Raw genomic sequence first — 984,405 nt, 5'->3', positions numbered from 1 at the left:
GGATCTTTGATTGTCCTTTAATGGATTCTATATGTCCCTCTGTAATATGGATATTAATGCTTATTGATCAGGCGGTTTTAATAAGCCAAACTTTATTTTTTCAGTGACCCAAGGTAGTGAGACTAAAAAGAAAGGATTCCACTTAACATTTAGTTATGAATTGTTCTTTCAGAAGGATTTTCATTTATCTGAAAATCTAAGCCTAATTGCCACCATTTTATCCATAAGAGCACTGAGGCATAAAGGAACAAATTTTAGATTTCATAGGAGTGTATCTTGACCCTTGCTACTCTTTAGAATTATCTGGGGGAACTTAACAAAAAAATGTTCTTCTTGGTTTCTACCCTAGGCCACTTCAATCAGAACCTGGGGTGAAACCCAGGCATCAGGTATTGGTATTTTTCACCCGTTCAGTCAGCTAAGCTCTTTTTTTTTTTAATGTTTATTTATTTGTGAGACAGAGGGAAACAGAGCGCGAGTTGGGGAGGGGCAGAGAGAGAGGGAGACACAGAATCTGAAACAGGCTCCAGGCTCTGAGCTGTCAGCACAGAGCCCAATGTGGGGCTTGAACCCATGAACCTTGAGATCATGACCTGAGCCGAAGTCGGATGCTTAACCGACTGAGCAACGCAGGCACTCCTCAGCTAAGCTCTAAATAAATAAATAAATAAATAAATAAATAAATAAATACTAATACTAATACTAATACTAATACTAATACTAATACTAATACTAAAAATAAATAAAAATCTCTCTAAATTTGATTGTCTTATATTCTCACCATGAACTGTCTCAAAAGTTCTTAACAGATCAGTTTTAGGGTTTAGAAACTCTGATTTCAGGTAAGTTAGGAAAAATTCTACTGGAAGGATTAACTTTCCAGCCATCTCTGTAAATTTTGATGAACTACTGGCAGTTGTGGAAAGTATAAATGGCTTCAAATGGAAGGCGGCATGACCCTGGACCTTCTCTCATTATACTTTACAGTAGTTCTTCAAAATAGGTAGAGTCATAGTAAGGTTTCCATTTTCCTGGACAACCTCTGTCATTTTCCTTAAGTGGACATGCTAAAAATAGGCCTAAGCTGCATTTGCAAACCTAAGTGCATTTTCCCTATGTGAGGAGCTAAGAAAATGTGCACAGTCTGGTCATTTGCTTGGCCAGTCAATATTTTATTGAGCGCCTACAGTGTACTATTGTCCTCGGGACCATGCTAGGCTCACGCTGCAAGGTAGGAGACATGGTTTTTAATCTGTGTGCCTCCATTCAGTGTGGGAGATGTGCACAGGTGATTAATACAGACGTAGAAAGGCCACGCATGGCTCAGGAGGGTCAGGGGAGGCCAATGGGGGCAGGGTTGCCTCCATTGCTGAACCTGAGGATTAGTAGAGTAGACTTTGCAGAGGGGATATGGCATGAGGGTTACATGGGGGGCGTCTGACACCTTGATGATGTGGGGGGTGGGGTGGAGTGTTCCACAGAGAGACCAGATGATAGGGGCCTTCTATGCCATTGAACTGGATCCTGGAAGCCAGTTTTGCCTTGGGCATATTCATATTTCCTGTGTGGTCTCTAGAGGCTACGTGGCAGTGAGCAAGCGAGCCTGGAGAAGGTTAGGAAGACTGCCCCAAATGGTCAGTCTAAAAGTAGTACAGTGTAAGACCAGGGAAGCACTTTCAAAGAAAAGGTGATTGAGAGCTAATTACCAAGTAAAGTTGGCCAGACTTAATAATTGTCTGAATGTAATAATAATCGTAAGAAAACTAGCGCACTTTCCTGAACGCTTGCTGTGTGTCTGGCCCTGTGCTTACGCATTTAACCTGTATTAACCTATATATTTCTCAAAATAACTCTGAAGTGTGTTGCCTCTAAGTCCCTGTTTACAGATGGGAAAATGAAAGCACAGGGAGTTGACATAACTTTGCTCCAAGTGACAGCCGGTTCAAGTCACAGAGCCAGGACATGAATCCAAGCAGACTGAATCTAGAGCCTGTGCATACCCCAACTGAACAGTTTTAAGAAGGTGTAACTTTTTTTTTTAAGTGTATTTATTTTGAGAGAGAGAGAGAGAGAGAGAGAGCGCGAGCATGTGCGCACATGAATGGGGGAGGAGCAGAGAGAAAGAATCCCAAATGTGGGGTTCAAACTCAAGAACTGTTGGCATCATGACGTGAGCAGAAATCAAGAGTTGGCCACTCAACTGACCGAGCCACCCAGGTACCCCAAGAAGGTGTAATTTACCTGCCATAGAATTCACCCATATATGTACACATCAAAGGGGTTTTTTTTAGTAAATTTACAGTTATATAACCACTGAAACAAACACAATTTTAGAACATTTCCATTACCTCAAAAAGATCTCTTGTACCCATTTGCAGTCAGTCTCCATTCCTGCCCCCCCCCCCGCCCCGCCTCAGGCAACCACTAACCCACTTTCTGGTTTGTCATATAAATGGGATCAGACAATATGTGGCTTTTTGCATAATGACGTGGAGTTTCACCCACATCATAGCATGTATTAGTGATTCCTTTTTATTGCTGAACAGTAGCCCATTGTGTGACTCTATCACATTTTGTTTACTCACCAGGTGTAGACGTTTGCATTGTTTTCATATGCTGCTATGAACATTTGTGTGCAAATCTTTGTGTGAATAAGTTTCCATTTCCCTTGGGAGTGCTATTGCTGACCTTTGTGGCAAATTTATGTTTAACTTTTTAAGAAAGTGCCAGACTCTTTTCCAAAGTGTTTACACCATTTTAGATTAGCATCAGCATTGTGTGAGGGTTCAAATTTCTCCACATCCTCACCAACACTTGTTGTTTTGTATTTTTTTTTTTTATTGTAGCCATTCTAGTGATATCTCATTGTGGCTTTGATTTGCATTTCTATAATAGCCAATGATGGTGAACACCTTTTCTTGTGCTTCTGGGCCATTCATAATATCTTCCTGGGTGGAATTGCTCACTTTTTGATTGGGTTATTTTCATATTATTGAATAGTAGGAATTCTTAATATATTCTGGATACAAGTCCTTTATAAGACATGATGTGCAGTATTTTTTCCCAGTCTGTCTTATGGTGTCTTTTGTGTTACAAATGCTTTTAATTTGAATGAAGTTCCATTTTTTTTGTTTTTTTTTCTTTATGAATCATGCTTTTAGAATTTTATCTGTCTGCCTAACCCAAGGTCACAAAGGATTTTCTCCTTTGTTTTATTCTAGAAGTTTTATAGTTTCAGCTTTTGCATATGAGTGTATGAGCCATTTTGAATTAAGTTTTGAGTATGGTGTGAGGTAAAGAGCTAAATTCACGTGGCTATCCAGTGGTCTTAGCACCACGTGTTAAAAAGACTGCTTTCTCCAGCTGAATTGGGGACCTTGGCACCTCTGTTAGAACTCAACTGACTATATATGTGTGTGTGTGTGTGTGTAAGTTTTGAAATCAGAAAGTGTATATCCTTCAACTTTGTTCTTTTTCAAATGGTTTTGGCTATCCTGGGTCCTTTGCATTTCTATATATATTTTAAGATCAGCTTGTCAGTGTCTGCAGAAGAAAAAAAAAAACAAGACCTAGGATTTTTGATAGGTGTTACTTTGAATCTACGGATCAGTTTGGGAAGAAATGCCCTCTTAACAATGTTGAGTCACCAGTCCATAAACCTAGATTGTCTCTACATTTATTTTGATCTTCTTTAATTTCTCTTTGGTGACATTTTGCACTATTTTTGTTAAAATTTTTCCTACATGTTTTATTTTTCTTGCCCTTGTGAATGGGTTTTCTTCAGACCCTGTGTGTTTTCACCTCATTCTGTACTGTTGAAGGGAGAGCAAGTGAGAAGGTTGATTCTGCAGTGCAGAAATGGGTGGTAGGGTGGCTAGTGGGGCCGCCATCTGATAGAATTCAGAAGCTGGAGCAGGCTTAGGCTGAGTGAGAAAATGACATGTTTTGACATGTAGAATTGGAGGAATAGGGGGTTGACAGATGGTGTTGTCTGACAGACAGCTGACCGTTCCAGAGAGACTTGGGGCTTGCTTGCCAGCACGTAGGAGGTAAAGCTGTGAGAGAGTACTTGTCTAGGGAGAAGATGAGCAAGCGAAGGATGGGGAGACCTGGGGGGTCGCTGACATTTAAGGGTTGCCAGCAAGACAGGAGTGCGCGAAGGACTCCGAGCAGCCGTGGTCTGGTTCTGCGGGAGCTGAATGCCCAGGGACTGGCTGTGGAGCTTTGGAGCCGGACTGGCTCGAGTTTGGACTTTGCATCAGAAATTCTGACGTAATGAAGCAACCAAGTCCTCGATGTCGTGGAGCCGCTGTTCCGATCCAGTCCCTCCTCTGTAAATGAAGACTGGTATTTATTTCATGGAGCTGTGAGTTGAATGGGTTGCTTTGTGTAAAGTGATCGATCAGCACGGCCTCGTCACACAGTGATAATTTCAAATGTCCCCTGGACTCACGTGCCACCACTGTGCAAGGTTTAGTGACAGGAGAGCGTGGGCTTTGAGGTCCCGGAGCTGAGAGTTCGGTGAGGAGCTCAGAGGTTACAGGTGACATAGAAGGGGGAACGCACAAAGGGAGGTGTGAGGAACGGCCACAGCTGGGAGCGGGGTTCCCAGAAGGAAACCATCTGCAGGACGGCCCCGTGATCAGGAATGAAGAGAACTTGGATCTGACACCGAGGAGTTCCTTGCTGTCCCCCTGCTGTCACTCCTGGAGCGGGAATGAGAGGCGATGCAGCTCTCGGCGGAGCTCACATAAGGGAAGGGTGGTTGCTGAATCGGAGCCAGAGGGACTGGTGGGAAAGGTAGGGGCTGGGGGGCGGGGAGGAAATGTCTTTACAGGGAAAAAATAAGCTAATTAGAAATCAGTTCTGACCATTCAGGCTCACTCCAGTACTTCTCCAAGGCGGCCCTTGGTTTTATTCCAGCTTGCTACGTAATGTGTTCATGCGTATTAAAATCCCAGCCCTTAAACTTCCTGTAACTCGGAGTTGTCACTTGAATTTGGAGGAAAATCAGCATACTCAATATGAGGCAGGCTGTATCGAGAAAGCTCGAGCACTGCCCATGAAGATCGGTGACTTGGTAGAGCTCATGTGTATGTTGCCCTGTGTCGTAATAGGAGACGTGATGCAGGGGGGGCGCCTGCCGAAGATGGAGAGGTTCGCCTCCTTGTAAGCTCAGTGTGAGTCAGCAGTGAACGTGGCTTCTTCAAAACCACGTCACTGTTGAACGGGCTCATAAGCTCTGCCGTAAATTCACGGTGTGGGAAATTTGGGAAGGTCATGTGTCCTCTCTGGGACTCGGTTTTCTGATCTGTAGACCCTGGAGGTAGGGAAGGGGAGTTTGAAAAAGGTCCTGCCCCGAACTCTAAGGGGAGAGTGCCCGACCCAAGGCCCACCTTCCTGCTTCATGCTGGGCACAGTGACAGTGATCAAGGCCCAGAGACCACTACTCACAGAGCCCATGGTCTTGGGGGGAAGACCCACGTTCCTTATGTGGTGACGACCCCCTGTGTGGCCACGACCAGGAAGGAGACCCCAGTGCACTGAGGGCCTGTGATCACGAAGGCATAAAGATGATGGCCACAAGGAACCGTGGCTTGAGTTGGACACGTGGAGGAACGCCGGCATACTGCCGTGGACCGTGCCCCTGTTCTCGCGGTGCAGCCTGGGAGTAGGGAAAGTGGAGCAGCAAATACTGAAACAGCCACTAACGTGAGGACAGTTTTATCAGCCATGTCTGCACCCATGAATAACACCCTCTGTGGAGTTACCTTTGAGAAGGAGGGGCGACGGGGACCCTATACATTCGCAGTGTGGCAGAAACGACCGGAGGCCACCAAGTCTGCACCGCAGTCTGAGCTTGCTGCTCATCAGCAGCATGATCTTAGGTGAGTCCTATTCCCTTTCTGGGCCTCGCTTCCCTCAGCTAGAAAATGGGGGCAGGAACGCTAGAAAGGTGAGTGGAGGTGGCCCGAGACGGTGGAGCCCAGCCATGGCCGCACGTAAGAATGACAGGGAAGCTGCAAGAAAATGATGCCCAGGCCCTCCGGCCCAGAGCCATTGCGTCCCAGCCCCAGAGCAGTTTCCGGGCGGGGCCCAGGGCTCAGGGTTGAACGCCTCCAGCTCCACAACACGACTGCCGAGGATGCACAACAAGACGTGTGAAGCTTGACCACAGAGAAAGGAGAGCCCACTGCGTCGCCCCGTGTTTCTTCATTCTTCTAGCTCGCATGTCATTCTGCTACTACTACCAGAAAACCCCCCTGAAAATTACATTGAGGCATTTTTATTTAGAGGCTTTGAATGGTGTGATGGTTCAACAACACACGTGGAGCCGTTTCAGTGTTTCCACCAGCCTTGCTGGACCCGTCTCATGAGCAAAATAGGAAAAATGAGGCGTTCCCTGCAAGGTTGTTCCGAGGAGTCATTCCGATAAGGCACACGTCACACTGCCTGGAACATAGATGCTTTATAACACTCTGTGATGACTGTAAGCGTTAGTATAGGGAAAGGGCTGATACTCTTATTTATAACGAGCTTTTCTTTCCTTTTAGACTTGTAAAGTAGCCCCAAATGGAATGTGGGCAAAGAGTATTAAAAGAACATGTACAGGTAAAGAAGTACAAAGCTTTTAAACATGTTCTGTATCCCCATTAATTAGGGAAATCGAACCTGAAAGAGTGATTGGCAAGGACAGCAGGAAGAATGCCTGTGCCCTGCTAGTGACAGGAAAATTGCAGCCCCCAAATAGGCCGCTTTCCAGTACCTGCATTTCTATGTTGTATTCTTTGGTCCAGCAATACTACTTCTATGAGCAGAAATACAAGTGGAAAACCTATATGTGAAAGGATTTCACAGTATTTGCAATAGAGAAAAATTGGAAATAACTTGAATGTCCATTAATAAGGGAGAGGTTAAATTGTGGTGTAACCATATGAAAGAATGTTGTTCACCCATCTGCGGACATAGACAGACATCTCTTCTGCAGCTTTACATGCACCGACATGGACATGTGTTTTTTGCTCATTGAAAAAAGCTACAGACAGTGTTCACGCACTCTGGTTGGCTTTCCAGCTTCTGGCTTCGCCTCAGATCAGCCTGGCAGTGTTGAAGGTCGTGGGTACGTTGTCAGTGGGGGCTGCTCCCTGTCAGTCTAGGACGGTGGGCTCTCTGGGAAGGCCACGAAGGTTTGGTTTGCATGAAGCCTTCGGGGACTTTTAGGACAAAGAGGGAAGAACTCAGATGTAAGAAATCAGCCACGTGGAAGCAAGACAGGGAGGTGAGGAGGGCAGACACCCCTGAGAAGGGGAGGGGTTCATCCCAGGTAGGTGGGAATAGGAGGTGGGAGCAAAGCAGAACATACACTCCCAGCTGGGGTCACCGTTTCGGCCTTTACCAAAAATGAACATGACAGGGCTTTGGGTGGAATATACTAATTGCCTGTCCTCAACAGAGAGAGAGGCTCTCAGACTGCCGATCCTTCCCTTTGAACACTGTTCGCTTCCGTACTGGTCTTTCACTGGGGGAGGGGTGAGGAAGGGGAGAAGGAGGGGGGCGAAAACAGGTCCCTGGGGGTAGCCCTGAAAGGCACAGGTGGTCCCAGGCCAGGAAGCCTGCAACCAGAACGCTAAGTAGAAGCCGCACCCTGACTGGCTGAGGCTGGTATGGCCTGGGGATGAAAGGGCGCCCTCTTGTTTCTACCTTCAAAGCTGAAGTGATGCCCAGTGAGCAAAAGGCAGAAATCTTAGAAGTAAGAAGACCTGGAAATAGGGAGAGAGTCAGATGTCTCCTCTCCTCTTCCTGCTGCATAAGCCAATGTTGGATTTAAAGGCTTCTATTTAAAAGCCCGTCTTTTCATCCCTGATGGAAACCATGGCAGGTGTCTCAGGAGGATGTGGAGAGGGTTTTCAGCCTGGATGTGTCCCATATTTTAAAATATCACTGGATGCTGCATTAGTCCAGGGTAGCCTATTCCTTTGGCTTCCAGGGGATCAGTAAAATCTTCCCCATGATTTGAGGCACTGCCTTAGAGTTGTCCATTGTATTTTTCAAATACGTTTATTAAAAACATGTTAATATTGTAACGCACATGATAAGAAAGTGTAAACTCAGAAAAAAACGACAGTTCTTCACGTTGAATATACTTACCCTTTTAATATATTGACTTTTTTTTTTTTTTAACACCTCATTGCAGGCGGGTGAAAACTCAGTGGCTCAGCTCTGGTGCACACATCAGCATTTAAAGGCCACTGAATTAGTGTTTGTTTCAGTCCCAGATGATATGATTAGATTGTGTGGTTGGTAGAAAATTAAATTCTTTAGCCAAACCAGATGCTAAGCTTCTGCCCAGAATCAATATGCTATTAGAAGTCCCGGAAACTAATAAACATACCATAACTATTAATTTATGGATAGGTTGTTGGCAAATAACCTCAGAGAAGGAATCCAGGCTTGAAACAGCTTTGGGAACACCAGATGGAGTATGCAAGTCTAATCAGAGTCCTGAAAAGGGGTCTGCGCAGTGTGTTTTAAAAATCCACTGTGATCTAGGAGTTAAGTCTGAGATATGCTGAGAGAAGCATAGAAAAGTAAAACCTAATTGAAGCTGATACCTGAAATTATAACTCATGCAAAGAAAAGCAGGTGTTCTTTTACAATGAAGTATGTTGGTGACAAGTGGGGACAAGGTACCTAGAATCTGGTCACCTGGCAGCTTCACCTGAGCACAAGAGGCCAACAGGAACCTGGCCTCAGCAAGCAGATGTCCCCCATTTTGAGTGACAAGGCTGAACCCCTGTGCCTGTCAGGGCACCTCTCAGGATGACAGGCCACCCCAGTGCCCAGGAGGCCTGTTTATCCCCAGCAGGCTCAAGCCAGGCAACCCCTAAAGCTCTTCCTATTTTGTGTTGGGCAGTTTACAGCTGAAGAAACGAGCCCAGAGTCGCCCAGTGGTTTGACCTTGGGCAAAAGACCGGAACTCGCCTTTCCCCACTCCAGCTCCATCCCACAGCAGAGGGAAGCCGGCACCACTCAAAGGTGGGCTGTGCGTGCCTTGCCTGCTGCCAGAGAGGCCTCAGGCCGACCACGAAGAGGAAGGAAACCCAGTCGTGTGTAAAACCAACCAACAAGTCCGGGCACAAATATTCAAGGGACGGTATTTTGGCCCATTGAATCTGGGTGAAAAGATCGTAACATTTAAAGCTTAACTGCATTACTATGTAGATTGGTCTGTGTAATCATGTCCTAAGTCACTCTACATTCATTCAATACAATGTTATTGGATGCTGCTGTGTGTCCCTTGGAATAAATGAGTGTCCATTAGAATAAAGTTACATTTTGTTTACTGCACTTCCAATTAAAAAAACAAAAACAGTAACACCCTATTTGAAGTCTTCGGTACATTTGACTGGATTATTCTAATAACTGTCTACTCAGCCGCACGATCTCAAATGGTATTTTTCAAGCCCACTTGGATTATGTCCTCCTGCTTTAAGAGGCTCCCCATGACCATCGCCCTGAATATGCATCCCTCAGCCTGGCCTTCACAGTGGTCCATGACGTGCTGTCAGCTTCCTTTCAGCAGGGTTTTCCTGTCTGTGCCTTCTGGAGCCCCCGACCTTCCTGGACAGGACTCACACAGTGGTGGGTTTGGGGAAAGCAAAGTTGGATGTTTGTGTGAGAAGAAGCAAGGGGCCTGGTTGGCATAAGATCAGCGAGGAGGTACGCAGCCGGGCTCTTAGCTTCGTGGATTGCTGGTTGGTCAATGCCCCAAACTCCACAGCACCCTGTAGTGGGAAGGCCACCTTCCACGGTGCCCATCACCCACCAGGCTATTGGCGAAATTACAAAGCATGGTCTGCCTTTCATGTCCTCCGCACACTTCCTGTCTATTTTCTAGTGCTTTGTACCCCCTTCCCACGTCAAAGACTCTCACCACCTGGTATCACTTCTCCTGCAAACTTTATCGTATTTATGTTCAAATAAGGGTGTCACATCTCTCAGTCATGGGTATCTATCTGGTGGCTTAGATTTTTCATAGACCTTGCTTTTCTTACAGTTTCAAGTTAGAAACTTTTTAGGAAAGAATTAGTTTTGACTGGAAGTTGGACCGCACCATCTATTGCCCAAGCCACTGCTTCTTAAATTTTTAATTTTCACGTGCGTAGAAATCACGTAGGAATCTTGCCAAATGCAGACTTGGTTCTACACTTCTGCAATTTGCTCCGAGGTTCTCTATCCCCAGTGAACTCCCAGATGTTGATGCAGCTAGACTGGGGACCACACTGTAAGGATCAAGGCTTGAAAAGCAGTCAGGAAGACGTTCAAGTTCCTGAGCCCCAACACACCCACCCTGGAGGGCCCAGCATTTTCCCGGGACCAGAGGCAGCTGGCCAGTGTGGCTCTTAAAGTACGTAGTCGTTTGCCTCTGAAGAGCTAATGGACGTAAACAAGATGACTTTATGTCTTCTCTGTGCACGTCTTTGCAAACTTCATTCATTTTACAGAGCAACCCCCTTGGAGGTTCTGGTCTGGCTGTTGGAGATGTTGCTTCTCATCAGTAGAAGGCAACTTGGCAAGTTCTTGAGGAGAAGGGGGAAACCGTTGCCTCTTGGGGTTTCCTGGAGGAGCTTCCAGCAAGTGGAGGAAGTGCCTGTTGACATTTCCTCCCTCCCACATACATTTTCTTCCTTTCATACATACAGATAGGCCAGACCATTTGAGCACAAGTTCTTGGGTATGTGGCAGCCACCCCTCACTTCTATACTTGTGTTTCTATGGAAAAGGAAGATGATAAAATTTAGCTAAACTGAGCTATGGTTGCAAGTTCTAACCTACCTAATTCCTTAATTAAGCTATCAATTAAATCTGTGTCTATGCCACCTGCTATGCCTGGGCCTCGTGCCATGTGGTGGATGCCAACTCCGACAGACCCATCCCTACAGAACCCAGAACTCCTGACATGTTCGTTCCCGGTAAATCTTTAGTCGTTGCTCTCCTGCCTTCCCCCATTGCTTTTTCCTGAAGTGGTTTTGGAAGCTCACCTTGAGGTAGGTTGCCCAACCCATTTGTCACGCATATGGGATTGCAGAATGTTGGACTTTGCCAGCAGGTTTCAGCTGGGCCTTTTGAAGGCTATAGCTTCTGCAACCTTTCTGTTGACCCCTTGGCAGGGAGCCAATCACCTTTCTCGCTGCTGTAGAGGCCCTGAACTTCACCCCAGGGAAAGGGATGGAGAATACAACTCAGGAGGAAAAAAAAGGAGTCAAAGACACAGAGAAAATGAGGGTCCTCTGAAGGTAAGATCCATTGCAAACTTCTGTTACCTTGATAGATGTTAAATAGGCATTTGCTGAGAGAATAAGCGGGTGAAAATAAAAGCAAGAATGAAAAGGCTGTTGTGCATGAAGCACAGTGGTTTTCCTGTTTTCCCACCAGTTACGTGTATGGCTCTTGTCCTAAACAGCAGGGGGCCTCTGAGACATGTGCGGATGTCTCCTCCTGAGAAGGGAACAATCATAGCTCGGTTCATGGGGTCTTGGCAGGTCCCTCAGCTGTAGGGTCTCCTTCAGGTCATAGAGCTTCTGGATCTGGTTCCTATCGGAGCCTGGACTAAAACCCATAAGCTGTGACCCCCAACTCAACAAGCTTTCTGATTTATCGGTCTGTTGACACACACAAGAAATGTTTACTCCACCGTGAGTAGTAGCAGTCCTTAACTCCGAGACCTTCCACTGATCTGCCAAAGGGCCTCCCTAAGCACTGGCATCCCAGTAGGAAGACCTGACCTCTACCTCTGTTCTTCACCTTGAGTGAACGTCTTTACCTAAAGAGGTTAACTCTGCCCCATATGCAAATGAGCATGATGCCTAAGACCAGCAGGAGTGGGAGCCACACACTAATGGTGACTCCACTGTACCTGCACCAAGTGAAAGATGAAGAGAAAGGTACCCAAGGGGCCACCAACTTTCCCTTCCCTTCTGAAGAATTACAAAAGGTCTTTCTATTTTAGTTTAGAAACCGCGCGAGGATCCACATGATCAGCTTGGATTTTTTTCTGGATCACTTGAGAAATGGTATGCTGTATTCCCTCCCCACACCTCCTCCATTGAACATTAATTGAGCATTTGCCATGTGTTAGGCAGTGTTTCTAGGTGCTGGGAACGCAGCAGTGTACCACAGACCACACACCCTCTGGGAGCTTACATTCCATCCCAGGAGGGAAACAAGGCAAAGTCAGTACATAGTATGGTGGAGAGTGAGGAAGGCTACGGTGAAAATGAAAGCATGGGGGAGGGATAGAGAGCGTTGGGAGGGGTTACAATAGTAATCAGGATGGTTGGCAAAGACCTCCGGGAGAAGTTGACTGAAAGAAGCTGAGGAAGCAAGCTATTGAGATATTCTTTAAGAGTCTCAGACAGAAGCAACAGTGAGTTTGTATGTTCTGAAGAAGGAGCGGGCACGACATGTTTGAGGAACCAAAGGAAGGCCAGTAAAGCTAAATCCAACAATGTTGGAGGGGGTGAGAGGTAGATGGGCTAGAGAAGTCCAGAACAGGGGCCAGATAATTAGATCCTGAGGTTGTTAGGACTTGGTTTTAATCTGAGAATGATCAGAAACCAGTGGATTTTGAGGGGAAAAAAAGTTGATGTGACTTCTGTTGAAACACACTTCTCCCTGCAGCTGGTCAAAAAGCCAGTCAGGCGGGTGCTGAGGGGGGTGAGGGGGTGGCAGCACATCTTGGCCATGAACTAAGGGGAGATGATGAGAGCTTGGATGAGGTAAGAGCATGCAGTGGTGAGAAGTGGTCAGTTGTGAATCTATTTTGGAGATAGAACCAAAATGCATTGCCATTTGGCTGCGTGTGGAATTTGAAAGAAGGAAAGGGGACAGGATGAAACCCGGTGTTTGGGGTTTTTTTGCCTAAGTTGAAGGACAGTGTGCCATTAAGCCGGATGGGGAAGATGTGGGAGGTGCTGAGGGAGTGTGAAGAGCTCAGTACTGGGCATGTTAAACTCGAGATAATATGTAATGAGAGTAAGAGAAGCCTACGTTTATTGAACTCTTCCTGTGTGTCAGGCACTGGGCGAAGCATCTCACACACATGGTCTGGTTTAATCCTTACGACAGCACTATTATCATCTCTATTTTAGAGAGAAGAAAATTGGTAACCGTGCCCATTCACAGCCTTACAAGACCTCGTGCAACCACCACAACAACAAAGTAGATCTTTTCTGTTTATATTTGCTGTCTCAACTGCACGACGTCCTGGTTGGTATCGGCTCATCACCCTGTTAATGAAGATAAGAGTTTTCTCTCCTTGCTTGTACTGAACAGTGAGAGATTATCAGCTTTGTTCTGCTCCTGGAGGCTCGTGGATGCTCCAGAAACACTGGAGTGAGTGAGCAAGGAAGCATGTGGACCCTGTAGGCACCAGCCAGCCACGCCCAGACCGCCCAGTGCTCCTCGCTTGTGCGGGATGGGGTACATCAGTCCAGCAGGTATATGGCAGGCGCATGAGAGAGCGAAGCTTGACGGGTCAGGGGAACATAGTGTTAAAGTTAGCAACCAAGTGACCATAATTACAGGTGTCTCAAGTAGAGAGGCTTCATAATTACAGGTGTCTCAAGTAGAAAATCGGAGTGAGCACTGAGGAGGGGAGCAGCATGAAGAGAGTGTGCGCAGTGGGGAGGAGCAGTTCAAGGCTAAGTCTGTGAGACCAGGTGTGCTCAGATGTTCCTTTGTCCCTGGGCTCCTCCATCTGGGGGAGTCTTCAACAGGCCAACAGTGTGTGGTGCGAAAAGAGAAGTAGAAAGGGCACCGGTTGTGCCCCAGTCGAGGAGTGTGTTAGTTATCTATGGCCGAGTAGCAAATCACCCCAAACTTCATGGCTTAAAACAACCATGAACGTGTATTATCTCACACAGTTTAGGAACCGCTGAGGGCATCTCAGAGGATTCTTCACTCCCACGTGTGGCACAGGGGAGCTCTGTCTCCTCAGGCATTTCTCTATGTGGTCTCCACTCACGGTCTGTCCAGCATGGTGTCTTCCAGTTAGTGGGACTGCCCATGTGGCAGCTCAGGTGTCCCCAGAGACAGGGACAGCCAGGAGGAAGCTGTACCCCTTTTCTGAGCTGTCTCTCCTGCTTCAGTCTGTCAGGAGCGAGTGCCCCCACCTGGCCCTCATTCACAGGGAGGGGAGTCGACATCCACCTTTTGCTGGGAGGCATAGCTAAGAATCTTCTAGCATGTTTCATAACCATGCAGGAGCCTGTGACATCGTCTGGGGCCTTCCCAATCACGCCAGCGTCATCGAGAAGTCTCTTGCTGTCTGCAGTGGCTGGCCGTTCATGTGTGGAGGGGTGATGTGACACGCGGACAGGTGGCTCAATGTTCTGAGACTAAATACTACGCCTGTGTGGTTACCAGGAAACCTCCCGTGCCTAGAAAGACTTTTCTGTGACTCGGGATGGCTTATCTGAGAGTAGATGGTAAAGTGGTGATGCCACAGGGGTACAAGACAGTGTTAGGGGAGCAGGAAACTGAAGAGATTGAGCAGGAGACCAAAAAGGGGCCTTGACTTTGGTGTGCCTTTGATTTGTAATGCCACAGCGGAGAAGTCCTGTCTTTGAAAGACGGCGGTCTGGGTACTAGAATGCTGGCCACCATTTGTCTCTGTGACTGCTAAAACCGATAGCAGTCGAGTCCCGGCACCACCAGACTCTCATGCTACCGACCCCGGTGTGAGTGGCACTTGGGGTTCCGTGTGCGGAAACTGGACTGTAGATAACTGATTTGTTAGAGGGGGGCTGGGAGGCTTAGCGCATTCCAGTGTGTTTCCAAGCGGTGTTCGAAAGCCTCCTGTAAGGACACTGATTGCACCATGCGATGTTTGCCTGTTGCCAGCTAATTAGGAAAACCCATCCTGGGCCTAGCTTGAGTGAGCCCAGGGAAGGATAAACAGTGTCGCTGTAGCTGGTGCGTTGCAGGTCCCCAGCGTAACTCGCAGTCCCTTTACACTTGATCGAGCTTATTCTGTGCACAGACTTTCGCTAAAGGCCGCCCCATCCCAATGTGTCAGGCAATTTCCAGAGTGCAGTAGCAGTAACAGCCAGGCTTCTTATCTGCCTCCGCTGAACAGTTAAGAGGAACCTGAGTTTCACCAAGAGCAATTCGTTGGACAGTTTGGCATCGTTTGCAAATGGGTCCAGACCTCACCCCTGTGGAGTCCCCTTGGGCTGAGATAAAGACTTGCTGACCCCTGGGATCTTCCACTTTGGAGTCCGGCATTCCTGACCCACTTGCCCGAGGCTGGGCCGTTGCTGAGGCCGGACCCCCAGGCAAGTATTTCTTAGCGTGTGATTGGTAGGATGTTGTTAGGCAAATATTGCGTGTGTTACGCAAAAATGAGTTAATCGGTAAACAAATAAAAGGAGCGAGAAAGAGAAAGTAAGCAAATAAACTTGGAAAACTGGGCTCAATGCAAGTAGTTTTTGCTTTTGAAACAGGATAGGGGCACCTGGGTGGCTCAGTCAGTTAAGCATCCGACTCTTGATTTCAGCTCAGGTCACGATCTCAGTTTGTAGGTTTGAGTCTCGCATTGGGCTGCACTGACAGTGACCAGGTGGGCCTCTCTCTCTGCCCCTCCCCCTCCCCCACTCAAAATATGTCAATACACATTAAAAAAGAAACAGGATTTCTCAGAAGCTTTAATATGCCCCCATGCATTGTGACTGTCCAAAAGGAGATGTAGTATTTTCCACACCTTATTTGACCAGGGGAACTGTCTCCCTGAGATCACCTTGGGTGACACAATATTCCAGCGATGACTTTCGGATATGCTGTCCTGGACCAGAGCTGATGAAAGGATGGGCCCGGACTGCAGTAGGGGAAGTACAGAAATTGAGAGCAAGCTTTTAGAAACTTTTATAGCAAGTGCAGTGAGTAATTTTTATTGTCTGTTGAGCCTAATAACAATGTTGTGGGGTTTACTTTTTGCATTTCTTTGTTTTATTAATTTTATGTTCCTACTAGTTCATTTTTAGGGTATTTTACAGAAGATATCAGTCCTTACCCTCATAATCTGAGGGCATCCCTACCAACATCTAGGTCTTTCTAGCATCAGGTCAAGAGCACAAAGGTTAGCCCAGATGGGCTCTGGACTGCCTTCTGGCACCCTCTGCCACTGCAGGGTGGCCGTCCCTGCCTGGTATCATTTCCTCACACCCCTGCAATTTTGGAGTCTCAAGCCCAGGTGCCCAGAGTGGTCCATCCACCCCTTGGCCCAGAACAAGGAACCACAGGTTGTGCCTTGTCTGAAGAGAAGTTGAGGGGACAGAAGGAGACAGCCGTCACCCTGCGTGACCTGCCACATGCAGCCCCGCTCACGTGTGTGTCACCCTCCCACCCCGGGAATACTGCTGACAGCTCTTTGAAAACTTAAGAAAGTATGACAGGCTTTCAGGAACAGTGACTTCCCACCATGGAACGGGAGGCATGGGAGGATTTAAGCAGCTGGCTTTAAACAATGTTTGGCTTTTGTTCTCCCTAATCGTGCTGGTCATGTGGGTTTTTTCCACAGCTTTCTGAAGTGTTCTCCGATAGAGGACTCCGGTCTTTTAAAAACAGTAATTTTGGTAACAATGGTAATTACTTTAATTGGAGTTCTTTAAAGGTAGATCCTTCTCGCCCACCTCGTCTTAAGACGTGAGGCACGCTGTCATCCATTGCGTCACTCCAAGTCAACGCGGTATTATTTCCTCTTTAGACCTATTAAAGGGCATGGTGTGTGTGTGGGGGGGGGAGTCAAAGAAACTTCCAAAACTTGCTATTTTTTAGTCTAGAATAATTACAAGTAATTTCTCCTTGTTTCCGGGTAATGGTAGATAATCAGCTTTATGTGTAGAAAAATACACACATTGCATATGGCTGGGCTCCCCTAGTTAGGCCTTTCACAGAAGATTAGAACTCTTAACGCCCCATGGGGCTCCATTTGGTCACAAAAGCCCTCTCCTGCCCACTGGCATAATCTACTTGGCTGACATGTTTCCGGAGGCCTTGTGTGGTTATGCAGTGACATTAGTTAGCCCTACACAGGGACTTTTATCCCCAAATAGCCACATTCTTTAGAATAGTTGCGTGGGCTGCTTGATATGCCCTCAGGAAGCAGGCCAAATATCATACCCTTCCCGTTCTATAGGAAGCGGGTGAAGGGCAGAGGCGTCGTCCTGAAGGAACCCTATGGCTATGGTGACACTAGCAATGTCCAGCTTCCCTCAGGCCTCTTCTGGATGACTTCCCCTGCGTAACGCCTTTCCTGTGACCTACCGGACAGGAATGGGCCGACCCTGTGGCTCTCAGACTTCTGGTTCATGTTGCATTGTGACCTCCTGGTTGGTGTTGGGTGCAACTGCTTTGAAATGTCTCCATCACACACACCTGGAGCAGAGGAAGCCCGGGAAGCTTTGAACTCTGCCTCTGCAACTCCTTCTGGATCGTGGGGAGCAAAGCAAGTGATTTGCCTTCTGTGGTTTTCATTTGTTTTCATGTCCTTACTTTGCCCCTTATCCATATTTTAGGCAGATAATAAATATAAATGTTTCCTCCATAATCTCCTTCCCTTTATCTCCCTTCCTTCCTTTTTTCTTTCTTCCTTCCTTCCTTTCTTTCTTTCTTTCTTTCTTCTTTCTTTCTTTCTCTTTTTCATTTTTTCATTCTTTCTTCCTTTCTTTTTTCCATCTTCTTTCTTTCTTTCTTTCTTTCTTTCTTTCTTTCTTTCTTTCTTTCTTTCTTTCTTTCTTTCCCTTCCTTCTTTCTATCATCTATCTATCTATCTATCTATCATCTTTCTATGCATCGTATACCTATATCAATACGTACCTATTATAGAGGAAGAAGGATTCTCCTCTACCCTCTTTGGGTCTACAGCTGGGTCTGAGATTTAATTTAAGCTTAATTAAATATTTGCATGTATGGGACACCTGGATGGCTTAGTTGGTTGAATGTCCAACTTTGGCTCAGGTCATGATCTTGCATTTCAGGAGTTTGAGCCCTGCATCAGGCTCTCTCTGTCAGAGCAAAGCCTACTTCAGATCCTCTGTCCCTGTCTCTCTCTGCCCCTCCCCTGCTCGTAAGCGTGCTCTCTCAAAAATAAACATTAAAAAATATATATTTGCATGTATGTGGGAACCTTCTCAAGGTAATGAAGACCTAAAGATGTGACCAGAACAGGAAGCGTTCATACCTTTTAGACCAAGAGACAATACATTTTTATTTATCGAAAAGACAAAGGGGTTTGGGCTAGGAGTGGTAAATTGTGAAGAAGTGTCTAGGAAGATACGGGTCTGTTTAACAATATTTGAGCGTATAGATCTCTCGGCACCCATTTCCCTGTCTCTGGTGATAAGAATGTTTCTTTCCTCTTGGAACCGGGAGGGCACTTTCATGTGGACGTTTATCTCTTGCTTTTGGGAAGAAAAAGGAGGGTGCAAGTGTCTTTCTTACACCTGCTGTTTCTTCAGTTCTTTTAACTCAAAATAATCAATGTGCCAAAGTGGCCTCCTTTGCAGTGATCACCTCTGAATTCCTTCACCATCAAGCCTCCACCTGTAGCTCTGTCTGCCTATATCCCCACCCATCCCCCATCCATCCCCCATCCATCCATCCATCCACCCACCTAGCCACCCATCTTCTCCACCTGTAGCTCTGTCTGCCTGCCTGTCTATCCATCCATCCATCCTCTCTACCTGTAGCACTGTTTACCTGTCTATCCATCATCTATCCTTTATCTCATTCATCATGTCTCACTCTCACAGCCTGTGACCACATTTCAACCACACTTCATCTTTCTATGAATTCCTCAGCTGCTTGTTAATCTTGTGAATTGTTAGCCTTGGGTCCCCTCCGTGCCCAGGGTCTCAGTCTCCTGAGATCTCTCAGAAGTCTGATTCAGCAGTTGTGGTATAGCATTCATGTTTGTCATTGGGCCAGGCCACGGTCTCTCTCCCTCAGGCTGCTGTCCTTACCAGCACACTAGGTTTGGCACTTGGCACTGAATTACAGGCACAGGACAGGCTTTTCCCTTAAATGCCTACCCATGACAGAAACCAGCCTGTGCTGATGAGCTAGAGAGAAAGAGGGGAAGGAGGTACAACATGGATAAGGGATAAGCCTCCTGGATGTGGCTACACATCCTCCTGGATGTCTCTAGGTGGGTCTGTCCTGGGGTCCTTTACAGGGCTCTCCTACATGACTTCCAAGTGGTCTTCATGGGGAGGAGGGACCACCTCCCTCCCCTAGGAAAGCTTTGGGCATATTTTTAATTCAAGGGCCAGCCCAGCTGCTCAGAGGCCCAGAAAGAATGGCCATCTCTCCCATCAGAGGCTGGCCTCCCTGATCCTTGTTTCCTGTCTCAGGACCAGACTTTTCCCAGGATGACTGACAACAGAAATGGTCCCTAAGTTTGAGGCATACCCCTTTGGCCTCAGGACTGTTCCCTTGCCTTCTGGTCATTGACAAAACTGGTCCATCCGAACATGCTTGTCCAACACGATCCCTCACTGGGCCTTAAAATGAAGCTTAGGGCCACAGCATCCCCAAAGGCTACAAGCCCCACCTAGGTTCCCTGCTCTGGACTTTCTTCCTTCCCTTGTGGGGGAATTCTCCAACTTTGTCTGGCCTTCTGCTGAAACATCACCCCATAGGCTGCAGGTACAGTCACTGCAACCCAATTTCTCAGCCCCTTACTGACCAATCAAATTTTTTTTTTCAGGTACAATTCTGATTGTGCCATTTACTCTACACAGAACGTGGAGCTTCTTCACCTCAACCATGCACATTGAGGACAACACACTCAACACGAAGCATGGTGAGTATTTGCTTTATATTTAGTCACCAAAGCTTCATGTTCTGGTTTTGTTGCGGGGTTGTAGAACTCAATGGTCAAGAAAGAATTTTTGAGACAGTGTTTGGTGCAACTTAGTAGGTTTATTTAAGTAGCACAGGGACGGGACCCATGGGCAGAAAGGGTGGTACTGCTGCTGTGTGAAGCTGGTGGTTATATGCTTAGTGTTTAAGTGAGTCGGTGGGATGGGGAGGCATATGATCATTAAATCATAAATATCTTCTTCAAGTTTCTATTCATAAAACTGATTTTGCAAGATTTCTCTGCTTATCATTCAGCTTGACATTAACTATTGGTGAGATTTACAGACAGTCATGAGACTCTTTAAGAAGGTAGCAAGCAGGGGCACCTGGGTGGCTCAGTTGGTTGGGCGTCCAACTTTGGCTCAGGTCATGATCTCACGGTTCATGAGTTCGAGCCCCACGTCGGGCTCTGTGCTGACAGCTCAGAACCTGAAGCCTGCTTTGGATTCTGTGTCTCCCTTTCTCTGTCTCTCCCCTGCTCACATTCTGCCTCTCTCTTTCAAAAATAAACAAAAAAAAAAAGAAGGTAGCAAGCAGTACATATTTGATCCTTATTGAAATTATGCAGGCTATAGGTCAGCCTTCTGGGCTAAAGGTGAACATTTCCCTGCTTCTATCCCCCATCAGTTTAAGGGGGAATTCATTTAAGGAATTCATTTAATGGTTCCTTTCAAAACAAGGAATCTCTCTGCCCCAATGGGGAATTCACATTTCTTCTTTTTATTGGGTAATTACTGCTTGCATGTTTAACATAATTTTCAAAAGTAACAAACAAAACCCAAAGAATCTCACTTAGGGTACTCTGTGGGCATCCTGCCTTTCCTTTCCTTTCTACCTGTTCTTCTGCCTGCCTTTGATCAGCTAACAAGTCATCTCCCCGCCAGAGCCGCTTGGAGACAAGCCTCTGTGTGTAGCACCATGTGGCTTACCCGCAGACGCCCTGACCCCATGCCCTTCTCCGACAGTGTGGGCCCTCTTTACCAGTTCATTCCTGCCCCCTTCCTCAGTTCCTGGCTCACAGATGCTTGTTAAGAAAAAGTATTGAAAACTCAGAAATGAGACCAAAAAGTGACATTTCAGTGTCCAAGTGAGCATCATTTGATAGGTCTGCCCAAGGATTATTTAATTATGTGAGGCAGTGGTTTCCCACCCTGGGTCCCCCAGGGGACATTGCGATGTCTACAGACATGTTGGATTGTTGTGACTGGCAGGGAGCATGGGGGTGTTACTGACAAGTAGCGGAGAGAGACCTGGATGCTGGTAACTGTCCCACCATGTCCAGTCCAGCCTCTCCCAACAAAGAACTACTCCGCTCCCTGTTTTCTGTTGATTAAAGGTCTCAGAAGTTCTATATGGACTTTAGATTTTTGACTGACACAAATGAAAATAATTTACTTGGTGGAAAAGATAACCCAGTTTCGTATTATTTTGTGTTTAAATTTTTTTTAATGTTTATTTATTTTTGACAGAGAGACAGAGCATGAGCGGGGGAGGGGCAGAGAGAGAGGGAGACAGAGAATCTGAAGCAGGCTCCAGCCCCCGAGCTGTCAGCACAGAGCCCAACATGGGGCTCGAACTCACAGACCTCAAGATAATGACCTGAGCCGAAGTGGGACGCTCAATCGACTGAGCCACCCAGGTGCCCCACTGTATTATTTTGTGTTAACCTAGCACTCAGATTCTAGAGGCTCTTCATTAAATTGCCCGTAAGTATCAAGTTCCTCAAATGCTCTTGGAACTATAGTACTGTCTTCATCATTAGTTAATGAATTGAATGAACTGTTTGATGTGTTTATTTCAATCCTGTAATAGTTGTCTGTTGCTGGGTAGCAAACTACCCACCTCAGCGGCTTAAACCAGTAATAAGCGTTTATTATTCTACATGGTGCCTGTGGGTCAGGGATTAAAGAGCATTTTAGAAGAATCCCGGGGCTTGGGTTCTCTCACAAGGTTGTATTTAAAAAGTCAGGCGGGCTGCGACCGTCTGAAGGAGGCCACAGGATCTGCTCCACGGGATGGCTCACGTGCAGGCGAGTCCGTGCTCACTGTCAGCACAGCCCTCGGTTCCTCACCAGTGGGGACTTTGCAGAGGCCTGCTCGAGTGTCCTCGTGGTGTGACCGCTGGCTTCCCCCAGAGAATAAGGGGAAAGCCACGAGGTCAGAGGTGCATTGGAAGTTGTGCACTTGAGTTCTGAGGTTTGCTGTTGGTTCCGCGGGTCACTCCGATTCCCTAAGGAAGGACAACACAAGCCTGAGAATGTCACAGGGTGGGATCATTAAGGGTCATCTTGGAGGCTGGGTGCCACAATCCCCCTCTGTGCCACAGCGATTCATGGCCTGTCCACGTTGCAAAATGCGCCCAGGCTCTCCCAAGGCCCCCGGAGGCTCATCCTGGTCGAGCATCAGTTTATCCAAACGAGGTCCACACTGATGAGCCTCCTTGAGCCCTCAAATCCAGGTCTTTTCGATCTGAAATTTGTGAACCAGAGACACAAGCTATCTGTCCCCTCCCACACTCAACAACAGACAATGACGGGACAAGCATAGGGTAATGCTGTGGCCCCTCCCGTTCAGCAGGGGTGGAAGGTGGGGATGTGCCGAAGTCACTGGTTCGGACGGAGCACTTCTGAAACAGGCGGTGCCGGTGGATGGTTCCTGCGGATAATCTTCCCCGGCTCTTGTGGCCTCTGTTTCTACCTCTGAGTCATCCTTCCTTGTCCTGGGGGCCTCCTTTTCTCGGCCCGCTTTCCACCTGTGCAAGGCTCAGGGTCCAAAGGCATCTTTTCAATGTGTGTTCTCTGTCCCTTTCAGCCCAAGCTGGCCATGTTTCTTCCACTGCACTTTTCTGTAAGACTTTGTGGGTATCCTGCAAATCTTTGTGGGGCTCATTCCATCAGAAAAAAAAAAAAAAGCAGCTCAACTGTAATATCAGCCCTGCAGAAGACAGAGTTGGCTAAGCCACCCTGTCTGTGGTATTTGCTATTTGTTACGGCTCAAACAGAGACCCAATCACACTCCTGGATTCATCTTTAGACCAGATTTTTCTGGCAGAGCCCTGCACTTGTCTTTGGCCTGGAAGAGCTCTTTCTTCATTTTTTAAAAAATGTTTATTTATTTTTGAGAGAGAGAGAGAGAACGTGAGCGTGGGAGGGGTAGAGAGAGAGGGAGACACAGAATCCGAAGCAGGCTCCGGGCTCTGAGCTGTCAGCACAGAGCCTGATGCGGGGCTCAAACTCACGGACTGTGAGATCATGACCTGAGCCAAAGTTGGACGCTCAACCGGCTGAGCCACCCAGGCGCCTCGCCCTTTCTTCATTTTAACACCATTTGGCATCCGGAGAGGTGGAGAATCTCCCAAACCAGGACACCTGGCTCCCTTTTGTTTAACAGCCCTCCCTTTAGCTCACTCCTCCCTCTCGCCTCTTCCCAGAGCAGCAAGAAGTCAGAGAGTTCAGACTGTCTCCTTGGCCAGATGACCCCTTGTGTGAGGTTCACTTTCTACTTTCCCCATTGCTTCAGGCAACAGTGCTGGTGGACTCCTGCCGTTACTGCATAGCTGTTTCCAATGCGGTTTTTCTCTCTCCCGTAAGCCCTTAGCCAAGACCCCTCAACGTCCTGTTCCACTATCAGGTTCCAAACCACAGCGAACTCTCCTCGAGTGTCCCCAAACCTCTCTGGAACTTCCACACCAAGGGATGAGGGGTCCTTCTTGGAAAACCTGCTCCTACTCTCTCCCTGAACATCCCCTCCCTTCCCTCCCAATACTCTTCTTTTCATTTTTCTCCTCTCTTCTCCTCCCTCCTTCCCTCTCTGTCTGTCTGTCTTTCTCCTTCCTTCATAGGGTGGGGGGTGTGATTCGCTTATCAGATACACATTAGCCTTCTTGTCTTACCCAGAGATGACAGCCCTGAAACTTTTGGCCGAACACTGAAGCCAAGGCAGGTCCGTGTGTAATGTTGGGGGGGGGGGTCCCTGACGAGGGGGGTGGAGGAGCATTCTCGCCTATGAATGCGTCGCACTGTCATTTAGAGCCCCATCATGCTGCGTACCATTCCAGGTGCAATTCCATTTCGTTGCTTTAGAGCCGCGTGGAGCAGGTTTGCTGATGAGAATACAGAAAGGTCATGTAATTATCTCAGGGTCACACAGCTTGTGGCAGAGCCAAGATTTGAAAACAAGTCTTTCGCAGAAGCCCGGGACGTTTCTAGCACATCAAGCAGCAGGCTGCCTAAGGGGCCTCTCAGTGTCTGACCAGGGGGTGAGTGGGTTTCTCTCAGCCGGCTCTGCCACATGCCCAGGCTTTGTGGTGGAAACCCCAGGGCGGCTTCAGTTAGACACCGGTAAATGAACACTGCGGTCCTCTGCAGGTGCTCACGATGGAGAAGGTCAGCTCAATGCTAGTGACTTATTAGACCCATCAGGTTGACCAGATGTACACTCGGGGCAGAGGCGGGGGCATACGGGGATCAATTCAGGTGTCCCTTCTGTGTTGCCATCAGAGTATCAGTCCAGGCATTTGCAAGCAACCTGTGACACCCAAAATACAGTGGCTGCTGCCGCCCCAGCCACCATCCCTCCAGTCTATGCTGTGGCCCCTGGGAGTCCCACTGAGGGATCCGGTGCCACCCCATCATGGCCCCTTGCTGGAAACAGCTTCTCCCCCTTCCTCCTCCCCCCCATTGGCAGGAGGGAGCAGCACCCACTGTCTGGCCCTGTCACTGACGGCAGCCCCGGCCTGAGAATTTTTTCATTGGCACCCTCTGCTCCTGCCACCATGGGTGGAGACGTGGCAGTCGATTATCTATCTAACATTTATCTATTACTGAGAGAGAGACAGAGTCTGAGCTGGGAAGGGGCACACATGGGCTTTGGAGTCGACTAGACCGTGGTTCGCTCTGTGACTTTGGGCAGGTGACTTAACCTCTCGGAGCCTCCACATCCTCATCCGCCAAATGGGACGCCAGCCTCTTGGGAGTATCGTGAGGGTTAAATATCAAAGCATGTGGTGTCGTGTTGGACAAACCGGAGGGGTTCAAAAATATGTTTCCTCACATAGGAATAAGGAGAGAGGTTTTTATTTGGGAAAAAGTGGGGTTTACGAGCGTGAAAAAAAAATTAGCTTGCCTCAGCGTAATGTAGAAAATGATACCGCAGGACCATGAACTTCCATGCCTTCCCCCTGAGGAACAGGAGAGTCCCTCCTGCCCAGCATCATGTGGTGCCCAGATCGTGTCGCTCGCTTGGTCCATGTGGCGGACAGAACGCTTGTGTCCTCCACCAAATTCCTGTCCGAGGTGATGGAAATAGAAGGTGGGGCCTTGAGAGGTGAGTGGTTCGTGAGCGGGGAGCCCTCAGGATGGGATGACTGCCCTCACAGAGACACTGGGGAGAGCCTCCCTCGCCCCTGTCGTGTGAGGCATGAAGGCAGCCGTCTGTGAACCAGGAAGCGGGCCCTGACCAGACAGAGAATCCGCCTGCGACTTGATCTTGGGCTTGGAGCCTGCAGAACCGTGAGGAGTGAAAGCTTGTTGTTTAAGCCCCCAGACTGTGGTATTCTGTTAGTGCAGCCCAAACGGACTAGACGGCCCTCGTGGACTCATTTTGAACTCAGGCAAAAATCAGAGATTTCCTAACTTGATATTCCCGTGATTCAGAAGCAGTCACAGCCTTTATGATTTTTGAGGAGGGGAGGACGGTTACATTTAACTCGTCGTCTCTGAGCCTCGGTTTCTTTACCCACAAGGCAGAGGATCAGACCTGTCTTCTGGCCTCTCTGAGGATGAGGGTCCATCACTTGTGGTATAGGCATGTGGTACACGCCCAGGGAAGCTACAGTGACTCTCATAGGTTTACTTATTTTAAAAAAAAATTTAATGTTTATCTATTACTGAGAGAGAGACAGAGTATGAGCAGGGGAGGGGCAGAAAGAGAGGCAGACACAGAGCCCAGAGTGGGGCTGGAACTCACGAACTGTGAGATGATGACCTGAGCCAAAGTTGGATGCTTCACCGACTGACCCACCCAGGAGCCTCTCATAGGTTCGTGTCTCCTTCTGCCTCATCTTTCTCATGTCCTTCCGCCACCCAGCGCTGCTGAAACTGAGGCAGAGACTCCTGCGTCCTAAACTCTGCCTCCTTCCAGCGGCTTTCATGGAACCTCTATCCGTCCGGCCACCCCGGGTCTTGTTTGCCTGTACTGTTTCAGTGCATAGGATAAATGTGTATTTGGGCACTTGATTGGAAAGGTGTGCTTGCGGGTGAAGATAAGGCCCCCTCCCCCACTGCCACCACAGACGCATGAGCACACACACACACACACACACACACACACACAGAAACCCCAAACTTCAACTCTAATTCTATCGCAAATCATCCCTGAAGCTTAACCAAGCTTGTAGCCTTGACATGCAGCCCTGGGAAAGCAGCTAAGTGTCTGTGGTCTGGGTTTCAAGTGTCCTGTCGAGATCCAGCAGGAGGAATGAGTCATGTTAATTCCGTCCGACTTCAAGGGCCTCGTTGCAATTCTTTACAGTCCCCCGCTCACAAGTCCTCAGGGAAAAGGTTTTTTTTTAAATTGAGGACAAAACCTCAGCGCAAGCAGGCTGCAGGGTCTTTGTAGCTGATTCTCAATAGAGAAATCCAGCATTCGATGTCAGACTTGCCCCATGGAGAGCACGCCACACGAACGCCACTGAGACCAGAGCCCAGACGAGTGGTTCTCTCTGCCTGAAGCACCTTGTCTGGTGGCTGAATGTGAACTGGCTAACTCAGGGCGTTGTGTGCCTCCATCCCCAGCCGCGGGTCCCTGTCTTCTCCCTCCTTGGAGGACAGCGTCTGGGGGCCCGTGAGTCGCTCAGTGAGGTCGCTATTTGGTGACCCACAGATGGCGTTGGTTTTATGCTGCATCCGATCTTCCATGCACAGCTGGATGGGAAGGGCAGACCAGAGGTTGCTCAGGGCTTGGGGGAGCCGGTGCTGGGTGGGTGGCTACCCCCCGGTTCAAGTGCATGCTGTCAGGTGGAGCGGTCCCTGTGTCTCTCCTCTCAGAGTCTGTCCATCTACATCCTTCCAGACTCGGCTGTGTCTCAACGGCAGCTTTGGGTTTTATTTATTCATGTCTGTGTTCTCACAGCCCTGTGCCATTGCCAAGGTCTTTATGGCCTCTTAAAGTTTCGGAGCCCCTGCTTTTATGGGCACTGTTTGTTGAAGAGAAGTGCCATTTGGGGAAATGACCAGTTTGCCTTCTGACTGGCTGATGGATGAAAGATTAGATTTTCCTCTTTTGTGTTCGGCTCTAACAACCTGGACATATGCTTTCCGTGCCACCAACTCTCCGAAATAGTCTTTACTTCGTGCATTTGTGCGCACTTTCCACGGGATCTACTCTGTGCCAAATTCATCGCTTAGGCATGTGCTATATCCATGCGATTTATCACGTTGGATCCTGTGGATCAGAATCCCGCAGAGAGGTTCGGAAGCACTGATGCAATTAGGATGCAAATATATACACTTTCCAAGTAGGACTCAAACCGTCTGTAGCCTGGCCTCCTCAAAGCACAGTTAGACTCAATACGGGGTCTGTTGTCTGTTCATGGCGGGTGTACTGGGATCGCCGTGGTGAGGAATCCGGGTGGCTGTCGCGAGCATTCTTAGCTCCAGGGAGCTCGGGAATGTGTGGCCCTGTCTTGGCCCCTTCCTGCCCGGCATGTTTCAAAGGACCTTGAGTCATAAGGAGCGGGAGCAAATTGGGAAGCAGGTACCACTTCTGTAGCAGCGGAGTAAGTATCGTCTCCCGGCGCAGCTCAGAGTCGCGAAGCTGGGCCGGATTCTGCAGGAGGCCACAGCCAAAATCTTGAGATGTAGAGTGTCGTCACCTTCTACCAAGGGCCTCAGGCAGGAGACCAAAGCAAAGCACACCCAGTACCCCATTACATCAGCAAGAGGGAGAAAAGGGCACGGTGGCTGGGCTGGGCCATCACCCTGTCCCGCCAGAGACTGAAAAGAAGGGCACCTGGGTCTGAATGAACAGTGACCTGCAGAGGCAGCCCAGCTCCGGGCGGGGGGGGTGGGGAGGGGCAAGAATGCATGTCCCTTCTCCCTGGGAGGGGATAGAGGGAGGCGACCCTGCCTCCTTCTTGTTACTCTGCATCCCCGAGTCCTTGCAGAATCAGTGAAGTGAGAAGGCCAGCTCTTGTCCCCGGAAAGAGATCAGAATGGACGTTAATTAAAGCCAAGAACACATACATTAGGCCTCTAACCCGCAGGCCCTGCTTGGTGTGTAACCGGCCTTTCCGGAGAGAGACACCAAGGCCACCAGAGACCTCGCCAGACGCCATGCTAGAGACAGCAGAAACCCCTCCCATTTGTGTTTCATCGGAGAAACTAAGACCCAACAAATGCAGTCTGCCTGTACCACGGGGGCTGGACCCTGTGAGCGTCTGTCCTTGGCCGGCTTCGGGAATGCTACCCTTCCAGCAAGTTCCTTCGGAGCCTCTGGCTGCTTTTCCCTCCAGCCTGGTGTCTCTGAAGGAGCCAGGATCCCACCCACGTTCCCTCGTGTCCCTTCTCCCACTGCCACGACTGGTCCCACCCTTGCTTCTGCCCCTTCCAGATCCCCTCGGGTCCTCATTCAGCCGTTCCATCTTTCTACCAGTATTTCTTTATATTAAATCTTCCCATTCAAATGACCAGGGTGGTCTGTTTCTTCTGCCTGGACCTTGACTGATACTTATCCCTTCCTTTCCTGCAGAAAAATGAAAGTCCAAAATAAACCCTCCTTTGTTCCTAATGCTTTAAAGAAATGGCATCCTCAAGGAGAGTGTGGCCCCCAAACTTCTCCTCTCTTGCTTATTGGGTGTGTTTGGAGTAAGCTGATTATTTACGCCATAGAGGGTGGGGTTTGTGGAGATGGAATTGGACTTGGTCTTCCTGCTGGGGTCCTGAGCTTGGAGCGCTCGTGGCTGGGAATGAAGCTAAGGCACAATGCAGCCATCACAGACGAGGTGGCACAGGAATGTTCTATTTCAGTCCATCATTCAGCTGAGCCCCCTTCTTCAACTTCACAGTTGGCTACACGAGCCAGTAAATTCCCCCCTCCCTCCCTGCCTCCCTGCCTCCTCTCTCCCTCTTCCCTCCCTGACTCCCTCCCTCCTCCCTCCCTCTTCCCTCCCTCCTCCCTCCCCCCTGCCTCCTCTCTCCCTCTTCCCTCCCTGACTCCCTCCCTCTTCCCTCCCTCTTCCCTCCCTCTTCCCTCCCTCCTCCCTCCCTCCTCTCTCCCTCTTCCCTTCCTCCTCCCTCCCTCCATTCTGCCTCCCTCCCTCCTCTCTCCATCCTCCTCTCCCTCCCTCCTTCCCTCCTCTTCCCTCTTGATTCCCTCCCTCCTCCCTCCTAACTCCCTCTCTCCCTTCTGCCTCCCTTCTTCCCCCTCTTCCTTCCTCTCTCCCACCTTCCCTCTCTCCCTCCTCTCTCTCCTCCCTCCCTCCTCTCTCTTCCCTTCTCTCCCTCCCTCCCTGCCTCCCTCCTCCTTCCCTCCCTCTCTCCTCCCTCCCTCCTTCTCTCCCTCATCCCTCCTTCCCTCCTGACTCCCTCCCTTCTTCCCTCCAGAGGTAATTAAGGTTAAATTCAGTTATTAGAGTGGGCCTTAATCCTATATGACTGGTGTCTTTCTCTGATGTCTACTGGGACCATGTGATACTGAGGATTTTGCCAGAATAATCCACTTGGCCTTATTCAACTGTGTTCTACTTACACAGTGTACTTCTGGCCTGTGACACTGCCCAGCCGATGACCAGGGCCCTCCCATCCCTGTGATGTGGATAACTGATGGATAACTGGTCGGGGCTGCATTCCTGGCCCCTGGGAAGATGGCCCCCACCCAGGATGCAGATGTCCCTGCTTGGAATGAGCTGGTCCTTTAACATCTTCTTTGACGGAAAGTCTAATGACTTTCTTTGGATGTTAGTTCCGTCACCCACTTAACCCATCAGTGATAAAAATCCCTGGATCAAACTGGAAGAGTTCACAGTCTCATCTTCCTGGCTTGAGTTTTTATGAGTTAGTGCTCCACAGGAGAGGTAGCAGAGAGTGGAGGAGGGCACAGACTGTCCTGGAGAGAGCAGACCAAGAGAAGTATGCCAAGTGTGGTGTGTCTTACCTAGAACAGGTGAAGCTGCAGGTAACACAACTTAAATGGCTCGAACACGTGCAGGCTTATTGTTCTCACATAAGCAGAGGTTCAGACATGGACACTGGCTGCCCGGTTCTGCTAATCTGTGATGCTTACCCAGCATCTCTCTTTGCCTCATGGCTACAAGATAGATGCTACAGCCCCGACATCATGTCTGTTCAGGGCGGAGAAAAGGGAGGGAAAATGTAGAACCAGCCATGTCTCTCCCTTTAACGGGAGAAGTAAAAGTTTTCCCAGAAATGTTCTCAATCTACTTGCATTAAGGTCTCGTTGGCCAGATGTGGGTCATAGAACCACCCCTAGTTGCAAGCAAAACTGGCAAATCAGGAAACAGGATTGTCATGATTTATTATCTGGTGTTGGGCATGTGGCCACCGTGGATGAAGGCAAAGAAAGAATAAATGTCATGTAGGCAACTAACAGGTGGCTTTGTCTCAGCTTATTTTTGAGAGTCACATCTCCACGCAGAGTCTTTTAGATTGAGATCAGTTTACGATACCACCTTCACACCAGCTGTCTTGTGTAGACAAAGTCGTTTCTACAAGTGACATTATTAACATCCCGGCTGAGCGCCCTGGGGTTTGACCTTCTCTTGCCGGTTTAGAGGAAACTGCTGAATCCTCTATATTTACCAGCTGTCCTGCTCAAAATATTTGAGTATCTAGAAAGGAAATAAAGCAGATGGGGCTGAGGCTTCAGGAGGAAGTTGAAGGTATAAAGGAGGGAAGTCCTTCATTAACAAAGAAAATCTTTTCAATCCCAGAGGCGTTTGTTTGAGAGCCCACGGATGAGTGGGGTTGCCCACGGTAACCGAGAGGATCTTTCTTCCCCACCGGGTGACGGGTCAAAAAGAAGGTATGGGCCACCATGCTTCTATGTTGATTTCTTGTTTAATTACACACTGGGGAGGAATCGAGGGTGGGGATAAGAGCCCATGGCCGAGAGGTTGTCGCAGAGACAGGCTGTACGGAAGTTCTGTTTATTACCACTCAGGGAGGCAACGGGAGGGAGGCTTCTTTCCCTGGAGGCCACCGGACAGAGATCTAGTACAGGCCACAGTTGCTGATATTTCTAATTCCAAAAAAAGTCAGGAAGATTTTTTTTTAACATTTTTAAAGTTTTTCTTAAACATTTTTGTAAGTTTATTTATTTTGAGAGAGAGAGAGAGAGAGAAAGAGAGACTCCCAAGCAGACTCTGCACTGTCAGGACAGAGCCCAACGTGGGGCTCGGTCCCATGAACTGCGAGATCATGACCTGAGCCCAAGTCGAATGTTCGAGCCACCCAGGCACCCCAAAAGATTTTTAAACCCAAGACAAAGTTAGGGGGTGGTTTAGGAGAAGTAGAGTTTTTAATGAGTGGACACCACGTTGTTCTTATATAAAACCTATGGTAAGTTTAAAATAATATATGTGTGTATTTATTTATATTGAAAAAAAAAGAACTTTTCACAGGGTCATAGGTTTTCCAATCTCTCTGCTTTTCTGGATGGAGAAATACTTTTCCTCAGACCCTACAGACGATTGAGCGGCCAGTATCCACTCTGCAGGGTCCCCCAGTAGCTACTTTGTCCCCTAGGGACAATGCCAAATGTACCTCTTTTGTAGTGTCCAGAAAAGACACAGAAGCTGATTTGTTCCTAGGATTCTGATTTTTGTTTTCCTGATTTCATCCTCCCGACCTGACTAGACACGGATTCGGATTCGCAGCCACGTGATCATTTACCGGGGAGGGGGCAAGCGTCTCTCCCCCGTCGCTGAGGGAATGGCGCTCCAGGAGAAGACGGCGACCTGTAGTTCTTACCTCTCACCGGAGCTCTGAAAGGAGCTGAGGAGGATAAAGCACATCCCAAAAGCCGGGCTTGGGGGACTGGATCAAAGGAAAAGTCCCGGAGCTGCAGAGGGCAGTTTGTGACACAGCCGTGGGGTGAAGGAGGCGGGTGTCCTCCCGTGGGGGCAGGAGAGGGCCTTCCTCCCTCCCTGCAAGGACCAGGGGCAAAGTCACAATTAGGCATTTGTGAAGGAAAGAGAAGCCGGTCATGCCAGCAATTCAGCTCAAGGTGGTGGTGCTGTTACTTTAGGAAGCTGACTGGGTCTTTTTCTCCTCTATCCACTTTGCCTTATTTTGGTAGACCAAGAAGGCGGTATTTTCCTCCTGGCCAGTGTGAATCAGGTCACATTTGCTTCTTTGGATGGAATCACCTCAAAGTGATCAGAAGCAGTTTCCCCGCGGTCCCCGGTGCTGGTGGGGCTCACGGTGGCTGCTGGCTCCGTGCAGGCTCAGCCGGAGGGAGGTGGTTGTGTGACAACAGGCTTCCTGTTCCCTGCCTCTCGCCCCAGCCACAGTGCAAAGTCTGCATGTGAACGTGTGTGGGTAAATATAGACAGAAGTGTGTTTGTGTAAAATTTGCTTGTATTTATAAAAAGTAATGGTAAACCAGAAACTGCAGAGGGGCTGGGGACAGGGAGAAGAGCTGGGTCTCCCTGTCGGGGCCACCGGCTCTGGCCTGCTTCCAGCAGCCTGCCCCACTCCGCAGGGCTGGGTGAGGAGGAACTGGAACCCTCCTTTATAGATCATGGCACTCGAATTCCCTGCCTCTGTGGCCCCAAGCCCACTTACAGAACCCTTCCCGCGTCCCCGCTCCTCTGGGCAAACAGCACCTCCGGGATGCACACCCACCACCTGAGGGCCGACCAGGGGCTGCCCCCCCACCCCGCCGGCACGTGTGGGTGCAAGGCTTCTGTGGGATGGGAGCGCCTGGGGCCTGGGAGCAGTGGGCGGAGGGATGGGGCAGGCTCTCCCTGGGCCATCCAGTTCCAGCCCGGAGCTCCTGAGAGCCAAGTGGGAAACTGGTCTCCATGTCCATGGGAAGAAGCACTTTCTAGGAGGAGAGGACATATTCTATTTAGGAATTTGGTGGCTCAGTCGGTTAAGTGTCCAACTTTGGCTTGGGTCATGATCTCACAGTTTATAGGTTCGAGCCCCACCTCGGTCTCTGTGCTGACAGCTGGGGGCCTGGAGCCTGCTCTGGATCCTGGGCCATCTCCCTCTCTCTCTCTGCCCCCCTCCTGCTCACGCTCAGTCTCTCTCTCTTGAAAACAAACATTAAAAAAAAAAAAAAGAATTTGGTGGCTTGATGTATAACCTGAAATTCTCATGGGATATGGACCCCTGTTACCTTTGTGCAAGGACCCACGGGTATTAAGGACACTTGACTAAATTCGCCTTGTTTTGTACATTTGACTTTGGAATCGTGTGGATAATTTACATAATTATGAATTGAAATGAAATTTTATTAATGAAATTAATTTTATTAAGGTGGGACTTATTAAGATGGGACTATTTGGTATGGAAGGAAGGATGTACAGATATGTACTTAATGAGTTAAATAAAAGAGGAAAAGGAAACCAGTGACCTGGACTGGGTATTGAACCGGTGGCATAAACATTCCGGTGACTGTGGAATGTGATCCTGGAACTCTGCCTCCCAAGCTGGGCTGTATTCTGAGAAGAAAAGGACCGTAAAACATTTTTTAAAACTATAGTCATCAGTTCTCTTGTTTGTGATAGTGTCAGGCATTTTTATTCTGAGCCTATTGTGTGTATACCGTGGAGTAGAGAACATGAGTTGTTTTGTTGGTGTCATTGAAGATGGGACTTTTTTTTTTTTAAAGGATTTTATTTATTTTTGAGAAAGAGAGTGCAAGCAGGGGAGAGGCAGTGAGAGGCAGGGAACAGAGGACCTAAAGCTGGCTCCGGTGCTGACAGCTGAGAGCCTGATGCGGGGCTCGAGTTTACAATGAGATCATGACCTGAGCCGAAGTCAGGTGCTTAACCGACTGAGCCACCCAGGCGCCCCGTGGATGGGACTATTTGGTATGGAAGGAAGGATGTACAGATATCCACCTAATGAGTTAAATAAAAACCCCATAGTCCTGAATCAGAGTTGGAAGTGTTAGTATGAACTCATGTATTTTATCTTTAAAAAGAGATGTATTTCCTGGTTTTGTCCAATAAAGAGGCTTGGAGACGATGAACGCCACTGGAACCCAAATGGAGTGTCTAAATATCTAAAACTAAATCCTGCCAGGAGGAACCAAGACTTCTAAGTTTGGGATGGGATATGTTCAAGGTCGGCTCAGATATCGTGTCATACCCACGAGCGAGGATGTTAGCAAAGATGGTGACACACATGCCCAATGATGGGGTTTGTGAGCAAACAGCTGAGAAAGAATTCTTGAGACGTCTTTGGTGCGAAAAGGTGATTTTATTAAAACCCAGGGACAGGTCCCATGGACACAAAGAGCTGCCCTGGGGCTGCAAGGAGTGGCTGATTATATACCCTTAAGTTGGGTGGGGGGAGGTTAGGGAGAGCGTAAGTCTCTGAGGAATTTGCAAGCAAAGCTTTCAGGACCTTGAGGGCCAGCTGCTGTTAGAATAAGGTTACTTTTAGTCTTTAGTGAAACAGGAAAAGTAAGGCAGCAAGGCAGCTGTGAGTTTCTCCAGGAAGCTCATGCTCTACGTGTTCCAGGTGTCTGTCAGTGGGTTACAAGCGGTAAGGAGATTTGGAGATGTAAGATTTCCCTTGTCTCTGTGTTCCTCATCACCCAAGACGCAGTCGTGAGCCAGACTGAGGAGTCTCCCACTGCCACTGCGGGTGGAGGATCTCAGGGCTTCTTTAGGGAACCAGTGATGACACTGTTGCCCCCCACCCCAAAGTTAGTGACCCCCGTATACTTTCAGTCTGTCTGCTTCCGGTTCATTCCACAGGCACACAGTCTGTTCAAAAGTCTCTCTTGGACACCACCCTTCAGCTCGCCCCTGGATCCTCTTTTATTGAACGATTTACACTGCCTCTCTCTCTCCTTTTAACATGGCTTTCTTTTCTTTTTTTTTAATTTTTTAAAATGTTTATTTATTTATTTTGAGACAGAGAGAGAGCACGCAGGAGGGACAGAGAGAGAGACACAGAGAGAGAGAGAGAAGATCTGAAGCAGGCTCCACGCTATCAGCATAGAGCCTGACACGGGGCTCGATCACAAACTGTGACATTGTGACCCGAGGTGAAGTTGGATGCTCAACCGACTGAGCCACCCGCGTGCCCCACACCCATTTTAAGAATTGGTTTTCCTAGAACTCCAGGCTGTCTAGGTGCCTGGTCCACTCTCCGAGTTATTGAAGGCAACTGATTTGCCAAGTATTCCGCCACATAAGTAATGCAGCTCCGTGGCTCTCCAGCCTCAACGTGGCTTTCTCCCCGCCTGCCACCCAAGTGCTAACACGGGGCCGCGTGATTGAGTTTTCACTATGACGGCACACGACTAGTTAGGACACGTGACAGATGCTGTAACACAAGAGCCTAGGCAGCAGGGGCTCAAGGAAGGTGAAATCGCAGCTCTCTCCCACACAGAAGCCAGACGGGACACAGGTACTCAGGGAGCTGTGCTCCACAAGGCCATCAGGGGCTCCAGGGCCTCATCCGCCATTGCTCAACCAGTCTCCGAGCTTGCTGTCTGTGACCAAGGGGTCGAATTTGACTCATTCCATGGCCTCTGCCTTCCAGTCCAGACTAAGCTAGAACAGGAGGAAATGGAGGGCAGAGAACTTCTTTATGACAATAACCTGTCACTTGAACAAATAACTTCTGCCCACAGTCTGTTGGCCAAAATTTAACCCTCCGGTCATAACCATGCGCACGAGAACCTAGGAAATGTAATTTCTAACTGGGATGCCATGTGCGCAGCCAAATTCAAGGGGTTCTGTTATTAGAAGGAAGAAGGGGAAAATGGATACTGGGGCAATTAACTTTTCTGCCCCACCTAGCCACCCCTTGGGGTAAGAGCTCACCGCAGGGTATTTTTCCTTAAATCTCTGCTGTCCAAGAAATAAGACATTTTCTGTGGCTCAAATCTTATTGTGTAGCTCATGGTTTAAGTCAGATCAGGGATAAGGGCATTAGCTGGAGTGATGTCCCTTCTTCTAGATGGCCATTCCAATCCAGATTCCCAATTGCCCTGTGGTTGGTAATGATAGCAATAATAATAGACAACCACCATTATTGAACAGCCATTTTACACTGGTTACTTTTTTAAGTGACTCGTGTGCATTTTCTCATTTAGTCTTTGCAAAGCCGACAAAGCAGGTGTTCAAATGGCCATGCTCTACACTAGGAAGCTGTGCCCAAGACTGTAATTGAGAGAGCCTTCTCACCAACCTTCTCGACCCTGGGTCCACATCGTAGGGGTCCAACACAGACTCCTGAAAGGAAATGAAAAGCTGGCCATGACATGACAAGAACAACCATGGATGGACCGAGTCTCGTGCAGGATCAGTATAGCTTGGAAACTAGTGATTTCCGAATTGGGACCCTTCATCTTGCGGTGGGGGTGGGGTCAGGATGGCCCATCGGAATGCAGGAAGACAGTGCCGGAATGTTCATCTGCATTTATTTTTACCTCATCCTGTAGGCATTTCTCTTGGGTGCGTGTTTGCTAACGTGGGCACCATCATCAGTGCAGTAGTGAATATATTTAATTTATAAGTAAATATACAATATGGAAGTGCTCACCAGGCATTTGCAAATGGCGGGGTGCTTGATCTACAAAGCTTGGAGACCACTTCTCTCCACTGCTGTCCCCCCAGGTCCCAGGTGTTCCCACAGAGGAGGAGTGGACAGTGGAGGGATGAGCGTTCTGGGGCAACAATGCTTTTATACGGGCCAGAGTGCGACTGACCAATTACAAACACACACAGAGCCCAGAGAAGGTGCAATCCACTCCTCAAAGCTCTCCTTGGCTTCTTTCCCCCGTGCACCATGTGCCTTCCTGGGGCTCCTTCTCACTCCTTCCGTCTGCCTCTCAGAAGTTTCCAGCCCCAACCTCACACCATCCTGTGTACACAACTGGGGAAGTCCCATTTCTGGACCCAGAATTTTCCAACGAGAGCACCAGCAAGGCCAGCACACCCCTTTCTTGCTAATATTGACCCCCCTCATAGCATAAGTCCTTGTGTTCTATGTAACAGTGGTGATGGGTCCATTGGTGCCCCTCGTGAGGGACTGAATTGTGCCCTAAGTCCTATGCCAAAGTCCTAACTCCCGGGGTACCTCAAAATGTGGCCTGATTTGGAGGTAAGATCTTTACAGAGGTCATCAAGTTAATGTGAGGTCATTGGAGTGAGCCCTAATTCTCTATGACTGATGTCCTTATAAGAATGGTAAAATTGGGAGACAGACACGCACTGGGAGAGAAGGCCATGTGACCATGCAGGTGGGGACCTGCAGGTCAAGGAACCCCGGGGGGTTGCCAGCACACCGCCAGAGACTCTTGGATGGGATTCCCTCCCTGCTCGCAGAGGGACCCAGCCCTGCCCACACCTTGATCTTGGCCTTAGGCTTCCAGAACTGTGAGACTGTAGGTTCTGTGATGAAGCTGGTGCTTTGTTATGGCAGCCTCAGCCGACAAATGTGCCCTGGTGCCTGAGGAACCCCTGCCTTGTTCAGCTCAGTCTCATCTTCAGTAGAAAGCGAGGGCTTCTCTCTCTCCATCTGAGGGTGTCCGGGTCTCCACCCGCTGCTCCGTGAGGGTGAAATGGCCCCGGGGGGTGGAGTCAGTGGAGGCAGCGGTGGCCTCCATTCTCTGATCTCGCCTTGGTTTCCCCTCTGTTACTGCTTAATTTCCACGAGAGTTTTCTCTCCCCTTCCTTCAGGCCCAGCCTTACCTTCTCCAAGCAGAAAAACTAGCCATAGCCAGGGTTTGTCTCTTTTCTGCTAGAAACTGGCTTAGTCACAGAAAAATCGAGTTGCCCCTGGGATACAGCAGGCCGTGTCCCCCAAGTCCAGAATGAGGACGTTATTGCTGAGGTGCGAAGGCGTTTACCTGAAGGGTCACGCAAAATCATAAAAGCTAACTTACATCAGGTCATTCACTTTACAGTATACATTGAAAACGGTAGAAAAATATAAAATCAAGACTTTTTTATTTTTTTTATTAAAATTTTTTAATGTTTATTTTTTGAGAGAGACAGAGAGAGTGTGAGTGGGGAAGGGGCAGAGAGAGAGGGGGAACATAGAATCCAAAACAGGCTCCAGGCTCCGAGCCGTCAGCACAGAGCCCAATGCGGGGCTTGAATCCACAAACTGTGAGATCATGACCTGAGCCGAAGTCAGACACTCAGCTGACTGAGCCACCCAGGTGCCCCTAAAATCAAGACTATCTTAATAATGAGGTTGCAGGGTCCCTGTCCTGCACAGAGTGGGCTGCCCCCCATCTCTCTCTCTATCTCTTCAGGGAGAACTGCCACTCCTTATCTGAGTAGAATCGACCAACATGGCCACAGAACTTTCCAGAATCACTATCTTCTCATTTTGCCTCATGGGATCTGTTTCTAAATTCTCTGAGTCTTTCATGTCCTCTGCCCCAAATTCTATTTTTTCTCTCTCTGTTCTGTCTAGAACTCCCGTACTCACAGACAAAGAAAGTCTGAACAATCACATTTGTCCCATCTTGGGCAGCAGGAGGAGTGGGCAGAGGCATATGGCCAGGCGTGAATTCCACACCAGCCGTGGGCCCTGGAGCAGTGACTTCACCCACGTGTGCCTCGTTCTCGCCTGTCACCCTGCCTGCCCCACCGGCTGTTGTGACAGTGAGTGAGTTCTCATAACCCAGGGTTGGTAAATGTTACTCTTCTCTAACCGCCCATGTCTGCGGCCCAGTTGCTCATAGTAGATATAGATCTGCTCAGTACACATTTGCTGTTTGAATAGACACGTCTCTCACACTATCCTTTCCTTGTGCCCAACTGCAAATTAAAATGCTTCAAAAATAGTGCTTAAAGCATGGTGCTTGCTGGGTTGTTTCAGTCTGGGTCCAATCAGGAGACAGAAACCGTACAATAATTTGAGCAAGGGAAGTTAGTGATAGAAGAGTAAAGATGGAATGAAGATGGAACAAGAACTCTTAAGGGTGTCCTAGGGTTGGGGGAGGCGCCCTAAGAAGGGCTTGGAAGGGGGTTCACCTTTCATTGAACAGGTGTGGTTGGGGATCACCGGATGGTATGGAAATCCACTGGTAGCTCCGGTCAGAGCTGGCCCATGTCCCCAGGTCATCCTCCAGGATGCAGGTGAGTGGGGACTTCTAGGTGGGTGCAGAGGGGCCACTGCTGCCCATGTGAGCCCTGGAGCACACTTCCGGGGGGCCTGTGCACCGGGCTGGAACCCGGCTTCACTGGCTGAACGAGGAAGGGAGGCTGACCTCCTTCTGCAGTGTCCCTCTCACGCCCTCTACTGGCAAAGCTTAACATTACCCTCACTACAAAGGGGAAATGCTGGGGTCTCGCCTGTGACCACAGAGCAGGTACTGCAGGGTGTACTGAAGTACTGACTGACAGGAAATCAGTAAGGGGCATACGGGGTAAAGATTGTGGTATTTACCCACAAGGTAAAATTATATGGAGTAATGTAACATTATGTGGTTTTTAATACTGTTTCTTTATTTTTGAGACTGAGAGAGACAGAGTGCGAGCAGGGGAGGGGCAGAGAGGGAGACACAGAATCCGAGGCAGGTTCCAGGCCCTGAGCCGTCAGCACAGAGCGCAATGCGGGGCTTGAACCCACGGACGGTGAGATCATGACCTGAGCCGAAGTCGGACGCTCAATCGACTGAGCCACCCGAGTGCCCCTAATATTATGTTTTAAAACACTGTGTTAATTCCTTTTTAAAAAAAGTTTTCACAATACCTTAAGTGAAAAAAACAAGTTACAAAAGCAAATGGTACCCTGTTTTCATTAAAACGGTACCCTGATTTTATTAAAAGAGAAAGAGAGAAAGAGCAAAGGTGTTCGTTTAACAGAAAAAGACTCCTGAACTTCTTCTCCTTCCTCCTCCTGCCTGTCAACCCCCCTCCTACCCTTTCCCATTGTTTGGTTAGAATAAGAGAGTGAGAAATCGGAGGGGCCGGGATAGTCACCTCACATACGAGAGAACCGAGGGCTTTAGCTCCTTCCCTGTCAGCCGCCTCATCCCTCACCCAGGAGGGGTTGGGAAGAAGGTGTAGCGAAGTTATTGCTGAGCTATGTCGGATCACAGCCGACAAATACTCGTCTGCCACTTTCCTCATCCTTTTTGCTCTCAGGATTCCCCCAGCGGTGCTGGACTGGCCTCCCCTCAGACCCAAAAGGATTAGAAAGGATTTGTACACTGGCTTCAGGAAGGGCGTGAGAAAATATGATTCTCCTTATTATGTAGATCAGCATGTATCGGTGTTCTTGAGAAAAAAAGTGGCCTGTGGTCGACAGTGCTGGTTAGACCATGTTTAGCAACCATGTTCCTGGTTCTGGGTTTTGGGTTTTTTTTTTTTTTTTTTTGCCTCCCTGCTTCTCCTGCTGCACTCTGTAGCACGTTCCAGCTTTTATTTTAAATTAAAAAAAATTTTTTTTTACATTTATTTATTTTTGACAGAGTACAAGTGGGGAGGAGCAGAGAGAGAATGAGACACAGAATCCGAAGCAGGCTCCGGGCTCCAAGCTGTGAGCACAGAGCCTGACGTGGGCTCGAACCCACAAACCATGAGATCATGACCTGAGCCAAAGTCAGACGCCCAAATGACTGAGCCACCCAGGCACCACCTCCCTAGCTTTTATTTTAATGCATGCATTTGTTTTGTGGAACACAATTTGGAAATGCTGCAGGTAGAAAAATATGAAAAATGTCTACAAACATTTTTGAAACTTTAGATATTAAAATGTATTTGGTCTCATAAGCCTCTTTTTTTATACTGGTGATTGACTTGTTACAAAGTGTTTGTTCATAAAAATACCACTGCATGCATATACATATACACACAGACACATCTGTACGCATATGCACAGATGGACACACATGCTTGTATACAGGCATGTGCACACATACATGTATACACATACGCACACATACAAACACGTACATATACGCATATATACGCAATACATCATACACACATACGTAGGCGTATGTATACACACGTGCGCACATGCATATACACCCATACGCGTGCTCAGACACATACACACATGTGCACACACTTACACAGGTGTATACCCACCCTACATACACATGCGTATATACGTATATAGGCATCAACAAATACTGGAGGACTCTGTGCTAAAGTGGGAGCAGCTCTCACCTTTTGGGGTGAAATCCCAGAGGACTGAATCCATCTGTGCGGTTTTCTCCACCATTTCTATGGTTATTTATTCCTTTTGTATTAAGGCAAAAATAACCGTGAGATGCCTTCTTTTGTTTTTTTACCGTGGCATTTAAGACCGTCTGCTGAGCGCCACTCTGAGGGACAGCTCGCACGTGCCCCCGTCAAGGTGACTGCACAGAGGGTGTCTCCCACGTCAGATTTCTGGATGAGGGAGCGTCAACGCAAATGTCAGCGGGGGAGCTCCTCTGACCCGCTAATGGGCTGTGTCCCGATTCGGCCTTCCTTTCGAGGGTCACTCTGGTGTTTTCTCAGCTGGTGAAGCCCTGACCCGCTCTGACAATTATTACTTCATGTCGAAAGGGCGCCGTGCTGAGCTGTCTAAATCTGACAGGAAAAGATAGAGCGGCCCCCATCAAACTCTGGGCCACGAAGCTCCAGCGGAGGGTTAAAGGTTCTGGAATGTTCTGTGGAAAGACATAACAGCCTTTCCTGCGCTGCCTCCTGCTAGCCTCCTAAATAAGATCTCACCAGCCCGCGGCCTCCCTCTGCGTTGGAGCTGATGCCCTCAGACGGTGGCACCATCTCGGGGCCTGGGTCTGTGCGCAGAAAACGGACCGAGAGACACAGCCCCAGGGGCTGCCAGCTGACCACCTTCAGGGAGAATAACCCGAATCTCCTGGAATTTGTTCCGAGGGGAAGTGGAGAGGGCGCTCTCTAGTATGATGAGAAATGACCTATTTAAAATGCCAGCTGGGCGCCTGGGTGGCTCAGTCGGTTAAGCCTGCCCCGCGTCGGGCTCTGTGCTGACAGCTTGGAGCCTGGAGCCTGTTTCAGATTCTGTGTCTCCCTCTCTCTCTCCTTCTCCCTTGCTTGTGCTCTCTCTGTCTCTCTCAAAAATGAATAAACATTTTTTTCATTTAAAAAAAATTTAAGTGGATTATTTCACTTAAACCATTCTTTCAACACTTATTTGCACATGCCCGAAATGCCAGCAAGGTTCTAGGTGCTGTGAGATGGCGGTGGACAAAAGAGACCAAGTCCCATGGAGAAACAAAGGGCGATTTATACACGCAGTGCAATATTATTCAGCCTTAAAGAAGAAGGAAACCCTGTCACGTGCCGCCACGTGGATGGATGCTGGGGACAGACGCTAAGTGAAATAATCCAGGCACAAACAGACGAACACTGTATGATTCCACTCACATGAGGTACTGATAGTACTCACGTTCACAGAGACAGTGGCTTCCAGGGGCTTGGGGATGGGAGAACACGGAGTTTGTGTTTAATGGGGGCAGAGTTTCAGTTTGGGAAGGTGAGAAACTTCTGGAGATAGATGGTGGTGATGGTGGCACAGCAATGGGAATGTAGTTAATGGTGCTGGACTTCAAAACGGTTAAAATAGTAAATTTTATGTTATGTGTATTTTAACACAATTTTTCTTTTTCTTTTTTTTTCTTTTCTTTTTTTTTTCCTCTTTTTAAAAAGAGAGACCAAGTGCCTGCTCTCGAGGGGTCCATGTTCTAGATGAGACATCTCTAGTCCAGCGGCTGCACCGGACTTGGGGTTCAGAGTGATGATCTCATGCTCTGTACAGCCCTCCTTGCTGAGGCTCCCGCACGGATGAGTGAAGTACGCGCCCATGTTCACCTTGGGCGCCGGCGGGGGGTACATGCTGACACCCTGAGGGGTCCTTGAACTATCACACAGGTGCGTTTCCCCCTTAGGCATCTCTCCTTGCCCCCCCTCCCCCGCCCCCGCCCTGCTGTCTCCGCATTCCAGCCTGCTCCTGGGAGTCTGAGTCCCACCCTGTCCTCAGGCTCCTCCTCAAGAAGCCCAAGACTAGTGCCTCGGAGGTGTCACCTGGGAGTGGGGCTCTTCGGAGGGGCAGTAGCACCTGGGGTCCTGGTGACACAAGAGCTCCAGCCCCCTGGTCACAGAGCAGCCCCTCTACCTCACCCCTTCCAGCCTCTCACCCTCTCTCTCTCTCTCACCTCCCCCCCCCCCCCCCACCTTGACCCTGCCTTCTTTAACCTTCTGTGTCCCAGCCCAGAGGCAGGTCTGGCAGAAACCACATGACAGAAGGCCGGGGACAGTGATCCCACAAGGGTGGACAGGACAGGCCGAGGTGGAGGCCCAGCAGACCCTGGACCCACCACTCTCAACCCATCGCCCTTAGGATCACCTGGGGCTTTAAAAACAGTGGTGCCCAGGACCTTCTTTCTGGGTTGTTTAAAAAAAAAAAAAAAAAAAGCTCCTCGGTAATTCTGTTGGGCAGGTAGGGCTGAGGACCGTTGATTTACATACAACCTTGACCTCACATTTTAATCACTTGGGGAGCCTTTAAAAAGTACAGCTGGTCTGGGTCCCATCCCGAGGTTTGAGTGCCCTTGGGCTGCGGGGTTTCTAATAGCTGCCCAGAACATTCCATGTGCTGCTTCCGCTGTAAACCAGACGTGGGGTCCCTGAAGCAGGTGCCACCGGTCTGCTGGGGCTGCAGGATCCGTCAGGCTCAGTGTCTGTGATCCAGGACACCTTCAGGGGCCCCCGGATAAGGTTTAATTTTCACTTCTTTTAAAATCGGAAGAAACAGATGAACTTTTAGGTTGAAGAAAATGCTGTCATATATGCTATTCATGTATTCATCTTTGTGCCAACAGAGTCATAAAATATACTTTTTAATATTAATTTAATATAAATTTTAATATTAATCTTTAATTTAATATTAATGACCACGAAGGTCATCGCGAGGCCCCGCCATCTGCTGTGCTCAATGCAGATCCTCGGGGCCCCCTGTCCGGGGCTTTGCACCCAATGGGCACTGAGTGAAAAGGAAAGGGATGTCTAGGAGGAAAATAAAATGCTAACGGGGGGGTTTCATGGAACTCATCCCTCTGACGGAGCCTGAAAAACGAGGGGAGATTAGGCTGAAAAAAATAAGAACCAGGAAGAAATAAGGTTGAAGAGAGCTGCCTAAGAATATAAAGGGCGCCTGGTTCTTTCTGGGGTTCTGTGCACCTGCCCCGGGGTGGGCGGCGGGGGGCAGGCAGTGAGCTCCGGAACTGTGAGCTCCATTCCCCTGGATAAGTGCAGAGAAGCAATGCGGGGGTGGGGGTGCGGGGAGCTTTGGCACATTTAAAGACGACTGAAATAAGAAAGCAAGCTGACAATAAAGAGTTTGCGGGCACCCCAGCAGGAGGGCCCTACGCTGCCGGTTCTGAGCTTGGATTTCCCAGGCTGACAGCAGGGAGGAGGGCTCTCTGAGTCCAGAGCCTCTGGGAGGCCTGGCCCAGGGGCGCCCCCGACTCTTCTCAGTGGCCCCCATCGAACAGCCTGTGTAGGGTGAGCCGTGGGGGGAGAGAGCCTGTGCACATGACCTGCTCCAGAAAGCTGCACCAAAAGCACGTTCTATTTATATGTTAGAAATAGCAGTCACGGGAGGTTCGAAAGGCGCATGCGCCAGCCGCGGCCTCAATCAGGCCGTCCCCAGGAGGGTGGGCGCGGGCAAACCTCCCTGCTCCGAGGGGCACACAGGGCTGGGTGCAGGGCCTCTCGGGGGGCGCTGGCAGCTGGGGCAGGGCCGCATCGTCACGCCCCCAGATGCTGCTGCTGTGGCGAGCCCGTGAAGGGAAGGGGGGCTGCATTTTCAAGCCGATGTTTGATGTTCAGATGCAACCTGGTGCTTTGTGCGCTGCTATTAAATGTGATTATGTGATGGCACGTGGTGATTAGCGGAGCCGTGTCCCTCGTTGGGAACCTCCTCCCCCTGCTCTCCACCCCCACAAAGCCCTGGAAGTGGGGTTGAGATCAGAGCGGGGGCGCACATCAGCCGGCTCCAAAGAGCCTTTACCCCCGCGTGGCTTCCGTTAATCAGTGAACACCTGCGAGCCAAACTCTGCTGCCCCCCCAGATGTCCTCACATGCTCCCCCAGAGTAGTGTCGGGAGGGTGACACCGTGCCTTTAACACCCCATAAAACAACCTGAGACCCCATTTACACTCAGTTGGTGGAAAGAGCACACCCCATCCACACTCATTCCAAAGGCCACTTTCTTCCAGAATAATTCGCGGTTGTCTCATTTCTGCTCCAGCCATGCTGCAGCCTGCTTCTCCGATGCCGCTGGGCACAGAGCTACCAGCCCCAGGGATTCTGCCCACTTCCTTCGTCCCCTGGGGGCACATCAGCCCAGGATGTCTTCCTGATGGCTCCTGGACCACAAGAGGTGGGTTCGGTTCAGAGCGGACAGGTGGCCACTTGAAATGTAGCCATTCCTGTGCTGACGGGCTCCTGCCATCCTTCCAGAAGCCGTCTTCCCGTTGGGATGCTGCCCAACCCCTCTTCGTAGTTGTCCCTCCTATCCCCCGGGGAAATTCCACTTTTATTGCTTGCAGGGCTCTTGATTTTTAAAGCTGAGCCTTGAACACTGCTTTGGCTAGATCTCTTTTAGCTGAGTGATGCCTTCTGAGGGAAGAAGCAGGAGTTTTAGACCCTAAAGACCCAAGAAAGCCCGGGTGGGGTTTTTCCACTTCCCTTGCAGCTCCGTTTTGTCTCCTGCCCCTACACAGCAGTGATCGCCATCTGCCTGTGGGCACCAGCCTGAGACAGACGCTAGGGTCCAGGGAGGGAGGTGGGCATCACATGTCATGTAGCCCCCTCCGATTTTGTGGCGCATTGGGGCAGTTGGGGTAATCCTGCCTGGGGAGCAGAGGCCATCTCGCCAAGTGTCCTGACTCATCACTGCTCCGTAGGATGGCTCTTTCATGGAAAAGTTCTGCACTGAGGTCATCTTTGGTTTGGGACCCGGCTGTCAGGTCTGGACAGGGCAACTTTCCCTAGTCATTTATGGCTCTCCTCCATGTTCCGGATGGGGGTCACATCTGGTTCAGAAAACCAAGTCCCCGGGGAGATCATCACTGGATCTCTGTAATCAGGGTCCAGTTGTCCTCCCACGTCCTGGCAGAAGTCTGAGGGTGGGGCAGAGCCTCCGGGACTCTGAGTGATCCTGAGTCAGAGAGGACAGGCCAGGACACTGGCTTCCTGAAGGGTGTTGGTCACATGTGCACACAGGCATGTGTGTGCACATACTCAGACACACATATATGCATGTGTACACGCAAACACGTGCGCACCCGTGTACGCATACGCAACCTAGCGTCTTTGCTATGGTCACAGTCACACACATAGATAATGTGCCCAGGGATCTGTGTGCAGACCAGTTTAGCTGCAGAAAGAACCGTTCTGGAAGTGTGTTCTGTCCAAGTCTGTAGGTGGTGGGTGAAAATGGCTATAATAGATGTAGCCCCCCAGGGAGACTTGTGTGGGCAGGCAGCCTTTCAAGGGTTGGCAAGAATGTGAGGCTTGGAGGGGTTGGGGAAGTACAGGGATCTGAGTTGGGTCTTCACAGACAGGTAGGATTTGAATAAATGAAAGGGCATAGGGGCATTTAAGATACAGGAGGCCGTGTAAATAAAGGTTGAGGGCATTAGTGGCTCTGGTGAGTGGTGACAGCAGGCTGGTGGGACCAGAATGGCAGGTAGTTCGGGAGAACAGTCGCAGCAACAAGGTCTGGCAGATAAGGCGGGTCAGACTGAAGGGGGCTTGAAAGTCTCCACAATGGGGTGGACATTAGAAGCCGTTGATGTTTCTTGAAAAGGACAAGAAGAAAAGGAACAGACGTTGACATGCTTTCTAGTCACCAGATTCTGTGCCAGGTACTTTACGTTTATTTACCCTTCACCAGAGTCCTGTAAGGCAAGAAAATATTATTCCTAGTTTTACCAATGAGGCAACCGAGGCTCAGCTAGATGGTATTACCAGCTCAGGGTGGTGCAGCCGGTAACTGACGTGGCCAGTTCCAAACTCACTTTCCCCCAGTTCCCAAAGCTCTTGTCTGTTCCCTGTAGCACATTGCCTCCCAAGAACAGCAGCAGAGCTAAAATTAATTTAAGGAAAGATTCATCTAGCTGCAGTGAAGACACAGACAGATTGGAGGCTGGGGTCAGGGGACCTTCTATTGAAATAAGCAGGAGTGAGATGAATGTACAAGATGAGCCTGGAACATGTCACATCAGAAAGCAAGGATACCATCAAAGTGGACACAGGAGCCAAAGTGGTTCCTACCGGCCGAAGACGAGACAATGCAAACATCAATTAGGGCAATAGCTGCAGGGGATTGATCGCAGTGGATTAAAATACATCAGATATGTTGAACTCCAGGCCTTTGTCACAATGCTAAAAGTAAGACACTCACTGGCCGCTTTTGGAGGAGTTCATTCTTTGGGAAACGTGTCTAAGAAAGGAAAATATCCAGCATTCTCAAGCATTCCTTCTGCTTTTCCCATATGAAGTTTCTCCTTTTAGAAGCCTTCTAGCTAATAACTGAAGAAGGAGCTGTAGAATTAGAACATCACCGTGTGCCAGCCTCTCACGGATGAATGGATCTGGCCCCAGTGCCTAATAATATCCCAAGAAGAGCTAACCAGGTAGATAACCATATACCTCCTCGTGGAAAGAACACCGCCACTTTTGGTGTTTCTGGCCAAAAACAATCATGCTTGAATTGGATTAAGCCTCTAGATCTAAATATGAACTCGCAGGAATTTCAAAGGACAGAGAAACATATTAAGGGACATCTTGGGGATGCGATCAACAAAATCCAGACTGCGGGATCGCTGACTGGATATCTGATATTCATCGGGAATTGATATCGTTTTTGAAAGGAATGGTTCTGGTTTTGTGGATTTGTGCTAAAAAAACAAACTCTGGTCTTACTGAGAAACCTTCTGGAGTATTTACGGATGAGATGATATGATGTCTGAGGGGGAGTTTGGAGGGTGGGCGTAGTTGTAGATACAACAAGGCTGGCTATGAGTTGAAAAGTGTTGAATTCAGGTGGTAGAAAGGCATCGTCTTCTCTACTTTGGCATCTATTGAAAATGTGCCTCGGATGGGATGCTGCTGTTGCTGCAGTGGCAAAGGGAGAGCAGTGTGTAGCGGGGAGGTTTAGACGGGACAGGAGAATGAACCAGAGCTGGATCCGGGGCACCGGGGGAGGCATGGATGCGTCTAAGCCCCTGACCCCCATCAGTGTGCTGGCAGCATATGGTCCAGCACCACCCAGCTCCTGACTGCAGACAAGCTCTTCTGCCTTGGAAGTGCTGAGAAGTGTTGCCCGCCCAACCCGGAGGACCGTCTGCCAATTGTTAATGATCTGCCAGAATCCCAGCTCCAAGGCCACCTCAGCTGTGCCGTCTTTTGGCGACAATCATGCCCCCTCCCGGGCTCCCCTGATCCTCATTCAGACTGGCCCGGATCACAGTCTCACCTGCATTTCGGTAGGTTGTGTTCAGTCCCTTGTCACCCCCGGTGCATGTCCCCCTGGGGCAGGCAGAACGCACCAGGGAATCCAGAGCGGCTCCACATGGGAGGCATGTAGGACCTGCCTATTGGTTGTGAGACGAACAGCCCCCTCGTTCCCCACTGGCAGGCGAGGATAGTTAAGCAGAGGGCGGAGGACTGGACAAGAAGAGACAGTCTTTTTTTTTGTTTTTTTAATTTTTTTTTAACGTTTATTTATTTTTGAGACAGAGAGAGACAGAGCATGAAGGGGGGAGGGGCAGAGAGAGAAGGAGACACAGAATCGGAAGCAGGCTCCAGGCTCTGAGCCATCAGCCCAGAGCCTGACGCGGGGCTCGAACTCACGGACCGCAAGATCGTGACCTGAGCTGAAGTTGGACGCTTAACCGACTGAGCCACCCAGGCGCCCCAAGAAGAGACAGTCTTTACATTGGCCAGGAGAGGCTCTGCCAGAATCTAGACCCTCAGCTGTTTCCATGGCCCCGTGGGCAGCTGCTTCTGAATCCCTTCCTCAAAGTCAAGCGCATTGAGGACCTAATGAGAATGATCCTGAAGGTGCTCCCCATCAGGTCATGCTCTGGGTCCAGGCACCTCATGTGCCCCACGCTCTGCTCTGGGAGTTCAGAAGGTGCCATTATAGGCAGCCTTGCCCTGGGAACCCGGGGAGAAGGTCCAGCGATAGAGCTGGAGGGGAGCATGAGGCAGAAGGCCTGGGTGCCATATCCCAGGCTCCGCAGAGATGTCTGGGATGGGCTGTTGGCGGTGCCCCCTTCTGCTAGTGCTGAGTCCCCGTAGCCTCTGTGGGAACGCCACGTCTTGGACCCGTTCCAGGCTCAGTAATTACATTCTGCCTGTTAAACTCCCTCTGCGGTCTCAATTGGATACTGTTGTCATTGAGTTTGCTTTCTCAAATCAGCTTTTCAGGGTGACGTCTGCAAGGCTGTGCCACTGGGAGCTGTCTCACAAGGTGGAGACGCTGAGCAGAACCCCGGGCCTTCCTTCAGGAACTCCGGTCCCTGTCCCTCCCTGCTGGGGGCTGGGACCCCTAGGGGACAGACGTTGGTGGACAGGGTGAGGAGGTGCTGGGTGCCTTCCTGTCCACTTGTCCTGTTTAGCTCACAAAGGGGCAGAGAAAGGGGGCTGCAGTTCTGAGCGACAGACGCACAGTTTGGGTCCCGCTGGGCAGCCCCCCACCCGGGTCCAGCCTGGCTCAGCCCAGCCCGGCCGTGTGATACGGGGCAGGGTGCGCTGTCCAAACAGGAGATACCTCTGTGATGTCTCCTGATTTCAACATGAGGCACTTGGGAGTCACAGAACTGTTTCAGTCGGTGAAATCGGGTCGCCTCCCTCCAGGCCAGCCATTTGCCCCCTCCCCCAGGCTCTTTTGGCTTTATGGCAGCTGAATGGGGGTAGAATGAACAGATCAGGGGCCTCCCGCAGGCACAGCACCCCCGACCCCTGGGTCAGAGGGACCTAGAGAATATCCAGCCCGATAAACGTCAGACATTGCAGAGCCACAGAACCTTCCTGAAACTCGTGTGTAGCAGAGAGCAAAGTGGGGCTGCTTGATTCCTTCCCCTCCCCCACGCTCTCCTTCCCCACCCTTCAGGGCACTGAGTGTCACGCCCGGTGCAGTTCATGCGGGGTCTCCCGGTCCGGGTAGCGGTGCAATGAGGCAGAATCCTGGGGCTCCTCAGAGCACAGCTTGAACCCACCGACCTGGTCCGACCTCCTCATTCTGCAAGTGGGAAACTGAGGCTTGAGGTCACACACTCTTGATGGGCAGAAGCTCTCCTTATGACCTGTCCAGACTTTTCCCACAGCACAAACAGACCCCCCTCTGTCTCCTCCAGCACCTCTGGATGTGTGAGCAGGGAGATAGGGTACCTATCACCTGCAGCATGGCCCCCTGTCTCAGGCTGGGCCACCCCTCGTGTGGCTGTGGGTCTGGAGACCAGGAGAGGTCAGTGCTCATGTCTGGCTACGTGATGGCACACCCAATCAAGGAAGACAGCATCCAAAGGCAGACACTCTAGTAAATAAACAGGAGGAACCCGGCTTGGCTGGAACAATTCTCCAGAATGTCTCTGGATCCCTGCAGAGTGGGTCAGCATCTGGAACCAGGGACAGCTGCTTCCTGCTGACCTAGCTAGGCATGTGGGTGGAGGCCTGGCCATTCATTCTCCTGGAAGGCTTCTTAACAGTCCTCCCCCTCAAATATCATGGTCTAAGAAAGAAGACGGTTTCAAAGAAGACGGGAAACCCACCCGCCAAAATGGTCATGGCAAGTACTTCAAAGCACCTGGGGCCCTGGGAAAGGAATCACAAGAAAGAATGAAGTGGGAGATTAGGAGGAGTCCCCTCACACCCCCACCCACCCCAGTGAGCGACAGGGGATGCCCGTGATAGCCTGGTGAGGGAGGGCGTGAGGGGGTCCACAGAGGTTCTCTTCCTATCTATCTAGGAGCCCTGTGCAGAATCATCAGTAATGGTTAAGACTTCCAGCTAAGCAGTGCCCTCCTCCTGAGTGTCTGATGTCAGCTCTCAAGTGCTCCTGCGAATTGAGATGAAAAAGGTAGGCGTGAAAGCTCAGAGGCCAGATGGCGGGGTTTAAACGTGCCAGCAGCGAGTTGGGACTGCTTGACTTCTCGGAACCTCAGTCTCGTCATCTGCAAGGTGACGGCAGTGCCTACGTCACTGGGCTTTCTTGGGCATAGAGTGAAGTCATCTGGGAAGGAAAGCAGTGCCCGACCCAAAAATGGTGCCCAGCAAATAGTAGCCTTTCCATATTGTCTTACAGATGATTTATCAATAGGTCACTTCCTCTAAGATGAGTGACGGGGCCCAGGGACTTGGGAGAAGAGGGAGTAGGAGGCCATGGGGACACGGAGAGTGTGAGTTGGGGGGCCAGGGTGCAGGAGTGGGAAATCTTTGCAGAGTTTCCTCTTGGTGACCCCCCTTTCCCTGCCTGGTGGGCTGTAGAGGGGTCTGCTGGGGTGTCTCAGTAGGAGAGCTCTCCGAGTCCCGGGGGCCTCCTGAGCCCTACTTGTGTTTCCTCTGGTTTCCGTGGTGATGCTCTGTGTCCCCCAGCGTGCGACAGAGCTGGCCAAGGCCATAGGCTGTGAAACTTCCGTGTCCCACTAGCAGCCCCCACACCCCACACATCCCCTTTCCTCCCTGTGCAGGTTTTGTGATGGATGGGACACTAGGAGGGAGGAGACTGAGCTGGGTCATTGCGTTGCTTGTGCCCCAGACAGGAGCCTGTACCTCAGACCCACAGACCTTCAGGGACTAAAGGGGAACTTGCTCTAGGGGGTCCCCATTCCCTTGCTGACATCACCACCTGCACGAAATGATTCCCAGCCTGGTGGGTCGGGAAGGCCCACAACCGTGGGTCTCTTTGTTTCCATTTGTTTTAGTGTGAGTGACTTTCGAGGGACCAGTTAGAGACGATCCGCTTTATGTGTGTAAGGCACTTGATAACACTTCTCGTTTGTGGTAAGAACCTCTCTGCTGCTGTCCTTTCAGGGAAATCTTGCCAGTTCGCATGCAGTTAGGGGCTGCTCATAGCTTTCTTGGGCCTGGAATTTAATTCCTTTGCTTTATCAGATAGCACTTTCTTAAAATCAACTGATTTCTAAGCCATGAAACATGATTGGAGGGGGCTGGGGCTCGGGGTCAGACTGGTGGACAATAGGGGGTGTTCCGTTTTCTCATGGCCCCTGGCAGAGGTCATGGTGGAGCCCTGGTTAGCGAGTACTCCAAACCCAGAACATTCACCACTTTCTAGCAGCTGCAGACGCATAGGAGTCTGTTTGGCACACATGGCCGAATGCTCACAGCATCTTGGTGAACGTCCATATCCCAGTTACACGGTCACTGTCAAATCCTTCCCCGTCCCTGTAGACGGAGTCCTTGCTCAGACCCTGTGGTTCACGTGGGACACATCAGCACAAACCAGGCTGTGGCGAGCAGTCTTCCCTTTTCCTGACAAGCAGCCCCCACAGCTTCTAAAAGCCTCTTCTGGCTCCATCGATCGCACGTGTCCCCTCCCTACCCATGAGATTAGCCATGGAACCTTCTGGAATGACAAATTCCAGAACTCTGGCTTAGTCACAAGGATGCACAAATGAATGTCTATTCTGTTTACAACCACCACGCCCTGGCAAATTCATTCTTCATGCTCCAGATCTCCCATGGTCAGGAGAAAGTTCTTCCAAAACACTAAAAACTTTGGGGCTATAGTCAGTGACCTTTTTCTCTCCCGTTTCTCTGTAGTGACATTGTAGAGGGGCTGGTTTCTCTCCTTCACTTCTCAAGGGCCATTAGTGGGAGGAGATGTTCCATTATCTGAGCTCTAATGAGCCCAGTAACTGGAGAAGGGCCTATGGGGGAGATTTAATTTGAAACTCAATGGTCTAGTTATTCTAGTGGGCTTTATTCTGGACCCCAGGGCCCACAGGGTAGGGGTGTCCCGTTGTAGTCAGATCCAGGACCTGCAAGTGGTGTTGAGGGCAGCCCGAGGCCGGGAGGGAAGGGAGGAGAGGGGAAGAGGGAGGAAAGCGGAGGGAGGGTGGAGGGAGGAGAGAAGACCCGCTCCAAGGAAGTCCTGCCTGTTGTTTTTGCTCATGATAGTGGCCTTTAACATTATCCAGGCCCAGGCGACAGTTCCTACATGCTCTGTGATTTTGCAGCTTTAGGGACCTAGTCAGCTTCCTCCAGCTTTTATAGTTAGTTCAAAATGTTCTGGAGAAAAAGTTTGGCTTGCTTGTGAGCAGCTCAATGGCCCACTTCTATAAGGGGATGGTTCCTGTCTGCTGGTCTAGAGACCACATGGCCGTGGATGTACATTCCATCAAGTACATCCCTCATGGATTCATCCATTCCACTTACATTCACGACCTGCATGAAATATCCCTCTACTGCATACACCACCTCGCTGGGGGTCTGTCGCTCTGATTAGAGCTTCCACTTGGTCCCCTTCCTCCTCCTCCTTTTGTGTTGAAACGGGGCAGTTGGATCTTCTCTTCCCCAAATTCAGTGTTCCCTCTGGCTTCCTTGGGGTCCAAAGTTCCTTCTCTACTGGCTCTTTGCCAACATCATTTAAGTGTGTTGAAAGCTTTTTCCACTCAAAGAATTCCGTTCTTTGAGTGAACGGAAATTCACTCAAATTTCCGTTTGGTGGGGGGGCTCCTGGGTGGCTCACTCATTTAAGCATCCGATTCCGGCTCAGGTCATGATCTCATGGTTCGTGGGTTCGAGTCCCGTGTCGGGCTCTGTGCTGACAGCTTGGAGCCCGGAGCCTGCTTCGGATTGTGTCTCCCTCTCTCTCTGCCTCTCCCCAGCTCGCACTCTCTCTTTCTCTCAAAAATAAATAAACATTTAAAAAAATTCCACTGGGCTCCCTAGCCTCCCATTTGTGACTCTGTCCTTCAGCCTGAACAAGCCAGGAGCATTAGAATAACAGAATAACTAATAATTAGAATAACAATAGGTAATCCTATTATTGTTGTAATGAAAGAGGCAGATAGATTTTCCTTCTTTTCTTTTCTCAAGGGTTGGTTTGTTTCGGTGCAACTGCTGACTTGGGTTCTGGATTTCATGGATATAAATTTTGCAAGATTTTTGGTTGAAATATGGTAAATAGCGTTAATGATTACTGATCAGAGTGATAAATCAAGTGGATGTATCTAGTGGTGGCATATCATTAAGGGGAGATTTAAACTTTCAATCTTTAACTTAAAAGGTTAATGCTTATATAGCCTCTTAATGACTTTATAGTAGAGATGGTGATCGTTTTTCGAAATATGTGAACGGAACCAGTTCCAGTACAATAGGTTTGAAGCTGCGATTAGAGTCTCAAATCTCTGAACATTGGCTGTAATATAGTCCAGGTCGTGTGCCCATTAGGGTTGTTTGATTAAGTCGGCCTGGAATGGCATCAGTTTTGAGGCCCAGGGATGGGACGGCTTATGAATGTAACACGTCTCCGATGAGATTAATATACGATATACGTCCTCTTCCTGTGGAATCATGCCTCCGGTCCTACCCTCCCTTGCAACTGCTCTGACCCAGGGCACCGTGGCCCCAAGACAGTTAATAATCCCCACAGCTGCCCTCTGCCCCTACCTGTTTGGCCATCCTCCCTTGCTGACCACCCACTCTGGTCCCCACCGTCCCCCACCCCCCCCAGATTGCTCTCGACTTCCTGGTTGGCCCTTGCTGACCTCTTTCTGCAGTCCTGCAAGATCAGTGCTTCCCGGGGCTCTGTTCTGCCTCTTCATCTGTATCTTGTCCTTTCAGCTGGCATTCACGTCCTCGCAGCGACCCAAACCTAGAGTCACCTCCATCTGCCGCCTGGACTGCCGGCAGCATCCACCCTTGTTCCTTTAATTCATTTTCCACCACAGACGGGAAGGATCTTTCTAGCACGCCGTTTGTCACGTCCTTCTGCCTGAAACTCTTCCGTGATCTCAGCTTTCCCTTTCAGGTAAGGTCTAAAGAAAACACTTAACCTGACATACTGGATCCTTCGTGATCACACTTGCTCTTCTCCAGCTGCGTTCTTTCTGGAACACTCTTTCCAGAATTGGGTACCTGGCCAGCAAGTAATAGGCTCTTAGGGGCTAAACCATGGGCCCTAACTTCCAGAATGTGACTGTATTTGGAGACAGGGCCTTTAAAGAGGTACTTAGGCTAAAATGAGGTCGTTGGGTGGGCCCTAACCCATTATGACTGGTGTCCTCATAAGAAGAGGCGATGAGGACACAGACACAGATGAGGGAAGACCGTGTGAGGACACGGGGAGAAGGCAGTAATCTACAAGCCAAGGGGAGAGGCCTTGGAAGAGAGCTGCCCTGCCAACTTCTGGTGTCCTTGCAAGTCCTCAGGGTTCTCTGACAGTAGAAACTTGTGTTTGTCCTGGGGCGCCTGGGGGGCTCAGTCAGTTGAGTGTATGACTTTGGCTCAGGTCATGATCTCGAAGCTCGTGGGCTGGAAGCCCCACATCATGTTCTCTGCTGTCAGCACAGAACCCGCTTCAGATCCTCTGTCTCCTCTCTCTCTCTCTCTCTCTCTCTGTCTCTGTCTCTCTCTCTCTCTCTCTCTCTCTGCCCCTCCCCCACTCATGCTCTTTCTCTCTCAAAAATAAATAAACATTAAAACTTTTTTTAAATTTTTTTGAAAGAAACTTGTGTTTGTCCTGCTCATGGCTGTATTCAGCGTCTAGCGCACCATCTGGTATCTAGAAGACGTACCAGTTAGTGTGGGTGAAATGACTGGCTGAATAAACAAGAGAACTGGTTTTAAAGTATTGAAGGGGGGCGCCTGGGTGGCGCAGTCGGTTAAGCGTCCAACTTCAGCCAGGTCACGATCTCGCGGTCCGTGAGTTCGAGCCCCGCGTCAGGCTCTGGGCTGATGGCTCAGAGGCTGGAGCCTGTTTCCAATTCTGTGCCTCCCTCTCTCTCTGCCCCTCCCCCGTTCATGCTCTGTCTCTCTCTGTCCCAAAAATAAATAAACGTTGAAAAAAAAATTAAAAAAAAAATAAATAAATAAAGTATTGAAGGGGTGATCCTCCGAGTGGAAAACCAGCTGCTTCATGCAAGCTGATGTGAGCAGGTGTGAGGACAGCAGCGCAGAGCCCTGATTCCTTGGTCTTCTATGTCCGTATCTTTTGCATGCTTTGTTTTGGAGTAAGCTAAATAAAAACAAAATTTTAAGATATTATAGGAGAGAATGGTGGTGTGGAGTTGATAATCAGATCCTACTCACCTCTTGGGTGAGGAACCTAGCTGGAAAAGAACAGTTAGGAGGAGGGTGTTGACAGAAGGGAGGTGGACTTCGGGAGAGCAGCCAGAGGGCCGCAGGGTGGGCTTGGGAGCCTGGGGTGGGTGTGGGGAGGAGACTGCACGAAAGGCAGGTTTTTGCCAGGAAAACACTTCACCGGTGACTCATTCTTCGTTAGGGTCTCCCTGGAACAAAGAGGGCGTCCAACAGGCTGTTCCTGTTCAGTAGCTATTGAGTGAGATAGATGAGGAGGGAGGGATTCCAGAAGGTTTCGTGGCACACACCTCAGCACACGTCTGTGTAGAACAAATTTCCCCTTGTGGTATTTTGTCCTTTCAAACTCGGGTTGGGAGAGGCACCAATCTCTGGTCTTCCTTTCTCATTTTCCACAGCACCCCCTCTCCTCACCTTTAGGGTGATCCCTCTAGCCCAGGAGCCCACCCCTCCCTGAAATCCCTCCCTTCTGGGCTTGGGCTCTGGCCCACATGTGCATCACATAACCCCTTTCTGCTGGCACTGGACTGAGATGGGCCCCAGGGGCCTGGCCAGATTCTCAGCCCCGGGATTCAGAGATGGCCAGCTGGCTTCTGCACACAGACATCCCTGGTGTGTGGGATATCTGCCTACCACAGGTCATGTCCAGCTGCGTGGGCTGAGAGGTGAGGGCACTGAGCTACAGAGAGAGGAAAAGAGCAGGAGAAGAGGGTGCAGGAGGAGGGGATGGGAGCAGGAAGAAACAGGGAGGCCTACGTTTCTGGAGATGTTTGAGGTCTTTGTTTCAGAACTTCCCTTAGGCCTGCCCAAGCACATTTATTTCCATGAATCTCACTCTGTCCCTATAGTCTGTCACTTTTTGTCTCTTAGGCTAGTGTTAACTGGTTTCTCTCCTTGTGACCAAAGGCACCTGCGACCTTTTGCTTTTCTTCCTGCTCTTTGCTTTTTTCTCTCTCCCCTGCTGGCCTCTCTCTTCCCTCCCCTTCCCCTTCCCCTTCCCCTTCCCCTTCCCCTTCCCCTTCCCCATCCCCATCCCCATCCCCATCCCCTTCCCCATTCCCTTCCCTTCCCTTTCCTTCCCTTCCCTTCCCTTCCCTTCCCCTTCCCCTTCCCCTTCCCTTCCCTTCCCTCCCTTTCTCTTCCCTGCCTCTTTGTTTTCCCTTCCCTCCCCTCCCCTCCCCTCCCCTCCCCTTCGCTTCTCTTCTCTTCCCTCCCCTTCTCTTCCCTACCTCTTTGTTTTCTCTTCCCCTTCCCCCTTCCCCCTCCTCTCCCCTTCCCTCTCCTCACTGAGCCTAAGAGAAGGGAAGTATTGGGGAGGAACTAAGGCACTGTGGTCAGTTCTTCTGGGCCTCAGCCGTTTGGAGGGGGCTTCCACACTCCTTTTGCTGGCCTCCCCTAACTCACATCCCCAAATCCAGATCTGCTTTCTTTGAGCTAATAAGTATATTTCTCTTGTGTTCCCAAGTTCAAAGCTGCTATCCTAGCAATGGAAATAAGCACTCATTTTTATATAGTTATAGCTGGGGCCATTTTCATTTATATTTTTATATGTGTTGCTTTTCCCCAGCAGATCCTAAAGAAGATATTAGTTCCCAGGGAGGGTCCTATTGTCCTCATCGGGTAGAAGCGACACAGCATGCATGTGTATATCTATGTTATATATAGAATAGAATCGCAGCGGTGCGATTTTAATGAAAGAGGGAGGAAATAAAACCCTTTAAAACACTTTGCTTGATCAAAATTTCTCAGCCCTCTATTTCATATTTGTTAATCTTTCTGGAAGAAAAGTACTACAGTAATGACTAAGGCATGCTGGGCTCGGCCTCTTTTATTGAAAATGTTGTGCTTTTTTAAGGAGTTTAATTTGAGCAGCAGTGTTGGTCAGGCTGGCTTTAATCACCGCCTTCCATCTGAGTGGCGAGCACACGGACCTCAGAGTCGCGGAATGGAGTGGTGGCTGGGTGCAAGCAGGGGAAGCCTTCTTCCCCTGGGGGGATCTCGATTCCCTTTATCTAGCTTAGTTTTTCTTTTTTAGTGAACGTACATTTAAAATACAGGGAGAAAATAAATAAAATAAAATAAAATAAAATAAAATAAAATAAAATAAAATAAATAAAATAAAATAAAATAAAATAAAATAAAATAAAATAAAATAAAATAAAATACAGGGCAAACAGGATTTCCAGAGCACTGAGTGGTGTGAAAGCCTACTATTATTTATTTTTCCACGACAAAACTTCCTTTTGAGTCGTTGTCCCATTGGTTTCCTGCCCTCCCGGTGTCCCTGCTGGCTTGTGGGAATCAAAGACCCCCCCCCCCCAGCATAGTGGCCCCTGGTGACTCAGTCGGTTAAGCGTCAGGCTCTTGGTTTTGGCTCAGGTCATGATCTCACTACTTCGTGAGTCTGAGCCCCGCATTGGCCTCTGTGCCATCAGCGCAGAGCCTGCTTGGGATTCTCTCTTTCTGCCCTTCTCTGCCCCTTCCCCACTTATGCTGTCTCTTTCTTTCTCAAAATAAATAAATAAACTTAAAGAAAATGAAACAAAAATAAAATTAAAACGTTAAGAAAAAGCAGACCCCCACATGGATAGAATGGGGATACAAGCAGGTGCTGACATTGGTGGTTTATGGGTCAGTATGCCTTTGGTTTGTGCCAGCCCTGCCGGAAGGATATCCGTGTCTGCCATCACCTCACATCCATCACCCTGTCTCCTCCCAAGGAATGTCTTCAGGGTCCCTTAGGCTACGTCTCGAATGGGTGACTCCATGGCCCACCTACTGGTGCTAGATATCAGCTGTCCCTTGTCCTCTGGCCCCAGCATTTGTGGGAACAGCCTCTATTTCTGTCTTGCACCAACTTGGGAGCAGAACTCAAAGTGTTTATTCATTCCTTCATATGACAGCAGTTGTTTCCATAGTAGGATTTGCAGGCACCCTCGTAGGGGAGATGGCGGTTTACATCACAGCACACTATCTAAAGACCTTTGAGATGTTTTGTGGCTCTAAACCTTTTCTCTGAGTGCTTTTTTATCTCCCTGTCCCCAGGAGGCACCTGACCTGGGTGGCTGCCAGCGCACAGTGGGTTTGCCCCAGCCTCTACTCCCGAACCTGCCCCAAAACCCTCGCTCCAGGTTTCCAAGGTTAACCAGACCCAATTTCTATAAAAGGGGGTTACATGATCGTCTCTGATGATTATGTCACTCTCCATAAGTAACTTCTCAAAACACTGGTTTCAAGGAGATTTCTCTGCCTGAGAGAAATAATTGAAAAAAATTTTTTCATCAATGACTTTTTATTTGGTGGTTGTAAATGCTGTGTCACATTTAACACTCATTAGACTCTACCCCTTTGGATTCCCATAAATATCATGCTGTCCGTTAATGCGTTCAGGAAATTCTTTTTTTTTTTTTTTTAATGTTTATTTTTGAGAGCGAGAGAGTGTGTGAGCAGGGGAGGGGCAGAGAGAGAGAGCGGTAGAGGATCCGAAGTGGGCTCTGAGCTGAGAGCAATGAGCCTGACATGGGGCTCGAACTCATGAACTGTGACATCATGACCTGAGCTGGAACCAGATTCTCAACTGACTGAGCCACCCACGTGCCCCAGAAAATTCTTTTTTAACACCCTCTCTTTGCCAAGCACTGGTCTGGAAAGCTGGCTGGGGACAACTTGGAAGAATGGAGGGGAGGCCATGTGGAGGAGTAGGGGTGGCTACCAGCACATGTTGGTTGTCTAACAAATCCACCAGCTCCTGCCTGGTTTTGAAGTCTTCCCATTGCTGATGAGGAAAAGCTCACACATCTTGACCTGGTGTGCGAGGCCCGTGGCAGTCCGGTACCTCCTACCACACTTCCGCACTTTAGCCAGACTGGTTATTCCCATACAATGCCATTAATTGGGTGTTCTTAATGTGGTTCCTAAAATTATCGGTCTCTTGAGTACTTTAGGATCCTTCAACGGTCCTCGACTAGGGCCTGTTCTCCAAGCCCACATTCCGTCCATGGAGGGCAAATCTTTGGGAGCGGCAGGAGTCTACACTGCCTGGCCCTGCTGCCTGAGGCCTTCCCCACTGGCTGGGTTGAGCTGGAAACTGTGGGCATGAATAGCCAAGGTCAGAAGCCACAGTGTCGCTGGATAGAGATGCAACTATGAGTAATGGCTAACACCTGGGAGGGATGAGCATTTGTCCTAATGACCTGGGCCACTTTGCCAGGCCGGGGTGCGGCACAACTTCTCTTACCCTTGTGCCACCTCTGGAATTCGTGGCTCAGCACAGTGTGCTTCGCCGGGCGTCTATCCTGAACCTGCATTAGGGGCCGGACTCTCTGGAGTCCCGCAGTGGACCCCAGGGCAAGACACTGCTTGGGGATGACCGGAGAGGGGTGTCAGCATGGGATCTGACATCTGGCATTGCGAGGCATGTCTCCCCCTCTCTGATTTGCACCTGTCTCCCCTCTGGTGCCACCAGCCGGGGAGCTGGGCACAGGAGCCATGGGGGAAGCACTGAGCATCACTGAGGCCTGGTCCAACCTGTCCAACCTGTGACCCTAAATTATCTTCTGACTGACTCACATCTTCCCCAACACCAAGCATATTTCTCAGGCTGTATGCACCCTGCATATACCCCCTTAATACCCTGCTATCCATATCGTAGGAAACCAGAATGGGAAGGTGGTGCCCTGAGTCGGGCCTGGCTCCCTGTCCTAAGAGTGGAGTTTGGAGCTCCCCCACCCCCGCTCTGTTTGGGGCAGCTACTGTCCTCTCTCTCTCTGTGCTATTTCTCTTTTAGTCTCTAAGACCTGAGCTTGTAGCATTTCTCTTTCTTTAAAATACCTGTGGCCTGCTCTCTCTCTCCTCCTCTGCCCAGAATGATCTTGAAGACTCTGGAGGACCCTCAGGCAGTTCATGAAGCCCGAGGCCTGTTGTTAACACTGTGACCATCTCCAGTGAACTCCTGGCTGGGCCCTGCTGACACTCTCTGCCTCCTTTTCACTGCCTTGTCCGGGAGCCTCTCCAGTCTCATCTCTGACTCTGGGCCCTTCACCCCCTTTCTGCCAGCAGGTAAGAAATTTAACTTGGCTTTTCCCAGGACTCTTTTCTCCGACAGACCTGCCTCCCCTTCTGGAAGATATCTTGGCTTGAAAATGTGGGGTCAGAAGAAGAGGCTCACACTCTAGCTCTGTGGGACCCTCAGCGTGATTCCAACACAGTGGGACCTTGAATCAAAGTTTGGAGAGCCAAGATGGAGGCCTCTCCCACACTTCTCATGGCACTGAAGCTCCTTAGCTCCCAGGATATGAAGCAAAGTGTGGCTAGGAGAGGACCCAAAGGACTTGTTATTTTTTTCAGCCATTAACAATGGCTCATGGCCCACGCTCAAGATGATTCTCTTACTTGGGTTGACTGGAGCTGGGACCTACTCCACACCCTCAGCTGTGACCAACTCGGCCACCATCCCTCTAAAGCAAACACACGTGAGCAGGGGGATACCAAGGATGTTCAGATAGATCTTAAGGTCTTTGGTGAGAGATCTAAACTTCAGAGGTGGGAATAGAGGAAAAATCAGGTGTTAGATACCCACCCTCACCCCGAATCCTCCACCCTGGTCTAGAATTCCTGTGCCTTATACCATCAAAGAATGTGGCCATCTTGGCCCAGACCTTTGGGATGACCCCTCATAGAGGTCCCCTGGGCCACCCTTTCTGCTTTACTGGCTACTTCTTTACTCTCCACAGTTTTTCTGCCCCTTTAACTCCTTCCTCTTTCTCCAAGACCCCTTATTCTCCTCCTCCCCCCCTCCCCCCCCCTCCCGCTCAGCCTCCATCAGAATTTGAGGAATTTCAAGTTTTTTCCACTGTCTTGTGAGCTTTCACTGACTTTGGATACAGCCATGAGCCACTTACAGCAACCATTCTACTCCTTGGTGGAATGAAAGGGGGTAGCGGTGGTGATCTTCTGCTCCCAGTGACAGCTGTCTTTTCCTTGTATTTACTTGAAGTTCCTAAAGCCAATCAGATTAATCTCAAATTGCAAGGGGTGATTTCTGCCCCAAGTCCTATCATTTTCACATTTGAGATTCAGAGCCACTCTGCTGGTGTAAATGAGCTTATTATGCTATAGAAAGTCTGCACAATGCACCCCCAGCTCTGCCCCCTGACTTTGGGTTACCTTTGTGAAACCTTCTTCCATTACTTTGGCACTTCTGAAGGGCCCAGGCCCAGCCCCTCTCTGGTCATAGGACAGGGTGAGGGTTGGGGTGGGGCACACTTAAAATTGGAAATTACTCAGAGCTGATCTTCTCTGAGACCTGCCATCTTGTAGACAAGAAGCCTGAGGTTCAGAGAAGTGACCTGACAAATCCCATTGTCAACAGACTGGTGGCAGAACTGGGAGTGGAAGCTGTCCCACTCCACTCTATAGCCAAGTGCTCTTTCTGTCCCCTCCACCTTGTGCACAGGCACAATTTCTGGGCTGGGTTAGCACCGATGACTTCTAATGAGGCAGAGCCCATCCTTCCAAAGCCCCCGGCATTGGTACCCAGCTTCTCCAGCACCCTCATTGGGGAAATGCCATCTCCTGAGGCAGCCCACACACCTTCGATGAAAATGTCTCTTCTTTACCGAACTGAAATTTGTCTTTTTGGTGCTTGCAGCTGGTTCTGCCTCGCAGGATTGTACAGAGTCACTCTGATCCCTCCTGCAGTGACCACACTTCTCATAGGAAGCCTGCAGTCTGTCCCTTTGTTTTCTCTTCTTCAGGTGAAACAACCCTGTTTCCTGTCTATGATGCTGAAACTAATGTTGATGTATGTGTGGTTCTCTCCCCACATCACCAGTTATCTCAGTTCTGACGTGGTCTGCTTGCAGAGAGAGCCTCAGGTCCCACAGGTTGAGGGCTGGCTCCTTCAAGACCGCCCCTCCCTCCATGCAAGTCCAGGTTGTTACTCAGCTTTTCTGACTGGCTATATAGGTCAGAGGTTCTAACAACCCCTGCTTTGGGTTCAATGAACTTGCTGGAGGGGCTCGCAGAACTCAGAGAAACATTCTACTGACCAGATTCCCGGTTTATGATGAAGGATATTAAGGGAACAGCCAGATGGGAGAGAGGCACAGGACAGAGAATGGAGAAAGGGCTCTGTGCTTCTTCTATGCGTTCACCAACCCAAAACTCCCCGAACATGTCCTTTTGCGTTTTTATGAAGGCTTCATTACATAGGCATGATTGATTAGGTCACTGGCCTTTGGCAACTGACTCAATCTCCAGCTCCTCTCCCTGACCCAGAGGTCAGTGGAGGGACTGAAAGTTCCAACCATCCAATCACACGGTTGGCTCCCTTGGTGACCAGCCTCCAACCTTAGGTGAACTTGGTGCTTTCCAAAAGTCGCCTCATTAACATGACGATGACACCTTTATTGCTTTCACCCCCTAGGAATTTCCAAGGGTTTTAGGAGCTCTGTGCCAGGAACAGGGACAAAGACCAAATTTATATTTATCAATAAATCAGGACATCACAGTCTTCCATTGTGGGAAACCTCATTCCTAGGGCTCCTCTTTCCTGTCCATGTGGGGCTGAGATCCAGATATTGTCTGGCAGGCCCAGAGTCCCGACAGTCACCTGCTACCCTGGGTGGACACACTGTCCTGCTCTCCTCTTTCAGACCACCCCAGGGCAGCTGAGCCAGAGAGGAGGCCACCATGTTCTTCTGTCGCCTGCCCCCGCGGCTTCCCAAGCTATCCCTCTGCTCTGCATGGCCAGGAGTGGAGACGGCCGAGGAGCAAGACACCAGATGCTGCTGCTAGGGCTTGGCATTAGGGAGGGTGGCTCACCTCGCCTGGCCCCCCCGGGGGGGGGGAGCGCCAGGGAGGGACCTGCTTCTGAAGAACACAGATAGAAAGGTCCAGCGAGGAACACTCTTCACGCAGCAATTAACAGGCCAGAGTGGCACCAAGTGGATATTGCAGTCTTGTGGCTGGGGCACGGTGCCATCAGGGCTTGGGCTCCAGAAGGGGCCAGCCACACGTTCCCACAAAAGGTTGAACAGCTGGCATTACTGGTGGAAAAGCCAGTTTTCGAAGGGTGATTTCTTGGCTCCTCTAATTAATGAGAAGCAGAGATTTCAGGATGGCAAATAGAACTCCCTCTGGCTGGATGCACAGATTTTTGCTCTTTTGCTTCCTTGCTTTTCATGCCTCCTAAGTCTTTGCAAAAGACTAAATAATAATCATAATAATCATAAGCCTTTGGGGAGGCTCCAGTTTTCAAATGGAATAGAAACACACAGGGCTGAACGGAGGGGCTCCAAGAGGCTCCCAGGCCCCACGCCTTGCCCTGGAAAGCACGGAGCCCAGACCCTTTCTCCCTTGGCCTCCCTGCTATAATCTTCCTTAAACACAGACTGGATCTTTTCAGTGCTCTCAGAAATTCCTGAAGAGTCTCCACTTCCCTGTAGAGTAGGATCCAAATGCCCCCCACCGGGATCCAAAAGTCCTCTGTGATTCCCCATTCTTCCAGGTCAAGCTAAGCCCCGTTTCTAAAAAAAAAAAAAAAAAATTTCCTAGGGGTACATGATGTTCTCATCTTCAAACCCTTTGTGGGCCGGGTGGGGACCCAGGGTGCCGTGTCCCTTCTTGTGCCAGAGTGGAGGGCTCAGCCCAGCCCAGCAGGCAGCCTTGATCTGGAGCCCCTGGCTTTCCTACCAGAGATCTCAGAGTCATAGAGTGTCAGAGCTTGGTCTAACCTGGCCACTTTATGAAGGAGATAGTGAGGTCCAGAGAGGGCCAGGGGCATACTCCACATCACCCAGCCAGCTACTGGCTGTGTCTCCTGCTGCCATGCTGGGAGCCTGGGGTTACTCTCCTAAGTTCTCCTTGGTTGATTATTCTCCCCTGGCCGATTATTCTCCACTGTCTCTGACGGTGGCTTGTAAGGGGAAGTGAATTCAGCGTGAACAGGTATTATTGGAAGAGAGACGCATGGAGAATGGGTGATGGGTTGTTGGTTTTTTGGGGTTGTTTTTGGTTGGGTTTTTTTTGTTATTTTTTTCCATTTCCTTGGTGACCTGTGCCCCATTCGTTCTCACTGTTTGCAGAGGTGGTCCCATCATCATCCCAAGGCCCGGCTGGGGCTGGATGGGCTGGCCTCCACGGTGGCCCAGACTCCTGCTCCTCGTGATCTCAGGTGATTGTCCTCCCATAAACGTGATGGATGGCCCCTTACCAGACTGTAAATCCCAAAGTAAGCAGTTTGAACTCACCTGCAAATCAGCTCTTCTCTGTCCTGCCCTCCTGACCCTGTGAACGTGTGATGCAGCCACCGTTCCCGGGATTCATGACTTTAATTACGTTTCTTCCAGGGGTCTGAGTTTATTGTGGAGGCTGCTGGGCTGGTGGATTCCTTCTTCCCTGTGCTCACCCCAGAGGAGTTGCCACAAAGTGCTGATCATCCAGTCTCATTGAAAGTAGCACATTCTCGTGAACAGGGCCCCGGGAGAGCATTTCCACGCCCAAGTCGCCGAAGCGTTTGCGGAAAGCTCCTGGCCAGGTGGGAGTATCTAGGACTGCGCTCTAGTCCCAGACCCGCCACCCGGCCTCCTGTGCCACCTGAGGCTGGTCCTGTGACTTCTGGTCTCAGCTTTCTCCTTCGTAAATGGTCTACGCCCCCACTCCTGGCTCTTCGGGAACTGACACAGTGATGGGGGAGCCCTCGGTCCAAACGGTGCAAATGCTTATTAAGCGAGTGCCCACGTGGGCCAGGCCGCTTCACGCTCACAGAACTCAGTATAACCTGCTTAACACAGGACAAATCCAAAGTTCAGAGGGGTTCAGTGATTTCCCCAAGATCACATAGCTGTGGAGTGCACAAGCAGCCTGGAAGCCAGGTCTGTCTGTGTCCACAACCAGCATTCTTATTAACCGTAGGACTGTGCTGCCTCTTAGAACTTAGAATTTCAGCTCCTCGGTCTCCCAGATCAGTAAAATGGGGCAATGATGTCGGTCTCTACCCTCCCTCACATGGATACTATGGGGCTAAGGGAACTTGAAGGCTCTTTGGAGGGAAATTCCAAATCTGCTCAATTTTACCAGCCCCCTACAACGACTATTCCTCCACTAGCAGATTGCCTGGCCTGGACAGAGTTTGGCACAGAGGTCACTGGCCTGGGAGGCCTGCCTGGGTCTCTCGGTCATCCCTGCATGCTCTGTGCTAATGGAGGAAAACCCTTAAAATCTCCAGCATCAGATCCTCATGTATGAAATCAGAAGCTTTTCGAATATTTCTATGCCCAGGCCCACCCCCAGACCGATCTGCCGGGCCCGTGAGTGAATCACACGTGCACATGGCTGAGAACCGCCAGCCCCATGGCCTCCAGGGTCCCTGCCAGCTCCAGATTGCTGTGTTTTTTATAATTTATTGAGTGTCTACTATAATTCCAGCGTCAAATTAATTTATGATCTACCCTTGAACTGAATTAAAACCAGCGCCTAGGGAAGTAGCCCGATTATGAGGGCAGGAGCTTGGAATCAGGTGTTCCCAGTTTTGAGCCTGGCCCCGTGCCAGCCCAGTTACTATGAAAATGGAGACACCACTTTCCTTTTTCCCTTCCCCACCCCACTTTCTCTTCTGGCAAATAAGGTGTTGCCTCCTCAGCAAAATTTTCGAGAATGTAAAACCCAGGTGGGATGTCTAGCCGGGCAACGAGGACTGATAGATTAAACCAGCTGTCTCTGCACAGACCAACTTCTTCTGTCCTCAGTTTTGTTAGCACCTTATGGTACGTTATTCCAGGCTGAAATGAACTTCGGTTCTGCAGCAGTTGTCGCTGTTAAAAATCATTTGTGACACCCCGTGAGGAAATTGAAGTCCCCCTGGAATGTCACTGAGTCTGTTCCTTTATTTTCAGCAAGAAGGCTGGGCCCTTGGTCACATACCCCCCATTGGAGGCAAACATTTCACAAGTGGGCAGAAGTGAGACAGTCTAGGGCTCTGGGGTCTAGTGGGCTGGGTCCCATTCCACTCTGCTACTCCTTAGCCATGTGACCTTGAGGCCGTTGCTTAAAGTTCTGGAGCCTCTGTTTTACTCTCTCTAAAATGGGAATTAAACAGTGGCACTTGCAAGGGTTCTGTGTGAAGATAAAATGACACAATTGCATAAAACGTACCCAGCCTTGACTGGCCAGAAGAGGCAGCATGGGCTCAGTGCCAGCCCTGGAGGAAAAGACAGCTCCAGCTGTGACCTGCAGGTATTTCCTCCTCTCTCTGGGGCATCCTTGGGAGGAAGACACAGCAGGTGTCCTGTCTCAGGCTCACCTTCCTCAAACACAAGGGGCAACATCTTGTTCTTTCAGTAGAATGGGAGGGACTACTGGACGAAGCAGGATTAGAACAAAAGTCTCCACGTTGTTTTTGGGGGGGAGGGGTGATTTTCATTCATGCATGCATTCAACAGATGTTTATTGAGAAACTACTTGGGTTTTTTGTTTTTTATTTTAATTCTTTTAAGTTTATTTATGTATTTTGAGAGAGAGAGGCAGGGCGGGGCAGAGAGAGAGAGAGAGAGAGAGAGAGAGAGAGAGAGAGAATCCCAAGCAGGCTCTGCACTGTCAGTACAGAGCCTGACATGGGGCTCAAACTCACGAACACCAAGACCATGACCTGAGCTGAAATCAAGAGTCAGCCACTTAACCGACTGAGCCACCCAGGTGTCCCTTGAGAACCCACTTTGTACCAGGCACTCCTCTATGTCCAGGGTTGGCAAACTTTCTCTGTAAGGGACCAGATAGTCTTTATGGATTGTGTCATGACTACTTTGCCATTTAATTTGAGAGCAGCCATAGATAATCCATGATCAAATGAGCACATTCAACAAAACAGGCTGCAGGCCAGATTTGACCCGGGCCATAGTTTGCTGGAAACTGGCCATGATGAGAGGCTTTACCCCATGGAAATGAGTGGTGGCTGGGAAACCAGTTGTTGGCCATTTGCCAGAGCACCACTGGTATAAGGAATGGAAAGTGCAGGGGTTCAGTGCCTAAAGGACTGGTTATGGGGGGCCCCAGTGACACTTGAGCCAACACTGGAAGGCTATCTGGGGAGAAAGATTTTCGACATTGAGGAAGCAGCTATGGCAGAACATGTGTGGCATGCTGGAGGACCAGCAAGGAGGTCAAGGTGGCTGCGGGGAGTCAGCAAGAGGGAAGATGGCAGGAGATCGGGTTTGAGATGGGTAGGCAGAGAGGAAGAGATATAGACTATGGGCAGCACAGTCAGGAGTGGAAGCTACCACAGAACTCCAGGCGGAAAATATGGCAGCTCTGTTCTCGGGTCACAGCGGACGCATGAGAAGAAGTGGTGCCACCACGATATGCTGACAAATCAGATGTTGAATCCAAGGCAAAGAGAGGCGGGAGCCACGTGCTCAGGCTTTTGGGCTGAGTAACTGCAGAGAGGGAGTTGTGATCAACTGAGGGAAGATCAGATAGAGTTTTGACAATAGTTTGAAAGGTCTATTTGAAGTCGTAAGAAAGATGTTGACGAGACAGTTGGATATTCAAGTTTGTAGTTCAGAAGAGAGATCCCGGCTCCAGAGTGAGAGTGAGAGTTGTCTCCCTCTTAAGAGTGAGAGTTGTCCACGTATGGCTGGTATTTAACTCGAGGCCAGCAAATGAGTGAGTATAGACGATCCCTAGGAGAGATTAAGTGATCACGTGTTGGGCACCCCAATGTTTGCAACTTGAGGTTGTGTGAAGAAGATGGAAAATGAGTGGCCACTGAAGCAGAAAGAAATTATTTTCTTTTCCAAATAAAAAACCCTGGAAATCATGATTCAAAGTCGGCTCAAATTCTCCCCACTCTGGGCATCTTGCAGAAAGAACCACTCCAGCTCAGCGGACTCTCTCCTCCCATGAGCACTGCCAGGAGCTCCTGTACAGGTCACCCATTTGACGCCTCTCCCATGCTGTCTTCGGTCCAGCTCGCTGTCCTAACAGGAGGTCTTGCCATCCACCTGGGGTCTAAACCCCTTGAGGGCAGTGACCATGCCCTGGCCTCTGTGTCCCCACATGGTCTGGTGAGCAACTCTGCACACAGATAAATGCACACTAAGTAATAAGCAGATGGGAGAGGTTAGAGATGGTGACAGGACTCAGACTTACTGAGCAATGTTTACTGGGCACCTAGGACATGCGGGCCAGAGGGCATGAGCTCCTAGGAGAACCAAATTGTTTTGAAAACATCTATCAGAGGGGCGCCTGGGTGGCTCAGTCGGTTGAGCATCTGACTTCAGCTGAGGTCACAATCTCACAGTCCGTGAGTTTGAGCCCCGCGTCGGGCTCTGGGCTGATGGCTCAGAGCCTGGAGCCTGCTTCCGATTCTGTGTCTCCCTCTCTCTCTGCCCCTCCCCCGTTCATGCTCTGTCTCTCTCTGTCCCAAAAATAAATAAACGTTAAAAAAAATCTATCAGAATGTCAGATCACAGAAGGGTTCTAGGAGAAAAAAGATTGAAAAAGAATGTCTTTGGCTTCTGGAGGGAAAACTGCAGGGAAGACCCGAGGGTTGGCTGACCCCAACGCCATGCAATCCCAGACTTCCAGACAAGATCCATGAGACTCTGCTGTTCACTTGCTGGGCAAACCTTGGCCTCCCTTTATTCCTCGGGAAATGCAGGAGGTGGTATCCGACTTTCCTGAGAGACTGTGGGGCACTTTAGCACCAGAACCCAAACAAAGGTGCCACCAAGCATGTGGCCCAGCCTGGTTTGCACTGGGGACCGCCTGCCTGCTGTCCATGGTGCTGCTCAGGCTACCCTTGCCCTCACCCTTCAGATATTCCCAGGCCCGTGGCCCTCATCGCTCACCCTCAAGATAAGCTGGTCACAGAGAAGCCTTCTCCAGGCTGCATCACTGTGAGACCCTCTTAATTCTTCCTTCTGGGAACATGAGATTCATCCTCAAAGTGAACCCTGGGGATACCGAGGAAGAGCCTAGTTAAGTGGCCTGACACCTACCACTTGATTTTTTTCTTAACCAGAGATGCTGTTCCCTTCTGTTCTTGAGTGGTCATTTTCATGGAGAGTTCTGGCCTAATTTCACTTTTCTTCTGCGTGATCACTGCAGCTGAGAGGCTCCCCCCAACCCCCAAAAAAATGGCCACCGTGTGGTGTTCTTGGTGCATTTTCCTGTCAGCATCTCTGCCTCTTTGCCTCAGATCTCTGCATCGGTTCTTAGAGGGTTGCTGTCTCCTATTTTTCTGCAAATCTGTGCTCTCTGCATGGGAACCAGGTGACTAACTCCTCTTCAAAGCTCCAAGGACCATGTGCTTAAAACTTGTCCTAGAAGCCAGGGCTTAAAACGGTGCTTGCATACAGCTGAACACAATCGCTATCTGAATGAAGGGATCCTTTGAACACGCCCTTTCGTCACCGCTAGCCTCGGCAGAGGAACAGACCTGGTTGACCACAGCCTTTCCTGTGGAAATGATCCTACCTAGCTCGCAGAGGAGGGCTGACTCTGGGGCTGGCTTCTCTGGTTTCTGCCTCTCTGTGGTCTGGGTTTATATAATACTCAGCAGTTTAGCCCCTCACCCAATATGGACCAAGGAAGGTCTGTAGTGGAGAGTGCTGGGCGGACCTGGCCATTTCCCTAGCTGTGGCCCCTGTCCTGGGAAGAACCACATTTTAGCCACAGCACAGCAGAGCAGGGTAAACAAGGACACTGGTGGCAGTTCCAGTGTGTGTGTGTGTGTGTGTGTGTGTGGCCTGGGGCAACCCCTCTCTTCCAGCCTCAGTTTCCTTATTGAAAGTGAGGATAAGAACCATGGCCCATGAAGTCGGTCAGGTAATGAGGTAAACACCTAGCATGAGGCCTGCACATGGTCGCCGTAGTGGGTCCAACCGTGGCACTCCCGAGTTCGTGTCCACCTGGAACCTCAGAATGTGACTTCACTTGGAAATAGGGTCTCTGCAGATGGAAGTAAGTTAAGAATTGAGATGAGATCCTTCTGGGTTAGGGTGCGTCCTAAGTCCAATGAGAGTGTCCTTACAAGGAGACGGAAAAGGACACACGGACACGGGAGAAGGCCGTGTGAAGACGGAGCCCCGGAACGCCAGGAGCCTCCAGATGCTGGAAGAGGCGGGAAAGGACTCTGTCCCAGAGCCTTCGGAAGGAGTGTGGCCCTGACGACTCCTTGACTTTTGGCTTCTGGCCTCCAGGACTGTGAGAGAGAAATTTCTGTTGTTTTAAGCCACTAAGTCTGTGGTGCTTTGTTATGGCTGCTCTAGGAAACGAGTCTGATGTGTTCTCCCTAAGGTGCAGCTAGCTGTTACCTTCTTCCTCTTACAGAAAAGACTGGACGTGTGGATGGGCTTCTCGGGGAGAGGAGCAGGGGCGTCCCTGGAGGGAGCCCCCAGAATGCTGGTGGGTGATTGGTGGAGGCTCCCTCGGGGTCCAGCAGGGCCTGGTTAGGGGTGGGACGGGTGGGGGGAGTTAATGCTGCAGAAAGGTCAACGTGTCCCCCTCTTCCTTCCTGCTCTCACCCAGGAAGAAGGTGACTCACTCTGGGCTGGGGGTGGGGCCAGGGGCTCCCGTAGACAGAGCCAACCATCTCTCAGAGAACCCGGGCCCTCCTGAGCCGGGACTGGAAGATCTTCACCAAGCCTGGACCCACAGTGTCCCCAGGAACGGGAGAAGTGCCCACAGAAGAGGAGGGGCGGGGCTGCCGAGGTCAAAACACACCCCCATGACCAGGGGTCCTTGTAGCCGAGCAGACCGCACTGGGACCTCTGTCAACTTGTGCTCTGTTGTACCTGAGCCCCAGGGCAGCCCCTCCAGACCCTGCTGCTCGGCCCTCATCTGTGACAGTCAGGCCGTCCTTGGCCCCGCTCAGCCATGTTTCCCGGGGCTACAGCTCCCCAGGAGGCCAACATTTTGTGCTGGGGGGGGGGAATGTGGGGGCAGTCCTTGCTCGCCCCTCTGATTGGACTCAGAAACCGCCTGGACCATGTAGCCCCCCTTCTTGCCCTGCTGTCCACCTGCAGGCGGAAACGCCAGGCACACCGTCTCCTGTCTGTCCGTCCTTTGTGCCCCCTCTTCCTGCCTTGTTGTCTGAAGAGCCGTGTCTCCACAAAACCACCCCCTAACCCAAGGGTCCAAGGAAGAGAGGCAGTGAGGGAGCCAGCCCCCGAGCCCCGTGTTGCCCTGACCGCAGGCACACTCCTGACAGGCCCTCCATAGAACCAGGACAGGGTTCTGTGAACCAGGACCTGTCGGTAGGTCACGCAGCACCTCTGTACTGTGAACCTATGACAAGATGTCCCAGAAAGAAAGCAGTGAAGAGTCCTCTGCTCGTGGAACTTTCATTCTGGTGTGGGGACATTGACAGAGGTCCTGGTGGGGAGGAGCTGGGAAAGCAAGGAACCCAGTACTGGGTCGGTTGGAGAGTCAGGAGCCCCTCCAGGTGAGGGGAGCAGAAGAAGGCTCTGAGGGGAGGAGACCGCTCAGGGGGAGACCAGGGAGGCGGGGACACAGGTGTCAGCCGTGCAGGGGTGACAGCTAGTCAGAAGCAGGTCCTTTTAGGGCGGCACTAGATTTCCTGATGGACGGCCTGCAGAGATGAGGGGAAGAGGGAGTGGCAGTGGATTTAGGGTCTGGGCCATCAGGAGAGGCAGGGTGAGGGGGTCACAGGCTGTGATGGTGGTGAAGTCGCCTGCTGTCTGGCCCTCTCTTGCCCGTTCTCACTGTGGCCACTGAGCTCTGGACTGGCCCTAAGCCGGGGTTCGTGAGACGGAACCCGATTATGGGCTCAGCCAAGCGCCTGGTCTACTTGGATAGGTGGGCACATCTCAGCTCCCACCAGGGAAGACAAGGAAGCCCCACCCCTCCTAGTCTGGGTGCCACAAGGGCATCCAGACCTTGGTGGGAGCGGGGGGCACGCCAGGGCCCTGCATTTTCTCCCGAAGCCAGTGCTAAGCCAGTGAATGCCAGGCAGGAAGTAATGGCACCAATGGCCTTAAAAAAATTTTTTTAAGGGGCTCCTGGGTGGCTCAGTTGGTTAAGCGTCTGACTTCGGTTTAGGTCATGATCTCCCAGTTCGTGAGTTCGAGGCCTGCGTCGGGCTCTGTGCTGACAGCTCGGAGCCTGGAGCCTACTTCGGATTCTCTCTCTCTCTCTCTCTCTCTCTCTGCCCCTCCCCTGCTCACACTCTGTCTCTCTCTCAGAAGTAAATAAACATTAAAAATAATTTAATTAAAAACGTTTTTAAATTAAAAAAACATTTTATGTAAGTTTATTTTGAGAGGGAGAGAGCACGAGTGGGGGAGGAGCAGAGAGAGAGGGAGAGAGAGAATCCCAGGTAGGCTCTGTGTGTCAGTGCAAAGCCCGACGCGGGGCTCCACGGTAGGATCATGACGCGAGCCGAAATCGAGAGTGAGGCACCTAACCGACTGAGCCAGCCAGGCGCCCCTGCCTTTCTAGAAGGCGGTCTAAAGGTTGTGTGGAGAATGGACGGGTGGAGGGCAGAGGCAGGAGGCTGGTGAGGACCGAGTGGGAAGTCCCCTCCCTGGAGGTGCAGAGAGGTGGGGGGCAGGTGAGAGCTGTCCTCAGAGGTGAACGGGGACCAGAGCCTGTGGGCACTAGGAGCTGCCAGGCACGAGGGTCACACACAGGCCTTGTTCGCTTCTAGATACCAGGGCCGCGTGCCCCCATGCCGTGGGCGCCCAGTAAATGCTCGCCCCAGTCCCTCCTGGCTCCCCCCAGCCTCACCTGTGCTCCGGCACTTCCTGCCTTCCCCCTCCCTCCCCCCAGCCTGGGTCTGGGGCCCTCCAGCCACCGGGCTCCCTGTCAAACTTTCTCTCCATCTGAAAACAGATGCCACGGACGGGCCACACAAGAGCCGCAACTGCCTAACTTCACCGAATGTGTAATTATAGCAACACAAGCATCAAATTACCAGGGACAAGTAGCTGCAAAGTAATTATATGATTCTTTGTTACTTGGAGGGTTGGGGTTTCCCCCACATTTAAAGCTGATTCCTTTAAAAGCTCCGGGTCAGTGGGCGGGTGGGGAAAGCAGGTGGCAGATGGGCGGGACCAGAGACCGCTAGGGGGTTCCGCATCCTCGGGGGTGCAGGTTGTGGCAGAGTGGCTGGGGTTGAGGTGAGGGAGAGCGGTGCCCTCTCTTTGTCCTCCAGGGCCCTGCTAAGTGGTATCCTTCCACCGTCCTGGAGAAGAAGAGAGCAGGGTGGGGGACGGCGCCTGGGGCGCAGAAGGGTCAGAGAGATGGGGGAGGAGTCGTGGGGGAGGAGGCAATGGGGGAGGTTGTTCCTGGGGTCTGTGGAACCACCGTGAAGTGGGGTGCAGTGCTATAGCACCCACAGTATCCTCAAGGCAAACCCCCGGCCCCTCAGTCTCCCCCTACCACATGCTTCCCACTGACCCTTCAGCCTCTGCAAAAGCCCCAGAGAAGGGGCTTCTTGGGCATGAGAAGGGGACCTTCCTTGGTCACCGAGCCCGGGGAACAGACAGAAGGATGCCCAGTCCGGGCTCTGACTGCCTCCCCCAGCGGACCCGAAGGTGGAGAGGCACGATTCCGCTGCAGCCTTCTGCACGGCCTTCGCGGCCCAGCTCTCCCCATCCGCAGGTGCCTGCTGCTGTTTGTGGCACTGTTGTCCCTGCCTAGCTCCCCGGCCGGCCGGGTGACAGCCCCCCTGTGGCCCCTGCTGGGCTCAGAGCCGCCCCTGCCCATACATGCACAGGCGCCAAGCTGCCCCCCTGCGTCTGCCAAGCTTTGAGTGGTGCACTCAGTAGGGGGCCCGTTAGTGTGCAGCGGCTGGAGTGTCGGACCGAAGGGTGACTTGGCCCTCAGCAGCAGGAAATCCAGTGCGAGAGGACCGCAGGGACCATGGCGGGAGATCTGGGTCTCTCCCAGACTCTCATGCCACCCTTGACGTGAAGATGTCTCCCACACACCTCTCATCCACTCATCTGTGCTGTTACTCATTTGCACTCACTTGACATAATGCCTCTGAAGGGTTCGGTCTGCTCCCTGCACCAGTGTGCGTGTGGACCCTTCCTCCTGGATCCTTCTCCCTGCCGTGCTCTCCCCTGGGACCACCCCCCAACCCCACCCCCGGTGCCCAGCCGGGGACCCGTTCACAGGGAACCGTGCCTGTGGACACCCTCAGGCATGCAGGGCAGCCACTGTCGAAGACTCTCCCGAGCTCACACCCATTATGGTTTAGATTACAGAGCAATTATCCTTCTGAGCGGCTGCGTAATTCACAGGTCACATCCATTCAGCTTGCTAAATGGTGTTCAGCAGACCCGCACTCGGGAGAGCCCAGGACGTCGGAAACTGGTGGATGCCTTAGCAGCAGGACGCTCGTTGGTGCTGTAGAGGAGTGCTGGGGATCCCTCCATCCAGATTCCTAGACCCGTGGGGAGGAGGTAGGGCTGGGGTCCAAGGGGGTTTCCCCCCAACCTCATGGGTAGCACCCTGCCTGAGCCAGACGTGCGGGGGCAAGGGCATTTTGGCTGGATTCAGGTGTTAGAAGCCCAGCTCTCCGACCCAATTGCTTCTTTGATTGGCTGTGCTAGAACTCCATGTCTAGGTCTCTAGGAGGCAGAAGCACAGAGGTCATGCCATCAACATGGCAGTCCCAGTGGGCTCCCTGACCATGAAGCCGGCTGTCTCTCTCTCTCTCTCTGATAGGGGGGTTGACTGGGGTATTTGGAATTCTAGAGTCATAGATATGTAGAGGATGGTCTCCCAAGGCATTTAACTCTGTTCAATTCAACAAGACTGGAACTTAATTACCCAAAGCGAAGGAAGCAAACCAACACCGTAGTTTTCAACTACTTTTCCCCAGAAGCATGGAGGGAAGAGCGAAAGCCCCTTTTCACCCACAACCCAACCCTACTCTCCCACAACCTCAGGAACAAGCATCGTTAACAGTCATTGTATATACTTCTTTTATCTATACACTCATAGGTAGGTAAGTAAATAGATATAAAAATCTATGCGCACATAAAATTTTAAAAATCGCGGGGCGCCTGGGTGGCGCAGTCGGTTAAGCGTCCGACTTCAGCCAGGTCACGATCTTGCGGTCTGTGAGTTCGAGCCCCGCGTCGGGCTCTGGGCTGATGGCTCAGAGCCTGGAGCCTGTTTCCGATTCTGTGTCTCCCTCTCTCTCTGCCCTTCCCCCGTTCATGCTCTGTCTCTCTCTGTCCCCAAAATAAATAAACGTTGAAAAAAAAAATTAAAAAAAAAATCGCATAAACGGATCAATAGTCCATATTGTTCTGTCGATTTGTTTTACCTCACAATATACTGTAAGATCTCTTCCTGTCTCTACGTGTGTGTTTACACAATTTTGTTAACCATGACATAATGTTCCATAGCATGGATGGCTCACAATTTATGTCACCACTTCCAGGTCAACTGTTCCCATTTTGTGATACTGCAAGTGACCCTTCGGTGTCTGGGAATGCATTTTTCTGTAAGTAATAGATTATAAATATCAATATAAATGCAAATATGTTTCTAATGGTTTAAATAAGAGGGGCACCTGGGTGGCTCAGTCAGTTGAGCGTCTGACTCTTGATTTGGGCTCTAGTCATGATCCCGGAGTCGTGGGACTGAGCCCCACATTGGGCTCTATGTTGAGTGTGGAGCCTGCTTGGGATTCTCTTTCTCTCTCTCTCTCTCCTTGCCCCTCTTCCCGGCTCACATACTCTCTCTCTCTCAAAAGAAAATCAATCTTAAAAAAACAACACGGGATTCTTGCCTCCATCCTTGTGTCTTCCTTCCCTCCTTCCCCCCTCTCTTCCTTCCTTTTCTTAAATGTAAGGAGAAGCCTGGAGGCAGGCAGTCCAGGACTGTCTTCCCGTGTGGCTTTGGTCCTCCTGGTGGAAAGAAGGCTGCAGCGCCCGGGTACGCGCCTGTGATTCAGCCAGGAAGGAAGAAAGTGAAGGTGATACCCAAAGCATTTCTGCTTTTGAGAAGTTGCCTTTCAGCGTGTCTGTGCTGGGGTGCGATAGGGTCACACGTCCGTGTAAACGGCCAGACACTGTCCCGTGGCCTCTTAACATTAAGAGGCTGGAAATGGGTGTGTTTTATCAGCTTGCTTGTAAAGGCAGGCAGGAGGGAGAAGGTGGTTGGGATGGCGTGTTAAGCCATCCTCACATTCACCTGCCGCAGGACATGTGAGTAGAGCTGTTGGAGAGACTCCCAGAACTGGATTCTTGTATGAGCTGTTTGTCGCCTTTTCTCCTACGTGTCCCCTCTGGCTGAGCACAACCAGTTTCCCAGCTTCTCAGCACCAGGCCACCATGTGCTCTATTACACCCCTGTCTTGGACCCCACTCTCCTGGAAGGCCCGTGCCACTTCTACCTGGACCCTGTCCTTCTCCGTGACTCAGTTACAGCTTACCTGTTCCCCAAAGTGGCCGTTGGCCAACTCAGCTGGCAAAAGTCTTCTCTTTCCCAAAAGGACAGTCTGTGTGTTTTTGCTGTCAAATCCCTTTCCTAGGATTATTCCCGAGGGTCTGCTGGCCGAGGAAATAAGGAGGAAAAAAGAATCATTGGGGAAGAGAAGGTCATGCCCCCAGGCTCAATGCTGAGTCAGGACCTGCCATTTGGAGATGGGTAGGAAGTATTTTCTTTCTTTCTTTTTTTAAAAAAAAATTTTTTTTTTAATGTTTATTTATTTTTGAGACAGAGAGAGACAGAGCATGAACAGGGGACGGTCAGAGAGAGAGGGAGACACAGAATCTGGAACAGGCTCCAGGCTCCGAGCTGTCAGCACAGAGCCCGATGCGGGGCTTGAACCCACAGACTGCGAGATCATGACTTGGGCCGAAGTCGGATGCTCAACCGACTGAGCCACCCAGGCGCCCCAGTATTTTCAAATAAGGATTTTCAAACTTGCACAGGTATTTATTGAGCACATAGTCATTGAGAGGGAAGGTGTCAGCCTGGAATCAGATCCTGGCTTCCCCACTTACTAGGTGGCAATGTTGCATGCACAACTTGCCCTCTGTGTCCCTAGGTTGTCTCATGAAATGGGGGATAACGGTGGGATGTTGGCAGGATTAAATGGCTTACTATATACAAAATGCTTGCATTAGTGACTGGCACATAGCAAGTGGTAAATAACAACATTAGCTATTATTATTTAGTGTGGCAGGTGTGGCCGTTGTGCTAAGCGGACATAATTGGCATGATCCCCACCATCATGGGGTCTATAGTTAGTGCTACGAGGTATTCCCTCCATTCATTAGCTCAGTGGATTGTGATGACAAAATATCCCTGCTGTAGTGGTGTGCCAAATGGCTGAATCCTAGGAAATGCAATTGTAAGTTGACCATCACTTAACACATTTCATGTGTGGCTGACAGACACATTACATTAAAATTTTTTTTTAATGTTTATTACTTTTCGAGAGACAAAGAGCTCAAGTGGGGGTGGGGCAGAGACAGGGAGACACAGAATCCAAAGCAGGCTCCAGGCTCTGAGCTTTCAGCACAGGGCCTGATGTGGGGCTCGAACCCATGAACTGTGAGATCACGACCTGAGCCAAAGTCGGATGCTATATGACTGAGCCACCCAGGTGCCCAACACGTTACAGTTTTAAATTTATTTTTAAATTTTATTTGAGAGAGAAAGAAAGAGTATGAGCAGGGGAGAGGGGGAGAGAGAAAGAGAGAGAGAGAGAGAGAGAGAGAGAGAGAGAGAATCTTAAGTAGGCTCCATGCCCAGTGTAGAGTTTGATGATGTGGGGATTGATCCCATGACCCTTGGGATCATGATCTGAGTCGAAATCAAGAGTCCGACACTCAACTAACTGAGCCACCCAGCCACCCCGAGATACATTACATTTTTTAAGTTTTTATTTTTGTGAGAGACAGATAGACAGATTTCAAGCGGTGGAGGAACAGAGAGAGAGAGAGGGAGACAGACAGACAGACAGAATCCAAAGCAGGCTCCAGGCTCTGAGCTGTCAGCACAGAGCCTGATGAGCATGAACCATGAGATCATAACCTGACCCGAAGTTGAACACCTAACCTACTGAGTCACCTAGGTGCCCCAACACATTACATGTTTTAGTCAATTTTTTATTTTATCAGAGTAAAGCATGCACATTATCAAACAAGTTAGATGATAACTAAAAATTTTAATCAGACAAGAGTCTTCTGGCTCCTATTTCCATCCTATTTTCTTCCTTAAAGAAAACTTATTTTTTATTTTTTTATGACTTATTTATTTTGAGAGAGACAGAGCACGAGTGGGGGAGGGGCGGCGAGAGAGAGGGAGAGAGAGAGAGAGAGAGAGAGAGAGAGAGAGAATCCCAAGCAGGCTTTACATTGTCAGTGCGCAGAGCCCGACGTGGGGCTTGAACTCAAGAAGCCTTGAGATTATGACCCGAGTTGAAGTTGGACGTTTAACCAACTGAGCCACCCAGGCTCCCCTAAATCACATCTTGTATTAGCTCTTTCTTCCATGTTTTCTTTTGTGGCTCTGTGAATATTGTTCATTGCTGAGTCAAATGATGTTCCATGACAGTATTTTATTTCTTGTTCAACTTTTATTTTTCTTGGAGTTAGTAACTGCATTAGTCTATTGTCTGTTTAGGTTTTTCCTTATCCAGCTGCAGATTTTATTTATAGGTAGGTTTTTTCCCCCAAGTTTTATTCTATTGCTTGAAATTTGTATTTTCCCCAAGTTCTGTCGCTGTTTGTTTTGGTATCTCTCGTTCACGATGAAGACATTCCTCCTATGCCTTGTGACCCTTGGCAGTCCATTCACGTTTAAGAGGGATGTAGAAGCAATTGATCGGAGCCCTGTGCACACTTATGGGGCTGCCTGCCTTGGGAGCTGTACTGGGGGTGGAATGGGTAGCCAGAAGGCTTTCTCCTTGGAGACCCCATGTGTTATTACCTGTGGGTCTGTCTTTTCTCAAGGGTGTATCAGTTCCTCTAGAGAAGGATCGTCTATCCATTGGCTTGGGATTTCCCTGTTTGTGGGCGTTCTGGAGCCAGGAAGGAGCAGAGGGCGAGCTGTCTCACCTGTCAGTGTGCAAGCCTTCATTCAATTCCCTTACATCCAGTCCTGGACCCTCCACCACCACCTCCTCAATACCTGCCAACTGTGAGTCCCCCTCTCTGGTTCAAGAATCCTGGCATTCCTGGGGGGCAGTGGGGCACATCGCTTGCCAGAATGGGTGGACTTTGGGCCTGGGAGTTTAAGTTCTCCTCCTACAGACTTTCCAACACACTTTCCGCTTTCATTTCCTCACATTTCCCTGCCTTTCACTGTGCCTGTGCCTCGGGTCCTGGGGGCTTTCTGAGCTTCACTGTAAATCTGCTTTCTTCTAAATCCGACACTTTACTATAGGCCCTTTAGGTATGACCTTCCTGCTCCCAGCTTGGTCATTTCCATCTGCTTTTTTTTTTTTTTCCCTTTACTTTGTGTCATTCTGGTTATAAAAATCCTTTCATCTCATTGAAGATGAAGTCCATATTTCTGGGTTTTTTTTCTTTACTATTTGGGATGAACGTGAGAAGAAAAGTTAACAGAAATGTCTTTATGTGATATCTGGAAGCTAGTTGGAAACAATTTGAATAAAGATCACTGAAAGATATGTGGTCCTCCCATACATCTCAATGATCTAAAAGAATTCTTTGAATTTAGCCAGAGCCTTTGAAAGCTACATACCTGAAGCCTAGCATGTTGTGTTCCCAAGTTTCCGAGTTTCATATTGGTATGAAGCCACAGCCTATAATAAGTCCCAAGGAACTCGTTATTGTGTGTCCCAGAAGGAAGCTTTTGAGGACATTGATCAGTGCATTAAATGTTCTTCTCTGCAAGGATCCTCAAGAGAATTTCTTTGTCTTATCCTTGAGTGGTATCTAATTCTTTTTTATTGAAAGGCTGGTTTGCTTTTATTTTTTGGTTCGGGTAAGCTTCTCTTTTCCCATTGGCTTCTCTATAGCTTAGAGCATGTAGAACTGAATTTTGTGTTCTCGTCTCATTTCTCTTGACATTTTATCTCTACTTGTTCGTCTTTGCCTTTGTTTCTTCTTTCTCATCCACTCTTGGTTCTTGTTCTCTTATCCGATCGTTTTAAATGTTTTCTTTGATCAAAGAGTTATTGAAATGAATAAGTCAAATGTTGGCAATAAGAATTGATAACTGCATACATATTCACAATTTATATTTTTGGTGTATGCCCACTTGACTCACCAGATTTGGTCATTTCTTACGATAGGTCTAATTTAGTCTTTGCCTTTTACAGGTGAGGAAAGTGAGGTCTGGATAAAGTAAGTGATTTATTCAACAGCTCTTCTGAGAAAATTAGTGGCAGAGCAAGGTCATGTGCCCACAACCGCTTTTATGATTCTACTTTACCACTTACTTGGATGTTTTGAGGAACAAAGATGTTTTGACCCACACCTGGAACCCTGATCTCTGATCTCCTACTTTTGGAATCAACCCACTTTGAGATGCAGAGCCCAGACTTTTTAAAGCTCTGTGGTCTATGGATTCACCATACTCTAAGTGTTGGTTTCCCACTTCTGTCCCTCCTCCCTGGATACTGACTGCCTCTAGATCCAACCTGGGTGTGTATATGGGATATATACCATGATGGATCCTGAAGAAATGTGAAGACATGGGAAGTTGGGATTGTCTCCCTATAAGACAAATGCTCTTGGATCGATCCAACCAGCAGGCATTCGCTGAAGGCTACCTGCGCACACAAAGCTAAAATAAAATACATGGTGATACCAAATGCTATTTTTGTTGTGAAAGAAATACCTTGGAATTCCATTTTCAGAGAATTCTTGGGGCGGTCAGGTCTCTTTTTCTCAAAGCAAGGCCCTTCTTAGGCAGCCCACAAAGAGGAAGGGCCTCAGGCCTCTCTGTCATGGGCTAAGGGTAACAGTTCATTCTATGAGGCCAGAGAAGACAGTACTTTGCCTGAGATTCCTTGTGTCTAGTTGCTGTTTTTCCCTTTAAGATATGCTTCTACTGTGTCCTGTCATCTGATGTTGATGGCCCGGTGGGGCATGGGCTTAGTCACCAGTTTGTCATTCCATTATCATTTTGAATTATATTTAATTTTTATCTCATCCATATGACCTTCCCTTCCTCACTGAAGGATTTGGGACTTGACAGGAATTTCACCCAGCAAATTCCCAAGCCAGGTGGTCCTATTACCCATTAATGATTGTATTAGTTTCCTTTTGCTGAGGTAATAAATTAACACACATTTAATGGCTTAAACAACACAAATTTATTATCATTAAGTTTTGAGGTAAAAAGCCCAAAATAGGGCTCACTGGGCTAAAATCAAGGTGTTGGCAGAGTTGTATTCCTTTGTGAAGGCTCTAGGGGAGAATCTTTCTCTTCCCTTTTCTAATTTCTAGAATCAGTGCATTCCCTGGCTTATGGCCTCCTTCTGTCCTCAGAACCAGCAATGACCGGCGAGTATTTCTAGCAATGTACTACTCTGAACACTGAGTGTTCTGCCTTCCACTTCCACATTTAAGGACCTTTGTAATTACATTGGGCCCACCCAGATGATCCATCGTAATCTCCCTACTTAAGATCAGTTGATAATCAACCTTAATTCCATCTGCAACTTTAATTCCCCTTTGCCGTGTGTAATGTAACATATTTGCAGGTTCCAGGAATTGGGACACCGACATCTTTAGGGAGCTATCACCACAAGGATCAAGTATTCAGTTAACACTAAGTGCCAGGCATTCAGCTGACAATGTATGACCTGGGAGACAGCTCAAAGTTCATTTGTCCCAACTGATCTACTCCCCCCACTCACTCCTATTCCCAAATTTATTCCTCTTCTTGGATAATTTTTCTACATTGTTGACATGACAGTCTACCCAGTTACCTAGGGAAGAAAATTTGGCATTATCTTCACCTCCCCTCGCTTTCCCTCATTATCTCACCCCGTCCAGCCTGTCTGCCCATTTCCCTAAGTGTATTTGTGCCCACCCTCTCCTCTGCCCCTCTCCTGCCTCAGTTCAGGTTCAAAGGGCTCAGCTGGGCAACTACAACAGCTTCCCAGCTGGATTTCCTGTCCACATACTGCTTCTTCCAAACTGTACCCCGCACAACATCTAGAGTTATCTTTTTTTAAAATAGAGTTTATATTATATTATATTTTATTTTATTTTATTTTATTTATTTTTAAAGTTTATTTATTTATTTTGAGAATGTGAGAGAGGGAGAGGGACAGAGGGAGAGAGAGAATCCCAAGTGGGTTCCATGCTCAGTGTGGAGCCCAGTGTAGGGCTCGATCCCATGATCTTGGGACCACGACCTGAGCAGAAATCAAGAGTTGGTTGTTCAACTGACTGAGCCATCCAGGTGCTCCTAGAGTTGTCTTTTTTTTTTTTTAATTATACTTTTCTTTGTTTTGAGATAATTACAGATTCATCTGCAGTTGTAAGTAATAATATAGAAAGATCTGTATCCCCTTTACCCAGTTCCTCCATTGATAATTTCTTTTTTTTTTAAATGTTTATTTATTTTTGAGGCAGAGAGAGACAGAGCATGAATGGGGGAGGGTCAGAGAGAGGGAGACACAGAATCCGAAGCAGGCTCCAGGCCCCAAGACGTCAGCGCAGAGCCCGATGTGGGGTTCGAACTCACGGACTGTGAGACCATGACCTGAGCCGAAGTCGGATGCTTACCTGACTGAGACACCCAGGCGCCCCGATACTTTCTTAGAAAATAATAATACAAGGTCACACCCAGAATACTGACACTGATAAAGTCCAAGATGTGGAACAGCTCCAATATCGCAAGGATCCCTGTGTTGCCTATTTAATTTATTTACTTTAAACATTGGAGCCTGGATGACTCAGTCGGTTAAGCATCCAACTTTGGCTCATGTCATGATCTCACAATTGGTGAGTTTGAGCCCCACACCAGGCTCTGTGCTGACAACTCACAGCCTGGAGCCTGCCTCGGATTCTGTGTCTCCCTCTCTCTCTGCCCCTCCCCTGCTCATGCTCTCTCTCCCAATCTCTCTCTCTCTCAATCTCTCTCAAAAATAAAATAAAACATAACATTAAAAAAATTGTGGTAAAATACACACAGCATAACATCTATACACTCATAACCCATCTTTTCTCTTGTTGATGGAAAATTAGATTGTTTCTAATTTTTTTCTGCTTTTAACAACATTGGAATGAATAGTCTCAGACGCGATTCCTTGGAGACATGAGCAAAAGTTCTCTACTCAAGAAGGGAATGCCTGGGCCGCAGATCAGGAGAATATTCAACCTTGCTGGATCTTGTCAAGTTTTTATCCAAGGAAGATTCTACCACTTTATTCTCCCCAGCAATTTGAAAGTTCCCTTTTCTCCACACAGAAGAATCAGTTTTTTGTCCTGCAAAGACTACTCTGGTTGTAAAGAGTGAGTTGGGTGGGGGTGCAACAGGGGCCCAGGCACATGGGAGTTAAGAGCCAGGTCAGCCGAGTTTCCTCAGCTCAAAACTTGTGGTCGAGAACTTTCTGCAAAGGGAGGCCATACTGTCTGTTCACATTCTCCCTGGTATCATGGGGCTAGCAAGAACGGAACGATGTGCTTCTCAAGTGTTATCCATCAGATGGCGAATTGTGTGGGCAACCAAACTTCTCTTCATTATAGAAAATTATTATTTATTTTTTTATTTAACAAAACTCAAGGCTGAGAGCGTGCTCCATTGTGCCCTTCTGTGTTTTACGTGTTTTCTCTGCTTTGGCTCAGCCCCGGCTGTTTGTTAATGCATGTGTTGTATTGCAAATGTGGAACAAATGAAGCTGAGATATCAAATTAATACTGTGATCTGTTTTTCTGTTTTGTTGCCATAACAATCTGTGGCTCTTGAAGCAAAGAGAAAATTAGAATTGTATTAAAGGTGTTTACACCATGTACACTCCATCCTGCATTATTATTTATTGCTATAATAAGTGTATTTAACATTTGCTTAAGGAGGGTTAACTGCTATTGGTTTTTGCTAATGGTTTTTCTGCTCACCTTTCCAACCTGGTTTTGCTTTTGACCTTGACTTGTCCTATAGTTCACAGCAGGAAGGAATAGGGAGTTTTGGTCAGATGCCTAATGACATCATGACCCTTATGCTTATTCCTCCCCTCTGTTCCCCAATCTTTTTTTTTTTTTTTAACTTTTTAAAAATGTTTTTATTTATTTTTGAGACAGAGAGAGACAGGGCATGAGCAGGGGAGGGGCAGAGAGAGGGGGAGACACAGAATCCAAAGTAGGCTCCAGGCTCTGAGCTGTCAGCACAGAGCCCGATGTGAGGCTCGAACTCACAGAGTGTGAGATCATGACCTGAGCTGAAGTCGGACGCTCAACCGACTGAGCCACCTGGGCGCCCTCCCCACCCCCAATCTTTAGAGCAATTTTAAGTCAGGAGTCTTGGTTAGAAACAAAGCAGGAGGGGCGCCTGGGTGGCGCAGTCGGTTAAGCGTCCGACTTCAGCCAGGTCACGATCTCGTGGTCCGTGAGTTCGAGCCCCGCGTCGGGCTCTGGGCTGATGGCTCAGAGACTGGAGCCTGTTTCCGATTCTGTGTCTCCCTCTCTCTCTGCCCCTCCCCCGTTCATGCTCTGTCTCTCTCTGTCCCAAAAATAAATAAAAACGTTGAAAAAAAAAATTAAAAAAAAAAAAAAAAGGAAACAAAGCAGGACCTGGAATAAATTTTCCTTCTTTTCTTTGCCCCAGTCCTGTCTTTTAAACCTGAATAAGAGGCCCAACATCCTTTGGGAGAGATGAAGAGAAACTGAGAAATTGGGGAAAAGAGAGGTGGAAGAATTTATGCCTTAGAAGCAGTTGTGTGGAAATCGATACGACAAATGGAGAATTGGGGTGACGGTCCCCCGAGGTAGTCCTCCATTTTACCAAATTCCCAAGGTTAGATACTCAGAGCCTTCTTTGACCGAAGTCCTTACTGCCCCAGCCATCGTAGGCCACAATCTGCTGAGTCACAAGGTGACTGAAATGGTGAGGCTGGTGTGGGGGAAACCTCTCTCTCCCACTAACTAAATAAACTTACCCACTTGGCTGCCCGTTGGGGCTGTCTGGTGTTGTAAGCTCTTTGAAGGCAGCTGCTGTTCCCGCTCCTTTTCTCAGCCCATAATCCCTAGAAAAATGTAGGGCAAACATGAGAAACTCCAGAACTTCAGTCGTTCATTGTCTGGGTCATTGTAACACATCTAAAGAACATCCTAGTACTGCGGGAAGATTGTTTAAAAATGTACAACTCTTGGTGGATTGCGCTCATGTTAGAGTGTCTGGGGTTCCAGAGATGATAGAAGGAAAAGAGATATTTCTGACCCTTCTCACAAGAGTCAGCGCTGCAGATGATCTTTGTCTATTTTCTTCTAGGTTGGGGTAGAACGTGTCGGGACCCTCCACCTAGCGACTGTGTAAGAAGATCAGTGCCGTAGAGGCCCTGGTTCATGACAGATTTAAAACCTGTCCTGTGGGCACCTGGGTGGCTCAGTCAGTTAAGCATCTGACCCCGGCTCAGGTCATCTCACCGTTTGTGAGTTCAGGCCCTGCATTGGGCTCACTGCTGTCAGTACAGAGCCCACTTTAGATCCTCTGTCCCTTCCCTCTCCGCCCCTCCCTCACTTCTCTCCTCTCTCAAAAATAAATAAACATTACAAAAGATGTCCTCCTGTTGTCCTTTACTGCCCAGGGGGTCTTGAGTCAAGCCTAAAGGTCAGGGCAGGATGAAGGCCCTTTCTTGGGCGAATCTCTTTTTGGGCACAATAGACACAGACCTAGAGTGAGCCTTGGTTATGTCAGCAATACAGGCCAAAAAAAGCCCATTAGTTCTAAGAAAACCAACCTCTCTCTCAAGGCTAAAGTTATCTTCTTTCTCAGATTCTTGTCCTTGGATGTGCACATGTGTGTGCCCACGCGCACGCGCACACACACACACACACACACACACACACTTAAAACGAAAGGATAAAGAGAAAGAAAATGGGTTTGGAGGTCCAGGTTAGCGCGTGAGCGGTCACAGTATTATCACGCAGGAGGCAGCTGCTTGTGACTATGGCAACTTCAATCCCGAGGGAGAAGTGTGAAATGGAAGGAATATTAATCAGGTCGGGGGAAGGAAGATGCATTCAGAAGGGATGGGAGTGGCAGAGGGGCCCAAGAGGGCTGGGTAGGGCCGGCTCTGGTGCATCTTCGGGAAAAGCCATCATGCACTGTTGGTCTCCCTTGTCTTGCCTCGGGCCCCACCTTTCCGCCTGGACGCCCCCATCCCGAGTCTAGGGCAGAGGCTGCCTCTGGAACTAGGTACTAAGAAGCATGAGGCAAGGTGCGGACATCCCCAAACACGGCCTTTTTACTTTTAGGAATAACTGGTTTGAAATGTTCCGTCTAGTCTCATTGTCGCTCACTCAGGCATCTCTGACAAGGGTGAGGAACCACAGTTAATTCCTTTGTCCTGGTGGATCTACTGTCTGTGCCGCCGGAGCGAGCACTGTCTCCGTGGATCTCAGTTGCTTAGAAAGTGTCACATCCACTGCTTGAATTCAGTCACCGATTCTGACTATCAGAGTTCATATCATGGTGTGTTTATTCTCGTGCTGGATCCTTCACCGAGGTGCAGACTTGTGAAGTAACTTGTCCAGGCTCACACAAAGAGTGAACACCGCACTTTAGAGCACTTTGTCATTCTGCTCGCTTAAACAAGCGCCAGCGTGTATGTGTGTGACGAGGGGCCACCGGAGCTCTGCTGAATGTTCTTTGGTTGAATTCCCGGGTGACTACATGGTCTGAATGTCAGCGACTAAAACACAGTTACAAGAGAGCAGCTCTCGGTAACCGTGCTTACGGAAACGTGTGCTTCCTACCTTGCATGATACATGACAGTTTCATTTGTTCTAAATAAATTCCTGACACTATCCAACGCCATGGAATCTGCTGATAAAATGCCCCTATTATGGTTCCTTTAAAAACATTTAGGAAACGTGTGCATTTTTATTTGTGTGGGTGGGTAATATTGTGAAATATTAACATAATCTCCACCTCTCAAGGACACACACATTTTGCTCCTCAGCGCTACCCTGATGGAGGGCGTCAGCAAACAGGCCTCCGTTTTCCCAGAGTAGGTTTGGCAGACTTAGCAAATACATATCTAGGATGCTCAGTTCACTCCGAATCAGAAAAATGACAAATAATTTTTAGCATAATTATATCCTATGCAATATTTGGGACGTATACTAACAATTTTTTGTCATTTACCTGAAATTCAAACGTAACTGGGTGACTCGTATTTTCTCTGACAACCCAACCCCAAAGGAGGGTGAAATCAAAGAAGAAAAGTAACAAAGCCTTGGCTTTTTTATTTTATTTTATTTTTTTACATTTACTTATTTTTGAGACAGAAACACAGACCGAGGGGCGGGGTAGGCAGAGAGACAGGGAGACACAGAATCTGAAGCAGGCTCCAGGCTCTCAGCTGTCAACACAGAGCCTGACGCAGGGCTCGAACTCAAGGCGCGAGAGATCATGACCTTGGCGGAAGTTCGACGCTCAACTGAGCCACCCAGGCACCCCACAAACGCTTGGCTTTTAAGTTTAAAAACTGTGATTTAGTGTAAAATAAAAACACTGGGAAGACTGCTTGCCGAGTGTTTTTATTTATCTGCATGGGAGAAAAGAACCGTGGCCTGGGTAAGGGGCAGGGGCTGGAGCCAGAAAAGGAAGAGACGGTGCTGACTGTAACGGTTCCCCTGCTTTCTCCTTGCTCCGCAAAGAACAATACTTTCCCCAACTACCCTGGAGGATCCTAGAGCAGCCGGCCTTGGGAACCGGGACGGAGGCGTGGCTCGCGGTAGCACCACCCACTCCCGCCCCCCAGTCCCAGAGTGCAGTGCGCAAGGAACGTCCCAGGGTTCCTCGCGGCGTCGCAGATCAGCCCCGCCTTTGGGAGGTCACCGCAGGGCGGGGGACCCACAGGGCTTCAGCCAAGGTCAAGAGCTGGGTCAGGGGCCGACTGCTGGGGAAGCCACCGCAGGACCCGAGGACGTAGGAAGCGCCTGCCGCGTGGAGCCTCACTATTGGCCTGCCAGCAGGTAGGCCGACCCCCGACGTGTAGAGCGCGACCTAGAAAACCTGAAACTGGGTTCCAGGTGAAAACCTGAGGCCGAGTGAGTTTGTGAGCAGCGGATAAACACTTAGGGTCCTTGCGCGCCTGAATTGTGGTGGGAGACGTTGGGGCCCGCCTCGTGGAGAGCTGCGGGAGCCCCGTTAGTGGCAGGAGGCCACAAGGACGTGGTCATACATGCCGCGAAGGGTTTCAGCCTCGCAGACGTGTTGAGGCTGGGGTCGGTGACCCTTAGCGCAGGGGTAGCAGGTGCGGGGCGCCGGCCAGCCCTTCCCCTGCGCCGGTGCGGGAGCTGCGGGAGCGTGCACTGTCGCTTTGCATTTGACAGCCGACCGTGCCCCGGAAGCCGCCTGGGCACAACCGGGGGGTGGTGGGAATGAACCACACTTGCTCTCCGGATCTAGGCTTTTTAGCACCCGTGCGCCCTGATGGTTACAGGGAAACCACGTAAGGAAACTTGCGGGGCCGTGTGGGCTCAGACTAACACCTGAAACTCAAGCTTGCTTACCTGTAATGTGCTAGGAGAACGTAGGAGTCCGGCAAAGAGGGAAGGATTAGGGCCTGAGGTTCCTGGGTGGGGGAAAAACACCTGTTTTGGAACGATGCTGGGAATGTCCGCGGCAAACCCCGCAGGCATAAGGTGCCTCTCAAGAATGTAACAGACCCCACCTACTCCCTCTCAGGTTTCCCCTCAGGAATTTGACCCAAGACCTAAGTATGGCCCTAGACCACCCCTTGTACAATGGACAGGAGCCAATCAGGAATGGACAACCCAGCACTTAGAGCTATCAAGCCAATAAGGGTAGAACCTGAGAAGGAACCAGGGGGAAGGGGATGAGGAGGGCCGAGCAGAACCTTATCAAACAAGGACCCCTGTCCTCAGGCAGTTCACTTTCCGATGTCCCCTCTCTGTAAAGGGAGGTTCCCACTGTTCTTCCTTTCTGGTCTTCGCCTGCTGCTCATTTTGTGTCCCCCTCTTCATCCTTCCAAGTGGTGAGGCAACGAACCCCGGGTATTGCGTTAAAAAACCCTGCAACAGTAATACGGAAACGGTGATGCCCCTTCGTTGGGTCACTCTGAGGACGCATTGAGACCATGGATATAGAGCCAGTCCATAGTGCAATGGCTGGCACATAGCCCAGGTGCCGAAGGTCCCTTGTCTTGGGTGGAAGCAGCTCCCTGACCACATCCTCTCTCCTTTCAGGCTTCTGGGAGAAACCGTTGTTCGACTTCTTCAGGAGCATGGCCTTTTATCTCGTTGTGGGGTGCGAGGCTTCGTTTTTTAAGTGGAGCTTGTCAGGAAGGAAGTTTTTAATTAAGAGCAGGGAGGCCTTCCCTGCTGCGGAAATCCTCGTAGATGGCAGGTGCGGCCCGCGAGGCGCCGGGTGGCACAGGGCTGGGCCCTGCCGCTGGCAGGTGGTGACGCTCCGGTGTGTCCAGCAGTGGGCCGGGAGATGCCTGGGTGCTAGGAGCTGGCGGGCAAAACTGCACCCCGTGACCCTGAAAGTCCACAGGGACTTTACGTTCAGGGTCACCCTGCAGCAGCTGTCTGTTCTTGGCTGGGGCGGTTAGCCTGACAGTGGAAAGTCAGCAGGAGGAGAACGGGGTGGGGGGGGGGCCTTCACGGAGGGAGGGACATGACCGACGTACATTCGGTTCAGTTTGGGCTGCAGGAGAGGAAGGCAGCTAATTAGACGAGGTGGTACCACCTGGGGATTTCAGCCGATCCAGGTGGGGGTAGAAAGAGTCAGAGCTCCACGCAGGAAATTTTGTTGTGGTGGTTTTGAGACAGTCACTTTGACACAGGCATGGCAACAGGGAAAAAAAGAAAGTGTTTTTTGTTACCGAGGAGGGTGCGTATTCAGACGCTGCTGACCCTTAACGCATCCTGAACCTCGTTCTTACTCCTGAGTGAAGTTCAGGGGTGCACGTAAGCCAAGAGAGGGGTGAGGATGTGAAGGGCGTCAGGGACAGGGTGCGGGTTTTTGAGCATAATAAAATAAATATTGAAAATGAAGGGGCGTCTGGGTGGCTCTGTTGGTTAAGCGTCCGACTTCTGCTCGGGTCACGATCTCAAGGTTCGTGAGTTCGAGCCCCACGTCGGGCTCTGTGCTGACAGAGCCTGGAGCCTGCTTCGGATTCTGTGTCTCCTCCTTTCTCTGACCCTCTCCCGCTCACGCTCTGTCTCTCTGTCAAAAATAAACATAATAAAAATTTCAGAAAATGAAAATGTATAGGCTTATAAATTTCGCTATGAAAGATTCCTGTGTCAAGTAACCATTTCAGACATAGTTTCACGGATGGTGAGTGTGCCGAGGGAGAAGGGACTAAAACGTTACCCACCTGATAGAAATTCCAGGCTTTTGCCATCAAGTGGGGAGGGGAGGAAGGCCCAGGGAGCAAAATGGGAGTTTGAATGGAATGTAGCTTGGAGATGTTACATCCCAGCTTTCCCAGAGTATCCACACTGGTCTCTTTTGGGGAAGGGGAGAGAGAAAGCCCCATCCTGCATCTTTTCCCTCCTGTTGACACTCTTGAAGGGTGAGCCCGACCATTCCTGTAACTCTAATGGCCACCCATTACTTCTGTCTCCCAGCGCTGTTCTGTGCCCCCTCCCCCTGAGATCAAGACCGGGAGACATTTGGCCCTGACGTGAACCCATTTAATTGCCCATCCCCCCTCTCAGAACATGCATCTGCTCATCTTGCATCCATCTCCAGGACATTTGCTACCACCTTGGACCTTCTCATCCCCCACACCTAGTGTCCTTTTTTGTCTTTTTGCCGTGTCTAAACTTTCTCTAAACGCCATACCTGATATTTTGCTACATTTGAAGTGCCTTTAAACCTGTTTTCCGTGGGGCGCCTGGGTGGCTCAGTCGGTTGGACCCCGACTTTGGCTCAGGTCATGATCTCGCGGTCCGTGAGTTCGAGCCCCGCGTCGGGCTCTGTGCTGACAGCTCGGAGCCTGGAGCCTGTTTCACATTCTGTGTCTCCCTCTCTCTGTGACCCTCCCCGTTCATGCTCTGTCTCTCTCTGTCTCAAAAATAAATAAACGTTAAACAAAAAAATTAAAAAAAAAATAAATAAACGTTAAAAAAAAAATTAAACCTGTTTTCCTTTTCTCTAGTGTGACTGCTCCTTCCTTCTCTGTTTCCCTGAAGTTTTATAATATCCTTGAGCCTCGTCTTGTCTTCTCACTTCCCACATTGATTCTCTGATCCTTCCCTGGTTGACTGGCTGTCTTTAACATGTGTGCTCCTTCATGCTTGTAGAAGAAATTCCAAGGTCCCCAGTATGGAATACAGGACCTTTAGCAGTCTAACATCAACCTCATTTTCAGGACATCCCCCATTTTGTAACTTCTGCACTCTAATCAAATCAGTCTCCTCATTGTTTTTCATCCAGACCAACTCTGGGCTCCTGTCGTTGTCTCCTTTTTTGCTTGGTGAAATCCTACCTCTCAGTTGGCTTCTTTCCTGAAACCTCCCTCACTCTTAGAAATATCCCTTCCCTTCTGTGGGCTCCAAAAGTCCTCACCCGCTCCTTGTTCAGCACTTACCATATTGTGTCATAATTACATACCCTCTCTCCAACTAGTCTGTAATCTTCTCTTAGACAGGAGCCCCAGAACACTAAAGGGTTAGTTTCTCTACCAGTGTTTGCCAAAGTGTCTTACAACAGTGGCTCTGCTGGATGTTCACATTTATAAAGTGCTCATGGTGTTATAAAAATACTGTTATGAATACTTTGCATGAAGGAGGGTATTGTTACCCTATCCATTTTCTAGATGAAGAAAATAATAGCTACTGAAGGGCAGAGCCATGCAGGGTTGAATAGAGGCAGTATTGTCTTCACCATCACACTACAGGTCTATTGCCCCTTGAGTTGATAGGAATTACGTGATACGAAGTTTGAAGTACAAATGCCCAATTTAATAAACACTGGATTAAGCCAAGTTACATGGGTGGATCTTTGCTGCAGGGTACAGAGAGAGGGTACGTTAAAAAAATTTTTTTTTAATGTTTATTTATTTTTGAGACAGAGACAGAGCGTGAACAGGGGAGGGACAGAGAGAGAGGGAGACACAGAATCTGAAACAGGCTCCAGGCTCCGAGCTGTCAGCACAGAGCCCGACGCGGGGCTCGAACCCACGTACTGTGAGATCATGACCTGAGCCGAAGTGGGATGCTTAACTGACTGAGCCACCCAGGCGCCCCTAGACTTCTCAGAGCTTTTTATGTGTTAATGCACATTGTGAATTTCCAAAGGGAGACTATAGTTAACAGCATTCCTTGTACTTTCTTGGCTACCAAACCTTATTTTTTTCCCATAGATTATCTTGCAGGTTAATGTTTGTGAAATATAATTTGGAAAACAATGCTTTAGATCACTGTTTCCAAATTCATACCACACTGTATTTAGTAAATTATCCAAATTTTAAACTGGACAGTCATGTGTGTGTATATTATATATTTATCACATTCAGTTTTATTGAGATATAATTGACATGTCACTTAAAAGTGTAAGGTGTACACAATGGAGTACTACATGGCAATGAGAAAGAACGAAGTATGGCCCTTTGTAGCAACGTGGATGGAACTGGAGAGTGTGATGCTAAGTGAAATGAGCCATACAGAGAAAGACAGATACCATATGGTTTCACTCTTATGTGGATCCTGAGAAACTTAACAGAAACCCGTGGAGGAGGGGAAGGAAAAAAAAAAAAGAGGTTAGAGTGGGAGAGAGCCAAAGCATAAGAGACTCTTAAAAACTGAGAACAAACTGAGGGTTGATGGGGGGTGGGAGGGAGGGGAGGGTGGGTGATGGGTATTGAGGAGGGCACCTTTTGGGGTGAGCACTGGGTGTTGTATGGAAACCAATTTGATAATAAATTTCATATATTGAAAAAAAAGTGTAAGGTGTACAGCTTAATGGTTTGACTTAAATCTATTGTGAAATGATGCTACAGTAAGTTTAGTTAGCATCCATCATCTCATTTAGATATAATAAAAAGAAAAATCTAAAAAAAAAGAAAGAAAAGAAAAAGCTGAAAAAAAAGATCTTTGTGAGGAGAATTCAGGATTTACTCTTTTAATAACTTCCTGTATATTATACAGCAGTGTTAGCTATGCTCAACACCTTACATCCTTAGTACTTATTTATCTTATAAATGGAAGTTTGTGACCACTTTCCTCCAATTACCCTAGTCCCCACCTCCAATCCTCCCGCCTCTGGTAACCACAAATCTAGTCTCTTTTCCATCACTTTGGTTTGTTTTGATTCTACATGTAAGCGAGATCATACAGTGTTTGTCTGATTTACTTGACTTAGCATAATGCCCTCAAGGTCCATCTGCGTTGTCACAAAAGGCAGGATTTCCTGTGTGTGTGTTTTTTTTTTTTAATGGCTGAGTAATATTCTGTATATATACACTACAACTTCATCCATTTATCCATTGTTGGATGCTTAGGTTATTTCTGTGTCTTGCCTCTTGTAAATAATGGTGCAGTGAACATAAGGATGCAGCTATCTTTTTGAGTCCGTGTTTTCCTTCCTTTGGATAGACACTTGACCCTTGAACAATGTAGGGGTTATGGACGCCGACTCCCTGCAGAGTAAAAAATCTGTGTAAGTTTTGATTCCCCCGGAACTTATTGCTGACCAGAAGCCTGACTAATAACATAAACAGTTGATTAACATATATTTTGCACGTTATGTGTATTATATACTGTATTTTTACAATAAAGTAAGCTAGAGAAAAGAAATGTTAAAAGTTATAAGGAAGAGTAAATCCATTTACAGTACTGTACACACATTTATTGAAACAAATCCACACATATGGGGACTCACACAGTTCACATCCATGTTGTTCAGGAGGCAGCTGTCTTCCTAGAGGTAGAACTGCTGGACCAAGAGTAGTCCAGTTTTTAAGTTTTTGAGGATTCTCCACACTGTTTTCCATAGTGACTGTACTAGTTTTCAGTCCCAGTGCAGCACACTGGGCTTCCCTTTTCTCCACATCCTCATTATCTATTGTCTTTTTGATGATGGACATCAAACAGCTGTGAGATGATATCTCATCATGGCCTGTTGGCCATTTATATCGACTTTGGAAAAATGTCTGTTCTGCCCACTTTTTTTTTAAATAAATGAAATATAGTTGACCTATAATACTAGTTTCAGGTGTACAACATAATGATTCAACAATTATAAACATTATGAAACTCTCATCACATTAAGTGTAGTTACCACCTGTCACCATACAGAGTTATTTCAGTATTATTGACTATATACCTTATGCTGTACTTTTAATCCTCATGATGTATTTATTTTATAACTGGAAGTTTGTACTTCTTAGTCCCTTTTACCTACCTCTGGCAACCACCAATTTATTCTCTATATTTTTGGCTCTGTTTCTGTATTTTTGTGGTTGGTTATTTGTTTTGTTTTTTAGATTCCACATAGAAGTGAACTCATGGTGTTTGTTTCTGACTTATTTCACTTAGCCTGATACCCTCTGATATCAGGTATCCTCTGATATCAGGATATAAGGTTTCACTTACCCTGATAAATGGCAAGATTTTGTTCTTTTTTTTATGGCTGGGTAATATTCCATCGTATATGTATATAGCACACCTTCTTTATCCATTCGTCTATTCTTGGACACTTGGGTTGCTTCCATATCTTGGCTATTGTAGGTAATGCTGCAATAAACATAGGAGTGCGTAGATCTTTTTGAATTAGTATTTACATTTTATTTGGGTAAATATGCAGAAGTGGAATTACTGGATCCTGTGATATTTCTATTTTTAATTTTTTGAGGAACTTCTGTTTTCCACAGTGGTCTCACCAGTTTGCATTCCCACCAACAGTGGGCAAGGTTTCCCTTTGCTCCACTTCCTCATCAACACTTCATTTTTTGTCGTTTTGGTACCACTTCTCGTTAACTGGTGTGAGGTGATATCTCATTGTGGTTTTAAAAATTAAAATTAAAAAATTAAAATATTAAATTAAATTTAATATTAAATTAAAAAATTAAAAAAATTAAAATATTTAATTTTATTTCTTTGATGATTAGTGATGTTGAGCATCTTTTTATGTGTTTGCTGGCCATCTGAATGTCTTCTTTGGAAAAATGTCTATTTGGGTCTTCTGCCCATTTTTCAGATTTTTTTCCTTTTGTGTTGGCATTAAGTTATATAAGGTCTTTGTATATTTTAGATTTTAATCCCTTACTGGATATATCATTCACAGATACTTTTTCCCATTCAGTAGGTTACCTTTCCATTTTGTTTATGGTTTCCTACACTGTGCAAAAGCTTTTTATTTTAGCATAGTCCCATTAGTTTATTTATTTATTTATTTATTAAAAAAATTTTTTTTTCAACGTTTTTATTTATTTTTGGGACAGAGAGAGACAGAGCATGGACGGGGGAGGGGCAGAGAGAGAGGGAGACACAGAATCGGAAACAGGCTCCAGGCTCCGAGCCATCAGCCCAGAGCCTGACGCGGGGCTCGAACTCACAGACCGCGAGATCGTGACCTGGCTGAAGTCGGACGCTTAACTGACTGCACCACCCAGGCGCCCCCCATTAGTTTATTTTTGCTTTTGTTTACCTTTAACTCAGGAGACCTATCCATAAATATGTTGCTAAGGCTGCTGTCCAAGTGATTACTGTTGATGTCGTCTTTTAGAAGTTTTATGGTTTGAGGTCTCGCGTTTAGGTCTTTATTTAATCAATTCGAGTTTATTTTCCTGTGTTTTCTTTTAGAAGTTTTATGGTTTGAGGTGTCACATCTATGTATTTATTTAATCCGTTTTGAGTTTATTTTTGTGTATGGTATAAGAAAGTGGTCTAGTTTCATTCTTTTATATGTAGTTATCCCATTTTCCTAACACTATTTATTACAAAGACTGTCTTTTTCCCATTGTGTATTCTTGCCTTTGTTGTAGATAAATTGACCATATAAGTGTGGGCTTATTTCTGGACTCTCTAATCCTGTTGCATTGGTATATGTACCTGTGTTTGTGCCGGTACATACTGTTTTGATTACTGCTGCTTTGTAGTATAACTTGAAATGTGGGACTGTGCTATCTCCAGTTTTGTTCTGCTTTCTCAAGATTGCTTTGGCTATTTAAGGTCTTTTGTGGTTCCAAACAAATTTTAGGATTATTTGTTCTAGTTCTGTGAAAAATGCTATTGTTATTTTGATAGGGATTGCATTGAATCTGTAGATTGCTTTGGGTGCTGTGGACATTTTAATGATAGTAATTTCTCTGAGCCACGAGCATTGTATGCCTTTCCATTTGTGTAGTCTTCAGTTTCTTTCATCAGTATCTTACAGTGTTCAGAGTACAGGTCTTTCACCTCCTTGGTTACATTTGTTCCTAGGTATTTTATTTTTTTGGTGCAATTGTGGATGGGATTGTTTTCTTAATTTCTCTTTCTGCTACTTCATTATTAGTGAATAGAAATGCAGCAGTTTCTGTATGTTGATTTTTTAACCTGCAAGTTTACTGAATTCATTTATTAGTTCTAATAGTTTTTTGGTGGAGTCTTTAGGGTTTTCTCTATATAGTATGTCATCTGCAAGTAGTGACAGTTTTACTTTTCCCTTACCAATTTGGCTACTTCTGAACCGGGTCTTGTGCTGAATGAGACTGTATGCTGGCTCTGTAAGAGAAGAGACTTGGTTTCCTATAGCCCTCCAGTTCTTCTGGAGGTAAGCCCTGTTGATTTTTAAACCTCTGGGAGTTAATACCTACTGATTTTCAAAGCCGTATGTCATGGGGACTCATCTTCTCAGTGCACCCCCCCAGGGCTGGAGGGGCCCATTGTGGAACTTGACCCCCTTGCTCCTCCATGCTTGTGATATCCCTTCCGCTTGTGGGTAGCTGCACTGGTGTTTTGGTTCCTTACCATGTTTCTACTTCTGTCCTTTTCAGTGTGCATTTCTCTTTATGACTTTAGCTGTCGAAGATCTATTCTGCCAGTCTTTGAGTTGTTTTCAAGGTGAGTTGTAATATATGTTGTTGCCTCTGTGTGTCTGGGAGGTGGTGAGCTCAGGATCCTCCTACTCTGCAATCTTTCCTCTTTCTTCCATTTTGCTATCTTTTAAATTGGATTATTATTATTTTGTTACTGAATTGTATGAATTTTTTATACATTTTGGATATTAGACCCTTATTATCTATATGCTTTGCAAATATTTTTTCTCATTCTGTAGATAGTCTTTTTACTTTGTTGATTGTTTTGCTGTGTGCTTTGATGTAGTGCCATTTGTTTATTTTTGATTTTATGGTTTGTGCTTTGGGTGTCATATCCACAACATTGCCAAGACCTATGTCAGGGAGCTTTTTTCCTATGTTTTCTTATAGGAATTTTATGCTTTCAGGTCTCACATTTAAGTCTCTAATCTGTTTTGAGTTAATTTTTTTGAGTGGTCTAGTTTCTTTTCCATGCAAATATCCAGTTTTCCCAGCACCATTTATTCTAGAGATCAACTTTTCTCCATTGAGTATTTGTGGCTCTCTTGTCAAATATTGACCATATATGCTTGGGTTTATTTCTGGACTCTTGATTCAGTTCCATTGTGTATTTTTATGACAGCGCATCATACTGTTTTGAGGCTGTGCTTGAAATCAGGAAGTGTGATGCCTTCTGTTGTGTTCTTTCTTAGGAAAGCTTTGGCTATTTAGGGTCTTTGGTAGTTCCATGTAAATTTTAGGACTGTTTTTTCATACTTCTCTAAAAAATGCTGTTGTCATCTTGATAGGAATTGCATTGAATCATTGGATAGTTTTGGTGGTATTGACAAGTTAACAATATTAATTCTTCCAAACCATGAACATGGGATACCTTATCATTTATTCATGTCTTCTGTGATTTCTATCAACCATTGTCTTGTAGTTTTTAAAGTAGGGATCTTTCATCTTCTAGGTTAGGGTAAGTTTATTACTGAGTATTTTGTTTTTGATGCTATTGTAAATGGGATTGTTTTATTTCCTTCAGATAATTTTTTTTTGTAAATATATAGAAATGCTGTTGATTTTTGTATTTTAATTTGGTATCCTTCAATTTTACTGAATTTGTTGATTAGTTATAATGGTTGTGCGTGTGTGTATGTGTGTGTATAGTCTTTAGGATTTTCTATATGTAAAATCATGTCATCTGCAAACAGAGGTAGTTTTACTTCTTCCTTTCCTTTGGTGCCTTTTATTTTTCTTGTTTGATTATTCTGGGGAGGACTTTTAGTACTATATTGAATAGGAGCAGTGAGAGTGGGCACCCTTCTGTTGTTCCTATCTTAGAGGAAGTGCTTTCGACCACTGAGTATGATGTTAGCTGTGGGCTTATCATATATGGCCTTTATAGTGTTGAGGTATGTTCCTTCTGTACCTAATTTGTTAACAGTTTTTATCATGAACAGATGCTGAATTTTGTCAGATGCCTTCTTCTGCATCTATTGAGATGATCATCTGATTTTTTTCTTTCATTCTATTAATGAGATGAACCACTTCACTTGATTTGCACATGCTGAATCATCCTTGCACATCTCAGGTGTAAATCCCACTTGATCATGGTGAATGTGAATCATCCTTTTAATGTGCTGCTGCATTCTGTTTGCTAGTATTTTATTGAGAATTATTGCCTCTATATTTATCGAGGATATTGGTTTGTAGCTTTCTTTTCCGGTAGCGTCCTTTTCTGGCTTTGGTAGTAGCGTAATGCTGGCCTTGTAACATGACTTTGGGAGTGTTCCCTCCTCTTTGATTTTTTTTCCCAAGAGTTTGATAAGGATTGACCCCACTTCTTTAAATGTGTGGTAAAATTCACCATCTGGTCCTGGGCTTTGTTTTTTTGTTTTTGTTTTTGTTTTGTTTTGAGGGGAGAGATTTTTGATTATTGGTACAGTCTGGTAGTACTTAACTCTGTTCAGGCTTTGTATTTCTTCCTGATTCAGTCTCAGTTGTTTGCCTTTTTCTAAGAATTTTTCACTTTCTTCTAGGTTGTCCAATTTGTTGGCATATAGTTGTTCATAGTAGCGTCTTATGGCTGTATTTCTCTGTTATCACTTGTAATGTCTCCTTTTTCACTTATATTTCTGTTAATTCGGGTCCTCTCTCTTTTTTTCTTGGTTAATCTAACTAAAGTTTTGTCAATTTTGTTCATCTTTTCAAAGAACCAACTTTTACTTTGGTTAATCTTTTCTGTTGTTTTCCTCTTCTCTGTTTTGTTTATGCTTTAATTTTTATTATTTTCTTCCTTTTGCTTATTTTGAGCTCAGTTTACTCTTCTTTCTCCACTTCTTTAAGGTGTAGAGTTAGGTTGTTTTTTGGAATATTTCTTGCTTCCTAATGTAGGTGTTTATAGGCATATCTTGGAGATACTACAGATTTGGTTCCAGGCCACCAAAAGAAAGTGAGTATCTCCATAAAGTGATTCAAATTCGTTTTTGCTTTCCCAGAACATATCAAAGCTTTGTTCACATGTACAGTACTGCAGTCTTTTAAGTATGCAGTAGCATTATATTTAAAAACGTAATGAAATTGTTATTTTATCATTATGATTTTTTTAATTAAAAAATACTTGATTGCTAACACTGCTAACCATCATCTCAGCTTTTAGGAAGTCATAATCTTTTTGCTGGTGGAGAGTCTTGCTTTGATGTTGATGGCTGCTGACTGATCAGGGTGGTGGTTGCTAATGGTTCGGTTGTCTGTGTCAATTTCTTATTTAATTAACTTAATTAAAAATTTAATTACACTGTAGTTAACATACAGTGTTATATTAGTTTTAGGTATACAATATAGTGATTCAACAATTCCATATACTACTCAGTACTCATCAAGATAAGTGTACTCTTTATTTACTTATTTATTTAAAAAAAATTTTTTTTAATTTATTTTTTGAGAGAGAGAGAGAATGAGCAGGGGAGAGGCAGAGAGAGAGGGAGAGAGAGAATCCCAAGCAGGCTCCACACTGTCAGCACGGAGCCCATGAGGGCTTGAACTCATGAACTGTGAGATCATGACCTGAGCCAAAACCAAGAGTCAGACACTTAACTGAGCCACCCAGGTGCCCCCAAGATAAGTATACTCTTAATCCTCTTCACCTATTTCACCCATCCCACCATACACCCCACCCCTGCTGGTAACTATCTGTTCTCTATAGTTAGGCAATTTCTTTCATTTTTTTTTTTTTAATGTTTATTTATTTTGAGAGAGAAAGAGCTCATCTGTGCAAGTGGGGGAGGGGCGGAGAGAGAGGGAGAGCTAAGAATCCCAAGCAGGCCCTACACTGTCAGCGCAGAACCCAAAGCAGGGCTTGAACCCATGGACTGTGAGATCATGACCTGAGCCGAAATCCAGAGTTGGATGCATAACCAACTGAGCCACCTAGGATCCTTGAGGCAGTTTCTTAAAATAAGACAACAGTGAAATTTGCTGCATTGATTGACCCTTCCTTTCATGAATGATTTCTCTGTAGCATGCCATATTGTTTGATAGCATTTTTCTCCAGTAGAATTTTTTTCACAATTGGAGTCAGTCCTCTCAAACCCTGCCACTGCTTTATCAACTAAATTTATGTTATAGTCTAAATCCTTTTTTGTATTTTCAACATTTTTCATAACATCTTCACCAGGAGTAGATTCCATCTCAAGAAACCACTTTCTTTGCTCATTCAAAGGAAGTTACTCCTCATCCGTTAAAATTTTTTATCATGAGATTGCAGCAGTTCAGTCACATCTTCAGGCTCCCCTTCTAGTTCTAGTTCTTCTGCTCTTTCTACCACACCTACAGTTTCTTGCTTCACTAGAGTCTTGATACCCTCAGAGTCATCCCTGTGGGTTGGAATCAACTTCTTCCAGCCTCCTGTGAATGTTGATATTTTGACCTCTTTCCATGAATCATGAATGTTCTTTATAGGATCTAGAATGGTGAATCCTTTCTAGAAGATTTTCAATTTACTTTGCCCAGATCCATCAGAGAAATCATTATCTATGGTAGATATGGGCATGTGAAATGTATTTCTTAAATAGTAAGACTTGAAAGGTGAAATGATTCCTTGAACCATGGGCTGCAGAGTGGATGTTGTGTCAGCAGGCATGAAAACACAACACTAATCTCCTCATACATCTCCATCAGCGCTCTTGGGTGATGAGGTGCATTGTCAATGAGCAGTCATATTTTGAAAAGAGTTTTTTTTTTTTTCTGAGAAGTAGGTCTCAACAATGGGCTTAAAATATTCAGTAAATCATGTTGTAAATATGTGCTGTCATCCAGGCTTTCTTGTTCCATTTATAGAACATAGGTAGAATAGATTTAGCATAATTCTTAAGGGCCCTAGGGCTTGTTGAATGGTCAATGACCATTGGCTTCAGCTTAAAGTCACCAGCTGCATTAGCCTTTAACAAAAGAGTCAACCTGTCCTTTGAAGCTTTGAAGCCAGGCACTGACTTCTCTTTAGATATGAAAGACGTAGATGCCATTTTCTTCCAATAGAAGGCTGTTTTATCTGCATTGAAAATCTGTTGTTTAGTGTGGCCACCTTCATTAATTATCTAGGTAGATCTTCTGGATAACTTGGTGCAGCTTCTACATCTGCACTTGCTACTTCACCTTGCACTTTTATGTTATGGAGATGGTGTCTTCCTTAAATCTCATGAACCAACCTCTGCTCGCTTCATACTTCTATAGCTTCCTCATCTCTCTCATCCTTCATAGAATTGATGAGAGCTCGGACCTTGCTCTGGATGAGGCTTTGGCTTAAGGGAATGTTGTGGCTGGTTTGATTTTCTGTCTAGACCACTAAAACTATATCATCAATAGGATGTTTTGCTTTCTTATCATTTGTGTGTTCACTGGAGTAGTACTTTTAATTTTCTTCAAGAACTTTTACTTTCCCATTCACAACTTGGTTAACTCTTCAGCACAAGAGACCTAGCTTTCAGTCTGTCTCTGCTTTTGACATGCCTTCCTCATCAAGTTTAATCGTTTCTAGCTTTTGATTTAAAGTGAGCAATGTGCAATTCTTCTTTTCACTTGAACACTTAGAGGCTATTGTAGGGTTATCAATTGACCTCATTTCAGTGTGGTTTTGTCTCAAAGTAGGGAGGCCTGAGGACAAGGAGAGAGATGGGGAACAGCTGGTTGTTGGAGCAGTCAGAATTCACATAACTTGTATCAGTTAAGTGTGTCATCTTATATGGGTGTGGTTTATGGTGCCCCAGAACAATTATAATAGTAGCATCAAAGATCACTGCAGAGCACAACAAATATAATAATGAAAAAGTTTGAGGCGTTGTGAGATTTACCAAAATGTGACACAGAGACATGAAGTGAATAAATGGTGTTGGAAAACTGGCACTGACAGACTTGCCTGATGCAGTGTTGCCACAGCCCTTCATTTTGTAGAATATCCAGTATCTGTGAAGCACAATAAAATGAAGTGCAATAAAATAAGATATGCCTGTATTGTTACGAAGTTCCTTCTGAGAACCTTTTTGCTTGTTCCATCCATTTAAGTTCTGGTATGCTTTGTTTTCATTTTTGTTTCTCAAAATACTTTTTAATTTTTCCCTAACTTCTTCTTTGATCCTTTGTTTAGGAGAGTGTGGCTTAATTTGTATGTATTTGTGAATTTTCCTGTTTTACTCTAGTTATTGAACTCTAGTTTTGTATCATTGTGGTCAGAGAAGTTGCTTCGTATTATTTCAATCTTCCTGAATTTGCTAAGACTTGTATTGTGGCTAACATGGACTATCCTAGAAATTGTTCCAAGTGCAGTTGAGAAGAATGTGGGTTCTACTGTTGTTGAATTGAATGTTCTCTTATGTCTGTAGGACCATTTGGTCTATATTGTTGTTTCGAATCCATGGTTCTTTATTCTCTTTATTTCTTTATTATCTGCCTAGATTATCAACCCATTGTTGAGAGGGGTATTCTCTTTATTGTCTTTATTCTTTGCCTAGATTATCAACCCATTGTTGAGAAGGGTATTAAAGTCCCCAACTATTATTGTACTCCTTGTTTATTTCTCCTTTAGCTCTACTAGTTTTTCTTTATGTATATAGGTCCTCTGATGTTGGGTGCACAAATATTTAAATTATTATGGTTTCTTGATGTAGTGATATTTTTTATGGTATAATGACTTTCTTTGTCTCTTTTAAAACCATTTTTAGTTTAAAGTCTATGTTGTCTGATATAAGGATAGCTACCCCAGTTTTTATTTTTGTTTCTGGTTACCATTTGCTTGAAATATTTTTTCCATCCCTTCACTCTCAGTCTGCATTTGTCTTTAAGACTAAAGTGAATCGTTTGTTGGATCTTGTCTTTTTATCCATTTAGTTATTCTTCATCTTTTGATTGGAGAATTTAACCCATTTATATATAAGTAGTTATTGATAAGTAAGGACTTACTATTGCTATTTTGTTAATTTTTTTCTGTAGCTCCATTGTTCCTTGTTTCTTATCGTGGTGCCTTTTTTTGGTGTGTTTTGATGTTTTCTAGTGTTATTGTGCTTTGACTTCTCTATCATTCCTTTTTGTGTAATTACTACAGGTTTTTCCCTTGCCACCATGAAGCTTACATAAAATATCTTAAAATTATGACACCCTGTTTTAAACTAACAACTTAACTTCCATATAATTTCTGTGCCTTACACCTTTATTTCTTCTCCCTTTGACATTTTAGGTTATTGGTGTCACACTTCTCATATTTTTTATATTGTGTAACTAATAATTATTGTGGTTATGGTTATTTTTACTACATTTTTACTTTTAAAGTAGAGTTGTAAGTGAATTACATACCACCATTACCATATTACAAAATCTGACTTTGAGTGTATACCTACCATTATGTTTTACACTAGCTTGTTATGTTTTTATAATGTTACATACCATCCTTTTGTTTCTGCTCAAACAACTCCCTTGAGCATTTCTTGTAAGGCAAGTCTAATGGTGATGAATTCCCTCAGCTTTTGTTTGTTTGGGAAAGGCTTTATCCCTCAATTTCTGAAGGACAGCTTCACTGACCATAGCATTCTTAGTTGACCTTTTTTTTTTTTCCTTTTAATATTTTGAAAATATATCATGTGACTAGTTTGGCCTGAGAAGTTTCTTTTTCTTTTTTTCAAGTTTATTTATTTATTTTGAGAGAGAGAGAGTGGGACATGCATGTGAGTGGGGGAGGAGCAGGGGGAGAGGGAGAGAGAGAATCCCAAGCAAGTTCTGCATTGTCAGTGCACAGCCTGATACAGGGCTCAATCTCACGAACTATGAGATCATGACCTGAGCCAAAATCAAGAGCTGGACACTTAACTGCCTGAGCCACCCAGGTGCCCTTGGCCTGAGAAGTTTTTATTGAGAAATCTGTGAATAGTTTTATGGGCATTCGCCTACATGTAACTCCTCTCTTTTGCTGTTTTAAAAATTCTTCCTTTCTCCTTTGACTTTTTTTTTAAATGTATGTTTTTTTATTTAAGGTTTTTTTTTCTTATTTTGGAGGGAGAGAGTGTGAGTGGGGGAGGGGCAGAGAGAGAGGTGGACAGAGGATCCAAAGTGGGCTCTCTGCTGAAAGCGGTGAACCTGATGTCGGGCTCGAACTCATGAACCACAAGATCATGCCCCGAGCTGAAGTCAGATGCTCAACCGGCTGAGCCACCCAGGTGCCCCAATGTTTATTTATTTCTGAGAGAGAGAGAGAGAGAGAGAGAGCGTGAGTGAGCAAGCAGGGGAGGGGCAGAGAGGAAGGGAGACACAGAATTTGAAGTAGGCTCCAGGCTCTGAGCTGTCAGCACAGAGCCTGATGCGGGGCTTGAACTCTAGAACCACAAGATCATAACCTGAACCGAAGTTGGATGCTTAACCGACTGAGCCACCCAGGTGTGCCCCTCTTCCTCCTTTGACTTTTGACAGTTTAATCATAATGTATTTCTCTGCAGCCCTAATGTGGTTTGTGATATTGTGGTTCACGCTTTTTGGGGTCCTTTGGGATCCTTGGATCTGGATGTCTTTTTTTTTCTGCCAGGTTTGGATTTGGAAGTTTTCAGTCATTGCTTTGAATGTACTTTCTGTTGCTTTCTCTTTTTCTTCTAGAATTCTCATCATGTGAATATTGTTTTCATTGTGTCTCATAAATCTGATAGGCTTTTATCACTCTTTTTCATTCTTTTTAAATTTCTGGTCCTATGACTGAATAATTTCAAATGTCGTATTTTTCAGGTCACTGATTGTTTCTTCTGTATGGTCGAATCTGCTTTTAAAGTTCTGTGTTGAATTCTTCAGTTATTGTATGTTTAGCTCTGGGTTTTTTTCTTGTATGGTTTCTGTTTTTTTGTGGAATGGTTTCTATGGTTTCTTTGTTTCTTTGTTCATGCATTGCTTTCCTAGTATTATTTACTTTTCTGTGTCTTTTTTTTTTTTTTTTTTTTGTAGTTCACTAACCTTCTTAAGGTAACTAGTCTGAATTTTTCACAATACCTAGATGTCCAGTTTTTTTAGGGTCAGTTATTAGAGCTTTACTAGTTTCTTTTGGTGGTGTCCTATTTACCTCCTTTTTTGTGATCCTTGATTCTTTACATTGGTTCTGTCCATCTGAGTAAGTGATCTCTAAGATTTTGCAAGTTTGCTTTGGCAGAGGCAGTCTTCACCCATCAGCTCAGTTTGGGTTTCTAGGTGTGTCTGCTGGTAATGTCCTTGGGCAGGTCGGGCCGGCTTTTATGGTCTATTTTTGGGGGTGGGAACCGTTTGGGTTCTGAGGTCAAAATGGAGGATGGGCCCCTTGCTGAGAATGGCTGGATAGGACTTCTGGCTTGGTTTCCTGCCAAAGTGAGGGTGCAGGATGGGTTCCTTGGTTGCCTGGATTCATTGGTCAGGCTTTACTAGAAGGTCTGGGCTGCGTACTGTACTCGGCAGTAGGTGGGACTGTGAATTAGCTCTCTGCTGTTTGGGGACCAGGAGTGTGCACTGAATATCCCGGTTAGGTGAGGCCACTGGTTTTGCTGAGCAGACGGGGAAAGCCATCTTCTGTACTCTCCGTCCCAATGCCACCGAAAGCAGGGCTTTCGGATGGGCTACTTGCTGGTGAGATTCTTTGTCAGGCGGACTGAAGGCTGTATTCAGCAGGAAGTGGAGTTATAAATTGGTTTTCCTGCTTAGGCACGGCGGGAGATGCAGCTCCCCGGCCACTGAGGCTTTTTGTGGTCTTGACTCAGGCTGACCTGTGCCCCAGGTTCCTTGGCCACATAAGACCACTGGCTTTGCTCCGGAGGTGATCAGCTCTGCTCACCTGCTTCCTGGCTCAAGCATTGCCGAGTTATGCAGCAGCTTCAAGGTATATGTGCCAGCCCTTTCTGTCAGATGGGACGGGGGTCCATACTCTGCAGGAGATGGGGCTGTGACTCAGTTCTCCTGCCTGGGTGAGACTGGGAGGGGAACTCCCCAATTTTCCCTCACAGGCTTTCTGGTTGGGAGCGTCTGGGAGCCATGTTTTCCAGCGGGTGAGGCTGACTCAGCTCCTCTGCCTGGGGATGGGTAGACCCGGCTCCAGGGCCAGCAGAACTCCTTACATGAGCACCTGAGTCAGGCTGACTGGGCTCCTCCTGAGTTCTCTGGTCAGACTGTGCCACCAATTTGGTTTTGCCCGTGAGCAAATCCGCTGGTTGGGCATACTGCTTGGGCTCTACAGGTAGGAACTTGGTCTCCCAAGATCTGAGTGCTGGTTGTTGCAGGACCCTCCCTGCTTCTCTATCACAATCAGATACCTTGTGATCGAGTCCCACAGAATCCCCTGTATGCCCTATGGGGCAAAACCAGAGTAGGGGCTCCCATGAAGTGACCCATAGTGTTGGGGGTGGGGCTGGATGTCATCCCTGGGCTCTCTTTTCCCACTGGAGGAACCCTATGCTCAGGATAGACTTGTCAGCATCGTGCCTGCTGGCCCGGGGGAGTGTGGTCAGTAGGTAGTGTTCCCCTCACCCTTGAGGTGCCGTCTGGCTTGGTCTCTGTGGTGCCGGTGGGTGCTTCAGCCTCACTCCTGTGTTCAGGGATTCTAGTGGTGTCTTGTCCGTGGATTCTAGTGGCGTCTTGTCCGTGGATTCTAGTGGCGTCTTGTCCGTGGATTCTAGTGGCGTCTTGTCCGTGGATTCTAGTGGCGTCTTGTCCGTGGATTCTAGTGGCGTCTTGTCCGTGGATTCTAGTGGCGTCTTGTCCGTGGATTCTAGTGGCGTCTTGTCCGTGAATAGTTGTTAGTGGTTCTTGTGAGGGGGAGTGAAGCCTCCAGCCTCTGCCTGTCTTGGTGATGTCACTCCTATCGCATTCTTTAATGATAGAGTCCTCTCCGTATTTCCTTCTTGGTTGTTCCAGCCAACTTGATGAAAGCCCTTCTCACCTTTCATCCCAGGAACAGGGAAGTCGAATTAGAACTTCTCTGAAGCCCGCCCTGCAGAGGGTGGGACACCAGGGAAAGCTGGCAGGTGTCACTAGCATTTTACTGCGTCTGGGCTGAAGCTGATACTAGGGTTGGGGTGGACCTACCTCCGTAGGAGAACTCGGTGAGGCTCTTGGATGGTGGAGCACACACTCACAGTGGGATGGGAAGGTGGGCAGAGTGGGTGGGCAGAACTGGGTGCAGAGCTAGCTTGTGGGGCCTGGGACTTCATACAGGTGGACGGTGACTCCATCATCAGCTCTGCAGGACATCTTGTCATGCCAAGGCTCTGTCTCCCCTCACCGGTCCCCTCCCATCTTCCTTGTACCCTATAATGGGAAGGTTCTCCTTTGTTTCAGATCATACTGTTTAAAGAGATGAACTTAGTGGATGAACACATTCCGTAGACCGCAAAGAATGTGCCACAGTTGGCCGGTTTGGAAACATGACTCTTGAACACATAGAGCCGCTTCGCTCAGCTCTGTCCTTTGTAGAGACTTTGGTGTATAGAAGACTTTAGAGCCAGCTCCTCTGCCCCCATCACCCATGTTATTTCATTCTGAGGACAGACCTTTTAGCTCTAGCCAGGGAGACGTTGTGCCTAGTGGTGCTGAGCCCCGCCAAGGACTAAAATATCTGAAAGAACTGTCATCTGGGTGGAGCTCCAGTACGAAGCTTCATGTGTGTGATAACACTGTCTGCGGTGCAGACACGATGTTTTGTTGGGACGGTCCACAGGCTCATTTGAAGGGTTTCTCCTTACCTGGCACATTTGCTAACGATGGCAATTTCCCGGAGGCAAGACCATCTATTGCTTGTCTTTGCAGTCCCAGCGCCTGCTAGAGGGCCTCGCATGTGGTAGCTGCTTAATACCTATCTTTGGAATAATGAACCATTAATTGATGATGCAATATTTCTGTGGTAGCTAACACATCACTGGATGCATTTCCTGGATGCCAGGAGCTAAATGGCATCCCGGTAGCAGCATCAACTTTTTGCCTTTTCGAGGCCGTTCTAATGACTGAGTGGTACCATACTGCCTGGGGCTGGTCTGGGCCCTATCCTGGCACATTGAACAGTAGCTGCAAATGGGAGACGAGGCAAATGGGAGTTGACTTGCTGCTCAGGAATGCCGAAGAATCATATGCCTTTACTCATAGTTTTTTTTTGGTATTGATGTGTTTTCCTTTCTGTAGCTTTTCTGGTCTCTTAGATGTTAAAAATCTTTCTAGGAATAGTCCTTACATGTAAAATATTTCTGAGAGGGTGCAAAATTTAGCCTGAAAGAGATGACAGCATACCGAAGGTGGCTTGACCTGATGGTAGGAATGTCCTTCCATTCAGGACTCAGTGGCTGATTGGCCCTGTGGCAGTAAGGAAAAACCTGCATATTTGGGATCCTCAAGCAGGGAGTATTCTTCTTTGTCCCCACCTATGTCCCAGGCCTCACATCGTGGCTCCTGAATTTTGCTGAGAGGTGTCCAGTTTCCACCATCGTCAACCATAATCCAGACCATAGCATAATCAGAACTCCCTCCACAGATATTTCTCGAGTTGTCCATTTAATATGGAACGCCCTTCTCTGGTCCCAGCAAGATCACCTGTTACATTGATACATCCATCTATCCCCCCATCTACTCTTCTACCCATCCACCCTTCTTCCTTCCTTCCTTCCTTCCATCCATCCATCCATCCATCCATCCACCAACCCATCCATCCACTCATCTCTCTCTGTTGCCATCCTTCCATCCACCCAACAGTTTTGAACACTGACTGTATGGCAGGTACTGTGTGAGGCACCAAATATACAGTGATGAAGGAGAGACAGGCACCTCCAGAGAGCTCATGTTCTAGCGTAAGGAGACAGACATAAGCAACGTGTAAACAGTGCACAGTAAATAGTGAATGTCGTGATGCATCGCAGACAAAGAACTATGAGAATATAGAAGGGTGGAGAGCCGAGAGAGGAAAGGAGAGAATGACTCCAAAGGCAATCAGTATTTGTCACAAGGCTTAGGTATTGATGAGCCTCTCTCTCAGTTATGCTCTTCTAAAACAGTGTTTTAAAAATCTTCATGCTTTTAGTAGGAAAATGGTTTTTCTAAATGAAATCCTACATGAGACAACCAGTAAATAAACAAAAGCAGAGTATCTTTGGTTAAATCGGGGATGGGGTGAAGATGGGGCTGGTGGTCTAGAAAGATCTCTGCTTGGCTACATTCAAGCTTCTGAGCCCTGACCTCTGTTCTTCCCAAGGTGGTCAAAGTTGTATTGATTCTGGTTGTTGCTGTGGACACAGCTTTGCCTTGGAAGGGCAGAGAACCTACAGGCTATTAACAGGCAAATCTCTAGGTGATTTTGACACCCACCTAGGACCCATACTGGATAGCTGGGGTTTTCTTTTGTGGAAGAGAGACCTAAATATAATACTTAGAGGTAGGAAGGGGTGGATTAGAGCGAGGAATCAGTTACCCCTTTTGGGATGGAGTTAGATCTTTGTCTCCCTGGCTCAGGGCAGGACTGTGTGGGTGTGCTAGCCTGTAACGTGTGGTGGGCATGCTTCTGGTTTATAGTTTCTCATGACGCGAGGAGCCTGTTCTGGGTCTTGTTAGTGCAGAGATCTGTACCTGAGGAGCTGTGGTATCTGGTCTCGCCTTGTCCATGTTTGTCTCAAGAACCCAGGGAGAGCTGTGGGGCTCTCTGGGGTTGGCTGAGAGTACACGTGGTGGGAGAGAGTAACAGACCAGGCCCGCGGAGGGGAGCTTGGCTGGCCGTGTCAGTAAATACTACCGCTGCTACATACTGGTTGACTTTACTGAGCGCTCCCAGTGTGGTTGACCCTGCTCTGAGTGTTTTCTGTGTGTTGGCTTAATTAATCCTCACAAGAAGCCCACGTGGAAGGTACTTTTTCATCCCTGCTTTGCTAATGAGGGTAAGGCACAGAGAGATTCCGTGGATAATTAGTGGTAGAGCTGGCATCCCAACTGAGGCAGCGTGGCTCACCAGAGAATGCTCCTTAGAGTGTTGCGTACCTTTAACGCCGGCTTCACGTAAGAAAGTTCATTCTGTCTCAGAATTGGGGACGCTCATTTGGGGCTTTAACTATAAGTGACCAGTCTCTTACATTTATATATTTCATATGTATAGATTTATGCATTCATTTTTCATTTTCAAAAACATCCCGCAGATGTAGGCAGGTGTAAGTTGATACCTGCTTTGCTGCCCCGTAGAGAAAGGTAAGAAGAAGTGTAGCTTTCCCCTGAAGCACCTCCCGCCTGACAGACCCGCGAGCCTCATTCTCAGCCAGGTCTCCCAGCACGTAGGCCCGGGGTGGCGAGTCAGTGGTGGGGGGACCACTGAACTGGGGCTGAGAGGGAGAGGGCACGCGCTGGTTTTCCTTCTTTCCTGACGGAGCCTCAGAGCTCTCCTACCCGTTATCGCCTTGGATAGGTTCTCTTTAAAAAAAAAAAAAAAAAAAAGATGCTTCCTAGATATGTGACTGATGCTCAGGGCAAGACTATGAAAAAAGTACTTCCTAGGGTACCTCCGTGTGTAAGCACCTGTTCAACACTTGAACCCAGGTCATTTAGAACTATGGTTCTCAAAATGTTAAAAAAATTTTTTTTTTTTTAAACAGAACTTCTTTCTCCTAACCCAAACTCCATGGCTCCAGCAAGCACAGTCTGTCTAGACCCTTTGATTTTACTACCCTTTGCGATTTCTCTGACCCTTCGCTTTCACTAGAAGTTTTTGTTTTTGTTTTTGTGACAAATTGATGAGTAGGATGTGGGAGGAGGCAGAGACTGGAAGAAGAATTTTGGATTGTCTGTGGATTTTCATTAGCCATGCTGTCTCTGTCCCTCATTATCAGGGATTACAAAGATTTGTTTTATAAGGGATTAGGATGCCTGTGCCATTTTTCAAGTAGAAGTTTAGGAGTTCTTCTTAGAATCAAACATTAATCAAGAAAAACAAATGTAACATAAAACCCCAAAGCAAAAAAATCCAAGAGAACGCTCCATTCTGTTCAGACTTGTGGCCTGTAGGAAAAATTTCAAAAGTATTTCTTCAAGGGGCCAAGCAGCAGGACTCCCATTTAAGCTTTGCAGCTGTTATAGGATGTCTCTCTCACATATCGCTTTGAAATGTTACCCTTCTCATCCTGAATGATCAAACGCCCTCTCTTGCTCGCTCTCCTTTTGCAGTCCTGAATAGAACTGCCATTGCTCTCCGGCAGGGTATAGTTTTTAGAGTCACAGCATTTTGGGAAAGCATTGACGCAAACCAGCATTATTCTCGGATCTTTCTTTTCTGTCCCCTTTCTTCTGGGCCTGGAGAGATCACGTTCAGAAAGGCACTTGGGTTTTCTAGTGTAGGGCCAGTTCTAGATGCTTTCCAGGGGTCTTTGGCGGTGAAGGGATTGCTCTCTTCTGCCACCCATCGTGCCCTGGGTAGAGATTTGCCACGGTCACCAGTAAGGGGATGGTTTTCCAGATAGACATCTGCTAAAATGTACTCGGAAGAACTTCCCCCCACTCCATTTTGTTTCCAAAGAAAATTTATTGAATAGTAAGTCATAAAGCCAGTGATATAATTTTAATGAAAAATATCCTGTATCACTCAAGACTTAAAAGAACAAAGATACCCCTTAGAAACACTGCCTTGAAAAATAATCACATTAACTTTACACACAACAGAGTCCTTTCTTAAGCTTTATTTAAGAAATCGAGTACTATATAGTTCAATATATATAAGACACATCCAGTATTGTGTTCCTGATAGCAAGTGCATAGATTTTGTTAAGATATCATTTCACTCGATATAAACGTTTTATGGTCACATGAAGATAGTATTCCCAGTGATTCTGCCCAAGCATGAGAGGAGAAAACAGAACACAGCAAAAATAGTGAGCTACAACAGAGATGAAAAACAAAACAGCGAATTAGCAGAACAGTCGATTCCTGATAAGTGAATAAGCTGATTGTTTGGTCACAATGTTTTATTCACTTATCAGGAACGATTCACAGTACATTTATGTTCACTGTGTTTCCTAGCCTGCCAGCTAAGAGTCCCAGCCCACGGACTGTTCTAAGTGCTGTGGGCCGGGCAGACGTGTGTGGCTGCCGTCAGCGTGGTAAATGTTGGCAGTTCTGTAGTTTGCCAAGGTGGCCGTGTGTGGCAAACAGATACACCTCGCTAACTGACACTGCAGTGGTGTTTTACAGAATCAAAATGAGAAGTATGAATTCAAGCAGGGACCAGCTGTACAATCATGAGCACTTCAGGGAACTAGCAGTTTTGTCCCCTTCTTTGGAGAATTCCTGTTTGTGTTGTTTTTCTAAAACAACAACAACAAAAGAAACTGGCTTTGTCTTCCCCTTTTACTTAGCATGAGTGTTTTGCCTTGTGCCAAATGGTGGATATATATATAGTTGTATTACTTACAGATTTTAAAAAGAAACACTTGCATCTCGGAAAGAATTAATCACCCTCCTTACCCCCTTCTCCCTCCCTCCCCCATCAACAAAAGAAAACAAAACACACCCTTAGCCTTCTTTCCCCACTGAGGTAAGCGGTGGGTTCTCAGGCAGTCTCATGAAGTGTGAGATTTAAAGCGGAAGTATTGGCTGGAAGTCAGCTCCTGTCCGTGCAGGTTTGGAGCTGGCAGAAGTCACTTCACCGAGGTGTTCGGCCTATGGGGGGAAAGAGCCTCCTTTCCTCCGCCTCACCGGGCCCCTCTGTCGTGGAGCCGACCAGAAAAGGCAACCTAGGGGGCAGAGGGGCCGCCGAAACCAGAGGGCGAAGGGCTTGAGCACCTGCAGGGAAAACCTCACTGGCAGCCAGAGGAACGCTGCCCGGTGCCGGGTGGCCTGAGTCAGACAGAGTTTGTGCGTCTGAAAGGTTGGAAGGAGAGCTAAGACAGAGGGAGCAAACATCAGTGGAATCTTTTAAGAGCACTTGGAGAGCGGTCAGATTCCTGAGCTTAAGAGATGGGCAGAAAAGGGAGAGGGGCTTGGAGCTTCAGTTTCAGAGGGCCTACGAGGAAGAGTTTTTTTTCTTTCGTTTTTTTGGTAACGGGTTGGGGTGATAGTGGGGGACAAGGTTTTAAAAAACAGATGTTCGTTCAGGAGGGAGTGTGTGGATGCATATGGCATTCCTGGCTTTCATTTGGAGATGGATGATAGATTATGAAGATGTGAGCATGAGAACCTTTACCTCCTTCCCCTCCCATCTCCGAGGAGAGCTTCTAGATTGAGCACTTGGAAGGATTTCCTTTGTTTTCTGTTATTTTTAATAATGAAAGCTGCCCCTGGATTCAGTTAGCTCTTAAAAATAAATTACCTTTCTATAAGTAGGTAGTGATTAATAGCAACGCATGAACTTAAGTTGAACCCTTTTCCCATCTTCTGTTCACCAGGTCGGTTGGTTGGTTCTTCCCTTAGAGCTCACCTCTTTAAAATACGTGATGAGTTTCTAAGCAGGTTTTGCACCCACGTGCCTTTAGCCTTGTGGGGAGGTGGGAGGAGCCCTGGCTCTGCTGCTGGGACGTTTCTTAAGGTGATGCAGCAGAGCGGTTGTGAGGGAGTGTTAGTTAGGAGCCGCGTACACGCACCCGCGAGGGGGACAGGGCGGGAGGACAGAGGGTGAAATGTAACACTGTGCTCACAAGACCGGAAAAGGTCTTGGCAAATCCGACACCGGAGGCAGTTATTTAGGTGAAAGATAGCAGTAAGTAGTGGCGGTCTTGGAAGCAGTGGTTAAAATGGGCTGTTTGTCGTACATAAATCGGAGGTGGCTGGTGTGTGGTTTTCTCTTTCCCCAAATCAGATATTCACTTAGGTGGAATCGACTGTATCTTTTTACACAACATAGAGAAAAAAAACAGATACGTGAAACAGTGAGGTGTGTAGATGCATCACCAACACAGAATGACTACCAACAATACAACACGCAGAGAGAGAAACAAGTATTAGGAAAATGGTTTAATATTGGAGACAGAAGCAAAAAACTGCATCACACAATAACATACGTTACAAAAATAAGTTTGACTGTTTCAACTACACGGTTATGTTCACAATGAGGACAGAAGAATCAGAAAAAACTTTGATCTAAACAGCAAAAAAGCAAACCCCTAAAGTTGTAACTAATACATTTATCCACTTAAAGTGACTGAGTACTTCTAAATCTAATTACCTTATTGTGTAACTGCACAATACAGAATAAAAAGTGAAACTTACCGCTGTATTTTAAGACAAAATTCTAATGCTAGATATAAGCAAAGGGAAAAAAGAAATCAAGCCAAAGTTTTTAATTCTCAAAAGAAAAGCAACTTTCTTTCTATCAACCAGAAATCAAACTTGAAATCAGTCATTGTCAGGGGGCCCACTAGAGTAAGCCACAAAAATTTCCATTTTTTTTTTAATCTCCAGTATAAAAAGTTCCACTGGTACAAAATGCGTAAGTACAATCAGTTGTAGAAATAGGAAAGCCTGCGTATTTTTTTTTTTTTTTTTTGGCTCAAATTCCATCAAACAACAAAATCCAAATGCATCAATAAAACAAACAATACTCAAATGGTCTTACAGTTTCCACTAGGTTGCATTAACTTTGGCTTTTCTCAGACAATATTTAAAAACTATTTTGTAATTCTAAACAAAATGATATTATTAATCTACAAACAACAATTCTCACAGCACAGAAAAACACAAATACATTTTTTGTATGACATTATTCAAAAAGGTAATGAAACTACAGGTTTTTTTAAAATTTTATTTCTTGTTAATTAGCACTTAAGATAATAAAAACAAACAGTAAAATGAGTCCAGAGTAGCACAAGCCAAAGAACTGTAACCCCTATGGTGAAAGAAAGATGAACTTGTTACGCCTTTGAGGACGGCCATTTTCTCACAATTCTCAGATTTAGTTTAAAAACGACTATTCTCTACACTTGATTTAAAAAAAACAAAACAAAACAGTTTCCTGTGTGTTTTTTCTTCTGGCACAGGCCCTTTGCACCCTTGCAGCTTTTTTCCTTTTTATATTAAAAGATAAAGTGAGTAAAAGGACAGTTTGTCTCTGAGGGTTAGCTTTAAGAACAATGCAAACATGCAAAAAAACCCCAAAAACAAAAAACCAAAACAAGAGAAACCCCCAAACTTTGCCCTTCAATGTTTGGCTGCCTGCAAAAGAAGAGACACCCAATGCGAAGTGCCCGTCTTGAGCCTGCGGTCACCGTCACCGGCACTCAGGCTCCTCTTGGGGAGATGCAGGCGGGTGAAAGGAGAGGACAGTCTGAAACTCAGATGGTGTTCTCTTGTGTTCTGTGCATCCACAAGCCACCCTGTGCTGTATGTGAGAGACACGTGCGGTAACTTCTGGTATTAAGCTGATTGCTGCAGGAAGTACAAAATAGCCCTCAAAGGATGGAGGAAGGCCCCAGCAGTAGTAAACACGTGTGAGGATAATACAGATCGTTTCGTTGTAAGTGCGTGTGCTGGAAGAAGGAAACTTGTTTTGAGTTTGTGGTTTTGTTTTTGTTTTTTGCATCATTAGAGGCTAGTCCTTTCCATCCCAGGGCTATCCCATCCACATGAAACCAAGCAGAGTGGGGAGTGGGAAAAAGGAGGAAGGAAAGGGAGCCAGCAGTTTCTGAACTCCTTTAGAGACTAGGAAGCTTCCAGGGCCTCTTTCAAGAAGGCGGGAGTTTGTGTTGGGGCTTGAGGGATGACCTAGGGGTTTGTCAAGACAGCCAGAGCTGTTCAACGTGAAGTCGAAGTCCAAGTACTATGGCACTTGACAAAGTGGCAGGAGGACCTGGTACTAGGTATTTGGTCAGTAACTGTGATAAAGAACAGAGTTTTACTTCCGTGGTCAGTCCCTTGTACATGATTTCAGTTAATAAAGTTAACCCAAAGGGAAAGGGCTATCAGCTTCTAACCCCAGACACCTTGCTTAATCAGAGGTATCTGCTGGGATCAGAGAATGCTCAGCACAACGGCTGATGAGAAACATCATTAACTTTTTAAGCATGTAAGACACAAAAATTCCTCAAAATACTACCTCAACACAAAGTCGCTTAATTGGAAGTAGAATGAAAATATTCTGCACTAGAACAGACCCCTGAACCTGATCTCAAAAGCATACATGAGTTAAGGTTAATGTAAGTGCTGAATCTGCCTACCATCCATCCCCCTTTAGAAGGTTTAGCCAATAAACTTTTTAATGAAAACCAGAGAAGGAATTTCAGGAGCATACGGATTTTTTTTTTAAATGATGAGAAATAATCAAAACGACAACAAAAAAATGGTGTAGGGTAAAAAAAAATCAGAGAGAGTTAAAGTATATTCTTTTTCCTTCAGATTTGCCTTGCAGAGTTTTCTTCTTTTGGGTCTCAACCAATGGATAAAAAAAGTAGGAAAGACAAAAACAAAAACAAAAAAAGATGTATGGGGGGGGGGGGATCCAAATTAGAAACACCCCGGAACAAAGAAAAATGATGACAGTATAAAAAGTTACCCACATTCCAGATAGCTCTGGGTAGAAAGGGTTAAAAGTTCAAAACTTTCTCACCTTAGAGGTTTCCATATATTATGAAGAAAATACATTGTGAGGTTGCCGTCACAGCATTGATGTGCAGAGCGGTTAAAAAAGTGAGACATGGGCACTTATACAATGTCTTACAAAAAACATCATAGAGAAATAACAAACAATAACAATTTCAGGCAACAAGACCACAGGATAGCAAGTTAACAAACTTTTTAACCTCTTTTTTTTTGTTTTTTGTTTTTTAAATATTAGGGATTTATACAAAACACATAATAAAATACCCATGTTATCAAATTACTTCTCACAAGAAACACACTGAAGCTCTAGGAAGGAAGTACCTTTGGAATTTGGCACTATATATTTTCACTTTTTTTCTTTAAAAGAAAAAAAAATCACATTTTGCTGAACACAAACACATCTAAATAGTCCACAATAAAAAAAAAAAATGACATCAATGCTTTACAAGCCAACACAAAACTTATTCTGGAATAGTTTTTTTTTTTTTTTTTCCCCTCACATGAAATTTTTTTTTAAGCAAACATTTTTTTTTGAAATTCTTTAAGTAAACCAATTCTAAACTTGTCTTATCAACAGAGAACATTAAGACCGTAAGACTCATGATGAAGCCACAACTTAATTCACAGAAGCACCAACGTAACACAGTTTACAGTAACCTTTCTCCTGTACATTGAAACAGTATAAAATATAGGTAATTTCATGTGCATTAAACCATGGATTGTCTAACTGTGAGTCAGTTCAGCAAAAGGTGACACAAATAGGTAGCATTTGCCCCAAAACAGGGTAAATATTTTTCTTATACTAATCTACAAAAAGTGGTTCTATATATATATCTTAATGAGAAAGTGAGCCACCTAAAATGGCCTTATCAAAAAACTTTACACTGCCTGAAAAATGTAAAAACTATTACAGACCTCTAGAGACTTAAAATCAGACAGTTTTTTTCTCAAACTGTTTTTGGAAGTAGTCTGTTAGAAACCAACATTCTGTGTCCCTGGACACATATTGCTATTGTTACCAGTGACCGGGAAGAATGCCAATCCCTGTATAATACTTTCAAGTCTGTTTTATGAAAAGAAAAAAAAATAAGAAAGAAACGTTTTTGCCACAGGTTTTTTCTATAATTAATTTGTCTAATAATAAATTTCAGTCTTGCATGAATGCAGCAATGTTTTTCACATTGACTTCCCAGAATTCAATAGCTAGATGAGGTCACATGCAAATTTCAAAGGTCAAACTAGATCAAAGGTCAGTAGGAGAACCAAATGTGATGTGAGGTCAGAAAGACATCAGAAACAATGACGGGACGATGAAACTTTTTTTTGAGACGCCACAGGGACATGCTAGGCAAACGGTGAACTAACGGGCATGAAGATGTCTAGGGAGAAAACAAGGGAGAGTAAAAAGTTACACAGAATCTACGCAGCAGCAACAAAATCACTCTTAAGGGTGCAGGAGAAAAACTAATGCAAATCTTAGGTCATTAGGGAGTCTACGAGCCATTCGCGTAATTTGCATTTCTTACAATCTTTATCCACAGCACAATGGAACCCCAAGAGAATCCATCCGGAGGAGGAGAGGGGATGGATTCTGGGTGTTTTGGGATGGGGGCTGGCAAGGGACAAGGGGAGAGGATCCAGTTTCAACGGATGTAACATATGGGGAGAGTCAGACGACTGAGCTGTAAACTAGATAATGGAAGTTACGAACAAAATAATCAGACAGATACGAACAACGAGAGGATAAAGCATGAACTGTAGGCCTAGGGTTCAACGGTGAAAAAAAGCCCATTCCTAGAACGATTCCTCTAGAGACTACTTCAAAAGGATCTAGCTAGCACAGAGAACTGCTCTTTAGGTACCCAATAAGTTAACAATAGGCAATAAATAACTTCCATTATTTCTGAGGCAGTAAAAATTTTGTACAAAAATAGAAATGCTTTTTTTACAAATAAAATTTACAGGCCTGTGGCTTTCTTTTTTATTTATGTATTTATGTATTATTTATTTATTATTAAATTTATCTTTCAAGAAACATCAAGTATTTTCACTCATTTTTATTTTATTTTTAAACCCTGTAGCTTTAAGAAACAGATCTCTAAATCTTTTTTTTTACATTAATCCTTTCTAAAAACTAAAAATAAAACAACGAAATAGACAACCAGTGTAATAATCTGACCAATAAATGTCATGTTTCTTTGAACCCTAAAATAAAATCCTACTTGTTAAAACAGAACCAAATGTAGTGGAAAGACGTTTGTGGTGTTTTAAGTGCTTCTCCTGGCTTCTCTCTTGCGCTACGCCACCACCTTAACCTCTAAACGGTCGGCGCCCTCCTCGAGGGTGGGCGCGGACAAGGAGGGGTGAATTCTCCAGGCAGTGCTCTGGGGCACCAGGGGTCTCAGAGTTAGAATTGCACATTAGCCTTTGTTTGCCTTTTAAATTCTCAAGATGTCATTTATTTATGTGTGTTTTTCTTAAAAAAAAAAAAAAAAAAAGCAAAACCGAAGAAACAAAAAAACGGAAACAAAACGAAGGTAAAAGGAGATTCAAATTGCAAAACAAAGGAGAATACAGTGGCACAACTGGAAGAGGAGTTTACTCAATAGAAACAAGGTAGCCCGAGTTTTAATTATGGCGAACGGGGACGGGGGAGCGGGAAGGGGACATGGAGGCCTTATTGTAAAAATAACCGTCTCTCTTGGTAAAAGTTGGCAATGTGGTCCTCCTCTGCCTTTCCTGTTGAGAACAGGCTGGCTTGTGGGACTTACCCTAAGAAAGCTAAAATAAGAGCAGGGAGCCTCTGGGGTTAGGATCAGTAAGGTTTGCTGTCGTTTTTGGAGCGCTTCAGCTGGACCTTCAAGCGTTTCATGCCAATCTGAAAGCCATTCATAGCCTGGATAGCAGCTTGTGCAGACACCGGATTGTCGTAGCTAACAAAACCTGGAAAACACAAGGGGAAGGAGGGTGGGAATCAACATGGAGAGGGAGCAGGGCGTCACGCGGTGGCTGGAGAGTTAGCGGAAAGTGGTAGGTGATGTGCACGTCCTGTGGGCTCCGTGCAGCGCCACTCAGCTCACTGCCTACCATGTATGGACACGCGGTGTTTACGGGCAGCACCGGAAATCTCCACTGAGAAGCAGGGAGAAAAGCTGATGCATCACGGCAACAAAACCCGTCTGTGAAAAGCTACATCTCCAACTCCCGGCCTCTTTTGTTTACGGAACCCTTTTGAGAGAGCCCCGGGTTCCCTGAAGTGGTGCTCATGGGAGCATAGGGATACATACTCCAGGGTTCAAAGGGCCCCCCAGAGGCTCACAGGTCCCAACCCAGTGAGGTTTAAAGGCAGGGCTGGTGACGGTGCCCTGCAAAGATCCTGACTTTCATTCCAATTCTCCATCTGTATCCACAGAGCCCATACCCGGTCCTCTGTCGGATGGGGTCAGTTAGTGAATTAACTCTGGAGTAATTTATACTTGGTTTCTAACATTGTGGAGTTATTTCTGGGAGGAACCTAGGGACCCAAGGGAAATGCTGGGCCTTTTTTCCATAGCTCAACTTCCATTTTCAAAGCTCCGCTGAATTCAACAGACTGGAAACCTCTGCCTTGCAACCTCTAAGAATATTAAGAGTGAACAGCTCAGGGCGTAAGAACCACCCTAACAGACTTCCTAGCATCTTTCTCTGTACCAACACTCACCACCAAAATGGCAGGGAGGGCAGGCTTCTGACAAAGAACCAGTGATGCTCTGCAAAGACCCAGAAACAATTCTGATCATATGGTTTGTTCAGACACTGGGGGTGGAGGTGGCAGGATACATGCAAAACTTTCTTTAGTTAATGCCGGTGTAAAGCTGTTGAGCTTGTACTGTCCCTACTTGGGGTTGAAAGGAAGCCTTTATACGGAGTGCATCTTCGCTCTGTAGGGAACGTTCTGTATTAGGCTTCTTCAACGATCTACTATTAAAAGTCTAAAGCTAAAGAGAACATTCCTTTACAAACTAGAGGAGGAAGACAAGGACATAAAATACACCTTCAGCAGAGTTCTCAGCTGATAAAAATGAGCATATGGTGTAAAGCTTTTCCTAGTCAGGCTGTATTGCAAAATGGGGGTATAGATTTTTGATTAAATCTAATTCCTGGTATGGGTGATCTTGAATCCAAGATTTTTGCTATGATTTTCTCCTTTCCTTCTAGGTCTTTATCCAGAAGCAGCAAGATAGTTAAAGAATGGAAATGGATCAAGGGTGAAATGGACAACGAAACCTGGCCACGAGGTTAGTCAGCATGGAAGAATGGGGTACCAGCTTATGACAACTCTGGCCTCCCCTCTCCCTGCCACCATTAGGCTGGCTCACTGAGAAACGCAGGTATGGGATGCTGTAGCTTGTGACAAAAATTGAAAACAGTGCGTAGCATTGCATGCAATTGTCTGCTGATATTCATAGGCGTAGGTTGATTACACACTGGTTGAATAGTTTGTGGGCTGATACAATCTCTTTTCAAGGCTGTACATATTTTCTTAAATTCGGACCCTGAAGCACAATCCCTTTCCAATCTCCAGATAAGCCCAGGACATTGTTTAGCAGTGAGGAGTATAAAAATCTGGTTCAAAACCTTGTGCAGGGAAGCTCCTAACGGTAAGCTACCCAAGTGCACACTCACCCCCTATGTAACCACTTACTTTCCACTTCACTCGCTCACGAACCATCACAAGGGGGTTTATGTAGCAGAAGCCATAGTGTATTGAGTTCAGGCTGACAGCCTTTCCAGTTGGGTAAAAACAGTGACTTTCAGTGGTTGCCATACTAATTCCCCTAAACACAGAGGCTTCAGACCTTGCTGGTTGATAGCACAGAAATTAGAAAGGTGTTATATGATAATGGGGTTTTAGAAGCCGAAACATTGTCTTTAGATGAGCTGCCCATTACCAGCGAGAAGGATCTTAAGTTTGAGTACCACCCCTCCCACCTCGCTGTTTTTGTTGATACCATTCACTTTCATTTGCGTTTCCACTGGTCTGTATCTATTTCGCTTTGTTTTGTACGGCTACTGCCTACTACCCACGTGAATTACTAAAGTGGAGGAATGATTCAGGCAAATGTTCTATTAAACTGGGCCACGACTTGTCAAGTGAATAATATATACTCTTAACATTCTGGCCTCTAAACCACTTTGGGGGCCCAGAAGGGTTCAAAAAGTAAAACACGAAATAGATTTAATGAATGCTGTGCTTTTGCTATAAAACATCAGAGCAAGTAGAGAGCGGGCCTTACTCTCTCAGGGAGGAAACACTGCCCCAGGAGGCAGGGTCTGGGCTCCTTGAGGAAGGAGGTCAAGCCACCGAGGACCTGAGTTTTCCAGCGTTCTCGGAATTCCTGTAACTCCTGTGCTCTGCCTCCACTCGTTCAGTCCCTGCAGATCCTGTCATTGAAAATTCTGGCTCCTGAATCTCAGCACAAGCAGCATTTCATGTGACTGTGAAATACCTCCACGGCCTGCCCCGGGGCTCAAGGAGCTGTGGTGGGCAGCGTAGCCCCAGGCCTGCTGTGACGGGATGTGCATTCTCGTGAGGGTTCATAGGAGTGTATGTGGTGCTGAACAGGAGCCTCCCAGTACGACATGCTACCCAAAGCCACAGTGTTTGAATCCTACCGGACCCAGAAGGGCCTGGAAACCATGGCAAAGGGTCTGTAGTGCCCTTCTGTATCAGGGTAGCCTAAACTACACTACAGTCTGTTAAGTGTATTTCCATCTGCTAAAGCTGGCTTCAGACCTTGGGGCTTAAAGAGATTGCTGCTGCTCTATAGTGAAAGATGATTAGATGTATGGAGCAAGACGCTCTAATAGCACAGGATACAGCAATACCTAATGTATAGGCGTTTAATTTCCCAGATCCTTTTTATATAGCCCCTACCTCTGCTTTTGATTACACGACTTTGCCCAATCTGCTTACATGGATCCAGGAAACCGGGAAACGGCACCACCCAGGGAAGGCCCTATCTGGACGTCTAAATGTTTGCCATTTACATTTTCCTTCCCATGACTCCTCACTTGGGAATGAACTGTGATATTCTGGCTTGGTTTCTTTTGCATACCAAAGCACTTGCTCAGATTGGTCTGTTTGTCAATGAAGACTTTAGCAGAGATAACATTTCCAAAAGGCATGAACATCTGCAGAATGTCCTGGTCTCCAAACTCCTGTGGAAGGTGGTAAATAAAGAGGTTTGCACCCTCTGGACCTAAAGAGGAAAAAGAAATCAGAGTAAGGTATTCTTCGCTTCTGAGTTCCCCAGGCCTCTTCTTAGGACTGCTTTAACAACAGGCTAAGCGTGTGCCTTCCTCTCACACTAAAGGGAACGAAACAGATGTATACATGTCAAGTGCTGGTATGTCTTTCAAGATGGGAATCACCTTTCAGATGTTCCAGTTTCCAGAGACACTGGTCTGTGGCTCGTATTTGCTTAGGGCACATAGTTTTAGTCTCCTCTTCTTGGGGATGAGGGCTGCTGCCGTAGGGTAGAGCTGGGGAGGAGAATGCAGGTGTGGGGTTTTCCCGGGTGGCTGTGTTTTTGTTGTATGTATATACTGTTTCTCGGGAGTTGAGAGTATCCTGTGTTTTCTAAGCAAATTGCAGCAATTTAGAGTAATGGATATAGCAGTAATGTTGCTTGGATTTCTCAATCATTTACCTAATTATCCATCCAGTTTTGATTTGCCAAATCTCTTAACACACAGTCTAATAATCATTTTTATTAGAAATGACTGGCAATGAGTCAAAGCAGGGAAAAATAGGTAGCTAGAGTTTCACTGGCGTGATAGGAATTATACCACTGGGGATTAGCCTTGGAAATGAACGCGCAAGGTGCCGACTCTAGTCAGAGACTGAACTCATCCAAGCTCCTCACGCTCCGCTGTCACTTTCCGGAGAAACAAGAAGCAAGGGCAGAGTAGGGAAGGTCTTCCTAGCTATGCTGGTTAGAAAGGTAGGCCCTCCTAAGTGTCTTCCCGTGCACTCTCCCCTCTCTCTATAGCCACCTGCACAAGAACCATCTGAAGGTTAAAAGGAGCAAAAAAGGAAAAGGAGGGAATCTGAATGACCTGGTGGGAGGTACCCATCTTCTAATATGTAACCGGCAAGAACACTTTCTAGGCTGAAGGCTGCCTGCGGTGGTTACAGATCTTCCCCCCTGCTGGTTCTCAGAGGCCCCGGGGCTAGATGCCTCTAGGATGTTCCAAGTTCTGGGCCTGGTGTCCCCTGGGGCGGGGACAATATGTAGGTCTATGAAAAGTAAAACTGGGGTAAAAGAACTTTGTGAAAATAAGAGAAACATCTTCATAAAGAGTCAAACCAAGTTTCTTCCCACAAAACAGGAGTGTTCTAATGCGTAGGACTTGTCACAAGGAAGTCGTCTTGAGGCAAATGTCTAAAGCCACACAGGTGAAGCCTTTCCTATTTAAGTGCCAACGTGACCACTTTAATTTTCGGTGTCACAGGTTGCACGGACAAAGCCATGTTCCAGTGCAAAGGAGGCAGTCTGTATTTAAAGGGACATGCTTGCAGGACTTAGGGCCCCACATGTTTCCTGGGTTAAAAGAATTCTTAAGCAATCCAAACTTAATATGGATACATGTAAAACCAAAACAGTAGAAATGGGTGCTCTGAGTGGTACTATGCCAGGCACATCTTTTGCAATACGTAGATTGGGCAAATCTGGTGCCATCCAGATTTCATATTCCTTCTAGATAAGAGATCCAAGTGTACAAATGAGGATTTAGGGGACCCACTTTGATCTGTGAAGTCATCTCAACTCCTGAAGCCTGGGGAGAAATGCAGTTTAATGTGCTCTGACAGATTTACTGGCCATGCCTGGATAATCCTGGCATTCTAGAACGCTAGACATTCTGATTGTATCTGAGCCAGAGATGGGGACCAAGAAAATACAAAATGGTACATCTAAGGAGGTTTTGTCTTCTTGTTCACTATTTTCTCAGGTAAAACTGCCACCAGCATCTCCTAGTGTATGACCCCCCTCCCTCCCTGTTTTTTCTTTACCCAGCAACAGTTTGATTTTGCAAACTGCCAAAATCGTGAACACTAAAACAATCTGAGGGTTCCCCCTATGTATCCACCTCTACGTTTAGTAAAAACCTGACAAATCACACATTCCTTGGAGTTTCCTAGTACACATTATTTTTTACTTCCTAGAGTTGCTTACATGGTTGGCCCCAGCTGGGTGGGTGCTCACATTTTGTATTTCTCATGGGGCACCTGGTCTAGCATGGAGTGCTGGGGTACCTGTGTCAGCCAGCCTACACCCGCCAGCTTCTGCTCAGGCCTCCAGAGGCTCTACCTCTGTGTGTGTGTGTGTATAAGCAAGAGACTTGCCTCCTGTAAATCAGGGAGGATGGGAAGGTATAAAGAAGGTCAGAGGGTATTTAGGAGGGACAGGAAAGGTGGTCGGTGTTCCTCATCAGCTTTCAGAAGATTTAGCTGGGCAAAATATCAAACCTACTTTAAAAAACAAAGCCAGCCTGGCTCATTTTCCTCTGGGAAAATATACACTAGGATACATGACTAAACACATCACTTGATTTTCAACTCTCTTGACTAAAGAACAAAACTATGGAGTAGAAAGGCTAAAAATCTATTCAGTAGTGGAATTCATCTTTTTTCTTCTTCTTCCCCTTTCTAGTATAATGTGCCTTGAAAACAACAATTTAGGTAAAACTAATATTAAGATGGTTTAAATTTCTTGAGCACACATCACTGGGTGAGAAGAAGGTGATCAGAGGAGAGGTAGGAGGAAGTGGGAAATGATTTAAAAACACTCAAGCCAAAAAACACCACCAACCACAAAAATCAAGCACTGAACCTTGCTACTGGTAGGCCCGATACCTAAATGTCAATAATCATTCAGTGGGTGGCCATTCTTCATGTTAATCCCCGAGAGTGAGCTACTACTGCACAGGCTATCCTGAAAACTCAAGGCATGGACACTGGGGGCAGTGGAGGAAGTGTTTGGGGCCTAGACTTCACCCTTCCACTGTTACATGCTGAGGCCACCGTGACTCAAGTTTTTCAGCGACAAGGGTTATGTGGCTTGCTGGAAGGCCCTGATAGGACAATGGAGAAGTGACCGACATTCTCTAAAAATCACGTAGGGACCTGGCTTTTATGTTCTTTTCTGAGAACAGTCTTATCTCATATGCGCCTCCTACCACCCTTATTTGTCACTATTTGGGTAGTTAGATCCTGGACCAAGGGACCTCAGTGCAGGCTTTTCTTGGGGAAACAAGGCATATATGACATGCAGTCTCCCCACACCTCGGGAGACACAGTGGACTGAACAGTTGTGCAGCTTTTTAAAAACCTACATTAACAGTTACAGCTGAGAGTAAAGAAACTTTCATCTATCTTTCACTTTTAACGATCTCTTAAGATTAGAAAAAAATCTTTTTTTACACATGAGTCTCTTTAAAGCCGCGTCCCTTTTAAGGTTCACTTTATAAAGTAAAACTATTCTATTTCTTGTAGAACACCAGATTTCAAGTCGAAGTTTGCACACAAGAATAGTTTGGAACTGTAGGGTGAGGATAAAGAAGGGGAAGAAATTAAAATGTCTTCAGTACTTCCCTACCGTAGCTTCTTCCCCCATACTGTAACAGGTCAGAAAGAGAATAAACATAATGTTGCAGATTTTGCTTTAAAGACACCAAAAGGAAAAAGGGAAAAAGACAAGCTGTCCCTCTCTGGACTGGCTCATGAACTATTTTACAATTAGCTTTAATTCATTCTTAGTATTAACTTCCTGATACTCAATTTGCCTTATTGGCAGAGGAGCAGGACAATCGGTCACTTAGTTACTTGCTCCGAGGACCCCCGATTAAACACGGACCCAGTCGATCCTAATGGTGGATCTGATCATCACCCTGGAAAGCCTCGCCTACCGAGAGGCAAGCTCCGTGGTCCCAGGGCTAGTGGACGCTGAGAAACCCGGGATGTGCCTGAGAGCGCTTTGCCCACAGGAGACTCTCCGTTCACCCCCTGCACTCATGCGGACTTGAGGTGTAAGGGGAGAAATCCTAGATGGTCCGCGCCGACTCGGGAAAGGGGGTTCCTGCGTTTTGAGGACAGCAATTCCTAAGTGATTGCGTGTAAGGGTGCAGTGGGGGAGAAATCCATATTGGGAGGTAAATTAAAAGAACGAAAAATTCAAAGATAAACGGACAAGGCTGAACAGGAGGGGAGAGAAGATTCAAACCAATGGTTTAGGCCTGTTAAGTTTCTTAAAAGGAAAAAAAAAAAAACCCAAAGACCCGAAAAAAAAGAAAACCACCACAAACCCCAGGAAGAACAGAAGTACGCTAACTGCCCTCTCGTGACGCCGGCCCCATCTAGCTTCTCCGAAGGCCGCCGCCACGGTGGGTGTTGCCCGCCGCGCCCGGGCCCGGGCCGGGCACCTACCTTCCTTCTGGCTGCCCGCGGCGCTCTGCTGCTGCAGCAGGCTCTGGCTGTACAGAGTGGGCAGCGCCGCGGCCGCGTACTGCTGGATCCCTGAGTAGGCCTGCGTGAGGGCGTCCATGGTGCCCGCCGTGCCATTCGTCAAGCCCGTGGCGCCAAGTCCTCCGTTCAGAGCCGCCATACCTGAGAGCATTTGAGCAACTTTACAAAAAACCCAACAATAGAGAAGAGAAACAGCACTTTTCATTAGTGCTTTCCAAAGGAAGTTAGAGAATCATTTGACACACGTACAACAGCAAGTGCATGCAGCCGGCACACCAGTGAAACCGACACGGAAGGAAAAACGCAACGATGCAGGAATACATCAACATGATGGTAAACAGACCACGCCCCCCCCCAAAGCCCCCCGAGCAATGACACCCTCACTCCCTAAGGCCAGCGATCGAAACTCACAGAGGCACTACCGACAGACAACACGTCTCCATTCCATGCGCTGTGCTACTGGCAAGTCCCGCTATCTTTTTGAAATGAAAGCCTTCTCCTTGGAGCTTAGAAGCTTGGCAAAAAACATTAGTGACAGAGGCTTGTAACATCTGTACACTTCAGTCCACCTCCTGGGCCCTCTGAAGGGCCAGGGGATGGCTCACGGGTTGGAGGAGAAAGGGGTAAAACTGGTGTCCCTAGGCCATCTGACGAGACGGTCCTGGAGGCCAGCTCTGTCCTCGGTGAGCCAGCGTGCGGGCAGTGCCCTTCCGGCTCTACGAAACAGCGGAGGGATGGTGTCAAGGAGGAGGACCTCAGGGAGAATACGCAAGCTGATCAAGAATTAAGGCGAGGAAAAAATGTGGACCCTTACTCTAATTGCAGAGAACCAAAGCTGCTTACGTAGTACCAGGGGCTCAAAAAAGAACGGGGCCATCTTTAGCAGCGAGTAGACGCGTGCACACGTGCAAGGATTTATCAGTGCCCCCGTAACCGGAGTTTCTACCCACGAAGGAGCTCCAGGTCATGTGTTTCAGTTAACTGAAGGGATACTCGTGTCTGTAAGCTGGATCTTGGCCAGTAACGGATGGGAACTGGATGCTGTCCAGCACCTTTTTCTTGGATCCTGGCTGCTCTTTTGCTGTTATGGTTGCTGACTGTGCCACATTTTCCCTGAATATGGAGTCAAAACAAGCAATACTTTTATAGAGTGTTAACTTTCATATGGACTCAGGAAATGGAAGAGGTGACATCATAATTGCTTTTAGTTCCCTTTGTGACTGAGACATTAAAAAAAAATAAGGTTTCTGGGAAGAAATTATTGAAAACATTAATGAAACACTTGAACGGATTAGGGCTATTGATTAGGGCTGTTAAAACACCTGAGATGACTAACTGAAAAAAAAGTGGTAAGGAGTCTAATGAGGATAGAGGACTAAAGATGCTTAGAAATTATACAGAGGAATCCAACACTAGATCATGTCACCATCCATCAGTGCTCCTGCCTGCCATCCACAGGAGACAGAGCAGGTGGGGAATGTTCTTACTCTCGACACGACTCTGTTATTCTGATAACTTCATCTCTTAGGTTAGGAGGAGTCAGACCGTGGCCTAACAGCAGAGGAAATGCGTAGCGCCTCGGGCCTGGTATTCTCTGGGGGGTGGGGGGCTTGAGGAGACACAGTGGGCCCTAAGAGAAATTACCAAGCACAGTGTCCTCGGTACAGACACGGCATTGGGCTGGGGTGCTGAGGAGAGTCTGAAGCACAGGAGAATGGAATAATAAGCCTGCAGAGAGGAAGTCCTCGCAGGCAGATCTAGCAAATTCAAATTAGGCAAAAAGGTGTTGGCCAGCAGAGGTCCTGAGGACTGTGCTTGAGGTTTCTTATTGTGAAGGAGTCTATTCTCTTAATTTTTTTCAGTCATGGAAATAAATACTGTTAAAGAGCTTAGAACTAGTGTGGCCTCCTAATTAATCCCCCAAGACACCAGCTAATCCCATTTACCTCACCCAGGCTTCTCTCTCCCACCCCTGCTATTCCTACGGCTGCCGAAGGGCTGGGGGGTGATTTCTCTTTTCTCCTCTGGTCTTATTTTATCCTCACCTCCCAACATTGGTGTGAATGCAAAGAAACATCGGTGTTTCTTTTCTAGAGAGGCGGGAGGGTGTAAAATAACTCCGGAAGAGCTGGGCACAGTTAAGTGCCCTGTGTTTCATTTCTGTCAGGCTGTTAACAGGTGCTAGGGATACAAGTGGTTGCGCCACGTGGCCCAGCCCTCCAGAAAGCCGGATTCCCGTGTAGGGGGAAATTCTAGTAAGAGTGAGTGGTGACCTTGCGCTCTACTTACACCCTGGGGCAAGGGTGCATCACAGCCCGCAGGGCCGCGCGGAGCACAGCCGAAGACCAGCTCGGCTGCCATCCACGTCTCCGAGTCCCCTTGCCGTCACTGGAACAGAGCGCCGCCACTTGCTGGTACCCGGTCAGCTAAGGGCCTTAAGAGTTTGCCGGCCCTGCCGCGTAAGAGCCTTCGGAGTGCCTTCCTTCGTAGTTTCCGAGGCCCAGCTTCTCCAAGAGGTGCTCCTTCGCTGCAGTGGTCTTTGGTGCCCCTGACTCCCTCCTTCTGTGGCACGGGATTTTTTTTTTTTCTTCTTTCTTTTTAGTCATCCAGGTTAGGAGAATTTTCTTCTCTTTCCCCCTTTTCGCCAATTGTTCCCCCCTCTTGAAACACAGAAGCAGAATGAACTTCAGTGCTCCTGAAAGACCGGATGGGTTTCAGGACCAGAATTGTTGTGAGGCTTCCGGCACATCGCCGCTGTTCTGCCTACACTTCACAGTGGTTGACTGTGTTTTTGGACTAGATCTCAGGGCAGATCTCCTTTCTGAAGGGTTGGCTTGCTTCAACTGATTCCATGCACGTGGGAGGTAGCCGTGGCCGGCCTGACCTGCCTGAGGTGGGGAGGGAAACGGTATCGGAGGCATCAAGCAAAGGGGGTGTGGATGTCAAAGAGGGGACTAGCAAGGGCTCTCCGGCTTGAGGCTTTCCTTCTTCATGGTATAACCACCCTTTTGAGCAAAAAATAAGTGTCAAAATTCTGACAAGTACAAGTGCAGTGAGAATATTTAAAACCAAAACTATCCTGGAGATTCTGGGGGTATGTGGTTGTCAAAGACAAGGTACAAGAAGTAATTGATTACCTTGGAGAATTTGAAAAAATCACCCAGGGAAGATTTATATTAAATAATTATTCTGTCAAAGATAACACCTGTCAATTCAGCTGCTGGTATCTGATTACATGTAAAAACTGTGGGCAGTAGAAAAAGAAGTTTGAAGAAAGTTAAATTGAATAAATGCTTCCCCTTAAAAGAGTAGGGATTTTCTTTCAAAAAGCCAAAAGGATCGGTCATTTCATCCCATGTAATCTAAATTCCCAATCATGCTGTTTGGATGAGGAACAAAATGACAGATGTGGCAACCTCAACAAGGGGAGGTCTCTGCGCATGGGCAACAAAGTCTGCATACCCTGCCTGTGAGACGCTTTAACTCTCCAAAGGTCCTCAACTGAGAGGGACCTGAGGAGCTGTGAGACGCCTGAGTAAATCTGCAAATGACACAGAAGGACCCACCAGTGTGAGCAGGAGCACTTTTGGTGGCCACTGTGAAGATGGTCCTGAAGGCAGAGGCGGAAGCAGCGTAAGTGCCCCCCCCCCCCCCCTGCAAAAGGGCAAAAGTGAGGAATGTATTATATTCCTGTAGGTTTATAGTCTATTTCCTGGGATGTTTTCCTTGCTGTAGACAAGATATACATCCTAAGCTGCAAGCTGATAAGAAGTGTAAAATGTCTAGAACCATGGTAGAGGAGTCTGAATATGCACTTAGCGGCATTTATATGTGTGTTTGTGTTATTATGGTCACAAGTGTGTGTGAGGTTGTATGTGCCTATATGTGTATCTACCTATGTACATTTCACATATTCCAAGAATACAGATTGAGAGTGATTTTATAATGCATACTTAAGAGTGACAAGCCAGAATAATATGCCCCAAACATCTTTTCTCTCCTTTACATAAAATACGGTTGACTCTTGAACAGGTGGGGGTTCAAATGAAAGTCTCTGTGTGTTAATTTTTCTCCCCCCAAACTTAACTACTGATAATCTACTGTTGACCAGAAGCTCTTAGCGCTAACATAAATAACACATATTTTGTACATTATATGTATTATACACCGTATTCTTAAAATTTAAGAAAATCATAAGGAAAATGACCACACATTTGTAGTATCCTACTTACAGTATTAATTGACAGAATTCTGCATATAAGTGGACTGCACATTTCAAACCTGTGTGTTCAAGGACCAAGTATTTCCACAAACACTATTCATCAGGTACTTGTGCCTGATTATATTCTGACAATCCTAATTTTAAGGGCTGTATGCTAAGCCATTTGGAAGAACGAGGTTGATTGGAACAAGGAAAAATAAGTGTGTCACCTGGCATACATTTAAATAGAGTCAGACACAGACTTTTGGGCAGTTGTGTCTACAAAAAATATCTTCTTCGTCTTAGCTTAGATCTTACTACACAAAACATGCCTGGAGAACCCTCAGATAATCCAGAAGTGAATCACCCACATTCCTTACTTATGATCTTGACAATTTCTGCTTTTAGCTTTAGGGTTCAACTGTACTTTTTTAGCCCCTCCATTCATGAATGTATGGAGCAAGGAAAGGGACATCAAACTTGAACACTTTAATTTAGCTTCTTTTCTTCGACCCCAAACTTTATTTTAGGAGGAGTGAAGTGAAGTGAAGTGAAAGGGGTAAAATTTATAGGAAGATGAGTTTGGGAATTAATTGGATTCCGTCTACCTACATTCTCCTGGCTCCCTGGTCCCTGGGAAAGAGGACTCTATTCAGACAGCCAGAGAATTCTTTCAGTACCAAGTAACTGTTCCTGGGATGGAGTAGGGTAGGAAACAGCAATGATAGGGAAACTGTGGCCAACTATTTCAGAAGCTGCCTCTATTCCGGTACCCATTTCTTGAGTACCTTCTCTGAGAATTTTCCAGTAGGACAGGTAGCATCATCATGTCTGTTTAGGCAGAATGGTCTGAAAGAGGACACTATATATTTTGGGTTTTCCTTGGTATTTGAAAGGAAACAAATATCTGCTCCAAGCCAACGTTGGGATTGTTAAATAGCTCTGTGCTAGTAACACTTACCGGATCAGAAGGAATGTGGTTTTGTTTGTTCATGGTTTTTGGTTTAATTAAACACTTTTCCTGGTTCACACTGGTTTGGTAGGGACTGTTCGAAATGAGACACATTTTTAACTCCCCATGAACTATACATACCTCTATTACTCCAATTGCAAACAATTTAAAAAACAAAACAATTTAATAAGGCTGTTGTCCTTGCCAGAAGCAACATCTGTATGACATAGACCCCACACAAGAACTAGTCATAGTCTTGGCCATTCAACACAGTCCCTCTATAGTCCCTCATGGTAACGATAGGAAAATACCAGCAAAGCACAACAGACGAGGATGGAGAGAGGTGGACACACGGACCCGAGACAACACACAGCAGTCATGAGCACGTGCTGAGGAGGACAGCCATTCCCACTGGCCTGTTACTTTGCAGACCAAGGACAGGACAGGCAGGCGATCAAATCAAAGTCCTTGTTTTAGGGGAACTAGGTCCTGGGGCAAGAGAAGCAGCATGAAGGGATGTGTGTAAACACCCATGTCTGCAACCAAGGGGGAGGAAGTGGGTTGGAGCGTCTGCAGAACAAGGTCAGAAACAGGAGTAAACGTGATGAGGGCTCCTGGGCTGCTGGAGGTGGGCAGCTGGAGGCCGTTTTACTGGAATAAGACATTCTGTTGTCACATGATTGCCACTTAATACGCTATTTGCTAATCAAGAGCTATCATATCTAGAAAGAACGATCCCCCCCACTTTTTTTTTTGGCCTATGGTCAGATGAAACTCAGTCCCAATTTTTGTTTGTTCTTCCCAGAGCATCTGAACAAAAGTGTTTATTAAAACTTGGAAATTTGATGAGGTCTAGATTTTTTGTTTTTGTTTTGCTGGAAAAAAATGGTAGTATCTGATCACCCCTTGAAAACTGTTCACTTGTTGAGTCATGGGGTAAACTAACTTGCCAGGGACCCTTTCTTAAAGCTTGAAGCAGGCAGGTGCTGTGTTGCCTGCACTGCATGGAAGATAACTGGGCCCCCAAATCAGAAATCAGATTTGCTCTGGGCTCTCCTGGGCTTGGCTACTCTTGACTCAGGACTGAACTGAGGGAAAGGCAAACGAGATGTCCCTTCTATGCGTGGAGGGTCAGTTCTCCCCAGTGTAGGAGCCAGTGCCGAGCACAAGCCTAAAACATGACTTTATCCCCCACAGCTCTAACGTGGCAGAAATGGGCAGGCTGTGTGGGACGGAACCTGGAGCTCTCCAGGGAGTCCCTAGGTTTTGGGCTGAAGTACTTCTGGAAGCGAGTTGCCTCACTCTGCCTCAACCTGCCATGGTGACATGAGCCTCTTCAGAGATGAACTGCTGTTGAGTGAGCCGTCTGTGAGCGCTTAAAGACTCCACACAGTACCACTGCCAGCCGGGGCCTTTTCCACTCAGCCTTATTTCCTCCTTTCCAAGGCCTCGTGCTTCTCTATATAGGTCATCAATCTTTAGAGCAAGAGGGTACCAATAAAATCGTCTAATCCAGAACTTCCAGTTTTCAAATGGGACTCTGAAGCCTGGGGTGGGTGGGCAGTGATTTGCTGAGGTTTCTGCAGGTGCCTGCCAGATTTGGAACTGGACCCACGTGTCCACTTTTCTATTAAAACACACTGCCTCTCAGAAGAAGAGAACCAAAGCATGCCCCTGTGAAAGCTGCAACTAGCTGTCAGCCACAGAAACCTATGAGTGAACGAACACACGTTCTGAGGATTAGAAAAAAGCCGGGGCGACGAGGGCTGGGTCCCTTTGAGGCAAAATGAATGTAGATGGCATGTGCCTAGCGGGGTATGTGCTCCTCCATCCCAAGCTTTAGTTCTCCCTGTTACGTATCCTTTGCAGTTCAGGGCTGGCTGACCATTTTCTGGGGCGAATTTGGGGGAAGGCTGTCCACCAGAGCAGCAAATACTCACTGTTTATGGTACCTGCTAGTGCATTAATATTATTCAGTCCGACAGTGGCTCCCGCCAGCCCTTGCAGAGTCCCAAGAGAGGTCAGAGAATTCATGGCCGCACCAGCACTGGAGTTGGGGGTTGAAGCAGCCACTGAAAACCAAAACAAGACAGGAAAACGGGGAGAGAAAACACAAGATGAGTGAAGGCCAAGTGGCCCGGACAGTAATCGTCCTCTCCACGGCAGCTGGAGCTGGGGGCTGAACTGCGAGCCACACTTAACGCTTCCCATCGGAGAGACACATGTGGGGCTGTGCTTGGGGGCAATTCTGGCGGTTAGGTTTGGTGATTCAAGTAAGCCATCACAGCTCTGTTCGGCCAGTCAGTGAATATGCTCACTGCTCGTTAGTGGGGGTGAATCGGCAAACAGGAGGCCGTCTTCTGGGTAGGCTGCCCCCCACACCCCCCCACCAGCCACAGGAGGGCAGCCTCAGTCCTGCAGGCTGAGGCCTTCTCCTATTCACCAGTGACTGGCACAGAAGTGGGTAGGGGGTGGGAGTGAATGGCAGTCCTTGGTTTTCTGTTTCTGCTTCAGACTCAGCATTTTCTTTTCTCACTGAAATTCTGGAAAAAAAAAAAAAAAATCCTACATCTTCCTGAATTTGACAGAAGACTTCAGGGCCCAGGCAGTGGTGGTAACAGGGTGAGGAGTGGTAGGAGACAAAACCATTTTGCTCCAAACTCTCTCTTACCCCCCAGCCTTTTAGGTAACAGCTTTACTGACAGATTACTCACATGCCATAAAATTTGGCCCTTGAAGCATGCAAGTCAGTGGTTTTTAGTATGTTCGCAGTTATCCAGCCGCACCACCATCTAACAGAATATTCTTACCCCGAAAAGAAAGCCATCCTTGTTAGCTATCATTCCCCGTTCCCCCCACCACTTCCTGTCTCTATGAATTTGCTTAGTCTGGATATTTCATGGAGGTGGAATCACATAATTTGTGATCTTTTGTGACTGCTTCCTTCACTTAGCAAGACGTTCTCAAGATCCCTCTGTGTAGGACGGGCCAGGATTTCATAGCAGAGTAATACTCTGCTGTATGAAAACACTACATTTTGTGTATCCATTAATCAGTTGTGGACATTTTGATTGTTTCAACTTTTGGGCTAGTATGAATAATGATGCTATGAACATCTACCACAGGCTTTTGCATAGCCATAAACTTTCATTTTCATTTGAGTACACACACACACACACCCCACACCACACCCAGGAGCAGGACAGCTGGGTAAGATGATAACTTCCTGCTTAACATTTGGAGGACCTGCTGGACTGTTCTCCAGAGCAGCTGCACTCTCTGTCCCTTTTACACCATTACATAATGGCGTCTGTAAGTAGTATGTCACGTGTCTTACATTTGTATACGCTTGTACAGCTTCACACTCCGCTGACTTTTTCCATGGACATCACTTCGCTTTATCCTGGTGATGGAGGTGAAAGCTGAACCGAACTCTGACCAGCGCTAAAAGCAGCACCTGGTCCTTTTCTAGCTGTGAGATCCAGGATGGCCAGGAACTTCATCCGATCTCCTGGAATGTTCCTGCTCAGCGGGAGCTCATCCTTCCTCTGCCTTCAGAAACCACAAACAGCACTGCTTGAAAAGCACCTTGCTTGGGATCCCTCTGGGATGAGGCCAGATCAAATGCCTAAAAAATGAATTCCTCACCTTGTCACATTTCAGTCCATGTAGGCCATTAGCTTCTCACACCTCATAATGCATATCTCTTTTTAAAAGAAAATGATATATAATCCAGTGTCTTTAGTCCTTTTGTATTATGAAACTTTTCAAATACACAAGAGAAAAACATGACAAACTCCCATAAACTCATAGCCACATTCTAGAATATTTGAGAAGCAATTTAATCTATTTTTTTTAATTTTTAAAAACATTTTATTTATTTTTGAGAGAGACAGAGTACAAGGGGGGGAGGGGCCGAGAGAGAGGGAGACATAGAATCTGAAGCAGGCTCCAGGCTCTGAGAGTCAGCACAGAGCCTGATGCGGGGCCTGAACTCGTGAACCGTGAGATCATGACCTGAGCCAAAGTCGGATGCTTAACTGACTGAGCCACCCAGGCGCCCCTTCTCAATCTCTATTTTAAAGCCAATTTCAGACCTTCTGTTGTCTCTCCCCTATATACTTCAGTCTGCAACTCTAAAAACTGTGGACATTTTTTTAAAAACTCAAAACCAGTATTACACCTCACAAAAATAACAGTAGTTCCTTGGCTTTATTATGTAATAATACCTTGTTTAGGATTTTTTCGTCTATGTACATGAGTATGATTGGCATTTGTTTTCCTTCCTGTGTGTCTTTAGTTTTGCTAATAAGCTTTCGCTAACCTCATCAAATGACTCAGGCAGTGTCTTTATTTTTGCATTTTCTGGGATAAACTGTAAAAGATGGCAATTATTTCTAACTTCAGTGTTTCATAGAACATGCCAGTAAAAATGATGTGGACTTGATATTTCTTCATGGGATGATTACATTTCCTTAACTAAGATTGTTCAACTTTTCTTGTTCTTCTCTAATCAGTTGTATTCAGTTATAGCTTTCTAGGAACTTATGTATTTAAGTTTTCAAGTTTATATTGGCAAAAATTATTCATAACATGCTCTTAATAAATGTTTAAAGTCAGGAACATTTACAATTAAATCCTATTTCTTTGTCTGCTTGTGCTGTCCGTTACTGAGAGAAGCATGTGAAAATCTCCCACTGTGGTAATGTCAATTTCTCCAGGTAAATATGGACATTTTTTGGAATACATCTCGAAGCTATGTTACTCCTTGTGTAGATGTTTGTAAGTTATTGTATCTTGTGGTGCAATCAACTTTTTGTGGCAGCTCTTATTTCTAGTTTCTTCTTGAAGTCTGTTTTGTATGATAAAAAATAAAAGCATCAGACTTTTTTGGTTATTTGCATGATGTATCTTTCACCGTCGTTTTGCTTTTTTGTCTACTTCTGCTCTATCTCTTATAATCAATATGTAAAGAGGTTTTAAAAACTACAGCCTAATAATCTAACAGTCTTGCAGTAGAAATGTTTAAATTTTGTGTTCTATGTCCTGCCTATATTTTTTCCTCTTCTTTTTTGCCTTCCTTCTTAGGACTATTATTTACTTTTTTTCCCCCATTCCATTTCCCCCTCTGCTACTTTGGAGGTAATGTATATTATTTCTCTTCTTTTATATATTACCATAACAATTTTAACAAACATAACTTATGAAAGTCAAAGGTAATCATTACCTTTATTTCTTGCCACAACATTTGCGAGAATGTTTCTCCATCTGTGGACTTTTAAGGACAATTTCTAGAGATTTTAAGTGGTTGACTTTTACAATTTTTACCAGTAATGGTGGTTTCACGGGGTAGAGGGTTCACAGGTATCCTCACATTACCATTCTAGAAGTATTCCCCTGGCGTCACCTAAAATTGTGTGAAAGTTCTTCAGGCTTTTATTACTGGCTTCGAATCAGAACACGCATGAGGGATAGTTTTTACCCCTCACTCCCTGGCACAACAGTGTGGGAAGGGCTATTACATGGAGACTGACACTAGATTTAAGTCTCTTTTTCCATGGGAAATAGCCCAGAAAGGAGGACTTCTGTTTCTGGCAGTTTATTGGTCTAGGTGACCAGAGAGACTGGGGGGGGGGGGGGGGGGGGGGGGGGGGGGGGGGGAGGGCAGTAAACACCAAAAGAGTAACAAGCACTATAAGATATCTTTTAAAATATTGCTAATCATATCAATAGTAATTTAAGACAGATTAGGACACGGTGCTGAGGTAAATTAACTGTCAACTTAGAACATCCAACAAAAATATATTTTGGAAACTAGGACAAAATAAATAATTGTCACATAAAAGCTAAGACTTTTTAACCAGTGGACCCTCACTAAATGTTCTGTTGGATAGGATTCAAACTAAAGGAGAAATGATCCCAGATGAAAGAAGGAATAATAAAGCAAAGGAAGTAGTAAATATGCAGGCAGATTTAAATAAATGCTATGTCTATAAAGTAACAGAGTACTGGGATGAAACACACTGGAGCTAGAACTGCAATACATGACAATGCGAATACACCACACATGGGTTGGGAGAGAGGCTCTTCTGAATTAAACTAGTTTCTTCTTCTTTACCCCTCCCTCCCTCCCTCCCTTCCTTCCTTTTTGAGAGTAAGTGGGGGAGGGTCAGAGAGAGAGAGAATCTCAAGCAGGCACCATGCTCAGTGCAGAGCCTGATTTGGGGGCTTGATCTCACGACTGTGAGATCATGACCTGAGCTGAAATCAAGAGTTGGCTGCTTAACGGACTGAGCTACCCAGGTGCCCTTCAGTTAAAGTATTGTAAGGTCCTTGAAAGAAGATATTCAGGTAAATTTGCAAAATCTCAGAATGAACAGCAAGAGTCTGTGGCATTTGAGCCACAACCTGCTCCCTCCCTTTCAGCTGCTCCTCTCCCACTTCCCCAAGGTCAGTGTATGTAATGGAAGCTCAACTCCAGGTGGTTGTGGCCAAGGAGCTAAGGGCTTCTTCTCCCCACAGGTCCAAACCTAGGGCTATGGTTTCTCCCAGGGAAGGGCAGGCCACTGGCATTTTTAACCACACCCCTGGCTCTGTCTTATGGAAGCTCTGTTCCGGGCCAGGAAGTGTGGGAGTCCTGTCCTCAAAGTAGCCTCTGCTCACTGAGCAGGCACCAGAAACTGTGTTTGAGAGGGTCCAGATACTGTACTTAGCAGACAAAGACATCAAAACAGGTCCTATAAATATGTTCAAAGAACTAAAGGAAAACATGCTTAACGAAAGGTATGATGACAAAGTTGCATCAAGCAAAGAATACCGATAAAAAGGGAGATATTATAAAAATGAACAAAATGGAATTCTAGACTTGAAACGTAAATTACAGAAATGAAAAATTCACTGTGGGGGCTCAACACTAGATTTGAAAAGGCAGAATAACAAATGAGTTTGGAGAATGATGTAGATCATGCAGTCTGAAAATCAGAGAAACCACAACGAATAAAAAGGAACAGAACGTCAGAGGTGTGGCATGCCATGAGATACAGGAGTGTACAGATCCTGGGGGTACCACGAGCAGAGAAAAGAATAGAAAAAATAACGACACAAGGACTGAAAAGTTCCTAAACGTGACCAAAAACATTCATCTATATATCCAAGAAAGTCAATAAACTGCAGGTAGGATAACAGAAGAAGATCCACACCCAGACATGTGATAGTAAAAATACTGAAAGCCCAAGATGAAGAAAAAAAAATCTTGCAAGGAGAGAGTGGACAACATGACTCATCGTGTATAAGGGGATCCCAAGAAGATTAACACCTGGCTTCTCAGCAGAAACAGTGGACCAGAAGGTGGCATGGCACACTGCAAATGCTGAAAGGAGTAAAACACTATGAAGTGAGAATTTTATATCCAGCCAAACTATCTTCGGTAAACAAGGGAAAAATAACATTTCTAGATGAACAAAAACAGAATGTGTTGCCAGCAGTCATTGTATTACAAGAAATACGAAAGCAAGTTCTACAGGCTGAAAGCAGATAACCCAAGACAATAATTCAAATCCCTACACACATACACATGCATAACACCAATAAAGGTAATTATGTGGATACTTATAAAAGACTGTATAGTTGCATTTTTCTTTTCTTCTCTTAATTGATTAAAAAATCAACTGCCTAAAGCAGTATGTATATTAATTGTATCATTGAGTCTCTAATATACAGAAATATATTTGACATTTTAAGCACAAAGGAAGTGGGTAGGGGGACAAAGTTGTATTGCAGTGAGGAAATTATACCAGACAGTAACCACAAGAAGAGATGAAGAGAACCGGAAATGATAAATAAGGAGGTTATAAACAAACTCTACAGATACATGTATCTGCTCTCCTTTTTCTTTCAGTTCATTTAAAATATATAAAGTAATAATTGTAACTATACGTTAAGTTTATAACATACAAAGACATAATATGTATATAAATAGTAGAGAAAAGGGGAGGAAAGGAGAGTTATGTATAGGAGGCATGTTTCTGCATCTCATTGGCATTAGGTTAGTACATATCTGAAGTAGGTTCTGATAAGACAGGATATATGTTGTAAACCCTAGAGCAACCACTAAGAAAAGAAAATTCAAAAATATGGATGAAAATCACTGAAGAAATTCAAACATTATACTAGAAAATATTCACTTAATGCAAAATAAAGCCACAAAGGAGAAACAAAAACAACTGAAATACACAGAAAGTGAAAAGTAAATTTATGTCACATATAAATGCAACCTGATAATATTAAATGTGAATGAAGTAAACAATCCAATCAAAAGGTAGAGATTGTTAGACTGGCTTAAAAAATTATAAAACAAAACCTAGCTGTCTGTGTTGCTTATAGGAGGCACACTTTAGATTCCAAGACACAAACAGGTTGAAAGTAAAAGGATGGAAAGATAAATACCATGCAAACAACAAACTATATGCTATAATGAGACAGAAGAGTTTTGCATCAGTTTCAGAGAGAAAAAGAAAAGTGGGTCAACTGCTTGCATTGCAAAGGACCTTGATACACTTCTGTGAACATCTGTGTCTTTGTCCGGATGAAATACAGCTCATAAGAGAACACTACTACCAGTGGGTACGTCAGAAAACCCTCATTTTATTCAGCACTCTTTTTCTTTATGCCCTCAGACTCTTGACTGAGATCTTTCAGAAGGGAAAGGGATAGAAAGGAATAGGATAAGGAGAGCAGATATTCCTCAGACAGCACAGGAAATGATGGAGATGTGGAAATGAAGCAAACTGGGATAAGGTGTGGAGGGAGTCAGCCGAGTAATGGATCAGAACAGTCTCTCATTCATCTGAGAAACACAAGCTACCGTTATCAGAAAGGCCTCCAACTCCACTGCTGCTCACATCACTGATGAAGCAGAGGTGCCAAAGCACTAAGGTCAATGACCTGGAGAAAGTGCCTATCAGTTAGGGACACCAGCACATTACTAGAAAGACTTATGACACCAGTCGTCATGCTGCTGTGGAGTATTCACTGTAAGTGCTGGAGAGGAAATATATGACCGGACCTTAATACCTCAGTGTCTGCAACTTACATTTTCCAGACCTTGTTTATAGCACAGACATCATTAGTCTCTAATTCTTTCTGCTGCTCCCTGGGTGGTCACCCTGCATCTCCTCTGGTGGCAGAAGAGGATCATGAAAGTTGAGGTTAGCATAGGCATCCTGGAGAAGGTCAGGGGAAAGCTTCCAACATGGCCTCACAGACACCACAAAGTGAGACTACTGCTCTAAGCAACAAACCATTACAATCTCATTACCCCCGTTTACAGACAGAAAACTGGAGTCACAATGGGGCTGTCGTTGAAGCTGAGTGCTCTGGACTCAACCTTTCCTCTTCTCCATAAGCTTCCATTTCAGCATTTTTAAATGGGAGAAAAAAGAACACCCAACTTAAAAGGTTGTGAAGATTGAGTAGGGTGATCTAGGTAATGAACCTGGCACAGTGGTACCATCTGGGGACTTTCAGATCATAGTCCATTACTGGGTACACACCGAACTGAGAGGACAAACCTACGTAGGACATGTCTTGTAAAACAAGGGAGGAGGTAAGCTTCTCTCCAATCTCTGCCTACACAGCTTCAGTTACTGATGACTGGATGGCCATTGGTTCTGTTTCTGCTGGCTGACCCTCCTCTTCCTCACCACCAGTCACAGAGAAAAGCCTGTGTGCAGGGCCCAGGCCCCTCTCCCTCTTCAGCAGCCATGTCAGGGACTATGGGCCGTAGATGCGGCCTGCTTTCACTCACCCAGGGAAACCCAGAACGGCCACGGGCAGACTTGTCTGTCACCTACTTCTAGCTGGAGCTTCACAGGGGGCAAGAGGGGGCAGGAGCTGGGCGACATCAGAACTGGCTGACCTCACACTGTGGGTGCTCTTTCACACCCTCCATGTCTGTAAGATGGGCTTGAGGAAGAGGCGGGTTTAAGCCATTCTCTGCTTTGTGTGGGTAATTCTCAATTACGGTGGTGAGCAGCAAGCTGGAGAGAGTGTACCGTAGATGCAGACAGACACAGACAGACAGACAGACAGACACACACACACACACACACACACACACGAGCCATGGACGCGTAAGGGACAGGAGTGAGGTGGGGAGCTGGGAAATTCAGCAGGCCCACTTGTCACTGATAATACAAACAGTATGCAAGTTAGAGGTCTCTTTAGGTCTTGGTTTGCTATTTATTTAAAACCGCAGGAAGACTGGATACAGTCAAGTGGGCCTCTTAGTATGTGGTTGAGGGCTAGACCCAGTAGAAGGGTGGGGAGTGGGTGAAGGACACGAAGGACAGGGATCAACTGTGACAGCAAGACGACTGGACCAATGGGGTGCCTGGGTGGTTCAGTCGGTTAAGCGTCCAACTCTTGATCTCAGCTTAGTTCATGATCCTAGGGTTGTGAGAAGAAGCCCCTTGTTGGTCTCTCTGCTGACTGTGGAGCCTGCTTAAGATTCCCTCTCTCCCCTCCTCTGCCCCTCTCCCCTGCTTGTGTGCTCTCAAAAAAAAAAAAAAATTACAGAAAAAACGCTGAGTGAACTACGTAACTGACGTTGAAACGAGAAGACCCTGTGTGCCCCACAGCTTCAGACAATACTCTGAAAATTCACCCCAACTGGAGTCTCATTTGGAAAAGATGGCTCAACTGCGATCTAGCCACCTTTAAGAATCTTCTGAATTCTAGCAAATAACCGCTTTAAAGCAAAAAGCCTCAAGTTTGTCACACAGCCAGTCTTAATCATGTGCTCCAAAACCAAATATTCAGCAGACACACAACAGAGAAAGAGACCCCAGACACGAAAGACAGAGACAAATTCAATGCCAACAACACACATATTTTCCTATTTCTGTGTTGGCCAACTGGCAAGAGGATTCTGCCCATCTGAAATTCCCTCTGGTCTCCACCAAGAACTGTATCCTTCACTTTCTCCATTAAACTGTTTATGACATGCCAAAGGCACATTTTGGGAGAAGGGTGGTAAATAAACCTGCACTCTCCATCGTCCATGGCACCTCTTTTAGTAGAAGGCTGCTCCATACACGACAAAGCCCAGAGGCACACAGGCCAGGGGAGCAAAGCTCGGCTGCCCTTGCTCACGCAGTGCAGACGTGTCTTGTCAGAGGTCACATCTTCAGCCTGTTTTACTACTGCTTAGAAACTACCGATGAACCCAAAGAGGTTGTGACTGGCCGGCTAACCAGGAACTAAAATGGCCATGCAATAAACACAAGTCCTGTTTTCATTACCTCATACAGCAGTACAGTTCTGTGCTTTCTTAGGAAAGAATGAGGGAAGGGAACAGCGTTAGAGACTGGGGGGTGGGGGAAAGGAAGACTGGTGGTGAGCATCACAGGATTTCTCTGCTCTTCTGAGGTTAATTCACTGCTGGGAAGACGCCAAGCTCAACAATTCCCATATGCCTCTCCCAATCTAAGTGAGAAGACGGGTTCTTTCTCCTTGAACTGCACTAGGTCTTGGATCAATAATACACTGAGTAGAGTTTCTTGGCCCAGGTCAAAGCTTCAGGTCATGGATGGCATGCCTAGATCACTAGGTTTCCTTGCTATGCCAAGGTGAAAGGAGGAGGGAGAGAAAAGAGTGCTAGACGAGCCGGAGGAATATCCAACGTCCAGCATCTCCAGGAGAGCCGAGCGCTGGCTCACCTACCCTGGCCAGTGATTTGTTTCTCTCCCTTAATCCCCATCGACAGGGACAGACAGCACTGCCTTGCACATATGTTCCTTCATTCCAACTTGGATCCTCTGAGGCAATGCATGAACTAGACTGAGAGTCTTCTCCACTTAGAAGATGGAAAGCAGAGGCTGAGCGGACCTGCCCGGGGCACACAGCGAGCAGTGGCACAGGACGGGGCCGGTGCTGTAGCTCTGTGGGTGAGTCCCCGGTGAGGAGGCCATCGGGATAGCTAACAGCTGTGGGAGAAGGGCTCTTTGGGAAACTTTCTCAAAGCAGCCCAAAAAAACAAGCAAGCTGAATCTTACCTAAATTAAAAAAAAATGCTTCATTTGTTTTATATTTATTTGTTCCAGAGATAAATGCTTATTCTTTCTGAGCTTTCCAGAGAGAAAAGGCCCTTGGCTTCATTTCTCAGGAAAAAGTCACCCTCTCTCTGCCGTGTGGGTAAGCCGGACTCCCTCCCTTCCAGCCCCCACCAGCCTTGATCTCCCTAACAATGAAGCAGGTGACGAATGTAGCTGGAGAGACTGGGAAGGATCTGTCATCCGTGGGGCCGCCAAATTAAAACACAGGACACCAGTGGGTGCTTGATGAAGGCCTTCCTGCTCTCCATTCTCTTTCTGTTCTAACTTCTGCATTACTGGAGAGGGCAGGTAAGTTCATTTGGGTCCCAGGACTACGTCTGCAGAGGGAGACAAAAATTACTACTACATGCTCTATGGCTCCCCCCAAAGATGCTTGTGTTCTGATTCCTGCAGCCTGTGACACAGAGCTTCCAGGGTTTATAAGCTGCTCTTCAGAGGACCTTGGGATGAGGAGACTGTCCAGGATTATCTGCCTGGGCCCAGTGTAATCTCAGGGGTCCTGTCAATGGCAGAGGGGCTCGCAAGAGCCAGGGAGATGGCAGCGCGACAAGGACTTGGAAGGAGGGGCTGTTTGTCGAGGAAGCCAGCAGCCTCCGGAAGCTGGAGGAGCAGGGAAGTGGCTTCCTCCCTAGGGCTTGCAGAAAGAACTGCACCCTGCTGATACCCCTGACTATGTGGGGTGTCAGCCCAGTGACTATGCTGGACTTCCGGCCTACAGAGTCAGAAGATAATACACGTGTGTTGTTTCAAGCTACTACGTGTGTGGTAATTTGTCACAGCAGCAATGGAAAACGAATACATTTTCCAGCTCAGCTTCACCAGGAATACAGCTTAATCATGGCAGTCGCTAGCATTTACCCGGGGGCCGGCCTTTGTTCTAAGTACTTTCTGTGCATCAGCTCTTTTGTTTACGGTTAGCCTATGCGGCTAAGTAACTGGTGGAAGGTCCCACACAGCTGTAGGTTGTAGAGCCAGGACTTCACCTAGCTCTGGCTCCAGAATGTTAACACTATGCGCGTATAAACTTAAATTCCTGTTTTGCATCTTGTGTCTATCTTGGCTGCTGTTGAGATCTACAGAAGCAATGAACTTGTGGTTATTCATATTCACCCTTAATTTTCAGGCCCTGTCCCTTCCACCTGTAAGACCTTGGGCAATCCCTCAATTTAGCTGAGGCTCCGAATGATTAAAATGGGAATAATGTGACCCACCCTGAGAACTGACATGATAATCAAACAAATGAGGTGGCAATGATGCCTGACACACAGTAGGTGACTGATAAACACTGCTGATGATGTCTATCCGAAGGATGAGAATCTGGTCATCCTGTCCTCAGATTCATGCAGATTCAGTATTTCCCGGTAGGAGAGATGGAAGGAAGTGCACAGATGACCGACAATCCCACGGCCTGTACCACTGGTCTTGCCGTCAGGAATCTCGGTCTATGTGTATCATTCTGAGAGCCAGGAAGAGGGTGACCAGGCCTGCCAGTCACGCTGGTGAGAGAAACCGTTGATGAAAAGGTCAAATTTAGCCCAGAGAGGAGACAACCAAGGGAAGGGCCAGGGTTAGGTGCTGTCGTCAGAAAGACACTCTGTAGCTCAGGAGACCAAAGTGATGTGTCAATGGGTCAAAGCCGTAAGGGGGCAGGCACAGCATGAAGGGCCGGTTGTGGACCGAAGTGGCCCCAGAAGCACGTCCTCCCTGTCCGTGGAACTATGAAAGCAAAGGCCGTCAGGTGGTCATGTTTCAGGGGGTTTCTGCAGACCCTGACATATGCCTGATGGCTTTGGAGGTCCAACACTCCAACTCTTCAAAAGTTCTGTTTCTACGAGTACCAAACGCAGGCTGGCCACCTCTCCTGGCAGGGAAAACCAGGACTCAGAGAAGGCAGAATTCTACTGGTTTAAAGGCAGCACTTTGTGAAGGTTCCAATTTTCACTGCTCATGGTGTAACTGAAGAATGTGAGAACCCAGGGTCTATTTAGAGACCGCAGGGATCTACACCGACAGGAGCCCAGCCAAGCTGCAGACACCAACAGCTTCTACCTTCTTTGCTGGAAGAGCCGCCCCACCCAGCACAGCCATCTTGAATCCTAAATGACCCAGTCACAGAGGAAAGGATGTCAGGAGAGACAGGCCAGACTTTGGGGGTGAAAACTCGCTGACCCGCTCTGTGGGCCATGTGGTGAGGCCTCTTCTGTCTGCTGGAGGCAGGGACCACATTACCCTGTGAGGGTGTGGTATCCATACACACATTAGATGGAGCAAAGTCACTTTTTAAAAATTAGAGTCTAGGCCCTCGGGCACCTCATTCGCCTGGAGGTTACCTCGGACCCTCTGAACCAACATCCGTGGCTGCAGGGCCCAGGACTTGCCCTCCTGGCGTGTCTCTCACTCAGTGAAGTGTGGGAACCACCGGGCTGAGAGGCCTCCAAGCACAGTGGCACCTCACCCTGTCCGGCTGTGTGTGGGGAGTCTGGGGCCTGAGAAGGTAAAGGTTATAGGGGAGGTGAGGTTTGGTTTGAGATAAAAAGGGGAACAGATGCCGGGGGGGCGGGGGGCAGGAAACCAGGAGTAAAATGTTTCCTGAGTTATGGTTCTATCTTCCCGAAGAAAAAAAAATCCCTCCAGCAGATAAGCTTATTAATGAGAAGTTCTGCCTCATTTCCTAGAACCTACAGGAGTAACTAAGACGTAACAGGCACCAAATATTTGCTGAGCGGATGAATAAATGAAAATAATACTGAAGGCTGAGGCAGGTACATTGAACACCGTATCTAGTTTCTCTTAGGATGAGGCCAATCGAAGGCCTTCATGAGCCGGGTCAAGGGGATCCCATTGCACCTTATGAGGGCCCCTGAGGACACAGCCGAGCTAAAAAAAAAAAAGACTCTCCTCAGACTGTCCCTTTCTGCTCACAGGCCACGAAGAGTGTGGTTATTTTAAAAAATAGAATGGACGGGGGCGCCTGGGTGGCTCAGTCCATTAGGTGTCTAACTTTGGCTCAGGTCATGATCTCACGGTTTGCAGGTTCAAGCCCCACTTTGGGCTCTGTGCTGACTTTTCAGAGCCTGGAGCCTGCTTCAGATTCTCTCTCTCTCTCTCTCTCTCTCTCTCTCTCTCTCTGTCTCTTCCCCCACTTGTGCTCTTTCTCAAAAATAAATAAAAGTTAAAAAAAAATAACAGAATGGACAAAGCCACTTGCTGCCTTGTCACCAAGAGACACCCTTTGGTCCTGGGACAGAACTCTTACACAGAGGGCAGCAGACGCCCACGCTCACTGTCCCAGCTGGCACTCCCGTGGGGAGTGGCACCTCTGTGGCAGGGGGCAGGCATGGCCCGGCTCCAAGACCGGCCTCGATACCCACCTTCGCCTGCCGCAGGATCAGAGACACACGGGTAAACGGCGGCTCCTTCCCCTTCCGCACGGAAGGCGGGACAAAGATCCAGAGGCGCGGTCTGGGTGAAGTGACTGCTCAGGGGGAACGCGGCCACCCCTCTGTCCTTCCACAGATTCCAGGCCCAGCAAGGGAAGCAGACAGACGGCCATCGGGGGGCCTAGGAGTCTCTCATGCGCCTCACTCCCCGCCGGCAACGTTCTCCCTCCCCAAAGGCTGCCCCGCCTCCTGGTCTTTGCACGGGCAGGAGGAACGACCCACCGTGCTCTCTAGGAACCAAAGGCACCCGCTTCCTCGCATTAAGCACCCCCTGCTCCCCTGGACAGCACGAGGTTTGTCCCCAAGCTACAACAAACCACCACCGAAGCTGGGGAGACTGCCTGCAGTGCGCTCACTGAACATCTGCTCGGAGCCATCGGGCAGTGAAAGCACAGTGGCTTTGCGGCTTAGGAAACAGCAAACCGTCTACACTGTGCGAACCTACTGAGGATGCCACCCTGCCTCAAAGGAGCTCGGACGCGGTCTCTGGCTGGCGCAGGGAAGACTGTGAGGAGGCAGAATTAGGCAATGACACAAGCAGTAGCCTTATTAGCTAATCACAACCCCAGGGCATTAGTGACACACGGAGTGACTCTTCTCCCAGGGGACCAATTATTCCATAGTTAAGTCTCCTCCCTTAACTTTCAAGATGTGGGGGCGGGGAGGAATGACAGGGTAGGGGGAGGCTGCTGCTATCAGAAAATGGTGTTAAAAGGGTCTGAGGTGGTCTGATGTCACTACCTGATGGTCTGTAATAGCCATATCCTCCGTCCCATTTTCTTCTCCCAGCACATCGCTTCACCTCAGAAGGACAGTTGACGATGCGGCTTCGGGCGACACTGGGCCAGACAGGCCACCCTGGTTCTTCTGGTTCTCCGGAAGATGCGCAGGAAGAACTCTCTCTCAGTCTAGAGGGCTGGGTGAAGCAAGCCCCTCGTCTGGACCCTGACTGGCTTTTGAGGCATTATTCTAGGAAAGTATACACTGGAAGGTGAGAAAGTGGTGCAGAAACGGAAGCAGAAATAGTTTCCTTCATTTTAATTCTTTTTTTGCAAATGCTTGTTGGGAGTCCTCACTAGTTGACATTTCTTCACTTTATTTGAGAGACACATGTAGAAAAAAAATGTGTGTGCCAGCATGGGGAGGGGCGGAAAGAGAGGGAGAGAGAGAATCTCAAGCAGACTCCACACTGTCCGTGCAGAGCCCGACGTGGGGCTCGATCCCACAAACCATGAGATCGTGACCTGAGCCAAAATCAAGAGCTGGATGCTTAACCGACTAAGCCACCCAGGTGCCCCTCACTAGTTGACATTTCTAAGGAAGAAACTGGCTTCATTAGTTGTCAGCAAACTTGCCTTGCTGACAAACCTCCTTGCCTTGCCTTGTTTGTAGTGTCCTCCCGGTCCCAAGAAGACAGACACTGAAGAATGAAGGTGTAATTTGGGGCTGCGAGTTTGAAAAAGTCTGTTCATGTAAACTCGGTAAATACGGATCTAATAAGAAGGGTGCAGAGAGAAAACAACCTGTCTTCCCTTCCGACGATATTCTGCTAACAATTTACGAAAATACAAGTACTTGGATGGCTCCAGATGTTTGTTTTTACAGATGGTCATCAACACAGATTGAAAAAAAACAAATGTGGATTTCCTCACAAGAGTGAGAACATGTAAGTGGAAAAATCCAGAAACACAATTCCAGTTCTCCCAGAGTTCCTGCTTTTGCATGTTTCGCGGTGTGGCAGGATTGTCGTCACATCTGCTGCTAATCGCCTGTGTTTCCTCAGCAAATCATTAACTAACCCTGCGGGCTTCCGTGTGGATCATGCGTGAGGCACCTGGACAGATTATCCTGAAGACTCCTTGTAACTGTAAAACTTGATCATCTGCCCAGGTTCTGCACCCTGGGGAGAGGTCACCTCTGTGGTAACCAGCTGTGTGTCATTGGCAGGTCGCCGAAAACCTGGCTGAGTCTGGTCTTAGGATCTCCTGGAAAGGGGGCAGTTTGCCCAGAGGGACCGAACGCTCATTTCTAGCGTTTTCCTTTGGATAAGATGGCACGGTTGCCGAGGGTCAAGTGCTCAGCCAGCAGGGTTCTAGACGAAGAGCTGTGGGCCGCAGGCACGGTCTGAGCGTGCGCTTTGGCACGGCGGCTGCCTCTGCACATGGCCCACCACGAGCACAGACTCAGTCATAATCCCCAGCTCTCCAAGGGCCTCAGTGCGTGACCCTCCATGGTGGCCGCTACCCAGAAGTCCTGCCCCATCACGGTTAGCTGGCACTCTTGAATCCAACAGTGCCACGCCGTCTTTGGTAAGAAGGGTGTGTTGGTTCCATAACCTGGAGTCACACTCGAAGTACGTGGGAAAGTCAATGACAATTTGTTCAGCTGAGCCCCAAAGCAGAAGGAAGGAAGGAGTGGGTCTACTTCTGCATTTATGTGCTGGTATTTCTTAGGAAGGGTGGGGGAGATACTCATTTCCAAAGGTAAAAGGTTCAGAGAAAAATATCACTGATCTTATTCTAGTTTTAACCTAGTTTCCTGTTGTCAACAGGGGAATTTAGTATCATTCCAAAATAATGAAATCATCTTTCTTGTAAGATAATTTAACGTTGTCTTCAAATAAAAGCAACAGCATGCTTTCTATGTATGTATTAACCTCAATATTTCAGTAAAGTGAACAACTCCATTTCCCAACTGAGAAAATTAGATAAAGATTAAATTAAATGACTTGCTCCAAATCAGTCTTCCAATTCTTGGTCAAGATGTCCACATATTCTAGAAAGGAAATGAAACTGTAACTCCTCTAGTACATTCTTCAGTGTACCTCCTTTTTAAACTTCTGCCCCGAGTATGAACTTTTCTGTTTGTAGCGCTAGATATTTAAATTCTTAGCCTACACATGATGTAAATACCTCTGTGTCTTAAATTCCTTGCGTCCTCCCCAATCTTGGCCTCTGTGTGCTCGCGTCTCAGAGGCGAAGAAGGCGTTCCCTCTTTCAAGACTATACAGCCCGTTACCAGCATTTATTATGGGTTTATGCCCTGTCAGGCACATGGTCACACACATACCATGCTGTGGGACAACAGGGCAGGGCGCGCCGTCCAGGAGCTCGGTGGCAGGGTCCCCCTCCCAGCTTGTCACAGACCCTCACGCGCTGCTCCAGTGCCACAGACAGGCATAAAGGAGGGTTTGGTTCCCCTCCTCTGACCACCTTCCCACTCAGTCCATCAGTCTCATCTCTCATTGGCCTCTTCCTGTTCTCTCTCCTTCTGGCTCCTTCTATTTAGCTTAGAAGTACTTTTAAGTTTCCCCATCTTCATCTCTCTCCTGACCTTGCTATTTTTGTAGACTTAAAAAAAACAAACACTAAATTTCATGAAAATGTCATTTGTAAAGATACAATTCTCGCCTCCAGTCCCACATTCCTCCTGTCTCATTGCCTCTACAACTGGGACATTTACTCCGCCACAGTGACCTGGCCATGCAGGGGGTGGGAGGTGGGGCTGCCTAATTGCTAAATTCAAATGCCCCTTCTCTGCTCTCCCTTGTCACCTTCCTGCATGGTTCCTGGGTACCACGCTACCACCACGTGGTTCCTCTTGTCTGCCCCACAAACACAGCCATCAGCCAGAGCATTGCGCCTGCTCTCCTTCTCTGCTCTGTTTGGTGATTCTAACTTAAAGGTATCACCCACCCCAAGCTGACATCAGTCCACCTCACTTCTGCCGCCAGTTTCCAACCCACTCTTCTAGTTCTGCGACAAACTCCACGGTCAGATGGCCAACCGTGTGCACGGTGGATATATGTACACAAAAGGCCTGTTCACGTGTGCAGCACAAAATCCAATCTTCGTCTACTACAAACTTTCCCTTCTCCTGCCTCCCGTCTACACCAACGAAAACACTGGGCCACCTGTCCCCCAGAGGAAATGTGATTCTGTCACCTTCAACTCCTTCCTTCTATCCTCACATCCATTCAGCGCTCAAGTCCCATGGTGGACTCTCTTGTTCTCAAAGTCCTCAGATGTTCTTCACTGCCTGCACGAGGAAGTTCTGGCTCCCTAACCACACCTTTCAGGACCCACTCTGGTCATTATTTTCCATACATCTCATGGCTATGAAAAGGAGACCAATTTCCATTTGCTCACCAAATCCTTTTTATTTTTTGCACATTTGACACATTTGTTAGATCTCCCATTCCATTTCTAAGTCTCAAAACCCTACCTAGTCTTAAAATTTGGGCTTAAATGTCAGCTGTTCTATTCAAAATTTCCCGTTTCCTCAAGACACAATCTCTCTGACTTTCCGCCCTTCAACTAGGTTGACCGGGTAGGTGCATTCTGCTTGTTTCTTGAATGTGGCCACTGCATCTGGTTTAAGCAGTTCGTGGGATTAAACCACACGTGAACTCAGTGGTCATACTTTGTGGCTTTCAGGTCTTAAAACACGGACCTTTGGTCATAAACCTCTGGGAAGCTGTGTCTAGCAACATTTGTTAGCAAAAGTTGGTTGCTTTTCCTCCTTAATATATCATTATGTGATTAATATGGGCTTTCCCCCAGTGCTAGCAGTGATAACATAGCTCTATCAGACAGCAACATCAATGATTCAGTGGGAACAGAAGTACACTGAGTGACCGTGTTGTACAGAAAACACACCTGTGAGCTCATACATGCTCACATGTATGATCCAACGGGATCCAATGTGGGTCTGACACAACGTAGACCGTATAGAGCACTATTTACAACGAATCACTAACGCTTGGCACAGCTCCAACTCCAGAGCCGCTAAAAGCAAACGTGCAAAGAATGACAGCCAGTATCTAAACGTATTAAAAAGCGTACCCAAAGCAAGGCAAGAACAAAGCACTGAGTGGTGAGTGACAGCCCCCAGGACAGGAGGACAAACCGTACTCCGGGCACAGGTAGAATCGGCCACATAGACCTGAGTGTGGGCTCCGAGGAGAAGAGAGGTGATCCAAAAATAGCTCTAGCCCCTCAGCCCAGCAGCTTTACGAAGCTTTAAATGAGCTCAGGACCGTTCAGAGACTGTGGCTCTGCTCCACATCAAGAGCACCTCATCTGCATGGGCTGCCCATATACTATGCAGAGTCGTTCTGATGCCAGGAGTGGAGAACCCTCTGACAGCTCAGGACACCGGGATGACTTAGGGAATGAGCCGCGGTTTGGACTATGTAGCCCAACAGACATCTATTTTCCTGATGCCAAGTAAAACTTAAGGTGAATTCTGCATCGAAACACCCAGCACGTGCAGGGGCCAGTGAGATTCCTCTGAGAGGTATTTGCATGTTTTTTGTTTGTAAACCCTATGAGTAGGATGATCAATGCCAAACAAATAAAGAACCACTTACCAAAAAGACCACAGCCAATTACCTCCCCCCCCCCCAACAAATATGTTCTGAATGCCTAAGAACTTTGGAAGTAATTTGGTTTTCATGAAATGGTTTTTTTTTTTTAATTTATTGAGAGAGCCCACGTGTGAGTGGGAGGCAGCGAGAGAGAGAGAGAGAGAGAGAGAGAGAGAGAATGAGAATGAATCTCAAGCAGGCTCCATGCTCAGAGAGGAGCCCAATGATCTCACGACCGTGAGATCATGACCTGAGCCAAAATCGAAAGTCAGACACTTAACTGACGGAGTCACCCAGGCGCCCCTTCACGAAATGCTTCTGTTGAGAAGCCACTCACAGAAGTGTGTGCATTCTTCTTGTTTTGACTTTCATCATTAGACTTTTATCATCAAATTTACTAACTAGTACATACTATTCTTAGTGTTTTGCTTCATTCAATGTGAAGAGAAACAGTAAGGCTTACAGAAAGGGAAGGAAGATTCCCCCCCCCCCCCCCTTTCCACTTTGGTCTTTCACAAAATTTTAACATAACATAAGCCAAAAAGTTGGTTATGAAATGGTTATTTTAAAGGGTGTAGAAGTTATAGCTTATATTTCAATGCTCACCAAGCCATTTGATGATAGCAGAAATTTGGTAAAATACGTTTTTTAAAGAGCTAATGCTAGAAATATCAACTACATGAGGGCACGGATTTTTCTCTACTTTGTCCACTGATGTGTTTCAAATGCCTAGAATAGTCCCAGGTACATGGAAGATGCTCAGGAAATATTTGTCAAATTAAAAAATATATCCAGAAATTACAGTCACTATGGTGATATTTTATTTACAGGGCTTTTACATCATGTTCAACTCCATTAACATCAATGAAAATAAAGTGAGCCCTGTAAGTCAGCAGCAAGTCAACACACGGAAACCTTCTAGAAAGATAAAATGTTGAAACTCGCAGGAAATGAGCAAAGAATCACATTATCTGTTCTCTTTCTGTAGCAATAGGGTGTAAACCTGTCTGATTCAACCCCACAAATAAACAGGTAATTTTAACAGCCTTCCCGATGAAAACACTTAAAAGTATAGCTAATGATGGGGAACACTGACGGCTTTGAGAACTTTCTTTGGTAATAAGCAGTGAAAAAAGATGAATGGAGGAAAACAGGAAGGTCAGAGACGCAGTCAAGGTTGAACAGAGTGGAAGTAAAAACACCCTCAACAGTTGGCTGGGTTCTTGCTGTATCTAACCAACGCCGGCGCACTGGGGGCACATGGCCTTGGTGAGGCACGCACGATGCACGGGAGTTTTCCGAGGATGATCTTTCAAAAGCCCACACTAGAGTAGATGGCGCTTCTGAAAAATGAATGCCCGTATTTGATAGGAGACTCTCACGTCTATATCGTGACAGGAGAACATTTTGAAAGCCAATCTTTGTAAGGACTGCGATAAAAACCACTTTATGTGATTCTGTACTAATATAATTAGTAGGATTCATTTTTCAGGAAGCTGTCAGACCTGCGTATTCACCTGTAGGGTGTGGCTATTCTGGGATTACTGAGGAACCGGATCATCGTCCGAGGTGGTGAGTGGACCCTGTCATATGTCAGCAGGGCAGAGCCAGGTTCCTTCTTAGGGATGTATGCACTGCACTGGGCTGAACAGATGGCTCTGAGACCCCGTCTTAGAGCACTTGGCTATTGGCTGCTTGGCTACTCCGCTGAACTGAAAACCATTTGAGGGCCTGTGATGTACTTTCCAAAAGCAAGGGGGATTATGGGTAAATAAACTTTTCCTACTCTGAAAGAACTTGCCCTCGAGACAGGGAGAAACAGGGCATGTGTCCAAACAACTATCCCGCAGAGAAAATAGGTGAAGCGTTCCAGGAAAAGGATGGAGAATATACTTGGGTAGCCCAGAAGGGTAGGCGGCATTTCTAGAAGCCTCTTCGCTGCTGCACTTTTCTCTCCGTCTCCACTGGCAAGGTGCATCTAAGGGAGCTCCTTATAAAGGAGTCTGCCTTTAACCCAGGTTTAGACCTAGTTAAGTATTTATGCTAGAAATGTAATGTGGAGGCTCTTAATTCTTTCTAGGGGGCTTTATGGTGGAGGGGGTATTTGCCCTGGTTCTTAGAAATACTAGAGAATTTAAAGCAATTTGCATCAATTATTATCAAATGTTTTTTTTTTTTTTACTGCAGTTTAACTTCTGTAGCATAAACTCTATTTTTTATGATGTGCATTACGAACACTGAATTTATACCTATACATTAATCTCCCTAAGCACCAACACTGCAATAAATTAGCGGCAGAAGATTTTCACAGGAGGAAACAGGAGAAGGCACTTCGGGCAGAGAAGCCAGCAGAAACAAAGGCCGACAGTGTCTGGGGAGGATGAAGACCTGCCTGATCCAGCTGCAGGGGGGCGGTTGGGGGGGGGGGTCGTGCTGGCAGGGAAGCGTGGAGGCAGACCAGGGAGCGCCTCGAATACCACGCTAATGCCTCCATCTGCCTTCCTCTCGACCGTGTGTGAACCACGCGGAAAGTGTCCGACAGAGCTGTTTTGTGTCCCCGACGGCGTGCAAAACGGACGGAGGGCGAGCGTGAAGCTGAAGGCCGTTCTGACGGCAGGAAGAGGGCAAAATCGCGGCTTCACCCGGGGCAGCGGGACCATACGATGCTCCCGAGAAGGCACCAGAATGGCCTGGATGCGCGGCTGATGAGACGCACAACGAACCCAGAGGCTGGTTCAAGGTGGCTGGCCGAGGAGAGGGGAGTGGGATGAGGGAGGGCAGGGGGAGGTCTGGACGCGTGGATGACATGGACGGGCTGACCCCCGGGGTCGTGGGGTCAGGGTGGCAGCCTCGGCAGATGGCCTTTCCTGGCCCCATCGCCTTAATTCCACCTGTGCTCCTGTCCCCTGTGCGTGACAGCTTGGCGGGCGGAGGGGTGGGGCCCAAACCACCAATGTGGGCTAAATCGGCCTGTGAATCGCACCTCCTCACCTGACACGGGTCCCCCAGGGACACGCGCAGGCACACACACGGGGGACAGACACCTCTCATCACCCCGAAAGCCTCTGGAGTGACCCCGAGGATAACTCCTCGTTTCCCACTCGGCTTTTCTCCACTGCTGCCCCGGCGACAGGGGTGTGTGACACTGAAGGTCACCACTCACGGGTCCTTCCCACGTGATGACCTCCGGAAGGGAGGCTCACACGGAAAGACTTCCAGGCTCCGTGAACCTCAAACAGTCCACAAGGAGGTGCCACTGTGTCCTGGGGACTTTGTGTCTGTCACAGCCTTCAAGGAGGCAGGTAACATCTGGAAGACGTGGGGGATAAAATATTGCTAGAATTTAAGGGGAAAACTATTTGAAAAGCCAACGGTGGAAACGGGGGGGAAAAATCCTCCTTAGCATTTTAAACTGCCTTATCCTATCAAGAGAAATTATCTATTATCCTGAAGTGTGCACCTGATTGAGTGCACTTACAGAAGCATTTGGAGAATGTGAAAACCTCTTAAAAAAAAAAGAAAACAGAAGAAGGTCAGAGGAATAATGTGGCACACCAGCGCAGTATTATGTTTTAGACAGAAAGTGCCAAAGACACGTGCCCGTGTGGTAATTATAATGCTCTCTCCCAAGTTCTCAGAATTGCCAGCCCAAACCAACAAATCCACGAGTTGGGGAGAAGTCAAATATTATCATCTCTCTTTAAGACCTTGCTGCACACCCTGGAGATAATGTCTTCTTTATACCAACACAGAGACACATTCCTCAAAAACAAGTTCAAAATTTGGAGAAGAAACGACCCAGGAATTAATTAATGAAAGAGGAGAATGAAGTAAACAAAGGAAAAATTATCATATCAAAATAAAAGACAAGAAACACGATTAAATTAGGCTTCAAAAGACCCCATGAGAAACCCATGAAAGGCATAATATGCATTTACCTGGTTTTTATTCTTTCATGATTTAATTTCTAATTTTATTCACTACCATCTGATAATTGCATGAAACACTTATTCTAACCATGGGCAATTTAAACTATTTTAATTTTTATTTCAAGGCCATGAGACAAAGGAACCTATTTATTGCCTAAGGGGATTTTTTTAACAAAAATTAAAGCTTAATCTTTCATGTTTTAAAGCACAGACTGTTTAAAATCATTTATAATAATGCTGTAGGGAGACCGTGCCTGGGTATGCAAAATTAAAATGATAAATTTACAATTATTAAAAAAATTAATAGTTTGGGGGATTGAATTGTCCCTTTCCCTTCGAGATGGATTGGTCGGAAGTGTAGGGGACATCTTTTAAAACAGGGTAAAACCAGGGTCTGTGTGGGAGCTGAGTGATGGGGCATCAGTGCGTTTCACAGTTGGACTGGTCTTGCTAGAGGTACAACGATGGTAAGTCCTATTTTTTATTATTTAAAAGATAAATAATGGCATCGGCCTTGGGAACTACCGTGTACCCCTTTTATTTCACAGGAAATTGCTTTGATGGAGTGGAGGGTCGTGAATTCTACCAACCACATTTTCTGTGACTTTGAAAAAGTCCCTGATGGAAATTAGACAAATAATTTACTTCCACTTAAATGTCAGATTTTTTTTTTAGTTACGCTTAAGAAAAATAATTGAAATGTAGATTTAAGTCATTTCGGCTGCTACACTTCAGGATTCTAATGAAATACTTTCAGCTATTATGCAAAGCATTGCTCAACAGAGAGGAGAAAAACCACGTTCGGTGGTCTGGCACCTCAGCAGAATTAATGGAAGGGCGGAATGTTTCTTTGAGAGCAAAGGTAAGGACACTCCGCTTTGGAGAGAAGAAGGAAAGCAGATCTCAGGACACAATTTCCCTTTCACTAAGAGCTCAGGAAAAACCTGAAAGTGGTCAAATATGTTTAAAATTTCTTAAGTATGTAGGCCATCTTCCTTGGCTGTCTGAGTAACCCCCCATTTGAAACAGGTTACATTATTTGAGCTTCCGACCCTACTGGCTGGACTGCATGTGGATCCGGGGACATGGCCATCCCCCACCCCTCCCCGCCCAGCAGGTGCCATCTCCCTCCTACCTTCACACTTGCTCCTGCCTCACCCGAATGCCCTTGCCCTGGATACCCCCATGGCCTCCCCCCAACACCCTTCACTCTCCACCGTACTCTGGTGTGTCCTTACAACACCGCCTGGCACCTAGGGGGCACGCGGACTCGCTCGCCATCAGATGCCCTGACCAAGTGGAGGACACGAGGGCAGGAGCAGGTCTGTGCCGTGCCCGGGGCCGGTGCCTGACACTGGACAGCCACTCGGACAGCTGTTAGGTATCAACTCCATTGTCTACACCGACCAACTTACATCCCACTTGCACTTGACTTCGTAAACTGACCAGTCTTCTTTTAAAGGACAACGAAATGTTCAAATATTAATTCTGATTCCCTGCAGCCAAGGCACATTCCAGCCCAAATATCACAACGGGAGAACACAGTTCAAAAAAGTCAAATGAACCTTCACAAGCAAATAATAGGCCACATACCCTTAACCAAAATGTCCACTTATGATAATGGTCTGTCCATCTCTGGAAAGGCAGGGCAATTTTAACATCATTACAATACTGAATATATCAAAGTTAAAGCCCTGAAAGGCTGGTGGTCCAAGCTGCGGGCTTTGTGGCTCCTTGCCATTTAAGGAAAAGTTTTCTTGTTTTTCCTCCAGTTTACTACCAGTGATTTGGTTAGTTTCTGCTGGTCACTCTTGATAAAAGGAAGACAAGATGAAGGCCAAGGTTGGGAAAACTATAATAATATACTTTTGCTAAATAAAGGTAAAGTGTGTTTTAAAAAACACAGCTATCTTTATTTTTATATAAGCAAATAAAGGAGCATACAGGTTGTAAATGACTTACGTTTTTTTCTCTCCAAATAAGTTATAGTTAAAAACACGAGCTTCTAACTAAAGACACAATAAAATGTGTGTATGACAGATACTTTGTGCTGTTTTAATGTAGTCATTTCATTGTCCTCGTGGACAGAAAAACATTCTTATTTACAAAAATACTTAAAAAAATTTTTTTAATATTTATTTTTGAGAGCGAGCGTGCGCACACGAGTCGGGGAGGGGCAGAGAGAGGGAAACACATAATCGAAGCAGGCTCCAGGCTCCGAGCTGTCAGCACAGAGCCCGACGCGGGGCTCGAACTCACGAACTGCAAGATCACGACCTGAGCCAAATTCGGACGCTCAACCGACTGAGCCACCCAGGCATCCCAAGAAATTACTTTTCAATCTGATTTATAAAACAGGTAAATTAGTGAGGTCAAATTTTTAATTTGCTCTTAGGAAAAATCACTATTATTTTTACAGGGGGAGTTTCTGTCAAAATGTCTATTGCTTAACAAGGGTCACTTAAGGATTTGTATAAATAACAGGTTTACGTATTGCATTAGATTTGTAACTTAGTTTGTTGGGGAAAAAAGGGCCTCAAGTTGATTTTTCGGAAATGCCATCTATTGCCCCAAATGAGGCAGGCCCCCATGGGGTAACGGACACGTTTGAAGGCATTCTAGAAAACGGAGTCCACGCACCCCTGTGCTGCTAGGAGAGCACCGCGCCTGAGGATGCCCTCCCCACCCCCAGCCCCCAGCCTCGCCTAAGTGCCTCTCAGGTTCCCTGCAGACGGTCCTCATGGGGAGACGGATTAGACACCCAGTGTTTCAGCAACGAACCACGGGCCGCGGCTTCTGGCTGTGGCGCGGGCTCACCGCTTCCTGCCACCAAAAGCCTTAAGAAAGTCGTGTTTTCATCTTGTGTTTTCCCGAAAGAGAGCCCCGCACGAGCACACGCAAGCTCGGTCACCAAGCAGCTCATCTTTGGGGCACAGGCGGCAGAGGGTATGGGATCTGCAGAGGCGGGGGTGGGGAAGGGAGCTCATCCAGCAAGGTCTCGAAAATTCAGAGGGGAAGAAAAGCCAGCAAAACATTTTTTTAAGACACAAATGCTGGTATCTAAGCAACCGCGTTATGTCTGGCTCGTATGAAAAGGAAAACGGCATCTGCTTTTGAATAAGGCGACAACATTTCCGAGCAGAAAGACTTGAAATTACAGAGCCCGGGACGCGACCGGGAGGCGATGGCAAGGACGGTCCCCTCCGGACCGTGGGTTTTGAGAGCCAGCGGGAAGGATGGAGCTGGTGTGAAACAGAACCCTGGAATCATTAGGGATTTTGAGATTCAACAGAGGACGCTCGAACCGCTAACAAGCAGAGCGAACACCAGGAAGCGAGGGAGGCTCCTCCCACACCCACACCAGGTGCCAGCTTGAGCAGCGTGACCGACAGCATGGCCACCAAGCACGGTGAAGGCCGGAGACCCACCGGCTCTGTTGGTTCCCTCTTGGAAAACCCTCCTCTTTGTCTTCGTGGGAAAATCAAACCCACGGGCGTTCGAACTTGGTGTCTTTAAGAAACTCTCCAGGGATCCGGCCCCACCACGGGTGCCATCCCCACCGCATCCCGGGAAGGAGAGCAGCCGCCTTACCCGGACTTGTGAGGGCTCCCAGGGCGCTGCTCGTGGTGGACAGAGGGTTTGCATTGGTGGTGGTGGCTGAGGTCTGGGCCGCGGCCGCGGCGGCTGCCAGCGTCGCCAGGTTCTGTAGCTGCAGAGCATTCATGCCTGTGGAGGGAGAGAAACGCCACTTTAGCAAGAGGCCCGCGCGGCCCGGCTCCAAGCGTGAGGGCGGGTGACAGGATCAGAGGCCCCGGGCAGTGGGCCCTGGGATGGCGCGCTCTGTGCCGCTGCCCCGGTGACCCGTGAGTCACCACACCTGCCAGTGGAGCCGCCCGCCGTGTGAGGCGCTGCCTGTCCTAACCCAGGACGTGTCCCAACCCAGGACATGTCCCAACCACCCTGTCCTGGAGCTTCAGAGAGCTCGAGGAAAGAGCAGGATGGTTTTGTGCAGACTGGCCACACCGGAGCCTTCTACCACGACAGGGCAGCAGTACAGAACTCGTGAGACTGGGGCCCCGTGGCTGGAGGAAGGGCTCCCGGGAAGCCCATCAGCTGCACCGAGAAGAAGGAATTCCAGAGGAAGCAGTACTTCACTCCTGCTCTGAACTTGAACTGTTATGATGGCTTCCTGGCTCTGCCACTGTACCAGCCCTGTGACCCTGGGCCAATGACTTAGCCTCTTTCTTGCTTGCTTAGTGAGCGGCACCACTAACTGCGCCTTGCCTCCAAGGGCAGTGTGCAGATTTAAAGAGATGATGGATGCAAACCACTCAGCACAGTGTAAACACCCGATAAGAGTTAGGGACCCTCATGGTGGTTATCGCCACTGACATCCTCTCTCCAGATTTATTTTAAATGTGAAGTCTAAATGGGACCCTAGTAGAGACTCAAATAACATCTCATGAATAAAAAGAAAATGGGTGAATAAAAATGGCATCGTGGTTATATTTTTATTTGTAATGTGCTTGTATTTGCATTTTAAAGGCATCCATTTTTAAAGAAGGATCATGTTTACCCAGGACAAATCTCTGGCTAGTGAAAATTAAGAAAAGAACAGCAGAGAGAAGTGAAACTTTACAAGAACGTGAGGGTGGGATCGGCTGAGGCCTCTTCCATTTTTATTTCTCAATCCAAGGGTCTCTGAGTCTTTCTCCACTTCACACTAATGTACCTTTAAGAAGCAGGACACAATGGTTCTCTCCCTGTACAGAGAAATTTTATACAGACAAACACTAGAGTTAAGTAATCAGCTTAATTTCACCTTCTTCTCATGTCTCAAATCCAGGTACTTAATAAATGCCTACCGAGCAATTTAATCTGCCTTAGAGAGACTGGCCAGATCACAGCGTCCTTATTCATTGGGGGTGGTGGTGGATGGAATGGTGAGAGAATGTTCTAGCAACATATCCGTGAAAGCTACCAGCCATGGGTGTGGAGCCCTCCGCCTAAGCACCGCTCACAGCACAGCAGCTAGGCTCACTTATCTGCTCCTCCGTCCTGGCTGCCTCCATCTTCTTTCTGCTCAGAGAAGAGTTCCTGATGCCTCTGCTGCAAGAGGGCTCCTTATTTTGCTGAGAACAATGCTCTGTCCTCTTCCAGAAGATGCCCAGCCTTCTTGGCTGAGGGTGAAAGCCAAACACCTGTTCTTCAAAATCCACTTAGGTCCTGAGGATGCTCTGAGGCAGGACACAAGTACTTGAGGGATCCTGTCAACTTCTGCAAGAAGAGTGTAGACTTTGCAACCTTGTTTTCTCCTGTCAGTGCAACTTGGAACAAGGCTCTCCCTCCTTCCCTCTGATCAAGGGTCAGACAGGGTCCTATCTATAAGAACGTGTGACTTGAGAAAGCACTGGTCTTATTCTTCTGGGGTGCTTGAGGCAAATGGGGGAAGCACAGGAGCTGCACAGCCTCAGTGCAGAGCCACCCGGACACAGCCAGGGGCTGAGCTCTGGACAGGGGCTCGAACGTGCTTCACACCTGAGCGACGCTGAGAGGACTGAGGTACATTTGTTCTGACCCATCTGTCATCTCTTGGCCCTCTTGTGACTGACGGTCCCTCTAAAGCTGTAATGATGTAAACCACGTGACCGACTGTGTCCCTGACCGAGAGCTGTGCTGACAAGGGGATGGTTTAGGACCGAAATGAAAATCTGCAGCACACGCCTGGCATCAGTTAATGGTGAGCAGAACCACTCTCCTGGTGAGGTCAGGGGGCCCTCCAAGACATCGCCCCTGACCCGCCCCAAGTGTGGGCCACAGCATCGGCACGGAGGGAATTCCAGAGCTGGAGGGAACTTATTAGCTCACTAATAAGTGGTCAGGGACTCAGGTCCTGGGCCGAGGCATCAGGGCAAATGGTGGTGGACTCCCCAAGTCTGGGGCATTGATCCTGCCACACCTCCCAGCCTCCCTCAGGAGAAGACTGAGAGTCTGCCTTCAACACACACCCCTTCTTTGTGTCAGCTGCAAACTCACTTGTCCTGGTGTTTATAACCCCGTGGCAGTCACCATATCTTACCTTGACCTTATGCATATGTATCTCTTACCTTCTGAACTAAATACTGAGCTCTTTGAGAATAGCCTGTCTGATATTCAAGTCCACCTAAACAGACAGACATACACACTCACAGCTGTACACATGGTGGGTGACGGGTGAATCTACACAGAATGAATGGACGGGGCATCGAACAGGATGAAATTTTCATTAACGCCAGGTAAGAGTACCATCCATAGACCCAACCAAGTGTTCATTTTCTCCACTGTTAGTCCTTCAGTATTTATAACAGCTTTATCTACTGTTTCCCTCAGTTGTTCATTAATCCATTTTACAAGTATTTATCAGAACTATGCGTGTTCCCAATCTCACCCACTGGCATTCTTTTTTTTTTTTTTTAAATTTTTTTTTCCAACGTTTATTTATTTTTGGGACAGAGAGAGACAGAGCATGAACGGGGGAGGGGCAGAGAGAGAGGGAGACACAGAATCAGAAACAGGCTCCAGGCTCTGAGCCATCAGCCCAGAGCCCGACGCGGGGCTCGAACTCCCGGACCGCGAGATCGTGACCTGGCTGAAGTCGGACGCTTAACCGACTGCGCCACCCAGGCGCCCCATCACCCACTGGCATTCTTGAGAGCCCAGCTGACAACACTGGGTTCTGTATTTCACTGTCCTCTTTGCTTGGAAACCCAGGGCTGAAGCCTGGTGTGTCCTCCACAGTGTCCCCTCTACCTTTGTTCCCACACATTGCCACCCGAGAGTGTCTGCAATCCTATCTGGCCTTTCCCTGCCTCCATCTGGCAAACTAGACAGGGGACTGCAGCTCTGGGGCGCCACAGTGTGTGTGGGGCCAACTGTGTTCAATGGTCACACTGCAAGGGAAAGGAAAATATGGGCCAAGGGCAGCAGAGACCAAGAGTGGAAAGGAGTGGTCATGGTGACAGGCAGCATCTGAGGGATTTGGGGAAAAAAGAAGATGAGAAGGATGAGATGGAGAGAGGCAGCAAGCAGGAGGACCTGTGTGTGTCTGCCAGCTCATCCATCTGTCTGTCCATTCGCCCACATTCTTGTCATCCATCCATCCATTTATCCATTCATTTGTCCATCCATCCATCATCTGTCCATCCGTCCACCCACCATCTGTCTATCCGTCCCTTTATCCATCCATCTGCCCATCTATCCACCCACCCACCCATCCAACCATCCACCCATCTGTCTGTCCGTCCATCCATCCATCCATCTGCGTGTCCATTCACCCACCTATCTATCCACCCACCCATCTATCCAACCATCCATCATCTATCCATCCAACCATCATCCGTCCATCCACTAGGCAGTTATGGAGAGGCCACCTTAGGCCAGACCATAGGCACAGTAGGAAGGATTAAGTGGAAAACCAGACAGCACCTGCCCTCAGAAAGGCTGCTCCGTATCAGAGCAAGAAGACAGGGACTGGAGGGTGATCTTACTTCATCTGTTTCTGGAAAGAGGCCCAGACTCAGAAGCTCATTCTCCGTAGTCTTTGATGGGGATGAGCACTGCACTGGGTAGCTGAAGGAGGCAGGGGCTTCCCAGTGGAGGACCGCGCCAATCCTTCCACTCTAGGCCTTTTGTGGTCCTGTGTGCTGACCCTGCAAAGCTCTCACGCCACCCCCGACCCCTGAGAAATAAGCGCTGAGCCTGTGAGCGGTGGCCAACAGGGCAGCTTCCTTGCCAACTTTGTGGAGTGAGGACCAGTTCCCAGCCCTGACCCCCATATTTCTGCTTCTCCTAATGCAGAGGCAGGCATCCCTTCCTTCACCCTGTCCTGTGCTGCTAAGGCTGGGATCACACAGCATCCTCTGCTGGTGACAGGAGCCACATTAGAGCCGGTGCAGGCTGGTCACCAAGAGTGCGGGCCCTGCTCTCAGACCCCTGGGTTTAAATCCTGGCTTCACCCCACCTCCCGACAGCCTCTGTCACCTTGAGCAAACTGGCCCAGCTGTGTGCTCCTCAGATTCTCTAGGCGTGTGGTGGGACCAAAACACGACAGCCCTCTGGAGGGTTGAGAGATTAAAGTCTTCGATATACGCAAAGCTCAGAGAACAATGCCAAGTGCAGAGGAAGCCAACAGCCCAGGCTCTTTTAGCCAGGTAAAAAAACGCAGCGACATCGCCTCAACCACGATGATGACGGCGCTAAGAACAAAGCATGTGCCAGGCATGTTCCTCACACTACACGTGCGCCCTTGCTCAGCACTGGTAACAAACCCACGTGACCAAGCCACTACCGACACTGTACACACTATGCAGAGAGAACACGGAGGGCCGGAGAGGAGAGGGGCGTCGTGCCTTCTCTCACGGCAAGCCTGGCCTCTGCCCGCCACCTGGCCTCCCCACGCATGCTCCTTGTTCTTCTGGTTCCACCTGGAGCTCTTCCCTCCTCCTCCTCCTGGTGCTCGGGCTCCGCTTCCCTCAACGTGGCACCCTTAGGTTTAGGGGGGTGGGCGAGGGGTGCTGGGCCTGGTGCTCCAGGCCCCTGGGGGGCAAGGCCCTGGGTGTGCCATCTCCATCGGGAGCTAAGAAGTTAACCGGGAACCACACCATAGCTGTGTCCTACGTCTTGTTCTCTAAACTACAGACTCAATCCTTTAACTGCTTAACATGGTTTCCTTTTCCAGCCATTACCAGAATCCCCGACACCACAGACCACTGGTTTCAATTTCCTCAGGGAACAGATGGGCCGTGACCTCCTTCAAAGCCCCAAGCGTGTCGCACGACTGTGTCCCTCCGGCATGTTCATCACCTTAACTCGGCGTTCCTACCCGCAGTCCACCGAGGGGACGCACGGGGGCTGCGAACTCCCCAAGATCACGTGTGAAGGTGTGTGTGGTCCGGCATGCGCCTGTTTCTGGCGACAGATCCTAGGGACCAAGAACTTCCCGCCTACCACGTGGCAGGTGAGAGGTGGGAGTCTCGGGGGGATAGCGGGGGGGGGGGGAGGCCCTGGCCCGAGGAGAGCAGTGGCTGTGATGGAGAATCGGAGGAAACCAAGGCATGGGACTGCCTGCTGGGGAGAGAAACTGAGGACAGAAACAGCTCTAGCTCAAGTGAAGGAAGCCAGACACTCTCCAAGAACTTCTGGGCTGAGGCAGCAGGACAGCACCCCCCCTCCCCCCCCCCCCCCCCCCCGCCGTGGGTCTCACTGGCCAGGCCGCGGGGCAGCGAGGCACCCGCTCCCCTCCCTGTGGCCTTCTGTCCGATGTGGCAGAGGGCCGAGGCTCATCCTCCTGTGCACCCCTCTGGGAAGATAAGCTCCCATGAGCGGCGAGGTCCTTCTTGGTGCTACTGTTGTGCCACCCTGGCCACAGGGCCCGTCCTGGGTGGGTGGAGAGCCCCAGACATTCCCCCAGGACACACGGATCTGGACCCTTCACTGCCCACTGCACACAAGCCTGGAAGTGGATGTATTGGCTCTTCTGGGCCCCGTGCTCCTGTGACCAGTGTGGACATCCCACGTGTGCTATGTCCTAATGAGGGTAGGGCACTGGGGGCCATGCTGTTCTGGAAAAGGCACCTGCCCCGTTTAGGGAAAGCAACCCAGAAGCTACGTGAGGCCAGCCTTCCTCTCCCTTGAAACCACATGGGACGGTCCACGGGCTCTCTGACCTCCAGACACTTGCACACTGGCCTGCTCGGGAGGCGCGGGCCCTCTCCTCCATAGACTTGCTCCCTCCCTGGGCCCAGTCAACACTGGCGGCCCCTGCCTGCCAGCCTTTTTTTGGGGCTCTCTGCGTTCCTGTTTGTCCTTTCCGGGTGCTTTCTTGTCTATTTGGGGTATGTGAGCCACCCTGTTCCTTCCTCTCTCCCCTGAGTCACGGACCCTCCTGGTTGTCTGCCTGCGGGTAGCTCTCTCGGTCACACCCACACAGCTATAGGAAGGGGCGACCAGTCGGGGCGGCCTCACCAAGAAGCGGGCTGGGGCCTGGCACGTGGTGATATCGCAACCATTTTTAACCTCACCTGGCACTCTGCTCAGAGGGGCACCCTGCAAACTAGGGGCAATATTCTGGGTGACTAGAAATAGAAAACGTTTAAATACATTTTATGAAATCCCACAGTGTGCCAGGATCAAGGTGGTAAAAAAAAAAAACAAAAAACTGGGGAAATACAGGCATCCAACTTTTCATTCATTACTTGGGAAAAGAAAACTCCTTCCCAAAACGAAGAAATGATGTACGAAACAGATGTGCAATATGCCTACTTGAAATTTAAGATTTAAAAAAATTATTTATAAGGAGAAGGGCATGAAAATTTAATTTAATGTTCACCTTAGGTAATTTTGTGTCTTATTGTTCGTAGCAATTACCATAAATCTGCATATCAATAAGCGAGAACAGATGTCAGTTGTTACAAGTGCTTGCCAATCAGGTCTGTTAAAAAGTGACAGATGGGTGGTTATGGAATGTTCTCATAAGGCCTATTAGCACATTCGCAGGAAGCGTCTGCGGTGAGAGGGTGGGAGGCTCCGCTCCAGGAAGGCCAGGCCATCTTCGCGGATCCAAAATGCGCACCCCACAACTCGGGGGGCCTCCAGCGCGAGCCCCTTGGCCCTCCCGTGTACAGGCCACTACAAAAGTCTCCCTTCTGCTCCCCTCGTCACGGACGGTCCGGGATGGTCTTCTCTGGAGAGAGGATGGCAAACTGATGAAAGGAGACCTGTTTTGTTGTTGGAAGCCAACATTTGCACCGTACAATTTCAGTGTTACTTTACTAAAAAAAATTTTGTTTTGAAGTTTACTTGAGAGAGAGCGCATGCGGATGACAACGGGAGGGGGCAGAGGAGGAGGGAGAGAGAGAGAGGGTCCCAAGCAGGCTCCACACTGCCAGTGCAGAGACCCACTTGAGCCTCGAACCCATGAACAGTGAGATCATGACCTGAGCCGACGTCAAGAGTCAGATGCTCAAGCTACTGAGCCGCCCAGCTGCCCCCTCATTGATACTTTTAAAACCGAGACCAGATATTCTGGGAAAGAATTATTGCCAGCTTCACTGAATATGGGAAATACAGCAGTCCTCTCTCGCGTATCAACAGATAAACTCTTCCTTGTAGCTCCGTAGTAAAGTCTCTAACTTCTCTGATAACACTTCCTCACGCTGGGAAAAGGAAACAACCGCCCTAACAAAAAACAGCCCAAGGCTCGTGAAATGCGTTCCAGAATGAAGCGAGGCACTCTTCCTGTTACTGTCTCTGAATCTCTTCCTTTCGCACAGTTCTGGACTGCTCTCTGCATCACTGATCCAGGGCTTGGATTTGTTACTTGGCCTGTTAAACCTTTTGCAGAGGAAAGTCGCCACAGCCCGCGCTGATGCGAATGTATCTGCATTTGCTGAGACACGGAGCGCCGTTTCAGGCTTCTGGGCAGTAGGGAGCTGAGGGTTTGGATGTATTTGCAATCCGGACCTGCCACTTACTGGCACAGTGACTCTGGGCAAGTTTGTTAATGACCCTCTCAGACTCGTGCTATCTGGGAACCCATACTATGCCCCTCACTGGACTTGTGGGCCCACGCAGTCATTTAACCTTTACATACTTCATTTTCCCAACTGCAACGTAGTAACAAAGTGCAGGTTTTGTGCTTGGCCCGCTGTGAGGATAAACTGCATGATTATTCCAAGGAGCTCTTTTCAAAAGAAAATCGTAAAATATTACCCTTGTTTATGTACCACGATGCTCTTTGGAGATGGTAGCTGTTATAAAGAAATTAATGACCGACAAGTCACTTTTCCCTTGTTCCTTTTTCTTCAGGGAAAAGAAAAAAAAAATTCAGACTCTTAGCTCAAGTTTCTGAGATTACAGAAATTCATGGGACAAAGATTACAGTTGAGGGAGGAATGGGCAAGTTTTTCTGAGAGGTTTTCTTAGAGGGAAAATAGTATCAATCAAGGATGCTTCCAAAGTGTAAGTGAATGCATTCAGCTTCTAAAGATTTGATCCTAATCTAGCTTCTGCTTTTATTTAAAAAATTTTTTAATGTTTATTTTTTGAGAGAGAGAGAGAGAGGGAGGGAGGGAGGGAGGGAGGGAATATGAACAGGCGAGGGGCAGAGAGAGGAGGAGACAGAATCCCAAACAGGCTCCAGGCGTCAGAGCTGTCAGCACAGAGTCCAACATGGGTCTCAAACTCACGAACTGTGAGATCATGACCTGGGCCTAACTGACTGAGCCACCCGGGCCGCCCCAGCTTCTGCTTTTCAATTCCATATTCACTAAAGGCCCCTTTCTATAAAATCATGAAACACATGTGAAGTTATTTTTAGCTTGAAAGGAAAATGGTAAATTATTTTGGGGAAAAAAGTATAGTTGATGTCTCATTCGATTCTCCTGACACAAATACTTAGTGACTTGTCATCTAAACTTTCTTTTTCTTTTCTTTTCTTTCTTTCTTCTTCTTTTTTTTGGCTTTATTTTCTCCTTGAGCAGAAAGTGTTTTACTCATTGAAATGAGACACTTTAGATTCTAGTGATAAACCTCAATCTCCTGAAGGATAGACCATTCTATTCTGAGAGTTGTTCACAAAAAAATATTATTGGTTTCTGAAATGACATTTCTTTCTCTTTGGGGACAGCATTCCAATCTGGACTGAGTTTTACAAGTGGGTTTATTACGTGGCTCCGTAAGACATAGAGACGGCATGTGAACTGTGGAGGTGCCCAGCTGAGCTGTGCCACATCCTCAGCCCTCCACGAGCATCTTAACCTAGGTGGGATTTGGGATAAATGGGCTCTTGGATTTCTTCATATCATTTCTACCGGATGTCACGTCCACGCACTTGGTAACATGTTTGATACTGCACCGACTACTGCCAAATCCTCGCCAGCTCACCCGTGAAGATACTGCCATTAGTTGATATAATGTTTTCTGGGCTTAGGTGTAAGGCTAAAGTCAAATTTCTTAAATTGAAAAAAACAGGGCATTTAAGTTAAGCTCCCCTGGGAATGTATCCAAAATACAAATCTGCGTTTGTCGATTTATAAATTTATTCACACATCCACTCAGAAATAGTCAGTAGCACGTCTCTACTAAGTTGGCTGAGTTCCTCAGCCCAGGCCATTCCATTCTTGGGGCCTGGTGACTTGGAGGTGGGGGAGGAAAGTGAGGAAGGAAGGGGCATTAGGGTGCCCCACCCGCCTGTGGGGAGTCAGGGAAGCCTCCTTCAGAGAGGTACTTCTAGTCCCAGCCCCCCAGCTCACTTTGGAATACTGGTCTGGGTCACTGGCAAACACAAAAGTTAAGTCCTACTTCAGGAGAAAACAAAAGAGCAGGAGGCCGTACAACTTGATTTTATATATATACAAAAAACCCTCCAACTACAGAGCTTCAACTACTCAGGAGGATAAGACCTGATTATCCCTATGAAGGAAGAAACCCCTTTCTGGAATTCACCAAGCAGATGGAGCCTTGACATTTACATCCTTGATACTCTAAACATTCAAGGTGATGTTAAGGCAGCTAATGGAGGGCTCAGCATTTGATTTCACAGCCTGTACGGACTTAGTGTGCTGAATTTTCTATGTGGAAGGTTCAAGAAGGTTCAAGAATGGGGTATTCTGGAAGGCCCAGAGCATTTACCGACTGCTTTAAATTAGCCATCTGCTCATGCGCCTTCTAAGGTCACTCCCAGATACCCTTAGTTTTTAAATGAGCACGCAGAGCATGTAAACGCTAACACCCTGACCTGCAGTGGTCAAGGCAGAGGAGCACAGAGTCTAATGACAAATGACAGGGTGCTGTGTCCACCCGGGAAGACGCGCTTGGTAGTAGCCTCAGGACCCAGTGACCTTCTCTGCATAATTCAAGTGCCGCAGTGGAAGAGCCGGAGGCTTCCTCGAAGGAAAGACCCTAATTTCGGATCTGGGTGGGTCCATACTATTAGGAGGAAGAATAAATGTTGCACTGGCTGAAAATATGACACATCTTCACATTTATTTTAGAGCTTGCAATCTGGAGGTTTTCTCTTTAAAACGCAGAAAACTCCCTGAATATTTTACTTATGACTCTCTGATTCCCTTCACAGAACTAAAAATTAACCCTTCAATGGGATTCCTCGCTCCAAAGCCAGCTTCCCAAACTGTGTTCATAAAGATACTGCTGAATGATTTAATTTACCATTTTAACATATATTTTTTCCTAATAAGTGAAAAGCAGTATTATACAAAACAAACCCCAAAAAAACAAAAAACAAAAAATAAGCTGGCAGTGCGAGAAGATTTAAAGCCCAATGAGTAACTCTGCAGTTTTGTTTTTTCCCCCTACAGGTCAATACATCCCATCAGACAACAGGTTCCCATGAGCCTGTGGGGCCGCAGGGGAAGGCTGGGCTGACGATCACAGAACCCACGTGAGGAGGAAGTCCTTCCAGATCCATTCAAAGTGAAACAAACAAACAAAACCAAGGATATTTATTTGGGGAGCAAAAAAAAAAAGGAAAAAAAATGAGAAAAAAGGAGTTTTCGTAGTGACAGCAAAAGAAATCTGGCTTTTATTCTGCACATTCAGGTTTCATTTCATGGACTCAGGGTGTCTGTCCTTCATTAAAAACAAATGGTGCTTGATTCTAATGTGCCAAAAATCTGTTCTTCCCCTTGCCCTCTCTCCCCCATCTTTCTGGAATCAAACAAGGGAAGAGCCTTCTCGCTGTTCCTCACGGCAGGTTAATGGCACCTGTGTTCTGATTTATTGCGTGGGCCGCCTTCCCTGGCCCCGTGTAAGTTAGGATATCAGCCTGGAAGGTGACACAGTAGGAGTGACCTTTCTTCACTAATCACTGCACCTCAGTTACTACTGACACAGCTCATTATAAAAAGAAATCCTTTACGAGCCAGCTTTCAAATCCAGCCCCACTTTGATTTTCTTAAGAACAAAGATTATACTTCCACATAAAAGCTTCTGATGCACAATTCTGTCAACCGGGGTACTGAAGTAAAAAAAAGGCACCCTGTTAATTGTCTGTGGTTATCAAGGGATGGCAAACTGTATCAAAGATAGGCCTGCGATCCTGGCTTTCATTATGGAGGTCAGAATATTTATTGACTGCTTCTTATTAAAATTTTAGAAGGACGTCAATCATGGTGGCTGCCCCCCGGATAGAGGAACCTTGTTGGAAATTCCCCCGCAATCAATCCCATTAAAAACCAAAACCAAAACCAAAACGCAACACTTGCGGATGCTACGCAGGGCTTCTCGGCCTCTCTGGCTCCCACCCACCGCCGGAGAAGCCCAAGGTGGGAGAGTGACTCCCGAGTGACTCCCCAGCAGCGGACTCTCAAGCGGACACCCAAGTCAGAAAGTGAACAGGGCTGCTAATCACCGTCTGTTCGTCTTCCCTGCTGGCGTTCTCTGCCTCTGAACCCACCCCGAACGGAGACAGCAGCACGCTCAACAGCAAAGGCACGTGTCAGGACTTACCAGCCATCTGCTGAATGCCACTGAACGCACCCAGGTTGCTGGAGGAGGTGGCCTGCTGCAGGAGCTGCAGAGAGAAAAGCGGACCGTCAGACCAAGGCAGGGACAGGACAGGGCCACGCCGAGCCACATGGGGGCCCGCCCGCTCTCCCTTGCGCGTACCCAGCCGCTTGCTGCGACTATTCACGGACAGAAGGCTCCCAGAGTCGGGGCTGTAAATCCATATTAATGTCTAATCTCTATTAAGAAACACAGACACGGGGGAAACTCAGTAACACTGCTGCCTTAAAACAATCAATTTAGTCTTTTTAACAACCAGGTGTTAAATCTATCGAAACCAACGCGGCGTGACTAATGCTCTCTCTGTAGCCTAGCGGTTACCACCACTCATCTCTGCCAATCAAAGCCCATCCCTCGCTCTCCCACTTTCCTTCCCCACTCGGTGTCCTTCATGAGAAGCACATGGAACTCAAAGACTCTTGGGCCAACAGAGACATCACCACGGTAACTACGGACATAAGCATAGGTAGGCACAGCTACGCCGGTGGTTGACCAAGACAACGGTCACAATTTTAAGGTGGTCTTCACCGTCAGAGAGGAACATACTACTTGTCAAAACTTACAAGTATCTGGTGTGATGTGCAATGACACTGGGCAGATGTGTCGTCATCTTTTAAAGCCCAAGTTAAAATCAGGATCTCTGAGCTTTTCCTTAGAGCTTTCAAAAACACCCCCCTCCCATCCCACCCTCAATCAGTGGGTATCACAAGGTAAAGGCAGGTGGCTGCTGTCCTCAAGGGCTCCTTTATCTGTCTGATTCAGCTGAATTATAGATTAACTTCCGCCCTATACCACTAACCTGGATTTACTGATACTCTTTTGGATAAGGTAGATCAACAAAGACATAGGAACAAGCACGGAGTTCTCTCCTATACGCAAATGTACGTGGATACCAAATTCATCAAATTTATTACTGAGGGATGTTATGATACTATATGCTCAGGAGGAACAGGACCAATTCATGACTTCAAAAACAGCTTTCAGAAGTTATTTGGAGTGCTGCAGAACCACACAGCACTGTCCTTGCTCTGGGTAAGGGTAGATTTTTTTTTTTTCAGTTCAGTGCAAAACCGGGCCTACAATAGGGTAGGATTCAAAACTGAGCATCTCTCCATGGACTTAAAATCACCAAGTGGAGTGGAGTATCAGTGGCTGATTCAACCCGAGTCTCAATTACAACGATATTACGGGGATTAACAGTGACAGGTAACAAAAAACGCCAGCGATGTTCACTCATCCCTCCTGACTTGTTGAGATAGACTGTCTAGGGATTACACACAGACCCAGAGACACACACGAGGAGGAAGAAGTTAGAGATGAACCGCTCTGATAGAAATCCTTTATTCTGGTCTGGTATCTTGGGTTTCCCATTCTCTTGCGGTTGTGAGCCCTTACTCCCTTTCCTATTAGGTATGCTTAAAAATTAAAGGGAAGTAAAATTAAATTAGCTTTGAGGCCATTTTGAGGAATTAATAATGCCAACTGAGGTGCGTGGAACTCGTGGGAAGTGTCCTTAAACGATTGCCAAGGGTTCCACCCACTGATAACCATCCTCGGGTGGGACAGAGTCAGAATCTACCCCTCGACACAGAAGGAGGGAAGGCCTGAGAAGCCAACGGCCCTTCCGAAGAAATGGGACTTCCAACTGAAAGGGGCAGAACCGATATGGCAGAGAAAGAATGGAAGCCCGTGGCAGAAGCAAACATAGTTAAGAGCATATGAAAGTATGTTTTTGCAAGCGAGGCTGAGATGAATTCTCTTTCAGGGTACAGAACTAATCTGCAGATGCAATCAAAGAAACGTGCCACAGATTTTTGTGAGCCGTGGGGCATGGGAGATGTGCCAGGAGACTGGGGACAGGCACAGGTGTCTTGGTTTTTAGAAATGACAGAGTAGGAAGCTGGTTTCTTAGAAATCACAAGAAGGTGAGCCTGACATCGATCTCTGATACCAATTCTGGTACATGCAGTTAAACAGGTGTCCCGTGAACGACCGAAAAGCACAAGTTCGGGAAAACCGAATCACTGTTAAGCTGGACTCATTTCTTGTTTTGTACGAGTTTCGGTGGCAAGACCAAGAAGACGATGCGTCACGGCATATACGGATCTCGGCAAGACATCTGAGGAGATCTCTCATGGTGCCTTTGTGGCTATGACAGAGAAATGGCTAGAAGGCGCCTAGTCAACTCAGGCCACACTTTTGTTAACGGCTCAGATGAAGACGGGAGGAGAGCGTGCCTCGTTCAGTGAGAAAACACGTATCGAGTAGCTATCACAGCCAGACCCCGCCGGGCAGCGGGCAGGGTGGGCCGGGAGAGCGCCAAGAGCCACAGCCACAGCCAGCTGCACAGAGAGCACACGGAGGGCTGAGGTGCCACTTGCCCGCCGGCAGCTCGTTCTTGGAAACGCTGCGGAGCCCCTCTGGGCCTCTCCATCTGCACCGGTACAGGCAGGCTCTTCCCTCCCAAGATCACAGGGAGGACTGCTGTACGGAAGTGCACGGGCTGTTACAAGGTGAGGCTAACGGATCACGCGATCCCGAGGGGGACAGTTACCGTGTCAAGTAACAGGATCGGGACAGAACACATGTGGACGCACGCACACACTCACACCCACACGTGCGTGCCGAGAGAGGCCAGCACACGCCACCCAGACTCAAGAGGGGAAGTTATATTAATCAAGGTGAAGTCCCGCGTTCAGGTGCCAAGGCGGAAAAAGGGGCCGGAGCACCATGGTTCGGCAGTAGTTCGAGTAAAAACCAATGAAAACCCAGACCAGCGTTAGCTGCCTTCTGCCTCACGTGCGACATGGTTAGTACAAGGGCCGCTGTAAGGCTGCATTAAGACAGTTTCTTTAGAGAACAGTGTGGAGGTTCCTCAAAAAATTAAAAATAGATCTACCCTATGACCTAGCAGTAGCACTGCTAGGAATTCACCCAAGGGATACAGGAGTGCTGATGCATAGGGGCACCTGTACCCCAATGTTTATAGCAGCACTCTCAACAATAGCCAAAATGTGGAAAAGGCCTAAATGTCCATCAACTGATGAATGGACAAAGAAACTGTGGTTTATATACACAATGGAGTACTACGTGGCAATGAGAAAGAATGAAATACGGCCCTTTGTAGCAACGTGGATGGAACTGGAGAGTGTGATGCTAAGTGAAATAAGTCCTACAGAGAAAGACAGATACCATATGTTTTCACTCTTATGTGGATCCTGAGAAACTTAATAGAAGTCCATGGGGGAGGGGAGGAAAAAAAAAAAGAGGTTAGAGTGGGAGAGAGCCAAAGCATAAGAGACTCTTAAAAACTGAGAACTGAGGGTGGATGGGGGGTGGGAGGGAGAGGAGGGTAGGTGATGGGCATTGAAGCGGGCATTTTTGGGATGAGCACTGGGTGTTGTATGGAAATTAATTTGACAATAAATTCCATATAATAATAATAATAGTAATAGTAATAATAATAATAATAATAATAATAATAATAAAAAGACAGTTTCAAGTCCACACTAGGGGCCACTGCTCTGTGCTGTTTAGATCTCACCGGGGGAATTGTCTTAGATACTGGTCCCTGTATTTTACTCCAGATATTGACAGAAACGGGGAGCACAAGGAATGACAGGAAAATGAAAGTTTAAACCGATGTAACCATGGTTGAGGGAACTGGGTTTATTCGTCCTGAAGGAGGATCTAATTTGGGGGTTTCAACTACAGGAAGAAACATCTGATCTTGTCAACACAGTTCCACAGGGAAGAGCCGAGACGGCCGATCAAAGCGGAACGGGATCCCGCCGGTCCCCACGTGGACCGCACGAACCTCTCTTCAGCGACACGCCCGCCTCAGTGTCGCCGGTGACCGGCAAGCGCGCCGCGCCCCCTTCTCAGGCCAGGCCGCGAGCGGTCTCTGCCACACCGGTCATAAATTTCGCCCCGTGGGACTCTGCGGCCTGGGCCAGGCCTGAGTTAAACGAGTCACATCCCGAAGCTAATCGATTTAACTTGGAAAAAGGAACGGGCGTCAACGCCGACTTCACTAACGTCCTGGGACTCGAAGAGCCCCCAAAGGAACTCTTTCTGAACTCAGGGGGGCGGGACGGCCCCCTCCTCGCGGCCCGGGCCCAGCACTTACCGCCAGGTACTGCGGGGTGAGTCCGCCCAGGCCTGTCAGGTTCCCCCAGGTGGCAGTGTTGAGCTGTTGCATCTGCTGCGCCAGCTGCTGCTGGAGGCGCCTTTGCTCTTTGTCCTTCTGAGTGTCCGCGAACTTGACTACGATGGGTGAGGAGCAGCCCTGTGGTCAGACACAGCGGAAAGTGAAGAGGGGGTTACCGCCTGGCGGAAGCCTCTCGTGACACTCAGCACCGGGTCTAGCTTTCTCCACTATCGTGGAGCACACGGAACGGTCTGGAATGGTTTTAAAACGGTTTGATATTCCTTCTTCTTCTCTGACCAGTACCATCAACAGAAAATTCCAGATACTGTCACTGGTTTCTCTGGGGATCTGGTGGTCGGTGCAGCCATTTGCTTTCTTGCTCTGATTATTAAACTGCCTCTCCTCCTCTCTTCGTGTGTCTTCCTCCAACCTTTCCGGGACCTCCTCAGAGACAAGACACCTTATCAACGTTCTTTAATTAAGCTTCGTGCTCCGCTCGTCTGACAGACAGAGTCGTCTGTGTGTCTGCCTGTTTCCACACGTGAGCAGGGGACAAAGAAGGAGAGATGCCATAATGGGGACGAAAACGTCCCTCGCTCATGTATCTTGTTCACTCTTTCCCATTTTCAGTGATGCATTTTTGAACTCAGGAGCGCGGGGATCTTCCCGACTGGGCACTATCGGTGGGGAGAAGTGGGTTGTTTTAGGAATGTGGATGAGGGAAGGAGAGAGAGAACGCAGGCCCCGACCAACCTAACTGTGGTGTTTGCAGACGGGCCTCCCTTCCTTCTCTAACGCATCTCCTCTCTCCACCCTGCCTGGGGCTACCACAAACCACCAGCCTCAGAAGCATATTCTAGCAAGAGGAGCTGGATCTGAAATGGCAGGAGGCGCCGACTTGGCTTTTTGTCTCACTGGACATCACCATTCTAGACGCTTTTCAGTTTTCATTGCCTTTAAAAGGCAAGGAGTAGGGGCATGCGTGAGGGAATGGCTCAGGGTTCTAGAATAGGATGAATTCATGTCATGTTTGAAGCGGATAAGATCATTTGGGAAAATAATGGCCTCCAGCATGAAGACTTCCTTCCCAGAACACCTCTGAGACGTTGGCCACCATTCTGCAGAGACACGAGCTCCTCCCTCCCTCCCTCCCTCTCCCTCTTACCATGGCTTGCCTACACGTCTCCTCACCATTAAAGTCCTTTACACTTTGCTGAGGTAAAAAGAAATAATTCTACCCAGCTGATTAAAAAAAATAAACAACTTTTGTTGAAACTCAGCATGATAACAGACTTCTTTCTCCCCTCTCAGAAATTCTATATTCCTATTTAAACGAGCTCTTTCCCTTTCCTTTGGGTCATTTTTCTCTCTCCTCGAAAACAAACCTGTGTGCCTTCCCTCCCCCCCCTTATCACCTTGGGTAGTTACTGGGGGTGTAGCTGTGAAGGTGGGAGGCTAGCGGGTCTGGTATTACCAAAACAATGTGAGAAAAATGAGGTGGCTGTTTCAGTGGTCAACCTCCAGCGAGCGTTATCAGTCTTCAGCTCTTGAGCCACGGTCACAGGACACAATGTTAAATGTCAACCACACAAAAATAATATTTCCACCTTTAAAAAAAATCTATACTTCATTTTTCTTCTTCTGCTCCATATTTCAGTACTTCCACTTTAAAGTGAGCAAAATACTCTGAAGATGGAGATTATACAGAGGGAGGGTTTTGTATGGAAAGGGTTGTTACTGCTGTATCAAATTTGTTCCATAACAAATGACAGCATCTCCTCCTAACAGTACATTTACTGTTGTGTTTTTCTTCCTTAAATACAAAAAAAAAAAATTATATAAAAGCAAAAAATTAGGCCCAAAAGAACTTGTTTAAGCCATAAAAAGGAAAAATGGGCTGGGCATAGATCGGAGGAAAGTGGAAAAATAGAAGGTACGATATAAAAATTAATTATTCTTAAGAACATGTTCGTTTAAACCTTAACGTTCAAATCATTTTGAATTCAAATTTCTTAGATCACACATCTTGGTTAAAGATGTGAGCCAGAGTCCTGAAAATAACAAAATTAGTTAAAAAAAAAACAAACAAAAAACCAAACCAAACAAAAAAAAAAACCCCTGATGAACTTCAGTTGGACAACTATAACGTGACTGCATAATATATAATCTTCTATTTCAGTATTTTTCAATTCAACAAGACATTTAAATGTCTGAGGCCCCTCTGTTTGAGCATGGGTGTTCAGAATGAAAAACAAATGTACCAAATTTGATTTTAAATTGTAACAGAGATGTTAATAACCAAAGGATCAAGGATTTCTTAGAAAGAATATGCCCCATTCTCCATAGCAGATTCTTTTCGTTCTGAGCCTATTCTTCCTTAGTTCGGGTTCATACCCAGGTCTGAGCTACGTTCCCGAACTTTCTCCCTGTAGGAACACAGGAGAACACAGACCAGCATCCTCTGTAGCTGTACTCAGGGGCCCAGATGAAGGCACTTGGGTTAGAGCTGAAAGAATGTAGGTTAAAAAATCATCTAAGGTACAAATCACTAAGTTACAGGAAATAAAATAATTATGAATGAAGCACATGTATGGAAGATAATAAATACAGGTGAAGACTTTTTTTCCCTAATGGTACTTTCATTTTTCTCTCCAAACTGAAATGTAGCTGGGATTCAGACTGATCCCCAATAATGGAACAGCCGAAGAGAAAGTGGGGGACAAATACAGCATCAACCTGTGACTGCGTGTCGTACAAGACTGCATCCCTAGGAATTTCAAAGTCCTGCTAATTATCTCCTATTGTGGCCGATTTTCACCTGAGCTTGCCTTCAGGTAGGGGGGTGTGAGTATCTTAAAAATGCATTGCACTGAAAGGAAAACACAGTGATTATATAAAATATGTTAGGAATATCAAAGTCAAAATGAAGCTCGAAAAAGACAATAGGCTTTGCAATGCTGATATCAAAACTCAGAAAAGTACAGTGAACACTTAATGACAAGGCCATGCACACTCTTGCCCCCCTTGTCCACCCACCTTTCGGCTCACCATAAAAAAAGTTGCCCACAAAACATGACGCAGAATGATCACTTAGCTCCCAGCATGCTTTGGGAGATGCAGCATTGCAAAAAACGAACAAAACAAACAAATAAAAAATAACCCCTCCCCCAAAAATGGAGGTAAAAAAGAAGCGCAAACAATCCATAAAGAAATTTTTGCACATTAAATCAAATCGAAAATATTCTGCTTTTCGGAAGATGAAAACGTAACTTCAGGTAACGCCACAGGGCCACCTCTGGAACAGATCACCCATACACAGAGGCACGGTATACAAGTACGGCAGAACATGCATTCCCAAATGGTTCTATCAGACAATACCGAGTAAGTAACAGCATATCACTCTTGGAATGCTTTTGTGCAAAGTTCTGAAAGGCCAGACTCAAATCACAGGCTAGACAGAGCCGTCTCTCTACGTTTGTGGGTGAACACCCGCATCAGCGTATTTATCTTCCCCCAAAGCCACTATCTCTCATTAGGAGACCAAATTTGAGCCTTTATGTTTCTTTTACTGCACATTTTTTAGTAAAAAGACAAATCTCGTTTTTCAAGGAATTCTCAAACGTTAATATTTTCACTGGTTAAACAATGTAGGAGAAGTATTAATTTTCTCCCAACATTCTTGATGCAAAAGCACAATTCTGTTGGACTGAAGAGAACTTGACCCCGTATTTAAAAAAAAGAAAAAAGAAAAAAAAGAGAGAGAGGAAAAAAAAAGAAAAAAAAAAGAACCCTGTGATGGACACAGGGCAGGCTGCAATTTGGAGTGAGGGCTGTTAAGGTTTACTCCATACCAACCCTGGACCAGGAACAGATTCGATCCTTTAGAGATCGAGAATGATTCTTGGTTTCAATTGCATCGTGACACTACGTTGCAGGGCCTGGGCCACTGCAATAAAAGGCTCAAAAAATAATGTACAGCAAGTGGAAGGTTTTACTAAATGCATTTCAAGTCATTAGGGGAAAAATTCAGAGAGAGAGAGAAGAGAGCGAAAGAGGATGAGAGAGAGCGAGAGCGAGAGCGAGAGAGAGAGAGAGAGGATGAATATGAATGAATGAAGAGATAGTGCAAGTGTCAATCCGTGATTGTCACGTGAACAATCCGCGCAGGAGAGAGCTGCTTTATCATTCCCCATCATTTGCACAAAGAAAACAAAGAAAGGGCAGATGATACAGTACCTCCATGGTCTGAGACTGATGCATGGCTTTGATTGCATTCTGTGCCATTGCCCTTGTAGAAAATGTGACAAACGCACAGCCTGTGGGGAACAAGGGGACAGGGAGCAGGAAAGACAAAAAACAACAAGACAAAAGGGTTGGACGCTTGTTAAACCAACACAGTCTACGAGAACTGCCACAGGACGACACTGTTCTCAGTAGTACATAAAAATCAACAACTTCTCTCTTGGCTTTATCTTAGTTGGCTTTTTACTCACAGTGCGGACTTGCTAATCTGACCGAAGCAGAAAGATTTATTTATTGACTAGTTTCTTTTTTAAAATGGAGATGAGGGGAAAGTAGTTAGGTACTTTTATTTTTCCTTTTTTTCTTTCTTTCTTTCTTTCTTTTTTAGCCACGGGGGGCGGGGGGGGGGGGTTGAAATTAGCAAGATCTAGTTTGCATTTTCTAAAATAAAAAGTTGCTATTTTACATTTTCTCCTTGGCTGATTATCTTTACTTAGGGCATCCACACGTTTGGGCTTTGGATTTCAAATTTTAGCGTTGATTTTTAAGCAGCAAATAATAAAATCCTCACACCAAGGGCAAATTAGCAAATAAATTCCAAGAGCTCGAAATGTGAGCAAATAAATAGATCTAATCTCTTCTGGGTTGTTAAAACATATATATGTATACATATACATTGATGCTATTTAAGTGCAAAGAAATACACCACATCCTGCACAAACTTGTAATTATTGATTACGAACAAAAACAAATGCTCTATTACTCTGAGTGTATTCAACAGTGCATATAAGGCAAACCTTTATCTGCATTGGGTTTCTGAGTTGTATAAAATCTTTATGACTTTTCCAAGTTGTGATTTCAGAGATGCATCAGAGATCTGGCCTAACGTCTCACGTACACAAGACAATGTACAGTTCTCTGAATGCTTCCCGGGAGACCCATTCAACTTTCCGTGGCTCTTTATTTCTCATGCTGGAAAATAACCAGAATCTATATTGCCTGCTCCTTGTACAAGTGCTGGCCACCATGCAGGTCACTGCTCCAACTACATGGCTCATTGCCCTTTTCACCAATAAAAACACGGCCTTCTGAAATTTACATTTTATTCATCATGCACCCTTGGGCTTCTTCGAGAAAAAGACTGTGAAATTAATGCAGATTCAGGCTGATTTTATAATAATAGCACAGCACACTAAAAGCTTAGCTAAAGCAGTGCAGACTTATTTCACTTATGATCTCTAATGACTTTAAAAGTGCATTGATTTTCAGCTTCTTTAGCTTTGCACAGTTTGAACTTAGGTATCAGAGAATAATTTAGTGTTCCACTCAATTTCTTCAAAACATTATTATTATTACTACTTAAAAGATTTCCAAATGAGGCAGATCTAAACACTGAGTGGCTGAAGCCTGTTGTCATTTCGGAGTGAATGCGCGGGAAGTGGGATTCTGGCTCTTGCCCTGTGGCCAGTAAGCCAAATAGGTTGTTCTGCATCCAAACAGCCAGCGGACTGTTTGGTTTATGTAAGTCAATTTCTGAGCCATCAAATAGATTTTCTTCGTTTGCTCTGCATGTGTACCTGGTGAGATTATCAAGTCAATACTGCATTAGCACCTTTTAATCAAACAGCAATAAGAGAAAGCAACACCTGTCCATTTTCCCCAAAGCACAAAAACATCCAGTCATGAAAATAAGTCAATGCATTTTTTTTTTTTGCATCATGCTGTAATTTTTAATACAACAAAACTCTTAGTACATGGGAGATTCATCTCTCATTCACCTCCCAGTCCAGCTGGCCTTATGAAGCCTGAAGTCTAGCTTGCTATGAATGCCGAGCTGTTTCATATACTTCTCTGACATTATAGCAGCTAGTGAAACTCACTCCTGAAGCACACTGTCTGCACCTCCACTGGCTGTAGCTTCTGTCATCAGTAAAGCTATCTGGAGCCTTCTCTAAGGCGTCTAGAAGATGTGGGTAAGAGTGTGGGACATAGGATACCACCTCTACTTGGCTTCTGTATTCCAACTCAGCTCTACAATTAGCCCCAAATTTACCATCCACCTCAAAGTAATACCCTTTTTCAAGAACATTGTGAATATCACCGACATCATTAACAGAAAGAAGTAACACTAAGAATTTTCTTTTTCCATTTCTTGAGACTACAATGGGGGCAAATGCAATTAATCTAATGGAGAGATCTTGGACATCGTGTGAAGCCTGGGCTAACTCTGCCTTTAACAGTCATGGAGATTGTGTCATTCACTTAGTTTGCTCTTATTATCCAGGAACATGTGCCAAACTGACAGTTTCCAAATGGAGGTTAAGAATGCATAAAAAAAAAAAAAACACATGTAAAATGTCAACAGAAATCAATAAGGCACAGTTGATGCATTTACCACAATTTCAGAACAAGTAGAACTTTTTAAAGTAACTTAGTGAGAAAGAAATAGCAATTAGCTGGTCTCAGAAGGATTAGCAATAGAACGATAAAATTCCATCTCTATAAACTCGAACCATTGCTCTTTCCTTTCTGAAACCTGCAATTAAAAGCTCGACTGATGCTTCTAATTATACAACCCTTACTGCATCCAGAAAAATGATCTGACAAATCTGATGACTTCTTTAACCTTTTTACTCTATTGGCAGTGGTGCAGTAAGAGAGAACCCATCTCCTCAGGGGCTCTGTCAACTTTGGTACCGTGTGCTGTGTTCAATTACTTAGGAGAGACAATTACTGTCGTTTATAAAGTGAGAGCACATGTCGAAAACTCCCCTCTCTATGCCATTCTGGATGAAGTTCCACAACTTCAGGACTAAATGTTTCATGGTTTGGTAGCTTGTGAACCTTTGTGGCTTCTGTTAAAACAGGAGGCTGTATTAGTCCTATGGCTGGATTTTAATTTTTCTTTTCTACATGGCTTTAGGATTAGGCCTCAGATCCGTGGCTTTTCAAGAATATAGGGTCATATAAGCTCCTTGCATCAAGACTGGTTGCTAGCTTCTTCTACAAGCCAAAGGACTGGCTTTCCACTGGACAAAAGTAACTTAGGTCAACTGGCCCCTTTTTATGAAAAACAAGATTTGGGGTACAATGGAGCCCAATGGGTCTTGACAGAATTAACTGCTCTGACCTTACAGGGCCAGCCCTCCTCTGTTCTTGATTACTGGATGTACTGTCTCAGTAGTAAGTTCTCTGGCTACTGACCAAAATGCAGGAAACACTACAACAGAGAAAAAGACACAGGTACCAAGGAAATGAAGGGTTTTTGTTGTTGTTAGGTAAGATAGCCTGTATATGATTGTCTTAAAGCCTCTCCAAAAACATAATAGCGGGGGGGGGGGGGGCGAGGAAAAGAAAAATTCCCTCCTTAAATGTGGCCAACCTGTAATTTACCTTACAATTATTTATGCTCTCCACTTTCAGAATGTCAGATTGCTAACAGAAATGAAAGGAGCTGAACTCCTCCCTGTTCGGTGAGGTTTTGCCTTCTTGCTGCTAAAACAGATAAATGATTGACTGGGGAAAGGTTTCTCCAAGTAATTTCCTCCTACAGACAGGATCTAAGGAAATCACGTGGCCCTGTCACAGAGAAGATTCTGGAACACATCTATTACACTTGTCATCTCAACTGAAAAGCTGTCTTCACTCAGGTGTTCTACCTTTTCTCTCAGCTGCAAGAGAGTTTTGAGAGAACTTGATGAATTCTTGGTCTGCAGAAAGAGAGAGAACGGGCACTTTTAAGGCACATACAATGCCAGGGCCTCCTGCTTTTCTGCTGCTTCTTTGCAAGAGAAGCAGCAGCCTGCTATGTTTCAACTGAGGGAAACATAATTTAAAATAACTTGTGCAGCATGAAGGAGCTTTCAGCCTATGGAAAACTTGTTTATAAATTCCCAAAGAAAGTTCTCAATGCAGCCAATTTTCCTTGCTGTATCTTTTTAGCAGTGGCACGATTTATTAAAACATACGCTACCAGTATAATAAGAGAGCATCAAAACTAACACTCCAATGCACTGTCCCTGATGTTGGGTTAGTTTATTTAAAATTGGCATGGAGAGATCACTCGTTTATGGCACCTGAGGCTGAGGGCAGAGTAGGACTTAAGAGTTTACAAAGTTTCACCCCTGAGATGAGATTTGAAGATTGTATTCAGAATAAGATGACAGAATGCAGTTAATAACCCAGGAGCATTTGATACGAGTTTCCACATATGTTTAGATACTACTTTGTGGGCGAGCCTACAACGTCGTGATCAAAACGGAGTCTGCTCTGTGTACATGTTTTTAAAGTCAAAAGCCCGATCCTAATATTCTGATCAGATATAACAGAAACAAATGAGAATTTAATGGCTACAACCAGTCTGTGCTCGCCAACATCCCCGAAAATATTGCCAATTCATTTGTCAAGGGTTTTGGCAGGAGAATGTTGGAACACCATAAACACAGCTGGAATATTCTTAAACAAGCAGAAAGTTACCTTAAATGGCAGTGAAGATTTGACTATACTTTATGGGAAAGAAAAATGAAATAAACTCTTTCATTGTCTCTGAGTTACAGATAATCGTTGCCATGGTGCAGAAAACCCTGTAGACTGTACCCAAATAGTCCATTCTGACTGTGGGATTATGGGTAAGTGAGAACATGTGTATTTTAGGAAATCAACATGCTAAGGGGACGCTGACAACTAACTGCACTGGCTTGGATGACGTGAGCTTTGCTTCTGAGAGCAAACATCCCATGTGACTTCCCACGCATGGACTCCGTGGCCTCCTGCTCGCTTTCTCAAACAAGGTTTATACGGCAAGCCTGGGGGTTGGCCTGCCACTGCAGAGGGATCAGAGTGTTGTGAAGGGGCCTGAACGCAGCCCAAACCAGGTTTTCCAAATTAGAAGAGATGGCAGAATGGGTCACTGCCCCCCAAAAGGGGAAAATGCGCACTTAGGTGCGGGCATACTGTGTCAAGAGAGTCAGACTCCTGACATCTGCTGAGTGCTGGTCTCAGTGTGCCTGGCAGATGATGGCTGCGGTCCGTGGACAGTCATGACAATTCCTGGGGGGGGGGGGGACATGGCACAAATCTGGACGCCGGGGAGTACTGATGGGACTCTGTAAATAGCCCTTCTTGCCAACATGGAGATGAGGAGTTTTGTTTTAAAGATGGTGATTCTAAGTATAGCAGAGCCGTGGGTCCTGGCAACCCGCTACTCCGAATCAGTGGGGCGGAGAAGCTTCTACTTCATAGCCTGCGGGGAGGGGCAGAAACTACTGAAGTAGCAGAGAAGAGATGACAGGAGACACCCGCAGGGGAGCTAGCGCCACTCACTAACTGCCTCTCTCGTCTGCGTTCCCGTAGCCGAACTGGGCAAGGGCAAAGGCAAAGCCAGAGAGGTGAACCACTTTTCTGTCCCTCTCCCTGATGCTCGGATGGTTTGATTTGAAAACTTTTTTACTGACTAGTTCAATACTCGGTTTAGTATTAGAAGGTGCTTTTCAGAGCAGCCAAGCTTTCCCTTTCACTTATTTATGTATTTATTTACATCTTCAATGGCTGAGCTGGCAACAGGCCTTGAGAACAGAAACGCTGAGCACCCTTTCTCCGCAGAGCCACTAACGGGAGACACTTATTAATATTTGATTGAAAACTGCAATTCTTTAATGAAAGCAAAATAGTAGCACGAAAGAGAATTGTTCTTTTAACAAATACACTGATTCAGGAGCAGTCCCCTGTACCCAGGAGTCCCTGGGTCTCGCTAATTGAAAAACCTACCACTGTCTGCCTTTGTATTTCAAAACAAACGGTTATAAATGAGTATTTTCCTTTTTGCCACAGGGAATCCTCATCAGTTCACCAGAAATTACTTTTCTGTTAAGAAGAAGAAGGAGAAGAAGAAGAAAAAGGGCAGGGAGGAGCATCTGACTCTTCACACCGGGCCGGCATCCGCATAAAATACGGATGAGGCTGCTCCCATAACTTGTCTTAGAAATCAGCTGCTCCGGGTTTCCAGTGCTGGCTCATCAACCACACGGCAGATCAAATGAGCCAAGTGCTCTTGTCGAGTACTGCGTCCTCCTCTTTCCTGCGAAAGCTGGGGCTGCTTTAAAATCTTATCTGCAGAAATCCCTCCCGGACGCTGAAGGAGCTCTACACACCGCAGGCACAGCGCTCTTCATTATGGTCTGCGCTGGCCGGACACAGAGTGTGTAGCGCGCCCCCTCCGGCAGAGGGAGAGCAGCGGTCACGGTGTCGCTAGGCCCTGGGGATCGTCCGCTTATACAGGACATCTGCCACACCGGGGAGCTAGCGACGCCCGAGGAGGTGAGCGGGGTGCGTGTTGTGACTGCTGCCATCTGCAAAGGGGGAGACTGAGGGGCGGAGACAGGGAAACGAACTGACTCTGGTTACAGTTCATGTCAGAAGTCCTGGGACTGGACGTCGGGGGTCACTGACCTCTAAGCCACTATAAATGTCACTAGGATTTCCTCAGGGGCCTGCCTTGCTGTTCCTTCCCCGCGCTGCATGCCTTGGTGCAGGAAAAGCTGCCAACATGGAAGTGTGACGGTGAATAAGAACAGGCGGGGACGGTGGCTCTGACTGCTACAAGGGCAGCGGGAAAGGACCACGAAAATGCGATCTCGCGTTGCCTCCCTGCTTTATTCTGTCTAGCCGCACCGCCGGTCCCCGGGGCCTCTCCCCCCGGCTGGCCCGCCTGAGTGGGCACGAATCTATCACGACTGCGGCACAATCAGATGATCCGACGTTACTGGAAGCTCTCACAGAGTCCACGTGCTGCCGTGGCACAGAGGGCCCCGGGACCGAGGTCCCCCCGCGTCCCCTTGCACCGGAGGTTGTGCGGTCGCCGGCATGGGGCGCGGCTGTGGGTGCCGCCGGCGACAGCGTGGGTGCTATGCTATGGCTCAGCCCCGGGCACCGCATCTGTGCGGGTCCTGTTCAGCTTTCAGAGCGGCACGCGTTTTCCGTGCGGCGAGTGACAACCTTCGGGGCGATCAGGGAACGCTCCGGCCGTCATTCCCAAGCCACCTTCGGAGGAAAGTACAGGGACCGCAGGCTCGTGGCTTCCTCCTCCTGTCCCCCTAGACTACCTCCCTGTGGGGCTCTGGAGGTGGACGTGGGCGGAAAACTCCGGTTCTCTGCGCCTGCGGTTCCCACAGCTGACACCGGGAAGTGTCACGTCTCTAAGTCAAAAGAACCAATGTTCTTCCTCACATGGTGCTGAATCTAGCCAAAATGAGGGAGATGGGTGGAAATTAGTGCTTTGGGACTCAAGGGCCAACCTTTGCTTTCGGCATGTGGCTCAGATGGCAGTGCTGTCCCAGAACCTGAGACCAGGAATGAAAAGAAGTTTCTAATTAGCCCCACGAAAACTGTATCGATAGATAAGCACATTAAGAGAATGAAATGCTCTTTGTACTGCAAACATACGGAGCTCTTAGAAGAACTGGAGGATATGTTTTACAGATACACTCTGACTCAGGCCTCCTGGGCTGTCTCGGGAAACACGGTCAGATGAGGGTGAATGCTGGAGCGCTTGCGAGCGGTGGAGGGAAGGGTCTGTGTGGCGCTGTCCAAGGGGAGGCAAACATGGAAAGAAAACAGTTAGCTCCAGCTGCCGTGGATGGCTGCTGGCAAAAATACTGGTTTTCATCAATGCTCGAAGCCACAGCGGCCGGTTCCGTCATGGTGACAAAGAGGAACCTGCCATCTCCGGGACCGCGTCATCTCTGCCACTTCATGGACTTCCTGCGCTCAGGCCTCCAGGAGTTCTGCTCTTTGAAATCAAAGCCTGAGACCCCAGGACAGGCCCAGTTATTTTGAGTCCCTACCTGCTCTGTGCTACGGGGGACCACTGATGTTTCTCCTCGGTTTCTATCGCCATCAAGCGGCCTGTCCCCTCCCCATTTCTCTCGGGCATGGGCAGAAAGCTGGAGACTCGGATGAAAACAACAAATATTCTCTCTCCTCCTCCCCATCTCTCCCTCACCCGCCAACATCTACTTCAGTGTGAGATGGAAAGCGATGTGAACGACAGGACAGCCTGTCGGCCTCCGGGCTGGCCGGGACAGCCTGAGCTAATAAGTTGGCATCGAGACCTTGTCGACCTGAGAAATACAAGGTGATCACTTCGACTACGGTGAAAAGTTCAGGTTGGACAACTTGATCACGCGGGACGCATTACAGGGTGACCTCTTGCTGTGTGCGGTGGCTACATCTACCTTGATGGTGACACAGAGTTCCAATTAGCACTTGAGAGAAGAGACTTTGCAGACAGCACACTCACCTCGACTCAGCCCGTCGGGTCCCCGGAGAATCCGGCATTCTTCTATCTGGCCAAATGGAGAAAACATCACCCTGATATCATTCTCATTACATTTCTTCGAAACCATTCCTATGAACAATTTTCGGTCTTCCACGGCTAGGAGATAAAAATAATGAATGAGCAAAGGCCATTTTATCCTGTTTCTTGTAATCACGGCTTCACTACCACACCAAACTGGGTCCCAGCCATGTGAGACCCAGCGTGGGCCGAAGGCCAGCTCTTTCGACTTCCAGGCTGCCTTCCTTCTCCACCCCACCCCGTCCTGCCTCTACTCTCCCTTCCTGAACACTGCCTCTTTCTGGCGCACATTCTTACCAACATGACATCTTCAGAGGACACGGAACACTACGAGGTCCTCTCTTCCCAACCCTGTTTGGAAACTCGGTTTTCCCTAATGTGTTCAAGCTCCGTGGAGTTGCTAAAATACTACCATTCCATAGAGATACTTTAGAATACAGGTTAAAAACATTTTTTTTTTTGGTAGATACTCTTTTAACTTGAAGAATGGCAGAGAAAGAAAAAGGTCAGGGAAAGAAAGGAACAGAGGGAGTGGGATAGGAAACAGAACTTTTAATAAAGCATTCAGTGGGGAAAACCTTCTCCCCCAACTTCAAATAGCTTTGGCTCCACGGATCCAGACAGTAAGAAGAGATAAGAGAGATGGTCATCTCTCTGGAGAGCCAGTAAAGACCTTCCATGGCTGTCTGTCTGTCCGTCTGTCCGTTGCACTGGCTGTGCAGCTCTAACCAGGACAACACAGGGTTTGCAAGCGAAGAGGCAATTCCAAGGAAAGAACGGGACTGGGGCTACCTGAGGATCGCACCAGGATGACCCCATCGGGAACCCGTAACAAAAAAGAACAAGGAGGGAATCATACTGTTCTACACACCCAGAGGCAGGACTCTTGATGAGCAAAAATACTTTGGGTATCATGACAACAAGAAACCAATTCCATCGTGGAACCTGCCAGGAGGTACAGACTAGGGAAGGTTTACCTCTGATGACCTGGGAGATTTTCCTCAAAATCTACAAGCTTGTGCTCAGGATAACTGGCCTACGTTTAGCCTCAAAGGCACAATTATAACTGATTTCAGGACAGTGTTTGCAGTCCTCTTTAGGAAAGAGAAAAGACAAAAAACAAAAAACAAAAAAACCAAACATTCCCCTGCCTCCATTTTACAATGAAAACAAAACAAAACAAAACAAACAACCCACCCTAGATGCCCATGGGGAGTTTTATTTCCCATGTTGCATTTTAACCCATTTCTTGAAATTTAAAGAAAGGACAACCAGCTGCACCAGCACCTGAGAGGCAGTCCTGGCTTCGGGAGGGGCCTTGCCCTCCATCCCTGTGTAGGAACCTTTGCTGTCGTAGCTGTACCATAACCTCATCACTGCCATCTAACTGGCTTTTATCTCTCGGTTATTCTTTCCCTGGAGACTCAGTGTCTCATTTCCACTTAACCGACAAGACTGTGTTATAGAATTTCCAGGGCCAGGTGCTTTTGGTGCCTGAGTCAAGCCGGCCCGGGGCGCCCGGGGAGCTGGGAGAGAGCCGCTGGTGATGCTGGGGCATCATGACACAGGGAGGTTTGCTCTGGAGCAGACAGCCTGGGAGGACCCGCCAGGAAGGGAACCGCTCCGTCTCGGATGTCCGCTGCAGTGGCTAAAGCCATGTGAGCACCTGGAACCTGGCTAGTGTGACTGAGGAACTGAACTGTTACTGTGACTTAATTTTAATCTAATTTTAAAAAGCCACATGTGGGGCGCCTGGGTGGCGCAGTCAGTTAAGCGTCCGACTTCAGCCAGGTCACGATCTCGCGGTCCGGGAGTTCGAGCCCCGCGTCGGGCTCTGGGCTGATGGCTTGGAGCCTGGAGCCTGTTTCCGATTCTGTGTCTGTCTCTCTCTCTGCCCCTCCCCCGTTCATGCTCTGTCTCTCTCTGTCCCAAAAATAAATAAACGTTGAAAAAAAAATTAAAAAAAAAAAAGCCACATGTGACACAATATTGGATGGAGCAGCTCCGAGGGGCCTCAGTGAGGCAGCTTAAATGCTCTCCCCACAGAGTCCAGACCGGAAGGAAGACACGAAAGACGTGGTTCTAGTTGGCTCTGAAGCGGGGCAGTGAAGGAACTTGCCCGGGGCTGCACCTGATGCCCTACTCCCAGCCCTTCCCTACGAGAGCAGAGGAGGGTGAGGTGGCCTCCAGAGGAGCGTGGGGCGGGGGCGGGAGACTTGCCTGGTCCCAGCGCTGCCGTCACGCCGATGCGTGACCTTGGGGAGTGAGCGAGCGGACTTCTGTGGACCTCAGTGTTGTCACCCACAGAATGAGGTTTAAAGCCTTCTCTTTCCTCGCTGTCTCTCCTCGGTAACAGAGAGAAGGCGGCCCAGCTGCATGTTTGGGGCAGGAGAACGCCAGAGCCCAGGATCCCACCTGCCAGCCACCCTCTGCACTTGGCAGCTCCTGAGACCCGGCAGGAAAACAAGGGCTCCGAGGCACGCCAGCGGAGACCACGATGCCACAGGACTGTGAGCTGCGGAGCGTGCGCCAAGCGCTCGAGAAAGGTTTGACGGGCGGAGAACGTGGCATTTAAGGTGGACTTTAAAAAGCTTGGGGAGAGCCTGGCGGAGGGATGGGGGCAGCAATTCTGGCGGCGTCTGCAGGGTGGCTCAAGGTATGAGGGAAGGAAAACTCAGTCCACGGCCGCTGCCTGCGTTGAGCCTCAGCAAGGTGGACGTGGGCAATGGCGTCACTGACTTCCCTCCTGCAGAGGAACGATTTCACGCCTCAGAAGCTCTTCTCTCTCCCGTCGGAGCAGGTGAGCCACCAGTGCGGTACTGGGAAGCGGTGCAAGTGAGTTAAGCATCCGTGCTCACCAACACCAGGGTGACCAGGAGTACCCGGTGGCCCCAAGGGAACGAGGCATCCCCGCGATGGGCAGGACCGGACTGAAGCCTGGCAGAGCAGGCAGTGGGAAACTCTTCCAGTCGCAGCCTTAACCTCCCCCCGCCCCCATCCCTGGGACTCCTACTTGAGGAAGCTATGGCAGATAGCTTCTTGAGAGTTAAAAAAAACAAACAAACACAAAAAACAAAACTCAAAAAACAAATCCTGTCGAATTTCTTCTTATCCTGAAGAATCCAGCTTTAGTTCTTTCCAACAAAAGCCAACGACAAATCCCCAGTGAGTCCCTGGTTTCACTGGTAAACCTATCACGGTGGTACGCAGCTGAAGCATGTTGCCGGTTTTGAGCTTCCGGGTGATGCCGGAGCAGACTAAATGGGCAACTCGTGACTAAGCTAAAAAATAATTTTTAACCCAAGACGAAGAGTACGAACTGCTGGAAATCACCAGTAAACAAGCCCCGGCTTCCCAGGCATCACGACGGGCCAAATCTGGGCAAGGTGAGGGAGGCGAACTCTTTCTCCAGTAACGAGCAGCCGCTGAGGAAATAAAGTAGAAACCTGCACGATCCACAGGCTTTCCAAAAAGCGGAGTTCCTCCTGCGCACGCGCCGCGTCAGAGAAGCCGGATGTTCACAGCCGTGTTAGCGGAAGTCCTCTGTGGTTTTTAGCAGAGGGCTCCCTGTGCTTTAGTGGCGAATGGGGATAACTACCCAGTGCCAGCTTTAACCTCCTTCAAGTTTTCCCAGAGGAAATTTATTTGTAAGACTCATTCTTGGGATTCCCACTCGGAGGACCCCTAAACAGCTCTGTCACCATTTTACATAAACATAATTATCTTGCCATTTCACTTAACTTTTTCATCAATTTCTGATGAATTTCTTGGTGGGGCTTTTCGTCAGTACTCCTAGGCAGTCAGTGTCTGTGTTCTATCCCCGGGAATGCAGATTGCTGAAATATACCTACTGTGTTTATAGCATTGTAAGTGCCTTACGGAAATTAAAAAAAAAAAAAAAAAAAAAAAAAAAGAATGAAAAGGAAAGGTCTCTGCCTTCCAGGAGGAAAGTCTACTTTCCTTCAGGATAACCCAATGAATGAGTAAAGGCAGATACTTTGTGTAGAGAACTCTGTGCAGGTGTGGGGTAAGTGCCATCACTAACAACCACAGAGCCGAAAAGGTGTTCCATACCGGCAACCGTTGCAAGTTCTCCTCCGGTGGTAGGAGAGAGGGTTAATATTTTAAGTTTTTAAGGGGGGATTTTTCAGTTTGGGGAATAGAAACTTTCATTTAAAAAAAAAAAAAATCCCTAATTGTAAGTCTGCGCTAACACCCCGGTGTATAATCTGTCAAAGTCACACCTGGATTCAGGGCGGCCTGAATTAATTAACAACTTTTCAATGTGTTAGTGCTAACATATGGCATTTAATTACTGCCTCCAAATCCGTGAGTCTCTCTGCTTTGAATTTCAAAATTATTTCTTCCTCTTCCAGTGAGTCAGAAAGTGACCGGATGGGAACACCCTGTGAATCCCATTTTCACTGGAGGCTTGCAGGCCTGCACCTCCCAGACAACATTTAGTTATCTTGACCCTGTGAGCTCTGAACTTGACACAGGGACACCAGGGGTTTTCGGAGGCCTTGAGAAAAGAGAAAGGGCTGACGTGGCATTTCTGGATGTGAGGTTTAAGGACCCCTGACAAGTTGGGAGGTTGGAGTTAAGGTTAAAGCAGAATAAATTTATGCTCTGTCCACAGAGTGAAAAAAGAAAGAAACAAAACAAAACAAACCCCTCTCAACCAGGAGCATGACAGAAGAGCGAACGCTGGTTGGTCGCTGAGACCCCCAGCACAGAACCAAAGCAACCTCTACGCTTTTCTTAGCACTTACTGCTAGACAAACTTCAGATCTCGCAACTGCACTTACTTTTGAATTGTGCGCAGCTGGTACCTTTTTCTGCATCGCAAAGAGAGCTGGAAAAGCAGCCCTCTCAAGGTAGGCAGAATGAAAGACTGTAAGTAACTGTGTTTGTGCCAGGGTAAGCTGTGACCTGGAATCCACACCTCCTCAAGCCTCTTCCCCTGCCATGACTCAACCGGATGCAATGGAAAAACAAGACAACTTGGATTCTGTGGAAATCTGGGTATTTATTCAATGCGTGTGTTCTTCTTAAAGGCCCCAATATTTTACTGCTGATCCGGAATGGATTTTTTTTTTTTTTTTTTTGACACGTGGCACAGTTAGAAACACCAGGGCAGAAGTATGATGCTGTGAGTTTGCAGAAATGTGCTAGAGGCTGCAGCTTAAATCAGAGCCAATTAAGAGGGCAGGCTATAGGAAGCCTGGAGATTTGGAAAGCCCGTTTGGTCGGCAAAATACCGAAGGGCAGGGCAGATCTATGAGCAGCCTAACGTTTCTGGGCTCACCATGGCAGTTCCCTTTGTCAGAATCTCTAGATGGACAAAGGCTTCAAAGAGTGATTGCTTTCTGGAATTCATTTGTCCATCACTAATTAATCTGTGATTAGCAGCCCTTTCTTGCTGAGCAAATACAAAGTTTCCGAAAGCCGAACATACTGATAATGAAGACGGTAACTGTCTAACTGTGATGAGTCCTTTGTGCAATCCATAAATGTCAGCAAACTCAATAAAGGTGCAATTAGACCTCGTTATTCTTCTTTCACAACTACTGAGAGCATCTGAGCCAAAGAAATCTTTGTGCTCTAGGAGCTTTGGAAACTATGCTTACCTGTCAAAACCGCCATGTGCAATCAGAAAGGGCTTGTGGCTTTTATCACTTGTTTTCGAAAATGATACATTTCTCCTGACTCCTCAATCAGGTCCAAGGAGAACCCTGAAGCCGGTTCAGTCTATGCAAGGTGAGGCACAGACTTTGCACCTCCATAAAGACACATGATTTAAAAGGAGCTGCTTCAGTCCACTTACATTTTTTGACTTTTTTTTTTTCCTGAGAGCTCAGAAAATGAAGGTCAATCTACAAAGCAAAGGAGGAGCTGGCCCAACGAGAAGGTATGTGGGAGTCAATTTTCCCTTGTGTATACAGATCTGTGCTTTGGTATGAAAACCCAAGGCTGGAAGTGCCGGCCTCGGCTGCTCAGAACGCACTAAACCGGCTGCCTCGGGAGGCCACAAGTGCGCCGACGACAGAGTGAATACCTTGGCAGGTATTATGCTAAGTTCTTTGTAGATGTTAACGTATGTACTCCTTGAACAACCCTGTAAGGGGGGCCACACAGGAAGTGTTCAGACTGCAGACCACGGTAGCCTCCTCTTACAGCTGGAGATATGGGGTCGACTGAGGTCACGGGACATGCCCACGGACACAGCTAATGTATGCAGGGTCAGGGGTCAAGTCTGGACTCCCCCAGAGAGCTTTTAACTGCCACCCTGAGTTGCTTCTTGGACAGTGGCATTTTTAGGGATGCTCTCATCTTAGTAAAACGGTGTCTAATCCTGCTTGGCACCTGAGATCGTGCCCTGCTGGGCTCGCCAATGGCACATCCACTCTGTTGCTGTGGTTCTAGACCCAGAGCAAAGATCACCCTCAGTGTCCGGAGCTGCCACTGGAAACAAGGGCGACCAACACTCTGGAGACCTCCAGGTGGCCAGCCTACGGGATGGATTCTCTAAGTCAGGTCTGTGCCCACACAGCAGCAAATGCTCAAGAAGAAACCTTTTCGTGGTCCCACTACTTGGGTATTTCAGGTCAAATATTTCCAGTTCAATTCTCCAATTCATCTTGTTTTAACAACCGCGACTTAAGGTTCAGAAATAAGACAAACGTTCCTCCGTGGCCCTTGTCCTGACACGGTTGAGGGAATTAGGAGTCCAAAGGAAAGAGAGCATCTCTAGGTGGCCAGAAGCTCCAAGATGACCTTCACGGGCAGCGTTCATCCCAAATACATGAGTCCTCTCTCCACGAGGAATAGAACAGACCAGACTGTAAGCGGGTACTTCTGGAGCAAAAAGGCTCAGGAACCGGCATGGGTACCTGGCCTTCTTCCTGTAGACACTCTCAGTGCAGAGCTCTCTGAGGCCGTGGAAAAATCTGGGTCATAACGATAATCTGCATTTTATAGAAGTGGTGCTCTATCCTTTGCAAAGCACTGTTGTGAAGATCCTATATGAATCTAGAAAAAAAAAAAAGCCAACCTACACGAGGCAGCTACATTTATTCCCATTTCATGAACGAGGAGATTAAAGTTGGGTCTTTAAGTGACCACCGGATCAGCAGACTGAAGGTCGGGAAGTTCCAAGGGTCAGGTCAGTGTCTCCGTAGCCGTCGTCTTCAGATTCACTGCAGCAGCCCCAGCCCCTGGCAACGCCCCTGGTGCACAGTGGTCACCAATGAGTAACTGCTGAATAAAGGACCCAAGAGACCTGCCTGAGGTCCCGGGGGACTTCAGACCCTCTGACGCTGGATGCCTTGTTCGTGGTTAAGGTAGTAGGGGTAGGGGATGGGAAGAGACCCTGGGGCAGGGGTGCGGCAGGTGAGAAGGCAGTGGGCAGGGCGCAGAAGCCTACTCCCTTACAGACAAACTGGGTGCTACTAACGCCACGCTCCCACCTGGCCTTTTCTTCAAAACTTCCTACCTCATCTGTGAAGAAGCCAGAAAATGGGATGCACTACAATCAGCCAAAAAAAAAAGCCAAAAAAAAAAAAAAATCAAAAAAAACCCCAAGTACCTGGAGGAGAGCCTTAGACCCCAATCATCATTTACATTTGCAGATATGCAGCTCTCCAAGCGCACGGCTTCTGCCCTGATTACTAATTAATGAGGTGCAGACCTGCTCCTGGAGGCAAACAGTGATGACTGTGTCAGTCTTGTGGGGCGGAGCCGCGCCCAGGTCTGAGAAGGTAGAGGGTTCCTTCAACATACACTTCAGGAAAGTCAAAGAACAAAACCGGGACAGAGGCGGGTGTAAACGGAAGCAGAAACTTTTGAGAGCGAAATGTGGCTATCAGCCCTCCCCTGTGTCGGAGAGCTAAATCTCAATTACTTCCCGGACCTCATCACATGCATATTTTAGTACCGAGCATCCGTTTATTTAATCAGCCCACTGAATTCTGAATGAATTCGGATGCAAATGCATCGGTACAACTGAGAGAAAAGAGTGCCATTGAGGAACACGCCAGAGGGAGAAAAGAGACAGCCGGCCGATCCTCAGCGGGGGAGCCCTTTCCAACTCATCTGCTCCACACACTGTGAGGTCCCTCCTCCCCATCGCGTGTCCTGGGTTGCTCTGTGCCAGGAGATCAACAAGATGCAAAGGCCACAGAGCCACCACACGAAGCAAGCCTCACACGGAGGGACCCCGAAAACCACTTCTTGTAACGTCTTCACAGATCTTGACACCAGAGGTGAACTGAGGCAGGGGAGCGGCTCCTGCGGTTCTCCAGCTAAGACACCCGCAGGGCAAGTTCCCTGCAGCAGCTCTCCCCTCCCCTCCCAGAGCCCAAGCAAGTGGGGCCGCCGCCTCCCTCCCCCACCTGACTTCTTAGTTGAAAGAAACAGACAGTATTAAAAGAGACAGTTGGTCACCACCTACCGTTTGACTTTTCACTATCGGCAGGTTTCATCTGAATGGGATGATGCATCTAAAAATACAAAAGTGAGAAAGTAAAGGCAGATTGAACAAGTGTATGAACGGCCTCAGAAATCCCACGCTGTTCAACTTGAGCACGGATACTGTCATGAGGACACAGAAACAAAAACAGGATCTCTCTCCATGAACAGCAGCGCCGTTAGGAGGCAACCCTGCAGTTACATTCAGGAACAGGATTCTTTGGAGTCACTGGGCATCACGGCACAGTATTTAAAAGGTTGGGCTTTGCAGTCAGACTGGAGTTTACACCTGGTTTGCCATTTGGTAAAGAGTTTCCGCCTGTATAAGATATAGGTAATTCTCGCTCTGCCAATCATCATCACCACTGATCTTGGGCAAGTGTCTCAACTTCTCTGAGCCCCAGTTTCCTTATCTGTGAACGCTGAGTATGAAATAAGGAAACGCACGTGAAGGGCTTAGTTAAGAGGGCACGGGACCTGCTGAGAAAAATGATCTATAGTTACTCTGTAACTCTTACAAATCTAAACACAAGACTGTCTTCGTTTTTCCTGGGGCCATTCTGATGGATTTTCCCTAGATCTCATTGTCATTTGAAGGCCTCTCATCTAGGTTGACTTAGGCACCATTATGTAATTTTTATTAAATACAGAGTATGAAATAGGAATGCGGACCCAGGAAAGGAAGGAAGAGAAGGGAACTGGGGAGGGAGGGCGGGAGGCACGGATCTCACGATCCTGTCCCCTCTGTAGGCGTGCAGGAGCGGAAGGAACCCGAGAGAGACATCGTGGGGCCAAGGTCCTGAGCTCCTCTGTGGCTCTTTACACGAAGCCCGTCTCACCCCCGTGCGCGGTCCGTAGAGTTCACTCCAAGCGCAAGAAAGAACGCTACCACCATTTCCAATTAAAATAAATTCCTCCAACCACTTTCAAAGGTCCTCTGGCTTCGTATTTCAGCATACCCCAAGGAACCTCGGAGCCACAGTGTCGATGGAATCACTGGCCGTGCAAATGCTCTCATTATAATGGGTCCCGTTCTCTCTGAACCTTTAACTCGCCCAGTGGACTTCCATCACTTGCAAGCCACAGCCCTGGGTTTTATCTAATTTAAAGGAGAGGGGAATGGTACTTGGCTCTGGCCCTTAAATGACGGGCAATTATCATCAGGCAGGCTGGCCCACGTGCAGCTGACGCCTGCCAGGGTCTTCACAAGAGGGATGAGGGACTGCTATCAGGGGACAAGAGGCTACATAATGCAGAGCTGCTCCGTTTATTCTAAAAGGCAAGGCGCTCTTACTCCCTGAACATAGACCCTGACGTGTGGGGTCTACTCGGGTCTCCACTCCATTAACATATTCAATTTGTGAAGGAGAGACCAGGAAGAGAGCGGGATGTTCGGGGGTCAGGAAGTAGACCAGTCTTTTTTGGAAAAGCCTGGAACACGTCCCTCAAAAAGCAGGCAGAAGTGAACGGTGCAAAGCCCCGGTCTGGGCTAGGAGTGTGGGCTCTCCCCTACAGGTGATGCCTGGGGAAGACGGGCCGAGTCCCTGAGCGGCATGTGAAGCTCGCAATGTGTGCCAGGCTCTGGGCGAAGAGCTGGGGAACAAGGCCAAGTGAAGAAGCTCTGACGCTTCGGGGGCTCACTGTGTATGGGGGGGGGGGGCTGACCTGTAAACAGCCCCTCGAGCACGTCAAGTGCCACGGCAGACACGAGGACAGGGTGCGGCAGGGCCCGGGCGGAGCAGGCACCTCCTTCTGCCCGGGCAGCAAGGCGAAGGCTTCTTAGCAAAGGGGGCAAGTGGTTCGAGTCCTAAAGGCCAAGCTGGACTTGCTGGCAGGACAGGGAGAAATGGTATCCGAACGACAGAGTGTCCTGGGCCAGGCCCAGTGGTGAGAAGGAACACAGCTGTCCCTGGCAAGAAGGCCAGCACACATCGGGGGAAGGACACCAGGGGAGCTGCGGACGCAGTGGGCGCCCGGGTCTCAGACGATCCTGCACGCTAAGGAACAGAAGTTGTGTCTAACAGTCAAGTCAGGCACAGAAGATTCGAGTAGCAAGGGCCACAAGGTCAAATCTGAATTCTAGAAAAGTCCTTTCTGGCTACAATGTGGTGGATGGATTATACAAGAGGGATATGGAGGGAGACAGCTAAGAGGCTACTGCAAGCGTCCGTGTGAAACTGCCGAAGGCCTAAACCTCAGAGGCAACTGGCTGCTTGTGGGGGTGAGGGGGAGAGACCACCACTGTGGGATCAGGGCCCCAGTAGAAGAAACACGAGAAAGCAATTTGGGGGGAGAATGATGAGCCCAGGTCTGGACACGCCCCACTCAACGTGACTGAGGCTGGAGAGCAGTTGCGGGAGTGGTTTTCAGGCTGCAGCGACAGCTCTGGGGGGCGCTCCCCGCAGCGGGAGCCACAGGCATGCATGGAACTGTCCAGGAGGGGATGTAAGAGGAAAGAGCCAAGAGCCCGGGAGAGCACCACAGAGAATAGCAAGAAAGAGGAATCTAAGAGGGACAGGGCAGAGGGCGGCCAGAGAGGCAGGGCCTCATGGGAGAGCTTGAAGAACAAGGCACTTCTAGCCGCGACGATGAAAACGCCCCAGGATCCTTCTGGATTCGACAGTAAGATATTCTGGAAACTTCTCCAAAGCCGTTTTTGTGGGGCGGTGGGGCCAGAATGCCACACTGTGGGTGGAGAGGGCGTGACAGGGGGGACAGCGGCAGGAGACAGGACAAATGTACGTGGCTTTCTCAAGATGAGCCGCCAGGGTGGGTGGGAATATAAAAAGCTCCGTGGAGTCAGGGCCAGAGGTGGGGAGGTGGAGTCCGTCTTCCCCAGACAGCAAAGACGTACAGGTGAAAGTGCAGAGAAGACTCAGAGGAGAGTCACAGGTCAAGGCAAGGAGAGGGGTATGTGTGCCGACACCACGTACGGACACAAACGCGAACGAATGGCCTTCTGCCCGCAGCAAGCTTACGATCCATCACGGTGTTTGGTACGGACACGTATGAAGAAGAATAAACGGTGGTCAACCTGAGAACAGGAGCCCAGGCGGAGCGCTGCAGGCGGTGAGACCGACCTCTGAAGTGCGGGAGTTCTGGAAGCTTTCATTCTGCAAGAAAGCCTTCTACTCTAAGGCGGTAAGAGGCCCAGGGAGCATTCAGTCCAATGCTCTCCATTTATCGGTCTGAAGGGAATAAGGACTTCACTAAGGACACCATTTTTGCGATCAAACAACCTAAGCTGTCTCTTCTTAATCCAGAGCCGATTCCCCCAGATCACACCGCTTCTCCACAAAATGCCCAACGTGGGGCCTGGACTTACGAGCCTACGATGAAGGACTACAGGCCCTGCCCACCGAAGCCGCTGTAATAACCTGTCAAGTCTGTGTGCAACCCCCCCCCCCCCCCCCCCGCCACCAGGCCACTTCATGTAGCTTTATGACAGGCATTACTCTAAGACTTGACTCTCGCTTTCCTGCCGCTGCTGAATTAGCTCCGTTTCTGACCTGACACTACCCAGAAGGTTCTGGAATGTAACAGTGGCGGTCAGAACACAGCTACTGCCACTGCAGACCTGAACTCGGTTCTGGTCTTTCCAGGGCCCAGAGAGGCAAAAAGTCAACTTCACGTAGTTGGATGGTCAGAGCACGGCAAATTCTGAACAGGTGGTCGCCCTCCTTCGTGTGTATTCCGGACTGCTCAGATCATGTGTGCAAAGCACTGTGACCTTCGGGGAGAGAGGTGTTCCATCAGTCCTGTGTTAAGAATGGCTCATCATCACGAACAGGTTCGTTTGAGTTACAAATTTCTGATCAGATATGGGACGTAAATGTCAAGGAAGACAAACAAAAAAAAAGGTTTGTAGGAGTTGTTCTCATAATGTTGTTTTACTGCCTCAAAATCTCATGATTCTTAAGAACTTGGGGAGGTTTGTTGAGTCGAACAGGGAAATTACTGGAAAGGAGAAGGCATTCCTGTGTCAAGTTCCGAGGTGTAATAAAGGGATTCCTTTCCTGTAATAGGAAATGCTTTCAAAGATTTGACCCGGTATGACCAGGACCATGCATTCATTCACCTATGCCTGCGTTTTCCAGATGCCCTATTAGTTACACGCTAGGAACACACAATGCAAGAGTCTGGTCCCAGTGGAGCTTGTAACAGGACGGTTGCGAGGGACACACCGGTGCCATGTGCCGTGCTGAGACACGCAGCGTGAGGACAGAGAGGTGGCCAGCACAGACGAAGGGAGGGCAAGCCGGAGAAGGCGTCTCAGCTGGAGCGGTGTTTGAATTCAATCCTGAAGGAATCCTAACGCTAACCAGGGCCTGAGGGAAGGACATTTCAGAGTGGAGGACACGTTCCAAGGCACAGAGTAAGGAAGAGGCCATGTGCTACTGAAGAATGATGTGACGACCTTCTCACCGACACAGGAAGCAAGAGAAGTCACTGACGATCATTCACCAAATACAGAATACCTAAAGCACAAGACTGATAGGGACGTGCTCATAGACTGGAGAATTTCAAGATGAAAACAACACAGATCTACTCAAGCTTGAGTTAAAACTGGGAGCCGGATGGGTGGCCAGCAACAACCACACCCTGACCGCCTCCACGAAAACTAGAGATGAACTCCAGGGTGTCCGAACTGCTGCTTTTAGCTCTAGACTCTGGGGAAGCTGGCTGGACCGCCCCCAGAGCTGGATGGGGCGGGGAGCCCGTGCTGTGTCTGTACCTGGAGGTCCCAGGTGACAGCAGCGGACCAGAGGAAGGGCCGGGGGACCTGGCAGTCCCTCTTCCAGTTTCCTAACACCTCACCTGTCGCAAGGCCATCTCAGAGTTAAGGCTGAGGCTAGTTCCCTAGGGGAGGGTGATCTTCAAGAATTTTTGCAAGGAGTCTCCTAAGAGACATGCACTAATGAAGTTGAATCCGCATCTCCCTAAGCATCCAGGGTCAGCTGTGTCTGAAAAAGTCTTGAGTGGTCTGTACTGTCATGATGTGTCTACACTGTTGGAGGAGTCCACGAATGTCATAAACACCAGCCTGTGACATCCACAGGGCGGTTTTCCCCAGGCAGGAGGGAAACAGGAGTAGTGAGTCTATTATTGGTGTTCAAGCCAGCTGTCCTTGGAGCAAACCTAACGACAGGGCTCCCTGTTGGCAGAGCGCTTGTCCCGGGGAAATGCCAAGATCAATCGTTTTGGAAATGGATCCTGTTCATGGCAGTGAATGTGACTTAACATATTTCATCAAGGTTGCATTTCTATGAAGAAAGACTTGCAAATCTATTTCCTTGAAGACTTCTTTGCACATGAATTTTTCATTTTCTTGCAGAACAACATCTGCCTCAAGTGACACATCAAGGTGCCGGTCAACTTCTCGGTCCCTATCTAGCCCTGTTTGTTTAAAAACAAATGAATTCCAACAAAAGGGGAAATTTTAAGAGCTCCTTCCCTCCTGGCAGGGGTGGGGGAGGGGATTGGTTAATTTCGGTTACATCTGCGGATTTGGCGTTCCATCCCACTTACGGAAGGTGGAGGGAGACTCCCAGAGAAGAAAACAGTTACTGCAGTTCAGGGGCATCCATTTCTTGGGGACTTGATCAAGCTTCCAGGGAGTTGGAGCCTCTTGAGGTTCAGGACTGAATCTCATGCCCGATCTGAGCAATGGTGTCAACAGCAACCCAGAGCCTGCTCCCCTCTGACTCAGGGACAGCTGCTATCCCACACCTCCAACTCTCCTGGGAAGCTGTGGGTCGGCATTGGGGCACGCCAGCCTTGCGATCTAAAGCCTCCCCCTTTATCCCACATCCTAACGAGGGAGCAGCACGTGGCCCTCCCTCCTCTCATCCCCCCACATACGCAAAGGGCCCCAGAACTGGGTTTCCCAACCCCCGGTCTTCGGAATTGCAGATCTCTTGATAGGGCCCGACGATCGTCACTCCTGAATGTGCTGACCTTCAAATCGTCACAGGAGTGCCCAGCTGTGGCTCATGAAAATGATAACGAGGACACAAGGTTGGAGCAAAGCCATTACGCCAAGTCCGAGGGCGGAGGGTGGAGGGCGGCGGGGGGGGGGGTCCCTGCACGTACAGGGTCCCGCCATGTCACAGTGGCAGAGATGGACTGGGCCAGAGCACACTAGCATTCGTGGGCCGCAATCTCTAGAGCTCCCATTATATCCGAAGCCTGGCGTGATTTCTCCAAACCTCTCTGCCCTGGTCCTGTGATGAGTCACAGGGAGCTTCTGAGTTGCAGCAGCCAATGTTTAACACAGGCCGAGTCTGGGAGCTGGAGGGCCTGGGGGAGAGAGACACTGGGTTCCCGCACAGAGTCAGAACTCGTGTAGAAACTTGTCTAACCCCAGCCATCACCGATTGATGAGTTAACCACCTTTAACACGAGATTCAATAAAACATGCCATTTTTAACCTGAAGTGGGCTTTACAGAGTCACTCTCCTGTATCTCATTATTAAGCCTGTCCTGACCCCTGAGGGAACAGCCGTGATAGTACATATTATAAGCTCACTGCCCATAAAATATTTAAAGGAAGAAAAGGGGAGGGGGGAGACGTGACTTCACACAAAAGCCACGCACCAAATGAGAAAACGACAGGATCCCGGCCCTTCAAGACAAAGCAGAGCTCTCGCGCTCTGTGGCAATGCCGATACAGCTCAAGTGCAGTACCTCCCCTCTCACTGTATAGGAGGCCGTGAAATACCTATAGCACCTGTACTTTCTGCATTTGTCTCGAAAAGCCTTTATAAACGGCAAAAATAAGTTTCAAAAGATCTGCCTCCTCTTGGAGGCATGCCGTGGCCCCAGATGTTAGACTGTGTGTATGGTTAAGGGTCTTCTGTGACAGTTAGGCGCCCCGAAGCCGTGAAGGCTGGCCCACCTCCCCAGGCAGCAGCTAACTGTGCCATTTCGGTCATGGTTCCGCTCGGGGTGAGGGGGGTGGGGAGAAACAAAGGTAGCTTTAGGAATGTGGACTTATCCCCACTGAGTAAGAACTTTAGTAACAGTATGACGGACACCTCTGCAAGAAATCGATGACACAAATCGTGTTGCATCAGCCACAACCAGCCCGTAGCAGCACCTGTTAAGTGGAGAATTCAGGCAATTTGGGGGAACTATTTTTGCGAGAAACAGAGGAAATCTTTTCTTCTCAATATTCCTGTGCCAAATGTTGTTGTATAGGCTCCATACATATCTCAACTGTGCCAGTAACCCTGAGACAGGTCCATACGGGGAGCCAGCGGGGAGAGGGGAGCGAGAGAGGCAGGCGTAAGTAACCTGGGCCAAGCCAGACAGCAAGTCAGTAGTGGAGGAGGGATTCAGACTCAGGACTGTCTCACGGGAGCCTAAGTCCCCGACTACTCCTCAATACTTCCCCTAGCATATAACCGGACACCTGTTCTGCAAGTGAATTTCGGGTTTCTAAGAACCAATAAAATCACCAGAATTTCCCTTGTCCTTACTAAACACAAAGGTTGTCTAAATTTCTTCCCACTTAGAATCGTGTGCGAATGTGTGCAGTGTGTGTGTGTGTGCGTGCGCACAGATGTCTGGGACTATGTCCATAAAAACATTTTAAGTGAGCTTCAGGACAACAATTACTGTCCGTGTTTTCACCATGAAAAAGGGCAGGAAAGACAACCCCAAAGGCTGTAATGGAGGGAAAAAAACTGTAGCCTTGTGGCCACGGCGGGGAAGTGCTACCATGGCCAATGTGCCATTTGACTGTGGAGGGGCTGTGCATCCTAATCCAGGGGTTCGGGGCTCATTCTTCCACGACCCCCTCATCAGCCCCTCCTCAACAAGATACACACGACAGAATCAGACTCAGAGGTGTGTTCCATGGGCCAAGCTATCTGAAACGTCCCCCACTTCCATCAATGATAAATGGACTGATGAGGAACAAGATTAGCTATCAGTTATCCTCAGGAAAATAATTTTGAATCCCTGACATTAATTGAGCCTACATTTTGCGTTTTCCTTCCAAACGGATGGGGCAAGAAAGTACACTAGAATCCATAAAATCAGTCTGTGTGGACCACTTGGTTTTTTGTTAAATGTTTGTTTATTTTTGAGGGAGAGAGCATGTGCGCAAATGGGGGAGGTGCAGAGAGGGGGGGTGGTGGACAGAATCTGAAGCAGGCTCTGAGCTGTCAGCAGGCCTCCTACCCACAAACCGGGAGATCATGGCCTGAGCTGAAGTCGGACCCTTAACCGACTGGGCCATCCAGGCGCCCTAGCAGTGTGGACCACTTATTGTTGGAAAAGCCATCATTCACACCAGAAGAGCCTGGCATTTGACTTTCTGTTAACTGACTGGATTGTACGATGCCTGTGCATTTGAATAAGCTTTGGAAATCCTGGAGAAAACAGAGTGCATAACTGCCCTCTGAAGATGGAACTTCTTGGTGGGAAGAGAGTGTGTAGGATTTGTCTACACTTGGGAGTCCCAGGGCTACTCCAAATTGCTGTTGTGCATTCCCATCAGCCAGGTTAACACAAGCAGGTGCGTAGAAAACTTTCGACCAATATTTGCTAACCACAGTTTTTATAAAAGTGATCTCAGCCAAGGAAAAAAGTGGTTTTGAACATGGTAACAGTAAGGAAACCGAAGTTACCTTTTCTCTTCCCATGGCAAATCACAACCAGGGGAGAAAATTCAGAGTGGAAACAACTATTTCTTCCTGACGGTCACTGACTGATACGCGTGAAATGCTTACAGCACTGAGTGCTTAGGCGCTGAAAGAAGTCATCACTACCATTACGATTTTACAAAGCGTAAGGGTTTCCCTGGAGGGGTGGAGGGGGGGGGGAAGGTCCCATTCAAAAGCCAAGGTAACATACTGGAAGGGAACAGCTTCTCTTGCTCACCTGGGAGGTATGCAGCTAGGTTCATTCAACTCTCAGCTTTTTTACAATCCAGTGTTGGAGAAAAACCTAGAGAACCCAAATTATAGATCTGCGTTTGGCCCGTTGAGTTGTAGGGAAGCTCGTTTAGCTACAATGGCTTACATTTCTCCTACAATCGTGTGCTATACCAGACGGGGAAAAACAAGCAATATAGCCATTTAGTCCTGGAAAAAAAAATTTTTTTTAAATAAAATCAATAAAACAAAATATGGCGGGAAAATTAGATTACCCTGGGTGGAATTCTAGGAGGGAATGTAGAGTCTGTTATGGTGATTAAGTCATCATTTCTGACAGATTACTCTAATTGGCTGTCAAGTAACATTCCGCAACCCCATCTGTAACTTGGCGTGCTAGTTACTCAGCCAGTGTTACCTTCTGGACATACATAACACATACAAACAAGAGGAGGTACAGCCCGGCACTTATTATACTCATTAGCTGTGATTAGGTTCTGTGTTTTCAGATTAAGTAATAACTCAAGCTTCCGTTGCGCTTTATTTATTCTTAAACTTACAAGGAAAATGCATGGGCTCAAAGTAGGAGGCAGGGCATGTGAATGAAAAAGAATTGTTACACCAACGCGGGAGTGTAACGCTCTCCGGAGCACGGCTATTCACGAAGAATGTTCACCTTTTCATAGTTTGATTTTTCTCGGAGCTCTTACACTACGTTACCTGGAGAGGTTAATCTAGGTCTCTTTGTAACCCCTCCAGTCCTTCAACTTTGGTACCTCATTAGCTGTTATTTCTGTACAAGGCACCGCTATTGTGTTTCGCAACATTCTCGTGAACAGAAAGCCCTTTCTTTGATAACATGTCAGTCCTCACGTCTCGGTCACTGCATCTTTGGAATATAATAAGCAATTCATCCGATCAGTTGAGCTCCCAAATAAATTTGGTGAAAAGTACAGCAAAATGAGTTACAACTGTAAGGCTGCAGGCACACCTTACTTTTGTCTCGATTCTTGAGATCCATATGCTTTAACGACGAGCAAACTGGAGGGCAAGAAAAGTTTCGGAAACAAAGGCAAACGGGAAGACTCGATGTGACAAAAGGCTTGTAGGATTACAGCGCCGTTGAGGCGATACTTGGGACAGCCCCGAGAACCGCAGAAGACCGCACGAGGACTTTGTGTGACAGCTGGGAGTACAATCACCGCTGATTAATGAGCCAAAATTAGCAGAAAGGTAATAATTTGCCCTTATTACTAAATGGGAAATGTACAGATATCCTTTCTAATCATGATTTCTTTTTGATTGTGGAATTGTCTTCCAAAACCAGTGATGGATGCTCCAAGAGTCATTCTTCCAGATGTTACCCAGATGCTAAATTAGACATGCTGCCTAACTGAGCCATGCAAAATACACACTGAAATAATAACGCCTGGCCAGGCCAACCATTAAGGGGTGGTTTAATGACCTGGGTAGTTCATTTATATTTCCAATACTATGACTCCACATGCCACAAACTCAGCATAATCTCATATTTTAAGACAAATGAGTCTGCTTTAAAAATAAATTGTCCTTTTGACATTAGCCTCTGCCTGTAATGGCCATCTTTGGGCTCGGCTCTGTCAAAGCCTTGGGATAAAGGAGAACCCAGCCTGCCAGGCTCATGGGGGCTCCGTCCCCAACACCAGCTGTTTTGAGGTCATTCGCCACTCCCCACGTGTCATCACCCCATGAACGGGGACGAGCTGGGCCCTGTGCACTGGGGAGTGGATCGCTGTGCCTCCCTTGTTCACCTTCACTCTGTGTGGGGATGCCTGCTGCTTGACCTGGTCCTTGTGCACCTGCTCACTCTGTGCAAACCCAGCCCCCAGTCCTGGCCAAGCCAGGAGCGCACCTGCCGCCCGGGGCTCGACCCAGTTACTGGCAATCCCTGGTACTGCTTCCCAGAACCCTCTCACTCAGCTGCTTTCAGCCACACCCCTGCCGCATCCCCGCCGGAAACACCCTTTGGACAGTGCAACCTGCCAGCCTGCACTTGAATTTCCAACCCCGGCTGGAAACCTGCACGGTGGAAGAGACAGCTGCCGGGTCTGTTTTCCCAGCCTCTCACCCGACTGACGCTCTGGCATGGCCCTAAATTTGCTGATTTTTCTTCCCCTTCAATTCCCAGTTTAGAATTTCTGCTCAATTTTTCTTGTCTACCCTACCCCTTGCTGTTTCCACTGGTGCTACCTTGTTAGCTCCTGATTCCTGGTCTCTCAGATTCCGGAAGTGGCCCCCTCTCTACTTCTGGTCCCTGCCTTCCAAGCATCTCATACACGGCTACCTTTTTAATCTGCCTAAAACTCTGCTCTAGTAATTTCTGTCCCTTGCCCCAAAACTTTCCATGATCTGCCAAATTAAATTCCAGCTCCTTGGCCTGCCTTTCACACAACTCCAAGCTTTGACCCCGAATTACCTTTCCAGGCTTCTTTCTCCTGATTGCTCAACACTTGTCTTCAACTCTAGTCAAACTGGACAACTCCCTCTTACTGGGACCTCATCCATATGCTTCTCCACAAAAAGGCATGACGACCTTTCTCACATATAAACACAATACTTCCTTCACTAATATAACCACTGTATATGTTACATAGGAACACCTATATGCTATTAGGCTGAATCATGTGAAATTCCCATTTTGTAGATTGTGAATAGCTGAAGGGTGAGGATTTCATAGGATACAACCTCGTACACTGCACAGCAACAGAACTGCATTATTTTCTTTTCGGGTGACTTGTGAAAAGCTCCCCGAGTTCAAGTCATGTAGGTTTTTCTCCTTTGTAAGGTTTGGAGAGCTTTCCAGCAATTCGTCTGCAATATTTATCAGGGTATGAGCTCAATTACACGTGAACTTGATGACACAAAGCAAAACCACCCCCTACACCAGGCGCAGAATCGATGGGTGTTCCATGTGCAGTGCTGGACTCCCTTCACCCACTCTCTGCGGCTTCAACGCTGCTGAGATTAGTGATGCTTTATCCAGTAATCTCGGGTTTCCTTTCAACTTCAAGGCAGACTAAAGCCCCCACAAGGATACCCCTCTATCAAGCAAATCTTTAAAACCTCTGGTTCAAAACTAACTTGGAAAACTTAAGCCAACCGTATCTTCCCTTGAACCTTCTGACAGGGTACCGACGTCTCATCAAATCCACGGAAAAGCCCCACTGAATTTCGTATTCTACTGATCCTTCCCTAGCTTAGCGTCAGAGTCCTGACTTGTTTGAGTTGCTTTGCCAGCCACGTTTATTAATTAGTGTCTAACATTTCCATCTCCGCAAGTTGCAACCTCTCATAAAAAATGCATGGTTTGATTGGCTTAGCAATGACAACTTCATTTACAACAGACAAATAAATACCATACCTCGCGCAGTGATCTTTCTCCATTTATTTACTTAGCTACCTCCATGGCCTTTGGGATTTATACTAAGCGAATGAGAGCAGATAACTAGTGTAATTTTCCTCTCTTAATCATATTTAGGCAAAAATGATTAAGTACCTTTTTTTTTTAAACAAATGAAGCTGGTTTCTAAAAAATTATTCCCTATACTAAAAATAGTCGGCAAGTTTGAAAAAAATATGCCTTAAGGGCTATTTCATATTAGCCATGTTTAAAATGCAAATCCATTAACCATCTGAGCAAGACATCTGATATTGTGTTGAGCAACTCTATTATTCATCTCCTTTTCCACAACAGCACTAAACTTTGGTTGATGTTTCGCCAAATGAAGAACTCCCCTCCAGTGCCGCTAATTCTTTATGAGTTCGAGTTTCATTTTACTGTCTCATTTTGATTTCTACCTTCTACTCTCATGTGTGAGATGGTTTACCAACTTTGGAAATCACTTGTTGGCAGAGCTCAGGGAAATTATGACGGTTCAATTGTTCTATAAATACCCTTGCCCTGAAGCTCAGTCTTCTAGAGATCGGATGCAGGTTTAGGCCTTCATATACACAGCACTGTTACCAAAATTCAAATGGCAGAGATAAACTCAGATAGGGGATACATTAAGAATACGGGAGATGTTTAGGGTGCCTGGGTGGCTCAGTCGGTTAAGCGTCCGACTCTTGATGTTGGCTCAAATCAGGATCTCACGGTTCGTGAGTTCGAGCCCCTTGGACTCTGTGCTGACAGTGTGGAGCCTGCCTGGGATTCATATTCTCTCTTTCTCTCTTTCTCTCTCTCTCTCTCTCTCTCTCTCTCCCCCCCCCCCCTCGCTCTTGCTGTCTCGCTCTCCCTCTCAAAAAAGAAATTAAAAAAATGAATATGGGAGACATCTTAAATTAAGGGAATAAGGTAACAACTCTTTATTGACAATGCTTGATCTGCAGTGGCTCATCTATTTTGATGGTTTCTTCTACGAAAGAGGTCTTGGAAAATTTGGCCGGCTTTATTTGTTCTGTAGTGGAAACAATATCACACTTACAATCACAAGGTCTGGGTTTGAGACTTGGCTTTGCCAACTCCCAGTACTTACGGTCAAGTCACTTGACCTCTTTAAGCCTTGGTAAGGTCTTAGTTTCTTAATTGACGCAGGTGTTACTAGAGTAGAAAAATGCTTTGTGATCGCCCATGCTTTGTCTCACCTTGTGCTTGTAGTTTGTGGAGTAGGGGTCTAACCTAACTAAAAGGACTGCAATGGAAAATCAAAGTACTGAGGACACTCTCCCATCTCCCTCTTGCACCCCCCGCCCTCGGTTTGTAAACAACTCTCGAGATATTTTATAGTCAGAGAGTGTCGATGAATAAAAGCTTTTCCTGAGAGCTCATTTATTCAACACACATTTGTTGGGCAGCATCTATGGTATGAGGCTGGGCTCTGAGAACCTTCTCTCTCTTTGAGGCATTTGGAGCTTAATCCAGGAGAGACTAAGAGGTAAATAACCAGGGGGAGTAAAATTCAGCATGACAGGATGCAATCACCACCCCACTACGGTGGATTCGCATGAAGGAATATTCGATTCTACCTCCACAGAAGTGAAACAGCACCTGTGTGTGATCCTATGGCTGGACTATAGTGTGTGAGCAAGAGTGTCATAGACGCTGGAGAGAAAGTCAGGGACACAGCGTGGAGGTCGAGTCTCACCCTTAGGACCCAGCAGGTGTCCATTCTTTTCTGCCACAAGACACAACACAACCATATTCACACACTCCCGCAGTGCGCTGGGCGTGATGTGCAATTCCAGGGTCCTAATTCCACTCCATCCTCTCCGACTCAAGGGAGCACCTGGGAGATGAGTGAGATGGCAGTTATGACCGGGATAACTTCAAAAATCTCCTGACCCCTTCCGTGCTTTTCCTAGCTGTGGGGACAACCATAGTCCCAAATGATAAAGAGGGCAGAATTCCAGAGATGCTAAGGGAGAACGCAGGATTTCCTCGCTGATCACAAATGGGGTACTGAGATGAGGCAGTAGGGGAGAAGGAAAGGTTGAGGATGACTCCTGGCTTTTGGTCTCGGGTGGTGCACCCGTCCACGTGGACAGGTAACCATACTTGAAGAGGGCCTGGGTGCTGGTCAGAAGAGGACTTTAGTATTGCAACTGCCTGGGGACCAACTGCATGCAACTTTGTAGGAACAGCTATCGGACATCTAGGTTTGGGGCCTGGCAGAGAAGTCTGACTTTCAAGATCAAGGTTTGGGAGGCGGCAGGTCCCAGGAGGCAGAGGAAGACAGGAGGATGATTGACAGAAATCGTGCAGTGAGAACGAAGGGGTAAAAACAGAACCCGGGGGTGGGGGGCACATCCGTGGTTAAGGCCTAGTTCTCTGCCCGCCATCCTCATGAGAAACAGCACATTCCTTTTTATTGGGAGAAAAGTCGACTGTCTGTCACTCTGCTGTGTAAGGAAGGCGCCTGGAAGGCTTATGGCCTGAGATGTCTTTAAAGGTTCTCTTTTGCACTTGGCTCTGCTTTAACCCAGTGTCTTCAGCATTTCAAGCTTTAGGCCAGACCCAACCTTCCCTTTCATAAATCAACACCATGCCTAGCCAGCTGGTGTATTTATTCTTTTTCATTACTTGGAATTTTGTTAAAGTCTAAGCTAAATTTTTGTTTTCCCATTAAGGTCTTTGAAAGTTACCGCGGGAAATATTTATTGTCCGGATTGCCATAAAACTGAAGGGCATATCATGTTTAGAGAAGAGAGTCAAGATAAAATGCCTACGAACACACCCAAAGAATCCCAACTACGACATCTGTCCAACCAAATGCTGTCAAAGAGACTGAAGGTCATGGTCCATACGAGGCTATTTTGGGAACCAGGCACTGTATACAGATGCCTTTGAGAGACCTGCCTCCCAAGAGGCCCCTGCCTTGCAAGTAAAGTGTTCTTCCATTTTCCTTTTCCCACCCACGAACCTGAGTGGCTACCTTCCGTGAGGTGAATTACATGGAAAAAGAACATGGGTGTGCCCTTAAAAACCAGCACAACACCCTTCTTCTTAGCCAACATCGCCAAAGCGCCTTCAGGAGCCAACATTACCAAAGATGACCACGCAGACCGAAACATCCTCGCCGTGGCTCACTCCCTCCTTTTCAAGCGGTAAGGAGATTTCATGGTTAGTCAACTGGGTTGAGAGCCTAGAGCTCATTTCCACTAACGAGCTGATGTGCTGACCACGGTCACGGCAGCCTGCAATCACTGACTCGTGATTCTTCCCAAGACCAAGGGTGAGGGGCTTGGCACATGTGACTCAGAGGCGCAGTGAGGGAAAAGCACCATTTGTGCATCTCCAAAAATGCATAATTAGCAAGGAGAAGCTCCTTTGCAGCCCCAATCTATTAATTCAGCTCTAATCAGTGAAATACAGAAGTGGGGAGGGCGACTTGAAGTCCAAGGACAGCACCTGACACACAGCCCTGCCCTCACGTGTATTTCAGGATCTCCCCCATCAAGAGGTGGAGGCTGGGCTGGGGATTATACTGTGAGCTGACAGAAGCCTGTGAGAGAGGTGTGGCCTGACTTTGAGGTGACGGCAGCGAAGAGCAAGGCTGAGGACTTTTAGTCCTGGGGGCCGCATGCACTCTGCCGCGGGCTCGTCCTCACGAGTCAGCCAGTCGGTTCTGCTGAGTGAAATAAACACGGGTGTCTGCTTGTAAGCTCCAGGGAAGGCCTGGTAATTTTACTCTTGCCTTCTATGTGCCTTTCCTGGTCCCCTATTCCACGCAGATCTAACCCACCATCAGCAGGTATTACACCCCGAATGTGTCCTCCTCCTGGGACGGGGCACTGATCTCTCATCCTGCCCCTTTGGCCTCCTTTCCCAGCTGGCTCCTCTGTTCACCTTCTGCTTCCTACTCAGTTAACCAGCCGCAGCTCACGCTTTGATGCTGGTCTGACAGACAATGGTGTGACTCAGGCAAACGGTGGCCATGTAGGTTTTAGTGTTTTCGTGGCAACAAATGACTCTGTGCTCAGAGACTGCTGCCTGGGGTGCCTGTTGTATTTCAAGTGATCGTGAACCACCCAACACGTGAAACACATCTCCCGATCCAAGAGAAGTAGGGATGGAATGCCAGAACCCACTCCAGAGGAATCTCACAACTATTTAGGACAGGTGACATTCTTCTTAGACCTCCCAAATTAACACATGTATTATATGTGTTTATAAAGTACCTCTTCTCAGGAGGCAGTGCATTCTCCCCTCGCATGCCTGTGGCAGTGAAATCTCTTTGTCAGCCAGAGTCTCTCAAGCGGTGGCTATGGAGAGGGACAGGATAAGAAGTGCTTTGCTTCCCCAGGAAGGAAGCGCAGGTCCATGGAGGATGAACCAGCAGGGACTCCGCACGCCCACCGTTTCTGCAAGGTGGGACCCGGCTGCCGAGTATTACAGATGAACTCTGTGTGGCAGAAAATTGCTCCTCTCTAGAATTAGCTTATTCTGGCCAGAAAAAAACTGTGCTAAAAATAGCACTAACTCCATTCATCCTCTTACAGCCCGGGACATATTAATTCTACGTAAGTCTCACTCATGTGAGATTTTCTGGCAGGTCTTTGAGAGCTGATGGGACAGAAAACACACAGTTGCCCACACAAAGATACTGGCGAACAAAAGACCTCCTCATATGCCGTTCGCAGCTTTACCTCCTTCCCGACCTGTCCCAGATGCTCAGGTCACCCAGATCCCTTTTAGAACGTCTGCAAGGAAATCTGGGAAGGTGGCAGCATCTGCAGTGACAAAGGAGCTCCGCCCTCTTGAGCACCGAGGAAACCTATCGATTCCGCTGCGGGAGGTAGGTGTGCACACACAGTCAGTGTGGTCTTTAAAGCGAACTGTGATCGATTCCCAGGATGGCGGTACTGGTGAGGACTGTTCCCGCCAGCACACAGGCCATCGCACTGTGCTGTGCACACACAGTCCCCGGGATCTGGTGCAAATCCAGGTACAGGGAGAGGCCCGAGAGTCAGCACAACGAACACAGTCCTGACGGTTCCGGGGCTGCTAGCCGCGGACCAGGCTCTGAACAGCAAGGCTACCTGTACTTGCGGGAGGGTCATCAGCAGGTGCGAGGGCTCCCGCACAGCCAGATGAGCAGGAGGAAACAGGTTAATCGCCACCACCTTACTCTTGGGGCTGATGGCGGTCACTCTCCAATAGTGGTTCTCGAACCTGAACACTGGGATCACCTGGAAAGCTTTAAAAATACTCTGAGAGGGGCGCCTGGGTGGCGCAGTCGGTTAAGCGTCCGACTTCAGCCAGGTCACGATCTCGCGGTCCGGGAGTTCGAGCCTCGCGTCAGGCTCTGGGCTGATGGCTCGGAGCCTGGAGCCTGTTTCCGATTCCGTGTCTCCCTCTCTCTCTGCCCCTCCCCCGTTCGTGCTCTGTCTCTCTCTGTCCCAAAAATAAATAAACGTTGAAAAAAAAAAATACTCTGAGAGATTCTTCTTTAATCTGCCTGAGGCATGGCCTGGGCATGTGTCATTTCAAAAGCTCCCCAGTCGGGGCTACTAATCACAGAACTAGCTCTAGATGCAAATGGACTCAAACTTAGGACCACTTTGGTTTTTTCCTCATCCCTTCTGTAAAAATTTGTCTAGTTCCTGTGTCATTTTAGGTAAATGGCCAGGAAGAATATTATGACTATCAGAGTCTTTTCTCAGAGGGTAGAAATGAGAAAAGGAATCACCACGCTCAGTGGCCTCACATCATACAGTGTAATGTCACCGACAGATGGGTCGTAGGGGCCCTGAACTGCTGCTTCTTTAAATGACGTGTTTGGCATAATCTCGTACAGAAATCGAGGGGGCCTGAGACGCTGACAAGACCAAGAGGCTGGGAGTCGGCAGATACACGTTGCTGTCCCATCCCGACCTCGCCACCGAACTGTTCTGGGCTTTTGCTTCCTCATCTGTCATCTGAAGGGCAGCAGTACTATCTCCAAAAAAAAACCTTTTAGCTTCCACAGTCCATGACCTCTGACGAAATAGGGTCTATTTTCCTCAGCATGCCCTCTCTTCCTCTGCTGACCCAGAGAACCGCATTCAACTAGACAGAAATCTACTGAGATTAGCCCCAGGATTTCCTAGGTCTGGGACTCTGATCTTCCTTACTGATGATATTTAGTTTTGGTTAATGACCTCCAGGGGTTTTACATTTGGGCAATGCTGAGTCAGGGACAGTTTGGGCAACACAGTGATTAGGATTCTCTAATAAATGCCTCAGAGGCACGTAATGACTTTTTGTAGGAGTTGTGATTATAGTTAACGCCTTCCATGAGCTGCCGAAGAAATGTTAAGATACAACTCATCCAAATCTAGGCTGAAGCGCCTCTTCCTATTTAAATGATGGCTTATAAATATTAGTAAAAACCATCAGACACTCATCATGGAGTAGGATTACAGGTGAAGTTAAGCTGAATCTGAGGGCAGTTGTCTTTCACATCTCCTTGTATCTGGATGGAAGAGGCCAATTATTAGACGTAAGCGACACTCAGTGATTTGTTAGAGAATTTTTCCTCTAATAGCGAAAAGTATGCCCTTAAATTAGGAATGACAGGCTTCTCACTGAAAAGGCAACCAGAGTGGGAAAACAAATTATGACTCTCTGTTTTATTATTTATCTAGCCTTTTATTATTTCCATGAGCTCAGGCGTATATAAAAACCCTTGGCATGGTGCCCAAGACGCAGTAAGTGCTCGGTACACGTTAACTATTACAATTAGTTTTATTAATCAAACATCTATTGCTATTCCGTTAAAGTTACCTCAATTCCAAAAGTCACTGAAAAATACCAGTCACGTGGAGAGAACATTTACAAAACCAAAACTTGCCAGAAAGATACTTCTGGAGTTCTAGAACTACTGTTCTGAATTTACACCCCCCTGCGGTAATATGGGCAATGGCAGCAATTAGCTTTCCATTTCCTGGTCTACATGACTTGCTGACAGCCGGTCTGCTTACACTGGACCTCACGTACCACTCAGCACAAAGCATCTGGCACAGTCGCCTGGTTTGCATTCAAATATATGCTTTTCTAGAGAAATTAAAAACCGTGTATGTGTGGGCAAGCGCACAAAGCGTGGAATTTGACAGACTGAAATACACCCTAGTGGCCTGCGGTCACCCAAGTTCAGTCTCCAGGGTGGAGGTGAGTTTCCAGGGAACCTGTTCTTCACTTTGACTTGGGCCTTCTGGCCCCTGAGGGAGGACTTGGTGGCCCAGAGATCACAGAACTCTCGGTCTAACCCCACGTGCTGTCACACGGCATCCTGGCTCTTGCTCCCAAGACCAGGCCAGTGGGGGATGGGGGGGGATGTACCACCAAGTCTCCACGACATGTCCACATACCTACATTCACGTCAACACAGCAATGACAGCACGACGACCGGACAGAATTAACCACATGGTTTACCCTAAATGTCTTAGTCAACACTAAGCCTTTGGTCCTAACTCACCTCCTGACCAAGGGAGAGGACAGAGCAGGTGGGTGGCTGGGGACGGAGAGAGAAGGGCACCCGGGCTCCCAGGACACGAGGAAAAGTGCTGCGCTGACCCAGTGTCCTTGCCGGACTTTGCCAAGGCAGAGAGCACGCGGCTGAGAGCGCGGCCGTGGGGCTGCTGAGGGGGCCGTGTAGACCCCATGTGCGGCGCTCACTGGTTTCCTGGTGCCCTCGTCTGTGGCGCGGGGTCTGGCCCCCCGTTTCCAGAAGCAGAGATAAGGGGGTAGGGCTCAGCTGTTCTTGAGAGGCGTCAGGGCTCCTGGGGCAGCAAGGCGCGATGATGGAGGGCGGAGAACTCCTATTTATCTCCCAGTCCTCGTGCTCGGCCACAGCCTGCTGGCTGTCCTGCCGCTTCCTGCTTGGTGTGCTGAGTAACAGGGTTCGTGCCTGATCTTCCAGGATGAGCCGGGCCCCGCTCTGCCCTTCCCCTACGGAAGGACACAGAGCCAAGAGATGGGGGGCGGGGAGGCCAGCTGGACAGAGCGGGGCATTAGGATGCAGATTGGGGACTGGGACCGAAAGCCTGGGGATGCAGATAAAGCAAGGCGCCCTAATAACATGAATGTTAATGAGATGGTGTTGGTAAAGCTGCACTCCTCTGAAGAAAGGTGTTGCATTTATAATCATTTTTGCAAAGCAGTTCCTCTTACAGGAGTGACCGCCTTTGATCTGTAGCTCCTTCCTGGAGAGGCTGGGACCAGGAGCCTCCAGCCCAAGACAGGAGCAAATGCCTGGCCACACCCGCCCAGCGATGTCAGTGGTCTCCGGCTGGGCAAGAGGGCAGGGCTTCGCATCTCTGGCAGAGCTGCACAGCACAGTGCCCGGGCCCCATGTGGCATCAGGACCGGCTCTGGGCGCCAGCTGCCTTCTGGGGAGGCCCGCTTAGCGAAGCACCAGGACCCGGGTGCCCTGCCTCTCGGGCGAGCGCATCGTGAGACGCCGCTAGTTGTAGGAGTAAAAGAGCTGAGGATTTAGATCGGTTTCAGGACAGCTCCAAAGGGAGCAAACGTGGGCATCCCGAGCTTATCCATGCGGCAGTGGGAGTGCCGAGAGAGAACACCTGCTCCTGGGGGTCTCCAACGGCGGGGCCCTTGGCGTCCGAGGTCAGACTCACAGTCACCAGCTGTCTGACCCCAGACAGGTCACTCTTGAGTTTTAGTTTCCTCACCAGCCAACAGGGCCATAGGACACAGACCTTGTGGGGGTGCTGTGACAGTGCAAAGAAATATAGTCACAGAGCCCTCACGTGGTGCCTGATACGTGGGCCATCAATAGACAGTCACTTTTGCAGTGGTTTGCATTGTAGTGCTGTGCTGGCGACCCAGGTCCCACTCCCTACCCCCTAAGACGTGGTGAACATCATGCCTGATCCAGGGGCAGGGCCAGGGGTAGGCGGCCGTGCTACTGGGGAGGTTTAGCAACGGTGGCTTCTAATTCTAGTGCCGTCACTGTTGGCTAGGGGAGGTCAGAGGAGTTAATTTAATCTCCCGGTGCCCCAGTGTCCTCCGTATAACAAGGTGAACACTGTCAATATAGCACCTGACATATTTCTAGAAGGGACGACAAAGAATACCATAAAGCCATCTACAAACACAGGCGATTCACTCATCCATGTGAACTGGGGACAGGAATCAAACAGATGCAAGAAATCCACCAAAAATCCCGAAACCTCATTAGGTTAAACACCCTTACTTACCAAACTAAGGCTGTAAGCAAGGAATTAGAGGGACTTGTTAAGCCTTCATCGCCTCTCCCTCCTTCTTTGTTCCTTGGGAAAAAAATTGCGAGTGCTCAGCTCCCTGTTGGTTCTCAGCCAGAGGGGAGTGGGAAGCAGATGTCCAGAGAACCTCAAAGTGGGAAGCCAAGCCCCGAACGGGCCAGATGAGTCTATGTAAGGTACAGATGGCTCTTGGACAATGCGAGCGTTGGTGCGCTAACCCCCTGTGTGGTCAAAAATCTGTATGGAACTTTGGACTCCCCCAAAACTTAACTACTAATAGCCTACTGTTGACCAGAAGCCTCACCCATAGCATCAACAGACAGTCCATTAACATATACTTTGTATGTTCTCTGCATTATATGTTATATTCTTACAATCCAGTAAGCTGGAGGGAAAAAAGGGCCATTGAGAAAATCGTAAGGAAGAGAAACTACATGTTACAGTTTTGCTTTTCTAAAAGATAAGTCCACCTGTAAGTGGACCCACACAGTTCAAATCTGTGTTGTTCAAGGGTCAAGTGTAACTCTAACACTACTAACAGATACCTGAAGCAAGTCAAGTCCTAGCTGTCTGCCTGGCTACCCACTTGGATAAACAGGCAGACAGAGAGAGAGACGTACAGAGAGATGTTTTTCCTTAAGCAGGACATTACCGTAGACAACGCACGGGAGGAAGACTGGTCCTACGAGACTGCAAAGGACTCTGAGAACCACTGAGTCCAACCATTTCGTTTTTGCAGATGAAGACAGGAAGGGCTTTCAAGAGTTCTTAATGACAGGCGGGGAAGGGGATGACAGGACAAATATGTGTTTTGACTACTGGTGGGAAGAAATGACAGTCAGGAACAATAAAAAACGTGAAAGAGAACATCTGTCGTGGTGTCCCTTTTCTGCAATCTCCCACAGGCACTGTTTATTGTTTACCTTTTCACCTTGGAGACTTTGGGTAGGGAGAGCCGTAACGATATGGTCCTGAGGTACTGCTTTATTACCAAAACAACTTTAATAGCTTATGTCACAATACTAAGGAGACTTCCTGAGCACCTGTGCACGGTCACAGTCTATGGCTCAAATGGGCGAAGGATACATGAAACTTCTTTCCCTCCTTGCCTCCCAGTGGCCGTGGCCAGCCTGCTTCCCTTGCGCTCACCAACCTAGATGTGGCCCAGGCGGGGTTTCCAAGACTCCCTCTGATCCTCATGTCCCTTCCCCCAGCTCAGCCGTTCTCCGTGTCTTGGTGGGTGGGTAAGGACCTTGGGGCTCCTGGGAGAACTCTCTCCATACGCACCCTCGTCACATACTTTTTCATGGCCTGGAGCCTGAGACTGAAGAACTGGACAGCCCACCTCTACTGGACACAGTCCTCTGAGCTGTGCCCACCCCACACGTGACGGATTCATGGTCTGTCCGGCACAACAGTACTATTTTCAGGTGATGAATTCTCATGGGGACTGCATACTCCCCGGGAAAAATCTGGACTACTTTCCAACTTTAAAAAAAAACAAAAACATGTCTCCTGGTGTTGTGAGCTCGAGCCCAATGCTGGGTGTAGAGATTACTTAAAAATAAAATCTTTGAAAAAAGTTTTCCCCTTTCATTTGATTGTCACAAGTCCTTTCCTATGCAATTCCATCCAGACCTTTAATCCAATTCATGGATTTTCCCTACAATCTTCTTTTGAAAGCTTATCAACCTCTAATAGAACTGAGATCTAATAAGTGAACTTAATATTCCCAATGTAGTCCTGGGACATCAGAGAGAAATGAGCACCTCTGAAATCCGACTCTTGTTTCTTTCTGCCACTGTGCTATCCTACTGTGGCCTCATACGTTACCAGTGAGACCACAGTGCTGCTCAATGACATGGGGCAATTGTGCACCCCTGGCTGGGCCCCTGGGCTACGTAGGTTGCACGTATGCTTTCCTAAGCCCTCACAACAGTCCTGGTAACGAGGGAATGCAGTTGAGCCCCTGCACGGCATTCCACGGAAACCTCATTATCAAAAAACTGGTGTAACTGCTCCCTGTTTTAACCCCATGCTACCTGGGCTGCTCAGCTCGGTCACTTTCAACATTTCACCACTGAGGACCCCTCATGAATTTTCTCCCACAGATTTCCTTGTATCGAGCGGGCCCTATTTTAAAAGTCACTGGTGTTTGGGGTGCCTGGGTGACTCAGTCAGTTGAGTATCTGACTCTCGATCTTGGCTCATGTCATGATCTCACGGTTTGTGGGTTCAAGCCCCACCTTGGGCTCCGTGCTGATGACGATGGCACACAGCCTGCTAGGGATTCTGTCTCTCCTTCTCTCTGCCCCTCCCCAACTTGCGCACGTGTTCTCTCTCTCTCTCTCTCTCTCTCAAAATAAATAAAAGTAACTAGCTTTTTATTACAGTTAAAATCAAAGCCATAGGTCAATAACTGCCAATCAAAGCTACTGACCTGACTGGCTGCCAGCCTAAAGCAAAAGAAGCCTTGGTGAGGTGGCATGTAAAATGTTACGGTGGGTGAAAGAGGTTACTTCCAGTGGCCTTTTGTGAAATATTAAAATATGCTTTCCCAGACCCCTTGCGATTGGCCTCCAGACTGGGAACCACTGGGCTTGGAGTTTCTTTCATCCTCTGGCTTGCTTTCTTTCTTTTTCATTTTGAGAGAGACAGACAGAGAGTGAGCAGGGGAGGAACAAAGAGAGGGAGACAGAATCCCACACAGGCTCCACACTGCCAGCACACAGCCCAACGTAGGGTTTGAACTCATGAACCATGAGATCATGACCGAAATTAAGAGTCGGATGCTTCACCGACTGAGCCAGCCAGGAGGCCCTCATCCTCCAACTTTCTGTCTCAGGCCCAAAGCAATGAGCAGCCCAGCACCCCTGCCATGCCTGCCTGAATCCCATGTGGGCCTGATTCTGCAGCTTGAGCGCTTCTCCTCCACACTGGCTTAGCTCCAGTTGGTGGCTACAGCCCTGGGGAGCTGCCCTCTAGGCACAACATGGCACTCTCCATCACAGTCCCTTACAAGGTCATCTTAAAAAAAAAGTTCTGGGGCATCTGGGTGACTCAGTCGGTTAAGCACCTGACTCTTGATCTCAGCTCAGGTCTTGATCTCAGGGTCGTGAGTTCAAGCTCCGTGTTGGGCTTTGCTCTGGGCATGAAGCCTACTTAAAAAAAAAAAAAAAAAAGTCCTCACTTTTTGTTTAGCTTTCATTTCGGCAGGACGAAGTGTTCTGCTAAGACAGCACCGACAGCAGGGGAATAGTTGCTTTGGGGAAGTCCTGGAAGGCCAAACATTTCAGCCCAGGCCCAGTCCCGCAAATGCAAATCTGAAGAATGCACACCAAATGTCCCGATTTACACACTCCACAGCACACACATTTTATATGTTGGGTTGCAACCCCAGAAGAGTTCACACCTACAGAATCTGTCAAGTAGAAACAATGTCTTCTAAGCACATTTCTTCAGGGGCTCAGAAAGCTTTACATACATTATCTCATTCGGCGCCTACTCTTCTGTTAAGAAGGTGGAAGGCAGGGATTATCACCATTAAATGGTGGTTCTCAAGTACCCTCGCACATGCACTATGAATTAGCCATGAATCCCGATTCAAAGCAAAAACCAATCAACAGACAAACAAACATGAGAATTACACAGTTCACGAAGCCTAATATAAGAAAGGTGACTGCAAAGTAGTTAAGAGTATGTTGGCAGGCCAAATAAAAGGGGGGGGGGCGGATTTTAAGCTATATCTTCCTGGTTTTATTTGGCTGAATTAATACTCACATATGGATGTGTGTGAATATATGCCCATCTTAAGTATATAGAGACATACATATGGGTCTGTGTAGAGGATACAAATTCTATCACACACACACACACACACACACACACACACACACACAGGAGTGCACAACACAGCAAATCTACATTCACCCTCTATTTTGGAGCACTTGGAAGACATGTGGGCAAAGGTGCCATTTTTGGGAACAAAGGTGGACTCCTTGGGAAACACTTTATGAAAGTAGCTCATGTGGGCATGAAATATCCAAGAGCTAGTTATTAAACCTTAACCAAGTACAGGCATGGTGGCTGGCTTTGTTTTTGGGTGATTCAGTTATAAACAGCACGGTTGCTACTGTATTCCCTGGTACCCAGAACGGTTCCTGGCAAACAATAAACATTCAGTAAATACTGGGGCACCTGGGTGGCTCAGTCGGTTAAGTGTCCGACTTCAGCTCAGGTCATGATCTTGCGGTTCATGAATCTGAGCCCCGCATCGGGCTCTGTGCCGACAGCTCGGAGCCTGGAGCCTGCTTTGGATTCTCTGTCTCCCTCTCTCTCTGCCCCTCCTCACTCATACTCTGACTCTCTCTCTCTCAAAAATAAATAAAAACATTTAAAATAAAAAAATTTCAGTAGATATTTGATGAACGAGTGTATGAATGCTCTGTTCTACATGATAACATGCTTTTGAAGACTTAACTCTGCTTATGTAGACATTTTGGCGGTGTCTTCCTGTTCTAAATAAATGGCATCTGAGACAAAACTTCATCTAGCCTGGTCTAGTTAGGCTTGGATTCAAATGAGATGGTTTGGTGGGGGGCACGATTTTCATGATATGATGAGATGGGGTTGGAGGGATTTTACGACAGAAATCATGACGATGATGGTAATGATAAAATAATCATCATGGCTCTGAGCACAAAGGCATTAAATACATATTAATAATTAGAAGAGGTGGTTCAAAGAAAATGAGTACCTCAAAAATGCATTACAATGGGCAAATTGAATTTGGTCCCAGTGAGAGCCAAGCTGTTCTGCTGGAAGAATATTAAACCCCAGCATTCTGCTCTTAAAGGACACAGGGGGACAATTCTATGGAGAATTGTGTGGAAGGCCGCCTGGCAGGAAGGAGAGTGCCTGCCCGCGTAGGTAAATGATCCCTTCCAGGGAAGCCAAGAAGGGGCTCATTCACTTCATGTGGGTGAACACACCCGTCCCAAGAGGCAGTTTTATTTACAGCTTCTTCCTACTGGATCAGCCTCATTTGTTTTTATATCTCCAATCTACGTGGAGCCCTCGCTCACACTCCAAGTGTTCTTATAAAACACCTTTCGGTAAGCCACCGCTGAAATGGAATGCTCTAAACAAATGTTCTCTTAGGGCAGTAACACCTTACTATAAACTGCATTTAATAAAACTGGTAGTGATTCTAAAAAGAAAGGAAGGAGGAAGGCATAGGCAGAGAAAATGTCTGGAAGACATTTGCAATTAATATTTTACAAGACATTTAGATTCTGATTCCTCCTTGCTGTTAAAATTTAAGAGCTTTTCCAAAACTGTATTCCTCTCTGTTATTACATCCTTAATTAAATTAATTTATACAGTGAATGCTCTAATGATACTGCTGTAGGTTTTCAATCAGAAAGCCTTACTGCGAGAGACAATATGTTTTAAGACCTTGAGAAAAGAATAACGTAAGGCCCAGTGCTGTCACTGGCATGGGGATATTTGGTCCTGGACACGTGATTATTGAAAAGATCGTGGTAGTTTTTCTGTGTTTCGATTAAGGTCTTCACTTTATTTTTTAATTAAGCTAAATTAGGTCAGTGAACACAAAATGAATCTCTCAAGTTGCCTCTACAAGGATTTTTCTCTCTGGGCAATACAATGGCAGACGATGACATTTCTATTGACTAATTCTCTCAGTTAGGTTGTGCCGTCCTAAACAAAAGAAGCTATGTGTTAGCCCGACGTGCCAAACTTGTCAAGGCAGAGGCAACCAAAATCTGTCCGGGAACACCAATGGCTCAGCTGTAGAAAAAGTCAGGCTAACAGTTCTGCAGGAAACACACAGGTTCCCCAAGAAGCTCTGCCTGTGCAGACACACGGAAGGTCTTCTCTTCAGGTGATGGAAGTCTTACTCACTAGGCATCTCAAGGGCTGGCAGACAGGCATGCAGGCATAAACTGCCACAGCTTAGTGCCTGCAGCTTACTGCATACAGTAGGCACTCAATAATTATTAGTGTTTTGTTAATCTAATGAGATGTCAGGAATAAATAAGGCAGCGTGCCTGAGATGTGATCTGTTGCCTAAGCGTCAAGCCTCCATTTCTAGAGGAGAGCTGGTCACGCCAGGGAAATGCCATCCAGAGGCTCAGTCTTTGCTTCTCCCCGTGCTGAGCTGTTGAATTTGCTCCCTATTCCCAATACTGTATTTCTAGGTTTATGACCAGCATTTCTTCCTTAGTCACATGGCGTGAAAAACGTGTCCTCAGTGACTCTGCACTGTTGAGTAAGACCCTGGTCCTTCACCTCATCATCTATGGAAAGGGTCTCTATGACCCGTACACGGCACGAAGGAAGGGTGCCTTCCAATAGAAATCTAAGAGCAAACACATTCAACTCAATAACAGACGGTCCCATCAGCACTTTGTCCTCTGCTATACTGAGTTCTTTGTTTCTCTCAAGACCCAAAGATGGTCCCTAAATACCAATCAAGTTTGGTTGCATGATAAAAGTTCCCTATGATACATAACGTCAACTGCAGAAGAAAATGAAACAGGGGGGTGGGGGGGTGGCGCGGAAACCTCAGCGCTATTTGATCTTGTTTTCAACTGAAAGTTTTGGATACTTTAGAAAAAAAAAAAAGGCATCAAGTGCCTTTTTAATGGACTTTATCCGCAGGAAAAATGATTACAACCAGAAAAGCTTTAAAGTGTCAGCTGGTGATGCATTTTTCTTTATCCCTTTTATTTTTATTCAGAAAGAAATTGAAGGCATATGGCAAAGTGCATCATTAATTTCTTATTAATTTCATAATATGAAGGCAACCAGTTAAAATAGTAGTGCTACAACTTTAAATTACCGAACTCACTTGGTATTTAATGAGAGATTTAGCACAGCAGGGTTTCTGTTAAATTAAGTTGTGCCTTCACATCACAGTGGGAAAACAGGTGTATATTGGTTTAGAATTATGGAAATGTTGACTAATTCCAAGGCTTGTAATCAAACAGCAAGGCACCCTGTAATATTTTTTCCCCTAAAATAAGCATTAATCTTTCATGTCTGGTCCCCCTGCCTCCTGTCCACCAAAAGCTCACAGCTGAAAGGAAACCACTTTCATGTTCTTCCTATAGCTGTTCAGGGTGATGTTTATCAGATAAAGATATACATAAATGCAAGATGTGAAACCCCGTTCCCAGTTACCTAATTTGAGGTGTCAAATGTAGCTACAGTGTGTGCACTGTGAAGGCTATCAGCCTACAAATCAGACCTGTCTTCTCAAAATTTCCATTTAACCCGCCCGAAGTCATTGGGCAAATGAAACTGAACTGGATGAAAGAAAACCAAAACAATCTCCAAACCATCTTTTCCAACTCCAGAGTTCTTGCCCTTAATAACATGTCTCCAACATCACCATTCCCGACTTTGCATGTAGAATTTTTAAGAAGAGAAAAAACAGATAGATGCACCAAAAAAAAATTTTTTTTAATACGGAAGATGCTACTTGTTTGCTAAGAAAGGGTCAGAATAAGATGTCCCCAACAGAGGCAGACTTAGTCCCTTGTATGTTTTTCAACATGGCTCACTCATCATATTGACTCTGGGTTTCTTCAGAGTGTCTTCACCTATAAGGATGGCATACAGGTAGCTGTACAAGTTTTAGTGGAGCAGATGAATTCAAATTACCCAAGCTTTGCATTAGTTTAAAATAGAATGCGATTTGGCATCAATATACCCTAAATGCTAAATAAATTCATCATCTCAAGTATTTTTTTTAAACATACCTAGAACGGGTTTTGTGTACGGATTACTATAAAGTATTTCTTTTCAAAAGCGGGAATACAAAGTAGCCTTTGGGTTTGATCAGGAGACTGAGAAATTTAAACAAGAATATCCTACAGTTGGCCGAACCAGTAAATATTTGCCTTGGTTGCTTCATTTGAAAATGTGACCAAACACTGTAACCTCCTAGAATTTCCATTGGAAAAAATATTTCCATTTATAAGCAAAATAAATACTTAAATAATAAAATTATTTCAAATAATACTTAGGGGTGCCTGGGTGGCTCAGTTGGTTGAGTGTCTGACTTCAAGCTCAGGTCATGATCTCGCCATTCACGGGCTTGACAGCTCAGAGCCTGGAGCCTGCTTTAGATTCTGTCTCCCTCATGCTATTTCCCTCTCTCTCAAAAATAAACATTTAAAAAGATTTTTTTTTTTTTAAATAATACTTAAAAGTCATGGAGCAAAGCACTGAGATGTACTAAAAGCTGCCTTACTAAATAAAACCACTTAAAGGGTTTGAGGAAGAAGTCGTGAAACGGGGACAGAGAATTCTGGTATCACATGCTTGCTTTTTTGAATCTTCCACTATTTGATTTGCTCTAAGGGAAAGGGAGAAGCCACAGTGGTGTGACTGAAGACCAGGGTTCATAATTTAGTACTTTCGGGTGACTAATGTTTTGAAAACTTTTTCTTGAGTATCTTGCCGTGACAAATCCCATGAAATTTTCAATGGATCTAAGGTAGCTAAGCAAATGTGTGTGTGTGAGCTTGTGTGTTCGTGTGTGTCTACAGAGACAACAAAACGACAGCTAGAATTATGCCCTGGAAACATCGGGGACACTGGGTTATCTTTCTTTTCTTTTGATCAAACCAGAGTTCAATAAAATCATTATTGTTCTGCTCACCACACCTTCTTCATTATAACCAACGCACATTGTCACGACATTGAATGAACTCATCACTGATATTTGGGTCAGTGGGGAAAACACCAAACAGCCCAGGAACTTTATACCAGCATGCAATCAATAACACTGCCATGAAACCCCAGAAATAATGTATTCTGATGAAGCAGCTATACACAACATCAGTTCGTTTCTTGTCAATTGTACTAATCGTCCAATATTACCAGGAAGGAAATGGCAAAAAATTGTTAAGCTTTGTATTTTCCGTTCTCTATCAACACGAAGTCACAAATTAGGCATTCAAACATTGACTTTGTTGTTAACCGCCACTGACTGTTGAGAAACCATGAGGAGGTTTAATATTATGGCCATACAGGGTACATTTTGCCCTTTCAAAGGAAAATCTAAGACTAAATTTCAAAAGGGGTTCCTGGTGAGTAAAAGCTTTTCCTTTTCCATCTGCTTCTGTCGTGTGTATCGGGGTTTTTTTTCCCCCCTTTTAAAATCTCAGCCCACCCAACACTCTTTGGCGGCCGCTGCTGCGCAGTGGGGTCACTCTGATTTTCTAACCAGGGGACATACTATTTGAGAACTCTTTCCATTAGCATTAATGCCAATGCTCCTTTATGGGTCGGCCAGCTGCTTTGGCTACTGCAGGGGAACAGAAGGGTTAGCACACACTCCTCAAAAGACCAAAGTCATTTTTGCCACTAGAACCTTCAGTTGAAAGGACCATTTTCAAGCAATAAAGTGATTTTGGTACAAAAGTAAACCGACTCACCCCAGGTAAAGTTTTAATATTGTGCAGTGCATTCTGGGCCTCAAGTGCAGCTTTTCTTGTATAAAATGTTACGAAACAACAACCTACAGAGAGAAATGAAAAGGTTTTAGAAATTTCTGTGAGTGCTTTGCTTAGATATAATGGAGACTACGGCGAACAAATAATCTACTTAAAAGGATGCACAATTTAAAAATAATCAAGTGCATGAGAACAGTAGTAACATCTAAAGCATTTACCAATGCCTTTCACCCAAACCACATTTATGAGCTTTACCCACGCTGGAGACCAATTCATAACTCTATGCACCAACTACCTGGAACACAGCTCTTCAGGAATGAGGGCAGAAGTGGTGGCTGACGTGTTAATGGGGCGTGTGTAGCGAGTACAGACGGAGAAGTGTTTAATCACAGTGACAAAGGCAGAAACTTACAGCAACTATAATTTCCTGAAGGGATATTCTAGAACGTCACACTTTTGAAACACTCTCTTAAACCCAATACTTTAGACCACTGGATTATAAGGTTCTTCAAAGCTGAAAGAGTGCTTTATTCCTTATCTACACCATGGTATCATAATGCAAAGGTCCATATGAGAGATACTTAGTTTTTGTCGGCCAAAATGAAAGACTATTTTAACCAGTTTGGAAATTTAGTTACAGGACGGGTGGTCACGTCTCCAAACACCTGTTTGGACACACTGTCCCGTGTATTATTAGATACGGCTATAGCACAGCAACGGGCAACCTTCTGATTCCTTATTTCCAAGAGCTGATGGGAGTCCAGGCTGAATGCCCCCCCCGCCCCCCACCCCGGAGAGGCCAGCAAAACCCCTCTTCCTAACCAACGTTCTCTACCAAAGAAAACGGTGTGGAAGCCTTAGACCATCACTTCTGTCCTCTGAAGGATGGCTGACCTCCAACCTGTAGCTAAAGATACTGGTTAAGGTAGCTCTTAAATCGGATAAAGAAACCAGTTAACGATCTGTTCATTAGCATACAGTTTCTTAGCACAATTAGGCTCAGGAAAAGGGAGTGGACAAAATCTTTAAAAAGATTTTGGATGGAACTGGAAGGTATTATGCTGAGTGAAATAAGTCAGAGAAAGACAGATACCATATGTTCTCACTCACAGGTGGAGGGGGGAGGGAAGAGGAAAAAAAAAGTTACAGAGAGGGAGGGAGGCAAACCGTAAGAGACTCTTGGATACGGAGAATGGACTGAGGGTGGATGGGGGGTGGGGGAGAGAGGAAAGTGGGTGATGCGCATCGAGGAAGGCACTCGTTGGGATGAGCACTGGGTGTTGTATGGAAACCAGTTTGTCAATAAATTATGTTAAAAAAATAAAAATAAAAATTGAAAGAAAAAAGATGCTGCCTCTGAGCGGTCTTTGTAAGCTGGACGGAGGAAAAAAAAAGTGGGGAGACGCACTCATGAAGACTGTAAATATTTCAGCCTGACTGCACTGAAGGGTCCTGAAGCATGGAGTCACAGAGCTGGGGCGGGCTTTGAGAGGTGCTCGTACACCAAGCAGAGCAAGGAGCATGAAAGAAATGCGTAACTGAGGCACCGAACCTCGGTTCTGTTTTGGGGACCGAGGGGGGTATGGCAAAGAGCTGGAAAACATGGCACAGCTGAGAGCAGGGGGTTGGCATCATAAGCCAGCAGAAGTTCAGAATCATAAATTGGCATTCTGGTTTTTCAAAATAAAGCCTCATTCAAAATGGACAGAAGACATGAATAGACATTTTCGAAAGAAGACATCCAGATGGCTCACAGACACAGGAAAAGATGCTGAACATCACTCCTCATCAGGGAAACACAAATCAAAACCACAATGAGATACCACCTCACACCTGTCAGAAGGGGTACAATTAACAACACAAGAAACAACAGGTGTCAGCAAGGATGCAGAGGAAGGGGCACTCTGTTGCACTGTTGGTGGAAATGCAGACTGGTGCAGCCCATCTGGAAAACAGTAAGGAGGTTCCTCAAAAAGTTAAAAACAGAACTACCCTATGATCTGGCAACTGCACGACTAGGTACTTACCCCAAAGATACAAAAATACAGCTTTGAAGGGGCACATGCACCCTGATGTTTACAACAGCATTGTCAACAATAGTCAAGCTATAGCAAGAGCCTAAATGGTAAATCGACTGATGAAGGGATGAAGAAGACGTGGCATACAACGGAAAATTACTCAGCCATCAAAAAGAACGAGATCTTGCCATTTGCAATGACGTGGACGGAGCTAGAGTGTATTAGGCTAAGCAAAATAAATCAGAGAAAGACAAACACCATATGATTTCACTCATGTGGAATTTAAGGAGCCAAACAGATGGATGTATGGGAGGGGGATAAAAGAGAGAGAGGAGGAAACAAACCATAAGAGACTCTTAACTACAGACTCTTTAAAAGAACAAACTGAGGGCTGATGGGGAGGCGGGGGGAGGTGGGTGGGGGATGGGCATTAAGGAGGGCACCTGTTGTGAGAGCACTGCATGTTGTATGTAAGGGATGAATCTCTGAATTCCACTCCTGAAACCAATATTGCACTGTATGTTAGCTAGAATTTAAATACAAATTTGAAAAGAAAACTCACTCAAAAACGTAGGGGAAAATAAAGTGCAGTTCCATTCCTTCAGCCTTCCTAAATACATCTACGATGCTTCCTCCTCGTTCGGAAAAGAAATTTGGAAACTTGTTGCAGATTTGATTTTGTTTCAGTCTACTGAGATTAAATATACAAAACCTCACCTTCTAGAGAAAGCAGAAAACAATCACAGCTTCCTGGCACTCAGACCACATGCATCCAAGGATTAGGAACTCCTAAAATGTAGGCATTCATTGGCACAATGGAAGAAAGTGAACATTATGCAGTTTCTTGAAAGAATCACAGACAGGGGCGCCTGGGTGGCTCAGTTGGTTAAGTGTCCGACTTCGGCTGAGGTCATGATCTCACAGCTTGTGAGTCCGAGCCCCGCGTCGGGCTCTGTGCGGACAGCTCAGAGCCTGGAGCCTCTTCAGATACTGTGTCTTTCTCTCTCTCTCTCTCTCTCTCTCTGCCCCTCCCCTGCTCACACTCTGTCTCTCAAAAATAAACATTAAAAAAATTAAAATCACAGATGGACAGACTGACCATTTTTATTTTTAGCGTGCTTTTCGCTTCAGCTATTCTGACTTCTTTGACCAGAGTTATGTGGCCTGATGGTAGATTTTTTGTTTTTTAACAAAACTTTTTCAAATTAATGAGTGGCTTTGGCTTCAGTGGCATAAAGTGAACCCAAGATGAGCTATAGGATGTGCTTAGGATCTAGGAGTAAACTTTTTTTTTGTAATTTTTTTTCAATGTTTATTTTTCAGGGCAGGGGGGAAGGGGCAGAGAGAGAGACACATAGAATCCGAAGCAGGCTCCAGGCTCTGAGCTGTCAGCACAGAGCCCGATGCGGGGTTCAAACTCATGAATGGTGAGACCGTGAACTGAGTCGAAGTCAGATGCTTAACCGACTGAGCCACCCAGGCGCCCTGGACCCAGGAGTAACTTTAAACAGGGAAGTCAAATCCCAGCTTCCAGCAACCCACTATAAACACCTAAGAAGAAAAAAAAAATACCAACTATGCTTCACTGGGCTTGCTAGAGTAAGAAAAGCGCAGAGAGACATAACCTCTGCTTTCTGAAAGCTCCTAAGAGAACCTCGGTAACGCCTCCCTCTCTCCCTCTCCCCATCTCACGGGCTTACAACGTTGGCTGCCGGAGAAGGGGCAATGGGGGAGGCCCCTGACTTCAGCCTTGGTCACCAGAGCTTCAAAACAGAGGCAGAGTCTGATGCTCTCAAGCAGACAGGTTTTGGGAGTGGGACACTTAGGAAAAAGCCTGAGGGGTGGAGTGGAAGGTGTGAGGCTGTAAGGCTCGCCAGGAAAGAAGGCAATTCAGAAGCCGAGGAACACAGGCCAGCGTGGCCAGGCTCAGAGCTGAGAACGGAGTTCATTCTGGCCCACGGGGACCGTGGAAGGGCAGGGGCCCCGAACACAGACAGCTGAAGACAGTAAGATGAAAGCAGTGAGAAGCACGATGATCCAAGTGAGTGAACCCCATGTGTGGGGCCAACGGGAAGAGCTCAGACCAATGCGCGACGGTCTTGGGAATAAAGAAAGCTCTCCTGCCTTTAACCCTGCAACAGAATCCCTACGCCTTCTCACTGCCTGCCATCCACCAGGAAGGTGCAGTTCATTTCCTACGTAAGTATTAAAATGCTGCCCTTGGGGATGGAAACATCTAATCGCTCCCAGCTATTTACATGTTAGTATGAATTTGGTTAAAGCGCTTTCCTTTTGAACGACATTCTTAGTGAGCACAAGGTGTGTGTGGGTGTGGGTGTCACTGTGTGTGTACAAGGGGCAAGTCTGAAGCTGATGTCACAGTGATGCGGCATCGGGAGGCAGAGGGGAAAGGAATGGGGAAAGGAGCCTCATGTCCAAAGGGGGAGATGGGAAGATACCCCAGGTCTCAAACACTTTCCAGTCTCACCCAGGGCCCACTCTGCCGGTACAACTGCTACGGTAAAACCAGGGTCACCTCAACAGACCCCCTTCAAATTGTGCATAGCTCTCGCCTCCCTGACTCTATATCCGTTTAGACAAGAGTTTTTAGAGATTACGCTAAGATAAGCTATGCTTCTCGTTGTAACGCACAGAAGAACATCCTGGCTAACGTGGTGATCTGCTTCCCGACCCCAACCCAACAGCGCAGGCCCCTCAGACTCCACTAACAGACTTGGCACCTTGGGAAAAGGTGTCCCATCTCCAGATGGGCACAGCCCCTTGCCATGGCCCAAGGCTTGGTGAGCGGGGTCCGGGCTGAATTTCTGCCTCTACCTGTGGTCTCAGCTGGGCACCCGCATGCAATGAACAATCTGCACAATCGTGGGGGTTCTGGGGGAAGACGTTAGGATTGGGAATATCACCCCAAGATTCTACTTTTGGTTTCACACATTTGGGTTCCTGAGTGACTTAGACAGAAACATCTTACTTCCTCTGTACCTTAGTTAGTTTCGTTACCTCTCAATCAGTGAATAAAAACCAGGTCTGCCTCAACTCCTTCTCAAAACAATGTGGCCATATAGCCGAAGTGTTCCATTCACAACACATTTTTTTTTAAAGTCAAAATTATTCTTTGCTTGCACTTCATTCAGCATGCATACTAATTCACTGAATAAAAACAGTGTTTGATTACAGTTATCTTAAAATTTACGGTATGTGGAACTACAAATTTAAGTAGCCCCCTTAGATACAGCAATGTGTGGTTATTCCCCTCAAGAGACACCAGTCTGTATTAATCCAGAGTAGAAACGTGCTTGAAAGACTCTCATTTCTGGGAGTACCCTCCTGGCTAACAACCATAGTCTTTTTTCCTCCATCCACCACTTGACATGCCCACTTGAAATCTCAGATGCATTGACCTGCACAGATTATTTCAACCAAGGAAGGGAGAGATATATTATTTGCCCTGATGTGGTCATTATCATGGCAAAAGGGCCGGGGGCTACTAAAGATCCCAGAAAATCCATGAAGGTTCAACAGAGTTGGAATTTTCTTTCTTGCCTACCCTAACTGGATGTACAGCTGTTAAGGGAACCACCTGTCTCTTAGATTTCCCCATGCCAGCTGTAACTCAGGTCTGAAATTTACTGGATTCATTTTCAGGTCAGCTGCAGCACCAGATGGCTTAGCAATCCGATTCGGGGGATGGACCTCCCCCCTTTAGCCCGTTTCTTTTTCAAACACCCTTGTAAGGTGGGCAGTTAAACACCGACAATGGCCACAGATGCCCTTCAATGGTCAGCGGCTGTGGCAGGCACCAGGGCAGATGACCCCTCAGGGGTCAGCATCACTCTGGAATGCCCCTCTCTCCCTGCCACCGGTGGCGGTACCAAAGACGGTTCTGTTCCATTTCAGAGATGGGAAGTGACCTGGCAGGTGCCTCTGGGGGATTAGCAGAGACTAGCGCAGTTTGATGAGCCAGGTGCTTTGGCCACGTCTCCGCCCTCCGGTTTCTACTCAATGCCGTTGAGTTGTGCTGTTTCTCACGTTTCTTCCTCGTCCATTTCACACAGTCTCACACGCACGTGGACTGTACAACTCTCGCCACCTTTATCCACCCATTCAGGGGTCTCTGCCCGTAGCAGAAATTTTGAAAAGATAAACATGATGTTCTGCCCACAGGTTAATTTATGGTTGTCCCATGTTAACAGGGTTTTTTTTTTTTTCTTTTTGACAATTCATTGTATCAGTTAAGAGCTCTGGATTTAAGAACCCCCGCCCCCCAAATAATAACCCACCTTCCATGGCTCTATTTATTAACACCTCCCCATTGCTCCTCACCAGGGCTTTTTAAATTCACGGCTGCAATAGGTTCGGTGGTAAAACTTGGGAAGAGGTTCCAGAGCCAAATACCAGCGTGTCAGGCTCACACAGAGCCTAACATGTCCACCAGTGAGGACTCCTCTACTGATCGTGAAGAGATGCTGAGGAGTCTGTGCACATCTTGGGGGAAGGGTAATGCAGTAAAGCTCACTCGTCACTCACATCTCCCGAGGAATTCACTCTGCTGCTTCACTTTGGAACATCCAGGAAAGCTGCCAGGAAGGCCACAGAAGATTAGCTTTGATGGGCGAGAAGGTCTAGAAAGATCTTGGGGTGCCGAGTGCCGTCTATGAAGGCTGACCCGCGCAAACCTCATGGTGAGCCTCTGTGGGTGGTCAGTGAGCCCCAAGTGGACACTGGGCCCCGAAGGAGTGAGTCAGGCGAACTAGGGGCCTTTGGCCGCCCCGATTCCCACAAGTTGACAAGGCTAGCAATCTGATGGCATGTGTTCGACGTGTGAAGCAATGTGCAATCAGCATTATAATTGTGCAATATGATTAGGCATCTTGTCTCGGAAGGTGCGGGAGGCAATTCCCACAGAGGCTAAGTGCATATACTCCAGACAGAGTAGTTGCTGTCTGACTATAACTCTTCACAAATAGTTTCTGCCGTCACCCAGAGATCCCTCAGGTACATTGCCAGCTTAATTGCAGAATAATTTGAGACACTGTGAGGAGGTTTTTGTTGTTTCCAAAGATAAAGCCCCAAGCAAGACAGGCCAATGGTATCTACACACACACACACACACACACACACACACACACACACACACACGTAGTGTATTTAAAATCATAAAGACACTCAACTCTACTGAAAGGCTTTAATTTTAAATGATCAAGTAGATTTATCCTCAAAGAAACCATCTGGATTATCACAAATCTTTTCAAACCACAGCTGTTTCTCTTGAAAATCTTTACTTGGAAACTCTTGGTAATAACACTCACAGGGAAAAAAAAAAATGCACTGCTTATGTAGACATAACCACTTTATATCATGGCTTGCCCTGAGTGAAACAGCACTGTATTTATATTCTTCAGTGTGGAGGGCAGTGTAGACACAGCCCTGGGGAATGATACCAAAAAACAGATTAAAAAAATTTTTTTAATTATTTACTTTTGAGAGAGAGAGAGAGAGAGAGGGAGGGAGGGAGGGAGGGAGGGAGAAAACGTGAGTGGGGGAGGGGGATACAGAATCCGAAGCAGGCTCCAGGCTCTGAGCTGTCAGACAGAGCCCAATGTGGGGCTCGAACTCACAAACTGTGAGATCATGACCTGAGCTAAAGTTGGATGCTTAACCAACTGAGCCACTCAGGTGCCCCCAAAACCAGATTTTAAAACCAGTTCTGCCCTTAGGAAAATCGACAACATACTCGCTAAAGAAATTTCCTCTGAGTTTTCTGAACCTTTCCACATGAGGGGGAATGACTAAGGGTTAATGCTGTAGAGATGCCATTTTAAAAAGGCAGCGTTGTCTTTTAGTCTAAAGTATGGATGATAAGGCAGTTTTTACTATAGAACCCAGCCTTAAAGATGGGAGGTCGGTGACTTGAATGGTCTTCAATTATTGAAATAGTCACTTGTCAACCCTAGGGTTGAAGTCTCAGACCCCAGGCCCACAATTTACACTCACCATGGCACAGGGAGCCAGCCCTCTGAGAAGCCCCTCATGACTCTCCTGGAGCCACCAATCTCCTGGACTGAGGAAAATGCTCCTTGAAAGGCACTCTCATAAATGGGAGAAAGGGCCTTTCTGGAATGTTCTAGTCCTAACTGTTGATTCTTTTTTTGATGCTATTCTTTAGTAACATCTTAATATGGAAAATTGTGGAACATTTTCTGAAATACATAACTCTTTCATATTAAGTTATTATTGCTGAAGAGTAGCATCATGATGGAAGAAAGAAGGTAAGGAAAAAAGTAATTTCCCACAACTCTGGCTAAGCTGATAAAATAAAAGTATTTCATGTGTGGAGCTTAAGGTGTTGTGCACTGAACAACTGTCTCCCCACGTGAACTCCATCCGTGGGGTAAAGAGCAGGGGTTGTCCACACCTCCTAGGCCATTCAACGTATCAAACTTACGAAATTTATCTTTCTAAATCTAAGCAAATAAACCCTTGAAGACAACTGGAGAATGATCACCTGATGACTGAACACTATACTTATTTCTTTTAAAAACAAAGTTAACAGTTCTGGCAGACAAATTTAGCTCAAGATATATTCGAATTCAGGACATCGACAAAGCCATCATGTTGTGAATTGAGAACTCTTTTAAAGGCTGCCTTTGAATTCTGAGGTGCCCACAGATCAAGGGACCGAAGGCCCTGAAAGGCTAAATTAGTGAACCCGCTATGTTTTTTTCCCCTTTCTGTGAATGAAGCTCTCTTTTGTACACACATTTGTAAGCAAAACAGGTGCCCGCTTTACACAAGTCCCCTCAATTGGGATCTTGGCTTCTGGTCAGGTCAGTAGCACACGGTCCAGTTTAAGTCAAAAGAGGACAGAGTCCCCATACTTGATTCCCCGGGTAATCTATTTTCTTCAATCAATTTTAGCTTCCATAGAGAGAATTTAATACTTTTTTTTCAGAGTCCAAAGGTTGTTGATCTAAGTGGTACATTTTGTGCTCAAGTAAGTGTTCCACATGCGGGAGGTTTAGATTCTCAATCACTGGCCTCACCTTTGCCAAGACCCCCGACTTTCAGTTTCTACAAAGCAGTTAAAGGTTCAAAAAGCCCCATCAAAAACCCCCTGAATTAAAATTTTTAAAACTTAGCAATGACCTTAAAGAAAAAAAAAGAGAGAGAGAAGTAATTTTCCTGTGGCTGGAAGGTTGACATTTTGCATCTTGAGGAAAAAGACAATGACAGAATGTCATTCTTCAAACGGAAGCAGACGCGAACCATTACCCTGGAGGCGAACCAGTACCCTGGAGAGGCAGGCATGTAGCCCTTTCCTCAGCCGGAAGCCCACCCACCAAGAAACAAGTCCCCAGTCAAATGCAACATTGTTAACTCATGGCCTCCAAGGCCTCCTAGCTGTTTGTTCCCTCTCAGACCTCAAAATCTGGCTTGCTTTAGGGGAGCTCAAGATAGGACCAAACCATTAATGCTCTAATTTCACCAGCTACCTTGAAAACCCAGCCCCCTCACTGAGCACGTTTACGTGCTCCTGTGTGCGAATTCCTTATGGCAGCTCTTCTGGACGTGGGTGTTGAACCAGGCTGGCTGCAAGGACAGAATGAGAGACATAAAGTAAAGGAATAAAAAAAGCAGCAATATGGGGCGCCGGGGTGGCTCTGTCAGTTAAGCGTCTGACTTCGGCTCAGGTCATGATCTCACGGTCCGTGAGTTCGAGCCCCGCGTCGGGCTCTGTGCTGACAGCTCGGAGCCTGGAGCCCGCTTCGGATTCTGTGTCTCCCTCTCTGCCCCTCCCCCGCTCATGCTCCATCTCTGTGTCTCAGCAATGAATAAACGTTAAAGAAAAAAATTAAAAAAAAAAAAAAAAGCAGCCATCAAAGCAAACATTAGGTAGCTATGGGAAAGACCTGCAAGAAAAGACACGAGTTTTGTTTTGCACTCCCCTCCTTTTCTGCTTTAAACTCAAAACTAAGGGGGAAAAAATCAGAGGACGTTAAGGGGGCACAGCTTTCTCTGGGCTTCGGTACCGTCTCCTCAGGGAATTTTACAACCAGTTAATGCTAGTAACTTGCCTCTCCGTCACCCCCAGAGGTAGTTAACAGACTACCCACAAGGGGCTAAGAGCAAAGGCATAACCATCTCAGTCACTGGGGACTGACCGCACTCTGCGGTGTCCACGCTGATCATCAGGGTGTGCCGTCAACCACCTGACGGGCTCTGCCTTCCTCTGAGACCCCCAGAACTGCCGCAGCCCGCTTTCACGGAGCCAGAAATACCTTTTTAGAACCTAAACCTTCTGTCTGAAACTTCAGCCAGCCTCCCGAGACCAACTTTTCGCCCCCGTCTATCTAAGAGCGGGACTTCCCTCGCTACCCAGCGCAAACGCCACATCCTGTAGCAATCAACTTTTAACGGAACCGTATCCAATCAGCTTCTCTTTGCGGAGTTTGAGCGAACTAGTGCCCTGATGTAAAAAAAAAAAAAAAAAAAAAAAAAAGGCTTACCACCTGGCCATTACCTAGGAAGCAGGGGGCCACCGCCGCCATTCTGCTCTCGGGGAGGGGGGGGACCCCACCGCTTGGATCGCCAGGTGCAATCCCGAGGGAATCCCCTGGGAACCTCAGGGACAAAACGGGGACAAAGCATGGCCGGGTGCCTTGGGCAGGGATTCTGCATTCCTCGGAGAAGTGAGAAGCGAGAAGCGTGACTCACGTCCCCAGCAGGGTTACTGCTCTACGACAAACTTGAGCCGGCCGTTCAACCCGAGGACAGAGAACGTATGTCACCCACTCCGCACAACCCCACTCCGCACAACCCTGCCCCGCTGCCCTCAGACCCTGCACCTGACCCGCCGTGACCACTTTCTGTTAATTGGCCACAAGATCTAGGCCACCCCCAGCCTCCTGCTGTCCTGGGGACCTCACCTGGAGGATCCGTCTCCTGGTACCCCTAGGAGTACTCTCTAAATCTTCTGCCAAGAAAATGGAGGGTTCTTTTTTTTTTTTTTTGACCTAGATTAAATCTACCGCATTTTTAAGCCTTTTGGGAAAACAACTGAGGAATGTGCACAGCTTTGTGTGCATTGCAACGCTTCCTCACCATTATTATGTAAATCCCAGCAAGAGCACTGCAGAGACAGAAAAGACATCAAGGGCAAAGTTTCTGGAATCGGCTCTCTCTCCCTGTCCCCGGGCCTCTGAAAAAAAAACCCACTTGTGTTAGACCACTTCAAATGTGTAACAGCTGCAAAGGTATCTGAAGAATTTTAATGTCACCTTTCCCCCAGATAGGCCCATCACCGCATTTAGCAGTTTCGCAACCGCTCCCACGCTAGGCAAGGGAAGGCCAGAGGCCTCGGCGCACGTGCTTGTCAACGAGCCATGGCGGACAGGGCGGAGCAAGCAAGGAGCCTCCTTTGTGGGAGAATGTCATTAGATCTTGGGGATGCAAGGTAAGAGGCAAACTGCACATTTGGTTACGTTTTCATTTTGAAAAGACAAATTCTGGACTTAGAAGGAGGACCGTAATTTTTCTCTAAAGGTAAGAAAAAAATAACTTTAGGTTGAGTCTGATAAGCCAACTGGAAGGCCACATGGGAGCAGTCTCCCTAAAACCGGTGTGACTGGCCGGGCAGGCCTCCTCAGAGTTTTGAGGCAGCGATGGGCCCCCGTGGGGACGGCAGGAACTGTTCCTTCTCCCGGGACCCAACGAACAGAGATAACTTCACACGAGGAAGGCATCCCGGGGTTAAATGTGGTAGAAGGTAGTTCTAGCTTGAATCCAATTAAAAAGGATTTAGGTTCTAAAGTACTGAGAGACCTCATTAAAAGGAAGTTTCTAATATAAGTTTATTTCGTAGTATGCATTCTCTGGAGGACAGGATGGCACTGTAATTAGGAGCCTAGTGGCAATGAGAGTAAGTTAAAATCATGTCTGTTTTCCTAGGATTCTTGACTCAGCACGCTGGGCTACACGATGCTTTGTGGCCAGACCAGCCTCCCAAGCGTCAGCTTCATGATCCTGCCTCAAGTGCGCTCACGGACACCTCGAGTACAGGCCCCTTGTCGTTAGCCTGAGTCAGATAAAGCGCGGCTCAGTTCAGCACTCATCTGCAGCATCGCCGTATTCTAACGTTTCACGGGCCTGTGCGAGGACCTGTCTCAATCTGAGGTAGAACCCAAGTGTTTTTTCTGGAATCGGAATGTGGAGAGTCGTATCTCCTGCCTTACTCTGGTCTTTATGGTCACACTGAAATGGAGAGGCATAAAAGTGCGTGCCGGCTAAAGTGAAGATTTGAACTGATTTTAGTGCTTTTCCTGTGGTACAGGACTCTGAAGAGCCGATATTTATGGCCATGATAACTGTCTCTCTCACTCCCATGACAACTGAGTCATCCTTCATGTGCATGGAGATCAGGGAGGGAGATATTTTTACAAATTGCCTCGAACAGCGAAACTCAGAGGAGAAACGCGCTTTTGTGGCCAAGTATAAATTGATGTTCCAGGGATAAAAAGGCAAGTATCCTTGGGCCCAGAGTTCTCACGGCAGAGAGAGACTATGTCAGTTTTCAAAGTGACACGGATATTTCTGTCCTTCATTCATAAAGCTTCCCAGGAAGGGACGCAGTCCCCCCTTAATAGATTTTTCAGACCGACTGGGTGTTTGACAAATGTCTCTAAACCTCTGCTTATTTATAAAATGGGATTAGTTAACAGCAGCTACACCACAGGGCTACTGTATTAAAAAGATAATTTATGAAAATGTGTAACACAGCTCTTGACATATACCTCAGAGTGCTTAGTAAGTGGTCGAGATTACGGTCCACCTTAAATTGGACATGTTCCTCCATAAAGCCCCAACCCCAGAGAGACAGGGGAGGGACGAGACGGCATCAGCCCAACATTACGCCAGAGGAAACCGAGGTACCGGAAGGCAGTATCGATACACGTGTCACAATCTCACGCTGCTCCCTGCGGTGTCTGGTAAAGGGGGACGAGCGGGCGTCTTCGGTAAGCGATGACCATTCACCCTTTAATAGGGTTTGGAATTGATTTTGTTGTCTTGCTTTCTGAAGTAATTACTTGGAACTAGCCAAGTTCACCCATTTGCATGGCCTTTGAGTCTTCTGAACACCCATTTCGGTGGCCTCTACAGTGCCAATCAATTTTAATGGAATCATTTTGATGACTTACCTATTCAGGGTACGATAATATTTCTGCAAGCTGAACACTTGATGGCACTTCCCCAGGAGGCAAAAATTCCCTAAAACAGTTTGTTATTTGAAATAAAACCTGTTGCATCTAATGGGCACACCCGGGTTTCACTGTTATCAAAGGAGTTTAACCACAGACTTATCACTTCCCTTTATCTCAGCAACAACAGAGGAGGGAAAACAACAGAGACACTAGGCTGCATACAAGGAGGGGGCACTCTAAACGCCCAGGATCAGGGGAAGAAAGGAAGGAAAATGTCAGGAAGAGAATAGGGTACATGTGTCCAGAGCGTGTTTAGGCACCTCCGGAAAAGGGGATCCCAGGGGCTGGACAGCATTTTGAGAGTTACCATTACAACGAAAAGACACGAGAAGAAGATCACTGACCACCTGATAAACTGTCTCTTGTCACAGTTCAGGTGTGGCTGCATTATCATGCCACCGGAGGTCCCTCAAAGCTCTAGGAGGGCAGGGGGGACATGTCGTGAATTTCCTTGGTCCCCTTCACAAGGCATAGCACAGTGTCAGGCATCAGGTACTTTTTTTTTTTTTAATTTTTTTTTTCCCAACGTTTATTTATTTTGGGGACAGAGAGAGACAGAGCATGAATGGGGGAGGGGCAGAGAGAGAGGGAGACACAGAATCGGAAACAGGCTCCAGGGTCCGAGCCATCAGCCCAGAGCCTGACGCGGGGCTCGAACTCACGGACCGCGAGATCGTGACCTGGCTGAAGTCGGACGCTTAACCGACTGCGCCACCCAGGCGCCCCAATCAGGTACTTTTTAAATACTTCTTGATTGATTGTCCTGGGGCCATCTTCCCATCTGCCTGCCCCACAGCAGCATGGCTTCCTTTTAGACTTTGTGTTACGAGCCTTTCCAATTGGGGCAACCTGAGATAAAAACTGTCCATGCAACACTCGGTTCGTTCTGGAGAAAGGACTCTGGTTTCATTGACCAATGTCTGAGCTGAGATAGGTGTGGTCTACTGGTTGGGTCAGACAGATTTTGTTCTATCCATTTAGCAAGATACTGTCTACAGAGCACATAGAGCTCATGGAAAAAATTAGCGGCTTTTCTACCTTCTACTGTAGGATGGCACTGTAGGGGTACCAGGAAGCTTCCTCTACATCTAGGGTGACTGGAAGATCTATCCCAGTGGGGACAGTTTGGAAAGTGGCAGGGGGTAGTTTAGGGGTTATCCTGCAATAGCAGAGAAGAACGGGGGCTACCGCAGACAAAACTCTCCCCGCCGGCCCTCACTTTCCATCCTGGGGCCTGAATCCAAGGACAGACCGATTTGTGTCCAAGACCACCGTGCTTCGTTGTTTTAAAATCTCAACCCATACATCTACTGGGCGCGGCCTTCCATTTTTCAGGAAACTAAGTAAGTATAACAGATTATGGATACAAGAAAAAATATAATACAGTCCGTGTACTTGATGTATTTAATATTTAGCTGTGAAGTTAACTGCTCATTCTTTAGCAGGTGGAAAGAAGATTCATCTTCTTTGCCTACAGAATCTCTCCCTAGAAAACCTGAGGGAAACGTGAAATATTTCCCTGGTTTCAAGATTATAGCAAACTGCATGCCACACACTGATCAGCAGCCTTTTGGTTTCACTCAAGAAGAACATGCCATCTATCAGCCTTCCCCACGCTGCACACACAGCGAAGTGGTGTTTGATCTAAAAACTTTCATTTCTCTCGATCACTGCCAATGACACTTACATTCCTCTGCGAAATCTTGAGAGGAAAGAGAAGAGGAATATCCAGCGGCCTCCCATTCCATCCTGAGATGACTGGATGGAAATGGATTTCCAAGCGTGTAGTTCTTTTGGACCTAAGGGCCCTGCTTGTTTGGATTTTGCACACACTATTATTAAGATGGGGATCGGAGGCAGGGTGTGTTATAAAAGCCCCTGCAGTGAGCTAAAAGGCTCTGGGCACCGTAGATGAGTTACACGGCCAAGCCTCTGCCTTACACTACTGCTTCCTAATTGTGCAGATAATAAATGATAATGATACTTCTTTGCAGTGAGATCTTCTCTTACCACGAAGGGTTGCACTGTTAGTTCTAAATGTGATTCAATCTCCAGGAGATGAAGCATTCAGGAACTCCCTGACAGTGGATATTACAGATATCCTTTGGTTTGTCCTCGAGCGCTTTTTAGGTTAGCCTCTCCAGAGGAAGGGTTACCTTCTTGCGTTTGACTGTCTTGGGCTAATATTAAAGTTGGTCTGAATTCTCTGAGCCCACTCCGATCTGTTGAGAGGCACATGGTCCACGCGACTGCTGGGTAGCACAGAGAAAGTGGTCCGGGATTCTGGTGTGCCATGAGGGGAACAAACAGAATTCCTCACGTCTCGTGTCATTCTCCTGGCATGTTCAGAAGGCTGGGTGGAGAGCTTTCTGTCCTTCGTGTTTGGACTGAGGTCCCTGATATATAATTCAACCACTCTTCGTCTAAGACAGTTATGCTTTTAATTCCTACGGTAGTAAGTTTCTAAAGGATTCAATGTTATGACAGGAGGGAAAGCGAACACCTAAGATTTTGTTTCTAGTCAATCTTATACACTGGCCTAAGTGTTAAGGGCTGTCGTAAGCAGGTATGTTCCAAGTATCTGACATAAACCATAAAATAACCGTATGTCAAGATGACTGCTAAACACGCTCAACTAAATGAAGCAATCAGCTAATTCAAAGAAAATTCGGGTTTGGACAGACGTAATGGTATTCCATGTTGGAGTCAGAGCATGACCTTGTCTACACAATGAGGCCTGGAGCCATACTCTGAGGCTAAAGATAGTTAAACAAGGGTGCCAGGGTTTAGACTTCGTTCATCTGGTCTACCACCATTCCTTATCACATAGGATTTCCAGCCCAAGACTGCGAAAATGCACAAAATACCTTTTTACAATCTAATTATATCCTATAACAGTGTTTGTCAAACTTTCCTGAAGAAGATCATCACCTGGAGTGTGAATATTAAGCCAGATTCCTGGAACCAACCCAGGGTCCTACCGGATACGGATGTCCAGGGAAAAGGCCTGGGAATCTGTATAACAGTGTTCCCAGTGATGCTTATCCTCTAAGAAGTCTGGGAAGCTCTGCAGGAAAACACACCAGCTGCCGCCCCAAGCCCACCTCCCCTCCCCTTCTCCTCTCCCCCCCCCAGAGCCGGGACTGTCCCAGAGCACATGGGCGGAAGCACATTTGCTAGCATCTTGCCATGTGACTCTATGCGGTCTAAGAGAATGTGAGTGGAAGTGATACTTGCTGCTTCAGGGCCAAAGCTTTTAATAGATCAGATAGAACTCTTCCGTATTTTCCTTCCTTTTCTTCTAGATGGATCAGATAGGGGAAAGAAAAGGCCCTGGGGGGAGGCGGGGGAGGCAGGTGGGGGGGGGGGGAGGCAGAGCGGGAAGAAGAGGGCTGGATCCCTACCCCTGCATGTGAGGAAAGGCGCATTACAACTACCAAGAATTCCCAGAGAGGATTACTGCCATGAGCAAGAAAGAGAAAGAGAAAGAGAAAAGAGAGAAAGAGCAAGAAAGAGACTCCTGCTGTGTCTGAAGCCCTCACACGTTTTTGTTTCTATCACAGGATCTTAGCGTACCCTGGTTAACTGCAACATATAGTAGTAAAAAAAAAAAAATATATATATATATATATATATATATATAGAGAGAGAGAGAGAGAGAGAGAGAGAGAGAGAGAGAGAGGGAGGGAGAGGGAGGGAGGGAGGGAGGGAGGGAGGGAGGGAGGGAGGGAGGGAGGAGAAACAATGACAAACATGTCAGGACACTCCACCCTCACCTTCAGCACATCTGGCAACGTGGCTATGATACAAACACACCAGAAGGTCGAAGTGAGTATGTTTCAGAAAATCAGGAGGTGGAGGATGACTCTAGAGAAATCAGGTAGATGAAGTGCGTTATGCATTGAAATCAGCTTCATGGTTTTTTTTTTTTTTTTTTTGAACAGACCACTTGGTAAAATTGGCTACACTGCGAGGAGGAATGTAATACTGCTATTACATGTCTATTACATGTCTACTATTTCAGTCCTCAGTGATGAGCGATTCTTAATTTCATTTGTTTAAACGGTGACATTTGATCCACAATGAGAAGTTCTTCTTTGTCTTCTCCAGTAGCACTTTTTCAAAGCGCAAACCCAGTAATTCAGGCTCACCTACGACTCCCTAACCCTAACCCTTTAACCGGTCAGCATTCTCAAGTGAGTGGGTGCCACGCCGGTGGGCGTGCCGTGACCTGGAGAGGTCTCAGGGGGTCTGGACCGGGCAAAGGAGAGGGGCATTATCCTGGGCCGTCTTCCTGGGGTGAGATATGAGCTAGCAAGTGGTGTCTTCCAGCCCCTTTAGTACCTAGCTAACGCTGTGGTTGTTTTAAATCCCTCTCAGGAATTCATGAAAAAATCAGCACGTGCCCAAACATAACAGATATACGAGATATCAAGGTGTATGCTATGAACATCTAGGTAACAGGCACGCCAAAAAATTTAATACATCCACCTCTTTTCTTTATCCTCCTTAGTTGGGATTTCATGTACACCTAAGCAACTGGGGACGCCTGGGTGGCTCAGTTGGTTAAGCGTCTGACTTCAGCTCAAGTCATGATGTCACAATTCCTGGGCTGGAGCCCTGCATCGGTGGGCTCTGGGCTGATGGCTTAGAGCCTGGAGCCTGCTTCAGATTCTGTGTCCCTCTCTCTCTGCCCCTCCCCTGCTTGCACTCAGTCTCTCACTCTCTCTCTCAAAAATAAACATTAAAAAAAAATTAAAAATAAAAAAACCCAATTGTACAGAAATACTAATAAGTCTTTGCTCTAAGAAGAGGCTTTGAGGCTTTTTGTGTTGTGATACAGGAACAAAGCAAAATGACTATTTTGAAAGGAGGTAAGGGTGAGGTTGAACATGAGACCGACAGCTATGTATAAATGTCACCCCTGAACAAGTTTATAGGCAGAATGGAAATCTAACAGGCTAACTGGTTCTTGCAAACTATCTATAAAGCTCCTTTAGGGGCCCGGGAGAGTAAATCTCCTCCCTCAAACCCCTCACAGGAGCATTTCCTTAATGCTGGAAAGTTTAGGTGAACTGGAACACCGTTCATTCTCTCCAAATGCAACGAGAAATCTGGAAGGCCTGTCAAAATCTGTCGCTGGAAAATCTGCCCTCAAATATATTCTCCAGAACGCACCGCACCTCCCATGACCCAGTTTCGTGACATCCACGCTGGGGCATCTCTGGGTGCTGGCTGCTCCGGAAAGCTCCCAGGTGGGAAATTCAGGCCACACAATCAGGACACATCTAGGTTACCTGACGCCTGAAGACTCTGATTGGTTTGATCTCATTAGTCTTCATTATGCCCCCTGTTCTATGGTAAGCCTTTCTCAGCACTGCTGTAGGGGTGTAATGAATAGATGTCGTAGGGAGTTAAAAAAAAAAAAAAAATCTAAGTTTCCAGGCATCAGGGCTAACTTCTTGCCTGTCAGCAGCTTTTAAAATATTGATGGCTTTTTCCTCATAACAGACAAGCTGAGTGGAGTCTGGAGGGCCTGCTCTAAACTGTGACTAGAAATCACATGTAATTGATGACTCCATGTAATTAAATATATATTTCAAGAGAAGGCATGCTCAGAAAGGGGAGTGGGGGGCAGCATCCATCAATCCCCCTTCCTAGGCCCGATGTCTCCCATCCAGACTCTAAACAGTGCAGTAATGTATGGGCCTGCTCTGCTCGCAAGGCCGACACCCTCTGATACTTCTGGTTACCAGTAACAGCAAGCAGGGCCAGTGTTCGAGTCATGACGGAGGCACCATTTGGCTGCAAGGGATGGAAGTCTGTTTGGAAGGAGCCGTATGTTCAAGAGGGACAGAAGAGGCAAAGAGACGGCCAGCAACCGCATCAGGGAGGGTAAAAACTTATCGCAGCAAACAGAAAGCCTCTCGTATGTCTTAACCAAAGGGCTTCTCACTTGCCTCCAAAGAAAGAGGTTGGTGCTACAGATCATATTCTTGGGTTCTCATAAGACTGTCATTTCTTCCCTGATAATCTCTCATCTGTACAAAGTAATCACACTATTGTACATCAGACTCCTCCGTGGAGGAGAAACCCTGGGCCATAAGGGAACCTCGGTTGCCCAACAGATAGGCGAGTCTTGGTCCACAAGATGGTTCTCATCTTGCCTCAGGATAGATTCCATTGTATTCTTCTCTCCTCTGAACAGAAAAACTTACATCCTACTTCCGATGCAAAGACAGGTCGTATAATCTAGTCAACAGACCTTTATACAGAAGATTTTACTCCAAGTCTTGGATCTTCCTTGAAACCTCAGTAAGTTGTCTGTGGACTACTCCTAACGTCTTGGTAAACAGAAATAAATATCCCTCGAGACTTCACAGTTTATGGGGAAAAAACCTCCAAAAAACCTACGGTGCTTTTCCTTCAGATGGGCTTTGTAGAAGAGGCGAGATCTGAAGCAGACCAAACAAATGACCTCTCTCTCAGGTCTTCAATAGCTGGCTATCAAAGTAGAATGTTAAAGGGTAGATACTGGCCTAGCATCTTTTTTTTTTCAGATTCCCATACCTTCAGGTATCTTTTGATTGCTTTCAGAACAAAAGAAACCTCTAAGCATTAGCATCCTTACTTCCAAGGGCCCTATCTAGGTCTAGAGGAGGGAATGAAAGTCTAGTCTAATCAAGTTTATCTAAAACAAAAGATCAAAGGTAGTAAAAGACACTGGCAACAGATTAAGTGTTCTGTCCGCCAGGCCTGGCCCTAAGCTTTCAGGCTCCTAGGAGGTCTGACCATCATAACCCACTTGTTCCCTCTAAGAAGATAACAAAACAGAATGACCCAATTCAGGAAAGGACTTGGTGGATGCATTCTTTTCTTTCTTTCTTTCTTTCTTTTTAATCAGCTCCCGAATTCGGCTCCCATGTTTTAACTACAGCAGAGTAATTATTTTTGAGATCGTGTGCTGCCATACGGACTAAGCTGTAACACAGAGAGATACCAGGCTGATTACACAGTCATCTTTTGCACATTTCATCAGTCTTAGAACAGCAGATAAACAACTATTTCATGGGTACCAGCAGGTTCCAGATTAACCCCGCAGAGTTAAAAACTGTGGAACCAAATATCAGCTGATTCCAATTTAAAGCAATAAATCACCGGCAATGTTGACATAGTCAGACGGCGTCTGCTTACCAGGTGACAGTTACTGTACGTTTGAACCCAACTTCTTGTATTAAAAAGGAGGACCCTGCAACCGCCTCCAGGCTGCCACAGCATATTTTTAAAAGGGTTCTTTTAAAAGTAAAAGAAATATCCCTAATGAAACTGTCAGCATCAAGAGAGATACAGAAGATCCCTCATAAACACGTGAATTAAAATCAGCAGTAAATACAGACCCGTATACGTGGCATGAAGGGACTGGAACGGATGTGGTCTACATGCACCTAAGTATCAGGACAGGATAGATTTCGGACGTGTTTCCCTCCTCCCCCGGCCACGGACTCTGCAGGTCAGACAGGAGGGAGAGTCTCCTCAGGGGACGGAGCCCGGCAGTCCGGAGGCCGGTCTGTGTCCCCGCCACCGGGCACCGTTTAACCGAAAGTGGCTCACGGAGAAATGGCCAGTAAATACCACTGCTGCGTTCCATGGAGGAACCCAGACACGGAACTGTATCCTGGAGAGCACGGAGGATGATTTCTGTCTTCTTTTTCCCCAGTTGCAGTTGATAAGGAAGCCTGTGCTCCCCTGGCACCTGCTGATTCTATGGGATGCGAAAGCAGAGATGCCAACGGCGGTGACTGAGGCCAGAGGGCCTTTTTAATATATGTGGACAGGTAGGCGAGGACAGGTGTCACTCCGCCATGCAAGGGACGACCCTGGGTTTTGTGGTGTCGCCTAGGATAACAGCTACAGTGCGGGCCCGAGTCCCACGTGGTGGTTTGAGCCCCAAAAGTCCTAACACAGCCAAGTCACCGTCCTCCCTCAACCACAGATCCCTGTTCTGGGTCAAGTGAAGATGTGAACCCCACCCTGTCTCTTCTCAGGGCCGCGATGTGGAAACGCCCTACGATCAGGAGTCTACACAGCTGGGGGTTATTACCAAACAGGCTACCAAAGCTCTCTCGTTTCAGAGCTGAGCAGCTCTGGGCCAAATTACTCTCCATTTCTCCTCTTCCTTTACAAAGAGGCCAGCCTCGCTCGTGTGCTGCACTGGGGGACCAGGAGTGACTGGTCTAAATGACTCTAAATTACATATTCACGGCGTTATATGATAATACGGCCGCGGACCAATAAAAATAGCCCAATTATGAATTCAAGCTACGTGAATGTGTGAAGAGGAAAGTCATTTTCAAGGGGCTCATTTTTTCTCACAAGGTGCGGGTGTGCCACAGACACGGACAAAAGAGGTTTAAACGAAGGTTCTGTTCTGCCATGTTTAAGGAAGAGCATTAATACCTTGTGTGACTGCATCTGTGAATGAAGACATTCAGAAAGCCATTATGTTTTCAACATAGGTTAATAATAAGGCTATTTTTTCCACCCACTCTTTGGCACAGCTGTAATGTACTTGGCCTCGAGTGGGAGGCAACGTTGAACAAGGAATCAGAAGACAAATGATACACAGCAGAGCAGGGCCAGTTCATATAAAATATTGCCAGGTTGGAAATGACTGTTTATTATCTTAGTAACTGTGGTTTCCCCCCCCCCCCCCCACCCTTTTTCTGGCAAGCACAGGGCTGTGGTGACGAGGTCTGCTGATAGAGGGTATAATGGTACGTTAATTTTTGTCCTCATTCCAGTCAGATGCCAGTCAACACTTTGAACACAACGCATCTTCCGTCTTTTCTTTGGTGATGCTGCTTTCTGTGGAAGCACAGAGGGTGGTCTGGGTGAACGCAGCGGGTGTACAACTGAGTGTGATCATCAGGGAAGAGTAAGAGATAAAAAGAAATGATTCTGGAGGCGCCGGGGGGCTCAGTCGGTGAAGTGTCCGACTTCGGCTCAGGGTCATGATCTCGCCGTTCTGGAGTTCAAGCCCTGCATCTGGCTCTGTGCTCACAGCTCGAAGGCTGGAGCCCGTTTCAGATTCTGCATCTCCCTCTCTCTCTGCCCCTCCCCTGATCACACTCGGTCGGTCTCTCTGTCTCTCTCTCTCAAAAATAAACATTAAGAAAAATTTTAAAAAGAAATGATTCTGAAGCGTGGCTCTCAGACCTGGTGACCCAGCACAGACCGCCTGAAGGGGCAGGGGCAGGGAACGCCCGATTTGACTCACTGCTTGGTTGCAACCGCCTACTTAACACACACTAAGTATCCTCTTGGTGTCTGGTGGGTTTCTGTTTTCTCCGTGGCAGAAAAACGAGCCAAACAGCAGTTAACACTCTCGGAAAGCGCTTTGGGGATATTCTAGGAAAAGGACAGTAAAAGTGCCAAGTGTGACTTTACTCTGTGGTAACAGAATGAGAAACAGTATCACACCTAGAGGTGTGATAGGAGGTGAGCTTAAGTTCAGAGTGGAACACTGACGATAAGTATCGTGTGTTTCTATAGCTTCCAAAAGGGCACTTCAAAAGCTCCTTCTCAACTATGGGAGGGAAGGACACTGTTGTCCCCCAACTACCCTAGGATGGGACTAGTGCCACAGCAGTCCACTGAAAATGGTAATTCAGACAGAGGCCACTGAGATCAAAGCTCACCTCCATTCCTTCCTGAGATTATGGCTTGTCCAGCATAGAGCCACGAGTATTTTTAAAACCAATGTGGCATTATAAAAAATGACAGCCTATTGTTTTCTGTAAAACAGACAGCAAATAAAAACGGAGTTGAACTCCTCCACGGCAAGTAACACCTAAGCTGTTTGGAACCATGTAAGTTTCTTCCAGATTCAGAAACTGACTCTGCGTCTACTGAAACTTAACCGTTGTCTTAGAGTTGACTTTACGGATTCAGGTGGCTTCTCTTAATCCAGCCTCTTGTGCTTTTTTTCCCCCTACCCTTCTGTGACCAGTCTTTGGACCTGGAATGTTTCAGGGTACGCTATGCAGAAAGCTTGATTCTAAAGGCCTGGAAGAATGAATGCCAAAGTGGACTTGAGTTACTAGGTAAACGCCAATTTTCCCACTTCAAAATTTGTGATTTTCTTTTTTTTTCATTTAGAAATGAAAACAATAGAACAATCTTTACTTTTTTTTTGAGAGAGAGCAAGAGAGCACAAGTGTGGGAGAGGGGCAGAGGGAGGGAGAAAAGAGAGAAAGAGAGAGAGAGAGAGAGAAAGAGAGAGAGAGAGAGAAAGAGAGAGAGAGAGAAAGAGAGAGAGAGAGAGAAAAAGAGAGAGAAAGAGAGAGAGAGAGAGAAAAAGAGAGAGAAAGAGAGAGAGAGAGAGAGAAAGAGAGAGAGAGAAAGAGAGAGAAAGAGAGAGAGAAAGAGAGAGAGAAAGAGAGAGAGAAAGAGAGAGAGAGAGAGAGAGAGAGAGAGAGAGAATGAATCTCAAGCAGGCTCCACAATCAGCACAGAGCCTGACACGAGGCTTGATCCCATGACCATGGGATCATGACCTCAGCAGAAATCAAGAGTTGGACGCTCAACTGACTGAGCCCCCCCAGGTGCCCTGAAAAATTTTTACTTTAAAGCTCAAAGTTTAAAAAAATGTGAAAAGTTAAAAAACAGGAAAAGCACCAAAACAAGAGCCCTAAGAGCATGAGTCTGGTCCCCAGGGTACCACATCCCTAGCTTTGTGACTGTTATTTAAACTGTAAATTGCCATCTGCTCATCCACAAAATGAGGATGACTCCACTCTCCAGCCTCCTTCCCAGGATTCCACGGAGAATTCATACCATATCAATCTGTGACATACAGCCCCATATAAGCACATGTGTTCCAGCTTTTCTTGGGAAAGCTATTCTATTAACGAAGTAATACAAACATGTGTCAAATGACACAGTGCCTTTAAAGATCAGACTTTAGGTTAAGCCGGCATTATTTTTTTTCTCGCAGCGAAAACTGTACTGGACCCTCAGAAGGTGTTCTCTCTTGTGCTAAAAATCCACTACTGGGAAGGTCTGATTCACCTTCTCGGTCCTTGCATGGTGCAAACACGAGGCTGTGCTGAGTGACAGCACCAGTGGGCAGGGCATTAGCAGGAGCAGGGATCTCAACATTAATTCAATTAGACTTCCTGGTAGAAAACTTTTCTTAGTTAATGCAGTCCCTGGTGAAATTTTCTTCTGTAGTCTTTGAAACATAATTGCTGCACTTATCTTGTCATGGTGAAACTTTTGAGTTGTTCTCTCCCTTCACGTAAACCTGTGATTGCTTGCAGACCCTTTAGTTGTAAGATCTGGACACCGAAACTAACTGCCTTATCCATCAGAACCATTTCCCTGCCCGAGTACCAGGCACCCTGTCCCCAAAGGAGCGCTACAGGACTCTGGTCAGGACACCATCACTGCTGCCTGGAGCGGCCAGTCTTGCTTCTGAGTCCGTGGTGGGGCCATGTCCCCCCAGGGAAAGGCTAGTAGGACACTCCAGGGAACGGTCCCTCATGCTTACTGAGAGGCTCATTTGTGCTCAGGGCGGTGAAGTACCATGCCTAATTCTCACCAAAAAAAGGCCTGGGGTGGGTGTTGGAAGCAACGTTAAGGAAACAGAACAGAACCAGGTCACAAGCACATTACCTTTACATCAGGTTGAAATCCTGGGGATCGCCAGAGTGAAACATGTGATGACTGGAACGCCCAACTGGATTCAGGCAGCGCCTTACCCTTCCTCAAACCATCCCCGCCTCATCTGTCCAGGTCCTTTTCAAGTCTGACTGCACATCTGAATCACCTGAATTTTTCTGGATGCTGCCTGGCCCCTTCTGCAGAGGAATTCAACCCCAACTCCTGAGGGGTAGGGTCCAGGCACTGGTATTTTTGTTGCTCACATTCTCTAGGTGATTCTAACATAGACAGACTCACATCTCATCTGAATCTCGCACCATCGTCGTGAAAAGCGCCCTGAGAATGTATACGACCTACTCCAGGCCACACACGAGTGTTCTAAGTCTGGATCAGAGCTCAAAGTCCCCGACTCCTCCCAAGTAACACACTCACTTCTGTTATAACAGACTATCACAGGGGTGGTTGTGATGGCAGGGGGGGTGGTGGTCGATGGAACACCAGCTCCTCCAAAATCTAGTCCGTGGGTATTAGCAGCTGACACAGCTTCCCTCTGCCGGTCAGTCACGCAGTGGCAGGGCCAGGCAGGGCTGTGGGGGCACATTCTGCCTCTGGGCTACAAGCATGTGAGAAACCGCGTGCCGGTGATCAAGACAGCAGATGCCCCCTAATGCTACCAGAAAAGGGGGCAGCGTGGTTGGCACTTCTAAGGACCTGCATCGTGTGCTCTTTCAATGTCACTGGGACAAAGCGGGGGTCCTCCCTCAGGGGGCAGGGGTGCAGTGGCCATGCGCTGGAGGAGCCCCATCCGAACCACGAAGCAGGCTCTCATATCCTGCTCAGTGCGAGTGGTTTTGACGAGATCATAGCCCAAGGGGCCACACAGCTGTGCTCGTGGGACAGCTGGCTCCTTAAAATTGACGGATGGGCTTCCACGGAGGCACGTGAGGCCAGAGAGATGAGCAGGTGACGATTCCTCTCTACTAACTGGCTCCTCTGGGCAAACAGCGGTAACTCATAAAACAGTGCTGCCTCTACACCTCCATGGGAAAATTCACTGGGCGGTCAAGTTTCTCAGTGAAAGCAAGAGAGACTGGGAATCTGCACGTGAGGGCAGGGGTGGGGGGGGGGAGGGCAGCAGGATAAACCAGAGAAATAGCATTTGCACACACACACATCCCCTCCCTCCCTATTCATTTCAGATGTCCCTACATTCAGACTGTGGATAATCACTTTGCTTGGGAATCTAAACACTAATGAAATAACCACTTACTATTTTTTATTTACAAAAGAAGCCTGGTGATTTGGAAAAGATCTAAGCTTTGAAAATGAGGATGCTTGAGGGTATATATTGCTGGGGAGTCCGCACTTAATGAGAAGCAAGGATAGGCAGAGGATGTTAGCTTAGAAGCTCTTATTTCTTCCAGCTGTTCAGTGGATGCAGATTTTGAGGTGGTGTCCCCATTTCGTGCCCCCACTCCCCCGAAGGGTCCTTTTCCTGAGACTACTATGTTGGGAGCTGGTCCCATGGCAAGTCCTGGTCCAGAGGGGATTCCCCTGCGATAGCATGAAAAACTGGCACACTTGTGAGAGTCTCCCTGTCTGGGGACATCCCCTGAGACTGCAGACCCAGGGTCTTGTGGTTCAGCCTCTTATCAACATGAAGACAGGCTGAGCTTAACTAAACCTTGCCCCTTCCCAAGCCACTGGTCTTGCCTCATTTCCTCTGCAAGTTAGAGGTACCTGGGCAGGATTTTTGAAGTAAGAAGACATTCACTCTAAAGCTGAACAGGGAGGAATACAATGAATGTTTGTGAGTGCCCACTATGTTACAGGCACCTCGAACTCAATACATCAGGCCCCACTTGTAGATGAGAACCCAGATTCAGAGCAGGTAAGCAGCTCGCCCAGTCCTCACACAGCCAGCAAGTACTGGAACTGGACTTTAAACTCAGATTTACCTACTATCTTTCCATAAACATGACCAGCACTTTGATGACGTGATTTTTTTTTTATCGTGGGAAAATATGTGTAACTTATACTTTACCACTGTAACCATTTTTCTAAGCGTATTTATTTATTTTGAGAGAGAGAGGATGGGAATGTGAGCGGGGGAGGGGCAGACAGAGGAAGAGAGAGAATCCCAAGCAGGCCACATGCTGTCAGCACAGAGCCCGACTCAGGGGCTCCCTATCATGAGCCGTGAGATCATGACCTGAGCCGAGACCAAGAGTCAGATGCTCAACCAACTGAGCCACCCAGCCACCCCTACCACTGTAACCATTTTTAAATGTACTGTTCAGTGGCATTCAGTACATTCACAGTGCTGTGCAACCACCCATCCCCAGAAGTTCTTCATCTTCCCTAACCGAAACTCTGCGCCCATTAAACAACGCTTCCTCCTTCCCTCTCCCAGTGCTTGGCGCCCGCCATTTTGCTCTCCCGTTCTCAAAATCTGACTACTCTAGGTACCTCAAAGAAGTGGAATCATTCCAATGGATTTTAAAAGAGAGGCAGAGGGGCGCCTGGGTGGCGCAGTCGGTTAAGCGTCCGACTTCAGCCAGGTCACGATCTCGCAGTCCGTGAGTTCGAGCCCTGCGTCGGGCTCTGGGCTGATGACTCAGAGCCTGGAGCCTGTTTCCGATTCTGTGTCTCCCTCTCTCTCTGCCCCTCTCCCGTTCATGCTCTGTCTCTCTCTGTCCCAAAAATAAATAAACGTTGAAAAAAAAATTTTTTTTTAAATAAAAAAAAAAAAAGAGAGGCAGAAAATCCACAGAGTCAGAATTCAGTTTTGTGCTTTCTCCTTTCCTGAATGCTCCCAGTATTTCAGACAGATTTTGGAAGACAAAAAAAGCTCTCCTTCCCACATCCGTGGACCAGTCCACCTTGTGGAATTTTTTTATTTTAAAGAACAATTCTATTGAGAGGACATCCCACTGAGAGTCACTGCTGTGATCAGAGGGCTATTTCCTGAACCAGGTACAGCACTGGGCTGAGGGAAGACAAAGAGAGCAACACAAAAATCCCCACCGTCAGAGACATTCTTTAAAGGGACAATGTCAATGCTCATCTTCAAACTGAGACCCAGGGAAGAAAGAGGAGCGACAGTAGCTCAGGGAGGAGTGGGACTGAAGCATCCGGTAGACAATCAAATCTCCCCGCTTACTTTTTAGCCTAGAATATTCTTTATCAATGGGCTAAAATCTCATCAATACCTTTTCAGGGTTGATTCCAAGTAAGTGTGTGTTGACTAGACATGAAAAGATCGCTTTACATTGGATACCTCATATATTTCTAAGAGCCTCCGAATGAGACATGAATCCCACCCTCAAACGATTTATAGATACCGAGAGGAGCTAAGAGCTGTGCATAAGTAAGTTAATACACAGTGGAAGGTGACAGTGAATGCAAGAGACACACGTAAGTCTTTAAAGGAGTAGGAGAAAGAGGTTATTTTGAACCCAGAGATTTTATACAACTTTGTTGGAAATGGTAGGTTCTGAAAAAAGGGTAGGCTACGAAGAGAAGGAGCCGGAGTCCAGGCATTCCGTCTTATAAAGAATTGATCTGGAGGAATGAAGATAATGAGGGCAATTAGGAAAAACAGTGGGGGCTAGATTAGGGAAGATCTGAAAAACAGGGCCAAGGACTCTGGGCTTTACTGACTACGTAACAGGGTGCCACCAAATGCTCATGTACTGTTACCCATATTGTGACTCCTCCGGATAAAAAGCACTGTGAGAAAAGAATCGGGATGAAGAAATCTAATCCCGAAGAACACACCTCTGCTTCTGGTCTAGACGGATAACCTTCCAGCCTGTTAACAGCTGACTGCTCTACAGAGTTTCCAGGCCACAGAGCAGGGAACAGAAAGCCAGGCAGAATCTGGGCAGACATCCTGAGTTGAGAATTTGGATTTGAGAGTCTGGGGAGGATAGACACAACTCACAGAAAGAATACTGGAGAGGACAATGTGACACAGACAGAACCCCAGGGATCTGCAGAGGGTCCCCCCCCCCCCAGAGGATTCAGGAGCATGCCGATCAGTGCACGTGTATCAAGAAACTACCAAAGATGGTGTGTGTGGGGGCACCCAAAAGGATTAAAAACCAAGAATAGTGCCGTTCCCACCAGCCAGGCTAGAAGAAACTACTTCAAGGCACACTGGGTAGAGAACTCAGAAAGGCCTGACCTCAGAAGTAGGAAATCAGGAGCCCTAGGCTGGGTAGATCTGCCTAATACATCCCAAAAGCAAGACTCAAAACAATCAAATTGCTTGTAAGTATCCCAACTGCACTGCAGAACAGAGCTCAACATTTTTTAGAGGAAAACAAAAATATCCAGAACGTAGTAAGGTGAAATTCGTGTCTGGTATCTTGGCAATCCAAGATTTCTAGGCATGCGAAGGAGGAGGAAGACATGGTCCATAGTGACAAAAAGCAACGAACTGAAACCATGCAGAAGTGCTACAGATGTTAGAATTAGCAGACAAGGACATTAAAATGACTTTTATATGCCTGGATTTGTAGATTTCAAAAGCTAAGTAGAAACTGGAAAATATCAAAAGGACCCAAAATGGACTTCTGGAGATTAAAAACTATAACGTCTGAGATAAATGAGACAGTGGATGGGATGAAAGGCTGATTAAACATTTAAGAAAAGATTAGCAAACTATGTTTCAAAATGAAATATAGAGAGAAGAATTAAGAAGAGGAAGAGGAGGATGAGCAGATTAGTGAGCCATAGGTGACTTCAAGTGGCCAAATATGTGAGTAACTGGAGTCCCTGAAAGAATGGAGAAAGGGGACAGGAAAAAAATGAACAAAGTAAGGACTGAAAAATTTCCAGTTACAGTGAATACTATAAGCTCCCAGATCCAGGAAGCTCACCAAAGCCCAAGAAATATGAAGAAAACTAAATCAAGACACTTTAGAGTGAAATTGCTTCAAAGCAGTAATAAAAAAAAGTCTCAAAAGCAAACTAAAGAAAAAAGAGTCATTAATGGAAAAACAAAGGTAAGGATGACCTCAAATTTCTTGGCAGGAACAATACAAGTGGGAAGACTGTGAATCTTTAGAAACTGAAAGACAAACTCACAGATACAGAGATCAGACTGTGGTTGCCAGAGTCAGAGGCTGGGGGATGGGGGAAATGGCTGAAGGTGGCCAAAGGTACAAACTGCCAGTGATAAGAGAAGTAAGATCTGGGTGCGTAACATACAGCACGGTGACTAAAGTTAACAATACTGTACTGCGTATTCAAAAGTTGTTAAGAAAGGAGACCTTAAAAGTTTTCCTCGCAAGAAAAAAAGTTTGTACCTATGTGAAGTGACGGAAGTTAACTAAAGTTTCTGTGGCGATCATTTTGCAATATAGACCTAAATCAAATCATCATGTTGTACACCTAAAACTAACAGCATGCTGTATGTCAATTAATTCTCAAAAGAACTGGAAAGAATAAAAAATAAAACACTGACGGTAAAATACCTGTCAACCTAGAATTCTATACTCAGTGAAAATATGTTTCAAAAAAGAAAAAAGGCAAAATAAATGTGTTTAGACATACAAAAGGTGAAAGAATTTACCAAGAGATGAACTATCCAATAATATGTGTTGACTAAAGTCCTTCATCAAAAGGAAAATGATACCAGAAGGAAATAGGGGTCCACACAAAGGAATGGAAAGAACTAGAAATAATAACAACATGGGTAAATATATAAGAAATTTTTCTTATTTAAGTCTCTTTAAAAGAAGACTGACTACCTAAATAAAAATAACTATGTACTGAGGGGTTTATAATGTATGTCAAAGTTACATGTACGATAATAATAGTATAAAGTCTGGGAGGTTAAAAAAAAAAAAAGGAAGAAGTATGCTACTCTAAGATTCTCAAATTATATGTGAAGCTGTATACTATCCTTTGAAGGTAAATTGCAATAATGTAAAGATATATATTATAAACCACAAGGTAACTCTTAAAATAACAAAGAGTTTTATAGCTCATAAAGAAGATAAAATAATCTTAAGAGGAGGCAGAAAAAGATGAAAGAATAAAGGAGAAATAAAAAGCAAACCATGAAATGGTAGAATGACACCCAATTTTATCAACAATCAAAATTAATGTTCATTAAACACTTTAATTAAAAGGTAGAACTTGTTACAGATATTAAAAAAAAAGTAATACCCAACTGTTGGCTATCCACAAGAAATTCACTTTGAATATAAAGATACAAATAGGTTAAAAGCAAAAGAATGAAAAAAGAAAAACCATTACGACATTCATTAAAAGTAAATGGCTATATTGATATCTATGTAAATTGATTTCAAAGCAAAGGAGAATACTAGAAATCAAGATTATTTCAAAATAATAAAGAGGTCAATTCATCAAGAAGACATAAAAATTCTAAACATCTATGCACTGAATAAGAGGACTTGCAAATACAGAAAGCAAAAAATGATAGGACTGAAAGGATAAACAAAATATCCACAATAATATTTGGAGATTTCAATAGATTTTTATTATTTATTATTATTTTTTAAGTGTTAATATTTACTTTTTGAGAGAGAGATACACACACACAGAGCGTGAGCAAGGAAAGGGCAGAGAAGGGAGACACAGAATCCAAAGCAGGCTCCAGGCTGTAAGCTGTCAGCCCAGAGCCCAACCAGGGCTCGAACCCACGAACTTCAAGATCATGACCTGAGCTCAAGCTGGACGCTCAACAGACTCAGTCAGCCAGCACCCCTCAAAAGCTTTTTAAATTAATTGATAGAATGAAGATACAGAAAGTAAGGATACAGAAGATTTGCACAACAGTATCAACCAAACTGACATTTGCTAGAACATTCAGTCCAATAACAGTATGATATATATTTTCAATCACACATGGAACACTTACCAAGACAGGCCATATTACGGGGCATCAAATAATTCTCAAGAAATTTCTAAGTCTTCAAGCCCTTCAAGGTACGTTAGGTTCTCTGACCACAATGAAGCAATTATAAATCAGTAATAGAATAATCTCTGAAAATTTTTCAAATGTTACCAATTAAATGACATGTTTTGAATAACCACAGGTCAAAGAAGAAATAAAACAGGAAACTAGACATTATTTAGAAGTGAATGAAAATGAAACCACAATGCATCAAAATTTGTGGGATGTAGGCAGAGCAGTTCTTAGGAGAGAAGTATTAAGTGTTCATTAGAATAGGAGAATGATTTCAAATTTATGACCTCAGCTTCCACCTTAAAAAAACCCCAGAAAAATTAGCAAATTAAACCCAAAGCAAACCAACAAAGAATAAAAATCTAAGTGGAAATCAATAAAATAGAGCAAACACAAAGAAAATCAAGAAAACCAAAGGCTAGTTCTTTGAACAGACAAAATTGAGACACATTTAGCCAGATGAAGCACAATATATCAATATCAGGAATGAGAGAGATGACATCACTATAGATTCTACAGATATTAAAGGGATAAAAGAACATTATATTCAGCTTTATGCCAATAAATTTGACTACTGTGATGAGACAGACATATTCACTGAAGGAGAGAAACTCAACAGGAAACAATCTGAAGAGACTTACAGGTACATACAGATACATATACATATACACACAATATATGTACATATACATATATGTGTACATATATATGTTTACGTATATGTATATATACACATTTAGTACATATAGATCTATATACACTAAAGAAATTAAATTTGTACTTAAAAACCTTTGCAAAAAGAAAACCTGAACCCCAGATGACTTTCGCATCAACTCTACCAAACATTTAAGAAGATAATGATACAACTCAACACAAACTTTTCCAGGAAAATGAAAAGGAGGGAATACTTCCCAACTCACTCACGAGACCAGGATTACATCAAACCAAAATCAGCCAAAGAAATTAGAAGGAAACTACTTAATGATATTCCTTCCTGAACACACATGCAAAAATTCTGAATAAAATTTGAATCTCATAAGGGCTGCACATCACGGTAAGGTGGGGTTTATCTCCCAGCCATGCAAGGTGACTTTAACATCAAAAATCCATCCGTGCGGTTCACCAAATGTATGAACTAAAAAAGAAAGCCACAGGATCAGTTCAACAGATGCAGAAGAAGCATTTGACAAAGCCCAATATCCATTCCTGATAATAGTTTTCAGTGAAATAGGAACAGAAGGGAAATGTCCTCAACCTGATAAAGGGCATCTATAAAAAACCTACAGCTCCTATCACCCTTAATGCTAAAAGACAGAATGATATTCTCCTAAGATCAAAAACACGATAATGACGTCCACTCTCACCACCTCTACTCATCTCTGTCCTGGAGATTTTAGCCAGGGCAAGCAGACAAGGAGGAAACAAACAAACAAACAAGACACCTATATTGGAAAAGAAGTACAACGGATTTTTTGCGTGCGCATGTAACCGTGAGCTAGATTTTCTTTGACACGAAAGCAAAAGCATAATCCGTAAAGGAACAAATTAATAAGACTTCATCAAAATGAAAAACTTCTGCTTTTAAAAAGAAGCCATTGAGAGACTGGAAAGACAAGTCAGACTGGCAGTACGTATTTGTAAAACCTGGATCTGGTGAAGGCCTTGGATGGAGAGTTGGTCGGTAATTCTCAAAATTCCACAGTAAGGAAACCCAGTTAAAAAGCTGGCAAAACATCTGAACAGACACTTCACCAAGAAGAAATACAAGTGTCCGATGAGCACATGAAGGGATGATTAGTGTCTTTAGCCCAATGGAAGCTACAACACAGTGACATACACCCAACACAATCTATTCAAATGTTCAAAGTTAGAAATACTGATTATACCAAGTGTTGGCAAGGATATGGAAGGGCTGGGACCCCTTTACTGCAGGTGAGAATGTAAAACGGTACAATAGCTTAAGAAAACAGTTTGCTAGTTTCTGGGAAAGTTAGATACACACCCACTATAGGGTTCAGCCCTTCTACTCCTACATGTTTAGCCAAGATACACAGGAGCATACAAACACTTGTACATAAGTGTTCGCAGCAGCCGTACTTGTTAATAGTAAAAACCTGGAAACCACCCAAACGCCCCTTCGCAGGAGAACTGACAAACGGTGGTTTGTCCATTCAACAAAATGCTACTCAGCACTTAGAAGAAATAAAGTACTGACAGACGGTGAACTATTGCTACCGAATCTTGAAATAATTACGCTGAGTGAAAGACATCAGGCCAGGAAAAGGCACATGCAGTAGGACTGTAGTTCCATGAAATTCCAGGAAAGAGAAACTTAACAAGCTACGGAAAGCATCACTGGCTGCCTGGGGCTGGGGGTGGGGGTAAGGAAGGGATTTCCACAGAAGAGGAAGTTGCTGGGGGCGGTGAACATGTTACTTTCCTTGTGGTGATGGCTTCAGAGGCCCACACACCTAAAAACTTAACCAAATCTTGCACTTGCAGTCGTCAATTTAGTGCCTGTTTATTACGCCTCCAGAAGGCTGCTGGCTGCACACAATACCCCAAGATGGCGGTACAGACGGCAGCGGGGGGAGGAATAGAACAAGCGGCTGGAAGAACACCACAGACTCAGGTTCCCGAGATACGGAGCCTGGCTGATAGGAAGGGAGGTGACACCATCAACAGCAACAGGGACAAACAGCAGAACAGCAGGCAGGTTCAAGCTGCAGGCACGGCGCCTGCCGGTGGGACATTGCATTCCAAAGGAAAGTTTAAAACCTCGGGCTAGAAATCAGAGGCAGGAGACAGCCTTGGGACGCTCCGTGTCCTTTTCTTCACTTCACACCCCTCCCTCATCCCTCCTGGGTGGATATATTTTCTGCTGTGTTATAATCCGAGTCCAGGAGGGAAGAAAACCTCACTTTGGAAGCGTTCCATTTACCTACGTGTGACCCTCAGGGAATTTCTCGGCTCGCAACCAGAGGTAAAACCCACCAGGTCTTCATCTCACAGAGTTCCAGAAACGCACTCAGCCAAGCAGAGCTTTTACGGCCTCCTAAAAGGGCTGGAGGCGTTGGCGAAATGTGAATCAAGTGACGTACGGAAAGGCAAAGGGAGCGGGCGATGTGCATCCCAGGACCTGAGAAACGAGCAACGGGTGAGACCTATGAAGTCATTGCTCTGTTTGCTGCCCCCCCCCCCCCCCCCCGTGACATCAGTCCCTGCCAGAAGGGAATTGCTCCCGAGGACTGCAATGTGGCGCTCCGTGCCGGAGCCAAAGGAAACATCTGTAAGTCTGGCGGGGTTTCAGGTGAGCGAGCCGCTCAGAGGGCTCCCAGCCTGTGCCGGCAGGAGACTCCGGCTCCAGAGTGAACTGCTTTTCTCCTTCCTGATTTTATTTTAAATGTCAAAACTTTTCACACTACGGTGACACCCTAAAATGATTCTCTTACTTCCGTTGCTTCAGTTGAAACAATATTTTTTTCATGCTCCATAGAGTGTCCGCCACGGATTCAAAACCAGGGATGCAACGGGGCACTCTATTCCAACGTGCCGTGAGAAAGAAAAAGGAGGGGAAAGAAAGCCAGGTGGAACAGCTGGGGAGAAAAAAGTATCCCTTTCTCTTGAACGTTCCACATTCACTCACTCAACTGATGTCTACGACAGGCATTTTTTTTTTTAATGTTTACTTTTGAGAGAGACAGAGAGAGAGAGAGAGTGCATGAGGGGGAAGGGCAGAGGGAGAAGGAGACACAGAAACCGAAGCAGGCTCCAAGCTCTGAGCTGTCAGCACAGAGCCCGACGCGGGGCTCGAACCCAGGAACTGTAAGATCATGACCCCAGTTGAAGTCGGGATGCTTAAGCGAGTGAGCCACCCAGGCGCCCCTGTCCAGGACAGGTATTAAAGTCCTGTGTGAAGTTCTGCGAGGTTCCATCAGATGCACCAATTGACTAAAGTAACCCCCAAATGCCGGAAGCTTCCAGTTCAAGTAGACCAGTGCATACCCAACTGGAGCATGACACAGAAAGCTATGTGCACGAAGGAGCTTTTATGGATGAAGTGGCACGTCACTAGAGAGGCCAGCATGTAAAGCATCAGAACTGGAAAGAAGAAAAAGAAGTAACACCTCTAGGTAGAGGCAATGGATGGGACTCAAGGCACGGAGGCCGACATCCAAGGAATGCTATTCGATACCGTTCAACAAACATTAGTAAGCACCTGTTGGTTGCCTGCTGCTGTGCCAAGCGGTAGGCATAGACAGGCGTCAGGGGCAACTCTACTCCAGAGAAGTATGCCTTTCGAAGTGAAATGGATCATTTCGGCACCATAACCAATACCAAGAATGGAGACACACACACCCGGGGGCTACGGGAACCCCTGAGGCACGGGGTTAGGAGCATGGATCCTCAGGATGAACCTCTTAGGTCTGAATTCCTCACCTGCCCCTTCATTAGACGCATTTGTTTTCCTCGTCTCCATTTTCTCAGCTGTAGCATGGGCTCAAGAGAGAGTATTTGCCTCAGGGGAATACTGTGAGGCTGCGCGCTACAGGAAGATACTGCGGTATTAAGCCCTTAGTACAGGACCTGGCACGCAGCATGTCCTCTGCAGAGTATCAGCTGTGACTGCTGACCCTACCGAGAACCGATCCTGCTTTTGCAGAAAGGCCGGCGTGTTCCGACTGCCCGCGGGCTGACGCGTCGCTGGCAGAAAAAGGCCGCTGGCTCACCTAACTTCTCTGAACTTGAGTCTTCTCACCTCGAGCCGACGGGGAATGGGAACGGCTCGCTACGCGCCCCCTGGCTCTGAGCGCGCTACACAGATGATCTCAGCGGAGCCGCATCGCAATCGTATCCGCTTTGCAGATGAAGAAACCGAGGCATGGAGCGGTCACGTCACTTGCTCTAGGTCACAAAGTGGACTGCAGGGGTGGGTCAGAAACTAGCACTTGACCACCAGGGCCCCGTTCTTCATTGTGGCGCCGTGCTGCCTTTCCGGCGGTACCCCTGTTCAGTTCCAGCAGGTGTTTGATGGGAAGCTGGCGTTTCATTTGGTGGGAAAAGAAAGGGGAAACAAAGCTAAACGTGGCATGGGCGTTAACCTGCGCCAGGGAAAGCACACACCTCAACATCACACCTCACGTTTGTACAGAGTTTTACAATTCATGCGACTCTTCCACTGGCTTTTTTTCCCTCCCTTGGGACACTACATTCCTGAGGGCCACCAGGAGCCTAACAAATACAGCCTCGGGTGAGGGACACCTCAGCCCTGTGGTTTTGGGGGTGCTGACAGAGGTGACTTGGGGGGACAGTCACCCCTGGGGCCATGGTGAATGATTTCTGTTTCAGGACGGCGCACCCCTGGGCACCCTGTGGACACGGGCCACACCTCCTGTCTCTGCATCCCCAGGACACTGCACACTGCCTGGTACACAAGGCTCTTAAGACACGTTCTGAGAAAGAATAAAGGCCTCTCTCCGCTTCCCAGGAGCACCTCTGTACAAATGGGTCAAGTTGGTATTGGACGGGACGGATGAAGAGTTCGCCTCAATCTGCAGCTAATTCTGAGTGACCATTTCATGCCAGGCGCTGAGCCAGGCACAGCGGCTCCAGGGATTAAAAAAAAAAGACACAGACTTCTCACAAGCAAATTTAAGCTAGTTGCATGAGAGATACTTATGAAAATAAGTACTGTGCATTCTCAAAGATTTTCAAAGTGTGCCTGGGGCTTTGATTTATACGAAGCAGTATTATGTGCCTATTTTTATTTGAATGAACGCCAGGAAAGTAAATGGGAGACTGAATTGTCTTTTGAACTCCACATACAATATTAAGGCTTAGATGTGAGGTCATATGGAACGCACATGGTCTAGGTAAGAGAAGTGGCAGCATTATAAAAATTACTCCGGAGGATGTGTTCGATTTTAAGACCAGATCAGCAATTTTCCCAGGCATTATCAGCCTTGCTCAAAATATCGCTTAATCTCCTGTCTCAGGTTCCTCTTTTACAAAATGGGGGTGGGTCTGCCTGGGGCAGCGGGAGAAGTGGCTGGAGGGCAAGAGAGGAGGCGATCGGGCTTAACGGTTTCCTCACTTTGAAGTGTTCTAAAAATAAAGCGGTTTTGTCGCGAACGCGGAATGGTATATGTGTCAACACGGCATCTCGTGTTGCTAGGGCAGGCCGACCAATGATTTCACAAATCCTTATAGCTCGGCAGCTCACGCAGGCGGCGAGCAAGCCACAGAGAGGCAGGCAGGCCTTTCTCTGATCTTCTGAGCACTGTGGGCCTGGCGTCCTGGAGAGAGGAGGCGGGCCTCCCGACCACGCATCGGTCCAGGTTCAACAAGCAGACTCTGCCATTTGACGCGGACTCTTCCTGTTGCCCCCGAAGCTGTCACAGTTGTATGTGCCTTGGGGTTTAATCTGTAGCGAAAAAGCCTGACATGTCCCACTTAAGAACTGTTCTCCTAAGTACAGATTAGTCAACAATGAGGTCGCGAGGAAAACCCCAAAGACCTGATTTTTTTTAAATGTGGCTTTAATTTATTCATTACCTTTTCGTAAGTCTTCCCTTCGGAGAGATTAGAGCCAAGCCCGGGCTCCTGGAGGCACTGCCTCGGTAGGGACGCGGGCTCGGTGGCCGGGCCCCCTCCGTTTCCTACCTCCAGGGTGGCGAACCACCCCTATTGGATTTGCAAAACAGCTAAGCCCCGCCACCATCTGGCAGCTGTACGGTGGCCTGTGTAAAATGAACTGGTGGTCACAATCCAGTTCCCATTAGACAGATGTCCACTTCACAAAGAGAGCACCACACTCAGCAGCGGGCTTGGCAGAGAGGAGAAAGGCCTGGGCATGGAAATGGCATTTCCTGGTTCCGCCGCACGGAAGCGAGCCAGGGGGATGATGGCAGGTAGGATATGGCGGGGGCTCTGGGAAGGCTGCTTCGTGCTCAGTGATCCATCTAACTCCTGAGAAAACACCTCAAAACACTTCTCACTCACCCTACTGAGAAGCGACCTTTTCCAAAACTAGGTTTGGCCTTATTGAGCCGCACAGTGGCTGCGGTCCCCGAGGACCATCACCAGGGTGTATGGACCTCACTCAGGGACTGATGGAGATCCCAACTGCTATGACACTCTGGCCAGCTTCCACCCCAGTCCTAGGGAGACCGTGCGGGGCAGGGCAGGCAGAGAAAGGGCTCTGGTCAACCTTTCCGGGGCTCATCATTAGCATTCTCGCCCCCCCAAACGAACAGGTTATTGTTGAACCCTAAAGAGAAAGGGCAAAAATAGTGGTCCTTCATCTCAAAAAGTCCCATCTGCCTGGACAGCTAAGACAGCTCATGAACATCTTCCAGAGGACTTAAGAAACTAAAGCTCCACTTGGCTGTTTTGCCGTGGACGTTAACGGTTTAATCTGAAGAGTGAAACTAAGCGGATCTGTTCTCCCTCCACCCCAACCAGCCGAACGGAAGTGGGAGGCGTGAAGGAGAGACAGGTCTCTAGCATGGCAGGAGCGTACAAATTGGGCAATGCTGTTCTCTGATTTTTCTTAACATATGCGAACAGTTTGGTTCACATCCTCTTTGAGCAGCCAAAAATTCTTTACAAGATATTCACACGAACGTAAACAAACAAAAACCACTCAGCTAAACAAACACCCAACTCACCTGACTTGAAGGAGAATCTTTTTATCTTTTTAATGTTTATTTTATTTTAGAGAGAGAGAGAGAGAGACAGTGGGAGTAGTGAAGGGGCAGAGAGACAGAGGGAGACACAGAATCCGAAACAGGCTCCAGGTTCTGAGCCGTCAGCAGAGTCCGATGTGGGGCTCAAACTCACGAACCGCGAGCTCATGACCTGAGCTGAAGTTGGATGCTTAACCAACTGAGCCACCCGGGAGCCCCAAAGGACAATCTTTAAGAAACAATCCAGGCAGTGAAAAATAAGAGCTTTACCACTCTACTGGGCTGCATTAACTCTGCACTAGGCTAGTGTCGATTACTACAATGTGTCTCAATATCAAACACAGTCCAATGTGCCGAGCAACGTGACGTAAGGCCTGCAGTCATTATCCAAAGTCCGTGGAAATTTGGGCCAAAGCAAGATAATCAGACACAATTGTTCTGAAAGCGCCTGTTGTCCTTGAGGCCAGGACATGAGGATCAAGAACTGGGAATAATTACTTAGGTTTGGAAATCTATAGGAGGCCCTCTACAGAGTTTCCAATATTTGTTTTGCCAACATTTATAATCTCTCCCCAGAGACCTCTGGTTTTTACTGAGGAGTCCATCCCCCCGCCCCCCCTTCTTCTACCATGTCCTTCTCCTTCCCCATAAAATGCCGATTTAAATCAGGCATAGTATGTTCTAGCAGACTAGTTGAGAAAGAAGCATTAGGTTTCTTTGCACAAAAAATTAAAAAAACAAAAACACGTGGCTTACAAAATCTAGACGCCGTGATTTTTTTTTTCCATCCCCGTCTTCTTCTACTCGACCTACCATACACTACTTACTATCTTTTATTCATATCCCGCCATATGTCAGGCACTGTATAAAGCCACTGACGTTCAATATTCTATGAATAATTTACTCCTCAGAGGTCTACTGTGTAGGCAATAACACACCCATTTGAAGAAATGGCGTTCAAAGAAATTGTCTTTGCATCACCACAAAGTTTAAAACAAACGTGTGTTGTATATGTGTGCAAACACAAGTTCACACACACGTCCTACGGAGGATAAGGCTGTTCATGTCTCTTCGGTATCACCTGGATGGTAGGGCCGTCAGGTAGGGCCAGGCATTGTTCTAAAGGGTGTTACACAGAAAGGGGGTACTGAGGGCCTGCCGACGCATCACACGTGTCTGCGTGATGCTGCGGGATGGCACCAAACCGCAAACCCTTGCATTTTACGGAGAACCCTCCGAAAGGTTCATTTAGTGAACGCTTTAGCCTCTTCTCGTCCTCAACTCCCTACAGGGAGGAGAAAGAAGGAAGGAAACCAAAGATGAAGACAAAGGGGAAAGAGGACATACAGGGTGTGTAGCTGGAAGCCAAAACTTCTGTCACGTGACCCTGGGTTCCGCTAACTCTCTCACTTCACCTTTACTATGTGAACAGCACAGGACCACACACGGGGCAACCTCAGGGTACTTTCCAAAAGAAACCATGCACCCATGCACACAATGGACACTGCTTAACCCCAAGCTGACTCTCCATTTCCAAAGAATGGATGGTCATCCTGTCTTTGACCTGTCCAATTCCTTCTCTCCTTTTGAGGCCAAGACCACGGTCCGTTCTTTGTATTTATACGTATATTCCTAGCACTAAGTATGATGCCTTGCACACAGTAGGCGCCAGTAAATGTTTATGGCCACACGGCGGTACTCAGGTAAACATCTCATTAGCTTTCTGGGCCACCTCTTTATCATTTTGGTTCTACGTGAAAAAGGACCCAGGGCTTTCAAGGCTCCAAATCCCTGCTACAAAAGAGCCAGGCACGAAGCCTCAGGAGAGCACCGGCCAGAGGTCCACTCCTGGGGGCTGTGAGTTAGCGGGCTCACCATGTCTGTAACTTTCATCATGTTCTAAGTTCATCACCTCTTCTGGGTCAAAGTTTGGCTCAAACTCTATACTTTGCTGCTGTGCCAACATTTTCAGTCTAAGCAGCGGAATCCAGGGGTTTAGCATTAATTGAAAGAGCTTATCTATATATAGCCTCACTCTGCACGTTAGCATCTTCAAAACTTCAATCATATTCTTTTTTTTTCTTCTCCATTTTTTTTTTTTTTTTTTTTTTAGAGCACAATCCCTCTTTTTATGTTTTGCTACAGGCTTCCTCCCTTTTCATTTTTGTGACTCAATGCTCTCAGGCCTTTTAAGTTAACCTCCTGGACCTTTCCATATGGGCTCACCTTTCCAGACCTCGGTGATTCATGCTGTTCTCCTTTGGAAGGCCTCCACCTCCTTGATGCATCTTCAATAACATTTCCTGATATCGGGCACAGTGGCCTATATAGGAGCGAAAAAGCTCTTTGTGCAAAGTGGTGGATTACCTGTTCCTTAACACTTGGTGTCTGCTCTGTTCATTTGTAACGTTTAGGTTTCGGGGGCCATTTTGACCATGAACTTGTCGAAGGCATGGTTTCTTGCACCCCTCACCCTCCCTATCGTGATGCCCCTCTACGTGTCTCTGATGCAGTTGCCATTAAACCAAAGGAATTTATAAAGCAATTTTTTTTTCCACCTAAAACTAAAAAGAAGTCAATAAGGGAACAACAATCGATGGGCCTAGCTGGCAAGAGACTCTGAACACTCCAGACGACACTAAAGGTTACTATGGAGAGGCAGGTCTTGAGCCAAATACGTATTCCGCTATGGGACTCGTCCTCCATAGACTTGAGGCCTTAACATACTCCAAAATATTTTATAATGATCAGAATCTGGGTCAATTAAAGAGTGCGATGAGTGGATACTCCCTTTCGATCCTTCAATTCATTTCTCTGATACCAATTCATGATCCTCCTAATGGAAGTAGAGAGATTACATTTCTTTGTTCTTCAAACTGATCACTGTCCAAAGTATACTTCTCCAACCAGGTTTCTCCAATCTGAATTAATGCCAGAACGTGGAAACTGGATTAGGGGCATCTTTCTCAGTAATTTACATAGAGAGTGAAAAAATATTGATCCTAATAGCTATTCCTGTGGCGTCTCAATTGCCATCCTCATTCTCCCAGACCCATTAGTTTTTACCATTATAACCTGGCCCTGTTCAGAGAACTAGCTCTTTTTTCCATCTATAGCAAAACCTGCTTCTGTGCTGCTACCTATGTGTCTGTCTACGTGACTCAGCGGAAAAGAGGCCTGGAGAAATCCACGTACCTCCCAATCCATCATGCCCCATATGCCTTTATCCTGTGCTCCCTTCCCCACCACACGTGTGCATCAAAGCAGACTGGAAAATAAACTCAAGACACTGGAAGGCCCTAATTCTTTAATACATATAATTGGTCTAGTTCACTGCAAATTCCTCTAGTGTGATACTTAATGTATCACTGAGGTACCTAATGTCTGATTTTCCACTGAATTTCACAGTAGGGGCCAGAACATTTCCAATTCTCTTGACCAGGTGTCCTGAAAGCCAGTGTACCATCATCTGTCATTTCTGTTACCAGAATATAAAAACCTGAATCAATCTGTTGCTAAATCATATTATTTTAGTCTAGCTTCTACTTTTTCCCATTTGGCCAATTCTCTTTTCATCCCTTTTTAGTTTCCAGTGGTTTTGAAGGTCATATGATTGTGTGCATTTATTCATAGTGGCACATTCTGGCACGCTTCTATCTGAAGGGTCTCGTAAGAGGTTTGGGCTAGCTAGCCAATATTAGAAAAGAAAGCATGTGAATAGATGATCTCAGGATCAGTGAAGTTTGGACAAGGAACAAAGAACCCGAGACCTCATGCCTAAATCTTGTTAGCATCTGGGGCCATATGTCCAAGAAGAAAATTCAGTCTTTTAAGAATCCATGAACACAAGGGGCGCCTGGGTGGCGCAGCCGGTTAAGCGTCCGACTTCAGCCAGGTCACGATCTCGCGGTCCGTGAGTTTGAGCCCCGCGTCAGGCTCTGGGCTGATGGCTCGGAGCCTGGAGCCTGTTTCCGATTCTGTGCCTCCCTCTCTCTCTGCCCCTCCCCTGTTCATGCTCTGTCTCTCTCTGTCCCAAAAATAAATAAACGTTGAAAAAAAAAAATTTAAAAAAAAAAAAAATAAAAAAAAAAATAAAAAAGAATCCATGAACACAAGAAAAAGGATAGTCATGGTGCTAAGACCATGGTTGGAATCATTAAAGACCAGAAACTTTCTCACAAGGTATGTAATGACTTTATTTGTATTTATAACACTAGCATTCTAAACACTTCTAAATCTAACTCAACTACAGTCAACGGTAAGTTTTCATTAGGAGCAAAGACTGAAGGAGGAAGAGAGAAAACCTTTCAACCTGATTGCCTGATCATGTGGGGTCTTTGGAGTGGAAGCAGTAAGGGAGGGCAGGTCGTGCTACGCCACGCCAATTCATAGGCCACGCACGTGTGTATCAGAGCAACGGGCAGCTCTACCCTACAGGAAGCACTCTCCTTCTGCTTGGGAAACTGGACTTCTCATTTCCAAAGACCGGTTTCATAATGACCCTCAGTATCGTAAACCAGGGTGGTTCACTTGTGTAACTGATGGGAGAGCATTTCTAACATGGACAAATCTCGTTGGGGGCAAATGAAAAGGCAAATAAGACCTCTGGGCAGGCAAACTGTAACTGTACTCAATGGGAAATGCAAATTGTGAGATCTAAATTTAGCTGTTTCAGTAAACCTGTAGACATGTGTGGGAGGGATCCCAACAGACCTAGGCCATGAGGCCCTGGGTTTACTTTTCATGTAAATTTCTACCAAAAAAAAAAAAAAATCCATTCTCCTTTCATCCATATCCTGTTTTCTTTATTCCTTTGCTACGTTAATTCCAGAAAGGCAAATCTACCAGGGACAAGACGGCTGGGGACCAGCTGATGTCCCAGACAGAGGAGGAGAAAACAAAATGGTCAGAAGCAGCCTTAAGTAATTTATTTTCTTCTTTGATATTGGCTCTGTGTGTCCTCTGTGTTTCCCTCCTTCCTTTTCTTCCTCTTTTTCTCTCCAGAGATATAAGGATCAAAATATGCCCAGGACAGATATTATCTGCCAGGGGAGAAGCTACCCTTTGATAAAAGCAACAGAAATTCAGGGCTGGGCTAGACAGGCACAATCCAGTCTCGGCTCCGGAGTAGGGGGCATTTAACAGGATTCCTTCTCGCTGTAACTTAACAGAGGCTAATTTAACAATTCTCTGATTTCATCTCAATCGGTGCTTGTGGATGCAGTCTGTATAAGTCAAAATAGTTTAAAACTCCACGAAAACCATGAATTGTTAAATCTTTAATATAGCCATATGATAAAACTACTGAACCCATCTCTCCCAGGGATGTGATAAGGATCCCCGCCTGCATGAATATAAAAATTCTGACTGCATTTTACATTTATCCTGCAGGACTCAGTCAGCCAAACAATGAAAAGATGTCACAGGAAGTTACACAGTGATTTCTGTTAACGTAAAATTAATTCAGGATGAGAGATCCTTCCTGTGGGCCACTGAGACAGCACTGTCAAAACTGGGGCTGTCCCAGAAAATCTAGGGCAGCAACCCTGGATTCCAAGAGATTGAGGGCAGAAATCCTATCCCTACTTGCGTGCGTTGAAATGTAAAATTGGTTCATCTTCCTGCATTTTGAATTCTTTCTCAAGTATGGATTTCAAGATGCCATCGCTTCAATAAACCGGTTCCACGCCCCTTTCTGTTACTTAAGGGAAGCTTCTGACAAGAGTCCTTTCAGGAAGAAAGGAAAGGCATGAAACATGGAAACGCTCCCACCCCAGTCCTCCATTGGGATTCCTTTAATAAAAAGGTCGAAGGTGTTCTCTGTGAACCTTTCACATTTTAAGGATTATGGGTCAATAAGACAGCACCTCTCTTCAGACTCTTCCAGCAGCATGTGACGCCGCTACACCAGGGCTGAAGCCACCGAGACGCACTCCCCGAACGAGCTGGTGATGATGAAATAGCACTAAGTCTCTTGTAAGCCTCGGGGCCTGCTCTCCTCCCACCCTACCACGGGAGAATGTTCTGGATGCAGGGCTTCCTCTCGTCAAAGTCTGAAATGAGGAACATTAGGTACTGGTGCCTTGCACCCTTCTCCTAGGGATTAGGACCAACTTAGAGTTTATTAATGAATTCCTGCAGACTGAAGTAGGGGCTTTCAGAAGGGAAGGAGCGACTCCGAGTCAAAGACCGAGCAGGAGGGGATGAGGGTCACATCAGCCATGGCGCGGGCCACCCCAACTGCGGCCGGACCATCAAGAAGATGAAAAGGCACCGGCACCACAGCGCTCCAAGAACTGCTCTTTTGAAACGTTAATAACTCTTCCCAGAGGAGCCTTGAATTTACTTTTTGTTCCACCCAGAATGTTCTGGGCTCTAGAACTGGAGGAGCTACAGCTGCAGAGAAGCTCTACCACGACCTGACCTCGGAGCACATTTCAAGAAAAAAGGAAGTTTTGTTCTTCAGGCCTGTGGCACACAGAGAGAGTCTACGCAAGCCACTTCCCGTTTCTAGCTCTCTTTTGGCTGAGAAATCGCAGGGGTGGGGTGGAGGGAGGGAGAGAGACAGGGAGGGAGAGGGAGAGAAATGTGATCACTGAGGCATTAGGTTCGGACCCAGGGCTTGGTCCGATCCTCTACTTTCAAACGTTCAATGATTTCTTTCTAGTTACTTAGCACAGACCCCTCAGTTTTCCTTCCTGTAAAATCAGAACAACAAGCATGTAACTTAACAAGATTAAATAGGAATATTTAACACCTGAGGTTAGAAAAATGTAACTCGCCTTCATTCTACAGTAGACTTTTTTAGGGTGCTATGGTCCTGGGTTATAATCTTGACAAGAACAGAAATATCAAGAGAGCAATGATCCAAGGAACCCAATTTACCAACATGGGGAGGCTCTGGGGGAGTCTGGGTTCCATGAACCCCACGCCCACACCTGCCACGTCCTCCACGTACGTCCTTTTCAACAACCAACCTGAGGCCAGAGGCCACCCCTCTGCCTTGCCCGGCTTCCCTATCTTAGGTCTCAGAGAACATTCTGAGACACACCCAACACCCTTCCTGACCCTCTCCAGAAACAGGTGATTCCACCTCCCTGCTCGCTCCCAGAAGCACAACCCTCAGCACCCTACTCTCAACAGCCGCACGATCCCAGTGCCAGGAGGAGCCGCCCTCTCTCCAGCGCTCCTGCCCTTCTTTCCCAGCAGCTCTTCCAAAGCAGTCGTTTTAGACCTTTTCCATTCTCCTTATGTCTTCTGCTCCGCCGGCCTCCTCAGGAACGGGCTGTCTCCAGAGAAGACGGAGGGCATCTGTGCTACTTCCCTCCATTAGAACTGAAATCTGATCTGCTGTCACTTCCTTCTAACTGCCCTGCTGTCTCAGATGAGGGCCCCTTGTTCCCTGTTTCATTGTTCTTTGGCCACTCTGTCTCCTCAGAGACCCCGATTCCTGTCTTCCTTATGCTTTCAGTATGTCCGTTGGCTTCAGCTCCTTATCGTTTGCTTAACACAAAAATGGCGAGACTCCTAGAAAGGGCGGGCTCACACGTAAATCTACACAGTCCGTGACTGCTACCTTTCTCAAATGCTGTCACGTCCTCCCCAACACCCGAGCCAGTGGCTTTCCTTGGCCCACACACATCCTTCTTGACTCTTCTGTGATACCTCAGACTCAACACACAGTCCAACCTGGACTCCATATTCCTCCCCTTCCCCTTCTCTTCACTGTCGACTGCTTTTCCACTCCTCCCAGTGAGGCCAAAGCCCTCCTGTTCATCCCTGCCTCGATTTAGTTATCAAGTCCCCTTCTTTCCAACACTCTCAGGTCTGTGTCACTCGGGACCCCCTTGCCCATGGCCAGGGCCAGCAGCGTCTCTGTTCAGGCCCCACGTGCTTCAGCCGACACACTGCACCAGCCTCCTGGTCTCTGTTCCCTGTGCTGACAAAGCCTTCACTGACCCTCAACTATCTAGGCAATAAAATTCTAAGAGTTAAGCCTGAGAATTAAGGCCTTCTAAGAACTGGCCCTAGCTTCTATTTCCAGATGTCGTGACCTCCCCCCCCTCCATTTCATTTCATGGACTTCACGTTTCTTTCCATCTCTGGCAGGATTCACAGTTCCCAGGACCTGCCCTGCATTTCTCACCCCACGCCTACGATCAGGCCAGTCCATCCACTTGCAATGTTCAACACTGTCTTTACTTATTGAAATCCAATTTTTCTTTTTCAGGATTTGGTGCAGTTGCCATGTCTCCCTATCTCCACAGCTGCCAACTATTCATCACCCGCCCCCCACCCCCAACACTGAACTTCCAGAGTTTAGATAGGCTCCTCCCCTTCCTGCCCTTATCCCACGGTCTTCAATAGTTCCGTTACCTGTGCACTGGCCTCACTGTCCCTATTAGATTTCAAGTTCTTGGGGACAGTGATGATAATAGCAATTATAACAGTAACCATCAGCACACAAGCTCCTACTATCTCCCAGCTCTGGGCAAACAAAGCATGTAACTTCATCTGGGTGACCCTACCGGACAGTCTCCACCCTCAGATGAGATTAAGAAACATGCACAAGGCCGACACCCAAGAAGTGGTGGAGCCAGAAATCGAATTTTGGCTTGTCTGACTTCAAAACCGATGCTCTTAACTACTGGGGGGTATTTCTCAGCACCCACAGACTTGACCGGTAACTACTGAATAAAACATCGTCTCCACGAGTCCTAGTAGGTAGGACAGCCAGCTTCCGCAGCTTGCGGACTTTGCCTAGTCAACACATATGCTAATAGGGAGAAGGCACGAACAGCTTAGGCTCTAATTTTTAAAGGGTGATTAAAACAAAACAAAACAAAACAAAACAAAACAAAAAACCCAAAAAACAAAAACAAAGTTTTTATGCCTTGAGACTTAAATAGAACATCAGGTGCAAAGCGAGAGAAAAACCTAATTCACCTGGATTACGGAATAACCGGATTTCGTCTCTGTCCTTGGAACTATCAATGTCATTGAGGCAATGAATCACGGCCACTCCACTCCAAAAGCCCTACTTAGACTATTTAGACTGTGTTCAGACAGAGCTCCAAAATTCTGATTTCTGAGGATGTGACATCAACCCGGGAACACACGACGACTATACTCTGCTGACAGGACCACTGTAAATGTGAGGTCCTACTGTACGTGTGCACAGAAAAATACCATAGCGCGCACACAGGCACCGGTGGAAAAGTGGTGGTGGTTGCTCTCTATATGGAAGCGGCTAAGGGCTGTAATCCTCGGAGGGGAAAGTCATTATACAGCTCAAATCCCATCACTACAAATACTGTTAAAACAGAGGTATCTCTGCAACAAAAATCCTTTCAAGCTTCGGGTGACAGTCCACATACTTCAAGCAATATTTGATGTGAGCCTTGGAGTTCACAGTAAAGGAAAATGACCTATATTTCCAAAGGTAAGATTTGAATGATTTCATCTGTAACTGTGAAAAAAAAAAAATTTTTTTTTTTTTTTTACATTTATTTAATTTTGAGAGACAGAGAGAGACAGAGCATGAGCAGGGGAGGGGCAGAGAGAGAGGGAGACACAGAGTCAGAAGCAGGCTCCAGGCTCCAAGCTGGCAGCACAGAGCCGGACACGGGACTCGAACCCACGAACCGTGAGATCATGACCTGAGCCGAAGTCGGACGCTTAACTGATGCGCCACCCAGGCGCCCCTTCATCTGTAACTTCTATCCCATGATAGAATGGGAATGATGTACAATCTAAACCCATGAGCATCGAAACTAAATAAACACAAAGGCAGGAACCAAATCAACCTTGCTCATAAAGGTCAGAATTCCCTCCTTTAATATGGGGAGCATTTAGGTAAAGGAGAAGGCCCCCCAGCCCACACCCTGAAATGGAGCAGAACAAGGTTGGTTTGAGGCCTCATCTGAATGAAGTGAACACATGGAGGTCAAGCACATGAAGACGGACTGTGCCCAAATTCCTACTCTGCTACTTACAAGCTGGGTCAAATGAGTTTTGCTTCTTAACTTTTTTTTTTTTTTTACAGAGCCTTGATGTTCTCATCTGTAAAACGTGACGAACAGCGCCTACTTTCAGGATTTTGGCAAGAAGGAAATGAAAGAACTCCTAAAACAGGGCCTGGTGCATCGCGTATGTGCTTAAAAAAGTTTGCTCCTTCATCGCGTCTCCTCCTCCCTCCAAGACTCTGGGCTTACGCAAACTATTTAAAGGAAGTTAGTTGCAAGACATAGTGAATGAAGTTAACAAAATGTGTAGTCTCAAATGTAGCCTCTTCAAGACAGTACTCAGAGGAACACTGAGGAAAAGAGAAAATGGTAGAAAAACTAGACCATGCACACTTTCTTGATGGAAAGAAGGTCTTTTTGGCTAAGGCAAGACATGTGTGAAAGCCAAAATGCAAGTAATCAGACAATAGTAAATGAGGTTTGATCACTATGTCAAAGGTCATTCTGAAAAATGCTGAGAAACTGAAATCTGGAAGCACATTTTCCTGGACAAGGATGAACTCATGGTTACTGTTCTAAAACACTAGTTTACTGCCCCGGCCTAGTTTTCTGCGGGTGCCGTTCTAGATGGTGGGATGGCCCTTCTGGTGACTCTCTGCTCCAGTCTGGTGCACTCAAGTTTCTTTCCTCAGTAGGATACTATAGAAATTAATTATGAAAACAAATTCTAGTCTTCTACATTTGGGACACATGTGGGTAAATAATTTGGAAATATGACCCACAAACATCTCAACATTGCCCGTCTGTGATGTCTTAACTCCTATCGAATTTCAGATATTTGATATTTTTTCTAATAATGGGACAACCAAATTTGTGGTGAGAAAACTCCCCCTAAGTTATTTTGAAAACACCCTTGGGGTTACATGGTTTGAGACAGAGAACAGGAGTCTTAGGAACTTAACCTGAAGGCACGTCTGCTCAGCTTTATCAAACGAGTATTGGCCTTAACATTCTTTCAAAGGTTTCTGAACGTGCTATCAGACCTCAGCAACTACAGAGGACAAGAGATGGCCCAGCATTTCTCAGAGTCACAGAGCATCAGTCTTAATGATTATTTAGTCCTGTCCCTTCACCTTCACAGTAAGAAAGAGGCTCAGAAAAGTGTGTGCTAACATTCACGGGTTCAACTAAAGTATACATACGAGCCACACAATGAGTTTGCAGGACCTCTCATGAGAGGCGACACAGAAACAAAATAATAGGGCAGACAGAAATTCCAAGGTGCAGAGAAAAAGAAAGAGCAAGATCTACTGAAAGACGAGGGGCCCTAGTTCGACAGCCCAAGAAATCAAGAACAGAGAAAGAACAAAAATACTAAAGCCAGGTTAAAACATCGACAAAGACCAAAAGGGAGCAGCAGAGAAGGTATTTTAAATTTAGTTTGCATGGAGCTTACAGGGGAGGACTCCAAAACACAGAAGCTTCAACCACCCGGGTTTCTCGTCTCTATTTTAGCAACCGACACCCCCCGCCCCCCATCACCTCGTCTTAAAATGGAGGCAGTAAAAAGCACCAGGTTGTACACTTGAATCCTACCACTGGTAAGGGCGTAAACCACAACCGTTTTTAAGGTGTGCTAACTATTTCAGGCCGCTAGGGTGCTTCTTCCCGCCCGAAAAGGCACATTTCTCTCAATGATCCCCGTTTAAACCCCAAGAATTGATGTCCCTCTTAAAAGTGTACCCTTTATTCCTGACCCCAGTGGTATTACAGCAACTGTTCCGAAGGCATTTCAGGGTCCCCACAGGCTACGGAAAAGTAAAATGCCATCGTAATTGCACGGGCAATAACGGGAAGGCAGGGGTAGAAAGAGTTCGCTTAGGAAACGCAAGGCTGAGAAACACGGTTCCTTAGAGAGGCAGCTACTCCACCCCAGAGGAGCCTGCGCTGCCTAGAAAGTGACCTCGGGAGAGCAATCACGCGCCTGCACAGAGGCGCGGCCGCGGGCTCCCGCCGCTCCTCCCTCCCGCCGCTCCTCCCTCCCGCGTCCCGGGCAGGCTCGGTCCACCTGTCCGGCGGGCGGGCGGGGAGGAGCCCGCCTGGCCGGAGCACCCGGGCGGCGGCGGCAGCGGCGGCGGCGGCTTGCTCCCCCTCGCGATCCTCCCCCTCCCGCGGGCGCAGGGCAGCCCCGCCGGCCCCGCGCCCCTGGTGCCCCTGACCGTGCACCCTGCCCCCTCCCCACCGCGTGCGTTCCCCACGGTCTGTACCTTTACTCTGGGGAGGGTTCTGACTCCGGTCCCGGAGGACGTTGATCTGGTAGACGGCTCCGTAAGGCTCAAAAAGTTCTTTCAGCTCCTTTTCCGACCAGGACCGGGGGATTTGTCCGACAAACATCTTAATGGCATCTGGGTCTGGTTGGTCTGAGTGATCCAAAGCGCCGTTCATCTTGTTGGCTGTGCCGTTACTGTCAAAAAGGGAACCGGGAGCCAGAGTTAGGGCTGCACGGTGAGGGACAGGAAGAAAAAAAATGGGGGTGGGGGTGGGGGCGGGGAGGCGGAAGGAGGAGGAAGAGGAGCACGGGGCAAAGTGCCTAATGAGTCGGAGAAATTTGATGAACTAAAACAAAGCACAGGCACCATTAGGTTGCTCCGCGGCGGCAGCGGCTGCGGGCTCTCACTGCAGGCTGCTGTTCAGCATCGCCGCCCGAGCACAGGGCAGCGCCCCGCCGGCTGTCACCCGGGGCGTGGACATCTTGAAGCCCGGCTCGGGAGGCAGCTGCAAGTTAAGTGCAGGTCTCGCTCTGCAAGGCTGCCACCAACGCATCCGCAGCGTTATCAGCCCCACATTGGCTCTCGTGTGCAAAGAAGGGGAGGGCTGGATTTCTGCTGGATTCTCCCCCTCCGTCCCCCCCCACCCCCCCGCCCTCCCTCCGGCCCCGCCTTTTGGAGGTTTTTGGAAGAGAGGAGAGAGGTGGTAATAATAAAGTCACATGAAAAGAAAATGAAACACTTGGCAGCCCATCAGATGACTAATGCAAGATGCTGGTGATGAATTTGCAGAGTGCGCGAGGCATCCATGTGTGCATCAAATTAGTACGTTGTTGCTGCTCAGAATGGAAAGTGCTCCAGCAATGCGGCTGGGCGCAGCTGATTGGCTGCCCACACTGGAGAAAAGGGCCGGGGCGGGAGGGGGCTCCCATTTAAAAAGCACATTGTTTATGGGATCCAGGCACAAAGGGTTTAATTCAGAGAGGCAAAGGCGATCTCAGAAATGCCTGCTTTGTGCTGGGGGGGGGGGGGGGGGGGGGAATGCAGCCCCAGAAAGTTGAGTTCCCACTAAAGGACACTGAATATTTCAAATCTTTCACACTCCATAAATTGCTCTCTGTATATCTGACTTCCAGATGTTGCACTTGAGTTCTAAACAATCACACGTTTGGGAGAGAAAAGAGGAAAGTCTGCCTTTTCTTCTCCTAGCTTCAGTAAATATTTGGGGCTGATACAAAGAGCAAGACCATAAGCTTTTACATATCAATCTTCTTTAATGCTGTTTTCCAAAACCCTCATTTGGAAGAAAGAATGCTTGTTTAGAATTCTGCAATTCTAGTCAACATCATGTAATACGATGATGAAGGCATTCATTTTGTATCTGGATCCCTATTTGAGCTGCAGTAAATAATAAAGCAAAATCCCCTACCTCCTTCATCTACCACGCTCCTCCTTGCAGGCTAAACCCACCTACTCTGCCAAGTGACAAGGCTGAATGCTCTAAGCAGCCTTCATTTGCAGTACTGTGGCCTCGGTTTAGCATCTCATCCTGTGAAAATAAAACGCGCCCAAACAAGTGCACAGCCGCCGGACGAAGTACCTGCAGAGCCATGTCCGTGAGGGTCCGCCAGCCCCCAGCCCAGGAGGCAGAAAGGTCAAACGGGGGCCACATGGGCGAAAACCTCAGTGCAAATGGCAGGTGTCATTTCAGGGTGGCTTGGGGGTAATAATTTAGAAGACAGTCGAGGATCTCAAGCAGGGTTTCTTATTAGGTTAAAGCAAACAATCCAAGACCACCAGTGTACCTTAAATCTGCTGTGGACCTAGGCTAGTCCGGAGCCCTGGATAAAAAAGACCCCCCCAGCCCTGATGGCTAAAAAACAAACAAAAAGGCTGTGGAAAGCGCGAATCCTGGATTTAATTTACTCCCGAGAGGAAAATGATGGCAAAGACTCTTCACTAGGGTCCTGGCTTCAATTTCTACTTCTTCTTATTCCCTCTATTTTACCACTTATTATTTTTTTTTAATCCTTGAGACAAACAATCAGACTAACTTGAAGCACTTTTCAGAGCTTTCTCTAATCAACCTTATTGTTACAAAAAAATGTTCTGCTGAATAAAATATTGAGCGCAAAATCTTTCAACAATTTAGGTGCAATGTAATGGTCGTTTATATTAGAGGTTGATGGTTTATCTTGTTCCTGGGCACCTGTACTTTACAAATCACCCTTTGAGAATTCAGTGGGCACCGTAACCCCAGGGGGAGGGAGGTGGGTTGGCTCACCGGAGGTGGCGAGGCCCCAGAATATGGTGCGGAACAGAATATGGTGCTCACAGCTCGTTGAGAGACGAGAGTGTGGTAAGATGTAGTGCTGGGACAGGAAGGGCTGTGGTTACCGCTGCTGACAATCAGCTAGGATGAAAAGAGGAAGGCATTGCCACAGGTCTCAGCTAACAGGGAACGGAAGTTCCCAAAATGGGGCTGTTGCATCCTGTCTGTAAAGGGCACGGTGAACACAATGGAGGAGTTCGGTGCCGGGATATTAGTCCTAATGTCTGGAGTTAGGCGAGAGCAAGCATTCCGTAAGTGCCCTCCCAATGAGGGGCCATTTTCATTTCCTCCAAAAATACTCACGGAGGCACACGAAGGGAGGGAAGCGGACAAGAGGGCCTGTACCTTACGCCTTTGCTCTTTATATCGGTAAGTGCGTATTTATAACCCCTCTCCTATCAGCCGTCCTGCAGGGATGCCTTCAGAGCTCTGATCGTCCTGAGGCGGCGGGCTGTCAGGGCTCAGGGCCCGGGCTCGGAATCCTCGCGCCAGTACTTCCTAACTGGGCCACTCTGGGCCTTCAACTCTTCATCTGTAAAATGGGAGCAACAGACGTCACCGCACAGAGTCAGGTGTTCATTACAGAACACGGTCCCCAGTAAAGTGTCTCCGAAGTGTTGGCTTCTGCTGCCTTTAAGTCTCTTCTTCTTTGCACTGGTGATACACTAGAGTGAGTGACCATTACAAGCCTTCTTTTCCATTCCACTTTTTTTTTAGCAGAGACTCAAACACAATTCCTACCCTAAATAATAATAACGTATCTTTTAGTGAGGATTTACATGCCAGGTGTGGTGTCAGGGTCTTTGCTTTCATTATTAGTGATCTCTATAACAATCCTATCAGAAAGTAGTATTTTCTAGATGCAAATATTGAAGAAGTTCCTTTCCTAAGATTACTGGCTTACATATTGTGAGAGGAGAATTCAAACCTAGGCCCAGGGGACTCCAAAGCACAAAATATTTCTAATCCATCATGTGGCCAAACACTGTGTCAGGTCTCCCGTGGGCTGAGAGTGAATGGCTCAGGGTAAATCTCAGAGAAGACAAGGCCAGGAGCAAATCCCATTAGGTCCCTGGAATCATACTGCCGAATAAAAGGCAACACACACACACACACACACACACACACACACACACACACACACACACCTTTCAACCATCTGTGAAAAGGAGGGGGCCAAGGGCAGAACTTGACAGTCCATTAAGACTATGTTAAAAGCCGCATTTTCTCAATAATAACTTAATGTCTCCATCTCCACACCCCCTTCCTCTCTATCACCACAGGGTCACTTCCACGAACGCCTCTCAGACACATCTACACATCATTTCTCAACTACTTGCCATTTTGCAAACAACTGTTCCAAAGATCACCATCAAATGCTAAGAGCATGAAAAGCATGGAAGTCAATCTAATAATGACTAGTTCTCCTACGAACCGCTGCAAGAACAGAGCTTCTCAATCAAAAGCTTGTGTGCAGGACAGGTGGTCCTAGCCCCACAGACCCCATGTTGCTGGATTCCACACCTGGATCCTAATGGCACTACCACAGACTGGTTAACTTGGCTCGAACGCACGCAAGCTCCTCCTCCTTTGTTTGTCTGGACTTTAAAAAAAATGTTTATTTATTTTGAGAGAGAGAGAGAGAGGGAGAGAGCATGAGCAGGAGAGGGACAGAGTGAGAGGAAGACACAGAATCCGAAGCAGGCTCCAGGCTCTGAGCTGTCAGCACAGAGCCTGATGTGGGGCTCGAACTCACAGATGGTGAGATCATGACCTGAGCTGAAGTCAGATGCTCAACCGACTGAGCCCTCCCAGGCCCCCCTTTAGCTCTTCCTCCTTTGGACTCCTAGCTTTCTTTTGGCTGATGCTCATTCTTAGAAGTCAGAGACTTACTGACTTCTTTTGTCCTCATGAGGCTGAACGTGTCGACACCTCTAAGGAAGCCAGAAATTATGTGTCCAACAGTTAAACCTTCGGGGGTACTTGCCAGAGGCCACGGAGAGCCTGGGCACTCTTCACGTAGGGGTAATTACGAGAGCAGACAACACAAACCTCAGGAAGATCTTCTATTTACTAGAATCTGACTTCGGGCTTAGGAAATCAGACTAGCTCACTTCTGTGTATTCCCTAGACATCCTCAGCACCCAGGACATTGCAGGAATTAACTGTAAATTCAAATGTTTATCGAGGGCTTACTCTCGGCCAGAAAACTTTGCCAGGTACGTGACATAAAATACCGCAACAGCCCCGCAAAGCTGACATTTTCATGCCCGTTTTGCAAATGATGCAACTACAAGTCATGAAGATAGAGTGGCTTTTCCGATGTCCCACCCCAGAGAAGAGGTCTGTGCAGAGCCTGGACACAGACGTAAAGACCACCTGTGGTTGCTTAGTATCCCATAAACAGGGCTGCTCTAGGGTGAGGCTTCCTGTAGACTCCGTGGCCACTTCCAGGCCCTCGACAGAACCACACGCATCTCTGTTGGCACCTCACCTACAAACGACAAGACGCTGAACGCCAATTCTGCTTTTGCTCTTGGCAAGGAGCCAAATGTAAGGCTCCTCTAGGACAGATGCCATATGGAATCGGACCACAAGTTAGAGAGCACCAAGCCAGCGGGCATTGGTGGTATCAGTCTCAGAGCCAAGATGAAAACATAATGATGTTTGGGGGGAAAAATGAGAGTACTTGCTTTTTGCTTTTAGCACAGGCACTGACCTACTTCCCTACTCTATTTTTGCGTAAAGAAAACTAGATCAACAGAGGATATGCAAAATCTTCTGAGGTTCCTCTAAGCAGTAAAATATTACAAAAATTATAATAATTCATTCGACATATTATTGTCATTAACTCCAAGACAATAAGCTTTTATATGGTCCAGTGAGTTGCAAGTTTCCTTTTAGAGAGTGGTAACAAAAGAATTGATAGACCTATTCTTTCATCTTGTTGCTTGGAAAGCAACTTTCTGCACTCTATCTCCTTTAATCTATAGGAAAGGAAGAATGACAAACTTACAAAATGGGTATAAGAAGCGATAAGGAGCTCTAAGCAATTGTATCAGTGCTGAAAAAAAGAGAAGACATAAAATGCCCCCTTCAGGATACAGATCAACCCCAAAACAACACAAAAGGGATGCCTTGTCTTGGACAAATTTTGTGTAAAGACAGCTAATTTCCCTGAGGGTTTATCAGCAATCTTACTATCCCTATCCTTTTTATCCATCTTATTTTGTTTTTTTTGGTCTTTTTTTTTTTTTTTGAATGTCTTGTGTCCACACTGCCCAACTCTGGACAGTGGTGGAAATGCTCTGTAACTACACAATCCAATATGGTAGCCAAGAGTTACAAGTGGCTACACCTGAAATTATCGCAGCTGACAAACAATTTTTAACTTTATCTGTAATTAAATACCTCTAACTGCAAATACACTTAAAATAAAACTAAGTAGAGTTGAGATTACTAAAATATTATCTCCTCAGGAGGTTTTGGGAAAACCAGAATAAGGGGCCAGGAAAATGACACCAATGCTGGGGGCACCTGATAGCAAGTCTGTGGGCTGGCAGGCCGGATGGTCCTGGGTTCTCGTCCTGGCTCAGCGTTAATGTAACTGTGGGATCCCAATAAACCATGTACCCAGCCTGTGCCTCAGTTTCCTCAGTTGAAAAACAAAGAGAAATAGTTCTCATCTGGCTCTTCATTTCTGTAAGTCTGCGACTGTGGGTTGGGCCCGGATGATGATGTATGGAGAAGATAATTTAGGTAATATGACCAGCTGCCTAAAGCCTGGGGGTGATTCCCCATCTGTGTCTGATGCAGTCCCCTGGGGCTCACAGGTGACTAAGGCACAGGCTGGGGAGCTGACAAGGTGTCACCGACACTGTGCACAGCAGCCTGCAGGCTCAGACGGGGCTGCTACCAGAGCATCATCTCTCTTAATTTGCTCCAATTTTTCCTAATATCCCAACTGTGGTCCCATCATTTCAGTCAGCTCACAGGCTGCTCTTTCAAAGGGCTCAGGAATCGTGGTGTGTGTGTGTGTGTGTGTGTGTGTGTGTGTGTGTGTGTTTATCACTTCTACTTAAGTAATAGCACATGAAGAATTTGGTGATCACAGGAAATTGTCCAAGACTGAGCTGCATAAGGCAAAGGCAGAAGGAAGCTGGCCACGAGCCTGGTGCCTTCCAGTGGGCATGGGCTACAGGATGGGCATGGAAGTCAGTACTACTAACGATCTTCTACATTGTCCATGCTGTTGTTGCTTAGTAATTTTCAAACGGAATTCTCTTCTCCATTGACTGGCAATGTGGCAGCCAGAGTCCAGCAGCAACAGTTTCCTACACTGCATTGTGTTCGACCCAGTGGAGATGTGGACACGGCCACGTTCATAAGGCACAATCCTCTATTCTAAACCTTCCCAGCCTCTCACTTTGGGGAAAGGAATCAGCTGTCCTACAACCTCAAGTTCTGGCAATTTCATGTCCTTCTGCAAATGCACCGTTTCAGGCTTACCATGAAGAAAACCTCCATCTTCTACGGTTGCCTTTCAAAGGAGCACCTTTGCCATTGGACTGACACAGCTACTTTTTTTTTTTTTAACGTTTATTTATATTTGAGAGACAGAGCACAAGAGAGGGAGGGAGGGGTAAAGAGAGAGAGGGAGACACAGAATCTGAAGCAGGCTCCAGGCTCTGAGCTGTCGGCACAGAGCCCAATGTGGGGTTCGAACCCATGAACCGTGAGATCACGACCCGAGCCGGAGTTGGATGCTTAACTGACTGAGCCACCCTGGCGCCCTGCAGCTATATCTTAATTGCATTGGGATTCTGAGTTGCTGAATGGTTTTGGTAAACTTCGCAAAACTCTGGGTATCTGTTGTCTCACTAATAGGATGAAACCAATGACATTCTTGTATTTACCTGGAAGGTACTGTTACCGTTTGCCACCAAAACTCTGTGTGCCCAGGCCACACCAAGTACAGGATGGGACCCCAAATCTCTGAAGTGAGACATCTGGAGGTTGGCTGGTGAACTCGCAGCATATTAACTGGAGCAAACAATACCCTAAGTGGCTGAAGAGGACAAAGCCTTTCTCTAAATGGTCCGATTGTGAAGTAAATTAGTTTGTGTTCCTCTAGAACAAAGTTCAAGTTCCCTGTGAGTACATATACATGTATTATGTTTATCCCTGTGCTTTGACAAGGTGAAAAAATACATACTTTATTAAGAACATGCAGCACATCAATTTCATTCACAGATGACCCCTGTGATAGGCATCCTCCCTCTGGATTGCTGGAATTAAGGCTGGATTATATTTGGACGGAGGTCTCAAAGTGATCCGTTTGTTTACCAGGGTGAAATGTAAGCCTGACTCGTAGGAAATGATTCCTGCAGGAAAGGCCACACGACACAGGCATCTGGACTCACTGAGTAAAAGGGAAACCTTATTATCTTCTCTCAACTTGACTGCTAGTAAAAAGCAGATAGCTGGAAAACCCCCACAAAGAAGTAAATTTGGAGGCATCCAGGGGGTACCTGGAGTCTGAACATACAATAACCCTTGCTGGGAAGGCAGTGAGGCATCGGCTCTGGATGGCCCCTGCCCAGGAACTCACTTCATTCAGTGATTTATCAGAAATAGTTCAGTGGACTTCAGACAGGAGCAGGAGGCATTTGCATAGGGAGAGGTTTTTTAGATGAACTTTTAGAAATGGCAACAGGGGAATAATAGTCACATATAAGATTTATATCGGGCTTCACATTTTCAAAGTCCTCCAGGAGTTCACATTAATTAATTGTCCCCCCCCCCAAGGCTGAGGTCAGGATTACTGCTCCCACTTTGTAGATGAGAAAACGGAGCGGGGGGGGGCACCCTGGCTCTGGTCGCACGCCCCCTCTAGGTGCCCTCCCGGTCCGATTCACCTGCCCCTGGCTCAGTGGTGCAGAATGCACCTGTCTGCTTCGGCAAGCAACTGTACGTGGTCCTTCTAGATGATGGGAAAACACTGGTTTGGTGCCATCGAGTAAATGAAATGGGAATCATCATGAAGTGAAGACCAATGTGGGGGAACCCCCCCACACTGAACGCTAATTTTCACCTATAGTGTCCCCCATATTCACCTGCTGGCAGCAAACGATGTAAATAAGGGGCACCCTGTCCCTCGGTCCTATCCCCCACGCCTCTTGAGACCAGGAACTCCTGCTTCCGCCACTGGTGACAACATTTTTCCTGGAGTTACCTGTGCAGCAAGAGGGAGCTACCAGGGCGGACTGACAACACTGGCCACTCGCTTGAAAACACACCAGTGGTGAAAGCGGACGGCTGTCCTTGGCAGGCTGACGTCAAACCCACCTCAAGTTTACTCTCCCACAAAAATCTGTTTCTCTCCTGCAAATTACACAGTTACAGAAGGCTTGCTTTATGTCAGGCACCGTGCTAGGTTTGAAGGAGAGAGTTGAAAAATAGGTCGCTTATGCCCCGGAGCCGCTCCGGGCCAATGAAAAGAGAGTGCACGACGTGAGATCAAAATACAGAGCGCCAATGCCCAGAAGAGAGCCGTCCGTACATGAGGGGCTGCGGTACGCCCGCAACAAGTGATTGATCTGGCCGTGGGGACCGCCACGCGGCATTCCAAATGGCGCTTCATCCCTGTGGTCAAAGCTTTAAAGGGAATATAAACAAAATCAGAGGGGAAGGAAGAGGAGGCGTGCGTACTGTTTCACGGAGTCGGCGATGAGATTCAAAGACAGAAGGCTAGAAAAGGAGACTAACACTTGGCAGAGCGCAGGCCCGGTGCCCCTGCCTCCCACTTGCATTTTGACACCGGGGACTGAGCCACGCCGAGGGACCCAAGGCTGGGACGGCCACCACTGCACCACGCCCTCAGGCTGGATGGCACAGCCCTGTCCACCACCTGCACTCGCGGGGTCGTGGGGTGGGGGGCCCTGCGCCTACTCCCTTTGCCAGCACTCTGCACTAAGTCCCGCGAGGCTCCCTGCCACTCCCAGCCACGTGTGGGGGGATCCCTTCCCTCCTGGGTCCACTCAACCCCCCAGTCCGCTCTCCCACGGCCACGGCCAACAGAAAGCTCTCGGCACCGCCTCGACCTCAGCACATCTAACAAGAATCCTTTCCTGTCGGCTTTGCTTCCAGTTTGGTTTCACGTTCGACTTCCCTGTTTTTCTCACCGGCTCCGATGGCCTCCCACCCCGCCCCAAATCTGGGATCAGGAAGAACGCCTTCCACAGACCAGCAGGCTGATCGCCTGCCGGCCCAGACCTTCCCCCCCTCTCTCACAGCTGAACTACAGAAACGATAATTAACTGAGCCCCCAGTGAGACTGTGGAGTCCTCGATGACAGCGATGTCTTGCTCCATCATTAATTCAATGGGTATTTATAAAGTGACCCCACGATCCAGGCACTATTCAAGGTGCTGGAGAGACAGCGGTGAATACAAGGAGGTAAAACTGCCTTTGATGGAGCTTATTTCTACAAGGGGGCATAAAATGGCAAAATAAGCAAGTCTTCCAAGAGATTAGAGATCATCTCAATGGAGAAAAATAAAGCAGAGGATGGAGATAGGGAGTGTGGGGGAAGGGGTACAATTCTGAATAAACATTCAGGGAGGGTTTCATTTGGAAGGTGAGTATGGTACCTACACAGTGCCCGTGTATCCTCAATTTAATACAGAAGAAGTCTTTAAAGTAGTAAAAGTGAAGTCACGTGCTATGCAAAGCGGAACCATGATTATAAAGAAGCAGGCAATTCCACCTGACAGTCCTCTATTGAATCTAAGGGTCGATACGCCATTTACCAATGAGTTAATGACTCATGCCTATTTTTCTCTAAATGCCCGCTGGGTCCACTTGCCCCGGCAAAGCCACTGTCCTGATTCTGGCTATTCTGGTGATAAAACCACTGCAAAATCCATTCAGGGGGGTCTCCTACTTTGGATGAAAGGACAAAGATGTCACTGACCTTTGTCCTTGGCCTTGTACTTAGAACTCTATCTACCCTTCCGTTAAATATTGATTATCTGTCCATCCATTATTCATTTTATCATTTATCAATGGCAAAATTGAATCTCAGGCTGGTCTCTCCTCAACCTGCATTTGGCCTACCTTCCTCGGTCATAAATGACGTGTAATCAAGACGTGCAAGTTAAAATGAATGCCAGCCTGAGGGGTGCAGCCAGCAGTGTGAGGCTTTATATAAATGCACCAGACATCAGCGATGCCACTGTTTCCTTCCACTGATCTGGAAAATCTAAAGCTGACAGCATATATAGGATCTAATTACGTCATATTAATGACAGTTGAGATCACCAAACAGCATCCATTTGTGAAGGAAGACATGTATTTCTGTAGAGTAACAGTTTATTTGATTCAGATGTATTTTTTTTAAATAATGCCTTCAAACTCCTACGTTCGTGCAATGCCAGCAAGAGAATCAAGACAGAAAGGACCTCAGGGCGGTCAAAATGTATATCACAAAGTTTCTGCCCTGATGTTTACGCCCTTTAAATCCTTTGGGGGAGCTTCTCAATCCATTCCTCAAAGATTTCTTATACTTTCTGTTGGTTTTTCACAGCCTTGAACATCTGCCTTTCAAACCCACAGGAGACTGAAGTAGCAAATGAGAGGGTTTGCAGTAGGTGGCCCGTGGGGTGACAGCCGACAGACAGGCGATTCTGATGGGGCATAGCGGTGGAAAGCCTGCTCTGAGCTGGGGCTGAATTCTATTCTCCAGGAGTTCCCAAGGACAGCAGCACAGCAGAATAATTAATTTGTATAATGGTGATCTTGTCTCGTCGAAAGGGTCAAAATTATGCTCAATAACTATGTTTAAGGAGGCAGGGAAATATGTAATTCACTCTTAAGAAGGATTCCTTCAAAATGAGACAATAAAGAGCCTGTGCCTTACGGGATACGCTTTCAACTCTCCTGCAAACTTGGCTAATAAGGCTGACTCATCCCCCAGGGGCTCCAGGTATCTGAGACATTACTCTCTCGTTCTAACACACCGTGAGCATCAACATTCAAGATTTGGGGACCGTCTAATTTGCTGTCATTGGAGGCAGCGACCAGTTCTGCCAAGACGGTTCGGCTTTTGGGGGTTAATTTTCCTCAGTCATCTGCTCTATTTTACCAGCTTGCTATTACGGTTCTTGTTGCGTTGGGGCTGGGACAAGTGAGGGAAGTGAGTGGGAGTCTGGGGGGAGAGAGGAATTGCTCCCTTTGGGGATTTTGTTTTTCTAAAGTAAATTATGTTTGTTCACTAAGAAGTAAACGTTAATTCTTTCTCTTTACGACATCACAAAAGACGAGGTTTGTGGTTTGAAATTTGGAAATAAAAGGCCCATAACAGGTGCCTATGATACCGTTCAAGGCACTAACCACGAATTTTCTAGAATCTTTCTGTCCCAGCAAAAAAAAGGCAACAAGAGGCCCTACGGAGATTGCATGGGATTCCTAGATAGCAATCCACAACGTTCGCCTCTCTGATGGTCTGCTTGAAGACACTGGTAACAGTAATGGAAAAACAGGGCCAAGTCTGTATCACTACTCAGTGAAGACTTCCGGAATTGTATGCATGGCAGCTCAACGGGTATGTTTCCCTATGAGACAAAATACCAGTGGTCATGCTACAAAACCATGTATCAAGGGGCAAAGTCCAAAGGCATGCCGCTTGGCTAGTTTTTGAATCCTGACATCACATCTGAAAAGATCAATACCAAATACCACACTTTGATTCAGAAATCTAGAACACCCCCTTCTCTCCCTCAGCATGTCATAAATTCCATTTAGCCTCTTCAATCACCAATTAAAATAGGTTTTGACATTTAATTTGCTTATTTCTTTAAAAACACACCATCAGATCTAACCCTCTAAACAAATAAGAATGAAAATAGGATTATGTGCTAAATTATAATAGCTGTTATTCTAAGAGGCTGAATATCATTATATCAAAATTCCCCATAGCTGATTTTTTTTAAAGCCATTTCTTCATTTTTTGACACTACATCTGGCACAATGAATACAGATGATCATTTGTTTATGTATCTGTCTAACTGCCTCTCCCAAACACAGCCAGATGGAGTCTTTCAGAATCAAATTAATTTCAGATTAATTCACTCTGGACTCACTCCAGTCTCATGACTCTTTGCTTTGAGGCATCAACCAAATTGATGTGAAGTCATGAACTTAAAAGAGCACAGGTTCCTTGAGATCAAGGGGGAGAAAGCAGTACAAGTCAGTGGTTGCCCCCATGCCTGGAAAGAAATCCACCCTAAGTCCTGACCAACATCTCGCTGGGTCAGAATCATCCAGGAAGAATTTCCTTTTGGATCCAAACAGGATTGTGGCTAATTTCACATCCAATATTCGCAATGCCTTGAGAGGATTCCAGTAGAAATGAGCGACCTAATTACTAACATCAGGACCCACGATGTTAGGGTAAACTTGCCATATAAGGGGAGTCAGGTAGGACACTCGTGAAGCCAGAGAGGTAATTCTAAACACCCAAAGTGCACATTCCCCCTCTCTAGCTGTAGCCACTGAAGCTACTATCAACAAATGTAACCAGGCTTTGCATGCTGTCAATCTCCGTGGATGCCTTTATTACTGTACTTGTTTCAATTGCAATTTGGGTTTCCATGGAGACCCAACAGTCAGCTCTAGAAAATTATAAGATAAATGTCAGGTGGCGATAACAGTGTTAATGAAGCTTCAGTGACAAGAAGCTCTGGGCTTCAAATAATAAGCTTATTTCCATTAGCATATGTATAACCTGTCAAAAAATCTGGAAGAGAGTATTAAAAATTAAATATCTACCTATGTATATTTAAGAGGAGAGGGGAGAGACCCCCCTGGAGTGGCTTAAATTTGGTGGGTCATTCTGAATGAGAGAAAAAAAAAAGTAATTGCTGGTTTCTTGGGAAAATTAGGTACCAGTCATGGGTCCCAAGGTGGCTTTAGCTGTCACGAAGAAATGCCTTACATCGCCCAGTAATGGATGGAACTTTTTTCTTCGAAGGTGGTGAATCTCTTTTGTTTCTGGAAGCTAAGAGCTCAGCTCGCTAAGTCTGACGACGGCAGATTGGGAGCTTCGGAGAAATAAATGCTACAAGCAGCCTCATGGTAGCAGGATTGAGCCTGCCGCCTCCCCCCCTCTCCAGGTTGTTGGATGACTATAATTAGATTGCTAGAATCCAGAATCCAAAACCACCCTTGAGTAGTCTACAGCCAAATACGGGCCACTGGAAATTCTCCCAGGAAGGCTCAGTCAGGTCAAAAAAAAAAATTGACAACTGCAGATTGAAGTAAGTTTGATGCATTTTGAACATACAGGTTCAGACTGTGCAAGTGTGAACGGCAGCTCCGTTCAAGGACACATTTTATAAAAAGGAACCGAAGGAAAAATAACTTTCCTTTTGTTTGGAAAAGATGCTTCAGACATGGAACACGTTTTTTTATATCCTCGTCAGGAACACCCTTCAAGACCCGGAAGTGTTAAAAGGGTGATCATCCTGCAAATCGGAGACAAAAAGACAACCTGTACGTGGTAACTGCTCACGATTCAGGACTCTCTGACCTTGCCACAGCATCCACTAGGACTTGTTTCATTGCACCACATGTTTTCCTTCATTTAGTTAACAACTGTGTATGGAGTGCCAGGCACCGCCGTATGTCACAACACAATGATGAGTAGGACACAGTCACTGCCCTTACGTTTCTCATGGTTTCAGGGCAACCGAACAGCCAAAGTTTTCAACAAAGTATTACAATACATAGATATCTATTCTGCCCTTGTTTGGTCCTTGTTGAAGTAACCCCGTGACTGGGGCAAAGCAACTCTATTTGCACTAGTCTACCTTGGGAACAGTTCAATCCCTCCTCTATCCACTGTATCTCTGTCTGGACTGCTCTAACAAAAATGCCATAAACTGGGTGGCTTATAGACAACAGGTATCTATTGTTCACAGTTCTGGAAGCTTTAAGTCTAGGATCCATGCACTGGCAGGTTAGGGGGCTGATGAGAGCCCACTTGCTGGTTCATAGATGGTTGTCTTTTTGCTGGGTTCTCATGTGGCGAAAGGGGTGAAGGCATTATCTTTTATAAGGGCACTAACCGCATTAGGAGGGTTCCACCCTCATGACCTAATCATCTCCCAAAGGCCCCCATATGTCTCTTGATACCATCACCCTGGGCATTAGGTCTCAACATTTGAATTTTGGGGAGACACAAGCATTCAGTCCAAAGGACACCATTACTACTCTGGACTCCCTTCCTTCCTTCCACTCCACTTTCCAGGAGGAAGATGAACGGGGTCAAACCCAAGGTTCAGGATGTGAACTGTAACCGGCTGTGGTGCTATGGCAGAAACTTGTGGTGCAGCTTTTGAAGAAGTTACAATTTACTGTTTCCCCATCAAGCATTTTCTTTTCCTCTTTAGAAGGCCCCCTGGTAACTCCATATGGCTGGTGTACCGTGTAGGAGGGCTGTCTCCAGGCTCCGAGAGGCGGGGACCTCTCCTAGCTTTGCAAGATCTAGCATGACAGAGTGAGGTCCAGGGGGAAGTGGGCAGAGAATGAATGGCTCAGGCTAGATGCTCTGGTTATGAGGAGAAAGCCCTTACTACTTTTCCTAACAGTCTGTCCCTACAATCTTTCCTCCCTGACCGAAACAGCCTTGGACTTCCTTTTCACGGAAGCCTTAGCTCACAAAACATATAGATCTTTTGGCTCTCTTGTGGCTAAGCTGGATCTCCAGACACAGGGGTCCCACGCCATGGCCTGTGGCCACACACAGTGTCCCCTGTGCATATATGATGGTACATGCGTAGGAGTAGTGAAGCTAATACAAGACTCCAGGGTTCAAAATCCTCTCCGTGTCCCTCAACCGTAAGGAATGATCTCCAAGCAAAACAAACCATATAAAAGAAACCAAAAACTATCAATAACAACAATAAAAGCCTATAGCATCAGCATATCACATGCTCTCATGCTCCCTCATTTCCCTTGCTGTTAACCCACCCACGGAAAAGGTATGAAAGGAAAAGTAACTCAAGAGCACATAAAACCCAAGATGCTAGCAAAAGGATTCTTTAATAGGGCCACTTCTGAATCTGGAGAATACAACGGGGAAGTCATAACGTTTAAATTTAATAACTCAACGTGAACTACGGGGCTTGAGACTGAAAACTTTTCAGTTGCGGATAAAGGAACATAATACGATGGTACTAAACACTGGATGAGGAAGCATCTGTGGTCATGGAAACAAAAAGACTGCCCACAGCATGCCTTTGACCAATCAGTTAAATATCCTCAACCGCTTAGAAGCTTACTTTGGACTAGCAGCCCTAATTTCCTTTTGTTCCTGTTAGAACCTTTCACAGGTTCCCATCAATCTTAAAAGGCTTTGGAGAGTCCAATCTTGAGACTAGGAAGTCACCTGCAATGATTATTGTTGGTATTTAAAAATCACTGAAATAATTACTGTTATCTTTAATAACAACACCACAAAGCATATTGCAATAGTTCTTCAATATTAAAATGATAGCTCTAAACTGGGGCAACCAAAATTACGATCATAATTTTCCGGAACTGACAAGATTTGCTAAATAGACTCCTTGAAGAGACGAAGGGTACACGCGTGGGAAATAAATAGGAGATTATAATTTAGCGGCAGAACTTTAACAGTGAGTTCAAAAGTGAAAGCAGGAAACAAATTGCTGCCTAGGTTTTTTTGTTTTGTTTTGTTTTCTTCTCATTGTTGCTTAACGTTGAGAGGCTTGACTACATTCAGGCGGCCCAGCTTAAAATGACATGCAGGCAGGGGACAGGTGCCCACCGTGACCAGCAGAGCCCCACCCTCTGCTTTGAAAGGTATCACAAACAGCTGCCTAATTTTGTGTGTTAGTTTTTATAGACAATGTGACAAGGACAATCAACTCAAAAAACTGAAGAAGTATCAAGCCATTAAAAACTACCATGAAAGAGGTCTTTCCAAGATGACGTGGAATAGATCGTAAATTGCTCCGGGACTTGGGGTGACAGGGTTCGTGCTTATACGAAAATGGGACACACTTATTACAGAAATAGTACTGCAGTCAGTAACTATGCCAAAAAAAAAAAAAAGCATGAGGATTTTGAGCCACGGAAAGCATGTGATACCTATGGTCTTGCCTTTGGCTCTGGACTTACTTTGAAAACCATGAGCTGTTTGCTTTCCTAGAAGACTGATGGAAGGAAAGCGAAACTACCTGGAGAGATTCGTGTCTTCTGTTACCGAAAACAACAAGCAAAGAGAAACATGATGGACTCTGAAAGCTGAAAACTCATCGGGGACAGGATGACACAGGAATTTTAAAAACCACCACACAAAACGCTATGAGAATGATTTCAATTCCCCTCCCAAGGTCATATGGCACCAATTCTGGAAACCACACTTCCCATGGGAAATAGAACTGTGTGAGGGCTCCTGTGTCCACAGGATCAGGAACACAGTTCACAGTGCCAAGTCGCTGGGATGACTCATGCTGGCAATGAGCTGACTCCACAGAGTGCACCTGAAGGCGTGAACACCTGAGGACAGAGCGCTTTCCTATCGGGGGAGAATCCAAGATGGTGAGGTCACTTCCTAATCACGTACCGATAACTACACATGTGCTTTGAGATCGGTTTGTTTTTGAGGCCCCCATGCAGAGGTGTCTCTAGAAACGTAAGACATCAGGATCTCCGCGGACAGCTTAGCAACCTTGCCCTCAGCACACAGGGACTGTGAGCGTAAAGCACAGGAAGATCTAGAAGGAACAGAACACTAGATGTGTCCTGAAGCTATGCTCACAAGAGCAAACCCTGCATGTTTACTGCAGACACTGCTTCTGGAAATCCCGCCCCCTTTGGCCACGAGGCTTACAGTCACATGTACAGCATTTACGACAAGGATGTGTTCTTTGGGAATTTTCATCTACAGGACATCGAACCTAAAGATCGGTGGCTTCAGCTGTGTGGAGAAAGTCAAAACACATCAGGTGACGAAGGCAGGGGATCTCCTCAATATGGACATTAATAACTTAGGTGTGCAAAGGAGGCGTTGGGCGTAAATCAGTCAAAGGTTCCCTGGTAAATGGGTTACTTGTGATAAATGGGTTCTAGCTAGGAGGCAGTTCACCTGTGAGCCTGGAATGCTATTTGCTCAGGCAATTTGTAATTCACTAACTGGACATCATTGACAGGCTCCAAGGGTAGTTTTTGGTTTGTTTTTGGTTTGTTTTTGGGACGACAATTGACAACGAGGGCAACTCACTTGGCCGACCGGAGGGAGATACTGTCCTTTTTTCTTTTTTTTCTCCTTAATTAACAACAACATTCAAGACCCTGACAGAGAATAATGGTGAAATAAATTATGGAACCACTTATGTATGAAACCATACATTATTAAAACTACTCTAAATGGGTCCTTAATCTAAATAAAGATGGTCATTTTAGGAAGCCAAGCATCTCAAGAATTAGAAAGGACACAATGTTATTCTGACCCAAAATATAAAAGGCGTGTCACTTTGCCAGTCGGCCAAAGTATCAACTGTCCTTGACTTTTATTATGATTCATGTATGTCTCTAGCACTCCATGAGTCTCAGCTTCATTTAGTCACAGCCCTGTATTTCTGTTGGCTAAAGACAGGAGAAAGAAGCAATCAGGCAAAATTTCACTTCCACTATTTACACTTTGTGTATCCCAACCAGTCAGCAAAATCAAGTCCATCCTTTCTATATGGTGCCAACGAGCCTGCAGACAACCTCTGGCAAAGCATCAGTGATGCACGATGATGCATCCCAGCATAGGATTCTCTTTGTTGCTAAAAATACCGACTTTAGGACGGTTAGAATACCTTTTGCTCCACTCTAGAACCCCTTTCGTGTAAATTTTATTTTAACCTAACATATGTATACTACCTCTGACACCATTAGGCCTATGGCCATTCTGATGTGTGGCTCTCCACGGGGGAGAACCTTCTTTGCGTGACCTCTGCCCCTGCTGAGAGGGAGGAAGTCTCACCACGTGGGGAGCCCAGGGAAAGACTCTGCTCGGCCACTTTACATACTTGTGGTCAGGTGTTTGTATAAACGAATTTTCAAGGGACACAGTAGCTTGTGAACTGCAGTCTACACCATGGAGATAGATATGATGAGAGCAGTTTCCTCTCAATAAAAGCAGTCAACGGTGATTATATACACTCCTGTAAATACAGTCCACATTCAACGCAAGAGAAATTCACTTGCCTCACATCTATTGCCACGTGATTATGAAACACTGAGCTCAATCGTTTTAACAGGCTTACCCTACTTAACAAAGACATCCTGGTTTGTATGCATGGGGGCCACGCTCAAAAAGGCTTATGGGGACAAGCTTTGCACAAGCATTTTATTTTTTAATGACTGTAGAAGCTCTTGGGGCTCATCATATTAAAAGAAACAAAAAGGGAGGGAAGTAGCATTGGTTTTTAATTACTTCTACCTCTGAAGCTAACATCTTAAAATAAGGATTCTTTAAACACTCAGAAACCAACCCAAGTGCAGACTTTTTGACTTGGCCGGCCGTCAGTGTTCTGCTCGTACCCACTGCTGCAGGCATGAGAAGATTTCTTGCTGACGGGACAAGGCAGAAACTAATAAAAAGTTGAAATTCCTCTCTCCAAGGAATCCTCCTTTGCAAAAAACAAAAACCTGAAAATCTCAAGAAGTGGTTTCTCTTCAACCCATTGCTTCCTGTTCATTTCTATGTCATCATCCCCTAAGCAGAGGGCCTGTTACATACAAGGCATGGATGGATGGATGGATGGATGGATGGATGGATGGATGGATGAGACAAACAGTCTGTCTCTTCAGGTCCTGATCTAAAATCCTAATGACTCCTTGTGACTTTCATTAAGGCACCATTTGATCTGAATCCAAATTTGTAAAACTCTATCTACCATTTTGGCTCTGTCCTTTTCTTTTCAATAAACATCCATTCTGATCCAGTTCTGTCTTCAATGTGCTATGGCTTTGGGCTGGCTGCTAAAGTGCCTTAGGTTTTTCACCTAAGATAGACGTTGGAGATCAGGCAAAGATAAAGCTACGTGGATAAGTACACCTAGGGACGTGGCTGTGGCTTGTAAATGGAAAAGGAGCTATTTAATGACATGGACAGTCAAAGGGCCTCTGGATTCAGAAGCAAAGAATCCGGAAAAGACCTCTCAGATTGTAGGAAAGATTCCATTTGTAGGAACGTGAATGGCACCAATTCACACATGGAGCACTTAGGCACGTGGTCCCCAGGGACTGATAGAATGTGGTTCGGTGACTCAACAATATACTTGTCCAATGTGTTTTGTGTGTAAGTTTCTTCAGCCAGCTAAGGAAAAAGAGCAGACACCAAGGCCACACAAGGGGCAGGAGGCACTAAGGCAAAGAGGGAAAACACAGTTTCTTATTTGCATTGTAAGAAAAACGTTTCCTCCCTTTATTATGAAAGTTTGACTGTCTACATTGTCACCTTGTACACCTTAAACTCACACAACGTTATGAGCCAAGGATATGTCAATAAAGCCAGAAGAAAAATCCAACAGAGTCTGATCATTCAGACCCGAAACGTAGCCGTGTTTATTATTTTATCCATTTAATTTGTTTTTTACAACATGTGCAGAGACCCAGACACGTTTGTCATGTTAAAGGAAGATCCCTTAGTGAAAAGCTTCATCAATTACACATGGAGCCCTTTTGGAAAAATTCATATGAATGCATGTAAAATACCAAGATGCCATTGGTTGAATCATTCATTCACTCATTCATTCGATATTTACTGAGTGTCTACGCAATACTACGGACTCTTTCTCGAGGTGTGATGAATGGGAAAGAGGGAGGGTGCTGATGCTAGCCAGGCCCCAGCTGACGTCCCAGCGGTGCAGCTACCCTGCTACCTAATCCTGGGGCAGTTACTCTGAGTCCCAACACCTTTAGCCAGAGAATGAGTATGAGGACACCTGTCTCTGTGCTGTGGTCAGGATTAAATGAGACACGGCACCTGGAAAGGGTACAGGTGCTCTCAGAACATTCTTTAATTTTTTTAGTGAAGTAGTAACTGGAAATCCAAACAAGTGCATACTTCAGCAAGGAGTAATCATTTGTCATGCAGGGTAAGCAGCAGTAGATACAAGCCACATTGCATTTTTAAAAAATTTTTTAAATTCAGTTTTGAGAGAGGGAATGAGCAAGGGGCAGAGAGAAGGAGAGAGAAGTGGGGCTCATGCTCACCAGATGTGGGGCTCGAACTCATGAACCGTGAGCTCATGACCTAAGCTGAAGTCAGATGCTTAACTGGCTGAGCCACCCAGGTGCCCCTAATAGCCATGTGAAAAAAAATTTTTTTGTTAATCTTTACTTACTTTTCAAAAAGAGAGAGAGAGACAGAGCGTGAGCAGGGGAGGGGTAGAGAGAGAGGGAGACACAGAATCCGAAGCGGGCTCCAGGCTCCGAGCTGTCAGCACAGAGCCCGACGCGGGGCTCGAACTCATGGACCGTGAGATCACGACCCGAGCCAAAGTTGGATGTTTCACTGACTGAGCCACCCAGGCACCCCTAAAAGCCACATTTTAAATGGAAGCCGCATCCTCAAACAGAATCCCAAGCATCCAAGATGCTCAATGAAACTTAGCTAGCATTGAAGATGATGCCAAAGGAGGAAGAAAAAAGCCCCTTCTTCTCTGCTAGAGAGGCCAGGCTGGATTGTTCGAACCCTGCTCGGTTGCAAGGCTGTGCCACACGAGGCTTGAAGGGAGTTCACGGCCATGCTCTCTCTGGGCAGTGCCCAGGCATCTCCCCGCAGCTCACTTCCTCTCTGTGCTTCCTGCCTCAGCATCACCACCTTTCCTCAGCAGCTGATGTGAGAATATAGATTTCCCAGAGCAATTCCACCCTTTAATATCTCCACCCACCAAACGGTTCTGGGCGAGCAACCTTACCTGATTCTCATATTAAATGTAATCACTCACCAGGCAATCAGGCTTTCGAACGTGGGAGCCCCACATACAACCTGCTATTATTTGCTTGGTCAGCACAAAACGCCATCTCAGAGCGGCTTAGGAATCCTGATGCCCCTGGAAACCCATCTGAAGCGCAGCCAGCTCTGACAGGGATACATAAAAGTATCTCTGCCACACAGATGCCTGAGACTCATTTGTAGACCAATTACGAGACTGGAGCGGCAGCACTGTTTTACATTTGTTCGGTTTTGTATTTTTAGCCCCGGCTTTTTCCTTTCGTGGATTATGGTAAATACAACATTTGCTTCCAGAATGTGGGACTTGCTAGGATCATAAAGGAAAGTGCCTAACAAGCAGATTACCTCTGGCTATTGCATTATAGGGATGCAGGCAGTTACACTAAGTGGCTTCCTTTAGCCATATTCCAATTCTGTTGAGCCGCCTTGCTTGGAAACACAGAGATAAACAAGGGAGCCTCAGTGCATCGTGCGTTCTCAACTCCTGCCCCCCGCCCCCCAGTTGGCACATCCCTGGGGGGGGGGGCTTCACTCTGGAGGAGGAGGGAGAAGGGTCTTTAAAACAAAAAAAGTCTAGTTTTCTGTAAATTTGTTCCTCAAGTTTCTTTCTTCCTTTACCACTGTGTAATCTGCTTTCTCAACATCAAGCTAACAAAGGAGTCTGGAGAACCAAGTGAGAGCAGCATTCTAATTCTCCTGGAAACTGCATACTTACCCACTTCATAGAGCCAAACATTAAACATTTCCTATGTTGGGCTGTGTTTTGTCCTGAGCGGATGACATTCCTTGGGGCTCCAACTCCCATGGCTACAGCTATTAATACCACATCAAACTACAATTTGTGGACTTTGCCTAATTGCCCAACTCCACAAATCACTGTGAGCAGAAGGGACACATTTTCTTCTTCTCCTCTTCCTCCCAAGCCTGCCGCTTCTCTGACCTTGCCATAAATTAGCGAGGTACTGAGTTGTAAATGCAGAGCCGCGGATGTCTTTCAGAGGCAATTACACTGAAACTTTGTTCCGACATTATGAAATGTGGCATTTTCACTAGATAATGTCCATATTAAATGCACCAACCAGAGGCCTAGAGAGCGAGCCTGAAAATGAAAAGGAGATGGGCCACGTGGCCGAGCATTAACTGTGGAAATGCAGCAAGGGGCTCTCGGGCCACATGGTGATGCCACTGAATCCACTGAATATATTCAAGAGTGGTCACCTGCAAGTCTGTGCATTTTATTGAACAGTTCCTCTCCTCTTTTCTGGTTTTTTTTTTTTTTTTGGAAGAATAAGATAAAGACATTTCACCACTCTGAAAGTTAAAAAAAAGTCAGGAGGTAGCCTTTGAAGAGAAATATATTTTAATAAAAGATGACAATAAAAGCAAAGAGGCTTCCTACTGTAAAGAGGGGCTCCAAAGAGCACTGCTGTGGTTGATGCAGGGTTCTGGCTAAGACTGCTGCCTTGGTAAGGAATTTGGAATGGGGAATAAACAGCATAACATATTGCGGGGCATATTAAACTGTGTGTGGGGCTAAGGTCACCGACAAGAGGCAGGCAAGAGATGGGGCCACGAGGGGGAAAACATGATACGCGCATTAGAAAACGTCCAACTAATTCACCTGGGGTGAAGACCGCTCCAGACACAGGTATTCTAAATGCTGACGAAGGTAGGTAGATAATAACAGCAAGAAATATCTGGTGTGAGGGTGCGTTAGCCGGGCCAAAGTGTGGCCTCAAGCAAATGGAAAACCAAGCACAGAAATCTTAAGCTGTGCTGGCAGAGTTCCCAGGACCTGGAAAAAGGTGCACTCCAGCATTTCAAGAGGTGGAAGATTTTCAAATATAGAGGAATCATGAGTTTTCCTCTTATGTGAGAGAGAGACAGAAAGGGGAGAAGAGTGTGGGGGGGGGAGGGACAGAGACAGAGATAGCGACGAGACACAGAGAGAATCCCAAGCAGGCTCCATGCTCAGCACGGAGCCCGACGTGGGGCTCGACCCCAGGACCCTGGGATCATGACCAGAGCCGAAATCAGAGTCGGAGGCTCAGCCAACGGAGCCACCCATGCGCGCGCCCTAGAATCATGATTATTAAACAAGAACAAAATACTTGATTGAACTGGGTGTCAGGATCAAGAGACAGAAACAGAAAGAAGATCCTCAGGAGTTGGTGGGCCAAGGACACCACTGGCATCTCAAATATCAAAGTGATGTGGAATCCAAGAGTGACAGCTGGAGCACTCCACAGAGAACAGGAAAAAGGGAAGGAAGGAGGAGCACAGAAGTTCTCATGGCAGAGGAGGGCACACCTTGGCTTTGTTGTAACTCCTTCCTAACCGACCTGACCTTAAATCTCTCTTGCCCGTTCATTCTATGCATGGTTGCCGAGTTCTTTTTGCTGAGCATGTATTTCTAAGTCTCTGTTACCACCTTCTCTTCAGGACGGCCGATATACCTTTAAAATTTTTTGTTAATGTTTATTTTTGAGAGAGAGAGAGAGAGAGAGAAAGAGAGAGAGAAAGAGAGAGAGAGAGAGAGAGAGAGAGAGAGAGAGAGAGAGAGACACACACAGAATCCAAAGCAGGCTCCAGGCTGTCAGCACAGAGCCCGACACGGGGCTCGAACCCACAAACCGCAAGATCATGACCCGAGCCGAAGTCGGACACTTAACAGACTGAGCCACCCAGGTGCCCCAGGACAGCCTATGTACTCTTAATCTTGACATTCAAATGACTCACCCTTGGATCCAAGTGGTAATACCAGTTCTTTCCCTATTTCCCCTCCAAGAACCCTCAGGCACAAGCTTTTATATCCTGTTGTCTGCCTTTGCACATTTCTTCATTTCTGTACTCTAGAATTAGCTTCCTACTCCATCAAGAAGCAAATTACCATTCAAGATATAGAGAGTGATTAATTCTTCTTCAAACTAACCATACAGTTCTTGTCTACATAAGCCATCTGATGGGTAATCACATTTTACGTAATCTCGTATATTTTCATCTTATAACCTAATCATAGTTACCTAATCATTGTATTATTTAACAAACGGGACCGTGTGGAATAGTGGCAAGATCCCATGCTACAACAAAGACCTTGGCTGGAGTTAAAACTCTGCTTATAAACAGGGCCATAGAGCACAGATAAATCTGGGGTACAGTGTTTCATTAATAAAATGTCGCTGTAAAACTGTGATACATCACTGTTGCTTTAAGGATCAAAGGAGATACTGTGCGTGAAAGAACTTTTCCAACTACGACAATATTATACAGCTGACCCCTGAACAACACAGCTTGGAACTAAACGGGTCCACTTATACACAGATTTTTCCCCCTATAAATACAATACAGCCCTGTCAATGCATTTTCTCTTCCTCATGATTTTTCCTAGTAACATTTTCTTTTCTCTAGCTTACTTTATTGCAATGATACAGAAAATAATACACAGAGCATACGAAGTATGTGTTAATTGACCGTGTTATTGGCCAGGCTTCCTGTCAACAGTAAGCTATTAGTAAAGTTTCTGGGGAAGTCAAAAGTTTATGTGCCTTTCTGACTGCATGGGGGCCGGTGCCGCAAACCCGCAGACTGTTCGAGGGCAAAACCCTGGGTTTTCACTTTTTCCCCATCTAGACTCTCAATGTCTTGAGGGCAGGAACCAGGTCTAACAGTCCTTGGGATTCTCGACTTCATCTATCAAGGCACATCAGGATCTAAATAAATGCATCAGGAATTGAATAAATATGCAACGATGCGCTATTTTGCACTACGAAGTCTACAGCAAAAGGCCCCAGGAACCAAGGCCTGTTGCTTTTGTATCCCCTACGCTCCAGGGTTGCTTGGTCTACACCACACTAACTCATCTTCCACTTGGCTCTCAGGGGGAATCTTTTGACAATGCAAACCTGCCTCTTGTTCCAGTTCCTTTTGATTATCTTCAAACTCTTCAGAATGATCAAAACCTTTTAGGATCTGGTTTGTGGCTAATTCCATAGTCTCTCCATTACCGCTTTGCACACCCCTCAAAGTATGCTCCAGATCAACTGGATGCGGTAGATGGAACTCCTCTTCCGCTGCCCTACAGTGTGAGGCTGCCTCAGCTCCATTCATCTGGTCAAATCCTATTTGACCCTGAAGCACTCTTCAGGGAACTCTTCTCTCTCACTCCAGTCCCGACTCCAGAAAAGGTTAGGGAGCTCTATTCTTAGTACCCCAGCACCGGATCTAGGACTTTGGCTTCCTGACAAACGGGGCATGCCTTCAGATATTCATCCCCAGAGCTCAGCACAAAGGGGAGTGCTTAAATTTATACTGAATAAATGACCCTATGGATGAATTTTTTTACATTAAGTTAACAACTCTATTTTTTTTAAAAAAATGTTTTTAACATTTATTTATTTTTGAGAGACAGAGCATGAGTGGGGGTGGGACAGAGAGAGAGGGAGACACAGGATCTGGAGCAGGCTCCAGGCTCCAAGCTGTCAGCACAAAGCCCGTTGCGGGGCTCGAACTCATGAACCGCAAGATCATGACCTGAGCCAAAGTCAGTCGCTTAACCGACTGAGCCACCCAGGTGCGCTGCTACTCTATTTTTAATGCAAATAAGTGATGGACATTATTTCAGAAAACTACAATTTAACAAATGTGAGGCTATTACATCTCAAAGCACTAAATTTATGTGATAAACAGAATTCAGTATTCTGTAATTTTTTCAACGTATCAAAACATTTTTTTTTTTTACGATCAAAAATATGTTCTTATAAAATGAAAGGAGCCTTGTCAAAGCACAGGCAAGCAACGAAGAGAGCTGCCTGAGGCTAAAAGGTAGACCAGGGAAGAATGGAAGATGATTCTGTGTCCACAGTATTTCACAGAAAAGCATGCTACATAGACGGAACAGGCCATTTAGACATCAAGGGATGAAGTCTGAAGTATAATTCCTGTTCTTTTGGGTACCTATGCACGGGGAAGCATAAAAACCTACCAACCAGATTTAAGGCAAGTTAAGTTACTGTTCAGTATTTCTGATTAGCTGATTTAGCAGTAAGGCTGTCGTCTGAGACAGAAGGTCGAGTTCACCACCCCCTAAAAACTGGAAGAGTCCATTTTTACCCCTACTTGAAGTGAAATCCCAAGAAACTGTCCCCGGCTTCAACTCCCAGGAAATAACGCAGATGGGAAAGTGAAGGTGGCTTAGTCTAGAGGTGTAACAGTGGTGACGGAGGGAGAGGATCAAGCAGGGAAGGCAGTAAGGAGGATTTATTGAGGCTGGTGTCTGTGCCTTGAGGGGAGTATTTGTTGATGAGACATAACTGAAGGATGAGGCCTAATTTAGGATACTGGGTATGGAAAGGGCCAGGCGTACAGAATAGGTATTTGTAGACCTAGGATTTATAGGATAAGGCAAGTGACTAGATGTGGGGGTGGGGGGGGGGGGGAGAGAAAAGGAAAGAGGTAAAGATTTGATAGGTTTTATCACCTAGAAGACTCCAGAGGATTCCTCTTAGCTTTCTGACAATCACGGTACCCCAAAGGAGGGACCAGAATAATAACAGAGAAACGTATGTATTAATCGCACTGAAATGGCACAAAAATTGTTGATAGTAACTTCTTCCCTGTAGGTTTCGCGTTTTCATAAAAATTACATAATCTGCGTGCAAGTTTCATCTCAAAAAGTAACTGAAATATTTATAAGGAAACAGTAATATGGCCCCTTTTAGCACATAATGCTATTAATATTCATGTTGGGTTTTTTAGTTATTTAAAAACATTCCTCAAAAAAGTAGATCAATGGTTCAAAAATCATCCTGAATTTAAACAGGATTTTTCTCGTTCTTTTAAAGCTGTTTTAAACTATATTTTTGCAAAGATAAGCCTTCCTCAAATGTAATTTTTATAATTTAAAAATTTACAGTTACAGCTAAAGTATGAAGATTCATAAAACATAATAAAAGGATTTACAGATACTGGCAAGCTACAAGATTCTAGTAATCTTTCTCCCCATTGTTTAAAATTGTACCGATTTCAACACAAACGCAGCGTTTGTTCATTCTGGTTTCTTTACAAGAAGTAGTCTCAGAAGCATTGCTGTTTCTGTGGATATTCTCTAGATGGGGTGGTTGCGAAATTCTCAACGTGATGATGGTAATTCATTTTCATGACTTAAGTAATTGAGCCTATCTTTAGAGTTATTAATTATAATTACATTATACTGTATTTCCAAAGGAAAATAGAATAAATAGAATATAATCACTCCAACCATACTGTAAAAAAACAGTAATTACATATTAACTCCCATCAGTTGCGTTACATACCACTGCACTTAATTCCTTCAATACGCTCAAGGCTCAAGTTAACATGATACGCATGGACTTTCCCTCTTTTCCAACCAAGGTCCCATCTTAAATCATACATTGTTTAGGAGGGAGAGAATGTGGCTCTGTTTAACACGCTCAAGAGATGGTTTCCTAATGAACACCTGCCATTCATTTTAGCATCCTAGCTTCCTAAAGGAGAATAAGGCTTGACATACATTCAACCAAAGCGGTTCATCATACCGGCCCAGATCTTTCTACCATAGAAATCCGGCAGCACATATTCAGGCTAATCTCTTCTGTTAGATTATAAATTCTTGGAGGGTTAGCTTCATTTTGGTAACCACCATGGCATTCTGTACCATCCTGCACATTCTATGCTCTTAGAACTTGTGTCTGTGGAGTGAATAAAGTTTCTAAAGGAAACGACGCAGGACACGCATGTAAGAGCTGTGTTACCTTGAAAAGCATGGGACACTCACGAGTTCCCTGTGAGTCAGCTGAAAGCTGGGCCTGGGTGGTCAAGAGCTGTTGAATGGAGCACCAAGTGTCATCCAGCATGGTCCAGTCCCCTCTGGGGCCTTAGGCTTTAGCCTCAGGGCAAAGGTAATTCTATTCCTCATCTCAGTTCTTTTTTTTTTTTTTTTTTTTAGAAACATTCTAATATTTAAAAGGTACACAGCTCCAAACAGCAACAGCTAGTGGGAAGTGAAAATCCCATGATTCCTACTGTCAATATTTCCATGCTTCTTTTATGGGAACTGCCACAGAATTTGCTTCAGTACAGCTTTGCAGTGAGCTAGCTTTGTTCAAATTATCGTTAGCAGCCAAAATGGAGCGTATGTACTGGTTGGTGGATCCACTAGTAAATAATGCATTTGTAAATTCCTATCATCTTTCGGGTATATATTACAATGAGACACATTTGAATTTTCCCAGATTACAAACACATTAAAGAAAATGGATAATTCTATTACAAAAAACTCACCTGCTCGTTGGAATACATGTAGAAATAGTTGTTGAAAAAGGTCGTTATTTTGTAGAACTTAATTTGCCTTACTTTTCTGGGGGAAAGGTGAATAAATAAATATATACTGGGTGCTTCTACCTAACAATAAATAGTGGCAAGGATAATCGGAGCTAATATTAACTGAGAGCTTATTTTATGCCAGGCCTTTGGGTAAGTGTTTAACATCTATTAACTTACTTAATGTATCCTACAGAGCTATTAGGCAGGTATTATTTTGAGGCCGTCTTATACTTGAGACATACGAACCTAAGAATGAAGTGTAACGGCCACAGAGGAAGTGAGAGAGCCACGATGTGAACACAGAACTGTCTGACCCTAAAAACAATGCACAGCATTGTACTTACGCACAGCTCTGTACTGATCTGATGTGGCCTCTACCCTTTGGGATTTATCAGCATCCAACTCCTGAAGAAGGCACCTTACGTTCAGAGTCCTTAAGTCACAGAAAGGCAATCCCCGGAGACCTACTGAGGCACATCACGTAGGACATTTCTAACTCACTCTAATCTACCGACTTCTTTAAAATTCCCAAGAGAGGATGTTCTGGTATCCTTGGCAGCACAAACCTGTAGCAATCCCTAATACCTCAAATGATGAAAAAAAAGCTCCTATATCATAACTTTTATTTGAATTGATGTATTCTGGAGTCACATATTTTCCAAACATGCCTTCGTTCTCCTTGGATTTTTCTTATGTCTGTATAATGTGTGTGTACATGTGCGTAACACACACACACACATTCATTCAAACTAGGGAGCATCTAGAGAACCAAAATGCTGATTTTATCTGAATATACCCTTACATAATTAGGTGACTGACCCTTACTTTACGGCTGGATAACACGAAGGCAGCGGAATGATATGCTGTCTGAAGCAGAGGTGGCCTCAGTTTCAAAAAATTCCAAATAACCTATAGTGTAATATGGAACATTTTAAATGCTACTTAATATTATCCACTAACTTTTATTAAAAAACTCATCCAGTAGGATGGACTCAGCACGGGGAAAAATCCAGATAAAAGGGAGAAGAGCTAACGTCCCAAATTGTGATGGTTACTTAAGTTAGTACCACTCACAATTAACCATGTACTTGACCGTGGTTTCTTTGTTACGGTATTTAACTATTTGACTACTATTAACTTTCATACACGCTGTTCTCCCAAGCAGACTGTAAAGTTCCTGGAGCCTAGGAACCATGTTATACTCTCTGTTAGCTCAAGTGCTTGGCACAGTGCCTTTCTCTGAGCAACAGAATAAACACTGGTTAACTGGCTGATTGGTTCGAAATGTCAGCTCCAGGTTTTCAGGCATCTCTCTGAGCCTTACCATCCAAAGCCGAGTCACATTTCTAAACAAGTGCAGAGCCACACATTCAGGCTCCACATCTGCTTCTGGGCATTTCTCTATTCCCAGCATCTAGCGAAGTGCCTGGTACACGCGAGACTGTAATAAATATTTACTCAACGGATGCAACTGTTCTCAAAGGGCCAAAAATCACCTGGAAGCTTAGAAGTCCAAGATCACAGGCCTCACCCCTGAGAGTCTGATTCTGGTGGTCTAGGGAGAGATCCTAGAATCTGCACCAATGTCCCCAGGGATGCTGATATTTACAGAACTCATACCAGTACCAACCTTATCCATCTGCTACCAGGATTCTGAGAAAGGCGTTTGGTCAGAGCAGCCTATGCTATGTGGTCAAGATGTGCGGGAGAAATGCTGGCCGATTTCATAAAGGGAAGACCAATGAGCAAGGTTGTAAGTGCAGAGCAGCTGAGAGGACCCCTGCTCTGTGATCCTATTTTGTTATCTCTTGAGAAAGAAGAAAAAAATGTGGACATTTAGAATATTTCTTAGAAAGGCAAGGGTCCTCTTTTAGCTTAAGTCACAGGCACTCACACAATCATTTTCCTTTTCAGAAAGTCTGCTCACTAAATAATGAACTATAGCAGGGACAAGTTGGAAGAAATGTGTCTTTCAAAGAGGCCAGGTTCAATTTTTTTTGACGAACCAAAAGAGACACAATGTACAAGCCGTGTACTTGGTCCCGGCTCCTGACCTCTGCAATTTCATGTCATGCACCAAAAATAAACAAAAAAAAACAAAGAAAAAAACCAAGTTGGGGAAGGGAGAAATTGCTAAAAAGCGGTGTGCAGGTTAATATATACATATTAACACATATGGATAAAATGCATATGAATGATTTTTAAACTGGCATGGAAATATGGATGGTGCCGGGGGCCGGGGGTGGGGGGTGGAACTAGGCAGTATTTTAAGCTAAGACGGCATAAAATGTCACAGTACATTGTAGCAGAACTGGGCGGTGCAGGTCATGTGACTTCTTGGGAGAAAATGTGCATCAGAACCCAGACCAGGGACCCTGTCTTAGTCTTGGGATCACTCAACTCAAAGCATCAGTCAGTACGGACGCTTGCTTTTTACGAACTCCGGAAAGCTGCAGAAATTGCATTTCAGGATCATATGAGAACCTCGTGTGATCCGGGTTTTAACCACTCAAGCCAGAGTGCATTCACATTCAGTTTTTTTAAAAGGAAAGGGTTTCAATTCCCATCTGTGGACACACGTCCCTTAGGTTTTCCAGTTCTGCCCATCTCCTCCAACCAGGAGGGGCTCTCTGCGCCCCTGGAAAGCTAGAGCCATTCAGTGTACCCCATTCAGATATGGGTCTCCTGATTCAAATACTCATTCTCCACCAATGAAATGCTGGCCCCTTTGTTCACATGTTGACCTTTATCTCCATCACAATACTGGTTCTTTGATCCAACAGCATCTGCTTTGGTACCCAGAACAGCAATAAAAGTACAAGGTTCTTCACGTTTTACAGTGTAGAGGCTTCTGCGATTATTATGCAATTTACGGTGGTCACAATAACGATGATTGTGAAGAAGTCTTGTACATGCATGTGAAGGCGCAGATTATGCTAACCTCTAGACATAAGAGCCAACCTCCTGTTTCTTCCTTCCTTGCCCAGGGTGTAGGCAAGGCAAGTTACCCAAGTATTCCCGATTCTCTCCTCTTGCCCTACTTTTCAGATCCCCCCACCAATGGAAGCTACAAGTATTACAAAAAGCTTTCGTTGCAAAGGTCTGTGATTCAGAAGGCACGCTCATCAAGGTGCCGGGATGGTGGTGAGGTGGAGACACACGGCCGCTGCCCTCACGGAACAAGCCTAGCGTGGAGGGCCGGCTCACCCATAGGTAAGTACGAGGAAGAGGAGTGCAGAAAGGAAAGGCCCATGATGCCTCGGGAGACCCTAACAAGGATGCCCAAACAAACCCAAGTCCCACGCCCTCGGTCGGGTTGAGAACTGGTTCTGAGGAAAGCCTTCCTATGGCTGTCTCAAATTCCCAAGAGGCACATCTTCTCAGGTGACACCTGACTACTGCCTCTGTCATCACTGGTGTTTTCGGAGCACCCGAGAGCAAGTCCGTCGTACCTTTTCACTATGAATAAGCAGAACCGTGGGGTCTAAACACCGCTCTTGGAACAGCAACGGGGAACAGCTCACGGGGAAGTGGGAGAGTGCAGTTCTCCTTGTAGTGGAATCCAATGTTTCCTGACGCTGAAATATTTGGCTCTATTGCAACATGTCCTTCATTCAGGCAGGAGACGGGGAGGAGAGTAGTATTCGCCTCTTTAAAGGAGTATAATGACATCCTTAGTAAGACACGTGCAAGTATCATTATGCCCATAACTCTACACCCTACAGAAAATAGCCAATGACATAAATATCTAACCAAAAAAACCAAAAAAACCCAAACCCCAAGAACGTACGTGTGTCAGAAAAGGCAACTGTGAAGCCATGACAAGCTTTGCTGCACAAGTGTTTCGTTCTTCAGTCTCTGCCTCGCACTTGCTAACCTGGGACTGGGGCATCTCTAAAGATTTCAAAATTCTTTGCAGGTTCAGTCCTGAGGAACGGCGACTTCTCTTCAGCGAGGCAGCTGTGTCTTTCCCAAGGAAGAGGCTGGGTCAGGGAAGGCTAGGAAGTCAGGCAAGAAGTACAGATGCTCCAGCATGGGCCCGGGGGTGCAGCACAGAGGCTACTCAGCCCTTTTCACGTTCGGATCTCCTCTACAAAGCAGAGACTGCTCCAAGGAGCATCCCAACCAATTTGGATACTTACTGGATCAAATACGGGGATACACATACGAGTGGGAGTGGCCTCATGGACATTATTCCCCTTTTGTTTTGAAGAAACAGGAGGTTGGCTCTTATGTCTAGAGGTTAGCATAATCTGCGCCTTCACATGCATGTACAAGACTTCTTCACAATCATCGTTATTGTGACCACCGTAAATTGCATAATAATCGCAGAAGCCTCTACACTGTAAAACGTGAAGAACCTTGTACTTTTATTGCTGTTCTGGGTACCAAAGCAGATGCTGTTGGATCAAAGAACCAGTATTGTGATGGAGATAAAGGTCAACATGTGAATAAAGGGGCCAGCATTTCATTGGTGGAGAATGAGTATTTGAATCAGGAGACCCATATCTGAATGGGGTACACTGAATGGCTCTAGCTTTCCAGATGCTACCTGTTTAAAGAATTCTGATGATCAAAGGTAAGAAATCCAGGTTCTTGACACCTGTCGACTCGGGGTTCCAAAACACTGCTATTTTTACTGGCTGCTCTTTTCCTTAATGGCTCCTTACGCACTCAAGGATCTCCTTAGAGAAATAAGATATAGCCATCTGCCTTCCTTCTTTGACTTTTGGGTCTCCTACCAAACGACAGAAAGCTCACAGGAATTCTAGGGTAGAGCGTACATGTAGCCTTGCTGTGTCCATCAAGCTACTTATAGTGTTCCACCCTCAAACGTAACAGCACTAATTAATGGCGTCTTCGACAGTCACATGTGGGCCAACATTTCTGCCCCCTTGTAATAACACTGTGGCTTATATAACCACCGGTACCAGAATCCTTAGGTTATTCAGGATCTTTATCTGGCCTGTTTTGAGGCTGAGAAACTTTAGCTGGTGCCTGAACAGGGCAAATTTCACTGTACAAATGACCAGTGTTTTGGATGCATGATTAACAGAGGCCCCCGGGTCCACTTGGTGGCCCTGTTCTTCTGTGTTCTAGGACACCCTTTGGACACGGGATTAGTTAACACTCTGTCCATTTTTCTCCTAGGCAGGCATTTAGCATTGCTTTTCATTTAAGTCTTTTGCCGCTGGAGTGATTTTGCTGCCGTCAGACTGTATTATGGATATTAGGTCTTGAATGAGCTGTAACTTTCTGCAATTGAAAATTTATAACACAAAGACAATTTCATTGGGCTCTGTCACTGTTTAACACACAGTCCCTTGAGTACTCAGGATCATGTGGGTTTCTACGACATTACCTCTACTGCCCATGTTTGCTGAATTACAAAGTTGGTTTATTTTCACTCCTTGGCTATGCTCTCGAGCCATTTTGGCTTCGCTGTGATAAGAGTATGTCTGTATTTCCCCCTCCCCTTGAAATTCTACCCTCATGTAAACCAGGCTTTTGCCCGTGTACAAGCATAACCTGCTTGTAAAAACTGGTGCGAATGGACAAGAAGGTAACAATAATTAAAACTGGCCTAGAAACTTATTTTAGATAAGAGATCTGTGGCCAAAAGCAAATCTTTTACAAGAACATGAATGATTTTTCTCTTCCTTGTAACAGACTACACGCTGGCAGACATGGGAATGGCAGTGAAATTGTTAAAAACAAAGCAGGAAGGACTGACCCGGGGGACGTGGATAAAGCAGGAAGATCTGAGGGTAACTCAACTGGGCCCACATTTACACACAGACATAAACTGTACGTTCTGTTAAAAGAAATGTATAGGGGCGCCTGGGTGGCGCAGGTTAAGCGTCCGACTTCAGCCAGGTCACGATCTCGCGGTCCGGGAGTTCGAGCCCCGCGTCGGGCTCTGGGCTGATGGCTCAGAGCCTGGAGCCTGTTTCTGATTCTGTGTCTCCCTCTCTCTCTGCCCCTCCCCCGTTCATGCTCTGTCTCTCTCTGTCCCAAAAATAAATAGTAAAAAAAAAAAAAAAAAAAAAAAGAAATGTATAATAATCACATCTTCCACTGTTTAAAAAAAAATTAGTTTTATCATTGTTGCAAGATTTAAAACTCAATAGCCATCCAAATTATTACTCAAAATCTGTTATGAATTCTTCTGTGAATTGGCGTTAGAAAACTGGTTGCTGGCTTTTATGTCAAACCAGCTGCGAAACCAAAATCCTGGGCAACCCTTCAAATGATCTCTCTCTTTTGCCATGCAATCCTTTCTTTCCCTGAAGAAATCACCAAGACCAACTTACTACTGAGCTACAACCAGTTACAAAGTATATCATGTGGGGAACATTTTGTTCCCATTCATTACAAGTCAGCAAGCATGACATAGCTGAGAATGGGTCATCCTGGTTGACGGATCCATATGAGCAAAGTACATAGACAATGCTGGGGAGGTAGCTGGAGTCTGAGGAACAGTGGCAGATTCCTTATCCACAAAAATCATGGTGGTTATTTTTTATCTTTGGATTTCACAAACAGTTACAAAGACTGGTATCTAAGTCAGCTTTCAGATAACTTACCAGCAGCTAACTGGAGCCTTTCTCAGCTAGGAGGATGCATCTCAGAGCTTAAAATTTAACAACCCAAGTCCTGCAAAGACAGCAGGGCATTTTTGCTAAGTGACCAAGCGTACGAGGCCCAAAATGAACCCCACAGGGGTTCTCATGCCTCTTGGTACGGTGTATCCCTCCACGAAACCGAACCTATGAGAACTGGCTTCCTTTAGGACATACTTAAAGGTACTGTGATCTTTGAAACTGTCTTCTTGTCCTTAGGCTTCTACACATTCACTGCAATCCCAGTCAAAATTGCACCGGCATTCTTCTCAAAGCTACAACAAACAATCCTAACATTTGTATGGAACCATGAAAGACCCAAGAAGCCAAAGTTATGTTGAAAAAGAAAACCAAAGCGGGAGGCATCACGATCCAGGACTTTAGCCTCTATTAAGGCATCATGACCCTAACTCACTTACTGTCCTGCCAAGTTTTTGAAAAAGTCACATAAGTCAAACTATCAAGCTGTTTTATTGTGAACTGTTGTCAGTGGAACTGAAATTTGATGCAAGTTACTTTGCTTTACAAAACTTTTTCATTAAAAACCGTAACTTAACACATAACAACAGCTGAGCCTGTCTTGGGACATTCAGTGAATATCTCTTTGTGAGTAAGTCAAAGCACTAAACCACAGTCTTAGGGGTTTCTCATATTTCTAATGTTGGATCCCCTTTCTCCATGTTTCAACATCTCGTTGTGACTAAACCAGTAGTGAAAAGGTAGAGCAGAAAAGAGAAAGGAACTGACATTTAGGACACTAATAACAGACTAGGTTTCATTAATACTTATTCACCCAACAATTACTTGTTTAGTATTTACGAATATAAATATATATGTACAAGCACACATAAAAGTACGCAGGCAGAAACAAATACACATATGCAAATGCACACATACAATGCATACACATACAGATAGAGGTTAAGAATAAGCTAGTGGCACTTTGAGGAATAAAAAAAACACGCTGTACTCCCCCCAAATAGTAATCTTGTTAGAAATATGAAAAAACATTCTTACTTCAGGACTCAGGGCCAGTAATACAAATATATTTTATATATATATATATATATATATATATATATATATATATATATAACATGACTGCAGAGCAAGAATGGTCCATAGGGTCTGTACTAAACCATAAAGTCAAACACTCAGATTACTACACGGCTGTAGGAAATACAAAATGTTAACCACTAACAACATGTACATCATAAAACTGGCCACAGATATGACTCTTTCTATTCTCTTACTGACACACTGCATTTCATGTCTCCACACTGACTGAGACACAACCCTGTGAGTGTAAATATTAGCTGCAACCAGAGCTAACCGGGGGAAAGGCAATTTTTTTATACACATCGTTCGTGTTTCGATGTGTTTTTTTTTTTTTTCTTCCAGAAAACAGTTGAAAAGCTGATACCTGTATTCTGGGATAAGTACAAAGACACACATGGGTATGTGTATCTACTTGTACGTATAATGCTATCTTGCAAATTTCTAGAGCTATGTCAGACTCCTCTCTTACTCCTACTTTGCTTACTACTCGAATCTAATCTGCAGGGGCTATATTGATATTCTCGTAAGTACACTAGTCCCTTGTTGGGATCTTGAAACCTATGAGCAGTCACACGTCGGCGAGCGCTTCACAGGTGCAGGGGATGATACGGGGTTCTGGAAGGGTTCAAGACTCCTCGGTTATTACAAAGGAATAATAACCATTAATAATAATATTAACATAATTATATATAATATATATTACATAGATACATATATTATATATATAATATTAATATGACTAATATAATAATAATATTATACATTATCGTACAGACTACAATAATAAAAAGGTGATAGAAATTAATACAGGACACAGAACTGGAAACTCAGGTACAGGTATTTCTCTCCTCTAAGACACTGGCCATCGTCAGTGAATTCTTGACACCTGGTTGTGGTTTTCAGGACAGCACATTCTAGTTACTCAAAGGAGGGGAAGACAGCTCTAGCTGCCAGCATCACATGAAAAACAGTTAACTGGTTTTTTTTTTTTTTTTTTTGGTCAAATGGAGAGAAAGATCTTATTCTGAGTGATGGCAAGAAGATTTGAGGAAATATACTGAAAATTATAAGCGGATGTTGACAGAAGAGTAAGACGGACAGTTTACGCGGGTAGAAGCCACACGAACCTAAAGGCTTCGAGTTTAAAAACAGGAAATTCGAGTGAGCACAGGGCATCACTCTGCTTGAAAAACAGCAGACGTATAAATTAAGTTGCCAAGGAAGACATCAAAAACAAACAGTATAAATGAGTTTTAGGAGACAAGTAGACACTTTAATGGGGGCAGCAGGGATTTAAGGCTATAGTGACAAAGGAAGGAGGTGGGACAGAGACACCGAGAGGTGACAGGCAGTGTGACAAAACGCCACCATCACTATTTTAATAGCATTGACTCTGGACCACTGTGCCATTTTAGAGTAACTGAAAATGAAGAAGCCAGGTTATTGGATAATAGATCATTGGTTTATTAAAAACAGGAGCAAAAGGAGGCACTCAATCCCTCACAGGAGGAGTATTTTCAAAATTTAGTCGAGAAGGGTGAGTTATTTTTTCTGAGTGATGCGGTTGCTTGTGTGAGACTCTCATTTTTTAGCGAATTACCCATCCTACACCTGTCTCTCCGCATCAGTGTATCATACCCGGAGGCCCTTTCCCTGTGGCCACATCACAAAGATCACAAGTCTGAATAATCCCAATTCCTGGCCCACACGAGTGCAGATGGATATCCAAGCAGGTTAATGGTACAGATGGCAAGAGAAAGGACTGTCCTTCCCGAGCCAAGGGTAGGATGCTCAGGAGCCCATCTGGGCAAGTTCCGGCCATTTCCACTGCTGATCAGGTCAGTTTGGGGAGAGAGAGAGCCTGTTGAACCTGAAACCATCATCCTTAACGGTCCATCTAAGTGGGTCCCATTAGAAAGCGAGTCACTTAGATGGAAGCTATTTGCCAAACAATGTTCTGCAGTCTGAGGGCAAATTCTGCCCTCAGCCTGTTTGTCATCTACTTGTCGGTCGGGGAGAGAATTTCAGTTAGCGGTTCCCTTCTCCCTCCTGGTCTACAAGAAACCACCTCATGCTTTTCTTTCAAATGAGCACAAGTGAATCAGAGGAAAGTGTTATGTTGTCCACAAGCTACAGAAAGTAATTATTAGAGGAATTTCAGAATATATACATTTTTGAAATACATATCAAAGGGCTTTTGAATCCATTGAGCATCTTTGGAAATTTCACATGTGATGAGAGACTGTAAGCTCCGTGAGAGGAACCAAAAAGACTGAACCAAAAAGAACCGCTACATACCCTGAACTTCTCGCACTGCTGGGCACAAAGCAGGCATCAACGAATAGGTGTTCGACAAATAAATGAATGAGTGACAACGCTTTACTAAGTGCTGCATCAGTTTCTGTTTTGGATACGGAGACACCAAGTGAATTACATGCATTATTTGTATTGCGATTTATTTTCAACTGAGCAACATTTATCCCAACCCATTTCCATCTTTATTAGGTATAAAGGAGCTAAGTGATATTATCCTTTCCTCGAACAGGAACAAAAACAGCTGGAGCCAATCTCATTTCACAGGGAAGTCACCGAGAAGAGAGTAATAACCACGGCCACGTTAGGTGTGTACAGGTACGTATAGAGATCTAAATCTCATCTTTCAGCATTGAGAGACAGAGACAAGGTGGGGGAGGGAGGGAGGGAGGGGAGGAAGGGGCAACCAAGAGAGAGCGAAGAGAGAGGACACGCAGCCTTATGTTCCTGCCTATATTAGTTCCCGCGTATATTAGCTTTACAATTGTTTCCGTTCTCACGGCTTTGTCAGAGGCTCTCCGCCAGAGGTTCAGATCTGGCAGAAGTACATCCAGACTGTGACCTGTCAGCATCCTCCTAACTGCAGAAGGCTGGCCACTGTCCTTCCTGCCACTCCTTCTCCAGGAAGACCAAGTTTTCTCAATATTGAGCAACTGCCCCAATTCTTTCCCCAGCAGCAGAAGCCTTGCTAACATTACAGAGTGCCATCACCAAACGCTGCTCGCTTCTCCCCGGGCCCCTCTGTCTCAGACACCCCCGGGCAGTTTCTAGAGTCATGGCTGAGTGTTCTCACACCCATGATTCTCGATTCCTTTTCAGATCTTTTGTTTTTATTTCGTTTAAGCGGAGTAGTGTCAGAAATGGTAACCACAAAGGGCTCATCAGAAAATGCCTGAAGCGGGGCACCTGGGTGGCTCAGTCGGCTAAGTGTCCAACTTCAGCTCAGGTCATGATCTCGTGGCTCGTGGGGTCAGGCTCTGTGCTGACAGTTTGGTGCCGGGAGCCTGCTTCAGGTTCTCTGTCTCCCTCCTTGCTCTCTCAAAAAATAAACAAACGGAAGGAAGGAAGGAAGGAAGGAAGGAAGGAAGGAAGGAAGGAAGGAAGGAAGGAAGGAAGGGAAGGAGGAAGGGAGAAAAAGAACATTCCTGCAGATAGAAAGCACGGCACACAAGCTTTGACAACGTGCACAATAGTGCGTGGCTTCAGAAACTGCCTTGTCACGTATCTGAGGGTGGCCTTTCAGAATGTCACAAAGACAAGAGTGCGTTGGAGACCACTGGTCTTCCTGGTTGTGGAAGACGCCTCCTCCCTTTACTTCTGTGGTTTTCATTCTACAAATTGGCAACTGAGCAGAGGGACCTGGAGAATGTGGGGAACTCCAAAGGCCAAGTTTATCTGCCCTTATTTTTCTTCTTTTACTTGGCCACTTGAGCAAGACTGACACTCAAAGTTGTACATTTTGGTGCCAGACGTTGCAACTGTAAGACAAATCCTTAGGACAGACAGATGCCTTCCCTCCTCCTCCGGGAAGCTTCCCTCTGTCTCACCCCCAGCCTACGCTGGGATCAGCTGCTCCCAGCAACCATACGCCAGCTATTTATTTCACGACAGCAATTTCAGGCTCTGCAACAGCTTCCTGTATTTGTGTCCAAGACTGTATGTTTCCGGAGGACAAAAATCCTGTTTTGTTAGGCACTGAGCTTGGCCACCATCAGTTCTTGACATGTGTCCATAAAGCTTGAATAGATCTGCAGGAGACCACTTTTTTTCACGACTTCTTGTTTTGAAGAGGCCCGTTCCTCCTGGTTTTAAATGAGCAAATGTAAGAGAAGGGAGAAAGGGGGCTCCACTCCTTCCAGGATCAAGTTAGGAAGGTTCTGGAATATTATCTATGAAGGGATTACCTTCGAAAGATGTTTCGAATGAGCAGAAATCGGTGACTTTCTGCAGTTACGGTTTGAAGGGTACAGCTGGTTGGAGACGGGCACAGAGAGTCAAATGATTGTATCATCGGGTTTTTTGACTTTGTCTAACAGGCAATTTCTGAATGCCATAAACGCCGTCTTAATTTGGCTCTGTATTGTGTAAAGCAGATGTCCTTGGTTACTAAACTGATCAGTAAGTGGTTTATATTATTCCAATGGTTACCATCACTAATGCAAAAAAAAAAAAATAGTTGAGTAAGGCTACACAGCAAGAATGTTCTGCACAGTATTGGGCTGTCAGGATGTCATATTCAGAAAGGATCCAGGTATAGAGCCCGGGTCTTGTTGCAGAGATCCATTTTCAAAAAAACACTGCTCTCAATGCTGAACAGTGTGATGATGCATTTTAAAAATCAATGTTCCATTCAGTGGCTGCTTAAAAAATACGAAGAGAGGCAGGATAGAAACCGAAGATAGTTCCCAGAGATGCCCAAACCACCGGGGGTATCCCAGCTGGATGTGAAGCCCACCAGGCCCTTTAACAGAGGATCACATACTGCCATCATTCTAGGCTATATGGTTACGCGGCAAATATAGATAAAATAATATCTGTATGACACAAACCTGTAAGAGCCCTTCCTTGAGGAACCAATTTCCTCTGTAAAAGCCCTAATGAGTTCCATGAAAGATGTAAAAGTCTCCACTCTCTCCTGTCTTCAGACCACTTGTCTCAGCCCACTAGGCTCTAGAACAGGACCGTGTGCCTAGAACAAGACCTCCCAAAAGACCGTCTGCAGAAAAGCCCCGGGTGGGGGTGCTCTGCATTCAGACGCAGACCAAGAGCCAAAACCATTGTCTTCTTCAGGTCCAAGGCAGCAAAGACTCTAGCCTTTCAGCAGCAGGCACGGTTTCTCCATTCCCCTAATCAGAGTTTGTAACGTGTGCCTAGTTTTGTGACTGTTGGGCTAACACCTGCCTCCTCGATGTGACCATAAGCTCCACGAGAGCACGACCTGGCTTTGTGTTTGTTGATTACTGTTTTGCCAGCATAACATGGAGTCTGGCACTTAGTAGGGTCTCAATATTTGTGAGGAGGAGGAGGAGAGGGAGGGAGAGTAGCAGAGAGGAAGGAGAGAAAGGGGTACTGCAAAAGAGAAAGTGCTGCTTCACGGTTTGGCGTGAGAGAAATTTGCCTACTTCATTCCATGCCACTAGTCCAGACCTACAAATACTCAGATGCCTTCCACGTGCTGTATATTCAAAGCCCGCAGAGGGCGGCTAGCCTCAGAAAACACGAAGATGGGTCTGAAAACTTTATACCAACCATGTAATTGGACCCATCAAGGGAGAAATTGGTTTGCTATGCCTGGAAATTGGTGGGAGTTTCATTATTTCTGAATTTGCAAAATAGCATTTGGTTGAAAGGTCCAATTGTGTAGACTTATCAACTTCCAGGGCCACATACGGTCGAAGTCGGTGACTCCTGTACCTGACAGGAACCCGCCCTGGGGTCTACGTCACGGAAACTGTCGACAGTGAGCTATTTACAGGCTGCACGTCTACCTGCAAGCCCCGGCGCCTCTACAAACGGACACGCTAAAAGCCGTTGACTTGAGAGGCACTGGCGGGCCAACCCACGCACTGTTTGATCCACACCTGCAGTCATTTTGCACTTCAAGGACGGCAGGCTTCAGACAGGAGCACCGGTGAAGTATCTGGAAGAGCCCGAGTGCTATCTCTAGTGCTACGGCAGCTCTTGCTATGGCCCTTTCCCAGGCAGTAATCTAGGAAATCAAGGGCCATACCACCAGAGCAGATGGAGGGGTCAGAAGGACTGGGTGGGGGCGGGGCGTGGGGGTGGAGGGTGAATCAAGAGGCCCCAGAGGCTGGAGGGGGGTAAGCACAGGCTCTTCCAGAGTCTCGCGGCCGAGTGGAGTGCTCCCATTTTCCTTCGCTTTTTAAAGAGCCAGAGTGCTCCCTGAGTGCAAGCTGGTGTTGGAGGTGGGTCTTTGGAGATGCTTCCTATTTACAGGAATTTCAGCTTCAAAGATGGTGGGGGTTAGTATGTCTTTAAATAATATCAAGTAAGCTTGAAGTTTGATTTTCTCTTGGCAAATTTCCTCTTTTTCAACGATGGAAATGAAATCCTGTTAACACATTAAGAACCTATGAATGAAGCCCAACAAAGTTTTTCCTTCTGCTTCTTGAAGGCAGGAGCGCAGGGAATGTGGACAGTTTTGCCATTTAGTAGACTAGTTATTCAAGACATCGTTCTCCCCAGTACTAGAAGCAGACATCCTGTTTTCCTTCAATGTGCAAACGAACAGCTAAATGTGTACTCTATCTGCAACTGCTTGTACTTCCTGGTACGCAAACTCACCGAAGTCAGTATTCCCTGCCCCCGGTGAACGTGCCGGTCACACGGCAGATGCTCCAAGAATGTTTGCTGACTTGGATGAACCTCTGCCTTCACCTGTACAATTAGCACTGTACCTGCCTCCATTCCAATTGTGTTAGGTCAGGAAAATTAAGTGTTGGGGAACCGAAGGATGAAGGAGGAACAAAATGGACTGTGGTAGTGTTACAGGACTATGTAGGATCACCAAAATGTATCAGCTGTACAATCAGAGTGAATTCTACTGTATGTAAAGGGCGGGGGGTGCGGTGGGGATCCAACAGCCAAGTACACAGTGCAGCCGGGATCTGGATGGAGATCTAGCCATCCTCTTGACCATGAAGTGTTCCAGTGCCTGTGATCGACTGCAGAGTGAGGCTGAAGGTATCTGCATGTGCCTGTTAGCAATCTGTGTTTCTTCTGTGAAAAGCCTATTTCCATCTCTTGCCCATTTCTTTATTGGGTTTTTGAAATATAAGATATAATTTATAAAAGATTTTTAAATATTAAAACATTAACTTTGTCAATGAAAAGAAACTGAAGATTTATAGCGCAAACATGACATTTCTGAAGAAGATATTTCTCCTAGAATTGATAGAATAATTAATAGACTATGTTAGAGGGAACCATAAATTTGATTCATGTTGCAATAGAATTTTTTTCTCTTAATTATTTTAAATGCTAGGGAAAGGTCCATGAGAGTGCTTGTCACATGCTGTCACGAAAAGTTATGTTTGCTGTCTTGAGTCACAGGAATTTTTCTAGATTTCTCTGGGGTAGCTGGATGACACTGATCGCTCAAGAAATATGGGGGATGGTAAAGGGAAATCTGAATTTTTAGGGAGCACATCTACTGAATTCCACCAACTCAATTTACTGCTCTGTTTTATCAAATCCTCTTAAATTGATCTGTTCCAGTTTACAGAAGAAATCTAAAGTTTCAGGGAAAAAATATATATCTGGACCATCATACCTTCATTGTTAATACAGGGAGGCAGCAGGTGTCAAGGTTACACTGCCTTTCTGGTGCATCTGCTTCTCGAAAGATGATTAGTCCCCATCTAGCTTCAGCTTTGTTTATGCATCTGGTCAAATGGCTGGTGGCTCAGCAAAGTGCCTTCAGCAGCCCCCTCTGCAGAGCGTCTCTGCTCACCTTTCCTTATGAAGTCACCCTCTCAGACAGGCAGGAGACCACAGCACCTCCATCCGCATTTTATAGAGAGTGACAGAGGAGTTAAGTGACTTGAGAAAGGTCAAACCAACAGTCACTGGTCAGGACCAAAATAGAATCGGGGTTTGCTGACCTCCTTGTCTCCTGTTCAAATGCTTCAAGGACAAGAAAAGTGACTCCTGAGCTGTAAAAACAAAACAAACCAAAAACCAAAAAAAAAACCAAAACAAAAAAAAAATGCTACAGGCTTTTGATTTTCTCATCCTTGAAGAAGATGAACTGGGGCACCTGTTTGGCTTAACGTTTTTCACGGACACCCAAATGTGAGGTGGTTGAAATTTGGGGAACACCAAAGGCCGAGAATCCAAAAATTAGTAACATCAGCTTCTCCACGGACTAGCTATAACCTTAGGCAAAAAAGTGAGGCCACTGTGCCTCGAGTTTTCCATGAAATGGGGATGTTCTGAACCACATACTGAATATACTAACCTTTTAACATAAGTAACGTATCTTTGAGTACCGGTATTCAAAGATGTGGGGAACACAAGGTTTCTGAGCATCCTCCTTATGACGAAAACCAGAATCAAGAGAAGGTGACATTCTGAAATCACTACTCTGCATGTTGACTTAGGATGACGGAGAACAGGGATGGGGAATAAACGCACACTTCACTGGGTGTTCCTTATCACGCAATTGGGCTAGGAGCCCTGAGTTCCGGCGCTCTTAAAAATAGATCACCTTTTTCTGTGCAAATCAGGCCTGACACAGGGCCTTATTTAATTCACACACATGCTTATACTTCTGCAAAACTGGAAAAAAAAAAGCTTTTAATTACTATTTGTGGAGCATCTAAGACAATTAAATGCTTCTGATTACCCTTTTGTTGTTTAAAAACATAGACGTAGAGAGTAAACATTTCTACACAGCCATTAGAGCAAAATGCCTTTTAAGGGAGAATGCTTTGAATACATTCTGCCTTATAAAAAAAGTGTATAAGAGGACAGCACAGAAAAGGGCTGTGAGGCGTGACATGGCCTATCATGTTGTGCATGCATGAGTTAGCTCTTACAAGATCAGAACGAGAAGTTAAGATGAATTCTATTCAACCTAAGCCTGATGCTTTGGAAGTTCAGTATCACATCATCTGGGGTCAGTGACAGGGCCACTCAAAGGTATCTTCTCTGGAGAGCCAGAGAATTTAAAAATATCTGGGCAAATGTACCATTTGTCACCTAAAGCGGAGACTCTGTTCTAGGAATCATGTTCATGTTCCGACTCCATCTTATCTGCAATCTTTGTTTCTATCATAAATACTAAACAGTCTAACAAAAACCCCCCAGAGGTTGTCCGGCATTGGCTTCAAGTTAGACCCAGGTCTAGAGGTGACCTCCAGAGCACAGAGTAACGGGTAAGCTGGAGCCACAGGAAGAAGGCGAGGCCCTTCAGGGACTTCTCAACGTCAGAAAATTTTTGAATGATGCCTCACCCATTTTTGAATGATGCCTCACCCATGTCTACAGTGCTTTACATTTTAAAGAACACTGACTTTTGTGATGGCCACAGGATTTATAGCATTCTACCTGTTTGGCCATGAAAGTGACTCAGAACGGCGACTCTTCCAAAGCCCCACAGGTAGTCAACGTCAGAATTCAAACAGGTCTTCGAAACTAGCACGCTTCCCACTTAACATCTCTTAATGGTCTTTCTAAAAGATACAAGTGGAAAGAGGATATCAAGGGATAAAATACATCAGGTGAGAGGAACTATCACTGGTTGTATGATTTACAAATCGTGGCTTGAATTAGTAGGAGGAAGCAGAACACAGAGGGTTGAGCATGGAGTCATGAGCCAGACATTCTGCCATTATTAGCTCTGTGATCCTGGACAAATTACTCAACTCTCTGTGGCTAAGTAGTTTTTGTTGTTGTTGTTGTTTCGTTTTGTTTTTTTTTGGCAAACCATAGTGATTTGACGATTCTACACATCACTCAATGCTCGCCACGGTAAGTGTAGCTACCATGTGTCCTCATACTTTATTATAATATTGTTGGCTATATTCTCCATGCTGTACCTTTCATCTCTGTGATTTATTCATTTTATAACTGGAAGTTTCTATCTCTGAATCTCCTTCACTTATTTTACCCATCCCCCTTCTGCAACCATGAGTTTTTTTCTCTGCATTTATGAGTTTATTATTTCGTTTTTTCTTTCTTCTTGATTCTACATCCCAATGAAATCATATGGTATTCGTCTTTGTCTGACCTACTTCACTTAATAGGATACCCTATAGGTCCATCCACATCGTCACAAATGGCAAAATATCTCATTCTTTTTTATGGCTGAGTAATGTTCCCTGATATATGTATGTGTCTATATACACATGCCAAATCTTTATCCATTCATTTAACAATGGACACATAGGTTGTTTCTGTAGCTTGGCTACTGGAGGTTTCCGTAGCTTGGAGGTTAATGCTGCAATAAACACAGGGGTGCATACGTACTTCTGATTTAGTTTTTTTTTTTCTTCTGACAAATACCGATCAGTGGAATTACAAGATCATATGGCATTTCTATTTTTAATTTTTTTGAGGAGCCTCCATACTGTTTTCCATAACAGTTGCACCAATTTACATTCTTAACAGTGTACGAGGGTTCCCTGTTCTCCACATCCTCAACACCTATTTCTTGTCTTTTTGATACTAGACGTTCTGACTGGTGGGAGGTAATATCTCAGTGGGGGTTAGTGATGTTAAGTGTCTTTTCATGTGTCTAATGGCCATCTGTATGTCTTTTTTGGAAAAAGGTCTATTCAGGTCTTCTATTTTTAATTGGATTATTTGGGGTTTTGGTGTTGAGCTGTATAAATTCTTTATATATTTTGGGTATTAACTCTCCTATCTGACATATCATTTGCCAGTATCTTCTCTCACTTGGTAGGCTGCTTTGGCATTTTGTTGATCATTTCCTTCACTGTGTATAAGCTTTTTATCTTTGTGTACTTCCAACAGTTTATTTTTGCTTTTGTTTTCCTTGCCTAAGGAGATACACCTAAGGCCGATGTCCAAGAGATTACTGCCTATGTTTTCTTTCAGGAATTTTATGGTTTCAGGTCTCACATTTAGGTCTTTAATCAATTTTGAATTATTTTTCCATATGGTATAAGAAAGTGGGTGTTTTCCTAGCATCATTTATTGAAAAGACGATCTTTTCCCAGTTGTATATTCTTGCCTCCTCTATCACAGATGAATTGACCATATAAGTGTGGGTTTATTTTTGGACTCTCTATTCTGTTCTACTGATCTACATGTCTAATTTTTGTGCCAATACCACGCTGGTTTGATTACTACAGCTTTGTACTATTTCTTGAAATCTGGGATTTGACACCTCCAGCTTTGTTCTTTCTCAAGATTGCTTTGGCTAGTTAGGGTCTTTGTGGTTCCATACAAATTTTAAGATTCGTTGCTCTAACTCGTTGAAAAATCCTATTGGTATTTTGATAGTGATTGCACTGAACGTGTAGATTGCTTTGGGTAGTACAGACATTTTAATAATATTAATTCTTCCAATCCATGAGCATGGTGTATCTTTCCATTTGTTTGTGTCGTCTTCAATCTCTTTCATCAGTGTCTCACAGTTTTCAGAATACACGTCTTTCCCCGCCTTGGTTAAATACATTCCTAGGTATCTACTTTTTATGGTGTAAATGGTGGTATTGTTTTCTTAATTTCTCTTCTACTTCATTTTTAGTGTACAGAAACACAATTTTGTAACCTGTAAGTTTACTGAATTCATGACTAGTTCTAATAGTTTTTGGTGGAATCTTTAGGGTTTTCCATTCACAGCATCATGTCATCCGTAAACAGTGACAATTTTACTTCTTCCTTACCACTTTGGATGCCTTTTATTTCTTTTCTTGTCTGATTGCTGCAGCTAGGACCTCCAATATTATGTTGAATAAAAGTGGTGAGTATCAACATCTTTGCCTTGTTCCTGATCTTACAGGAAATATTTCAGTTTTTCACCATGAAGTATGTGAATTTCCTTATATTTAAAATGAGAGCAATAACAGAATCTCCAGGAACAGAGGGACTCTTTCCTCATAGACTTTATTTAAAAAAGTTTTTTTATAGGTAGAACTCAATTTTTTAAGAACACTTTTTGTTTTGTTTTTTTTACAGTTTTTTTTTTAATTCCAGTTAATATCCAGTGTAATAGGGGTGCCTGGGTGCCTCACCTGGTTAAATGTCTGACTTTGGCTCAGGTCATGATCTCACGGTTTATGAGTTTCAGCCCTGTGTTGGGCTCTGTACTGACAGCTCAGAGCCTGGAGTCTGCTTCGGATCTGTGTCTCCCGCTCTGTTTGCCCCTTCCCCACTCATGCTCAGTTTCTCTCTCTCAAAAATAAACATTAAAAAATTTTTAAAAATACAGTTAGTTTCAGGTATACACTATAGTGATTCAACACTTCCAAATACCACCAGATGCTCATCACAAGTGCACTTTTTTTAAAAATAAAGTTTATTTACTTTTGAGAGAGAGAGAGAGGTGCACACACAAGTGGGGTAGGAACAGAGAGAGAGAGAGAGAGAGAGAGAGAGAGAGAGAGAGAGAGAGAGAGAGAATCCCAAGCAGGCTTTGCACTGTCAGTGCAAAGTCCAATGCGGGGCTCAAACTCACGAACCATGAGATCGTAACGTGAGCTGAAGTCAGATGCTTAACCTACTGAGCCACCCAGGCGCCCCACAACAAGCGCACTCCTTCATCTCCACCACTTATTAAAAAAAAGTTTTTTTTAACATTTATTCTTTATTGTGAGACAGAGAGGACACAAAGCATGAGCAGGGGAGGGGCAGAGTGAGGGGAAGACACAGAATGCGAAGCAGGCTCCAGTCTCTGAGCTGTCAGCACAGAGCCTGAAGAGGGGCTCAAAGTCACCAGACTTGAGATCATGACCTGAGCCAAAGTCGGACACTTAACCAACCGAGCCATCCAGGCGGCCCCCCGCCCCACCACCACTCATTTAACCCATCCCCCATCTCCCCTCTGGTAACCATCAGTTTGTTCTCACTACTTGACATCCAACCCATTTCCTTAGGCTCATGAGGATCACTCTTCTCTCAATAGCGTGGTAAACCAAGGACTAATTTTACCAAACAGTTACATAGGTTGATCCCAGAAAGAAGCCTGTTCAGTCCAAGTGGTTACCACGGCTCCCTGTAACACTAGTATCTCATGGCTTGAGGCATGCAGCCCTGCCAGTTTGGTTAAGCCCCTGAGACCTCACGTGTACAGCGTATCGGGGAATAGAAGACTTCACATGGAACAAGCCTATCATATTCATCAGAGAAATCTCTGCATCTTAAAAAATCAGTCTCAAAAACTATGTCAAAGATAGAGTGCTGAGAATGATCTATTTGGATGAGACCTGGCCATTTACTGCTAGTTAAAAGTGCATATGCCTTGGTCTTTTGATCTTCTGAAGGATTATCTGTAACTTTCTGTGGTTGAGAGTTCTCGCAGAGAAGAAATTCAAATGCATTAATTTATAGTATCGAAAGGATTTTACCTTAGAAATTACTAATACCAGCCCACAGGATTACGGCTATTTAAAAAATCATTCCCTATTTTCCTGCATTTATCATTCAAAAACCAGAATAACCTAGCACCATGCTGACTGCTACAGGGAGAGGGGTCCTTCATGCTTTGTCTTCACGTAACAGTTGTCAAAGCATAAATGTCAGACGGGTTTCAAAGGAGAGGGGTATACGATGTGAAAAATCAACCAATTTTTCACTCTACGATAGAATGAAGAGACATTCACAAAATCGATTCCTATGAAAATTCTATTTTTCATACCACTGACAACTAGCAGCACCAAACTGGATTAACAATGGTGATGAGTAACTGGAATCTACGTATATTTTCATCACCCATTTCAGTATTTTGTTTCTTAGGGCTATTGTTTTTCCTCTGCCGCTCAGTCAAGTGTCAGCTGTGACTTTTTGAGTAGCTTTGAGTAATGGGATCAGCTAATGTTCTGTACATGAAGAAATTCCGTATCATTTGCTTCTCTAAAAATACTGCTGCCTGCCACCGGAGCCAATCAACAGTGATAAATAGCCAAAGAGACAAGTAGGTCTCTAAATTTACTTCGTATCTGACAGCCCTTCAGCAGATAGGGATAATGGATCCCCATGACTCACGAATGCAACTCCCTCCTACTACAAGCAAGCCCTTTCTTTCCCAGAGGAGAAAGGGCAAGGATTCTTAATGACCCAATACGTTCTCCCCTTCCCCTTTGCAACAACCCAACAAAAATTTGTTAAACGCCCGCGTGTACTATCAGGTTCTATAAAGCTTCTGGGCTGGATCTAAGAAGCTGAAAAAGACACACATCCTTTTCACCATTAAAAGTCTGTTCTTATGTGGCTTAGGAGTCTATCTGACTTAATGTTACCAATCAAAATGAAGCTGACAGATCATGAATTCGTGTGTATACACATCTCAGTGCTCCACCTCAATGCCCTCCAGATACTCAAGTGGCTAATCTGCATATTGGACAATTTGGAATATGCAGATCTCCACACATTTATGTGGAATTACCTTTATTCTCTAGGTGTGCATTTTGGATTCACCCATTCAAAAACGTTTATTAAGCCCTCAATACGTGCCAGACACCCTACACTACATGCTGGGAACTCACTGGTGATACAAAATGGACAGAATTACATCAACTTATTTACCCACTGAACTGATGACCTTAAAAAAAAATGTAATTTTGATGTGTTGGTTGTATGTTTTGGCCGATCGGAGCTTATAAATACATGCTTCTAGGATTACTGCATTTTCTGCCGTGGGTGATTCGACAAGGAATCAGTCTTGCCAGAGTATAAACATTTTTGTGAGGTCCAAGATGATAGGAATACATTTAAGTTTCTCAGCTCAAAAGAATTAAAGGGCCTTTGCCAACCCATGACAACTAGACAATGGCTTAATAAACTTTTCCTCTCAAAACCCACCCCACCATCCACTTACTCAAGCTCACGCAAAGAGCAGTGTTCAACTGCACGGAAATCCCCCCCACGTGTCTTAACCTCACCTACTCCTCTGATTACGACAGAGAGTAGAGCTAAGTGGCCATGTTAGCTACTTTTAAATAGCTGCAAGTGACTTATGTCAAATCCAAATTTGGTGTTATCAAAAGATTTGATGTAACATCTGTTAATGGTCAAGTTCTCCTCAACATACTATATATTTACTGATACTGTCAGTTTTTTCTCACTAACATTCCTTCACATCCATTTTGTCCTGGTATTTTACATAAATATAATTGGTCTCTAATGCTATGGATATTAAGAAGTTATTATTTTTGCATTCAAAACCTTTTTAGAGGACTTTTTGATCATTATTCCCTCTCATATCTCATTTTTTACTCTCAGTATGTTCTGTGCACCAGGCCCTTTGCTAGGCACCAGGACTAGAAAGACAAATGAGACACGGAGCATCTTTAATTGAGCTATTCTATCACGTTAAAAAAAATTAAGCAGGAGAAATAGGGAGGAACATAATAATCAAAGCATAGAAGCATTTCCCAGAATTGGATTTGTTATGAGCTGTTTTTGCCCAATTACTACTTTAATTGAACCATCTATAATTCCTTCCACTTACATTTTTAGTCTAGAGGAAGCCAGACGTAAGATGTTACACATGAAACCAGAAGCCAGCACGTTTCTGACAGCAGGAACTCCCTCAAGTCTATTAAAATCACCAAAAGGAAGAGGAAATCAACATGTGATGGTTCTGAAAATGACATCTGACAAATCCAGAACCATGAGTTCGTTTGTGGTCCTGGGCTGGCTACAGGGAGGTGGGGGGACAAGACAGGACCCCAACTGGGACAATTCTGCACATGGGGACCTAGGTGAAGACAGCCTTCCATGTTTTGTAAGGATTCTCAAGATCCAGCCTTACCAGGACAGCAGAGGCCCTTCCCAAGTCTGATTAACACAACACTTGCTTCTGCTACAGGACATTTATGACATGTAAGCATGGTCTCCCTACTTTAGTATGCTGTGCGTGGGTACAGTTGCACATATGAAGACCCCCTCTCCTTCCATGGCTATCCCCACCACTCTGTCTTTAGCATAATTTTAATTAATGAGAAAAGTCCATCGAATGTTATCATCCCCTTCTTCCACCTTCGGATACATCTCTATATTCCCTTACCAGCCAATTAGTGATAGCATACAGGAGAGTGAATCCTCTAATATTCAGTGCCCCCCAATTCCCCACGCACCATCTAGTAGTGATGATAATTGTATTAACGGCAATGATGATGCTGATGATGGTATTCTCAATGAATTTTAAAAACACCTAAAAGGGCCATTTTAACAGTGAGTGGAAAATAATCTTGAATTTTCCTTTTGGAAACATTTCCCAAGAAACGAACTGCTCGTGTTACCTTGAGAAGAATCACCAAGGTCTCTAGGTTAGAATGCAAGGTAAAGCCATCTATATTTTAAAATAAGAAGATATTGATTCACTGAGCAATTGAAAATTGCATTTCCCTGTTCACTGGCTTTCCAAATACTAGTAGTAAGACAATAAGGTGTTTTTGAAGTCGGGGCACAGCCTTCAGCTATGGGCTCCATGTGTGAAAACGCAATGCTCTTACTTATTAAGTCTCAGTTTCAAAACTACCCTCCATCATCATTTCATTTCACTTGCCGTATCTTTGTCTGTAAGTCATTTTTGTTGACCGAACCTTTCTTGCCTTATAGATGCCTGTGTTAGAGCTGATTACTACTAGTGCTTTCCCCTGAGTAAGTCTTGTTGTCGACTTTATTGCCACTTGAATTCCTTCTCCTTAAATAAACATAAAGGCATTTCTCTGGCTATTCACCACATGTACTTCTTCCTTTGCTATTAAAAATATAGAAAGCAACAATAACAAAAAGCCATAAGTATAGTCCGTTTTGAATCTTACACTTTGATTACCAGTTGGAAAATTGAGGAACCAGTAGTACCTTAACCAACAGCTCTAGTTCCTCCAGGTAAATGTGTGTGTGTGTGTGTGTGTGTGTGTGTGTGTGTGTGTACACAAAATCAGAGTTAGAGATACACACACACTTCATTAGAAGTATCAATCTGGCCTCATCTTTCTTCAACTTCTATAGCTTCTTATTCTCTGAAACAGAATAATCCATAACCTCAAATTTTATTTGTATCCCTAGTTACTGATCTCTGGCAAATGCTTTTCATTTCCTGTGTGAGCCTGGGTGGCTCAGTTGGTTAAGCATCCGACTTTGGATCAAGTCATGCTCTTGTGGTTCGTGAGTTGGAGCCCCATGATGGGCTCTGTGCTGACAGCTCAGCCATGTTCTTTATCTCTCTCTCTCGCTCTCAAAAGTAAAAAAAACATTAAAAAAAAAAAGACAAGACATTAACGTCCAATAAAAATACAGTATGGAGCAGAGCATCAGCTTAGAACCTGTATTGACACAGGACATTTCCAAAATTCTGCTGTTGTATTCCACGTATATTTGAAGGTATAAATATGAAAAGTCCCCTTGAAAGCCAAAAATGCACATAAGAAATAAGTAGGTCTAAAGAAAAAAGCTACCCTGGGGTATCCCCTGAATACTTAGTGTGTTTGCTTTACAAAAACCAGGTCTATCACACAGGTTGCAAGAACTATTGTCAGAGAACTGGTCTCTCCTACCCAAAACATTTGATTATTATAAGTCAACCAAATTCATAAGATGCAGCTTCTGCTTTATATGAGAAGTCTTCTTCTAAAATGTATTACTGTTTGAATTATTGATTTGTTCTCAAATTGCTTGTGGAAACACACTGAGTTTCAACGTATCCACCACAAACTCAGGGCATTTTGCCTGTACTACAGACACAGCAGAGGAAGATTCATTTATATGATTTCAATCAGTTTTCATCTATAACCTCTATGACATAAGGGCAAGTTGCTTAGTGAAAGAGAGAATGCGTTCACATCCAACAGACAAGCACTTACGACGGTCTTCAATCCAGAAACCAAGAACAGTTTCCCATTTAAAGAAAAAGAAAAAGAAAAAGAAATCTTCTTTATAATTGAAAATAGCCTTCCTCTACAACTCTGTTAGGCTTTGCTGGGAAGAGAAACATTTCTTAGTTCATAAGGGAGATTGCACTGAATGTGGATCATAGAAAAACTAAGCTTATTCTTCTTATGAATCAGTCTTAAGTATGCTGACAAACGTTCATCATTTACAAAAGCATCAAGACACTGCATCTAATCTCTGTGGCTGTTTTCTTTCTAGAGATCACTAGAGGACCTACCCAGCAGATAGGTAAGTGGTTCAATAGTTTCTGCTTGGTTAACAGAGAAACTCAAGAGATAACACACCCAACGGCAAGATGAAGATTAACATTAGGAGCCCCAGAGTGGAAAAACGTCCACTAATGCTACATATTAGTATTTCACCAAAGGATTTCAAATCCCTTGCAGACGTCAGCTCCCACTGCAGGGCCAGACAAGAGAGTAGCAACTGAAGAGCCCGTCCTAAACACATGTTCCATAGCGTGGGTACCTTCTGATCTGCCAGCCCCGTCTCCCGACACGGCTCGCTACACATCCATGGAGCTGTGCAGTGTTGAACCCGTGGATGCGGTAAAACATGTGCTGTGGGGCCTTATGCCTTGTGCCTCCTTCGTCACGGCCACGGTGGCCAAACCCTTAGGCGTTACATGACGGAGTGCTTCAAGTCAGGCTTGCACGCTGGATGAGACTCTTCCTTTTGGCACGCTGTACTCCACTATTCTAGAAGAAGTGGCCCTTTGTTGCTGCGCTGATGAGGCAACCTCTTCAAGTTCACCCTGGCTGCTTTCCTGCCTTCCCGCTCAGCAAACCGCAGACAGAAGTGACCAGGCCGCCCGCCTTAGCTCTCGTCTCTGATGATGCAAGTTCTTCTGCTTCTACTTCTACTTCATGAATTAGCGTATTTACAAACCTCCCAGTGTCTAGACCGAGCAATGCAATGATGCAGGAGCCCAGCCTTGGGCAAAAGACGGGGCAAAATGCAAGAGGGAGAGTGGTTTAAAACATCATTCTGTTCCACAACATTTTTTCCTGTTCCACTCAGTGAGACAGAGACAGTCTCTTTCTCGCTCGCTCTCACATGGAGAAACAGATCTTTGCAATGTGTCCAAAGACAGTGCATCAGGGAAGGAATAACAGATTAATTTTTCTGAGCCATATATTAAAATACAAAGCATCCAGATGACAATCCTGTCATCTTTTCTTTCCAGCCTGTCTCGACTCCCATGTGCTTCCTCGACTTGTACCAATAACTCACCTTTGCTAGGAAGGGAGGGAGGGAGAAAAGAAGGACAGAGTAGAAAATTACAGCACATCGCCACCCAGTAGTTATGAAAAATAATAGGCATAAAGAGCAAAAAAAAAAAAAGCTGATCACTAAACAAAATCATTAGGAACTGATCAAAGTGACAGGATGAAGTAGAAATTGGGGCTGAAAACCAACCTTCTTTGGTCCCGAAGAGGGAGGCAGCCTGGGGTACTTCAGGGAACATGTGTTACTCTGAGGCATACCTGAGTCACAACCCTGCACCTGCCACATGCCTGCATGTGACTCTAAGTTTCAGACGCTTCATATAAAGACGACAGCATGAAGCAGCTTTAAAGGTGCCTTCACAGCTTTAATAACTCTGGATGGGAACTCCTCGAGTCCATGCATGGGGTTTGTGAGGGTCCAGGAGTTCCTGGACCCTCAGAGGCCCAAGTGTGTCTGCTGTTCTAGAAACAGAATCAGGGTCCTACCGGAGATTCATGTGTATGTGGCAACTTGTTTTATGACTGGGCAACAGGAATTAGTGGAAAATAGATGGGTTATTTAGGAGATGGTGTTGTAAAGACTAGCTTTCTACAGAGAGAAAATGTTGGATCGATACCTCACCACCATAAAAGCAAGTCCCCCCAAAGGCCCCCCCACCCTCCGCCCAACCCCCTCCAAATGCCATAAAGGTCTAGATGTGAAGCACAACCATGAACCCACCAGAAATAGCTACCGGAAAGTATTCTTGATAACTGGGGATGAAAAAGGATCTTAAGCATGACTTTTTTCTAAGTCACAAAGGAATATATCGATGCATCTGTCTTCAACAAAACATGCCAGCCAAAATCGACAGAAAATACGGGCCATCTCTAAAAACGGACAAAGGATTGATATCTAGACTATACAGGAGGTCCCCAAGGAAGAAAAAAACCAATGGAAAAATTTACATAAGATGTGGAACAGGCAGTTCAGAGAAGGAAAAGCCCAAATGGCAAAGAATCATATAAAGAGAAGTTTGAGCTCACTCATCATCAGAGAAATGCAAATTTAAATGACCAGGATGCAGCCAGCAGCAGATTTGAACTGGACAGAGAGAGCCACATGGCAGTGTGGGGAAGCAGCCAGGCTCCTTCACAGCTGTGGGAGGACGGGCTGGCTCTGCCATTCTGGAGAGCAGTCCTCTGCGCCTGGTGAGACCAAGTGTGCTTTTGCCCCACAATCCTGAGAGTGCAACCCACACAGGCTTTCCCACAAAACCAGAAGAAAACGTGGTCACGCATCCCGGTGCTGTCCCGGGAGACCCAGGAATTGGAGGCAGCCAAGAGGACACAACTACTGAAGCGAATGAAATGTGGAGGGTGTCTGCAACAGTGTGCCATGCAGTAGCCACCAGGAAGGAGTAAGAGGCACACCCAGCGACATAAGCAGGTCTAAGCTCTAAAAGCAGTGCTGACCAAAAAAAAAAAAAAGAACAAGAGTCTAGAATATCATTTATATAGACTCTAAAATTCATTCACACAAGGATGTATTTTCCAAGGACACATATGCACCTAACGCAACATTAACTATATGATAGCAGTGACCTCTGAAGTGCATGGGAATGGGGACGGGGGCTGAGGAGGGAGAGAAAGGCATGGCCTGATGAGGGTGATGTGCCGAGAATTCAGGACAATGACTCTATCAACAACCTCTGGACACCTGAACGGGGCGGGGGAAGGGGGGAAACTGGAGGGCGGCTTGCTTGCTTCTCTTGAAAACTGGAGTGTGGACAGAACCAAGGGGTTAAGATGCTAAAACGCTGGCCTGAAGAACTTGAAAAGAGGATTCATCAAAGAAGTGAGGTATCGTAACTTCCAGAAATACGCGTTTGGTCAAAACACAGCATGGCATTCGATGAGTAAGTATCAATCGATTTTTTTTTAAGTTTATTTATTTTTGAGAGAGAGAGAAGGGGAGGGGCAGAAAAGGAGAGAGAATCCCAAGCAGGCTCTGTGCTGTCAGCATAGAGCCCAAAGCAGGGCTTGAACTTGTGAACTGTGAGATCATGACCTGAGCCGAAGTCGGGCACTGAGCTGACCGAGCCCCAGTCAAATACTGATATGTATTTGCCAAGTACTCGTGACTGTGGTAGGTGTAGATTCAAACTAAGAGCAGGTGGGTTGGGATTCCCACAGTTCTCTGCAGCCTAGCTACCTAAGCTCCCAAATCCACAGGACTCACTGTGCGAATCGCATGACGACCTGGGATACTTGCAATCAGTGTGAAACCGGGGTGAAGGGAAAGGTCTGTTTCCAAGAATAAAGGTCACAGGCCGGTGGACCAGGGGTCACATCCAGCTTAGGTGACATCACTGAATTAGCTGCCAATACTGACATTTTGCGTGAAGAACAGTTTCCCGGTCCACGGAGCACTGGAGAAATCCAGGACAGTGGGCCGCACGCCTGCTAAAGCCACCTTCCTATGACAGGAGCGCACCCACCCAGAGGGCCTCGGCGGGCCCGCACTCCCCTGGGCCCCAAGATGTCTGGGCCAGTGATGCTGTGGCTCCCAGTTACTCACTGCCAGACGTGACAGGCGACTCTGCAGCCTGGAGCCACAGAGGAAGCTGGGCATTAGAGCGGAGTGGTCACTAATGGAAACGACAGAAGTCTTAGCTTCCAACAAGCATAAGCCCATTTCAAGTGGGACATCTGGAAGGGCTTTACTCCCTCTGGAATGCACCAGAAATAGTGGAGGAAATGGGGCAGGGAAAGCAAAGAGGTCTAGTTCTCCTGCGTTTAGAAGGTATTCGAGCAGATGGGGTTCCCTAATGACCTTTTGGAAGGGACACGAGAGCAAGTCTAGACGGAGAAGACACCTGCGATCTGGCTATTCCCATCCCCAAGGGGGCTGGCACCCCCTTTACAGTAAATTTAACTACAGATCCTGTTTCCTAGTCAGGTATTAGCTCCATGCATCAAGATGACAGAAACACCAACAATGACTGTTTTGCTCCACACACCAGTCACTGTTTAAATTGTTTTTATTTTCTCATTCTTGCTTAACACATTGCCTTCAAATGCCCTGAGGGTGCTGGAACCTTGCCCCTATTACGAAAGTTGCGTGGAAATGAAAGCATTGCTTGTGTTTTAAGATTAGTATCACACGTGTCAAGATGACCAAATTGAAACACCCTTTTTTTTGCTTTGGACTGTCTTTAAAGTGGCTAGTATCTTCTTAAAATGACCAGGCATATGTGATAAGGTGCACGTAAGGGATCGACAAGGACCTGGTGTCAATTCTTTGAAATAGAAAGCCCTGGTACCAGCAGCAATGCTCTATCAAAACAGTAGAGGCACGACTTACATATGCTTTGTTCTGATCTGTGTCCCATCAGAGACCATTTCTAAGTGCAAAACACGCTACAGTTAGGTAACCGTAAGGGCAATAAAGAAATCTCGACAAGTAGATGCTAGCGTGTCACTGGGGTGTAATATTGTAGTGAGTGGTCTGCAGTCAAGTGAGAGGGCCTCCAACCTGGGTGGCGATCTGGGGAACAGCAGACCCGAGGCTCCAGAGCGGAGGTGTGCGGGGAGGCAGTCGTGAGAAGCGGAATGAGTGGGAGACACGGGGAGCATGAGAAGAAGGGAAGGCTTCCTGTGAGCTGGGGCAAGGAGAGAACGTCACCAGAGAGGTGTCAAACAGCACCCCAAGAGGAAACTAAGACTTGACCTGTAGTGGGTAGATGAACAACACACTGGATGTCAAAACATGGCAGGGGCTGAAGACGCTCCAGTGTTTTGGAGATAAACGAAGTCATGGCTGACTCATCCTGACAGAGGCCAGCAGCAGCTCACTCCAGCCACCACCGCGTTTTACCAACACGGTCTCAACACCCCCTTGAAGGGCCTTCATCATTCCACTTCACGGATGAGGACACGCAACTTCAAGAAGCAAACCTACTGCTTCAAGGTCACAACTAGAAACCTGCAAAGCCAGATACAAACCCAGACAGTCCGGCTACGGGGCCCTGACCCTTCATCACTCACGTAGACTCTCGAAGGATGACTTTTATTTTTCACCCAGTGAAAATGTGGCAACGTCTTGATCAACCTGGGTTGTGGAGAGTTTTTCTTTCCCATCACATAACCCAACTGAGTGTGCGTTTGGATCACTGCTGCAATCCAGCCAATCACGCAATCATAGGATCGGAAAGAAAAGACGGTGTCGTAGTTGACCAGGGTTTTCATTCTCTGCCTGAGACCTTCAGAGAAGGTGACCATACACCTCAAAGATGCAGTGTGCTGCAGGGTCTCACATCCCACATTATTCACCAAGTCACCTATGCCTGCCATGTGCCACGAGCCAGCCACACACCAACTACACACATTGGAAACGTCCCACGGTTTCCCCTGAAGACTCCCACACCCACCAACTCCAAAGAGCATTATTAGAAAATGAACTATAACTTGTTTCTAATGATTTTTTTTTCTTAGTCCATGTAGAGGACTTTTTTTCTTAGTTCAAGGGTATTTTTCACTACTCCTGGGTAAATACGTTAAGTTCAAAAAGTAAGCCACATCAGAACATTTTATGTTTCCTAGAAGATGAAACCCAGGTTTTTTTTATATCAAGATTACAGAACTTGATCATCTGAAAGAAAGTTGTAATAGTTTATAGCACACGGCAAAATGCAAGCAAGTAAGTTAGAAACACTAGCATAGGACTCTAAGAATTCCTTTCCTCCAAATGCATCGAATTGTATACACTGATGTAACTTATGGTCTATTAATCGTGGCATGATATGAAGAGCAGTCCACACCAGTGACAGATCAGTGCTGGAGACGAAAGGCCAAGCGCGAAATTCAGGTGTGAGTCTGTGTATCTTTGCCCAAGTACTTCTTGTGCGTGGCTGAACGAAAACAGAAATTATTCAATTTTGCTCACCTAATTTAAGAATACCCAGTAATCTATCCTTCTGGTCCTAACAACACTATAACTTAGATCTCTGGGACCGCAAAACCACATGCACAGGTGAATTCGCCTACTGGTTACCTATTCATTGGGTATTTGTTGGACCAATGTTGGAACCTGCAACCTTGAAGAGAATGACCATACAAATAAATATGTAGCACGTACAGTGTTTAATGTGCCAAGTGCTGTGCCAAGTTTATAGAGGTAATGAGAATGACCCTGTACAAAAGGTATATGCTGTGACCCCCACTTTACAGATGAGAAGAATGAGGTTCAGAGAAGCCAAATAAATGGAGTGTTATAGTCCATGGTAAAATCGGGTTTCAAGTTCAGGTTTATGTGGTTAAAAAATTGTGTACCTTTAAAAAGGCACTAGGCTATATGGTCTCTTGTAAAATATTAAAATGTACCAAAAAAAATGTATTCAGCTATATACTTATCATGAAAACAGATAAAAGGGGAAAATCTAGCCCTGAATGTACAGGAAGTCATCAGGGCAACACTTCATCTGAGTTGAATCTTAAATGATGAATAGAAACTCAAAGATGAAAGCACGCTGTGGGGTTGCTGTGAGAAGGCAGACATTTTTTTCAAAAACCGATAAATAGTTTTGTGTAGCTGGGTCAAGAGTGTATACAAGTGGCTAACTAAAAAAGTTCAAAAAGAGCAAGTTAGAGCCACACTGTGAGGTGCCTCTGGAAATGCTAAGCAGTTGAAACTTCAGTCACTAGGCCTAGGGAGGTGCTGGAGAAATTCAGATAGGGGAGGACATGCTGGGACCTGGGTTCTAGAAAAATCTGTGACTTCAGTTTAGAGGCGGGGGGGGGGGGGGGGGTGGGCCGAAGAGAGTACTGCAGTTTTGCAAGGGAGTGAAGGTCTGTTCACGTGTGATGAGAAGGGGACTGAGATTTAAAATGCATTTATTAAGAAAACACAGGCCTGAGAGGTCGGTCAGCTGTGATCGAGGGAGGGAGAAGGTGTTCAGCAGGATTCTGATGCACTGTATGGGCGACTTTTTTAAGACTCTTGTGGTCAAATAAATTAGAGGGAGAGTTAGGAGTTCCATTTTACGTGGAAGGCTGCAGCCTATGGGACATATGAAGATTTCTAACAGAAAATTACTGGAATTCAAGAAAAAAAGTGGGGCTTGAGATACAGATTTGGAAGTCACCGTAGTATGGGTGCTGTCTAAAGCCACAGACATGGCTGAACTTGGCATCTGGGGGGACAGCTGGGCCCAGAGTTTCACGGACAAACAACGCAGCCCCACCAAAGTTACAGGCCACTGTCTGCTTCTTATGCCAGAACAGAAGCCCATGTATTTTAAACTCTGACACCTTTATAAAACAAGCCTCAGTAAGACAGAGTTTAATTTCCCAAAGAATCAACAGCACATACAACTGTTCCATATCCGGCCAGGGCAGAAACTGTTTACACAGGGAAAGCAGGCTTTGTGAACTGAGAATTGCTTAGATATTTTAATTTTTTTCTTACCTCATACCCCCCAAAATAATGTTAATGCCTTTTTCTCTCAATCGATGATTTTAAAACTGGCATGTTAGGGAAAGGAGTTGGCAACCCACTGAAAGTCTATTTTTATCACGGACTGAAAAGCTAAAGTAAACAACAATTGCTATTTTTGTGAATTTATTTCTGCTCATGCAATGGATTCCACTGGGTTATGGTCTAATGGTGAGTGTCAAACTTTGAAACTGTGGAACTTCTGCGTGGTGAACAGAAGGGACAGGAGAGGTTCTCTTCACCACAGTGACTCTACCAGGAGCTCCACTGTTATAATTAGTTCAATAAAGAGCCCCACTGCTTCCATATGGAAGAAAACATACTTTTAAAAATACATTTATTAAATCAGTACTATAACTTTATTATGGGAGTTTGAGGGGTTCTCCCAGGAAACAGCTTTATACCTGGATACGTCAGCTATGATGATATTTTCCCGTCATTATCCCAATTGTCAACAAAAGGGAAGATCATTATGACCCCATATAAGACAGAAAGAATGGAGCAATAAACTAGATATATTCCCCACAGGATGATGTTAAAGCAGAATTATTCCAGGCAAGGGAGAGACGATGCTGGGGAGGTAGAGGTTAGAAGTTCTTCTGTCGTGTCAGAGAGGTGAAAATATACCCATCAGCCAGTCAGAAGGGGCAATTCCTTGCTGCTTAGGAAGCACAGCAGATTTTCTACAAAGAAGTTCAGACTATGCCAGCATTAACAGAGAAAACCACATGTTTCACTGTCTAGGTTGTCAATTTCTCTGACCTTGCAATGCTCTCCTGCCTTACGTTCTAGGATATATTCTGTCCTGGGATTTCCCTTCTACAGGGGCTCCTTCTCTGTCTCCTATACAGACCCTTCTTCCTCTCACCAGTTGAGGAGTCGTTAAACACCCTCATTCGCACTCAGGACTGAAATCATGCCTGTATATACACCAGGCACAATCTGGAGCTCCACCCTGGCTCGTCCCATGCCTACAGGACACTGCCTACAGTGTCCTATTCCCTGTAGGACATCTTCACTTGGACGTCTCAGAGTAGCACAGCTTGCTCCACACAGGTAACACCTAGCACTCCTGATCATTTTCTTCCAACCTTGGCTCCCTCCCAGCAACCTGCCCTCCACTCCACTACCAAACTCACTCACCTAAGTCCTCAAAAAACCCTGAGCCACCACTTAGGCCTCTCTCCCAATCTCTCCCTCCTAATACGATCCATTACCACGTCCCATTGATTTTCCCCTCTCAGAATCTCTCTAGATTCAGAAACAAAGTACAGTAAAACCTTGGATTGCGAGTAACTTGTTCTGCGAGTATCCTGCAAGAAGAGTAAACATTTCTAGTAAGTTTTAACTTGCTAGACGAGTGGTATCAGTAGTAACGTGATGCTGAGCATCACATGATCACAGCCAAGCCAATGGTTCTTGAAATTCGCTTTGAAATACGAGTGCTTTGGATCACAAGCGTGTTTCTGGAACGAATTATGCTCGCAAACCAAGGTACTTACTGGAAGAAGTAACTTCTCGGCCTGCTGTTTTGACATTGTGTCACCTACATTTTCATGTAGATTTTGTGTCACTGAATTAAATTTTCCATTTCATAGGAGGAAAACAAGATGGCTGGTATCTGAAACCTCCCAGTATTTCAAACACAGAAGGAGAGGAGCTTTTCCTGTATCTCCTGAGCTATCTGTTCACTGGGTTGGAACATATGTGAATGCTAGCAACTTTTTCTCTACTTCTAACGCTTCTCAGAATATAAAATGCCACGGGCCTTCTTTCTGGACAGGAACATGTGTGTTGTTATATTCACGGACTTAGACTGAACATTCAGCTCATGGTTGGGGGGTGAAGAATGGAAGATGGGGGGTCATTTTTTCTTTCACGTACAAGAATGAATTTCATGAACTTCTAAAAGAGTTCCTTTTCCATTTCCTAGACAGTATAATCCGCCTACATTTACAGGAACTCCAACCTGGCCCTGCATGAAGGCAGCCCTGTGTCACTTGTGAAGAATGTGTTCACTTTCTAGGAGTGGAAAAGGGGAGAGAAGTGTTTCCACAATTAACGTCACCCTCAGCTGATATTCCACGGTACTACCTTGTTGGTCCTGGGCGATTACACGTTATAAATACAAATTGTGTTTTGAAAATTTAGAAACGGGGAGTATCTGATAACCAAGATTGTTAGGTAATACATACTAAATCCAGAATTCTATCATTAAAGACAGTAGCCATCTACCACTTCATAATGAAGACTGTAATTTACAAAGCAGTGAAGATACTCCATGAAGAAAAGTCAAATAAATAGGGGCAATAGCATAGGAATGTGTCATGCTGAGAAATCATCTAATTTGATCATGAGTCACAGGGACTATAAAATTTCAGTAACATCTAACTGATTACACTGGTGTTAATTCCATCACTACTAACCAAAAGCAGAAATAGAAGGAAACCTGGAACTTCACGTGCAGGCCCTAGTCATCTTTTTAATCCACCTCTGAAATGTGTTTGTCTTAGGCAGAAACCTAGTAAAACACCAACGGAGAGGGAAAAAAAAAATCGACCCCAAGATAATCTTAAATGAGAAATAAAATCTGGAAGGAAGCCATGCCAGAATTTATTGAAAAACAGATTTTTCTCCTTCAAAAATGTTATTAAAAAATACGAATGTTTTTGTGACTTATTGCCAAGTTTATTTTATAAGCTCTCTGCTACTCAGAGGTACCGTACTGTACGAGGTGATGGATGGGGGCCATTAATCATTTTTACTGAAGAGCAGAATAGCCCATGCTACATGCTACTATTAAAAAGGTGAGGGTATTCTGAGAGTACATTCATTTCCTCACAAAGTCACGTGTCACATATCCCCTGGATTTTCAAATAGGTCCTTCCTTGCATTATCTGCCATTCCTGAGTCAAGGGTTGGCTGGTAGGAAAGGGGTGTCAAGTTGCCCCAGGAGCACAGTCCTCATTCTCTGGCCAAATCTCCACATGAAGGCGTCCCTGCGCTTTGGACGGTACAACCCTATTTGTATTTCTGTTATCAGCATTTTAAACCAAACATAGTTTTTGCATATTCTCTTCCAGCACGGCACCCAAATTTTCGACACCCCACGCAAAACTGGGGGGATGTATGAAGCGTGAGTGGGGATCCCGGCCAGCTGCCCACGCGGTATTATCACCGGCAGGCAGAATCCGGCCTTGGTCCAACCAGCTTCCTGTCAGCCCCCAAACTAACCACACTGATGAAGGACTGGGAAGCCCATCTACAGAGACAAAGATCGGAGAGACTACTAGGTGGGGCCTTTACTACTGTTGCAGAGAAAAACGGTAACGTTCATTATACATGTTTGTATGTATCATGGACTCCTTGTCTTAAATTTTTTAAAACCGAGAGAGAGTCCATGATAACTGTCTTGTCTCTACCGGCACAGACTATGACTTCAGGAGCTACCATTTCTTTTTCCTCCTCCTGCTTACCTGTTTTGTTTTGTTTTCTTCTCCTCCCCCTATGTCCTCCTTCCTCTGAACTTCTCTTTTCCAAGGCGAGCATCTTCACCTCTCTCCAGCACACTCGGGTTTGAGCAGACATGAGGTTCTGCTCCCCCAGGGGCGAACAGTGCAGAGCAGAAGGGAGGATCAGATGTATCCCCCTCTATCTGCTAAAGGCTTGTGCACCTGCGTTTATGGCTCTTGGCTGAACCAGAGCCAAGGGCACACTGGATCCTGACCCTTCACAGAAAGAGAAGGCAATGGCTACTGATGGCCCGTCTCTGTCCACAGCAAAGAACCTTCTGTCACCACCTTCTTTATCCCAGTCCTGCTCGGTCTGCTCAATACAACACGTGGGTATAAGAAAAACAGCTCACTGTTCAAAAAGACAAAACTCTAAACCTTCACCAACTCTCTTTCTTTGAATAATAATTTTGAATTTGCTTTCCTGGTTAGTATCTGGGGACAACAGGTCATTTACTGGCAAGGCCTCATCATCTCTGATGAGTGTTCACCGCTTGTCAGACTTTAACAACTAAAGCACAACCACGGAAACGCAACGCCCAGCTTTATATGACTCGCCATGTTTGAATTTCATATGGTTGCTGGCAAGACGGGTCATACTCCAGAAGGCTAGAGCCTAGAGAAGGTCTCAAACTAGGGCCAGTCTGGGCAGGCCTTGATTGCAGGTGACTGTAATGGCAGAGTTTCTCTATGATGAGGGAGATTCCCCAGTTGGGGGTGTAACCCTAGCAGGTTAGCATAGTATTAGAATACCTCAGAGAAACTCAGGTACCCCGCAGGATCCTCAAAGCAGGAATGGAAGAACAGGTCACGCTCGGTACAGGAAGGCATTGGTCACAACTGAGGCTGAAGGTCCAAGATAATAGTAAAGGTGGCCTGAGACCTAACCACTGAATTGGAACACTGGACTCATTCCAATTTCCTGGTTCCTACCAGGAACCTTGCATTTTTAGGGTGGACTGGAACCCTATTATAGTGGGAGGCAAGTGTTTCTAGGTTGAGGAATAGAACCAGGCAGGTCATTTTATCGAGCATTTGAATTTTCCCAGGCCAGATTTCTATCTCCCATCCATCTCTTATCCTAAACTTCCCTATGTGTAAATTTACTCTAAAACCTTTTTGATCTTTCTTCACACGGATCAAGAGTAGGCACAGCACTCTGAAAAGCAAACGGAATGACGTGATGGGTATGTATGTAGCTATGAGCGTTTTTAAAGGTTAGTTTCTTATATGAACAGTTCAAGGAAATAAAAATCAAGAGAGCGAAGGCAGAATTATTACAATACCTACAGACCACAGAAATGAGAAGGTCAGCCCAACTTCTGCTGGGATACTAATGGGAAATGTTATAAATCACTAAATTGCATGGAGATAGAAAAATAGGGAAATTGTCAAGATAAAACATGGTCCGGAGAATTCTGTGAGGAACAACAGTATTCCTCAGACCACGTTTTTTGAACCAGTGATTAAAAACTTCATTTCGTTGTTGGCTTTAACATCTAGCAGATTGGCATGCATTTGAAAGCGTAAGGAACTAGTATAAAGAAATGCAAGGAGGAGAAGGAGGATTTGGTTAGTAATAAGCTTATTTCAGACCTCTTCAGATTAAGGTCAAGTATAAAATTCTCATTAGTTTCCAGTTTATTTAAATCAGGGCTGCTATGATTTGAAAGTCACCTCCATCATCCTGAGCTAAGAAGGAAAAGTGTAAGAGGTCCACAGAGCCCAACAGGAAGAGTTAACTGTGGTTTCCTCTTTTACAAAACAGAATTGCTGAGATCTAAGACTTTTTTCTTCTTTTAAATCATTTTGGTCATATTCTTTGAAAAGGGGTTCCATGGAGGAAAGCTTTGCCAAAGCCCCCGGCTGGCCAGCCCTCCAAACCTAGGCTGGCTTCAATCAGGGCGGGAAACAGACTGGAGAGAAGGTGCCATTTTCCCTCCTTGATTGTTCACTGCTTTCATTTTCCATTTTATTTAAGATACTTAATTTGTTTTTAGTGATTTACTCTTCTTTGTAATTAGATGGAGCGATTAGCAAGCATCTTTTCCTTGGCAAAGCAGTTCCCCTTAAACGGAAATGAGCTTAAGTCAACATTACAGTTACCACTCCTAAGTGTAAGGGTTTATAAAGGGGAAAACAACGAACTAGACTCCCTCTCTTAGGATAAAGTAATGCAAATGAGAGGTGAGACAAAGAAAGAAGTAATTAGTAGGAGGGAGGAACAAATGGAGATTTTTTAAACGCAGAATCCATTCATAACACAACACTTCTCAAGAGAGCTGTTCTAATAGGTTATCTTGCTGAAATGCATTATTTAAGTCTTAGTTGTTTGGCACGAGAGAGGTAAATTCATCTTCTCTGCACTGGGTGCATAATGCCTTTCGAGTAAATGCAGGTCAATGTGAGGCTACGTGTCTCTGCAGAATCAGTTCTGATGTCAGCACAAAGGCAGGAGGAGATAAAAGGGGTTATTAATACCCAAAAATTTGACACAGATGCCCAAGCATATTTCTGTGACGATATAGAATATGTAAGGCAAAATGCTGCATTATGAAGGCAGGGGCTTTTTCTATTTTTTTTTTTTTTTTAAATAGTCTTGCTCTAAAATCAGCTAAAATAAATAGATCCTCTTTCACAAAAGGAGTTTCACAAAGGGCTTCATCCCTTTCCTCCTAAGTGTTGGTCTCCTACTTTGTAAGAATTTCATCTCAAAGTCTCCTGTCATCATGATGAATGCGGGAGCCTGGCTTCTCCTACTGGGGAAGTATCACACGTCTGCCTCTGTCACTCTCGTTTTCTGGTCTCCAAACAAAAATTCCACCACCTCCTTTCTCAAGTTGAAAGGCAAGGAGGCCTTTTCCCAAGCTGAGAGGCTGTTTCCAAGTGACAACTCCTTGTCACAGTTAAAATGTGAGCACAAGACGTGGGGGTTTACAAGCCTCTGGTGAATCCCAGCTGCCCCGGCCCTCTGTGGGTCACGGACGAAAAGAGCCCTCAGCTGGCTCCCGGCTACAGGTAAACCATCGCCAGCGGATGGAGAAAGTAAGCCAATGCCAGAGAGCTGGCCACGCATGGCCACAGACAGCAACCCCGCGCCGGTGCTCGACATTTCAGTCCAAGTGACATCTTCTGGAATTAGGCAGCAGACAACCAGTTTGCTGCTACCAAAAAAGAAAAAAGAAAGAAAGAAAGAAAAAAAGCAAGGATTCTCATTTTAATTAAGTCACAAACTCTGGTGAATAAGCCGGCATGTGTGTGTGTGTGTGTGTGTGTGTGTGTGTGTACCTGTGTGTGCACACGTGTGCCTCTTTTACCGTGGAGAATCTCCAAGTATTTTGCTAACAAGCAGGAAGAAACTCTCCGTTTTGTAAATCCCCTGCACAAAGTATCACAGGGCAACATAGCAGGGCCAGTGCTGATGTCGGTGTGTAATTAAAAGTATCAACAGGAAATGAACATAAACACAATTAAAAAGGACGAATGACTGAGAGGAATAATAAATAACCTCCAAGATCAAAAGCAAATCGGATCCAGTTATTACTCTACCAAAAATATCAAAATGCAATTATACTGTTTTCACACATCATTATTTGCCATTTTGGGAAATTGGAACGGACACATTAATTAATGGCCAAAATGCTACTCAATTAAAACACGTTCAAGTCCATCCTTCAGGTTTTGCACTAGGATTCTTACCAACGTCACCCCCACCCCACCCCCTCTTCTAGGAGTTTCTACCAAGAAGTCTTACACATGTTTATTTGATGTTTAGGGTTCATCTGCCAGGGACATATTTTTCCTAGTGAAGGTTCAGAAACCAAATGACAGACACTCTGGCACGGACACATTGCAAGCAGCCCTTTCCCACAGTGCCTGAAACACTCTTTTACCTTCAAAAACAAATCAAATGTATTTAACATAGAGGCATGGCGCTGGCTTCCACTTGCTCTTTTCCCCTTCCAGAGAAAATGTTTTCAGGAAAAGGCTGGTTGCTATGGAAGCTTTATTGTCGCCCACTTGAGAAGTAGAAGGTTGGAAAACATTCAACCGTTTCAAGTCACCTGATCTACTAAACACTCCCAAGTTCATTATAATAAGAATGAGGAAGTGGCAGACAAGGTGATTTCAAAAAACAATGGCACTCTTTGCCCATAAATGGACTGCAAAACACAGTCCCTGGGATCTCCATAATCACGGCTGCTTCTGACACACTTTTCTTTCCAAAGCTACTCTCCTAAATGATGGCATTTTAGAAAAATAACACAGATTCTGAGATTTCTCAAACAGCACGCAGTTCCTGTCATTGTTATGTACTTAGTGTGAAGTTAATGCCCTGCAATTCAATTCAGTCAGGCAGCTAGGTCTCCAGCAAGTTAATTTGCCACAAAGACACGTTTTCATAAACATCAGTACAAATAGTACTGGAATCCACAAAAAGTAGTTTTCCAAACTGGCGTGAAAAATGGACTGGCTTCCAACCTACCATTTGGACACCCCGTCTCTGAGAACGCATGTGGGCTGTCACGTGGTCGATAGGATCTCATCCCAATACCATTAGCAGAAATGAACTGTAACCAATTGTAAGTGGCTCCTAATTGTCCATGACAATGATGGAAAATACTGCATCAACCTCAGAAGAGTTCATTTAGTCTGCGCGGTAGAGGTGCAGTCTGAAGCTATCATAATTATATCACAAGCTGACCTTATTAATTAGCCATTCTGGAATTCTAGCTGTAAAACAGAGATCAAGAAAGGAGTGGTAAGCTGGGATCACGTTGACAATTTGGGCCGAGTTAACGGAACTGCCTGGCTGACTCAGTTGGAAAAAAAAGGACTGGTTAAATACTAGTGAAAAAGAAGTTATTCCCCAGTGAATTCAAAATTGCTCAATCGTTCTGTGTATGCGGATTATAACAGGCATCAAGTTTGTTCCAAAGTTTGGATGACAGGGGCGCCTGGGTGGCTCAATGCGTTGGGCATCTGACTTTGGCTCAGGTCATGATCTCACGGTTCGTGAGTTCGAGCCCCGCGTCAGGCTCTGTGCTGACAGCTCGGGGACTGGAGCCTGCTTCGGATTCTGTGTCTCCCTCTCTCTGTTCTTCCCCTGCTTGCACTCTGCCTCTCTCTCTCTCTCTCTCAAAAATAAATAAAGATTAAAGAAAAATTTTTAAAGTTTGGATGACATACCAATGTCACGGTGATGTCCAGTCTGATGGCATCTCTCATACTCTTCTTCCTCTACCTTCTTAGTTTACATGGAGCGTATTGACTTTAAATACCAAAATAAATTAAAATGGACAACTAGCTGGGACTTCACAGTACCCTTCCAGAGGGCAGAGACACCCCGAGGTGACAACAATGTTGCCTGTTGGGACTTTTAAGGCTGAACTCCAATCCTGGGAACAGTCAGTTGGAATTTGCACATTAACTAATTCCCAAACACCCAACTGTTGCCATACGATAAGCACCCTCTAAAAGGGAAGAGGCCAAGTGTCCTGCATGATGATTGACAGCAGCATTAACCCCTTCTTCTGTCGAGAAAATGAACCGACTACAGAGGCAACAACCACAACAAAAAAAGCTGGAGGAGACCATTCTAAGTGACCACCTCATTTTGCGTCTCTTGGCATGTTAATTCCATGACAGAATAGGAAATTAAGACTGATGCCAATCTTGAGGCAAGGTCTCCTGTCACACACTGCAAGGGAGGGATGGCAACAGGCAGCATCCAAACGCCAGGAAGCACATCTCCCCTGTGACCGAGAAGCGCAAAGGAAAGTGAAGTCGCAAATTCAAACTTGGCTAAAAATAAGCTATCTGGGTCCCGCATGTGGACCGCTACTCACACAGCTGTGAGCTTGAGTGTTCATTTATCAGTCTGAGACGCCACGGCTTGAAATTAAGGAGCGAAGGAATGAACTGGTAGCCACAAGACCCTCCTGCAAGAGCTGGGCTCTGTTTTGGTCACCGTCACTGTTCTAATGAAGGGAGCCGGAGGTTGTGTTAAATGTCTTAAGACTTTTAGAGAAGTAGAGGGAAAAAATAAACCTTGAACGTTGTGTGGTGGTAAGAAAAATTACCTTAAACTTGCAAAAAAGACAGGTGGGGGTAGTATACCATGTCCTTAATCTTGTCATACATACCAGGGCAACATTTCATGGTTTGGTCCCAGGATTATTTAAATTCTCTAGAATGCACCTGTGTCGGATTTTGCTTTTTAGCCATTCATTAGATGGTACGGGTAAACTTTTAGATATACATTTGATTGAAAAGAGAACCCCAAAGGTGTGCTTCATTACCTTCTAGGACATTAATCAGTTTTCTATACAATCAAGAAATCGTAGGGACACCTGGGTGGTTCAGTAGGTTGAGCGTCTGACTTCGGCTCAGGTCATGATCTCATGGCTCATGAATTTGAACCCCACGTCGGGTTCTCTGCGGTCAGCACAGAGCCTGCTTCGGATCCTCTGTCCCCCACTCTCTGCCCCACCCCCCTCTTGCTTGCACTCTCTCAAAAATAAATGAAACATTAAAAAAATTTATTCTAATATTCTTTTCCAAATGCCTATAAATACCCAGTTCTTCAAATGCTCTGTAAACCTCAGTGACCACCTTACTGGTTTCCTCAATGAGTTAAATCTTTGACACTTGTTCATTCTCTACTTGACTGAGAGTTACATTTGACAATTTTTGAGACAATTCTGACAGGAAGGTCACTTTTAGTCACTGAAGAGAATTCTGATGCTTACCTGTCTCCATTTTCCTATGGGTTCAATTCTTCTACAGGTTAAATTTTACAAAATGAGTTCAGAAACTATTGGGCTGGTATAAAAAAATAAAAATAAATTAAAAAACCACTTTTTTCGTCCATCTTTGATTTGACTTTTCCTTGTATTACTCCCCTATCAGCAGAGAACATGCTCATTTGACTGCAGGAACCTACATTTTAATATTTCCTCACAAGTATAGTTTAGCTACTTAAAAAAGCCAGGAAAGGAATTAAAAGAAAAGTCAGAGCACATTAATTTTCTCTGAGGGGCTGTCTCACGTGTTCGTGGCCTCTTTTCTTGTAGGTCCTGGGCATGTGGGTCAGTATTCTCTCAAGGCCAAAAGAGGTTGATTCACTTCTACTAAAGGAGGCCATGTTTCTCACAAAAGTCTGTTCCTTGGCCGTGGAGTCCCCAGGGGCAACTGCCTTACTCCCACCTCCTGAGACACTAGCGATCTCATTTTATGCCCTCACGTGTGGGGACACCATAGCAGCTTGTTCAAATGACAGAACCCAGGGGCACCTGGGTGGCTCAGTTGGTTAAGTGTCTGACTTTAGCTTGGGTCACGATATTGCAGTTTGTGAGTTTGAGCCCTGTGTCAGGCTCTGCTAACAGCTCAGAGCCTGGAGCTTGCTCTGGATTCTTTGTCTTCCCCTCTCTCTGTCCCTCCCTGCTCGCTCACTCTCTCTCTCTCTCTCTCTCTCTCTCTCTCAAAAATAAACATTAAAAAAAATTTTTTTTTAATGATGTGATCTGCATGTGTGGGGTAGGAGAGGCCAGCTTTCCTGGAGCAGAAGCACATTACTTCAGGAATTAGCGGGACAAGAGTTGACTCACACATTTGTGCTGTGGGCTTACTGCTATATACCTTTTTCCTTGAAATCATCCTTTTCAGCAGGAATTTCAGAGAGTAAGGCAGATAACGGATACTTGAAAGTCTACACGTGACCTTACGTTAACTAAGGGTTACAAAAGAAAGATGATGAATATAACAATTCCATCTTTCTAAAAATAAAATATGACCACATACGGGGCGCCTAGGTGGCTCAGTCGGTTGAACATCCGACTCTTGATTTTGGCTCAGGTCATGATCCCAGGGTCATGGGATCTGGCTCCGCATTGGGCTCTGTGTTGAGCGTGGACTCTGCTGGAGATTCTCTCTCTGCCCTTCTCCCCCACTCACTCTCTCTCTTAAAAAGTAAAAAATAAAATTAAAAAAATATGACATTACAGAAAATTTAGGCAACAGAAGAAAACCCCATTACTGTTTTGATATATTTCCATCCTGTATTTTTAAAAGTTTTTATACACACACACACACACACACACACACACAAATTTTTCACTTAAATCTTGTCAATTTCATCTATAAATCAGTGCACGTATAAGCCTCACCCTGACTGAGCCATTTGTAAAACTTTACGAGGTCACTTATGTCTTTAGCCAAGTTTTGGCAAATAGAAAATAGTAAATAAAGATCAGCCATTTTTTTCTGATTATTAACCTTAGAATTGGCTTCAAAATATTCCATTAAGCTGGATATGTAGGTTGCTCCCAATTTTTCATAATCATAATGCTATAGCTTCATTACCTACATTTCCAAATCCCAAATCCATCTTTTGGTGTTCTCTCAGGTGAGTCCGTAGAAATGTGTGAACATGTAAACTACACGTTTCTTTTTTAATTATATTTAATAGAAGAAAAATGGAAATTCTTTTAAATTTTAATTGGGAGCGGGAAGAAAACTTTTTCTTATTTAGACGAGGAATATCCAGGATCAGACATGATTTACTGTGTATTCTCCAATTTAGCCTGGAGGGAAAATGCCATTTATATTCCTTTAAATATATACAAATACAGCAATCTTCTCTTCAACTTGCCAGGTCTCTAAACCACCTTTTTGCTCCTAACTCCCATCAGAGCTAAGATGTACCCAGGCCACTCCTGGTTCCTTCTTCCTTTTCACTAACAACTTATTCTGTCAAGCTTTTGCTGTCTGGCTTCTGCCTCCACCAGCCACTGAAAGGACTCTTCTCATGGTCACGTAGTACAAGTCCTTTCTAAAGCTCATCCTTCATTCAGCGTCCATGACCCTATTCTCCCGGTCTCCTGCCCCCTTCCTCAGGGGCCCCTCAGTCTGCCCTTCCCAATGCAGGGCCTGAAGTCGCTGACTGTCCTTGACCTTCTTCTGGCACATACTCTCTCCTCCTTGAAATGCTGCGCTATCTCTAGACTGGGATCTATTTCCGATATTTTCAGTTACGATACCCTTTTCACCTCCAAAGTCCCAGAGGCACTTCAAACTTCTTGGTTGCAAAACTGGACCAGTCACCTTTGCTGCTGTCAATGGCCGACCTCAGACTGTCTTCCGATAACCAACCCATCCCATCCCACCTGCTCTTCCTGCTGTGGGCCCTGCCTCCCCCACCCCCCCATTGAGAGCAGAAGTCCACTTCTCTCCCCTGGAGTCTGAAGGCCTCAAGGACTCTCCTGTGACCCACATTACATGGCAGAAGTGGTGCTGTTGGACTTGCGAGGCTAGGTCAGAGAAGGCCGTGTGGCTCTCGCCGGCTCTGGAACGTTCCCCTACAGAAGTGCTCTTGCTAATAACCCAGCAGTCCTGCTGCAAGAAAGACCAAAAAGCACGGAGACCGTGGGTGTGCTTCACCTCCAGCTCCAGCTGAGCCCGGCTTTTTAGTGAACTCATCCGAACACATCACGGGACAAAGGTTCTCTCCTCTGAGCCCTTTCTCTGCTAGGCCTTGTCCCCGCCAAGAAAGACTTCAACACAAAGAGTTTTTAACAGCTCCATCCCTAGATGACCCTAGCTCTCCCTTAGCGAATCTGCCTGGGAAAACTCAAAACTGCTGAAAGAAATTACCATTTCTTCCAACGCCTGAAGATAAGGGTTTCTGTCTCCCAGACTCTGGGGAGGGTAGGAGCCTAACTTCCAGAAGCACCAGCTAACAAACCCACAAGGGTGTCACATGAACCAATCCCTCCTCCTTCCAGCTTTTTGTAATTTTTTACTTCCCTGACTCTACTGAGGCCCACCCACCCCCTCCCTGTTCCCTTAACCTCCCTTTATTAAAAAAAAAAAAAAGTTAAATGTTTATCTACTTTTGAGAGAGACAGAGAGAAAGAAAGAGAGTGCACATGGGAAGAGAGATAGGGAAAGAGCGGGGCATGGAGGAGGGACAGAGAGAGAGAGGGAGAGAGAGGATCCCAAGCAGGCTCTGTGTTGTCAGCACAAAGCCAGATATGGGGCGGGAACTCACAAACTGGGAGATCATGACCTGAGTCAAAGTCAAACACTCAACTGACTGAGCCACCCAGGTGGACACCGCCCCCCTGACCTCAATCTCCCTTTTCAACTCCAGTCACCTCTGTACAAATCAAAGTTGAGTTCAGTCCATGCTAGACTCTCTTTTCTACTGTAACAGTATACTACCGATTAAAATCTGCCCTGGCCACTGTAACTGATGTGAGGCATTGTTTATCTTTGACACAAACACATGCAAGTGAAGAAGCTGCTGATTTCCGTCCTCAGCCCACCGAGACACTGGCAGTCATGTAAACCTTGCCAGCGGAGGTCCCTGCACTGTGGAACAGACACGGCCAGGATCACTTTACCCTGTCCATACTCCTGATCCACAGATTCCATAATGATGGGGTCATTGTTTTATGTCATAAAGTTTGGGATGGTTTGTTATGCAGCACTAGGTAACTGCTACACCCAATTGGCCCACCAACTCTGTCTGGCTCCCCCTGCTGCCTAAGGCATAGGTCTTGGCATATCCATTCCCCCAGCTAAGGCAGATGATCATTTTAAGGGTGCAGGTGAGCAGCGATATGCACATTGGCTCCACTCCTGTGCTCTCCCTCCTCTAATCCACTCTGCATATTGCTGAATTAATCTGTTTAAACCACAGGCCTAACCACGTCATTCCCGTGCTACAGAGCCGTTAATAGACCTCCGATGTCTACAGAGAAAAGTCCAAACTCCTTACCCCGGCATGCAAAGTCCTCTAAAATCTGGGCCAAATTCACACTCCCCGCCTCATCTCTCATTTTACACTGCCCAGTGCCACCCAACTGGATTAGTCACTCTTCTCCAGAGATGCCCCAAATTCTTCCATGGCTTTGCCTTGCTCTGCCTCAAATGTCTCTTCTCCTCACGGCCACGAGGACACGTGCATGCTTCCTTTCATGCACAGCTCTGCCTCACCGAACACCCTCGGCACCTCATCCTGCATCCTGGCGTGCCCACCTTTCATCTTGTACGGATATTTGGTTTTGCATCACTTCTCTTCTGCTGTACCACCAACTTCATTTACAGCGCAGATCCTCTCGTGGACACTTCCCTCTCCCCAGTGCCTAATACAGTGTATTGCACTTGGAGGGCATTTGGTATTTCTGGCATTGCTGAGAATAAATCAGAAATGTAGACTTCGTTGGTAGGAAAAAAAAAAATGTAGTCATCTGGTCTGGAAATTCTTTCACCTTACCGTTAATAAACACATATAAAGTTCAAGGCCATCAGAATGATGGCCTTCTGTCCTCCTTTGCAAGTTCTGGGAAGGCAGCACTGTCTCACTTTACATCAAGAGAGAAGTTTCGAGTAGTTTCAACTTTAGGTGCCTGGAGAAGAGGTCTGTAAAGGAACATACTTTTGCTAGTGCTGATAATATAGTTGGTTTAAAATGCGTGCATTATGCAGCACCTGGGTAGCTCAGTCAGTTGAGCACCTGACTTCGGTTCAGGTCATGACCTTGCATTCATGGGTTCGAGCCCAGCTTCAGGCTCTGTGCTGACAGCTCAGAGCCCGGAGCTTGCTTCAGATTCTGTGTCTCCCTCTCTCTCTCTGCCCCTCCCCTGCTTGTGCTCTGTCTCTGCCTCTCAAAAAGCGTTAAAAATTTTTTCTAAAAATAAAATACAATCCACGCGTCATGAGCCCCTGTTTCTGTGGGTATGTGTTGTTGTGATAGGCCAGTTATTCCTGATCCAATCATAAATGGGATGCATCTCATTCCGGGCCCCACTGGAATGAGCTGGCATTTGATAACGAAATGATGGACAGGTGCGGCCTGTTGGATAATAACAAGGCCATTTCCCACGCCAATCGCGATGCCTTCAGAAAGGCGTCATTTAGGAGCGGAAGCCAGCTGCTAATTTCTTTCACCTGGGAAACTCTGGCTGGCTCTTTCCGGCATTCCATGCCATTCATGTTTCTGCCCCTTGCAAAAGAGCTGGGAGTTTTCAGGTTTGAGATAAAGTGTTTTCTCAACGGGTGACACTACCTATGTTTCTACGTATGTAAGAAGCACACCTCTCATCACCCGTAAACCCTTTTCTTGTTGTTCATTCTCCCTCGTAGCTGTTATCTGAAGTGACCCACATACCCCATGAAGATAAATGATTTCACTAAACTCAGCAAAAATTTTGAAATCCAAACGATAACTTTCTAGATACAAGATAGCTTTGACATTCCTGTGCTTTCTATTTGTTCTTGGATATTCCGGTCCAATTCCTTTTAGGGACCGGAACTGTACAATTCTGTTGCCTCTTAGGGCCCAAAGTCTCTCAAAACCACTCATGGCAACACAGTGACACACAAGCCAGCCAACGTCTCTCAGAAAATCAGAAACCTAAATTCTTTTAAAAACCCAGTCCTCGAGGATCAATTTCTCTTTTGCTGGTTGCTCCTGCCCCTTTAAGAAGGCAGAAAACACCTTTCCCTGGAATTTGCAGAAATATATTTTTAAATGAAATTTTATTTTGGTCTTGCCATGCAGGAAGCTATTACCCGTCCGTTATCTTTATGTGCGTGATTAGGAATAATAGCTGATTTGTGAAGTTATCTATTACGGGAAATAATCAAGATTAATGAGCCCTGTGGCACTTGCTGAATGCCTCGGGAGATTTATTGCTCAGCCTGTGCATTTCTCTTGTTGTGTTGTTGGGCTGTCAGGAGGTTGGTTTTTTTTTTTTTTGTTTTTTTACAAATGCAAATGGAGACATGCATTAATTGTGGAGAGGAAAAGAGCTCTTTCAATGTTATCAAATACTGAGGACTGCTTAGTCCCCTCTCTCCCAATGACAGGGTTTTATTTTATACGATGATGTTGGAGTCCAGTCCCCATCTGGCTCTAGACCCAGGTAGGGAGTGTTTAGCTCACACCCGCCATGGCTCGTGGACTGTCCCTGTTAAGTCCTGTCTCCAAGTTAAGACTTACCCCAGCTGGAGAGAAAAATGTGGTTGACACCGCTGACTGGGCCAAAGCAGTTCCAATGGCTTGCTCACCCAGGGAGGTGCCATTTCCTCCTCTGCGGAACTGCCCTTCAGCTCTAGGGCTGCCGTAGATGGCAATGCCATGGCACAGATGTACCTTTGTTCTGAATGTCTGGATTCACTCAGGACAGTTCTGTGCCCGATGCACCTCTGGAGGTGCAAGAGTGAGCCTGGATTCAAACGAAACTTCGGCAGGATTGCCTCCGTACTGTACCAACCGTGTACTTAACCCAAAATTGCAAGGACTATTTCCTGACACGGGGCAGATGGGAGGGAGAAACAAACAGCTCCCAGGGAGCAGATCCCATTTGGGAGAAGCAGAAGAAGGTGCAGAGTAAGGGCAAAGGGGTCTTTGCCACCAGCGTTTGAACTGCCATATGTAAAGTCTTTGAACCTCAACGGCCTGTCTATCAACTGGGAAAAATAACAGTACCGGTATCCTAAGGTTGCTAGGATGGCTCAAATGAATTAACACATGTACTGGTACTCCAGAGAACTTCATAAATGTTGCCTGTTGTTTTTTGTTGTTGTTTTCAATGGGCAGAATGAGGGTCTTAAGGGATGCGCCCCAAGTAGGAGCTAAAAGGTCTAGACCCAGGTCAGTCCCTAACTGACATTATGATGTTGGTCAAGGCACTTCCTATCTTGAGGTCTAGTTTTTTAATCTATACCACACACAATTGGAAAACGATCTCAAATATCTTCAAATGGTGGTGAACATTTTAACACATAAACCTATAGGCTGTACTTGTTCTTTTATTTTTTTTAAGTTTATTTATTTATCTTTGAGGAAGACAGAGATAGCGTGAATGGAGGAAGGGCAGAGAGAAAGAGGGAGACAGAGAATCCCAAGGAGGTCAGCCTGATGCAGGGCTCGAACTCATGAAATTGTGAGATCATGACCTGAGTGGAAACCAAGAGTCAGCCGCTTAACCGACCGAGACACCCAGGCGCCCCCTACTCTTGAGGGGGAGAAACAGAACCAGGAGCGAAAGTAAATCCAATGCCACACACCTGCAATTTTATATGAATGGAAGAAAATCCTATCAAAGGTGTATTTGAATATTTAGGAGATCACTACCCCTACCAACTAATAAAGCCACAGGGTGTTTATTTGTATATGTTTTAGTAAACCAAAGCCTCTAAAAACTTACTTTGCAAAATACAGGAATAGCAAAGCCTCCCAATAGGGTACTTTTTAATGTGCTCAAGCTTGCATTTCCATAATGATATTAAAAGGGCCATTGGGTTTATTTAAAAGCACACATAGTGATGACCTTAGCAGTTAGACGATAATGGCCTTTTTGTTGAAGGGGTTTATAATCTAGGCCATAATTTTCACATTCTCTTGGCAGAACTTAGAATATTGGTCTTTTTTTTCTTTTTTCTTCTTCTCAAAGACTGGTTAATTACCAGGTAGAGGCTGCGATTTCAACACCAACAGAAAATTGGCTAGTTTTTTTCAGCAGTGTATTTATTTTCAACTTAAAAGCTGAACTCGCTGCTTGTGGATTATGCCAGTTACAAATTCAAGGGTATGATTTCTTCATTTCTGTCCCCCAACCCCACCTTTGATCTGCCTATTAACATACTACCATTCTTTGAGACCCTAATCTAAGACATCACTGACCACCTTTCCAGATGATACCCGCTACCCCTTCACAGAGCCCCCAAGCCTTCGCACCATGAGTGCAGCATTCTGCACGGCACACATAACTGTGTCTGCTGCGTTCTGTCCTTCGGCCCAGTGAGACTCGAAGCTTTGGGACCATTTCTGTCCTCAAAGATACAGTCCAAGCACTGGGTGTTGTATGGAAACCAATTTGACAATAAATTTCATATATTGAAAAAAAAAACACAAAAAAACCCCACAAAGATACAGTCCACCTTGTGTCTTTGTATTCCTCTCTCTGCCCAACTAGATAAAAAAATAATACAAGGACTAGGTCTGCATTCACGTTTGTTTCTACCACGGTTCCTGACGCATACCGTCCACAAGGCCTCGGCTCAACATGAGTGGTAGAATTCAATAAACTCACTTTTTGGGGTTATCTCCAACTAGAAAACAAGAGGGTGGATTCTTCCAGATTCTTCCCTCTCCTGGAGGGGAATGAATTATCCAAGTGGTAGTTTCTTCCCTTTGCCAGAAAGTTATTTGCTCAGACCACTGACAATCGGCATGGACTGGATCCTCACAGTGAGTTGGTAACTATTCTGAACCCCTTCATCATGGGGTTCGGCCCCCTTGAATGAAAGAATGCAAAATAAAGCCTAAAACAGCCCATATTTTGGTTGCTGTGATTGGCAACGGGAAGTATGAAGACATGGTGACTCGACAGGCTCTGTTTCGAAGGCCTCTCCGTCCCTTCTCTAATTTCCTCATCCCTACCACCAAATGGGAAAAGCATTATTTACCCCCTTTTAAAGACAAAGGAACTGAGCCAGGCACAGAGAAGCTAAATGGCTTGCCCAAATAAATGGTGGAACCAAGACTCCAATTCGAGCTGACTGCAGAGTCCTCGCGTTTAACCATTCAACGTTGCTGGAGGGGTCAGGTGACAGATGCATTTCTCACCCACTACAGGAAAAGAGGAATTGGAAATATGGAAAAGACCACAAAAAAAAAAAAAAAAGGCAGAGGGTTGAGCTGAGGTTTTAGAGAGAATGAATGACAGCACCTCAGTAAGACCCTTCATGTGCAAATCAAGTAATTTTCCAACGTTCACAGGCTGGTTATTGGGCACATCGGTGACAGAATCAAATACATAGCACAGTCCCCAAACTGCCCTGAGCACCAGTCTCCACTGGCTTCTCCACCTCTCTGTTATTTAAATTCAATTACATTTAAGTTCAAGAGCTCCTATAAGCCATTCGCAGAGCGAGCCAAGAAACTGAAGTACACATTTGCTTCCTATTATTAGGAATTTGCCAGTTGGCATGGCCCCCAATAATGGGCATCTGTCAAAATGATAACAGTGCTTTCACTAGCTCGTTTTTATTCTCCCAAGAGAGGTGTCAGCTGTCAACAGATTCTGGGGTATGAACAGAAGGGTCATTATGACCTCTGACCTCACTGCCAGTCAGGATAGAATAAAAAGCACAGCCCAAGGAAATGATGTATATTGGGACAGGACCTGGGGTGAGGATCCATTCTCACAGGTGACAGTTTCTGTGAAAGGAGAAAAGGAACATTTTTTTCCCCTTGGGATAAACGGAATTCTTTATCTGGCATCTATTTGGAGACATTAGTATAAAGTGAGCCTCATCCTGTTCTAAGTATGAAGACACTAGTGGGTTCCTAATAGCTAATTCTTACATGCTGTTCAACACATGCTATCTGAAGGCTATCTGGTGGATCTGCCCGGAGGTCTGGCTTCCTTCGTCAGCTGCAATACGCATCTTAGAGGCGGTGGGCACATTCTACCATGGATGACACAACCAAGTCATAAACCATAGGATTAACCCAGAGACCACTGCATGCTTCACACCAAGAACAGAAAGAATTTAGTTTTTGACTTATATTTGGAAATGTGAAATACTGGCTGTACAGATTTGGAATCAGGAAATCAGCACATTTGATTTGATTTTATTCTAATTTTTATTTTTTTTAAATGTTTATCCATTTTTGAGAGCGTGCACGAGCAGGTGGGTCAGAGAGAGATAAAGACACAGAATCCGAAGCAGGCTCCAGGCTCTGAGCCGTCAGCACCGAGCCCCGACACGGGGCTTGAACTCAAGAACTGTGAGATCATGACTTGAGCCAAAATCGGACGTTCAACTGACTGAGCCACCCAGGGGCCCCAGGCAATCACCACAGTTTAGCAGTGGAAGGGACCTCAGAGCTCATTTAAATAACCCCTTCCTTTTTACAGATGAGAGCATAGAAAGCCAGGCGGGCGAGTGAATTCACACACAGTTCTCAGCTGCTCACAACAAAGTGACCTCTGGAACCCAACTTCTATGATTCCTAGGCCACCATGTTTTCCACCCTGCAGGGAAACCGAGCATGCTGCCTTGTACCTATCAGCCACCAATACTCGGCTATTGAATAAACAGCTGGGTGATCTGGAAATCTAGAAAACCTGGAGGGGAGAGAGTTTTGAGAGAGGTATCACCATCTGGGAGGCCAGGTCATGTCTCTCATTATTTCAACGAAAGACGTGAGCTCACCCATTGGCTCCAAGTGGACAGATTGGCTTCAGGGTCCCCTGCTGGAAAGACCTACAGGCTGGATATCATCCTGGGGTGTGCTTTTTGGGGGAGTAGTTATAGTTTTGAACTCATAGACCACTTGGGGGTTAACAGCAGGGGTGGAAATGGGGAAGGGAGCAGACAGGGCTGAAGTCCAAAAATTGTTTTACTTTCTTACTCCTCTCCTCCAGGGAACCCTGGCTCCAACCGAAAGCAAGGAACCCAGCGCCCTATTCCCAGTCCACTGGAGTATTGACCGTTTTCTGACAAACTGGTCAAAGTTGCAGGAAAATTCAGAAGTTCTGGGAGAAAAAAGAAAAGCAGGCCTGGGTAGTGTGATATTGGCATCAGTTAAAAAAAAAAAAGAATTCTAAGTGTATGGAAGAAAGCACCAGTATAACGGTGTAATAGGAGTCCAGGGACAATGTATCCGTTAAAGGACCAATATACCCTGAAAGTCTTTCTTTCCTAAGAAAGACGATCAGGAATGCCCAGATAATAAGCACTAGAAACCCTTTAGCAATACGTATTTACCAGAGCGGGCAAGAGAACGTGTCAAGTACTTCAGAGAAAAACAAACCAATCAAAATAACCCTAGTCCCAACTGCCATCGATTTCTACATGGAGAACCTCATGAGAACCTTTACAAAGAAGCTCCAATGTGTCTGTCTGTTTAACGAATTCTTTTTCTTTTTTCCATCTCTACTCTTCCAGGTTCGGGCTGGAATCTGAACTCATGGTGGCAAAACAGTGAAGCAGGGTTCTGACGCAGGTTCCTTCCTGGGAAGAAATTCTATTCAGGAATGTCCATGCTCTTGCCCTAATATTTGTTAGCCAGTTTTGAAAACTCAGATCATCCTGGGTCTGACTTAGCTTGGTTTAAGTCCAGAGAACCTGGATGCTGATTACACTTGAATTTTCAAGTGGTACTCTTCCAATTTTGATATTGAGATTGCAACACCTACTCTCAAGATTTCTTCTCTCTTTCCCTGTCAGGTCTTTTTTTCAACCTAGTAAATAGGAAACCACTTGGTAAAAGCTAGTTTCTTCAAGTTACCTTACCTTCTAACTGATGCTCTTAATGTGAGACCAAACTCTGCTATCTGAAAAAACTTATGTGTAACAAGAAAAGGTAAATTGGTAATTCTTCACTTTACTATACACTTTATTTCAAGGTGGTGGCCCTCTCCTACAAAATAAGCACCTTTTAAAGAACAATTTTTGCATGTTTGATTTCTACGAACTAGATACTCAAGCAACATTTCAGAAATCCAACACCTTTTTTTTTTTTTTTCAAATCAACACCACAAACTCATCTAACAAAGCCAACTTAGGAACAGAAAATGGAAGCATGGTGCCTTTAACAACTGGCAGCTGGCTACACTTAATTCTAAGGACAACAGACATGGGTCAAATCACAGTTCATACAATTTCCTTTTCATTAAGTGATTATTAGCACTTTGATTCGAATTAAACACTGTCCCAGCAAAGTCTATCCACCACTGCCTACTACCCCCAGGACAGCACCTTCCTCTCCTTACCACCTAAGGTTATTTTGTTTTTGTTTTTGTAATGTTTATTTTTGAGAGAACAGGGAAGGGGCAGAGACAGAGGGGGATAGAGGATCCCAAGCGGGCTCTGCTCTGACAGCAGCCGGCCCGATGTGGGGCTCGAACTCACAGACTGTGAGATCATGACCTGAGCCCAAGTTGGACATTCAACCGACTGAGCCACCCAGGTGCCCTCTTTCCACCTAAGTTTTAAACTAAGCATTCAGTGAGGTTCTCTTGATAGTACAGTGAAAGGGCTACTCAATATCCGACTCAATGTCACGCACAGATTATATGCTCGCAAGACAAGTGTTTGAGAGGAAGGTAATGATTAACACATACTGAAACTTCCCAATACTGTTTTTGCCCGAACTTCACATGGTCATATACTTCTCTAGATGCCCATGGAGGCCAGGAATCCACCTTCTGGGTAATCTTGGGGAAGCTTCAAACTCTATGTTCCTTGTCTAGTGGAGGAAATAATACTCACATCCCAGTAAATATATGTCCTCATCTGTTCATTCAATCAATTACTAAGCAATCAGGATGGGCTAGGAACTGCATGCTTATCAAGAAATACAATTCATTAAAGATGGTAAAAGACTTATACACATTTAAACAAAGACAGAAAAAACAAGGGGCACATTAATGGGGTCTCTACTTGGACCTTTTTATATATTGTCCCATTTAATTCTATCCTAAAGTCTGTATTTTTTTTTTTCTGTTTTTTTAGGTGAAAAAATTGAAGTCTGTGAAAAGTTAACTGACTTGCTTAAGGTTTACAGTAGCACAGCCAGCATCTGAACTACTGCCTGCCCAGGGCAAACCCCTTTGCATTCTATGTTACTGGCTCTCATCCACATGAAGAAAACATTTACAAACCAGGGAGCAAATGACTGTGGCTTATAATCTTGATTATTGGCCAGATTCTTCTTCTTCTTCTTCCTTTTCTTTTTCTTTTAGTATTAGGAGTCATACAAATGGCTAGCAACTAACAGATCCCAAAGTAGTATTTTTATTACTAAACAGTATTACTGTTTGCACTGTACTGTGGTAATTCTGATCATACACAATGATACAGCCGGGTGATAGCAAAAGCCAACCCAGGAGATAAGGCTGAGTGACAGCATCTCTTTCTATTTTGAAAAGCTAAATTCCATTGATTTGCATTTTCTCCATACTTCCATTGATTTGCATTTTCTCCATACTTCTGTTGAGGTGATGGCTGTCCATCAGCCCAAAAGCTAGGTATGTGCTAAAACCAAGATCTAGTGATAAAACATGAAGAAATTATAGAGTAAGACATCCTTTAGGTGCTGGGGCTTTACTTCAAGTAGATCCTGAAAAAACTTAAGGACTTTACCTGTTTTTTGGATGTCCTCCCCTGCCCCCAGTCCCTCTGAACAAATAAAAGAATGTTTTCGTTTTTACTCCTAGGCCAATCAATCAGAGAAGATCCTTAAAATCACAGGGCAGGGAGGTAAAAACCAACCAACCAACCAACCAACCAACCAACCACCAGGAAGGGTAGTTTTTTAACCTTCAGGGCATGAAGGACACACAATCACAACTCAGCTGTGCTCACAGAATACAAATAACCGTTGAAAGCAGGAGACAATCTGCTCAAGTGAATTAATCCATTGTAAAACACATCTCTTTTGGTCCAGGAGAGTTTGCTTACTTAACTCTTTAATCATGTCGCATTTCTACTAAAGATGGAGTAGTAGGATTCCCCACAAGAAGGCAGTGGACACGGCAAGTGCACCATCACTCCCAGATCATGCCTACCGAGCTTCAGAATCTTCCAAAGCTTCCAGCTTCCAAAGCTTCTGAATCTTCCTCCCGTAGGTCAGGAACGTGGGATTTCTGCCTTGGATTATTTTTATAATTTCTGTAAGCAGGGCATGAAGAGACAGAGCCACCCACACTTTTGTGATCGTTCATCAAGCCTTTAATGGGTGTTACATTTCTACCTAGCCTTTCTGAGGATTAACTTTGCAGGGGGTATAGACAGATTACGGAAGATGGGGAGGATTTGAGATAAATACAAGTGGCAACTCTAGAACTGGGTCCAGCACTGAAGTGTGTGTGTGGGGGGGGGGGGTGTGAAAAACACATTTAGGGAATCTCTCTCTCTTCCAGGACTTGGGACCAGTTTATTCTCTATTTATCTGCACCTTTATTATGGGTGGAACCTGTTCAGCTGTGGAAAAGCAATGAATTCATTCCCACTGTGATCATTTTCTCCGAGCAAAGCATACATTTATGAAAGGTGAAATTTGTGGCACCCATGAGAGAAACGGCGCTGAACTGTTTCCCATTGCATACATTCCCCACAAAGTGCTTTTAGGATAAGACAAGAGAGAGCAGTTGCACAGCAACTGGAAGAGGAAATTAGAAGAAAATTTAGGCTGAACGTCTTCAGGAAACTCTCCATACCTCTATCAGACTCTGGACTGCCCTCTAAGGGAATGCACCCACAACTTACATGGATAAAGCAAAGCCTTGTCAACAATGACCTTGAACGAGTAGAAAATGGTCTGCTCTAGTCCGCCACTCAACACTCACATGTTGGTTTCACTCCCTGTGGGATGTTTAACTCAAGGGTCATTTTGGGCTTTGGTTGCAAAGCTCCTAACAGGTGTTCCTAAGCATTACTTATGTCTACATCCTGATGGAACAGTTTGAAAATCAGACTCCTACAAATGTGGTGTCTACTCACCCAACAGTTTCTAGAACCTCGGGACTGGAGCCCATATGAGTGAAATTAATGTTATGTTTCTGTGTACCGTATGGTTAAGATGATGGGTGAGCCATTCATCTGTCAAGAGGCTCACCCTGTACTTCACAGTCTATCTCAGAGGGCATCAGAATGTTTAACACACTCAGCACTAAAGAACTAACTTCGAAAATAAGGAGTCTCCAGTTTCAATGTTAAATTTTATCAACAGATCTAACGACACCTGTTTTTATATGGCTCAGAGAACTTGCATCATTTTCCAGGAGACTGGAGAATACATATTCAAGACTGCTTATTTGGAAGATAGACATTTCTAACGCCAGCAAGTTGACCTAATTACTTTTGAGATTTTGCTCACACTTATGGTGTTAAGTCTCTAGTTATAAAAGCGTTACAGGACACTTTAAAAACTGGACCAAGGAGGACTAATGACACTGGAAGCACGTAGGATTTTTTTCCAGTGTAGTGCTCCTTACTTCGTCTGAATGTGCCTTTAAGGAGAAAAAGAAAAAAAAAAATAGAGCCATTACAGTCATGATAAAAACGTTCGTCAGAATAAAACGCAAACGAGAAGCCTGCTCTGCTTGTCCTGGTGTTGGCACACTCCTCCCACACCTTTTCACACCCTGCTCCGCGGCCACTCCCTGCACTGAAAACCTGGCATTTGTAACGGTAACCCCAGGCGTGGTTACGGACCACCTTCCCCACAGACGCGTTCCCTTGGCTCAGAATTAAGGGTTTTCGAAACTGCCAAGAACTCAGGACATTATCACCTTACGGGAGAGGAAAGTGAGGCCCAGAAAAATAAAGTCGTTTGCCGAAGGTTACGGCGTGTTCAACGGCAGAGCCAGAACCCCAAGCCAGATCTTCAACACACGTCCGGCAGGGCTCGCGCAGCCTTCCTCCCTTCCTTCACCCCGCCTTCTGCAAAGCCTCTCGCTATCAATAACCAAGTTGCACTGGCAAGGCAGGCGCCCCACCACTCCCCCTCCTCCTTGTCCCCCCGTAAGCCTGAAATTCGGCTATTGGCTACCGATACCTCCATTTGTGGAGCTCAAACCGGCTCATTTACATTTTCCTCAGGCCTCCGAAGCTGAGAGCAGCTAATGCCCACAATCCAAGCAACGCCCGACGTCCCATCAAGTCTCACTTAATGAACGCGCATCATGTTAGCATACGCCGAGAGAGGCTCAGGGCACCCTTCTGGCTGGAGCTGGTGCTCTTTCAACCCCATGCCCGGTGCTCGTTACGTTGCCAACTCAAACTTCCCTTGTTATCAGTCACTACTTAACCGAATTCTGGGCTGCAGAACATCCTTATAAGGCTCACTTAAGAAACGGCCAAGCAGGGAAAAGCTGCCGCAGATCCAGATCCGTCCATGGGTATTAACACAAGCAGCGCACACTTAAGGCTCTCGGGCCACATTTACCCAACTCTGGCGGGAGAATGTGTCAAGCCCCGCTCCTTGCAAGGCAGACGCATCCTCAGAACTGTCTTTTCTTCACACTGTCTGCAGGACAGGTTCTGTCCCCTTGTGCCTGTTGCTAAATATGGAGTCTCGGACCATCACTTAGGATCTACCATAAGGGCCCCGTATTGCATTCTCTTTGTTTCTGGGGCCCTTCCTCCAGCAGCAGCCAACTTTGCTTCAGGGAAGTGGGGCATGTGTCCGCCTGGCAATATTGTTAACAAGTTCCCTCCATCGAGAACCATAAATATTCCATCCACTTTTTAAAAAACCTAAAAAACCCATACTTTATGCCTACTGAACTTTAAAAACAACAAATGAAAAAAAAGGTTAAAAAAAAGGTGGTGCCTGGGTGGCTCCGTTAAGTGTCCAACTTTGGCTCAGGCCGTGATCTCACCGTCTGTGAGTTCAAGCCCTGCATCAGGCTCTGTGCTGACAGCTCAGAGCCTGGAGCCTGCTTCGCATTCTGTGTCTCCCCCTCTCTCTGCCTCTTCCCCACTTGTGCTCTGTGTCTCTGTGTCTCTCAAAAATAAATAAATGTAAAAAAAAAATTTTTTTTAAACAACAAACCAAGAAATCATGACTTTTATTTCTGAATAACTCAAGATTAAAAAAAAAATTCTGAGACAATCAGTATTTTTTCACACTGAAAAAAAAAAATTGACTGGTACATCACTTTTAAGAACCTTTTGGCCGTAACAGGAGGAAAAGGAAAAGTTTTCTTGATTTGCTCATTCGAAGATTGTTAATGTTAGCGGTAAAATTTTCAGTTAATTGAGTTGCTGTTCTCATACTTGTCTTTTTTTCTTGCCTAAAAAGTTTCTAACCATTATTTCATAGTATCTGCCCACCTGGCTCCTTGATGATCACCACCCTGAGATCCTAAGAATGCTTACAGCTTCTCACTCCCCATTTTCTGCTTGCTGATGGATGCAAGGATACACATATTTTTTTTCCCCAAAGACGGGTCTCTAGTAAGTGCTAAACCAAACGGAAACAAAGGAGAGAGAACATACATTCGCTTTTTAGACCCTGAACACGTGAATTAATCTGCTTTATCCACACAGTAACTTTCCTTTGGGCTCCGTGCGGGTCTTTCTAGAGTAAAAGAGCTCCCACAAGCTGGTGCTGAGGCTCATGTGAGTCGCTCACAAACCTTCCTGAAGACATCTGTCAGGCATCCATATGCTGGGACTCCACGCTCTTACTGCCTCTTTACCCCTTCATGAAGTGTCGTGTCACAGATCACCCTCTTTTGACTGGGCAAGTCCCACACCTTCAATCACTCTTTTCTGTTTAAAATCTGTACGTGCACATGTGCGTGTGCGTGATGAATCAACGGGGTGCTGGAAGGTGGAGGCAGAGTGGGTGTTAGGCTTTCTTTCACTCTTTCATAAAATGCAAACACATCCTCCTCAGGTGACTTACAAATGTCCCTCCACACAGTGGGGCTCACCACGTCTCTGCCACACAGAAGAAGTGGCAGAGGAAGAAGCGGGCAATTCTGTGGAACTTGGCCAAGTGACTGATCATTCGCTGGCAGGGCCAAAATATTAGGACAGAAGAACATTCCCCCCCCCGCCCCCCGTTTTAACAGCGGCACAGTAGAAGAACATCATCGAAAACGTCTTTCGGTTTTCTTCGGAGTCAGGGAGGTTTTGGGGGGAAGCTACATACCAACTACTTTTATGAGAAAATAAATTCCAAGGTTCAAATACGTGACAAACTTTCGACTAATCCATTACGTAGTGGCCATCAAATTGCTTTGCTTTGGATACCCAAACCTAAGAATAAGCCACCCTACATCCCTACATCTGGGCAAGGTAACCGGTGAGTCTTTCCTAAAGAAGTGGGGGGTTCTGCCAGGCGGAGATTCCACTAGAACTTTGCCCATTTGATCATTCAGACTTGTAATGCATGATTTATACCTTTTGTGGCATTCGGAACTGCCACCGCTCTCTCAACTGCATCTGATATATTTTCGTACCCCTGCTTTTTATCTCTGCTTACACAAATGATGCCAATAACACTGGTTCACAGGGTGACCGCAGGGAATGGAAGGCATCTTTTAGTATGTTTCAAAGAATAGCGGGTGATTTATTTCACACTGAATATTAATTAGGGAAACCATGAACAGCTACCAGACATGGGCTAGAAATCTTTCTCCTTAATTCCACCTTGTTTCTAAAGCAGTGCCAAATAGTTTGAAAAACAAAAATTTCCATGATGAAATTTTACTTTAGAATAAGCGGACATACTTTCCAAGAATGGAGACCTAGGCTAAAAGCCAAAATCACTAAATAATTTCCAATCTTTTGGTTGTTGTATTGTTTTTGGTTTTAACTCCCTCGAGCTGTAATACCCACTCTTTTTGAGTCTATTTTGAAAAATTTTTAGACCCCTCAGGGGGTAAGAGTTGAACTTCCAGTATCTGATGACTGAGAATATACAAAAGGATACAAAGCCATGTTGAATTTAGTGATAACGTTAAAAGTTTGTGTTTTTGTTTTTACTGATCAAAGTAGTAACTAGATTGGACAAATGTTCTAACACAGATATACTCACATATTACACATACTTCATATGAGAGTTTATAACCAAGGCTTGATGTGTTCAAAGATTTTAGAACTTGTGGTATTAACTCTGCAGCCCCCTCAGGGACCTGGGGTAGAGATGCTGGAAATAATTTCTTTAAAAATATCTTTTAAATCCCAAGATTCCAAGTTCTAGGACTCTTAGGAAAATATTCCCACTTTACATTTGGTGATATTGTGAAAATGCTTTTTAAATTATTTTAAAGTTGCCAAAATAATGAATGTAAAGAAATTCTGAACTAAAGCTTAACTTTGCTTCAGAAAACTACGTAAAATACAAAAGCATGCTTGTGGGTACCCATGACACCACTCTGTGACCACCACCTCTTACCTGCACCCCGGAGAGACCCCCTCCTTTTCTGCAAGGTGGGTGTTAGTCAGATTAGCAAGCTGCAAGTCTCAAGGCCATTTTCATGCCATGCCAATCCCCAACCAGTGAACCACAGCTACTCAGATATAAAGGCCCCCCCACCTGAAAGCGCACATTCAGGGTAGCAAGTGTTTACGCACAGTGCCTGCCCTACAGAAAGTGGCAGCAAATTTGGTCAGTCCTGGAACCGTCTCAGGCTAGTAACTCATTAAATTTGGATTGTGTTAAAAATCAGACAAGTCCAAAATGGAGTTGCTTATGCTAAGCCCCGTATCACCAAACCCAGACTTAACTTAGTTTCAGCTCTCCCAGAAATGGAATCTTAGTCAATCAGGAATTGCCAGTTCAGCCCGTCTTAGGCCATTTGACTTATAGACCCCTGCCCTCCCCTAAGGAAAAGTGACCTTGCAATACCAACCTGCTCTTCTGCCTGGTGTAACTTCCTTGTTCCCATTCCCTCCTACCTAATAAGTCTTTCACATCGTACAGCTCCAGGGAGCCCCTTTCTACCTACTAGATGAGACGCTGACCAATTCATGAAGAGTTGGATAAAGCCATTAAGATCTTAAAATGCACTCAGTTGAATCTTGCTTTTATCAATATATAAAATGCTAGAAACTTTCTGTAGCTCTTGTATGTTGCAGAGATTCCTAAAAGTTCCTTGCTGCTGCTATCTTTCTATTTTTAAATAAATGGATCAATATCCCTGGAAACAGTTACTGGGAAGACAAAATCTTGAGTATGGGGGGAGGGGAAGATCTCCCCCCAAAAAGCCTTCCTAGAGGAAAATGCTACAATACTTTGAGAACAAGTGGTCAAAGCTTAAGGGATAGTTGCGTCCATAGAGCAATCTTGGAGGCAAATGAGGTCACACTGAGGGTGGGCATTATACTTCTGACTTTCGAGATGTCCCAATATTTATGATTAACGTATTGTGGCTACAATGTGGTGTATTTTAGTGTAAGTATGCTAATATTAATTATAAAATTAATTACATTATTACATATAACTATATATAATTTGGGTATAATTTATAATTTGTTATAATTTATATACTGTATACGTATACATTTTGTACAATACATAATTTATAACTTATGTTAGTATATATTTATATAATATATTCTCATAGGAGTATAATTTGTAAAATACATAATGCAACATAATCATGTTAATGTATGAATTATCATAGCATTTTAATATAGTTATTCAAAATATATTCTTTTCATAATTCCTCCATTTTAAAATGTATTTCAGGGGCGCCTGGGTGGCTCCGTCCGTTAAGCATCCGACTTTGGCTCAGGTCACGATCTCACGGTTTGTGGGTTCGAGCCCCACGTCGGGCTCTGTGCTGACAGCTCCGAGCCTGGAGCCTCCTTCAGATTCTATGTCTCCCTCTCTCTCTCTCTGCCCCTCCTCTGCTCATGCTTTGTCTCTCTCAAAAATAAACATTAAAATGCATTTTATATTTCAGGGACATTTGCTCCCACCGCCAGTTAATGCACCTCTGATTTATAATGAGAAAAAAGAACTCACCTAAAAGGACATCACCTAAATGGATCTTTCAAAATGACAGTAATACTTGTTCAGATGTGTCTCTCTTTTTTTTTTTTTTTTTTAGTATAGTCGACAATGTTACATTAGTCTCAGGGACACAACATCGTGGTTGTGGTTCCACAAGTTTACACACGGTGCTGTGTTCACTGCAAGTGCACTTCCCAATTGTCCTGACCCACAGCTACTGCAGTATCATTGACTGTGCTTCTTATGTGCTGTCTTTTAATTCCTGTGAATTACTCATTCCATAACTAGAAACCTTATCCCCCAAGTCCCCTTCACACGTTTTGCCTAAGTCCCCACATGCCTTCCCCTCTGGTAACCACCAATTTGTTCTCTGTATTTGTAAGTCTGATTCTGCCTTTTGGTTTTTCACTTGTTGCTGTTTTAGATTCTACTTATGAATGAAATTATACGGCATTGGTCTTTTTCAGCCTGACTTATTTCACTTAGCAGAATTCCCTCTAAGTGCATCCATGTTGTCTCAAGTTGCACAATCTCCTCCCTTTTTTTGGGTCCGTAACATTCCATTCTATACACCTACACCACACATCTTCCTTATCCATTCATCAAGTGACGAACACTTGGGTTGCTTCTATATCTTGGCTACTGTAAATAATGCTGCAAACATAGGGGTGCATGTACCTTTTCAAATTAGTGTTTTCCTCTTTCTTTGGGTAAATACTCAGTAGTGCAATTGCCGGATCATATGGTAGTTCTATTTTTAATTTTTTGAGAAGCCTCCATACCGTCTTCCACAGGGGCTGTGCCAATGTGCATTCCCACCAACAGCGCACCAAGGTTCCTTTTTCACACGTCCTCGCCAACGCTCATTATTTCCTGTCTTTTTTATTTTAGCCATTCTAACCCAAAAAGTCTTTCAAACTTAATGATTATAGTTTGCTAACTTTATCTGGGTAGAAAACTACTCTTGTGTATCTATCTGTGGCAAGGGCTGTTTGTTTTAAAATTCAGAGGGAGGAAAGATTAGGCTCAGGAAATAACATCGACATCATTTCCCCACCAGCCCCTAGTCTGAAATGCCACCCAGAGTTAGGATGGTCAGTTCTCAGACCCGTGTGTTCAGATGCGAGGCTGCTGTGGCTTTGCAGAGGCCAACGGTCATCCTCCAGCCTCACAGATGAGCACAGACATGAATTTACGTGCAGAAAATAAACACCTAACTCCTTAACACCATTTACTGTGGCTGTGACACCACAATCTCCCCCTCGAGGCAAAGCAACACCTTGTCACATGCACTTCAAAGAGACTCTCTAAGCTTCCCTTAGCTGCAGAAAAGGAACAAAACTCTAGGAAAGCAAAATGGGCACTTCTTTCAAATTAGCGCCTTCCACAGGTTGCTAGGGCATATGAAACCGGTATTTTGGTCCTGGGGAAAACCGGCCCACGAACAAATAAGCAATATTGTTCCACTTTGCTCTCACCAACTTTTTCCTCTTTTACTTAGAGGTGCCAAATCCAGCCATACATGCTCGGTCAGCTCGATCCTCTGCGAAAATGGAACCACACCGTGCGCAGGGCCACTGCTAAGCCACGGCGGTCATCAGAAACTCTTCTGTTCCAACGTGGCATCGACCCAGCAGAATGATGCCGGCTAGGACTCCTGTTCACTCCATGGTTGTCCATATATAGAGGTCAAAACAGTTTACTAACATGACCCCATGTACTCAGGGATTTCAGATCAGAGTTTTTCCTGCCCCGGGCTCCTGGACAGAGCGCGGAGATGACACAATCTAGGGCGTGAGGGAGTAGAAGCGAATCTTAAACCTTCCACGTTCCCAGAGCCTCTGGAAGCAAACTCACCTTACCACTGCCGTTCTTCAGAAGGACTGAGTCCAGTGTGGCTAAGAGAAATGTCCCATAACGGCAACAGCAGGAAGGAAAGAGATCTTCCTGGCCTTTGGCCGGTCCCATACTGACAGACCATATGATTATATTACAAAGAATAACAGTAAAAACAACCCCAGGAATCTGGGTTTTGATTTGAAAAATCTCTTGTGAGGGGCGCCTGGGGAGCTCAGTCGGTTGAGCATCCGACTTCGGCTCAGGTCATGATCTTGCAGTTTGTGGGTTCAAGCCCCACGTCGGACTCTGTGCTGACAGCTCAGAGCCTGGAGCCTGCTTTGGATTCTGTGTCTCCCTCTCTCTCTGCCCCTCCCCTGCTCACACTCTCTCTCTCAAAAATAAACAAACATTAAAAAAAAAAATCTTTTGTGAGAAGCAGCCTGTTATTGTAACTGAGATTTTTTTTAATTGTTTATCTTTTAGGGGAGAGAGGGAGAGAGGGAGAGAGAGAGAGAGAGAACGCAAGAGCTAGCTGAGCAAGCAGGGGAGGGGCAGAGACAGAGAGGGAGAGAGAGAAAATCCCAAGCAGGCTAGGCTCCATGCTGTCAGCACAGGGCCTGACATGGGCTTGATCTCACGATGGTGAGATCGTGACCTAAGCCTATATCAAGAGCCCAGTGCTTAACCAACTGAGCCACCCAGACGCCCCTGTTACTGTAACTCAGATGTTATCATGGGTAGGAGTCCCATCAGTGATCGGCTGGGCCACTCTCCTTCCTCCTAGATGTTGGACTGCACTGGGGCAACCACTGCTGAGCGTGGCTGTGGCATCTGTAAAATGCAGGTGATGAACCAACCTCACAGGGCCCTGCTGAGAAACAAAGCGCAGGGAACAGGCTGGGTGCTGGGTCCAACAGGCCTGTGCACCCTTCACAGCCTGATGACAGGAATCGGCACCTGTCCCAGCTGGGGGCTCGATCCCCAACAAAACCCCCCCCAAACCCAGATGGAATCTGAGAAAACTCCTGACAGCTTAAAAACATCATCAGCATTCAAGTCTCTGATAAAGGGAAAACATTTTGATGGAAATGAAAGCAGAATGAGCCTGGATAAATAAAAGGTAAATGAGATTCAGTTGGCTGGTGCACTGATCACATGGCCACGTGGTATTCCCGTATCTTCTCCCTATCCCCCTTCCAACGGCCACATTTCTCACAAGTTATCCACGCCCTCTCGTCTCACTTCCGGGTTCCACCACGAACCCACACCTAGCCTGTAACCTCATCGCTCTGCTGAAGCAGCACCCAATGAGTTTACCAACAATCTCCATGCTGCTCAGTTCAAAACTAGCTTTTTAAGCATTTTTTTAAACGTTTATTTTTGAGAGAGAGAGAGAGAGAGAGAGAGAGAAAGAGAGAGACAGAGGGAGGGGCAGAGAGAGAGGGAGACACAGAATCCGAAACAGGCTCCAGGCTCCGAGCTGCCAGCACAGAGCCTGATGCAGGGCTCGAACTCACAAACTTTGAGATCATAACCTGAGTCAAAGTCAGAGGCTTAAATCGAATGAGCCACCCAGGTGCCCCCAAAACAGTTTTTTAAAAATTCTCTTTTCTGCCCCCGACAGGCAACAATACTGTAGACACCTCACTCATGTGACATCTGTTCCCTCCATCTTCGTTCACACAACGGCCCCAGGTTTTCTTCAATGACCGGGGTCACCTTTCTCTTCCTCCTTTCCAAGCACCTCTTCCTCTTCAGGGCCAAAATCATTGGTCCTCCCAGGGGCCAAGTACGGATCCTCTCTCACTTTATACTCCCCCCTGGGCTGCTTGCATACTTGCACGAGATTTTAACAACTAAAGATCTTCCACCCAAGTAAATGTGAGTGAATCACACTGTTAAATTTCCAGCCCAGAAATCTCTTTGAGGTTCAGTCTCACACACCTGACTGCCTACTCGACACCTCGTCTTGGAGACTTCAAAAAATCACCTCAAATACAGCAATCTTCCTGTGAAATGTAAGTGTGATGAGGCTGGTCCCTGCTTAAAATGCCATGTTGGCTTCCCTTGCTCTGAGGATCAAGACAAAAATCGTCCACAGGCCTACCAAGCATGCATCAGGCGCCCCCGGCTCCAGTCTCCAGCCTCATTTCACAGCCTGCCCTCTGCACTGCGGCCCCACAAGCCTGAGTTAATTCCTGAACTAAAACCCTGCCCCCGACCTCAGGACTTTTGCACATGTGATTCGTCTTAATGCCTCCTCCCCTCACCTTTTGCTTCCTGAACCCCCCACATTCCAAGAAAGTGGTCAACACCATTTACCATCTGTATCCAACGAGCCCTTTAATTTTTTGTAAAGCTTTTTTGGAATGAATTTAATGAATAATTTACAAGAGAATAAAGGGAGAGTGGAAACAACTTTGTTAGAGATGTTAGAAAGGCTTTCAACAGCAAACCCAAATTTGTATCTCCTATTTTCCTGACCCTGAAGGTACAGACCCCCCAACTGGGTGGCATCCTTTGATTGCAACCAACTGCCCATCAATAGTCTTAAAGGAAGTGGACTGTACCCATCTTGCAAATGCCGATTCTACTGTTCAAATATGCATCTCTAGTGAGTTCTAACTTGTCATTACTTCTGCTGCTTCTGACAGTTGCTTCATCAAAACACAGTATCTTCGAACATTTTGACGGCTTATAATTTTGCGACGAGCACAATCATCTTCTTGGCTTAATTGCGCAACATCTTCCTTTTTAGATTTAGTCACACCGATTAGAATGACAATCTGATGATTATATTTTTCATTTCCACACCATCTATTTCTTCCAACTACCTTTGTGTGCACATCACAGTTGTTCACTCATGAAGCATATGAAGAAAATGTTTGGTACAGAAACATCCTCAAAGATGAGAGAATATTGTCACGCAACCTTTTTGCCAAATGGGACAGTCTAGGTTTTTGTTGCAAAACGCATGGCAAAGTACTTCTTGTTGGATGACTGACTGGATAAGAATACCTTATTTCTTTTGTCCTTTGAAATGTACTGTTGGTGGGGTGCCTGGGTGGCGCAGTCGGTTAAGCGTCCGACTTCAGCCAGGTCACGATCTCACGGTCCGTGAGTTCGAGCCCCGCGTCGGGCTCTGGGCTGACGGCTTGGAGCCTGGAGCCTGTTTCCGATTCTGTGTCTCCCTCTCTCTCTGCCCCTCCCCCGTTCATGCTCTGTCTCTCTCTGTCCCAAAAATAAATAAAAACGTTGAAAAAAAAAAAAAAAGAAATGTACTGTTGGCTCAGTGATTCCTGAGTTGGGGAAAATTCATGAAGACCATCTACATCTGGAAAATCGGTCTGAGATTTCACAATCAATTTGACTGTGATCACCACCAGAGTCTAGAGTGATTCTACAGAGCTTTTTGCACTTATCTTCCGATTCACCAAACAATCATGAGATGACTTCCTCTGTCAATTTTCTTTACTATCATTGGAGAAAAATGTAAAATTCTGAAAGCTCAGTTATATTCAACTGAAGATTTTTTTAGAAAATAGGTATGGGGTGCTTGGGTGGCTCAGTCGGGTAAGCGTCCGACTTCGGTTCAGGTCACTATCTCGCGGCCCATGAGTGACTTCAAGCCCCACATCAGGCTCTGTGCTGACGGCTCAGAGACTGGAGCCCGCTTCAGATTCTGTGTCTCCCTCTCCTTCTGCTCCTCCCCTGCTCACACTCTCTCTCTACCCCCCCACCGCCCCAAAATAAATAAACATTAAAAATTTTTTTTAAAAAGTAGGTACAAAGATGGTGTCTCCAGATTTCTTTTAGGTCTTCTTGAGAGATGATACAAAAGTGCAGGTAGACAACTCAAGGATAATATAATAATTAACATTTACTTCAGTATTGGATCACTTTATAGATTACTCCATTATTCTCTGTGTTTCTTACAATTTTAGTGTTTTGGTTTTATTCTTTTTTAGCATGGTTAGGAATAATTGATAAGTAGAGGTGAACTAATTCTCAGGTGATTAAACAGCAAAATATTTCAAGATATAGGAAAGCTAAGATCACTATGATCCTATAATGTATCTTATATTTATACAAGTCCAGTGGATCCATATGGTAACGGTAAGATAGAACCATTGTTTTCTGCTTTAGATGAAGTAAGTACGCTTTTCCCCTGTTCCTTGGCAGACCTCTAGGAGAGCTAAAACTCATGAAATGGAAATCTGTAAAAACAGTTAAGGCTGCTCAAAAAAGGAATCCCAGGGGCACCTGCGTGGCTCAGTTGGTTGAGCACCCAACTCTTGATTTCAGATCAGGTCATGATCCCCGGGTCATGGGATAGAGCCCCACACAGGGCTCCGCACTGAGTGTGGAGCCTGCAAGAGATTCTCTCTCTCCCTCTGCTCCTCCCTTTCCCTCTCAAAATTAAAATAAATGAAATTCCAAAACCCAAAATGGGACCCAACGGTCCCTGAGGGTACTATGAGGGTTAAGGGCACCGAGCTCCCATTTAAAGTCAGCACTGTTGCTATTCAGGGAAGGTTTTCTCCATCTTCCCGACTATGTCAAACTTCCGTGTTACGGTTTTTCCCTATCATTTTCAGAGCACTACACACAGCTCTGTTTTGACATTTATTGGTCAGATTAGAGTATTTACTCAGTGTCTGCTTTTTCACTAAATTGTCAAGATTGGGAAAGCAGAGAGTATTTGTGATCTTGATCTCTAGGGTAATCTCAGCACCTGGAGTCAGGCACGGCACATGGTAGGTTCTCAACAGGGATTTTAGGGAAAGGAGTTCAAACTCCGTTCTGTTTTTAGCTCCCCACTGTGTGAAATAACTGTAATTACCCATTACTGTTTCAGAGTTTCTCTTTTTATAAGATAATCTTTTTTCATTCACTACCCTGACCCCACCCCCAGCTACATGATCACTGACCACCGTGAAGGAAATACATGCTAAGTACCTACTGGGGTCAGGTGATTTACTGGTTTTTACCGTCTTGCAAAGTGTATATGACACTATTCTCATTTTATAGATGGGAAACCGGTATCCAGCGGTTAAATAACTTGCACAAGGTCACAGAATCAACAAACAGGAAAAGAGATTCAAATTCATGCCTGATCTGGCTCCAACCTGTATTCTCCCCATTCCATCCAATGACACATACAGCAGGGAAGCAAAGCTTATACTCTCCTTGCCTTTTGTGTGGCGTCTTATTTAAAAGTGGAGTATATGCCACACAAGCACTGAGTGGCATTCTTTTCCTTGGAAAACAGAACGTCAGCTCTGATATATTAGTGACAGCCATGTGCTACGTAGATGTTACATATCTGTGGAGGTTTTCCTCAGCAAAGTCAGAAGTTCCCCAATGAGGGATCTGCCTTTTTTACCAGCACCTCGAAAACCTATTTCCGCTGGCTATCGTCATGCTTGTTTCCATAAAACATAATAATTTAAAGCCCGGTGTTTTTAAATCCGTCAGACGTGCACATTTACGCACTCTCATAAGGTTGTAACGGCTCCCTCCTTAGAACCGACTTCGCCTCATCCATTTCTATTAGATGCTTCCATCCTTCCTTTCAAAATGAAAAGGCAAATTCATGAGACGACATCCTCACTAGCCATAAAAAGGTTAGAGTGACATTAAGTGACTAATGACTGGATGTAGGAGGGAACTGAGAGTGAAGTCAAGTTGCAAATTCTACTCCCTCGTTATGATGTCTACCTGTAGGCAAGAGTATCGATCACGTCGCACCATGGTTACTGCACACCCCAAGAAGCGTGTCCCCCCGACCGTGGTATTTACTACCCGGCAACATGCACAACAGTGGTTTCAAGGGGGGGGGGTTCTTGGAATCAGCCGGGGTTGTCTCCCCCCACCCCTACTCCCTCGTTATGATGTCTACCTGTAGGCAAGAGTATCGATCACGTCGCACCATGGTTACTGCACACCCCAAGAAGCGTGTCCCCCCGACCGTGGTATTTACTACCCGGCAACATGCACAACAGTGGTTTCAAGGGGGGGGGGGTGGTTCTTGGAATCAGCCGGGGTTCTTTGTCTCCCCCCACCCCTACTCTTGGGCACATAGGACACTATGTCCTAATTGGGGGATAATCTGACATGACCCCAGAGATGATTCTAACAAACGTGTCCCTCCTACCCTCTGGAAGACACACACAGATCCACAAGGTACAACCCATGTACTCCCTCTCCCCAGGCTGGCCTTAGATCTTCCTTTAGTCAACCAGGTCTGGGGACAGGAAGGACCAAGGGTCCCGAGGCTGATGAAAAAGTGGGTTGCTCAACAGGATGTCTGTGGATGATGCAGGGCAGGGAGGGCACGAGTGTTTCACCACTGGGGTCAAGTGCCAGGAGCCTAGAGATACACTGCCTGGGGACGAGTATGGACTCTGCCCCTTGTGCGGCCCAAGGTCCTTGGGGAAGTCCTTTATACCCTCTAGATCTGTTTCTTTACTGATAAAATGGAGATGGTCACATCTACTGCTTAGACCTGTTTAAGGGTCACAGGGCTTCACCCACGTACCGTGACCGGCAGCTTACCCAACAAAACAACTGTTAGCTATTGTTACACTTGTCATAGACATAAAAATAAAAATGAAGGGTGGAGCCTGTGTTTCCTGAAGAGAAATGAAATTCAAGGAAAGAAAAAGTTGTTCCCAGACATCTGATGAGTGCTGAGACAGTTAAGCGAAGCCAGATCATTGTTCAAAGGAGCTCCAAAGGCTTTTGTCACTGAGAGTAAAGCCAAAGTCCTTCCAAGGCCCTCCAGGCCCTATGTGGTCTCCACCTCCTTCACCTCGGTGACCTGATCTGCTTAATCTACTGCCCGCTCCCCGCCCCCCTGCCCCACCCACCTTACTCCCTCAGGCTCTCCCTCCAACCAGCCAAGCACACTCCTGACATTTCCATTCTACTGCCTGCCCTACATGAACCACCTGGCTAAACCCCTCATCTCCTTCCTGGTTTTGTCTCCACACCCTCCCCTTGATGCAGCTCACCCTGACATCTGTTTAAAATCGCAACCCTTCCTCCACCAGATCTGACACTCCCAATTTCCCTTCCTCTGCTTTATTTGTCCCCCATGGCACTTACCACTTTCTAATGTAAATTACTGGTTATATTTAGTGTCTATCTGCTATCTCCCCCACTGGATTGTAAGCTCCGGAAGGGTCAGGGGATTTGTCTGTTTTGTTCAGGGACGCTCCATCCATAAATATTTGCGGAACTTAATGTTTTAGATTGCCTTTAAGTTTTTCCTTACTGCTTTGAAGAAAAAAATCTCATCCTTGCCCTTTTCCCATCCAGCCACGTATCCATCAAAACCCCTTACTATTCAAATGATCCAGGAAATCTGTAACCATCCCAACAGATGGTTGCTGGGTAGGAAATGAACTTAGGGGTTAAATTTATTTTTATCCATCTCTTTCCAAAAGAAATGTGAGGTCATTTCAGCGGCAAGGGATCTCCCTTCAGCAGTATAGGAATTTACCGTCAGATCTACGGCAAGAAACCTGAAGAAACAAAATGATTTTTTTTTTTTTTTGGCAAAAGAAAGCACTGTGATTAAGAAATATACATTTGCAAATACAGCAGAGTACCCGTTTCTTAGACAGGTACAGATGCTGTTAATACAAATGGCTGTCAAGCCCACGGCTCCCCCAAATCCCAGCACATGCTGGCTGTCTCCAAAGAGAAAACCTTCTCGAACAGAAGGTGCAGTTCTCAAGTTCTAAATAGAAAACCAACCTGAAAATATATAAATTGTTAAACTGCTCCATTTTTTTTTTTTTTTTTTTTTTTTTTTTTTTTTACTACCAAAGCACTTCGTGCTAATAAAGATGAGCTTTAGAGGATTAACAGGGATAGGCCAGGTGACAAATTACACACACATCTCGAGGAAGAAATATTCCTGGAATATGCACCAGGCCTGCAAAGGTTTTGCAGTATTTTTCTGCCCGGTCTAAGTTTAGACGATCCTCTGACCACCGGGGAGCCTGCACGGTGCCAGGTTTACCCCAGCTCACGCGACAGATTTTCATCTCTGTGACTTCAGGTCACATTATCGCACGAGTGAACTGCTATTTAGGTCAGCTAAGAGTCTCTGCCTAATTGAATGTGCATTTTATCCTTGGTGTTCATGCTCTATATATCAGGATTTTAGACAGTTATTGGGGAATGGGGAAGACAGACAATATTGGTTTCAAGATGCAGAAGGACTGTGATAATTATACTCAGTTTGACACAGAACAACCCAAAACGTCTGAATAATTTAAAGTCTCTCATTCTTGAACGTTGGGTTTGCTTTTAAACTGAATCACTACCATTTAGGCTGATATCACTTGCTTATATACTACTTGCTCCACAGCGTTAAACTTTTTTTTTTTTTTTAACTGAGAAGTATTGCTTCATTTTAACTGTGAAGCTTAGGGTTCTGGAAAAAAGAAAGCAGTGCGTTATTTGTTTCTTTGTAACAGGCAAACAAAAATGACTCTTTGGCTAGATGACCACAGAGCGTGATGAGGGGTGAACACTAGAAATGCACCTGCTAAAATTAGTGAATTAATCCAAATCCTACATGTGGTTGAGGAGAAATGGAATCCCAGGGTCAGAAAAGACGTCAAGTACTCTGATTCTGACAGCCTCGCCCAGACCTGAGGATTAGGTTCAGTGTTATCAACGGAATGAGATGGTGCTGTTGGGGGTACGTTCAGACTTTGAGAAGGCTTGAAGGAGAATCTTTTACCAAAACCAAGAAATATAAACTCCAGGAGGCGGCCATCAAGACTCTCCCCAGCAGGTGCTAGAAGAATGCCTGATACACGGTGGACCCTTAAAATATTTGTGGAACAGACTCTGGGATGAAGTTTCCTGTGGTTCAGTTGAGTGAGGGCAACCTTACTGGATGAACACTTTTGTTTTTAATGTTTATTTATTTTGAGAGAGGGAGAGAGAGAAAGAGAGAGCGAGCGAGAGAGAGCACACGCAAGAGCAGGGGAGGGGCAGAGAGAGAATCCCAAGCAGGCTCCACACCGTCAGCATGGAGCCAGATGTGAGGCTTGAATTCACAAACAGTGAGATCATGACCTGAATCGAAATCAAGAGTCGGACACATAACTGATGGAGCCACCTGGGCACCCCCAAACACTGTTCTTTAGAAGCTACGTTAAAGGACCCGCAACGACAGTAAAAGGCACAAATTCCACCCTCCTCCCAAAAAATAAAGATGTTCAGGCTCTACCTTTCAGTAAGTCTGACTTAACGGGTTGGGGCAGGACCCAAGCATCAGTGTTTTTCCGGAATCACCCAGGTGATTCTAATGCATAGCGAAAAATAAAAACCACTGATCTATACACAACACTGAATTCTCAAACCTGAACATCTCGATATAATAACATTTTATCTACGCTGACAAGCAAGAAGCATATTCCAAGGACATTTCCCATCAAGTCAAGAAATAACCCTCATGTCTAGGATGCTTTAACTTCAAATGTGATTCCCAAATTACCCTGAAATAGAAATGCTCAGCACAGTGCCTCACACGCAGTGATGCTTTCAGAGAAAACTTGGGAGATAAAACCCTACAGTTTTCACTCCCGGCGTGTCCATGTTTCTGGGCCAACATTTTACAAATAAACCCCCAAGCGTTGTGGCAGCAGCCTGACCACCTCAAACCAGCGTTTCTTGTTTAACGATTTCAAATCACTTCACCGATCGATCTCCAGCAGGGAGCAGGCATGCACAAGGCAGCCCCTTCCTCCTACATGCAGTGTGTTCCTACACAGCAGTCGGTCTCAAACACATTAAACAAGGAGGGCGCTCGAACTCGGAGGGGCCGAGGAGAAAGTTAAAGGGGGCAGGTCTGAGGCTATGAAATGCTGAGAACGTTAGGACATCAAGAAACTCTACCATACAAAATACTTCAAGTTATACTTTTCCTGGGGGCTCCTGGGTGGCTCAGTCGGTTAAGCATCTGACTTGGGCTCAGGTCATGATCCCACGGGCTGTGGGTTCGAGCTGTGCGTTGGGCTCTGTGCTGACAGCTGGGAGCCTGGAGCCTGCTTCGGATTCTGTGTCTCCTCCCTCTATCCGCTCCTCCCCAGCTCATGCTGTCTCTCAAAAATAAACGGTAAAAAAAAAAAAAAATACACCTACAAAAATAAATAGATTAAACTTTTCCTGTACTTATTTTATTTGACTGCAATGACCAAATCTGGCATGGGGACAGGTCCCGCCTCAGGAGGTACGAACTGTGTGGGGGAAACCGTTCCAAGCCGGCTCTGTCCTGGCATAGCTGTGGTTCAGGGTCACTCACGCAGGATTTAGAAGCTGAATCCAATTACAAGGTGCATCGGCAGAAAGTACCACGCCCTCGGGCACCTCCGGGAGCACAGGGCTGTTCAGTGACTTGAGGAGACAAACTGCAATTTGACTCTTCAAACGCCCTGCTGGCTGGGCCCAGCGCGTCCCCAGCCCCCTCCCAGCCTGACTTCATCGCTCTGCGCTTCCTTGTCCATTTGGAGCACCAGCTTCTAACTCAGGGCAAAGATAAGTGTTTCCAATAAGCTCTGCAAGGAAGAGAACCCAGGACAGACAGCTATGGCCACGTCAGCTGTTTTCGCGTTTCTACTCTGCATCCAGCCCCCAGAGCCTGAAACTCTCAGTTCATCACATCAGGTCCAATCACTGAAAGGCAAGGGTTCTAGGCCCTCACGAAAACCATGCATACACTTGAGGGATTTCAGATATTCGACAAGATGGGTTTGGGAGGCCTGGAGTTTCCTCAGGTGGAAGAACCACTCTGATCTCTCCTAGCTTCCCTCCGGCTGAAGGAATTCTTCCGTGCTGTTCTCCAGCCTGACTGCTGCGATCCCGGAGCGAGGGGCTTTTGCTTTACTGCGACTGCACCCATCCTTCCTTCCTCCTTGCCTCTCTCCAAGGTCTCAAGCCTTTGGTGTGCAGAAAGGACAGTGGTGACACAGGTGAAATGGAAACAAGAGATCCCAAGTTGCCCTTCATAACCGGCTCAGCCTCGAGCAGCACTCCCTTCGTGGTGAGGCCAGGGCCCCCTTACCCGAGCACCTGCTGACGAAGGGCTCTTTAATTTGCTTTCCACCTCGTACCTCAATTCCCCCCACAAAGCCCAGGAGGCAGGCCAAATTTATTGAGCCCACCGTAAAGACAAACTGAAGCACAGCATCACCACACCCAAAGAGATATTAGATTCAAATCAAATTAAGAAGTCAGGGATCGAAGATCTCTGACCACAGATCATTTTGGTGGCTCCTTAAAACTGTATCATCAAGCGGTGAAGCCACAGGCTTCAGTAGAGGAAGATGGGGATCAGAACACCTGTATTCCAGGGGCTGTTCTGCTCACCTGTGTCCACATGTCCCCCAGCTTCGCTCTCACACCCCAAATACAGTAAGCAGGGCCTCACCCAACTGGCCCACAGGGGTGGCCGAAAAATCACGCTTTATACTTTAATGTAACGCGTTAGCTCGGGTCACGATCTCGTGGCTCACGTGTTCGAGCCCCTGTGCTGACAGCTCAGAGCTTGGAGCCTGCTTCGGATTCTGTGTCTCCTTCTCTCTCTGCCCCTCCCTCACTCGTACTCGGTCTCTCTCCCTCAAAAATAAACAAAACATTAAAAAAGAAATTAAAAAAACCCCCAAACTATTAAAGCCACTAGAAGCGAAGTAGAAAGGAAATATGATGTAACCCATTTCAAGGAGTCCTTTAAAATTGTTCATCAAAGAAACGTGGAGAGCCGTTGTAGCTGAATACATCCCACCTCCAGGAGGAGGTGCAGAGGGTGCTTACAAGGTCACTGAGTGCCTCAGCTCAGCCAATGGGGCCTGTTCTGTTTCTCCTCTTTGGCATGCACGGTATCGAAATACTCAAGTCAAACAGGGCGGGGGCAAACTGAATTCTCCCGGGGCTCCAGGGGAGGGCACTTGAACATTAGACTTAGGTGGGGTTTTCCCTTCAAATAATATATTCTCGTTTGGTTGGGAATGCAGTTTTTTTCATTTTGTGTTGACTCCTCTTTATTTCCAGGCATTCTGAGAGGTAGGAAGGAGAAGAAAGTTCCATTTAACACATGTCCTGCTAACAGTAAGAATTGGAATTGGTCTTGGGGTTTGGTTGCTTTTTTTTTTTTTTTTTTGGTCTTGCTTCTTATAATTCGATAACTGTTCTTTGTGATGGACTGCTGGCACGTGTCAGAATCTTGCTGGATGCGGTTTCTTCAAGTGCATCACTCTGACAAGATGGGGGAAAAGATTTGGAGAAGCAGGCTAAGAAATATTTCCTGGCTCTTGTATCCCCAAGTTAATACCCCAACAACCATCATCCCTCATGAGGTCCTCACACTTAAAAAGCCAGGTTCAAGGACTTCGGGAGGGGGGTGTAGGGAGGAATAATATTCAATGGCTTTGAGTGTATAATTAGTGTTTGTATCCATACAGGCCAGACATTGTTGGATGAACACTTATCCTAACGAAATCCTCCCCCACAAGACCCTGTCTGGGGCTTCTTTCTAAGAGCTCCATGGTAAGTAGGTGTTTATCATGCCTTGAACTTGTTTTTCCTTTTCCTCTTGTCTTCTCCGTAGATGAACATTTAGCAAAATGAAAATTTCCTCCAGGTAATTACCTGGCTGTATTTCAAGGCATTCATGAAAACTACTGCTCCCTCTGGTGAGGGATTCTGCTCACCGGGCACAAGAATTAGGGCAGTGGGTCTGGGAGCCCGCTCTGTGTCACCACCCTGGGCAGGCAGCCCCCTCCCACTCCCTCCTGGAGGTGGTGAGAGACGCTCTCAAAGTCCGGGGCTCATTAGCTCCGGTGCCATCTAGCTAAAAGTCGGGTCTGGGACCTCTTGTTCCTTCCGGGGCTGTATCTGCTGCCTCTTGAGATGGATTTCTCATCAGGGCAGATGGCTTCCCTATTAACCAGATGGTTCCAGAGTCTACTGGCACAGCTGCCTGATCTTCCTAGCACAGCCTCCCTTGGGCGAGCTGTTCTGGACTCAGTTGAGAGCAGGTGACTGGATACACTCACTCAGCTGGTCCTGATGCCCTCCTCCTCCTGGGGGTCCGGGGGAGGCCCCCTCCCCAGAGTGCCCTTAGGAGCCTGGCCTTGGCACTAGATTCTCCCCCCAGGACCCTCACCTTTCACTGTATATAAAATTCCCATAGTCCTAGGACATTTAGGTTTGGGCTTTGTTTTGGGGGGGGGCGTCTAAGGTTCCAGAGTCATTTCTAATGTCTATGCCCTTTCGGAAATCAAAAAATTTTTTTATTTTGAATTCCCTAATTGATCGCAATGATTCTCTTCGAGCCCTGGTTCCTTCCTAGCATCTTCTTCACCTCTGCTGAGAGTCGTGGTCCACTCTTTTAATGAAAAGAAATCCTCCAACTCTGATTCCTCTTACGTGTTCTCTGAGGCTTCTATCAAAAAAAACAAACCCACACTCTTGGCAAATACTCCATTCTTATTCGTAAAATGTATCACCTTGACTCCCTTCCTTTACAAGGCAGACACTCTCCCTTTCTGTGTAAGGGTTTCTCAGGGATCCAACTCCATCCCATCTCCCGCCCGCCCTCTCTTCCTCTCTCTCATTTTGCATCATGAGTGCATCTTCTTGAATTTATGCTTATAACTGCATTTTACACTTTTATCTTGTACAGAGATGGTCACAGTACTGAGAACCTCGGACAAGTTACTTGAGCGCAAACTACACAGCATGCTATTAGCCACGTATTCCCAGCTACGCATTTTACAAAAGGCAGAAGAGGATCTAACCATTCCTTCCAGCCATTCCTATCCACTAGGAACAACCAGGCCTCATTTATGGAATAACCCTAGAAATACCACCGAGTGTGAAAGGGTATATCCTATATGAAGAATGAATTGCCTGATTTCTGTATGATTATAAACTACATTTTAAATAGTTGTACAGGCTAATGGAACAGAATACACAATGATATGAGTACAGTTCTACCTGCAACAAAAAAATCTCCAGTTTCCTTCAGAGATTTTTATCTACATGGGAGCGCAGTATTCTCCATTTTCAATGGACAAACACACTGAAAGCGGTTCTGTTGAAAACAAACAAAAACTCTTTCTAAATGCATTTCTTGGATTTAGGCCATTGTCACAAAATCACTACTCTTCTGTGTGGCTCCCCTGGCTGCTTTTAAAGCTTTGTTTTCAAATACAAAAGCAGATTTGAGCATTGCTGGTAGTGAGTGCTGTCGATGGGATTTAAATAATACAGCAGTTGGGACTGAAAAGGAACCCTTAGAAATGGCTAGACAGGGGACAGACCAGATGGGGAGAGTGAAGGCTGAAGAGCCTCGCTCGCAAGATGGTGGCCAGCGTTGGCACTGGGTTTATGGGATAAGCCACGCTTTTCCATTGCTTTCAAGAGTTTGAGTGAGCAATTGGGTTTAAAATCAGGTCATGTTTACCAAAAGGATTGTGTTTTTCTCTTCAGAATCCATTCTACAGAACATGAGGGTTAGAGTAGGTCTTAAAAACCACTGAGGACCAGCACATCTATCCTACTCACCCACTCAGGAGCCTCTAAGGCATGAGGGCGCCCGGATAAGATCGAAATTTTTGAAAGGAGGAAATACACTTATGTGAACTTATATTATCCGTATCTCTGTTAAAACTATTCCTTAAAAAAAATTTTTTTTTTAATATTTATTTTTGAGAGAGAGGCAGAGGGCAAGATGGAGTCGGGGGCAGAAAGAGAGACACACACAGAAACTGAAGCAGGCTCCAGGTTCTGAGCTGTTGGCACAGAGCCTGATGTGGGGCTTGAACCCACAAACCGTGGGATCATGACCTGAGCCAAAGATGGATGTTTAATGGTCTGAGCCACCCAGGCACCTATTAAAACTATTCCATATGAAATGATTATATTCTGTCAGGCCAACAATTCCCTTTATCATTCTTTCAGTTATTCCAATTCAGAAATTTGGTAGAATCAGGAATTTACAGTATTTATAACCGGCTGTTATTATAAAACTGTACTACTTACTGTAAAATAAGAATGGCTATCAATTGGACTTTAAAGGCAGTCTACAAATGTGTATAGTCGACCCATTGTTTTGTGTGAATGTGAGTATATCCGTCACCTATATTCACCCTATGCTAGTAAAGGACACAGAGAGAAAAGACCAGTGAAGCATGAGTTAACACCTTTCCCGTCAACATTTTTTTCCCCAGTTTTTCAGACCAACTAGAAATTTGTATGAATGACACATTTGACACATGGAGTAAAGATTATGACCATTATGTTAATATCTACATTTCAATCAATTTTCACCATCTACTATGGCTAGCTCATGGATTTGTGTCTCACAGAATATTCTGGAAAAGGGAGTCTATGGTCTTCCATGACTAGTATCTTAACCCTCTTGCTCAGACCTTCATTTGACCTTCACATTTTACCGAAGCAGGGCCCAGCCACAGAGTCTCCTCTGGTCTGTTGTAAAATTAGATCAGGAAGGACAATGTAGTAGATTTTTCATAAAGCAAAATTATTTAAGTTAAAAGACAGTCCTATTAATAGTCACTGAGATGGTCTCCAAAAACTTAAAAATTATGATGAAAGCTGATGCCAGATTTTCTTCAACGTCCTGATTTTCTTAAATCCTGGTCAAAATAAAATCTTAGCACCTTATCTGATCCCTCCCTCCAGGTGTAAGAGCCACAGCCCTAAGTATCAACCACCTCTTCCTGATGACATGATGAAACAACCCAAAGGAAGATGGAAGATGAAATCACTGGTGCAGGAGATTAACGATGGAGTAAGAGGCGTGGCTGGATCCCATGACCACTGCTATATAAACATGCACCGGCTTCACGGGCATCATCAGGGCTCTGACTGCGCACAACCCGTGTGCAAGCTCTGTACTGAAGAACATGATGCCGCTACTCACAATCTGAGGATCTGAGCTCAAGAAGCTGCTGCTTTCTAAAGATGTCGGCCATTATACATCAAAATTAAATGTGGCTATGTTTGGACAGGACCAAAATGGAATATTGTTTTTCTGTATGTTCCAAACGATCCAAATGTAGTTCCATTATTTACAATAGTATCAGGAATAACTATAAACCAAACTGCCAAAAGTACATCAAGATGAGCTCATACGGAGAAGACCCGGCGTACGTCGATGAACGCTCAAGTAAATTGGGTCAGTCTCTTTGCAACGTGCTTCTTGGAAGAAGAATGACAGAAATTTGTTCACAAAAGTTAAAAAGTATCCTTTAACCTACAAATGGCAGGAAGAAAAAGATAACGCGCGAGGTCTCCTCCTGATCCGGCCACAGCACGCAGCTGAAACTGACGGGGAATGTGTCTGAATTGTTTTATCCCCTTGGGAGTCTCTCAGGGGGAAGCGCAGATCGGCGGCCATTTTCAGGGATGGATCGCGCCCTAGGAAGCCCTGAACCAGACCAGCACATGCATCTACTTAATTGAAGAGACTCTGTTGAGGAAACTAATCAACTGTTGATCCGAGGAACAAAAGAATAATCCTGTGTGACATTTTGCTGAGAAACTGGATGTAATAATAACGATAATAATAATAAGTGTCCAGAGAATGTCACATAATTATAGTGTTTATGGTTGATAATTTAAAGGCACAGATGAATTGGATTCGTTCTGAAGGACTCTTCCAACCTGTGAGAATTCAACTTCCTACGTTGTGACCTTGGTTTCAAAAATCTTTGAAATAATGAACCCTCTACTACAAAATTATATTGAAGAAGATTAAAAAAAAATAACTCAGGCTTCAGGCAGGAGGAAAGTTAAATAGAATAACATGGGATCTCACTCTAAGGACAGCAACGGGCTCTGAGGCATTAGTATGGAGCAGTGTGTTAGTGTGAGAAAAACACTAGATTCTGACATCAGAAGACCTCGGCTACCTGACTTGCAGGCTTCACCTTCCTGGGCTACCGTCTTCCTCTGAATCCCACCGGAGTAACAGGACCACCTAATTCACCAGCCTGTTGTTTAGATCAGACAAGACACAGGCTGTTTAAGAGCTTTCTTTTGCAAAGGACCCTGCCCTGTGTGAGAGACATTTATAAGGACCCAGAGAAGTGCCAATTAACGACAAGACCATGACATTATATAAAGAGAATTATGTTTTATCTCTCTCCAGTTTAGTTTTTCACTTTTAAACATGGCACTGCTTGGTTCCGAACAGGGCAAAAGTCCATTTGATGAAGCCACAGGACGGCACCCAAGGCCCCTGCAACAATGATCATCTCCAAAGCAAACACGTATCAGCACGTTCCAGTCTGGGGCTTTCTAAGGCCAAACAACATAGGTTGGTAACTGTATAAAGACACATCTATCTTTGTCTGGATCAAGCCAGGTCGGGTCACAGCAACTACAAACTAGACCATATGAACTAAATTCTGCCATGTCTTTGAACAAGGGTAATGGTCTCCATTGGCTAAAGTCTTCTCCGGGTTCCCCCGAATGGTCCCCAGACCCAATTTAACAAAGCCAAAAGTATGAACAACAACAAATAGCACACGTGAGAAATGAAATCTTGCAAGTCTAGGAAGCAGTTCGGGTCATTAAATTGCACAGCAATGCTATATAGTAAACAACAGGAAGATAAAAAAAAAAATTTTTTTTTTTTAAGTTTTTGGGGCACCTGGGTGGCTCAGTCGGTTAAGCGTCCGACTTTGGCTCAGGTCATGATCTCATGGTTTGAGAGTTCGAGCCCCGCTTGAGGCTCTGTGATGTCTCAGAGGCTAGAGTGTGCTTCAGATTCTGTGTCTCCCTCTCTCTCTCTCCAAAATAAGTAAACATAAAAAACTAAGAAAAAAAGTTCTTATTGATTTTGAGATAGGATAGATCAGGGGAGGTGCAGAGAAAGAGGGGGAGAAAGAATCCCAAGAAAGTTCTGCATTGTCAGTGCACAGCCCCGATACAGGGCTCGAACTCAAGAACTGTGAGATCATGACCCGAGCCGAAACCAAGAGTCAGACACTTAACCAGCTGAGCCCCCCAGGCACCCAAACAGGAAGATATTTTATATGAAGCTTCAGCATTTCATCCTCAGCACAGCTCCACCCAGAATTAAATCAAATCCCTTGCTTATACATCAGAAACTAGTTCATAATTATGGATTTGGGTCATTATCTGATGAGCATCCGTCTTCCTCTCCGATGTAAGCACCACGAAGGAGGTCACTTCTGTCCTGAAACCCTACCTAGCCCTCAGCTTGGTGCCTGTCCCCCAGCAGGCATTCCGTCTGCAATGAACCACGATATCAAACGCAGGATCTGACTGGGGGAGGCGCTGAGTTGAGTTTCATAAACAGGCACTGCTTAGCTAGGTTACCACGTTTTATGTCGGCCGGCTGAGCTGGAGAGGCAAGCCCACAGGAATACTGCCTGGGCCCCTGACCTGCTGGGCTTCAATATTCCCCATAAGTAAGAAATGGACAATCGTAAGAAAACCGTGTGCGTTTCCGTTGTTTTCAACGTCCAAAATGTAAGTTGGCATTCCACATGGCATGTGGCAGAAAGGATGCTTTCAAGATAGCATCCGCCCCATTGTACAGGCCCTATTCAACCCAATACAAGTTCTCTCTCAAGGAGGATCTAAAAGGCTAACCTTTTTCAAGCAGAGCTACCTTTCTAAGAAAAATTAGAAACAAAAGACAAGGGAGATGTAGCTTGGAGCCCTCTCCCAGACCCGAGCACCTTCCCCCTTTAAGAACATCCCCGTGCCTAAAGAAGACAATGCGGGGCCCCACGGTGGACCCACTAGGCTTCCAGGCTTCCACGTGCTGAAAACAGGCTCGGTCTTGGGAAGAAGCAGGTGGGTTCCGTCGGGGGTGGGTTCCTTGCACTCCCCGTACCTCACGAATGGGAGCTTCGTGCAGAGGGAGCCAGGACGCAGGCAAGGGGGTGGGCAAGCGAGAGACACGTCCACCAGGCTAGTGGGTGACGGGGAGCAACAAGCCGTAAGAGACACCCGACAGTCTGCAGAGCTCTGAGTGCCAGAGGGGGACGTGTGAGCATGGGTATCCAGAGAAGAAGCCTGCCACCCCCAACCCCAATGGCTTTAGCGCGACCGGTCTGGCCATGGGACCATGGAAGGGACTGGAGAGGGGACAGTCGGGGGACAGAGAGACCACGTGGAAGAGACCATGTGGGTCAGGGAGAAGGGTCCCATGGCAATGGACCTGGCCCAGCAGAACCAAGTCAGGCCCACATCCCGGCTCAAGAAAGGCTACATTCTGATAATACAAATACCCCCTACCTGCCTCAGTTTCCACCCCTTTGTAGTGTCCAAGCATCTCCTCCATGACCCAGAAGTCTGTGAAACCCAAATCCATCAAGATTCCCCAACACTGTGCTGTAATGATTTTTACATAGTGCATTTTCTTTTACTGTTCAAAAGGGATCAACACAGGCAGGATGTTTTCATGCCCCTTAAACTGGATTTCTCTCTGGGAACTGCAGGGACAGAGTCTGGGACACAGACAACGCTCTGTTCTCAAAGAGCCACATTTTCTGTGGTTCATTAACTCCTCCCAATGCCACTGGGTTCTCTGCCCTTAGCAGCTTGTCAGTAAATCCAGAGGGAACCGAGAACTACAGGAGTGCAGCTGGGCTGCAGACCCCAATGTAACCACCGAGGAACCACCCGTCCCTGCGGACCCCCAGCACCCAACCCACAGGTGACACGTGGGACCAGCAACGCCCATCACACCCATGAGGGGGCACGGGGACGGCGCAGACCCAGAGGACCTAACCAGTGCTCCATACTGTCCTCCTCCCACAAGATCTGTTCCAGATACTCTGTTCCCGCCCCCAGCTGTGACAAGACAGTCTGTGAAGGCTGTCCCACAGACCATCTCATCCCCCTCCCCCTAACACCAGGTATGCAAATACAACCTGTTCAAAGAGAAAAACCCAACCACCTGAAGGAGGCAGGCAAGACATTCCAATCAACTACTTCTCTGTGGACCTTTCCATCCTAAGTACACTCTGGGAGCTGCTACCTGGCAGGAGGGGTCACAAACAAAATGACAAAGTGAGCTTGTTTTGGACAGGAAAAAAAAGCAAGAGATTAGAACTCAAGCAAAGGACAGGAGAGACAAAAAAAAAAAATCATCAAGTTGGAAGAAAAAGGGAATGAAAGGCAGTTGTTGAGTGGCTCGGGCTAAGGTAAAATCAAGGTCCAGGCTTGCAGTTTTGCGGGGGGGGGGGGGGTTATTTTGGGGGTTTTCTGTTTGTTTTGGGGGTCGTCTGTTTGTTTTGGTGGTGGTGTTTTTCAGACTGTGTCCTTAACCCCTCCCCATCTATTTCTGCCTTGAAACGATGAGATACGAGCAGGGTACCCATGCTCATGCAATCCTGCTGACACCAGAAGGCAACAGAGGGGCCATGATGGGATCCAGCCCACTTGAACACACTGTTATCTTCCCTGTAATGAAAACACCGTTAAAAGTCAAGTTGCTGGGACTCTCAGTGCAGGCTCACATCTGCATCGGCAAACCAACACTCAGGAAATTGGGGGGTGGGGGGAACATACACAGAGATGTGCTTTCAAAAAAAAAAATTAAAAAGGCACACAAACCACGGTAGCTATCAAAAACAAGGGTGAAATTTGTTCCCCCCACCCCCAGCAAGAATAAAGGAAAGACAGAACAGTTTGTTCAAAGTTACATAAGAACATGCAGAAAACAAGAAATGATGTCCTTCTTGCCAATGTTTCAGGGTAATAGGTTACACCCCAGATCCCACTGAATTCTGTACACATTTTGCAGCTCCTCTAAGCTTCTGATACATAAAGGCAGCGTGCAGGGACAAAGAGAGGGCTGTAAAATCCCTAATTTTTGTTTTCACGACAGCTTCAACGATGTCGTGCTCTCTGTCATTCATTTCAATTAAATCTTCTGCGCTCAGAACATTCACATGCAACACATCCGCGTGTGTGCGTTTTGGAGTTTTTAACCAACTAATTCAGATACCTACACTGGTAATTAGAGTCATTGAATAAGAACCAGATTGGCTGAAACAAAAAATGACAGTGCTCTGTAATACATCACGTTAAAAAGTTTGGATTGCCCCCTCGAGAAGAGAGAAGAAGACCGTGTTCTTAAATTCTATCTTTCCATGTTTTATGGATGTGTTTTCACAGCTCAGTGGATCTTAACGAGCATACTGTTGCTGTCCAGTGGGGGTGACGTAACTCCTTCCAGATGCCAATATTCCTCACATTGGGGGTGGAGGTGGGGACAACAGAAAACCAGGGCTGGGGAGCACTGCAACATCCACCATCACAAATGAACACCTTGAAATGTAGTAAAGTTGCACAAGTAACTGATGATGCCCGGAGTACAGAAAGCCAACCATCTCTGTATAAAGGGCATGTGGTTTCATCTTCTGCCACGTTTATATACGTATACGAAACGGCTAAAAATGCATATGCTGCTCATTGCCAATTCTAAAAACGCAGCAATCGCCCCCATGCAAAGGAAAAAAAAAAGTCAACTTTGCTGTATTTGGTAGTGTTAATAACCTGCAGCTAGAAAACTCTACTGTTTCCTCTGACAGTGCCTCAGAGATTAATAGCCTCCCCAGTTCAAACTAGACTTCCCTGGCATTTTCTAGTGACTGAGAAAAGCAATATGACGGTGTTGCTAACTGGAATATGGCCTTTGCCGGGGCAGGGGGGTGGGGGTCACAGGAAAAACCATGAACTTGAAAGAGTACAAACCGGCAAGCAATAATTCTGACATTTGGGTATGTGGCTTCATGGGCTTGTTTAAATTATGAATGACTGACTTCAAATGAATACTAACTTGAGTTTTCCATAAATTTGGAAGTTGACATCCCAGAGGGGGGTAAAAAAAAACCCCAAAAAACCAGACTTGTGACCTTTCTGCAGTATTTCACCCTAGAAGTAATTTAGCCACAGAATGCCAAGTGAATTAGGCAGTGAAATTTTGTCTCAATATAAATAATACAGAATGAAATTTTCTATATTCCAGAAAAATTTCACCAGAAGCCAGCATTCAAGACCTTCGGGAGTGACAGAATTACTGACAGAGTAGTTTCTTCCGTATTGTAAATTTTCTAAAAAGCATTAAATGTTTGCCTGCTTTGGAAACGGAACTGAAATTGTGTCTACCACATCTGACTGCACAGAAAAGAGCAGCCGTCCATATCCTTGATCTCTGACGCTTCTTTAGGAGGCAGAGATGATGATACTACCAAGGGTTTTCACATTGTTTCCCAAGGTATGCTCTGCGGGGGTTCCAGAAGATGCTCCATCAAAAGTTTCCAGGAACACCAAAGAGTCTAGAAACACTCCTCTTTGATGTCCACATGCCTAAGAGCCATGTTAAACGTTCTGGCAGTCCTGAGTTAAAGTATTAGAGACACTTTAAGCCTGCATCTGCAAGCTTGCCTCATTCTTCCTCCAGAAGCCTTTTCATCCAGCCAATGCCTTCCTGGTGTTCCATGGAACCCACTTTGGGAAACGCTAATCTAAAAACCCCTCACGTGTCAGCTGAGAGAGCAAAGAGTGAAAGTCAAACTGAAAGACTCAGCAGAAAACATATTTAAAGGTCTTCAATATCTCTGCACAGAAGGCTTCCTTGCCAGTGGTCACGAGAAACTGAAACTCAGAGGGGTTCCCCCCCCCCCCCCCCCGTTTTCGTGAAGGAAAATATCACTTTCCTGCATAATCTGATGGTCAAATAGGAAGTTTAAAGGATGTGCAAAACAACCACCACCCCCAAAATTCTTTTCTGGTGAAGATACATCCAAGTGCTCACAGCTCAGAAAAACAGGAGGAAATAAACAATGAGCTTGGATATACGGTAATTCCAAACAATCCTTCCTCTGCAAATCTGATTTGTTTTTTATTGACTCTCTATAAATCTTTTTTCTTCTCCCCAGTGACTCAATCAAATGTTAGCTTGGTGGACGCGATTTCAACCAAATTTAAAATTTTAGAAAATGACGCAACAACAAGCTAAAAGCTTCAGCTTTATGCTAATGGGGAGGAGACACAGGGTGAAATGAGATCAATGACAAGGGACTTTAACAAAACTCTTTGGGAAGTAGGTATAAGGATTCTCATTCACGTATTAGTCCTGAGGGTTCTGTTGGCTATTATTAGTGTTCTCTGTAAAATGAGTCAAGAAAAGAAAGGGTAAATGAGGAGAACCTTGGAGAAAATGAAAATGATAGCACATCAGGGACATACAAGCCATGAAAATTAGCACTGAGCCCACATGCCCAGGACATAAAAGAAATCAGGACACTCTTAATGAGACTCAGGCAGGGCACTTAATGAGAACCTTAATATACTTTATCTTCCCTTTATATTTCATTTTGGTGTCATTAGACGCAGCGAACCAACAAGTATTTATTGAGTGCGTACCCGGTGCCCGACCCCGGGGCCCAGCGCTCTGGGGAGGTCTCCAAAGGTGAGCAGCAGTGGTTTGTGATGTCGGATTTCCTGATGGGCAGCAGCAGAACCACCCGGGAGCTCATCAGAAATGCAAATTCTCAGCCCCACTTGGGGCCCACTGAATCAGAAAGTCTGGGCACGGGCCCTGGCATTCAGAGCTTCCCACATATGGCCCGCAGCGGTTCAATGCTGGTGTGCAGTGGTGTTCGGGAACCACTGGCCTACAGTGCGGTTGGAAGACAGGAAAACCTCAGACGGTAGCGGGGGACAAAACGGAGCTGAAAAATCCAGACAGCTCAGTGTCATTGAAGGTACAGCTCCTCAGGAGCAAGCCGTTGCCTTTAAGGACAAACCCAGGGCGTCTGAAATTCTATTCTCTTTCTCTCCCCACCACCCCGAGAAGCTTAGGCAAAAAGAGAGAAGACCGTGGACTCTCATTACAACCAAATGAACACACAAGCTAATGGGTATTCCGAGCATCTCGGCCAGATGCGGCGCTACAGAAAGATCGATTTCTATTCTTTAAATAGGCTATAAACATATATGGTACCTTAAGGGGGTCTCTATCTGTGTTGTATTTGTTATTTGCAACGAGTCGAATGAGATACGGTTCTGCGTTCTAGGGGAATACATTTGCACTTTATGCCCTATTTAAAGTCCCTTCACTACTCTTTACCTGACAGCCATCGTAACATCCCTTTACTCAAGAACATTTCTTCAGACTGTGCAAATGTTGTCAGATAATAATAGTAATAACAAATGCAGTTAACATTTATCGAGCATTTTATTACGTGCTACGTACCTGATATAAATCACCTCCTAGGACTCGCCAACTCATGAGGTAGCTGTGATTCATCCCATTGTACGGGTGAGGAAATTGAAGCTGGCAGAGAGAAAATCTCAATGGTACGCAGCGCCCTCAAGAGTGAGGTTAAGGTTCAAACTCGGGTGAACCGGACTCTAGAGAGCAAGTCCTTAACCACTGCATCATATTCTCCTGAATTATTTAGTGTACTGGAAGGCACTGGGACATTAGCTTCACCAAAGTTAGTATCAGCCTCACTTATTTTTGGCAACTGCATGAAACGAAATAAACAGACAAGAGGAAGGCTGGAAGGTACCTGAACAATCTGGAATCTTAGGTAGTGATGCACAACACCACAAGCAGAATAAAACTAACGTACAAAAATACATGGACTTATTTTGTCAATATCCTTTTTGGTATTACGGTATCTCAAGACCACAATTGGGTAAGATTCCCAACAGCAGATTCTTATCCTTGGATATTTATTATAAAACTATTAGAGCTCTATGTGTATATAAGTGAGGTCCTTATTAGAACCACAGTAATAAGATATTAGTACATTATTATATCCTAGGGTATTATAATACAGGGCTATTATCACGTACTTGGCTAATAGGGTCCATACTGTTATAATGTATTAAAGCCAGATTGAGTCATAAAAATGACAATAATATAATCATCATCTTTGGTACTTGGGGGGGAAAACATTTTTCAGATGAGGCCTCCAAAGCACCTGCCTAGCATCAGTGCAAATGCATACGTGGAGAAACCGTGCTGTAGAAAAGGCTTAGACGAATTTAGGCGTAAATGCTTGGAAATCTTTTGCAAAATGTAGGAAAGATTAAAAGCCCACCCAATATAGGTTGACAGCAAAAAAGATCCTGAATGATGTCAGGAAGAATAAAATAACCTGCTCGCTGCACAGTCATCTATCGAACGCCCTGCATGTGCTGAGTACAACTCCAGGCAGGAGCACACGGTAGCGGCCCAAAGACAAGAAGCCTCTGCCGTGTGGGGGGCGGGGCGCACATCCCAGAAGACGAGGCGGAAAATGAACAAATAAGTAAACAGACAGACACTGTAGGTTCCAACAGTGAGAAACGGCATTCAGGGAGATGGAGGAGGGGAAGAGGATACAAGGAATGGGGAGGCTATTTTTGACAGTGGGGGTCAGGGACAGTCTTCCGATGAGGTGACAGTTCAGGCAGACACTTAAAGGAAGTGAGGGTGCAAGCCGGGGCAAAACGTCTGGGGGAAGGGGTGCAGGGCACCTGAGAGGGGGTGGAGAAGGCAGGACTGAGGCCTCGGGACAGTGTAAGGACAGCGGATTTCTGGGTCAGAGTGAAGGGGAGCTGCTGGGCAGGGGACTGGCGTGACTCACAGCCCCAGGGAAGACCAGGTCCTGGGGGGACGGCTGCGGCTGGCGTGCGGCAGAGAGAGCAGAGGGGCCTGAACGACAGCGTGATGGGCACGGAGCCCACGGGACGTGCCCATGAGCTGCATGTGGAGAATGCGAGAAACGGACGAGCTGAGGGCTCTGCCCTGGCTGGCTGGGCACCCGTATTAGGGAGACGGGGACAGGAGGCGGGAGGGGATCCAGAGTTTGCTTTGGGGCAAGTCTGAGATGCCGGAGACATACCCGAGCGGGGACAGTTGGCTACTGAAGCTGCGGCTGGGAGAGAGGGCCGAGTGAGAGACACGACAGAGGTCACCACGGAGAACGAGGGCACAAACCACCTATTCTTAGGATGGGCCAATAAAAACAGGTGATTCCACAACAATTATTCTGTCCTGTTTTTTCGCACACACTTTTCCCTGAGGCAGTGCGGCAGAGAGAATGGTGGGTACAACTGGAGACACGCATTCTATCCCTGGCTCTGTCCGGGACGCTGGGGTTTACCTTCCGTATCCTACCCTTCTCATCTGCAAAAACAAACACGAGGAAAGACACGGTGACAGACCGTGACCGGTGTTGGTGATGACGCGGAGAACCCGGAGCCTCATTCCATCCTGCTGGTGGAAAAGTCAGATGGTCCGCTCACCGTGGAGAAGAGTCCAGCAGCTCCCCCAAAAGTTAAACGCTGAATTACCGCGGGACTCATCAGTTGCCTTCCTAAGCATAAACCTTACTAGAAACACATCCGCACCAACCCTTGCGTGGGGATATTCGCAGCGGCGTTGGCCTTAACAGCCAAAACCACCTAAATGCCCATCCGCTGGTGGAGATCAGGTGGGGTCCACTCACAGTGGAGTAATACTCAGCCGTCAAGAGGAACACAGCACCGATCCACGCTGCAGTAGGCAGCGGTTGCCTAGGGGAATGGCAGGCGGGCTGGAGGGGGGCAACGAAGGGGGTGAGGAAAGTATTCTCAAAGTCCACTTTTGGGGTGATGATGGTTGCAGAGCTTTGTAAATATACTCAAACCCCTGCACACTTTAGAAGGGTGGCTCTTACGGTATGTGAATTATATCTCAAATTAAAAAAAAAAAAACCCAACATGCTAGAAAAATATGAGGGGGAAGAAAGATCCCCCCAGTTTCTCAGAGAAAAAGAAAAGCAGGCTGAAATGTGCTGTGGGAGAAACCTCAGCATGACTCTTTCAAGTCGAGAGGATGACAAAGTCACTTGTCAGCTGGTACGTCCATGACACCTGCCAACGCTGTGTTCAGGTCCCCCTCAACCACCACCCTGGCCTCCAAGCAACTTGAACCTTCGAGCACCTGGTGTAAAGTCGTGTGACTTAGAGCAAAGTTGTCAGGCTTTGAAAAGCTCTGAAGTAAATATAGGGTCTACTATGGAATGCTAACAAAAATGAACAGAAAGGGGATAAATATAAAATGTCCTTTCTTTCCCCCCCAAAACAGAAAACAAACCTCTTAGTAATTTCCTGATATATCAACCCAGTGCTAAGCCCCCAGCTTTCCTGTTCGTCCTATGAATAAATTCTAATCAGGCAAATACAATTCATCACAAACATTCCAGATTATCCTGATTCTAACCATTGCTAACCATGTACCCACAACTGTGTCCCAATGATTAGATCATAATGTAATTTTAGTAAAATCCAGATACAGGGTAATGAGACTAATCTCATGAAGCCAGTGCTAGGTATGATCCAAAGATATGAAAATCCAAATAATCCTAACAGAACTCTTTTTACACATACTAACAGGACTGTGAATGTCTAAACAGATCAGCTTACACACTTTAAAATCTCCAGGATCCATTCAACTCCAGAGGGATTACCGTTATGTCCTGATGGAAGGGTTACAAAGATCCTACTGGGTAAACATCGTGGAAAAGGGCCCAGGGAGATCTTTTTATACAAAGTAATCTTAAAAAAAAAACAAAAACAAAACAGTCTGGAAAACCCAGAAAGATAAGTTTGTGTAACTTAATTGAGCAGAAAAAACTGAACATGTGTTTAACTAAGAAATAGGAGATTTATTAATTATTATTTGAGAGAGCGAGCGTGCATGCACAAGCAGGGAAGAGGGGCAGAGGGTAAGAGACAGAGTGCCCACAGCAGTCTCCATGTTCACTGCAGAATCCCACACAGGGCTTGAACCCATGACCCTGGAATCATGACCTGAGCCCAAATCAAGAGACACTCAACAAACAGAGCCACCCAGGTGCTCTAGAGTTATATGTTTAATACGAAATCTGACACTCAATACCATCTACATCTGCAATTTTAATGCTATTTTCTCATGAAATGAGAAGGTTTGGGAACTTTCTCTGGCATGGTTAAGTACTCCTGCTCCAAGCTTTAAAGGGAAATCCCAAAGAATGTATGTTTATACTCATAGCACGTGGGTCTTAAAAATCACACTATTCACCTTCCCAGCTCTGTCCTACTTAGGAGGACAGACGACTGTGGTTCCTCTCTCTCTCTTTTGGGGTCTGTTGCTATGTCTTTATAATGTCACTACCTGTTATGGATGGAACATGTGTCTCCCCTCTCCAAATTCCTATGTTGAAGCCCCAGCAGGCAAAATGATGATAGTTGGAGGTAGGCTCTGGTGAGGTCATTAGGTTGAGATGAGGTCATGAGGGTGGGGCTCCTCTGATGGGATTAGTGCCCTTTTGAGAAGAGGAAGAGACCAGAGCCCTCACTCTTCTCTGTCCTGTGGAGACACACAGCAAGAAGGTGGCCATCTACAAATAAGAGGGGCTTTACCAGACACTAGATCTGCTGGTACCTTGATGTTGGACTTCCCAGTCTCTACAGCATGAGAAATAAATGTTGTGTAAGCTGCCCGGTCTGTGGGGAATTGTTACAACTCCCCCCGTCCCCAACTGAGTAAGACCCCGTTAGTGGCAGGAGCTCAGAAGACTAGCCATTAACACAGTCTATTACAGAGGTGGAGCTCAAGAGCAGGCATACTACAGCCGGATCACAGAAGGGCCCAAAAGGTAGAAGATAAATGGTTGGAAGAGAGATCACGAAAGAGGAGGCTAGTAAAACATGATCTTTTCTGTGAATGGGGATACAACTTTGAGGATGCAGGGTTCCCCCAGCACCTAAAATAGTCCCTGGCGGAGAAGTAAGCATTTAATAAATATTTGCTGAACCAAGAAAAACAATTAAGATCATTATACAGGGTAAAGGGAGAGACCAACCAGACCAGAATGACAAATAATGGAAACGAAATAAATTACTACATAGGAAATACAGCATAAAACAGAGTTTTCCTGGCAGCTCAGGGTTCTACCGCCCTGTGATTAAAATTCTGTCTAATTACACCTTTAAAGTTTCCATAAACCATTGTTCCTTGCGTTCTATGATGCAATTTATTATACATGAAAATGTTGTTATAGCAGATTAAGGTCTTATCAAGTACTACACAGAAGTCAGTGTGTTTATATAACAGACAGCCTATTTTAGATCGTCTCCAAAACAGCATCTCAGTCTCGTGAGTGCTTATTCTGTATTATCTCCATGTTGCTGGAGGCAAATCACACAGGCCACACCGTGAAAATGTGGCCAGATACACGAACACTGCCATTTCCTTCTGCCCTGCCCTGGCGTGGGCTTTCACTTCCTCTTGGGCCGGCTTTCTTTGGAATCTCATGGTCCCATCGTCAATGACATGAAAATTATAAAGTTTTTCTAAATCTGCCACTTTCCTAAGAGACCCTGAACTCTGAAGATGGGAAATCTTCAATTAAAACTGTGTAACAGCCCAAATACATGCCCCCAACACATTCTGTTCTCCATCCCTAGAATGGTTTTGAAATCCTTTCAGAAATGACACAGTAATGGTAGCATGATGGAAGCCTAACAGAGAAAATAATCCTTCTGTCCTCCCCGCCTCAGCCACTCGACATATACCACACGTCCCAAAGTCACCAGGAATTTAAAAAAATGTATCTGCATGGTTGAATTGCCTTGGGCCCAGGGTCTCCTTCAGGAGCACTGACATAAAAGTGTAAATTGAAACAGATATATAATTATTCCTCATTTTGTAATGAAACTAGCCTGCAAAACTGATATGTGCAAGTTCTCACTGCAATGATGAACATTATGAAGCACATTTAACATTTACCTTCCAATGAGTGGCTTTCAAGAAAGCTTCAAAAATAAACCTGGGATTCAAATTTCTTCTTCAATAATGTGCACTGAGGAGCTCACGAAGCTTCCGCGAGGAACAAAACGTGTATGTAGGCAAGCACGGAATACGCAAAGTCGTGTCTCTTGGGGTACATAATTAAGCCCACGGCCTAGGCCCTCAGGTGGTGTCCCGGGGCACCGTCAGCGCTCCCTGTGACCCCAGAGCTCCCTGTCCCCACAGCTGGAATGCAGAGATCTCAGGAAGTGCTGGTGTTTGGTCCGATGACACACTCTTTGTCTTTACGTCCCACATCCTGGCAGGTGGTAGGAGCTCCATGTGCTCAGGTCATTTCAATACTCAGCACTGGAATTCTCGACTTTTCCCCCGTTTTTTTTTTTTTTAATTTTTTTAATGTTTTATTTTTTTTTTCAATGTTTACTTATTTTTGGGACAGAGAGAGACAGAGCATGAACGGGGGAGGGGCAGAGAGAGAGGGAGACACAGAATCGGAAACAGGCTCCAGGCTCTGAGCCATCAGCCCAGAGCCCGACGCGGGGCTCGAACTCACGGACCGCGAGATCGTGACCTGGCTGAAGTCGGACGCTCAACCGACTGCGCCACCCAGGCGCCCCTTTAATGTTTTATTTTTAAGACAGAGAGAGACAGAGCATGAGTGGAGATGGGGCAGAGAGAGAGGGAGACACAGAATCTGAATCTGAAGCAGGCTCCAGGCTCTGAGCTGTCAGCACAGAGCCTGACGTGGGGCTTGAACTCACGAACTGTGAGATCATGACCTGGGCTGAAGTCGGACGCTCAACCGACTGAGCCCCCCACCCCCGGGCGCCCCTACCCCTTTTTCTTTTGATTTGACACAGTTGCACCTTCCCTGTGCCATATGGAGCATTAGGTGCTGTGGTCAGAGAGCTCTCACTTCATCTTGGTTTCTGTGCTCAGGGTCCTGCAGTCTAATGGGAGAGCGTGACCAGGACCCAAGATGCTGCATGACCACGGTACAGTACATGCCATGGGTGAGCACTGTGGTTTAGTGTCCCTGCACATGCGCAGGCACAGTGGTCACCTTGGGGTGGGGGTGGGGGATGTGGAATGAGGAGGCCATGCAGCTGGTTTCCTACTGAAGGGCCCACATACCCCTCCTCCAGTTCAAAGATTTTATAAAGGCTTCCATTTTTAATTCCAAAATCATGTTTAATAAGGAAGTTTCATTACTGCCAGAAATGTTTTAATAAAAGTGAACCCAACCAGTGTCATTTAAAATAATTATTGTGATTTCAAGCTCTTATACGGGGTTCCAAATATTAAAATGGTTTTATGTGGGATATTTATACAAAGGTTATAGCACATTTTAAAACCGTAGTCCTTTGGAAAGAGTGTTTCATCCTCCCTCCATTTGTAATTTATGTAGAATACATAAATTTTAGGTGTAATACGTACGAAATCAGTGCTACAATGGATATTGTAAGTTTCACTCCAGAATTCATTTTTCGAGCTGTGTAGTGCATAATATTAGATTGATTACAGAAATCCTGTCCGAATTCCCACTGTCCCTGCACCATAACTACTATTCTTTTGGTGCATTTTGGTCGAAGAGTGATTATTCTCTAATATGACTGTTCACACCTTGCCTAAGCAGACAACCATCCTGTATCAGTAAGTTAATAAGCACTACAGTTAGAAAGACTCTTCCATTTCACACACCACACACTCCACCTGCATGCCCTGGTGATGTAACACAGCGAAAACCACCTCTGATGCATTCTAAGAAGAGAGTCATTCTTCTCTTAAGAACGTAGGTCGGGGGGGCGGGGGGAGGTGCCTGGGTGGCTCAGTCAGTTGAGCGTCCGACTTCAGCTCAGGTCGTGATCTCTATGTTTGCGAGTTCGAGCCCCGCATCAGGCTCTATGCTGACAGCTCAGAGCCTGAAGCCTGCTTTGGATTCTGTCTCTCTCTCTCTCTCTCTCAAGGATAAATGAATAAAGTTAAAAAAATTAAAAAAAAAAAAAAGAATGTGGGTCAGAGGGCATATGCAAGAGGACTCAACTAGAAGCCCACACACAGGTGGGGAACAGAGACCTCATTTCTCAAATGAGGCTGATGTGTACCCTCGTGCTGGTGTGGCTTGGCCCTCTCATGGGGAGCCACCTCCAGGGACGGAGGGACACAGCATTGCCCACATATGCTGGGGCTCCCCTGCCCATTACTACTGTCAGAGGAGGCAGACTTATATATAATTCAGTGGCTACCTACCTGGAGGTGCCATGGGGCATTTTTACAACAGTAAAAATCACAAACTAAAATTACTTTGGTTTTGCCATAAGCCTAATAACGAGGGATCTAAGGTTTTATACTTATTCATCCCTCATTAACCCAACCTGTATCTTGATTTTTTTTTTTTTTTGCTCTCTACCTTTATGATTTTTTAAAAAATTAAAAGTTCTGGGGCGCCTGGGTGGCGCAGTCGGTTAAGCGTCCGACTTCAGCCAGGTCACGATCTCGCGGTCCGGGAGTTCGAGCCCCGCATCGGGCTCTGTGCTGACAGCTCAGAGCCTGGACCCTGTTTCCGATTCTGTGTCTCCCTCTCTCTTTGCCCCTCCCCCGTTCATGCTCTGTCTCTCTCTGTCCCAAAAATAAATAAACATTGAAAAAAAAATTAAAAAAAAAAAATTAAAAGTTCTAAGGCTATGGACCAGAAGCACATCATGACATGAAAGCCAAGTATCATGGCAAATCCATTCCAAAATGGAGACTGGAAATGTCAGTAAGAAACAGCCCAAGCTGGGATGGGAGGGAACTTTATCTTGTGAAGTACTGAGTGTAACAAACAGATGAAGAAACAACTCTTGCTATTCTTTTTTTTTTTTTTTTTTTTTTAAATTTTTTTTTTTTCAACGTTTATTTATTTTTGGGACAGAGAGAGACAGAGCATGAACGGGGGAGGGGCAGAGAGAGAGGGAGACACAGAATCGGAAACAGGCTCCAGGCTCTGAGCCGTCAGCCCAGAGCCCGACGCGGGGCTCGAACTCACGGACCGCGAGATCGTGACCTGGCTGAAGTCGGACGCTCAACCGACTGCGCCACCCAGGCGCCCCAACTCTTGCTATTCTTTCAGTAAATTACAAAACCCTTTGTGGGATTCATAATGCTCTTAATAAATTGTTGGAATGGGACCGTGGCCAACTTAAGAACACTCCGGAAGTAGCCACCGCTGAGCAGACAGGCTCCATCCACCACCTCCCGTGACTGACAGCAAGCCCAGGCTACTGAGGCAGAACACAGCTCACAAAAAGACACCCACATAAAATGGACAGATGAAACGGGGAGACCCAGCTTCCACTGACCCCCATCAGGCTAGGGAGGGTAGTTGAGGATATAAGCTTTCTAAGAAACAGAAGGTTGAGAATAACAAGCTGAAGCCAAAGAGTGAGTCATGCGAGATGCCCACAGTCAAGATGGCAAGAAGAATCGGGTGTGGGGAGTTTGGGGGTGAGAGGCCTGAAGAAGCATCAGGAAAGTAAAAAGAACCACATGCCACAGAGGTCAAGTGAGGAATACCAAGGAGACAGGCATTTTGCCAAATACCTAGAAGACATGCAGTGAATACGTAACGACATAAAAAACACCGAGCCATACTGACGCTTCCCTCAGCCACCAGTGAGGAATGAGGTTCATTTTAAATCCCCAGAGAGGACTTCAGGGTCAAACTAGCCAAGGAACAGACCCAAGGGTACCATGTTCCCATCAGGAATTGGTCTTAGGGGGCTAAAAGAGACCAAGACACCACGAGATGGCAGCACAGAGCCAAATACGATTCCCATTTATTCTTCCGGGATATAGGACAACACTGGATCACAGGAATGGCCAATGTATCACCAGAACGTCTACTTTTATGTTTAATAAAGGTAAGATTAGAGAAATAAAAATCGGTCCCCAAAGAAAGGTAAATATTGAGGCTGAAGAAGCCTCTTGTCATCGCACAGAACAGACCCTCAATTAGTAACTGTACCTTTGCTGTTGCAAATGACAGGGGAGAGTAATTAACAATTAATAGAAGCTGCCCTCAATTTAAAGCCTCGAAGGGAAGTAATTAAATTTAGTAGAAGCTGTAGCCTCTAAACAAAGATACATAACACAAATACAAAAGGAAACACAGATTTGAATAATAAATGCAAATTAGAAACAAGGTTTGACTACAGACTGAAGAGAAGTGATCCTAAAATTATTTTCCCTAAGAAACGCTCAGTTCAAGAGACTAGTCTATGAACCTATTTTAATCTAGGCCAAGGTTTGATGTGAATCCTGGCTGATGTTTCTTAAGTACAACCTTGCTTCCTGAGTGTTTATGCATGCAGATCAGACAGCTTCCCGCGGTTTGAATTAGCTGTACAAGTACCTTTCATATCAATGCAGATATACTTGATATATACAGTGTCAACACTACTACCAGGCATGGAGATCGCAAACAGTGCTCTGCTTGTTGGTCATGAAATAAAATTGCCAAGCAGAATTTGTGTAGCTACAGAGGGTAAATTAATGCAGGCAACACAGTTATCAGCAGTCTTTAGCCTGCCTCTCGAAGCTTCTAACAGAAACATATAGGGAACAGAAGCGTTACATCTGGCTACAGCTGCACATTACATGGTCCATTGAGACTCAGATGCTGATGGCTGAACTGAATAACAAACAGCTGGGTATAAATGTAAAAATCAGGAAATCGATTTTAAACACACCTACTTCACAAATCCTCTGAAATCCCAGCACTGAATGAGAAAGAGCAGTTAGTACTGAAGAATGCAAAAGCATCGCTGAGATTAGAACTCAAAAATATACCTGGGCTCCCCGGTGTCATCATACCTAGGCTGGGCTCTCCTGTTACTCTTTCACAAAGGGCAGTGTGGTCACACACAAAGGCAGGACCATCAGATCATTTTCTCGCTCGGGTCATGCTCCAGTTGAAAGTCAGCAGAAGAAACTGAGCTTCCTACTTGAGCTTTCAGAACGAGGTACTGTTGTTTCATGAGTGTAACTGAATTGAATGGAAAGGTTGCCCTGAAAAAGTGGGCCTCAGGGTCCTCCGATGCTGAAACCCTGGGCGGTGGGAAGGGTGTTCAGACAAGGCTGTAGCCAGGCAAGCTCGGTACCTGAGATTCAGGTCAGAAAGACACAGAAGTTACAGAGACAGCATGTCTCCAAGTGGCCGGCAGGGTGCACACACATGAAACGCAGAACAAGCTTTTGTTAAGTTTTGATACATTTGCTTTTGTGAAATTTCTTCAATTTTCTATCCAGGAGGATTTAAGTATGGGAATGGGTCAGAGAAAGAAAGGCTAGAAATTCCTTTTCCTGAACGCTTAAAAGCAGGAATAACCCTTTTTGTGGGAAGGTTTGGGTTAGTCCTATGTACAGACTTTTAAAAGCCGACGAATACGTTTGTACTATATTGAAGAAGGGCTAGTGACACAGGATCAGATGCGAGAAGACCACATATTTTATCATCCAAACTTGGGACACTTTTTAGGCTGAAAGAGGGACGATAATGATGATTGCATGACAACTGGTACGAACTGGGAGCATCCCAGCTAACCAGGACACCTACTCCCTGTAACTTGAGCACCAGGTGCATGGCAAGCAGCTTGAGGTCGGATATGGAATGCCAGTTAAGTGGCTATTATCCCATCGGCTTATTTTCATTCTCTGTGCCCACTTGTCCTCAAGATTCCAGATCTAGTGTAAATTAAAGAGCACGTCTAAAGGAAGCTCAGGGGGCAAAAGGGTAGAGTTATAGGTGAGATCTTGCACAATGCATTCTGTGGATCACACCAGATCCATTCTGACTTCATGGAATAGGGCACTGCTATGCTCTGGCAGCTGTTTTAGATGAGAAAGAACTACAAGAGCACAGGTTTTAATAATTAATGCTGATTTCCCCCCCATCTCTCACACTACCCGGATTCTACAATCCAAATGGCCAAGATCATGAAAGTGCTAATGTACATGAACACTTCCACCGAGAAACCATATTTTCTCTACGGGGTTCTTGGTAGTAAGGAACACGTGAAATATGATTGTTAAGAACTCTAGGAAGGATCCAGATAAAGCAAAAAAAAAAAAAAAAAACAAACAAACTGGTGAGCAAGTATTACATTACTGATCCAATGTGATCTGCAAGATGAAGAATGAAGGTCGTCAGAAAGAACAGTAACATTCTTATTTCCCAATAAGAAAATCCTTTATTTGCCCAAAACAACACAATTGTGCAGATCCCTCTTTCTTTAAACCAGTGTTTCCCCAAAGAAAGTCAACAGTGATGAATAAAGCTCAAGTAACCAAACGGAGGAATTACTGGCAACGCTTTATAAAATTCTGTTACACGCAGAACAGGCAGCAACCATCCAGTGCATTATGAGACTTTAAATATTTTTGTTGAGAATGATGATTAAGGCAGAACTCTTGTTCAAGGAGATGCAGTTTAGAGAAAAAACAAAAAAAACAAAAAAACAAAAAACCGAAACAGATTTCAGTTCAGAAAATGTTTAGGAGGTTTCCACATGACAAACAAACTGATCGATTCAGCCAAATAATAGGTCAGCTGTGACTCATAAATCCTAAACTCCTCAGCTGTCCAACTTAATTTTAACTATTCAATCTGTGGTTCAAACCAGAAAACTGCCGTGCTCTTTCTGACTTGCACTGAATTTACCGCACTGCCGTGGAATCAATTCACTATTGTAGGGGCCAACAAGAAACCTCGAGAATCAGATAACTTTAAGAGCTAATTTACTTTGGTTCTGGGCTAATTACATTTCCTAAAGTAAGTTTTGCTGATTGGTTAAGAACCCAAGCTATCAAAAGCCCAGGTATTTAGAGACATAAGCACATAACCTGTCAAAAAAGAGCCCTGAACATAAGAGAAGGTTATTTGTAACTCACAGAGGGAATTTATGAAATACACAAATTGAGTTGCCCTCATTTATACCTTGCAACTGGGCAATTATATTATGGAGACTGGCTACACCTCACAGAGGCCTTGCTTCAAAAGCTGCAACAATCCACTTAAAGATAAAATAAAAACCCACAACACTTGTGGATGTACTGTACTCCACAGAAGGCATTTTACTTGGAAACCAGAGTTGATTTCAACTCTATGAATGTTAAAAATACTGAACACAGTTAGTTACTTTCACGTGATATATAAGGTGGTCTATTCAAAACCCAACACACCTTAAGAGTTTATAATTTATGTTAGGAAGGAACATCCAATTCACCAAGTACACACTAGAGCTCAACAGATTTCAACTATTCACAATTTAATTAAGACCTGATAAATACTTCTTTGATGACATTTCTGTCCTGTCAGGGCGGGGCCTGATAGAACCAGGAACAGTCTGGGGCAGCTGGGTGGCTCAGTCGGTTGAGTGTCTGACTTTGGCTCAGGTCATGATCATAAGGGTGAGTTCGAGCCCCACGTCAGGCTCTCTGCTGTCAGCTCACAGCCTGCTTTAGATCCTCTGTCCCCTTCTCTCTGCCCCTCTCCCGCTTGTGCGCGCGCGCGCGCTCTCTCTCTCTCTCTCTCTCTCAAAAATAAACCAACATTAAAAAGAATCAGGAACAGTCTGTGGGTTTTCTGAGCAACTCCAGTCAAGTGTTGGTTCTGCTTCTACTGTGGATTAAAGCTTCACCATGACTTTTCTTCAGGTTCTTGTCGAATTTGAACTCTACTAGGGTCTGGAGAGGGAGTTGTGACATTCTGAACTATCACATAAATGACAAATGTAATACCTTCAAAACAGTAACGATAAACAGAGCAACGACGTCATCAGAAAACATAACGTGACAGCGATGGAATGGAACTGCTGCGGGAAGGCAACAGTGTCTGTATCTCAACCAACTCTCTCAAAGTGGCCCATTCAAGCGTGGATCGAAATCCACCTGTGGTTCCCCATTTTACCTCCTGGATACAGAGCGTTCGTGAGAGGAGGTGCCACTGTGACTTAGGTGACAATGGAGCGAACCAAGTGCTGAAAGAGTAGTAGCATTTTCTTCCAATTATGTGATCATCCTTGGGAACTTAGCATTTTGACAAAGTGTTCAAACATCGGAGAACGGAGCTGATATCGCGCAGTTGAGAGCCATGGTATTGGGCCTTATAGTCTGATTTCTGAAAGCCTTATAATGAGGGTGGAGTGGGTATACATTCCATTCTTTGGCTGTATTTTTGTTCAACAAAGCCTGCAATTTTCAGTCACTTGAAAATGTAATTATAGATAATGTTTGCATCAGTAGCAAGAATACAATAAGCACACGGGGCACGAAAACTCCACTCAAATCACATCCTCTTAGGTTACGACGCTTGTCTCCTGCCAAGAGTGAAGGCACGTCGACAAGCTCATACTCGATATGAAATGGTTTGAGGGTTAGACCAGCCCATGCACGAATTCTCCTCGAACCTGTCCGTATCCCTTCCTTTACATTGGGTATGTGGTCATAAAACAGCTATCTACCATTTGCTGAAAATCCAGAGTCCCCTCAAATGTTTAGACACTTGAGCAAAAAGCTACAAAGAGGGCCAAAGTTTACAGACACTTGAAATGGATGGGACACCGTGTTCAAGGTGGTCACAACTGTCAGTCCATTTGTTCAGGGACTCCCTTATGCTACTACCTACTTACTTGGCCCACTTATGGAGGGATAAACCTACATGTAGCATTGAAAGGATTCTGCAAAAAGTCACCAACTGAGGGGGACAGAGATTGAATACCACCCGAGAGCCTTTTTCTAATTCACAAGGCAGCCTGCTCTGGGCTCAAGGCGCCCCTGAGAAAGGCCAAGTGTTCATCTGAATTAGATGTAAAAATTAAGAAGTTGGAAGTACACAGGGGGAAGGCCAGGTGCCTAATGAAGTCCTCACGAGAAACCTCTTCATGAAATATCTGGCTATCTCGAATGAAGAACAAGGACCCGCCTTAACATTCAATGTTAACTGCTTCTTTATCTCTGCAGTAAGTGAGAATCTGAGGCATTAAGAGATCTTGACATTGCTATGGTGCCCCTTTCTACTGACATCGCTCACAACACACTTGCCTTCTAGACTCAGAAATCGGTCTCGCTATGAAATAAAATCAAGAACAAGCAATTTATGTGAAAAAGCACATAAAAAGCAGATTATTACTGGGTCACAGCGAAGAAATTGTACTTCATCCTCGGAACCCGCATCGTCAGCTGCCAAGTCACCAAAGTAACCAGAAATTCAGCGTACTTACGGTCCTAGAAGTGTCTAAGAATCCCTCAACAGGCAAAGACAGCCTCCTGTACCAAAATGCAAGGTGGCCTGAGAGAAAGACCTCAGGTTTTGTAAACAAGCACTTGGAAACAGAGGAATACCATCCCCCTTCCCCCAAACCTTTCTTGTTTGCAAAACAGGAACGATACAGCTTAATCTTGCAAAATTTTTCTGAAGATTATTGATATTTTATACAAATTCCTTAGCCTAATGGCTGGCCTCCAGGGTATCCTCGGCTACTATCATAAAAAATTTCACAAAGTACACTCAGGAAGGAAGGTAGCGTTCTTTAAAGCGTCTGTAATCAGGAGAAAAACATTTAAAAAGGAGTATTTATTTGTCCAAGAATTATAGCTTTGTTGACATGAGAGAACATTTTTTTGGCTTCTGGGCAGACATCATTATTTTATTGAACAGACAACTAGAAATCCCAAACTGAATCAAAAGTATCATGTTCTGAGTAGACCTGAAAAAAAAAAAAAAAAACACACAGGAGCAAGACAAAGGCCACCACGTGGCTTCTGTGGCTGACCATGGTCCAATCTTGGTCACTTTTTATAACTACTGGAACAAAATCTTGGCCCAGCTGAAAGGCTGCCTACAAGTTAATTGGACTTCTTTGATACTGTGATGATAAAATGAGCCGATTGCAAAGTACCGATCAATCTGTCCAGGAATGTTTGCAGTATGTGCATGGCTGGCCCCTTCTCCAAAGACTTTGCCAGCTTTGGGCCACAGGCCTAGTTTTCCCTTCCCAACAAGCTCAGGACCAGCAGTCATCTCTGATGGGAGTTCACCACCAACGTCTCTGACGACGTTCACCCTAATGCCAAGCGGTCTGTTCCGCAAGGAAGGGGACGCTTAGCTTTGGCGGTCATGCTAGTGACCTGGAGATCCGCAGTCAACATCATTCTCTCAGCCGGAGCGGGTGCCGAGTGTTCTCCTGGCCCATCACTGACAACACCCTTCAACCCACGCACGCGGGCAGGCTGTATAGGCTTCCCAAGCAATCGAGCGACGTACAACTTTAGGAGCAAATCTTCACCCTAGCTGAGGCAGCTCTAGTCTCTTAGGACGTCAAGGACTCAGTCAGCTATGTTGGGAGAAGTGCCTGTTTATCAACGCACAGACCAGAGTCACTGTGACGCCTCCTGCTGTTGGGCACCACCCGAATACACACCCTATACCCACTGTGCCACCTCATAAAAATCCCTGATTCCCTCTCCAAGTCTTTTCCTCCCTCAGTGACTCTCCTTCTGTGTTCTCTAGGCACTCTGTGGCCTGAACACCTAATTCGGCACCAGTGTCCACCATAGTCCCTCTCCATATTCACATCACCTAAATTGTTTTCCCAATGGCCGGGTTTCTGCTAGGGCTAGGAGTCCCATTATCGGGAACCAGCCTGCGTATTGTGTGGTTGATTCTCTCCCCATAAGAAAATCAAAATCTATTTCAGCTGGTGTAGAGATGGGCTTTTTTTTCCCCCAGAAAGCGCATAAGGGGATATTGGATGAAGATATTGCTTTTTGCTTCAACCCTATCCCAGAATGGAAGGTCGGACCACGAGTTCACAGTTGGAAGACGAACTGCATTTCATTTCTCAATCATCATGCAGAAAAGGGAGAGAAAAAAAAATCAGTCTTTATAATGTTGTCCTGGGGACTGAGCATTTTCTGGAAGTTTATATGGGAGCAATACTGCTTTATGGGTCTTTGGCTGAGACTTTAAAGCACGAATGTTCTGAGGGAGAAAACATTAACCGGTCAATTGTAATGAGGTTTCACTGTACTTGACTCTCCCAGGAAATGGAGGTGAACTTGTGGTCAGTTTTAAGTACCATGAAGCTAATAAAATATTTAGGTTGTCATTCCTTTCCCAACGTTAGCCTCACAGTAATTCTGTGGGACAGGTAAGGAGCATATCTTATTATCCTTATTTTCTAGATGAGGAATCTTGACAAGTCAGCCAAGACCTTAAGTGGGCATGGAACAAACCAGAAGACAAGCCAGGGGAAGGCTTCAGACTGCTGTTTAGTAAAGGGTCTTTAGTCTTGAAGAGCAACCTCCAACCCTGTAGCAACATCCCTAGTGATCCCGGCCTACTACGCCCATGTAGGACCCAATGCAGGACCCAAGGCAGGGCAAACGTCCCTGACGAGCAGAAACAATCTAACAGGAAGTTATTTCTAACAAACAATTTAAACCCACACGTGCCTCACGGCATTAACATGGTTTCTGTATGAAGAATAAGGTTTCCTGAATTCTTCTCTGGAGAAAAGTGAATTCTGTGGCCAGGGTCAATTCAGGAAAGAGACACAGAGTGCTTTGCTTGGTCTCCACTCCAACAGGGTGCTTCTTAAGGGGCCTCGCAGGACCAGAAGTGAAGGGGCACCTGTTCAGGACTGCCCTCGTGAATACAGGACAGGAAGAAAGAAAGTAGATATTGGAGGCGACCCTTTGACATCTAAGTGTAAGAAAAAAGGCAGTAAAAGGAGAGAGAGAGAGAAAGAGGGAAAAGGAGTCGGGAAAACGTGGCTTTTTGTGAAAAGAGAGAATCCTGACAGGTAGCGTCAGCATGTAAAACAGACGTGCCTGGCAGAGGCACCAGTGGTGGTAACCAGCACGCAGGCTTTCTAAGAACTGGCGTGTAGCCTTTAAATCCTGACACCCAAGAGAGATGGCTGCGTGGACAACGGGAGTCACGAGGAAAGAGGTCACCAGCATGGACGGAAGGGAGTAATTGCAGTTGGAAGCCTCCTGGTGATGATTCTGAGCAAGCAGACACAGCTGCCGAACATCCAAATATAGCCGCCGCCTGAGACAATGGCATCCGTAAAGTTAATCGTTCTGAAATACGCTCCCCTTCTGCTCGCCCAGAAAACTCAACGCCCCTTCTGTAACGTATGAAGACAAAATAAAGCTCCGTTTACAGAAACGCGCAGCTACTCTGGTTGTAGGAGTTGACTACAAGTGACGGCCGAGGGCTTTCCACGCTGCCCTCCCGTCAAGGCTCCCGTTGGGAGAGATGTGGTGTGGACACACGTGGCCCCTTCTCTTCACACGGAGGAGAACTCTTCGGGAAGGGCCTAATTAAATGGGCCTAGAGAAGATTCAAATACAAGAGCCAAGAAGATATCAATCGGGAAAGCCTAAGGAAGGCAGGAAGCAAACTCAGAAACAGCTATCCTGTTTAGGACCACAAGGAAATGAGCGGGTGCAAAGAATCAGGAGTGGAGAGCCAAACAAAGCAGCCTGACTACATGAATATACCTTAGTCTTCTCCCCAAGTCTTCCCTCCTCCTGCCTTTTCACCTTATCTTTGCCTTTATCACTCCCCTAAGGTTTTCAAGGAACAAAGGGGATGTCAGGTTTCCACATTACTTGCTCTACCTACTCGACCCAACGTCTTACTCAGGAGATGCAGAGAGAAACCAAGTGGATGCAGGAGCGCATGTGTGGGTTTCGGATGGTTTACGTCAGTTTACTCTCCCCCCTTGTAGGTCCCCACATCTGCTCTAAGGTTAACCTTCTGAAGATGTCCTGGTAAGGTGCTGAACTCCCTTTTAGGCACCATGGAAATTTCAAGGGCTCTGTACAAGGACAGCAAGGCATGGATAATGACGTGCATCAACGAAGAGCGGGGGCAGGGGCCAAAAGGCACAAGGTAAGGGACGTAATGTGGTCTGGCCAGTACCAGCTGGGACCACCCAAGAAAATACCACTTAGGGCCTACTGTCCAGATCGCTCTGCGAGGAGCCTTTCTTCCTACTTCAAACCTGGAAGATCCTGATGGGAGCGACATGTTGATCACAACGGAGCCACAGGAGGGCCCCCCCCCAGGTCCAGGGACTTTGCAGCAAGGACAGAAAGGACCACTCAACCCTCAGCTTTCTACTCAGTGAGCGGTGACAGCACCATCAGGAGGGGCTTTTTTCCCTTACCTTTAACAGAAACTTGGGGGTTCTGGGCCGAAGAGTCAGAACATCGTCTTGAGACCTGATTTGAATACGTCTTTGGTCAAGATGCTAAACTTTTCTAAATCTTACAGTTTTCAGTTATGAAGATAATAATCTGTAAACACAGGCTGTGTCATAACAATTTCAGAACTGTTACACCCAAAGACCACTAAGGGGCAGATATTTCAAGAAAGTAAAGACTTATGCCCAATGAGGTAGTTTGTCATGTGTATGTACTTTCACACACATACACACGTGCATATATGTACTCATGTGAACACACACATACACACACATTTTATGCCTACTGACCACAGCCAAGTGAAGAATGCTATTTTGCTCTCTTAAGTTATGAAAGGACCAGCTGATTTTATTTTTGGCAGATAAATGTGACACAACTTTCTAAGCTACGGGGGGAGATAGGAGAAACGGAGACACAATTCATGGAAAAGGATATAAAAATGCCACCTTAAAATTTAATGAGCTTGTTTGCCTGGGTGGCTCAGTCGGTTAAGCGTCCGACTTTGGCTCAGGTCATGATCTCGCGGTTTTGTGAGTTCGAGCCCCACGTCGGGCTCTGTGCTGACAGCTCGGAGCCCGGAGCCTGTTTCGGATTCTGTGTCTCCTTCTCTCTCTGCCCCTCCCCCACTTGTGCTCTGTCTCTATCAAAAATAAATAAAATGTAAAAAAATAAAAATAAAAATAAAAAAAACTTAACGAGCCTAGGTCAAACTACCAACTGTCTTTACAAAAAAGTATAAAAATTAAGAATTTCAGCACAAAATCATACAACTTCAGATCCTACTATGAGAGAACTCGTGACTCTCCCATGGTACCCCTCCCCCCAAAAAGCTTTTAAGCTGTCCAAAAGTTATGTCAAAACGTCAAATCAATCAGCTGAAATTAACTGCATTCCCTCTGAGGAGTCACCACCGTCATCTGTGAAAGTGGGCGATCTTGAGGCTACTGGAGCCTATAAATGTCAGACAAAGCAGCTAGTGGGTTGGGGGAACTTGATGTCCACAGTTCTAACAAAGGCGTGAGCAGAACCTCCTACCGAGGAGACAAACCTCTTTGACTTCTTCAGTTATTAAGACTTAAAATCAGGGGCGCCTGGGTGGCTCAGTTGGTTAAGCTTCTGACTTCGGCTGAGGTCATGATCTCATGGTTTGTGAATTCAAGCCCGCATGGGGGGCTCTGTGCTGACAGATCCTCTCTGCCCACCCCCCCATGTGTACTGTCTCTCTCTCAAAAATAAATGAACATTAACAACAACAACAAAAAAAGACAATATCGAAACATTCCCCATAACCCCATTTTAAGGCACTGTTACTATTAAAGGAATCCCATGATCTGGTCATCTGTCTGTAGGACTCCTGCCGTTCGGCTGACCAGAAGGGAGCACTGATCATTTAAACTGAGTCCTCCTCAGGATAGATTTATTTAAAACCTGACCTTAAGTAAAAGGCCATATGAGTCTGGTAGAAAATTTCGTAATAATAAACCCAAATGATATTTTAGTCTAAATACAGGCTAAACCTAATTTACATAAATCTTCAGGAAGAAAAAAAAATGGGTCTAATAATTTGCTGGCAAGTTGGCTCTGAGGCATTCATTCAAATGGAGTAATTAAAATTTAACCAAAAACGGAATTTGTACTCATCTGTCATTTTGAGAGCCGTAGGATTACATATTTATTAGCATTCCATTTTAAAGGATCAGCTGATTTTAAAGTATCACTCTCAGTATCTGAACATAATATACAATCTGCAGTTCATAAAACAGACCGTTCATAAAACTCCGGGTGTAGCTCTGTGAACGTGTAAATCTCAAATATGCTCACCAGGCATTTCGGCCATGTAACTGGAATTGTATTTCTATCAAACCAGTTGGAGTAATCATTTTCTGTCCCGATTCGGAACAAATGGCAAGGGTGAAGCGGTTCAAAATCTCCCTGTCACCCCCTTTCCTTTAAAAGTCCTTTCTAGAAGGAGACTAAAGCTCCCAGTAAATGAAAAAGAAATCCCCGGGAGGAGAGCAAGGTTTCCTTCCCTCCACATCTAGATTCAGAGCATGAGAATATTGGATGGCACAATTACACAGTGATGATGCTAAAGGGGGATAATTATTTTACAATTACCTGAGAGCATCACATTTACTGCGCTAATTAGTTTTTGTTTCCCACAAAGGTTTTTCCAGGAATGCGCAGCTCCATTTCTCTTCGCTTTAGCAAGAGCTTTCTCTTAAGGAAAAATAAAACTACGTTTTCTGCACTGCCACACAAGTGGCCAGTGACGCTGGCCCCATTATGTTACCGGTCCCTCCCTGACAGTGGAAACAGACACGGGGGCATGGGAACTTCTTGGTGTGAATGAACCGGAAACCGTTAGTGCTTTCCAGACCCTCCCTTCTGCAGTGCTTAGCACACCTATTCCACCAAACAAACAGCTGACTCCTCCTGGTGTCCTAATCTGCAAACAAAAAGCAAAAATGTGAGCCTCTGAAAAAAAACAAACCAAAAAAAAAACAAAAAACAAAAAACACGCAAAAAAAACCCCGAAAACAGAACCCCTCTGGTATTAATACTCTAAGTGGGAAATAAAGACTTTTGAAGTTTGGATGAAGTTCGGCCCAGGAAGTATGCCGCGTCAATGGCTTATTAATTTAGCTCCCCGTAACGTGTTGAAAATATCAGGTTTTCCAGTGGAATGCAAATCAGACAGAGGATGCTTACAGTATTGTTCAACAGTCGTGAGGATGACTGAGAATGTGCGACAGTGACGTTCAGGGCTGTGGACAAGTCTACATGTATCAGCCTCAACAAATGAGCACTACCCCGAATTTTGGCACAAGAGCTAGATCGTGCCCCGTGCTGGCTACAGAACACTCAAGTTCATCAGATGGTTCTGCGTGCCACAACAGTACCTGTCTTGAATGAGCATTTAGTTTAGAAGCAACAAAACCACAAAGGAGGGTGGTAAGGAGAAATGAAAAGTTCGCAAATTTATGTTAAAAAAAAAAAAGGAGGGAGATTGCAGTCTTTTATCAGAGGCCAAATATACTGTTGTTACAGCTGTTGGGGGAGGGGGGAGGGTGAGAACTGCTCTGAGGTGGAAAACATCCTAAATGATCCCATGAAATCTTAATTACTAGGTTCATATCAGAAAATCTTATCTCCTTTTTTATCTTGTCTCGCAAGGTTCTTGTTCCCCCCAGTTCACGGTGTCTCATCAACAGATTCCAGAGTAATCTCAATCCAGCAAATTACAATTAAACGGCAATACTTAACAATTAACATAATACCTCTAACCCAGATCAAAGATAACATTAGTGTTCCAAAATGCCAATATGGGAGGAGTTTTTGTTCTCAGGAAGCAGCTGATACTAAAATATGTATTGCTCACTGAAAAATCCCACTTGAAAGTAGACTTTAAAAATTTTCCTTAAAAATCCATATGCATAACCCTTTTTGCAGAATCTTCTCTAATTCCTTGCACGATCATCAAAGAATCAGGTGCTAAGTCCCAGTTATTGCTGTATTTTATTATTGGTAATGGCATTTTCTGAATATACTTCAAATCCCATCTTTATCTTACTGGTACCTTGTAAACCAGAAAATATTTTTAATTAAAATATATTCTCTTTAACGAACATATGGATAATAGTGTGAATCTGAATCAAATTAGAAAGTCAACTCTGAACGAGTCACACATGTTTCCTATAATGCTCATTCTCATGTGGCATAATTTTGGATTTCTGGTAAAAATCTACGTCGTATATTTAATCCACGGTTCTCTCTTCTCTCCCCATCAGCACGTGAACTTGCATTTATGTAACACACGCACAAGCCAACCCCAGCTTTGCTGTTCACTGCCTAGGAGGCATGGGCAGCATACAACACCTTTAAACATGACCTGTAAAATGGGTATAACCCGCCCACAGCAGATCTATTGCTAAGGTTAGAGACAGGTATATAAAGTGCCTTGGTACACAGTAGGTGTTCCATTAATGACTCACGTTTTCATCATTTGAGGGAAAGGGAGAAAACAGTAATTACGACGCCTTCCGGAAGTGGTCACGCTGCCCCCTACGATAGTTTCTTCATCTATAAAACGAGGTCTGTCCAGATGGTCTCTAAAGCCCCTTTCAACTTGAGCGGTGAAAGCCCCTAGACCCCTCTCCCCCCCTTTCAGCTTAACTGGACACTGACATTTTTCCAGCTATCTTAACTCGGGAGGACCTAATGAACAAAAATGGTGAATTCACCAAACTGATGAATTTACACTCCGGATAACTTTTCTCATTTCCAACAAGGTTACTTACTGAATGTGGGTGGGTGGGGGGAATAAGATTTCATTTTAATTTGTTTCTTGATGTCTTATTCTAACATCACAAATCGGAATAATTTTAAAGCTGCATTTATAGATTTTTTTCCACCTGCAATTTCTCATTTCTAAGACGTGATTTCTTAGATTCTTCTGTTTAAAAATTGAAAAGCACCTAAAACCCCTGAACGCATATGTGATCATTGAAAAGGTTAAACAAAGGAAAGCCCTCATCCCCACACCCATCCCAAACCCACTGCCCAAGCTTAAAATAGAATTTTGGAAATCAGTTCCTACTCTACCTTCATTATGCTTTGTTGCAATCGATATTCTACAGTAGCATAAAGACAACAAAACGTCAGTAGTTAAGATTATTTAAAAGGTCTATTTCCATTTACAGTTTCGATACTGAAGGCTTAAAAACGCCAAGACTTTGAAGCATATGTCCCAACAATTCAGAGCCACTGCAGAGCCTTAAATGATCTGGGCTCTTTAAACACTGGATGGCTCGTGGGGCCATCAAGCGTAATAATTCATCTCAAAAGCTATTTGTTCATCTGCCTTGAGGACTCAAACATATTACATCTTGCAAACTTATGTAATATATTCTTGTGGGAGAATGCCATTGAAAATATGTCCTACTGCTTTAGAAAATCAACACCAGAAAAGCCCCTATGCTTTATTTAGGTCCCTTTTAGGAATAGGCCAATATTCAGCCGCCTGCAATTTAGTCCAAATGGCAATATACCATATGTGACAACCAGTCCCGAAAACAATAAATCTGCACGGCTATCTTCTCAACCGCATGCATATGGCAATAAGACACAGTGCTAGGTGGGCTTCAAGCATTTTCAGCTTGTCACATGCCCTCCCACACACCTCTGTTCCCCAAAGATAGTCTCCAATGTGAGTTAATTACAAACTATTTTGGAAAGCATGCTACAGTACTCAGGGCTAAGAGGACATAATAGTTATCTTGGAAACAAATTATTTGCAAATCCTCTATTTTTATTTTTTTTAAAAAAGTTGAATTAAGCAAGAGTTGGCAAGCACTGAAAACAATGGGGGTCTGATTCCAAAGGATATCATTGGGAAATAACTAGCATCTGGAAGAGAAGTGGGGGTAGTAAGTTATACCAGGGTTTGCATAGGAGACTCCATGGCTGAGATACAAAGGCTCTATTCAGAGCAAACAGTTTGAAAAAGCCACATTCATCCACCAAATGAAAAAGACAAATTAAACTTTCATAATTCGTAATTTAACTGACAAGAGACAGCATCTTTCGGAGACCATCAACACATTAAATTCACAGAGCATTCATTAGATGGAGATCTTCTGGTCACCTAAGTAGCAGGTGACTGAAAACTCAATCATGATCAAGCCACTTCTTCCTCCCGACTCCTCCTCCTCCGGAGAGCAGAAACCACAAAACTTTCAATAGCAAATGCACAAACAAGTATTATATGTCCACACACACGTATATTTTAAGGGGGACAGGACAGAGATCTTGTAAAACAAGTATCACGGGAATGTTACTAATCAAGATTAATTTCCCAGAGAAAATTGCCAAAAGGAAATTCAATATTTTAATTTACGTTATCTGATTGTCTTAGTTGGGACAATGAACCTGATCGTGTGTACAAGCAAGTTAACATTCTTCATATCGACTGGAAGGACAATTCGCACTTAACAGATTCTATCAGCCGCCTTCCCCCACCCCCCCACACTTTTGTTTTTTTAATCCTAGGGGCTCAAATAATTGGCCACCGTGGAACTTCTCAAAAATCTCTTCACTCATAACATTTAACATGCTAGCAAATGAATCTAGCACCGTAGGGGAAAGCGAGCTGCCAGAGAAATGGATCAGAAAGCTGTGAATGGTCTAAAAACTGCAAAGGGTACATAAGGTGCCAGAAAGAATATGGATGTGAAGTCGTAGAGCGGGTAGAATAGGAAACATTTTATATGTACTCTTAGCAAGGATAACCGTCGTTTGTTCACTAGATTACTTGTAGCCTAGATTCACTGGCAGAATTCTTGCCGGATAAGAGACAATTTTGTACATTCCAAGTCCAAAATGGACACAGACCTTTCAGACCCGCTTCTGGCAATCCTTTTAGGTTTCTTTTTCGTAACACGCCTGAAATACAAGTGGATGCTATTGACTCGATAGCGCCCGAGCTGATAGAAGAAACTTTCCTATCGAGACTAACGAGCCAGAGAAAAATTAGATATACTTTCCTTTCCTCAGAAATCCCAGCTCCGTACTTCTCCCAATAAACTCTCCACCCTAGTTTGGCGACGTGTAAAACAACCAGAACCACATTAATTATTAAATTATAGACTGCACATCAGACGAACCACCATGATTACGTAAAAATTACCTCTAATTTCTGCAATAGAGTACACCGGGCTATTTTAACGCTTTATAATTACCCCCCCTCTCCCCCACCCCCCCGTTTTTTTGTTTTTTTTTTCCTCTTCTCTCCTCTCCTTCCACTTCTCCCACCGCCGGCGAAGAGTCTTTGCAAATGTAAGTCAGAGGAGCGGGTAATATGGTAAGAAGGGATCTTTAAATGGGCCACGAGAGCTCCACCAGACCCGCATTTCAAATGACACGAGCGTGCACGCGCGCACCCCGCCCCGGGACGCCGCGCCCCGCCGACCGGACCCCACGCCCGGACCCCGGGACTCCGCGTCGGGCTCGCCGGTCCCCACCTGGTCCCCCGCTCGCCGGCCGCCGCCTGAAGCCCACGCCCCGACCCCGGTCCGGGTCCCGGTGCCCGCCCCGACCCCGCTCCCCGCACCGCCCGGCGCGGCACGTCCGGACACTCGCCCCGCTCCCCGCGTCCAGCGCCGGCTCACAAACCCGGGGGAGGCGGCCGAGCCGCAGCCGCCGGCCGCCCTCGCCCTCCTCGGGGGCTCCGGGAGCGAGACCTGGCGGCAGCCGCCCGGCCGGGGGCGCGGGGAGAGCGGCCGCGCGTGCCCCCCGGGGCTGCACTCACATTCTGTCGGGAACTAGCAGGCGGCCCTCGACCATCATGTCCGGGAGGAAATCCAGCTTGAAGGCAGAAGTCATGTTCTCGGCGCGCGCTCTGCGCTCGGGCGGCGGGGGGCGGCTGTGCGCGCGTCCGAGCGGCCGCGGGCGGCGCGAGATGGGCAGGGACAGGTGCGCGCGGCCTCCCGGCGGCCGCCCGAGCCGGCACTTGTCACATTCTCTCCCCTCCCGCTCTCCGCCAATCCCCTCCGAAATCCAGCGCCCCGGCGACGGTCTGCGGAGCGCCAGGTGCGGCGAGCGGAGGCGGAGCTCCGCGCCCGCCGCGCCGCCGCTTAACCCCTGCGGGCCCGCCCGCCCGGCCCCCGGAGGGAGGGACCCGCCCGAGGCCCGCGGCTGGGGAAGCTGAGCTCACCAGCTTTTAAAAATAGCCAGACTTTCCTGGGGTCCCCAGCCTCCAGCAAGGCAAACTAGTTCACCACGCAGCCTCGGTCCAGTTCCGCTCAGTTCCCCCATTTGCACGGCGCCTGGCACGAGGCCCGAATAACCGCTGTGGTAGATCAGTGCCACTGTATTGCCAAAGCCTAGTTCCCATGACGGTCCAAACCCAAGTCCCCAGCAGAAGCCGGGAGAAAGGGCACCCTCACGAGTGCTTGCTGAAACGCACCTCGGTGCGATCTGCTAGCCAGCGTATGAACTCCCAACAATAACTGATCTAGCATTCGTGGGTTGGTCAAAGTAACTATCAGATAAACGGCCCAAGTGACATTTAGGGACTTATCTCAATGCTTTAAGGACAAAGAGGACTCAATCTGCACACAATTACATTTCCTTTGTATCATCTTGGAAAAACGCACAAGTTCAGATAAGGGACTGAAAAATGTGAATCACGGTAATCAGGTTTTCTTTTAAAAAAGGAAACAAATTTGTCCTTTTCTAGTATTTAAGGATGAAAAACCAACGGACTTTATTGAAAGACTGTGAGAGCTGTAACGTAACGGCCATGAGGCCTAAACATCCATTTAAGATGTGTGACTTGACTAATAGCAGTGGTGGAAAATGGCGAAAATCTCAAAGGAATAAAGCAGGGAGTTGAATTTTCCCAAGCGATTTGCAACAATTCTTGAAAGGTAAGTATACAGTGACGTTCTAATTCGCTGTTGTCATTGTTTTGTTTGGTTATTTAGATGAAAGCAAACTTTTCACAAGGTCACAGGATGCAAGGATGTAAAACTTCTCATATTTCATGTGCTAAAGCAACATCATAAACTGCATACCAGAATTACAGTTTGCCTCTTATGGTAATCGCTCTCATTTTGTAAGGACATAGCACACGCCTGGGGATACAGTCACGGTAGCCAGAGGGTTAAACAACTAAGTCACGTGTAGTTAAATACACCAGGTATAAGCCTGATGTATCAGGCACCATTATTCAGAGAAACGATCTTTTCTCACAACTTCTTGTGCGATCATGAGACCTGACCATCTTTTGAGATTATGAATGAAAACAAATATTTATACACCAATTTTAAATCCACCTATCAATTTTAAATCCAGGCTTGATGGATGGCTTGAGTAATATGAAGTAACAGGCCCGGAGTATTCAATTAAGTCCATACATACTTAATGGACTTGATTTCCTCCTTCAGCTGAACAGTATATCTGGCTTTGACCAAGGCACTTCTAATTCCAAGACAGATGCAGGGCTAGGACTAACCTTCATTTTAAAATATTGCCTTTCTGAGGAATGAGGTCTAAGTTCACAAGGAATTGAAAAACAGAAATTGAAAAACAGATGCAATGAAATGAGTTCTTAGACCCAAAATGCCCAAACTTTTCCTGATAGTATCGAGTTCAGCTTACTCCCTCTCCTCGCTACTATTGGCTGCCTTTGAAATGATAAGAATTTTGTTGGTCTTTCAATAACCTTAATAAAGTAATTAACTGGATAAATGAGACCAACCTGGTCAGTTCTTGGTTTTCGTACATTTATATAAATCCCAAATGTATATAATGAGCCAACTGTATAACAAACTCATTTTAAGAATGAGCATAGCCGGCCTCCAGAACAGAAGCAAAACACAGCCGCGTTCATCAAAAAGAAAAATATTTTCAAATCAGCTGTGGAATAAAGCTCCATACGTATCTCCATTCTATAAGGTATAAGATGCTTCATTAACATGTACACTTCTGAAATATTTATTTTCTCTTTAATTGCATGTGAATTAGTTGGGAGAAGCTGTAGGGAAGCCCTCTTACTGACTTAAGCCTTCTCAGCAGTTTGTTAAATTCTAGTCTCAAATCCCTTGAGGCAATAGTGGATTCAAAGCAGCTTTTAATCACACTATAAGGAGGGTGAAGTAGTATGTAAGTAGGTCATAGAGAAAGAATTACAAGTGCATAGGTTATTGCCTTATTTAACAACTACGGTGTATGTACCAGAGTTTTCAAAGCACATTTGCTTCTGCCATTTAAAGTTAGAAGCAAAACCAGGGTCAAGTATAAAAAGAAAACCCACTCTTACATGGGATACCGTGATGATGTGAACCAAGGAACGCTTATGGAGTGTAGCTGAGTTTAAATCGTTTGGCTGCCAAATACATAAATAATACAGTGATTGCACAGGCACTTGATGCAGGTGCCAAAGAGAAACAAAATACACACATACACACACCCTCCACAGGGTGTTGTTTCCATGATCATAGCACATACACAATAGTCCTTTTAAAAAATACAAATTTCAAAAGCTCTTGAGTCTAGAAACGAAAACAAAACAAAAACACCCAACCAAATACCACCTGATGAAAAGCGTAAATTTCCCGTTTCACTGCTTTGGCAGAACGAAAAAACAAAATCTAGAAACAACTCAATGGGGCCCCTTTTTTAATTTTCATGCAGTAATGAGCCATCAGGTATCATGTTTTGGCAGTTGGTGTTATTTGGCAGACAGCTCCGCTGGGCCGCTGTTCACTCGGGTTCAATGGAGCTATTTTATAGCCAAGGATCTTATCAACAGCAGTGAAAAGGGATGAGGCCATCAGTGGGCCCCTCTCGTGGACATGACCTGGTTGGTGACACCACTGTGTGCTGACATCACTGGGGACGGGTCTGTTGGGAACAATGAAGATTCCTCATAGTTTTAGCTTCATTGTAGAAAAACCTTAAGCTCTTTCCTAGGCCCATCCCCCTACCTTCTCTAATTGTCTATTTTTTTTTTTTTAATCAACTTGCTATTCATTTCCCAAACAAAAGGCAATTCAAGAATTGGAAGCACTTCAAGGGAAAGTTTCTGAATGACCTCATTTTATATGAGGCCTTCCAAGGCAATCGGGTGCTCTGTGCTGTTTCAGCAAGCTGCTTCCCCCCACCCCCATGCCTCATCTCAAACTGAGTTTTCTCCAATGGTCATTGTTTGCGCACTGAATTATCACTGGCATTAAAAAAAAAATCTCAATAGAAACAGCATGCTAATAAATGCATTTGTACATAGAGTACACACTGCAGGGAAAAATACTATCCCAGTCACCCCACTCAATCAACAAACCAGAATATAGTCCCTTGATCAAAAAGCTTTCAACATTTTTGCAGAAAGTTTATACCGTAAGTTAGAGACTGGTGCTTGCTATATGGTGATTAGCGTTTATAAGCAATTTTTCCCCCTACAGATAACCTTGTATATTTCATGATAAATTTCCATTTTTTAATTGTTCCTATACACAATGTCCTACATTGCAATCTCTTTAAAAGCAGAACACCATCAGCTATGTTATCATAGATATCATATCATCTTCACAAAAGCGTCTCCCCCTCCCCCCCACGTCTGGCTCATCATTACAAACTGGAATCCAAAACATCTTTGCCCTATCACATTTTCGAATTCAAATTTTATTAACATAGCTGTTTCGGTTAAAAAAAAAAAAAAGCCTAATGTGCTCAGGGCCATTTGGAGCAAGACATACAGGCCCTATAAGGGGATTTCCTATCGTTTCTAGCCAATAAATTTGAAATCCACATGAATGTTAACTACCTGAGAGAATATCTGACTTTGTGGCCATGTGTTTGTTCTTGGCTTTCTCCAGTTTCATTAGTAACTTGCAAAAATAAACAATGGTGTTTTTTTTATGTGCTTCAAAACACCCAAACAGATCCTTAAGCGATACATTGAAATACATCTTTTCTTCTTCCCATAAAGGCATCCCTTAAAAAGACTTTTATCGCCAATTACAAATTTAAAGTGATCATTTTATTATTCACACATGCCCCCCCTCCCATTTTCCATTGAAAGCTTCTGGAATGGTGACTTTGTCACATCCCTAAAATGACTTAAGTAAAATTAAATGCCAATAAAGATGAAGTAGTTATTAGAGTCTTATTTTACATTTTTACAGGAATTTTAAGTAGTCACTCTCCCTTGAGAACAGCTGCTACTGGCTTTTTGCAATCTTGTGTTTTTCTGAATCTGTTTTTAATAGAGCAAAAATACATAATGGTGAATTTATCTTCCTTCTGAAGAGGCCCTCAAAATGAAGACAGTTCTTTGTATACATACCTTCGTGCTCCGAAATGAGATGCCCCTCTAGAGTTTCCAGAAGCTTCCATTCCAAGGGGATGAAATGCTAACACTGTGGGTCTGTCAGACCCAGAGCCCAACCAGCTCATCACTTCTCTCTCTAACTTGCCTTTCCCCTTGCCTTTCTCCATGATACCGCTGCTGCCTTCTTTCTGTTCCCCCCTCTTAGCTTTCTCTCTCAGATGGAAGCTAAACAATGCCAGAAGCTTCCCTCTACAGCTGCGTGTCTGAGGAGGCAGGTGACTACCCAAGTAAAGAGAGTTGTGGTTGGTTGCTTATCTGCGAGAGAAATCAAGTTTGCCTTGCCCTGACCAAAGCTGGTTTCTGAACTAGGAACAGCTGTCTCTGGAGTGAGCCATGAGATTCCTTTCCAGACATTACCATTGGGTGGGAGGGGGAGGATGCAAGGCTGTGTCCCATGAAGTGAGTACACAGGAGATGAGCATGGGGAAGAACGGAGAAATCGGAGGCAGAGGAAAAAGGTCTAGCGTGGTGATTCGCACACGAAGGCACTCGGTTAAAACCTCTGAAGGAATGTTCCAGTGGCCTCTTGAAGATCCTGAGATGTGTCAGGCTACACGCGGTACCCTTATCTGGTGCCAGTCTGGCGGCAGGAACAAAATTTATACCTATCAGAATGAGGTGTTTAAATTCCCTGGCAATCTGCCCTCCGACACCCCCCCCCCAACCCCCACAAAAGGTCTTCCCCAATTGGCCACAAGTTCTCATCTTACTGTCACGTGTTGTTCAATTAAAAAAGAGAAACTTCTGCTTGACAAAACTCAACAGCTGAGTAGCAACAGCTGGGTGGGTCCAGGAGTGGGGCAGACGTGAGGTCCAGAGAGAGAGAAGCAACAGGTGGGGGTGAAGGAAAAGAAATGGGGGTTTCAAGCGTTGGGGTGGGGCTGTCTGAGACAGAACCTGGCAACCATCAAAACTTCAACTCAACTCAAGAGGCAATCTCAGAAGGCATGACAGCCCCATTTGCCCGAATGTTAACTCTTTCTCTCTCTTTTTTTTTCTGAACAAATACATCTTGAGGAAGAGTGAAGATTAAGAGCAAAAGCTTGGGTTTCTGTAAAACAAAACACATGAATCCACTTTACCCACAATGATGACGGATCGCCTTCAAAGAGCTTTGGTTACCAGGATCAGAAGCCACCTGATATGGGGTGTGCAGATCAGATTCTTGAAGGCAAATGCTACTTTCAAACTGAATGAAAAAGATTAGAAGATTTAAGAGCCCAACCTGTTTGATTGTGCATTTGATTCTGTCAATGACACCAGGGAACGCGTCATTTAATTTACTGATTCATCAGCTAGACCTTTGTCATATGCGTGGCCATCATTTCCTCATAGGGATGAAGGGCTGAAAACTCAAACTCTACCATGATCTTCCCATAAGAAGTGCAATGTGTTAACCTAATTGTTCCTACAGCAATTATATAACAAAGCTATTAAAATGACATGTAGGTTGAAAATACATTAAGGTTTTGAGTACAGGAAATTTATTTTTTCCCTATAATATGGTTCAAATCTCTAGCTATTTTTAGCTTATGATAGAGGGTTTTGAAAATCCCCAATGACTTTTTATTGAAATTTGCTTTTGATGCTAATTCCCCTGAAGTCCATTAAGGCCAAAAAAAAAAAAAAAAAGTTTTTCTTCCCCTTATAAGAACTACCCAAAATCTTCGAGGAAAAGTGGCATAGCTATCTACCCACACTAAGTGGCAAGTGTTCTATCTTATCTCCACTGCTGAATGTCAACTTTGACAGTACCCATAGCTCCGTCTCAATACTCTCTGGAGGCTACTAGCTATATTTGCCCTATTTCATAGGAATATGGCAAGGTTAGGGAGCAGGAGAGATGGGAAAGACATTGGGCCCGAGGAAGAAAGGAGAGGAAGCTTAGGATTTTGTTTTGCTTCGTTTTAATAACAAAGATAACTCCAGGGTGTTATCTCCAGGGTGTCTAAGGACACCTGCTCTCTCCTTCTCAGTCACCTGCCCTTCCAGCCAGTTGAACTACCCTTCCTCTGCATCACACCACTGGTTCCTTTCTACCTGCTGTTCTCTCTCCTTTCATGACCGTCTTGAGTTTCTAGAAGGCTGAGACTACGTCTCATGTCGAGCACAATATATATTTGTGCTGTGACCAGTTATGATTACAATAGGACATCTTTTGGCCCCTCTTGTAGATAAAAAGTTACATTTCAATTTCATAACGCTTTAAAATTCTCTTTTCCCTGCCAATGTCTATTCCCATTGTACATCTTAAAGCCTTAGAAAAGTGAGGCATAGGATGCTTTAGTTCAAAGACCTCATCAACTAAAAGGCAGATGAGTGACGATATGAGGGAAGTTGTTAGAAGTCAGAAGCAAACACCACTGAGATTTTTCCTTTCTTGTTCGTTATTTTTCTGTTGTTACTGTACAACTTCCTCAGTAGTGAAACTATGGAGCATGTACAAACCAAAGGCCATGGCAGAAACACAGCACCAGAGGAAGACATGACTTTAAAGTGTCAGACATTCAATAGTTATACTCTCCACTTGTCAGGGAAGGAGTCTGGTTGAGTCCTGAGTTTGAATCCCTCCCCTGTGAGCTGTGTGTCTGTAGGCCTATTCCTTTACCTCGGTCTGCCTCAGTTTTCCATCTTTAAAATGATAATAACACAACTACCACTAAATATCAGATGTCTGTGAGGATTAAATGATATAAAATAAAAGAAACCACCTAGTGTAGTCCCAGGTATGGGTGGCTAATAAATTTTGGCTTTATTCCTCACTTCCAGTCATAATCCGCCCACAATCTTTGTTTAAACCTGGAACTGACAGGTGGAAAAGGAAAAGAGAGAGCCGGTACTAATCCTATTGTTCTTGTAGCATCCAAGTGTCACAGACACTTCTAAGGCCAGCAGCCCAGGTCAGAGGCAAGGGGAAGCCTATAGCTCACGGAAAGCAGGCACTAGACATCCTGGGGCTTGGGGTAAGGTCTCCATCCCTTTTCTTCAGGTCAGTTTCCAAAGAGAAGGTCCAAATGAATCCTAATCACTACCGTCAGGAACTTAGGCCTCTTACCATCAACTCCGGGACGTTTCATGTTCAGAGCTGCTTCCTAAATCATCTCTGAATGAACAGATAAGCCATTTTACAGAGCCCAAGAGAGAGCTGGGGTCCCAGACCAAGACGTGCAAGAAGCAAGACATTTACAGACCAGGACCTCGCAGGGCCTGCAGCCCTGGTGTGGCCGGGACGGACCGCTTTCCAGGAAGGTGAGTGGCACCCGATCCGTCTCTACTGTTCCAGTTAGTTCGCACACGGGCCAGAGGCCAGCAGTACCATCCATAAGCTCAACACAGGCTTTGTACCCTTTTTAACCGCTTGCAGCTGCAACCTTTCTCAAGCCAGGGATGAACAAAGCCACGATGCTGTAGGTGTATCATTGTTATAACTTTAAACCTCAAGCTCTCCTTGACCAAGACAGCAAAGTTTGTTGAACTGAACGATTGTTCATTCAGAATTGAAAATTCAAGTTTTTATTTTTCTCTGAGGCATGCTGGCATGCTGGCAAGTTCTGCTTTCTAAACCCCAGTGATTCGTCACGATCCTAAGCAGCCAATCATGGGCGGGTCAACTTGGAATGGAACTGAAGGTGGTGGCTCGAGCTGCCCTGGTAATCGGTGTCACTCTGGGCTGGTGTCATCTTCTCCCCACAGACACCATTTCCCGTTAACCATGATGGGCTTGACATACAAGGAAATGTGCTGACATGAGTCACAGCCCGAAAGAAAAGCTGCAGAGACGATACCTGTGCACGATAATCCCTAACGACATTGCATGAAACATTCGGAGTATGGGGACAAAGGGTATCTCATCCCAAATCAAAGTTAAAGAGCATATTTCTGAGTGGAGTGGAGGTTCACACACACACACACACACACACACACACACACACACACACCCTTATGGATCTGTCTAGCTTCCACGTCATTCCCATCTCTGTAGATGGCTGCCATGTGACTGGAAAGGTGCTTCAGCTCCAGCTTCAGTTCTTAATGGGCAACAACATTAAAGCCTCACATATGCCTTCCTTCCTCTGACACCCTCTTCCCAATGTCAATTAACTAAAATGCCATGAATTTCAATCCTTTCCAAAACACTGCTTTGTCTTTCCTACAGAACAAGTCACTGTGAACCAAAAAAACAAAAAACAAAAAATGAAAAGCAAACAAACAAACACCTCCCAAAGCCCATAACCATTAGACGAAGCAATAGTTTTATGAAAGGGGAAGCCTGCCCCTCTCAACACCCATCTGCCAGGAATTACCAGTATGTAGAAATAAATCCAGTGAATGCTGATAAAGATGAACCAAGGCACTATTGCAACTGATTGGACTGTATTTGCTCCTGCTGGAAGAAGTGCAGATAAATGCAGTGGAGCTGGGTGGGGGTGGGGCGCGGGGGTGGCTCAGTGGGTTAAACATCCGACTCTTGGTTTCGGCTCAGGTCACGATCTCGAGGTTTGTGAGATCAAGCCCTGCATTGGGCTCTGTACGGACCCACCTTGGGATTCTCTCTCTCTGCCCCTCCCCTGCTCACGTGAGCCCTGTCTCTCTCTCAAAATAAATAATAATAAATAAACATTTTAAAAATGCAACAGAGCTGGGGAGATGCCATTGAGCAAACTACACTCTGTTCATGACTTCACAGACATCTCTACAAGAAATGAAGTTGGATATATCTCATTCCCCCACTACCTTCGTTCTACAAGTTCATGATATGGTTTTCACCTGTAAATTCTGACCCCTTACCTTCAGAGCCACCATTCCCACATAACCCTACTCCCTCTGCATTTTACCTGTTTTTCATCAACCTGGGTGTTTCCAGGGCTGTGCACAATGAACTTTCCATCAGCCACATTTTCACCTAATTAACCACCCTGATGACAATAATTAGTATTGAGTCGCTCTTGGAATGACTTCCTAGGTATTCAAACACAATCTGCACTTGCTATAAAGTTCTACATATAAATATTAATCAAATGCCCTCCTTTGTTTTTCAGCCCCAAAGGGATATTTTGCAATCATACACACTCCTATTTTTAAAAAGAAAAAAAAAACACAGTGAGGTGTCGTTTTAACAAATAAAAAAGAGAATTAATACATTGAGGTTACAGATCTCAGTCTGTGGTCTGCTGAACACATCCATGCGAGTATTCCCAGGGCTCATGTGTGAAGGGAGTCTGGGTAGAATCTATTGAAAGAAGCCATTTTCCCAGTTTGAGTCTTTTGCTCTTCCTTTTCCTGCAAGTCTCAGCTTAGAATTAAAATTTACTTTGACATGTGTTTAGGTCACTATGGAGGGGGCTCATCACACATGGAGGCTAATGGAAGGATACAGATTACATATCTTCTTACTGCTGTGGAATTAGATGCAGGCAAGTTTGTCAACTTCAGGCAACCTCACACCGTCCCCAGCAGGCTAAAGGAACAGACACCCATGTGCTGGATACTGGAATGAGGGTCTCTGAATTCTGAAAGCTGATGATGGGTCAAACCACAGGAGAAACAAAGTAAGAAAGGATTTCCCTTGTTCTTGTACCTAATTATGAACACCCAGGAATTAAAGTGAATGGATGACAGGTAAATAATTATAATATAGTCAAAAATTCAACATGGAGGTTTCCAAGTTATTTCTTTATTTCGGTGTGCCACTGACAAGCAGCTAGGGAGCACATAGGACTACTTTTCTCCCAAACCACAAAAAAATTGCTTTGCAGCCTTTGTTTGGAATAAAAATTTCCCATGAAAGCAGAATCTAGGTGTGATGGTAACAGTGGGCTTCAGATATAAAGCTTCGCCAATTACCTTTTATGAGCTCATCCTAAAAGCAATTATTGGCGTGCCCGATGGAATGAGCAGTTCAGATCCCATTGGAAGTAAGAGAACATAATAAGTATGCATTTAAAATCCACTCTATTCACAATGGATAACTTTCGAAATATTATTATACTATACAGACCCTTTTGGGGTCCACCCAGGCTCTAAATATACTGTCAACAGAAAATTTATACTTGAGAAGGCAATTTATTTAGCCTGAAACATTAATCTTACTAGTTTTGAAGTAGATATTTCATGACATTTCAACTTAAGTTAAAAAAAATTAAACTGCATGTCCAAACTCTAAAAAACAGTTACTGTTCCATACTGTGTTTTTCTAAGGAATGCATTTTCTTCCTTATTTACTGAGAGTGTCGTTAATTTGAACCACAATACAACCCAAAAGGAAAATTTGTAACTAAATATATTTTTTTTAATTTGCCCTTTAAAGTGATTTCCCTTCCTTCTGTGTTTAAAAATTAGGTCCTTGATCTTCCTTCATAAATTTACTAATATTTTTCAATGTATTGCTCTGGCATGAACAAGTAATTAAACAAAACACTAACGTATTAGATAAGATATATTCTACGTAGAAACCAACATTAGTATGATGATTTTCAATGTAAATCAATGGCCACTGAATATTCTAGGACCAGTTCTCTTACATTACGCGTGAGAATAAAAATGGTTTCAATATTTGAGAAGTTTGAAACAGATTTTCCCGTTTTCTCTTTTTGAACTCTGTTTTCACCTTAGAAACCAATGCTTCTGTTATAAAATGAAAGATTTTTGAAGACATGAGAAATGTTTGCCCTGCATAAAAATGCATCTTATGAGCACATAACCATATGTCAAAAATCAGTAGATTCCACAGAGACCTTTAACTTAACAACTTAAATAGGCTATGTAACAATAGTTTATAGGTTTGGTTAATGACCAAAATTCTAAGGGCAAAAGTTCTCACGTGTCCTTGAATTTCTAAACTCTTTATCTACCTGGATGTCAAAAGAGGATGTAGAAGCTAGAAATGATAATTTCCTTAAACATTAGAAATATTCCCCTTAACTTCTTTTCTATGCTATGATCCGTGAGTCCACCAAATAGACAAATTTAAAATCCCCCAGCACTAAACACTGTAGAGGCATGTCTGATAACAAGGTATTTGCCAGAATGATAATGGTATTACAAGCAGTCTCAATCAATACATTTCTTTCTGTAGTTAACAGAGAGGTAAGCAATAAATCTCTAACTTAATCCAACCAACATAGCTGCAAAATGCAAAAAGCTTTATGAATGGTAGATATTAATTTTTTTTAAAGCACAAAACCACAAACAAGCAGTTCTAAAAGCTCTTCATTCTGTAGAGTCTATACAAACAAGATTAAAGCAGATAAAAAGGGTGTTGAGAAAGAAAAAAAAAAAAAAAAAAAAGCCCCAGACATGCATTAAGCTAGTTTGACAGCTCCATTGTTCAACCGGTCCCATTGTCAGACCCAAAGATGTATTCAGTGCTACAATGTCTGCTAGCAAATAAACAAAAGACTACATTTTTCAAAGCAGGATGCCAATTCTATCATAATTCTTTCTCTGCTTCCCCAAAGGTCAGTGGTGGCTCCTCTCGGTATGTGATCGAACCCTAACACAGATGCAAGAAACAAATATCTGCTTTCAATACATAGGGACCCAGGACGCCATGCATGAACAGAGGTCTTTAAGCAGGTACACATTTTGGCAAACAGGATAAAGTGATCCAAACCTGGTAACACAGAAGGACTATTTAGGTAGGCTAAGTCCAGATTAGAGCGGTATTTGGAACGCAAGTCTAATATGGAGTCTCCTTAGCTCCTTTTTCGGTGATTATTCCATGCAGAGTGCATGATAATGAAAGAGGCTTAGACATTGCAAAGGAAAAGACAAACCAAGAGCCAGATTCAGAGCCTTTAAAATTATCCACTGGCCACTCACAAATAGCAGGGAACAAATACACGATACGCTTTCAAAAGGCAACGGGTGCAAATATAACTCGCACAGGGCAATCCTTTTCCTTTCTCTTGCTGGCTCCCTTTCTCCCAGTCCTTGGTCTCGATTTCGTTTCCCTCTCTCTCTCTCTCTCTCTCTCTCTCTCTCTCTCTCTCTCTCTCTCTCTCTCGATTCTTTTTTTCCCCCTCTAAGATAAGGAAGCTACTTGATGCCGAGCATGATTATTGTCTCAGCCAGCTCTAGAAACTAGAAAAGCACACATTAAAAACAAAGGACACAACAACATACCTTAAAAGCAGCTCTTCATTTCTCATAGTAACAGCGGATTTGGGACAGCGCATGCTTTCTACACTGATACACTGATAGTCTCAACAAAAGCCAGTTCAGAAGTGCGCTCAAACATCAATGCCACAGTAGCTGTTCACTAATGCGCTCCCTCTCTCTCTCCCCTCTCTCTCTCCCTCTCTCTTTCCCCACTCTCTTCTCTAGTCAAATTCTGAATGGTGGAGCAAAGGGGCTCCTGCAGATTCACTAAGTAGAAATAATCCTCTCTGACAAGTTATGTTGTCTAGGCATATTTTTACATTAATACACTGTGCTGCCTATAGGGGTCTTGCGTGCATTCACTCAAGCCTGCCTGGTGTTAATTCTCCTAATTACCATCTTAAAAAATTGGAAAGAAAAATAAGTGACTCGTTTACCTTTTTTTTATACATATAATAGCAAAGCCAGTGTCACATTTTCTTTTTGCTCTCCACTATCAGCACACATTGCAGACGACCACCAGAGGATTTGGATAGGTCAGTGTGTGCTAAAAAGGATTTTTTGCTTCTCTTTTCTGGGACACTGAACTCACAGTTGGATTCATCTATTCCTCGCCTCTTGTCCTCAGGAAGAGTGACAAGGTCAAGACCCTTAGCCCCACCCTGGGTCATGGATGCAGAAGACAGAGATTGGGGGACCTGGAGATATTTTAACTCTATGCACACCAGAGCTCTTGCAGACGACAGCATAATTCACCTGAAGCAGGGCATCTAAAGGAGGCAGGCAGTGCAAAGATTGTGTGGTCATGTTGAAGTCCTAGTTGATACTGGTGCATCATCCTCGAAAGACCAATTGGATGTTCTTTTCCAAAATAAGAAAAATCAGCTTCCCTACTTCATTATACTCAATGGACTCAGCATAGACAGTCAGCCGGGGAAATATGCATTATGCTTCTGTTTACTGGAATTAGAAGAATTCTGTGCAGATTAGCCAAGTAAAGCAGCAGGTGAATCGCATAGAGAGAAGACAAGATGCTATGGACAAAACAGTCAGTAGGCCAAAAGTGCAAACTAAGACATCGTTCCTGGGTGCTCACAGGAAGCCAAGAACGCTCTCTGCTTAGACGGTACAATACAGAACGCGGCCCGAAACAGAGCTGGATCACTCAATACTGAATTCCTCACCCCCAGGCTCAAAGTACGCCCCTGTCCTCCATTAACACGGCCAGGCACCTCAGGAAGAATCCGGAGTCACAACATCTATGGGAATAATAGTGAGGTGGGGAGACAATGGCGTGCTCCATTTCCCTCCCCTTTGAGGATCTGGAAAACCACCCAATATCTTGCTAGATCTCTGATCTCTTGGCCCACAGCCAGGGGAATGGAGATGTGCTGTTAAGAGTTCCTCCACCTACCGCAAAATAATCTCTCTCAGTTTATCAACTTTAGCACTGATGACAAGAAACAGCAGTGGCTGAAAGCAGTGACCCTTCCCATTTCTGAATGACAGTGAGACAACATGATGAATAACTCAGCAAAGATCAAACGATGAAATAATGCTTGTCCCTAAAATAATCACATTTTTACATTTCCTTCCTTCATTATAGCACATGGAAGTTATGGAATGAATATATAAAAATGAATTACTTTGCCAAAGAAAGCGATCACATAAAACCTATGATATTCTTTAGAAGCAAGATACACATCATATGAACGAGTGTGGAACCAGAGAGACCTTGGAGAGAGAGAGAGAGAGTTAGTCATTCCCTAGTGATTTGTGGAGGTAGAAGGCACTTAACTTCTCCATGGCTCCCTTTGACCCCTGTTCTTAAATGGGGGGCGGGCAACAAATGCTAATTTGTCTTAAAGCATCTGAAGATCCTATAATAAAACTGGGTGTGTTTTTTTGGTGACAAGATGAATAAAAAGTGGAATGAGTGGCTGGACACTGGTGAGACTTTTGTCTATTAGAAAAAGGTGGGGCACCTGGGTGGCTCGGTTGCTTAAGCACCCAACTCTTGATTGCAGCTCAGGTCATAACATCATGGTTCATGAGTTTGAGCCCCGCATCAGGCTCTGTGCTGAGGGCCTGGGGCCTGCTTGGGATTCTCTCTCTCTGCCCCTCCCTTGCTGCTCCCCTCTTTCTCAAAATAAATGAATAAAGTTAAGGAAAAAAAAGGTAAAATTATGCTGCTCAGACACAAAACTCCTTTCTTTTAAAAAACTAAAAAAAATTAATTGGAGCATAACTGACATATAATATTAGTTTCAAATATACAACATAATGATTTGATATTTGTATATACTGCCAAAGGATCATTACAGTGAGTCTAACACCCATCACCATACATAGTTACAAAATTTTGGTAATGAGAACTTTTGAGACTTATTCTCTTAGCAACCTACAAACATGCAATATAGTATTATTAACTACAGTGGATACATGCTATACATGAGATCCACATGATTTGATTTGGTAACTGCCAAGTTTGTACCTGTTGACTCCCTTTACCGATTTTGCCCGCCTTCTCCTCTGGTCTCTGTATTTATGAGTTCAGATTGTTTTGTTTTTGTTTTGTTTTTAGATGCCATATAGAAGTGAAATCATATGGTACTTGTGTTTTTTTCTGACTTAACTACATTTAGCATAATGTCTTTAAGGTCCAACCCGGTTGTTCCAAATGGCAAAATGTTATTCTTTTAAATGCCTCTGTGTGTGTGTGTGTGTGTGTGTGTGTGTGTGTTTTCTTTATCCATTCATCCATTGATGGACACTTAGGTTGTTTCCATATCTTGGATATTGTAAATAATGCTGCAATGAACATAGGGATTCATACCTGTTTTTGAGTTAGTGTTTTCATTTTCTTTGGATAAATACCCAGAAGTGGAATTGCTGAATCATATGGTAGCTGTCTTTTTAATTTTTTGAGGAACCTCCATAATTTTTTCCTCAGTGGCTGCACTAATTTACATTCCCACCAACAGTGCACAAGGGATCCCTTTTCTCCACATCCTCTCCAATACCTATTAATTATTATCTTCCTGATAATAGCCAATCTGACAGGTATGAAGTGATATTCGTTATGGTTTTGATTTGCATTTCTCTGGTGAACTGTAACGTTGAGCATCTTTTCATGTAGTACCTGCTGGCTTTCGGTACTTCTTCTTTGGAAAAATGTCTATTCAGATCCTTTACATTTTTTTGTTTCTTTTTAGAGAGAGAGAAAACATGAGCAGGAGAGAGGGTCAGAGGAAGGGAGAAAGAATTTTAAGCAGGTTCCACACTCAGCGTGGAGCCCGATGTGGGGTTCGATCCCATGACCAAGGGATCACGAACTGAGCCGAAATCAAGAGTTGGACGTTCAACTGACTGAGCCAACAAGGCATCCACCTTTACCCATTTTTTAATCAGATTGGGTTTTTATTTTGCTATTGAGTTGTATGAATTCTTTTTGTATTTTGAATATTTGACCCCTTATTCAGTGCTTTGCTTTTTCATTTTATTGATGGTTTCCTTTGCTGGACAGAAACTTTCTAGTTTGATGTAGTCCCACTTATTGACTTTTGCTTTTTTTCCCTTTGCTTTTGGTGTTAGATTAAAAAAAAAAAATCATCACCAAGACTGATGTCAAGGAACTTAACTGCCTATGTTTTCTTCTAGGAGTTTTATGGTTTCAGGTCTCACATTCACATCTTAATCCATTTTGAGTTAATTTGGGGGCACGGTATAAGATAGGGGTCCAAATTCATTCTTTCGCATGTGGCTGTACAGTTTTCCAGCACCATTTTTTGAAAAGACTGTCTTTCCTCCACTGTATATTCTTGGTTCTTTTGTCATCAATTAATTGACCATATATGTGTGGGTTTACTTCTGGGAACTCTATTCTGTTCCGTTGATCTATGTGTCTGTTTTTAGGATAACACCATATTGTTTTGATTACTATAGCTTTGTAATATAGTTTGAAATCAGGAAGTGTGATGCCTCCAACTTTGGTCTTCTTTTTCAAAATTGCTATGATTATTTGGTGTCTTCTGTGGTTCCATATAAAGTTTAGGACTGTTTGTTCTATTTCTGTGAAAAATTCCATTGAACTTTTGATAGGGATTTCAGTGAATCTGTAGATTGGGATAGTAAGGACATTTTTATAATACTAATTCTTTGAATCTATGAGCATGGTATATCTTTCTGTTAATTTGTGTCTCCTTCAATTTTTCTCATCATTGTCTTACAGCTTCCACAATATTCACCTCCTTCATTAAATTTATTCCTTGGTAATTTATTCTTTTTGATGCAATTGTAAATGAAATTGTTTTCTTCATTTCTCTGATAGTTCATTATTAGAGTATAAAAACACAACAGATTCCTGCATATTGGTTTTGTATCCCACAATTTTACTGATTTCATCCATTATGTAACAGAATTCTTTGCAGAGTCCCATGTTTTCTTTATATAATATCATGTCATCTGCAAATAGTGACAGTTTACTTCTTCCTTTCCAATTTGGATGCCTTTTATTTCTTTTTCTTGCCTAATTGCTCTAGCTAGGACTTCCCATACTATGTTGCTTGAAAGTGGGGAGAGTGGGCATCCTTGTCTTGTTCCTGATCTTACTGAAAAAGCTTTTAGCTTTTCACTGCTAAGTATGATGTTAGCTGTGGGCTTGTTATATGTGGTCTTTATCACGTTAAAGTTCATTCCTTCTATACCCACTTTGTTGAATACTTGTTCACAGTTCTAATGGGGGTTAAATTATGAGGCAAGTACTAATATATGACAAGAATGCATTTGCTTATCCATAAATAGATTCTTGGCATTAGAAGCCAGTGCTGCAGTACATGGAGATATTCCTATAGGGAAATGAATTATGGATCCACAGTAGTAAGGAACGGAAGTGAATCAAACCATTAAATATTTTCTCCACTTCCTTTTTAGTCTAGGGACCTAAATAATGAGAAAGCGATCGAGGTAAGACTTTAATATTCGTCCAAACTCCACTACGATAACAGACTGAGGGGCTTCCACCTGCTAGTTATATGTGCTGAAGTTGGGGGTATAAAGATGAGTGAATAGAAAGATGTGTTATTTCTAACATTTATATATTGTGCAGTAAGGCTTTGGCTCCAAGGCCATGGGGATTAATCTTTGTACTTCTTTTTTTTTTTTTTTTTTTTCAACATTTTTTATTTATTTTTGGGACAGAGAGAGACAGAGCATGAACAGGGGAGGGGCAGAGAGAGAGGGAGACACAGAATCTGAAACAGGCTCCAGGCTCTGAGCCATCAGCCCAGAGCCTGACGCGGGGCTCGAACTCACGGACCGCGAGATCGTGACCTGGCTGAAGTTGGACACTTAACCGACTGCGCCACCCAGGCGCCCCTAATCTTTGTACTTCTTAATCCACCCAATAGAATAACTTTCCCAAAGCTAGTACTTAATATGTATTTGTTAAATAAAGGAATAAATTTATTTTTAACTATTGGAACTTTGGGGAAAGGACCGTTTCATTTTCAAAATTCTTTATGTAGTTTCCTTAACAAATATGTGGCAGAAACAAACCCACCTCACTTTTTATTTTAACTCATGCATTCAGTTGGCATGGCCAACAACACTGAGAATTCCTTACATGTTGCTATGTTTTAAATTACAGGACTTTTTGGGGCACCTGGATGGCTCAGTCAGTTAAGCGTCCGACTTCAGCTCAGGTCATGATCTCGTGGTCCATGAGTTTGAGCCCTGCGTCAGGCTCTGTGCTGACAGCTTAGAGCCTGGAGCTTGCTTCGGATTCTGTATCTCCCTCTCTCTGCCCCTCCCCACTCCTCTCAAAAATAAATAAACGTTAAAAAAATTTAAATTACAGGACCTTTTCACATCTAGCAACTTATTCAATCCCCATAACAATACTGTGGGGCAGGTGGAAATGGTACCATTACCTTCTCAGCTAAAAAAGTTCACATGCAGAAAGACTGAGCAGCACGCCCAGAAGGTGCAGTGATAACTGAGTGTGGGAATCCAGTCTAAACCAAACCCTGGACCCATATTCTTTCCACTGCTCTACAGTGTGATCCAGTGCTTCTGCTCTGCCCAGGGGTTCACAGCACCCCCAAGCAAGGCATGGCTTTGAAGGAGTGTTGAGTGCAACGAATCTTATTACACTTTTCTAATGCAATAGTAATAAACGTAGAGGATAGTAAATTAAAGGAAAATTGATTAAAAGATTATGTTTTGGCTACTAGTATTTACTAATTCCCTTCAAAATTCTATTTCCAATGAAGATTGAGTTGCAACTAGACAAACTAAGCACTTTGGGGGATTTTTATTTTTTGAGGTCATCTACAACAAGAGTTGATTTTTAGCAACCCTGATTACTACATTTGGTGTGTAGGGAAATTTTTTTCAAAAAGATTATAGCAGTAATTGGCCAAGGACAGCAACAAAAACTTAGTTTATCTCAATGCCCTCTGTATTCCTCTGTTTTTAATTACATAAATTAAATTTTTAGCTAATAACGCAAACTTGCGGGGGCGGGGGGAGGGGAACGGAAAAATTCCTGCAATGTGGGAATACAGGAGGGAACTGAGAATCAGCCAGACTTCTTGACCTTTCTAGATTTGAGCTTCCTAAAAATGTTTTCAAAGGTAAATTCTATGTGCATTTATTTATGTTATAGGGAACTTCTAGAATTAAAAGCTGAATTTCTAAATGCAACATTAACAACTTGCAACTTCTTTCTTCTAAACCGTATCTTTGCACTTTGAAAGTTGCATGAAAATGTTAAGTAGAAAAGAGAGTTTCAATGGAAGTGTATAATATGAAGTTTGCTAGAGAGGAAGGGCCAGGCAGTACAGATTCTCTTTTTATTTTTTAATGGTTATTTGTTTATTTTGAGAAAGGGAGAATGAGAGAGAACGAATGGGAAAGGGGCAGACAGAGACGTCCAAGCCGGCTCCATGCTGTCATCGAGGAGCCTGATGTAGGACTTCATCCCATGAACCTCGAGATCATGACCTGAGCCCGAAATCAAGAGTCAGACACTGAACTGACTGAGCCACCCAGATGCCCCAAGATTCATTCTCTGATGAAGGATGAGACACTACCAAACTCTAATCTGCCTCTTAGATTCCCATCCAAAAAGAATAATCTTGGAATTTGCAGGAGCCAAGGACATTAAATCTCTTTAGCTATTAGTTTTAGATATTGTCTTAGTCCATTTGGGCTACTAAAACAAAAACATTACAGACTTAGGGATTTATAAATAACAGAATAAATAACAGAAATTTATTTCTCATAGTTCTGGAGGCTGGCAAGTCCAAGATCAAGGTGCCATCATGGTCACGTTCCAGTGAGGGCCCTCTTCAGGTTTCACAGCTGGCCCCTTCTTGCTGTGTCTTCACATGGTGAGAGGAGCAGAGGATCTCTGTGCGGTCTCTTTTATAAGAACCCTAAGCCCATGCCTGAAGGCTCTACCCTCATGACCTCATCACTTTCCAAACACCCCAGCCCCTAATACCAACACATTAGGCTTTAGGATTTCAATATATGAATGTGGGTGGGGGACATAAACATTCAAACCATAGCAGACATGAAGAATTTCCAGATTTAACCAAGAAAGTACATTGCTACGAAAGATGGAAAGATCACACAGAGAACGCATGAAGTAAATATGAAGCAATAACCGAGGTCTCCAAGAAATGGATTTCTAGCATACTCCGTGAATGGCACACAGTATGTGCTCGATAAAGTTGGTACATCTGTGTGTGAATGGATAACTGTCTATCCAGAGCTGGTACCAAGCAGAAGACACAGAGTTTCTCTGATCAGCTTCACCAGCTTCAGAGGAAGGGTCTCGGTGGGCAAAAGGGAAGCAAAATAGTCAAGTCTGCGCACAGGGGCGACTAGAGACAGGAGATGGAATGAATGCACTATGGAGGAATCCTGTCCCCTCGGGCTCCAGGGCTCTCTCTTGCTTGAGGCGAAAACCCTCCAAAGCCCAAAGGACATAGGTATCACAAATCACTACCTGAAACATAAAACTGACAGTTGGTTTAAAGTAAAGCCTGGCAGAGCTGGTAAATGAAGGGTTTGACGGTAATCCGAGGATCTATGTAACACGAGTTCCTGTCACTGGAGCACTCAAACGTTACCTCCAAGTCAGACTTTAGAAACAGGAGGCCACTATCCCAGTAACAAGCCCAAGGCCCCTAAGTTCTAAAGAGGCATTCCTTCTACAAGCCATGGGACTACTTACGCGTTTCAAGCATGGAGATGTTTACTAGGATGAGTGGGGCATGGGGTGAGTAATTAGCAAGAATAATCGTAAAGCCCCTTAAAATTATAAAGTGTGGTATTTATTAATAAGTAGATATAAATAATAAACTATAAATTACTTAGAGCTCCAAGAAGCCACTTGAAAATATGCACTAGGTAAGTTTAAGAGGTATTATAAAGAGTAATAATGACTTCTTATTATAAAGGAAAGGGGCTATGGAGACAGACACAGGAAAGTGGGTTTGGAGAACTAATTCTGTCTAGGTAGCAAAAGGTCCATGGAGGACAAGCTGAAGAAAGTAAAGGAATTCCCATGAAAAACACAGACTACCTACTTGATAAAATAACTAACTTTGGTTCATGAACCCTTATGACTTAGCAAACAACATGTTCACAATTGAGCAGTGATTTTTGACCTAATGTTTTGTCAAGGACCACTCTCGGGCAGATGGGAAATCTTGAGAAGGCCACAGGTGACTAGACATAAGTTAGCCATTAATATTTGCACGGAAAATGGGCGAAGTTTATCATGGCTGTTTTTAAGACAGACCCATGCACACACACCTGCCTTCCTGCCTGTGCAAACTGCCACGTCGGACAGGTTCTGTAACTTGACTCTTGTCCACGAGTCCTCAATGGACATGTAGAATTTGGTGCACTTGAGGATCCCTGTTGCTTAAGTGGTTTTGATCCTAGGGAACTGTAACAAGTTAACAGCACACGTAGAATAAAGGTTGTGGGTGAAGCTGATGAGTCCTCACAGGAAGGTGATTCACACGACCCTATGACAGAGATGGAAGAGAAACCCAGATGGTCTGGGAAAGTGGTTCTGAAAACCTCACAACACATTCACAGCTCTTACAGAATCTGCAGGTGCTTTAAATGTTACATTTCTTTATATATAACTCTGAGATTCAATCATCTGCTTGTTTACGTGTTTATTATCTTTAAATCATCTGAACCTAGGGTGCATGAAAGCAGGAACTTACTCCCTTTTATATCCACTTCAGAACAACGTGTGGCATATGGTAGACACTTAATAAACATTTGTTCAATGGCTGGATTTCTCTGTGAGGCACATTCTTCTTGTTAAGTGACCTAATCTCAGTGGCTTACAGCTATAGGACGCAATTTGTGAGATGCTTTCCAGGCTCAGCTGTGAGTACTCATTAGGTGAGAACCTCAGAGGGACACAAAGATTAGGAAGGTCTGTTCCTGACTTTAAGTACGTTATAGATTCACTGGGACGGGAAGATAAGCTTGCTGTTTTAAGACGTTTTTTTGAACTTTAAAGTACCATTTAGGGGCACCTGGGTGGCTCAGTAGGTTGAGCGTCCAACTCTTGATTTCCACTCAGGTCATGATTTCATGGTTCATGAGCTTGAGCCACACGTCAGGCTCTGCCCTGACAGTGTGGAGCCTGCTTGGCTTTCTCTCCCTCTCTCCCTGCCCCTCCTTTGATCATGCTCACTCTCTTTCTCAAAATAAATAAGCTTTTAATGTATGTGTGTGTGTATACATAAAATTACCATTTATATGGGTTCATAGAAAATAAAATGATGCCTCCTTATTTTCCATAATGCTGAAGTTGGGGAGTTAGTAAAGTCCAAGCAGGTAGGACTGGGCATTGAAGGTGAGATGCACAGACAAAATGTTCAGCATCGAGAGCAAAGCGAATTGCATTTTTTTTTTTTTGTGATGTCCTAGAAAAAGCAAGCGTCCTTATGGACGAGGAATAGGAATCAGAGGCCGGTATCATTTACATATCACTCAGTTTCAGGAGGAGATCTGTGCTGTGTATTTAACTCCGTAGTTAACTCTGCCACGGCTCCAGGAGCTGGCAAGTGAAGGCATCTGTGCCAGGGATGTCCTGCCTTACTTGCCTGTCACTCACTGGGGTCCCCGAGGTCTATAGCAACTTATCTTCTTATCACTTCCATCCTCTGTTTAGAAACAAAACAAAACACACATTTCCTTAAGTCAGTTCCTCAGGAGATGTGTCCTCACTTTTAAAAGTGCATTAATTTGATTTCGTTTGATGTGGTAGGGCTGGCTGTTAAACATTACTTTGACTTTCTATTCCTGATATAGATAGATGGATATAGATATATATATATATATATACACATATATGTGTATATCACATAGTATATATCATGTTACATATATTAATCATATTCATACTATATATAACATGTATATATATATTATGTACATTGATGTTATATACAACATGTATATATAATAGGTACATTAATGCCACATATATAACATGTATATATAATATGCACTATATATGTACATTTATATATGTTTATATATGTGTGTATATCATGTAGTATATATTGTTACATATATTAATGATATTGATATTATGTATAACATGTATATATAATAATGTGTACATTAATGCTGTTCATCAGGTATCAGGTATCAGGCTCCCAACCTGATGGAAGTCAGGCTTTTTCTCTTCTTTATCGCACACTGTCCAGGCAGTACCTATCTAGAAGACAGAAAGGGGGGTAAAAGATATTTTGGTGATGGAACCGTTACATGGACCACTGAATGGGTAGAAGAGAGAAAACACTAGAGTGGAAGATGATTCCGATGGCGCTAGCATGATGGTTTGGCAAATGATATGCTAACTGAGCTGGAGCTAAAAAGGCACAGTGGGGTACACAGGAAAGGTGAGGGGTCCACAGGGAACACGCTGAGCCCGAGAGCCTGGTGGCAGCCCTCCCACGTGGAGGAAACAGGCAGAACTACCTCCGGGCGTGGATGACATCAGCCAGAAGGAGCACTGTGGGCACAAAACGAGAAGTGAAGCGAGGCCAGAACCCCAGGACAAATCAGAAATGGAGGAGGCACAGAAAGATACCCAGAGAAAGAGAAGGGCAGATACATCACTAAGGGGCTTAGACTCCAGTGGAGAGAGAAAAAAATCTGCCCATGAAGTTTGCAGTGACTTTGTTGGCCAGGAGAGCATGAATTATTTGTTTGGATGCTAAATGGAAAAGCAGGGCAGTACAAATACGAGGCAGGAACGTTCTGAAAGTTCCAGGAACCAGTTTCGAACCATGGTGGTAACTCTAGAGGGCAGCCTAGTTTGACAAGGAAGCAGGCTACTCCCGCACCTGCACACGCTGAAAAGGGAGAGGGGGCTGGGCTGCCTGAGAGTCGCAGGTGAAATTGCTGCTTGCTCCAGGCAGGCTCCAGCTGAACCGTCAGATGCTTGCCCTGACTCCTGAGACAGATCGAAAGGTGCCCGGCCATTCTTCACCGCCTCCTTTAATGCAGAACTTTAAAAGCAAGGAGGCCAGGGGCCAGGGGGGGCTGCATCCAGCTCACAGAACAGGAGCCCCCGTGCGGAGCAAGTTCATACACTACCGATGGGCCAGCTGGACCCAGCAGTTCAAAAAGGCCCAGAGCAAAAGTCTTTTTGAAGGTGTTTATGAACTTTGCCAGATAAGGATTTCCAAAACTACAAGGAACTATAAAACTCTAGACGTGGATAACATTTCTGGGGCCAATTGCTTTAAACTTTCTAGCGAAAAATCATATACTTAGAAAAAAGTGCCCATAAGCGTTCAGCTCCCTGATATCCACAGAGTGAATCCAGCCATGCAATCAGCACCCAGGTCAATAAAACCTTTTTTTTTTTCTTAAACCAAAACTTGCTTTTAATTCCATAACCAAAAAAGAATTTGATGAATCTAAATATCTAGGAACTAGAATGCTTGTAAGTAAAAATTCCTGAGAGACAGCAAGAGTGCGTTGAAGACTTTCTCAACAGCTCACCTACTTTTCACCACCTGCACGAGCCGAATTCAGGCTACCACTGTTCCTAAGGAGCCTCTCTGCCTCCAGTCTCACTGGCTCTGAACCCTGCTATCCATTTCAGCAGTAAGGTCTCTGCTACTGAAAAATGGTCACAGTTACCACCTGCTCAGCACCCGCTGAGGGTTCCCCCTTCCATCTCCGCTCTGAAACTGAAGCCCAAGCCACATGACATGACTCACAGGACCCACCCACATCTCCAGCCTCATTTCACAGTCTTCTCGGCTGGTACCCTGGTGTCCTGTGCACCGGGAACATCTTTCAGGCCCTCACACACAGGGTCTCCCTCGCCTCTGCACTGGGGTTGGCTGTTTCCCACATGCACAAAACTCTCCAGTGATCCCACCCCCTCACCAGGTTTATTTCTGCGTATCCTTCAGGACTTGGCTTAAACATCAAGTGCTGAGCACAAAAATAGGCACTCAAAAATACTTGCTGGCTGGCTGGCTGGCTGGCTGAATACAGGAGTAAGTCAAGGACACCATCCCAGCAGCAAAAGAAACACAAAGATGTCATAATACGGTCCCAACTTAAAAAGGAAACAAAACTATGATGTAATAAACCAACTACGCTTTTTGTAGCTGAGGGACTACAATGTTATTTACCTACAATTGAATTCAATAGAGGTTCTAGAAATGCCTGGGCGGCTCAGTAGGTGAAGCCGCCGGCCGATTCTTGATCTCAGGGTCCTGAGTTCAAGCCCTGTGCTGGGCTCCACGCCCCAGCCTTTAAAAAAAAAAAAAAAAAGTTTTAGAAAGGCCCCTGCCCTCAGAGAGTGGATATTCCTGTTAGAAACACAGAACTTATCCAAAGGGACAAAGAACAAGAGTGTCTACTGCTGTGATGTTTTATGAGCCATAGGAGTTCCAAGGAAGGAGACACGGCAAGGCTTGGCGAGAGTAATGTGAGAGCCCTTCGTGGAGAATCTCAAAAGGTATGCCTGCTTTGGAGGAGGATGTGGAAGGAAAGTGTGAGGACACCCCCAGCAGGAGAGACCAGTCTGAGGACAGTTCACACGTGGGTGACAGTGAAAAGAAAGTCTGAGTAGAACAGCACAAGTATTGGAGAATGCGGGGGAAGAAGAGAAATGAGGAAGAGCAAGGCCAGGCGGCGAATCTGGTAAATCGAGCAGTGGCATCTGTAGTCAACAAAATAAGCATTGGAGACTCAGTGTAATTTCTGGATCAGTGAGTGAGACCGCTCTCCGCAGATGCCAACGAGAAGGCGAAAAACAGCTTCGGCAGCTGGTAGCTGACAGGTAGGCCATGATGTTCCCAACTAAACACAAACAACTCTCGCAGAATATAAAAATAACCAGACTTTGAGACCATGTGCAACAGGAGAGAGACAAAGGCACTGCAAACACAAAAATAATGACACATCCCCTTCTCCCAACTGCTTCATTGCCAGTGGTGACTCTAGCTCTGCTTTAGTTCTCCTGCTTTCTAGACAAAAGCTACCAGGATACCTGTATGAGTCTGCGGGAGCTGCTGTAACAAAAGAACACAGACTGGGCGGGGGCTTAAGCAACAGATCTGGAAGCTGGAAGTCCAAGATCAAGGTGTTGGAAGGTTTGGTTTCTCCAGACAACTCTCTCCTCAGCTTGTAGCTCTGTGTCCTCACATGGCCTCTCCTCTGTGCACATACATCCCTGGGGTCTCTTCCTCTCCTTAGAATGACACCAATTCTATTGGATCTGACCCTTAGTGTCTTGTTAACCTTCGTCACCTACTTAAAAGCCCTACCTTCAAATACAGGCACATTCTGACATTCTGGGGGTTAGGACTTCAGTATATGGATTTGGGGAGTGAAGAATGGCTCAGTCCATCACAATAGCCCAATACTTCTTAAAAACAGCTAATGGGAACTGACTCTCACATCTTTAAACTTCCTCAGCATGTGCACAAGCCCTGTTTTCTATAGTAAGCCTCTTCCAACTCTTTCCCTAAGATGCCCCGTCATACTCCTGGTGTGCATTCTCCTTTGCTGTAATAAGTTAAACCCAACTTTGACTATGATGTGTTCTTGGTGGCTTTGGCTATGCTGCTTCCCACACCAGGACTTCCATATTCTTGAGCCTACCTTTCTCATGCTTTGTACCTGCCTAAATGGACATTCCTCCTTCCTGGTTAACTCCCGCTCATCCTTAAAGATTTAGTTCAGATATCACCTTCACTGAAAGTACTTTCTAATTTACTCTTTCTGATAGTTGGATTAGGTTTCCCCTGTGGTGGCCCTGTCATGTGTCCACTGGGCTGTGCTGAACTACATTTCCCCAGTTTTCAATTTCCTTCCTCCTCCTCTTCCTTCTCCTCCTTTTCCTTCTCCTTCTCCTTCTTCTACTTTTAATGTTTCTGGTTAGGGTGAGCTACAGGAAGATTCTTGGGGGATGTGAAGGACAGAAGGGAATGAACAGTCATTCTGTAGCTTGCACACATTATTGCTGATGTACTGACTTGCCTCGTTGGTGTGAAGCAGCAGCCAAGCCCACTCTGCCTTCCCCAGATCCTCCCTGGGCTTCTCTGACTTCCGGGCCAGGTGCGTGTTTACCTCTATCATCCAGGTCCCCAAGGCAGAGGCAACGAGAACAGACGCATGTCTCAGTCCATCCTTGCATGCAAACATTCAGTGTTTGGGGGTTCCAGTCTGTCCTTGATCTCCCCTACTCTGCATCCATTTCCCCTTTTTGACTGTTTGGCTGTGAATGTCAAGTTCCATCATCAGATGCAGAAAAACCTTATAGATACTGCTTTCCCATGCTGTGGAGAGTTAAAGCCCTGTAACAACTATGTATGTATGTATGTATGTATGTATGTATCTCTCTCTCTCTGTATCTTCCATTCATCTATTCATCCATCTATACATCACCTATCTATCTATCCTACTGCCTTTGCTTTCCTGGTTCAACTGTGATTGACATGCCCCTCCTCTATGGTATTTCTCTGTACCTCCTCAAAACCTTGACTATACTTCTCTTGTACTGTGTATCATACCTGATTGTCATCATTTGTGTGGTAGATTCTTATTTGCCAATTATTCATGCCCTTCCTCTACCATGTTGCCTGTAATGCACTAGAGTGGGTGGAACAGATTTCCCTACTCCATTGACACTGGGCTTAACAATGTAACTTGCTTCAGCTGTTAAAATGTTAGCAGGCGTGCTCGCGTGGCTTAGTTTGGGTCTTTACTCTGTGACCTGCCTGAGAAAAGCACGCCCCAGAGAATCTACTGTCCCTTCCACCTGGGCCTCAGAATAAACACACATGAAGAAGATCTGAGCCCAACCCACAGTCTGGAGCCAAACACAGCTGACTTAAAGCTGAAAAGACAGCTCCCAACCTAGATCTGCCAAACTACAGTTGACCTGCAGATTCTTTAGTGTAAGAGTAAATGTGTATTGTTGCAATCCACTGTACTGTATAATCATTTATAGGCAGCTTTATTGCAGCAATTGCCTAGTGAATTAGTTTCCTTTCCTGTGCCCCAATTAGAGTGTTGGCTCCTTGAGATTAGGGACCATGATGATAATTTCCTGATCTCTGATGCTAAGATGCCTGATACATGGTTGGTGCTCAATAAATGCCTGTTGCAAACTCAGATAAATAAACAAATGACCAAATGATCAAAGGACCATAATGGAGAGAGGCACGGACAGGGGCGTTAGGAAGTAGAAACTAATAGAGGTGTGTAAAACGGAAATGAGGGAGCTGAGTCTAGAAGCCAATGTAAGCATAATATGGTCCATGCACAATTATGTGATCAAAAGTTATCTGCCTTTTATTTTGAGATGATCAAAGGTTCAAAAGGCCACAGAGGTTCCATGTGACTTGAGTCATCTTTGAAGAGCTTTTTTTTTTTCTGCTGTAAACTTTCATAAATCTTTGGGGTCAGCACTCAATCAAAGCTGCGGTGCCCGTCTATAGCCACTTACATACTATTAGGGAAGTTGACAAAAGAAACAAAAAACCTGAACCTTTTCCAAAAACATCAAGAAAACAAAATTACCAGAAGGTAAAGCTTTCCTACTCTTCCTTCAGGTAACCTCGTCTCTGTGTAATGATATAATCTGATGTGGGCAGTTTATGGCCACCTTGACCCACGGATCATTTTTGTCATTGTTGAAAGGCCTGTGTGATGCCATATCTGAGGCTCTCAGCCTGGTTACCAGAGGGCTACACATCCTGCTCTCCCCAGGAAAGAGTTTGGGAGCTGAAAGCAGGTCTCTGCAACAGCAGGCCTCCCAACTGGGACTGTTGTCACATTTCCTTAGAGCATGTGTCATGGGCCTGTCATTAGAGTTGCTCCTTATGAGACACATCTTGAACGATGCCAAATTCATTAGTGTCTACAGTTGAACTTTTCAAACCTTTTCCTTACATTAAACAACACACACACACACACACACACACACACAGAACAAAGAGAGTCTGCATTTTGCTTGATGTCAATCATAACTTGAGATTAAAGTTGCTGTTTTAAGCATTTGAAAGTTATACCCACCAAACTCATGCTTTCTCTGCCTAAGCTCTGAACTTCAAAAGGAATACTTCATTGGAAAACACACGCACACACACCACACCAAAACCACACGCACGCACACACACACACACGCACACACACACTTCAAAAAGATGCTATAAGTACCTGAATGCATTTTCTCCCATTTCTATAAATGTAGTCTTTTTGTTAGACTATCTGCGAAGCCGTTAAGATTTTACAAAGCTATGGGGAACACAAACTGCCCCCCATGATACCCAAACTGTGTTGACATACCTAGAAAATTGTGCCAGTTGATGTGATTATAAGCACTCTACTGAACCCTGCTGCCAGGTTGTTTTAGGCTGAAACACAACCTGTTTTGCAACAATTACTTATCCTGAAATCTCTGGAAAATAATTTCCTTTTTAAGCCTATATTTAGCATCTTGCTATAAATGAAACTTATCAATATAATATACTGAATTCCCACTGTGCATATAATACTATACTATTCAAGCTTTACTATTAAAATGTTCTTAATTTAGATGTCATTAACTCAGATTTAGTGATAATTTGGACATACAAGGTGATTCTTTCAAAGATAACATTTACTATTTTTAATGATTATAAAAGCAATTCACGTTCACAGTGTTGCTCAGAGATACATATAAGTATAAAGGATAAAAATTATCGTCACCTAAATCTGACTAGAAAAAATAATTTGTTTATCTTTTGGTATATTTCCTTTCAGTCATTTTCAATTTTAGTCTTTCCACCTAAAATTGGGGTTGTATTGATCATACTAATTTTATTCCTGTTGTTTTCACAATATGAACAAGTAATGATTTTTAAAAATGTGGCCCAAGGATGCACGCTATTTCATTTTACTGATGTCACATAATTCAACTACTTCCCTAAGGCTAGATATTTATGGCATTTCTCCATTTTTACTTTCATTTATAACACTGAAATGAGAACTTTTTTTTTTTTTTAATTTAGAGAGCGTACACGTGTGTGTGGGGGGGGGGCAGAGGAAGAGGGAAGAACAGAATCTGAAGCAGGCTCTGCGCTGTCCAGCGTGGAGCCCTACATGGAGCTGGATTCTACAACCCTGGGATCATGACCTGAGCCAAAATCAGAGTCGGACTCTCAATGGACTGACTCACCTATGCACCCCTGAAATGAGAATTCTTAAATGTGAATGTGAGCATTTCTGATTTTCTTCTGAGAGAAGACAACTGTGTTAAGTCTTCACATCTATCACCAAATTGCTCTGTGAATTTGCAACAGGACAAGGGCATTCGGACTCGGCATTCTCTCAAACACACTACTATTTAATCTTAGATTTGCAAACACGAAGAGGGAGATGCGTTATGTCACTGTTTTATTTAATATAAATATAAATATTTTATTTATTTGAAGATAAATATTTACCCTGATATTTATGGTCATTTGTCTTCTTTTATGATTGGTCAGTTCATGTGCCTTCGTCATAAACTGGTGATTTTTTTAATTAAGTTGCACCGGTTCTACAAAATTTCTCTATTTTAATTCTTTTTTTAAAAAGGATTGGGGTGCCTGGATAGCTAAGTTGGCTGAGTGTCTGACTCTTGATTTTGGCTCAGGGTCACGGTCCCAGGGTTGTGGGATCGAGCCCCACAGACGGCTTGGCAGACTGAGGGGGAGCCTGCTTAAGATTCTTTCCCTCTGCCCCTCTCCCCCGTTCGTGCATGCACTCTCTCTCTTTCAAATTAAAAAAAAAAAAAAGGATTTGCAAATTTATAAACTTTCCCCAGATCATTATTTTACTTAATTTTTTTTTCTGGTACCAAATTTTAGTATTTTAGACAGCTAAATATTCCATAACTTCCCTTAATTTTTTATAGCAAAGGTCTTGTTCATCCTAAAAGATTAATCTGTGACTTTGTGTTTTGTTGATTTTTATTCTTACTATCTGGTTCATCTAGAATTATTTTGGAAAGTAAGCTTCAACCTGAATTTTCTGTCTTTCACATACAGGTGGTTTTGCCGGTATCCCTGATCACGTGATCCATTCTTTTCCCAGCATTTTTAGGGTATGATGAGTATGTTGATGTATTAGAGTCAGTGCTACTGAATTTCTCTGTCATTTCTTTTGTTGGTACCTCATTGATTTAAGTAGTAAAACTTGGGAGCTGTGTTTTATATCATCTAGGATGGCAAGTACCCTAATTAGTACTCTTTCTGTACAAAGGGAACTTCAAGTTGAAGTTGAGAACATTGCCCATTCAAAAATTTTCTACTGAGATTTTGATTGGTATTCGAATAGAAAACTTAGATATATTTGGGGAAATTTAACATCTTTATAATACTTGCTCCTTCCACCTAGGAATATGGATGAACCCTAAATTTACTAAAATCTTCATTTATTTTCTCTCTCAGGGAGCACTTAATGTTTTCTTCAAGTAGTTAACCATTACTACTGACTTTTAGTACAGCTGTGGATTTAAAACATTTTTTATTATACTATCCTTAAACTATTAGAGGTTTTCATGTTTATATTCATGTCATGTGCAAATGATAAATTTTTCATCTTTGTTTCTAATTAGCATATTCGTATTTCAGTTCCGTGTGTTATTCTCTGACCAGGGCTTCTAGAACATCATTTAATGAATGAAGATAATTTGCAGTCTTGCTCATTTCTCATCCAATGATTGCTTTAAAACACCTATCTTTGGGGCGCCTGGGTGGCTCAGTCAGTTGAGCGTCCAACTTCGGCTCAGGTCATGATCTCACGGTCTGTGGGTTCGAGTCCCGCGTCAGGCTCCGTGCTGACAGCTCAGAGTGTGGAGTCTGCTTCTGATCCTGTGTCTTCCTCTCTCTCTGCCCCTCCCCCACTCTCACTTTGTCTCACTCTGTCTCTCAAAAATAAATAAATGTAAAAAAAAAAGTTTTTTTAAACACCTGTCTTTTATTAAGTTTTAAAAGTTTCTTTGCATTCCTGGTTTTCTAAGAGTTTTTTCCCGCTTAGGAATTAGGGTTTAATTTTATTGTGTGTCTTTCAAGATCATTTTTTTTCTCATTTATCTGCAAAGGTGATGTATTATATATTAACAGATTTTCTAAAATAAAAACATCTTTTTATTCTTGGCACAAACCATAATTGGTTGTGGAGGATTATTCTTTTAAAGTATTCTACCTTTGAATTATGTCAGGGGCCAGAAGTCAAAACACCATTCTAACCAGAGATCCCCCAAAATATGTAATTGATTTTGAGCAAAATTTTAAAAAGTAAATGATGCAACTTGCTGTTTTAAAGTTTAGAGAAAACATTGAATTTGCCCTGTTGTGATTATTATTTTTCATTTAACATACTTTATTCAACTAAGTAGTGTAAGTATGCCTTAGTTAATATTTACAAATATAGTTTACATTTGGGAAATTCTCCAATTTTCGGAAAGACTGTTTTGAATTAGCGAGGTTTTGGTGCATTACCAGGAATAAAAAAAAATCTTCAAAGGTGGGTTATCATTTTTCACTGCTGACTGACCAGATACGTTGAAGTTTCTAGCCACCTTGCTGCCTGGTTTTTGCAATCAAGTCTCGATAACCTTGCCAATCTTAATTTCTTTAGTTAACACCATGAAGCCTGTTTCAAGTCGTAGAATCAAATTGAGATGGTGGGATTAAAATATTAAAGATCATCATTGCCAAGAAGTCTGTCCATGGCTGACCTTCAGAAAATCAGCGACTTTTTGCTTCTTCCCATAAACACAATGTATACACTTCTACGGCATTCTCTTGTCATTTTCATCAGTTACCCCTCGGATTTGTGCCTTCCTACTGCTGCCGAAAGTCCTCAGGGCAGGGGACCTTCTGTGGGTGCAGTGCCCCTCTTTAATAAGCTCAGATGTACCCATTATATATAGCATTAGGGATGCATGAGACTGCGTTCTGACTGCTAACTCATCACACACGTTCCAGCCAGTCTGGCCACATTGCAGTGCGGTAGGCTTGGAGCCATCAGCTGAATCACCCATCACAACTGTGCCCTGGTCATGTTAAGTGTGGTGTAAACTCCTTGAATTCGTTCATTCAATTTAATTTTTAAAAAATCATGTGCACGGACCATACTACAGCATAAAGAAAACACAGTCTATTTATACAAGACCCCTTTCTCCTTCCTAGGTCAATTAAAAATTTAATTTCCACTAATCGGGTATCAATATCTAAGTAATCTCAATATTTTTATAACTACTTAAAAATTGCCCATCATGCTTTTTCTACTTAAAAAATTTTTTTTAATGTTTATTTATTTTTGATAGAGGGAGAGACAGAGCATGAGCGGGGGAGGGGCAGAGAGAGGGGGAGACACAGAATCTAAAGCAGGCTCCAGGTTCCGATTATAAAATCGGATGTTCAGATTATATGTTCAGATTATAAAATATCTTTGTAAGATTTTAGAGGGTAAAAATACTCTATTGATACTTTGACCTATCTCAGAGTCTAGCAAATTAGATGGAAATTAATCTTTTTAATTTTTTCATTTCCTTTTTCATAGTTTGAAATACAGCAAATATATTCTTCATTTTTTTTAAAGATTTACACTAAATAAATTCCTTTGTTATTACAGGTACAGGGAAATGAAGAAAAGTGGGGATTAATCAATGATCTTTGAAATTTTTAGAAGTTCCATCTGGGGCAAGAAAAAATATATGAATGACAAAAACCCCCTCTCCAATGCTGTTATGCTTCTATATTTTGACCTCAATGTAGAAACTATGTTAACCAGAATTTCTAGATGGTAAGTCCACACATTTCCTCTGGCCGGGGGTGGGGGAGGGTGTTGGGGGATTCCAGATTGCCCAAACAAACACAGCCTGCATGCTTCCTCTATGGTTTGAGCAGATCAGGTCAATGCCCGTTGGCTGCCCAGGTACAGGGGCTCGGATCACCGGTGTGCCATCGTTCAGGCAGCACGGAGACCCGGCCTCATGACTACACATTCATGTCTTTGGAGAGGTGAAGGAAAGGAGAGGGACCGAGAGAATGGTGACTCTGGGCTTTCAGACTGGAAAGAAAGCTCCAACTATTTTCTATATTGTGATAATAGCCAGGAGTAAGGGTTAAAGGTGGCTGCTAATTCCAACTTTCACCCAAAACACTGTTTCTAGCATGAACCAAACTCCCACACACTGCATCAAAATCCTCACAAAAGGAAACTTGTAAAAGATGATTACCAAGCACATACATGAAGACAATGTATTCTTTGTGATCAATTAAAGTACAAGAATAGTCTGTAGCGGGGTGTCTTACAAAGGCCCTTTCTTCTCAGTACTTTAGAAAAGGCAGATCTATCAAACTTAGGATAATGCATTGCCATGCTGATTTAATTGTCAATTACCTATTACTTAAGTGTACTTTAATGATCTATATAAAGCCTTATATATATACTTTTTACCGCTAATAGCTATTAATGGTTGTTACAGAAAATGAAACCACTTTACTGAAATGTAATGTGGGGGTCTATTAAGAATAAGTTTTCAAAATGATAAAACACTATCACAAGAGTGTGAACCCCTGTACATTTTAATATTCCTGAGGAGGTCAATCTTCACTCCGCTGGAAGAACATTTCCTTCAAATTGCACACAATTACAGTTTAAACAGCTTCATATGTATTATATAGAGAATAAATTTTACCTAATTCTCAGTCAAATCCTTCTTCAGAAGATGGGGAAGGAGTTGGGGCAACATATTATATTACATCTCTTTCCTAAATTTCCTGAGGTTTGTAGTGTCAGTCGTTAGAATAAACGGGTGAACACACTCACACACGTTTTCCTTCATCTCTGCGTTTGTTCCTGTTTGCTTCCAAAATCATCCCAAGAATGAATGAGATCACACGGGAGAAGTGTTCTGTGCTCCTCGTGAGGGCAAACACTTGATCAATTCTAGGTACAGATGAGCCCCACTTAACACAAAATTTAACAGAAATATTTCTTAAAAGGAGGGTCATTCACATTCACGTATTAAAATACTATTTTAAATATACTAGAGGGTCTTACTGATTAAGCCAACTTTGTGGTGAACCCCTTCAAGAGAGAAGAATTGTTTTGTAAGCGAATCACTCCCTAGTGTATCTGTAAGCCTGACTTGTCTGAACGAAGTGCCTTTAAAGGGGGACATGCTGTCCTGCTCTTAAGAACTACTGAACATACACTACTGAAAAACATGCTGAAAACGTACCTTTCCTTATCCTTCAGGACACCCACTAGACAAGGAGCTATTAGGAATATGAAATTAAATATAATTAGAGTCAGAATAAAACAGCATCAGGCTTATGTCCACACAACGTAAAGTAATTTAGAGACTTTACAATTATCCCTTTAACGTACAAGTGTGAGACAGTTAAATAAGCCATATTAGTCAAAGCGAAATACCTCTTTCAGATTCTTAGTTTATTTTATTTGGCCGCCTACATTGATCACATTAAGCAGCTATCAAAACTTTATTTCATTTTACATTTATGGCCAGATGTCAAGTGTGCTGGAAAGAAGATGGGTTTTAAAGTGAGACAGAACTTAGAATACAATTCTGACTCAATAACCTGTGGTTCCTTGAGCAAGCTTCTTATCTGAGCTGATTCTCCCATTGGTAAAGCAGGGATGATGCATACCTTCCCGCACTTTGCAAAGATAAAATAATTGAATAGGTGTCAAGGACCTGTCGGGTAATTGGCTCTTCAAAAGTGTTATTGTTCCTTATCGTGATCTTCCCAACTCTGAGGTCTTAAAGAAAATCAGCAAACTCACATAGATGAGGCCTCCAGACGGAGCACAGTAACTGAACTCAGAAGCTACATGCAAATTGACAGCCTGGTTTTGAAATCATTGAGGGCACGATGCAAACCCTGCATTCAAAAATATGGATCTTCAAGAGTACCTAGCAGGGCACTGGGTCTTTATAGACAATAAAAATTGCGGACTGAATTTCCTTGTGCGGTGGAAGGACCATGCTATATAGGCCAACCAAGTAAGCTGTTGGGTTAGGGAGGATGTGTCAACTCAGGTGCAGGCTACTCACGAAGACCATGCCCCAAACACCCTTAGTTAATTTCACCATGTGTATATAACGCTACGTGGGAAGGTGTGGTGGTATTTCAGTAAAAGTGTTAAAAGTACAACATTCAAATGGATCACTCATTTTATTTAATATTTTCATCATGTACAAGCCCGTGTGTCTGCATTTACCTTCTGAAAAGCTGGAGAAAATTAGTACCTCCATGAACCTGCTGGGCTAAGAAGCAGCCGTCAGGTCGGTGAAGGGTTAATAACCCCATTCATACAGCACAACTGCTGGGACCAGGGACACGTCTTCAGCATATAATCCTGACAAGGTACTTTTTGACAATTTAATTGCATCAATACAGAAGCAGCATATTCCCATAAAATTTTCAACAAGAAAAAAGTTAGCGAAAGCTCTAGGAAGCCCTAAGAAGTGAAAGTAACTTCAAAAACAAAATCATTTTAGAAATGGAAGATTTGGGGTAGTCATGAACAAGAATGGGAAAACTGGAAAGTGCTTGATACGTTAATTAGCTTGAAAATAGCTGCAGGGAAAATGTAATACCCCAGTTGCCTGAATGAATATGCCTCAGGTCATAAAATGAATCTAGTCTGCAGACGGAACCAACTTCTTTCCTTTAGATCAAAGCTGCGAGTACAAGGTAATAAGAAGGTGTTAGATATACTTTCTTAACATCCTCTGATGCAATGAGGCCCTCTTTGCTGGATCTCACTGCTACTTGCTCTGGCCGCCCCTCCTTTCTCTTAGGGTTCTGGCCTGGGGCGGGGGGCGTGGGTAGGCTCTATCCTGACATTTCTGCAAGCGACCCAGATGTTGCTAGATTAACCTCAAGTCTGCTCCCAGTAAAGCCAGGGTCCTAAATTTCTGTAGCACGTAATGATTCATTTTGCAAGTTAGTTTGGAAGCTGGTTTTCTTTTCTTTTTAAATGTTTATTTTATTTATTTTGAGAGAGACAGAGAGGGGAGAGAGAGAGAGAGTGCACAAGCAGGGGAGGGCAGAGAAAGAGAGGGAGAGGGAGAGGGAGAGAGGGGGAGAGGGAGAGAGAGAGAGAGAAAGAGAGAGAGAGAGAGAGAGAAAGAGAGAGAGAGAATCCAAAGCAAGCTCCGTGCTGTCAGTGCAGAGCCCAAGGTGGAGCTCGATCCCCCATGAACTGGGAGATCATGACCTGAGTCGAGATCAAGAGTTGGACGCTTAACGGACTGAGCCACCCAGGCGCCCCTGGGAAGTTGGTTTTCTTTAGTCACTTGAGAAACAGAACATTAGGGGCATGCATCTGGAGGGTTCTGGGCCATCCATAGACCTCCTACCCCTCCACCTATGATTTCTGTGTGATCCAGGTGCCCCCAAATTTGGAGGGGCAGGGTACCAGGAAGTAGAGGAGGTAGTCTATAAAGCAGTTAGGAGCAGAGGCTTAGAAACGTGACAGGCCAAGGTTTAAATCCTCGGTAACTGCATGGCTGCTCGTTAGTCTCAGCTCTCTTATTCCTAAAATGAGAATAAGATAATTTTACCTGCTTAATAGAGTAGAGAGGATTAAATGAGGAAATGCACGAAAAGGTCTTGGCACAATGCCTACCACGTAGAAAGTGCACAAAAACATTAGCTATTCATATTATATCTATAATATCCCGGCAGGAAAAGGTGAGGGCAAAACGTAATAAAATCAGTGAGGCCCTAGAAAGGGGACTAGCCATGACCAGCACTGTTCAAAATGCGCCCTTCTTCTAAGAGTCTCAGTGAAAATAATGCACTGTGGACAACAGACTACTATGTCTATATTTTTGTTAGTTAGAAAGCAGGTATAGAGACTCAGTCTTTTAAAAATATAGATGTCAACCTGTAAGGTATTTATTAACTTGTGCAAATTACTGTGGGTGCAGATTCTGTAACCCTAGATATATCAGGCTATATGCATCCTTTTTCCAGCTATTACTTTTTAGTGCTCTCAAAATGCAGGAATGGGGTATTGCTAAGTGAGTGGTAAAAAGCCAATAAATGCTTTGACAGTTTAGTGGGCTCATTTCCCACTCAGCCTTTTGACAAATCACATCGTTCTAACGTTTGCATGGACTAAAGAGAAAAAGATCTTTGATTACAGGTATTTTATAGAAGTCTATATAATAAAGTGGAATCCAAATGAGAAGAAAGGACTGAAATAAGTGGGAAACATTCATTCATTTAACAATGAATGCTCATTTATTGAGCAGCTAATATATACCAGCTCTGGGAATTCAGTTGACATGTCATGATGGCATGAGGCCCCCATGTGCCACGAACCCATAGCCCTCATGTGCTAGCAGTTCAGGATTTTGTGAAAATGTTTGTTATAAAAACCTATGTGTAGATATGCACAAATTAATATGTGATCCCAGGGCAGGTAGTGAATAGTGAAATTAAAGTGATTTAAAAAGTAAAGGAAGGGCACCTGGGAAGCTCAGTCGGTTAAGCGTTCTACTTTGGCTCAGGTTATAATCTCAAGGTTCGTGAGTTGGAGCCCTGCATTGGGCTCTCTGCCGTCAGTGTAAAGCCTGCTTTGGATCCTCTGTCTCCCTCTCTCTCTGCCCCTACCGTGCTTGTGCATTTTCTCTCTCTTTCAAAAATAATGAACAACAATTAAAAAAAAGTAAAGGAGGGCAAAGGTGATGAGAGGGGGTAGGGTGACTTAAGGGATATATTATAGATGCTGATAAAGACGGCCTTTCTGCTCTTTGCCACATCTATCGTGAGAGGGAAGACCATTCTCAGCAAACTGTCGACGTTCCAGAAAATGTCGATATCACTCTGAAGGGATGCACCGTTATTGCGAAGGGCCCCAGAGGAATCCTGTGGAGGTACTTCAATCACACGAATGGAGAATTCAGTCTCCTTGGAAAGAAGGGGCTCTGAGTTGACACGTAGTGAAGAAACAGAAGGAACCAGCTATTGTTTGTTTGTAGTCATATATAGAACATGGTCAAGGGCATCACACTGGGCTTCCACTACAAGATGAGGTCCATGTATGCTCACTTCCCCATCAACGTTGTTACTCAGGAAAATGGTTCTCTTGTTGAAATCTGAAATTTCTTGGGTGAAAAACACATCCATAAGGTTCAGATAAGGCCAGGTGTTGCTGTTTAAGCAAGCCCAGAAAGATGAATGAATTATTTTTTTTAATGTTTTTTATTTATTTTTGAGAGAGACAGAGCATGAGCAGGAGTGGGTGTTGCAGAGAGAATCCAAAGCAGGCTCCGGGCTCCAAGCTGTCAGCACAGAGCCTGATGTGGGGCTCGAACCCACGAACTGTGAGATCATGACCTGAGCTGAAGTCAGACACTTAACCCACTGAGCCACCCAGGCACCCCACAGATGAGTTAATTCTTAAAGAAAATGACATTGAACTTGTATCAAACTCAGCTGCTTGGATTCAACAAGCTACCAAGTTAACACCAAGGCTATCAAAAAATTTGGGGGTGGTGTCTAGGTTTCTGAAAAAGGAACAGTTCAGCAGGCTGATGAATAAGATCTACGTTGTCCAGCTAAGGAAACAGCAAGACGCCAGATGACTTTTCAGACTTATTTGTCATGTTTTAAAGATAAAGTAAAAGCTGTATTGATTTGGGGGAAGAAAAAAAAAAGGTCTTTCTGAGGGGGTGATATCAGACCAGACTTGAATAAGGTGTGTGTGTGTGTGTGTGTGTGTGAGAGAGAGAGAGAGAGAGAGAGAGAGAGAGAGAGAGAGAGAGAGAAGGAGAGCATATGAGCCATCAGGAAAGTATTCCAGTCAAGGAAAGAGCAAGTGCAGGCTCTGAGGCAGGACCCAGTGGTGTTTTTGAGGACCAACAAGGCGGCCCACACAGCTGAGCAGATTTTCTGAGTACAGTGTGGTAAATGAGAGGGCTAGGCTGCAGAGAATGTGGGCTTTAGGCTTTGTAGGACACGGCAAAAACAGAGATATACCAGAGCCTCAGATCCAACAAGGCCTTTGAAGATAATATTCTCTATAAAACAAGATGGATACCATCTTGGGAGGGAGGAGAGAAAAAGACACAGCTTCTTTTATTTTATTATTATTATTATTATTATTATTATTATTTTTAATGTTTTATTTTAGGTTTGAGACAGAGAGAGACAGAGCATGAGCGGGGGAGGGTTAGAGAGAGAGGGAGACACAGAATCCGAAGCAGGCTCCAGGCTCTGAGCTGTCAGCACAGAGCCCGACGCGGGGCTCGAACTCACAGACGGTGAGATCGTGACCTGAGCCAAAGTCGGAAGCTCAACCGACTGAGCCACCCAGGCGCCCCAACACAGCTTCTTTTAAATAAACAGGCCCATCTGTAAAGATAGAACTCTATGATTTGGGAAGACAAAGCCTAATGCTCAACAAAATAGAGCACCAGCACAGCCATTATAAAGGCTAGAAAATAAAACTGGACCAAGGCTTTTACATCATCCCATGTGTCTATTGTTGCCCGTGCGTTTGGTGTCATAGCCATGAAATCATAGCTAAGGCTGATGTCACAAAGTGTCCCCCACCCCATATTTTCTTCTAGAAGTTTTACCATTTAAGGTCCTACATTTATGTCTTTAATCCATTTTGAATTATTGACTTTTGTGTGTTGTGCAAGACATGGAAACCACAGAGTGAAAAAGCAACCTACGGAATGGGAGAAAATATTTGGAAACCATGTATCTGATAAAGAGCTAATTTCCAAAATACATTAACAACTCCTACAGCTCAACAGCAAAACAAGACAAAACAAACAAACCAAAACCAAACAAACCAAATAAAACCAAAACAACAACAACAACAACAACAACAAATCAACTAACAACTAGATTTAAAAATGGGCCAACAACGTGAACAGGCATTTCTCCAAAGATGACATACAGATGGCCAAGAGGTGCAGAAAAAGATGCTCAATGACACCAATCATCAGAGAGATGCAAATCAAAACCACAATGCGATATCACCTCACACTTTTTAAGGTGGCTATTATTAAAAAAAAAAAAAAGACAGGATGTAATGGTAAAGATGTGGAGAAACTGGAACCCTGTACACAATAGGCGAGAAGACAAAAAGGCACAGCTGCTATGGAAAATAGTAAGTGGTGTCCTCAAAAATGAAAAATAAAACTACCATAGGATACAGAAATCCCCCTTCTGTGTACATATTCCAAAAGAATTGAAATCAAGATGTTAAAAAGACATGTGCTCTCTCCTCACTTTCATAGCAGCAATATTCACAACAGCCAAGAAGTGGAAACAATGTAAGTGTCCACTGATAGATGAGGGAATAAAGAAAACGTGCGCACACACACATATGCATACACACACTCACGGTGGAATATTATTCACCCTTAAAGGAAGAATCCTTCAATATTCAGCAATATGGATGAACTTTGAGGAGATTATGCTAAGTGAAATAAGCCAGTCACAGGAGGACAAATACTGCTTACATGAGTCCCACTTACATGAGGTCTCTAAAACAGTCAAACACATAGAAGAATGGTATTTGCCAGGGACCTGGGGGTGGGGGGAGGAGGAAATGGCTAATTGCTAATTGAAGGGCATAAAGTTTAAGTTCTGCAAGATGAGTACTTCTAGAGCTCTGCTGTACTGTGCCTACAGTCCACAATACTGCATTGTACTCTTAAAAATCGGTCAAGTGTAATCTGTAATTGCTCCTCTGTTATTGTTCTCTGACATCTGAAGCTATTGCAATTTGTCTTTCTCTCTCTCCTTGCATTTTTCTCTTTTCTCTGTTTTTAGCAATTTATCACAGGAAAAAAAGTCAGATGTCTTTTAACTGAATTATGGGGCCTAGAGTCCTGGTTTGCCTAGTGTTACTTAACACTCACTACCTTCTTTATTATCTTGCACGTTGCCTCTACAAGCGCTATCAACATTCTCTCTAAAAACAATGCCCTTTAGCTTTCTTTTTTTCTTTTTTTCCCAATGTTTTATTTGTTTTTGAGACGGAGCATGTGAGTGGGGAAGGTGCAGGGCAGGGGTGTTGGGTGCGGAGCTAAGGCAGGCTCCATGCTGACAGCAAAGAGCCCGATGCGGAATTCAAACTCAGGAACCGCGAGATCACCACCTGAGCCAAAGTTGGACGTTCAACCAACTGAGACACCCAAGACCCTCTTTGGGTTTCTTAAAACCACCATGATAACCTATATATATATATATATATATATATATATATATATATATATATATATATACCTTTTATCAAAAAGGGACTGGAGACATAGTTAGTAAAACATTTTGCAATTATAGAATTTTCCTCCTTCAGTGTATTACTGTTAAAAGTTCATTTCCTCCCACCCCCATTTCACAAGTTTTGCCAAACATGGCCCCCCGCTCTTACAAGCATCATAAAGTTTGACTTCCTCTTTAGCAGAAGCACTCTGCAAATTGTAAAGTTATAATCCAATGGGATTTTTATTATAATTGTCACTATCATTACTGATTCTTTAAGCAATTCCCACAATGCTCTACCATTATGCCTTCTTGGATTTACAATTTGAAGTTTGCTGATTGGTGACTTTCTGGACCTCATCTTAATCTGGACAGTTGGAAGGCACGTACCTGGAGTCAAGAGCATAGAAATGATATCACTCACTGTCTGCAAAATGAGGGTGTGCTGGAGGGACCCCAAATACCCTCCATCTCAGTCTTTCTTCGCTCTCAAGCTTCCATGTTTCAATCACTTTTTCTCCCAGAAAATGCTGGCCAAACCTGGGGCCAGAGAGTGAACAGAAGAATCTCAAGAGAACTGACTGGACCTTGAAAGTTGGAATATAGTTTCCAGGGTTTTGGACTCAAGCAGCCTGGAATCTTAGAAATGGGCTAAGAGGTAGGCACCAGCTGATTCCTGTGAAGGACCCCAAACTGTCTGGTTACCGACTTCTCAAAAGGCATGAAATATGCTTATGTAAGATACTCCTTGCTCATGAATATTTTTGTTAATTTCCCTCATATACATCAGTAACACTGATATCGTTTGGACACTGGGATTTACAGCTGTCCCCTTCTGTTTTCGTAACTTGTTCTCCTTTTCCATATTCAGTTTCCAGGCTCAGGGTAATAGCCCACAACATAATCAGTAGCTGTTGAGTCTGGCCAATTTCTTCCTGCCCCCGGCTTCCTAGACAATTGGTAGATACGGTTCTGGTATCCCATTCATAAGCTATGATGATATTCCAAATTGTTTTTATTGCAATCTTGGCATGTATGGCACAATTTTGAGTTCTAATTTGGTCAATTACTCTGGACGCTGGTCAACCTGTAGTTGCCATTCCCCTATGCCTTTATGTCTTGCAAATACACAAACCACATCAGAGACCTATGTGCCAGAAGGAATGCTTCTGGTCTTGCCTTCTTAATTTGCAACCAATCAAGGTCATCAACGAAGACTGAAACCAAAAATCTTGAGCTTTTTAAAAAAAGAAGCAAATCATGTCTGATTGAAATTTAATTGTCCCCACCGTCCTCCCCCCAACCCCAGCCCTGACACTTAAATGATCAGAACTGCAAGAAGGCAGTGAAATGGTTAAGCTATCACAGAGATGGGTTTTGCCAAGCATTAGGCTAAAATTAGCCATTCAGTTTCTGAATAACTGAACAATGGTACAAAACCAGTGTCTTGGTAAGTCTGGCAATGTTTGGAGAGCAGTTGTTTTATTTTGATTTTTGAATCATGTAATTTCAACATGAGTCAAGCGTGAGGATTTCACAGAAACATTTTTGTAAATCTATGATCACCTTCAGAAAAGAATCACCTGATGTCCTACCTTTCTCTGAAAGAAAAAAAAAAACACCTTTTACTTTGCTTAGTACATTCACTTCCATGTAATAGCAAAATAGCTGCTAACATTTCTTGAGCATTCACTGCACCATGCACTGATTTTAACTCTCTGTAGGTAAGACATTTATTCCTCACAATAATCCTAGGAGATGGGGAGGACCGCTGACATTCCCATTTTAGGGAGGAAGAATCTGAGCCCTGACGAGTCAGACTTCGTGTTCACGGCCACACAGCTATGAGACGGTGGAGGCAGAATCTGAGCTGAATCCAATTCCAGGGCACACAGCAGTGAACTGCCAAGGAGACAATGATGAACTTGAATAAGCCCAGTGAAGACAATGTACAGAATTCTTCCATTTCCCTTTTAAAAACTTGCAAAGTTTCCCCTCCTAATTTTGGAAGGGGATGACATTCAGAAAAATGCTTTCTTTCCATTTCTGTGCTTCAGAGTATCTAAATCGACTGACTCCTAATCTTTAAAATTTTTACATTTCACACCAGGAAAGACAGAGAAGGGAACATTTTATTCCCAAGTGACATTCTGGGTTTAACTATCCTTTGCAACAGTTTTGTTTTGAAAGATCTCTGTGGCTGCATATGAACCAGCCAGATGTCAACGATGAGTCTACCATGTACAATATTCCCCAGAGACTAAAAATACTCCTTGCTGATATAGTATCTGGAAATACCACACAAACGCTTCGGACCTGATGCATCACTAAGTGTCTGTACAAACGCCTCTGAAACAACAGATGTTCTGGGCTCCTGCTGTTCCCTTAGAATAACAAAATGACTTGTGGGGGAGCTGAAGTTCCCCCTCACTTTTCCACAACAGTTTCAGGAAGAACCAATGAGTTTTCATCCTCATTTCAACTTCCGAGAGGAGCGTTAGACACTGTGCAGGTCCCGGGATCCACCTGTGGCTACCGGCAGGTTTCTGCAGGTGTTGGCCCGTGGGAAGCTGTCAAGAGTTGGTCCAAATCAGGGCAATGCTCCTGACAGAAGAAAATTAAGCAGCGGGAACTTTTTAGGTGCCAGAACGTCTTTCCGGGACACAGATATGTAGGTGGAATCTGCACTCGAAAATAACTCAGGGACAGGAACAGCAGAAAAGGCTATGGCTGAGCAGTGCAGGTGGGAGAAGAGTCACCTGGGAAATGTGCGGGGAATGACGAGGACTGACATACATGATGGGGCCCAGAGAGGGACCCAGGGTTGCAAATGAGCAGTATTTTGATTTCCCTCAAGGGAAGATAGGGGAAACTTCTAAAATTGAGACCTTAAAAGGCGAGGGGAAATGACATTCTGCATAAATAGACATGCAACTATGGTTTGCATTGCAAGGTTAGCCGTAATGCCAACGGTCATCAGGACCTTGTACCCACAAGTGTTCTGCAATCTCCAGAGCCCTGTGAGGTGCTTGTGTCATTTGACCAATTAGGAACCTGGGATGAGAAAGTGGAACCAGGTCCTGAACCCAGAAAAGGGAACAGAAATAAAAGGGAACAAAGACAAAGGTGATTTCAAGTTCTACTCCCTGAAACTGACGACATGAGGAAAGATCAGGAAAATAGCTGAAAGTAAGAAGAATCATCAGCCTGACTTGAGACAAGACACGTTCATTTCACAAAGATAAATGCAGCTACAAACTGCGTCTGAGGCACAGGCTTGTGACGCTCGGAAGAAGTGCTAGATCTCAGTCAGAAGACACACGTTCTAGACTTGGCTCAGTAAATTACCAACTGTGTCACCTTGGGCGTGTCATTTACCATACCCAGCCCACTCTTCTTCATCTGCAAAACGACAGTAGAAAGATCTGCCTTCCGTTGTCTATGCAAACGCATTTACGGTATTGCTTGCTATTTAGGAAGCATGCAAAAATGTCAGCTTAAAATGATAATCAGATTCCTCTCAGTCGATCACTTATAAATGTTTTTCAGGATGACAAATTCAAGTCTCAGAGCTCCATGAGTCCGATGTTGTTCCCATCCTACAAGTGAGGAAAACTGAACCTGGGTGGTCAGTTTGTGGACCTGGCATTAGAAATGAGGTCTTCCAATTTCTCATCCCTGCATCTTTTCACTGGGGGAAATACACCATTTAAATAACGTATCCCAAGTCACCCATGTAGAAAAGAGGACAGTCTCAGCCTTATGCTACATGTTTTACTAGCTGTGAACACTAAAAATGGCTGGCTTTCTTCTCCACCCTCTACCTACTGTTGATTACAAGTGACTGACACTCATTTTCCGGTAAATATCTGAATAGTGTTCTGACAATATGGGAAGATAGGTTTTTGAGAAGGAACACTGCAAAAATCACTACGTGCTTTCCTTTATGGTGAAAAAAAGAAGTTCAACTCTACACCATGAACTGAAAATTAATTTCAGTCTTGGTCCAGGAGAACCTGACGCAGAAGGACCCAATGTTTCTTTAAGATGGTCTATTCAATTTACTTACTGTAGTTGAGAGGTGGGACTAGGGAAAAGAGCAACACAGCAAGCATTTCTTCGCCTCTCACTCCTAGTAAATGGCTGCGTATAATCCCATAGCCAGAGGGCATAGCTTAATGCACTAAGCTTCAGGTTTGCGATGCCTCGGCTGCTTAAAACCCTAAGTTCAAATCCCAGAAGAGTCTGTATGGCTCCTTATCTCCTTGAGTTTGATCAATTACATTTCATAGATTTTTATTATGTGAGAGATTCAAATAAGGCTTTATAACTCAAATCCGGTTTATCTTATGGAGACTCTAAATACCTTGTACTTTTTATTTATCTAAATATTGAGTTTCAGGCTCACTGTCTCTTAACACCTTCCTAGCACTTAGAGAGGAAATTGTGTGAAACCTTTTAATTAGGATGAGACTATCTGGGTGGAATCATGAGCTATTTAATTTATATATGCAATCTTCCAGTATTGGTAAGGGAGTGGGTATAGGAGATCCAGCCCACGAAGCAGAGACAAATCCAACATAGCACATGACAGTAACTGCCATTGGCTGAATGGCTACCGTGTACTTGGCACATCATGTGAATTCTCTCATTCAATCCTCATGGCCCCCCTATAAGGTAGATATTTTAACACCCAGTTTACAGAGAACGCCACATGTTCTGTCCAAAACCATATGAGCCGAAATAGGAGAACGGGATTTAAACCCAGGTGTATCTGATCACACGTCCGTGATATTCCATGTACATACACCGCCCTACAATCACTGCACATCTACGTAGAAAATAACAACAAAGTATGTGGAAGGCACCAAAAATGGAGTTGTAAAGTGAAAGCCCAAACCAGGAAGGCAGCAGGACCCAGGGACTCAAAAAGGAAACCTGGGTCAAACTGTCATCGATTTATATCAAGACTGTCTTGAAGGAGCTGGTGACCGATCTTCCCACTCATGCCATGCCTCACCCACATGGTGAGTAGGCAGGCTTACGGGCATGGTCTCTAGAAGAGGCTGGCGTGGGTGGGTGCCAGGGCGTAATGCCCTTTAAAAATGTCACAGGCAAAGTTCTTATACTCTGTGGAATGCACACTCTGCCGACATGGCATGGTACAGAGAGCTGGGGCCCCAGAAGTCATACCCCATCTAGGACTATGTTCTGTTGTCTTCTGCTCTGTCTAGTCCTGTCCCTAGGTTTCTGTATTCTTTGCTATTAAAAAAATTCATCATCCTCCATTCATAGTCTCCCATCACATGACCATCCTGTTGTGACAACCTTACAGGGCTGACTGAATCAGGAGTGAAGCCACAGGCAAAATCGATCGTGCCCCATGTTTTCTGGTGAGAGTGATCCAATGGGTGCCACTAGTTTCCTACCAGACAGTCAAGAACAGGAACAGGTCAAAAATAAGGGGTGGGAGTGGCAATAATCCTATCAAGTTGCGATATGTTAGATCTGAATTGCCTGAGGATCATCCAGGGAGACGGAGGGGAGAAAATTGGATATATGAGTCTCAAGTACATGGGAAGCTCGAAAGTGGAGATCTAGACTGGAAATCATTGATACCCAGGAGATCCGTCAAACCACAGAGGATGAACTCACCCAAGGTGGGAATATATGAAAGGAAGAGTAATGGGTCAAAGCAGAACACTGGGAAATACAAAAGAGAGAGAGACAGAGAGACATGGGCAGAAAGAGAGGAACATTAGGAGGGCAGCCATAGAAATCAGAGAACCAGGAGAGAAGAGTGATGGGGAATCAGGTTTAAAGAGCAGCATTTCTCAAAGGGTATTCCTAGTTTTAGAGTAAGATAAGCTTTACAGATTAAAATAAAACTGCCTTGCTAATTTGTATTGTGAATCTCTAAAGAGGATTATATAGGGAGAGCTTTCTAAAAATATCTGACCACAGAACTCTTCATTTTTACATAAAACCTATTCACATCCCTCAAAACTAAGGCTCCCTAGAGCACACTTTGGGAAAACCAAGAGTGAGTTTCCCTAAACAACAAATTGTGACATCAGTGCACAGCAAGAGCCAACATATGAGTATTCGATAAGGGTTACATTTTGACAATTAGCAAGCCATTGATTACCTTTATCAGAGCAGCTTCAGTGGAGCAGTAAAGACAGAGGCAAGGCAGCAAAGGACTAATAAGTAAGAAGTGAGGATGTGCAAACAGTGCATGTTGATTACTCTTTCAAGAGACTTGGGTTTGAAAGGCAAGACACACAGGGACAGGAATTAGAGAACCTGTAGCTTCAACAAGACATTTCAGGCTGCAAGAGCTTTGTGCAAATTTATAGGCTGGAAGGAAAAACGAGGGATGGAGAAAAGCCAAGAATACATGGGGTGAGTCGAAAGGGTAGGTGTGGGGACAAGGCACCGAAGACGCACGGGGCGGGAACTGGATGGAGGAGGGAGGGAGGGGGTGCATACAAATAAAGTAGCCCATGATGAGAATACAGAGGAGGAGGAGCTCAGGACTGATGGAAAGGACTGGGCACGGCTCCTTGCAAGAGGCAGTCTTTGACCTGGGCTTGGAGGGATCAGGAGAGAAGCGGAGGAGAGAGGCATGCCGGAAATGCAAGCCATTCCACAGGGACAGGAGCCAGAAGAAGAGGTGTGGAGGTGCTAAAGGACAGAGTGTGCCTGGGGTGCCTGGCCGGCTCAGTTGGTTAAGCATCCGACTTTGGCTCAGGTCATGATCTCACGGCTCATGAGTTCAAGCCCCGGTGGGGCTCTGGGCTGACAGCTCAGAGCCTGGAGCCTGCCTTAGATTCTGTGTCTCCCTCTCTCTCTCTGCCCCTTCTTTGTCTGTGCTCTCTCTCTCTTTCTTTCTCTCATTCTCTCCAAAATAAATAAATAAACATTAAAAAAAAAAGTGTGCCCAAGAAAGGACATTCTGGGAATTTCAGGCCTCTTCATTCTTAGCTATTTCCCTTTTCATTTGATGTCACTGATTCTGTGGAAGAAGATGTCTAATTGACTACAGGATCCTTAATAATGATGTGCTCACCCATCTGTTGATTTGAAGTTTGGGGTCCTATTTTATTATTTGATACCTGATATCCAAAGTTACACAACCCAAAGTTTCTATTAAAAAGAAAAGGAGAATAAAGAAACACAGTGTAGGGTGCCCGGGTAGCTCAGTTGGTTAAGCGTCCGACTTTAGCTCAGGTCATCATCTCATGGTTCGTGAGTTCAGGCCCTGCATTGGCCTCTGTACTGACAGCTCAGAGCCTGGAGCCTGCTTCGGATTCTGTGTCTCCCTCTCTGTCTGCCCCTCCCCTGCTTGTGCTGTCTCTGTCTCTCAAAAAATGAATAAATGTTAAAAATTAAAAAAAAAAAAGAAACACACAGTTTACTTTTGGTGGGATTGAAGAGTGTAAATAGACAAACTAAGTCAAAACAAACCACAATCTTGTGAGTAAAAAAATTACATGTTCATTCTGCTAATCTGGAACTAAGAGTTCAGTCAAGCGATTTATGCAAGACCAGTATCTGGAAAGAGAAATGTGTAATAGATCTGAACAAGATTATATTTTCCACCTTGTTGGAACTACATCTTTTTCTAGACAAGAAAATGGGAGTTGTTCTTGGTGATTACTGTTTACCACTTACAGGCATGAAATAATCAGTATTTTTGGTAATCGTTTTAAAAACAATGATTTTAAAAGGTTTTCTTGCCTGTGCAATTCAAAGCAAGAACTCACTAAGTTATCTCTTGTTTTGGAAAAAGTGTGAATACCGGGGTTTGGACATATTCAGAAGACAATTCTGCAAAACCTTTTTGTTCTATGCAGCCTGCATGAACAGAAGCTTCTCAGCTGTTTTCTTCTGTAACATTTCAACTCTTCAGCTAAAGTCATGTTAAAAAACAATAACAGGAATGGAAATTATTCCATTCTAAACATGTAGTTTTTCAACGTTTATTTATTTTTGGGACAGAGAGAGACAGAGCATGAACGGGGGAGGAGCAGAGAGAGAGGGAGACACAGAATCGGAAACAGGCTCCAGGCTCCGAGCCATCAGCCCAGAGCCTGACGCGGGGCTCGAACTCACGGACCGCGAGATCGTGACCTGGCTGAAGTCGGACGCTTAACCAACTGCGCCACCCAGGCGCCCCCTAAACATGTAGTTTTAATCAGAAGCCGGTCCCGCTCAGTTGCTGGATAAAGTCTCATTGTTAGTCTATGTAGCAGCTGGGGGAAGCTGTCCCCCATCCCAAACAAGTATTTAAACAACAATTATTAAGTGGCAAATTGGTAACCTAAGACACCAGTACCACCAGCATCCTATTGAAAACAGGACCGTAAAATGTACATATCTTTAATTGCCACAGACAATTAAGCTTATCTGAGGATAAACATCTCCATTTCTGTGGGGAAGCTTATATAAATAGACCTCAAGTAACTGCACATTACCTCAGATGTATAACTAGGGAATGCATTTATATTTGATATGTATTCTGAGGCAAAGGACTATAGAGACTATTCTTTTTTGTACAGTGGGTTAGTGAATATATGACTGTGTGTGTGTGTGTGTGTGTGTGTGCGCGCGCACGCAGGAGACAGGCAGACACAAAGCCCATGCAATACTGTATGTGTTTTTGTATGTGTAGCAAAATACGAATGCTTGTAGTTTGCTCATTATTATGTAAACTAAGGGGACAGACTGGTTGGTCTACAAGCAATTAATTGCTCCACTTAATGGCTAAATCTCCATATCGCATAAGAAAATGCACCTTCTTCAAATCCTGGAAGCCCCTGTGAGTCACAGTTCTTAGAGCCACCTCACTGTTCCTGTTTCCCCCTAATGCCCACCCTAGCCTGCGACTTACTTAGAATTCAGCCCATGTCTTTTGGGGTTTGCCCAAGTCCCACATTTTGAAAAATTTTTATTTTTATTTTTATTTATTTTTGAAAGAGAGACAGAGCATGAGCAGGGGGCGGAGAGAGAGGGAGACAAAAAATCCGAAGCAGGCTCCAGGCTCTGAGCTGTCAGCAACACGGGACAATGCGGGACTTGAACCCGCAAACCTCAAGATCACGACCTGAGCCGAAGTCAGTTTCTTAACCCACTAAGCCATCCAGGCGCCCATAGTCCCACATTTTGAAACTGTCCCTGGATACTTTTGTCATGATCATACCCGCAACCTCAACTGTCTTGTCTCTCAGAAAAACCAAGGTCTTTGTTAAACCCTGTAGTATTTTCTGTAGTATTAGGGTTAAAGTATTTCCATTCCAAACAAGAAAAAAAAAAAAGTCTTTTAGACCTTACAGTCTTTACCACATTATTAATTTTAACTCTAATCATTAGAAGTGTATCTCTTTAAACATCACAAAGAGAAATTGTATCAGTAATTGTAATGGTTATCTGACTTTTAGATTGGATTCTTTACCAAGATATTATTGAACATTAAGCAAATGTCCCACTCTGATGACTGTCTTTTACCACTTTTTTTAAATTTTTTTTTTCATTTTAGAGAGATAGAAAGAGCACATGAATGGGGGAGAGGGACAGAGAGAGAGAGACAGAGACAGAGACAGAGACAGACAGAGAGAGACAGAAAGAGAATCCCAAGCAGATTCCACACTCATGTGGAGCCCAACACGGGGCTTGATTTCATGACCCTGGGATCATGACCTGAGCTGAAATCAAGAGTTGGACCCTCAACCAACTGAGCCAGCCACGCACCCTGTTGTACCACTTTTTAAGCAAAATCCATTCATATGGTGACATTTTTGTGACACGGTATTTTCAGCCTAAGAGAGTGGAGTGCGATACAATTAGAACATTCGCATGCGACAGCAAGGTATCTAAGACAATCCCGCTCCCTGGGCACCCCCACCTCTTACAAACAGCATGAAATATACAGTACTCATTGGGTTTTGGAAATCATAACTCCTCATTTCTCCATTTCAACATCAGAAGGGACACAAAGTAAATTATTTACACAGTTTAAAATACAGCATGATATATGTATATATGTATATTTAACTTTGGGAACATCGCTAGGTGGCAGCTGGTATTCCAAACATCATTATGCATTCTACCCCGTGCAATGGAATACAGATTATTTATAAAATGAAAAATTAGGTGCTCCACATTTAAAGGCCAAGATTTTTTTTCTAGGTCAAAGAATGAAAGTTTTAGCAATCTTTAAAAAAAAAAAAAAGATGTATTGCCAATTCTTGCTTATTCAGCAGCAATGATTAAGTTGGTGCTTTCCCCAGAACCTCCCATCCCTCCCCCCAGCCCCCGCCTCTGGCTGACACCACTACCGCATTTCGTTGCCCCTTCATTGAGCACCAGGAGAAAAGTGAGGCCAAGGCAGTTCATTTTTGCTCCTCTTAACAGCTCTTAACACCAGTCCGGAGGGACACAGAGGCTGGAACTGTAAGCTTAAAGTAGAATTTTCAGATCATGGTGGATTTTAATGACCTATGCTCTCTACTGTCTAAGTACTAAAGATAATGAAGCATTTTTCTCCTCTTGACTTTAATAACCAATATCAGACCAAAGTACAACTGTCACATTTACCCAAGACACATTGGCTATTGGTCTATGCGAACGACACCCACCTCCCGGAATACTCCAGCTACGGGAGGCATAATTGCCCAGGGGTCCCAGCTGCTGTGTTCTGAATCCATGAGCTCACTTGCTTCAGGTCACACTTGCCACGGGCTGCTCCCAGCCACAAGTGGGCACAGAAAGGGACACAGAAGGGGACAGCTCTCACTCACGGACTCTGCAAGGTCTGGTGGAATCTTAGGCTGCACTTGGGTTTGGGAGCTTCTATCCAGCCTTCCCCTCCCTCCAGGTCAGACGTGCACTGCAGTCTGGCCACTCTCCCAGCCTCTTCCAGGTCTTTCCCCGTCTTCTCTCACAGACATTTCCCCTAATAAAATCCTTGCACATTTATTCCCCTCTTGGTGCCTACTTCTCAAAGTACCCAAACTCGTACACACTATAATTCTCTGTGAAATCAGGTGTAGGAAAGAATGAATCAGTAATCAATGAAATTCATTCAGGCATTACACTGTGTGTGTGTGTGTGTGTGTGTGTGTGTGTGTGTGTGTGTGTATGTTTACTCAGGAATTCCACGGTTCACAAATGGCCAATGGCCAACTCAGAATAGCTGTCTGGCTCACCCCAAGCAATACCCATCAGGTGGCTAGAGGAATTCCTTTTTCTTTCGGATCTGCCAATGATTACTTCCCTCTTTCTATTCCTTCCTATTCCGTATCCTTCAATGATAGAAAACATGCTGTTACCTGGGATCCGGTGTGGGTTCTGAGGCAGTCCACACAGTGACACAGGGCTGATGCTAACTCCAAGCTGCATCGCAGCTATCCTGGTCCTGTCTCAGGTTACCTGGAGTTGTCTACCCGTTTCCTCAAGTCCCTGTTCCCAGACCCGCTTCCCTTTCTCGATGTAGAACACCTGCTCAGCTCCAGGTACTTTAGGATTTCCCCTAAAAAGCAGGTGAATGGCTGTCCCCCCAAAAATCTCCATCTGCTGTGAGTCCTTTGTAAACCTGAACAAGAAAAGGAAAGGGGAGGATTGGGGGTAGAGTAGGAAGCCTGCAGGAGAACGTGAGAGATGGAGCAGAGCAAAAGAGATTGTGGCCGAAATATCTAAATAGGCCTGTCCATTGCTGGACCTTCAGAAGAAAGACAGGAGTTATGAAAAAGAAGACCAGGGGCGCCTGGGTGGCGCAGTCGGTTAAGCGTCCGACTTCAGCCAGGTCACGATCTCGCAGTCCGTGAGTTCGAGCCCCGCGTCAGGCTCTGGGCTGATGGCTCAGAGCCTGGAGACTGTTTCTGATTCTGTGTCTCCCTCTCTCTCTGCCCCTCTCCTGTTCATGCTCTGTCTCTCTCTGTCCCAAAAATAAATAAACGTTGAAAAAAAAAATTAAAAAAAAAGAAAAAGAAGACCAGAAGTATCCTCAGTGGTTTATACCACGTGGCATGCAGGCAGCTCTCCCTGAACCCTTCAGCCTCACTGTGCTCTGCCGTGACCAGCCATGGGAGCAAGACACATCAGACTCATCCATCGCCGTCTGGCTGACAAAAAGGGAAGTGCAAATGGAATCTCAGTGAGCTGCAGCGGAGGTGGGGGTAGCCCCATAATACTGCACGGTGGACAGCATCCCAATGTGCCAACGAAAGCTCAGTATGTCCGAAACAGGACTTCCATCTCCTTCCTCCCCGGTCTTCTGTCCGGGGACCCTATTCAGTTGGTGGTGATTTGTATCCCTGTAAATCCCAAGGGTTTCCCCTTAGAAACCCAGTATTGGGCTATGGTACTATTACAACTAACTTCGGGTGAATCATGAGCGAGAGAGACATTTGCTACCATTGCTTATCACAATTCTTCTATGGCAAAACACATTTTGAGTTCCAAACAACAGATAATAAATACACCAGAATCTGATCCATTCATAAGTTGGGTAGTAGCTGTGCTAACGATGCGGGATACATCCTCACTTATAAAATTATTATCATTAATCAGAGCTATTCGTTCATGGCCTGTCTGATATATTTGGAGCTCAGCTTGATTTCTTTTAAGTCTTTTAACTTCTGCATTCAGCAGTTAGTTCCTTGACAACATTTGTTTCTACGAGTAATGTTGCTTTGTGCTTTTAAGCCCTAATTAAAAATTGGTAGAGATCTTAAATATCAGCAAATAAAATTTGAAAGAGACTTTAAACATTAATGGGATGCAAAGGTTCTCAGGGTGTGGACTCAGGACCAGTAACATCAGCAGAACCTGGAAATGATTAGAAATGCACATTATCAACCCTACTCCACACCTCCTGAATCAGAATCTCGGGGGGTGGGGGGCCCAGAGCTGTGTTTTAACAAGCTCTCCAGGTGATTCTGATCCATGTTCAAGTTTGGGAACCACCAGTGTCATATACTGGATGATCTCAATCATGGGTCACGTAAGCTGTTTTAAGTGTGCTGTACTTAATAATCCCTGTGGAGAGCACACAAATAGCTCCAAGGAGTCCTGTCTTTTCTTTTCTTTTTTTTTTTTTTTTTAATGTTTACTTATTTACTTTGAGACAGAGAGCACACATGAGCAGGAGAGGGGCAGAGAGAGAGGGAGAGAATCTCAAGCAGGCTCCACGCTGCCAGCACAGAGCCTGATGCAGGGCTTGAACTCATGAACCATGAGATCATAACCTGAGCCAAAATCAAGAGTAGGATGCTTATCCCACTGCGCCACTGAGGCGCCCTGAGTCTTGTCTTTTAAAAGAGTTTTCAATCAAGTTGGAGAAACTCACACACATGAGATTAACAGCTGATATGACAATAAATAATTAGATGTGTGAAAATCATACAGGATATTCAAGAGAGGGGACCATACTATTTGACTATATCTATTTGGATATGATTCAACATTTGCCTTACAAATATATAATTACTATTGATGGAAAGGCAAGATGTTCTCCTAGTAAATGAGAAAAAAGAGGCTACAACCTTTTCTCCTGGACCCAAAGAATTGGGCTAGGGTTAAAGTGAATCTTGTCTCTAAATGCGTTTTGTTTTCATCCTCAAAGACAGCGACTCTACAGCCTTCCCAGCAAATCATGGTGGTATTTTACCACTGTGAGAGCTAAGAGACATTTTCATGCCCAGCTGAAAGCTTTTCTTATTGACCAGAGTAAAAGCTCTTCATAGCTAATTCATAATTACCACTGTGACACAGTGGGATGTGAAAGCATCCTACAAACTTTAAAAAGTTATACAGAAGTCAGATATTCGCTATCATTATTATTACTACTGTTTGATTTAAACAGCTGCACTGTTTCTGCATGAGACAGCTCAATGATTTTGTTGATTCTAAAATGACAACACGTGAAGGGAAGGTTCACATTTAGTTTAAAATTAAAAAAAATCTATTTCCTTATTCTTTCTGTGGATGTGTCTGAAAATGTACAACAGACAAATCAAAAGCCCCAGGCTTTCTGCTGCTCTCAAGATATTTTTTTTAAGTTGCTGAAATGACATAAAATCAAATCCCTTTGAATGGTGGATGGCCTCACAACTAATTCTATAGATCTGATCCTAAAACTAAAAAAAAAAAAAAAAAAAAAAAAAAGGAATAATTTGCTCACTTTTGGTGGTCATTAATTCTTTTAAGTTACAAAAGTACCATTTAGTAAATTACCTTTTCCAAGGCACTAAAGGAAATCTTAAAGGTCTGAAAGTTTTGAATCACCTTCCAAAAGTGGTCAGTCTACCAATAACTTATAATCCCCAATAACATCCACCCAAATAGCTTCAATGTCTTTAGTGCTAGATTCTGATTTAAAAAAGTACTTTTATAGCCATTACAAAATTCATCCTTAACACCAAAGTTAGGTTGGGGAAGGGGAGCCCCCAAAAATGCTTTCAGAATTTCCCTGGTAAAGGAATACCATGGCCTTCAAAGATTTTAATCATAAATTTGTCCAATAGTTGCAAAATAATACCCAAATGTTATGCTTTCTTCTTTTATAGGTCATGCCTTATGCTTTATTTACACCAAGGAAGACATCTTGTCTAATATCTTCTTGATTCTCATTTATGCTTTCAGGCTGAATGGGAGCATAGGGAATTAGAATTTAGATTGTGGCCTAGGAGAAAATCTTCCTGAATTTTTTTGGACACTTGTGACTACGGTGGGAACTCGGCAGCCTTGTTCATGAGGCATCTCCAGGGGTAAGTAGGCATTTCCAGGCTGGTATGGGAATGGTTAAGGATTCCTTAGTGCACTTAGGTTGGGATCCACATGGTCAGGTGACAACTTCAGGAGGATGGGCCTGAAGATGGGCACTGAGGTGGGCACCTTTACCTATCCACGTGACTTTCACCTTGACCTCAGTTTGGCGCCCTTCCCCAGAAGTCACGAATTCAGTCTAGTTTATGAGCTACCTTATCATTTTCCAACAAACCAAATGACTAAAAGCTTCCTCTGAAGGAAATATTCGTCATTACAAATGCATGTGGGATACAGTGGACCTATGACTACATGTGAGTACATCTCCATCCAATGAAAGGTAGCCAGTGTGGGCGCCTGGGTGGCTCTGTTGGTTGAGCGTCTGGCTCTTGCTTTTGGCTCAGATCATGATCCCACAGGTTCGGGAGTTCGAGCCCCACATCGGGCTCGGCACTGGCAGTGCAGAGCCTGCTTGGGATTCTCTCTTCCTCTCTCTCAGCCTCTCCCCCACTGATACAACCTCTCTCAAAATAAGTAAATAAACTTAAAAAAAAGGTGTGCATTCTTGTCTCATTCTTCACCTAAGTCTCTCCAGGTTTTAGCTTCAAAGGTTACCTGTAGATGCACTTCTGACAAATTCCAAGGGAAAGCTCTAACCCTCGATGCTGAGGAATGTTAAAGAACCTATGAAGTGGCCAAGGTTAAAGATGACAACCTTAAGTATGGAAGAGAAGGGAAATACTTTTTCAGTGTTGACTAAAAGAGAATTTACTTAGAAGGTTACTCCATGTGACTTACCAAGATGGTATTTCACGTTCGATTCAAACACGATCCTTGTAACGCCGGGATCACAAAGTCATGCAGGAGAATGGAACCCACTTCAGCATTAGGCAAGGCTTTGGATGACCTTTGCAGGTCTCTGAAGAAATATTAAAATTTCCCCCTACTTTCCTCCTATCATCTCCCCTCCTCCATTTCCTCACTCCAGTTTTTGATAAGAGACTTCTTGTTAGACTATATTTTCTCTGTTACTTCAAGCACAGAACTCTCTTATGGCAGAATTACAGCCTTATCCTGGGACAAGTGGGCTCTTCAAAGTCTGTGTGTCGCTGTAGAAAAGCAAAAGGAGATGGGGTAGGGCTGCAGAACGGGTACCCACAGCCCCCACCTTCTGTTTCTTCTGAAGCCTCCACCACGTGTGCCCATGGGGCTTGTGGGTTAAAAGTGGGAGGGAAGAAACAGCCTTTCCCAACTTGTGATTTGATTTTCACTTTTCACTGTACTTGGATTGGGAAAAAAAAAAAAAAAAAACAGAGGAGGAAAAAAAAAAAAGAGGGAAAAGTATACCCAGGAAGACAGTGAAAGATTAACTTCAAAAGCCCAAATTAAATAATGTGGAAAAAATTTCCAACATTTTTTTTTTAATGAAATCTTCAGTGTCACTGGCACCACTCATGGTTTAGTTAGTCAAATGAAGAAATTTACCTACATGAAATTTACACTCCTTCTTTAACAAAGTAATATTTTGCCATATATTTTTGGTTTTCTTCTTCAGGAAGTGAATATCCCAAACTGTAAATACACAGTGTAATCTGCCAATAAATTGAGGTCAGCCTTCCTTTGGGTCTCTTTTAAAACTGGAGATCCCCTACTCCAAGTCCCCTCACCTACTTAAAGAACTTACCTCTTCTTCTTTTTTTTTTGGAAAAAGAACAGAAGCCTTTAATTCCAAATTAACTCTTTGGCCTTCCTCAGGCCTCAAAAAAAAAAAAAAAGGCTTATAAAAGGATTATATTGGAATTCAAAGTCCACTGAGCAGCTGGGGGCTACGCGGAAGACACAGGTAGAGATATCAGAGCAATGAAAGAGATTCCCATCCTTGTTATGTTCTCTTTAATCCCATTAGCCAAAGAGAATGCTGTACTTTAAGAAATTTAGGAGCGGTGAGTTGTCTGGCTGGGGGCACAACTAGTTACAATACCTCCCTCTAAAATGTGCCTAGCGTGTTTAAATCTATAAAGCTAATGCCCAATTAAGAAGAAAAAGGAGGCAGATTCTCATACCTATTAGGTTCGCTATAAAAAATAAGAATGACCTAACTCTGCCTTTAGCAGAACAACCAGCCATATATGCTACCCTGCTCTGTTAGGAAATGGGATGTTGTGTCCAATCAAACACTGTTTAATAGACTACTATCAAAAAATACCTGGTATGCATTACCAATTTGCAAGATATGGAATATAATAAATACTTAACACTAAAATACACAGAGCGTATTTTAGTCTTTCTCTGATGATTCAAGACATTTCAGAATATTTCACTGCCTCTAGGTCACCATTACCAACCTCAATTTTCACTATGCCCAGTGAAGCATGGTTATATCAATTAATAGAGGTTTCCGTTCGACAGAATGTTCTAACAACTAGCTTTAACCGTATATTGTTTCTACTGGGTGGGTACTAGACACAACATGAACACCAATCAGTTGGATTTTTTTGCATGGGAAGACAGTCCATTGGGTCGGGGCCTCAGACAGTACTCGCTTCATGTGGTCTGGATGGTAAAGATTTGGGGACCAGACTCCCCGCCGTGAGCAATGGGTAGGAACGAAGAGAGAAGTACAAGTTCCTTCGATTTCTCCACCATTTTTCTTGCTTGACTATGTGACAGAAAGCTTTCCAGTTGTGAAATCTCAGGCTTCTAGAGCTCTAGACTCCTCAAGGAGGAATATGCCACAGGCTGGAAAATGTTCTGGCAAGTTTACTATCTGGCTATATAATCCAAACTGCTGTTTAAAGCCTTCCTGAGTGGTTGGAGAGTTTTAGAGCCTGAAGCAGGGATCCTGACAGCTTCCTGTGTATGCTGATAACCACTGTGTTGGAATAAAAGTGTGTTGGTGCTAATCTTTTTTCAGTTTGGGTCACACAGGGTGACAGCTACTGGTGCTAATTGAAAAGGAAAACGATAATTCGATGCTATAACACTTTTCACCTACCTCATGCTTTTTCATCCAGAAGACTAAAAAATGTCTTTTTTACAAAGGAAAATAAGGTAGCTTCCCTGGGGTATGGGTCATTCTCTGTCTTTGAAAAGGCCAGGCAATACCTATGTGATGACAGCGCCTTCTGCAGATGGGCCAAAAAGACCCAAGGTGGAAAAATGTAATATTCAGTCTCAGAACTGCACTGAATAACCCAGGCCGGAAATTCAAGAACATTCTTGCAATCTCACCTCCGTCAAATCATCCAGTTAGAGCCTTATCCGTCTCCTTTGTAAAGTGTATGTAACCATTTTCCTTTTAAAAATTTGTTTGTTCTGAACAGAACTCAAAGTATCTTAAATGCTCAGCAAATATTTATGGATGATGATCACAGTCTCCCATCTCCCATTAGACGTAAAATGCCACATAGAAACTAGGAAGGACTATAATGAAAGTGTACCCACATTAATGACTGATATGCGGAAGATCATAGTTGTAAAGTGCAACAAAAGGTATCTGTCTTAGTCTGGGCTGCTATAACAAAACTATCACAGACTGGGTGGCTTAAATGACATTTATTTCTCAAGGTTCCAGAGGCTGAAAGTCTGAGATGAAGTTTCCAGGAGGTTTAGGTTCTTTGTGAGGGCCCTCTTCCTGGTTTGCAGATGGCCGCCGTCTCGCTCCATCCTTACATGGCTGAGAGAGATTAGCTCTCTCATATCTCTTTGTATAAGGACACAAATTCTATTCATGGGGGCTTTACTCTCATGACCTAATCATGTCTAAAAGGCCCCAACTCCTTTTTATATAAAAAAAAAATTTAAAGTTTATTCATTTTTTGAGAGAAAGACACAGAGCATGAGTGGGGGAGGGGCAGAGAGAGAGAGAGAGAGACGGAATCCAAAGCAGGCTCAGGCTCTGAGCTGTCAGCACAGAGCCCGACCAGGGCTCGAACTCATGAACCGTGAGATCATGACCTGAGCTGAAGTCGGACGCTTAACTAAGACACCCAGGTGCCCTAAAGGCTCCAACTCATAATACCATCACACTGGGGATGAGGCCTTCGACATATGAATTTGGGGAGACACATCCATGTAGTCCATGGCAGTATTACACTGGATCTGGAACTTCTTGGGACTCCAAAATGTGTTGGCCTAGTTTGTGACATGCCAACCAAGCGTGGTACATACATACACAGTGGCAATGATGTGGCCCTAGTCTTTGTGTGTTTTCTACCATATCTGAAAGGCAGAGCAATGAGAACCCACTTCAAAATGGAGGGGAGGACAGTCGGCTTTCCCAAGCAGAGGCCCTCAGTCACAGCTTTTCCAGGACATTCTGCGTTCCAGGCACATGCCCTGCAGAATCTCAGGCAGATGGCTGGGCTTCTCACTTGCATCTCCCTGGCTCCACAGTTTGTTCTATCTTTCCCTTTTAAAATGCGGTTCATTCTAGAAACAGATGAATTGGTACACATAGTACTTCTGAGGATAGATCCACGAGAAGTCAGCCGCAAAGCCCAGGAGAAGCGCAATCTCTGGGAAGAAGCCAAGCACAGATTTCAGTGGAACATCTCCCTCATGCTTGAACAAGTTTTTCTTTCTTGTTGAAACCTGTTCAATTCCCTCTATACACCCTACTCTCCAGACAGATGGACAGACAAGGAGACAGATACATGCTTATTTTGGTCTAAACACTTCTTTGCTGAAGTATAGCTTTCCGCCAGGCTCAGTTACGTGCTGCTAAGGAATCATTCACATTCAATCTGTCTACTTCACCCCAGCCTGTGGAACACTTCACACACATTCCCAAGTCCCAACACTCCTCAGAAACTGACAACGAAAACAGCAACACTAACAGGACTTCACAGAATGATTTTCCCCGAACAACTGGAAGCGGCTCTAACATTGTCTCGTAGAGCATCGTCGTGGCCTGGCGTGAAGATAGGGTCGGTGATACGATCCCAATTAGGAAGATGAGGACACTAAAGAAACCTTAGTCAGTTTGTGAGTAAAGCAGTGTGGTTCTGTTCTGGCCTCCAAACCAGTTCCTATCCACCAGCTACCAACTCTTTTGAAGAGTCAGAATGTTGAGACCAGTGAAAAGCTGAAGAGCTGTGTCAGTTATCAGCCACTTGCCTATGAGGCAGGGAGAGAGGAAGTTTTCATGTAACGTCTTCCCACTGACCTTAACCTGTCTGCTTCCTTTCTAAGAGAGAGAGAGAGAAAGAGAGAGAGAGAGAGACAGAAGAGAGAGAGAGAGAGAGAGACAGACAGAGACAGAGAGAGGGAGAGAGACAGAGAGAGGGAAGGAAGGAGGAGGGACTATTCAACAATCCATCAGGCAAATGCCTGTACAGTTGTTTAAAGTAGAACCTGGTTGATTCCAGTGGTTTCTTACAGCCTTAGCTCACATTGCCTCACAGGTGAATCAATTCATCCTTTTACATTCAAACAAAAGGCATTCTGGGATAATCTTTCAGAGACGGAATGACTCCCTTAGGATACATACACACAAGAAGAACGCTAATTCTATCACAGTGCTAATGTACCATTACTAGTAATACGCTTCCTCCAATAAATTAACCAGTACCTTAGGTCACAGCTAAATACATAAACCAGTTTGAGTGAATTAGTGGGAACACTGGTTAAATGATAAAGAGACTACGAATTATCACACGTGGAAAAGTCAAGAACTCCAGAGTGCCGAAGCAAAGAGAGGATTCATGAGAGAAGACGGCCGCTTTTACATAGTTTGAGGGTTGTCCTGTGGACGATTCTACATGTGCTCCTGAGTGCCCAGAAAACAGGCCTGGGATGGCCCACTGATGATACAGGGAGGCAGAGTCTGTTATATTATAAAAGGATCTAAGATTTAAGGGGCATCTATGATGCGTGAGCCACTCTGGAGGGTGCTTTTACAAATGATGGCTCAGTGAACCACCTGCCCCCACCCTGCACAGCAGCTATCAGTTAACATGGTGGTAGAGAAGTTAACAACGGAGGTTCAAAGGAACTGAGACACTTGCTCCAGGTCACAGTGCTTCCGAGAGGCAGAAAGAGGATTCGATCCAACTCCAGGCCACTCCCAAGGCTGTGCCCATTTGACAGCTGGCCCCTATGGGAAAAGAGCTGCTAAAAAGGGACAGGAATATACAAGTAAATACAGCACCTGGAATAGCTTCCATTCATGACGGAAAGCCGTTTGTCTAAAAAGAATCTTAAAACCCTAAAACGTTGATTATGGGCTTCTCTTGAAGAAACAGAGTGGAGAGACCGTAAGCTTTCATTTGTCTTTCCTTCACTTCTTATTAAGGGCAGTTTTGTGGCAGCGATAAAGTAAAATAACTCAGTATCGATGTTCGGTAAGCTCCCCATCAAACACAGAGGAAAAAGGGAAGAAGGATGTTGCTATAAAAATACCTGTAAACTGATCCATCCACATAAGACCACTTTAAAAGCCAGGGCAGATGGATTCTCGGTTGCCCTTTCTTTTCCCATTTCTGTCTAACAAGCGCAATCTTTCCTAACTTCCGTCTGAACAATTCCAAATGACGACTTGATTTGCAGTGATGGGCCTACCAGGAAGCCGGGAGCTCCGGTGAGCATTTAAAGTCTCGCCCTCCTCTGCCTCTCCGAGCTTCTGGTTCCTCCTGAGTAGCATGAGGGGACCCTGGTGGTCTCTTTCACCTCTGCCTCCATGAACGCCAGCACATCCCTACGACAACATCCCCACGTGTTGTCCTGTGACTGATATTACTGTGTATAAGCACAATACGTGGCTAAGAATATCGCATAATGGATGACAGCCCAGGACCAGACCACTCGGTCTTAAATCTCAGCCAGCACCCCAGGACCAGCTGTGAGACCTGGCGAAGCATTTAACCTCCCTCTGTCTCTGAGCCCGAGTTTCCGCATCCATGAATCGGGGCTATGGATGGTACCTGTGTCACGTGCTCGTCTCACCATTAAGTGAGGGAATGAGTGTGTGCCATCATTACTATTATGGGGTGACAGTGGTTCTCTGCGTATCAGGCTCATCCAGGGGGCTTTGAAACACCCATAGGTAAAGGCTCTATTCCAGAGGGGTCGGATCAGTAGATCTGGGAGGGGGCTTCGGAAGCTGCCAAGTCCGTGCAGGGGGGACCCTGATGCAAGGCTGGAGACAAAGACTACAGCAGGCCATCATCAGTTCATCATCAGTTCATACATCAGTTCACAGCAGGCCCCCAGAGACAGGTAAGGCAAACTTTGGGGGAATGAGAAGCACACACCTTAGACCCAGGCAGGCTTGGGTTCAAACACCAGTTTTGCAATTTCTCAGCCACGTGGCCTGGAGCTAATCACTTATCTCCTGGGAGTCTCTGTTTTCTCATCTGTAAATGGAGATAGCACCAACTTACTGAGTGTTGCCGTGAGGTTTAGAGAGATCTGTGAAGGCTCCAGCAGGCAATCGGCACAGGATGCTTTAAAAAATGTATACTTATCCTTACGTAGATTGCTCACAACAGAAGGAAAGGAAACAGAAGAGCTGGCTATCTGGGGCCTCTGGAACAGGCAGTTAATCTTCTAAGAACTATGAATTATAATTTGTCTTTTTTAGGTAACAAATACATCGGTATGTTACATGTCCTCCCTTTTGAACAAAACAAATTTATGTACTCTTTGCTACACAGTTGTTTTTTTTTTTTCTTTTCTTTTCTTTTTACTTAACAATATATCTTGGGGATTTTTTCCAAATCCGTACATACGGAAGATCCTCATTTTTATTCTACAGAAACATGGTATTCCGCTGAAATGATGTCTCATAATTTAACCAGTCGCCCCATCGAGGGGCATTTAGGGGGTTTTCTAGCATTTTCTCATACAAACAATGCACCAATGACTAACTTTTAAATAAGTCTTTTCACACAGATGTATCTGTAGGATAAATTCCTAGAAGTGAAATCGCTAGATCAGAAGGTTTGTACATTCGTTATTTTGTTAAAAAATCCCCCACCCACCCTCCGTAGATTTTGCACCAGTCTGTAACTCCCATCAGGAATGAGAGGGAGCCTGCTCCCCACACCCCCATGAACACACGCTCTTGTCAAGCTCTCTGGTCTCTGGCCACCCAATGGTCAGGAAGTGGTATCCCATGGTTTAATTTGCCCTCCAAGTACAATTGTGCCTATTTTCATGTTTTAGGACACTCTGAATACTCTTGCCTGGCCAATGATTCTTCCTATCCTTTGCCCGTTTCTCCATTGGTTTGTTGGACTATGTCATTTTGATTTATAGCAGCTCTTTACATATTTGACTTGGCAGGCCTTGGTCTGTGATATGAATTGCAAATATTTTTTTGCAGCTTGTCATTTGTTTTTTGACTTTGCTTATTGCTAATTCGTCCTCCTGTATTTGTTCGTTTGCCCACGTAGAAATTTTTTTTTTTAATTTTTTAACGTTTTATTTATTTTTGAGACAGAGAGAGACAGAGCATGAATGGGGGAGGGGCAGAGAGAGGGGGAGACACAGAATGGAAGCAGGCTCCAGGCTCTGAGCCATCAGCCCAGAGCCCGACGCGGGGCTCGAACTCACGGACCGTGAGAGCGTGACCTGAGCTGAAGTCGGACGCTCAACCGACTGAGCCACCCAGGCGCCCCAAACGTAGAAATTTTTTATGGAGTTAAATTTACCAACTATTTCTCTTATGGCTTTTGGGTTTTGTATCATGGTTTTAAAGAGGCTTCCCTGTGCTGATGTCACCAGAGAATTCTCTTCCGGTTTCCTCCGATAAATGTGTTGTTTGACATTCTGCATTGAAATCTTTGATCCATTTGAAATGTATGCTGGTGTAAGGTACGTATCTGTTGTTTACTTGACTGAATTCAAGTCATTTATATGGTTTTCATACTTCTAATATAAGTTCTAATATAGTTCTCATGTTTAGAGAAGAGCAATTTATAAGAAATTATCTGTACGGTAAGAAAACAAAAAACAAAAAAACAACCTTGAAAATTCCAAGCAAAGAGAAAATGAACAGTTATTCTTTCTTGTTAGAAAACTTCAACAGCTGACTTTCTTTCCATTTTCCTGGTGTGAAAACACATTTGATATTCTTCTCCTCCTTTTCAACAGTTGTCACTCATTTACTAAAAATATTAATCTTCACAGTGAATTGAATTAAAAATTACAGATGGGAACAGTAAGTGAAAATTTCTGAAGATGGCATTATTGTCCCCCTTTGAATGATTCTTTTTTGTGTGTGGGCAATCCTATCTCCTTTATCTGCAATGCTTTAAATGCCTCAGTGCAATAACAATATAATCATAAAAGCTAATTAGTAAAGATTTTGTGTCTTGTTAATGATGCACAATTGATTATGGCTTGAGGACAGAATGAGCCTAACCATTCAACCGTGAGGAGCATTGCATTTTATCTTCCTACAATATGTAGGTGATGGCATTTTTATTACTGTTTTTCTATTATGTAGACATCTGACCCAACTCGCCAGTCTGCTCTTCTGTGGTATCATCATTCACTACCACCCAACCTGAGCCCTTTAAAGATGTAGAGATCATTCTGGATGTCTGATTCCAGGAAGGATGAGGAGAATTAATGACACATGGACCAAACGGTGAACAGCAATCAGGGTGTTACCTCCCCATTCCATCTTTGCTTGATTTTTTTTAAACTATACTTCTTCCCATAAAGCCATAGGCCGTAATTATGTCGTACAAGCACCTGAATAAAAATCACTTTAAAGCAGCCACTTAAATAACTGTAATCTTTTTTTCTGGACCTTCTCACAGTCACTACTTCTTTATCAGCAAATAGACGTAGCTAGACACAGATATAGGTAAATGTAAGAATATTTATGTAGAGAAAGGAACATCACACAGAGACTCTGGAACACCCCAGCAAATGTCTCTTCCACTGGGCTTATGTCCTGCCAGATTCATCCCCCGAGTCTAATTTCTGTCTTCCTTCCTCTCTCACTGTCTTCCTTCTCTGTTAATGGTTTCCTTCTCCATCTCCAGAGTCTCCAACTCCAAAGCTGTGTGCATCTGTAGCTGCTTTCTTGGGGGTTTGGTCCAGTACCCAGTTTTTCAAGGAGATGGGAGTTTGGCTCTTTTCTAAGTTGGTGTGGATCGCACAGCCATGATGAGAAAAGTACATGATAGGTGCGAATTTCAACGTGTAAGGATTAAGAGTCTGTTATGACATGGATCTGCCTTCAGAACGTACAACTAAGACAGTAATTCTGGCATAGTTATTCCCTGTTGCAATTTCCCGACACTTGAAAATGTCCAAAGATATTCTCCTTGGAGGCCTGCACAGAAGCTCTGGGGCCTTCACTCCCATGACGCAGGGCAGCCCCACCCCCTCTTGACCCTGAGCATTGCCCTGGCTCGATGCCATCCTGTCCCTATTTGCCCCTCCACTCTCCTCCTCACCGTGGACAGTGGGGGGAGAGCTGCCCTGTGGCTGGTGGGGCAGCTCCAGAAGCTCACAGTGTGGAAGAATGAGAGGGAATCTGTCATCAGAAGGAGTGTTTGGCTATCTGGAGAGGGGACTTACACGTCTCTTCGCGTAGAGGGCCTTTCCTCTCTCGTGTCAGCCTGTTGCTGAGCCGTGACTTCATTATATCTGGGCTGCCGGGCCAAAAAGGCAAGACTCAGTGTCGCGTGTGGGACCAGAGTGTGATTTAAACGGAAAAGTGTGACCTGCCTTCTTTCCTCTTTGCCCAATGGTAAAGGGGCTGGCTTTAGGGGAGAGACACTGGTTGAACTGGAAAGCCTGAACAGAAGGCATGGAATTGAGGAATGCTCCAGTTCTCAGCTTCAAAAACCAGCGTCCTCGGAGGAGTTGAACATCATGGAGCCATGCCTACCCACCCAGTCACCCTTCTCCTGGCCGGTGCCTACTCACTGAACAGAAACTTACCAAAATTAGGGCTTCACTATTTGGAGGGTAAACAAGAAGGAGGTGCTGCAGACGAGTTCCTGGTAGGCTTGAAGAATGTGTCCTGATGGCTTTGGGAACTGGCTTTTATAGACACTCAAGGTCTAGCTAAATAGTAGGTCACAAAATAGAGACGGTCACCAATGGCACAAGAGCTATTTGCACAAGTTACCACAATGCTATCTCTAGAAAATTACTGTTGCCGTGTACCATACGACAAAGTTCAAGTCTGACCATCCTGAAACGTGACTTACGAGGTGTTTTTCATGGAAGTTCTACTTCCGTTTGGTGTAGGCTTTAGCTTGTCGGACGCCATGCGTGACCTACCTTCATAACAGGCCTTGAACAGGCGATCTCTTAACACGTGCTGATGGCTGAGGCCATTCTGTCTCAAGGACTTTAACTGAACTTGTATGTTTTATACTTGTGGCCCGAGGCAACTTAATCACAACAGTTGCAATTTTATATGCAAAAAACTGATAAATAAGTAAATGGTATTCAGTTTCCAAAAGAGGGTGGCAGCCGTGGGAAATCCTAGGAATAGTCACTGTTCCCAGGTCCCTGGTGAAATCCTGGCCATTCCTCCACACTTCCCTGTGAAGGGCGGTCCCCGGGTAGCATGCCGTGATTAAAGCATGCCCCGTACCCTACCCCCAGAATAAAATCAACAGAATACTAAGGACCATATCCATCTCCCCCTGTGGTTGCTACTATTTACAAGAACATCGAGCAGTTTTCCTTTGCCCTTTGTCTGGAGCCCGCCCCCCCCCCCCCCCCATCTGAGATCCTGAGTGCTTTAAGCCTCTGGCCCCACTGGCTCAGACCCAATGTTTGCGGCCGGGGGGTGGGGGGTGGGGGCGGCATGGACAGAAACGGACCATCTTAAAGGGCTGTGTGGGCCACGTGCTCTCAACTGCAACCACTTTCCTCCGTGTTCCCTCAGAGTGATTTTCTCTGGGGCTCCAGCAACCCAAAACTACAGAACGCTCTCAGAAATACCCTTCGGATCACGGTCTTTCCCCAGCTCAACCTTCCTGCTCCATTCAAAGGCACGCAGTAAAGATGGAGGCACAGGCCTACGGAAACTGCAAACCAATTAAGATATACCAGTGTGGCCAGATACCAGCCCTACCCCAGGGGATAAACTCTGAATGGAGGAGGGAGGCCTGGTGAGGGATGGTGGCTCCTCCTTTGTAATCAGAAAAGCCCCTCAAGCAACCCAGAATCAGAAAGGGGACAAATACTCTTTTAACATAAAAAAAAAAGTCAAAGTTCTGTCAACCTGAAGAATGTGAATCTCTTAGTAGACAAAGTAAGGGGTTTTAGCCAGAAACAGATCTTTACAGTGTGAGTCTGAATTTCCAGGTGGGATTGAGAAAACAACCGTCTGCAACCCTAAGCACCCCTCCTGCCACCCCCATCCATGCCACCCTGTCTCCCACTCTGCACTTAGCATCCCCTCTCTCTTGTCCGTGGCAGTGAAATCAGGCTTGGGAGAGACCTCTTGGAGACACAGCCCACTTGGGAAGCAGACACGAGGACACAGCAAGGTTTAGGGGCTGATAGGATATTCCAGAAAATGCAGGGGCTTTGGGAGTAGGACAGAGATGAATGGAGAGAGAAAGACTATGGGAAGGGAAGGAGTGGGAGGGGCTGGATGAGAGGAGGGAACATCCATATGGGGCATCCTCAAGTTCTGGGAGGGGAGACTTCACATGCTGTCTTAACTCTGTTCCAGGGGATATAACACAACATCACAGACTCGGTGGCACTTAAACAAAAGAAGTTTAGTTCTGGAGACTGGAAGTCCAAGATCAAGGCGCCCGCAAGGTCAGGTTCTCGTAAAGGCCTTCTTATTGGCTCAGGTACCTCATCACATGGTGGAAGAGGCTGGGAGTCTCTCTGGAGCCTCTTTTTTTTTTTTTTTTTTTTTTTTTAATGTTTATGTATTTTGAGAGAGAGGGAGAGAGTGAGAGAGAGGGAGAGACAGCATGAGCGAGCACGAGTGGAAGAGGGGCAGAAAGAGTGAAGGAGAGAGAGAATCCCAAGCAGGCTCCGCACTGCCAGCACAGAGCCCGACGCAGGGCTCCAACTCACGAGCTGTGAGATCATGACCTGAGTCGAATCCAGAGTCCATCGCTTAACGGACTGAGCCACCCAGGCGCCCCAATTGCTAACTTTTACAGAGAAGTTCTATTTGTCAGGCGGTGTTCTAAGCACTTTACATATGTGAGCCTACTCTGTTTTCACTACGACCTATCATTGTTGTATCTCCATTTTATGCATGAGAGAAGTGAGACCTCGAGAGGGTGACGTAACCACCCAACTTCCTGCAACTGGGAAACCAAATAGCCAAGAAACCTCTCACCCGGGGGAGGGGGGCAGTGTGGCCCCACAGTCCACACTCTCGGTCATCTCTATACTGCAAGGGGGAAGGGGGGACACAACGGAAGGGATGCTGGGGCAGGGTCAGGGTGAGAACAGTGATTTGAAATAGGGACATCATGGAAAGCCTCACGGGAAAGGTGATAACTGAGCAAAACCGTGCACAGAGGTGAGGAGGAGACAGGAGTCTATCCGAGGGAAGACCGTTCACTTGCAAAGCCAGAGGGAGACAGGCCTAGCCTGAGCAGTGTGACCAAGGCGGGGACCAGCAGCGACCAGGCTGAGCGTCCTGGCCAGGCTGCAGAGGGCGGCTCAGAAACGTAGACGAGGCCTGCGGCTTTCAGTCTGGAGAGTCTGAGGGGACACGTGGCACGGTCTGACGTTCACATTAAAGTTCTTGCTGCCGGGCTGGGAATACACTAAGGATTTCTGGGGTAGAAGCTGGGAAACCAGTCAGAGGCTTGTTGACCTCCAACAACACAACACTGCCGGGGCGGGGGGGGGGGGGGGCGGTGGTCAAGGGACAGAAGGGGTCAGCAGGCCTTGAGGGCCTCCCTAAGCTCACGGTGAAGCCCCATGTCCCCGGGCTGTGCAGGGCCAGTCGGCTGCACTGTTCACAAAGACCCGCCGACCTGCGGGCAAGGTTGGGAGATTCTGGACACCGGAGGAAACACGAGCTTCTGTTCTTGGCTGCCTTGTGCTCACCAGATATCACTGACTGACATTCTTATTGACTTGGGTACAAGCTGTTCTCGCTCACCTCATCTCACTTTCCCCTCAGGGCTCTGATTCCTTCTTTCTTCAACTGTTACTTCTGCGGAGGAGAGCCCTGAACTCCACACCCGGCCCACACACTTCTAACTTCCACCAGCACATCTACGATTCCCTATTTCCTACCCCACAGCCTCCGGATGCCCCTATTTCCTGACCACCAGACCAGGAGGCCAGATTTGTAGTTGGACCTCAATCCACCTTGGTTTTTGGCTCTCGTCCAAATGATGGTGATTCCTATAAATTATCCTCTGAGACTTCTTCTCTTTCCATTCCCACTGCCATGCCAACGTCCTTCCCTTGGATGACATTTCCCGCCCTCTGGGTGATTTCCAGAGCTGCCCAACTGGTTGCTCTTCTCCCAGACCCATCCCTCACTACAAACTCCTGTGAGCTCAACCTTGCCAAAGGCAAGCTGTGACCCTTGCTGCAAAATCCCCAGCTGTTCCTCACTTCCTGGTGCGGGTGTGCCCCAGTGTGGCAGTCCACAGTCCCCAGATACGTCCAAGTCTGTCTCCAGCTTCATTATTCCCTCGACGAAACTGACCCTGCACGGCACGTGACTTGTGAGTCTTCTGTCGTATCCTGCACATTCCTGCCTCATGTTCTTGGAGCCACACCTGCCTTCTTGCAGCTTTCCCTCATTCCCTCTTCATGAAGACCTTCTTATTCTCCCAAATTGGAAGCATTTTCTCCCTCTTCTAAAATGACATCGTTGTCTTATGCATTTGTGGTACAGATGAGGACTTTTGTCCTATTACACTCTTCATGACCTTGGAAGCAGAAAGTTGAAGGCATTATTGAATGTCTGCGAGTGTCTATCAGGGAGTACTCTAGATGCTAGATACCTAGGTGCTAGGTACCAGAGTATCGATCCCAGGCACCTAGGTGCTCACTTATTCATTAACTTCTTTACTCAACAAACATTGAAAGCCAGGCATTGAGGACACCAAGGTAATAAGATACCATTCCCCTCTTCAATATGCTCGTTAGGTATTTAACACAACATGAAATAATTTACACATTACGGGAGTGGTAATCCGACCATCCTCAGTTAACAATTATGTTTCACGCTCCCGTCTACTCCTGCCCTCATAAATCAAGGTAATTACTTGGCAATCTGGCTGGGCCTTGTAAGGCAAAAGAGCTGTTCATGTCTTGTGTCAAATGGTGAAGAGGGAGGAGAGGAAAAGGGTAAATTACCCTGTTTCCCATCTGTGCCCAATCAGCTCTAAATCTCCAGGAAAAATGTGCTCAGGACCTCCAAAGACAGATCCTTCCCACAGTGCATCCAAAAGTAGGGTTTTGTGCAGTAGGAAAGGGGCTGGCTATAGTAGGTGTGTAAGCATATCTGAAACTTTGTGCTGATCTTTTATGTTTGAGAGAGAGCGTGTGCACTTCTAATGGATTTAAAAGGTTACCTTACCTCCCCCGACTGTATACACAGCTAGCAGAACAGGGCTCTGAAGGTCTGACTGGGACATGTGCCGCACATTTTAAAGACGCCCCGTGAAATGGACAACACAACTGTCTGCTCAAGCTCAGGTATGATTCTGATAAGTTACTGATCTTTGATACAACGTCCAACAGGCTGAGATTTAGAAATGTGTTCTCGGGGAGCCTGGGTGGTCCAGGCGGTTGAGCGTCAGAATTCGGCTCAGGTCATGATCTCATGGTTTGTGAGTTCAAGGCCCTCATCACGCTCTGTGCTGACAGCTCAGAGCCTGGAGCCTGCTTCGGATTCTGTGTCTCCCTCTCTCTCTGCCCCTTCCTCTCTCTCTCTCTCTCTCTCTCTCTCTCAAAAATAATAAATATTAAAAAAAAAAAAAAGAAATGTGTTCTCATCATACAGGAGATGCCTAAGATGGGGCAAACAAGTAGTTTAAATGCCCCCTAAAAGTGAAAATAAGAACAGCATGTGAAGTGTAGTCAATATATCATAGTGGTTAGGAGCTTTCGGAGCTAGTCTGCTTGGGCCGGAACGCTAACTCCACAGCTTACAAGTTGTGTGACCTTACATGAGTCACTTAACCTCTATATGCTTCATCTCTAAATGGAGATAATATAACAATCCTCAGAAGTGTTGTTATGAGTATTAATGAATTAATATGTATAAGATGCTCCGAACGGCGCCTGGCAATCATTAGCACCATGTCAGTGTTTACTAAATACAGACAATGTTTTTTAGACTTTGTCTTTTTTTTTAACTTCATCTTTTATGTTTTTTGGTGGGGAGAGAGATAGAGAGCAAGCGGCAGAGGGGCAGAGAGAGAGGGAGGGACAGAATCCCAAGCAGGCTCCGCACTGTCAGCACAGAGCCCGATGTGGGGCTCGAACTCATGAACTGTGAGATCGTGACCTGAGCCGAAATCGAGTTGGATGCTTACCCGACTGAGCCACCCAGGTGCCCCTGAGACTTAATCTTTTTAAGAAAAGAAGCATAGGGCGCCTGTGCCCATCAGTCACCCCACACGGCATGGGAATGTCTTCATGACCTCATCATTATTTGTAGACAACTCTCCGTTCCCGATGGTCTACGGGGCAGCCAACGTTATTTGTAAGAAAAGGGAGAGGAGTAAGTTCTGCCACGCACAGTACATTTTTGTGTTTAATACTCTCTTAAACAGAAGAAAAACATCCAAAGAGGAAAAAATCTTCCCCAAATGATACCTGAATCAACCCGCATGAAAGATGAAAGTGGGGTAGGTAACATAACCCTCTCATAGGGGACGCATGCCACAGCATTACCGAGCACCGCGTGCGGTCCTGTGGGGAGAGAAGATCCCCCAGTTGGCCCTCTTTATGCCTTGTTTCCTCCTTGATGTGCAATTTCATCTTTCTGGGGTCTACATAAATCTCTCGCAGCCGGTATTATCTTCCCATCATGAGTGAGCGGCCATAACGACAGCCACCTGTTTTAGTGACTGAGCCAGGATGTCAACACTTGCAGCGGAGTGTTGTTAATCTAAGTAACCTTTCCCTTCAGGGACGCCACCCCCGCCCTCATGCAGTTACAAGCCATTTCCAGAGCACCTGTTCCCCCTCTCGTTCTAAAAGGTAAATTCCTCCCAGAGGGGGCCCCCTGCTCCTACCCCCACCCCCCGCCACGCCATTTGTATAAATCCTGCACTTTCGGTCGCTATGGTTTTCTCCATCGCACCAGCAGGGGGAAAGAGCGCAAGATGGAGACGTATTGTTTGAGCAAGCACGTTAACATGCTGAAACGGCCCCGTCAGAAATTTGTCAACATTGTTAAGGGCCACCTTCCCGGGCTTCCGGCCGAGAACAGCTGCCGATACCGGCCGCGGGCCCTTGCGCCACATCTTCCTGGACGTCAGGGGCAGAAATAGCCCCGGGGGGGGTTCGGTGCCAGGGGCTGCCATGCTCCCCACTTGCCACTCATCCGCACGGGGCGCCCCCCCCCCCCGGCTCTCAGCACCTCCCACGACGCCGAACGCCGTTCCCGGGCTCCCCGACCCCGTTTCGGCAGCTGGCGCAGAGACTGCCAACGTCAGAACCGTCCTGGCGAGCCCAGCTACTGCGAGCCCGTGTGGCAAGAGGCCGAGGTAAGACTGGGGAACACGTGCCAGGGTCTGGCAGGGAGCAGGTTCTGAGCGTCTGTGACCTGCTTTGCTCCCTCCCCTGAGTACCTAAGTCTTGACCATCCTTCCCAGGCCCGGGCTGCATCTCACCTCCTCCACGGAGCCCTCCCAGCCTCTCAGCTTGCACCGCTCCCTTCCTGGCCACGTTGGACACTCTTCTCCGTCCTCTTATCTGTACTGCTGCACACACCTCCTCGTCCCGCTGCCCAAGTGCAGGTGGCCAAGGCAGGAAGGAGGGGAAATGGAGTGAGTTGTCTCCACCCACTACCTCTAACCTTGTCCTTCCTGCCCTGTGTCCCTGTGTCATGCTCATCAACAGCATCCCCTGCTCCTGGGCCACTGGCTTAGTACTGTTCCAGTCTACTCTTGGATGGAATGTCTGGGGGACCCACTGATGCCACTAGTCCCACAGACTGATCTGAAGCCACAAGTACCTTTTCTTTCTTCCATCCTGTTTAGATTTTTTTTTTTTTTTTGAGAGGGAGGGAGAGAATGCGATCGGGGGAGGGGGAGAGAGAGAGGGGGACAGAGGATCTGAAGCAGGCTCCGCTGACAGCAGGGAGCCCATGTGGGGCTTGAACTCATGAACCATGAGATCATGACCTAGGCCAAAGTTGGACGCTCAACCAACTGGGCCATCCGGGTGCCCCCATCCTGTTTAAATGGAAGGGTTGGCTCTCTTCTCTTTGGCTAATCCTTGCCATACCCTCTTGCCATACAGTCTTCTCAAGGACTGCACCCCCTTCTCCCCATCCTCTCTTTTTCCTTCCATGCATTTAGACATGTGCACATCTCTCCTGTCTTTGAGAGACATCCTACCTCAAAGTCCATCATTTCCCACCAGCGACCACGGCGTCTCGCTTGTCCCCCTTGATGCTGAGCTTCTTAAATGAATTTTCCAGACTTGCTCATTTCCAACTCCCTTCTAAATCCACTCCAATATGCCTGCCTTCTTACCTCTTAAGTCAATACCTGTGCTAGATACCCCTATCCCCCTGTTCCTTAGTACATGTAATTACTGAGGTGCTAGTCTATGCTCTCTGCCCTTCATACGCAAGATACCTTCCCCAGGCCAAATACGCTCCCGAGATTCGAAGGTCATCTATTTGCTAATGACACCTGAAATTATATATACACCCACACTGAGGGAAGAAGTGTTTCAAGAAGAAGGAAATGGCCAATGGTATCAAATACTTCCAAGAAGCTAAACAACATGTGCACTGAAGTGTCTATACATGGGATTGGATTTAGCTGCACCTGAGACACTGGCAAACTCTGTAAGGTTCTGTTGGTGACAGTAGGGACAAAGCGCTCATTTTGCAGATCAACTACCTAAACCCAATGAGGCTAAGTGCACAAAGAGGCTCAAGGTCACACACCTAGGCAGATCCAGTACTTGAACAGGATTCCAGGGTGATATGTGCCCAAGACATACTGACTCCATCCCTGCATAGTACAGTCTGGACTTTCTCACTCTTGTGTCCACAGAGCACTCCCTTTTGGGCCATGGCTAGCCTGCCCCTAGCTGGTCAAGTTACAGAGTCAACCGGTTCAGGAGTCATCTGGGGTAAGTGACAGAACTAGATTTTTGAGAACAGTGTTTTGCCTAGGGCTCTAGCCAAGCATCCTGATCTTCCCAAATCCAGTCTTATAGCAGATACCCTGTTTTTCCCTATCAGAATCTGTTCTTTCTAGGAAGAGGTACACACTTAAGTTTCTGCTCCTGCCATCTATCTAGATCCCTGATCCTAGATCCTGCTCCTTTCAGGGCTCAACCAACTCTTTCTTCAGTGCCAGGTGGGGGTTCTGCCCCTCACAGGGGATCCCTTGACAGGGATACCTGTCTCATCAAACCCTAGAGCAGACATAGAGTCCCACTCTGAGTCTACTCTCAGCTTCAACTCTGGTTCCTTCTTAGCCATGGTGAGATGGTTTTCAATTACCAAAGAAATAATGATCACGTTTTTCTTGGCCCTATGATTTCTTTCTTCTTCACCATCAAGGTATTAATCCACATCACCACAAACAATTGAGTTGGTCTTAGAACACAACATTTCAACTCCAGCAAAAAATAACTCTCCATCAGATTGCAATTTGGAATCATATTTGTGTAAGCAACCTCTATAATGGCCCCCTGTGATCCTCACCATCTGGTATTTGTGCCCTTGGATAATCCCTCTTTTGAGTATGGGTTGGATCTTGTGACTCTTTTATAATGAAGGAAACACAGTAACAGTGATAGGATGTCTCTGATGAGATTAGGTTATAAAAAAGACTGTGACTTCCATCTCATTGGCCATACCTCATATCTCACTACCTTGGAAGCCACATTACCTATGGAGAGGCCCACATAGCAGGAAAGTGGGGGAGGTTCCAGTCAACAGAAAACCAGGAAGTGGAGCCTCATTCTAATAGCCTACAAGGAACTGGATCCTTCCAACAATCTTGTAAATGAGCTTAAAAGTGGGTCTTTCCCCAGCTGAGTTTTCCTATGAGATCATACCCCTGCCAAAAAAACTCTCACTTGCAGCTCTGTGAGAGATCTTGAAACACAAGCCCTCAGGTAAGCCATGCCCAGATTCCTGACCCGCAGAAACTGAGATACACATGTCTGTTGCTTAAAGCTGCTAAGCTTTGGGGGTAATTTGTTACACATAAACAGGATTCAGAGTAGGGAAGAAATACATCCAAGATTTTTTTTTTTTTCTGAACCCTAAGTCAAAAGGAAGATAGAGAAATACATTTGCTGAAATTCAAACAGGGTGACAAATGCGGTGCTAGTGAAGGTCATTTGACTTTTGATTTCCAAGGTTAACTATTAAGAAGAGTATAACATTGAATTCCCATCATCCCAACAGAATAAATGGAGGAGATAATTAGTTGTCACTTGCTTGGTGTCACTTGCTTGTTTTATGTAGCTGTTTGGGCGGATGGAAAGTGAGTCTAGCATCCACGTTCAGCGTTAGCATTAATGAATTCCCAAAATATTCTTTTTTTTTCTGGGGTAAATTTACTTTACAACTACCACCATTGCCAACCAAAAATTAAATCAATAAATCAGTGTAAGGAAATTGTCAGGAGCTAGGAGTCCTGGAGAAGAAAGCAAGTGTTTATGGGCTGAATTCCCACAGCACTCTGTAACTGGCTTGCCACCCAATTCCAGGGCCTTGGGAGGCCCAGAGAGAGAAAGAGAGAGAGTACAGCAGGCCTGGGGGCATGAAAGCCCTTCAGTACTCTGGGTCCATGGGGGCCCCAGTGTCTCCGTGGCACATTTCTCCACTACTCAGGAAAAAAAAAAAAAAAAAGAAGCAATCATTGCCCAACTCTTTTTGCTCGTGTTTCTGTTTCTGGCAAGGACTACATATTTCTAACTTATTAACCCTTTGCTAGTACTGTCAAAGTCTGCATGTTTGATGTTGCTTTCTCAACGTGTGCCTTTTTCCTCTGCTGTGATTTGTCTGCAACAACATCCCTCACCGCCCCAGAAAAAGGGACAAAAGAGCACATGTGGACTATAAGTTATGAAGTTAATTCAGCTGTCATAGTGACAGAAGGTTGTATGCTAGAGAAATGGCCCTCTGAATGTTTTCACACATCCACTGAATCAAGGTACAATCATGAGGGCTTCAAAAGCTACACATGATGGGGCGCCGGGGTGGCTCAGTCGGTTGAGCATCCGACTTCGGCTTAGGTCATGATCTCACAGTTTGTGGGTTCAAGCCCCAGGTCAGGCTCTGTCCTGACAGCTCAGAGCCTGGAGCCTGCTTCGGATTCTGTGTCTCCCTCTCTCTCTGCCCCTCCCTGACAGCTGTGTGTGTGTGTGTGTGTGTCTCAAAAATTAATAAGCATTGAAAAAAACCCCACACACTTATTTTTGGAAGGAGCCCCTCCTCAAATCTTCCTCCCAACGTCCCTGCACACCACACACACATATAAACACACTCATATTCATGTCTGGTTAAAGAGAAACACTCTCCGGTGGTAATTACCTACTCACATAATGAGAGCTCTTAGAATAAGAAATGCAAGCATTACATGCTGTTTCTAGATATTCTTACGCTTGGTGCCATGTATTTGAAACATCTGTGTGATTTACTGAGTGTTGGACTCTTCATTCAAAAATGTCAGTAGAATGTAAAGAAACCCACTTGTGTTGTACTGAACTTGCTCTCTGCAAACTTCCGGTAACCAAAGTGATTTTTTCATTTTTGTCTGGATGCTGGTCCCAACGCTTCTCCCTACAACCAAGAAGCTAGTCTTTTCCCTGTTTTCTGATCTGGGACTTAGCGCGGATAATCCACACAGCTAGCTCTTTGAAGATTCGCTAATAACTAGAAACTGAGTGGAATGTTGGAAATTCATATATACTAAATAATCCGAGGTGACCATCTCTTTAAAAATTAAGTGCATACAGGGTAACTGTGGATGTCCAAAGTGTAAGTCCCCTAGTGCGGGTCCCTTAGAGTTGAGGTGGTTGATACCCAGAGCTCTCTGCTCTCGTGCTTACCCTATCTTTCCTTTGCCCGTTTCCACATGCATAATAAATCGGACAGGCATAAAATTTAGATATTAGCTTGGGGACCTAAGTCAGAAGTAAAGTACCATTAAAAAAAGTGCTAAACTGAGGGTTGATGGGGGGTGGGAGGGAGGGGAAAGTGGGTGATGGGCATTGAGGAGGGCACCTGTTGGGATGAGCACTGGGTGTTGTATGGAAACCAATTTGACAATAAATTTCATATTAATAAATAAAAAAAAGGCGCTCTGTAGTCTTCCATGTATCCATATTGTTGGCTAACGTGTGGTCAATGCCAGTTTTTCCAATTCTACCTGTTATGCATTTTTTTCCCTCTCCTCCTCCCCTTCCTTATTTCCTTCACTCACTGAATAAATATTTACTAAGGACCTGCCAGGTCCCAGGCACTAGGACAAGTGCTGGGAACGTAATGGTGACACGCTGATGAGACAGGTACTGTCCAAACCTGCTTTAATGCTCCCCGTTTGCCCTGAGGGTGTCCTGCAGATCCTTCCCTAGAAGCCTGTGAATTCCTGCCTCTTTTGGTCTTTGAGGGAGTGAAAGAGCCTTTTTTCTGGCCTTTGGAGTGCTTGGCCTGAGCCTGGGGAAGGTGAAGTGCCCAAGAATGAATGCTCCCAGGGTGCCATCAACCACTGACGGACAAGCCATTGTGGAAAATACCCCATCTGGCTTACCCCTCAGTGGGACAGTGTCCCACAGGTGTCCCCTGTGCTTGGGGCCCTGTGGTCCAAGAAGTAACCCTCATGAGCATCTGTTCATGGGCTGTCCTCTCTTCCTCCATCACTTCCGCACTCCCTCATGTCCTTTGACTCCAGTCTTTGACTCAGGATTAGCTTTGGGGGAAACCCACTGAACTTACAAACTTACTGAGGAGACACAGAAAAGTAACTGATTTGTTGCAAAACTCCATTTTTTTTCCCAGTAGGAAAACAGCAGAATGCTAAAAAAAAAAAATTTCAAATTGAGAATCTTCTAAACCTAAGCTGCCTGGTATGTTTGCGATGGTATTTTTAACATATCCCGAAGTGTCAGGCAAACCCATAAAGTATTCATTCAAATGAAATTTGAAGGACATAGAAAACACAGGCATATTCTCTGAAAGAATTATCATGCGATGCCTTAAATAGAAGACACTTGCATTTTCCATTCTTCAAATTTAAAGATGATCCTTTGGCACTTGGGTCTTTGGACTGGCTGTACTGCTTAGCTTTTTGTTAAAGCTAAATAACACTTCCTATTCTGCAAAATAGTATAAGACCCTGAATCAAACCGATTCTTCTTGGTAAACTTTACTCGAATGCTGTTTTTCATCAACATCACATGCCTATTAGAAAATGAAAAACAGCTGGCTTTCCACTAACATGATTATTTTCCATTATTGAATTCTGAATATTCAGTGTTACCTGCCTCCCTCTCTATCCCTCTTGAGTCATTCCAAATGAGATTGCTATCCGAGACACCTCAGTTTACTTCAGTAACAGGGACAGGATGAATAGGAATAGAGGTAGAAAGAGAGAAGCAATACTGCTCCTATAATACTTTGCAGCTTCATATGGAATAAATAAAACAAAGACGATTTTAACATCTGCACAGTCAATAAATGTCAGTTTCCAGAAATCAGCTCCACAGCCCGTGAATTGACGACGGTATTGAAGCTGATTCCTGAATGTGAATATGAATATATCTATTCACACTGTCATACTACCTAGACTTATATGGTCTACAGTCACTGTACAGAATGAGAATAATATCTTGGGAACTCAATTACTTGACATAAATAAGACTTCGTATTTGCAAAATAAAAACTTTCTCATGGCCAAACTTCTGGTCTCTCCTGCAATGATAGCTACTTGTCATAAACTCAGAATTGAAAGTCAGATCTTGATTGATATTGTATCTTAAACTCATACGGGCTTGATAATAGAACACTGCCTTTATTTAGTTCTTTTCAATCCACAGGCTTCTACAGTGGTTTTATAGTTACTCGGAGTCTGGAAAGAAATTCCTCCCGCAGTGCTAGTTTCCGAAGTGCTTTGTACTATTTACCATGATATGGTACTTGTAGTACTGTTGTACTGTCTGCTTCTTAAAAAGTAAATAGTGACAAGCCAACCACAGATAAGGTAGAATAATATGAATAAGAGCATCAAGTCCTGAAGGCATGGATCAGAAGCTGGTAAGTGACCACTCACCAAGTGGTCCAAGGACTGGAATCCTTAGAGCTTTGGAAATGCAGAAGGTCACATCTCACTATGGACCAACTGCATCAGAATATGCATTTAAGCAAAACCCTCTGGTGATTTACAGGCACAGGACAATTGGAGAGGCACTGTTGTACAACATGATATAACATGGTATAAACAGATACTGAAAATGAAGCTTTTGTGCCCAGGGCCAGGGATCTGGAAGTTACCAGAGAAGTGTTGGGGGGTGGGGTGAGGTACAGACAGCCAGAAAGTAGTTGAAGGGGTTTCTAGGTCTGTGGCCCCCCAAACAAGCTTGAAATGATTGCTGGACTCCATCCATAGCAAGCAAGTACTGGCTTGTCCAGTGAGCCCAAATTGTGTTGTCATGAGGACGTCCTTTTGACTCTCTGACACTCAGTCTGGTCACTTGTAAAAACAAGGAGATGACACAAAATAAGCTCCATTTAGTTCTAAAGTTCTATCATTCAACATACAAAAAAGTAACAGGCTGGGGTGTATAGTGGGGGCAGAACACTCACATAACACAAGGATATTTTCACAATTCTTGTACAGATTACTTTGTGATTTCGGGCGATTTTTGTATTAGAATAGGACTATTGTTTCACAGAGAGTAACTTTTTAAGGGAAAACATTTATTTTTGGAGAATTTTTGTATTGAGTGAGAGTAACCATTTCCTTATCCTTGGTCCTTCTAAAGCTCTTTTTGCTTCCTTCTACTTTCTGAAAGTCAACTACACTACACACGTATATCAGAGAAGGGACAGAAGCCAGCCAGAGGCAGAGAGGAAGAGAGAACAGAGAAATATGTAAGGGCCCTTTGTAGTCACTGGGCTGAGAAATCATGGCGACCTCTCTGACTTCTTCTTGTGCTCCAGACCATGGTTCTTTGGTGCGGCCTCACTTCCCGATTCTAACATAATGCAGCTGTCTCCCCTTACCCACGGGAGACACATTACAAGACCCTCAGTGGATGCCTGAAGCCTTGAACCTTGAACAGTACTGAACCCTACAGATGCTGTGTTTTTTTCTACGATAAAGTTTAATTCATAAATCAGGCATCAGAGATGAACAACAATAGCTAACAATAAAATAGAACAATTATAACAAAATACCATAATGAAAGGAAAATGAATGACTTCTGCGCTGTACTCACCCTTACTTGTTTGTGATGATGCGAGATGATAAAATACCTAGATGATGAGATGAGGTGACGCGAATGATGTAGGCGTTGTGACAGCGTGGGGCTACTAGTGACCTTCTGACCGTATGTCAAAAGGAAGATCATCTGCTTCTGGATGTGACTGGCTGTGAGTACCTGAAACCATGGAAAGTGAAACCACGGATAAGGGGGGACCACCTCCTAGCTACAACAGGAGCACAGTGTTTTCACCTGCACAAGCATCCCTGTACAGTGTCTGAATGGACACGCATTGAATCTACAAGGTTCAACAACCACTGGGCTGTAAGCTACCAGGGGGCCTCTTTTGTGATCGATTTCCCTTAACTATATACCTAAAGTTCGCCCAAAGCATTCCCAAACTAATCTCTGCTCTTCTATAGGAAAGCTTAATTTATAATATTTAGGCAATACTATAGTTAGGTTACAAAAGAAACAGCTAAAATGTTACACTCCTTTTGGGTTTCAATTCACCGTGATATTAAGGAGAGAAACTCTTGCATCGTGAAAGTTGAACTTGGATCGAACTTTCTTAACTGAACGCTGTCAGCTGCCAGAGCTTCAGGCAAGAACCCAGAAAAGATAAAACTCCAGTCATGATGGAATTAGCCAAGCAGCACCAGGCCAAGGCCAAATGAGAGCAGGCTGCATACATGACTCTGTGGCCAACAGAACCCTCTGAACAGCGTTAAGCACCAAAGTTTCATAGTGAATGTTAGGAACAAGATGGCAATTGAGGTGGGTGTTTAAAAGGAAAGCACAGCCGAATGTGTAAGTCACCCCAGAGAATTCTTTGCTTTATTCCCCTGAGAAAATGCCAGAATGAATTAGAAACCAGTTATGTATTACACTTATCTCTGCTTCAACATTGTTTGTCCTTGAGGACTTCCTATCAAACTTGCATCTCACTAACTTGGCAAAGGATGCTACTATGCAGCCACAGAATCCGTGTGTGTGTTCGAAATGACTACAAGACTTCTGTGCAAAGAACTCTCAAGACCACAGGGAACGTTCATTCAGATTTCTGGCTTGATCCCAAAGTCAGTATCAAACAATCCTCTTTGTAGCACCACATTCTCCAGCAAACTCTTCCTCCAGACCTCCCTGGTTTTTGTGGGACAAAAACATTGTGGGACGTGACATTCCCAAACTGGAAACTTGACAGTCGTTTGCTCTCTCTCCTTTGTCGCTCAGGTCTAAGAAAGTACTATTGACTTGTTCTTCCCAGTATTTTCTGCAATCAACCACTGCTTTTTTCTTCCTACAGAGCCCAGTCTAGTTCATGCATTTATTATCCTCATGTGAGCTATTTAGAAAGTTCGTCTTCCATTTACTCATTAATTCCTTTGGTGCGTATTTCAGCACCTACTATGTGCTGTAGGCACTGTGCTAGGTGCTGGAGGATAAAAAGGGGAGCAAGCTAGTGCTCAGGTAGTTTGTGGGCTGGTGGAGCTCTTCCCATTGGGGTTCATTTTGCAGGACACATTCAGGTTACCTTCCTAACACACTCTCTGAATCATACATTCATCCTGCTCAAATGCCTCCAACAGCTTACTAAAAGCAAAGCAAACCAAAGGAAAACTCTTTCTACCATTTTAAAGGTTGCAGGCTAGCTTCTACCTACTTTTCTAATCCCCTATTTTACTATTTTCTCAACAAACCATCTGGTTGAAACCAGCTGGCTGAATCTCCATTTCAGAACATTCCCTATTTCTTGCTCTTTGCTTTGTGACTGCTGTTGCTTTTCCCAAAAGATCCACATCCTCCATCGTGATGCTTTTCTAATTGTCATATAAAATATGTTCTTTCTCTCTTCTGAACATATATATTTGGTCAATTTACATAATACTCAATGCATTCCATAAACATATTCCCAACTTCTCATGTGATAGACTCTGTGCGAGGCGCTGGGAACTAAGGAAGAGCATGCTTTCTCCTATTATAATTCTTGTTTTCACCTTTACAGTCTTTTGGTTCTCAAAGGCAGGGATCATGGTACCTTGTAACCTCTGTAGAGCTTTATATATTTACTTGCTCATATGGGTAGTCAATGACGCAGCTAGTCGTAATGATATTGTTAATACCAATGGAGTCATTTAAAAATTACACTATTTGTTATGTCAAAAATCGTCTTCCTTACTCGTCACATATTTTTTTAACTGTGAACTAACCACAGAAACCTGTTTCTCTGAAAGCTTCATTTGGGAATGATGTTACTTTAGAAGGGGAACTCAGTGACTATAATGAATTATGAACCACCAGACATCACTCTTGTAAATACTAGTTCCATTGGTCTGAATCTGGATGAAGAAGGGTCTCAAATATCATATTATAATGGTAGTTTCCACTTATTCACTGGATACTCATGGTCCCAATATAGATTTCTCTTTAGAATCTTTTATGTAGCTCAGCATGACTCCCTAAAGTTACATCCTCTCTCCCCCCAGAAAAGCATGACAAGCAGAGGTTTAAGGATGAATAGTCAGGCTAAAGGGCGAATTTATTTTCTCTGTTGGCTTGTGTCACTGCCTCAGTTTGGTTTTATATAGTGTTATGTGAGTTTAATATTGCTTATTTGAAAAATGAAAACAACATAGGATGCTTGAGTGGTTTGGGCCCAAAAGGAAATCTGTATTTTTGCCAGAAAGAAGGAAAAAGGGAAATACATAACAGAAACATTCAAAAACTGAATCTGAAAAGAAAGGTTTATGAGGTTTAAAACTATGTGTATGAATAAAAATGAATTTTATTGATTTATAGAATATCGGTAGCTTGAAAATTCCAAACATCAGTGGAGGTAAATGTTTGAGAAGGTATAAAAACCAAACCATCCCTGAACAGGGATAGAAATTCTCCCACCTGGTATTTTGTCAAAGCTCAGTGGACAGCAAAATCTGAAAGCCTTCAGGGAAGTGAGAGCAGCTTTTTCTCCCAATGCGTATGCTTTCTACAACAAAGTGGTTTTAAGTAAATACGAGAAAAATTGTATTTAACACATAATTTTATCTTGTCAGCTTCCCTATGAATACAAAAGAAAATGAACAGTGGAAGATTATGAAACAAAACTATTTACCCAAGAGGCCACAATGGCCCTTTGGATGCTGGAGCACTAGGTTTGCTCCCTGCAGGCTGTGCCTATGTGTGTGCGCGCCTGTGTGTATGTGCCTGTATGTGTGTGTGTGCGTGTGTGCGTGAGGGTGTGCATGTTCCCTTCAATCTTCCCAAGAAGAGCAACTCTGACATAGCAAATAAGGAATTCTAATTGCAAAATTATACCTTCAATGGAAACCATTTTCCTACCCTTTTGCTCTAGAAGCTCTGAAGGTATGAATGCTTCCACAAACAGAATGAATGAAGCCCCAATTCTCTATGGTGACAAATTCAGGAAATGGCAGGTTGTATCTTAAAAGAGTTCAACTACTACTCAGAAGCTCTCATGCGCAAATAATGGAATTCTCAAATTGGGATAAATGCGCTTTAAAGAATTTTTATTTTGATCATTTATTTCAGGGAACACATGGATAATATCACATAGCTTTGAATTACAGAGCAGATAAGGAAAATCTAAAAGGAAAAAAATTAGGGCAGGCCTTTATTAAATTTTAAAGTATGCCTCTGCTATACTCTTATAAAGAGCCAAATAGGGTATCAAAATCTCTGGAGATCACCAGTATAATTTCTTTATCATGTTCCATTTAAAATTTAATTACGCAGTCTACAACAAGAAGAATCTGAGCTGTTTAAATAGGTCATGCAGTGAGTAACTTAACAATATTCTAAAGTTTTCCTTGTAAAGATCGTTCCTTTGATAGTCTGTTACACATCAGAACACTATATTATAAAACAAGTGTAATTTAATTCAGTCACCACAGACCCTTATATACATCTATAAAGAATGAAATGTTTTGATTTAGGTAATTTAGAGAATTAATGAAAATCATGTTTCTGAGTGAGTTGCCCGTGTTAGATGGCCAGTATCTGCATACTGGCTTACTTTGGGTAATCACTATTTTCGTGCATGCTAGCAAGGTTAAGATGATTTTTTATTTACTGTTTGGGGTACTTTGCTGTAAATCAATAATCATTCATCACCAGGTAAAAAAAAAATCTTGCCACTGAATAATTAATGTTTGAATTAGAGGTCTGTATGGCCTCTGGCTTGCTACTCCTTCATTCCCTACCTCAAATTTCAACTAGCACGTAACTCGAATTTCTCTACAATACAATAATAAAGTAAATGCTGTGTTGAGCACTTTACACATATCACTTCATTTTATTCTCAGAACAATTGCTCCTATTAGTACCCCTATTTTACAGATAGAAAACATGAGGCACACAGAGGTGAAGACATTTATCTAAGGTCACAGAACTAGTAAGTGGCTGAACTGGGATTTGAACATATGCTGGAGTACATGTGCCGAACCATTTCACTAGGCTGCTTCTTAACAAAACTAAAGGTGCCTTGTCTCACAGACGGACAGTGTCCAAGTGTTGGTAAAAATAATTAGCACAAATCCATCTTTGAATGGACTGCTATAAGAGCTACCGTGTATTGATTATTCACTGTGTGCCAGAAACTGAGCCAAACACGTTATATGGTTTATCTTCTCCCACCAGCAATTTGCAACAGGTATCGTAATTTCCCCAAAATGACAAATGAAAACCTGAGACAGATATTAACTGACTTGCTCATGGTCACACAATTAAGAAACAGCAGATACAAGATTCAAGCATGTCTGAGCCCAAAGGCCAATCTCCTAACCTCTATGCTAACACATACTCAACAGCAGCGACTCCAGACAGCCTAGAAACAGTCAAATTTAGGTTAATAACTCGCCAGCCATTAAGATGAATGGTTCTCGGTGCCAAGTGTACAAAACAGTGAGCAGTGTGGGAAGTGAGAGGAGGCAGAAATCATAACATCTGGTCTACCGCTAGTTCTCCGGGAGTAGGCTTCAGCAGTGCTTCCTCCCTCCTTTCCTCCTAGGGACTGAAAATTTGTGCCCCCACATCCCCAAATCCATATACTGAAGCCCTGACCCCTAATGTGATGGAATTAGGAGGTGAGGCCTTTGGGAGGTAATTACATTTAGATGAGATCATGAGGGTGGGGTCTGCGTGATGGGATTATAGCCCTTAGAAGAGACACCAGAGAGCTTTCTACCTCCCCCAACTCCCAGCCATAAGAGGATATGGCAAAAAGGCAGGTGGCTGCCTACGAGGAATCAGGTCCTCACCCAGGCACTAAGTACTGGATCGGCCAGCACCTTGATCTTGGACCTCCCAGCTGCCAGAGCTTTGAAAAATAAATGTTGTTCGAGCCATGGTATGGAGTTCTGCTATAGCAGCCAGAGCTGACTAAAACACTTTCCAATTCAAAGTTTTATGCATTCATTCAAACATCTATTCACTCAGATGGTCAAAGAGTGATGTAAACATTTATTCTGGGCCTACCAAGTTGCAGGCACTGTTAGGCTTTGAAGATAAATGATGAATAATAATGGGATCTCAGTGTGTTTTCTACTTGGTGAGAAGGTGTAGAAGTCCTCCATTAAACTGCAGTATCAGGTAACACAAATGCTAGGATAAGACTTAGCACCCAGGGCGTTGGGAATTAACAGAAGGAGCAGAAAACCTTTCAGGGCAAAGAAGCTTTCATAGAAGAAATGGCATCTAAGATGTATGGCTTGTTATTTTTAAAAAAAATTTTTTACTGTTTATTTATTTATTTTTGTGAGAGAGAGAGCACAGCAGGGGAGGGACAGAGAGAGAGAGGGAGACACAGAACCCAAAGCAGGCTCCAGGCTCTCAGCTGTCAGCACAGAGCCTGATGCAGGGCTTGAATTCACGAACTGTGAGATCATGACCTGAGCCAAAGTTGGACACCCAACCAACTGAGCCACCCAGGTGTCCCAAAGATGTGTGGCTTGTTTTTTATTGTTAGCTAGGTAGTGAATCTGAAAGGGAGGGTTCTGGGGATTGTAAGGTCTAAGGGTATAATGGAGTTCTATGTAGAGAACTTTAACTCCTTTTCTTTCCCCAAATCCATTCTATTAATTTGCCCAGATGCTCTTTTTTTAAAAAAAAAATTCGTGTTCTGAGAGAGAGAGAGTGTGTGTGAGCAGGGGAGGGACAGAGGGAGAGGGAGATTCAGAATCCGAAGCAGGCTCCAGGCTCTGAGCTGTCAGCACAAAGCCTGATGCAGAGCTTGAACCCATGAACAGTGAGATCATGACTTGATCCAAAGTCAGACACTCAACTGACTGAGTCAGCCAGGCACCCCCAAGATTGCCCTAAAAACAGAATAGAACATTCTCTGGATGAACAGTATCAAAGAGAATAACAGCTCCTCAGACTGGTTTCTAAACCCTCCACATCAACCAGTCATCCCCAGAACTCCCTTTCCTACCTCTGTACAATATCTGACAAGATGGCACCACTTCCTGTTCCCTGCATACCATCCCTGGGCCTCCATGATGACTTTTCCTCTGTGTGGGGTGCACAGCCCTCTCCACTGACACATACTCCATCCCTAACCATCTTCTCAAGTCATGCTCAGACGCTGATTCATGATGCTGTCCTTGCTTCCTCTAATCAGCAGCGGCCCATCTTGTTGCTGAAATCCCTTAGTGCCTTTTGTTTGTTTAGATGTCTTTCTGGCTTATGGCATTAAACACTTTCCACCCAGCACTGGGATGATCTGTGCCTGCTAAACCAGACTAAGCTACTCAGGGAAAGAGAAAATGTTCTGCCTGTTTTCCATCACAGAGCCTACGACTTTCCTCGGTATATAGTACTTGGTATGTCTTTGTTGAATTCATAAACAGATGATAGCTTTATGTAAATATTGAACTGCACAAGACTTGGGTCCCAGGAAAGTTGGGAGGCAGGAAATGTTCACCGTTCTAGACTACTTAGTAAGAGTTTGGCCTGAAAATACCAACATTTTTTTTTTTCCTATTTCCCTTACTACCTAACCCCTGGAAAATAATTTTCTACTCTCTGTTTCTATGAATTTGACTTTTTTTTTTTTTTAGAGTCCACGTATCAGGGACTCTTTTTCTGTCTGGCTTATTTGTCTTTTTCTGTCTGGCCTATTTCATTTAACCTGATGCCCTCCATATCCATTCATGTTGTAGATGGCAAACTGCTTCTTTCTCATGACTGAATAATATTCTAGTGTGTGTGTGTGTGTGTGTGTGTGTGTGTGTGTACATACACATATTCTTTATCCATTCATCTATTGACATTTAGGTTGTTTCCATATCTTGCCTATTTTGAATAAAGCCACACTGAATATAGGGGTGCAGATATCTCTTTGAGATCCTTTCTTCATTTCCTTTAGATATATAACCAGAAATAAGATTGCTGAATCACATGGTAGTTCTATTTCTAATTTTCAGGGGAAACTCCATACCATTCTCCATAATGGCTACATCAATTTACATCCCTACCAGCAGTAGGGCTCTCTTTTCTCCACATGCTTACCAACATTTGTTATCCCTGGTCTTTATGATGATAGCCATTCAAACGGGTGTGAGATGATAGCTCACTGTGGGGTTTTTTTATGTTTATTTATTTATTTTGAGAGAGGGTGACAGAGAGAAAGCATGCATGAGTGGGGGAAGGGGAGACACACACAGAGAGAGAGAGAGAGAGAGAGAGAGAGAGAGAGAGAGAGCGCATCCCAAGCAGGCTCCATGCTGTCAGCGCAGAGCCCGACGTGAGGCTTGATCTCACAAACTGTGAGATCATGACCTGAGCCAAGATCAAGAGTCAGACGCTTAACTGACTGAGCCACCCAGATGCCCCTCACTGTGGTTTTGATTTGCATTTCTCTGATGATTAGTGATGTCGAGCACCTTTTCATGTACATGTTGGCCATCTGTACGTCTACTTTGGAAAAGTGCCTATTCGGGTCCTCCGCCCATATTTTAATTGGATTGTTTGTGTTTTTGCTATTGGTTTTTGTGAGTTCTTTATATATGTTAGATATTAAGCCCTTATTAGATATATGACTTGCAAATATTTGCTCTGTTCCATGAAAAGGCTGCCTTTTCATTTTGTTGATAGTTCCCTTTGCTGTGCAGAAGCTTCTGCATTTGATATATGATCCCACTTGCTAATTTTGCTTTTGTTGCCTTTGCTTTTGATGTCACCAACATTTTTACTTCCTAATTTCTAAAGGAGATAGCATTTCATAATGAAGACAAGAAGGAATATGAGATTCTTTTATGTACCAAAGCCCTCCACAATGCACCAGACATCTATCTCATTTAAAACCCAATGCCCATGACTGAGAAATATGGCCAATCAGAAAGTTTAGTCTTGCTCTTCCACCACATGGAATCCATTCAGTTCAAATTCCAAATAACAAACATCAATAACTGAAGACCAAAATTCCATCTGTGAAACTGCAGTATGATGACTTTTATCTCTGACAGTCACATAAACAAGCAGTTCTATCTTCCTGGTACAGGATCTCAAATAATAATCCTACAGGGTATGCTGGTGTTCTAGGAATCAGGGGCTCTGGTACAATATATTTAATACTTACGTTCCCTAATCCCTTCAAAGAAGGCATAGAAAAAAGAGCAAGTTGTTGGATTAAAAGACAAGAAAAAAGTCCAAGTTGTTCTTTCATTACATGAACCTTTGGCCCCTGTCTCCAATGGCTAAAATCTTGTAAAACACGGCATCTGAGCTATATGCTTAATTATCTTGAGCTTCATTTACCCATACTTCATGTTCCTCGAAGAGCATGCTGACCTCTGGGTGCTGTGCCGTAAGAACCAGCTGGTGAATCTCTACTGTGGCACTTCTGCTACTTCTACTAAGGTCTATTAAATCCCTTTATTTTCCATACTATTTAGTTTACATCAGGAAAGGGAACTCTGTTAGCAAAGAATGAAAATGCTCTCACTTATTCAAAAATAGGCACTAATAGTACATGATTATGCTGAAACCTCTGTTAATATAAACCTTGTTTATACCTTTACTCCGCTATACAAAATAAAGTGCTATCTCTGTATAAGCATCATTTAGATTAAAACCCCAGCTTACCGTAACTAATTGAGTGCCTCCTTTCCATCTGAAGAGTTGTGGTTTTACCACAATTTAATTAAACCACATCTACCTAAACTAAACACCCTTCACCATTAAAAATATATCTTGAAAGACGGGCTTGTAACGGAAAAAAAAGAACACCAATGGTTCAGATTGCTACGTCGTCCCTTGCTACCGCAAAATACAAGCAGGGAGTCACCTGTGATATTGAAAATGATCATTTTCACAGTTCAAGAGATAGAACCATACATTCCATTTCCAGGACACTTCAAGACAAAGAGGGCAACATAAGGAGTACGTGTAGCCAGTTTAAATATTTGTTTTAATCCCAACAAGATCATTGGTTTTAATATTTACAATATAATTACAATGCTTCGTGCATGTTGCTCATATAATCTAATTTCTTCTTGTGACAGATTATTACCAGGCTTTAATTTCAGCAATGGCAAGAATTCAAAAGCACATTTAGGTTATCATTAGTAACGAAAAACAAACCTGGTGTCTGCTCAATGGCCTTGTGCACGTATCTTATTTCAACTTCAAAGCATTTTTAACCTACCAAGACACAGACCACTGCTGCATGAGTTGCACGTTTTCACAGAATATTATCACCCAGTGGCTAGCCACTTTATTATTTTTTTTAAATTTTTTTTAACGTTTATTTATTTTTGAAACAGAGAGAGACACAGCATGAACGGGGGAGGGGCAGAGAGAGAGGGAAACAGGATCGGAAGCAGGATCCAGGCTCTGAGCCATCAGCACAGAGCCCGACTCGGGGCTCGAACTCGCAGACCGCGAGATCGTGACCTGAGCTGAAGTCGGACGCTTCACCAACTGAGCCACCCAGGCGCCCCGTAGCCACTTTAAATTAATGCGATGTAAGACAATTAAAGTTTAAATACTCCACCGCTGTGTAATATTTGTAAATGGCCTTTCAGAAAATTTCAAGACCGTCAAAAGCCAGTGAAAACCAAACCATAAAACTGCTTTCAAATGCCACTGTCTTCCTTCCCAGCCACATATCACTACTTAGCAGTTGCCTGAATTTTCCATTTTTCCTTGATGTCACAGTATAAGTATATTTTTACGACTAACCGGATTAAAAAAAAAACCCACAAAGTGTCATGTTCCACTAATCATCAGCCGACAAACAAACAAAATAACTACAGGTGCCTTGTTCTAAATAGCACCAAGGTTTTCCGGGGCTCATTTGCACTTTGCTGGTGACAGGCTGAAGAAATCCGTAAAAGGGCTGAACGCTGTTCAACTGATGGAATTCTACGAGACTGTACAAACAAACAAATGCTAGCAAAAGAAAGGGTCTGCCACCAAGAGAAGGATTCGTCACCAACATTATTAGCATTATTTCATAGTAATGTGAGGAAGAGAGATAATTGTCAGTGGATATGTCCCAAACCGCCCCGGAGAAAGTAAAAAAAATACCTGAGACTACATTAGAAGAAGCATAATTGAGAAAGGACTGATGTATTATTTCTCACGCCCTAATTGTCGTGCATTACAGTGGCTGTAAATTGCAGTCAGGATGAGATTGTTGTCATGTTTATTTTCAACAGGATGCGCCATTAGGATAGCAAACATTCATGAAAAAAAAAAAAATAAGTAGGCTCATTACCAAAATACTCCTACCAAACTCCAGAAAAGACCAGATTCTCCCTCGAGTAATAAACCAGCTACAACAGAACAAGAGAAGATCATTCGCAGGGAACACGGGCATTGCCTCTTAGTACTCACAACATAAGGCTACTGAACAGAATTCAAGGTGCGCACCACATCTCTCAGACATCGGAGTAATTTTTATCTGCGTGATTATAGCTCCGTGTGGGTTTCGTCTGACAATACGAGGGTGGTCTGCTCCTTAGCCGTTCTAGAAAAGTTTGGAAGTCATTCTGCATTCCATTATTTTGGGATTAACTTCCTCACCACAAACATGGGCAGATACACAACTCTCTCCCTCGCTCTCTGAAAATGACGAATGCTTAGGTCTTCATAGCAGACTTTCCCCAGAGCGAAAGCACAATGACAGACAAACTCAGTGGGGATACACACCAGCACACACGCCCGCGTTTAACCCGGTCAACCGGCACGGAGTCGAAAAGTTTCTTTGGGACGATATCCAAAGAATTAAGACATATAGTAATTTAAATATTTGGATCACAGTAAACAGTTTTTTTTTTTTTGGCAATATTAATCACGATCCCATAAGCAAAGATTTACTTTACATAAAAAAAGCAACCAAATGTGCTTATCTCCTGTGACAGATGGTGACGATATGTACTTTTTCCCTATTCCCTGGTGCTGTTCATTATCACATTCTGCTGGCTCTTCTCTTCCTTGTTCTTGAGATTCTCATGTTTGCATTTCCAATAGTTCCCAAGCAATACCCTATGCCCTATTCACTCATTCACAAGTGGTTTTTGAGCACCTTCAAAGACTAAGGCGAGATGCTAAGTGCTGCATATAATGCCCAGTAAAAGATCGCTTAAAATACTGTCACTCCTGTTTTGTTCTGCTAATAAATAGTGTTAATCATTTTTGATAGCTAGTTGTCTATAACATGCATCCTGTTAATCATATCTTATTTCGTATAGTAACATACGATATAAAAAAATATATAATACACATCAATCAACTTACATACCGATTTCTTTTCCTAGTGAGATAATATTACTAAGTACTTATTTCAATGACAATAAGAAATATAAAAGTATTTATATAATCATCAAAACTATGATGTAAGTTCTTGAATGGAGGCTCAGAATTCTTTTATAAATCTATAAATCCTTGAACGTAAGGATGATAGGAGGTATAGTGGAGAAAACCACAACTCATTGCACTAATGCCCACAAATATAATAAAAGAAACAACATGTTTATGATTTCTGCAGAGAATGTATCTCATAAATACATCTCCAAATGCATGATGTAACTTTAAAACAATGAGAATGATTTCTCTAAGTCATATATGGACATTTCTCTCATTACTTCTTGGTTACACCTCTTCTTTGTGACTCATACACAGTTTCTGGCATTTACATCGTGAAATATGAGGTCTTAAAATCTGCTGCAAGGAAGAGAAAATTACAAAGGCCTCTCCAAGAAGATCCAGCACTTCTTGTGAGGGGCATCAGAAATCATGCACAGAATAAGCAAAGCCAGCCTGCTCACCTTGGTAGATTTCCCGCTAACTCTGTGGTTGTCTCTCTGGAGGAGAAAAAGAAGATACGCATAATTAGCTTCTTTTGGTAAATCATAAAAAAATTTGTTTAATAAAACCACAACATAATGCACCAAGGCATTATAAGATCATACATGTGAAGAAGATACAGTATAGGCAGTATACAGTAGAAGCACTGACTAATGACATTTCTGATTCATTCCCATAAACATTTCAATGGTTACTTTCAAAGTGATTTTACACACATGCAAAAATATACCGCTACTTTCTGTTTAAAACATTACAATTTGAAAATATACAACATACAGAAAGAAAATGGGAAGGAAAAAAAAAATCCCAAACCACCTTTTAGATATTTTCCAGCTAAATCAAGCACTTGCATTCTTTTTCCAAGAATCATTTAGGAACAAATTCCTCTGAGAATGTGTCTTTGTGTTGATGATCTCTGTCACCTGAGGTTTATGAAAGAACACGTACAGCACAAAATCCAATTCTTTTAGTAGCAAATTGCCGTTTCTTATTTCTTCATTATACTGTCCTACCAGGTGGGATTTTTGAAGGCACATGCTATGATAATTCAAGGGGCACAAAAGACGAGTCACTAATTGAAGGCTTTATAGTACATTAATAAGACCAATGAGACACAAATTTCACAACTAACTTTTTCCGAGTCGCGATATCCTATCTTTCAATCTGAGATGTGTTCTTGGAAATTATGGGGGGCAAGGAGTAAGAGGTAGAAATGGAGGCTTAATGCTGAGGTATTTTAAAAGTGAAGGCAGGTTCCACTTTGTGTTGGGGGATTAAAGGTGTAATTCTTAGGAAGAGTGGTACATAATCTTCTTGAGGTCATATATTTCCTTTAGGAATCTCATCAAAGATACAAACACCTTACATGGGGGAAAATAACAATACACCCATACATATGTATGTAAAATACGGAGCACAATTATAGATGGTTCGTGGACCTCCTACAACTAATACATCAACTCTGAGTTAGGAATCTCAGGACTTCTTCCTCCAGGAATCTTCTCTGGCCCTCCCAGCCTCTAGAACTCTTTCCTACCGTCTGCGACAATACCCGGGCACCATAGGGACTCGCTGATTCCCTTAGAACCATACCACCTTAAATTAATGAATGATTTATAAATGAGTGATATAAGTTGAGCTCCCATAGAAATATTCTTTCCTAAATAACTAGATAATATTAAATCTCCAGCTCTTACTGCTTCAGAAACTAGTTTTTGAGAGAAAGCTTTCATCCCCTTAGCAAAAACCACAGTTGAAAGCTTGGTCCGTGACACCACCGAATGTTTTACATGAACTTGTCTCTTCCAAGAATTCCATGCCTGCATAAGAAATTTTTCTTCCCAGATAGAATCAGAGCTGTGGGTACCCCAGCCAAGAAGCACCCCTCCCTTTAGTTTTCCTTTATAACAATGATCATAACAGAAATATCTTTTACATTCTATTTTAGTATTTATTATTTTGTAACTTGAGGCCAACATATATGATTACTCAATAAGTATTTGTTAAATTTTCAAGGAAGGAATTAACGAATTTTTCTGATCTTCTTGTTGCCCCGCAGGGTTAGATCTATGTTTAGAGCTTGATCATAATAATAGCAGCATCCCAAGGTTAAGGTACATTACCTTCCCTTCTTTCTAATCTTTTAACTCTTTATATTTACTTTCCAGATTATATGTATTTTAATATTATGAGTCCCCCTGGTATCTTTCAAAACAACGTACAACAGGGGGCGCCTGGGTGGCTCAGTTGGTTAAATGCCTGACTTCAGCTCAGGTCACGATCTCACAGTCCGTGAGTTTGAGCCTCTTGTCGGGCTCTGTGCTGACAGCTCGGAGCCTGGAGCCTGCTTCGGATTCTGTGTGTGTCTCTCTCTCTAACTCTCTCTGCCCCTCACCCACTCATGCTCTGTCTCTCAAAAATGAATGAATGCTGAAAAAATTTAAAACAATGTTGAACATAAATGATAATAAATCCACTGAACTTGCAGTAGAGTAGCATTTCTCAGCCTCATACTATAATGACATTTGGGGCCAGATGTTCGTTTGTCATGAAGGCTGTTTGGTGTATTGTACATTATAAGATATTTAGCAGCAGGCTTGGCCTCTACCCACTGGATGCCAGTAGTATGCACTCCCCCCACTTTGTGACAATTCAAATGTCTCTAAACATTGCAAAACGTCCCCTGGGGCAAAACTTCCCTCGGTGGAGAACCTGTGCAAGAGAAAAATAGAATGGAAGCACCCATAACTAACTTCTCTGTCCAAACCTTAGTGGATTGAGCAACATTCTCCACTCCTAGGGAAAAACATGGTGACTCAACCCTGTCAAGAATGCCCATCTCGCTCTGGCTCCTGCCACCTACGTGTGTGTGCTTACTGAGAGTACGTTGTGTTTGTTCCCCAACCAATTTATGTTGGCGATACTCATTCTTATTTTCAAATTTAATTAAACAAGATATAAACCCAATGAAAAATGACTGTGGAGAAGTTCTGTTTTTTGAAAAATAAGTTGTATTCTTTGGAAGGAATAAAATGACAAGTAGCTTAAGAAAAGCTGATCTTGAATTAGATCTAGGGGCTTGGGGGAAGAAAGACATGATTTTCACAGGTGACTTTCAGTTCTTGTTCCTCTTAAAAAGTAAACTAGAAATAGGGGGTGAATTCTATGTGTGACATATGCATGAAAGACAATGCAGAACTCCACTCAGTGGATCCACACACTCAGAGTGTTAGCCTTACCTTCAGAGCAAAAAAATGCTGTGAAAGAAAGTTAGGCTCTCCACGTAGGAAGTACCAGCATGGGAAATTGATCTTTTTTTTTTTTTTACAGGTTTCTTTTTCTTTTTTTTTTTTTTTACAAAACTGCATACTCAAAAATTTACATTAGAATTATAGACTTTTCATAGGAAAAGGAATTTTTGGTGAACGTGCATGAATGGATGAACACAGCTTAAATTGTAAGATGTTACCTAAAAACCTGGTGATTCCATTGGAACATGTGGCTCCATGATTTAAAGAAAGAATACAAAGCAAGAAAGAGCCACCATACCTGACTGCAATAACACAGCTAAGACTCACCAATCAGTTGTCATTTTCAAGATCGGCAAAACATTATGGCTTTGAAAATGCTAACTTGCTCATTTTAACCCATTTACTATTGCTAATAAAAAATGTGAATTATTCGTGTTTTCATGAATGTATACCTTTTGTAAAGAAATCCTTGAAGAAAATAAATTCAGCACGATATGCTGTGCTTAATTTAGATAATGCTCCATCAAGACCCACTTGACAGAACTCCAAAAAGTATCACACAGAAAATTTTTAGGGCAGTGAAACTACTCTGTATGATACCATCAAAGGTGGATACATGTCGTCACCCATTTCTCCAAGTTCACAGAACAGACAACACCAAGAGTGAGCCCCAATGCAAACTGTGGACTCTGGGTGAGAATAACGTGTCAATGTAGGTTCATCGAGGATAACACATGTACCATCCTGGTGGAGGTGTTGATAATGGGAGAGGCTGTGCATGTGTGGGGGAGAGGGGAATGTGGGAAATCTCCGTACCTTCCTGTCAATTTTGCTGGGAATCCAGGACTGCTCTAAAAAATAAAGTCTATGTCTATAAAAAAGAAGGTACTATAAAGACAAGGCATTTTTCAGTGAACTTGTATGAGTTACGATGTCCACTATTAACATGACTTTCTAAGTATAATTCATCTTCATTACTATTATTTATTTATCCAACATATTCACTGAACACTTAGCATATGTTCAGCACACACCCATGCTGGGTGCTTTCAGGGGCACCAAGATGAATTAGATCCTGATCCTCCTTTCCAAGTGTTTATACTCCAATAAAGGATATTATATATAAGGTAGACAGTGGTGGAGACTTTTGAATTTTATACAACTGACAGCTCCCTGAAGTCAAAGATCATGACTTATTTATTTTGAATACTCAGCTCCTGGCACACGCCAAGCACTCAATAAATATGAGTGGAACAGACCGGGACACATTTTCTACCTGCAGGTAATTCCCGTCTCCTCAATTCGTTTCTTAAAATGCTTGTTGGAATAATATCAATGTTTGGGGTTGCATTTATTTCCTTTCTTTAGTTACCATTACTAAGATAATCTGACTTCACGGAGAGCAGGATGTTGAAAACTAAGTGAAACCACAATGAAAAAAACAACAAAGCAGAATTCCGTGTTCCAAGAAACAGAGCTGTCCTAGGGGTTCCGAAGTAGACCAATATGATGGAAGGCATGCGACAGGGTGCATATCCTTGGGCAATTTCTTCTGCCTGGTGGCTCTCTAAATCCCAGAACGTAATAACAATGCTGCCCTTTGATCTCGAGTTGTTGGATCAATCACCAATGTGAACAAACAAGAACGCTCTCTGCAAATCTGAAGTTGTGCTATAAATTCAATTTTATCAAAGAAAAAAACCAGAAGAGACAAGCATCTTTCAAAAGCAGATAAGTATCCCGTGGGTATTATACAGGTTTTTTTTTTTTTGTAGATTATTTAGCATCCCTTAAAAAAAAAACTTTAATTTTAAACGTGTGGAACATTTGCTGGAGCACAGAGTGATGCAAGCTTTTATCATCTGTCTGAAATAGCGTTCTTCCTCATCATGTCCTATCCCTTCCCATTCCTGAACGATGCAAACCGTTCTTTTTTTAGGAAGTGTTGAAGCAAGAGCATACCGTCTATTTCTGTGCAGCCTGCCAGTTTCCAAAATTAGCCGACAACTATAAAACAGAGGACATGAGCCCCCATGCTAATTGTGTGGCGGCATGATAAATATTTTTAAGACCTGGAAGGTTTCTCTCCAACGGTAGATACTTTTGATTCTTCCCAAAGTACAAAGACTTTTTAAAAACTTTAAAATATATTTTATTTTTCTTGCTTGTCTTGCAAATGATTTAATATTTCAGTCATAGAAGGGAAGTTTTCTTTAATTAAGAGTGAAAGTATTATAGTTAAGTAGATTTTTTCTTCCTTCCTTCCCTCCACTCTCCCTTCCTTCCTTCCTTCCTTCCTTCCTCCCTCCCTTCTTCTTCCTTCCTTCCTTCCTTCCTTCCTTCCTTCCTTCCTTCCTTCCTTCCTTCCTTCCTTTCTCACCTGGCTTGGGGCAAAGTGTGGGCCTTTCAAGTTGGATCTATTAGGGTGCCTGGGTGGCCCAGTCGGTTAAGTGTCTGACTTTGGTCCAGGTCATGATCTTGTAGTTTGTGAGTTCAAGCCCCACATCGGATTCTGTGCTGACAGCTCAGAGCCTGGAGCCTGCTTCAGCTTCTGTGTCTCCCCCGCTCTCTGCCTCTCCCCCAGTTCCACTCTCGTCTCTTTCTCTCTCTCTCAAAAATAAACATTAAAAAAAATTTAAAAAATAAAGTTGGATCTATTTCCAAATATTACACAGACAAGAAGATTGGCTTAAAAGGCATCATTACAAATGCATATATTAATTTAGGGCCGTTAACTTTTGTCTTACCTGGTGAGCCTTAGCTCCAGGAAATCTAAAACAGTGTAGAGATTAAAATTTCTCCTCTGATGAAGAAAGCCCAAAGATACTGCTCATTTCTCTTAACCCTTTATATTTTTGTTATTTTGTCCCTTCTATATCTTTTCCCTCCTGCTCTACCTACCTTCTTCAATTTCCACTCACATGAGTAAAATAGGAGTGTGTGTGTGGCCACGTACAAGTGCATGTCTGTATGTCGACACAAGCATTATTCCCACATGGTGAAAACTACACACACACACACAAGCTCACACTTATCAGACCCTCATTTAACACCAGCCATCGCTTTAGGCCACTGACATGAGTTTACTCACTTAACTCTTACTGAAGATGCATGCAGTCATTGCTATGATTAAAACACAATAGAGATGAGAAAAATGAGACACAAAAATGTAAGTAGCTTCTGAAGGCCACATGGCTGGTGACAGGGCCAGGATCTGAACCAAGGCATTCTGGCCTCAGAGCCCATTCTTCTGATTAGGAAGTCATATTGCTACTCAGTATGTACAAGCTACAAATTATATACACATATGTATACATCTATACGTACATGTGTATACTTTCTCACTCTCTTTTCTTAAAAAAATTTTTTTTTTTTTTTTATTTATTTTTGGGACAGAGAGAGACAGAGCATGAACAGGGGAGGGGCAGAGAGAGAGGGAGACACAGAATCGGAAACAGGCTCCAGGCTCCGAGCCATCAGCCCAGAGCCTGACGCGGGGCTCGAACTCACGGACCGTGAGATCGTGACCTGGCTGAAGTCGGACGCCTAACCGACTGCGCCACCCAGGTGCCCCTCTTAAAAAAATTTTTTAATGTTTATTTTAAACAGAGAGACAGCACACAAGCCAGGAAGGGGCAGAGTCTAGAGAGGGAGACAGAATCCGAAGCAGGCTCCAGGCTCTGAGCTGTCAGCACACAGCCTGATGCAGGGCTCAAACCCATGAACCGTGAGCTCACGACCTGAGCCGAAGTCGGATGTTTAACCAACTGAGCCACCCAGGCGCCTGCCTCTCTCTCTCTCTCTCTCTCTCTCTCTCTCTCTCTCTCTCTCTTTGCAGGACGGGACCTTAGTACATGGACTGGGGTGGAGGCAAATCTGCAGGATCCGTCCGAAGGGCGGTGGCAGGGTCCGAGGGGAGCGGGGTAGGAAAGGAAGCCACAGCCGAGGTGGCCCAGAGACAGAGGTCACATTGAACCCACCACGACAGCAGAATGAAGGGGAGGAGAGTGGGGTCTCAGTGGCTGAAAGGGGTCAGGTTCACAGCAGGGCGAGAGTGGGGTCCAGCCTCCTCTGAGACCTACAGGCTGCCCAGGCCTGTCCTGCAACACAACGCAGGCCGACGGCTCAAGCAGAGCCCCTCGTGGGCAGCGCAGGAGGGAGGGGCCCAGAAGCTCAGGCCGGTAAATGGGGTGGACCACGGGTAGTGTTCTCAGTGTTCTCTTGCTGCCTGGGAAGGTCACCAGGGGTAATAAAATGGGGGCACACAGACACGCACACACATATATATCGAATACATTTCTTTATTTGGTTTGGGTTGTGTGCTACAGCAGGCAACAACAAAAAAATGGCCCCACTACCAGGAAGGCAGCAGTGTAGAAGGGGGAGATGGACAAAAAACAAACGAGCGAATGGGTACTTACTACTGCCTCCCGCAGTATATGCGATGAAGAAGAAAGGAACAGGGTAGGCTCAGAGAGTGCAGGTGGGGCTGTTATTGTCTAGAGGGCCGTCAGGAAGGGCTCACCGGAAGGGCACTGAGCAAACGTGTCAATGCGTGAAACGCCACCACTCCCTCCGCCTTAACTTCTCTTAACTTCTCGGCCTGTTTCTTTCCTTGGTGCCACTGCATTTCACACTCCTTTTCAGCAAATACTCACCGAGGACCCACTGCCTGAAGCAGACAATTCTAGGTGTTGCTTTGTGTAAAAAAAACAAAAAACAAAAAACGATAGGCCGTCTGGATCCGTGCACTCAAAATGCTGGCAGCCCGAATGGGGGGACGGGCCCCCAGATACACTCACACACTTAGGAAACCGCAGATTCTGGGGAGAGAGACTTCACGTCGCTGCAGAGGCCGGCCTCCCGGACCCGCTCGGGCGTGGGAACGCCAGGGGGGTCAGCCGGCGACGCTCGCAGAAGCAGGCCGGCCTGCGGGGCCCCGTCCACAAGAGCCCCCCTCCAGGGTCTCCGCCTTGCCCGCGTCCGCGGAGAGGACCTCTTCTGCGCCCTTGGCACACAGAATTAAGTGGACGAGGTGGTGTTTCCCTTTAAATGACGTTTGGTGTTTGGCTCGGGCTGAGGGTTATCACCGTGGGGAGACGGGACGCCCGTCCACCGAGTCCCGCAGGAAAACACAGGGACCCGCTGGAGGGCTGTGTGGAAGGAGGGATTTGCGTCGGGCAGCAGGGCGCCGGCACAATGTGAGTGGTCAGCAGACTGGCTACGTTAAGATTAATTTAATCTCATCCCTGACCTATCCAGCCTCCTGAACAGGCAGGTCATATTTGGAGTCCTTGCTGGGAATTTTTTTTGGCTCAAAACGTCTTCAGACCATTTTAGCATTCCTCACGTAAAACAGCCACCACGGTGTGCCTTTGTGTGTGTTCTTGTGCTCCAGCGCTTCGAAAATAAAAGCCAAAAGCTTCTCCGGTTCAACTGTGCAACACAGCAGGCCAGGCCCTGACGGTCACCTGTGAGGGGCCTCGGTTCGAATGGCCCTGCTTGCCCCTCCGGTCATTTCCAGACGGTGTCGAGGGCTTTTGTTTTCTTTTCTTTCAAAAATGTCATCTTGACACTTAGCTCAGGAATGCACTTGAGATGGGGAAGCCTGTCCTCGAGACTGCTGGTAGCCGTGGGACTGAATGTCCACACGCACTTGGGTTCACCTGTTCATCATCATCCTCTATGCTGGTGACTCCACCACAGTTAAATAATATATCCAGGAAGAACCCGAATCTGCCATGAGTAACAATTCCTGCTCATTAAAACTCACTCATTTAGACTGTGGCAATGGCAAATATAACCAGTCCTGGAGGGCAGTCCCAGAGCCTAACGAAGGCACATTACTTTCTTTTTTTTTTTTTTTTTAACATTTTTATTTTATTTTTTGAGAGACAGACTGCGAGCAGGGGAGGGGCAGAGAGACAGAGGGAGACACAGAATCCGAAGCAGGCTCCAGGCTCTGAGTTGTCAGTACAGAGCCCGATGCGGGGCTGGAACCCAGGAACTAAGAGATCATGACCTGAGCCGAAGTCAGACGCTCAATCGACTGAGCCACCCAGGTGCCCCATGGAAGGCACATTACATTTCATTGGGCACCTTGTACTCTCAGAGCCAGAAAGCAAAACAAAAACAAAACCAAACAAGAAAAACAGAAAATGCACATGCAAAAGGCTGCAGGTATGTGTGCTTTTTAAAAGCTTCGTTAACAAAATGACATCTCTCCAAACAAACAAAAAAACAAACGAAAACAAGACAACAAACCAACAATAACAAAAAAGAAGAGGTGTATCCTCTTCAAATACTATGCTTTTGCCAGAGAGCAGGGGTATCAGATTACTAAAAGATCTCTGCACTTAATACTGCTGGATAATTGTGCTCCAAAATTTACTGCAATTCATAAATGGGCTTAAGGGAAAATATACCAAAAATTATTAATCAAAAATAATTTTTTTCTTTGATAAAGCAGTCTGAAAGGCAGCCCGTTTTGCAAGAATGCCTAATTTTTCTCTATTAGCTCCTAGGGATGTAATATCACCAATAAGTCCTCTTAATGAGAGAAAATCATCCCCACTCCTGATAATTTCTGGATCAAAGAGGGATTTGCAAAAAGCAGCCTGCATTGTAATGTTTGACTAATGGCCTAATCCATCAACCCGCAAGTATTGGTACTGAGTTCATTATCATTTAATATTAGCATGTATTTATTAATTTGTTCAACAAATGCTTTCTAAAGCTCCTACTATGTGCCAGTTTCCAGCTGCTAGGGATTGAGAAGGGAATAAATAAACATAGACCCTTCCCTCACAAGGTTGACCATGTAGTGTGGAAGCCATCACAGCAAACTTATAAAAAGGAACAGGCATTCCTAGGCTTTAAGTAGCAGGATGAGGTTTTATCTGCCCCCATCCCCCGAGAATCCCCTTCAAGGAGGTTTCTGGGAAAACAGATTCAGAGAGACTTCATCAGCATAACAATGTCAAAGTCTTGACTGATGAAACAGACTTTCAGGGAAAGGAAGGATAATTCTGTCTCACAGATGTTGCCCTTTCCAAGAACCTAAAATATAAAAACCACTGTCCAATCGAGATGGATGTGAGAACTTGCTGGACACTGTGCACCTTCCCAAGATGGGCTCTGGCCTGGGAAAAGGCGGCGGAGGGCCCAAGGCGATGGGAGATGTGGGGCAGGAGAGAGGAGAGAGAAGGTGGTGGCTTCTGACAGCCACAGTCAAACCCTATGTGGGATGAAAGTACAAAATGGAAAAATGGAGAGATGGTTATACCAGTTCCTGGACTCCTGGTCTGTTCAAGAGTCTGATCAATGACTTCCTGCCCCCTCACAGATGCAACCTTCAGGCCCTGCCAGGCACTGGGCACTGGAGGATTCTGAGGAGCACAAGCTGGAACTCTGGACTCACGGCCTTGTTGGCTTCTGCTCAATATCCCAAAGTAAGAGACAGATATGCTCCTATCTGGCGTGTGATGTAACCATGACCTCTGCCAAAAGAACAGCCCTTCCAAGAGCTTCCACCTCCGTGGACCTGGCCTCCACCTGCAGTCCGGAATGGGGCTCAGGCCAAGGTATTGAGCCCCACCCTCTTCCTTTTTTAGTTAAAAAACAAAACAAAAACAAACCATCAAAACCAGAAATGCTTTCAAAGCTGACTCTGGCTTTAGGGGTAAAAGCTTGAAATAGCCATCCATGAAAAATGAAAAGTAATAAATATTGTGCTGATGTGATCTGGGGAATCTTATTGTTTTTGTTTGTTTGAAGCTAAAGACCTTACTTCTCTCCAACAGTGTATTTATTTATTTATTTCTAATCAAACCATTTGTACGGCCCTCAGTGAAGAACAGGATGGCGTGGTTACCCCTCATTTCACAGATGAGTCAAGCGGGGATCCAAGAGAGTCCAGAGTTCGTGATCAAACGGCCCCCTCAGGGAGCCCAGCCTTTCTGCCTATAAAGGCTGGCACCGACCTCAGAGGTCTGGGCAGAAACACGGAATTCAATCTGAGTTCTGGGCACAGAGAGAGGGGCGAGACGAAATTTCTCCCATTCACGGGACCCTTTCGCCTTCTTTAATTTAGCCATTCAAAATAGCACAACTCTAGTGCTATCCACAGAGGAGTACTTAGTGCTTCCTATTTTCCTGGTCGCTTCTTAGACTCTGCTGGGCAAGTTAAATGGGGTATTCATCACTACCTCTGAAAATTCAAATCTGTGTATTCAACCACGATGGGTCATGGCCAAATCTCTCATTTAACAATCGCCAATGTGCCTTTTTTGTGTGCGTGGCAATAGCAGTTTTGAACGAGTCCCAGACGAAATCTCCAACCTTCAACACATTCACAGATGACAATTATGTCTCTACAATCACTAAAAAAAAAAATAAAATAAAACCAACAGAAATGGAATCAACAGTAAAAGAGCTAAATTATAGATAACAGAATATTCATAAAACTATACCTCATCTCATGAATGTGGGGGCACTGTCTGTATGCCAGGATTTCTTTAGCCATTGGTGATATTCAGCATATTGCAATTGAGTGCAATTACAGTTAGCTATAATTAAGAACAATTACAGCTTTTATTTCTACTTGTTCTTTAAAAGCACATTTGTAATAAAACTTTTTTTTTAAAAGGTGAAGAATATAATTATACATCCTTATAACGTCTCAAATAATTAGTTTGACTAAAGTTTCTTCTGGAACAATTTTCATTTTAACTGTCAGATCTGCCATTTATAGTCAATGGAACATACTTTTAAAAAAATTCCATCATTAACCTTTTTCACCCCATATAGCTGTATATGAATTATTGGTACAAATTGGAGGTTTCAGGACTTAAATCTCTAGGGCCTGCTGCAAGCCATGAAAGCATTTTCCTTTTAGTGGTCTATGTGCCTGGATGTTCAAGCACACACACAGGCATACACACATGTGTGTGTCCTTTAAGAAAACAAAAGACATGCTACATTTTTAGAGTACGCTTTCTTGCTCAAGATTTTCGGGGGAAAGAAAATTGCTTGTGGTAGAAAAAGGCGTTCTCTGGTTCTTCATTACAGAACACTGTCTCTTTGTTTATTGACTACATATTCATGCAGTACCCAAACCATACATGCCAAAATGAAGTCTCTGCATTGTGACAAATCTGTCCCTTGGTTTAGTTATTCATGGAGCACGTGGTGAGTATCAGCTGAATGGGATCAGGGCCTCATCAGGATCAGTGAAATGCTACCTCCTCATAAATAGAGACTCTGACTCAACACTGCCCGATCACTATCTCCCCTGCTGGACTGGAAGGTCTGTGAGGGCAGGGATGATCTCTTTTGTCCATCTCTGTCACCAGCACCCAGGTCAGAGAGTGGCCGTCAGAAAGTGCTAAGTTAAATATGCTGAATCAATGAAGTAGGCTTTTTTTCAGGTCTTTCCCATTTATGTTGGGAATAATTGAAAATTAATCACCCGAATGACTTGAAGATAGAAGAAAATTAGGTAATTCAACTCTGGAAATTAAGGATGTTTTCACCGCTTATCTGGTTGGATTAGCTGTCCTAGGAGAGACATTGTTAGACAAAGTCTGTGCACCTGAAAATGGGGAGTTGGACCAGATCATCCTTTCCACTGAATTATCTAATACCTAACACAGACCAAAGTGTAAAGGCCATTAACATAAGCCTAAAACAGGCATGTGTACTAGTGTGTGGAGCAAATACGTACAATCATATCCACAAGACAGACCACTAGTATCAAAGATGCTAAAACACTGAGAAATAGCTACTGTTAAAAATACTCTCGATATCCAAAATACTGAAATGGATCTGAATGTGATTTATAAAGTTTATCACTTATTTCATAACAGCCATCAATGACTACATACTTACTATGTTTCAATTGCTTTGCTTAGCATTTCACATAAACTCTCTCTCATTCTCCACAACTCCTTGTTATTATTATGCCCATTTTTCAGATAAGTAAATTGAGTCTCAGAGAAGTCAAGTCAGTTTGAACCCAGACCTGTCCAATTCTCAAATAAATAGCTAAAACAAGAAAACAAAACAACACATAGCTAATCCCGGTCAAAAGACATCAAAATTAGGATGATAACCTGGAGGGGACAGATCTCTCCATATAGCAATCCAATGGCACAAATGAGAGAAACAGGAATCTAAGAAAAAAGTTTCAATCTGAACTTTACTTATAGATCTATAAGCTTTTATCTTACTGGTTCTCAGACGTACTTTCTATGAGAAAGGTCCACATGTATTAGAGGTATGAGAGGGCTGTCAAATGGGTCAGCTCTAGGGTTAAAGGTTAGCTTAAACTACTCCTGGGTATCCGCCCTTGCCCAAATGCCCAAGAAGGCATCGCCATGGCCATTCGTCATAGCTCTGTCTGTAACTGAAACTAAATGCCCACAAGTAAGGTAATGGCTAAACTGTGTGATACCCACACTGCACAATACCTACGGAACAATCACAAAGAATGTTCTGAAACAGAATTCCAAGGCACGTTGAATTAGAGAAAGACTAAGTTTCAGAATAATAGGTTGGGTTTTATGTTGTTGATGTTAATAACAAACCCAGAACAAGAAGTTCCATGAGTACATTTGAGTATGGAAATACATAGAAACAGGCCTGGAGAAGATCAGCAGACTGATACGTGCTGGCTTCTGCAGAAAGGACAGCAGTGGGCATAGTTCAGTCTTACACACAAAACTTTTTTCTAAAGGACTGCCCAGACAACCTGAGGGCCCAGCGGGCAAGGTGTCATTTCCAGAGCAGCAGCATGGCTTCCAGCTCTCCGGGGGAGAAGGCGTCAGGGCCCTACAGGGCCCATAAGCTGACTTCAGCATCTGCTGAAAGGTGGCAGGAGCTGGGCACAGGCCCTCCGCCCCTGCCTCCTGGGGAAGGCCACAGGCTGGGGTCCGAGAGGGGACAAGTGGTGCACATCATTGTCTGTGCATGCCACCTGCCGGCTGGGCTGTGGAAGGGACACTTCTATTCCCACTGCTGGGCCAGGTGCAGCCGGCAGGTTGCTCATGGTGTCCAGATGGGCATGGGCCTGGGGATTAGCCTGCAGATCTATGCACCAGGCCTCCCATCCTCTAGGGGCACTAAAGATCCCTAGAGGCCCCTCTGCAAGAAGGCTCAGCAGCACATGTGACACAGTCCTGTGCCCACATTCCACCAGGGGCTGCCAGGAGTCGGTAGGGGGGGATACAGGGTGGATATTTATGTCCAGAAACGTCAACCCAAAGAAAGAGAAGCTTATTAAAAAGCTCATTCACTTGGTCAGCTTGGCTTAAGAGTATGTAAATAGATTCCTGAAATGTGTGCAAAAACCAATTTTTAATGTACTGAATGAATTTTTGATGCCCCCAAGAAACTCTGCTATTTCAAGGGGCCCTCGGGGGAACCTATTTTGGTAAGGAATGTGATCAATCTCTCACTTGTTTTAAAATTAGTATTTTCATAAATCAGTTTCGCTTATTGGAAAGTTTTGTAATTAACAGAATTCTCTGAAGTAAAGGTTAAGTAGAAAGTAAGGAGGTATTTATACTAATAAAAAAATAAGACTTAGATAACCACTATGCCTAGGTTCTATATGTAGTCATTCACTTTTTCATCTAACATCCTGGGAGTAGAAAGGTTGGATTTTTATGAGATGGTGGATGGGTAGGAACCCTGGCATTCTAAAAATATCACAGAGAAGCTGTAAAAAGTAAATGTGAATAGAACCACCTGAGCAAACATTCCAGTGGAAAATGTCACTTGGCTTACATGCATGGTCAGGGCCAGTCTCATTCAGATTAGGAAATGATACTGGGGAGCCTTCACCTTCCTTTCACTAACATAGCCTCCTACCACTTCTCTGAAAGTTGAAATTTCCTCCCTCCCTCCCTCCCTTCCTTCCTCCCTCCTTTCCTTCCAGAAGAGTTCCTCTTTGCTTTCCTAAGGTATAGTTGATATAACTGCATATACTTACAGTGTAGGGTTTGGTAAAATTCAACATACATACACACTCATGAAATTATTCCCACCTCAAGTTGGTGAACATATTCATCAACCCCAAGAGTTCCCTTCTGCCCCACTGTAACCCCTTCCTCCCATTCCCCATTCCCAAATCACCACTGATCTACTTTCTGTCACCCTACATAGAATTTTATATAAATAGAATCATACAGCAATCCTTTTTTTTTTGTCTGCTTTCTTTTATGCAGCATAATCCTTTTGAGATTCATACATGTTGTAGACTGTATCAATAGTAAGGTCTTTTGATTGCTAAGTACCATTCCATTGTATGATTATGCCATGGTTTGTTTATCCATTCTTGGTGGACATGTGCGTTGTTTCCATTTATGACTGTTACAAATAAAGCTGCTATAAACATTCATGTACACATCTTTGTATAGACATTCTATGATTGCCTTTTTCTTAGGTAAACATCTAGAAGTGGAATGGCTACATCATATGATAGGTATGTACTTAACTTTTAAGGAAACTGCCAAACGTCTTCTGAAGTGATTGGAGCATTTTACATTCCCACTTTTAGTGTGCAAGAGCATGTAACAGTCCCAGTATGTCTCCCCTCACCATGATTTGGTACAATCTTTTTAAATATACTTATTAGAATAGGTGTATAGTGGTAATTCATTGTAGATTTAATTTAGATTTCCATTATTAGGGAACTACTAATTAGGGAACAACTAATTATTAGGGAACTACTAATGATGTTGGCAATCTTTTCATATGCTTATTTGACATCTACATAACTTCTGTGGAGAAGTGCCTATTCAAATCATTTACCCAGTATTTAAAATATTGGGTTTTCCTCTTATTGTTGAATTTTCAGGTTCTTCATCGGACCTATAATTTACAAATTTTTCTCATCTGCAACTTGTCTTTTCATTCTCTTAAGGGTTACTCTCAGAAAGATTTTTTTTTAATGAAGTCCAATTTACCAACTTTTGGATTATTCCTTTTAGAGTTGTATCTAGGAATCTTTGCCTACTCAAAGTCACAAAGAGTTTCTCCAATGCTTCCTCCTAGAAGTTTTATAGTTTTAAGTTTTGTATTTAGTCCCGTGATATTTTGGGTTAATTCTTTTTATCTGGGACAAAGATCAAAGTTTGATTATTGCATGTGGATGTCTAGTTGGTACAGCACCATATGTTGAAAAATGTATCATTTCCCCATTGCATTCTTGTTATCAATCAGGTGTCCATACATGTGTAGGTCCCTTTCTGGGTTCTCTATTCTGTTCTCTTTATCTATTTGTCTAATTTTGTATCAATATCACAGTTGTCATTACTGCAGATTGATAGTAAGTCTTGGAATCTTGTAGGGTTAGCCTTCCATCTTTGTTCTTCCTTTTCAAAGTTATTTTGGTTACTTTAGGCCCTTTGCATTTCTCCATGAATTTCAGTCAATTTCTACAAGAAAAGTGTGCTGAGATATTGATTGATATTGCATTATATCTATAGATCCACTCAGAGAAAATTGACGTTTTAACAATATTGAAACTTCTGAACCATGAATCAGTGCATCTCTCTGTTTATTTAGGTCTGCTCTAATTTCCTGCAATGTTTTGTGGTTTTCAGCACATCTCTTTTGTTGGATTTATTCCCAAGCACTGAATATTTTCAATGGTGTCATAAAAGGTAGTAAACAGAAATACAATTTGCTATTATATATAGATCTTATATCCTGCTAACTTGCTAAGCTTGTTTATTAGTGCTAAAAAGCTTTTTTGTAAATTCTGTAGAATTTTCTAAAAAGGCAATCGTGTTGGTTTTGACTAGGCATTGCACTTCTTCTTCATCCACGTCTTTCACGTCGCACCTTTCTACCACAGTCTTGCTGATTATACTGGCGAGAATCCATATGATGTTGAATAAAAGTGGAAAGGCAGACATTGGCTTGTCCCTGATCTCAGATGCAAATCATTAAGTACTCTGCTATTAAGTATGACAATAGCAGTGAATTTTTCATATCAGATTGAGGAAGTTTCTGTCTGTTCCCAGTTTGCTGAGACTTTTTTTTCAGGAATAGATGTTGCATTCTGTCAAATCCTTTTCGGCATTTATTAGATGATCGTATAGCTATTCTCTTTCAGTTCGTTAATACAGTGAGCTACAGTAATTGATTTTTAAATGTTGCATGTCTGCCATAAAACGTATATGGCCATCATGAATTTTCCTTTTTTACATATTGTGGATTCAATGTGCTAAAATTTTGTTTAGAATTTTTGCATCTATGCTCACACGAATGTTGATCTGCAGTTTTCTTAGAGCATCTTTGTCTGGTTTTGGTAACAAGGTCACACTGGTCGCATAGATTGAATTGGAAGTATTCCCTCCTTTTTGATTTTCTGGAAGAGTTTGTGTAGAATTGTATTATTTCTTCCTGAAATGTTTGGTAGAATTTACAAACAAACCTCTCTGGGTCTGGAGTTCTCTTTGTGAGAAAGTATATAACTCCTAATTAAATTTCTTATTAGATATATGGCTATTCAGGTATTTTATTTATTCTTGAGTAATCTGGCTTTCAAGGAATGTATTCACTTTACCTAAGTCAGCAGTCAGTCCATAGCCTACAACCTAAGAATGTTTAAAAAAAATTTTTTTTAATTGAAAAAAAAGTATGTGACATAGACCATATGTGATCTTCAAAGCTTAAATTTTTTACTATCTGGCCCTTTACCAAAAAAAAGCCTGTTTTGACCTCTAATCTAAGTTTTTCATTTGCTGGCATAAAGTTGTTCATATTACCCCCTTATTATCCTCTAAAATAGCTATGGAATCTCTAGTGATGTCACATCATTTATTTTTTATATTAGGAAGTGAGGGTTTTTTTCCTCTCCCCAATCAGTCTAGTTCGAGGCTTAGCCATTCCTTTTATTAATCTCAGAGAACTGGCATTTGGTTTCATTCATTTTCTGTGTTGTTCTTCTGTCTTCTATTCCACTCTCAACTTTATTGTTTCCTTTCTTCTACATATTTCGTGCTTAAGTAGGTCTTCTTTTTGTAGTTTCTTAACGTGGAAATTGAAGTCACTGATTTGAGACTTATCTTTGTTTCTAATATAGGGGGTTAAAAGTCCCCATAAAACTGTTTAGTGACATTGCACAAATATCGATATGCTATGTTTTCGTGTTTATTCAGTTCAAAATATTTACTAATTTTCCACTTGATTTGACACATGGATTCTCCAGAAGTATGTTGTTTTAGCTGCAAATATTTACAGATTTTGTTATCGATTTCTAATTCAATTCTGTTTTGTCCAAGCGTGTGCTCTGTGTCATCTGAATACTCTTAAACTCATTGAGACTTGTTTTATGGGCCAGAATGTGGTCTATTTTGTTAAATGTTCCATATGTGCTTGAAAAGAATATGAATTCTGTTGCTGCATGTAATGTTCTAGAAATGTCGATTAGGTCAATTTAGTTCAAGTGTTGTTCAAATCTTTTATGTTCTTACTGATTGCTTGCCTACGTGTTCCATCAATGATTGAGAGAGGAGTGTTAAAGTCTCTCACCATGGTGGAATTGTCTATTCTTCTATCAGTTTGTGCTTCATGTATTTTGAATCTCCACTGTTAGATACACAAAAGTTTAGGACTCTCAGTACATTGATGAATTGACCCCTTTATCATTACCAGATGACCCTCTGTATCTCTAGTAACATTCTTTGCTCTGAAATGTACTCTGTCCCTATTAATAGAGTCATTCCAACTTCTGGAGGATAAATGTCCAAAGTCAAGGTATCAGCAGGGCCATGCTTCCTCTGAAAACTCCAGAAAAGAAACTTCTTTGCCTCTTCCAGCTTTTGTTACCTGCCAGCACCTCTGTCTCTACTGTCACATGTCCATCTTTCCCGTGTGTGTCTAAGTCTCTGCATCTCCTCTCTTCTTTTTATAGAACAACAGTCATATTGGATTTAGGGCTCAAACTAATCCAGAATGTCCTCCTCTTACCTAGTTACATCTGCAAAGACCCTATTTCTACAAAAGGTCACATTGTCAGACTCTGAGTAGACATGATTTTGGGGGGATACTATTGAATCCAGAAGAGTCTGCCTTCTGGACCCCCAAAATTCACATTCATACCATATGCAAAATACATCCCCCAAAGGTTTAACCCATTCCAGCATTAACTTTAAATTCAAAATCTCATCTAAGTATCATCACTTCAAAAAAGTTCCAGGATGCCTGGGTGGCTATCTGTTAAGCATCTCACATGTCTGACTCTTGATTTTGGCTCAGGTCATGACATCACGACCATGAGATCGAGCCCCACATTGGGCTCAGTGCTGGCATGGAGCCTGCTTAAGATTCTCTCCTTCCCCCCATCCTCTCTCTTTCTCTCTCTCAAAAAAAAGCTCCAAATATCATTATATAAAGTATCTAAATTAGGCATGGGTGAGATTGTGGGCACGATATATCCTGAGAGAATTCCTGTCCATGTGTGGACCTGTGTTACTCAAAAATAAGTTATCTGCTTCCAAAGTACAATTGTGGGCAGACATAAGATAGATACTCTCATTCTAGAGTAGAGGGAAGCAGGGAACAGGAGCAGAGGAGGAGGGGAGGAGGGAGAGAAGGGGGGAGAGAGAGAGAGAGAAAGAAAGAGAGAGAGAGAGAGGAGGAGAGGAGGCAGGGAGGCATGGGGAGGTGGAGAGATTGAGAGAGAGAGAGAGAGAGAGGGAGAGAGAGGGAGAGAGAGAGAGAGAAAAAAAAAACTGAATAAAGGAGCCATTGGTCTCAACAGATTTGCAACCCAGCAGAGAAAGTACCATTAGGCTTCAGAGCCTGAGAATAATTCTTGGATGCTTGGTCCATCTTGCGGGCCCACAAAAGCTGAGCCAGCTCTGGCCTCTGGGCTGGCAGAGTTCCCATCAACCCCTGCCTCGGAGCCCACAGGAGGCCCAAGAGCCCCTCCCCAGGGTCTGTCTCTCTGACCTCTCCATCTGTAGCTCCAGTCCTCAGAGCCATTCTTCCATTTTATTGAAAAGTGAAGCCTGTTTGTAGCTGAGTCGTTCCATCAGCCCCTTCCTGCTGGTAGAATCCCAGAAGTCAGACAGCCTCCTGCCATTTCACCCTGTCTCTGTCCCCTTCTGTTCAAACTGTAAGTGTTTTTGCTGATATGATGCTTTCCAAAATCTTGTCGGTCTTCCGTGTGTATCTTGGGGATCCACACCATTACACAGGGGGGTTCTCTACAGATTCTTCTTGGACAAGCCATCTCTATTCCCGGCTTCTGCTGGGATGACTGATTGGATCCGAGAGTCACACGCCTGATCTCTTCACCACAGGTCCCTGCTGCCACACCCTTGGCTTTGTTTCCAGGGCACCCTCTGGAGAGGCTGAGAATTTCCCCAGTCATCAAGTTCTGATTCTACTGCTTACCAGTTCCTTCCCCGATTTATTTTTTTCTCTTCTCTCATTTTACTATAAGCAACTGGGAGAAATCAAGCCACAGTTTCCACACTCCACTTGAAGTCTCCTCAGCTAAAGATCCAAGTTCGTGGCTTCTAAGCTCTACTTTCTCCCAATCACTGGAATGCAATTCAACCAAGTTTTCTGCCATTTCATGACAAGAACTGCTTTTCCTCTGGTGTCCAACCACACGTCTGTCCTGAGGCCTCTCACCAGAAACACCTGAAGGTTCACAAGTCTACCAACATTCTGTTCATGGTGGTACCAGTGTCCCCTATGTCAGGAGCTTTCTCTACCAAGACCTTCATTCACTTCCTTCTGAGTCTCCACCCGAATCACCTTTAATGTCTACATATCACCAACAATCTTTCCAAGGCAATCTAAACTTTTTTTTAGCAGGTACCCAAAATTCTTCCAGCTTCTACTCATTATATGATCCCAAAGCCACGTCCACATTATCGGTGACAGCGGTACTCCACTTCCAGTACCAAGATCTCCATTCATTTCTTAGGACTGCTCTACCTCATTGCCAGAAACTGGGTGGATTAAAACAATAGAAATGTATTTCCTCACAGTTCTGGAGGCAAGAAGTCTGAGTTCAAGGTGTTGGCAGGGTCATGCTCCCTCTGAAGTCTCTAGGGAAGAACCTCTTGCCTCTTCCTAGCTTCTGGTTGTTGTTGACAATCTTTAACATTCCTTGGCTTGTAGCAATATTATTCCTTTTTTTTTTTAAGTTTATTTATTTATTGTGAGGGGGAGGGGTTGGGGCAGAGAGAGAGAGAGAGAGAGAGAGAGAGAATCCCAAGCAGGCTCTGCACTATCAGCACAGAGCCCAACACAGGGCTTGAACCCACAAACCATGAGACCATGACCTGAGCCAAAACCAAGAGCTGGATGCTTACCCGACTTGAGCCACCCAAGTGCCCCATAGCAATATCATTCCAGTCTCTGTCTGCATTCACATGTCCTTCTTCCCCGTGGCTCTGTGTCTGTGTTTCCTCCCCTCTTCTTTTTTTAAATTTATTTTTTTAAGGGCTTATTTATTTCTGAGAGAGAGAGAATGCGAGCTGGGAGGGGCAGAGAGAGGGAGGGAGATACAGAATCTGAAGCAGGCCCCAGGCTCTGAGCTGTCAGCCCAGAGCCCGACGTGGGGCTCGAACCCACAAACCATGAGATCATGACCTGAGCCGAAGTCAGACACTTAACTGACTGAGCCTCCCATGCATGCCTCCTCCCCTCTTCTTATTAGGACACCAGTCATGTTGGATTTAAGAGCCACCCTCCCCCAGCATGCTCTTGTCTTCACCAATTACATTCTCAAAGACTCTATTTTCACATAAGATACATAAGATTCTAGGTGGATGTGAATTTGGGGGAGGCAGGCACTGTTCAACCCAGTATATAGGGTGTGCCTTTCTCATCCTTTTACTTTTAACCTATTTATATTTTTACATTGGCAGTGCCTTTCTTACAGGCAGCAGTTAGTCAGGGTCTTGCTTGATGTATAGCTTATTATTCCTTAAGACAAGACCCTTCCATGTACGGTACCCACTGCTCTGTGAATCCTGAGGTCGTCCTCTGTGGCTGATGGAAACAGGCAGTATTTGTAGCCCTGTGTGAGTGCCAGTCACTAATACTTCTAATCCTTTCTGATGGCTCTTCCCCTCCCCGCCCCCGCCTCTAGTAGTTTCTTAATATTGATAAGCTGACCAGTAGTCAGTCGAGTACTCCAGAGGAACCTTCCAGAGATGTCTGGGTTTTTCTCTTTGGGGCTCTCTGCTCTCCAGTACTCATGTGAATCCTAGCCATGTTGGTCTTCCAAGGCTCCCAGCTTTGTGTCCTCAACCCAGAGGGGTCCGCCCCACCTACCTGGCTCCTCCCACCCCATGCTCTGGCCTGGAAGTCCTCTCGACCCTGTGAGCTGGGGGCAACTCAGAGCTCACCTCACTTGTCTCTCATTTCTTAAGGATCACTATCCTTCATCATCTGGTGACCAGTGCCTTAAAAACTGTTGTGTTTTTCTTTAAAAATCTATTTAATGTTTTACTCTACTTGTACAGTATATCTTGTCCCTTTTTCTCACCGTTTCATCAGACAGGAAGGCAAATCTAGTGCCCATTACTCTACATCGGTCAGAGGAGAAATCCCCCAGCTGACTTGTCGTGAATTAGAAAATAAGCTTCCAATTTCGTTATTATAGTTAAGATTAAAATGTGCCAGGTGGGTAATACTGTCAAATTCACCTCAAGGTGACTGATATCTCTTTGCTAGAAAAAAACAGCTTTACGGGGGGACTTCACAAAGGACATTAGGAAGTGGCACAATAACGTGGGTCACAAGTCTGAACGCCTGGGTTCAAATCTCGGTTCTGTCCCCTGTTGCGCATGTGACCTTGAGCAAGTTTCCCACCCCTTGGCACCTCAGTGCCCTTGACTGTAAAATGTGGCTACATCTGGACTCCTGTGAGGATGTAAGGTCCTATCAGATACCCATACACTCAGCACAGTGCCAGGCATGTAGCAACTGGCATTCAATTCTCAATAAATGTTAGCGATCATTATTCCTTCTACTTCGCAATCCTGCCTAGAGACCACAGGTGTGAGCGAACGTAGGAGAAATTTTTTAAAAATAAAGCTTTAGGTTCCTCAACGAACAGACATTTTCCAGTTTATAGACAGAGTGTGAAATCACGTTAGATTTCCAGGGGATCCAACATCAGAGTGGATTCACCATAGGGTAGCAGGGAGAGTAAGTTTGGGAATTGACTTAGTGCCATTTAAAAACATTGTGCGTGACAGGCTGTCTGTTTTTAACATCAGTGTACTTTCAGGTGGCATATTGTACAGTTAATCGCGGTCAATTTCTCTTTCTAGTTAACCATCCTTTCCCTAAGTTCAGACAAGCTTTTATAACTAACTGCCTATAAACCAGACCTATTGGTAAGATTGATTGTCGATGATACAAACCAGTAGCTGTGAGGTCTCTATGCTAGAGGAATTTTCACATTATCTTTTAAACTGCCCCATGTAGCTGTGGCTTTGATAAAGAGGATCCGCTTTAGAACAATACCAGCAAAATCAAATTACGCTTAGAATCTCACTGTGTGGTCAGGCTACTTACAATATCAAAGCTTAGCAATTTTACACATTACATTAAAGCCATCATGTTGGTGCTACTGAACTGGTCAGATGATTCATCTCAGGAAATCCAGTAATATGTTACCAACTCTTATACTCAGACTCCAATTTTATTCTATTTGGCTCTTTATAATCGATTTTAAAACTCACATTATACCTCCTCTCTAAGCTGCAAATTTTGGCCTCGGGCCCAGAGAGGTAAACCTCTGAGATTATTTCCAATTCTTCTTGGGCCCCAAAGGAAAAATCTATCACTTGCACTCTCTTTGCCCTATGAGGATCAGGTCAAAAACATTTTTTGTTAAAATTATCTTTAAGGTTCGGACTCACATTTATTATTGCCACCATTATTAACACGGTCATTCCAGTCCAAGAACTTTGATTCTAGAACGCATAAAGACCATCCGTCCGTGGCTTACCTTCCGAGACTCAGTTTGCTCTGGGAACCCTGTGTGGGAGAGCCAGGCCACGGTTTAGGTCCTGCAGCCACGTACAAGAATGTTGTGGCAGCTTTCTACCCTTATAAATCTCGCGTTCCGCCCCTGCCTGACTCTGGGGTTTAAGCTGTTTGCTCCCGACCTCATGGCAGTTGATATGGCAACCATGTGGACTGCAGAGTAACTGCTGGATGCCTCAGATATCCTGACACTTCTATCATCTTAGGGCTCAAATAATTAAGATCTTTCTATATGTGTAATTGCTTCCGCGCCATTCAGTAACTTGCTGTGTGGCCTTGAGCGAGTAATTTACCCTCTCTTGTGTCTCTGTGTGAAATGCCCTGCATCTGTGAAAGACGAAGAATTTTCCTGACCTCTCTCATCGGGATTTGGGCTGGATTAATTTGTTGCTATATTTAAAGGGCAGTTAATTCTAATCCTTGCTTCAAAGCAAAATGTGAGAATGTTCTGATCTCATGCTATCCAGGATGCCCCCAAGGAGCCAGTGTTAGAAGCAAAACAATCAAGAGGAAATAATCATAAGAGAAGGAGGACCATAGAAGTAATTTCACATTTGGCTTTTTGGCCCTTCCTCTCTCCTTCTCTCAAGCACTATTATCTCCACCTGAATGTAAGTAATGACTAGACCTGGCCCTTGTTCACAAACACATCTTCCTGTGCTCGCTTTGGACAATAACAATCCAAATCATCTTCATGTGTTTTGTATCTTCTCCGGTGCTGCAGGATGCCCTCCCCTATGATGGAAAACAAAACTTGGGAGTGACACTGGCAGTTTTCCAGTGAACTGGGGCAACACGAAGAGGCTGACAGTGGGTCAGAGGAATGACTAGCTCAAGTTCCATATGTGCCCCAGATAGTTCAGGTCACCATGCAAACTGATTTTGCCATTACTGTATAAGGCAAATAACAATAAAAAAAAAAAACCCTATTAATGAGACCGTTCATGAGATGGATATGCTAATAACTTGCAAGTTCTACATCCAGCCTTTGTGGCTGAAAGTCTTTTTAAAAGGAATCATTTTAGGACGCTTGGGTGGCTCAGTCAGTGAAGCGTCCAACTCTCCATCTCGGCTCAGGTCACGATCTCACGGTTCATGGGTCTGAGCCCCACACTGGGCTCTGTGCTGACAGATCAGAGCCTGGAACCTGCTTCGGATTCTGTGTCTCCCTCTCTCTCTGCCCCTCCCCCGTTCTCTCTACTCCCCCCCCCCACCTCAAACAAACAAACAAACAAACAAAAATAAAACAAAAACAAAAACAACCAACTTTAAAAAGGAATCATTTCATTGAGAGTAAACACAGCTTACAAGAACAGATAGGTGTGCTATTCCATGTGAATGGAGAAGATCAGAAGAGCTCACACTCTGAAAGACAGTGTGCACAACATCAGGACAAGGAGTGATGAGGTACAGAGAGAAATAAGGGGGAGGTGAGACAGAAAGAGCACCAGGAACCTGGGCTGCAGAGGCTTCTGGTTGCAGAAGTGACTTTGGACAAGTGATGTGATGTCTGTGGTCCCTAGAGAAACTTTCTGCTCTAATAGTCTCTGATTGTGATCCTAGAAAAATCTTAGAAGTTGGGGCGCCTAGATGGCTCAGTTGGTTGAACATCCAACTCTTGATTTCAGCTCAGGTCACGATCCCAGGGTTGAGGGATTGAGCCCTGCGTCAGGCTCTGTGCCGAGTGTGTGGGGCCTGCTTGAGATTCTCTCTGTGTCTCTGCTCTTGCCCAGTGTGCTCTCTAAACAAGTAAATAAATAGAATTGGAATCTCAGTCTCTTAAAAAAAACACATAAGGGGGCGCCTGGGTGGCGCAGTCGGTTAAGCGTCCGACTTCAGCCAGGTCATGATTTCACGGTCCGGGAGTTCGAGCCCCGCGTCGGGCTCTGGGCTGATGGCTCGGAGCCTGGAGCCTGTTTCCGATTCTGTGTCTCCTCTCTCTCTGCCCCTCCCCTGTTCATGCTCTGTCTCTCTGTCCCAAAAATAAATAAACGTTGAAAAAAAAAACACATAAGCTCTCCAGATTTTTACCAAATCCATGCTTTTCACTTATTCTCTTATTGTTTCTTGCTCTCAAAAGCAGGGTTCAAGAAAACAACAAAAAACAATGTCGCTAATTAGGAGTCTCTGTTTGGGCTCTAACTAAAGATTTTATTGCATATCATTGCTTGTACTACTTGATAAATGTCTGTGTCTTTACGAAACCTTCAAGACAAATGTGTTTTTAAGAATAAGGCTTGCAAATAATACCAAGAAGGAAGGGTCATCAGGAGACCTTGCATCCGTCTAACACTCAGTATGCATCATGTCATTTGGTTCTCCCAGCGATCCTGTGAGGATTGAAGGCCCAATATTAACAACCCTTTACAGAGGAAACAACAGGCTTAGAGTGATTAACAGACTCTCCAAGACCACAGAGGTAATAAGTGACAGAACTGAGACGCGAAGACAGAGGTTATTTGACCTTAAGGCCTGGAGCCCTGTAAATCCATCCATCCGGCTCATCTAGCTAATAGACATCGAAGGAACAACGAAGAGGAGTGAAGTGAGGCCTGGAGCCGGAGATGTGTGCTGAAGTCCCCGCCCTGCCTCTTCAAAGCTGTCCAAGTTACGTCAAGGATCTGAGCTGCTGTTTGCTCATTTGAAAAATGGGAGGTATGATCCTTACCTCCCAGGGTTGTTATAAGAATGAAATTACATGCGCTGATGGATTTAAGTACCTGGTACTACATCTCGCACCTAGAAAGAATTCAGTAAAATCTGCCTATTATTATGATTACCATTATAGACGATGAACGGTAACACTTTTGGATTTTGTCATTTCCAGCTTTCAATTCCCGGCGCTAACAACTACCCTTTCAAACCTCTTTTAGAGGAAGGAATAGCAAATCTTTCACTGAGTTTGACTGCGAACGTTATTAGGGGAGTACTGCTTGCTTCCCACCCAAATGGCCTGCTTTGGCTAAAGATTTACATCAGAGAGGGTTGACAATACCCAGAAAGGGTGGTCAATTCCCAGTCGTTCACACTAACATATAGGAAAATCAGTATGCATGCTCCTGAACAGCCAATCCAAAAGTTATTTACATTTGATCTGACCTAAAGTATGTATGTCTAATCTTCCGGAAGTAATCTTAAACAAAAGAGAAAATCACTCTGAACACTGAGATGCCTCACTCTCTCTCTTCTTTAATCACTGTCCTCTCTCTTTTCTGCTGTGGAGAGCAACCAAAACCAGATTTTACCTCTCCCAGGAAACATCCTCCCTTCCAGGGCAGAAAGGAACATAATGTTCCAGAAGGCACTGTCTTATGACAAATGGACAAGCAGTAAATGACATTACATTCATCTTAATCAGACTGGATTGAAAAATTCAGTGAAACAATAAAGCAGCATTTGCAAGGATTTGTTGTAATACTGAACAACTGAATGCTGCATTATGCTTTTTAGTTTCCAAAGCAGTCTTTCCATGACAGCGTACAGAGCTCAGCCAGTCTGATAAGTTGGCCTCAGATAATGCAGCTGGTGAGGGGCAGACGGATGTGTGGTTCTGTGTCCTCCAAATCTGTGGTCCTTCCTCCATAGCTCACACTCCATGATAGGGACAATTCAGCCCAGAGCAGCCCCAATCTAAAGATCTATGGAAATACCACTAATTTCCAGAAGTCCGGACAATAATTGATGGGATGCTCTTCCATCTTGGGTATGTCATTATCTCATTCCCTTGGGCTATTAATTTTACTCTCATTCTGAAATGGGAGAGAAGACAGTCATGAGAATTAGCCACATCTGTAAGTCACTAAAATTCTCCTCGTTGGGATTTGGGAAAAAATAAACACTCCTCTTCATTACTTTGACCCCACACTTTACATCTCAGGAGTCTGCAAACTTTTGATTTTAGGCTAGAAGATGAAGTTCAAAGTTGATCGACAATTGTGTAGAACTCTCCTAGCCGTAACTTCTCCAAATTTCTCGTGCATAAGAAAGACTCTACACTCAACAAGGAATTACTGTGGAGTCTAGATGGGCTATTTACTTTTCTCCGAATCAGGCCCAGGGTTTGAATCGTACTACTCTGGGGGAGCTCTCTCCGTTATACTGTCCAGTTGCAAATCCCGGCGGGAGGGGTGTTCTGTGCTTTCTTGGCCAGCAGGTGTGTGGTTAGCGGTGACACAACCACATTCTTCCTATCAGTGCTCAAATGCAGGCTAGATTGGACATTGCCCATTACTTCTATGAGAAAGCAAAGCTCTGACTGACATGGGCCAGAGCCCACAGGAGGTCTTTTGAAATAAAACTTGTCAACCCCTAGATCTTGCATATCTCTGGTTCTCCAGTTCTGCTGACCTATATGCAAGAAAACCACTGATCTTAATGAAGAAACTACTCACAATAATACACCCTTGGCTTTGGGGATACAAAAAAAAGAAAAAAAAAGTACTGCCTACAGTGATAAACATCAGCGTATTTATCACCGTTTCGTACCATGCTGTCTGAAAAAGAAAAACCCCGGGCCCCTGTGAGTACAGTACAGTATATGATTTCTTTGAAACTTCATTACGTGTAGATTAACCCCTACAAAATGCCTCTATCACATGGAATTACTGGAAAGAGGTGAAAACAACAAGAAAGCAAATCCGTGGATTTCAGAGTGAAAATCCCCCAGGCTTACTTTCTTCTCTGTTGGATCTGCCCACATGAAGATTTTATATTAGAGGATTTTAAATTCTACAACCTTTTTCTGCTTTCTTCATCAGAGAATGTTTTACATTAAGAGTTTTACATTCTTGGGCCAGGTAAAAAATACAAAAGAGGGTGATGGGATGCCCCTTTGACTAGCTGGTATTTCTTCTCTCTGGGCACAGATTGATTCAATCATTGGATAGCACTCACTGAGAGTTCATGATTTTGCTTGAGCAGGGCAGGAATACTGGGGTGAGAGTCACCAGAGGCTCACGGCCCCAAGAAGCTCACAATCTATGGAGGAGGAAGAGGGACAGATCATGTGGTAGATAAGTGACAATGAATTGGTTATAAAAGAGTCAGTACTACATGTTAGTGGATTTCAGAAAAGAGATACTCATTAGCTTTGATGAGAGGTGGCATCTGGACCTCACAGAAGACGTGGAAGGTCACCAGAAGAAAAGCAGTATTTCAGGCACAGGAGAACAGCTCAAGCCAAGTCAGGGAGGCATGAAAAAGTTCAAGTTTGGGGAAGGCAGGCTTGTCAGTGTGGCTCGAGTCATATGTTCACGGGACCCACATGAGAGCTGCTGGACAAGGCTTTTAAAATAGAAGACCCCACTCTCCGTGTGTTACATGCATAAATACCATCGCATGCTGCTCTATAACCAAGTGGTAAGTTTCAGCTGTGCTTAAAAATTACGCTCTGACATGAAACTGCTCCCCCAACTTTTCTCCCAACAGACTTCAATTCACAGGAAAGCCTCCTCCATGCCCCTTAATACCCTGTGTGCACAATTAAATTTCCTTCGGAATGTTTCCAGTAAGCCAGTCATGCCTTGAAGGAATGTTCTTTATGTTCCCCTCAAACCCGAGGTGGTTTTTTTCCCCCACCATTTAAATCTCTTGTCATTTAGAAATGTAGTAACCCAAATAATGTGCCATTTCATCCATAAATCGTGGGCACATATACAAGTAGATGGGCTAAGCAGTCCCTGTACACCCAGCTAGAGCATCACAAGTACTTCCGACTTTGCTCCAAGGACTTGCCGAGACGATTTTTAATTTTTCAACTTCATGTTCTACCTGGAGCTATGATATATGAATTTCTAAGACAAAGAATAAAAGAACACCCATTTAAAAAAAAAAACTTTTCCAAGTGTACATGGTGCCCTGAAAGTGGTCCGAAAAAATGCACACAAGCAGCCACACAGTCTAATCTCTATTATGTGTACATGGGTTTCTGTACTTTAAGTACTTGTTATTCTCACTCTACAGAAGCCTAGAAAATCAATGGAACAAGAAGCCTCGTCGATTCCATTGAACTTTGCAAACTACCACACTGTCATAATAATATGTACCGAAATGCCTGCCCAGACTGCTTACATAACACGGCTCTTATCACATGAGATTTATCAGCAGCCACATTTTTCTTAGTAGGCTGGAGCCCAGTGAAGTCAATGGTGAGAGAGACCTATTAATCACAGTTGAACTTAGTGTGCTATCTGTGATACCTTGTAAAAAGGAGGGTGATAAAAAAGATGCATAGTGACACTCACTGTCAGAAATGCTTACGGGATGATGTGCTCATATCAGATGGCTTTGCAAGTTGGATTGGCATTAAATATTCCACAAGTGGAGTTTAGAAAAAAAACATAACAATGCTACAAATCTGGGAAGGACTAGCTCTAGGCTTCTGCCAGTCCCCAGTTATTTTAGACCTGGCGACAGGGAGTTTAGGGCTTACGAGAGGCTGCCGAGGCACCTGTTCTCAACTGCAAATTCAGGAAGTTGTGACACCCAGACAAAAATCTGTACCCCCCAACCCACCCCGAATCCCACCCTGTCTAGAAATGCAAATCCTGTGACAGCTCCTTGCTTGGCAGGCTGCAAACGGCTTATAAATAATGTCAACATGTTACTCATTTACTTTTTTACTGCACAGAAATGTTTGGAACTTGTTCCTTCCGTTGTCAGACTGTTCCTTGTGTATCCCTTTGCAATAGTCTCATCTGTCAAGAAGTGTAAGTATCAGGAGGGCAGGCCCTCTGATCCATCCAGCACTTGGCCAGCATTCTGGATTCTGAAACGTTCAATAAGTGTTCTAACATAATAATGCTCAAACTTGTGTATGGAAGGCTCATGGAAGAATACCAGGTTGAGGCAGCCGAATCCCAATAGCTTTGCCCTGAAGGAACAGTCAAAAAGGAGACAGATGGGGGCGCCTGGGTGGCTCAGTCGGTTGAGTGTCCGACTTCGGCTCAGGTCATGATCTCCCGGCTCGTGAGTTCGAGCCCCGCGTTGGGCTCTGTGCTGATGGCTCAGAGCCTGGAGCCTGCTTCGGATTCTGTGTCTCCCTCTCTCTGCCCCTCTCCTGCTTGCGCTCTGTCTCTCTCCAAAATAAATAAACATTGAAATATTTTTTTCAAAAAGGGAGATGGATGGTCAAGTGATTCCTCCTGGTACCGCTCAGCTGTGCTGAAGCCGGTGCCTGACACTCGGCAGGGACTCAGTAAATACCTACGGAAAGAGGGGAAGGAAGGAAAACAACCCTGGACAGAACACTGATGTAAAAATATAAAAGAGTCTCTGTCTGGACCACTGGAATATTTGAGAAGACAGCCCTTTCTGGTCCCAGGAGATAGGGTAGGCAGAACAATGATCCTCCAAAGATAACCATGTCCTGAGCTCTGGACCCTATGAATATGTTACCTCACACGGCAAAAGGGACTTTGCAGATGTGATTAAGTTAAGGGTTTTGAAGTGAGAGAATTCCCTGGATGATCTAGATGGGCCCAGTCTCATCACAACGGTCCTTATTAGGAACAGGGGGAGCAGGAGACTCGGAGGGAGAGAAGGAGAGGTGATCACAGAAGCAGAGGTCAGAGAGAAGGAGGCGGAAGCCCTTCTGGCTTTGAAGATGGAGGAGGGGCCACAAGCCAAAGGGTGAAGGTGGCCCCTGGACGCTGGGAAATGCAATGGGGGCAAATCTCCCCTAGAGCCTCCGGAAGATACTCTGACCCCACGAACTGTAAGGTAATGCATCCGTGTTACTTCTGCCACAAAGCTCATGATTATTTGTTACAGCAACAATAGAAATTAGATTTCTATCTTGCCTGCCAGGAGCCGATGGAGCCATTTTTGTGATTTTACAACATTGTTCTTTGACTTAGTTTTCTTCTATGTAATTATTTTTGTAAACTTCAGAAGGTTAGTTGAGGTTCATCATACAGCTCATCACAATAAAATTCCCATCTTCTGCTTGTTTCCTGCCCATCCAAAGCCTAGATTCTAGATTCAGACTGAAACTGTACTTTTGACATTTCTTATATAATAATAAATGACAGCTGCCTATCATGGACAGCTTTGTTTTGACTTCATTTTTTAGCACCCCTAGAAAGCATTTTTCCTTTTCTACCAGTGTGTGAGGAGATGCCTACATATCCTCTGTAAAGACCTATTATTTAATGTTAAAAATCACTCACTTAGCACTAACCATGTGCCAAACACGGTTTCACAGGCAGAAAATGCAGCAATTAATAAACTACAGATACGTGCATTTACACAGATAAGCACTGGACACAAAAAAGACCAAGGGGTCCAAAGAAATACACAGTGGTACCTGTAAAAGTGCAAAGACATTGGAAGGCTGGTCTTTACCGGGAAGGCTTTCACAAAGAAGATAAAACTTCATGCGGGCTCTCATTTATTCAGATTTTTCTCAAGTTCAGGAAAACATTATGAGTAAGGAATTGTGGTCATTTAGGTACAAGGCATATTTTAGAAATGACATGGGGTCATGAGATGGTTAAAACACCGTGTGTGTGTGTGTGTGTGTGTGTGTGTGTGTGTGTGTTGAGATCGGGGAGGGACCCAGCGCAAGAGCAGAACATATGAGATACATAAGAAAGGGTAGGATAAATTCTACTCTTAGTCTTAATTTCACAGTAAACAATGCAGACCTCACTTTGTACAGAATGAAATTAAACATTAGGGACCACTGATGGCACACTGTTCTTCAGATTTGTGTGAACTGAGAGCCTGACCTTGGATGTTTCAAAGTACAGCAGTGCTAGCAGGGGATGGCAGTTAAGTTCAGAATTGAGAGGAGAAACGTCGGTCATCTTCTGTATCGCCACAATCACTCCTGCCAGGGCCGGGCATGCACAGGTTCCAGCATTCCCAAAGCCAGCCGCTGGAAAAGACTTCTGCTCCCAGTGCAATCCCATTGAGTTCTGGTGATCCTTCCTGGAGTCACCGTGAGAGAGGTGTCAGACTGGAAGGGGATCCTTGAGATGACTGTTTACTCAGCCTGGGCTGTTTTTTCAAGGGATGCTTTGCTTTGTTTTCAAATAGAACGGAAAGAAAAAGGAGAAGTTCCTTGGGGTTCCTTGGGACTCCTTCCTAAATCCTATTCCTAAATTCCTGAATCCTATTCCCAAACAGCTTCTGATGAGGAACAGAGGAGGAAAAGAAAGAGAAGGGAATACACAGGGAGAGCATCTAACTTTTCACATCACCTCTTTAACACCAGCGGCAGGAGGGGGCTGTGTCAGGTTAACCACATGAAATAGTCATCTTTGTAAGTAAAAATGGTCAAATATCAGCAATTTAATGTGGTTAAACCTATCCTTCTCCTCTACTCTCCTGTTCCCCCTTAAGACGAGCTTCCCCTGGATGCCTCTGGCCCGACGTCATCTCAGGTGCAACACAGCCTCGAGGGACAGCACCTCAGTGGAGGCAGCATTAGGCGGTGTGGTCCCTGCACACACCCGCAAGGGGCCCTCGTGGCTGCAGCCTGAGGGGCACACAGTCTGTCAGTTGCGGCTGAAATGCTATTCCGGGCAGCAGCATCCACGAGGACTAGTGGCAGCATGTGGGGAAGTACAAAGACTGCCAGTTGCTCTACAGAACCTGTGTTTCAAGGAAGAACCCCCTCAGAGATGCTACGGAATCTCAGCACTGCCGTGTGAATAAAACATTCTTCTGTCCTTATGATGTGGGAAAGGAAATTTTGGAACATGAAAAATGCTGTACTTCTCAAATTTTATTTCTTTTATTTTAATGTTTATTTATATAGTTTTGAGACAGAGAGAGAGAGAGAGAGAGAGAGAGAGAGAGAAAGCAGGGGAGGGGGAGAGACAGAGGGAGACAGAGGATCTGAAGCAGGCTCTGAGCGGTCAACGCAGAGCCCAACGTGGGGCTCGAACCCATGAGCCATGAGATCCTGACCTGAGCTGAAGTCAGATGCTTAACCAACTGAGCCATCCAGGTGCCCCTCAAATTTTATTTCTTAAATGCCCAATTTGTACGGGGAATTTTAAAGCTAGGGACAAACATAGTAAAGCACAGTTAACATACAGTCTCATTTATTGTTCTGCAGTTTTGTTTACATACATGTGTCTCTGTGTGTATATATATACATATATACAACATACACATATATACATATATATATATATATATATATATGCTCCTCTAGTCAGTATTTACATTTGCAAAGCTTTCCAATGGCAATCCTCTTGAAAACTGGTATAGATGTGCATGCTATCCACAGAAGAGTCAACGTGCCTGTTACTAAGTTAGCAAACTGACAGAGTATTGGTGGGCATCTCATAATGGCCTGTTAAAATACAATAAAAATGAAAGTAAACTATTTTTTTTACTCCCAGTGCTAGCTTATCTTTTGTAAACAATTTTTTTAATGTTTATTTATTTTTGAGAGAGAGAGAGAGAACGCAAGTGAGGGAGGGGCAGAGAGAGAGAGGGAGACCCAGAATCCGAAGCAGGCTCCAGGCTCTGAGCTGTCAGCACAGAGCAGACGCGGGGCTCGAACTCACGAACCGTGAGATCACGACCTGAGCCCAAGTCGGACGCTGAACCGACTGAGCCACCCAGGCGCCCCTAAGTGCTATCTTATCTTAATTAAAAAGTTTGGAACTAACATTTCGAGAGACAGGCAGAATGACAATAAGCACTTCTGTCATCCTCCAAAGTGCAGAGCTTATAAACTAGGGGGAGGACAAATTCTGCTGTACAGTCATGACAAGATCACATATCAGAGCACACTTAGCCTGAGGTGGCCGCTGAGGGGACAGGCAAATGGTCCAACGCTTACTGTTGTACCCAGGCCACGATGGTTTGTACTTAATGGTTCAAGATCTGGAATAACAGAATCATAAAACGATAAGAGTAGAATAATGAAAGGCATTTTATTTATTTATCAAGGGCCCAAATCGCAAGAAAACCTTCGGGGAGGAAATTCACATGGGGCATATTGTTGTCATTAAGTATAATACTTTTCCTCCTTAGTATATTACAGAGTTGCTCTCATCGATGAAGGAATTGCTTTTTAGAGCAATAAAACCCAATGGAATAATTCAATTTGTTCACGTTAGCGGTGGGATTTTCCAATAATGAATTGCATTTCCTAAGGAAAAAAAGAGGGTCCATTTTCATAGCTGTGAATGGGGATTAAACCAATATAAACTTCCTTCCCTGTTCAGGCAAGTAATTTAGTGACAACAGAGCACTTTCCCTTTGTGGTCAAGTAATGAGAATGGAGAGGGATTTAAGAAACTCCGAGAGAAACCACATTTCAACTCTGCTCTCACAGGGTGGTTAGTATAAGCAGCACTGGGGCCATTCCAGGGAGTCTGGAGTCTGGAGTCTTTTTTTCTGCTTCTTTTCTCACTTGCCTTCCTCACTGAGTTTTTCAAATTCCCCTTTCTTGCTAATGGCTTTATTTAAAGAGACAACATTAAAAGTGAGTACTAAGATGCCAGCCAATAGCAGTCTAAAAGATGCTGGTGATCGCCTTGGAAGAAATGGGAAATGCAGCCAAATAAACGGAGACGGTAACGGTTGTGTTCTTCAGAATTACAATGGTGATCTGATAGCTGTTCCAGGGACACTTGCTATAGTTCTCGTCTGCAGTGTCCTTTAAAATACATTAAAAGATGCAAAAGTGCAGTAGCACTAGCGGAGAAAACTACCGACTGAAAACATCACTGGTCTTTGTCAGAAATTGCCCCACCTGCAAAACAGGGCAATTGAAGAAGGGGTAATTGAAGATGGGGTAATACCCAGCATGCCTAGGCTTCTGACGCTCAACACGGCAGAGGCATACTGGATACCGGACAGCTGGGCAGCAGAAATGCCCTCTGGCACACACCCAACAACTTGCTCTCAAGCTTCAGGTCTGAGCAAAAGGGGTTTTGAGGGCACCAGGTAGAATCTCAGAGGAGATGAATCTTCGACGGACAAACGTCGGGTATAGAAAAATCCTTCTTTGTTAAACAGTTAAAACAGTAACAACAGGGGTGTCTGGGTGGCTCAGTCGGCTAAGTGGCCAGTTGTTGGTTTCGGCTCAGGTCATGATCTCACAGTCTGTGAGTTCGAGCCCCATGCAGGACTCTATGCTGATAGCGTGGAGCCTGCTTGGGATTCTCCATCTCCTTCTCCCTCTGCCCCTCCCCCACTCTCGCTCTCCCTCTCTCCCTCAAAATAAATAAATAACCTTTCAAACAACAACAAATATGTAATGTGGGGGGTCTATGAGAAGAAGCGCTAGCATAAAAGCATCTGCTGTCCTGCAGATGCAACGGAAGTATGCCTTACAAAGGAGGACCCAGAGTACTACACCCCCTGGTGTAATTTCATCATTAAGGGGGGAGGGGGTTTGGAAGCCAAATTTCTGCCCTAAAATCCTAAGTTTTCCATCTACTGGTTATGGAGCCTATTGGGACTCTGATTCCTCATCCGTGAAATGAAGAGGGTAACGGCACCATGTGGTGCGAATATTAAATAAATTAAGACACATAATTTCCTTGACAAACTCAGGGTACACAGTTTGCTGTCACTGTCATCATCAGCAGCAGCAGCATCACCATGATCATCGCCACTACATGAAACTACAGACTACGGAACTCTGGGTTCTCTTAAAATGTCAAGAAAGGAAGCATGGATTTTTATAAAATAAGAGATTTAAAAAAATTACAGGGGAGGGGATCTGGCCAAGGTGTTGAAAGGCAACTGGCAGAGAAGCAATTCATGCAAGAAAATAAACACGATTGCCTGAGTAAATGAAAATGTGCATTTAAGGCAAGGAAAACACAGAATGGACAGTGTGTAGAGAGGTACCCTGATGCCGAGGAAAAGTTACAGATAATTAGTAGGAGAACAACTAAGTAACGAAGATCAAATTTAAAAACTGGCAATCTTATCTACGGCAAATCCACTAGTCCCAGGAAAGCAGACAGGAAAACAAAACAAAGCAGAACAGATCCGTAATACTATATCTCTATGATGCCAGAATGGTTTCCCCTCTCCTGTACAGACTTTTTAACAGTTGTGCAAGCAGGAGACTATCTTCTTGTTGATGTATGTATACACACACATATACACACACATACACACACATCCATGTACCATACGTATATACACCCAGAATTAAATCAATATTGTATTATAATTGTATATTATAATTGGTGGGATCTTAAAATAGAAAAAAGAAAAGTTCAGTAAACAGTTTCTTGAACTGAGGCACCTGGGTGGCTCAGCTGGTTAAGGACCCAACTTCGGCTCAGGTCATGATCTCGCAGTATGGGACTTTGAGCCCCACGTAGGACTCTGGGCTGACAGCTCAGAGCCTGAAGCCTGCTTCGGATTCTGTGTCTCCCTCTCTCTCTGCCCCTCCCCCATTCATGCTGTCTCCTTCTCTCTCTCTCAAAAATAAAATAAACTTCAAAAATATTTAAAAAAACAAACAAAAAACCCCACTTTCTTGAACTAAGAAAAATCAGTCAACAGGAAAAGATTCATCTGTGTTCCAGAAAACAATATTAAGTGTAAAGAGGCACATAACTATCTATGCACATACCAAGATTTTAAAATGTCAAGACTAAAGCAAAATATTCTCATCAAAAGTGAGACTGGGAATGTTGCTAACACTTTATGTCTGTAAAAAAGGAAAGTGATCTGAGGTACAGGTGAAAAAAAGCATTTCATTATGTTAAGTCTGGATGATGGGTCTCCCTTTGTCTAATTATACTAATCTTTGGACAGTGGCATCGATTTGAAATATCTTACAGTTAATAAAAGCAGACCTTTCTTGCTCAAACTCTTCTTTCTCAACTTGTAAACTCCAGAAAAAAATTTGGTCAAACTTGTTTCTGAAAGAAATAATGGTTGCTTTCTCATGAATTCTGTACACAGCCAGATGGCTTTCAGATTTAAGGCAACAGTAAGTCTTGCTTGGATATGCAAGGTCTCTGAAAATATATCACCCATGTACTAGTTCTAAAAATTTATGCAAATCTATTCCCAGTTCTAAGCTAGGGGAATCAGAGGCAAAACCTAAAGCATGGGAATGTCAAAGTGTAAATGGACCGGGGTAAGCAATTAAACAAGCTACACCCATAAAATTACATTCAAATCACAGCTGTAAATAAAGTTGCAAAGCCAAACGTGAATGTGAAAAATAATTTTTGAAAGAAAAATCTTTCCATAACAAGGAACAACTTCGTGATAAACATTATGAAGTAGTCATAACCAGGGTCTAAACTCTCTACCACACAAGGGTTAGCCAGGAGGTGGGTAGGGAGAAGTAAAAACATTCTAAATCTCTCATCATACAGTAAAGAGGAAAGAAAACCATGGTTCTTCAGTTGTGTCATTAGAGCGAATAAAGCTTTTCTACCTTCCAGAAATGTACCCTCCTCATCACTGGAAAGAATAAAAGCAAAAAAAAAAAAAAAAGATTAGGCAAACAGTAAGGCACATAAAACATGAAATGTATAAAATAATATGACAGAAGTCAGTCCAAACATTTTGGCTGAGACAGAAAATCGATGTGGGAACAAGGTTTAAAATCCCCTTTAAAAATGAAGACTTGAAGAATTTGTTTCAAAAGTCCAACTGTAAACTGTTTTAAAGGGAAACAAGAGGACAGACAAACAGAAAGAAGGAAAAAATATAAAAGCTAATATTTACCAGGCAACCACAGATAAAAAAGAAAACAGAGGTGGCAAAAATAACTGAAAGCAAATTTGAACTAAAGACAAAGGAGAAAGAGCATAATTTTCATTATTAAAAGTTAAAATCCTTAAATAAATTAATCAACACATAGGTGACAATTCTGGTAGTATTTCAATAAATCAAAAATTTAGAAATTAAAAAAATGGACAATATCAAAATTCTGTGAGAATTACATCTTGCTCAGTTTTTGACAGATGAAGAATTTTCAAAAAGCAAAGAGACAAAAGATTTGAATATTATAAATTGGATAGAATTGGATAAATACATATTTAACTTTGTATTGCACAAAACAGTCATCATAGAATTGTTATAAACCTTGATCCAATAATAAGCTATCAAAAGCATTTTTTTAATCCTTAAAAAAAGGAAGGAAATGTGAATGCCATCAATTCTGACCAACCATAATGCAATAAAACCAGAAATTAATAATGAAAATATAAGCAAACATACTCAGTCACTTGGAAATCTAAACAAAATAAACAAGGCAAAACAAAAAATAAATTTCTGCTAAAGAGCCCTCAGATAGAAAATTTTAAAATTTACACACTATTAGAAAAATTTTTAGAACCTTTTTCTCTTAAAGGAACAAAATATTAAAATACAACCTATAACAGTTTATAAATGGGTAGATTTATTAAGCAATGAATAAAAATGACAGTATTTATGACAGTAAATTTTTGACATATTTATGACAATAAAAACGACAAGAAAACAGGAAGATCTAAGAGATAATAGAAATTATAGAAAAAGGAAACAAAAATAAACTCAGAAATTATGTAATGAACAATTTGGGGGCTAGAAAACTAAATCAAATCAAGACAATGAAAACCACAAAGGCAACACAAGCAAAAACAAACAAGTGGGACGACATCAAACTTAAAAGTAAATTTGAACTAAATTTCTTTACACAGCAAAGAAAACCTTCAGCAAAATGAAAAGGCACCCTACCAAATGGGAGAAAATGTTTGCAAACCATATATCCACTAAGGGGTTCATATCTAAAATAGAGAAGGAACACATACAACTCAGCAGCAAAAAGACAATTAAAAATTGGACAAAGGACCTAAATAGACATTTTTCACACACACACACACACACACACACACACACACACACGGCCAACAGGTATATGCAAAGATGCTCAACATCATTAATTACGACGAGATGCAAACCGAAACCACAATGAGACATCATCATACACCTGTTAGAACGACTATTCTCCACAAGACCAGAAATAACAAGGATTGACAAGGTTGTGCAGAAAAGGAATCCTGGTGCGCTGCTGGTGGGAATGCAAACTGGCACAGCCACGATGGTAAACAGTATGGAGGTTCCTTAAGACATTTAAAATAGAACTACTAAAATAGAACTGGTAATCCCACTTCTGGGTATGTATTCAAAGAAAACAAAATCACTCTCTCAAGGAGATGTGTGCACTGCCATGTTCACTAATGATGCCTGCACTGCATTATTCACAACAGCCAAGGTGGACACAACCTAAGAGTTCATGGACGAATGAATGCATAAAGAAGATGTGCAATGAAAATACAATGGAATATTATTCAGCCTTTAAAAAGAAGGAAATCCTGTTGAGACAGCACTGATGAACCTGGGGGGTATTATGAAAATAATAAGTGAAATAAGCCAGAGAAATGCAGAAGTGGCTTCCAGGGGCTGGTGGGTAGGTGACACAGGGAGGTTGGTAAAAGGGTACAAGATTTCAGCTACAAGATGAATAAGGTCTGAGGGTCGAATGTATAACACGGTGACTGTTGCTGATAACACCATATTGTATAACTGACATTTGCTGAGAGTAGAATTGAAATGTTCTCACCAAAAAAAAAAAAAAAGGCAACTATGTGAGATGATTGGATAGGATAATTAACTAGATGGGGGATCCCTTCACAATGTACGTATATCAAATCATCACCTTGTGCGCTTTCCCTTACAATTCTTTCAATTATACCTCAGTAGGTCTGAAAACAGTGAAAACAAACTAAAAAGTAGTAGGAAAGATGACTTTCTTAATAGGCTTCTATATAAGTTGTACTGGTTTTTCTTTTTTCCTTATACCCTCCACACTTGAAAAAAAAACCAAAAAACGTATAGGTACTGATCAGTCCCTAGTATATAATTTGTTCCTGAGCACAGGAAAATGCAAAGCTAATCAGTATATTTGGTGAAAGGAACAAAACTCTAGTATCAAAATCTGAACGAGAAGGAAAAAAATCAAAGACAAGTTTCCTCACGGCAATCGATGTGAAAACGTTTTAAGCAAAATCTCAAGAAATTACATTTAACTTACATTAAAAGAATCACAAGTCAAGAATTCACAGGGTTTGCTACCAAGAAGTAAGGCTGTTTATATATTTGGTCATCTATGAATTAGTAGATTACTTAAATAGACGCAAAAAAAAAAAAAAAGAAACTTTAGGTGAAATGGCATTAATCTTCCTTAAACAGGATGAAAAACATCTCTCTATATACCTTAAGCCAACGATCATTGTTCAGTTTATGGAGTAACATCAGAAGCACTGCGATTAAAATCAGTATTGTGAAAGAATCCTTAGTCCTGTGCCTACACAGCTCTCTCAGGCTCCAAGAATCAGCTGCTCTGCCCACAGCCCTTCCCTGACACTCACCCTTGGGACAGTAGGTGTTGCTCAGATCTGTGTTTCGGGGGGTAGAGAGGGTTATTTCCTTGTCTTCCAAAGCAACTGTGTTCCCGTCCCTTTGTGGAACCCAGACACTTGTTCCACTTCCCATGGCTTTGGTCTTATTGTGCCTCCTCTGAAGAGTGGTCACGTCAGAGGACACGTAATATCATAGGCCCCTCTTCGTTTTTCCCCTAGCCTGCCCTCATGCTGCGGAGACGGGGCCTTCCTCTGCAATCCATATGTCCCGCATATTTCAGCAGCAGAGTGTGTATGGCCCATGTCTCTATAGCCCAAATCTCATTTGAAGAACCCTTCCGGTTACAGTCATAGTTTCCTAAAAAGGTTTGGGTAAAGGGATGTGCTTTTTCACATCCTTCTTTATCAGACAGTACTAAGAAATGAGGTCTAAGAAGTTCCAGAGTATGTTTATCATCCCTATGGTCTCTCTGCCCTGAATATTCAGGCCTAACATGTAAGTACACATATTTTCCCAACCACCTGTAAATTAAAATACGGCAGAAACTACAACATATGCCCACTAACAGTAGGTATGGAAGAATTCTTCCCAAACCCCAATCCCATGCGTATCCTCCCTGGTAAAGCTCGACCGCTTCCAGTCTCCACAGAATGTGTAGGAATTGATCCTTCCTCAGTGAACAAGGAACTGCTTTCCCCTGACTCACTACTATGTTCTTTTATGTAGCTATTCACAGACTTAAGATTTACAGCCCTTGAAGATAGGAACCTTATCTTACCCTTCCTGACTCCTGTTAGATTGAGCACATTTTCTTCTACTTAGCAGGCTGAATAAATATTTGCTAAATGGATTTAAAAATGAAAATTGAGCTGTGCGAGTTCACCCCATGTCAGATTTCTCAGGAGGTTAGATGTCAGGCTTTCTAATTAGGAAGATGGTCATCTCTGTGCTGTCGGACTAGACGAGAGAGTCCGCAAAATGTGTGTGTGGTGAGGCGGTGGGTGGGTGGGGGCAGCATGACCGTCTGAAAACACCGGGATTATTCAACTTGGTGAAGAGAAGGCTTAGGAACAGGATTTCAGCTTGTGAAGAAGAGATATAGAGAGACAGCATTTATTTCCATGTAGAAGGCCCAGTGGACATGAGCTAATGGGAGTACGTTCGACTGGGAAGGATCTAGATCAGGCAGAACAGAGTCCTCCACTCGGTGTCAAAGGATTTAGACAGCTGCCCTGTAGATTTTTCCTCGAAAGCTTTTTAAATAGAATTGCCATCTCTCCATTCAGAAGGGTTTCAGTGCAGGCCTTCCTGGGAGAGTACTGGTCAGTCAAGCACTACATTGTATTTACAGTTCTGAGAATCTAGGATATAGACGACGTCAAGGATGAGTTTTGCAACAACTTGGCTCTAGACAATCTAATTTTCTTTTTAAACGCAGAGCCAAAGTGAAGCTGTTAGTCAAGTTTCTAGTCTGGGTTTACCTATGTTGCATTTAAAAGTATTAGCCAGAGTGTGGCACTGCCTCTTCTACGCATCTGAGAAGTGTTGAGGGGTGGGTGACTGGAGAGAGACAGCAGCAGCCAGCATTGCTTTCCATCCTTGCGTGGAACTGGATTCTCCAAGCCTCTTCCTTAAATGTTCAGCCGTTTTAGAAGAGTGACAGTGTTTACTTTCCATTAGTAGGAAGTACAGGGCTATGCAGACTTGGAATTAACTGCTTTCCTTGGATTACCTACAGGATAATTACCCACAGGTACAATCAGCCCCGTTATTCCCCTGGACGTGAAGAGACAAGGACTTCATGGTCCCCTGTGCATCTTCACAAAGCCAAAAGGATCTGGAATAGCCCTGGGAGTTGGGAAAAGTACGCGATAAAATCTTCATTTGTTTCTTCAGACAATGCATTTGAGGGCAGTGGGAGGGACTCCACGGTAAACCAGTCAGAGTTCTTCATTTTCCCTGACCCTGACCTTCCCCCAGAGCACGACAGAGACAAGGTGGTGCTGGGACAAAGCCAGAATGTCAGGTACAGCTCTCTCATCGGTGCATTTGAGGGAAAGAAAGTCATGTGTTCTGTCATAAACAATGATGTGACCTCAGTTCTAATTAAAAACAAACACTCTCCTCCACAAGTAGATATGTACTGTTCTTCAGAAAACCTTCCACTCACCCAAGATGAGGAGAGTCTGGTCAGCACCCACCATACCTTGCGAGAGCTCTGGCCAAAGGGGACGTACTTCACAACTGTGGAAGGTGCTTACCAGGGCAGAGTCGCTGGTCTTGGCCTGCCCGTTTGGTCATTTGTATACAAGACCTTTATGTACCATCCTACCCACAGAGGAGACAGAAGCCCCAAACCGCAGGCTTGCCAAGGTGAACGGACAAGAAGAGCAGAAGGCAGCACAGAAGCGCAGGCTAGACTCGAGGTTTTGTTAAAGGGAACTGGTTCACACACATAGGAGGTATTTATTTGCTTGGTGTCTTCCTCTGCCTTCAGGAGAGTAACTCTTAGTCCTCAGAGACTCACAGAAAGGTCTGTGGTTTATATCCCAAACCCTCAACGTACCAGAGGACAAGGCAACTCTTGGGCGCATGGTGATTGACATTGACATTGCAATCAATATTCTTCCCTCTAATTTAGGGATAAAGGATCCCAATATAGTCACACTGTGTGAGTGTGGAGGGGGAGCTTCTGGGCTCCTTACACTGGACGGTGTAGGGGTGGTAATCATTCTGTGTACAGTTGGGAGCTCCCTTTTGGCATGCCACCAATCTCAATATTTTGGATTGCCTGAGCTTCTTGTGAAGGCAGGGAGGCCCAGTGACCCATTGTTGGTCTTTCCTCTATCAGACATTCCCCTTGGTCTGTGAATCTTCTACCTTGAAAAGGCACATCTTTTTTTTTTAAAGATTTTTTTTTTCAACGTTTATTTATTTTTGGGACAGAGAGAGACAGAGCATGAACGGGGAAGGGACAGAGAGAGAGGGAGACACAGAATCGGAAACAGGCTCCAGGCTCTGAGCCATCAGCCCAGAGCCTGACGTGAGGCTTGAACTCACGGACCGTGAGATCGTGACCTGGCTGAAGTCGGACGCTTAACCGACTGCGCCACCCAGGCGCCCCTAAAAAAGGCACATCTTTAGTGGCATACTCTGGTTCAGGCTGCTGACAACCAGGTCTTTCCTGGTTGAATGACTAAAAGAGACACATGCAATCAATTAAGGAAGCCAGGAGCTGGACCAGGCCTGTTGAATATAATAGGCATAAAGTAGAATTTGTGGGTGGATGGATGGGTGGAAGGATGAACAAGCAAATGTACGCAGGGCGTACCCAACTGGCCCTACGATGGGAGTGAACTGGCTCCCTCCAGATTCTTCCATCTATTCAAAACATTTTTAGTCACACTGCCTTGAAGGTTGGGAAGAAGAAAGGTTGAATTACTGCTTGCCTACATCACTGAAGTACCGCCATTTTGCCTATTCATGGTCTCTATCAGTTGCTCACCTACATGGAGCCGTACCTGGGAGTTTTTAGCCATACAGTGGATTAGGACTCTTCTGAAAGGGATGTGTAAAACTGCTCACAGAGAAGAGTGGCGTAAACAAACTTTCCAGATGCCATTCTGCTGAGCATGCAAATTTAGGACTGTCAAGGAAGGATCAATCTGCACACACACAAATGCACATACACACATAGACATATAAATGCTGACTGAACACAGCTACGCTTTAGGGAAAGCATCTCTTAATTTATACCTGAAATTTCACCTTCATATAAAGGAATGTATGATGATGATTCTCTCTTGGCAGCATTTTAGTAGGAGGGAGGAAGCAGAGGAAAACATGGGAGAATTAATCCTTTAAGTGGAGGTTCATTCCATGGAGCAGGAAACCTGGTATATGTAGGGAGGGCAGTGGTCAGTGAAGAGCCATTTCCATGTTTTATGAGTTTGTCTTGAAGCCATCAGAAAACCTAAGTGGTCAAACTGCATTAAAACTGATCGGCTTTATAAAATGCAGTACTTTTTTTACCACATCTCACTTGTGGTAGGATATGATCGTTCACGTGTGTGAATCTTCACCCCGTGAGAGGACAGTGAGAAAAGGCACCTATGGTGCAACTACTTTCTTGTCAGTGGCAGGCCTCTTTGGGCCAAGCTGGGGACTCTGGGTCTGAAATAGTAACTGTAGGGTTAAGTGAAATCTCACCAGACTGGCCCCACTGTGGGAGCTTCCCCCAAAGCATCACCCTGCTTCTCACCAGTTGGCATTTCCCCTGCCATATTATGGAAGAAGGCATCTCTCCTATTGGTATTCAAATGGAAACTGATGTTGGGTTCACTTCTAAGACACTGATGTAAGTGAGGCTTTTTTTTATATGGCCCTTTGCTCCAACCCAGAGATTAAAATGAGCCTCAACATAAACCATCAGGAAGAGGCATAAAAATGATTCTAAACCTCACCTATGCTCAGCTGACACCCGTAAAGCACAATTGTGTTTTAATGATAACACTTTGGAATGGCTCAGGTAAATATAGTGCCATATGCAAAGCTTTCAGATCCCCACAAATGCCACCAGTACTTATGATCCCTGTGGGTAGGTTTTCTCTCGCTGTGCTCAAGTCTGAATGGAATATAAATGCACCATTAAATCTGTCCTAGAAGTACAGAGAGCGGCCGTTGCATAGTTAAGTGAAAAAGGCAGCATTTTATGTCTGATAGAGCAGTCATCTTGTAAAGAACAAATTGGTAGAGAGAGACAGGGGAAAGCGATGTATGGAGAGTGGCCTCAACAGGATAGGCAGATGGAAGTCTAAATTCTTTTATAAATTCCTTTTAAATAACATATTTTATTGAGCTGTTAGAAGAAAAATGCAGATTCTTTCTGAAGCTTGGAAATAAGGTGCCTATCCCCAGTCTCCTACTCCTACACACACTCACATCAAAGCCACTATGATCACCACCACCATTGTTAGTAAGAGGGGGGAAAGAATAGAAACAAGAATAAAAGTCATCTTTCACTACGGCAAACAAAGCAAGTTTAGCTTGTCACAGTGAATGATGAATGGCTAGCGATCACTTTCCCAGAAAGAGAGAAACCAAAGATTGTGTATCAATTTTTATAATTTTAAAGCTGAAAGATGGTAACTCTGCAGAAATGGAGCAGACTATATAAAAATCCTCTCTGAAAATGTGATTACACATAAAAATCCATGAAAACGTACAAAGTGATAGATGAACCAAAACAAAACAAATGCGGTTTTTTATCCTTTTGGAACGGAGCAGAAATGGCACATGTAGAGAGAATGGCTTTATTTTGTGTTTTTAAAAGAAATATTTGGGGCTTAATTGAATTATACTTGTGGTGGGAATTGAAATATTCAGGCAGAATATTGGGTTTTATTTTAAACTGAATTCTATACTGAAGAGATGGAGAAAGAACCACTGTGAAATATTAGCAGTGAAGTTGACCCATTTCACTAAACTAAAAAAGCCACACGCATAAGAAGGAAGTACCCTTTCTTCCTGTGCTCTCCTAACCCCCAAAGGGTCTACAGTCAGTATTCTTGGTTAATTCTGACAAGGAAATCCTCTTGGGTCTTTTCTAATTTAATCCAGTTTACATCTGATATTTATTTCTTGAGATTAACCAAAATGAACGCTTTTTTGTGTGGCCACCCTGCTAAATCTGTGTTCTCCCCACACACACCTTCGATGCCACAACATCAATGAATCTGGAACATATTTCGGGATGTGTGTTTCATTTTGCTTATTCCTTAGAAGTTATCAAGTTAATACCAAAATTATATACACCACACCTTACCAATATATATATTTTATTCATTTTAAGTTATTTTGTTTGCACTGGGTCTTCAGGGATTTCATGATGTCCCCACAGGTAAGTTTAACCAATGGTACTTCATAATAAAATGTACTTAATCTTTTTACATTTAGAAATTATACCAATAATTTATATTTCTTTAATGATTATGGGTGATGGGAAAAAAATGCCTTTTTCTCTTGAAAACCTCAAAAAGCTTGTGCCAGAAGTCCTTAGAGGTCTGCTTATACTGTTCAGCCCAATAATATGGACACCGTTGTATAAAATAGTGAGGTGTTTACTTTATTCTGCAGTCTGGGTAAAGTAACCTGAAAGAGAGTGGTATGGCTTTTAATATACAATTTCAATGTATAATTTATATCAACTAGGTTTAGGGAATATACAAAGGCTAGGTTAACATCATGCCAATCAAACTCGTATTTTAAATGGCCATAAGGAAAAAGAAAACACCCCACAGGTCAACTTTGCTTCTAGCACACCATTTCCTCCACACCCTCAGAAAGGTGGCTGGACATGAGAGAGGTTCTGAAAATCAACCATCAGGACTCAGGGAAAAGAGAAGTGGACAGAGACTATGAGGGCGGGAAGATGAATTCCAGAGTGAGGTTGAGGTGGAGATTAACAAGCCTTTGGCTCACTGCTAACTTCTTTAATGTACGACAACTCTAAACCTTGCCGAAAACCCTACACATGCTGTATAAACTTACAGCCCTCAGCGGCCCCAAGTTGTATTAAAGAGACCTGGTGAGACCAACAATATGCTAGGAGCATGGGGGTACCTGTTATAAACAGTCTGAACTGCAATTCATCTTACTAAACACCTTGGACAACATCCAGCTCGAGAATCATAAAACACCTCGGAATACAAGATGCTGTCACTGAAGAAAGCCTGTTTGCTTATCAAAGAAAAGGCAACCAATTAATAGTTTTATTACTAATACCATTACCCCAAGGGCTAAAATTAGGTTTATTTATTTATTTTAAGTTCAGCCCACTAAATTCCGTGCTAACACACAACAAGGTACAGCTCGTATTACAAATGAATAACTTAATTAAAAAACATTGATTTTGCTCATTGACTGCTGCAAATTTTATTAAATATTAATGATAACATTTTGTATTTTTTATACTAGTCATGAAAGTTTTATGTGCTCTCTCCCCTACAGCAGCCTTAGATTTTATGACAAACTCTTAGGCAGCTCAAAGTACAAACATAAATATTGCATTGGCCAGCTTGGTACAATATATGTGTATACATAAGCCAATGAGTGGATGTGTGTGCATTTACCCAAATATGCACCGAGTTAGGAGCGCTGACTCGACGGAAGTGAGGGAGAAACTTGAACGGTTGAAGTTTGCGTTTTATTTTAATTGCCAAGATGGGTCACCCAGAAGCTACTGGAAGAAGCACCCTGTGAAGTGGGAACTCAGAACCCTAAAACCAAGTATGTTTTCTCCCCAGAGTCTATGTGTCACACAAAGCACATACATCACTCCGGAAACAACGTGATTTTACGTTACAAGAGGTTTCAACAAAAGGACAACATTCCACTCTTTCCTCACCCAAAGGGGCCCAAAAAACCCCAAAAGCTCACCAGCCTACAAGAGAGCCTTTACAATTTCAGTAGAATTTTGTGTTAATGTTTCCATCGATTTATTTCACATGTGTAGAGTTCGCAGAACTTTGGACTTTTATCGGTAGTCTAGACTGACCAGAAATAACCCTTATCTTGCTCCCCCAAGTTCTCAATGGAAACCGTAAATGTTTGGAGTCAGCTGACAGCTGTGTGAAGTGAATCAGATGACACGTTATTTGGGATGTGTTTTCCATTATTTGGAACTTTTTACTTACAATTTTGTGCAGTGTTAGCCAAACATCACTACTTGGAACTTCTGCAGTGCATTTCTTCCCTCTGTATCTATCTCAAAGTCATTTAAACAATCAGGAATGTAAGTCACTTCCTCAAAACACCTCAGAGGTCAGAGGGTCAGGTCAGGCCAGGCCTCGGAGTTATCCAAGTCTTTCCAAAACTTAACACACTTCCTTAGGAATACAATCATAGCAACCCAGACTTGAAAACAAAGTTTGAGTGTTATTAAGTACGTGTTAAAAAAAAAAAAAATCCAGCCATATTATATCTATGTAGTTTGCAAATGCCCTCCTAGAAAAAGGTGAGGGAGGGAGACAGGGTAGGAGGAACACTTCCCAAAGGGAAAGACCTCACATGAAAAACATTAAGCACTTTTTAAAAGCGAGGAATTAAAAGGCAGACCAGAAGATCTTTAAAACATATGCTTTTCTTGAAATGCAAAATATGTTTTTGTAAAACATCGATGGAAGGTAATATGTGGAAGGGAATTTATTCAGTTTTGTGGTTACTGGTGACCTAAATATGCTTGGGTGCTTCGGCGGTGGGTCCATTATTCACTGTGTAGCCCCTCTCTTCTGCGCCTCTTCTCCAGGCCCAACTGCCCCTCTGGGCTCTGGGAAGTTGAGCCCTAAGACTGCATTTCCCAGCCCTTGACAGCTGGCCCCTGTTGGGCTGGGCCGATGACAGCAGCTGGAGATAAAAAATAAGGGCAGAAAGAGAGAGAGATGGGACTATTTCTTCCCTGCTGCCCCTTACTTTGGGCTGAGTTATCGAGTTTCTGGCACGTTTGCCTCTTTGGGAGAAACCGTGCCCCGTGCTCACTCCTGGGGCCTCCTTCTGCCTGAGGTCTCTGGGCGCCTCCACAACCCCCCCGCGGGCCGCACACCCACAGCCCTTCATCAGAGCCTTGTAAATCTGAATTTCTTTCTTTCTTTCCTTTCCTTCTAGGACCTGCCTAACAAGACAGGAGTAGCTGTAGCTCCTACTAGGTGTCCCTTCCCGGGTGTGTGATGCAAAACAACAACTCCAGATATCAGGTCACAGGTGGGTTTTGAGAAAGGAGCCTTCTATAGAAAGTCAGGAGATGCAAAGAGGTGAAACAGTCACCCATCGACATTAGATCCGCTGCATACATTTTCCTGTGAATTTGGAGATACGCAAAATGCCACGCCGCTCCGTCAGGATTATTTCCCTTTCTGTTGTGGAGCAGTTTCCTTCCCTGGTGACGGTGACAAGGACTCAGGAAAAACAAAACAAAAACCCCCAACCATTCCTTGCAATGGCATTTGGTGCCAGGCCCCAGGGCATGTGCTGTGTTAAGTCTGACACATTTTGAAAGGAACTAGTGTCCCCAACTCAGCTTGACTGTGAACCGGGTCTATATAGCCACCTTTAGTCCTCCCAGGGAATAAATTAAATCTGCATCTTGACTGTGTTGCCTGGAAGAGATTTTTAAATTATTTATGGTGCAATAGCAGGGAGTTGCTCTTCTCTGCGAGCTGGGGGTGGGGTGGAGTGCATTCTGCCTCTTGTCTACTCCAGGCCACTGCGTTCCCGAGTCCAGCAATGTCTAGAGAAAAATAACAAGGCTGCAGGCAACCGAGATATATTAACACAAAAGAGGCAGTAAATCACTTTTCACTGTTTGGAGACAGCTCTTGGGCTGTCAGGGCTGCCTCTTTGCTCCGGTCTGCCTGGGATACTGTGGATGTTTGCTGATGCCCGGCTGGGGAGGGCTGTGCAGGGGACGGGCTACAAGGACCACATGGATTCAAGGGGGAAGTTTCAAAAATGGGAATAAGAAGCAACTCAAGCATTTGGAGAAGGGATTTTGCAAATTTGGAGACTCCTCCTTCCAAGTTTTGACCTTAGTTCGTATCATACGGAGTGTCAAAACAGCTTTACGTTGAGCATCAGAAGACCTGACTGTTTACACAGGGCTGGTTCAAGGGTGGATTTCTTTTTCTTTCCTTTTTTTTTTTTTTAATGTTTATTTATTTTTGACAGAGAGAGAGAGAGCGCAGGCGGGAGAGGGGCAGAGAGAGAGAGAGAGAGAGAGAGAGAGAGACACACAGAATCCGAAGCAGGCTCCAGGTTCTAAGCTGTCAGCACAGAGCCCGATGCGGGGCTTGAACCCACAAACTGTGAGATCATGACCAGAGCCGAAGTCGGATGCTCAGCTGACTGAGCCACCCAGGTGCCCCACAAGGATGGATTTCTTAAAGCTTTTCAGAGATTTGCTGGTATTTTGGAAATCCCTGAAGTAGAGAGTCACATGGAGAGCCTCAATGGTGCTTCCATTAGGGTGGACCTTTCCTGTGGACATTTATCCCTTGTGCCCTGATCCCCAAATGGCTTTCACATGAAAAGAAAGCCCAAACTGCTGTATAAATATAGAGAAGATTTAAATGCACATTCCCTGTGGTAACACATTTACACATCCGGGTAAAATTATCTCAGTGACTAATCGCTGATTTTTTTCAGAGATCCATTACCTCATGAGGCAGAATGAAAGCACACGATATGGAGGAGATGTGCAGAAAAAGTGGACACAGCACAGGAGGAGGGAAGATACCGAAGACTGGCTAGTTCATCTAGTTCATAAGTTTTCCCAACACCAGAGCTTAGGAAATGTTTTGTCCTACTTGCTTAGAGAGAAATTCTATCCTCAAATGTATACACAAGACCATCTTTATTTCAACTTGTAAGGGATATTGTTTTACCTAACTTAATAGAAATATAGTATACTAGAACCATAATAGAACTATAACAGAAATAAAATATGCTATATTGACATGAACTTACTCTCATCGTAGACCTCAAAACTTTTGTCACATCATATCAGATCCCTCCATATCCAAGTTAAGAGGTCAGTTTATTACCTCATTTTGCTAAGAAAGAAAATAAGGCATGGAAAAATCGACAATTTTTACTTTCTTAAATAAGTATAAAGATAGGTAGATGGATAGTTCAGTGACAGAGATATAGAAATAGAGGTCTATGTAGTAGTTTTATTTATCCTGACATTAGCATGTATTACTATAACATTCTGACTTTTACATGTGTGGTAAAAATTAATTAGTTCCCTAGTCTAGGAAGAAAGATGCTGAGTTTGGGGTAATATCTAGCATTGGAGTTAGTACCAAAAATGCTTATTATGAAGATCCACATGTTTGTTTAATTTCTCCCCTTTTCTACTATGTTCAAACTTTTTACTGAAGTATAATACACAGAGAAAAGCATACACAATGATGAATTCATTATCTCTATACATTTTTTTAACAACACAGAGATAAGAGCTTGCTTATAGGCTAAGGCAGGAGACGAGCCTATAGGAAGAAAGCAGATGGAAATAGAGTTTCAGTACTGTGGCAGATCGTACGTCCCAAAGGTGGCCATAATAATACCTCCCATCCCACATGTCTTACAGCCATGCTACCTAGCTAGTCCTTCATCAAGAGGTAGAGTTGATTTCTCCACTCGTACGTGGGTGGGCTCTGTGACCTCTCTGACTAACAGAATATAGTAGACAGGGCATTGTTGTTTCTGGGCACAACTTTTGACTGTTTTGGTAGCTTCAACTTCTGCCACTTGGAAAATCTACTCTTGGCATGCTCCCTCTCAGATCCCAGCATTGGGCTGTAAGTCGCCCAAACCACACGGAGGAGCCATGTATAGGTGCTTCCATCATACTCCAGCCGAACTCCCAGCCAACAGCCTGCATCAGATGCCAGCCACCTGAGCATGCCATCTAGGGTATCTTGCTCCGTCAAGACCTCAAATGACTGTGGCTCAAGCTAACATCTGACTTCGATAGCATGAGAGAGCCCAGAAAGCAATGCCCAGCTGAGCCAAATCAACCCCCAGACCCATGAGAGATAACAATAAATGGTTTTAAACCCACCAATTGTGGGGGTAGTATGCCAACAAGACACAGATAACTGGAAGAAGCACCAAAATACAGACACAGAAATTTGACTTTCACAGGATGGAAGAGAGACAAGAGCAGAGACAAGAACAAGCAAGATTATAGGTACACTCACAGATCGAATGCGTAAGAGATGAGGTGAGAATCTGGAAGGGACAGCATTTGGTAAGAAAGCAAAAGATGGGCTATCAGGCTTCAGAAAGAGGTAGAGACTTGGAATATCATATGCATGCAACCGGTGACATTCCAGCAAAAGTTACTGACACGTTTGAAGACCGTGCTGATGTTGTAAACTATCTATATGAAGAACAACATCTGTGTGGGGCTGGGATTTTCTCCATCTGTGTCTGGCTGTGCAGGTTAGAAGAGAAATCATATGACTGGATTGATCTCGGATTGCAGTTTTAAAGAGCAGGTGAGGAAGGAAGGGAGAACACCACAGCTGTGGGTTCTGGTACTTATTGGTTGAAGCGATGGATCATGGATTTTAACCTGTGTAGGGAAAGGAAATGAAATTGGGGGGATTATAGAAGTGAAAGAAAAGAAGATACAGAAAATGGAGGTATAAAGCATTAGCTATATGAGAGCAAGGAATGAGAAAGCTGGAGAGAGAAGTTTTGATCCAAAACTAGACCATTATTGAATTCTTTGATGTACTTGTAATTTTTATGACCTTGGTAATAATTAAGAGTTTTACTTATAAAATATTTAAAGATTAATAGACTAAAAACTCCAGAGGCACCTGGGTAAGCATCTCTTGGTTTCAGCTCAGGTCATGATCTCATGGGTTTTGTGAGATCAAGCCCCATGTTGGGCTTTGAGCTAATGGTGCAGAGTCTGCTTGGAATTCTCCGTCTTCCTCTCTCTCTCTCTGCTTCCCCCCCCCCCCCCCCGCCACACTTGTACTCTCTCTCCAAATAAATAAATACACTTTAAAAACTATAAACCAGTTAATATTTCCACCTGTCATTAATTTGTAAACATCCCCGGATGGGAAGATGATTCACAATGAAGGGTTAGACCGTGGCTTTATTTGCCAATATCCAGTGGTGTGCTGGAGCTGGCCCATACCCAACACTCTGCACACCTTCCTAGATTTGTGCTCAGTGACATCATGTTGTAGCTGGAAACTGACCGTGGCAGAATATTTACATTACAGAAATTTGCAGACACTACAGTTCGGGGCTTTTGTCTCCCAGAGAGCGGGCTGTTAAACATTTATCAGTACACCACTATTCATTCCCTCCATATACTCTATTTACCACAAGAAAGAGAGAATTTAATTTTGTACGTTTCTTACAAATGTGTATCTCCCAACCTATGCCTTATTCTTCAAAGGATGTGACGGGAACATTACTTCTCTGTATTTCATTAGCTGCATGAAGCACAAATGTTGAACTCAAGATATGTGATTTATTACACATGAAGACACACTTCCCCCTCTTTCCTATGCCAGAACATTCCAAGACGGAAGGAAAAAGTCAACAGAACAAGCTGAAGTAAGCAAAGTTCAGCCATGTGAAGCTGTAGGTCCTATAACAGCTATGGAATTGAAAAAAGGATTAACTCTAAAAAGATTATTTTAAGAGGGGGAAAACTAGTGCACTTCATTCTCTCTTCTTGGTGACCTTGTGGCAAAGAGCAAGGGAAGTCAGGAGAAGCGTTCTTCTGGATCTGTGCAAACATACCCACCCATGCTGCTTGAAAATCACGGGACCAGAAAGCCACCCCAAAATGTCTGTGTTCCCTCCACGTTTCGTCTGCAAACTCTATTAATACTGGCAATGAAAAGAATGGCAATCAACCAATCACTCAAACAAACGTTTAACCTCTCTAACTTGCCCCATAGTGTAGCTGGTGTATTACAAGCTATAGCAAAACAGACTCATTCTCTCGCTTCATCTTGGTTCAGTTTTTTTTTTTCCAGTTAAGTTTTCAAATACTGTCTGCACTTTCCTTTCCCCCTCATTTTGCTTTAGGATAGTAGCAAAAATTAATGAATTAGCACAATAGAAAGGAAAGGTGACTGAGAATATGAATGAAAGCATGATCCTCAGGGGATCTCAGCCTGATAAATGTGAAGGAAGACACAAAAATGTTATCTGCTAGGCAAAGCAAACCTGGGAATTTTGAGCTGTCCCTTAGTATACTAAACCATATTAATATCTTTTTTCATTCATGCAATAAAAACGTATTGAGAATGACTTAGATGTGATATAAGGGTAATAAAGCTCTTTGTGACTCACTCTCAGAGTTGCCATACAGACTTGAAATCTTCCATTAAAATTAGAAGCATTTTAGATTGTTCTGTTTCTATCAAATGGGAACACATTAATGTATTTCATTTGGGGGGGAGGATTAGAAGAGATGAATATGTAACAATGGGTGTTGAAATGCAAGGTGATGTTTTCGAGACAGAGGAAAAGCACTAACAAAACTTCCATACTTGAACTCTGTCTTGTGACATTCTCTATCCAGGTGGCTTCAACGATGATCCCATTAGCATCTGCAGGTGTTACGTTAGTCACTGGAAAGCTTCCTTCCATATTTTCCCTCGAATACACTAGGAAACAGACCATGTTTCCTACTGAGAACAGATGAAAAGTAAGGCACATGGTGAATTCTGTTTAATGGTTACTCTGTTTCATGAATGAAAATGATCTAACAGGGAAAAATAATTTTCCTCATTTTTCCTTCCAAGGGCACTTATTAAAATGGAGTTCTTAAATGAATATGCAATGATACAGCAAATTAAACTTGCTATATCAAAACAACAACACACTGTGAGATTTTGAAAATACCCAAGGTTCTTTTATTATATAAGGGGGAAACTACTATATCGTGGATATATATTTTTCATTACTGTACTTCAAGACGATAGAATATGCACAAAAGAAGGGCCTTTAACATTTCAACCGTCTTTTCCCGAGGGAAAAATGACACGTGAAGTTAGCGGACATGGAGAGTAAAGCTAGTCCGTGATGACCTGTGTGTTTGTTTCCTCCCCCAAATCCTTATGTTGACGTTCCAACCCCGACATGGTGGTATCTGGAGGTGAAGCCTTGGGAGGTGATCGGGGTTGGAAGAGGTCGCGAGGATGGGGTCCTCATGATGGGATTAGTGCCTTCATGAGAAGGAACAATGGAGAGCTTGCTCAGCTCCCCTCCTGTCCAGCACGTGAGATGCAGCGAGCAGAGGAGGCAGCCTGCAGGCCCGCAAGAGGGAAGAGAGCCCTCGCCAGGAACCGACACCTTGATCCAGGACCTCCCAGCCTCTAGGACAGTGAGAAAGTAAGTATGTCTAGTTTAAGCCATCCCGGTCTATAGTTCGTTTTGGCAGCCTGAGCTAATTCGTTCACAGTCTCCCTGCCTTCACACAGCTCAATCCAGAGGGGGAAGGTAGACACAGGAGTTCAGTAAGTGCCGTGGCAGTATCTCATGAGGTGCTAGTGCAAGGCACCCATACTTTACCCGCTTCTCTGAGATCTCATATGTGATGAGGTGAAGGAACCGTGCCTACATATGACAGTGATTTGCTCGGGTCAAAAATGGTTGGTGGCAGCGCCAGACTACTGTCCGAGGTATCCCGCGTGTGTGCTTATATAAATGTCTTTTTTCACTCATTCACTCCACTTTTACTAAGCCCTCACCCTGTGCTAACTATTATCATAAGCATTGATAGGAATATCTAATTATATCCTCACAACCACCTTGGCCTCATTTGACAGATGAGAAAAATGAGATTCACAGAGATTTACTAACCGGCCCCAAGTCACACAGCCTAGTACAATAGGAGCTGGGCTTTGAACCCAGATACTCGAGCATCAATGTTTTAGGACGGTAAGACATGCGAAATGACTTGAAGGAAATTAAATTGTAAACAAACGCTGATCAGTAGATCCCTAGCGTCTCTGCATACACGCTGTTCACACATATGAAAATACATCGACTGTATGATTTTCTCATCAGTAAAACTGGGGTAATGCCTCCCTCAGAGGGTTAACGTGAGGGTTAACGCCACGCTAGTGAGAACGTTTCTCTGTCTCAGCCCACATGACCCTAGCAGGGAGGAGGGATGAGGGTCCTCCCCCTCGATCCGTATTCTTTCTAGACCTTCGCAAAACTTCTGCTACTTGAGGCTCACAGCAACTGCCTGCACAAGCCTCTCACCACAACTGCTGCCAGCATCCCTAAGTACCCTTAATGCTGCCAACATTTTAAGGAACCCTAAAATCTATGCAGATGACACATGAGACAGTCTGGCTCTCAGGTCCTGTCTGATCACTTGCTTTGCTGCCCCGCCCCCAACCCAGCGGCAGGCCCTTGCCTTTGCCATCACATCTGCAACCACAAGTTCACGCGCCTCCCTATCACAGCCTCCTCTCCTTCCAGCTCGCTTGCTTCAACGGCCCCACTGAAACGGCCCTCCAAGTGGATGGAGAACTGCTTCCCAACATGAAGATGCGTTTGCTTGGAGCCTCTTACCATTACATCCTGGTTGACTCAGTTCAGATTCCGTGGTTCTCCATCCTCCCACCACACCAGCGTCATTCTGTCTTTCCCTCCTTCCCTCTCCTCCACATGGCATGAAGGGAACATTTCCTACTTACTAAAGCCCTTGACCAGGTATCAAAATGGAATATTGTGTTCTAGCACAACTGGTTCTAACAGTGGAAGCTGATAACAAACTCTGAGTGATCTAGGACACCAGACTTTACTGGACCTGCTAGAAATCTCTTTCCTGACTAATAAGCAATGAAATGTTTACAGATTAATCTTGTATATGGAAAACAATTTGACAACAAATTATATTTAAAAAAATTAACCTTGTACAGGGGCACCTGGGTGGCTCAGTTGGTTAAGCGTCCAACTCTTGATTTCAGCTCAGGTCATGATCTCACGGTTCTTGAGATGGAGCTCCGAGTCAGGCTCTGCACTGATAGCATGGAACCTGCTTGAGTTTCTCTCTCTCTTTCTCTCTCTCTTTGCCCACCCTCCCCCCCCCAAAAAAATAAATGAATAAAGATTTAAAAAATAATTAACCCTGTACAGACCTATGGACTCATTCTGTTCTATTTACAGTTCTAGGTTTTAATCCTTAATTAGCATGATCACCGTGGACCTCCCAATCCTTACGGATGTCTGACTTTTTCTTCATTGGCATAGGTTTTCTTGCCTGGAAGGTTAATAAAATTGGCTTTGTATTTTTTTTTAAGCCCTATTGTCATTTGTTTTGTTCTTTGACAATGTAAAATCCCAACTCTAGATCAGTCTCTCTCCTTAGTTGAGTCTTGATCTCAACAGTTGAAAACTGATGAGGAAAAATAACATGAACTCACTTATCGTTATCATTATAATATGTATACCACCACACCAACTGGGTGGTTTCAGCAGATGGCTCTACTGAAATTGTTGTCTCAAACTCCGTGGATATAACGTTCCAGTTGCTCAATTACCAAGTCAAATGAGTCTTTCCAAGTTAAGCACAGAAAAAGTAGTCATGGTTGCCAGTTATTACTACTTCAGAGAATTTTACATTTCTTTGGCTGCCATGTTTCTCTCTTCATTTCTTCTGAACTCTCCTTTTATTATTTATTTTTTTTCTATTTACCCCTCTAAACTAGAGCTCCTTTAAGTTTCATCCTTACATTTTCTTCTAACGATGCCCTCTCTCCACGGATCTCTACTTGCATGAAGGCAATTCTCACAACTTTTGACTCTAGATCTCCACACAGGAATGTTCCTTTGATTTCTAGACCTAACTTCTCATCTGTAGGTTAAACAAACCCACGGTGGCATTCTAGGAAAGAAGGGGAAAAAAAAAGAATGAGTTTGTGGCGGGAAGGGAGTGAGAAGGTGAGTAAATAGGTCAAGGAGGCAAGTGGTCGGAGTAGATCATATTGAATCTCAGATCATGGTAAGGCCTTTGCTTTTCACCTGGAAAATTCTGACACTGACATTAGGCATTGAAAAAATAATTTTGTCAAGGGAAAAAGCACGGAGTGTAGTTAGGAGGTAATAGCAATAATCCAGGCAAAAGGTAAAGGGGGATTTTTATCTAAAATTCATATGGGGTTTTGTTTTCAAGCTTTTTCTTATGACTTATCATAAAATTTCTGCATCTAAAATAAAAGTATCATTTGTCTCCATAAATTACTACAAATTTCAACTTAATTTAACTTTGTTCTCATTCTCGGTCCTAAATTAGAATGTTTCATTTTAATGTACCCTAAATTCTGCCTTGGTGGTTAATCTGTCCCGGATCTGATTCAGCTCTTAGACGTTAGGCAAACCCAGAGTCCAAAGCCCTTACAATTTCTTTCAGCTTATAGGTGGTAGATATTTTTAGCTTTGGGAGTCAGGCTTATAGCTTCCTTCACTTATTGCCCACCGATGAAGTGTTTATAATTCTGCAGAGGAATTTCTTTCTTTTTTTAAAAAGACGTATTTATTATTTATTTTTAAATAATCTCTACACCCAACATGGGGCTCGAACTAAGGACCCTGAGATCAAGAGTCACACACTCTTCTGGCTGAGCCATCTAGGCACCCCAACAGAGGGATTTCTTTTTAGTTTCTTCTCTGTCCATTTTTATTTCCATACAGAAAATGAGGTTCTATCAGTCAACACTTTGTTGAGAATATACAAAACTTCCCTTTATGTTCATGTTTTCACCAATCAGAAGAAAAATGAAACAATTCCTCTCTCAATAGTTCTCCCATCCAAGTACTAACCAGGCCCGACCCTGCTTAGCTTCCGAGATCAGACGAGATCGGGCGCGTTCAGGGTGGTTTGGCCGTAGACTCAATAGTTCTCTAAGTCAGAGTTTACCTGAACAATTTTTAACATGGTACTACTTACTTTAACAGCAACTCTACCAATGGCTTAGCAACCTGCAGCTTTTAACAAATTAACTTTAGAATAAAAGAATTCTTTAGAATTTGTTTTCTGAAAAAGGTTGCTCCCTTTACACAGACTACAACACTTTTGACAGAGTCAAAATGAGAATTCTGAACATAAACTGTTTCTATGTGATCATGAAGATTTTTAATTACAATGAAGAGACAAGGAATTTTACTGACATTACATTGTCCCCATGGCACATCTTTGAAAATATTAAAGCAGGCACTCTCAAACTTGCATGGCATGTCGATTTTAAAGCATGTCTGCAAACTACTGAACACTCCTCCCATTGAAAGGTAGGGTCCATGTGCCCTCTCTCTTGAATCTGGCCTGACCCTAATAACTTTCTTGTAACCAATAGAATAAAATGGAAATGATGCCAAGTGAGTTCTGAAGCTGGATCAGAAAAGGCTGAGGAGTTTCTGCCTAGTACTTGTAAGATGTTTGTTCTGAAGTAAAACAGCCCGGTGCTACATAAGAAGTTTGAAATTGTCACACTGGCAAGTCCACATACAGGCATTCTGATTGGCAGTCCAGCTGAATTCCAGTTAACCACCTGAATCAAACAGCCAGGCAGATGAGTGAGCCAAATTGGATGTACATGTCCCAGTTGAACCTTCAGATCATGTTGCAGCCTTGCCAACATGAGAGACCCTAGGGAAAAACTGCACAGTCACATCCTTCACGAATTCCTGACCTACAAAACTGAGCTAGGTACGTGGGTGGCTCAGGCAGATGAGCGTCCGATTCTTGATTTTGGCTCAGGTCATCATCTCGTGGTTTGTGGGATTGAGCCCTGCACTGGGTTCTGTGCTGGACATAAAACCTGCTTGGGATTCATTCTCTCCTCTCTCTCTGCTCCGCCCCCCATTCACATGCTCTCTTTCTCTCTCTCTCAAGATAAATAAACTTTTTTAAAAATTAAAAAAAAATAAAATGATTGTTTTAAGCTGCTAAACTCAGTGATAATTTATTCATAGCTAGTAACGAGAACACAAGGATAGTAGAACCATTATATGCTTAAATATCCTCTATTCGTTGCCATCTGGTCTAACTTACAGCCTTGCAAACTATACATTAATATTTCTAAAGAAGTATACCTCTACAGATAGAAGTTCTATGTTAATATGAAGAGCTAGCTTTATTTTCATTAAAATGTCCCAAGAACCTTGACTGTAAGCATTTTGGAGAGCTGGACACAATGAGAATTTTTAAAAACTGTCTCACTCTGCCAACTCTTTTTATTAGACCTGTTGTGCTTTAAAGATTATTTCTAATTACATAATTATTAGGTAGTCGAGGGCCTTTGTCTACCTTTGAGCATATTAATTATCTCATCTTAGCTTCACAAAGTCAAGTATATAATTTTTATCTGCCTTGATCATGTCTTCTAGGAAAATTAGAATTTTTAACAGACAAAATGTGACTATTTTTCACTTTAAAACAAAACATTTTTTTAATAATTGCTAAAGTAGAAATTTCCAATTCTTGCAAGATATTTGGGATTTATAGATAAGAAGGAAGATTGGGAAAGCACAGAGTTGCTGATTGGTTGATAACTGGCTGGAGGCTAATAATTTTGATCAACTTACCTACTGCACCCTTCAAAGCTGAGAAACATTCTAGGAATCATCAACTTTTACAAGACCATGCAAATGTATTTTTCTTTTATAAAAATGTACCAAAACGTATCAGCTGAATTAAAATGGAGTTTTGCATTGGAATCAAAAGGAATAAAATTTACTTTTTTCTCTTATATTTTTGATAACTTGTCATTCCTTTTTTATGAGTCATACAATTGCCATCAGGAGACTCTGGTCAGAGAGAGAAGTTCTTTGAACTGATTAGGACAGACATTCTCAAAGTGTGGCCTGGGGACACCTGTGGGTCCCAGAAACTATTTTGGGAGGTCTGTGAAGTCAAATTATTTTCCTAATAATGTTAAGACTATTTGCTGTTTTGATCTCATTCTTTCTAGTGCACTGTGGCATTTTCTAGAGACTGTGAGGTGTGATATTGAAACAGACTGAATGCAGAACTATACATGAGAATCCGATTGTCTTATTATGTAAGATACTAAAAAGATTTGCAAAAATGTAAAATAATACCACTTGTATCACCAATTAATTTTGGTAAAATATAACTATTTTAGATTATGAATACCTTTGCTTAAACAACTAGTAATAGGTAATGGATTTATTATTATATTAAATGAATTAATAAATACTTTAAAATTTTCCAGTTTTAATTTCTAAGGTTAAATATTGATAGATGTTTGAGACATTCTTTGAAAATCCTTAAAATTGTTCCAAAATGTAAAAAAGGACTGAGATCAAAACATCTGATAACTAGGAATTTAGGAATTTATCTGAAGAAATAAACATTATTTTACTGATAATAAATAATAACATCTATACTTCTGGGTAAATTAAAACTTCTAAATCTGTGTTATGCTGCAAATCTCAAAAATTCTAGTAAGAATGAGAAATATCATTGTATAATATATGGCCTAATTGATAGACCTAGGTTAGGCCAGACAGTTACTTGAAGCTCTCTGAACCAAAGATGCCAGCTAGTAAAAAATGTGTGTTTGTGTGTGTGTGTGTGATTATTTGATAAGATGGCAGAAAATAAAAAAAATCAAAAACACTAAAAACAAACAAACAAACAAACGAACATGTTCTGTGTGAAATACTATTGATTGAAGGATTAGGTTACCTTCTCTCTAAAACTCTCTCCTCTTCTCTTTTCAGACTAGATAAAAGTCATGCTATTGTGACTATTCATCATTTCCTTGTTTGCTTAGCAAAGTAGGTAATATGAAAAATATGTAAAATGGTCAGATAATCCTATTCCAAAGTGCTAATACTCACTCCATTTAGGCTTTTGCCTCTTAACCAGTAAAAAGAAAATACCGAATTGCTTTTGATTAAGAAATTATGAAATTATATTCTAATTAGGATAATAAAAATTAACCACCCTGATGACCTGAGCCTTCAACCAAGCCTTGATCTGATTATTAAGTTTTCAGGAAATGTGTGATTTGGTTTTTTGTTTTTATGTTTTTTTTTTTTGTTGTTGTTGTTTTTTTATTTTGATGACTTGCTTTCAGGTCTTTAAAACCACATTTTTATTTAAAATCAAGTGAAAAGTTACTAAGTGTGGCAAAAAAAAAAGGTGGAGGGAGAAAAAACTCACACAATTTCTGTAAGACTTCTTAAAAAGTCTAGTTCTTACAGGGCCTACTCATAATTTTGAATTTGTTCTCTGAAAGTCATTTCTTTGAAGAAATTAAATATTTACTTATTATCTGTTAGTTACTGAGTACCTTGTGGGAATATAACAATTGTACAAAAGGCAAAGAGACCACATTGTCCTAACTTAATATTAAAGTGTACATGTATGCATAGCGCTTTATCGAGAGTTATGAGACAAAACTACATTCTAGTTTATAAACTCTTTTAGCTTTCTGAATCTTTTGAGCTAAAGGGATAACATTATTTAATATCCTACTGAAAAGTTAAAACTATATATCGTATGTGCTTTTCAGAAAAGGTATCTACTTCTGCACTTTTCAAGTTCATTCAACTATTTATTGATCAACTACTACATGCCTTTGCTGGAAACAAGGCACTGGGAAAGAATGAACGTCATGGAGTTTATATTCTAATGGGGTAGATAAACTAATATTTAATATAATTTTGATTACTTACAGGCAGAGGAATAAAACAAGAATATAGAGTGTGATAGGATGTGGAAGGGAATATATTTAGATAGGATCCTCAGAAAGGCTTCTCTGATGGAGTGACTGAGTAGATTGCAAATGGCCACACATTCTATCTCAATGGCCTGTCTCTTTGAAATGTGACTTTGCTGTTTCTCTCATCAAAAGACAGTTTATTTCTCCAGCCTTTATCTCTAGTCCAGGTCACATGACTTGCTGTGCCAACTGGATGGAAGAAAATGGGACATAAGCAGAGTCTTGAAAAGTAGTTGCACGATGGGATTTTCCCTCTCTTGCTACTCCTTCTACTATATAAATAAGCCAGGGCTAGACTACTGAATGACAACATCCCTGCTTGGTATCCGTGAAATTCTCAAATTTGGGGGCTTGTAGTTTTCACCATGTTTTTTTAAACATTTCAGTCATTATTTCACCAATTATTCATTCTGCTCTCACTCCCTTCAGTGACTCCAAATTACATTTAAGGTCACTTAAAATTGGATCATGGCTCAATGAAGCGCTGTCCATTTTTTTCCAGCATTTATTCTGAGTTTTTTTCTTTTTTTTAACTTTGGATGATTTCTATTGCTATGTCCTTAAGTTCGATATTTTCTTCTACACTTTCTAATCTGTCATTAAGCCCACTTAATGACTTCTAAAATTTTTTAGGAACCGTATTTTCTAATTCTAGAAATTATCTTTGTTGTATTTTATATATTCAATGTATTGACTCATTACATTCATGTTTTCCTTTAAATCACTCAGCATATTTATAGCAGCTGTATTAAAGTTCTCTCCTGCTAATTTTATTATCACAGTCATTCCTGAGCCTTCTTCTATTAACTGATTTCTCTTTGGCTATGCATTACATTTTATTGCCTCTTTGTAATAATCTAATAATTTTTGATAGGATGTTGGACATTTTCATTATTACACTGTTGTCTTCCTTTAAAGTATGTTTTAGTAGGCAGTTAAGTTACTTATGGGGTAGCTGGATCCTTCTGAGATTTGTGTTTTAGCTTTATTAGGGTGAGTCTACAGTAGCCTTTACTCCAGAGCTTAGTTCTACTACTAAGAAGTAATACTGTTGGGGTCTTCTCTGAATGATTTGAGTGTTCAACAACATCTTCCCATGCTATCTCATTGGAATTCAAACATCTCCAGCTCTCTGTTAAGTTTGTAGTTTACAGGATCCTTGGTACTTCCTTACCCAACCTTGTGGAGATTCACTCAATGCATGAAGAGCTTAGAATTCAGCTGAAGACTTAAGGTGATTTTGTAGATTTTTAAACCATTTTCTCTGCAAAGCTTCTTTTCTGGTTCTCTTCCCTGAAAATTCCATCTGCCTAAGCCCCTCTGAACTCAAATCTTTGTGTCCTCAATTCATTGAGACTGCTGTTCCCTCCTTGGGTTCCCCCCTCCTGTGCTACAGTCCAGAAAGTGGCCTCAGGCAAAAATCTGGGGTGATCACGGGGTTTACCTCACTTCTCTAAAGGATTTTAGGTTTCACTTCTCTAAAGGATTAGAATCCTGTGGTGCCTGCTGTCCAATATCCAAACAAATTTGATTAATATATTTTAGTCAATTTTCTAATTGTTTATGATGAGAGGGCAAGTCCAATACTAATTTTCCCAACAAGTATGGAAGTGCAAGTTCAGAAGGCTATTATTTTTGTGAAGAGGGAAGATATAGCAATGTTACAGGCCAGTGGGAATGATCCAATTAAGAAGAGAAATCTGGTGATGTTTGAGAGAAGTATTTCAGAAGCAATTCCTTTAAGAAAGTGAGAATGGATATAAACCAGTGCATGAGTGGAAGGGTTGATTTTAATAAGGAAGTGGGAATTTTATTTATTAACTCAGAGTTAAAGTAAGATGCTAACAAAGTCAAAATAATAAAACTTTTGCAATAGAAATACTATATCCATTATGTATATTTTGATAAGATGATTTGAGTGAGCAGAACAGCAAATATAATAAAATATTTGCTCTTTATCTTTGGTCAAAATGGAGTTATTTTTTCCTTCCAAACTATAAACCTTTAAATATTTAGTCCCTCTGTTCCACTATACATCCACTGTCTTTTGAGGATCTCTATATCCTAAAGGATCAAATAAAAGATTTAACAAATTCTACACGTACATGAATTATTGTAGATAAATTCTGGGTTCTGGTGCTGGTCAATTAGTTTGTTTTAAAAAAACAACACTCTATTGTTTTCTAATTAGGAAAACGAATGTAATTTTGTGTTGGGATTACTAACCGCATAATAGGGTTACTGTTTGGATTAAAATAAAATATAATTAAAGTGCCAATCATAGTTGTCACTGAAATATCAATTTCCTTTTCTTCTCCATAGGTAGAGGAAATTCTGGCTCACATAGTTCTGTGTTCCATTTGGAAATGTTAAGTTCTCTGGAAAGATTAGCTAGGAAGACAATATTGGATACCATCCACCAAAGAAGTCTACTGAATTTAGTTCTTTTTCCTCCAAACACTCTTACTAGTATTATTCTTAGATCCAGTTTCTCCAGACTGTGATCCCCTTACTACCTGTCCTGATTTTTGTCTCTTTTGCTCACTGATGGATCTCTGGGTCCTAGAATCATGCCTAGCACACAGTAGGAAGTCAGTAAACATTAAGTTGGAATTAATGCTGAATATCAGTACCTGCTAATACCTCCAGGGACCTTAGTGTTCCATGGAACAAATTGGAAACTGCGGTCATGGAGAATAATTCAGTTAACCACCCTGCTTCTTTTCCTCTGTGTTGAGACCTTCTGTTGCACAATGAATGGGAAGCTTTCTTTCTTTGTGTATGTCAGTGAGAGGCTATATCCTAAGTCTGGTAGCTAAACCTTTTAAAGTCACAATCTGTGTAGGATTTATGTGCCAGGGATATTGAAAGGATTAAATCTTTCTATGCTCTGCTAGTCTTTGGTGACAGGGCACTATATTTCCTGTTATCGGAGCCCCTGTCCTTGGCTCTCACCCTGGTGCCAATGGAGTTAGATGAGCAGGCTGTGCATTGCTGTTGTGTGTACATGTGTCAGCTGCAGGAAGTCCATCCTAGGTGACAGCAGTGTCACTTTGGTATCACATCCTCTTTTACACCTGATCACACTTGCAGATGGGGATGCCAAAAGCACCCGAGTTACAAGGCTGGAGGAAGTGACTGGGAGAATAGATGCCAAATGGACATCTTGCCATGCAGAAGGGGTCTGAAGACCCTCGATGTGAGTGCTGTGGAAATACAGAAGGCTTGTGCATCACGCACAGATTCTCACTGTGCCTGGGATCCACTATTCCGGAACCTGAGAGAGGTAGGTAAACCTACATTTGTGATCCGAACATGAAGTTTCCTAGCAGGTAAAGACAGCTTTGATGGACTTCTCTCTGCTTGGCATAGTTATCTCTCTTCTCGTGGTGTTGGTGATGTGAACTTAATCATCGATGCTTGACAGGGGGACTCTGTCCTTAATTTTCCTCACCTGAAATCCATTTCTGCCCATTCACATATGACTGAATCCTTGTGTAACAGGATTCAACGTTATTATGAGTGAAAAGGGTCTTTATTCTTCTTGTCCCCCAAGTGCTCTATGTCCCTAAACAGATCAAGGCGATCAGCTAGGGGCTGGGGTGGAGAGAGGAGAACAGTGAGGATATGTGATTTGCATTCAGACGTTTTAATATTTATATACGAAAGGGGAAGTATCAGCTGACAGAAAGATGAGGGGTCAGGATGGGTTTGGATTGAGAGTTGAAGGTTAGGAGGGCACAGTCGTCCGGTTTGCTGTATAGTGAGGCAGAGAGTAGACAAATAAAGAAAGACCTTCTGTTGGGGAAACGGGGGATAGAAATTGGACACAATTCATTTAAACTTGTTGGGAGAAATGCAGATAAAAATGTGATCACTTTTGCAAGTAATTATTTTTGGTTCCTGGGCGGTGCTCCTTGGAATGAGTTACTGTGCCAGGAATAAGCCTCACAGATCCTGGGGTTTACTTGGGTTATGTCTGAATAGAATCAATTTCTTTCCTGTGGCCTTCTTGCTGACTGGTACCTGTGTTCTCATTTCTAGAGTAAATGGCCATTCGGAAAGGGCCATTTGCAGGTTTGGCACAACATCTTGTGGGCAGTCACAGCACATACATAACTTGACTCCTGGCTCTACCTTGCACTGCAGTTTTTCATAGCCTTGGACTGACAACATCTGAAATAGGTACACTGTCCCTAAATCATTCCTCAGGCTGGGCCAGCTCCAGACAAACTAGAGCAGGCACAGCCTCGTTCTTAACTTCCACAGTCCGGGTTCTGTTCCCATGTTGACACAGAGCCCTCCTAATGTCCCCTCCCCACCCCCATCTGATGTGAATATTTATGTATTCCTGACTTGGTAATTTGCTGGTATCTGGAGAATGCCTCTTTTAAACGAACTATCAAATGAGGGTTAATTCTTAACAGGAAAAAATTCCCCAAAGAGTGGAATTTTAGAAACTGTACAAAGAAGGAATTTGGGGGGTAGAAAAGCTGGCTTCTCAGTACTCTTTAAACATCACACTCCTTGACTTTGGTATATGTCTAAGTCTTTTTCTCCCTTTGACATCCTTGTTGAGGCAGACATTCAACATTCATTCCTCCTTTCCAATGGTTTCCCGATTTTCTCCAGGGGAACCACGACTTCTACATTGTGGAAAATGTAGTGCAATGTTAGATTCGGGTGTCTGGCCCTCACTGAGGAAACCAAGAAAGCCAGATCCTTGCTCTCATTGTCTCTACATGGGCAGGATGGGAGGCATATGATGTAATTCTTGCAATGGGAGGACTTTTTTTGCTAGACTTTGGACCATGAGCAAGTGATGTTATGACTGAAGAATGCTGGAACGCATTCTTCCCAGCCACCATGCCTACCCAGCCACCTGTCCCTACCACGAGGCCACTCTATTTATATGGTTCTGTTTCCTAGACGTTCAGAGCTGCTTCAGACTCTGTTCGTTTCAGAAACTGGTTCTGTAGCCTTCCAGTGGATTCTCTGAGCTCCCCAGATCCTTTTACTAAATATCTTTTTGTTTTTTGTTGTTCACAGCAGCCTGATAATTAAGCCTGTTCTTATCACTGCAGCCAAGAATCTAGGACTGATAAACTTGAAAAATACGAAGTTAAAAATAATGATTAATAGTTGTATCATAGATGCACAAACCATCCTGTGCCCAAGTAAAATTAAAATGTTAATTCTGTGTTCTAAAAAAGGATACACAAAAATAAATTATATGTTTCTTGTCCTGCCTCCAATGTCAGCTTTTAAAAATTAAAGACACAAATAAGGGTATTTCATCCTGTGCTACTGTTTTGATATGTATCCACATATATATACTTTTAAACTTTCCATTTTGAAATAACTGTAGATTCATATGCATTTATAAGAAGAAATACAGAAATACTTTACTGTTTAGCCACAATGTTAACATCTTGTAAAACTTGTAAGTATAATATCACAAGCAGGATATTGATATCCATACAATCCTTGGATCTTATTCGGATTTCCCCAGTGTTTTATGAAATCGTTTATGTGTGTATGTTTCCTTTCACGCAATTTTATCACATGTGTCGGACTACGTATCCATCACCACAGTCAAGATACAGAACAATTCATCACCGTGAAGATTCACCATGCTGTCCTTCTTTATAACCACGTGCCTCTCCTGGGCCCCCTTCCGCCTCTAACTCTGGCAACCACTAATCTGTTCTCCATTGCTATAATTCTGTCATCTCAAGAATTTTATATTAATGGAATCATACAAGCACGTAACCTTTTGGAATTCGTTTTTTCACTCAGCATAATTCTCATGGATCCATCCAATTTATGATGTAAATCAGTAGTTCGTTTCTTTTCGTTGCTAAGTAGTATTCCTGGCATGGATGTACCATAGTTAATTTAAACATTCACGTGTTGAAAGACATCCAGGTTGTTTCCTGTTTGGGCTATTACAGACACAGCCATACTGAGCGTTTGGGGTAGAATAGCTCCATCAGATGGTAGCTGTATATTTAACTTAAAAAAAAAAAAAACCTATCAAACGGTTTTCTTAAAAAAAATTTTTTAAGTGTTTATTCATTTATTTTGGGAAAGAGTGAGAGTGAGTGGGGGAGGGGCACAGAGAGACGGAGACAGAGAATCCCAAGCAGGCTTGGCACCATCAGTACAGAGTTCGACGTGGGGCTTGAACTCACAAACCATGAAATCATGACCTGAGCCGAAATTAAGAGTCAGATGCTTAACCAAATGAGTCACCCAGCGCCCCAAAACTACCAAACTGTTTTTCTAAAGTAACTGTGTCCTTTTGCATTCCTACCAGCCTGTATAAGAGCATTCCGGTTCCTTCCCATCCTAGCACTTGACAGAGTCACCTGTTTAATTGTAGCCATTCTAATGGATGTGCAGGGGTAGCTCATTACAGTTTTTTTTTAACTAATTTTTAAAATTTTGTTTTAGAGAGAGAGAGCGTGAGTGGGGGAGAGAAGCAGAGGGGAGAGAGAGAGAAAGAAGGAGTGGAAGGAGGAAGACAGAGAGAATCCCAAGCAGGCCCCATGCTCATCACAGAACCTAACATGGGGCTTGATCTTACGACCGTGAGGTCGTGACATGAGCCAAAATCAAGAGTTGGACACTTAACTGACTGAGCCACCCAGGTGCACTGCTCATTATAGTTTTAATTTGCGTTTCTTTAATGGCTAATGATGTTGGGAATCTTTTCTGTGCTCGTTGGTCATCAACATATCTTCCTGGGGGATGTGCCTGTTCAAAGCTGTTGTCTCTTTTAAAAATTGAGCTATTTGTTTCCTTATTGTTGAGTTTTGTGAGTCCTATATATATTCTGGATAGATTTCATTTATCAGAGATATGATTTGTAAATATTTTCTCCCAGTCTGTGGCTTGTCTTTTTATTCTCTTAAGGATATCTTTCAAAATGAAGGCTTTGTTCTGTTACGTCTTGTTTCAGCAAAGTCCCATTTGCCAACTGTTGCGTCACAGTGTTAGAGTCCCATCTAAGAAATTCTTGCCTACACGAAGCCACGGAGATTTTCTCCAGGGCCTTGTCTAGAAGTTTTACAGTTTTAAGCTTTACATTTAGGTCTGTGGTGATTTTGAGTTAATTTTTTTGAATGTGCTGTGAGGATCCAAATTTATTCTTTGCACATGGAGGTCTAATTGTCCCATCATCATCTGTCATTTGTGGTGGGAGGGTAGGTCTGGTACCAAAAAGCTGCCATAAACATTTGTTGTGTGAATTTAAATTTTTATTTCTCTGAAATAGATGCCCAAAAATGCAATTGCTGAATTTTATTAAGAGCAGCTGAATGATTTTTTTAGTATGTGTTTGGAAGAAGGAGACATAAGGGTTAAAAACTATGAATTTGGCTTTTGCTTCTTCCTTCTTAGGAATTTTGGGCCATTTATTAAATATCTTTGTGCCTTAGTTTCCTTATTTGTAAACAAGAGAATAATAATACCCACCTCACTGGGTTGCTTTGAGGACTTAATGCATTGAAAATAAAGGTATTTATTTATTTATTTTTATTATTTTTTTTAATATATGAAATTTATTGTCACATTGGTTTCCATACAACACCCAGTGCTCATCCCAACAGGTGCCCTCCTCAATGCCCATCACCCACTTTCCTCTCCCTCGCACCCCCCATCAGCCCTCAGTTTGTTCTCAGTTTTTAAGAGTCTCTTATGCTTTGGCTCTCTCCCACCCTAACCTCTCTCTTTTTTTTTTTCCTTCCCCTCCCCCATGGGTTCCTGTTAAGTTTCTCAGGATCCACATAAGAGTGAAAACATATGGTATGTGTCTTTCCCTGTATGGCTGAAAATAAAGGTATTTAAAAGAATGTGTGGTATGTAAGGCAAGGTCAGTAATGCTGGCTGGTATTATTTGCAATTGGTATTGCTGCCATTACCATCTTTTCTGGCTGTTCATCACCTTTGAACACCCTGTCTATATATTGAAAGTTTCCTGCATTATGAGATCCTAGGAAGAAACCAGAAAACTTGCATGTCCGTGTTTCCTAGCAGCTGGGGCAAAGGCATGCGACTTGGTTTTACCAATCAGGCATAGCCATAAAGAACTCGGATTCAGGAGTGGGCAATAAAAGCAGCCAGTCGTGTACAATGACATCGGTCCTGTTTTTTTTTAAGTTTATTTATTTATGTTGAGGGAAGGGGGGAAGAGAGAGGTGGAGAGAGCCAGGAAGCAGCAGAGAGAGGGGGAGAGAGAGACTCCCAAGCAGGCTCTGCACTGTCAACGTGTGGAGCCCAATGCGGGGCTTGAACCACGAGATCATGACCTGAGCCGAAACCAAGAGTTGGAAGCTCAACTGACTGAGCCACCCAGGCACCCCAGCAATTCACTCTTTCAAAGAACTTCTAGGGGCAGCCACAGCAGTGTTCTAGAATTCAGTCCCAAATGGCATGGGTGTGAGCAGAGAAGGACTGGTTTTTCTTCCTGGAGAGCCCAACCTTTTCTCTGGCCTTTGTCCCCTGGTTGTGTAGCTTCAGAGTGTGGTTGTATGGCCTTTTTGGAGATTATCAACCTACCTAATATTATTTAATAATTTCCCTGGCCATTTAAATTAGCCAATTTTAAAAGGTTGTATGTAGAGATGCCTGAGTGGTTCAGTCAGTTAAGCCTCCGACTTCGGCTCAGGTCATGATCTCATAGCTTGTGAGTTTGAGCCCCGTGTCAGGCTCTGTGCTGACAGCTCAGAGCCTGGAGCCTGCTTCAGATTTGGTCTCTGTCTTTCTCTGCCTGTGCCCCGCTCACACTCTGTTTCTCTCTCTTTCAAAAATAAATAAACATTTAAAAAAATTTTTTAAAAGGTTGCATGTATGGTTTAAATAAAATTTTTTTAGACACATACATATATACACAATACAGAAAATATTTTTACCCATATATAGATAAAATATATATATATTTACATAGATAAAATATATATATATAGATTATATATATTTATATATATATGACATTTTGGGGACAATTAAAGAACTTTGAATGAGGTGGATTGTATCACTACTATCTCACACTAATTTCCTGATTTTGATAATTTTACTATGATTATATAACAGAATTTTCTTGATTTTAGGAAATATACACTGAAGAACTTATAAGTAAAGGGCATCATCTGTAACTTATTCTCAAATGATTCAGATAAAAATATGTACGAAAGGATGCTCAAGCAAATGAGACAAAATGTTAAGATACAAAAAAATGTGGGAGGAGGGTATATGGTATCCTTTGTTCAATTCTTGCAATTTTTCTGCAAGTTTAAAGTTATTACAGAAATTAAACAAAATTAAATACAAACATTAAAGGGTAAAAAAAAATTAGTCAAAGTGGATTTTATTGTTTGTAATTAAGAACTCTATTAATACATGAGAGTAATGGGGAGTCAAGGATTGAGACTGTCTTTGTCAGCTCAGGCTGCAAAAACAGACTGGGTAGCTTATAAACAACAGACATTTACTCCTCACAGTTCTGGAGGCTGGGAGTTCAAGATCAAGGCCCTGGCAGTGTCCTGTCTGTGAAAACCACTTCTTCTCACAGCTCCCTTTTTGCTGTGTCCTCACATTGCAGGGAGAGAGAGACAGAGAGAGTGAGCAAACTCAGCCCTTTTCCTTTTCCTATAAAGACGCTAATCCCATCATGAGGGCTCCGCCATCGTGACCTCATTGAAACCTAGTCACATCCCAAAGGCACCTCCTCCAAGTACCATCACATTGGAGATTAGGGCTTCAACGTGAGAATTTGGTGGGGGCTTGGGGGAGGACACAAACATCCAGTTTACAGCAGACAGGGAGGCTGTCCTCATGATTTTCTCCCTTCACCCACCATAGCCGGGACAACCTCTCCTTGAGCCCATGTGAGGGCAGTCGACAGTCATGGACTGGAGAAGAGAGGGACTCCTTAAACAGATGTTGCCTAAAACATCATGGTGCCTCCTCCTATCAGACCCCCACCCCTTCCTTGTGGCCCTGTGCTATAATCTCCATTCTCTAGATGGTCAAAGAAACCCAGTAGAAACAAATGAAATGGCATTTACAACTTACATGGTTGACAGAGCTAGGAATAGAAACCTGCTTTCCTGGTGCCCCTTCTCTGTCTCCCCCACCGGCCTGGGAGGATGATGGAGGCCACAGGAAGGCCAACACAAACACTCCCCCTCCTACTCTAAAAGGAAGACACGAGAAATTCCTACACTACCATGGGAGCCTTCCAGAGAGGGAGACAAAATAGAACTCTTGCCTCAGGGAGCCTTCTGTTTTGTGTGGCTCTGAACTGCTTTAATTAAAGACTGCTGTCTTAATCCCATTCATAAACTTAAAGCAAACTTGAATTTCCCATGAAGCGTCTTCTGGTGAAAAGCAACATTCCTAATCTTCAGCAGTTTTTAAGGCTCACACGCCATGCTTCTAGAGTGCAGTACATAGAATGATCCCACCTTGATATTCAAGGTACCGCTGTTAATTTTAAAGCTTGCAGGGCACCAAGGGGAAGGTGTCGGCATGAACATGAGCTACACAAAGTAGTTTCACTCCCTAAGTCAAGACCATTCAAACTTATTCAGATCCATACTATTTCTATTGCAACAGAGAGGTACTGAACATATCAAATAGAAAAGCTTTTACCTAAAATGTGCGTGTTTAAAAGGGCAATTTCCTATAGGAATAGGAAATGAAATTTCATCTAAAGGATTTAATCTGAACTGATATGCACAATATAGCAGGAAATTGTAATCTCCAGTTATCTGATAGACTTGTATACCTGGAGGGTAAGAGAAAAGAGAGAGAGAAAGCAGGGGAGGGGGGAGGAGATCATTCTATACAGGTGCTGTGATGGTCTCCTGGTTCAACCTCAATGCTTACAATATTTACTTAAATGTAGTCATTGTACTACAGTCATTCTACCTCGATGTGTATGAAATACTGTATTTTCAATTTCAGAGAACGCTATAAAATCTGGCTGCCCATTACCACCCCGGAGGAACTTAAAACTTTCCCATGTCTGAGTCCCTCTGAGACCCTGTGAATGAGAATGTCTGGGGGTGGGGCCCAGGTGATTCTGCTGAACAATGAGGGCTGGGAACCACTGCTTTAAAATATGCATTCTGCTTCCTAAAATAAACATGCTCGCGCACATGGAAACCCTTTTACAATGCACCACAAGTTGATATTGAAAGTCCTTCTATAATGATGTTGTTTCAACAGGAAAGCCATCCTCCCTTTTAGAAATGTTGAATCTCATTTTTTTTTTTTTACATTGTATTTGCTGCAAATCCTGCGAGTGTTTACAGAGAGAGATGTCTGTAGCAGAATGAATGTGCATTTCTTTACACACGTGCATCCCGCGGAAACCACCTGGACTCCACATTAAATTTTTTCCCTAGAACATTTTCTCAGTTGAGCCTATATAACAAGTAGGGTCAAAGAGCAGCATTACGGTGTTACAGGTTAATGAGGAATCAGAAAGAAGTGAAATGACATTTTTGAATTATCTTTGTGACAGAACTAGCAACTTTTTTTATGCCTAATGCAGTGTTCCCCCCCATGTACATAAATTGTTATAGATGAGTTACTTTTATATAATATATACTTCTCCATAATAACATACCATCGTATTTATATATAACATTATTGCATAATACTATATCTTTCACTTTTGTTTATACATATATTTGTTTATATATCTAATATATACACATCTCCTATAAATAAAAATATTAAGGTACTGCTTAGTTTTTTTTAACTGCCTTCTTCAAAGTTAATAACACACTTGGCTCTCAAAATTGCACATCACATATATAAGTAATAAGAGAAATCACATCAGATCTATCTTTCTTAACCTTAGGCAAGCAGGTATGGGGAAATTGCAAGAGGGAATTACAAACAGAAAACCAAAGCCTGCAATCACTTGAAAGTGCTCAAATCTTATTTAAACAGCATGTACAAAATCTGATGCCTGAACTCAATTTTTATTTTAGGAAAACATAACTTTTCCTTGGATTGTTTTCAAACCTCAAAAGGGAGCTTTATCTCAAGATTCGCATGTACCTCACTCCGCTTACAGGCATACCTATAAGGGTGTCTTTCTGCTTTGTGTTAAATGCAAACTCAGGGTATAAAGCATCCTTTGCAGATCTGGACCAGTCAGGGATTCAGACCGGCTTTGCATGTTGCACTCCACTCAGAAGGCAATTACTAGTTTCTCCCACAATTTATGGATCCCTTCTAAATCTTTAGCCCCGGTGATAAAAACATCAAAATGAAGACAAGTTCCTGAAAAGAAAGTGACAGGGAAACTATCACATACATAGATTCTCCTGGGAGTTTGGGAAAGTTATTTGCTTCTCCGAACGATATTTGCCAAGATGAAGAGGCACCAGCAGATTCCGTTAAGACTCTCACTGACCAGGCAGCAGCTGCTGGGCTGTTGATATGGGGAACATCTGTGAGAGATTCTGGGCAGTGAGTGGAGAGATTTCATCGTCAGCAAAAAAGCTCTAGGAACCACCAGGTCCTGGAAAGCACAAAGACACTGGGAAACAGCACTGAAAGCTGGAGATACAAGAGAGCCGTAAAAGCAAGCATGGAAATGCTGGGTGTGAGCAGAAGAGGAGGGAACAGATTTGTTGCTGTAAATAGTCCCAAAGGCTGTAGAAGGAAATGTCTGCTCCTATTTGAACTCTGTGAGCATGGAAGGATCTGTTCAAATCACAAACTCCTAAAATAAAAGGGGCCTCACGGGTCAATGAACCATTTTACAGATGGAAAAACTGAGACATGTAGATACACTTACATGTTGACTTACCCTACTGAATTAAAGATCTCCTTGTCACTGAACCGAATGGTTACATAATATCCAGTTTCACCTTTTGCTTTTAGAATCAATCTTTGACACCTCTTCCTAAGGCACCGTCTCTTGGAAGAAATAGCTTAGAGGCAGATGGCAGGATTTACTTTAACTCTATGTGTGTGTGGTGGGGGCGGGGGGTGTTTTATTATTTTATTTTGTTTTAAAGTTTTAGGGAGTTTCCATAGATATCATCACAACACCAGAGGGCTATTTACAAAAACAACTCCCATTTTCTTTGGAGAAAAGGCTAATAATGGATAGAAAACTGGGACTATTCTCTTCTTTTTTTTTTCCCCCTTTAAGAAAGCTACTCTGCATTTGGAAACATGTTTAAAACAAATTTCTCATTGGAGGCCCTCGAAGAATAAGCCTACCCTCTCAGAGACTCCAGTTATTCACGCAAGAGAAGTCGCCAAACCTATGTCCCATCAGTGATGGCAAAAGCCACTCATCATTAAATAAAACATTTAAGCAGCCGGTTACCATAATACAGGCGACAAAACTGCTCAAACAGTGAACAGGGACCCAACTGAGAACATCAGTCCTGTCCTCGAGCAAATAATTAAAATCTCACTGCTTCTCGCCCTCGTCTATGGAAATGGAATGAAAATTCTGGTCACTCATCCATCTATCGTGAAGCTCTGAGAACTAATGCCCAGTTACAAGGCTCTTTCTCAAAAGAAAGTCCTTGTGGGAGAGGATAGCAATAAATGGCTGTACTTTCCCTAGTTTGGAAGACAAATTTGGTTGCAAATTTCCTCTCCCTTGGTCAGGTCATATGTCAGGCTCTGTGCCAGACTTTTCTCCTAACCTTAATCGAACTCCCCTTCCTCATGGACCTAAAACATAGCTACAATTTCCTGAAGGAAGAGATTCCCAAGAAAAGTCAACAAAGAGTACCTAGAGGAGAACGGCTCAGGAAGCCTCCTTAGGGTTGGGCATCAGACACACACTGATTTGCACGATGGGTTTACAGACATCATAAAAGAGCTGTTTGCCAGTGTTGCTGTAGGCTCCTTGTTTTTCTGGGGATAAAAGTACAGAGCAATGGAGCAAGTCCTGTGTGGACTGTTTCCACTTAGCAGAATCTCCTGTGCTATCCAAGTTCAGATGTCTTCCATGCAGAGTTCTTTCTCTTTCTCGGCCTCTCTCTTTACATCTGTCTCTGTCTCTCTCTCTCTCTTGTACAATTTTATTCTGGGGGAAGGCAGCAAGGGAACCACTGCTTTGACCAGAAGTATTGATAAAGACTCCTTATTTTCTCCGACCCTTTCAGACTCTCTCCTTTGGCTCACAGTGGGGTATGGATTGCTTTCCTCTGGGTTTGAATGTTTTAAGACCAGCACTTTATATTAGAGGATGATCTAAGGAAAAGCCTGGAAGATATCTGACCCCCTAGGTCTCCCAATAAGTATACTCCTGTATGTTGGTCAGAGGTCACAGATTAGGTTTCCCAACAGATAACCTCTATTGCTGAGGACAAAATTAGCAGGACTGTGAGGCAGAAAACAGTGGGAGCAAAGAGCGAGAAAAGTTGAGTAAAAAATATCACTGGGATGCGTGGGTGGCTCAGTCGGTTGAATGTCCGACTTCTGACTTCAGCTCAGGTCATGATCCCAGGGCCATGGGATCAAGTCCCACATTGGGCTCCACACTGAGCATGGAGACTGCTTGGGATTCTCTCTCTCTCTACCTCTGTCCCTCTCCCTGACTCATGCTTTCTCTCTTTCTCCCTCTCTCTAAAAAAAATAAAAATAAAAACAAAAATTAAAAATTAAAAAAAAGTATCATTAAGAGCACCCAAGACTCCAGAGTTGGAAGGCCCTTAGAAATCATCAAATTTAATTTTGTCCTGATTCATGATTCTTTCCCAAAATATCCTTCACATGTGATCGCTAAGCCTATTTTTTTCATCCCTTTAACACCAAGGAATTCACGATCATCGCTTTTCAAGGATACTCATTTTCGTTGTTCATGGAAAGACAGCTGGGTGGGCTGACTGAGAAGCAGATCGGCAGTGATAGAAGGTGATTCCGTCTCAAAGATCAAGATGTGGTCAATGCTTCACACTGTTTTTCAGTAATTGATAGATCAAGCAGGCAGAAAGTCAGTAAGGATATAGGTGATTTGAACAGCACTAGCAATTGATTTGATCTAACTGACATTTATAGAATACTTCATCCAGTGACAGCAGAATACATTTTCTTCTCAAGCTCTCATGGACATTCACCAAGATAGGACGCTTTCTGGGTCATAAAACATATCTTAACAAATTTAAATGAATAGAAGTCATGCAAAGTATGCTCTCAACCTACAATATAGAATTAAACTGAATCAATAACTGAAAGATGGCCATAAAAACCCCAACTATTTGAAAACTAAACAATTCCCTCTAAATAAGCCACGTGTTGAATAAGAGCTTCAAGAGTACTTTAATTTGACCTAAACAAAAATAAAAATACAACCTAAACAAATCTGTAGTACACAGCAAAAAAAGCAGTGCTTACATGGAGATTTATGGCATTAAATGCATATATTAGAAAAGAAGAATGATCTAAAATCAATAGCTGCTTTCTACTTCATTAAACTAATGAAGGAAGAGCAATTTAAGCTGAAAGCCAAGAGAAGAAAAGAAATAATTAAAAAAATTAGAAAAAATTGTTGAAAATAGGAAAACAAGAAAATCAATGAAACCAAAAGCTGTTTTTGTGATAAGATCAGTAAAATTAATTAACTTCTAGCCAAGTAAAAATAAAAGAGAGGACACAAATCACCAATATCAAAAACAAGATGGGTCATCATCGCTGATCCCATGGACATTAAAAGGATAATAAAGGAATATTACAAATAATTGTATGGCTACAAATCAGATTGCTTAGCTGAAATGGACCAATTCCCTGAAAGACACAAGCTTGTAAAGCTAATGTAAGAAACAGACAATCTAAAGAGCCCTGTATCTATTAAAGAAGTTTAATCAATAATTAATAATATTCAAAAGAATCAGGTCCAGGTGGCTCCACAGGTGAATTCTACCAAGCATTTTTGAAATAAATACCAATTCTCTACATTATCTTCTGGAAGCAGAGGGTGCATTTCCTAACTCATTCTAGGAGATCAGCATTATCCTAATGTCAAAGCCAGATACACACACATTGTAAGAAAGAAAACTGAAGATCAATATCTCTCATGAATATAAATACAAAAATTCTCAACAATATATTAGCAAATCACACATAACAATCTGTAAAAAAATCATACATCATGACCAAGTGGATTTATTCCAGGTATATAAGTCTAGTTCAACATTAAGCAGTCAATCAATGTATTCTGCCATATCAACAGGCTAATGCAGAAAACCCTTATGGTCATATCAATGCAGAAAAAACATTTTAAAATTATAACACCCATTCACGATTTTAAAAAAAACTAAAAATAAAGGAATGTAGAGAAACTTAATTTGATAAAGAAAATCCACACACCCACACAAAAAACAAACAACAACAACAACAACAACAAAAAAACCCTACAGTTAACATCATTCTTAATAGTGAAATCCTGGACATCCTTCCACTAAGATCAGGAACAAGGCATAGTTCCAATTCAACATCATACTAGAAGTCATAGCTAATGGAAAAAGGCAGTGAAAAGAAATGAAAAGGTATACAGATTGGGAAGGAAAAAATAAAACTGTATTTAATTTCATATGACATGACTGTCTATGTAGAAAATTATAAATCATCTACAAAAACCTCCTGGAACTATTTGAGAAGTAAAGCAAGATTGCAGGATACAATGTCAATATACAAAAGTCAATTTTTCCCATATACCAGCAATGAACAGTTGAAATTTAAAATAAAAAAAAAACACCATGTTTAACAGACCAAAGAAAAAGAAATACTAAGTATAAATCTGACAAAGCACATGCAGGACCTGTATACTGAAAACTACAAGAATGTTGATGAGAAAAATCAAAAGTTTAAGTAAACGTAGAAACAGTCTGTGTTTTGAAAATCTCAGTATTATTAACATGTGAAATGTTCTCAACCAGATCTATAGATTTAATGGGATCAGAATCTTAGCAAGTTATTTTGAGAACACTAACAAACTGATTCTAAAATTTATATGGAAAGGCAAAGGATCCAGAATACTCAAAACAATACTGAAGAAGAAAAACAAAACTCGAGGATTCACACTATCCAATTTTAAGACTTATAATTAAGCTACAGTAATCAAGACAGTATGGTATTGGGGAAAGAAGAGACATAAAGATCAAAGAAACAGAATAGAAAACCCAGACACAGATTCACACAAATATAGTCAACAGATTTTGTTTTTTAAAGTACAAGGTTCAATTAAGAATGGATAGTTTTCTCAACAAATGGTGCTGGAACATGATGTGGATATCTACATATACAAAAGTAAACCTAGACACAAATCTGTGCCTCCCACAAAAATTAACTAAAACATAAGACTATGAAACTCCTAGAAGAAAATATAGGAGAAAATCCATATGACTTTGGGTTTGGTGATGAGGATTTCATTTTTTTGACACTGCATGAAAATCACAATTTGTGAAAGAAACAAATGATAATTTGGACTTTGTCAGAATGAAATCCAGTTTGAGGAAGATACCGTGAAGAGAATGAAAAGACAAGTCACAGATTGGCAAAAATATTTGTAAAACATATCTGATAAAAGACTTAAATGTAAAATATACAAAGAACCCTGACAATAAAATAAGCAATCTGATTAAAAAACAGGCAAAAGTTATGAATAGATACCTCATCAAATAATATATACAAATAAGTACATAAGTATATGAAAAGATGCCCAGTATAATTTGTCATTTGGGAAATACCTATTAAAATAACATGAGATGTTACTACACATGTTTTAGAATGACCCAAATCCAAAGAACTGAAAATTCCAATTGCTGGGGAGGATGTGATGCAACAGAACTCTCGTTCATTGCTGGTGGGAATGCAAAATGGCATAGCCATGTTGGAAGACAGTTTGGCAGTTTCTTACAAAGCTACACACAATCTTAGCTTATAGTCCAGCAACCATGTTCCCAAGTATTTACTCAACTGATCCAAAAACTTATGCCCACACAAAATCAATGTACAGAAATCAGTTGCATTTTTATACACTAATAATGAAGCAACAGAAAAACAAAGAAACTGATCCCATTCACAATTGCACCAAGAATCATAAAATACCTAGGAATAAACCTAACCAAAGATACAAAAGATCTATGTGCTGAAAACTATAGAAAGCTTATGAAGGAAACTGAAGAAGACACAAAGAAATGGAAAAACATTTCATGCTCATGGATTGGAAGAATAAATATTGTTAAAATGTCAATACTACCCAAAGCAATCTACACTATTCAATGCATCCCCAATCAAAATTGCACCAGCATTCTTCTCAAAGCTAGAACAAACAATCCTAAAATTTGGATGGAACCACAAAAGACCCTGCCTGAATAGCCAAAGTAATATTGAAGAAGAAAACCAAAGTGGGAGGCATCACAATCCCAGACTTTAGCCTCTACTACAAAGCTGTAATCATCAAGAAAATATGGTACTGGAACAAAAACAGACACATAGACCAATGGAATAGAATAGAGAACCCAGAATTGGACCCACAAATGTATAGCCAACTGATCTTTGACTAAGCAGGAAAGAATATCTAATGGAAAAAAGACAGTCTCTTTAACAAATGGTGTTGGGAGAACTGGACAGCAACATACAGAAGAATGAAACTAGACCACTTTCTTATACCATACACAAAAATAAACTCAAAATGGATAAAGGACCTGAATGTGAGACAGGAAACCATCAAAACCCTAGAGGAGAAAGCAGGAAAAAAACCTCTTTGACCTCAGCCACAGTAATTACTTACTCGACACATCTCCAAAGGCAAGGGAATTAAAAGCAAAAATGAACTATTGGGACCTCATCAAAATAAAAAGCTTCTGCAATGCAAAGGTAACAATCAACCAAACTAAAAGGCAACTGATGGAATGGGAAAAGATATTTACAAATGACATATCAGATAAAGGGCTAATATCCAAAATCTATATATAGAGAACTCACCAAACTCCACACCCGAAAAACAAATAATCCAGTGAAGAAATGGGCAGAAGACATGAATAGACACTTTTCCAAAGAAGACATCCAAATGGCCAACAGACACATGAAAAGATGCTCAACGTCGCTCCTCATCAGGGAAATACAAATCAAAACCACACTAAGATACTACCTCACACAGGTCAGAGTGGATACAATGAACAAATCAGGAGTCTATAGATGCTGGTGAGGATGTGGAGAAACAGGAAACTTCTTGCACTGTTGGTAGGAATGCAAACTGGTGCAGTTGCTCTGGAAAATAGTGTGGAGGTTTCTCAAAAAATTAAAAACAGAACTACCCTATGACCCAGCAATAGCACTGCTAGGAATTTACCCAAGGGATACAGGAGTGCTGATGCATAGGGGCACATGTACCCCAATGTTTATAAAAGCACTTTCAACAATAGCCAAATTATGGAAAGAGCCTAAATGTCCATCAACTGACAAACGGATAAAGAAGATGTGGTTTATATATACAATGGAATGCTACCTGGCAATGAGAAAGAATGAAATCTGGCCATTTGCAGCAACGTGAATGGAACTGGAGGGTATTATGCTAAGTGAAGTAAGTCAGTCAGAGAAAGACAGATACCATATGTTTTCACTCATATGTGGATCTTGAGAAACTTTACAGAAGACTGTGGGGGAAGGGAAGGAGAAAAAAAGTTACAGAGAGGGAGGGAGGCAAACTGTAAGAGACACTTAAATACTGAGAACAAACTGAGGGTTTATGGGGGGTGGGGGGGAGGGGAACATGGGTGATGGGCATTGAGGAGGGCACTTGTTGGGATGAGCACTGGGTGTTGTATGGAAACCAATTTGACAATAAATTATATTAAAAAAAAACATGCCCACATATAAACATGCACATGAATTGCAAAAAAGGAAGCAACCAAGATGTCCTTTAATAGGTGAATGGATAAATAAACTGTGGTCCATCTGTATACTGGAATACTACTCAGTGAGAGAAAGAAATGAGCTACCAAGTCGCCATGCAAAAACGTGGACATATCTCAAATGCCTATTGGAAAGTTAAAGAAGCCAGGCTAAAAAGTCTACATACTGTATGAGTATATGTATATGAAATTCTGGAAAAGCCAAAACTAAAGCGATAATAAACATCTGGGTAGTTGTCCAGGGATTGGGGTGGGAGCTTGAATAGGTGTAGCACAGGGGAAAGTCTAGGGTGGCGAAATTATTCTCTTTGATAGTCTAATGGTGGATACATGACATTGTATTTGCTAAAACCTTTAGAACCTTATAGCATAAAGAGTGAACTTTAATTTCTATACATTTAAAAAAATCATTTAGGAGTTCAGGGGATCCCAGCATGCAATTCAGAATGGGACAAAAAGAATCTAACAGTATTCACACATATGAAACAACCTCACAAAAAGGAAAAAATTCTGACCTAAGTAACTTTGGAAATGAGTGGAATCTAAAGACAAAAGGAACTACACATGAGCACTGTACTCCAGCTGATACAGTTGTTTCCCAATGGAGTAGAAGCCTGGGTTAACATTCTGAAACCAGTACACAAGTGAAATTGAACACTTCAGTAAATGAATGACACAGTTGAGAACCAGGTGTCTCAGTGTGAGAGTGCATTTGGAAGATAAAAGGGGGGAAGGTACTGGATTAGAGGTGGAGACATTAGTATGAACTTATCTTTAGCTTAATATTGATATGGAATGTTATATGCACAAATATTTGGAGATATGTGTATATGTATGCAGTATTATACATGTCCGCATTTCATAGCCCTCTCAGGGGCAAGGCGCCACATGCAATGACAACCCAGTAGCAATGAGCATGCCTACTCTACCCCAATCTTGGTTCTAATACCATCCTCCAATAAATGGAACCAGGGCCCCTTAGAGAAATGGCTGATATTAAGACTAAGGTGGGAAAAATTCAAGACGCACATGCAGCATCTTGTCTTTGAGCAAAGAAGTACCCAAAATAAACAAAAATCCCACAAGGACAGGGTCATGTCAAAGCAACTAAAGAGAGAACTGAAAGAGCTCCCAATGGCCAAAGCTGGAATAATTTTGAGCAACAAAATGAATAAAGTAGTGTTGGATTATAACCCCAAATATATAATAAATATCCGCCCACTCATCCTGATATAAATAAATGGTTCAATAACTAATTAAATGGAGAGCAAGAGACAAATCTCCCATGCAGAAGAATTCCAAATAATTTTTGTAGATACTCCATCTTCAAGTAGGTAGAGCACAACTTCCTACTCCTTAGGCATGGGCTTCGCGTTATGACTTTCTCCCAAAGAGTACGGCATGGAAAGTAGGGGAAAAAGACCAACTTTATAATGGAGACATGTGACAGACCCCAGGTGATCAAATCAGCATCAACAGTGACTAGCCATGCTGACAGAACGTACCTTTATGAAGGGAACAATGGCACTTAGCTAACTCTGTGGCCTTCCTCTAAAAACCCATCACCCCATGTAATCATGAGACAAACATCAGACAGATCCAAAATTGAGAAACATTCTACAAAATACCTGGCCAGCACATCTCAAAACTGCCAAGGTCATCAAAAACAAGGAAATCTAAGAAACCTTCACAGTCAAGAGGAGACTAAGGACATATGATGACTGAATGTAATGTGATACCCCTATATGGGGTCTCGGAAGAGAAAAAGGACATTAAGGAAAAACTAAGGAATCTGAACAAAGTATGGACATCAAGTAATAATAATTATGTATCAATACTGGATAATTAATTATGACCTATGTGTCATACTACTATAAGATGTTAATAACCATGGGGATGCCTGGGTGGCTCCGTTGGTTAGGCATCCGACTCTTGGTTTCGGCTCAGGTCATGATCTCATCATTTGTGAGATTGAGCCCTGAGTTGGGGGCTCCATGCTGACAGCTCAGAGCCTGCTTGGGATTCTCTCTCTCCCCCTCTCTCTGCCCCTCCTTTGCTCTCTCTCTCAAAATAAATAAATAAACTTTAAAAAAAATTTAATGTTAATAATCTGTTAACATTATTAATTGTTAACATCTATTAATGTTAATAATTCTGTTAATCTAAAACTATTCATAATCTTTTTAAAAAGGTATTAAAAGCAAAATAAAATATGGTTAATGGATCAGGATCTTGTCATTCTGCTAGAATTTCTCCCTCAACCAGGGGGGTGTATGAGCAGGTCTGTTCTCCTTGACACTGACCCCAAAACTAGGAATAAATGAGTGGAGAATGTCACCACCAGTCAGGCAATTAATCCCATCCACTAATATGTGTAAGATTACATGCTGGGAAAATACTAAATGTAACACCCATCTCAGTCTCTAACCTTTGGTAAGATACAACATAAGAGATAATAATGTGAGGGGCACCTGGGTGGCTCAGTCTGTCAAGCATCCGACTCTTGATTTCAGCTCCGGTCATGATCTCACAGTTCCTGAGCTCAAGCCCCGCATCAGGCTCCATGCTGACAGTGTGGAGCCTGCTTGGGATTCTCTCTCTCTCTCTCTGCCCCTTCCATGCTTTCTCTCTCTCTCTGTCTCTGTCTCTCTCTCTCAAAATAAATAAATTAACTTAAAAAAGAGATAACATGAATAAAAACAATAGACAAATGCCACAACAGGGGATATCAGATAGAATGTGCTATAAAAATTCAAAGGATGTTACATTCAGGCTAATCATCTGGGAGCTGGACACAAAGAAGTAAACAAGGAATTGTAACATAATGGGAGCAGTGCAGTATGTAGGCAGCCATCTATAGTCTCCCACTAAAGAAGTAATGGAATCGGATAAGGACTTTAGCTACACGCATTGTCTCCCCTTCCTCCTCTCCCACTTCAGTCCACTCCAGATGGCTTCTTTCCACCCACTGCTCCACTGGTCATCATCCATCTCGGTGTTAGTGATTGCTCCCCCTTGAAAGGAGCTTCTACAACACCACCCCTTCTGATGGTCTCCTTATGTCCCTGGCTCCTGTTCTTTGCTGGTTTTTCTTTCTCTACCCAACCTCCAAGTGATGGTGTTCTTCCAGTCCACCTGCTCCCTCTTCTTCTTTCTCTATATTGTCTCCCTGATTGACTTCATTTCTGCTCATGGCTTGGTTCATTTCCATCTGTTTGATTTTCTAATCCACAGTTTGTAGCTCAGAATTCTTCTCTGAGCTCCACTCCTACAGACACAGCTGTCTGTGACACCTTTTATATCAGAGCTGTATCAGAGCTGGGTCAAATTTAACATATCCATAATTGTTCTCTTGATCGCCCCTTCCTCCTTCTTAAATTGTGTCCCAATATTTCACATTTCCTAAACAGTAGTACCCTCCTCCTAGTTCTACACAGAAACACGGGAGACGTTGATTCTGACCTTTGCTTCACTGCCCCCCACCCATCCAACCCATCAGCCAATCCTGTCAGTTTGGCACTTAAAAATTATGTGGTCTATACATGCAATGGACAATCATTCGGCCTTAAAAAAGAACACCGCCATTTGTGACACTGTGGATGGATCTAAATGGCATTATGCTAAATGAACTAAGCCAGTCACAGAAAGACACATACTGCATGATCCTCTTACAAGAGGAATCTAAAACAGTCAAACTCAGAATCAGAGAGGAGAATGGTGGTCAGCGGGGAGCTGCAGGTAGGGGAAGGGGGAGCTGACATTCAAAAGGCACAAAGATTCACTTACGCAAGATGAATCATTTTTGGATATCTCCTGTACAACACAGGACCTATACTTAAACTATACTGTGTTATATACTTAAAAATTTGCTAAGAGGGTAGATATTATCCTAAGTGTTATTACAAAGGTAAAAACATTAAAAACAAGTCAATCATAATTTCTAATTACCTTAAATGTGTCCATTTTTTCCATTCCTTAGTCCAACCCATTGTGTGGTCTTTTAAGTTTTTTATTTTTTTATTTTTTTGAGAGAGAGAGAGAGCGGGCAGAGAGAGAGAGAATTCCAAGCAGGCTCTGCACTGTCAGCGCAGAACACAATGTGGGGCTCGAACTCACAAACTATGAGATCATGATCTGAGCAGAAATCAAGAGTGGACGCTTAACCAACTGAGCCACCGGACACCCCTGCCCCCAAGCCATTGTTCTCTCTTGCAGGAGGCCCTGAAGCAGCCTCTTAACTGGTCTTCCTACTTCCTCTCTTGTTTACTTCAGTCCTTTATCTCTGCCATAACAAAGGCCATCCAGTCGCCCTCTATTTCAAATACTTCTGTGGCTTCCTGAGGCTCTTAGGATAAAAGTCAAAACATTTAACGCACCCTGCTTGGTCTGGTCCGTCTCCACCCCCGGCCTCGCCTTGCTCCACATTTCCCTTGCTCCACCACACCAGCTTTCTGTCAGAATGTAAATACACACCTCGTCACACAAAACCCTTACAGTCAATGAAGCCCCATCTCACGGGGAACAAAACACAAACTCTTTGACGTGAACCACAAGGCTCTGTGGGATCAGCTCGATTCTTCTCTCGCGTCAGGATACCCCTCTCCTCACCCGTCATTACCCAGCCAGACAAACTCACTTGTGCCCTGGTGCTTTGCACATGCAGTTGCCTGTTTGCCTGGCAATCTCACCCTTGACTATTCACAAAATGAGTTCCATATCAGCATAAATATCACCTCTTAAATAAGGAGGCCTTCCCTGGCCACCTTATTTAAGCAGGGTCCTCACCGTCCTATTTACACCCTTTAGAGCTCCGCGGTCTTATAATTTGCTCACGTCTTGGTCTATTTCCTCCACTAGATCGGAAGGTCCCAAAAGATAGGAAGACACCTGTTTTGCCTGCCATGTCATGCAAAGTTAGGGTCTGATGCACTGTAAGGATGCAAACATTTAAAAATTAATCTGATCACAAGGCATAGGTGGTTTCATGATTCAAAGCAAAGTCAAGAAGAAATGCAACAGTCCAGGCTTTGCATCCCTGAATGATACCCCAGCCTCCTCTGTAAGAGAAAACAGGTAGAAAGAAGAGGGAGGCACAAACGGGAGAGAGAGACATTAAGAACGTTAAGACGGTCAGCACGGTGTTACGTATTTGACAAGGCTGGAAAGGAGAGAAGAAAGGAACAGAGATGATCCTAAGACGTGGAGCCTGGGCAGATACACCGGCTAATCACAGACACACGTCCTCTGGAGAGGAAGTAGGATAAAAGCACCTTGAACTGCCTGCCTATTAGGACTCTGCACCTTAAATAAATCAGGTTTCCTTCTGTGCTGTTAATGAATTCTATAATTTTACTACATATCACATGAAACCAAATTTCCGTCTTAAGCATGATATTTAAGATACCTAGTGAGCTTTCCAGCTCTTCTGCAGAGACGAAAGGCTTGGAGATCAAGTAAAAAATTGAGTATTACTCCCAGTCTGCCACTCCCTGGTGTGTGTCCTTGGCATGTTAATTAACCTCTCCGATTCTTGGAATCTTCAGTACAATGAGAATCGCAACTTCCTGTTGTCCAGACAATTAATATTGGGTAACACCCATGGTCTGAAATGGGCACAGCACCTGCCAGGTGGCCTTGTATATCCCAACCCATCCTTCATCCGTCCTAATTTCCGTCCATTCCCATCTTCTTGATCTTCACAATGCAAAATCCCTGATTATATTCCTACCTAGTTTCCAGGGACAGTGTGAGAATAAATGAGTTAATACGGTTTGCTCCTCATTATCCACTTTGTAGCTTATTTACAGCAAGTTCTTACTCTTGGTTTAGCCTCATCCTTGCCTTAGGAGATATTCTGGCAGCTTCTTTATACCATCAGTTGCCGCATGCTATGGAAAAGGAGCTCAAATTGAATATCAGTCTAATAAACACAAATACCACGTACATTCCAAAATCAAGCATAAATGTCTTTTAAGATTATTTGTGGTTTTGAATTATGTCTGGAATTGCTTCATTTACATTAACCACGTTGATTAGAATGGGCTACATGCCATATTTCTGAAAAGACTTAATGCTTTTTGGAGAGAAGACAAACCATAAACATACAGCATTATCACAAAAGTTTTATGCATGAGAGACGATCCTCAAAAATACGAAGGGTAAAAAAAGTGGCTACGCTCTTTCTCTTTACTAAAATTTTTGCATCCCAGAACTCACATTTTAAAAATGCCCCTGACACCTTCTGTGTGTGTATTCGTCTCAGAAACCTCCCACATTGCCAGCTGATGCACCCAGCACCAGAACTCTGAAGTGGTGTCCTAGGGACATTCCTAGACGCTTGAGGAAGGTAGATTTCTAAGGGAGGCATCTCATTCATGACTGTTCTTAATAACTGGTTGAATTTGCATTTGATTTGTCTCTCCCCTCCAATTCTAGTGCAATGAATGCATGGTCCCAGAGGTTGGTTTCTGTTTGTTTTTTCCACTTTAAAAACAAGGCACTGGGGGTGGGGAAGGAAGTTTGAGACTATTCTCAAGGAACCTAGGGAGAAGATCTTGCAGTCAGGATGGGTCCTTCACTCTGAATCGTGGACTGTGTCGACAACGGATTCCTCATCTGTGTTTCTTGTAACTCATTCACCTGCACACTCACCACAGAGCATTAATTGCTCCTAGACAGGGATCCTCTTCCCTTCGTTTTAGTGTAAGAACGGCAGCTGTCAAGAAGTCGAGCTCCAAGGTGAAACTCCCAAAGAAGAACCTGCTTGTACCATGGGTGATTCCATTTATTCCCACATCTGGGGTCTTACAAGAGGCCTCAAGCACATTCGACTGTATCTGTGGCTCCAGAATTCCTGTGCCGAACCCATCTCACAAAGTTCTCTACAGCGTCGTTCACTCAGCGAATATTTATTAAATGCCTGCCACGCGCCGGGCACTGTACTGGCCTTTCCCTGAGGGGACGCCAACACGGCACAGGTTACCTAGGTGGAGGGCAGGCTTCAAGGACATCATCAGGGGTCCCAAAAGTGCCGTTGAGAGTCAGGGATCCCTCGTATATGGTGGAATAAAGAGTTGTCTTGGACCCCTCCCTACCTTGTGGACAGGGTAAGTCCAAGAAAACTGAGCTCGCTTCCACACTGTCACGCTTCCTTTAACACCTTCCTTTAGGACTTACTGAATCACCTCTTTGGGCTGAGGGCCTTGTAGGGAGGGGGCACAGACCAGCATGTGCCAACGGTGTGGCACAGAGGAGGCAAAAGTGCCTCAGTGAGCCCTGTTCCAGAAGAGCCTTTGTTACCCTTTGTATCAGCCATGACCCTCCGTCAACCCTGAGCAGGTAAACACCAGGGAATCTGGGATCCTATTCAAGTACCTCAGAATACGCATTACACCATAAGAAGTCAACACTGGAGCAACTTGTTCTAGAATAATGCTAACATACTTGAGATTCGCAATTAGGAATTTAATTCATCCCAGCATATAAGAACATTTCTTTCTTTGTTCTGCTGGCTTCAGAAAAAGAGAAAAAAAAAATTTCCAGGATACCACCACTACCCATTTCCAGCACTGTGGATTTATTTTAGGCAATTCTCTCTCATGCCGCCTCAGACAGCCCGATGCTTAAGCTAGATTAGGGATCGAACATAGAGTTAAGTGAGGTTGGAGTAATCAGACATTTGGAATTTGAGATGGTGACGTCTTTTGTTTTTCACACATTACAAAACAAGTTAGGAGAGCAGACTCATTGACAGATGTGTACAATTGTGATGAAAAAAATAGTTTTGCAATATATTTGTGTTTTGCAGCTAGGCAACGAAAAATGACTAACACACAGGAAGTATGTACTTGTGTACTTCTTCCAGCCAAATTATGGGAATTACAAATCTCTTGTGTTCCTTACGTGAATATTCTCTATGTAAAAATAAAGAAAGAAATCAATAAATGAAAGAAAGAAAGCCCCTTAGGGTTTAGAGGGCTTGTTTTGGACTGAATTCTCTCCCACAGTCCTTTTATTTTCTTTCCTTAGTGAGTCTTTCCCACAGGGTATCAGGGGTGGGGAGTTCTGTAAAAAGAAAAGAAGGTAGTGTATCATAAGCTATTAATTTCAGGGTATCAGGAGTGGGGAGTTCCGTAAAAAGAAAAGAAGGTAGTGTATCATAAGCTATTAATTTTTTAAAGAAAAATATCCTTTAAGGACCCAAGGAAGAATATCATCAAATGAGGAGTCAATCTTGGCTTCATTATGGAGTTACATATTATACGAACTACGTTATATTTTTTTAAGCTTTCAGGAAATAGATTGGTGTGGAAGTAAAAAGTATTGCTATAAAATAGCTCTGATTACATTGTAATTCAGACTCCAAGAATCTGCCATAAATACTGTTGGTATTATTACTGTAACTCTACAATATCTTCCTCCTCATCCTTTTTTTTTAATCCGTGGTATTTAATAGCCCACAATTTGTACTTCCATATGGAAATCTTTTCATAGCCTAGGCTACATAATTCCTTTTATGTATCAAAGTGAAGGGACTTCATTCTGGGATATCACCCATGCATTTTAAAGAAAGGAGTCTTATAAACCTCTTCAATGGAAATTGCTGTATCTTGACCCTCAACCGGCTGCTTCGTGCAATAGCCTCTCCATACTGGTTCCAGACAGGCAAAAAAGTAAATTCGATAGAATACCAAACAAATAGTGGTGAGAGAAACAAACAGAACCGACCAATGGGTCATAAGTTGGTTCTGTTGGATTCTAGAAAATGCAGCTGTACGATGAAAATATTACGTAAGTTCCAGAGATTAACTAGTGACCCGGAATGTTGAGGGACTCCATTAGAACATATGTCATGTTCACAGAACTGAGTCTCTGCAGGGTTGGCAGTCCACCATGTCACTTCCGGCAGGGTACCCCTGTGTCCCAAGCACCTCAGTCTCCCCGTTTGCTTTTTATCCCTCTGGAGGTTGGCTGTCCAAAGACCTCGAGGCAGGAGTATAGTTTAAAAGCTTTTAATAGAAAGGTAACTAGATATCCATACACCGTACATCCCAAAGCCTGCTGTACTACAAACCTAACAGAGCAATTCCCCTAGATTAACTGCCTGTGAGAAATGAAGATATTTAAATCCAAATTACATGAAATTATTAAAAATTAAAAAAAACTATATATTGTAGACAAATTGATCAGAATGAATCAAAATTTCAAATTCATAAATTCAAGGAAAGTCATCTCTTGGGGCGCCTGGGTGGCTCAGTCAGTTAAGCATCTGACTTCGGCTCAGGTCATGATCTCACGGTTCATGAGTTCGAGCCCTACATCGGGCTCTGTGCCGACAGCTGAGAGCCTGAAGCCTGCTTCAGGCTCTGGGTCTCCCTCTCTCTCTACCCCTTACCCACTCACACTCTGTTTCTCTATCAAAAATAAATAAACATTTAAAAAAAATTTTAAAGAAAGTTATCTCTGGAAAGAACCTTGTCCTGAAGTCTAGACATGTTACAGGTCTTACAGTGAGTCTCAAACAGAATGTGATCTATCCAATCAAGGTCTACAGTTTAATGATTAGATAGGGACAAGGATACAGGTTTCCTCACTCCTGGATTAGGGATTGATTCCCAATTAAAAATATTTTTAAACAATTCTGTGTTTAATAAGCAAGTAACTGTGATTATTGTTGTATAATGTATCATTCTTTGCTTGCTTACTTAGCTTTCATCAAAAAAATGAATCAAAAGTGGACAGCATGGGTAAGTTTGAAAGTCAATATTCAAGATAAATATTAGTCCATATTACACTGATAAAACAGCACATGTAGAAGATGAGACAGATTATAATTAACCATCCCTCAACACAGGAGATCATTTTTGTGGGCTTATTTTGTGTACTGTAACCTGTAATTTCACATTAGAATTTTTTTCTTTCCATGTTTACTCCCTTTCTAGACTCTGAGTTTCTTAAAGAGATATGGTGTCTCTCACTCTGTGACTCAGCGGATGGTGATGGAAGGGAGGTAAGTGGTAAGTGCCATTACTCTTCCACCTCCCCGCCTCCTCGCACCCACGATACATATGACTGAGCATTATTTCCAATGAGTCTAGTCTAAAGTACCTCAGAATATCAGTTTTAGCCCTGGATGTTCTTGGTCTAGCCTATTGTTTGGAATACAACAGACGTTCAATAAATATTGCTTTAATAAATGAGCAAATGGCCAAATTAGTTTTATGCATTTACTTACTTATTTTTAGTTATGGTAAAATATACATAACATAAAATTTACCATCCTAACCGCTTTTTAAATTTTTAAAAAAAATATTTGAGAGCGAGAGCGAGCACGAGCAGGGGAGGGACAGAGAGAAAGAGAGAGAAAACCGATCCCAAACAGGCTCCACACCATCAGCATGGAACCCGATGCAGGGCTCAAACCCGTGAACCATGAGATCATGACCTGAGCCAAAATCAAGAGTCGGGCACTTAACGGACTGAGCCACCCAGGTGCCCCCTATTTTAACCACTTTGAAGTGTACAGTTCAGCATCATTAAATGCACTCATACTGCTGTGCAACCAATCTCCAGAACTCTTCTAGGTTGCAAAACTGAAACTCTATGCCCATTAAACTACAACTCCCCATTCTCCTTTCCCAACAGCTCCTGGAAACCACCACTCTACCTTCTGTCTGCATGAATTTGACTACCATAAATCCTTCACATACGTGGAATCAAACTGTATTTGTCTTTTTGTGACTGGCTTACTTCACTTAGCCTAGCTCCTTCAATGTTCGTCCATGTGGTAGCCCGTGTCAGAATTTCCTTCCTTTTTAAGGCTGAGTAATATTCTGATGTGCAGAACTCCACAACACTGTATTTCGTTTATCCATTCAGCTGCCAGTGGACACTTGGGTTGCTTTCAACCCTTGGTTATTGTGAACAGTGCTGCTGTGAACATATATAGAAATACAGCTTTCTTACCCTGCTCTCCATTCTTTTAGTTATAGAACCAGAAGTGAAATTGCCGGATCATATGATGTGGTATTCTATTTTTAATTTCTTGCAGAACCACCATGCTGGTTTCCATAATGGCTGAACCTTTTCACAGCCCCACGAACAGTGCACCAGGTTCCAATTTGTCCGTGTCCTTGCCAACACTTGTTACGTACTTTCCTTTGATGGTGTCATCCTACGGAGGTGATGTGTTATCTTGTGATTTTGTGTTCCTAATCCAAATTCATTTCATATTTTTAAAGTGGGAAAAATGAGATCTGTAACACACACTTCTCTACTCGTGATCTGCACTGTTTTCATCTTTGTAATAAATACAAACACACGCCCTCACGCACACGTATGAGTGCATGCGCACACATATACCCTTTTGTGCATTTTCTGCATACAGGAATACAAAATCAATGCCAAATATGACACAAGTACTTTTCAGAAGTATTTTAAGGAGTAACTAGGATTCCCAAGCCCAATCCAGTTCCACTGTGAGAGTCAAGGGAACATGAATAATTTCTGTGTCTGGAGGAAGGGTAACTGCATCCATGGTCTACCCCCCTCACCCTTAGCAACCAGGGTCAAGGACATGATGAATCAGTAAAATCTATGGATGAACCCTATTTAGCTATTTCTTCAAATGTGTTTCTTCACTAAGGCTTTTCCAGAGTGGTTTCTTGCAAAGATAAATGATTTGTATTTTGTTATTCTTTTTCTGTTGTACATCTTCAGGAGACATTATTGAGAGAGTAGAGTGTTAATTACAAAATAATTCTTAGCCAGTTAGTAAAATGAAGGAAGGGGAAAAATCCTCATATAACCTATTGTTTACATATTTAGCTTTGAACACTTGTGAGTGAACAGTGGCATCTGTTCATGAGAACATAAAATATTTGTAAAATGGAGAACATGTCCCTTGGTGGCACCAGGGATATGGGTCAGGACAGAATTCCCTACGTAACTACCTACAAAAACAGTTTGATTACAATAAAATTTCCTGGAAGCCAGAGGATGATTTAGTCCTATCTGATTAGTGTGCTATACCACTTAGAACATCCTTCACCACCCACCCTCTTTCCCTGAAAGTTCCTTGAGAAAGGCAGTTAAGTCACTGTATTTTAGATCCAAGTAGCTTTGACTCTGCACATAGTTTGCATCCTTATCTATAAAACAAGGGATCTGAATCTATGGATTCTAAAGGTCATCTACTTCCCAACACTGAAATTCCATAATTCTACCTCTCTTGATTACCTTGCATAAACTATCAAGGTGCCCATAGCACCTACATATCCAGGTACAAATTCTGGGCCCCAAAGGCAAAAATCCAAATCAGGGCTCCTTAAGCAAAACAAGTGTTCCTGATTTTCTCAGGGTATTCAAGTGCTCTTGAGGATGCTTCCTTTTTCTATTTAGTGTTTCAGTTTCGTCCTCTGGATTTCAAAGTTCTCAGAGATAGGGCCTCCTGATTATCCTCAATATATCCACCAAAGCACAGAGATCCAGATTCTATCACAGAACGCTCTTGTGGATAGGGCTGCCTGATAAAAATACAAGATGCCCAGTTAAATCTGAACTTCAGATGAATGATACATTTTTTTTAGTATAAGTATGTCCAGCACAATGTTTGAGACACGCTTATACTAACAAAAGCTGTTGGTTGCTTGCCTGAAATTCAAATGTAATGGGAGAACCTCTATTTTTCTTTGCTGAAATCTTGCCACCTTCAGAGCGTGGGTCCCGCAGGGCGTGAAGCCCATTTTGGCCACATGTGGATGAATTAACTGAATGGGTTACACAACCTCCATGCTTCTTGGTTTCCTTACCAATTGAATGTAAATAAATAATCATCATCTTCCTCAAGGGAAGGCCACTTCAAGACAAAAGGAACCCTGGAAAGACTAATTTTTTTTCCCCTCTACCTGATTACTATTCATCAAATACTTGCATGGAATTTATTTAGTAAGAGTAAGAACAAGCTGTTTTATTTTAATAATAAACTAATGCTCACATGAGAGCTTTGAATTTATCAGAAACTAAGCACCTGATGGCTTGATCACTCTGGCATCTCTTTGGTTATATGGCTCCCTCATCTGCATCTGTAAGGATGGATAGTGGAGACTATACTTTAAGCTCCTAGTAGAGCTCCTGGCACAGAGTCTACGCCCATTCGAGGTCCACAATATTACTAGTCTTCAAACATCTCTGCAGGAATAACCTACCCGGTAACCTAGAGATGGCTTTATAAGCATCCTACAATGAGAGCTTCAGATCTGAGAGATGATCTGGTGTAAACTTGTCATTTTACAGATAAGGAAACTGAGGCCTTAGGGAGATTAAGTGATCTACTCAGTCTCCTGGCCAGGAAGGTGCACAGCCTAATGTCCTTGGTGTTCTTCCCTTGTTCCATCATAAGACTTTGTGGAGACGAACAGTGATGCTCTACGCATCTAGGTAGTAGGTAGCTGAAATCATTCTACCCCTACAATGCAAAAATAAGAGGCATATTCAAACACATGCGCAAATATTAGCTGTACTGTTACAAAAGTTTATAGGAACACAGAGATTTCACTATCACCGCTGGAAGCTTAAACCTTTGGCATCCTTCCCAACAAAGACCCACTGAAATCACACCAGGGAACACCAGGGAGGTTGAGGCTAATGATCCGAGTAGAGCCATCTCCAAACAAATGCCAATTTCCAATTGTGAAACAGCTCAGATGAGTGTCCAAGTCTCTTTGGAAACGATTAAGATGCTTGTGCAGATTACAATTACAAATGCTTATTAAAACAGCATGCCCAAGAAAGCAGAGAGGACAAACAATGACACAAAAGAAAGGTCACCGCCTGATGAAGTATTTCCATTAGGCAGCCCCGCACCATACTCTTCCCCTGGTTTTCCCTCTTAATCAGAGGCTAAAGAAGTGTGAGTGAGTGCTGGACTTGACTTTCCATGAGAACTGAAGCCTTCAACTTACAATCCGTTGTTGTAAACATTTTCTTATGCTATTTGGCAGCTTGAACGTGCAGGCACATATCTGAGCTGACCTTCGTTGGCTGAGGTTCCCTCGCAGAATGCTCGGCAACAGAGACTAAATATTTCTGACGTTGCTTAAGAAAGTAGTCGTGTTAAGTGGGTTTACACTTGGCATTTTTATCGAAAGCACGGTTTAACAGGAATAGCGTTAAATGTTCCAGTTAGAGACTGTGTGTAATTACTATCCCAAAGTCACGTGGAGGAGGAAACAGGGATGCCTGACACGTGTGCTGAAGGCTGGTCGGACTGGGGGGTGGGGGGGTGGGGTCTCACCTACCCTCAAGTTCAGCTCCCTTTTATTCTTTTCAGAGTTTTGGTGGAACTCTTCAGGCTCCAGATATGCATTTGAATTTTCAGGGTTTGGTGGAGAAAACTGGGAGGTGAGAAATACTGTCAGATGAAACCAATGGAAAATTCTAGGAAACTGTCTCCACTGGCCAGATAAATAGCAATCACACTTAATAGCATTCCTTAGTGCAGCTGACCCATATAGCACAGTTCATTATTTAGATGATAAAACAAAGGGTTTTCACAAAGTTCTTCCATAGATTTTAATAGGCTAGGCTTTCTACTTTTAAGCTTTCATAACTAAGATTATTTGTATAATAGGAACAAATTCTAAATGGTATTAAAAGGGAAAATGAACTTTGATCTCTCCGTTGTGGTGAGCTTCAATTCTATCAGCCATAAAACTCTCTTCCTTTCTGTCCATATAGGTATAAAATGTATGCATATATATATATATATATTATAAATTATATACCTTTTATAAAATATAAAATAAAATTTACATGTAAAATAAATATGTACCTATATTTTGTGGTTTAACGTAGTTATTGTTCATTTGTTAAAGGATCTGGAAGAAGTAAATAAGCTAATAGCATGAGTTTGGGAAAATTCTGTGCCTTGTTTCTCTCATCTATAAACACGGATGATAATGTAATAATGGTACCTGCTTCATGGGGTTGTTGCAAGGATGAAATGAGATAATATATGTAAATGCTTAGGATAGGGCTTGGCATATGATTGTTATTCAGATAGCAGCTGATACTATACTTACAAGGGATTTGTTATGGATACTATGATCTCCCCACATTTAGCTTAGTATTTTTGAATGACTAAAATTGTTTTGATGGTTTTTACACACATTTGACACAACTCGGTCACTCTACTTTCTCATCTGTAGGAAAACACACACATGCACACCCACACAAACATTTGGTTTTTCAAATCAAAAAGCATATCTACACACCTGTACGTGCACACACACATGGCTCAGGTCGCAATGTCCCTGACTCTATGTCTCCTGCCTACAGTTTGAAAGCATTAAGTGCAGGGAAGAGGGAGACCTACATCTGACAGGTTATAGCCTGAGATGAATCTGGACTCCCCCATCCCCAAACCAGATGGGGTGATAGTCCTAGAACCAGTTTCCATCCCTCCAAGTGCTCCGGTCCCCACACCTCCCCTTTCGTCCTGTCAGACTGTGCCGGAAAGGTCTGTAAATGCAGAATCCGTGCAACTAAAACACTTTGGGACACTGCTCAGATATCGAATTGTGAGTTAACAGTACGTAATTTCAACTACAGGCTCATTATACATTTATTTTTAACTAGAACTCAAGAGAGTACAGACCATACCTATATATATTTTTCTGTTTCTATGTACCAAAAACATGCTTGAAAAAGTGCTCCTGATTGTGATTTTTCCCCCCAAGGAAACAACAGAAGAAAAGAATTGTTAAGAATAATAGAATTATGCTCCATCGCAAGAAGATGTTCCGTTTTCAAGAGTCCATAAACATGCAGGCTTTTATCCATATAAGTAAATGATTTCTAAAATTTCCATTTTGGATTTACCTGCACCTATCATAGCTTCACAAGTCAAAATCGTAGAAACGTACAGAAATTTTCTTATCAGAGGATTCTTTGAAATGCACCAATTTTAGGCACCCTGTTTGGGCCAGCCAGCTGCTTTCTGAGCAAGATGAAAAATAAAAATTGGTAATAAGTAGTCTAATTTTCTTTACTTCAAATGATTAGGGTTCAAAACTCATTTAAATACATGTTCTCCTTCTCTCCCTCCCTGTCCCTCTTCCATGTGAAAAGACAGTAAGCAAAAAATGGGTAGAGAAAAATAGTAAGTCAGGTCTACATGCAAGAAGTACAGATAGTTAATTGCTTAAAAAGACACCTTTTCCCCTGAGGTTCTTCCAATTGAAGTCTGAACTTTTTCTCACTGAGCACATATAATTAATCTGTGGAACTTAATCCAATGGGGTTTTGAGGGCATTTTATTTTGAGTAAAAATAATGTCATGCCTAAACCAGTAAAGCAGCTTTGACGATCAACTTAAACATACACGATCGCATATGTGTTACTATTATTTCTTGTAAGCATTATTTATATAATTCCTCTCCTTTAGGCAGGGAGACTCCCCACACTGGCAGCCGAAGTGCCTCTGAGGTCAGTAAGAGGCACAGAGTTGTACCCACGTTTGTACAGAGGGAAATGAAGGTCCGCTGACAGCAGGGTTCACATCAGGTGCGTTTGGAGATGCCACACGTTGTTCCGCGCACCGTGCAGATGCATAGGTGGGCGAGGTCTAGCGCCCCCTATCCGAGCGCTTGTTGCATTCCAGCCAGGGAGGAAACGGACTCTTGAACCAGTAGCCACAGCACAATGTGACTCTTGCTAGGCAGATATATAAACAGGGTGCTGCAAGAGAACAGGAAGCCCCACGGCCTCTCAAGTAGGAGAGAAAGGAGCACACTCATCTTTTAAGATGATAATGACGGCAGCACAGTGGGAAGCTCTGGAGTCGTAAATGAGAGTGGCAGGAAGGCTTGTCGGAATCTAAGAGCCTCTGAAAGAAACAATGGGGATCTCCATCATGGCTGAAGCAGGTAGGAAGATGAGAAGGACCCTAACTCAGGAGGTGCTTCCAAGGAGACAAAGAAGTGTTTAATGACAACTAAAAATGTGTGGGAGGGACAGGAGCCAAGTCATTGGCATTTTTCAAGCTTCCACCCTAGGTCTTGTGCCCTGTCCGTGCCAATGTCACATAGAGGCATTCAACAGCCACACACACAATCACTTCTCTCCCTTGCACAAATGAATCTCAGATTTCTCCAGCTATTTTCATGGAATTCCAGATGCACGGGGTCAACGCATGGCTTGCGAGGTCTTCTTAAGCTGTACTGGAGGCACCCTGGACTCAAGATGTCCAAAATCTACCCCAGATCTGGTGCTCCCGGAGGATTCCATCTTGGCAAATGACATCTCCATTATGCCAGAAACTCACAAGTCATCCCTGAGACTTTCTCTTCCCTTGGCCCCGCATCCACTGTCACTCCAGATCCTTAGATTTTACTTCCTGAATGACACTGGAACCTGTGCCTTTACCTCCAGGAACAATGCCACCATCCCACCCAACTACAATCTCTGGCCTGGACATCCCCCATGGCCCCCAAAATGCTCTCCCTACTGTCCTCCCTGCTATTGTCTGGCTCAACTTTCAACAATGTTCATCTCTTCATGGTGGAACTCTTTCTGTTGAAAAATGTGAGTGGTTTCCATTGCTCTGAAGATGAATGAACAAAATCCTCAATGTGGCCTAGACTGTGCCTTAACATCTTTTCCTGCTCTTTTTGCTAGGTAAGCCCTACGTATGTTCCGATGTCAGCCTAACTATCCCATGGGAGTGCCTTTCTGGACATCCTTAAGTAGGTCAGAAACCCATAGATAATTCTCATGGCATGCCATATCTCTCTATTTGCCTCTTAGTACAGGTTCTATTTTGTATTTATTTTTGTATTATCTCCTCAATGTGTTTCTCTCTGACTGGATAGTAAACCCCATGCGGCAGGGGCTAGGTCTCTTTATGCTCACCGCTGGATTCTCGTCCTCTGGCACAAAGCTGGCACGCATTAGGTACACAATAACATCTGCATGAAAATAGACTAAATGAAAAAGTCCATGGTTTCTAACGAAGGAAGAACAGGGAGATGGATGAAGTCATTGCTCAGAGTTGAGAACAGAGTTGGGCAGTGGGGAGTCTGGCAGATGAATTCAGTCTGGGACAAGTTATAGACCTCCATGGGATACCCAGGCAGGTGGCGGAATATACAAAATACTTTTGAGAGAAGTTTCGAGAGAAACTGAGGAATCGTCATGCGTCAGTACTTGAAACTTGGCGGTGCTAAGGGTGCAGATACAGAGAAGAACTACAAGCTCAAATTCCTCCAGGGACCCCCTAGCAAAGGCATGTGTGTGCAACGGTAGAGCAGGAGACAGGTGGCAGTGTGCATGAACTGGAGGGTGTAAGGCATGCACAATCAGATCAAAACAAAACCGCTTTGCAGCAAGACAAAACACTTCTGCAAATTCCACCCAGCCCTTTTGGAGGGCTATTGGGTATCTTGGAGAGTAGAGGGAAAAAAGACCTAGGTACACAGAGAAGCCAGCAGAGGAGAGGAAGAAATAAGTATCCCAGTGGACAGAACCAGTAGAGTATGGTCTCTTGGAAGCCAAGAAAGGAAACTTCTCAAAGAGAAAGGGTGAGCCAACACTATTAACACTTCCGAGAGTTCAAGTACAATGAGGATGACAAAGAGGCCACTGGATTTGGCATCAGTAACCTTAGCAGGGGCAGTTCCACGAGAAACAGGCTAGAATTCATGGTTTCCAGCTCTGGAGCCAGGTCGATTTCAGCACTCTTTCTATAAGTGGGATTACCACAGAACACGGCTTCTGCCCTTAGTTAATTCGGGCTCCCTTTCACTAAACCTAAATACCTCACGTTCTCCTTCAGTGTTATTTTGAAATTCCAAATAAAACTTAAACTGTAACTGAAACAAAATCAAAGCAAGAGTAATTGTGAAAATGGTTCATATTCTTATAATGTGAATACTCTACAACCTGGAGAAGTATATGGGACAGGAATTATCCCCATTTTCTAGATAAGAATACAGAAGCTCAGGGTAACCTAGGACTTCTCAGGGGTCATACAACCAGTTGTATGTGCCAGTCACAGTGGGCCCGAATCTGGGCTCCTCCCATGTCACCACACTGGATGTTTCCCGGTTGGTCCACTTGGTGATAGGCTACTACCAGTATCAGCCAACCACACCCCTACCACAGGAAACACACACACACACACACACACACACACACACACACACACACAGCAAGCCAAGCTGACCATGCTTCAGAGGTTCAACCTTCCACATGGAAGAAGCCACATTGCCGTGCTAGAGCTATGGAGGCTAGAACCTTCTTCAGACTCCAGGACATAGGCTGCCTGCTTTTCTCTCATCTGCCCTATAAGTAGGTAGCCTCTGTGATCATGCTTTCGATGTAAGTTAAACCTCATCCCTAGAGAGAAACCATTTCTCCTGGATGTACAATGTAAGTGGCTGGGAGGCTGGATCCGCTTAAGTCCTCTGCTCTTGGCACCTGTACGTATCATCGATGTGCCAGTGACAGGGACATCTTGTGCTGGCTGAACAGATGTGAAGGTCACCGAAGGTGCTCCTCGAGGTCTCGAGAATGCTTATTAACCCCAAACTAATGGCATATGATTACCTTGTAAAATTCTGCTGGAAAGCCTCAATCAAAATGTAGTTTCTGAATAGATACTGCCAAAACAATTTTATTTACCTCAAAGTAAATGTCAGTAACATCAGAAATGTTTGGCTTCATGGACAAGAGGTATTAGTAGCAACAGTAGCTTGTTGAGTGAGTAAACCTTGGAACAAGAAATTCTGAGGAAGGCAACAGGTTCACTAACATTGTTTGACTACATAATAGTATTATTGCCCAAAATTCAGAAGAAAGAGTTTAATATAGACAGATGTACTCATTCCCTGTCTTCTACCTCTGACTCACGTGAAACGTGAATTCTCTTCATACAGTCTTTCTCCCTCCATTGCCGGTCACGTTCTCTGTGTACCATCCGGAATCTTCTGGAACCAGTTTCCAAGTCACCTGTCTGAACTGCTGACACCACGTAACTCTAAGCTACAGATTTCCAGTTTCCTTTTTCAGCTCCCAATTTTCATTCTTAAGGAAGAGTCAGAATAGTGCACATGAACATATTTTATCTTTCCTGTACTAGAGGTTTTCGTGTTGAAAACTCTAGTTACAGCCTCTGGTTACATGCTGTCTTTTTAAAAGAATATCTGCTTAACTTTAATCCATTACCTGGATCTAGAATATACTAAGCCCAGTTGTTATATGGCACCACCTGCGGAGAGTTTAATGGAAAAGGAAGGCAGCAAATTAGTGCCATGTGATCAGCTTGAGTAATACTAAGTTTGTTTACCCAAGGCTCCTCAAAAGAATGGACTGTATTTTTAAGATAGGACTCGTTGTCCATATCTGCATAGAGGCTTGTCGCTACGTAGCTGGACATTTAATTTTCCACAGATTCATTTTCCTCCTCACAGACAGCTCTTTGGCTATTCAGCATGTGCATAATGCAGAGAAAAATAATTATAGGAAAAGGGACACAGAGAGATGTCATAATTAAACCGTGCATTTGCAAAATACATTCAGTATACCTGAAACATCTTGATTGCTATAATCAGGTAGATTAGGTTTTCAGCAAATACTTTTTTAAACAGAGGTTTATCTAAAGTCAGAAGCAAGAGGCAGCTCTCAGAATCACCTAATAACACAACATTAACTACACTTGCCTCCAATTACTTTCTCAAAATCAGATATAAAGAGAAATCAAAATGTAAACCAATGGATCTGTGAAGCATTAGGGCATGTTTCATGACCTTCTAGAACAGGTTTATTTTTCCCTCAGCTGAACTCACATCCGCAAAAGTCTCTGTGTGTAGCAGTGGCAAATGCAGAAACTTATTGCCTCAAGAGGTGACTTAAACTTTTATTTCTCAGTTTGGAGATAAAAGTTCAGAGCAAATACGGTCGCGGGGGTCAATGAAAGTAAAAGATCTATGTGAGAGAATGGTGTTACCACAAATTTAAAAACATTCACTGTTTTTATAAAGAAAAAACATTGTCTGCCAAAAAAAAAATATGAAATGATGATCAAAAGGGATTTAAGCCAATTACTGGGGCGAAAAACCCAAGCTATGAAATAGAGTCAAGGGCTGCAAATCCTCTTAGTCTCTCTTTTTCTACGCTATGGCTTATATGCAAAATATTTCTCTCCGATCCCCATCTAACTAATGGGCTCGTAGAGAGTGCGGGTCATTCTGCTGATTTGCTGAACGGTGACCTACAGAGAATAAGTAAAAGACCAGGGAACCAATTTTATGGAAAGAAAAAAATACATATATTAACTAGAGAATTAAAGCTTAATATAGCTTTATCCTCTAGAGAGCTCTGCCTGATTGCAGACAGAGCTTAAAAGCAGGATTCAGAAGCACAACACATTAGTTCCCTTACGAGAGCTCTGCCCGAGAGAAGTTCAATACATGGAAAACCCCTTTGCCGCCTGCCTTCTGTAATGAGAGAAGACAGGAAGCCAGATACCAGTCTGGGAGCCAGGGAACTGGGTTTTACTCTCCCACTCGGCTACTGGCTTAAAACGAAACAACATCCAAGTTCTCAGGAGCTGCTTGCCTCAAGCACACTCACCCCTCTTTCAAAGATGAAAACAATGACCCTTTCCTTCCTTTCCTACAGAAATCCGAGTTGAGCAAATTATGCTGTTCCTTCCTGCCACTTTCTGTCCTTCATCAGCAATGCCAGGTGCCCAGAGATGAAATCTGCCTCCTGCTCCAAGGGGACAGCAGGGGAAGGAGGAGGACAAAGGCGGCCAGCCTGGAGGGGACCTGATTAGAATCCAGGGTGGGGCGGGTGCCCACAGGGAAGAAGTTATAAATGAAATTAAAGTCTTTAAGAAATTCTGCCTCAAACCACTTTCCTCTCCGGTGGTCTTCTCTAAGCCCCGTTTTTGTGTATTTCTAGCTCTTTGACAAGGGAAACTGACACTTTTGATCTCGTAATTTAACGGCAATTTATTGTGAAGTGGTAATTTATTAAGTAACAGTTAAGAGGGGAGAGAGCTCTCCTAGCCAAGGAGTGTTCCTGACTCAGATCTTTCCAGACAGAACCTATGTGGCTTGATTTCAGCTATACAGAAAGCCTCACTAAACTTCTTCTAATTCCTGAATTCTTCTGTCCCCACACCCCACTTCATGCAGCATAACTAGAAGTCTTAAAATGTAAATTCCCTAAGATCATATTATGTTGATTCACCTTCATAGTAAGCTATAACTGATTGATTTCTCTGAAGAGCTGTATAACACAAGAGGAGGCTGGGAAAGCCCTATTACTTTATTTGGCCCCAGGGCCAGGTCTGAATCCTAAATGTCTTCAGAGATACTCTTTCTATACCGCAGTGACTGTGATGAAAGGCCCATCACGGTGGGGGCAGTTACCTGTTGTGAGCCGGAAATGGACTCCCATGAAATGCTACACCTCTGTGCTTGCAATGATCATGCGCATATTGGATCTAGCATCCGGTCCACAAACGAGCTTTATTTTTGTTTAATAGTAAAATGTATAACCACATCCTGAAGAATAGGCCAGTTTGGTGGTGATGAAGACAGCAACAGTGGGTACAGACCAAAGGCACCAAGAATCAAGTTCTGTTTCTTCAAAAGTCACTTTCTATCTCTCTTGGGCATAGGACAATAAATTATCCCATCTGCCTTCTGTCCACAGTTTCCTATAATCCTTGTAGGGCAGGTTTTTCAAAAATCCTCTTTTCTTCCCTTCCTTGGTCTCATTTCATGACCTGTCCCCCTTCCCCAAAGGCATGAGCTCCTATTATGGATTGATGAGATCCCAGGTCACTATAAAGGACAGGTGGGTAGAAGTGTTGGGTCTTCCTTAAAAGGTAAAGTGTGTCCTGTTTCTTGCCTCAATACGGCCAGAGTGAAAGGTAATCCTGAGTCTGAGAAAGTCCAACTACCCCTCTCTCATTCCGTATATATTCTCTCTTTTCTTTCCAATATAGCTCAAGCCAGCTCAGCATATAATATCTGGAGAAACATATTCTCTCTTGCTGCTTTCTCTGGTTCAAGTTCCCTACTGCTATCCAGGCTGCCTTGGCTTTGAAAGGTCTAAAACTCAGTGGAGCTATATATACAGTCCATTGGCTAACGTACGAGTCGGCAAACTATGGCCTGTGTACCGAATCCAGCCCACTGCCGGTTTTTGCAGACTTTTACTGGAATGGTGCCATGCCCATTCATTTATATATTGTCTCTGGCTGCCGCTACAATGGCAGAGTTGAGTAGTTGTGACAGACGCCACATGGGTCGTCAGCAAAGCCAAAAATATTTATTGACTGGCCCTTTATGGAAAAAGTTTGCCAACCGTTGGTTTAGACCATTGTCAAATGGAGTCGAAATACTCAGTATTTGGTTACCTGCAGTTGAAACAATCTTAACTAACAGACTGAGGTTTTTGCAATGTGACACAGGCTGGAAGTTATTTGGGACCATCTAGATTAGACTTGGGGGTTAAAATGAATACATAGTTTAGCCTAACTCCTCAGCTTTATACATATTGGGGTTTTGAGGCAATGCTACATTTAATCATAAACTATTACTCTGCTTCAACCTGTTATTGTTTCTTTCAGGCCATGAGGGTCTGGGTTTGGCAGGACTGCTGGTACAGGAGGCTAAGTATCATAGAATGTTCCAGCCTCCCCCCGACAAAGAGATTCCTAAACAGTTTTCAGAATCCTCAATTGAGAAACTGATGGGCCCCATCTTGTTGCCTGTATCTTTGGTCCCTCTGGAAACTTGTACGAGACGGGTAGCCGTGGTCTAGATCAGGGCCCAAATATTCCTGGGTTCCCTGAGCATACCGCCATTGAATAGCACCCAATCCTCCTTTCCATCTGCATGTTAAATAACTCCATTTGTTGTGACACTCAAATGTGCACATTTCATAAACACCCAATACAGTGGGCCTTGTGATAGAGGCAGGATTTCTGCTTTCATGGAAGTTACTCGGTAACCCAAAGGAACAGATAAGGAAATAAAAAAACACATTCCATGCTTCACAGGAAAGGAAACCATTGACAGAATGAAAAGTCAACCTACCAAATGGGAGATGATATTTGCAGATAATATATATGATAATGGGTTAACATCCAAAATATGCAAAGAACTCTTATAACTCAATAGCAGAAAAACCCCCAAAACCCACAAATAACCCAATTTAAAAATGGGCAGAGTATCTGAATAGATATATTTTCCAAAGATGACACACAGATGGCCAACAAGTACATGCAGAGGTGTTTAACACCACGAGCCATCAGGGAAATGTAAATCAAAACCCTAATGAGATATCACCTCATGCCTGCCAGAACGGCTCTTATCAAAAGGACAAGAAATAGTAAGTGTTGGCGAGGATGTGGAGAAAAGGGGAGCCTTGTGCACGGCTGGTGGAAATGTAAATTGATGCAACCATAGTGGAAAAGAGTATGGAGGGTCTTTAAAAACTTAGAAACAAAACTGAAAATAGAAATAGAAAAAAAAAATATGACCCAGCAATTCCACTTCTGGGTATTTATCCCAAGAAAGCGACGACACTAATTCGAAAAGATATCTACACGCCCGTTTTCACCGCAGCCTTATTTATCATAGCCCAAATGTGGAAACAACCCAAGTGTCCACCAATAGATAAATGGACAAAGAAGATGTGTCGTGTATACATATATGCCATACAAACACAGAACAGAATACTCCTCAGCCATAAAAAAAAAAAAAAAACAATGAAATCTTGCCATTTTTGACAATATGGATGGACCCCGAGGGCATTATGCGAAGTGAAAGAAAGAAAGAAAAATACCACATGACCTAGCTTATATGCAGATTTAAAAAAAAAAGAAAGAAAAAAACACCAAAACCAAACTCATAATACAGAGAACAGACTGGTGGTTGCCAGAGGTGGAGGAGGGGGAGGGGAGTTGGTGAAACGCGTGAAGGGGTCAAAAGGTACAAACTTCCAGTTATAAAACAAGTCAGTCCTGGGATGTCACATACAGCATGGCGACCGCAGTTAATAAAACTGTATTGCACATTTGAAAGCTGCTAAGAGAGATCTTCGAAGTTCTCATCACAAGAAAAAATGACCCTGTAACTATGTGCGCTGACGGATAGATGTGAACTAGACTTACCGTGATCATCTCACACGGTACGCAAACATCGAAATGTGTTGTACAACTGAAGCTAAGACAATGATCTGTATTAATTACACCTGGAAAAACCCCCACCTTCCAAGTAGTCCTTTAAACTACATCTCTGTGGGCACCTGGGTGGCTCAGTGGGTTGAGTGTCCGACTTCCCCCTCTGATCGCGATCTCGTCTTTCATGGGTTTGAGCCCCGAGAGGGGCTCTGGTGCTGACAGCTCGGAGCCTGCAGCCTGCTTCAGATTCTGTGTCTCCCTCTCTCTCTGCCCCTCCCCCACTCATGCTCTGTCTCTGTCTCTCAAAAAATGAATAAGCATTAAAAAAAAAAAGTAAATAAATTGCATCTCTGTAGAGTTATCACTACATGTTGAGGAAGCTCTCATGAGGCAAGTGGCTGATTTGAATAGGATTATCAGGCAAAGTTACATTCAGGAGCTCAGGTTAAAATACACCTCTTAAACACCTGTGTTTCATGGAGAAGAAGGCAAGCTCATTCCAGCTTTTGGACCCTGGACAGGGGTTGTTATGGTCCATAATGATGCTAATGACGGTGGGAAAGAAATGTCATGTGCCAAGTCCCAGAAGAAGCATTAAGCATTAAGAGGGAAGGTGACACAGGAGCATGAGGACAGACAGGAAACCTGTACCCCGAGCCCTCTCCTTAAGCACCCTTTACAACATGGGATTCTGGTATTCTGACACTTGGAGCCTGAACACATGCGTGGGCGTGTAGACAGGTACCAAACTGAAACACGGGCAACATTTTTCCAGTTTGCAAAATCCTTCCACTTCCCCACCAGGAAACCTGATAAAATATATAAACTGCCGTTTCCACAGGCCTCTGACAATTCTTTCTGGCTTGGACATTTGTGTCTCTATAAGAATGAAAAACTGACGCAATGAAAAACAAAATGGAGTTCCAAAGCCCCGGTTCACTGAAACACCTGCAACCTGGATGGATTGCAATCTTCAGCCCCACAGGACCCGTCATATGATTGCTAATGTCAGTACGTGTCAGCAAAACTCATCCCTGGCACAGCTGATTTACATTATAGCCCCGGTTCAGAGACAGAACATCTGAAAACAGGTTTGTAGTTTAGTCCATCAGCTCTGCAGAAGGACTGGGAATAGAAGAGCCTTGAAAGAAAATGAGGATCAATATAAAGAGAATTGCTTCGCTGCGAGAAAAACTTGACAGTGTACGAGAAGGATACGTGGCATGCCTCGGAGGTGGGTCCTGTGGGAGGGTGCCTCTTTGTTCCACCTCCTATTGATCAGATAATTTTATAGACGGGGATCCTTAGGTGTAATCTGGTTCAATCTCTCATTTTACAAATGAGGTATGTATGGGTGTCCGTGCAGATACCGACTCGACCAAATGCACCTGCTGGTGATAGAAAGGATGCAAGTGTGTGCCAAGATGAATCGGACAAGGAGCTTCCCCATCTTCAGAGAGTTCTCAGCCTGCTGATAAAACTAAGATGTCACAGAGTAGTAAATAGTGCACTTGCACTTGGGGATCTAAGGTTTCGATTTGGTGCCGTGATCACTGAGGGGAAGAGAATCTTCCTTCCTGTAGAGAGGAGGGTGGGGTGGCGTGGGAAGGCATGGAGGAGGCTTTAGTGAGAATTCTCAGCCCAAATTAAGTATCAAACTGGGGTCAGGACGAGGCTCTGCTGGAGACACAGTGGTAAACAAGACACACAGCCCCCGTCTGGGAATAATAGGGTGTGTGGGGGGGCAGTTAACAGACTTGAAGAAAGGAGAGTGATTAGTTGATCACTCGAGGGGCCCTCTCTCGTTGCACTAACGTGGAGAGGGAAGGTGACACAGGAGCATGAGAACCGAGAGGAAACCCGTACCCCAAGCCCTCTCCTTAAGCATCCTTCACAACATGTGATTCTAGTATTCCCACACTTTGAGCGTGAACACATGTGTGGGAGGACAGGCATGTATGTGGCACATTCTGCTTTCTGTTCCCAACTGCCAGGATAAAAGGGACAGAGGATTCTTCTCCACTTTGGGAAAATAGCTTCACTGTGGTCTCTGACCTCTGGGAGATGTTATCTGATCATACGGGGAGTTTCCTCCTGTGTTTCTCCTAACAGGGGATTCCAAAGATCTGGATTTGTTGGTTTCGATCTACTTAATGCTGCCAGTTCAGCCCATGAGAGAAAAAGGCCAATCTGGGGGGAGGGAGGGGGGGCAGGGAACACGCTTGTCAACTGAATATTTCTCTATAGATTATTTGGGTCAACGGAGTGGAAACAACTCATGAGGGTTTTTTGGTTTTGTTTCAACACTGGCATTGGACGAAAACACAACGGCAGTGGCATCTAACCAACAGGTAACAGGATTTCTCTACATTTCTATGTGACTTTTAGAATAACCTTTGTCGTTATTAGTTATGTCACGGGCTACATTAGTCACGCCTTGCGAAAAATCCTAGATTATTCTCCAATATAATACATTATTTAAAAGGCCCAGGTCTTGTGTTCGCTTTTCATAAACCCATAATTCATTCTACCTAGAGAATTCTGACTGGATGTTCTATTTTCACAGCCTACATCCCCCTCTGCTCTGCAAACATTTTTTTTTTTTTTTGAAAGTACCCAGCAGTAACTGGGTCACAATTCTTCAAACTTCCCTAAGGGAATAGGAAGAATGATGTGGTGCACACTTTTCCCATCTGAGACACAGTTAAGTTAAGGCAACATGCTTCATCAAGCTACCAATGTACCGAGGAAAGGTGCTGTGTCAGGACAGTATATGACATCATCTTTTAAGTGCTCTGCCTCTTCGAAGTTGAGACAGCAAAACCCAAGCCCCCTTTGTGGCAAATGAGAACAATAACACCACCACCCACTTCGCAGGGCTGTTGTAAAGGTTAAATGAGATATTAAATATAAAGCACTTAGCAACATACCTAGCACAGAGAAAGCATGAATAGTTCTTAGGTCCCCCTCTAAGAAGCTAATCCCTGATCTGCAGATGGCCAGCCTACCCTCGGTGGACACTCAGAGAGCTTCCACACAATCTCTCCCCACTCCATGTGTCTCCAAGATGTCACGTAATGGGAGCTAAAGAGCATCTACACATGGCATCCATTCAAAATTACAAAGCATGTTTTCCTCTGTGGATTTGGAATTCATCTTGGGAGACTTATCAGGCATGTGAAAGGGAAATGTCTCCTAAATGAGCTAGAGAAAGCAACGAGGAAAAAAAAAACCGAGGCCAAGCAGTTACTTAAAACATGTCAGGATCTGGTCTATTTTTTCCATCAACATGTGCTGTTCTCATTAATGGGAGTTTCTCACACACTCTGTAAGGGAACAGGCAAAAGTGTATCTTGTTATAGCATTACGACTCATCCAAACATGTAAGGGATACAGTAACCCATAAATTTTCTCCAGACTATAATCGCATCTTTGTGAGGTCACATGCTCATGACCTATAACATCTCTGACCTTTGAAATACCCATAAGTCTCCTTTAATGTATCCCCCCCCACCCCAATAATGAGGCAAGTTTATAATATGCACTTTGTCATAGGAGATTTGAAAACATCTGTGGGCCAAAACCACTTCTATTTTCTTGTTCGTCAAATCATTAGCCTCACTACTGGATGAAAGGTAGGCTATGTGGCCAAGGGGCCACATCCAGCCCACTTCCTGTTTTTGTATATACAGTTTTATTGCATCACGCCCAAGCTCAATCCGTTACATATTGCCTGTGGCTACATTCATGTTACAATGGCAATTGTAGTTATGACAGAGGCTGTGTGGCCAGCGAAACCTAAAGTATTTACTATCTTTGCCAACCCCTGCTCTAGATCATTCTCTTGTGTAGAAAGAATAAATTCTCCTTAATTAAGAGGCCTCTATCAAATTCTCAGAGAATTGAAACATGTTCCCTGTTATCAAATCCGGACATGTTGCTGATTAGAACAGGAATGAGAACCTGAATATGGGATTACTCAACTGTCAGGAGTCATTCATTCATTCCACCTAACACGCCGCCTCCACTGGGATAAATACTGGCATTTGAGCGTGAACAAAATACATAAAGCCTTTGGTCTCACAGAGTGTAGAGTCGATGAGGGGGACACACTGACCATTTCATTAATTCATTCATTAATTCATTCAATATCTGTTATGTACCAGGAAATATCTTAGGTACTGTATTTATACCAATTATCACACAAACCATATATTCCAATGGGGAAAAGAGAGAATAAATACATATGAAAATAGTAGGTATTGGTAAGTGCTACCGTGAGAATATCAGTGAATTATATGAAATTAAGATTTTTATGAGTGAAAAATGGCTAGATACTGGCAATTTTGTGTGGTTCAGCCTATTAGGGGGATATGCTAGACTTTTGGGCGACTTTAATTTTTTGTTACGTGTATTTCGAGAGAGAGAGAGAGAGAGAGAGAGAGAGCGAGCACGAGCGGGGGAGAGGGAGAGAGAGAAGGAGACACAGAATCTGAAGCAGATTCCAGGCTCTGAGCCATCAGCACAGAGCCTGACATGGGGCTTGAACTCACGCATACCATAAGATCATGACTGGAGCTGAAGTCAGATACTTAACCTACTGAGCCACCCTGGCGCCCCTGGGTGGCTTAAAATTAGGGGGGGTCAGGGACGGCTTCACTTAGCAGATGAAATTTGAGCTAAGACTAATGACAAGCAGCATCCTGCCTGCAAAGAGCAAAGGAGAAGATTTCCAGGCTGGGAGAGTGATTAGTTTATGCAAATATCCTAAGGCCAAATTAAGCTTGGCTTGGTTGAGGAAGAGAAAGCAGACCAGAGCTGGAGGAACAGGAGCTGTAGGAAAGAAGGAGGTAGGCTGGAGAGGTAGTTGAGGGCTAGGTCAGGTGCCATCTTGTAGGTCAGGACGAGGATACTGGCTTTTACTTGAAGAGTAAAGTCACATGATCCGACTCATGGCTTTCAAAGTGTTCTCATTCCTCTTGTGTGGAAAACAGACTATAAGAGCAAGAATGGAAGCAGAGAAATGTGTTAGGAAGCAGTGCAGAGCTCCGAGCAATACAAAAGCATAGCAAGGAAAGTGGAGACAAGTGGAGAGTCCTGAGTGTTTGGGAGCTGAAATCAACAAGAGCCGGAGATGGTGGGGGATGGAATCAGGAGGGGAAGTGAGGGACAAGGGGTTGCAAGGCTTTCTGACTGGAGTACCCGGCTGGATGGCCATGTGATTCCTAAGCCTGTGAGCAACAGAACAGAGCCAGTCTTGGGGGAGATATTACATGCACAGTCTGCGACCTCAAGTCATTTGGGGGACATAGGATCGGCTATACCGAGGAGATGCTGGGGAGTTCTAATGCCAGGTCTGGGCTGAGCATCTTAAACCAGGGGAGAAGAGATGGAAATAGAAGCAAAGGTGGTGAATAAGCTGCTCAGCACAGAAGATGGGGGAGTGGAGACAGCTTGTCCCGATGACCATTTAGCACTTCATCTTCTGGGCTCAACTCCCTCACCTCTGAAGTTTATTTATTTATTGTGGGGTGGGGAGAGGGGGAGAGAGAATCCCAAGTAGGCTCTGCACTGTCAGCACAGAGCCCGACATGGGGCTCGATCCCACGAACCATGAGATCATGACCTGAGCCGAAATCAAGAGTCGGACATTCAACCAACTGAACGACCACCCAGGCGGCCCTCAACCTCCTCATCTCTAAATGGGAGACTTAAACTAGATTTGGGGTTTTCCAGACTCTTCCACAGAAGTGATACAGGGACTTGGCAGGGGTGCAGGAGAGGCCAAGTATTCAGAGCCCCACCCTGTTAAGTTCCCCCAACTGTCAACTTTTTCCCCCTCAAGAACTATCAATGAATATTGACTCTCATATCAATCCCATTGCCAGGCTGGTTCCTTTCACGGTCACTTCATTTCTCCTCCTCTATGTGCTCAGGGTATTTCTTCCTGATTTAGATGACTTTGAGTCTTTGAGTGAAGCTTTCATGTTTGCGCTTTCTCGATGGTAGAGAGGAGAGTCTTCCTGTTGAAAATAGTTGGTGTGCGTGTTTGAGAAAGTCATGCCCCCTGAAGTAGCCAATAATTAGAACAGCCAACAGCACCATCCCCAGCCTTGACTTTTCCATTTGACAAAATGGACCTAGGATGGAATGACATCAAATATGAAGTTCCCGAGAAAGTTCGAGGACCTGAACTTGGGTCCCACCACCAGACCTTATCTTAAAACACTAAACTGTGAGGTAAACAGATTTAGAAATGGTATCTTGCGATCACTTCAGGAGCAAGAGGTCTGGCAGAACTCCAGGCCACAGACCTGGGGCAAACACCCGACGATACGCCAAGCTATGCAGGTTTAAAAGCCTTTCTACCCTTGAATACCAAGCACTCTGCTCATTTGTTAATCACAGGCAGAAATGATGCTCCTTCTCTTTACTGGAACTGAGTCTCTCACCTCTGAACTTGCAAAGCTTTTTACTGACATAACTCCTGTCACCACCACCCTGGAGGGCATTAGCATACACGTCTTCATCTGCTGGTTCATCCCACTTACAAGGTCACGTTGTATCTTTGCTCCTCCCACATATGGTAGGCAGACAGTGTTGGCGAGTGAATGGCTCAATGAATGGGAATTAGCCAAAGAGATGCCTCACTGTACACAATTAAGGATTTAAAATGCAATTCCCAAACACCACCCCCTTTCTAATTCCTTACCCCAGGAAAGGATCAAACACAGTTAAAAGCTGATGGAACGATGCTTGCCAGGAAGAGGTGTGGACAGAATGAACTTGGTGTTCACCCAAAGTGGTCAGTGTAAAAATGTTTCTCTTTCTCAGGACTTGCCAGTCCAAGCTTGTGAAGCCTTACTTATTCTAGGCATAAAATCAACTTTGGTTATGTTAGGCACACATTCAGGGGAAAGACAACATTATCGCCGAGTTTTAAATGGGTTAAGACTTGGATCACTATCTAAAAAGGCCTTTGGAGGGCTGCATTGCCAAAATTTGTAACACACACATTCCTAAAGCTGGGCCCCACCTTATCCACTTGTGCAATAATGTTAATAAGTTAACCACCCAAAACAATTTTTTTAAGAGCACTCTTAAGAAATATTTCAATTTTAAGAGTCGGTGACTAATGCAGTTAAAGAAAAAGGAAAATAAACTTTATTCTAATAGCTGCATCAGAGGACATTTACAGAAGTACTTTACCATCTCTTGATTAAAAATAAAATTTAAACCTACAAACAGAAGAAAATATCACGGACAGACCCATAAAAATGTTCGTGCCCTTTCGTCTAGAAATCCTGGGAATTATTTGATGAAAGCAAAAAGCTATATGCACAGATCCTTCAGTAACCTTTCTCAAAATGTCACTCACTTCAGGAATCCTTTCCCGATGCTCCAGGTGGAAACACCGCCTTCCTCTGGAACCCCAGTAATTGCCTGTACCTTTCCCACAGCACTCGGTCTGTTTCACCTAGTCTCGTCTGCTCTGAACAACCAACTCCTTGCAGCCACCGTCTGCATCACCAGAACCTTTCTGATTTTCTAAGCACCCAGGACAGTGCATCACTATGGCGGTGGGCGGGGGTTGCTTGGTATGCTATCAAAAGTCCTTCATGGAGTGGAACACCTTAGAATTCTTGCAAACAAATAAAGAATCTCAATACCAGCACAGGTACATGGACAGTAAAGACTACATCCTGTTATGTTGTCCTTCAGTAGGAAAATAAACACACTTTCTCCCTTTTTCTTACCCCTCAAAAAAAGGAAATGCTACCAACACATCAATAGTGGCTCAAGTGCACTATTTCCCAAGAAATGAGTTGTAAAGAAATGCACATACATAGGTATATTTTAAAGCTACAAGCACAAAGATGTTCATTGTGTTGTTGTTCACACAAGGGAAGGACTGAAAACGATCTAAATTTTCAACAAACAGGGTAATTTAGTAAAATATGGTACATCAGCATCACCATGCTTTATCTAAACGTTGAAATTATGGTTATGAAGGGTGGGAAGAAGCATGGAAAGAAGTTTGATATTTAACTTGAGAAAGGGCAGATTATAGAACGGCACATACTCCATGACGTACAGCACGTAGCACACGAAGTTCTAGAAAACAAGAGGTAAGAATTTTGAAGAAGAAAAGAAAACGAAGATTGGCCATTTTTTCTTTTCTTTGCTCTTTTCTATTATGTTGTTGCTTTTAAAAATAATAAAACTACACAAAAACGAAGGGAGAACTCGTACGAAGGAAATAAGTAACAGCTAATTAATACAAGATAAATGTCAGGAAACAGAGGTCCCAGTAAGGTACACACTTCTATCCCTTATTTGGGTCCAATGGGGTTAGTTAGGTATTTGGGACAACATGGCATCATGGAGAATGACGTTGAATAAAAATCCCTCAATTTAACACTTTTAGATCTTAAAAACTGCCCGAAGTGGTTTCATTTGCTGGAAAATAGCACGTGGTGTCAAGTTAAATCTAAAATTCATTGCGCACTCTACCAAAGGGGTCAGTTTAGACCCAAGAAGGGGGGTGGAGGGATGCAGGAACTCTGCCACTCTGCGCTCCATGGGTTCCGATTTCTCTGAGCCTCTGAGAGATGAAGAGGAGCAGAGACCTCAGCTCATAAACTGTTCTCATTTAGTTTTAGGGTCAGTTGAGCTTTTAATACTGGCTTTTCCAAGTTAGACTTGAGGAGGAGGAGGGAGAGGAGGAGGGGGAGCAGGAGGGGGAGGAGGGGGAGGAGGAGGGGGAGGAGGGGGAGGAGGGGAGAGGAGGAGGGGGAGGAGGGGAGAGGAGGAGGGGAGGAGGGGAGAGGAGGAGGGGAGGAGGAGGGGAGGGGAGGAGGAGGGAAGAGGAGGAGGAGGGAAGAGGAGGAGGAGGATGAGGAGGAGGGGGGAAGAAGGGAGGAGAGGAGGGAGAGAAGAGGGGGAGGAGGAGGGGAAGAGGAGGGGAGGGGGGAGAAGGGAGGAAGAGGAGGGGGAGGAGGGGAGAGGAGGGGGGAGGAGGAGGGGAGAGAAGAGGGGGAGGGGGAGGAAGGGGGAGGGGAGGAGGGGGAGGAGAAGAGGGGGGAGGAGAGGAGAAGGGGGGAGATGAAGAGGAGGGGAGGGGGAGGAGAAGGGGGAGGAGGGGGGAGGAGGGAGGAGGGGGGAGGAGGGAGGAAGGGGAGGAGGGAGGAGGGGGGAGGAGGGAGGAGGGGGAGGAGGGAGGAGGGGGGAGGAGGGAGGAGGGGGAGGAGGGGGGAGGAGGGAAGAGGAGGAGGTCAGGGGAGGAACACACTGTCTCCCCAGCCTGTCTTGCCAGAGGGGCAGGGATACCGTTTTCCGGAAGAAGTTCTCGTCCCTTCGAACAAAGTCCCAGAGAGTCGGACACAGCCAGGCTCACCGCCCCGCACCCCCCCCCCCTCCGCTCCCGGAGCGCCCCGAGCGCCCCGGGGCCGCAGGCGCGGGGTGCGCGGGGGAGCCGGCCGGCGCCTCGGGAGCGAGGGCCCCTCGCGGACCCGCGCCCCCCCTCCTGCGGACGCGGCCTCCCCGCGCGCCCCGGCGTGTGCGGCGGGGCGGGCGGCGGGTCCCCGCCCGTCCCTCCGCCGGACCCGCGCGGGCGGCCCCGACGGCACCGGCTCGCCCGCGGGCCGCGAGGAACTTGGCCGAGAGCGGGGGCAGCCGGGGGGAGAGAAAGAAAAGCAGGCCTACCTTAAAACTTTCCAGTCTTTGAGTGGCTCCGAGTCGGAGATTAGGGACACCATGGTCTAAGGGCGGGAGGCGCGCGCAGGCCGGGGGTGGGGGGAGCGGGGCGAGGGGGAGCCGGCCGCGCGGCGGGCCGGGCGGCGGGGCGCCGGCTCTGCCCACTTCCCCGGCCGAGCGGCGCTCGCGCGCCCCGGCCGCTCTCCACCCCCACCGCGATCCCGCGCTATATTACTTCCCGGGCCCGGCTCATTTCTCCACACCACCTTTGAAAGCCCCTGTAATCTGCTCCAACTGATCAAATTTGACCTTTTTGTAGCCCACTTTATTCCAAGCACAGCTCTCGGTTAAATCTCTCTTTATTAACACCGTCCTCCTTGGCTTTCTTTTGGAACAAACACAGATCAAGCCTGAAGCCTCCAGACTTTACCAGCAATCATTTACAGATTACAGCAAGCTGCCTGCAGCCTCCTCCTCTGGGGCACTCCTCCTGTCTCTCGCAGATTTTGTGCTTTCATATTCCTAGTCAGAAGACTGGTTAGCTTTCTTTCTCTCCCCCCCCCCCTTTTTTTTTGTGGCTTGGGTTCTGGGACACTAAGCATCCGGCTTAGAGCTTCCCTCAGAGGCTGTAACTACATGACTGTTAGGATTTGTTTTTTAAAAATAATTTGGAAACGGGCTGCTTAACAAGCTAGAATTTACTGTGTGTTTTCTGGCAGTGATTTCGCTACACCACTTTTTTTTTCTCCCTTCTTCTTTTTTTCTTGTGTTTGTAAATAACATGAAGGGGGGCAGGTGTAGGATCTCTCTGAACATTAAGGGGGAAAGGGTGTGGGCTTTTCTCCCTCAAGTTGTGTACCTTTTGTCCTTTATTTAAAGCTGAACATCCTTTCAATAATCATCTGAAACCGTGCATAGCAGATATAAAAAACAAAAACAAAACCCAAAAAACGTGTATCAGGAACAGGATTATTTTCCTCTGGCATCTCCAGCCCTCCTCTCTGTGCTGATGTAGATTCTTTGTGAGCCTACGGATTCCTTATTTTTCTAAGCACTGCCTCTTAAGCATGATTTTCTGCTTTCCCCAGGGTTCTAGCCTAAGCTCTTTCTGCCGTCGTCGTCACAGGTCTCTGGAGTTAGAAGACCTTCAGATCATCTGGTACAGGGGGCTCCAGACCAGTGTCTCTCGGGTCACCAAGATTTTCCTCCTAGCTGCATGCCACATGAGCTTTACTTGATACTCTCTCTTTATGTCAAATTTCTCTTTTTTCTTACACTTATTTTAAAAGGAATTTTCAAGATCATTACCGTAAATGGAAAATCAGCTTCACTGTTCTAATGAAAGAATTTCCCCCAGACACGTAAAACTAAAGGCCCTTATCTGGGTCTTTTTTCTCTTGGTTGAAAAGGGAGTTTTAACCAGTGTGAGTGGGGTAAGGATACACTTGCACCAACTGGGGACTTGCCCCACCAGGAAGAGTAAAGATTCACGGTACAATTCAATATTGTTTGTGATGACCTGACTACCAAAAATCGTCACCCAAGAGGGAGGTTCCATTCCAGTCTCTTGCCTTGAGGCAGAACCTATCAAGAAAGAGAAGATCTCTATTCTTCCCTGAGTCTCCATAAGGAAAGATGACGGGACAGCTCTTGGAAACATCCTGCTGTTATAGTCAGGAAGTTCTTCTAGTCAACTCCAGATGCTCCTCACAGCACTTTAAATCCGCTCCCCATCCCTCTTTTCTCCACAGACCCCATCCTTAAAATATTCAGCAGACGCTCAGCTGACATATGTTTGTTCTTCTATAGTTACATATACTTTCCTTAGTGGCTGTAAATGACTCGCTTCAGAAGTACAACCATCTTTATGCTAAAGTTAAAAATTAGTTCATATCTTTTACCAAAATCATTGCCTCTTTGGGGCTTCATGCTTCTTCCTGGGCCGTATCCTTATACATAACATTATATGTATTATACTCACCATTATTACGTAGCGTAATAATGGGTAAACGTATACATAATGCTTCTAACCCCCAACCTTCACCAAATAGCATGTGTGCAGTGTACCTCCAAAAGGTTTCTAATGCTTAATTAATAAAATGTTTCTCCGTTTAGAAAGTTAGCAAGAGAAAAACAAAAGATTAGAATGAGATTGTTACTGTGACTATAATGACATTGTCTTTTTATCATTAACCCGCCAGACCCCTGAATTCAGATCTGGGGAAAGAAGAGAAAGGCGTCCTTAACTCTGGGAGTTCAGGGTTAATGGGTGAAAGGGGGAGGGACTTGGCTTCCAATCAAACAACAAAAGGACCAAAGCATGCTCATAAATTATGAAATAATGTTTTTAAGCTTAGTCCTTCCAAAAACTTTTTAAAGGCAGTAGAATCTTTCCTTGGCATTAAACCTGGCACCAAGTTCAAGTACAGAAAGAGATAAGCGTGAAAGTTTATTACGAGGTAGAAGGAACTGTTCTAATTTCTTTAGGGTTATTAACTCGTTCAATCCTCATAACTAATTTGCTAATGAGGTAAATTAGCAGTAGCACCCCCATTTTGTTAATGCCAAGGAGGACATCTGGGCATGCGTGAAGTGAGCCAATGGTCTGAGCTCACAGGGCTGGTCACCTGTAGGGGGAGGTGTGGGATCTAGAAGGCGTGCCTTTGGACCAACTACTGCAGGCGTGCTCTCCTTTTGGAGAGGAATATTCAAGCAGAGAACACCTGCAGGGGTGTAGGACTGGGGCTGGCTGGCGTCAGGTTAGGGTTGGGTAAGAGGGGTTGTTTGAATTTCATGCTTTCACTCCCGGAGCTCCCTAGACAGACCCTAGCTTTCAGGGACACACTTTAAAATCCACATCCTGGAACTATTTGGTGGTGAGGGAAGTGAATAATCTTTTAAAGGTTGCATTGAGTCCCAAACAGGCTGAATATTTTGCTCTTCTCTTTCCTAATGTTGAGGACCACATGTTTTCTTACATGCCCCCTAGAGTAATGGCAGATTCCTGCCCGCAGCCGCCCCACTCCCAGTCCTCCAGGTACTATGTTCCTGATTCTGAACAGCTGCCCATCTTATGGATCCTTCCTACTAAGAAAAAGCCCATCAGCTTCACCTGTGGGGTGCTCACTAAAAACAAACAAACCGACAAAAATACTGCCCGATTCGAAACTGGGCCAACTATTCACCTATAACTCAGGAAAAGCAATAATAAAATTTCTATACATAAAACATAAAAGGTTACGCTTCGCCTTGAGAAGACACGGGCCAAAAAATATAATCTTCCTCTCTGTCACCGTATGAACTACGAGATTTAATTTTACTTGTGTTCTTTTTCTCATATTTTGACACAATTACGCCTTTAAAAAATCAGATTATTTTGTCGTTGGTTATAATGGCTCATCAATAGTTGGCTGTTTGGAATGGTCCCTGTGTGTTAAAGACAGATTCAGTCCACATAAAGCAGTGTTCATTAATTGTCCTCCAATTACCAGCAAAAGACTCATCATTCTCCCATTCATAGAGCTAATTTTCTCCCATTCATAGAACTAATTTCCTCTTTCCAGGTACAGAAACCAAAACCCAAATCCAAACAAAAAGCAACCCAGTTTTACCCAGGCCATAGTGCATCTCACATGGTTATGGTCAAAGTTGAGGATCTGTGGAAGCTCATCTTCCATGTTAGAGGAACAGGCTGCACCTGGGGCTGTGAGTTAGCTAAAGGAAAACAGAAAGCCGTCTTCTCCATCAGCTGGATGTTCGACCGGCTATTGAACAGAGGTTTGGAAAACAGGTGTGAGGTCTCAGGAAACTTCCCTCCCACAAAATGTGTAGCTTCCTGAGGGTCCAGAACTTAAGAAGTACCAAAAATAATAATAAAAGCAGTTTTGCTAAGGGGTAAAGCATACATTTTTATGTCCTCTTTTTCATTCTGTGTGTCTCCTGATTCCTAGGAACATGATTATACTCATGTTTCCTTTTTCTTTTAGAAAGTCTTGCTTCGCACTTATTTGTTCCTAATTCTGTTACTTCCTGATAAAAAGAGTCTTTCCCCTTCTGCTTGTCCCAAATTTTTCTTTTAATTATTTGCCAGCTCTGAACTTCTCCTCAAGTGGATAAGGTTCCTCTCTCCCTTTAAGAAACTGAAACGACCAATTGGAGGTACACTCTATGTCTGTAAAAGAACCTTTCCTGGTCTTGCCGATGTGCCAGAGTTTTAGAGTTGGCAGGTGGAAGGAGTTCAACTCCAAGCACTTGCTCTTGACCCTGAAAATAGGATCCAGCTTTGTGAGCTTTTCATAGCAACCCTCGGTGTGGCGAAGATGGCAGTCAGGGGTTGCCAGATAAAATACAGCACATTCTGTTAAAATTGGATTTCAGAGAAACAACGAGTACATTTTTAGTGGAAGTATGCCCCCCTCCCCAGTACTGCATGGGACATACTTATAATAAAAAAATGATTTGCTTCTTTCCCCCTGAATGCCAACTTTAGCTATGCGTCCTGTGTTTTTATTTCTTGCATCTGCCAACCCTACGCTAGACTGACTTTTAAATAAAAATAGCGAGATCACCGTGCTTATTATTTTTCATTTAGGGCTGTCTGTAAAGGCACCCTGATATTCAGTAAGGCCTCGACATGCATGTATTTAAGTGTTCTTAAAGCTTTTCTATTGTATTACTTGTTATAAGCCAAACATAAAAAGCCACATTGGAGATTGCTTTTTCCACAAAGCCGGGATAGGACTGAAGTATGCTTGTATCTTATTAGATATTGGATATCAATATTGGGAATTAGGAAATGCCACGCAGACTTCTTGCCTTAAGACAGGCTAGTGGAATGCATTTTTAACTGTTGGTGACATCGATATGCTCAGATGGACGGAAGCTGACGTTTTGTAAATTGGGCAGCGTGTCTCTATCGTATTTACTTTATACAGAGTGACCTGGCGGTGAACACAGCTGCTGTGTTTTGTTTTGCATCGCGCACCAGCTCCCGCCGTACGAAATCTGTACCTGAATAGTTAACCATTAATCTTCAGTTACATAAAATGTGTATTCCACATATCCTCACATTAATGATGCCCATGGAGACAAACTTCCAAAGATGGTCGGTTTTTCTTCTTCTTCTTTTAAATAAATGAATCTAACTTGAATGGAATTTCAAGCACTTCCATAGTTGCCTCCCGACACCTGATGCGCTGAAGGGACTATGAACAGAGATGTGGGTATTGGTGCTACATCCATGACTTGAGAATTGCTACTATGGGACACTAGGGAAAAAATGCTATTGTTTATTATTTTAATTCTAAAGGGTCTCTGAAGAGACAGCTACAAAACCTGCTCAGGGTAGGGTAAGGCCAAATGTGTTACTTAGGGTCTACGTGCGTACTGAATATTTTCTACTGATGCAAAGGCCCTTCTAACAATTGGGAAGGAATGCTTTTTGCATTTGGAGTGGTAGTCAGCTGAACGGGAGAGCAAAATGGATTGGGGAGGGTGGGTAGAGAGTGGGGTCTTTGCCAGGCATATTTTACAAGTGAGAAAGGAAGAGAGAGGAGACTCACACCCAGCCGGCTGCTTTTCATGCCATGCAAAGGAATCACAGGCCAAATTTGATACATACGGTGGGAAAAAAGAAAATTCAAGCTTTAACTCCTGTACGGCCATGGAAGATGAGATTTTCAAAGCTGCGTAATGTCCTTCTTTGAATTTCCCATCTGCTTTTGTTAGGATTCACCGCTTACACCAACAGGGACAAACGAATGCCCAGAAGAAGGATGTATTGTTCAGACAGTCCCTGGATCCCAGGCCAGGGAATAAAACCTGTAACATGGATCTTATAATCTTGTTTTGTTTTTCTTTAAATGGCAGTTTCAGATTGCTCTGGTGTTTGTGTGCTTAAAGACAGGCCTCCTCAGTGGTTTTTAAAAGGGAAATCTGAGTTTTAGAGAAAAGCCACGCACAATTGCCAAGTTTTTCCAGTCAATGAGACAATGTCAGCATCTGCTCCTGGAGAAGGACGCCTAACCGGGAATATTGACCTTGAATCACTAAGAGGAAAAGATCAGCCTTTCACTATTATCCCTGAATCAAAACCAGCAGACCTAGGTGGAATTAGGTGTGCGCAAATTCACTTGAAGACACACATTAAAATACTTCATAACTTGTTAATTTAATTCAAAGTGGTTACCGCTATGACAAAAACATATTGAATGATGATTGATTGTGCAAAGTGTTTATTTGGCAATCAGAGGATTCATTAGCCTGCCAAAGCAGGCTCCTGTTTGCTAGGCAAGGCAGGAACTCTCTCCAATGGTGAAGAACCATGTTTCTTTCTCTTTTTCTTTCTTTCTTTCTTTTTTTTTTTTTTTGTTAGTTTCCAGTGCATTGTAGGCCAATACATTTGTAAAGTGTGATAAGATTGAATTACTAGAAAAAATTAACCACAGCAGAGTCACACAAAAGTATAAACCCCATTTTTAAATTATTGAATTAGTAGACATAAAATTATTCTTTAAAAACGCTATGTGTATTTAAACTCTTCCTCTCAATTACTACAATTTTTTTTAATGTTTATTTATTTTTGAGAGAGAAAGAGGGAGAGAGAATCTGAAGCAGGCTCCAGGCTCTAAGCTGTCAGCACAGATCCTGACACGGGGCTCCAACCCACAAGCTGTGAGATCGTGACCTGAACCAGAGTTGGATGCTTCACTGACTGAGCCACCCAGGCGCCCCATTACTCTTAATTATTATAAGCTTTGTTTACACTTTGTTATGATCTACAACCTGCATTGCTCTGTTTTTCACACTCCGAGGAGTACTGATGAAAAGTATTCTACAACAATTATTTAAAAAAAGATTTTTAGATACTTTCAAACAAGACTTTTAGGGTCTGTATTGAATAAAGCCCTGTATGATCTAATGTGAGTAGAAACTACAACCATTTATATTGTTGATGAAATGAAAAAAATACACCAAACTCTTCTAGTAAAAAATTAGAAATGAAAATCAATTAACTTAGTAGCCAATTGATGCCAAAGTTTCTTAAAGTCACCATTTTGTGAGAAATTTTCAAATCACTTATAATTACATTAATGCTTTAAGAACTGGGACTCGAGTTCACTGAAAATAATTCTTTGTTGACTGGCAAGTTTGGAAATTACTAACTGCCTGTGACACAGCTCCAAGTGGTTCCTCTAATTCCTATTTTATTCTTCATTAGAGAGAGGAAAACAAAACACAGCTGCCAGTTTGTCACAATTTAAGATATCTCAATATATGAAAATCCAAATGTACTTCCCCAAAGATCATTTAGATTACAACATATTCAGAGGGGTTCCTTAATATATTTAATTTCCTCTGGTGTACCTAAGCATTTTTTTTAGATCACTAAACAACTGGGACAGAGTTATAAAGTAGAAAGGCCTGGAAGTGAAAATTCGAGGAACACTGTATTGATTTCACAAACCCATAGCACTTCCTGTGTACCAGACGCTGTTCTTAAGTCTTTACAAAAATTAACTCACAAAGTCCTCTTAACAACCTACGGGGCAGACTCTCTTTTCACCTTCATTTTACAGGTGAGGAAACTAAGGCGCAGAGGGGTAACTGATCCCAATAGTGAGTGAGGGGAGAGAGGGTAACCGATTGCAGTAGTCAGTGGGTGGCAGAGGTAAGATATGACACTCACTGGTCCAGCTTTGGAGTCACTCTCTTTCCATACACAGCAGGTGTCTTGTAACTGACCATCAGAAAGAGGGGTAGAGCAGTTTTAAGTCATGAATATAATTTAACTGGACAATTAAACTAACGAGCATGGCGATTTCAGTAAGGCTTTCCCATGGACATATCTGATTCATAAATCGAGGCAGAAAGCAGAAACCATAGGGTTATTCTCAGATCTCTGAAGATTCACTGAATGCTCATTCACCTCCCTTTAAAAACCACTTGTCTCTATGTCCTTTCTGAGTAAGATGACTATAGTAATATAATGACCACTCGGTCGCCTTCATACTTCCCTTGGTCAACATCCATCTCTGGTCCTATACAGGAGAAAATCACCCCTGCTTCCACCCTCATATGTGTCATTTATATATACTCTACCAAAGCAAAAATGTACATATAAAATCTCTTTAAGAATCCAGAAATAGAAGTTAAAATACAATGAGATACAGTGTTTTACTCATCAAATTGGTAAACATCTTTAAATGATTATATGTGGTGGCAGAATGAGGTACAATTAGATGGGCCCATTCATATATGGCTGCTCAATGTTTAAGCCACTGTCAAGAAAGCCATTTGATTAAGAAGTGACAAAAATTTAAAAAAAAATATTCTTACTACTTGACCCAGAAATTTCACTTCTAAAAGTTTTTATTTTTACTATTCATGCAGAGGAATATTGACTGCAATACTAATGATATTAATGAACTATTCGAGGCAACCAAAATGTCCAACAATTTAAGGTACATTAAAACTATATGTGGGGCGCCTGGATGGCTCAGTCGGTTAAGCGGCCGACTTCGGCTCAGGTCACGATCTCGCGGTCCGTGAGTTCGAGCCCCGCGTCGGGCTCTGTGCTGACAGCTCAGAGCCTGGAGCCTGTTTCAGATTCTGTGTCTCCCTCTCTCTGACCCTCCCCCGTTCATACTCTGTCTCTCTCTGTCTCAAAAATAAATAAACGTTAAAAAAATTAAAAAAAAATAAAACTATATGTGCATTTAATGTTAGAACTATAAGATGGGATATTATGAAGCCATTAAAACCATGCTTTGGTGGATGACAGGCTTTCAAAATAAGCGAAAAATGCAGGGCATAGCATGTTATATAGAACATATGATCGATACTTTGTCAACTCAATTGCGAACAGTCCACAGAGATATCACAGTGAGTAGAGGCATCAGGGAAGATGACCCGTGAAAATGCAGCAATCTTGCTTTCTCCAGTGTTTCCGGAATACTGTCTTCTTGATCTAGCTTTCTCTTTTACAATTATGTAATCTCCTCCTACTACCCATGTCTCTTTTCCCCACTCTTATTGAAGACCAGACACAGAAAAATCTACCAACACTGTAAAAATGAGTAATTGCTGGCAATGGAAATTCAGCAATATTGAGAAACAGCGTGCAGAAGAGGGGTGTTTGGCCGGCTAGAGAGACGAGCCTCTGAGGACAGAAGTCCTGTCCAATCTGTTCTTGCACTTTCTTCAAGGATAATAGAAATCTTATTTTTTTAGGTGAATTCTGACTTTAGTTGTGGACTTAATATTTTACACACACACACACACACACACACACACACCCTGCGACTGCAGGAACCCAACAAAACACACCGAGAGACTTCCCAATTTGTGACTTCCAACATCCACACTTATGTGCACGAATGCAAAAACAACTGGAAAGAAACCTACAAAAATATTACTGGCGCAGTTTCCGATAACACTGGGTATATTCCGGGTGGTATGTCTGTGGACAACTAGCATAATTTCAGTTTATTTTTTTACACCTTTTCTATTTTCTAAGTTCTCTCCATGTGTTTCTTTTTATAATCAGAGAACCATGACCTCTCATATTATTTTATCTATTTAGTAATTCCTTTTAGGGGATCTAGAGTAGTTCTTTTTTTAAAAAAATGCACAGTCCTATTTTGAAGTTTGTCTCTGATCTTATATTTCTAGATACGTCCACACATCTACATGGTTATAGGTCATGTTCTTATTTATGAAATCATTACTTCTAAGCCATCAGAAGCTTCTTTGAAAGACAGGGGTCTAAAACCTTGTCTCATTTTTTGCTCCTTGGTGGCTTACTCTCATCATGTTCTGCCTAAAATCAGCTGCATTTTTCTTTTCTCCTTTAAATCACATCTAACCTTTTCAATTACAGTTAGGTGATGTTAAGCAATTTTCTAATCCAGTGGTAGAGACCACTGATGGTAGGATTTGGGCAGTTCACTGGCCAAAGTGCCTTTTGTTATTTAAATTATTAGGGCATTCCATAGCTGTTTGGACAGGCATGGCTTTTGGAACAGAAAAGAAAGCTTTAAGGTTTATGTGAGCACAGCCACCTCCCTCACACATGCTTCTCTGGATAGTCAGTCACCTTAACAAAAGGGGATTAAAAAAGGAAAAAAGGAATGTAGCTAGCAAGTACTCACTCTAGGAAAAAAGAATGTAACAGGCTCAGCCGATTGAGGGTTATGATAAAATAACTGGCGAAAACTACAAAGTCCTCTCTTTATGTAGGGACAAAGCATGCTTTTCACAAAGCTCAAAACAAATTAATTACAGAATTACGGCTGCACACATACAGTAATCCGTATTCACCACCCCCTCCGGGGGTCTTATGCTTAAAGGGTGAGGCTTCTTGGAAACAAGCTTGTTTGACCATTTCTCTTGTTTACAGAGCTTGTAGCTTATGAAAATTGGGAAAACAGAGAGAAAAAATCTGGATTTCGTTTTTAACCAGCCATTGTTTTTCTAATTCCCCTATTTTACTGAAAGCATATTGTGTTTTTAGAAAGTATTAAATGAAAAGAGAAAATGAAAATTGTTCACCTCATTATAGAATAAAAACAAGTGTATCTTAGCCATTAGGCTGACATTATTGGATCAGGAAATAGAGTAATTCATTTTCAAAGAAAGGCTTGATAGAACCTTGTGTGTGTGTGTGCGTGTGTGTGTGTGTGTGTGTGATATCAAACCTTAAGGGCTTTCTTTCCACTGAAGCATTAAAAAGTGAGAATTCTGATTTCTTCTTGACAACGTTTAAATGAATGTGTCAGTTGACAATTACAAATGCAAGGGGAAACTTTTGGTAAGTGAATATTTAACATATTTTAAAGTTACAACATAAACCACATAACGTGGTTCTTGCCTCATTTTGTCCATGGTCTTTCTCTACAAAGTAGGCATCCCAAATCACTCACCTTAAAACTTGAAAAGTTTTCTGAGATGAGTTCTCTATGAAAATGAGGGTAGATTACTCTATGGCCTTTCCTTTAATGTGTGTGTGTCGGGGGGCGGGGGGATTTAATAACATAATCCATACAGGCAAATAGAGGTCAAAAGGAGTAGCAGGTTAGTATTTTCTATAGGGGCAGAGGGTCCAGAGGGGTTAAATTCACTATGTCTATGATTTTCCCTTTGCTTAATAGGAAAATGCTTCTTGTTCCTACCGCACTTTTGACCTCCTGTGACCTCCTGAAAAGAAGGTTAGGCCATTTATTTCCTGCTAATTTGATTTCCATTCTTTGAGTTGAATCACAGAGTACAGAAAACTTGTCAGAGCAGATTGAGAAATATGGAAGTACCTCAAGGGTATCTGCTCTGTAACGTCCTTTTAAGAATTAACCTTTCATAAAAAGTGGTTTTTTTGTTCTTTTTCCAGATGAATCACAAGCTGTGACTGAGGACTTCTCATCATCCAGATCTCAGTTTTATGATTGGCCAACATGCTTTTGTGATGTGGTAGCTTAGAGTCATTTATGTCACCTTTTCTAAACACCCAACATGACCAGAAATCTGTAAGTTGACAGTCAAAGGAAATGTTTACTCCTGAGAACACCTAATATGGGCCAAGCAACTTTATATGCATTATCTCTTTTAATTGCTCACATAAATACTATGAGGTATGTATTCTTATCACCCATTTCACAAAGAGGAAGTGGAGGCAAGTCCAAGGTAGCACGGCCATTAGAGGGCGGAGCACAATTCTGGCTCACTTGTGGCTGAGTCCAGAGCCTATGCTTGACCAGTGGTTCTGAATCTTGGCTTGGAGTTTTAAAATCTCAACGTGCAGGACACCCATCAGATGAGGGGTGAAATGGAATCTCTGGTGGCAGCATTACCCAGGCATCAGTGTTTCTAAAAACTTGCAGCTGATGCGAATGTGCAGGGCGGGCTGATGCCCCTGTACTACAGGGACGACTTTATCAGTCACCCCAGCTAGTCAAGACAAGGACTGGCTACAATTCAAACTTGAGCCAAGTACACAGGGAGGTTTTAGGAACTGTCATTTTACATTTGAGAGTAACCCTTCATAATGGTTTAGACATGCAAATACAGTGGAATTTGACTTGAGAAAGTTAAAATCATATAATTAAGTGCTTTCAATTTTTGCTATAGGCATTCACGGATCTTAGCCTGCCCCTATGGAATCAGGCAGGAGAGGCGAGGGCATGTGGAGGAGGGGTACCCACACATAAGCCTCCCATACAGGTGATGTGGGTCCAAGTGTGTCCGGCTAAATATCTCAGGCCATCTAAACCCCAGAAACATTCCCAAAGGCAGCAAGTTTGAGGTCATGACCTCCCGTTCTTATTTTGCTTGAGAACAGCCCCTGCTGGAGACTGAATAGATTCTTGCTTAGAACTTCAGCTACAGGGCATTTCAGGTCTTCCAGAAATAATAATGTATTAGTTTCCTGGGGCGGCCATAACAAAACACCACAAACTGAGTAGCTGAAACAATAGACACGTATCGTCTCACAGTTCTGGAGGCTAGAGTCTGAGATCAAAGTGTCCTCAAGGTTGGCTCCTTCTGAGTGCTGTGAGGGAGAAGCTGTTCCAGGCCTTTCCCCAACTTCTGGTAGCCTCAGGCGTTTCTTGGCTTATAGATGGCTGTCTTTCTTTATGTGTCTCTGCCTCTGTGTTCAAATTCCCTCTTTTCATAAGGACATAGTTCTATTGGATTAGGGGCCCACCCTAATGACCTCACTGTAACTCGATCAACTACAGAGACCTTATTTCCACAGGTACTGAGTGTTGGGACATATCCAGGGGGTGTGTCTTTCACGGGGACACAATTCAGCCTGCAACACATACTGTCTGCCAACTGAAAGAAATTATCACTCACTAGAAATTGTGAAAATCCCCAATGAGAGAAAATTTCTTAATTTTCTGAAAGAAGATAAGAAGTATACCGTGAATGTGTAAACCATCAAAAATAAAATTTTTTTTAACATTTCTTTATTTTGAGACAGAGAGAGACAGAGCATGAGCAGGGGAGGGTCAGAGAGACAGGGAGACACAGAATCCGAAACAGGCTCCAGGCTCTGAGCTGTCAGCCCAGAGCCCGATGCAGGGCTCGAACTCACGGACTGAGAGATCACGACCTGAGCCGAAGTCGGACGTCCAACCGACTGAGCCACCCAGGCACCCCTATGTAAAGCATTTTAAAGCTTAGGAAACATCCTCTTAGACACTCTAACTCATGGCCCTCACAGAAGCCCTTCACATTTACTAAATAAATGTAAAATCAAAGAGTTCAAGGAACACTTCAGGGCCACAGAACTAATAAAGCCAGTGGGGCAGGGGGGAGTCCATGTTTGAAGCTCAGTCATCCAACCCCAAAATCTACTGCTCTCCTCAAATAAATTAGGATGGCTGGGAAACCTCAGATTGACAGAGTTGATGTCACAAAGAACCTGAATGGAACCTGACTGCAAAAAGGCAAAGGAAGCCGAACATATTTCCCCTCCGGGAACAGAGTATTCAAGATGAGACACTGGGGAAAAAAAGGAAACTCAACGCCACTAGTTTATGGGCCTTCCCATAAATACTGGTCACTGGCAAGAGGACAAGGACACTGAAGACTCCCCCTTTTGGTAAGTGGGTTCATTTTCACAAAATGCTTTCTTTGATGGAATTGCTTGATTTCTTAGTGTTTCTGTCATGACTCAAGAAGAGTGGAATGTTTGATCAACAAGGCATATTGCACCTTGAAGCATGCGGAGCCCTCAGTGGAATAGTTACTCAGAGTCTTTAACAACCCCAACTTAATACCTATTGACAAATTGAACTAATCAGAGTTGTGTTGATGTGTGAGATTCTAGATAACGGTGTCACTCACAGAAACCCTTTCATATGCTGGAGGCCACAGATGTTTGAGATCCTTGGCTTTGGAAGTGTTCCCTCTGTTAGCAAACCACTTCTTAAATTAGGAAGGGGAGAGACTTATAGAGTAACGGATCTGTACTGCCCATGTGGCAACATGGAGAAGCATTAGGTGTCTCTCCTCTTAATAAAAATACCCACAGTAATTGCCTTCAGGAATCTTTTATTCTTATTCTTGACAGATGTTTGTATGTACAGAATTTGGGTGGGGCTGGGGAGCTCCACAAAATGGCTATTTGGCTGTTGATTCTGTATTAAAACAAAACAAAATAAACAACAAACAAAAGAGCCAGAGGATCTCAATCGTATCAGTATATGTCCAAAGATATGACTTACAAGTCACTTTCCCCAAAAAAGTATGCTTATCCCTGTTGAGAAAAACAGAAGAGAGCAAAACAAAACAAGAACACAAAACCCTCTACTATCGGAAATATCAGGACTAACCGGGCACAGAATGTCAGAACTCACCTCTCTCTACCTCCCTTCCCGTCTTATCTGTAACCAGCTTCACTCTCTCATCCTCTGGACCTCCCAATAATGACCACACTTTTCCCCAGGGATCCACCAATATAGGCCGTTGAGCGGCACATCATAGACTGGAAAGTTGTCAGCTTTCTTAAATATCATTCAGGCCAATGACCATTTTACAGGGAAAAAAAAAAATTCTAATAAGGAGGCAGAGTTTAGATCAGTGATTCTCAACATGGCTGCACTTTAGAATATCTTGGGGAAACATTTAGAAATACGAGTGCCTGGACCTTACCCCAGATTATTTAAATTCAAAGATCTTGAAATGAGGCCATGTGCGCTTGCTTGGAAAATCTCAGATGAATCTGATGACGATGGGAGTATGGGAACGACTGGGCTAGACGGGCCCGATTGTTCAATTTGTAGCAACGGATCTGTGACCAGTGCTTGCTAATAGCAAGCTTCACACTGCCGTGCTCCAAGCTGGAGCAAGGGGTCAGGGAAGAGAGAAAGGACAGGAGGGGGAGGAAGAAAAGAGCAAATCAGAAGAAGAAGGAAGGGGAGACTGGGAGTTTCGTAAAGGTGGAACGGAAGGGGCCTGCTGTTCCTCTGGTCAGCCCCTGGCTCGAGCGAGGCTTTTACGTTTGCCAAGCCCGTGGCACCATGTTCTCCTTCCGATGGGCCACAGATTGCAGTTACTTAAGTGACTATGTTGGAAAAGACTATGGCAGAGAAAATAGGGCTAAACCAGCCTAAACATTTCTAGCTCCTAAGTATCAAGCCTACTTTTTAACTACAAACCTTAGCACTATTCTACGACATGGGGGAGTCAACACACAGAACACAGTTTGTGAACCCACAAAACGAATATTAGTTGCAGAGCTGACACAGCGTGGGTAGGTGAAAAAAAAGGTGAAGGAAGAAACAGTGACTTGCTTTTGGTCAAATGCACACTATCCTGCTCTTTCCAGACGCCTCTTCCCAGGGTCTGCACTCAGTGTCCTCCTTGATTCCTCTTTGCACTTTTTGTGTTGACCCTCAGTGAAAGTAGTATATATCCAAGTTATAAGTTGGTGAAATCATCAGCCAGGCCTGATGCAGGAACCAACTGATTATCAAGATCTGTTGTCTACCTTCACATCTAAGCACAAATGTCATCTCCTCCATGGAGCCTTTCTGGACTCCCAGCAAGGAGTTTAGTTGCTCCCTCCAGTGTTCTCCTTGCCCCATAAATGTATCTCTACTAGAATCCACTGCACCATAGTTACTTGTCTCCTGTCCCTCTCCCCAGCAGACTGAGATTCTTGGAGTTCTTAACTGTGGCTCATTTTTGGTACTAAAACATGTCTTCACTCATTTATTCTTCTCACATTTATTTACTGATCACCATTATTAGCCAGACTCTGTGTTCTGGGCAAAGCATGTTATGGTCTAGTTAGAGAGATCAACAAATAAATAGGTGATTACTAATCAGAATAGTAAGTGGACCAATACAAATCTGAGTTCATAACTCAGATGTGGAAGAAGTAAGTTTTTATTTTTTCTTTAACTCAGCTTTATTTTTTTAAGTTCCTATATCACCAGGGCAGTTCAGCTCTCAGTTAATTTATAAAGTCTCCTCCCTTTCCTAGATTTGATCTAAGTTCTGGGAGCTTACAATTTACTAAGGTTTTGGAAGCAGGAGGGTCACCTGATACTTAAGCATCTGTGCAGGCATGTGTTTATTTGGACATTCATGCAGAAAGGCAACAAGTCATCTCACATTCTTACCCACCTGAGATGGCTTCCTCTCTCAGGCCATTGTATTTGCGTAATATTCCTGTTGAATCTTCCCTGGGAACTTAACCTCACTGGTGAGGTTATCCTACCATGCTCAAGAAGGTAGGATAGACCCTCCATGCTCCAACACCCTTGTCCCCTCTCTAGTCTCATAAAATCAATCATAGTTTTGCTGCTACTATGCTGGGCTCTTTCAAAAAAAAAAAAAAAAAAGGAATACAGGGTCCCTTTCTCCTGGACCCAGCTGTGCCAATATCTACTATAATCAGGAAGAAGATTTGTTTGCTGGTGGTCTAAATAGAGAGGGGGATGCTTGCTTTTCTACATCACTCAAAAACATGGTGGATGGTGCTATGATTGGAGCATATGAGAGGGGAAGACTGGGGTTGGAGGTGGGGGTTGAGTCTGATGAATTCTTACAGGAGGTAATTCCAGGCTGAGAGCTGAAGTTGACAAAGAGAAGAGAAGTGTAACCCAAAGACTCGTGTGCAGGAAGAGAGAAGAGCATTGCAGGAAGTGAGAGTACAGGTAGCCTAGGGACTGCCAATAGTTTGTTAGGGTCAGAGCATGGACTTTGAGGCAAGGAGTGATAATCAGTTTGGAGCAGGGTAGGCAGCAACCAGATAATGAAGGGTTATGAAGTCATGCTTAGGTGTTTTGGTTCATCCTCAAGGAAAAGGGGCTTGGGGTAGAGGGTCACTCACAGAAGATAGTGTGATTGGGTTGTACTTTAGAAATATCACCCTGAGTGCAGTTGAGAGAAGCAATACCTGAGGGAGTGAGACTGGTTATGAAGCATGGCACTGACACAGGCAGGAGATGAGAGAGGGTCAAATCAGGGCACTTATGGTGGGCATAGAGGAGAGTGGGCATAATGGAAAGATGCTATGAAGGGAGAATCAGATTGAACTGAGCCAATCATCAGATATTGAGGGTGATGGAGAGAGAGGATTCAGACGTGACGGCTCTGACTCTAGCTTGAGCAACTTGTTAGAGGGGGTGGTATTCTTTAAGATAAAGAAGTGTAGAAGAAGGCACTGCTTTGGAGAAATGCTTATGAATTCAGTTTGGGGTACAGTGAACTTGTACCTGGACACATCCATGTGAGAATGCAAAAGGGCCAACTAGACACATGGGACCAGAGCCTGGGAAAGAGGTCTGGGCTAGAGCTAAAACTTGGGTACCATTATCATAGAGATGTATTTGAAGTTTGTGCAGTGGAAGATATTTTCTTGGTTGAGTGTGTGAAACAAGGAGGAGTTAGGGCCTGGAACACATTACGAGTAAATGGAAAAGAGAATCCCACAAAAGACACTGAGAAGTCAGGAAGAGACTAGGAATAAAATTCCAGAGAGAGGGTGCCATGGAACTTAAGGGAAGAGAGGATTTTGAGAAAGAGACAGGGTGATTGGGCCAAATGCCATGGGGAGAAGGGAAGAGAATGGGATGACCTTTGCCAGATCATTGTCAGAAGAACAATGGAAACAGAGCCAGAGGTCAAGGAGTCAATGGGATAAAAAGAAGTCATCATTAGATCTGTGGAGCACCTGCTTAAAACCCCTCATTGGTCTCCCATCAAATTTAGGATAAAACCTGAAATCCTCTACAGGATCTAAAAGGCCCCCAGGATCTATTCCTTGCCCATCTCTATGACTGCATTGTCCCTACTTTCTCCCTTGACCACTCCTAGAGCTACAGGACCTCCTTTCTGCCTTTCACACACAGCTAGCTCATTCCTGTTCCAGGGCCTTTGCATTTACTCCCTCTTTGTTCAAATGCTCTCCCCCAGATATTTTCAGGCTTGTCTCCTTCTATTTCAGGTCTTAACTCAAAAGTCCCCCCACACCCAGAGCCCTACCCTAAGCAATCTAGACAGCACATCACCACTACCCATTCACTGCCCCCTTTTACCACGCAATCTTATTTGAGCTTCTTCATGATGTGTATCAGTTCTCCATATTTTCATATTCATTTATTTCTCTATGTTTACTTTATGTTTCCTTCCATGAAATGTACATTCCTTGAAGTCAGGGACTCCATCTACTGTGTTTGAAATTATACTTCCAATGCTAAAACAGTGCTAAGTGTCCAAAGATTATGTCTTGGTTGACTGGAAGTGTTAGCAACACAGAAAGAAAATTCTTTTAAAAAGTTACCAGGCAGGAGCTTGGGAAGAAGACAGAGTAGGAGGATGCTGAGCTCACCCTGTCCCATGTTTACAACTAGATAGCATCCACATCCCAAGTCAATAAACTGGCGAGTGATCCGAAGACTGGCAAAACAAACTCCACAACCACATATAGAGAAGAAGCTGCATCTGGAAGGTTAGGAAGGTCAGAAAGGTGGAGGGAGGTTGCCTACAGGAGGTAGGGAGCTCTGTGCATGGAGAAGGCAGAGAAATGGGCCTTCTCACCAGGAATCTCACATGGGGAAGACTAATCCCCATAATGTTTGGCTTCAAAAACCAGAGGGGCTGAATTTTATAAGTTTATACAATGTGGGGGGGTGGGGACTTGGAGCCTGGAGCTTTCAAAGTCAGCTGACTCAGCACTAGGTGAACCTGGAAGGCAAATGATAGCTGGGTTGTGGCCCTTAAAGAGACAGCAGCCTGCGCAGAGAGGGAACATAAAAAGGGGAGTTTACACAATGTTGGGAACAAATGGGAGACAGAATTGGTCATACTGATTTAGGAGCATGTTGGGGGACTTTTTTGAAAATGAGGGAGCTGGTGGGTGCCATTTTCCTCCCCTGACTCCCAGCATTAACACAGAGCCACCTGAGGGGGGCAGGGCTGCACAGACACTTGCTACCTAACCTATTAGCAGTGCACCCAACACACAACTTCTCCTGAGGACTTGCCCTCTCCAAGCCTGCTAGCCTCAGCCTTGGGCTTGGAAAATTTTGTTAAAGCCATCCATGCACCCCACTCAACCACCAGGTGCACAGCCGCAGCCGCACACTGTGCCCAGCCTCATGCCCCCTGCAGCACTGGCATGTGGCCCCCAGCTGCCACAGTGCCTCCAAGGATCTATCATAGGACTAGTGGCCCAGCGTAAATTTTGCTAACACCCTCATCATGCTCCCAAGTTTCCCAGTGGGCATGCCCCCACAGAGTTGGCCCATTTGGGTCTCACTAGCACCACAGAGAGCAAGCACAGCCCACAATAGGTAGAGTCAGTGCAGATGATTTCACTGAAAGGAAAAGTGACTCAGACACAACGTCAGGGAATATACAACACACATAGGATGCGCTCCTGAAGTGCCAGGTTCTGGTGAACAGGGGACACTGCACTGCAGGGCACCTCTTCTTCATAAAGTCCCTACTTTCAAGAGCAGAAGACACAGCTGACTTTCTTAACATGGAGAAATAGACACAGAGAGGTAGACAAAATGAGGAGACGGAAAAATTTATCCCAAATCAAAGAACAGGACAAGGCCACAGCCAGAGATCTAAGTGAAACAGATAAAGTAACATGCCTGAAACAGAATTTAAACAAACATAAGTAACATGCCTGATAGAGATTTTAAACAATGATCCTAAAGATACTCACCTGACTTGAGAAAACAGTGGAAGGCATGAGGGAGACCCTTAACACAGAGATGAAGAAAAACTTAGTGGAGATAAAAGGCACAATAAATGAAATGAAAAACACACTTCATGGAATGAATAGCACGATGTAGGAAGCATGGGAACAAATTAGTGATCTAGAAGACAGAGCAATGGAAAGTAAGCTAAACAAGAGAGACAGGAAAGATTTATACAAAGAGAGAACAGACTTAGAAAACTCAGTGATTCAATTAACATAATAACATTCATATTATAGGGATCCCAGAAGAAAAAGAGAGAAAAAGTGGGTGGGGGCACACTTTTATTTGAAGAAATACTAGCTGAAAAATTCCCTAATCTGGAGAAGGAAACAGATAGCCATATCCAGGAGGCACAGGGAAATCCCCCCCAAAAACCCAACAATAGCAGACCAACACCAAGACATATTCTAATTAAATTTGCAAAATTTCATGATAAGGAAAAACATTTTAAAACAAGAAGAAAAAAAAACATCTATTAACTTACAAGGGAAAACCCATAAGGATAGCAGGAGACTTTTCAACAGAAACATCCCAAGCCAGAAGGGAGTGGCATGATATATTCAAAGTGCTGAATGAGAAAAATCTAAAGCCAAGAATACTTATCCAGCAAAGTTATCACTCAGAATAGAAGGAGAGATAAAGAGTTTCCCAGGCAAAACAAAAACAAAAACAAAAACAAAAAAAAACCAAACCAAACAAAACAAAAAACTAGAGAAGTTTATTACCACTAAACCAGCCCTATAAGAAATATTAAAAGGAACTCTTGGAGTGGAAAGGAGAGACCAAAACTGACACTATAGAGGTAGGAAACAAAAGCAGTACAAATGAATATTTCTGTAAAAAAAATAGTCAAGGAACTCACAAAAAATGACATAAAATATAAAAACATCTATCTAAAACATGGGGAGTAGAGAAGAATGGGTTCAACCTTAAATGACCATCAACTTAATATATAATAGACTGATATATATAGGAGAGGTTATATATAAACATACTGGTAACCATACATCAAAAATCACAAATATGCAAAGAATAAAGAGAAAGAAATCCATATATATCACTAAATAATAAATAAATAAATAAAGTCTAAATAAATAAAGTCTAAAGACTAAATAAATAAAGTCAAAACATGAAAGAAAGATGAGATTGCTGAATGGATAAAGAAGATATATATATATATACCATATCTTCTTTATATATACATACACACACACAATGGAATATGTCTGAATGGATAAAGAAGATATATATATATATACCATATCTTCTTTATATATACATACACACACACAATGGAATATTAGTCAGCAATCAAAAAGAATGAAATCTTGCCATTTGCAACAATGTTGATGGAACTAGAGTATATTATACTAAGTGAAATAAATCAGAGAAAAACAAATACCACATGATTTCACTCATATCTGGAATTTAAAAAACAAAACACATGAATGTAGGGGAAGGGAAGGAAAAATAAAATAAAAACAGAGAGGAAGATAAACCATAAGAGACTCTTGAATACAGAGAACAAATTGAGGGTTTCTGGGGGGTGTTGGGTAGGGGGATGGCCTCAATGGGCATTGGGCATTAAGGAGGGCACTTGTTGGGATGAGCACTGGGTGTTATATGTAAGTGATGAATTACTAAATTCTATTCCTGAAATCATTATTATACTATATGTTAACTAACTTGGATGTAAATTAAAAAAAAAATTTAACATAAACAAAGAAAGATGAATGAGAAAGAATCAGAGAAAATCATTGGAAACAACCACAACACAAGTAATAAAATGGCAATAAATACATATCTATCAATAATTACATTGAATGTAAATGGACTAAACACTCCAATTAAAGACAGAAGGTGACAGAATGGATTAAAAACAAGACTCATCTATATGCGGACTGCCAGAAACCCATTTTAGACCTAAATACATCTGCAGATTGAATGTGAGGGTATGGAGAAACATCTACCATGCAAATGGATGTCAAAAGAAAGTGGGAGTAGCAATACTTATGTTGGACAAAATAGACTTTAAAACAAAGACTGTAACAAGAGACAAAGATGGACACTATATAATAATAAAGGGGACAATCCAACAAGAAGATATAATAATTATAAATATTTATTCACCCATGATAAGAACACCCCAAAACATCAAGCAGTTAATAGCAAATATAAATGAACTACAATAATAATAGATTTCAACATCCCGCTTACATCAATGGACAGATCATATAAACAGAAAATCAATAAGGAAACAATGGCTTTGAATGGCACACTGGGGCAGAGGGACATAACAGATACATTCAGAACATTCTATCTTAAAACAGCAGAATACACATTCTTTCCAAGTGCACATGGAACATTCTCCAGAAAAGATCACATATTAGCTCACACAACAAACCTCAACAAATCAAAGATAGAAATCATACAATGCATATTTTCTGACTATAAACTATGAAACTAGAAGTCAACCTGAAGGCAAAGTCTGGAAATACCACAGATACATGGAGGTCAAATAACATGTTACTAAACAATTAATGGGTCAACCGGGAAATAAAAGAAGAAATTTAAAAAGTACATAAAAACAAATAAGATGAAAACAGATAGATCCAAACCCTCTGGGATGCAGCAAAAGCAGTTCTAAGAGGGAAATTTATAGCAATACATGCTTATATCAAGAAGCAAGAAAAATCTCAAATAAACGACCTACCTAGCATGTAAAGGAGCTAGAAAAAGAACAACAAACAAAACCCAAAACAAGCAGAAGGAAGGAAATAATAAAGACTAGAGCAGAAATACATGATATAGAAACTAAAACAATAGAACAGATCAATGAAACCAGGAGGTTGTTCTATTAAAAAAAGCAATAAAATTGGTAAACTTCTAGTCATACTTATCAAGAACAAAAGAGAAAGGGCTCAAATAAATACAATCACAAGTGATACAGGAGAAATAAAAACCAACCCCACAGAGATTCAAACAATCATAAGAGAATATTATAAAAAAAAATATATGCCAACAAATTGGACAACCTAGAAGAAATGGATAAATTCCTGGAAACATATGAACTGCCAAATCTGATTTAGTAAAAAATAGAAAATTTGAACAGACTGATAATCAGCAAAGAAACTGAATCAGTAATCAAAGAACTCCCAACAAACAAAAGCCCAGGATTAGGGGGCTTCCCAGGTGAATTCTACCAAACATTTCAAGAAGAGTTAATGCTGGGGTGCCTAGGTGGCTCCGTTGGTTAAGGGTCCAACTTTGGCTCAGGTCATGATCTCATTGTCCATGAGTTCAAGTCCTGTGTCAGGCTCTGTGCTGACAGCTCAGAGCCTGGAGCCTGCTTTGGATTCTGTGTCTCCCATTCTCTCTGCCCCTCCCCTGCTCATACTCTAAATAAACATTAGAAAAATTGAAAAGAAGAGTTAATGCCTATTCTTCTCAAATGTTTCCAAAAAATAGAAAAAGAAGAAAAACTTCCAAATTCATTCTAGGAGGACAGCATTACCCTGATACCAAAACCAGATAAAGACACTGGACCAAAATCACTGATGAACATAGGTGCAAAAATTCTAAATAAAATACTAGCAAACTGAATGTAATAATACATTTAAAAAATCATTTATTACAATCAAGTGGGATTTAGTACTTCATTTTGAGGGTGGCTCAGTATTCACAAATGAATCAATGTGATACATCACATCAATAAGAGAAAGGATAAGTACAATACGATCCTCTTATTAGATGCATAAAAAGCATTTGACAAGTACAGCATGAATTTATGATAAAAACCCTCAACAAAGTTTAGAGGGAACATACCTCAACATAATAATGGACATCTATGAAAACCTCACAGTGAACATCATCCTTAATAGGGAAAAACTGAGAGCTTTCCCCTTAACGTTAGGAAAAAGACAAGGATGTCCACTCTCACTACTTTTACTCAACATAGTACTGGAAGTCCTAGCCACAGCTATAAGACAGGAAAAAGAAATAAAAGGCATCCAAATTGTAAGGAAGACATAAAACTTTCAGTATTTGCAGATGACATGATACTATATACAGAAATCTGGAAAGACTTCACCAAAAAACTGCTAGAACTGATAAACGAATTCAGTAAAATCATAGGACACAAAATAAACATACAGAAATCTATTGAATTTCTATACACCAATAATGAAGCAGCAGAAAGAGAAATTAAGAAAACAATCCTATTTACAACTGCACCAAAAATAATAAGATACCTAGGAATAAACCTAACCAAAGAGGGGAAAGACCTATACTCTGAAAACTATAAAACACTGATGAAAGAAATTGAAGATGACACAAAGAAATGGAAAGATATTCATGGATTGGAAGAACAAATATTGTTAAAATGTCTACACTACCCAAGGCACTCTGCATATTTAATGCAATCCTTATCAAAATACCAACAGCATTTTTCACCAAGCTAGAACAAACAATCCTGAAATTTGTACAGAACCCAAATAGCCAAAGCAACCTTGGTGGGGGGGAGGAAACAAAGCTGGAGGCATGACAATTCCGGACTGTAAGTCATATAACAAAGCTTTAGTAATAAAAACAGTAAGGTACTGGCACAACAATAAATACACAGATCAACAGAACAGAACAAAAAATCTGGGAATAAACCCATAATTATATGGTCAATTAATCTTAGACAAAGGAGGCAAGAATATCCAATGGGAAAAAGACAGTCTCTTCAACAATGGTGTTGGGAAAACTCGACAGCAACATGCAAAAAAATGAAATTGGACCACTTTCTTACACCATAACACAAAAATAAATCAAAATGGATTGAAGACCTAAATGTGAGACCTGAAGCCATGAAAATCCTAGAAGAGAACCCAACCAGTAATTTCTCTGACATCTGCTACAGTAACATCTTTCTAGATATGTTTCCTGAAGCATGGGGAAAAAAAGCAAAAATAAACAACTGGGATCACATCAAATTAAAATGCTTCTGCTCAGTGAAGAAAACAATCAACAAAAGTAAAAGGCAACCTATGGAATGGGAGAAGACATTTGCAAATGACATCTCCAATAAAAATATATAAAGAATTTATACAACTCAACACCCCCAAAATAATTAAAATCCAATTAAAAAATGGGCAGAAGACATGAACAGATATTTCTCCAAAGGAAAGATACAGATGGCCAACAGACATATGAAAAGATGCTCACAATAACTTATCATCAGGGAAAGCAAATTAAAACTACAATGAACTATCACTTTGCACCTGTCAGAATAGCTAAAATCAACAATACAAGAAACAACAGGTGTTGGCCAGGATGTAGAGAAAAAGGAACGCTCATGTACTGTTGGTGGGAATGTAAACAGGTATAGCCAATGTGGAAAACAGTATGGATGTTCCTAAAAAAGTTGAAAATACAATTACTGTATGATCCAGCAATAGTACTACTGGGTATTTACCCAAAGAATACCAAAACACTAATTCCAAGGGATACATGCACCCTTATGTTTATAGCAGCATTATTTACAATAGCCAAGATATAGAAGGAGCCCAAGTGTCCATTGATTGATGAATGGAGAAAGAAGAGGTGGTAAATAAATAAATAAATAAATGTTATTCAGCCATAAAAAAGAATGAAATCTTGCCATTTGGAACAACATGGATGGAGCTACAGAGTATAATGCTAGGCAAAATAATGCAAAGAAAGACAAATGCCATATGATTTCACTCGGTGCAATTTAAGAGACCAAAGAAATAAGCAAAGGGAAAAAATGAGAGCGAGACAGAGATAAAGCAAGAAACAGATTCTTAACAATGGAGAATGAACTGAGCTGATGGTTACCAGAGGGGAGGTGGGGAGGAGTGGGGACGGATGAAATGGGTGATGGGGATTAAGGAGTACACTTGTCGTGATGAGCACCAGGTGGTGTTATGGAAGGGTTGAATCATTATATCGTACACTCGAAACTAATATAACGCTGGGGTTAAAATAAAAACTTAAAAAGAAAATTTATCAGTCAGTACTGAAGTCCTGGCTTAGAGTTGGGACTTTGAATCTCTAGTAGCACCGATCTTGGCTAATTCTCTCCATGAGAGTAGAAAATGTTGAGCGAGGCTCCAAACTGCAGTCATCATCGTTTTACTGTGAATCTTGGGAGGAATGTGATAGAATAGATGGGTAGTGTGGTCTGGACCACGTAGGGAAGGAAGGGAAGAGAGAAGGGCACTACCCAACAGGAAGAGAGAAGGGAAAGGTCAAAGTCAAAAGTGAAGAATCACAGAATGGTGGGAAGTGGGCTAGACTTTAAAACACATAGTGATGTCTGTGCCCTACTCAATTTTAATATACAGCCAGGGTTGAAAATCACTGAAGCCAGAGAACAAATGTACCATATTGACCAAGTTAAGAGTCAGCATGCTGCTCAAATAGTGAGGCTTAGGTTGTTCCAAAGATTTGTTTTCCTGAGGCAACATGCTAAGCTTTAAATCAGGGGAATAAGCTCATATATGTATAAATGCCTATAGGAGTCTTCAAGTGTCATAATTAAACCAAAGCACTAAATGTAATGTTGGAGCCTGCAATACAAAATGAGGCAAAAGGCTTTCAGTTGAAGTATTTCAGTTTCAAAGGTTACAGGAAAATTTCTCTTTTTTCAGTTTTTATACCTTTATTTGTGTTTGTATTAATGCCCATAGTGATGGGGTCCTAGACAGACTTGTTCAGGTGCATATAACACAAGCCCCTTGTCTGAGAACAGTCTTAAAAAGTGGGTGGATATAAAAGGTGGGGGTTATTTTTTCCTTCTTTCTTCCATAGTCCTTTGAAATCCACACCATATTTGGGTTGAAAGAGATGTTCTATATATTTTTCAGCAAGTGGTAGATCCTGTTTACTGAATAAATGCTAAATCAGCATGTGTCAGTTTAAACTACCTTATGCTGTCCCCTCAATTCAAATTGGATAATACAGATCTTTAAAAGTATACCTTTTAATGAAGTGTTATCATGCTGCTAAATTTTCTTCTACTGTATAGAAATTAAAAGCAACATTTCTCTGGCCTAGAGCTAACTTTTATGACTCCCTTGGTACTTTCTTTTTTATCTTGATTTTTTAAGATGTTCAAATAAGTGAGTTTTCTTTTTACTTGACACATTTTCACATATGTTGCCTTGATCTTCCACATCTTTTACCCATATGGGAGACTGCCTAAGAAATAAAGGATCTGTGTTTAATTATCTCATGGGGACAATTTAAAGGGAAATCCAGAGCTGCTTCTCTCTAGCTCTGCCTTAAAGAGGAATAAGAAGCAATGGTGAGTTTATAGCTTTTGGCTGTTGATAGAGATTTCTCAGAGTTCCCTCTGTGATAGTACTAATCCCACCTGTTCACTTGGGTACATCCCAAGCTCATTGATTCAGACCCTAATTTGTGAACATTCAGAGAGCGACTGGGCTGAAGTGGATGGTGTGTGTTTCACGAAGGTCACAGAGGTTTATTTAGAAAATTCGTAACATATACAGGAGGTAAAAAGTACAGCGTTTGAATTGAGACCAAACTAATTTTATGCAACTTTACACATTTAGAAATTATTTAATGTTTATATAATTTATGTTTAATAATCATAAAACTGATTTTAAAAAATCTAGAATCATATGGTTGATACTTTATGGTTGCAACTGGATTGAGAGAACTCAAGAGAGTCACCTAAGATCATCTGTCCGGATGGTGGCAAAACCAAGGTTAGAAGGCAAGTTTGCAGACTCATGAATGTACCACCCTGCCTTCACATTTATTTACCAAAAACAGGTTCTCAGGAAAGTCCAGTTGTTTTGTTCTTGAATGCAATAATACTTCTCATAAAACGCATTCTACAATCTAGAACTTTCCCCCAATTTCCCTTCCTGCTGTTCAGTCACATTAATAGGGTTACTCTATTCTGCTGCAGTATCAGACATATAATTGTAAGAGGCTTTCCTATCCATGCAGGTAAATGAATCCCAAAAAATGAATAACAGGTTGATGTTCTCAGGAAAAATCTGTCTTCCATGTAGGCATTAATCAGGCCTTTTTCTGTTGTAAGTGACTGAAATTGATGTTTTTGGCTCCCATAACTGGAAAGGATACTGGGGCAGCACACAGGATTGAAGGAAAAATTCCAGAAACTAGAGACAGATATAGGTCCTCATATGTCATTTCTGCTTACGTTTGCTTGGCTTCATTGTGTAGATTGACTCCTACCAATATCTGGGAAGATGGCCACCAGTGGCTTGAGATTAACACTGAATTAGCAATACCACTGTATACAGTGGCTTCCAAATTTATTGCTGAATCTCAAAAAAAAGTCTCTGATGAGTTCTTCTTAGGCCATAAATCTCATTGTGCCCAAAATGACACCAGAGTTGTCTAAGATATTGCAAGTTGGATCAGGAGTGAATACAAAAATGAAAGATGGGGCATGGAAAAACGTCATAGAGAGACAGTAACAACCACAACCAAAGTCAACTGTATATAGTAGGAGCTATTGATTTGTGGAGCTGGAAGAAGGTTCATCTATTCCCCAGTCATTATTCCATTGACCTCCCTCTTTAATGGAGATATTTGCAAAAATTCAGATGCTCCGTTCCCATTCCAGAGTGACTGAATCAGAATTTCTTAGGATAAAGCCCAGGAAGAGCTTATTATTGAAATAGCACCACAGGGGACTCTGCTACACCCCTAGTTAAGAACTACTGTTTTAAGTCCTTATCATCAGGAGTCTATTTTCTGGGGTGGATAACATATTAAGCATTCATCAGCCATTAATATCTTATCATGATTAGTTCAACACATTAGCCTAATTCATTTAGCTGGATTTCAAAAGCATGAGATGCAGGATGAATACAATTTGATGAAGAAAAGAGGAATTTGGGCTGGCACTAATGGGGCCTGGTCAGCGGGGGGTGGTGGTGTACAGAGGTGGGATGTGGCTTTACAGGGGGGCCCTGTGTAGTTACGAATGATCTTAAGCTCATATTCCATTTTCTGACCACATTCTATTATTCCAACTCTCTCACATCCTCAGTCTTTACAACTTGTCTTCAGTCTTAAACTTCCAGTTCATGATTTCTCTCTGTCTCTTTCTCCCTTTCTTTCTCTTTTCCCCTAAATTCATAGTGGCCTCAATCTCTCCCCTACCAGCCTGGAGTATAGAGCTGTTTCACCTACTTTGTAACCTCATCCTTCTCGGGCTCACAGCCCACCAGACCTCAGCCCTAGTTCGGTGCTATATTTTGCTCTATTCCCTCGTTGTTTTGCCACCTGTTGAGGAAACTACAGTGACACTCCAAAATTTTGATTTATTATGCTACCTCGTTATCCTGTTATCATAAGGGACTAGGTAGGCCATACCTGTCCTGTCCTCATCCAGCCACCCACTCAACATTCAGGCCCATCATATCGCTCCCTCCCTATTTTGCTGAGAAAATTGGGGCCATCCAGCCCACCGACTGAAACATCAAATTTCTCTGAATCCAGACGTGGACACTTACTTATCCCTTTCTCTTTATTCTCAGAGAATGACACATTCTTCTTCTAGTTCATAGTAGTATCTCTACGTGCTCCTGTCCAACAGAACTCTTCCGTGGGCCCTGTTTTCTGTCTCCACATTCCTTCTCTTTCTCTTTGTGAGGTACTTGCTGTGTGCTTACTGCTTACACATTGGACCTAGTTAAGAATATATTCATGGTGTACTCATCTCTTCCTTTCAGATAATTATCTTGGATGATCATATATTTTAAAATTTTTAGCCCACCAATTTCAGACTGATGATTCCAAAATATTTCCAGCCTTAGCTCCCTTCTAGACAGTCTCTTGGATGTTCCATAGGCATGTCTATCTTAACATATCCAGAACTGACTGTATCATCTTTTCTACCAAAGCTGTATCTCTTTTTATATTCTCAACCCCAGCTAATTATACCACATCCTCTCAGGAATTCAAGTTCTCAGGAAACTTCAAGCTACCCAGTGTACCTCTGCTCACCTCAATCTCTATATCTAATTGATTATGAAGTCTCACTGATATTAACACTTAAATATATCTCCTAACTTCTTTCTTTCTCTCTGACTTGCTGGAACCACATTACTGGTTCAGACCTTCATCATTCTTTGCTTGGACAACTGCAGTAACACTACAGTTATTCTCTCTGCTGCTATAAATTGATCCTCTATTTTTCAGCCAGAGTAGTGTACCTAAGAGATAATTCTGCTTTTGACGCTTTCTGTTTAGAATTTTATTTTATTTTTATTTTTTTAATTTTTAAATGTTTTTATTTATTTTTGAGACAGAGAGAGACAGAGTATGAGCAGGGGAGGGGCAGAGAGAGAGGGAGACACAGAATCTGAAGCAGGCTCCAGGCTCTGAGCTGTCAGCACAGAGCCCGACGCAGGGCCCGAACCCACGGACCGTGAGATCATGACCTGAGCCAAAGTCGGACGCTTAACTGACTGAGCCACCCAGGCGCCCCTCTGTTTAAAATTTTACAGTGATTGACATCACCCACCGAATCATCATCTTGTTCCTTATTATGACATAAAAGATCTCCCATGATCTACTAGTCACTAGCCAGACATGTATCACGTTTTATATGTAAGTAACATAGAATTGATAGCAGTTCTCTCTGTACCCTGGTTAGCCTCTGTGCCTTGATCAGGTGATTCTCTTTTCCTGGAATTCCTTTCCCCTTATTTGCTGGACCGATTGCTACTCATCCTTTAAGACTTGGCAGGAATCATCTTTTCCAGAAAAACTTGGTTAGCCCTCCAGGTTAGGAGAAGCGCCCCACTTTTGTAGTATCTCTCCTGTTAGATTGTAAGCTTATCAGGACGAGGATCACTTCTTTAATCTCTATTCACATTCTTACTCAGTAGCACAGATGACAAGCTTATAATAAATATCTGTGGTACTGATCTGAGGATAACTTGGTGAGACAATCCCAATAGGAAGTAGTAAGAAGAAAGAAGTCAAAAACTCCCGTTGCTTATTTTACAATTTTGTTTATAGTAGAGCATATATTTCGTGGGTGGAAGGAAGGATGGAGGGGAGAGGGCATTATTATCACTGTAGATGACAGTTGTGGGTAAAGATACAGACTTTAGTAGAGAGCAAAAATCAGAAAAGAAAAATCAGGATCTGGAGAAGGGGGATGACAGAGGTAGAAAGAACTTATATCGTACAGTCCCCTTCTTCTAATCCTCTTGACTTTACTGGTTTTCAAGGCTTTTGGCCACTTGTTCCTGCCCAGTAGTTTCTTCAGCAAACTCTTAAGAGCTCCAACCAAATTTCTGGAGCTTCAACCTGACAGCACTTTGCATCATGTTCCTACCACTTCTTCTTTTCCTTATCCTTCTCCCTCTCCTTCTCCTTCTTCTTCTTCTCCCTCTTCCTTTCCATCTCCTTCTCCTTCTCCCTTCTCCCTCTCCCTCTTTCCTTCCTTCTACCTCTCCCTCTCCTTCTTCTTTTTAAAGTAGCCTTCATGACCAGCACAGAGCTCAATGCGGGGCTTGAACTCATGACCCTGAGGTCAAGACCTGAGCTGAGATCAAGCTGAGATCAACAGACTGAGCCACCCAGTTGTCCCAGTATGTACCATATTACTTCTTATCCCCCACCCTCAAGCTTTGCTTTTGATGCTGAGATGTGAGATGCCCCCATGCATCAAAGATTCATGATTGCCCCATGGGTAAAGGACCCACGCATGTGCAGCCCTGGAAGATTGGGAGCAATTGTTGCATGGAGCAAGTCTTTGACCAACTGGTTATGGGAGCTGGAAGATAAATTTTTACCCCCTACTTCCTACAGATGAATTGTTTGAAAATGAAACTATTCATGCAGCCCTTTCAAGGACACCCCCAGGAGACTGAATAATCAATCATGCTAAATACCAAGTGGCGGTCTGGTTACTAACACTCTCTGCATAGGCTCTCTTTTTCTCTGCCTTTCTCCCTCTTTCCCTCATCTTGTTTCCCTTCCATTGTACTCCTTAACACAGTAACATGTAATTTTTTACTTATTTTATTATTATTGTTTTAATCCTAGCCTCTGCTCTCTGGGGGACCCAGGATAAGCCAGTTGGTACCCTGTGTGGCCCTTGAAAATACACCCTAAGGATAGCATTTTGGAAACTCTTAGTTTGGAATCAGCCCTAAGAGATCCAGAGGATACGAATAAATTACACAAAGAGGTGGCTCAATCTACCTTGGCATCCACTTCTAAAGGGCTAATACGTGTCCTTCAACTCACACATATAGCATCATGGTGGGAGTAGTAGGGTTTCTTACAATCAGTTGAATGTGTTGGGGTTGGCTTACAGCTCATTGATAGGTCAGTATAATATATTGATACTAGTATAAATTGGACTAGTGCTACATTTTAGACCCATTCAAACATAGCCCCAAAAGACAGTGATGAAGTTATATATGATCACTGTGCAAAACTTCTGGCAGTATATTTAGCTATTCCCATTCTAGTGATAAAGAAGTGGTCTAAGATATGTGTGTGTATATATATATATATATATATATGGACACTTGCGAATGGTGAATAAAGTGATTGGTTGTTCAGGGACTTAGAAGAAAAACATTGGAAGATCAGGGACAAAGTAGTGTGGGGAAGATATATGTGGGTGGGCATCTGTGAGGTGGCACAAAGCATGCAGGTCTTTGTGTCTCATGGTAATGCTCAAGGGAGAACATCGACTGAATTAGAGGATTTTAAAAACTAGGGGGTAGGATGACTCATTCTGTGCTTGTCACCCAGCCTTTCCATCTTTGGCAGCCCTAGTGCAGGTGTAGTGGGCCCATGAACAGTGTGGTCATTGTGCCAAGGATGGAGGTTAAACATAAGTCCAACAGAATGGTCATCTCCTGTCACTTTATTGAGCATAAGTGAAATCCAGAATGGGAGGTGGGGAATGATCAGTCATGGCTTCAAGACCAAGTGCAAGAATGGGGTTGTAGTTCCTTCACCCACCTTCTAGCTTCTCGTTCTTCTTAGAGACTAGGACTTGCTGCCACCTTGAAGGAGACTCTGAGACTGGTTGTATGTCCCCTCTCGGGGCATCTTGTTCTTACAGCAATGAAGCCCAAATTATAACAGGGGAGCCAATACAAGGCAAGGGGATGGATAAGTCTGATAGACTCATCTATCTCTGGGGCCTTAGGCCACTGGCTCTGGCCTGGCCACTGCTGTATAACCAGCCAGATATCTGCTTGGATTCTGGTCAGTTTCCTACAGATTGCACCCAAGAACAGCTTTTGTCATTGAACCAAGCATTCCTGCCATCATGCCCTGGGCCTTCTATTTTTAGAAGAACTGAAGCAAGAGAGGCCTTGAAACTTGCTCACTGCCACCCTTGTGCAACTCAGATGTATGGGGCAGTTATCCCATGAAGTGAAACTTGACCAGTGAGAGACAGGAGCTGGCAGATAACATCTTCCTTTCTCTTTCCGCAGACACATGGTCTGAAGTTAGACGTGTTCACATGGCTCCTTGGACATCAGTCCTACAAGATCAAGCAACCAGTGACACTCAATACCAAAGTGGTCAGCTTGGTAATGATAACCTACCCTATACTGGGTCTCACATCTCCCTCTTATTCCCCTTTTCCCCTTAATCCCACTTTCCTGGGGATTTGTACTCTCTAACAAAATACTACACATAAGCTTTTGCCTCAGGCTTTGCTTTCTGGGAAGCCTAGCCAAGGCTGAACTGAAATAAAAATGCAGAGATTTGAAGTAGAGTGAGTTTGTACAAAGGATCTAGAAGCAGATGCGTGGCAGGGCAGTGCGGGAGGGGGAGATGTGCCTGGAAAGTGGGAGAGGGACCTTTTTTCTTCTTGACTGTTTTCCAATTCAAGAAGTTTTGAAATATTGGCATGAGGATTTATAATATTATTAAAAAGACATTAGGGAGAGTGGAAAGTGAGATTGTGAGACATGTAAAGAAGGGGATTATTTCATTTGGGCTTTTTTCTGACATTAACACCTGGCCTGGCGCCTACCCCTCCAGAGACACTCATCTGCAGGCTTGTTCCACTTCTTGGAAAACTTGGCCTTGACTGTTCTCAGAAGACACTTTATGCAGTGCACTGTAGTGTCCCTCTACTGTTTGATTAGGTTTTAATGCGCGATTGTGTTGGAGCCTCAAAATGGCCTGCCATAAGCCTCTTTGTTTACCCCTGTTATGTATATGGAAGCCCAGGATAGGTGGGTGGAGATGGCTAAGTATGGGATGCTATGGGATGTGTGCCAATTTGCCAAATGGAATTTTGGGGGGAGGTATGCCTTTTAAAAACTCCTGTTTGAAAGCAGGTGTGGTATGTAATTTTTAAAGGGCATATGATTTCCCTTTCAAATATGAACTATTGGGGTTTTATTGTCAATGTACACAATAAAATGTATCATAAACAGCTTCACAGCAAAACATGCTAATCTTCCCGAAGTGTCCCACTGACATCTACTTTCCTTTTCTTCCCTTTTGAATTTTTACATGACCCTAGAGTGGCTCTGTTACTAATAGGAACGAATGGCTGAATGCACACTAAAAGCATGGGGCGATGCCAGGCTGTGGGTTACCATTTAACACTCTTTCAGATAGTAGCACAGCGTGAAATACTAATTCATTACATCTACAATACCATATCCATTAGTGCTTTCTCATCCTGGAATTTAAATAGTCCAAAGCTCAGAGAGTCACTAAAGAGAGTAATTAATACAATAGCACAATTCTCCATGGTTCAGGTGATATGATGGACTGACTTACCTGTCACAAATAAATATTATAGGAGACAGTCTCCTTCCGTTTTACATTTTTAATCGTCCTCCTCCTTCCCCAGGGTCTACCATTCTTTTTCCAGCTGGATTTTATATTTTTGCCTGGTGAAGATACACTGACCCTCCGTTCCCGTGCTCATGCCTAATTCTATTTAAAATAGCTCCATGGTTTGAATAGCCGCACCATTGCAACAAGTACGTACAAAAGGGACATGGTTTATATACTTCAGTTTCACCTGCCATCATCTACCTGAAGGGGAGCAGAATTGGTCACCCCAAAACATGCCTCTTTGGCATAAGGATTATTTGGAGTTGATTGTTTTTAAGAAACAGCACACACGGGGAAAGCTCTAAAAACCAAGTATATGTTACAGTAACCAAGCATACGCCTTTTCGTAAAAGCATTTAGATTTACAAGGGAAATCTCCATTTGGAAGACTGTCTTCCTCTGTGTACTAGGAAGGGAAGGAGGGCTAAGTCTCTGGAAACTTCTCAATTGACAAGGCAACGATTTAGATCTCTATATTACTCCCGTTACTAGTTACTTCCTGGTAACCTCCTGGTGAGCGGCCTGGCCACTGCAACATCTGTCTTTTGTTTCTAGCTAAAAATGGAGTTTAAGGTGACGGCTTGGACCATTTTGAAGAGCTCCTCAGTTTTCCCGGGTCTCTCCCATGTATACAGGAGGTATGCACGTTATTAAACCTCTGTTTGTTTTTCTCCTGTTCATCAGTCTTTTTATTACAGAGGAGTCTCAGCCGAGGACCTAGAAGGGTAGAGGGAAAATTATTTTTCCTCCCCTACGATCCTCTTCATCTTCTTTCATATTCAGGGTACAGACTCCTTATAAAAGAGCTATTCAGTTCTAAGACCCTTTGGAGATAGTTTTCTTGACCTAGGAAGCCTGCCAGTTCGTGTGAGCTGAGGGGCCTCCTTCTCATAATCACAAACTCAGACTCTTTGAGATCTAATTTCTATGCCCATTACCAAATACATCTCATAAACAACTTCACAAGGCTCACTACAAGGGATATGGCTGCTTTTGTGCAGAGTAAGTGGGGGGTTAAGAAGCTTTTGCAAACGGTCGGAACTGCTCAAATGATTTATTTGCACAGGAAAGAAGCAGGTGCCCCATTAATACAAGTTTGGCCAGCATTTTTAAATGTACCAACACACCTTCCCATGCATTATCTCATTAGATTCCCACAGCTACTCTCTGAGTTCAACAGGGTGAGTATCATCAGGTATATTTTTTTAAAGAGTGAAGCTCAGAGACATTAAGAAGAGATTTCATATAAAAAATCTTGGATTAAATCTAGGACTTCTAACATGAAGTTCTAATTTGTAATCTGAACTAGATCTAATACTAACTAGAAATGACATCTCTAAAAACATGGCTGTTTTTCAAATCTTTCTTTGCTTTATCGTTATGGAATTGTTTGTTTGAGACGGTAAGTGGTTGTACTCATGTAAAAGCCCACCAGGGTAGGGTGTGTATCTTATATAGGCTGTGAACCCTTATGAGATATTCCCCCTCCAAAGCTAGAGTTTAAGCTTTCCCAGAACATTCCAGAATGTTGTCTCTGTTCCCGAGCACTTGTTTGAATGCTACTGACATGCAAACATCTAGCTTGGGTGACTCTTTTTCCAGGACTCCGAGGGTCTCTGTAGGTACAATCTGTTCTCTCTTTTTTTCTCTTATACCAATTCTCAATTGAACTTCCTAATCAATATCTATATCTCTTCACTTCTAAGTCATGCTTCATATTACTTCCATCTGACTTCTGCCAGCATGATTCACAATTAAATGCCGTTACAAGCACTGACTTTTGTATTGCTCAACTCAACAAACACTGCCCAGTCACTCCTTAAATGCACCACAGGGTATACCCATCTGCCTCTTCTTGAAGCATTCTCCTTCTGCTTCCATGGTGCCTCAATCTCCCACTTTGCCTCCCACCTCCTTGGTCATTCCTTTGTCCTTGTTGGATCATCCTTCTCTACCCAACCTCTAATGTTGAAATGCCTCAAGGCTCAGTTTTAGAGTTTCTCCCTTGTTCCCAATTTCAGGCTGTCTCATCAGTTCCAATGGCTCCATTTAACATCTATATGCTCAGAGTTTTCAATTTATATCACCATTCAGATACCTTTTGTATTAGAGTTCTCCAGAGGCACAGAACTGAAAGGATATATGTGTATGCACATGTGTGTGCGTGCACACACACACACACACACACACAGGAAGAAATGTATTATAAGTAATTGGCTCATGTGATTATGGAGGCTGAGAAGGCCACATCAGCCATTGGGAAGCTGGAACGCAAGAGAAGCAATGTTCAAGTGTTCCAGTTCAAGTGTGAAGCCTAAAAACCAGGAGAGTCAATGGTGTACATTCTAGTCTGAAAGCCAACAGGCTCCAGAGCCAAGAAGATTTGATGTTTTGGTTCTACAGTCCAAAGTCAGGAAAAAGACTGAGATCCAGTTCAAACCATCAGGCAGGAGGAATTCCTCTTCCACATGGGAGGGTCAGCCTGTTTGTTCTAATCAGACCTTCCACAAACTAGATGAGGCCTGTTCAGGTTGGAGAAGGCAATGTGATTGACTCAATTTACTGATTCACATGTTAATCTCAACCACAAGCCGTCCCTACTGACACACTCAGAGTAACGTTTGAGCAACTATCTGGGTGACCCAAGGCCCAGTCAGTTCAACACATAAAATTAACCATCACAACTTTTCTGACTACCTAATTACCAGGTCTACTTTGATTTCACATAGGTACCTGTAATTTAACCTGTCAAAAAATTAACACATAGGCTTTTTCTTCAAATTTATTCCTTCAAATATTCCTAAAAACTATCAAGTGACACCTTCATCATTCAACCACTTATGTCAAAACCCAGGAGCCACATTCCATACCCTTTCCCCCACATTCCCCCAAAAGCATCAATTTTAGTTCTCAGATATTTGTTGCAGCTTTCTAGTTTTTCCATTTCTATTGTTACTTAATTCAGGTGTCATAATATGTTGTAAGAATTATCGGCCAAAATGATGATCAGCAGGCTTCTAAACTCCCACCACCCAAATCCATACTCCATAAAGCACCAAGTGATCATTTAAAATGCCCATTAAATCATGTTACCACCCAGCTTAAAATTCTTCTATGGCTTCCCAGTGCCCGTATGATAAATCCAAACTCCTTAACAAGCCCTACAAAGCCTTGCATGATGTGACCTTTGCCAACATCATTAGCCTTATCTTGTCGATCTTTTTCATTCACTGTGCCCTGCTGAGAGGTTTTTTTTTTTTTTTTCAGTTCCTCCCACACAGAGCGTTCTTTTCCTCCTCGACAATATTACAGATACTGTTCTTTCTGCCAGAAACACTCTTGGCCTTTTACTGCCTTTGCCTGGACAAGTTCTGTACAGCCTTTGGGACTCAGCTTGCATGTCACTTCCCCTGGGAAATCTTCCTGAGGCCCCTGATTAGGTGTACATGTGCTTAAAGCACCTCGTGCTTCTCCATTATGGCTCTAATCAGAGGTACCCTTAATTCTACTGCTTTTTTAATTACCTTTAATGCCCATCTCCCATACCAGACTGTAAGTTTTATCCATCTGAATTATTTGCATCTTGTGACTTATGCAGGGCGCACACAAGGTATGAGTCATTTAATGAATAAATGAGTAATGATTTCGTGAGTAAATGAATGGATGAACCAATGAAATGATGGGCTCTCCTAATACAATCAGATACCAAACCAAGTGACAGTAGCACAATCTCTCCCCATTCAAGTGTCAGTCTGGATCATGTGGAGAATCCAAAGGGCAAAAGCAGATATCTCCCAGCATCCCCCGTCCTCAGAGATAAAGAGGAGGACTGTGGGAGGAGGTAAAGAGGAGGTCTGGATGGATGTACCAGGGCAGAAAGAGTAAGAGTAGGAACAGTCTTATTACTGTGATAAAATGATAAAAACCTGGCTATTTTAGCTACTACTTCTACTCGGAAAAGCACTCTCTTTTCAAGAATATAATTTATCTTCTCTGTGGTTTTCCAAAGGCATATACAGCCAGGAAAAACCTGGCATCCCATACTGATACTAATTTTTGGTGAGAAGGGGAAGATAAACATTCAGATTTCTAAAGCCACTGGAAGGACTTTCCGTGACAATGGTGATTCTCCTGTGCAGGGCTGGGGCCACGTGGCTCACCTTGGGGGTGAGGCCCTGTGTGAGTCGTGGTTGGCTGCTAACTTAGGTCACCGAGTTCAGCTAATATTCACCCACTTTACGTGGCATGGTGTGTGAGGCCTGGCTTCTCCATCTATGTGGCCCTATTTCATCTTGACTTCATGCCGTATTATTCTTTGAGATTCAGCTTCAATGATGAAATCTGTTTGTTGTGCTCAGGCTCAGAGATGGCTGGCAAGAACAGTGTTAGGAAGCAGTCAAGGATTGGATGTCTCACATCACCATGAAGCAAGGATCCACGTCAACTAAGGAGAACCCCAGCTTTTGACAAGGTTAAAAACATTCAGAGGACTGTGTGACAGTTAGGAGATAGAAAAAGCTCTCCGAGAAGCTTTGCTCAAAGAGGCAGCTTTAATCAAAAGACAAATGAATTTACAGGACACATGGCATTGATCTGAGGGAAACTGAGTGACACATATGTTGGGGGAATAAGAAATGCATAAAATAGGGCTCCTGGGTGGCTCAGTCAGCTGAGCATCTGACTTTGGCTCAGGTCATGATCTCACAGCTCTGTAAGTTCGAGCCCTGCGTCAGGCTCTGTGCCGACGGCTCGGAGCGTGGAGCCTGCTTCGGATTCTGGTCTCCCTCTCTCTCTGCCCCTAACCCACTCACATTCTGTCTCTGTCTCCCTCAAAAATAAATAAACATTAAAAAAAAAAGAGAAATGCATAAAATAAAGGAAAACAAAAAGAGAGGCACTCATTTTGGACCAGGTGGCTGATTTCCTTCCACATTATCAAGACACTCAAGTCTGTCAATATGCAATGGATGCTTGCACTATAATTTTTTGTTTACCACCATGCAACGTCTGAACTATCTTTTTCCATTAAGGCACCGAGGTCAATGATACAGATAATTAACCAACTGATTTGGTGCATTAATTTTCCTGGAAGTTCTAGCAAGAGTCTCACTCTCCAGCCTTGAGCTTCCTACTCCACACAGACACAGGGACAAGGGCTGGCTCCATATGGAACACTGAGGTGATCCACGGCTGAAGTGCTGTCCAGCAGCATCGTCTGTCTACTTAAATGATGATGAATGCTATCTTTGTTCCAGGCAGGAAGATGTCATTACGCCAGCTCATACTGCTGACCTCCCAGGGCTTCCCACTAAGTGTTGCCAAAGGGTTGTGGTGCTGATAATTCCTTACAGCGCTCAGAAGAGAATAAAGCAGAGAGGTAAACCTGATGAAAAGTGGATAAAGAACCTAAGGTGAATTGAAGCTTAATATACCAAACAGCACAGAGCATGGCTGGTTTCTTTTCCTACCTCTTGTTTTCCCTTTCACAATCGTAGGCAGTGCTCCAGCTGTCATTTCTGCCCTCTCAAAGCATTCTTCAGTCACTCATATCCAGTCTTGCACTTCACCTATCAATAAAAGGAACTTGAAATCTTTCAACACAGAGATATTATTTCTGCTTCAGCTGATTTCAGGATGCCACAGTTCACAATGAAAATCTGCAGATTGCTGATAGCTCTGTCAATATCATTCAGCGGCTAACAACACTTTATTTGTGGTACCTGTAGATAGAGTGCAGGCATCTGAACCCATCAATAAATGGAAAGAAAGTCCTGGGGCTCAGAACAATTTGGTTTTACAAGGGGCCTAGTTTACAAACTTCGCTTCTTCATTACTGAAGAATTCCTTACAAGTTTTAAAGGATGGAAAATGTAACCATCTTTTAACAACTTCAATGGTAAGATAATAAGGGCGAGAACTCTACCTTCTAGTTCTCTCTACACTCCTTTCACTCTATGCAGAGAGGAATATTTACTATAACGTATTATGGTTTTGTATCATAGGTGTATATTCAATTTCTTCGAACTATGTATTTAACAACAAGCTTATTCTTACGTTTTTTTTTATTCTTATGTTTTTTAGAAGATAGTTCATAGTCAATTTCATTGGTATTTTTAGTATTTGGCTGTTCAATGTCTTTTCATGCTTCTTAATCATTTCTTTTCCTTTTTCATCCACTTGCCTATTTGGTTTTATGGCCTTTCAAATACACAGGTACCCACATACATGTCTGTATGTGTATTTGTTGTCATTGTTGAATTTAATGAATTCATAGTTTTTTTTTATTACAGATGCTGACCTTTTGTCTAGTGACTAGCAGAACTATTGATCTTTTTAAAATGTTATTATTTATCTTTGAGAGAGAGAGAGAGAGCGTGCACACAAGTGGGGGAGGTGCAGAGAGAGAGAGGGAGATAGAGGGTCCAGAGTGGGCTGTGTGTTGACAGAAGAGAGCCCAATGTGGGGCTCGAACCCGTGAACCACAAGATCATGACCTGAGTTGAAGTCTGACACTTAACTGACTAAACCACCTAGGCACCCAGCAAAACTATTGATTCTTTAAGTCAATCTGATTTATAGGTTCTTGATATTCACGCTGTTCTAGGATGATGATTCTTAGAAAATTACCAATCATGAATGAATCTTAGGAAAGTGGTAGTTCAAGAAAAGAAAAAAATGAAAGGATCAATAAAGGTATCATTATTACCACCGGTTAATGTAATTGAATCAATACCACTGAGCCATTGAAAGTTAACAAATCATAGAGAGATATTCAATAGAAATCTACTTCCTTTGAGATTGGTACCCTTTTCACTGATGTTCAGTGAAAAATGACTCAACAATTATAAAACAAACCTATGTGATATTATATGGATTTTGTAAATCAAGATTTAATATAATATTACTTTAGGAGAAGTCAAAATAAATTTTCTAGCTGAAAACTATGAGGGCACTATTATTTTCAGGAGGAAAAAAAAAAAACCTCTACCCCGAATACAATGACTCCATCCCAAATGTCTCATAATGGGTCAATTAGATATTAGCTTATGAGCAGAGGTATTTTCTTATTGTATTCCTTATGAGTGAAATGATGAAAACAAAATTTCCTTACTACCAAACTCTATCATGGCAATAGTGAGATAACTACCATCATCAGTAATCAGTGAGCTAGATTTTCTTAAATGAGCCAAATTTTCTTAAATACTTTTTTTTTTTCAACGTTTACTTATTTTTGGGACAGAGAGAGACAGAGCATGAATGGGGGAGGGGCAGAGAGAGAGGGAGACACAGAATCGGAAACAGGCTCCAGGCTCCAAGCCATCAGCCAAGAGCCCGATGCGGGGCTCGAACTCACGGACCGCGAGATCGTGACCTGGCTGAAGTCGGACGCTTAACCGACTGCGCCACCCAGGCGCCCCTTAAATACTTTTAAATATAGACTGAGCACCTTCGAAAGACCTTCTGCATCAGAATATTAAATGACCTGAGAAGTATAGCTTTCTTTCCCAAAAGAAACTACATAAAAGTGGAAAGAAACAGCATCAGTATTTTTTGGTGAATGACCAGGTTTCTGGCACTATTTTAGGAATGCAGGATACAGAGAAAAAAATTATTCTTGATGTTATATGAAAGGGACTCTTCCTAAGTAAATATTTACCAGCTTTCCCCAATAACATACCTGTAAAACTATTGTGGGAAATAGACTCTTTGTCCAGGGAGCATTTTATATTTAACTGAGCCAACACTCATTGATACTGAACAACAGAGAGATGAGCATTAGAGCCTTTGGTTCTACTGGGGAAGAAAGGTTTCTTTGAAAAGTTGTCATAGTGGTTGTTGTCGGTTGCCTACCTAGCATCATTTCTCTCATTTCTTTTTCCCCAAAGAACCCCAGATTTGTTGGAGTACCTTCTTCCTTTCCAGACTCAGGTGTCTGAGGTGAGTCGAAACCCACCCACGGCTCCAAGAATGAGTGTGACTGGTCTGGTTAAGTTTGTAGGAGGGGCCACGTGATGGAATTTGGCACAATGGCTCATGGACATCACATGCAGGACCATCTTAGGAGAGCTCTTTCCTGCTGTCCTGGGAAAGGTTCCAAAAACGTCTCCTTTTCTTTTCCCTTCAGCCAATTTGTCCTGTGCATTGGGTGTAGAACTATTGCTCTATCTCAAGACCAGTCAGAGGAGAAAGCTAGCAGACACAAGAAGGTAGAACCCAATGAATTGCAGGAAAATGAGGCAGTGCCAGGAAATTAAGGCAAATCATGAAGCCTATCCTACCTCCGTATTTCCAGTGATTTAAGCCAATTAATTCCCTTATCGTCACAGCCAATTTGAATTGTGTTTTCTGTTACTTTCACCCAGGGCCATCTTAAATAATACCTATTATTACCTGAATAATTGGACAATTAGTAACTAGGAAGAGGGTGCAATAGAAGATGAACATGAATACGGACGAAATCCATGCTCCAAGTTCACGTATCTGCTGAAAATGATCAGTAGTTGTATTAATTACCTGCTAATTGCCTCCTAATTCTTCATATGTCCTAATATGAAGATTTTTATGACATTTTGAGATCTTATACCTCTATTTTATCGCTTCTGATTTTTTTTTTCATTTCTCTTGTAAGTTTTCATCCTAGTATTGGTCTTTTGTATACATGACCTTGAAATAAATTTAAAGTGACTGGTTAATGTCATTTCTGAACCCAGAGAAGATGGTCTGTGTTCACAGGAAGCAAATAATCTATTTAGGGAAAGAAATCATCTAAGTTTTAAAACACCGTAGTAACCAACGTGACACATGAAGTAAAGTCTTACTGGGAACTGATTGAAGCAGATGGTTTGTGGTTCAGAAACTCAGGACGGCATAATTTAAGGCTTTGGGAACCAGCACAGGCTTGGGAATGACAGAGACACTCGTGTGGGGCTTCAAAGACAAGTGGAATTCAAATCTGCAAACAGGGCTTGTGCTGGAATGTGGCAGGAGACTATGTTTGGCAAGATGGTTGAAGGGTAAGAAAAGAAGCCACAGAATCTGGACTTAAACCCATGAGCAACAAAAATAGACCTGAGACCAGGCGCTCCTATATCGTCAAATTCTGAGACGGCAGAGTTCTCTGTGAAGCCACTGCCTTGTGATTATGCGTACTCGTGTTTCTCTCTTGAAGCGGGTCTGGTGTCTTCAGTTTTCCTCTAGGACCTTAAAGAAACATGAGTAAGAGTACTGCCTCATCACTGAAATGGTTAATTTAAAATGTTTTCAAGTGAAATGTTAAAAAGAAAGCACAAATCTCCAAACAACCTTTATTTATATTTACTTCTAATAAGAGCTATAAAACATGTCTCAACAGGCAGCAATTTAATTACATCCATGCATTTGATCCGGAGAACATCCTGTTTACAATAAACCCTTACCTATAAATGTACATTGAAAACACAAATTAAGCAACCGCGTTAAGCGGTGTGGTCTGTTTCCTAGATGCAGTAAGTTTTGCTCTGGAATTGTTTCTATGACCTCAGGGAGGTACAGACCATTACGTTAACTTTACTCTAAATTTGGGAAGTCAGAGGCATGGGACCATGTCCCCAAGGTAGGGATATCACAAAGAATTTATAATTTCAAAAGTCAACCGCTCATCCTAGGAGTCTTTCCAAAAGACTTGCGAATTTCTTTATATAAGAAAGAAAAAAGCTGTTCTTGTTCAGCTGCCCAGGAACAAAAGCTATAATCAGTCACGTGGTGTGCTTTCCAATCGTTGGCCACATTTCATTTCGGGGAGTGGGCTCGCTTTTCAGAAGGCGCTGTTTGTTAGCAAATTCCCATAACATTCCAGGGTGTTTTACTACCTCTAAGTGGATAGGATTGGAAGAAATGGTGGAGACATTTGGAACTCTGTGGTAAAATGTTTATTTTTGTGTGAATTACTCTTTCTGTTGTAGAATCGCATAGCACCCACCTACCCTCACCCCCCACACACGGATAGATAAAAACCCACCCACTCTCCTGGCCTTTGCTTATGTGTGCAAACGTACACACACAGAGCTTTGGAAATGAGAATCCTTTTTTTAGTAAAGAATTTTAAAAAGTGTGACCCTTTATTAATAAAAGAACATAAACCTCCTACGATATTGGCTTTAAATTTTATTTCACGTTGTGACACAATATATAAACCCACTAAATACACACTAACTGAAACAAACATTTCACTAAGCCATACTTGCCTTTTTATTTTTTTTAAATTTAAAAAAAAATTTTTTTTTTTTAACGTTTATTTATTTTTGGGACAGAGAGAGACAGAGCATGAACGGGGGAGGGGCAGAGAGAGAGGGAGAAACAGGCTCCAGGCTCTGAGCCATCAGCCCAGAGCCCGACGCGGGGCTCGAACTCACGGACCGCGAGATCGTGACCTGGCTGAAGTCGGACGCTTAACCGACTGCGCCACCCAGGCGCCCCATACTTGCCTTTTTAATATGAGATGCACTCAGAACTTTTTTATCATAATAGTATCTTTCGTTGAAAAATAAACAAGGGAAGGTTATAACCCATAACACTGATTTCATGTCACTCACTAATGGGCCACATCAGTTGAAAATCACTGGCTTTAAGTACGTGATGTAATGTTTGTGGACAATTCTAACATATGTAAACATATTCACATATTGGTTTGTGAATATGTGAACTAGGATTCTCCTGAGTCAGGGATTACCACTAGAATAATTCTGAGACTCGGTATTTCATTTTTCCCCTCATTTTTTAAGGTTTATTTATTTATTTTGAGAGAGACAGAGACAGCACACCAGCAGGGGAGGGGCAGAGAGAGAGAGAGAGAGAGACAGAGAGAGACAGAGAGACAGAGGGACAGAATCCCAAGCAGGCTCTGTGCTGTTAGCACAAAGCCCAATGTGGGGGCTCAGACCCATGAAGTGTGAGATCATGACTTGAGCCAAAATCAAGAGCCAGATACTTAATAGTGATACTGACTGAGCCACCCAGGAGCCCCTCAGTATTTCATTTTTAATGCCATCAGGTAGAAATATTTGTGCTGCCAACACTTTTTCCCCTTGGGTAATATCAGTAAATTATATAGCCTAAATTCTTTTAGATGTCCAGAAATCTCTTGAAACATAAAGAAATACCAAAGCAGCTCACTCCTGCCACGTCATATTTCTAGAACCAACTTTATTTAAGACCTCTTGCTGTGCACATGTTCCTTGTGACACGTTCGAGTGCAAAGAATATTCCACAATGTGATGAATAGATTAGCAATTGTTGATAGTGCCAGGAAACCTTCGGAGAGTATCCGTGGGCTGGATTACAGGACAGACTGACTCTCTCCCACGAGGAGTACAAGCCAAGTGGGACCAGGATTTGGACTTGATGCGTGCCCTGTTGTAAATGCCGGAAAACACTTCTCTGCACCCGCTTGTGTGTTTTTAGGTAGCACATCAGTAGGTTAGGTAAAACCTCACCTTCATCAATTCAGTGACCTAAGCAGGTCATAATTTGTTGTTACACGCACATCTTTTTGCAGAAAGGTTATTGGCCTATTCGGCTTGGGAATGCATTTTAAACTTTGTAATCAAACAACAGGGGTCAGGCGTGTTTGGCAACAAATGAATACATTAGTGTTGGAAACCACACCGGAGCATTTAACCTCTCACTCGATTTTTTAAAAATTTCCACTCACAAACAGGAAATATGATATATTTCACAAATACACTTAAGTCAAACTCATTAAAGCAGAATAGTAAGCTTATTGTTTCCAAAACCAATACAAGATTTGTGCTAATTCATCTCTGTTTTCACCTTACTCCTCTGGGAGCAGGGGGTAATAACTAATAAAGCTTAGTCATGAAATCTACAGCCCCAAGGCGAGGTGATCTGACTGATCAATGTTAAGATGGAGTACAATGCTTTGCCTCATCAGCATGAAGCTCTCTCCATTCAAAGGAACCTTGGAAGAAAAAAAGGCAAAAGGCACCATCTGGATGGAATTACAAAGTGGCTGATGTGTATAATGGCTTTGTTGATGGTGGTCCATTTTGCCCTGAAGGAGTTACATTATAATTCTGTTCCTCTCCAGGCAAACTTAATTCTGCCTCAGAAGTGGATCAATAGCTGATTTGGGATTTTGTTCTTGTACTTTTCAGAACGTTGACTCTCCTCTACCTCCAGACAAGAGTGAGTTAACCTTGCTTTCTAAAGCAAACACCCTCATGAACACAGCAGACAGTCACTCCATTTGATGCAATTGTTTGTAAGGCGGTGGTGATACTTAGTTTTAAACAAAAGGATGGGGGAGGGGCTACCCGAAGATCTGATTTATAAACAGACCCCCAAACCAAGATTACGGAAAGATTTGCCACAAGACCGACCCTCCGGTATTTCTCAGAGAAGGAGGTATTGTTAGCACAATGGAATCTTAAGCCTACTGGCTTCTATTTAAGAGCATAAGGAATATTCAGGGATTTCTAGACATCTCTAAAACATTTTGAAATCCTGAAACAATTATTTTGAGAAGTGACGTTTGTTATTTTTGTAGGTCTTTATATCTGCTTTAACAAAGGGATTTGGATTTTACAGATGCTAGTATCTAAATTGGAATAAGAATGGAACAGATTTGGTGACTCTGGGGACCTCACTATCCGCACCCATGGCAACTACATCTGAACGGTGTCTCCCACTTCAGTTCAAGGACGACTTTACCAGCTGAGCTTTAATTAATGATAAATCAACAGACAGGTGACAACCATTATATTCTTTCACCTTATCACTGGGGCTAGAGTTAGTGACAAAGTTTTAATTAAATTTTAACTTTATCTTACTTAATTAACGTTATATGAAGACGGAACACGCATACATGGGCACATACATATTTGCATGGATGTATTTGTTTAGTAATTAAAGTTTCCCAATTTCTGATTTTATACCAGAGGGTTGAAAGGGAAAGAAATAGTATTTAATCCAAATTAATCCAGTATAAATTTAACATTCTGCAATTGTCATCCTCAAACGTAAAATACTTGAGTGTCTGATAAACGTGCAATAAATGTTAGTTAACAATGACAATTTTCCTGGTCTTGTTTGCCCGCCTTTGTTCAGAGTATCTCTCCACACTCTTGCACATTTTTTCCCACAAGCCTGTCCATGTGATACACTGGCGATAAATAATAAACATACTGATCTTTTCAGCGACTTAAGAGAAAGTAATGGCCCTGGTTTTCATGGATCCATTTTATACATTTAACTTAGGGGCAGGGGCCATGTCTACATGTCCTTCCAAATTCCCCAACCCTCCTATCAGGCCGCCTTTTCTTGTAGGGAATTGCTCCCATCTTTAATTTAGAACTGTAGGGGAGGCTCATTATAAGACATTTACAAATACTTAAAAGCAGAGAGAAAATATGAAAGTCACTTTAAATCATGCCACCTATTGATAGCCATAACATATTATTTGCTAACTTCCTTTGTCTTTTTTTTTAAATGCATATATTGCTTTCATTCTAAAGAAAACTAGGATCATCCTATCAATATGCCCTAGTGGCCTATTTTTCACTTAGAGATTTTAAATATTATGTCACGTCATTAAATATTCCTCAAAACTATTATTTGCAATGGCCGCTTAACATTCCTTTAGGTGAATATATCCTAGTTAACCTTTTCTTCTGTGTTAGACATGTAGATCGTGTCAATATCTTGCTATTATAAATAAATGGTAATAATCTTTGCACACTAATTAAAATTTTTTTTAAATGTTTGTTTGTTTTTGAGAAAGACAGAGAGAGGGAGAGAGGGCGTGAGTGGGGAGGGGCAGAGAGAAGCAGGCTCCAGGCTCCGAGCTGTCAGCACAGAGCCCGTCGTGGGGCTCAAGCCCACAAACCCCGAGGTCATGACCTGAGCCGAAGTCAGACGCCTAACCGACTGAGTCACCCAGGTGCCCCTGCACACCGACTATTAGTAAACATTGTTGACTGATTCCGGTCCTTTGGGGGCCATTTAATCCACAGTTTGATGGATAGTACATGAAGCTGTAATGCATTTCCTTCTTTGGGAGCACCGAGTAACTGTCAGCTTGTCATGATGTGTCTCATGTCTCATGGCAGCGGAAGGCAACGTGCCCTCTGTAAGGAAGCCAGCCCTCAGAGCAGCTGCAAGCTGATTTTATATCCAGCCCAAACTTCCCAAAAGATCCAGAATCACTTAGCTTCTTTCATAATAGAACAGTGCACGGCACAGAGTAGATAGGCACCAAATCCTTGTCAACAGAATATCCAAGAATCTGTTGGACATTTCGCTTGCTTATCTTACAGGTGCTTCAAACTTAACAATGTCCATATGCTGAACTCTTAACAGCTGCCATGAATCTCTCATAAACCAAACATAACACCCTTTGTGTCTCTCTCTCCCTCTTCCCCATCTCAGCAAACTGGGCCATGAGTCACACGTTTTATCCAACCAGAAAGCTGGGAATCATCCCCGACCTGCTTGTCTCCCTCACCCCGTGCAGGAAGTGCTGTCGCTTTCTCTACAGAATCGTCACTTCCAACCCATCTTCTGTCCGTCGCTGCAGCCACTAAGTACCCTGGCCCAAGCTACCGCCAGCTCATGGCGAGCCCTTCTCTCCGGTCGTCCCACCTCCACCACTGACCTCTTTCATACTGACATTTTTTAAAAATTCATTTGCAGCCTTTTGCACTGAGCATTTTATTTTATTTTTATATTCTTAAAATAAATATTTATCCACTTTTGAGAGAGAGGGCATGAGCAGGGGAGGGACAGAGAGAGAGAGAGAGAGAGAGAGAGAGAGAGGGACAGAGGATCCAAAGCAGGCTCTGTGCTGACAGCAAGTGACAGCCCAGTGTGGGGCTTGAACTCACGAACCAGGAGATCATGACCTGAGCTGAAGTCAGACACTCAACCGACTGAGCCACTGAGGCGCCCCTGCACCGAACATTTTCATAAAATACAAAGTCAGACTCCTTTTAAGGGTTAACAAGTCACTGCCTGATTTGTCCCCTGACACAGGTCCTCTTGTAGGCTCTGTGACGATTCCGATGTTTGTCGTCCTCAGGGAATCCACGTACACTGTCCCTTTCTGTTCTGGATCTGTCTCCCCCTTCCCTGGGGCCCTTCACAAAGCTGTATTCTTCTTATACTTCAGGTCTGGACATATCCCACCTTCCACAATGCCCATCACTCTCTATCAATGTGCCTTTCTTATTTTCTTCACTGCACTGACCATGATTTATAAATACACTTATTTTTGGTTTTCCTTTGTCTCTCTCACTAGATGAAAGCCACAGAAAAGCAAGGGCCATGCCATCTCTTTTGTTTATAGGGTTTGATTCAATGCCTAGCACAGTGCATGGCACATAGTGGACCCTTCAGGGGTAGTCGCAGGGATAGACATGACTACAGGATCCATCACTCCGGGGTGGTTTGGGGATAACTTAGAACAGTCTCCATCTATAGGCCCACCAGGCTCCCAAAGGATGGATCTTCTCCTAGTTGGGCAACACCAGCAACTACTTTAGCTTATTTTTCCAAAGCTCCCTGAAAGAATCCTATCCTTGAAAAAAAATCTAGATCACCGTTTTGTAAGTTCAACAAATGGTTTCTAAGCTCTTTCTGCAAGGTGCATTGTATTCTCTGGCGGTGTGGCACTCCGATGCCATCCAGCTGTCCCTTAGACAGGAACGTAACTTGTCTCCTACTTTTTGTCTCATACTTGTCTTATGTTTCTCACTGTGCTCCTGGCCCTACTGCGGAGCCAAGGTTAGGCTCACAATCCTACTAAGGGACATGGCTAGGTGGTGACAGGGCAGTTATCCACTTTGCTGCGCTTGAGATATTGAAATCATTATTGTAATCATTTAGTCATATAATTATTTATTAATGTTTATTAAGAACAGCAACTCTAAAACCAACATCATATGATCCAAATCGCCAGTTTTGAGGCCTAAGAGATTTAGTAACAGGTTTAAGAAAATCAAGGAACCACCTCACAGAGATTGCTGGTCTCTGTTCAGTGTTCAGCACAGAGATGGTGGAAGGAGAGTGAGGATTCTCTCTTACAACATGCATCGGAGGGGCGCCTGGGCGGCTCAGTTACTTAAGCGTCCTACTGTGGCTCAGCTCATGATCACAAGGTTCGTGAGTTCGAGCCCCGGGTCTGGCCTCTGTGCTGACAGCTCAGAGCCTGGAGCCTGCTTCGGATTCTCTGTCTCGCTCTCTCTCTCTGCCCCTCCCAACTCGTGCTCTGCCTCTCTCTGTGTCTCAAAAATAAATAAACACCAAAAAACAAAAACAAAAAACAATACACATTGGAATTTATTTATGGGGTCTAGCCTCATTCAGAAGCTAAAGTTAAAATAATTCACCTCAAAAAGTTTTGATTTAGAACTCTATCAGATGGCTAATCAATCCCAAATCTAGGTCTCTTTTTTGGCTGAGCCTCATTTGACACAGCCTCTTTCCAAGAGGCTGCCAGCACTAGTGAAATTCTTAAATTCTCCATACGCAAAGAGAGCGACTATAGCACATTTCGCCAAATAAATGCATAATTGAACATTAAACATCTGGTTTTTAAAGACTGTGTCAATATTGTCCACGTTCTCTGTTATCCTGGTTTTCTGCAGATTTACTTGTTGCCCTCAAAAAATACAGACTATTCGGTTTTCATAATAAGAAATCCTGCTGCAAGATTTAAAAATAAGACAGTGAATGAAAGCCGTGAAAGGCAAGGCAGCTGATTTGCCTTAGATGAATGGTGAAGATTTAGGCGACTCAAGGATTCACACCCCGGACTGGCCATCTAATTAAAATGAGAAATGAGACAGACAGCAGCCAAGCAGTTTGGGGAATTACTAATCAGGCAAAAATGCAAAATAGGGACACTATCTTTTAGAATGTTCGTTTGCGTGTCTTATGTCACCCAGTCCAAATGACAGGCAGGAAAGAATATCAACATGATGCAGACCACATTAAAAAATGGCTGACCCTCCTAATAGCACACGATAGATGGGAAGAACAGATGATCAGCCTTGTTCAAGTACAGAAGCATTGAGAAATTACCAGGGAGTATGAAACTTACCCAAAGATAGCTACATCAAGCTCAGAGATAGGGAGTACTGATGATGGGCTAGTTCCATGGTCTTTTTAGAGAAGTCATCTTCCATAGGAGGGATACCCACAGAAAAAAATATCCACAAGTAGTGAAGCAGAATGAAGGTAGGTGGTCTATGTGGGGATAGATGGACCCGCTGGAGGAAAATGGAACTGGTTTAAGATTATACTAACTATTGGCAAGCAGGCCAGTTAGGAGGAGGTTAAACACAACACACATCTCAAACCCCCAGGATGAAGCCTGCTGCTTTTCCGAGAAAGGATCTGCCAAGTTCTCCACTTCAAAGAGAGCTCCATAGGGGTGCGGACGAAGGGAAGAATTTTGGAGGGACATGTGAAAATGTTTACATGGATCCAGGAGAAGAGACTGAACAAATTCACATGGACTAGGAAATTGCCTTGAAAACTATAAAATGAGATAGGAGCCAAGAAAGGAAAATAATTTAGTGAGAAATCCAGGTGCTGAAGCAGCAGTTTGACCAATAGAATGTTATTGTGCACACATGACTTCCATTTCTAGTTCTCTAACTTCTTGCTTGCTGAGTGATGATGGGAAAAAGAACCACAAGTAGGCCATGTCCGTGAAACAGGCCTCTTTGCAAATGTCTCTTCAGTTTTTATCAGAGGTGTTTTTTCCCCCCTAATAGCTTTACATGGCATAGTTTTGACGGATTTGACAACAAGCACCTTCTGCATATATTTTAGGGAAGGAGCTTTTCCCACAGGAATAAACTAATATTCATGTCTGTGAGTTGACTTTTCTGAGCCTTGATGTTCTGGTGATGTCCAGGAAGGCTGGCCATGCATGGGCTGTTTTGAAAACCTCGTGTGTGAACCCCATGTGCCAGGAAAGGTTGGCAAGATGGAAACAGGGAAGGTTGCTCACTGGCTTTCAATTTAGGTAGAGAGTGGATGTAGGCAGGAAAAGATTCCTCTTCTTCACACAGAGCCTCTCTGTGACTTAAAAAATCTTGATCCTGCAGTCATAACATGAGGGGGAAAAACTAATGTCAGTATTGGCCAATTTAATGTCAGATTGGAAAGGGCCCAACTCATGTTAGATGCTCAATTAAGTGCTTGCTGAAAAAACAGAACAATTTTTCTAGTGTAATAGGCAAAGATATGAATACATATTTTGAAGTAAGAATATGCAATGTCTTTTCATTGCACAGGTTTTTGGTAATTGACATGGAGGGTGGGGCATGCTTGGTTGGATGGGATGTGGTGTATGTGACACCCACAGTGGTGGGTCACACAATTGCTAGAGATGTCTGTGATGGCATAGGATCAATACAAGCACTGGTGTCAACTTTTCCTTAATTGGGAACCAGTAGATACCATGGGGAATTTCTCTGTAAAAGTACTCTTTAGACATTTTGGAACTGCACTAATACAAATAAGTACTAAATTGCATGTACTATTACTGCTAATTTATGACCAAAAGATTTCTCCTTGTTTTCGCAAATGTGAATAATTCTGCCTAACATCTCCAGGCACTGAAATTATATGCATCTGAATGATTTAAGATGCAAAATAACACGGATCTTTTCAAAACTCAATAGGAGAGAAAATAGGTGTTTAGAAGTGATCGTGACTTCTAATGCTTTTCTCGTGATACAGGTGGCAGAGTGAGTTAGTAACATTCGTACTTCTTTATATGGACGTGAGATTTTAGAGTTTCTTTGAGCAGTTTTGGATCATTTTCACTGCTTCAGATATTTGTAAAACTGTCTTACCAACTTATTTGGAAAACATTCGCTTATGAACAAATGGATTTTTAAAAACTGCGTGTATAACACATTGGTGTGAAGAAGGAAAAGGATACTGAGAAAAACTTTGCCTCTATCTTTCACATCTTGGAACTATCAAAGATGGTGAAGGATGCTGAACTGGAGTTATTTCACTTGCGGTGGGCCCCCTGAGCCCCCATTTTGCTTTCCAGGGTTTTGGTTATCCCTGGTCAACAGTGGTCTTAAAGCAGATGACCCTCCTTCTGACATATGGTCAGAAGGTCACTGGTAGCCTAATGCTGTATCACAATGCCTACATCATTCGCCTTGCTTCATCTCATCACGTGGGCATTTTATCATTATGCACTTCCTGAGACAGGTGAATACAGTACAATTAGGTATTTTGAGTGAGGGAGACACCACATAGCTTGTATTACAGTATATTGTTTAAATCGTTCTTATTATTAGTTACTGTTTTGATCTCTTACTGTGCCTGGTTTATAAATTAAACTTTATCATAGGTATGTATGCGTATGAGAAAACATAGTATATATGGGGTTTGGTATTTTTCATCATTTCAGGCATCCACTGGGAGTCTCAGAATATATCCTCCATGGATAAAGGGGGGACTAGTCTCTATCTCTATCTCTATCTCTATCTCTATCTCTATCTCTATATCTATATCTCATTGGAACATTTGCCTTAAATAGTGTCTTTAAGAGTTTATAGGGGGGGCACCTGGGTGGCTAAATCAGTTGAACATCTGACTCTTGATTTTAGCTCAGGTCATGATCCCAGGGTCATAAGATCGAGCCCTGTGTTGGGCTCTGTGCTGAGCGTGGAGCCTGCTTAAGATTCTCTCTCCCTCTATCATTCTGCCCCTCCCCTCCGCCACCTCTTAAAAAAATAAATAAAGAGCTTATATGGTCTGGATGGTACCCAACCAAAGGTAATTATCCTTTCTGTGTGATAGTCTAATTGTTTCCATAGCAACCACTATGGGTTAAGATGTCACAAAGAGGATTAAGATTTCATTTTAGAATAAACAACAGGAATGAAACATCACTAAGACAAAGATGCTGTTTTTGCATTAAATAAATGAGTGGGAAATAGACAAAATGGAACAGCAGTATTTTCCAATTAAAAAATTTCTTGCACTTAGAAGTTGCCTGTCAGTGAGGGAATCCTCAAATGTGAGTTTGGACAGATGGTGTCTTCTCATCAGGGGTGAGAAAGACCCAACTATATGTAGCCATTTAGAGATTAGAGCTATTCTCAGTTTCTCTAAGCACAGTCCTTTATCTAGCTGCATGGCATGAAACACTCTGCAGAAAGAGTGTATTATTGTGTGTAACCTGTAACTTGTCATTTTAGTTTTTCATCAAAAACGCTCCAATTTCTCCTAGTCTAAAGAAGCTTGCTTTGCTTCTAAAGACCACCCCTTATTCCAGTGGAGACAGCCAGCTGCTTTCACACGCTGTATCACAAGGAACGTCTTTGGGTACCTTCCAAGTCGGAGGAACTTTTTTTTTGGAAAGATTAAGGCTATTATGGGCTCAGAGGGACCTATGGACTGTGGAAATATTTTCTAAACCAGGAGATGAACCCCATAAGAACCAAGGCTATTGTCTTCCCCATTTACCCAGAAATGGAAACAGTCCTGGGCACATAGTAGATACTGACAAAGTATGAAGGAGCAAATGCAAGTGGTCCTAGCGTACATTCCCAGTGAGGTGGAAGACCCTGGCCAGGGCAGGGAGCACTGCCCTAGTCATGCAGAGACAAAGCTACACTGGCAGGTAGACACCAAGCCATTCTGGAAGCCATGACACACACTGATGGTTCCTCTTGCCATTTCAATGGAAGCTTCTCTCTTTCTCCATGGGATGACTTAATGCTACATCTTTTGGCTAACCTGATTTACTCCAAGTTGACTCTACCTGCGTGACAATGTTCTTGTAAAGAGATGATGGAGAAAGGGGTGTGTGGCCATACACAGAAATAAATGTTAGTTGATTAAGGATCTAAGTGGAAGATTCAGGGGTGCCCGGGTGGCTCAGTCAGTTAAGCATCTGACTCTTGATTTCAGCTCAGGTCATGATCTAATGGTTCATGAGAGATCAAGTCCTGCACCGGGCTCTGTACTGATGGCAGGAAGCCTGCTTGAGATTCTCTCTCTCTCTCTCTCTCTCTCTCTCTGCTGCTCCCAGGCTTGTGCACTCTCTGTCTCTCTCAAAATAAATAAAGAAACATTAAAAAAAAAAAAGGATCTAAGTGTAAGACTGAAACCATACAAGCACAGAGAGAAGTGAATTTCTCCTTATCCTGGAGAAAGACTTGTCAATGACGTCTTAAAATCAAGAGGTAATAGAAGATTGATACATCTGACTACATAACAATGAGAATATTTTACATGATAAAAACCTCATATAAATAATATCAAAAGACAACTGATAAACAGGGAGACAATATTTGCAACATATATCATAGACAAAGGGCTAAGGTCCCTAATACATAAAGAGCTTTTAAAAACTTGAGAGACAAAGGATCAAAAACACAGTAGAAAAATGGGAAAAGATTCAAACAGATAATTCATGAAACGCATATGAAAATGTCCTTACACATATGGAAAAACAGTATGGTTAGAGTGTAATCTTAAATTTTGAATTAAATTTTAATGAAAAACAAGTCTGATGTGTTTCTCACCTATCAAATTAGCAAAGACTAAAAAATATAATAACATAGCCTGTTGTCACACATTCCAACTAGGAATGCAGACTGATAAAAAAAAAAGTCTAAGAGATATTTGGCAATATCTATCAAAGCTACATATGCACTTATTTTTTGACACAGGGGTTTCACTTTCTAGGAAGATACACCTAAAACAATATGCAAATACATATGCATGTGATTATTCCTTATAGCATTGCTTGTAATTGCAAAACATTGGAAAAAACCTAAATACGCACAAATAGGAGAATCACTGAATTAACTAGTGTATAGCCACACAATAGCATACCATACGACTGTAGAAAATAAATTTCCAGAATATATTGTTAAGTGAAAAAAACAAAATGCAAACTAGAATCTATAGTATGCCACCTTCATGTAAGAAAACGCACAAGTATTTGCTTACTCGTGCAAAGGAACTATAGGAAAGATAAACAGAAACTCAAGAGACTGGTTTCCCAACAGAGGGTGGGTGGGAAAGGGTGAGGAGAATGGGGATACAGGGGGTTTGATAAGGAGGGATTGACACTTTTCTGAGTATACCCATTTGGATAGCTCTAACTCTTAGAACCACAGTTTTGTTTTACCTAGTCAAGAAAATCAAGAATAAGAAACAAGACATGTGGAAACCTCACAATGAAATATTAAAAATACCAAGTTAACATAAAATGTATTATGAATTGGTGACAGAACCACACTGAAGGGGGAGTGGAGAGAAAAACTAACCAAAATAACTTTAGGAAACAATATTATGATTAAATGGTATAAATCCAAAGACAACACACACACACATCTGTATACAAATCCAATTATTAAATTTGTTTCAGGGTATGGGCTATACATTCTGACACTACTTTATATGTATATTAGGGTTGAATAAATAAGTAAATGCATTGTACATAATGAGAACTAGGTTCTTCACTGTTACAGAAAGAAGCTATAAACAAGGAAGGTGAAAAAGAACCTGTGGGGTGTGGATTGGAGTCTGCCTGTCTATCTATCTATCTATCTATCTACGCAAACAGATGGCAATAGAAAAATAGCTGTTTGTGGGATGGTGGTTTGGTATACATACATATATTTTCACTAGCTCTATCTGCTCAGAGGTCCTATAAGCAGTGGTTTTTCAGTAGTAATTGCATACATTGGGTCAAGATTTTGGTTTCTAAACACTATTTTCCAATAAAGGGAGCAGGGGTTCCTTGGAGACGTGGTAGGTCCCAGAGTTGGAGCAGAGAAATATAAGAGCCTGAAACATCTTGTGGTTCTATAAAGTAGCAATTGCTCCAAATGGTTGGAGGACAAATGAGTCAACCCCAAGAGGTTCCTCATGGCAAAGTCTGGAACTATTTGAGATATTTATACTTTTTATATGTTTTATTTAAAAATAAATGAGTACTGGGTAATAGAATGGCATAAGTTCATACTGATATAAATAGATAAATAAGGGAGAAGGAATGTCTTTTTAAGAATTCCAACTAATAAATATAGAAAGAATGACATAGAAAAATCACCACTGGGCAAATAACATGGCAATAAGTGTTGCAGACAAGAGCCACAAAGTGGATGCTAAAATTAGGGTGCAAAGGCTTGAGGAGGAATCAGGATACCTGCATAGTCTCAAAGTCTTGAAGATAAGGAATTTCAAGAGAAAAATAGCAACTTCAGAAGTGGAAATATCTAGTAGATACACCTCAACCAAGTGATCAAAGTCAGCTTCCCCAGTAATAAGGCACATCAGCCTCATGAAGGCCCAAGTATGATGCCCCGAGAAGGGCAACGCCATTTCTGCGGTGTTCTTGCCAAAATGAGTAACCTCTTCTGATCAGGAGGAAACATCAGACAAACCCCAAAAGAGGGATATGCTACAAAATAACTGACGAGAGCTCTTCAAAAATGTCAAATTCACACATGATGAGGGAAGAATAAGCGAACTTCACAAATGGGAGGAAACTAAGGGGTAAAGGGCAGCAGTGGAAAACCTGGTGAAATTCGAGTATGGTCCATAGTTTTGTTGAGTCTTGTATCAATTTAATTTACCAGTTATGCTCATTTTACGGTGATGATGTCAACATTAGGGGAAGCTGGATGATGAGTATTTAGGAACTCTTCTATTTCTATAACGTTTCTGCAAGTCTAAGATTATCTCAAAATAAAAAAGTAAAAAAAAAAAAAAGAATGCAAGGTGCAATAAAATTTGTTCCCACATGGTACAGTTTTCAGGAGGTTGCATTGATCATTGGTCAGCACTGGTGTATCTAAACATTTGAAGATTTGAATAAAAGTCACAATTTTTTCGATACTTAAATAATCATTGTGAAAAAATAGAAAATAAGGCAAAAGAAAAAAAATCTGTCATTCCACTGTTAATCCGTTCATGTACATTTGCCCAAATTTTCCAATGGATGTAAATATGCATGTATTAAAATGTGAATATACGTGCACATACATAATTTTTTGTTAGAATCCGATTCCATCTGATAATTTGCTTTTTTCACTTAAAGTTAAGCTACTATATATTTTGTATACACCTAAAATCTCACTTTTTCCCCTTTTATATAGATTTTAATTTTTATAAGGATTTTAGATTTACAGAAAAATTGAGAATATAATATAGAGAATTCCCATATACTTCACACTCAGTTTTTCCTACTATTAACATCTCATATTAGTATGGCACATGTGTTAATGAGCCAATACTGACACATGATTATTAAGTAAAGTCCATATTTTATTCAGGGTTTTTTTTTTTGTTTGTTTTTTGTTTTTTGTTTTTTGTTTTTTTACCTAATTTCCTTTTTCTATTCTATGATCCCATTCAGCAGGCCAAAAATTGCATTTACTTGTCATGTCTCCTTAGGCTTCTCTAGACTGTGACAGTTTCTCAGATTTTGCTTATTTTTGATGACCTTGACAATTTTGAAAAGTACCAGTCAGGTATTTTGTAGGATGCACTTTTATTTGATATTTTTTTCCAGATCAGATTGGGGTAATGGGGTTTTGGGAGGAAGACCACAGAGCTAAAGTGCTACTCTTATAACATATCAAGTGTCTATAACATCAAGATGATTTATTTATTTTTATTTTTTTATTTTTTTTATCAAAATGATTTATATTAACATGTTGATATCAGTGTTGATCACCGGGCTGAGGACTGTTTTTCAGCCTTCTCCACTATAAAGTTCCTCTCTAGAGACCCCATTTTCCATACTGTACTCTTTAAAAAGAAGTCACTATATATATTCCACATTTATTTATTTTTTAGACTGTTATTTAATGTCTTACTGTTTATAAAGAGATAAGAGAATTTTATCTTGTAATAATTGTGTATATATATGTATATGCACATATACAATTTCAATAAGACTTTTAAAAAAGCATTGACAAAAATTATACAACTTTGGATGGAGACAGAAATGATCTTTGAAGTTGTCTCATCTTCAGTTTCCTTCTTTCTGCTTCATGAAACATGAAAGAGATGCCTCCCATTGAGAAATATATTTTCTTCTATCTAAAACTTTCAGTTTTAAGTTTAAATATTTAATCTACTAAATCCTGGTTTACTCTCTATTCTGTCTGAAACCTAAATCCATGTAAAACTTGAAAAGATAAAATATTCAAATGTTATACATTGAAAGAACTCCTTAATTAACTTCATAATATCAACAATTTTGAAAATATTTGTTTTAACAATTTTCACCCTAGTTGTTTAAAGATCCAAAGATTTCAAACTTTTGTAATGAACATAGTTTCATGATTTTTACCCTTAAAGCTTAACTTTAAAAAAGTTTGCATTTATAATACATAATGAAAAAAATATTTATTTATTTATTTATCTATTTATTTAATATGAAATTTATTGTCAAATTGGTTTCCATACAACACCCAGTGCTCATCGCAACAGGTGCCCTCCTCAATGCCCATCACCCACTTGCCCCTCCCTCCCACCCCCCATCAAACCTCAGTTTATTCTCACTTTTTAAGAGCCTCTTATGGTTTGCCTCCTTCCCTCTCTGTAACTTTTTTTTCGCACTTCCTTTTCCCCTCCCCCATGGTCTTCTGTTAAGTTTCTAAGGATCCACACTAAGAGTGAAAACGTACAGTATCTGTCCCCCTCTGCCTGACTTATTTCACTTAGCATAACACTCTCCAGTTCCATCCATGTTGCTACAAAAGGCTGTATTTCATTCTTTCTCACTGCCAAGTAGTATTCCATTGGATATATAAACCACAACTTCTTTATCCATTCATCAGTTGATGGACAGTCAGGTTCTTTCCATGATTTGGCTATTGTTGAAAGTGCTGCTAGAAACATTGGGGTACAAGTGCCCCTATGCATCAGCACTCCTGTATCCCTTGGGTAAATTCCTATATTCCACATTTAAAGATAGAGTCTAATTTTAATGGCTTCAGAAATATGAATGTCTTGTAGTATACCTAACCTATCTATTTTTTTTTTTTTTTTGGTGGACACAGAGATGGTTTTCAACTTTTAATTCCTATAAAGAACCTTGCATTGTGTCTAACAAGGAACATTTATCTGTTTATGTATTGCTGATTATCTCTTTAGAATAAAAACTAAGAAGTGGAATTGCTGGGTCAAAGGATATGTACAGCAAGGCATTTGACACATAGTGCAAAGTAGATTCCAGAATATCTGCGGCAATAGTCCCACCAGCATGCATCACCCGGAGCACGCCATTTCTTTACGCCACCTATGTATAGCTGGTGTGGATAAGCGTGATATAAGAAGACGTTGGAGGCGTGGAGAGATGGCCCAACGGAGCAGGGTATACAAAGAGTTTGCCTTTTATTCTCAGTGTAATGGGAAGGCATCAGAGGCTTGTTAACAGGGGAGGGATCTGATCTGCTTAATGTATTGTAAGCCATGACTTCATTTCTTAAAATGGTCAATTAGATTATGGCTGGGTATTTCCCTTTGCCCTTGGCTCGAGGTCATAAAAACAAGGCAATGTGACAGATGACCTCCTCTTCTTTCCTACGCCAATCTAACTTGCCATCAAGTGGGGAAGCACACAAGATAGGGCCAGAAAGAGAGGAGAGAGTGCTGACATGATTTATTCAGAGGGAGGGAGTTGGGTGGTGGGGTGGGATGGGGCAGAGAATGGGCAGAGCCTCCCCACTGCTGAAGGCCTTCCAAACGGCTGCTAATGAACTCCACCTTGTCTGCTGTGTCTCGTGTACTTCATTAGAACAAAGAGCAATGGGGACATGAGAGGAACAACTCACAGACAGCTGACAGTTTTCTGCTAATTTTGAATCCTGGCAGCAACACATTACCCAGGATGAGAACATAAGGTAGCATCAGAAAGAGCTGTTCAGGGATAATTCCGCGTGAGACACTGGATCTATCCTTTGGTGCTACTGAATAATTCCTCATGCAAAGATGTTTATCACACTCGGGATGACAGAGGGCTGATAGAAAGCACTACAATCTCCTAAATCTTCATAGCTTTTCAAAAATGAGGATTAAAGAGAATGATAGGAACAGTGCATGAGCCATTAAAAAGACCCTTCAGAAAACTTTTTAAACATGTAGGGAATAGTTAGACGGGGCCATTAAATATATTAAAGAACAAAATGTTAAAATTTCTCACGCGTTTTCTCTCTAAAAGGTCTTGCCATTGATTGGGACATATAAGTACCAAGGTTCTTTAAACATCTCAGTAACAACCAGATGGCACATCCATCATAGGGCCTACTGAGATTTAGAATTAATCTTTAATTACTTATTTATAATTTATAATTACCCAGATAGGGGCAGCTCATCCTACTTGAGTAATTTTCTCTGCGGGATTAAGTTGTGCCATTTGGAAGGCATGTTGACTCTTTCAATCCCTAGAGTTTTAGAAACATGTATGTCAGGGCACCACATCATCACGAGCGAGATTACCAGTCAATACTCGTACGAAACTACTGAGCAGATTGGTCTTCGTGGTTTACTTTTGAAAAAATGATGAAATCATCTTACTCACTGAATCCTGAAAAATTGATGGTCAGCACATATAGGCCAGTAAGAAGGCTGAAAAGATTGAGCTTGAAGGTTTTCTTTTTCTTTCCTCCCTCTAACTCAATGGTCTCACCCTATGGGTACGGCTTTGTGAGCCAAAACAAGCGAGCAAGCAAGCAAAAATAAAAACCTAATCTACTGCCCTTAAGTTTCAAAATTTTAACCTAAAGAGTACTTTATCAAGAATTGATCTACAGATATTCACATTTTGCCAGTTTGATACGCTTGATACATTTCGGTAACTGGGCAGGAAAAAACAACTAGGAGATGGGAAAAAAATGAATAGAGATGATCTTAGCAGCAAGAAATTCTGAGCTAGACAGTGGGCTACATTCCTAGCACCTTTATTTTAAAAGCAAGCAGGCTATCATGAGCATTTATAGGAAAACAACAAAAGAGGCAAGGACAAAGCCCTGCCAGCATGTTGGGCCAGATTCTTTGTTAGGGTTTTGTATCTTGTTTTGGCTGTGCAGAAAGACTCCAAGACAAAGAATGAAAAAAAAAAAAAGATTCTAAGATGGCAGAATTTCAAAACTGGACTGCATGCTCAAGAAAATCGAGTCTAATTCTCTTACTTTAAAGATGAGAATGGCTAAGTCCATGGAGGTTTGGTGACCGATCTAAATTCATACATTGTGTTGTTGGCAAGCTTATTCATTTAGCAGATGGTTTTTGGCTTTACATTGACTGTGTTGAGTATTATTAAATTTTAGGCACAGAAATGAGAGTGGCAAGTAAGCGGCAACTATAAAATATCTGTTGACTTTCCTACCTCCACACCACTTCTCTCAAAAATGATGACGGGACACAATACGGCTTCATGTAACCTAGGAAAGACTGAGGCGCAATAATTGTCCACAAGTATACGAAATATTCTGAGGAAGATGTTGACCCTTAATTATCACCATAAGGATGCAAACAAGACAAATGGGTTCATGTTACAGTGGGACAGAATTCAGTTAAAATAAGGAACCACTTCCTGGATGCCATTATTGAGGGAACTTGCTGATAGTGTAAAATGAAAGAGATATTCATGTTTTCAACTCTAGTTTGCTGCAAATTATTCATTTGGTTTCTCATGAGGTCCTGTTTCGAGGACTAATGCACGGTTGTTTTTGATATAAAGTATGTCATCGTTATTGTCTCCAAGTTGCTAAAATTCATAAAGACAGTTTCGCTCTTGTGCTACTGTGTTCACAACACGCGGCACAGAAATAGTCTGTGAAATATGATACCCATGGAGTTCTGAAAAGTCAACTGTAAAGCTAAATTCAGAATTTAACTTTTTAATTTTTTATCATGGACTTCACACTAAAATATTGAAGCCATGCACCCATGGAAATCTTTTGGTTCCTGATGTTAATAATTGTCTGTAATAATAATTCCCAAGGGTTGAATTCCCACTTTGTGACAGATTCTTTAAACTTATAAATTCATATAATACTCTCAAGCAACCCTCTTTCATACCTGTTAAAAGAGAAGGAAACTCAGAAGATAAGGTACATTGCCCAAACTCTCACCCTCATAGCTGGTAGGACAAGGTTTGGGACCAGAGGTAGGTTAACCACAAGGGTGGTGTTTAAGTGTGAGCTTCGGGACCCCTCACTCACACGAGTCCCTTCAAGGCCCTGGGAGATGCCCCAGAAATGTGTTTACAAGACAGGTGGCCAACTTCCTAGTTTTCCTGGGACTAAAGTGTTTACTGGGGTGCAGAACTCTCAGCACTAACCCTGGGACTGTCCTAGCAACCTGGGATGGTTGGCCAGACTATTATAAAAGGTCGTATAGTTCTTTAAAAAATTAAAAAGTGAGACATTATGATCACAGTGGATTAAAACAGCTGTATTCTCCTGCCCATATTTCCTTCTCCTCCATCCCACCTCCCCTTGTGATACGGGAATAGCCCCCGTACACTTTCAGGTTCTAGCTAAAATGGAGGCTAAGCTGCAAACAGTGGGATATACTTACATAGTCCTCAGTTACTTCTGTGGACAGCCAATTGTTTGCCAGTGATCCCACATTAGGAATGGCTTCCAGGACTACTCCTATGCCCACTTGGCCAGCCTACCTAGCACTGTGACAAGATGATGCAGGGGCAGATGTCCGATCGTGCCACAAATACATCCCAGTTAGCAGTCTGCATGGAAGCATGGAGGAGATGGAGAGAAAACAGGATGTGAAATGCACAGATCCAGAAGCTGTGCTGTAGAAAATGCAGAAAACGTAGAAAATCTCACAGCTCATATAGGAAAGACACTTGAAAAGGTTCTCCCAAATTTCACAACAATCCTGAATACGTACATGTCTTTACCCATGACGAGTTGCCAAGTTGGAAGAACTCACAGTGATGATGAGAATCACCACCAGTTTCTGGTGAATCATCTTGGAAGACTGAATTACCCCTCTGTTTTCTCATAAAAAAAGAAACACGATTGTTGTCACATCAAAAGGTAATCCAAGACTAGGCAGCCAAAAATGATAGGGGAAAAATAGTATTATTGAGATATGTTAAACAGTTATTAATAAATATATGTATGTTATTTTTTTCTGGACTTTTAAATATTTTACACATTTGTAATGTCCTGTAATTTCCCCTTCTAAATAGATACTTCTGAGCTGATTGTGTATTTGTAATTTTGTATTCTTCCTAAAGGCACTCTACCATATTTAAGTTTTAGGTCCCACAAAACCTGGAACCATCCTTGGATGGACCTACGGTCCCGGGTGAAGCGGATTCCACAGGTTGTCCTTTCTCTGATGCTCCCCCTGGGCACACTTTGCATTTCTTTACATGCCTAAAGTCTTTGTCTTTGATGATGGCAGTTGGGGCATTTATCTCTACTGGCAGATAGACAAAGGAAAAGTTTGAAGAAAAAATATAAATTATGGATGTGATGATGAGAAATGAGAAAAGCAACGCTCTTAGAGAAGCTGAGAGGCAGAACAGACCCAGGCATGGAGTCTACTTGTGGACACACAGAAGCCAAGTGCAGAAATATGCACCAGGCACTCTGCTTCTCCCTGGGGAGGGGGGTGTCCACTGCCTGATTGATTGTTAGTAGATTGCACTCTGATGTTCCTTTTTATGACAAGATCTTTTGTGTGTGTGTGCCATATGAAGATGAGCCACTCTGTTTTTCTTTTGGCATGACTGGGAAATTAGATAGCCTAGCTAATCAATATTCAGGAATAATAAAATAAGTTATTTGGGGCTACAAAATTTAAGAATCGAAATTAACTTCAAGAACCATGTAATTCAATTCCCTTCGTTTATGCACATGAGTAACAGAGGTCAAGGAAAGTGAATGTTGCTGTACTTGGTTAAGGCTCCTCTGGAATCAGTGATAGGTCTGTTAAAAATTTTTCCCCATAAATTTCAGTAAAATTTATTCAGTAAAATTTAACATGCCTAATGTAAAATATCGTATTTATATTGTACTCCTTTAGAAATGATTTGGAGGGGCGCCTGGGTGGCGCAGTCGGTTCAGCGTCCAACTTCAGCCAGGTCACGATCTCGCGGTCCGTGAGTTCGAGCCCCACGTCAGGCTCTGGGCTGATGGCTCAGAGCCTGGAGCCTGTTTCCGAGTCTGTGTCTCCCTCTCTCTCTCTGCCCCTCCCCCGTTCATGCTCTGTCTCTCTCTGTCCCAAAAATAAATAAACGTTGAAAAAAAAAGAAATGATTTGGAAATGACTTTGGAATCATCATGCCTGAGATTCATCTTAGGGAACATAAGTCTACATTGTACTTTATATGTACATGAATCTTACTTATTCAACAAAAGGTATGAATCCCTGCATCTTTTCAAAATTTCCTTTTCACTGTTCTTTTTTTAAACTTTTGTTTATTTATTTTTGAGAGAGAGAGAGAGAAAGTGTGAGCAGGGGAGAGGCAGAAGGAGAGGGAGAGAGAATGCCAAACAGGCCCCACTCTGTCAGCACAGAGGGCTCCAACCCATGAATAGTGAGATTATGACCTGAGCCAAAATCAAGAGTCAGACGCTTAACCAACTGAGCCATCCAGGCCCCAAACTTTTCACTGTTCTAAGTAGTGTTTTGCCCCACTGATCTGAGCTGTAGAGCATACTCATCAAATATGTGATTAAAATTCATACTTTCAGTATCAGTGATAGTGACTATGTACTGAATATGTACAGTGTACTGGGCACAAAGTTTATGGGATTTATTTGCTCATCGCAACAACCAGACAGATGCCATTCATTTAAAAAATGAGAAAGCTGGAGCTAGGAGCAAATGACTTGCCCCAGACACATGGCTGGGAAGTAATCCAGATAGAGCCTCGGCTCCTACCTTTCTGTGTTGACTCTGTCTGATGCTCCTTTTTAAAATAAATAAAATGGTCCTACAGTTAACTTCCAGAAGATAACCACTCTACGCTCCATCATTGCCTGATGTTTCCTTTATAGTTTCCATTGCTTAGCTAATGACCCCCATTATGATTTTTTCTCCTCGTGGGGAGTCAGCGGGTGGGTTCTCTGATCTCAACTGGTCTCCTAAAATACAGCTCCTTTCACACCGTCCAGAGGTTACCTATTTGTATGGGTACCTTCCTTCTTCTGTTCCTCTAGGGTCGTCTTGGGCTTATGAGTTCGTGGTACTGAGTATTGTATGGATATACTAAATAAACCGCTTCTTGGAAGAAGGACTGTTGGTGGCAGTATTCTGAAGGGTAATCCTTCTAAAGAATTTTCTTTTTGGAAGTGTTGTTTTGACAAGCAAAGATCCTCAAATATGGACTAACCACATTTTATCTCTTATTTTACATTTCACACTGCATTTAAAAATATCAGTTTCCATATTTCCATAACAGATGCTGGAGAAGTTTTCTATCCACAACTTTCAAAAGGGAATGCCATTTATGTTAGATCCTCATTTCTTCCCACTTTATATAATTATGTCATTTTTTTTCTATTAATTATGTGTGTGCAGTGTAATGGAACCATCAGTTCAGTAACTTTAGCTATGGAAACTCGGGAAAATAGTATCTATCTGAATGACCAGATAATCCAGCTATTTATGTCAAGTCTTTTTTTCTCTATAGGTTAAGGAGATAGTGAATGAAGTTACTTATGGGTGTGTGTGTGTGTGTGTGTGTGTGTGTGCGTCTGTGTCTAATTTTCTGCAGCCATCCTTGTCTTCTTAGCATGTAAACCCACTTCCGAAAGGGATTTTCCATTGGAGAAAAATCTTCAGGTGTGGACTACTGCAATATTTAAAGTTTAGTCAAACTTGCCCCTTTTGGAAATGGGACTGAGATTAGAACAAGGTTAAGATAATTTTAAAGATGTATACCATGTGACATTAAAAAAGTTTTTTTTAATGTTTATTTATTTTTGAAGAAGGAGAGGACAGAGCATGAGCGGAGGGAAGAGCAGAGAGAGAGGGAAACACAGAATCGGAAGCAGGCTCCAGGCTCTGAGCTATCAACACAGAGCCCGACGCGGGGCTTGAACTCACGAACTGCGAGATCATGACCTGAGCTGAAGTCAGATGTTTAACCCACTGAACCACCCACGCGCCCCGCCAAGTGACATTTTAATAGGAGAAGCAGTGTTTCTTAGGAAATATTAGTAGCCACTCTATCTTTGCCTACTGTATTATCCAAAATAATCTCAGGGACTTAGAATAACAAGAGGTTATTTTTCACCCATGCATTATGCCCCCAGGTTATCTGGGGACTCTAGTTAAAATGATAATTAGCTTGGGATTCAGGCTGACAGAGCAGCAGGTATGAACACCGAGAGAGGAGAATAACACTTTGCTGGGTCTCACACCAGCAACTAGACGGTCCCACCTGGAAGTGACCCAGGTCATTTCCCTTGACGACTGGTTCGTAGAAGCAGTACTCACATGGCCCCACTCAACTTTGTGGGGGCCAAGACCCCAACTCTCCCAAGTGTCTGGAACACAGAGAGGCACGATTATTTTATGAACAGGATTAATGGTTTCCATGTGGGGTATATTTTAACCTTCCTTCTTTGATTTCTGCATCTATCCATCTGTATATTACTTCAACCTGTGTTTATTTGGTCACTAGTATGTGCAAGTTACTGTGCTAAGTGTTAGGGCACAGAATGACCAACCCACTCTTGGTCCCCGAGATCAGTGGGTATAGCGGAGAAAGAAAGCAGAAGACTTACAAAAGATTGGAAAAGTTCCTTTAAAAAGTTCATTGTTGTTGAAATGGTCCAATATTTCTATAATCTCAGGATATGTCACTTTTTCTATCTTAAAAAAATGTTTATGCATTTATTTTTGAGAAAAGAGAGAGAAAGAGCATGAGCAGAGGAGGAGCAGAGAGAGAGAGAGAGAGAGACAGGGAGAGAGAAGGAGAGAAGGGGAGAGGAAAGAAAGAGAGAGAGAGAGAGAGAGAGAGACAGGGAGAGAGAAGGAGAGAAGGGGAGAGGAAAGAGAGAGAGAGAGAGAGAGAGAGAGAGAGAGAGAGAGAGAGAGACAGGGAGAGAGAAGGAGAGAAGGGGAGAGGAAAGAAAGAGAGAGAGAGAGACAGAGAACCCCAAGCAGGCTCTGCACTGTTAGCATGGAGCCCGATGTGGGGCTTGATCTCAAACTGTGAGCCACCCAGGTGCCCCATTTTTCCTACCTTAACCTTAGGTGACGCTGAAAATTTGTAAATCAAGTGTTTTCTACTGCTTATATTTTATTACTTTGTCTGGGGCATCCATGTTGAAAAAAGTTTGGGTCTACCTACTTTTCCAGCCATGGATATTATAAATCTGAGACCCAGTAGGAATAACCCAATGTAGTTGGAGTATAAAAAAAGATTAACTTTAATCTGTTCTACTATCCAAGTAGTAGTACACAGTTTTCATGGTAATAACAATATGCTTATCATCATTGAGTATGTTGATTTAAAAAAATTAAAAAAAATTTTTTTATCGTTTATTTATTATCGAGAGACAGAGAGACAGAGCACGAGCATGGGCGGGGCAGAGAGAGGGGGAGACACAGAATCCTAAGCAGGCTCCAGGCTCTGAGCTGTTAGCACAGAGCCCGACGTGGGTCCCAAACTCACAAACTGTGAGATCACGACCTGAGCTGAATGAAGTTGGACGCTGAACCAACTGAGTCACCCAGGCCCCTCCCCCCCACTTTTAAATGTTGATTCATTTTTGAGAGGCAGAAACAGAGAGCAAGCGGGGGAGGGGCAGAGAGAGGGAGACACAGAAACTGAAGCAGGTTCCAGGCTCTGAGCTGTCAGCAGAGTCCCTCACAGGGCTGGAACCCACAGACCGGGAGATCATGACCTGAGCTGAAGTCGGATGCTTATCTAACTGAGCCACCCAGGCGCCCCTATGTTGATTATTTTTAGACTTATCTTTAAGATTCTTATTAGATAATTCTACAGTGCTGTTACTTTTGGGGAGAATTAACCACAACTAGAAATATGTTGGAATCTGTGGTTTCTGGCAACCTGCTTTCTAAGAAGAGAAACACGAGACAAATCCTTCTTGAGGAAGCCCTGCTGAGGAAGAACATGGCTTTATCAATCTAACCTAATGCATACTCTTTCAAATCAGAGACACGAATTAAATATTTGATTGGCTTTATTTCTTTTATCATTGTGCGTCTAGTTGATTCAGCTTTGAAAAAGTTACTAACTTGTCAGTATACTCATCTGGTACATAAAGGGCACCATTAAGGTCTTAGAACATCTGGTCCAAAGGCTGAATCTTCCTCTCCTGCGAAGACTTGTATTTTTATCTGGTACCCTCAGTTTGTCTGCGTAATTTTTTTCCCCACAAATTGGTATTTAAACCTCAAAACCTTTAGCTAACTACATCTGTCATTGATATTTTATTGTTTAATTTTCTTTTTATGGAGCCAAATTACATCTCTCCCACATACAGCCGGCACTTTACATGTCTAATTTGTCGACATGTTCTATAATGATAATTTCATTGATTTAGAAAGTGACATTATGAGCAACATATGTTCACTTTAGCAGTAGACCTTGTTATGGCAATCAATTTTTTCCCCCTCCAGAACTCAACTATATTCCACATTTAGAGGCGGCAAAATAATTTAACCAGTTCATGTTCTTAGGGCTTAAAAAAAGGGAAGGAAACCTGCTTTCCTAAAAGAATGAATTCTCACTTTGTGGAGTTGGCAATATGCATATATTATCACTACATACCAGAGGCAGGTGAAAGGAAATAAAGCAGTAAAGGCATTTAGTAAAATAGGAAATGACATAGAAGAAATGTTTCACGAAATTCCTTTGACTTTCTCTCCTACTCTCTCCTATTCACCAGTTCTCCTTAATCACCAGTTCTGCAAATGTGTGCTGGGACCCTCCAGGGCGGCAGGCACCATGCCAGGCACTGGGCTTCCCTGGATTCTTGATTCTTTCACGCCTCTATGCTCTTGCATGCATTTTCTTCCTTATCCCTATACTTAGCTGAAGTAAAAAACAAATCTCGTATTTCAAGATCCCGCTCAAAGGTCACCTGTGCTCAGAGGCTTTCCCCAACCTCCTCCCAACCCAAGTCAGCATGAATCGTGCCATGTCTACCTGTTGTTAGTGTGTATGACCTCCTTCTCACTCTCCTGTGAGCAACTTGGGGAGGATCTTATTCATCTCTGTGTCCTCAGCAGCTAGGTGCCTGGCTTATTGTAGTGCTCAGTACAAATGGATTGGAATAAATATAAAATATTTTCTATTTGACGAAGTTATTGTATACTAGAAAGCAATCTTTAAGATGGCACCCTGTTCTTCTTTATCAAGCAATCAAGGGCAGGTGTTCAGTGTTGTTGTTGATGATGATTTACAAAGCCAGCCAGGAGTTCAGTTCAATATCAACACAAAGCAGAGTGGTTCAGAAATGATGTGGCAAATATCTGGAAGGAGGTGTAAACACCTCTAATAACAGGGTGCCTGGGTGGCTCAGTTGGTTAAGCGTCTGACTTCATCTTAGGATATGATCTCATGGTTTGTGGGTTTGAGCCCCTTGTTGGACTGGCTCTGTGCTGACAACTTGGGAGCCTGGAGCCTGCTTCAGATTCTGTGTCTCCCTTGCTCTCTGCCCCTCCCCCACTCACACCCTGTCTCTCTTTCTCTCTCTCTCAAAAATAAAATAAACATTAAAAATAAAAGCCTCCAATAACGTTAAGGTAGGTGGCTGCATAAAACAGGAAAAGTGGCATAGGAAAATGGAAGCAAACAGACTTCACTGTTACAGGGACCTGAAAGTCATTTGCAGGATTTCATGTATAGCAGGGTCTCATCTCCTACATCATCTAGATCTACTATACTCTTCACTTGTAATGGCCAATATAGCATTATTCTTAATTATAAAAGATTAAATTATGTTTTGTATAGAATGCGTATAGAGGTAGGAAACTGGGCAGATACATTAGAAGTGTTCTTCAAAAACAAACACCAGGGGCGCCTGGGTGGCGCAGTCGGTTAAGCGTCCGACTTCAGCCAGGTCACGATCTCGCGGTCCGTGAGTTCGAGCCCCGCGTCGGGCTCTGGGCTGATGGCTCGGAGCCTGGAGCCTGTTTCCGATTCTGTGTCTCCCTCTCTCTCTGCCCCTCCCCCGTTCATGCTCTGTCTCTCTCTGTCCGAAAAATAAATAAACGTTGAAAAAAAAAATTTAAAAAAAAAAAAAAAATAAAAAAAAAAAAAAACAAACACCAAAAACAAAAAATCTGTGTTCCAATTTCATGACCAAGGTGGAACACATCCGTTTCTCCTTTGAAGTACAACCAAACAGTTGGGACAGTGTGTGTATGAAACACACATGAAAAGATTCGGAAAGGGGGAGAGACAAAGGTAGCCCAGCTAGGCTCCTTGGGACCTGGTTAACAGCAGGGTGGTGAATTCCCAAATTTTCTTTGTGCCTCAAGTATCCCCAAGTGGGGACTATAGAAGGTCACAACCTAGACACTTCAATGCATATAGACAAAAAATGTCGGAAGAAAAGTCTGCTTTCTATCCAAAAAACTAGAAAGGGATGAACAGGCAAGACAGAAAACTTGTAGACAATAACCAGCCAAACACAATAGAAAATTCCACAGTCCCACTCAGCCCTGGATGCCAATTCTGTATTCCCATCCTGAATATTGTATGTCACTTAATGGTGATAATATCCCACCAAGAGAGTGGTTATCATCACATCCTGTATTTACTATATGGGGACAGTACTACTCACAGAGGTTGTATCTTTGGCCCAAGTTGGCAAGTCTGTAAGTGGAAGAAATGGAGATAGAGGTGGGTCCATCTGGCTCTACTGCCATGCTTGTCCCATTTCAACGCACCGTCTGAAGACTTCATCCAAGGCAGGAACACTAATTACTAGAAATTTATTACAAGCAAGTTGGGATTTTCTCTGGCAGTCCAAGGAGGACCACCAAGGAGGATCACCAGCGGTGGATACACATACCATAAGGCAATAAAGAAAGAAATTCTCTTTGTTCTTCCCCCATCAATCCTGTACTGTTACAGACTATTTAATAGCTACGACATTCCACCCCAGGTGATTGAATCCATCACTTTGACTGAGTTGGTTCATCACCCTGTCAAACAGGAGAAGTACTCCATCCTCCTTTGATTAAAAAAAAAAAGTCTTATATAAATGTAAACAGTTACCAGTGGAGTTATTATTATTCCTGTTAGTGGCAGCTAATTAGAGTCACTTTTCTTTTTTTTTTTTTTTTTTTTTAAAATTTTTTTTTCAACGTTTATTTATTTTTGGGACAGAGAGAGACAGAGCATGAACGGGGGAGGGGCAGAGAGAGAGGGAGACACAGAATCGGAAACAGGCTCCAGGCTCTGAGCCATCAGCCCAGAGCCTGACGCGGGGCTCGAACTCACGGACCGCGAGATCGTGACCTGGCTGAAGTCGGAGGCTTAACCGACTGCGCCACCCAGGCGCCCCTAGAGTCACTTTTCAATTCAGATCCAGAAACAAAAAATTGATTTTTCAGTAATACAGAAAGAAAGCCACCTTTAGGGAAATTACAGTCGATAATTGAGGTAGGAATTGGAATTCTGGTAAAAGCAAGAGTAAATCCAAGAATAATTCATAAAAGGTAGTGCTGAAATTGAACATGTTTTCAAAGCAGCATCAAACTAGGATTGAAGGGTAGTTACCCTAATCAGGATGAAACGTTTCAATGAGAGCCACCATCTTGGACATTTTACAATGGAGCTAAAAACCATACTCCCTTCCGAGCTTTCTGAATTTATATAAAAATTACTGTCACTTATAAACACCCCAACAGACAGAGTCACTAAGACAATTCCATTGGGCCATTTTGAGTCATTTAGATGGAAACCCATGGGCTAGCAACATTTACAGGAGGCAAGGATTTGAGGGAGAGATGAACAGTTAGCACCTGTTCAGTAGGAATGCCATGCTCAAGAGTAGAACCCACAAAATCCACATCATTAGGTTACAGTGTACCTTGTGCTTTAAATCACAAAGTTGCCACACAATCCATGATTAGAGTGAATTTAATTTTTAGTTGAGGACACTGCAACCAAAGGGAGGGGAAGTGACCCAAATGTGTACAACCTACAAGAGATGGCACTGGATCAAACAGGTGTCATGATTACTACACGGATGTTTTTGTTTTTGAGTGGTTTTCATTCAAAAGAAAAGGAACAGAACTATCACTGAAAACATACAGAGATGAGGTGAGTTACCATGGTTGTGTCCAAGGAGGCAGCTCTGTCAGCCATCACAGAGCGGGGCTTGGGACACAAATGTGAGGACCTCAAATTTTCATTTGCTGAATAATACATCCATCACTGATTCTGGATTGCTTTGATGGAACGGATTTATAGGTTACTGGCCCTTTAAAGATGAAAATATCATCTTTGTTAAAAAAAAAAAAAAGCCCATAGTCTTCTTAGTGTCCTTTCAATAATATTTATTTATTTTTTATTTTTTTCCAACGTTTATTTATTTTTGGGACAGAGAGAGACACAGCATGAACGGGGGAGGGGCAGAGAGAGAGGGAGACACAGAATCAGAAACAGGCTCCAGGCTCCGAGCCATCAGCCCAGAGCCTGACGCGGGGCTCAAACTCGCGGACCGCGAGATGGTGACCTGGCTGAAGTCGGACGCTTAACCGACTGCGCCACCCAGGCGCCCCACAATAATATTTAAAGAAACTATCCAACCAAGATGTAAAGAATACAGCCAATGAGATGTGATTTTTTTAATATGTATAACAAATCATTTTCAGATGCACTGGCTGTGTACTTGGGATATATACAGTCACTTTTAATTTTCATCTCCTCCAGAATTCTCTTTCTCTTTTTCTCCAGGATGGCACACAGGTGCTTCCAGGAGTTCTCTACTTTATTCTTCCATCCTGCCTAACATCATCAGTTCTCTTGTCCCTGTAAGGAGTCTGGTTTTGTGCTTAAAAAAAAATGAGGGACCACGTAGAACTTTAGATGGTTTCAACATGCTTCAAAAAACTGGCTCACATCTCAAGGTAAATGCTAATTGGTGAACTATTTGGAGTTTCTGGAAGAATTTCCAGCAATGCAAATGATATTCAAATGATAATTAACTAAGAGCTGAAAATGTATTTGCAAAACACCCGGGAGTCTTTACCAGTCTCTGATAGAGCAGCACTTTTACTGGATCTGTTTGAGTAGCCACTTGGAATTTCCTTTCTAGGAGGCTGGGGACCCTGCGCCTAGAAAACCTTTTAGATCAAAAGTTCTGGTATGTCGGCTTGCCAAGAGCCAAGAAATATTTGGCCTTCTTTTGAGAGAGCCACACTCACTTTTATATACTCCTCATGCAATGCTTTCCGTTAAGACAATGAGAGCAGTTATCATCGGGAAAGCACAGACCCAGGCACATAGCCACAGTAATCAAAAGATGAATTTAGGGGGTGTTTAGCATTTCCAGTTGACTACAACTGGGTCAAAAGTCCCATTGCTCATAGATACCAATGAATTAAAATTCAAAGAAAAGACAAAATATGAGAATATTATAGTGCACATGGATTCATAAGGAATCAATTTGGCAGTTAAGACTTCACATTTCCTTTTAGAAGAATCAAAATACGATTAATATCAACATCCAAAACTGAGGAAGAGATCATTTCCTTGTCAAAAAGGGAGGGGTCTTGCTTCATGATCTTTTAGCTTATCCAGTTCCTAAATCTCAGGACTGCTATCATCTTGCCCAAGTCAAGATAGCCTACATGGTATTGTAAAAGGAAATGCTGGAGCGTGCTTCTGGAAATAGAGTGAGGACTTCCAATTCACTCATACAAACTATTCTTCATTTCTCTGGTCCTCACTGGGTATGGCTCATCATGGCAGTGCAGGTGTCATTCACTGTTCATACACAGCAGAATCTTTCCCTGTTGAAACTCACATGTTGATGCCCTTTAAGCATTAGCCTACAAAATTCTATTCTTGAAAAAAAAACCTTTTAATTACAAAAATAATTTTGTGATGAGAGGTTGGCTTTGAGTCAGAGCTGAGAGGAGTAAAGAAAAGGGCAAGGCTTTGTTTTCAATTTTTCAACTCAGGCTTTAAGGAACTGCGCTAACTTATTTAATTTATTTCAGGGAACAAAGTAATTTAAGCTATGCAAATTTTTATGAGCCTGCAGGTATGTCCTACCCTTCAACTGCTTTCAAATATTTCTTACCATGAGTTATTCAAAGGCCTGTAATTTTTTTTAAGTTTATTTATTTATTTTGAGAGAGACAGAGACAGTGCAAGTCAGGGAGGGGCAGAGAGAGAGGGAGAGAGAGAGAGAATACCAAGCAGGCTCTGCACTGGCAGCGCAGAGCCTGATGCGGGGCTAAAACTCACAAAGCTGTGAGATCATGACCTGAGCTGAAACCAAGAGTTGGACGTTTAACCGATTGAGTCACCCAGGTGTCCTCAAAGGCCTGCAATTTTAATAAGACTGTCTGTGTATATACCATTTTACTATTTTAAAAATGTTTCCCTGTCTCTCTTGTTTAATCACTGAAATCACTGCTCAATGGGCAGGGTGGACTCCATTACCCTCAGTATGCATGGGAAGATGCTAATTAATTCATTCTTAGAACCCTGAACCCAGTGCACATGGTAGGATCATGCTGCCCCCAGAGATTGGCATTTACCTGAAATAATGCAACAGAAAGGAGCCAGGGCAAGAAGGATGCTGCTCTTGTCTATAACTGACCGTTGTTAGTGATTTTTTTTTAAAGAGAAGGCAAATATATAGTGAGAGGTGAATACTATTAACTTACCTAGAGTGAATTTTGTAAAGGTAATGCATTTGTTGTCCACAAGAAATGCAGATTCTTGACAGAAATTAAAATTTAATTCAAGAAAATATTCATTGTGCTCCATTTTCAAAGGACGATGCCAAGAAGGATCAGGAGACAGGGTATTGATAAGCAGAAGAAGCATCAGTAAGTGTGGAACACTGATGTATTATTTTGCTCCAAAACTTCCACTTGGTAAACATTAATCAAACAGAACAAATAGTAGCTTTGAGTTCTACCGATTACTTTTCCTAAACAGACACTAAATATTTGATGGTTGGGTATAGATTGCTGTTAAATTCCAAGTGAGATTTCTGTGTAGATTAACAGGGGTAAAATGCATTAAATGTGGGTAAACAAATGATTAATATTTCAAGCTATATCTACTTGGCTACTTTTAAAGATTGACCTTTCCCTGCTTTAAGACCTCTGCCAAAACTGAGTATTTGGCTTCTCTTTCCAAATGGCGCCCAAATAACTTTTCATCAAATGCAGTTGTATGCGACATTAAGGTTTTGAATTTAAAATAAGATATGCTTTTAAAAACTCATAAAATGCAAATGTTTATAGTCTCTGAGCAGAAGTTGCAATCTGTGCGAGAGTGCTTTACCCACATGAAATTGACTAAAACGTTACCTGTCTAACAGGGCTTAATTATTTTATTAATCTGTGTTACCAGGCAGAACATTTTGTTCTACATCCGGTGTTGGTGGGGTTTAAATGATAGTTTTAGGATTTGCATTCTTTTTTTGTCCCAATTGGCTTTCTTAAGATGTTATTTCTGCTCACTTTATTGGGCGTGAGATGCTGAATTCAGTCGTGGAGAGGGAGGCTGTAAGAAGGTTTGCAACCTGATCTCAGGCAAACACCCGGATAGGTCACGCGCAAGCTGCTCATGAGTATTACTTGGGTCTGACACCAGCCGTGTATTACTTGGGTCTGACACCACCTCCCCACAGGGGAGGCTCTGTGGCATCGGGGGAGAGTGCGTGTTTCTGTGCCCAAGGTTTGAATCCAGATAGCTACTCATCACCTGTGTGAGTTTGGGCAGGCTCTCCAACCTCTCCAAGCCCATGTTCTCCTCTAGATGCCCGGGACAGTATGCAATCCCAAGTTCAGTTGTGAGGATGAGAGATAATACATGCAATGAGCCTAGTGTGGTACCTGGCTCCGTGGTAGGATCTCAATAAATTGTAACTAGTAAAAAATGAAACTCACTTGAGTCTTGATCAGATGACTGGATTAAAAGGTTTTGTTAGATAATGAAGTTTAGATAGGACGACTTCAAGGGAACTCTTAAGATTCTCAAACAATCTCCAAATTTCTTTATTTTTTAACCAAGAACGTCCAATCAACATTTACTACATTCTATACGTAGGATCACCTAGTCCTTGGCATTGCCCTTTTCTTCTCAAAACCCTCACATCCCAGATTCTTTACCATTAAAAAATTTTTTTTTCTTTAACACGTATTCATCATTGAGAGTGAGAGAGACAGAGCACAAGCAGGGGAGGGTCAGAGAGAGAGGGAGACACAGAATCAGAAGCAGGCTCCAGGCTCCGAGCTGTCAGCACAGGGCCCGACACAGGGCTTGAACCCACGCGCCGCAAAATCATGACCCGAGTTGAAGTCAGAGGTTTAACTGACTGAGCCACCCAGGCACCCCTCTTTACCATTTTATGTACGGGGGATGGGGACAGGTGGAAAAATGTAGGGGGGATGGGGACAGGTACTATCTAAAGAAATTGTCCTCTTATTTGTTAGCTGCTTTACATAAGTGATATCATGTAATCATTTCTACTCTCATTTTGTGGGCTTTCCAAGAGGGGGTATGATACTCAAGGCATTGGATACTGATGGTGGCATCAAAACAGTGAGGAGGAAACAGGCAAATTAATTGCCAGCAGGGAATATGCCATTGAAGAGGGTAACAGTCCCTTACATTTGCCTGGCATTCTATAGTTAATATTATCTTGTTTTAAAATTTCTTTATTCCATTACTGTGAGATGGTGTCATTATTAGCCCTATTTATAAATAAATGAGTTACTTGGCAGATCTCCTACCCATTGGTAAGCCAGTGCTAGAGCCTAGGGGGCCTCTGACGACAACCCAGTTCTCACCATCACGTTTTCCTGCCTTGGTTGGGCGAAACCCAACGGGAATTCACTCAATTGTATTAAGCTATATCCTTTTAGGACTGAATGAAAATGAGGAAATCTAGGCGAATGAAGCGGCTAATAACAAGTCAGTACCTGTGACTAACTGGATGGCTGTCACTGGACTGAGAACAACTGCTTTTGCCCTTTTCAAATTAGGTTACCTGTTGCCGTGATTCCCACGGCTAAAATTGGGATCAATAGCCAACATTTGCTGAGTGCTTGCTATGTGCTATATGCCCTGCTATTTTATCTCTATCAATCTTTATAATCACCCCATGGGATAGGTACTACTTTAATTCCTACTTTACAGATCAGATGAGGCACAGAAAGGTTAAGGTCACACAGCTAGGTCAAGGTCAAGAAAGAAGCCCATATAGCTTGGCTCTCATGCTATTACACAGTTCATAGAGTTGAAGGAAGCAGCTTGCTCACTGTCACAAACATGCAAAAGCAATATAAAACTTCCAGTAATTAGGGGCGCCTGGGGGGCTCAGTCGGTTAAGCATCCGACTTCAGCTCAGGTCATGATCTCACACTCCGTGAGTTTGAGCCCCACGTCGGACTCTGTGCTGACAGCTCAGAGCCTGGAGCCTGCTTCGGATTCTGTGTCTCCCTCTCTCTCTCTGCCCCTCCCCTGCTCATGCTCTCTCTCTGTCTCAAAAATAAATAAAAACATTAAAAAAAAAAAACTTCCAGTAATTAAATATTCTGGAAAGAAGTTAGGCTTCCTCAGAATCAGTGGGGCCATTTAAATAATTATTTATCACGGGCACCTGGGTGGCTCAGTCAGTTAAGCCTCCAATGCTTGACTTCAGCTCAGGTCATGATCTCATGGTTCATGAGGCTGACACACTGACAGTGTGGAGATGCTTGGGATTCTCTCTCTCTCTCTCTCTCTCTCTCTCTCTCTCTCTCTCTCTCTCTCTCCTTCTGCTCCGCCCCTGCTTGCACTTTCTCTGTGTCTCAAAATAAATAATCTTAAAAAGTAATTCTTTATTTCTGCTTCTTAAAATGTTTGGGCTAACAGATCCAGGGGAGTTGGTACAGAGGGCAGTCAGGCTCACTACTACAGGGTGACAAGTCCACTGCCGTGGACGGGAAACCTGTCGGTCTGGCTCTTCCCCTAGGTGTGAGGGAAGTGCAACGGCTATACAGGGTATGGTGTTTGGTGGCCTGACTTCGGTCGGCTTCCTGGAGGAGACCTAGTGACACCTAGCTTTCAGCCAAACTGTTCAGCAGGAGCGTGGCGAGCCTCCCATACAGCTGTTTGCTCATTAAGTGACTTGAGGGAAGGAAAACAAACCCGTTTCCCCTGAGCAAGGAGTTGTTGAGTTCTCGCGTGACGAAGATTGTGTTTGCTGCGGCATGTTTTCAGCGCTCCGCCTGTTTGCACATTTAACATGGTGTTAATTGTGCAAACACAGCGAGGCAGAGCGCTCCCACCCTACCTCTAAGGCCCTGCAAACACTACCAGCTGGTGTGGGGGGTTTTGATGTTCATATCTCCTTGGTGTGGCTGGGTCTGAGCGGTGGAATTCACTCTGGAACCAGCCCCGGGGAAGAAGAAGCAATGACAACAGGAATGGACACGAGATCAGCAGAACAAGTCAGCAGCAGTGTGGAGGCGGGTTAGCACCACAAAGTAAAGTGCAGTATGATGGGGGCATCGTCATGATCTATGTTGCTGGGCACTTAAAGCTTCTCCATCCCACAAACATGACTATAAAAAGTCTTAGACTTGCAGGTAGTGAAGTCACCAAAAGGGCAAAAAGAATGGACACAATTATGTATCTTTGGTTCGATTTTACTTTGCTCTTTTGCTTCCTGTTCAGAACAAGATAGCACCCCGTTTTTCATACATGGTTCTCTGGTGTGTTTATTTAAAATCTTAGCCTGGGAGACTCAGCCGGTTAAGTGTCTGACTCTTGATTTTGGCTCAGGTCATGATCTCAATGTTGTGAGATCGAGCCCCACATCTGGCTCTGTGCTGTCAGAGTGGAGCCTGCTTGGGATTCTCTCTCTCTCTCCCTTTTTCTCTGTCCCTCCCCCACTCACGTGCACACATGTGTGCTCTTTCTCTCTCTCTCTCTCAAAATAGATAAGTGAGCTTAAATAAATACAAAAATAAAATAAAACTAGAAATTTAAATAAACTTGGATTGGTTTGTTAGGCAAGAAAGCATTCATAAGTGGCTTCTTCTCCCTTTCAGATGCTGTTTCTTACATTCTAGAGATAAAAATGATCTTCTCTCCCTGTCCTTAATACCAAATACAAAGTCATGTAATTTAAGTGAATGCATCTTGTCACTGAAAGAGAATAATCACAGTTCATGAATTTGACAGGTTAGCCTTACTAGGAAACAGGATCCTGCCATTATTTTGATTACTTATAATAATTTAGGAACCCGGGGGTAAGGTGAAGGAATAAAGTTTTCCCAGAAAATTAATAACCACAAAGACACTAACCCATTGTATAGCATTCCCTTTGGAGGCGACTGGGGATAAATCCATTAGATAGAACATACTCTGAGGTATCGAACAAAGCATTGTATCACTTCTGCCCTCTTCCCTCAAATGACCATGACTCATTTTCCTCTGCTTTTTCTTTGTTTTAATTTAAATCATCACATAAAATGGTGATTCATCCTTTCCATTCTTTCTGCGTTGTACTTCCTATGGGTCAACGTATGACTTACAAGGTAGTGAAAACTCAATTTGGGAGGCACGAGGTTAACTATTTTATGCATAAAATGGTTCATTCCCATTTACATGAATGGAGAGAACCAAATATAAATTTATTCTTCACATAATGGGCTGAAATTTTCTTTCATGAATAAAAGTAATGGCCTATAAAGTAGTTTAAAAAGCCATTCAAGAGGCTGTTTTGATTAGGTGTCTGTATTTGACTATGATACATTATTTTCTTAATAAGTTTCATTGCCTTTGGTGACTCCTCTCTCAAAGGGGGAAAAAAAACCCCAGTAAATTAAAGGTACATGCTAGCACATTAAAAAAAGTTCCAATGGCAGAACACAAATTATTTTATTACCACGCCAACTGAGTCACTGATACCTCACAATTCATGAACAAATTTTCCATTACTATAGAGTCATGCTTTTATTGACTGTTATAAAATCGCCATTTGTATCTTTTTTTATCCTGCTGTGTTTCTATTTTATTGGAAAAGTCCTATAACAGGTATAACATCAGCTCAGATTACCGAGAAATCTATAAAATAGCTTCCTGCTACTACTACCTTTGGTGTGGATTGAAAGAATACATTATGATCCCACTGAGTCTCTGATAAAAACTGTGATTCACATGCCCACATGATTTATTCTTATCTGTTAGACATCCAGACTTTATCTGCTCTATTAAATTATGGGAGCACTTCACTGGTATTGATTACTTATATTGGTCATAATTAAAGCATCTGGGTCATGAAATTTAGGTACAAACTTTGGTTATGGTAGTAAAAGCGAAAAACTCAAACATCAAAAATGCTGGAGTGACTAGGAGAGTTCCAACAGCAGGTTATTCTTGCCAGGGCTTTGGTTGAAATTGTCCACTTTGGTCTCTGATACTCAGATATGGTGACTACTTGGGGTTAAAATAAAAACAAGGAGAAGAGCATGACAATAAACTGAAAGAAAGTCGCTCCAACTGGTGCAATTTTTTAAAGAAATTGAAAACAAATAAAGAGAAGGAAACTGAAGGAATTTGTTTTTCAAGATGAATCCCAATAATTTTTACAAATAGCGTATATGATGGAACTTTCATGAACTATTTGACCCATAGCTTTTGTTTTGTTTTTAATGTTTATTTATTTATTTTGAGTGAGAAGGAGAGGGAGAGAGAAAGTGAGAGGGAGAGAGAGAGGAGGGAAGGGGCAGAGAGAGAGGGAGGGAGAGAATCCCAAGCAGGTTCCATGCTGTCAGTGCAGAGCCCAACGTGTAGCTCGATCTCACCAACTGTGAGATCATGACCTGAGCCAAAATCAATAGTCTGATGCTTAACAACTGAACCACCTATGCCCTGACCTGTAGTTTTTGAATATTAATAGAAGAACATCGTTGATCAAATTGTTTTTAAGTACCAATGGTGACAGAATTTCTATCCATGATTATATCTACAAGCCAGCTAGGAAAATCAGCTGGATACATTATCATTTCCCTTCACATGGTTTCATTTGATATTCACATAGAACTTTTCTAACTAATGGGGAATGAAGTTTGTTTTTAAAGTACAGAGTACACTATATCAGGCATGTATCAACTTCAGCTGACTTCAAAAGAACAGGTCACATGGCAGAGGTGGTGACCTTTCGTGAGAAATAAGGACATGCCAGAAGTTTCAATCTTTCCTGGACCTCATGGAATCACTTTCTAATCATCTGTTGCCTATAAATGCAAATGACATATCAGCAGTAAATAGCACTATTTTCTACTAGATTTGTGTATAGCTATTTATGCATCTCAGAGAGTTAGATAGCTCAGCCCATCTTATCTTTACAGCAACACTATAGGGCAAGCAGATAAGGGTTATTTTCCTGGTGAGGAAAGTGGTGGTTATGTAATGGAAGAAAAACTCAGCCCCACCACCAGCTCTTCTATTGGAATTTTTGGCTCACGTGTCAGGAATGTTTGGTTTCGTAGAACAACACTGTGGTGATTGATACCCACAATCTGAACCCACAATGTGATGTAACATAGATTAATAAAGGGAACTGATTTGATCCTTTTCTTTTCGTTATAAAGGTCGTCAACAATAAATATTGAAAAGGTGCTTTCATGAAAGAATAGAAAATATCCTTTGGTTAAGAACGTTTAGCAAATCAGAATGTAAAAAGCGGTTACTGAACACTGAGCATAACAGTTTTAGTATATGAAAACTGATTTCATATATGAATTTGATCGTCTAGCTTATGGGTTGAGGCCGGACTGTTGAAAATTCTATGGAGATAGTGTGGAACAAGGATATTTTTGTTCTAGTTACTGAAAAGGCATTTTCTCTCCTTCGTGGCTTTTGATTAACTACCAATGTCCTGTTTTTATCGTGTTTTTGTTCTTTAAAATGATCCATGAAGTTCTTAAAATGTTAACTTACTTTCCTATCGACACATTTAATGATTTCAGAGTTGCTTTATTTTTATTTCTGATAGCTCTTGAATTGGTTATGGCTTCTAGAATGTGAACTTTAAATTTCCTTCTTTCTGTCATTCTTGGTCCGGTAATAATCTCTAAGCAAACACTTAAAAACACAGGAGAGCTCTCTATGAAGTCATCCAGTGATGAATCTTTCATATGGTAGAAATAAAAAACCTTTGTAATATAAACTATTTCGGTAAGTCAGATTTTGTTGACTATATGGCTTTTTAAATGTTTATGTTTGTATGGTGTGGGGATGAGAAGGCAAAGAGCACATTGTAGATCTAAGCCAACATAATTATTTGTCAATTAAAATATAAGCATGTGGATGCAAAAGGAAGCATTTCAATGTGCCTGCTTTTGTATTTTGGAGAAGTCATTTTTCCTATGATTAAAAGATATCCCTTGTAAGGAACTCATCAAAAATTCCCTGTCCTTCCAGCACTGAAATGATTGTAATTCTGTCAACATGTCGTAGGGGCATATATAACCTTCTTTTATTGTGTCAGCCTACAGGCATCCTTGATCTCAATTGGTGTGAATTTCATTTAATTGCCAAACTGTGGGAAGATGCAAGGTAGATTCTGTGATTTTCATCCCTATTCACACTTTCTTTTCCTCTTGAAGCTGAACATGTGTAACCAGCAGACCTCCCTAATTCTCATGGCTAGCCTCTAATTAGTTATAATTCAGCTACCATCCTGCTTTAAATTTCAGGTCAACATTGGTAATTGGCCCGCATGCTTTCTTTATTTTTCCAGTTGGAAATTTCTTTTACCAGTGATAGTGCTGATGATGTTGGCAATAACAAGGTAATTATGGGAAAAATAATAGTGGAATAAATTCAAAATGGGAGCTTCAGAAAGTTGCCTCAATTTAAAGGCTGATCTTGAAGGACATCTCATGTCTTCTAGCGGCCAAAAAATGTTTGATATTTTCTGGGAAGAGGTTTACATTTTTAATCACCATCTAAACGTTGCCTGAAATTGGAGTCTTATATTAATCTCGTTGCTCTAAAAGCACCTATAGCGGGGCACCTGGGTGGCTTAGTCAGCTAAGCATCTGACTTCGGTTCCAGTCATGACCTCACGGTTTGTGAGTTTGAGCCCCGCGTTGGGCTCTATGCTGACAGCTCAGAGCCTGGAGCCTGTTTTGGATTCTGTTTCCCTCTCTCTCTGCCCCTCCCATGCTCACGCTTTGTCTCTGTCTCTCTGTCTCTGTCTCTGTCTCTCTCTCAAAAATAAATAAACATTAAAAAAAAAATCTTAAAAAAGCACCAGTAGCCATATTTTCCTTTGGTGCTAGTTCAGTTCATTCACAATGATTCACTCATTCTGTCCTTGATCAAATAGCATAAGAACACTGGAATCACTGGATGTTGGAGCAGAATTGTATGACACACCAGAATTTGAAGCAAGCTATTTGGAAGCAGTTCACTTGATTAGTTCATATACGGGTCTTACAATCACTGAAGGGCAATCTGGGATTATCTGTAAATCTCAAGGTGGATAAATGCTCTCTGGTGGTAGGCAGGAACTAGATAGAGTAAGAAGTTGCCTTGTTACACAGCATTTAACTTATGTTTTTCTCCCCACTGTTTGGATCATGTCTACATACCACAGAAGTGTTGATTTAGCTCATCTATATATCAGCTTTCCTATATGTTCTAGGCTCCAGGGATATAGCAATAAACAAAATAGAGTCATTTCTTGCAAGGGGAATATATTCTAGCCATGAGGGCAGACAATAGACATACAGCAAATAAATAATTTCAGAAGCACATGCTGTGATTAAGATGAAAGAGGTGAATGTTTCACATGAATGTCAAGGTGGGGCTTCTTTATAGGGTACTGAAGGTCTCTTCAGGAGTAACCACTGGAGTTGGGATCTTAATGATAAGAAGAGAACACCTTGCCAGGATTTGGAGAATGAATCTCACAAACTTAAGGAAAAACTGGCAATGAGCCCTTGCAATCAAAACAAACCAGATATGCTGTATGACAGAAGTAATATCAGTATGACAATTGTGTTGCAAGTGAGTGGAGGGTGGTGGGAAGTAAGGGCCAGGTTTTGGAGGCCTCGCAGATTTTAATAAGGGTTGGATTTCACCCCTAGTGGGAAGGAGAGGGTTTAAAGCTTTAGGAATACTTTGTTGACAGAGCAATGATTCAAAGACTATTGAATTGTTCCTGGGGAGAGATGCTAGTGGTCCACGCTAGGGTGGAAGAGTGGAGAAGGTTAGCAGTGGTTGGATTTGGGATATATTTTGGAGGGCTGGATATGAATGCGAAGCAAAGTCAGGATGACTCATAGGTTTGGGAGATGGTTGGGTCTGTGAGTGGACTAATAGGCAGAAATGAAGAAGGAAATCAATAGTTGTCCGCTGGCCATGTTCAGTGTAAGATGCCCATTTGGTATCCTGATGATGATGCCAAGTAGGAGTTGGATAAAAGAAGATAGAATTCAGTGGAGTGGTCTAGCCTGTGGAAATATATCCTTGATATATGGGTTGCATTTGAAACAGTGGAACTGGATGAGATCACAAAGGAGGAGGGGGTGTAAGGAGAGAAGTGCTGAGGACATGATCCTGTAAACACTGAAATATTTTACAGATTTTGTAGAAGGATCCAGTAATGGAGCTTAGGAAAAAAAAGTAATATAGTAGGAAAACTGGGAAAATGTTGATCACAGAAGTCAAGAGAATAAAATGATGAGAGGAGTGCCTGGGTGGCTCAGTCAGTTAAGCATCCAACTCTTGATTTTGGTTCAGGTCATGATCTCACAGTTGATAAGACTGAGCACTGTGTCTGGTTCTGCACTGACAGTGTGGAGCCTGCTTGGGTTTCTCTCTCCCTCTCTCTGCCCCTCTCTCTGATCATGCTTTCTCTTGCTCTTTCTCAAAATAAATTAATAAACTTTAAAAAAATGGTGAGAGAAGAATGTCCTCGGTCATGATATGTACTACTGAATGTCAAGACAGAACTGTCCACTCTGAAAATTCCTTCCTCTTGTGAGGATGCAGACTTTGACACCTTCAATCAGTGGTGATCTCTATCATAAGCCTGAGCTGATGTGCCACTAGGTGACCGATGTACCTTCCCCTCTCTGACAGATTTCAGTGCTTCATCTTTACATCCTACCAATCTCCACAGAACTTTATCAAACTACAGAGACATGCTAACAGTTTTTGAGGGGAGAAAATTCAGAGGAAGAAAGGGCTCCCAAACTATTTTATGAACAGGAAAACGAAGACCTTGAAAAGCTGAGTATTGCTTGAGCTCAGCACTCCTATCACGGCGTCCTCATTGCAAATCCAGCGGCAAACAGTTTGCCATCTTCCTGTGAGGAAAGCAGGTAGTGGGATAAATACACTCCTATTTCCCTCTATTCTCAAGGTGCACACGGTCAGTCCTTATAATTAAGCCCAAGGTGTGCAAATTGGAGGGAAGGCTGGTGGTTGTCTCTGCTCAGGGAAGTTGAGGAATGGACTCTGGACACCAAGCAACCAGAGCTTCACTGTGACTCAGAAAGACGAGCCTGAGGCCAGGACATCATGATGTCTTTCCTCTTTTTCTTAAAAAAAGAAAAACCAGGAGTCACACAATAAAACTCTAAATTCCGTAGTATCAGCATTCCCAGCCTGTGGGGTTTCTTGGTTTAACTTAGAGCAACTGCGAGTCTTGATGGGGAGAATACGGAAAGGCCTCTGAGAGACTCAGTTTTAAAAAGAACTCTTACTGGCCAAGCTCCTCCCTCCAAGGGGAGGTGAGCTGACCCCTTTTGACGTAGCTGATCATTGTTGAATAGGAAAGGGAAGGCTATGGCTGAACATCTTCCGTCCAGAGGAAACCAATTAACTCAGTTACGTCCATCTAGTCATTATAATAAAATTTAAAAATTGAGCACTCAGGTTTTTAAAAAAATGCCCTACAGTTGAGATCCATTTGTTATCTCTTACTCCTTTTACTGACTCGGAATGCTATTGCTTGAGATGTGCTGGAAGGTCCTCAATTTCCCCTCCAAATCACACTGGTACAGAGGGAAGATCAGTCTCCCCAAGGGAAGCTGATGGCTTGGTGATTGGGTGAAGAGCACAGCTAACACTATGTGCTTTGTCCATTCTTTCTGTCATGGCCTCTGGCTCTGTGCTGGATTCCTTGACCCATACGGATGCTTTAATGGAGGATTCCGCAGTACAGCTCATGAAAACTCACAGAGCCCTGCCTGCCACTTAGCAAGGACTCAACGCCCATCGCCATAAAAGAATGCTTAAAATAGCAAATGAAAAACAGTTTTCCTACTAGGGTATGGGGAACAAAAACAGAACATTTGAAACAGGATATTGGAGGGAAATGCATTTCTCAGTGTAAAATCTTCAGGCAGGTTGAAGTTCTTACAATCATAAAGTGGGGTGAAGAAATGGATTTGAAATAAGAGACTCCATCATCTGAATATAATTAGTGTCCCAGGCAAAAATTTCCTAAGACCAGGATTTATTATCTCTAAGTAGGAATAATTACATGGAAGCAAGAAGCACTACTTAATGACTGGGCATCGCTTACTCTAGAAGCATACATTAAGCACATGCTGCATGCATAGCACTGTCTTTTAAGCATGACTGAGTCCAGCAGAAGTATGTTTTTGATCTGATACTATGATTAGGGAAAGAATTGTTTGGTTGAAAATCAATTGCATTGGCTACCCACTACCCTGTGAGCTTAAAATCTGAAAAATAACTTTTTTTCCTTTTATTTCTGTTCCTCTCTTGGAATGACTTTAAATGTCAAATTTTGTCTCAGGAGCAGTGGGGGTTTCATTTGCAGTATCAGTGACACAAAAACTTCACAAGAAATGCTAAAACACATTAATGGAATCAGGAGAACGCGATGGGCATTTTTGTGTACTTCTAATGGAATACCTTTCTCATTTTCTTTTTTCAGAAGTGAAACAAATGGCATAAAACCGAGACATTGATATTGTTATAGAATGGTAGAACAGGCAGGAAAACGAATTAACAAGATCCGTACTCTCAATCCATTTTAAAATTAAGTCTCACGCTGGGAGTTAACTATGGTTTTTAGAGTGTATCAGTTTTTCAACCTCGACACTTAACCAACATTTTGGGTCAGACAATTCTCTGTTGTGGGGAATGTCCTGTGGGTTGTGGGATGTTCAGCAGCATCTCTGGGCTCCCCTCACCAGGTAGGGGAGCTCTCCAGCGTGACAACAACAACTGCCTCCGTCTCCAGATATTGCCTAAGGTATCTGGGTTCAAAATCATTCCCTTCTCCCCCATCCCCATTGAGAACCTCTGCTGTGTATTGATGCCTGACAGAAAGCGAATCCTGAGTCACTACTGGCTGTAAGAGCAAACTCTGAGTTTCATATACCACAGTTGCCTAAGTTAAACCAAGAAATCACACAGGCTGGGAAGGATGACACTATCGAATTTATAGTTTAATTGTGTGACTCCTGCGTTTCTTTGCCTAAGATGGGGCCATTACCTCCTATTCTCCAACTTTTCATGGAAAAGAAGTAGCATTCCTTAAACACTGGGATTTCGCCAGCTTCAAAATCGGGGACGATAATTAAATGTGAAAGAAAGGGAGAGATCAAAAACCACAAAAATGAAATTTTGAGAGAAAACAATGCTGAGAAATTAGAAAGATATTTGGAAAAGGGACAGAGGAAACTGGAGATTTCTTTTCAAAGGAGTCCCCACACTCCGGGAGTACATTCCTTCTGAATGTTAATTACAGTCTTTACCTTGGCATTTTGCTCTCATATCAGGGAAGCAATTACTGGCCTAATTCAAATTCATAGCAGCCATTAACAATGAACAAACAGATACATTATTTTAATTCCATTTGCTGCTTCCTTTCTGCTGATGTATTGACCCATGAAGCTTTGACTGGATGTCCTGTAATTGGCATTTGGCAAAGGCTGCTATCATCATCATCCTTTTCATATATGAGTATTTATTAAGCATATATTGCATATATAATACCTTGCAAGGGCAGGCTGCTTAAGGACCACAGGCCAGAAATAGCCTTTGTTTTTATAGAATTTATGTCATTATGCCTTCATTTTTTACATAAAATTTTCGTGTGTGTGTGTGTGTGTGTGTGTGTGCGCGTGTGTTTGGAAGGGTCAAGGTGAATACCAATATGCTCACAGGATTATTATTTCTTAACTTAAATATCATTTCTCACCATTCTCAGGATATTATTTCAATCATATATAAGTTTATTCTGGGCTCAATAACACCATTTATATCAGAATCCAAAGCAAGATCTCACAATGAGATATAGTTAATAAAAAGAGGGGAAAACAAGAGAAATAGCTCTCAAATGGAGTAATCTATCACGCTTTTCCCATAATTTCCTATTCTTTCTTGAGTCAATGACTTCTTTTATCATAGCGCTCTACAATATCCTTTTCCTTCCCCTTAGTTTTGCACACTGACATGATTTTTATGTTTTGATTTGGAGGTATTTTACATGTGCCTGGTCATTTGCTTCCTTTTCCTTCTTCAGGGCCATTCAATGTCATTGTCTTGTGTCCCAAGATGTCAGGCCTTACATCAATTAATTGGTTTGGCTAGAAACAGTGCCTGAAGCCCCAAGCACCATGTAAATCCCAAGAGCTGTGGGCAAGTCACCTTCTTGGGTCTCATTTCCTCATCTACAAGGTGAGATGATGGGAGCCTAAAGTCTTCCAGCTCTGAGATTTTATTTCTATATTTATTTAAACATATGTTAATTATAGAAACATGATCCTATGTTTCCCAGCTGGTGGACTTAGCCAGTGCTATGAGATACGGTGCAGCCAGGAGATCTCACTTAATAATGCGCTGATGCCTTCCTCTTTTATGCCTTTTGGTTTTGCTCTCTGATTCAAATGCTCAGTGTTTTCATGACTTCACCCTCTCGTCAGCTCCAAAAGCATAAGATGTGAAATCCTACCCACTCCTTTGGTTGAATACATGTATTTCAGTTCATAAGGATTATGTTCACGTCCCTGACGTCCTCTACATAGGATCAAGCAAAGTGCAAATTTAGATGCTTAGTAATAGTGGATTTAAACTCATAATCCAAATGTTACTAAAGACAAATTTATAAAGGCTACATTGTGCAAAGTTTGCTTTTAGAAAGTTTAGAAGTTTGCCTCACTGATTCTTGAGGCAAGTCATTTACATGGTTGATCAGCTCTGACGGGGAGGGACTGTTTTCTTTATGTTCGTGAACCAAAGGTCTGCCTCCCTGTACTCTACCCAGTTTTTCTAATTTGCCTCTATCTTAACAAGGAATGCATCTCACATTGTCATCGTTCAAGTGTTTAATGATAATTGTCATATTACCATTATGTGACATAAACTGCATTCAACTGACCAATTTTTCCTATCTTAAATAAAGGAAAGAAATCTATTCTCACCCTGCCTGACATAATCAAAAGCCCCTAATAGTATCGGATGGCTAGGCTTTTGCTGACATTTAATAAGTGTCTGCAGATTGAAGGTGCACACTCCACTGGAGAATTTCTAGATCAAATTGTACACTGATTATAGAGTCTGGCTTCTGTAATTAGCACCCTAAAATTGAGTTATTATTTATATTGCCACTAAAGCATTGTACTCAAAGAACTGGAATTTCAAGTGAATTTGAATATTTAACTCAGATTGATAAAGTAGGGGTAAGCCAATCACCCTCAAGTCAGAGCTCATGATTTTGGTATTTACTTCAAAGACTGAGGTTCTACTAAAAAAACGGACTAGATTTTGGAAGATAAAAGGCCGGGTCCCAGGCCATTCTGGAACAGTTACTCTCCAAATTATAAAATTAAAGGCTTTCTGAGGTTTTTTTTTTTTTGGTGTTTTCATCTGCTTTATCTTCTCTCTTTCAATTTAGTAGAAGACACAGAGGGTATCTTTGGTTGGCTAACAAATCTACCTGCTTCAAGTTTTGGTAAAAGTTAAAGTTGTAAAATATAGGTGAGGAAAGCCCACTGGACTATGTATCTGTAAGTGTGAATAACATTCTTTTTAAAAAATGTTTATTTATTTATTTTGAGAGAGAGCATGAGCAGGGCAGGGGCAAGGAGAGGGGGAGAGAGAATCCCAAGCAGGTTCTGCACTGACATCAGGGCTCGAACTCATGAAACTGTGAGATCATGACCTGAGCTGAGATCAAGAGTCAGACACTTAACTCGCTGAGCCACCCAGGTGCTCCTTGAGTATTATTCTTGAGTCTACTACTAACTAGTATGGCCTTTGACAATTCACTTGAGTTCTTTGGATCTTAAGGTTCTTAATACTTAATCTGAGAGGATCTAGTTGAGTAGCATTAAGACCCAACTATCCACTCATGCCCAACAGTAATGTGTGGAAGGAAGGATTTTAAACTACTTGAGAATTTTATCTATTTTTAATTTTTTTAATTGTTTATTTTTGAGAGACAGAAAGACAGAACGTGAGTGGGGCAGGGGGCAAAGAGTGGGGAGCACACAGAACCCAGAGCAGGCTCCAGGCTCTGAGCTGTCAGCGCAGAGCCCAACATGGGACTCAAACTCACCAACTATGAGATCATGACCTGAGCCAAAGTTGGAAGCTTAACCCACTGAGCCACCCAGGCACTCCACCTACTTGAGAATACCAGTGCCCTCTTGCTTCCCATTATCAGGAATAACTAACGGTTTGTTGCATTTGGTCGGGCACCTTCTAGTATGATTTAGTTACCTTCTTTTTATACCATGTTGAGGCCTATGTCTTTTATTACTTTGAAGGCAGGTGTTCCAAATGGCAGGAATCCAGTATGAAATCCAGTATGAAACTGATGGGTTGAGGTTGATAACAGGATGGCAATTTCTTTGAGGTCTTGGTTATGGGATTGGTCCTAGTTAAGTGTGGGCTCCATTCTCCTAAAAGATCTGGTTGGGGATGGAGACCTGGGTAGAGTTTTCTCTCTGCTATCTCTACAATTGGTTACATGGAAGGCCCTCCTTCCATTTTGGTTGAATTGAACTCAGATGAATTAATGGTAACTCCCAACAGAAAAGTTTTTGTTACTTGTTACAATTACCTTATTCCTAAAGGGGTAATCCATTTAGATAAAGCTAATTTCAGTATTTGAAAATATTTAATGGCTTCTAGAATTCAACATGTGCATAGATAGTCATAGAGTTCTCTCTAGATTTTAAAGTTGTGAGAGTTGACCAAGCTAAATACCTAGATAATTGAAAAAGAAAAAAGAATTGTGTGTGTTGGGTTTGCCATTCTAATAAGAGAAGACTGACCACAGGACAAACATTGACCTGTGTCTTGTGATAGATAACATTATTCTTTTCTGCATAACGTTTTGGCAAAATTTATAAGCACCTTATGTAAATGAATACAATTTGTAATTACATCCGCACAGCCATTCCAAGTTTTTAACAGTTACTCGTTTGCTCAATTTTCTTATATCTACAATCAGTGCCAGTGTCACTAATTTTTCTTGATTTCTTATTTCACAGGCTAGTTCCCTTTCTTTTGCTTTCCCCCTCCCCTCCCTCAACATGATTTTTATCATTTGATAAGCACATCCGATTCTTTGGAAAAGTTGAGGTGTAAGGGCCCATGCACACCCTTTTCGTTCCCATCCTCAAGTGTTCTGAAGGCTGGAGGGCTTTCCTTCAGACGCTCTGAGCTAAGATGCTGTAAAGTGGAGGACACTGATGTAGGCTGGTGGGATGGGCTGGAGGGACACCCGGATAGAGTGGTGGTGATACGAACAGAGACAGGAAGGATGCAAGATTCCCCTGCATCACTGACCTCCATCCACTCATTCATCCACCCACTCTCTCAGTGAACAAAAACGTGGTGACCGTCTACTTTGTGCCAGGTACTGTCTTAGGTAATAGAATAAAGATACTGTCTTAGGTAATAGAATAAAGAATAAATAAGCAAACATATTCCTGCCTTCATAGAGCATGTGGTTTACATGGAGGATACCATGAAAACGACATGATTTATTATTATCAGGAAAGGTGCACATAGAAGGGATTCCAGCCCTAGCTTAGCTTCTTGGAGGAAGAGACATCTACTCTGTCAGAAACCTGTCAGAAACCTGGAATAGCCAGAGGTGGGTGGGGACAGATAGAGGAGAGAGGACTGCTCCAGACTGACAGAACATCCTGAATAAATGGCAAATTAAGGAAATTTAAAACAGTTAAAGGTAATTCATCCTGATTTCAGCAGGGGAGTAACAGGAGAAAGCCAAGAAGCTTTGGGGGGAAAATATGAGCACATACTCTTTTCTGATCTTCTAAGTGCCGAGTGAGTAAGTGAGAGGCTTGAGGTTCCACTTTGGATTGTTGTGTATAATGTCAGGTAGAGCTCCTCTCCCCTGTACTGCCATTACTCCCCCAGCCCCACCTTGACATTTAAACACAGACTTTCATTACAGAGCAGGCATTACATGTTTTAAATGCAAATGCCTTAGGGGGTTTCCCCGTTGCTAAGGAAAAGTCTTGCTGAGTCTTTCCAGTTTCTTAGAGGGAAGGGGGCAGACTTCGGTACTGCCGTGAGTTCAGGGATGCTGAGCCATTGGAGAAAGGAGAAGAAAACGGGTATCACACATTCACATGAGAGCCTCACACATTCACATGAGAACCTCACACATTTATTTTGTGACTTGATGTTCCTTCATGCAAGAATCTGGAGGGAAGTGGGGTTGGTAAAAGAGAAGATAATATATAAGCTTTTTCGTCTCTGCTAGGATGGGCTGGGAGGGCACTTTAATGGGAATGCTGGTACTCTTTTACCATTAGATACTGTGATCACCATTAAAACTTCTCTCTCTGTGGATAAGAGCCTGTGCTGGGAGCCAGTAGACACGATGCACTGGTCATCAGAGACAGGTGGCAAGATGACAGAGATAGCAATGTGCCTGCCTGAGAGTTAACTAAGCCCAAACGTTTCAACAAAAAAATCTCACAGAGATACCAGAGACTATACTCCATCACTACAATGCTGATGATCAGCCTTTTAATTTTGTAGTTTGAAATAAAGTACCCCTTGATGTATATTTGATTATTAATTATTATATTATTGTTCATTATTTCTGAAAAGTAATAACATGTTTAATAAAAATCTGAGCTACACTAATGAAAATCATTTAGATAATTTCGAGTATTTCAACCTCCTGAGGACTTCAATTTGATTTCTAAAATACAGTAGAAACTTACTAATTCAGACTAATGACAGAGAGCCCCATTGTGAATTACCAAATTTTGCAGATGAGTGGGTATGCAAACAGAGAGAAAAAAATCAAGGAAAGTAAATCACACAATATGCTTTATCCATTTGTTTTGACAATGGTAGCTCAGACTTAACAGTCTATGATAAAACTGTCCTGTATATCAGTAAATGTATTGTCGCTTGTTTCATAAAGATGATGAAGTCTTGGTAATCAGAAATCTCACCATAGAACTCAGACATTAAATCTTTGCTCAGAGATAGCTTTGGGACTGCAGGGGTTTCAAATAATTATCTAGCTTACAAAGTACTGAAGCGAGTTCCACTGTAGACGCAAAGTGAGGACAGAGGTAAGAAGATATTTTAATCCACCTTATGGTTGCCATTTAGTGTTGCTATAATATTTTTCTCTGCGATCACCTATCTTTTGAGGCAGAAGAGACCTCATCATATACATTCTCTTGCCCAACCTTCTAGTCTATTACACTGCTGTATTGATTACGATTTTATGATTTTTCCTTCAAGAAAGAGGGAGGCCCAACTTAATTACACGCAATTCTCCCTTGTCTGAGAAAGGGCTACACATTTTTACGTGTGGAGTAAGACCCAGGCCCTGGGGTAATGTTGGGATTCGGAATCTAACACACCTCGATTTTTATTACCCATCATTTTCTGTTACCTCCTTCTCTTCTCCCTTCTATTAATCTTGATGAATGGTTCTCAGCCCTGGCTGTCCTGAACCACCTGGGGAGCTATTTAAACACTCCATTCCCCACGTGCAGACATTCTGCCTTAATTGATGATTGAGAGCCACCGAGAAACCGTAGTTGAGAGGACCCATGCAGAACTGCGCTTTTATCTTCAGTGTTATAGTCTGTGTCCTTCTGAACCCTCAGCGTGGGAAGTGTAGATCTCAGGGTAGGGTAGGGCCAGGCTGGCCGTCAGGCGGCGCTATAGATTAGAAGGGCGAGCTGGGCAGCAGCATGCTGGGTTTGAATTCTCAGCCCGTCACTTACTAGCTGTGCGGCGAACTGAAATTTACTTAACATCTCTCTCCTCAGGTCTCCTCACCTGTCAAATGTGGATAATAAAACCGTCGTCTATAGAGTTGTGATAAAATGAGTTAATATACACCGAGGGTTTAGAACAGTTCCCAGTACACGGCAAGAACTGTGAACTTGCTCAGTGTTATTCAAAGGGGACCCAGAGGGCAAGGACAGAGGAGGAAAAAGGCATCACTTCCCAAGGCCTGTGGGCTCTGAAAAGATGACGCTGGGCCCCACAGGAGACAGCAGAATGGCTGAGAGCTGTCAGGGAGAACGCGATGGCCCTTTGGGTAGGCACCATAAATGGTCGGAAATGGAGTCAGTTCTATAGGCTCTTCCATTTTATACCTAGTTGGGGAAAGAAAACTTATGTGAAAAAAAGGGTCAAGGGAATACAATTGCTTGTATTGCAAGGGAGGTATACTTGAGCTCTAATAAATTCTGTTCATCCCCCAAACAGATCTGAATCTTTTTTTTCTTCCTTTTTTAGAGGGAGGGCTGGCTCTTAAAATGCCTGCTTATCTGTAGAAGTCCCTATGGCAGAGATGTGATAAGCCCGGTTAAGGTGTCCCAAGCACTGACACAGCTACAGTGATTCTTCTGGGTTGGCAGGGGTTGGGGTGGGCTGGGGAGGGGGCTCCTCAGCAGGGCTAAATTCCAAAGACTCACAGGTGAGAGACCCATAAAGGAGTGAGTCAGATGAAAAGGAAATTTCTGGCAAGAACGAAAAGTTAAGCACACCACCAGCATTCCTCTCTCCGAAGTGAAGCCCAGATTTATTGAGAATTTGTAAATTGTTCATTTTGGGACGAATGCTTCCCCTTTCGGTGGCAAAATGTCCGTTTTGGGGGCTCTCCTTCCTGTTCCGTACCTTTCTGTTTTGAGCCAGGCAAGGCTCAGGGAAGAGAATACAAGTTTAACACTGGCTTAAGCCCAAACTAATTAGGGAAGCGAACCCGCTGCTCCCCTCAAAACTGAAACATTGCATACCAGAATCAAGTCAAAATGACTTCTGGATTGTCTGTTATTTGGGAATATCTGCACTGCGGCTCCTTCAATTACCGAGTCTAATTTGGAGTTGGCTGTAGGTTTAAGTACTTTTAGCAGGAGAAGTTCATGAGTCATTCAGACTAAATCTAATTCATTTGTACAGTATTTCTCGGGCAGAGGTGGGTAGCTAGGGATTCACCTAAGTACGGACAAGAGGAAAACTGCAGTGTGAGGGACTTTCTAAAGGTCCCTAAGTGAGATGGCAGCTGAAATGGAAAATCGCATGCGTCTCTCCTCCTCTCCACCCCGTCCTGCCTCCTGGTCTGCCTTTGCTTGCCTGCTGGCAACTCCAACCCACCCCTACTTTCTCTCGGCACAAACGCGCACAGGCTATTTGGGGGAAAACAGCCTGGTTCTAGCAGTGTTTACCTGTAGTATGTCTACATGTGTCTCCACATAGTGCACACCCTGTGAAAACCTGGAGACCGTGGTATTTGGATATAATTGAAAGGGCGCATGCTAATTTGGACCCTGTGACAGTGCCGTAACCAAGGTTTACAGTTGCAAACGGCTGACAACTCAGCTATTGGGTGAAAAGAGGGTGATGGGAATCTGATTTGATGGGATGACCCTTTCTGACATGGGAACAAAGAAACCTGCATATCTATTTTTAACCAGGCTCTGGAGACTTCCAGTAATTGACATTTGGAGCTGAGGCTCATACTTGTCCCAGTTCCTGGGGATATTTGCATCTTATTCTGTGTTTGGGTTTTGTCTGTCTAGTCCTTCTGAGCAGGTTGGGAAGCGGCATTAGTGTCTTCCGTGGCAGAAGGCTCACAAAGGCCCTCCTCCTGCACCAGCTCCCTGAAGTCTGCCTTCATCCCGTCTGGCTGGGGCTTCAAACCTGGAGCCTGATGTTTTCAGTTCCAGGAAAATTGCAAACACTACTCGGAGCGTTTATGAGTTGTTTTTACCTGAGTGCCACTGATAAGCTAAGTTTTTGCTTCATGGTTGTTATTTATGGGGGCAGGAGAAAGGGAGACATCAAGGTCGCATCCTTGAGTTGAGGTACAGCAGAAGCAACGAATGAAGCCAGAACTCGGTAGTTAGGGCTTCGTGCAAATTTTTCTCAAGCAAGGTAGCGATCAGATGATAAAATCGCGAAGTCTGGGAATTTTGGGGTTTTTGGGTTTTCCCTTGGTCTCCCTTTCCTTTCTCCATGGTGTTGGTCATCTTACCCATCTATATTCCTATATGTGGGTTTTATTCTACCTCTTGCTAAACAACACCTCGTCCTAAGAAAGAGAATGATGGCTCCACACTGAGGTATAATGGACAAATGGGGATTCCAGATATCTAGCAGGGGCCATATTTTCAGTTCAAGGTAGAGGTTGGAGTTTTCTTATTTCTCCTGGAATTATTAAAATGTCAACATTTAACTACTGAGATGCAGTTTCTCTCTATAAGACCAGTCTCCCCTAAGATGAAAGTAAGAAGAGTGTGAAATCTGGAAACATTTTGATGACACCATTCTCTTCTTCTAATCAGTCACCAGCGCCGTTATTTGGAAAGCGCAAATCTCTTCACTCCAATTGAAAGTCAGGAGCAGTTTATAACGGCTCTTAGAATAGAGATCAAAACCCTTGGGAAGGTCGACAAGGCCGCAGGAGATTCCAGCCTTCTGTGGCAACCCAGCTCCTTCATTTTCTGGAGCTCCCCCGACCTTCCACAGGGCTTCTTCCAGTTCCCCAACTATGCAATCCCGTGGACCTCAGACAACCTCCTCCACACCAGTCCCTCCTTCCTCTGCATGAGAGGTCACCCTCACCTCTCACCTCTTCTCCGTTCCCCAGCCCGCCCTGTCTCTCTAGATGACTACAAATCACCCTGCAGAGAGTGGAGCAAATGTCACTTCCTCAGGGAATATTTTAATGACCAGTTCGCATCTACTTGTGATCTTATCCATTACAGGCGCTGAGACAATTTGCAATTATATATCTGTTTGTGCCATTATTTACTAGGTGTCTAAGTGTCTGTTTCCACAAGGACATAGCTGCATATGAATCATTTACCACTGATGTGCCCATCTCTAGCACACTGCCTGGCTCCCGGGTGCACTAAGTAGCAGTCACGATATCAAGGAGCTGGTAAATTAGGGGCACCTGGGTGGCTCAGTCGGTTAAGCATCCAACTCTTGGCTTTAGACTCAGGTTATGATCTCATGGTTGTGGGTTCAAGCCCTGCATTGGGCTGTAAGCTGATGGTGTAGAGCCTTCTTGGGATTCTCTTTTTCCCCCTCTCTCTGCCCCTCTGCCACTCTCTCTCTCTCTCTTTCTCTCTCTCTCTCAAACAAATAAACTTAAAAAATATTTTTAAAAAAAATAACTGGTAAATTATAGCAAGCTCTTAAAGTTTTCTAGAAATTTTCTCCTATCTTGATTGAATGATCATCATTATAGTTTAATGATCGAAAAAAACTTAACTGCAGTTGTCTTCAAAACATGTATTATTTTCTTAGGTAAGTCTGAAATACGTATGTGTGTATGTTTATACACAAATAATGTGCAGCATAATTGGGATAATATTTAATTTCTCAAAGGATCCTTTGCATCTTCCATCATATTTTCTTATCAAAAAAATCTTTGTGAATAAAGTAAGGCATTTTACTTTGAAAAAATTAAGATATCTTAATTATATATATATATATATATATATATATATATATCTGATAGCAAGATACATATCTTACTATAGTAATAGTAGATATATTCTATAGTACATAGCATATATAGTAATATATAGTATTTGGGATATACTGTATATAGTAGTGTATATACATACACATACACACTACAGTATATAGTATATTTCTACCATAGCATATAATAGATATATAATATACTAGTATATATGATACCCTAGTGCATAGTGTATATAGCACATAATACATATTACACTATAGTATGTATCTCATATACTATATAACATGCATATAGCATATATACTGTATCTACACTAATTTACTAGTACATAATACAGAATACATAATAATTATGTATTCTATATAGATGTTGTATATATAATAGATATACAAATTTACCAACATGTCACATATATTTACGAAAAGCCACACTGTAGGCTAGTAGCAAAGACAGAATTCATTACTGACTTATATAATCAAGAGTGATGGTTAAGACGGTGATGACTCTATGTGGGTGTTGTTGAAAAGCCTGACTCTAGACAACCCTTCCTTCCGTGTTGGCGGGTGTGAAAATGGATCCTTAATTTTTGCACTGTCTTCTGCTGTTTGCTTATGATAATAAATAGTTGGATGCCTTGAGAAGTCTTTCATTGCTGACTTTTCTGTAAAGTGAAAGGAAATAAAACAGTAGTCAGTCAGGAAGCAGCTCAGTCCAGAATGTGTTTGCTGCATGAGCACATTATTGGACCAGAGCCCCAGACCTACAGTTCATTGAGGATGCTCCTCCACTATTTGGACTATTGTCCTGAAAACTAAAGGATACATAATTTTAAGAAAGGCATATGGTCTTCTTTTCAGGTACATGGGATTAGGAAGAACAACAACAACAAAAAAGTTACGTGTATGTATTATTTACTTTGCCTTAAGGACTTTGTTCAGTACTTCCATAAGTTTTATCTCTCTTTCTCTCTGTCTCTCTCCCTTTTTTTTTTTTTTTTTAAAGTAGGCTTTTCAACCAGTGTGGAGCCCAGTGCAGAGCCCAGAGCAGAGCCCAGGGTCAAGCATGAACCCATGACCCCAAGACCAAGACTGGAGCTGAGATCAAGAGTCATATGCTCAACCGACTGAGCCACCCAGACACCCTGCTTTACGTCTCTTATTTAACTCTCCGTGTATCCTAAGAGATATATGTATTGTTAATGACATAGCAGAAAAGTCAGTTAATTTGCATAATGTCACAGAAGTGGCCTGATTTGTGGAACTGTTCTACCACTCTGAGCTCTGTGAATCAATTCCATTGGCTTAAGATCTTCTCCTGAAGGCCTTTTTCCAGTTAAAGTGAGTATTCCACTGTAGATTTACCGTCCTATTAGATAGCTTCTAGGATCTATGAAATGATATGGCTGGTGTCATGTCAGGGCTTGTGGTTACCATGCCAGCCCTCAGGGATGCCTACAGAGCTGGTCTGTATACCGCTCCCAGTTCTTTAAAAACATTTTTTTTAATGTTTATTCATTTTTGAGAGAGAGAGAGAGAGAGAGAGAGAGCGCGCATAAGCAGGAGAGGGGGAGAGACAGAGGGATACAAAGAATCTACAGCAGGCTCCAGGCTCCAGGCTGTCAGCACAGGGCCCAACACAGGGCTCAAACACACGAACTGCAAGATCATGACCTGAGCCAAAGTCAGACGCTCAACCAACTGAGCCTTCCAGGCACCCCTACATCTCCTAGTTCTTAACATGCCCCAAGCAGTGCTTTGGAGCATTCTTAATGAGAAGGGTTTCCTGGGGTCCTCTTTCTTTGCAGTGGACAGCTATCATCCAACAGCTGCTTTGGTAATCCATCATCAATTCTCTACACCCTGGTCCTGTTAGAAACATCTTATAAACAACCACTGCCATGTTGGCAATTCCCAGGCCCTGGTGTCATTCCTGTCTTGCTATTTATTAAGTCCTACAATCATTTTTTATACTCAACTTCGTCCCAAAACCCCAGAGTAGATGCTAGCTCCAGGTGGATGGCTATTTCTTTGCCTTGTTCGAAGGCAAGATGTTGTAATAACACGTCCTGGTCATGATTCCAAGCACCTTAAATATATTTTATTACATAATCCATAAAACCACACTATGAGATAGGAAATACTGTAATTCTCCATTTTTTCTGAAAAAGAAACTAAGACAACAACAAAACAAGTTTTCTTAAGGACACACAGCTGGTAGGAGGTTGAGCTGAAATTTTTGTCTCCAGGTGTTCTGTCTTATCTGAACTAATGCCAACCAATCCACACTGACAGGGCACCTGATGGGTGCAGTTGGACATTCTTGACTCAGTTTTCTACTTCTATTTTAAAGACATTTTTTTAAATGTTTATTATTTTGACAGAGACAGAGCATGAGCAGGGGAGGGGCAGAGAGAGAGGGAGACACAGAATTCAAAGCAGGCTCCAGGCTCTGAGCTGTCAGCACAGAGTCTGACGTGGGGCTCGGACCCATGAATCATGAGATCATGACCTGAGCCGAAGTCAGATGCTTAACCAACTGAGTCGCCCAGGTACCCCTCAGTTTTCAACTTTTATTTTGGCGAATCAGTATACCATATGTAGTGTGCTGCTGTGCATAGAGATGGATAACTCTTGCTTAAAGATACATAGATAATTTTAATAAGACAGAATTAGAAGACAGGAAACATGCTTTGTATAACACGAGCCTCAGGCACAAGGGGATTTTAGACTGGAGCACCTCATATCCTGGAGGGTGACAACTGCCACTCAGACATGGGAACGAGCTGGTCAAGTTACAAAGGTACAAGGTTCTGGGAATTTCAAGTGTGAGGTCAGAGACTCTTCTGCCATGGAGGAAACCCACAATGTCTCAGAGGGTAACGAAGAAGTGGAGAGAATTCAGAATTTGGAGGAATGATGGAGAAACTGCAGAAGCGATCAGAGACCACGGGTCCTAGAGACTGTAAGTGCACATCATACCTCCCGTTCACTGAGCTAGTCACTATTTAAACCTCATTCTCAATCCTGTCTACTCTGACTCCTGCCATGGGACTCTGTCTGGTGTTTGGATTATTATCAACCCAGGAAATATTTTCTGTGGGATTTCATATTTGATTTCAATCATATTTGATTTGATCTGATTTTAAATTCAGTAGAAAAATGTTATGTATATGTATATAGAGATAATTTTGTTAGAATATATGTATTTCAATGAATCTGTAGCATAATGTGGAACCGACTTTCACTTCTGTGTAAAATCTTTGGCTGAATACAGGGTTTTCTTTGCAGACATTAGGGAACACACTCAGTTATTTACTAATCTGGGGTCCTTGGCAAATCTGTCTTGTGCCATGGTGATTTCCATGGCTTTCTTAGGTATTTGCGTAGGAGCAAATTCATGGTCATAAAACCATCCTTGAGCAACTTTTGTTAATATCTTTAGCCTATGTGTTAAAAAACATTTCACAGTAATATGAAGTATATTCACATACCAGTTTTGGTTTTTCACGTTATGATCTTATTCAATATACTTTTTTGACCTAAAATAGCAAAAGTGATAAAAGATGATGGCCCTCCAAAAGGAGACCATTCATTTTCTTATAACCAATTATAGCATCATGGATTAGTCTTAAGGTATTGATTCAATTTTTAGGGAAGCTAGATGCTATAAATATTATAAAGGTGCCATGAATATCTACTTGTCAGGGAGCAATGCACCCTGGACTTTCTCCATCCTGGACATGCAGCAAATATCCTATTGGCTGATATAAAGTCAGCAGTAAATTTGGGAATATAGTTAGCCACAAGCAGGGGGAGTCTGGGCAGGATCTGGGCAGCACAGAAGAGGAGTGATGATAATCTATCATCTCTCTTGCTGAGTGTGGTCATCGGGACACATCTTTGAGATCTCATGGCATTGCTTCTCTGTTCTCTATGTGGAAAAGCAGTTCGGTCTGATCATAAATGAGCATATTGTCTCCTACCTCACAGGGTTCCCCACGCTGAAGTTACAGGGCCTACTGTTCTCATCTTGAGAAAAGAACAATTAGTATATCTGCTGAAATGTTGAAATGAAAGAAATGCAGGGAAAATATCTCCAAATAAAAAACCCCAACGTGAGCACAACAAAGCAAATTCTCACAACTCAGGGAGTTTTGATAAATGTGTTCACGAGCCTTATAAATGTAGCAGCCATGGGTGCCCTTGCCGGGAATATGTGGCTTAGAAAGAACAACCCTAAAAGTTTTAGATGTTGAACCACAAGTTAGAATGGAAGAAATAATTTTGCTGTCTGGTCCTTTGAGAAGGAAATCTATCTGGTCCTTTTGGCAGAAATTCCCAGACATTCTAGCTGTTCTGATCATTTGTTTCCCTCCTGCTTCAGGTAGCAAACTACCAGTGGATGGGGGAGAGAAAATGTTGGGGTAAGAGAAATTATGTAAATGTTGCATTCCAGCAAGACAAATTTCAATCCCTTGAGCTCTTTTAAATGGTATGAATTCTAGAAATAAGACACAAAATTTAACCTTTTCATGCTAATAATGATTTCATAAAGCAAAACTCGTTAGTAAAGGTGACAAATACGAAGTTCTATTGAACATTTAAATTCCAGAATATCAGCGAATGCCCCAGGGAGATATTTACCCAGCCAATGACTTTCTGATGTTATTAAGAAGTAATTTATTCAAGAAAGTCTCCATTCATGAGTTTACATAAGAACAATATCTACTTTACAAGGGCTTGTGTTCTCAGTATAGCCCATACCTAATTTACAATGACTTTTGGTTAAAATTTTCATTAGGTTGGTTCAATAGTATTTGATAATTTTAATTTAGTTTTATGAGATCCCAGGTTCCCATTTATAGGAAGGGAAAATGAATGCAGAGGAAATAAATTTTTAAAGAGCAAATTTATCTCTCAAATGAGCTCTGCTAATTTCAGCAGTAAATCTCAGGTGGAGGAAAGTTAACCTTTAGTATTTCTCTGGCAGTCCTTTTGGGCATAGTCTATGGGCATCCTTTAAAAAGCAGCTTAGGCCCACAGCATCACAGTGCTTTGCAACTATGCCGATATATGCAGTGATTCTGTAAGAGACTCTTTTGTAAAATACCAAAATGGAAAAGGCACCCCAGCGTTTAAGCATAGGGTGTTTTCATGGGGCTGAGCACAGGAAAAGGAATAGGCATAAATCAGGCCCAAGAAAGCAGAACCAAAATAGATGAGAAGTGAATGCTACAGGTTTCTGAAACAAGGGTTAAGGACTACACAATTACCAGATGTCAGGAATTTAGGTAGGATGGCCATTATTCAAGCTGTAGTCAAGAATGTGAAATTGGGGCAGACACAGTCCCAAATACAGGATGAGAAAGCCACATCATGGGGCCAGTCATGGGAGGATGGACCAACCCTGATAACATGATGGGGAGTTTGCTCTGCTTAATTGGAGAAGGGATGAGTTAACAAGAGGCTGTGATACCCATATGTGTGTGCACCTCCCCCCCCCCCCCACACACACACAGAAAGTTAAGGTTTCTTTAGCAACTAGTTTTTCTGTTAACACTAACTGATTTACTCTTCCATGGGGGCAGCTCCAAACTCTTTTCCAGCTAATCAGCAAATAGCATAGGGCCATGCAAAGCGAAACGCTCCCTCCATCTTATCAGCAAATTGCCAATGAAGAAGCAAGTCTAAAGTTTCACAATATTATCCCCATGTTGACAGAGGGATTGTAGATAAAATTCCCCATCACATCATTCAGCGAGGTCCTGAAAATGTAACCATGGTTTGCATGGACTACTGGAACAGCTGTGGGTGCAAAAGACTACAGAAGGCAATCTAGTCCCTGCCCTGCCACTACCATTCTGAACTGGACTCTTTCCTCCCATTCTTCCCCTCCCCAGTAGGGAGAGGACTGTTAAGCATTTATTCAATGAGTTTGATCAATGTAGAAAACTAAGCTAGATCGTTCACCTTCTACATGTCAGTTTTTATTCACTGAAGGCTCACTTTACTCTTTACCCGACTCATGCAAATGTCCATGGTCTACTAGGAAACAGACTATTTTCATATTCACACCCAGAACAGTCTTCTGTTTCATCAGTAGGGGTCCTGGGCTATAAAGTCCGTCTCCGATCAAGTCAGAATTCAAATGAACATCAGCTAATTTTTTTAGGTCTTGGCACCTGAAACATTTTTTCTTCTTCTTTTTTAAGTGTTCTTTTTTAAATGTTTATCTATTTTGCGAGAGACAGAGAAAAAAGTGAGAGGGAGAGAGAAGGAGAGAGAGAGGAGAGAGAGAGAGAGGGAGGACATAAGTGGGGTAGGGGCAGAGAGAGAGGGAGAGAGAATCTCAATCAGCTTCCACACTGTCAGTGCAGAGCCAGACTCAGGGCCTGATCTCATGAACCGTGAGATCATGATCTGAGCCAAAATCAAGAGCCAGATGCTTAACTGACTGAGCTACCCAGGGCCCCATGAGACATCTTATAAAACCACTGAAACTAAACTCAAAAGTCCTGTGTGTTAGATGTATATGGACTATACAGTCTGTCTAAAACACAGTCTGTTAGCATTAGAAGTAAATCTACAGAATATATTGTGTGTGATCGTCATTGTCATTATAAGTTACAGCTCTGCAGTTTATAGTATATAATGAAATGGGATGATAAAAGTGACATCAGGCTTTGGATTCCAGTGTCTAAATCACCCATTTTATTCATAATTTGGCAGCTAAATGTCTTTTAAATACTGTGCAAAGTGTTATGATTCAATGTTTGCCTAAAGAATGGAAAGAAATGTGTTAAGCTGCATTGCTAAGTAGAATCAGACTGTACTGCATAAAACCATCAGAAGACAGGTGTTCGATCTAGTTTCTTTTGGCCTCTGAGAAGAGGAGTGCCGGGCCAAAATTTGAGCTGATCTATCTACCTCTGGACACCCCTTCCCCCAAGGATCATCAAATCCATGCGTTGCACTGAGCAAATTAAGAGTTGCTCTGCTTTCCACTGCTGCATTCCATTTGTTCTGAAAACCCTCTCAACCTCTTCTTTTCTCCTAAGAGATTGATATTTTGGTCTCCAGTGGTCATTTGTGTTTAGCCTCCTGCCTTTTGTTAGCTTTGCTGTGACCAAAGAGAATTCATCAGTAGGTAGGAATCTTAACTCACAGTGGTTAAAGGCTCAGTGAAGTGGCTTCCAGTGCTATGAATATTAGGTGCCTGCTAGTTTTCTTGAAGATTCAGAAGGCCATGAATGTTGTTTCTCTGATTTCGGAGCTTCAAAGCAAGACATTCTATTCTTGTGATGGAAGGTGGCCTAATTTGACAAAGCACTCATTATTTGTGATTTTTATTCTACCTAACCCTCTGCCAATATAAAGGGCTTTCCATTCCCATCCCCTCTATCATTCATATTCCTGGCGAGACTGGTAAGAAGCATCTGCATCGAGTTTCTAGATTCACTTTGTTTTGACTCTGACTCCAATAAGTAATCATGGTCAGCCCTCACATTCATGGAGGAGAAACCCACTTTGCATTGAGACCCCCACGACTTAGGCAGATCTGTGAACGTCCTATTACTACCTAGAATGTTCACCCGTCTGTTGGCTCATATTAAAGCAATCATAATTCTCTATTATCACTACTTTCTCCCTTTAGCCCAAGGCATGAATGCCATGCAATGTGTGAAAAATCACAACATGGATAAGTCCCCAAATGCTATTAATCATTCCTCTAGGTACAGGAAGTTTGAGAGGGTTTTTTTCTTTGTTGTTGTTTGTTTGGTTTGGTTTGGTAAGAGTAGGAGGCCATGGAGGTAGAAATTATAAAAAGAGGTGGAGAAAGGGGACAAGAAAGAGCGAGAAGGAAAAGAAACTCCAGATCTCTGGAGACACTCTTGCCTAATGGCCTCTGCCTTTGGCTCTCTTTACAAAACTCTGGGGCTTGACAGGGTCTGAACTGGTTTTTTTTGCCACGCTCTCAATTAGAGAGGCTAATCCTAATATTAATGAACACTGCTGAACAATAAAATGTGTAAAATATCTTTCCTCTCATAACCAAGAGATCATACATGATCCAGATCATAACTATGATCCACGCAATGCATATGTATTTTAGGATTAAGTAACTTTTTCCTTTCCAATCTGTGGCTCTAAATCTGTGCCATATGTCACCTAACAAGGTATTTTCCATTATTCTTTTATTCAGTTCACTGCATTTTGTTCCTCTTGTCCCTTGAAAATTAGCCTGTCTGTAATCAGAAATCACTTCTATTCACAGTTCAGTGCCTCTACTGTAGATGTGGCAAATGCTTGTTTACCGGGCTGGTAATTGGATTAAAACATTGAAAAGAAACAGAAAAATGGAATGTGTTGAAAAAAAAAAACACAAGCATAAAATCAACAAAACCAAAACAAATTAAAAAGCTCTAATGAATAAAATGGCTATTAATAGAAATCATTTATCAGTAACAATGTTCCTGAGTTTGTGGTCCTCAATACTCAATGGAAATGATATTTAAAAACCTAAAAGAAAAAGGAAAAGGATTCTGAATAGCTTTACTGTAAGCATGACTTGAAAGTGGTTGATTAGTTTCTGTGTTCTTCTGGGTTGTCTTGAGACATGGGCACTGTATAAATCTTCACAGGTCTAGATACAGAAATACCACAGTCAGGAAATCACCTGTGTTACGTTATTTAAGGGGACTTAATTATTCTTTCAAATATGGACATTAGTATTTTGATACTTGGAATCACAGAAACAAAAAAAATAAATATGACCTCTTTCCACAGAGCCTTGCTGAGTGGCATGAACAGGTGACTGTGATATTGACAGTCATTGGGTGTGGTGTGCCATTTTGTCAATTGAGGAGTGACAGGGTTGGTGTATAGTCGACTGTTTACAACCTAAAAACTATACCCATGTGCCTAATTTTCTGAACATTCTCCCAATAACCTTATTCAAAATATTTTAAGAGAAGCTAATGCTTTAAGAAAACAAAACACCTTGCAACAAAATAACCAAGAGTAGAATATGAAATCAACTAGTCATACAGGAATTTCAATATCCAACAACAGGTAGGCTTTTATATAAATGGGATCCAAAGAGACAAAGGATCAGACTCAATAGTAAACAACATCCAGAAGAGAAAAATCCAAAGAGAAACAACAGCCCTACTCTTATATTAGGAAGCAGAAATCGGATAAGCGAATCCATGTGATTAAGCCACCACCACTACCTTTAACAGGTGTCTTCAAGCAGTCCATCTTAAGCCTGCAGAAGAAGGAAGCTCTTACCTGCCTTAGCTGGATAACTCCTTTCTTTAGTTCTGTAGACCTGAAGATGAAAAAAAAAAAAAAGTAATTAAGTTCAGTCCCTGAATTTGAGAAAGATATTCTATGCTAACATATCCTTAAAAAAATTGCTCACTTTTTTATTAAAAAAAGTTGCAGTGAAAGCAATGTATAACAAGCAAATGAGATGACTTTTGTGTGACTTGCTATTGCAGATTGCTCATTGTGCTCATGGACCTAAAGTGAAGGCAGAAGTGAAATTTACTTGCCAGGGACCTCTTCAATTCTCAGAGTAAAACGATAGCACTGCATTAATTGATTTCTGATTTCTGCCACATCTGTGTTGATGAGATTTTTATTAGAGTTTGTCTATATTACCTTGGGGATTTTGATGTCTGATGTTTACCTTTTATTTGATCCATATCAATTGAATTGGGGGCAGGAGGAAAATTAATGCCTTTCTTCTGCCATCAAAATTCTATCCAGGGACTTAATGTCAGAGATTATTATGGGAATCTGCTTGGTCTGTTTTACTTATGGTGTAAAGTATAGAACGTCAGCTAGTTATTCTGGTCCAATGCTTACTAAGATCCATTTACTATATGTAACATTGTTTTTTTTGTCAGACAATAAAAATTGGGTTCTGAAGTGTTTCATATGAGTTACAATTCATTTTTGTGATTGTCAGAGGTATAAGATTGATGAATTAGTGAGAGGTGAGGAGTATTCTATTATAAATAGAAAACCTGAACCCAATTCTAGAAACTCGGAATCCATTGGCCTGGGTCAGAAGTTGTCAAAGTATAGCCTGTGGGCCAAATCCAGCCTGCTACCTGTTTTCATAGGACTCATGAACTACAAATGGTTTCTCCCTTAAAAAAAAAAAAGTTTATTTATTTACTTTGAGAGAGAGAGAGACAGAAAGCACAAGTGGGGGAGAGGCAAAGAGAGAGGGAGAGAGAGAGTCCCAAGCAGGCTCTGCACTGTCAGTGAGGAGCCCAATGTGGGGCTCGAACTCACAAACCATGAGACCATAACCTGAGCTGAAGTCTATGTTTAACCGACTGAGCCACCTGGGCACCCCCAAATGTTTTTTTTTACCTTATTATATGCCTGAAAAATCAAAAGAAAAATCATATCTCACAGCATATGAAAATTCTACAAAATTCAAATTTCAGTTTCCATTAATAAAGGTTTATTGGAAAACAACCACACATACTTGTTTACATTTGTCTATGGCTACTCTCATTCTACAACTGTAGAGGTGAGTAGGATCAGAAGGGATAGGACCTACAAAATTTATACTATTTACTACCTAGTCCTTTAAGAAAAAATGTATTGACCCCTGGCTTAGGCTGTGATTGATTTCATCTTTGTTGGGGATAAGGAGGCTAATGTGATGAGACCCTAATAATTAATGTTAATCAATATAGATAGGTGAGTGATAGCTTTTATTAAAATAAAAATGACTACATTTCATTCTGGGGTCATCTAAGTCACTCATCACAGATCATAAAGGGCATACTTATGAAAAAATGGAGTCCTTAACTGTTTGTGCAGGAAGTTCTAAGTTGGCTTTATTGCTATACTATAGTTACTTATCAAATCTACTTTTCATCTTATAATAAAACTTCAAGACTCTCCTTAATATTTGATAAAAATACCTAGAACATTAACACAGTATGGAATGAATAAAAAAGAAGCAAAACACATGATATATATATAATGATTTAAATGAAGCCTTTGTATGATGTTTAAAAACAGAAACAATCAAAATATATTTTTAATGAAAATATATATATGCATAACATGTATATTCACCCATGTGTAGTAAAGAGTTAACCTTGGTCAAAGAGAGGTCTGGCCTTTGCCCTTGGCTCTTGGGAGATAATTTTGAAGCCCTTGGAATAGGCTGCCTGATAAGAGTATCATTGTTTGTCCGGGGGCCTCAGGTTGCACCAGATAGTATATAATACCGACGGGATTTATGGTACATAGGGAAGCCTTGGATCATGCATATCACCTCAACTTCTGGAGGGGCTGGAGACTAAGGTTAGCCCAGCAGGTGATCAGCCATGTTTATGTGACTAAGCCCCAATAAAAACTCGGAACACCAAGGCTTGGGTGGGCTTCTGTGGTTGGTAATGCTATGTATATATTGTCACGTGTCATCTGTGGGAGAAGTAAGCACTGTCCACACAGTGCCACTGGGAAAGGACCGCTAAGTGCTGTGTACTTGGAGCCTTCCTGGACACTGTTCCATGTGCTGCTTCCCTTGGCTGTTTTTCTGTCCTTTGACTGTAATAAACCATAACTGTGAGAATAGCAGCTTCAGTGAGTTCGGTGTTGTCCTTCCAGCAAATTATGGAACCTGAGGTTGGTTTGGGGGGCCTGCTAACTTATAGCTGGTGTCAGAGTAAGCATGGGCTTGGGGACTCCTAAAAACTGTAGTATGTGTACATTAAAAAAAAATTTATATACACATACATACATATATATCACAAAAAATCATGTCAATGGTTACCAAGATTGGGTAGTGGGCATGACACGTAGTTTCTAGTATGCTAGCATCCTAGGATCTGATGGTAATTAAATGGATACTAACATGTAATTATTCTTTTTTATTTTTTAAATTATTTTAATGTTTATTTATTTTTCAGAGAGAGAGACAGAACATGAGCTGGGGAGGGGCAGAAAGAGAGGGAGACAGAGAATCCAAAGCAGGCTCCAGGCTCAGAGCTGTCAGCAAGGGCTCAATGTGGGGCTCGAACTCATGAGCTGTGAGATCATGACCTGAGCTGAAGTCAGACACTCAACCAACTGAGCCACCCCCAACATATAATTATTCTTCAAGCTTTACTTATACATTTTATATACTCTCCTGTATTTATGATATCTCAATATTTTTTTAAAAAAGGTAAAAACTCCCGATAGAGCATGTTACTATAAACACACACACACACACACACACACACACACGGTACAATGTAGCATCAGAATCATTCAGCTACACAAAATGTTGCCATTTTGTCCTTTGTCTTATTACTCAAGGACTATAACCTATTTTTCACCAAAAAAGTCACTTTGTTGTTCAAGGATCAAAATCACAATTCCCATGGTCATGTGCTAGAACATCAGTTTTAGTTTGTTTTATTTGCTATTTGCTGGAATCTTGGAAACTCTGTTCCACTTACATGTGTATCTTGGAAAGTAATGTTTGATTTCTCTTGTTTTTATTTAGGTGTAACAGAATGAACTACCTTTGTATAGGTTAGATGAAATGACTAACATCTCAGTTACACAGGAGAATCACACATGATCACAACAATGAACTATAACCTCTTCCATGAACAGGAACTGAGATTTCTCTCCCCCTTGAAGCACTACCCCAGTTCTGGGACTATTATGTTTGTGGGTAAGTAATTTTAAACTGATTGACTGCAAGAAGGATTTAAACCTATCAACACTTGGTCCCCTATGTCCACAGAGATCCATTTGTGCCCAGTTTCCAGACTTTTTGCAACCATTGAGTGTCCACACAGAACATGCAATACTGTCAAATAGAAAGACCACTATCATCTTCCAAGCAGCAAAGAGTAGCTTAAAAAAAGTACATGATTCTTTATAGTCAGATCACTGAACTTCTTTAGCAATTGCTACTGCTTAGTATCTGATAAGTCTGATGATAGCCCCCAAATAGAGATATTTTAATATGGTTACAGGTAAAGCAATTTTAAGTATTCATTTAACTTCTCAAAGTATCAGATATAATTTACTGACCTTTAAAAATAACGTAAAAATCAATAGTTTAGAAACATTTTTGTTAGATGTTAGGGGCATGAATCTCTCTCTCTCTTTTATGTTTATTTATTTTTGAGAGAGACCGTAAGTGGGGGAAGAGCAGAGAGAGAGGAAGACAGAGGATCCCAAGTAGGCCACGTGCTGACAACAGAGAGCCTGATGCTGAGCTTGAACTCATGAACCACAAGATCACTGACCTGAGCCATAGTCAGACACTTAACTGACTGAGCCATCAAGACGCCCCATGAATATCTCTTTTAATGTAATAACATTATAGGTAACAAAGGCAGACACCACAAGGATGGGTGGTAACTAGTTGTGTAGAATAGTCAAAGTATGCCAAAGAAGTAGAATTTTGCTAAAGCCCTCTATCAGGGGTCTGCTCAGACAGAGGGATACATACAGACCGAAGACAGAAACTTACCAGGTCATCTTATAAAGTGACTGCCTTTTTGAATTCACCCGGACCCATGGTCGGAAGTCAATTGCTGGTAATTGCATTAGCAGGGCTTCATCTGATTCTATTGTTCATGTGGCCCCAAATAATCAGGCCACTCTCATTGATTGTTCTGGCCAACAGAACAACTCAATCAAATTGACCCGTGGCAACTTGTTTCATTGTGTAGCAGATAGCAGTTAGGATTCTCCCAAAGCCGCGGCGGCCATATTTGGGCCATTTAAAGCACTAAACGCTAGGCTGCTTCCAAGGAAAGAACGTGGTGATGGAGAGCAAAGTGCTGGGTAGCAGCACTGCATGTTGAAGATGGGACTCAGATTCACTAAGGGAGGTCTCAAATTTTTGTGTGTAACAATCACAAGTTCATGGAACTTTTGTAGAAACTCTGATTCCTAGGTCCCAGTCCAGAGATACGGCTTCAGTATTTTGTATTGGGGCCCCAGGGATATGCACTTTCCAGAACTACCCAAGTCATTCTGATATTGATGGTCTCAAAGAAACTTGGAAAAACACTAACCCTAAAATGTCAGAACTGCTTCTAAGCTTCCAAAAGGGGCAGCTGGTTCCTACTGTCGCCATATAATCCATGTGCTTAAGGCCAGGCAGAACCTTGTGGCGGCTTCACATTCTACGGCCAAGCAGAAAAGGTTGCATCCCGTGGCCCTGTCCACAAGCCTTAAGATTCATTTTGCCATTATATGAATGGTACTTACTTGGCTTCTATATAATTTTAAGGATGTAAAAGATTTGGTCCTCTAAAAGCATCTTATTAACATCATGTAAATGTATACTCGAATGTCCCCAGGGAATGATCCTTGGCAGATTTCTTTCCCCAGACTATACATTGCTAATGGTCATCATTACCTTAGAGCTGTCAAATAAAACCATGAGCAGCTGGCCTGAATTGCTCTGCTTTTTTTCTTGGGACTATATTAAAAGATTTTATATTGTTAATAAATGGAGAAAATTAGAGGTTAAGTATTTAGCTTACCCAGCCCTTAGAAAAATGACTAATTATAAAGACAGTTTTGATTTAATTCCCCAAATTTAAATATGGCATTCACAGTTATTAAAAGCCTAAGAGCTAAGCTGTAAACTACCTGTTTTATCTTTTTTCAAGGTATGATCAGAATTTTGTTGTTTGGTAAGTGACCTGTTTTGTCTAGTGGTTACAGCTGGGCTGGCCCATCAGTAAGGGTGTGATTACTCTCACTGGAAACTCAGGCTGGGACTGAAAGTCCACTTTCAGCATTCAGCAAGCGTATGCTAAATATGTGCTCCGCTTAAACCATGTATGAGACTCGGTCCTTGCCTGCCAGAGAATGCAATCTTAAATAAGCAGCAATTATACTATGAAAAATGTGTAAGATCTCTAAGAAAAGTTCAAGGTAAATTGCCTAGGGTTCAGAGGGAAAGGAAATTATATCTTGTGAGGATAAATGAATATGTCATGAAAGAGGTGACATTAGCAATGGCAGGTAAGCATGGGGTGTGTTGCAAAAATGCATGCTTCGACCTAGGTAGTGTGCCGACTGCATTTTGGGAGTGAGAGTAGATGACAGCCCTGTTATTCTTCTATGTGTTTGGGTCCTGGCTCTGAGCAAGGCAACTCTACTTTCTAAGTAGGACCAAGATTTGCACGACCCCTTTAGGAAGAATATATCATGCATAGTTTGGAAATAAAATCACGTCATTCAGCTTTTAACACTGTAGTCTGATGGGAGCCAACAAGATGATGTTCTGTTCCCAGCTCTGTAAAGTCATTACACTAGTTCTCTCTGTGTCTCCATGTTGCCACCGGTGCAATTCAATTCTTAGGATTCTTCCTGATCTCAAAGGAGCATCAGCATAATGAAAGCTTTTACTTGATTAGGATTTTACTCTTCTCAAAACAACTGATATGTTATCTCTTTTAATTTATATAACCAACCTTTCAGGGAATTTGAGCTGACATTTTAATCTCTAATTTTGCAGGTGAGGAAGTTAAAGCTGAGAGGAGAAAAGTACATCTTCCAAGACCACACTACTTACTTTCAGTGAGAGGGCCACCATTCAAACCCACATCTATTGCCACTGAAAGCCACGATTAAGCTACCTCTCCTCACAGTCAGGAGTGGACATACAAATAGTTTGTAATAGAGACAATGTTAAAACTCCATGAACTATAACCCAAGTAATATTCTTGCTCAAGTTTCTAGGTGTTTTTTTTTTCTACGCGTAGTTTTTAGGGGGGGAAAAAAAGAAATCACGAAAAACAAAACAGCAAATAATAAAACAACAACAAATAAAAGCTAGTTTCAGAGAAAGTAAGATAGAAACAGTTGGGTCAACCCAATATTAAGTATCTCGGATAGGACATGACACTTAATACATATGTTGTTTTTAGCCCAAAATGCTTAACACAAATTCATCAGGCCTCTAAATTGCACCTTCCACTTTATAGGAAACGTGGCAGACAGAGGAATGAGCTAAACGGCACCAAGAGGGAGTAACCAGTCAAATCCAGAAGGTGGGCCATTCTGGTGGGACAACTTTTTTGGCTTCCTTAACAGATGAAGGTCGCAAATTGGGGGATGGGGCTGAGCAATGCAGGGGGTGATGGGAGGGAAGGATTGGAAAGAGAGCCGAGGAGAATGTGACATGCTCTCCTGACAACGGTGAAGGTCCCAGGGATGACTACACATGGTAAAACTTACACATGACATGTTTTAATATGTACAGCTCGTTGTATGTCAGCTACACTGCAATAAAACTGCTACAAATGTTAAAAGGGGAAGCGATTCACAGTACTCGAGAAATGTTCACTCTAAGTTCTGGGTGGCTCATCTCTCCCTCTAGGCTGCTGTTTTGCCACGATTGTCCATTTCATCCCTTTGAACAGCTGAGAAAACGGAAATACTTGCTTGGCTGCTATTGCGAAGCTGTGCCTCTTTGGGGCACATGATCTGAGCAGTTAATGTAGTCAAAAGGACTACTGTGAGGTTGTGCAGAGAACCACGGGGTTAGGCTTCAGGATAAAAAGCTAAAAGGAGCTGTCATTCCGAGATGCCCAGCAAAATCCCTACTGGGAAATGGTATGGGATACGCCCCTGGAGAGCTAAAAGGGCTCAATTTTATTTCCATCTGAACTTCTTCTGATTCCACCTTGTGCACTGATCCCAGGGGTTCCAGTGGATTGGGACTAATGGCATGTGCATTCACAGGGGCGCCTTTGAAAAATCAAATTTGCATAAGCCCACACACACCACAGAGTGTTTAAAAGATCCAGCAATAAGTGTAATACTGCTCCTGCAGATAAAAATAAAACGACTCCTTGAAATTTAGGGGACATATTCAAAAACTTCAATAATGCTTTTTGAGTTATAGGAAACATTTCAAGACCGATTTAGTTGTGACCAGCTTGGCAACTATTCCTGTGGCCTCTTAACACTTAAAAATGTCTCCATTGCAGTGTGCCAACACCTGAGAACACTAGCCCAAAGTCAGAAATACATACGCTTTCATTTATTTGGAAGGAGCTAAAGGCAGGAAGGCATTTTGAATGTTTTGTTTTTTCCAAAACAAATACTTGTTTGATTTTCACAACATCCACTGATATAGGCAGTCACTATAATAAAAGGCTGACCCCAGACACTTTTCCTGATTCTATTGCACAATATATTTTTTTTAAAGTTGCCTGTTTGCGCGATAATAGCTCTAACTGCCACAGTTACCGTGCTGGTGGATTGATTCATTTATTCAAATAGCATGGTGCCTTTCAACCTGACATCTTAAAACATTTTCAAATGAAACAGGGACCCTTTGGATTATCTAGAATGTGTATTCATTCTCCTTTCTATTCTTTAGAACTCCATCAGGTTCTCATCTGATACACTTCGGAGGGCCTTCGGCTTAATAAACGTAGGCTGAGGTGTGCGTGTGTGTGAACATGTATACGCAACGAAAAATCCTCAGACTCGGCTGTGAGGTGAACTAGCTAGCCTCTTTCTTGCTGGCATACAAACTTCCCTTTCAGGCAGGAACCTTGGGTGATTCTGAGACAAGTCATTTCGAGGCTTTCCTTCCCTCGCCCTCTGAGCTACTCACATTACCGCTTGAGACCCTTCCTGGTTTCTTCTGCTTCGTTCAAAGGGCAGAACTGATGTGGGCTGCTTGAGGTCACGGGCCGGTTGGAGGCAGAGCTGTCACCATTGTTGGGCTGCCTGGGGCTATGCAGGGCACTGACCTGTGACCTTCCTCCCCCCCCCCCCCACTCCTGTCCCCTGGGGAGACACTGAATCCACGTAGGCCCTTTGACCTGGAACTAATTTGACCAGTAGGACTCTACAAATCTACTCAGTCACTGGTGCCTGGCTGGGACTCTTCTCCCAGAACAGGGGAAAGGTAAAACTCTGAGGGTCCTGAATGGAAAGAATGGATTGGCACTGCTTGGTTGGCGAGGGGATTTAGGAACCCAAGAGGTGACCATGGAAATCAGCAACTCTGAGATGCCCGGACACCTACCCCAGATGGCAACAGAGCCACAGGAAGATTCTTCTCCCTTCATAACCAGGGAGAAGGACGAAGCCTGCTGAGAAAGTCCCCAACCCTTAGGATCCCTGGGGCCTGACTGGAGGGCTGGAACCCTATTACAGGTTTCAAGGACTTTAGCTCCATTCCTGAACCATGAGTTGCTGGTGACTGGGATAAACTTGCACAAATACTTTCCGTGGAACTTTATCTTTTCTTCTTCCTTAAAATTTTATGAACTTTTCTACCCAATGAGTTATCTGTGCACCTTAACTTTTAGGAACAGTTTGCAAGGTGCTGATATATCCAGCCCTACCTCCCCTGAGCAATCCTAGCTCCTAGAGTTTAGTGATAAGTGATTTGCAAAAATAGAGCATTACCCTTCTTTTAAAACTAACTTGTGATGTATTGAAATTGAAATTAAAGAATAACATGATATTTGCTTTATTATATCAGTATTAATTATATTTATTTTCAACTATAAAGTGAGTGCTCATTCGATACAGAATTTTAATGCCCGTCGGTAGGTTTATGTATCCAGGCTAGACATGGATCTTCCAAGGGGGGCCTGCTCTTATTTTCTTGAGGACAGATAATTAAAGAGATAATTCAAGGTATTTGGATTATAAGAAAAAGTAGAAATTTCTTTCTTGCTTATACATATGTTTATGTATATCCATAATATATTCTTGTGCATATTATGTGTTTGTAACGCAGAGCCATCGGAAAGCCGATTTGCAGACAATTTTGCTAGTTCCACAAATTTATGGGCATAAGCTCTGTTTTTAAATTTGATTTCTGTGATCTTTTCCATGGGCAGGCATACTCCTTGGCCCTAGGAACAAGTTTTGACCTTTTCAGCTCTTTTATTCAGTTTGACATTAATTTTTCTTCTTTATTCTTAACAGGTTTTCATTGTACTTAGTGAACAATACAGGGGCCCTGGGGGCCAAATAAACCTGTAAAGTGCCCATGAATTTTAACCAAAGACTTACAGCACTACATGATTAAAAGCTTTAAATTCTCAAAGAGCAACATGATTAATCCAGTACCACAGTGCTGAGTGGCTTCACACTGGCTTCATTTGTTGGTATTGTTATTTTCCTTGGTTACATTTGATTTGTTGGAATGATGATGATTTTAGTTGGCACAGTTCATTCCCACCACCATCTCTCTGCAGTCGCAAAAATGTCTTAACTATTTCAATAATATTTTAAACTACTCATATCCAACTTTGTGAGGCAAGGAATGCAGGCCCAGGATATGCCTGTGAAGACGAATTCACACACCTCGGCCTGCTACCGTGAAGGCGGACATAAAAATTCTTTTCAGTTTATCGTGTGTTTAGTAGAAATGAAGGCAGATGGTTCAGATGGATTCCGATCCCAGTTTGTCTTCTACCTAGCTTTTTTTTTACTTTATTTTTTTTAACGTTTATTTATTTTCGAGACAGAGAGAGACATAGCATGAATGGGGGGAGGGTCAGAGAGAGAGAGGGAGACACAGAATCTGAAACAGGCTGCAGGCTCCGAGCTGTCAGCACAGAGCCCAACACGGGGCTCGAACTCACGGACCGCGAGATCACGACCTGAGCTGAAGTCAGACGCTCAACCGACTGAGCCACCCAGGCGCCCCAATACCTGGCTATTTTTAAAGATTTCTAGGATCCTAAACTTTTCCTTAATGGGCTATCCCAATGCTAATATTACAAAGTAGGTGCAACAATTTCTAGCCCAACGCAACTTCTGTACTTTTTCTTTTGTCTTCTTTGCACAAATAGAGAAAACCCACTTTGCATCTTTGTGATATTGCTTCAAATACCCCAGGGTTGCTACAAGGGTATTTTTTTTTCACTTTCCTATTCCCAATGAAAACAGTCCTATTATCATTAATCTTTCATCACAGAGATTTTTTTTATATCATATCATGTTTGTATTTCCATACTCCTTGTAAAAAGTTGAATGCCAAACCAGTCCCAATAAAAAGTGTTACAATGTATATGGGAATTGAGTGGTGGTTTCTCTTCTTGCCTCATATTCTAAAGAGAAAATTGTAGTTGTTACCATCATTATGTGTGTGTGTGTGTGTGTGTGTGTGTTTATTTTTGAGAGAGAGAGAGAGGGAGCATGAGCAAGGGAGGGGCAGAGAGAGAGAGACGGAAACAGAATCTGAAGTAGGCTCCAGGCTCTGAGCTATCAGCACAGAGCCCAACGTGGGGCTTGAACTCATGGACCATAAGATCATGACCTGAGCCGGAGTCAGATGCCTAACCGACTGAGCCACCCAAACACCCTGTTACCATCATTATATTGATATCTGTACCCTTTTCAATTGCTCAAAATTTATCTTCAGCTTGCGATCTGCTAGGACTATCAAAACTGTGGCTTCCTGCTTTTGTCTACCCTCTTTTACCCAGATTTTGAATGGATTCATAATTTTTTGACCCTAAGGATGTTAATATGCATTGATCTTCAGTGGTTCTTATCCTTAACCTGATTTGTTTGGAGAGTTCAAAGTTCTTCGAGGTAAGCTCCAGAAGGCTAAATAAATGTAAGTTTTCAAAGTCGGTACGTCTTTCAAAATGTCACTTACAACAAAATGGATTTCTTTTGCTTTAATAGGTTAACTACTGGTAGAAAACAGGAGATGGCATGCTGAACGATCTATTTGTGCCCTAATTCTATAACATGTTGCTACTATCGAGTTAGAAATGTAATAATATTTCTGCTACATGCTGTGATTCATCTCTGAGGGACAGCACAGATATCCAGGGCCAGGGACATGTGTCTCTGATTTCAGTACTAAGTCATTGCAAACATAGTCAGCCTCAAGATATTTTTCAAAGGGTCAGCCAACTGAGGCTTTATTTATCACCTTACCATGTCATTTCCTGTATCCACAAACCGCCTTACTCTCTTTCCTGACGACTTAGAATTGCATGAGAAATAATGAACTTGAGGTACTTCTTCCTGCTTTCCCCCTTGGTTCAGCTGCTGACATAGATTTTCTTCGGGCACAGTTAGCAGATAGATTAGACAGCTTTAGTAGCCAAAATGAATATCATAGGACTTAGATAATGACCACAATTTCAAATTGAAAGATCACTTCTTCTTCATCGGTGTATAAATACCCTACATTTTTCTTGTGTTTTTATTCTTTGGGGAAAACTGGGGATGAGTTGCAACTTGTAAGCCTTTTACCTTGAATGGCCCTAAATATTAACTTGTGGCTGCTTGCTATTGAACAACCCCAGAGAAATAAGCAAAGATTCATAAACCTTGCTCAAGTTCATGGTTGTTGTCCTTGGGCAAGTCCGTCCTCACAGTAGTTTGAGCATATACGGCAGCTGCAGGCTTAAAATGAAAGGTGTTTCAGCTTCACCTCTTAGCTCCTGTAATAACCTCAACTAAGCCTGCCTGAGGATGTCCTCCCTTTCTTTGACGGAAATAATAAACTGGGATGAGTTTGCCATAACAGCTCTCATTCCCACCACCATCTTATTTCTAAGAAGTAGAACAACAGCTCTTTATACTGCAGAGAATAAGACATCCCAGAACAGTGGAGTCCAGGCTGTGAGGACAGAATGGGGCTTTCTTCATACAAACAGCCACAAAGGTCATGGAAAGATATCTTGACATGGCGTTGCCATGGCCGCATTATGATGCTACAGGGACACTCCTCTCTTTCAGGAAGTGGTTGATGTGTGCTCTAATGAACACATCAGAAAGCAGAGTCACTGGGTCAAAAGATCATCTGGGACCTTAAAAGTCCCCTGTACCTACCGACCCCTCCACATTGCTGGTTTGGCTAGGAAAAAGATAGTATTAACTTTTTGCCATTTTGTGAGCTTTTCTTATTCATTTCGATACCTATGCTGTCAATTTAGGATTAAAATAGCCCTCAAAGAAAGATACCACTTGCTCTGTGGAGGAGGGGTCAGTTTTTAGTGCGAAATGAGACTTCTTAGGCACATGAATTTCACAAGCCATGCCCTTCTTCGTATGTCTGCCAAGCCTGCTAGGCCTACAAATCTATTTTTGTAGCACTATATCGCACTAATAGCACTATATTTGTAGTGTTATTAAGTGGCGACTGAACCACCAGGATACAGGGGTAAACAGCCACCACTAGGAGCTACATCAGGGCTGAAAGACCTCAGAAAGCAGCCACATCATCCCTGAAGGGCAAGGTCACTAGGCAGAAGTTCCAGTTTGAAAGCTACTGTTGGCTTTTTCCTTATTGGGAAGTCATGCAAGTTTTCAGGTCGATAGAAGCCTGGGCAGATATCTGTTATCTAGAGTCATCAGCTCTGGGCCACAGAAGTGAGCCTTTCAGAGTACTGTTTGAGCACATTTCTTTGTCTGGATTGTCCTATCCTGAGCCAATGCAGGTAAACTGTGGTGTGGAAATAATTTATGCATCCTAGGGACTGATGTGGTAGAATGGATGCTGTCTGAGCCCCGCCCAGATGTCCTTGACCAGGCCGATGCTCCCATTCCCCCGTTGCTGTGTGTTGGCTGTTCATGGCTCATAGTTGCTTTTTTCTCCAATGAACTACCCTTGGTCCTTATAAGAGCCACCAAACCGAAAAGGTGCCTGAGAGGCTCCTCCCTCCACGTGAAACTCCACTGCCCTGGATGGGGGCTGTCTTCCACAAACAACTGTGAAGTGTCCAGCTCTCCTACCTTGTGGTGAGATGCTCTGGAGCTTTCGGTGGGACGGGGGTGAAGCTGGGCTTCAGCTGAAACCACCTCTTTGCTTGGCTTCTTCCCTACTCTACCCTGCTTCCCTCACTCCCCAACAAGTTCCTCCCAGGGGCACCATCTCAATGTTGTAATCTCCACAAAAATCCCTGTCTCAGCCTCTACTGAAAGGGAACAGAACCCAAGACACAGGCAACATGCTATACAACATGCTCACATCCTTGGGACAATTATAATAATTGATTTCATGTATATTCTAAAATCTACGCATATATAATTCATCTGGTAAAATGAAGATACATCGTTATAATGTAAACCAGTAACTCCACTCCTAGGTATTTATCACAGAGAAATAAAAACACAGGCCCACAAAAACCCAGGGATGAGAACATTCAAAGCAGATTTATTCAAAAAGACCAAAACCTGGAAGCCCAGATGTCCATCGTAGAAGAATGACAAAAAACAAACTGTGGTGTGTTCCTAAAATGAAAGTCAACTTAGCAACAAAGAAAATGAATTACTGGTGAAGGCGACAATAGAGGCGAATCTCAAAAATACTACGCAGAATGAAAGAAGCCAGACACAAGAAAATATGCACTATATGGTTCTATTTAAATAAACGTCTATAGTAGACAAAACTAATCCAGAATGATGGAAATCAGATCAGTGATTACTTTGGAGGAGAATGTGCAAGTGACTGGAGAGGAGCAGGACGAAATTTCCAAGGTGATAGAAATGTTTTTCCCACGATTTGCATTCATCAGAACTGATTGAAGACACACATTGAAGATCTGAGCATTTCACTATGTGTAAATTATCCCTCAATTAAAAAAAAAAAGCAGATGTGAGAAATGCATCCTTTTCTGAGTTTTGCTTATTTTGATCATAAACTTGTGATGAACAGGGACTGTGGCGAAGGTAGCTGGGAGAGAAACCGAAGTGATTGGTGGCTACCCAGGGTTGCATGGCACACCAATGCATCTGTTCCATGGAGTGTTCCATTTAGTTTCAATTTACTTCAGGTTGACTTTGGATTAAAAGAGAGAGAGAAAGAGAAAAGGCAGAGGAAATAAGGATAGAAATATGTTTGATTCTCCAAATTGCTTTTTAAAAATGAATGTAGGGACAGCTGGGTGGCTCGGTTTGTTGAGTGTCTGACTCTTGTTTTTGGCTCAGGTCATGATGATCACAGTTCATGGGATCAGGCTCTGTGTGGGGCTCCACACTGACAGTGCGGAGACTGCTTGGGATTCTCTCTCCCTCTCTCTCTGCCCCTCCTGTTTGTGCACTCTCTCTCTCAAAAATAAACTTAAAAATAAAAAAAAAATGAATGTAAATAGGTCATTCTTTAAATTTTTTTAAAATGTTTATTTATTTTTGAGAGAGAGAGCAGGAGCAGAGAAAGAGGGAGACACAGAATCTGAAGCAGGATTCAGGCTCTGAACTGTCAGCACAGAGCCTAACATGGGGCTCGAACCCACAAAGCGTGAGATCATGACCTGAGCTGAAGTCAGATGCTTAATCGACTGAGCCACCCAGGTGCCCCAATATAGGTCACTTTTTTTGATGACACTTTATTTGCAAAGATGCAAAAGTTTCTTCATTCACTCATTTTTCTCTATCAAACATCTGTAGCTTACTTATAGCATCGCGGGTACTGAATTAGATGCAAGGAATATAAAGAAAATGAAGTCATTTTATCAGCCTTGAAGAATGGATCGAAGATGTTCACTGTAGCTAATGCGGTCAATAGCATACTGGATGGATCAGGGCAGAACTAAGTACTGGCCTGGGCGCAGCAGAGTTTGAATGGACAGGGATGGAGAAATGCATCTAGGGGTACTAGGACAAGCTTCTGAAAGGAGGTGATGCTTGAAATAAGACGCCCAAGGCTTTAGTAAACTATAGGAGGCTTTAGTAAGGCTTTAGTAAACCCAAGGCTTTAGTAAACTATAGGAGACAGCATGGTCCTTCTAAGGTAGGATGACCATGGATTTAGGCAGACCTCCGTTGAGAGGTTTGCTCCAGCATACTCTGTCACTTTGGACAGTTGGCTTATCTGTCTTGAGCCTCCACCTCATTATTTCTAATTTGTGATAGTAACACTTGCAGTGTTGCTACAACATCATATCTAGCCATTGTTGTTGTTATTATTATTATTATTATTATTATTATTATTATCTGGGAAAGGTGACTAAGTCATGATCAGCTATTAACACTGTGCTTCATCAGATTAACAATCCAGTCTAACAGAAGTAAAGATCACTGGGGAACTTTGATCTGGGGGGGCCAAAGATCAGATTTCTTTCCTTGCCGTTTCCAGCTTCTAGAGGCCATCAGCTTTCCTTGGCCCATGGCCTTGTCCTGCATTTTCACAGCGGTGAAGCGTCTTCAGATCTCTCCTTATCTCTCATCTCTGCTTTCACTGCCATATCTCTTACTTTCTCTCTGGTTTGTCATCACATCACCTCACCCCCTCTCCCTCTGACCCTTCTGCCTCCCTCTTATAGGAAGGTCCTTATAGAACCTTTGTGATAACCCTGAGGACATTCAGATGATCCAAGAAAATCCCTTCATCTTAAGATCCTTGAGTTACTCACCTCTGTAAAGCACCCCCTTGACATGTAAAGCAATACATTCCAGGTTCTGGGGATTGAATGTGGACATCTCTGTGAAGGGGGCATCATTCAGCCCATCACAGAATATGTATGAGTTGTCCTGAGACCTTTGTATGGAATCTGAGTAGCTGAGAGGCAATGGTGGTGGGATTGAGCAGATGAGAGGCTGGTTGGGGCCAGGGAAAGGTCACTGAGAGGGAGTCAGAACTGAGGGCATGACGTCCCTCAGTGACAAGCTCAGATCTGTGCTTCAGGGATCCAGTTCTGCTTAGGGTATGGGATGGCTTGCAAGGGTCTGGAGACTGGTGGTGAGGCCATAACCTTGGAAGTCAGTACAATGGGCCTGGCGAGGTGTGAATGAGAAAGCTCACCAGTTTCTCAGTCTTGTCCAAGATGGATTCCATCTTTAATCACCACAATTAAGGAGGAGATTTAAAGAGAAGAATATGAAGAAGAAAAGGAGAGGGGAGGGAGAAGCATGGATTTCTTGTTTTCAGAGTTTTGGCAATTGGTAATCACAAAAGGAAAATAACTTTCATGGGACTTATTTATAATTACTGACTTTGAAATTCCTTTAAATATTGCAACACTGAGGGCATTTTAGACTTGGAAACATAAATATTTTATTAAAGAGCAAACAATTCACCAACTAACCTGATCAGAAGAAGATCCCCTCATTACGAAAACACTGACAACTTATTTGTATACAGGGCATGATCTCCTTGATATGCTCCTGTTTTCTTTATCAATTGAGGGATTAGATGGGTCAAGAAAATCTTAAAGAACAAAACCCTTATTATCAAGCTCTTGAGGTCATTTTATATTCAATAAAATAATTTGAACAGCATTTTTACAAGACACAAGGTAGCTGATGCTTGCTATTTCTAATAATCAGAAGTCAAACATAAATTTTAAGCATTCTTCTGGCAAACAGTCATTACTTTAAGCACCTCAAACAGTAATGCAGATTGATTTATGAGCTCAACATCACCCCTAGGTAAGATGCTACAGATGTTTCTGAAAACACAGAACATACCCCCTCCTCTCACTTAAGATTCTACAATCCTCAAAAAGGCTTTGGCATTTTCTTGGAGTTATCCAGCCAAGATGTACAAAGTCTGAGAACGTGACAAATTCTGGATAATGACCATCTAGACTCTATGAAGAGCAAATTCTATTAGGCCAATTAGCATGTTAAAAACTTGACTTGGAAAAGCATCAAGAAGAATCTATACAAAATAGACTCTTATATTCAGAAATTGTAGCAGTATAGGATATATTTTACAAAGTCACATTTGCTAAATTTAAATCTTTCTCTACTGCAGAAAAATTGAAAAAAACAATGCAGAAAATAGACCTAAAATACTTTGGTGGCAAAAACACTTATTAAAATTGGTAAACAGGGCAAGATTTTGGTGTCCTGTTAAATGGATACACAGTTTCTTAGAGAGTCTGTAGATCTGGTCCTGGATCCAGCATGTATAGATTTATATTGACTTTCTTAATAAAAACAAAGCATTCTCATGAAGCAGCTTAACAGATGATAGCATTTATAAAATTGTCAATATTATCTTGGGTTCCAGGTTCGAAATTTGAGATACTATCAAAAAGTGGAGATGTGATCAAAAGAGAAATGATCAAGTGATAATCTATGATAGAACATATACATCAGCACTGTGAAGGCCCCAAGCAGCAGAAGACTGGGAAAAGTAAATGAATAAAAAAGAAGACCATGATGGTCCTAGTGGCTCACAGCTGACCATGTATTGGGTTGTTATTATTTTTCAAGACTCAATATTTGGATTTTAGGAAGGACATCATCAGACAAAAATTTTTAAGTAATCATTCTCACCAGGGGAATTATGATGACAACTTAAAGATTTAACGTTTTTATGGGGCAAGTGTGGGGATATATTGCTCATTTCCTCCAAGTTTTATAGTGAGATATTAAGGTTGCAACCAAAAATCATAGGGGATTTAACTTTCTTTTATCTTATAATTCAGTGTAAATCTAATTGACGGGAGCATAAAGTTACTCATAGGGCAAAGCACTCTGATAAAATTCAGCTGACCATTCTGGATGGATGGGCTTGTTGGTAATTATTACTATTTTTGTTTCCCAAATTTCTTAAACAATTAAAAAGACATAAAGGATTTTATATTGAATATCTTCTATCTTTAACCAAATTTAAGAAATAAATATCATAAATAGAGTTGAAAAGCCTTGCACAAATCTTCCAAAGCATGTTCCCCTCTCCCCTCCTCTTATCTCTCCTTAATTACCTGTGTACACATATCCTCCATATAAATGTAATACTGTTTGGCATGATATTTAAACTTTATATAATTGGAATTACATTACATGCCTCCTATCATAGATTTATCTTTCTCCAAATGACTTATTTCACTTAGCATAATACACTGTAGTCCCATCCATGTTGTTGCAAATGGCAAGATTTCATTCTTTTAGATAGCCAAGTAAAATTCCAGTGTGTATATATACCACCCCATCTTCTTTATCCATTAGTCATTCAATGGGCATTTGGGGCTCTTTGCATAATTTGGCTATGGTTGATAGTGCTGCTATAACCAACATTTTGCACTCAACATTATGCTGGGAAAGTTAATCATATTGATCACTTTGCCACTATTTCATTTTTTTCTTGTAACTTAAAAAAAATAACTTCATTGAGATAAAATTAACATACCATCCAATTCACCCACTGGAAGCACACGACTCAATTGTTTTGGTAGTATATTCACAGGGCTGTGCAACCATCACCATAATCTAATTTTAGAATGTTTTCATTCCTCCCCCAAAAGTGCCCTGCACCCCTTGGCAACCACTGCTCCTCACCACCAAGCTACATACAACCACTGACCTACTTCTCATCTATATATATTTATGTGTTCTGGGCATTACTATTATATAGGCTTATATGTTATTTGGCCCTCTGTATCTGGCTTCTTTCACTTAACATAATGCTTTTAAGCTTCATGTTGTAGCATGCATCAGTACTTTATTTCTTTTCATGGCTGAATAATATTCCATTATATGGATATACCACATGTCATTTATGCATTCATCAGTTGGATGGTGTCCACTTTTTGGCTATTATAAATAATGTCGCTATAAACATTCACGTGTAAGTCCTTTGTGTGAACGTATTTTCATTTCTCTTGGGTATATACCCAGAAGTGGAATTGCTGAGTCATATGGTAACTCTATGTGAAACATTTCTTAGGAATTCCCAAACTGCTTTCCAATGTGGCTGCACCATTGTACATTCCTATCAGCAACGGATGAGGGTTTCAATTTTTCCACAATCTTGCCAACATTCACTGTTTTCTGTCTTTTTCTGGTCATCTTAGAGAATGTGAAGTGGCATCTCGTGGTGCTATTTCACTTTTGAATGCTGTAGAGTATTCCATTTTGTTAAAAAATATTCATTTTCCTGGGGTGCCTGGGTGGCTCAGTTGGTTAAGCATCTCACTTGAGCTCAGGTCATGGGTCATGGGTTCAAGCCTTGTGTCAGGCTCTGTGCTGACAGCTCAGAACTTGGAGCCTTCAGTTTCTGTGCTTCCCTTTCTCTGTGCACCACCCCCCCCCCCACCGCTCATGCTCTGTTTCTCTTTCTCTCTCAAAAATAAATAAACATTAAACAAATTTTTAAAATATTCATTTTCTTATTAATAGATACTTAGTTTGTTTCTTTTTTCTTTTTCCTCTTACAAATAATGTGATGTGTATATTTTTACATGGACCTTTTTGTACACATTTAGGAATATATTTAGGATTGGGATTTCTGGTCCCTAAGTATGTGTATCTTCAACTTTATGAAAAATTATGGCAACTATTTTTTTAATGTTTATTCATTTTTGAGACAGACCAAGAGAGAGAGGGAGGGAGGGAGAGAGGCAGAGACAGAGAGGGACAGAGGATCCAAAGCAGGCTCTGAGCTGACAGCAGTGAGCCCAAGGTGGGGCTTGAACTCACAAACTGTGAGATCATGACCTGAGCCGAAGTTGGACACTCAACTGACTGAGCCACCCAGACGCCCCTATGGCAACTATTTTTTAAGCGAGTGAGTGAAATGAGGTGATTAATACTTTCACAGCAAGATGGATAGCAGAAGTTGGGATGTGCTCAATGAAAATAATTTTGCTTGTCTTGCTAAAGAGGTCTTACTCTTTGCCTATTTCTGCAGATTGCTTTGACTGAAGGCTCACAATGCTTTCAATGGGGGTTTTTGTTTTGCTCTGTTTTATTTTTGTTTTCAATTTTCTTTTATTGCCTCAAATTGAGGCTTTAATAAAACACCATTAAGGGACAAGGCTGTACTTTGCATTGTTCTTTATCCTTCCTTGGATTCGGGAACAGTATTTGCAGAGCATTAAATAGTCTGAAAGTTTTCGGCAGATTGAATGCAATTGGAGTTCTTGGAGCTAAGCCCATGTCTATCCATACAGAATGAGCAGATTATGGCAGGGTGGATATCTTTGTTGAGCTGTCTTAAGAATTGATCTAATCGGCCACTTAAATCATTCCCCCGCAGAGATCGATGTGGCGGTGGCAGAAATGAGTAGATGAACTGTCACAGACCAAGGGAATCTGAATGTAGACTCTTAGGTATTGGAGTATTCCTGAAAGCCAGTGGGCACACTCAGTTTATCTACACTGCGTGCTGGGTCTTTCGCAGGGCTGGAAAGTCTGTTGTCAGGACCCAGTGTGTTGGGAACTCTGGAGAACTGTGGGGTTGTGGGAATCTGCTTTCTTCTTCCAGAAGTGTAAATCATTGCACCTGTAGATTCAACACACGATCTGCTCTGCAAGCCCATTATTACACAGAGGTGATGTCTGTGAATTCGGATTGTCATCTGAGACAAGTTATATGGCTTTTGGTGCTACATCCCTCTCTGTCGGACGTATCTGTATGTGAAATATACAAAAAAAATCTTGGGGATGGTCCAGCTCATTTTTTTTCCAAAGAAAAGAGCTAGTAATATTGACCTGAGTATATATGAAAGAAAAGACACATTCTACCACATACTTTTTTTTTTTAACATTTATTTTTGAGAGGCAGAGAGAGTGTGAGCGGGGAAGGGGCAGAGAGAGAGGGAGACACAGAATCTGAAGCAGGCTCCAGGCTCTGAGCTGTCAGCACAGAGACGGACGCGGGGCTGGAACTCACGATCTGTGAAATCATGACCTGGGCTGATGGTAGGCGTTTCTCTACCATGTACTTATAATTCCCAACCTTCTCACTAGAAAAATGGACCTGCTTTTTTTTTTTTAAGTTTATTTATTTATTTTGAGAGAGACAGAGACAGCGCAAATGGGGGAGGAGCAGAGAGAGGGAGAGAGAGAGTATCCCAAGCAGGCTTGGTGTAGTCAGAGCAGAGCAGGGTGGGGAGCTCGAACTCATGAATCACGAGACCATGACCTGAGCCCAAACCAAAAATCAGATGCCTAAATGACTTAACCACCCAGGTGCCCCAGACCTGCATTTTTATTCTAAGATCATGAAGGCAAGTATATTCAGAAGAGATAGTTACCTTTTATTTATTAGGTCACTTAGAAAAACGAAAGCCTCACCGTTCTTGGCTCTAAAGTATGTGTAAGAATACCTATGAGCATCCATGGTTCCACCAGAGTGAAAACATCAGGAGATAATGGTTTCTTTAGACATAGTACCTCTTTCAAAGAGGAATAGATGGGAAATCAGTTATAGTCTAGCCGCTGAAAATCCAGGATTGAAATCTCAAGCCTTGAGAAGTTACAATATATCATAAGAAAAGGTGAGGAACATGTAACATTTCAATTCTGCGGCTGGGTGGTGGGTGAGAAGTACAGAAACAGGAAAGGAAGGCCTGCCCATCTGACCCTAGGGCCTTCTTTCAGTCATCGAATCAAAGGAAAAGCAGTTCCGGTAATATTTTTGAGAAGACCAAATATCAAATATGATTATTGTAATATTTTGGGATAAATAATCATGACATTTAAGAATATCTTCCTTCCGGCTGCTGGGTAGGTATGGTCAATCATCTTGGATACTAAGAAACAAAATTACAAAACCGTAAAATATTTTTCAAGAGGCAATAAGAGGAAATCAAAATACACACCTGGCCCATTTAAGCCACAGACCATTACTTCCAGAACGCTATCTATCATCCCTTAGAGTAGAGAAGAAAGGCTGTAGACTGGGCCTGGCTCAACACTGTGTTATGTGTTCGTTGTCACAATTAGACTTTAGCTCTGGCTCTGGGGAAAAGGTACATTTTTTTTTTTCCTCACTCCAACCCTTTCTGCGCCGTTTCAGAAAACTAGGAAGCTAGTTCAGTCATTTGATAAATGTGTATAGAAGAGCACGTAGGATAGGCCAGACCCTGAGCTGAGTGAGATGTATTCAGATACAGAGCAGGTGGTCCCTATGTCTGAGGGCTTTATAGTCCAGCAAAAAATAAAAAAATAAAATAATAATAATAATAAAATAAAAAATTTAAAAAAAAATTTAAAAAGGCAGTAAATGGTAATGAGGGCAGTAAAGTCCTCCAACCGGCTATGATACATGAATGTGACAGGGAGACTGATGAGGGCACCCCCGTCTCTAGCTTGGCTGCTGGATGTGGCTGCAGACAGGACCAGAGCTGACAGCTGGGTTCCAGGTTCTCATGGGGATTAAACCCACATGGGCCTGCGCTCTGACATGTCTGGGCAGTAGGTGGTTGCATTCACTGCCTTAGCAGCTGGTGGTGGGTAAAAGGCATATCATTAGGCCCGTGCGGCTGGAAGCTTCTTGAGGGGCAAAAAAATTTTTACATGAGGTTTGGAGTTGACACATTTGGGTTTGAATCCTGGCCTGTCATTAATCTGTGACCCAGGGAAGTGAATCAGGCTGAGGGTCAATTTTGTCTCCTATCACAATGAGTTAATAAGAAATGTCTCATCTCTTTTATAGAGCATCGAAAAGGATCAAGTTCAATGACATTCTAGTGTTTTTCAAACTGACATATAGACACATGGAATCACTGTGGACTAGCATTTATACTTAATGGTCAGTAAGCTACAACATTTTAAAGAAGAAAATGAGTAGGCTTATTATGGGAGATAACAAATTTCAAATAAAGTTAAAAAATTTTTTTAATGTTTTTATTTATTTTTGAGAGAGACAGAGTGAGTGAGTGAGAGAGAGAAGCAGGAGAGAGGCAGAGAGAGAGGGAGACACAGAATCTGAAGCAGGCTCCAGGCTCTGAGCTGTCAGCACAGAACCTGATACAGGGCTCGAACCCATGAACCACAAGATCATGACCTGAGCTGAAGTTGGATTCTTAACCAACTGAGCCACCCAGGCACCCTATAAAAAGTTTTAACATAAAGCAAGAGACTGAAAATATTTTATGCTTGCCTGCCTTTTGGGGTTGTTTCCCTGTGCCCTAGGGATACACATCCAGGGTGTCTGAGAGAAAAAAATTCTGAGAGGTGCTCTCTATGGAGGCACTGAATAAAACGTAGGGCAGTGTCCGAACGGTGGTCTTAATAATTTGTCATCATCATTTATTGGTAGGTCATCCTCACCTCTCAAGAGCTGCACTACAGAAACGTGGCTTTGGAATTTGGTGGCTAAATGTTACCCACGTTTCTTTTTGCATTTACGAGTTCTTAATCTGTTAAAAATACACAAGAGTTGAGAGGCGCCTGGGTGGCGCAGTCGGTTAAGCGTCCAACTTCAGCCAGGTCACGATCTTGCGGTCCGTGAGTTCGAGCCCCGCGTCAGGCTCTGGGCTGATGGCTCAGAGCCTGGAGCCTGTTTCCAATTCTGTGTCTCCCTCTCTCTCTGCCCCTCCCCCGTTCATGCTCTGTCTCTCTCTGTCCCAAAAATAAATAAACATTGAAAAAAAAATTTAAAAAAAAATACACAAGAGTTGAGATCAAATTGAAGGCAAGTTTTACCTAAAGGCAGGGAAAATGTGGGGAATAAGAGGTCAAGATCCCCAGGATCCCACAAATGGGACGGGGCAGGGACTGGGTTCAGAGGACAGGAAACCCCAGGGACTGGGTTAGCAACAAAGTCTTACAGCAAAGAGACCGTTCAGCCAAGCCCTGAAGGAGGCTTCGGGTTTCCACTGGAGGATAATAAGGGCAAACGGAAGGGGGCAAGGGGCTGGGCTGTGAGGAGGGCCAGCCAGTCGTCCGGCTTAGAAATCTGGATTGAATCCAAGAAGGACAGGAGAGGCAGAAACGTGTCTGTGATCCTGTATATAAAGTCACGGAGACATTACGTGGCAGGAAACGTCATGCATTCTTCAGGCCATCATCACTCACAAGAAAGAGGGGGCTGGACGGAAGTGGAATGGGCAGGACGTACCCAGCTCGCTGAAGGGTGGGGAGGAATCATGAACGTGCTCCCCCCTTTGGACTCCATTTCTTCACTCTGAGCACCAATATGGTGGAGTTGACTGAGTGCGAAGCAAAGCTGGCATATCAGAGAGAGGCTCTTGGCAAACAAGGGCCAGGCAAGTTCCACATAATGATGTCGTACCTCGATGGCACCTGTTTCTAGTCAGAACATCCCGGTTCAATATTTTATCACAGCTTGTCATAAATATTCCATGAAACAAAACTCAGGAAGTAATACTGGATTTGGATAATTTTTCTAGCCTCGGAAGTCGGAGAAGCGATTTTCATTTTCAAAGCATCTAATCCATTTCTTAATTATGCATGAAGATAGATGTGACTGCTATAATATTTAACACTATCAAGTGTAGTGATGGAGGACGCTTGGTTAAACAGTGAGGGAGCAAGGTAAGGGACTGCGTGACAATGGGCAGGAAACCGAGCATGGGTGTGACAAGTGCCGGGGACAATTGGGGGATTAGCATCAATGCCACATGGCTTTCATTTGCAAGGATTGGCTCATGTTTATCGTTCCCAGGAACATACCCTGTTTTTATTTGTGGGTGTTTACAGATTGGCCATTGGGGAGATTGTGAAGTAGGCAAATTTTGGTTTTGGTGGTCTACTTCCCTTTCTGTCCTCCCTCAAGCCCCCTACTCTTTGTGATCCCTTATCCTTAAGGTGCTCAGAACATGTAGGGGCCTCAGATGCCTTGTCTCATAGGACAAAATAGGACCAATTTGAGCCTTAATACATTGTCAGCAACCTCAGGCTGAGACTTTGCACAAAGAGGAATAAGAGGTGAAGATCCCCAGGAACCTAAGCCAAGAGACTAGGACTGGAACATCTGGAAAGGTCTGAGTGCACACCCTTCATCACATGAGAGGAAACTGAGGGCCCAGGAAGCGGCCGTCCTGGCATCAGTCCCAGCCAGCAAGGCACAAAGCCAGAACCAGAACTCAGCTACCCTACATAGCACATTCCCGGCATCTCACACTAGGTTCCCTTCAATAAAGGAAAGAAAGTTTTAGACGAGAACCTCTTTGCATTCAGTCATTCTTCATAGCGTGGGGCTGGATCCCACAAACGGTGAGATCATGACCTGAGCCGAAATCAAGAGTCAAATGCTTAACCGGCTGAGCCACCCAGGCGCCCCCTCACGTAAATCATTCCTTAATCACAACTGTGGTGAGTGTGGATCATGATGGTGACTCTAATCGGAGGTGAGTAAATGGACCTTCTCCCTGAAACATCCATTCGACAGGAGGGGATTTAACAGCATTCATCAAGGGGGGATTCAATCTTGCAAGCCAATAATATCCCATATCCACTTAACAAGTGAGCTACATGGCTTCCTACTGCCCTGAAAGAATCACTGTGCTTTCAAAAGAGGCCAGTATCCCCAGGAGATCATTCACAACCCTGGCAGGATATTTTCATTTTCGGTTTGTTTTCACAGCTGCTGGTGGAGGGGAGCTCTTTCTTACGGTCTCAGCTACATTTACTAAACAGTGCCCTGATGTACACTTGTCCCACTTCATCTGCCTGTCACTAGGATTCTCGAAACGACGTGAAAAAGTTGAATTCCATCTGACATATTCGAAATCATTGCTGATTTGTTGACATTTCCCCAGTTGTCTGGGTGACAACAGCGAGTCGTCCCAAAGCACGCTTGTCAAAAGATCCCGCTGCGCGAGAGGGGCTGAGCAAGGGTCCCAGGGTGTGGTGCGCTGTGACGGGCCCCAGACTGACCGTGGTGAACGCTGATTCCACGGGACTCAAGCGGACACAGCTCTGTCTCGAAGCAGACACAGGGAAGCGCGTGCATGCACACACCCACTATGCAGTTTCCTAATTGAATCTAACATGTAAGTGCTTTGCCGTTTAAAAGGACCTTGCTATCTTGATAAGAAAAACTAATGAGATGCCCTTTCCAGGGCTGGTCACACAATAGCCCTAGTGACAAGGACCCCTATCAAGAAATAAAGCAGAAGATAAATGAGATTTTTCTAATATCCATTTCACCCATTGTTCACAAGTGTCAGGCAGCACAGATTCTATTTATCATGGGGTGGGAGAGAGGAGACATGCTTTTGTAAAGAAAGTCTAAATGGCAGCATCGTATTTTCGGCCACCTGGTAAACCTCTTCTGTCACCTGGTAGAAAACAAAGCAAGGTTTGGGTTTGCGGGGCGGAGAGCAGAAGGTGTCCATATTTCTGCATTTTTGCCTCAGGGCTGACAATGCGCTAGAAAGGATCATTTGGAAGAGAGGGGAGAAAGAGATTATTTCTGACTGTGGAGTATAGGAGTCTACTATTTATAACCCATTAAATTGTAGCTGTGTCAAATGTTCAAAATGCAAATGGAGACTAAGAAATTGCCACTTAAGACTGATGCACTTTAAAACTTTCAGAAGCTACATTAAGACACAAAGTAAAACACAGAAGTTCAATTCCAGGTCTAGGAGAAGGTTGGGTATGTTTATAGGAACTCCTGGTGTTCTTTTCTCTAGGAGAAGGGACTCCCCAAGGGATCGATATCTATGTTGTTCCATAAGATGCATGATTAATAAAGGAAAGCACTGGACAAAAGAATCGGGTGGAAGCCAAGAAAATATTTAAATCTCTGTGGTCCAACTTTGCAAAAATTTACATTTATAAGAATGACATAACTGTCAGGAATCTGACCTTGCAAAGGGACCGCTGGAGTGAGATGCCGAAAGCTCATATGTCTTCTCCCAGCCCTGTTCAGCATTACAGGGAAGGTAGCCTTGTGATAGTTAAGACATTTTTTAATATTTTACATTTCAAGAGAACCTACTAATCTGCAGACTCAGAGGGCTGTGGCAGCTCCAATTCTCAGGACTGCTGTTTACTGCAGATGCAGATGAGGAAATGTCCTTGTTCTTTGAGAGGGGGAGCCACTGCCAGGCTGCCCGAGAGGCAATCCACGTGGGGTGACAGGCCTGCCTGGGGCCTGGGGATCTCAACACGCACCCCTCCCTGGCTTCCGGTCTGAGCCCGGAGAAGGCAGGTCAGCACCTGCACCCAGGCTGTCCAAGGACCCATGGGGAAAAAGAACGATTTTGAGCCAATGTTGATTTACTCTTCTGGGTACTTTCACTATTCCTTTTGCTATTTTTAGAGGAAGTCTGCCTTTTTGAAATAAGCATTTCTTCTGCAAGATTCTTACATATTTTCATATTATTAGTGCCCTCTAACATTGTAGAGATAAGCATGGGGGGAGGGGAACAACACACATGCTATCTTCTAACAGATTTTCTTTTTCAAAAGAGCTAAAGAACAAGCACAAAGGGTTCATTTGCATTTCAATAAACACTTTCTCTCTCGAGTTGTTTCCTCGCTAGAAAGACATCCTCAGTCTGGCTGTGACATCATTATTTAATGCAGGCAAACAAGCAAGATTCTAAGTCTGTTTGGTGGTGTAAATTTTCAGGCAATCTGAGTTTGACTTCAGGACTTTGCTGGAGAAATGATTCATAGGGTAGTACGGTCGATGTGACCTGTCCCAAGTCCCTTTGGCTCCACCACTATGGTGACAAGATCCTGGGCAATAATGGCATGAAGGAGAAAAACTTGCCTCAGATGATACATAGCAAAACCAACAACCTGGGACTCATAAATATCCTTGCCAAGGCAAAAGGAATCTCTTTCTGCTCTTCCGTCTATGTCTAGCCGGCTTCCTGTTGTCTTTTGTTTAATTGCAGGATGGTCTTGGTTGACTACTGAATACATGAATGAATGAACCAACTGTTTACTGACCACCTACTGTCCGGTCTTTACCAGGCACTCGGAATCAGAAAAGCAGTGTCCTTCCTCTCAAGGGGTTTCTGATCTAGTTTGAAAGCTTATTAAAACAAACACATGAAAAATTAGGAGAGCAGATAATATAGAATGCCTCAGGAGAACAAGGAGGGAGACCTGATACAGCCTGAGGGATACCGAGTTGAATCTTGATACTGATTTTAACCCACTTTTTATCCAAAAATGATAATGGGGGTAGGGTTGAAGGATATGGGGGAGCAAACTGAGATGTAGAGAAATCTGTTTAAAATCTCTTTGGCCTTTTACCTATGGAAAGAAGGACAAGAGTACTTAGCATGTTTTAGTCGCTGCCAGGTGTAAGCAGGTGCTATGAGGTTAACCTCCTAGGAACAACATGACAGAGTACTGTATTACTGCCATTTTACAGATGAGGAAACTGAGACTAAATCACTTGGCTAAGGTCACTCTAGGAAACAGAGTTACTGATTTAAATCCTGGTCTGTCTAGATACAAGTCTATCATTTTTTCCACGACCACATACTGCCTTCTAAGTATAAACCTTATTATTGTTGTTGATGAGCTCAGACTATGGGAAGTTGGTGAAATTGCAAATTCACTCAGAATGTGTAGTAGGGTATGACAATGACTGGTGTATCACAAACTCTCAATAGCATGGTTTGTATTCTATGCAGATAGATTTTTCTTTTTCCCTAAAGAAGGGAAGGTATAGCACACTCATGTAATCCATGTATTGCCAGCCAGAATTTCTTTACTTCTCACAGCCAAGTAGATGGGACTGGGTGGTGGGCAGAGTGTGGAAGAAAACAAAGATGGCTGAGGGGTGTGCCATCCGTCGCCATAACTGGGCCAATATACTTATGCAATGAATAGCAGAAGTAGATGAAAAATGCAGTCAAAGATTTTGTAATATGCTTAGTTAATTAAATTTATTTTCTTGGGGCTCCTGGCTGGCTCAGTTTGGTTGATCATGACGGCTCGGGTCATGATCTCACTCATGGTCTGTGAGCTCAAACCCCGCTTTGGGCTCTGTGTTGAAGGCTCTGAGCCTGGAGCCGGCTTCTGATTCTGTGTCTCTCTCTTTCTCTCTGCCCCTCCCCAGCACATGCTTGCTCTCTCTCTCTCTCTCTCAAAAGTAAATAAAAATTAAGAATTTTTAAAATTTCTTTTCTTAATGCCTTTGTTTCTCTCATATTTATTTTATTTTTTTAAGTTTATTTATATTTTGAAAGAGAGCATGCATATGAGCACGCATGAGTGGGGGAGGGACAGAGAGAGAGGGAGACAGAGAATTTCCAGACAGAGAATTTCTTGCTGTCAGCACAGAGCCTTATGTGGGGCTCAATCCCTCGCACCATGAGATAATGACCTGAGCGGAAATTAAGAGTCTGATGCTCAACCGACTGAGCCATCCACATTTAGAAAATAACTAAGAATGAATGATAGCAAGATGCATTAATGTATCTACCAAATTTCATTTTAATATCCATTCATTCATTTGTTCAGCAAATGTTTATTGAATGCCTATTATGTTAGTCTTAGAAATTCAGAGATACAAGAAATGATTCCTGTCCTCAAGGAACTCACAGAATTACTAAGACCGCCTTGTAAACAAGCCATCATAAAATCATGCAATCCCTACCACGATTCAGGAAGATGGGGATTTCTACGGAAGTGTGGAGGAGAGACCCAAAACTTTCATGGCTGTTGGTGGAGGGGAAAGTGAAGACTGAAGAAGACTTATACAGGGGCATGACAACTGGGGAAATCCTGATGCATGAGTAAGAGATTTGGGTAGCAAAGGGGGTAGGAGTTGGGAAAAGGTGTTCCAGTCAAAGAGAACAAACAGTGGAGCTAAAGGCACATAGGTGACAAAGACAATGATACCTTCAGAGAATTACAAAAGTGATTGAAGCCAAGTATTTACTCAACACCTACCATGGTCAAAATCCTGTTAAGGCACAAAGATTCAAAGATATGATAAAATTTTCATTCTCAGCATGTTTAATATCTCAGCGGGAAGACAGAGATATACATAATGGCATACATAAAATAAATAAACGCGTGATAAAAAATAGTATTAAAAAGGGGGTGGGAGCAGCATGCTGGAAATACAGGAGAAGCAGTGATTAGTTGAGGGATCGGGAAACGCTTTTTGGAGATGACATTTGAAATGGGGCTTGAACGATGAACAAGCTTTTAACAGATGGTATTAGAAGAAGGCATTCCAAGAAGATCACACACAGAGATAGGAAGGTGTGACCCATTCCAGGAATGGAAGCTATTTCTGTGGACTGGAGGCCGGCATATGCAGCAGGGGTGGTGACAGATGAGCCTGGTCATGTTGACTCCATCCACTCCCACAGTCTTACTTTCACTGACTGTCCCTAGAGAGTCTCGTTAGCTTGGTCTAGACAACAGGGAAGTCCTCATATTTCAAAGTTGACCCCTGGAATAATCAGTTGCCAAACTAAAATAGATTTATTTTTAAATTTGGTAATTGCTTGCCCCAGTGAGAAACTATATTAAGCAAAAAACATTACCAAATGTTTACTGGAGACCATCTACAGCCCTTTCATTATTGCAATAATGTTTTTGAAGGAATACACACACACACACACACACGCACACACACACGCACACACACACACACATATATGTATCAGGGCTGTTAAAATCTACTCACCCCAAACTCTTGTAAAATATTGTTTGAACAAAGCTCAAGTGTAAATGGTAAAAATAAAGAGTGAACTTATCATTTGCATCAATGCTTTGTGAAAATAATTATTTCCTCTAACACTTATAAAATTCCCTAAATGTCTTTCATTTTATGTTTAATTTCCTAAAAGATAGGGATATTTTCAAAAAGGCACAAGTCCTGTAAATTGCGACCACTATTTCAATATCCACAGAGGGAAATCTCAAGAGGTATGGTACAAGTTTGTGGTATAGTCCAGTTTGGAAAACATTCTTTTGTCATAATCAAGAGTACTGTGTGCCACAAGCTGACAATAATATTAGCTATTGAGGGTGCTTGTTGGGATGAGCACTGGGTGTGTTATATAAGCGATGAATCATGGGAATCTACCAAGATTCCAAGAGCACACTGTATACACTGTATGTGAGCTAACTTGGCAATAAATAATATTATTAAAAAAACAAAACAAAACAAAACCCAAAAACCAACCAACCAACCAACCAAAAACAAAACCACTCAAGACACTTAGGATATCCAATTGTTTAGAAAGAATTTCACAATGTCCAGGCTAACCACACAATCCAGAACAACTGCACATTTATCTAGGCTATGTCTTTGTTTTCTCATGATCATAAAGCCAAAGTCTGGTATTAAAAACTCTCTTTTGAATTTTTTTTTCAAGAGTAAAACCAAGAACCAAATAGAATCTTTCCATCCACACATGAACCAACACTTCATGGCCTTGAAGAGAGTTCTACACTTGAAGAGAAAATTGAATCCAGAAAGTGTAGGGAATTTTGTCCTTTGCCAGTAGGTCTTGCCTGCTCTGAGGCAGATGTTATCAGTAGGCACCTCTTCTAATCATATACTTCTAACAGCAACTTCTTTAGCGATCATCTACTTCCAGAACCTTCTGGGTCCTAATAGCAATGGATGCCCTCCAAAATAGTTAAATGCAGTGGGGATTTGTCTCTAGATGGGCATTTCTCTAAAACATTTCTTTTCTTTTAATGTCTCAAGCAGAGAATATGGAGCTAATCTTATTCATGATATTCCCGACCTTCCAGTAGATATTGCACAAATTATTGCACAGTTCCAAGCTCTTATTATAACACAATATGACCATTTACCCCTCACTCATAAATGGATGAATGGATGGATGAGAGAGTGAATAAATGTGTTCACATAGGAATTCATTAATGAATGAAGCCTTCAATGGTAAGATTAACTATAGGCTTGGCATAGAGGATACTTGTAACACAACTTCAGACACAGAAACCAAGAGGATCCATGCATTTCTATAAGCCTGGGCCCTTCAGTAATCGAGCGTCCATGATGCTCCTTTGGTGGCATTAACTTATATAAATGGAAGAAAACAGTATGGTGGGTGTTTTATTCTATAGCCGAGGAAGATGCTGGCAACATTTTTAAAATAATATTCCACATACTCTACTCCGTCCATGTCAGTGCCCTTAATTAAACTGAATATTTCTCTAGATTCTGTTTTTGATGAACTATTCACAAACTGAACCCAAGGCGAGATCACACATAATAACCTTATGATTTTTCTTTTCTTTTTCAAAAGAAGTATAATTTCTAACTATTATTGAACTTAGTAAATATGATGCTTGTTTTTAGGACCTCAGGAATTCTATTTAGCCCCTTCTCAAGGTATGGAATTTAGTGTAGTTGCAACAGAGGGGCTTCTGGTGCAAAGGACCAAAACAGTCCACAGTGTTCTATTCAGGTTGATTCGAGCAGAGGAGAGATCCCATGACAAGTCTCACTCATTTGAGACTGAGTGACAAATTGGAAGGCTTAATCAGAATCTTCAGATAACTATTGTGATTGCATGCCCACTAAGGAAGAGCACAGGTTTCCATTCACATTTGCTGGGCATTTCCCACGTTGAAGGACGGAAGTGACGGTGTATCAGAGTCCTGAAAGCCTTGTGTCCTCCGACTTTTGAGTGATGGCTACGAAGCTCTTCTCTGACTACCTGTTGCAAGAGCCAGTGCTGAGCTGGGATGTTTCTCCCCATGCTCTGAGGAAAACAAAAGCTCAAAGGCAATGCTTGCAGGATGTATTGTTTCTGTAGTAGTCAGGGAGGGAGTACACTGCTGTGGAAATTACACCGGCCTGTGATCTAGCAAGACCAGGTGGGGGTCCCAGTCCCAATCTTCAGTGAATCAAGCGTTTATCTATAGCTGAATGTCCCTGCCTGGGATTCCGGGACAATGCAGCACGTTTCGGGGGGGCACAGTGAATTCTCAAGGTATGCATACTGTAATTCAACATTTCTGGCTTTCCCTTATTAACTCACCAGAGATGGACCATTCATGTGGAGAAAAGTGGATTGAGGTGGGCCAGGACACTGGGTTGCAATGTAAATGCAGTTGCCTACAAGCTGTGTGTGTATCAGACTTCTCTGAGGCCTGGTTCCCTCACTTACACAATTATCATATCTAACATACTTTCCACCCGGAAAATCTTTTAACTTGTAGATATTGTTGATGTGTTCTACCTCAATCTCTTCCCTAGAAAGAGTTACATTTTATTTTTGTTTTAAGTTTACTTATTTTGAGAGAGAGAGAGAGCATGAGCAGGGGAGGGGCAGAGAGAGAGGGAGAGAGGGAATCCCAAGTAGGCTCCACGCAGAGCCCTACATGGGCCTTGATCTAATGAACTGCGAGATCATGACCTGAGCTGAAATCAAGAGTCAGACGCTCAACTGAGTGAGCCACCCAGGCGCTCCAAAAGAGTTACATTGTGAAACATATCCTAATATGAAAATAACACTTATTCCTCTTTATCTTAATAATTTCATTGCCACATGTGCAAATGTCTCACAAGTCTGGGTTTCCAGAATTTGGTGAACCACACCCTGTCATAATCTTGTTCACAGATTATCTTTAGAGGGAAGGTCTTTTTTTTTTTTTAATTGTTTTTAATGTTTATTTATTCTTGAGACAGAGACAGAGCGTGAACAGGGGAGGGGCAGATAGAGAGAGGGAGACACAGAATCCGAAACAGGCTCCAGGCCCTGAGTGTCAGCACAAAGCCCAACACGGGGCTCGAGCCGACGAACTGTGAGATCATGACCTGAGCCGAAGTCAGATGCCCAACCGACTGAGCTACCCAGGCACCCCAGGGAAGGTCTTTTTGATAATAGACATACTTAAATCATTAATTTCATGATGTCAGGGTAAAGGATCTCAAGCAATGGAGATTTCCATTTTCTTAGAAATTGGTAAGAAACTGGCTACAGGAACCCTATCTAATGGGTTATTGCTAGCAGGTGTGGATATGACTTCCATGTTTGTCCTTGCTGATGGTAGGGGAGATTGAGGGTACCATATTTCCACAGCATATTTTTTCCACTTAAATTGCCCAATGCAGTAAACACACAATTATTGTGATGCAGCTCACTGACTTCCTCTGAAATGATATACTCTGCTCTAGCATGGGGCTATTAACATAATAGAAATGTGAATCTGATTTTAGTGCTGAACTCAAGGCTACTTTAAAATGTAGAAAAAAAATGTTAATATATTCAGCAGAAGGTGTTTTAAATAAATATCTGTCATATATACTTAAACTTGTGCTTCCCTGGTGTTAATTATGGCACAATCAGAAGAGAATAGAGAAGAAGGTATTTTTTGCAGGTTGAAAAGCCAAATATTAGCTCTGTTACAAAGTAAGTCAAGTGAAGTAGCAATTATATATTGTTTTGATCACGCAGGGAATTCTTTAAAACACATATTTTCTTGTGTATATGTTATTGATCAGAAGGGAATAATACAAATAAAACTTTGACTAACTGGCCATTACGATGGTATTTTGAAAGTGTTACAAATCCATTCCTTTAAGTTCTTTGCTATATTTCTTAGGTGAAAAACATCCCTACTCAAGAATCTCTTCTTCAGGATATTTGTCATGTATATTTTTGTTTCAATGGACCCAAATGGGTCCAAGGAAGAAGGAAGAAAATGCAAATAAACAATAGGCATTCTTAAAACATTGTTGTCAAATTATATTATCATCGTCACCACTAAGAAGCAAGGATCTGGAGGTCACATGGATGGTATCTGTTTACCAACTAAGTAATTACTTTGTTTTGTATAGAATTTGAAGAAAATAATGCCTAAAAATCTTTTCATAGGCATGTAGAATCTCTCCTATGCTGACATTTTTTATTTTGCTCATTATTTAGAGACAACTTGGACATGTTTATTTTTCATGTCATGGCTTTTGAGGACAGCAGATGGAGAGGTGAAGCTCTATGTATGTGTACACATACATTCATTCCCCTTCCACACATATATCTTAAAAACCAAGATTTTATATAATACACAGAGCTTAATGGAAGAAAGTCTGTCTCCTCCCCTTAGGTGTACAGAGTTAATCTAGAAAGGGATAAAACATGGAAGAAAAATTCAAAGAGATAAACTCTGCAGTGGGGTAAGATTAGAATGTGCAGTGGCCCCCTGGAAGAAACACTGATAAACGGTACTTGGGATCTTTCACAGAGGAAGGCCGACGAGCTTGGAATCATGCCCCAGATATGTTTGAGAACTGGATTTTTCTTTAATTTATTTTTGAAGGAGAGAGAGAGACAGAGAATGAGTGGGGGGAGGAGCAGAGAGAGAGAGGGAGACACAGAATCCGAAGCAGGCTCCAGGCTCTAAGCTGCCAGCCCAGAGCCTGATGCGGGGCTCAAACTCAGGAACTGTGAGATCATGACCTGAGCCGAAGTCCAACTGAGCTCAACTGACTGAGCCACCCAAGCACCCCAAGAACTGGATTTTAATAAGGATTCCTTTGAACAAGATCTGAAATGATTTTTGAATCATTCACAAGTAAATTATTTCTACTTGCAGGATGATAAATAAATGGAGTCAGTTCTGCTGGGGGTGACAGGACAGTTTGCTGAGTTGGTCAAATAAATTAGGGAGAAGGCACATTAGACTGTATCTGAATGATCTCTACCTTCAGAAAAGCAGCGGGATTGCTCCCTCTGGTCCCTTGGATTTGAGTGCAGCGTGTCACTTGCTTTGAACAATGAAATGTAAGCACAGAGATGCATGTGCCTACTGGTTTAACTGCTGATACCTAGCTCTTTGTTCATTGCTTCTGCTGCATGGGTTCCACGGAAGCATGTGCTAATAATAAGAAGGCGTTGTAAGGGTCAGGCTGCCTGGAACACCCAGTCAACACACGGATGATCGCCGTCCTGGAGAGTCACCCGGAGCCACAGCAGACATTGGTTGAGCAAGAAATGTGCTTTTGTTGTGCTGAATAAGAATCTGAAGGTGTTTACAATTGCAGTCTAACCAAGCTTATCCCAATAGAGGCTAAAAACCAAACTAAGAAGGAATATTTGCAGTTGGCATGTTATTTACTTGGATAACACAGGGAATCAGTTGACAAACTATTATAAGCACTATGTTAATTCAGTAAGTGGTATGGTAAAAAATTAATATACAGAACAAAGAGCCTTCATATATACAACCAACACTAAAAACAAAAGTATGGTAAAGGAAAAATCTCTCTTTATAATCACAGCTCCAAATTGAGAAGATACTTAGGAATAAAAGTAATAAGCCATGTATATAATATATATAAAGGAAAATCTGAAGCATTACTAAAGAACTCAAAAGAAAACTTGAAGGAATACAAAAACATATCAAGTTCTTGGCTAGGAAGACATGACATCATAAAGATTTAAGAATCTCTGTGGGTTAATTGGTAAATCTCATTTTGATCTAATTGAAATATCAAGATAAGCTTATTTCAGAGTACCTATGGTAACATAAAAAACGAAAAATCCAGGGAAATTTGAGGAAAGCAGAGAAAGGGAGAGTAGGCTGACCTTAGGACTTACTAAAACATAGTATAAAGATATAATAATTAAAAACTGGTAATTCTGGTAGCTGAACAGGCAGAGTGTTGGAACAGAGTTTAGAAATTTAGAAATAAGCCCAAATACACACAAGCATTTAATATATGGTAAAAATGGTATTTTAAATCAGTGGGAAAAGATGTAATACTCATTGAATAGCAAATGGATAGGTATCATGAAAATATATCTCTACCTCACTACTTACACAAATATACAGGGTAGAGAAGTCAAATCATTGAAGGCTAAAAAAACTAAAATCACTAAGATAGTAGAAAAACCAATAATTTCAGAGTAGGAAAGTTCCTTCTAACGTGACACAAAGCCCAGAAGATCTAAAAGCTAGAAATGAAAAATCTAGTTACGTAAACATCAAAACATTTTCTATGTGACAAAAAAAAAAAAATCAAATACAAAGGTAAATGAGAAACTATAAAGACATTTGCAACTCATACGACTATAAAAAACCTTGCAACTTATAGACGGTTCTTAATATAAAAAAGATAGAAATTAATATAAACAACAACAATCCAGTAGAAAGATGGGCAGTGGATATGAAACAAAGCACAGACAAGGGAATAGAAACATACAAAAAAGATACTAGGCCAGAGAAAAGTAAGCAAACACTTCCCTGAGAGATTGTCATCACAGATGAGCAAAGAGCAAAGCAGCCTAAGGACAGGGTAAGATGTAGGGAAATAGGAACTTATGTGCATTTCTGGGGGTGTAACTGATAAAACCTCTATAGGAGGAATTTGGCCATGTCTATTGACCTTAAAAAGAAATCCCCCATAGTCTTTGAACTATTATTTTAATTTCTTCAAGTTTGTCTTATAGATAGACTCATGCAAGTGTGAACTGAGTAAGGCCCAAGTATAGGCCCCCAAATAGCTTCTGTAATAATGAATAATAATGACGATAATAATGAAGATTGAAGAATGATTTCAAGCTCATAAAAAGAGCACTAGTTTAAAGAAAAGCATGGTACATCCATACACTGGGATACTACACAGCCTTTATAAAGAATGAGGCTTCTCTACTTGACTACAGAGTGAGCTACAAGCTATACTGTAAAGTGCAAAATGCAGCCCTCAGGTGCAGAACCTGATATTGGCATATGTTTGTACCTTTGTGTGTGCAGAGCATAATTCTGGAAAAAGATCCCAGAGTCCTGGCAGCCACACTTGCCTCTCGGGACAGGAAATGTTGGTTGGTTCAGACGTGGGAAGAAGGCTTTCCTTTCTAGAAATTCTTTCTATGAATTTCGTGCTATACGTCTTCCTTATGTACTAAAACAATGGAAGTAAGTTTTAAAAGGAAGATCAGCAAACACAACTAGACAAAAAGGAGGTTTAGAGATTTTATGGAGAGTGCAGATTTATGACGGATTAGCAATTCTAACAGAAGTGCAAAAGAGAGATCGCACCTGAGGGCTGACTGTTCACCGTGATCTATCTAACTGCCAGCTGGCCCAGCCTGCTCTCTATTCACCTTTCCTAGAAGATCTAGATGGTCTACTCTTCCATATAGTAAAAGCTAATACCTTTTTTTCTTTTTAATTTTTAGAGGGAAACTGAAAATGGAGTTGTGCCTACAGAATACACAACATGAGGCTTCTAGAACTACCTGTGAACATCAAAGAAATTACTGGGTGAGCCAGGTGATTACTTACAAGGTTAGACCACGAATATAAAACCCCATTCCATCCCTTGCTGCACCCCGTCCTTTGTGCTCATGTCCCTGAGAAAGAAGAACACACCATCTGCCTTGCTCCTGGGTGTGGAAGGTATGGACCAGATTCATGTCTTGAAATAAACTCAAAAACATAATTTCTCCACTTTGCTTTTAGTTATGAGAATATAGCCTAAAACATGTTGGCATCTGAAAATAAAGCAGAAGGGGAGAGCCAGAATGAGGATGGGGTTGGTATGTGGGAACAGAGGGAACTAACAGTCGGGAACACCTGCTATATGGTGGGTACAGTGTTAAGTAGTTCACGTGGATATTTCACATATTCCTCACGATGCTGACAAGTATGTACCATCAATATCACTTTATGCATGAAGAGAAGTGAGCCTTGCAGCTGGTAAGAGGAGAACCAGGTCCCCAGGGCACCAGCCACTGTTTGGTATCTTTGTTCACTACTTTCCCTTTCCTTAGCTCGCATTTCATAGAATACCCTCCTTCCTTTGTGAGTAGAATTTCACCTGCGCTAGGGAAAATTCTGATGCTAAAAACTTGTAAGAAGACGCGCTGAAAGTCAAATGTGGAGGCTCTTCCAAAAAGAAAAAAGTATGGCGATTCACCAAAATCTCAACTCATTCACATTCTAGGAACTTACAGCTTCCCTCATCTTCTCAAATAAAGTAATATCTTACGTTTATTAGTTTTTAGCAAATTAAGTCATCTTATTGTCAAGTTTTAAGTCATTTCTCAATGGAACAGTTAGTGCTGGGATGACTATGCTTTACCCCTGCTTTGAGACAGCTTCTGGAATCTTCTAAAGCTAACATTCCTCAGACTGGCAATGCCCTGTAGAGACAAATGTGAAGTATATTTCTGGGTTGGAGCTGGTAGGTTAGTCCTGAGCCCTTCTGTACACACTGAAATTACCATTTCCATATAATGTCCATGCTTTTGAACTAGATGTCTCTTTATCCCTGGTCTAGTTTGTTCAAGCTCACCACCAGCTTGGCTTTGTTTCCAATGAGGAAAGGTAACTTTGTTACTCCAAAGACTTCTATTTAGAAACAAAGTTCCAAATGTCAGGCTGAATCTGGAAGTGATTACTCATAGGAATAAAACATGGTAAGTACATATTTGAATGGATGCTCACAGCTGTGTTTTTTATTAGAGAAATTCAGCGAGAAGAGTTTTAACGCAGTGTTATACTTGAGAATCTTAAGGTGTGTAACGTTGGCAATTCCAAATTAGTGCTCCCCTGGCAACTGTCACTCTGTGACATCACATTTTATGTAATGAGGCATAAAAATGTATACTTTTGCACTCTACAGCAAATTCATGTGCAGGGGGAATTAGAGTTAAGGGGGGGGGGTCGGAGCTACCTCTGAAATCTTAGTTATAATGTTTAATCTCTTCAGTTTCTTTGTTTGCAGCTATATTTTTGCAGTTCTTAAAATTTAGTGATCCTAACACATTGCATATGTTTTAAGTGTTACAGAGAAAATACTCAATTCCTTTTCCTATTCCATTTATCTGACTCTCGTTAATTTCCCTTCCAATCCATAAGATTTTCTGGAACCATTAACAGGTTCTATGTTTACGCTTGTCCAAATCTCACTCATTTTATGAGCTGTTGGTTTAATGGCTACAAAATGTTTTATAGCATCTAGTGACAATCTCTACCGAGTGGATCTAGTTTCAACTAGTCGTCAGAGTCCTGATTTTGGCTTCTGTCATTCTCACAGCTAGGGGAACAGTCACTATTGAATACAGATCTGAGTGGCCTTCAATCCAAATGGTGGGTGTAGGGATTTTCCCTCTCCCCAGATGAGACAAACTCCTTGCCTAATATTTAGCACAACCCCTGCTGAGCCAAAGGAACAACTGGTGTGAACTGAGGACCGTGGGGTGGTCTTTACGATCGCTAACTTTGAGATTCAGAAGGGAACTTTGTGCTTGTGAACGCCCTTACATTCAAAATGTGAATTGAACAAGCGTGAATTCCTCAGTCCTCTCCCCCAGACGGAGCCACACAGATGGGCTGATTAAAATCATAGGTCTGTGTTAAAGGAAAATTATTGCGTTAGAGGAAGCATTTGGGAAAGTGGGCGATGGGTTGGGGAAGAAAAAACAAAAACAAACAAAAGCAGATGGAGTGTCTTGCTTGGCAAGATATTATTCCATTATTCTTTTATGATCTAACTTCTGAAATGGGAGAACGTAGCATAATCGTAGACACAGATTTGTCCGTAATAAAACATCAGGTAAAACTCCTCCAGGGCCAAAGCAACTAATAGGCTATTGTTTAACAGGTTTGCAAAAGCTCGATTCTTTTTGTCTTCTTTTGTACTTTGCGATGGCTTGCTTACGTAAGGAACTACTGCCCAGCCATGAGATCCTGTGCAATGTGTCCAGACCCCTAAAACAAATACCTCCAATTAGTACTTTGAAATGGAGTACACTGGCCTCTCCAATATTCTCACTAGAAAACATTTCCCTGGAAGTGTTCTGTGATCTTTAAGCACACTGGTTCTTTTGTTGGAGAGATTGTTATTCCCCAAGTATCTTGGTTTATGTAATCCATAAAGAATGTAGCTCAAGGAGCAATGATTTTGAAGTTTATGTTGCAGAAAGGATGATAGTTAGGAATTTGTCTAAGATGATGTAAAGAGACCTTTAATTAAGCTTAAGGAAATCAAATTTTTTAAAAAGGAGGTTAAAAACAGTTTGCAGATTTTCTAGGGAATATAAGGACCCTCACATTAAAAAGCAAATGCACTCACTAGTCTAACGAGGTATGAATTGGATTCCAGGTGGAGGAATGCCTTTTGTGGGCACGTTTTTCTTCTAAAATGATAGGGGAAAATTATTGACTTCTGGCTACTTTCAGAGATTAGGAAAACGAACCAGGGTAAGAGAACAAGGAAGATCGGCATCGAGGAATATTTGGGGCAAAGATCTAAGGTCAGGGTGCTGAAGAAATTTGGGGCAATTATCCACCAGGGTCCAATACCTGAGGCATTCACTGTTAAACAAGCTCCAGGGGGAGTGGAACATCTGTGTTCACATGTGCCCATCACAGCCTATTAATACCATTGGATTAAAAATGGGGGGTCCTCTCTGCTCTTGAGAAGCTTTGGGGTTTTAAAAGGTGATTCTCTTATTTATGTCATCATCGTTTTCTGGGCATCCTCTTCTCTGTAATCACGAATGTATGGGAAGTCTGTCCGGTAAAAGAGGAAAATTTCAGGCTATAGGTATCTATGAGGTTTCAGACTATAGATGTCTGCCACTTTAGCGCAGTGACTCGGGCAAGCTCCTTCATGTCTCTGAGACTTGATTGATACATCTCCAAAATGGAGAGTACGCTTCCCACTCATCCGTTTTTCGGAAGCACTGGTGAAACATACACAGAGCAAGGATCTAGCAGAGTGGGTGGCATAAGGTAGCATCTCCATAAATGAGATTCTTTCCCTCCCTTCCTTCTGTTTCCTTTTCTGGAATGGCAGCAGCTTAGTGTACATGATAACAAAATAGCTGTCTCCATCAACACAAGGATCCTGATGAAAGTTTTGACCGTGCCGTGAGGCATTTACTGTTTTTAAGAGGGTTAGAGAAGAATTAGGTCCCAAATAATATGTGAAAAACTAGGAATATAGTGATGAAGACATTACATGCATGTGGTTCTACTGTTCTGGGGCTTACGTTCTGGGAGACAGTGAAAAGAAATCCCATTTTAAGCAGTTATGTAGAAAGTTTCCTTCGAAGGGTAGAAGCTGAAGTGTTCTGAGACGGGAGAGAGGGTGGGTCTGCTGGGTTCAGGGTGGGATGTGAGCGGCATCAGACACATTCCTCTCCTCGAGCTACATGGTGCCCTTGAGCGGGCCACCCCAGGCGCCACCTTCCTCTGAGATCACTGATGGCCTGGAGTCAGGTGGCTCACCTGCTAATAGAGTTTTGAAATATACAAAGTGCTAGCAAGAGACGGGAACTTTGGTCAACCTCAGCTATCTGCACGCCTGCGCCCTGGGGAGCCCTGCCCTCCTGCATGTGGGCTTTCCTCTCAGAGGTACACTCCCTGCAGGGGTGAGGGCTCCAGGAGGAGTTTTGAGACCACTTGTGCATCTCACAACAGCCCACAAGCAGACAGGACTCTCAGTAACATTGGAATATAACTACTTTAATTCTAATCATTCCTAAAGACCCCGCCCCCATCTACACTTCCCTCCAAAGGTACATGCACTTACTCCGAGGTTTTATGGGAAAGTGTGAGACCCTGAGATGTGAAGTCTTACAGACCTAACTCATTGGAAATCTTGCTATGAAAGCAAGTTTTTCCTCCTCTGTTCAGTGAATCAAATGAGGCTCTTTTAGGGGCTGTGGAGGCCCCACATACGTCTTTAGTGGATGGTTCTGGGACTTGGATTTCTCTGCCAAATTCTTTTTTAGCCTCAATAGCCACTTAGCCGTGGCTTCTTAAATGCCGGAGACCTAGAGTTTGGGATCAGAGAAACCCTCGTGAAGACTTCACAAAGTTCCATCTAGGGTTTAGGGAATGCTAAAAAAAAAAATTTTTTTTTTTAATTAAAAAAGTACATAAAACCCTCTGTGCCCTGTAACATTTGGTATGACATTGGTACATCAGTGCTGTTGACAGAAAAACACTCAACATCTTAATATTCAACTGTAAAGAGGTGATTAAGGACAGATTTTTCAGGATTTGAGGACTCTAAAATTAATATACAAGAGACAGCACATTTTAATAAGCTGTCAATGAAGTACACCAAATAGAAAATATACTGCTGCCTGCTATCAGAGCTAGCCAGCCGAAGAATTACTCTGCTTCAACTCAACAATATAGGAACCCTTAAAAGCATCAAATATTAAGTTCTAAAATAAGAAACAAAAGTGGAAAGCATAAAAATGTATAGCAAAAAGACAAGACCCTAGAGGGAAATCCAAGAAAATCTGTTTACTTGTGATCTTTTCTCCCCCCCCATTCCCTTACGAAAGCTTTGTCAGTAGTTGATGGGTCTCACATGCATGAAGCTGTTAATCACATTTAGGAAATTTACACGCTGTTAACTGCATATGAAACTCACTTAAGTCGGGCAGATTTACTACCCTAGATCAGTCTTATTTCATTTACCCTACTCCTACTGCTAATACAGATTCATTGTAACATGAATATGTGAGTCTCGACTCGACAATCACCCTTTCTTTTCGTGTGACTGAGGGCCCCCGATGCAATTCCTGAGCTGTCTGGAGAAAGTGTGATTCGGAAGCTCCAATACAGGAGTAGACTGTAGATCAATAAAGCAACTACCACACTTCACAATTGGGTGCAGGCACAAAAGAATACCAGCTTAACGAAAGTAAACTCAAGGTGAGAAAAAGTCGACATTAGCTTTTTGTTTTGGCTCAAGTTGGGAGCAAATGCCAAAATGTTCTTCTCTTTCCAGGAGAAAGCGGGGCCCCAGTGGCAGGTGAGGCGGATGTTAACCACGCTGTTCTAAAGCTTGAAACTTGTTGGCGGACAACTTGGTATTTTCAGAGACAAAAAAAAAATCGCATGAAGTAGATGCAGTGGCTACAGCTTTCAAATACATGAACAAAGCAAATGAGGAAAACCAGGCTGGCTCTGAAACCTGGATACCGAGGTCCACCCTGTCCCTTTGGGGCTCAGGATGATGCTGTATGTGACTTGTACCTTTAGCCTTTCTTCAGTAAAGAGCTGGTAAGAAGTCCAAGTGGAGTGCTCAGACTAAGGACGGAAGGGAAGGATACAGAGAAGAAAGGGGAGCTCTAGGAAGCTGGTTCCACACAAGGACACTTTCTAAAGCTCAAGTTACAAATGATCAAGTAAGGAGTTTTCACTTTGGCCCTGAGGCTATTTCATTATGGGGAAAACCGTGCGGAAGTTGTGAAACTTGAGTACGTTCCCAGCTGATTCAGCAAAAGCATGATGCTCTTTGTTCTATGAAAATACAGGACATTATTCCTGTGCTTCTAACACATGACATATAACCTCGTGTATGAAATGGGATTAATACTGGTACCTGCTGAAGTGCCTCATAAAAGGTTGCCATGAGTATTAAATGAGTTAATTCATAATGGCAGCCTCACACAGGACAAGGGCAATGAAATCTAGCTGCTGTTGCCGCTATTTTTGTCGTTATTGTGGCCATATTTCCATAGCAGTAAGAATTGTGCTAAGTCACCATACTCAGAAGGCAGGTAAGTGATAACACAGTAAGTGGATTAAAGGCCAATGGGGGAAATTTTAAATTTGTCTCTTCTATCAATACTGTACCTACAGGACTAGGGAAATTTTTACCGCCTTCTCTACACTTTTACTTAGCTTGCTGTCTAATTAAACTGAAAACAAATCATGGAAAACTATAAGGGAAAAGAAGGTCACAAGAGGGCAGTAAGAAGTTCAAATTTTTTAGTTGTTTTATTGATTTTATTTTCTAATATATATATACATATATATGCACATACATATATATATATGTATATACATATATATATTTGTAAATTTGAAGAAACATTTTCGCCCACATAGACTTGGCCATGGTGCTATGGGTAAAGGACATTAGCTAAGTGGATACATGTGGGTATGTGATATCTTATTTTATTACGAACAACAAAAGTGGCAGAATGAAGAACTTTCCTTCTGCCATCTGTCTCTTTTTGTCCCTAAATTTGCTCTTTTTCCTCTTGTTCCCTGGAGGAAGAGGATTATCCACTAGTTATTTCAGCGGTGCAGAATTTCTCTCAAAAATCTCAGGATGATTGCCTTCATTCGTCAAATTCCAGGAATATATCTGAGCGTAGTATGTTATTCACACATTTCTAGATCTAGTGGGATTTGAGACTATCCCCCAGGGTTTTCTGCAATCAACATATATAATAGCATCAGGACTAGGCTTATATGCTAAAAACATGGTGCAGCATTAATTTAGGTCATTTTTAGAAGCCATTATATATCGATTGACCAAATTAACTGAATGTGATGTGAATTGATTAAAGAAGCTAGGTTTACTAATTGATTGTACTAAAACAAAAATCGTCTTGATTATGTAGATACAGACCAAATATTTTAAGTGATTATTTTAAGCGACATGTGCTGGGACTCAAAATGGTTCATAATGTGCTGGGACAAAGGTGAGAGGTTAAAGGTGCTAAATAGTCTTAATGGCTTGGAAATTGACATGGAGCAGATTTCTGGCTTGGATTGCAGAAATTTATACACAAGCTCAGCTATGATCTATGTCAACTGTCAGGAAAGCAGAGGAGATGGCAGAAATAAAGCAAAGGCCATGGAGAAAGCTCCCAGTTGCCCCTGGGAATATTCTGCCTAGTGTACATGCCTCCTACACACGATTCTTTCTCATTCCAAGTCCCAGAGATAAGTAAAAGCAAGCAAACAAACAAACAAACAAAAAACACTGAATGGTCAATGGAAATGCAGGCACAAGAGTATAATCAAATGACTTGCTGAGTCCAGTTTTATCAGTCATATCACATGGGCCCTCCACCTTCTTGGGTATGGGGTTAAACATGTCACTCTACACTCAAACTCCCTGGGTTCTGGGCCAAGCTTGCCAATTTCACTCATTAGCTGACGCTTAACTTCTCTGCATCTCAACTTTCTGATCAGGAAATCAGATACAATCGATCCTATCTTCAAGAATTGTGTCAAGTATTTGATGAGATAAACTGATGTCAAACACTCATATATGTCAGTGCCTCACGCATTATAAATCCTCAATAACTACAAGCCCCGTTTAAAGCTCATCCTCATTGTTATATCTAAATGTCTTTCCCCTTCATCATCTCTGATTTGTCTCGGTTCATCCTGCTTCTTAATGCTCAGGGTTCAGGTATGCTTCCTCTGAGATCCAGAAGCCCCTGGTTTGGGCATGCTGTTTCCAAGGGAATTTCCTGTTGCGGTGGCTTTGGGTTACGTCAGTGGCCAGGGAAAGTGGAGTGATAGCCAATTCTGCCTAAGGGAAAGAGGCATGACATAATTTCCCATTGCTAAGATTAGCATCTCTGCAGAATCAGAAGACAGTACTAGAGATAACTCGGAGTAAATTAAATGATTACTCTGCAATCAACTTGCAGACTGCCCTTTTACTTTTAGTAAAATATGGAGCTCTTTTTGGACGCACGTGTATGACATAGATGACCCACATTTGCCTCCGCTGGAGAGTAAAGAAGAACCCTCCTCTAGATACTCTCTGCAGATAGGTTTCGGATTCTGGCAAATAGAGACAGCAATGCTGTTATTCACAGGAACAGATTCCACAAGCTGCATCTCCCATGTGAGTGACAGCGTTTCAGCAAATTGTTGTATTGTTTAACGCACGGTTGCTATGGCCATAAAGAGGGCTCCAACCACCTACTTTGAAACCAGGTCCACAAACACATATCCTGCCTGGACTCCACTCCTTCGCCTTGTTACTAACCTTTATTTCAACTTTGAAACATTCTATTCTTTTCCCCGATGTATAGTCATAACCTTGGCATCTTTCAAGAACCAGTCTGCCCTTTCAGACGCTTAATCTTTTGCTGAGTTACATTAAAAGTCTTACACTGGTCGGTCTCAAAACCAAAAATACATTCATTTGAATTCTGCTTCTATGATAATCTAAATCGGGGGATGCTCTGAACTGGTGGTGGTTAATCCTGGCTGTGCCTCTGAACCACCGATTTTATGGAGACATCTGGGCCTCAGCCCTAGAGACTGTCAATGGGGGGGGGGGGTGTGTGCTAAGGCCTAGGAATGGGTACTTCTGGAAACGTCCACAAGTTCTACAGTATGCAAGCCAACCTGTGAACCACTTTGCTTTTCATTTTGCCACTCCGAGTACCCTCAAGTTCCAACGTGAGAAATTCCTTTTAGAATTTAGAGCAGAGGAATGTTTTTTCTAATGAAGACATAGCTTTCTTCCTTCTCCTAAATAGAAAGATTTATATAATACACTTCATTTATTATTATATGTAATAATAATAACTGATGTAAAGAAACTTAACTGATGTAAAGAAACTTAGAGTAAATTTAAGATTCAATCACAGAAGCCGTCTGAGCTCTCACAGCAAGTATATTCAAGCCCCTCTTTTTAAATTTAATTTTAATATCTCTTATAAATATGTTTGTTACATATTTTACTGTTCTTGAGGGAGTCGCTTCTTGTGTTTGCTTTTCAATTTTCTCAACCATCCATGAGTGAAAATGGGCTAAATAATAATAATAATAATAATTAACAATAAATAATAATGATATTTTCTGCTATTCCTTGAATGCTTTATGGACCAGGCACTGTGCTAGGGGATCCATGTATGAAGCCTAGGTCAGATGCTCTTACTCCCTTATGAAGGGGGGTAAATTTGGACTCAGCACCCCACAATCTATAGCTCACTCAGTTCCTGATCAGGAAATCCCTCTAGGGGATTTCTCTGCCTTTTCAGCAAGAATGCCAGCTCGGGCTGCTGCACCAACTTTTCTCCACGTATAAGAACACGCAGTGTTGTCTCAGATGTGAAACTCCAACTTTTCTTCAAACTTTCTATAAGAAGGCCTTTCAAAAAATGCTTCATGAACAAAGTAGCTCTTTCCAAAGAATCAAGGGGGCTGATGTACATTTACACTATACATTTAATTGTGTGTGAGACCTTTCTGATCTAAAAAGTCCTGTTTAGCCATTCTAATAAGTGGAGGGTTTGCCCAATGGTTATTTCCCTAGATTAGGGATCAGCAAATCTCTTCTGTGCAGGACAGGAGAGTAACTATTCTAGGCTGTGTGGGCCCTATGGTCTCTGTCACAACTACTCAACTCTGCCCTGGTAGCGTGAGATCAGCCACAGACACTATGTAAATAAATGAGCCTGGTTGTAGTCAATACAACTTTATTCAAAAACAGGTGGCAGGCTGAATTTGGCCTGTGGGTCACAAATTTTCAATCTTGCCCTAGAGTATTCTTTTGGCTATTTTGTAGGTTCTTTCTCCCTTCTCTGTCTCTTTGTCAATCCTGTGTCTCATTCCTGTCCTCACCAACAACCCCAAATGACCTTTACTTCCTAGGTAGAGCAATTCTATCCTCTTCTCCAGAACCTTGAGATCACATGGTACGCAAGCCCCTGGGGTCTCAACTTCTAAACTCTTACCAGATGTTTTTGCAAAAACAATTCTCCTGTTGAAAAGGATTCTGGCAGTAAATGGTTAGATTAGATTACAGTATTCTCTGCCTCATTCAACCTTTTTTTTTTTTTTAAGTTTATTTATTTTGAGAGAGACAGAGAGAGCATGAGTGGGGGAGGGACAGAGAGAGAGGGACAGAGAGAATCCCAAGCAGGCTCCACGCTGTCAGCACGGAGCCCAATTCAGGGCTCGAACCCATGAAGCCATGGGATCATGATCTGAGCCGAAACCAAGAGCAGGACGCTTAACCAACCGAGCCACCCAGGCACCCCTGCCTCATTCAATCTTATCATTTCACAACAATCCTGTAAATAAGTTGTCAAAACAGCAATACCTTCAAGATCAGGCAGTGGCCAGGTCCGTAAGACCACAGGAAGTGGGGAAACAGGAGCTGAACTGGAAAGGCATGCGATGTCTGAAGAATTCCCATCAATATTTAGAAATGATAGTGTGTTCATTGACAAAACACACATGTGGCCTAAGGTAAGCCCAGTGACTGCCAGTGTGCAAGCTGGTCCATAAGGCTTTTAGGTGTTATTTCTGCACATTTGAAACTGAGACTCAAAGTCTGCGTGTTTTTTCCACAGCTAGCAAGTGGCAGAGCACTTTAGAAAATACTAATCGAGGGGCGCCTGGGTGGCTCAGTCGGTTGAGCGTCCGACTTCAGCTCAGGTCACGATCTCGCGGTCCGGGACTTCGAGCCCCACGTCGGGCTCTGGGCTGATGACTCAGAGCCTGGAGCCTGCTTCCGATTCTGTGTCTCCCTCTCTCTCTGCCCCTCCCCCGTTCATGCTCAGTCTCTCTCTGTCTCAAAAATAAATAAAATGTTAAAAAAAATTAAAAAAAAAAAAGAAAATACTAATTGAAATCCTGCCTTAGCATATGCCAAACTCTATGATTGGCCTTAGAAACGCTGCGACAGACTAGGGGCAGTTCCTGTCCTCAGGGAGCCTGCAGTTTAATGGGGTGAGAGGCCATTCCAGTGCACCCTGAGAAGCGCCCTGGGGGGACTGGTTGGGGTGCTTTGCACTCGCATGGCAGTGATATCAAACTCGATCACATGTGGTGGTAGCTTCCTGGATGATGTGCCAACTCATCTGATATGCAACAGACACGTGGGTTTTCATGAGGCAAATTTTGTACTGACCCAGAAGGCCAAGGGTCCAGCAAGTGCAAAGGCCCTGGACTAAAAAGGAACATGCTCCTTTCACAGAAAAACCTAGAATACTGAGTCATAGTGGGAGAATGGCAGAGAGGCTGGGCAGAAAGCAAGACCCACATCATCACGCATTTTGAAATGGGTTTACCTCTAGGGACACTGGGAGCCATCTGATGGTTTTAACTATTAAATGTACATTTTGAAAAGATCCTTTAAGCTGGATTCTAATGGGTGGACAAGATGTAGAAACCAGAGTGGGCTGTGGTAAAGATGTAGAAACCAGAGTGGGCTGTGGTAATAATCCACACAGGAGATGGTGGTGGGCTAAATGAACCCACCATTTAGCATGAACCTCTCATGTGAGGTTGAGAGAGCTGGTCAGAGTCAGAAGTATTAAGACAGTGAATTGATGAGTTCAAGATTGCTTTGCTTTATAGAAAAAGTCAGGGAAAGGAAGTAGTCAAGGGTAATGTCTGGGGTCCTTTCTGAGCCTTGTGTTGCCTGATTCCAGCACAGAAATTTAGTGCCAACGAGAAAAGAACGGAGGGGTGTGAATTGGAATATTAATGGAAAGTAGATACATGCCACTTTGGTGATGCCACTGCACTCGGTTGACTTAGTCCTAGTAAAGTGCTGTGCTTTGGTTCTCTCTCTGATTTCCCTTCCTGTACTGTTTTTTTCTCTTCTGGACCCTTTCTCTTCTCTTCCCAAATCCCAGAGCACTTTTGGGTTTCTGATATTTTCATGTTTCCTAAGAGGATATTTGGGGGCTGCTGTATTTCCTGGCTAAAGCCAAGAATGTACAATCAGAAGACCCAAGTTCAAAACCCAAGTTAGCCATGGAATAGTTGTGTAACTTTTGGTAAGTTACTTAGCTTCTTGTGCCTCACCTTAAAACGGGGTTGATAATAGTCTGTTCCTTACAGTGTTGTTGAGGGTATTACATGAGTTACCACCTACGACACTGCCCAGTACAGAGTGAGCATTGAGTAAATGTTAGCTATTATTTTGGCATTCCATGTAAGCCTGATTTTCTCTCATCCCCATTCTGCAAACCCATACTCCAAGTTATGAAGCCAAACTATCACCATCAAAACTCTCGTTCTTTTAGGAGATATAGCAGCTGGACATCTGAGAAACTATCTGAAGGATGTGAATTGATATTGGCCAATCTAGGATTTTCCCAATTTAAAAGAGAATGTTAGAGAGGAGGAAGCAATATTATTGGTCTCGTTCTCCTGGAGGGCATTAGGTAGATAGTCTCGTTCTGCTTAGAGGGGAGCAGCTTGGCTGCATCATGACACTATCAGCTGAGCATAATTCCTCATGTTAGGATCACTACTGAATCCCATTCATTCATTCATTCATTCAATAAAGGCTTGCTAAACCTGTCTATAGAATCTGACACCTGGAAGAAACCTTTATGGAGCCCCTTTATTTTATATACCCAGATGTACCCAGAAAGGTAGAGACTTGCAAAAGACCAACATCATTTTAATGGCACAGTCGTTTCTAGGACGGGAGGCCATGGAATCCTCCCATTACCTCTGACAAATAGGTTCTGAATTTGCTTTGTAGAAGAACTTTTAGATAATGGGAAACTTTTTTGAGTCCATATAGTACTTTTTACCTTCCAAAATCTAGCTGATGCTTATCTGTGGTAGTTATGTGCTATAAAAGTCATTGCAAACACTAAATTAGCAAATGCTGAGCCACTGCTCCTAGGGGAAATATAAGGTTAGGTTTCTCCAAGACTCTGGTCATAACACTTTCATCAAACAACCAATATATAGCTTTGTTTTATGTGTTTAAAGTTTAAAGACACCAGTGCTTCCATTTAAAGACACCTCATTTAATGTATACTGTTGATTCATTAACATTGAACTCATGGCCAACAGCACTATAGCTTATGTCTGAATGAAGCTGATCTAACGCAATTTACTTTCCCCATGAGGCACAGAACAGCCTTCTTGCCCTAGACCCCTGCATGGCACTTCACTACTGTGCTTGGGGGGCATGATAAACAGCGAAATCACCCACAAAAAGCACAAACATGTAAAAAATGGGGCGCAAAGCAGACCATGTGTACAGCATGGGAGCTAAAGCAAGCGGGACTTGTTGGACCTCAGCTGGGAACATGCACATCTGGAAACTCAAGTGGGTTTTTTTTTCCCCTCTTGCTTTATACATGTCCACAGATGATTACAAACGTGCTGCAGGTAGTGACTTTAGGGTTACAGATAATTTTAGTGAGTCGGCCTATTGACAGATTTGGGATCAATGAATAATGAGAATGGGCTGTACTTCAATATACATCTTCCCAATAACTGCACGAAATATTTTTAAACTCTTCTTTTATAAATTAGAACAGAGAACAGTGAATGAGTCATACAGTCACATAACAGGGACTAGAACCTAGCAGACCTCATTTATTAATGGGAAGATAGCTCCCAAGCTGAGAGACAGGAGCCAGGCTGGACAAACTGAACACTGTTTAGTTGAGCCTATAGGTACCATTGAGCTATTTGGAGCTTCCCTGTCCAGCACTTCTCAGCACGTGATCACTGTTCACCATTCTACAGAAAAGGCTCTGTCTGGCTGCATAAGCGCTTTGGTTTGCTCATATGTCTGTTTCCTAGAGAGCTGCTTTTTCATGTACTAACTCACCTTCATCTGGGCTCTGGCCAATACTTGCAGAGAGGAAAAAAAATCTGAATTCACTATCCAACTTCCAATCAGTGGCTTATAAACCCAGGTAACCTGCTTTATCTTAATAGTGTGATAGCAACTGGCAAGGGCACTAACATGAAGATAAGGCTGGACTCCTATCTCTTTCTGTCAACTGGCCTGGCACCCTGCTCATTTTTATTCTTGAATAAGCGACTCAATCAATTCTCCCTCGTGGAGTTCCTTGTGGCAGCCTCTGTGAAGTTGTGGGGAATGTTAATCACTCACAATCAGTTCTGGAGACAGTGGGGTTTTATAACTTTTGTTTTGTTTTGTTTAAATGGAGCCATTTGCTGTAAGATAAATCTGCCTTTACAATCAGAAAAACAACTTCTGTGGAGACTGCCTTATGAAATTTGCTGCTGATGGAGAGACATATTTCAGATTGGCTTCATGGTGGAGGCCTGTATCCCAGGGATGGGGAAAATTGCTTATTGGGAGGGAAATGGATGGGAGGTGGTCATTCTTCTACTGCTCCAGTAGAGTACAAATACTAACAGGCATCTAACAGGTGTTCAATCCAAGGGCATAACAAGAACTATTAAAATTACTAAAAGAGCAATGGGGGAGAAAGGGACATCTGGTCAACCTATTCAACCCTAGGGATCAGTTAACCCAGATCCTCAAATCCAAATTACTCTAGAAACACGAGCCCAGTCCCCTTTCTACAAACATTACTCTGGGTACAGTCCATGGTCATGAATTCTATATTAGGTGGGGAGAGGGCCAAGGCATTTGTTTATTCCCTCATTCTGACTTACTCTCTATTACACATTTGCTAGCACAAATAATGACATTTAAAAATTATACACATTGAGTGCAATAAAAAAATGCAGCCCTCATTTCCAAAAGAGCTGATCACCTTATACAAGAAGGGGCAATAAATCTAAGGGACATCAGCAAGATGAATAAGCATTTCAGGCAGGTTATAGTACTCCAAAGCATCGTTTCTATTTCGCATTATGATTATCTCACCAGAATCATACCCTTGTGTTACATTATTGCTCATAATAAAAGTCCACATATTGGAGAGGAAAAGTGGGTTCTTTTAAAAGCATTTTCAGGGAGGATTAAAAATTATTTGAAATCTGAGCAATAGCAAACCTAACAAGAGACCAACTCATATACTTCTGTATTCAACAGTTTGAGAGCAAGCTAATAGTAATTAAGGGGGAAAAGTCAGGAATCTGCTACATTCTCTGTAATTAAACAATAAAACTACTATATCATTTCACACAGACATTGTAAATACTAAATTAAGAAGCTCTGATGAAATGTCAGAAGCATTTTCTTATGAGTTTATATCAGCCATGTGACTATCATATCGATTCTGCATGCCAATGAGTTAACATTCCACTGTGTTTATTTTTCTCCCAATTGCCTTCCAGAAAGTAATAAAATTAAATCCAATATGATATTAAATGTAAATATGCATGGATATTATATGTAAATACCCATTTTAAACTCTCTTTGCTTTTTGATATTTTCTGAGCATAATGTTGTCAAGCCGCAGTAACATTCCTCTCCCTCCCACAGCCCACCCTCATTTCCACTACCAAGAAAGAGAACACCCTTTGCAATTCCACTTGACATTTGTTTCATGATTTGTGGACCATACCAAAAAAAAAATCTGCTTTTAAAAGTTACTGGGCTAAGATTTTAAGAGTTTATAAGCTAAGAATGGTTGATTTTCGACACTGATGTCTCTAATGAGGGTCAGCTGTAAGCTTCATACGATGCTTTACTGTTTTTTAATGTTAATTTTATTTTCCTCTAAATCTGTCACCTCATGTTAAGTGGATAGTTAAAACAATTTTACTCATTTGACTATTATTGAAATGTCCGGCAAGGACTCTTTCCTTGCAACTCAACATCAAAAGACTTTTCTATTTGTAGAAGACAAGGATAAAGGGTCCAGCCATCTTTGCTAAGGCACAAGGACCCAATACAAGAATGTGCCTCTGAAAGTACACGTAAGTTGGTCAGCCGTGGTAGGCCCCAAATGAGAATGACAAAGGGTATCGCAAGGGTTAGCAGAAGAAGGGTTGGCTGAAGGCCAGAGCCAATCAATTACTTTAAAGTTGTTGTAACGGAGGTTGGGTGGAATTAAGAGGCTTGCGGGCCATGGTTCAACCTCCTTCTATTGTCCTGCTAAGTATCTTCTGTTGCAGAACTTTATAACTTTGCACATGTTGTTCCCTCTGTCCAGGAAAGGGAAGTAACACGTCTATTGGAGATTTGGCTCTGTTAATCATAATGATTTATTTGCCCTTTCCTCTCTCTGGCTTCTATGTCCCTGTATCTAGCAGAGTTCTTGGCACATAAAATTCTTGATAATTGTTTGGTGATAGGATGCTTAAGGTCACACAGCTAATTAGCGACAGATCTGAGATTAAAACTCATATTTATTTATGTGTGTGTGTGTGTGTGTGTTTCCCCCATTTGTGCTTCCCCCTCTTCACACAATCTATAGAAAAGCTTACCATTTCATCATTTCCTGGATAAAGCAACTGAGAAGTAAAATGGATGGCTGGATTTGATTTATCCGTAAAACAAGCTGGTATTTTTTTGTTTTTGTTTTTGTTTCTGTTTTTGTTTTGTTTTTGTTTTTGACAGTGGAGACTTCTAAAAAAAAGGCTTTATTTTTCACAGAAGTTTTAGGTTCACAGAAGAACTTAGCAGAAGGCACAGATGTTTCCCAAATACCCCTGCCCGCCAGCCTCCTCCATCGTCAACATCCCCCATCAGAGTGGGACATCTGTGACAACTGATGAGCCCAAGTGGATATATCATCACCCAAAGTCCACAGTTTGCGTGAAGGTTCACTCTTGGTGTTGTGCGCTCTATGGGTTTGGACAAATATACAATGACAAGCATCTACGCTTATGGTTTTGACACAGAGTGGTTTCACTGTTCCCCAGATCCACCGTGCTGCACGTACTCATCCCTCCCTCCCCACTAACCCCTGGAAATCACTGATTTGTTTTAACTGTCTCCACAGTTTGCCTCTTCCAGAATGTCGTATAGTTGGAATCCTGGAGTACATATAACGGGGCCTTTCTGCTGTTGTTTACTGTATGGAAACACCACTGACCGTATTTGGGATAAAAGCTACTGCCACATTTTTATGGGTGGGACCTAATATTACAATAACTAGTCTTGAAGGGAAAGTTCCACTTTTCCAACTGATTGTTTCTGCTACAAAATACTGTAAGAAGTAGACAGGGTGTTTGTGTTTCTCTTTGCCCTCGAATTAAAAACTGAAATAATAGACTCTGTGGAGACAAATTTAATGTGTAGATAATGCTGTAGATGAAAACAATCCCTGCTTCCTCCCTCTGCCCAGTTATGATGGGATATGCTAAATTTGTGCCTGCCCTGCCTTCTGACAAATAGCTGCCTTTACTAGAGAGTTGGCTGGTCATAAAAGAATGGTATAAAAGGAGATTTTAGATATATTTAATATATATGCATGTAAAACATATGTGTGTGTGTGTGTGTGTGTGTGTGTGTGTGTATGGGGGGTAGGGAGATATGGATGTGTGTGTATGTGTATATGGGTACGTAAGTGTTTTTATATAATTAAAGGGACCTTATGTGTCTTTGGCCTCCTTGTCATTAATCTCTACCTTAACCAGGAAATCCATTCAGACATGGACACAGATGACACTGATTTTCAGGGTCTTTTCGGGGAAAGGGCTTTACAATCATGTTGGATTTTTTACGAGCAATAATTTGAAGTGATCTCAGTTACGGTTTGTTACAAATATGGCTCGTTACAACCATGTCTTCATTTCAAGTGTTTGCGACATTGCTGCTCTAGAGGGCATTGTTAGGGCAACACTGGTGCCACTTTCCTAAGTGTTTTGCCAAGGTGAGTTCACTGAAGGTTGCATCCTTGCAGCTTAAAGAGGAAAAGTCAAGTGAGATGGTGCAGAGGACGCAAAGTTTCCTTAAAGTAGCTCAGTGAAGATAATCAGGATGAGTAAATGTGCTTGGGCCTCGATGTCTGACTATAGGGTCAGCCCCCTAGAAGGATCAGATGCTACAGACATTTTTGGATAGTAACTCTTTACAGCAGAGTGGGGTGCTTAGGCTTCTGGCTGCCTTCTTCCAGAAATGCCTACATGAGGCCAGCAGTGCCTTCTTCCCACACACAGTAATTCATGGGGTGTAGAGGAATACACCTGACTTGGCCCCACTACAGGGTATTTCCAACTCACATTATAGTTGGCTCGTAGTAGAACATAGCAGGGCATCCAGAAGAATGACCTCCGTACTCATCACTCTTATCTCTACTCTCCCATTCCTGAGAGAAAGCAAATAATACAGTCCTAAGGCACCTCTGATCATTTTCCTTCCTGCTATCTTTATTTGGACCAGTACAAATTTGCAAACCTGTGTTTGTCGGCTGTATTGTCAACCCAATACAACCCAACTGGCTGTATGTGTCTCTTTGTTTTCTCAACTCAGAATTCTCCAATTTACTCCCCCAACCACCATAACTGTTCTGAAAGTGAGACGCTGAGCCCAATTAACTTGTTTTCTTTATACTTATCAAAGTACGAGCTTCCCTATTTTTTATTGACTTCTGTATCCACTGTTGGTTTTTCTGGCATCACATAGACAAAAACATTTACTGGCATGAAAGAATAGTTTTGTGCACACGAAGTGGAGTTGAATCAAAGAAAAACGCCTTTCTCCAAACTTTTAACTTCCGTCTCAAAGAACAGGTAAGTTGGTCTAAAGATAAATTTCAGATTTTAAAGTTATGTCACATTACAGAAAACAACTTGGGGCAATAATCACTTTAAATGAACCGTCAAAAAAATGTCAACTCCAAAAAAATATTACCAGCCACTCACAGAATAAAATCATATTCACACATGTTCTAAAATCTAGAATGAAAAATTTTCTTTGGCACCATTTTAAGGAAGCTCCGAGGGAGAGGGAATGTGAAGATGTATCTTTACTTGTGTAGGAAGAATATTTTTACACTTTTGAACCATGAGCATTATAAAGATACAGCTCTAATTAGTGATGCTGGGTGTTGAGGCACATGCAGTTAGGCTTATGGCATATTCATTTTGATAGATCTTATTTAAATGACTGAAGAAAAGCAAGGTTCACATTGTTTTGCAGCCTTTTAGTTTTGATCAAAATATCAAAGGTACTTCAGCCTGAACTAGTTATCTTAATTGATATGATGCACAGCAAAATATATTGATCCACATGAATAGGTCCCAGATCAATTGTGCTTTAGAAAGTAGTATTCACATTTAGGAAGGACCTCAGAAACACATTGAATCTGAAGGTGAAAACTCATTTCCCCTTAACCACAGTGATTAGTTGGGTTTCTTGTACCTTGAAGAGTTTTAAATTAATCCAAAATCTCTGAGAAGCTTTGTAATGTTGTTCCTCAGAGCGTATCAGAGAGGCAAGTAGGTGCGGAAGATGATGCGGCCCATTATTTTAGCACATTAGCAGATGGAGAGAACTGAGCCACAAGCCAGTTGGGTGATTTGGCTAAAACCACGGTATCTACAGTGATTGCTGCAATCCCAGAATAGAGTTCTCAACTCCTACCCCCCATCTGTTCTTTAAAGTGACTTTGGAAGCCAATTATCTGTTCTTTTGTAAGAAGAATCTATTGATTCTATTAGTAGGGACGGAGCTGGCCCTGGGCAAAGTTTGCTTGGACTTCTGCACTCCCGTGTGTCTTGTTCTTGCTGCACCCGCCTTCCTGACCCACCCCCTTAGCTTCCGACCACAACGTCCTCACTGACTATTCAAGCCTTCTACTGTGATGCTCCAGAAGAGGGCTATGTGTACTCAGGTGGTAAAAGGAGATCCTTGAAAAAGGAAACAGTTTTCACCCCTTTTCCCTGTTGCAAACACAGCTCTGGGTAGTCTGTACTCTTCCCTCATTCCAGCCTCATTAGAACTTATTGGAGTGGCACCATATTTCATAATGTACATGATAGATGCTGGGGAAATAAATTGAAGATGGTGGTGCTGGTGGCGGCAAAGTAGAATGTTTACTGAATCTGAAATGAAATAAAATAACAGGATTCTGGCTTTGGCTGTTGCCACTAAACCTGTGTGACCTTGGTTAATGCATATATATTTTTTTCTCTCTGGACTTAATTCTTTCACCAGGAATACAGGCAGGACACAGTAGACTAGATGAACCCTCAGACAGAATGGACTCTGATATTATAGGAGAATGCGATGGAAAGTGTTGAATTATGGTGAGGAAGATCAATGGTTCTCTCAAGGGAGATTACATTTGCAGGAAGGCTGCTTTTCAATTTTGGTTCAGTTTAGCCGGTGTTCTCAGCTCTGCCCATAAATCAGAGTCATCCCCCATCCCCAGAGCATTTGAAATGTCTAATACCAAGCCTGCTTATTCAGGGCATCTCTTGGGCATCTATCTCTATGGTTTTGAAAGGATCTTGGGGTGTTTCTGATGGGTCCTTCTAGATAGGTGGTTCTAGTGAGGAATCACTACTATTACCAAGGAATTCCAAAAAATAGAGGAAGATACTTGACAGAGAGTCGAGGGTTTCCCAAGTCTCCTTCACTCACATCCTCTATCCGGTCTCAGTGTGAGTGTAGATCTACCCATTAGGCAGGTGGCTGGGCTACGGAGAGTTTGGAAAAGCTGGGGAAGTATTGATGGTAGGACCCAAGTTGAGTGCTATCTGAGAGGTCAGGCCTCATTTGCTTTTATTTCATGCAGGTCTTTTTCCCCTTCTGCCAATTCAACCTGGATAGAGTTTTAAATCTTTCCTTAAAGAACACCCATTAAAGATGATGAAATAGTCTGGCTCTCAGATCCATTCAGCCCCTCAAGCTTTAAGATGACATAACAGAGGCATCAGCAGTGTCTGATTTTGTCTTTGGAGCTAATTAAGCATCCTGTGGGATGCACTAAGTCCGGGATGTTATTTTGCTGAGAGTAATGGACAGTCACTAAGGATGAATCATTTTAGGTCCCCAGGCCAGTATTAATCTGGTTGTCTTAAGGTAAACACATACGGTGTTCAAAAATGCTCTCTCATTTAACTCAAACAGCTATCTGAATCTGGACATCCCCAAACCAAGTATCTTTTGTACAATTCCATGGATTTCTAGGACGTAACACAGTTTGTAACAAATGCTTCCCCTTATTCAAATGACATTTAGACCTTTCTCTTTATTGGTATCCAAGAAAACAGCCTGTGTCGCTTTAAAATGCCTGGACTCTCATTCCCAATGATCCTGGACAAGTTGTCAAACCTAATTGAAAATGAGTCACTCACTAGTTTTAAAGTAGTCCACCTTTTAAACTTCTCACTTGGTGTCTTGCATCTGAGGAAGCAAATTTACCTAATGGTCTGGTTCCAAAATTAACAGAGAAAGAGTTATTAATCCCACCCTCTTTCTTGACAATGTTTTCCTTTGGAAACCTTTGTGTTTTGGGGGCTCCAGTTCAGGACGAATGGAAAACACCTGCTGCTTTTCCGAATGGGATCCCACCCATGCTGGGCTTTGAGATACATCAAAGGGTAAAACCTGTAATTTCAATCCTTGTTGTTTGAACCTACGAGTTACAAATGGAAGTCACAATTCCTGTGGCAGGCGTTTTGTTAGCCTGTCAGGTAGCTCATTTTGCTGCTGTTTCCTATTTTTAACATTCTCTTTACATAAATAAAATGTAACACTGTGAAAAATGAAACACCTGAACAAAACACACGATGAGGTGCACCAGAGAGCATTCGCATTAGTCATTTCAAGCAAGTGGATGACGCATGATCTTCGCTGAATCTTTCAGTGTTAGGAGCATTACTGAGGTTATAAACTGAGTAAGGAAATCAAATTGCTCTTGGTCAAGGATCATCTTCTAGCATTAAATAGCTTTTGAATATTTATGGGTAGCACGTAATACCATAGTGATGCTTAAAGGTGATCTCAGTAATATTTTTCCTCGGTTTCTCCTTTGATTAAAACCATGGAGTTTCAGGGTGGCTCAGGGGGTGGGAGCATGTGACTCTTGATCTCGGGTTCATGAGTTTAAGCCCCATGTTGGGCATAGAACATAGCTTAAAAAAACATGGACTTTCAGGTCTGGAAAGAACTTCAGAGTAAAGTGGGAATAACCATTCCCTAGTTTACACAGCCGGTTCTTAACAGATCCCCTCTGAAACACTAATCTGTTACCTTCCAGTCTTGATACCCTTCTACAAAGCCACGCATCTCCAGATAAATGTGGAACCAGACTTTTCCAGTGTGTATTTCATCCCAATTTTATCAAATAAATTCTTATTTTAGTGTCCTAATTTTACTGTAGCGACTTCAGAAAGCTTCAAGGTACAGCTCAAAAAGGGCTCAACAGAATTTACTTCACAGAATCTCATCTCTTAGAACATGTTATGAGGCAACAAGTCATGGATTTGAACCCCGTACGATGCTAGTTAATTATCTCTTGTGTGACCATAACCGGTACCTGTAACTTGTGAAAACATGTGCCATCAGCCCGAGGAGTGACCTTGGTGCCTGCTTCTCCTCACTCTGTCATTAGTGAATCTTGTCCAATCTAAAGCTCATTCTCAAGTAACCATGGGTCAGTAGCACAATGTTGATTTACAAAGGACATTCATGCTCAGAAAAATTGCCTTTAGTTTCAGGACTGGTACCAAAACTTAGAACTTTTATTCTCTGTCCAGTGGATTTTACATCACAGTCTAACTCTTTCCAAGGACTCCCAGAGGAGTGAAACCAGCCAAGTCCCCTGAAGTCACATTTTTCTAAAACACAGATATCTCAGTGCTGCAGATATTTTATTAAATGCATCTTCAGTTGCAGAGCCCAGCACAGCCAGTGAATGCAGGCAGTCCCTTTGTTTACCTCTGAAACCGAGGCCATGTCTACTTAAAGGGGAGACAAGGGCTGGGACAGAGAGGAATCGAGAGACAGGAAGTAGCACAGAGCACAACAAAACACCAGCACGTTCCAGCTCCGAGTCACGTGCAGGGTTGTAAAATGACTTATAGCCCTGAAAATGTTGGCAGAACATTCAGCATAGATCATGCATTTCAGGCACATGATACAAATGCTTTTTGGCTCACGATTACAGGCTAGTAATTTCCAAGGCGCTAGCGCCGTTCCAAATAATTCATTGTATTCGCTTTCTGTACTAAGTCCCTTGGACTGATTAAAGGAAACCTTCCAAAAGTGTGCCTGCACTTGCTATATGACTTTGCTATTTCTCACATGGCTGATATGGTCCTATGCTCTTGCACGGGGTTTTACAGACCATTTGTGTGAACACACACACACTCTCCCCTTTCCTGGACTCTTCCCAGAGTAAGCATGCTTGTACAATGTGGTCAAATAGGCCAGGGTGCCAACGCCTTAAGCTGATTTCATGTTGGACAATGTGGTAAACCACAGGATCAACCATGTACTCTGACTTGACCAATAAGCCAGCCAAAAGAGTAATCACATTATGGGTGATTCAGCTCTAAAGGAAGAGGTTTCCTTGAACATATGGAAAACCTAAAACTTCCAAATAGTTGGAATTACATGTTTTTATTTGTAAATTCTTAGGAAGACAGTAATGGAATAGTGATATGAAGTACACGGATACAAAGGACAGGCATCAAGAATATTTCCAATTGTTAAGCAATGTTTTTATTAGTCATTACTAATTTGAACAAAATATTTGCACTAACACTGAAGATATTAGACATGATTTTTTGACTATTTTATCTCTTAGCTGATTAAGACTTCTGTGCTCATGACCGGCTACAAGAGGTAGGTAATTTTAGCCAAATCTATTGGAGCAGCTCTTTGTAGAAAGACTAGGAGCCTACAGTGAATACATCTTTTTTCTGGGGTGCCTCGGTGGCTCAGTCGGTTGAGCATCTGACTTTGGCTCAGGTCATGATCTCACAGTTCATGAGTTCAGGCCCCACACTGGGGCCTGCTTGGATCTTCTGTTCCCCTCCCTCCCACTTGTGCTCTCCATCAAAAATAAATAAACATTAAAAACTACATCTTTGTTCCTATGCACTTATGTTTGTTCCTCAGCTTACCCATCATAATTTATATAACAAGCCAGTGAATTATTATTATTATTTCTGCTACTACTGCCATTATGAGAGGCCATTTTTCTCTGTCTATAGGAGGCCACCAAACTTCTTTTTGACCGGAACAATGATTTACTAGTTCCTAGTGAACCACAGCCAAAATACTAAATATACAGAGCCTTAAGTTAATGTTTTAAAATTTTTTAATATTTATTTATTTTTGAGAGAAAGAGAGAGAGAGCATGAGCAGGGAAGGAGCAGAGACAGAGGGAGACACAGACTCCAAAGCAGGCTCCAGGCTCTAAGCTGTTAGCACACAGCCCTACACGGGGCTTGAACCCACTAAGTGGGAGATCGTGACCTAAGCCCAAGTTGGCTACTCAACTGACTGAACCACCCCAATTTGCAATTATGCAGCCCATAATTTGTATTACCTTATGAGACTCAATTATTATTTGTGAATCTTGTAAACATTTCAATTGTATTCCTCTCTAAAGCACTGCAACCTTTATCATTTATATCATGAAAAATATTAATTTTGGGGGCACCTGGGTGCCTCAGTCAGTTAACATCCAATTTTGGCTCAGGTCATGATTTCACAGCTCATGAGCTCGAGCCCTGCATCAGGCTCTGTGCTGACAGCTCAGAGCCTGGAACCTACTTTGGATTGTGTGTCTCCCTCTCTCTCTGCCCCTCCCCCACTCACACTCTGTGTCTCTCTCTCAAAAATAAATACGTTAAAAATTTTTTTTTAACTTTTAAAAATATTAATTTTGTAGGTTAAAGGTTTTCTATTTAAAGGTGATTTTTTTCTTTTCCTTTTTTTTTTTTTTTTGGTGAAAATATCCCAGACATTGTTTCCTTACATTGTGTGTCTTTAGGCAGCAAGACATCTGACCACTTTCTGTAGTAGAACTCAGGGTTTAGAGGTTTATTAGCAGACTATTAAAGAAAAGACATTTATCCTTCTTTTATGCAGAGAAGGGGCTTTTTTTTTTTTTTACAGTAAAATATTCCAAGTTTTGGTTTAAGTTAGTGGTGCAGTTCTAGTGATAAGATTAATGATGAAGTCTAATTTTGTGATAATTGGCCCCCTTTCCTCCCCACTCTCCCCAAATAAGAAGAGAGTTTAGACTGAAATGCATCCCAGGAGGCGGAAGACAGTGGCCCCAAGGTAAAAGCAATTTAAGCTTTCATCTCAAGCTTGCTCCCTTAGCTGTTCATTCATTTTGTGGCTTGAATGGAGAATGCATTGCCCGGATTTGCAAAATATATGGAAAATAATTCTACCTCCAGTTCATTGTCCTCTTGGCTATTTTTCTCATTTTGAAGCTGCACGGAACTATTTTGGGCCTTCCCACTACACTTAACATTGCTTTAAAACAGATTTAAGTCTCCCTACAAGCCTGAATTTCCAATTCTCCATCCAACAGAGCAGTGTGCTATTAAAGGTCTACCAGGTGTTGCAAATATGCACACATTTATCTGACTTCTTTTAGTTAGAAATAATAGAAAATGAAATCGGAGATTTATGGTTACATCACGGGCTGATGAAAATACTGGTACAAAGGCAGTTTTAGGACTACTTGGCAAAGATACAAATGAGATCCAAAATATTTTTAAATGTAAATGCATATTCCCTCTTTGTGTACCTCTTTGATATGCACAGTTACATATTTTAGAGACAACTGCAAATCCCCCAAAACCACATCAGTTAGGAAAAGACAGGGAAAATTATCTGTGAGTTACTCCTTATGGTTTGTCAATTTTGTGGCTCACATGTGACGAGTTGTTGAAAACAAAAAAACAGTTCCCTATTGCCATCACGGATACTTTTGTGATGCGTGCCTAGTTTTTATAAACACATGTGTTCTCACCAAGTGTCAATGAATCAAAAAATAGCTGAAAATCACCGTAGGAAATACAATTGTCTTATCTCCCTCCAGTTTTGGGAGGAACTCATGGCCCAAATGATAATTTATTAATTTTTTGAAATCTCATCACCAAACCTAAAGTTTGAGTAGACACTTAATACATACTTGTGAAATGCTAATGAATTTACCTGAACACTAAGAATTTTCAAGTCATGGTATACTTGCTGATTTTGGTTCATCCAGGTCGTAATACTATTGTGAGCAATTCAGTTCTATTCTATTTTTAAAATAATTAGGCGCTGGGGTGCCTGGGTGGCTCAGTCGATTAAGCCTCCAACTTCAGCTAAGGTCATGATCTCCCAGTGTGTGGTTCTAGTCCCCGTCCGGCTCTGTGCTGACAGCTCAGAGAGCCTGGAGCCTGCTTCGGATTCTGTGTCTCCCTTTTCTCTCGGCCCTTCCTCCTCTTGCACTCTTTCTCTCTCTCAAAAATAAATGAACATTTGAGAAAATTTTAAAAATTAAATAATTAGGTGCCAACTGTGTGCATAAATGCGGGATGGTTTTCTTTTTGGGCAGGGGTAAGCAGATATAATGAAAGAGAGCCCTTATTTAAGGAGCCCAGACTTGAGGCCAGGGTTCAAAGACTTTGGACAACTGTTGAAGGTCAGCAAAGCCTTGAGAAGTTCGGAAAAATATCCACATACAAAACTCATCATCGCTGTGCAGCACCAATCCCAGAAATCAAGAAACCCGATGCTTAAAGCAAATTGCTATTGAGGGAGCCCAAATCTAGGAGCTGCGTTTGTTTTTTGTTTGTAAGAGGGAAGAGAGCACAGATGGGCCATTCCTTAGATTTACGACGCAGCCAATTAGACATTTAAAAGGTTAGAGACAGAATGTTTTGAAGAGAAATAAACTGCAGTTTAAATGTGCCTCATTTCAGTACGGGCTTTCCTAGCCCAAAGCTCAGGGAGTGGTCTGTTTCCCACGTACCCATATATAGGGTTTTGTTTTTGTTTTTTTGTTTTTGTTTTTGTTTTTGCAGGTCTGGGCTGTGGAAAGTTCTTTATGATTCCTGATTAAATCCTATCACCCCAACTAGAGATCCACCACAATTCTGACACTACGAATTTCTTCCTCTCCTCTCCTTTGCCGGAGGTTTCCACCCCCACTCTCTCTGCCAACGCAACAACGACTTGAAGTGACTTTCTCTATCTTTCCCCTTATTCCCTCTTGGAACATCACTTTAGAGATTTGGGTTGGAAGCATTATGGAGAGACTGGGACTATCTTTCACAGGACTTTGGCAGGGAAATTAAAACCCTATTTGTGAAGAATGGAGAGGAAAGGGAATTCTAAAAGTTTCATTGTTGGCTAAACATTTTGGAGCTAACAGATCACTATTCTTTGCTGTTCTTCCCCATTTCTCCTAATCTGGTTGCTGCTCTGACCTCTTTAAGACTTATTCCTCCTCCTCCACAATATCTTCTCGGACCTTTCTAATCCTGGAGTTAGGTTTTCTGGATCTAAACTCTCAGATCTACCCCTTACTGGCTGTGTGACTTTGGGCAGATTACTTCACTTCTCCGTGCTTCAGTTTGCTTATCTGTAAAAGAAGCAAATATAAGAGAGTAATAATAGTCCCTATGTCACAGGGCGGCACAAAATTTAAATAAGTGATTTAATTTATTTAAACAAGGTTTAAATAAATAGGCACTTTATATAAGATTTATAGAGAGTGCTTAAAAATGCCACATAGCATGTCCTACCAGTTTTCCCTTGTTAGTTTATTTATTGAACTTTGCATAAAATCCTTTGAGAAGAGGATCTATGTCTAAAAAAGTTGGAACATCTCTGTTGAAGTTTGTCCTCCTCCCTTGCTTTGTGTGTCAAATAAATATATTGGTTCCTCTCTCCCTTTCAGACTATTAGGATTGTCTGCTTTTTCTCTATCTGTCATCTGAACGGAGGCGTTTTCCAAAGGTCTGCACCCAGATTTCATGCTTCCTCCTTGACTTTGGGATCTTATTTGTTTCCATGGCTACAAATATCACCACCATGCCAGCAACTTCCGTGTCTCAGTTTTTATCCAAATTATCTCCTTTAAAAACATTACAAGCAAAAATCCTTCCAACCCTTTCAATTAGAGGAATACAAAGTGGAATGTTAGGGACATGTTAGGAATGGTGCTGTGGTCTTCAGAATGACTTCTGAGATAGACCAGACTCCTATGAAGAAGTTTTAAAATGGATTTGAGTAATTGATTCCCTAAGAATGTCGATTGAGAAAATAACTTTTAAATGGAAGCTTACTCTGCAAAATCCTCTATCTCTACATCATGAACCAGCTTCCCTGTCCCTCACATCCCCCTCCCGGGACGCATGAACTACACGGCATTTTCCTGATGACATGTTCATGAGCCCCCACCACGTTAACTGGTAAAAACTATTAAGGATTTAATAGCATGTTTGTGCAGGAAGTCAGCATTAAGGCATACCAATATGAGGGACAGAGAATAAACAATAAAGACAACAGAAAAAAAATGAAAAACATGTCACAGGTGGTTTGGTAGCAAAGGGCATAGTGATATGATAATCTTGTCACCCATTGCAGACATGTTTTCCATTTTCCCCTTTGCATGCCCACCAGCCACAAAGCTAATGCATCTCCTGATGTCAACATTCCATAGTATTATAGACTTGATGGGCATGCTTCATGCTATCACCTAGAATTCAGAGACAGGATAAACCCTTTATAACATGACTTTGTCTATTGCTGGTAAACATAAAGATGGATTGTTAATATTTATTGAGTACATATTCTGAGCTGAGCATGGTACTAAGTGCTTTTAATGTATCTTCCTCATTTCATCTCAGTAACTCCAGAGAGAGAGACTACTTTGATCTCCATTATACAGGTAAGGAACTTGAATCTCAGAAATTCAGAGCCCGTGACAAGCTCTGGTCACAGTTTATAAGGGGTGGAGCCTAAATGGCAATTCAAGTCTCATCAAAAACCATGGTTCTCAATGACTTCTTTATGTTTTTGTCTTAGTCTGTTGGTCTATTGCCTCATTTTGTCTGCTATAACAAAATGACACAGACTGGGTGTCTCATGAACAACAGAAATTCATTGCTCACAGTTCTGGAGCCTGGAGGTTCAAGATTCAGGTATCAGCACAGTCAGATTCTGATGAGAGTCTTGTTCTGGATCGTAGACTGCCAGCTTCCCCATAAGCTCACATGTGGAAGGGTTGAGCTAGCTCTCTGGGGCCTCTTGCACAAGGGCAGTAATCCAACCAGGAAGTCTCCACTCTCATGACCTAGTGACTTCCCCAAGGCTGCACCTCTTCACACCATCCCACTGGCGATTAGGATTTCAACATATGAATTTTAAGGGTACACAAATATTCAGACCACAGCAAATTTCTTCTCACTTATATTAGTTAATGGTTTTCATCCATACACCAGCCAGCTTAAAAATCAGGCCCCAAAGCAAGCACAGGGAGGGAAGAGAAGCAAAATGCTAAATTACCCACAAATTAGAACATCAGCCCTTAATTTTCAAAAGGTGCCAAGAACCCATGGATTGTTGAGGATGCCTAAATTCTTCAGCTTTAGCAAGTTATCCATCTAAATAGTATACTCTGAATATCCATACACATTCACAATAATTTGCCAGGTATGGGTGCCCTCACAGCTGTATGCACATGTACTGTGATTGTGTAAGTGGAACCAGGTGGCCCCTGACCAGCATGCTGTCACATCGGGGACCTAGGCCATTTTACCACACCCCAACGACAAGAGTGAGGCATTGACTGTGGCGTCTCAGTTTTGTGTTTTGCTATTAATTATTACAGCTGTCCAACATGAGTCACAGCCTTCATGCATAACCCACTGCCAAATCCCTAAAGAGCTGTGGTCAAAGTGAAAAAAAGCTCCTTGAAAGAATGATGGCCGACATAAATCTCTGAAGGGCCTTTTCTGAGGAGGGGCTGAGACTACATGTAATAAATATGTTTATGTTTTATTCATGCCTATCTGAGGTTCCAGAACACAATCTTTGGCCATATCAACATCTCATACTAAATACTCAGGTGGAATATAAGATTTGAAAATTAAGTGCGTTGGAAGTGCTCCATTCATTAGGACCCCTACTCTCTCTGGACACAGGTTTCTATCAGTTTAAGAGAAAGCATTATCTGAAATGCTCTTCAGTCCAGGAACCAAGGGGTTCCCTCTTAACTACAAAGCACTATTTTGATAAATGATACCCCCTCTGCACACAAAGGTAGTCTCCCTAGACTAGATTCATTAGAATAAAGGGCACACGCCTGGATTTTATTGAGAAGTAATATTTACGTGTTAATTCTGGGCACCATTTTCCTTTGGAATGCACTGGGGAATATTTAAGAGAAAACATTTAATTGGGCAAATGGGTTGCTTTATCTATAGTCGAGTGTCGGGGACATTAGGACAGGCACTTGAGAAAGATTGGAAAACATTGTGCATTGTGGTAGAAGAGGCCTAGGGATCAGGGCACTTGAAAAATGTGATTTTTGCTAATGCTGTTGCACTTCATTGCATTCATTTGCTCAATCTTACCATTAACTTGGAATCAACTACAAGGGGTTTTCAGAGAGATGTGTATCACACACTGGTCCTCTACAGTTAATTATAATTGCTATGTAATATACAAAGGTTATTATACAAAATGTTCTTTTTGTCATTAGAGTTCATTTTGTCTATGTCACATTTATGCCTGCCTGGAAAGGATTTAGGAGTGTGGTTTCTCATTATTAGTCAATAAACCCCAAGCTTTGAGTGCTCATTCCACAGCTGTTTGTGTTTACATTCTAGGAGGTTTGGGCATATGAGAGAAAAAGAAATGACAGTGTCCAGGCTTATTTTAAAATATGCCTGTTGTTTGGAATGGCATTTCCAAGTGTACCACCACTCAGAGTTCAGCGTGGACAATTACAAGTGGCTGAATATCTTTAGGCAAATTCTCTGACTCATTGGGCCCCTCATTCTCTTAGATCAAAACATCAATCTCCTTCCCAAATTTAAATTACTAGAGATATGTGTCTTGTTTTTTTTTTTTTTTAAATTTTTTTTTTAATGTTTTATTTATTTTTGAGACAGAAAGAGACAGAGCATGAACGGGGGAGGGGCAGAGAGAGAGGGAGACACAGAATCGGAAGCAGGCTCCAGGCTCTGAGCCATCAGCCCAGAGCCTGACGCGGGGCTCGAACTCACGGACCGCGAGATCGTGACCTGGCTGAAGTCGGACGCTTAACCGACTGCGCCACCCAGGCGCCCCTGTGTCTTGTTTTAAAAAAAAAAAACAATTAAATAATATTTTTATGTTTAATTTTGAGAGACAGAGAGAGAGAGAGAGAGGTGGGGGGGAAGGGGAAGAGAGAAGGAGACAGAGGATATGAAGAAGGCTCTCGCAGAGAGTCCAATGCAGGGCTCAAACTCACCAACCGGGAGATCATGACCTGAGCTGAAGTCAGATGCTTAACTGACTGAGCCACCTAGGTGCCCTGAGATGTGTGTCTTTCTATCCTGGATTAACACACTCAAGAAACTCAGATTTGGTTTGAGGATGGGAAGGGGATTATGAGAAGAGTGCATCTCTTGAGTGAACTTGGAGGAACCACTGTATTCTAGTGGGCCAAGGAGGAAGGGACATCCATGGGAGGGATCCCAGAGAAGTTAGGGAGATGCTGTCACAGTAAGGCCGAAACCCCTCATCCCTGAGTTGAGTCTGTGGGCCACCTCCACAGTTTTCAGTGTTGAACTTCAACCCAAAGAGAGGAAACCATGGGGAATGCTCAAGAGGAGGAAGTGAAGAAGACAACAGAGATGGTGGCTTTCCTCCCCTCTGACAACTGGGTAAAGATTAAGCCGATATAGGCATACATGCAGGGGTGCTGGGCAGGAGCCCACGCCTGAGAACATCATGCTCTTTGAAGCAAGAAGTGGCGAGGTGGTTGAGGGGGCTTAACCCCCGTCCTTCTATTTGCTCCATAACATAGCGCTGCCTGACGCTACTAGGACACCTACGCTTTTTGCAGTAGCAATTGGGTCTCCTGCACAGATTGCTGCCTACCCACCACAGCAAAGCAGACCCAAGTCTCATGCACACAATGTTCCCGGAAAGGACACCGAGCCATGTGGGCCAATCCAAGACAAAGGCAGAGAGTGGGTGGGTTGCCTGGAATGATAATCTAAACCCAAGAAAGTGAAAATTGAGTTTCTTAAATGCCTCTTTCAAAGCAAACTTTACAACAAAGACTTAAATTTGGTATTGTTAGGATTTTTTGCTTTTTTTTTTAACAGGTAGAAGTCAGAATCCCTTTTCAAATCCCAAAATTCTTTACTTTTTCATTAAGCTCGATCCTATTAGCCTCAGTACCTATACGACCAAAATGGAGTAATACAGTGGTTTTCCCAAACTACCCTCAGCATGTCATGGTCAAATCTCTCAATCATTCCAGCTAACATCCTGGTGTAATTGTGCACCCCTTGTATATCTTGGCCTTGACCTGGTCCCTGTACCACTCTTGAGAATGAGGGCTCATTTGGTGACCCTTGTGTTTCCTCCTACCCACTTTCTGTGTCTATGTTGATAGCTTTGGGTCCTCAGGTATGTCTATTTTCCATGCGTGGTCTCTTAAGAGTCTTATGCAAGTTCTAAAATTGTATGGGTAATTTTCTGTGAATGTGAATTTTCATGGGGAGATAGTTTATGATTTTCATCAGTTTAAGAACTAGTGATTGGGGCACCTGGGTGGCTCAGTTGGTTAAGCATTCTGACTTCAGCTCAGATCATGATCTCATGATTAGTGAGTTCAAGCCCCACATCAGGCTCTCTGATGTCAGCAAAGAGCCCACTTCAAATCCTCTGTCTCTCTCTCTCTGCCTCTCCCCTGTTGTCTCTCTCTCTCTCAAAAATAAATCAATATTAAAAAAAAGAACTAATGATCTAGGAGTCATACATTTTAGGACCCTTTGTCCTATACACTAGCATGTTTGTGAACTCCCCTGTCTGCAGTAAGTCCAAGGGCAGAGGCTCCAGCTAATTCTACTATACTCTCTGGGGACAGACCTCCGGATGAGCACCCAGCTCACCCTCTGATAGCTCTTCTGCCTAAAAGACTTTATGGCCACCTGCAGGGGAGAGATGGAGTGGTCCCAGAGTTCTGAGAATTAAGGGGTGAGGGAATTAATTCCTAAAAGAACCGAGTATGTACCTTTTACTCTTCTAGTAAAAGTTCTACAGTTCTTGTTAAGCAAAGTTGTGTCTTTCTTCTCTTCTTGCCAGGTGATCCTTGATCCTCATCATGTAATTGGGAATCTGCAGTGCTTTTGTTTGGAACAGTCTACATTGCTGTACCCAATTAGAGGAGGCAAAATCCCATCTCGTTCCCCCCAGGATTTTGTTTTCCTCTCTGGTTGACCACTTCTGGTCTTCTCTGCTTCCAGGCATTTCCCCTAAGTCAGCCCCTTCCAATGGAGACCTCTGATGGGATGATGAGGTAAGCACTGTCTTAACTTCCAGGGAGGCTGCAATTAGTTAAATAACACTGAACAAAACAAGGAATGATAGGTACTTACTTTTGCTTATTAGGGTTTGGATTTTATGGAAGAATAAGGGTCTATTCACCTCTAAAAATACAATCCTTTGAAATTCTTGTACATTGCTGCTGGGATTATAAATTGGTGCATCCACTATGAAAAACAGTATGGAGCTTCCTCAAAAAAATTACAAGTGGAACTACCATATGATCCAGCAATTTTGCTTCTGGGAATAAACCCGAAAGAAATGATAACACTATATGAAAGAAATATCTGCATCCCCCATGTTCACTGCAGCACTAATCACAATAGCCAAGCCATGGAAACAAGCCAAGTGTCCACTGACAGACGAAGGGATAAAGAGGTTGTGGCATATATATGCAACAGGATATTATTCGGCTATTAAAACAAAGGAAGTCCTACTATTTACAATAGTATGGATGGACCTTGAGGACAGTATGCTAAGTGAAATAAGTCAGACAGAGAAAGACAAATACTCTATCATCTTACTTATAAGTGGGACTCAATAGCAACAACAACAATCAAGCTCATAGACAAAGAGATCAGATTTGTGGTTACAAGAGGCGGGGGCTGGGGAATTGGAGGAAGGTGGTCAAAAGGTACAAACTTCCAGTTATAAAATCAATAAATCCTGGAGATGTAATGGACAATATAATGAGTATAGCTAATACTGCTATATTGGTCTATTTAAAAATTGTTAAGAGCATAAATCCTAAGTATTCTCATCACAAGGAAAAAAAACCCCAATTTTTCTTTCTATCTGTATGAGATGATGGATGTTAACCATTCCATTACTGTGGAAATCATTTCACAATATATGTAAGTCAAATCATGATCCTGTGCACCTTAAATTTATAAAGTGCAATATGTCAATGATACCTCAATAAAATGGGGAAAAAAGAAACCTTTGCCTGAAAGTATATACATTTACAATTAAAGTTTCTTTTCACATTATGTAATCTCACAGCTGGGCACAGTTAGGTTTGAACTTCAACTAACAGTGTTTGTCCAATGGGTGCCCATAAGCCTAGACTCTCATAGGTGCCTCAAACTCTCCTTAAAAAAAAAAAACACCTCATCATTTTTCCTTCTATCTAAACTTGGCCTCCTATCCTAACTATGTCAGTTATAAGCAAACAGCTCACGCAGTAGCCTAAGCTAGAAAATCTGGAGATTTCTCTTGAGTTTTCCTTCTCCTTAGAGCTCCACACGCAATCAATTTCCTTCATCCTCCAATGGTAACTCCTAAATATTTCTCAAACCTCTCTTCACTGCCTCAGCTACTATTGCTCATTCTAGGCTTTTATCAGCTCTCCCATGAACTATATCTGGGTCCTGATTGCTCCCTCAGATTCATAATAACAATAAACTAATAATGGCTAATGCTTCATGCATGGTTAACAGAGGCTTTAGACTATTTTGAAGTGCTTTAGATGCCTTATCTCATGTAATCCTCACTATAATCCTATGGATTAGGCATTCAGTGTTATCTCCACTTGATAGATGAGAAAACTGAGGATTCCAGAGGGCAAGGAACTCGCTCAAAGTCACATACTTAGACTGTGGTATGGCCAAGATGCAAATCTAGGTCTGCCTGTCTTTAGAGCATGAGTTTTTATCACGCTATACTTTCTATAATTTCTCCGAACTCTATAATTTCTCTGAACTCATAGTTGCCTGGGTAGTCCTTTTAAAATATAAATTTCCTGTGTTTAAATGCCTGAAGGGGTCTCCTATTTCTTTAGCATGTTATTCAAGGCCCTCTATCATCTCACGTCTTGTGGCAGATTGTGAAGAGTACCCACTTGCAACATATCACACTTCCATGTATCCATGTCCTTGAAGGTTCTCTCCCACGCTGGCTATGGGCTTGGCCACTGGGACATCAGCAAGTGTGATGCAAATGAAGTCTTGAAAAATATCCTCACATGGCATTTGCATTCTGGGAATCTCCTTGCTCCCTGGGAACCCTGTGGCCTCCATAGGAAGAATCTAAAGCTAACTTCCTCCAGGATGGGAGACCACATGAAGTCATGTCAGTTATCCTAGGTGAGGGCCTCAGATGCGTAAGCAAAGCCATCTTAGAACATCCATCTCTGGCTAAGCTGGCCCAGACCAAAAGAAACACCCAGATGACCCACAGAGTCATGAATGAATGACTGAAATGATGGTTATTTTAAGCCAGCTTTTGGGATGGTTTATTTGGGAGTGGTTTGTTACACAGCAAAAGCCAGCTGATACACCTGCCTAATTTTCTATCTTCATCTCTCACCACTCCTTGCCTGCCATTCATTCTGCTTGTTGGCCTCTCTGCCTTCATTCATGTTGAGCCCTTGGCTGGGACTGCACTTCCTCTCAGCCTGGTTAACTTTGATTAATCCTTTACCACTTTGTTTAGATTTTACCTCCTTGTTCCTTCCTTGACACTTCTCACCCATCCCTGTGGCCCTTCAGGTTGGGTTAGGTAGCTACCTCTTCTAACCATTTTCACAACTCCCTATCACCACACCTCCACATAATTTTATAATCTCTTCTTTGTGGGTCTATTCCCCTGCTAGAGGCTGGGGTATTTGAAGACACAGACTTGCTTTGTTCTCTCTTCTCTATCTCCTCAGTATCTAGCAGAACGGCTGACAGTAGTAGCCAATAAAACTTGTTGAATGAATGAATGATGGAAGGAATAAAGGGAATCAGGAGGTAGTCTGTAGCTAGCTAGGGAAAGGCCCCTGAATCGAAGGTATTGATTTGCGTCGACACTCTTTTTTTTTAACATTTATTTATTATTGAGAGACAGAGAGAGACAGAGCATGAGCAGGGGGGTGGGGGGCAGAGAGAGGAGGAGGCACAGAATCCGAAGCAGAGTCCAGGCTCCGAGCTGTCAGCACAGGGCCCGACGCGGGGCTCGAACTCACAAACTGTGAGATCATGACCTGAGCCGAAGTCGGATGCTCAACCGACTGAACCACCCAGGTGCCCCAACACTCTTTAATTTAACTTTTATATATCTTTGTCCTACCCCAATAAAGTGTGATCTTGGCAAGAAAACCTACATGAATTTGGGCAGATATCTCAGAGAATTCAACTGTGTGGCTTATATGATGGTGCAGAAGCATGGAAGGTAGCTACGAGAAACGCCAAGGAAGTAGGTCTGAGGTAGATTACTGAGCTTGCTTAGGTGTTCAAAATGGAAATCTGAATCCATTTTCTAATAGGTTTGCTTTAACTGGATAGAAAACAGAAAGAGATTTTTTTTCTTTCCTTTCTCTATCCCAAACCTCCTAGCGCCATCGTAAAACTCACCCCGAGACAGAGTTGATAAACTGACAGATAGCATCAAATGTCAGCCAGGGCTTCGCTTCCATCCTGAGGCTCTTGGGAACAGCATTTGAACAGATTGTTCCTGCCAGAGTATCTCATTATTTTAAGCAAATTGAATTTCTCATTGACTATGTTGAAAGGTTGTACGCTAGTTATAATTACCGGTTTTACTTAATTTCCTTTTATAAATAGGTCGGTACTCTGTACTTGAAAGTAGTATGTTGATTACTGATTTTTTTTTTCTCTTGGCCTCGGGGACTGTTTAGAGGAGAAACTGCTGACCGAGTGAATTTAATGAAACAAATACACGTCCAATTACAAGAGGGTGTATGTGCGCGAGCACACACACAGGCATACAGGTGGCAAACACACACTAAGCCACAATCATGTGTGACAATGAGCGCAGGAGAGGGTTTGTGTTCCAATGCTGGCTTAGGCACACCGGAACTGCTGGTGGAGAAAGCTACCCAGAGGCTGGGGAAGTCGAGAGGCTGGAAAATACCCCCTCTGAAGCATTATCTTCTCTATTTGAATCGCCACTGACGTCTACTCATGGAACCCCTGTGTCCTAACGAGAGATTCGTAAAAAGGTGCGTATGTGTTGTCTGCGAAGGGGACGATCAAACTGTCGATTCATTAAAAACGCATTTTTTTTTCCTAATTATAAAAGTGAAGCATTTTTGGCAGGTGGGGGCAGAACATTTAGAAAATGAAATCTGAAGGAGAAAAATAATAAAAATTACCTATAATCTTACCTCCTAGAGATAAACATTCAGAATTTCACATATTTTCTTTACTTTTTGTTTATATGTATGTATGTATATATATGTATGTGTGTATATATATATATGTATATATATATATACACATTCATATGCACAACTTTGCATTTTGTCTTTTCAGTAATATTAATCTATTGAAAGCATATCCCCATGTTCTATGCCTTTGTAAGTGGAACTTTAAAAAATTAAAAAGAATGCTTATTTATTTTGAGAGAGAGAGAGAGGGAGAGTGAGGGGACGGGCAGAGAGAGAGAGTTGGGGGGGCAGAGAGAGAGAGAGAGAATCCCAAGAAGGCCCTCACTGTCAGGTCAGAGTCTGATTCAGGGCTCAATCTCATGAACTGTGAGATCATGACCTGAGCCGAAGTCAGGTGTCAGACGCTCAACCAACAGAGCCACCCAGGCGCCCCTGTAAATATAACTTAAAAAAAATTTTTTAAATGTTTATTTATTTTTGAGTGACAGCATGAGCAGGGAGGGGGCAGAGAGAGAGAGAGGGAGACCCAGAATATGAAGCAGGCTCCAGGCTCTGAGCTGTCAGCACAGAGCCCGATGTTGGGCTCAAACTCACAAGCCGTGAGATCATGACCTGAGCCGAAGTCGGACGCTCACCCGACTGAGCCACCCAGGCGCCCCTGTAGACATAACTTTTAATGATTATATATTATTCCATAATGTGTGTAGACTGTGATGTCTTTAATGATCCCATTATTATTATTAAATGCTTCATTTCACTTATTCATCATTTCTGATATCATAAATAACACACTACTGAACGTTCCCATACTTCACCATTCTGCATATCTTTCACTGTGTTCCTTGGGTAAGTGCAAGAAATACAATTTAGGCATCAGCGCATTTAAGCTCTTCTCTGTCTTAATTACTTTTTTTAGAAATGTGTCAGTTTATACTCAATGGTACATAAGGCTGAATGTTTTACCATATTCTCGTAAACACAAGGAGTTAAATATTCCAAAAATATTGCTAATGTGATAAGTGAAAAGGTCTATTTCATTGCTTTAATTTGCATTTCCTTTGCTCTTAGTTGGGACGATTTTGTCCACCATAGCAATTTAACTTATGCATTTTGCTCTGGAAGGGGAGAGGATGTGACTGAATGGAACACACACACAAATACATTTTGATAGAAAAGACAAGAAAAGAAAGAAACGTCCAGAGCTTAGGTACAGCGGCACAAAAGTATCAGGTGAGGAATTTATGAAGATTTTGACTTAACTGCTTATGGAGAGGCCAGGTATTGGTACTTGCTGAAAGCTTTGTCAGGAGATCTAACATGGAACTAGGGGTGAGACAGAGATTTGCCAGGGAGAGCAGGACTGTGTGGGTCCCCAAGAGAGGCTGACAGTGGGACATGAAGGCTCTGGGCTGCTGGTGGGAACAGTGCAAGAAAGTTACAGAAAATGAGAATCTGAGATAAAAATAGCCTAGTGCCATTCTGTCTTTCCTTATAACACTGATTCTTGATTTGGGGCTGATAAATCTGCCTTTTATTATATAACTTACTCTCCACTTGGAGCTGATAATTCAGTTTGTGAATTGTTCTGGCTCCTGGGTTTTCTTGCTCCAGGGTGAGTTTTAGACACGTCCTTGCTCATCAGTACCTCTATGGAATGTTACAAAGTAATGGCTAACATGAGGGGAGGAGATTATCTGTGGATTCCCAATAAGCAATTTTTTTCTCAACCTCTGTTGTCACAAAAAATAAGAAATGAACTTGTAGGGGCTTTTTCTCTTCATTCCCCTACCTCAAATAGAGACCAGTTATAGAAAGGGTGTGTGTGTGTGTGTGTGTGTGTGTGTGTCTGGTGTGTCACATTCTGGATCAGAGAGTTACTTTATATTCCTGGAGGACGACCAGCATCCAGGAGAGCAGACTCACATGTGCTTTCTGCTCTGGCGATGGGGAAACGTTCTTAAACTGCCTGTGAACAGATCACAACCAGCTGCCCTGACTTCCTGAAAGCTGGCCGGCCACACATGGGCCGCCTCGAACGCAGCACTTTTATGATCCTAAGGACAATGGTCCTAGTGTTTGAGGAATGTCTAGAACTTTAGCCAGGGCTTTAGAAGCAGCATGATGCACAAAAAGAATATAAACTCAGGAAAGATGGGTTCTAGGGTTGTAGTCCTGCTTTCTGCCACTAACAGGTTAAAGGACTTCTGAGGAGTCACCTAACTTCTCTGGGGCTCAAGGTTTTCTCACATGAACAATGAAGACAGTGACTCACGTCCTCTGGTGTGGTGGTGGAAAGGACACATTCCATCCTCAGCTGGGCTGGGCACTAGCTCGTGGCCTGGAGTGGTCACTGGGCATCGAGGAGCCTTAGTTTTGTGTTCTATTAAATGGGGCTAACAGCACCAGCCACAGCCATGGGACATAAATAGTGGAAAAGTGTAGGGATTCCAGTCAGTTAATGTGTGTGAACTCACTAGGGCAGTGTGCATTAAGGAACGTGATAGCGCCAGGGAGACTAAATTGGTATTTCAACATAAGGGGCTAATTCCTGGCATCCACACCAGAATGAGGTGGGGCGATGTGCTTAGTGAGCAAAGCCTGGAACACCCCGAGGACAGTGAGAGGGTTCATCGTTCCCTCAATGGGCTTTGAGGTAAGATTGCTCCCCTTTTAAACTCATGACCTCTTGTGATAAAAATATGCCCCCTGTGCTTCTTTTATGCTGTTTAAAATGTCAAAATATATTAACTAGCAAGACCAAACTGCACCATCTACAACCCCTCAAAGAGCTGCCCCTGTATCCCACCTTCCCCACTGCTATCCTGAGCGCCACTTCTCCGAGGTCAACCCTAAGATGACAGCAACGGTTCCCCTCCGAGGCTTCTGGGGATGCCAGGATGGTGTAGTGGTACATCCGGACCAACCTTGCAATCAAACCTCAACTGAGGTTTGGAGCAGTTAATGACAGGCACACGGTCCCCCTGCCTTCCAGGCAGTTAGGGACAAGATGGGAGCCAGGATCACGTGTCTCACTGACCTGCTCTTTCATTTTGATGAAAAGCTCTCAAGGCTGATGCAGTTTCCTTCCTGTGGCTCAAAGTTCCAAAAGCAATCCTCAGGAGACCCCAGGGCGGGGCCACTGGCTCATGAAGAGTCTGCCAGTTGTAAAGCATGCACAGTTTCAGGCCTGCTGGCTCAGCTGGTGGAAACTTTTTTATGCTTCTTTAACACGGAATCTGTTAGAAGGGGGCCATATCTTTATCTTTGGCAGTTTTAGGTAAAAGATAAGAATTGAATCTGTACTTTCCCTCCTAGGTCCTCCTTCTCAGGGTGAGTGGGGGCCAGTTCACATGTGCTTGGGTTGGGACATCTGGTAAACTTTCTCAGGCCCTGCAAATATCTCTTTATAAGTTACCCCAGGATCTTCCCCAGGAGCCCGTAAAGCCCATAAGCTAGTTTTCCATATTAGCTCAGCCCTAATTTCTTCTCTTGAATTTAGCTTAGTTGGGCCCTTCAGTAGAAAAATCTTGATGGGGAAAAGTAAAAAAAAAAATTAAAAAACAAACAAACAAACAAACAAACAAACAAACAAACAAGAAAAGAATTGAGCTGGAAATCTCAGCAGGCAATACTGGCACTAAACTGTGTAGTTCTGATGCTCCAAGCTCATGGGAACTTCACTTGAAAAGAGAGGAGGAAATAAATCCCTAGAATTTACTTATTGTTTTGCTTCTTATTATATTTTTAAGTTTACAAAATGATCTCTTTTGCACAAGAGTCTCATGAGTCAAAATAACGTGGAGTAACAGGTACCCACTGTCCAGCATCCACGGGCATTTACTTGTGTGGTGAGGGTTCCATGGGCCCCACCTAGTTGTACCAAAGATAATCCCAAATTCAAATCCTTTTAGGGTTAGGCAGGGACATACATGACTAACATGAGTGAGGCAAGTTGGTTATAAGACAATAGCATGGTGAGGCCAGAGCAGCCAGTATGTGCACGTCCCGCCTACAGGCGTCACATTGAATTTTTAATAAATCCCATGCAGGCTACACAAAATATACATTTTGCCCAAAGGAGGCTGCATTGTTTTCTGATTCTACACAGTGATGTGAACTCCCTTCCCTTCCTTCCTCCCTCTAAGCAGTAGTGTGACAGAGTGGTTATGAACATGGATGTCAGGACACAGTTAACCGTGTAACCCTGGGCTAGTGCTTTCCACCTTTTTGCGACCCAGTTTCATTCATGTGTAAAAGGTGGATGGTAAGATTAACAAGCCTATCAAGTGCTTAGATCACTGCCAGGTACACATAAAGCGTTGTATCTCTGTTTTGTTTTATTATTCATTCATTACCCATTTGGAATTATTCAAGCACCTTTCACGTTCCAGGAGTTGTACTGGCTTTCCTGGGAGCTATGTCGATGGATCAGGTATGAAAACTTTGTTTCAAGGAAGTAGGGGAATGAAGAACTAGTTTTGTTTTTGTTTTTGTTTTTGTTTTTTGCCTTTTAAGTGCTAGGTATGTTACAAGCTTTTAACCCATTATTAGTTTAGTGTTCAAAGGAGTTTATGAGATATGTTTTATTTTTCCTATTGTTTAATGAGGCAGGGGAGTTGACCTCCTCAAGGTGACACAGCCATGAATGGTGGAAACTCAGGTTTGAATCTAGGCCTCTGAGGTTTGTGGGTTTCAGACCTCTTAGGGTCTAAAAGCAGAGTAAGTGAGGCTTCTGTGATCACTCTTGCATTAACCATTCATCCTGGTACCTTGCTCACCTAGCCCTGGACTTGGCCTTGCTATTCTTCTTATAAGGTTCCAGGTTCTACCACTAGTCAGTTATAGGTGACATGAGAGCAGGAAACTATTTCCCATCCTAGCAATGTTCTAGGCTGCCTCAAGGGAAAACTTGACCCATCTTACAACCATTTTCACTGTGCCGCTAAGAAATGGCCTTGAGTGAACAGGAAAGGCCACAGCCCACTCTGGTTCTGCTCACATTTTATATATTATTTGCATGATTCAGACTGGTAACGTCTTTCTTCCTGAGGTCTCTGGCTTATACCCTGCACGGATACATTTCAATCACAGACATTTAGAACAGGAAGGCACAGTGAAGACCCTTGAGTCCCCCAGCTGCCATATACCATCCACTGGGTTTGTTTGGGTATGAGAACTGCTAGAGGAACTTGTTCAGAGAAAACAATATATACACACTCACACGTGTGTGTGTGCGTGTGCGTGTGTATATATGTGTGTGTGTGTATATATATATGGATTCATGGGCCTTAATCTTTGAAAATTCTGACTTAGTTGTGCTGGAGAAAGGCCAAGGAATATGTATTTTAATAAATTCTAATGGAAAGAAAGATTAGGGACCACTGATCAAGATGACCTTCTTAATTTCAAAGAAAAAGAAATTATATGATTTTCCCAAGCTTACGCAGCTGGTTCATATCAGTTAGATTAGGACTCAGCACTGCTGACTTCCAACTGAATAGTTTTTCCACTACATTGTATAGTTTCTAAAAGGGGGCATTGCCCATGTCTTTAGGACTAATATCTTCCTAATTTGCCACTGACATTAAATTGTAGGATTTCACTGTTAGATTTCAGGGCTGGAGTTTTGCTTAAAATCAATACATGCAGAAGAACACACAAACACAAACATGTTAATGTCACCTGGGCAACACACTTATGTAGATTTCCCTTGGCCTAAATTGGAGCGATCTCAGAGGGAGTGAACCATGGCCTTTTATTATCCTGGGATATTTCAGAGAAAAAAAAAAAACGAAAAAAAAGATTTTAAAAATAGATAGTAACTAGATTTTAAGAATAGAAAACCTATTTTCCCTGTTACAAGGTTATGGTCCCAAGGGGGAGATGGAATAAGTATAAAGCATGCCTATTTCAAGAAAAGATTAAACAAAGGCAGACCTGCCTCAGAGTTGTCAGAGGGAAAACATTTGCAGTGGAAAAGCTTAAAAGCACGTCTTATTTTTATTAGCATCCACTTCTTTTCTGAAAGGCTAATTGTAAAATTTATAGAGCTAATTATCTCTCTAGATTAATATTTATGAACACACAATAGCAAATGTGAGTTCCAAGTGTTGTATTAAGCGTTGGATTTTCTCCCTTCCCACATACAAGCAAACAACAGATAGCTCAAGGTGATGTTAATATTCTCTCTACAATGTATGTAAACAGTCATGCCAAATTTTTCTTCCCAATTGCTGCAAATTGGTATTTACCCAGCAACTGCAAACTATTTTTAACAGTTAATACTCCTGAAATGTATGGGGACCTTCCTGCGATACGATAAAGAGGCTGCAAAATCAATTGCATAAAGGCTCCCCTAATCAAACACCAAGGAGCAAGACTTCTCTTTATTGACTCCTTTTAACCACATTTTATTCTTATAAGAGCCAGGAAAGAAAATCAAAAGCACTTTGTTGTTCCTCCTGCACTTGGAATATGGAACTAATGGTTCCTTCATTTCCAGAAATGGGACAACAAGGTTAAGTATTACAACAATACATTGCACTTTCAAATAAATGCAAGGGTGTTTATTCCAGCACACCCTGCTGAACTCCCAACCTTTGTGGATAAATCAAGCTCATTCTACTATCAACATAAAATGTGAAATTTACATGACCCAGGGTAAAGAAAGATGTATGGAGGACAGGGTGGGATGCACTGAAAGCCAAGCTTGACGATAAATGAATGGCTTTGGGCCAATCCTGAAAGTCTGTGTTTTAGTGTTCCTGTCTGTAGACTGAGGGTGTTTGCTATATCAGGAATTCCCAGTCAGGGATTTGTAGTTTGGAAAGGGGACAGTGGATGCTTTAGGGATTTTCTAACTCTTCTACCCAAAACCTCATAGAAATTTATCATATAAATTAGTACCTTCCTATTACTGGCTCTGAAAATGCATTGCTTTCATCAATTCTCAAAGGGTTCCAGAAACTCAGAAAGGCTATGAACTATTCCACAAGATGAAGTCTGAGGTCCCTTCCTGTTACAATTTTCTTCAGTTTTTGCTGCATCTTTGCTCTAACCTCTAATTGCCTCGATGGCCCAGCCTTACTCTTAGGCATCGCAAACTTACTCCTCTTTAAGCTTCCTTGTTCTAAGACTTTAGAATTGTGCTATTCAACATGGCCGCCTCTAGTCACACACGGCTATTGAAATTTAAATTAATTAAAGTGAACTAAACTTAAAGCTTCAGTCCATTAGTCACACCAGTCACATTTGAAATGCTCATTAGGCTCATGTGGCTTGTGGTTTCTGTATTGGACAACACAGATATGGAACATTTCCATCACTGCAGAAAGTCCTGTTGGATAGCACCTCTTTAAAGACAATGATTTCTAAGCTGTCATTCTAAGAATCTACATTTTTAATGAGCTCCCGAGGTGAGTTTTGATGCAGAGTGTCTGCACATCATACTTGGAGAAACAGCACTAGGACTGGCACATAGAAGAGGACCACAAGACATCCTGACCCTTTGTTTTCCACTTGTTTCAGGGTCTGTGATGACGACTGCCCCACTGATCAATATCTACGACCAACATCCTAATTCGGTATCCAAGGTGAGTAAATAGCTTTAGACTCTAGCTTTAGACTCTCACAGTCTTAGAGTTGGATGGGATCTTTAAGCTTATCTAGTCTGAACACTCATTTGTTGTTTGAATCCTCTCTAGATGACTTTCCATCAAGCACTTGAACTGGAATAGCGGTGGGGAGAAAACTTTCAAGATGGCACATCTGATCTGATAAAAGCCCCCAATATTTACTAGTCTTCCTTTACTTGGAAGCATGTCCCAGTAGCTTCCTCTCATTGGTCAGAGCTTTCTCTGGCCAGAGCTCAATCTTGACTTTGGTGTTTAAGATAGATGCCAGTCAGCCCCTCTTTTCCCGATGTCATGCTCTGTGCATATATTTTATAGAAGGAAGGAGCTTTTGGAAAAGAGAAATTTTGGGTGTGATAGGAGAGAATCTGGTCTCTGGTTTTGACCCAACAACAAGGTCTTGGGCTTTATTGGGAGAAGGGATGGTCTCCTCATTTAGAGCAACACAGAAGCAACTTTAAGCCTAAAACGCCCATAGATTTTTGCATTTGAGTAACTTTGAAGTTTTGGGGCACACAAAGACCACATCCTTGGCAGAGAAAAAGTTTCCACCAGCAGCACTGGTACTCATGAAGTAAGTCTGTCATGGCACTCAGGAGCAATGGAGTGAGAGCAGAAAAATACAGAAGGGAATAAACTGTAAGTATTTGGAAAATAGCCTAAGGGCACAGACATAAACAGGGCTGAGTCTGAGGGGCAGAACCCAACTCTGCAGTTATAAAAGTGGGAAAGGGCAGATAAATAAAATCACTTCTACCTTTGGCCTGGTGCTTTTAGAGATAACTCAGGCTATATATATACTATACACACACACACACACACACACACACACACATATATACACACACACATATATAATATGCTATATATGATCATTATGCTCTTTCACACAATTGCATACAAGACCTTCTCATATTTGAGGACAGCTTTCATTATCCCCCTACATACTCTCTTCTTTAAGTTAAGGTCTGTATTATTCTTCAGTCTTCCATTATTCTACACAGTCTTGGGATTTTTTGTTATCCCCTGAACATACAGCTTGTCTAACTCCTCTTAAATTGAGAGTCCAGGACTGACCGTCTTATTCCAGATGTGGTTTGATCACCTTTGCATAGAATGAAACCATCACTTCCTTCTCTCCAAATCCTATACTTCTGTTAACACAAATCACCACCACTTTTTGTTGAAGGCTGAAGCTGGCAGAATATATATAGAAGCTCATGAACCATCAGTCCCTGATATTTCATTTATTTTGCCCTCTTTTCTAAGATTTTAATGATCTTAGGGAAAATATCATGATACATAGAGTTCTACCATATCCTCTAGATCAGCTAGCAGACTTTGGAGTATGACAAATACTCAAAACTTATTGATTGTTGAAAGTCTAAGAATATACACAACCGAGGAAATTATAAAATTTGTTATTTTGTATATTTATTGTTGCATATTTACTATTTTGTATATTATTATCTGGGGGATGATTAGGAGAGCTGGTTGGTAAAACAATTCCAGGGAATAAAGTTTGTCTATCTATAAAGTGAGAAGTCTGGACCCCATAATCACTTAATTTCTTCTTTGTCTCAATTTATATATTTCTATGAAAACATATATTTGGATGCCAAGAGGCGAACTCAGTCATTAGCAAAAATACTACCAGCCTTTGTAATATCCTGGTTATCTCAGCATGATTGAAAGCCTCACCAAAGACACACAACCAAAAACCATCTAATCATGGGTTTTGTTAATATATTTAAATTCTGATAAAACATTTAAAATCTTGGGAAGCCATCAAACTTCTCGAGCAGAAAGCAGGCAAAAACCTCTTTGATCTTGGCTACAGCAACTTCTTACTCAACATGTCTCTGGAGGCAAGGGAAACAAAAGCAAAAATGAACTACTGGGACCTCATCAAGATAAGAAGCTTCTGCACAGCGAAGGAAACAATCAGCAAAACTAAAAGGCAACTGACGGAATGGGAGAAGATATTTGCAAACGACATATCAGATAAAGGGTTAGTATCCAAAATCTATAAAGAACTTATCAAACTCAACACCCAATAAACAAATAATCCAGTGAAGAAATGGGCAAAAGACATGAATAGACACTTCTCCAAAGAAGACATCCAGATGGCCAACCAACACATGAAAAAATGCTCAACATCACTCACCATCAAGGAAATTCAAATTAAAACCACAATGAGATATCACCTTATACCTGTCAGAATGGCTAACGTTAACAACTCAGGCAACAACAGATGTTGGCGAGGATGCGGAGAAAGAGGATCTCTTTTGCATTGTTGATGGCAATGCAAGCTGTGGCAGCCACTCTGGAAAACAGTTTTTGAGGTTCCTCAAAAAACTAAAATAGAACTACCCTATGACCCAGCAATTGCACTACTAAGCATTTATCCATGGGATACAGGTGTGCTGTTTTGAAGGGACACATGCACCCCCATGTTTATAGCAGCACTATCAACAATAGCCAAAGTAGGGAAAGAGCCCAAATGTCCAATAATGGATGAATGCGTAAAGAAGATGTGGTATATATATACACAATGGAGTATTACTTGGCAATCAAAAAGAATGAAATCTTGCCATTTGCAACTACGTGGATGGAACTAGAGGGTATTATGCTAAGTGAAATTAGTCAGAGAAAGACAAATATCATATGACTTCACTCATATGAGGACTTTAAGACACAGAACAGATGAGCATAAGGGAAGGGAAGCAAAAATAACATAAAAACACGGAGAGGGACAAAACATAAGAGACTCTTAGATATGGAGAACAGAGGGTTATTGGAGGGTTGTGGGAGGGAGGATGGGCTAAATGGGTAAGGGGCACTAAGGAATCTTTTCCTGAAATCATTGTTGCACTATATGCTAACTAATTCGGATGTAAATTAAAAATAATAAAATTAAAAAAATAAAAAACAAAAAAAAAGGAAAGAAAAAAAAACATTTAAAATCTTATAAAGGTAACTAATTACATCAAGTAGTTAATATAGCTTTAGTACCCAAGCTGGGATTCAGAAGTTCAGGGTAGTGTGCAAGAAAACTGTGTCAAGTGGAAATGAAATTTTATTGGAAAAGAAACTTTATGGGATTGTATAAAGAATTGGGGAAATACGGGCACCTGGCTCAGTTGGTTAAGTATCCGACTTCAGCTCAGGTCATTATCTCGTGTTCCCGAGTTTGAGCCTTGAGTAGGTCTCTGTGCTGACAGCTCAGAGCTTGGAGCCTGTTTCAGATTCTGTGTCTCCCTCTCTCTCTCCCCTCCCCTACTCATGCTAATGTTTATTTAAACATTAAAAAAAATTAAAAATAAAAAGAATTAGAGAAATATTCACAGGAAGGAGTTAATCTTGCTCCTGCTGGTTGGAATATGGAACTCTTTTACCCTTATAGTAAGTAGTAGGTATGTGAGGCGATTCAATAATTGCCCAAATCTTTAGGTTAGATATTTTCTTGATTTTCAAAAGAACTTGGAGACGGCTATGTAACAATGGTCTCCGGGGTGAGCATGGCGGCCGTTGCCAACTTTCTGTCTCCATTCCCCTCCTTCTCTTTGAAGCCTCGCGTGACTGAAATACCCGTTTGCCTGAATGTGGGAGGGAGATAGAGTGGTCTCTTTCTGTTACTGGTGTCAATGTGTCAGCTTTTCTGAGTACTATTGACGCAATATCCACCCCTGCCAAAGTCTTCCCATCATCTCTCATCTCGACTGTCATCTCCTATTTGCAATGGTCAATCCCAGATCCAGAGCTTTGGGCTTCTCCATCAAGGCACTCTCTTGGCAGTAAATGGATCAAAATCGGCACTGTTTCCAACTCAGCTTTCACAGATTGTTCCTTGACTCAAATAATTGGCTACTTATAAAAGTATTTTCAATATGCAAGTTACAGCTGAAGGTTATACTTAAACTACTATGTGGGGAGCAACTATTAGCAAATGGAATGAATAGGGCCACATCCTTTGTTCAGTTTGTGAATACTACCCATTTGTTTGCTTGTAAATACCACATATCTTCCACAACAATCGTTACATGAAAGCGCTGACATCTTATACTTGGCAAGAGATTCAAATATATGTAATTCAATAGCATTAAAAAAATTTAAAAAAAACACATTATCTCTGACATACAAGCAGTAATGACCACACTAAGCTGAGAGGGCCAACAAAGGGCTATAGTAACGGTAGTGTAATTGTGACCTGAAAAAATCTGTTTCTCTAAAATTGTAACCTTCCCATGGACATTAGCATAAAGAAGTGAAATTTATAAATGAAAATCATTCCCTACCACCTGCACTATATTTTCAGATAATTCTATTGACTTCTACAGGGTTTACGACGTCACTATGAGATCTCTTCACCTGTTGACTCAATCATATAGTAAATATTTACTGACCCAACAGAATACAGTTTGTTAAGCCATTTCTACTGCCTTGTCTCTGACTCTCAGGAGACAGAATTTCCAAGAGGAGAGAGCTTGAAAACTGCAAAATACATTGATTTGGGCTCTATTTTCTCACATGTATTATGATCTGTGCCATGTATTAATTCCTTAAAATCAAAGTTGTAGCACTTTCAGGATTTTGAGAATTGTTTAGTTTTGACCACTCTATTTTAAACATGGAGAAACTTAGTCCCAGAAGAGCTAAGGAGCTTTCTCAAGATTACACAGTTGATTAGTGAGAGTGCCAGAACGGTCTTCCTGCTCAACCAACCTCCATGTATGTGTACAAAATGCAAATCGTTTCTACTTGAGAACAGGTTGTGAGCTTTGAAGATTAGAAAAAGGACTTCCTACAGTCACACCTGAGTGGATCCATGGGAGAAATAGGGCCTGGAGTCTTCATTTCAACGAAGGGCTCCGGATAGTTGCGAGATTAACGGCAAAATTAAATAAACTAACCCTTGCAAAGTGCATGGATGAATCTGGGAAAGGAACAGATACTCTTTTCCGCTCTACTTTCCTCTGCATAAAATTGATCCTGTATTGATTAATCCAAAAATGACCATAGGCTTTTCAAACGGCTTGAATTTGTAAACTCATTCTCTCATTTTAAAGTTCATACAAAATGTGTTTTTTGTGATGCGGTATTTTAAGGAAAATATTTAACTATGTTTTTCTTGTGTGGCAACTATTACTACTGTGTAGGAGCAGAACACGATTTATGTTAACCTTTTTTGACATGTTGTTGGATCCCCAGAGGTCAATCCATATCTTACATTCTTTGTTATCTGTTCCTGTAATTCAGATCTCTCCCCCACCCCATAAGTATTCTATTTATAAGTCATTCCATCACTACTTAATTGCATTTTGGGCATATCTTCTTTATTCTGCAGGTCCCACTCAAAAACAATTTTTTCTCCCCAGATGTATGGAGCTTCTATGTATTCTAGAGTATCAGATACTCCATGTTTCCCAGAGGAGATTAAAATTCCTTCAGTGTATTCTGAGAGGGAAATCTGTAGCACTAAAAGATGAATATTCTTATTATTCTGGGGCAGCATTGCTTCTGTTGAAAGACTGCCTGTTTACCCTCTCTTAAAGATGCCACTTCTTCAAGGTGGGAGAAAGTTTATTCTAGGTTACATATTTTCATTTTATCCCAATCCCAAAGCCGGGTAACAGAGGTTCTAAGGCTAATAACAAATGCAACACAATGAAAAAGTCACCTTAAGTAACAATTTAACAACCTATACTGATCCTTGAGGATCTAGTCAGATGGAGCTGAAATGAGACTTCTGTTTCATCTTTACCAGAGAGCCTCCAACCAATGGAGAAAGGCAAACATATGAAGAATGCTGAAAGACAATGAACAGCCCTTACATGGAGGCCTTTTCGTGAGTTTAACTCACACATTTTCATCATTCTTGAACCCTAAGCCCCAAATTCATAACATTCCTTGATGCAGTGGCTGGAATTCAAATTTTCCTAGGTGGCCAGCTGAAAATTCCAAGAAATCAGAACCTAGAAGAATTGTGTTATTCTTTTACAACAGTGTATTTGCTTCTTTAATCACTTATTACATGAAATGTTTGTTCTACTATATGTACAGAATTAGCAGGCATTTTCAAATTTTCAAAAGAAGGAAATACAGTTCCAATGTTCTAGACCTGGAGATTATAATGTAATTGAAGAGCAAGGACATGCATAAGATAAAAAGCTAAGGGGCATGTATGTTACTAACTTTAAAAAGATGTAAAAATGCCAAGTCTTGGAATAATCAGTGTAGAATAAAATTATTATTTAAATTAAAATTATTTTTTAAATTTTTTAATGTTTGTTTTTTAGAGAGAGAGAGACAGAGAAACAGAGCATGAGTGGGGGTGGGGAGGGGCAGAGAGAGAGGGAGACACAGAATCGGAAGCAGGCTCCAGGCTCTGAGCCCGACGTGGGGCTTGAACTCACAAACTATAAGATCATGACCTGAGCCAAAGTCAGACGCTTAACTGACTGAGCCACCCAGGTGCCCCTAAAATTATTGTTTTTTATAGGTAGAACTGATATAAAGATTTAAATGGCTAAAGAGTCTCTGGACCCATGGAAAGACCCAATATATGCATGAAATATGAGCAACTAAAGTCATCCTAGTGAAAGCTGTAAATGCAGTGAGAGAATATCCAAAGAGAAGGATATCTGGTTAAGATGATTATAGTTTATGTCTGGAGGATGCCCAATTGGTACTTTGCTCACTTTGTAAATCAATATTCTACTTGAAATAGTCTTGTAGGCAAACCCTGGATATACATTTACACTGGATTATTTCTCTGATGTATGAAAATTGAAGAGCTTGTGAAACCTGATAGATTGATTTGTTGAGAACAATTTAACTTAAATTTCACAATAAGAACAATATACAGATTTTTCCACCTGCCAAAAACATCTGAAGAATTGACCAAGTGATTTCTCCAACTCTAGTTCCTCTCTGCTAAGGGAAAAATAACCCATGGCCATGGAGCCTCAGCAAATACATCTAGTCTGGTCTACATATTTTTCTGGGCGTCCTGCAATACTCTCATCACTCACTGTTGGCTTGAGGCAGCTTGCTTTTAGCACTTGCTCAAAGTACAGTCTTCTTTTATTTTCATTTTAAGTTTATTTATTTATTGAGAGGGGGGTGGTTAGGATAGGGGCAGAGAGAGAGGGGAGAGAGAATCCCAAGTAGGCTCCACACTGTCAGCACAGAGTCCTATGCGGGGCTAGAACTCACGAACCATGAGATCATAACCTGAGCTGAGTTCAAGAGTCAGATGATTAACCAACTGAGCCATCCAGGTGTCCCTCAAAGTACAGCATTCTGACTCTGAGTTTCTCTCTGCTGTGATCTGAGATCTCTGCTCTGATGGCTTCCGTCTCCTTGTGTGCTTAGTATTTTCTTTGCTGTGGTAATGAGATTGGATTGGTAAGCCAGCTTGGGGATAGCATAGCCTTTTCCTATTTGGCCTCTAAAATGAAAATGGGTCTTTCACTTACTTATGCATAAGAAACACTATGTTTCCTGTACAACACAATGAAACATCCCACTGGTAAGAGTAATTCTGGTGTTAGTTTATTTACTTTCCATAGGATCTTCAGGATCATTGCATGAGTGCATGAGGAATGGGAGAAAGGATCAGAGTGGGTAGAATTGGGCAAGGTAGAGAAAGAATCTCGAAGGAGATGCATTTATGCCAAGTTTTATAGTTTGGTGAAAGATGGTTGGTGGATAGTCTAAATAATGGAAACAGCATGAGTAAAGGCACAATGACAGGAATATGTAAGCCATCCCCCCCCCCCCCCCCAAATGAAGGCAATTGCACAAATGCAGGTCATTATTGTACCCGATCAAGTTTTTATTGTGGGTAGGCTCACAGAGTAACCACAGAATGGCTGGCATGTACTGAGAGCTTGGTAAGAGAGAACTACTGAGCCAGATGTCCTGTATGTATTAGCTCATCGCTTTTCACAACTTCTTGGAGTAGAAGCTATTTTTATTTACCTTGTACAAGTGAGGAACCAAGGTCTATGGTGTTTAAACAATTGGAAACAACATTCATAAGTAGTAGACCCAGGACTCAAACCCAGGTAGTTTGGCTCAAAGGAGACCATGCACTGTTTCAAAGATTCCCTTATCTATTCGCTGATGACTTCATAGTTAACAATACATTGACTAGCTAACTAAGAGCATCAGAAACCTGTTTGGGGGTTAATTTCTTCTTTTGTGAGTGCATAGTATGTCAAAACTTGGGCCGGAGAAATCAAACACTTGAGCTCACCTTGATCTTATTAAAGGTAAGAACCTAAAAATTAGTCCAGGCTGTCTCTTGTGTTTGTGTTAACTATGAACTTTAGAGATAGAGGCAATGGGGAGGAAACTTTCAGTTAGCTATACTCAGTCATCTGACCCTTCCAAGTTCTTTAACTTCTTGTACAGCCTGAAGCCCCTATCTCCCTGCAAAGATGAGACTGGGCTCCTGGAGGGCCCGCCATGTGAGAAACAGAAAAACTCTGAGGCTAAATGCCTGTGGGATAAAGAAGCCGGTGGATGCCTGTCTATGTTGGACTTTGTGGCTTTTGCAAAGGATTCAAAATGCAGAAGCTTTTATATCAGTCCATGAGACTGATAAAATGTCCACTCTGATTTGATTTAAAGTCTACTTTGATATGATTTACTTTTCCAAATCTGGAGATAATGCCTGTTCATGATTATTGACCTTGCCAGGGGTCACGGGATACCTTTAATGCTATCTTGAAAAAATGTTTTTTGAGTGGCTGAATTTTAGAGTACCCAGCACTTCCAGCACAAACCAATATGAAACTTTCATTTTTCCCCCTTAATTATGTAACCTCAGACAAGTGAATGTCTTGTCCTTTGTAAACCTTCCACCTTTTATTGTCTATTCTGAACTGAATCTGTTTTAATTGGATATGTTGACCTAAAAAATTAAACACATGACCTTAGTAGCCAGAGGAAAGCTAGGCTTTCAATTCTGGTAATGCACGATAGCTATTTGATGCAAGGTCAGACAGAGATTCCATACTGAGAGTGTATTCCTTTTGTATGTTGGTAGAATGGGTCCTACATTGGAAAAAAAAATCCTGGCCGTGGTACATAAAACACTCAACAAAAGAAAAACCTGTCTAGATCAGATACTTTGAAAATGAAAATCTCCTTCCATTTCCACAAGCATGAATCTCCAACATGAAGCAAGCTTTATCAGTGCTTTAGTCTATACAAAATACCAACTAACCAAGGCCAATAACGTTTGTTAATAAAGCAAAATCAGAAAAGCATAATCTAAACATGAAGCATGGGTTTACACAGATTTCTTCCATGATTTGTCCCTTTTTCTACATCAGGCTTTATATATTCTCTTTACTCAGTGTCTAATGCCCATCAAGAATAAGTTAGCGAGTAATGTGCACTCTTGTGTTTATTTATGTTTCTGTTGCCATTATTAGGAGCAACCTGGCTCAATGAAACACCGTATGCCTGGCATGGTGATCGATTGTGCCTCTATTTATTCTTCCAGTGTTAACGCTGGTTTTAAAAGTTATTACACATACCTAGCATTTCTAATAAGAACAGCAAAATAAAAAGTCACTTGCTTGAAATAAAACATTAACATACACACTGCCAGCTTCTAATTTTGGGGTTGCTTGTATATATTATCCTTTGCAAGCATGAGAATACTAAGTTTGAGCTAAAACAGTTTTCTTTCCTATTTTTCACTCTGTTCATAATTTTATTAATTAAACTGAACTCCTGTTGGACTCTTTTGAATGCCTGATTTATTCTTGCCATCACTTCACTGCTGATGATCAGCAATGAAGTCTATTGGTTGACCCTAATGTCTTTTTCATTCAGCCATATATTTTTTCTTTCTCTCTTACCTCTGGAGTAGGTTCATGTCTCTTCAAGCCTAGGACTGAACTTCTAACAGAGTTTCATGACTCTAATATCTTTGTTATACTATTTTCTTATATCTTACCATCAGTCAGTCCTAAACCACTGACTCCATGATATCGTTTATCTGCCCCCAAACCTTCCCTTGGCCCAAAGTGCCTATGGGTTAATGTCCTTGGCATTCAAAGCCTTTCACCATGTAATCTGTATTTTACATTATTACCACACAAATACTCTATATTTAGGAATGGTTCTATGAAGTAGTCTTCTGTTTTGCTGTTTCTCAATTTGTATTCAAGCCATTTTTTAACTTTCTATTTATCTTTGGAATACAGAATCTCTCTGAGATTCTCTTTGAGCAGATCAGACCATATTGACCCTATCTACTCTGAACATGCAGAGCAATTTTTATAATAATCTGGGTAATACTTCTTTTGACACTTAATATGTATCAGCTTTTCTAAAATATTACATATATTAAAAATACATAAACTGAAATTCTGGAAAGCAGGGACATTGTCTTATACTTCTTTGTATCACCTGTGACACAGAAACCATCAACTAAGATGTTCAAGGAGGTCAATAAATATTTTTGTTTATTTTCAAATCATGTGGAATCTAAAATACTTATTTAATGTGGGGCACCTAGGTGGCTCAGTTGATTAAGTGTCTGACTCCTGTTTTCAGCTCAGGTCATGATCTTGGTGTTTATGAGGCTGAGCTCCACGGCTCTGAGCTGACAGTGAGAAGCCTATTTGGGATTCTCTCTCTCCTCTGCCCCTCTCCCACTCCATGTTTTTCTTTTCTCTCTCTCTATAAATAAATGAAAATTAAAAAAAAAATAAAGTACATGATTAATCAGGGTGTTCTATGCCTTATGTATTGAGCCTAATTTTAGATTTAAATTTATATTGCAGATAGATTTTATCTATATACTGCAGGATGTTTGCATAGTTTATTTATAACCAATACATAATCAATATAAGCAATAAAACATAGAAGTGTAGGTACTCATAATGACATATTTCCTACTCTTCTTTCATTGGACTGTAGATTCCTTGATAAATAGACCTCTGAATCTTGTTGGTGTAGATTTCTTCCTCGGAGAATAGTATATAATTCCATACAATCCTCGGACACTTATCAAATTGTAAGGCAATGCGAACAAGGCATAAGAGCTCTTCCAAAAATCTTGACATTAAGTCAGAAAATCTAATCTTGAGACATCCAGAAAGAACAATGACACCACACTGCCCTTAACGATAAAAAAAAAACAACGAATTTCTAGATTCCCTTTATTTCTCATTTAAGCCTTGCAAATAAGAACTCTAAAAAGACTCATTTTGCGGTGTGGTTCATTGGCCCAGACTCTCTTTCTCAGAAACCCACACTATACATGTTGTCATCATTTGGGTGGAAAATAGAACATCAAACTTTCAAGAGCTGCTCCTCATGGCCACACCCAAGTTCTTTCAAGACACACCACTCCATCAGGCTACTCCAACTCCATGTTTTCCTTATTGCCTTTATTTATAGATCACACCATCACTCCCCTCACTTATTGAACCCTTGAATTTTTCTTTTTTTTTTCTTTTTTAACATTTATTCATTTTTGAGAGTGAGAGAGACAGAGCATGAGCGGGGGAGGGGCAGAGAAAGAGGGAGACATAGAATCTGAAGCAGGCTCCAGGCTCTGAGCTGTCAGCACAAAGCCCGACGTGGGGCTCGAACCCACAAACCATGAGATCCTGACCTGAGCTGAAGTCAGACGCTTAACCAAAGTGAGCCACCCAGGTGCCCTGTGAACCCTTGGATTTCTGACCCTCTGTCTTCTCCTCCATTCTCACTCCCATCTCATTCTGAGGCACGATAGAATTTTGTCACTTCCTAGATTTTGCTTCTAAATTTTTTTTCTTCTGCCTCATCTCATGACTCACACCCATGGTCATCCCATCAGAGCAATGCCTCTGAAATCTGTTGCAAGGATCCGATCTTTCACAGCTTTCTATCCTATCTTATCAGGGTCCTGATTGTCAACTTTTCCTTGACCTCATTGAGAGTTCCTAATGATCCTACCATTTTTGCACTATTTATTACAGCTCAGATGCCTTTATTTTCTTTATAATTCCATTCACAACCTATGCTCCACCATTATTTTTGTTTCCTGATACATGATCACCAACCTGGCCTCTGTTGCCGACTTTTAAATTCATGTGGTAAAATATCAACTACTTACATTCTTTTTAAAAAAATTTTTTTTAGTTTATTTATTTATTTTGAGAGAGACAGAGACAGAATGAGTGGGGGAGAAGAAGAGAGGGGGGGGAAGGAAGGGAGGGAAGGGGGGAGAGAGAGAGAGAGAGAGAGAGAGAGAGAGAGAGAGAGAGAGAGAGAGAGAGAATCCCAAGCAGACTCCACACTGCCAGCATAGAGCCCGACTCAGGGCTCAAACTCATGAAACCATGAGATCATGACCTGAGCTGAAACCTACAGTCAGACACTTAACCACCTGAGCCACCCAGGGGCCTCAACTATTTACATTCTTTATGCCAACACTTGAGCTGATTAATATGCCTAGATTTTGGAGAAAAAAATATATTATTTGGGTGACTGGATTCACTTTTATTGTTAACAGTGATAATATTTACTGACATTTTCATCAATGTCTTACTTGTGATTTCTTCTTTTATACATGCCAACTGAATATGTTCACTTATTGTTCTTGCTGAAGTACATTGTTTAATAATAATTTCAGTAAAGGTCTGTGGGTGGTAAGTACTCTATGTCTTTGAATGTCTGAATATTTTGTTTTGCTGTCATTAAAAAAAAATCTAGTCAAACTAGACAGAGTTGTGGTTGCCATTTATATTTTTCAGTCCTCTGAAACTAGCATGACATTTACTTCTGAAAACACTACATTATTGCTGATGAGAATTCTGACGGTATGTACTTGTCTGGTTCTTTTAAGCCATCTTTCTTTTTTTCTCTAGAAGCTCTTAAGATTTTAACATTATCCTTGAAGTGCTTTTATTTAATTACAACTCATCTCAGTGTGGGTTTATTTTTATTTGAGCTGCTTAGTATTCACAGTACACTTGCAATCTAAGAAAAACTATCTTTTTTCTTTTTGCAAAAATCTCATAAGTATGTTTCCAAATATTATTTGTCCATTATTTCTTGCATTCTCTGTTTTTGAAACTCCCTTTAGATATAAAAGCATCTGAAATGATCTTCCACATCTCCTAATTTCTTGTTTATGTTTTTAATATCTCTATTCATGTTCCAGGTGAATTCATCATTACTATGTTTCAATTTACTAATTCTCTCCTTAACTATGCCAGTTTTGTATTTATGGCATCTATTGATTTTTTTTAACTTGACAACTACATTTTAATTCACAGACCTTAAGTTTCTCTTTCATATCCACCTATTTTTAGTTTTTCTTTCACAGGTTATTGTTCTTTTGAAATTGATACTATTCTTTCATTTACGTCTTTGAACATCCTAAATGCTTGTATAAAGTTAATTTCACCTGGAGTGAATTTGTGTTCTAATTGCTGATTTGTTGCTTTCTTCGAATGCATTTAAGTTGTTAAGTTCATTTGGAGTTGATGTTCTCTGTTTTCTTTCTTTCACTTTCTCTTCACTAGTGCCAACCTAGCAGCTGCCTCCTGGATGAAAACTTATCACTGAGTCTTACAATGGTTTTCCGTGCTCACCAGACCATTCACTGAGCCAGGAGGTGATCTGACTCCGTTTCTGACCCTGAGGCCTTTGTCTTTCTTCTGGCTGCCCCAAAAGACCCACAGCTGTCTTTAACAGAAGACCCCAGGCCTCAGGGAGCAACCCCTTCACATGATGATACCTCATGGTGGTGGATACTAGATTGGTTTCTGCCATTTCTTTTTCCTTTTATCTGAAGAAGTTACACAACTGTGAACTCTTTCTCAGATGTGAAATAGGTACATCCATGCTAGATTTCAAAAGTGCAAGTGAGGTAGAGGCAATCTTCCTGAAGCCTCTGTCTGCCTCTGTTGGGATGCAAGTGCACAGCTTTCCTGAGGCAGTTTCTGGTGAGCATTCTTCCGATGTCCAGAGATTTGTGAAGCTGCCAGTTTAGGACAGTTCCCAGAGCAGCTAAAGTTGTTGTATCTGGCTCCATGGTATTCTGCCATCATTCCAAGATGTCCAGCCTAAAACCTGATTCTTCAACCCTCCCAGTGACTTGTAAGCACCTAATTCTCTGTACTAAATTCCTCTATGTTTTTCTAGAATGATTTGTATTTTTTCTGCTGAACCTGACCAATACACACACCCTAACTTCAGCTTTAACAGTGAGACTCAGAGGCAGAGTGTCTCATTTTGGCTCAGGTCATGATTTCATGGTTCGTGAATTCAAGCCCCTCGCCGAACTCTGTGCTGACAGCTCGGAGCCTGAAGCCTGCTTTGGATTCTCTCTCTCTCTCTCTCTCTCTCTCTCTCTCTCTCTCTCCCTCAAAATTAAACATGAAAAAAAAATTTAAAAAAAGAGTGAGCCTGAAATTGAGCTTATTATATCCCTCACCCTGATAACCCCCAACTCTAGGCACCAATGCTGGATTCTTCAAGTGAACTATACTGCCGTGTTTTCTGCTGTTTTGGGTATATGGAGATGATTATCTTCTTTTTAAATTCAATTGAGTCCCTTTCTTTTTTTTTTTTTAAATTCTATTAGTGTTTTATTTCTCACTGCTTAAGGTTGGAGGAGAGAGACTGCTGTCAAAGTATAAATTTATTACAACATCATAACTAGTGTGCTCTTTATTAATTTGGGTTTACTTCAAATTTGGGGCCACGATCTCCTCCTCTTTCAGTTCTACTACACTACCATAGTAAATTAGCCTTTATTAATCAAGAACTTCAAGACCTCTCTACCTTTTTTCAAATACTTCCAACTCCTCCCTTCGCAGTCTTATTTTATTTGCCACTGAGAAAATAAATGCCATCCAAATGGAACTCCTTTCTTTTTGCCACCACCAATCTATAAACCTACCTACCTCTGGGTAGATTTTCTTTGCCTTTCCTCCTGTTACATCCCAAGACAGGCACCTTCTCCATCCTTAGGTGAGCGTCTTCAGATCTGCCTGGGATCCCATTCCCTCTTGCCTCCTCAAAACCACAGGTCAGCAGACATTTTGGTAAAAGTCCAGATAGTAAAAGTTTTTGTGGGCCATGAGGTTTTGTGGTTTGTAGGTTTTGTGGGCCATCAGTTCACTCACAATAACTCAAGGCTGCTGATGTAGCAGGAAAACAGCCACAGACAATAACTCACCAAGTGGGTGTGGCTTTGTAAGGCTTTATTTTTATTTTTTATTTATTAGAAAAATTTTTTTTTTTAAATTTTTTTTCAACGTTTATTTATTTTTGGGACAGAGAGAGACAGAGCATGAACGGGGGAGGGGCAGAGAGAGAGGGAGACACAGAATCGGAAACAGGCTCCAGGCTCTGAGCCATCAGCCCTGAGCCTGACGCGGGGCTCGAACTCACGGACGTGAGATGGTGACCTGGCTGAAGTCGGACGCTTAACCAACTGCGCCACCCAGGCGCCCCTAGAAAAATTTTTTAATGTTTACTTATTTTTGTAAGACAGAGAGACTGAACATGAGCATGGAAGGAGCAGAGAGAGAGGGAGACACAGAATCCAAAGCAGGCTCCAGGCTCTGAGTTTCCAGGCTCAGCACAGAGTCCGACACAGGGCTCGAACTCACAAACTGTGAGATCTTGACCTGAGCCGAAGTTGGAAGCTTAACGGACTGAGCCACCCAGGTGCCCCGTGAAGCTTTATTTACAAAACCAGATGCCAGAGTCGGGGCCCTAGTATGCTGATTCCTGATGTGGGACCTTGCTTCTTCAGTTACTTTTTTTTTCTCCTGACTCTCCCTTCCCTTTTCTACCCATCAACCTTGCAAACATATTATGAAAATAACCCATGACCTTTAAAATTTTTTTTTTTCAACGTTTTATTTTTTTACTTTTGGGACAGAGAGAGACAGAGCATGAACGGGGGAGGGGCAGAGAGAGAGGGAGACACAGAATCGGAAACAGGCTCCAGGCTCTGAGCCATCAGCCCAGAGCCTGACGCGGGTCTCGAACTCACGGACCGTGAGATCGTGACCTGGCTGAAGTCGGAGGCTTAACCGACTGCGCCACCCAGGTGCCCCTCCCCCATGACCTTTTAGACACCATGTCCTCCTGTAGCTATGGTCCCATTTCTCTCCTTCACCTCATAGTCAATGTTTTCAAAGGGATTGTTTGCTCTCACTCTCTCCATTCATTCATCGGTCCTCTCTCTTTGAAATGGCTTGATTTAAAGTGGCCTCTCCTCCTCCTCATCTCTGTCTTAATCACTCTATTTTCTTCAGAAGACTAACACTTGGCAATTATTTCATTTGTTTGTTTCCTTTTTATAAAACCTCCTCCCCATCCTCCAGAGCATAAGTCCCAAGAGGGTGAGGACCTGGTCTGCGTTGTTTATCACTTGATCACGGGCACACGAATTGCAGACTAGGAAACTTCCATAAATATCCATTGGCTGAATACATGAATGAGTACAGTGTACTGTTTCAGATACTGAGGTGCCCATTTTCCAGAATTTATTTCTCCAGATACTGAGAGTGCTCCTGGCAGATGGCTTTTTGCTAGTGCCTCTGCTGAAAGGAACCGTATTGCTCAGAGTCATGGCCTTCGTGGGGAGGTCCATCCAGTGAGTCAACAGGGTGGGAATTACAAGGGCCTGATCCCGTTTGGACCCAGGACCATTGTAAAGGGTCAATCCAGCTTCTTGTAAAGCAATTGGAAGCCTCCACTGAGACTACAGGGAAGCTCAACTTCTCTCTACTCAATCCTGCTTCAATCTCTTCCTTTTCCTCCCTTTTCTTGGATGTTCATCCCAAGTGCACCCCCAGATAAATCTCCTATTGTAGAGTCAGCCTCTTTAGGGAACTCAACTTGTAACAGTTGGCTGAAGTTGAACTGATCTGTAAGTGGCAAGTTGGGAGTCAAACAAATTCCTGCTGGATTTTAAAGTCAATGCACTTTCTCTCACCTGTTTATTGGAAGTCTTATGTGATTCTGTAGTTTTAAAATAAACCTCTTTCCGTTAGAGTGGAAGAGAGCTAAAGCATAAGAGACTCTTAAAAACTGAGAACAAACTGAGGGTTGATGGGGAGTGGGAGGGAGGGGAGGGTGGGTGATGGGTATTGAGGAGGGCACCTTTTGGGATGAGCACTGGGTGTTGTATGGAAACCAATTTGACAATAAACTTCATATGTTGGAAAAAAAAACTGTACTGCTTTGAAGCCAATAAAATACACTCACATAATAAAAAATAAAGAGAATTAGTTATTATTTTGCAATTGCAAATCTTCCTAGATTTCTAAGCAAAAAAAAATAATAATAAACCTCTTTCCTTTGTTTTCCTTCTTTAGTTCTCTTTACCATTAAAACTGACTTAGAGCAACAGAGTGAGTGTTTATTTTACTCATCAAATCTCTATGCATCAATTTTTTTAGTTTAGAATAAATCTATCCAGATATTTTAGTCTTTCATACATCGTTATGGTATCTTTTCTTAAATGCCCACTGTCTTTCTATTTGCACCGATGCTCTTCACTCTTAGTAGCAATGTGACGAATATTTAAATACGTGTAATTATTTATATATATATTTAAGTATTTATGTCTCTGAAAGCCACAATGCATTGCATGTTCTTTGGCTATAGCTTGATACTCTAAGCAAACCCAAAAATTTAAGGACGGGTATGTGGAAGAAGCACATTGCAGAAGAGTTATTTATTTCCAAGAAGCTAAATCAATTTCCAGGGGTGTCTTTTTAAAAAATCCCAAAATAATAGCCTTGGAAAATCTAAAGCCTTTTGGACTCAACCTAGAATTCAGCTATAATTCACTTATTTAAGTAATAGACAAAAATGGCCAACCTAGAAGTTTACGAAATATGATTGCTTAATCTGCTTTTTTTCTGAAAGTTAAAATTCTTTATTTTAACCTGCCATAGAAGGTCCTTAAAAGAGCTTGGCACAATCGCTGAGAATTGAGAAAACTTTTTCTTATGTGTTTTCAGTATAAGAGAATGGGAAGCCCGGCAAAATCCTCAGGACTTTGGGACTCAGGTTGATCGCATCTATATAGATTATTGTTCCCATTTTCCCTGGAGCCTTCTTTTTAAATGATGTCTGTGGAAGTCTTCTATGGTTATGCCTAGACTCTGAGTTCTTTGAGCAAAGGGACCATGTGGGGTTCTGTTTGTATCCTCAGGTACTGAATACATTCTTGCCACCCAACTATATGGGGATGTGTTGGAACACAATTCTGTGTTATTTCCAAGGTCTTCCTTTACATAGCAGTCCAAGTGCAGGAAAAGGGGGAACTGATGCAAAGTTGCAACCGTGTTTAATTTCTGGTAACTAAACATAAAGTCTAGCATGGTAACCTCAACTGCTGCATTAATTGCCCACCCTTATTGCACAGCATTAAGAACTGGGCCTAAGTAACGTAAATGCAAAATTAGATAAGCAAAGCCGTTACCTTCATATGAAGCTAATATAGCTCCTTATTTAATAATTACACAAACTGGGGCCCGTGCTGAAGATAACTGATTTTTTCATTACTACCATGCTTGTTAAAAGGAAAGCGTGAGTCCAAAATTCTCCCCGCGGAAAAATTAACGCACATACATAAAGGCTTCCACAGTCTTATAAATTCTTGGGCCAGAAGCATCTAGGAATGACCCAGATAGTCTTCTCATGAGGGCCTTTTCACACCCTCTAGAGCCAGGTCTCACAGAAGTTAGAATCAGGAGCTGTGTTTCTCATCCAACACATATGCTTAGGGCTTGACAGAATGAGGGTAATTGGATTATACCATTCATTCGCTCTGGGCAAGCCCCTCTCCCTATTTATTTTCAAATATTCTTGTTATGTTTGTTTCCCCTCTGAACAGAGGGGCCTGTGGGTTCATTGTCACCATCATTACTACTTAGCATTTCAAAACTGTTACCTATTGTTTATTTCAGTCTCTTGTTACATAACCCAAGGAAGCAGGTCAACGTTGCTATTAACATTTCCCAGAAAAATGAAGGAGTAGGGCTGCAGAGACTCGTTTCGAATGGTGCCAGCCAGTGCACAGGGACTCCAAGCACTCAGATAATAGCCTGGATTTCTTGACTACACACCTCTCCCCATCTATCATTTCTCAGACCCGAGTGAGAAAATCTGTCCCTTTATCAGTTAAGTCAAGAGCATGGGCACTGCAGCCAGGTGAATTTGGGTTCCAATTCTGATCCAATTCAGACACAGAGGGCTGTGTGATCTTAGGCAAAATTTCTTTATCTCTCTGAGCATGCAGTTCTTAATTTGTATAAGGGTGAAAATGCTGATCGCATAGGATCATGATGAAATGATTAATGCAAAGCTCTCACCACGGCACCTGCACACTGCTGGTCCTCAATAAAAGGGATGCCCCTGCTTTGTGTATTCATCTGACTAGTTATTTCTTGTGGATGTATTTTAAGTGAACCTTCTGTTTGTGTTTCTTGGTGAGAGAGAGGAAGGGCAGACAGTGAGTCAGGGTGGTGTGTGTTTCTCTTCTCTCTCTGGGATTCTCCTCTGGCACTCTACCTACTCTTGCAGAATGTATGTCTCTCTTTGAAGGGCAAAGGGCAGGTGGTAATGAGTAAAAGAGTCAGGGACAAATGAAAGAGGTAAAAGGATGATAGAAATTGTGGTAAGCCCTTGTCTTCATCCCTAGCCACTTTCACGTAAACGCAATTCAAATGATTTGCTACAAGAAATATCTTCACAGGTGTGATGTGTTGAAATGAAAAGAGAAGACCAACAGTGAACAAAGAAATCAAAACGATTGTCTTTGTAAAATTATTATTAATTTCTTAGACCCAGTGCCCCCCCAAGAGGGGGACCTGCCCAGCCTAGCTTTTCCTGACGAATGTGTTGATGTGGAGCCATTTCTGCTGGTGCATTTTTAAGCAGCGCTGCAGGGGACGTCATGTGTTGCAGTCATTGCCATGGAAACCATTGTTGTGGAATGAATAGGAGAGGTTTTAAATCCTTGGTAATGAGCCTGAGAAACTAAGTAGGTCTTCAAGTTTAACTTGTTTGGAAGTGGTTCATATTTCACACAGAGATATTGGAGGCAAAATGTGGGGGGCAAAGGATCAGAGAGAGGAAGTTTTAAAAAAAAATCACAAATTAACTTAATATGTTACACTTCTCCTAGGACTTTTTAATAATAATAAAAAAAAACACCAAAAATGAGTAGTATCAAGCCTTAAGCCTTGAGCAACACTCCTGTCTGTTGAACAAAGTGTAATTTTGATATATTTCTACTGAAGTCAACACTCAATTCACCTCACTCAAACCTTTGCAAATGAGAATGTTAAATACTTTTTTTTTATTAAAAACTTTTTTTTGGGGGAGGGGAGAGAGAAACAGAGAGCAGGCAGAGGAGGGAAAGAGAGAGGGGGAGACACAGAATCGGAATCAGGCTCCAGGCTCTGAGCTGTCAGCACAGAGCCCCCCACAGGGCTTGAACTCACAGACCTCAAGATCATGACCTGAACAGAAGTCGGCCACTTAACCGACTGAGCCACCCAGGCACTTCAAGAATGGTACGTGTTTTTAAGGCAGTTTAACGATCAGGTTTGTCTGGATTGTGAGATCCTTGAGAAGGCAGGCTGAGCTTTGTCACCTTTGTATGACCCTAAGCTGTAAAATGTACCATCACAGAATATATGGTCTCAGTATGTGCATTATATTTGAATGGTGATCAAAGAATGACCAGTGATTAAGGTATTCCCACCTCAGCCATCAACCATTTCTGAGGCTCTCTCTTCTTCCTCACATCTTCATGGTTCTATAATCCTGGCACCTTCTTTCTCACCCAAGACTTTTTTCAGGCTGGGCGCCCTCTAGGCAGGACTGGTGATAGAAGCATTGGGAGAGACAGAGAACAATGGATAAAGGGCCAGTGACAAGGGGCTACCTATTCAGCTCTTCCCCCTCAGCCAGAGACACTGTGGCACACATACAGGATTTGGGGGGGAGAAGTGGCTTCCTGAAAATTAACATGGTGAAGGGGGTCAGGACATGCCACCCCCAAATATGCCATTTTGGCATAAGAATTCTTTTGATCTAAAGGTATTTGAGTTCCTCGGGGCACCTGGGTGGCTCAGTCAGTTGACTGCCCGACTCTTGTTTTCGGCTCAGGTTATGATCTCGCAGTTTGTGAGACTGAGCCCCGTCAGGCTCTGCACTGACAGCACTGAACCTGCTTGGGATTCTCTGTCTTTCTCTGTTCCTCCCCCATTCGCTCTCTCTCACTCTCTCAAAACAAATAAGTAAGCTTTAAAAAAAAACTACTTAAAAGGTATTTGAGTTCCTGAAATCTCTGATCTGCCTGAAAGCAAAGCCTCTCCAAAATATTCAACACCTCGGGCAACTCTGCTCTCTCCAGCACCATACCCAGACACGGCCACGCACTATCACGTCGTCCATCACTTCTCCTAAGGGCCCACTTATCTTTCCAGACAGTCCCTTGCTTTTCAGTGTCTTTCTTCCCCTCCCTTTCCCTGCTAAGTTAGCTGCACAGACCTCCAAGTCCAACCCTCCGTTGAGTTACTCAGGACTGGGCACCGTGTGAATGCAGGATGCACCCGTGAGAACGCTTCTGTTTTTCTCTTGTCGATCTGCTTCTGTCAGACCAAGGTACAGGCTGTGGCTGGAGAACCCGGCAGGGTGGAAGGAAAAATAACATTTCCTCCCTCCCCTACAATGGTAACTTTGTCCTTCTCTGCAGGATTTAAGAGAAAGAGAAGGTGGTGAGGAGGAAGGGCCCTAGGAAGAAGTCTTTATGTTCTGTCTCTTTATCTGTGTTACTAGCGTGTAGAAAAAGTATTAGGAAGGCTCCCCAAAGGTTCTGTGCTAGAGGGTAAGAATGAGAGCATCCTTGGCTGGAAGCACCAGGATAGCAGGGGAGGGCAAAGATGTGAAATCAACATCTGACCCAGAAATTAAAAGAAAGGAAATAAATGGGAAAGGGAGGAAAGGGAAAGGAAGAAAGGGACAATACCATGGGAAGCTTGAAGGATCAAAGCTTGTAGCTCATGTGGGTAACTTAACCAATGAGGATATTTCCTTTTAAATCACCATATTCCAGTATTCCATGGAAAATACTGCATGGCCTCTAGAATGAATGCTCTGGAGCCAAAAGGCCTATGTGTGGGTCTTAGATCTGCCATTACTCGCTGCAGATTACTTAACTTCTTTATGGTCTGTCCTCCTTAAATGTAAGAAGTGGATAATTATATACATAAACAACAAAATTATTGGGAGGATTAAATATGATGATATATACACATTTTTAGTTAAGTGCTAAAACATAGGCATTTCAATAAGAAAGTAAGTGATCAATAAAAATGAGTGAGTATGATTATTCATTTCTAATTGCACGGAACTGCTCCTTTTTAGTTTTCACTGAACTAGAAACCCAGACTTGGCTGTAGAAGCCATTATTCACAGTTTTAGATTGGGAATCTGTTCTTCCTCCCTACTCTGCAGGAGCTTAGGGGAGATGAAGAGAAGAGAGAAGCCAGAGGGTAAGAGTGTTGCTTTTGAGTACTATTTTAGAGCTATTACAACTGGAAATACAGCAATTCTAAAATTCTGCCCTGCTAATAACTTCAACTTCTGGAGAAATTGTCAAGGGAATTCCAGGTAACGAACAGCAGAGTTGGTTGGTCATGTTGGTAGGTTTATAGTCCTCTGGTTAATGCTGGAATTACAGCACACAGCTTAGATTTTCTCTGCAGAATTTAATCTTGAGATTGAACCACTCTCTAACTAGGCTTACAAAGAAATGAAGTCAAGGAAAAGGCGGGAGCCAGATGGCTGCATCTATAGCCAGATCTTAGGACATAATGCCACCTTCTCAGTGAAGTTGCCCTCCTCTGTCCTGTCTTTAAAACGCAAGACCTATACCCCCCACTCCCACCCTCCACCCCATTTCCTGGCTTCATTTTCTCCTTAGCACTTATCACCTGAGATACTCAATGTCTTAGTTATTTATCTTGTTGATAAGGATCACTCACAACTAAAATGTAAATTCCACAAAGAAAGTGATTTGGTCTGTTTTGTTCACTGCTTTATCTCAGCAACTAAAACAGCCTCTAAAATAGAGAAGGCACTTCTCACGTATTGAGAATGAATGAATGAATGAATGAATGAATGAAGTAGAAGGGCATGAATCATGCCTATGTATCTTTTAACACAGAGTAGCCCATGCAACTGGTAAACCCCAGCCCAAATAAATGGTCTGGGATGTTACCCAGTCAGGTCAGTAAGTCTTCTAGTGGGACTGGGTTGCAGTGTGGCTGGGAAGGGGACAGAGCAAGTAGATGTGGTTCTTTTGAAGAGAGAGGAGGCTGAGAATTTGTTTGTAAGTGGAGGGATCAAGCAGGAGAATCAAGGAAGGGTGTGACAGATGAGAGAACACCATCCTCAATCCCATCAGGATAGAAAAGAGTATATGTTAGACTAATGTTAGGTTCTGGACTCATTTTTCCATGGGGAAAAATGGTTAGGTTTTTTTGGTCAGTAATACTTCAGTGTGTTTCAGAGATATACGCAATATGGTAGTGGTGCAAGAAATTACTTCTATGTTTCAACAAAAATAAGCATGTATGTTTTAGTATGCCTATATTTGATTTATGCCTACCTATCATTCTTTTGAGGAAAGAATAAGGAGAGCTATGCACCTTAGAAAGAATGGGTTCAGAGTAAAATTCTCTTGGATAGGCTGTAGGCTGTTAAGTAACAGGAAAGCTGACCTGAGTTTTGGGAAGTCTGTCCAGAGTCATAACAGAGATGAATCATATTGAGGATTTCATGACATTGAGAATTCATTTAAGATTTCCTGTTTTACCTGGTTAAATGGTTGGAAAGCCAACCTACAGCAGTGGGAGGTTGGCTTTGTAGTATTTTTTTAGAAGCATAGAGAACTATCAGAGACTTCTGAAGCTTCATCAAACAGCAAATTTGCATTCAATAACTATTTCAGTGCCCATTTTTATACTCCTAGAGCTCTTTACCAAAGATCACAGCTAAGGCTGTGGAGGTCTTAGGGACAAGGGGAGACTATGGCAGGCAGCAGAGAGTGGTTCACAACTAAGCAAAGGGAAGCATGCCTCGCTCCTTTCCCTATGCCATTGGCATAAATCCTACCTTGGAATTCCCAAGTAGGCCATTTAAATGGGTTAGAGATTTACATGATTTGTAATGAACAGAGTTAAGGGAGCCTTTACCAAATAACACTTTGCTGGTGGGACCCTTCCTTCCATCTGCCTCAGTCTATTCACTGACCACCGATGCTGCTTGAGTTGCCATGCTGACCGATGCTGTCGGTCTGGTGCTACCCACCTGTTCTCACGCACACTCGATGTAAAAGCAAATAAAATAATTGGTATTATTCTCGAGCAGTTACTATATGCCAGACACTGAGCTAGGCACTTGACATTCATTATCCTTAATCCTTCTAAGCATCCTGTGGGGTGTCTAATTGATGAGGAAATTAAGACTCAGAGAGTTGAATAACTCGCTCAGGGCCACACAGCTACTGAGCACTAGATTCAAAGCCAGATTTCTCTAGCTACCAATCTCATTTGATTTTGCCCTACTTCATGTCTCCCAGACGAAACAGTGCATTTCCCCAAATCACCAATGAGGTGGCCAGATATGCTTAATGGTGGTGGTGGGAGGAGATTTGAATATCATGGTACCTATTACAATCTGTCTTTAGATGGGTGATGATTTAAACTGCCCTTAGCAAAGTATGTATTTTTTAATTTTCCAGTAGCCACATTAAAAAAGTAATAAGAAACAATTAAAATTAATTTTAGAAGTATATGCAATTTAGTATGTTTGAAATATAATTACTTCAACATATAATCAGCACAAAAAGTATTAATGCAATATTTCATATTATTTTTGTATTAGGTCTTAGAGGAATCCAGTGTGCATTTTATACTTACAATACATCTCAATTCAGACTATTACTTTTAAAGTCTTCAGTAGCCATTTGTGGCCAGTGACTACCATCTCAGATAGCAACTGAGGAGCGCTGGGTGAGGCTGTGATCCTGGTATGCGACATATTTGCTGCTGTAGCTTACTGAACTTGACTTGAAAATCTTGAATTAATGGTGTTTGGAGATTGATGTAAGTGTGTGTGTGTGTGTGTGTGTGTGTGTGTGTGTGTACACTCACATGAGGAGGTGGAGAGGTTACATAATTTGACTTGTTTAATATACTAAATGGTGCAGGGTATACTATATATCAAACAATGTGGGCTATTTATAAAAGCCACAATCTGGGTCATTCCCAGCACAAATTGCTAATACATAGGTTATATTTACAACCGAGCAAATCCAATTTTGTATTACACTAGAATTATCCTCATGAGTGGATAAAGGTCCCAGCTCTGAACAAATACGACTTGGGTTCAGGCTTTCACGTCCTGCCCTGGTATATCAGCCTTGCATTTACCAATGATGTGTACACTATAAAGACATGATGTTTTTTTGTGTTTGGTAAATGGCAATCAATATAGAATGGAGACTGGACAGCTAGCACAGCTTGGTATAGACTTGAGGTGGAAATTATTTTAACTGTATCATAGATAAAGTAAAACACCGAATAGACTTTTTGGTTCCCACACTTCTATATTTTGCTAATATAGCTTTCTAATTATTGCTCTTGAGATCCTACTTTTAGCTGTCTAATTGTTAATAACACTTTGCTATACCTTACCTAATCTTTGGCCTTCTCCTTGTGATTCTGTTTAATGTTCCTCCATCCCAACCCCACTGCATCTTGTTCTCTTGTACCAAATATATACATTGTGCTGTCTGGGGCAAAACATATGTCCTATGTATAATTCAATTTGTAGAACCTCCTAGGATTATTTGCATCTAAAGCCTTCTATTTCACGGTGGAGGAAAACTAATGAGTTTTAGACATTGAGAAGTGGTTGGAAGGGATGCATTTCTGGCCTTAGTGGCGTAAGAACCACAGGAAACAAGGTCAGACCAGGCACACAGAGGAAGCTTAATTCACAGAAATAGTTATACAGACGATAGAAGGGCTGAGAAGCCAAATAGGGGTTAGTGAGATAAGGCAGCGACTGGTAACCAGAAAAATACTATGGCATTTAGTGTGGGGGGACCATGGAAGAAGCAGTAATTTTGGAACCCAGGGCTGGGGCCATCTGAGGGCAGCTGGAGGCAAGGCAGACCTGGACCTGGAACTCCAGAAGATACTATCTGAGACAGTATCTTGTCTTCTTCCTGTTCTCTACTCTGCAGAACCTCTCAATGGCCAGATGCAGCCAGAAGTGGCCTGGAAAACAAAGACTACAGGGGCCAACCTCTCTGTAATTAGAGCAGAGCAGGAGGTCAAAGAAGAGGGCTGAGAGCAAACAGGTCATGACCCACCAAGGCCATGGGGAATATGTATCATCTTGATATAGGAAGCATACCCTGAGTGCTCCATGTGAAGACTGACGGGTATAAGATCTGGAAGGTGCTGTGTGCACACACATCTGGGCCAGATTCTTCTGTCAGGTGTCAAGGATAATGAGGTTCACTAATTCCTTCTCCTTTGTCCCCAGGATCTAGTCTATTGTCAAATCCTGTTGCCTTTACCTCCCCAGTGACTCCCAAATCAGCTCACATGTCTCCTTTCCTACCATTACCACTCCGGTCCAAGCCACTGTGGACTCCTACTTGGATTACTGCAATGACGTCCTACCATCTACTGGCTTCCATTCAGACTTGAGCCACTTTTCAGTCTGTTCTTTACACCCAAGACAGGATAATCTTCTCAAACCGTGAAAATGATCATGCTGCCACCTTGTGTAAATTCCTTTAGAGGATTCACTTTGGGTTGTGTAGGCAAGGACCTGCTTGGTCTGGCCCCACCAGCCTCTCTGACCACACCCTGCCCATTATGCTTCCCTGAGTTCTTTCTTCTCTAAGTACAATGAAGACCTTTTTTGGGCTTTGAACTTGTCACATCTGCTCCTGCTATGGGGCCTCTGCTCCTACTGTCCACTTGCCTCAAATGCTCTTTCCTAGTTGACCTCTGTTCATCTCTCAGAACCTGGTTTAGTCATTTCTTGAGGGAGGTCTTCTCTGACTTCCCTAACTATGTTATGTCTCTCTCATCCCAATCTTTGAAAGCAGAGACCATATCCCTTCTACCCCCTTCTCTCCATGGCATAGGTGGTGTTGTGGACTGAACCATATTCCCCAACATATTCATACTCATATGAAATTAACATATTCATATTTAGTCTTTCTGAGACTCATGATGTAATGGGATTTGCCTTGCTGGGTTTTGGCTTGCTTGGGACACATCACCCTTTCCTTCTTTTCTATTTCTCCCTTTTGGAATGGTAATGCCTATGCTCCCCTGATCCCACCAGTGCATTTTTGGAAGCATACAACTTGTCTAGTTTTATAGGGTCTAGTTTTATATAGTTTTTACATCTCAAAAGGGATTTTGCCTCAGGATGAATTATACCTCAAGACTCCCTCACATTTGATTTAGATGAGACTTTGGACTTCACACTTGATGCTGGAGTGACTTAAGACTTGTGAGGTTGTTTGGATGGAATGAATGACTATAATTTGTAAGTGAGAAGAACATGAATTTTGGGAGCCAAGGGGACAGAATGCTATGAAATGAATTGCGTTTCCTCAAAAGGAAAACACTGAAGTCCTAGTATGATGGTATTTGGACATGGGGCCTTTGGGAAGGTTTAGAGGAAGTCATAAGGGTGGGGCCCCCATGATGGGATTAGTGCCCTTATAAGAAGAGAGCCAGTGAGCTTGCTCCCTCTCTCTCTGCCATGTGAGCACAACGGGAGAAGGTAGCCATTCGTAAGCCAGGATGGGACCCTCACCAGGTAACTAAATCTGCTGGCACTTTGATCTTGGACTGTCAGCCTCTGGATGTATGAGAAATAAACGTTTGTTATTTAAGCTGCCCAGTCTATAGTATTTTGTTACGGGAACCTGAGCAGAAGGTGCCCTGTAAATGAAGAATTAATGAATAAACAACACTACAAGGGAAATGGCAACCCACCGAGCCAACAGCATCCCTTGGGATCTGTCTCTGATCCCTGACTCACGTAATGGGAAATAGCCTTCTCTACTCTTTATTCATTATGCAGGGTGTAAATCTGTTTTATGCCACAAAACACAAAACACTCCGAAGACACCTTTGTGGTCAGAGCAAACCGTTTCATTTCACAGCCTGAAGCATTTTTTCTTTGCTTCTTTATCCTTCCTTACTTGGGGGGTGTGAGTTTATACCTGGAAATAGGATCCACCTCCGGGAGGTACTGAAGGACAGGCCACCTGAGGTGTTGTCCTTGGGAGAACAAATATATCAGGCAAATCTCCATTTGTTTTCTGCTAGTCTCCATTAGGAAAAGCTGCAGGCAAGAAGGATCCTACGTACTTCTTTCACTCCCACACGGTGCCTTTCTTTACTTAAAATTCTTTATTTCTTCCCATCCATTCATTGCTGGGTTACATTTTCCGGAACAAAAGCCTGCCATTTAGCTTCTCCCTCTAAGCCTCACTGCGCCTCAACCCAAGGACTCACCGCCATGAAGTATTATTGCACGGTTTGGAGAGGCACGTGGCTCTCCCAAATGGACTTTGATTTGCACTGATCAACAGCACCGACAAAAGCCTCGTGTCAGAGATACAAGGCAACCTCTTTGTCTGAAATCACCCCCTCCTCTTTTGTTTTCTTCCAGAGCTCACTGTGCATTATGTTCCACGTGCTCTTTTCCGTGCCTCTGCAGATGTGAAACTTTAAATGCAGGGTATTTAAAAATAATAAAGAAAAAAAAAACACCGTGAAATTTACAGAGCTTTGTAGTGGAACAGCAGCACGTGGCTCCCTAAAGAGCTCCGTTTATCAAGAGTTCAGATGGTTTATGGGTTGTGATTTGAGCTATATGGATGACAGAAGGAAGGGGGTCAGAGGGGAGGGAAGTTAAATATCAACACTGGAAAGTAGCTGAAAACCAGCTCTCCCGCATCCTGTTCCTATTCAGCAGAAACTCATTAAGTAGATTTGTGTGGGAGGCCAGGATCCTCTACTGCTTGAGGATCTTGCTGTCAAGGAAAGGCCTTGTGGACATGCGCAGATTGGGGCCATGGAGGGGAAATCATTCGAGATTCTAAATATTAGTCCACATGCTGGTCTCAGTCAGTCTCATCCAAATCCTATAAAATGGTGAAATTGAAATCTACTTCTCCAGTAGAAGTTGGGGGCACCACCCTGCACCCCACCTACAGGACCAAGGCACTCAACCCTCCGGCTGCCAACCTGAAGGTTCACATGAATGACCTTCAATTACCGGGAGTCTCCTGGCTCAAGGATATACCTCCTTTCCTTCCCTGGGGGCACCTGGTCCATGTCAGGGTGCAAAGACAGCATCTGGGTCAATGGCAGGGCACAAAGATGACATCTGGTCCATGTCAGGGCACAAAGACCTGGCCTCCAAGTAGGGCAACTCTAAAGGGCCATCCTAGCTCTAGCAGTCTCTGGGATCAGTCGAGGCCTCTGTTACAACTCTGTCATGGTTCAGCTTCTTCCACTGCTCAATGCTGTTTCCTTCGCTTCTTTGCTGAGTTTGTTCCTGAGACCTTGCCTAACCCGTCACCCCCAGCAGGCCTGCCACATGCAGATAGCCAGCTCAGGGACTGCTGCCCAGGGAACCTGCCGGTTGTGAGTTGTGTTCTCCCCCAAACTCTTATGATGAAGTCCTCACCCCCAAAATGACTGTATTCAGAGATAAGGTCTTTATTTTTTTTTTTAATTTTTTTTAACGTTTATTTATTTTTGAGACAGAGAGAGACACAGCATGAACAGGGGAGGGGCAGAGAGAGAGGGAAACACAGAATCGGAAGCAGGCTCCAGGCTCTGAGCCATCAGCCCAGAGCCCGGCACGGGGCTCGAACTCGCGGACCGCGAGATCGTGACCTGAGCTGAAGTCGGACGCCCAACCAACTGAGCCACCCAGGCGCTCCCAGAGATAAGGTCTTTAAAAAGGTGACTGAGTTAGCATGAGGTCTTTAGGATGGGTGCCCATCGAAATGACTGGTGGCCTTATAGGAGAAGGAAATTTGGACACACACACACACACACACACACAGACACCAGACACCAGACACTGTATACACAGAGGGATGGTCATGATGGCAGAGAAAGGAGGCTCCCATGTGCAAGCCACAGAGAGAGGCCTCTGAAAGGACTCACCCTGCCTGCACCTGCCTTCAGAACTGCGAGAAATACGTCTGTTGGGGCTTAACCATCCAGGCTGTGATATTTTGTTATGGCAGCACCTGTGAATTAATACACCACCTAAGACATCTTCTGAGTTGCTCTATCTGTCCATTTTACAAATGAGAATCCGAGGGTCAGAGAGGTAAAATAATTTGTTTAAGGTCACAGAGCACAAAAGTGAGAGTCACGAGCCCAAGTCTATGCCCTTCTGCTACCGGAGATGAAATCTAACCTTCCTATTGCCACCTGCTAATCCTTCTGGAACCATCATTAACCCCACCAGAGACACTAAGGACTAAATTGCACTCAATAGCATTTAGCCCCTGTCCAGAATGAAGGCTCCTTCTAATTGGGGTTGATCAAGAGGAATAAGCCACAGACTGCTATTTATTTGCTTTACTAATCATTTAAAAAAGCATGTTCCCCCACACCCGAAACATACTTATGAAATTAAAGGCAATATATGACTTGAAAAGTAACTATGGGAAGGAAAATGGATACTCATTTAAGAAAACTATATTAACAATAACTTTAAACCATATCAAAAGAGAGATTAAGAAAACCTTGATGAATTTTCTCAGATAACAGGAAATTATGATCTATTCTTAGCCAAGGGAAAATTATTGATCCAGGAAGAGAAAAGCTATTTATACTTAATTTTGCAAAATACTGTGGTCCCCATAGCCATGAAATAAGTTCGGTTCAAGTCTTCAATGTTCAAAATGTCAAACATACCAAACTATTTGGACTACGAGGATATTTATTAGAATACATATTCATAATTAAAACTAAAACCTTATTGAATGGCTTAAAGGCTCGCGTCTCCAACCCTCGCTGCCCCCTGTACTCGGAAAGAAAGGCTGATGGTTAGCTTGGTGTTCAGGGAGTGTGAGGCTGAAATGTGAAGCCGAGACTAGCAAATCCCCTTAAGGAGGAAAAAACGACCAGCACATGCATGCTTGCAGGGGTAATTATACAGAGGGAGGTTGACAGTGAATGATTTCAGATTGTATGTTAGGCTGGGAGGGACCTCGGGGACGCTCTAGTCCACTTAACAGATGAGGGGACGGGGCCCAGGAAGATTGAACGGTGTGTCTGCAGTCACACGCTCATTAGTGCTGGAGCCTGGGCTGGAACTAGGGGCCCCCGGCTGCTCATCCGGGGTTCTCTCCCCTGTGACTTGCTGCCTTTTCTCTCCATGGAAACTGAACTTAAAAAGGTGACCAAATTAAATGAAAGCCGAAAATAATCTTTAAAACGGATTTTGGTGAACGGTGTTCATCTCTGCATGTTGTAAATGGGATTAATCGATGCATTTTGCTTGTGTTCTCTAACACGTAATAGAATCTTAGCTCTTTGAGGGTGGGATGATAGATATTTTATAGAGAACAGATCAAAACTTGCTCAACAATGAAGGTTAGAGAACAACAGGCCCAATAATCTCACCAGTCTAATGAAATGGACATAAAGAGAACTTAGCGCTGAGGTGACAAAAAACATCATTGTACTATATAAGACTCCTTGCACTCTTTGCCATTCTAAGGACAAATCAGTGATATTTCGTGGGAGAGGGGACCAGCCGGCGTGAGATCTCCACAGAGACTGAGTGGCTCACACATGGCTAAGTGACTCCTGGTGACATAAGAGGCAAAGGCTCTATACACTTGAAGAATACATTGCATATTGAAAAGACACTGAAATCTACAGCATACGACCTCCTGTTTCTGTGCTTTGAAGATCCTGTGGTATCCATTTGTGAGTTAAGCCCACATTTATCTCTTATTAGCTCTTCTGCTGGAAAAATCAGTAGGTATAAAATCCGCTGCTGTTTAAGACGTATTTGCGACCATTGTAGAACCAGTTAAGGTAATTACTGGGTGGTATGGCAACCCACCATACAGCCTGGCTGGGCAGTCAGCCCCCAGTGGGGCCGCAGTTTTGGTGAAAAGATGGCAAGTGTACAATGGAAACTTCTTGACAGGCAAATATTTGGGTAGGGTTAGGATGCACAATACGGGACTCTCCAAGATTCCTCCTCCTGCTCACATACACACAAAATCATTTTTATTCCTAGGTGCTTCCTTGAAAATCAGGTTTCCGGGGCGCCTGGGTGGCGCAGTTGGTTAAGCGTCCGACTTCAGCCAGGTCACGATCTCGAGGTCCGTGAGTTCGAGCCCCGCGTCGGGCTCTGGGCTGATGGCTCAGAGCCTGGAGCCTGTTTCTGATTCTGTGTCTCCCTCTCTCTCTGCCCCTCCCCCGTTCATGCTCTGTCTCTCTCTGTCTCAAAAATAAATAAACGTTGAAAAAAAATTAAAAAAAAAAAAAAAAAGAAAATCAGGTTTCCAACCATTAAGAAAAACAAAACGTCTGTGAGGTACTTGTTCCCTCCCTTCTCACCTGTTTGGAGAGGACTGTATCGTGTTCTTTCCCGACAAAAATCAGGAAAATAATTTAGCTGCAACATATAAATCCATTCTCAACGTAGCCTGTTCTCGACTAGAGAGTAATTATGGTGTTCAGTTGGGTGGCTGGGCTGGCTCATTACCCTCCGGTGCGTGTCCTCGTGGAGAGGAAGTGGGTCACCCTCTGACCCGCTCAGACACTTACAACCAGTTTATTTATAATGTCGTCAGCTTGCCATGAAAAACACAGGGTTCATCTACCTAAGCGTCCTGGACGTAAACTCACGACTGACCGTGAGCACCCTCTCCTTGCAATCTGCGGCAACCGGTCCTCATTAACGAAACCGGGATGAGCTCTTGAAAAAGGTGTCTGCCTGAACTCTGCGAACAAAAGCGCCTGTCCTGCTATTTATAGGTACTTTATCAAAATTCAGCGGGTACAATTAGCGGGTAGAGATTATTTGATGATGGCTGCCACGTTATCCTGCACTGTGTGGATCTGCATGGCACCCGCCGGATGACAATCTGTGGGAATGGTCTCGGCGTTTAGTGGCAATTTTGTAGATGAGTGCCATCGGCTATACAGCCCCGGTGCTTCTGACGCTGTTCTGAATGGGTTATTGGTGCCGGTTACCTGAGGTCTGCATAATTTTTCTAAAGCGCTTGTCAAACTTCTTTCCCTGATTGTTATCAGTGTCATCCTGTATCCTGAGGGGTTTTTAGCACAAGGCCTGTTCTCTGAACCTCTCACTGGGCTGTTACCTTTCTCCAGGAGCACAGCCAAAATTACACACCTCGTCTGTGGACATATTCCCACCCGTCTTGGTGCTTTGAACCACAGACGGGGCCTTATTTTGATAGGCTCTTCATTTAGACGCGGCTTCTGCCAGAGCTCATGCTAATATTCCTCAGTGCCCTGCAAAAATGTCTCTTTGAGGGGTTTGCTACCTCCCTCATCCTAAAAGGATGAACTTCTCTCTCTCTCTCTCTGTTTTTAAGTATATCTTCTATTTGAAGAGCTACTCCTCCTTAACATAAAAAGATTATATGTATAATTTTATTCCGAGGATAATATCAATGCAACCAAAGCATCACTTGATTTGTGTCTTTGTGCTTTATTTGTTTTTGTGACTCACTGTAGAGAATAATGCAGTGGGCGATCAACTCCTTCTTCATATGATAGGAAATCTTTGTCCTTAATTAAAACACCCTTATTTCTTACTTAGAGAAACATACGTAGTGTCAAGTCTTTGTAGTGGGACTTGTTTGGGTTTCTTTTGATTGTAGGCAGAAATCCAGTTAATCCAAGTATAAGACGACCAGCCATACTAGATGAAGTGGAATGTTTATATCTAAGAATGACTGCTGTAGCCTGAGAGCGGATGTGTGATTCAGTGTCCTTACACACACATATGCGTGCACGCGCACGCACTCACACGCACCTGCCGACACGCATCTCTCTAGATCGTGTCTGGCTTTGAAAATAAATCACAAAAGAATACTTTACTTTAAGGTGGAAATGGGCATCCTTATGTAAAGAATAGAAAGCATCATCTCTCAGGTTGTATTGCGGTCTCTCATTTTATTCATCAAGTGCTCGAGGAGAGCAGAGGAATTGCGTGGGCTGATTGCTTAAAGGCTCTATGTGTATTGAAGAGAAACAGAAAACCCATTGAGATGTGTGCATGACGGTGATTAGGAATTCAGGTGCTTCAGGTTTAAGGATTTTAAAGACGACTTTGGACAAAATATTTGCTTGGAGATGTAGAACTAGATACTCATTCAAGGGTCCTGGAAAGACGACGGGGTTTATTTTGCTATTGTTTGCCAATAGAATATTAAATTAGGGAACTATTTTACATGTGTTATTGGGCGTAATGTTCAGGGGCCCCTGGGTGGTTCAGTTGGTTAAGCCTCTGACTTCGGCTCAGGTCATGATCTTGTGGTCCGTGGGCTCAAGCCCCGCATCTGGCTCTCTGCTGACAGCTCGGAGCCTGGAGCCTGCTTCGGATTCTGTGTCTCCCCCTCTTTCTGCCTCTCCCCTGCTCATGCTCTGTCTCTCTCAAAAATAAAGAAATGTTAAATTTTTTTTTTTAAAAAAGGAAGGGATGTTCAGATTCGCTTCAATACCTATTGGTGAGCAATCTCTTACAGTTCCTTTTTTATTTATTACATGTGTGGCTTCTTAAAGGAAAATGCTCCTTCTTTCTTCTGTCTGTAGAGTTAATGGTGAGAAGAGTTCGCAAAATTTTTGGCTTGTTCTTTTCTCTTTTCAAGTCTTCCATTACTTTTCCTTCTAGGAAGCCATCATTTTGGTGAATAATACTAGCAAAATTATGCTAATAGTTTTCTACATGGAATATTCTTATTTTAATTTTAAACACTTTATATAAGAGTGCCTGGGTGGCTCAGTCAGTTAAGCCTCCGACTTCGACTCAGGTCATGATCTCACAGTTTGTGAGTTTGAACCCCGTGTCAGGTCTGTGCTGATTATTCGGAGCCTGGAGCCTGCTTCGGATTCTGTGTCTCCCTCTCTCTCTGCCCTTCCTCCTCTCTCACTCTGTCTCTCTCTCTCTCTCTCAAAAATAAATAAACACTGAAAAATATTTAAACACTTTATAAGTCTATATACATACATTACCTATATATGTAATATAATATTATATTGTCCATATATTGGACATATACCATATAATCATATTGTACATATATAATATATATTGTCTTATAATGTCCACTGAAGCCCAGAGAGGGAAGCAATTTGCCCAAAGTCATTCCTCAGGTAACTGAGTCAGGTTAGAACCCACATTTATTAAACTTCACACTATCCTTGCTGTGCTGTATATAACAGGATAGTCCTCACATCCAGTTTCTTGGGACTCTTTTCCCGGTCCCAAATTGTTCCCTGCCAGGAGGAGTGAGTAAGATCATGGCCTTGGCCAAACACTCCATGCCTTCATCAGCATTTTACCTGCATTGCTAGTGGGTAATGTGCTTCTGGATTTGTGCTTACCCATTAGCTGGAAGGAGCCATCATTTAATTTTATATTAGATTCCAATGTTAACACTGGTCACTGGCACTTGTTACATCAGAACATTCATAGGTAGGATGCTGGCATCCCTTTAATTGTGTTCTCCTCCTTTAACATCTTTAGAACATATATCTGTACTTGTTGTGGATACATAATTGATTCAGGTCCCCAAATGCAAGCACTTGTGTTAGCTTTCATATTAACTTTGTGTTAGAAAGAGTCAATAAAATCACAGCTAGAGCCATATCTCATTAGGGGCTCATGTATTTCTCAAGGCAAAACTCACTGAATGCTTAGTGTTGAATTTGTTTATCATTCACTCCAGTCATTGAAAATTGGTATCTCACACAAAAGACTATAAGACTCTCTGAAGGCAGGGACATTACATTCTACTTTTAGCATAATTAACACAGAATTGGTTCTTAGGAAAAAAAATATTGATTAGCTCCGTTATTTATATTTCAGTCTCTCTGGGATATGCCTGGTTCTCTTGAAAACAGAACCATCTGCTAACATAATGAGAGGTTTAGGCTACTGTGTAGGTCACCCAGCTGCTGAAAAGGATCTCAGTCTTGGGGAGCAAAAGCCTCATGAACAGGTTGATTATCCTCTACTTCGCTTGAGCAGTCATTTTGAGATCTGCATTTTAACTTGAAAATGGAAAAAGAAATTCTCCCCTCCTTCTTTATCTGCTAAGACCTTGGTCAACTTTTGGCATTTATTCTGGGGCCACAATTAGGGGTAAGGCCAGCAATTTTTCTACCCTTTGGCTCCTCACCACCAGGCAAATATTCAGTTGTAATGAAGAGATCACCAGGAAACTCAGTGGACATCTGTTTGTCAGAAATCAAGACTTTGACCTAATTCACAAACCTGCTTCAGTGCAAGAATCTGACAGCTGGAAGACTCTTCCAGAAGGAGGTGTCTGTCATTCCATGCTTGGGGAAAATGAATGATTCTAGGTGATCCTTTTGCCTGAGAGATTACATCTACAAACTGACAATGCCATACCATATATAAAAATAGGACTGCGACCTACTCTCTGTAGCAACTGGTTCAGGAAACCAACCTATTATCTTCAGTAACCAGCTCTGGAAGCCAGCTACCCAGAAGCCAGACTTGTAGAAAGTGTCCTTTTAATATTTCTAGAAAGTAGTCCAGGAAGCCAAACAATAACCCTTTTAACGATTGGCTAAAATGACCAGGACTTAATCAATAACTGTGAGTTTTCCTAATTTTTGTTTCTGCTTCTGACTTAGGGTCAACCAGAGAAAGCCAAATGTGAACCTCTACCAATCACATGGGATGAGTCAGTTCTAGTGAGCTTGCATAAAACCCTCCCATGTCAACAGCCCCCCATCAGGGCATACCTGAAGCTTTTCTTTTTGTCTCTATACAGTGTCCCCACTTCCACAAGACATGGCGGCTGACTCTTCGCTGCAGCAAACTTGGAATAAATAATCCGTGTCTGTTCTCATTTGCGTGATCTTTGTTTATTTCCACATGCCCCAGAGCTTCTTTTCCCATCTTGTTGTATAGTAATTAAGTATGGGGCTCTGGAACACACTAATTACCTGTGTTTTAACACAGGCATCAACACTTGCCAGCTGTGTGGCCTTTGGTGGGTTACTGAACCCTCTATGTGTCAGTTTCCTCAATTATAAATGGTGCTGGTAATTGCATTTGCTTCACAAGATACTGAGTTAGATGATGTCATACCCATTAAAGCGCCTAGAACGCTGTTTAAGCACCACTGTTAGCCATTTTATCAGCCCTATTACAATGAAGTTCATTGTCCCATCACCCATTCCTTTGACCTGCATTATACAGGTATAAATCCTAAAAAGATGTAAATCCTATCTCGGAAAAATAGAACTTGAAACTTTGACTTTATTCACAAAAATAACCTGAATTAATTAGCATATAATATTTATTAACCTAAGAGGGGCCCCTGGGTGGGGCTTATTAAGTTAAGAAACTCTTGGTTTCTGCTCAGGTCATGATCTCATGGTTCATGAGATCGGGCCTCTTGTCAGGCTCTGTGCTGACAGCGTGGAGTCTGCTTGGGATTCTCTCTTCCTCTCCCCTGCTCTCTCTCTCTCAAAATAAATAAATACACTTTAAAAATTAGGAAATTTTTACACGTGTGGTCTTTTGGGTGATGAGGTGGTTAGGGACTTCAGTAGGCATCAAATGAACACCAAAGGGGCAAGAACGGGGAGAGGATTGAATTTTTTAGGATGTGCATGTGACTGTGGGGGAGGATACCAGCACTGGGAAATCCATCCACCTAATGAGGGTCCTGGTAGCCTCATAGGTTTTAATTATTGGTGGCAATAGATGAACCCACTTCTCCAGAAAATACCCAGTGCTCCATGTGCAGATTTTTTATTTCTGTTCATTAGGAAGTTATCTGGATAATTTATCATTTGTCACATTCACCAGTTTGGACTGAGAGGGATCAGCCATTTCCTCCCTGCTGTTCTGCAACCTCCTGTTTAGTCATGAATCGCTTGTGTGGGTAGGCAGGTCCTAGAGTTAAAGCCTTCAAAACAAAACAAAACAAAACAACAACAAGAAAAAAGCCTTTTGCTCTTGTCAAAAGGCAAATCCAGCCTAGGTATCTTGCTAGAAAATAGTCAAGGCATGAGATACATCTTGACGGTGACTGTGAAAGGCCCCCTTAGCAAAAAGTCCCTGAGAGTATGTCACTTTCAAGCCTCAGAGCCCAGAGGGCAGCAGATAAGGGGAACAGGTGTGAAAAGCCAGGAGCATGCGGCCCTTTGTCTCACATTAAACTGAACCTGTTCCTGGGGTGTTCGGTTTGGGGGTAGATGTATTATGCTGTGTGCGCTGACATGCCTGCTTCCACACTCTCCAACGAAACAGCTTGGACTTGATCTTGAAGAATTAAAGAATTAAAACTTCACCTTGAAGTCCTTTTTCACCTCACTGAGGAAGGCTGCCTCCAGCAAAAGAAGTTACAGAGTTCTTAATATCGACTCTGCTGTTCAAAACTGAGACACCAGAGCAACAGGAATTATTACTGCCTCAATCGTTTTTGGAAAGAATTCCAGTATGAGTATTTAAAGACACACACACACACACACACACACACACACACACACACACACACAAACCAAGGGAGCCAGAGAAGTCCAGTTCTCCCTTTACCTCTGCTGAAATACTCTGTTTCTTAAAATTTGTTAGAGCTACACCTGGTAGTTTTCCCTGAGGACCCGAGGGAAAAGAAATAAAAATCTAGGAAAGATTCCCTTATTTAGCCTGGCTTATTTTCTTACTTTCTGCTTCAAGTAGCCAAGTTATTTACTTTGAAAGCTTCTGTAACTGAACATGTATATTTGCTGAGCTATTTCAAATGGGTTCTATTATGCCTCAGCCTTTTCCAGTGATGGACTTCGCACATACTTCTAATGCCTGGTGGTACAATTTCTTACTGGGAGGCATTCTCAGTGCAGGCTGAGTAAAAGCAGCAGCACAGTTGAGGAATAAAAATAATCTCTTGAGAGTTGGTGTTCCAGAGTTTTCCGTTTAGCTCCAGTAGCCAAGATCCTCCAGCCCGGTTCAGGGAGTGTGCCCTTGGGTGTTGGCTTTACCATCTGCATAGTGGGAGTGAAATACCTGACCCAGCCTCTTTTGCTGCAGTCATGATGAGTGACATCTGAATGGGTGAGTAAATTTCCAAGGTAGCATAGAGAGGGAGAGTCCTGGTTCTTTGGAAACCATAGAGTCCCTCTAAAGTTAGCCAAGCAGAGGGTCACCTTCTGCAGTGGCCAGCCCCATAGAGAACAAGGGAAAAAACTAAACATCGGTCCCTAGTGGTGATCAGTGAGAACTGTGGTCAGCCCTCTTACACGTATTATCTGTTATTTACTAAAACAGAATAGATACTGTTATTTCTTTTATAGATGATAAAAGGCTCAGAGAGGTTAAGAAAGCTTTCCTAAATCTCATAGCAACACTGTAACTGTAGCTTCACTGCTTTTAACCACTTCAGCAATGACTTTAGGGCCAACTCCTAGAAATTTGAAATGTAGACCAGATACTGGCATTTTATAAAGCATCTGGATGATTCTGTTATGAATCAGTGGTCATCAGACTAATGAGAAACATTGAACTATACTACTATTCACTGTCCTGCTGCTGCTTATTATATACAGCCTTATCCTACTTGGTTTTTAAAAGAATTTGGGAAAGATTTAAAAAAGATGTTGCCCACACAAAAAGGTTAAAAAAATACTAGGGAACATTAGAACTAATAAAGAGACCGAGAGAACAAGAGAAACAAAATGCTTCCTTCCAGTTAATAGGACAGGGAACAGTGGTATATATTCAGCATAACCAACCTCTTTCCCCTGACATTTCTTCTTTCCTTCAGTAATTCCTACATGCTTAGCACATATGGCTGTTTTGAGGTTATCCAATCTTCATACCTTACTGTTACTCATCCCTCTTCTGGGCTGGGTATTTGAACTCTGACTATATTATGACCATGCTGGGCTTTGGGGGGACACATGAGAGGTGACCCTGCTGTCACATGATGGATGAAAGCCAGGAGGACAGAGAGAGAGAGATGTAGGGGCTTAACCACGTCTAGACACGTGGGGCCAGACATAGCACAAAACAAAAGCTTGAGGGACTGGTATATCAGGTATGTGGTATGGCCTCCACTTGCCCCTCCAGACCCACCATTCTCCATCTCCCTCTGTGCCCAGGAGGTTGAGCTTTATGGGTTGTGTCAACTGAACTCTCTTGCCCATTGGCTTGGCTTCCAGTTGGGTTCAACCAATGGGGAGTGGAGGAAATTTCACAGAGGAGGGGGAATGGAGTATTTATATTCTGCTTATGTCCCTACCGGGCAAAGGGGTGGTTGACAATAGCAGTGTTCCTCTGCTGAAGGCCACACTCTCTGTCAGATAATCATCTCCTTCAGCTCCCAATGGTCCTTGAACAACGAGAGGGATTAGAAGCGCTGACCCCCTGCACAGCTGAAAATCCATGTGTACCTTTTGATTGTTCAAAAACTTTACTAATTAGCCTACTGTTGACTGGAAGTCTTATTGATAAAACAGTTGATTAACACACATTTTGCATGTTAAATGTATTATATACTGTATTCCTATAATAAAGCACGTTAGGGAAAAGAAAAAGTCATTAAGAAAATCATAAGGAAGAGAAAATACGTTTATAGTACTGCACTATATTCATCAAAAAAAATCTATGTGTGTGGACCTGTGCCATTCAAAGCTGTGTGGTTCGAGGGTCAACTGGACTCTCTTGGTTCCTGTGACCACTCTCTCTCCTTGCCCTTTCATGCCTACAGGTCATAATGGGGCCTGAACTGCTTTTAGGGCTTTTACCGGTTCGGCTTTGCCCCTCTAGCCATAACCCTCTTCATTCCATGCGTAGTCCTCGGGCACAAGGTGTCATGCCACTTGAAGGTCAGGCACCACCTCCTTCTGTGTCAGGCTTCAAGTACTGAGGACCTCAAATTCTCTGTCTACATGGCTCCAAGCCTAGTTGCAGGTTCCGCCAGGACTTTCTTCTGGCCTGATCCCGCAACAGTAGTGTTTTCAGCCTCAGGCTCAAGGAGTGGTTACAGCTCAGTTGTTTGTGGGGGGAGAGTGACCTGAGTTGGGATATGTGGGACCCCCTCATGGGACAGTACAGAGATTGAGGTGGGAAGAAAAGTGACAGCACAGGTTGATGGCTCCCGCTAACCACAAATTTCCAGCAGAACTCCAAGGAGTCCCAGAAGCGTCCTTTGGAGCCAGCTCCTGGGCCAGCAGGACATGCTATTTGGTTAGGTAAGTGGACAGGATATATTTTAGTTCACAGTTGGTCTGCTTACTTTATCACGTTTACATTTATAGATCTATGGGGAGGTGGGTCTCCATTTGTGCTCTTGCCTTGGGCCTCACAAATGTTAGGGATAAGTCTCCTGTGTCCCCCACGTGCCTCGGCAGTTTGCCTTCATGCTGGCCCACCTTTTGGAATGTTCCTGTACTGGTTTTAAAGCTAGTGACTCTCAGCTTCAAAACTCAGCCCCCTGGATGTTTCTTTGTGATACAGGACCTGGTTTGCATTTCTGCTAGTCCAGCTAGCTCTTTGTTAGGCTCTTCACACCACAGGGAGATGATAAGCCTGGAGGAAAAAGGGGTTTCTCCCTCTTATTTATTTCTTGTTCTTATTAGTATCATGGCAGCTATACCTGACACTCTGGTGGTGGCATTTTTTCCATAGCAGTGATTGAATCCCGTTGGTCTAATTTTTTTTTAGGTTTATTTATTTATTTTGAGAGAGAGATTGAGAGAGAGAGAGAGAGAGAGAGAGAGAGAGAGAGAGAGAGATTGAATCTCAAGGAGGTTCCACACTGTCAGCACAGAGCCCGATGCGGGGGTTGAACTCATGAGCCATGAGATCATGATCTGAGCCGAAACCAAGAGTTGGACGCTTAACCTAGTAAGCCACCCAGGCACCCCCGCCCCCTGTCTAATTGTTGTTTGTTCTTCAAAACTTGCACAACCAGCCTCACCATGACCCCCCAAGAGCCATCAGCACCCGCCAATGGAGCCCATTCCTTGGGGGCTTGGTTCCCATCCATGAGGGCCCTCCTCTAATCCCTGTTAATACTTCCTGTTACTGCCCATCATTTCTCCCAGTCCAAGCTCATGTACCCTCTGCAATTATTTAGTGTTCTCTTTTTACCCTTTCACGTACCCAGGAGGCACATCCTCATATTAAATTCTCTGTGTTAAAATGGTGCAATTTCTGTCTCTGATGGGATCCACCATCAGACTCTTTTGAATGGCCCTGCTTGATGGAGCTGTGTGCTACCTGCTGGGACCCTGAATGATTTTCCTAGCCAAGAGTGAAGCCCAGAATCCTGCTTCTGGAATCACAGTTAGGGCAAATGATGAGTGTTGCCATCCACAAAACTGACTTGATATTTAATCAGTGGCTTGGGATTCCTTAAATTCTCCTCAGTGAGGAACACTTCACTTAGACAAAGAACATATGCTTACAGAGCAGATGCCATTGCAAAACAGACCACAAGCATTAGGAGGTATTTATGGGAGCAATTCTTTTTGTGGTGCTTTCAAACCGTGTATGTGGAAAGCACATAAAGTGTCATTCATACAAATCACTCCAATAAGAGTCCAGAGCTTTCCTGAGCCCGCCCGCCCTCGGCAAAATGCTTTGCTGCCTCAAATTCCAACATGATCCCATTATAACACGACTACTTATTATGTCGTGTTGGTTATGTTACACGTGTGGTGTAAGGCATAAAAGTAAGGCTCAGTATTACCTGCTGGCTTGACATGTGGCACAATGAGAATGGCCTTGAATGGCCTAACCACAAGTTTGCCTCCCTATCCTGCTCCTGTGGGTAAGGTCTCCACCTCAACAGTCCTCCTTACCAGGCACAATTCCTGCTCACCTCTGAGTAGTATGTTTCAGTTCTCTGTAAGTTCATAGATTTATTCAAACACACCAATTGCACCCTCCCATATGGCAGCGAGGGGGCAGCTCACCCTTTTGATACCATAAGGGCCACCTCCCAGAGTCCTGGTTGTTCACCCTGTCCCCAAATGCACAGCCCTATGGCCCTATGTGGCATGCAGTTTCCTCTTCCTCCATGCTGTGAATATACGTAACCAATAAACCACAGGTGGTTTCACTCGTCCAGTGTTGGCATCCCGTGTTCACAGATACCATCATAACCCTGGAGCAGGGGTCTTTCCTTCACCAACGAAATGAATGGGAGGTGTTGAAAAGGTAGGTATAATAGATCCTTCTAATTGTATACTGGGGCTGATATAATGGGATTTGGTTTACAGAAAACAATTTTTTTTTTTTCTTTCCTGTAAACTTTTCTTAGCAAGGAGTTCTGTAGTATTAAACAGATTAGTGTTTTATCTGTGCCTACACAGTCACAGATTTGTTTTAACATTGCACTGTTGATAAATAAGATCTCTTTAAGTATTAAGTATTCTACCTTATGCTTAATCCTACTTGGGGAAAGAATTAAGTTGCCCCCCCCCCCCCTTTCAAAGCACATCAATTCTTTTAGACCATAATGATATATCAGGATGACCTCTTGATTCCTAAGAAATGCCTCAGTGGTCTGAAGTTAACCATTTCTTAAAAATGAACCTATTCTTTTCTTTCAAAGATAGGAGTCTAGTTGATGTCTGGTAAGGGGGTACAACAGGCACAGAACAAGTGAGGAAAAAACAAACTGAGGTGGAGCATGAGGTCCACGTGACCCTCACAAAATCTATCTGTGTTTCCCTTTACCCTTCTCCCTCTGGCTCAGATGAAAAAGATTCTCTCTTTTCCAAGGTTATCCTAACTCTATGTCCCTCACCTTGTTTCCTCCTTGGTTCACTGGAAACTGGCTTGATGCATTTCTCTTCCTCTCTGAGCTCTTTGCCCCATCAACAAACACACTCTGGCCTCCCAACTTTAAAAGAAGTTTTCTGGATTGCCTCAAATCATTGTGCTATTTTCACCTCTCCTTTTACTCTAAACTTCTTAAAAGTGTGTCTATATTTAGTGCCTGCCTTTCCCTACTACACTTACTCCTAACCTCTTGGCTTTTATTTTTCCAGCCCTGATCTTTTTTGACAACTTTAAAGCACCTGATCTTGTGGTCTACTTTCTCTCACTCCAACACTCTGCGAAATGGAAGTTGGTTTTCTTTCTATTTTCAGCGGATCCTTTCTTGGTTCTTTAATTACCATTGATCTTTCAATTTTCCAACCATATCCTTAGAGTTCTTTTTTTTTTTCTCTCTACTCTTTCCTATTCTAGCTCTCTCCTTGACCCTGATACCCTACTTCCTGCTATATATCTCTTTCTGGATGGTCTGCTGGTATCTCCGAGTCAACATACCAAGATCTTAATGACATATTTATTTCCCCAAAAAGGTCTCTCTGTCTCTGGGCATAGTCTTTGTCCCATTACCTCTGATTCTATTTCTCCCTCATTTGTGAATCTTACCTCTCTATCAGAGTGGTTAGGCCATTTACCCAAGGTCACACAGTTAGTCAGCTGTGATATAAGAGTCAAGCCAGAGTATGTCTGACTCCACTACATGATACTCTTTCCTTTATCAGCTACTCTGGGCTGGAGAGATTAATAAGACCTAGTTTCAGCTCTTGAAGGACCTATAACAAAGTTCAGGGAGTACTATTCAAAAAAAATTAATGACCCTTGGTAGATTCTTAAAAATTGTTAGTGTACCTGGGGCACTTGGGTGGCTTAGTCGGTTAAGCACCTGACCTCAGCTCAGGTCATGATTTCAGGGTTTCTTGAATTTAAGCCCCGCATTGGGCTCTCTGGTCTCAGCACAGAGCCTGCTTCCTATCTTCTGTCCACCCCCCCTCTGTCCCTCCCCTGCTCATGTGCTCTCTCTCTCAAAAATAAATAAACATTAAAAAAATTGTTAGTGTTACCTTCCTACCTCCCCATAATAATCAGTGAATGTTTGTGTCATAATTATAAAAATAATTTATTCTGGGTCTTCCAAAATTTGTATGGTCTGAATATTGGACAGTAGCCCCTTTCCAGTGCCCCTTAAAATCGTCTTTATTTAAAGACAAAACAAGTCTGTTTGATCAACACTTATGGTTAAAATAATAAATGACAACCTGAAATCAAAACACGTCCCCATATTTAAGCCCATACTGTAAATCACACTCTCCACATTCAAATGTGCTCTCTCTAATTAATTTCAGGTGTTTAAAGCTATATTATGGTAAGTTGTCATGGTTTCGAACAAGTGAAGATAATTTAGCCATCTGCACTATTTCTTCTCAGTTAGAAACCCAGCAGTCTGAAATAAGATGGATTTAAATCTGCAGAGACAGCATTCAGAGAAAGAACAAAGCCAGAAATGCTAAGTTCATGAAAATTCCCATCAGCCCAAATCTCCCGCCAATATTTGGAGGGTGTCTGATTGAGCGTGGCTGCTCTACATTTATGTTGTCTTTTGACTGATCTCTTTAAGAAAATGATATCTCCATTTAATTTTTTTCCCTCTCGTATCATTGTAGCATCTAATCTCCCAATGATATGCCAAGATAGCTCACAAAGCTCCCAGATCTCTAGTAAGTAAATAATTTTTTTTGGTAATAGAAATATGTGATGCTAAAGGAGATATAAAATTCGCTAACAGGTAGGGACCCACACCTAACAAGTGATGTCTAAGACAAGCCTTCAAGCTGCTTGTATCCTACTTAGAGATCAAGACTACAGAAACTAGAACAATGATGCAATATTATTTAACTTGTGTTGTGCTGCTTACAATATTAAGTTGTATAATCACAGAAACCTTTATCACAGGAGAGTACGCCTCTCTCCCTTAACTTGTGACTCCCATTTAAACTGTTAGGATTCCAACTGTGCAAATAAAAGTGCTGTTTTGGTAACAGCTTGTTGAGAGAACTCCATGTTTCCCCAGAACATACTTGAAGAAGATTAATGAGTCCTACATACATGCCAAGTCAATCTGTTCCTCCCTGTCAATCACCACCCCAAGAACAAGCTTCTCTATCTCTGCCTATAAGTTTGCAAACAGATGTGTGGCTTAAATTTTAATTAAATTATTGGAACAAATGATTACTAAAGACTTTCCAAATGTATGGCTAAGGAGTTTTCCAGTAGTATCAAATGGACTTTATTGAGAAGACCTCTCCACTCCTGCCGTTCTCCACCACAGCAGTGACAGTAAGGGTTGAAAAGACGTTGCTTGCCTGTCATTTGAGGAAGTTGAGTAACTTCTACTGTATTGGTTATTTGAATACCTAATACTTAAACTATTATGTTCTTTCTTTTTTCTTAGCCATCTTCAGCTAAGGATGTCCAAACATTTAGTCAACTCCCCGGGTGCCTGCTTTCCTCATAGGGTAATGGCTAAAACTGTAGCTTTAATGCAACTGCAATACCATGGGAGTAGTCGGGGCACCCTGTCATGGTGGGGACTTCTGAAAATACCAGCTGTTCCTGGTTGCCCACAGGACCAAAGGGTGCTACCTCTCTTAACAGTTGATAAAGTGTGTTCTTTCTACAAGTGGTGAATTTATAGTTAAAACAATGTCTAAATGGAAACTTAGCTGATTAATTCTGATTCAAAATTTATTTTAAAAACAAGAAGTGAGAAGAGAAATTGAATGTAGGGGACTTAAATGCTAGGCATCTCCTGCAGGATTCATGGATAATCACATCTCAGCCCTGTGTGAAGAGTATACTGCCTAGTGTTCCATGGACTGGGCAGAGCTGGCTCAGTGTGAAAGATTCAGGAGTGGCTCATGCCTGAATCCAGAATTGCCCAAGATTTACCCGAAAGAATGATTCAGAATAGGATCTGAGGTCAGGATCTGGGGTATGTGGTCAAGTAAACAGTATTTTCCTTTCACAGGACTATTTGTGTTGCTTATTTCATCATCATAAAGACACCATAAGACTTTGGTCAATCATCCTACTTTGTTTTAGAAGGTGATTCTTAAACATGGCACCCATCAAAACCTCTCAGGAAAATATTAAAATACAGATTCGTGGAGCTTAACCCAGTAGATCCAGAGTGAGGTCAAGGAATCTGTATCTTAGAACGTGTCCCCAGTGGATTCTGATGTATGTGGTTCTCACGTCCTACTGTGAGAGACCTTGAGAGACTGTGGCTTACAAGAATACCAATTTACATGGAGATAATGTATGATCATAGTTGAATGCCAAGTCAAATGCATTTCTTTGGAAGGTGTGGCTAGCTTATTTTTGAAAGATCTGGCATTAAATTAACCATTAGTTTTTAGCTTGCTGATACTGTACAGGGTAAAAGCACATAGAGACACAACCATGATTTTGTGTGCTAATATCAGCAGAAAACTACCACTTGACCATAATCTTAATTAGCTATTTTGTATTATAAATACTATGAGCAATCATCAGCTGCAGGTGTAGGCCCACCCTCTAGTTTACTCCTATGTAATTTGAAGACAGGACATTAAAGAGACAATTCTATTCTGTGTCTGGGATAAAAGAACAGTACCAATTCAACCCTGAAAATAGTTTTTAATAAGAATTAGTGAATAGCATGCTGTACTTATTCACTGCTTCAGAAACCTTTCTTCATTCAATATACCCCTTCCATCTCTGCATTCACTGTTTTCAAACAGCTTTGTAGGTAACCAGGTATCAATACATGAGAGTTGTGTAGCAACTGAGAAGGGTCTGCCCTGGATCTCTCCTAACCTTTCGTGAATTCTCAACCTGAAGGGCAGGGAGGGCTCTAGACACCCAAAGAAATCTCCCTGGACGGTAGGTGTGTATTTGTGTATGGGTGTCGGAGGAGGATGGTATGTAGGAAAAAGGAATAAACATCCCTCTTATTTCCCATTAAGAACACAGAGCAGCTCTAGAAACTGTTCAGCTCCTACAAGGTTTGGATATTGTCTTGAGAATAAAGATACGTGTTAAGCCACAGCCTAGAAATGTTGGCACTGCCTTGATTTCTTTCAGAGTTGATGAGGAAGGCCCCGGGATAGAGTGCCTCTGTAGCCCTTGCAAGGGATTCTTAATGTTCTGACTGAGGCTGGGGTAGATTTCATTGACTTTATCTGTCCACCAGGGAACCAGGTATGGAGGTGGCTGGAAGACACATTCATAAATGTAAGTGGTCTCCAAAATGTGGCAAATACTTTACTAATCTTTAAGACTGGTGTACAAAAAGAGCATGACAGGTGCTTAATATTTTATGAACCAAGCTCTGATGGGGAAGGCTGACAGAATCTCCACTCACTAAGAAGAACACACCATCCCCTCTGCACATGTGCCTCAGAATGTGACAGGGCAGAAATAAATGGCATGTCTACTAAATATCATTCAGCAGCAGCATTAGACTCTGTCCAGGAGGGTGAAATGGACTGAATTTGCTAGGATGCTGAGTTGCAATACCTTTAATGAACATACATGTTTAACTCATAGACGAAGAAGTGTTATTGTACACCTAGCTTCTTTCTACCCCATTCGGGCTGATAAGACATTCTCCAGACAATTGTAATTATGGGCAATTTGTAACGATAATAATAGTTGCTTTTTATTAGATGCAATAAAAATCAATTCTCCATTCAATTACCGTTCTTGACTATGCCATGATAGATAGTCCTTGGTAAATACTAGTGTCAACATAAAACTAATAATAATGACAATAGTAAAGTTTTAGAGGACAAAATCCTCCATTTAAGATCAAAATATACCCCTTTATTTAAGTCCCTCCCATACCACTGAGTCATGAATGAATTATCTACATTTTTATTTCATTTGTTTGATGATAAAGGACCTTAAACAGATATTGCCACATGTAATAGCACAAGTCTTTTCAAGAATGTGACACCATAGTAATTATCACCACTCAGTAAATAAAGGGAATGGATCACGAGTATGGGCTGAACATCAACTCAGCATTGACACGGGCCAGCACTGCTGATGGACTCTGTATATACGATGAGATACCTCCTCCCCAAAGTCTCCCATTAATTTACAGGGGGTAGATTAGCACATTTCATGTTTAGGTTCAAGAGTGAATTCTCTAAGCTTGGGACTTCCCTCTTGTTATGGAGCTATTATGTATTTGGCAGGAAACCTCCCACATTAATTTTGAATGCTAATGTCAACTAGCTGCCCACGTGACAGGAAGGCTAAAGGGGTCTACTGTCACAGGATCACCTTTCTAAGCCTGCACGCCTGTCTTGTTTTCATCCTCCAGGTGATCTGTACCTTTTGTTCATTATGTCTTCCACCTTAGTATCATCTCCCAGAGAGTCTGGTGCATTTGCTCATCCCTTCCTGGTGCATTTGCTTTGTGACAAAAACAAAACAAAACGGATATATCTCAAGTTGTGAAAATTCAAGCACCTATGAACTGAAATCAAATGCAGTGAGGTGGTTTGCTTAGCAATACTGCATGATGAGCATGAGGAGGCCTGGGCTCTAATGTGAGACCCTCTACTATCTGTGTGATCCTGGGTAAGTGTTTTAACCGGGCATGGAATAAAACAATGTATGGGAAAGTCCCATACATGTCAACACTAAATGAAGCTCTGAGTATATGTCATACAGTCAATTTGTTGGGTTTTCTGATACGAACTTTTCTTGAGTAAGGATTATAGAGTCAAGTCAAAGAAGTGTGAGCACTTAGGAATCTTCATAGCAATTCCTTCATGATAGGGTGGCCTTGTCCATGCACTTACTCCTGAGGGGGTCAAAACTCCAGAAAAGCTATGTAAGTCACAGCACTGCTCTTCCTGTAAAGAATTAATATGAACCACTGGACACAGTAATTGGTTCTTCAATTGCTGTTTGAGATTCCTTGGACTTTAGCCAGAATACCCTCTGCAGTCACAGCCATGTAAAAAGTTAAAGACTCATAAAAGAAACACAGACATCATTTAGAAGAACTCAAGTATTGGAGTCACACAGCAGAGTCAAATAAATTCCACATACTCTATGAAATATATTATCTTTAAAAGGAGAATCATGCATTAACACATTATTCTACTCTGTAGTTTGGCTAATTAAGAATAGGCCAGATTCACAACCTCATTCATTTATCATTGGAGTATGACATCACTGAGTACTGGAGTGGTGGGAGATGGTCAACCAAATATTAACCAACTTGGTCTCCTTTTATGTGTGCAAAGGAACACATCTGGATCTTTCTCTGCTTCTAATGAAACCACAACATTTTGCTCGAATGGATCAAAATTAAGTGCTACAGATGATTTATAAACTGTATAAACTGTATAAATTTATATACAGATTTATAAACTGTGGTACAAGTTTAATATATCCTTGTCTGGTCCTAGCCTAGAATATGCTTCTTTGCTCAAATGACCAGAACCCCAGGTCCCCATTACTTGTCTAGCCTCTGATTTCCAGAAAGAATAGCCAAACTAACCCTACTTAGAAAGGATCCATCCAATTTAAAAGGAATCCATCCATCCATCTCATTACATAGAAAAATGAATGCTTGCCTTCCATATGACATTTGTTTAGAAGTTGTTGAGATAACTCATTTATTTATTCAACAAACATGTATTGAGTAAAAGAAGAGTAGCAAGTGGCAGAGTGTAGGGTTGGTGGGGAATGAGCTCAGAGGGGGTCTGTGGAATCTGAGATGTCCAGCAGGCAGTTGAATAGATGTTTGAACCTAAGGGCTGGTTTAGAAGCCATCAGTATCTGCTATGTATGGAGTCACTTTCAATTTAAGTGAAGTGGCAAATAGTGATGGCGGAGGGAAGCCTGTCAAATAGCAACAATTTAAGGTGGACAGAAGGAACTTACTAAGAAGTCATCAGACAGTAGGAAGACCAGTCCCATTTGCTCCTTTGTAACTACTCATTACTGTAATGTCTCTCCATAAAACTTTATCTGACATTTTGATTCCAGACAAAGGTCTTCGGAGAAACCTTTATGTACTGAATTACATGTGACGGTCTATTATTTTTGATTGTATAATGCTTTTGCAGAAACAGTTGGAAAAGAAAGGGGTATAAACTTGGTTAATAAATAGATTAAAAACCTAAGAAGTTCAGTAAGCAGATATTTAAAATCTTTGTTAAAAAAAAAGCCGAGAAACTTAGAAATAGAGCCCCATTTCAGAACCTTCTATTGTTAGGGCTAGAATAATGATTTTATCAGAAACACATGCACATATTCACACACACATACATACACAAAGACATAACATTCACCATCCACATGTGATATTGGTAGGCCTCCAGGCACTAAAATAAGCAGTACATACTGACCCTCTCCTCAAGAAATACACAGCCTATTTTTCTAAACAAAACTTAAGTTTCACCCCAAGTTTCAAAACTACCTAGGTAGCTTATTAGCTCAAAAGGATGTCCTCACATCTTCCAACAGTGTGAGGCATCATTTGAATACTGTTACAATAGAAAATAGATGACAGTGCTTGAAATCTCTTTAAAAAGCCATGTACCCAATCCTGGAAGTTTCAGTGGGAGAAATTCTCTCACTTCTATCACTGCTAATGACTGTCTCCTAAGTCATTATTTCTGAATGCAAAATCTCCTTTGAAACAACTTAAAGTTAAGGTGATGGGCTGCCTTTGGTGTGATGGGCAGTTTCATGGGGTATTGGTATACAAATGGCCATAGACCCTGGATCTCAATCCCATGTTAATAATGGCTGAGTATCTATCTATTCATGAGTTTGTTCATCTTGTGTTCATACTAAGCAGAAAGTGATTGCCGCCTCAAGGTCTCTGAAATCTCTGAGGAGAAGATTATTTTTATTTTAGGGTTAGGTATTCACAGAGAGAGGCATACATATAGGCACATACACGCCCAGAAGGAACTTTTTCAAACTTCTCTCATGATCTTTGCCTTCTGAAACATACTTAGCTCAAGAGCAAACTGTCTCTTGAGGGTCCCCATATACTTTGCCATTCTAATTCTTTTTTGTTCCTTCCATTTTATCTTATTTTGATCTTTCCACATTTCTTATTATATTAGGTACCAAGTGTCTATAGAGGACGCCCTTTATTGAAAGACTTTCCTGCCAGATAGGAACATACAGATTACAAATCTCTCTTACAACTTCTATTTGTGCAGAATTTAAACCAACTCTGCCTTAATCATTAATGCATAGAGTTTACAGAATTTCATCTCTGTAGAATTTTACTGGCTGAAGGATTTGGACTGGAAGCTGGATGGTGCCATTCATAGGTGTAAGACGCTCTTGTCTTGTGTGACCAACCAGATTGAAGTGTGAAGGCTTTCATTTACTAAATGGAAATTGTGGGTAGTTCCTGGGCTGTTGACCTCACTCTCGCACAGCCCCACTCTGGAGATTGCACCTGCACCTTCAGCCCTGGGAGGGCAGGGACTGTGCTATGTCTCTTTCCATTGTGGTAACCTCAGTATTAATAACAAAGAATTATGTTCGGTGAACATTTGTTAAGTGAATGAATGCTGAATGAAGGTTGAGTGGATGCATCATGTTCCTAGTCCCACTGCAAGGACTTCTTAATTTGACTTCAGGAAATGGAAGCTTTGGTGGTAGAGGCTGAGGAGGTCTCCTATGCTGGTTTCAAACTAAGTTAACAAGGTTTCACTAGCTCCTCAGCAACATCTAGTTAAGTGTACATAGCCCTATAGTATGATGCCTCCAAATTCTGGAGATGAGTCACCTTCTGACTGCTAATCAATAAAAGCCGAAGTACAATGGATGTAAGTGGCCATCTTCAGACTAACCCATTATTAGTAATGGCTTAAATGCATGCAGCTAAAGTAACTCAAATGTTCCCAGATATCCTTTGAAAGATATATGTAGAGTCGAGCCTGGAGTGTTACTGAAGAATGTTGTAACCTAATAAATTGCATTACAACTCAATGGGCTGAAGGAATTGCATGGTGCATGCAAAAGGGGAAATTTGACAAGAGGAATCGTCAGTGTTTGTCAGGTCACTGTTGCCTGCCAGCTCCTCCCTGCTTCCTCTCCCAGAGCCAGACTCATGTGGCTTTCCACAAGGAGGCACCATTCTGCAAAAGACTCTAGAATCCACCATTCCTCTCAGCAAGGGAGACTGAAAGAATTTCAGCCCTTTGGATCTCAGCATCCAGCATCTTTTCTGTTTGCCTGGCTCTGTCCTAAACTCCATCCTGGTGTGACCATTGTGCTAATGTCATCCAAGGAAGAAATATGTTGAGTACGATTAATAATAACCTTTGTTTCCACGAAAGGAATATTCTGTTGACCTCTCAGAAATAAGGACGGGGGAGTGCCCTACAGGATGTTACCTGTTCTGTGGGAAGATGGTTCCAACGATCCTCAGTATTGGGAAATGCTGCATACTATATCCAATTTATGTAGACATAACAGTTCAAATTGGCGTGCCCAGGACAGAGAAGTGATATGGTAAAGAAATATATTTGCCTTTTTGAGCCCAACATTTCCCAATGTTTGCTGAATGGATTTCCCAAGCCAGGAAGTTCTACTTCCTGGGGTCCATGTTCAACAAACATCTTACTGACAGTTAATTGGATGCCCTAGACACCTTGATACTAAGAAGTACTGCACTGAGCACTTGCAAGTATTCTGGCAAAAACAGAATCTTGAACCATGTGTAGAGAAGGACTCTCGGGGCCCAAGGATTGTTGGGATTACTTAGCAATATTTGCCAAGGGTTGAACAAGTATGAGGGACTCACTCATTTTTGTCATCCTTGCCCCAGATAAAAGTGACCTCACCAAGATGCTTCCACCTTACAAGACCCTGGCCAGGCTATGGCCATTCTTTTTCATAAACCGCAGCCAAGTGTGGACGATCACTGCCCAGTTACGCCTGTTTATTCTTTCTTCATGATCTGGTATTTGGGAAGGATGTGATAAGCATGCAGAGCCTCATATTTGTTGCTGTTGTTGTTGAAATAACACATCTGCTTATGGATTTTTTTTTTAAAGTAGGATGGACATCTTGGCAGAACCCTGGGAGTTACATTTAGATGACAAAATTACATAAAGAATTAAGTGTTGTGTACTTTGCTTTTTAGCTAACAAATCAAAGAGATTCTATAGATTTCATGAAATCTAGGGTGAGCAAACAAACAGACAAAAAGCAGAAACAGATGAATAAATTCAGAGAACAAATGGATGGTTGCCAGAGTGGAGGAGGGTGGAAGATGGGCAAGATGAGTGGAGGGGCCTGCGAGATACGGGTTTCCAGTTACAATGAAACTAGGTAAGTCACAGTGATAAAAGAAAAGGTACAACATGGGGAATAGAGTCAACGGTAGTGTAGTAGCATTGTACAGTGACAGATGGTGTCTACACTTGTGACGAGCATAGTGTACTGTATAGAGTCATCTAATCTATGTTGTATACCTGAAACTAATGGAACATGCATGTCAACTCTACTTCAGTAAACAACAAAGACAAACAAACAAACAAACAAAACCCCAAGCAAACAAAAAAACAGAGAAATGAAGCTCCTTCCCTGTTTTACACCATTCTAGCTCTCCCTCTTTGGATCCTTTACATGATGAGTCTCAGGCCGAGGGAAGTTGGGAGTTCATAAAATTTAGATAATAAGTGTACCTATCTTACCAGGTTAATGAGATTATCAAATTAAAAATGCACACAAAGTACTTTGCACAATGCACCACACCGATTAATAACGCAAACTACTTTAACTATTATTAATCTGACAACTAAAGCCACAGAACCTTCTCAGGTTCTTGCCTCCCCTAAGATACCCCACATCTGCAGGAGTCCATCCCAGGTTCTCCCACTTTGCCTTCTTTGGTCAAGTGCCTGACATTTTTATGGAGACACGGCAGCTCTATTTTGGAATATGATACTTCCATGGCCTCAGCCTTAGCTCTTATCACCAGTGGCCCCCTTGCCAGTTGAGTTTCCCTTCCTTCTGTGCTTGGTCTGGGCCTGAATGACCCAATCTCTAACTCACCTTGACTGTCCTGTGGTGGGGATACCTGTGCTCCTCTCCCAGGGTCAGTGCTCTGGTTTCCAGTCACTTCTCCTTTCCTCTTGCTCAGTGCCAACCCTGCATGTGCCTCAGACTCAGCCACCTGAAATATTCCCACTCCTTCAACAGAATTTTTAACAGGAACTTGCATTTCTCAAGCTGGTTTTGTTACCATAGCACCATGACTCTTGTCAGGGCCTGATGTGAAACCATCTAGCTTGACTAAGTAGTTACTAATCTGTTTGGTTTCCATTTAAACTTCCTTTTCCCCCCACCATGTGCTCATTACTGTGGTTTATATTCAGCTTCTGATGATAGCTAGCCATTTTTGTGAAGCCTAGAGCATAATAGGTATTAAAAGCTCAAGCCTTCTGATGCATCTGCTATTTGTTTTCCCTCCCTACTAATTAGCGGGTCTACATTCTCCTTTGTCTTGTTCCTAATGTATTTGTGAAATATTGTCTGGCTGCCCTTTGTTTCTCTTGCTAGTTGCATCTCACATTGTGCTTTGGCTTTCCGGCTGCTGTTCCCACATTATACATGCCCAATTCTCTTACCCTTGCCTTTAGCAGTGTGCCCTCATTTTCCCTTTGCATGTCATTTCATCCTGGCAGCTTAAAACTCAGCGTGGGTTTTGCTTTCCATAGAATCACTAGCTGGGTGAGAGCTTGAGGACAAACTCTTAAGCACTGGAGAATAGGAACGTTTGGCTCTGTGGTATCTCGTGCTTAGCACAAAATATAAAACATTCCAGTGTGTTCCGGAAAGTTGACCCACCCAGACCCAGCAGTCTGGACGGTTTGCCACGGTGTTAGGTCAAGGTCGGGATATTCTAAGGCATTCAGTGGTAGCCTCGGTTGACTTGGGTGAAAGCTGGACAAGGCATCAGGTAGGAGAGGGGCCTTCATACTGCCTCTTCTTGCCTTCTCTGGCTCCCGTGAACACGGGTAGAAGTTTCAAAATTTCTCCTTAGGTTATTAAATAAGTGCTTACAAAATTGCTGGGGACAGTCTCATGCCATGTCATTTTTAAAATGTGAAGCAGGCTCAAATCTTTTGTCCACTGGTGCACTGAAAGATTTAATAGACCCAGTTGTGAAGCGAAAAGTCGAACAAAGAAGTCAATAGTCGTGGTGTCAATTTCCTCAGCTGGCAATCAGATGGGGCGCCCACAAGGCCAATCACGGCCCCTCTTCTGCTTCACCTTCTTACATACAGTAACCAGCCTGGGGGTTACTAGGCTGGTTAGTACTTCTAGACAGAAGTACTCCTTACCTTCCGTGCTCTGGGAAGATCACTTCTGGAGGAACTTGGCCAGCAACTCACGCCTGTCTCATGTGTGTCTCTTGAACTGAGTGTTTGCTGATTTCACAGTAAACACAAGGAAAGCAACCTAGCTGGTGCAACTCTGGATTCTGATGAGTCTTTGAAGCTGTGATGGTCTCTGTGGTCTAGCCTCGCTGAGCGTCTGGGAGGTGGCGTTTGTAAATGGAACAACCAGAAATTGTTCACCTACAAGAAGGTTTGCTTGAGAAGAATGGGATCCGGCAGGATACTGTAGGCACTCTTTCACTTTTAGTACTCTGCTTTCATGGGATATGTCTGTCAGGACTAATTTTCTCTTCTTTTTCTACCATTAGGAAGTCAAATCAGCTGTTGACTGTAGAGGTCCAAAGGCTCTCTAATGCTATCCTAAATGATAATATGACAGACATGTCTTACCTACCGTAACATAAACTGTCAAAAGTGAAGGTGTGGGTCATTTCATTTATTAAAATCCCGATCCAACCATTCATGATCTGAATTCTTTTTTTTGATATAGCCTAATATTAGGCTACATTAATTTGCTTAGATTTACTCAAAGTATTCATACATCCCTATTTTAATAGGACTTCCTGAACCTGACCCTTTAAAAGAACAATTGTTTCCAGAGATGAGTAGAGGCATCATGAACAAATAGGACCTGCCCACAAAACAGCTAAATAACTTACCATTTGCTAAATTCTGTTCCCAGCTTACTGCTTGGCTTTCCTACCCCAAAGTCCACACCAGGCTGCCCTCATATTGCTATTCATCTTGGGCCTTGGATCATCCTATTTAATGTTATTTTACTTTTTGATTGACTTCCTGAAATTCTACCTGTTTTTCCTAAAACTTGGCTCCCATTCATCCCCTTTCTGACTCTTTTTGGATTGAACTCCCGACAAATTTTTGGCCACTTGCAAAGCTTTGCTGGGCTCACCTCAGTTGCCCAGCTCCCAGCAGTATGCTTCCCCAACCACATGAAGAAACTTATTTTCTTCAAAGATGGCCTCTCAGCCAGTCTGTCTTCTTCTGCAGCCTTGGAGCTTGGGTCACCAGTAAGATGATCCTTAAAAGAGGCTTCCTCTGAGTATGGACCTGTTTGTCTCTTCCAATTTGTGCGATGCTCTATCCATTCTGATGTCCACTGGATAAAAGCACATGCCAACATTGGGCATGAGCATTGTATTTTATCAGGTGTTGTGCATCATTACCTACTATATAATTAGGAATTTTTACTGAGTTTTAGTAAATTATTTGCAGCTCAAGATAATAAGAGAGGAGTCCTACTCCTGTAGTGTTTGGAATTATAGAATCATTACAGTGAAAGGGCCCATAAACATTCTCTAGTATAATCCTCTCCCAAAATCTATGAGGAGCCCAGAGAGGTTAAGTCACTTCTCTGAGATCACACAGCAGCAGACCAAGGCATGGAAACACAATCTCCTGTCTTTTATTGTATTTTTGCTTTTTTGCAGTTTCAGTCTGGTATAAGTAATGCACATACATGTTGTCCTATTTGTCTTAGGGCTATTCTATGGGCCTGGGAAAATAATCGTAGTCTCACAACTGCTCACAACAGTTTCTATTAGAGAGAAAGATAAAGACACAACGACAAGGGGAAGCATCATTTGCAGGATGCTGGGAGAAGTTGGGCCAGGTGCCACTGAGAGGCCCCTGGTCTCGTAGTCACGTAAAGCAGATAGACGCCAGCGTGATGGGGGTGTCTGGATGGCGGGGTGGGCTTCAAGGAGACTGTGGGTGGTTATGACACGGTCTGTCACCTCTTCAATGGAAATGAAATGCAACAGCACCTGTGAGGCCATTGTACTTATGTGAGAAACTGGCACGCCCTGGGCGCGGGCGGCTGGAAAGCCGGAAAAGGAAATGCCACTTTATAAAGGATTTTTCTAGCACATTAACCGCATAATTCCTCAGCAGGATCATGAGCTCTGTGCAAAGTGCAGCCCTCTCCCACATAATTGCCAGAGTGGGATTGCTTTCTGAAAGGCTTCAAAGCTCTTGTTGGGAGAGGCAGAGCAGCATTTCAGCACCTGGTGGGACCACGCCCTCGCAGCGCCCCTCTTCACCTATCTTTTTAATGCTGCCAATCAAAATCGCTTTCTAAAACTGGGCTAATTTCATAAGACAATCTGACATTAGCCCTTGCCGAGGTCTTCGATGCACCCGACTAAGGGATCCAGGCTTCAAATGTAAAATATGGGCTCTGAGTGTCAGCCTAAACTCCAGGAGAGGGTCACACGTCAAAATATACTTCTTATTCGAGCCGAGCTGACCGAGGTCACGATTATGAAGGTTTGACAGCCTTCCCGTTTTTCTTACTACGACGCTTGCCTCTCCTCCTTCATGGCCAGAATCCTCATAGCAGGAAGGCGAAAATGAGTAAAATGGCTAAAAGGATGCGCTTGAGGGTAAAAACAACCTGCGTCTAGATGGAAATGGGCATCACCGCCTACTCCTTCAGGCCACTCCTACTCGGCCTGGGAGGCTGGTGTGTCTGTTCAGTTCTCCTCAAGCTGTAGCGAAATTCGGTCACTGAATTCAGAATGCCTACCCACGGGGCATTGGGGTGGCTCACTCCATTAAGAGTTTGACTTCGGCTCAGTTCATGATCTTGCAGTTCATGAGTTTGAGCCCCACATGGGGCTCTGGGCTGACAGCAAGGAACCTGCTTGAGATTCTCCCCTTCTCTCTGCCTGTCTCTTTAAAAAATTAATAAACATTAAAAAAAAAAAGGAATGCCTACCTACCTTTGACCACAGTGCTTGTGAGCCTTGGCTGAGACAAATGGCATGGGGTCAACCCTCAATACATAATAACGTATTAGATAATGTTGTGTTGCTGGCCCCTGGTTTCACACGAGAAAAATTAATTCATGCATGAATGTTTCCATGCACCCGTCCTGGCAATGTTAGCATTAAAACATGAGGGAGGGTAAAGTATGAGACTGTGGGGGCCCCTGCCAGGGTGCACCTGTTGGCACTGGGGTAAATGAATGAAGAGGTAAACACAGTCTTCCAGGGCTGGGTGTGTATGATTGTGGTGAATGAAGACGCCAGGCTGGGAGACGTTTTACGGAGACGGAGATGCGTAGGGTGTGTCGGACCAAATGATTTATCTAGGACTGGGGAGGGGACTTGTCCCCCTCCAAACTTCAGAGGATTCGGGGGAGAGAACGCAAACATAGCAGAGGTGAAGTTTGCATTTTTTTTATGCTGCTGAATATTTATTTTCTGCCATCTTTTCTCTCCAGATCTATGGACATAATTTACACAGGACCCCGAGGGTAATTAAGCCAGCAATTCCTTTGCCAGTAAAATGAGAAAAGCCAGCTCTCAGTAAATTCTGAATTCCACTATGGATGTTGCAGAAACAGAACTAAAAACAGCTGCGGTTTATCTGTGCTGCAGAATTGACTATAATTTGCTGCCACTCTTACCCTTACCACATAGCAATCAGTGTACAGAAGTGCAGAATTTTAAGATGATGAATGTTTTATTTCTTAAAATAAACAGTAGCAATTTAGAAACACATTTATGTATTTTACATTTTTTATATAGTAAAAGTATATTGGAAACTTCCTTAGTGTCAAAATCCTCACATGCACCTGTCAAAAATATCAAGATGACAAGCTACGACGGCACCCAGATTTAAATAATAGACTTTTGAGATATATTCCATGAAACTTCTGATGGTTTTGTTTGCACTGACCAAGCAATGCCTATTTCTCACTCGTGACCAGGCGTCTTCAGTGTGTCAGACTTAGCAGTCACGCATTCCAAATGTTAGTACTAGACCAACATGGGAGTTGTTTTGCTTTTTATTTTTAAATTATTTTAAAGTTTTTTTTTTTCATCAACCTAGCAAATTCCAGTCGCTGAATAAGTTTGTTGGGTTGGACTGACTTCCCCAATGTAACAAACTTCATGCGTATACTTGCCACATTTGCCTTTTTTGCGTGTTCTCATCAGAACTGGTTATTACTGGGGCGCCTAGGTGGTTCAGTTGGTTGAGCATTTGACTTCGGGCTCAGGTCATGATCTCACAGTTTGTGAGTTTGAGCCCGCCTCCAGCTTTGTGCTGATAGCTCAGAGCCTGGAGCCTGCTTTGGATCCTGTGTCTCCCTCTCTCTCTGCCCCTCCCCTGCTTGTGCATGCTCTCTCTCTCTCTCTGTCTCTCAAAAATAAATAAACTTAAAACAAATTTTTAAAAATGAACTGGTTATTACTCTCTTTTATCAAATCTAAGAAGCATGGCTGTGTTTTTGTTTTTGTTTTTAATGTTTATTTGTTGAGAGAGAGACAGACAGAAACAGAGCACGAGCAGAGGAGGGGCAGAGAGAGGGAGACACAGAATCCGAAGCAGGCTCCAGGCTCTGAGCTGTCCGCACAGAGCTCAGCACGGGGCTCGAACTCACAGACCGCAAGATCATGACCTGAGCTGAAGTTGGACACTCAACCGACTGAGCCACCCAGGTGCCTCCGTTTTTTGTTTTGTTTTGTTTTTATAAGACATAAACAGAAAAAGTGCTGCCCGCAAAAATATGCTGCAACATAGGTAGTTAAGATGTTTTCCCATCCAGGTGATATTCAATGAGAAGAAAAAATGTTCTTAGAATTCATGAAATATGGGATGTCCACGTGTCAGAGGAGAAAAACGGGTATAATGACTGATCAAAGTTCACAGAGCTACTAAGTGACAAAAACAGGAGATGAGAGTGTTTCTGACTCCAGAGATCTCTCCAACTCAGCTTGTCTAACACTGTGACCTTGAGTGGTCACGGATTCTCTCTGTGCTACTTTTCTTCTTTGTTTAAAGTGAAGTTCACAGTGATAATAATAGAGTATTAGTGAGGCACAGTGGGATACTGGGCTATAAAAGTTTCTTTGAATTCAAATGATCCTCTGCTCCCTTCAAGGTCACTTGGTTTCTCTTTTACCAGATTGAATGATGTTCATTTTTCCCCTAATTATTTAATATAAATGTTCAACTACTAGATATCAGTGTTGGAAGACTGTGTAGTCGCAGCCGAGAATTCAGTTCAAACGCATGACCTTTAGTCAAAGCCACTGAAGACGTGGAAGACTTCACTGGGCAAACATGGCTGGTCATAATAACACCTATCATAATTGTGTGATGTCATGAGTTCACACAGCTAATGGATGTCAGATTCATTACATATATCAAATCAATTGTGAGAAGTTAATGTGTTTATAGAATGTGACCAGATGCCATTGTAGAGCTCAGTGTCCCTGCGATAGCTCAGAGGGAGTAGATCAGGTGCTCAGTACTCTCTGTCCTTAGTAGCTCTTCTCAAACTTGGTGGGATTCTCTGTTTTATCTTTTGTATTTTCAGATCTCCTTTCAAGTCAAAATGCCACAGGCAAGCATTTTGGTCCTTGCTGCTATTACACATTTACATAAACTGTTGTATAACTTCTACTTTGTCATAGATGCTAATTAGCAGTGCTTTGCAAGGCTTCCAGAGGTTATCCTGACTTTGCTGATGAGGAAATAGAGGGTGAGATTTATCTGGGAACACGAGGTTGAATCGCACCCAATGGTGATACAATGGTGGCTTCAGGAATTAGCACTCACGTTCTGGATTTGTTAGTTCTCTGTTTAAGCTGTGGATTAAACAGTCTGGCTATTTGTTTTCTTTGGAAAGGGACCCAGAGACCATGTCTCCTGCCTATGCGGCTCTCCTAGCTCTTCTATTACTCCACCATGCCAGCTGCTCTCCTCACCACGCGGTGAACACCCAAGCCCATCCTTTCTCCGGGGCTCCTGCTAGACTTCTGCTGTTAGCCAGGAGTCAAGGCACTGCCCTCAGAAGGCTTTCTGAGCCACCAAGTTCCCAGCCCTTACCCATCCTCTGCCTTGTGCCTGTTGCTTCTTGTGTTATTGCTCTAATACCTTGCTGAGGAGCAGAAATCATACCTTTTGTCGGTCTTTCCCCTGTCCCTCCCTTGGAGTGTACCAAACATAACTCCTATTTATTAAAACAACTATTAATTCATAACAAAAGGCATGTTTGAATTAGTTGTTCATCATCCCTCAGTAGGTCAATTATGGATTTGCCCAACCAACTGCAAATCAATTCCATGAATGGATTTGTCTACAGCTGCAGTCCAAAGTGAACTTTCTGTAAACTTCTCCGTTTCCACTATTCCAAACTGAGTTTTGCCATATCTCATTCCAAAATATCTGAAATCAAGAACTTTTTATTTGCGCACATCCCCTGAGGATCTAGAGATAACATCTTCTACAGCCCTTAGGGGTTCTGTGTGGTTGGCCAAGAATATGAATGAGCCTGTCAGGATGGCAACCATCAGGAGTGTTTGAGTAGGTGATAGAAAGTGGGAGGTCTCCTGGTGAGAGAAAGAGTCTAGGCTTTGTTTAGAGAAAGAACCGAGCTTTGCTTACATACATTACCTTTGCCCCTTCTTTGGAGCTAATTTAGAAAGTGACAGGGTCTGTGACAAAGTGGAATCTGAACGTTTATATTTTCCAAAATTAAGTCTTTGAAGAACACACATGCTTTATGCTTTAGGTTTATAATATATATTTTAGGTTAAATGATACTGTCATCTTGGCTATTTTACTGTAATCTGAACAACTTTCTATTCTATGTAGGTAGCTCTGCTAAAACAATCTTGGAACAATCATAGGATAAATTGAGGTTTTTGTATGACTCTTATTTGGAGGGGTTTCATGTCTTTTTATCTCTGTCTCACTTTATACTGAATGAAGGAGGATTTCACTTAATTGGACAAAAGTATTTGTTGATTGATGGACTTCATCTTCCTCTTTAAAAAGCTTTGAAATTGAAAGTAGAAGAGGGAAATCTTCTCACCCTAATAAATTGATTGTGCCAGGATAAAGGAAATGCTGCTCTTTGAACACATCAGGACTAGTCGGGCCAGTTGTGAGGACGATCTGGTTCTGATATCTGTCATCCTTTGATTACCAGAGTCGATGGGGTGATGTAATTTCTTAAGTGTGTCAGAAAATTCATGAGAAAAATAAAAAGGGACCAAAACCCACAGTGCTCAATGAACTGTTAAGGTCCACAGCATTTGGTCCATTATTAATGCTTACCTTAAATCTTTTAATAGACACTGATTATTATCATCGTGCCATACTCAGAAAGAACAGGAAATAGGAGAGTGAGTTTCCCAGATGACCTTATGTAGCTGCAGAAAACAACCACCTTCACGACTTTATCATCATGTCAGATGAGCCACTGAACTGTTGGACCTCAACTTTAGGCAACAGGCAGCTTCTTATAAAGTAGGATGCTAAAATCATCAGAAAATGATTTCTTTTAAGCCCAAGATAGAGGCCAGAGTGTTGATGATCTGACCGCCCACTAAGACTAATAGCTCGTCTTTCCATCTTCTCATGCAAAACAAAATTCAAGAAAGGAACTAAAGAGATGGCTGTGTTTTATCAGGAGAGTAGGAATTGCCAAACAGCAGAAACCAGAATGTCTTTAATTGATCTTGTTAAGAGTTCCCAGAGGTGTCTGCCTACACTGGACCTTTTGGAAGAAGGAAGGTCTCATGGTACATGTTCGCTGGTAGAAGAGAAATCATTCTTTCCTATTGTTAGGGCAGGCAACTATTGACACTTGGTGGCTGGCATTCCAAATCCTGAAGCACAAATATCTTCTGAGTTCCCACTACAGGGATAGAGGAGGAGATGTCCTCTGATCAGAGACTTCTTTAACTGATTGCTTCACTTATACCCTGGATACATTTGCTTGTTCATTTATTTAAAAAATGGGGTGCCTGGGTGGCTCAGTTGGTTGAGCCTTGGACTTCAGCTCAAGGGATGATCTCACAGTTCCTGAGTTTGAGCCCTGCATCCGGCTGTCTGCTGTCATTGCAAAGTCTGCTTTGGATGCTCTGTCCTCCTTTCTCTGCTCCTCCCCTGCTAGCCCTCTCTCTCAAAAATAAATGAAAAAAAAAAAAAAAAAAAAAGAATAACCAGAAGGAAAACTGAAGGTAATTTGCCAGATTCCCATGGTCCTTTAGGAATATTGCCTACTTCTATATCTCTGTGTTTTGGTGTTTGGGGGTTAAAATCACTCGATTCAACAAGTACTTATCTACGGACAGTCTAACATTTGCAATCTCTTGTTGGCTCTTCAAAATCTAGTCAGAAGCAAAAGAGATTGTTCTCATATCCCCAAATCTTAATATCTTTGAAAAGAGAAACCATGAGTGCAAAATATCAGCCTCAATAAGGAAAATAATAATAGCAAACCTTTGTATGGTTCTTACTGGGTGCTGTGGCCTGTTCTAAGTGGTTTACTTACATTTACTCACTTGATTGTCTCTCTTTATTTATTTTTTTGAAAGAGAAAGAGAGAGAGAGAGAGAGAGAGAGGGAGAGGGAGAGAGAGAGAGCTCACAAGTTGGGGAGGGGCAGAGGGAGAGAGACAGAGAGAAACTTAAGCAGGCTTCACTCTCAGCACGGAGCTTGATGGGGGGCTCATCATGACCTGGGCTGAAATCAAAAGTCAGATGTTTAACTGACTGAGCCACCCAGGTGCCCCTGCTCATTTGATTCTTACGGCAACCCTTGAAGTAGGTGACAGTATTATTCATGTTTGATAGACAAAGGAACCCAGGCACAAATAACTTATCCAAGTTTTCATGATAGAACCAGGGTCCTAGCCATATAAATCTAAATATAAACTTATTTTATATTTAGATTAAATACTTATTATACTTATATAATTTATATTGTTTAATTAAATAATTAATTAATATAATTAATAATTAATATGTTGCTTAATATATATATTTTTAAGTAAAACCAATCATATGATACTCTGGTTCAAAACCCTTGCTTTACTTCCCGTCTCATATAGAACCCAATCCAACCCTCCACACAGGCTTGCTGGGCCTCCAAGTTTGCTGCTGCCCACCTTTCTAAGCTTTTCCATCCTCTCCTCTCCCTTAACTGTCTCCCCTTAGTGCCACTGGCCTTTCTACTCTGGGAATGCCCCATGCTCATTCGCTCTTCAAGCCTTTGCATTTTCTCTGCCACCTGGAAGGCTCATACCCCAGCTCTGTGCATGGCTCACCTTTTAAAATTCACATCTCTGCCTCAATATCACCTCCTTGGACACAACCTACAATGGTCATCCCACTGCCCATTCCCCTACTGTTTTATTATTTTTTTTAAATGATGTATATCAGTACCTGACAATTCATAACTTATGTATTTATTTATCGTCTGTCACGGTTATTAGAATGTAAGCCCAAACAGGGTAGGGATTATATTCATTTTGTTCACTGCTGCCATCCCCAGTGACAAGAACATGGCCAAGCACATCATCAGTGCCAGTAAGTATTTGGGAAGTGAACAAATAAAACAAATTGATGAACTATCACCTCAGGGAAGATAAACTTATTGTCAAGGTAAAAATGGTTCGTGACTGAACCAAAGCTGAAACAGTGGAATGGCAGGGACTCTCAGAGATTATTCTCCAAAGTGGAGGTTTTCGCCTGGGACAGGATGGGGGCTTTTCTGTACTGGAAAGTCACAAGCAGACATGATGGAATTAGAGAAGTTTACTCCAACAAGAGTGGGTGAACCCATCCCTTTCCATCTCACTACAACCACCTCCTGATTCTTCTAGTACCTGAAGTTATTTATGAAAGGGAAATCAAAAACACGGGCAAAACAGTAGAAAATAAAATTAAACAGATGCTCTAATCCTTGACTTTGCCTAATTCTGAGCAACTGCATATTTCTAAGTGGAAGAGTATTCTAGGCTTCCCAGCCATGTATCTAACTTAGGATTCAAGTTATTTGATGATGATGATGGTGATGATGATGATGATGATGATATTCGGATTGGTCTTTCTGAAGTTGTTGGCTTTCTTTTTTTTTTTCCTTTTCGAATTTTTATTAAATTCTAGTTAGTTAACATACAGTGCAATATTGGCTTCAGGAGTAGAATTCAGTGGTTCATCACTTACACACAGCATTCAGTGCTCATCATAACAAGTATTAAGGAAGGCACTTGTTATCATTAATATCTCATTAATTGAAAATATGCCTCTCTTCCTTTTGAGAAATCTGGATGAAAGAGGCATTGAAACTCTAAGAAGTAAAACTCTACACACAGCCAATATCCCTAACTGACTTTCCTTCCTGTGGAATATTGGAAGATCTTTCTGAATAATTCCTAATGGTCCAGCTAAACCTGACAGTGCATTAAAGATGGCTGGGGCAGCTCAAGAGCATGCTGCGGCTCTCTGATCTAAGTTGTTTGGCTTCAGGATTTGAGGAAGCAAATAGAAGCAGCTGCACTAAGGATTTTCTGCAATTAGGTTCATGCAGATTCTGGAAGTTGCTTATTAGGTCTGTCACTTTCAATCCATCTGGTATTTTCGTGTTCAAGTAGTATTGCGAGTTGCTCAGTGGGGTCAGTGGTTTTCCTTTTACCTGCTAGACAGCATTGCACAACAGTAAAGGCTTATCTGCTGGAGGCAGGATGCACAATTTGGCTGCGTATTGCAAGGCACATGAATTTTTGATTTGTCTGTGTGAGACAGCACAGACACCTCTGAGGAGTTCCGGTTTGGACGAGTCCAAGATTTAGGTAACATTACCAAATTGTCCTGGGCTTATTTATTTTTGTTTTTGCACGTGTTCTTTCCCCTAGTGCCTTATGTAACACAAGAACCAAAGGTAAATGCTATGGGCAGCTAGTTATTTCCATTTTATTTTATCACCTGTCTGGTATTGATTCAGAAAGCTATAGACTAAACTAAGTGGTGTTCCTGGAACAGAGCTTGATCCATTCAAACACTTGCTATATTTGAGGGTTCTCAAAAATAAAGAGCATATCTGACCCCTTAGAATCTGCTAATTTTTGAAGGTATTCTGTCTTTTTGCCTTTCTCCCCAAACTGCCTTTTTATAGCGTCAACCTTCATTTGGATGGAGGAAAATTGAATTCAAACACTTTCTGAAAAAATTCCACATTGATACTTCACATCCTTCTCTTCCCTGGTACCTCAGTTTGCCATACATTTTCAATGCAGGTTTGGGGATGAACTTATTGGGAAACTCTGTATCTCTTCTTCCTCACTACTCACTTGGTAACTACATGGGGTTATGCTAATTTTTACCATATCCTCTGGATTATGCAGTTATGAGAACTTCCCACTCTCAGGCCTAATCCTTAATATTTTGTGTACTTTTTTTTGGCATTTGCATCTGACTTATTGAGTCTCTGAGAACAACTTTTTCCAATTAGGCATCGAAGGGGCCTGTTCTAAGTTTATTAGTTTGCTCGAGCTTGTTTTATTTATGTTATCTCACTTATACTCAGCCTTTAAATTTACCAAAAGATGATAACCAGGAATGCCCTGTGTTTCTTAATAACATACACTAAAATAGTGTCATAGCAGGGAGAGGGGTTGATTTAGGAAGATGAAGTGGCTGCTTATTCTCTTTTATCTTGGCAATTGCAAAGTGGGTCCTGCAAAACATACACCGTCTGGCTTGTGTACTTTGCCAGATGGTTTCCATGGTCTCATTCCCAACAGGGGTGGGGATCCATGGGGTGGGGAACTGGAGCCCAGGCAAAGTGACTCCTTTACTTATCACAGGGCTGCTTGGAAAGAAAACAAAACAAAGCAAATAAGCTTGCAAAATTGGTGGTGATTTCAGTGAAAAGTTGGTGGCTATTTTGCTTCTTAAAATTGTGGTTCCCTTGAAGTATTTCTGGAGATTAGTATGATATATGCTTAGATGTAGCCTTTCATGTTTTTGGACCCAGAGGGCTACAGAACCAGGAAATAATGGTAGCCAGGTTACTGGTAAAAAAGAAAGAAAGAAAATGGCTTATTTTAACATTGTTGAAGTCCTTGAAGCTTGAGGCTGGAGCAGCTGAAGTGGAGGACTGAGATTCCTTTTGGTCAATCCTCTGGGCTAAACCCCAAAACGTCCCCATATCTTCATCATTTGTTCTACGAAGCACATCCCTCATCTGGGTCTCCACTATGGAACATAGTTTTAACCAGAATAGGACTTGGAGTGACGTGGTAAGTCATAGGTGCACTATGTATGCATTCTTCCAGAGTTCAAGATGAGAACTTGTGCTCCCCAAGGTTAAATTCCAGCAAGTTCTGTAGCCTCCTCTCTTTCTTAATGGAAAATGGGGTGGGGTAGGGAATGAGTGGATAACTATGACGGTTGTCTCTGGAATTCACTCTCCACCAAGTGATTTCTGGTAGCTACTTTGGTGTTATTTGAAAAGCATCAAATATTTGAATAGCATTTGGTATTATGTGATTAAGCTTTTAGAGACCGACACTCACTGTTGGCTATGGACATTCAGTATGTGTTGAAATTATTTATCATCAGACACACACACACACACACACACACACACACACACACACATTGAATGTACTCACTCCACATGAGTATCCTGAGGATTTGATAAGAGTTGGGTGAAAAGCAAAAAAAAACAAAAAACAAACAACAAAAAAAACCAAAAAAACAAAAAAGCATGAGACTCAACAGTAGAGAACTGATCATTTCCTACTGAAATGGATAGCCTGAGGCAGTTTTTTCCCCTTGATTTGACTGTTGCAAGAGGTAGACATTTGAGTCATAAGTAAAACATTTTTTCAAAAATTAGTAAATACTGCCTTCCATTTCCGGAAAGATAGAGTAGATGGACTTTTACTTATTCCTCCTACTGGAATTCCTGAACATTATATATAAAACAAACATAAGAAGACTGTGATAGAACAATTAGAAAACAGCAAGGATATAGAAGAACTCAACCATCAAGCAATAGGTATCTAACATACATTTATAAAACATTCCACAACAACAGAATACACATTTGTTTTCAAGTGTCTTGGAACATATATCAAGATGGTCTATATCTTGTGGCTAAAATGAATCTCGATAAATTTAAAAGAATTAAATTTATATAGAGTGTGTTTTATAATCATAATGCAATCAAACTAAAATCAATTTCAAAAAGATAACAAGAAATATCCAAACATGTTGAAACTAAACAGCCTAATTCTAAATAATCTATAGGTCATGAGAAAGTCTCAAAAGAAATTTTAAAAAATTGAACTGAATGATAATATACAGTATATCAAAATTTGTAGGACACAGAGAAAGCACTGTTCAGAGGGAAATTTATAGCACTAAATGAATACATTACAAAAGAAGAAAAGTTTCAAATCAATAATCTAACTTCTCACCTCAAGAATGTAGGAATAACATAAGAAAATAAACCCAAGGCAAGCAAAGGGAAAAACATGATAAAGAGCAGAAAACGTTTAAGTTAGAACCAGAAAAATAAATATAGCTTAAAAAAATCAGTAAAAGTGAAAAATGTCTAGCAAGACTGATAAGGACAAAAAGAGTATGCAAACTGCCAATATCAGAAATAAAACAGGGAACATCACTACAGACCATGCAGACATCAAACAGGCTATAAGGAAATACTATGAACAATTTTATACATCTATATTTGACAACTTAGATGAAATGGACCATTTCCTCAAAAAAGCATAAAGTAGCACAACTCACACACATGAAATAGTTTGAATAACCCTATACCTATGAAGGGAATGCATAATTTTAATACTCTTGAAAGAGAAATCTCCAGGCCCAGAGAGTTTCCCTGGAGAAATCTGGAACCCAAAGCCAAATATGTTAAAGAAAAAAGGGTTAATACCAATGTTACTAAGTCTGTTCCAAAAACAAACAAACAAACAAACAAACAAACAAACAAACAAAACCCAGGAGAAAACACTTTCCAATTCTTTTCATAAAATCCGACAAAAGGCAGTTCACAAAAAGAAAACTGCAAACCAATATACCTCATGAATGTAGACATAAAAATCCTTAATAAAACATTAGCAAATGGAATTCAGCAATATATAAAAACAATTGTACACCAAGACCAAGTGGAGTTCATTTCAGGGATGCAAATCTGATTCTGTATTTGAAAATCAATTAAAGTAATCTACCACATTAGCAGACAAAAGAAGAAAAATAAAATATCAACTGACAGAGAAAAACCATTTGTCAATCATTTTTGATAAAAACTCTTTACAAAAACAGCAATAGAGGCAACTTCTTTCCTTGACAAAGAGCATTAAAAAATTCTACAGCATACACTATTCTTAATCGTTAAAGACTAAATGTTTTCTCCAAAGGTCAGTAGTAAGACAAAGATGTCTTCTCTCCATTCTTGAACATAGTGCTGGAAATTTTAGTTCATTAAGGCAAGAAAAGGCAATACAGAACATACAAATCAGAATGGAGGAAATAAAAGCGTCCTCGTTGCAGATAACATGATTATCTACATAGACAACTCCTAGAACAATGGAGTTCAGCAAGGCTGCAGAATATAAGATAAAAATATAAAAATCAATAGTATTTGTATGAACAAATGAACACAGGGGATCCAAAATTAAAAATACAATACCATTTGTAATTGCTAAACTAATAAACAAACCACCCCAAAATTTCAAATACTTAGTTGCAGATCTAATAAAACACTTAAAGGACTTCATGCTGAAATCTGCACAATGCTGATGAAAGAATTTCAAGGAAGACCTAAACGGATAGAGACACATACTATATTCAAGGACTGGATGATGCAACACAGTAAAGATGTCAATTCTCCCCAAGTTGGTATATAGGTTGAATCCGATTGCTATCAAAAACACCGTGTTTTATTTTTTATATAAGGCAATATTCTAAAATTTATGTGGAAAAGTAAAAGAACTAGAATACCTGAAAAAATTCTGAAAAAGAAGAATTCAGTGGGAGATCTCAATCTAATGAATTATAAGAGTTATAACATACACTAAGCGATACTAGTAGAGGAATAGACACATGAATCAATGGATAAGAATAGACAACCCAGAAACAGAACCACACAATATGCCCAATTGACTTTGATAAAAATACAAAAGCATTCAATGGAAGAAAGACATCTTTTTCAACAAATTATGGTAGAACAAGTAGATATGCGTAGGCAAAAAATAAACTTGACCTGTCTTACACTTTGTACAAAAATTAACTCAAAATAGATCACAGGCTTAAATGTAATACTACATAAAACTATAAAACCTAAAAATTTTTTTTTAATGTTTTTATTTTTGAGACAGAGAGAGACAGAGCATAAGCAGGGGAGAGGCAGAGAGAGAGGGAGACACAGAATCCGAAGCAGGCTCCAGGCTCCGAGCTGCCAGCACAGAGCCCGACGTGGGACTCGAACCCACGGACTGTGAGATCATGACTTGAGCCGAAGTCGGACGCCCAACCAACTGAGCAACCCAGGTGCCCCAAAACTATAAAACTTTTATGTATTTATTCTTTTAAATGTTTATTTATTTTTGAGACAGAGCGCAAGTGGGGGAGGGGCAGAGAGAGAGGGCGACACAAAATCTGAAACAGGCTCTGAGCTGTCAGCACAGAGCCAGATGCGGGGCTCAAACCCACGAACCGTGAGATCATGACCTGAGCCCAAGTCGGACGTTCAACCGACTGAGCCACCCAGGCGCCCCAACTGTAAAACTTTTAGAGAAAAATATAAGAGAAAATTATCAGGATCTAGGGCTAGGCAAATAATTCTTTTTAAAAATTTTTTTTATTCACTATATTTTTAGGTAAGGAATTCTTCAGACTTGACACCAAAAGCATGATCCATAAAAGGAAAAACTAATAGTTAAGAATTTATCAAAATTTAATATTTTGTTTCATAAAAGATATGTTAAGAAGATGAAATGGCAAGATATGGAGAGGGAGAAAATCTTTGTGAACCACATACCCAACAAAGAGACAGTATCTGACATATCTTTAAAAAAATTAAAAAATCCCAAAATTTTAAAGTGGGCAAAAACACGAGGAGACCTTTCATGGAAGAGGATATATAGATGCCAGGTAATCACATGAAAATATGTGAGTTAACATATTTTAGCCAGTAAGAAAATGCAAATTAAAACCACAAGGGGACATCACTACATACCTATCAGAATAATTGGAATTAAAAAAAAAAATAGTGACAAAACCAAATGTTGGCAAAGAATGATGCAAAGAAACTGCACCACTCATACATTGCTAGTGGGAATGCAAAATGGTACAGCCAATTTAGAAAAGTTAAGCTGTTTCATAAAACAAACAATAATAAAACATACACACACACACACACACACACACACACACACACACACCAAAGCATAAATACCATACAACCCTGCAGTTGCACTCCTGGACATTTATCATAAAGAAATGAAAACTAAATTTGCACAAAAACCCAGTTCATAATAGCCCCAACCTGGAATCAGACCAGATGTTTTCCAGTGGGTAAGGGGTTAAACTGTAGTACAGGGTGGTATGTAGCATGGAATAGTACTCAGAAAAAAAAAGGGAGAAACTATTAATAAATGCAAAATCTGGAGGAATCCTCAAAGGTTACATGCTGTGTGATTCCATTTATATAAAATTATTTGAAATGACAACATTATAATAATGGAGAACAGATAACGGTTGTCTGGGGTTAGGGAAGGGACAGAGGAAAGTGGGAGTGGATATAAACGGGCATCATGAGTGATCCTGATTGTGACATTGCACTACAGTTTTGCAAGATGTTACCCTTGGGGGAAACTGAATAAAGCATACTTGGGGTCCCTCTGTGTTAGTTTTCAAAACTGTATTAGAATCTACAACAATGTCAATTAAAAAGATCAATTAAGTCATTTAAAGTTTAACTAAATGATATAAAATGAAGCAAACAGGGTAATAATGCTTGGGACAATAGAGTAAACTGGATTCTACCCCAAAATGCCACATCAATATTATGTAGTGCCCAAATGAGACTTGAGATAGTCAAGAAGCTTCAACGTGGAGGGTTTAGTTTCCATGACTCAACGTAACTGAGACGCTGTTTCCCATTCTGGTTTACATGATGAGGTTGTATTTCACCCTCATGTTTCATGGAGTCTAAACTGCGCTGACCTCAGCTTACCTGCATACATGCCTCTCTTTTGCCCTTCGTCATGGCTCCTGGTATTGCCATTAAATGGTTCTGGAATGTCCCTTTCTGCACAGCATCTTCCCAGTATGCCTTTAAAAGACCCACCTTATCATTCTTTCCCCCCCTTCCCACCATTGCCTCCACTTAAACTGCCAATCCAAACTACTAAGCAAACTCATCACAGCACTAAATAAACAGGTTTGAATTACCATTTTAACCCTCCTTCTGGATGTCTTATATTTTAAAAGAAGCAAAAATGATTTCAATTACTCTTCTATTGGTAGACTGCCGGAAGGAGATCCAGTTGTCCCTACGGGACTGGTGGTTGTAAAGGAGCAGGGAGCCTCCCTTTGACTCCCCCGACCCCTTGATTTTAGTCAAGGAGAATGGTGAAGGGCTAGGAAAATACCAAAGCGCATGCTTGGACTGCCCTTTCTTCTCCAACTCTCTCCCACCTCCCTGTGGTCCTTCCCTAATCTGTGAGTAAATATTTTAATGAGACCATTAATTGTGTTACACTATTTTGTTTGTAAATGTCCTTTTTAATGAAATGACTTAATCAAATTTTAGTTGCAAATCCCTACCTCCTAATTTTTCATGGACTTGACGTTCTCACTTGCGCGGCTTGTTACATGATGTTTTCCATCAGTGTGCCTCTGTATTAGCTGTTAGGTCCGTAAGGAGAAAGAGGGCAGGGCAAGGTGAAGTTTGACTATAGTCTGCAAAATAACCCTTGCCAGAAAGGCACTGTATCATGAACTCAGAAGGCATTCTGTGCTACATTTATCTGGTCTCTTTTACCCAACTTCAGTCTTCTTTATGCCATGCTTTCTTCCTCACCTTTTACTCTTTCCTCAACCACTGGCAGTCAGAGGTCTGCCCCTAGTAGCTGAGCTCAAATAGTTCCCTTGATCAAACCCAAAAGATTTGGCCCAGTCTTGCCACTATTAGCCCATCTGTGGTTTTGGCCTGACTATTCACGTCCTTACTTTTTAAAAAATGTCTGCTTATTTTTGAGAGAGAGAACACAATGGGGAAGGTGCAGAGAGAGATGGGGAGAGGGGATCTGAAGCAGACTCTGGGCTAACAGCAGAGAGCCCAATGTGGGGCTCGAACTCACAAACCAATAGATTATGATCTGAGCTGAAATCAGATGCTCAACTGCCTGAGCCACCCAGGTGTCCTCCCACCTCCTTACTCTGACACTCTCTTTCCCTGATTTCATGAATGTTGCCTCCCCTGGTTCTCCTGAAGATGGGAGGCAGTTACAGTTCTCCTGTAAACTGTCTCCTCATAATCTGCCTTTGGATGGGTCACTGGCATTTCAAACTTGCCCATCACTGAGCTATTGATGGTACTACAAATCTGCTTTCCCATTTCAGTTAATGGCAACCCCAATCTTTCACTTGTTCAGGTAAAAATCTTTGAGTATTCCTTGATCCCCTCTTCTTCTCCCCAGTTACATCTGGTTCATAAACAAACTTTCCTTGCTTTCCCTCAAAATATGTGTAGAATCTGAGCACTTCTTACCACTTCCATCATCACCACCCCCATGTGTGCCACCTTCTCTGCTTGCCTGGGTCACCGCCATAGCCTCGGGTCTCTGCTTCTGCCCTTGCTCATCTCTTAATTCTCAACAGACAAGCCAGTGTGATTATGTTAAATTGTAGCAGGTCAAGTCTCGTCTAGAAATCCTCCAACAGCTTCTTGTCTGGCTTAGAGTAAAAGCCAGTCCTTCCGCTAGCTTGTATCATTGGCTCACTCCCACCTTATTACATGATCCTTCACTCTGATCTATCCACACCGGCCTCCTTGGTCTTCTTGATCATGCAGACTTCTGCTTCGGAGCCTCATGCCTGCCATCGGTTTCCTCTGCCTGAATGCTCTTTCAAGGGAGTGGCATGTCTGACTTCTTCATGTCAGGCTTCAGAGGGTCTCCCCCCACCACCTCTGGGGACGCTGAAAGCCCTCATCCCAGGCACTTCAGACATCTCTCTCATTCCTGTTTTATTTTTCATCAGTAGCACCTATTTTACATAGTATATATTTGACTTAATCTTACTTAGTGCCTTTCTCTTCTACTAGGCTGTGAGTTCAGTGGGCAGACATTTTTTTTTTTTTTTTTTATTTTTTTTAATGTTTATTTTCTTTTTGAGAGAGAGAAAGAGACAGAGCACAAGCAGGGGGAGTGGCAGGGAGACAGGGAGACACAGGATCCGAAGCAGGCTCCAGGCTCTGAGCTGTCAGCACAGAGCCCAACGCGGGGCTGGAACTCACAAACTGTCAGATTATGACTTGAGCCAAAGTGAGGGCTCAACCAACTGAGCCACCCAGGTGCTCCGCAGACATTTTTGTTTGTCTTTTCAATGCTCTGTTTTCAGCACCAAGACTAGCGCCTGGTGCGGAGATTCATGGTCAATATTTCTACGTGAACTGAATGATTATTTTCTTTGTCTTTGTGTCTCTCCATTTCTGTGTCCCTTTATTATGGCCTTTCCATTCTTGGCTATTCTTTCCTTCCTCTGCTTCATAAATGTAGGTATGTCCCAAGAGTGTCTCCTTGGTGCCCTCATCTTTTATTACATTCTTTTTCCCTTTCCTTTTCTCTTCCACCTTCTTCCCTTGACCACTGGCCCCTGATTTCAAGGCACAGATATCTCTCCTTCCCTCTTACACTTCTCCCAGGCCTCTGACTGTAGTTAGGGGTGCTACATGTCTGGACCCTGCAGGGCAAGAGAAGCAGGAGAACAGGCGGCATGAGCACTGAGATGATTTCAGTATTGTTTACCATAAAGGCCTTGAGTTTCCATCTTGGGTTATAGGAATAAGTTTATATGTTCTATTTTCTTTTGTCTGGTAAGCTTCTGGGGGGCAAGAATCATACATTATTAATGTTTATATTCATCAATTCTTCCCTCTATCTATCCATGCATGCATTCACCAATAGATATTTGTAGGGCACCCACTAGGTGCCAGGTCTTTTCCCAAGGCTCTGGGAATGCAAAGTTAGGTAAAACCTGAGATGGTATTAAGAACAACCAGAAAAGCTCAAAGGTTTCAAGTCATGGAGATCAGGGATACAGTGAAGAAAAAAACAATTAGCAGAGTACTACTGTAGTATAGAGAATAAATCAAGGCCATTTCTAAAGGAGGGAAGGTATAGATGGAAATAAGTAATCAGATTTGAGAAATATCCAATGAGAAACTTATCTAGAATAGCCACTCAATAGTTTTTACTGGATGATTTGATTTGTTATAGAAGAAACTGGCTTATAAGAACTCAGGATTTGAAGTTGCATCGAGTTGAGTTTAAATCCCCTAAACTCATCTGTTTGCTAGCTGTATGGCTGTGGGCAAATTATTTAATCTCTCCAGGTCTCAGTTTCCTTAGCTGTAAAATGAGGTGGGCAAAACTCAACTCAAAGGGTTTTTTCAAGGGTTAAATGAGGAAATTCATGTAAAGTGAACAGGGCCAGTTACAAACTATGTGATGTATAGGTCACTGTTTACATTATAATAAACATTTAATGTGACTATTTAAAGAGTCACAAAAAAATAGAGTGACAAATAGATATTCCCAACAAGTTGAAATGTCAGCTACTCAAATAGAAATAAATACAAACTTTTATTTCAATTATATTATTTCTCCTCTTTCCCAGTACATGAGGATATCAGGAGAAAATACCTACAGTTCTCAGAAAGTGAATCAAGTATAATAACTAATAACTAGTGAGTTTGTTCTGTTGGGGCAGAAGGGATCATTGTAGAACATAGCAAATAGAAGTGCCCAAGTCTGTCTGTCTGCCTGTCTCTCATTGTCCATGTAGCTTTAAACATTATGCAAAACAATGTCATTTAGAGTCATTTTAATCATGGTATTGCCAGAGAGCAGTGGATAACCATTTCTTCTGCCAGAAATTTTGATTTCTTTCTTAAAGGAAGGGGAAAAAGCAGTTCGTGCTCAGTGGGACAATTCTGGTTGTCTGTGGATCCTGCTGCCTGCTCAACTCTTGGGAACATGCATTACAACATGGATAGTTTTCAAGGCACCTTTGAGGTCCTCAATATATCTACTAGTATCTACTTTAGTAACTTAAGCTCTATGCTAATTATCTGTTTTGAGATACAGAGTAGAAAGGGCAATTTTCCTTTCAAGAGATGATAGATAAAAGTCACACAGCTATTTACTAACCTGATCAATAGCTATCTAATATTCCATACATGATATGAACTGTTTTGTTTTCTATTTACAAAGAGATACATCTTTTAATGGGGCAAGGTAGATTTTGAATGCAACCCTTGATTGCTTGAGGACTGATATTAACTTAAAATAGTTCAAGCAGATGTTATCCTAATCCTCCCTACTTTGAGTTTCTGTATTGTTTGGCTAAAATCCATATATTTTGTTGTATGGATAGATCCATATAATGTTTGTCTGGGATATCAAAAGCCCAGAGTTTAATCTTGTTATGCCTTTCATAGATGTATTTGATAGTGATTGCAATGTTTAGATGATAAACTCTGAGAACATGGACTGGGCCTTTTACATGTTTTATGTATCCCTCCCTCCCCTCCCCAAGGTCAAGTACAGGGCAGAACACACAATATATGCTCAACAAACCCTCACTGATGGGTTCAGTGTTTATGAAAACAACTCTACAGTAGAATATCATGGTGAGGAAGTTTGATAGTTGTATAAAACAATGAGCTAAAGAAGAAATTGTCAAATCTCTCAATCACATACTTATTGCTTTTTCCTTATGGTAATTGGAGTAAATGCATCATCTTTTCTATGCACGTATCTTCCTACTTGTAAGATGAGGTATTGGAAAATGATTGTCTCCAATATGAAGAGAACTTGGAATGTACTGTGGTATCTCAGCATGCCCATTTCTTTGACTGGGAATGGTCAAACACGTTGGGTTACTTACTCTTAATATTTTACTGATAAGTAACAAAATGTACCAAAAGAAAATGTCCAGATGATGTTAGGAAAGGAAGTGCTTACACAACCCGATTCAACTTTAAAAGGAAACATTCTTAATTCTAATATTTCAAAACCCTTCTCCATTTATCTTCTGGTTGCTACCTTTTTACCCTTTCCCTTTAAAGGAAAAATAGTAAATTGGACATATGGTAATTCTTAGAAAATGTTCTACATACTATAAGACTGACATTCATTCATTAATTCAATGTTTATGAAGCATCTTTTGTTCTGTGCCAGAGAAAAATTGTTCTGTATTTGTGAAATTCATCCTCTCTTGGAGGAGATCTTAGGATAAACCTCTTAGAGATTCTACCATAGTAATGCTATTGGGCTCATGAGGACAAGAACCACTGGGTCTCCACAAGACAGCAATATATATTCTGCTCTGAATTGTCAAGAAGAGCTCAGAGGTAGGCTGGCAAAATGGCATTTTCTAGGCAGCAGGAACATCATGGGCAGGGCTTGGAGGAATAAGGGCACAGAGTAGCCTATGGCTTGGTAAGGAATTTGGGCTTTTTCTAAGGGCAGCGAGGTCTGATTTATTTTATTAAAATATACATAACACACAATTAACCATTTTGATCGTTCTCGAGTGCACAGTGTAGTGGCACTAAGTATATTCACACGGTTGTGCAACCATCACCACTATCCGACTTCAGAATGCTTTCATCTTGTGAAGTCAAAACTCTGTACCCAGTAAATAATAACTCTCCATTCCTCCCTTATGTCATCCCCTGGCAACCACTGTTCTACTTTGTGTCTCCATGAAGTTGACTAATCTAGATTCCTCATATAATTGGAATCATACAGCATTTGTCCTTTCTTTTGTCATTGGCTTATTTCACTTAGTGCAATGTCTTCAAGATTCATCCATGTCGTAGCATGGGCCATCATTTCTGTCCTTTTTAAGGGTGACTAGTAGTCCACTGTGTGCATAGACCACAATGTGTTAATCCATTCTTCTGTTGCTGGCCACTTTGCTTGCTTCCAACTTTGGCCTTAAGTAGATAAGGCTGCAGTGAATGTGGGAAGTCCATATATGTCTTCAAGACGGTGATCTCATTTCCTTTGGATATATACTCCGAAGGGCAATTGCTGGATGATGTGGTAATTCTATGTTTAATTTTTTGAGGAGCTGCCTTACTGTTTTCCACAGTGGCTTACAATTTTAGCATGCCTAAATAAGGGTTGAATTTTAAAGGATGTTAAAACTAGTGAGAGACTGATCATTTGGTGTGGATAGCACACCGCCTGCTGTGCGGAGGATGGACGAAAGGCAGTGGAGCTGGCGTTAGGATGCTGACAACCAGCTTAGCGCTGAGGGAGCTGTGACCTGGGGCTGGCCCTGTGTGGATGAGGACAGACAAGGAGCTGCAGAGATTCCTGAGAAGTACAATCACGTGCTTAATAAAGCTTTCTTGTAATGGTATCACCAATAACCAGCCCCAGCTGGAGTTGGGGGAGGAATTAAGGAAAGAATAAATCCTAAATTATTAAATGAATTGTCTGGGAATGGCAGAAGAACTGAGAGAAAGGGATATGAAAAGGAGGAGGAGACAGTCAGACAGAAACCCAAGGAAAAAAAGGAAAAAGGCCAGGAGACACTGATCCTATGATAAGGCTTATGAAAAGATGATCAGGTAGTCTTATATACCACAGAACTTTAAAAAGAAATTTATTAAAATGGGGGCGCCTGGGCGTCTCAGTCAGTTAAGCATCTGACTTCAGCTCAGGTCATGATCTCACAGCTCGTGGGTTCAAGCCCCGTGTCGGGCTCTGTGCTGACGGCTTGGAGCTTGGAGTCTGCTTCGGATTCTGTGTCTCCCTCTCTGTCTGCTCCTCCCCTGCTCATGCTCTATCTCTCTAAAAATTAAAATAAACCATTAAAAAATAAAAAAAAAGAAATTTATTAAGATGTACTTGAGAAGTGGTGGACGAAGCAATTGACAAGAGAAAGACATGTGCTTCTCAAATAAGAATGGAGTAGTTATGGGGCAGCCCAGCTAGTTCATCACTTTTTTAAAAAGTTTATTTATTTATTTAGAGACAGCGTGCATGTGAGCAGGGGAGGGGAAGACAGAGAGAGGGGAAAGAGAGAATCCCAAGCAGGCTCCTCGCTGTGGGCACAGAGCCCGATGCAGAGCTCAATCCCACAAACCCGTGATCGTGACCTGAGCAGAAATCAAGGGTCGGATGCTTCACCAACTGAGCCACCCAGGCAACCCAACTCATGACTTTTACATTGTGGCTTCACTGGATCACCTATTTAACTGAACAAAAGATCACACTGGTTTTGTGTGTGAATGTAGAACACACTTTTGTTTTACAGATTAGAATAGGAATCCACGTGTCATAAGGATTCACAAATCACAAAAGTAAGAAAATCAACATAAACAGTTTGGGCAATGGATTTCTTGCCCTTAGCTTTCAGCTGAGAAAATCCCAGGATTAGAAATAGAGTCCAGTTGCCACCCATATTTAGAGAAAGAGAGGGTCATCCACTGATAAGTGTGATTAGAATGGAGCTTATCTTCCCGAAGATATTGAAGAGCTGGAGCAAAAGGGCACCAAATGAATTTGAAACTGTTTCTAGCGCAGACACTGCTGGAAATCTCATTTAGTCATATTTTTGAATGGATAGGCTATGCAAACAAGTATAATTTCTGTGCAAGAAAATTCTGCATTTATTGAATGTGTCTGGATGAAGTTTTTGAAACATACTGAATAAAATATATTGAATAGATTGTAATGTTAGTGAAAGGGGACGGATTGAAGTACCTAGACACATTTGTTTGCTTTGCTGGGGAAGCCTTGTTGCCAGGCAAGTTCCTCTAACCTTGACCTTGGGAGACAAACCGCCTCAGAGAAGGAGGAATCAAGTGGTTTTCTCGAAGTGAAGAGATTTAAGTTTTCTTTAACCTGTCCCCCTACAGACATTTAAATAGGATTGACTTCCTTACAATAGTCATTGGGGAGCAAATAATGACTAATTTTAAGAAAACTTCATATCATCCAGCCCGACTACTGCTGGATTTTTATGTGACCTTCTCATTTCCAGTTTGGAAGGTCACCTTTTGGGGGTGAAACATCTCAGGTCCTAAGACTCTTCCATTTGAATCAAAGCTTATTTTCACTTCCAAGTAAGTAGCCTTTCTTTATTAATTCCCTTAGGCGACTTGCATCAATTTCTGTTTCTTGGTTTCCACCTGATGACAAGCCTATTTACCTCTCCAGATTCAGAGATAGGAGAGAGATGACCATTCTCAGCCCAGAGCCTTGCACTAATTTGTAACCTGCTCACATATTCCTACTACCCTCCCTTCCTCCCTCTCTTCTTTTTCTGTATTCTATGTAGTGTGTGCGTGCGTGCGTGTGTGTGTGTGTGTGTGTGTGTGTGTTTACAGTAGTGTGTGTGTGTGTGTGTATAATTTCCAATTTATTGTGCATACGATCTCTCCTTGGCCAGATAGACTATAAGTTATATGTCTTTAAAACTGTTTTTTTCCCCTCTAAATCCATCAAACACATGTTTGACTCCACAGTGAGTACCCATTAGTGTGTTCAGCTGAATGAAGTCCAAAATAATAACCATAGTAAAATTTTCTGGTGCAGACAGGGACATTTTCCAGAGAATAGTCATGTCAGAATAACTGGCAGGTGTCATGTGATAATAGAGAAAAATGATTCCTGCTTCTGGTAATTTTGCAAGTCTTAAACTGAAATTTTCAACTATAGTTACCCCTAGCCCCCATATCGTTTAATAACAGAATTGTTTCCAATTTAGGCAAAATTGACCTATTCTGCTCTCTGGTAATTAAGCAAGCCAAAAGGCTCACATTACCCATGTCTTAATATCAAATGGACATCATCTTAAGAAACGGTGAACAATTTGTTTAAATTCAGGTGTTCTAATAGTTTTTATTTTTTTGATAATATGATAGAAGTGATTTTCCCCATGACATGCCAGAGAATTTTACTGGGAGAATCATCAAATGTGCTTTTTCAGATAATAAAGGTTTATAAATTTCAATAATGTTATAAAAACACTCTGCATTCCCTTCTGACATCTGAGTCCCTATACCAAATAGTTACAAAAAGAAATGTTCCTTCTAAATAATGGCAAGAGTCATGAGATACAAACATATATACATGGCTTTCTCCCAAATCTGGGATATACTCATGTAGATTAAAATTTTTTAAATTAAGGAGAATGAATGGAGAAAGAGTTATTTTGCTGAGATTCTTGAGCTCATGAGGCTATTTAATTGAAATTGTCAACTTCGCTCCTGAAATCCTGACATTTTACTAATTCTTCTCATATTTTGTTTTTATGGACAAGCCAAAGAAAGTATGTTAGCACAAATTGCTGTCAAATAATTCATGGACTACTTTATGATAAAATTTCTTCAGAATATTAAAAAGCCCAAACATTGCCAAGAAATTGACAGAAAATTTTGGTTTCCCATGCCTTGATGAAAATCTTCAATTACAATTGTTGTTTTTATTTGACTGGCTTATATAAAAATCAAAACAATGAAATACAAGGCATTTCTAATACATGCTGTATACCCAATGTGTGAATGTGAATGTGAATATTTTGGGTACCCTAAGTGAAATTATTAAATAATGTGAATTAATGAATGAATGAAGAAACATGAAAAATAAAGTATGATTTGGACACTGTCAAGACAATAAGTTCTAGACTAAGCAGACATTGAAAAATGTGTCTAAATTTTACATGAACAGTGACAAGGATTCTCTGTATACCTAGACTGTTCTAAATTAAAATTCCAAAATCCAAGGGCCATTTTTCATTCTGGATAAGGAACATGACAGGACTAACATATCTGGACTGTTTGTAAGAAAGATGCTTTATAGCGCTGAGGTTCCATTCTTATTAAGTTGAATTCTCCTCCTCCTCCTCCTCCTCCTCCTCCTCCTCCTCCTCCTTCTTCTTCTTCTTCACTATTTATATTCCCCAGAGTATAAGTAAGGTGAAGTGGATTTTTGGTGAAAACATTGGTTTGGAAATAAGTTATTCATCAGTGAGGTGTTATGGAGCTTCTAGAAGCTGTTTTACAAGGCTGAATGTTTGCAGTACATATCAGAACCATGTCCTGATAGTTAAATGAAGATTTGACAGGTCTTCCACAGCTTTGTTTAGCAGTTAAGTTGGTTACCATCACCATTCCTGAACTCATTTTTTCCACTTATAAAATAGGAAGGGAAGTTCAGATGTATTACCTTCATGCCTTTGTAGGAGATTTTGACCTTTTCCTGTCTTTTATGTGGTGTTTCCAAGTCTTGAAGGGGAAGAATTGAAAGATGTGGTATGAAGTGCATTCCTTAGTTTAATAGCTGTATTATTTTACTGATTTAAATTAATGTTACCTTGGTCAGTTAGTCTTCGACAAAGGAGGCAAAAACACACAATGGGAAAACAACAAATGGTGTTGGGAAACACAATGGGAAAACAACAAATGGTGTTGGTTTCCCAACACAACAAATGGTGTTGGGAAAACTGGACAGCTACATGCAAAATAGTGAAACTGGACCACCTTTTTTCATCACACCCAAAAGTAAATTTAAAATGGAGTAAGGACCTAAATGTGAGACCTGAAACCATAAAAATCCTAGAAGAGAGTACAGATGATGTCTCTGGCATTGCCCATAGCAACATTTTTCTAGACATGTCTCTTGAGGCAAGGGAAATAAAAGAAAAAAAAAACAATTGGGAGTACATCAAAATGAAAAGCTTCTGCACAGGAAAGGAAATAATCAACAAAACTAGAAGAGTACTGAATGGGAGAAGACGTTTGCAAATGACATATCCAATAAAGGGTTAGTATCCACACTAAATCAAGAACTTAAACAGTTAAACAGTTCAACACTAAAAGAAAAACCAACCAACCAAACAAACAAAAACCCAACAACAACAACAAAAAAACCCAGTTAAATTAATAATATACTGGTTTTCATGTTATATAAAAGATATCATGCAATGAAAAACTGTTAATCAAAAAATATAGTCCTAAAAAGATCACAAATAAAAGTTTGCAATCTTTGTATCGCAGGTACAACTTAGTTAACTTCCAGTTCTCATTCTTATGTTGAACTATTTGCTACAAATATACTCTTGTATAATTTAAAGGGTTATGCATAAAGACCATCATTACTAATTCATTTGGCATTCATTATAAGACCTTTAATCATGATGTATTAATTTGGTATAAATGTGGATATAATATATAATTTCTAAGTGATTCCATTATAATTTACCAGTTAAATAGTCTATTGTAATAAAAAATAGTCTATTGTTATTTCAATATCTTCTCAAATATGTATCAAAGTGTAATGTTTTGTTTTTTATGAAAGAGACAAAGTTAAGGAAAGAACCAAAGCATACTCCTTTCTTCAGAGGGTAGATATAGTAGCAGAATCTCTAGTAGGAGGATAGGATTTTTTTTATTTTTAAAGTTTTTTTTTTTTTATTTTGAGAGAGAGGGAGTGGACACAGAGAGAGAAGGAGAGAGAGAGAATCCCAAGCAACCTCCATGTTGTCAGCATGAAGCCCAACATGGGGCTTGAACTCACAAACCACAAGATCATGACCTGAGCCAAAATTGAGAGTCGGATGTTTAACTGACTGAGCCACCCAGGTGGCCCAGAGGATAGGATTTTTTTTTTTTTTTACTGTTTACTTATTTATTTTTGAAAGAGGGGGTCAGAGAGACAGGGAGACAGAGAATCCCAAGCAGGCTCCACACTGTTAGCACAGAACCCTACGTGGGGCTCAAACTCACGAACTGTGAGATCATGATCTGAGCCAAAATCAAGAGTCAGATGCTTAACTGACTGAGCCACCCAGTAGGAGGATAGGATTATAAAAACCATGGGCGCCTGAGTGGCCCAGTCGTTAAGTGTCTGACTTCATCTCAGGTCATGATCTCACAGTTCATGGGTCTGAGGCCCTTGTTGGGTTCTGTGCTGACAGCTTGGAGCCTGGATCCTACTTCAGATTCTCTGCCTCCCTCTCTCCCTGCCTGTTCCCTGCTCACTCTCTGTCTGTCTCTCTCAAAAATAAATAAACATTAAAAAAATTGTGAAAAGCCTAACTAAAAACCACCCTAGGTTAGTAACACCAACAAACGTACAGTGGTTTGTTTGATGTGAAATTTCTGGAGGTTAATGCAAAAACCTTTAGAACCACTCCAATCCATGAGAGACCAAACAAATCAGACTGAAGTTTGGCTTTTTATTTTGTTTATATGGTTTTTTAAGGCTTGTTTATTTATTTATTTATTAAAATACATTTTTTTTTACTGTTTTATTCTTTTTTCAGAGATATATAGAGAGAGATAGAGTGTGAGTGGAGGAGGGGCAGAGAGAGAGGGAGACAGAATCTGAAGCCCGCTCCAGGCTCTGGGCTGTCAGCACAGAGCCAGATGCAAGGTTCGAACTCATAAGCTGTGAGATCATGACCTGAGCCAAAGTTGGATGCTTAAATGACTGAGCCACCCAGGCGCTCTGAGGTTTATTTATTTTTGAGAGAGAGAGAGAAAGAGAGAGAGAGGAAATGCATCAGTGCAGAACCTGATGTGGGGTTTGAACTTACAAACCATGAGATCATGACCTGAGCCAAAATCAAGAGTCGGACGCTTAACCAACTGAGCCACCCAGGTACCTAGAAGTTTGGCTTTTTAAATAGCTGAGGTCTAAGAGAGGGACATTTTGACTACAAGTAGCCACCCAGCCTTCATGTGGCACTGGCTCCTGACATGGTCAATTGGCTCTCCTATAATTTAGATATTACATCTGTGCTGTGAGTGTGATGCTGGCAACCTGTGTATAATGATAATGAAAGAAAATGCAAACATAGAAGAGGTGTCTGCAAAGAATAAGCACCCAACATGTTCTCTGAGAGCCATTCCAGAAACCATAGGGGAAACCATCTTACTTCTGAAACAGACACACCCTTATGTCTCCAACTGGAAAATGCTTGCACATTCTCTAGTCCAATGAAATACATCCCTAGACATATACAATGGAAGAGGAAATTTCATTTTATACTGGGGGGAGTAAGGAGATGGTGGAGAAAAACACAGTTCATCTCTTTATCAACTTGTTGCTTTGAGCTCTTTGTAATAATTCATTCTTGCTCCTTTTGGCATTTACTGACCTTCAGCTGACTAATTCTTTCCCATCACTGTTGGATCTTTCTGCTTTTAACATCCTGGCAACAGCTTCCTAAATTAGTGTGTGGACACTAGGACAACAAACCCAGGGATGTGTACCTAGATAGATTCCTTTGAAAAAATACAACACTGTAAAGATAGTAAACAATAAAGAGAATGATATACAACTGTGTGAAATGTGTGTTACTTTTGTATAGAAGAAAAAATATATAATTTATTATGAAAGACTCATTTGAGCTCTGATGGTTAGCAGTTGCTGTCTCTGAATCACAAATAAGTAAATAATTGTATTGAAAGATCTTCAGAGGGGCCAGTACCTAAGCTTGTCTGTGTGTGTGTGTGTGTGCACACGCGCACGCGTGCATGTGTGCGTGTTTAGTTAATCAGTGAGAACAGGGTAAGGTCTGGGCTCCTTGCTTCTGTGTTCATAGTATCTGTTCATTGTTTTTTCCTATTTCTTCGTCTTTAGCAGCAAGAGTATGAGGACCCTCAATTCGCCACTACCAGCTATTCCACACACTCTTGGAGGCTCTTTGACCTTTCCAGGAGAATAAAGAGGATAATCCTGCAGAAGCTCTAAGGTTTCTTGAATTTCCAGATGCTGTTATTCTACATTTCTACGATTCTAATTCTACTCCATGCTCTAATGGATGCAATTAACTCATTTTAAAATGGTGTCTTTCCTCACATGACTGCCAAGTATAGAATCTGAAAGTTTCTGATCATAAACACTGATGATTATGTGGGTGATTTCACTTGCTCTCCTGTATTTCTCTACACTGGAATCCTCAGATTTTATTTATTCATTTTTTTATACAGATAGCCTTTATATTCATCCTGATGATGCTAAGGTTCTAAAATGTAGCTTTGCATTTGTATGCTTCGCTCGGAGATGGACAGGATGGGTACCGCTAACTTCAGGCGACAATGGCTGCAGCACTTCTGAGGGTATTTTGGGAAGAGGTGCTGTATAAACACAAAGCACTCTGCAAAGACGGTCTTATTCATCCTCATAATATCTCATGAGGTGGGTGCACCGTGAACATTGTTAATACAAAGCTGCCAGTGCCACAAATAGAACGGAGGTGATTTTCTCTCACGGCATGAGAAATGACGACTTTTTCCTCACATTTCTTAAGGGGAATCATCCACTGGATGGCTTTGTGAATGCCAGCCTGTATGTATCTGTCTGATCGCTCACAAATGTGACCTAAAGACTGGTTTGCAAGAAAAGCAATATCCCAAGCTTAAAAGTTTATACATATGCAGGTGCCTCTCACTGCAAACCAAATTGAAAAAGGTTAATGTGGTATACTGAAATAAAACTGTGTAGAACTGCTTATAGAGAACAGCATCCGTTGAACAAGGAAATGAATACATGTTACCTCTGGACATTCGTACCTTGCAAATGCAGGTCTTTGGTATTATTCATCATTGCTTTTAACATTTTAATAAAGATTATGCTGTAACAACATGAATTTTATCTTGGCAATGAGGCTCAGAAATGGCAGTCAATGTAATTATATCTATTATCAATCACAGAGTAAGGAGTTAACTCTTATGTGAACCCAATCCCCTTAACAGACCACGTAAAAATTATTACTCAAATGCCCCAGTGAAATGTCATAGTGTCCCTAGAGGGCAATTTCTTGTAGCATCAGAAAGAGTACATAAAGAGATATAAAGTACAGGCTGCCCATAAAGCATTACCAGGAAGCTATCTAAAAAGAAAAATTCAACAATAGGGATCATATTTTCATTGGAAAATACCCTTTTCCTCATGGCAGATTTGGAATGCAGGATTTTAAAATAAAACCCATATCCAGAAAAGCAGATATACCACCTGTCTAATTTAATTATTAGGTATACTAATTAAGAATGGCATTGCAGCAGTTTATGACAGTATTTTATGTGGTGTATTTCATTTTTAGATTCTTCACTTGTTGGGAGTTGAGTTAAATTTTGATCATTAAAATGTGCAAACCTGGCTAGTTGCATATAGATCGGAGCATGGCTTATATCCCTAACCCACCGAAAGGTCACCAGTACATTAGCTGAAGGACATTTTCAAGAGGAATAAAATTTTATAACTTGTAGAGTTAAGGGGGAAGTGTTTTCTTTATAGAATACTTTGAATTAAGTTTAATTTCCTGCATTTGTGGAGTCCTCCTTTCAGCGAACAAACACAGGCCTGTAGACTAGCCTAGCTGATAGAATGTATAAAAAAATGAAATTGATCTTAAAAAGAGCTACTTCTGCTGCCTCCCACTACCAAACTAAGCAAAACCAAAGACACAGATAGCAATCTTAAAATTGCCTTCAAAAAACTGGTTGATTTTATTTAAGGGCAAATAAATAAACGAGACTTTTTCGTATCTCAAGGATGATAAATGACTAATATGCAACTTTCCTCACTCTTTGGTGTGTTCATTTCTCTATTTACATACTGAATTTATGTAAATACTTAGACACTGAACTCCTAGCTTTATCAGAAACTGTGTTCTAAATATCTTGTCTTATTCAATTTTCAGAGTACCTTCGGAGGGATTATTACTTTCTTTTCCATCTTATGAATGAGAGAGGAGATGCTTGGCGAAGTTAACTCATGATATTTTAGGTAGTAAGAAGCAGGGCTTGCTTGGAACCCACCTTGACTCCAAAGTTTATGCTCCTTTTTACTCTACTGGTGTTAAACCAAACTGTTTAACACACTGTTTATCCTGATTGTACCTGTGAGATTTCAACTTTTGGGGGAGACTGAGTGATGACACACAGAGGTCAATGCCATGGGAGTGTCTGAGAGAAGAGGGCCCACCAGGTCATGCAGGGCTAGATGGGGAAGCACGGGTTTGGTCAAGAGGCAGGAGAGGAATGCATGGTCCAGAGCCTTCATTGTGTTCTCCAGGGAAAGGAGGATGCAGGTTAAACATCAGTACAGCCTCAGGATGGGATGGTTTGAATAATTTCAGCAGGCCCCAGGGTATAGGGGTGGTCCGTGGTTTTCCACTAGCTGGCCCTAGGGTGATCTGGGACAGGGAAAATATTGGTCTGGTGTGTAAGTTAGAAAAACCAGGCAGCTGGGATGTGGACAGTGGATATATTTGCATATGGAAGACATGTTCACAAGTAGGTCTGAATGTTTCTTTCCCCCAAATTACTATGCTGAAATCCTAACTCCCAATGTGATGGTACTGGGAAATGGGGTCTTTGGGAGAGGCTTAGGTCATGTGATTGGAGCCCACATGAATGGGATTAGTGTTCTTATAAAAGAGACCTTGGAGAGATCCCTCTCCCCTTCTATGACATGAGGACACAGAGAGAAGTTGCTAGCTATGAACCTGGAATAAGTTCCCCAATAGAACAGGACCATTCTCATGCCTTCATCTTGAACTTTCCAGACTCCAGAACTATTAGCAATAAATTTCTGTTGATTAGAAGCCACCTGGTCTGTGGTACTTTTAATAGCAGCCCAAACAGGCTGAGGCAGCTGGGAAGTTTGCTGTCTTTAGAAATTAGCTAGTCCAGGGAGTAGTCTGTCAAAGATTAGCAAGGCCCCCAAGATGCCAAAATATCATAAAATACAGAAAAAAACCCTCACTGTTGTCTTTGGTATGAATTTGGTAAATCATGCAAACTTCATACTTGGCTTGAATATTCATGATGCTCATTAGCATATTTAAGTTTGCATGAAGTCCTACAGTAAAGTAACCTTTTTAATGTTGTTTAACCCAGAGTCCTTAAATTGATTTGACCCAACACCTATTAACATTTAGCTGAGCATTAATTTTATGAACTATAGCTTTTTAACCAACTTTTTTCATATTTTAAATTGAGTGGTTTTCATAAATCTGTCATTGAACATTAATTATAACATACACTTCAAATGCTTAGTGTATTGGCAATAATTTATAATGTTAAAAAAGTACAATATGCATTGGGATATTCTGAAACAATTATCCTTCTAAACAGAATTTTTCCCCAGTCAATGAAAGGTTTGAATATAACCAACCATTTCCAAAATGGGATCATCTCCTCAAAGACATCTACTATGCAAACCACTTGCAATTCTTTTCCAGAGACAGTGAATATACGTGCAAATCAATATTGTTCACCTACATTTAGGAATCCTATAATGCTAACTCCTATATCTGCTTTAAAAGATAGGAAAATGATTCTTAACATTAGTAAGTTTAAGAACATCCAAAACATGGCCATTGAGGATTCAGACCCATGCAATGCCAGAAATAACTTTTGCCTAAATTGGACCTTCTACATATGCGATGAGACCTGATTCTGTATTATTTCATGTACTGCTAAGCCTGTGTTTCTGTCAGTGAATAATTATTTTGAGTTATTAGAAGGAAAATGAAGCATAACATTTGCATGATTTCCCCCATACTCCAGAATTGAGTCAACAATTAAAAGGGGGAAAAACCCATCACAGAACATCTCGTGCTCTGAAAACAAAGGAATGATCTTGTTTCTTTTCTCCCTCATCTTCCCAAGTCTTGCTGACACAATTACAAATTTTCCAATAGTATCATATATAACCCAAATGGCAAAGATTTGTCTAAAAGTCCTTTCAGAGAGTCTGTGACTGGGATGATATCTTCACGTCTAAAATGACCCAACTTGGGTCACCTAGATGGCTCAGTCCGTTGAGCATTTGACTCTTGATTTTAGCTCAGGTCGTAATCCCAGGGTTGTGAGAGTCAGCCCTGAATTGGACTCCACACTGAGCATGGGGCCTGCTCAAGATTCTCTCTTTCTCTCTCTCTCTGTCTGCCCCTCTCTCTTGCTCTCTCTCAATAAAATAATAAAATGAAATGAAATGGCCCAACTCAAAAGGGGGAAATGGAGAATGGGGAATCTGATTACCTTAACTTTGGAGTTAAATTGTTGCCAAGATAATTTTTCCTTTGTCATACTTTTCTCACCCCAAAGAATTCTCTTTGTGGTAGTTCAAAGCAAGGGCTCACTTAACTAGTTCATTCATTCATTCTTCATTCAATAATATTCATTATGAGCCAAAATGGCCAGGCCCTTGATGTAAGTCCAAGTTCCTGTGCTCATGGAGCAAATTCAATAAGTGGAAAGAACAAACAAATAAATAAGTTCATAAATAAATAAACATGAAAATATATGGAAAAAATGATATAGAGAAAATTAAAAGTTTGATGTCAAGGAGAATGACTTGTTCACTACTATGAATTCAGTGTTCAAGGGAGGACTCTCTAAGGAGGCAGTTGTTTAAACTAAACAATAAGGACCTAGAGAAAAGTAGCACATTCAAATCTTCCTTCTTTAAAAATACACTGAGGACTCCTTACTATACGAATAATATTAAAGTGTACACAACAACAACAAAAAACATGAATTATGTTTGAGATGAGAAATAAGTAATGGACTGTTTAGAAAACAGTTCTCAAAAGGTTGATTTACTGAAATGTAGATGACTCTTTTTTCCTTTTGAGTTTTCTTTAAAACTCGGTTTTAGTTGAACTCGGTTAGTTGAACATCTGACTCTTGATTTTGGCTCAGGTCATGGATCTCTGAATTGTGAGATTGAGCCCTGCATCATGCTCTGTGCTGACAGTACAGAGTCTGCTTGGGATTCTCTTTCTCTCTCTCTGCCCCTCCCTGACTCGTACTGTCTCTGTCTCACTTTCTCTCTCTGAAAATAAACAAAAATTTTATATAAAAAATAAATAAAATATCCAGATTTTTAGTTATTCTTTCTGATCCTCATTTTCAAAAGCAGGTGTTAAACAGCCATCCTCAAATGCTTAAATAAGAGAGTGAGTTTGTTCCCTTCAATTTGGGAGTTAGGAAATCTACGACCATGTTGCCTTTTTAGCAGTGATTCTCAAATGAGGCAGCATCTCTATCCACTTGGGAAGCTTGTTAAAATATGAATATCTCATCCAAACCTTCAGTGATTCCAAAAAAACTACATCCCCAAATTGTTCTAACTTAACCTCAAACTGAGAGAGCAAAAGGCTGGGCTAACAGAGCTTGCGTTGCAGGTGTCCATGTGCAGGGATAGGAGTGGAGTTACACAATGGGAGAGCTGGTTCTCCAGGAACCTGGACACTGAACTTGGTTCTGGGAGATCCACTACGGTAGTGGTTTTCCTAAGGGGTTAATGAAGTCTGGGGTCCTTCAGGCATTATTCAGAGGCCTGTAAGGTGAAGCTCTGGTCTCCACTTCTGTGGAAACTAGAGTGACTTTTCCTTTGACTGTGTTATATACTGGGGTTACATGTATGATTCCATTTGGGACTTTTATTTCTAAATAGATTAACCACCATTGAACTATTGAGTAGACAAAGAGCTGGAAACTCGATTTCCATAGAGCAGGCAAGGTCCAGAGTCCACAAAGATTCTAGGCAACGGAAATAGTTCTTTGGAACCGGGGTAAATTTACAGGTCAAGCTTAATAATGCTTGGTTAAGATATTTAATGCACAGTTATACTTTCTTTGAACAGAAAAAAGGTGTACAGGGTTAAATTGTGAATAGTCATACTAATAAATAATTTATTAAGAAACCATTAAATTAGAGGATTGCATACCTCATGACATTTATTTCACACAATGAGTCACTGAGGAAGGTGTGAATATTCCCATTTTCCAAGCGAATAAATTGAAGCTTGGAGATAATAAATACCTTCCCCAAGGTCCTGTGGAAGATCCAGAACTTTAAGCTAGGATCTGTCTGGTTTCAAATATCATGTTCTTAATCACAACTTCCAAGTAGGTCATACTTTAGAACAAGAGGGCTTTGCCTTTTTTTGGTGGTGAGATTTACAGACAAGTTGATAAAGTCATCATGATGTTTCTCTCACTCCCACCAGTTTAGAAATAATCTAGATAAAGACTGAGGGAAAAGTAGGAGAGGGCGTCTCTTTCCTTCTCCACCCATTTCAGAATGTGAGTGGCAGTCCTTGCTTGAAGAGAAAGAAAGTTATATAAAAACTCAGGGCTTCACAAGTGCTTTGCCAATGTGGTAATAGAGGGGCAGAGGTCACAGGGCAGGGAGCATGAACAAAAGAAAGATTAAGAACTCCTTCCAGTTTTACCAAACCACACCAAACAAAAACAATTACTTTAACCTATTCTTTGTGCTTTTACCCTCTTACTGCTCCCAAACCAGATAAAATATTCAGTTGCTGCCAGTAATTTATTGTGAATGCTTTTAAAGCTGAAATTGTTCCAGCCAGAAATAATAGAGGTCTGTTTCCAGAAATGTCTGCGGCTAAAGAAAGACATGGTCAATTGTGTTCATGAGTTACTGACTTCTTATGGCCACAGTCCCTGAATAGCAGTCACTTCTGTCATTTTGATTTAATAATTTATTTAGAATTCTTTCTCATGGACTGTATTCATGGTGAGTCCAAACAAAATGAAAAAATCATTTTCCTCTAATTACTATATAACTCTGTTTTTGGATTTGGGCAAATTTAGAGAGGTCTTTGTCTTCTATAATGGATTGCTTTCCCTGATCTAAAATTAAATGTAGTAAAGACGCCTCAGTTGCTATAAAGAGAAATGTATATATGTTAGGCCCTTCCTTCTAAATTGGGCATTTTCTGGAAAGTGTTTGAATACTAGGAGGCACAAATTGTACAAAATGTGTAATGTTAATGCAGTTTATAATGAAGAAGTATAACTGGGGTGGTAGGCTTCAATACATCAAAACAGCCTCACATTGGCCAGATTTCATCTTTTAGTGGGTGAAAACCCATAATGTAATTGAGAAGCAAACAGCATTGGGGTCTATAGTTTTTCCCATCGAAGGCTTGGCTCACCTGCTGACAAAAGCAATTTACGTGCTGCAGAACATAATCTTCTATCAGACAAAAGATAGAAAAGCTGATGGCCATCTTTTTCCTTGAGGGTATGTAAGAAAACTGCTCATATGGAAACTCATACCTGAGTGATATTTTTAATTGATGTTTGGCAGTGACTCAACCATAAGAAGATCAAAACAACTTCTGAAAGAATCTTGTCTGTAGGATTAAATTGTATTACTGATATTGTCAGGGCAGAAATAAATAGCCTGCCACATTATGTGAAGGATCTATTTTCCCTGGGGAGCAGTTATTGATATGCTTACTAAAATAATATGAAGAATATAAAGATTCTATGTTATGCTGTTTAAAATATTATAAATCCTATAGTTCAGGGGTTGGAAAAATTTTTGTTTTCTATTAAGAGCCAGTTTACAACTATTTTAAGTGTTGCAAGGTTACAGTTTCTATCTCCAATTTCTCTTTCTCTCTCTCTCCTCTTCCTTCCCTCCCTCCCTCCTTCCTTTCTTCTTTTCCTTCCTTTTCTTTCTTGATTTTTTTTTTGGTTTTGTTTTACAACTCTTAAAAATGTAAAAAAACATTCTTAGCTCATGGGCCACACAAAGACAGGCTATGGGTCTGTTAATCATATTTAATTTTTAGGGATATTACATAATGATAATCTTCTGCCTAGAAAATGGCTGAGTCAAAAAGATAAGAAGGACCAGGCAGGGGTATGCAAATGTGATTGACAATGTTTTTAATTAAGAAAAGATTATCTCCAAAATTTTGGAAGTTTGAATGCCCACCAGATATTTCCATTTTCTCTACCTACTTAGCTATGAATATGACTTGGGCAGACCAGAGAGATGAAACATTTTGGGGCTCACCCATTATATTATAGCAGTCACACAAAAACTCTCTGAATCAAAAGCAGCACCAATATATTCTAGACAGAGTTGTAATTTTAGTTGTCCGTGATCTACAATGACCTATTTCTTTTTTTTTAAAAAGGCTTAAGTTTTTTTAGAGTGGTTTTAGGTTTGTGAAGAAGTTGAGAGGAGAAACGACAATTTCCCATATAATCCCTGCAAACCTCCCCCTCCCCCCACCGCCCCCGCAACACACAGCCTTCCCCATAGTCAACATCCCCCACCAGGATTGATGCATCATCATCACCCAAAGTCCATAGTTTACATTAGGGTTCACTCTTGGTGTTGGACATTATATGGGTTTAGACAAGCATATAATGGCATGTAGCTATCGTTATAGTGTTATGCAGAGTAGTTTCACTGCCCTTGAAATCCTCTGTTCTCTGCCTATTCATCCCTTCCCCTCCAACCACTGGCAACCACTGATATTTTTACTGTCTCTACAGTTTTGCCTTTTCCAGAAAGTCATATAGTTGGACTCCTACAGTATGTAACCTTTGCAGTTTGGCCTCTTTCACTTAGGAATATGCACTTAAGTTTCTGCCATTCTTTTCATGGCTTAATAACTCATTTCTTTTAGTGCTGAAAAATATTACATTGTTTTGGTGTACCACAGTTTTTTTATTTTTATTTTTTTAATATAATTTATTGTCAAATTAGCTAAGATACAGTGTATACAGTGTATTCTTGGCTTCAGGAGTAGATTCCCGTGATTCATCACTTACATACAACACCCAGTGCTCATCCCAACAAGTGCCCTCCTCAATGCCCATCACCCATTCTTCTCACCCCCTCCAGACTTCCCACCCCCATCAATCCTCAGTTTGTTCTCTGTATTTAAGAGTCTCTTATGGTTTGCCTCCCTCTCTGTAACTATTTTTTTTCCTTCTCTTCCCCCATGATCTTCTGTTAAGTTTCTCAAATTCCACATATGAGTGAAAACATACGATATCTGCCTTTCTCTGGCTGACTTATTTCACTTAGCATAATACCCTCCAGTTCCAGCCACATTGTTGTAAATGGCAAGATTTCATTCTTTTACATCACTGAGTAGTATTCCATTATATATATATATATATATATATATATATATATATATATATACCACATCTTCTTTATCCATTCATCAGTCGATGGACATTTGGACTCTTTTGATAATTTAGCAATTGTTGATAGTGCTGCCATAAACATTGGGGTACATGTGCCCCTATGAGTCAGCACCCTGTATCCTTTGGATAAATTCCTAGTTGTGCTATTGCTGGGTCATAGGGTAATGCTATTTTTAACTTTCTGAGGAACCTTCACACCATTTTCCAGAGTGGCTGCACCAGTTTGCATTCCCACCAACAGTGCAAGAGGGTTCCCTTTCTCCACATCCTTGCCAACATCTGTTGTTTCCTGAGTTATTCATTTTAACCACTCTGACTGGTGTGAGGTGGTATCTCAGTGTGGTTTTGATTTGTATTTCCCTGATGATAAGCAATGTTGAGCATCTTTTCATGTGTCTGTTGGTCATCTGGATGGGCAGAGGACATATACCATAGTGTATTTATCAGTTCACCTGTTGAAGAGAGGCTTAGTTGCTTCCGAGTTTTGTTAACTATGAGTAAAGCTGCTATAAACATCGTAACGGGTTTTCATGTGGACATATGTCCTTAGTTGCTTTGGGCAAATACCAAGAAGCACAGTGACTGGATCAACAACCTTATTTTTAAATATGCTAGATTTCAATATTATGGGATATACTATGGAAATGCCCAATAAGGGGGCTGACCTAAGACTGTGGAGTGGCCATTGTTCTCAACCCTATGGTTTGGTTTGTAGCATAAATTCTCCCTTTTAAATTATAGCATGAAGGCTAACTATTTTGAATTGCTTACCTCTCTTATTTCCTGCATTTGTGCAGATATTTCAGTTGGCTTATGGAAATTAAATAAAAACAATATATTCGTTTAAATTACCTAATTTTCTGGAATTTCTCCTTTTTGTGTATGGGAATAATTTCAATTACATTATTTGTCCTCATAATATTCCTGATATGCTAAATGAATACATAGTAAAAATATATATATATGTATGTGTATGTATGTATACGTGTGTGTATGTATATGTATGTGTGATGTGTGTGTGTGTATATATATATATATATATATCACCAAATGGGGCATCCAAAAGGAAGAACAGTTAAAATCCATATCTAAGAACACATGCAGGTTCTTAGATATCTAAGAACACATGTATGTTCTTTTAACATGGTCTAAGAGAACCTGGGCATTAAAGACCAAAGTGGGGACAACGTTGGCAGATTACTAATCTCATAAGCAAGAACGTAGGGAATACAGAAAAGCATAGCCCTGAAAAAAATGCAAAAACAGTGTGATTGAGGGATACCCAAAGATTCCCATTTTCAAAAATATTTATGGGGCGCCTGGGTGGCGCAGTCGGTTAAGCGTCCGACTTCAGCCAGGTCACGATCTCGCGGGCCGTGAGTTCGAGCCACGCGTCGGGCTCTGGGCTGATGGCTCAGAGCCTGGAGCCTGCTTCCGATTCTGTGTCTCCCTCTCTCTGACCCTCCCCCATTCATGCTCTGTCTCTCTCTGTCTCAAAAATAAATAAACGCTTTAAAAAAATATTTATAATTGTGAATGCTCTGATGAGTAATAAATTTATATTTTCTCATCAGGCAGGTGTTTATTAGGGCATTTGATGCTTTTCTTTTCCAATACTTGCATGCTAGCAAACATATTTGGTTTAAAATTTTACTTACTGTAAAAATCTTTAGGGTTTATATATTTGGTAGTAGGACAAGAGCACAGACACCTATTCAAATATTGATGTTAGAATGCCAGAAAAATGGGATTGATTACTTTGATAACCCCACTTCCTGGTTTCTGGAGCTAATTCCCTTTTCCCAAAGGAAATGCTTATAGATATCATAACTCTGTTAACATTTTCAACTTGGTAATAAGTGAGTGTTTTTACATTCAGTTAGCCCTTGGTATCAGCATCACACTTACTTTTCAAATATCTTCTTGATAGTAACCCCAAACCTGAGTAATTCCCGCCATTATTGACTAACAGGGACTCAACATCTTCTCTGAGTGACCTACATGGAGAGGGATGAGGGAGTGGTGGAAGATCCATTTGATTAAAGTGAGATCAGAAAGTAGAGCTGTAGGGTGATAAAAAACAGTCTTCCTTTATAAACGTGAATGGCATGACATGGAAACAAGATGAGATCATGGGATTTTGCCAACAGCATTCTTGAGTTTGAGAAAATTTCCCAAGTTATTTTTTAATTGCTTCTTACTGAACTCTGCTAACCAATTCTCTGCCTTGGAACAGCTATTCAAGAAAGCATGAAAACCCAGCAGTGTCAATACTGGAAAGCCCCAAACTGTCATGGAACCAGTTGCCAAAGTGACTCAGAAGCAATAGGTTACAAAAGAAAAAGGAATTGTTATCAACCACTATGAAATAAAGAGCTAAACAGGTTAAAATGGGGAATATGCCACAGAAGAAAAGGAAGAAAATATCTGCCTGCTTGAAGAAAAATGCACTCCCTGATCTTAATTGCTCAGATCATTATTTAAATGTTAAGCGTTTCTATGCATTAAAAAAATACTGACAAGATCTCAACAAATTGCTAACAAGTAATCAGGAGCATTCTTTGCTAGCCTTAAATTACCTATGTGAACAATGCTTATTGAGCATATGAGTTAGAGGCAAAATATTTAAGAATGGTACAATGGCTTCTTTGTTCTTTTTCCACTAATAGATTGAATTACACCTGTTCCCCAGAAGGAGGCCTTCAAAAATCATATAATTGAATCTTTGTTTCTTCCAGATAATGATGCCACCCTGAAAAGTTGATCTGGAAGCAGAAAAGAGAATTACTTTACTACTGTTTTTTTTTTTTTTCCCTCTGAGTGGCCAACCACAAGAGCTTGAATAATTCTGCCAATAATTGACTTGTAACATTGATAATTCAGTGCTGTTGCCTTGTCTGCACATCTACATCCATCTGGGTGAAGCATAGGCAGGCTAGTGTAGTAGAAAGGATCCTGCTCAAGGTGTGTCAGAGCACACGAGACCTATAGGATTATATCACCAGGCACCCGATGCATGCTTCTCAGTATGGCCTGTAATCCCCATGTCCAGCTGCTTCATTTTTAGAGTGGGTATGACAATAACTGCCCTACCCAAATCAGAGAGATGTGGGGGGGGGTGGTCATGATGTGTTCATAGAAAAATTCTCAAGAAATGTAACCATAGGGAGTGTTCAACATACAGCTCATAAGTCTCCTTTCCAATACGAAAGCTCCCGAACCATTTTTTTGAATACTACTTTGGACATTCTGACCTTGAATCTTGGTCCTCCTCTTCTTCATCTTCTCTATTGACCTCTGTGGTGGGGATGCCATTCCCAACTCATCAGCGAAGCCTTTCAGATCTACTTTTGAGTAAGTCCTAAGGCTGTTCCCTTCTTGCCATGTCCAGAACTCACATGCTGGTCCTGGCCTCATCATCTCTTGCATGATGACCCTAACTTTTCCTTGCTGCCATGTGTCTTCCCTCAACAGTTTACTCTCCAGACAGCAGCCACAGCAATCCTTTAAAGATACAATTCAGATCTAGTCACTCCTTGGTTCAAAACCCTGCTGATGAGTGCTTCTCACACAGAGAATTTTATCAGAAGTCCTTACCACTTCTTACAATGCCAGTAGGAGTGGCAAACTACCGTTTTTGTACAGTCCATGAACTAAGGATGATTTTTATATTGTTAAATGATCGTCACGTGAACATACTACATAATTCAATGTCCATAAAGTTTTATTGGAACATAGCCATGTTTAGTCATTTACAAACTATTTGTGGCTGCTTTCATTCATCCACAGTGCAGAGCTGAGTTGTTGCTAGATACACATTATGGCCGGCAAAGCCTAGAATGTTCACTAGCTCTTCACAGAAAAATTTTGCCAACTTCTGCCGACAGGGTATGATCCCTCTCCTTTCCTACCATTCTTCTCATTGTTATTCTGCTTCAGTCATGCTGATAGCTTATTCTTTTACACTTGTTCTTGCTACAGTGCTATTTTATATGCTGCTTCCTTTTGCCCTTGGATATTTCCCTGGGTATTCTATGACTTCCTCTTTCATATCACTCTAGAATCTGGTACTTTTCCCAGAGAGGTCTTCCTTGACAATCTTACAGAAAACAGCACTGTTATAAAATTCAAAGTTTTTTTTAAGCTCTAATCCATGGTTTGTCAGAGTTTAAACTCTTTCTCTTTTAGATACTAAAATTTTTAATTGTTAAAAATCAATGTCAAATATCACATATTTGATATTTAAGGGCTCAGTTTAGAGGATAAACTAGGAGTGAAAAATTACATGCTTTTTTTTTTTCCAGTTCTTCCAAGAGCTTACTATGTGACTCCGGACAAATAATTTAGCATAAGGAGCCTCAGTTTTCCCTTCAATGATTTAATGATTATTTCCTTTGAGCTGCATAATAAATATGATGGATACACATAGGCATATAACAGTTGCAGTTTTAAAAGCCTCAATAACAGGGGTGCCTGGGTGGCCCAGTTGGCTAAGCATCTGAGTTGATTTTGGCTCAGGTCCTGATCTCACAGTTCATGAGATCAAGCCCTGTGTCAGGCTCTGTGCTGACAGCATGGAAGCTGCTTGGGATTCTCTCTCTCTCTCTCTCTCTCTCTGCCCCTTCCTTGCTCACATACTCTCTCTCTCTCTCTCTCTCTCTCTCTCTCTCTCTCAAAATAAATTAATAAACAAAAAATAAAAAATAAATAAAAGCGTCAAGGACATCAAGAACAATCAAACATCTATTCAATATGTTATGGCGTATGCCCTCTTTACCAGGATTTTATTCTTAAGATTCTCCTTAGAAAAATGACTACCTAGGGGCACGTGGGTGGCTCAGTCAGTTAAACGTCTGGCTTCGACTCAGGTCATGATCTCGTGGTTTGTCAGTTTGAGCCTTGCATCAGGCTCTGTGGTTACAGTTCAGAGCCTGGAGCCTGCTTTGGGTTCTGTGTCTCCCTCTCTCTCTGCCCCTCCCCTGCTCTCACTCTTTTTTTCTGTCTCTCAAAAATAAACATTAAACAAATTTTAAAAAGTTTTTAAAAAAGAAAAATGACTACTTTTCTGAAATGACTATTTTTACTTAGACCTGCAAATCATGTATCTAGCAATGGCACCTTTATTGGTTTCCTAGGGTTGTCATAAAAAAGCACCATGAACTGGGTGGCTTAGAATAATAGAAATGTATTGTCTCACAGTTCTGGAGGCTAGAAGTTCAAAATCAAGGTGCTGGAAGGGCCATGTTCCTCTGTAATCTGTAAGTGAATCCTTTCTTGCCTCCTTCTACCTTTTGGTGGTATGACAGTAATCTTGATGTTCTTTGGCTGGAAGCTACATGACTATAACATCTGCTTTCTTGTCATAAGGGGTTCTCCCTGCATGTCTCTGTCTTCACATGGAATCTTCTTAAGCCCACCAGTCATACTAGATTAGGAACTCACCCTATGCCTGGATGTTCTCTAAAACTTAACCAATTCTGTCCATAATGACTCTATTTCCACTAAGGTCACAGTGTGAGGTATTGGGGATGAGGACCTCAACATATATCTTTTTGTGGTGGGATACAATATAATGCACAATAGTGCCCAAAAGCACAATGGCAAGGATATTTAATTGTTATATTCATAAACACAGGTGAACTGCTTACTCCCCAATGCATATTCTTTCATGTGTATTTGCTTGTTATCATTGTGAACAGCATTTTGAGGAGGATGAGGGAGAAAACCAACGATTGGTACTGTGTTCGCCCAGTTTCTTCCAGTGGTACTTGATAGTCACTCTTTGAAGCCTGAGTTAAAGAATAAGGATGGGCAACTGATTACTTCACTATCTACCTTATATATGACACTAACATACTTATAATCATCACTGGAGTCCGTAGTCATCTACAATGAGACCTTGATGTTGTTAGATTAGTGGACTGGAATCTTGTCAGTTTGTTCTAAACTAGAAAAAAAACTAATGAAATGCTCTTTATTCATATACCTTTTCATAAAATTGAGTGCTTTCAATTCTTAAAATGAGTGAGTTGTGAATGTATTAACCATTTAATAAGAGATGTAATAACCACAGGGCAGGTTTAAATTGTCATACATGAAGAAGTCAAAGAGTTTTCTCTTTGGATTAGTTTCTTTCTTACTTTTTAAATAGTCCCTATGACATATCAGACACAGAAAATACATTAATATGCCTACAAAAGGAACTTACGGTTATGACAGTAGAGTTAAGTGGTTGTGCCAACCCTTCCACAGATAACAATGATAAAAACTAGATAAAACATAAAAAAAACCCTATTAATTTCAAGATACTGGATGTGTCCAACAGTGTACAAAAGCCATGAACAGTTTATTCTTTAAAAAAAAGAAAGAAACACATAGTTACAAAGTGTAAGAATTGGGAGTATTTCCCAATTCCCATGGTGACAATAGAGGAAAATGGTGGTAGAAAAACAAAGCCTTGTCAAATGTGTGCAGAAATCAGAATTTACGGCTGGCAAAGCACTTGGAAATGTAAAGATGAAGCTCTGAGAGCAATACAATTACAGAGGAAGGAAACCAAAAATGCAGTGTCTAGCTGACAGATATACTATGCATGGTGAGGAAAAATTCTATAGGGCTTGCAACAAAGCAGGAAGAGGTCAGAGAGGAATCTACTTTTGAAAGATAAAAGATGCATGGGGCAAGATATATAATTTTTCTGCTTTCTAAGCTGAATACATTTTCCAGTTGCATGAAACACAGCCAGCAGAAGGCTGAAGCCTCAGGGATTTGAAGTTTCAAAAGTGAGATCCTAAGGATATGCCACACAAGCTAGATTTAGAAGGAAATTCCTAGAGGCAAAAGGCTATAGAAAGGGGAGTCCCAAAATATGAATACAATCTTGGCCAAAATCCCTCATTGTCAGATTACACAGGCACAGGGAAGAACTCCAAGAGGTTAGACTAATAAAAGCATTTGGAATTCGTAAGAACAGTCTAGAGATATCAGTAGTTGCATACTACAAGAAAAAAACATTGAGTTTCATGTTCAGGAAGATTAACTGAATTAAGCACAATTCTCAGAATACTACAAAATCCAATGTCACAACAATGTACTATCTTTAATGTCCAGTTTACAACCAAAAATTACTAGACATGCAAAGATACAGAAAGTGTGACCCATAAATAGAAACAAAGACAGTCAACAGAAACTGACTTCCAGTGATCCCGGGTGTGGATTTAGGAGATAAAAACTTTAAAGCAGTGATTACAAATATGTTCAAATAATTAAAGAAAATATGATGCCAGTGAGTGAAAATATAAGAAACTTAAAAAAAGAAATAAATCTATAGAAAAGAAATTTGATAACTGAAAAACTCAATAAACTCTAAAAATTAACTACATAGGCTTAATAGTATATTGTAGATAGCAGAATAAGCTATCATGAAACTTGAAGATTGACCAATGCAAATTATCCAATTAGAAAAATAGAGAAAAAAAAGAATGAAGAAAAATAAATAGAGTCTAAGAGGCCTATGAGAGAATATCGGGTAAGCTGTTACACACGTAGTTGGAGTTCCTAAAAGAGAGGGAGAAATGATCAGGAAACATTTTTTTTGAATGAAAAATAGCAGAATCTTTCCCAAATTTGATGGAAACTGTTAAATTCAGATACAAGTAACTTAATAAAGAAAAATATTCCTAAAATATTGTAGTTAAACTGTTGATATCCAAAGATAACAAATAAAATCTTAAACTCAGCCAGAGAAAACATACACATTAATAATAGGTGCAGAATGCTATGATTTATTGACTTCTACAAATGAACTATGGAGGCCAGAAGATATTGAAATGACACAATAAAACTACTAAAAGGAAAAAAAAAGGTGTCAATAATAAATTCTAAAGTCATCCTAAAAAATAAAGTGAAATGAAAACATTTTCAGATAAACAAAAACTGAGAAAATTTATTATCAGAATTGTATTACAAATAATGTAAGGGAAGGTGTTCAGGCTATATAAACATATTTCTTTTCTTAATTTCTTTAAAAGAGAAATGGTAGTCTAAAGCAAAACAAACAACCCCCACAAAAAATTAACCCCTAAAAACAAGCAAACCATACAAACAAAAAACGAAACTAATTTACTAGTTTATCTCCTAACTAGATAAGATTATAATGTATATAAATATAATTATGTAACAATAGCTTAGAAGAGAGAGGGTAAATGGAAATATCCTATTAGAATGTTACAATTAATTTTAGAATGTATATTTTAATTTCTAAGAAATCATGGGAAAATAATTCAGAAAGATATAAATAGAAAACCAAAACATAAATTAAAATGAAATTTTCAGAAATATCTGATTAACACAAAGAAGGGAAGAAAGGAAAAGTTAATCAAAAATAATAAAGCTAATAATAAAGCTTCAAAATTCATGGATCAAAATCTAAGAGAAACTAAGTGGGAGAAATAGATGAATCTATAATCATGGATGGAGACTTAATCAGTAATTGATAAGACAAATAGATGAAAAATCAATTAGAAAATATAAGGTCAGAAGGACGTTATTTATCAACCTCACTGGCAGTCATAGAACACTTCACCAAAAACTGCAGAATACATATTCTTTCTATGAACATTTGGAATTTTCACCAGGGTGAGCCATACATTGGGACATAAATCTAAAAATTATGAAATTATTAAGTTCTCTGACTAGAATGGAATTAAAACAAATATTAGCAACAAAAAACAATATATGTAGAAAAAGTCAAAGTATCTAGAAATTAAGTAATGCGCTTCTTAAAAACCATGGGAAAAAGAAGCAATCACAAATAAATTAAAATTATCCTGAATGGAATAAGAAAATGAAGATAATATGAATGAAAATTTGTGGAACATAGCTAATGTGGTGGTTGGGGAAATTTTACAGGTTCAAAGGCATATATTAGAAAAATAAAAAAAGGGCAAAGTCAATTAGGTATGCTTCTAGCATAGAAGGAAGTAAACTGGACTCCCAAAGATATCTATGCTCTAATCCCTGGAACCTGTAAATATGTGACCTTAGATGACAAGAAAAACTTTGCAGATGTGACTACAGCCCTGAGATGGGGAGATTCTCCTGCAATATTTGGATCGGCCCAATGCCATCACCTGCGTCTCTGCAAGTGGAGGAACTTTCCCAGTTGGGTTAAAGAATAAGATGGAAGAAGAAAGGAAGATTTGAAGGGTGAAAGGGACTTGACTCACCATTTCCAGCTTCAAAGGTAGAAGAAGGAGTCCATAAACCCAGAAATTACCTTTAGAAAATGGAAATGACCCCCAGCTGATATCAGCAAAGGAATGGGGCCTCAGTCTACAACTGCAAGGAATCAAATTTTGCCAAAAATGCAAACAAGTGAGGAGAGAGATCCTTCTCCCAAGCCTCCTGAAATGAATGTGGCTCAGCTGATGCTTTGGTTTTGGCCCAGTGAGATCTGTCAGACTTCTGATATACAGAACTACACAGTAAGAAACTTATTAAATTGCTCAAGTCACTAAGGTTTTGGCAATACGCTACAGCAGAAGTAGAAAATGAATGGACAGATTAAAAAAAGCAAAACAGAAAACACTAACTACTAATATTAAGAAAACCAAAATGCTACTACTGATCCTATAGCACTCAGAGGATATGAGAATATGATGAACATTTTATGGTTATAATTGTGATAGCTCAGATAAAATATACAAATTCCTTGACTAACACAAATGGCCGAAGTTAACATAAGATGAGACGGAAAATTTAAATAATTCTGTATCTATGAATGAAACTGAATTTGTAACTCAAAGTGTTCCCACAAAGAAAACTCCAGGCCCAGATACCTTATTGATAAATTCTATCAAACATCTAGGGGAAAAAAAAAATCCTAATCCTACACAAAATATTTCAGAAAATAAAGAAGGAAGGATACTTTCCAACCTATCTTATAAGATAAATATTATTCTGAGAGCACAGCAGACACATTCATTAAAAGAGAAGAAAGGAGCCAACCCGTACCTTCATGAACAAAGACACAAAGATCCTTAATAAAAATATTAGCAAATAAGTCTTCAGTATATAGAAAGACAATACCCTTTCATTGTTAAGACTTTCAGCAAAGGAGGAAAAGAAGACTTCCTTATTTGGTAAAGGGTGTGTTGAAAAACCCTTCATGGAAATCATACCCTGTGGTGAAAGACTGAATGCTCTCCCTAAGACGGAGAACAAGAAGGGATGTTCATTCTCACTATTTAGATTCAATGTTTTACTGGAAATCCTGGCTATTTCAACCAGTTAAGATGAGGAATAAAAGAAATATAAATTTGAAAAGATGAAGTGTTTTGATCAAAAGTTGACATTGTATTTGGAAAGTCCTAAGACATACATATGCAAAAAATATGCACTAGAACTAATAAGTAAATTTGTCAGGATAGCATTATGGGAGGTGAGTACACAAAAGCCACAAGTATTTATATATACTAGCAACAGAAGCTGGAAATGAAATAAAAGAAAATACAAGTCCACCTTAATAACATCCAAATGCATTGTATACTTAATTCATAAACTTAACAAAAATGGTAATATACTTGTTTACACAAAGTACAACCCATTGCTGAAACTAAAGAACAACTAAATAAATGTTTATGGATGGAGACTCAAGGTAGTTAAAATGTCAGCTCTACAAATTGAACTATATATTAAATAAAACTCTAATAAAAATTTCAGCAGCCTTTTTGAGGGAAAAATTTACAAGCTAATCCTAAAAATATATGAAAATGACAACAACTTAGAATAGCCAAAGTAATTTTGAAAAAGAACTTACACTACCTGTTTTCAGGACTTAGTATGAAGCCAGGGGAATCTCTACAGTGTGGAATTGTGAAAGCATAGATTATGTAACTCAACAGAGATTCCAGAAAACAACCAACACATATATGGTCGATTGGTTTTTGGCAAACGGTTCAAGATCATTTAATTGGGAGAAAGAGTTTATCAGTAATGCTATTGAAGCATTTACATATCCATAAAAAAAGATGAACCTTGATTTTTCACCTCATACCAAAGATAAAAATTAACATGGATCATAGATCTATATATTAAAACTGAAATTATAGGGGCGTCTGGGTGGCGCAGTCGGTTAAGTGTCCGACTTAAGCCAGGTCACGATCTCGCGGTCCGGGAGTTGGAGCCCCGCGTCAGGCTCTGGGCTGATGGCTCAGAGCCTGGAGCCTGTTTCTGATTCTGTGTCTCCCTCTCTCTCTGCCCCTCCCCCATTCATGCTCTGTCTCTCTCTGTCCCAAAAATAAATAAACATTGAAAAAAAAATTAAAAAAAAAACAACCTGAAATTATAAAACTTATAGGGGGAAGCAAAAGAAAAATATTTTTCACTTCCTATTAGGTGATGTCTTAGAGAGAACACAAAAAGTATGAACCATAGAAGAAAAAAATTCATACATTGATTATATAGTATGTTTAATTAGGATTAATCCAAATTGAAAAATATTACTCCTTGAGAGACACAATGTTTTTAAGGTTTATTCTTTTATTTTGAAAGAGAGAGAGAGAGAGAGAGAGAGAGAGATGGAATCCCAAGTGCAGAGCCCAACACAGGGCTCCATCTTATAAACTGTGAGGTCATGACCTGAGTCAAAAATCAAGAGTTGGACGCAACTGACTGAGCCACCCAGGTGCTCCAAAAGATACAAAAAGAAAAGTCACATACTGGGAGGAAATATTCTCCATACAGATATTTGAAAAAGACTTCTCCCCAAAATATGAAAGGAACTCCTACAACTAAATATTAAGAGAAAAATGGACAAAAGATTTGAACAGACACCTCACAATAAGGCAGTGAGTATATGTTCAGCGTCGTAACTTCTCAGGGAATACTGATTAAAACGATAGTGAGATAGCACCACATACCCATTAGAATGGCTAAAATGGGAAAGAGTGGCAGTTTCAACTGTTGACAAAGATATCTAGCAACTAGAATCCTGGTACACTGCTGGATAAAGCATAAAATTTTACACTTCGGGAAAATGCTTGGTTTGTCCTTATAAAGTTAAATATATGCCTATCATAAGATCCAGCATTCTCACTTTTATCTATTACCCGAGTGCAAAGAACTCCTCCTATGGCCACATGAACACTTGTAGGTGAATGTTTTCATACAGCTTTGTTGATAATAGCTTCCAAATGGAAACTACCTAAATGCCCGTCAACAGATGAATGGATACGCAAAGTATGGCATATTCATACAATGCAGCAACAAAAGAAAATCTACTGATGTGGGGCACCTGGGTGGCTCAATTGCTGAAGCATCCAACACCCGATTTCAGCTCAGGTCATGATCTCATGAGTTTGAGTCCTGCAGGGAGCTCCGCGCTGACAGAGCAGAGCCTGCTTGGGATTCTCTCTCTGCCCCTCCCCAACTTATGCTTTCTTTATTTCTCTCTCAAAATAAAGAAACTTAAAAAAATCTGCTGATGCACATAACAATATGTATGAATCTGAAGGCGTTATGCTGAATGACACAAGCCACACACAGAAGAGTACACACTGCATGAGGCCATTTACATGCAATTTTATAAAATATAAATTAACCTGTAGCAACAGAGAGCAAATCAGTGGTTGCCTAAAGGCTAGGTGTGGAGCACAGGATTGACTACAAAGGGAGACAAGGAAATTTTGTATGGATGGAAATGTTCTGTACTATCTTAATTTCTGTACTGGTTTCACAGTGAACACCTTTGGTTAAAAACTTCTCAAACTGCACACTTAACATGGGTGCAGTCTACTGTATGTAAATTATACATCAATTTAGTTGATTAAAATCCCTATCAAATATCTTTCAAAATGAAGGGTTTTCGGGATTCACCCCCAACCCCTCAATCAAATAGGTCAGCTGTATAATAGATATTCCTAGTATAATAGAAATACTCAAAAGTAGTGCATCTTCGAGGTATGTCTTTACCAGAAAAGCAAGCCATCCCATCTTTATGTTCTTGTAGGAACCTTTAAGAAGATGAATATGCAGAAATCATTATCTTCCATAATGTCATCTGTAGAATATAGGGCTGACTTAATATGCATATTAATATGTGTATCATATACATATTCATATAAATGTGGTAGAATTAAACATGAACAAGAGAACGAGTTTTGTCCACTTCTCTGTGGTCCACTTACATCATCCTATAACTCACAGATTCTGAGGAATCCTATTTGTACTACTCAAGTGCTACTTTAAAAAGTACACAGAGAGGTGCCAGGGTGGCCCAGTTGGTCAAGCGTCGGACTCTTGATTTCGGCTCAGGTCATGATTTCGTGGTGCATGAGTTCAAGCCCTGCATTGGGCTCCATGCTGACAGCATGGATCATGCTTGGGGTTCTCTCCTTCCCTCTTTCTCTGTCTCTCCCTCCCACTCTCTCAAAAATGAATAAATAAACATTAAAAAAAAGGTACACAGAAAATTTCATATTGTATGTTGTGGCTATAAAAGCAACTTTAGTAAAATGTTTCCCAGATCCCTTGAACCTTGCTTTCTTTTGGATGATTATCAATCATTAGATCAGCTCATTGTTACTCAGGTCAACTACAGTTCCTTAAGAAAGTCTTGTAGGGATCCCAGCAAAGCCAAAGTTACCTTGTAAGAAAGAACTACCTTATTTTAGATGATCTGGTCCACATTCCAGTAGATTCTGCACATACACAGGACATCAGAGAACTGTCTACTACTGTCCCTACTTGCCATCTAACCCACTGGTTGTGTCTCATCATCTCCAATGATGCCTTATGTCTCCACTCTTCTTGGTGTCTTCATCTGAGTTCTTGAACTTGATACTTATTTGGATATTCTATTTTACATTTTGGCTCTATTTCTGGATCTGTCTTTCTCAGCCTCCCTGACTCCATTCCCCACATTTCTGAGCCAATCTCCTGCACTTCTGCACTGGGACCCAATTCTGGAGCCCAGCCCAGAGCACAGCCTAAAGTCTACTGATTAGTATAATAGTGACATCCGACATTCATTAAATAAGTATTTAATGAACACCTGCTATGTGCTAAGTATATCTTGCCTAGGGATTCAGCAGTAAACAAAACAGACCAAAATGTCTGCCCCCTTGAAACATCTTTTTAATGGAGACAGTTCTACAATAAGTTAATTACACAGTATATGATGCACTATAAAAGAAGTGATAACTTTGGAGAGACAGCCATGAAGGAGGATAAAGAAGGTTAGAGTGACTTGTACTTACAAAAAGAGTGGTCAGAGAAGGTGATATTTAGGCAAAACATGAAGGAAGTGAACAAGCAATAGATATGGATATCTAGAAGGAGCATGATCTAGGCTTAGAGAAGATCAGGTGCAAAGGTCCTGGGGTAGGAGCAGACCTCAAATGCTCTGTGTGTGTACAAGTACATGAACATGCCTAGAATATTAGGGGATGTGAGAAGCAAGAGTCAGGGAGATATGTAGGGTTATGTTATCCTTGTTGGCCCAGACAACTCCATTTTATGTGGTTGTCCCACAGTGATTATTAATGTTACTGCTTTCACACTCAAAAGTGTCCAGGCTTAAATGACAAATTAAATAGCCAACCTATTTAGTTAAACTTGCAGTACATGAATAGGGTATCAAAAATCAAAAGGTATAAAAGGGCATATAATAAATTCAAGCCTTCCTCTCATCCCTATGTCCCAGGCTTCCAGTTTCCCTTCTTGGAAACCAATGTTACAAGTTTCTAAGGCATCTTTATTGCAGTGTCTTGAACAGAGGAGTGACACCATGTGACTTACATTAAAAAAAAATTTAATATATTTAAAATTTTAAATGTTTATTCATTTTTGAGAGAGAGAGAGAGAGAGAGAGAGAGAGAGAGAGAGAGAATGAGTGGGGAGGGACAGAGAGAGAGGGAGACACAGAATCCAAAGAAAGCTTCAGGCTCTGATCTGTCAGCACAGAGCTCGACATGGGGCTCGGAAAGATAAACCGTGAGATCATGACCTGAGCCAAAGTCGGACGCTTAACCAGCTGAGTCACCAGGGCACCCCTGACTGACATTTCTAATGGACCGCTCAGGCAGTAGAAGAGATTGCCGTAGAAGCTCAGGGCCAGCTAGGAAGTTACTACAGTAATCTAGGGTAGCAAAGAACTTCGTTAACTCTGCTACCTAAAGACATGGGGAAATAGAATCATATATATTTTTTTCACTTTAGAAAGAATTAGCATGTGTATCTTTGGGTTAGAACAGCATTCTCTGAGCCCACCAATCTCAGTCTCCCCCATAGTTTCTATCAGAGCACTTGAAGTTTTCCTTCACAGCACATAACGTGACTTGTAAGGACATATTTTGTGGCCATTTGTTTACAAATGTCTTACATTTTAAGTCTCTTTTTTTTCTTACATTCTTCTTTTTAGTTTATTGAATTCTAGTTGACACAGTGTTACATTCGTTTCAGGTGTAGAACAGTGATCTGACACATCTGTGCATTATGCTCTGCTCGTCATAAGTGCAGTTTCCATCTGTCCCCACACGGCACTTCTGCAATACCCTTGACTATATTCCCTGTGTGGTATCTTACATCCCTGTGATGTATCCATTCCATACCTGGAAGTCTGTATCGCTTTTTCCCCTTCACACATTTTGCACATCCCCAACCTCACCCCATCTAGAAACCGCCATAGTTTATTCTATGTGTCAATGGGTCTCTTTCTGTTTTGTTTTGTGTTTTAGATTCCACACATAAGTGAAATCATAGGATATTTGTCTTTCTCCGTCTGACTTCACTTAGTATAATACCCTCTAGGTCCATCCATCCATTTTTCCAAAGAAGCCATACAGATGGCCGACAGACACCTGGAAAGATGTTCAACATCACTCTTCATCAGGGAAGGGCAAATCAAAACCACAATGAGTTATCATCTCAAAGCTCTCAGAAAGGCTAGTATCAAAAATACAAGAAATAACAAGTGTTGGTGAGGATGTGGAGAAAAAGGAACACTCGTGCACTGTTAGTGGAAATGTAAACTGGTACAGCTACCGTGGAAAACAGTATGGAGGTTCCTCAAAAAATTAAGCATAGAGCTACCACACTATCCAGTAATTCCACAATTTGGCATTTACCCAAAGAAAATGAAAACCACTAATTTGAAAAGATACATGCACCCTTGTTTACTGCAGAATTATTTACATTAACCAAGATATGGAAGCAGCCTAAGTGTCCAAAGGTAGATGAATAAAGATGATGTGGCGTTCATAGACAATGGAGTGTTACTCGGCCACAAAAAAAGAACAAGATATTGTCATTTGCAATAGTTTAAGCTTCTTGAGGATCGTATATGTTTCTTTAGTCAGTATAGATCAGTGTCTTCTACAGAACAGACATTTAAGGACAAATTTTGAATGAATGAATGAGTGAATGAGGAAATTACACATGCTCCCTTGCCACTCTTCCTACAAAAATAATCTAGGAACAACTAGCCTTCTCTCTACCTCCCGCCATTGGCCTGGGTTTCTAAATGATGAATTAACCTGTAGATCAGAATAAAAGGGAAAAAACTTAAACCAGTTTCCCTCTCTCTATATATCTCATGTATCTCTCTATCTTCATCCTTGTGAAAACAATAGAAAACCAAGGAGGCAGGAAGGAAACAGAGCATTATAAGATTTAGTGTAACTAAGCATTTACATACTTTCTGAGGAAATATATGATGGGTATATTAGAACAGTTTTGGTAATAGGCATTAGACAATATTCTAATTAATGCATAGGTTATAAACTGACTTTTTTGAATTATTTCATCACTCTGAAGTGTTAGGGATTGGTGCACATAAGAATATTTTTATGTGTTGAAAAAAAGCACTGCTATACATCTTAGTTTCGAGGAGAGAGATATTCTCTTTATTTTCTTGGGTCACATGTGGAAGCATCTCAACAGATGATAGAACAACATTCCTGATACACACTGACTGTTCTGTTGCAATGTGTCTTTCTAGTCCTGTGGGCATTTACCACATCAGCGAAGGGAGAACAGGGCACAAATTCAAGGGACTGGCCTAACCACACATCAGCTAAGCACAAATGCACAGGCCAGGACTTGTAGTCAATTAACTCATCGCCCTCTTGTAGTTTGTTTGAACCACTTGACCACAGTGGCTGCCCAAACTGACATTCCCCTTTCTCTTCCTTGAAAGTTACCCATCTTCAGCTGGGCAGAGTCAAGAAACTTGACTATTTGATGGGGCCACTTCCTCTTGGCAAAGATGAAGAGACAGAGGCCCAAGAAGATTAATTAACAAAGTCAGTGGTAATCAAGTATTAGGATGGATAGCTCCTGATGCCCAGCTCGGTATTTTTGGCTTCTTTTCTTATTATAGTGAAAAAAATACACAATTGAGACTGTATCAATAAGTAATAATAATTTTTAAAAAGCACAAGAAAGAGAAAACACCTGTGTGGCGATAGAAAAATTGCTGAAGGAAATGTGAGAAGAATACGCCAGTTCCAAGAGGTCAGAAACAATACATCATAATTTTTCTTGATCCCGGGAGCCTCACACTATGCTGAGTTTGTCATAGGCTAATTAATCAAATTACACTTTTTAGTCTACCAGTTGAACTTCTACTATATTTGTAAATCCCTGGATGACCAAGATATGGCTATTTCATTTTTCAATTTCCCACAGATCCTAACATAGTTGATACTTAATAAACATTTATAATGAATTGAGCAAATGTCATATTTTCAAAAAGCATTATTTATACTTTTATATTGCCTTTACATTTTCATTCCAGCATCATATATAATCCCATCTGTTTGTATGTCTACGTGTAAAACAACGTTCACCCTCCCCTTAAGGCATTTCCTACTTCAACATCCATGCAGTTACGAGCTGAAAACTATTCCCAAACACCACAAGAACTAAATGGCAAATGCGGAACTATTGTTAAAGAATTTTGCTCTTGAAACTGTAATGTCATAGCATTTCAGCAAGGGAAGACGAAAGGACATTCCGATATTATGCGTGCTTAGATATTGGGATCTGGGGTTATTACTGGTTCTTTTTTATTGAAAAAAAATGGATAGGGTAAAATCTAACTAAAGTAATTTCAGTGTTATTCAATATTTTATTAATGGGGGAAAGCATCATCTTAACTGCAGCAATCTATAGAATTATGGACTGATTACTAGTTCAAATGACAGAGTCCTACAGTGAAACCCATAATTTTACATTACATTCTGCAAGAGATGATAGCAGTTCTCCACATATAATGGTATCGCTAGCCCAGAATCTTGTTAACACTCATAGTCTGAGAGGTAGTGCTTATCCTCTCTCGTTCTTATTTTGAATCAGAAAGAAATTTTTTTCAGAGGTCTACTGGCCTTTATTCTTCGGATATGGGATTTTGGTCAATTAGATATTTTCATGGAGGTGACACCTTGGTAAGAAGTTTAAGAGTTTAAGTAGCATGGTAAAATTATAAGGAAATTAATCTTTTTATTAAAAAATAAATTAAGAAATGCCGGTGCCTTGGTTGAACTTGCAGTTAGCTCTTTGTAGCTATTTTAGTCACCGATTCTATGGAAAGTAGCTTCAGAGTTACTTGCTTGTTACTGGGCAACAATTTATTCCAATTATAACTGAAATGTTCCTAATAGACAGTTACTGGCGGATAAAAACAGATTTTAAAAATGAACTACTAAATCCATAGTATTTCCTCTTGATGCAAGAGGCAGAAATTATTCTAACAATTGACACTTTCTAATGTTCTGAGGTCCTTTTAGACATTTCAAGTGATTTGGGGGGCATCAGTGAGGACCCATGGGGTGGCATGGTTCAGAGCTGTTAAATGTAGAAATGACACAATTAGATTAAACAGCTACAGAGACTAGGGACCGAATGTTACCAGCGCATAGAATGCCATATTCTCTATCAGATGCAAATGACATACAATCTTCAAACTTTCATAGGAGAGTTTTCTTTAAAAAAGGTCTTAATGGACATTTGGCAACTATATTCTCGACAGTCTCCCTATTACTTTTTTTACTTATCTATTAACAACAAAAAACAAAACACAAAATACCATAGTTAACAAACAACAATGGAGAACGGCATAAAATATCCCTTGATATCTTACATGTATTTTTCAAGGTAAAAAAGAGAAAATCTCTATTCCTAAGTTTCTTGACCCAAATCCAGCCCAACTCACAGACAAGCCTAAACCTTCCCATGTATATTCCAGCTTCCGAGGAGAGTCTGGAGAAGCTCAAATGAAGTTTGCCACATGGATATATTTTCAAATGAGATATTTGGTTTGCAAGAAAGGTTTTTTTGTGTGTTCTTCCTGCTCTATAATATTAAAATGCAGTAAAAAAATACACTGACCGTAGCTGCCAACTGACATAAAATTTACATGTGTCAAAGGAAGGAGTACATTGATTGTGGATTTAACCTTGGGAACTTCATCACATAGTCAACAGTTACGTGTTTTGAAATGTGTCTTAAAGGATCAGATCAGTTCTCATGGAAATCAGGAGAGATGTTGCTGAAAATTTATACCATTTAGCTTCTGTTTCTCCCCGCAACAGAATAACAGGCAAGAACATTTTCAGCCCCAGTCCCAGGCAGAGTCTATAGAAATACTTGTTGAATTTAATTGGGTTGAATTAAAATTTGTCCTTTTCAAGAATAAAGTTGGCATCTCCAGTTCAAGGTCCCCAAATGATCTAGGCTCTCCACAGTTGACTGTCTATTGAACTCCTGACTAGTTACAGATCAAAGGAATTAAAATGACTTTACTCAGCACTCGTGTCTGTTTCATTATCTGGACTAAGGAAGTCTAGGATAATTACGGTGTTACTTAAAAAAAAAGTTTCATCGTTGTACTTCCTGTTTGGTGAGTAAACAACAGAACGGTTATGGTCTGTAACGGACCTATTAAAACCCTAACACCCCTACAAGCGAGTAAGTTGGAGAACTCAAGAATTCTCCCTGACAGGACACTGAAATGTCAACCCTAAACGATCAACAACTCATTGCCATAGTGCGACAATCTTAACCTTGTTAAAACTGGGTGACCAGTCAATTCGCAGAGAGAAGCATCATCAGGATACCTAGGAATGCTGTTATTACCCATTATAAGTATGACGCGAGGGTCACATATCAGGCAATTACACCTTTTCATTACATGCTAACCCCTCACGGCAGGGATGCCACGCTTATGACTGCATTAGACAGACAAAGCCTTCAGCTCTTTAAAAAAAAGAAAAGCCAAAAAAAAGCAGGGGGGGGCAGAAAAAAAAAAGGAAAAGATAAAAAAATTAAATTCGTTTTCTTACCAGCACGTTGCAGCACAAATTCGCTCACAGGAGTGTTGCCTTTACAGGTTTCTCTTTTAATTATCCTGGAAGCAGGGAGACAAAAAAAAAAAAAAAAAAAAAAAAAAGGCAAAGAAGAAGAAGCAGGGTGGTTAAATTAGCGTGCTGGAATCTTTTCAGTTTGTCGCAGAGTAGAAAAATAAAAAAGGGGAAAAAAAAGGCTCAGTAATTTAAATTTGCTCTCAGTTCAGGCTGCATCGTTGGGTCCCGCCCCTTCTTCCCGCTGGGTTCCACTACCTGCAAGGCTGGAATTGACAGCTACTGTGCAAACAAAAAAAGGAAACAAGCATGCTGGGACCATTCTGACTGCTGTTTGGGTCTCACTTGTCCTGACAACTAAAAATCATCAGTGGAAAGGTATTCTACATTTTCTACTTGAAGGATTTTTGCATGCAATTCCCTTCCATGTTAACGATACACATACAGCTCATGATGATGGGGTTTGATTACTGTTTGGGTTTTCTTTTTTCCTTTCATTGTTTTGTTTTTCTAAATATGTATAATAATCATAGTTACTGTTATTATTTACATTTTTACTGTTTTCAGCTGTTCAGTGTCATTCTTTGCATTTCTTACTGTCCTGTCCTCCTCTCCAAGACATGTTCTCTCCTGTGTTTTCCTTTCAGTCATAAACACTGAAATTTCTAGGGATGGTAGAAATGCCAAGATTAACAGAGTTGCCACTTCTCATTTGAATGCTTTTTTTTTTTTTCTATTTTTGAGCGTTTAGTATTGAGAACAGTTCAAGGGACGGAAGGGCCTAGGAAGGAGATTCCATAAGCACCAGAAACTTTTAAAAAGGATGAGATAATAAGGCAAAAAGCTCATTTTCATATTTATGAATGAGGCAAATAGCTACAAACCATATACGGAGATGGGGTATACATTGCATATTTAACCTTAAGGCGTAGAAAACCACTTAAATTTTAGCCAACGAAATAAAATGGCTACTTCATGTGCAGCATATTCTGTCAGTGTGTAGCAGGAGGAATCATGGGAGATAATAAAGCCCGTCCTGTCAGAACGTAAATATCTTATGGAGGATTTTCAATAAGTTTTATTGTTGTTGTGGTTGCTGTTTGCTAAACTTTCATTTCAGATGAGGCTGCTGTAGGCTACTTTGGTATGGAAGCTATGACATGCCTGTACATGTACGGATTATCTACACGTTAGCCTCTTCATCTGAAGCACTGCTTCTAGAACGGTATACATAGCACTGGGTCTCCTATGAAAGCACGGACTTTCTTAGATAATCCTCCTGCTCCAACCGAGTACTGTGCTGAGCGGTGTGTCACATCACATAGTCGGGGTGCGGCGGTTAAGGTGTAAAGGATAAAATGCACATGGTTCTTTGCTAGTGGCTGCTAACATGAAGGAAAGTTATTCGTACAGATGTGACAGCATTTAATTTACTTTTACTTGTTAGTTTTTGTATTTTTAAAAACCTTTTCCCCTTATCCCTACCTCAAGCCATTTAAATGCATTTCACTGTTCCTGCACAATATGGAGAAGCCCTGAAAGCCAACAGTGAGCCTGACCTAAGGGACTTGACTTTTTAAAGTCAGATTTTCAAAAGAGAAATGATTTGCAATGTAACTGAAATAAACATGATTTAGCTTTCTCAATTGGTAAAAACTTAGCTGAATATCAGATATCCATATTGTCATTTGAAATTTCACCCTAAAGTCAAACCAACCAAAAATGGGAAGACTGAGGAAGCAACGAGCAAAACTATATATTTGGCTTGTATTATAAACTTTATCAGGATTACTTTTCTGGTAGCAATGAATGCCTTTACTCGACTCCCATGAGCAGCTATAGCGTAGAAAAATAAGGCAGCTCAAGTGCTCAAGAAGCCATGTTAACTTCCCAGGTAGTTAGGCAATCAGCTTTAATGAAACAGTGGTAAATTACACCAATGTGCTAATTATGGTACTTTGTCACAGCATAAAATGCAATAAAACCAACCCATGCCTTGGCTTGGAAAGTGTTATGCATAGATTTTTTTCAAAAGATTTAACAGAAGAGAGATTTTATTTTCCTAAAGCATTCTGTAATTCCAAGTGGAGTTTTCTCAATCCTTTTCTGTAAAAGAAGGCTTCTAGGAAGATATGTAGAGCTGAAAATATATAGAAGAAAAAATATACGTAGAAGAAAAAATATGTAGAAAAATATGTAGAAGGAAAAAATATGTAGAGCTAGAAAAAAGCAATGATAATGGCTTTTTAAAACTGGTGTCTTACCTTATAATTATACAGTTTTATGATGACATGCCAATATTAAATACTTTGGTATCATTGTGAAAACATAACACACAAAGAACATATTAGGATATATACAAATATACACAGAGCTGCACATGTTGGTTTATATTCTGAACATCTCTGTTTTAAATGAAGAAGAATATTTTTACATTGTCAATGCTGACTGAGTGCAGTTAGCAGAATAGCAGTCTCAAGCAAATAAAAAATCCCGACACTGAACCTTAGAGAAGGAACAGGCTTTAAGAAATGTATGAATGAGCCCTGTGATTTCACTAGACATTGAACCTGTGACTGCAGAAGTTACTACTTGGTGTTGGGGGGCCGAGTATCATCTTACTGCATATCTCATAACTAACCTGAGAAAAAAGTCACTTCAAAAATACCCTACTGAATTGTTAGGAGTTCTGGGTAGGGATATACATTTATATGGCTTTCAAATCATGGAAAAGTGCCTTAAAGAAACACATTGAACAAGTGTATTGGAAATGTTTTTTAGAGAAATTCTTTCAATAGCTTTAATGTCATACACGACTTAAATGTTCATTCTCAGAGAAACTTAATGTCAGGATGGGAAATGCTAGTTCATTTTTTTAAAGTGTATCACACGAATACATTTTTATCTTCTCAGTTATAGTTGACAATTTTTTCAAACTTACTGCATATTTTAAAATTATTTATTACTTTTTGATAAATGTCTCCCTCATTCTGGATCAACTCTCTTTAGTGTGATTTTACTGTTTTGTCTTTGGGGCAGTGAAGCACTTCCTAGTGAATGATAAAATGTGATCCTGATATCTTACTGACTACACTACCCAATGAATAATGGTTTTTTATTTCAGTAGGGTTCTGAGAAACTGCTTATATTTATTATATTACTTAATTAATATGATTAATCCCTTTAAATGTGAATAACTAAAAAAATACCTCACCGCTGTCATAAAAATTTATCTGCTACTCTTGGATTGTCTTTTTTTTTTAAGTTTATTTATTTACTTTGAGAGAGACAGAGACAATGCCAGTGGGGGAGGGGCAGAGAGAGTGGGATAGAAAGAGTCCCAAGCAGGTTCCACACGGGATTTGAACTCATAAAACCATGAGATCATGACCTGAGCCAAAACCAAGAGTCAGATGCTTAACCAACGGAGCCACCTAGGTGCCCCACTCTTGGGTTGTCTTTTGAAACATGTTTCCATTATTAAATCAATTTCATTAAATTTATGAAAAGCAAGTTTGAGTTTTTGAACACACACTTTACACACACAGACACAGAATTTTGGTTTTAAGGTTTTCACTATCATTTCTTTAGGACCAAGTAAATACCCAGTTCAGTCTGGGTGTTCAGATTATGAAAGTATTAACTCAGAAATTGACACTTGGCCTAGGACAGAACAAAGACTGTAGGGTACCTCAGACTTCCCTACCCTGCTAACTAACATAGTCTCACACAGACAAGCAAACATCTGACAAATGGAAGTCTGCTTTTAGATTGAATTCAATGTTGAAGTGTAAGGGAGCCCCTCTGGGTATGAGCTCAAATGGCTAAACATAATGTCTCTTCATTAGTGGTGCCGGGAACACGTGATACCTGAAGAATAACGGTGGTTTAAAATGGGAAACAACGTTAAATTCTATTTACACATTGCTCTTCTGATAGGCATAGCATGCACACAAGATGTAAGAAGAGGACCCGGTAAACCACAGAAAATACAGAAAAGAACACCCAACTTAGACATGTAAAAAAAAAGAGCACTTTATTTGTTTTTAAAATTTTTTGATATTTATTTTTGAGAGAGAGAGAGAGAGAGAGAGAGAGAGACAGAGACAGAGAGCGAGTGGGGGGGGGGGCAGAAATGGAGGGAGACAGAATCCGAAGCAGACTCCAGGTTCCGAGCTGCCAGCACAGAGCCTGACGTGCAGCTGAGACTCATGAACCGTGAGATCATGACCTGAGCTGAAGTTGGATGCTTTGACTGGGCCACCCAGGCACCCTCCAAATAGAGCATTTTATAGAAATGCTCATTTCTTGATTAAACTGGCTGTTGGAATTTTGTGGAACAGATTGGAAAGGAGAAAAAGCTTCCTTAAAAATCAGTTGGTGAGAGATTATGGTCTGAGAAAGTTTAAGCAAAGACGAAAGTCCAGGGAAATTCAGGTCCCTGTACTGACCAAGGTGACATAGGGCTTATAGAATACGATCAGTAGAATACACTGGAAGGAGGGGTGACTTCTCCCTTGGATACAGAGGTGGACAGCAGCACAATTCACCCTGTGGGGGCTGCAGGGAGGTGCAAGTTTTGCACAGTGAGGGATGGTGTGGCTAGTTTGGAACATGCCCATTTGAGAATTCAGCTGGACAAAGTCCAGAAGATAGCCGGTGTCTGACTCTAGCTGCCAAGACAGGGATCAGTGCAGAGGTGATAATGATGAGAGTTATGAGCATAGGGCAGAGAGCACATAATGATGAGCTCTTCAAGAGAATGCCAAGAAATGAGAGAAGAATTTCAGGGATGGTAAAGGTGGAGCTCAAGTGACAGATGAAGAAGTGACATCAGAGGTGAGAAGAAATGTGGGGCAGGATGGGGTCAAAAGATTCCAGAGCATCAGATTCTTCAAAGATTGCAAATATATATATAATCTGGACTGGAATAGACTAGAAAATGCTGAGGGAACAGCAAGCTGAAGGCTCTTGGCAAAGCGATCTCGTTATACTGGTGGTGGGGTCAGCTGCCGGACAGCATTGGTAAGAAAAGGAAATGCCAAAGGCAAAACTTCATGGAGTTAACTACAACACAACTTAATCTAATTAGAATTTATTAACCATTTTACAGCAGTTCTATTTGGCAAAGTAGTCCAGTTTAGGTTGAGATAGTAAGGGATACAATGAAACAAGACTTCCAGGTTCTTATTCTCGATCTAGTTAGAATATATGAAAATCTATTTGGGGTATACTTGGGCTTTTTTCATAAATACAGTAAAGTACTGTAAATGTATTTTCTCTTCCTTATGATTTTCTTAATAGCATTTTATTTTCCTCTAGCGTACCTTATTGTAAGAATACAGTATATAATACATGTAACATAGAAATATGTTAATTGACTACTTTTGTTATCAGTAAGGCTTCCTGTTGACAATAGGTTATGAGTAGTTAAGTTTCTGTGGAGTCAAAAGTTCTACACAGATTTTCGACTGTGCAGGGGTCGGTGTCCCTAACCCTTAGGTTGCTCAAGGGTCAACTGTATATACAATTACATTTAAAGGTTTATTTTAGGGACACCTGGGTGGCTCAGTCGTTAAGCGTCCTTCGACGTCTCCTCAGGTCATGATCTCACAGTCTGTGGGTTCGAGCCACCCCCCCTCACCCCCCACACCCCCCCACCCCCAGCCCCCCCACCCTCCCCACCCCCCCACCCCCCACCCCCCCCCCCCCCCCACCCCCCCCACCCCCCCCACCCCCCCCACCGGGGCTCTGTGCTGACAGCTCAGAGCCTGGAGCCTGCTTCGGATTCTGTGTCTTCCTCTCTCTCTCTGCACCTCCCCTGCTCATGCTCTGTCTCTGTCTCTCAAAAATAAATAAATGTTAACTTTTAAAGGTTTATTTTAGAAATCTTTCTCATGTGGAGAAAATTGTGATATGACTGAAATGACAGCACACGTAAATGTGTATATGACAATCCCTTCTTACCAATATATAGCATTTAATTTGGCAGAAACTGTATTTGTACCTAATTTTAAAGATGATTTATGGCACACCTAATAGACCAAGGGAATATTTGTTGGATAGCCATGTCTATACATATGAAGGGCACTAAAATGCATCTTGTATTTAAACAAACAGCCCCAATTTTTTTTTTTTAACATTTATTTACTTTTGAGACAGAGAGAGACAGAGCATGAACAGGGGAGGGTCAGAGAGAGGGAGACACAGAATCCGAAGCAGGCTCCAGGCCCTGAGCTGTCAGCACAGAGCCCGACGCGGGGCTCGAACTCACGGACAATGAGATCACGACCTGAGCTGAAGTCAGACGCCCAACCGACTGAGCCACCCAGGTGCCCCCTTTTTTTGTGTGTGTGTGTGTGTGTGTTGTTTTTTTAAGAAGCACAAAATCTAAGCATACAGGCTTCTCCCACCCCCCTACCCCACCCCCAGCCACAACCCACTCCCCCACCAGTCCCAGCCGGCCGAGTCGGTGCTCAAGCAGCCACCGCCTTCCTGTAGGTCAGGCGGTGCTCTGCAGAGCACTGGGCATTCGGGGGGGGGGGGGGTGTCTAGGAATGGAGGGCCCTGCCGCAGCCCTGACTCCAGCCAGGGAAGCCACCCACGACCTGTTCAGAAAATGTAATTCTGATATGAACTGGAATTATCCCATCCTTGTTTCAGATTCTTCACTGTAGTCACTGCTCATGACTTTTCCCAAATTAAAATCTTTATCAATTGATCTCTAAGGAAGTTTAACCCTCCCATCTTACGGATGTTCTGCAAAATGCTCTGCAACATATTTCTATTATCTGATACTGTTAGGAAGGCAGATTTAAATGACTTGCTATTTTGGCACATTAGCAAAGGAATATAGAATTTCATTACAAAACTCATAATTTCTTCCCAAGCCAGTGGTGAGTAAGTCTTTGTAAAGCAGAGTTATTTTCCCCAAACCATGATTATCTGCATCTATTAGAATTGACATAATTCTTCTTTTTTAGAAATAGGAAGAGAAACAAAGGGGGTGATACAGTGGGGAAGATCAGATGTGAATACGGAAAATCTTCTTTATCTTTTTCTGAAATAATTTCCCATTGTCATTAATTTAAAGCTGTTTCAAACTTGAGGATTGTAGGTACAGTTTTCCTGGATTCTGAGTTAACTTCTGGATAACATTTGCAACATTGTGCATAACATGTTACAATTTTATTATTTATTTATTTAGACAGCAGTTGAACAATTCATAGTTACATTTTTTTTATGCTCTGTCTTGTGCCCTCTCCTTTTTCTGCAACATGATATAAATCTTGTAGTATTTCCATTACTTGCCAAATGCAGTCCAATATTTATCATCGTGTAAAAAAATCAAAACACAACAAAATAAACAAGCAACGATAAAACTAACTACCCCTAAGCTTGCTATTGTGAAAAGAAAAGGTCTTGCTTTATAATTTTGATGAAAAGGTAAGCCAGTACATTTTCATAGAAATATATTTGTATATTTTATTTTCCAAATGGTTTAGTCAAATGCAGACATGATATACTTAAATGATCCTATGTCAAGACTGCACTGAGTAAAAGTGTCTTAAAGATCTATGTGCACCTTTATATGAAGTTTGTGTCTCATCATAGGAAATCACTGAAGTATTTTAAACAGGAGTAAGACATAATTATATATGTATTGTTGAAAAACAAATCTGTTAGCAGCATTTACAATAGGTTGAAGTGGTGAGAATTCCTTCAATGATATATTACGCCAATAATATTTTATCTTGCTTGGTTAAAAAACAGATTTAAGGTAGTTTACAGGGAAACATATAATTCAGCAATATAAAACATAATTTAATGATACTGAGGAGAGAGAAAAATAAAGGTACATATGCAAAGGAAATCAGGAATTAAATTAATGAACACAATGATACTGTAATATCATAGAAGTTAAGAGGCAATTTGGTTCTAATATTCCCAAACAATGTGAAATAGAAAACACAATCAGCTTCATGTGTCATACTGTTCATAAGATTAAAATAAGCCAGTTGTTGGGGCACCTAGGTGGCTCAGTCATTTAAAGTCCGCCTCTTGATTTTGGCCCAGGTCATGATCTCATGGTTGTGAGAGCAAGCCCCAGCGGGCTCCATGCTGAGTGTGGAGCCTACTTGAGAGTCTCTTTCTCTGCCCCTCCCCCACTTGCTCACACATGCTCTCTCTCTCTTTCAAAAAAAAAAAAAAAACCAGAAACACAACAACAGCTGTTGAGAAATACAGATATTTGAGATGAGAAATTAGAAAGCTGTTCCTCTCAGTTTCTCACAGAGAGGTCCCAAAAATCTCCTCAACACAAACTTTTATATCTTATGTACAATGGGCCTGGTTTTAGTCATAAATGGGCCAAACTTCTTATATCAAAGCTTGAAGTGATTACAATTTAGGCTGAAAACTAATCAAATGCTCCACCTCAGCACTAAAACAAACCAGGAAAACACTGTAAGCAATTAACTAGCCAATTAAATAAATATTAAGACCTTAATTTGTGTCAGACCTTGTCCTAGTTACTAGAGATACAACTGGGAATAAGAACCAATATTTTCTTTCAGACAAGTGGGGATGAAGACAAGTTGATAGACAACCAAGACGAGTGATAAGTGTAAGGATGGGAAAGTATATAGCCTGATATGGGTGGACGAAGAAAGGATAGTGTCAACTGAGACTCAAGGAATCCAAGATGGCTTCCAAGGGGAAGTGACCTCTATACAGCATCCTGAAGAAGAAAAAACTAAGGAAAGAAGTTACTAGGAAAATGGAAATAGATAAAACTGTCACACTCAAAGGGAACAAAGAAGTGGACGACATTCCTAAAATGAATTAGGATTTGTATCTCTAGTGCATACAACAGAGCAATCTAAAAAAATTCTAAATCAGTTCCTAAGTAAAAATAAATAATCTCTTAACAAAAGTTGATAGAATGATACTTGCTGCAAACAGTTAATGTCATTTACCCAGAACTTATGACAAGTATTGTATTGACTCTTGGAAGTCAGAAGCATTCCCATTAGAATCAGAAAGATAAGAGTGATTTCTATTATCCTTGTTATTCAGCATTTTCTTAAGGATTCTAAACAATAAATGAAATGAAATCATGAAAAGATAAGCAATGTATATTTTGAAAGGGAAGAAACAAACTGTAATTTCTTCTTTTCAGATGATATACTTATCTGTAGAGAAAATGCAAGAGACCCGTACATATAAATATAACCATTTATAACTAACAGGAGATCATCAAGACTATTGATGAAAAATACATAAAAATTTAAGAATATTCCTACATTTCATCAATAAGTGTAAAATTTAGTGGAAAACACAACCCTCTATATACTAGGAACCAAACTGTGAAGCCTTGAGGAACAGACTTAACAAAAGATGTGTAAGATCTTCTTGCACAAAATTATAAAATATTATTGAAATAAATAATATAGGATATGAAAATCTGAGTTACAAGTTACACGAGGTTATAGAGATCTAATATTCCTCAAATTAATCTATAAATGCAAGGCAATTTTAGTCAAAATCTGATACATTAGAACTCAGGGAAGATCTAAAATCTATTGCTTGAACTGTGCACCATATCTTTTCTATAAAATAGTGATTTCAATTTCATAATTTTAAAATAATTTTCTCACATTCACATGAATTAAAGGAGAAAACAAAATGAGCGTGTTAACAGATGAAGTAAAATTGTCAAGACCGACAGCTTATAAACTGTCAAAATGTATGTAAAAATAGAGTGCTGTAGTAAATATAGGAAACATCTAAATAAATGTATTCAAAACTATAGAGTGGAATAAGAAAATATGAAGACATCCCTCACAATAACCAAAATCTCTGTGCATTTCCCCTTCCCCAGGAGTAGCGCCCTGTTTGAGCCCGGACCAGACTTAGTGTTTATCATATGCTTAGGACTGAAAACTGCTTGCACGGATAGTCTAGGACTTCCCTTCACCCCTGTTTCTTCTTTAGAAATTGACTCCCTTTAGTCCTCATTGCTTCTATAGCTCTATGGCCTATTTAAATATTTTAATTTTATAATGTATCTGGCTTTTCACACTCATTTCATTGGGAGGATTGTCATGCTGTGAACAGCTCCATCCTATCCTTCCCCAAATATAATGTTATTTCTGTTTATTTTAAAGTTTTAGATGTATGATATCATGCTGCGTTTAGTTTTCTGAAATTTGTTGTTTCACTTAGATTTCCACTAAGCATATAGAAGTTGTAGCTGTAGATAACGAACAGTCACTCAAGTAGAAGATTCAATTCTTAATACTACATAATTTTTCTACTCTTCTACTGATAGGTATTTGGTTTGTTTCTAGATTTTTGTTTGGTTCTGGTTATTATAAAAACTGCATATATTATGTCATTGTTACAACAAATATTGCACATTTCTAGTTATTTTGCTATTATGAGAGTGGACACTGTTGCAAGGCAATAAAAGCCCCAGATCTTTCAGATGTAAAAGGATTGGTATCCCTCACCTAGCAAGCAACACCAACACAGATCAGCTAAAATATGGGGTAAGAGTAAGGAATCTTAACATATATATAAGAGTTCCAGAAGGTAAGAATAGAGAGAATCAATGAGGGTTAATATTTGGAGGGGTAATACATGAAAATTTACCAGCTATGCTATGATGAAAAATATGAAACCACAGCTTCAGAAAACACCCAAAGAAAATGAATAAAAAGAAATGCAAGATGATATATAATGATGACAAAAAGGTAAAACACTGTTAAAGGAGTCTTCGGTTTCCAGCCATGATGTAAGAACTAAGTGTTGGACTTAGCTTCCTGCTATGAAGAACTATAAATCTGGGTAGAATGTATGAAACTGTGTACAGATATTAAACCATAGGTAGCTCAGGTCTGTCATCCCTGAGACAAAAAGAAACCCCTGAGGTAAGCACCATATTTACCCTAGCTCTCTGCATAGAAAGTGACTCCTAAATGCAACAGAGAAGAGTAGAGCTAAAGCAGAGTATCAGGGTCTCACTGACATGAGGAGGCTAAGAACAGATTTCAAGGCTACTGAAGCAGCTAAAATGTGCAGAACGGCTGCCAGAAAGGAGGAGGCAATGGAGAGAGGGAATCCTAGGATTGCCTGGGAGAGAGTGGCTGCCTCAAGGTTGGGAGTGGAACCAAAAGGCTGCATAGTTCTAGGAAATACTGATGTCCTGACTCAACCATAATTGAAGGACCTTGTTACTACTGTGGACATTCAGCTGATATCTCAGCACAGTTATACCTAAGGGGTAACGATCATGCCCCAAAGTAACTGTGATGGTTCTTAACAAAACCTAGAACTAAGTTTCAGCAAAGTCATTAAAGATGCCAGAAAATTAACTTCCCATTTTAATAAAACACAACATTCCTTACAAAGAGACATTAAACCAGACCTGTTATAACTGATCATCCTTCCCAAATTATATTATTGCATGCTCTCTGTACAGTAGAATAGGCAAGAAAATGAATATAGGCATTTATTTAACCTAAAACAGACATGAAAAAAGAAACAGTAGGACAACAGTAGATGGGGCGGATAGAAAAGAAACAGAAATATGGCATAATAAACTCTAAATATGTCAATAACTACATTAAATGTAAATGAATCAAACACTTTCATTAAAAAGCAGAGAGTAGCAGATTGTATAAAAAAGTAAGAATCAACAACACACATTCTAGAAGATATACTTTGAATTATAAACCACAACTAGGCTTAAAGTAAAATAATGACAAATTTATGCCTCATAAAAACATTAAATATGTGAAAACCATGAAACATATAAAAACATAAAGGCTAAATTTGCATCAAATTAAGTCTACTTCCAAATAAGAAGTATTGGCAGAGAAAAAAGGGGAAATGTTATACTGGTGAAAGGGTAAATTCAGCAGGAAAACATACAGTCTTAAATGTGCATGTATCTAGTATAGGAATGTCAAAGAACATGAAGCAAAACGGACAGAACTAAAGAGTAAAACGGACCAATTCAAAGTTAGAGTTGGCAATGTTGACTCTTCTCTCAGAAATGGTTTGAACAAGTAGACAAGAAATCAATAATGATAGAGAAGATCTGACCTCAGAACATCATACCCAGTAACTGAAAAATATACTTTCTTTTCAAGTGCGCATGAAGCAATGACAGACATACTGTACTTGAGGCCATAATAAATTTCAAAAAACTAATGAGAAAAAACATAGAAAAATGTTACCTCTAATAGGAATAAAAGAGAAGATATCATTACATATTCTCCATACCTTATAAGAATAGGAGAATATTGTCTAAAGTTCCATGTAGCAGATCAAATAAAATTTTATAAATCTGTTGAAAAATTGTACTTACCTTACACAAGAAGAAACAGAGAACCTGAAAACTATTCATTTATTAAAATAATTAGACTTGTAATATTACATCTCCCTACAAAGAAAAGTCAAGACCCAGATATACTGGTGAATCCTTTCAAATGAATACTGTCCATTGTTATACAAAGTGTTTTTGAAAACGGAAAATAGAACACTCTCCCAATTTATGAGGCTATAATAACTGTAGTAACAAACACTGACGTGGACATTACAAGAAAAGTAATGCACAGTCCAAAATCTCTTATGATTTAAAGATATACCAACCCAACTGCTCTGTAATACAACTCCCAGGAGTTTAACCAAGAGAAATGAAAACACATATCCCCAAGAGAATTGTACTTGATGTTAATAACTGATTTATTCACAATAACCAGAAACTAGCAATAAGAATATGTTTAACAGATGATAGATAAACATTTGTACAATAGAATACTACTTAGCAGTAAAAAATAAACTGAAAGATATACTCAAACTGAAGATATACTCAAGAAAATAAATGCCTCTTACAGGTATTATATTCAGTAAAGGAAGTCAGATATACAATAATGCAGAGTTTAATTTTGTTCATATCAAGTTCTCTAAGAGCCAAAACTAATCAATGCTGATAGAAACCAGACCAGTGGTTATGTGGCATGGGGTTGGGGGAGACTGAATGCAAAGGTGTGAAGAAGGCAGTCTGGGGAGAAGGAAATTTTGGGAATGGCTGTTACACAGACATATATATTTGTTAGCATTGAACTGTACACTTAAATCTAAGCACATTATTGTATATTTTGTATGTAAAATTTATAGTAAAAGTTGTGGAAAGCAGAATAGGTGGAATAGTTACAAAAGAAGGACAATTGAAAGAACTGCATATATTTTAAATACAACAATGTAAGTCTGAAGAAAACGGAATATTAACTTTAAAACACAAAGAAGAATATCCTAAACAAATAGATGAATTGAAATTCTCTCTGTATAAAATATTATTAATGTCCAATTATTGAGATTTTCATAAAAAGTGAAAATTTAAATACTAGACAAAAACGGTATGTATGTCAGGGGAAAGGTGAGTAGAGTTAAAATCTTAGAAACTTGTTTTCTGGAAACAAATCTTGTTTTCTAGAAAGGCTTTACTTTGGTTTTCACCTTTCTTAAGTTAAATATTCATGAAAACTGGGGCGCCTGGGTGGCGCAGTCGGTTAAGCGTCCGACTTCAGCCAGGTCACGATCTCGCGGTCCGTGAGTTCGAGCCCCGCTCAGGCTCTGGGCTGATGGCTCGGAGCCTGGAGCCTGTTTCCGATTCTGTGTCTCCCTCTCTCTCTGCCCCTCCCCCGTTCATGCTCTGTCTCTCTCTGTCCCAAAAATAAATAAACTTTGAAAAAAAAAATTAAAAAAAAATATTCATGAAAACTACTTCAACAGTAGTCACAAGAAACAAATAATAATAAAAGAAAGAGAAAAATAGGGAGCTTAAATTTCAAACCAGTAGAGGAAAAACATGGAAGATAAAATAGGCAAACAAACAAAATGAAGAGGTCGTAAGCGAGAAAGAATTCTAATTGTAACTGACACTCATATAGTGATTCCTACAACCCAGGCTGGTTTAATCACTTTATACATGTGAACTACTTAGATCACAAAGTGGCTTGATGACCTTTATGGCTTGATGACCATCCTCATGTTATAGAGTAGGAAAGTGTGACACAAAATTTCATAAAACTACCAAGTGGCAGATTGAAAACTAGGCGGCTTGGTTACAAAACCCGTTCATGAAACCAAAATCCTCTTCTTCCCCAAAAAGTGGAGCAGAAAAAAACCAAAAAGAGATGGAATGAAAGGAATTCCAAAGTAATGACAATGATAAGTGTACAATTATGTATGATAATTATAACTAATGTTACTGGCAAAAGACAGATTTTCAAGGGGATTTCAAAAGTTACATGTGTATCCCATTATGAGTGGTATATGTATAGTATGAAAAGCTGAAAGCACAATGAAGGAATAAGATACATAAAGAAAACAGAAACCAAAATAAATATTGGATAGCTACATCTATATAAAAATATACTTTAAGGCAAAACATATTAAGGTTAGAGAGGATCACTACATAATAATAAAAGGATTCTATTCCCCTGGATGTTATAGGTCTGCAAACTTGTATGCATCTTATAAAATAGACCCATAAATATAATACAAAAATGAACAAAACTGCTTTTGAGGTTCAGCCCATGCTAACGGTGAATAAATGCTGATGAAGTAATTCAGATAGAAACTTGAGCACCAACTTAGGAAAATTTACGTTGCCCAATATTTTTATGTTTTAATATTACTTGTATGTAGAACTTCCCATCTTATTTTAATTTTTAATTTTTTAATATTTAAAAAAATGTTTATTTATTTTGAGCACGAGTGGGGGAGGGACAGAAAGAGAATCCCAAGTGCAATCTGTGCTGTCAGCGCAGAGCTCGATGTGGGGCTCAAACTCAGGAGTTTTCAGATCATGACCTGAGTCGAAACCAAGAGTAGGACTCTTACCTGACTGAGCCACCCAGGCTCCCCCGACCATCTTGTTTTTAAATATGGCGATGGACACTTTTGCCAATAAGATATTAATTACCTCATTATCATTACTTTTCCCCTAAGTTTTATTTAAAAGGATGGATTACTGGTTTAGAAGTTGTACACAGTGCTCAAGGTTCTGATATATATTACCTACATTACTACATTTACCTCCTGAGAAATCAAACTAACTTACATTCAAATGGATATATGAGAACTCTTTACATATTTTCATTTTTAAAAGGCTTCAACAATATAGATAAAATGGAGCAATGTATATTATTTTAATTTTAATTTGACTTCTAGGTCATTTAAATAAGATTTTTTTCTTACTAGTCATTTATATATCTTATTTGGAGTCTGTTTTCATGTTTTACCAAATTTTCTGTTAGGGTGTTTATGTTCATTTTGACTTGTAGGAGATTTTTATATTAAAGATATTAAAATTTATATTTTGTATATATTTAAAATTTTTATGTTTTTATTTATTTTATTTCATTCATTTATTTATTTATTTATTTATTTATTTATTTATTTATTTTATTTATTTTTGAGACAGAGAGAGACAGAGCACGAGCAGGGGAGGGTCAGAGAGAGAGGGAGACACAGCATTTGAAGCAGGTTCCAGGCTCTGAGCTGTCAGCACGGAGCCTGACGTGGGGTTCAAACTCATGAACTGTGAGATCATGACCTGAGCCGAAGTTAGATGCTTAACCAACTGAACCACCTAGGCACCCCTATCTTTTATATAAATTATTTTAAGTTTTCTGATAACTTGTGTTTGTATAGACAAAGTTTTTTGTTATTAAGAAATTTTTAGGTTTGATGTACTCAAATCTATCAGTTTTTCCTTTTAGTATTTTTTACGTCATCATGTTGAAATAATCTCTTACCATTGCAAGATTATATAATGATTTCCATGTATTTCTATGCATGAAAATTAAATATACATCTAAGTTACTCATATTTCAGTAAAAAAATCACAACAAAAATTATAGTTAGAATTGGGTAAAATAAAATTATAACTGAGTAAAATGAAATTACAAGTCAAAACATGTTGAATATAGTACTAATAGTAAATGGAGGGAAGTTGAGAGTCATGAATATTCATTTTAGGAGATAAATAAACCAAAAGAAAGTATAAAAAGGGTACTAAGTAAGCCAAAGATTAGAAACCAATGGCTTAGAACATGAAGATACTACAGGTATTCAAAATTTCAATAGTTGTTTTCTTCAAAAGAATAATAAAACAGAAAAATCTCCTATAAATGAACAATTAGCAACAAAAGGGGACATAATTAAGATAGAGGAGAGATTTAAATACAGTTAGAGAATACTGTGAGCAACTCAATGCCATTTAATTAGAAAACTTGGATCAAATAGACAAATTTTTAGAAAAATATAAATTTTTATAGAATGTTCAAGAAGAAATAGCAAGCCTACTCTTATAATAACCCAAGAAACATAATTAATATTAACGATAATCTCACAAAAAAGTCACACACCTCAAATTATTTTGCCAGCAAATTCTACAAAACTTTGAAGGAAAAGATCATTCCAATTTTATTCTATCTCCTCCAGAAAATGGAGGAGATTTCATTTCAACTAATTCCATGCAACTAGCATAATCTTAAAGCCAATCTCAATTGTGATCCTATATCTAAAACTCCTTAAAACAGCCTAATGCAATATCCACCCCCCCCCAAAAAAAATTACAAACTCCCCTGGATGTGTCTCTATTTACTTGAAGTGCCACTGAATTTTGCAACCAACTGACCACTACAGGTGGCCAAACTCTGCACCTATGTTTCGAAGATTCCTACATCTGCTGGCTTCCGGCTGGCTTCAGCCAGTGGGAGGCACTGGAAGGGAGATAGCAGAGTAGAAGGATAGGGAAAGCCAGGATGCTTCTCCCTGGCTTTATTTTGGATGGACTTTCTAGTAGCCAATGACTCTCCTGTGTCTCCAGCTGTCACTAGCTGGCCTTGCCATGACTCCACTTTCACTGAGTATTCCCCAGGGCAGGTGCCTCCTTGTCCCATTTGGCTTCTGCCTATTCTATCACCTTTGTAGCCAACCCCCTGGTATAAACTGTCTCTATTATGACGCAAGAAGTCAAGTTACATTTTAATGAGGAGTGTAATCACCACATTAACATATTTTAAAAGACATTTATATAATCATCTTAATAAATGTAAAAGTAACTTAATTTCAACCCTGACTCATGTTTAAAATTCTTAGAAAACTAAAGCACTTCTAACTAAATAAAAGATAGCTTACAAAAAACATCACTCTTAATGGTGAAACCTTAAAAAAATTCCTAGGGAATGTTTAATATCATCATATCTTTTCATCTTTGTATTAGATGCACTAGATCCTAAAACTTAGAAAGAAAGTAGATGCAGAGGTATAAGAATGAGAAAGAAACAAATTCTCTTATTCACAGAAGATATGTGTGTATAAAGAACATAGGCATTAATATAATAATTATTATCAACAATAAAGATGTTTGGAAATGAAGCTGCTAGAGAAATAAGTATAACAAAATTTGTCCAAGACAGGAATGAAAAAAAAGATAATTTTATTAAAATATGTTATAAAACAATCTAAAAAAAGAAATATATGTGCATTCATTAATTGGAAGCCTCGGTATTATATTTAATTTTTCCTCAAATTGATCTATAGATTTAATGATATTTTGATCAAAATTCCAAAGGAACATTACGTGGGGCTTTGTAAGTTGATTCTTAAATTTATACAGAGGACTCAAAGGCCAAAATCTGCCAAGAAATTTCTAACAAAGAATAAGATGTGAATATATGTGTAGGATTGCTTTACCAGGCATCAAGACCTATTATTAAGCAGTAGACAGTGTGGTACTTGTTCAGGGATAGAGAAATTGATCAATGGAACAACATACGGAACTTAGAAATAGTTCCATCCATCCATGAAAACTGATGTCCCTTTTCACACCAACTTTGCAATAAAATAGGTCATTTAAGTTCAAGCTTACATTCTGTGGGATTCTATGTCAGTAACATTCAGAGCATTCTCTAAACCCTCTCAAGATAGTACTGGCAGACACATTGGGAGTGTATAAGAAAAATCCATATCCTGATTAAGCACCAGTTCTGGTAAGAATGAATTACTGGTGCTCTAAGATAGAAGAGGTCTAATATAACAGATTTTACCCCCGAGTGGCTGGCTCACCTCCTGGCATTATGATACCATGTTGAGAGCTCAGGTTTGGTCTCAGCCGCTGGCAGGGTTGGATATTTAAGAGCAGCAAAAGGTAGTTGAACATGAATGAGGAAGAGCCTTGGTGAAAAGCAGTCACTGGCCTCACACTTAGCCTCATCTCTATCACCTTAGCTTCTCCAGGTATGGGTCAATGGTGCAAGGACAAAAAACTGGCCAAGGACAGAGTCTGCCTGATATTTACCTCCAAACCTAACCTATCTAGCTATTGAGTGCTTTCTTCTCTGGTAGGTTTTGACTTCATGGATCCATCGCATGTCTATTTTCCTCTTCTCTGTTTTCAGTTTTTCACTGTGGTTGCTTCCTGGCCCTTACCAATCAGCCAAGTCATTGCTTCACGTCATTTATTCATGTATCTTCTCACTTGAGATTACTTCTCCTCATAACAAAGTGATGACCAAGTCTACTGTCTGTGGCTCTATGAATAGATTTTCCACCATGATTCTTGGAGGTCATTCCTGATTAGGTCTATAGGTCAACGCATCTCTGTACCAACATATTGAACGTTTTTGAAGCAATGCTTTTTTTTTTCCTCTTTTTTAAAAAAAATTTTTTTTCAACGTTTATTTATTTTTTGGGGACAGAGAGAGAGACAGAGCATGAACGGGGGAGGGGCAGAGAGAGAGGGAGACACAGAATCGGAAACAGGGTCCAGGCTCTGAGCCATCAGCCCAGAGCCTGACGCAGGGCTCGAACTCACGGACTGCGAGATCATGACCTGGCTGAAGTCGGACGCTTAACTGACTGCGCCACCCAGGCGCCCCTTTTCCTCCTTTTTTTTTAGGGAATACTCTGGGAGGCCATGGTTGTGCACTGGGGAAAGCCATCAATACAACAGATGTTGGTGATACGGGCATCTGTTCTTTTCATTTTGGGGGCCATCTGGACCTGCTAATGACACATTCTGAATGTATAATTTTTATTGTAAGATGGATTATGATTGCATTTGTGCAACCTCATAACTTGGTGAATTTAAGAATACCCAGTTTTTTAATGTACTGTAGTGTGTTTTTAGTTAATTGATGTCCCATGATTAGGCATTTGCCAAATACTTGCACCAGGTAGCTTGCCAGGAGCTGCTTCTTAAACGTATGCAGAGAACCCTAGTGTTCTCTGCAGTGACTTACCTAGTGGAGTCAGCCAGAGGCTTTATACAGTATCTTATCTACCACAGATACCTCCAACACCATTGGACCTGCCAGATCATATCATCTGAACCTGTGGCAAAGTTCTCTCTTGCTCTGTACAATTAAAACTGACAGAGTTTTGAATTTTCAATACATAGATCCAAGCACCAGGTATAAATATGCTATATGCTGCCTCCACAACCCAAAGAAAACCACCAAACCTGGGGTGGTATCTCTTCCTCAGTGATAAAGGGCACAAGTTCAACATCTAGTCCTTTTCCCTACATGAGTATCAGAACAGGTCCCAGATTATTGGAATCGTATGAAGATGCTGAATCTTGTAGTGCACATGTAAACCCTATGGTATATTACCTACCTTTACAGGCCATCTAGATTCTGATGATATCCTCATCAGAGCATTAATATGATGTGATCAATACAGTGGCCAAGATGTTTTACATAATGACAAGATCATCAAAATTTCAATAGAGTATATTGTGACAAAGAGCAAGAGGGCCGGCAGCCTTGGAGCCAGAGAGTGATTGTGTACTGTTATTCTCCCCAGGTAAAGGCAAATAGCTTTGATCCTCTTTACCTATGGATATTGAAAATAATTCGCTGTATCAGTTGGCATTCACCGTTATCAATAGCCAAAAATCCAAAGTGTCAAAATCTGTGATGATCTGTCTCATCAGCAGAGATTAGAGCTACAACTTGGTTAGGTTTATAGTAATCCACAATCACCAGTCATAATACATGTAATTTTTTTCACAGAGGCCATAAAGATGAATAGAGTAAGAATATAACAGAGGCCCTTTGACTGGTAAGTGATCCAATTCTAGAATTCCATCTTGAATGTAGGCTTTCTAATTGGCTTAGAAATTAGAAATTGGCTTTCTGTTGCCATGAAAGCAAAACACAGAACAATTCCTTGAGTGTACGTAGATAATTTGAGAAGGGTTCCTAAGAAGCAGAAATAGGAAGCGGAAAAATTAGACATGGAAAGAATTCAATTAATTACAAAATGCATTAATTAGCTGTTTATGGTCATGGATGACAGGGGTTCAAGCCTTCTAGTAGCTCTCTGAGGGACCATGGACCACACACATTAGAATTATCCCATGGGTTGTCCCTGAGAGTGTTTATACCCCCACATTTTTTTTCCTGCACAGTTGAAAAGACTTCTGTGGCTTTGGAAGAAGGCTGGAGGCTCCAAAGAATATACCTCAGCAAGATCTTTGTGTGGGAGGTTGGCAACATACTGCACCATAAGGATGCAGGCATAGCTATGAGGAGATCATGTTGACTGGGTGGCAGTGACATGGTAACTTACAGTCATTTGCAACACTCAGACATGTACACAAATGTTCTAGTACGATGGTCCCACCGGGTCTCAGTCCACCATATTGCACGGATGCAAAAACAGCTCTGGTTGTCATGAAATATATTCACAAATATTTGGATCCTTCCTCTATGTAGGCACAGAAGAGGATTATACTTCCCTGCCCTTTCTGAAGTGAGGCAAAGCTATTTGATATGCTTTGGCCAGTGAAAGGTGAGTAAAAGTTTGTGTGCATCACTTCTGGATGGTAACTTTGAGCCCATGTTTTAGTAGCCATGTTTGCTTCCCATTGCCATGCTGATAGTGTAAGTGTTGATGTGCAGTCTGTCCCTGAGAATACATCCTGCTTCACTGACTTGTGCTGAAAAAATAAAACCTTGGTTGTATTAAGCCACTGAAAATTTGAGGTTATGTGAAATCTGAATCCACTCCCTACGATTGGCAAACTATGGCCACAGCCTAAATCTGGCTCACTCCCTGTTTTGATTAATAAAGTTTTATTGGTACTCAGCCACATCCACTCATATATGTATTATATACGGTTGCTCTAATGCTACAACGGCAGAATTGAGAATGTCCCTTATGGCTCCCAAAGCCTAAAAGATTTACTATCTGGCCCTTAACCAAAAAAGTTTGTTGTCCCTGGTATAACTATTCTGTTATCATATAAAATAAACAAAAAATGTCTGAAATCCAATAGAGCCCCAAACTGATTAATAATGAGAATCATTATTTGGTTTTCTAAGTCACTGAATTTTGGGGGATTAGTTATGCAGCATTATTGTTTCAATAGCTAGTGGATAAGATCACTGCATGATTTTAATTTTATAAAGTTCAAACATGGATAAAACTTATCAATGGTATTTGAAGTCAGGGTAGTGGTAACCCTTTGAGGGTTGTGACTGTAGGAGGCCACAAAGTTGACTTCTATTATGTTCTAGTTCTTGACTTATGTACAAGTTCCATGGGAGTGTTCAGTTTTTGGAAATTCACCAAGTTGTGTACTGATGATTTTTACGTTTTCTTATGCATGTTATTACTTCCAAAAAAAGTTAAAAAGAGGAATGAATAATCTTTACATGCTATTTATATTGAATGACTTTCAAGGTACTTTGTCAACAGAAAAATGCAATTTATAGAATAGTCAATATGAATAGTTTGCAACCATTTGTATAAACCCAAAAGGTAGATATATATACATAACTTTGGTATATAAATAAAATATATCTGGAATGATAAATGTAGTTGCATCTAGAGAGGATAATTAGGAGGTACAAGTGAAAATTAACTTTTCACAGTGGAACAATCCCCCCCCCCCTTTTTTTACTGTTTTGAATTTTTTTCCATGTACATAAAATAACTTTTAAAGAGTTAAAAATATCAAAACTAAAATTATAATGTATATTGCTTTTTGGGCTGTTGGCTAAAATCAAGTGTAGTATCTGTTCTTATCAGTTTAAAATTATAATGCATATATATCCAATGCTATTATATACTCCCTTCTATTACATGTTTAGTAGTTTCTAATCTTTAAGATTACTATTACTTAGATAACAATGCAATTAATATCCTTGTTTGTAAATCTTTACTTTTTGCATGATTTCTTCAACATACATTTCTAAAAAAGAAAGTGACTGGGTCCAGCAATGAATGATAGTCAGATACCCCTGAAAATGGAATGAGTTAATTACTGACATGGACACTTTCATCTTACAGTATCTTCTCCCATTATATAGGTGAAAATAATACTCAGTACTTTAAATAAAAGTTTAAAGTTTGGATAAACAACCTAGAAAGTTTTAGGAGCAGATTTTTAAAAACAGAGTTCTGTGGATGATTTATAATCATTTTGATTTGTACCACTACTTAATATTGTTTTATGATTCTTTTTCATTGGTCGCTCATCTTGCTTTTTAAAGTTAAGAGTGTTATTTCAGGATGTATGAACCTGAAAGCTGATTTTCCTGATGGAAGAAAGAGTGGGGGTTAGGTAATATTAACTATTATATAAACGAATCACTTGCTAGCTTAAGAATCAGTACTTGTGATACATACACAGACACACAAAAAGGTGTACAAGTTTTTGGTGCATTAAAGTATATGGCGAAGAGGGGCTTCTTTTCCTCTTGGATAATTCAATTTTCCCAGTAGGTAATGTGAATTTATATATATATATATAATATATATATATTATATATATATACAATTTATATATATAATATATATATAAACTTTTATGCTATATATAAATTATGCTATATATAAAATTATATAATTTGTATTTGCCTTAAAAACAGGGAGGGGGACAAAACAGAAGAGACTCATAAATGAGAACAAACTGAGGGTTACGGGAGGGGTTGTGGAGGGGGGATCGGCTAAATACATAACGGGGACTAAGGAATCTACTCTTGAAATCATTGTTGCACTATATGCTAACTAATTTGGATGTGAATTTAAAAAAATAAAAAATAAAACAAGTTAAAAAAAATAAAGTCTAAGTTGCAGATAAAAAAATAATATATATTTGCCTTAAAATGATCTTCATTTCTTTATCTGTACTGAGGAAACAGATCTGGTTGTATCTTGTATTATTTCCATTGCTGAGAGTTCCTTTTCTGTCAGTTTCTCCTCTCTCTACACAATTTCTCTTGGCAGAGAATGATATTGCTGTCATTTTCCTGATCAATAATCGGGATTATAAATCTTAATTCTTCTCTAGTGTTTTGCCAATGGACTAATTTATTTTCTGCCATGCATGTGATCATGCCCTAAGGGGTGTCATGCAATGTCTATATAATCAAAATGTCTGGTATAAAAATCACTGCATATTTTTATTTTCCTGGAGAAACAAAAATTCTCCAGATTTTAATGCATTAGCACTGTGGTGACCTTTGTTTAATCCTCTTAAAAAATGATTGGAAAAGCAATCAGGACAAAGAAAGTATAGCTGTTACATCTCCTTGTGATCATGTTGTTAAGAATTTGATATCTTTCGCTTCAGAAGCAAAATAGAACTGAATTACTTTCTTCTCTACAACTAGTTATGAGCCATCAATGCAAAGGTGATATTACTGATTCTCTAACATACTCCTTTTGACAAAATCTTGCTGGGCAGCTGGGTGGCTGAGTCGGTTAAGTACTGGACTCTTGATATCGGCTCAGCTCATGATCTTGCTGCCGTGAGACTGAGCCCCACATCGGGCTCCATGTGCTGGGTGAAGAGCCTGCTTGGAATTCTCTCTCTCCTCTTTCTGCCCCTGCCTCCCCTCCCCCCCCCAAATAAATAAATAAACATAAAAAAAAAAACAACCTTGCATGATATGGTCAGGATACAAGTAGCTGGTGTCCTTCTAACATGAGAAATGGACTGCAGGACACAGAATCAAGAATTCTAGGTGTCGGTACCAATTCCTCCCCTGGGAAATACCGTGCAAATCACCCACCTCTCGCAGAGTATGTTTTCGAAGAAAGCAGCAGAAGTGCCTCCAGCATTCTTGTGTTACCACTGAATTTTTTCTTGTTCATAATATGGATACTAAAGTCATGCTTTTGCATTTACATTATTGATAGGAATATTTGGAGGTAAGGCAAGTTTCCATAGAAGGGTTCTGAAGATGCAAAGAAGCAGACATTGTTATACACAGCTTATATCCTCAGAAAAGACCTCAGTGTTGGGGGTGCTTAAGTCCTCTGTGCACATAAGTCAGTAGAAGAGAACAGTTTGGGAGTCGGAGAAGAGAAGAGATAACTGAAAGAAAACATGAATTTGTGATCAATTCTAGTTTTCTAGAGTTTTCTAGTAAAATTCAGGGATCTCAGAATTTTTAAGGCATTTGTTTGTGGAGTGACATTAAAAAGCAAAGTCAGTTTTCTCCTATGATAAATGAAGAAACTGGACAATATCACTGTTAGGGTCCTGTCCTGATATTGCATGTATTCTGTACTATTTCAACATCCCTTAAGATTGTGCTTCACTTGCTGGGATATTTAAGTGCCTTGGCCATATTCTCTGAGATTTTCTGTTGGCACAAACAAATTAGGCTATTTGGGCCCAAAGGAGATGACTTGGAAACACATGTTAGAAATTGCAGCCTGTGTAGTTCCCAACAGTTCTGTGAAAATCTCACTGTAACAATATTCTTTGACTCAAGCCATAGCATCAAATTATAAGTGATTATCTTAGCATAAAACTTTACCTTCTGTTATACAGAGACAGATCAGCTTAGAAACGCTAAAAGAAATGTTGGTGGGGCTAAAAAGATGCTCAGGCCTATAATTCTGGCACATTATGCATTGCTAATAGACCTATTTCACTCAGATATATCCCTTTAGGAATGTGGCCTATTCTCATGCATTTTCAGACATATCCAACATGGCATCCACATAAGGAGACAGTCTGTTACATTAAGTGGGGGTAATTTCAGCTGTTTTAACAAATAATATCCAAACTCTCAGTAGTTCAACACTGCTGAGGTTTATTTCTTGCTCAAGTAACAGTGGAATGTAGATGTTCGTGGACTATGAAAAACTTTGCTCTGTGTTATGATATGGGGACCTACACCCTTTTCCACGTGCAGCCCCCTACTGTCCTTCATGGCCACAGAGTCCTCTGCTTCCTGCCAATAGACAAGGGGAAAGAGTATAGAGAAAGAACAGCATTTTTTAACCCCTTGGGCTGGAGGCAGCACATACATCATTTCTGTTCCTTTTCTAGTCAAAATTAAAGGGCAGCTGGGAAATGCAGTCCCTGGCTGGTCCTTACTTTCCAGAGGTGGGAAAGCATGGATGTCAACAGCTATCTCTGTCCCATCCAATATATCAGTTAATATTAGGAGGCTTTTGTTAAGCCTGTCCTTTAACGTTCAGGCCACTGTGTTTCTTTATTAAGTGGCCACCCACACATTAGTTTTTACCAACTTCATTAAACCATAAGTGGAATTTTTGGCTGAGGTCTGTCCCAAGATTGACAACAATGTTCCTCCATTTATGACTTGAATGACTCTCATTACATTCATTACGAAAATAAGAAGGCATGCCAGAAGCAAAGTGGTTATTAGACAAAGCATTCCTGGATGAATTTATATGAAGACAGTCTTTCCAAGCAGATTGCTTCCCTTTTTGATTATTAACGCAAAGTTCCTGTTCAATAATGGACAGAAGAGCACTATCCATGTCATTAGGAGACCCGGTACTAAATCGCTTCCCTCTTCTGACCTCAGTTTCCTCAATGCAAATAAAGAGTTTAGACTGAACAATCTCCATGTTCTCTTTATACTTGAGGGGAACCTATAATATTGCTTGCATACCTCAGACCTTAGAAATTCTGCTCTTGTCTTGAGGTCATTCACACTGACGATTTTATTCACACTGGCTCTGCTCATGTCTGACTCTCTTTGCCAGGGTGATCTGTCAACCACTTCCTAGCCCCCAGCAGCTCTGTTGCAGAGTTTTTGATCATGAAACATCCTTTACCTGCCACTATTTCAGTATCTGGAATCTGGCCTATATGCCCATATTCATAATCAGTTTCTTGAAGCTTTATGTTCGAGCTTATGATAACTGAGCTACTTAACCCTTTAAAATATATTCCCCAGGTAAATATCACTCTTTTCTCTTCGAATCTAACTTAATGGCCATGAACGTGATGCATTTGATGGGACCATCTGTTTTTTTCTTCTGCCAAAGACACTCTGAACATTTTGGCAGCTTCCCTATGTGTACTCAATAGCTCATGCCAAGTACAGTTGGAATGCTTCATGAGTCCAAAGTCTGAAAACAACTGAACCCAGCAGTGCTCATCTGAAATGGAGTGTTGATTTGCGGTGAGTCAGGTACCACAGGCCTATATGTCTTAAGGTCTGGAGAAGCAGGAGAAAGATAACGTTAATGTGCTAACTATCCCTGGTTGACGATGGAGAAGTTATTGAAATTTATAGAATAGTGACATTTATGAGATTTTATTCCCAGAGGGCTGTGCCTCCATTTTGGGATTTACAACTTCCATCCACATAAACACCACTGTGATCTCTTTTGTACACATAACCCTGTACGCACCGGGACACAGCTGTTTGGTTCAGGAGCGGGTACCTGACTCATGCTGGCTGAAGCTCTGCCCCTCCAGGAGGTAGGTATATTGAGAACCCAGACGGTGCCTCTAAGAAAAACAGCTTGGGTGTTACAGGTCATCATGAGTCTTGTCATATAGACTAGACAAAGAAAGGTAGCCTGTTTTTAGTAAGGGGTAGGGGGGAGGAAGGAGACGGAAAAACAGTGAAGAACAGAAAACTAGGTAAGAAGACAGAATTCAATACCATTTGCGCTTCTGGTTTTTCCTGAGCCCAACCATACTCCTCTGCTTTAATTCCATGAGATATTAGGCTATTTTCAAGAGAACCTCCCTTATTTGCATAAGCAAGTCATGTCACTTGCAAACTGACTATTAAAGTATATCTACAGGAAAAGAAAAAAGTTAGCATCCTTCCAGTCAATATGAGGCTTGAATCATATATTAATTATTGTTGAAGAATCCAGATTAAAAAAATCAAATTTGAGGTTTGCTCTTTATTTAGGATCAATTATTCAAATTGTGGCAGTTTTCATAGTTTACCTGTTATCTGAATAGTATATATTTCCTATATGTCCAGATTCTGGAGAGTTGATCTTGGAAAATGTTTACATGTTTAAGCTGGACTTTTAATATTTCATTGGATAACAGATTGGGATGCAATTGGTTTTTTTATGTCTTAACATTAAATTTTCTCACCATAATCTTACAAGTCTTACAAGTTACTCTTACTCAATACTCATTACAGTTCTCATTTGTATACGAGAAAAACCAACCACAGAAGTCAGCATTACAAAGAATACAAAGCATGCAAAGAATGTCTGAGAAATCAGCTTAAAATAAAGCCTTATTTTAAGCTTATTTTTAATGCTGGTATTCGATTTGTTCAGAATGTAGAAAAGAGGGGCGCCTGGGTGGCTCAGTCAGAGTAAGCGTCCGACTTCGGCTCAGGTCATGATCTCACAGTTCGTGGGTTCGAGTCCCACATCAGGCTCTGTGCTGACAGCTCAGAACCTGGAGCCTGTTTCAGATTCTGTGTCTCCTTCTCTCTCTGCCCCTCCCCCACTCGCACTCTGTCTCCCTCTCTCTCAAAAATAAATAAACATTAAAAAAATTAAAAAACAGAATGTAGAAAAGAATGGGTTAGCCAAAGAGGGAAACATTATTCCTAATTTCTATCATCAAAAATTCACATCATATCAGTGACAAAGTCTTTTAAAACTTAATTAGTTACATAAATAATACACCTTAAAAAAAAAGTTAAAGTACTACCAGGGTCTTGGTATTAGCATCTAGGAAAACTGAATGTCAAACTAGGGCAAATGTAGCTTATGCACTATATTTTGATTAACTCTTGATAGTGATTTTATAAACATTGATAATATATGTTCACATTTTAACGAACCTGCTAAATTACATTTTTCTTCTGCTTTTTGTTCCATTACGTTTACCTTGTTTTAAGTAGTACAGCCCTTTTAGGGACCGTACCCTTTTCCAAGCCAGGAATCCATCCACCACTGAGGTGTTAGTATGATGCTATGAAGGGTCTTTATCTTTCGACACGGAGCTCTGTGTTAGAATTCCAGCTTCAGACATTACTAAATGTTTGTCTTTGGGAATGTCATTTCACCTCCCCAAAGCTTATTTTGTTCATCTCCAGTATGATGATAATGAAATTTGACTTGAAATGTGATTGCAGATTTAAAGGTAAGGGCACAAAACACTAAATATGCAGTCGGCAGTGCATAAACTGTTGCAATTACTATTCACTGGTATCCTCAAACAGAATAGGAATTCTCTTTGGCCCCCACAGAAGTTTTCATAAATTAATTGGTTCATCCCATTCTTGATATCCAAGAGAATGACTCCTTCAGAGCAAATGGAAAAAAAAAATTTCTCCTTTTCTACGTATTTCCATGGAATCAGTGATTTGCATAGGAGCAGAGATCCTGTTACGGGTACCATTCACGGTGAGAGCAGAGGATGTAGAGATGGAACCCTTCTTACCTCTGTGCCGTTACAGAAGGCTTAATCAAAAAACCTCCCACCCTCTGCTTTCCTGTAGACATTTGCTGAACGATTACCCAGATACTTTGTGTTCTTTTGATAATATACTGTCAGCAGGGTTGAATTCTTCAATTTATTAGTTGTTTTGACCTTCTATTACTACACATATATTAATGAGAAAGTGTTTTAGTCCGTTCAGGCTGCTGTAACAGAATACCATAGATGGGGTGTTTCATAAACAACAGAAATGCATTTCTCGCAGTTCTGGAGGCTGGGAAGTCCAAGATCAAGGCTCTGGCAGATTTATGTGTGATGACAGCCCACTTTCTGGTTCATAGATGACAGTCTTTTCATTGTGTCCTCACACAGAATATGGTAGAGTGGCGCCTCTTCTATAATGGCACTAATCCCATTCAGGAGGGCTCTATCCTAATATTTCCCAAAGGCCCTACCTCCTAATATTGTCACTTCAGAGCTTAGGATTTCAACATAGGAGTTTTGAGGGGACTCAAACAGTCTATAGTAGGAAGAAAGCAAGATAGTTGTTAGCTTTTTTTCCCCACCTCTCAAAGAATGATACAGAAAACTATATTTCTATGTGGTCAAACAATCAGAAAGTAGAAAAATGTATATGCATTTTTAAAGGAGATTTTCTTATTCTCTAATTTTTCTTACTAAAAATGTGATGTTAAAAAGAAAAGCACATTCCACATTGATGAATGAAAATAGCCTTTGAATGATGGATTAGGAAATGTATTGCATTCATTCTATAAAAATGTCTCATGGTAGAAAATACATTTGCTCAATACCAAGGTTTTCAATTATTATCAAATAAAACATCTGAGTCATGTCTTTCACTACTAAAGTCAAGAAAGGCAAGAGTGTCCTGTTTATTGTGATTCATAGAGAGTTCAGCAGATTCATCATGGCTGGCTCTATTCAAATTTATCATTGAGCATTCAAAAACAATTTTCAAAGCAAATTTTCTATTTCTTCCAATGTAAATCTGTACAAACAAACCATCATGATTTTTAAGGGTTCAAACATTCATTATAAATACCTATTCTGCACATGTTTTAATTTTACTATTCCTTACAGAGTTAATCTTTATTTTGCTTACTAAGAGCATGTCAGGTTAGAACAGTGACAGGCACATAGTAGGCGCTCCAAACTATCGCTTGAGTTACCTTTATCTTTATGCTAGAAATGTGTATTTTGACCTTCCGTATTTGAAAACCTGTGTTTTATCTCCACAGATTTTATCAATTAGTTCAGTTATGATTATTTACTTGTCTGTTTTACTAGGTTCCCACCAAAAGGGAAGTGCACAAAGTTAGGTGTAACCAAGAGAGAGACAGAAGGAATGGGTTTCTGTATTATTTCTCAAGGAGTATGCACCAGTGTAAAATACCATGAAACTTTATTTGTTTTCTATTAATTTAACAAATCAAATTTTATATTAGGTGAATCATTTACTGGACTTCACAAAATTCATCTTTACCAAATTACACAATTGTAGGATGTATATACCACTCATTTCTTCCTCATATACCCTGCCAATTACTTTTCTACTTTGCTGAACTTTCTTTTTCTTTGTTTCCTTTTTATTTCTTTTACTTACACATTAGGTCATGTTTCATTTAGTTTAAAAAACCTCCCTCTCCTCTAACAATTTAAGGATCTTGAAGAGATCAATATACTCCATTAAAACTTACCAATAGTTGACTTATTTGCCATTAGTAATTCAGAAGTGTGTTGTTATGACAATGCAGAGGCATGAAAAAATATTTAAAAGGCAATTTTTTATCATGATGAGAGCTCTTCAAATGCATATTCACATGGCCATTTTACCCTTTGCTCCACTGCTTGGAGATTTGAGGTATTAAAAAAATAGCAAAAAGCAGCAGAAATAAATTTACATTGTTTGCAGGAAAGAGGCACTGTCCTTGGAAGTTATTCATTTTTATCAAAAGGATAGGGCAGGGTAAATTGTTCCTTGTAGCATATGACAACAGAGGTACAAATGAAACGTCAGGATGTGACTAACATGATAAAGAAGGCAGACGGTCTAGTGAAACCACCGTTGCTCAATGACCAGATATGTGGTTCTTAAGTTTTACAGGTCTTTTAAAATTTTTTAATTTTATTTTATTTTTAAGTTTTACAAGTCTTAGGTCAACCAATCATTATATCAAAGAATCTAGGTCCCATCATGAAAGAAAAAAGCTTTTGCTTTTTTTTTTTTAAGATTAGCATACTTGTTTATTTATGTGATTTTTGTTAATTGCCTCAATAATGGCTATGCTAATTCTGCCATACCTAGTTTACTTTGGTTTACTATCACCCGTTCATGTTCCACAATTGGAGAATCACTGTCAAGAGACATTCTGGGTCCTATGGACTTAATATCCCAAATTCCACTTTGATGTTGCCAACTGATCAAACAAGAAGCGAAGCCCCAAGAAAGTAGACTTAAATGGGATTACAAGAAGCATTAATTCAATGTGGGGAAATGGAGGCCATCACAGATGGACGCAGTGTACCAAAAACAAAGTGTGAAAGATTAAAAGAATAATTCAGATTTTCCTAACTAGAGACAATTGTGTCCTAATAGGCAGTCCAAATATCAAGAGACAGATAGAGGAAGTAGACACATTAATAGTAATAACACAGCAGTAACTGTAGCAGCAGTAATTGTGAAAGCAAAAAGCCCTTGGCACTAGGAATCTGGTTTTTACAAAGGCACAGAGCATCTGAGTACAGTTTATAGTCAGATCTTTCTGGAAACCCTACGGGAAGAAGATATCCGACAGGATGGTGGCAGGTGGGACCTGAGGAGACCAGGACAATGACTATCTCTCCCATTTACAGTGACAAATTTTACAAACCTTCAGAATGTATCTGTCACAGAAGTTCAAGGAGAGTCACATCTATGAATTTCTTTTTGAGTTCAAATTTAGTTTTTAGTAAGACAATATGCACCACAGGGTTGATTTTTTAAAAAAATCTATGTCTTTCGCAAGTAACACTTAAATAATATACACTTAGGGGCGCCTTGGTGGCTCAGGCAGTTGAGAATAGGACTCTTGATTTTGGTTCAGGTCATGATCCCCGGGTCCTGGGATCAAGCCCCATGTTGGCCTCTGCTGGTAGTGCAGAACTTGCTTGGGATTCTCCCTCTTCTCTCTCTCTGCTCCTCCCCTGCTCATTCTCACTGTCTCTCAAAATAAATAAATAAACTTAAAAATATATCTATTTAGAAGAATATAAATGACTGAACTCAAATGGATTCAACTGGTTACATGGCAATGATCTAGAAACCTGGCAAGTACTGCTTTAGTTGATTCTTCAGGCTACATGTTAGAGCTGGAACAGGAAGGTTGGGGGCACAGGCCTTAATGTGTCTCCTGCCTTATGCTGCTAGAGATATGTGCAACTAGAGTAGCTTTGTTGGGGTGTGTGTATATATATATCTACACACACACACAAATATATATTGTATATATTTGTGTCATTTCACAGGAGAACCACAGTACCCGCACACACACATCCATGTGCATATACACACACTCACGATCCTATCTGTATCAGTACCCACTGAGACCATTTCTTCTCCCTCTTCCTTTATGTTCCTCTTCACAAGAGGAAAGAAAAAAAAAGTCATGCAGTATAAAATAACATTTGTTAATCTCTTCTCAAATTTGGAATTAGTCCAGAAAATCCAAGAGGAAGTTCAACTCACCCACAGTCTAGCTGCAGAAACTACCCCATGTGACTTCCCCACCCCCACCACTACTGATCTCTTCATGTATTCTTTATAACGAACCCACTAAACTTTAATTAATATGAAAAATTCAGGTTTTCCTCTGATTTAAACATGACTGACATCATGCTGCTACTAAAAGTGAACCAAAGTATAGGCACGGTGACAATATAGCCTGAAACCCGGTGCCTGCCACAGTTCTATTTTCCTACTGCCAAGTCATGGCTAGCATTTCCATGATGCATGACTCCAAAAAGGCCAATGGGGTTAAAAGTGAAGAAGAGCCCTTAGAAGGGAAAACACACACATGCCTACATCCATCTGCCATTTGCCCCCCCCCCCCCCAACACCTTTCTGCTCAAATTCAGTGAATTGTTCAGAGTAGGCACAAATGTGTTCTTGGAGGGGAGCTGTGTGACACAGGCCACCTTCCTCTCA

At 43.0% G+C, this 984,405-nt stretch overlaps 1 protein-coding gene, 5 long non-coding RNA genes and 1 pseudogene across 20 annotated transcripts; 5 read left to right on the top strand and 2 right to left on the bottom strand.

The window, feature by feature from the left end:
* Positions 1 to 49,058: 49,058 nt before the first annotated feature.
* LOC122472609 lies at positions 49,059 to 62,554 on the top strand. The gene is made up of 3 exons (XR_006294478.1): positions 49,059 to 51,218; positions 54,947 to 55,133; positions 61,287 to 62,554. It is a non-coding gene; the product is annotated as an uncharacterized LOC122472609 (long non-coding RNA).
* A 108-nt stretch (positions 62,555 to 62,662) lies between these two features.
* LOC122472930 lies at positions 62,663 to 67,536 on the top strand. The gene is made up of 2 exons (XR_006294558.1): positions 62,663 to 65,597; positions 65,773 to 67,536. It is a non-coding gene; the product is annotated as an uncharacterized LOC122472930 (long non-coding RNA).
* Positions 67,537 to 118,872: 51,336 nt separating this feature from the next.
* CELF2 (CUGBP Elav-like family member 2) lies at positions 118,873 to 951,536 on the bottom strand. Of its 15 annotated transcripts, XM_043563375.1 has the most exons (16): positions 951,449 to 951,536; positions 750,513 to 750,552; positions 685,121 to 685,252; positions 523,180 to 523,215; positions 282,741 to 282,937; positions 230,902 to 230,984; positions 199,834 to 199,882; positions 191,325 to 191,459; positions 183,023 to 183,102; positions 178,766 to 178,924; positions 174,580 to 174,643; positions 162,667 to 162,801; positions 136,178 to 136,297; positions 129,034 to 129,231; positions 124,664 to 124,807; positions 119,033 to 121,508 (listed from the first exon to the last, which is right to left on the bottom strand). In XM_043563375.1, exons 5-16 carry the CDS (start codon positions 282,916 to 282,918, stop codon positions 121,381 to 121,383), a joined length of 1,473 nt encoding a protein of 490 aa, XP_043419310.1. In that variant the 5' UTR covers positions 282,919 to 282,937; positions 523,180 to 523,215; positions 685,121 to 685,252; positions 750,513 to 750,552; positions 951,449 to 951,536; the 3' UTR covers positions 119,033 to 121,380. The 15 variants fall into 15 exon arrangements, with proteins under 15 accessions (XP_043419301.1, XP_043419303.1, XP_043419299.1 ...); XM_043563366.1 differs by lacking the exons at positions 685,121 to 685,252; positions 750,513 to 750,552; positions 951,449 to 951,536 and adding an exon at positions 641,478 to 641,649 and having other exon boundaries at positions 118,873 to 119,944; positions 121,337 to 121,508; positions 129,034 to 129,213; positions 136,166 to 136,297; XM_043563368.1 differs by lacking the exons at positions 685,121 to 685,252; positions 750,513 to 750,552; positions 951,449 to 951,536 and adding an exon at positions 641,478 to 641,649 and having other exon boundaries at positions 118,873 to 119,944; positions 121,337 to 121,508; positions 129,034 to 129,213.
* Positions 467,828 to 484,496, bottom strand: LOC122473172. The gene is made up of 3 exons (XR_006294604.1): positions 484,486 to 484,496; positions 471,850 to 471,853; positions 467,828 to 467,964 (listed from the first exon to the last, which is right to left on the bottom strand). It is a non-coding gene; the product is annotated as an uncharacterized LOC122473172 (long non-coding RNA).
* LOC122473173 lies at positions 493,963 to 495,053 on the top strand. Its single transcript, XR_006294605.1, has 2 exons — positions 493,963 to 494,146; positions 494,781 to 495,053. It is a non-coding gene; the product is annotated as an uncharacterized LOC122473173 (long non-coding RNA).
* Positions 951,537 to 951,628: 92 nt separating the features above from the next.
* Positions 951,629 to 972,785, top strand: LOC122473174. Its single transcript, XR_006294606.1, has 3 exons — positions 951,629 to 951,844; positions 971,566 to 971,614; positions 972,271 to 972,785. It is a non-coding gene; the product is annotated as an uncharacterized LOC122473174 (long non-coding RNA).
* A 751-nt stretch (positions 972,786 to 973,536) lies between these two features.
* On the top strand, positions 973,537 to 973,634 carry LOC122474206 (annotated as a pseudogene).
* The last annotated feature ends 10,771 nt before the right edge of the window (positions 973,635 to 984,405 follow it).

Source organism: Prionailurus bengalensis, chromosome B4, assembly GCF_016509475.1.
Source record: "Prionailurus bengalensis isolate Pbe53 chromosome B4, Fcat_Pben_1.1_paternal_pri, whole genome shotgun sequence".
NCBI lineage: Eukaryota > Metazoa > Chordata > Mammalia > Carnivora > Felidae > Prionailurus > Prionailurus bengalensis.
This window is presented reverse-complemented; position numbering and strand designations above follow the sequence as displayed.

What these genes read in the sequence shown, in the direction of transcription:
- CELF2 (XM_043563365.1), bottom strand. Translation starts at nt 641,530, where the DNA reads ATGGTGTCCCTAATCTCCGACTCGGAGCCACTCAAAGACTGGAAAGTT. An exon ending in AAAGACTGGAAAGTTTTAAG is followed by an intron (nt 523,216 to 641,477) that starts GTAGGCCTGCTT and finishes TTTCTCCTCCAG; the next exon opens with AGAGACAACCACAGAGTTAG. An exon ending in TGGCATTCAGCAGATGGCTG is followed by an intron (nt 162,802 to 174,579) that starts GTAAGTCCTGAC and finishes CTCCCTCCACAG; the next exon opens with GCATGAATGCTCTGCAGCTA.